We start from the raw sequence: 1,153,433 nt of genomic DNA, 5'->3' as shown, positions 1-1,153,433 counted from the left end.
GATGAAAGGTTTGAATTTCAAGGAGGTTAATGAAAATATTTGCAACATGAAAAGATCTATATTATAAGAAAGGTGAAGTTCCAAAGACATATGGAAACAATGGAATTTACATATTAAGAAAAGAGAAACATATATAAAGGAGAATGAGGCTGTGTGTCAGGAGAAGGCATTGTGAGATCTAACAGAAGTGTCTGAAGTAGCCTTAATGAAGCCTCCTGCATTTGTGCATAAGCCTGCTGTCTATAGAAACTGGAGCTGGAGAAAAATCATTTGGAGTTCCAATGTCCAGACTATTATGTTAATTTGCTAGATCTGTTTAAAATCTAAAAATCTATTTTTGGACCATTGCCTTAAAGGGGGTATAACTGGGACTCAGGTTAATTTTAGGAGTTATTATAGTAGTAATTTGTAGTCCTATGTATGTGTTTAAAATCTTTTCTTTTGTTAATATTTTAATTTAGTTTTTTTTTAAATCTCAAAGTCTTGGTAGACTTACTACCTCTGAATTCAGTGCACGCATCTCGAAATAAAGATGAATCGCAAAACCGTTGTGATAGTGCGATCAAGGTTCCCTCTTGGATTTGATCCACCTGGCACACATTAACTGTTGCATCATAACAGCATTTATTTTGCAGGAAATTCTGGAGCAAATCCCTGCAGAAAATGTTGACACTTATTTGTGTCATTTTCTAATATATTGAAATTTTCAACAAACGTGGGAGACAAATAATCTATTCCAGTGGGGAAACCAGCTGATTATTAACCTTCTGGAAAGACTGCACAAATCAATGTTGGGTGGGGACAGGATTTGCTTTTTTCATTAAGTATCATCAACCATTCCCAGTGAAATAGCATGCTGCAATCATTGTGTGCTCACTCAAAGATTTGTCCCTGGGTGAGATACAAAGAGATGACTAGCACCCATGAAACCATATCTCAGGATGAATCAATGCGGACTCAGTTCTAATGAAGGGACGCCAGGATCTAACTCGGTTTCTCTCCACAGATTCTGTCTGACCTGGGAATTACCAACATTTCCTGTTTTTATTTCTGGTCATTTGCCTCCTTTCTTCCTTATGAGTTGTGTCCGGAATTTTGGACATGATAAACAAGTGGACAGCAAGTCCATTGCAAAGTGAAAAGATTTTATTATACATAAAAGATGGCTTGGAGGCAATCCAGAGAAGGTTCACTAGGTTGATCCCGGGTATGGAGTGATTTTCTTATGAGGAGAGGTTAAATAGGTTGGACCTGTACTCACTGGAGTTAGAAGAATGAGAGGCAACCTTATTGAAACATATAAGATTCTTAGGGGGCTTGACAGGGTGGATGCTGAGAGGCTGTTTCCCCTTTTGGGAGAGTCTAGGACCAAAGAGTAAGGGGTCGCCCATTTAAGACAGAGATGAGGAGGAATTTCATCTCTCAGAGTGTGGTGAATTCTTTACCGTAGAGACTGGGTCGTTATGTATATTTAAGGTTGAGATAGATTTTTAATCAGTAAAGACATCAAGAGCTATGGGGAAAAGGAATGAAAGTGGAGTTGAGGATTATCAGATCAGCCACGATCTCATTGAATGGCGGAGCAGACTTGATGGGCCAAATGGTCTACCTCTGCTCCTGCATCTTATGGCTTAGCAAACTAGGCAGTAATTTACACAATTTAACAGGTTATACTTATGAGTTTCAGCTACAGACAATGGAGCATGCAAAAACTTGGACTGGACTTCTCTTGTAGACTTCTCTTTTTGACTTAAACTCTTATAGTCTGTTGGACTTCTGCACCCGATAGGGTTTCTTGTACTTCTCGGACCTTGGGTGGTGGTAGTCCCTCTGTTGTATTTGTTTTCTCTTCACTGCAAAGAACATGGTTTCAACCTCTTTTCTTATACCTTGAACTAGTTCCCTCATTTACAAAATAACTGGTCAATTGGCTCAGATATCAGGGCAGAGAATTGATTTTTAATTGGCCCTGTGCATCCGATGTTAGCTCCTAATTTATTACATTTCTAAGAAGATGATTCTCATGCATCCAGAACACCTTGTAAATTTATACCAGCTCTAATCTGTCTGGTACAGCTTTATGCAGTTAAAGTTAAGTATACAATCCAAAGTTACAAGTTCACTTAGATTCTGAATTATAATGTTTAAACTTATACATAGTGTTAAAGCCGCAGTGTTGAATACATGGTTAATTTGTTTACAAAGAGTAATTCTAAGGCATGATTTTCTCACAGTTGGTTTGCAAATCAGAGGCCTGCTAGAAAATTCCTGATGCTTCTCAGAGCTTCTTGCGTGATTTCTACATGCTGCTTTCTTTACAGTTTAAGTTCACAATATCCAAAAGGGGTGAATATCTCTTTTCCTTCAGCCCCCTTAAGTGACTGTCAAATATTCTGAATAGTTCACCTTTTATGCATTGAGCATTGACTGTGCTTGGCAATTGATTTTTATCATTACACGTTATTAAAATATCATAAACTAAAATACTAAGCGCAAATAATAAAGTCATTCCATTTAATTCAACTTATGGTCACATATCATGAACCATCTCCTACTATGCATGATCCCCAAAGGTAGATTCTTCTTTGTTTTATATTTCACATTGTGTTGTTTCACAAGCATGTTAGTTTTTCAACATTAGGGTTTCAAAGCTATAGAATTGATCTAAGATGGTTAGATAGTTTCCTTTACAAGGTCCCAGGCATAATCTTCAACAAATGCTGGTGACCCTCCCAGATTTATCTAAGATTCTCAAATTATTAGCATCAATACCTCTCTCAACATTTGCTCTTTAGTCCAAGTTCCATTGGTTAATATACATTTTGATGCAAAGAAAATCATAGTACAATACACAGAAAGCTACAGTGTACATTATTTTAAAAAATCATGCAAATATACAGTTATCTCACTCAATCAAAAGATAAGGCTGAAGTAAAAACAGAAAATGCTGGAAAAACTCAGCAGGTCTGACAGTGTCTGTGGAGAGAGAAACAGAGTTAACGTTTTAAGTCTGTATGACTTCTTTACAGCTAAAGAGAAGCAGAAAAGCGATGAAATTTATACTGTTTAAGGGGGATGGAACAGGTGAAGCTGGATATAAGGTCAGCGATAGGTGGGGGCTACAGGGAGACTGACAAAGATGTCATGGATACAAGACAAGGGGAGTGTTAATGGTAGTGGTAAGGGCTAAAAAAAAAAGGTGCTGATTGTGGCATAAAGGTAAGAAAGCAGAATGTGTGAATAGCAGAACAAGGGTAAGCACTATGTGAAAGAACAATATGGAACAAGTAACACTCCTTTTGGGAGTGGGGTGGGGAGAGGGGCAGTGTTTGGGGAAAAATGATAGGAAGAGGGATAAAAAAAGATTTAAAAGGGGATAAAACAAGGAATAAATGTATATAAATAAATAAATAAATAAATAATGGAAATAAAATTTTTAAACGGGGGATTTAAAAAGGGGTGAAGATAGAGGAGAGAGTTCATGGTCTGAATTTGTTGAACTCAATGTTAAGTCCAGAAGGCTGTAAATTGCCTAGTCAGAAGATGAGGTGTTGTTCTTCCAGTTTGCATTGGGCTTCACTGGAACGTTGCAGCAGGCCAAGTACGGACATGTGGGCATGAAAGCAGGATGGGATGTTGAAATGACAAGCGACCGGAAGTTCTGGGTCATGCTTGTGGATAGACCAGAGGTGTTCCGCAAACCAGTCACCCAGTCTACGTTTGGTTTCCCCAATGTAGAGTAGACCGCACTGGGAGCAGCAAATGCAGTAGCCCCAATTGAAGGGAATGCAAGTGAAGTGCTGCTTCACCTGAAAGGAGTCTTTGGGCCCTTGGATGGTGAGGAGGGGGGAGGTAAAGGGGCAGGTGTAGCATCTTTTGTGATTGCATGGGAAGGTGCTGTGGGAAGGGGATGAGGTGTTGGGAGTGATGGAGGGGTGGCCAAGGGTGTCCCGGAGAGAATGCTCCCTATGGAATGCTGACAGATCGGGCAAGGGGAAGATGTGTTTAGTGGTGGCATCATGCTGGAGTTGGCAGAAATGGCGGAGGATGATTCTTAGAATGCAGAGGCTGGTGGGTGAAAAGTGAGGACCGGAGGATCCTATCATGCTTCTGGGAGGGAGGGGAGGGTGTGAGGCAGAGGTGTGGGAGATGCATCGGACACGAGTTGAGGGCCCTGTCAAACACAGTGGGTGGGAAACCTCAGTGAAGGAAGAAGGAAATCATGTCAGAAGGGCCCTTTTGGAATGTGGCATCATCAGTACAGATGCGACAGAGGCGAAGGAACTGAGAGAATGAGATGGAGTCCCATTAAGGCTAAAGCATTTGCTACAATCTTCAGCCAGAAGTGCCAAGTGGATAATCCATCTTGGCCTCCTCCAAAGGTCCCCAGCATCACAGATGCCAGTCTTCAGCCAATTCGATTCACTCCATGTGATATCAAGAAACGGCTGAAGGCACTGGATACTGCAAAGGCTATGGGCCCTGACAATGTTCTGGCAATAGTACGGAAAACTTGTGCTCCAGCTTGCTGCTCCCCTAGCCAAGCTGTTCCAGTACAGCTACAACACTGACATCTACCCAGCTATGTGGAAAATTGCCCAGGTATGTCCTGTACACAAATGCAGGACAAATACAACTTGGCCAATTAACCCGCCACACCCCCCCCCCCCCCCCCCCCCCCCCCATCAGACTACTCCCAATCTTCAGTAAAGTAATGGAAGGGGTCAACAACAATGCTAAGAAGAGGCACTTGCTTAGCAATAACCTGCTCACGGATGCCCAGTTTGGAGTTCCACCAGGGCCATTCAGCCCTTGACCTCATTACAGCCTTGGTTCAAACATGGACAAAAGAGCTGAGCTCCCAAGGTGAGGTGAGAGTGACTGCCCTTGACATTAAAGCTGCATTTGACCGAGTGTGGCATCAAGGAGCCCTAGCAAAACTGGACTCAATGGGAGTCGGGGGGACACCCTCCGCTGTTTGGTGTCATACCTTGCACAAAGGAAGATGTTTGTGGTTGTTGGAGGTCAATCATCTCAGCTCCAGGACATCACTGCAGGAGTTCCTCAGGGTCATGTCCTTGGCCCAACCATCTTCAGCTGCTTCATCAATGACCTTCCATCATAAGGTCAGAAGTGGGGATCTTGGCAGATGATTGCACAATGTTCAGCACCATTCCTGTCTCCTCAGATACTAAAGCAGTCCAAGTCCAAATGCACCAAGACCTGGCCAATATCCAGGCTTGGGCTGACAAGTGGCAAGTAACATTTGCCACACACAAGTGCCAGGCAATGACCATCGCCAACAAGAATCTAACCATCACCCCTTGACATTCAATGGCATTACCATCACTGAATCCCCCACTATCAACATCCTGGGGTTATCACTGAACCGGACTAGCCATATAACCCTGGCTACAAGAGCAGGTCTGATGCTAGAAATCTTGCGACAAGTAACTTGCCACCTGACTCACTGCTCTTTTACCCCTATCCACCTTGTGGATATGTCTGACCATGTATTATTTTCCTCCCTCGTCCACAATTTTTTTCATTCTTTCATGGGGTGTGGCTGGCCTTGGCAAAAGGCCAGCATTTGTTATCCATCCAATAAGAAATTGTCATTCATGGACGCACTCACACCTCATTCCCTCATCATTTGGATTGATTTCTTTTCACCCATTATATCACCTCCAAAAATTATTTTAGAAAAATTCCCATGTGGTGGTGTAAACAGCTTCTTGCGCCAGCAGTTCATGGATCGCGGAGGTGTGCAATATAAAATGGAGGAATCTAATTCGTTGTAGGTATTGTAAGGTGAAGTTGCTGCTCCATATGATTATTTCAGAAAGTTGATTATTTTGGTATCTTCGCGGCCAAGATCTGCTTAGTCCCTGAAGGGTATTAGTAAAAGGGAAATTACAACTAAGTAACACATTAAAGACGCACGGTTTACGCTTCTCTTTCAAGAGACCCTTATCGTTATAATTCTTTTAAGTACCTTTAACTGTCCAGCAATATTATTTTAGCCGACTCCGAGACCACGGAAATTCTACTTTAGTTTCTTCTGTGTCAGGCCCACAAGGTGGCTGGTGACAAGCGTTGAGCGGAAAGCCTAGAATATGAGACAAATGGTATAAAACAGAAGAAAACATGCTAAGCATAAAAACGTATTCCGCCAACGCTGGTACCGATGCCACAGTTTATTGGCCTCCCAACCGGCAATGAATCCGACAACGAAGAACAGAGCATGGCTAAGATACGATATCCCGAGCAATGGGTCTTCCATTTCTCACTTCCGTACAGAGCGGAGACAACAGCTGGGTGAAGGAAAAAGTTCATATTGCGCATGTTCCACTGAGTGCCCAACGCCTGAAGGATGGGAGCAAAAACATTGCTTTCAGCGCAACTGAAAATAGCAAAACCAGGTGTTAAAATAGCGATGGATTTGTGAGGTACATATATATGTTTCTGATGTAACTTCTTTCGAAACTAGGACTAGTCCTTTGGTAGTACAGAACTTGAGAATTGTTGAAAAAAGAGACATGTTGAAGCTTTTTGTCTTGCAGTCGTCATGACACTTGCAAGAATACCAATATAAGGGGGAAATCAACAATGTATACTATTATGAAAAGACGGCTGATTGGTTGGCAAGTGGCGTTGCCATTGAGAATGCATCACTGATGGTGACTGACGCCAAGCATTGTTTGAAATTTAAACCAGGCAGCTATACCCTGATTGGTCAACGCATTACCCTGAGGAATGAGCTAGTGAATGGCTGTCACTTATTTTGCTTAGCTGAAACAGGCACAATGTGTTCACATGTTCTTTCTGTCTGCAAAGAACAGAGCCCCGTGTATTAATATATGTAACTCCCACTACACGCAAATGCACCACACTGCAAGCTTGACTAAATTGGTTGTCAGCATAATTCTTAGCCTACTGAGGATTATTTAGCAACAGTTGTCCAATTGTGGAATCACATCTAATGTTGGACACTGTTTTGAGTTTTGCAAGCACGGCTGGGTGCGGTCCGTAACCTGCCCTTTGCGAACAGCGGCTGGAACATGCTGTTTGGCGCATTTGTGTGCACTAGAAGCTACATATATTAATACACAGGGCCATGTTCTTTGCAGACAGAAAGAACATGTACATAGCTCTCAACTCTAGACTGGACATCCATGGGGATTGGTGGGCCATAGCAGCAGCAGAATTGTACTCAACCACAATCTGAAACTTCATAGTGCTGTATATTCCCTACTCTACCATTACCACCAAGCCGAGGGATCAACCCTGGATCAAAGAAGAGTGCAGTAGAGCATGCCAGGAGCAGCACCAAGCATATCTAAAAATGAGGTGTCAACCTGGTGAAGCTGTAACACAGGACTACTTGCGTGCCAAACAGCATAAGCAGCAAGTGATAGACAGAACTAAGCAATTCCACAACCAACAGATCAGATCTAAATGCTACAGTCCTGCAACACCCAGTTGTGAATGGTGGTGCACAATTTAACAACTCACTGGAGGAGGAGATTTCACAAATATCCCTATCCTCAATGATGGAGAAGCCCAGAGCATCAGTGCAAAAGGTAAGGCTGAAGCATTCACTACAATCTTCAGCCAGAAGTGCCTCTTCCAGAGGTCCTCAGCCAATTCGATTCACTCCATGTGACATCCAAGAAATGGCTGAAGGCACTGATATGGGCGCTGACAATATTCCAGCAATGGTGCTGAAGACTTGTGCTCCAGAAATTGCTTCACCCTTAGCCAAATTGTTCCAGTACAGCTACAATACTGCCATCTACCTGGCAATGTGAAAAATTGTCCAGGTATGTCCTGTACACAAAAAGCAGGACAAATCCAAATTGGCCAATTACTGCAACACCAGCCTACTCTCGATCATCAGTAAAATGATGGAAGGGGTCATCAACAGTGCTATTAAGTGCAATTGCTTAGCAATAACCTGCTCACTCACACTCAGTTTGGGGTCTGCAAGGGTCACTCAGCTTCTGACCTCATTAAACCCTTGCTTCATACATGGACAAAAGAATTGCACTCCAGAGGTGAAGTGAGAGTGACTGCTCTTGACATCAAGGCAAGATTTGACCAAGTGTAGCATCAAGGAGTGCTAGCAAAACTGGAGTCAATGAGAATCGGGGGAACAGTCTCCTCTGGTTGGAGTCATACCTAGCACAAAGGAAGATGGTTGTGGTTGTTGGAGGTCAGTCATCTCAGTTCCAGAACATCACCGCAGGAGTTCCTCAGGGTAGAGTCCTCAGCCCAACAATCTTCAGCTGCTTCATCAATGACCTTTTTTTCCATCATAAGGTCAGAAGTGGGGTTATTTGCTGATGATTGCAACATGTTCAGCACCATTCACTACTCCTCAGATACTGTAACAGCCTGGTCCAAATGCAGCAAGACCTGGACAATATCTAGGCTTGGGCTTACAAGTGGCAAGTAACACTCATGCCACACAAGTGCCAGGCAATGACCATCTCCAACAAGAAAGAATCTAACCATCACCCTTGACATTCAATGGCATTACCATCGCTGAACCCCCCACCATCAACATCCTGGGGGTTATCATTGGCCAGAAACTGAACTGGACTAGCCATATAAATACTGTATCTACAAGAGCAGGTCAGAGGCTAGGAATTCTACGGCGAGTAACTCACCTCTTTACTCCCCAAACACTGTACCATCTACAAGACACAAGTCAGGAGTGTTATGGAACACTCTTCACTTGCCTGGATAAGTGCAGCTCCAACAACACTCAAGATGCTTGACACCATCCGGGACTAAGAAGCTTGATTGGCACCAAATCCATAAACTGCCTGGGAGGGTGGTGGAGGTGGGTTGCCTCACATCCTTTAAAAAGTACCTGGATGAGCATTTGGCACGTCATAACATTCAAGGCTACAGGCCAAGTGCTGGTAAATGGGATTAGGTAAGTAGGTCAGGTGTTTCTCACGTGTTGGTGTAGACTCGATGGGCTGAAGGGCCTCTTCTGCACTGTGTGTTTCTGTGATTCACTCCCTCCACCACCGCCAAACAGTGGCAGCAGTGTGTACCATCTACAAGATGCACTGCAGAAACTCACCAATGCTCCTTAGGCAGCACCTTCCAAACCCACGACTACTACTATCTAGAAGGACAAGGGCAGCAGATGGAGATAGTGGTATTGTCACAGGACTAGTATTCCAGAGATCAAGGGTAATGCTCTGGAGACTTGAGTTCGAATCCCACCACGGCAGATGGTGGAATTTGAATTCAATAAAAATCTGGAATTAAAAGTCTGATGATGATCATGAAACTATTGTTGATTGTTGTAAAAACCCATCTGGTTCACTAATGTCCTTTAGGGAAGGAAATCTGCCATCCTTACCTGGTCTGGCCTACATGTGACTCCAGACCCACAGCAATGTGGTTGACTCTTAACTGTCCTTTGAACAAGGGCAATTAGGGGATGGGCAACAAATGCTGGCCTAGCCAGTGACACCCACATCCCATGAGCGATTTAAAAAAAATACATGGGAACACCACGACCTGGAAGTTCCCCTCCAAGCCACTCACCATCCTCATGGGACTGAGATGATTAACCACCGACAACCACAACCATCTTCCTTTGTGCTAGGTATGACTCCAACCAACAGAGAGTTTTCTCCTTGATTCCCATTGACTCTAGTTTTGATAGGGTTCATTCTCACACTAGTGATGCCACACTCGGTCAAATGCTGCCTTGATGTCAAGGGCAGTCACTTTCACTGTCAACAATCCCTTCAATCGCAGTGTCAACAATCCCTTCTATCACTTTGTTGATGGTCAAGAGTAGACCTCTGGGACAATAATTGGCCAGGCTGGATTTGTCCTGCTTTGTTTGTATACAGGGCATAACTGGGTAGTTTTCCCCATTGCCAGGTAGATGCCAGTGTTGTAGCTGTACTGGAACAGCTTAGTTAGGAACGCAGCTAGTTCTGGAGCACAAGTCTTCAATACTATTGCTGGAATGCTGTCAGGGCCCATTGCATTTGCAATATCCAGTGCCTTCAGCTGTTTCTTGATATCACATGATGTGAATTGAATTGGCTGAAGACTGGCACTGTGATGCTGGGGACCTCAAGAGGAGGCTGAGATGGATCATATACTTGGTACTTCTGGCTGAAGATGGTTGCAAATACTTCAGCCTTATCTTTTATGTGGTATTTAACTGGGTAATTACCCAGGAAATGTTGGTTAGATTAAAACCTAGTCCAACACATGGGATCTACACAACACATCCCTAATCACCTCCCTGGCTGCCACCCATCTACCCCCTGACACCCCCATCTAACCCCCATGACATGCCTACCCCCCAACCCCCAACCACCTCCCCCCACCACCTCAATACCCTCCCAATCTATCTACTCCCAGACCACCTGACTATCCACTGAACCGACCCAAACACCCCCTCAACCTGACTGCCCCTCCCAACCACCTGACTACGCCCAACCACCCTCCTGACAAGACCTGACTATCCCCCAACCCAACTACCGCCCCCAACATGGACATGTCAGAGGAACTGTTTTTGAAGGTAGCATCATCGGAACAGATGCGACCTCCCATATGGGGTATGTGGAACATTCCTTGTTCCAGTCCTACTCCGGCCCCCTTCCACAACTCTTTCTCCGGTACATCGATGATTACTTCGGTGCCGCTTCATGCTCTCATTGGGACTTGGAAAAATTTATTAATTTTGCTTCCAATCTCCACCCCTCCATCATTTTCACGTGGTCTATCTCTGACACTTCCCTTCCCTTCCTTGACCTCTCTGTCTCAATCTCTGGTGACAGACTGTCCACCAATATCCATTACAAGCCTACCGACTCCCACAGCTACCTTGACTACAGCTCCTCACACCCCGCTTCCTGTAAGGACTCCATCCCATTCTCTCAATTCCTTCGCCTCCGTTGCATCTGTTCCGATGATGCTACCTTCAAAAACAGTTCCTCTGACATGTCCTCCTTCTTCCTTAACCGAGGTTTTCCACCCACGGTCATTGACAGGGCCCTCAACCGTATCCGGCCCATCTCCCGCGCATCCGCCCTCACGCCTTCTCCTCCCTCCCAGAAACATGATAGGGTCCTCCTTGTCCTCACTTATCACCCCACCAGCCTCCGCATTCAAAGGATCATCCTCCGCCATTTCCGCCAACTCCAGCATGATGCCACCACCAAACACATCTTCCCTTCACCCCCCCATCGGCATTCCGTAGGGATCGTTCCCTCCGGGACACCCTGCTCCACTCCTCAATCACCTCCTACTCCTCAACCCCCACCTATGGTACCACCCCATGCCCACACAAAAGATGTAACACCTGCCCCTTCACTTCCTCTCTCCTCACCGTCCAAGGCCCCAAACACTCCTTTCAAGTGAAGCAGCTTTTCACTTGCATTTCCCCCAACTTAGTCTACTGTATTCATTGCTCCCAGTGTGGTCTCCTCTACATTGGAGAGACCAAACGTAAACTGGGCGACCGCTTTGCAGAACACCTGGAGTCTGTCCACAAGAATGACCCAAACCTCCCTGTCGCTTGCCATTTTAACACTCCACCCTGCTCTCTTGCCCACATGTCTGTCCTTGGCTTGCTGCATTGTTCCAGTGAAGCCCAATGCAAACTGGAGGAACAACACCTCATCTTCTGACTAAGCACTTTACAGCCTTCCAGACTGAATATTGAATTCAACAACTTTAGGTCCTGAACTCCCTCCTCCATCCCCACCCCTTTCTGTTTCTTCCCCATTCCTTTTGTTTTTTCCAATAAATTATATAGATTTTTCTTTTCCCACCTATTTCCATTATTTTTAAATATTTTTAAATCTTTTATGCTCCCCCCACCCCCACTAGAGCTATACCTTGAGTGCCGTACCATCCATTCTTAATTAGCACATTTGTTTAGATATATATCACCAACTTCAACACCTATGTGTTCTTTTGTTCTGTTGTCTGTGACATCTTTTGATGATCTGCTTCTATCACTGCTTGCTTGTCCCTACAACCACACCCCCCCCTCCACTTCTCTCCCCCCCACCCAACCCCCCCTCCCCCCACACACACACACCTTAAACCAGCTTATATTTCACCCCTTCCTTGAATTCACCTAGTTCTGTTGAAGGGTCATGAGGACTCGAAATGTCAACTCTTTTCTTCTCTGCCAATGCTGCCAGACCTGCTGAGTTTTTCCAAGTAATTCTGTTTTTGTTTTACCCCTCCCAACCACCTTGCTACCACCCACTCCAACCAGAGGTGACTACCCCAACCCCTCCCAAGTTGTCTACAACTCCGGAACCAACCTGACACCCCAACTTGACTACCCTCCCTACCACCTGACTACCCCCTTGGCCTTCTGATTATCCTCCCCCAACCAGACCACACCCTCAACCTGACTACTCTTCCCTACCACCTGGCTATCCACTGACCAGACCTGAATATATCCTGACTCGACTACCCACTTACACCCCTACACACCTAGCAACTTATCCACCCGCCAATTCCCCCAATCACCCACTTGCCCATTCACCCATGTGCCCATACATTCACTAAGATTCAGACTGGATCTGTAAGCTTACCATACAACAACTAATGCAATAAAAAGTGGGTGTATCGTGTTTTGCCCTGACTCCACTCTGCCCCAATGGAAATCCCCAAGGAACACTGCATTGTGCATTTTCTCTGACAGCGATGTTCAGAAGGTCCCTGAAGAGAAGCACAGCAGCATTGAGTCGGGAGAATTTTCAAAAGCAGCAGGAATCCTATCTCAGCCATTCTGTTGACATGTTTTGTTGCACTTACCTTATAAAGGCTGGGTACCCTGGAGCATATTTTTGTTATTCTTTTGTGCTAGCATCTGTTTTACAAGAAGTTCAGAGAACCAGGAAGTCCCACTAGGATGCAAAGAAGGGAAACTCTGAGTGGAGGAAAAGGAGAAACTCAAAATGGGTAAAGAATATTGGGATGGTCTTGGTTCTGTTAGGACCACTAGGCTCATTGCAATCTTGGTCCAAACATGGACACCGGAGCTAAATACCAGAGGTGAGGTGAGAATGACTGCCTTTGACATCAAGGCAGCATTTGACTAAGCGTGGCATCAATAAACCTTAATAAAGTTAAAGTCAATGGAAATCAGAGAAATATCTCTGCTGGCTGGAGTCATCCCTAGCACAAAGGACAATCGTTGTGGTTGTTGGATGACAATCATCTCACTCCTGACCATTCCTGCAGGACTTCCTCAGGGACCTGCCCAGGCTGAGCCATCTGCACCTGTTACATCAATGATTGGGTCAGAAGTTGGGATGTTCGCTGATGACTTCGTGGGTGGAGGGGAATGTAAGGAGGAGCTTTTTTTGTGCAACGTGTGGTAATGACCTGGAACCCACTCCTACAAGGTGGTGGACGTGGAAATGATCACTGATTTTGAAAGGAAGTTGGATGGGCACTTGAGGAAAATAAATTTACAGGACAATGGGGGTAAATTGGGGCAATGGAACTGACAGGATTACTCTACAGAGAACCAATGTGGACTTAATGGAATGAATAGCCTCTCCACTTCTGGACCGCCATAAAAATGACTCTGTGGCTTCATGATCACGCAGTATTCAGTCCCATTCATAAACCCTTAGATAATGAATCAGTCTGTGCTTGCAAGCACCAAGAACGAGATAACATAAGGGTTTGGGCTGATGAATGGCAAGTAACATCATACCACACAAGTATCAGGCAATGACCATCTCCAACAAGAAAGAATAGAACAATTTCTCCATGACATGCAACCACATTATCATTGCTAAATCCCCCAAGATCAAATCTTGGAGGTTACCATTGGCCAGAAACTTAGCTGCACCAGCCTCATAAATATTGTGCCAACAAGAGCAAGTCAGAGGTTAGGAAATTATTCATCTTGACTCCCCAAAACCTTTCCACTACCTACAAGGCATAAGTCAGGAGAATGATGATTCACCACTTGCCTGGATGAGTGCAGCCCTAACAACACTCAAGGAGCTCAACACCAGCCCTCCCAACACTTTGAATGTTCACTCCATTCACCACTGGTGCAATGTGATTGCTATATATACCATCTACAAGAGGCACTGCAGCAACACAGCAAGTCTTCTTCAACAGCATCTTCAAAACTCTCAACCTCTACCACCTAGAAGGACAAGGACAGCAGACACATGGGAGCAGCACCAACTCCAAGTTCCCCGCCAAGTTACACACCATTCTGACTTGGAAATATATCGCTGTTCCTTCGCTGGATCAAAATCCTGGAACTCCCCTCCTAACTGCACTGTGGGTGTACATACACCACATGGACTGCAGTGGTTAAAGAAGGTGGCTCACTACCAAGTTCTCATGGACAATCTAGGATGGGTATAAATGCTAGTCTTGCTAGCAATGCCCACATCCCATGAATGAACAAAAAAAAGATCACAGGCGGAAACTAGAAGTGGCTGAAATATTTGATTCCACTAGTAACTAATAGTAATTCACTGAAATTGCAACAATAATTTAAAGTAATACTGGTAACACTCAGATTCCCTTTATAACCAATGGTAATGTAATTAAATTACTGATAATCTTTGTAACTGATAGCAAAATGCTCCAATATCCTATCTGTAAACTAGTGGTAATCCTATATCCCTTTAATATTCATTCTGTAGCTACAGCCAGAATCATCCTGCATTGCATAAGGTGCACTCAGGCTCCCAGCTGAAGTCACTTTTAACAAGCACTCCCTATGCACTTGGGTTCCAATTTGGACTCAGGCTCTGTGTGAATGTAACAAAAACACTGTTAAAATAGTGATTAATTTGCAAGATGCAAATATATCTTGGGAGCCTCAGTCAGAGCCAATCTGTACTTGGACTCCACGCATCAAAACCAGCTGGCACTGCACAACCTGAGACAAACCAAGAGATTGCACAAAGGGCAGCAGGCTCAGCCTATAAGGCCTTGATTACAAGACCAATCTCAACTCAACACCAACATTTCTAAACCACTACCTGGGCTTGCACACAATAAAAGTCGATTCACTGGGACAAGAGTCTACATGTCCACCCACGCATTCTTCTCCATGGATATCATTGAAGAATCCTGCAAGTACCACATGGGTAACACTGCCTTCCCCCAGGGAACTGATGTAATCTGTGTAGCACCAATTTCTCTTGCAATATGTCCAACTAATACAGAGCAGGAAAAAACAAAGCCAATGAATGTTTAGCGTAGCCAAACAGGAGCATTTAGTTCAGAGGAGGACATGATCATATTGCTCTCAACACACTGTCCCTCAGATACTATATCCAGTTCTGCTTGCTGACCTATAAGGCAGACATTCAAAAAGTGCAGGAAGAGCCAGTAGGTTGCTCTCTTATATCAGAGTCTGAAATATGAGAAAAGGCTGGAGAAAATTGGGCTTTTCAGACTAGAGAGGAGGCAACTGCAAGATGATCTTGTAGAGTTATATGATAGTTAAGGGAATGGGAAAAGTAAATCTGAAACATTAAGTTAAATTGTGAGAGTAGGACTAGGTCTAAAAAATATATTTAGATACTGATATTAGAAAGTTCTTCACATAAAGAGCGATCAAAGCACAAAATTAGCCAGTCTTCAAATAGTGGCAATGAAAACCTAAGAAACATTTAAGATACAGTTGCAAATGGAGAACTTTACAGTCATTCTTATATTTAGATGAACCAAATGGACTTGTTAATCTATATTTAACATGAAACGATTCTCCCTAATATTTCTCTCTCTGGCTTCTAAACCCCATCCCACTATAACTAGAGCCAGTAACTCACTGGAAGGTCAGACTGTAAGTTGTGACCAGTGAGGCCAAATCCCTCACCACTCACCATGTGGCAAATTGGCCACAGAACGTAAATTGGCACTGTTCATTTTTAAAGCCACACAATTGTGTTAAAGTTGAAGTGGTAGGTACGAGTTTGTTTGTCAATCACTAGACTACTATTTGTCATCTATCCCTAATTGAGGAAGAATCAACCACAATGCTGTTAGTCAGGAGTCACACATAGTTCAAACCACAACTATGTTTATCAGAATATAGTTCAGTTATAGGGTTTCCTGGAAGCTGAAGGGTCACTTGCTCAACAAAGTAAGAGAAATAGTCCATCGTTTGTTACCTTCTCTGTTCTTGGTCTCTCTAAATGCCTCTAAATGATGATACATTTAGATCTGCAGGACTACTCTGTCAAGTGCTGTGAAACCAGGCAAGGACCGCCTTTGGAAGCAGACCAGGAGGAATGTAAAGCAGGTTAGGATCACTGAAGTAAGAAACAAAAAAGAACAAACTGTGACATCACAGGAAGGCCATGCATTTATTCACTGGTAACCATTGTATTTTTGTTTCCCTTTCTGCAGCTAGGAAGTTAGAAACATAGAAACTAGGAGCAGGAGTAGGCCATTCAGCCCTTTGAGCCTGCTCCACCATTCATTATGATCATGGCTGATCATCCAACTCAATAGCCTGCTCCCACTTTCTCCCCATACCCTTTGATCTCTTTCGCCCCAAGTGCTATATCTAACTCCTTCTTGAAAGCACACAATGTTTTGGTCTCAACTACTTTCTGTGGTAATGAATTCCACAGGCTCACCACTCTCTGGGTGAAGAAATTTCTCCTCATCTCAGTCCTAAATGGTCTACCCCATATCCTCAGACTGTGACCCCTGGTTCTGGACTCCCCCACCATCGGGAACATCCTTCCTGCAACTACCCTATCTAGTCCTGTTAGAATTTTATAGGTCTCTATGAGATCCCCCCTCATTCTTCTGAACTCCAGTGAATATAATCCTAATCGACTCAATCTCTCCTCATATGTCAGTACCACCATCCCAAGAATCAGTTGGGTAAACCTTCGCTGCACTCCCTTGATAGCAAGTACATCCTTCTTCAGATAAGGAGACCAAAACTGCACACAATATTTCAGGTGTGGTCTCACCAAGGCCCTGTACAAGTTATTCTAAGGAGCTGGGAAATTAAAGTTTTCATTTTTTTTAGAATAACAGTTAAGTAAAGTATTTTAGTTAGCCTCCTTATGTTTAAGTGACAGCAAAAGAAGAGAACTGAGTAGCTGGTGAGTCTTTATTTTTTAAATAGTCTGTTTTATTATCTAATAGGTAGAGAAATGGCAGAGCATCTCCAGCCCCTGGAGTGCATATCCTGTTCCATGTGGCAACTCCAGGACATTTCCTGTGTCCTGGATAACTATATATACATGCAGGAAGTGTGGTCAGTTGCAGCAGCTTGAGCTCCAGGGTTTGCAGCTTGAGAAGCAGCTAGCATCACTGCAGCACATCCATGAGGTTCAGAGTTATGTGGATAGCCCATTTATTGATGTGGTCACCCCACAGCTTAAGATTATGCAGGAAGAGAGGGAATGTTTCTTACTTCAATGATCTTGACCTGCTTTACATTCCTCCTGGTCTGCTTCACAGTGATTCTTCCAAAGGCGGTACATCCCTGGTTTCACAACACTTGACAGAGTAGTCCTCAGATCTAAATGTCTCAGGTTGTGCGGTGCCAGCTGGTTTTGATGTGCGAAGTCTAAGTACAGATTGGCTCTGACTGAGGCTCCCAAGACACATTTGCAAATTAATCACTATCTTAACAGTGCTGGGAAATGGAGATAGTTTAAGTGGGTTTTGTTGGTATTTGTGTGTGTTAGGGACGGGTTTTAGCTTTGATGTTTGGATTTGACTTGTATTTCTGTATCAGTATGCTAAGAAAATGTCAAGTTGAGTTTTAGTTTCACATTAAAAGGTGCCTGCATTTCTAATGAGAGTTTACGACTCTCCACCAGTATCCAGTTCTGAATACTGATGAAAGTGATGTTTTACTTGGGGAGTGCAGGCAGAGCCAAATCCATAACACCAATGCTGGCTCAGCTGATGGAGGGGCACGAAGAAGACTGGAGGAACTAGTGTAGGAGATTCAATAATTAGGGGAAAAGACGAATGTTTCTGTGGTCACAGACATGAATCCATGATGGTATTTTGCTTCCCTGGTGTCAAGGTCAAGGATGTCAAGGATGAATGGCTGCAGAGCACCCTGAGGGGGGGTGGGGGTAGGGTGAACATCCACATCAGTACCAACAACATAAGTAGAAAGAGGGATGTGGTCCTGCAGTCATAATTTAGGGAATGAATTAAGAAATTAGCAAGCGGGTAACTGAGTATAGAAATAAAAGGAAAGAGCAGATGAATGCATAGCTGGAGGCAGGGAGCAGGAGGGAGGGATTCAGATTCTTTGGGATTGGTTCTCACAGGCCATAACAATTTCAACTAAATAGCGCCCGGATCAATTTCCTTACAGAGCAATTTGTTAGTGTTATCGGGGAGGCTTTACACTAATTTGGCAGGTGGGGGTGGGAACCAGGAAGTAATACTAGAGGGATAGCAAGGTGCAAAGAATATTGGCAGATACAGACAGTACTAGTGTAGAAAATACTAAGGAATTGGGTTGGTTCAGCATCAAAGGGAAAGAAATAAAGTCTAAATTAGGGTTACAGTGCATGTGAATGCATGGAGCTTGGTAAATAAGATTGGTGAGTTGCAGATGCAGATAGCCACATGGAAAGATGATGTAACAATAACAAAGATCTTGCTCAAAGAAGAGCAGGACTGGATATTAAATAACCCTGGATACAAGGTGTTCAGGAAAGATAGGAAAAGGACAGCGGGGAGGTGTCAGTATTGATTATGGAGAACGTTACAATGCTGGAGAGAAGTGATCTCCCAGAGAGGTGAAAGACAGAATCCCTTTGGCTGGAGCTAAGGAACAAAGTCTATAAGCCATCAATTAGTGGGAAAGATGTAGAGGAACAAATTTGCAAGGAAATTACAGAGACATGCAAGAATTATACTTTCATTATCCAAATATAGACTGGGATACTAGTAATGTAAAGGGCAGAGAGGGGCAAAAATGTATTCAGAGTGTATTCGGGAGATCTTTCTACAGCAGCATGTTTCCAATTCAAAGGAGAAAGGAGGCATTGCTGGACCTGCTTTTGGAAATGAGCTGGGCCGAGGGGATCAAGTGTCAGTAGGGGAACATTTAGGGGACCATGCTTATGTATCATAAGATCCTACAGCACTGGCATCGACCCGGCTATGTGGAAAATTGCCCAGGTATGTCCTGTCCACGAAAGCAGGGCAAATCCAACCCCGCCAATTACCGTACAATCAGTCTACTCTCAATCATCAGTAAAGTGCTGGAAGCGGTCATCAACAGTGCTATCAAGCAGCACTTGCTTAGCAATAACCTGCTCACTGATGCTCAGTTTGGAGTTCCACCAGGGTCACTCAGCATCTGACCTCATTATAGTCTTGGTTCAAACATGGACAAAAGAGCTGGACTCCAGAGGTGAGGTGAGAGTGAATGTCCTTGACATCAAGGCAGCACATGACTGAGTGTGGCATCAGGGATCGCTAGCAAAACTGGAATCAATGGGAATCAGGGGGAAAGCTCTCTGCTGGTTGAAGTCATACTGAGCACTTAGGAAGATGGTTATGGTTGCTGGAGGTCAATCATCTCAGTTCCCAGACATCACTGCAGGAGTTCCACAGGGTGGTGTCCTAGGCCCAATTGTCCTCAGCTGCTTCATAAATGACCTTTCTTCCATCATAAGGTCAGAAGTGGGGATGTTCACTGATGATTCCAAAATGCTCAGCACCTTTGGTGACTCCTCAGACACTAAAGCAGTCCGTGTCCAAATGCAGCAAGACCTCGACAATGTCCAGGCTTGGGCTGACAAGTGGTACATAACATTCATGTCACACAAGTGCCAGGCAATGGCCATCTCCAACAAGAGAGAATCAAGCCATTGCTCCTTGACATTCAATTGCATTACCATTGTTGAATCCTCCACTATCAATATCCTTGGTGTTACCATTGACCAGAAGCTGAACTGGACTAGCCATATAAATACTGTGGCTACAAGAGCAGATCAGAGGTTAGGAATCCTGCGGTGAGTAACTCACCTCCTGACTCCCCAAAGTCTGTCCACCGTCTACAAGGCACAAGTCAGAACTAGGGGACAATCATTTAAAACTGAGTTCACAGAATCACAGTGCAGAAGAGGCCCTTCAGCCCATCGAGTCTGCACTGACATGAGAAACACCTGACCTACCTACCTAATCCCATTTACCAGCACTTGGCCCATAGTCTTGAATGTTATGATGTGCCAAATGCTCATCCAGGTAATTTTTAAAGGATGTGAGGCAACCTGCCTCCACCACCCTCCCAGGCAGTGCATTCCAGACCGTTATGACCCTCTGGATAAAAAAGTTTTTCTTCACATCCCCCACTAAACCTCCTGCCCCTCACCTTGAACTTATGTCCCCTCATGACTGACCCTTCAACGAAGGGGAACAGCTGCTCCCTATCCACCCTGTCCATGACCCTCACAATCTTGTACACCTCGATCAGGTTGCCCCCTCAGCCTTCTCTGCTCCAACGAAAACAACCCGTCTATCCAACCTTTTTCCATATCTTAAATGTTTCATCCCAGGCAACATGCTGGTAAATCTCCTCTGCACCCCCTCCAGTGCAATCACATCCTTCCTATAATGTGGCGACCAGAACTGCACACAGTACCCCAGCTGTGGCCTCACTAAGGTTCTATAAAACTCCAACATGACCTCCCTACTATTGTAATCTATGCCTCGATTGATAAAGGCAAGTATCCCATATGCCTTTTTCACCACCCCACTAACATGCCCCTCTGCATTCAGAGATCTATGGACACACATGCCAAGGTCCCTTTGTTCCTCAGAACTTCCTAGTGTCATGCCGTTCATTGAATACTTCCTTGTCAAATTATTCCTTCCAAAGTGTATTACCTCACACTTTTCAGGGTTAAATTCCATCTGCCACTTATCTGCCCATTTGACCATCCCATCTATATCTTCCTGTAGCCCAAGACACTCAACCTCACTGTTAACCACCCGGCGAATCTTTGTGTCATCCGCAAACTTACTAATCCTACCCCCCCACATAGTCATCTATGTCGTTTATATAAATGAAGAATAATAGGGGCCCGAGCACAGATCCCTGTGGCACACCACTGGACACTGGCTTCCAGTCACTAAAGCATCCTTCTGTCATCACCCTCTGTCTCCTACAACTAAGCCAATTTTGAATCCACCTCATCAAATTACCCTGTATCCCATGTGCATTTGCCTTCTTTATAAATCTCCCATGTGGGACCTTGTCAAAGGCTTTGCTGAAATCCATATAAACTACATCAACTACACTACCCTCATCTACACACCTGATCACCTCCTCAAAAAATTCAATCAAATTTGTTAGGCCTGACCTCCCTCTGACAAAGCCATGCTGACTATCCCTGATCAAACCTTGGCTCTCCAAGTGGAGATAGTTTCTCTCCTTCAGAATTTTCTCCAATAATTTCCCTACCACTGACATGAGACTCACTGGCCTGTAGTTCCCTGGCTTATCTCTACAACCCTTCTTAAATAGTGGAATGACATTAGCTGTTATCCAGTCCTCTGGCACCTCCCCCATGGCCAGAGAGGAATTAAAAATTTGGGTCAGAGGCCCCTGCGATCTCCTCTCTTGCCTCCTTCAGCAGTCTGGGACACACATCATCCAGACCTGGAGATTTGTCCACTTTTAAGCCTGCCAACATCTCCAATACCTTCTCACTCCCTATATCAATTTGCTCAAGAACCTCGCAGTCTCTCTCCCCGAGTTCTATACCTTCATCCTCATTCTCTTGGGTGAAGACGGATGCGAAGGAACTTCTTCTCTCAGAGGGTAGTGAATGTCTGGAATTCTCTACCCCACAGAGTTGTGGAGGTTAGATCACTGAAAGTATTTTAAAGGTGAGGTAAATAGATTTTGAAATATCAGGGAGTTGAGGGCTATGAGGAGTTGGCACAAAAGAGTTGAGGCCTGGAGCAGAGTACCCATGATCTTATTGACTGGCAGGGCAGGCTTGAGGGTCTGAATAGCCTACTCCTGCTCCTATTTCTTATGTTCTTATTAAATGGAGAGAAACTGCAGAAATATGTTGTACAAAGGGATCTGGGGGTCCTGGTACATGAATCACAAAAAGTTAGCTTGCAGGTGCAGCAAGCGATTGGGAAGGCAAATGAAATATTGGCCTTTATTACAAGGGGAATGGAGTATAAATATGGAAGTGTTGCTATAGCTGTACAGGGCTTCAGTGAGACTGCATCTAGGGCACAGTACACCGTTTTGGTCTCCTTACTTAAGGAAGGATATAATTGCATTGGAAGCAGTTCAGAGAAAGTTCACGGCATAATCCTGGAATGAAGGAATTGTTTTATGCAAAACATTGAGCAGATTATGCCTATACTCACTGGAGATTAGAAGAATGAGAAGTGATCTTATGGAAACACATAAAATTCTGAGGGGACTTGACGGGGTGGATGTTAGGAGGATGTTTCCCCTGGTGGGGGAGTCTAGATCTAGGAGGAACAGTTTAAAAATAAAGGGTCTCCCCTTTAAGACGGAGGATTTTCCTCTCAGAGAGTCATTAGACTTTGGAATCACTTTCTCAGAGAGCAGTAAAGGCTGGGTCATTGAATACATTGAAGGCTGAGTTATACAGATTTTTGATTGACAAGGAGTCAAGGTTTATAGGGGACAGCACAATTAAGGCCACAATCAGATCACCCCGATCTTATTGAATGGCACTGCCGGCTTGAGGAGCCGAATGATCTATTCCTGCTCCTATTTCTTATGATCTTATAAACAAATCCAGAACTCCCTGGATGATGAAAAAGATTGAGATTAGGATAAAGAAGAAAAACTGTGTTTATGACAGATGTCAGGTGGATAATACAATTGAGAGCCAGGTCAAATATAGAAGGCTCAAAGGGAAATTGATAAAGCAAATAGGAGAAGCAAAGAGAGAGTATGAGAAGATCCTGGAAGCCAACATAAAAGGGAATCTGAAAGTCTTCTTTAGGCATATACTTAGTGAAAGGGTGATAAGAGAATGAGTGCAGTTGATTACAGACCAAAAAAGGGATTGACGCATGGAGGCAGAGGGCATGACTGAGGTTTTAAATTAACACTTTGCATCTGTCTATACTAAGGAAGGCTTCACAGGTCATGGTGAAAGAAGAGGTAATTCAGACACTTTAAGGGTTTAAAATTAATAAGGAGGATGCATTGCATAGGCTGTCTGCAGTGGTGTTGCGGCAAATTTTGCAGTGCAAGAATTCTGAGAAAATGTGTTGGCCATATCATTTCTATATCTACTATTACGCTCTTTCCCTATGTATTAACCATTTGAATCCCCAAACAGCAATAAGTGAAAAATATTAGTACTGGTAGGCACTTTATTTCGAACCATGTGGTATTTTGAATCATTAGTCTTTAGCATAGTTAGAATTTCATTATGCAACCATTTTGTTATTTAATTCAACTCTATTAAAAACATGAATTACAGAAAAATGTACTTACTTCTGACTGGGGGATGGCATATAGAGGGATCACTGCTTTTCTTAATTTATATTGAAAACCTAGACCTGGGTACACAGGGCACAATTTCAAAATTTGAAGATGATGCAAGCCTTGGAAGTATTGTGAACTGTGAGGAAGATAGTGATAGACTTCAAGAGGATATATACAGACATGTGGCAGATGAAATTTAATGTAGGGAAGTGTGAAGTGATACATTTTGTCAGAAGAATGAGGACCGGTGACATAAAGGGTACAGTTCTAAAGGAAATGCAGGTGCAAAGGGATCTGGGTGTATATGTGCATAAATCATTGAAGGTGGCAAGGCAAGTTGAGAAAGCAGTCAATAAATTATTTGCAGAGTTCTGGGCTTTATAAATAGGGATGCAGGGTACAAAAGCAAGTAAGTTATGAACCTTCATAAAACACTGGTTCAGCCTCAACAGGAAGGATGTGAATGTTTTAGAAAGAGTGCAGAAAAGATTGATGAGAATGGTTCCAAGGATGACAGTCTTCAGTTACATGGATAGATTGGTGAAGTCAGGGCTGTTCTCCTTGGAGAAGAGAAGGCTGAGAGGAGATTTGTTACACATGTTCAAAATCATAAGGGGTCTGGATAGAGAAAATGGGGAGAAACTATTCCCATCGGCAGAACGTTGAGAACCCTAAGGTAATTAACAAAGAGCCAGAGGCAACATGAGGAAAGACTTCTTTTTGCAACAAGTGGTTTAGATCTGGAATGCACTATCTGAGGATGTGGAAGAGACAGATTCAACTGTGGTTTTCAAAACAGAATTGGATAATTATCTGAAAAGAAAAGATTTTACAGGGAATAGGCAGAGAAGTGAGACTAGCTGAGCTGCTGTTGCAGAAAACTGACATGAAGACAATGTGCTGAATGATCTCCTTCTGTGTTGTAGCCATTCTATGATTCTAGTATAGATCCATTCAAGGAACTTGATAAATATATCAGGAAGAAAGAAACTGAAGGTTACCCTGAAGGTGTAATCAAGAAGGGAGGGGAGGAGGCTTGTGTGGAACTTCAGCATCAACTCAGATGAGGTGGGCCAAATGGCTTGTTTCTGTGCTGTAAATTCCATGTAAAGATGCCAGCAGGGAATACAAACACAACACTGTGTTTCACATCCTCAGACCACCACCTCCAAGCAATTAATATTCAGTAGGCAAACACAATAGGGCGTTTGGGGTTATTGATGCTTCTTTAGATCCCGGGAACCTTGAGCTTCAAAGACCCTGAAGTACCTGTTTATGAGAAAACTGTGTGAAGGGAGCTGTAAGGTCTGTTTTTTTTTACAGTCAGGGAGTCATGGCCAAACTTGCCCTAATGCCCCACATAATAATATAATAATGCAGGTAGAAATCACACAACATGGTTCCCATACTGGCTGTCTCTGTGTCACGTCACGCAGTATTGTATGCTTTTGTATGCGAGAGGATTTTTGCCCAGTTATGACTGTTGCCATCAATGACCCAAATCCCCCCGCATGTATTACTCCTGGAAACAAGTAGCTTCAATATTGGAGGCAGTGAGGATTAAAGCCAACAACAATCTTACGGATTGAAAATCCAGTCAGACAATAAATGGAGTGGATTCCACTGAGATCAGTGGGGAAAAAAAATCAAGTGGGGCAGAAAACAGATGGCCAATCAGCAAAAAGAGTTCACCATCCAGACTTAAAATAGGAAGTGCCAGTTGTAAAATAGGAGGTACTGGAAGTGGGGTAAGGCTGGAGCCAAAGTTAGGGAAAAGCCAATGACTTTTCCTAGCTACTAATCTCCTAGACTGCTGGACAGGATCTGTTGGTGGCAGGGAAAAGGCGTTGTTACATTTTCTGGCATCTCATTTGAGTGAAACAAGGATATGTTGGCCATTCACACCATATGTACCTCCTATAGGCGTGACCAGGAGCTCTCATACCATATACTTGCACACGTGAATGATGCTTCCCATCGTGTCACCTTTTATGCAAGTGCACACTATAACTGACAATCCAAAAAAAATTCTTTCTGCTTTGCTAATGATGAATTAATCAGAAAAATCCTATCGTTTATTTCTGCCACATCTTTGGGATGAGTAAATTTTGGGTGAGAGCCATGAGAACTAAGAAATCTAAAAGTAGATAAAGTCAAACTCCATTTTTTCCATGCTCACGTTTCTTGTTAAACCCCAGATTTATTTACTATGAAACAGATTTTAAAATATTTTTACTTACTCTGAATTTTCAGCCTTACAACGACTTCAGTAGAGGTGGCACCACTTCTCATGTTTCACTGCCCTCCCTCTGCACCCGACCCCACAAGCCAAGTCCCTGAAGAGGCAGAGCAACCATTTTCCAATCAACTCAGCTTCCAATGCCACCATGGAGGGGGAAGAAAGAGGGCAGAGGAAAAGGGAAGCCGGGGTTTGTTCCTTTCTCACAGGCAACAGACGGAATCACAACAATTGCGCCATTACACTTTCTACACTGCCACTGCAGCCCAACCAACCAAAACTACCAAAGGAAGAGGTGCCAGAGCAGTGCTCCAATGTGCTCCAGCAGCACTACATCCCTGGCTGTCTGTACTTAATGTTGATAAGGCACCAGGACTGAATGAAGGCATCCAAGGATACTGAAGGCAGCAAGAGTTGAAATTGCAGAGGTACTCATCCTAAATTTCCAATCTCCCTTAAACTCAGTGGTGGAGCCAGAGAACTGGAGAACTGCAAATGTTACACCCTTGTTCAAAAAGATATGTAAAGATAAGCCCAGCAACTACAGGCCAGTCATTTTAACTTCAGTGGTAGGGAAGCTTTTAGAAACAGTAATTTGGGACAAAATGTGGGTTAATTAAGGAAAGCCAGCAGAGATTTTTTTCAGTGCAAACCATGCTAAACTAACTTGCTGGAGTTTTTTGATGAGGCAACAGAGAGGGTTGATAAGGGTAATGCTATTGATATGGTGTACATGGACTTCCAAAAGGCATTTGATAAAGTGCTGAACAACAGACTTGTGAGCAAAGTCAGAGCTCATGGAATAAATGAGACAGTAACAACATGGATATTGAATTTGCTGAGTAACAGGAAACAAAGAGTAGTGCTGAACAGTTGTTTTCTGGAACGGAGGCGAGTTTACAGTAGTTTCCCGGGGATTGGTGTTGGGACCCCCATTCATTCTGATATATATTAATGACCTAGATCTTGGAATACAAGGCACAATTTCAAAATTTGTGGATGATATGGAAACTTGGAAGTATTGTGAACCATGAGGAGGAGAGTGCAGCACTTCAGAAGGAAGTTGGTGGATTGAAGTGAAAACTGGCAGATGAAATTTAATGTGGAGAAGTGTGAAGTGGCAGGAATAACACAGGGAGACAATATAATATAAAGTGCACAATTCTAAAAGGAATACAGGGGCAGAGAGAGCAGTTAATAAAACAAAGGGCATTCTGGGTTTTATCAATAGTGGCATAGAGCACAAAAGCAAGTAAGTTAAGTCAAACCTGCATAAAACAATGGTTCAACCTCAACTGGAGTATTGCATCCAGTTCAGGGGAAAACACTTAAGGAAGGATGGGAAGACACGAGAGAGTGCAGAATAGATTCACAAGAATGGTTCCAGGGATTTTCTGTTATTCGTTCATTGAATGTGGGCATTTCTGGCTAGGCCAGCATTTATTGCCCATCTTTAATTGCCCTTGAGAAGGTGGTGGTGAACTACCTTCTTGAACCGCTGCAGTCCATGTGGTGCAGGTACACCCACAGTGCTGTTAGGGAGAGAGCTACAGGATTTTGACCCAGCGACAATGAAGGAATGGCGATACAGTTCCAAGTCGGGATGGTGAGAGACTTGGAGAGGAATTTGCAGGGGGTGGTGCTCCCATATATCATCTTCTTTTGATATGTCTTCAACCAGTGGAATGCTTTCCCCGTGATGCCCATTGGCTTCAATTCTGATAGGGGTCCTTGATATCATAGTCAAATGCTGCCTTGATATCAAGCACAATCACTCTCACCTCACCACTCGAGTTGAGCTCTTTTGTCCATCTTTGGATCAAGGCTGTAATGAGGTCAGGAGCTGTGTGGGCCTGGCAGAACCCAAACTGAGCATCAGTGAGCATGTTATTGCTGAGTGAATGCTGCTTGATAGCACTGTTGACGACATCTTCCTTCACTTTGCTGATAATCGCTTGTACGTTGATGGGGTGATCATTCCTGCTTTTTCTGGACAGGACATACCTGGGCAATTTTCCACATTGCCGGTAAATTCCAGTGACATTGCTGCACTGGAACAGCTTGGCCACGGGAGTGACTAGTTCTGGAGCACAAGTCTTCAGTACTATTGCTGGAATATTGTCAGGACACATAGACTATGCATTATCCAGTGCCTTCAGCCATTTCTTGATGTTACATGGAGTGAATCGAATTGGCTGAAGATTGGCATCTATGATGATGGGGAACTCCGGACGAGGTTCTGGGCACTTCTGACTGACGATTGTAGCAAATGCTTCAGCCCTATCTTTTGCACTGATGTGCTAGACTCCCCCATCATTGAGGATAGGGATATTTGTGGAGCCTCCTCCTGTTACTTGTTCAATTGTCCACCACCATTCACTATTGGAGGTGACAGGTCTATCTGGCCCATTGGTTGTGGGATCATTTAACTCTGTCTATCACTTGCTGCTTCTGCTGTTTGGCACACAAGTAGTCCTATGCTGCTACTTCACCAGATTGACACTTCATTTTTAAGTATGCCTGGTGCTGGTCTGCGCATGCCCACCTGCACTCTTCATTGAATTAGGGCTGATCTCCGGCTTGATAGTAGTGGTAGAGTGGGAGATATGCCAGGCCATGAGATTAAAGATTGTAGTTATACAGAATTCTGCTACTGATGATGGCCCACATCAGCTCAGCTTTGAGTTGCTAGATCTATTCAAAATCTATGCCATTTAGCGCTGTGGGAGTGCCATACAATACAATGTCGCCATCCTCAATGTGAAGGCAGGACTTTGCCTCCACAAGGACTGTGTGGTGGTCACTCCTATTGATAAAGTCATGGCATTTGTGATAGGTAGATTGGTGAGGATGAGGTCAAGTAGGTTTTTCCCTCTTGTTGCTTCCCTCACCACCTGCACCTAGTCACAGTCTAGCAGCTATGTCATTTAGGACTCGGCAATTTGGTCAGTAGCTTGCTACTGTGCCACTCTTGGTGATGGATATGTTTGACCTGATATCATGAGGCTTCATGAGGTCCAGAGTCAATGTTGAGGACAGCCAGGGCAACTCCCTTCTGACTATATACCACCCCACCGCCATCTCTGGTGGGTATGGTGATGGTGGTGTCTGGGATATTGGCTGTAAGGTATGATTCTGTGAATATGACTATATCAGGCTGTTCCCTGACCAGTCTTTGGACTGCTCTTCAAAATTTGGCACAAGCCAAGATGCTCGTAAGGAGGATTTTGCAGGGTTGACAGGGCTGGGTTTACTCTTTGCGCTTCAGCTGCCTGAGTCGATACTGGGTAGCCCGTACGATTTCATTCTTTTTAGGCTTCTTAGCGGTTTGATAAAGCTGAATGGCTTTTTAAGAGGACATTGCTGTGGCTTTGGGAGTCACATGTAGGTCAGACCAGATAAGGATAGCAGATTTCCTTGCCTTAAATGGTATTCATGAACCAGATGGGTTTTGAACAACAATCATTTCATGGTCATCCTTATTGGAACTAACTTTTAATTCCAAATTTATTAATTGAATTTAAATTTTACCAGTTGCCCCTGGGGGATTTGAACCCATGTCCCCAGAATATTAGCTGAGGGGGGCCTCTAAATTACAAGTCTAGTGAAATTACCACTACACCACTTCCTTCAGTTATGTATAAAGTTTGGAGAAGTTGGGGCTGTTCTCCTTGGAAAAAAGGTTGATAGGGGATTTATAGAGTTGTCCAAAATTATGAAGTATCTAGATAGATTGGACAGGGAAAAAGTATTCCCATCGGTGGAAGGATCGAGAACCAAAATGCACAGATTTCAGAGAGTAGGCAAAAGAAGCAAGAGCGACATGAAGAACAACTTTTTCATGCAGCAAGTGGCTAGGATCTGGAATTCACTGCCTGAGAGAGTGGTGGAGGCAAGGTCAATTGAGGCTTTCAAAAGGGAATTGGATCATTTTCTGAGAAGGAAGAATCTGCAGGGCTTTGGGGAAAAAGCAGGAGAGTGGCACTAGGGGCAGAATTTTTCGCTCGGCATGCGGGTGCGCACCCGACACACTCAAGCATAATATAGCTTGCGATGACATCTGGCGAGCATCCCAACATGATCGTGCAATATTTCAGTCAGCGGGCGCGAACTAAGGTTGGAAGCGTGCCCACCGACAATTAAGAGGAATATTAAGCCCATTAATGGCACAATTAACTTGGATTTTTTGCTGCCCCTCCCACCTTACGGTAGGCGGGTGGGCAAATCGGCCTGGCGGATTGCATTTTTCAGGAAAACTCATCCAAGGGCGGGATGATGTTTCTGTCATTAAATAAAAGAAGATAAAAATGTTTGGACAGAATTTTCGTATTGCATATGTTGTGGTGACTTTCTGATGCGTGGGCATCTTTTCCCCAGTTTTTAAAATCTTTATTTTTTGTATTTAAATTCTCCAGCTCCCTGAGGGAGGTTTCTGCCTTCAGGGAGCTTTCATTCTGTGCTCCCCTGCACCCGTGCTGACTTCAGCGCTGACCTCCTCCTGCCCCAAACCAGGCAGCGCTGATTGTATCAGCGCACACTTCACGCTGGCTGGCCGTTAATTGGTCAGCCAGTGTGAAATCACGGTCGGGGGCCGATCGCAGTTGGCAGGCTGTATCCCGACCGCTCCCAGGCCCGCCAATCATGCCTGCCCGCCGAGCTGAAAATTCAGGCCTAGGTGAATTGCTCCCTCAGAGGGCCAGCATGGACACAACTGGCCAAATGGCCTCTTCCTGTTGTTATGACATGGCAGATGATGTGTGCCAGGCAGATCAAATCCACGAGGGAAACTTGATCCTGTGGTCACAACTGTTTTGCAATTAGTATTTTATTTCAAGATGCGTGCCTTGAATTCAGAAGTAATAAGACTACCACGACTTCAAAGGTGTTTAGAAAACTAAATTAAACATATATTAACAAAAGATTTCAAGCACATACATAAGTCTACAAATTACTATTATAATAACTCCTAAAACCCCTAATTAATCTGGCTCCCAGTTACACCTCCGTTAAGGCAAAAGTAAAAACAAAAAGATTGAAACAGACCCAGACAAAGCAACATAATACCTTGGATAGTCACATTCAAAATGAGTTTTCTCAGCTTCCTTACACCTCACATCTAAAACTTCAGCCATGTTTATGCTTTTGGCATTTCAAACCTAGCTTCTTGTTGATAACTCAAAACCTCCAGACTAGCTGTCTCCAATTAAATCCCCCCCATACCCAAAGAGAAACTAATCCGAACCCCGCTTTTAACCCACTTTTACAATAAATCACAACAATATTATGAAAATTATTACACTTTTGTGACACTGTGCTGTAAACATTCTAACTTCTACAAGGACAGCCAAATGATTACTCTCAACATTTTCTTGTGGAATCTAGTGATAAAGGAGCTGCTAACTGAAGAGTTTTTTTAGCTGGCTGAAAATTTTTGCAAAATAGTTGAGGTATGTGAATGACCGGACACTGATGCATGGCTGCCAACGAGGGTTGAAATGTGCAATTTTGGCAAGCTGGGCAGGTGCAGCAACTTCTAAATGTGCTCAGCCTTCATCTTAATAGATTTTTTTGAAATGAGGAATCGAAAGGGATAGAGTGTAACAAGGAGAGATTATGGGAGTTTAGCCATGAGCCAATGGTCTATTAAATATTTGGCTGCTGTGTTTGGAAATGGCAGGCAACAGAGCATAAGCAACGCAAGAGGTAGAGATTTGTCGATTCTTTTCATCCCAGAGTTTCACATCACATCAATTCTGATAAAATAGAAACAGGTTACTCTTGGAGATATTTGTTTTTTGAAACAAACTGGAGCACACTGTCAGAAACAGGACACTTCAGTGAACCGATTGTCACAACCCTTTGAGAGTGTACACAGTAGGCTTGCTTTACAGAACAGTCAGGTTGCAAAACCCTTTTGAAGCTGTTTTCCTGGCTCTGACAGTGAGTGTATTGGTCTTGATTGCTGACTGTTTAAATCATCTAACCTCTTTTTAAAGAATATCCCATTTGTTTTATTAATATTGCATATGGTGACTTGATCACAATTTTGGTGAGAACTGAAACCCTATTGGACAATAATGCTGTAGACTTTGAGCATGCTTGTTGAAACCTGCAATTCATCACGTCATCAGATGTGGATTTCAATAGACCCCAGAGACTTATTCTTTTATTCACTTACAGGATGTGAATGTAGCTTGCAAGGCCAGCATTCATTGCCTATTTCTAATTGTCCTTGAGAAGTTGTTGGTGAGCCGCCTTCTTGAACTGATGCTGTACGTGTGGTGTAGCTAAATATGCCATCATGTTAGGGAAGGAGTTTCCGGATTTTAATACAGCAACAGTGGAGGAATGGAGGTTTTTTTCCAAGTCAGGACGGTATGTCTCAGAGAGGATCTTGCAGATGATGGTGTTCCCACATGTGATACCCTTATTCTACAAGGTGGTAGAAGTCATGAGTTTGGAAGGTGCTGTTGAATGAGCATCAGTGAGTTTCTGCAGTGCATCTTGTTGATGGCATACACTGAGCATCAGTGGTTAAAGGAGTGAATGTTTAAGGTGGTGTATGGAGTGCCGATTAAGCAGGTTGTTTTGTCCTGGATGGTGGTGAACTACTTGAGTGTTGTTGGAGCTGTGCTCATCCAGGCAAATGGACAGTATTTTATCACACTCCTGACTTGTGCCTTGTAGATGGTGGACATCTTTTGGAGAGCCAGGAGATGAGTCATTCGCAGCAGAATTTCTAGCCTCTCAACCTGTCCTGCCAGCTTCAATGAATGATGCACAAGAAGGGTATATCCCCAGGTCCATCTGCTCCTGCACCCCTTTTATAATTGTACCCTTTATTTAAATGGACTCTCCTTGTTCTTCCTACCAAGTGAATCACTTCACACTTCTCTCATAAAATTTCATCTGCCACCTGCCCGCCCATTCTGCCAGCCTATCTATGTTCTCCTGAAGTTTAGCCCTATCCTCCTCACAGTTCACAATATTTCCAAGATTTGTGCCATCTGCAAATTTTGAAATTGTGCCCTGTATACCCAAATCTAGGTAGGTCGTTATTGTGTACCTGAAAAGCAGAGGTTCTAATACCAGCCCCTGGGGAACCCTTCCATAAACTTTCCTCCAGTCCGAAAACAACCATTCAGCACCACTCTGTTTCCTGCCACTCAGCCAATTTTGTGTCCATGCTGCTACTGTCCCTTTTATTCCATGAGTTCTAACTTTGCTCACACATATGTTGTGTGGCACTTTATCAAATGCCTTTCGAAAGTGTGTAAACCACATCAACTTCTAGTGATAACATTGAGGTGTGCTCTCAGAACTAAAAATAGGAAAATAGCCAGTGCATCAATCTAGAGGAAGTGCCTTTAAATGATGCATGAACGGGAAGGTCCATCAGTACTTTGTGAAAAACAAATGAAATTCACTAAAATCAATACATGGCAATAAAAAGAGAAAATAATCAAGTTACAGAAGGAGGCCATTAGACTCGTGTCAGTGCCAGTTCCCTGTAAGAACAACTCACCCAGTCCCACTCCCCTGCCTTTTCCCCACATAGCCATAGAACCATAGAAAAGTTACAGCGCAGAAGGAAGCCATTCAACCCATCTTGCCCGAGGACACCCAGGTGTCCTTTCTAATCCCACCAGTGTTTTATACAATTCCAACATTATATCCTTACTTTTATATTCTATACCTCTGCCAATGAAGGAGAGCATTCCATATGCCTTCTTTACAACCTTGTCTGCTTGAACTGCTGCCTTCAGGAACCTGTGCACTTCATCTAGCCCTCTTAGTATATTCCCATTTATTTTGTAATCCCTATAACTGTTTGACTTCCCAAATGTATGACCTCACACTTCTCTATGTTATAATCCATCTGCCACTTTACCGCTCACTCCACCAACCCATCTATATCATTTTGGAGATGATGGCTATCCTCTACACTATCCAGTACTCGGCCAATCTTTGTGTCATCTGCAAATTTCCCAATCGTACCCCCCACGTTCATGTCCAAATCGTTAATATATAACACACATAGCAAGGGTCCCAACATCGAGCCCTGTGGAAAACACTTGAGACAACTTTCCATTCGCAAGGGCATCCATCAAACATTACCCTTTGTTTTCTGTTACAAAGCCAACCTTTTATTCAGTTTGCCACATTACCCTGAATCCCATGGGCTTTTACTTTCCTGAGCAATCTGCCATGTGGGACCTTGTCAAATGTCTTGCTAAAATCCATGTACACAACATCCACTGCACTACCTTCATCAACCCTTTTTGTCACTTCCTCAAAGAATTCAATCAAATTTGTGAGGCAAGACCTTCCTTTAACAAATCCATGCTGACCATCCCTGACTAGTCCATGCCTTTCCACATGACAGTTAATCCTGTCTCTCAGGATTGATTCTACTAATTTGCTCACCATAGATGTAAGACTAACTGGCCTATAATTGTTTGGCATTTCCTTTGATCCTTTTTTAAATAATGGAACTACGTTTGCATTTCTCAGTCCTCCGGTACCTCCCCTGTATCTAGTGAAGATTGGAAAATCATCCTCAGAGCATCTGCTATCTCCTCCCTGACTTCCTTCAGCAGCCTCGGAAACAATCCATCTGGCCCTGGTGACTTATCAACTTTCAAAGATTTCAACCCTATCTCACAGTGTTCCTCCTGGACTACTATATCTACATCCTCCCTTTCCTTTGTAAACACGGAGACAAAATATTCATTCAAAACCCTTCCCATAGCCTCTGCACCTACACACAAGTTTCCATCTTCATCTCTGATAGGTCCCACTTTTTTCTTAACTAACCTTTTAGCATTAATGCATTGATAAAACATCTTTGGGTTATCTTTAACTTTACTTGCTAATCTTTTTTCGTGCCCTCTCTTTGATTTCCTTATTTCGTTTTTTACTTCGTCCCTGCACTTCCTATGTTTGTCTAGGCTATCTGCAGTGCTTAGATCTTTGTGCCTATTGTGCGCTTTCTTTTTCTGTTTGAACTTCCCCTGTATTCCTCTAGACAACCAAGGAGGTCTAGATTTGGCAGTACCACTCTTATTTTTGTAGGGGACATGTCTACTTTGTACAATTAGGATCTCGCTTTTTAGTGCTTCCCACTGTTTTTCCACTGTTTTATGCTCCTGCAGTGCTGTCCAGTCCACCTCAGCCAAGTCCCTTCTCATTTCTGCAAAATTTGCCTTCCCCCAGTTCAAGACTTTTACTCCTGCCTTATCTCTGTCCTTTTCCATGGTAATGCTAAATCTAACTGAATTGTGATCACTGTCCCCGATATGGTCGCCAACTGTCACTTCACCCACTTGCCCTTCTTCGTTCCCCAAGACTAGGTCTAGAATTGCATCTCCTCTCGTTGGGTTTCTCACTAATTGGTTGAAAAAAATTTCCTGGACACACAGCATGAATTTTTCTCCCTCAGTGCCCCAGTTGAATTCCAGTTGATATTAGGGTAGTTGAAGTCTCCTACTATTATTGCCCCCTTGTTCTTACAAGCAGAAATTTGCCTACATATTTGTTCTTCTATCTCCCTTTCACTATTTGGGGGTCTGTAGTATACTCCCAGTAGTGTGACTGCCCCTTTTTTATTTCTAAGCTCAATTCATAAAGCCTCATTTAGTATATCATCCCTTCTCACAACTGGAATTGATTCTTTAACCATTAGTGCTACCCCACCCCCCCTCCTTTTTTATCTCCTACTCTTTAGTGTCTGAAGACTCTATAACCAGGAATATTAAACTGCCAGTTTTGTCCCTCCTTTAGCCAGGTCTCTGTTATAGCAATGACATCTTGCTGCCATGTGTCTACCTGTGCCCTTAACTCATCTATCTTGTTTGTAATACTCCTTGCATTGGAGTATAAACAGTTTAACCCTGTCAATTTCCCTTGCTGGAAACTTTTAAAACTTTGCTTCTTCTGTAACTCCATGTCTATCACAATGTCCCTAGCTAATGTTCTACCTCCATTTTTCTGATCTGAATCTGACCTATCTGATCCTACTCCTGGGATTCCATCCCCCTGCCACACTAGTTTAAATATTCCCCAACAGAACTAGCAAAAGCCCCTGCAAGGGCACTGTCCCAGCTCTGCCTGGGTGGAGCCCGTCCGGTTTGTACAGGTCCCACCTTCCCCAGAACTGGTCCCAGTGCCTCAAGAATCTGAATCCCTCCCAGCTACGCCATCTCTCCAGCCACTTATTCCTCTTATTACTGCTCTCGCTAGCACGTGGAACTGGGAGTAATCCTGAGATGACCACATTTGAGGTCCTGCATTTTAATTTATCTCCTAACTTCCTGTACTGAGCTTGCAGGTCATCATCCCTTAGTTTACCTATGTTGTTGGTACCAATGTGTACTACGGCCACTGGCTGTTTACCTTCCCTCCCCAGAATGTCCTGCAGCCACTCCGTGACATCCTAGACCCTGGCACCAGGGAGGCAACATACCATCCTTGATTCATGTTTGTGGCCACAGAAGTGTCTGTCTGTGCCCCTATTGAATCCCTTATCACTATGGCCCTGCCATTTGGTTTCCTCCTGCCCCTCTGAGCAGCAGAGCCACCCACAGTGCTGTGAACTTGGCTGTTACTGCTTTCCCCTGAGAGGCCACCCCCCCCAGCAGTATCCAAAGCGGTATATCTATTAGAGAGGGAGGTGACCACAGGGGACTCCTGCACTACCTTCTTGATTCTTTTACTGTTCCTGATGGTCACCCAATCCCTTTCTGCCTGTGTGATCTTCACCTGCGGTGTGACTACCTCACTAAACGTGCTATCCACGACTTCCTCAGCATCGCGGATGCTCCACAATGAGTCCACCCGCAGCTCCAGCTCCGAAATCCAGTCATCTAGAAACTGCATTTGGACACACCTTCTGCATGCATGGTCACCAGGGATGCTGGAGCTGTCCCTCATTTTCAACATCCTGCAGGAGGAGCGTATCACAGGTCTGAGCTCTCCTGCCATGACGTCCCTGTCGATGAAGCTAGTTACTCCCTTTAAAAAATACGCTAGCTCAGGGCCTTATTTATGTTAGTTAGCCATGCAGTCTTCTCTTCAGTTAATTGTCCAATTACCTTTTGAAAGCCATGATTGATTCCACCTCCACCACACTCTCACACAGTGCATTCCAGAGCCGAATTATATGCTCCGTAGAAAGCTTTTCCTTTTGTCACATTTGGTTCTTTTGCCATTAACCCTAATTCAGTGTCGTCTGGTTATTGACTATTCAACCAATGGAAACAATTTCTTCCTATCTACTCTGTCCAGACTCCTCATGATTTTGAAATCAATGTCAGGTGGCAATTAATTGAAAAATAAGGCACTAATACAATTTTAAAAATGAAAAAGTAAGTCGCTAGATGGATCTGGAAAAAAAAGTTTAGAAAATATTGAAGGCACAACTCTGTTGAAAGGACAATAGAATATTGGGATATATACACAGGTCTAAGTTTTGCATATACATCCCAATATTTGCACTTCCAAAATATAAACACAAAGAGTTAACACTCTAAGACATTAATGAAATCACGTGCATTATTAGCTTTAGTCAGAAGTTCAAATGGGAAACTACCCCAAGGCATTCCATTCAGTATTACCTCCACCGTGGCATAACTCCTTGAACAAGTATCTGTTGTTTTCTACCCTTCAGCCAATTTGGTATCCATTTCCAAGAATCACCATGAATCCCCAATGGATTTATCTTAGCCAGTAGTCTTTCATGTGAAATGCTGCCAAATGTTTTTTGAAAGTCTAGGTACACCACATTATAGGCTGTCACCATCAAAGAAAGTCAATATTGATCAGGCAGTTTCTTCCCCTTCTGAAGGCATGCTGATGGTTGATTTTTTTTTAATACTGCCCTTGAGAAGATAGTGCTGAACTGCCTTCATACAATCCTGCAGTCCATATTCCTCATAGACTTTCTAGCAATTGTGATACAACTGAGTAGCTTGCTAAGCCATTTCAGAGCCAACCACATTGTCATCACTTGTAGGCCAGACCAGATAAGGATAGCAGATTTCCTTCCCTAAAGTGAACCATATGGGTTTTTACAACAATCTACAATGGTTTCATGGTCATTAGCCTCTTAACTCCAGATTATTTTTTAAATCCAAATTCCCCATCTGCCGTGGTAGGATTCAAACCCAGGTCCCCAGGGCATTATCCTGCGTCTCTGGATTACTAGTCCAGTAACAATACCACTACGCCACTGCCTCCCCCCATATTGATGTTTTGCCAAGAGTGCTTTTCAGTCTGTTTTCTATGAACAGAAGAGTGAGCATGTGGCATCACCATTGATCACTGGTACATGGAGTAAGGATTCTCGCTAGTGATCCCCAGGGCAAGCTTATGGGTAACTAGATACTGGCCAATAAAAGATACACGCCAGATTGTAAGGTGGTGAAATCCGCTTATCATAGTGAACACAAGGGAACATTAAATCCCAAAACCATTATTATTGGTCACTTAATCCTCTGATTCAGTCTTTGAGGAATACATAAACAATTTGTTTTACATTGTATTATATTTGGACTTTGAATCACATTGGTTTTCCCAATTTATGTTTGGTTGCTCGAAGTACCTTATTAAAATAACTTTCTTGTTCCTACTTAACCTCCTTATTTCTTTTTAGGTCAGTTTTCTAATGCTTTATTTTTAATAATTGTCTATGGCATATCCCCAGAGTCTGTTTCATATTAAAATTGTTGAATCAAAATAGTTCAATGTATACTTTCTTAACTCTCACAAACCAGCTTCATTTAACTGCCCATGTAGAGGAATGAGAAAGTTTATTTTTTAACAGTGGTTGTGATTTTCGGGGTCAGTCAATTGCAAACTCCCAGAATGACTTAGACAATTCTAATTCATACAGTGGTATACAGGGAATGAGCTTTGCAACAAAATGTTGGCAAAAGTAAACATGGGGTCTGTCAATCTCAGGTAATGGTCCAATGAGATCCAAATCATTAGCAAGACATTGCACATGAATTAAAAATAAAAGCAGGCTCTCTTAAATCTCATCAGGTGTCTGATAAAAGACGTAAAACTGGCCTAGTTTCCCAATAGCAATGAGTTTATCCAGTGTGTAACTGACCCACGCAGATCAAGAAGCTCCCAGGTTTGGTCCTTGACCTGTGGTGAGTTAATTGATCCGAGCTGGGCAGTGATAAGAGCATCACAATTCCTCGTTCCCTTAACTAAAAAAGTAGACAATCAACTGGAGTTTCCATTCCTGAGCACAATCCAGGAATTCATCCAGGAACCCAGGTGCAGGTGTTGAACCTGAATCAGCTCAGTCCAGATTGTGATCTCCTGCATGATTTAGCTGAATGTCCACAATCAAAACTCACACATAAATAGTCATTTGGGCAAAGCACTGAAGGGCATTCAATGTTTGAACCATACTTAAGAAATAACTCAACATTTTAAGGAGAGTTAAAAATAACTAAAAAGTAATTGAAAATCTTTGAGAAAGAAAAACTTAAAACAAATGTTGGCAATATGCAACATTTCCCTCAGCAGTTTAGTGAAAGGATACTTTAATTGTATCACGTTAGCAGTTTCTGAAATGAGTTTCCATCTCAATTCATTTATCAAACTTTTAAAAAAATCATTCCTAGGATCTGGGTATCGCTAGCATGGCCAACATCTTTTGCCCATCCCAAATTTCCCTTGAAAAGGTGCTGGTGAACTGCTTTCTTGAACTGTTGCAATCTGTCCACACTGCAGTTGATGTAGTGAAGGTACTCCTGCAAGTGCTGTCAGGTAGAGAGTTCTAGGATTTTGACCGAGTGATGATGGAAAGGAAATATGTTTCCAACTCAAGATGGTGAGTGCCTTGAAGGGGAACTTGCAGGTGATGGCGTTCCCATGTGCTTGCTACTGTTATCCTTCTGGGTAGTAGAGGTCACAAGTTTGGGGTGGGGGGGCTGCTGTTGAAGAAGTCTTGCCAAATTGGTGTAGTGTTTCTTGTTGGTCATACACACTGCGGGCACAGTGTGCCAGTGGTGGAGGGAGTTTGAGGTGGTAGATGGGATGCCAATCAAGCAGGCTGCTTTGTCCTAGATGATGTCAAGCTTCTTGAGTATTATTGGAGCTGCACTCACCTGATGATTCCTGACTTGTGCCTTGTAGATGGTGGAAAGGTTTTGGGAATCAGGAGGTGACTCAGTTGCCACAGAATTCACAGCCTCTGACCTGCTTTTGTAGCCAGATCACTTATGTAGTTAGGTTTCTGCTCAATGGTGACCCTCAGGATGTTGATGGTGGAGGATTTGACAATGCTGATGGAATTGAATGTCAACGGGAGGTGGTTGAAGATACCTGGCAATTGTGTGGCAAGAATGTTACTTGTCATTCATCGGTCTAAATCTGAATGTTGTCCAGGTCTTGCTGTACACTGGCACATTTCGTTATCTGAGGAATTGTGAATAAAACTGAATACTGCTGTCATCAGCGAACATCCTCACTTCTGAATTTATGACGGAAGGAAGATCATTGATTTAAAAAATGAGAATGATTGATCTTTGGGTACTGCCCTCAGGAACTCCTGCAGCAATGTCCCTGGAGTTGGGATGATTGGCCTCCAGCAACCACATCATCTTTCTTTGTGCTAGATATGAATACAGCCACTGGGTAGCTTTCCCCTGATTCCCATTGACTTCAGTTTTGTTAGGGCTCCTTGATGCCACACCTCAGTCAAATGCTGCAGAGTTGTCAAGGGCAGTCATTTTCACCACAACTCTGGAACTGAGTTCTTTTCTCTAAATTTGGACCAAGGCATTAATGAAGGATGGAGTTTAGTGGTCCTGGCAGAAGCCAAACTGAGCATTGCGAAGTAGATCAGTCACTGAAGGAGAATACACAAGGTTAATTTTAAGACTCTCCACTGTTCCAGACGCTGCAGTTAGACAATAACTTATTTGTATGTGCGTGTATTTCCAGGGGTGTACGAAGACTCTATTTCTAGTGCATTTGGACAGGAGTAAATACGCACGTACACTTTAGTAAATTAGTAATATCTAATTAAATATATGAACATGTGCCACTCGAGTTAAGTCTTACATTTTAAAGGAAAAACGCGCCGACAGTTATTCTCTCTGGGAGTACGAAGGTTTGACTGCCAACACGCAAGTACAACAACATGTGTGCAAGCTGTGCGCTCTACAGTAATTAATACAGAAAAAAGATTTATTTTCAATATTGGCTCCGTTTTGCAAACCACGACAGAGGAGCACAACTAACCCAAAGCTCCACATCTCACTCTCCGGAGAGAGAGGGGAAAAATATCTATCCTCTCCGCACTTTTTCCGTTGCTTTTTTTCACACCCCCTCCTCTTCCCTTCCCCTTATCACATGATGGCTGGATTGTCAATTTTTTTTTAAAAGTCGTGCGCTCACATGATGTTTTATTTTTAAGTTGACAAATATGTAACTTTTTTAAAAAAACAAGGCATCGCAAAGCGATAGCACGCGTGAAAATAAACAGGGGGAAAGCTGACAATAGGAAACTCGAGTGAAATATCCCACCCCCCGCCTTTTCTTGTCGGACGGAAAGTGCAGGCAGCGCAACAACAACAAAAGCCTCTCTCTCTTGTTTTGTGTGTTCTCCTCCTCTCGCTGGACGGCTCCCGGGGTGGGCGGTGAAGGGTGGAGTGTGGGTAGGTGGGAGGTTGTCTGTCTGAGGAACGATGTCGAACAACATGCCGACCGCAGTCGAAGAAGATCAAGGGGCATTGGACAAGCCGGAAAAGACTGAGGAAAATGTCAGGGAAAAGTTTCAGAGAATTCAGCAAAACTCCAGTCAGCCGACGATCGATGATGAAGTGAGTACCCTCTCATTCAATATTTGAAAAAGGTTAAATAAGCAAATAAGTCGAGTGACGTTTCTTTTTGTTGCATATCTTCCCCCCCCCCCCCCCCGTAATACTTGTGTTTGGTTTTCAATGCCAAGCAATCACTTCGAAGTTTTTTTTTGGGGGGGGGGGGAGCGGGGTGGACTAGCTGCTTCCCTCCCTCCGTCCCTCCTTCCTTCCTTTCGGCCAGCCCCTGGAAAGTCTGTTTCCACAGCGATAAAAGATCAAAATCGATGGATCGATAACCCTGGAGCGGGGTTTTTATTTTCTCTTTGGTTTGAAAATAGGGATAATTTTTGCAGACCATGCAATTTATTAAAAGCTGGTTTCCTGCCCAATTTAAGTGTTAAAGTGGCACGTTCATCTGTATAGTTTAAAAGTCCGAAGTTTAAACAGTGGTAGAAAGGTACTTCACAATTAATGTCTATTAACAGCACCGCCTGGTTGAGTATAAGTCGGCGGGAGGTTTGTTTTTGTCATTCAGGCTGAACTCACAAATACAAATTTCATATATCCTATGAAATTCATATAATTTACTCTGTAATTCAAACACCGGGGCAAGCCTTGCTTCTGGCGGAGCATCTTCCAACTGACCAGTAACTCCCCCCGGCCCCGGTCCAGAGTGAATTAAGGTGATCCCATCTCTTGGGCAGGATTTGTTTCGAGGAATTCATTTGATCTGGGAATCATGATCCCACCCATGTTCACGATGTCGGGCAGATTGGACTTTTTTTTAATTCATTCACGGGAGGTCGGCTTCGCTGGCTGGGTCAGCATTTATTGCCTGTCTCCAGTTGCCCTTGAGAAGGAGGTGGTGAGCTGCCTTCTTGAACAGCTGCAGTCCATGTGGTGTAGGTGCATCCACCACAGTGCTGTTAGGGAGGGAGTGCCAGGGTTTTGACCCAGTGGATCCCAACTGTGGACCATGTTTAAAAGGTTTTTCAAGTAACTAAAAAGGGAGTGCAGCCTACAACACCCTATATATGCATGGTCCATGGCCTCCACAAGACCGCAAAAAGGGCACGTGTCCTGGGAGTCCGTGAACCTATGAGTTCTCCTATTATACGGGACTGCTGCATACAACACCCTGCAACCCAGGTCCCCGATAGAAAGGGGGAGGACACCTCCATAGAGGGTCTCCCATCGGGGGCCTCCACCGCCGGACGGCAACAAGGCACGCCAGGGCGTGTCCGGGCGGCGGACAAGGGCGAGAAAATGGAAGGTGTGCAGCAGCAGTCCATACAAAAAGCTCCTCTTTGCCGTGCCAAAAGGCACAGAGGGCATGTCCCCGAGGCGGCTCATATTGCGGGGCGCCAGCACCCGAGGGAGGGTTCGGGGCTTGGGGCCAATGTGGAATTCTGTCCTAACAGGGGAACGTTCAGATGGAAGACCACCGCGCACCTGGGCCACCTCAAGACCCAAAATAACGTCGGGTCCGAGCACAACCGTTCTCAGTGTCTTGGATGGCATCGGCTGCGACCTGGACACTCACAGACGCGTGACGCGCCAACTCCTGCGGGAGTGGACCATGTTTAAAGGAGCACAAGCTCGTGAAAGTGGCCAAATGCCTGCTGTGCTCAGTCTGTTCCATCCACAGAGAAGGACTGTACGAATGGCCAGGTATTGACCAAGGGAAGAGACTGGGCTAATTTTCTCCGACACTCTTCAGTGCAACCACAGTTGCAAGTATCGCCATCTGGGTACACACAAGCATAGTGCTAACTTAAGAGGCAATTTTGTGAATAGCCCGGCGTGGTGACAGTAAAGGATGGGAAGATATTGGATAGATTGCTGAAAAGATTTGCAAGAATGGTTTCGGGGACAAGGAGCTTCTGTTACGTGGATGGGTTGGAGAAGAGAAGGTCGAGAAGAGATTTGATCGAGTTGTTGAAAATCATGAGGGGTCTGGGAAAAACTGTTCCCATTGGTGGAATGGTCAAGAACCAGAAAACTCCTATTTAAGCTGCTTGACAAGATGCAATGGCAACATAAAGAAAAGCTTTTCTAGGTGGTGAGTGGTTAGGATCTGGAATGCACTGCCTAACAGTGTAGTGGAGATAGATTTAATCATGGTTTTCAAAAGATAATTGGATCAGAAGATTTGCAGGGCTATGGGGAAAAGGTGGGGGAGCGGCACTTGGTATATTGCTGTAGCAGAGAGCAGGCACAAACACAATGGGCCAAATGGCCTCCTATATTGTAACTATTATTTGATAACTCAATAATTCCTATAGTACTCTTCATGTACTGGAAGATGCTTGGCTGTTTCATAGCACAGAAGGAGCCAAAGAAATTGGAACAGAGCAGGAGGAAAAATTGGTAAGAGACCGTTGAAAGGGAAACAGGTGGCAAGGTAGAAGAAGCTAGCCATCAAAGGACCAGAATGAAGTGGTGCAGCAGTGGGAACAGAGCTTGCTGGTAGAGGAGCAGAAAGCTTGCACAGATCCTTAAGCTTGAAGATGAAGGTAGGGCTGGGCAAAGGTGATTGTAGTAGAATCTGAAAGCAAAGTTGTAAATTTTTCAGTTCATTAACTGGATACAAGGAAGGGTGAAGGGGCTGCTGACTTCGCACAGATGAGAGTGTGTACTGGGGAAGTTTCACTATTTGTAGGCTAGAGACTAGGTGTTAGGGAGGGCTGTGGAAATGTTGATCCTTGGGGTTGATGAAGGCATGCGTTGCCTTAGTGTTGCCATGGGTACAGAGGAAATTGAGGTGGGCAATGTTGTAGAGATAGAAAAGTATAAGCTTAATACTGATCATAGGTTGAGCAGTCTGCCAAATTTCTGCAACTTCTGATTCTAGCAAAGTTAGCTTCTGGGGAAACCTTGGAATCAAGACCAGGTACTGGTGGGTGCCAAAGGGCATTGGTTTTTGTCTTGTGGACATTTGTAAGCTTTAGCTCCTCCAGATCTTAATATCTGTCAGGCAGCTGGAAAACATCACAATGGCATCTTTAGATTCATAGAGGAGGTAGAACTCTATATCTTGAGCACACCTGTAGAAGCAGACTGAATGCTGCTGTATGGTATTACCAAGAGTTAACATGTATGTAATGAACAATGAAGATGAGACCAAGGATGGCCCCAGGAAGTACACTGGAGATGATGGTACAGGCAAAGGAGAAATAGCCAGAGTTGATATAAAGCCTGGTGTGTGCCAAGTATGAATGGAAACAGAAGAGGCAACATATATGAAGGGGGCTGCCGAGCTTAGAAATAATGCAAAATGAAAGAAACTTGGACTGAGAAAAACGGTAATGTACCAAATCACTGAGAAGCAGGATAGTTTGTGTAAGCACAATGAATGAAGGCCCCTACATGTTGTCTTATTAAAGGAATGCCTCAAAAATGTTAATACCATGGGGATCCATGTTGAGATTCTTAATTTTATGGAATCAGTAAACCTTCTACCTGTTTAAAGAGGTTACGTAATTTTTATTCACTATGATGCAGATCAATATACCTTCTGGTTTTATTTTGTGGATGAGAGGCTTTTTAGATTTTTTTAACACTGACAACTGAGTGAGCATACGTAATAGCAAGTGGGTTTGAAGATTGGAGTTGGGTGACTAATAGTTGGGGCTGGGTAATAGTGTCTGAGTTAGTTGAATCTCTAGAGAATATGTCATTTCAGCTTTGTCACCTTTAATGATGGAAGTTGTCAGCTTTGTTCACAACTGGCCCCTCTATCTTTTTTTCCCCTCTGCCTACAACGTTAACCACTTTAGGTTCTTTAACCATGGCTCAAACCGTTTCTGTAGTTTTTTCTAGTGCAAATGTTTTAGCTGCACATCTGTCCTGTGGATATTGATAAGGAGGATGTATTGGATCGGCTGTCTGCACTTAAAGTTGATAAGGCTCCAGGACCGGATGAAATGCAGCCAAGGATACTGAGGGAAGTGAGAGTGGAAATTGTGGAGCACTGCCATAATATTCCAATCTTACTTGGATTCACATGGTGCTGGAGGACTGGAGGATTGCAAATGTTAAACATTTATTGAAACCTTGGTGGTGCGGAAGCTTCTAGAAATAATCATTTGGGACAAAACTAATAGTCACTTGGGTAAATGTGGGTTAATAAAGGAAAGCCGGCATGGATTTGTTAAGGGAAAATCATGTTTAACTAAAGTGTTAGAGATTTTTGAAGAGGTGACAGAGAGGGTTGATGAGAGTAATGTTGATGTGGTGTACGTGGACTTCCGAAAAAATGTTCGATAAAGTGCTACTCAAAAGACTGATGAGCGAAGTTAGAGTTAATTGAACAAAAGGGACAGTAGCAACATGGATACAAAATTGGCTGAGTGACAGGAAACAGTTAGCGATTATTGGATGTTTTTCGGGTTGGAGTTATAGTTCAGTTCCCCAGAGTTGGGAACCTTATTCTTCCTGATACATAGTAATGACCTAGGCTTTGGTGTACAGGGCACAGTTTCAAAATTTGGTATAAAATAAAGGGTACAATTGTAGAGGGAGTGCAGGAACAGAGAGACTGGGGTGTAGATGAGCATAAGTTATTGAAGTTGGCAGGACAGATTGAGAGCAGTTGGTAAAGCATACAGTATCCAAGGTTTTATTAATAGGGCACAGATTACAAGAACAAGGTTATGTTAAACATGTATGAAACACTGGTTTGGCCTCAACTGAAGTATTCTGTCTAGTTTTGAGTGCCACACTTTACAGGAAGGCATTGGAGAGAGCGTAGAAAAGATTCATGAGAATGGTTCAGGGCTGAGGAACTTCAGTTAGGTGGATAGATTGGGACAGATTTCCTTGGAGAAGGGAAGATTGAGAGGAGATTTGATATAGATATTCAAAATCTTGAGAGGCGTAGACAGAATAGAGAAGGGAGGAGGGAGAAACTGTTCCCACCAGTGGAAGGATCAAGAACAAGTGGGCACAGATTTAAGGTAATTGGCAAAAGAAGCAATGGCAACATGAGGAGAAGCTTTTTCATGCAGGGAATGGTTAAGATGTGGAATGCAATGCCTGAGAGTGTGGTGGAGGCAGGTTCAATGAAGTATTCAAGAGGGAATTGGATTGTTATCTGAAAAAGAAGAATTGGTAGTGTTACAGGGAGAAGGTGGGGAAATGGCAAAATATGAATTGCTCAGTTGGAGAGTTTGTGCAGACAGGATGGGCTGAATGGCCTCCTTTTGTGATGACAATTCTGTGATTCTTCAATACTCATCACCAAGGAATTATTGTTTAGTTCAGAGACTGTCAAGAGTGTAGCCTCTCCAAGTCCATCTGGTGTCGGGCTTCAGAGGACATGAAGCCTTAGACATTTCACCCTTGACCACTGACCCCACCCACCCCTGACCATCCTCTGCTTCAAAATGAGGAACATGTGAGAATGATAAGAGAATAATTTTATATGGAATCTGAGGATCAAAGCCAAATCAGTATAGTGGAATGTGTAGCATGGTGATGTTGAGTGAGGCACCAGAGCAATGAACCAGGTTTTAGTTGGGCACTTGTACTTACCTTGCATTTTGAGCATGTCATAGAAATTATTTTGTTAGAATAACAATTTCAAATCAATGTCTATAAATCCAAATATGTTATTGGCTCGGTGGATAATTAAAGGAATGCTAAAGAATAAATTTACACTTTTATAGCAGGCGTGTCCAACTGTTTGGAGCAAGATTTAAAAAAGGAATATGGCAGATTCTGGAAATCTTGAATAAAGCCAAATGCTGGGAGTACTCAGCCGGTCAGGCCGCATCTATAGAAGGAAACAGAGATAAAGTTTCAGGTTGACGACTTTTCATCAGAGTTGAAGAAAGTTAGAACTGTAATTGGTTTTGAGTAAGTGAAAGGGGGAAGAAGAACAAAAGGGAACGTCTGTGATAAGGTGGAGAGATTAAACAACAAAATGGTATATGGTGCAATAGCCAAGGCAGTGTTAATGGATAAAGTAAAGGAACAAACGATGTGCCTAGATGAGGTGTGAATGGCTGGATAGCAACTGTCTGAATGCAAAGTAAAGAAAGAAATGAGAAAAACTGAACCGACAGAAAGATACAATATGGAAGTGGAGGTTATGATCTAAAATTGTTGATCTCAATGTTGAGTCCAGTAGGCTGTAGAGTGCCCATTTGAAGGATGAGCTGCTGTTCCTTGAGCTTCATTAGAACACTGCAGCAGGCCAAATTGAAATGATAAGCCACATGAAGCTAGGAGTCATGCTTCCACTTCCAGAACGGAAGTGTTCTGCAGCATAGTCACCCAGTGCTGAATTTTTATGTTGGAAGGGAAGATTTGGGAGGCAGGACTAATCCTGCCATCGCGATCCCACCTCCATCTTGAGACAATCAGCAGATGGAATCATCTGGGTGTCCAGGCCCTAAGTGGCCTGGAGGTGGGCATACTAATAAAACAGGAGTGGAGGTGGGCCAAGTCCAGAGCAGGCAGGTTAAACGGCCCACCACCATTTCCAAAAAACTTCTGCCTGGTGCTTCCGGGGCAATCAGCGGCTTGCCCATATACAGTTGAACCTTCAGACCACTTTAAACCTACCCTCTCACTTATTCTCCACTTTATAACCAAACTTGCAAGCTCTATTATAACAGTTGGAATCTATTGAATAGCCCATAAAACTCCCTGCATAAACACTTCTAAAACAATTAGACAATTAAGCATTTGGATGCAGCCAAAAGCCCATAAAACTCTGAGTAAATAAACAGACTTCAGAACTGCTATCTCAATAGATATCTGGACTGAATACATACATACAATTGGAAAAGATAAAGCATTTACACTTGGTTATCATACTAGGCTACCCATTCAAGAAATGTACCCCAACTTTTTATCTATTAGATGAAATTATTTAACTCATTGGAAAACTTTTCAACTTTACAATATTGATATTTTTTGACAGCTTGCCAGTTGGCAGAAGGAGCAATCTGGCAAATGTTTTGTATGAGGGCTAGTTACACCTTCCAATCGATACACGATCAAAACTCACCTTACTGAACATGTATCTCGTGCTACACCATTTAATGATGAACTGTAAAGGAAGCAAAAACACTTATATTTTAACCTCTCCCCACCCCGAATTCATGGTTTGAACCTCCATGCAGCTGGTATTAAACCCAACAACTGCTAAAGTCAAGCTGTACTGCATGAAAATTAAGAAACTTATCAGGGGTGGCTCTCAATGATCCCACAATACCATCAGTTTCATTCTGCATTGGTGCGGGCAGGTACTGGAGATCATGCCCTCCCCACCCCCTTCAAAATGGTTGAGGGTGGGAACGGGGAGGCGGGACATTTGGCCTCCCCGCTCAGCGGCTATTTAATCTGGTGCGAGTGGGTACCATGACAATCTAGTTCCGAGTCTGCATTTGATCTCCAATGTGGAGGAGACCAAATCATAAGCAGCGAACACAGTGGACGAAATTGAAAGAAGTACAAGTAAATCACTGTTTCACTTGGAAGGAGTATTTGGGGGATGTTTGAAGGGTGAAGTTAAAAGGGAAAGTATTACATCCTTGCCTTGCATGGAACAGGAGCCTGGAATGAACTCTGTATGATTAGAATAGTTTGGTTTGAACAGAATTCTAATTGAGTACCATGTATCTGGCTGCCCTTTTGTCACATTTTATCCTAGGGGTTGAAACATGCCATTTTGCCTTGCCTCCTGAACACGAGCCTTGCTCGCTCAGTACATTCAATAGAAGTTTGCAGCAGCAGGAAGATTGGGGCCCCAAGAGTGCTTAATAAGTAACATATGTGGAAATGCTTTGTTCGAATCAGTGCTTTAGGGTGAAGCAGTTGGAAGGCGTATTTGTCATCTGATTACACACCACTGTCATACAGATATCAGTTTGGTGTGATAAACAAATGCTATACAGGAGTGATTTGGCTGCCATTTGCCATTCATAATATTGTAAGTTTAGATAATCAGAACAAATAAGCTGCCTTATATTATGTCAGTTATTCCAGTTTTATTGAGTCCCGAAAAAGATGCTGGTTGGCTCCACATTTAAACTTGTCATTGAATTACTAGATGCCAGCAGCAAAGCTCCATCCCACTTCTTTCCCAGCTACCTTGCATTTCTGTTTCTCCCAGTTCTTAAGTTGTCCAAATAACACCCTAAGGCTGATATGAAGAATGGTTATCAAGCTACTTCCTGGAGAATGGCACAGCTGAGCACAATCCTGTTTCCACTTGACTCCACAGAAGTGCATGGACATCTTGAGTTTTGGGAGCAACAACTGGTTTCATTTAGGTTGCACCTTTCACGTAACATAGAAAATAGAAGCAGGGTAGGTCATTTGGCCCTTTGAGCCTCATCTGCCATTCAATATGATCATGGCTGATGTTCTATCTCGATGCCATTCTCCCAGTCTTTCCCCATGCCCCTCGATGCCTTTAGAGTCTAGAAATCTATCTATTTCCTTCTTAAATATATTCAGTGAATTCACAGGTTCACCACCGCCTGAGTGAAGAGGTTTCTCCTCATCTCAGTCTTAATTGGCCTACCCCTTACCCTGAGACTGTGACCCCTTGTTCTAGACCCACCAGCCAGAGAAAATATTACCTCTGCATCCAGTCTGTCCAACTGTGTCAGAATTTTATATGTTTCGATGAGATCCCCCCATGAATACAGGCCTTGTCAACCCAATCTCCCCTTATATGGCAATCCTGCCATCCCAGGAATCAGTCTGATGAACCTTTGCTGCACTCGCTCTATCGCAAGTATATCCTTTCTTAGGTAAGGAGACCAAAACTGCACACAATACTCACCAGGGCCCTGTATAGCTACAATGTTACAAAGCATACATTTGTTCCTTAAATATTAGCCATTGTCTATCCACCTTTTAATGAAGTTCCCCAATCTATCGTAGCCAACTCACCCCTCATACCATCATAGTTTCCTTTGCTTAGATTTAGGACCCTAGTTTCGGATTGGAATACTTCACTTTCCATCCTAGTGAAGAATTCAATCATATTATGGTCACTGTTCCCTGAAGGACCCCACAAAATAAGATTGTTAATTAACCCCTTATCATTATGCAGTACCAAATCTAGGATAGCCGGAACTAGCTGGTTCTTTCTTCGACATACTGATTTAAAAAAATATCTCATACACAATCCAGGAATTCATCCGGCACAGTATAATCACTAATTTGGTTTGCCCAATCTATATGTAGATCAAAGTCACCCACGATAGCACCCTTATTACATGCATCTCTAACTTCCTGTTTAATGCTGCCCCTACTTTACCGCTACTGTTTGGAGGCCTATAGACAACTCCCACTGTAGTTTTTAAAAATAAAAGTCCTAAGTACCAATGGCAGAAAGGAACTTGAAACCCTGTATTTTGTTTCCCACCTGCCATCCCCATGCCAGCAGCACTCCAACCCTGCTGAACTCTGCTTTTTCCTGAAATCAGCTAGCTCCACACACAGCAGTGATCTAAATTAGAAACTTGTGGACTAGTATGGTCCTGTACTGCACTGAGCGATGCCAAGTTTGTAGATCCTTTGTGACAAAGATACAGTGGCCTGCTTATTCAACATTTTTCTTTTAACTCAAAGAGGGTACTTGGGATTGGGGAATTAAAAGGAAGATGAACCAAATTGAGACTCTTATTTCTTTATTTTCTTTCTCTCTGCCTATCCCCTCTAATCCATTACCATTATAACTGAATTCTCCCAAAACTTTCCAACGCTAGATATTAGAACTGTTTTGCTTTTGTAACATAATTGCTGTAAAACATTGATAATCTTGCAACTGACAAACTTGCTGAGCAAAGGTCAGTCCAGCAACTAGTTAACACTTTTACCCTAATTTTAAAAATACTGGCAACCTTTGAGCTTCAATCTTTATTTGGGTTAGAAGCCTACACATAGAGAATATGCTACCTAAAAAAGTATATATGTAACACCTTAGATAATGATTGATAACCTTGAGGCAGAAAGACAAAGCAAAGAGGAAACAAAAATTGATTTGATTTAAAGGCTGAAACTAACAAATGGAGACAATTGCCTCATTCCCAGAGCAAACTTTTTCTGGCTCTCTACCCCAATGTGCCGCCTTCCCCATCCATATTAATGACCTAGATCTTGGTGTACATGGCACAGTTTCAAAATTTGTGGATGATGTGAAACCCAGAAGCAGTGTGAACTGTGAGGAGGATGGTGTAGACCTACAAAAGGACATTAACAAGTTGGTGGGATGGGCAAACAAGTGGTCGATGAAGTTCAATGCAGAGAAATGTGAAGTGATTCAAGTTGGTAGGAAGAACATGGAGAGACGGTATAAAATAGGGGAATCAATTCGAAAAGGGGTGCAGGAGCAGAGGGACCTGGGTGCATATGTGCATAAGTTATTGAAGGTGGCAGGATAGGTTGAGAGAGCGGTTAATAAAACATACAGTCCCTAGGCTTTATTAACAGGGACATAGACTACAAGAGCAAGGAGGTTATGTTAAACCTTGTATAAGATGCTAGTTTGATTTCAGTTGGACTATTACATCCAGTTCTGGGTGCTGCACTTTGGGAAACATGTGAAGACATTCAAGAGAGTGCAGAAAAAAATTGTGCAAATGGTTCCAGTGATGAGGAACTTCAGTTATGAAGAGAGATTGGAGAAACTGGAACTATTTTCCGTGGAGAAGAGAAGGCCGAGAGAAAATTTGATGGAGGTAACAAAATGATGACGGGTCTGAACAGAGGAGATAGGGAGAAAATGTTACCACTCATGGAAGGATCGAGAATGAGAGAGCTCAGATTTAAAGTAATTGCCAAAAAATGTTATAGTGACATGAGTTAAAACTTTTCCACAGTGAGTGGTTAAGGCCTGGAATGCACTGCCTGAAAGTGTGGTAGAGGCAGGTTCAATCAAAGTGTTCAGAAGGGAATTAGACTCTTATCTGAAAAGAAAATATGTGGAGGGTTATGCAGAGAAGGCGGGAGAATGGCACTGAGGTAATTGCTCATTCGGAGAGCTGGTGGGCAGACAGTGGGCTGAATGGCCTCTTTCTGTGCTGTCACATATCCGTGATTCTATGATAACTGATAAAATCTTCACAACATGAAAAGGGAGGGAAGCATTGATTCCTACATGTACCATCCATTTAGAGCTTGGAAAAGAAAGACGTGCATTTATGCAGCATCTTTCATGATCATCCAAAGTGCTTTATAATCAATGAAGTATTTTTGAAGTGTAGCCATTGTTGTAATGTAAGAAATCTAGTAGATAACAGCAAGATATTGCCATTATGACTCAGAACAAATTTGTTGGTAAATCATACTTGAAGTCGCATTCTTTCCTGTTTAATTTGTGTTACAATTCAACAGCAACTTCAACTGGCTGCAGCTTATGTATCTGATGCTCAGTATAACAGAAACATCCAGTTTGAAACTTCACCACAAGCAATCAGGTAAGATTTTAATAATTTATTATCGCATAGGTTGGAACAGGTTTCATGGTCTTTTGTTAGTTTCACGCTTTGTGATGTTGAGAATTACAAATACAGGTATTTTTCTCAAGCTCTTAAGTTTGTCACCTGAACTACCAGACAACACTTAATAGATTAACACAATGGCAAGGAAACTGGTGGGAGATGATTTTTTTTTTATTTATACGGTGACTTATGATCTGGAATGCACTGCCAGAGTGGGTGATGGAACTGCATTCAATTGTAACTTCCATAAGACATTTGATATATGCTTGAGAGAGCTATGGGGAAAGTTCCACTCTGTTGCTCTATTTGGTTAGCTCTTTCAAAGATCTGGCACAGGCACAACAAGAGGAATGGCCTTCCATGCTATAAGGTTCTATGATTCCATGTTTCTTTGTCACAAAGCAGCCTGAGACTATGGTTTATTGAGTGTTTCTAGTACAAAGTCAGTTCACGCTGTACCAAACACTCAAAAGCATTTAATCTTTCCACAATGGTATAAATGCTGTCTGGATGATATGTTTCGTCATGAATGTTATAATTTTGAACTTGAATTTGTAGGTACATTCTCTATCAAGTTCTTACTGTTTCTATATAATAGATTGAAAATACTTTTGAGTGTAATTCTTCCTATCAAATAAATGTCCATGTCTGATCTGAGCCCCACTGCTCCCCTACACTGCGACCTCACACCGTGAACAACTTAATCAAGATTCTGAATCTAAATGCCGGAGCTGTGCATCCATTCATATGAACTCTAGGCTGGAAAATTCCATATTATGCACACAATTTAATTTAAAAAATACATTAAATCCTGGACATACGTCTGATATGTATGTTGCAGAGTTTAGCTCAGTTCAAGCTGATAGTTTGCACGGCTTAAGAAATGGACAAACCGTTGAAATTGTTGCTGATGTACAGTATCTATTTAAAAAAAAAAGCAAGGTTAGTATAAATCTTGCCTTAAAGAGCAGCCCTGCCTGGATGTTTAACTGTATTAAGAAAGATTAGGCTGAGGATTCATGCCTGTGGCATAGCAACCCAAACATTGTCACCTGACCATTTAGTGATTGTTATTCTATCGAAAAGCTTGCATTAATATAGAGCCTTTCACAACTTCTGGATGTCCCAAAGAAGCATTTATAAAAGTGCAGTCAGTTTATAACCGTAAAAATCATTTCTAAAAGTGCTTTCCAGCAAGTTTTGTTTTTAGAACATAATTTCCACGTCCACCTTGTCAATACCGTTTAGGATCTTTTTATACTTCAGTCAAGTCACCCCTCACTTTTCTGAACAAGACCAGCTTGTCCAACCTATCTTCATAAGACAACACACTCATCCCAGGTATCAATCTAGTAAATCTCCTCTGAACCACCTCCAGCGCATTTACATCTTTCCTTACACAGGGAGACCAAACTGCACACAGTATTCGAGGTGTGGCCTCACCTGTATAACTAAAGCATAACATCCTTATATTTATGTTCAATTCCTCTCATAATAAAGGATAGCATTCCTTTAGTCTTCTTAGTATGCAGGTACAACAAGTAACTAACTTTTTGTGGGCTCATGCACTAGAACACCTAGATCCCTCTGCACCTCAGAATTCTGCAGTCATTCTCCATTTAAGTAATATTCTGCTTCTTCATTCTTCCCGCCAAAGTGAACAACTTCACATTTTTCCACATTTTACGCCATCTGCCATATTTTTGCCAACTCACTCAACCTGTCTATATCTGTTTGCAACCTCCTTGTGTCCTCTTCACAACATATTTTCCTACCTATTTTTTATGTCATCTGCAAATTTAGCTACCATGCCTTCACTCCCCTCATCTAAGTCATTGATATAAATTGTAAAAAGCTGAGGTCCCAGCACAGATCCCTGTGGGACTCCACTCATTACATACTGCCAATTAGAAAACAACCCATTTATGCATACTCTCTGTTTTCTGCCAGCCAGCCAATCTGCTAGCCATGCTAATATGTTACCCATTACACCATGAGCTTTTATTTTCCACAATAACATTTGATGTGGCATCTTATCAAATGCCTTCTGGAAATCCAAGTGCGTCTACAGGTTCCCCTTTATCTAGGGAGCAGATTACTCCTTCAAAGAACTATCGTGATGTTGATAAAAGCTTATGGTGTTGGGGATGATATATTAGCATGGATAGAGGATTGGCCAACTAATAGGCAACAGAATCGGGACAAATGGATCATTTTCAGATTGGCAGCCTCTAACTTAATGAAATCACGCAGGGATCAGTGTTGGGGCTTTAACTATTTACCATTATATTAATGACTTGGATGAAGGTACTGATGTATTGCAGCTAAATTTGCTAATGAGACAAAGGTAGGAAAGCAAGTTTTGAGGATGGTATAAAGAGCTTAATGAATGTGCGAACAAATTAGATGGGGTAAAATGTGGGAAAATGAGAGATTTCTATTCTTCCTGCCAAAATGGCAGAGTATTATTTAAAAGGAGAGAGACCGCAGAATGCAGTGCAGAGAAATCCGGATGTCCTTGTAGGTGAATGACAGAAACTTTGCAGACAGGTACAGCAAACAATTGGGAAAGCAAATTGAATGTTGGCGTTTACTGCAAGGGAGACAGAGTAAGTAATGCAGGGAAATCTTGCTACAACTGCACAGGGCATTAGTGAGACTGTACCTAGAGAATTGTGTACAGTATTGGTCTCTTTACTTAAGAAGGGATATACTTGCATTGGAAACAGTTGAGAGAGTTTTTTTTTATTCATTCATAGGATATGAGCATCTTGGCTAAGCTAGTGCAACATTCATTGCTCATTCCTAATTGCCCTTGAGAAGATGGTGGTGAGCGCCTGCTTGAACCACTGCAGTCGTTGTGGTGTAGGCACACCCGCAGTGGTGTTAGGGAGGGGATTTCAGGATTTTGACCCAGCAACAGTGAAGGAATAAAAACAAAAATAGCTGGAAAAACTCGGCAGGTCTGACAGCATCTGCGGAGAGGATACAGTTAACATTTCGAGTCCGCATGACTCTTCATCAGAACAGTGAAGGAATGGTGATTATAGTTCCAAATCAAAATGGTGTGTGGCTTGGAGGAGATATTCCAGGTGGTAATGCTCCCATGCATCTGCTGCCCTTGTCCTTCTAGATGGTCGTGGGTTTGGAAGGTGCCGTCTAAGGACGCTTGGTGTGTTGCTGTAGTGCACCATGTAGATGGTACACGCTGCTGTCACTGTGAGTCGGTGGTGGAAGGAGTTGAAATTTGTGGATGTGGCGCCAATCAAGTGGGCTGCTTTGTCCTGGACAGTGTCACGCTTCTTGAGTGTGTTGGAGCTGCACTCATCCAGGCAAGTGGGGAGTATTCCATCACACTACTGACTTGTGCCTTGTAGATGGTGGACAGGCTCTGGAGAGTCAGGTGAGTTACTCGCTGCAGGATTCCTAGCCTTTGACCTGCTCTTGTGGCCACACTATTTATATGGCTGTCCAGCTCAGTTTCTGGTCAGTGGTAATCCCCAAGATGTTGATAATGGGGGATTCAGCAATGGCGATGCCATTGAATGTGAAGGGGCAATGGTTAGATTCTCTCTCGTTGAGGATGGTCATTGCCTGGTACTTGGGTGGCACAAATGTTACTTCCCACTTGTCGAGAGACTTCATGGGGTCTGGAGTCAATGCTGAGGACTCCCAGGGCAACTCGTGCCCACTGTATGCCACTGTGTCACTACCTCTGCTGGGTCCGCCCTGCCAGTGGGACAGGTTCACTAGGCTGAATCTTGAGATGAAGAGGTTGAGCAGATCAGGCCTGTATGCCTTGGAGTTGAGAAGAATGAGAGGTGATCTTTTTGAAACATAAAAGATTCTGAGGGGTTTGATAGGGCAGGTGCTGAGAGGATGTTTCCCTTTGTGGAGGTATCTAGATCTAGTGAACACAGTTCAAATGAACGGGGTCTCCCATTTAAGATCGAGATGAGGTGGAATTTCTTCTGAGTGTTGGTTATCTTTGAAATTCTCTTCCATGGAGAGCAGTGGAGGCTGGGTCATTCAATATATTCAAGGCTGAATTAGAAGGTTTTGAACCTACAAAGTTGTTAAGGGTTATTGTGAGGGTAAGGTGGGTGGAGCTGAGGCCATGTTACCTCTGATCTTATTACAGGTCAGAGGCTAGGAATCGTGTGATGAGTAACACACCTCCTGACTCCCCAAAGCCTGTCCATTATCTACAAGGCACAAGTCAGGAGTGTGATGGAATACTCCCCACTTGCCTGGATGAGTACAGCTCCCACAACACTGTAGAAGCTTGACACTATCCAGGACAAAGCAGCCCGCTTGATTGGCACCACATCCACAAACATTCACTCCCTCCACCACTGACGCACACTAGCAGCAGTGTGTACCACCTACAAGATGCACTGCAGTAATTCATCAAGGCTCCTTAACAGCACCTTCAAAACCCACATCCATCTAGAAGGACAAGGGGAGCAGATGGGAACACCTCCACCAGGAAGTTCCCCTCCAAGTTACTCATCATCCTGCCGTGGAAATATACCGCCGTTCTTTCACTGTTGCTAGGTCAAAATCCTGGAACTACCTTCCTAACAGCACTGTGGGTGTACCTACACCACATGGATTGCAAAGGTTCAAGGAGGCAGCTCATCACCACCTTCTCAGGGGCAACTAGGGATGGGCAATAAATGCTGGCAGAGCCAGCGAAGCCCACACCCGTGAATGAATTTTAAAAAAACATGGCAGGGCAGGCTCGATGGACGGAATGGCCTACTATTGCCCCTATTTTTTTATGATCTTATGATTGTAGGTTAATATTGGTCAGAACACTGGGCCCAATAAACTGATTGTTGACTTTCAGACTCATGTTACTTAACAAAATTCCTCATTATTTGTAATATTTCTTCCACCTTGTAAAATGATTAACAATTTTTGGAATTATTGCTTCCCTAGATTCTACAAATTGTACAATCACTGGTCTACACAGGGAATCACTTATTTTTTTGTACTTGTGGATCTTCTGCTTGGCTTATTTGAAGACCCTGCAGTCTATTTGCTACCGATTTGGGTGAGTTCATTTCAGTGACTGTGTTTACTTCTGCATTCAATCTTCAGTATTTTCAGAATGCCATGACTCCATTCCATTTAGTAACATAGAAACTAGGAGCAGGAGTAGGCCATTTGGCCCTTCGAGCCTGCTCCGCCATTCATTATGATAAGACCATAAGACATAGGAGCAGAAATTAGGCCATTCAATAATGGCTGATAAGTTTCTCAACCCCATTCTCCCACCTTCTCCCCGTAACCTTTCATCCCCTTACCAATCCAAGAAACTCTCTATCTCAGTCTTAAATACACTGAATGACCTGGTCTCCACAGCCTCCTGTGGCAATGAATTCCATAGATTCACTACTCTCTGGCTAAAGAAGTTTCTCCTCATCTCTGTTCTAAAAGGTCTTCCCTTTACTCTGAGGCTGTGCCCTTGGGTCCTAGTCTCTCCTACTGATGGAAACATCTTCTCCACGTCCACTCTATCCAGGCCTTTCAGTATTCTGTAAGTTTCAATCAGATCCCCCCTCATCCTTCTAAACTCCATCGAGTATAGACCCAGAGTCCTCAAACGTTCCTCATATGTTAAGCCTTTCATTCCTGGGATCATTCTCGTGAACCTCCTCCGGACCCTCTCCAGGGCCAGCACATCCTTCCTGAGATACGGGGCCCAAAATTGCTCACAATATTCTAAATATGGTCTGACCAGAGCCTTATAAAGCCTCAGCAGCACATCTCTGCTTTTATATTCTAGTCCTCTCAAAATAAATGCCAACATTGCATTTGCCTTCCTAACTACCGACTCAACCTGCAAGTTAAGCTTAAGAGAATCCTGGACTAGGACTCCCAAGTCCCTTTGCACTCCAGATTTGTGAATTCTCTCCCCATTTAGAAAATAGTCCATGCCTCTATTCTTCCTACCAAAGTGCATGACCTCACACTTCCCCACGTTGTATTCCATCCGCCACTTCTTTGCCCATTCTCCTAACCTGTCCATATCTTTCTGCAGCTTCCCCGCCTCCTCAATACTACCTGTCCTTCCACCTATCTTTGTATCATCTGCAAACTTAGCCAGGATGCCCTCAGTTCCTTCATTTAGATCATTAATGTATAAAGTGAAAAGTTGTGTTCGCAACACTGACCCCTGCGGAACTCCACTAGTCACCGGCTGCCATCCTGAGAAGGACCCCCTTAAACCCACTCTCTGCCTCCTACTAGACAGTCAATCTTCTATCCATGCTAGTACTTTGCCTCTAACACCATGGGCTCTTATCTTACTGAGCAGCCTCCTTTGCGGCACCTTGTCAAAGGCCTTCTGGAAGTCCAAGTAGATAACATCCATTGGCTCTCCGTTGTCTAACCTACTCGTTACCTCCTCAAAGAATTCCAACAGATTTGTCAGGCATGACCTCCCCTTGATGAAACCATGCTGACTTTGCCCGATTTTACCATGCACTTCCAAGTATTCTGAAATGTCATCCTTAATAATGGGCTCTAAAATCTTACCAATGACTGAGGTCAGACTAATCGGCCTGTAATTTCCCATCTTTTGCCTTACTCACTTCTTAAACAGTGGGGTTACATTAGCGATTTTCCAGTCCTCTGGGACCCTCCCTGACTCCAGTGATTCCTGAAAGATCACCACTAATGCCTCCAATATCTCTTCAGCTATCTCCTTCAGAACTCTGGGGTGTAACCCATCCGGCCCAGGTGATTTATCCACCTTCAGACCTTTCAGTTTTCCTAGCACCTTCTCCTTGGTAATGGCCGCCATACTCACCTCTGCCCCTCAACTCTCTTGAACTTTGGGGATGTCGCTTGTGTCTTCCACTGTGAAGACTGACGCAAAGTACCTATTCAGTTTTTCTGCCATTTCTTTGTTCCCCACTACTACTTCTCCAGTGTCATTTTCCAGCAGCCCAATGTCCACTTTTGCCTCTCTCTTACCCTTTATATATCTAAAAAGACTCTTGCAATCTTCTTTTATATTACTGGCTAGTTTACCCTCATATTTAATCTTCTCCCTCCTTATTTTTTTTTAGTTGTCCTCTGTAGGTCTTTGTAGGCTTCCCAATCCCCTGGTTTCCCACTGCTCTTCGACGCATTGTATGCTTTATGACCATGGCTGATCATCCAACTCAATAGCTCGCTGCCGCTTTCTCCCCATACCCTTTGATCCCTTTCACCGCAAGAGCTATATCTAACTCCTTGAAAACATACAATGTTTTGGTCTCAACTACTTTCTGTGGTAACGAATTCCACAGGCTCACCACTCTCTGGGTGAAGAAATTTCTCCTCGTCTCAGTCCTAAATGGTCTACCCATATCCTCAGACTGTGACCCCTGGTCCTGGACTCCCCCATCATCGGGAACATCCTTCCTGCATCTACCCGGTCTAGTCCTGTTAGAATTTTATAGGTTTCTATGAGATCTCCTCTCATTCTTCTGAACTCCAGCGAATATAATCCTAATCGACTCAATCTCTCCTCATATGTCAGTCCCAGCATCCCAGGAATCAGTCTGGTAAACTTTCACTGCACTCCCTCTATAGCAAGAACATCCTTCCTCAGATAAGGAGTCCAAAACTGCACACAATATTCCAGGTGTGGTCTCACCAAAATATTGTATAATTGCAGCAAGACATCCCTGTTCCTGTACTCAAATCCTCTGGCTATGAAGGCCAACATACCATTTGCCTTCTTTACCGCCTGCTGCACCTGCATGCTTACCTTCAGCGACTGGTGTACAAGGAACCCAGGTCTCGTTGCACATTCCCTTCTCTCAATTTATAGCCATTCAGATAATAATCTGCCGCCTTGTTTTTTCCTGTTTTAAATGGATAACCTCACATTTATGCACATTATACTGCATCCGCCATGCATTTGCTAACGCACTGTAATTTCTACCAGTCTGTGATTGCCTCGTCCACTAGTGATATGTGTCTCATTTGTTCACATTCACACACAACAGGAAATTGCTTCCCCCCTTCGAGGTGGGAACGAATGAGAGAATATTTCCCTTTAAGTATTTATATATATGTCGCTTGCTCATCCTCATCATTCTGCCTTGTGAACCGCATTGCTTCTGGCTCTAGCCTCTCTCCCTCTGATCAGATGGCAAAAGGTCATTGACCTGAAATGTTAGCTCTGTTTCTCTCCCCACAAATGCTGCCTGACCTGCTGAATGTTTCTTTTCCTTTTGTTTCTTGCAGCAGAAATGTACTGTTGTTTCCATGTACAGAAAAGACCCTTTTACTTGTGATAAATCTTATTTTATTGATAGGTTTATGCAAAGGCACAAGTGTTGACGTTCAGCCTTAACGTTTTTAAGTCAGAGCTTTGCATTGTATTCTGCCCCTTTACTGGACTTCTTATTAAAGTCTTAATTTGCTGACCTTTTTATTACTGTTGCTGCAGTTCCTCTTTCCTAATGTCGTAGTGCTCAGCGGACAGTTGAGGGGGTCATCAGGCCCGACTGTCTGCCCCTCTACCGCGGCTATGGTTCACAGCTGGATGGCCCTGGAGAGGGAGCATGCAATGTCTACCGGTACACTAGAGGCCTTCCACTATCGGTGGACGGGGGCTGGGGTGCATCATCACCCCCGAAATGACATTTTGATTTAATTTTGTAAGTTTCCTTTCACGTTCTTGTTTTTGTTACAATGCCCCACCGCGGGCTGTCACCCCCTCTGATGTATTGATTTTTAGCTTCGTTTATTGCTATTTATTTCAGAAAGATTATAAGTAGGGGTGAGGAGAGCTATAAGACTGAACAAAGTCAGTAAACTCTCTCAGTAAAGAAAAACTCTGTGCCTTGGTTTTGACTTCAACAACTGGCTTGGATTCTGCTAGCAATGCTGAACCCATATAAAGCTCTGGTTAGGCCACAACTAAAATAATTCATCCATTTGTGACCACCGCACTTCAGTGAAGATGTGAAGGTCCTTGTGAGGGTGCAGAGGAGCTTTACCAGGGTGGCTCCTGGGACGAGAGGTTTTTAGCTACAAGGCTAGATAGCAGAAGCTGGGGTTATTTTCCTTGGAGTAAAGGAGATTGAGATTTGGTAGAAGCGTGTAAGGTTATGACAGATTTAGGTAAGGCCACTATCAGCCTTATCTAAATTTTGTCGAATATCTAAACCTAATTTGTTCTAACGTAAAGACTACAAGCCACAATTGGTGCACAAATAATATTGAATTTAAATAGCTGAAATACCTTGCAACTTTTTCAGGGGCAAAGTCGGGGATTTTTCATTGAATTGTGGCTAGCAGTATAAATGAGCTCGCCATTGTGAATTTTTTCAAATAATAGTGATGCTCACAGGCAAGACTTCATAAAATGAGGCTTTCTATTGGCAGAGGGAAGATCTTTACTAAAGTCTTTTTAGCTGTGATCAGGCAGTTCTCATGATCTGCCAAGGGCAGGGTCTATTGACATAAGTTGGGGAAACAGTGGCATAGTGGTATTGTCACTGGACTGGTATCCCAGAGACCCAGGGTAATACCACCGTGGCAGATAGTGAAATTTGAATTGAATAAAAATTTGATATTAAAAGTCTGATGGTGACCACAAAACCCAACTGGTTCATTAATGTCCCTTAGGGACAGAAATCTGCCATCCTTACTTGGTCTGGCCTACACGTGACCCCAGACCCACAGCAAGTGAACAAGGGCAATGAGGGATGTGCAATAAGTGCTGGCCTAGCCAGTGACACCCACATCCCATGCACTGTCTTCTTTTGAGCATGCTTATGTAACTAACCAAACAGTTATCCTCCTTTTTCTGTTGACCATAATCAGTAAAAATGCAGATGTACATTGCAGTGATGGTGTTTCTAGTGATGAGGAATGGCAAATGATGCATGTGTGGCATAGCTTTCTAAAAGAACTCTATGAGCCTGGTGTTTTTGGGCAAATAGAAGTTTAGTTTGTGGGTATGTCTTAATTGGATTAAAGCCAGCTTAGTCTGGGTGTTTTGATGGGTACTAGTTTTAATATGGAAGAGAGATAGTGTGCATTTACATTTTGAATAGAGCAATCAAGAAGTGGGGTGAAACCTTGATGCCTGTCTAACAGCTACCAAGCAATATGTTTATATTACTAATAAAATTGGTACAATGAATACAGTTTCATTGCCAAAAGGTAAAGTTCAATGAGATTGGTGAGACAGTGAGAATTTGAATTCAATGGGGCTGGCAGGTATAACTTCAGTAGTTGTCGGATATGCAGGCAGAGGCAATGCAAGATCAAAAGGCAGCTGCAAGCGTCCAAGTGGCTCCACAGTGAAAAAACCTAATTTTGAATTCATAACATGAAAACGTTTGCCTGGTGTCTGGCTTAATCTATGGGTTGCAGTTGCCTTAATGGAGATTAGTTTGGGAATTTGTTAAAAGCTATGATAGTAATTTGTAACCATGTGTATATGTTTTAACCTGTGTAAATTAATAAAATGTTTCAATTAGTTTAATGTAAAGCCTCGTGAACTGATGGTCTAATTCCTGAATTTAAGGTTGCATCTTAAACATAACAGTTAAAATTGTAGGTTATGACAATTGTTTAAAGTTTCCATCTGGGATTTTTAAATAATTCTGCTTTACCAACTGCATCGGTCATGACAGTTGCACATTGTTCTTGAATCAGAGTTCAGCACTAGAGGTCTGTGCTGATGATCTTTTGAGTTTTAATCTGTACATTGGCATGCCTGGGATTGTCACTGTTATTCAGGTTAAAAAAAAATCTGCTTTTAAACATTGAAGGCAAGATCAGGTTGTGTTACTTGCACAGGGAGCAGAAGGTGGTAGGATGCATATATGGAACACTGGTCTAAGACCTCAATATGAACAAGAACTGACTTCTAGGGGAAATTTAGAACCAAAGTCTGGAAATGTCCCCATTTAGAGTGATAAATGTTTGGAATAAATGATTTCTATTCCTGGATGCTAAGAGAATCCCGAACTGACAATAAATGGAATGGAGTTGTGGTGTTTGAAAATGTTGGAGATTATAATTTGGAATAATTAATGATTAAAAGTGAATTGAGTTGAGTTAAAAATGTTGCAGGTATTGGAAATACAACAGGATTCTACAAAATGATAGAAGGCTGAGCTGGAGAGCCTTTCCTTTTGTGTATTTCATTTCAAGGACCAATGCGGAATTTTAATAGCGGTACCAGACTTTTACCATTAGAGGTCCTATGTGAACTTTGCAAAAAAACTTTGTAAAAGTGTTTAAAATATCTAAATGTAAGTCAGACAAAGTCTGATTTCACTTCCCTACTTCCCCTCTCCTCAAAATCAGAGATGTGGGGTGGCGGGTTGTGAAATATTGGTTCTGTGGAATTTTTCAGCTACCAAGCTGCAAAAGCAAAGTGTATCATAATTCATTGAAAATAGACAAAATAGCAAAGGATACATAATTGAACCGTGACCTACTTCAAATAGAGATTTTTTAAAATGGAGAGCTAGTCATAATATATTTGTTTGTTTATTTAAAAATGAAGACTCCTCTATCCTCGCTTCATCAAAGTGGTACAGAGAAGAATTTCAGACCGATATAATAAACATTTGTCTGTTGGTACTTGAGTGTCGTTTGAGGGCTACTATTTGATTAAGTGTATTGGTATTTGGACGGTGGACAAGTGATTAGAACTCTATTTAATGTGTAACATCATGTACATGCCCAACATGGAAACACTTTGTAACTTGGCATGAAAAGCAATCTGCCTCATGTATTCCAAACATTTATCACTCTAAATGGGGATATTTCCAGGCATTGGTTCTAAATATCCCTCAAGGGTCAGTTCTTGTTCATGTCGAGAGGTCCTAAACCAGTGGTTACCTTAAATACCTCCTACCTCCTCTGCTCCCTGTGTTAATGTTCTCGGGATATATTTGAAAGATAGTGGCTTTTATGAGACTTTCTCAGCTCTTCACAATACGCAGAGTTCTTATAGCACTTCACTGCACTGAACAACATGTGTCCCAATGACGAGGTAGTTTGCTGACAACTATTTGCATCTGATATTAAACAATTTTTGGGAGCTTTTATGATTTGAGGCAACCTCTATCCTCAGATTTTAGTTGCATCATCTTCAGGCTCACAAGCATTCATCTACATCATCTGCATAGTACACGCTAGATAAGTCCCCCATCCAAGATTTTTTATCTTTAAGCATGGAGAAATCATTTGGTTTAATGCATATTGTACAGAGAAATTGAGAATTTAGCCTGTAATAAGATGCATGGAAGGAAGTGTATTGACCTTATAATGTCTCAGCAACATTTTTTAGTGATGACCATTGGAACTTTTTGGCTGCCTTCTTTATAGCCTTATGGATTGGCATCTGGGTGATATATTCTATGTGGAGTATATGCTACCTGGGATCCCTTGACCCTGTTCCCACTGAACTCCTGACCACCTAACTTTCATATGAACCCAAGCTAGCTGACATTATAATCCTGAGGTACTGTTCCCCTAGCTTTCAAAACTACCCTTGACCCATGCTACCCTTGCAAACTACCATCAAATGGGCAAAGGTAGTCTGGAAGATGAGTTTGTAGAATGCTTTCACAGTAGCTTCCCAGAACAATGGGTTTTGGAACAACTAGGGGCAAGAATGTTTTAGATCTCGTGTTGTTTAATGAGGCAGCATTAGTTAGTAGTCTCATAGTAAAAGATCCTTAGGGAAAAGTGTTCACAATATAGTTGAATTCCATATTAAGTTTGCAAGGGAAATACTTGAGTCCAAAATGAGAAGCTAGAACTTAAACACAGCCAATTATATGGGTATGAGGGGAGGGCTGGTTAAAGTCGATAGGGTAAATAGAATAAAAGGTCTGGAGGTAAATAAACAGTGGGAAGCATTTAAATAAATGATTTAAAATTTTTTTTAAAAACTGCATTTAAAAAAAAACGCGAGAGAAAAATCTCTCTGTGGCTTACTAGGGAAGTTAAGGATTGTATTGGATTAAAAGAAGAGGCTTAAAGGGTTGTGCCTAAAGTAAATGTTGGCCCCTTAAAGGCAGAAACAGGAGAAATTACCATGGGGAATCATGAAATGGCAGTTGCTGAATAATATTCTCTCTGCCTTCACAGTAGAAGACACAAATTGCATGCCAGAAACAGAGGGTAACCAAGAGGCTAATAAGAGTGAGGAATTTAAGGTAATTAATATCAGCAGAGAGAAATTAGTGGAGAAACTTAAGCAACTAAAAGACAACAAATCCCAGGGATGTGATAACCTACATCCTAGGGTTCTAAAAGAGGTAGCTGCAGAGTGGATGTACTGGTTATAATTTTTCAAAATGCCCTAGATTCTAGAACAATCCTGGTGGATTTGAAGTCGGTAAATGTATAACCACTATTCAAGAAAGGGGGGAGAGAGAAAACAGGGACTAGAGGCCTAACATCAGTTGTCAGGAAAATGCTGAAATCGATCATTAAGGAAATCTTAACAACACACTTAAAAACCGCAGTATGATCAGACAAAGTCAAGTCAAGGTTTTACGAAAGGGAAATCCTGTTTGACAAATTTATTAGAGTTTTTTGAGGATGTAACTAGGGGATAGATAAATGAAGGTCAATAGATGTGTTATACTTGGATTTCCATATTTGATGATGCTACACAAAAGGTTAATATGCAGGAAAAAGGCTTATGGAGTTGGTGGCAATGTTTTATCAAGGATGGAGGATTGGTTAATGGGCAGTAAGTGGAGAGCAGGGATCAAAGGGGTATTTTCAAATTGACAGGCTAGTAGGTATTTCAAGAATCGATTTTGGGTTGACTTAGACAAAGACCTAAAGTAATGTGTCTAAGTTTGCTAATGATACAGGGAGTGTAAGATGTGAGGAGGACACAGGCTACAAAGAGATATAGACAGGTTTATTCAGTGCATATCAAGGTGGAAAATGGATTTTAATTGGGTGTTCAGAAAGATTTGGTACAAAGAACACAAAGCTAGCATGCAGGTACAGCAAGCAATTAGGAAAGCAGATGGCATGTTGGCCTTTGTTGCAAGGTGATTGGAGTAGAAGAATAAAGGAGTCTTGCTACAATTGTACAGGGCCTTGGTGAGACCCGAGCTAGAGCACTGTGTGCTGTTTTGGTCTCCATTATCTAAGGAAGGATATACTTGTCTTGGCAGTACAGTAAAGGTTCACTACATTGGTTCTTGGGATGAGAAGGTTGTCCTCGAATGAGAGGCTGCATAAATTGGGCCTATAGTCTCTGTTAAGGATAACGAGGTGATTCCATTGACATATACAAGGTTCTGAAGGGGCTTGACAGGGTGGACATTGGGTGGAGTATGAGAACACTGGGGCACAATGTCCGGATAAGGGGCCAATCATATAGGATGTGAGATCAGAAGAAATGTCTTGACTCAGAAGGTTCTGAATCTTTGGAATTGTCTACCCCAGGTAATTGTGGATGCTCCATCATTGAGTATGTTCAAGGCTGGGATAGAAAAGTTGTTGATCTTGGAGAATCAAGGGATAATGGAGTGGGCAGGAAAATAGAGTTGAGGCAGAAGGTCAACCAAGGTCATATTGAATGGTGGAACAGGCTTGAAGGGCTGTATGGCCTACTATGGTCTACTCCTGACCTATTTCTTATGTTCCTATGTTTCTGGTGCTACTGGAAGTCTAAAACAAAAGTAGAAATCAGTAGACCATATGACATCTGTAATGTGAGCGGATGGATTTGCCTTTAAGGTGCGGGGTCCTCATCAGCACCCCTATTTTTAAAAGGCTCTGTTTTCTGCCATTGCGGTGCAAGCACAGTTGTACTGTTTACTCTGTGACATCATTGGGAGCGACTGATTAGGCAGTGGCCTGGACAGAAATTAAGGAAAATAACTCCGTTGTATCATTGGTGAGGAATCTAAAGCTTTCAGCTCAAGATGAGACTCAGTGCTCTGACCCTTAAACCCAAGCTTCTACACGAATGCTGCAGGACCTATTCGTTCTGTCCAGTATTTTCCATTTATAGGTTATTCTTTCTGTGTTTTAACCTTTTCCCTTTTTGTTGTTTTGTTGTTGGAAAGTTGCATCAGGCACCTGAAGAGCTGACCACAGACTAAAAAATCTGCAGTATAAGGTGTGCATTGTTGTGGGATGTTTTCAGCTGGACTAACCTTAGTCTATACCACAGCTAGTCTCTGTAGGACCCATTTACATTCTGGTTTCTTATCTGTGTGACTGCAACTCTCATCTCATTTCATTGATCAGGCCACATCAATTTACAATGGTATTTTATAATTTAAAAATAGCCCCTGATATGACCCGAGTTTGGAAGGACAATATCCGTCATTGGTTTTTAGTGCATATGTGGACAAGTGTACATGTGCTGATGGGTATCTGCGACCACCTTGCTTTGGCAGGAGACAGTGTTTTCATAATTCAACACAGCTGGTGTCCTCCTATGCTACCCCCCCCCCCCCCTCCCCCCACCCTGCCCCGCCTGGCAAGCTGTTATTTTTATTGCTGAAAAAAGAGAGATATTGAAGCTTTTTGTCTTGCTCACGTCAGGACACTTCGTAAGGTACTCTGTGAAGAGAGTATTTCACACTGCTATTATGCAGTAGCAACACGACTGGTATTCGCCACTAAAAGGATGCTGCCTTCAAGCTAAAAAGAGACTATCACACAAATGAGTAATGTGGTATATGAATTTCAGTGCTGGTGTGATGCTGGGTATGTAGGCTGTATGTCCCAAAGACTGGTGGATCATATCAAACAGCATGCCCCAGCTGCTGTTCACAACAGGCAAGGTACAAACCACACCCAACCAACCCATGCTTGCAAAACTCAAAATACAATGTCCAACATAGATGTGATTCTGCAATTGGACAGCATTTGCTAAATAACCCTCAGTGTGCTAAGAATTACACTGGCAACCAATTTAAGATTGTCAGCCAGGCATGCAGTGAGGTGCATTTGCGTGTACTGGAAGCTACATATATCAATACACAAGGCCTTGTTCTTTGCAGACAGAAAGAACAAGTACACACATTGCGCCTGTTTCAGCTAAACAAAATAAGTGACAGCCATTCACTGATTCATTCCTCAGGGCAATGCCTTGACCAATCAGAGTCAAGCTGCCTGGTTTAAATTTCAAACAATGCTTGGCAGTTAACTCAGTCACCATCACTGGTCCATTCTCTATGGCAACGCCTCTCCCAATCAGAGTCCATTTGCCAACCAATCAGCACTCTGTTCACATACAGTATAAATTGTTGTTTTCCCCCTATAATTAGTATTCTTGCGAAGTGTCCTGATGAGTGCAAGATGAAAAGCTTTGATATATTTCTTTCTTTCAGCAATACACATATTTTTAATTGATTGCGTCTGGCTCCCCCTGCCCCATGCCTATTTGTAATTGTACTTCAACATGTAAACTGTGTAGCAATAAGATTTGTTACCAGCATTTTCAACTGTTATTTCCTTTGGTTACAGGAAAAATACTGATTTTAAAAGTTGCCTTCATTGAGAGTCAAATGATGTACATAGATGACAAAAACAAAAACAGAATGACCTGGAAAAATTCAGCAGGTCTGGCAGCATCGGCAGAGAAGAAAAGATTTGACGTTTCGAGTCCTCATGACCCTTCGACAGAACTTGAGTTCGAGTCCAAGAAAGAGTTGAAATATAAGCTGGTTTAAGGTGTGTGTGTGGGGGGCGGAGAGAGAGAGAGAGAGAGAGAGGTGGAGTGGGGGTGTGGTTGTAGGGACAAACAAGCAGAGATAGAAGCAGATCATCAAAAGATGTCAACAACAATAATACAAAAGAACACATAGGTGTTAAAGTTAAAGTTGGTGATATTATCTAAACGAATGTGCTAATTAAGAATGGATGGTAGGGCACTCAAGGTATAGCTCTAGTGGGGGTGGGGAGAGCATAAAAGATGTAAATAAATAAATAAATAAATAATTTAAATTTTTTTTTTCTCTTTTTATAATGGAAATAGGTGGGAAAAGGAAAATCTATATAATTTATTGGAAAGAAAAAAAAAAGAAAAGGAAGGGGGAAACACAAAGGGGCTGGGGATGGGGGAGGGAACCCACAACCTAAAGTTGTTGAATTCAATATTCAGTCCGGATGGCGGTAAAGTGCCTAGTCGGAAGATGAGGTGTTGTTCCTCCAGTTTGCGTTGGGCTTCACTGGAACAATGCAGCAAGCCAAGGACAGACATGTGGGCAAGAGAGCAGGGTGGGGTGTTAAAATGGCAAGCGACAGGGAGGTTTGGGTCATTCTTGTGGACAGACCGCAGGTGTTCTGCAAAGCGGTCACCCAGTTTACGTTTGGTCTCTCCAATGTAGAGGAGACCACATTGGGAGCAACGAATGCAGTAGACTAAGTTGGGGGAAATGCAAGTGAAATGCTGCTTCACTTGAAAGGAGTGTTTGGGTCCTTGGACGGTGAGGAGAGAGGAAGTGAAGGGGCAGGTATTGCATCTTTTGCGTGGGCATGGGGTGGTACCATAGGAGGGGGTTGAGGAGTAGGGGGTGATGGAGGAATGGACCAGGGTGTCCCGGAGGGAGCAATCCCTACGGAATGCCGATAGGGAGGGTGAAGGGAAGATGTGTTTGGTGGTGCGAGGTTTTCCACCCACGGTCGTTGACAGGGCCCTCAACCGTGTCCGGCCCATCTCCCGCGCATCCGCCCTCACGCCTTCTCCTCCCTCCCAGAAACATGATAGGGTCCCCCTTGTCCTCACTTATCACCCCACCAGCCTCCGCATTCAAAGGATCATCCTCCGCCATTTCCGCCAACTCCAGCATGATGCCACCACCAAACACATCTTCCCTTCACCCCACCTATCGGCATTCCGTAGGGATCGCTCCCTCCGGGACACCCTGGTCCACTCCTCCATCACCCCCTACTCCTCAACCCCCTCCTATGACACCACCCCATGCCCACACAAAAGATGCAATACCTGCCCCTTCACTTCCTCTCTCCTCATCGTCCAAGGACCCAAACACTCCTTTCAAGTGAAGCAGCATTTCACTTGCATTTCCCCCAACTTAGTCTACTGCATTCGTTGCTCCCAATGTGGTCTCCTCTACATTGGAGAGACCAAACGTAAACTGGGCGACCGCTTTGCAGAACACCTGCGGTCTGTCCGCAAGAATGACCCAAACCCTCCTGTCGCTTGCCATTTTAACACTCCACCCTGCTCTCTTGCCCACATGTCTGTCCTTGGCTTGCTGCATTGTTCCAGTGAAGCCCAACGCAAACTGGAGGAACAACACCTCATCTTCCGACTAGGCACTTTACAGCCATCCGGACTGAATTTTGAATTCAACAACTTTAGGTCGTGAGCTCCCTCCCCCATCCCCACCCCCTTTCTGTTTCCCCCTTCCTTTACTTTTTTTTCTTTCCAATAAATTATATAGATTTTCCTTTTCCCACCTATTTCCATTATAAAAAGAGAAAAAGAAAAAAAAAATATTTATTTATTTATTATTTTTTTTTTTTACATCTTTTATGCTCTCCCCACCCCCACTAGAGCTATACCTTGAGTGCCCTACTATCCATTCTTAATTAGCACATTCGTTTAGATAATATCACCAACTACACCTATGTGTTCTTTTGTATTATTGTTGTTGACATCTTTTGATGATCTGCTTCTATCACTGCTTGTTTTTCCCTACAACCACACCCCCACTTCACCTCTCTCTCCGCCCCCCACACACACACACCTTAAACCAGCTTATATTTCAACTCTTTCTTGGACTCGAACTCAAGTTCAGTCGAAGGGTCATGAGGACTCGAAACGTCAACTCTTTTCTTCTCCGCCGATGCTGCCAGACCTGTTGAGTTTTTCCAGGTAATTTTGTTTTTGTTTTGGATTTCCAGCATCCGCAGTTTTTTTGTTTTTATCTCTGATGTACATAGATGTCCTGGCAGCAGTGTGAGTTATCAGTGATAAAAACAAAAAAACTGCGGATGCTGGAAATCCAAAACAAAAACAGAATTACCTGGAAAAACTCAGCAGGTCTGGCAGCATCGGCGGAGAAGAAAAGAGTTGACGTTTCGAGTCCTCATGACCCTTCGACAGAACTTGTCGAAGGGTCATGAGGACTCGAAACGTCAACTCTTTTCTTCTCCGCCGATGCTGCCAGACCTGCTGAGTTTTTCCAGGTAATTCTGTTTTTGTTTTGAGTTATCAGTGTTCCCATTGTGGCCTTGCAAGATCTTTATCATAAATTACCAATGCAGGCCAACTCCTTAAAGACCCATTGTTAAATTACCACCTTCAGTAATTTATCTCCAGGCCACAGGGGAGTTATTTGTGTTCTGCTTTAACCCAACAGGTAACTTCAACAGTGGAGTTTATTTGCTTGCTGATATTTACTGTACGGCTGTTACATTTCTCAAAGATTACTCCCACCAAGGTGTTTTGGAAAGATGCAAAGAACATCTGTGTCATTGTCAGCATATTGGTGAGTGTGTAATCCGAATAAGCGAAACACAATCGTTCTCTGCCTGTCATTGTATGGGCTACCATTGTGTGGTCAATCGGTTGGAAGTTAAGAGTGAAGTGCTGTCTAGCAAAAGATCTACTGGCACTATTGGAAAGAGGTTCTTCAGTTCTTGCCAACATTCTCCCTTAGCCAGCCCCACCAATAAGGATTTTCTGGTCATTCATTCACTTAAACTGTTTATGGACCTTATTCTGTGCAAAGAATCTATCAGGCGCTTCATCTGTACTTTCCATTGGAAGTCCACTAGATGGCAATCAAGAGCAAGATCATTTGATGTTTGATTTATCCTTGCATGTTTTTTTTTGCTTTCCTCTGTCTCCCATCCCATAATGGTGGTCTCCTACCAACCAATTTATAAAAATGTTGGTTTGCAAATTATGTTTTAAGTTAATCTGTCAAAAAAACTATTCTGTGTTTTAAATGCTGCTTTTCTTCATTTACAGCTCACGTTGATGGATATGATTGTATACTTGGCTCTGACAGAAACTGGATATTTTGTTGTCAGGTGGTCGAGAATCTTGAGGCCACTGTTTTGTGTAAACTTCACTGAAAGTCGTCAGGTGAGCCTTATTTTCTATTTTTTTTTACATCAGAATATATATCCAGGACTAAAACCCTCCATTGATTTTAAACACTACAAGGTTGAAGTGTGCACTAAAACCAGTAGGTGTGAAATATTTCTTTGATGCTGTCTACCACAGCATGGTGCAGAACCAACATGCAGTGCCATCCCAGGAACAAGTTTAATATCAAATACTGCTATTTCCAAATGTTAGTATTAATATTTCTTGTATTTCAGCTCCGAAGAGCCTTCAGGAACATCCGCAACACTCTTCCAGAGATCACCTATGTGTTTGTGCTGTTTATGTTCAGTGTTGCAGTGTTTTCTCTTATGGCTTTGAAGTTGTTTGCAAAAAGGTAACCCAGTTAAGTTACTACTTATAATCGTAAAGTGGTTACAGTAACTTTCTTTGCTTGCCCATTTTCTCCTCTCTCTCCTCCTTGCTGGAGCACAATTCCACAGCCAGCCTCCAATATCTCGTCCAAGTGGCCGTGACTATAGAATATATGCACTCTCATAACTCTTGTGCCTGTTGGTGCATTTCATATACCATGTGCTACATTAAAGTCTGGGGTCTGCCTTGTAAACAAATACCATGGTTGTTTTCAACAAATCAATATCTCAAGAACAGAAATCAATGTTTATTTGGGCCGCAACACTAGGGGGAGCATTTCTAGCACATTCGCAGATGGAATCTCTTTATCAGTGCCAGTGTGTCAGCTGCCTGTTGGTTTGACACAGACTAACAGTAAAGCTCAAGTTATCAGTTTTTAGATCTGTGTAGTCCTTAACCACTTGCAACGTCTTGTACTTAGTCCACAAATCATTTAGGAACTGATCAGTAAAACATGCTACTAACGATTCAGTAAGTGATGAAGATGTGTAATTAGGAAACCTCTAAACACCCAATTGATTGTCATAGTTAGTTTAAGGACACCAAAAAAATCAATAGAAAAAAATATTTTAAGTAAAATGTTGAAGAAAAAAATTCATCACCCAATGTGGGACTCAAAACTATGGCCTTGCTATATCAATAACACAATCAACCTTCAGTGACTGTCTGGTAGGGTGAACCCGAATGGATATTAAATTTCTTGCCTCCTGAAGCAGGGGTGTGAGCCTATTGTGCATTATCTTGAAAGCTTTTAAAGGTTGTGAGGTTCTGAAACTACGTGTGCGCGGCGGCTACATTGTGGGCAGCGTGTGCAAATGCAGCTGTTCCTGACACGTTTACGGTCAGCAGCATTAAACAGAAATTGGGTAAATGACTTGAGTACAATTTTTGTGGTGTTCGTTGGGGAAAGAGTGTTGGCCACAACGCGGGGAGAACTCATTCCTTTTCAAGTAACACCACGGTATTTTAATATCCACTTGAACCAATGAAATAATCAGAGGCAGTCTTGGTTTAGACCCCATTGGAAGGATAGTTTCGCCAACAGTGTGGAACTCCATCTGCATGCACTTTGACTCAGCTTGGATTGTTCTGCCGATCCTTTGGCGAGTGGGACTTGAAACCAAAACCTTCTGGTTTGCAGGTGAGAGTGCTACTGACTGAAGCAAGCTCACACTTTAAGGAACAATAATGGTGTTGTCAGGTTATTTTATCACCTCATGAGGCACCTCAGCAAGATTTTGCCTGGTTTGAATTTCCATCAGAGAATTTTTGAGCAACGCTTTGCGAAGTCTATATCGTTTTTTTTTTCCAACAACAAACGCAATAGAGATTCAGCAGAAAGGGATAGAGAATAATGTGCAGGATTTGTCAAACCTGGGACTGGTCAAATGGCCTAGAGTGGTGTGTTCATTCATTTCTTGCTATGATCTGTTTTTAATTATTTGGTCAAAAAATTACTTTGCTTTTTGGACCTTTTTAATATTTTAAATATTTCCTTGGATAACTTGATAGATGATGAATCCCTCATATCCTCCATCACTGATTCTGGTCTCTATTTTTTGACTTTGTTATACAGAAAGCTCACAACAGGAGAAGGAGCCCCATACTTCAGTAACTACCTAGACGTATTCTTTAATCTCTACGTGCTGGTGACCACAGCTAATAGCCCTGATGTGATGTATGTATTTCTAAGTAATTTAGAAAGTAGCTTGTTTGTTTCAGTTGTGATCTGGCAATGTGTAAACGTTATAACATCTATTATGGAGCTCACCACCCTCCCCACCACCTGAATAGGAAATGGAGGCTAGTTGATGATCTAGGAATCCCAAGAATTGGTTTTCTGTGTAGGTCACAGTAATATTTGACTCTGAGAATGAAGATGGGTACAATCCAAAAATGAAGAAACATTGTAATCACCTAGAAAAGGACCACAACTACCAGTGACTGATGCTTCCAAAGGTTTTGTTCTGTGAAAATTCTGGTAAACAATTAATGTGATTAATGGAGGTTTCAGTATGTTTGTATTCAGGAGACACTAATGTCATTTAAAAAAAAATACAACGGCTTTTCACTCTGTACGTTCTTTGAGTTTTTGAGTGAAAGTTTTTATAGTTAACTTGCCTGAAATGTGCATTTGTGTTGGCATGATTGTCTCAATCATTTTGTTTGGATTAATTTACGGCACTAGTCAACAAATGTCTGCCAAGGTGTGTATGATCTTGCTACCATGTGCCCAGTATCAGCATCGTGCTTTGTTTTAAGATTTCCAGATTTCCATCAGTCTTTTTGAATAGAGAGATGAGCAACAGACATGGCTGCCTGTTTAACTCTGATGCAGCTGAGATGACTTTTTCCAGAAGGATTTGTAGATCAGAAAACATCAGCCATTCTGGAGTCTAGTCTCTTACTCTGGCTCCGTAGCATGAACAATCTCCAATTTTATTTGCAAAAACTGGAGTTGAGGGCTTGTAGAGGTGACCTTTTGAAGGTCTTCATTAGGGACCTGGCCAAACCTATTGAGTAGCTAGGTTTAGTAATGCTGCTAGTTAGGTTGGGAAACTTTAGTTAATAATCCCAGTTTGGACTGTCTTAGATATAACTTTTAAAATATATGCTAGTGACTATTAACTAGTGACATTATATTTTTCAGGATGCCTGCCTATGAGATCAGCTGGGCGTATTCCATTTTCTTTGTCATTTTTATAATACTGAATACCTATGTCTTTATGTCTCTCTTCCTGGCTGTTGTGTATAATGACTACAAGAAACATTTAAAGGTATGTATTTGTGTGGATGACTCCAGATCATTGAAAAGGTATTGTGCTTTTTTAAAGTGGATTTGTGCCTTTTCAGCTGCCTTCTCCCTTTATAACTGTTCTGTGCTTCCATTCCAAGTTAATCAACCTGATTAAATTTTAAATTCCTGTGTTTTTTTTTTAAAACCTGTATCTTCTCTATCTCTCTCTCAATGCAACAAGTTCAGTGTGTTTCTCATTCTTTTGGAGCGCAAAGCTTTTTATTCATTCTCTGCGCTCTTTCCTGACCAGAATTATTTATTGTTCTTTTGAAGGTGGAGGTATCCAATGCAACATGCAATAAACAGAAAGACCCTTACCAATGACTGCTGTGAAGGGAGAACAACATAGTCTAATATCATTGAGATTAATTCCCCGTACATAAATAGTCCTGTTGGTTACTGCATCGTGTTGACCACACACTGTTTAATTTTAGCACCCCTAATTATTATTTTTGTTAATGTCAATTGATTTTATATACTTCTTTATTTGCTGCTACTGATAAATGTCTCGGGTCTTGTTTTAAAACTGCCTTGTTCAGTTACTGCGGTGTAGGTCTTGCAATGTTTCTTTGGGTAGGGTTAGATGTTCCTCTTCTACCTTCTTAAAATAGTCACCAAATACTATTGCCTTCACTGAGCTGATGATAAATTTGACAGCAATGTTATTCAGAAATTTACACTAATGAATTTGCCACACTGCACTCTAAAGGTAATTTATAATGTGAAGTGCTGTAAGGCTTTCATGATTTCATGATGCATTGCATTAATTCAATATTTTTAAGATGGTGTAAAGATGCTTACAAGGGTCTGATCTGCAGGGTTAGTTGTGAAGTCATGGTAATTTAGTCAGAAGTGCTGTATCATGTAGTTTGTGTGAGGTGTAGTGTGGTAACATTTTGAACATTCTCAGAACATTTGTTATGAAAAAGAAAGGCCATTTGGCTTTTAAAATCATGTTTGTGCTCGGCTCTCCTTGATAACAACTTTATTTTGTACATTGGTATAAGTGCACGTATCCTTCTAATAGATGATTTTAGTCAATAAGCTAATGCATTGTGTTTTCCAGAATGAAGTAAGAAAACTAGTTTATATGAAGCATCGGAAAATGATAGAAGCATTTAACATCTTGAAGATGAAGCATGGGACAGAGTTTGTGGTTGTCGATTCACACTGGAGACAGCTGGTGAAACTGGTGGCACCAGAGATCCCCAGCTCTCATAGAGAGCTACTATGGAGAGTTTCTGATGATGAACAGAAGGGCTTTGTGGGTGGGTAACTGTAAAAGAAGCCCTTATTGTGAAACTTGTGGTTTAGAGACTTGAATCACAATACTTAATAAGGGTATGAACAGATTGAAACGGAGAAAAAAAAGCGACCCAGAGTGAATGCGTTAATGGCCTATCCTGGACTTTCCATTTCTCTGCAGGGGGGGTGGGGGTGGGTGGGTCAGTGGGGAGCTTTCAACATCATGCCCTTCAGCAACACTTAGTTCTTGCCCTAATTAGCCTAGAAAAAAAGAATAACCATGCTATTATTATCTCAAATCCACTGCTCTCTTTTATGAACAGATATCTGACTCCCATTTTCAGGGGCATTAGAACTTGAATCAACTATCCTCTCAAGCAGTCTGAGCAAAGGAGGATAAATCAGAAATAAGATTTTATGTCCGATTTTCAGCATCTGCAATTTTTTTGCCCGTGTGGGATAAATCAAAGTTTATCCAAGCTTTTAACATTTTTTGTTGATTAGAGGTAAAGGCTCATTCTGCCTTACTCAGTTTGCTGGGTTATGTCATGGATTTTATTTTGTAAATACCAAATTGTGTGCTAGAAATTAGTTTCCCTTATTAGAAAAAAATTAACTTTTCATGCCCAGCCTTTCATCTGGCAATGTTCCTTGTGGATTTGTGTAGAAAACAGACCATTAGCCACATTGGTAGCCAACTTGCACTTGACACTTATCTAATCAACATATGCTTGTATTCACAATAGATGTAACAAAGGTACGATGCTGTAGTTTGGTATACAAGCTTCTCCTTTGCTGGAGAGATGTTACAATGCAATACCTGCATTTTGAAATGTGGTAAAAATGAACTGCAGTATTTCTCATGTTAATTAAGAGCAGTTGGCTGTCTGAAAGACAGCACCTCTGACAGTGCAGCACTCCCTTAGTACTATATTGGACCATTAGCCTTGATTTTTGTGCTCAAGTCGTGGAGTGCGAATTGAGCCCGAAACCTTGTGACTCTGGCAAGAGAGCTATCAACTGAGCCAAGGCTGGTCTAATTCGAACTGTTTGCTGGTTTCTTACTGATTGCTGGGTATGAGGAAGGAATCTCTATGCTAAGTATAGAACTATTTGTCAATACTAAGCATACAGCTACCTGTCGATGCTAGCTATTATACAGCTCCCTGTCGATGCTAGCTATTATACAGCTACCTGCCAAAGGAACTACAGAGAAGCATTGACCCTGCCCCTTTCACACGTCTGGCCCATGTCTTTATCCCAGATGCAACTGTTTGTCAAAACCACCACCCATTGATGTAAATCACTTTGGTTATTTGGAATTGAATGGGATGATTTAATTCAATTGATCTATGCCAAGTATTTTGCTAGACAAGCCTCAATCCTGGTATAATCCCAATAGACAGATCAGGCATATCAACGATTTGTATATATGCTTACCAAAGTCAAGTTAAAGAAGGTTTTTCTTCCTTCTGTTTCCATGTAATAAGCCTAATACATTTTACCAGAGACACTGATTCAGCAAAATTCTTTTCACAGAAGGGTCGCTTTTGTTTCTGATTATTTGCTTAGCTCAGTTTTAACTGAGATTGCCTGCCTCACGTTGGCTTTTGGAACTATAATGTATAGTTTGAGATGATACCTTTTGAGATGATGGCAATTAATAATATGGATTGAAATAAAACTGCAGGCATCAGTGAATGTACTATTGGTATACCTGAAGCTCATTTTGAAACGCAGTGGTTAAAAATCCAGTTCTTCTACATCTGATCTGGATTATTGTTGGGTAACCTAGGAATGCAAAGTGTGGATCTTAAAGAGAACTATCTTTCACTTTTAGGTTTTAGCCTGCCCAGAAACCTGTAGCAGACTAGGTTCTTTAATCCCTAATCCAGAGGGCTGTGGCCTGAAATGATATTCAAGCTATATTCCCTTAATTGGGTGGCGCTTTTGTCTGTTTCCCTTGTCTTCATCCTCCGCCCCGCCAAAAGATGATTTGAATAGGATGTTAGAATCTTAGCTATGGCGGGTGGGTTGGTGGGAACGGGCAGGGGTGGGTGTGGAGCCGATTGCCGCCCGTGATCGACTGCGCGCCGCCATTTTATGCAGGCGGGCCAATTAAGGCCCACCCAGCGTAACGCACAGCCAATAGTGCTCAGCACGACCTGTGGGGGCGGGGGGGGGGGGAGAGGAGGGAGAGCCTCATGAGCAAAAGAGCGCAGCACTCTGCCTGAGGCACGGAGCTGCCTCACGGAAATTAAGTAGATAATAAAAGTTTTTTTTTAAAAATAAAGTAAAAACTTATTTAAACATGCCCACACATGAGCTGGGACATGTTTGTGAAGTTGACAAAATTTAATAGGCCATCGACAGTCTGTCGGGTGCGCAGCCGCTTCCGGCATGTGCCCGCCGAACGCAATATCGAAATGACGCGCGATGACGTCGGGGCGCACGTCCGATGTCATCTCGCATCATTTTACATGTCGGCATGTTGGGCCCGCCCCAGCACACTGATGGCAATATTCTGCCCTATGTTTCTGCAGACATGTGCACCTCCTGTTTACCAGTGCATTTTTGACCCTTTGAATGCTCATGGTTGAGATGATAAACAATTTGGAACAGCTGGATTTATCACTTAGAACAGTATTTTACAGCCTCTGATTTCAATTTTGTTGAAAAACGGCAGTAATTGGAGAATAACTCTTTGCTATACAGTAAGTGTACAAATTCACCAGGTTTTATCATGGGATAATGTGTAGTACCAGACCACTTGCCCTGTTGCTGGATGACAGAGAAATAATGGTGAACGATAGCAGTACTGAACCATAAAGTCCAGGTGTGTGTGTCTGCATGTGTGTGTGTTACTGAAGGACTTGATAAATGCCAAATATAATTCGTACCAATTGTTTTTAAATAGGAAGAGAGTGCTTCATCCGCTTGGCAGATCTCCTGAACATACAGATTGTTCAGATGAAGGAAAGAGTTCATCCATTGGAGAAATGCATGCCAAACATATACAACTCTGCAGTGAGCCAGTTTATCCGCAGAATAGTCAAGCACCAGTATGTAACAATGACAGACTGATTGATTTATTTCCCTAAGTTTGAAGGTCTGTTTTAATAATTATATAATTTTAATGACAACAAAAATGAAGCCCATTCCTGGTAAAATTTTTATGCCCCAGATAACTGCAGATCATTTGCTTTTTAAACTTGCAGCATTGATGGTCCAAGTGTAAACATTTCCTGTGTATTGGCTGTCAACACAATAACTAACACCCTGTTAACTTTTGCTGTGTGTGAGATGTGATGTTTGGAGCATAGCAATATGTTATATTAACTACATATCTTTTGTGTCTGTCTGTCTGTCTGTCTGTCTGCGTGTGTATCTATATATTAATGTAAATATGAGTAACCAAACTTTGTTTTCTTAATGCAATTTGGATTTTTACCATATAACATGGCTAACCTTTAAAAGATGTCCACTTTAGCTCACCTCTGAAATATACTACATACCCTATTTAAAATATGTTAATAACTGCACCCTGAGTTGGTGCAATCAGCACCCAGCAAAACCCGAGTGGAAAAATTTCACTGCTCCTTGGCAGTCATCGAAGATGCAGTCAGACACCAATGAATTAATTAATTACCATTTTATTCATGTCTTAAGCTAACACAATTAGTACCATCATGAGGGTTAAGTATTGAGAACTACAGTAGATGGAAGATAGAGGTTCTTGGACTTTGCAGGTATGAGAACCATTTGAACAAATTGTAACTCAGCCACAGGAGGGTGTTCTTGATTTAGAGTATATCAGAGTTTATGCTATATGCACCTCATACGCAAGATAAGATATATGAATATACAGTTTTATCCTTTGTGGTCATTTGCTCAAGCCCTGGAATGGAACTTGAACCCGGAAGCTTGTGATTCAGAAACGAGTGTGCAATCAACTGAACCACGGCTGACACAACACTACATGTTTGATACTATTATAGTGAGCAATGCCATAGGAGATCTGCTTTTGTAATGTAGAATATACTGCACAGAAAGGAGTCCTTCACTCCACCTAGTCTCTACTGATATTTATACTCCGTACATCTGGCTGTAAAATGAGATTCTTTCAATGTGTTACTAATGTTTTATGTTTTTCATCTCTTTTCCCAGGGGTTTCCGTTATGCATATGATGTTATCATTGTTATAAATGCTATTTTTATTGGAGGTGATGAGACCAATCCTTTAATATCCAAGGCAGAATGGGTATTTTTGGCTCTCTACTTAGTTGAAATACTGCTGAAACTCTTTGCATATGAGCCCAGGGCATTTTTTGCCAAATCTCAATTTTGGAATTGGTAATCTTACACTTTTTTATTTTCTCAATTTTTAGATTATTCATGATTCATTCTGAATGCATAACCATAAATTAATCTTTTTTTTAATGATATTCTAGGTTTGATACCCTAATAATCGTTGCTGCTTTGCTGGGTACTATAGTCAATACTACACTTAAGTCATGTAAGTATTGGGTATAGTTTGTACTTGGTTACTAATGTAACCTTTAAACTATTAGAAAGAAGTAGGAGATATAGTTAATGGAAAGGTACAAGTTTAGTGTAGATCAATATATGATGTTTCATAGACTATTACAATACTGAAGGAGGCCATTGAGCACATCTTGCCTGAGCCTAGTTGAAAGAGCTTTCCAACTAGTCCCGCTCCCCATTTTTACCCCATAACAGGTCAGAGGAGAGCAGGGCTATTTCCTCCTATTGGGAATACAGAGGTCTGGCTTTGACATGAGGACTGTCCACCTCTTAAGAATATCGATGGGAATCCAGCTTTGAGCTGGTGGGATAAAAGTATTGGTTCTCTGCTCACTGCTGAAAAGGATCTTCAAGACTTCCAGATAACGAGGATCCTTGAGTGCACAGCAGTACTCCATTTGGTGGCTCACTGCCTCCTTCTCAAGTGCTATTAGGGACGGGCAATAAATGCTGGCCTGGCTAGTGACACCCACATCCCGTGAAACCATAAAAAAAAATAAAAATTGTGCTGCACAATAGTGATCTCATTGTCCTTATCCCCAATAAGTTTTTCCTCTGTCTCTGGCACACTCACCTGGACAATCATTTGTGAATTCGGCCTGGTTTGGGAAGTTTTTCAAGAATTAATAACTAGCGAGAATATTTTATTTCTTTTGAGGACCAGCAGTGTACCCATTGAAAACTAAATTTTAGTGTTTTTATTTAAATTCATGGATGCTGCAGCCAGGCAAAGCTGGTACTTTTTTATTGCCCACCTCTAGTTGCCCTTTAAACTACTGTGGTCCATGTGGTGAAGTGCTGTTAGGGTCTCCTTCGTGGTGGATGGATTTGTGTTTTGCATGGCCAAGGCAATGTCATCAGCACACATGAACTTTCAGGACACTGTTTCAGGGAGATCACTGCTGTAAACATTGAACAACAGGCTCATTAGACAGCACCTTCCAAACCCACGACCACTACCACCTAGAAGGACAAGGGCAGCAAATAGATGAGAACACCACCATCTGGAAGTTCCCCTCCAAGTCACTCACCATCCTGACTTGGAAATATATCGCCGTTCCTTCACTGTCACTGGGTCAAAATCCTGGAATATCCTACCTACACCACATGGACTGCAGCAGTTCAAGAAGGCAGCTCACCACCACCTTCTCAAGGGGAACTAGGGATGGGCAATAAACGCTGGCCCAACCAGCAAAGCCCACATCCTGTGAATGAATAAAAACATAAATAAATAACAAGGGCACCAGGAGCCTTGCAGGATCCTGTTAATTCAAGGACAATGTACAAGGACATGGCTCACTGTTCTGCAAAGTATTTCCTTACTGTGCCGTACACTGGCATTGGGTCCACAAGTGCCACAGCAATCTTCAGTTGGAACTGGATGCTTGCTTCGAGGTACGTTGTTAATGTTACCACATTGTTACAGCAGTTATGGCCAGTCCGAAAGCCAGACCGCTCCTTCAGGATGGTTGGCTAGTTAATGGGGGCTAGGTTATGGAGTAGTAACCTCTTCAGCTTTTTGCAGCAAATGCAATTTTAGGAGATCGAATGGAAACTGGAGGTGTCGGGTATTCTTCTCTTGCTTCAGGAGGCCAATAATTTTCGAGTCCCTCTGAGTGGATGGAACTTTTTCAGTTGTCAGTATCTCAGTGAAGAAGGGGATTTGCTTTGATTCCTAATGCTTTTCACAATTTTAGGTAAATACTCTATGGACAAGTAGCTCTTCCAGATTTCGTTGTTGACAGGACTGTCTTTAACTCATCCAAGGTGAATGGATCAGACGTAGTTTGTCTCTGTGACGCCTTCAAGTTTGGTGAAAGCTGCCATATCAAATGACATTGAAATTCTTTGTCTACTGGAACCGTTGTAAACTTTGTCAACTGGGATGCACTGGTGTTGCCTTGATGGTTGTCCTCTGTTTATAATCAGGATTTACATGATGACTTCAAGGACTCCAGCATTGTGGTGGGTGTCTGGGGTCTTGTTCAGTGAATACTCCTGGTAGGGGACATTGGTTTCTTCTGTCCAGCAAGGAATACATCTAGTTCCTTTGCTACCTTTAGAGTAATATTCTCTCTGCTTCCTTGATAATTAGAATGCACCTTGATCATTGGCATTAAAGAGGCCAAACTTATTCCCTTTAGTGAAACTGGCTATTTGCTTATCCGTTGTAGTTGGCACCTTCTTAGCTGCACATTGCATGATGGCTTTTAAAGTTTCCGAAATGGGTGGGTGTTTGCAGCAGTGGGTTAGGCTGCTGTGAGTGATGGTTTGCACACACTGCTGATCATTAGCTCTCTATGCATATTGCTGTAGCAAAAAATCCAGCAAAACTGGTATGCTTGAGATTGCTATAAACTTTGATGCCTTGTTTAACATAAGAACATAAGAAATAGGAGCAAGAGTAGGCCATTTGGCTCTTGAGCCTGCACCACCATTGAATAAGATCATGGCTGGTCTGATCGTGGTCTTAACTGCCTGGCCTCCACTGTCTGCTGGGGAAGAGCATTCCAAAGACTAACAACCCTCTGACAGAAGAAATTCTTCCTCTGTCTTAAATGGGAGAAGCCTTATTTTGAAACTGTGCCCCTTAGCTCTAGGTTCCCCTATGAAAGGAAACATCCTTTCAGCACCCACCCTGTCAAGCCACCTCAGAATCTTTATATGTTTCAATAAGATCACCCACCTCTCATTCTTTTAAACTCTAAAGAGTATAGGCCCAACCTGCTCAGCCTTTCCTCATAACACAAATGCCACACCCCAGGAAGCAGCCTAGTGAACCTTTGCTGAGCTGCCTCCAATACAGCTACGTCCCTCCTTAGGTGAGGTAACTGGTCACTCAGTGTGGTCTCACCAATGCCCTGTACAGTTGGTAGCAAGACATCCTTACTTTGATTCTCCACCTCCCTTGCCATGAAGGACAACATTCTGTTTGTCTTCCTAATTACTTGCTATATCTGCATGCTGGCCTTTTTGTGATTCATGTGCAAGGACATTCAGATCCCTCTGTACTTTTAAAAATTCATTTACAGGATGTGGGCATCGCCGGCTGCACCAGCATTTATTGCCCATCCCTAATTGCCTTTGAGAAGGTGGTGGTGAGTTGCAGTCCCTGTGGTGTAGGTACACCCATAGTGCTGTTAGGGAGGGAGTTCCAGGATTTTGACCCAGCGACAGTGAAGGAACGGCGATATATTTCCAAGTCAGGGTGGTGAGTGGCTTGGAGGGGAACTTCCATGTGCTGGTTGCAGTAATCAGCAGGAGGTTTCCTTGCTGATGTTTGGTGCTGTGAGACTTCATGGGGGCCAGAATCGGTTCAGGACTCCCAGGGCAACTCCCTCCCAACTGTATATCACCACCTCTGCTGGGCCTGTCCTGCCAGTGGGATGGGACATACCCAGGGGTGGTGATGGTGGTGCCTAGGACATGATCTGTGAGGTATGAGTCCTTGAGTATGACTATGTCAGGCTGTTGCTTGACTAATCTGTGAGAAGCTCTCCCAATTTTGGCACTAGCCACCAGATGTTAGTAAGAAGGAGTTTGCAGGACCGACAGGGCTGAGTTTGTCGTCGTCGTTTCCAATACCTAGGTCGATGCCGGGTGGTCCGTCTGGTTTCATTCCTTTTTTATTGACATTGTCATGCTTGATACAACTGAGTAGCTTCCTGGGCCATTTCAGAGGGCATTTAAGAGTCAACCATATTATTGTGGGAGTGGAGTCACATGTAGATCAGATGGGGAGGCAATGGTGTAGTGATTTTGCTGCTGGACTAGTAATCCAGCGACCCAGGGTAATGCTCTGGGGACCTGGGTTTGAATCCTGCCAAAGCAGATGATGGAATTTGAATTCAATAACAATCTGGAATTAAATGTCCAATGATGAGCGTGAAACCATTGCTGATTGTTGTAAAAAAAAAACCCATCTAGCTCACTAATTGCCTTACTTGGTCTGTAACTCCAGACCCACAGCAATATGGTTGGCTGTTACTCTTAAACTCTGAACAAGGGCAATTAGGGATGGGCAATAAATGCTGGCCTAGGCAGCGATGCCCACACCCCATGACTGAATAATAACAAAAATGGCAGATTTCCTTCCCCAAGGAAAGGTGAACCAGATGGGTTTTTATGATAATCGACATGGTCATCATTCGATTTTTATTGAATTCAAATTTGAACCTGGGTCCCCAGCAATACCCTGGGTCTCCGGATTACCCAGTTCAGTGACAATACCACTATGCCTCCCCATTCTGTAGTCTCTCTCCATTTAAATAGTATTCTGCTTTTTTAATTCTTCCTGCCAAAGTGAACAACCTCACGTATTTTCACATACTCCACATCTGCCAATTTTTTGTCCAATCATTTAACCTATCTATATCCTTTTGCAGAGTTTTTGTATCCTCTTCACAACTTGCTTTCCTGCCTATCTTCATGCTGTTAGAAAATTTGGCTACAGTAAATAAGCCCCTTTATCCAAGTCATTAATATAGATCGTAAATAGTTGCCCCAACACTGATCTGTGTGGGACTCCACTATTTAAAATTTGCTGTCCTGAAAATAATCCATTTACCCTGACTCTGCTTCCTGTCAGTTAACCAGTCATCTATCCATATTACCCCTAACAACATAAGTTCTTATCTTATGTAGTAACCTTTTATGTGGCACCTTACTGAATTCCTTTTGGAAATCCAAATACATTACATCTACTCATTCCCCTTTATCTACCCTGCTTGTTACATCCTCAAAAACCTCTAATAAATTTGTCAAACACTATATCCTTTTCACAAAATCATGGTGACTCTGCCTGTTAGGATCATAATTTTCTAAATGTTATGCTACTCCCGATTTAATAGTGGATTCTAGCATTTTCAGAATGACAGACATTAGGCTAACTGGCCTTTAGTTTCTCTGATTTCTGTTGTCTCTTTTCTTGATCAAAGGTGTAAAATTTGTAATTTTCCAATCTGCTGGGACCTTTCCAGAATCTAAGGAATTGTGGAAGATTACAACCAATGCATGTACTATCTCTGCAACCGTTTCTTTTAAGACCATATGATGCAGGCCATCAGGTCCAGGAGACTTGTCAGCTTTGAAATCCATTAGTTTTCCCATTACTTTTTTTCTAGTGATAGTGGTGGTTCTAAGTTCCTCCCTTCCTTTTCCTTTTGATTTTAAACTATTCCTGGGATGCTTGTTGTGGCTTCACTGTGAGGGCATCTACAAAATACTTGTTCAAAGTCTCTAGTCATTTCCCATTATTAATTCCGCAGTCTCATCCAATAAGGGACCAATGTTCACTTTAGCTACTCTCTTACCTTTTATATACGTGTAGAACCTTTTACTGCCTGTTACGTCAGGTGAAACTTGGGTTGGTTATTGCAAAAAATTAAGTCAAAACCTGTAATTCGTCCCCTTGTGTCGAACTGGTAGAAGTGTAGGATGTGTTTCTTCAAGACCCGTGCTGTCAGTGCTGTACTTCTGAGTAACCCTGTCTAATAATTTACAGAGAATGGCAGCCTACTTCTGCCACTTCTGACTTGGCCAAACCTGCAATTGATTGTCATGTCAACATTTTATACCCAAAAGCAAACTTGAGCTCTGAAGCAATCCTTTAGTGGTTCAGAGATAAACCATGTCAAAACCCCTCCGATATAGGAGTCACATTTAATTGCATCTGGTCATATAGAGATCATCCCTAAAACCTTGAAGAGTAGAGGCAACCTGATCCAGGAACTTGCTGGATCAACATTGGGGGAATGGGAGACAGCTACTCAAACCCTTCACATGGCAGCGCTCACCATGTTGTACTCTACAGGGTTATCTCTGCAATGGTTATCTAGTCCACATGTCAAGTCGCTTGATGTCCAGCTGAATTCCACTATGAGAATTACCACCAATGCATTCTTATCAGCACAAAGGCTCTGGCTGCCTGTGCTTGCAAAAATCTGATCACCATACCTGCACGATGAGCATGCAGTCTCCAGAGAATACAACTCCAAATCCGCGAAGCATGCTGATCCAGACTGAATTTACCAACCCATCTCAAATCTAGAAAGAATTTTGGATCATTAGTGAAGGCCTTCAGTAATCTCTCCTCAAACATGATGACTGATGACATAATGCTTCAAAGACCTAGGGCACACTAAATGGATTCTTTATAGAGGATCCCACAATGCAACCTAGAGGATCAAACCTTCTTGCAAACAGTGAATAACTGTCACCTGTTTGAGAACCGGTCATGATAGATGCTGCCACCTTTTCCATTGATGGAAGATTAAAACATCCCCTTCATGCAACTGCGGAATGCTCCTAATCAGACCCTGGAGCACATCATTAAACATTGTCCTTAAAGGAAATTTGCAGGCAACCTACAAAATATCCACACACTTATAGCAGAAGCTTTGGCCTGATATTGGACTGAGATATTGAAATTTAATTGCTTCTTTTGTATGGTACTGAAATAAACCAATGTTGTTAGGTCGGGCCATTCCAGGATTTTGTGCCAGCGACAATGAAAAAAACAAGACTTGCATTTATAAAGCACATCTCACAACTGGATGTCCCAAAGCACTTTACAGCCAATGAAGTCTTTTGAAGTGTAGTTATAGCTCATTAAATTAACAAGTGGGCTGTTGAGTTGAGTGGTGTAATGTAGGAAACGCAGCAGTCAATTTGTGCAAAGCAAGCTCCCACAAACAGGGCTATGATGATGACCAGATAATCTATTTTGGTGATGTTGATTGAGAGATAGATATTGGCTTTTGTTCAAAATAGTGCTATGGGATAGTTTGCATCAGCCTGAGGGGCAGATGGAGCCTTGGTTTAATATTTTAACTGGAAGACTGCGCCTTTGACATTCCAGCACTCCCTCAATATTGCACTTGAGTGCCAGCGTTGAGTTTTGTGCCCAGAATCTGGAGTTGGACTTGGACCCGCAATCTCCTGATGCTGAGGTGGAAGTGATCTAACCTGAGCCCAGCCGAATTTATTTCCAAGTTATGATTGGGAGGGGAGCTTGCAGCTAATGGTTTTCCCAAGCGCTTGCTGCCCTTACCCCCCTTGGTGGTGGAGTTTGCAGGTTTGGGAGGAGCTGTCAAAGAAGCCTCGGCAATTTGTAGATGTTACACCCAGTAACCAGGATGTGCTGGTGGTGGAAAGAATGAATGTGTAAAGTGATGAATCGAATGTTAATCAAGTGGATTGCTTTGTCCTGTATGGTGTCGAGCTTCTCGAGTAGTGTTGAAGCTACAATCCTTCAGGCAAGTGGACAGCATTACATCACACTCTTAATTAACGTCTTGTAGATGGTGGACAGGCTTTGAAGAATTGGGAGCTGAGTCGCTACCCCACAGAATACCTAACCTCTGTCCTGTCCTGGTAGACACCGATTTATGAGGCTGGTCCTGTTAAGTTTCTGCTCAGTGGTGACCCCAGGAAGTTGATAATGGGCGATTTGATGGTAATGCCATTAAATGACTAGGTGGTTAGAATTCTATTGGGTATTATCATTGCCCTGGTCTTGTGTAACATGAATGTTACTTGCCACTTACAGCCCAAGCCAGGATTTTGCCCAGGCCTTGCTGTACAAGGGCAGAGATTCCTTTGTTATCAGTGAAATTGTGGCTGGACTTGACCATTGTGCAATCATCTGAACATCTCTGCTCCTGGCCACGTGATGGAGGAAAGATCATTGATGAAGCAGATGGTTGGGCTTAGGGCACTGACCTGAGGAACTCCTGCTGTGAGGACTGAGCTGAGTGGCCTCCAACAACAACAACCACTTTCTTTTATGCTAGGTTTGACTGCAACCAGTGACGAGTTTACCCCTTGATTTCTATTGGCTTCAATTTTACTAGGACTCCTATGTGCCATCCTGGGTCAAATGCTACCTTAATGTAAAGGGCAGTCACTCTCACTGCACCTTTTAGAATTCAGCTTTATTGCCCATGTTTGGACCAAGGCTGTAATGTAATCTGGAGTCAAATGGTCCAGGTGGAACCCACACTAAGTATAGGTGAGTAAGTACTGCTTAACAGCTCTATAGACAACACTTGCCATTACTCTGCTGACGATTGAGAGTAGACGGATGGGATGGCATTTGGCTGGATTGGACCTGTCCTGCTTTTTTGTGGACACTGCATACCTAGGCAAACTTCTAAATTGCTGGGTAGATGCCAGTACCTTTCACATGCTCTTCTTTTCCCATCTTCTTAACCCATCTATATTAGCTCTCTATTCCAGGACCTCCAACTTATGAAACACGTCAGTCCTCCCCTTTCTTTCCTACGGGCTTTTAAAATCTGAACCTGATGTCATAGTTATTTTTTGATTATTTTTCTATCACTTCTTTTAAACCCTGATAGTGACTTTTAGAATGTGGCTTGATCCTTTGATTTTTTAAATTCGTTCATGGGATGTGGGCATTGCTGGCTAGACCAGCATTTATTGCCCATCCCTAATTGCCCTTGAGAAGATGGTGGTGTAGGAGCACCCACAGTGCTGTTAGGGAGGGAGTTCCAGGATTTTGACCCAGCAACAGTAAAGGAACGGTGATATAGTTCCAAGTCAGGATGGTGAATGGCTTGGAGGGGAACTTTCAGGTGGTGGCATTCCCATGCATCTGCAGCCCTTGTCCTTCTAGATGGTAGATTTTGCAGTTTTGGAAGGTTCTGTCGAAAGAGCCCTTGTGAGTTGCTGCAGTGCATCTTGCAGATGGTACACACTGCTGCTACTGTACATCAATGCTGAAGAGTGCTGCGTTCATCCAGGCAAGTGGAGAGCATTCCAACACACTCCTGACTTGTGCCTTGACTTGTTCCTTGTAGCTGGTAGACAGGCTCTGTGGAGTCAGGAGGTGAGTTACTCACTGCAGGATTGCCAGCCTCTGAGCTGCTCATGTAGCCACAGTATTTGTATAGCTAGTCCACTTTGGTTTCTGGTCAGTGGTAACCCGCAGGATGTTGATAGTGGGGATTTCAGCAATGGTAATGGCATTGAAGCTCAAGGGGGGATGATTGGATTCTCATGTAGAAGATGGCCATTGACTGGTGCTGGTGTGGCACGAATGTCACTTATTAGCCCGGGCCTGAATTTTATCCAGGTCTTGTTGCATATGGACATGGACTGCTTTAGTTTCTGAGGAGTTGCGAATGGAACTGAGAATTATGCAATCACCAGTGAACATCCCCACTTTTGATCTTATGATGGAGGGGAAGATCCTTCATTGATGAAGCAGCTGATGATTGCTGGGCCTAGGGATCCTGGGAACTCCCTCAGTGGTATATAGGATTGAGATGATTGACCTCCAACAGCCATAACCATCTTCATTTTGCGCTAACTGTGACTCCAGCCGGTGAAGAGCTTTCCACCAATACCCATTGACTTTAATTTTACTCAGGCTCCTTGATGCCCTGTTCAGTCAAATGCTGCCTTGCTGTCAAGGGCAGTCACTCTCATCAACCTCAGTTCCTTCAGAGTTTTGCAATTCAGCTGTAAGATGAATGTTGCAAGCCAATAGTGTTTAATGTGCCTTTTGATTTACTGACTTGTTCTCTATGAACCTCCTTCAAATTTAATAAGGTTTAGTTCAGACAATTATAATGCACTTACTTTAAGAAACAATTGCAGAACTGTCTTATTTTGATTTTTTTTTGTGTGTTGCCCAACAGCAGGTGGATACAGCAGTCAACAGGTCTTGGATATTGTGTTCATCTTGAGAGTACTTCGATTAATCAGGATCGTTGACAGTTTCCAGAGGTATGCACCGACCCTTTTAATTGAAGTACAGTTATATAAAATACCTTTGAGAGTTTGTTCTACGTGTCCGTTTTCATGTGGCATTGGTGGCGGGGAAGCAGTTTTTAATATAACCTGTAATTTGGTGAAAGTACTTTTGTTCTCTTTTTACCCTTATTGTCCAAGTTAATAGTGTGTTTACTTGGACTTTATCTATCTTTCATTATTTTATGACCTCCATGTCACCAGTTGTCCTTTCCCCAGTGCGAATAAATTTAATTGCTTGAGCATTTGAGCATAACTTAATCCTCTAAAGCTTGGAAACATCTTAGTTACTACTCATATGAATATGGTGGTGATGCCACTGAACTAGTAATCCAGAGGCCAAGGCTAATGCTCTGGGGACATGGGTTCACGTCATACCATGGCAGCTGGTGGCATTTAAATTCACTTAGTAAAATCTGGAATTGAAAGCTGGTCCCAGTAAATGGTGACCATGAAACTATCATTGTTGAAAAACCCATCTGATTCACTAATGTCCTTTAGGGAAGGAGATCTGCCATCTTTACCTGGTCTGACCTACATGTGACTCCAGATCCACAGCAATATGGTTGACTCTGAAGTGCCCTCTGAAAATGGCCTAGCAAGCCATTCAGTTCAAGGGCACTTGGGATAGGCAAGAAATGCTGGTCTTGCCAGAGACGCCCTCATCCCATGAAAGAATAAAAAATATGAATAACCCACCTATAGAGTGAGTGATCAAAGCCGTGAGCTGTATCACAGAGCTAAGCTCATCTTTTTTTCCTTATACACACGATGCCAATGTTTAACCTCTAGTAGTCCGTTGCGCTGCAGATGCTCCCTAGCCCTTGGTTTATCATATTGATAACAATCATATAAATATTTTCACAATATGATTGATAATCCCAAACCAGGGTTGTGCTCCCTGGAATTTAGATGTTTGAGCGTTTTGATCCAAGTTTTTGAAATATTAAGAAACCAATAGGGTAAATGAAGAGAAACTATTTCTGCAGGTTGGAGAGTCTAGGACTGGTGGGGTTTGGGTGGGGGTGCGGGGTCAGTGAGTGTTCTAAAAATTAGATCCAGGCCTTTCTGGAGTGAAGTTAGGAAATGCATATACATGCAAAGGATAGTAGAAGTTTGGAACTGTTCTGCAAACTACAGTTGACACTAGATCAATTGTTAATTTTAAATCTGAGATTGGTAGACGTCTGTTAACCAAAGTTATGAAGGGATACGGGGCAAAGGCAGGTATTTGGAATTAGTTCATAAATCAGTCATGATCTCATTGAATGGCAGGACTGACTCAAGGGAATAAATGGCCTACTCCTGTTCCTACTTTTAAACCCTTTTCCTTTTTTTTAATCATTGGAGTTGCAAATGAGGACATTTCATGTTATTGTTTTCTGTCTCTTGTTTGTTCTCCTCTGCTTGGTTTTCTTTGCTGCACTATTAACAGTTCACAATTCAGCAACTTAGAACAAAAAGAAATGTAAAAACCTAAATGTGCAAGGGCAAGTACGCCTAATGGCAAATAAAAGCTATAGACGATTGCAAACAACAGGGAGCATGATATCTTTTATGTTTCTGGAATCACGGAAACTTCATCTGTGAAAACAATTGTTCAAGGTTGAAAAATAGATACTCATTTTTATTTCTCGGTATGATGGTTTTGGAAGGGGTTTAGGTAAACATGTAGGATTTTCTATAGCAGAAGGAGAAGGGAAGAATTAAATAAAGTGAAGGCCATTGTACAGAATCTCTGAAAAGATTATTCTGTACTTTTTTTTAAAGTCTTTATATTTGTTTTCTTTCAAAGATTCAGGGTCCTGCTGAATACACTGGTAAATCTTATTCCTACAATGTTAACCTATGCAGGACTTGTTATGGTAAGTAATTATGCTTTTTGATATTTTGATATAAGCTCCCTTAAAAAAAAAAAATAATTTAAATGCACTTTCTTTTAGGTCGTGTACTACATATTTGCGATAGTTGGAATGGAAGCTTTCAAAGGCAGAGTTCGATTTTATGGTGCTAACTCCAGTGATCCTGCAGCCAAATATTGTGGGAATCCAGCACTGAAGGGTTCTCAGTTTGCTGCTCTTAGATACTGCAAGAATAACTTCAATAATATTATTTCGGCCTTCATCTTGCTGATCGAATTAACGGTGGTCAATCAATGGCATGATATCCTTTCTTTTATTTACAAGTAATTGTTCTTTTCCCTGTTGAATTGAAAGTATTTTAAGTCTTGGACAACATGGCCCACCAATGAGTTATCTCGATCTAGAAGCGTAGAATAAGTTGGTGTTTTGTCACCAATTTTATTTAACATTTCTTTGATGTACATTGCAAAAATGAAGATCAGGTGTCATTTTAAGAAAGTTGGGAAATGAAGATAAAATCAAAGCTCTAATTTATAATGTTCTTGTGAACAATTCTTCTAAAGGGATGATAGCTAATCTTAAAATTCTTTAACTTTTCTGTCATGAGATTGAGGTAGAAGTTAATGGGGGAGGGGGGTAAAAAAACACAGCAGCCTTTGATATAGTTTGTGAAAATAAGACCTTGGTTTATAATGTCACTATTCCCTGGTCCCTGAACGAAGAGATCAGATGCATTGCTCTTGGAGAAATTGAGAAGTACCTTGGGGTGATAATTCAGTGAGTAAATTAGGACTATGGATAAAGGATTTGGAAATGGAAAGTTTAAAACCATGACAGGGGGTTGCAATCTTGTTTGCATGTATTCTAATCTAATTCTTTCAGAGGTCTCACAGGCTTTGCTTACGAAACTTAATAGGTTGATCAGAACATCTATTAAGACAATGATGCATTGCTCAAAGGAGATAACTGATTATTTTCTTTTGGTAATAAATCAAGATTAGATTCACTGATCCTGGCAACAATAGTAAGGAAATTGGATGCTACAGGGAAATCCAAGGATAACATCATTAGGGCTTCTTTAACATTATATTGAAGAGGGCCATGAAGTCAGGGCTGATCAATTCAAGAAACCCAATACTTTGAGTTGGTGAATAAAGCAAATAGACTATTTGTTTATACTTCGTGGCTCAAAGGACTAAGCTATACAATGCTCTTCTCAAGCTATACTCAAACATATGTTATGAATGATAATGTCATGAATATGTAATTCTGGAGGTATTAAACATACCCAATTCATTAAGGCACTTCAGTTAAGAACCAATATGTGCATCCTCCATGACCTGCATTGACTAGAGTGATTCCCAAAGAGATAAAACCATGCAGGAGGTGCGGAACAGTTAAAGAAACAATTTTGTGTATCCCATTGTGGGAAAGTGATTTGATAAGGTAGATAGAGATATTTTCAAAGTTTACTTTGAAGGTTAATTTTGGACAATGGAATTTTATGGATGGATTTAATTCTTTAAGAATAATTTGTGCAACTATGGGCAGTAATGGATGTTTGGAGATGTCTGGGGGAAAAGCATTAAAATATGAGCATTTGTGTGAATGGGTAGATGGGCAAAAAATGTTGGCCTAACCACTCATCCCATGAAAGAATAAAAAACTAATTATAAAACAATAGCCTTCTTTCAATTTGTCCTTTTAAATGTATCAGAGGATGAGTTTGGTACTTGATGATAGGAGGTCAAACTGCCCAAAGTATTAACTGGTTGGAAATTCCCTATTTGATTCAACACTTACACTGGGAATTTCCTTAGGAGTCCAGCCTGCCATTGTAACTTCACCCTTTTCAGTTACTATCCAGATTCCTTTTTTTCATTTGTTCATGGGATTTGAGTGTCACCAGCTAGGCCAGCATCTATTACCCATCCTTACTTGCCCTTGAGAAGGTGATGGTGAGCTGCCTTTTTGAATCGCTGCAGTCCATGTGTAGGTACATCCAGTGTTGTTAGGAAAGGTGTTCCAGGATTTTGACCCAGCAACAGTATTGAAACAGCAATATAGTTCCAAGTCAGGATGATGTGTGGCTTGGAGGGGAACTTCTAGGTGATGGTGTTCCTATGCATCTGCTGCCCTTGTCCTTCTAGGTGGTAGAAGTCATGGATTTGGAAGGTACTGTCCAAGGAGCCTTGGTGAATTCACACCTTGCATCTTGTAGATGGTGCACACTGCTGCCATTGTATGTCTGTGGTGGAGGGAGAGAATGTTTAAGGTGGTGGATGTTGTCCTGATCAAGTGGGCTGCTTTATCCTGGATGGTGTCAAGCTTCTTGAGTATTGTTGTAGCTGCACTCATCCAGGCAAGTGGCGAGTATTCCATCACACTCTTGACTTGTGCCTTGTAGATAGCGGACAGACTTTGAGGGGTCAGGTGGTGAGTTACTCGTTACAGGATTCCTAGCCTCTGACTTGCTCTTGTAGCCACAGTTTATATGGCTAGTCCAGTTCAGTTTCTACTCAATGGTAACCTCCAAGATGCTGAAGGTGGCGTATTTAACGATGGTAATGCTATTGAATGTATGGGGCGATGGTTAGATTATCTCATATTGGAGATGGACATTGCCTGGCACTTGTGAGCGCGAATGTTATTTGTCACTATAGGACCAAGCCTGAATTCTGTCCAGGTCTTGTTGATGTAAACTGCTTCAGTATCTGAAGAATTGTGAATGGCGCTGAACACTGAATCATTTGTGACTATCCCCACTCTTGACTGTATGTTGGAGAGAAGATTGTTAATGAAGCAGTTGAAGATGGTTGGGCCTAGGATACTACCCAGAAGAACTTTTGTAGTGATGCCTTGGGACTGAGATGATTGGCCTCCAACAATTACAAACATCTTCCTTTGTGCTCGATATGACTCCAACCGTGGAATTTTCCATTGATTACCACTGATACCAATTTTGCTAGAGTTCATTGATACTGCCTGCTATGAGACAGCCTTCGGTAAAGCTGAGTTATTTAAAAATCCCATAACCTCTATTTTGAAGTGGTATGTTTGAGATGCAACTCTAAATTCAGAAATCAGACCCCCAGTTCTCAAGAGGTTTTGTCTTAAACTAAATGAAACATTTTATTAAGTTACCACATATACTTGGCTACAAATCACTACTATCATCACTTCTAACAAGTTCCTAAACTAATCTCCATTCAGGCAACAGCAACCCATAGATTTTTAAGCAGGCACCAGGCAAAGCATTTTCACCTTACAAATTCAAAATGAGGTTCCTTTCACTTTAGTTCCTGTGGAGTTAGTTGGAGGTTTCCAGCTGCTTTGATCTTACATGGCCTCTGCTCTGCACACACGAAAACTGCTGAAGTTATACCTAGCACAGCTCATTGAATGTAAATTCTCATTGTATCTCATTGTATTGTCTCTTCTAACAATAAAAAACCCCTTTTATAGTACCCATTTTATTAGCAACATAAACAAATTACTTGGTCTCTGCTTGCTAGGTGCCAGATTTCACCTCACTTCTTGAATGCTCTATTCAAAAAATGCAAATGCACTCTACTTCTCTTACATCACAAAACGAATACACATCAAAACACCCAGACTAGCTGGCTTTAATCCAATTAAGACACACCCATGGACTAAATCTCTATTTTAAAAGAAAAATATTTTCCAATAATATATACATTAATAGCTTCATGACATTACCACCTCGGGTCAAATTCTGTTTTGATGCCACCGTCACCTCCCCTCTAGAGTTTAACTCTTTTGTCCATGTTTGAATCAAGGCTGTAAGGAGGTCTGGAGCAGTGTGTCCTGGCAGAACCCAAACTGAGTATCAGTGAGTAGGTTATTGCTAAATAAATGTCACTTGATATGCTATCAATGAACCTAAAATGACTTTACTGATGATTGAGAGTGGACTGATGGGACCAGATTGGATTTGTTCTGCTTTTTTGTGGGCAGGACCTACCTGGCCAATTTTCCACATTGTTGGTCAGATGCCCATATTCCTTCCCCATGCTTGACCTGGCACCTTAAGACATCATTGTGCTGTCACCTTTGGGTGGGTGTGTCCTGCCAGTGGGACTGGACATACCCAGGGATAGTGGTGGTGTCTGGGACATTGGTTGTAAGGTAAGATTCAGTGAGTTTGACACTGTCGATGGTTGCTTGATTAGTCTGCGCAACAGCTGTCTCAATTTTTAATTTGTTCTCTGTATGGGTGTCGTTGTCAGCCCCTATTTATTGCCAACCCCTAGTGACAGTGGTGTTGAATCTCTGCAGCCTGTGAACAGTTTGATGCAACCATTTCAGGGCTGTTAGGAGTCAACCACATTGTTATGGGACTGGATTCGAGGAAAACAGTTTGTTAAGGGCAGCAGATTTCTTAAAGGATGTTTATGAACCAGTTAGTTTTTTAAGGCAATCCATCAGCTTCATGGGCACTTTTACTGATATCAGTTTCATTTCTAGATTTTTGAAAATTTGAATTCAGTTTTTAAATTGCTATTGTGAATTTTGAGCTCTTACTCCTAGGATTACGAATCACATTACCTGTAAGCTACAGTATCCTTGCTGATTGATATATACATTGAATTGACTTAGTGGATGAATTGCATAAATACTTGAAATAGATGTTCAGCTTTTTCTGAATGTGTAGTCAAATTATATTCCCAATGGTTAGGACTCCTTTATTTATTTTCTTCACGACTTTTTGTTCTTCAACTCCTTGACAATAATACTTCTTGCAACTGGATTTGTTAAAGTAACTCACTTAACTGCAAGGATCTTCTTTGTCATCTTTCATATAATGGTTGTTATTATTCTTATCAAGTAAGTCAAATATGCTGACTTTTGGAATTGCACAAATATACCCTAGTTTATTCGGTTAATTACATGAATGTGATTGTTTTCTTTCTCCTTTGAAAGTATCTTTATAGCATTTGTGTTGGAAGCGTTTTTTGTGGAACACTCATTGGCCAGGAGTGCGGTAGAAACTGCTGTTGAGAAGAAAATTCAGGAGCTTGGAATGGGAGATTGCATGTAAGTAAAGCAGGGATAAGTGTGCTGTTCAAAAGTGTGTGTGTCAAATATCCTTCTTAAACATACATATTTAATTTAGGGATCACCCAGCTGGAAATCTAGTTGAAGTTATGGAGACAAATGAAAACGATCTTGGCAATACTGATGATACAGACTTGAAATCCAGATTGAGATTCAGAATAGCTTCAATTAGTAAGTATATATAATTTGAAGAAGTTTTTTTGCCAGTGTTCCATTCTATGAATGATGGTTGTTGCTGTGCTAAACGAGATTCTTGTATCCCACTGCCTCCAAAGTGTTTCAACCAGCCTCCCCACTGTGACCACCTTCCTTCATTATTATCTTGTCAAAAGGGAGCAAGATCACTGAATTAGTATTACTTTCACTGCAACAATCATGTACATTCAACTGATCTCATTCAGTTCATTGAATTTAGATACAACCGGAGTTGTAGCAGTGGGACTTTAAACTGGTTGGGTTGCAAACACCATATCTACACAATATATGGGGCATTTACCCTTCCTTGAGAAGAGTCCACATTAGAGAATTGGCTTTTTTTCCCCGTCTGTCTGTGTCTCTCTCTCTCTCCCCTGCCCACTGCCCCCAAACTTAGTTCCAAAAACCGGACATTTTTCCTTAAAATTTTAGACTTTTATTCTATATAATTACCAGAACATGCATGTGTAAACCATGAAAATTTCCCATTTAAATTGTTTTTTTTCCCTCTGGAGATGGTGGGAATCTTACATGGGCTTCAGCATTCCATGACACGTAGAGCATGTTGCAACAAGTGTAATTGACTAATAGCCATGAACTCTTCCAAGGCTTGTGACAAGACAGTAGATTTGGATCGTGGGTACATTTAAGGCTGCAGCTTTTCCAATTGCCAAATAGTAAGAACTGTTGTTTGTTGTAGGATACAAGACTGTTGATGCCTTGCTGCAACATATGTTTGAGGAGGAGCTAAAACCAGAAGATGAAATACCAACTCTGGAAGAGATTGATAATCTTTCACCAGATGATTACACATCTAAGCAACCCACTTTCAATAGTCTAGCGTAACTTGTTACAAAAGGCTCATGTCATAGATTCAAAATGAAAAATGTGCTTTTTGTCTGCGTTAACATGTATTCTCAGCTGAACACTATGTAGTATGGGACGCAAAGGGATTATCCTGTTACTTTTGAGCAGTATGCACTTGACATTGGAGATAATGTGTGGATCCAAATGAACTCTTGCACTAAAATGATCAATGATTTTCATTGTTTTTATTTCAAGTAACCCTTTGTTAAATACAAATGGTCAGTAGCGACATGATAGCATGATCATGTGTTTGTTAATGACACTGAAGCTTCCTATATAGGGGGGGTTGATATTTTAAAGTATATTTTACAATTACAATCATTCAACCCTGAGATTTATTCAAACTGTTCTTGCAAATGGTGAAACCCATTGAGTGCTCTCCTTTAAATTAACTTTACCAATGTTATAGGCTCTCTTTGCTACTTTTTTGTATGCAGTGGCTAAGAGACTGTTATTTCAGAACTTCTAAAATGAATACTAGTGTAATAAAAATAATAACATGTTTACAAGCTATGCATAATCACAGGAGATGTAACTTGCAAAACCATTTAGCACTGAGTAGTTAGTTGGTCCTTAAGTTAATGAAATATACCAAAAATCCAAAATGTGAGCCAGAGGGGGCGGTGGGACGGGGGAGTTAAAAGAAGAGAACAAAGGTTCCTGAAGTAAGAACTTCCACTCCGCTTATAATAAAAGTTACTTGTGGTTAGAAGGAAATTATTGTTGTGCTCCCTCTGGGCTCTAAACATTATAATTATGGTAGATGATCCTGAAACACCACCTTAGCTGGTTCTTAACCTGTGATTCAAAAGGAAAATTTTGATGCCTTTAATACCCTAGCCTCAATTATCTAATTAATTTAGAACTCCCAACTTCAATATTTAAAATTACAGGCTGCCATTATTGTCTGTTTTGCTCTACTGTCCAAGATAATCGCACCATCAATTTCTCTCTGCTGCCCCTACAATCACGAAAACTTCATCCCTTTCAAGGCTGTAATGCACACTCAATAGCTGTTATAATTCCAGCTATAGGCCACTCGTAGGTTTAACTACTTTATAAATTGGGAGAGCACACAAGAGACTAAATGCTGTATCTGGCACTTTTATTAATTAAACAATAGTCAAGTCACATTTTAAAAGAAATTCCCAATTAATTTCTTCCCTAAACTATACTCTTAAGCAAGTACCTTCAATACAAGTTTAAAAAGATTTTAGTCTTTAGTCTTTAATAGACATAAGTTTGACAGGAAAAGATGTCATCTAGCTATGATTTGAAATCACTGTCCATTTAGTCAGAATCTTTCCACATCAAGTAGGTTGTGAAGCAGAAAACATCTCTGAGCAAACCCCCACTAGTTCCAAACAACCTCTTATTGACACGTATTAGAAAAATAAAGCAAGGCCTGGGTTATATGCACTAGAATGAGCAATTGCACTACTGGGACCAAAATTGATGTCAAAAGCTTTAATCTAGATTCCACCATTATGAGCACTTACACTTACATATTGCTATTAATATTTCATTAACAGGAATGAAATACAAAGGTCTTTCTATTTACACAATCTGGACTTAGACAACTTTTCAATTTACATTCTTTTTTTGTGAAGGCTTATTTTCGAGTAAAAGTACCATTAACCGCTGCCTAAGTGATTTCAGTTTTTTTGTATACAGCTCCTTAAAGAGTGACACCAGCTTTTCCCGTAGATCTTGAAGTGATGGCAGAGTCTGGCAGTTGGGAATGTATAACAAGGTATTAAAGAAATGATTCCACATATCTGCATGATGACCTCTGAAACAAAAAAAATGAGGAAAACTCACCAACCTAGCCATCATTGATACATGAAATAACATCACATCTGATTAAGTTGACTGTTTCAGATTTGCTGGGGATACAAAACTGACCTTTGAAAAGTTGCATTGACCTTCCAGACACCCTGTTCTTTCTTTAATTTCAGGTATGTGCCAAAGAGAAGAGAGTGAACTGTGGCAGCAATTCCAAAGTAGTCTGTCTAAAGCCACACAGAAACAAGCATTAGTTAGCTGCAAAATAGTATTTAAGGCTTTAGACAATGCTTTGAATAATTCCCTGGTTTATTTCATTAATAAATGAAACATTTAAGAAAAAGTTCCACCTTAGTCAATTGAAATTGCAAAATAGGGTAACAGATCACAGCAAAGTACTTGTGTTTTTGATTCATCCTTGAGACGTGAGCATTGCTGGCAGGCCAGCGTTTATTGCTTATTCCTAATTGCCTTTGAGAAGGTGGTGGTGAGTTGCCACCTTGAACTGCTCCTGTTCACATGTTCACCTACAGTGCTATGTTATGCTTGGCCTAAATAGCCAAGTGGTTATGGTACTGGGTTTGTAACCCTAAGATCAAGTGTTCAAATCTCACACTGGCAAACTATGAAACAATGTAACTTCATCTGAAAAACAGATGGAAATGTGTTGGTACTCAAAAGAGTTACAGTGCTATGTTATATAGCAGGTGGTATTTGCCAGGCTTACCAAATCCACAAAGGAACCTTAGCCATGCTATCACAACAATTTTGCAATTTTTATTCATTACGAGAAGGCTTGTGCATTGAAGTCAGGAGTAATGAGTCCACTACCACTTTTGAGATTTTAAAGATTAAATTAAAACATTAACAAAAAACAAAAACTTAAACACACAAGGTTACAGTTTAAAAAAAAGGGATGAATATAGGGAGTTAGAACGTAAATTGAAAAGTAGGATCTCAAAGATAGTAATCTCAGGACTACTACCAGTGCCATGTACTAGCGAGAGTAGAAATACCAGGATATACCAGATGAATACGTGGCTGAAGAAATAGTGTGGGAAGTGGGGGAAATCAGATTCCTGGGATATTGGGACCGATTCCGGGGAAGGTAGGACCAGTACAAACAGGACAGGTTGCATCTGGGCAGGACTGGGACCAATGTGGTGATGGGTTTTGGGGGGAGAACATAGTGCAAGTCTAAAGGCATTGTATCCTATAGCGCAGAGCATTCGCAATAAGATAGATGAATTGACAGTGCAAATAGGTATAAACGGTTAGGATATAGTTGCAATTATGGAGACATGGCTGAAGGGTTACCAAGGATGGTAACATCCAGGGTATTCAATATTTAGGAAGGACAGACAAAATAGGGAAAGGAGGTGGGGGGTAGCGCTGTTAGTAAAGAAGAAAATCAATGTAATAGTGAAGGAGGATATTAGCTCAGAAAATCATGATATGGAATCTGTTTGAGTGGAGATAAGAAACATCGAAGGGGCAGAAAATGTTGGTGGAGGTAATCAATAGGCCCCTAAACAATAATGTAGATATAAGTTTAGGCATTAAGCAAGAAATTAGAGACACATGCAATAAGGGTACAACTGTAATCATGGGTGACTTTAATCCACATATTGATTAAACAAACCAAACTAACAATAATACTGTGGAGGATTTCCTGGAGTGTGTGCGTGATGGTTTTTTTTTTTAGACCAATATGTTGAGGAACCAGATTGGGTATTATGCAATGATAAAGGATTAATTAACAATCTTGGTGTGCGGGGTCCCTTGGGGAAGAGCGATCATAAAATGATAGAATTGTCCATTAGGATGGAAAGTGAAGTAGTTGAATCCGAAACTAGGGTCCTGAATCTAAATAAAGGGAGCTACCAGGGTATGAGGTGCGAGTTGGCAATGATGGATTGGGGAACCTTAGTAAAAGAGTTGACAATGGATAGGTGATGGCTAATATTTAAAGGAACATATGCATGAATTGCAACAATTATTCATTCCTATCTGGTGCAAAAAAACAGGAAAGATGACTCAACCATGGCTCACAAAGAAATTAGGAATAGTATTAGATCCAAAGAGGAGACATATAAAATTGCCAGAAAAAGCAGCAAGCCTGAGGGTTGAGAGCAGTTTAGAATTCAGCAAAAGTGGACAAGAAGATTGATGAAGAAGGGGAAAATGGAGTATGAGAGTAAACTTGCAAGGAATATAAAAACTGACTGTAAAAGCAAATATATGAAGAGAAAAAGATTAGCAAAGACAAAATTAGGTCCCTTAGTGTCAGAAACAGGGGAAATTATAATGGGGAACAAAGAAATGGCAGAAAAATTGAACACATATTTTGGTTCTGTCTTCACAAAAGAGGACATACATAATTTCCCAGAAATGTTAGGGTCTAGTGAGAAGGAGAAATTGAAGAAAATCTGTATTAGTAAAAAAAAAGGTGCTAGAGAAATGAATGGAGTTAAAGGCTGAAAAATCCCCAGGGCCTGATAATCTACATTCCAGAGTACTAAACGAAGTAGCCCTGGAAATATTGGATGCATTGGTGGTCATCTTCCAAAGTTCAATAGACTCTGGAGCAGTTCCTACAGATGGGAGGGTAGCAAATGTAACCCCAATATTTAAAAAAGGGGGAGAGAAAAAACAGAATTACAGACCAGTTAGCCTAACATCAGTAGTGGGGAAAATGCTAGAGCTTGTTATAAAAGACATAGTAACAGAACACTTGGAAAGCATTAATGGGATCAGACAAAGTCAGCATGGGTTTATGAAAGGGAAATCATGCTTAACCAATCTACTGGGGTTTTTTAAAGATATAAGTAAGGGAGAGCCAGTGGATGTGGTGTATTTGGATTTTGAGTGGGCTTTTGATAAGGTCCCACGTAAGAGGCTAGTTGGAAAAATTAAAGCACATGGGATTGGGGTAATATACTGGCATGGATTGAGAATTGGTTGACAGACCGGAAACAGAGTGGGAATAAATAGGTCTTTTTCAGGTGGCAGATAGTGACTAGTGGTGTACCGCACGGATCAATGCTTGGCCCTAGCTATTCACGGTATACATAAACTTGGATGAGCGAACCAAATGCTATTTTTCCAAGTTTGCTGACGACACAAAACTGGGCAGGGTTGTAAGGAGGATGCAAGAAAGCTTCAGCGATTTAGACAAGTTGTGTTGGCAAACACGTGGCAGATGCAATATAACCTAGATAAATGTGAAGTTATACGTTTCAGTGTGATAAACAGAAGGGCAGAGTATTATTCAAATGGTGATATATTGGGAAATGTGGATATACAAAGGGATCTGGGTGTCCTTGTACACCAGTCAATGAAAGTAAATAGGCGGGTGTAGCAAGCAATTAGGCAAATTGTATGTTGGCCTTCATTGCAAGAGGATGTGAGTTCAGAAGTAGGGATGTCTAACTGCAGTTATACATGGCCTTGGTGAGACCACACCTGAAGTATTGCATGCAGTTTTCGTCTCCCTACCTAAAAAAGGATATATTTGCCATTGAGGGAGTGCAGCAAAGGTTCACTAGGCTGATACTGGGGATGGCAGGACTGTCATATGAGGAAATTGGTTTGACTGGGCCTGTATTCACTAGGGTTTAGAAGAATGAGAGGGGATCTGATTGAAACATATAAAAATTTAACAAGGCTAGACAGACTGGATGCAGGAAAGATGTTTCCCCTGGTTGGGCAGTCTAGAACAAGGGGCCACAGTCTCAGGATACAGCGCAGGCCATTTAGGACTGAGATGAGGAAAAATTTCTTCATTCAGTGGGTGGTCAAGCTGTGGATTCTCTACCACAGAAGGCTGTGGAAGCCAGGTTACTGAGTATATTCAAGAAAGAAATTGATCATTTTTTTGGATATTAGGGACATCAAGGGAGAGAAAGCGGGAATATGGCGTTGAGATAGAGGATTGGCCACGATCACATTGAAGGTAGGGCAGGTTCAAAGGGCCGAATGGCCTACTCCTGCTCCTAGTTTCTATGTTTCCCAAAATTTCTACTTAACCAGGCTCCCAACTAAACATCCACTTTATGGCAACAGTCCAAATAGATTCCAAGGGGATTTACAAATCAAAAGGGATAAAATATATTTAACGGAGGATGGAAAGCAGTGTGGGATGTGGCCATGTGAAATCTGAAAGATGACTCTGAAACAGACTTGGGAACTGATAATAGACACGTTGTTCAACCTTACAAGATTCGGAACTTCTACGTGAGGCCTACTGAACAGACATACAACATCTATCATTTTTCATATTGTGGGATATTGTAAAGTAGGCTTGTATATGTGTGTATGGTTCGGTGGGTGTGGCTAATTTAATTAATTATCAAAGAGGTGAGGTGTAAAATAGGACAACTTTGGTTACTAGAACAGCAAACTTCTGCAGGGTGAAGCAGTCCTTGGCTGCATGCAGCAACATCTGGACAACATTAAGGCTTTGGCTGAAAAGTGGCAAGTAACATTTGTGCCAGGCAATGATAGTCTTCAACAGAGAAAATGTTACCACCCTGATGTTCAATGATGATTGCTGAATTCCCCCACTATCAACATCCTAGGGGTTACTATTAGAACCATAGAACACTACAGCACAGAAAACAGACCATTCGGCCCTTCTAGTCTGTGCCAAAATATTATTCCGCTAGTCCCATTGACCTGCACCTAGTCCATAACCCTCCAGACCTCTCCCATCCATGTATTTATCCAATTTATTCTTAAAACTTAAGAGTGAGCCCGCATTTACAATGTCAGATGATAGCTCGTTCCACACTCTCACCACTCTGAGTGAAGAAGTTCCCCTTAATGTTCCCCCTAAACCTTCTCCCTTTCACCCTAAAGCCATGTCCTCTCATGTTTATCTCTCCTAATCTAAGTGGAAAGAGCCTACTCGCATTTATTCTGTCTATAGCCCTCATAATTTTGTAAACTTCTATCAAATTTCCCCTCATTCTTCTACACTCCAAGGAATAAAGTCCTAACCTGTTTAATCTTTCCCTGTAACTCAACATCCTAGTAAATCTTCTCTGCACTCTCTCAATCTTACTGATATCCTTCCTGTAGTTAGGCGACCAGAACTGCACACAATACTCCAAAGTTGGCCTCACCAATGTCTTATACAACCTCACCATAACATTCCCAACTCCTATTCTCAATACTTTGATTTATGAAGGCCAATATGCCAAAAGCTTTCTTTACAACCCTGTCTACCTGTGACGCCACTTTTGGGGAATTATGTATCTGAACTCCCAGATCCCTTTGTTCCTCCGCACTCCCCAGTGCCCTACCATTTACAGTGTATGTCCTACTTTGGTTTGTCCTTCCAAAATGCAACACCTCACACTTTTCCGCATTAAATTCCATCTGCCAATTTCTGGCCCATTTTTCCAGTTGGTCCAGATCCCTCTGCAAGCTTTGAAAACCTTCCTCGCTGTCCACAACGCCTCCAATCTTAGTGTCATCAGCAAACTTGCTGATCCAATTTACCACATTATCATCCAAATCATTGATATAGACAACAAACAACAATGGTCCCAGCACTGATCCCTGAGGCACACCACTAGTTACAGACCTCCAGTCTGAGAAGCAATCATCCATTACCACTCTCTGTCTTATCCCACACAGGCAATTTTGAATCCAGTTTACAACCTCTCCATGGATACCAAGTGTCTGAACCTTCTGGACTAACCTCCCATGTGGGACTTTGTCAAAGGCCTTACTAAAGTCCATGTAGACAGCATCCACAGCCTTTCCTTCATCTACTTTCTTGGTAACCTCGAAAAACTCTACAAGGTTCGTTAAACACGACGTACCATGCACAAAGCCGTGCTGACTATCCTTAATCAGCCCTTGGCTGTCCAAATAATTGTATATCCGATCTCTTAGAACACCTTCCAATAATTTACCTACTACTGACATCAGGCTCACTGGCCTGTAATTACTTGGTTTACTTTTGGAGCCTTTTTTAAACAACGGAACAACATGAGCTACCCTCCAATCCTCCGGCACCTCACCCGTGGCTAGGGACATTTTAAATATTTCTGCCAGGGCCCCTGCAATTTCTACACTACTGGCCAAAAAGTGAACTGAACCAGCTCCAAATATGATTTATTTTTGCCTGAATGAATGCAGCTCCAACAATACTGAAGCACAATACCATTTGCTCAATCAGCCCCCCACCAACTTTTGGTATGCACAGCAGCAGCATAGCAACTCTTAGGTTTGTAAAGTGCAATCACTGTAACCTTGTGACCTCAACCACCTGGAAGGACAAGGGCAGCAAATGCATGGGAATGCCACAATGTGCAAATACTTCCTTCAAGCCATATACTGTCCTGACTTGGAACTACATCACTGTTCCTTCATCGTCAGGGTGAAAGGCCTGAAACTTCCTTTTGTAGTAAAAGGGTATCTAGCACAGCATTGGTTAATATATGATTGGGATGTGGTACCACCCACAGTGTGATGTAAAGAGACATATGACCTGAGACCAGAGTGAGTTGTGGACTGGAGAGAGGCCTGCGTAAGAGCAAGCACGGCGCTAGCTCATAGCTTGAGCTATACGCTGTATACATACATATTTTTTATTTTATTCATTCATGGGATATGGTCGTCACTAGCTAGGCCAGCATTTCCCGCTGATTCCCATTGACTCCAGTTTTGCTGGGGCACCTTGGTGCCATGGTCAAATGCTGTCCTGATGACAAGGGCAATCACTCTCACACCCCCTATCAAGTTCAGCTCTTTTGTCGACATGTGGCCCTGCTCCAATGTAAATTGAGCATCTGTGAGGACGTTACTGTGGAGTAAGTGACACTTAATAGCACTGTAGACGATACCTTCCATCACTTTGCTGATGATTGTGAGCAGACTGATGGAGTGACAATCGGCTGGATTGGGTTTGACCTGCTTTCGGAGGACTGGGCGTCCCTAGTTAATTTGAGCTGCTACATGGTTATACAGCAGATCTGGCAGTCTTAAATTGTGGTATGGCTGAGAAGGGTGTATGTAGAAGTTTAAAGTAAAACATGACATACCTGGAATGTCCATGGTTTTTCTGACAGCATTTCAATACATTGGAAGCCTGATGTCTTACAGTTTTCCACAAAAACTGTATTTTGAGGGAATAACTTCATATCTATGCTTTGACCAAAGTCAATCAATGTCAATCCTTGCGATAAGGTATCATCAACACTGCCTACACCATCCAGGAACCTAGTTTTAACATGAAATATTCGAGTCAAAACTTCATACTAATTGATTTAGGCACATAAATTTACAGGATTAGAAAGGCCAATGTGAGTATCTGGACTGTCCCCAAGTTGAAAAATATAATTCTTCTCCTACACAAGTTGTCAATATTGAAAATTTATGTAGCACTTTTAATTTAATAAAATATCCCAAGGTGCACTACAAAACAAAATGACAGTGAGCCACATAAGGCGATTTAGGTCAGATGATCAAAAGCTTGGCCACAGAAGTGGCTTTTATGGGGAATCTTAAAGGTGGACAACGAGGTAGATATACAGGGAGGGAATTCCAGAGCTCAGGGCCCAGGCAAATGAAGGTGAGGCCACCAATAATGGGGTGATTAATTCTGGGTCTCTTGAACATCCCCAGTTTTAGTTAAGTACAGATATCTCAGAGGTCTGTGGGATTGAAAACAAGGATAAGAATTTTAAAATCAAGTCACCGCTTAACTGGGAGCGGATGTCGGTCAGCTTGCAAAAGGGACTTAGTGCAAGTTAAGATATGGGCAGCAGAGTTTAGGGTGATCTCTAGTTTATGGAGAGCAGACTATGGAGTCTATTGGAATAGCCAAGTCTGGAGGTAAAGGCATAAATGAAGGTGGCAGGAGCAGATGAGCTGAGACAGATAAATTGGGCAGTTATGGAGATGGAAATACACCGTCACAGTGATGGCGCAAATATGTGGTCGGAAGCTCATCTTGAGGTCAAATGTCACCAAAGTTGTGAACAGACTGGTTTATTTTCAGCCTGCTACCAAGGTGAGGGACTGAGCTGATAGTTAGGAAAAGGAGTTTGGAGCAGGGGCCAAAAACTGTAACTCCAGAATGCCCAATATCTAGTTTGCAAAGTCCATATAATGTGCACAGAGGGGCAGCCCTTCCAGCAGGATAGCCACAGACTTCAGCAGGAAATTAATTTGCTAGGTCGCAGCTCTGGACAGGAGTTGCCATGGGGTTTAAGCACAGAGCCATTGATCACTTCTTTCTAGTGCATCCATATCAGAGAGGTTAAGATAGATCAGAATTTTTAAGAAGCAATAACATATTGTGAAGTCAAAATCCTTGTTTCTTTCACTAAAACCACATCAATGTTACAACAAAGATACAAACCTTTCTCCAAGTATAAAATTGTCAGGTTTTACATCACCATGAATTATTCCAATACCATGCAGCTGTTCCATGATATACAGAATGTGGATGGCAAAGTAGATCACCAAGGGTTGAGGCATTGCTTTTTCATTTATTGTTTTATATAGATTAACTGCATTCTGAAATCAAAGATGATATTGAATTTTATCAGTGGTTTTCAAAGAAAGGTTTACTACTACATGTTCAAGAGAAAGTTATGGGGGGTAGTCTTTTTAAGAGTGAATAGTTATACCCCCTTCCCCTGCCTGATCTCTGAAACAAACCCTTTCGTCTTTCTTGCACCCCATACAAAGGCATTCATTTCTCAAAGGTAGCATATTTCATAAGATCCATACTATGGTCAGTAGCTCCAAATGCCACTCATGGATACAGCTCCTTTTCCTCATGACAGAGGAGCACTCTGAGCAAAGGTGCAATATACCATTCAGAGGAAGTCTTAGATTAACAACTGCCCCTAAGACTAACCCATAGAAATTTAAAGTATTGTTTAGGTGAACAGTTGCACATTTACAATTATAGAAGATTACAGCATAGAATGAGACCATAGTGTCCATAATGTCAGTTCTACCCCTTTGAAAGAACTGCCTCTTGGTCCCATTCCCAATGCCCTTTATGACGTTTCTTCTTAAAGCTGCGGTGCATTCTGCTCCAACTGGAACAATCCATATCTTAATCGTCCATGAAAACAACTCATGATTCTTTTACTATAAATTTCTCATCTGGTCAATGGTTCAGATCAGGGGAAATAGTTTACCTGAATTTTGACCACCTATGCTTTCCTCGTTCCAATAAATAAGTTCTAGTTTCTCACCTCTCCTCATAGCCAACATCTCTCATCCCTATATTATCTAAGTGAATCGCTTCAGCGCGCAACCCATGGTCCAGACATTCTGATTAAGAAAAAGCATCCAAAATTAGACTTAATCAATAATTTCTAGTTCTGATCAAAGGTCACAACCTGAGACGTTAAATTTGTTTCTCTCTCCACAGAAGCTGCCAGACCTGCTGAGTAATTCCAGCATTTTCTGTTTTTATTTTAATCAATAATTTGTTCAGTTTTAACATGCAATTCTTTTGTACTCTGCCATTTCTTAAACAGCTTCATCAACTTATCCTCCCATCTTTAAAGATTTGTGTATCTGAACTAAGTCTCTCTGCTCTATTTTTTAGTTTTATACAATTGTATGTGTATGTAACGATGTATTCTTCTCCCAAAATTTAATTTCTTTACCACATTACATTTCATCTCACATATGGATGCTCAATCTGCTAAACTGTCCTTCTGAAGTTGCTATGTCTTTTCCACAATTAGTCATATTCTTATTGTATTTGCAAAGTTTGATAGTGTCTGTATATCCTAGTCCGGATCATATAAATAGCCCCAACACGGACTTCTGGAGCATGCACTAATGACATCTGTAATCTGAAAATTAATTAACCACTGCTGTTCTTTTACCATCTTCCTATCAGTGCTGGAAAATTAGCTTTAATAACCTCTACCTTAATGTTAAATAAGCTTTCATAAGGCATTTGGATAATCCATATCAGAGCTGGCACCATACCATATTAGTGTTTCTCCAGTGTAAAAACAGAGTTCTGGAAGCATTAAGCTTCACCTTGCCAATGTGCCAGCAGGAGTCAAAGTCTAGATCATTAATACTCTGGTCACGTCATCAGCAGTGGTGCTGATTGTTATCTAACTCCATGCTATCTGGTCAGTCAGAAAGCACAGTCAAACAAGAAGGGAATTCATATGATTGAAGTGCACAGGGTAAACAGATACAATTATCTAAATCATCTCCAATGGTCTCTTTCTGGATAGCTTTTGGTGAACTTATCCTTATAAGGAAGGAAGCTAAATAGAAAGCAGGGCTATGCTAAGAAAAGGTCAAAGCACAGGAATTAATGCTTTAGCTCATCTAACTTCAAGCAGGTTTTCCTGGATCAAAACTGCATGTTTGCAGGTTAAATCCACATTATAGTAAAATCCCTTATTGTTGTGAACTCTTGGAAGGTTATGTCACTTGAAGCAATATCATTCCTCAGCAGTCTCATATCAGCAACAACATAGTTACACACACCCACTGTGGCTGTAATGATGAATGGGATGTATTGATGGATGTGTAATAACCTTCTCAAAAGTAGCTGATTATCCTCACCCACCCCGTACCTTTCAGGTTTGAGCAAGGATATCCCATTGGCACAGAAGTAACATTGCTAGTGCAAAAAGGTAGTGACATGTAAGCAACATGTAGTATTTTAGGAGAAATGTCTGGAATACCTTTTAGGCCTTTCTGCAGTTCTGCAAAGTAACTACAAAACAAAAACATAAGGAATTGGAGCAAGAGTGGGCCATTCCGTCCCTCCTCCGCCAATCAAAAATAAGGGGCCACCCATTTAGGACACAGATGAGGGAAAAAAATTTTCTCAGAGGGCTGAGTGTCTTTGGAACTTTCTTCCTCAAAAGGCGTTGGAAGTAGAATCTTTGAATATTTTTAAGGCAGAGGTAGATTGACTCCCTTGCTTGTCAAGGATCTAAGATTATCAAGGGTAGACAGAATGTGGAGTTGAGGTTACAATCAGACCAGCCATGATCTTATTGAATGGCGGAGCAGGCTCAAAGGGCCAAGTGCCCTACTCCTACCCCTTATTTTGAAACTGTGCCCTCTAGTTCTAGATTACATCACAAGGCGAAACATCCTCTCAACATCTACCCTGTCAAGCCTCGTAAGAAACTTTATATGTTTTAATAAGATAATTCTTCAAAATTCCAATGAGTATAGATCCAACCTGCTCAATCTTTCTGCATACAGCAACCCCTCCATTCCAGAAATCAGCCTAGTGAACTTTCTCTAAATTGCCTCTCAACTGTGTTGTATCTAGCAAAAGGAGATATTTAAAAGTTTGGACTTAAGTTCAAAATGCTCAGCTTGGCATGTACAAAACTACTCTCTCTTCCCCGAGATTCCCATCATCACACGTGCCAGTTCTCTCACAGTTTGATTCACTCCAAATGATAGGACAAGATTGTAAAGGCTAAAGCTTGTAAAAACCCCCAAAACATTCCTGCTATGGTGCTGACAACTTGTGCTTCGGAGAGAGCCATGCTGCCCCAGTACAGTTACAATCCAGGCATCAATCAACAAAGTGGAGAATTGCCCTGCTATGTCCTGTACACAAAAAGCACAACAAATAGAATCCAGCCAGTTGTTGCCCCATAAGTATACTCCCAATCATCAGCAAAGTAATGACAGTGCTATCAAGTGGCACTTGGCACTTACTTACCCATAACCTGTTCACTAATGCAGTTTGGGTTTTGCCACGATCACTCAATTCCAGACCTCATTACAACCTTACTCCAAATATGGATCAAAGAACTACATTCAATAGGAATGGCAAGTGTGATTGCCCTTATATGAAGGTAGCACACAAGACTGAATGTGGCACCAAGTAGCCATGGTAAAATTGAAGTCAATGGGAATCAAGGTGAAAATTCTTCACTGGCTGGATTCATACTTAACACAAAGGATGATGACTTTTGGAAACTAATCTTCTCATCCCTAGGAAATGGTTTCAGGAGTCCTCGGGATAGTGTCCTGAGGTCAACCGTCATTAGCTGCCTCATCAATGACCTTCCCTCTATCCCAAGGTCAGAAGTGGTGATGTTCCCTGCTGAACGCAGAGTGTTCAGTTCACTTGCAACTCCTCGGATAGTGAAGCAGTCCATGCCTGCTTGCAGTAAGCTTGCCACAATGCTTGTGGCATTCAGGCTTGCACTGAGGAGCAGCAAGCAACATTCATGCCACACAATTGGCAGGCAATAAACATCTCCAACAAAAGAGAGAGTCTAACTACATCCCCTTGATATTCAATGGTCTCACCACTATTGAATCCCCCCACCATCAACTTCCTGGAATGGGGGCGGGGGGAGGCCAGAAACAACTTTATCAACCACAGAAATACTCTGGTTACAAACAGCAGGTTGGATTATGTGGCAAACAACTCACCTTCTGCCACCCTGAAGCCTTTCCACTATCTACAAGGCACAAATCAAAAGTGTGATGAAATACTTTCCACTGGCCTGGATTAGTGCAACTCCAACACTACTCAAGAAGCTTGGCACCATCCGAAACAAAGCAGCACACCCTGTCCACTCTCTTAAGCATTCAGTCCCTATCCCATTGCCCCCACGTCTGTAAGTCACATACCATACTGACTTGGGAAATATGTTATAAGACCATAAGACATAGGAGCAGAAATTAGGCCATTCAGCCCATCAAGTCTGCTCTGCCATTCAATCATGGCTGATAAGTTTCTCAACCCCATTCTCCTGCCTTCTCCACGTAACCTTTGATCCCCTTACCAATCAAGAACCTATCTATCTCGGTCTTAAATACACTCAATGACCTGGCCTCAACAGCCTTCTGTGGCAATGAATTCCATAGATTCACCACTCTCTGGCTAAAGAAGTTTCTCGTCATCTCTGTTCTAAAAGGTCTTCCTTTTACTCTGAGGCTGTGCCCTCGGGTCCTAGTCTCTCCTACTAATGGAAACATCTTCCCCACGTCCACTTTATCCAGGCCTTTCACTATTCTGTAAGTTTCAATCAGATCCTCCCTTATCCTTCTAAACTCCATCGAGTATAGACCCAGAGTCCTCAAATATTCCTCATATGTTAAGCCTTTCATTCCTGGGATCGTTCTCATGAACCTCCACTGGACCCTCTCCAGGACCAACACATCCTTCCTGAGATACGGGGCCCAAAATTGCTCACAATATTCTAAATGTGGTCTGACCAGAGCCTTATAAAGCATCAGCAGCACATCCCTGCTTTTATATTCTAGTCCTCTCGAAATAAATGCCAACATTGCATTTGCCTTCCTAACTACCGACTCAACCTGCAAGTTAAGCTTAAGAGAATCCTGGACTAGGACTCCCAAGTCCCTTTGCACTCCAGATTTCTGAATTCTCTCCCCATTTAGAAAATAGTCTATGCCTCTATTCTTCCTACCAAAGTGCATGACCTCACACTTCCCCACGTTGTATTCCATCCGCCACTTCTTTGCCCATTCTCCTAACCTGTCCAAATCCTTCTACAGCCTCCCCGCCTCCTCAATACTACCTGTCCCTCCACCTATCTTTGTATCATCTGCAAACTTAGCCAGGATGCCCTCAGTTCCTTCACCTAGATCATTAATGTATAAAGTGAAAAGTTGTGGTCCCAACACTGAACCCTGCGGAACTTCACTAGTCACCGACCGCCATCCTGAGAAGGACCCCCTTATCCCCACTCTCTGCCTCCTGCCAGACAGCCAATATTCTATCCATGCTAGTACCTTGCCTCTAACACCATGGGCTCTTATCTTACTGAGCAGCCTCCTGTGCGGCACCTTGTCAAAGGCCTTCTGGAAGTCCAAGTAGATAACATCCATTGGCTCTCCTTTGTCCAACCTACTTGTTACCTCCTCAAAGAATTCTAACAGATTTCTCAGGCATGACCTCCCCTTGATGAAACTATGCTGACTTTGCCCTATTTTACCATGCACTTCCAAGTGTTCTGAAATCTCATCCTTTAATAATGGACTCCAAAATCTTACCAACAACCAAGGTCAGGCTAATTGGCCTGTAATTTCCTGTCTTTTGCCTCCCTTCTTAAACAGGGGGGTTACATTAGTAATTTTCCAATCCTCTGGGACCCTCCCTAACTCGAGTGATTCTTGAAAGATCACCACTAACGCCTCCACTATCTCTTCAGCTATCTCTTTAAGAACTCGGGTGTAATCCATCCGGTCCAAGTGATTTATCCACCTTCAGACCTTTCAGTTTTCCTAGCACCTTCCCCTTGGTAATGGCCACCATACTCACCTCTGCCCCAGGTTTCTGCCCCTACTCCATTGTCGCTGGGTCAAAATCCTGGAACTCCCTACTTAAAAGTACTATGAAACTACCTTCAGCATATGAACTGCAGCAGTTAAAGGCACTGCCTCCTCACCACCAGCAGCTCAATTCAAGATGAGTAATAAATGCTGGGTTTGCCAGTGATGCCTACATCCCATGAACGAACAAATAATTTTAAAAAGTCATATATCCTAGTGTACAGTTTGACCTGTATGGCTAGAACATCAATACTGAACCAATAGGAACTTGCATAGTGGAATCCATAGAACGTGGCCAAAAGATGCAAGAGTTTGAGTTTAAAGTAGTATTCAATAAGCTCCATAATAAATTTACTGGGCAGAACACTTGTCTCAACTTGAGTATCCTGTAAATATAACAAAATTGCATTCTTCTTATGAAGTCTAACTAAAGTGCATCACTTCAGTGAAAAGTTAACTTTTAGTTTTTCAATTGACATGAACATCAAATTCAGCACTGTCAGTGACCAGTTCCAGTAATGCCTTAAGCAAAGCAAAATGCCAATACAACCTAACCATCAACTATGAAATTGTTAGATTGATTTTCTGATAGGATGGAACTTAACTCTCTACAAAAGGCTCTCCCATATTTAGTCCAGGTAGGAAATACTATAGGAGTCAGATACAGGAGCTAATGCAGCAAAATTCACCATGCCCATTCTTAAGATTTACATTGAAGCTGGGAAAGGGAAAAAATAGTTGGAAACGTAGGGGGATTTGGATAAATTCAGATGAGAATTCCTACTTTTATGACTAGAATTGCCAAAGTAGATGTCAACAAGGTCTACTGTGAATTCGAATACTCATTGTGGATGGGGCCCAGTAGATATATTTAAGATTTATCTTCTTGCTTTCCTGTCTGATTTTTTTTTGGAAAAACATACGGACATACGCTTCATAGAACTGTGGGTTCTCTTTGTAGAACTGATGTAAATCAAATAGACTAGCAGTCTCAGCTGGTAACTAATGATGCAATCAGTGTCTCAGAATGTTTCAGTAAGCTGAATAGTATATATTTCAGGGCTTACTCAACGTCACATGCCTAATGTAGAATTCAAGTCATCGCCACAATTTTTTTTTCAATTCCAACATGCTGCATATATTGAAATGTCTGTAAAACAAATTGTTGAGTAAAACAAATACCAGTAAAGTTCCAAAACTGAATAGCTCTCCAACCAAAATACTGCCATTCTTAAAGTAGTGTCCAGAGTAGACATTGTTGTAGAGATTATAAAACCTGGGCTTCAATCTCTCATTTAGTTGAGTACTTATGTAGAATTCCCAGGGATTAGATGTTTTTTGAACCTGGAGAACAATAAAAATAATACTTTGTCACATCACAAGATTCAATTCACAATTCAAAAAAAGTATTAATTTTCCAAACATATACTTTTTTACTCTTCAATCTATTATCTTCACCTGAAAGCCAAAAATTTTTTGGGGTGCAGCTCCAAAGGCTCCAGCAGTTCTCCAGTATTACATATCAAACTTATTATAAAATTATACACCACAGAAGGAGGCCATTTGTTCCATCATGTCTCTGCCAGCTATTTGTATGAGCTATCCAATTAGTTCCACTCCTCCGTTCCTTCCTCATACCTTGTATTTTTTTTTCTTTCCAAGTACTTATCAAGTTTCTTTTGAGAGTTAGTATTGCATCTGTTTCTGCCACTCTTTCAGGTAGTGTATTCCAGATCAAAACAACTAAAATATATTCTCATCTCTCCTCTGGTTTTTTTGCCAATCATCTTAAAACTATGATGGAAACTGTCATTCCCTATTTACTCTGTCAAAACTTCTCAATTTTGAACATCTCTATTGTACCTCTCTTTTCCTCTCTCTCTCTGGTCTAAGGAGAACAACCCCAGCTTCTTTAATCTTTCTACTTAACTGAAATCCCTTATCCCTGATATGGCTCTAGTCATTCTCCTCTGTGCCCTCTCCTATTCTAACCACCAATATATAAAACTTCAGGATAACTTCTTGCTTTTGTACTGCATGTCTCTTATTTATAAAGGCAAGGATCCTGTATGCTTTTTTTTAAACAGGCTGCTCAACTTTTCTTGCCTTCTTTTAAGATTTGTGTATATGAATCTCCAAGTTCACATCCTTGCTTTTAAATTCCTTCATGGTTTCACTGCCTCCTAACTCTAACTTATTCCAGTCATACAACCTTCAAAGATCTCTGCACTCCTCCAATTCTGGCCTCATGCATATCCTGAATTTTAAATGACCCATCACTGTTGGTGGTGCAGTCAACTGCCAATAACCCAAGCTCTGGAATTCCATTCCAAAACGTCCGCACCTCTCTCACTAATCGAAGGCATTCATTAAAACCTACCTTTTTGGCCGAGCTTTTGGTCATCTTCCCTATTACCTTCTTATGTGGCTTGGTGTCAAATTTTGTTCAATAACACACCTGTAAGTGGTTTGTGATATTTTGACACATCAAAGACATGATAAATGTTGGCTCTCTGTTCCTGTATTTTCACGAAAATTGCACCATTTCATTTGTATTGCCTCTCATTCTTGCTCACAAATGCATTACTTTATCTGCCAATGATGCCCATCTCACCAATCTGCCTATTTCCTCTTGAAGTCTTCTACCATTCTATTCATTGCTTACTACATTTCCAAGTCATCTGCAAACTTTGAAATTATGCTCTCTATACCTGTAGGGCCTGTAGCTACAAGTGTTTATCTCTCTCACTAAGAGCTAGCATGCAGGCAGCAAAATATTTAGGAAGGCAAATTATATGTTGGCCTTCATCACAAGGGGATGTGAGCACAGGAGTAAAGATGCCTTGCTGCAACTGTACAGAGTCTTGGTGAGAGCGCACCTGGAGTATTCTGTACAGTTTTGCTCTCCTTACCTAAGGAAGAATTTATTTGCCATAGAGTCAGTACAATGGAAGTTCGCTAGACTAATCCCTGGGATGGCAGGATTGTCTTATGAAGAGTGATCGAGGAAACTAAGCCTGTATTCTCTGGAGTTTCAAAGAATAAGAGGTGATCTCATTGAAACTTACAAAATTCTTACAGGGCATGACATGGTAGGTGCAGATAGGATGGCTCCCTTGGTCGGTGAGTCTAGAACCTGGAGAAATAAGGGGCAGGCCATTTAAGATTGGGATGAGGAGGAGTTTTTTTCCCTCTAGAAAAATCTTTGGAATTTTCTACCCCAGAGAGCTGTGGAAGCTGAGTCATTGAGTATGTTCAAGACTGTGTTCGACAGATTTCTGGATACTCAAGATATCAAGGAGTATGGTGATAGTGGGGAAAAATGGCGTGGAGACAGATGATCAGCCATGATCTGTTGAACAGTGGAGTAGGCTCGATGGACAAATGGCCTACTCCTGTTCCTATGAGCAAAAATTCATAGCCTTTTACTTACCTTTAAGCTCACTTTTTGTTGGTTTTTCACATCAGACAAATTATTCATATCCAGGATTGTAGCTTGGTAAACATGAGCAAAGGACCCCTGTCCAAGCAAATGAGCAACCTGGAACACTTCATTCCCTAAATACAGAGAAGGATAATTTTATAAAAATTGCAAAGATTATACAACTTAATATAATCCAGTTGCAAATATGCACCCTAAAATTAACTATATTAATTACAGTGGTTGAAGAAAATGAACAGACAACACAATATTTTAATAGGGGAGGCAGTGACACAGAGATTATGTCACTGGACTAGTAATCCAGAGGCCCAGGATAATGTTTTGGGGACATGGGTTCAAATCCCACCACGAAAGCTGGTGAAATTTAAATTCAATTAATAAATCAGGAATTAAATGCTAGTTTGTTAACCACAAAACCATTGTTGATTGTTGTAAAATCCCATCTGGTTCACTAACATCCTCTAGAGAAGGAAATTTACTGCCCTCACTTGGTTTGGCCTGCATGTGACTCTAGATCCACAGCAATGTGGTTGACTCTTAAATGCCCTCTAAACTGGCCTAGCAAGCCACTCAGTTGATTCAAACTGCTGCAAAGTCTAAAAGGAATGAAACCAGACAGACCACCCAGCATCGACTTAGGCACCGGAAATGGCAACAGCACACCCAGCCCTGTTGACCCTGCAAAATCCTTCTTACTAACATATCGGGGCTTGTGTCAAAATTGGGAGAGCCGTCCCATAAACTAATAAAGCAACAACCTGACATAGTCAAACTCATGGAATCATACCTTACAGACAATGTCCCAGACACCACCATCACCATCCCTGCGTATGGCCTGTCCCACCAACATGGCAGGCCCAGCAGAGCTAGTATACAGTCTGGAGGGAACTTTCCTGGGAGTCCTCAACCTCAACTCCAGACCCCATGAACTCTCGTGGCATTGTGTCAAATATGGGCAAGGAAGCCTCCTGCTGATGAATCAGTACTCCTCCATGCTGAACACCACTTGGAGGAAGCACTGAGGGTGGCAAGGACACAGAATGTACTCTGGGGGACTTCAATATCCATCACCAGGAGTGGTTCAGTAGCAGTACTACAGACCAATCTGGCGAGTCCTAAAGGACATAGCTGCTAGACTGGGTCTAAAGCAGGTGGTGAGGGAACAAACAAGAGCAAGAAACCTACTTGACCTCATCCTCACTCTGTCCACGACAGTATTGGTAGGAGTGCTCACTGCATAGTCCTTGTGGAGATGAAGTCCCATCTTCACATTAAGAATACACTCCATTGTGCTATGCAGCACTACCACCGTGCTAAATAGGATGGATTTAGAACAGATTTCAACTCAAAACTGGGCACCCATGAGGCGTTGAGGGCCATCAGCAGCTGCACAACCACAATCAGTAACGTCATGGACCAGCATATCCTGCACTCCACCATCACCATTAAGCCACAAGATTAAGCCACATTCAATGAGGAGTGCAGGAGTGCATGCCAGGAGCAGCACCAGGCATACCTAAAAATGAGATGTCAACCTGGTGAAGCTACAACACAGGACTACTTGCACGCCAAAGCAGAAGCAGTATGCGATAGACAGAGCAAACCAATCCCACAACCAACGGATCAGATACAAGCTATTCAGTCCTGACACACTGTCATGAACCGGTAGTGAACAATTAAAACAACTAACTGGAAGAGGCAGCTCCACAAATATCCCCATCCTCAACGATTGGGGAGTCTGGCACACCAGTGCAAAAGACAAGGCTGAAGCATTTGCAAACATCTTCAGCCAGAAGTGGCGAATGTATGATCCATCTTTACCTCCTCGAGATCCCCAGTGTCACAGATGCCAATCTTCAGTATTTTTGACTCACTCCACACGAGGTCAGGAGAACTGCTTTGTCCTGGACAGTGTCAAGCTTCTTGAGTGTTGTGGGAGCTACACTCATCCAGGCAAGTGGGGAGTATTCCATCACACACCTGACTTGTGCCTTGTAGATGGTGGGCAGGCTTTGGGGAATCAGGGAGTGAGTTACTTGTCACAGGATTCCTAGCCTCTGACCTGCTCTTGTAGCCACAGTATTTATATAAATAGTCCACTTCAATTTCTAGTCAATGGTAACCCCCAGGATGTTGTGCTGGTGCTGAGATGACTGACCTCCAACAACCACAACCATTTTCCTTTGCACTAGATATGACTCCAACCAGTGGAGAGTTATCCCCGATTCCCATTTACTCCAGTTTTGCTAGGGCTCCTTGATGCCACACTCAGTCAAATACAGCCTTGATGTCAAGGGCAGTTACTCTCAACTCACCTCAGGAGTTCAGCCCTTTTGTCCATGTTTGAACCAGGGCAGTAATGAGGCCAGGAGCTGAGTGACCCTGGCGGAACCCAAACTGGACATCATTGAGCAGGTCATTGTTAAGCAAGTACCGCTTGATAGCACTGTTGATGACCCCTTTCATTACTTTACTGAAAATCGACAGTAGACTGATGGGGTGATAACTGGCCGGGTTGGTTTTGTCCTGTTTTGTGTACAGGACATACCTGGGCAATTTTCCACATAGCCAGGTAGATACCAGTGTTGTAGCTGTACTGGAACAGCTTGGCTTGGGGTGTGGCAAGTTCTGGAGCGCAAGTCTTCGGTACTATTGCCGGAATTTTGTCAGGGCCCATAGCCTTTGCACTATCAAGTGCCTTCAGGCATTTCTTGATATCACGTGGAGTAAATTGAATTGGCTGAAGACTGGCATCTATGATGCTGGGGACCTCTGGAGGTGGCCGAGATGGATCATCCACTCAGCACTTCTGGATGAAGATTGCAGCAAATGCTTCAGCCTTATCTTTTGCACTGATGTGCTGGGCTCCCCCATCGTTGAGGATGGGGATATTTGTGAAGCTTCCTCCTCCAGCGAATTGTTTAATTGTTCACCACCATTCACAACAGGATGTGGCAGGACTGTGCAGAGTTTAGATCTGATCCATTGGTTGTGGGATTGCTTAGCTCTGTCCATCACTTGCAACTTATGCTGTTTGACATGCAAACAGTCCTGTGTTGTAGCTTCACTAGGTTGACACCTCATTTTTAAGTATGCCTGGTGCTGCTCTTGGCATGCACACCTGCACTCTTCATTGAAACAGGGTTGATCCCTTGGCTTGATAGTAATGGTAGAGTGGGGGATATGCCAGGCCATGAGTTACAGATTGTGTTCGAGTACAATTCTGCTGCTGCTGATGGCCCACAGCGCCTCATGAATGCCCAGTCTTGACTTACTAAATCTGTTGAAAATCTATCCCATCTAGCATAGTTGTAGTGCCACACAAAACATTGGAGGGTATCCTCAATTTGAAGGCGGGACTTCATCTCCGCAACAACTGTGTGCTGGTCACGCCTACCGATACTGTGATAGGCAGGTTGGTGAGGATGAGGTCAAGTATGTTTTTCCCTCTTGTTGGTTCCGTCACCACCTGCCGCAGACCCAGTCTAGCAGATACATCCTTTAGGACTCGGCCAGCTCGGTCAGTAGTGTTGCTACTGAGCCACTCTTGGTGATGTACATTGAAGTCTCCCAGAGTACATTCTGTGCCCTTGCCACCCTCAGTGCTTACTCCAAGTGGTGTTCAATTCGGAGGGGATTCAACAGCTGAGGGAGGGTGGTATGTGGTAATCAATAGGAAGTTTCCTTGCCCATGTTTGACTTGATGACTTCATGGGTATCCGGAGTCGATGCTGAGGCTATTCCCTCCCGACTGTATACCACTGTGTCGCCACCTCTGCTGCTGGGATGGTGATAGTGGTGTCTGAGACCTGATCTGTAAGGTATGATTCCACGAGGATGCCTATATCAGGCTGTTGGTTGACTAATCTGAGAGCCAGCTCTCCCAATTTTGGGACCATCCCCCAGAAATTAGTAAGGAGGAGTTTGCAGGTTCAACAGGGCTGAGTTTGCCGTTGTTATTTCCAGTGCCTAGGTTGATGCCAGTGGTCCATCCGGTTTCATTGCTTTTTTGAGATTTGTAGCAGTTTGATACAACTGAGTGGCTTGATAGGCCATTTCAGAGGGCATTTAATAGTCAACCACATGGATCTGGAGTCACATGTAGACCAGGTAAGGATGGCAGATTTCCTTCTCTGAAGGACATTAGTGAACCAGATGGGTTTTTACGACAATGGTTCCATGGTCATTATTAGACTTTTAATTCCAGATTTTTATTGAATTGAAATTCCACCATCTGCCGTTAATGGATTCGAATCCGGGTCTCTGGTGCATTACCCTGGATTACTAGTCCAGTGACAATACCACTACGCCATCGCCTCCCCTTGAGGTTGCATTAAATGTGTCTTTACTTTAATCGGCTCTTCAAAGTGAAATTTACCTTTATGTTTGAAGCATCATTTGCCGGTTAATTCATGGTTCATTTATCACAGAATCTCACAGTGCAGAAGAGGCCCTTCGGCCCATCGAGTCTGCACCAACACGTGAGAAACACCTGACCTACCTACCCAATTCCATTTACCAGCACTTGGCCCATAGCCTTGAATGTTACAACGTGCCAAATTCTGATTTGCATAAAGTCAAAGTTACAAAGAGTGAAACCTTGTTCATTTGGGGGTCGTTTGGTAACTTTGGCTATTTTGGTTTATGCTTCCCTAATGGGGACTGTAACACTTTCCACAATTGCAGCAGTCAAGATAATTGAGAAAGGAACACATTTTGTCATTAATTAAATGACATTTTTCAAGAAACGAAACAGCTACCAAGCTATTTCAGTAGAAGTCTTTTTGTTAGGTTAGCAATATACTAAATTAGAACATCTTTGTTGTAATTTGTTTTCCCCCAATTAGAAATTGCTACAAAATTAATTGGAATATTTTAAAACCAGTTACACTTTGGAACAGGTTTATATGTGGACAATTGCCAATAAATGCTGAAGTAAATTGTAGCTTTAGCCATCAGGGAATAACAGCAAGTTAAACCCAGGTCCTTTCCTACACGAAAAAAAGGCATTGAAAAGAAATATACTGGTGTGCAAACTACTTACAGGAAAACTATGGAATGCAAAGTAGCACCTACTACATTTTGCTCTGGAGAGGTACATACGGAAATACAACTTACCTAAAATAATTACTAATGAGCAGGCAACTAAATGTGTTTACCTAAATGAAGGTTGATTTTTGGTCTGACGGCAGGCATATTGTCCTCCCAATTTAAAAAATTGCCATAGGAACTCAATGGTTTGGCTAGATTTGACAGAAGTTCATTGATAAGATTCTTGTCCCAAGGATTCTTAATGATTACACCTTGATAATGAGAGAAAAATGCAAGTTTTCATGACATTCTATAGTTCACTTTCATGCATTTAAAATGTGATATTTCAGTCAAATTATATTATCAGTAAACTCCAGGTATTCTTGCTTTGAATATACCTTTACAGATACAAAGCAATAAAAGAACTTCAAGGACTTTAAAAATTCCTAAATCGAAAGTATATTACACCTCTCAAATGCAAAAGATCCAATGGGACTAAAGGGAACTGAGCCAATGATCCATTCTAGGCAACAAATTAAAATTGTGTTACATTGCATTAAAATGGTTGATTACTACCAATGATCATGCTTCATTTTATTATAGGTTTAAAAATCTGTACACTTTCAGAGAGATATGCCACTGTTTGTCTTGGCTGTTGGCAAAGACCTGACTCATTCTTCAAGCTGGAAGTGGTTCAAAGACAAAACTCAGATAAATATGGATGATGTTTAATTAAGGAAAATAAAACTAAATGTTGTAAACCAGTCAGCCAAACATAGACAGTCAAAAGCTTCTAGAGGTCATTGTATGGGATAAAATACTTACCTCAAAAAATATGGGTTAATTAAAGGCAGCCAGTATGGGCTTGTAAAGGGTGAGTAATGTCTGACAAAGTGTCCTTTGAGGGAATAATGGAGTGTACAGATAAAGGAAATGTTGTGGATGTTGTGCACATAGATTTCAAAAAGAATTTGATAAGATTCTGCGTAAGATGCTTTTTTAATTAAATCAAGACGTACAGTATTGATCGGAGCATGGCCACATGAATGAGACATGAAGGACAGAAAGGTGTTCCTGACACATACAAACCTTTCATTCTGATTTCGGGGATACAATATCAAAATTTTCCAAAGACAGAAAGAGTTAGTATATTGGGGTAGAGCGATTAGGGGAATTTTAATTTCTGGTGCCAGTTCATAAATTGCCATTTATGCATAACTGGGTTCTTAGCCCAGTGCTAAAATCAGTTCACTATTGTGCCCAGAAGTGGAACTTGTAGAAGGTAAGAGAGCTACAGACATTGATTAGCAGTGTATAGTTATGTGTATGAACAGTATAACTTACATTCATAATATTAAAAAGAGTGGACAGAGCAGAGCAGAGAAGTATTCATTCTTAAAAGTTTAGCAACTATAGTTCTTTTGTATGTTAACATGGCAGGGAGAGAACAATCTGGGTTAGAGAAGAGCATTACAAATACTTGTATACTCACTTCTGTGGTACTAAGAAGAAAGCCTACCAGACAAGCAGTCGAAAGCAGAAAAGTTTTATCATAATTTTTTTTTCCCCTCTCTGCAGATACAAACTGACCTGCTGTGTATTTCCAGCATTTTCATTTTTTTGTTTCAGAATCATTGCATTTTCTGTTACTTTTCCTTTAATGTGTTGTGATTTGTAATTTATAAAGTTAAAATCTAAAAAGGTATAAGGCCTTTATAAATGTGAGAAATATTATACATAATGTTTACAGTAACTTTTCAAATTGTATAGATTGGAAGACTTTCTGAAGTAGCTTTGAAGCTCAACACCTGACAAGTTAATAAATACTAGAGGAAAAAGAATGAGTGGCTTTTTTGCACTTTTTTGCATGAATCTAGCCTGTATCAGCAATCTAATATATCCTCCAAACCATATTATGTCTCAACTTCTCCATTAATTTCCTATGCTTTAAGTCTTAGATCAAAGGAGCATCACCATCTGCAGTTCTTGAACAAAAATATTACCAAAAAAAATTCAAGACTAAACTTAGCATCTTTTCTGAATAGCTTTATTTAATCAATGAATGCTGAAAGCATCAGAGGGGACTCATTGGCCAAGGTTTTCCAGCCCCGCCACGGGCGAGGCAGCGCCCCAGCCAGGAGTCCATTGACTTGCAGTGGAGACGGAAGATCGCGGCAGCAAAATGGCAAATGCCATCTGATTGGTATCCATTAATTCAATATCCTCAAACTGTTAAGAACTGAGCCTACAATTCCTAGAAAAGCTTCTCCCCCACTCCCAAAACACTGGGATCACTAACTTTTGTGCTGAGAGGCTACATGTCCAACACAGATGAGTCACAGCTTCCTCCATATTAACATCAAGACAACACAAAGCAAAATTTTTTGCACTACCATAAGCTCTATTCCTTGACCACTGTTTCCATCTCCCATCAAGTACCAGACTACCCTAATCCTTGGCATCCTGATACTCAGAAATAAGATCCAACCACAAATACCATCCATCACCAAGACTGCCTATTTCCACAGTGCTCACCTTTGTCTACCACTGAAACCCTCAATCCATGCTTTTGTCATGTCTAAACTTAAATTTTCCAATGCCCACACCCCAACCTTCCACAAACGCTACCATGCCCAAATCTACCAGCCTTTTTGTTCGTGCAATTTACATGCGCTCCCTCATCTCATCACTTCTATCCTTGTTAATCACAAGTGGCTCTATCTGCCAATGTACAAACTTAAATCTTTCCATAATTTTGCCCCACTCACAATCTCTTCTAGCCTTCATCATTAGTGCCAGCTTCACCCCATACTCTGAACTCCCTCTCTAGATTTCTGCCTTCCGTTTCTCTTTCTTCCTTTAAAAATCTTGTCAAAAATTCTGGCTTCCTGTTGCCTCATCACCTTCCCAATCACTCCGGATCTCTCCCTTCATGGCTTATCACCATGTCCACTTCCATGCATGAAATGCTTTGGGACATTTTATATTAAAAGTTCAATATAAATACAAGTTGTTTAGAAGTCAGTCTTTAGACAGAAGAGAAGACAGAGCATTAAGCTAATCACATTCTTTGAAAGCTTTCAATTAATATAAGTACCGATCGCAAAGGCATTTAAAGAGGTGATATTCCATTACACTTGTGCAACAGTAACCCCCTTAGTTATAGGGAGCGTGGAGTGGATAGTTACATTTACCATTTTCTGCTGGGGTTTCAACCGGCTCCTCAAACTGTACATCACTGCAGTACATTTCCTGTAGACAGCAAAACGATTGTTCAGGTTTGAGACACTCTTCAAGGTTAAGCAGGCTGCACGATTCTAGTTTCTCGTCAATCATCTGAAACTCTTCAGAGATTGGTGGTTCATTGGATACATCCTGACAATTAATACTAGGGTCAACAGCAGGGGCTGATGTGCGACTGATGGGTTCTGATCCTAGATCCTGAATAGGACTGCAAAAAATAAATAAATTTGGAGGTGGCAGTGGGTGGAAGAAGAAAGAAAATTATTAATTGATCACCGATAAAATTGTTTTGATTCATAAACACTAGTTAAGGGAAACAATTACTGACAGCTTTTTTGTCATTATGGAATACGATATGAATCTATTCATGTAATATAAGAAACAACCACATCAACCATTACAATTATTAAATACTTATACTTTTTTTCATAAGTATTTACTGAAAATTCAATTTGGTTAATTAAATAAACACCTTAAATTTAATGATCGATTTGAAAAGTGTTAGCAAAGCCTAATAAAGTAAATAAAATTAAATATCCCTTGGTGTTAGCAGTTCTTACCTAATTTTTCTGATTTTGGCAAGCCGAATGCATTCTTCCTCTGATGAACGAAGAGCCACATTCCCATCGTTGCTAAGTTGTGTATTTTCTGGAAGAAAATAAAACTATTACACTGCAAATAATCCAGTTTCAATTGATTGCATACAGGTATCGCTTTTGAAGTACATTCAAATAACATGTTTTCGTTTTAAGACGGTTTGTAAATTAGGGACATTCCTTGAATCATGCTCCCTCAGTTTTTATTTTAGTTCAGTCTCCCAACCCTTCTGCCCATTGCTTCTTTCTCCCGACCCTCTCCCTCGCCGTTTCACTCCCTTGACCCTCCCGTTTACTGCTTCCTGGCACCTGTTACATCCTTCCCACTTGCAGCCCCTCTTGCCATGTCTCTCCTGAGCCCTCACACATAGCAAAGGGTTGGAGTAAGAGGGAGGCAGCAAGTGGGAGGATCAGAAGAGGGAAGCAGTGAGCGGGAGGGTCAAGGAAGAGTCAGAGACAATGGCGAACGGGCGGGTTGGGGAGCTGGTGAACGAGCGGGTTGGGGAACTAGCGAGCAGGGGGTTAGAGGAAAGAGTTAGTAAGTTATTAAGAGTTATTAAATTAGGAGGAGGATTTTGAGCCAATTAGGTTCAAGGCAGCCAATAGGTTTATAATGTAAAAATTATAGGTCAGGAACATAACACACTCTTATTACTCATTTTCTTATGGGAAATTGATTTTTGTTTCGCACTTTTTTAGGAACACTTTAGGAATACTAAATGAGGGATAGCTGTACTTTACACTTTCCAATCACTGCTTGAAATTGACAGCACAAAACAGATTCTTACCTTCGCTGTAATCCTCTGAATCTTGCTTTGGTTGTGGTGGTACCCCATAGAATGGAGTTGATGCTAGTGGGGCTGCAAAGGCAAAATCCTCTGTATCATTGGGATTGATTGCCAGGGTTCTGTTATCACAAACAGCCCAAACAGCTTGATCATCTATATCCTGAACAAAAGTTTTTACAAAATCAATTTCATACTTTACAAAACATGTTAAGTAACAAGAAGAATTAGATTTGGCATAAAACTTCCCTAACACTGAATTACATTATTGCTGGTTTACTGGAAGTTTTCACATCATTACTCTCCAATGTTGAAAAGCACCGAGCAGCTGGACAGTGTTAAGTGATATTTAGGCTTTTTATTCCTTATTCTCTAGTCGGGGTGGGGGACTTGGGGGCAATTTATGATATCATAATGACCAAATGACATCACAAAGTGGTTTCAACCAATAGAGTTACGAAAATACTCAATGAGTTCAACAGGAAAATAAATATAGCAAGCATGGATGAAATATGTCATGGCTATTTCTGGGGCAGAACATGCCAACTTATGAAATAAAAACAAAATACTGGAAAAACTCAGCAGGTCAGGCAGCATCTAACAGTTAACGCTTCAGGTCGCTGAACTTTAATCAGAAACTCAAAACAATCTAAAACATTGTTTCGGCTCTCTGATGAAAAGACATTAGAACACAGTGACTGGGGCATTTCTTCTGTGTGGCTTATACTAAATACTTGAAGATGATTAGAAAATTAATAAGCTTCTCTTACAACATTAGTTTAGTGTTAGTTAGCAGCAATTTTCTTTCTGTTGTCAGAAAGTTTGGGTTCAAACTCAATTACAGAACTGAAAAAGATAACCTAAGCTAATATTCCAGTGCATTCCTGATGGAATCCGGCATTGTGAGAGGTGCTGTCCTTCAGACGAAGATACTAAATCACCAAATGTCCTGTTTGCTTGTTGTGTGGTAAAATCCCATGGTGCTACTTATCCAGCTGTCCTAGCAATATTTATTCTTGAACACTATAAATTAACTGGTTATTTATTTAATTGCTGGCTTGTGGGGCCTTGTGGTTACTAAATAGCTGCTGCATTGCTACATTTCAAGAAGTAATTCAGTGTGGGTGAAGAAAACAGAAGTCTTACCTTTGTTTTACTAGCCGTGAATTGTTTCTCGGACAGTTCTCTCCATGGCCTCGATTCTGCAGGTTTGCTATTCAAATCATTTTGCATGCTGCAACATCACAATGTTAATTAACAAGAGTCAAACTGGCTACAGTTTTTCAAAAAATAAAGTGACAAGAAACCGTCCTGTATACCTATTTACACCACCAGAATCATCTTCAAAGATAGAAAATGGAACAGTGGAAGGTGGAGCCAAGTTCATACCCAGAATTTCCATGGATTGTTGGTTGTCTTAAGGAGAAGAATAGAGGCAAAAAATTAAGAGGTATTATTCAAGTGAAACTGGTCACTTCCTGAAACTTCCACCAAGATCAATGTTACCATATATCCTTTGGTAATGAAAATTCTTATGTATACGAGAAACATTAGAAGATTAAAATATAAATTGGGCGTTGCAGTACAGTGCCAATGCTTAGTGCTACAGATCAAACTGCCACTTAGCTACATTATTCTGAGAAAGCACCAAGCAGCGGTTTTTTTCATAAACAGGAGTGCCCTCAATAGGTTCCCACCCAACCATTTCCTTACATTACTGCAAAAAAAGGAACAATTTTATAGTGTAATGGAACTTGAAAAGTTATTTTGTTATTAGCCAAGACATATACCATTTTGCTTGTGCAAACTTACATAGACTAAAAGAAAAGGCGAGGCAAATTGGGTAGTAGTAATTAGGCAATAGCAAGCTTGGGTTTTAAAAGCCTGAAGATTTTAGTGGGATAGGATTACTGAGAAAAATAGCGTTCCAACATAACAAAATATTAGGAAAGTGTAAAAATGAAACAAAAGAAAACCTGCATTTATTTATCACTTTTCATGACCTCAAGACAGCTGATAAAATATAATCACTGTTGTAACAAAGGGAAACATAGAAGCCAATCTGCACACAAAATCACATAAACAGCAACGAGATAAATGCCCAGAATAATCGGTGTCAATTAAAGATAAATATTGGAAATAACACCAAGAGAACTCCTTGAACAAGAGTTAAACTGGCTCCTTCAAAAGTGCCATGGGATCACTTATGCCCGCCTGAAAGGACAGAAAAGGTCACAGTTTAACTAAGTGTCATCAAACGACGACACCTCCAACAGTGCAGTACTCCTTCCAAATGGATTTGAAATATCAGCCAAGATTATATCAAGTCTTTGGAATGATCCTTCAACCGAAGACCCTTTCACTCAGTAGGAAGCCTATTGAGCCTAGACTAACACCTGGTATGAAGTTAAACCCATAAACGTCTAACTCAGTGAGCATGCTACCACTGAGCCATGTCTGACACCTATGAGATTGTGTGAGGAGTCTTCATTTCAACTTGTTGGGCTGGTATAGGGTTTTTGTGACATTCAGCTTTATAGTTTCCAAATACACCGGTCATTTTTATGATCTTGAATAAAAATAGGGAATGCCTTATTATAAATATTTCGTATTCTGGCTCATGCTCACTGCACTGTTTCATTTTATATAGAATGGCACAGAAAAGGCTGTTATTCCATTAGCATGGGTTGAATTGCAACCAAGGTCCCAGAGAAGAAATGCCAGACGGTTAACCCATGGCAGAAAGAAAATTAGATCCCTTGAGGATGGACTGCAGTGGCTGAAGAAGGTGACTCACCACCACCTTCTCAAGGACACTTGGGGATGGGCAACAAATCCTGGCCTTGCAAGCAATGTCCACATCCCATGAAAGAGTAAAAAGGATAGATTAAAGTTAAAGTTAATGATAAAATTAAAAAAAAAACATATTAAGCATTTAATAAAGATAGATTCTACAATCAAACAATTGATTTTGACAGCACTGGGTTGGAGTTCTTAGCTCTGCCAAGTATTGGAAATGCATTAATATCCAAGGAGAGATAGCACATATGCAAGGATACTAAGTGAGATTAGAAGCAAAATTTCAGCAAAGCTCATCATCACATCAGCATGTCAAATACAGGAGAGGTCTCACTAGACTAGAAACCAAAAGAATATGGTATAAGACGTAGGAGCAGAAGTAGGCCATTCAGCCCATTGAGTCTGCTCTGCCATTCAATGAGATCATGGCTGATCTGATAATCCTCAACTCTGCTTACCTGCCTTTTCCGCATAACCCTTGATTCCCTTACTGTTTAAAAATCTGTCCCACCTCAGCCTTGAATATACTTAATGACCCAGTTCCTACAGCCCTCTGTGGTAAAGAATTCCACAGGTTCACTACTCCCAGAAGAAATTCCACCTCATCTCTATTTAAAATGGGCATCCCCTTACTCTGAGATTATGCCCTCTGGTCCCCACATGGGAGAAACAACCTCCCAGCATCTACCCTGTCAAGCCCCCTAAGAATCTTATTATAGCAAGACTTCCCTATTTTTATACTCCATTCCATTTGAAATAAGCTTTCCCTATTACCTCTTGAACTTGTATGTTAGCTTTTTGGGATTCTGCACAAGGACTCCCAAATCCCTCTGTGCTGCAACTTTCTGCAGTCTTTCTCCAGAACAACTGCAGTAATTCAAGGGTGGATCATCACCACCTTCTCAAGGGCAGTTAGGGATAGGCAATAAATGCTGGCCTAGCTAGCCACGCCCACATCCCATGAATGAATAACAAAAAAGATACATTAGTCTAAGATCAATAGCTGGCAAAATAATGGAATTAGTTATAAGGAATAAATGGATTCAGCAAAGAAATGAAATTTGGTCACACATACAGAAAATACTAAGTTAAAGAGTACAGTCAGTGACAATACAGGCCAAGGAGTTAAAGAACCCCCAAAAATTTCAAATAACTAGAACCACAGTGAATGAATACAAGAAACACAAATATCACCATTCTTTTTACAAAACGCTTTGGAATCTTCATCTTGTGCCTCCATTTGATCTTCTACAAACGCATCCCCATTTTCATCCACTTGGGGTAATTCAGGGATCACCGGTGCCTGAAACATGTCCATTATAGTATCTACCGCAGGAAAAGAAAGACTTTACCCTTCAGCTATGCCTTTGCAGCTTGGACTGTGCAACACACTCAAATTGGATTTGAAATTTTTAATATAGTCAAGTTAGAGATGGTAAAACCAGATTATTTGGCTCCTTCAGTATCAGTTCCAACTTTCCAAACCTTTGTGAGTGTCCATCTTTTCCTTGAGATATAGTGAGCTCTTCATCATGTACTCAGGAAATTAAACCAAACTTCCACACCTAGTAATTATTTTAAGCCAATGGATCTATCGTATGCCTCAATAAGCTCTCATTCCAATTTTCAAAAGTAATAGAACATCACATCGGACCTCACTTTAAGTTTAAAATATCCAATTTTGCAATAAGCGGGCACATAAACAGTTTGATGTTTCCAGCAGATGTCCTTGCACTTAACTTGGAATGAATACAAAGCTTGCACCACTGAGGACTAAACTAGCCCTGAATAACTTCCAAGTGCACAGCAATTCTTCTTTCTTTCAGGAATTGCGCACTGCCTAGTTATTTCACTAAGATGTCAAACAGTCTAGTTGTTTCTTCGAGATCTCAACCTCCCTCTGGGATTTACAAAATTTGTTTACACAAGTTGTCAAACTGACTCATGAAACGAACCTTCATATGTCAGGGAAGAGTTGTTTGGACTTGTTGGACTTTGACTTTCCAATCAGTCAAATTTAAAAAGGAACCACCAGTCATATAAAAATTGAACCAATCACATTGAATTGTTTGAGCTTGAATATCTAAACTGCTGAAACTTGTAATAGTCTTAGGGATAAGTTTGGCAAGTTTCTGAAGTTCCGATGTAGTGACTGGCAGCTTGAAGGAACAGTCATCAAATTAAAACCTTAACAAAAATATATAAATTTTTGTTATGGAAGTTTATATTCACAGATTTAATGGCTTAAAAAATATTTTGCAGCCAGAATTTTACAACTTAAAAAACATAATGCAGCACATTGAAATAACAGACAAATATTCTCTGATGATAGCACATAGATTCGCACTCCTGAACTCCACTCATTTTAAATTCCACATCTCACATGGTTGTTATGGGAAAAATAGCAAATAAACAACAGAAAGGAATTATCTATCTGCTACTTTGGCAAGCCTTTTGAAGCCAACTTCAGAAGTGCATTGGCATAGGTGATAGCAGTGGATGCAAAAGGAGCACCAAAAATAACAACTTGCATTTATGTAGAGCTTTTAACAAAGTAAAACACCCTAAGGCACACCACAGAAGTATTAGCAAACAAAATTTGACATCAAACCATATAAGGAGATATTAAGTCAGGTCACCAAAAGCTTGGTCAAAGAGATGGGTTTAAAAATGCTCCTTCAAATAGAGAGTCAGAGATGCAAAATGGTTTGGGGAGTGAATTCAGTCTTTAGAGTCTTAGCAACTGAACACACAGCTGGCAATGGTGAAACAATGGAGAAAAGGGATGCAAAAAAGGCAAGACTCTGAGGAGTGCAGGGATCTCGGAGGGTTGTAAGGAGGAGATAACAGAGATAGGGAGGAACTAAAAACAAAGACAAGAATTTGAAAACTCTAAGAATAGTTCGACCGTGAGCCAATGTAAGCCAGCAAGCACAGGGGTGATCAGGGCATTAGAATACAGGCAGAAGAGTTTTGAGTGAGTTCAGGCTTACAGAGGACGCACAGCACTGGATTAGTTGAGTCAAGAAGTAATGAAAGGTAGAGATGAGAGTTTCAGCAGCAGATGAGTTGAGATGAGTGATGTTGTGGGGGTAGAAGTAGATGGCCTTGGTGCTGACAGAGACAAATTGGGGTTGGAAGCTCAGGTAATGGCCTTTTGTCAAAGAGTTCTGCAGTAACATACAATAGCTTAAAGAACTTCTCCATCAATATTCACACATCTTAAATTGCCAACGGACCTTGAAATTCCAATTTAATACTTACCCATCAATGAGAGAGCAATGCTGAGATCAAATCTTTCCATTTGTGAAATTGAAAGCAAAATTACCAGCAAGGTAAGGAATAGGGGAAATGGTGGTGTAGTGGTCAGGTCACTGGACTAGTAATCCAGAGGCCCAGGTTGATGGTCTGGGGACATGCATTCAAATCCCACCACAGCAGCTGGTGGCATTTGAATTCAGTTAATAAATCTGGAATATAGAGCTAGAATCAGTAATGGTAACCATGACAACTATCATGGGTTTTTACCATCTGGTACACTGATGCCCTTAAGGGAAGGAAATCTGCCATCCTTACCTGGTCTGGCCTACATGTGACTCCAGACCCACAGCAATATGGTTGACTCTTAAGTGCCCTCTGCAATGGCCTAGCAAGCCACTCCGTTTAAGGGCAATTAGAGATGGACAATAAATGAAAGAAAATAAATCATAAATGGAATCTGAGTTGCAGGCTTCATGGGCTAGATAGCTAAAATTCATCAGCTAGTGAAACAGAATTGGGAAACTTAGGGACAGGTTACAAGGGAAGATCCAAACAAACAAAGGGCAAAAATAATGTCTCACTAAAATAGATGGAGATGGGCTTCCCTAATCAGTATGTTGAGCCAGCAAGTAGCCAAGTCACACTTGTACAAATTACTGGATTTTTCTGCCCTTAGAGGGACTCACCCTGGGCAACTTAGGCTACTTCTACTATAAAATTAATACGCAAGCTACATTCTATTCAGTATTTTCATGTTCTTTTTGTAAGAGCTTGTGTGGCTGCCTTTTTCAGTAAGCACATAAAAAAAAATAACTGCAAGTTTTTGATAAATCATTCCTGGGTGCCACTAGCCAAGCCAACATTTTTTTTGCCAATCCCAAATTACCCTCAAGAAAGTGGTGGCAAGCTGCCAACTTGAACCACTGCAGCGCATGCAGTGTCAGTACATCTATAGTGATGTTAGGGAGGAAATTCCAGGATTTTGACCCAGAAACAGTATTGGAATGGTGATAAAAACAAAAAAACTGCGGATGCTGGAAATCCAAACCAAAAACAGAATTACCTGGAAAAACTCAGCAGGTCTGGCAGCATCGGCGGAGAAGAAAAGAGTTGACGTTTCGAGTCCTCATGACCCTTCGACAGAACTAGCAAGCCAAGGACAGACATGTGGGCAAGAGAGCAGGGTGGAGTGTTAAAATGGCAAGCGACAGGGAGGTTTGGGTCATTCTTGCGGACAGACCGCAGGTGTTCTGCAAAGCGGTAGGGTTGAAGGGTCATGAGGACTTGAAATGTCAACTCTTTTCTTCTCCGCCGATGCTGCCAGACCTGCTGAGTTTTTCCAGGTAATTCTGTTTTTGTTTTGGAATGGTGATATATTTCTAGGTCAGCCTGGTGTGCGCAGTTTGGAGGTGAATTTGCAAGTGGTGATGTACCAATGCATCTGCTGCCCTTGCTCTTCTAGGTGGCAGAGGTCGCAGGTTTGAAAGGTGACATCCCAGAAGCCTTGGCGAATTGTTGCAGTGCAACTTATACATTATTAACGCTGTTGCTTCTGTGCACCGGTGGTGGAAGAAGTAAATGTTTAAGATAGCGGATAGAGTGCTGATCAAGTAGGTTATTTTGTCTGAGATAATGTTGAGCTCAAGGACAGAATCTTCAGTTCGACAAGGCCCACTCGCAGATGTGTAAAATGATGCGCAGTGACGTTGGGCGTGCACCCTGACATCACCGCGCGTCAATCAGATCTTGAGTTCGGCGGGCGTGCACACCAGAGTCAGCCGCGTGCCTGCTGAACTGTCAAAGGTCTATTAAGGTCATTTAAATTCCAATTGAAATAATTAACATAGCTGCCCGTTCAACCTTAAGGTTGGCAGGCAGGCAAAGAACCCAGGCGGCCTTCGCATTTATCATGAAACCTCATCTACGGGTGGGATAAGGTTTCATGAGGGTTTTTAAACTTTAATAAAATTTTTCAAGGAAATTCATAGACATGTCCCAGCTCATGTGACACTGAAACACAGAATCACAGAGTGCAGAAGAGGCCCATCGGCCCGAGTCTGCAGTGACACGTGAGAAACACCTGACTGTCACATGAGGGGACGTCTTAAAAAATTATTTCTTCCTTTATTTAAATTTTTAGACATCAAACTCATCTGCCTGAGGCAGCTCCGCCTCAGGGTGATTTCGGCGCTCTTTTGTGCGCACACACGCGAAAGAACACAAGCCCGACTCAGCCTACTCCCCCCGCCCGCACAGGTAGCGCTGAGTGCTTCCGGGTGTGCATCACGCTGGGCGGGCCTTAATTGGCCCACCCACGTAAAATGGCGGCGTACAGCCAATCGCGGGTGGCGATCGGCTGCGCGCCTGCCTGCACCCACTCCCGCCCAATACCCCCCCGACAGGGAGAGAATTCTTCCCCAAGTGTTGTTGGAACTGCACTCATCCAGACAAGTGAGGAGTATTCCATCACACTCCTGACTTGTGCCTTATAGATGGTGGACGAGCTTTTGGGAGTTGGCTAGTAGGTTAGTCGCCATAGAATACCCAGTCTGACTTGGTCTTGTAGCCTGAATGTTGTCCAGGTCTTGTTGCTCGTGGGCACGGGCTGCAGTATCTGAGGAATTGCAAATGGAACTGAACCCTGTCCAATCATCAATGAACATTCTCACTACTGACCTTACAATGGAGGCTTCATTGATGAAGCAGCTGAGGTTGGGCACCATCACCTAAGGAACTCCTTCAGTGATGTGGGTGTTCTTACAACACATGGATTGCAGCTGTTCAAAAAGGCCATATGCCACCACCTTCTCAAAGGCAATTTGGGATGGTCAATAAATGCTGGCCTAGCCAGCAATGCTCACATCCCATGAACGAATAGTTATGTCCTGGGACTAAGATGATTGGCCTGTGCTAGGTATTACTTCAACCAGTGGAGAGATTTCCCCCCAAATTACCATTGGTTTCAATTTTGCTAGGGCTCCTCATGCCACGCTTGATTAAATGCTGCCTTGATGTCAAGGGCAGTCACTCTCACCTCACCTCTGGAATTCAAATCTTTTGTCCATGTTTGAACCAAGGCTGTAATGAGGTCAGGTGCCAAGTGGCCCTGGCAAAACCCAAACCGAGTATCAGGGAGCAGTTTACTGGGGAGCAAGTGCTGCTTGCTAGCAGTGTTGACAATACCTTCCAGCACTTTGTTGAAAATAGACTGGTGGGGTAGTAATTGGCCAGATTGGATATTTCCTGCTTTTTATGGACAGGATATATCTGTCAATTTTCACTTTGACTATAGTTGCCAACATTGAAGCTATATTGAAATAGCTTGACAAGAGGCACAGCCAAGTTTGGAATGCAGATCTGCAACACTACTGCCAGGATGTTGACAGAGCCCATTAGATTTTGTTATATCCAGTGCACTCAGCCATTTCTTGATATCACATGAAGTAAACTGAATTGTCTAAGGATTGGCAACTGTATTATTGGGAACCTCAGAAGGAGGCAGAGATGGATCAAGCATGCTGTGCTTCTGGATAAAGATGGTTGCACACGCTTCAGCCTTGTCTTTTGCATTCACATGTTCCGCCATCATTCAGGATGGTGATGATCATGGAACCTTCTCCGATTAGCTGTTTAATTGTCCACCACCAATTATGACTGGATGTGACAGGGCTTAAGTGTTTTGATCTGATCCATTGGTTTTGGGATCACTTAGCTCTGTCTAGCACTCATTGTACCTTCACCAGATTGGTGCCATATTTTTAGGGTATGCATGATGCTGGCCTTGACATGCACTCTTACATTCCTCATTGCACCCTTACATTCCTCATTGCACCAGTGTTGGTCCCTGGTTTGAAGATAATGAGGGTATGCTGGGCCATGAGGTTACAGATTTTTGACATATAATACAATTCAATTGCTGGTGATGTCCCACAGCAACTCATGGAAGACCAGTTTTGAACTGTTAAATCTATTCCAAACCTATCCCATTTAGTGGTAGCGCCATACCAAACAATGGAGGGTGTGCTCAGTGTTAGACTTTGTTCCACAAACACTTTGCAGTGACTCATCATACCAATACTATCATGGATAGATGCATCTGCAACAGGTAGGCTGGTGAGGGTGAGGCCGAGGGTCTTACCCTCATGGTGGTTTTTGCATCACCTGCGACAGGCCCAGTCTGGCAGCTACATCTTTCAACACTTGGTCAGTTAGGCCAGTAATGGTGATTTCAAGCCACTCTTCGTGATGGGCATTGAAGCCCCCTCTAGAGAGTACATTCTGTGCCCATGCTGCTTTCTGTTCCTTTTCCAAGTAGTATGCAACATGAAGCAGTACTGATTCCTCAGCTGAGGGAGGGCAATAAGTGGTAATCAGCAGGACCTCATTATTCTGACCATTGTGCTGCCACCTATGGTGGGTCTGTTCTGGTGGGACAGGACATACCAAGAATGGTGATGGAGTAGCCTGGGATATTGCTGAATGATAGGATTCTGTATGACTATGTCAGGGGAGGGGGCAAGGATAGTGGGGAAATGTGGCTGACTGGATTGCTCTACAGAGAACTGGCATGGTCTTGATGGGCTGAATAGCCTCCCTCTGTAACACTGTGGCTCCTCTGTCAGGCAGTTGCTTGATTAGGTTCTGGGACAATTCTCCCAATTTTGGTACAAGACCCAAGCTGTTGGTGAGGAGGACTTTGCAGAGTCAACTGGGCTGACAATGCCACCTTTTGTCATCATGTCCAGTTTTACTCTTATTAGATTTCTTCATAAGGTTTAATACAACTGAGTGGCTTGCCAGGCCAGTTCAGAAGGCATCACATTGCTGTGGATCTGGAGTCACATGTAGGTCAGACCCTGTATGTGTAACAAATTTCCTTCCCTAAAGGGCATCTAATAAAGACATTAATGTTTATGAAAGCCCAGTAGTTTCATGGTCACCATACTAGCTTTTTATTCTTGATTTATTTAATTAACTGAACTTAAACTTCCCAACTGCTGTGGGATAATTTGAACTTGTGTCTCTGGATCATTAGTCCAGTCCTCTGGATTACTCATCCAGTAATATAACCAATATGCTACCATATGCATATCTTTAATGCAATAAAACATGCAAAGACGCTTCACAAGAAAATAATCAGTCAAAATTTGATACTCAGCTAAAGGAGATATTTTGGACACGTGGCCAAAAGCAAGTTTTAGGGAGTGTCTTAAAAGGAAGGAGAGATGGAGAAGCTTTTGGGGGAATTCCAGAGCTAAGGACATAGACAGTTAAAAGGGTGACCATCAAATGATAATGAGGGGTGAGGTGAAAAAAGTTGGGGATATATCCAGTTTTACAACAAGTCCAAGGCTTGATAGTTGTTTTAATTAGAGATTTGCAACTCAACATTTGACATCATTCATGTACAAATTGTATCAACGCTAACTGAAATAAATTTCTTACCCAATGCTTCTTTGGTATAAACAGTTGGTGAAGGTAGAACTTTGGATGGAGTAGCTTGAACTAAGCCAAATGAAGAGTTTGGAGTGTGGGATCTATTCCCAATTAATCCGGAAACATTTCCTGTCAGAGTTGAATTTTAAAGTCAACAATTAAATATTTAAAGATTCCATTCCCTAGCTTATGATTCCTAATATTACAGAGAAAAAACTTTAAGAACAAAAATACAAATCTCAGATGTTCTGTTCTTTAAAAGACAGGTTTTGAGGTGGGTACAATCCCCTCCTAATGAACCACCAACTACTTTCAGAGCAGCCAAGGATGCAAGAGGAGAAAACAATACCAAGTTGCAGAGAACCAAGTTTTGGGCATATAGTGGCCAAAGAAATAATAACCATCTCAGAGCCAAAAAGAATGATTGACAGAGCATTACCTCACAGAGAAGCTCAGACAATTAGCCAAGACTAAACAGACTGTGTCTCAGCAAGGAGACTGATCTGTTGTTGCTGGTAATTGCTTGCTGATTTCAGCAAATTGCCACCGCTGGCAAGGTGCCTGGATCATGTTTTAGTAACAGCTTCTTCCCTAATGGCCAGTCATCACCTGCCTATCACATAGCCAATGGGAAGTGCAAGGATTGACCTAACATATAACTAAAAACTTGTAAGTCAAAAACCTTCCTTTCACATGACTTAAAACTACAGCTGAAACAAGTGCACCCTAGGAAGCTGCTTCTGTGACTCCACCTAAAAACTGTAGAAACACCTCTGATGAGGCGGCCTGTTATCTTAGCCACTGCACTGAGCACAATCTCCAGTGCTAGGATGCAAATTGCAATTCTTGTGGGTTCACTTGCAGCCAGAACAAGAACTGTGAGGATTGCAGTGATGAGAAGGGATATCCCGTTTTAGCCATATATTCCTGTGTATACTGCAACTCTGGGCCTATGGTGGTGATGGTGTTACACATCACTCAAGGAGCCAGAGATGCTGTGGCCACATGCACTTTCACACGCATGTTATAGTCTGGAGCTATTTATAGTGATGGTAGATGTTCCAACTTTCTTTCCATCACATGACTGACCAGGAATCTCTCCCAGTCTTACTGCCTACTATTGGTGGAAGGATTTGCAGATTGATAGGCAATCTGTTTAGCCATATTATGAATGCATTTCCTTTGGTCATCAAGTCCCGGGATAGGGCTGGAACCCTGAACTCCTGACTCAGAGGCAGGGATGCTACCCACTCTGCCACAAGACCTTCATTTTATGGACCTGAGAGTGACCTAAAGTGCCTTAATTTTTCAAAAGAGTTACCCTAGAAATGTCAGAACCGGTTAGCAGTTGAATTAGGCAAATCTTAATTAGGCCCAGTTCTAAATTCCACTGTAGGAGTGACAAATAATTGCACATGAAAAAAAGGACTGGGCTTTTACAGTTTGTCAAGACAAATTCCAATCCAATAATAGGATTTACATTCACTGACAGATATTGTAACAAAAAAATATAAACAAAGTGCTGGAAATCTGCTGGGCCCGATGGTCTGCATCCTAGGGTTTTAAAGAGGCAGCTACAGAAGCAGTGATTGCTTCGGTTTTGTTTCCAGAATTCCCCAAATTTTAGAAAATAACCCCATTATTCAAGGAGGGGGGAAACAGAGCCATAGCTCTGTTAGCCTGTCAGTTAGGCTGACATCAGTCATCAGGAAGATGCTAGAATCTATTGTGAGGGACATGGTAACAGGCACTTAGAAGATTATAATATAATTAGGTAGAGAACACAGGTTTATGAAAGGGAAATAGTGTTTGACAAATGTGTTAGACTTTTTTGAGTTTGCAACTATTTTTCAATGTATGTTATTTTACAAGATGACTTGAACAGCTTAAGTAACTTAAACATCTTCCAGTAACCGTGTTTAAATGTAATCTAAAATTTTAGTTATTATATTTAATGCTTTAAATTTACCTTCTCTTGGTCTTGAGAGAGAGATCCTAGAACTGTTACCACTTCTATTCATAAACCTAAAAGATTAAAATATGTTATCTCATCCAGCTGCACACAGTCACTAGGTTTTATTTAAAACTGTACTCTGCCCCATTTCAGTCTAAAGCACTGCAGTTCATATACTTTAACTTATTTTCGCATATCAAAAATAGAACATTTTTTTTAAAATCCATAGATATTACAGTGTAATATAATGTTATACAGTGGTTCTATTACTGAACTAGTAATCCAGAGGCCTGGATGAATGATCTAGAGACACAAGTTCAAATCCCACCATGGCAGCTGGGGCATTTAATTCAATTAATTAAAAAAATACCTGGGGCTGAATTTTCCCTGTCAAGGGGGTTGTGCAGGGGCGGGGGGAGGGAGGGAGCGCAAAACTGATTGGCACCCCCGATCGGGTATGCACCGCTATTTTATGCAGGCGGGCCAATTAAGGCCTGCCCAGCGTGACGCACATCCGGAAGCGCTGTGTGCTTCTTGTGCGGGCTGGGGGGATTCCCCGAGTTGGGGCCTTGAGGATCTCCCTGAGGAACAGTTTTGAAAAATTTATTGAAAGTTAAAAAAGAAATTTTAAGGACAGGTCCCTTCATGTGAAACTGTCAACATGAACTGGGACATGTCCATTCATTTTTTCAAAATTTTTTATTCAATTATTTTATTTTATCTAATCCGCCCGAGGATGCGGTTTCATGTAAAATGAGAAGGCCGCCTGGGCTCTTTGCCCACCCACCAACCTTAAGGTGGATGGGCAGCATTCTTAACAACTTTAATTACTTTCTTAATGGCCTTAATAGGCCTTTGACAGTTCAGCGGGTGTGCAGCCCGCCCACATGCCATCACTGCGCGTCATTTTACTCGTCGGCAAGCAGGCCCCGCCCCCACTCGCCAACTGGAAAATTCTTCCCCTGGAATAAAAAGTTGGGATCAGTAATGTTGATGAATAAACTACTGAATTGTTATAAAAACTCACCTGTTCATAATAGCCTTTAGGTAAGGACATCCGCTGTTCTTATCCTGTCTGGCCTATATGTTCCCCCAGACCCATAACAATGCGGTTAACTCTTAACTGCCCTCTGAAATGACCTAGCAAGCCACTCAGTGGTAAGGTGGCTCACCAGATTCTCCTAAAAGGCAATTAAGGATGGGCAATATAATGCCAAAAGCCCTTGAAGGAATAAACATGGGCTATTCCATTGTTTCTGCAGGTCTTTCCTTAACCAACATGGTTTAATTTGAATTATCTGAATTTAAGTCAATAAAAATAATCAAAATCTATCTGCCAAAACATGTCAATGTCACCACTAACACCCTACAATTATGCAAAAAACTAAAACCTAACCAGCATGGCTTAAAGCTTAAAATTTAGTAAAATCCTAATTTAAATAGGTATGTTGGGTGACAATTTACGATGTTTGTTATATTTGCAAAGCAAGCCTCTGAAATCTGCCAGTGAACCTGTTCTCTGATAACAGGTCAGATATCAGCCTTAGTGTGTTATTTATCTGTTCATGATTTCAATATCACTCCCCAACTTTCAGAAATTTAAAAAAAGCTTGCAGTCCTTCCAGTACTTTACAATCCTTCACTTCTTAAAAGGAAGTTGCATTATGGCTAGAGCAGCGACTATAAATCATGCAGAAAGCAAATCTGACCTGGGAAGCAGTGAAAAATGACAACATGAGAGCAAGAGCAAGAGTTCCGAGGTTTTTGGATGCTATTTTGGAGGTCTTGATGGAACAGGTGGAAAGGAAGATAGACATCCTTTCCAGCCTGCAAGTGGTGGCCAACTCTATTAGCACAATTGTGTAATTAACCATAATATAGTGCCCAATAGGTGACTTTACAGTTTCCACTGCAGCTCAAGGAACAGCCACCAATGCCCAAGTTCCGTAGAGGAAGCTTAGACTGCTGTGGTGCAAGTTCAGCTTGCTGCCGTGCAACCTCAGACTGCTGGCATCATAGCTGTAGATTAGTGTGCGCAAAGGGCCTTGCATGGTGTCACAGCAGTCCAGCAATCTGTCCTGTTTCAGATCACCAAGCAGCCACTTTGGGGACTAAATGTCTCCATGGAGTAAGAATCTGTCCGCTCTCAGGATGAAAACATTTATCCTCCCACCCTTGACACCCTGCCAGTCACCTTAATGGTCTACTCTATCAAATTTCTTGTGGCAGTATGGTGTTGATTGTATGCACGCTGCGCATACGTGCACAAGTTGCGCAGTGGAGTCATGGCGCAAGTTACCAGTGCATAACCTTTGTTGCTTAGTAGCCATCCTTATGAGTGGCTGCATAGGCTCAAATGCAGATGGCACAGAGGATGTCATTAACGAAGGCATCATGATTGCCTCGTATGCTATTAGAATTTACAGCATTATTCACTGTCTTTGGTTGCACACCAGCTGAATGTTGAGGGAATGGAATCCTTTTTGGTTTTGGTGAAGCACAAGGCCAACATGCATGCCTGCAAGTGTGCAGTCAATGGTACCCTGCACCACAAGGAAGCTTGCAATCCTTGCAAACCCAGAGTTGACTCTGTCTGCTGGTCTCCAGCAAGAGCAAGAATAAAATGCAGTTAGCTCCCTTTGAATAGAGAGCCTGAATGAATCTTTCATACACAACAGTGAACAGCAAATTGAAAGATGTTGCAATTATCTTGAGATTCAGTCTGGAAGCAGCCTGTTGCATAAAGGTTCACAGCCATAGGCAAGGTGTGCTCCGAGGTTGCAATTGTAGCTGTAGCAGGTGACGGATTTCAGTGAGGATGTCTTTATCAAAGGGTATATGTGCATCACAAACTGCTCCTTATACAGGTTCAGATAGGAGAATTGCAACCTTAATAGAGTGGAAAGATGTGACCTCCTGCTGAGAACCCTTCCGCCCCCCCTTTCAGCAGCTTGTCCTGCTCTGTGAAACCTCTGTTCATTGTCTCAATCACGTTCTATTATAACGGGAATGTCTCCTATTGCATGATGTCTGGGAACAACTCATTTTCACAGAAGCCATGATATCAGGAAAAGGTCCTTCGGCACCAGCCACACCAACCCTATATAATTTTGCCAATTTGAAACAAGCATGGAAATCACCAAACACTTGTAGAATCATAGCAACAGCCAGAAAAAAAATAACCAGCAAATAATCGGTTGATGATCCCTTTAAATAATGCTGCTGAAGAAAGGGTCCGTCTCACTGCGTAAACCTCACATTGCTGAATGTATTTAAGAGTGTGGGGTGGCTGGAGCACTGAACTCCAAAATAGCAGCAACGGGCTAAAATTAATCTTTATGTCATAACCTGTCTGCCCTGCATGCTTCTAATGGAAGTTGGCTGAACAGTGACATTTGACACAATTCATGGTAGAATTGCATATGCACATATCAGATGCCATTTTGGTTCCAAACTGCACAAACTACTAAGCCCAATTTCATGCCCTAATGGTCTAGCATACATATTAATATTGGACTCCATGATGTATAGTAAGGTTTCTAGGTCTGTGGAGCTGCATTCCAGCTAGAGGATGTTGTCTTCAGAAAGGAAGAAAGGGAAGATGTAAAAATTTTGCTAGTTTTTTTTTTAAATAATTTGTTTCTGGAATATGGAGGGCATTAACATGGAAGATTTTATTATCCACCCCTAGTTACCATGCTGATGCTAACAGTAAACCATATAGTATGGCACTGGGGTCGTGTGTAGACCAGACCAGGCAGTGGAGGGGTGGATGGAGTGGCAGTGGGGCAAAGGGGGAAAGTCTCTTCATGATCCAGTTGGCTTTTTACAAAAATCTGCCTGTTTTCTTCACTTTCTGCTGTCAGCCATAATTAAACAGATTTTTTGAATTAAATGGCATACTCGCCATTGTGTTACCCAAACTCACAAATAATAACACAACTACTAACAAGGCTATTGTACTGAAAGAAGAGATGCATCAATTAAAGCACTCTGAAGCCATGTGCACTGAAGCATTTGTAAAGAATCAATCACATGGAACCAAAATCAAATCAGAATGGATTATTTAAACTGAACTTTCAAAAGGGTTTTAGAAAAAGAACAGAATTGATCATTGCTATGTTGGCTTTTGGGACTTTCAACATGGGCTTTTTAAGATTAAAAAGGTAGCAAAATTACTTACTGTTCCCTACTGATGCTCTCGTTTATACCCGTAACTATAGATCCAGATAGAGGGTCCACTTGTGCCCATGTGTCACTGAAGCTTTTCTCTGGCTCTCCATAAATTCCAAATCCAGATTGAATTTCAGAAGATCTCTGCTTATGATCTATTGTTGGCAACAACGATGACACCCCACATTGGTGTTGTTGCAAAGGAGCGACAGCAAAATTTGCAGTTGTGACTGTTCCAGCACAAGCTCCTAAAGACGAATTTTGTTCATTTCCTTCTCTTCTGTCTGTTTTCATTTGTAAAACAGTAGCTGAAGATTCTGCAGCAGACTTGGTGGGTAGTAGTGATGAGGCAGGAATCAGCTGCAAGGCATTTTGGGATGACGTCTGCATAACAAGTTTTAAACATTTAGAAAGCAAATAAAGTTGAGAAAAGGTGCAAGTTCCAATGTGGTTACATATTTAAATGTCAGTATGAGAGTATAGATGTACCAAGTAGAATAGCCAGAGCAAACTTTTCTTTATATAGAACATATTCACACAGATTAAAGTCTGATTCTGCAATATTTCAGGCTGACCTTCTACTATACTATAACAGTCATTATTAACCGTTCATGAGAAAAGTATAGTAGGTGACTGGTAAGCCAGTTAAGATTACAAGTAGAGTTGTGTTAAGAACGCACTGGGAAGAGAGATGTTGAAGACTACGAGCACTCTTGCAGGAATGTCTGGAGTGTAATGAATACAAGTATTCATGGGCATGCACCACAAATGATAGCAGATAATTTTACCACTAAAATGATCTTATGTATCAACAATATATACACAGAACGTAATTACATATTGGAACAGCATTTGTACTACAAGATTAATCATATAAAAGATATGATGAGGCAAACTTTAGTTGCTTTTGCAAGGAACTCTCTGCATGCGAGTTACTATTACTAGCAGTTTCATGAGCACTGCATGCAATGGCTTATGTTCCTTCAATGATTTGATAAACAAAAAGCAATAAGCAGACATCTCTGTATTTCACCATCATCATGGGAGGGTAATGGCATTGTGGTATTGTCATTGAACTGGTAATCCAGAGGCCCAGGGTAATGCTCTGGAGACCCGGGACCATGGTAGTTGGTGGAATTTGAATTCAATAAAAATCTGGAATTAAAAGTCTAATGATGAAACAAATCACAAAATAATCACGGAACCATTGTCAATTGTCGTAAAAACCCATCTGCTTCACATCTGCCCTCCTTACCTGGTCTAGTCTATATGTGACTCCAGACCCACAACAACCTGCCCAGTTGTATCAAAGAGTCAGTAAAAAGGAATGAAACTGAACGGACCACCCAGCATCGACATAGGCACGGGAAACTAAGCCCTGTCGACCCTGCAAAGACCTCCTCACTAACCTCTGGTGCCAAAATTGGGAGAGCTGTCTCACAGACTAGTCAAGCAACAGCCTGACATAGTCATCTTCATGGAATCATATCTTACAGATGATGTCCCAGACATCGCCATCATTGGGTATGTCCTGTCCCATCAGGAAGGAGCTGGCCTGGGAGTCCTCAACATCGACTCTGGACCAGATTCATGGGCAAGGAAACCTCCTGCTGATTACCACATACCACCCACTCTCAGCTGATGAATCGTTGCTCTTTTATGTTGAACACCACTTGGAAGAAGCACTGAGGGTGGCAAGGGCGCAGAATGTGTCTGGGTGGGGAACTTCAATGTCTATTATCATGAGTGGCTCGAAAGCACCACTACTGACCGAGCTGGCCAAGTCCTAAAGGACATAACTGCTAGACTGTGGCAGGTGGTGACGGAAGCAGTAAGAGGGAAAACATACTTGACCACATCCTCGCCAACCTGCCTACTGCAGATGCATCTGTCCAAGACAGCATCAGCAGGAGTGATCACCGCACAGTCCATATGAAGACCAAGTCCCCCCTTCACGAGGGGATACCCTCCATTGTGTTGTGTGGCACTACCACCGTGTCAAATGGGATAGGTTTCGAACAGATCTAGCAACTCAAGACTGGGCATTCATGAGGCGCTGTCAGCCATCAGCAGCAGCAGAATTGTACTCGAGCACAATCTGTAACCGCATGGCCCAGCATATCCCCCAATGTACCATTACCATCAAGCCAGGGGATCAACCCTGGTTCAATGAAGAGTGCAGGAAGGCATGCCTGGAGCAGCACCAGGCATACCTAAAAATGAAGTATCAACCTGGTGAAGCTACAACACAGGACTACTTGCATGCCAAACAGCATGAGCAGCAAGTGATAGACAGAGCTAAGCGATCTCACAACCAATGGATCAAATCTAAGCTCTGCAGTCCTGCCACATCCAGTCATAAATGGTGGTGGGTAATTAAACAACTCACTGGAGGTGGCGGCTCTACAAATATTCCCATTCTCAATGATAGAGGAGCCCAGGACTTCCCTGCAAAAGATAAGTCTGAAATGTTTGCTACAATCTTCAGTCAGAAGTGTCGAATGGAAAATCCATCTCGGCCTCCTCCAGAGGTCCCCAGCATCACAGATGTCGGTCTTCAGCCAATTCAATTCACTCCACATGATATCAAGAAACGGCTGAAGGCACTGGATACTACAAAGGTTATGGGCCCTGACAATATTCTGGCAATAGTACTGAAGACGTGTGCTCCAGAACTTGCCGTGCCCCTAGCAAAGCTGTTCCAGTACGGCTACAACACTGGCATCTACCCGGCTATGGGGAAAATTGCCCAGGTATGTCCTGCGCACAAAAAAAAGGAGCAGGGCAAATGCAACCTGGCCAATTACCACCCCATCAGATTACTCTTGATCTTCAATAAAGTAATGGAAGTGGTTATCAGCAGTTTGTGTTCCGCCAGGGCCACTCAGCACCTGACTTCATTACAGCCTTGGTTCAAACATGGACAAAAGAGCTGAACTTCCAAGGTAAGGCAAGACTGCATTTCAGGGCTGCATTTGACCAAGTGTGGCATCAAGGAGCCCTAGCAAAACTGGAGTTAGTGGGAATCAGGTGGAAAACTCTCTGCTGGTTGGAGTCATATCTCGCACAAAGGAAGATGATTGTGGTTGTTGGGGGTCAATCATCTCAGTTCCAGGACATCACTGCAGGAGTTCCTCAGGGTAGTGTCCTCCGCCCAATCATCTTCAGCTGCTTCATCAATTACTTTCTTTCCATCATAAGGTCAGAAGTGGGGATGTTCGCTGACAATTGCACATTGCTCAGCACCATTCACAACTCCTCAGGTACTGAAGCAGTCCATATCCAAATGCAGCAAGATCTGGACAATATCGAGCTTGGGCTGATAAGTGGCAAGTAACATTCACACCATACAAGTGTCAGGCAATGACCATCTCCAACAAGAGAGAATCTAACCGTTGCCCCTTGACATTCAATGGCATTACCATCGCTGAATCCCCCACTATCAACATCCTAGGGGTTACCATTGACCAGACACTGAAGTGGACTAGCCATATAAATACTGTGGCTACAAGAGCAGGTGAGTGGCTAGGAATACGGCAGTGAGTAACTCACCTCCTGACTCCAAAGCCTGTACACCATCTACAAGCCGCAAGTCAGGAGTGTGACAGAATACTCCCACAGAATCACACAGTGCAGAAGAGGCCCTTCAGCCCATCGAGTCTGCACCGACACGTGAGAAACACCTGGCCTACCTACCTACCTAATCCCATTTACCAGCACTTGGCACATAGCCTTGAATGTTATGACGTGCCAAGTGCTCATCCAGGTGCTTTTTAAAGGATGTGAGGCAAACCACACATGGCAGTGCATTCCAGACCGTCACCACCCTCTGGGTAAAAAAGTTTTTCCTCATATCCCCACTAAATCTCCTGCCCCTCACCTTGAACTCATGCCCCCTTGTGACTGACCCTTCAACTAAGGGGAACAGCCGCTCGTATCCACCCTGTCCATGCTCCTCAATCTTGTACACCTCGATCAGGCTGCCCCTCAGTCTTCTCTGCTCCAACGAAAACAACCCAAGTCTATCCAACCTCTCTTCATAACTTAAATGTTTCATCCCAGGCAACATCCTGGTGAATCTCCTCTGCACCCCCTCCAATGCAATCACATCCCTCCTATAAGGTGGCGACCAGAACTGCACAGAGTACTCCAGCTGTGGCCTCAACAAGGTTCTATACAACTCCAACATGACCTCCCTACTTTTGTAATCTATGCCTGGATGAGTGCAGCTCCAACAACACTCGGGAAGTTTGACACCATCCAGGACTAAGCTGCCCACTTGATTGGAACCCCGTCCAAAAAAATTCACTCCCTCCACCACCAACAAATTGTGGCAGTAGTGTGTACCATCTACAAGATGCACTGCAGAAGCTCACCAAAGCCCCTTAGGCAGCACTTCCAAACCCATGACCACTACTATCTAGAAGGGCAAGAGCATCAGATACATCACTTGGAAGTTCTCCTCCAACCCTGACTTGAAAATATATTGCCTTTCGTTCACTGTTGCTGGGTCAAAATCCTGGAACTCCCTCCCTCTCACATGGACAAGAAGCCAGCTCACCATCACCTTCTCAAGAACAATTAGGGATGGGCAATAATTGCTGGCTGAGCCAGCAACGTCCACATGCCATAAATGAATTTTTAAAAACATACTTATATTAGAGGTAAAGGATGTATGACAATATTGTATACTACCACTGCATTAAAGCAGAGAATGAATGGCTATATCTTTAAAAAATGACTATTTTATTATAAGTTGGTTTACATTGAATTACAGGGAAGTGAACAAAGAGCAGTTTTGTATTTTGTTTTCAACATTCACGAAGTGCGGACGGATGAAAACCCACATGCAGAAGGAAAATATTTAATGAAAACTGATAGCTGCATTAGGTGCTTTTTACACATGATCAGGTACATAAATGAAAATAATAAAACTTGTAAAAAATTTCACAGCACATTAAACATTTGCTGGTTTATTTGTTCCAAAATGATAAGAGATCGGAGTACATGCTTTAAAAAGATACAGAAACTTAATAGAATGTCATCCCATGCAGCAGCAGAGCACTACACAGCTGAAGCAATGGTAACCATCCACTTGAACTAGGAAAAGTTTATTATTTTGGATGACATTCTTTGAAAATGTGAAAAAGGGGCTGAAGTGCAATGCACAAACTTCTCATCTGAGCTACACAAACCAAGTATTTTTTTTTAGGGTGAGGAATTAAAAAAAATGCTAGTAGCTGTGTGATTCAGGTCAAACTTGACTAAAAGTTATGTGCATTCATCCATCTTTTGACGTTTGGATTTGTCTTGTGTCAGACAATTCCAAAATATAATTATGAACTGCATTTTTAAATATCGTGTGCAATATATTCCATGTTTTCAAAATATCAGGTAGGTGTCATTCGTATAGGTAGACAGATCTCACCTGCAGTATTTCTTGCTCCCGGTCCTGAGTTAACTTCAGTTGCACTTTCAGTTGTTCCAGTTTCTGCTCCAGTGATTTGATCTCATCAGATTTGGATGCTGTGAACATTTCCTCTTCAATTTATTGAAAAAAAAAACATTTCAATATTTAAACAGGCAACTGATTTTTATAAAAAATGTTAGGCCATGTGATAACACACGATCAGAATTCATAATAGAACGTTGCGCTGACAGATAATTTCACCACCAAAATGAAACCACTTACAAGGACAAAAGGAGCTTTTTCATTATGAACTTAACCAATTGCAAAAGGTTGATGAGATGATTCATTTAAGCACATGACACTTTCTCTTCAGAAAAGCAAAATCAAGCCATTTTAGACATAAAGCTAGTAAAATGGCCAGAGTCTCCCAATAATCTGCTGGAACACATTATCCAAATAAAAGCTGGTTGCTCTAAAGATTGAGTACCTATCTGGAGTATTCAAGTGAAGCCAATTGGAAGCAATTTTTCATAAGAGCATAATTGAAATCTGAAAGACTCTCCCCTAAAAGGCTGTGGATGTTGAGTCAAATGAAAATTTTACAGACCAAGGTTACTTAATTCTTGTTAGGCAAGAGCATTGAAAGATATGGAGCAAAGGCAGGTAAAATGGAGTAGTAGCTCAGACCATAATTAAAATGATTGGCAAAACAGGTTCTGAAGAGGAATCATGTTGGACTTGAAACGTTAACTTTGTTCTCTCCATAGAAACTACCAGGCCTGTTGAGTTTTTCCAGCACTTTGTTTTTATTTCAGATCTCTAGTGCCACAGTATTTTACTTTTATTCCAAAGGACTAAATGGCCTACTCCTGTACCTTTAAAACAACTTCCATTTAAAATAGGGTAAGCTTTCATTTTTGAAGACATCAGAACATTTTTAGATAAGTGACTGTTGGAAGTGCCATTTTTTGGGTTAGGTGTTAAACCGAGGTCTCATTTGCCTCCTCAAGTGGACGCAAAAGATACCATGGCATTATTTCAAAGAAGAGCAGGGGAGTTATCCCTGGTGCCTTGGTCAATATTTGTTTCTCAATCAACAAAACGTACAGATTATTGCTGCTTATGGGAGTTTGCTGTACACAAATTAGCTGCTGCATTTCCTACATTACAACCAAAGTATTTCATTGGCTCTAAAGCACTTTGGTATGCCCAGTGGTTGTGAAAAGTATTATATACTTGCAAGTCGTTTTGTTTCCCTTTTCATAGAAACCTACCATTTAGAGTCATAGAGGTCTACAGCACAGAAAAAGGCCCTTCGGCCCATCAAGTCTGCACTGGTCAATCAAGTACCTAACTATTCTAATTCCATTTTCCAGCACTAGGCCCATAGCCTTGTATGCCATGGCATCGTACGTGCACATCCAAATACTTCTTAAATGTTATGAGGGTTTCTGCCTCTACCACCCTTTCAGGCAGAGAGTTCCAGGTTCCCACCACCCTCTGGGTGAAAAAAATCTTCTTCACATCCCCTCTAAACCTCCTGCCCCTTACCTTAAATCTACGCTCCCTGGTTATTGATCCGTCCACCAAGGGGAAAAGTTCTTTCCTGTCTACCCTATCTATGCCCCTCATAATTTTATACACCTCAATCAGGTCCCCACCCGCCCCCCCCAAAAAATCTCCTCCGCTCCAGGGAAAATAACCCCAGTCTATTCAACCTCTCCTCATAAACTATCCAGCCCAGGCAACATCCTGGGAAATCTCTTCTGCACTTTCTCCAGTGCATTCACATCCTTCCTATAATGCGGATTCCAGAGCTGTATGCAATACTCTAGCTGTGGCCTAATCAGCGTTTTAACCTCCCTGCTCTTATATTCTATGCCTTGGCTAATAAAGACAAGTATCCCATATGCCTTCTTAACTACTTTATCTACCTGTCCCGCTACCTTAAGGGACCAGTGGACATGCACACCAAGGTCCCTCTGATCCTCAGTACTTCCCAGTGTCCTACCATTCATCATGTATTCCCATGCCGTTTGTCCTGCCCAAGTGCATCACCTCACTCTTATCCAGATTAAATTCCATTTGCCACTGATCAACCCATCTGACCAGCCCATCTATATCCTCCTGTAAGGCTATCCTCCTCGCTTTTTACCACCCCACCGATTTTTGTGTCATCTGCGAACTTACTATCAACCCTCCTACATTCAAGTCTAAATCGCTTATATATACCTCAAACAGCAAGGGACCTGTGGAACCCCACTGAACACAGGCATCCAGTCACAAAAACACTCCTTGACCATCACCCTCTGCTTCCTGTCATTCAGCCTATTCTGGATCCAATTTGCCAAATTGCCTTGGATCCCATGAGCTCTTATCTTCATTATCAGTCTCTCATGCAGGACCAAATCAAAAGCCTTGCTGAAGTCCAAGTAGACTACGTCAAATGCATTGTCCTCATCTACATACCTGGTCACCTCTTCGAAAAATTCAATCAATTTGGTCAGACATGACCTCCCCTTAACAAAATCATGCTGACTGTCCTTGATTAATCCCTGCCTCTCCAAGTGTAGATTAATTCTGTCCCTCAGAATTGCTTCCAATAGTTTCCCCACTACTGAGGTTAGACTGCCTAGCCTGTAGTTCCCTGATTTATCCCTTCCTCCCTTCTTGAATAATAGTACCACATTGGCTGTCCTCCAGTCCTCTGGCACCTCTCCTGTGGCCAGAGAGGTATTGAAAATTATTGCCAGTGCCTCTGCTATCTCCTCCCTTGCCTCACTCAACACCCTGGGATACATTTCATCTGGGCCTGGAGATTTAACTACTTTTAAGCCTGCCAGACCACTTAGAACCTTCTCCCTTTCTATGCTCATTTCTTTAATTATATCACAGTCCTTCTGCCTGATTTCCATACCAACGTCATCCCTCTCACTTGTGAACACCGACACAAAGTATTAATTTAGAACCCTACCTATGTCTTTCGGCTCCACACATAAATTATCACTATGGTCCTTAATGGGCCCTAATCTTTCCCTAGTTATCCTCTTACTCTTAATGTACTTGTAAAATAACTTTGGATTTTCCTTTATTTTACCTGCCAATGTTTTTTCATGCTCCCTTTTTGCTCCGCTAATTTCCTTTTTAAGTTTCCCCCTACACATTCTGTAGAAGATTTAGAAAGCAAGGGCTGGGATTCTCTGGCCCCATCGTGGCGGTACCCACCATGGGAGATTTGGCAGCCCAGCCAAAAGTTCATTGACCTTCGGCAGGACCTGACGATCCCGGCAGCGGGCAGAGCCAGAAAATTGCACCCATGTTTTCAAATTTTTATTTTTATAAAATCTTGACTTTAGGGATGCGGTTGGTATGGCAATATGCTTTGTCAATGAACAACAGCCGACAGGCCAGCACAAACGCCATCTGGGAGGCAAGCAAAAACTGGACAGCTTCTCCACAGAAGACAAAAAGCCCCAGTAATTTCCAGTGTACTAGTTACAAGTTATGATAATAGGAAAAAAAAGCATACTCCATTCCTCCTTTTCTTTGTGTTGGCTTCGCGCAATGTGATCCTTAGCTCGAATTTCTTCAAAACACATCTCTTTATCTCCAGAAAAGAGAACATCTTTATGGTACATGATGACTTGCTGCAGTTCACCGGGTGCTTCCTGAATTTTACCGTGACCATCGTTTTGATGCACAAGCTTAGATGCATTTGAAATTCTAAATGGATAATAGAAATTAGAAAACTTTTGAGCTGGTTATCAAAATCAGTCCATCTGCAGAATAAAAATTATCCAGAGCCACACAGAAGATATAAATGGAAGACATCATGTTAGATAAGCAAATGTTAGTTAAGCAAATCTGTTATGTGTTGGTACTCCGACATGAGTTCATTATATTTTATTCTGTGAAGTACTTGGAAGTGTTTCAATGTGACAGTTCTAAATAAATATAAGTATTGTTTATTGTACTCTATTCCCTGTCCTGTCTGGAGAGATGGGGAAGTGAGCCCAAGATTAACAAACAGCTTTTAATATACTTAAGCTTGCTGTTATGCCTATGAACATTGAGCAATAGAAATAGACTTGATGAACAGCGAGGGAATTGGTGGCAAGAGCATAGAATTTGTGGCAGCTTTTCCTGATATTGGTCTGAAAGAAGTTAAGACTCATCCAAGACTAAATTTAGGTTGAGGCATAAAGAAAAATAAGAAACATTGGAAATGCTCATCAGGTTTTTAGCATCTACAGATGGAGAAACAGAATTAATATTTCAGATCAATGACCATTCAACAGAAACAGATAAGCATTTCCTGCATTTACAGCATCTAATTGATACAAAATTGGCTGAGTGACAGGAAACAGATAATAGTGGTTAGTGGTTCTTTTTCAGACTGAAGGGAAGTTATGGTGGAGTTCGCCAATGTTTGGTGTTCAGACCCTTGCTCTTCTGGATATATATTAATGACTTAGACTTTAATGTATAGGGCACAATTTCAAAATTTGTGGATGATACAAAACTTGGAAATATTGTGAACTGTGAGGGGGATAGTCTAGAATTCCAAAAAGACATAGACAGGTTGGTGGAATGAGCAGGCAAGTGGCAGATTAAACTTCATGCAGAGAACTGAGTGATTCATTTTGGCAGGAAGATGTGGAAAGGCAATATAAAATAAAGGGTACAATTGTAAAGGGGTGCAGGAGCAGAGAAACTTGAATATACAAGTGCATAAATCATTGAAGGTGGCAGGACAAGTTGAGAGCAATTAAAAAAAGGATATAGCATCTTAGGCTTTATCAATAGAGGCACTGAGTGCAGAAGCAAGGAAGGTGTGAAACTTATAAAGCAAACACTGGTTTGGCCTCAACTGGAGAATTGTGCCCAGTTTTGGATAGATTGGAGGAGTTGGGACTGTTTTCCTGGGAAATGGTCGAGGTGAGATTTGATAGAGGTATTTAAAGTCCAAGATAATACGGCCATTAAAATACATGTACTTACAAACTGTTAGACTCTGTACCACAAGGAGCAAGTGTAGGTTGCTGTCCATTACAGCCATTATGTATGCTGTTCTGTAATACCTGTGGATGCAAATCCTGAAAAAATATATTTACAGGTAAAATGTCAGAGGTTAGTCTGGGGTTTTGATTTGAAGTTCCAAGCACCAATACTACAACATTGAAAATAAAAAAATTCTCTCTAATCTCATCTCTCCTTTTCTTCAGAAAGAATCATCTCTTTGCTACAAAACTTGGAAGTATTGTGAACTGTGAGGGGGATAGTCTAGAACTCCAAAATGACATAGCAAGTTGGTCTCTTTGCTTGGAAACCACTGATAGCTTATCCAAGCAGTCACTATATTTTTTGCATGAGTCTAAACAAGTAAACTATTTGATTGTGAGGACATTATAGCAAAGCACAAGCCCAAGGGACAAAACAAAACAATACCATAGTTCTCTGAAGATGTGATAATGCAGTAATTTATCAGGTAATTCTGACAGCAAATAGATGAACAGTGACAAGCTTATATTACATTAACTAAAATTAGCACATAACTTAAGGTGACAATCGAAAATGGTTACCTGAGATTTGGGAAATGTCTCTAGACCCACAGGCCCTGCATTCAAACCAAATTTATTCAAAGCAGACAAGTCTTGACTGACAAACTGGGAATTCTCCAAAGATCCATGTAGAAAGCCTAAACATATAGAATAATTAATTTAAATGCTACTAATATGCAGCCTTTTACATTTACAAATACTTAACCATTTGTCACAATCCCTCCTAAATGAGAAAATGCAAAGATCTCAGGAGTAGGCTATTCGGACAAACCGACACACACACACACACACATAGACACACACTCTTAGCATCTACACTGTCAAGACCCCTCAGAAATTTATGTTTCAAAAAGATCACCTCTCATTGTTCTAAAATCCAATGAGTAAAGACCAAACCTGCTCAACCTTTCCTCAAAACAACCACTTCATCCCAGGAATCAATAGAGTGAACCTTCTCTGAACTATTTCCAATATAAGTAGAACCATCCTTAAATAGGGGGAACAAAATTTGCACCTGGAATACTGCTATCTATACAGTTGCAGAATAAATTCCCTACTTTTATACTCCACCCACCTTGCAATAAAGGCTAACGTTTCATTTGTTTCCTAATTAGTTGCTGTACCTGCATGCCAAGTTTTTATGTGATTCATACACAAGGACACCCAGATCCCTCAGAACTGTATTCTATAATCTCTCGCTATTGAAATAATATTCTGCACTTTTACTCTTCCAACCAAAGCGGATAACTTCACATTTTCCAACATTTTACACCATGTGCCAAATTTTCGCCACTGACTTAACCCATCTATATCCCTTTGCAGACTCCATATCGTCCTCAACTCGCTTTCTCACCTACATTTGGTCAACAAATTTGGCCCAAAATACATTTGGCCCTTCATCCAGGCATTAATATAAATTGTAAATAATTGGGGCCCCAACACTGATCATTGCAGCACCAACAAGTATCTAACCTTCACAATGGGCAGCAGTTATTCAAAATCTAGGCTGTCTTGGATAACTCTTATTCTGGGATATCTAAATATCTGTAGTTTGAATCTTGAAGTTAGCTTGCTTCTCAAACGGAAATCTGGTACGATATACAAGCTGCAGATGGTGGACCTTTTGATTCTGTACATCTTTAAGCATTGGTAGATCTTAAATGGGGCATTGCTTCCACGCAGCATGTTTGTTGCTGTGCAGCACATTCCTGATTGCCACGTGGCCTTGTACCTACCATATATACTTGTGTAAACGTTGAATTTTGGAGACCCATTTTTAGGCAAAATGTTAAGGGGTCGATTTTTTCCAGGGGTAATATTTTTGATAGGTTTACTTTCAACTACCAACATTCAAGGCTCTCACAGCCAGCAGAGAACCATGCTGGATTTCCAGTTTCTCCATTTCAGATGCTCGCAGGGAAGTGGATTGGAGCAAGACGAAAGCTTAAAATGGCAAGTTCTTAATAACCCCTTTTCTTTTCCAATGGGGACATCGGACTGTTCATGACAGCTCCATGAGCATATTCCATTTCTGAGACAGTCCACACACACGTACACACACACACACACACACACAGACACACTCCAATCTTACCTTCATCATTTCAACAAGTAAACTTTTACTAAAGTTCTCTGATATCTCAGTGAGCAAATTGCATACCATGGTCTAGCACCGATGCAGAACAATCAGAAAACTCAGTGAGCCAAGTCAGAACAGTGTCTCCTTGGAAAGTCAGGGGTCAAATTTTACATGAGATGGACTATTACTTGAGTATATACAGTGCTCAGTTTAGAGGGAAAATTGTTTTAAGCCCACCGCTTCCAGATTGCAAGTGGTGATCGACTTCATGCAGATTCAACTGTGATGTAGCATCTGGCATCTCAGCTTTCGCTGCAACACGAGCAAAAACCACTTAATGTGAATGTCAATGCTCAAAGGAGTAAAACAGTCCAGTAATCTGTGCTCCAGCACATTACTTGGATAGCCGAGGCACTAGCCCGAAGCAGTAGCACTGGAACCATGGAGCACGACCTACTGTCCTTTCTCAGGATGGCAGCATTTGTGCACTCACTACAGCCACTTCACTTCATCCTTGCTATTGCCTTACAGCCAGCCAACCCAGACTGCTGCTGCACATACAGAGGAAGTGCTGTCTGAATCTGCACCTTCAAGATCCAGAGCTGCTCGAGGGCACCTTATAAGACCATTGATAGCCCTCCCATTGAAAGTCAGGAGCCTTCTACCAGCCGTGCTCCAGCCACTGGTGTAGCACGTAAAAGAGCACTATAACAGGCAAAGGTACCCGCAAGACAGGCACTAAGAGAATGCAGAAGGTAATTAGTTGAACATTGCATGGAATGTACGATGTAGTGTTTGATAAGGTTGGTATGAAATTACTGTCCTTTGGTTTCTTTCATTTCAGGATTATGGTTAAGAGGACACTGTGGTGACTTGTAATAGAGGGATGGGGAAAGTGTTCACCAGTGGGATCTGGGGTTTAATTCACGAGAACTGGAGTCTGATAATGCACACAGACAGCTAATCCAGATTGTGGATGAACTGGCTGTCTCCTCCCTTCCTTCACCCAAGATGGTGGCAGGGGCTCATGATGGCCAAGTTGTGTAGGCTGCAACAGACTACCACACATTAGTACACCCACTCCAGTGAGTACTGGAGGGCCCCTCCCAAGTGGTCCAGGCAGCTGGGTCATTGCTTCATCAGCCTAATGGTCTGCTCAATGATGTTCATCATACCATGGCTCTCATCGTATGAGTGTTGGCCATGTCTGGGGGGCTTGCAGAGAGTAGACATGAGCCAGATGTAGATTGGAAAGCCTTTCTCACTGAGCACCCATCCTGTGGTTTGATGTAGTGACTGGAAGACTGCTGGCACAGCGGGATGAACACAGACTGCTGCCAGATAGCGGGCATTCACCAGCATGATGTCACACCAACTGCATATTAAGTAAGTGGAAGTCTTTGCAGTTACCGTACAGCTCACCATTGAGATACGGCACCTACAAATCCTCATACAGTCAATGAGACCATGCACCACAGAGAAGCCCGCTAACCTGGTAAAGCCACGTGCATGCTCCTCCTCCTTCTCTCTGTTCAGGGAGAAGACAACGAAGTCCAATCTCTTGGTGTACAGAGCCTCTGTGACATCCCAGATGCAGCGATGGACTGGGAACTACCAGGTGTTTGCTATATTGTCTTCCAGCAGCCTGGAAGTTTCTGCTGCCGGCAAGATTCTGGGCCACTGTCACCGTGACGTCCACTGGCACTGTTGTCCTTGACCTACTCTGAGGATGCAAGTCAGTTTCCAAGAATTGGCATGGTTCTGTGACCACCTCCTTGATGAAGCACAACAACCGAGCACACTGCTCTGAGCTGAGGTGCAGATATAAGTGGCCCCTGATAATCTAAGCTGGGCAAGACCTCCTGCTGAGAGTCTTCCTCCTCCTACCTCACCATGCAGCTTGTTTTCTTTGCTGCCTCTTCTCCATCTTCCTCTGATGCTCCAGTTCATGGTAGACTGCAACTATAGCCCTATGTCTGGGAGCAAGTAGTGTACTCAGAGGCCTTTCAGTAACAACTAATGACTTCTGAAAGTTCAGCACCAATCCCAGCAGACTTTACCAACTGTTCAGAAGTCTTCCAACAACTCTGTACTCCTACAAACTCTGCAAGAGCTAGTAAATTGTAATAAGCTACTAACCTGCAAGTCGAATGATCCCTCCAAATAGTAATGGTGGAGGAAGCCTTTTACAGCTTCAGCTGTGTCTTGGTTAAGAGACAGCTTTAACTACAGTGATGATGTGCAAGTTGAGCATCAAATCAGCATTAGACTTCCAGCATACAAATGCAATGTCCACGCTACTGCCCACAACATGATCATCAAGCTGGGTCATACCAGGGGTACTTGGCAATATAGTGTACTCCCAAAGTGTAGTGCTCAGAATTAATGTTCAAGCTGAGACCTAATCAGTGATTTATAAAAGATAATTCTAACCTAATAATATCCGCTTTATCATGGTGAAAAGCAAAAATACATAATTTTGTAATTTAAAACACCTCACCATTTTGAGCTGCAAAAACCACACTATATCGGTTTCCCGGAGATCCAGGTTTAGATCTTATCAGATTTTCTGTTTTTACTGGAAAAAGGTTTTGAGATGCTCGAGCCCTGAAACACCTATAAAAAATAGCACATGACCAATTGTTTGACTCAATAAAACAAAGCAAAATATACTGTTAATAAGATTTAAATAATTATTATAAAGGTGAAATATCAGCATCAAATAGTTAATTATACAGCAAATTTATATTCAAGATTAATTTAGCAGTATCTGTTTTAACAGAGCTTTTTCTAAAGGTAAGAGAACTGTGCCTTACGTGCACGAATGGACATTTAAGACATTATGTAAATAATATACTTGTGATACATGGAGAGAGAATATATTTTTCTTGCAAAGTGTTTTGGTCCCAATACCGCATGAAAATGAATATTTTTTTAAAACGCTCAATCTCAAACTGAGCACCACAGTGAACAGTTTTAAAGCCTACTTCTGTTCTTAAACATAATATAAATACATCGCATTACATTGTACATTTAAGAAGGGAGAAAATGATCAGACAAGGTCAGAATCAGACTCAGTTCTGGTGGGAAAGGGGAGGTGGTGGTGTAGTAGTACTGTCACTGGACTGGTAATCCAGAGACTCAGGGTAATGCTATGGGGACCCAGGTTCGAATCCCACCAAGGCAGATGGTGGAATTTGAATTCAATAAGTAACTGGAATGATGACCACGAAACCATTGACGATTGTCGTAAAAACCATCTGGTTCACTAATGTCCTTTAGGGAAGGAAATCACCTGGTCTGGCCTACAAGTGACTCCAGATCCACAGCAATGTGGTTGACTCTTTTTTAAAAAAAGCCCTCTGAACAAGGGCAATTAGGGATGGGCAATAAATCCCACATCCCACAAATAAATATATTTAAAAAATGAAATAGGCTATATACTTCAGGTCCATACTTCCAACAAAGGCCAAGTGGTGATGTTAAATCAAGTGGATTTTTAACCCTTTATTTTCTCTTATCACATTCACAGTCACAAAGGCTGCATTTGTAAGTAATTTGTAAAGTAATCTGCTTCGGTCTACTTGCCTCAGAAGCTTTAGTTATCTCCAGGCTCAATTACTCCAATGCTCTTTGGGAAAGGCTTCCACCCACCACCTCTATAAACTTAAAGTAATCAAAACTCTACTGCCTGTATTCTATCGCACTTTCCTAGTCATGCTATAATATATTAGATCCCATTCCCCAAAGTCCTCAAATTCAAAATCCTCATCATTACCCCTTTCTATCTCTAACCTCCTATATCACGACAACCCTCAGAAGTCTCTGATCTCTCATGCACCTTCCACTCCAGCCTTCAGCTGCCTGGATCCCATAGTCTGAATTTCACTTCATAAAACATTCACCTCCCACTCAATAACAACTTGCACTTATACAAAACCCTTTTTTAAGTCCACTCCTTTGATCAAGCTTTGAGATACACTTTCTAATAGCTTTCTCCTTCCTTTTTTCCCTTGGACGTTTATAAGGTGTTTTGGGACACTTTCCTACATTAAAAGGTGAAAGCTGGTGTTGAATGAAAGCTGCACAAAGTGTTATGTAAAAATATTTATTTCATACATTTAGTTTATCTTTTTATAAAATTGGAAACATTGAGATAAATCATGCTTCAGGGAGGATGATTACATTCATCAGAAAGAAATAGAGGAATATAAGAAACAAAGTCTAGCCAATTTAAAAGGTGTCAGTTCTGTTCAGATAGAATTTATTTATTTTGCATCCAACATTACCATCAAGAACTGATAGGTCAATAATACTTGGATGAAAACCACAAAGCTACTTCTGTTAAAACTACGTGTTGTGCTGTTTTTAACATAATTATTGTTATTGCTATCCATCTCTACTACTATGTCCTCCGGCACAAACAGAAAACAATTAATACACCAGGTGGATTAGCACCATGGAAAACACTCAACTAACAGGATGGAACATCGTAAACTTTGATTTTACTTCAATTTTATTTTCTATTCTGGAATTGACAAGCTAGCAAGTAATCTTATTTCCACCTCAACGTGCTCTAGAAAAGGGTCACAAGCTCACGATTGATTTGCATCCATGCAATTACAGATGACCATAAAGACCTACAAGGTATGGATTATTTCAGTGACATTAAATTTTGAATCCATAGCAAAACAATTATCATGCTTTGAGTGGATGAATTGGCCTTTATCATATGCAAACAAACCCATTAAGAGTCTACTCAAATCATCCAAGTTGCTCTCTCTTTGAATTTTCATTTAAGAATTGTGTTAAATATGCCAAATGCATTTTATTTTGGATCCTCAAAGAAAGAATTGATCATGTGTTTTGACTGATTTCTAACCCAAATCACTAAAGTAAGCTAGTTCTTCAAATACAAGACATTATATTGATTCTCAGCTCTCCCATCCACATCAGACTTACCCATAGTGATGGATCAACATATCCACTGGCTCTGCAACATTTTGAATGCCTTTCTGAAAGATGCTATCTGCTATCTGAAAATTGCCTTTCATCTCGAGCACCTGTGCCCACGCAAGATAAAGGGCAGCTGACTTTATGCCAACCCCTTGATTGTACATATAGTTGTAAAAATCAAGTGGTGTTGTGCTGCAGTTTATCTGAAAAAGCAAAACAAAGAACAAAACAAACCAAAAAAATCAATTTTGATGTTATATAGAATAGAAACCTCTTTACAGAAACACTCAAAGAACCAAGTGTGGTATCAAGGAGCCCTAGCAAAACTGAAGTCAATGGGAATCAGGGAGAAAATTCTCCACTGGTTGGAGTCATACCTAACATAAAGGGAGATGGTTGTGGTTGTTGGGAGCCCAATCAGCACAGCCCCAGAACATTGCTGCAGGAATTCCTCAGGGGAGTGTCCTAGACCCAACCATCTTCAGCTGCTTCATCAATGACATGCCCTTCATCAAAGTCAGAAGTGGGAATGTTCGCTGATGATTGCACAACATTCAGCACCATCCACGACTCCTTGGGTACTGAAGCAGTCCTTGCCTGCATACAGCAACACCTGGACAATATTGAGGCTCGACATTCATGTCACACAAGCGCCAGGCAATAACCGTCTCCAACAAAAGAAAAATCTTCCCTTGACATTCCACAACATTACCATTGCAGAATCCACCAGTTTCAACAGCTTAGGAGGTTACCATTAACTAAAAGTTGGCTGGACCAGCCTTATAAGTGCTGTGGCTACAACAGCAGGCCAGAGACGAGTGCACTACAGCAAGTAACACAACTCCAGATTCCCAAATCCTTTCCATCATCTACAAGGTGCAAGTCAGGAATGTGATGGATTTGACTGGATGAGTACAGTTCCAACAACATTCAAGAAGCTCAACATCATCCATTGGATAAACTATGCAGTTAGTCTCATCTCCTTTACCAAATGGAAAGGCAGATGGGAAAGAAAGTACATCACAAACTGTTTGGGAAATGAAGGCAGCATGAGGATAGCTAGGACTAGGTGGTTAACCATTCTGTATGAAGAATAGTAACTGGGCTGTAGGTGCACGACAAATGTGCACGTTTGCTATTCATGTTCTTTTTTCCCTAACCAATCCACAGGCCAAAGATTGCATAACAAAAAGTGTGTCTTGGGGAAAATAAAATAATTTTCAGACAGCTGCTAAGAAGTGACAAACAAAACTGAGAAATTTCAAAGTCAGAAGCCGAGAGGATGACATAAAAGCATACTGCCAGGGAACAGCATCTCTCCACAGTTGTATTTTTATTACTCCTTTCTTTAATCTCCTCAGGCTGCAACATTATAAATGTAAGCACAACCAAACATATTTTTTCCTTATACAAAATATCACGTTGCATCTTAAACTGAGAAAGCTGGGTAAAGGGATAAAGCCATCATGTAGGTTAAAAAGGTGACAGGGAATAGTGATTAGGGTGATTTCAAACTTCGGATCAAAAAGTCCATAGGTTTTAGAAGTAAAGGAAACTAAGGCGTTCCACAATTTTGAGTTCTGAGGAAAGAATGAGTTAACATAGAAGATGGTGAAATGAGGCGTCTCAATTTCAGCAACATGAGCACCACATGGACTCTCTCTCTCTTTGGCATATGATACAAAAGAAAGTAAACAAGCATATTTCCAACTCAGCTGGTCTAATCTCCAATGAATTCATACATTCTCTTGTTTTTATATAATAAAATCTTAACCTATTAAAAAGTTCATACAGATCACTTGCCAGTTTCAACCAGTAGTTGATATATCTTGGATCATTGTAATACTTCTTATCATCCATAAAATTCTTCACGAGTCTCTCTAACACCGAGACCAATATGCCTTTCTCTGCAGGGGGAAGTAAAGGTTCTGCCCACTGTAAAAACCTAGAGTGATAGGGAAATGAGATGTAATCAACTTTTCACATAAAATTGCAGATTTAAGAGAAAAAAAAATTGTATTAAATTGCTATTTTACCTGTCCCATAGATCCAGTGGATCATCACCTGCATAGCTTTGTATCTTAGCTTCAAACATTCTGCAGATAAAAATAAATATGTTTTAATATTAATCTGCCCATGTCAGTAATTTTAGTCATGATTTATAATCACAGCTGTAAAGTATGAACATGAAATAAGCAAATAATATTTTAATGGTACACTTTTAGTGAAGGCAGAATTTCCTTTAAAAAAAGTCATTCCCAGTGGCTCTGTCGATAAAATGTAGTCATGTTGTACTAAGGCATCCAGGAAAGTCTGATTGCATTGGTTCTGTAATACCACTGGCCCGAGCAGAAGGTAGCCAGTTCAAACACTATTCCACATACTTGAGCAAATAATTTAGGATGACACTATAAGAGCAGTACTGAGAAACTGCTTTGATATTAGAAATGCTTTATTTCACTTGAGATGCTACACAGTACTAAGAACTTATCTGCTTTCTCAGATGGATGAAAAAGATCCCACAGCACTATTGAAAGAGCAAGGGAGTTCTTGCAATGCCCTTGCTCACCTTTATCCCTTGGCCAATACAACTAAAAACAAGATTACTTGGTCGTTTATTTAATCGTCATTTATCAGGCATTGCTAGATACAAAGTCACTACTACACTTATTTACAGTACAACATTATTTAATAGTACTTCATTGGCTGTGATGTCCTGAGGAATTAAGTATTATATCAGTTTAGCTCTTTGATATAATTCAGGTTGTGTCACAGTGAATGCAATATGCAGCCTCAGCCTACTTGAATTACGGAAGGAAAAAGAAAAAAAAATCAAGATTCTAGCTGATTGCTAGACTTCTTGACTTCTGGAAAGTATATTTTGAAATCTGGGAACACAAGCTAAGTTACTCTCCAAGTCTGCTAATCATCACTATATAGGCTTTTAACTGAAGAACGGCATATAGCAATATAAAGGTCATTTTTTTTTACATATTTTTGAAGATACATAACTTGGCCTTATCTATACCACTTTAAGGGTCATTGGAGAGAAACATTTAATCTTTCTGGTCAAACTGGTGCTGCCTAACCTTCTGAGTGTTTCCAGGGTTTTCTGTTCATCGGCTATATGGCTTGAGCTTTTTAAACTTATTGATCAAAGCTTGTTTACTTGGGTAAATTAAAAGCAAAATACTGCATACGCTGGAAATCAGAAATAAAACAAACTGCTGGGAAAACTTTTTATTCTCTCATGGGACATGAGCGTCACTGGCAAGGCCACCATTTGTTGTCCATCCTTAATTGCCCTTGAACTGAGTGGCTCGCTCAACCATTTCAGTTAAAAAGTCAACCCCATTGCTGAGGACCTGGAGTCACGTGTATATATAAACATACAAAACAGGAGCAGAAGTAGGCCATTCGGCCCCTCGAACCTGCTCTACCATTCAATAAGCTCACGGCTGATCTGTTGGTGTTTCAAGTTCCACATTCCCATCTAGTCCCCTCCCCTCCGCCCCATAACCTTTGTAGGCCAGACCAGGTAAGGACAGCAGATTTCCTTTGCTGAACGACATTAGCGAACCAGGCAGGTTTTTATGACAAAAACAAAAACACCTGGGAAAAACTCAGCAGGTCTGACAGCATCGGCGGAGAGGGAGACGGTTAAGGTTTCGAGCCCACATGACCCCCTTCATCGAAACGTTAACCGTCTCCCTCTCCGCCGATGCTGTCAGACCTGCTGAGTTTTCCCCAGGTGTTTTTGTTCTTGCACTGGATTTCCAGCGTCCGCAGTAGTTTGCTTTTATCTGGGATTTTAATGACAATCGACAGTCGTGGCTTCTTGGCCACCGTTGCAGAGACTAGCTTTATATTCCAGATTTTATTAATCGAATTCAAATTCCGCCAGCTGCAGTGGTGCAATTCGACTCAAACCCGCGTCTGCAGAGCATTGGCCTGGACCTCTGGCAGTGATAGCACCATCTCCCCCCACCGATGCCCAATACTTCCAGCACCTTCCCTCCTCCCTCAAGCTGCTGACATCCAGCTCGGTTTGGATGAACTTACTGCCAGCATTCCTGAAAATCCATGCTGCTGCCCATCGCCTCCTCCCCGGCGGCCATACCCACAGCCCAGTTCCCGTTCCTTCCCCTCCCCTAGGACCGGGGAGCCACAGCTCGAGCTCTTTTTTCAAAAAAATAACCGTCACCGCGCTCCTCAAAGCCCATTGGCTGAGCCGGGCGCGTCTCTCACCTTTCACCTCATCCCCGGCCAGCCAATCGATAACGCGGCTTCCGGCTCCGCCTCTCGATGTCCGCCGTCCGCTCCACACACACACCACCACCGCAACCCCAGCCCTCCCCTGACCCCCCAGGCCCTCGTGCGCCTATAATTTACTTGCGCGCTCGCGCGTTCAGCGATCCTATGACGTGTCTTCCAGCGCGTGCATGGCGAGGAGCTGGTCACGCGGGGCAACAACACATGCAATGAATGAAAATGTTGTCTGGAGAAGAGTTCAGTAAAAGGAAGGAACATGCAAAGATAGGGTAGCAAGTTAAAAACGGAAAATGCTGGGAAAACTCAGAAGGTCTGACAGCATCGGTGGAGAGAGAGAGAGAGAAAAAAACTGTTTCTGAGTTTTCCCAGCATTTTCCGTTTTTATTTCAGATTTCCAGAATCCGCAGTATTTTGATTTTATCAAGAGGGTAGCAAATGTTTACTGCTCAATGTGAAATGTAACACGGCAATAACTTTGTATTATCCCCCGGACTGGAGCAGTTGATGCAGATCGAAGTCCATATGATCGAATTTTTTGTATTCTTTAATGGGTTGTGGATGTCAGTGGCAAGGCCAGCATTTGTTGCCAAATCCTAATTGCTCATGATCTCAATGGATTTTGAGGCCATTTCAAAGGGCGGTTAAGAGTTACCACTTTGGGTCTGCAGCCAGAGCTGCTTCTCTAAAAAAAAATTAATGAAACACTTGGGTTTTTGCAACAGTTATAATTTCACAGTCGCCATTATTGAGACTGGCTTTATATTCCAGGCTCTTCTGAATTTAAATTCCATTAGCTGCTATGATGAGATTTGAACATCATTCTGGGTCCTGCTGGATTAGTCATTCCAGTGACATTACCACTACACATGGATCACGAGGTGCATCAATACAATCAATGAATATCTCTCCTCTACATTGGAGAGACCAAACGTAAACTGGGCGACCGCTTTGCAGAACACCTGCGGTCTGTCCGCAAGAATGACCCAAACCTCCCTGTCGCTTGCCATTTTAACACTCCACCCTGCTCTCTTGCCCACATGTCTGTCCTTGGCTTGCTGCATTGTTCCAGTGAAGCCCAACGCAAACTGGAGGAACAACACCTCATCTTCCGACTAGGGACTTTACAGCCTTCCAGACTGAATATTGAATTCAACAACTTTAGGTCGTAAGCTCCCTCCCCCATCCCCACCCCCTTTCTGTTTCCCCCTTCCCTTTTTTTTCCCAATAAATTATAAAGATTTTCCTTTTCCCACCTATTTCCATTATATAAATAAAAAAAAAACCCCACTAGAGCTATACCTTGAGTGCCCTACCATCCATTCTTAATTAGCACATTCGTTTAGATAATATCACCAACTTTAATTTTAACACCTATGTGTTCTATTGTACTATTGTCGTTGACATCTTTTGATGATCTGCTTCTATCACTGCTTGTTTGTCCCTACAACCACACCCCCCCCCTCCACCTCTTTGTCTCTCTATCTCTCCGCCCCCCACACACACACCTTAAACCAGCTTATATTTCAACTCTTTCTTGGACTCGAACGCAAGTTCTGTCGAAGGGTCATGAGGACTCGAAACGTCAACTCTTTTCTTCTCCGCCGATGCTGCCAGACCTGCTGAGTTTTTCCAGGTAATTCTGTTTTTGCAATGAATATTACAATCATTTCAATATGGTCATTACAGACAATCAGACAATGGTATTGGAGTTATCAACATATGTCATATTGCACTCTGAGGTGCTTCAATACGCTTATAATACAATTAGTATTCGATGCTTGCATTCATTTTGAGCTGTACAGCCAGGGGCTCTCAACAGTTCCCAGCCCCTCGGTGCACTATGGCAGAAAGATCTTAGATGGCGGTCTTTCCCCATTGTGCCTTCGCAGCAGCTGCCCCAAACTTTAGTGCGCCCCTCAGCCTGTAGTCCTGGACCTTGGAATGTGCCAGTCTGCAACACTCGGTCGGGGACAACTCTTTGCACTGGAAGACCAACAAGTTTTGGGCAGACCAAAGAGCGTCTTTCACTGAGTTGATGATCCTCCAGCTGCAGCTGATGTTTGTCTTGGTGTGTGTCCCTGGGAACAACCCGTAGAGCACAGAGTCCTCTGTCACAGAACTGCTCGGGATGAACCTCAACAGAAACCACTGCATCTCTCTCCAGACCTTCTTTGCAAAGGCACAATCCACAAGGAGATGAACAACGGTCTCGTCCCCACCACAGCCACCTCGAGAGCAACGTGCAGAGGGGTTGAGACTCCTGGCGTGTTGGAAGGATCTGATGGGGTGGGCCTTTCTCATCACCAGCCAAGCTACATCTTGGTGCTTGTTGGAAAGTTCTGGCAATGAGGCATTCTGCCAAATGACTTTGACAGTCTGCTCGGGGAATCATCCCACAGGATCCACCCTCTTGCTCCTTCCAGTTTCTAACACATGCCCTGGTCCCTCCGAACCATATCCCCACACCTTCAGGCCATCAGCCCTGGCAGTGAAGGGGACAAAGATTCGGTCAGCCCAGTTCCCAAAGAACATGGCCTCGCTCTTCCCAAGATCTACCTTGGCTCCCGAGGCCAGTTTGAACTGGTTGCAGATGTGGATCAGTCTGTGCACCGACAGCGGATCAGAGCAAAAGTTGGCGACATCGTCCATGTACAGGGAGACTTTGACCTGAGTTCCTCCACTGCCTGGGATTGTCACTCTTCTTATGCCCAGATCCTTCCTGATGGACTCAGCAAAGGGTTCTATGCAACACACAAACAGGACAGGGGAGAGAGGCAGCCCTGCCTGACTCCAGATTTAACAGGAAAGCTATCTGATTCCCACCCATTGATTGAGACTGCACTACTGATGTTGGTGTAGAGCAGTTGGATCCAATTGCAAATTCCCTCCCCAAACCCCATTTTGGAGAGCACATCCACCATGTAGATGTGCGATATTCTGTCAAAGGCCTTCTCCTGATCCAGGCTGATGAGGCAGGTATCCACACCCCTGTCCTGTACATAGGCAATCGTATCCCTGAGCAGCACGAGGCTGTCAGAGATCTTCCTGCCGGGCACAGTGCAGGTCTGGTCAGGGTGGATCACCAATTCCAGAGCGGATTTGACCCGATTGGCGATGACCTTGGACAGAATCTTATAGTCCACATTCAAATGTGAAATGGGTTGCCAATTTCTAATTTCCTCCCTTTCCCCCCTGTGCTTGTAGATGAGGGTGATGATGCCTTTCCTCATGGATTCTGACATGTTGCTGGCCAGAAACATACTCTTGTACACTTCTAGAAGGTCTGGGCTGATCCAGTCCCACAGAGCCGAATAGAACTCCGCCGGCAAGCCGTTGCTTCCAGGAGTTTTACTCTATTCGAAGGACTCAAGGGACTTAGTTAGTTCAGCAGGGGTTAGTGGTTTGTCCAGGCTCTCCCGTGTACTGTCGTCTAAGACCTCCATGATAGAGGACAGGAAGGACAGGGAGGCCGTGCTGTCTGTGGGCTTAACGTCATACAATCCGGCATAAAAGGATTTGCTGACCCTCAAAATGTCGGACTGCGATGACTTTACTGAGCCGTCTTCTTCCTGTTGATCACAGAGCTCTCTCTGTGTTCCTTTTGGAAGAAGAAACGTGAGCACGTCTTATCCAGCTCCATGGAGCAGACTCTGGACCAGAAGATGATCTTTGAGGCCTCCAAGGCAAAGAGCGAGGCTTGCTGGCTCTTCACCTCTTGGAGTTCCTCCTTGACATCAACACCCATCGACTGCAGCCGGAGCAGGTTCTGCATGTTTTTCTGGAGTCGGGACATTTCCCTCTGTTCCTTTCTAGCTTTCTGGGTGCCTTTGAGGATGAAAAACTTCTTGATGTTTCCCTTGATTGCTTCCTACCAGTGTGTCAGGGATTCAAAGAGGGGTTTCACGGTTCTCCAACCTTTGTAATCCCTCTTGAGCTCCTCACTGTTCTCTGGAGTCAGCAGTTGCACATTTAGCTTTCATGCCCCCCTGCCAACCCTCTGGTCTTCCTCTAAGTGACAGTCAGCCAGTAGGAGGCAGTGGTCAGAACACTGGCTTGACGTGAGTCTTACAGCCCAGATTCCCTGTAGGCAATGACTGGCAATAGCTCACTTTCAGAATGTTTTGCACCCTTGCCTGAAGACCTCTCTCTATCTCTCAGCCCAATACAATATGTGTGAGTTTAGGGTTGGGGGACAGTTCTGCAAAACTTTTGTGCCAAACTACTTTTCTTGATTATAAAGCATCGGGTAGTAGGCCTTTTCCTCTGCTTGTGCCCTTATCTCAGTATTCTCCTAAGCTGCTTTGCTTTATTGACTAAATTAGCATAAATATTTGTTTTGGCAGAAGACATAAGGCGTTCAGTTTGTAATTCTGTTTTAGAAAACCTTGCAAAATGAGGCAAGAATAATGAATTTTAGAAACATAACTTTGCTTGGAGATTGTGGCTCCCCTCATACATTTGGAGAAGTCAATTACAGTGATTCAAAACTTCTTGCTGAATTTTACACTGATTGAGCAGGCACGTGCCCGACCCGATTGGGTGTGAAATCGTGCGAGATGACATCGGGTGAGCGTCCCGGCGTCATCCAGCACTCGCACAATATTTTGTTTGGCAGGCACGCACAAACATCATAAGTGTGCCCACCGACAATTAAGAGGGCAATTAAGCCAATAACGGCGCAATTGTCTGTCATTTTACAAAGCCGGTCCAACCTAATGGGTGGCGGATGGGCCAATCAGCCTGGCGGCCTTTGCATTTCTCATCAACCCTCATCCGCGGGTGCAATGAGATTTCCGTGATGAAATGAAATAGAAGTAAATTTCTGTGGACAGCATTTTCATTCGCTAAATTTTCAGGTGACTGATTATGAGGCATGGACACTTTTTTTCAGTCTTTGAAACCTTTATTTTTGCTGTTTCAGGTCTCCAGCTCCCTGACGCAGCTCTCTGCCTTCAGGGAGCTTTCAATCAGCGGTAGCCCGTGCCCACATTGACGTCATTGCTCGCCCTCTTCCGGCTCCCACCCCAGCAGTGCTGAGCTTTTCAGCGCACGTTCCACGCTGGCTGGCCACTAATTGGCCAGCCAGTGTGAGATCATGGTCAGGGGCCAATTACGGTCGGCGGTCTGTTTCCCGGCCGATCCCGGGCCTGCCGATTGCGCCCACCTGCTGACCTGAAAATTCAGGCCCTATATAAATTCATCATTCTGCAATTACACTCACCTAGCATTGATGGCGCTGTAGCTGGAAGGTGTAACTACGATAGGACATATTTACATAGCTACCTCTTCCTCTTTGAATCATTTACTTACCTTCTTCATTTTCACCACTCCCTGCTCAGCTGGAACTCTCCATCTATTGTCTCTACTCTTACTCATTACCCCAAAATGCAAAAACAGAGAATCTGACAGCACAGAAGCCCATTCAGTCCATCATGCCTGAGCCAGCTCTTTGCAAGAGCTATCCAATTAGACTACTCCCTGCTGTTTTCCCATAGCCCTGCATTTTTTTTCCCTTTTCAAGTATTTATCCAATTCCCTTTTAAAGGTTATTATTGAATCAACTTCCACCACCCCATCAGGCAGTGCGTTCAGATCGTAACAACTTGCTTTGTAAAAAAAAAAAATTCCTTATCTCCAGTTCTTCTGAAATTATCTTAAGTCTGTGTCCTCTGGTTTCTGACCTAACGTGTCAGTGAAAACAGTTTCTCTGCTCAGCTCAGCTTATTCCTCCGGTACCTGGTGATGTGGGGAATTAATTACTACATGCAAATGCAGAACAAGGTGATAGATAATAGTAATTTTGGCAGGTCATTGTTTGATTTGGCATAAGGTAATGCAGAATTGGGTGATAAAATGAACTGTAAATTATGGCTTTTAAAATTATGAAAGGATTACAATGGATGCAAGCTCCAAAGGTCTCAATTTCACTGCAGCAAGTCAGGTGCAGAATAATTAGAAGTTCTTAAAGTGAATTGAACAGAATACATTAGGATCTAAAGTGGTTCTCTGGTCATCAGAACAGTCCTGCTCTCCTTTATGTTTATGTACACTCTCTTTTGCTGAGTTTCTATAGGGGCTTACAGCAGTACAATAAAAGATCATAGTCTTTACCCGAAATTCCAGCAATCTCCTTACTCTGGATCCAACCAGGAATCAGGCTATTTTGGATCTGGTAATGTGTAATGAGGCAGGTTTAATAAATGATCTCAGAGTAAAAGATCCCGCAGGAAATAGTAACCATAACATGGTAGAATTTAGTATTCAGTTTGAGAGTGATCAATTTGGTTGGAAACAACTGTTCTAAACTTAAATAAGGGTAATTCCAAAGGAACAATGGCAGAGTTGGCTGGAATGTACAGGGAAAGGAGTTTAGCAGAAAAGACAGTTAATGAATAATGGCGGATGTTTAAGAAAATAGTTTATGACTCACCAACAAAGATATATCCCAGTGAGGAAGAAGGATTCTAGGAAGGGGATAAACGAACCATGGTTAACCAAGGAAGTTAAGGATGGTATCAAATTGAAAGATAAACATATAATGTGGAAAAGATTAGTGATAAGCCAGAGGATTGAGAAAGTTTTAAAATCTGACAAAAGATGACCAAAAAAAAAATAAAGAGGGAAAAAATAAACTTTGAGGATAAACTAGAAAGTAATATCAAAATGGACAGTAAGATCTTCTTTAAATATATAAAGGGAAGAGAGAGGCCAAAGTGAATATAGGGCCCTTAGAGAATGAGGCTGGGGAAATAATAACAGGGAACCAGGAAATGACAGAGGAGTTGAATAAATACTTTGCATCAGTCTTCACAGTAGAAGACACTGATAGTGTTCCAAAAATACTAAGTAATCAAGGGGCAAAATGGGGGGGAGGAAATAAATACAACAACTATCACTAGAGAAAAAGTACTAGGGAAACTAATGGTGCGAAAGGCCGATAGGTCCCCTGGACCTGATGGGTTGCATCCTAAGATATTAAGGGAAGTAGCTACAGAGACAGTGGACACACTGCTAGTAATCTTCCAAGAAACCTTAGATTCTGGGAAAGTCCCAGAGGATTGGAAAACTGCCAATCTACCATCCTTATTCACAAAAAACAGGTAACTATAGGCCAGTTAGCTTAACACCTGTCATTGGGAAAATGTTAGGGTCATTTATAAAGAATGTGATAGCAGAGCATTTAGAAATACATAATAGAATCAAGCAGTCAGCATAGCTTTGTGAAGGGGAAATCATGCCTGACAAATTTATTAGAATTCTTTGAGGAGGTAACAAGAAGGATAGATAAAAGGAAATCGATAGGTGTAATATATTTGGATTTCCAAAACACGTTCGATAAGATACTGCACATAAGACTAGTTAATAAGATGAGCCCATCCTGCTAAAACTATACAAGGCACTAGTTAGACTACACCTAGAATACTGTGAACAGTTTTGATCCCTTTAAGGAAAGATATACTAGCATTGGAGGCAGTTCAAAGAAGGATCACTAGGTTTATCCTGGGTATGGAAGGGTTTTCTTATGAGGAGAGGTTGAATAGGTTGGGCCTGTATTCATTGGAGTTTAGAAGTATGAGAGGTGACCTTTTTGAAACATATAAGTTTCTTAGGGGGCTTGAGAGGGTAGATGCTGAGAGGTTGTTTCTCCTTGTGGGAGAGTCTAGGACCAGAGGACCTAATCTCAGAGTAAGGGGTTGCCCATTTAAGACAGAGATGAGGAGGAATTTCTTCTCTCAGAGTGTAGTAAATCTGTGGAATTCTTTACAACAGAAGCTGGGTTGTGAAGTATAGTCAAGGCTGAGATAGACAGAATTATAATCAGTAAGGGAATCAAGAGTTATGCGGACAAGGCAGGAAAGTGGAGTTGAGGATTATCAGATCAGCCATGATCTCATTGAATGGCGGAGCAGACTTGATGGACCAAATGACCTACTTCTGCTCCTACGTCTTATGGTCTTATTTTATGGTCTCTCAATGAATTGCCGTATTTTTTATCCCCCTTCCTATCTATTTTCCTCAGTGGTTTGTTTACTTTGAAAGTTCAATTTGATTTTCTAAAATAAATCAAATTAGGACGAGGAAAGAACTAATTGTCTACCTTTCTCTGTATTTGTATGTCTTATGTGTTGAATATTAAAATCCCTGTTTCACAGATTTAACAAATTAATATTGACCTTTTCTAATTCTCAACAAAACACAGGGGTACTTATTGGTTTTAAGATTTTTCTTGAAAATTGAAATATTAAACGTTCAGTCTCTCAACCCTCTGCCTCTCTCTTAATTTTCTAAAGTTTATAGATCACAAAACAAAGAGTATAATAGTAGTGTAGTCAGAACTGCATGCATACTAAACAGCAGAAGCAGCATACCAGAGACTACGCAAAGCTCTGCAGTCCTGCCACATCCAGTCTTGAATGATGGTGGACAATTAAATAACTAACTGGAGAAGAAGGCTCCATAAACATTCATGTCCTCAATCATGACAGAGCCCAGCACATGGGTGAAAATTAAAAGGCTGAAGCATTAACAATATCTTCAGCCTGAGGTGCAGAGTGGATAATCCATCTTGGCCTCTTCCTGAGGTTCCCCACATCACAGATATCACAGAATCACAGAATATCACAGTGCAGAAGAGGCCCTTCAGCCCATCAAGTCTGCACCAACACGTGAAAAACATCTGACCTACCTACCTAATCCCTTTTACCAGCACTTGGCCCATAGCCTTGAATGTTATGACGTGCCAAGTGCTCTTCCAGGTACCTTTTAAAGGATGTGAGGCAACCCGCCTCCACCACCCTCTCAGGCAGTGCAATCTCTGAGAATTTGATTCACTCCATGTGATATTGCGAAATAGCTGAGAGTATGCAACATAGCAAAGATTAAAGGCCCTGACAACATTCCAGTTCTAGTGGTGAAGACTTGTGTTCCAGAACTAGCTGCACCTCAACTACGGTGTTCCCGGTAAAATGGATAATTGTCCAGGTATGTCCTATTCAGGAAAAGCAGGACAAATCTAATCCGGCAAATTACTGCTCCATCAGTCAACTCTCAATTGTTAGCAAAGTGATGAAAAGTATTGTCCACAGTGTTATTAAGCAGTACATCCTCACCAAGAACTTGTTTACCAATGTTCAGTTTGGGTTCTACCAGGTCCACTCAGCTCCACACCTCATTAATGCCCTGGTCCAAATATGGGCAGAAGAGCTACATTCTAGAGTTGAAGTGAGAGTGACTACTCTCCACATCTAGATAGCATTTGACCAAGTGTCACATCAGAGAGCTCTCGTAAAACTGAAGCCAATAGGAATCGGAGAGACACCACTCCAATGGCTGGAGTCTTACCTAGCACAAAGGTTGTGATTGTTGCAAACTCTCAGTCCCAGCATATTGCTACAGGAATTCCCAATCATCTTCATCAATGATCTTGCATCCGTCATAAGGTCAGAAGTGGGGGTGTTCACTGATTATTGCACAAAGTTCAGTTCCAATTGCAATTCCGCAGACAATGAAATTGTCCATGCTTGCAGACAGCAAAGCCTGGATAGCGTTAAGACTTAGGCTGATAAGCAGCAGGTAACATTGGCAAGGCAATGACCATCTCCAGTAAGAGAATTTAACCACCTCCCCATCCTAGTCCATGGCATTACCATTGTCAGATCCTCCACCATGAACATTCTGGGGGCTTACCATTGACTAAAAACTTAACTGGACCAGCTATATAGATACTCTGGCTACAACAGAAGGTCAGAGGCTTGTAAACTACAACAGATAACTCACCTCCTGACTCCCCAACACTTGTCCACCATCTACAAGGCACAAGTCAGGAGTAGGGTGGATTACTCTCCACCTGCCTAGATGAGTGCAGCTCCAACAACAGTCAAGAAACTCGACATCATTCAGGACAAAGCAGCCCGCTTGATTGGCACCTCATCCGCTACATAAACACTCACTCTCTCCACCATTGGCACACAGTAGCAGCACTGTGTACCATATACAAGATGCACTGCATCAACTTGTCACCTAGAAAGACCTGGGCAGCAAAGCATGGGGATCACCTGCAAGTTCCCCTCCAAGTCACACATCATCCTGACTTGGAATCATATTGCTGTTCCTTCACTGTTGCTGGGTCAAAATCCTGGAACTCCCTCCCAAAAAGCACTGTGGGTGTACTTACACCACATGGGCTGCAGCGGTTCAAGAAGCAATCTCACCACCACCTTCTCCATGGCAATTAGGAATGGGCGTAAATTCTGGCCTTATCAGTGACAGTCCCATCCAATGAACGAATAAAGTTAAAAAAATGGCGGCCAACTTTCAGCTTGATTACACTGACAGCCTTAACATCACCTCACTCCATCTACTGTTGAAAGCCTCAAACTTGCCTTTACCACCTCAAGACTATTCCACTGTTTTTCTGGCTGGCCTCCTATTTTTCCCTCTCTCTAAACTTTAGCCCATTGAAAATTCTGCTGCCTATCATGACTCTAATTGTTACTAAGTTGGAGTTACATGCCTTCTCAGGCGAATGTGAAATATCCCATGGCAATATTTCCAAGAAGAGCAGGGGAATTATCTATGGTGTCCTGGTCAATTCGGAGTCAAAATGTTAACTGTGTTCCTCTGCGCAGATGCTGCCAGACATGCTGAGTTTTTCCAAGTATTTTTGTTTTTGTTCTAGATTTCCAGCATCTGCATTATTTTGCTTTTATCACAAAAACAGATTGTCTGGTCATCAAATTGCTGTTTTTGAGAGTTTACTAGTGCAAATTAGTTGCTACGTTTCTTGCACTGCAACAGTGTCTACACTTCAAAAGTACTTCATTGGTTCTAAGGGCTTGACGTCCTGCAGTCATGAAAGGCGCAATATAACCGTTATATAAATTTCCCCATAAACCCTGTCACTGCTGACCTGTGTTGACGCTGGGTTCACCAAAGCTTCAAATTTACAAAATAATTCTCAGCTACCTGTTTAAATCCCTTCATTGGCCTTCCTTCCCCATGGTCTGTAACTTCCTCTAGCATGCCCCTGGCCTTTTGTGCATTTCCTACTCCCTTTGTCCCAACACTCTTGGTTGATCGTGCCTTAATTTCTATAGGCCCCATGTTCTGTAAATACTTATCTAAATTCTTCTGTCTCTTTGCATCTCTTTCCTCCTTAGGGTTACCAACTCTGGTTGGACATTGCCCTGGCGATTTCATAACATGACCTCTGGCCTCCTTGTCTCACATCCCTGCCATTGTTGCATGAACATATTGACAATGCACTTTTCTTACAATGACTGAGGAGTGGCAGATTCTTAATTACCTGATTAACAGTCAAGCATCATCCAATCAAGTAGCATTTTGAAATTTAGTTCCAATACTTCCATAACTAATACATGAAGTGTTCAAAGAAAGTGAAAGTATCACCTATGATTTTTAATATGCCCATTATATTTCTCTTTTGTTGCTTGTAGTAGGGTCCCTGTTGGTTGATCCTTAATTCTTGAAGATGCTATGACAATGCTGGAGGGTTGGCAACCCTCCTCTTCCTTTAATGCCTTAAATCACTTCTCTTCAATTAAGATTTTGGTCACGTCTCAGAATATTTACCCTCTATTTCAGCATCCATTTTTCACTGATTGTGCTTCTGTTAAACATGCTGGGAGGTTTTCCTTCACAAAAGGTGCTAAAAATTGTTGCTGCTTGGGCCAATTTAAAAGAAAAATACATGTTTAGTGCAATAGTTAGAGATTTTTAAATGGTCCAATAAAAGTCAAAGTCTGTACTAGAAATCTGAATTAAAATCTGGACATGTTCAGCAGGTCAGTTACCACCTGTGGAAGAAATAATTGCTATTTTGGGCTTGTATCCATCCTGAAAAGTATTAGCTGAACATTTATATTAATAGGATCAGAAGAAAAACATTAAATTCAAGAGAAGATATCTGCTTGTTGCCAATAGCTTTTGATGGTGGAGCTCTGAATAACCTTAACTTAGCTTTTGTTTTGAGTGTTCCCAGCGGTTTTTGAGTTTTATTTCAGACTTTCAATTTTTTCTCTTTATCCTTTTGTGGGATGTGGGCGTCAGTGGCAAGGCCAGCATTTGTTGCCCACCCCCAACTGCCCTTGAACTGAATGGCTTGCTGGACCATTCCAGAGAGCAGTTAAGAGTCAACCACATTGCTGTGGATCTGGAGTCACAGGAAGGCCAGGCCAGTCGTAAAGATGGCAGATTTCCTTCCGTAAAAGGGCACTGAGTGAACCAGATGGGTTTTTACCATAATGGATGATAGTTTCATGGTCACCATTGCAATAAAAAAAACCTCAGGTATTCTACTATCCTTTTTTAAAGTAAGGATAAAGGAAATTGTAGTGCTTTAAAAATTATTTTTATTGCGTGAGGGCAAATATAACTCTGCTCTGTGGTGGCTGGTGTTTGACCTGTAGCTGCCACGTACCGGCCCACCCGGGACAGGACAGGACAGGATGGGTTGGGTCGGGTCGGGTCTGGCCGCGCCGCCCCGCCCCGCCCACACGTCGCGCGCTGACGCGGTCCCAAGCAGCGCGAGCCGCCCAGCCTTGTGCCGTGTGAGCGAAAAGTAACCGGGGCGGAAAACAAAAAAAAAGATACATTGTGGCCCGGGACAAAGCTGCCCGACCCGGGAAGAGGGGGCGCGCTGGAGGAGGACCAATACCACAGTGAGAAATAATGCGGAAGGAGCAGCTGGACGACGAGGTGGATTCAATGCAGGGGAGGTTCGGCATCAGGGACACTTCGCTGGCCAGGTACCTGGACGGGCAGCACTGGCAGCTGAAGAACGAGCTCCGCCAGCAGACAGCCCAGAGCCAGCTGTTCTCACAGCACAGGTAAACCAGCAGAGAAGACGGGCCGCGTCAGCTGACGGAATCCTTCCTTTTTCCGGGTTACAGTTTGTTGTAAAATCTTTTTTTGAGTGGAGTATTTCTGAGAACCGTCACATGACGTTAGACCACCTCTCTTCCACCCCCACACCACCCCCCCACCCCACCCCCCCCAACACGACTTTTCTGAAATTTTATTTCTGCTTCAAATCAGCTGCAGTTGCTTGAATCACAGTCCTGTTCTGGGTCATTTTTAATTATGCTTAATATTGGAGCAAGTTTGTCCTATTCATTTTTTAAAAAAAAAAAATTCCAAAAGAAGTCAATACGAACACTTCTTCAATTAAAGTGGAAGGCCTCGTGAAGCTGTGGACTCGGTAACGGTAAATTACTCGATATTATATATTGTGTCTCATGATCCCAAAGAAATCTCTGAGGTTGCAGATGGGCCGTAGTGCGCTTTCCATTTGCTCACCAGATGCCGACCACTTGCTACCTCTTGCAGTACTGGTAGGCTGAAACAATGCTATTAATATAGTGGTTGCTTGGATCTCTCCACATGTCTTGATGTTAAATTCGAGATGCACCCAGAAGCTGTTGCACAATTTTGCCTGGTGGTGTGTGTGTGTATATATTGTGTGTTTGTGTCTAATATTTGTGCTGACCTACCAGATCTGATTTTTTATTTTTATGCAATTATTGTCACAATGAAAAATTGTCCTTTGGCCACCTCACAAACTGTGCCTTACAAGGTTGAACACTTGTCAAATAGTTTCTGGGAAGATCTTGAAGTTAGTGTTGACAGCTTAACTACTGTGTTAGCATTGATGTCCTGGGTACTGATACGGTTAATACATTCCAGATTGTTATCTTGTGGGTTTGCAAATGAGCCTCATCTTCTGCAACAGAAGAAACACTGTGAGAACTGTAGACATTTATATCAGGAACTCTGGAGCAACTGGAGCCTATCTGTATCAAATAAAAATATTTGTTATGTTTGAAGGTCATTGAGATGTTTCCCTGATATGATCAGATCTTATGTAAATCCAAGCCTATTTAGAATATCAGACATGAAACTGGGTACATCAGGATTGATTTTTGTGCCTGAGTGGTAATCTGGTGAAGTAGATGGCAAACTTGTTCTAGGTTGTTACTGGTATCCTAACTTGCACCAAGTCCCATTCATTCATCTTGCGCCCTTGTGCTCACACGTTGGTTTGCATTTGGTAATGCCTAAACATTACAGCCAGATCATTCAGAAGTGAAAATAGGAAACACTTCTAAAGGCAAAGCTTCATGGAAGTTTGCATGCTTGATCATTATTCATTTTAAACCCAAAATTGATAGGTTTTCATTTTCCAATGCTGTTGAAGAATATGGAATAATGGCAGCTATATGGAATTAGGCATCAAATCTGCCCTGATCTCTTTTTTAATTAATTCATGGGATGTGGGCTTTGCTGGCTGGGCCAGCATTTATTGCCCATCCCTAATTGCCCTTGAGAAGGTGGTGGTGAGCTGCATTCTGGAACTGCTGCAGTCCATGTGGTGTAGGTACACCCACAGTGCTGTTAGAAAGGGAGTTCCGGGATATTGACCCAGTGACAGTGAAGGAACGGTGATATATTTTCAAATCAGGATGGTGTGTGACTTGGAGGGGAACTTCCAGGTGATGGTGGTCTTACCTATCTGTTGCCCTTGTCCTTCTAGATGATAGTGGTCGTGGGTTTGGAAGGTGCTGTTGAAGACCTTGGTGAATTCCTACAGTACTCTTGTAGATGGTATACACTGCTGCTACTGTGCATCGGTGGTGAAGGTGGTGAATGTTTGTGGGTGTGATGCCAGTCAAGTGGGCCACTTTGTCCTGGACAGTGTCAAGCTTCTTGAGTGTTGTGGAAGCTACACCCGTCCAAGCAAGTGGGGAGTATTCCATCACACTCCTGACTTGTGCCGTGTAGATGGTGGACAGGCTTTGGGGAGTCAGGAGGTAGGTTACTCGTCACATGATTCCTAGCCTCTGACCTGCTCTTGTAGCCACAATATTTATATGGCTAGTCCAGTTCAGTTTCTGGTCACTGGCAACCCCCAGGATGTTGATAGTGGGGGTTTCAGTAATGATAATTCCATTAAACATCAAGGGGTGATGATTGGATTCTCTCTTGTTGGAGATGGTCATTGCCTGACACTTGTATGGCGTGAATGTTACTTGCCACTTCTCAGCCTAAGCCTGGATATTGTCCAGGTCTTCCTGCATTTGAATTGGACTGGTTCAGCATCTGAGGAGCCGTGAATGGTGTTGAACATGGTGCAGTCATCAATGAACATCCCTACTTCTGACCTTATGATGGAAGGAAGGTCATTGAAGCAGCTGAAGATGGTTGGATCCAGGACACTATGTTGAGGAACTCCCACGGTGATGTCCTGGAGCTGAAATGACTCACCACCAACAACCACAACCACCTTCCTTTGTGTCTGATATGCCTCCAACCAGAAGAGAGTTTTCCCTCCGATTCCTATTGACTCCAGTTTTGCTAGGTCTCCTTGATGCGACACTCTGTCAAATGCGGCCTTGGTGTCAAGGGCGGTTGCGCTCACCTCATCTCGGGAGTTCAGTTCTTTTATTCATGTTTGAACCAAGACTGTAATGAGGTCAGGAGCTGAGTGGCCCTGGCGGAACCCAAACTGGGTGTCAATGAGCAGGTTATTGCTAAGCAAGCGGCGCTTGATAGCACTGTTGATAACCCCTTCCATTACTTTACTGCTGATGGAGAGTAGATTGATGGGGCGGTAATTGGCCAGGTTGGATTTGTCCTGCTTTTTGTGTACAGGAGATACCTGGGCAATTTTCCAGATAGCCGGGCAGATGCCAGTGTTGTAGCTGTACTGGAACAGCTTGGCTAGGGTCGCGACAAGTTCTGGAGTACAAGTCTTCAGTACTATTGCCGGAATATTGTCAGGGTCCATAACCTTTTCAGTATCTAGTGCCTTGAGCCGTTTCTTGATATCACATGGAGTGGATAGAATTGGTTGAAGACTGGCATCTGTGATACTGGGGACCTCCGGAGGAGGCCAAGATGGATCATCCACTCAGCCCTTCTGGCTGAAGATTGTAGCAAATGCTTCAACCTTATCTTTTGCAGGGAAGCGCTGGATTCCTCCATCATTGAGGATGGGGATATTTATGGAGCCTCCTCCTCCAGTGAGTTGTTTAATTGTCCACCACCATTCACGACTGGATGAGGCAGGACTGCTGAGCTTAGACCTGATCTGTTGGTTGTAGGATTGCTTAGCTCTGTCTATCACTTGCTGCTTATGCTGTTTGGCATGCAAGTAGTCCTGTGTTATAGCTTCACCAGGTTGACACCTCATTTTTAGGTATGCCTGGTGCTGCTCCTGGCATGCCCTCTTGCGCTCTTCATTGAACCAGGGTTGATTCCCTAGCTTGATGGTAATGGTAGAGTGGGGGATGTGCCAAGTCATGAGGTTACAGAGATTGCGTTCGAGTAAATTTCTGCTGCTGCTGATGGCCTTGTGGATGCCCGGTCCTGAGTGCTAGATCTGTTTGAAAGCTATCTCATTTAGCACGGTGGAAGTGCAACACAACACAATGGAGGGTAGCCTCAATGGGTAGTCTCCACAAGACTGTGCAGTGGACACTTCAGCTGATACTGTCATGGACAGATGCACATTCATTCATGGGATGTGGGTGTTGCCGGCTCGGCCAGCATTAGTTGCCCTTGAGAAGATGGTGGTGAGTTGAATTTCCATGGCTTGCACTTTAGTTGCTGAACCAGCCTTAACAGGAGCAAAGCCAGTCAAGTTGCTTCAGTTGTTCACAGGATGCTGCCTACAGTTTACCCTCGCTGACACACACTAGGAATAGCACAACTCTCTACTCACCATGTACCAACATTGCCCCCGCCAGTATCTGTTTAAAACGTTTAAGAAAAAGTGTTGGTACTAACATTGTTTTTAAAACAAGTAACAACACCTGTGACAGAATCAGCAATATTCTGAAATCCTCAATGATTTCCCCAATGCAGACAAGGTGCCATTTGAAACCGATTTTCTGTTTGGATGAATTGATTGGACTAGCTGGGGAACACGACTGATTTGTGGTTGTTGTGTGGCCAGTGTTGCATCTGAAAAATGCATTTTATGCAACTGCATGCATAGTGTAAGATTAGCTGTTTCCCGTTGGACTGTTATGTATGACACTCACATACTTTCCTTTTTCCAGCTTTTGCCCCACCCACCGATAGAAAATATGTTAATAGTGCCCTGAATGCCACAACTTAAATGGAGCATTGTAGATAAAATTATATGGGCGTTGAACATAGGAGTCACACAGACACTATTAAATACTTGTGCCAAGTTCCTCTATAGCACTGTAACTGAGATTTGGGCTCCATGCTTTGCTTATTTAATGCCAAACTGCACTTAATAGATGTGTAATTATGAAGATGGTGCAGAGTCAAAGAGGGTGATATTAAGTGGGATGTGCAGAGGCTTGGTTAGCAAAATGTCAAAGTGGAGGTTTTAAAGGAGTGCAGGTGGGGGTTGAGGTAGGGATTTCTAGAACTTGGAGGCTGGATGGCTTAAGGCATGGCCTCCATGGTGCAGTGAAAGGAAGGATAAAGTTATGAGACCAGTGACATGGGAGTCAAAGTTTGGGTATATTGCAGTGACAGTTTTAAGACTATAAGAGGTTACAGTGAAAAGGGGGGAGAAAGACCGTGGAGGGACTTGAAGACAAGTCAAGATAAAATTGACAATAGTTGGGTCTGGAGATCACAAAGGCCGGTGGCCAGGAGAGGTGCATGTTGTTACAGAGGTGGAAGTTGATGGTCTTTGTGATGGAGGGGATATGGAGTTGCAAAATCACCTTGGAGTCAAATAGGATGCAGAAGTTGCAAACAGTCTGGTTCAGCCTGAAACAGTGGCTGGGAAGAGAAATGGTGTGCCAATGGTGTGGAATTTGTGGAATGATGGTTTTGGTCTAGCCAATGTTTAGTTGGAGGAAATTACAACTCATCAGACAAGCAGCCTGACCACGCAGTCATTGCAGGAGTCAAAAAATATGGAGGAGAGATAGAGATAGGTGTTGTCTGCATACACGAGGAAACTAACTTCATTTCGACCAAACATGTCACCAAGGAGCAGCATATAGATCATTCTAGATAACTCCCAACTTCTCTTCTCCACTCTAATTGTCGTCTTTAAGCTCCTCTGTCATCCCACCCTCATCTTTAACAAGTGCACATGGGCTTCTTTGTTACTAAAATTGAGTCCACCTGTTCAGGTGCCTTTACCACTTCCTTCCCTTCACTTAACCCACCATCAAGTTTCTTCATGGTTTTCATGCTCTTGTCCTGAACTTGAATCTTTCTGTCATTTCATTCCCATTTCTCTAGTTTCTCTCCTATCTTCCTTGTGCCTTCTGAATTCATCTTATCCATATGACTCACTTCCTGCTCCCTTGACCCTATTTCCACCAAATAGCTGACTATCCAACTTTCCTTTCTGGCCCGCATGTTAGCTGATATTGTTGACTTTTGCCTATCGTCTTCCTCCCACTTTGAATCTGCTGACCCCTGCCTGCCTTGACCCTTGACCCTTCTGTTAAACCATTGTCCCATACCCAACTTCTCTTTCCTCTTTAAAGTCCTTGAACATGTTGTCAGCTCCCAGATCCACCTCCATCTTTCCTGCAGCTCGTTATTTCAACCCCGCCAGTATGCTTTCCAACCCACCACAGCACTGAAGATGCCCTTTGTTAAAATCACAGGTTATTTCCTATGTTGTGAACTAACCTTCTCATCCTTCATGACCTATCTGCATTCTTTGGCGTATTGGACCACACTGTCATCCTCCATCGTCTCTTCTCTGTTTTACAGCTGGATACGACTGCCCTCACCAAGTTCCATTCCTATCCATCTACTTGATTTAGCCAGAGGTTCTTCTGCAATGGTTTCTCTTCCCATTGTTTCTGGAGTCCTGCAAGGATCTGTCCTTAACCCCTTCCTATTTCTCACCTATAAACTGTCCCTTGGTGTCATTCTAAAATAGTGTCTGATTCCCCATGTATGCTGACAACACACCACTTGACCCTGCTACAGCCTCTGATTTATCACACTGTTTGTCTGACACCCAGTATTGGATGGGCAGGAATTTTCTCCAACTGCATATTGGAAAGATCAAAGCCATTGCCTTGAGTCCCCAACAAAGTTCCCTTTAATTTTTTCCATCCACACATGGAATGAATTTTATGTGCACCAATATCAGGCTAATGTGCGGATGCGCGTCACCAGTAGAAACAAAAAAAATTATATATTTTAAAAAAGTTTTCATAGGTATGGAAGAAGAAGAAAGAGTACCACCCCCAGCCATTGACACAGTAACATGCTCGTCCACAACATACCAAATGTACTGAATTCAATTCTAAATTTACCTTGGTGGCATTTGAACTCGTGGCCTCTGGGTTTTGAGCTCAGCACCATAACCACTATAACACCAAACACGAGAGAGGGATGTGTTAGTTTTTATGTTGCAGCTTGTATTTTTGTCATTTGACAGAAGAAAATTGGCAGCGATGGCTCAAGACAAGAACCTTTTGTTACAATTTGACAAGTTCAAAATAGAAAGTGCTAAGGAGACTTGCCCTTTGAATTAATCGAAAATGTGGAAAGGGCAACTCTTTTTTTCCCAGCTCATTGAGTATTTTACTTGCTATGAATAGTGTGGAAAATGGCTCAGCATTTCTTCAGATCAACAAACATAATCAGGCAGAGGTAAATGCCTCTGAATTTGGAGAGAGATTGGCTCTTGTGAACTGGAGGCTGACGATCAGAGAGACACTGTGTCCCTGTAAATTAATGGAATATTCAAGGAGGAAGCTGCATCTGTGAACTGGGGAAGAGAGTGTTGCAGTGATGAGAGAATGGAATCCCAGGAGGGAGAATGGCTCTTGAGGTAGTTTTTGGGGAAGTAGCGGCATTGATTACATCTGCAGTTTTTTTTTAAAGATCTAAATCAGTTAGAAATATATTAATTGTGAAGTAATAAACCGGTTCACCATTTTTAAAGTAAACTGTCTCTCTCAATGTATACAGAAGTGAATTAGGGAGATGTAGTATTTGGAAGTGTGCTTGTTTTAAAATGTCCTGTGAGATAACCTCTCAATAACCTTTGCATCATTATTTGGAGATCTCAGTTAGGAATCCAAAACTTTTCAAAAACTCCCTAGGAATGCTCATGTTTTTAATGTGTCGAATGTCTTTGGGATCAATCTGCCTTCAATAATTCTGCAAAACTAGCTGCAGCAGAATGACCAGATCAGTTCCAGGAACTGGCCCAAAAATCCTCTTGCTAACTCGTAATAACTTAGGAACGCTTTCGACTTGACTCCCCCAACTCGCTGCCTCTCTCGACATGCTGCTTCCCTCCCTGATCCTCCGAATTGCTGCCTCTCGTGCTCGCCAACTCTTCCCCTCATCACTTCCTTTCCCGACCCTTCAGCTCGCTGCCTCCCTCCAGCTTGCCACTTCCCTCTCCTGAACCCTCGATATGAATGAGATCTCAGGAAAGGGGTGATGAGAGGGAGGGAGTGAGAGGGGCTGTGAGGTTCATGGAGGGAAGCAGTGAGTAGGATGGTTGGGGAAGGAAGTGGGGAGCAGCAGAGGCGAGAGGAAGGGTTGGCGAATGGCCCTCAGGAAAGACGAATACTGACATCGGTTCAGGCTCCAGGAACTGACATGAGTGAATTTTGGCTGTTAATTCTATTTGATTAATTATGTCAGGCATGGCTGTTGCCTGTTAATTTCCTGTCATGGTGGAGTCTACTGGTTCTTTGCTTGTGGGTTTGAGTGGCAGTAAGCCTCAGTTAACCATCAGGATGTTTGTGTAATAACTAAGCGTGCAGCACCCGATGGGCTGTTGCGCAGGTGTGGAGCATAGAGGGAACACTGGTCCCCATCACAAACCCTATTCCCTAGCCACTGAATTCATCCCCGTCCCTAGCTATTGTCTGATGCTGAACTAGACTGCTTGTAACCTCAGTGTTCTATCTGACCCTGAGCTGAAATGCCATATTCTCTCCCTCATCAAGATTGCCTAGCTCAGGTCTGCAGCATTGCCCATCTCAACCCCTGCCTCACTTCATTTGTTGCTGAAACCCTCATCCATGCCTTCCTCACTTCCAGACTTGACTATTCTAATGCTCCCCTGGTCAGACTCTTGCTTTGTACTTTCTATAAACTTCTGTCTGTGTTCAGCGCATCCAAAACTCTGCTTGTATATGTCCTAATTCACTCCTGTGTTCACTGGCTTCCAGTGGTTCTCGTTCTGGCAATGGCTCGATTTTAAAATTCTCATCCTTGAGCTCAAATGTCTCTGAGGCCTTTCCCCTTCATATATCCATAATCTGCTTGACCTCTATAACCCTCTACAATCTTATTGCTGCTCCATTGCGCTCTTACGCATCCTCTGTTTTCTTCGCTGTACCATTGGTGGCTGTGTCTCCAGATGAATAGGCCAGCAACTCTGGAATTTCCCCTCTAAACCTGCCTCTCTCACTGATAAGTCACTCCTTGAAAGCTTGCTCTTTGATCCAACATTTGGCCACCAGCCTAACATTGGTATGTGGCTTGGTGTCAATATTTGCCTGACACGCCTGTAAAGCACCTTAGGACAATTTACCTTGTTAAAGGTGCAAGTTGTGCATGGGAATCAAAAGGGCTAAAAAGGTGATACCTTTGGCTATTACAGCAAGTATTTCATGTCCCTAGGTTTGCAGGTGTTTGCCAATATTGAGCTCTGGCTTTATTCTACATTTTAATAATTGTTTATTAACTGAAAACAAATTTTAGATTTGTAGGTGCTAAACGATCTAAACATTTGACGGGTTTCAAAAGTTGGATGATATTCAGTCATTAAAGGGCTCTGTTTCTGGTAATCTTGTTTTAGGTATGACCTGAGTCTGGATGAGATGCGAGACCTTTCTTCTGAGCGAGTCAAGTTTGTTATAAAGCTACCAACAGTTCAACAACAGTTGGAAGAACAGGTATTGGCTTGAAAAATCCAATCCTATGAGTTTGGCCAAACAATATATAAACAAAATGAAATTTGAACACATAAGGCAGAATTTAATTTTCGAGGTGGGGTTCACGTCTATTGACTGTAAGATTGGTGGGAGCCCATTGTTGACCGTTTACGGGAGGTCCAATGCAGATTACTAACAATCAGGCACTTAAATAGGCAGTGTCGGGCGCCTCATTGATATAAACCCAATGTAGGGCAGAAGCCCAGCACCTGAGAGCTGCCGGCCAACAGAGGTGGCAGATCTCCAGGACCAGCGGTATCACCAAAAGCAATGGTCACTGCCTATGGATTCCTGGAGATAAAAAGTGGGACGGGATGGGGGCACCAGGGAAGGGAAGGGTGCTGGCAAAGGTACTGGGTAAAGGGGGAGGTCGACAGCAAGGGAAGGTGGGAGCTTCCCCTTCCCGATACCACATCCCTCAATCAGGCGCGACCCCCCGCCCCAACCCCCGAACCCCCCACCCAGCCAATAGACTGTGGACTGTGGGCAAACCTTGCTGTGTGGTTGACTAGATTGGTGAATTTCCTATGGCTATAAAATTACAGGAGTGTTGGGATCAGGCCTTTAAGTGGCTATTTGAGGGCCTCGGTTGGCCTCTGTGCAGAAGGGTCACCATTCCCGCACTGTTACCCACTTCCTGCCTGGAGCTTGAATGGGGGAAGTTGGGAAAGCAGCAGGGTCTCCTCCCAACAACCGCTTCCTCAATCAAACAGCCCATCCTGTCTCTGAATCGCCTCTGGAAGGGGCATAAAATTCCACCCGTAATCTTGTTTGAAGTTGTAGACATTTGTGCAATACTTTTTTTTATTTCTTGATGGGATGTGGGTGTCGCTGGCTAGGCCAGCATTTATTGGTACCCCTAATTGCCCTTGAGATGGTGGTTGTGAGCTGCCTTCTTGAACCACTGCAGTCCATGTGGTGTAGGTACACCCACAGTGCTGTTAGGGAGGGAGCTCCAGGATTTTGACCAAATGACAGTACAGGAATGGCGATATATTTTCAAGTCAGGATGGTGTGCGACTTGGAGGGGAACTTCCAGTGGTGGTGGTGTCCCCATGTGTCTGCTGCTTTTGTCCTTCTAGGTAGTAGAGGTCATGGGTTTGGAAGGTGCTTTTGAAGGAGCCTTGGTGAGTTGCTATAGTATACCTTGTGGGTGGTACACACTGTGCCACTTGGTATCACTAAACAGAAACATTATCTGGTAATATTTAATTGCTATTTGTGTGACCAAGTTTGCCCAAGTTAGCTGACATGTTTCCTGTAGTTCAACAGTGATTAACATTGGAAAACTTCCAAGCTGCAATAAGTAATGTGTATTTTGGGGAGGGCAGCAGCAAGTGGAAATAAACCAAGCATAGTAAAATTCTTACTCGAAATGGAGAGATATTGGGATGCAAACACAAAGATGCTAAAAACTGGTTTGCAAGCAGAAAAAGCATCAAAAGAGCAAATGGGATTCTGAGTTTTAATTAGAAACTAATTTATTGGCGACGTAAGTTTAAGAAGAGTGGTTACAAAAAGGATGTAGCAAAAGATTTGTAAGATGTTCTGGATTGGCATTGAATTTGGCCAGAAACGTGGCAAATTAATTTTATCCTTGTGCAACGGAGGTTACAACACACAGCTCAAACAGTTCTGGGACAAAACTATGCAATCAATAGGATTGAATTAAGATGGAGCAGTTAAGGAAGGGTGCTTGGAGAATAAATGTATCACTTCCAGTGTCCTGGCGAAGCCATTAGTAAAGCTAAACGAACACCGGGTAATAGAGGCATAAGGTGTAGAATACAAGTTATGCTGAGGCTATTCAATTATCACATTGACTCGGTGTAATGTTCACCTTTCAGAGAGAAGGTCATGGGTTTCCTTTCCCCACCCAGGGCTAAAACTTTAGCTCAGTGGACTATTTGAAAAAAAAACAGAGTTCACCTGGTATCTCACCTATCACTTATCCCTCACTTCACAACACCAAATAGAGATTAGATGGCTGTTCATTACCTTGCTGTCGATGGGACCTTGTGCATAAATTGGCCAACATGACAATATTGGCAGTACTTTGAAAGGAATTAATTAACTCTGAAGCAGCTTGGGAACTTTTTAAAATGTGAAAGGCTACACATTGGTTTAGGTTTATTCATAACTTACTGGGCAGGCCATAGTTAGAATTATCTGTAACTCTAAACAATGCAGTTGTGAGTGATTGCCTCTTAGGCCTCTAACAGTTCCACTTGATAATAGGGTGCTGAGTGGGTCATGCTAGTCTACCTGACTACCTTGTTAATAAATGTGTATTTACTCTGTCGGACCTGTGCTATTTGGATTTTTAAAAATAAATTCACACTCTTGTGTTGGCTGTTCTTTTAGATAGAAAAGAAAAAGCACTGTATCAATAAAAGTCTGGCAATTGGAGAAGTTCTTTCCACAGCTGACCTCACGACTGGAGTAAAGGTAAAGCAAGACTTGTGTTTTTCAGATTAATGGGAAGATTTTACAAAGCAACTTGGTTAGAATGCTGAATCAGCTACCAGAGGTTGAGGAGAATAGTGTTGTTGCCTTTAAGGGAAAATTAGATAAATACATGAGAGGGAAAGGAATCTAAGTTTACACTGATGGGGTTAGATGAAGAGAAGGGAGGAGACTCATGTAGTGCATAAACACTGGCATTGGCTTGTTGGGCCAAATGACCTGTTTCTGTGCTGTTTATTCTATGTTTAAAATAAATAAAATAAAAATAATTGTGCCTAACATTTTTTTCCAGTGGTATATTGAAAGTTCTATCTTAGCAAATGCTTCATAAATTCTGTAAGGAACAAAGCTAAGTTGCAAGTTGCAGCTGGGAAATGGAGCATTTTCTTAAGAGTGGGAGAAAAGATATGGGTGCTCAATGATGGGAGTGATGCAAGGTAGCAGGAGGGAACAGAGAGGAAGTGTAGAAAAAGGTCACCCCAGAGCACCAGGGAAAGCTGAGGAATGGGTGAGGTTTGTAGGAGTCAAAAAAACCCAATTTTTTTGAATCCTGAGATTAACTTGTGATGAACAGCTATCTACTTTGGTGTGGGAGCATTGAGGATTCCATCAAGAAGAAAGGATATCAAGGCCTTGGAGAGGGTGCAGAAGAGATTGACTGGCATGATAACAGGGCTGGGGGACCTTCATTAGGTGGAGAGGCTGGGGTTGTTCGCTTTAGAGCAGAAATGGTTAAGAAAGATTTAATAGAATTGTTTAAAATTATGAATAGTTTTGATAGAGTAAATAAGAATAAACTGTTCCACTGGATTAGAGTTGGGGTTGAGTTGATTGACAAAAGAACCAGAGACACCATGGGAAAACATTTTTTACACAGTGAGTTGTTGCGATCTGGAGTGCACTGCCTGAAAGGAAAGTGAAAGTAGATTTAATAGTAACATTCAGAATAGAACTGAACAAATTTTTGAAGGGGGAAAATGTACCTGACTATGGGAAAAGAGCAGTGAAGGGGGACTAATTGGATTTCTCTTTCAAAAAGCTGACACAAGCATGCTGCTTCTATGCTGTATCTTGGGATTACATTGGATGTACAGCATAGAAGCAGGCCATTCGGCCCAAACAACCTATGCTGGCAGTTATGTTCCACTTAAGCCTCCTCCCATCTTTTCTCCTCTAAATCTATCATTTTAATCCTCTATTCCCTTCTCCCTCTTATACTTAAGATAAAAGCAAAAAACTGTGGATGCTGGAAATCCAAAACAAAAATACCTGGAAAAACTCAGCAGGTCTGACAGCACCTGCAGAGAGGAATACAGTTAACATTTTGAGTCTGAATGACTCTTCATCAGATTCTGATGAAGAGTCATTCAGACTCGAAATGTTAACTGTATTCCTCTCAGCAGATGCTGTCAGACCTACTGAGTTTTTCCAGGTATTTTTGTTTTTGTTCCCTCTTATACTTGTCTAGCTTTTAATGTACCTATACTATTTACTTCAAACACTCCCTGTGGTAACAAGTTCCACATTCTCATCATTCTTTGGGTAAGGGAGTTTCTTTTGAATTTCCTATTGGGTTTCTTGGCAACTAGTTATTTCTTGGCATCTAGTTATGCTCTTCCACACAAGAGGAAACATTCTCTCTGTATCCACTCTATAAAAAATCTTTCATACTTTTAAAGAGCTGTATGAGGTCATTCTTTTTATCTTCAACAAAGTGAAAAAAGATCTAGCCTGTCAATCCTTTCCTAATATGTAAGCCCTTGTATTTCTGGTATCATCCTTGTAAATCCTCTCTGCACACTTGCCAATGCATCTATATCCTTTTTATAATATCATGAGCAGAACTGCATGCAGTCTAACAAAGGTCGGATATAATTTTAGCATCACATCCCTACTTTTTAATTCTACCCGTCAAGAAATAAAACCCAGTACTTGGTTTTCTTTTTGTTTACAGCCTTACTGTTGTGCAACTTTTAGCGATTGGTCTATTGTACTCTGAATTTTTTTTGTTCTTGTGCCCCACCTAGACTTGCACCTTCCAAGTAATAAATGACCTGCCTAATTGTCCTAACAAAATGTACTACTCACATTTATCTGTCATTTGCCAACTATTTGCCCATTCTGAATGTTTATTAATTTCCTCCTGGAATTTGTTACAGTCTTCCTCCATATTGGCGAGATCCCATTAATTTTGTGTCATCCACAAATTAAGAATGTGTTTTTGATTTTGATTCCAAAGTCTAAATCATTAATGTAAATCGTTAACATCCATGGTTCTGGCACTGAACCTTGTGGAACAGCACTTCCCACCTTCTGACAACCTGAATTATTATCCTTTACTCCCACTGTCTGCTTTCTGTCTTGAAGCCGGCTAGCAATCCATTCTCTCGCTTGTCCCCTGATTCCACATTCTCTTCACTTATTCTGAGTCTCTTAGCGAATATCTTTTTAAATCCAGGTAAATGACATTGACAGCATTACCATTGTGTGCTCTCTCTGTTATCTCCTCAAAAAATTCAATAAGATTGTTCAAGCAAGATTCTCCATTTTGAAATCCATTCTGGTTATTTATTGTTTTTCATTTCTAGATATTCTTCCATTCTCTCCTTTAGTAGAGATTTCATTATTTTTCTTACCACTGATATTAAGCTGACTGGTCTATAATTCCCTGGGCATATTCTGTCTCCCTTCTTAAATATAGGAATTTCATTAGCTATCCACCAGTTTTCTGGCACTACACTACCTCTGCCTTAAATATATTCAGTGACCCTGCTTCCACTGCCATCTGAGGCAGAGTGTTGCAAAGTTTCACAACCCTCAGAGAGGAGAAATTTCTCCTTATCTCTGTCAAAAAGGGTGACCCCTAACCACAAGAGGAAACATCCTCTCCATGTCCACCTTGTCAATTCAGGATCTTACATACTTCAACCAATTCACCCCTCAATCTTCTAAATTCCAGTGGAAACAAGCCCAGTCTATCCAACCTATCCTCGTAAGACAGCCCTGTCATTGCAGGTATCAATCTAGTAAACCTCCTCTGAACTGCCTCCAACGCATTTACATCCTTCCTTAAATAAGGAGACCAAAACTGCACACAGTATTTGAGACACGGTCTCACCAATGCTTTCAAACATTCCAAGATTTGGATTTGTATCTTCGCCAAAAACTAATCAGCTCTTCCTTGAACCATACCCCAAATGTGTATCAAGCTTCATTGAAATCTGTCCATTTAATTTTTGAGATATATTGTTTACAGACACAGACTAGCAAACAGGAGTGAAAATAAGACTTCCGCTCACCTTCAACGGTGGATGTAATTACCACTTAATATTGATGGGTGAGAATATTATGAAAATTATTCTTTCCTAACAATGTGCATTAATAATAAAAATGAATAATTACCATATGTCCGGTGGAGAAAAAATGGATGGTGTAAGACTAGGTTCAGCGATGGGTAATCAGTGCCTGTCCTCCTGCTGAACAGAAGAATACAGGTCTCAGTTGCAGCTGTCTGTTACTCCTTTGAGTTAGGTAGGTTTTCATATCTTTTTCATACTTTATTATATTATAAGCATTGAAGGGTGAAGTTCCAGTTTATGAAACAGAAACAGGACTTGTTGGATTAAGTCCCTCATGGAGCTAACTTTTTATCTAGCAGGTCGATACAGGAGTAGTATGGATGAAAGTTATATAGATAAAGTTTACCGACCTAAGTTGAAAAGGTAGACTTCAGGAGGAGAAAATGGCCAGTTGCTCTAAATGAACATGAGCACAGTTCCAAACACTTTTTTTTTTGCTCTGTCATCCTCTTTTCTCTCCCTCCCATAACATTGATTGCAATTGTGGGAATGTGCTTTTCTGCAACTACTCAGGCCAGTGAAAATTAGTTACCTATCTCACATGCGTTGCCAAATTAATTAGAAAACCTTCAGTGTTGAAAATATGTTTAATTGTGTCAACTTTACTCCTTTTATTTTTGATCTGCAGATGGGTGTGGTCTGTTGGTTGTTTGGTGGGGCAATCATCAACCTCGGAAGCCAGGAACACGTTGAAAAATGGTTTCAACCCCTGAAGGTATGTATCACTGTATTTACCCAAACAAACTACGTTATTGCACATTAATTTCACACTACTAATTTGCTAACCAGACTGATTTAATTCAGTATTTAAAAATTTTGCATGAAACCATGTGATTGTGAAATGATTAGTTCTATGATGTCTACCCTTTCATTTCCTGCCTAGGGACGGGATTTTCCCCTTAAGGGTGGGCGTGAAAATGTGTGTTTCACTTGCCGGCTGCCATGGCAGTGGCGCAGTGGTATTGTCACCAGAGTGGTAATCCAGATACCCAGGGTAATGCTCTGGGCACTAGGGTTCGAATCCCATCACAGCAGATGGTGAAATTTGAATTCAATATAAAAAAAAAATCTGACCATGAAATCATTGTCGATTGTTGTAAAAACCTATCTGGTTCACCAAAGCCCTTTAGGGATGTCTACATGTGACTCCAGACTCTCAGCAATGTGGTTGACTCATGAATTACAGCAATTATTCATCCCTAATATAAAAGCAAAAAACTGCGGATGCTGGAAATCCAAAACAAAAATAAAAATAAAAATATCTGGAAAAGCTCAGCAGGTCTGGCAGCATCTGCGGAGAGGAACACAGTTAACGTTTCGAGTCTGTATGACTCTTCAGCAGAACAGAATTATTCATCCATGCCTAGCGCACAAATAAAACAGGAAAGGTGGCTCAACAACAGCTTACAAAAGAAATTAGGGATAGTATTAGATCCAAAGAAGTGACATATAAAATTGCCAGATAAAGCAGCAAGCCTGAGGGTTGGGAGCAGTTTAGAATTCAGTAAAAGTGTACAAAAAAGATTGATCAAGAAGCGGAAAATGGAGCATGAGAGTAAACTTGCAAGGAACATAAAAACTGGCTGTTAAAGCTTCTATAAATATGTGAAGAGAAAAAGATTAGCGAAGGTGAACACAGGCCCCTTACAGTCAGAAACGGGGGAAGTTATAATGGGGAGCAAAGGAATAGCAGAAGAATTGAACATACATTTTGGTTCTATCTTCACAAAAGAGGACACAAATAATTTCCCAGAAATGTCAGGGGACCAAGGGTCTAGTGAGAGGGAGGAATTGAAAAAAATCAGGATTAGTAAAAAAAAATGGTGCTAGAGAAATAAATGGGGTTAAAGGCTGAAAAATCCCCAGGGCCTGATAATCTACATCCCAGAGTACTAAAGGAAGTGGCCCTGGAAATATTGGATGCATTGGTGGCCATCTTCCAAAATCCAATAGACTCTGGAGCAGTTCCTACAGATTAGAGAATGGCAAATGTAACCCCACTATTTAAAAAGGGAGGGAGAGAAAAAACAGAGAATTACAGACCAGTTAGCCTAACATCAGTAGTGGGGAAGATGCTAGAATATATTATAAAAGATGTGGTAACAGAAGGCTTGGAAATCATTAATGGGATTAGATAAAGTCAGCATGGGTTTATGGAAGGGAAATCATGCTTAATTAATCTACTGGGTTTTTTTGAGGATGTAACTAGTAGACTTGATAAGGGAGAACCAGTGAATGTGTGTATTTGGATTTCAAGAAGGCTTTTGATAAGGCTCCACACAGGTGGCTTGTGGGCAAAATTAAAGCACATGGGATTGGAGGTAATATACCGGCATGGATTGAGAATTGGTTGACAGGCCGGAAATAGCGAGTGGGAATAAATGGGTCTTTTTCCAGTTGCAGGCGGTGACTAGTGGTATACCGCAGGGATCAATGCTTGGGCCCCAGCTATTCACAATATATATAAATGACTTGGATGAGGGAACCAAATGCAATATTTCCAAGTTTACTGACAACACAAAACCAGGCAGGGTTGTGAGTTGTAAGGAGGAGGCATTGGGGTGATTTAGACAAGTTGTGTGTGGGCAAACACGTGGCAGATGCAGTATAACATGAATAAGTGTGAAGTTATACGCTTCAGTGTGAAATACAGAAAGGCAGAGTATTATTTAATTGGTGAGATATTAGGAAACTTGTATGTAAAAGGGTCAATGAAAGTAAATAGGCAGGTGCAGCAAGCAATTAAAAAGGCAAATGGTGTGTTGGCCTTAATTGTAAGAGGATTTGAGTTCAGAAGTAAGGATGTATTACTGCAGTTATACAGGACTTTGGTGAGACCACACCTGGAGTATTGCATGCAGATTTGGTCTCCCTACCTAAGAAAGGATATACTTACCATTGAGGGAGTGCAGCGATACTCGGGACAGCAGGACTGTCATATGAGGAGATTGGTTCGACTGGGCCTGTATTCACTAGAGTTTAGAAAAATGAGAGGGGATCTGATTGAAACATAAAAAATTCTAACAGGGCTAGACAGACTGGATGCAGGGAGGATGATTCCCCTGGCTGGGGAGTCTAGAACCAGGGGCCACAATCTCAGGATATGGGGCAGGCCATTTAGGACTGAGATGAAGAAAAGTTTCTTCACCCAGAGGGTGGTCAATCTGTGCAATTCTCTACCACAGAAGGCTGTAGAGGGCAGGTCACTGAGTATATTCAAGAAATAAATTAATAAATTTTTGGATATTAGGGGCATCAAGGGGTATTGAGCAAAAGCGGGAATATGGCGTTGAGATAGAGATTCAGCCACGATCATGTTGAATCGCAGAGCAGGCTCGAATGGCTGAATGGCTTACTCCTCCTTGTTTCTCTGAGCATTTTGGAGTTTGCAAGTGCCAGGGCTAGCCATGAGGGCACAATGTGCATCTTAAAGAGGAGGCATTTCAATGATTGGCACGCAAATGGTTGAACGTTGTCATCTTCAGGTGGTTCACATGCATAGTAAGATGAGGATAAATACAGGCCTGTATCCCTAACTGAGAGTGCCAGATTTTATTGTGATAGAGAAGAAGGTGACACAGAGCAGTGAGTCATCTCTGATTAGATGCACACCGTTAGAACGTCCTTGGCTGCCTTGGCCCAAGTGTCACCTATCAGTTTCACCTTCGAGGTTACACTGAATGTTCCTTTGCTGAAGATGGATCTCTTTGAGGAGCTTTGTCAAATTGAAGGCATACAGCTATAAGCCCACTGAAGATGGTGGAACAGCTCCTGGCTCTTGTAGGTAGGCTGCCATTGTGACTGGGATGCTGGAGAGAGGCTTGAAAAGGGAGCACTTTCTAATGTCTGATGCCAGGACTCCCTCCTCCAGTTAGTACCTCATCTCAAAGGCTTCATCATCCTTCAAAGGATCTGGACAATGTGTGCCTGATGTGTAACTATTCACTATGAGTGGATGGTTGAAATGAGAGGAATAGCAAAGCTGGTGTTCATGCTGGCCCACGATGGAGGGCATTTGTCCAAGAGGGTACTCATTACAACTCGTCATCCTCCTGGTAAAATCTGGTGGCTATCAGGGCCTCGCACGCCTGCCTCATTTGGCCTGTGCTATGGCCTCTTCCCCTGCAGCCTCGGTTTCCTCAAATGCATCACCCTCATTCCCTGCGATGTCCTCCTCATCGGAGGATATGTGCAGCTCTTCCACGTCGGCATCTGGCAAGCCCTCCCCTTTGCAGTTGTGCAGCGCACAGCAAGCCACGATGATCTGGCAGACCCTCTGGAGTACTCTGTCAGATCTGCCCAGGCATCAGAATTGCATTTTTAAGATGCCTATGGTCTGCTCCACCAATGCTTGGGTAGAGGCAGGAGCATCGTTTCCCTTTCTGCTGGGTTCTGTGGCCTTCACAAGGGTGTCATCAGCCACGTCCTTTGCGTGTACCCCTTGTCACCAAGGAGCCAACCCTGGATCCTGTGTGCCCCTCAAAGATGTCCGTGATCTGCGATCTACTTGAGATGTATGAGTTGTGGACGCTTCCTGGGTATCTGGCACAAACCTGCATGATAATTTTCTTATGGTTGCAGACCAGCTTTCTATTGAGCGAGTAGAAGCCTTTCTTTCTGTTGAAGTGCCTGTTGCCAAGAAGCTTTTGTAGCCACATGACTGCACCTATGGGAATCTGGAAATCGCTGCAAAGCTCACTGTTTGAGACATCCCGCAGAGGTCCCCAGTAGAGCCCTGGAAGGAGCTACTTGCATGGATGTTGAGTGGGTGGTTACTATTACAGCCAGTGACAATTGATGCCCTCCTGGTCCCCGTAGTGCCAATTCTTGGAGAATGTGGAAAATTTCAGTCACCAGATCCCTGGACATGCGGAGGCGTTGGCAACACTGTCGCGCGTTCATCTGCAGATAAGGCATGCGAGTTCTGTATATTCTCGGTCTTGCGAGGCACCTACGCACAATGTTTCTCTGTGAGCCTCATCCTCTGCATCCGGAGGGAGCCCTGCTGCTCCTTAGTTTTGAGGGTTTAGTTCCTCCCTTTGAGCTCTCTCTCTCCCGCGTGTATTGCAGGCAGCAATAAATCCAGGCTTCATCTTCTTGATTGTTTCTCATTGACACTGTGGACAGGAGACTGACAGCCTGCAAAGGTCCTATTTCTGTCAATGGCTTGTCAGTTAATTTGGCTTCAAGGGCTTTGTTCCAATGTTGAAAATTAATCGCTCCAAAAATCCAGGCCATTGCAGAGTTTGGTTCAAGCTGCGCCTTCCCTGCCTCCATGCCCCCTCCTCCGCTCCTGCATCCTCTTTACATGACCAACTGCTATGGGATTGCTTTGGCAAGCAATTGGATGTGCTGCTTTCAGCCCGGGCGCTTGGATCCTCATTCACTGCACTCCAATACCACACTGTATGGAATATGCATGAAGTAAAATGTTTAGTCAGGAACTGTGTATTGTTTGAAGGGGGCCTGAGGCTTCTCTTCTGTGAAGCTGCCAGTGCCATGATTGCATCTGAAGCTTGTCCAGTTGCTCTGGAGTTTATTACTCTGGGGAATCTCCACACTGTGAACAAGGGATTAATACAAAGAGACCGATTAATGCCACTTTGCAGGATTGGTCTCACATGAAAGCATATCATAGCTTAATTTTCCTGATTTCCTGCAATGTCATTGAAAGGCTCCTAGCAAGCCTCAGCTGTGCATCTCTCCACATTTGCTAATGCATAGTTCAGTTGAGTGCCCCTTTATTGGGCCCCCCAATGGATGCACCTGCCCTCCAATTGGCTCTTAGAGCCCTTGCCAGCAGAGTTTCCCCTCAATTTAATTTTGTACTGTGCCATCGCTGCAGGTTGGGAGATGTTGATGCTGAAGCCTCACTACTAGACCAGCTTGGACCCTGTGTGGAAGTCCCTTCCATTGTCCTGCAGGAGCTTAATGTTCAGGTTTCCCTCCCTCCGAGAACTTCTCAATTCTCCCTCTGCATTCCTTGATCCCATCGTGATTGTGTTGGATATCCCTTTGTTGCACCCGGAACATGGTATGGTAGATGTGCCTATGCCCCATGTGGACTTTACCCCTCCACTTGCACGATCTGACATATAACCCCCCTTCTGACACCCTCGAATGCCCCCACAATACAATTCCCCATCTATAAAAGCTGCAGATGTCTCCCCTGACTGTGCCCAGTCTATGGCCCAGTATGGTGTCAGAACCACCCCCCATACCAATGCGTGTGATGTTACGACAATGTCCTGCACACAACATGCTGTGTACACCTGGACTGCGACAAGGACAGACTTCGCAAGCTCAGCATTGAAGCGCTTCTTCACTCGGTGATCTCCCATTCTGGCCCAAAGTTGCTTATGCCATTCTGCAACTGACTCTCTCTCCCTGGACGCTTCCCCATCCCACCCACTCAATCCAGTCATGCATCTGGGTGCAGCCTTCCCCCAGTGGAGCCCTTGTGCTGCTGCACATTAAAAGCCACCCCCACCTTACTGTTAGGCTGGTAGATAGACACTTGCCTCTGACACTAACCACCACCAACCCCTCATCCACACCCCCCCCCCCCCCCCCCCCCACCTCTGGAAAGTGATGTGGTGCTGTCTGCAAAGCCTGGCGCTGAGTCTGAGTTGCTGCGAGTGCTGTGCAATGCAAGGTAGGCGAACGAACCTTGAAGTCAGCAGCAAAGTACAGGTGTCCAGGTGCACATTGCTTATAATACTGTAGTGAAATACATCTGTCTAATTGGATGCCAGCGTGCCCTCTTGATCCAGTGTGAGGGAATTATTCTGGTGAGCAGCACTTATAATGAGATGTAAATGTGCTAAAATGACACGCTGCGGCGGGAAACGTAGTCTGCTGTTGACAGATGGAGCAGATGATGATGGACTGCTTTTATGACAATGGTAAACTGATTTTTCGGATCTTGCGATATTTTCTGCTCCAGCCCTCCATGACACCTGCCATGGGCGGGGCCTGAAAATCCCGCCCTAGGTTTTTTGCTTTGTTGGTCTAGAGTGCTCTTAGCTAAATTTCCCATTTTTAAATTTAACAAAGGCCCATTTATCTCACTATAATTTGATTTGTTCTGAGCTTTCCCTTTTTCTTTGTTTTCTCATACTGAATCTATTTGTACCATGGTAACCTTTTCCTCAATTTTGCCTTACTTTTTGGTCATCTTCCTTTATCCAGGAACAAGACAAATTATGCTTCGTTCCTCTTTTTAGATTAGCAAAGTATTGATTGGGAAAACAGTTCTGAACACACCACACACATTTTCGCTTTCCTAGACTATTTTTGGATAATTGAAATCTCCTACACTTATAACTCTTGTTTATATCTGCCTTTCCGATTTGACTACGAGCTTCATTTTTAATTTTGTGTAGATCACCTGATAACCTATTATATACTTCCACTAGTGAAATAGTCCTTTCTCAGTTTGATCCGAGGAGGATCAGTTTTGAACATTTATTTAGTTAAATTCTTATACTTCTGTGCCTTAATGTTGTCTCCGATTTGATACTACTATTCCCCCTCTTCGTTTTTCTTTTATTCCTTATTGCCTTAGAAATTCACTGAACAGATTATCAGGTCATTTATCACATTGCTGTTTCTGGGAACTTGATGTGTATAAATTGACTGTTCCTATGTTATCACAGTGACTGCACTTCAAAAAAAAACTTTATTGACTATGAAGTGCTTTGTGAAGAAGTAAGTTCATGAAGCCATTATATAATTGCAAGTCTTTCTACCTATTATGGCACAGCTGATGGTAAATGCTGAGCTGATGGTAAATGCTGAGCTGCTCAAACTCAAAGGGAAACTTGAAACAACTGCCACAACTGTTTTGCAATTTGTATAAATTTTGAGATGCGTCCCTTGAATTCAGTAGTCATAAGACCACCAAGTCTTCTTGGTTTCTTACAAAACTAAATTACACCTTTATTAATAGAAGAAATCATTTTAAGCGCACGCACACAGATCTACAAATTACATCTATGATAACTTCTAAATCCCCTAGTTAATCTAACTCCCAGTTACACTTTCGTTTAGGCAGCAGTAAGACGCACAGATTTTAAAAGTCCCAGGCAAAGAAACACGATACCCTGAGCAATCCAATTCAGTGAGTTTTCTTAATTTCAGTTCTTTGTAGACAGCAGCTTAAGACTCAGTTGGTGAAGGCTTTTCACATTTGTTTAGATCTTAGAATGCCAGCCCTTACACACAGCCTTCACTCCTTTATGCATATTTTCCTCTTTGAATGCAAATTCCCATTGTTTCACTGTCTTTGGACTTTACCTCTCTAATAATAAAAAATCTCTCATAGTACTAATTTTACCAGTAATCTTTAGGAAAAATAAACACACTGTTTCTGAACTTCACCTGGCTAGTTGACACGTTTCATTCATTTTAAAACAATGTGGCCTGGTTTATTTAAAAATGCAAATATTCCCTTTACACCCATGTCCACCTACTTATCATTTCAAACCTAGCTCATCTTCTAATACAACAAAGCCTATAGGCCAGCTGCCTTTAATTCAATTAAATCACACACACATAGATATAGACACAGACTCCACTATTACTCTACTTAACAATAAGTTCCACTAACATTACGACAATTATTATATCTTCCTGACACTATCCTTTTCCTGCTTAACCTCTTGCATCCTTATCACCGGCACACCTAAAGCTTGATTTCCCTTCTCAGTTGGCTATTTTTTGCTTAAACTAACATGGCAAGGGAAAGTTAAAACAGGGAATTATGTCTCTGATTTCACAGCAGCTGCTGACTTCTTACAATATTTTTTGCTTTGAGTATCATCTTGTGTGAAAGATCTTTGTTCATTAATTTATGCGAAACAACCACTTTTTTCAGTTCACGTTTATGAAGAATTGCTTAATGGAGCAGAGTATTAAAAGTGCATCCTGGCTGACAGTGTCAGCTTGGTTGAGCAGGTGTGACTTTTGCCACTGTGTCACTGAGTAGAATGTGCATCCCAGTTGACTGAAAGGATGGCAGCCAATTGAGAGACAGAACATAGAACAGGCGGAGGGGGGGGGGAAGGCACAAAAGGCCACAATTTGGGGTGTTAAAAAAAAAAGGACAAAAAAAAGACATGAGGTTGCTTTGGCAGATATTGTGACGGTAAACCCAAAGGGTTTCTACAAGTATATTAAGAGTAAAAGGATAGTAAGGGACACAATTGGTCCCCTTGAAGATCAGAGTGGTCGTCTATGTGTGGAGCCTCACGAGATGGGGGAGATCTTAAACAGTTTTTTTGCATCAGTATTTACTCAGGAAACTGGCATAGTGTATAAGGAAGGAAGGTAAACAAGCAGTAGTTTCATGGAACATATAGAGATTAAAGAGGAGGAGGTGCTTGCTGCCTTACAGCGAATAAAGGTAGATAAATCCCCCGGGCCTGACATGATATTCCCTCGGACCTTGAGGGAGACTAGTGTAGAAATTGCAGGGGCCCTGGCGGAAATATTTAAAATGTCCTTAGCCACGGGTGAGGTGTGGAGGATTGGAGGGTAGCTCATGTTGTTACGTTGTTTAAAAAAGGCTCCAAAAGTAAACCAGGTAATTACAGGCCAGTGAGCCTGACGTCAGTAGTAGGTAAATTATTGGAAGGTGTTCTGAGAGATCGGATATATAATTATTTGGACAGCCAAGGGCTGATTAAAGATAGTCAGGATGGCTTTGTGTGTGGTAGGTCATGTTTAACGAACCTTGTAGAGTTTTTCGAGGAGGTTACCAAGAAAATAGATGAAGGAAAGGCTGTGGATGTTGTCTACATGGACTTTAGTAAGGCCTTTGACAAGGTCCCACATGGGAGGTTAGTTCAGAAGGTTCAGACACTTGGTATCCATGGAGAGGTTGTAAAGTGGATTTGAAATTGGCTGTGTGGGAGAAGACAGAGAGTGGTAGTGAATGATTGCTTCACAGATTGGAGGTCTGTGACTAGTGGTGTGCCTCAGGGATCTGTGCTGGGACCGTTGTTGTTTGTTGTCTATATCAATGATTTGGATGATAATGTGGTGAATTGGATCAGCAAATTTGCTGATGACACTAAGATTGGAGGTGTTGTGGACAGCGAGGAAGGCTTTCAAAGCTTGCAGGGAGATCTGGACCAACTGGAAAAATGGGCCAGAAAATGGTAGATGGAATTTAATGTGGAAAAGTGTGAGGTGTTACATTTTGGAAGGTCAAACCAAGGTAGGACATACACAGTAAATGGTAGGGCACTGAGGAGTGCGGAGGAACAAAGGGATTTGGGAGTTCAGATACATAGTTCCCTGAAAGTGGCGTCACAGGTAGACAAGGTTGTAAAGAAAACAAAAACAGAATTACCTGGAAAAACTCAGCAGGTCTGGCAGCATCGGCGGAGAAGAAAAGAGTTGACGTTTCGAGTCCTCATGACCCTTCAACAGAACTGAGTGAATATTAGGAGAGGGATGAAATATAAGCTAGTTTAAGGTGGCGGGGGTGGGGTGGGGGGGTGGGGGTTGTGGTTGTAGGGACAAGCAAGCAGTGATAGGAGCAGATAATCAAAAGATGTCACAGACAGAAGAACAAAGAGGTGTTGAAGGTGGTGCTATCTAAACGAATGTGCTAATTAAGAATGGATGGCAGGACACTCAAGGTACAGCTCTAGTGGGGGTGGGGTGGAAAGACTAACAGGGCATAAAAGATATAGATTTAAAAATAATGGAAATAGGTGGGAAAAGAAAAATCTATATAAATTATTGGAAAAAAACAAAAGGAAGGAGGAAGAAACGGAAAGGGGGTGGGGATGGAGGAGGGAGTTCAAGATCTAAAGTTGTTGAATTCAATATTCAATCCGGAAGGCTGTAAAGTACCTAGTCGGAAGATGAGGTGCTGTTCCTCCAGTTTGCGTTGGGCTTCACTGGAACAATGCAACAAGCCAAGGACAGACATGTGGGCAAGAGAGCAAGGTTGAGTGTTAAAAAGGCAAGCGACAGGGAGGTTTGGGTCTTTCTTGCGGACAGACCGCAGGTGTTCTGCAAAGTGGTCGCCCAGTTTACGTTTGGTCTCTCCAATGTAGAGGAGACCGCATTGGGAGCAACGAATGCAGTAGACTAAGTTGGGGGAAATGCAAGTGAAATGCTGCTTCACTTGAAAGGAGTGTTTGGGCCCTTGGACGGTGAGGAGAGAGGAAGTGAAGGGGCAGGTGTTGCATCTTTTGCGTGGGCATGGGGAGGTGCCATAGGTGGGGGTTGAGGAGTAGGGGGTGATGGAGGTGTGGACCAGGGTGTCCTGGAGGGAACGATCCCTACGGAATGCTGCCGGGGGGGTGAAGGGAAGATGTGTTTGGTGGTGGCATCATGCTGAAGTTGGCAAAAATGGCGGAGGATGACCCTTTGAATGCGGAGGCTGCTGGGGTGATAAGTGAGGACAAGGGGGACCCTATCATGTTTCTGGGAGGGAGGAGAAGGCATGAGGGTGGATGCGCAGGAGATGGGCCAGACACGGTTGAGGGCCCTGTCTTTCCACCCCAGCCCCCACTAAAGCTGCACCTTGAGTGTCCTGCCATCCATTCATAATTAGCACATTTGTTTAGATAATACACCACCTTCAACACCTCTGTGTTCTTCTGTCTGTGACATCTTTTGATTATCTGCTCCTATCACCGCTTGCTTGTCCCTACAACCACAAACCCCCCCCCCCCCCCCCCCCCCCCCCCACCTTTAACCAGCTTACATTTCACCTTTCTCCTAATATTCACTCAGTTCTGTTGAAGGTCATGAGGACTCGAAACGTCAACTCTTTTTTTCTCCACCGATGCTGCCAGACCTGCTGAGTTTTGCCAGGTAATTCTGTTTTTGTTTTGGATTTCCAACATCTGCAGTTTTTTGTTTTTATCTTAAGGTTGTAAAGAAAGCTTTTGGCATACTGGCCTTCATAAATCAAAGAATTGAGTATAGGAGTTGGGATGTTACGGTGAGGTTGTATAAGACATTGGTGAAGCCAACTTTGGAGTATTGTGTGCAGTTCTGGTCACCTAACTACAGGAAGGATATCAGTAAGATTGAGAGAGTGCAGAGAAGATTTACTAGGATGTTGCCGGGTCTTAAGGAGTTGAGTTACAGGGAAAGATTAAACAGGTTAGGACTTTATTCCTTGGAGCGTAGAAGAATGAGGGGAGATTTGATAGAAGTTTACAAAATTATGAGGGGTATAGACAGAGTAAATGCGAGTAGGCTCTTTCCACTTAGATTAGGAGAAATAAACACGAGAGGCCGTGGCTTTAGGGTGAAAGGGGAAAAGTTTAGGGGGAGCTTCTTCACTCAGAGAGTGGTGAGAGTGTGGAACGAGCTACCATCTGACATTGTAAATGCGGGCTCACTCTTAAGTTTTAAGAATAAATTAGATAGATACACGGATGGGAGAGGTCTGGAGGGTTATGGACTAGGTGCAGGTCAATGGGATTAGCGGAATAATATTTTGGCACAGACTAGAAGGGCCGAAAGGCCTGTTTTCAGTGCTGTAGTGTTCTATGGTTCTATGATTCTATGGTTATGAGGGATTTAGACATACAGCAGAGAATTTTAAATTTGACTACTTCGTTAGCAATAAAGACGAGATATCAAAGTCATACTACACGATGAGTACTTACTTCCTGAGTCAACAGAGGAGGAAATCATTTTTTCTCTCAGCAGTTTATTGCAGGTGACGCTTGAAGCAGACCAAAAACGTAGGAGAAATCGACTGTTTTGTATTCATGACATGTTTCTCCCTAATCAACTTGTAGGACTTAAAATTTACCGGAATGTTTGCAATGACGGAACGTGGACATGGTAGCAATGTAAGAGGTATCCAAACCCGAGCAACATATGACCCAACAACGAAGGTAATCAATTGAATGATGCTGGGATCGTTCAGCTTGGCAATTAGTGTATAATGATTTTTGGGAACCTCATTCAAGAAAGCAAATAGAAATATATGTGCGTATTATATCTGTGATTACTAATGAGAGAAGCGACATGCTGTTGAAGCTTTTCGCCTTGCGTTCATCAGGATGGATGGAAGAATGCCGAATACAAAAGTGAACAGCAGTTTATGCTGCGTGAGAATGGGGTGCTGATTGGTTGGCAAGGTGGCTCTGGCCGAGATGTTGCCATGGCACGTGCACCAGGGAGCTATTGCCCCCATTCTTTTGTTATTCAAAAAAGGAGGAATATTCTGCCTGCAGACGACAGGCCCCTGCATATGAATGAGTAATGTGGCATATGAATTTCAGTGCTGGTGCAATGTCAGGTACATAGGATGTACAATCTGCAAGGCATTGAGACATAACAAAACAGCATGTTCCTTTGGCTGTTCACAATAGGTAGAGTACTGGCTGTACTCAACCAACTCCTGCTTGCAAAACTCAGAACATAATGTCCAATGTTAGACATGATTCTGTGATTGGGCAGCACGCGTTGGACAGTCCCGAGTGTGCTAAGAATTACACTAACCACCAATTTAAGATTCAGTGGGGCTCCAGTGTAGCTCATGTACACTTGTTAGAAGTTACATATATTCATATGTGGGGGATATTGCACCTTTTTTGAATAACAGAAGTATGAGACACAATAGCTCCCTGGTGCATTCACTATGGTAATGTGTCAATCAATCACAGCTGACTTGCCAACCAGTCAGCACCTCTATTCTCATGCAGTATAAGTTGTTGTTCACTTTCAAATTTGGCATTCTTGCACTTGTCCTGATGTGTAAGACAAAAAGCTTTGACAGCATGTCTCTTTTTCAACAATACCAAGCGACCGTATCTCTAATTCTTTCTAATTTTAAATGCACAAATTAGTAGCCAATGTATTTAGGTTTTTGAACAGTTTCTGCTGCAGTGCTGTAGAAGCAATAGGAAAATGTATAATTAGTGGAAACTGAACCATTTAATCCGTGTAATCCAGGCATAATTTGCCATATCAGTGCAAGAAATCGAAATTTCATAACTGAGTAAGTTACGTCCAAAACCACTTGTGTTCATGTTTACTGTGATGTTTTATGCTGTTTAAAAATTATTTCCCCCTGCCGTCCGCCTGCCTAAACTGGCTATGCCTCCTCCTGGATTGGGCCTGGCTGGGAGGGGTCGTCAAATTGTGCTTGATTTTATTGGCGGCACTAGTCACCTGTAATCATATGATTGCAGCCTTCCTGCAGTGACCAGCAATTATTTCTAGCAACATACAGGCTTGCGCAAATAGTTTATTAGAAAGTAATTAAATTAACTCCCTACAATCTCACTGCATCACGGAATAGAATAGCAACCACAGCTGGTGCTTTTTGCACTGCAATCAATTAAGATTTCAACCAGGAATGGGGTCGGGGCACTATAATTTGGGTTTGTATTTGTTTTAGCCAATATTGCTGCTCCTCATCACTTTCCAGAGATCCCAATGGGAAGTTCACATTTGTGTGCAAGAGGGGACGTGATGAATTAGCCTTTCTGGAATGATGCTCAATTGCTAATTGGATAAAGTAGCAGAGGGCACCCAGCAAACACTCCAGCAAGTAACTCATGACATTGGGGAAAAGAGAAGAAAATTTGCAGTAAAATAAAACACAATTTTTTACACCTCACAGGAATTTATTATTCACACTCCGTGTGAAGATGCAGAGAAGATGTACATTGGGAATGCAATGAAAGGAAACTATGCTGCTGTGTTTGCTCAACTAATTGTCAGTGGGAAGTTGCTAGGTTTGTATATTTTAATTCTAATGTTTTTTGTAATCACATCTGGGAAGATTTTGGATTGATGGTAGCATAGTGGTAATGTCACTGGGCTAGTAAATCAGAGGCCCAGGCTAATGCTGGGGGACATGGGTTCTATTTGTTTAGACACACATTATGAATGCATCTTCCCTGGTCATCAAGTCCTGGAGTGGGTTTTAAACCAGGAGTTTCTGGCCCAGAAGTAGAGACGCTATCACTGTGCCATTAGACCTCCTGGGTAAAGATTGCCCAGTACTGCACTTGATTCAGTCTTGATTTTTACGTGCTCAGATGGGGACTGAACCCAGAACCCCACAGTTCAGAGGCAAAGGCATTACCACTTGGCTTCAAATCCAACCAGGGCAGCTTCTGGAATTTAAATTCAGTTAATAAATCTGGAATTGAAAGCTAGTCTCAGTAATGGTGACCACGAAACTATAATCGATTGTTGCAAAAACACATCTGGTTCACTAATGTCCTTCAGGGAAGATAATCTGCCATAATTACCCAGTCTGGCCCAGACCCACAAAAATGTGGTTGACTCTTAACTGCCCCCTGCAATAGCCTAGCAAGGCACTCAGTTCAAGGGCTATTAGGGATGAGCAACAAATGCTGGCCTTGCCAGAAATGCCCACATTGCATGAAAGAATAAAGAAAGAAGAACATCTGCTATGTATTGGGGTGTTGCAGTATGTTGGGACAAATCCACTACTGATCATATTTTTATGTTCAACAAGTGGAGTTAATTTCATTTCAACTGTGAGCACTGCCTGTTGAAAGTTAAGAAATGTGAATCAATGCTTTATACACTGTTTCTTATCCTTTAATTAACAGATTTAAGAACCTCTGAGTAAATGATATATCTGACTGATGTTTATCAGTTAATGACATATGCACCCTTTGCACTATGCAATACATCTAAGTGCTTACAGGTAGGAGACCCATTGGGGACTGTAAAGCTTATACCTTAGACCATAAGACATAGGAGCAGAAGTAGGCCATTTGGCCCATCGAGTCTGCTCCGCCATTCAATGAGATCATAGCTGATCTGATAGCCCTCAACTTCACTTTTCCTGACTTTTCCCCATAACCCTCAATTCTCTTACTGATTAAAAATTTGTCTATCTCAGCCTTGAATATACTTAACGACCCAGCTTCTACAGCCCTCTGTGGTAAAGAATTCCGCAGATTGACTGCCCTCTGAGAGAAGAAATTCCTCCTCATCTCTGTTTTAAACGGCCGTTCCCTTACTCTGAGATTATGCTCACTGGTCCTAGACTCTCCCACAAGGGGAAACAGCCTCTCAGCATCTACCCTGTCAATCTCCCTAAGAATCTTATATGTTTCAATAAGGTCGCCTCTCATTCTTCTAAACTCCAATGAGTACAGGCCCAATCTACTCAACCTCTCCTCATAAGAAAATCCCCCCATACCTGGGATCAACCTTGTGAACCTTCTCTGGACTGCCTCCAATGCCAGCATATCTTTCCTTAGATAAAGGGACCAGAACTATTCACAGTATTCTAGCTGTGGTCTAAGTCATATTCTTGTGGTCGACTCAAAACTATGTTGCACCCATTTTTATACCATTGAAACATTACACCTACTGCTCTCACAGGATATGGTGTAACTTGAACAAAAACAAAAATACCTGGAAAAACTCAGCAGGTCCGACAGCAGTTGACGTTTCGAGTCCTTATAACCCTTCAGCAGAACTAAGGAAATAGAGAAATGAGGTGAAATATAAGCTGGTAGAGGGAGGTGGGACAGGTAGAGCACGATAGGGGACCAGCGATAGGTGGAGGCAAAGAAGAGATTGTTAAAGGTGTCATAGACAAAAAGACATAGGGGTGTTGACGGTGGTGATATTATCTAAGGAATGTGCTAATGGGGAAATTAAGGGTAGCAAGCAGGACAAGCTAGTGGCTATTTGTAAAAAAATGTTAAATTATTGGAAAAAGGGGGATCGGAAAGGGGGTTTCACTAGGGCCATCTGCCACTATCTTGTCTTGCTTGCTACCCTTAATTTCCCCATTAGCACATTCCTTAGATAATATCACCACCGTCAACACCCCTTTGTCCTTTTGTCTATGACACCCTTGGCAATCTCTTCTTTGCTTTCACCTATCAGTGGACCCCTATCGAGCTCTACCTGTCCCACCCCCCTCTACCAGCTTATATTTCACCTCATTTCTCTATTTCCTTAGTTCTGATGAAGGGTCATACGGACTCGAAACGTCAACCCGTGTTCCTCTCAGCAGTTGCTGTTGGACCTGCTGAGTTTTTCCAGGTATTTTTGTGTTTTTGTTCTCGATTTCCAGCATCCGCAGTATTTTGCTTTTATCATGGTGTAACGTGAGTCGCCGGCTTTTTTTCTTCTGTTTAAAACCCCACTAGACAGGTCCCATCCAGTTCCCTTAGCTTCAGGACTTTGCATCATGTTTCCTATATATTGCACTGCTGAGCAAATTCAATACTTGTTCATCAGGTTTTGTGGTGGGGTGAGGATTCCGGCCTGTTCTCTCATATGGCCTCATATATGATGTGACACAACCAGACTGGCTCCTATGTTCCTGGAACGCATCATCATAAGTGCAAATAACAGTGTAGTTTTGTGAGCAAGACTTTGTTACTATTGATTATTTTATGATAAACTAAAACTTCTTACATCTATATTTATCAGTAAACGATAAAAGTGATTTTGTAGCGCACATTAGAATGTTTTAAATAAACATGTTCTCTTGTAATAATGTTTACAATATGAAATGCATATTTGTCAATAATTTATATTTTGTAAGATGCACACAAATTTATTACATTTAGTAGCAAAATAGCAGTGAAATATTTATATTTTCCATAAGTTCCCATTGATTCTCATGAGTTGTTGTAGAGGCAAACACAAGCTGGTGGGATAGGACCAGTAGGGGTCCTTGTGGTCCACAGAAGAAAAGGTCAGAGAACTACTGCTTTACACAGCAGCCTTTTGGCATATGGAATGCTTTGCCACAAGGAGTGGTTGATACAAAGGCCATTGCATCATTTAAGGAAAAGTTGAATTGGAGGATGAAATAAAGTTGTAAGAAAGGGAAGAAGTGGAATTTAGTTTTAGTTTGCTCTGGTGAAAAGCCAGCACTGCCATTATGAGTCACATGGCCTCCTCCTGTGCTGGCAAAGAAATCCAGAACTCCCAGGATGAGAAGGGAAATAGAAATTAAGATGAAGAAGAAAAAATGTGCTTATGACAGTTGTCAGGTAGAAAATACAATTGAGAACCAAACGGAGTACATAAGGTTCAGAGGAGAGGTGAAGAAGCACATAAGAGAAGCAAAGAGGGATTATGAGAAAAGACTGGCAGCCAATGTAAGGGGAAAGCCCAAAAATCTTCTATAGGCACATAAGCAGCAAAAGGAAGGTTAAAGGAGGACTAGGGCCAATTAGAGACCAAAAAAAGGGATTTACACATGGAGGCAGATGTGATAAAAGAATCCTTTGCATCTGTCTTTATCAAGGGAGCAGCTGCTACCAAGGCCATGATGACAGATGAGGAAGCTGTCACTAGAAGTGTTCAAAATTGGTAAGAGGGAAGTTTTGGATAAACTGCTGGTACTTAAAAGTTGACAAGACACTGGGACTGGGTGAGATGCATCCAAGGATATTGAAGAAGTGAGAGTGGAAATTGCAGGGGCACTGGCCATAATCTTTTAGTCTTCCCTAGACTCAGGGGAGGTGCCAGAGGACTGGAGAATTGCAAACATTACTCCCTTGTTCAAAAAAGGTAAGGATAAGCCCAGCAATTATAGACCAGCTTAACCTCAGTGGTGGGGAAGCTTCTAGAAATGATTATTCTGGATATAATTAGTGGTCACGTGGAAAATTATGGGTTGTTTTGGTAGAGCCAGCATGGATTTCTAAAGGGGAAATTGTATTTAACTAACTTGCTGGAGTTTTCTGAGGAGGTAACAGAGGGTTGATGAGGGTAATGCTGTTGATGTGGTATACATGGACTTTCAAAAGGCATTCTATACAGTGCCACACAACAGACTTGTGAGAAAAGTTATAACTCATGGAATAAAAGGGACAACAGCAATGTGGATGTAAAATTGGCTGAATAATAGGAAACAGAGTAATGGTCAATGGATATTTTTCGGGCTGAAGGAAAATTTGTAGTGGAGTTCCCCACGGGTCGGTATTGGGACCCCTGCTTTTCCTGATATGTGTTAATGATCTAGATCTTGGCATGCAGGGGACAAGTTCAAAGTTTGCAGATGATGATACGAAGCTTGGGAGTGTTGTAAACTGTGAGGAGGACAGTGTAGAACTTTAAAAGGGCATAGACAAGTTGGTGGAGTGTTCAGATAGGTGGCAGATGAAGTTCAATGTGGAGAAGTGTGAGGTGAAACATTTTGGTAGGAAGAACATGGAGAGACAATATAAAATGAGGGGTACAGTTCTTAAGGGGTGCAGCAGCAAAGGGACCTGGGTGTGTAGGTGCATAGATCATTGAAGGTGGAAGGACAGGTGGAGAGAGCAGTTAATAAAGCATACGTATCCTGGGATAAAAGCAAAATACTACAGATTCCGGAAATCTGAAACAAAAACAAAAATTGCTGGAAAATCTCAGCAGGTCTGACAGCATCTGTGGAGAGAAAGACAGAGTTAACGTTTTGAGTCCGTGGAAGAATCATACGGACTTGAAATATTAACTCTGCCTTTCTTTCCACAGATGTTGTCAGAACTGTTGAGTTTTTCCAGCAATTTTTGTTTTTGATACAATATCCTGGACATTATTAATAGGGGCATGGAGTACAAAAACAAGGTGGTTATGCTGATCTTCTATAAGACACTAGTTAGACATCAGCTGGAGTACTGTGTACAGCTCTGGGCGCTACACTGTAGGAAGGATGTGAACGCTTTGGAGAGAATGCAGAAGAGGTTTATAAGAATCGTTCCAGGGATGAGAAACTTCGAGAGGTTGGGACTGTTCCCCTTGGAGAGAAGGCTAAGAGGAAATCTGATAGATCATAGTTCAAAATCATGAGGTGCCTGGATAGAGTAGATAGTGAGAAACTGTCCCTGCTCGTAGAAGGATTGAGAGTGAGAGCACAGATTTGAAGTGATTTGCAAAAGAAGCGAATGTGATGTGAGAGAGAACTTCTTCACACAGTGAGTGATTCGAGTCTGGAATGCACTGCCTGGAAGTGTGGTGGAGGTAGGTTCAATCAAGGCATTTAAAAGAGCATTAGATGATTATTTGAATTGAAACAGTGTGCAAGGGTACGGGGAAAAGGCAGGAGAATGGCACTAAGTCATAATGCTGATTTAGAGAGCAGGTGCAGACATGGTGGGCTGAATGCCTACCACCTGCGCGATAATAGTTCTGTGATTCTGAAATCTCTATTGCCGTATGTGGTAGTGTGTGCCTGAATTTAGTGGAAGGAAAGGGGTTGGTATCTGGCTATATTTGGGATAGGAAGAAGGTGACTGCATTGTTTAAAAATAAAGCTTATGGTGTGTTCGCGAACTCCCCTGAGCACTGGTCATCTTCACTGATGTGGGCCCAGTCATGTTAGATCAATAAAATTTTAAAAGACAGAGGTACTCACTAACATTTTTTATTGAAACGAGCAGTAATATTCCTCATGTTGTTAACAATAAAAGAGCATTTTAATTTTTGAATTTCTAAATAAAATTGCTTCTTAATGACTTTTTAATTTGCATTTTGAAAGCTGACATTGCTTCACCTGATTCCGTTAAATTGGGAGCCTTAATTAAGGCAAAACACAAAACGTCTACTGTTAGGTGTGATTCCGCAATTGGGCAGTATTTGCTGAACAATCCTGAGTGCGCTAATAGTTATACAAACAACTAATTTAAGGTTATCAGTTGAGCTCATAATGTGGCTCATTTATGCTTGCTAGAACTGACAGACATTCATACACAGGGACCTGTTCTCTGAAAACATAAGGAATATGTTCAATCCTTGCACCTTTTTTGAATTACCCAGGAACTTGGGGAGTTTATAGTTCCCCGTTGCTTTCTCCATGGCAAAGCCTCAGCCAATCAGAGTCAATTTTCCAACCAATTAGCACCTTTTTCTCTTGTAGTATCAATTGTTGTGATCGTGAAATTTAGAAGTTCTTGTGTTTATCTTGATGCGTGCAAAACGAAAAGCTTCTGCAGCATTTTGTAATTTAATTGCAAAGAAAAGAGCTAGACCAGTTTAGTAGAAATGCTAAGAGTTCTGCCTTAGAAATCTAACTTGCTGGTTTTAGTTTTGTGCTGAAACATTCCTCCAATGCTTAAGTTTAACCTCCTGAAGGAATGGGATATATTAACATTCAACTTAAGCCTTCACCTTGAGGTCCATTATTACTTTTTGAATATAGCCACTCAGTCAATACTTGAATCTAGTGTGTGTGCGTGTGCTCCCTTTCTTTAAATGTAGTCTGAGCTTAAGCAAAATGAGAAGGATATTTATGGATGAGTGAGGCCATTTGGTTTACAGCAACAACAATACCAATAACTTGTATTTATACAGCACCTTGAGTGTAATAAAACATTCCATGGTGCATCTCAGAGGTGTTATAAAACAAAATATGACATCAAACCACGTGAGGCTGTATTAGGGCAGATAACCAAAGGTTTGGTCAAAGAGGTAGGTTTTAAGGAATGTCTTAAAGAAGGAAAGCAAGGTAGAGTGGTTGCGGGGTGTAAGGAGGGAATTCCAGAGCTTAGGGCCTAGGCAACTGAAGGCACTGCCACCAATGGGACAGCAATTAAAATTAGGAATGCTTAAGAGGCCAGAATTGGAGGAGTACTAAGATCTGTCACGGTTGTGGACTGGAGAAGATTGCAGAGATAAGGAGGAGTCAGGCTGTGGAGGAATTTGAAAATAAGGATGAGAAATTTAAATCGATATGTTGCTTAATAGGCATCCATCAGCAAGTGAAGAGGTGATGGGTGAATGGGATTCGGTGCAAGTTAGGATATGGGTAGCAGACTTTTGGGTGACCTCAAGTTTATGGAGGGTAGCATATGGACAGGCTAGGTGAACGGGCCAAAATTTGGCAGATGCAGTATAACGTTAATAAATGTGGGGTTATCCATTTTGGTCGGAAAAATAAAAAGGCGACTTATTATTTAAATGGAGAGAAACTTCAGAATGCTTCAGTGCAGAGGGATCTGGGTGTCCTCGTGCATGAATCGCTGAAAGCTATTATGCAGGTACAGCAGGTAATAAGAAAGGCAAATTGAATTTTGGCATTTATTGCTAAAGGAATAGACTATAAAAATAGGGAAGTGTTGTTGCAACTGTACAAGGCATTGGTGAGACCGCACCTGGAGTACTGTGCACAGTTTTGGTCCCCTTACTTGAGGAAGGATGTTGTTGCATTGGAGGCAGTTCATTGGAGGTTCACTAGATTTATTCCAGAGATGCGGGGCTTGTCTTATGGGGAGAGATTGAGCAGTTTAGGCCTATACTTGCTAGAGTTTAGAAGGATGAGAGGAGATCTAATTGAGGTATATAAGATGCTAAAGGGGATAGACAAAGTGGATGTAGAGTAGATGTTTCCCCTTGTGAGGCATTCTAGAATGAGAGGCCATAATTTTAGGCTAAGGAGTGGTAGATTTAAATCAGAGATGAGGAGGAATTACTTTTCTCAAAGGGTTATGAATTCACTACCTCAGAGTGCAGTGGATGCCGGGACGCCGAATAAATTTAAGGAGATAGATTTTTAATTAGTAACGGGTTGAAAGGTTATGGGGAGAGGGTGGGAAATTGGAGTTGAGGCCGAAATGAGATCAGCCATGATGGTATTGAATGGCAGGGCAGGCTCGAGGGGCTGAATTGCCTACTCCTGCTCCTAGTTCTTATGCTCTTATGAATATGAAAGATCGCCCAGGAGTGCATAAGAATAGTCAAGTCTGGAGGTAACAAAGATGTGGATGGGGGTTTCAGCAATAGGTGAGCTGAGGCAGAGGTGGTTCACACTGATGCCCTTGGTGATGGCACGGATATTTGGTTGAATGTTCATCTCGGGGTCAAATATGACACCAGGGTTGCAAACAGCCTGATTCAGCCTGAGACAGTAATCAGGGAGAAGGATGGAGTTGGTAGCGAGTGATTGAAGTTTGTGGTGGGGAAGGAAGACAATGACTTTAGTCTTCCTTATACTTATCCAACACAAGTTAGAGACTGGAGGCATTGAAAGAGGCGGGGTGAGGTAAAGTGCAGGGTATCAACATGATATGTGGAAATTGGCGTCGTGTTTCAGCATGTAGAGGAGAAATAGTAGAGGGCTAAGGATAGCTTCTTGGGGGACATCAGAGGTAACTGTGGGAATGGGAAGAGAAACTAGTTAATTCTTCTGGCTACAAATAAACACATAAAAATGGAACTATGTGAGAGCAGCTCAGCTGGAGATGGCTGGCGTCATCAACTACGCCAAAGAAAGGATGAGGAGGGATAGTTTACCTTTGTTACAGGCGCATAGAAAGTTATTTGAGTCATTTTGGTACTGTGGCAGGGGTGAAAACCTAATTGGAAGGATGCAAACATGGAATCCTGGGAAAGATGGGCACAAATTTGGGAATCAACAGCATGTTTAAGGACTTTGGAGAGGAAAAGGAAATTGGGAATGGGGTGGTATTTTGCAAGTAAAGGAGTCAAATGGTTGCTTTTTTTGTGAGAAAGAAATCCGTGAACTCCTCTTTCTTTGAGGTGAAGGTGGAGGAGAAAGGGAAGAGGGGTTTAAGAAGACAGCTTGCAGCAGTGAACAGAAGCATGGAGTTACAATTGCATCCCTGAACGATCCTGGAATAGTGACCAATTTTAGCAGACAAGCGCAAGATCTGGCAGTGATTTATACCAGCCAACCAGATCTGGCAGTGAATGGCTAACTCACTTATTTGCTATATCTGTTCAAGTCTGTGTTCCTTAGGCTTAATGGAGTGGAGTAACAGCCAGGGTGAGAGAGAGTAATGGTTTAAATGAAAGGTGGAGGTGAGGGTCTGGTTGAACATGTGATAGCTGCCAGAATGTTGTGGTGAAGGAATAACCAAAGTCGAGACAGTTGAGATTTTGAGAGTGCAGTCATAAATTAATTGGGGAAAATGTTTTTTCCAGGTGTGCATACAGAAGGAAGTAGAGTATGGAGGGGAAACTGGATGTGGGTAAAGAATGACACCAGGAAGTGATCAGAGAAGGCCTTGTCCGTAATTGACACTCTGAGAGTAGCACATGAGGTGGCTATGAGTGTGGGCTGAGGAGTTTTCGTTGGAGGTGAAATTAAGAGAGTAAAGGAGGGCTGTGAACTCAGGAGAGTGAAGAAGGTAAATTAAGTTGAATGTTGAAATCAACTATTATGTACAGTACAGAGGCTGAGGGAGGAAAGCAGTGAAGATATCTTGGCGAGAAGATTGGCATGGTACTTGGGTGGGTGGTATCTCAACCAACCTGCAATAGAAACCTACAACTTCTCCATCCTACCCCTATTGCAGCAAAGTCACTGCCATTTGAATGTCTCGAGTTCTTTCCTGTACTGCCTGAGCTGAAAACCATTCCAGATATTGATCCCTCTTTATTAGGTGGTTCCTTGGCACCTTTCATCAGCTATAATAACCCTCCTTGTTCTGAGGTTGTGATTTAACTTGAAATAATGCTTTGTATTCACCATTTCTGATCCCATTATAACTTTTAATAAGATTTTGTCTCATGCACCTCCTTTAATTAAACATATAAATTGTGGAATAAAAAAAGTAGCTTTCAAAAAAAAAACTGGATATGCTAATTAAGATGAAAGGTGCCAGTTTTTGAGAATGAGACAATTTTCCAGTTTTGTTGGATAAACTTGGGTTGTTTTCGTTGGAGCAGAGAAGACTGGGGGCGACCTGATCAAGGTGTACAAGATTGAGGGGCATGGACAGGGTGGAGAGGGAGCAGCTGTTCCCCTTAGTTGAAGGGTCAGTCACAATTGGGCATAAGTTTAAGGTGAGGAGCAGGAGGTTTAGGGGGGATGTGAGGAAAAACTTTTTTACCCAGAGGGTGGTGACGGTCTGGAATGCGTTGCCTGGGAAGGTGGTGGAGGCGGGTTGCCTCACATCCTTTAAAAAGCACCTGGATGAGCACTTGGCTCGTTATAACATTCAAGGCTATGGGCCAAGTGCTGCTAAATGAGATTAGGTAGGTAGGTCAGGTGTTTCTCACATGACGGTGCAGACTCAATTGGCTGAAGGGCCTCTTCTGCACTCTGTGATGCTGTATCCGTATCCGTGTTGCTGACGTACAGCACAGCAGCCCCCGCTATTCTGCCTAATCTAAACAGAAAGAGGAGACATGCTATTGAAGCAGTTTGTCTTGGACTCATTAGGACAGATGCAAGAATGCTAAATTTCGAAGGGAGCAACCAATCAGCAAAAAGAGTGCTAATTGGTTGGCAAGTCGACTTTGGCCAAGACGCTGCAATGGAGAATGCACCAGGGAACTGTTGTCTTTTAGGCTTTTGTTTCATTCAAAACAAACACAATACGTGGGCGTGTTTTTGTTGCCTCTCGAGGATAGGTCTCAATATATGTAGCTTTTAGCAAGTATAAATGAACTACATTTGAAGCCCAACTGATCATCTCAAATTGGTTGTTAGTGTAATTTTAAGTGCACATGGGATTGCTAAGCAAGTGCTGTCCTATTAGGGAATGTGATTCCTTTATGTGACCGTAATATGATAGAATTTTACATTAAGTTTGAAAGTTATAGAGTTCATTCTGAAACTAGGGTCTTAAATCTGAACAAAGGAAATTATTGAAGGTATGGGGGCAAGTTGGTTATGGTGCATTGGGAAAATATATTAAAAGATTTGACATTAGACAGCAAATGCTAGTACTTAAAGAATTATTACATGATCTACACTAAATATACATTCCTCTAAGATACAACAAAAATCCAAAAAGGTGAATCAACCGTGGCTAACAAAATAAGCTGGAGATTCCATTAGATCAAAGGAAGTGGCTTATAAGGTTGCCATAAAAAGTGGTTAGCCTGAGGATTAGGAGGAATTTAGAATCCACTTAAGCGGGACCAAGAAATTGAAAAGGGAAAAAAGGTTATGAATGCAAGCTAGCAAGAAACATAAAGGTGGACTGTAAAAGCTTCTTCTGTGAAAAGGAAAAGATTAGCAAGGGCAAATGTGGGTCCTTTACAGGCTGAGACAGGAGAATTTATAATGGAGAATGGGGAAATGGCGGAGAAACTAAACAACTACTTTGTGTCTGTCTTCATGGTGGGAGTTGCAGAAAATCTCCTAGAATACTATTCGAAATAATAGGAATCAAGGGATTTGTGAAATTATGGAACTGAAGAAATTAATATTAATAAAGTGGTAGTACTCGAAAGATTAATTGGATTGGAGGTTGATAAGCCCCCTGGACCAGATGACCTATGGAGTGCAGATTAGAAAGTAGCAAATGCAACCCCACTGTTTACGAAGGGAGGGGGAGAGAAAACAAAGAACTACAGACCTGTTAGTTTGATAGTAGTAGTGAAAATATTAGAATTTATTATAAAGTTTGTAATAACTGGACACTTAAAATTGAGCAGATTCAACATGGATTTCTGGAATGGAGTTTATCGGGGATTTTACTTGTAGCATTTTTTTAATTCAGTCATGGGATGTGGGCTTCGCTGGCTAGGCCAGCATTTATTGCCCATCCCTAATTACCCTTGAAAATGATGGTGAGCTGCCTTCTTGAACTGCTGCAGTTCATGTGGTGTAGGTACACCCTCAGTGCTGATAGGAAGGGAGTTCCAGGATTTTGACCCAGCGACAGTGAAGGAATGGCGATATGTTTCCAAGTCAGGATGGTGAGTTATTTGGAGGGGAACTTCCAGTGGTAATGTTCCCATCTATCTCCTGCCCTTGTCCTTCTAGATGGTAGTCGTCATGGGTTTGGAAGGTGCTGTCCAAGGAGCCTTGTTGAGTTCCTGTAATGCATCTTGTAGATGGTACACACTGCCAATGTGCATCAGTGTTGGAGGGAGTGAATGTTTGTGGATGGGGTGCCTATCAAGCAGGCTGCATAGATGAGAGAGAACCAGTGGATGTGGTGTATTTGGATTTTCAGAAGGCATTTGAAAGGTCCCACACAGGAGATTAGAAAACAAATTGGAGCACATGGGATTGGAGGTAATAGACCAGTGTGGATTAAGAATTTGTTAACAGACAGAAAACAGAATAGGAATAAACAGGTCATTCTCAGGATGGCAGGCTGTTACTAGTGGGTTACTGCAAGGATCAATGCTTGTGTCACAGCTGTTCACAATCTATATGAATAAATTGGATGCGGGGACCAAATGTAATATTTTCAAATTTGCTGATAAGACAAAACTAGGTGGAAGATGCAAGGAGGCTTCAAAGATTTTTCGACAGGTTAAGTCAGTGGGCAGGAATATAATGTGAATAACTGTGAAGTTACCCACTTTGGTAGGAAAAACAAAGGCAGAGTATTTCTTAAATGGTGAAAGGTTATGAAGTTTTGATGTCTAGAGGGAACTGGGTGTCCTTGTTCATGAGTCACTAAAAACTAGCATGCAGATGTGGCAATCGATTAGGAAGGCAAATGGTCTGCTGGCCTTCATTGCAAGAGGATTTGAGCACAGGAGTAAATACGTCTTGCTGCAATTGTATCGAACTTTGGTGAGACCATACCTGGAGTATAGTGTACAGCTTTGGTCGTCTTATCTAAGGAAGGATATACTTGTCATGGAGGGAATGCAATGGACGTTCACTAGACTAATCCCTGGAATGGTGGGATTGTCTTATGAGGAGAGATTGAGTGATCTGGGCCTAAATTCTCTGGAGTTTCGAAACTCATTGCAACTTACAAAATTCTTACAGGGTGGATGTAGATAGGACGTTTACCCTGGCTGGTGAATCTAGAACCAGGGGACAAAGTCCGAGGATAAGGGGCAGGTCATTTAAGACAGATGAGGAGGAATTTCTTCACACACAGAGTGGTGAATCTTTGGAATTCTCTATCTTGTAGGGCTGTGGAAGCTCAGTCATTGAGCGTGTTCAAGATAGAAATCAATAGATTTCTGGATACTCATGACATCAAGGGATTTGGGGGTGATGGGGTAAAATGACGTGGAGGTAGATGATCGGCCATTATCTGTTTGAATGGTGGAGCAGGCTTGATGGGCCAAATGGCCTTCTCCTGTTGCTTTGTTTCTGTTCCCATTCAGCCCACAGTGCCTGCACCGGAATGTTTAGAAATTGTTAGAATAATCTGTTAATACAGCTAATGATTGCAAAGAAAAAAAATTAATACTTTTTCACCAATTTTAATACACACGAGTATTTGTCTCATTCCTTTGTGTACACACCTCTTGCTGAATGTGGATGAAGCTTGCTTGAGTTTTGCTGATATGCTTGCTTGCAGCGCCCTCTGTTGACCAATGATTACAATGCATTGATTGTAAGAATATAAGAAAGAGGCAGGAGTAGGCCATTCAGCCCCTCGAGCCTACTCTGCCATTCAGTAAGGTCATGGCTGATCTGATTGTTGCCTTAACTCCACTTTCCTGCCTGCTCCCCCATAAACCTTTGACCCCTTTATAGATCAAAAATCTGTAACTAAACCGTGAATATATTCAATGACCCAACCTCAACTGCTCTCTGGGAAAAGAATTCCAAAGATTAACGACCCTCTGAGAGGAAAAAAAAAACCTCCTAATCCCTGCCTTAAATGGGAGACCCTTTATTTTAAATTGTGCCTCTACTCCTAGATTCCTGCACAATATGATTTTTTGGGGTTTTTTTGCCACCAGCTTTCTGCCCTCCCTACTTCTCTCTCTGGAAGTCATTGACTCCGTGCCCAGTGTTGTTCCAGTGGTTCAGTAGCCTTCAAGTACCTTGCCCAAATGCCCATTATTTATATTTGAATCTTGGCAGTGAGTGTTTTTTTTATTCTGACCCATGAGACATTTCAGCTAAGTCTAGGCCTCTCCTGGCTCTGCAGAGTTTCCTGAAGCTAGGGTTGATGAGGCCAATGTTAGCCCACTCACCAGTAGATAAAAACAAAAAAAAAACTGCGGATGCTGGAAATCCAAAACAAAAACAGAATTACCTGGAAAAACTCAGCAGGTCTGGCAGCATCGGCAGAGAAGAAAAGAGTTGACGTTTCGAGTCCTCATGACCCTTCGACAGAACTTGAGTGAGTCCAAGAAAGGGGTGAAATATAAGCTGGTTTAAGGTGTGTGTGTGTGTGTGTGTGTGTGTGTGTGTGTGTGTGTGTGTGTGTGTGTGTGTGTGTGTGTGTGTGTGTGTGTGTGTGTGTGTGGTGGGGGGGGGGGTGTTTTGGGTGGGGGGAGAGAGAGAGAAGTGGAGGGGGTTGGTGGTGTTGTAGGGACAAACAAGCAGTAATAGAAGCAGATCATCAAAAGATGTCACAAACAACAGAACAAAAGAACACACAGGTGTTAAGGTTGGTGATATCTAAACGAATGTGCTAATTAAGAATGGATGGTAGGGCACTCAAGGTATAGCTCTAGTGGGGGTGGGGGGAGCATAAAAGATTTAAAAATATTTAAAAATAATGGAAATAGGTGGGAAAAGAAAAATCTATATAAATTATTGGAAAAAACAAAAGGAAGGGGGAAACAGAAAGTGGGTGGGCATGGAGGGGGGGAGCTCAAACCTAAAGTTGTTGAATTCAGTATTCAGTCCGGAAGGCTGTAAAGTGCCTAGTCGGAAGATGAGGTGTTGTTCTTCCAGTTTGCGTTGGGCTTCACTGGAACAATGCAGCAAGCCAAGGACAGACATGTGGGCAAGAGAGCAGGGTGGAGTGTTAAAATGGCAAGCGACAGGGAGGTTTGGGTCATTCTTGCAGACAGACCGCAGGTGTTCTGCAAAGCGGTCGCCCAGTTTACGTTTGGTCTCTCCAATGTAGAGGAGACCACATTGGGAGCAACGAATGCAGTAGACTAAGTTGGGGGAAATGCAAGTGAAATGCTGCTTCATTTGAAAGGAGTGTTTGGGCCCTTGGACTGTGAAGAGAGAGGAAGTGAAGGGGCAGGTGTTGCATCTTTTACATTCGTTTAGATAAAATCACCAACTCACCAATAGGTTGTTTAGTGTCTGTCCTTCCTATACTATCCAGATCTCTATTCCCTTTTAGTTTCCCCTCCTCTGGTATAGCTTTCTAGTAGTATGTTGACAGTCTTAAATTAGTGTTAACATTTTCAGCCTTGACCTCCAACATTGTCAAACTGATGATGGGAAATTAGCTGTGACTTGTGCAGTTCATCAGGAATTTGGTTGTAATTTTCCCTTTGCTGCTACAATATGGTGTGGCCTTTTTATTTTACTGTACTCCTAAGGGTATAATTTGCTTATGTTAAATTTTGGGTCCATAGTGCACAGAACGCAATCCCACTGGTTCCCTACACTGACTGTGACACCTATAGCAGTGTTGCTGCTTGTAGGTCTGCCTGCTTGAAAATCCATCTGTCCTTTTTGGACTTCATTGTTTCAATCGACTGATTCAAACAGCTTTTCTTCTGGAAAGCTGGTGAAATACTGTATGTTTTGCTGTCCATTTCTGTTCTGCTCTGATCCAGATTAGGTGTGTAATATAACATAACATAGGATACAAAGCCCTAGTTAGATCACGCCTGGAGTACTGTGAGCAGTTTTGGGTACCACACATTAGGAAGAATATTTATTGGCCTTGGAGGGAGTGCAGAATTACTATAATGATACCTGGAATCCAGGAGTTAAACTATAAAGTGAGATTAAACAAACTAGGGTTATATTCCCTGGAATTTAGAAGATTCGTAGTTCTTTGAAGTTTTCAGGATATTAAGGTTCTAAGATGTTAACCTATAGGAGATGAACTTTTTCTGCTGGTTGGGGAGTCTAGGGCTATGGGACATGGTCTAAAAATTCGAGCGAGAGTGAAATTAGGGAACATTTCTTCAAGCAAAGGGTGGTAGAAGGATGGAATTCCAAACAATTGATGCTAGATCGATTGTTAAATTTAGAACTGGGATTGACAGATTTTTGTTAACCAAAGTTATTAATGGATGTGGGTAAAGACGGGCACATGAAGTTACCTATTTCCATTATTTTTAAATCTTTTATGCCCTGCTAGTCTTTCCACCCTACCCCCACTAGAGCTGTATCTTGAGTGCCCTACCATCCAATCTTAATTAGCACATTCGTTTAGATAATATCACTACCTTCAACACCTGTTTTTTTGTTCTTTTGTCTGTGACATCTTTTGATTATCTGCTTCTATCACTGCTTGCTTGTCCCTACAACCACACCACCCTTCCCAACTGCTGCCCCCCCCTCCCGCCCCACCTTTAAACCAGCTTATATTTCATCCCTCTCATATTCGCTCAGTTCTGTGGAAGGGTCACGAGGACTCGAAATGTCAACTCTTTTCTTCTCCGCCGATGTTGCCAGACCTGCTGAGTTTTTCCAGGTAATTCTGTTTTTGTACATGAAGTTAGGTCGCAGATCAGCCATGGACTCTTCGAATGGCAGAACAGGCATGAGGGGCTGAATGCCCAACCCATGTTCCTATGAGCCAGTGGCCTGATCAAGATGCTGGGAATGTACCTGGGAGCTTATTCTTCAGGCTGAGCATTTTGCTATTTAGGAAATGATCAAAGTCTGGACCACAGAGAATGAAAATACATTCTACAACCAAAGGGAATGATGTCCTGTACGAGAAGTTGCTCTGACCCTGAGGAAAGAGCACAAGTGATTCGGTAGCTGCATAATGTTTAACCAGCTGCACTTAAAGAAAAAACATGTCTGAAAGTTTTTTTTTTCAAAACTATTTGTGTGAACAAAATGGTGCAGAAAATCCTTAGGACCCCATACAGGGATAATACACAGGTTTAAGTGTTGAGGTGGTGAGGAATTTGGCATCCTCCTGTGGCTTGGTGACATGTGCCCAGACCTATACAATTAACTTTGCTTTCTTTTGCCTCAACTGTATGACATGAATAAAAATGAGTTCTATTGTGAGATACCTGTATGTTTTCGACAGTGCCACAGTCATTCAAACCGCAATCCATTGTAGATTTTATGGATTTTACGAAAGAAATTCCTTTTTTTAGGCACCACAGGCTCAAGTTTTACAAGAGCTAATTGTTACGATCCTTAGAAATAAACATGACTGTCTGAAGATGCAGATTAAGATTACAAGTAGACATCCTACACCAGAACACAATTTGTTAAAAAATTAGTTCAATGGTTGATCTTGCCTGTTCAGACTGGTATCCCTCACTGAAGTCAAGGGGCTTTGGGGATCACACCATTTATTTCCTTCAAAATCCTTGCCTTTTAAGATCTTTCAAAAACCCAAACATTTTTTTTCCTCCCTTTTCAAATACTGATTGATCTGCTGTGTGTTTACTATATTCTCTTTTTTCTGAAGGTGGTAGGAACATGAGTACAAGAGTAGGCAATTAAATACTGTGTGGGTCACTGGTTAGGTTGTATATTATCTTGTCAGAATGATGTCCTGTACCATTGCTAGATTGTTTTAGGTGGTCTTGCTGGATGTTTTACCTGCATTTTTTTCATCTCCCTCAGCAGATTAAATAAGTTGAGTAGAGTCTTGTGATGGTGCAAGTTGTTCTTGGGTTTGTTCTTGGGTCTGTTGGTAAGGAGTAGATTTGTTGGGCTTAAGAAACTTTCCTCATTCCATGTATGCTTGTGTTGTAAATTTAAGCATACTGGTTTGTTGGTCCCTAAGTGTTGCGATTTCACATGAAGCATTTTAAGAGGGATGAGCTTCAACCATTGGTATTGCCTCTTTTCATCCACAATTGTTTTCATGTCTTCGAGGAAAATGTTTTTATTTTCAAGCAAGGACTTCAGTGTGTTCTTCAGCAACAGCAACAGGGGATGAGGACTTCAATCCTGCAGTCCTAAAAGGACTGCATGATCCACCGAATCAGGTGGGAGAGTATTATTCAAAGTTGTTGTCTGGGGAGCAAAAAAAAGTTGCTCTATTTTGGTTGGTTTGGGCCAACGGTTCCTGTAATGCTTCATCTAGCTGGGGATTATTTTCTTGTCATTATTGAATCATAAATTATCTAAAAACAGGGGTTGGTAGGCAGGCAGGTGGATGGTAGTTACCACATTTATAGAAAAACTGATGTTGTATGATACATTCCTCAAGAGCAAATGAAGTTGTAATCAGAGAAGTAACCTGATGAAAGTTTGCTTATTTTTCCTCCTGCCTATCTTAACTTAATATTTTGTAAAACTAGGTTGATATCTCATTTCTATAATTCTTTTCATACTAGGGCCTCACTGTTTCATTGTGCCTGTTCGAGATGATGCAGGCAATGTGCACCCAGGAGTCACTGTAATTGACATGATGCACAAAGAGGGTGAGTTGGCTAAAGGTTTTTTTTAGAACTCTGGGCTAATTAACGGCCCATAATTTGCTGTCAAAGTAATGGCTAAGAATGTTCGTTATCTATGTACAAACGCTACTGCACCTTCAGGCAAGGGGCAGATGTGCAATTAAACACTGGAATCCAAAAGTTGCTGCATGAGATGTGCTGTTTTGCTGTTAGCTTCACAAAAATGGCATCTCGTTGTTCGGCTCACCATTGAAATTCATTAAATTGTGTGAAGTTGCTGTACTTGCAGGGTAAATATGAGCCAAGCTCTCAACAGAAAATTAGAACTGGTCTGAAGCGATGCAGGGAACCTGTTTTGGAGCCATTTAAGGTCTGCTTAAATTTAATTAAGACTAGACTAGCTGTTGGAGATTCATTTACCGATGTGCTCAGTGTTAATTACTGCCCATTAATCTCTCTGGCACTGAAAATTAACTATTACAAGTGTGGCATTTCATTCTTTTAGATTTTAATTGTTGGCTATTTTAAATTAAGACTTTGTTTTCTCTTTCCTAATCCAATCATTCTTTCCTTCTGTTTGTTTTTCTCTCTCTATACCTGATATTGAATTCACCCAATCTAATTTACGCTCCCTTCTCAATCCTCAGTCCTTCTACTGAATTTCACAATCCTTCAATCTGGTATGAGGAGATACAGTTCACATGCCTCCCAGGTGCCCTGTCTCCATCACTATAATGTTGCCATCCTGCACTTTCAGTAGCTTGCTGCACAATTTTTTTAAAACTTAAAATGCGAATGGGAAAGCCTGACTAATGGCAGGCACCCTCTGATGCATTCCTACAGCAAGTTATGGCTCAATAATTTCAGTATGTAATAGGGGAAAACATTTAATTTGCTAAATTAAAAGTAGTAGCAAGCTACTTGAGATTGGAACAGCTTCACTGTGAACTTAAGATCACTTAGGTGGCACTTCTCTTCCTTCATCTTCAACAGGCTATTTTCCACCAGTTGTGCTCTTTTCTCTCCCTCCACTCTGATGACAAAGGCAGGGTGGAGCTGCTTTGGCGTTGGAGTTTCCATGATCACCATTAGCAATGTTTTGTAACTCATGGAAAGCAAACTTCATATGAACGAAGCCAGTCTTCTCTTTCATTTGAGTTCACTGTTAATGGAGTGACCTGTTTACTATAGGTTTACTTGCCAATGATTTGCATCCCACCATGATCGTGAGCAACAACTTGTTCATGGATAACTCTGGCACACCCACAACAAAGTAACTAACCCCATGTGCTTTCCTTTTTAACAAAAAGAAAAGCCTTATACATTTGTTTTTCTTTTTCCATTACTCTTCCCTTAATCCAAGCCCTGCTGGAATCTAGAGGCATAAGCCTTGTATTGAGGTCCATAAACGTGCATGACTGCAGATTTACTGAATGGGAAGAAGGGAAGTGGTGCCCAGTCCGTACTACGAGCGCCACCCATTTAGCATAAAGCGGAGACTCTTTGTCGTTCAGTCAGGAATTTGTGTGGAGCCCTGGGACACATTCTCTCCATTTTATGGTTGGGTACAGAGTGGTCAAGAACTTGAATGGCCATGATTTCCTTAATAGTTCCTTTTTTTTTTTAAGTAACTATAATTTTAGATTGAGTTCATTTGCGAAGGTTACAAATTATTTTACAACTGATTATTAGGATTTCCAAGGCGCGGTGCAATATTAATCTGTTTTTAAAAAATCATCTTCTCTCTTTCTTCCCCACCTACCCTCAGGTCTAAATGGCGTCGATAATGGAATTCTAGTATTTGATAACGTTCGCATTCCAAAAGAAAATCTTCTTGACAAGTTTGTACCTCTTCAATTTTTTTCGCTGTAAAAGTATTTTTAGATGGCAGAAATTTTTCAGTGGCAGAATTTGCCCTTTAGTAAATATTATCAGTGTGTTCAAAAAAAGAAAACTTAAAGCAGATGCAGTAATTGAAGTAAAAGAAAGGTTGGGAGGAAAGTACTGTCTCAGTGATGTAAGCAACTGCCTTTGTGCCTCTCTCAAAGATGGACTATCCATTTGGAGAAATTACATTTATACTAGTTCTCTACCTTGTATCAACTCACCATTTTAGGCCCCTGCTTCCCTTTGAAGTAGTTTTGTAGGTTATGTGGATTGAAGTTGAGCTGCCTAAACAAAGACTTTTACATATATTTTACATGCATGTATATATAGAATTCCTTTCACAACTTCAAGATGTCACTGTTGTAATGGAGGAAACATCCCAGGGCAGTCCAAAGCAAGTTGGTTGCCTTGGCAGCAGTAATAACCTAACCAATATTTGCTATCTCTGCGTCTGAAATTTATTTTGTACAAAATGGTAACTTTCACATTTCTGAATACTTTTTAAATATCTACTTTAGTAACCAACTGTTCTCTATGACTAAGATGTTAATGAAAATAAGAAATGTTTACCTAACATATGGCAAATATCTGTAAGATTTGGAGATAAAGCTATCAGTAAATTACACTAGGATAATTAAATCTGCTTATGAAAGCAGATGTCACTTAGTATAGTGAAGTGTTACATTAATGCACAAATTGCCAGCTAACCAGACCCATAGTTAAGGAACAAGAGAAGCTGGGATTGTTCTTCTTGTGTCAGCCATTGCTCAGTTGGTAGCATTCTCAGCTGAGTCAGGAGGTTATGGATTCAAGTCCCACTCCGGAGACTTGAGCACAAAATCTAGACTGCCACTTCAGTGGTGAAGTACCAAGGGAGTGCTAAGCTGTTGGGAGCGCTATTTTTTTGGTTGAGATGTTAAACTGAGGTCATGTCTGCCCTCTTGAGTGCACATAAAATAACCCATGACGCTATTTTGAAGAAGAGCACTGGTGCCCTGGCCAATGTTTATCCCTCAATCAACATAAAGTAGATATCAGGTGAAAAGCACTATATAAATCCGTCTTTAATTCCTTAGAGCAACGAAGGTTAAGAACAGATTTAATAGAGGTGCTGAAAATTATGAGAGGTTTTGATAGAACAAATAAGGAGGAACTGTTTCTACAGCTTGGGAGGCTTGATAACTAGAAGAATTAGATGTAAGACAATTGGCAAAAGAATCAAAAGGGAGATGGGAATTTTCTTATGCAGTATGCACTGCCTGAAATGGTGGAAGCAGTTTCAGGAGTAAATTTCAAAAGTAAATTAGATACATACTTTAAAAAATTAAGGCTGTGGGGAAGTGTAGGTGAGTTGGACTGATTGAATGGCTTTTCAAGGAACCAGCACAGCTATGATAGGCCAAATTTTTTTTTAATATCCGTTCACAGGATGTGGGCTTCGCTGGCTGGGCCAGCATTTATTGCCCATCCCTAGTTATCCTTGAGAAAGTGGTGGTGAGCTGCCTTTTTGAACTGCTGCAGTGCATATGGTGAACGTACACCCAGAGTGCTCTTAGGAAGGGAGTTCCAGGATTTTGGCCCAGTGACAGTGAAGGAACTGAAGGAATATATTTCCAAGTCAGGATGCTGAGTGACTTGGAGGGGAACTTCAGGTGGTGGTGTTCCCCTTTATCTGCTGCCCTTGTCCTTCTAGATGGTAGTGGTCGTGGGTTTGGAAGATGCTGTCTAAGGAGCCTTGGTGAGTTTCTGCAGTGCTTCTTGTGGTTGGTACACACTACTGCTGCTCTGCGTCGGTGGTGGAGGGAGTGAATGTTTGTGGATGTGTTGCCAATCAAACGGACTGCTTTGTCCTGGACGGTGTCCAGCTTCTTCGGTGTTGTGGGAGCTGCATTCATCCAGGCAATTGGGGAGTATTCCATCACATTCCTCACTGGCCTCATCTCATTTGTCACTGGCCTCCTTCTGTGCTGTATGACCCTATGATAACTGTTCCTTGCATGAGTACCCATTAAACCTAATTGAACAGGAAAGGGACCTAGCAAAGTGACTAGCAAGTTCATGAGCAATGAGAGGGGGATGTGGGGAAAGTAAATGGAACTGTAGTAAGTATTGCTGGGAATAAAATATAAACCAGCCTACTGTTTTTCTTCCCTAAACTTGGTGATGGATTATGAAGATTGGCCTAAATTGCCATGGTTATCCACTTTGGAGAAATGCAAGTTCTGGGAGAGTCAAAACTGAAGTTCTAACATTCGAAAAAGAATTTGATGTCAATTTGGATCAGATATTTGAAATGGATAATGGCATTGCAATTGGAGAATAGATATATAAAATACATGAGGAAAGTGCTGGGTAGATGACAAAGTGTTTCCTTTCTCAGTGGCTTGTCACCCTCTGGGAGCAAGTATTAGATTGATGAAGACAATTAGGAAGGTACTGGATAGGTTTGGGAGGCAAAGTACATCGGGGCGAGGTAAGTTGGGAAGGTTTGGTATGTTGGTTACGTATGTGAGTTTAGGTAACTGATTTCCTCATGTTTGCTTGATATTTCGTGCAGCCATGGAAGAATTTTTTGGGATTTTCTTTGAAATTGCAGCGAGTTTTTTCCCTTTTCTGTTTGCAATCCCCAAGATTAAACAGTAGTAAAGTGAGACGACATCAACTGCAGAAGAGAGGCATCAGACCCCTGCCATCCCCTCTTTCCCTTCATTTTCTATGTTCACGGTATATCTTTTAATTATTGCTGTACTTCTTTAAAATAAGTAATAATCACTTGAGGGGTGTCAGTAATTATTACCTTGACGTCATGACGTTTTTAATCAATAAGATCACACCTCCACTTCTCGGGTGCCATGTGCACAAACCAAAATTGCGTTAGGAAAGGAGGTGGGGTGGTGAAAGTGCTTAAGATCACAGATGAGCAATACAACATTGATGTTGGGAGGGGAGGATTGGTGGGGGGGGAACTTGTGTCTGAATTTGTAATTTTGCTTTGAGCAGATCCTTCAAGGCCAAGAGCCTCTTCAAGCCTAATACATATCCAAGTACTCAAGATACATTTTCTAATTTCTTCACACAGGTTTGGTTCTGTATCTGAGAATGGAGTTTATGAGTCGCCCATTGAAGACAGAGGTGCTAGGTTTAATGTTATGCTCGCAGCCCTTACCCCAACAAGGATTGCTTTAATATTTCAGGCGCTGGGAGCCATGAAGGTAAGTAGATTTTCTAACAAATTTGTCCCATCAGCAAAATAATATAGAAGAATGGTGCATACCAGTGCACAGTCCATTCCCTTATCAATGGTGTGCTGCCCTTACTGTACTTCACTGTCCCATCACTGGTGCTTAGTCCCACCTCTTCCCATGATAACTGGCAGCCTAATAGCTGATTTAGATCCATTAATAAATTGTGTAATTCATGTTGAGACGAAATTTCAGTCCAAACCCAAGTGTTTAACTACCCTACATTTCATGGTTGTTTTCCGGAAGAGCCCTGTTTGTACCTTATTCTCGGCTTTACAGGACAAGAATGTCAAATCTTGTTACAGGACTAACCCCTTAACCCTGGGCCTACTTGATAGACAATACCAGGCTACATCTGGGTTTTTTTCATACTGTGCAATAGATGTCTAGGGTAAGACCCTATACTTGTCTTGTCTCCCCTTGTGTGAAAACACCTGACCCCCCCCTTGCCTGACAGATCAAGACACCTCATTTTATAATATTACCAAGGAGTCTTGCTGCGCACTATATTTGAGGGTAGAAATTTGCACTTGCAGGCTGAACCACAACACAATAGGACCCTAGCCTGGCTTACTGATTGCAGCCATCCCCCAACGGATCTTCTGATTTATAATTAGTAGCACATTGGAAGCTCCTTTGCACACTGGGAGTGCAGAGGCAGTTTTTTTTTTTGAGTGGGGCGAAAGAGATTTAAAGGACTGCTTTCCCCATGCTTATTGTTAAAACTATGCATTGCGATGTAAGAATGCAATTTTATCTGGCAGACCATTGAATAAGATGAAGACTGCACAAACAAGGAAGGTGATTGCATAATTTTGCTTAACGTTAAAGGGAGACCAATCACAAGGCTATAACTAAATGTAAAACAAAATAGTAAAGTATCTTACAGACACAATTAAGAAAAAAAGTATGACTGAGGGGCTATTAGGGGGTAGACAACATAATACCACAGGTAATGATAGAGAGATGGCAGAAATAATAAATAATTATTTTGCTTTTGTGTTTGCTGGGGATATAAAGATGGACATGACATTGGATGAAGAGTTGAGTAATGAAATCAGTGCATTTAAAATAAAGCTAATCAAACTCAAAAGAGGGTAAAAACCCCTTGTCCGGATGATTGCATCTGTGCGTTTCAAAAGAATCTAGGGAAGAGATGGCAGATATATTACATGTGCAACAATTCATTAAAAATATGAACTGACAGACAGCTAACACATTTATTTAAGAAGGGGACCAAACATGTACAGGGACTTATTTAATAATCTGTGGTGTGGAAAATAATGGGAATCCCTACTAGAGAGAATAGAAGAACATCTACAAATGGAAAATATAATAATGAATAGTCAGCATGGATTTCAAAAGGGAAAACCTTGCTTGACTAACTTTATTGAATTTTTTTGAGAAGCTGGCAGGGAATGAGTCAACAATAGTAATGCATTGCTGAAAAAAATAGACTTTTTGTCAAAGCTTTTCATCTTGTACTCATCAGGACAATTCACAAAAAAAAAAAATCAATGGCACGGGATCAGTGTATTTATACTGTATGAGAAGAAAGTGCTGATTGGTTGGCAGGTGGACTCTGATCAGTCGAGGTGTTGTGGAGCATGCACCAGCTGATGGTGACAGGCAATTAACTACCAAGCATTGTTTGAAATTTAAACCAGGCAGCTTGACTCTGGTCAACGCATTGCCCTGGAGAATGAACCAATGAATGGCTGTCACTTATCTTGTTTAGCTGAAACAGGCGCAACACGTATACATCATCTTTCTCTCTGCAAAGAAGCAGGCCCTGTTCCAGCAGAAAATGGCCCTATGGCCAGAGCCACCCGTGTTCAGGATTGTGGCTACAGCTCCCAGTAAGTTCACATCTGCTGCTACATCACTTGCCTATTATCACTGTGTTGTAACAGATAATGGATGAAAGATGATGAACATGACTTGCTGATGAATCAGATTATAGTGAGTGTGAGTTGCGCATCGTCAGCCTCACTCTCTCCTGATTTATCTTGGTACTTTGGCAAGACAAGTCTAGATGGCTGGGGATAAAGCCTGATGCAGTGGGTGACCAGGACGTCTTCTGTATCTTGTTGCGCTCTATGCATTCCACAATGCAGTGCTAACCCTCCTTCAAGACCATTGGACCTTGTATTGGTCTAATCCACTCAATTCAGTGGAATCAGCCTTCGCACACCAGGATAGACAGAACCCTAAGTTGCTAAGGGTAGGGAGACCTGATAGCCACCCTCACCTGGTTTGGCCCCCTTGATGAAGCAGTTTACCGAGGTGTGGCTGCTGACACATGCTATTTGGAGCCACAGTTGAGGGCTGGGTGAAGGCCAGGACCACTAGAGAACGAACCACTCCAAAGAGTATGCTGAGCCCACCGGTGAGAAGTGCTACCCCTCTATTACACCCTGATGGCGGCTTGAAAGGATGCAGTGATGAATGTCTCAATCACACTCAGAATACTGAGAAATTGCTGAAAAAGGGACATATGTAGGCTTTTCATCTTGCACTCATCAGGACATGCAAGAATACCAATATAAGGGGAAAGCAACAAATTATACTATATGTGAAGAGAGTGCTGATTGGTTGACAAGTGGCTAGTGTTGTTTTCCCCCTTATATTGATATTCCTGTGAGTGTCCTGATGAATGTAGGATTAAAAGCTTATACATGCTTCCTTTAGAAACAGAGATAGAAACATAAATATAGAAACATAGAAAATAGGAGCAGGAGTAGGTCATTCGGCTCTTCGAGCCTGCTCCACAACTCAATATGATCATGGCTGATCCCCCATCTCAGTCTCTCTCCCCACACCCCTTGACGCCTTTAGAGTCCAGAAATCTATCTATTTCCCTCTTAAACATATTCAGTGACTTGGTCTCCACAGCCCTCTGTGGTAGAGAATTCCATAGGTTCACCACCCTCTGAGTGAAGATGTTTCTCTTCATCTCAGTCTTAAATGGCCTGCCCCATATCCTGAGACTGAGAGTCTTTGTTCTAGACCCCCCAGCCAGAGGAAACATCATCCCTGAGTTCACTGTGTTCAGCCCTGTTAGAATTTAAACATCTCAATGAGATCCCCTCTCATTCTTCTAAACACCAGTGCATACAGGCCTAGTCGGCCCAATCTATCCTCAAAGACAATCATGCCGTCCCATGAATCAGTCCAGTGAACCTTCACTGCATTCCCTCTATGGCAAGTGTATCCTTTCTTCGATGAGGAGACCAAAACTGCAAACAATACTCCATGTGTGGCTCACCAAGGCACTGCCCAGCTGCAATAAGACATCCTTGCTCCTATACACAAGTCCTCTCGCAATGAAGGGCAACATTCCATTTGCTACCTTAAATGCTTGCTACACCTGCATGCTTGCTTTCAGTGATTGGTATACAAGGACACCCAGGTCCCTCTGTACATCAACATTTCCCAATCTATCACCATTTAAATAATAATCTGCCATTCTGTTTTTCCTACCGAAGTGGGTAACTTCACACTTATCCACGTTATACTGCATCTGCCATGTATTCCCCCACTCACTCAACCTGTCTAAATCACCTTGAAGCCTCTTAACACCCTCCTCAACGCTATCATTCCCACCAAGTTTTGTGTCGCCAGCAAACTTGGAAATATTGCATTTGGTTCCCTCATCCACTGGTTCTCCTTTATCTATTCTGCTAGTTATGTCCTCGAAGAACTCTAGTACGTTTGTCAAGCACTATTTCCCTTTCATAAATCCAAGTTGAATTTGTCTAATCACGATATTTTCTAAGTGTCCTTTTATCCAATCCTTTTTAATAGACCTTAGTATTTTCCCTGCTACTGATGTTAGGCTAACCGGCCTGTAGTTTGCTGTTTTCTCTCTCCCTCCCTCCCTTTTTTAAATAGCGGGGTTACGTTTGCCACCCTCCAATCTGTTGGGACTGTTCCAGAATCTACAGGATTTTGGAAGGTGACAACCAATGCATCCACTATTTCCATGGCCACTTCCTTTAGTACTCCGGGATGTAGATTATCAGCTTTCAGCCCCATTAATTTCTCCAGCACTTTTTTTTTTAAGTAATACTAATTTCCTTCAATTCCTCCTTCTCCTTTGGTTTCCTAGTATTTCTGGGAAGTTATTTGCATCTTCCACTGTGAACACAGAACTAAAGTAGTTATTTAATTGCTCCACCATATCCTTGTTCGCTATTATAAATTCTCCTGTTTCGAGTGGTAAGGGATCTACATTTAAAGCCCCCCTGCAGTACCAGCAAACACCTCTTCGAAGGTATTGATCCCTGTCCAGCTTGTACAGGTGCTATCTTCCCCGGAATCGGTCTCAATGCCTCAGGAATCTAAATCCCCCCCTCCTCCATTTCTCCAGCCACACATTCATCCAGTCTATTCTCCATTCCTGATCTCACTAGCGCATGGCACTGGGAGCAATCTTGAGATTTCTAACTTTGAGGTCCTGCTTTTTAAACTTATTTCCCAGCTCCCTACATTCTGCTTTCAGGACCTCATCCCTCTTTTCAGCTATGTCATTGGTACCGATATGGGCCATGACCTCTGGCTGTTCTTCACCACCACCCCCCCCCCACTTCAGAGTGTTCTGCAGCCACTCAGTGACATCCTTGACCCTGGAACCAGGGAGGCAACACACCATCCTGGAGTCATATCTGCAGCCACAGAAACTTCTATTTTACTCCTTACGATAGAATCACCTATCACTATTGCTACTCTTTTTTTCTCCACACAGTAGCCCCCCCCGCCCAAACCCCACCAAGCCTGTGCAGCTGAGCCACTCGTGGTTCCACAGACTTTGCTCTTGCTGCATTCCCCTGAGAAGCCCTTACCCAAGCAGCATCCATTCTGTTGGAGAAGGAGATAGACAGAGGTCTCTGCACTGCCTGCCCAGTGCTTTTACTCTGGAAGTCACCCATTCCATTTCTGCCTGTGCACTCTTTACCTAAGGCATGACCACTTCGCTGTACGTGCCATCCATGAAAATCTCATCCATGCGGATGCTCCACAGTGACTCCAGTCGCAGCTCCAGCTCCGAAATGTGGATTTCGAGTAGCTGCGGCTGGAGACACTTCCTGCACACGTGGTTGCCCTGGATGCTAGAAGTGTCCCTGACTTCCCACGTCGCACAGGAGGAGCATTCCACTTAGCTGTGCTGCCCTGCCATGACTTACTCTTAAATTACTTGCTTTACTTTTACTTCCTCTAGTTTAGAAAACATTAAGGACAGAAGAAATACTCACCAGGTCCTACTTACCATGGCCGCTGCTCTTCTTACTGAAGAAAGTAGAAAATGAAAGGATATCTCCTTCCCTCTTCAAAGAACCCTCTCTTTCACCAAAGTCCAACTTAAGCACTCTAATGCAGCTCAAAGCAGCACTCCAGGGCAGACAAAAGCAGCACTGTAGATGGCTTGCTTTTATGCCGTCTGAATCTAGCTTCTGAAAACTTGTTTAAGCCAGTTAACTAATTAACTAGCTGCAACTGCAAGCAGAGCCTATATAACCTCTGTTTTAAAGCTGGACTAAAACTCACCTTCTCTCAGCCCAAAGAGCAACTTTTAGTTAATTGCTAACTTAAAGAAAGATTAAACTTTAGATAGAAATTAACCCTTAAAAGTCCCTTCCTCACCAAATTCCAACTGAAGCACTCTAATGCAGACCAAAGTAGCACTTTCAGCAATACTCAAGTTCTGTACTGCCGAACAACTATTTGAATACTGAGAGTGTCACCTAGAGTTTGCGCAGGCTTGTTCAAGCAGGGCAGGCAGCAGGAGAGTAGCAAGGCAGCAGAACGATGGTTTAGGGTAAGAATGGGGGAAGGTGAAGTTACTGTGGAGAGAAGTAAAAGATGGCATAACAGGGTGACAGGAAGGTGAGGCGATAGGAGAGAAGGGGTCAACTGAAAAGATAGGGAGATATAAGTAATGGACTTTCAAGGCTAAAGGATAGAGTGGGTGATTGAGACTGACTGGTTTGCCCTGTAGATAACTGGCAGAGTTTAGGTGTGAATTGTAGTAGGGGTGAGGTATTGCACTTAAATCATAATGTGGGGTAACTGGAGACTAAATCAGACATAGATAGATGCCATTCCACACTGGGCTTACCCCACATTTCTATATTGGATAGAACTTACACCGATGTACATACATGTATGTGACTACATTTACTCTGTGTTCTAACAACATTCTCCATAGGGGAGTATTTTCTCCCCTGTCGGGGGAGGGTGGGTGGGTAGGTGTGGGCAAGCATGCAGCCGATTGCCACCCACAATTTTATGTGGGTGGGACAATTAAGGTATGACGCGCACCCGGAAGCGCTCAGTGCTCCCTGTGCGGGCGGGGGGAGTAGGCTGAGTTGGGGCCTGCGCTCCTTCGCGTGCATGTGCGCGATAGAGCGCAGAAATCTCCCTGAGGAACAGAGCTGCCTCAGGGAGACTAGTGTGATTTTTTTTTTTCTATACTTCAGACATGTCCCCTCATGTGACAGTGTCGCATGAGCTGGGACGTGTCAATGAATGTTTGTTATTAAACTTTAAAAATCTTCATGAAACCTCATCCCGCCCGTGGATGAGGTTTCATGATAAATGCGAAGGCCGCCTGGGCTCTTCGCTGCCCGCCAACCTTAAGATTGGACGGGCAGCTGATTTAATTGTTTTAATTAGATTTCAAATGACCTTAATAGGCCTTTGACAGTTTGGCAAGCCAACTTTGCTGTGTGCCTGCTGAACTGAAGATCTGAATGACGCACGGTGATGTTGGGACGCATGGCCGACGTCACCACGCGTCATTTTACCCCACTCGCTGACTCGAAGATTCTGGCCATAGTGTTCGTGTGTGGTGATTTGAAATAGAGCATTGTTATGCAAGGTTGCAGCAAAGTCATCCAACTTTGCCATTGTCTGAAAAATGGTAGTGTTGATGTGCTATATGCCAAAAATCAAGGCAGTCTTGTTCCTTATGAGCAATGAGCATTATATTGATGACCACTAGCACGTCCCCCCACACCGCTGCAAACCCATTTCCAAACCTGAAAGAGGTTGGACGATGTGACGAAAATGAAGCATCGATTGGTTTCTTGCTGTCGTTATGCGAACCATCTAAAAACTTAGCTCGCTCACAGAAATAGTCTAATTTGTTTTGATCCAGAACATGGACGTTGTGGGATAGCTTTTGGCTGTGTGCGATATCATAGAATGGGTGATATTGAATTGGCAGTTTGCTATTACCCGTTCTACATTTTCTACACAATGTCAAAAGCTTCCCCTATGTCTGGCCAGGGTTCGAGAATTGGAAAATCTATTGAATTTCTGTACAAGCATCTTGTCGTTTATGTTTGCTTGGTAGCCCATTTTCAGTTTGAGATGTTTATTTAAATTGCATACATTCTGGTATTTTTTTCTCAGTCTGTTTTGTTCAGACTTGGGGTTGTCTATTAGACACCAGCATCACCTCTTTCTGATGGTTTCAAAGAAAGTTATCTCCTCACGCTGTACAATATTAGTATGGTTAACATTACATTTTATTCAGATTAAACTTAGGTGTTTTTTTATAGCAATCCACAAGAGGGTAGCAGAGCATTTGTGTATGGACTGAGTGCTTTATGTATCCTTGTCCGAGGACTGATTTAGACTCTGTTTCAGTGGCGATTGTTTAATGGAGACAAGTAATTTTCGTATACTATTATAACAGCATAAAAAAATGAGTAGACTACATGGCCCCTCGTGCCTTCTTTGCCATTCAATGGGATCATGGTTGATCATCTACCACAACTCCAATTTCCCATTATAAATGGATAGTTAAAGAACTATCCACTTGTAGTCCCAGCCCACTTCTGATATTGTATGCTAATTAAAGCGTCTTCAGTATGCAGAAACTATGGCAGTTATTCATATGCATGTATAAACTCTGAAGAAACATAAACGTCAGAGCCACGATGTCTGCAGGCTGTTATTTGACTTTCCCCACAAATAAACTCGGGAGTTTGAGCTCCTGTCTGAGTAACAGATAGAAGAAATAAAAATGCAAGGAAAGAGAAAACATGAGCAGACTTGCTTTTATGTTATATTATGGTGACTTTAAAGTCCTTAGGAACTCCCAAAGAACTCCACAGTTAATGACACACTGTCTGTTGCAGTTTGAAAGTTGCTGATTGAATTCCCATGCTCAGAGCTGCAGGTAGCTCCTCCCTTTGCAGCTCTTGCCAAAAAAAACACGGGCCCATTTTTTTATTGCATTTGTTTTTTTATTAGTGTTGTAAGGACAGGAGAGACCTTGGCTCTCAACAGAGGATTCCCCCATTTGTCAAGGCAAAACCACCATTGCCCCCACCCAAAGATGTGCAAGGATTTGTCTCCAACAATTTGATATTTTCTCAGATGAGCTTCCAGGAGTTACTGCATGGCCATTTGTCCTTCATCCCTAGTATAACTAACACTTCTGTTAGTCTCCCAAGAGCATTCCCCAAGACGTTGCTGTGACCTGCTCCCTCTCAATTTTTTCATAGCTTTTTGACATCCTGCAGTCTTGTATTATTCTTATGCTTTTCCAGTTCTAGCCGTTTCCCTTAAGGCAGTGAGAACACAGTGAGGCAATGAATGGTACTGGAATGGAGGTTTTGCAGAAGCAAATGAGAAAGGTAAAATAATTGAAAGTAAGTGGGGCGGAAATGAGAAAAGAGCCCAAGCAGTTCACAGCTCAAAAGTAAGCCATTCTGCCCATCTTCAGTTTAAGGCTCTTTGCCAGGACTTATCTAAAACTTCCCTGCTCTCTTTCGATGTCCCTGCATCTTCCACTCTTACAAATGCATCACCTTCCAACCCCACGACCACTACTAACTAGAAGGACAAGGGAAGCAGGCACATGGGAACACCACCACCTGGAAGTTCCCCTCCAAGCCATTGACCATCCTGACTTGGAAATATGTCGCCGTTCCTTCACTGTCACTGGGTCAAAATCCTGGAACTCCCTTCTGAACAACATTGTGGGTGTACCTACACCACATGGACTGCAGCAGTTCAAGAAGACAGCTCAGCACCACCTTCTTGAGGGTAATTAGGAATGGGCCATAAATGCTGGCCTAGCCACTGATGCCACATCCCATGAATGAATGGGCTGTCAGCTTTGATGCTGAGAGATGTTTAAAAAAAAGAAATTTCTTCGGACCTCTCTCCTGTTAGCGTTTGTTTTAAACTAATGAAGTCTTTTCTTTCATTTCCCATTCAATCATGTACTCAAGCATAAAAGCCTAATGATACACACAGGATTTTCCAATACCTAATTCATCTGGAAAATTTGGCAAATTTACCAAAAAAAGTTTTTGGGGCCTAAGGGTTATTTGTTTCTCACGCACTGCTTCACCTTGGTGACATTCAATGTTAAGTATCTTGTGCCCCCTCCTATGTACAGCCCCCCTCCTCCTCCTCCTCTTCCCCCCCCCCCTCCCATTAGCTAGTTATCTACTGCCTTTCCTCAAGGATTTCCTGGCTTGTTATCTCCTTCCACAGGATCAGAGAATGTCCCTGCAACTTCAGACAGCACTTGTGCTGCTGCTATGCCTGAGCCTTTCTTTGTTCAGCCCTGAGAGTAGAGCGGCTTGGTGTCATGTCTGATGAATCTTGATAAGAGATTCATTCATTGTTGCAACATCCTTCTGTAGTGCCTCTGCTAAAGGATTCTAAGTGCGTTTGGCCATCAGCTTTGATGCTGAGAGATTTTGAAGGCTCTTTATCAATGACTCATTCAAGTGATCCCCAGCATGGAGAATCTGTTAAGAACTAACTCATGGAGATTGGAGACTGAGGACTCATCAATTCTTGCAAAAGCTCACAGCTGTGTTCAGGGCCACTATTGATGGTTTTCCCCACCCCCACAACCCCCATTGGAGGAGCTAGATGGTGCAGGGTGAAATTTGTTTCTGTGAAGTGATCATTTAGCCCTGCACAGATGGACTGGTTGATTTATCCATATTAATCATCATACTGTGCAGGATTCTTGGCTCATTCTCAAAGAACTTGACAAATTGATGCTGATCAGAAAACAAACTTACTTTGACTGTTAAGTTCTGGAAGCCACCAATCCTGGAACCCAACGTCTGAGAATGACCTGCAGCTGTTTCTCCATCAGCTTTTTCCAGTTCCTCTGTTGCCACCTGTACTTGCTCCCTATCACTCATAAACCTTTTTAAATCTAGTGCACTCTGCTTTTGTTATATACTGGAGTGGGTATTCCTGGGTTGGTATACCTGAAGCATGTGGAATGAGTGATAACAATGTGGTACAAAATGGACGGTTTGTCCACGCTTGGCCTAATGAGCTGTTGCTTCTCAGTTGACTCTGAGGCAAAGTAATGTGGGCACGTAAAAGCAAATATATTGAAATCAGCAAAGCAATGTTTGGAACGCATTTCAGTTGCAACTGGTTTTTTTTTTTATTCATTCTTGGGATGTGAGCAAAGCTGGCTAAGCCAGCACCGCCCGTCCCTCACTGCCCTTGAGAAGGAGGTGGTGAGCCACCATCTTGAACTGCTGGAGTCCATGTGGTGTAGGTCCACCCACAGTGCTGTTAAGGAGGGTATTCCAGGATTTTGACCCAGTGACGGTGAAGGAATGGTGTTATAGTTCCAAGTCAGGATGGTGTGTGATTTTGAGGTCCCGGATAAGTTGTTAGCAGAATATGTGAATGGATTATTGCCTTGCAGGTTTGTCAAATGTTTTCCCTTTTCCAGTGGGGAATATGAATTGATTATGCTCTTTGAGCTACATCAAAGGTTTCATAAATGGAGTTCCCTTTGATTTTCATTCTCTCTCCATTGTGAGGTTCCTTTGCTTGAAATCATTTTTTAAAAAAATGCATATTGTTTCCTGACACTGGTCATAGCTATGAAATTTAGGCATCGTTGAGTATATTTAAGACTGGGAAAAGTTTACTTTTGGTGTCTCAGGGAATCAAGGGATATGAGGGGGTGGCGTTTCGGAAAGTGAAGTTGAAGCCAAAGATCAGCCATGGTCGTATTGAATGGTGGAGCTAGCTTGATGGGCCATATAGTCTACTCCTGCTCCTATCACTTGTGTTCTTGATTTCTGCTTTCCTAAACTAGAGGGCAAGAGCATGTGTAAAATGAGTCTTTAATGGTCACACATGAATATTGGTTGCCATGTGCTCATGTTGGAGAGAAAGAGGAGTTGTTCAGATAAAGGAGGCTTTCTACTTTATGTGGAGTAGTTTGAAGGGAGAAATTCTCTGCGTGGTTACAGGCAGGTAGAACACTGGTGAGAAACATTATCTCTTCCCAGTCAACCCTTGCTACCACTTGTGGATGAGGGTGGCCCTTGAATTTAAAAATAGTTAGTCTCCTTGTCATTGCCTTCCTCAGCAACACTTATACACCCTCGTTCAGAGAAGTAAGATGTCTGCCTTACCCCTAACAATGGGAAGACACCCTAGCTCACCTTAAAACAACACACAGCAGAAGCAGCAGCACTTATCACCAACAGGAAATTCAGATGTAGCTTTAAGCTGCTGCTTTATATTTATGCTCCTATCTTTCTCTGTAAATTGCACTGGGAGCACAGCAGGCAGATGTTAATGAGGGGACCTTGCAAAACCTAGGAAGGTCCCACCCATGCTCTGGCAGTGTGGACCAAATGTGTTTGCAAAACCAACATGTTCCAGTGGGATTCAGCCCATTATGTGTGTGTGTGTGTGTGTGTGTGTGTGAAACATTGGGTGTCAGTGAGGAACAAATTTCCAACTTTATTTCTATGGCTAGGGAAGAGCGAGAAACCTGATATTGAGGGTGTAATGAAGAGGGAATAGACGAAGGTAAAAGCAGTAATAGGCCGTTTAGTTCCTAGAGCCTGTTCTGTAGAGGAAAACTACACAACCTGTTAGGGTGTCAGGAAGCAAGAGTCCCTTGGGCTGGGGCATGACGGTAAAAGGGGGAGACCTCCTTCAGAGAAGGAATCTCTTCTTTTCATTAGCAACGGGGGAACAGTTGTTTTGAGCTCATTGTTCCCATTGTATAAAGCACTGTATCATGTGACATCTGTGAGCAACATCACAGGAGACTCACCACTTCATGTGAAAAGTAAACATGCACATGTACTCACAGATTGGTGCTGATCTTGGCTGTTGTACAGAAAACAGAATCTAATTTACCAACTGTTTCCTATTTCGTGCAATGGCCTACCCACAATGTTCATTGTGGTTTTTATTATTTGTCTGTGCATTAATTTTTTTTTTATCTTGTCATATTTTTTCTGCTTTAAAAAAAATTCTGCTTTTTTTTTTCTCTCCCCAAGGAGAGGGATCTTATTCTGAAGGTGATGAGGTTGACCGTGGCTCTGTGGTCATGCTCTTTCCTCTGAGTCAAAAGACTGTGCACCAAGTCTCTGGAGTAAAATCTAGGCTGACACTTCTGTATATAACTGAGGAAGTGCTGCAGTGTCAGAGGCCCTGTCTTTCAGATGTGATGTTAAACTGAGACCTCATCTGTGCCACAGATACTATGGTACTCTTCGAAGAAGAGCAGGTGAATTACCCCCGTTGGCCAGGCCAATGTTTATCTCTCACCGACATAACTATAAACCAATTTTCTGGTCATTATCACATTGCAGTTTTTGGGATCTTCCTATGCACAAAGTATTGTTAGCTACATTACAACAGTGACTGCATTTCAAAAGTGTTAATTGGCTGTAAAGCATTTTGGGACCTTGTCCTCAGGTGCCAAAAGGCGCTGTATAAATGCAAATCTATTCCTTCTGAGTTGAGTTTTACACAGGTGCTGGGTGCTCTTTGATGGCATTGTCCATGTGTGAGAATTGCAGATGAGCATTAACAGACTATTCAACTGGGTGGGACATCACAACTAAGCCTGATTGTGTCCAATTTCAATATACACAGTTCTAGCAGATTGATAACCAGGAGCAGATGAATCAGTGTAGACATGATTGGGCACGATAAGGGAAAACTGAAAATACTACTCTGAAAGTTTTGAAGTACACAGCAGCTAAGTGAGCATGTGTAAAGGGAAAAAAAGTGTTATGACATTTTTGGGTGCGTACACTTTATTGGTCAAGGAAGGGGTGGCCACTGTTGAAATGCCATACCGTGTCTTTTGTCCTTATGGATGTTGAGTCACCAACTTGGATGGTAAAAGCCAAGCTGCACAAATCCCAGAGGGAAACTTGAAGCTGCTGCCACAACTACTTGCAATTAGTGTTTATCGCGAGATGCGGCTTTGAATTCAGTGAAAAGAAAGCCACCGAGGCTTAGAGGTTTCTCTCAAAAACTAAATTAAACCTTTATTAATAAAAAAAAAATGATGTTAAGCACATATATAAGTCTACGAATTACTATTACTAAATCCCCTAATTAATCTGACTCCCAGTTACACCTTCATCAAGGCAACAGTAAAATACACACATTTAAACAGAGCCAGGCAAAGCACACACTCCGGACAGTTGAATTCAAAGTGAGTTTTTCCTCCGCTTCAGTTCCTTGTAGACAGCAACTTAAGGCTTTTCACACTTGTGTTAAGTCTTAAAAATGCCTTCCCTTGCACATAGCCTTCTCTCCTTTTATACATATTTTTGAATGCAAATTCCCATTGTTTCACTATGTCTTTGGACTTGGCCTCTCTAATAATTAAAATCTATCATAGTACCAATTTTACCAGTAATCTTTGGGAAAAACACACTGTTAACTTCTCCTGGCTAGGTGAAACATATCACCCCCTCTTTTGAATTTGAGCTGCTCTGGTTTATTTAAAAATGCAAATGTTCCCTTTATACCTCACGTTCTAAAACTCACCCCATGTTTACCTGTTTAGCATTTCAAACCCAGCTTCACTTCTTACATCAAAGCCTTTAGACCAGCTGTCTCCAATTCAATTAAGTCCCCCCTTGCCCACATACACACTCACATGCATAGACACAGACCATGCTATTACTCTTACTTTAAATAAATTCTAAATAACGTTATGAAAATTATTGTATCTTCCTGACATCTCCTTCCTTATTGAAAAATGAAGTCATAATTTTAAAAGATGGCTTCATTTTATTAACCCATCTTACAGTACCTCCTTATCTAGAGACTTACACTATTACATTACCAGATGCATGCATTGACATAATACATATAAAATTCTTAAATATCAACAGAAATCATTTCTTTCCAGTGTCCAGATTTTTAAATGCCCACTTTTCCCTTTAAGCTTCAAACTCTTGACAATTCATCTGCAGTCAGATTTTCGTGTCCAGCCACATGTATAATCTGTAGGTTAAGTGGTTGCAGTAATAAACTCCATCTCTATAGCCCTGCACTTCTGCCTCGAAGTTTGTTCAGGAACTTTAAAGGATTGTGGACTGTATAAACAGTTGTTTCTGATGAATTGTTTGCAACATAAATCTCAAAATGCTGTAGTGCCAGCACCTAACCCAAAGTTTCCTTTTCAATCATTAAATATCTTCGCTGTTGGACATAAAACCTTCATGAAAAATACCCTTTTGGATTTTCACTTCCAGTGTTGTCATCTTGTAAAAATACAGCCCCAGTGCGTATATCGGTTGCATCAAATTATTGTTACCTACATTACAGCAGTGACTGCACTTCAAAAATGTTAATTGGCTGTAAAGCATTTTGGGACCTCGTCCTCTGGTGCCAAACTTAAATTGCTTGCCGTAATTGGGTACTGCCAAAATTGGTGGCATGGTTAATACAGTTTTCAAACTGTCAAATGCCTTCTGACACTCCTGCGTCCATTGAAACTTCTAGGCCAGAATTTTACCGTTGGCAATTTGGGGGCGGGACCCACTTGCCGATGCAAAATGACGCGGGATAACGTCAGGAGGAACCCCCGACGTCATCCCGCCCCATTTAAATCTTCAGGAAGGTGGGTGGACAGCGAAATCAGCTGTCTGCCCGCCGACCTGTCAATGGCCAATTGAGGCCATTGACAGGATAATTAAGCAAATTAAAGGCCCTGCCCATCCAACCTTAAGGCCGGCGGGCAGGGCAGGAGCCCCCGGCGGGCTTCTGAAAAAACATGAAACTTCACCTACCGGCGGGATGAGGTTTCATGTCTGCTTTAAAAGACTTTAATAAACTTTGTGATATTTATTGACGTGTCCCATCTCGTGTGACATTGTCACACGAGGGGGACATGTTAATAATTTTTTTATTTTCTGTTTTTTAAGTTTATAAAACTTTCAGCGCTCTCCCTGAGACAGCACTCAGTCTCAGTGAGATGTGCGCTCTTTCGCGTGCATCACGGAAGAGTGCACTTTGACAGTTGTGGGGAATCCCTCCCCCTGCACAGGAAGTGCATAGCACATCCCGTCGGTGGCCCACTGGCAGGGCCTTGATTGGCCCGCCCATTTAAAATGGTGGCGGGGCCCGTTTCGGCAGTGGCGATTGGCTGCCTGCCTGCCCACCCGTCAAGAGCAAAATTCTGCCCCTTGTTTTTTTTTACTAGTTCAGTCAATGGAGCAACCACACTGCTAAAGTTTTGGTATAAATTTCCAGTAAAACTCCACTCATGCTCTGAAATCTCAAAACTTCTCCTTTTGTTTTAGGCACGGGAAATCCACAATAGCCTTGACTTTCACACCTTACCATGTCCAATGTTATGGCCTAGATATGTAACTTGCGCTTTGCAAATTCACTATTAGCCAAGTTCATCACCAAATTACCTTCTTGTAATCGAGTAAATAATTCTTCCAGATGTTGTAAATGCTCCTCCCACATCTGCTGAAAACTATCAAGTCGTCAATGTAAACATCATAATTGCCCAGACCTGCAATTACATTGTTAGTTAGTTTTGGAAATGTTGCAGATGCATTTTTCATACCAAACTGCATGACTTTAGATTGATATAGTCCATCTGGCATCACAAAAGCCGATATCTCCTTTGCTCTCCAATAATGGTACTTTCCGATATTCTTTTAACAAGTCAATCTTTGTGATAAAGTTTGATTGTCCTACTTTCTCGATGTAATCTTACAATCGTGGTATTGGATATGAGCCAGCTTTTGTCACTGCATTCGCCTTTCGATAGTCCACACACGCTCTTGTGTTCCATCCGGTTTCTGTACCAGCACAATAGGCAAGCTCTGGTTACTGCAACAAGACTCAATGATATCATTTTGAAGCATCCTGCATTTCTACCTCTTTCTCTCTACCTACCACCACCAATACCTGTTATGACACAGCTGATGGTAGAATCTGAGTTGTTCAAATCCCAGAGGAAAACTTGAAACAACGGCATAAACCATTTTTGCAATTTGTATGTTTCGAGATGCAGGCCTTGAATTCAGTATTAATAAAACCACTGAGGATCAAGAGGTTTTTTAATAAAACTAAATTAAACATTTATTAATACAAGAAAGATTGTAAACACATATACATGTTACACAAGTATTACTATAATAACTACAAAAATCCCCCAATTAATCTGAATCTCAGTTACATCTTCATTAAGGCAACAGCAAAACTCATAGATTTAACAGACCTCTGGCAATGCACACCCTGGACAGTCACATTCAAAATGAGTTTCTTTCATCTCTGGGTACTTGCAGACAGACTTGAAGCTTACCGGCTGTAGGCTTCTCACACTCGTTGGATCATAAAATGCCTCTACCTTACACAAAATCTCCTTTTATATTTTCCATTGTATCACTAAGCTTTTACCTTTACCTCTTCTAACAATAACATCCTTTCATCTTACTAATTTTATTTGTAAGCTGAAAAAAATAAACACATTACTTGGTGTCTTCTAGCTAGGTGTAAGATTTCACCAACAGTCTTGAATGGTTTCTTTTAACAAATGCAAATTTACACTTCACCTCCTACCCTCTTTACGTTTATCTAATTAACATCTCAAAGCTACTATACATCAAAGCACCCAGCCTTTAATCCAATTAAGACACATACATAGACACAGACCCCATGAGAACTCTATTTTAAAATAATTTCTAATAACATTATTGTATTTTCTTGACGTACCTCCTTTTGGTCCTCTTCCCTGTTAAAGTACTTTTTAAGCATATTTACATGACAGACCCTCTGCTTCTTTCTTCTAGCTGGAGTATTTATTAAATAATTTACTTCACTCAGCTTCTTTTCAATCCTGTAAGGCCCACTAAACCTTGCCTTTAACGAGTCACCCAGTACTGGTAACAGAATTAACACTTTGTTCCCAGCAACAAAATCACGAGCTGTAGCTTTCCTGTCTGCCTTCACTTTCATCGCTTGCTGCGATATCTTTAAATGTTCCCTAGCCAACTCTCATGCTCTGTCAAATCTTTCTCTGAAGTTTGATACATAATCTAGGAGAGTAGTTTCTGAATTTTGACCCACCAATTTCTCCTGAATCAATTCAGTGGTCCCCAGACCACATGACCATAAACTAGTTCAAAAGGACTAAAACCAATCAATGCATTAGGAGCACCCCTAATAGCAAATAACAAGAATGGAATCCCAATCCTGTGGATAATCCTGACTATACACCCTCTTCCTAGTTTTTAAAGTTTGATGCCATCTTTCCAAAGCCCTTTGTGCCTCAGGATGGTAAGCTGTTGACTTAAAATGTTTTATCCCCAAACTGTTCATTACTTCCTTAAACAGCTACGACATGAAATTTGAACCCTGATCTTATTGTGTTTCCTTAGGTAAACCATATTTTGTAAAAAAAATTTAGTTAACTCTTCCACGAATTTCTTTGTTGTAATATTTCCCAAAAGTATTGCTTCAGGAAACCTGGTAGACACATCCATTATTGTCAGTAAATACTTATTTCCGCTTTTAGTCTTAGGGAGGAGTCCTACGCAATCAGCCATGTCCCTCGTAAAAGGCTCTTCAAATGCTGGAATTGGAATTAAAGGTGCCGGCTTAATCACTGCTTGTGGTTTTCCTATCACCTGACATGTGTGATGTTCTACAGAATTTGATTACATCCCTATGCAATCCAGGCCAATAAAAATGTTTTTATATTTTGGCTTGTGTCTTTGTAATTCCTAAATGTCCCCCCACTGCAATGTCATGAGCAATTTTCAGAATTTCATTTCTATATCCAAATGGTATTACACCTAATGCACCTCCCTCCAGCTCTCATTTGCTGAAACATGATATGGCTTCCATTTTCTCATTAACACCCTTAAGGTAATAACATTCTGGGATATATTCTGCCTCTATTTCTGAGTAAGCTGTTTGATATAACTGTTTTATTTGCAAATCCTTTTTCTGTAACTCTGCCAACTGCTTTGAGTTAAACACCTCAGCTTCATCGTCTTCCAGTCTTTCTCCCTGAACAATGTTATCAAACACAGGTGCCAGCTAATTAGATTTCTGTTCTGTGCATTTCCACTTACTTCTTCTGTGACTACCCACCTTCTTTTCACATTCCCATTTTCTACCCTTTTCTGATTTAAAAGAATGGTGAAGAAAAGATTTAGCTCTATGAACTAACTCATAATCATCAGCTATTTCTGCTGCTTGTCTTACCGTTTGAATCCTCTGTTCCTCCACCTGAGTTCTCGCTACTGAAGGAACTGAATCTTTAAATTCTTCCAGAAGAATTACTTCTTTAAAAGCTGCATATGTTGTCTCTATCATTAATGCCTGTATTTACCGGTCAAAATTACTTTGTTTTACTCTCTCAAACTCAATATAAGTTTGCCTAGGCTGTTTTCTCATATTCCTAAATTTCTTTTAAGTAAAGCTTCAGGAACCAACTCATATATGCACTCAAAATAGCCTTTTTTTTACCATGTCGTAGTTCACTGACATTTCTTCTGACAATGAAGCATAAACCTCATGGTCCCCACCCACCAACCTGGTTTGTAACAACAATGTCCGGTTTTCCTGTGGCCGTTTCATCTGTTTAGTTATCTTCTCAAACGAAATAGAGAATTCTTCAACATCCCTTTCCTCAAACTTTGGAAGAGCTTGTACAAATTTAAACATCTCCCCACTGGGTTTTAGGTTAAAGGTGTTTTCATTATCAGAACCTCTCTCAGAATCTGAGATCTCTTTTTTAACTTCCAGCCTTTTAAGCTGGTATTACCTTTCTCATTCCTTCTCTCTTTCCCTTACCTGTCTTTCTTTATCATTCTCTCTTGCCTGGAATCCCAGTTCCAGCTTCGTTTCTTTCTCCTGCCTTTCCACTTGCTCCCTTTGAAATGCCTTTTCTCTTCCCTTTTCTTTTACCTTTGCCTCCAATTCAAGTTTTTTCCTGTTTGCTTGTTCAAGTTCAAGCTTCTTCATTTGTAACTCAAGTCTCACTACCTGCAGCTGTGACTCACTAGTGTCAGTTATCACTTCCAACTTTAAATGCTGTGCTATCGCTTCAACTACGTCTGCTTTCTTTGCCCCTACTGGTAACCTCAGCTGCAACTTATCCACCAACTCTGTTAACTTACCTTTAGATACTTTTTGTAACCCAATCAGAGTTATATATTCTACTTACAAAAAAGTTTTAGCCATGGATACAGCCATTTTTCAGTCTCACCTCTTTAAAAATACCTCACACCAACTTCTGAATTCAACGTGCTTCTTGTACTTGTAAACTTAAGATTCACCAACTCCAAATCTATCAAGGAATTTCAAATATATCCTGCAAAGAGCCCCCAAATTTTGTTATGGCAGTCAGATGGTAAATGCCAAGCTGCTCAAATTCCAGAGGGAAAATTGAAGCAGCTGCCACAACTATTTGCAATTTGTATTTATCTCGAGATGTGGGCTTTGAATTCAGTGAAAAGAAAGCCACCAAGGCTGAGATTTCTTACAAAACTAAATTAAGCCTTTATTAATAAAAAGTGACTAAGCATATACATAGGTCTATGAATTGCTACTATAATAACTCCTAAATCCCCTAATTAACCTGACTCCCAGTTACACCTCCAAGGTTGCCAGACTGAGTGTATGGGTGTCAGGAAGATATAATAATTATTATAATGTTATTGAAATTTATTCCAAAATGGTGTGTGTCTTAATTGGATTAAAGGCAGCTGGTCTGAAGGCTTTGATGTAAACATGGGGGATGTTTAGAATCTAATGTGTAAAAAGACAGTTGTATTTTTAAACAAACCAGACTAGATTGTTTTCAAAGCAGGGGTGAAATGTGTCACTAGCCAGGTGAAGTTCAGAAACTGTGTTTATTTTTTCCCAAAGATTACTGGTAAAATTAGTATTATTGGAAATTTTTATTATCAGAAAGGTGAAGTCCAAAGACATAGTGGAATAATGGGAATTTGCATTCAAAGGGGAAAATATGTATAAAGGAGTGAAGGCTGTGTGTAAGGGTAGCATTTTTAAGATCTAAAATGTGAAAAGCCTTCAGCATCTATGCCTCAGTTGCTGTTTTCAAAGAACTGAAGTTAAGAAAACTCACTTTGAGTTCGACTGGTTCAGGGTATTGAGTGTCAACTTGCCTGGATCTTTTAAAATTTGTGTCTTACTGTTGGCTTAATGAAAGTGTAACTGGGAGTCAGATTAATTAGGGTATTGAGAAGTTATTATAGTAGTAATTTGTAGACATATGCATGTGCTTAAAATCATTTCTCTTATTAATAAATGTTCAGCCTGGTTTTGTAAAAACCTATAAGGCTCAGTGGTCTTATTACTACTGAATTCAAAGCCTGCATCTAGAAACATATAAATTGAAAAAATAGTTGTGGCAGTTGTCTCAAGTTTCCCTCTGGGGTTTGAACAACTCATCATTTACCATTGGCTGTGTCATAACAGTGCAATAGTTTTGTGACTTGGGTAAATGAGTTTGTTGGCCAACCGAACTCTAACAGTACACCTTCCTATGGTCTTATCAATTGTTGCTTGCAATCAATAATGGAGAGAGACTGATGTAAGAATAAACAGTGATGGTTTATTGAGACATAGGGCAGAGCACCAGATCACATGTGCTCACTCAGACCTCCAGAACTAGACTTACAGTTCCCAGTTGCCCGCACTGTATAGTGATTCTTCAGTGCTGTCACATGATTAGCACACTTGCATTCCTTAAAGGGACAGGGTACCTGGCTTTACCATATCCCACCCTTTTACTTAAAAGTACAGCTAACAAGCTTAAAACATGTTAACTATTTACACAGTAACTATTTACGGGTCTCTCAGGAGGCCCCCTTTGACAGGTTGAATGTCGTAGCCCAACAAACTCAGCTAGTGTTTCAAAGACCTCCTTTTCAGGGGCAGTTTCCCATTATGTCCCTCAGTGGATGATTTCACCATCTCCCGGGTGCAGTCATGTTCACTTTTGCTGCCCCTCCCCTCCAAGCTGAAACAGATAAAGGGCAACAAGGACAAAGCAATACAGCGATGAGCTACATGATGTGTGAGGAGAAAGGAATTTTTTGCTTTTCTTTCTGATGACTGTCAATTTCTCTTTTTCTTCCTCTGTGTCCTTTTTTTGGTAGCACTAACCCGTAGCTCTGTCTTATCTTTAATTGCTGTTGGCTGGGCTAGAGTCAGGCACGAGCTGAACATTAATAAGCTCAGTAGTTGGGTTTTCCAACAGCTCTTTTGAGAGTTCAGGGCCTTCTAGCTTTAAAATGTCAGGGCTTTTACGCAGCTGCTGCTTCAGCTCTTCCAATACTTCCCTATTCTCATCAAGAGTTTGCTGGAGAATTGCATATCATTGCCCCATCTCAACTAGTTCATTCCTTAACTCGGCCGGAGACAGGCTTAACTCTTCCCTTTCTTTATATCTTTCTCGTGGCATAAATTGGGAGTTAATTGAATTTAGTAGCGCACGAAAGTCCTTCAATAGATTTTCCATACCTTGGAAGGATGCTGACTTCAGCTTGAACTGTTTTCTGGTGTAACATTTCTATGGGCCTCTCCCATTGTCCTTTGTGTACTCATTTATTCTTGCAGCAACACTTCTGGTTTCAAATTGGGAACTTAGCATGTCCTCAAGATTTATCTCTCCCAGCCAGTTCATTCCGAGGAGACTCGGTCCCCTGCCTGAGATTACAAATAGGGATAATTTTACAGACTCTTCCTCATACTGCACCTTGACTTGGCATTCTCCTTTCACTTTTATTTCTTCACCCGTATATGCCCTCAGCTTTGTGTCTGAAACTTCTAGCTTCAAAAGATGGGTTCCTTTACTCAGACATCTAAATGTATGCTTTCCAATGACGGACATTAATGCTTCCGTATCAACTTTCATCTTAATGGGTTGTCCATTAGCGGTAATGACTACTTGGATTGGCATGGTTCTACCCACTTTGAGGTTATATAACGAATGGATGTCTGATTCCATTTCTTACGCTTCCATGAGGCATGTTTCATGATTTTTCCTTCTGCTTTCATAGCGTTGCTTTTGTATTTCTCTGCGGTGCTGCCTTATGTGGCCACAGTGGTGGCAGAAAAAGGACTCGACTTGTTTGAGTTGTTGTTCACTCACTGGGGGCCTGGATGTATTTCTCACATTCATTTTATGCGTTTTCACTGCAGTACTGTTGTTTATCAATTGTTTGGAGCTAGAGACTGTTTCCCGCCTTTCCGTGGAATCTGAAGTTTTCACGCCTTTTGTTGCTTGATTGTCCCGCTCAATCAGATGGACGGTGCCATTTTGTGTCCCTTTTATAACTTGGGAACCTCTAACAGCACTCTCCATCACGGTTGCAAATTCTAATGCCTTATTGAAGTCTAGACTAGATTCGGCTAGCAAACGCCTTTGGATAGTATCATCTCCAATCCTGCATATCAGCCGGTCTCTCAACATATCAAATTCGCAATGTTCAGTTAATGCCTTTAAAACGGCCCCATAGTCAGTTATTGTCTGCCTTGGAAACTTGTTCCTTGAATTGAACTTGAAGCACTGCATAGTAACTGAGGGCTTTGGTCTCAGGTGATTCTGTACAATTTTTATTAACTCGTTGAAAGTCTTCAAGTCAGGGGCGCTAGGCGATGTAAGGCTGCGGATCAGCCCGTACGTTTTGCCCCCGCATGAGGACAAAAGAATCGCCCTCTTCTTCTCCCTCACAATGTCATTAGCAATAACAAGAATGCTAGGTATTCGTCGTACTGAAATGGGATCGAATGGATCAATACACCCAAACTGCAACATTGTGCACGACTGTAAGGGGAGCACACTTTCGAAAGGCTTTCCAGGTAATGACGAATTTAGGTGTTTGGCTCACCGGGAGTTGCCCTCTCTGGGGTCTCTTATAATTTCCTGTCCATAGCCATTTTTCATGTATTTACCCTTTTAAATGTATTGTCGCTTTAAAAGCAGTCACTTTTTAAAAAATTCTGTCTCTGCAGCTGTCAGCTTTTCTGTGCTGGGTTTCATGCCATTTTTGAGTTTTGGCAGGATCCCCGTGATCGTGATTCTACAAGATTTTAAAAAAAATTTAAACTGCAGCACTGCTTTCTGCTCCAATTGCTGGCTGTCACCTATTTTATAGTTAAATGTAGATGGTCTTTCCAATGCCTTGCTCACACATCCTGTAGACTCACACTCAGGGGTCTTGCAAAGTTTTTATTCTCGTCGCCGCTTTTCTGTCTTAAGTAAGTGAGTTCATTGGCCAACTGAACTCTAACTGCACACCTTCCTATGTTCTCATCAATTGTTCTCTGCAATCAATAACAGGAAGAGACTGATGTAAGAATAAACAATGATGGTTTATTGAGATATAGGCCAGAATTTTTAGTTTGGCGGGTGGGCGCATGTCTGGCCAGACTGAGCGTGAAATGACACGCCATGATGTTGGTCGAGCGTGCTGATGTCATCGTGCAGTCACACGATAGATTGGTCAGCGGGCGCGCTGTCGGCTTTGGCAATTAAAAGGCCTATTAAGGCCTTTAAGTTATCAATTGTAGCTAATTTTTCACTGCCCGTTCAATCTAACGGTTGGCGGGCAGGCAGAAAGGCCAAGCGACGGCCTTTGCATATTTTTTGGAAACCTCATTCACAGGCGGGATGAGGTTTCCGAAAACAAATACAAATAGAATAAAAACTTTATTTTTTAATTAAAAACATATCCCTGCCCATGTACAGAGTCACATGAGGGGACATGTTTCATTACATTTTTCTGTGCTTTATTAATATTTTCAGGGAGATTATTCAGTGCAGGGACTGGATAATGGGCATCGTTTGTCCCTAACTAACATGTCCAGAATAGACACTGGTCTTCATGTCATGCGCTGTTTATAGAACCTTGCTGTGAGCAAATTAACTGCGTGTTTATTCATATAATAACAGTGATCTCACTTCAAAAGTAATTCATTAGCTGTTGAATGCTTTTGAATCTTATGGGCATGTGAAAATGCTACATAAATGCAATTATCTCATTTCATTTAAGAGTGTGAGCTGATCCAATGTTCTTTATTTGAGTTATATGCAATATTGCAAAAAAAAACTGTTGGGCTTAGTTGTTAAACAACAAATCTATTTTGTGAACTCATTTTAGATCAATTCCTGGGTTAATGACAATTATGTGGAAAGTCTTGATGTTGCATTAAAGAGATTCAGTTGATAGAGTAACAGACAAATGACTGTTGTGATTGAAAGCTTGCATATCTGGTGTTTTATCAAAGACAAAATTGAGTGAATGTATGTTCATGGTTAGACGCTGAATAATTAGCAGTAAGTGCTGCTCTACTGGTGAACCAGTGACTGATATTGACCTGATGTTTAGGTTAATGTCACTTCACTGGCGAAACAAGTTGTGCGCTGGAAACTGATGGGAAAATTAGAACTGATGAGATGAATTTAAAATTACATAAAAGTCCCACTCCAGGCCTTTGAGCACAAAATCCAGGCTGACACTCCAGTGCAGTATGAAGGAAGTGCTGCTCTGTTAGAGGTGCCTTTTGGATGAGATGCTAAACCAAGACTCGATCTGCTTTCTCAGGCGGATATAAAACAATCCCATGACACTCTTTAAAAGAAGAGTAGTGGAGCGCTCTGCTGGTGATCTGGTATAAATGTTGGCCTGGACACTCAAAAAAAAACAGTTTACTTGATCATTATTACATTGCTGTTTGTGGGAGTTTCTTGTGTACAATTGGCTGCTGCTATTCCTACGTTACAACAGTGAGCATACTTCAAATGTGCTTAATTGACTGTAAAGTGCTTTGGGATGTCCTGAAGTCATGAAAGGTGTATTTAAATGCAAGTCTTTCTTTCTTTCTCCCTTTCTTTTCTAAAGCCTGCCTGACTGACTTTCTTTCCACTGAAATGGATTGAATTTATTTTAAAATCACCTGGCACTTTATAAATGTCATGGGAACTGAATGATTGAAGCACAGTCATCCTCATCTGAAAACAGATGGGCTCATAAAAGACATTTTGTTACAAATATATAATTGTCAGGGAGAATTTTCCTCCTAAATTGGCTTAAAGTTTTTTTTTGCCCCCCTCAGGAAATTGCATGATTATATGGAGGGTAGGAGGGAACAGGGATGATTATGAAGTGATTTGAGAGAGGTAGTTAAAACTATGGAGGAAAAGGCCAGATTAGGTAGAAACAGACTTGTTTCCATTGCGAGGTCTAGAATGAGGGTACATACATTGCACATGTTTAATGTTATATGTAAGACTAAGAGCGGGATTTTTTTATATGGAGGGGTTATGGAATGTTCGCTATTGGAGTTCACGATTGTCACCCTGTAAGAATAGGTTAGATCGAATAGGTTGAAAGTAAAGACAATCGAGATATAAGAACAGGATGAGCACATGGGATTAAGACTATTTCTTGTGTGAAGAATAAACATCAACATTGTTTCATTTTAAAGGCTTGATTCTATGTAGGTGAAAATTACATCCACTGTGATAGGACAGACTTAATGGACTACTAGCTGGTCTATCCTATTCTGTACATTTGTATCTTTAATAAAGTGTGATATTTGAATCAGTGCAATTTTTTAAGCAATGCATCTGTTTTATTATAAAGGCTACATAATTTGGCTATAGGAGAGTAAGGCTCTTCTCTTAAAAGATGGGTGAAGTTAAAATACAGATTAGCCATGATCTCTCTGAGTGGCAGAAAAGGTTTGAGGGGCTGAATGGCCTACTCTTGTTCATGCATCACCTGAAAGATGCCACTTCACACAATGTGACACTCTTTTAGTTGCAAAAAGGAGGCATTTTATTCCGTGGATGTCTAATCCCCTGCAGTAAGTTTTGCATTTTGTATCAAAACTTTTTCATCTGGCAAATGGGTCAGCAACCAGAACAAAAGAATAAGAGCATTAATGACAAATCAAAAACCGAGGCTGACACTCTGGTGCTGCACTGTCAGGGGTGCCATCTTTTGGATGAGAAGTTAACCTGATGCAGAATCTGCCCTCTTCAGATAGAAGTAAAAAATCCCATGGCGCTATTCAAAGTATGGCAGTTGTCCCTGGCCTCCTGGACAATTTTCAACATCAGAAGACCTGATTATCTGGACATTATCACATTGCTCTTTATGCCTAAATGGACTACCGCATTTCCTACATTACAACAGTGGCTACGCTTCAGAAGAACTTCATTGGCTGTAAAGTGCTTTGGGAGATCTGAAAAACACTATATAAATTCAAGTACAGTAAAATCCTCATTATCCGTCATGCATGGGGAATGGGTGGCACTGGCTAATCAAAAACTCTGGTTAATGGAGAACTCCATTTACCAATAGAATATAGGGCACTACTTGTAGCATAAACTAATATGCAAATATTCAGGAAGTAAAGAACAGTTCTTTTTGCTTCTAATCTTCAGTGCATAAAAACGTGAATTATAAAATCCTACAGTATATAAGTATGGGTTCTAGGTTACTTCATAATTGCTTCCAGTTGATAAAGTGACAATTTGTGTTGGGGAGCATCAGAAATTCTGGTTAGTAGAGAATTCCAGTTGGTAGAATGCTGGATAACACATAGTTTACTGTATCTTTTAAAAACCAAAATTGGCCTGAATCAGAACATATTTGGGTCTGCCATTGGACCTGAATAAGCCAGGCCTCAGGTTTAAAATTTGATTCCATGTGTTAACTTATATTAATTGGTATTTAATTATATACAGATCATACACATTAGATGGGGATTCACTTGTGCTCCCATAAATAAGAATAGGTTGAAACTGTGGTGGGTAGGTTAAGAAGTGCATGTTTGTAATGTGTATTGAAAAGAAAGCATATGAAAGTGTATAAAGCTTAGTTCTAGTTCTATCCTTCACCACTTGGTTTTCTGGAATAGAATGTGATAACAGAGGATTGTTGCCTAAAGGTGAACACTGAGAACAAAAGAAGAAAAAAATTAAATGGGAAACTAAGGCCCTGGTGGCCATTGTGGAAAATGACTGACAGAAAGCAAGGGTAAATTGTTTGGATATGATTATCCTTCAAGTTTGTGCTCGAAGTCTGAACAATATGAGGAGTAGAAGAATGAACTGGATATATGGACAAGGGTTACATCCTAACAAGAAGTAAAATCAGAACTAAAGTATTTTGTGATCTGGACGCCCATCACTTGGATGCTAATGGAGTTTTGGACTTTATATTTGAGTTCTTGGGTGAAATGAGCAAGAAGAAATGATCTGTTCAATGCCTTTGAAGCATCTTCAGACTTTGATAGATTTCGCAATCTGGATGGTTGTTCCATGGAAGAATATATTATGGACTTTAACATCTTGTATAAAAGATTGTCACAGTTCAATTTGGGGATTCCTGGATCGGTACTAACATTTAAATTACTGGATTGTGCTGAGGTGCCTTGTAAGGACAGGCAACTGGTCCTGAGAAGGAGATGCCGTTGGATCAGATGTCTGCTTCTTAAAACAAAATTCCTGGGAAAACTGTAATTTCCTTCAGCTGTCACGGAACAAAGGGAACAAGGAAAAGAAGACTCAGTGATCATCAGATTTCAGAATAGTCCAGGTACTGGACAAGGGCATCAATACAAAGAAGCGTTAAAGACAGGCAGAATGAAGGTGAAAGCACATAGCTGAACTGGCTATCACAGCAGAAGGCAAAATTTCAACAAAAGTATTGGGAAATGAATCCCAGAAATCCCCAAGGAGCAGTTATTAGGTACCTCAAGTATGATCTAATTTCTCATTGTAGTGAGCTACCGAAGCAAAGAGGCTGGTTCTTCAAAATGGCACCCCACCAAGAGAATTTGGAGGCAGAGGATGGTAATGAGGAATCTGAATATATTTTACAGGTCACCAAAAGTTTTAGTCCTGTGATGAATGCGTTATTTAACTGTGCAGTGCTAGATGGTGATTGTACCTCAACAGTATTTGGGACAGTTTTGTTAAAGTGTTATCTTAATTCACCAAGTAGTGAGGATCAATAAAGGATATGGAATATAAAAGTACGATTTGTTTTAGGTCTGGTGATGACAACACATTAAGGTCATTAAAGGGAGCATAGATTCCATGTAAAATAACTGAAGTAAGTCTTTTTGTAAGTATTGGTGTAGTCCCTAGTAAGATAAACTAAGCGAGGCAAAACAAAATAAGCTAGATAGTTGGAGAGAGTTTGGAGCTTGTTCCGAGGTACCAAATAAAGATCAACCAGCTTTGTTGCATTAGTGGATTTGTACTGGTAAAAGGCTAGTTAATAGGGATTTTGAAGTGCAACTGGTTGATAGAGATTTTAGTGGATTCTCTCCTAACTGAAAAAGTAAAAGTGACTCCAGATATTCATGGGAGTGTAGATTGAGCGACATAAAAGCTGCATTTCTGCGGGGTGATACTTTTTGGAGAGAAAGAAAACTACGGAAACTAAACAAATGTGGTTTGAATGATGCTTCCAGGGTGTTGCATTTATCAGTGAGGTCTGTTTTGCTGAAAATAGGCTGTGTTTAACTAAAAGCAGATCCTGCAGTGTTTTATTAGTATCATAATGGATAGCTTTCAGGTGTTTTCATGATGTATGTTGAGTGGTACTGTGAATTTGAGAAATAGGCTATTAAGATTCGAGGGGAATTTAAAATGGGAAGTTAGACTTGGGCTTTTAAGCAAAGTAGATCTGGAATCTTCCAATCAACAATCCTATTTAGAGAGTTACTCCCATCCCTGTTAATCGTACTAAGTCATCATAGAAAGATGTTATAACAAAAGAAGAGACAGACCGATTATGAAATATGATTCTAAAGGTGCTTGATTGGGGGAGGGCTGGTTTAGGACTTGGGTCTTGCTGATTTAAGTGAGAGAGAAACTCTTTTGTATGCAGAGTTGAAGAAGTTGAGGGTGATTTGAATGTTGCTTGTAATGTATGCCATAACTGTGCATATTGTAAATCATGGATATGCTGGAGGATCACCTTAGTCTTGTTTCTCAGCCTGTTGAGATTGAAAAGCTTCCCGTCCAGTCGAAACTCAGTCATGACCCCTTGGGGAAGTTGGTCAGGAATGAGTTCCGTGATCAGGTTGAAATAAATAGTGAAGAAAGTTGGTGTAGTCATGCAGCCTTTGCTTGACACCCATCTGGATCTGAAAGGGCTTGGTCTTCTATCTGTTGCAAAGCATGTTTGCTGTCATACCATTATGGAGGAGTCTTAGGATAGTATCAAATTTTGCTGGGCATCCAAACCTCTCAAGGACTTTCCAAAGATCTTTGTAGTTGATGGAGTCTTGATAGATCAATACAGACCATATAGAACCCTTTGTGGTGTTCCAGAAACTTTTCTTGGGGGATTTGTTGAGCAACAAAGATTATTTCTGTGGTTCCACCGGATGACCAGAAACCACACTGTATCACTGGATGTATTTGCTGATAGATAGGAGGCGGTTCAGGAGAATTTGTGTAAGGACAGAAGGGGGATATGCCTTTATAGTTCCCACAAATTGATTTATAACCCTTCATGAAGAGTGAAACGATGGTGGCACGGCGGAAGTCGGGAGGTAGTATCTCTTCTTCCTGGATTTTTGTAAAAAGGTCTGAGAGTTTGAGCAAGGGTTCATGACAACCAGCTTTATAGATCTTTTGCAGGAACATTATCCGGACCACATGCCTCGTTGTTTTTCATCTGTTGGTTAGCCTCTTATTGCCGACACTTGCTGAGATACATACCCAAATTTGATATCTCAAGCTGTTGAGGGATTGTTTTCGTGGTTTTGGCCAACATGGTTGTCTCCCGATTGTGGTGCTCTTTCCAATGGTCTCGGATGGCTGGCTCATCTTTGAGAAGATAATGTCGTCTTCAGCTCAGAGGGGGGAAGGATAGTTTGGTTTTGGTCCATAGATTGTCTTGGTGGCCTGGAAGAAGCTGTGCATGTTGTGCCAGACTGCATAGCGTTGGGTTTTATTGGCTTTCTCTGCCCACCACGTATTCTCTGAGCTTCGGATTTGAGTAGTAAGTGTGCCTTTCATTGCCCTTCAGTGATGTAGGTTGATTTTGACATGTAATGATGGCTCGGCATTTCTGATCGAGAAGTTTGCATATTTCTTTATCATTTTCATTGAACCAGCCCACATCCCGTAAATGAGTAAAAACCAAGTTTTGGAGCCTGCGAGGATCAAACCCAGTGATCTGGGTGCATGTCTTTAGATCGCTGATTTGATTTTGTCCCTAAGCCCTTCCACACTGGCAGCATCTGGCATCGGCATTGTGAAGACAAGATGAGAAGTAAGTTGCACCTGGAAGTGTTTCATTTTTTTATAACCTGGAGAATATCTTGGTGGCTACCTTTCTCAAAACATCACTATCAAAGAGAAAATTCAGCGCAGAATCCGCTGTGCTAACAGAGCCTTCCAAAAATTGCACAACCAGCTTTTTGAAAACCGAGATCTCCATAATGGGACAAAAGCTTTGGTCCACAATGCTGTTTTTGGCACCACCCTTCTATATGACAGTGAGATCTGGGTCATCTCCCAGTTCTGGAGAATTTCCATCAGTGGTGTCTCCACAGGATACTCAGTCAAGTGGGAAGGCAGGCAAAGAAACTGCAGCATTCTCACCGAAGCCAATTCTAAAAGCATCGTAAGCACGGTGTTGTAGGGTGGCTGAGTCGCCTGAGGGAGTTTGGTGAGCAGGGAGGAGATGCTTCTTTCTTTTTCTACCCTTCCTCAGAAAGAAGAGTGGCGGCCTTGGTAAGTAGGCACTGGTGAGTAAATTAGAAAAGTGTAATATTTTTAAAATTCTTATGCTTGGGTTTAACTGAGAAGTGCCAGGAATAAGGGAAATTTAGGGCCAATATAATGGAGGTTATTTAAATAATCCAAAGTAAATAAAGTTAACATAAGTTAAGTAGAATTAAGGCATGGAGTGTAATATGTCCTGTAATATGCGCCAAGTTTTGAATGCCACCGGTGTCCTAGGCGGCCACATGTGCAGGTAGTGCTGTCAGCTGCAGAAACTTGAACTCCGGGTTTCAGAGCTTGAGCGGCGGCTGGAGTCACTGTGGCGCATCTGTGAGGCTAAGAGCTACATGGATAGCACATTCAGAGAGATGGTCACACCGCAGCTTAAGGGCTGGAGACAGGGAGGGAATGGGTGACCACTAGGCAGTCCAAGAAAAGTGGGCAGGGAGTGCAGGAGTCCCCTGGGGACCCACTAACAAATCAATTTTCCATTTTGGAAGCTGGTGAGGGTGCTGTTTCCTCAGAGGAGTGCAGTCAGAGTCAATTTTGTGGCACCATGAATGGCTTGGCTGTACAGGAGGGGAAGAAGAAGAAAGGAGGAGCTATTGTGATAGGGGATTCATTAGTTAGGGGAACAGACATGTGTTTCTGTGGCTGTAGACCTGACTCCAGGATGGTATATTACCTCCCTGGTGCCAGAGTCAAGGATGTCACAGAGCAGCTGCAGGACATTCTTCTGGGGAGGGTGATCAGCCAGAGCTTGGTCCACATTGGGACCAATGACTTAGGTAGGAAGGAGGATGTGGCCCTTCAGTCAGAATTTAGGGAGCTAGGTAGAAAATTAGCAAGCAGGACCTCTAACGTAGTTATCTCCGGATTGCTTCTAGTGCCACGTGCCAGTGAGTGCAGAAATAGGAGGATAAGGCAGATGAATGTGTGGCTGGAAAGATGGTGCAGGAGGGAGGGCTTTAGATTCCTGAGAGACTGGGACTGGCTCTGGGAGAGAGGTCACCTGTACAAGCCGGAGGGGTTTCACCTGAACAGAGCCAGGACTGAGTTCCTTGTGGGGCGTTTTGCTAGTGATGTTGGGAGGACTTTAAACTAACTCGACAAGGGTATGGAAACCAAGAAAAAATATTAGAGAGGAATACCAGGGTGCACAAGATACTGGGAGGGACAGATAGCACTAGTATTGAGAATAGTAAGTTAAAAGGTAAGGTCGGGGTAAGGCAGAAAGTAACAAAATCTAAATCAGGGTTACTGTGCATGTATGTAAATGCATGGAGTACAGTAAATAAGATTGGGAAGTTACAGGTGCAGATTGCCATGTGGAAATATGATGATGTGGCAATAATAGAGACCTGGCTCAAGGAAGGGCAGAACTTGATGTTAAATATTCCCGGGTACAAGGTGTTCAGAAGAGATAGGAAAGGAGGACGGGTGGTGGTGTTGATTAAGGACAGCATTGCAGTGCTGGAGAAAGCAAATGTCCCAGAGGATTCAAGGACAGAATCAATTTGGCTAGAGCTAAGGAACAAAAATGGTCCAACTACATTGCTCATGTAATCTATAGATGGCCAAATAGTGAGAAGCATGTAGAAGAAGAAGTTTGCAGGGAATTTAGAGAGATGCAGGCAGTTATAATTGGGGACTTTAATTACCTGAATGTAGACTAGAACAGTGGAAGTATGAAAGGTGAAGAGGGGCAAAGGTTGCTAGATTGTGTTCAGGAGAATTTTCTACAGCAGTATGTGACCAGTTCTACAAGGAAAGACGCAGCACTGTTGGACCTGGTTCTTGGAAATGAGGTGGGCCAAGTAGATCAATTGTCATTGGGGAAACATTTAGGAAACAATGATCATTGTATTGTACGTTTTGGGATGATGATAGAAAAGGACAATTGGCAATCCAGAGTACAAATAATTAACTGGACAAGAGCCAAAGCTGGGCCAGATAGACTGGAATGAAAGATTGGTGCAAAAAACTGTAGCTGAACAGCAGGCTACCTTCAAAAAAGAATTGGTTCAGGCACAGTCCAGGTATATTCCATCGAAAGGGAAAGGTAGGACAAACAAGTCCAGAGCTCCCTGGATGAAAAGGGGGATTTGAAATTAAGATAAAGAAGATGAAGTGTGCTTATGAGAGGTGTCAGTTGGAAAATGCAGTTGAGGACCAGGTGGAGTACTGAAGGCTCAGAGGGGAGGTGAAAAAGCATATTAGAGAAGCAAAAAGGGACTATGAGAAAAGACTGGTGGCCAACATAAAAGGGAATCCCAAATTGTAAAAGGGTGGTAAAAGGAGGGGTAGGGCCAATTAGGGACCTAAAAGGGAATTTACACATGGACGAAGGGGCCATTGTTGAGGTGTTAAATGAATATTTTGCATCCATCTATACCAAGGGGGTAGATGCTACCCAGGCCTTGGTGACAGATGAGGAAACTCTGCCACCAGAAGGGTTCAAAATTGATAAGGAGGAAGTGATGGATAGACTGTTGGCACTTAAAGTTGACAAGGCACCAGGACCGGATGAGATGCATCCAAGGATATTGAAGGAAGTGAGAGTAGTAATTGCAGGGGCACTGGCCATAATCTTTCAGTCTTCCCTAGACTCGGGTGGTGCCAGAGGACTGGAGAATGGCAAACGTTACACCCTTGTTCAAAAAAGATTGTAAGGATAAGCCCAGCAATTACAGACCAGTCAGTTTAACTTCAGTGGTGGGCAAGATTCTGGAAGTAATTATTCGGCCAAGAATTAGTAGTCACTTGAAAAATATGGGTTGATAAGAGCCAGCATGGATTTCTGAAAGGGAAATACTTGCTAGAGTATTTTGAAGAGGTAACAGAAAAGGTCGATGAGGGTAATGCTGGTGATGTGGTGTACATGGACTTTGAAAAGGCATTTGACACAGTGCCCCACAACCGACTTGAGAAAAGTTATTGCTCATGGAATAAAAGGGACAGTAGCAACCTGGATACAAAATTGGCTGAAAAATAGGAAACAGAGTAATGGTCAATGGATGTTTTTCGGGCTGGAGGAAAGTTTGGAGTGGAGTTCCCCAGGGGTCAGTATTGGGACCCTTGCTTTTCCTGATATATATTAATGATCTAGATCTTGCTGCGCAGGGGACAATTTCAAAGTTTGCAGATGCTACGAAGCTTGGGAGAGTTGTAAACTGCGAGGAGAACGTTGTGGAACTTCAAGAGGACATAGACAAGTTGATGGAGTGGGCAGATTGGTGGCAGATGTAGTTCAATGTGGAGAAGTGTGAGGTGATGTATTTTGTTAGGAAGAACATAGACAGACAGTATAAAATAAGGGGTGGAATTTTGAAGGGGGTGCAGGAGCAGAAAAAGACTTTGGTGTGTATATACATATACACCAAAGGTGGCAGGACAGGTTGCAAGAGCAGTTAATAAAGCATATAATATCCTGGGCGTTATTAAAGGGGCATAGAGTATAAGCAGGGAGGTTAAACTGAATTTATGTAAGACCATTGTTAGACCTCAGCTGTAATATTGTGTACAGTTCTGGGCATCATATTATAGGAAGGAGGTGAACACATTGGAGAGAGTGCAGAAGAGGTTTACAAAAATGATCCCAGGGATGAGAAACTTCAGCTATGAGGATAGATTGGAGAAGATGGGACTGTTTTCCTTGGAGAGGAGAAGACGGAGAGGAGACTTGATAGAAGCTTTCAAAATCATGAGGGGGCTGGACAGAGTTGATAGGGAAAAGTTGTTCCCACTTGTAAAAGGATCAAGAATGAGAGGGCACAGATTTAAAGTGATTTGCAAAAGAAGCAAATGTGACATGAGGAAAAAACTTTTTCACGAATGGCTTGGGTCTGGAATGCACTGCCTGGAAGTATGGTGGAGGCAGGTTCAGTTGAGACATTTGAGGACATTAGATGATTATTTGAATAGAAATAAGGTGCCAGGGTATAGGGAAAAGGCAGGGTATGGCACTAGGTCATAATGCTCGTTGGAGCACTGGTGCAGACATGATGGGCCGAATGGCCGCCTTCTGTGCCGTTAAGATTCTGTGATACAAGTTCAGTCTTTCAGGTGGTTTCCTGATTTACGTGGAATGCCGCAGCTCCACGACTTCAGATTCTTTTTCAGGAACCTCATTCTCTAGAACTACATGAACATCAGGCACCTCGGTGGGCACTTGTAGTTCTGCGTCTTCCACTCTGGTAAAGACACCAGACATGTCAGTCCTTGGTTGAGCATCTTCAACAGGAAACGCTGGTTCAGTCATGGCAACAGGTGGAACCATCTCTTGTTGTTTTGTCTCTCTTTTCCCTAAATGGTCCACGTGCTTACAGATGATCCGGTCTTCCACTTCCATGTGGTATGATAATGGTTCGGTCACCGAACTTACTTTACTCGGTAACCTCTTCAATCCTCCACTGAAATTCTTCACATATCCTGCTTCTCCAACAGTAAATTGTCTTTCATGACTATTCAGGTCATGGGCAGCTTTTTGGTTTCCTTGACTCTTCTTCACCTCCCCCTCCAAATTTGGAAATATTAGGCTCAATCTTGTCCTAAGATGGTGTTTCATCAACAATTCTGCAGGTGTGGCTCCTGTCGTCATGTGTGGGGTAGTTCTGTAGTGAAAAAGAAAGTGTGCAAGCTTGGTCTCCAACGAATCACCTGTTAACTTTGTTTGTCTGAAAAGTTTGAACTGCCCTTTCCGCCAGTCCATTTGAGGACGGATGCTACAGTACAGTCTTCACATAGGTGATACCGTTGAGGCTGATAAATTGTTGGAACTCAGCACTCGTGCATGCCACGCCATTATCGAATATGACTACTTCTGGTACTCCGTGGATGGCGAAGCTCTGATGTAGTTTCTCTATTGTAGCACCGGACGTTGGTGACTTCACTTTATAAACATCTAGCCACTTGGAATAGGCATCTATAATCAGTAGAAACATGGTTCCAAGGAAGGGTTCGATGTAGTCAATGTGTAACTGCACCCAGGGTCTTCCAGGCCACTCCCATGGGTGTAATAGAGCTTCCATTGGCAACTTTTGCAGCTGCTGGCATTGCACACAGTGCTTTACCCTATTTTGAATATGGGTCTTCAGCCAGGAGACCCCTGGATGGGCATTGTGTAGTTTGACTAAAAGTGGCTCTGTTCTCTTTGGAGGAACTATTACCCGTACACCCCACAACAGAATGCCGCCTTGGCTGCTCATCTCATGTCTTCCGTTGAAGAATGGTTTCATTTCATCGGAGACTGGCTCCTGGGACCAACAATGTGATACTTGTTCTCGCACTCGAGATAGGACCGGGTCCCAACTCGTCCGGTCTCAGATCTGTCTGGTACATACTGGCGAGGGATCTAGAAAATTTAACGGTAAAACGAGCTCCTGTGGAACTGGGACATGCTCATTATTCTCTTGTAAGGGCAAATGACTCAGGGCATCGCCGTTTGCGATTTGAATGCCAGGCCTATGTACGAATTCTATGTATTTATAAGCTGCCAAAATTAGGGACCACCATTGTATTCTTGCTGAGGCTGAGGGTGGTGTGTAACCTGATGTGTAATATATCTTTAAGAAGAATGTTTTGGGGAAGATCACATGATCTTAATATCCATTGGCAGAGTAGCACGGGCTAGTAGCCTGTAGTTGGAGAGTGTAGAGATAAGAGTTTTAAGTATAAGCACATGTTTAGTTGCTGCTGAGTACTTTTGTAAATTAACATAGAGTTTCTACCTGTGAAGTGTCTGCTACTCAATTCTATCATTAGTACCAAATCGGCCATCACTTAGAACAAGCGTGCAAACAGGATCCAACTGGCAACAAAGATTAAACAAATAAACATAGGGAATCAAGAGAAACAAAATCGGCACTGTACCTCACACAGCAAAGTTCTGTTCAAATCATCGAAGTAATCTCCTCACAGCATGCCGCAATTTGGAAGAATTGACCCTTTCGATCCAGCCACGGACAATTGGTCCCACTACATTGAGCGTCTCTTGTCCTTTTTCCAAGCAAATGAGACTACAGGGGAAGAGTAGAGCCGGCTGATCCTCTTAAGTACATGTCGGAATAAGACTTATGACTTGATTCAAAGTTTGCTGTAACCCAGTGCCCCACTCTCGAGAAATTTTGATGAATTGGACCTGGCAAAAGGCCTTTACCAACCAAAGCCCTCAGTAATGGTGCTAAGGTTCAAGTTGCAAAGAGGACAGTTGCAAACTACGTGGCAAGCTTGAAGCAATTAATGGAGCATTGTGAGTTTGGTACATCCTTAAACAATATGCTTAGAGATCGTTTTAGTGTGTGGTGTGAATAAGGACACGATTCAGAAGCGATTGTTATCTGAAACAAGTATGGATTTCAAGAAGGCACTAGAGATAACATTGGCCAAGGAAAGTATAGTAAGAGATTTGAAAGCCATATAGGGAGCACAAAATGGCGCCGACCTCCACATCGGGCAGGAAGCCCCAGCCAAAAAGGGCGCAAAAATGCAGGAGTCTGCCGAGAGGTGGGAAATAGCCCCCGCTAGCAGGAAAATGAGAAAAAATGACTTAGCAACAAAAACAAGGAGTAATATTAACAGAGGTGGAGACAAACAATCTTTCAATGATTGGCACTTTATATAAAAAAAGAATGTTTTTATTGCCATAAAAATGGACACTGAGACAGTGCAAGGAAAGAGTCAAGCAGACTTTTAAACAAGAGAAAATAAACAGTGAGATCTACAATGTAGAAGAGCCTGAAGCAACAGATTCAGGTATTTATTCATAGTTCTGTTCTTCCAACCTTCAAGTTATACAATCTATATAACAGTGAAAGTGAATGGTAGACCTGTTCGAATAGAAGTGGACGCAGGAGCTTTCACTATAGTAAATGGGGAACATACCTTCAAATATCTGAGTAATGGTGAACATCAATTTAATTTGGACGAAACAACTGCCCAATTAAAAACATACATGGTTGAAGACATCCAAGTCAAAGGCATAAGTAGAACAACTGTCCATTATGGGAACCAATCGGTAAAGTGACCAGTGTTGGCATTGGGAGGCAGTGACCAAGCCTCCAGTGACGAAACTGGCTAAGGGAAATCAACCTTGAGATTCCAAAATGAAGCGGGAAGCGTTTCTGCTTTGGAAAAGGAGTGTGTAAAGGCAGTGTTCGAGATGAGGTGAGAAACCTCCGAAAGGAAAAGGAAAACCTGCTGAAAGACCTTCACACACTACAAGATTCCCTCAGGTCAAAGTTTGTACCACCGGAAAAGTAGAAAGAGGAACGGAAAGAATTCAGCACTCTCTGACCAAACTGAAGGATAAGTTGGCAGAGAAGACACAACAATGCTTACTTTTCCAAGAGGCAGCAAACAAATAGAAAAAAGAGATGGAAGAGCTGAAGAATCAGCTACGTGAAGCGAAAGAGGTTTTGGAGGCAAAAGTCTCAGAATTTTCTAAGAAGCAGACAGATGATGAAATCCTGGGAGACTTGACCACTGAGTTCACTCAAGTTGAGTTTGCACCTGAGATTAGTCTGGCTAATATTGAAACCAAAAAGAAGGCTGAGACTAAAGTCAGCGCTAGAAAGAAGAAGGCACGTAGAAAGAAGACAAGAAACACAAATAAGGCTTTAGTCCTGGCAGCATACGAATATACTTTCGAACATAGGCTCAGCAGTCAAATCGCAAACACCGGTGAATTTCGTCATTTGCTTTTACAAGAAAAGGATGAGGAAGTCCCAGTTCCGCAAGAACTTGTTTTATTGCTAAATTTCTTAGGTTTATCACCGGTATGCGCTCGACAGATCAGAGACTGGACAAGTCGGGACCCAGTCCTATCACAAGTACAAGAACAAGCACTTCATGGTTGGTCACAAGAGCCTGTATCTGACGAATTGAAACTGTACTTTAACAGAAGACATGAAATAACCAGCCAGGATGATATCTTGTCGTGAGGAGCACGAGTGATAGTACCTCCAAAAGGAAGAGAGCTGTTGCTAATTGAACTACACAACTCACATCCAGGAATATTCCGAAATGAAGACCATAGCTTGCAGCTACCTATGGTGGCCTGGGATGGATGGTGAAATAGAGTTTAGTAAAGAATTGTGTGCAATGTCAGCATCTACAAAAGTTACCCTCAACAGCTCCATTGCACCCTTGGGAGTGGCCAGGAAGACCTTGGGTATGGTTGCACGTTGACTATGTTGGACCTTTCTTGGGAACAATGTTTCTGCTTAATGGCCCACTCAAAATGGATGGACGTATGTGAGGTGAAATCACCAACGTCCTCTGCTACAATTGAGAAACTACGTCAAAGTTTTCCATTAACAGCCGACCAGAAGTAGTCATTTCTGATAATGGCAGGGCATTTATGAGCACTTAGTTTCAGTGGTTTATTAGCCTCAATGATATCATTCATGTGAAAACTTCACCATACCACCCTCCCTCAAATGGACTGGCCGAAAGGGCAGTTCAAACATTCAAGGCTGGCATGAAGAAATTAGCTGGAGATTCCTTAATAACCAAGCTAGCATGCTTTCTTTTTCATTGTAGGACCACCTCTCACACAACAGGTATCATACCTGCGGAGTTATTGATGAAACTCCATCTCAGGACAAGATTGAGCTTAATAATGCCAAATTTAGGGGGGAAGGTGGAAAGGAGTCAGGGAAGTCAGAAAATTAGACACAACTGGCATAGTCGCGAGAGGTAATTTACTGTGGGAGAAACGGTATACGTGAAGAACTTTGGAGAAGGACCAAAGTGGTTACCAGATGAAATAAGTGCAGTGACTGGACCTCTATCTTACCATATGGAGGTGGCATATGGAGCCAAATCACCAAGAAATGATCCACCAGTGTTCACGACCAGGTCAGTGTTTCCTGTTGAGAGAACTCAACCCAGTACAGACACATCCTTTGTTCCTTCAAGAGTGGAGCATACAGATCTGCAGGAAGCCACCAAAACACTTGATGTTCAGGCAACTCTGGAAAAGGAGGTTCCTGACAAGGCATCTGAAGTTGTAGAGCTGAGATGCTCTACACACATAAGGAAACCCTGAGAAAGACGGAATTTGTAAATTATCAGTGTAAATATTTTGCTATTTTGAGAAATTTGTGATTGTAAATATAAAATGTGTTTGAGTAAAAGGGGAGGGATGTGGTAATCTGATGTGTAATATACCTTTAAGAAGAATGTTATTGTGGAAGATCACATGATCTTGGTATCCAATAGCAGAGTAGCGCAGGCTACCTCTGTAGTTAGTAGTCTGTAGTCAGTTGCTGGTAGTTGGTGAGTGTAGAGATAGTTTGCAATTTAAGGACATGTTTAGTTGCTGCTGAGTACCTTTGTAAATAAACGGAGTTTCTACCTATGAAGCATCAGCTACTCAACTCTATCATTAGTACCAAATCGGCCGCCACTTACAAGTGTGTGAACAGGATGCAACAGGTGGTATGGCCTTGTCCGCACTAAACAAACTCAACAGGGTTTGTGGTCTGAAACAACCGTGAAATGGCACGTACTGATGAATTTTTTACACCAAAAACAATTGACAGACCTTCCTTTTCAACCTGAGAATATCCTTTTTCAGCTGTCGTAAGCGTCCTGGATACATAACCTGTTGGCCACTCTGTGCCGTCGTCCATTTGATGAAATAGTACTGCTTCCGCTCCGTAGAGAGGTGCATCACATGTCAGCACGTAGTCTTTTGTCTGGTCATAATGCATTAACTTATTGGATGAGTGTAACAACTGTTTCACTTGCAAGAAAGCTTCTTTTTGGGGTGCCTCTCAAGACCAACGTTGGTTTTTTCTAAGCAGTAAATGCAGGGAGTCCAGCACTGTAGACAAATTAGTTAAAATCGCCCATAGTAATTAATCATTCCTAAAATGATTTAAGTTATGAGGCGTTCTGAGGTGCAGGTGCCTCTGTTATGGTGTTAATCTTGTCCTCAATCAGGTGTAGCCCCTGTGAATCCACCCAGTGGCCCAAATATAATTACTTCCTTTGCTTGCAAAGTGCATTTTTCCTTTTTCAGTCGTACCGCAGCTTGTAAAAAGCATTTTAGGACTTCCTCTAGGTTAGTCAAATGTTCCTTTTCAGTGAATCCTGTTATCAGGCACCATCTAAGTAGACTACAACCTGGGGAAGTCCATGCAATAAGCTTTCCATTGTTCTCTGAAAGATGGTAAAGGCTGAGGAAACACCAAAAGGGAAGCATGCTACCACCCTTTGTGGGTATTGTGACATATTCCTGAGAGGTGTCATCTAATTCTAATTGCTGATAAGCATGACTCATGTCAAGCTTTGTGTACGTTGTCCCTCCTGCTAGTCAATGGGAATCAGGGGCAAAACTCTCCACTGGTTGGAGTCGTACCCAGCACAAAGGAAGATGGTTATGGTTGTTGGAGGTCGGTCATCTCAGTTCCAGGACATCACTGCAGGAATTCCTCAGCGTAGTCTCCTTGGCCCAGCCAGCTTCAGCTGCTTTATCAATGACCTTCCTTCCATCATAAGATAAGAAGTAGGGATGTTCGCTGATGATTGTGAATGCTGCTGAACATTGTGTAACTCCTCAGGTACTGAAGCAGTCCATGTCCAAGTGCAGCAAGACCTGGACAATATCCAGGCTTGGGCTGACAAGTGGCAAGTAACATTTGCATCACACAAGTGCCAGGCAATGACCATCTCCAATAAAAGAGAATAACCATCACCCTTTGACATTCAATGGCATTAACATCACTGAACCCCCACTATCAACATCCTGGGGGTTAGCATTAACCAGAAACAGAACTGGACTAGCCATATAAATACTGTGGCTACAGGAGCAGGTCAGAGGCTAGGAATCCTGTGATGAGTAACCCACATCCTGACTCCTCAAAGCCTGTCCACCATCTGTAAGGCACACATCAGGAGTGTGATGGAATACTCCCCACTTGCCTGGATTAGTGCAGCTCCCACTACACTCAGGAAGCTCAACGTCATGCAGGATAAAGCAGCCCGCTTGATTGGCACCACATCCACAAACATTCACTCCCTCCACCACCGACGCACAGCAGCAGCAGTATGTATCATCTAGAAGAAGCACTGCAGGAATTCACCAAGGCCCCTTTGACAGTACCTTCCAAACGCATGACCACTACCATCTTGAAGGACAAGGGCTGTAGATAGATGGGTACACCACCATCTGGAAGTTCCCCTCCAAGTCACCCACCATCCAGACTTGGAAATGTATCACTGTTCCTTCACTTCGCTGGGTCAAAATCCCACCCTAACAGCTTTGTGGGTGTGCCTACACCACATGGACTGCAGCAGTTCAAGAAGGTAGCTCTTCACCACCAGCTCAAGTGCAACTAGAGATGGGCAATAAATGCTGGCCCAGCCAGTGAAGCCCACATCCCATGAATGAATAAACAAAAATCCAATCTCGCCCAAGGTTGCTTGGCCCTTCACCTGCTATCTGAAAGTGTGTTGTCCAATTACAGTAGTGGAAGCGCCTGTGTCTACTTCCATTTTTATTGGTTTTCCATTCACTTGTACTTTAACAAACATTGGCTCTGTCTTCCCAACTTTCATGTTAAACAATGAATAAATGTCAGAATTTGTTGTTTCTGGCTCTTGTACATTATAGATTTCATTGGGCTGTTTCTTTTGTTTGCAAGCCTGCTTAAATCTTTCTTTACACTGTCTCATTATATGTCCATTTCTGTGACAATAGTAGCATTCAACTTTTTTAAACTACCAATCGCTAAAAACTGATAGTTTCCACCTGTATTAAAACTATTATCCAATTTCGCTGCTAAGTTACTTTTCTTTATCCTTTGGCTGTTTCCCACTTCTCGGCAAAGTCTCCCTTTATCACGCCACTTTTGGCTGACGGTTCTCGCCTGATTTTGAGGATGGCGCCATTTTGCGGACCCTGCATTTCTTATAAATCTTTTACAGCACTTCCCATGGCCAGCGCTATCTCTAGCACCTTCTTGAAATCCAGATTCACTTCGGACAATAATCTTCTCTGAATAATGTCCTCTTTCACACCACACTCTAAACGATCTCTGAGCATGTCGTTCAGAGTCCTACCGAACTCACAATATTCCATTAGCTGCTTCAAACTTGCCACGTAGCATGCAATTGTCTCACTCAGGGCTCTTTTTCATGAATTGAACCGGAGCCTCTGCATCATGACTGAGGGCTTGGGTTGAAAATGTCCCTTCACGAGATCCACTAATTATACAAAATTCTTTGAATCTAGGGCACAGGGTGCTGTCAAACTTCAAATCAAACTGTAGCTTTTGTTCCCACAAGTACTCAAGAGAATCGCTCATCTATTCTCTTCCCCCGTAATTTCATTCGCTTGAATATACTGAGACCAATTGTCCGTTGCTAGCTCAAAAGGATCGATTCTCCCAAATTGTGGCATTCTGAGTAAATATATCTTCTGCTATTTTAATAGATTTTGATGCTCAGAATCTCTGGGTGAGCTCCAGTGACGATTTCAATTTAATTTGATTTCTGCTGTTTTATCCTCATTACCAGTTTGTTGTAGGGTGGCCAAGTCGCCTATTTGTAATAGAGTTGATTTGCAGACAGCTTCTTAAGTAGAAACATTAAGTTTATTTACAATATACTCAGCAGCAACTACATGCGTGCTTTAATTACTACACATGGCCATGTAAAATCAGCTCTGCTGATCTGAAACATTATCTGCATACTAAATAATTGGCATCCCCAACAGATTCTTTTTTCATAAATTAAGGACAAACAAATCTTAAGGAGAACAGAGAAAATGTTTTAAAGAAATCCTGAAAACGTAATTGAAAAAGGGGCAAATTGACGTCGGTCCTTGGAAGGAATTGCCACGAACCATACCATGTGGGAGTGCCTAATCCAACAAGTTGCAGCGCAGCCAGAAACTGACCACATAAACTCTGCAGCAAAGAAGCAACGAAAGAGGAAAGCAAGAGAGCAGAACTCTGGTTTGAGGACTCCCTCAGAGCAACTCTTGTCCTCTCTGCCCAATGACCTGTGGCTCCAAGATTGACTTGCCGAGTCATCTGAGGACACACAAATCAAGAAGCCTGGTAGTCGTCACCCCCATTTCGAGGGACTGACGACAATAATGACTAAACTTGATTGGCCAGTTGAACTGGCTGGGCACTCAGGCTAGACCTGATGCAGGTTTTGATGTGTTGGAGTTAAATGCAAGATGAAACATCATAAAGTAGAGGATGTTTTAAGAGAAGATTTAAAAATCTTTTAAAAATTAAATCTGGAGAAATGCATTCACATGTTCCCATCTTTTGTGACCCAAAGGACATGAAGCTAGTCAGTTTTAGTTTCATAGTATTTCTGCTGGATGAGAATGGGAATTATTATTCTTTAGATTGGAAGGTTTAAGAAAATGAAAAGTATCTGAAGGGCATAGATCACGTCACCTAGTTGCCTGGATGCTTGTTGTGGCCCTCCCCTACTATGGGGAAAAATCCCAGCAGTGGCTGGAGGAGGCCTTTAAGTGGCCATTAATTGGCTACTTAAGGGCCACAATTGGTCCATGGGTGAGCTCGACGCCTCCTCTGCAGGTAAAATACCTGAAGGGCAGGTGATAAGCCTGCCATGGCACCCAATTTTACATTCCTCCCCCGTCTGCCATCCTGATCCTGGGACACCATAATACTATGCCAAATGTTTTAGCTGTGTAATCTTTCATCAGAACTGAAACACCGGCCTGGATTTTCACCAAATTGGGATGACTTGGGAGCCTTTTAAAAACGGCGGGCAGGTCCCGATTCCGGGAATCCCAACCCCTTTCCTGGGGTTTCCAATTTTCAAAAGTGCCTTTCTAGAATGCAGACTGGCTCAGGTTGCGAGCCCGCATCCTGCTGTCCTGATGCAGACGGCTCCATTGCTGGGATAGGCATGCCTTGGCCCTCTGTAATTTTCATGGAATTGAGCCAGCTTTTCAAAGAGGCATCTCAGAGATGTCATGAGGGTGCCTTTTTAAAGGTTTATGCCTCTGCATGGAAGGCTATACCCCCCCCACCCCTTCTGGCCCCTCATGCTGCCCCCCCCGTGCCAAACCATGGCACTTCTATGCCCATTCACCCACTATACAAGGTATGGAGTTAATGAAGCTTATATTGATAGTAGAATGTGTAGGAAAAATCTTTTTAAAAAAAAGTTATTCATTTATTACTTTCCACTTACTTACAAAAAAAACTCCTTGTACTACAAGCCCATAAAAGTCTCAATCATCCAGACCTTTTAAGCTTTCAATAGCAGAAACTGCAAGCTATTGAAACCTCTTAATCTTGTGTAAATAAACATTGTGTAATTGACAGAAGAGATCAGAGAACTAGAGCTGTCAATCAAGCAATGTTTCTCTTGGGCTCAGCTGTTTCAGCAGTATCATGGTTGTCTCGGCTCTCAGCCAAGCCTCATTATGCATTCTGTGAATTGAGTTGGGATATTTTACTGCCTTAAAGTTGCTATATAAATACAGGTTATTGGGTCTGTGTGTTTTCTGTATTTTTATTCATAATATTCCCAGTAGCTATGGAAGTTTGGAATCCTGGGGCTCCAATCTATAGTAAATTTTTGGCTAAAGTAAATTTGCATGAAGTATTGATTGTATCCATTGGATGATTGGATTGAACACTGCTTAGTATCAAAATGGAATAGCTGATAACGTTCTCACCTTTAACTCAGAATGTTGTGGGTCCAAGACAAGTGGCACAATCCAAGCACATAATCTGGGTTGATACTTGAGGGAATTACCGAAGGAATATGCATGTTGAAAGTGTATTATTAAATGGAGGCCCCATCGAGTGAATGTGAAATATCCTGTGACATTATTTAAAGAAGGGCAGAATGTTTCTCCAGTGTCCTGGCCAACATTCCTACCTTAGCTAATATCACAACTTAAATGGATTAATTGGTTATTCACCCCATTTGCAATTTGCAAATTGACTGCTGTACTTGTATTTAAGTAATTCATTGGCTATGAATCAGTTTGGGACATTCTGAAAATGTGCTAATATAACATGTCCCTTTTTGCATTTTCAGCTTGGACTGACAATCGCCATTCGTTACAGCCACAGGTAAATCCGACAAATACTTTTGAATCTTTGTTTACATGGAGAAGGGGCAGAAAAAAAATCAGATTTCTTAAAGTTGTGGTTTATTTTCTGGAGATGAAAAGGGGAAGTACAAACTGTGCTTTGCTGACTCATTCCTTCCATGTATTAAATTTTAGCTGTTGCTCAATATAATGGCCTTCATTTTTATTGCAAGCAATAACTTTACATGACAGGGCAAAGCATGTGTCTGCATTTGTAGGTTCAGAAACCACCATGGCTAATTTCCTGGCATCCCCAGAAACCCCCTGACAGAGAGTGCGTAGCTCCCCATTGCACTCCCCCAACTTTTACCACCTACACAAGAAAGATCCACTTCCTCGTGGGTGGTTGTGTAACTCCACAAGAATTGAATCTTGCAAATAGCTTATGATTTTTTTCATGTACAGAAGAGTGCTATAATTGCACTGCGAAACATAAGGTAGTGTAGTAATTTTTAAATAGAAAGTTAGAAGGGATAATCCGATCAGAAGGGAGGCAAAATGCCTAAACTGGTAGCAAACTACAGACGTGTTTTTAAATGCCTGGCCATCCTTGCCTTCATATTCAAACTATGTTGCAAACTTTAAAATGGCTTGTTTTGAGGGAGCAATTTGTTATAATGCTGGATAACTAATGCGGTGATGGATGTCTTTCTGCATGAATCAATAAATTTGGCATTACAGAATATTACAATGATATGGAGCTGGAATTTGTAATGTACTTCACCTGAGCCTGCCAGCAGCATTTTGGTCAACTGTCTTTGTATTTTTAATGAATTCACTTTTTAAATGATTTTGGTATCAAAATTTGATGGGGAGGTTGAGGGCCGCACAGAGGAGGTGACAGAATATTAGGATTATTATAGTGGTCAGAAAGCTGTGTTTTCTTACCCTGTGACATCCTATAAACACACCTTCCAATTTTTCTCACTTTTTTTACTTATATTTTTATCCTTTCTGAATTTTTCCCCTCATCCCATGTCAATATTTATGGGACATTTGAGAAGCAGCTTGAGATTACTTCACCCAGCAAAAGCTATGGGCTTGATAACATCCTGTCTGTAGTATTGAAGACATGTTCACCCAAGCTAGTCTATCCAAGCTAGCATCCACCTGACAGTGTAGAAAATTGCCTGTATATTTCCTATCCACAAAAAACAGAATATTCTGCCACTTACTGCCCTATCGGACCCTTCCCAACCACCAGAAAAATAATTAAAGGAATCATTAATACCAACAGGGGACACATAATCATTAATAACCATTAATGCCCAGTTCGCATTCTGCCAAAATCACTTGGCTCTAGACTCATCAGAGCCTTGATCGAAACATGGACACTTGGGATAAATGCCGGACGGTATGTCAGAGTGGTTGTATGTCACATCAAGACATCAAGGTAGCAGTTGGCTGACCAAAACTCCAAGGAGATTTACTTCAGAAAACCAAGGTCAATGGAGTTCCAAGAGAAAATATTCCTGTAGCTGGGGTCATACCTGACAGAAGAAAGATGGCTGTGGTTGTAGTTACCACTGGATATTACTGCAGGTGTTTTTTAGGCAATTGTCCTCAGCTGCTTCTTCAATGATCTATCCTCTATAGTAAAATCTGAGTGGGGTGGCTCACTGGCAATTCCACAGTGTTCAACTTCATTTGTAACTCCTGCTATAATGAAATAGTCCAAGAAAGCTCATAGCAGGACAAAGTTTGCCTTGATAAGGGCATGAAACATTCATACCAACAAGTGTCTTGGTCCAGTGTCCAGTGTTGATGCCACTCAACCAACAATCCAGGGGCTGTGTTCAAATCCCAAAATGGCAAGTTGTGAAATTGAATTCATTAAATCTGGTAATTGATGAGCTAAGAAAATGACCATGGAAAGCTGCTGGTTTTTCAGAAGAGGAAACTGCCATACATCGGCCAATACTTGAATCCAGCTCGATACTGTGGTTGTTCTTAGTGCCCTTAGGTCAATGGGAGTGTACAATTGCCTTGCGAGTGTCACCTAATATTTAATATTAAAAGAAGTGAATAAGAGAGAGCCTGGCCATCTCCTCCTGATCTTCAGTGGCATCACAGTCACCAAGTTCCTGCCATCAAGATGTTGACTTTATCAATTGGAATGAACTTAAAGCAATGCTACTGAATACAAGAACAGGGTAGAGGCAGGCATTGTGCAATAAGTGGTTCTCACTATCAATCAGGTATGTGATGGAACTACTTGCCTCAATGAGTAAAGCTGCACCAACCAGCCAACAGAGGAGATGATGGCACAGTGATATTTAGGGGAGGTGGTGGTGTAGTGGTATTGTCACTGGACTGGTAATCCAGAGACCCAGGGTAATGCTCTGGGGACCCAGGTTCAAATCCCACCACAGCAGATAGTGCTGGAATTAAAAGTCTAATGATGACCATGAAACCATTGTCAATTGTCATTAAAAAAAAATCTATCTGGTTCACTAATGTCCTTTAGAGAAGGAAATCTGCTGGCCTACATGTGACTCCAGACCCACAGAAATGTGGTTGACTCTTAGAAATGCCCTCTGAACATGGACAATTAGGGATGGACAATAAATGTTGGCCTAGCCAGCGACCGAATAAAAAAAAAAAGTGGTAAAGTGACTTGACTGGTAATCCAAAGGTCCAGGCTAATGTGAGGGGACATGGGTTCAAATCCCACCGTGGCAGCTGGTGAAATTTAAACTTGGCTAATAAATCTGGAATATAAAAAAGCTAGGCTCAGTTATGGAGACCATGACAACTATCATCGATTGTTGTAAAAGCCCATCTGGTTCACTAATGTCCTCTAGGGAAGGAAATCTGCATCCTTACCTGGTCTGAGCGACATCTGACTCCAGACCCACAGCAATGTGGTTGATTCATTACTGGCCACTGCAGTAGGATATGATAAAGAGGATACACACCAAAACTGACCAAGGTTACTTCGACAGCATCTTCCTACCCTCCAATCAGTAACTGGATAAGAGCAGTGATGGTATGGAATGTTAAGTCAGACTGTATCCATATATATTGCTGTTCTTACATCATCACTGGATCAATATTCTGGAATGGTCCAAATTATCCTATTGTAGAAAGAAAGACTTTCACTTATGTAGTGCCTTTCATGACTTCAAAACACCCAAAGCAAGTACTTTGAACTGTAGTCACTGTTGCAATGTAATAAATCTGGCAGCCAATTTGTGAGCTGTCACAAGCAGCAATGTGATAATGACCAGAAATTCTGTGGTGCTAATAAATATTGGCCAGGATTCTGGGGATAACTCCTTTCTTTAAAATAGTGCCATGGGATCTTTGATGTCCACCTGATCGAGCAGGCGGGGGACCATATTTAATTTCTCATCCAAAAGACAACACCTTAGTCAGTGCAGTATTCCCTCAGTATTGAAGTGTCAGTTCGGACTTTTGCATTCTCACTATGGAGTGAGATTTGAACCCACAACCTTCTGACTCAGGCAAGAGTGCTAACATTGAAGCACAGCTGACATTGTGGGAACACTATTGCTCCAAGGACTCCAGAGATTCAGGCTAGGCCCAACACCAGGTTTTTGGTGTAACTGGAAATGGGCAATCAATCCAGCCTTATTAGCATCACACATACCCAGAGAACAGTTTTTATATTTAAGATCATAGCTCCTCCTCTAATGTACATTGGGACATCTTGCAACTTGTAAGGCACTTTTTAAAATGTAACTCTTAAGCGTCTGCATTAGGTAAGTTTATCTTTTTCTATGGCCTGCACCTGCAAATCAGGTCTGCTACCTCTTGGTGTCCACTTGTGCACCTATTGGCTCTCCAGGCTTGAACTCCTTCATCTCACCTTTCCATGTTGTTAGTTCTGCTCTGCTCCTCTTGATTTTTTCCTACTTCTAGTATCTACAGCATGCCTCTATTGGGACTCCACCTTGTTAATTGCTACTTCTCTGCTTGATCACGCTTGTTGTCTCCTTACTTTTGCTCTGCTCCAAACCGTATCTACTGTCACTGAGGCACCTGTTGGTAACTATCCTGGAGTAGCAAACCCAACTGCCTCATCTCTCTTTCCTGACACATCACATTGTTTTCTGGGGATTAATTTCTCCATCTTCTTCCTATTCTATTGCTCCCCCTCTTTCCTCTGACAGGGGACCAAAGTTACTTTGCCCAACATTCAGCCATGTTCAGAGCCCAAGCTGTTGTGGATCTCATCTGTATGATGCATGTCAACCTGCTCCTTAATCTACCAGCAACTTATTCTCAATTGAATAACAACTTGTTTCTAAGTGCCTCTAATGTTGAAGAACTCCCAAAGAGCTTCATAGAAGTGTAATCAGGCAAAAATAGATTCGGAGCAAAGGAAAATAGTGGGAGGGATAACTAACAGTTTGATCTAACCTCTCCTCTCATCGTTGCCACCAACTTTGTGCTCAACTCTTGGTGAACTCCTTATTCAAATCCATTCTCTCTGGTTTTCATCCTTCGCACAACACAAAGGCTACCTTTATGTTGTATCCTTTGCAACTGTAGCTCCTTTGCATTTGCTTCGTTTTCAAAAGCCTCTCCAAAATTATGTCCCTAGTATTTTGGGATAGAATTGCTAGTTAAAAGTGCAACCTAAGTGTAAGTTGCATTATTTTTCATGTTTGTTGGTGCTTGTTTTTATTGTGTTTAGATGTACAAATCCATTGACTGAAATTAGCTGGTCGAAGTCTTGCACCAAATAATGACCAAATGTGAACCTTAATTCACTATGGTAAATAGTTTCCTCGTGGTGTAAGAAGGCATGACTGAAGTAGAACACTGCACTTTAGACTACTTGCTGTGGAAAATATTTCATGTGGCAACAGGGTGCATAATCCACCTACGGCTTTGTTGCTCGTGGGTTTTGAGGTAATTCCCTCGTAAAATATTTTCCACATTCAACAGCCTATTTTTTGATTAACCTATGTACATTTTGGGTGCGTGTTGGTGAAAAGTATCTCAATGTGTTGCACCCTTGGTTTGTCCAGATCAAAAATCTCTTTTTAAAAGAAAAATAATTCCATTTAATTAATAAAGGGTCCAGAGTAAGTAGGTATATTTATCTTGGCATTTTATTGTATTGCATGCGAGAATTTATTGCAGATTTTGCTGCTGTTCCTAACTTTATGAACTGAAAGTTTGCATTTGTATTTATCACTTCATTTACAATAACAAAATGATCCCACAAGTTCTCCCAGACACAAGGTGTTGCAGCTAATCTTTAACGAGGTGAGAGATTTGTTTGCTGAGAGATGATACAGATAAAGTTACTTTTGACAATTTTGACTTTTAATTGTTCAATTTTGTTTTTCTGGGCTCCAGATGTGTATTTCCTTTCTAAAATGACCTTTTGAAAGGCAATCAGAAACTAAATATAGATTTTTCATGTTCTGTCTCATCACTCTGCTTACAAGTTTCATCACTGTTAATTTTTGCTTTCAATTTAAAGGATACCTCCTGACTGGCAGTGAAATCTTTACTAAGCAGCTGCCACAAAGTCACAAGTGAGTCTTGGTCTGCTGAATGAGTAGAAATGGAGGGGTCAGCCTTGGCTCAGGGGTAGCTTTCTTGCCTCTGAGACAGGAGGTCTTAGATTTGATGTACACACCAGGCCTTGAGAACATAATCTAGGTTGACACAATGGAAGGATTTCCTTAGCTATAGGTAGTAGGTGATTCAGGAGAATTGTGTGTCAGAGTTTCCCCTGCTATAGACAAGAGTGAAATAGCTCAATAGTTTCCACAGCATGATTTATCTCCCTTCTTGAAGATAGTTACAATTTTTGCATCCCTGATTCATTGACTTGACTAGAGCATTTGACTTGGTAAATCGTGAGGCTCTGTGGACTGTGCTCCAAAGACTTTTTTGTCTAAGAAAATACATCACATTCCTGCAATTGCCTGATGATGCTTTGGCTGCAACTGTCTTGAGTGGAAGATCTGAAACAGATGCCTTCAAAATCCAGACCAAGTGAAGCAAGGTTGTGTGTAATAGCCCCCATAATATTTACAATCTACCTGTCAGTGGCTAGTCACCTTGTCAAAGATCAACTGCTCTCTGTTGTCAGTATTAAATACCATCTAGATGGAAAACTCTTTAACCTAAGTCACCTTCGTGCCAAAACTAAACTGGCCTCCACAACTATACAAGTTCTATGGTTTGTGGATGACTGCACATTGTTGCCCACTCTGCACCAGATTTGCAAGTCACCCTTGATCTTTCCAATTCTGTATACAAGAAACTCGGCCTGTCCTTGAATGTTGCCAAAGCAAAATTCATGTATCAACCAGCATTTGGTCAACTAAATATTCCACCCTCCCATATATGTTGAAGGAGAATCTCTGCAATATGTTGACTACTTCCCATACTGTGGCAACCTTCTCTCTCAAAGGTCCACCATCAATGAGCAGATCTGACACCAGATCAACTGTGCCAGGTCAGCCTTTACAAACTGATTGTTTGACAGCAAATACCTCTGCAAGTCAACAAAAGTCTTTAGCATACAGAAAGGTTGTCATCACCACGCTCCTGTACTGCAGTGAGACCTGAACTGTGTATCATTGGCACATAAGAGTGCTGGAGAAATTTCCATCGACAACGCCTTCGCCACATCCTCCAGATTCAATGGGAGGACCGTCGACCAAATGCTAATGTCCTTCTTGAAGCCAGCACCATAAGCATTCAGAAAAACTCTTGCAAAATCAACTTCAGTGGACTGGACACTGCATCCGGATGGCCAAAAACTGTCCCCCCTCCCAAATCATATTTTGTTTTCTCAACTGTCAAATGGCCAACGTTTCAGGGGAGGACAAACAAAATGTTTCAAAGACACTCTGAAGCTCTCCTTGAAGCACAGCATTGACATTAATGACTGGGAGGAACTTGCTACCAGTCGTTCAGAAATGGCGGCAACTTGTCCATCAGGGGAGTTGAAGGGTAAAGGGGGTAGACAAGAAAGCAAGGTTGAGACCACAATCAGATCAGCCACGGTCTTATCAAATGGTGGAGCAGGCCAAAGGGCTGAATGGCCTACTCCTGCTCCTAATTCATATATTTGTATGTAAGCTGCACCAGGCTTTGAGTCCCAACGTCTTAATGATGAGGCAGGGAGGCGGTAGGGAATGTAAGAAAAGGAAGCAAATCCTGCACTGCAGATCGCACTAACTCATGGGATGTCCTGCCCAAAGTACCCAAAGATATGCTGGTCGGGAATTGACCTGTTCAGTCACGTGAAGACCCATGGCAGAAACTTGAGACCCTGAGTAGACATCATCCTTGAATTGAAGGACAGCTGATGATGAGGTTGACATAGTAGTACTGGAGGGGGACAGCAATGATTGAGCAGACGATTTAATGTCTCATCCTTCAGGTAGGTGTGAAACATCCCAGGGTGCTATCCAGTGAGGAGGTGGGGAGTTTTGTGTCCTGGCCAACATTTATTGCTCAACTAACAAAACTAAAACTGATTGTTGTATGTGCTGTAATGTAAAGGTGCTTGGCAGAACAAGGATAAATGTGGGACTGGAGAATAGTACCACCCCTGTATGATGTACAGAGTCATATGGTAATAGACTGAGAGGACAATCTAGAAAGAATACTCTGGAACCAGCCTGTATGGAGGTAGCAGCACCATGCAGGACAGTAACTTGGGATCTGTAAATAGTTAAAGTTTAACAATAAACGGTTCATGTTTAAATATACAAGTCTCAAGATCTCATCATTGACTCATCTAAAGAACCTATATTACAACACTGATGAACTGGTCATTTTTCTCATTGTGACTTGTGAGGCCTTCCCAAATGCAAATTAGCTGTTGTGTTTTCCTACATTATAGTAGTGACTGCACTTCAAAGGTACTTTATTGGTTGTGAAGTGCTGTGGGGTGTTCTTAGGTCAAGAAAAACACAATCTAAATGCAAGTTCTATGTTGTCGATCACAGCCACCCATGAGGTATGTTAGAACCTCAGAAAAGTAGGGCCAGGGGACATGGATTTGAAGGAATGAAAATCCAATTTAAAGGGGATGTTGGCAAGAATGTGGTGACAGCATGTAATATGGGAGAAGCTGAAAGAGAAATTAAGGAATGTTGGCATGAATTTCTTCTCTTTGAAGAGTAAACAATAGTAGGAACAATTAGCCTGTGGGGTAGTGGAGATGAAAACAAGGTTGTTCAGTGTGTGAAAGGCAAGATGCAGTAAATGTTGGAAATCTCTTCAAGCATTCTAATAAATTGCAGATGCTTGAAATCTTTGTTTAGTGTGCAGTTGGCTGTAATAATGGAGAGAAATGATGTAAGAGAGGGAATCTTTACCAGATCAATAGCCTATTCTCATTGACTTTTCTTGTAGTATACTTATGCCACTTGTTAATACATGTAGCTTTCTTTTAAATAATGTTCTATACGTCAAATTTCTCCTACATGTAGTGAGAAAATAAACTTTTTTCCACTTGGGTGGAAGCAGCTTAGCTGAGTTCCTCTGGCTAAGAACCTTCTCAAGAAAGAGAGATTTCATTGAAAACCTGTTGTGTATATTATAAATAGGTAAAGTCGTGTCTAGTCCATCAATGAGCCTGCAATATTGTAACTAATTTCCAGTCATCTTTTACATTTAAAACAAATATATAAAAATATATACATATGCATGCAGTGCTGATTACTGAACTCATCGGTCTTCAGTGTCTGGTGAAGCTTTATTCTTTCCACGAGCACGCAGCATGTTGGAACATATGAGCATTGGATTATGGTAAATTCCAATTTTTATTAAGACACTTGCACAAAAATTTGTTTGGGCCCCATTCTGTGCCGAACCTGTTAATATAGTAGTATCAACAGATGATTGTTCCCTTTGTTGGCCGTGCCTTTCTACACGGAGCGAGCAACTTTCAATCTGGAAGATCAGCAGTGATAGGCAAATGTGGGCAATTTTCCATCAGATCCTGGCTTGAATATTGTTCTAACAATCACTAGTGCTAAACTCCCATGATTTATTACTGGAAACACAAGAAGGGCTATTTACATCAGAAGTCCATATCCAAAATACCAGGAGTGAAGCTTCATGGAATACTTTTGCTGCTGTAGAGCTGTCTCCCCATTCCCATTGCTTAGAACTCGTGGAGAAGTCTCCAAAATAAATAAGCAGCATTAAGTGCTCCTGATAATAAGATCACTCATCAGAAAGTTTCCACGCCTGCCCATTGTATGTAGAATACAAATACAAAATTAGGCAACCTTTGAACCTGGGTTACTCAGACAGATGTTATGGATTTGAGAAATTTACAATTTACCTCTTGAAACCAAGAACAGTTTCTCCAAACTTTTCTGGCTCTTGGCCATCGCTGAGGTTTCTACCCTCATCACATTTGTGTCTACTTGTAACCTGTTTTGATTTGACCAAACAAAAGAGGATGTACCTTCAGAAGTATCTGTGATTTCATTTAGAGAACCTGTTAATATAGTAGTATCAACAGCCTGTGTGTGCATTTGTCCTGTTCTCATGTAGACTGGCTTAGAAATGTAGATTGAGCATGTTCTCCCGAAATTGGTGAAATATTTTCAATTATTTTTTGCTGTCAGATCCAATTTTAACTTTTCCCCAGAACTTCATCCCTCTCCTCCCTTCCTTTTCCCCTTCCTGATTCCTCAGCAAGTTTATCCAATGAGCAGTTGAGCCATTCATAAAAGAAATGCATTGGGATTAATCCCCTTTCAGAGCTTTGTTAACTAATCTCTGGCAGGGTGGCAATAGATACACTATAATTTGCCTCAGTGCCACTGAGTTGGATGGTGGATCAGCCAAGGCTCCTGTTTCTGCTACTATCCAGTGATCTATCCTCTTCTGCCAGAGGTGCATATGTGCATATATTAAGCGAGGACAGGGTGCGCTTGGCTGATGCCTGCTGGTGAGTCTCACCAATGAAGGGTGAGATCTGGAGGGGGTGTGGAGGCAGTTGGTGTGCATGTTGCTTTTCCCCAATAAGTGATAAATGCCTTCAGGAGTAGGGGAGTACAAGCACTGGAGAGGAAAACAAAATATTTGACAAGTTTTGCCACGTTGTCCAATGATCGTCCTGAACCATCATCAGATAGTGTGCATGCAAATTTCAAAGACAGCTAGGTGCTTGTTTAATGGTCATGTTAATTGAAACACATATGTTTATTTAATTAAAATATATCTGAAGGATGCACACTCCAAACAGAAAAACCCCCATTAGTTAAGAACATTTAGTTTCCACTTGGGTACTGTGTGGGTGGTGTGACAAACAAAAGCTGAGGCAACCTTTGATGTAGACTATAAGCTTTAGCACCTTCCTTCTGTTGCTGGGGAATTTTTTTTTTCTTCCATTAACAACTTATTTCCTCCACAATTCTACGTTTTCCCTAACTATATCTGGGGGTGCCCAAAGGGCTCTGCTAACTGACCTTTTAGTCTAGTACATTTTTCAAATAAATATTGTTTATGTTTGGTTTATTTCCAAACCTTTGAGAAGCTTTCCTCCCATAGATCTTCCACGTGGGATTATTACATTTTGACAAAACAGGAATAGGGATGAGGCATAGAAACGGGATTCTGTTTCTTTTCCTCTCATGTTTTATTAACTTTTTTATATGGTTTTTTAGAACTCATTATGAACAAAATTTCTAAACTGTTAAAGTCATTTACTTAGCATTTGCTACAAAAGGAGGGAGGAAAGCAAGTTGTCATGTCAAAATTGGTTTTTGCACACCACAAGACAAAGGAAGTAAAGACTTGTCCGTGTCTATTTTGCTCAAACTCTATTTGAAATGTCAATACAATCTTTTATGAAGATCTCGCGGAAAAGTTAACAATGACTGAAGAAGTCAAGTACTATTTTAATTACATGGGATCTTTTTACCCCACATTTTGGAGCTTTTGTTTTGTGATTCAGCCCATTCATCTATGAAAGCCACTGACCTTACCTTTAGGTACTTAGCAGTCGTAGAAGTTTGCTAGCCTCTTTTATTTCATGGGAGGGACTGTATTGGTCACCTTGCCATGAATAGGTGAGGCCCACAAGCGTGTGTGTGCAGAAAGAATACACATGTGCATGGAGTGCTTTAACTAAACTGGATTTTATTTAGCTTTTAATAATAAGTAAAAGGCCTGAAACTCTGAAACTATTGCCTTCAAAACCAGAAATGTGTGAGACCCTATTCCCATGTGGCACACTATACCAAGAGAGGCAGCGAAGACAAGTGAGTTGTCGTTGTCTGAAACTGATCTGTGACTGCCTCTTCTTAGCATTTGGCTTGGAACAGACTAGAGTTTAGTAGAAAACTCTCAGTTTTTGGGATTCCCCACCTTGCATTGCACTTTCATGCCACGTGTTTTTACTACTGTGCTTTACCTGATCATTTACAAATGAAAAACAAATGCCACTTTGCGATTAGGTGCAAGACTGTATGTTGATGCATTCAACAGGCTGGAGTTGGTGCTGAAACTCCATACCTCCAAATGGTGGAATTACCATCCAGTGAGATTTAATTGTGTCCATTGAATGTTCAGAAGAATAGTGAAAATATATTCACTCATTGGATGGGCTCAAGCTAGCATTTGTTTGTTTAGTGACTAACAAGTGCCTATTTGGCTTGGGAGGGTGAAGAGTTAGATGGGGTATCACTGCACAGAGTTTTTTCCAAGGTCACCCACATCACCCTGAAAGATTGGAACTGAGTCAGCTTTTTGTGGCAGATTTGGTAATCCAGTACTTGGGCAATGCAAGTTGGCAGTACTCCATGAAAATGATTGATGTCAAGCTCTCTGGTCAATGAGATGTAGACAATCAACTCCAAATAACTGTATATTAAAGTCCCGACAGGTATGGCAGTGCTAGCTGGATAAGCAGCGAGAAGCTCAGCAGTGCTGGGAATCTGCAGTGGCTTGAACTAGTCAAACTCCAGCAGAACCTTTGCATACCCCTGGGTATTCCTGAGCCTTGGCTGTTGCTGACCAATTCCCAAGTTCACTGGTTTGGAAGTGAGGTGTGCACCTATAGGGGAGGGTCTGTGCACCCCATATCAGACAAATAAGCACCCCAGCAATGTAGATTTCTTTGTTGCTTGGTTTGGGGTCTCTTGAGCATTGGCGATGGTTGAGTCGAGCACCCAGCTAAGGCTTTTAAGAAGCCTTAAAGTGCAGCACTTCACGCTATGGACCCTTTAGATACAAGAATTTATCCAACAGTAAGGCTCATCATTAAAATATAATTCGTTGATCAGTCGATCAGACTGAATATGCATAACTTCCTAACGTGTCTTTATAGTAGTGTTCAAAAATTCACATTAGTGTCCAGGCATTAATTAACACCAGGCAAAGAGAAATTTTAAAAAGGAGAGAACATTAATTCGTTACGAAGGTTAAATTGACTAGTGAATAATTTTTGTCTCTTGATGGACCAAGCAAGATGGGAACTTTTCCACAGCTACGGGATATAAGAGAAAATTATTTAACCTTAAGATATAGATCTTACTGCAGGTTTGGTGTGATTTGATTTGTCTTTTATATTGTGATTGAGATTTGTTTAGTGGTTCAGTATATAATTTGCTGATAGAAATGCATTTTGCATAAAGCCTAAAGAACCCAGTTTGTTGTGAAAGTAAATTTCCCACCTCCACTGTTTGAAGCTCTAGTACAGTTTCATCTCATAAGCGTCTTGCTTTGCTGTTCAATGCAAGTATGAGATTAAACTATTTCAACTCCAGTCCCCAGGTTATTTACCAACTGGCACACGCTGTCCTTAATGAATATGCCTATCAAACTTCTTAACAAATAAGAGGACCTAAATTGGGCGTTTCAAATATAATCCAATGCTGGCAGAGTTTGCCTAATTTTCATGTCTCAGCCCAACAACTAACATTAACCATAATTGATGTAACTTTGTATTCCTAAATTTGACCAAAAGATTTATGGAATGAAATTCCAGGGCCACACTGGTGCAGCCTGTGATGGAACTGTAACCTTGCCCTGGAGTTTCTGTCCAGTCTTATGGTGGAGGGCTGTGAGAACAGGAATCTTTGTTCAGCCAAAGGAAGGCCATTGATGAAGGTGGGGTTTCATATCCCAGACCTCCTGAGATGCATGACAGCTGTACTCCTGATCATATCAGGAGTGGTCAATGAGGGGGCCACATTGGGAGTTCAGGTCAGGAACATTGTCTTGAGCCCAATAACTTTTCTTGGCAGTAATTATTTTAAGCACCTTCCTTACAAAGAGGAATATGGGGCCTGAGTCATTTTTTGAGGAGTGGGGCTATTCCTCCCTGACCCTCACCTTAACCCTAAACTCTGTTCCACCTGCTAGTCATCAGCTGGTCTTTCCAACCTCAGTATGACAGGCATCCATAATGTGCCCTAGTGGAATTGGTACCTGGCATTCCAGTTGCTATGAAGGTGCTTCCACTCCCTATCCCTCCTGGGAAGATCATCTGAAGTTAAGGAAGGAAGCTCCCAACGGATGCAATCCCGGAATAAGTGCAAGGATCTGTTGAATTTTGGCCACCATATCTTTAAGACATAAGTAGGTTTTGTTAATGTATATATTGGGTGACAACTTTAAGTTTTTCTTAATTTTTTATTCAAGGTAATGATACTGAGCATTATGGAAATGTACATAACAGGCAAATGTAGCCCATCAGGCTTATTTCAAAATTTGAAAAATACTAAACACTACTCATTCTCATACTTCTCAGTCTCTCTGCCAGGCAACTGAAATGTGGTATGTTCTGATAATGGTTATAGTTTTCAGAAAGCAAAAGCTTCTGCCTTCAAAAACTTCCTCTTTGACCAATGTTTCTCCCTCAACCAATACTGCCAACATTATCTTAAATTGTCATTCATCTCATTTACTGTTTGTAGGACCTTGCTGTGCCTAAATTGGCTGCCAGACTTTACTACATAACAAGAAAGATTGCACTTCAAATGTAATTCAGTGGCTCTGACATCATGAGGATGTGAAGAATGCAGCTTCCTTTATAATTTCGATTTCTCTCTCCCTCTCTTCGCCTCTTTTCTTTCCTTTTCACAGGATTTGTAATAATCCATAACAGTTGGCTAAGTACTCAAATCGCATGACAGTAACTGATGAGTGTCTCTACAGGATCTGTACAGAGCCCTCAACCATTAATCAATGTATTCACGACTTGGAAAACCCAATAGAGAGTTATATATCCAAGTTTGCCAATTACACAAAGATTGGTGATGAAGTGGTACCGGTGGAAGCATAAAATTACAGAGAGAATTTCAAAGCTAAAATGAGCAGGCAAAACCATTGCAAGTGAAATTCAATGCAGGTAAATGAGATCACAAAAGGATAGATCCGAATATTATTTAAAAGTTCCAAAGCTGGGAATGCGGAGAAAGAAAAATACTTAACATAGTGCTTTTCATGACTTCATGATGTTCCTAAGTGCTTTACAGCCAATGAAGTACTGTTGAAATGTAGTCTTTCAATACAGGAAACGCAGCCCACAGTTTGCTCTCGGCTGGGCCCACAAACAGCAGTGTGATAATGACCAGATAATCTGCTTTTGTGATATTGACTGAGGGAGACACCAAGGATAGCTCCCTTGCTCTTCTTTGAAATAATGCTATGCTATCTTGTACATCCACCTAAACAGCAGACGCTGTGCTCAAGCCCTGGAGTGGGACTTCAACCGGAACCTTGAGATTCAGAAGCGAGATGTGCTACCAGCTGAGCCGCGGCTGACAAAGTGGTTGATGGTAGCAGATTTGAACAGGGATAGAAGTGGACTGTACCTGAGGGAAGGGAGCAATTAACAATATCAGTTAATATGGAGCCTTGTAAGTGAATTTGGTCAACAGTTTAGTTGGAACAGGATCGAGGGCACAGGAAGCGTCTCATTGACAAAATAAGGTCAGAGAGAGCCTCACCGGAGATGAGAGAAAGATGCGAGTTCGGGAGAAGTGAGCAATGGGGAGTTTTTGGGAAAGTTTGCCCCAAAGGGCTGAAGGGGAATGGAGCGAAGTGACAGAGGCACCAGAAAAGATGGTCTCTCTCTTTGTAACTTAAAAGCCCAAGAAGTCCTCGAACTTGCTGTTGGAGGTGAGGGTGTGGGAGGTAGAGGAAGATGATTTAAGAAAATTGTTTGAAGTAGAGAAGGTTAGAAGGTAAGCACAGTAATTGGGGTCACCTTTAGATAAGAAGGTAATCACAGTCATATCTGTGTAAGCACTGTCACCTTCATTTAATTTTGCGACCCAGACCAGTTGATGTTTCAGTTTATTAAAGAATGACTGGATTGTCTAACCCACTGTCTCTTGGATACTGCGTTAAGCAGAACAGAAATTTACCTGTTCCAGTGGCTCTGTGGAGAATTGATGACCTTGGAAAAAATCTCCCAGCGGGCCCCTTCCTCAGCTAATATCACCAAACGACAAACAAGTTAAATGGTTATTCCATTGCTGTTCTGAGTGTTGGCTTATGCAGCAATGAGCGTAACTCAAAGTGAGTCAAGTATGTGAAGCATTTGGAAATGTGACAAGGTGCAAGTAGTTTTAAAGCTTCTTTTGATTATAAAATCAATATATTGTTTCAGATTCTAATCCCAAACCAGACTCTGCAATGCAATCACTGAATGTTTGCTCAATTAGTTTAAACCATTGAGCACTAATTGTTACTCTGCACCATGGGAGTACAGTTGAATAAGCTTGAGATAGGAAGTACTTTTATAGAACAATTTTGATTCTGAAGCAGTTATTGCAATTTTATTTTAAACTTTGTTGTACATGGAAAAAAAAGCAAAATGGCAGAGACCCGTGCAGGTGTGGAGTCTTGTGGTGTAGAGCTACAGTTGTCATTTGTCTTACAGGTTGCTGCTAGCCACATATGTTTTGAATTCTCAAGGCCCCGTAAACCATACAGCAACTAAGAGAGGATGTTTATAACCAAATACAAGAGTTCAAAGTCATTGTCTAATTCTTTAGGGATATTTGTACATTTTTCCATTGACTATTTTATAACCGTGTAACAAAAAAAAATCATTTTAAGACTAAACTTTTCATTGGGTGCAAACTCTTATCTTTAGAGCAAATCTGCAAGATTTATAATCGTGTTGAAAGGCTGGAAATATTTTATGGTCCATTAACTTGCATGCAGGATTTAAAAAGATTTTGCTTTATGTAAAACAGCAGTGATGGCTCATTGTGTGAACACGTTGCAAGGTTCCATTACTAAACCGCACAGCATGTCCCCAGTTCAAATCTTTAGTTTGTGCTCAGTTAGTTTGTGATCCGAACCAGGACTGTAATGAAGTCCAGTGACTGGCCTCGGGACAGGGAGGGTCCACAGGGGCTGGTCATATCCACCAATTACAGGTGGAAACTGTGAATATTCATCGAGGAAGAGATCTTAAATAGCTGTAAACCTACCCTCTTCCCCACCCTCAACAAAATTTAAGTGGCCCAGCTGACATTTTTAAAATAGCTGATAGCTTAGCCCATCTACACAGTGATACACTTGACTAAATGAGCAAGATTCTCGCTGTCCTTCCGCTATACAGTGAAACACAACCAAGAGAGTAGGTTTGGACAAATTCATTGGAAAAGGAAGACCCTGTTGTGCTACCATTTCCTGTCTGGTCAAATGATACCACTATTGACAGGGCCACATGCAAGAAAAGGTGTCACTGCCTGTAGGAAAGAACTAGGGGCTGGGGTTGGGGGCGAGGTTGGGAGTGAAACCTCCCCTAGGTTTATAAAGAAACTATATGTAACCACTGAAATTGATTGTGGTTTTTTTTATAGTAATAGTAAGAAATAGGAGTGAGTGTTTTTATGGTAATATGTACTTCTGCCCAGTAACAGTCTTATGCTCTAGATATTAGGTAAGAAATTTGGTTTTATATGCAAGGTATAACTCCAGCCAGTGGGTGGTTATCCCCCAGATTTTACCAGGGCTGCTTGGTGCCACCCCCTGTCAAATGCTGCCTTAATGCCAGAGGCAGTCACTCTCATCTCATAGATTCATGGGCGATAACAGCACAGAATGAGGCCATTCAGCCCATCGTGTCCATGCAGGTCAACAAAGATCTGACTACACTAATCCCATTTTCCAGCGCTTGACCCATAGCCCTGGAGGCTATGGCAATGCAAGTGAATATCTAAATACTTCTTAAATGTTACGTGAGTTTCTGACTCAACCACCCTTTCAGGTAGTGAGTTCCGGACTCCCAAATTTCTCCTCAACCCCCTTCTTAGCCTTCTACCTCTTACCTTAAATCTATGCCTCCTGGTTATTGACCCCTCTACTAATTGAAAACGTGCCTTCCTATCTACCCTACTATGCCCCTCATAATCTTATACACCTCTATCAGGTCACCTCTCCAAGGAAAACAACCCCAGCCTATCCAATCTTTCCTCATAGCTCAGACCCTCCAGCCCAAGCAGTATCCTGGTAAATTTCCTCTGCAACCTCAACAGCCTCTGGATTTCAGCTCTGTTGTCCATGTGTGAACCATGTTTAGCTGTAATGGGATCTGGAGCTGAATGGTCCTGGTGGAACCCAAACTGAGCATCGGTGAGCAGGTCATTGGTGAGTAACTGCTGCCTAATATCAGTCAACAACATTTTCTATTACTTTGCTGATGTTTTGTGAGTAGGCTGATGGAGGCGGCAATTCACTGGGTTGGATTTGTCCTGCTTTTTGCAAAAAGGACATACCTGAGCAATTTTCCACTTAGGATCATAGAATGATTACAGCACAGAAGGGAGGCCATTTCGCCCATCACGTCCGATGCCTGTTCTCTGTAAGAGCAATTCAGCAAGTCCCACTCCCCTACCTTATGCCCGTAGTGATTGCAAATTTTCCTTCTTCAGATAGTTATCTGATTTTCCTTTGAAAGTCATGATTGAAGCGGCCTCCACCAGACTCTTAGGCAGTGCATTCCAGATCCTAACCACTCGCTGCATCAAAAAGGTTTTCCTGATGTCACCTTTGGTTCTTTTGCCATTCACTTTAAATCGGTGTCCCCTGGTTCTTGACCCTCCCGCCAATTGAAACAGTTTTTTCCTTCTACTCTGTCCAGTTTTTGAATGCCTGTATCAAATTTCCTCTCAACCTTCTCTCAAGAGTACAGCCTCAGATTCTCCAATCTTTCCACGTAACTTAAGTCCCTCATCTCTGGAACCATTCTTGTAAATCTTTTCTGCACCCTCTCCAACGCCTTCACATCCTTCCTAAAGTACAGTGCCCAGAATTGGACACAATATTTCAGTTGAGGCTGAACCAGTGTTTTATAAAGATTCATCGTAACTCCCTTACTTTAGTAATCTCTGCCTCTATTTATAAAGCCCAGGATCCTGTAGGCCTTACTAACCACTTTCTCAACCTGTCCTGTCACCTTCAATGATATTTGTACATATACCCACAGGTCTCTCTGTTCCTGCACCCCCTTTAGATTTGTATCCTCTATTTTCTATTGCCTCTCCTCGTTTTTCCTTCCAAAATGTATCACTTGACATTTCCCTACATTAAATATCATTCCGCCATCCTGTAACCTCTTGAAGTCTAGCACTATCCTCCTCACAGTTTACAATATTTTCAAGTTTTGTATCATCTTAAAATTTTGGAATTGTTGTAGCTATGCTGGAAGATCTTGGCTAAAGACATAGCTAGTTCTGAAGAACAAGCTTTTAACTGCTGCACCAGGATGTTGTGCAGGCCTATAACCTTTGCTTTATCCATTATGTACAGCCATTTCTCAATATCATGTGGAGTGAATTTAATTGGCTTAAGACTGGCATCTGTAATTGTGAGGACCTCAGGAAGATGTCAAGATGAGGTCATGTTGGAGTTGTATAGAACCTTGGTGAGGCCACAGCTGGAGTACTGTGTGTAGTCCTGGTCGCCACATTATAGGAAGGATGTGATTGCACTGGAGGGGGTGCAGAGGAGATTCACCAAGATGTGGCCTGGGATGAAACATTTAAGTTATGAAGAGAGGTTGGATAGACTTGGGTTGTTTTTGTTGGAGCAGAGAAGACTGAGGGGCGACCTGATTGAGGTGTACAAGATTATGAGGGGCATGGACAGGGTGGATAGGGAGCAGCTGTTTTCCTTAGTTGAAGGGTAAGTCACAAGGGGACATAAGTTCAAGGTGAGGGGCAGGAGGTTTAGGAGGATGTGAGGAAAAACTTTTTTAACCAAGAGGGTGGTGACAGTCTGGAATGCGCTGCCTGGAAGGTAGGTGAAGGCGGGTTGCCTCACATCCTTTAAAAAGTACCTGGATGAGCATTTGGCAAGTCATAACATTCAAGGCTATGGGCCAAGTGCTGGTAAATGGGATTAGGTAGGTAAGGAGGTCAGGTGTTTCTCACGTGTTGGTGCATACTCGATGGGCCGAAGGACCTCTTCTGCATTGTTTGATACTGTGTTTCTGGATACTGCTACAGGGCAAAAACATTGCGATCATGTCTCCCGCAACCCGGGAGGTCACTGATCCGCTTCTTGCCACTCTGTGCCCAGTAGCTAGTCCTTACTGACAGCAGCCCGTGACAGAGCATTGCATTGGTCAGCCAGTCCCAACCAAGCAGATTTAGCCCACCAGCTCATGATACACTGAGGTGTCAGTTAAGCTCATTCACCTTGTAGGTCTAAGCACCCATGCTGAAGCCCACCAAGCTAGTAGAAAAGGTGGGAACCCTGGCCATCATCATTTTGAAATGTTTACGCTGTGGTGCGAAATGACAGCACATATGGCAGGATTGCCCAGCAGGGGGCGTTGAGTGTTTCAGATGTGACAGAACAGGACACTTCCAGTGCTTCTGTACAGTTAAAACCTCCAACAAGCGGAGAAAACAATAGCTTCACGAGCAGATAACGCCTATCTCACACTCCCTCGGTGAAGTACATGAGCATTCCCAAAGCTTCTGGTCCATCAATTTACTGGTCAAAGGAGTCCCAACCCGCTTCAAACTAGGGGTATGTATATCGACTGATCATCTAGCATGACTCCACACACTACTTGTAAAGCCTTTAAATACTAGACTCCAAGGACCGGGAGGAACTAACCTACACGTCACGGGTCAGATTACATTCACACAATGCCACAAGGGGCAACAGATCACAGAGACCCTGTGTATCCTGCGTAATCAAAGTATTTGTCTACTTAGCAGGAATGCATCTGTACAGTTAGGCATCATATGGAAAGTCAGTGATATCCTTCCATCGGACACAAGGGCCACATTCTGCCAGGAATTTCCGCAACTCTTTCAAGGGCTGGGTAAGCTGAAAAATGAATATCACATTCCTCGGCTCCCAGTGTGCCAATTCATCCTGAGGAGGGTGACACGTCCTCTATTTCCGAAGGATAAGGAGGAACTTGACCACATGTTGTACAGGGGTGTTATTTCACTGGACACACAACCAAATCAGTGGTGTTTCAGTCTGGTTACAATTCCCAAGCCCAATGGTCACCTCTGGCTCTGGGTAGATCTCATGCAGCTTAATAAAGCTGTGCAGAAGGAAGTCTATTGAATGGTGTCAGTAGATAACAGTCTGGCGCAGCTTTGCAACAGTGCCCTTTTTACCAAGCTCGGTGCAAACAGTGGGTTTTGGCAAATGCCCCTTGACCAGGAGCCCAGGCTGTTGATAACCATTATCACACAGTTTTGCTTTTATTGCCTCCCTTTAGGCATCTCGTCTGCCCCTGAGATATTCCAGTGCACCATATCCACAATCCACGGAAGGCAAACAAGGTGTTATCTGTCATATGGATGACATCCTCATCCATGGATCTACAAGAGCAGAGCATGACTATAGGTTGAGAAATTCTCAAGACTCTCCAGGAAGCAGGCCTCATGCTGAACGACAAGTGTGAATTTTCCAGGACCACCATAAAATTACTTGACCATATCATCCAGTGACATGGTATTATGGTGGACCCACACAAAACAAAGGCCATTACTGATTTTAGCCAAACGATGAGATCACAGACATCCAATATTCCCTAGGGGTGGTAAACCAAGTAGGCAAGTTTATCCTTAACTTGGCCACACACTCAGAACCCCTACGAGACCTCCTGTGGAAAGGTCAGCGATGGTTCTGGGGCATTAAACAATGCAATGCCTTTCAACCTATTAAAGGTCAAGTAGTCTCCTCAGATGTCCTGGCACATTACAACCCCACTTTGCCCATGGTCATCACTGCTGACACTTCTTCCACTGGCCTTGACACTGTTCTTATCTAGCTGCAAAAGAACAATGATAGGAAACCAGTATATTTTGCATTCAGAGCCCTGACGGAAACTGAATGGGGATATACCACCATTGAGGAAGAGGCACTGGCGGTTACATGGGCTGTTGAGCGATTCTTGGATTAACTGATGGGGCTACCCTTGCACATAGAAACAGACCACAAGCCCCTCATAACTCTGCTGAATTCCACCGAAATTGTTAAAATGCCCATACACATTCAACGATTTCACCCCTGGTTGATGCAATACCAATACACGGATATTTACATCCCAGGGAAGCCACAAACCACGGCTGATGCTCTCTCCAGAGCCATGGTAGACCTTGCTGTTGCCCTCAATTCTGTGTTTGTCTCCGAAGTGGAAGCATTCTCCTCAACTGTCATGAGTCTACTGCCCATCTCTGCCACAAGGCTCCAGGATGTCTGATGCATCCAAAAAGAGGATACCGAATGCATTCCAGTGCATGAGTTCTGCCTCCCAAGGGTGGTCTGTGTACAATCCAACTGACCATTTCATCCACAAAAACCATGAGCAATGTGCCCACTTGACTATTGTGATGACCTCTTAGTTTATGACCACCGCTTGGTCATTCCACAGTCCATGTGGCAAGATATCCTCCACCAGCTCCATGGAGGTCACCTGGGCATTGCCGAGTGCAGAGCAGGAGCTCTGCAATTTGTCTGGTAGCCGGGCATCACAGGTGGTTCAAGCTATCATCCTATGCTGCCACACCAGCTCCATTAACACCCTGACACCCATGGAGCCCCTGGTGCCATCCACTTTTCATGCCGTCCGTGGCAGAAGTTGACCTCTTTGATTACCATAGCAAGACGTATCTCGTGGTCTTGGATTATTTCTCTCAGTTACTAGAAATAGTCAGACTCCACAGCAGAGTCTGTAATCAGGACACTACAGACCATCTTTTACACCCACCGGTTTCCAGATGAAATTATTTTGGATAATGGCCACTTTCGGAAGTTCGCTCTTGACAATGGAATCATCCATATTATTAGCTCCCCTCTTCATTCTTAAGCCAATGGGGAGGCTGAGTGAGCAGTTAGGACCAGCAAGGACCCAGTGCCCAAGAATCCAGATTGGCCTTCGGCCCTCATGCGTTATCGAGCCACACCCCTAGCCAATGGATTCTTTCCAACTGAATTGTTCATAGGCTGATGTCTAAAAATGCAGCTTCCCCAATTGCCAATGATCCTTCGGCCTAATATCATCCCTGATGACCACAAGAAGGTGAGAGAGAAGTCGGACCTCCATGAAGAACAACGACAATGGTTTAATACTTGACACAGGCCAAAACTCTTAGCACCAGGCCAACGAGTTTGGATCTGTGATCGCAAAGCAGAAGACCTCATTCTTTCTCGGAGCACCCAATTTCGTATTTGGTCCAGAAGCTGTCTGGTCTGACTATTTCTAGCCATCGAGAAGAACAGGAGGGCCCTTATTGCACTCATACCCACCAGTCTGCTAGTTTTCGATTACCATGTGATATGGGATAAAGACCCTAAAAATAGTCCAAGTGCCTCAAATGGTGCTGATCTATCCCAGAACCCACTGGGGCAGTCATCAGTGGGGCAGTCACCAGGACACAATCTGGAAGAGTGGTGAAGGTTCTGCAGAGACTCGACTCTAGCCAGGGGATTCTTTTGTTGGGGTGGTGTTCATAAACAAATGTGATATAAATAATTGGACATAGTTAATAATGTTGTTAAAAAAAATGACCGTATACTTGGCGGGGATGTGTAGTATAAAGGGTTAACAAAATGGATATGCTAATCTATGATGTAGATGATGCAGCATTGACGTCAGTCAGTCATGTGCTAGGCACTCTGGGCAACAGATTGGCAACTTCTGAGAGGAGATGTGCCTTCTCTGTAACCCACCATGTACATACTGTAAATTGTGTCAATAAATTAGTTTTTAAGTAAATATCCTGGTCTGCTTACAGTTCCTCTTTGCAAGAGTTCAGGCCTAGCACCTTCCACAACACTTTGCTCTACCCATGGCATGCTGTTTCCACAGCTTAGCATGCATGCAATCCTGTGTTATAGCTTTATCTGGTTTGCACCTCATTTTCAGTTTCACCTAGTGCTGCACCTGACATGCCCTCCTGCACTCTTCATTAAACCTGGGTTGGTTCACTGGCTTGATGGTAGTGTTAGACTGAGGGATATGCTAGGCCAAGCAGTTCCAGATTGTGTGGATTAGCATTCTGCTGCTGATGGCCCAATGCATTTTATGGATGCCCACTTTTGAGCTGCTAGATCGGTTCTGAAACTATCCCATTTATTACAGTGGTGTACCACACCATATGATGGAGGATATTTTCTGTTTGAAAACAGGGCTTTTCCCAACAAGGACTGTGCATCAGTTACTCGATCCTACCAAAATTGCTAAAGGCAGAGGTATCTGGGTCAGGTAGCTTGGTGAAGGCAAGGTTTTTTTCTCTTGGTTGTTTTCACCACCTGCCTTGTCTGGCAGAGTCCTTTAGGACTCAGCTGCCTGAAGTACTAATGGTGCTACCAAGCCACTCTTGGTGATGGACATTGAAGTCCTCACCCAGAATACATTCTGTGCCCATGTTACCTTGATTGCTTACTCCAATGGTGTTCAACATGGAAGAGTACTGATTCATCAGTTGAGTGAGGGCACCGGGTGGTAATTAGCAGCAAGTTTCCTTGTCCATATTTGGACTGATTCCATGAGACATGAGGTCTGCAATAATGTTGAGACCTCCCAAGACCATGCCCTCCTGACAGCATATCACAGTGCCGTCACTGTTAGTGGCCTTTTGGTGGAGCCATACCTAAGCATGGTGATGGAGAAGTCTGGGACACAGGCTGAAAGTTATAATTACGTATGTGACTAATGCTTGACTAGCCTCTGGGACAGCTTCCCCAATTTTGGCACAAATCCCCAGCTGTTAGTGAGGAGGACTTTTCAGGGTTAACCAAGCTGGGTGTGCCTTTGTTGTGTCAGAATCTGATGTCTAAGTTTGATACCGAGTAGTCTGTCCTATTTTGTTTTTGTTATACATTGTGGTAGCAGTTTGGTATGATTGAAATGTATAACAAACCACTCAGACGGCATTGCTGTGGATCTGGAGGTACATATAGGCAAACCAGGCAAAAGTGGTGGATTTCCTTCCCTACAGGACATTAGTGAACCCAGTGTCTCCAGATTATTAGTTCACACTACCAGTTTTAGTGAAAATATTTTTTCCCCCGCTTTAAACTCATGAAGTCACTCCCCCATGTTTGAACTTGTTTCAGTGAAAATAATTCACTCGATTCTGCTTTAGTTACTACACCTTCATGGTAACAGCCCTGCTCATATCTCCACTCCAACCGAAATATGATTTTTGCGGCATAGTAAACTCCTTTCCTGAAGGTAATGATTCAATCTAGAGGGGGTGTGAGAGGAGGACCCTGAGCCAGGAAGTCAGCAGCACTCAGAGGAGAGTGCGCGAGGAGGGCCTTGGGACAGGCAGTCATCAGCACCAAGAGGAGAGTGTGAGAGGAGGACCCCGAGCCAGGCAATCAGTAGCACCTAACATCACAGGAGAAACACAAGTTCATTGGTTGGTGAGAAACTGCTGTTAGGGGGTATCATCAAGTAGCTGAGAATTAGAAAAATACCATTTTTAAAAGAAGGGGCTACTTAGATTTTAGTAAGAAACACAAGCAATAGGGAAACAAAGTTAAGTTGAGGCCAGGTAAAATAAAGTTGCCTAAGTAAACCAAAGTAAAATAAATTTAATGCATGGAAAGTAAACTGAAGCCATGGCAGGACAGCTCGGTCGTGTGGAATGCGTGTCTTTTAATATGTGTGAAGTTGTGGATGCTACCAGCGTCCTAGACAACCTAGTTATCCAGAAGCCTACAGGCCAAGATAAGCAGAAAAAGAAAGCTTATGACAGTCACAAAAGACTTAAAACTGTAGAAAGCTGAGAGGAGTATAGAAAGTACAGGAGTTAAGTAAAAATGGAAATTAGGAAAGCAAAGAGAGGATACGGAAAAATATTGGCAGGTAAAATCAAAGAAAATCCTACGATGTTTTACCAGTACATTCAGAGCAAGAGAATAACTAAGGCCCTACATTTTCCTATCAGATGTACATGGTAACTTGTGGATTGATGCAGATGATGTGGGCAGGATTCTGAATGAGTACTTTGTCTCTGCCCTTACTAAGGAAAGGGATGATGCAGATATTGTAGCTAAAGAGAAGGAGTGTGAAATATTGGATACAATAAGCATAGTGAGAGAGGAAGTACTAGAGGGGCTGGTGTCCTTGAAAGTGAATAAATGACCAGGGCCAGATGGATTGTATCCCAGGCTGTTGAAGGAAGCCAGGGAGGAAATAATGGATGCTTTGAGGATCATTTTACAATCCTAACTAGATACAGGCGATGTCCTAGAGGATTGGAGTCCTGTGAACGTTGTACCGTTATTTAAAAAGAGTGCGAGGGATAGGCCAGATAATTACAGGCTGGTCAGTCTGACATCAGTGGTGGGAAAATTATTGGAAACAATTCTGAGAGACAGGATAAACTGTCACTTAGAAAAGCACAGATTGATCAGGGATAGTCAGCATGATTTTGTTAGGGAAAGATCATGTCTTACTAACTTAATAGAATTTTTTCAGGAAGTAACAAGGAGGATTGATAAGGGTAGTGCAATGTCTACATGGATTTCAGTAAGACATTTGACAAGGTCCCACATGGCAGACTGGTCAAGAAAGTGAGATCTCATAGGATACAGGGGAAGGTGGCAGGTTGGATCCAAAATTGACTCAGTGACAGGGAACAAAGAATAATGGTCCATGGATGTTTTGTGAAAAGAAAACGGTTTCTGGTGGGGTTCCATACAGGGCCCAGTGATGGGGCCCTTGCTGTTTGTTGTGTATATTAATGATTCACACTTAAATGTGGGAGGCATGATTGGGAAATTTGCCGTGTAGTTGATACTGAAGAGGATAGCTGTCGATTCAGAATGATATCAATGGATTGGTTCAATGGGCAGAGAAGTGGCAAATGGAATTCAATCTGGAAAAGTGTGAGCTAATGCTTTTGGGGGTGGCAAACAAAGCAAAGGAATACTCAATAAGCGAGAAGTTACTGAGAGGGGTTGAGGAAGTGAGAGACCTTGGAGTACATGTCCACAGGTCCTTGAAGGTGGCAGGACAGGTGGACAGGGTGGTCGAGAAAACATATGGAATGCTTTCCTTTTTTGGGTGAGATATTGTATACAAAAGCAGGGTTGTAATGATGGAACTATATAAAATGCTGGTTAGACCACAGCTGGAATTTTGTGTACAGTTCTGGTCACCTCATTACAGGAAGGAATTAATTGCTCTGGAAAGAGTGCAGAGGAGGTTTATAAAAATGTTGCCAGGGCTTGAAAATTGCAGCAATGAGGCACGACGGGATATGCTGGTGTTGTTTCCCTTAGAACAGAAGATGCTAAAAGGTGACCTAATTGAGGTGTATAAAATTATGAGGGTAAGACTTGTTTCCTCTAGCTGAGGGGTCAGTTACCAGGGGGCATAGATTTAAGATGATTGGTAGAATGATTAGAGAGGAGATGAGGAAAACGTTTTCACCGAAAGGGTGGTGGGCGTCTGGAATTCACTGCCTAAGTTGGTGGTTGGGGCTGAAATGCTCAACTCATTTGAAAGGTACCTGTAACCTGCAAGGCTATGGACCAGGTGCTGGAAAGTGGGATCAAAATGAGCGGCTAGTTTCTTTTTTCTCTTTTTGGCCGTCGTAAACACAGTGGGCTGAATGGTCTCTTTCTGCACCATAACCGTTCTGTGGTTCTAGGTGCACTTTATAGGTCCTAACAACCTTCTAGTGCCTTGCCTTGGAGATCATTCTTCATGTTATCCTCGATAGTGTTAGTAGGCAGTCAGCTATGGAGAGTATCACAGCTTAGTCTAACCATATCTATATCTGATGTCTTGGCATGTTTCGTCCTCCGTTTCTCACTCCTTTGAAGTCCCATTGTGACTCTATTCCATTATTGACTAGTCAGGTGATCACTGAACGACATTTGGGGAAAATGTTGATACTTTGTGACTGATGATTAGAATATGCGTAGAGCGCATCCGTTTGGTATTCTGCTCTTCCTCATGCAGAACTGTCTTCACTTGTCATGACTTAAAATCTGGGAATCCCATCGGTTGGGGAGTAGGGCGTTCTCCCAGTCGGCTGTCATTACTGCTGCTCTACCCAGTTAATGAGCGGTTATTGTGGTTGATCGGGAGAGCACACCCCAAAAGAAATTCTGTCATTAAATTCATGAAGCATGGTATCAGGACTGTGTTTGCATCCTGGTTTTCCATGATCTGCTATTGGTGAAACGCCTGAAACCCAAGATGTGAGTAATCTGGACTGGCCAAAAGTAGAAGGAGAAATTCCACTAAAGAAAGTTTTGAGAAATATTGCTTTATCTGAGTAATTAATATGAAGCTACCTTCACTAAGTTCCATAGCAACCACAACAAAAATATGCGTAAGGTAGATTCAAACTGGCGAATTTCAGCTTTCAGGCCAAGAAAGAAAGCTAATCGCAACCTGTACTCAGTACTGTTGTATCTTTTGAATCATCCAATAGCCTTTTAGGGTCCGCTTCCTTTTGAAGGGTCAGTTCAAGTTTTGGTATTTATCATAAATACCAAAGGACATGTCCCAAGAGTGGTTCAAATTTGAGCCTCTTTAATTGTACTTCAAATTCTGCAGTTTATTTTTGGATGTTAAGTCTGTATTGGTCAAGCATGTATTATCTGTTTGTAAGGAGAAATTCTTTTGAAGCACCACTGTGTCCACGGAGCAGAATTATGAACCACAGACAAGTTAGCAGGTTCTAAAAATAACAAACTGATGTGCTCCCATCGCACTATTCAAATAGCACATGAGTCTATCGCACAGACATAGTCATAAACACCGAATCATACCTTCCGGACAATGTCCCAGACATCATCGTCACCATCACTGGGTGTGTCCTGTCCCACCAGCAGTACAGACCCACCAGAGGTGGCGGCACAGTGGTATACAGTTGGGAGTGAGTTGCCCTGGCAGTCCTCAACAGTGGCTCTGAATCCCATTAAGTCTCATGGCATCAGATCAAACAAGGGCAAGGAAACCTCCTGTATGTAGCACCCCTCCCTCAGTTGATGAATCAGTACTCTTCAATGTTCATCTGAAGAAACACAGGGTGGAAAGAGCACAAAGTGAACCCTGGGTGGGAGAATTCAATGTCTGTAACCAAGAGTGGCTCGGAGGCACCAAGACTGACATGCTGGCTGAGTCCTAAAGGACGTAGCTGCTAGACTAGGTCTGATGAGACTTGAAGGGCCAAGTGGCCTATGCCTGCTCCTAATTCGTATGTTTGTATATTCTTGCTTTCTGCCCGTCGAGCCTGCTCCACCATTCAATAAGATCTGATTGTGACCTCAATTCAACATTCCCACCTATGTCTCTTGCTTATTAAGAATCTATCTACCTCTGCCTTAAAAATATTCAAAGACTCTGCTTCCACTGCTTTTTGAGGAAGAGAGTTCCAAAGACTCCTGACCCCCTGAGAGAAAAAGATTCTCATCTGTGTCTTAAATGGACGGTCCCTTATTTTTAAACAGTGATCCCTAGTTCTAGATTCCCCCACAAAAGGAAACTTCCTCTCCACATCCACCATGTCAAGACCCCTCAGGATCTTATATGCTTCAATCAAGTCTCCTCTTACTCTTCTAAACTCCAGCGGATATAAGCCTAGCTTGTCTAACCTTTCCTCGTAAGACAACCTGCCCATTCTTGGTATTAGTCTAGTAAACATTCTCTGAACTGCATTTACATCTTTCCTTAAGTGAGGAGACCAATAATGTACACAGTACTCCAGATGTCATTTCACCAATGCCCTGTATAACTGAAGCATAACCTCTGTACTTTTATATTCAATTCCCCTCACAATAAACGTAACATAAGAAACATAATAAATAGGAACAGGAGTAGGCCCTTCGACCCCTTGAGCCTCCTCCACTATTCAATAAGATCTTGGCTGATCTGCTTGTGTTTTGAATTCCACATTCTCATCCACCCCCGATAACCTTAGATTGATTCCCTTGTCTAACAAGAATCTATCTCTGCCTTAAAAATATTCAGTGACCCCGCCTCCACCGCCTTCTGAGTCAGAGAGTTCCAAAGTTGCACAACCCTCAGAGAAAAAAATGCTCCTCATCTCTGTCCTAAAAGGGTGATCCCTAATTTTAAAACAGTGCCCCCTAGTTTTGGACTTACTGACAAGAGGAAACATCCTTTCCATGCCCAACTTGTCAAGACCATTCAGGATCTTGTATACTTCAAACAAATCACCCCTCACTCTTCTAAATTCCAGTGGAAACAAGCCCACTCTATCCAGCCTTTCCTCATAAGACAACACCCTCATTCCAGGTATCAATCTAGTAAACCTGCTCTGAACCGCCTCCAATGCATTTACATCCTTCCCTAAATAAGGAGACCAAAACTGCACACAGTAGTCAAGATGTGGTCGCGCCAATGCCCTGTATAAAAAATAAACAGTAGCATAATAAATAAACAACAACATTCTATTGGCTTTCCTAATTACTTGCTGTACCTGCATACTAACCTTTTGAGATTCATGCACTAGGACACCTAGATCGCACTGCATCTCAGAGCTCTTCAATCCCTCACCATTTAGATAATATGTTTTTTTAAAAAATTTCCTGCCAAAATGGACAATATCACATTTTCTGACATTATATTCTATTTGCCAGATCTTTGCCTACTCACTCAGCCTATCTATGTCATTTTGTAGCCTTCTTACATCCACTTCATAACTTACTTTCCTGCCTATCTATGTGTCATCAGCAAATTTAGCAACCATAACTTCAGTCCCTTCATCCAAGTCACTTATATAAAATGTAAAAATTTAAGGCCCCAGCACTGATCCCTGTGGCACACCACTTGTTCACTCTTGCCAACCAGACAAAGGCCCATTTATGCCTACCATCTGTTTCTTGTTCGCTAGCCAATCTTGTATCCATGCCAATATGTTAGCTATGCCTACCCTCTAGCAGCTCTAAACTGTGCACCCGTGAGGCACCGTGGGTCAGCAGAATTGTATTCAGCTACAATCTGTAACCTCATGGCTTGGCATATCTCAACTCTACTATTACCATCAAGCTGGGGGATCAATCCTGCTTCGATGAAGAATGCAGGTGGGCATGCCAGGAGCAGCATCAGGCATACCTAAAAATGAAGTGTCAACTTGGTGAAGTTACAACACAATATGCCAAACAGCAGATACAGCATGCGATAGAGCAAAGTGATCCCACAACCAATGGATCAGACCTAATTTCTGCAGTTCTGCCACAACCAGTCATGAATGGTGGTGGAGAATTAAACTACTAACAGGAGGAGAAAGCTCCACAAATATCTCCATCTCAGGCCATCACTGCAGGAGTTCCTCAGGGTAGTGTCCTAGGCCCAACCATCTTCAGCTGCTTCATCAATGACCTTCTGTCCATCATAAAGTCAGAAGTGAGGTTATTCGAGGTTGATTCCACAATTTTCAGTACCATTTGCAACTCCTTAGATACTGAAGCAGTTCATGTTCATATGCACCAAGACTTGGACAACATTCAAGCTTAGGCTGATAAGTAGCAAGTAACATTTGCGACACACAAGTGTCAGGCAATGACCATCTCCAAGAATTGAGAATCTAGCCATTTCCTGTTGATGTTCAATGGCATTGCCATTGCTGAATCCCCCATTATCAAAATGCTAGGGGTTACAATTGACCAGAAATTGAACTGGACTAGCCACATAAATACAGTGGCTAGAAGAGCAGATCAGAGGTTAGGAATCCTGCAATGAGTAACTCACTTCCTGACTTCCCAACACCTATCCACCATCTACAAGGTACAAGTCAGGAGCGTAATGGAATAATTCCCACTTGCCTGGATGAGTGCAACTCCAAAGCACTCAAGAAGCTCGATATCATCCAGAACATAGCATCGGCTTGATTGGCACCCTATCCATCACCTTAAATATTCCCTCCCTCCACCACTGACGCACAGTGGCAGCAATGTGTACCATTTACAAAATGCACTGCAACATCTCATTAAGATTCCTTGACAGCGCCTTCCAAACCCACGACCACTACCATCTAGAAGAACAAGAGTAACAGATACATGGGAACACCACCACCTGCAAGTTCCACTCAGTCACTCACCATCCTGACTTAGAAATATATCGCCATTCCTTCACTGTCACTGGGTCAAAATCCTGGAACTCCCTTCCTAACAGCACTGTGGGTGTACCTACACTACATAACCTGCAGCAGTTGAAGAAGGCATCTCACCATCACCACCTCAAGGACAATTAGGGATGAGCAATATAATGCTGGCCTAGCCAGCAATGCTTAGATCCCATGAACGAATAAGTAAGAAGAGACCAGATGTTGAGCTTTCACTGTATGATGTGTTCGCGGCTGTGTTTTGAGTGCATTTTCACTATTCTATTATTGCACAAAGTAGCAATGTTTTAAACAAATGTCAAAAAAATGAAACCGCAAAAGCTGCACATCTGAAACTAACTGTTGTAAACAGTATCAGATCAGTCAGCCTCTATGGAAAGAATAGACCAGTTAACAAGCTTTATGCACAGACCCCTCCGTACTGGAACTGTCATTAAACCAGCACATCTTGTCCATTTGTTCACTTCCTTCAAAATCCTTTAGAAACCCATCTCTTCTAACATGTTTGCACATTTCCTCTTTTGGCATCTTCTCCCCCCCTTAATTATCTCTCATGTTTAGGGTCCTCTTTGTTAATCACTTTTGAAATACTTCTACTTCATTATCCTCAGTAGATGGGTTTTGTAAATTCAAACAGCCATGAATTGGCATCCATTTATTATTCTACAAATTACTATTCCGCATTGTTATTTTCTCTTTCTATTATTTTGGGAGAAGCTCAGAAACTGATGCTTTATTAAAATTAAAACAATTAAAATAGTTCTGAAATTATGTATCAAAAGCAGCTCTTTTTTTATTTGGGGTTCAATAAGTGTTTATTAGAGAAGGTAAAATCAGACTGTTTCAGATGAGCACTAAAATCTGGCGAGCCTAAGAAGAGAAATTTCTGTAGTGACTCTCCTGTTCAGCTGCTGAAGAGTTATGGAAATCGTGGGGAGAAACAACACCATTTTTATGTGGGTCTTCTGCGAATGTTATGTCAGACATGCAGGAGAACTTACCTCGTTAAAACTCACTTACTTGTTCATTGTAATACGGTATATTTACAGTACAGAAAGAGGCCGTTCGCCCCATCGAGTCTGCACTGGCCCTCTGAAAGAGCATTCCACCTAGTCCCACTCCTCCACCTTAGCCCCATAGCCTTGCACATTCTCTCTTTTCAAGTAGCAATCCAATTCCCTTATGAATACGTCGATTGAACCTGCCTCCACCACCCTTTCAGGAAGTTTCTCCCAGACTCCAACCACCCTCTGGATGAAAATCTTTTTCCTCACATCACATTTACTCCTTTTGCCAATTATTTTGAATCTGTGCCCTCTAGTTCTTGATGCTCTCTTGAGTGGGAACAGTTTCTCAATATTTACCCTGTCCATATCCCTCAGGATCATGAATACCTCTATCAAGTCTCCTCTGAGCCTTCTTTTCTCCAAGGTAAACAGTCCCAATCTCTCCAATCTATCCTCACAGCTACAGTTCTTCATCCCAAGAATATTCTTGTGAATCTCCTCTGTACTCTCTCTAATGCCTTCACATCCTTCCTCAAGTATGGCACCCAGAACTGGACGCAGTACTCCAGATGAAGCCTGACTAGTGTCTTATACAAGTTCAACATAACCCCCTTACTCTTGTACTCAATGCCCCTATTAATAAAACCTAAGATACCATATGCTTTATTAACTGCTCTCTCAACATGCCCTGCCATCTTGGTATACACCAAGGTCTCTCTGTTCCTCCACCTCCTTTAGAGGCTCTCCCTTTATTTTATACTGTTTCAGCATATCTTTCCAGCCAAAACGAATCACCTCACACTTCTCTGCATTGAACATCATCTGCCACTTGTCTGCCCAATCCACCAACATGTCTATGTCCTTTTGAAGTTCAAGACTATCCCCATTACAGTTGACAACATTTCAAATCTTCATATCATCTGCAAATTTTGAAATGATGCCCTACACACCACAGTCTAGGTCATTAATATATATCAGGAGGAGCAAGGGTCCCAACTCTGAGCCCTGAGGAATTCCACTACAAACCTTCCTCCAATCTGAAAAGCAACCATTTATCATTACTTTCTGTTCAGTGTCTTTATTTGACCGTTAGTTGTAAGGATCATTGGATGTTAACTGACCCTCCCAATTTTTTCCTTTTCCTGGGAAAACAGATCTGCGTCACTTTATCACTTCAATCTTGCACCGCATTAACCCAATTCCAAACTTACACCAATGGTCTTTCATTGTCAGTTAAGTGTCCTGAGGCCATGAAAGGCTTATTTTTTTGCAAGTCCTTTTTTGCCTTTCATTAGGCTACATTTTTGTAGCAGTAGTTTCAGAACTGCAGACAAAGGGAGCCCATTTTAATCTTGTCAAGTGGCAGTTGAAAATCTAAATAACCGATGTAATTTTAATACTAGGTCTTAGCTTCATAATCTGTTATTATCTGATGTATATTGAATATATTCACAGTATAGTTTATCAAGAATCCTTTGTTGTGTTCCAAATATATAACTGACTCAAATTCAAATACACGGTCAAGGTCCGACCTGATGGCAATACTCTTGTCTTGTTCTTTGAGGGTAGTTGTGATGTTATCAGGTGGTACCTGTGGTTAAAAAACACACTGTTCACCATTGTAATCCTTTGTGCAATACTTCAGAAACCCTTTGTCCTCAGTTGTAAAACAAATTCTTATTTTGGTGTGCTTCTTAAAATACATGGGATCGTACAGCATAGAAGGAGCCTATTTGGCTGATCATGCCAGTGCCAGCTCTTTGAAAGAACTGTCCAATTAGCATCACTTTGCTGTTCTTTCCTGAGAGCCCTTGCAATTACTTCCTTTTCACTTATTTATCCAATTCCCTCCTGGCAGTTACTATTAAATCTGCTTCCATTGCCTTTTCAGGCATTGCATTTCAGGTCGTAATTTGCTGCGTAAAATAAATTTTCCTCATTTCCTTCTCCTCCCTTCCTCTTTCCCTGGCATTTTTTTTGCTATTTTCCTGTATGAATAATATATAATAATTTAATAATTGTCATACTCAATGCTAGTGACTCCTGCTATACTCTACCACAAGTGTCAGACTGTCGGTAGCTATTTTTTGTTTCAGAATATGGTGGAAAAGACATCATGACTAAGTCTCTAATCCAATTCTAATGCAACGTCCCACATCACTCTGCTCCCCCACCTCCACGCTCATGTACACATACATGCCCGCAGACATTCCAGCAGTGACAGTAATCAAGAAAGAGAGCCCTGGTTGGGTTCCCTTTCTTTTCCATTTTCCGCTGATCATTTCAGTCTAGACCAAGGACAACACCTGAATATGGCAGAATATTGGGCATTGTGATGCATTTGACTAAAAAGCTATAATTATTACTTTGCACTCACTGGATCTAATGACAATCAAAAATTTGTGAACACAAGTTCTTCAGCAAAGCATAATTCAGTTTCTTGCTGTCATCTAACAGGTTTATCATTACTTTGCATGCACTGTTTAATAAATAGGCAACAGCCATTAAAATTTAGATCATTTGAAAATTGTGTTTTCACTCCATGTAGGTCATGGTCACAATTGCAAGTCAATGATGTAAATTCATGAAATGGTGCGTTCTCTACTTACACCCTACTCTGACAATGATACAAAGCCAGAAACCACATTCAACTTTCACATTTGGTGTTCTTTTTGATATTAAATACCATTTGTAACAACCAAAAACTGTGTAGGAGTAGGCAAAGCGAGGGAATCCTGCCTGTGTGAGCACTGTATCAGATCTGATATGTTATCTAGATGTTTTTGTTTTGAGGGTTCGAAGGTGGGGTGCCTTTGCTATTTTAAACAAACATGCTTTGCATCCCATTCAGAATTGCGCTGCTTGCAAAAAAAAAACCTTTAGATCTTCAGTAAAGGGGAAAAAGAAATAAATTCAGAGTTAATTTTGTATGGCAAGTCCTTATAAGCAGAATTCTGACAAAGAGGAGGTAGGTTAAAAAATAGCATTAAGTCAGAAGTAAAAGTATTATGTGCTCTCTATACATAGTTCATGAATGTAATTATGATGTATTTGAGAACTATCCCCTGGATTTGAGCATCTAATCTAGGCTCACAGCTGTGTAAAAATGAGGGAGCACTGCACAATTGGAGGTGACATGTTTTTTATATGATGTTTAATCAAGGCTCCATCTGTGTGGTGCAAGGATTCAGCTGGGTGCTAAAGATTCCATGACATTATGAAGAAACACAAGGAGCTTCCTGGTGTCCTGCCAACATTTCTTCTTCACCCAACAACACTAGAACTGGATTCATCTCAGTACCACATATTGAATCTTGCTCAGTGCAAATGGCTCCCCAGTTTGCCAGCTGCAAAGTCATTGCACTCCTAAGTAATTCATTGTGTATGAAATGTTTTAAGAGATGTGATGAGGTAGTGCATAAATGAAAGCATTTCTTTTTACAGAATAAATTAAGGAATTTAATTATTTACCAACGTTGTGTATTCATCAAAGGTAATACTAAGATTAATATTAAACAAACAAAATTAATTGACATCCTTCTCAGTGTAATACTGATCAGGATAGACGTAAGCTGAGTTGGTCATCTCTGTCAGTCAGGGTGACGGGCCACTACAATTGATCTTGGTATCCCCAGTATAGAGAAAGTGGAATCCCCAAAATAGTCTGTTCCCCATGCTTAAAACATTTGTATGTAGATGGTCACATGAGGATAACATCTAGCCTAGCTGTGAATTCTCCATCTCTCCCTAACTCTTTATTATGTAGGCAACCAGAGGACAAATTTTGCGCACAACTAAAACCCTACAAATAACGAGTTTAATGGCCAGCTGACGAACAGGTTTTGATGATGTTTGTTCTTGGCGGAATAGAGACAGTGGACCACAGCTCCTTGCACTTCTTCTCATCCAAGACGGTTGTGGATGCTCAGCCATTGAGTATATTCAAGACTGAAATTGATGGAGTTTCTAAGGCAATCGAGGGTTATGGGGGTAGGGCAAGAAAGTGGAGTTAAGGTAAAGATCAGTCATGATCTTACTATATGGTGGAGCAGACGCAAGGGGCCCAATGGCCAACTCTTGTTCCTACTTCTTATGTTGTAATGCTGTAGGATCCTGGATATTAGGTACACAGAGTCCTGGTTTCATCCTGACTGTGAGTCCATGTTAGCGTAATTAGATTGTGACTAGCTTTATATGAAAATATTCCTGTTGCATGAAAATATTTTTGGAGATGAGTTGCTCTTGCAGACAGCTGGCTCAGATACAATGGGCCGAATAGCCTCCTTTTGTGCTGTAGCCATTCTATGCTTCTGTTAGTTGATCACCGTTCTCAAAATCAATAACCTGAATCTTACAACCAGCAATTAAATGTAGGCTGCAAGTTTCAGGAAAATTTTTTCTTCCCTTTTGATATCAACAGCGGGGTTTTCTCTGGTGGCAAGCTTGCCAATCAATTAATTTCCTTCCATCCATTTTAATGGGAGAATAACATTGCAGGCTGGTGGGCAAAGAGGCAGACAATCCCAGTCACTAAGTCTTTCTTGTTTTGCTCATTGTGTGATTTTTTTTCCTTTCTCTTCACAAAGACGAGAAGGTAGGTTGCTCTGAGATGCAACATTTTATCCACAGCTGCTCTCAGCGCTATTTGAGGTAATTAAGATAGGAAGGTTACGCAACTGCATGACTGAAACTCAATTTCGCCCCTGCCCCCACCCCCCATTCTAAGTTTGGGTGTTTAGTTTAGCTTATTGGGTATATTTTAGTGACTCTGGAAGATTTGCTGCTGCTGTGTTTCCCTATCATGGCTCACTTAAGAGTGAAAGAAAGACTTGCATTTATGTAGTATCTTTCATAACCATTGGCTGTCTCAAAACACCTTATAACCAATTAAATACTTTTAAAGTGTAGACACTGTTGTAATGTAGGAAGTGCAGCAACCAAGTTGCGCACAGCACCCTCCCACCAACAGTATTGTGATCATAACAGATAATCTGTTTTTGTGGTATTGATTGAGGCATAAATATCGACCAGGGCACCAGGGATAAATCACCTGTTCTTCCTCGAAGTAGTATCCAAGATCTTGTACACCTACACAAGCAGGTACATGGGGCCTTGGTTTTTCGTCTCACCAGAAAGAAGAAGCCTCTGACAGTGCAGTACTCCCTTGGTATTTCACTATAGTGTCAGCCTTGATTTTTGTGCTCAAGCCCTGGAGTGGAATTTGAAGCTGGAAGCTTGTGGCTCAGAGGCACCTTGTATCCATAACCTTTGATTCCCTTATTGATTAAAAATCTGTCTTTCTCAGCCCTGAATATACTTAACGACCCAGCCTCTACAGGCCTCTGCGGTAAGGAATTTCACAGATTCTACCCTCTGGAGTAGAAATTCCCCCTCATCTCTGTTTTAAATGGGCACCCCTTTACTCTGAGATAATGTGCTCTGATCCTAGACACTCCCACAAGGGGAAACAACCTCTCAGCATCTACCCTATCAAGCCCCCTAAGAATCTTATATGTTTCAATAAAGTCGCCTCTCATTCTTCTGAACTACAATGCATATAGGCCCAACCAACTCAACCTCTCCTCATAAGAAAATCCCTCCATACCCAGGATCAACCTGGTGAACCTTCTCTGGGCTGCCTATAATGCCAATATATCTTTCCTTAGATAAGGGGAACACAACTGTTCACAATATTCTAGGTGTGGCCTAACTAGTGCCTTGTATAGTTTTAGCAGGACTTCCCTATTTTTATACTCCGTTCCCTTTGAAATAATGGCCAACATTCCATTTGCCTCCCCTATTACCTGTTGAACTTGTATGGCCCACACCCCAGGGTCTTAAAGGAAGTGGCAGTGGAGATAGTGGCTATAATGTTCCAAAATTCCCTGGATTCTGGAAAAGTTCTAATGGATTGGAAAAATGTTAATATAATGTCCTTATTCAAAAAGAGGGGGTGGAGGCAGAAAGTAGGAAACTATAGACAGTTAGTTTAACATCTGTTGTTGGGAAATTGTTGGAATCCATTATTAAGGAAGTAGTAATGGGGCATTTGGAAAGTCAAAATGCAATCCATCAGAGTCAGCATGGTTTTATGAAGAGTAAATCGTGTTTGGCTAATTTGCTAGAATTCTTTGAAGATGTGACAAGCAAATTGGATAATGGGGATCCTGTAGATGTAGTATATCTGGACTTCCAGAAGGCCTTTGATAAGGTTCGCACAAAAGATTAATACTCAAGATACTCACACGGAGTTAAGGGTAATATATTAGCTTGGATAGAGGATTGGCTAACCAACAGAAAGCAGAGAGTCGGGATAAATGGATCTTTTTCTGGATGGCAAGCTGTAACTAGTGGGGTGCCACAGGGTTCGGTCCTTGGGCCCCAACTATTTATAATCTTTATTAATGACTTGGATTCAGGGATAGAAGGTACTATAGCTAAATTTGTAGATGACACCAAAATAGGTGGGAAAGTAAGTTGCAATGAAGAAATAAGAAATTTACAAATGGATATGGACAGGTTAGGTGAATAGGCCAAAATTTGGCAGATGGAATTTAATGTGGATAAGTGTGAAGTTATCCATTTTGGTTGGAAGAATAAAAAGGCGACTTATTATTTAAATGGAGAGAAACTTCAGAATGCTTCAGTGCAGAGGGATCTGGGTGTCCTCGTGCATGAATCGCTGAAAGCTAATATGCAGGTACAGTAGGTAATAAGGAAGGCAAATGGAATTTTGGCATTTATTGCTAAAGGAATAGAGTATAAAAATAGGGAAGTGTTGTTGCAATTGTACAAGGTATTGGTGAGACCGCACCTGGAGTACTGTGCACAGTTTTGGTCCCCTTACTTGAGGAAGGATGTAGTTGCATTGGAAGCGGTTCAGAGGAGGTTCACTAGATTGATTCCAGAGATGCAAGGCTTGTCTTATGGGGAGAGATTGAGCAGTTTAGGCCTATACTTGCTAGAGTTTAGAAGGATGAGAGGAGATCTAATTGAGGTATATAAGATGCTAAAGGGGATAGACAAAGTAGACGTGGACCGGATGTTTCCCTTTGTGGGGCATTCTAGAACGAAAGGCCATAGTTTTAGGCTAAGGGGTGGTAGATTTAAATCAGAGATGAGGAGGAATTACTTTTCTCAAAGGGTCGCGAATCTGTGGAATTCACTACCTCAAAGTGCAGTGGACGCCGGTACGTTGAATAAATTTAAGGAGGAGATAAACAGATTTTTAATTAGTAGTGGGTTGAAAGGTTATGGGGAGAGGGCGGGAAATTGGAGTTGAGGCCGAATGAGATCAGCCAGGATCGTAATGAATGGTGGGGCAGGCTCCAGGGGCTGAATTACCTACTCTGTTCCGAGTTCTTATGTTCTTATGTTAGCTGCAATCAGATCAGACATGACCTTATTGAATGACGGAGCAGGCTTGAGGGGCCGAATAGCCTACTGCTGTTCCTAATTCATATGTTCATATGAGCCATGACTGATACAGTTGAGTGTCACAGTTGGAGCTCTAGAAAGCCTCTCCCCACCTTCCTCCCATATTCCCCCAGCCAACAACCGAGTACCTAAATGAGTTATTGAGACCAGAATGGTCTAAGTTTTGATCACAGGTCAGGTACAGACCTTACAAAAAAAAATGGTTGACATCGCTCTCATTAATGCTGTTATGCACAAGAGATGAAATATGTTTCAGTACTGTGGCATGGCATTGATTGGAAAGTTTGAAACATGGAGTTTGATGGACATAGATTTGGGAGATGATATTGTATTTGAGGAGTTTGGAGAGGAAGAGGAAGTTGGAGATGAGATTTTAGTTTGTCAGGACAGAGAGTTCAAAGGTGTTTTTTTTTTTAAGGACCATGTTGATGATGGTTTTCAAAGGGAGGGGGACAGCATCCAGTGTTAGAAAATCATTTACAATGTCAGCAATCATGGGATCCAGGAAGGAAAATGCTTAGTAATTTAGTCAGTATAAGGTCAAGGAAGCAGGAGACAGGTCAAGGTTCCTTTGAGAATGTAAGGGAAATTAGAGAGAGTTGTGAGCTATGGGTTAAGGCAGATTGTATGTAGGAGTTAGTGGGCAGCTGGACAGATGGTCTCGACCTTAGTGACAAAAGAGTTCCATGAGCTCCTTGAACTTCTTGTTGGAGGTGAGTGTGGAGGATGCAGGAGATCATGTTTGAAAGTGGAGAAAATAATGTGGCGTTAGCTTTGCCCTTCATGAAGATGCTGGAATTGTGGGTTAATATTGACAGAAGAGACTGAAGCTTGATAGCACTTAATGTGGTCTAATCAGTTCTGGCAATTGATAATTGTGTGATGGATACAGGCAACCCAGCATTTCTTGCATTGAGAGAGAATGAAGGTTATGGGGCTACAGTGGGAGAACAAATCAGCATAGCAGGCTTACAGTGTTAACAAAAAAAACAGAAAATGCTGGAAACACTCAGCAGGCCAGGCAGCATCTGTGGAGAGGGAAACAAAGTTAATGTTTCAGGTCAGTGACCTTTTGTCATAACTCAGCAGCTCTCTCTCCATTGATGTTGCCCCACCTGCTATTTCCAGCCTATTCTGTTTCTTTCAAATTTCCATTATCTGCAGTATCTTGTTTTTGTATTAGTTTCATGGTTTTGCTGGGAACAAAGGCATCTAAGATGGAGGTGGGGGAGTTGTTGAGCAAATTGACAGCTGGACGCAAGACCAAAGGCTATAGGCAGTTGAAAGTTTTGAAAGTGCAGTTGAAAATGACTTTGTGAAAGTTTTTTTTCCCCCCAGAGCAAATGCAGAAGGAAGTAAGGTTGGAAAGAGGCTGGGGAAGTCGGGGGGTGAGGGATATAATGAAGTGGTTGGAGAAGGTCTTGTCAGAATAGTAAGGGTTGAATGTGTGACCCTCTTTGTACAAGCACCTTGAGATGCTTTACTGTGTCAAAGAGGCTATATAAATTCAAGCTGTGTTGTATTGCACAATACTGGAGCAGGCAGCATATTAACTTACTAAATCATAGAGGGAGCTTTGTGATTTATTTATATTTCATTCACGTTAAATTTTTAAATTCATTTTCTTTTGAATTAAGTGGGGAACAGATTCTATAATGCAACAGGCCCTTCCTTAAATTACTATATTATCTTAGAATGGCGTGACACAGTGAGGTCATTTGGCCCATCGTGCCTGTGCCAGCTCTTTGAAAGAACTGTCCAATTCGTCTTGAACAGCTTTCTCTCCATAGCCCTGAAAATCTTTTTGCTTCAAGTATTTACCTGTGCCCATTTGAAAGTCACTATTGAATCTGCCTCCAAACCCTTTTCAGGCAGTGCATTCCAGATCATAATTAGTTGGGTTGGACTGACTGAGACAGTACATTGTGTGCCTCTTCCCAACAGTGATAATCTGACTCACTATGTTGTTTGGTTTGACCAAACCTGCTGAATAAGGGATTCGTCCTACTGTAAGGAGTGGCAAAAGTTATGTATGGTGTTGGAAAGTGTCATTGTAATTTGGGATGCTGCGGTTTGAAATCCGGTTTGACATACTGTTGCGGAAAAATGCACTAAAAGGTTGTAATAGCATACTTGGCACCATTCCACCAGTAAATGTGGTGCACCATGTAGCATTGCAAAGATTAGACCGTTTTAGATATAAACACGGAGTTGAAATGAAGGAAGTTGCTGGTATCTGGGGGCAGGAGTGGTGACAGAGCAGGCCACAGAAGAAGGTTACCAAGTACAGACAGAGGAAATTGATGGTCTGTACTTTGCCTTGAGGGGACCCAGACCTTGTCTACGTGTGTCTGTGTGTTTGGAATAAAATGACTACGTTAACAAAACCCAGTTTGCTCAGTCATGTGGTTAACATCATTAGGCATAATGCAACTTTGCTGAAAAAACATGCACGATTATTTTGAAATTTTTCAAGTGATTCATTGCAGCTTTCTTCTTAGAAATCCTGAAATGAAACTGTGATATGCCTATTACTCTAAGAAAATTTAGTTGTTACAAACAAAAAAGCAAAAGATCAGACATTATTTGAACTTTACACGTATGCCCACATTCATTTTTCTGGAAGCTTTTCATTGTAATTATACAAAAAAAGCAAAACTGTTTCCAGTATGCCACTACATAGAAACACAAAAGAACGGAGTTTTAGCTGCTGTCTTGTACCAGCCTATGTTTGGTTAGTTGGAGTAGCATCTACAATGTGTAGCACCAATTTGCATAAACAAAAGTTTATTCTTTTCTAGCCCAGTTCAGTGAAAAAAAAATCCTCTTTATGGTTCTCCTACCCCCAGCACCAGACCTCCCGATTCACCCTCATTTCTCAACAATTACACATTTTTTAAGCACGTGTCTCATTTGTTTATAGAACAATAGTGTCTAAACTTGAAAAGTAACTGGCTGGCTCCAGAGCATCATGAGAACACGAAAGGTGCGAGATCGATGTGATCACTTTTTTTCTTCAAACAGGATAAGCAAAAGGATCATGAGCAGCAAAAGATAAATGCAAATAAAGAGGGTCATTCTATCTTAGTTCATATGTGCAGGCAGCTCAGAGCTTCTCAGAATGTACACCTTGTGGCTCTGGCACTCTGGCTGAGTCTGCACTCTCATAAAATCTTCCTCGGTCGGATGTATGCATGGGGTCACATCATTTTTTAGCTAAGAGAGCGGCAGGACTGCCAGGCTCCTGTTGTTATCACTGCAAACTGGGCCCGTAGGCAGTGTGGGTTTCTGTGTGTTATTGAGATACTGAACTAGCATAGCTCTAGTGTTCTTTGGTTGTGTTATAAATGGTTCCAACCCCTCATGCATACTACCATCTCTTTCATTTTTGTTTTCTTTCTTTGTTGAAGTGTTCACATCTGTTCAATATTTCTCACTCCAAACTTTAGAGCTGAATATAATATTTGTGAACAAGAACCAAGTGCAAAGTGGACAAGATGAGCATAGGAACAGGAGTAGATCATGGGTCATCTGTATCACAACTCCATTTACCCTCAATCTTTTAAGTCCTGCTATGATTGTGATGAATCTGTGCTTGTGCCTTTTTCCAAGGTCAGTATGTCTTTCCTGAGGTGCGGTACCCAAAACTGAAAGCAGTATTCTAGGTGAAGTCTGACCAAGGTTCTGTAACTGAAGCGTCACTTCCTCACTCTTGTATTCCAACCCTCTGGAGATCAAGCCCAACATTCTATTAACCCTTTTGATTAGTTTTTGAAGATGTGCATTAACTATAGTGATTGGTGTACATGGGCACTCAAATCTCTTTGCTCATTAACAGTCTCACGCCATTAAGAAAATATTTTGATTTCTCCACAGAATTATACCAGAGCTTTAAAGAGTTAAACTATGGAGACAGGTTGCATAAACTTGGCTTATATTCCCTTGAGTTTAGAAGGTCAATGGGTGATCTAATTGAGGTCTTTAAAATGGTAAAGGGATTTTAGTAGGGTACATAACAGAGAAAATATTTCCTCTAGTGAAGGAATCCAGAACAGGAGGATGTAAAATTAGAGTTAGGCTATTCAGGAGTGAAATCAGGAAGCACTTTTTCATGACGGGGTAGTGGAACTCCAAAGTGCTGTGGATTCTGGAACAATAAGACCGATTCTTGATCGGTAAGGGCATATAGAGCAAAAGGCTGGTAAATGGAGTTGAGGTACAGTTCAGCCACAATCTAATTGAATGGTGGAACAGGAACAAGGGACTAAATAGCCTGCTTCTGTCCAAAGCCCACTCCTGTGAGTTAAGCACAAAGCCCAGACTGACAATCCAGTGCAGGAAGTACCTTGCTGTTGGAGATGCTGTCTTTCGGATGAGGCAACAAACCAAAGCCCCGCCTGCCTTCTCAGATCAATATTCAAGATCACATGGCACCATTTGGCAGGGGCGGGGAGTTCTCCCAGCACCCTGGGCAATATTTATCCCTCAACTAACATCACTAAAACAGCCGACTTGGCCCTTGGCTCATTACTGTTCTTGAAAGCTTGATGTGCAAAAATTGGCTGCTTTGTTTCCTACATTAAAACAGTCCCTACACTTCAAATGCACTTCATTGGTTGTAAAGTGCTTTGGGATGCCCTGAAGTGGTGAAAAGCATTGCAGTAATGAAAGTTCTTTCTTACCTGGAGCACCCATCCACAGAATCAGTTTCTGTTTACATGGTGCGTTGATCAATAATTCACATCAGGGAAGTGGTCAATTCCAGGTGAATGAACACAATCTAATTCACGAAAGAAACTAAGCAAAGCGAGATTTGTGATGCCAGTGAAAAGGCCAATGTAAATTACCTTTGGATTTGGAAATCCTTTTTCCCTTAGCTCCCATTGTCTATTATTGTTTTGTCATGCTTTATTGGGAAGATGTATGAAGTCACCCTTATCCACTCGTGTGTCTCTATGAAACAATCGAGTAGGGAAAGTGTTCATTTTGTTTTTTTAAAAAGCTCTACAAATTCAGTCCTCGGCAGTTAAATAAACCACTGTCTACTTTGAATATTTCTTTGCCTTTTCTAACCTGTCTTTGATGAAAAACACAGGATGAAAGATATTCCCTTCTCTGCTTCCATGTGCGCATCATACTTTTTAAAAGAATGAGGAAGGTTAAGACTATTCATTATGGTTTTATTTTGTGAAATGTGACTCACGTACATGCTAAAAAGAAGGATATGAATAGATGGTTTCGAATTGATAACTCCTAACGGTGGGTATTGAGTCTTGAATCCTGAAGAGGTTGTGTCAACAAATTCGGGAGAAAGTTGAACCTTTTTAGTAGCAGAAGTAACTTAGGAGACTATTGTATCTTCATTTAAATTTTGGGGCTGACTAGATTGGGTATAGTTTTTCTAGTCCTGCATGCACTTAGGACCTATTCAAGTGCTAGAATATAATTTTTGAGCAAATTAAATTATATTTTGGATTCCAAAATTGATTATGGCCTTATCCAGTAATTGTAATGATTAAAGGTCTGTTGACTAACTTGAGAAGGCAATGTATAATAATTCGCTACCAGATGCAAACCCCGGGTCAATAAACACAGGATCACAATTTCCATGTCCCCATTTTAGAACACACTGCCAGAATCATGGTTCTTCCTAACATTACTGAAGTGTTCCATCAGTGTGAATATTGAAGATATGCTTTTGTGCCTAAGTGCAAAAGATTTCAATGAAGTTGGAGCACACTGGTGTCATACATTATTTTGCAGGAATTTGTGGGGGTGGGGGTGGTTGGGGGTGGGTGGGGAAAGTGCAGTACATTTTATATCATTTTGACTGATGGGTGCGAGGTGCAGGATAATTAGGAAAGTTCAAGGATGACTGTGAACTTTTTTTTGTGAACCGTGACAGTGAGTATATTTGCAGGTAACCAATGCTATAGCTGAAGCAGTGGTCATCAGACATACACAAACATGAACCTTCAAGCAGGAGGCCTGGATAGTGTTCAAGAATAGAAACCCTGGCCTTTGTTTCATTTTCCCCTCCCTTTACCAGGTATACTGCACTCCTCCAATCCTAGCAACTTGCATATCCCCAATTTTCATTGGCTGTATGGGCCTTAAGCTCTTGACTTCTTTTCCAAAAGATCTTCTCATCTCTCCCTCTCTCTCCGCGTTTAAGAGACTCTTTAATACTTATTTCTTTGATCAATTTTTTAGCCACCTTTCCCAATATCTCCTTAAATGGGTCATGTTAAATTTTGTTTGATAATGTCCCTTCGGAGCACTTTGGAATCATTTACTATGTTAAGAATGCTACATAAATACAAGTTGTTGTTGTTGCTACTGCAGCCAGTTGTAGCGCACTGACTGACTGCCATTCCAGCTGACATCAGCCACCACGATACAAACAGGGTTGGCTGGTGATCACATTTTTTTGTTTCTGAGCCTGAGTATGCTTGCTGTGAAGTTATCTTCTGCCGCAATCAGTTGCCATTTAAAATTGAATGTTTACTTCCTTTTGAGAGCTAAATATTCTTTGTAGCTTTCAGAATACATTTGTGTTTCCTATGGTATAATGTCTGCAAAATAATTTCCTGCTCATTTCTGATCTGAGAATCATAAAATAGAAGTAGGGACACACATAGCGTTGCAGAATTTATCGTATTGCTCGAATAATCTTGGAACATGTTTTAATCTTGATTTTGTAGTTTGATGCAAAAATGCAGCATCAGGATTGGTAGCAGTGTACACTAAGTATTCATTTGATGTGATATACCAGCTTGGTTTAGTGGTAGCATACTTGCCCCTGAATGAGTGACTGTAGATTCAAACGCACAATCTGGGCTGGAACTTCAGTGCTGTACAGGAAGAGTGCTGCATGAACAAGCCCTGTTGGATGAGTGGTTAAACCCCAAAGCCCCTATACATGTTCCGGTAGACAAAAAAAAACCCAGTCAAAGAAGAACAGGGAAGTTCTCCCAGTATTCTAGCCACCCTGAATTAAGGCTATCAAAAGTAGATTAGCTAATCATTTATCTCATCGCTTGTTGTGTGTAAATTGGCCACCAGATTTGCCTAAAAAAGTAAGTCACAACGTTTCAAGATAAATTAGATATGAAGTACTTTGGGGCATCCTGTGGTTGTGAAAGATGATTTGTAAACCCACCTTTCTTCTTTCTTTACTACATGTTACAGAAATGTGAGTTGTTACTGTTTCACATCAGCAAAGAAGCTTCAGCTGCTTCATCAATGACCTTCCTTCCATCATAAGGTCAGAAGTGGGGATGTTTGCAATGATTGAACAATGTTCAGCACCATTCATGGCTCCTCAGACACTCAAACAATCCATGTCCAAATGCAGCAAGACCTGAGCAATATCCAGGCTGGGGCTGACAAGTGGCAAGTAACATTCATGCCACACAAGTGTCAGGTAATAACCATTTCCAACAAGAGAGAATCTAATCATTGCCCCTTGACATTCAATGGCATTACCATCGCTGAATTCCCCACTATCAACATCCTGGGGGTTACCATTGATCAGAAACTGAACTGGACTATCTACATAAATACTTCGGCTACAAGAGCAGTTCAGAGGCTAGGAGTCATGTGGTGAGTAACTCACCTCCTGATTCCCCAAAGCCTGTCCACTAACTACAAGGCACAAGTCAGGAATGTGATGGAATACTCTCCATTTGCCTGAATGAGTGCAGCTCCAACAACACACAAGAAGCTTGACACCATCCAGGACAAAGCAGTCCGCTTGATTGGTACCACATCCACAAACATTCACTCCCTCCACCATCGCGCACAGTGGCAGCAGTATGTACCATCTACAAAATGCACTGTAGGGACTCACCAAGGCTCCTTAGACACGCACATTCAAAACCCACAACCACTACCATTTAGAAAGACGAGGGCAGCAGATGAATGGGAACACCACCACCTGGAAGTTCCCCTCCAAGCCACCCACCACCCTGACTTGGAAATATATCACCATTCCTTCATCTGTCACTGGGTCAAAATCCTGGAACTCCCTCCCTAACAGTACTATGGGTGTACCTACACCACACGGACTGCAGTGGTTCAAGAAGGCAGCTCACCACCACCTTTCAAGGACAATTAGGGGTGGGCAATAAAGGCTGGCCTAGCCAACAACGCCCACATCCCATGAATGAATTAAAAAAAGTCAAGGCTGTCTGTAAACTGTGAACCTGTCCAAATATTTGCTACTTGTTTTATTCATTCTTAGGCTGTGGGCATCACTGGCTAGGCCAGCATTTATTTCCCATCCCTAATTGCCCTTGAGAACTCAGTGGCTTACTAGGCCATTTCAGAGACATTTAAGAGTCATCCACATTGCTGTGTGTCTAGAGTCACATGCAGGCCAGACCGGGTAAAGACGGCAGATTTCCTTCACTAAAAGACATTAGTGAACCAGATGGGTTTTTACAATAATTGACAATGGTTTCATGATCATCATCAGACTTTTAATTTGAGGTTCTTTTACTGAGTTCAAGTTTCTCCATCTGCTGTGGTGAGATTTAAACCCAGATCCTTAGGGCATTACCCTGGGTCTCTCGATTACTAGTCCAGTGACAATACCACTATTGCTAGGATAGTAACAGATTCACCCTGATGCAGTCATTGGCAATACTAGCAAGCAAATATTTTTGGGGTAAAACAGAGCAGGGTATTTATTGATGGGAGTGGGGCGGGTAGTTGGCAGAAGTTAAAGGGGTTAGCCCCTGAGATATGAGAATTTAATAGTTAGTGTGGCTACTTTGGGAGGGCTAAAGATAGACAACATTAGGGTGTGACAAGGTGTACTAGAGGAGGCATAGAGGGTGGCTATGGCCCGTTGAATAGGCATTGAAGTGTAGGACAGTGGTAGTAGATTCAGGGGTAGTAGTGAGTGGGTGGAGGAATGGAGGGAGGCCTAGCACTGGGAAGGGAAAGTCCGAGAAGAAGCAGGGCCATTAGGGATGAAAACGGGAGAGACCAAAAGTATAGTCTCAAAATGTGAGTAGGAAGCTTGGGTCCAGAGTTACCACTAGTGTGAGCATACAAATGGGGCAGAAGGAGGCCTTAGATTTCATGGACCAGTGGTAGGGACTTAGATATGGCAAAAATGATTAAGGTTTAAGGCTGGTATGCGAAAGACAAGCAGCTGAATATTTGAGGGCCTGCTTTAGGAAGGAAGCTTCTTGGCAGGAGGCAGCAATGGAGTCAAGTCCAGTTCAGCAGGAAGCAAAATGACAGCTTGGAGCGTGCAACAGGCAAAGTCCATCTAGAAGGCAACAGAGAAACAAAGTCTGCTCAGGAGCCTGCCATGAAATGGCATTTGATCCAGGAACCATCAGAGGACTGAGGACAAATGGAGCAGGAACTAGCGGAGGTCAATTTATAGAACCAATGAAGGAGCAAAGTTTGAATCGGAATCATGGGCAGAGTGAAATACTTCCCAAAACATGAAGGGAACCTTTTGCCATACTAACCAGTATTGCATAATTTGTGTTGCTACAAAATTGTTGTGAACCCTTAATTGGTTCTGCTTTTCACACTCTCATTTCACACTGGCTTTTTAGCAATTCTACTGAAATTCCTCAACCTAAATTAGTTATTGGGAAGAAAAATCTTTCAATGCTACCACTGGAATTGAGTTCTGTCCACTTTTCTAAATCTATTACTTTATCCTGGTGCTGCTTGTAACAATTACTTTCTGTGTTATATTGGTCTGTACTTATTTGAAATGCTTCCTTTTCTTTGAATGAGATAGATTGGTTCATGTAAATTGAACAGATAAAGTTGCTTGTTTAGATGATCAACATTGCCAATATGAGTTGCTTGGTCGGCCATTTCAAAGGATAGTTAAGAGTCAACCACATTAGACGTGTGGGCCAGATTTCCTTCCCTAAAGGGCATTGATGGGTTGTTACAGTGATTGATGATAGTTGTCATGAGACTAGCTTTATATTCCATATTTATTAATTGAATTTAAATTTCACCAGTTGCTGTGGGATTTGAACTCAGGCCCTCAGATCACTCATCCAGCGACATTACCATTACCCCACTCTATTCCCTGCAAAGGTCATCAACTTGAATCATTAACTAGAATAAAGTAATAAGACACAACCTCACATGATGTTTCCATCCAAAGCTGATTTCTTGAATTCTGTTTAGGTATCACTGTTCCAGATTTGCACTTTTGGCCCCTGGTGACAAAAAAGAGAAAGTTTAAAGGGAGAATAAGTTTTCTTAAAAAATGATTACTGGATTTAATTTTTTGCAAGGATATCAAAATGTCATAATGCATCAGCATGATTTTCTTGGAATATTCCTGTTGTTAACTGATACTCTGGGGAATTTATTGTAGAAACTCAACTGTTTTTCCATGGACCTAGATGTAAAGACAGATACAAAGGAAGAACTTGCAAAATGTATAGTGCCTTTCACGACCTCCAGATGTCCGAAAGCACTTTACAAACAAAAATTACTTTTGAAATGAGTTACTGTTGTAATGTAGCGCAAACAGCAATCAATATGCACATAGAAAGGTTCCACAAACAGCAATGTGGTTAAAAAAAAACCAGATTATCTGTTTCTTAGTGAATTCGGCTGAGGGATTAACATTAACCAGCACATCGAGGAGAGCTCTCCGGCCTTTGTATAGTGATTTGTATAGTTACTCTGTATGGTGCTGCGGAATCTTTTAGGTCCACCCGAGAGGGTCTCAGTTTGATGTCTAACCAAATAAACTGGCACCTCTGCCAGTGCAGTAGCTCCCTCAGTACTGCACTGGAATGTCAGCCTTGATTTTGTGCTCATGGGTTGAATTTTGAGATCGTCGGGTGGGCCCGGGAGCGGCCGGGAAAAGCTCTGCTGCCCGCAATCGGCCCCTGACTACAAATTCACGCTGGCTGGCCAATTAACGGACAGCTAGCGTAAAAGGCGCTCCCGGGATGGTAGCATGGAAGTCTGTGCATGTGCGCGGGAGCACACGCAGAAAGCTCCCTGAGGGCGCAGAGCTGCCTCAGGGAACTGAAGAATAGGAGAAACAAAAATAAAGATTTAAAAGATGACACAAACATATCCCCACATGTGGCTCAGCCACACGAAGAGGGAGTTGTTTAAAATGAAGTTGAACATTTTTTTCCGGCTTCTTATTTACCGTTGGAAACCTCATCCCATCCATGGATGCAAATGCAAAGGCCGCCTGGCCTATTCACCCGCCCGCCAACCAAACAGTTGAACGGGCAGTGAACAATACAAGTTAATTAATTGCTTAAGGGCCTTAATAGGCCTCTTAATTGTTGGGCGGGCGTGATGCCGGCTCTGGCGCATGCCTGCCGACCGACCAAAAGATCGCGAGAGTGGTCAATGGCGTCAGGATGTTTGCCCGATGTCATTGTGCCTGATTTTATGCCCACTCGGGTCAGGCGCATGCCCGCCCGACGAATGTAAAATTCAGCCCCATGTCTCTGAAGTAGGACTTGAACGTACAACCTCCTGGCTCAGGGGCAAGAGTGTTACCACTGAACCATGGATGATGAGAAGGCCAAGGACTTGCTGCATCAAAAGTGGGCAAATAATTCACCTTTTTCAGTTGGGTTTTATTGCATGATAAGTGGATTCAACATGCTTTTTGTTTCGTCCACATCTGATAAATATACTTTTGAGTTATCTTTCTTGCAGGCTCAGATTATAAGAAATCAAAGCAGAACTGAGAACAGAATACGTAAGAATCAAAAGCAAGGAAAGCGTTTCAAAATATCAGCAGGTATCTCGAAGGGCTTATAAAACTAACAAACCATCAGTAGTCAGGAAAATCTACCAGTAAAAGAGCCAAAACATTATTTAAAATGTCTGTAATAATGCTTTGTGGAAGATTTGAGCCTATGTAGAAAACCTGAGCCTTGAGTTCATTTAACTTCCTAGATCCATTAGTGTTAGCCAATGAGATTCAAGAAAGTAGGCTGCAACTCCCATCAACATCCTCTGTGTGCAATATATGAAGATGTTTATAGCTGTGGGCTGAGATGGCTAATCACAGTGTGCCAGACTGTAGTGGTTGGAAGTTGCCCCCCTTCAGTGGAAAATTACTGATAAAATGGGAAAACATTTCAAAGATTAACCAGCTTTTATTTTATGGAGGAGACATAAAAAAGTAAAGCCTGCAAGCTTCAGAGTTTTGCTGAAGGTATTCATGATAAAGAAACAATATAGGTTTCTGCATTCCAAGCATTGTTTTCAGCCTATACAATGTATGAAAAAGTCAGTTTTAAACAATACCACATAAGAAATTAAGAAATAGGGCAGGAGCATTTAGCCCCTTGAGCCTGCTCCGCCATTCAATAAGATCATGGCTGATCTGATTGTGACCTTAACTTCACTTTCCTGCCTACTCTTTCAGAGTTAACTCTTTCGTTTATTTGTACTGACTCAAACACATTTTTTCATGTAAACAGCTACCAAATTCTAGAAGAACTATATTAAATTTGATTCACTGTGAGTCAGGCTGTGGGAGATTTAGTATTTTTTAAAAAATGCTCAAAAACTGCGCTTCTGCAACTATTTGTTCTTTTCATATCATTGCTATGGCACAGCATCTGTAAACAAGTCAGCGCATTAGACTGTTGGAATGCATTGGTGACTCTGTTGATCTACTTTACACTGTTGGTACCTTCATGCTGGTACTGTTTAGTTGTTGCTAAGAAAACATTGGACACTCTTGATTAGAGTCAGCTGACGGATATAAACAAAACAGCTATTCTTCTCTAACTCTCGTCCAGCAGGTGCCACTCTCATGAAGTCGAGGAATCAATATTGGTGATTATCAGCAGATGTACCCACTTTACTATAGTAACGGTAAAATAATGGAGTGAAGAATTTCACATAAGCCTGCTGAGCAAAACGTGAGCTGATACTGACAACAATCTTTTCAGGGCCATGTACGTTATGTAACCTGTCATTTGACTATAATCCCCCACCCCACTCTACCCCGCTATAATCAAAAGTTTTAAGCTGCAATGTGTTGGCAGTGTTTTTCAAATGTATCAACCCTATAGTGGCCCAAGTAAGTATCATTTCTGAGCTTTAAAAAGCTGAAGTACTCTTTAACAAATACATTTAGCCGAGCAATGCACAACACAACCAGCCTTTCACACGCAACTATGGATACAACAGACCTGTCTTGGCGCCCAATTTGGACTTAGTGACAGTAACTATTTTTGACTACACTTGTTTGTCTGCAATTTAAGATAATGTTCTCGGTAACAAAGGAAACTCCTAAATTCTAGATAACAAGCCAGGGATAGGCAGTCTGTTCATTTAAAATCCATACCGCAGATTATCTTGTAATTTCAGACATTGGGGGGATGTCAGCATTAGGTAATGTGAGCAGTGCAACAATACAGCGAAAGCATGCACTCCAGCCTTTTATGTGTAACAGAGATTTTCCAAAATAGGGTACATCCTGAATGCACAATCGTTCAAGTGTAAGAAACATGAGAAGAACGAGGATTGAGCAAAGAGATTCAACTTCATTGCTAGTAAACAAGACATGCATTGCATTATATGTCATGCAACGGAACCTCAGATCAAAACAATTCTGGGATTCAGTTGCTGGAATCCTTTCAAACCTGCTAAAGTTGTTATTAAATTTTCTGTGAAAAGTTTATGTTGCTTGCATTCAGCAGGGAGATTGTTTTGAAATAACAAAAGTAAAATTAAATGAGATAAAATTCAGTTGCGTCAACGATATAGTGAGTGTGATTTACTGAGTAATATAACTGCCATATCAGTAACAAAGAAAGGAGTGAGTTCCTTGAGTAATTAGTGAGTCATTTCACCCTGAAACATCATCTATGATTAGCCAATATCTCTAATTCATTTAAAGCCTGTAGTACAGTTGACTCACAATCAATGTGTAACTAGTTTAGTGAGAAATCTGATCCTTGGTTCATGTTATTTGTATAAAAAAAAATTAGAACACTGTTGAATTGGTTGCCGACAAGTGAATTTTAGTAAAAGCTACTTTTAAATCACGTTGATGTATAACACAAGCAATTGAGGAACAGTGCTATACATTTATACATTTTTAAGTATAACGTGGACCTGCATATATAAAATTTGAGTTCACAGTGTAAAACCTTTTCACAGGATCCCAATCGGATTCACCAAGTTTTTTTTTCTGTTCTTGGGATGTGGCCATCACTTGCAAGGCTGGCATTCATTGCCAGTCATTGCCCTTGAGAAGGTGATGGTGAGCCACCACCTTGAAACGCCACAGAGTTGTGAAGCTACTCCCAAAGTGCTGTTAGCTAGGGAATTCCAGGATTTTGAGCTTGAGATATGCGTCCAGTGTGTGATTTGGAGGGTATGATGTTTGCATGTGTGGTAACCTTTAAGAGAATGTGAGCAGATTGACCATGTGACTGTAAGACCTAATCGCTGTGTAGCATGGGCTATCATGTTAGTGTTAGTCTGGAGTAGGGTCTGGTTGGAGAAGCACACATCATGTTAGTGCTTTGTTGTTTATGTAAATAAATAGTATGTGCTTCATTTCATATTGGTCTCTACATCTCCAGTATATTGTAATCGACTTACCTGTTGACAAATAAGCACGCAAGCAAAGTGCCCCCATGGTAAAATATAACAACTGGCAATGAGGCAAAACACGGCCAGTCGGCAACACCAAGGAAAGCCGTGAAAACTCAACTGAAGTGAATCAGCCAGGCCCTGCAGGCTGATTGTAAGTACAGCCCTCACCATAGTCATCGAATATATCACCCTCCGGTGTGCCACAAATTGGCTGCATCGAACCATTTGATCAGACCATCGATGACAGGTCACATTATATTGAACGTCTTGCGTTTTTCTTTTTGGCCAATGACATATTGAGGGAGGAGAAGAGGCGGGCAATCCTCTTATCAACATGTGGCAATAGAACATATGGCCTAATCCGTTGCATATTGGCACCCAACACCCCAAATTCCAAGAACTTTGATGTGTTGGTGAATCTAGTGAAAGGCCACTTTCAACTGAAACCCTCGGTAACAATGCAGCATTTTAAATTTAATTCTAGGCGTTGTGCCCCTGGAGAGACATCGCTTGCTCTGTAGCAGCCTTAAAACAATTGACAGAGCACTGAGAGTTCGGGACGTTGATTAATGACATGTTAAGATACTGATTAGTGCGTGGGATTTATGAAGGCGCCATTCAAAAAAGGTTGTTGTCAGAAACAAAGTTAGACTTCAATAAGGTGCTGGAGTTGGTGCTCGCAGTGGAAAGTGGAGTCAAGCTCTCAGAAGACATCAAGGGAGCAACTTGTACTCCCCACATATTCGCACACTCTGGTCAGGCAATTATAAGCTTTTTCTTTAAGTTTGATAATATCTTTAACTTTTTTAGTTAACCACGGATTGTGGGTCCTTGCCTGTTGGTGCGCAGCTACTTATAGTGGCCAGGGATGGACACTGAAATCGAAAACATGGTCAAGAGCTGCATACAGTGCCAACAGGTGCAGAAATTGCCTCCTACTGTTCCACTGCATCCTTGGGGAACTGCCAGGAAGGCCATGGGCCTGCCTCCACATTGACTATGTGGGACCTTTTTTGGACACAATGTTCCTCTTACTTATCAACGCTCAGTCCAAATGGTTGATTGTACACGAGGTGCGATCACCCATATCTGTTGCCACCATAGACAGATTGCGTCAAAGATTCACGATACACGGTTTAACAGAGATATTAGTGTCTGGCAATGGAATGGCATTCACTAGCAGGGAATTCCAAAGATTTACAACTCTCAATGGCATAACACATGTCAAGACCTCGCTGTACCATCCTGCATCCAATGGATTGTCTGAGAGGGCAGTCCAGACCTTCAAGATTGGAATGAGAAAACTAGAGGGGGACTGTATAGCAACAAAGTTATTTCATTTCCTGCTCAGCTACAGGACTGTGCCACATTCGACCACCGGTATCGCCCCCGCAGAGTTATTAATGAAGAGATGTCTTAGGATACGGTTAAGCCACATAAGACCAAGTTTAGGGGGAGGGTAGTGAGAAGTCAGGAGTTCCAGAAAAATGAACACGAATACCACAGTCGTGAAAGAAACTTCACTGTAGGAGAAGCAGTTTTTGCTTTGGGGATGGGCCCAAATGGTTACCAGGTGAAGTCAGTGCAGTGACAGGACCTCTGCCCTACCATATATCAGTTGAAGGTTGGATAATCAGGAGACATGTAAATCACCTCAGGAAAAGGGAAACAGATCCACAAGAAAGGGTGCGCCAAACATTCCCGTTGGAGTCTACACCACAGGTAGAAGGAACTCCTCTTGCTTTGGAAGTACATGTAGGACCAGTTGAGCCGTAGAGTTGAAGAGGCAAACTTACAGGTTCCTACTGGGGAGCCTAGTGGACAGATAACTCCTGAGAGGGAGTTCCTCTGATAAACCATCTGAAGTCATAGAACCATGACAGCCGAGACTTTTGAAAAAGCCTCTTGAGTGACTAAATTTGAAAATAGTTCATTTTTGTAAATAGTTAATATATTTTAAAATGTACTTTCAAGTAAAGGGGGAGGGATGTGGTAATCTGAGGTGTAATACATTTTTAAGAGATTGTGAGCAGATTGACCACGTGACTGTAAGTCCCAATAGCTGTGTAGCACAGGCTACCATGTTAATGTTAGTCCAGAGTTGGGGGTCTGGTTGGAGAAGCACACATCATATTAGTGCTCTGTTATTTGTGTAAATAAGTAGTATGTGCTTCATTTCATATTGGTCTCTGTGCCTGCAGTATATTGTAATTGACTCACCTGCCGACAGGTAAGCATGAAAGCAACCCCATGGTGAAACATAACAGCATGCACTTATGCACGTTCTGCCCTTGTTCTTCTAGATAGTGAAGAAGCTGCTGCTGAAGAAAGCTTTGTGAGTTGTCCACGGACTATCCGAGCCACAATATTTAGGAAAACCCAAGTTACTTCTTCAGCCTTCGCTCAGTTAGTTAATCTCAATTAGCATGGTTCCCACTTCCGATTACTTTTTCAGTGACTGTTGCTTTAAAATGTGAGAGTAAGGTTGAGCTCACTTGTGGCAAGAGAGCCTGTCAGCATTTAGAGCTTGGGAGTACACAAAAAAACTGGAAGTACTCCTGCATATGTCTGCACCTTCAACAAAGGAGAGGGAGAGGAAATTATAAAACCTTTTTAAACCTCTAAAAAGAACAATTTTTTCATTTGAACCTGTAATATGAGCAGTACTTGTAATATGAGGCAATACTTGTATCACTAGTTTGTGATTAATCCTACAAACTCTCCTGTGGATCTTCACACAATCTTTTACAAGCATACAGTGCAGAAGGAAAGTTAGTTCTCTGCTTTTACCCCCATGGACACGCAAAGAAGCCCATTATAAACCAGTCAATAATGGTTTATTTATTGAGCAACAAAGGTTATGAACTTAAAGGTCATGGGTGTGAACACTGCATTGGATTTGAGCACATAATCACTTCAGCACAGCACCGACTCAAAGCTGGAAGTACTATGCTTTGGCTGAGGCTTCAAAACTGTGACCTTGTTAAGCCAACTCAGTTGGATGTAAAATGCCCTGTGGCACTTTTTCAGGAGTAGTTTGTTCTCCCAGTAACCTAGCTAATGTTCTTTCCTCAACTAACAGAAGATATAACATCTGTCTCATTTAATAAATAGAACATTTGTCTCATTTTGTATGTGAGTTCTTGCTACATACAAATTGACTGCCATGTTTGTTTGCATAACAACAGTTGACTGCACTTCAAAAGTTATCCATTAGTTGTAAAGCACTTCAAGATGGCTTGAGGATGTGAAAGGTGTTCTGTAAATGCAAGCGTTATGGCACAATGGATGGTAAATGCTGAGCTACTCAAATCCCAGAGGGAAACTTGAAACAGCTGCTACAACTGTTTTGTAATTTGTATTTTTATTTCGGAATGCATGCTTTGAATTCAGTAGTAATAAGTACGCTCAGTCTTAGAGGTTTTAAACAAAACTAAATTAAACATTTTAATAAAAGAAAAGATTTTAAGCACATACATAAGTCTACAAATTACTATTATAAGAACTCCTAAATCCCCTAATTAATTTGACTCCTGGTTACACCTCCATTAAGGCAACAGTAAAGCAACTAAATTTCAACAGACCCAGGCAAAACACACATACCCTCGACAGTGATATTCACAGTGAGTTTTCTTAGTTTAGGTTCCTGTAGACAACAACTTGATGCGTATAGGGTGGAGCTTTTCACACTTGTGTTAGATCTTAGAATGTCTTCCCCTTACACGTAACCTCATCTCCTTTATACATGTTTCTCCCTTTTTAATGTAAATTCCATTGTTCCAAAATGTCTTTGCAACATTACTTCTCTCATAATATAAATCTTTCATAGTACTCATATTATCAGTAACCTTCAGGGAAAATAAACATACTGCTTGGCTAGGTGTAACATCTGACCATCTCTTTGAAATTCAAACAAACTTAATTTATCTAAAAATGCAAATGTCCCTCATACCTCACAATCTAAAACTTCAGTCATGTTTACGTGTTTAGCATTTCAAACTTAGGCTTCCCTTTTGGTAACTCAAAAGCTCCAGACCAGCTGCCTCCAATTCAATTAAATCCCCCAGACAGAGAAAGGAATCCAAAGGCAAAATATTAACCTACCTTTACAATAGATCACAATAATGTTAAGAAAATTATATTTTCATGACACAAGCTCTTTAATTTGATTTCAATAGTTTGTTGTTTTTGTTGATCTACATCAATATGGCGTCATACAGAGTACAAAGGAAGATGATTGTGGTTGTTGGGGGCCAATCATCTCAGTCAACATAAACTCACCAAGATAAAAACAAAAAAACTGCGGATGCTGGAAATCCAAAACAAAAACAGAATTACCTGGAAAAACTCAGCAGGTCTGGCAGCATCGGCGGAGAAGAAAAGAGTTGACATTTCGAGTCCTCATGACCCTTCAACAGAACTTGCGTTCGAGTCCAAGAAAGAGTTGAAATATAAGCTGGTTTAAGGTGTGTGTGTGGGGGGCGGAGAGATAGAGAGACAAAGAGGTGGAGTGGGGGGCTCACCAAGGCTTCTTTGACCGCAACTGCCAAACTTGCTATCTCCACATCTGCCATCTAGAAGAACAAGAGCAGCAGGCACTTGGGAACACCACCACCTGGTACTTGCGTACCAAACAGCATAAACAGCAAGTCATAGACAGAGCTAAGTGATTCCACAACCAACGGATCACATCTAAGCTCTGCAGTCCTGCCACATCCAGTCGTGAATGGTGGTGGATAATTAAACAACTCACTGAAGGAGGAAGAGGCTGCACATATATCCCCATCCTTAATGATGGAGGAGCCCAGCACATCAGTGCAAAAGATAAGGCTGAAGCATTCACAGCAATCTTCAGCCAGAAATGCCAAGTGGATGATCCATCTGAGCCTCCTCCAGAAGTCCCAAGACCACAGATGCCAGTCTTCAGCCAATTCGATTCACTCCATATGATATCAAGAAATGGCTGAAGGCACTGGATACTACAAAGGCTATGGGCGCTGTCAATATTTCTGCAATAATACTGAAGACCTGTGCCCCATAACTTGCTGAGCCTCTAGCCAAGCTGTTCCAGTACAGCTACAACACTGGCATCTTCCCTCCAAGTGGAAAATTTCCCAGGTACATCCTGTACACAAAAAGCAGAACGAATCTAACTTGGCCACTTACCACCCCATCAGTCTACTCTCGATCACCAGTAAAGTGATGGAAGGGGTTATCAACAATGCTATCAAGCGGCACTTGCTTAGAAAAATCCTGCTCACTGACGCTCAGTTTGGGTTCTGCCAGGGCCACTCAGGGAACACGACCACTTGGAAGTTCCCCATCCAAGACACTCACCATCCTGACTTGGAACTATATTGCTGTTCCTGCACTGCCGCTGGGTCAAGATCCAGGAACTTGCTCACTAACTGTGCTGTGGATGTACCTACACTACAGGGAATGCATTGGTTCAGGAAGGCAGCTCATCACCTCAAGGGGTAATTAGGGATAGGCAATAAATGCCAGTGATGCTCACATCCTGTAAATAAATTTTGAAAAGCCACTCACCATCCTGACTTGAAATTATATCACCCTATCTTTGCTGTCGTTGGGCCAAAATCCTGGAACTCTTTCCCCAATACAACTGTGGGTGTACCTACACCACACAAACTACAGAGAACTACTTTCTCAAGGCCAATATTGGGGGTAGACAATAAATACATTGTGTGAAAGAGGATTTCCCTAATTAGAATAGCAAGCTGGAGAGCTTTCTCTTAACAAAATAAACCATTTCAGGTTCATGCTTAGCAGAAAAAGATTCTTTGCTATCTTCATGAAGGTTATACTTGATGCTATATAGCTGTTAACAGTTTGGAATCCTTGTCACAAAACAGAATATGCTAGAGCATGCTCACGATATTAAACCATTTTTTTAACTGATATTGATTTATCTGTTACATATTCTATATTTATTTAGATATCCAGAATTTTGCAATCTTTGTTTTTCCTCTTCATCTCTCATGTTAACTTGTCTTTGTTGTTGATAGTTCTCCGAGTGAATGTTGATAACCAATGTCAGCCGATGAGTTGGAGGCACTTATGGTTTTAAAAATAGTCTCTAAACACATGACTGAAGCCACAGCAGAGTCCTAAAAACAGCATTCTCCAGCGAAACCTATTCTCCAAAAAAATGCAGTGAGTGGAGAATAGTTACACAGTGCAAGTTATGTGCGTCAGATTAATCCAATCACTTATAGCAACAATCGACAGGGAAGTTACCTAATCATCTCAACAGCAAGAATTACTTGTATTCATATGGTGCCTTTAATGTAGTAAAACATTACTTCGCAGGAATATTAGCAACTTTGAAGCTCCATTCTGGTCAGGACATTATATGCAGCCATTTTTTTAAAATGCAGTCACCAGACTACTACACCAGCTTTGATGAAATATTTTGCTAATCTTTCATTCTTGTCTCCATGTTTTTTAATTAGCCGGAGGCAGTTTGGACCTAAAGACAAAGAAGAAGTAAAAATCATTGAGCACCAGACCCAGTACCTTCGTCTGATGCCTCACCTCGCTGCCTCACTCGCACTGACTTTTACAAGCAGGTAGGAAACTTGTTTCATTTCCTGTCGTCTTTGTATGCCTGCAAAACAAAAGCAAGATGTTTTAAAACACTGGATGCTGAGCTGCATTAACTATGAATGAGTGCTTCACAAACTTCTCTGTCAGAGAAATATTAACATACTGATTGTGACCACCATTCCAAGGCTACCTGCAGCAAATGTTGACTCAGTCTCAGGAATTCCTGCAAATGTTGACTGCATTCTTGTGTATTCCTGGGGTCCCCTATTAATACAGAGGTGCACACAGCAACCCCCTTACAAATATTGGCACGCTCCCAAGATCATACCTGCAAATGATGATGTGTCTACAGGCTCCTCTTGCAAACATTGACAGTCTCTTCCTGTGCTCATAAGATCTTTAAAAAATAGGAGCAAGAGTGGGCCCTTCGAGCCTGCTCCACCATTCAGTTAGGTCACGGCTGATCTGATTGTGGCCTTAACTCTAATTACCCACCTACTTCCCATAATCCCTGTTGATCAAAAATCTGTTTCTATTCAATGACCCAGCCTCCACTACTGGAGAATTCCAAAGACCCCTGAGAGGGGAAATTCCTCCACATTCCTGTCATAAATGGGACACCCCTTATTTTGAAGCGGTGCCCCCAAGTTCTAGATTCCCTCACAATAGGAAACATTCTCCCAGTATCTACTCAGTCAAGCCCCCTCAGAATCTTATGTTTCAATAAGATCCTTGCTCATTCTTCTAAACTCCAATGAGTATCAGCCCAACCTACTCAATGTTTCCTCATAAGATAACCTCATCATTCCAGAAATAAGCCTAGTGAACCTTCTCTGAACTGCTTCGAATGCAAGCATATCCCTCCTTAAGTAAGGAGACCAAAACTGTACACTGTACTCTAGATGTGGTCTCACCAATGCCCTGTACAGTTGCAGCAAGAATTCCCTACTTTTATACCCCCTTGTAATAAGGGCCAACATTCCTATTCAATACTCATGGGAACACTTACAAATTTAACACACACTCAGGGCACTCTCAAAATATGGACACACTTCTGGGGACCCCCTAGCCCAAGCGTTAGCAGTTAAGGCTAGAAACTGTGAAAATAATAATACAGAATTAAAGACACCCTATCCGAATGTATGCAGTACACACAGCAAGGTAGATGAATTAACGGCACAGATAGACGTAAACAGATATGACCTGATTGTCATTGCAGAGATGTGGCTGCTGGGTGACCAAGACTGGGAACTGAAATTTCAAGGGTATTCAGTATTTAGGAAGGATGGGCAAAAATGAAAAGGAGGTGGTGTCGCACTGTTAATAAAGGATGGGATCAGTACATTAGCGAGAGAGGATCTTAGATCGCAAGATCAAGATGTAGAATCAGTTTGGGTGGAGCTAAGGCACAGCAAGAGGCAGCAAACTTTGGTAGGAGTTGTTTATAGGCCACCAAATAGTAGTGGTAATGTAAGGCATGGTATAAATCAGGAAATTAGAGTTGCGTGTAACGAGGGTAATACGATAATCATGGGGAACTTCAATCTACATATAGACTGTATAAACCTAATTAGCACTAATGCTGAGAAGGGCGAATTCCTGGAACGTATGCGCGTTGGTTTTCTAGAACAGTATATTGTGAAACCAACTAGAGAATGAACTGATTTAGAACTTGGCTCATAACTTCTGGTGGAGTGGAAACTGAGTCAGATTGCCACTCCACTCGTAGTTCCTTACTTGGAAATCCAGCTGCTCCTATCTCACATGGCCTTCTGACTCAGACCAGGCAAGATCTGTGTAGCACAATGGGTTCCCACAGCCTTCTGTCCAGCGCTGCAGCATTGGAGGTAAGGAGGACAAGCCCTTAGTAAGAGAGAATGGGGGGTAGTGGGGGGAGTCTTGTGGGCCCATTGGGGGCTGGGGGGTGTTGGGGAAGGTGGGGTAGTCGGGGCAGTCTTGTGGGCCCATGGGGCATCGGTGGGCGGAGTGGGGAGGGGTGAACGGGGAATGGGTCAGTGCTAAAGTTACCTAGAAGCTAGAAGTGGCTTTAATTCTTTTTCTGGGTAACTATTACTGTAACATAGTCGAAACCATCTGAAGTTTGCGATTTAAATCATAGTGTCAGATGGTTTCTGATGCAAGGCAATTGCCCATTGGAATTTTGAGCTTCCCGGGCAATTGCCATGCAATCCTTACCTGGGAACTTCCAGGGTGTTTCTCCAGTGCATCTTTGGGGTACCCCCCGATACACTGTCCCAGAGCTCAGAAGTTATGGGCCCTAGTATTGCGCAATGAGAATGGGCTAATTAATAATCTCGGTGGAAATGAGCCTTTAAGGAAGAGTGACTATAATATGATGGAATTTTACATGAAGTTTGAATGTGATGTGGTTCAATCCGAAACTAAGATCTTGAATCTAAACAAAGGAAACTTTGAAAGGTCTGAGGGGCAGGTTGACTCAGATGGACTGAGGAACTACATTAATAGGCATGATGGTAGACAGGCAATGGCTAGCATTTAATCATTTAATTTATTCATTCACGGGATGTGGGCTTCGCTGGCTGGGCCAGCATTTATTGCCCATCCCTAGTTGCCCTTGAGAAGGTGGTGGTGAGCTGCCTTCCTGAATCGCTGCAGTCCATGTGGTGTAGGTACACCCACAGTGCTGTTAGGAAGGGAGTTCCAGGATTTTGACCCAGCCACAGTGAAGGAACAACGATATATTTCCAGGCCAGGATGTTGAATGACTTGGAGGGGAACTTCCAGGTGGTGGAGTTCCCATCTGCTGCCCTTGTCCTTCTAGATGGTGGTGGTCGTGGGTTTGGAAGGTGCTGTTGAAGGAACCTTGGTGAATTTCTGCAGTGCATCTTGTAGATGGTACACACTGCTGCTACTATGCGTCGGTGGGAGAGGGAGTGAATGTTTGTGGATGTGGTGTCAATCAAGTGGGCTGCTTATTCCTGGACGGTGTCAAGCTTCTTGAATGTTGTGGGAGCTGCACTCAACCAGGCAATTGGGGAGTATTCCATCACACTCCTGCCTTGTGCCTTGTAGATGATGGACAGCTTTGGGGAGTGAGCAAGTGAGTTACTTGTCACATGATTCCTAGTCTCTGACCAGCTCTTCTAACCACTGTATTTATGTGGCTAGTCCAGTTCAGTTTCTGGTCAATGGTAACCCCTAGCATTTTGATAATGGGGGATTCAGCAATGGCAATGCCATTGAACATTAATGGGAAATGGTTATATTCTGTTTTCTTGGAGATAGTCATTGCCTGACACTTGTGTGTCGCAGTTGTCACTTGCTAAGCCTGAATGTTGTCCAAGTCTTGCTGCATATGAACATGAACTGCTTCAGTACCTGAGGAGTTGCGAATGGTACTGAACATTGTGGAATCAACTGCGATATGGGGGATTCTGTGATGGTAATGCCATTGAACATCAAGGGGCAATTGTTGGATTCTCTCTTGTTGGAGTTGGTCATTGCCTGACGCTTGTGTGATGCGAATGTTACTTGCCACTTGTCAGCCCAAGCCTGGATATCGTCCAGGTCTTGCTGCATTAATACATGACTTGCGACAAATTTACATTCCTTAAAGACACAGCAAGCCAGCAAGAAAACGATCCAACCATGGCTAACAAGAGAAGTTAAATATTCTAGTAGATCAAAGGAAAAGGCTTATAAACTTGCCAGAAAAAAGTTGTAAGCCTGAGGATTGGGAGCATTTTAAAATTCAGCAAAGGAGAACCAAAAAATTGATAAAGAAGTTGAAAATAGATTATGAAAGTAAACCAGCGAGGAACATTTGGCTGAATTTTACGGTCCTTTTGCAGTGTGGGCGGGGCTATAAAATGCGGAGAGTCATTCAAAAGTCCATTGACTTCGGCGGGACCGTAAAATCCCGTTGGCGTAAAACTCCACCCATAAAAACGGACTGCAAAAGCTGCTATAGGTATGTAAAAAAGAAAAGATTAGTAAAGACAAATGTTGGCCAATGACAGGAAGAGAATGGAGAATTTATATTAGGTAATAAGGAAATGGTTGAGAAACTAAACAAACACTTTGGGGCGGAATCGGCTAGTCCTGTTGGCAGCAGGTATGATGGCGGGCAGAGGGGTGGGGTGGGGGGGGGGAACAATTCGTGAGGGGCAGAAATCGGTTTCACGCTGGCGTGAAAGCACAGCAGGATCATCCGATGGTGCCTGCCATGACGGAACATGAAACCCGCTGAAGGCCGGCGTGAACATGATTTGCATCCCGGCCATGTGATGCAAAGTAAGGCCCAATTGTAATCGTCCCCCCACACCTGATTTACCATTACATCGGCAAGAGCAGTGGACAAGTGTGATGTGCGGAAGGCGGGACTCCTTGCTCAGAGCGCGGACATCCGAGGAGAAGATGATGCTGGAGCCTTGATCGGAAGATGTGGAATCCATATGGGTGGAGGTAAGAAATAACAAGGGGAAGAAGGCACTGGTGGAAGTAGTCTGTAGGCCCCCTAACAGTAGCTATGCTGTCAGACGGAGAATAAATCAGGAAATAATGAGGGCTTGTAAAAAAGGCAATATATTAATCACAGGTGACATTAATCTCCATTTAGATTTGGAAAATCAAATTGGCAGAGGTAGCCACGAGCAAGAATTCATAGAGTGTATTCGGAACAATTTCCTAGAACAATATTTTGTGGATCCAACCAGGGATCAGGCTCTTTTGGATCTGATAACGTGTAATGAGGCAGGTTTAATAAATGATCTCAGAGTAAAAGATCCCCTGGGAAAAAAATGACCATAACATTGGCATTAGCATTAAGTTTGAGAGTGAGAAATTTAGTTTGGAAACAACTATATTAAGTTTCAATAAGGGTAATTACAAAAGAAAGGGGGCAGAGTTGGCTGGAGTGGACTGGTAAAGGAGTTTAGCAGAAAAGACGGTTGATGAACAATGGCACACGTTTAAGGAAATGCTTCATGACTCATAACAAAGATATATCCCAATGAAGAAGAAGGATTGTAGGAAGGGGATAAACCAACCATGGTTAACCAAGGAAGTTAAGGATAGTATCAAAGTGAAAGAAAAACATATAATGTGTCAAAGGTTAGTGGTAAACCAGAGGATTGGGAAAGTTTTAAAAACCAACAGAAGATGACCAAAAAAAATGAGGGAAAAAATGAACTTTGAGGGTAAGCTAGCAAGAAATATAAAAATGGACAGTAAGAGCTTCTTTAAATATATAAAAAGCAAGAGAGAGGCCAAAGTTAATATTGGCGCCTTAAAAAATGGGGCTGGGGAAATAATAATGGGAAATCAGGAAATGGCAGAGGAGTTGAATAAATAATTTGCATCAGTCTTCACAGTAGAAGACACCAATAGTATACCAAAATGCTAAATAATCATGGGGTAAAAGGGGGAAGGAAATAAATACACTATCACTAGAGAACAAGTACCAGGGAAACTAATGGGGTGAAAGGCCAATAAGGCACCTGGACATGATGGGTTGCATCCTAGGATATTAAAGGAAATAGCTGCAGAGATAGTGGATGCACTGGTAGTAATCTGCCAAGAACGTTTAGATTCTGGAAAAGTCCCAGAGGGTTGGAAAACTGGCATTGAAACACCCTTATTCAAAAAGGAGGGAGACAAAAAACATAACTATAGGCCAGTTAGCTTAACATCTGTTATTGGGAAAATGTTGGAGTCTATTATAAAGGATGTAATAGCAGAGCATTTAGAAATGCGTAATCTAATCAAGCAGAGTCAGCATGGCTTCATGAAGGGGAAATCATGCCTGACAAATTTATTAGAATTCTTTGAGGAGGTAACAAGCAGGATAGATAAAGAGAAACTGGTAGATGTTTGGATTTCCAAAAGGCCGTAATGCCACACATAAGGCTACTTAGTAAGATAAGAGCCCATGCTGTTGGGGGTAGTGTATTAGCATGGATAGAGGACTGGCTAACTAATAGAGACAGAGAGTTGGGATGTGGGGGCCATTTTCAGGATGGCAGCCTACAACTAGTGGAGTGCCACAGGGATCAGTGCTGGGGCCACAATTATTTACAATATATATTAATGACTTGGATGAGGGAAATGAATGTACTCTTGCCAAATTTGCGGATGACACAAAAATATGTGGGAAGGCAAGTGGTGAGGATGACATAAAGAGTCTACGGAAGGATATAGACAGGTTAAGTGAGTGGCCAAAAACATGGCAGATGGAATATATTGTGGGAAAATGTGAGGTTATGCACTTTGGCAGGAAGAATAGAGGAGCTGAATATTATTTAATTGGAGAAAGACTGCAGAAAGCTGCAGCACAGAGGGATTTGGGGGTCCTCATGCAAGAATCCCAAAAAGCTAACATGCAAGTTCAGGTAATAGGGAGAGCAAGTGAAATGTTGGCATTTATTTCAAAGGGAATGCAGTATAAAAATAGGGAAATCTTGCTTAAACTATACAAGGCACTAGTTATACCACACCTAGAATACTGTGAACAGTTTTGGTCCCCTTATCTAAGGAAAGTTATACTGGCATTGGAGGCAGTCCAGAGAAGGTTCACTAGGTTGATCCTGGGGATGGAGGGATTTTCTAATGAGGAGATGTTGAGTTGGTTGGGCTGGACTCATTGGAGTTTAGAAGAATGAGAAACATTATTAAAGCATATAAGATTCTTAGAGGGCTTGATAGGGTAAATGCTGAGAGGTTGTTTCCCCTTGTGGGAGAGTCTAGGACCAGAGGGCAATTGGGCGCCCATTCAAAACAGAGATGAGAAGGAATTTCTTCTCTCAGAGGATAGTCAATCTGTGGAATTCTTTACCGCAGAGGGCTCTAGAAGCTGAGTCGTTAAGTATGTTCAAGGCTGAGATAGTCAGATTTTTAATCAGTAAAGGAATCGAGGGTTATGGGGACAAGGCAGGAAAGTGGAGTTGAAGATTATCAGATCAGCCATGATTGAATGTCGGAGCAGACTCAATAGGCCGAATGACCTACTTCTGCTCCTATATCGTATAATCTTATGCTCTACAGTTACCGAATCCTGGAGGAACACAGGGGCATTATGGATAGATTCTCAGGAATATGGCTCTGCTGCAAAGCAGCTCACGGAACGTGGGAGGTCTGTGTTGATGCTACGGGTCTGGTCCTGTCTTGGCCATGGGCTGCTACAGATGATCGGTGAGTGGGAGGCGTTGGAGGGGGGAGGAGAGTAAAGTCCAGTTGTGACTGGGAGAGGAAGGTGTACCAAGGGCGTGAGAGAGGAAGGTGTACCGGGGAAGAGGGTGCAAGAGTGGGAAGAGGGTGTAACGGAGGGGAATGTAGCAAGTGGGGAGGTAGATATAAAGGCAGAGGAAGGTGTAAGGGAGGGAGTTTGGAGGGGGAAAGGTGTCCGGGGGAAGGAGGGAGCTTGGAGGTGGGGGGCAGTGTCCGTGGAGTAAGAGTGCAGGAGAGAGTAAGGGGAGATTTCCAGAAACATGCAACGGAGGGGTCTGTGGAATCAATGACTGACTCCTGGGGAGTGAACTGACGGTGGGTGCGGTAGGAGGGGATGGTGAGTGTGAGAGGGGGCAGTGGAAGTTGGTAGGGTGAGGGTGCAACGGTAGCAGTAGAAGGGAAGGCGAGGGTGGTTGGTGGGGACTCGGAGGCAGACACAGACCCTGGGGGTGGGAAGGAGGAAGCTGGGGAGGTCAATGTGGATGGCGGTGGGATTCTCAGGAAGGTAGGGAACCTGCACGTTCACCTGGACATCCTGGAAAAACAAGGGTTCGGGTTGGTAGATGATGATGACGGGAGGTGGAAGGTGATGCCGGGGCAGTCGACAGAGATGGGGGAAAGGAACTGGGTGACTGGGGGAGGGGAAAGGACGGGGGAGTTAACAGTATACTTCACTACTACGTTGGTTGTCGAAATCAAAAGTGAACGGAGCCTTGTGTTGGACGGGCACAGATGCTGCGTGGGAGGGCAATCAGTAGGGCAGCGGAGATGCAGGTCAGCTCAGATGGAGAATTGAAAGATAGCCCCAGCAGGCAGCAGTGAAAATTCTCAGGACAGTAAGATGAGTGTGATGGAGGAAGGATCCACATGCGTGGGAGAGTGCTTGCACGAGGCTCCGAAAGGCCCTGCCCCACACACACCTCTCCAGAATTTCTCATGGTCAGGCTGCATGCAGCTGAACAGATAGTGGGGGAGGGGAAGCGGTGGGGGGTTGGGGGAGCGGGTGGGGGGGGGGGGGCGGGGGGGGAGGGGAAGCAGGGGGAGGACTCTTGAAGCCTATAAATGAAGCTGAAAAACACCATTGCACATTATTCAGTGAAAGTGAATATATTTTCAGATTATAAAGTGACAACCGCTTGTGATCAGAAATTCTTAGGTTTTCTAGGCCTATCACTCCTCCAGCTTGCATGCCACTCTGTCGAGGGCTTCCAACAGCTCAGCATGATGTACCACCACCTTCTGTTTACTTTCCAGTATAAACTGGAAGGCTAACTCCAGAGGCCCATCATCTGACTCAGACCTCACAAATGCCTCTTACCCAGCAGTCCTCCGAGGGCCAGGGAGTTCGGCTGAAACTGTCTCCTCCTGCTGCAGACACCTGGCCGTGTGGTGACCACCAGACTGTGAACCTGCGCCTGTTCTACATCTAGGTCCCATCAAGGTGTGTGTCTCTGTGCCAGCGGTGGGATGGGGGTGGGAGCGCTCTGATGGTTCTTCCAGGCAGCTTACTTCCTGCTCGTCAATGGAAGAGATGCCCTCTTGCTGGAGGTGAGGACCTGAATGGAACTGAGGAACTGTCTGGCTGAGGGTGTGGGTTGCTTGACAGAGCTCCCTGCGATGCAAAGTAGAGATAATTAATGCATGGCAGTAGAGTTAAAAGCAGGAGAGAGAGCATTCACAGTTGCGTTGAGAGAGGGACGATGTGGTGAAGGATCCTCACATGGGTGTTTACCGCTGACTTTACCATCACTGCAGGCACAGTCCATATCCTCACTAGCCAGTGCAATAGCACGCTCCTCAAAGTGAGTGAGGGCTTAATGTGGGCCAGTCCATCCCTGGCCTGGGATGTCTCCCTGCTGTTGTAAGCCAGCTTCTCCTGCATGAAAACAGATGGAGAGAGCGTGAGCAGGACACATGGCACTGTGTGGAATTTTTGTGTGGTGAGCGGAGCCAAGGACAGGACGAGGACGTGAGCTCAAGAGGATATGAGCCTGATGGATTTGTGAGGGTGTGTGTGAGAGTTAGTGGTGTTGTCCATTGAGGTGAGAGATGCCTGTGGATACTTGATGGGTTTGTGAGTTGAGTGATGAGGTGGTTCACTTACTTTCGCGGAATAGATGAGAGCATTCGTTCTCTTCCTGCACTGGATGGCTGTCCTCCTTTGTGCTCTGGTCGTGCTGACCACCGCTGCCACCGCCTCCCAGGCTGGATTGGTGACTCTGGTGGACCTCCTGTGTCCAGAGCTGGGGTAGAGGAAATCGCGGCAGCCTTCCACTGCATCCAGCAAGCGCCCCAGAGAGGCACCACTAAATTTGGGAGCTGCCATCTACTTTGCTTTTGAGGCCATCTGTCGCTCGGAGCAGACCTGGTCTGAAGACTTGAAGTAGGCTTGCACTCTGGTGTGATTTAAATATGGCGCCTGGAACGAGGAAGCGCTGAGGTCCCGCGTGGTGGGCAAATCCAAGCCCGCCCACCAGCGAGCTGGCATGTGTCCCCGTGAATGTATAATTAATGAGGCAGGGCGCACCGGCAATCAGATGACATGGTGTGAAAAGCCGCCATTGTGGCCAGCGGATAAAACACCCTTTTTCCAGCCCACTACCGCACTTAGTGCAAACCTGGGACGATTCCATCCACACTTTCAGGCAGTGTTTTGCACATCACAACAATTCGCCTCATGAGAAACAATTCTCCTCCTCACTCCTCTGATTCTTTTGCCAATTAGTTTAAATCTGTGTACTCTGGTTATTGACCCAACTGCCAGTGGAAACAGTTCCTCTTTATTTACTCAATCAAAAGCCCCTCATGATTTTAAATATTATCTAATCTTCCCTTTAACCCTTCCTGCTCTAAAAACAACCTCTGTTTGTTGAACCCAGCTGCATAAATGAAGTTGCTCAAGCCTGGTGCCATTCTGGTAAACCTCTGCACATGTTTTCTATCTCAAAAATGTGGAAGTGTTACCAAAGCTTATCTTTTATCTTGATGAATTAGCATCAACTACTCATTTTTTAATTTGTTCATGGGATGTGGGCGTCGCTGGCTAGGCCAACATTTATTGCGCATCCCTAATAGCCTTTGGGAAGGTAATGAGCCACATTCTTGAACCGCTGCAGTCCATATTGCATAGATGCACCCACAGTGCAGTTAGAGAGGGAGTTCCAGGATTTTGACCCAATGACAGTGAAGGAATGGCGATATATTTCCAAGCCAGGATGCTGTGTGGCTTGGAGGGGGACCTGGATGTTCCCATGTGCCTGCTTTCCTTGTCCTTCTAGATGTAGCCGTTGAAGGTTTGGAAGGTGCCACATTGTTAACTTGCCAGTGGCCGATAAGTTCAAAAACTGACCCATGGAGGTCCAGGGATCCCATATTTTCATGGGTTTCATGATTTGCTGTTAGCTTTAGCCAGACCTCTCTGTGCTACCCCTTGAATGTGCGAAACTTGTTCTCCACACTCAGAATAAAAGTCACTCTCTGAAGATAGAATAAGACTCTTTTGTTTTGCCAAATGTTATGCTAAATGAACTAAACTCGGTTGTCCGCAGATCTCGCAATTATTGTGTATTTTTCATGCATGAAACTGGCTGCAATATCTGGATGAGCGCAGGCTTTACACATTTTCACATAAACTACGGTTTTTGAAGATCTTCATGAGTCACCTTGCTTCAGGACGTCTGCCTAGGCTCCCCCTGAGCTGACAGTGGGAATAGAGGTGAAATAACGGTCTACTGACAATTATTTCTGCCCCACCATCCTGTCCCTCCCCTCCCTCTAGGCTACATTTTGGAGCTTCCAAGCTAACAGCAGCACACAGGCTGCACAGGTTTGGAGAAGATGATCCTCAGCAGCAGCACATCTGAAATGTAAAATTCAGCAAAGCAGGAAAGACAAAATCTACCTTGCACCTCCCGCGGACCGCCGGATCTCCTCAGCACTATGGTGTAATTCAGCCCCTGCCCTGTTGGTGGAAACCTCCTCACCGCCTCCCCAGCCTGTCTGTGTAGCCCCCAGCAACAACACCACCGCCCCCACCACCCCCCCCCCCCCCCCCCCCCCCCCCGCCCCACCGTCCCCCCTCAGTGTACCTCATGTTGGACATCTGGACATCCTGGAGAGTCATCAGTTGTTTGGGGCTTTAGGGTTAATAGTTGAAATTCTTTGTATCTTGGAGTAGCAGGTTTGCCTGGCTTTGAAGTGTCAAGGAATGCTTGGCTTGTCTTCTGATAGACAAAGTGCTTGTGTAAGGCAAAATTAAAGGTAATGACGTCAACCACTTGTGTTAAATTGTAACTTTAGGGGCTAGGGTAAGAAACGTTGCAGATGTATCCATTAGCTCTACTACAGAAAAATAATGGACTATAAATTGTGTTCTTCAAAGAGGTGGAGAACAGTTACATCAGGAGGCCATGTTTGAGTGGAATAGCTTTGGAGTAAACAACAGCAACTCTCCACATGTGTAGACTGTCTTTAGAGGATTTGGGAATGGATACGTCATGAAGCCTTATCCGTGACATGTACCTTTGTCGCAAAAATGGAGGATAAAGAATTATGATTTTCAGTAGTTCTACCGAGAACCCAAAAGATAGAACTTGAAGCTGAAGAGCCATTCTCACCTGGCTTGGGTTGATCCCTTGTCTTCAGGACATAAAGGGCTGAATTTTATGGGGCCTGCAGGAGCGGGATGGAAGGAGGAGCCGGGGTAGGAACATGAAAAATCAGGAGGGAGGGCTGGGGGTTTGGAGTGGCCACCAATATCCCACTGCCATGGCATTTTACTGGCAGTGGAGAAGATGGGCAATGGCCCTCCCACCCAGAGGCCCATCATCAGGGCCACAGCCTCAACAAAATCCAGCCCATAATGTTTGTTCCATATACTGCACTGTCAATTGTCTTGTGCTCACTCAAGACATATTGTTTTGAACCGTGAAAGAGAGGACGGTATGTACTCATTGCTCCCCTGTCCTGTTGGTTACCTTCCCTTCCTGATTAGGTTTGTCTTGTTCTTTTTGTGGGTAGAATATTTATATGGGCTGTGGTCCACATTGTTGGGCAGATGATAGTGTCATAATTGTGTCCTGGAACAACTTGGCTGGTGAAGAGGTTAGCTCTGGGGCACAGGTCTTCTCTACCACTGGGAATAGATCAGTGTAAAAACACTTTAGATTGTGAATACTGACCCCAGCAAGTATCTGCTTAAGCAGCTGTTTAATCCTCTGTTCCTAACATAGAAAACTGATATGAGAAGTCCAGTTGGTCCACCGAGTGGACCCATACCGTCATGTTGTAACTAAACATCATGATCTCTGTGCCGTCCTGTCTTTCCATGCACCCCAATAGTAATTGGCCATTGTCCACAAAGGGCCATATGTATCTCTCTCCATTAGAGAGAGAGCCAAACGGTTTTATATAGATTCGGAGCACCCAGTCTGCAAGCGTGGGACATTACGAGGTGGCGGGCCTCCATGAACTACCACCACCAACCAACCTCTTGGGAGAGGGAAATAAAAAAAGCAGTTTTAACAAAACCATGTGCCCATGGTTTAGTTTATATTGCCCCTCCATGTTCTTCCTACCAAATTGAAACACTTCATGTTTCTCCGCATTGAACTTCATGTGCCACCTGTCTGCCCATTCTACCAATTTGTCTGTGTCCATTTGAAGTTCTACACTATCCTCCTCAAAGTTCACAATGCTTCCAAGTTTCATATCATCCGAAAATTGTGCCTTGTACATCAAGGTCTAGGTCATTAATGTATATCAGGAAGAGCAAGGGTCCCAAAACCATCCCCTGGGGAACTCTACTACAAAACTTACTCCAGTCAGAAAAATATCCATTAACCACTACTGTCTGTGTCCTTGCCCTCAGGCAACTTCATATCCATGTTGCTACTGCCTCTTTTATTCCATGTGCTATAACTTTGCACACAAGTCTCTTTGTGTGGTACTGTATCAAATGCCTTTGGAATTCTTTATACACCACATCAATAGCTTTGCCCTCATCAACCCTCTGTTACCTCATCAGAAAACTCCAGCAACTTAGTTAAACATGATATTCCCTTGACAACTCCATGCTGACTTTCCTTAGTTAACCTGCATGTGTCCGTTTGACCATTAATTTTGTCCCAAATTATTGTTTCAAGAAGTTTCCCCATCACCGAAATAGCAATGTCCTTTTGAGTTGATTGGATTTTCCAAATTAGTACTTTTGTGCATGTTCAGTATTTTCAGAACTTATTGTGTAAGGACCCTGCCAAACTATGTGCTTAAAGTGAGCAGCCAGGGTTTAAAAAGAAGCCATGTAAAATTCAGTAAATAATAGGAAACAAATGTTCTTCTTCAATTTCTTCTTTTACTTTCTAGAAATGAATAAAGCAGTTACTAGAACGGCTATTAATACTTCCTACTGCTGCAGTAAACACCATAATATGGTTCCTCAAAATAATATTAAAAATTGTTGAATGAAAATATTTCAAGTAGAAAGGGGCAATACTTCTCCAAGGATAGTGTCCTTTATGTTTGATTCCCTTCTTTCTCTGATGTTTCTTTTTTTCTCTGATGCTTCATTTCTCCATTGCCACTTATCTCCTCTAGGATATCAACTTTCAGGTGCTGTCTGGCCCGCTATATAATTCCAGCATTTGAACTTCAGTGTCAGTTTGTACAAGCATGAAAGTTTAGGGAAGCTGTTCATTTGCTTAGTACACAAATGTATTCAAATAGCTGTGGTGTTTTACCAGTGCCATGGATGTTCTCCCAACACGCACATTCTTGCAATCAATAAGCAAACAATACTTGGGGCCACTATCTAGATTTAGCATGAGGGCATAAAGGTTTCCCTCCTTCAGGAATTTGCATGCTTAATTGTTTACATGGAAAAATTGCATGTAAACGGGCTTTGTATTTGCGTGAGTGTGTGTAGCTGTATGCTTTCGTATACTATATTTAAACCTGTGTTTAAGAGTTAAGTGACAGTAATGTAATTTATTCAAAGTTTCTGGAATTCAAAATTTTGATACAATAGTACGCTACAGGAGATTTTCTTAACAAATGCTCCACATGCAATTTGGATTTCCAACTCTCCTGACTGTCCTGGAGTTTCCAGGAATTGAAGATTAATCTCCAGGATACTGCTGTGAACAATCCAGGAGAAAAATCATATGCGCATTAAAGTAAAATTGTGATTTTCTTTTTGTTTTCTTTTAGCACTTTTTTTATTAGTTTAAAAACGGCAGATATAAAGGTAATTTCACTCACAATGGTGGTTAAACCAAATGCGTAATGAAGGGTCTATTCCCTTTCCAGTCAGTGTGGGAAGGTAGTGCATGGGTCAATGGCAGGAGTGCGAGAGCCGATTGGTTTGTGTCAGGACAAAATGTGCTGGAATCTCCAGGAAAATACCCAACCAAAGTTGGTGACCCTTAAGTGCAATGTTGTGATGTACTATCTATAAATTGTATTTCTGTAGTTGTAGAATAGTTTGGACTTATCAGGTTGAGAAAGCATGCTCTAGACAAAGGGCCTTACATATTATGAGTGATGTAGCTAACAAATGCTGATTGTAGTGTTCATGGATTGGGGTGTCAGCAATGAAAGGTATTTGAACCTTGAAAGTAGCTGAGATGAGATGTAGTAGAGTTATATCAGGTATTCAGTGGCACAGAAAGGGTAAACCCAAAGAACTGCTTCATTGGAGACCTTAATGTAGCACGGGTTAAAACTGATGGAAAATGAATTTAAGGCTGCTGTCAGGAAGTTCTTCACACAAAGATCATCATATGTAATAGATTTCTGAGTGGGATAAAAAGCTTGGATTCACTTGGTTCAATTCAGGTACTTGGGTGAATGTGAAATATCCCATGGCACTACTGGAAGAAGAACAGGGGAGTTCTATTCGGTGGCCTGACCATTATTTGTACTTCACCCAACATCAGAAACAGATTTTCTGGCCATCATCTCATGTTCTGTTTCTGGGACCTAGCCATGCACAAATTGGCCTTTGTATTTCCTACATTAAAACAGTGACTACACTTCTAAAGTACCTTAATGTGGATGTACTGAAGTCTTGAAATGCACTATATAAATGAAAATTTTTGCTAAATTAAGCCTGTATTCATCCTCAGTCTTATGAAGTAAATTGATTTAAAGGTCAAACCGAGTTTGGTAAGGACAGATGGAATTTAACATAGAGAAGTGTGAAGTGATTCATTTTGGTAGGAAGAGTGAGGTGAAACAATATAAACTGAAGGGTACAATTTTAAAAGGAACACAGGAAAAGAAAGATTTAGGGTCTTTGAGGATGGTAAGACAAACTGAGAAGGTTGTTTAAAAAAAAATTGAATCCTTGGCTTTATCAAGAGAGGAATACTGTACAAAAACAAGGGTACTAAACATTTATAAAACACTGGTTAGGCCCTGTCTCAAGTACAGTGTCCAGTTCTGGGCACCATGCTTTAGGCAGGATGTCAAGGCCTTAGAGGGGATTCAGTGGAGATTTAGAAGAATGGTACCAGAGATGAAAGACTTGAGATACCATGAAAGACAAGAGAAACTGAGGCTGTTCTCCTTGGAGCAGATATAGTTAAGAGATTTAACAGAGATATTTAAAACCATTAAGGGTTTTACTAGGGAGATAACTATTTGTAGTGGCAGAAGAACCTGTAACCAGAGGACACGGATTTAAGATAATTGGCAAAAGAAGAGATGAGATGAAAGCAAAAAAAAAATTCACACAGTGAGTTTTTAGGATCTGGAATGCAGTGCCTGTTGAAGAAGATCCAATAATAACTTTGAGCAGGGAATTGGATAAATACTTGAAGTGGAATGGGATTAATTGGATTACTCCTTCACAGAGCTGGCAAAGGCATGAAGGGCTGAATGTCAGAGTCATCAGTGATGCCAGTATTTTAGTGTATTATCTGAGGGAATGTTATTTCATGATATCTCCAAAAGCCATCACTTTTCCACACTATGTACACATTATTACTAATTGTCAGCATTAAGAGGAGTTGAGAGAGCTTCAGTGTTCATTACTTTCGCTACATTACACTGTCATCAAATCTTATGGTTTAAAATGAGATTGATAAATATTAAGAAACACATAACAGATGATAAAAATGAAAATAAATTCCAGAATCAGAAAATTTGAAGCAGAGACAGAAAATTTTGGAATCACTAAGGAATTCAGTCAGTTTCAGGTTTGGACCCTTGGTAAGAATTGGAGAATATTACTGATGAACGTACACATGCACACATGTATAAATGCACACGTATGCACAAGTACACACGTATAAATGCACACAAGCATACACACAAATGCACACACGCACACGTATAAATGCACATACACATGCACACACACATGTATAAATGCATACTCATGCACACACACACGCTGGGTGGAAATAAAAGCATGAAAAGCTACCTGGAGCACTTGGGCAGTTTTTCGAAAAGTCTCGCTAAGGGCTACTTCTGTTGAACTCTAAAAGAGGAGACAGATTTCCAGCTGTATCGCTCAGCGTGAATATAAGGCTGTGTGAGGAAAACATTTTCCTTCACAGAGCACACCTTGGAGATCCTACTGGAGGAGGTGTGGTAAAAGAGAGGCTGAATTGAAGCAGAGCGTCATTCTTCTGTGAGGAGAGGTCACACATTGCACAGAAGAATCTGGCAGAATGAGTGGCTACGCTCTGAGAGATTTGGCAGCGAGAATGATCACACTTTGGGAGCAGCTGACAGAGAGAGGAATCACCTGCTGTGGGGATTAAATACCATTGTCCCATTGTCTAATGAACTCGGGAAAGTGAGCCCATTCTCTCTACCAGCTTTGCTACAGCCTTCCCCCTCACCCCCACCCCCCCACCCCACCCAACCCCGCAAGGTCTCCCTACTGGAGTGTGATCATTCTCTCTTCCAGATCCCCCCAGAGTGCATTCACTATCAACATCCTGGGGGTTATCATTGACCAGAAACTGAACTGGACTATCCATATAAATACTGTGGCTACAAGAGCAAGTCAGAAATTCAGAATCCTGCGGTGAGTAACTCACCTCCTGACTCTCCAAAGCCTGTCCATTGTTTTGAAGGCACAAGTCAGGAGTGTGATCGAATACTCCCCACTTGCCTGGATGAATACAGCTCCAACAACACTCAAGAAGCTTGACACTATCCAGGACAAAGCAGCCTGCTTGATTGACACCCCATCCACAAACAATCACTCCCTCCACCACCACTGCACAGTGGCAGCAGTATGTACCATCTACATGATGCAAGTTAGGAACTCACCAAATCTTCTTAGACAGCACCTTCCAAACCCATGACCACTACCATCTAGAAGGATAAGGGAGCAGACACATGGGAACACCACCAGTTGGAAGTTCCCCTCCAAGCCACTCACCATCCAGACTTGGAAATATATCGCTGTTTCTTCACTGTCACTGATCAAAGTCCCGGAACTCCCTCCCTAACAGCACTGTTGGTGTACCTACACCACATGGACTGCAGAGGTTCAAGAAGGCAGCTCACCACTACCTCCTCAAGGGCAGTTAGGGATGGGAAATAAAACTCTGGCATAGCCAGCGACACCCACATTCCATGAATAAATGAAGAAAACAAACTCACTCTGCCAACTCCCCCAAGTGTGATCACTTGCTCTGCTAACTCCCCTGTGAGTCTGATCATTTGCTGTTCCTGATCCCCCCAGGGTGAGATCACTCGCTCTTCCAGATCCTCCCAGAGTGAGATCAGGAATGTGTGCCAGCTTACTCCAGAGGGGATCTGGTGAAGAGAATGTTTACACTCTTGGGGTTGGGGGAAGGGGGCGAAGGTGGAAGAGCAAAGGATTACACTCTGGGGAAGTAGGTTGAATAATCATATTCCGGGATGTGGTGGGGAGCACGAACAGCTGGTAGAGAAAATGGGCTCACTTTCTCGAGTCCACTAGACATAGGGACAGTGATAGTCTGAGGTGGAGCTATAACTAATGCGACGCAGAAACCTTGTTGGCCTCACCTTTATCGACCCACCTGTCGCAGATGCATTTGTATATGATATTATTTTGGAGGGACCACCACATAGTCCTTGCGAAAACCATGTCCCGTCTTCAAACTGAGAACAACCTCCATTGCGTTGTCTGGCACTTACCACTGTGCTAAATGGGATATATTCAGATCAGATCTAGCAGCTCAAAACTGGCCATTCATGAGGCTCAGTAGGCCTTTGGTAGCAGCAGAATTGTATTCAAATACAATCTTTAACCTCATAGCCTGGGATACTCCTCCCTTGTTTGTTACCATCAAGCTAAGGAGTCAAACCTAGTTCAAGGAGCAGTATCAGGTGTACCTAAGAATGGGGTGCCAACCTGCTGAAGCAACACAGGCCTATATGCTTTCTAAACAGCAGAAGTAGCATGCCATAGACAGACCTAAGAAATCCCACAAGCAACACTATGGCCAATTAAATAACTAATGGGAGCAGGTGGCTTCATGAACATCCCCAATGATGGCAGAACCCAGCTCGTGAGTGCAAAAGACAAGGCTGAAACATTTGGAACCATCTTCAACCAGAAGGTCGGAGTGGATGTTCCCTCTTGGCCTCCTGAGGTTTCCTTAAGCCAGTTTACTTCACTCAACATGGTATAAAGAAATAGCTGAACGCACAGAATACAGTACAGACAACATCCATGCTGTATTACTGAAGACTTCTATTCCTCAACCAGCCAAGCCTCTAGTCAAGCTGTTTCAGTACAACTACAACACTGGTATTCATCTGACAAAGTGGAAAATTGCCCAAGTATGTCATATACAAAAAAAATGCAGGACAAAATCCAATCCAATTCATTTGACTAGGTGTGGCACGAGGGAATCCTAGTAAAATTAAAGTCAATGGGAATCAGGTTCATACCTGGCATAAAGAAAGATGGCTGTGATTGTTGGAAGCCTCTCATCCCCGGGACATAACAGCAGGAATTCCTCAGGGCAATGCTTTAGGCCCAACTGTTACAGCTGCTTCATCAATGGCCTTCCCCTTAACAGGGCTTGCTGCATCTGAAGCAGCCCATGTCCAAATGCAGCAAGACCTGGACAATATTCAGGCTTGGGCTGACAAGGGGCAAGTAACATTTGCACCACACAAGTGCCAGGTAATGACCATCTCCAATAAGAGAGAATCTAACCATTGCCCCTTGACGTTCAATGGCATTACCATCATTGAATCCCCCACTATCAACATCCTGGGGGGGTTACCATTGACCAGAAACTGAACTGGACTAGCCATATAAATACTGTGGCTACAAAAGCAGGTCAGAGGTTAGGAATCCTGCAACGAGTAACTCACCTCCTGACTCCCCAAAGCCTGCCCACCATTTACAATGCACAAGTCAGGAGTGTGATGGAATACTCCCCACTTGCCTGGATGAGTGCAGCTCCAACAACACTCAAGAAGCTTGACATCATCCAGAGCGAAGCAGCCCACTTGATTGGCACCACATCCACAAACATTCATTCCCTCCACCACAGACACACAGTGGCAGCAGTGCGTGCCATCTACAAGATGCAGTGCAGGAACTCACCAAACCTCCTTAGACAGCACCTTCCAAATCCACAACCACTACCATCTAGAAGGACAAGGGCAGCAGAGACATGGGAACATCGCCATCTGGAAGTTCCCCTCCAAGCCATTCACCGTCCTGACTTGGAAATATATCGTAGTTCCTTCACTGTCGCTGGGACAAAATACTGAAACTCCCTCCCTAGCAGTACTATGGGTGGACCTACGACACATGGACTGCAGTGATTCAAGAAGGCAGCTCACCACCACCTTCTCAAGGACAATTAGTGATGGGCAATAAATGCTGGCCTAGCGATGCCCACATCCCATGAATGCATTTAAAAAAAAATCAAAAGTAGGGATGCTCACTGATGATTGCAGTGTTCAGTGTTTGCAATTTTTCACATAATGAAGAAGCCCGAGCCTGTATACAGCAAGATCTGGAAAACATTCAGGTTTGGGTTGATAGGTGATAAGTAACATTCATGCCATACAAGTGCCAGGCGATGATCATCTCTTTGGCAATCAATGGCATTACCATTGTTGAATCACCCACCATTGACAGCCTGGAGTCACAATTGACCAAAACCTAACTGGGACAGTCATATAAATACTGTGACGACAAGGGCAGGTCAGAGGCTGGGAAGTCTGCACCAAGTAACACACTTTCTACAAAGCAAAGGAGTACAGGTGCTGGAACTCTGAAAAGAAACAAAAAATGCTGAAACTATTCTGCAGGTTAGGCAGCATCTGTAAAGAGAGAAATAGAGTTAAGTTTCAGGGTTGTCTGATTTCACCTCCTGTCTCCCCAAAGCCTTTCCACCATCTACAAGGCACAAATCAGGATATGATGAAATACTCCCCACTTGCCTGGATGAATGGATCTCCAACAACACTCAAGCTCAACTCCATCTAGAAAATTAAGTTTTCTTGATCGCATCCCATTCACCATCGTAAGAGTTCATTCCTTCCCTCACAAGTGAAACATCTGCAGCATGTACTGCAACAACTCGCCAATGTTTCTTTGACAACACCTCCCAAGTCGAGATCTCTACTGCCTGAAAGCACGGAGTCAGCAAGCAACCAGCTACACAGCATCCTGACTTGGAATGGTATCAATGTTCCCTAATTATCACTGGGTCAAAAACCTGGAAACTTCCTTTCTAACAGCACTGTGCATGTACCTATACCACATGGATTTCAGCAGGTCAAGGAGGTGACTCAGTACCACCTTCTGAAGAGCAATCAGGCAGGAAAGATAAAAGCAAAGAACTGCGGATGCTGGAAATCCAAAACAAAAACAAAAACAAAAATACCTGGAAAAACTCAGCAGGTCTGGCAGCATCGGCGGAGAGGAACACAGTTAACGTTTCGAGTCCTCATGACCCTTCAACAGAACTAAGTAAAAATAGAAAAGGGGTGAAATATAAGCTGGTTTAAGGGGGGGGTTGGGACAAGAAGAGCTGGATAGAGGGCCAGTGATAGGTGGAGATAACCTAAAGATGTCACAGACAAAAGGACAAAGAGGTGTTGAAGATAATTCCCTTCAACACCTCTTTGTCCTTTTGTCTGTGACACGTTTAGGTTATCTCCACCTATCACTGGCCCTCTATCCAGCTCTTCTTGTCCCAACCCCCCCTTAAACCAGCTTATATTTCACCCCTTTTCTATTTTTACTTAGTTCTGTTGAAGGGTCATGAGGACTCGAAACGTTAACTGTGTTCCTCTCCGCCGATGCTGCCAGACCTGCTGAGTTTTTCCAGGTATTTCTGTTTCTGTTTTTGAATTAGGCAGCAAATACTGACTTGTCAGCACTCCCATCTCTGTGAATAAATAAATAACAATACTGTCAAACCGATTTTCTGATCTGTTCTTCTCGCCAGGCTTCGTAATTTGACTGGAGCTTATTCAAATAACCTATGTGTATTTGAGCCAAATTCACAGTTCTTTGCACGTAAATATATAACATTGTTTTTAAGGACAGTATTGACTGCGCATATTTTTGACTTGTTGAAAATGCACGTGATGATTTGAGAACAATTGGTGGAATTGTGTGTAAGCTTCATGCTGGGATGATTCTAATTTACAGAACATTATTACTAGTTAAACATCAATGTGGCATAAAGGCTGTGAAAGCTTTCAAATATACATCTGTCTACCTGTCTTGGATTTGCTTGGCTCTGTTGCAGGTATTAGTGTTTTCGCCACAGTATGGTTAACTCGAAGCAGAATTAGTGGGAGAATTTGTCATAAGTATACTCTTGATTCATTAGAATTTGATACAATGTCACACAACAGACTTGTGAGAAAAACATGGAATAAAAGGGACAGTAGCAACCTGGATTCAAAATAGGCTGAAAAATAGGAAGCAGAGAGTAATGGTCAATGGATACTTTTCGGCTGGAGGAAGGTTTGTAGTGGAATTCCCCAGGGGTCGGTATTGGGACGCTTGCTTTTCCTGAAATATATTAATGATCTAGATCTTGGTGTGCAGGGGACAATTTCAAAGTTTGAGGATGATACGAAGCTTGGGAGAGTTGTAAACTATGAGGAGGACAGTGTAGAACTTCAAGAAGACATAGGCAAGTTGATGGAGTGGGCAGATAGGTGGCAGATGAAGTTCAATGTGGAGAAGTGTGAGGTGATGCATTTTGGCAGGAAGAACATGGAGAGACAATATAAAGTAAGGGGTGAAATTTTGAAGGGGGTGCATGAGCAGAAAGATCTGGGTGTATATGTGCATAGATCATTGAAGTTCAGGACAGGTGGAAAGAGCAGTTAATACAGCGTATAGTATCTGTGCTTTATTAATAGGGGCATAGAGTACGAGAGCAAGGAGATTATGCTGAATTTATAGAAGACACTCGTTAGACTTCAGCTGGAGTATTGTGTACAGTTCTGGGCACCACATTATAGGAAGGCTGTGAACACATGGGAGAGAGTGCAGAAGAGGTTTACAAGAATGGGTCCAGGGATGAGAAACTTCAGTTACAAAGATAGATTGGAGAGTTTGGGACTGTTCTTGGAGAGAAGAAGGCCAAGAGGAGATTTGATAGAGATGCACAAAATCTTGAGGGGGCTGGACAGAGTAGATAGGGAGAAGCTGTTCCCACGTGTAAAAGGATCAAGAACAAGAGGACACAGGTTTAAAGTGATTTCAAAAGAAGCAAATGTGATGTGAAAAAGATCTTTTTCACACAAGTGGTTCAAGTCTGAAATGCATTGCCTGGAAGTGTGGTGGAGGCATTCAAGAGGGCATCAGATGATTATTTGAATAGAAACAATGTACAGGGGTACAGGGGAAAAGGCAGGACAATGGCAGTAGGTCAAAATGCTCATTTGGAGAGCTGGTGCAGACACAATGGGCTGAATGGCCTCCTGCACCGTTAAAATTCTGAGATTCTGGAATGAGCTGCCCTGCCTTGTGGTGCAGACAGATGGACATTGACAAATTAAAGCGATATAATGTAAAGAAAAATAACATGAACATGGCTTTTGAAATGTTTAACGCTGTTTTCAATTTTTGGTTGGAAATTAATTGGAAAGCCTGATTGTGCAGAAAGGTTGCAATTGTATACCTAGCCAGGACAGCTATTTTACCTGAACATTAGGTGACTTGGGGCAGCATTTACGAAGCTTAAAGTCTCTTTTGCACTACAGAACTTCTGCGCTGCCGGTTTTAAAATTAAAAGTCTGCTGTTCTGAACAAATGGATAAACTTCATCAAGTGCCTTTTAGAAGAAAGAACTTTTTGTTTGTCTAGCACCTCATCACATCCTCGGGACACCCAAAGCAAATAACAAAACTGAAGGTAAATATAAGAAAGCTTTTTTTAGTTTTTTTCCTTATTTCATGGGATGTGGGCATCGCTGGCAAGGCCAGCGTTTTTTTGACAATCCCTAATTGCCCTTGAACCGAGTGGCCAGGCCATTTCAAAAGGCAGTTAAGAGTCAACTACATTGCTGTGTATCTGGAGTCACATGTAGGCCAGACCGGGTAAGGATGGCAGATTTCCTTCCCCAAAGGGCATTAGTGAACCAGGTGGGCTTTTACAACAATTGGCGATAGCTTCACGGTCACAATTACTGAGACTAGCTTTCAATTCCAGATTTATTAATTGAATTCAGATTCCACCAGCTGTCATGGTGAGATTTGAATCCATGTCCCTACAGCATTAGCCTGGTCCTCTGGAGTATTAGTCCAGTGACACTACCCCCAGGCCGCCATCTCCCCAGTTGGCTATGGGAAGGGATATTGTTGCTGTAACGTTGAAGGTTTTCCATCTTGCACATCTAGTTCCAGCACTGAGCACTTTCCAATGAATGTCAGGTAGAGCACAGTTAAATGCCAAAAAAAAGCCAGAGGACTTCTCCACTGTGTCCTGGCCAATACTTGTCCCTCAACCTACACCCAAAAATGAACTTCTGGTATATCACATAACTGTTTGTGGGAGCTTGCTGTGCACAAATTGGCTGCCATGTTTCCTATATAACAACAGCAGTTGCACTTCAAAAGTACTCCCTGGGCTGTAAAGTGCTTTGGGGCACCCTTGGTTTGTGAAAGGTCCTATTTCAATGCAAGTATTTCTCAATTGCGGTCCACTTTATCCCGAATATATACCACTGCTTTAGCCCCAGAAGAAGACCAATGTTGCACCAGAATGGCACTTTCCCATTGCCTACACTAGCTATTTTGTGATATCCCTAAGTGAAATAGTAAATTATTGTCAAGTCAGTGCAGTCTTTTTGATATGGGCTCGGAACAAGATCAGCACTTCACAAAATCATTGCAGGCAGGGCCCTTCTGGCAGCAGACAGGAGATTTAACAACATAAAGTTCTCCGGTATACTTAACTGAAAAATCTAAATGAATTATTCGCCAGTGCTGTTTAGGAGTTTCCTACATCAGTTTTCTTGTTTGAATTTCTAAACAAAAATCTATTGCTATGTTTGAAAAATTCCAGCAGGTGGCCTCTTTTTAAATATTTGCAGCCAGTCCTTTAGCAGCAAATAAGGATTTCTGTTTTGTGGACTTCCTGCAAAGGATAGACTTCACTTAAGTACTTGCATTTGTGAAGCTTTTAGCCAGTTGAAACCTCCTGTGATACCTCCCTGGTCTGTGCTAAGTCAGCTGACCTCAACTAGTGTATTGGCTTGAAATGCTGTAAATGGACTCTGGATGGGGTCATGTCAGTGGTGATAAATATTACTCAGGTATATGCTGTAGTAGGTAGGTGCTCCCACTTACAATCACATGGTGTATTCCCACTGAGTCTTCATAACACAGGAACAGGAGGAAGCCTCTTGAGCCTGTTCTGCAATTCAGTTAGATCATGATTGCTCTGTATCTTATTTTGTTATTCATTCTTGGGATTTGGGTAGCACAGGCTAGGCAAGCATTTATTGCCCATACCTAATTACCCTTGAGATGGTGGTGGTGAGTTGCCTCCTTGAACTGTTGCAGTCTATGTGGTCCATCATGCTGCTGGGTGAAGGAGTTCTAGGATTTTGACCAGCAATGGTGAAAGAAGTGTGATATTTTTCCAGGTCAGGGTGGTGTACAATTTGGAGGTGGTGGTGTTCCCAAGTGCCTGGCGCCCTTGTCCTTCTAGGTGGTAAAGGCAGTGGATTTGGAGCTGCTGCCATCTACTACATACCTTCATTCTGTAACCCTTCATACACTTTTTAAAAAATTATCAATTTCCGTTTTGAAATGTTCAATTAATCCCCAGGCTCAATACTTCTTCGGCAGAGTGAATTCCAGATTTCCACTACTCTTTGTGTGAAGCAGTGCTTTCTGGCATCATCCCTGAATGATCTACCTCTAATTTGAAGCTTCTGTCTCCTTGTTCAGAACTCCCCACCAGAGGAAATAGTTTCTCTCCTTATCTACCCTATCACCCTTTAACCCTTTAATTATAGTCAACAATTCAATTAGATAATCCCTTCTGTATTTCAGGGAGTGCAAACCTAATCTGCGCAGGATAAGGTGATGTGTCAAGGCTGCAATATGTGGGAGCTCCTGGATAACATTCTGATCCAGGGCAAACATGTGTGCAGTAAATGTTTGTGGCTTGAGGAACTTTGGCTCAGAGCCATTGAGTTGGAGGCTGAGCTGCAGACTCTGTGATACATCGCGTGTGTGTGTGTGTGTGTGTGTGTGTGTGTGTGTGTGTGTGTGTGTGTGTGTGTGGTTATGTGGATGCTTTATATCAGGAAACAGTCACACCATTTAGGATAGGATCTTCTGATTTGGTCAGTGGCCAGGGACAGGAGGGTGTGACTGTGTATAAGGCAGGTAAGGAGTCCCAGAGGGCAGGACTGCAGTTGTCTGAGCCTCTGCAAATGTCCAGCAGGTTTGAGGATCTCTCAGCTTGTTTAGGTGAGAGTGGGGGCAGCAGGAGGGGGGATGAGCAAACTGACAGTGGTAACACGGTACAGGAAGCCATCTAAGTGGGGGAGCAAAAAGAATTATAGAGGTAGTAGGGGACAGTATAATAAGGGCGATTGACACTGTTCTCTGTAGCAAAGAGTGAGAGTCCAGACGGCTATGTTGCCTGCCCGATACTAGGTTTCAGGACATCCGCTCCGGCTGGAGAGGAACTTGCAGTGGGAGGGGGCAGGATCCAGTAGTCGTGGTCCATGTAGGTACCAATGACATAGGCAGGAAGGAGGCTGTGCAAAGTCAGTATGACGAGCTAGGCACCAAATTAAGAAGCAGAACCTCAAAGGTAATAATTTCTGGATTATTAGCTGAACCATGTGCAAATTGGCATAGGACAAATAAGATTAGAGAAATGAATGCATGGCTCAAAGACTGGTGTCGGAGTGCGTTCTGGTTTGTGGGGCACTGGTACCAGTATTGGGAAAAGTGGGATCTGTACTGTTGGGATGGTTTACACCTGAACTGTGCTGGAGCTGGTGTCCTCGTGAGCCACCTAACTTAGGAGTGTAGAGTGTGTTTTAAACTGAAGAGTGAGGATAAGGGATCAAATCTGGGAAGATGTGGTAAACCAAAAAGTAGAGACAAGGCAAGAGTGACAGGTATTAATATATAAGATGATAAACAAACTGTGACAGGAAGGGACAGAGTGTACAAATCTAAGGGTAAGTCAGCAGCTAAGGCTAGATTCGACAAAAATAATAAAAGGACTAAGCTAAAGGCTCTGTATCTAAATGCACGTAGCATTTGAAACAAAACAGATGAACTGATAGTGCAAATAGAAATAAATAAGTGCGCCCTGATATCCATTACAGAGACATGGCTACAGAATGACATAGATTGGGACCTGAATATTGACGTTTAGGAAGGACAGAAAATTAGGAAAAGGTGGAGGGGTGGCTCTGTTAATTAATGATGGTACTAGCACCTTAGAGAGGGATGACCTAAGTTCAGGAAACCAGGATGTAGAAGTGGTTTGGCTTGAGAAGAGGAATGATAAAGGCAAGAAGTCATTTGTGGGAGTGGTGTACAGACCTCCTAATTGTAACCACACAGTAGGACAGAATATAAAAGAAGAGATAGTGGGAGTTTGCCAGAAAGATACAGCAATAATCGTAGAGGAGTTTAATTTACATACAGACTGGAAAAGTCAGAAGGGCATAGGTAGCATCGATGAGGAGTTCATAGAATGTTTTCAAGATAGTTCCTTAGAACAACATTTTCTGGAGCCAAGCAGAGAGCAGGCTATACCAGACCTGGTATTGAGCAACAAAATAGGATTAATTGATAACCTTCTAGTGAAGGCACACCTAAATAGCAACGATCATAGTATGAGTAAATTTAACATTCATTTTGAGGGAGAAATAAGCATGCCCAAGACTAGTATTTTAAACTCAAAGGGCAATTACAAGGGCTTGAAAGCAGAGCTAGCTAAAGTGAACTGGCAAATGAGGTTAAGGGATATGCCAATAGAAGTTCAATGTCAGAATACACACGTTCCAGTGAAAAAGAAGAATTCCAAGGGGAGGGCCCACCATCTGTGGTTGACTAAAAAATGTTAAAGACCGTATCAAACTTAAAGAAAAAGCATATAATTACACAAAGACGGGCGGCAGGTCAGAAGATTGGAAAGAATATAAAGAACAGCAAAAAATGAGAAAAAGATTAATAAGGAGGGAAAAATTAGAGATTGAGAGAAAGCTAATTATTACTATAAAGATGGATAGTAAGAGTTTCTATAGATATTTAAATAAGGAAAGAGTTAACAAAGTGAGCTTTGGTCCTATAGAGAGTGCTTCTGGGGAATTGATAATGGAAAGTAGGGAGATGGCGGATGAATGAAACAGACATTTTGCTTTGGTCTTCACTATAGAGGACACAAGTAACACCCCAGAAATAGCTGTAAATCAGTAAATGGAAGAGAGGGAGGAACTGGGGAAAATTACAATCATCAGGCAAGTGGTATTGAGCAAATTGTTGCTGCGGGCTGACAAATCCCCAGGTCCGGATGGACCTCACCCTAAGGCCTTGAAAGAAGTGGCTAGTGAGGTAGTTGATGCACTGGTTTTAATTTTCCAAAATTTCCTAGATTCAGGGAAGGTTCTGTTGGATTGGAAAATAGTAAATATAACTCCTTTATTCAAAAACGGAGGGAGACAGAAAGGAAACTATAGGTCAGTTAGCCTAACAATTGTCCTAGGGAAAATGTTAGAAACTATTATTAAAGATGTTATAGCAGGGCACTTAGAAAAATTCAAGACAATCAGGCAGAGTCGACATGGTTTTGTAAAGGGGAATCATGTTCAACCAATTTATTGGAATTCTTTGAAGGAGTCACATGTGCAGTGGATAAGGGAAATCGGTGGATGTACTGTACTTAGATTTCCTGAAGGCATTTGATAAAATGCCACATCAAAGGTTAATGTGGAAATTAAAAGCTCATGGTGTAGGGGGTAACATAATGGCATGGATAGAAGATTGGCTAGCTAACAGGGAGCAGAGAGCTGTCATAAGTGGGTCTTTTTCTGGTTGGCAGGATGTGACGGGTGGTGTGCCACAGGAATCAGTGCTGGGGTCTCAGCTTTTTACAATTTATATAAATGACTTGGATGAAGGGACCAAAGGAGTGGTGGCTAAATTTGCTGACGGCACAAAGATAGGTAGGAATGTAAATTGTGAAGAGGATGCAAGGAGACTACAAAGTGACATAGATAGGTTAAGTGAGTGGGCAAAGATCTGGCAAATGGAGTATAATGTGGGAAAATGTGAAATAGTTCATTTTGGCAGGAAGAATAAAAAAGATGCACATTATCTATATGGTGAGAGATTGCAGAGCTCTGAGATTCAAAGTGATCTGGGTGTCTTAGTGCATGTATCACAAAAGGTTAGTATGCAGGTACAGCAAGTAATTAGGAAAGTTAATAGAATGTTATCATTTATTGTGAGGGGACTTGATTACAAAAGTAGGGAGGTTATGCTTCTGTTGTACAGGGCATTGGTGAGACCACATCTGGAACATTGTGTACAGCACTGGTCTCCTTATTTAAAGAAAAATGTAAATGCGTTAGAAATAGTTCAGAGAATGTTTACTAGATTAATACCAGGAATGGGTGGGTTGTCTTATGAGGAAAGGCTGGACAGGTTAGGCTTGTATCCACTGGAATTTAGAAGAATAAGAGGCAACTTAATTGAAACCTTCAAGATCCTGAGGGGTCTTGACACAGTGGATGTGGAGAGGATGTTTCCTCTTAAGGGAGAATGTAGAACTAGGGGGTCACTGTTTAAAAATAAGAGGTCATTCATTTAAGACAGAGATGAGGAGAATTTTTTTCTCTCAGAGGTTGAGAGTCTTTGAAACTCTCTTCCTCAAAAGGCAGTGGAAGCAGAGTCTTTGAATATTTTAACACAGAGCTGGATAGATTCTTGATTAATAAGGGGGGGTGAAAGGTTATCGGGGGTAGGCAGGAATGTGGGGTTAATGTTACGTTCAGATCAGCCAGGATCTTATTGAATGGCGGAGGAGACTCGAGGGGCCAAGTGGCCTACTCCTGCTCCTAGTTCGCATGTTCGTATGTAAATGGCCTCATAATGTAACCTGTTAACCCCCGGCATCATCATGATGAATTTCCTCTGCACCTCCTCCAAGGTCAATATATCTCTTTCTGAATGCAGTACTACTTTAGGTGGGGTTGAACCAGTGGTTTATACTGTCAGTCCCTGCAGAGTTATGCTCAACACTGCAAATAGAAAGCTAAATCATTTAAAAGGAAGACTGGCATTCGTGTTGCCTTTGACCGGTGGCACTTTCGGAGTGCCAACAGTCAGCTGAGTCATTATAATTAAGACCCTGTCTGGTCTCTCAGGTGGATGTAAAAGATCCCATGGTACTGTTTTGAAGAATAACAATGGAGTTATCTCTGGTGTGCTGGCCAATTTTTATCCCACAATCAACATCACAAAAGATTACCTGACCACGATCACATCGCTGTTTGTGAGACCTCACAATGCACAAGCTGGCTTCTTAATTCCCTGGACGGAGACCAAGCCAAGCATAGCCTCGAGTATCTCCCCCAAATGCTCCCACACACCCGGCCGCATTTCCAGTGTGTGCTGTGTCGCAGATGACTTCAGAGGCACATCATCAGCCACCAACTGCAGGCCCCTCAGGTGTGAGAGGGGGCATCTGCTGCTCCTCCTCCCAGCCATGCCCTGATGATGCCGAAAGGAAGAACAAGGACAGTGGATCAGTTAACATGCAAACAATTGCAAAGTTCACCCCTGACCTGCCCAGCTTATTATGCGCTCAACCTTCCATAACCAATGGCCCGGCAATCTTGCAACAATAACTAATTTAACAACCATCAGTGCTTTGGCTGTTGGGAGGACAATGCGAACCTTACTGTTGGGCTTAAATACCTGGCCATGGCACCCCAGCCTCACCAACACCAGTAGACCTGAGTGCATGGCGTCTCTCCAGTTCGAGGGCCTCCTGCTTGAAGCAGTTTAGTGTGAAGAACTGTGCCTGGCCGCCTTCAGTCCTCACACGCTCGGCCACGTTGTGAGCATTCTTCTCATGAAAAAGAGAGAAGAGCATATGTTGCCTACATCACATTAGGAACCACGCGGTATTTCCTCCCATAGCAAGGAGGCGCAAGCCCGTGCAGTGTAGAGGGCAGGAGATGGTTTGTTGCCACGCCACCTTGAAACTCCCCTCCAACCATCTCATCACCCAGCCTAGGACATGTCCTGGAGTTCTGAGTCTGCGCCTAGGTGCAGCTCCTCCAGGTTGCCTCCAAACTAGTCATGTGGGACTAAGATCAACACATGCTGCGGGGGAAAACTCATCTCCTCATGACCCACTCAGGCTGACCTCAGCATGGAGACTACCTGCTTGCCCAGCCAGCAAAGGAAAAATGCCGTCAGTGATTCAATGCAGTCACGACACTTAAGACTTGGTGGGGGGAGCTGCAGAGGGTAAGACTACCTGCTGGGTTAAATGCCCAATCCCAACATGGTACTCACCTTTCCAGAGCGCAGCAAATTGTTGAAGCGTTTGCAACACTGGATCCAGGTGCGCCTCGCCTTGTCACGGGAGCTCATCCCCCCCACCACCCCCCCCCCAGGGACCAACACCTCTTGCTGTGCTTACACCTCCTCGAGGAGGGCAGCAAGGCAGTCATCATAAAAATGAGGGGTTGGCCCCTCTGCTGGCCCGAACCCTTCTGCTGCGGCCTGGGACTGGCTGTTGTGAGCAGCCTACAAAAAGCTGCCAGGCCTTCTTTTAAACATGCTGCCGGGTCGCCAGTGGACCCGGTGGACCGTGCACGCTCGCCCCGCCGCCCACACACTTCCCCCCCTATCCTCGGGCGTCGGGAAATATGGTCCGCGGGCCTTAATTGGCCCGCCCGCGTAAAATGGCGGTGCGGACCACATCACAGGCGGCACCTGCTCTCTCCCCCGCCACCCCATCCCACCCCACCAAATGGAAAATTCTGCCCCTATAGGTGCAAGTCGTTTATTCTCTCTCAAAAGCTTCCAAAACTGCTTCACTGCGGTTAGTTGTTTTCAAGCACGGTCACCATTGCTATTTAGCCAAATGCAGCAGGCAACCTGAGAGAGAATTCCAAGATTGGTCCCTGGCGCCAGTGGAATGCAGAACTGTGGCCTTTTGAACCTTGAGAGAAAGTGGCAAAGCAGAGACTTCATAGAGGTAATTAAAATAGTAAAATGGAAAAGGTAAATGCAGGGCATTACTTCAAGCTAATTGATGAATGTAGGAGAAAAGGAGGCACCAGTTAGAACCTGAGAAAGGGAATTTAGGACTGATATCCATGTGTTTATTAGAATTTTAGGGTGGAATTTAACGCCCTTCTCCGTGGTGAGTTTGGTGGCAGTGTAGCATCTAACTGGGCGGGTGGGGACCCCACTGCTTTCCCACCTCCACCCTGATTAAGTTCATGGTGGGAAGGCCAGTGGGCGGCCTTCCCGCCCCTGCTCCCAACTGAGGCCCTCATCCTACCAGGTGGCGTTCACATGAGGGCAGCACAACAAACAAACCTGTAAAGCGCCTTTGCTTGCGGGTTCCCAGAGGCATTCAAAGTCACTCAATGTCTGATCGAGGGACTTGGCATCGGGAATTGGTGTCGTGTTTTGGGGGGGGTGTGTGTGGGTGGGGGGGTCTTGCTGAGAACCACGTCCCTGCCCTTGCTGCTGACCCGCCACCTCCGCCCCACCACCACCACTGGTAGCCCTCCCGCCATCAGTTACCTGTGGCCTGGGATCCAGCAATGATAGCAGGCCTCAAATGGGTATCCTATCGCCAGCAACTGTGGCCTCCCCGGCAGCGCTGATGTTCAGTAGAGCTGCTGGCCAGCAGCTCTTGGTGGACAGAACTTCAAGGCCCCTTGCTGTCCAGTTAAGTGCCTGAGTGGGAGTTAATTTGGTGGGACTTCACTAAATGAGGCAGTGACACAGGGTTCTTGCCCGTTCACCAGCCGGCAGCTGAGATTTCCATGACCTCCATTAAACCCCACCCCTAGATATAGGTGTGAAGCCAAAAATTGGGGAAATATTTAATGAACAGTGTTGGATAAACTGTAGGTTCTTCCTGAATAGAGTGCCATCCAGTTCTTTGAAAGCTGGAGGATCCTATAAACTATTTGTAATTCTTTTTACACACACACAGCCTTAGTCACATGTGCTTTAATTCCAAGCAATAAATTCGCATTTAATGGCATGCACTTAATTTGTTTTGCCTTGCTTATGTGCGTAGAAATGACGCATATCATGATTAGACAGAAGAAAATATATTTTCTTCTGAAGAAAGAAAAACCATTTTGTGGCTGTTGAGCAAGATAATGGCATTTTGTGGTTTCTCCGTGCCTTAACTATAAGATTATCCTTTACATATCTCTCCCTTTCATAGCTGACTGCATCGATATGACACTTTATGATTGAGATCACAAGAAAGTTGATTCCATCAACCTAGTTACACCTACGTATTTTGATGAGATACAATGAGTACAATCTAAGTAGCCTGCGGAGGTGGCTTTCTGGTGGGGGAGACAGAATGTGGAAACTTGAAACACCTTGGGTAGCCTTCCCCGACGTATTCCCGCAGCCTCGAGACCTTCCTGGAGGCAGGTTCTCCGCGGCAGTGCGGGTTTTCCAATGCCGGCATTTGAAAGGTCAATTAGCTCCTATTTTTAGCTGCAGCTAGGCTCTTGTGAATGGCACACACGCCCTCACTGTGCCAGCTCCCCGGCAGGTGAGAGAAGGGGGCCTCACAGCACGATGTCAGAGCCTTGTTACTTTTGAAGCTGATGGAGAGGTCACCAGCAGCAAATAGCAATTAGTTTCATAGTAACTAATTCTCTAAGTCGATCAGCTATTTTTTTCATTTTTCTTAAAATTATAGTTGTGAAAAGCAAAAAAATGAAGATGTTTGATCCCCCTGGACTCCAATTCCATCTGCCCATATCTCAGCCCCGTCACTGAGTTCTGAAAGAGTAAAGATGAATGTCTCCGATAGCTGTATGGCGTGAACCTTGTATCCATTTCTTGGACATTAATGGTGGTTGCAGTGCCTCCTTGCAGCTCCATCAGTCTAGTCCTCAGCAGCTCTGCCACTGTTCTCACTTTGGAGGACTGGTCTCACATCGGAGTCCACCTCTGTGACTAGCGCCTCTGCCTTGGGAACCCACCCGCCATCTTTATTTGGATGGTGAACACAGAGGTAGTCCTTTAGCTGGCTGCCCCCTAGAAGACTCTCTGACCCCATGCAAGCTGCACTCATTGAAACTCAACATCAGGCAGACCACAGTAGCAATGGGGGAATGGTACAGGTGGGGCAGACACCGTCCTTTTAATATGGCATTGAAGTGAGGGCGCACTTGCTATCCAGGTGGTTCAGGGGTATTAAACGATTCCAATGTGCTTTTGGAATAACAACAGCCAGTTCTCCGAGTATCCGGCCAATGTTCCTCCCTTAACCAACAGCACGAAAGCCAGATGAACTAGCCATTCATCTCATTGTTCAAGATCATTGTTTCATGGTGGGGAGGGTCGAGTTAGATTAAATAGAGAGAAAATATTCCCATTAGCAGAAGAGTTGAGAACCAGAGGACACCGATTTAAGGTGATTGGCAGAAAAACCAGCCATGGTATGACTTACTTAAACTTAGTTCCTGCAGTCCCGTGCGGGACATTGGGCAGCAGGATTCCGCTGGTCCATGGCAATTTCTTTCACTCCAGCCGGGGTGGTGTGTCCCACTCTTGAAGGCCCTCCTTAAATGTGCCTCTCCAGGTCTTCTTTGGACAGCCCCATATTTTTCCACCTGGTAGCATCCATTTTACTGCCACTGTGGCAGGACGCACATCAGGGAGGCGAAATACATGACCTGCCAGTCTCAGTTGTCCCTCCATCACAACATCCTGCAGGCGCTTCTGACCATTTCTCTGTCGCATTCCTCGCTGGTGATGTTGTCTCTCCCTATGATGCCCTGGATCTTACATTGGCAGTGCTGCTAAAAGACGTCCACTTATATGACGCTTTTGCTGTTCTCCTCCATGTCTTGCTGGCATGGATTGCAGTTGGTACTGTTTTGCACATGTAGAATTGCAGCTTCATGGCTGTGTTGATGATGTTGGATGCCCGGACTCTGTGGAGCCGCTGGAAGACCGATGCTGCTTTGCCAATTCTTGTGTGGACATTGCCCTCTTATTACTTTCTAGGTGGGGTAAGTGGTCGATGTCCTCATTGTTTTGTTACCTGATGGTGATGGGAGGGCCTTTTTGCTGTCCAGTTGTCAATGCCTTGGTCCTCTTGCAGCTGATACATTGACCAGCCTTGCGCTGCTACTCTCAAGACTGGTGGTCGTATCTTGGAGTGTGTGCGATTCTTCGACCAGCAAGGCAATGTCATCTGTAAAAACCTCCATGACATGAAAAACACCTTTACGTAGCAGCTGGTTAGGATCTGGGAAGCACTGCCTGAAAGGGTGGTGGAGGAAGATTCAATCAGGGCTTTAAAAAGGGAATTGATAAACATCTGAAGAGAGAACATCTGCAGGACTAAGTGGAAAATGAAGGGGAGTGGGTCTAGCTGAGTTGCTCTTGCAGAGAGCTGTCAAAGACCTGATGGGCCAAATGGCCTCCTTGCACTGTTCTAGGTGCTGTGTTTTGTGTGAGATGTTAACACGAAGCATTATTCAAAGAAGAGCGGGAAGTTCTCCTCAGTATGATATTTAGTACTTATCCTCAATCAACAATATTGAAATAGATTGTCTGGTCATTTGTCTAATTTGCTATTCGTTGGATCTTACTATGCACAAATTGGCTGCCTGGTTACCTATGTTAGAGTCCTTCAGAAATGCTTAACTGATTCTCAAGTACTTTGGGATACCCTGAGGTGACAGAACGCGATCAATATCCAATTTCTTTCTTCAGTTATATCATGTAACACACATTGTATTATTCCTCTAGGCTTTTCAAGCTTAGAAAAATCTAATAGATCATGAGGTCAGTTACAGACTAATAGAGACTTTGAGTTCCATTCTTTTGAGATTAACGAATAGTTGTAAATCCTTGGCTACTGCCTCCATTCTTAGGAACAAATCTTGCTCTTTTTAAAAAGTCTAGTTTTTAGTGCTTTTATCTGTAACAAAGTTATATCTAGAGCATAACAGGAGCATTTAAGACATAAGACGTTTATTTTTGTAATTGGCAGATTTCACTTGGCATTTTTCCTGAAGAGTTGAATAATGTGCCGTGCTGTTTTATAAAAATATGGATATTTATATCGTGTTTAGTCTCTTTTCAATTTATCTTCTAATTTGTTTGTAGCTGCCAAAACTTTTTGATCAGAAGGGCTTCTACTTCTAGTGGTGTTTCTAGACTGTTCTGTAGTCCTTGTTCTAGTCAAACTACATCCTCTACCTGCCCTCCTATCTCTTTCTGGACTACTGCTATATCACCTCTCCCTCCCATGATCAGACGTTTTGTTGCCAGTATGTGATCATTTCCTCGAGCCAGAGACGCTGCCAGGTCAACTATGGGAACTCGCACTGCGTTTTCTAGCTTTCCACAGTTTCACCTCCTTTTGCCAGTGTATAGACCCTAACTCTTGTCCACCATCATCACAGCTACAGTTCTTTATCCCTGGAATCATTCTTGTGAATCTCCTCTGTACTCTCTCCAGGGGGCTTGCATGTGGAAGGTGGAGAAATAGCGGAGGTATTAAACAAGCACTTTGTATCTGTCTTTAAAATGGAAGAGGATGCTACCCAGGCCAAGCTGAGAGAAGAGGTAACTTGAACACTAGAATAATTTACAATTGAGAAAGAGGAGGAGTTAGAAAGGTTATCTTTACTTAAAATAGATGTGTTTGATGGTTGCATCATGCTGGAGTTGGCAGAAATGGCGGAGGATGATTCTTTGAATGCAGAGGCTGGTGGGGTGAAAAGTGAGGATAAAGAGGGCCCTATCATGGTTCTGGGAGGGAGAGGAACACATCTTCCCTTCACCCCCCTCTCCCCCCCATTGGCATTGCATAGGGACCATTCCCTCTGGGACACCTTGGTCCACTCTTCCACCACCCCCTATACCTCAACCCCCTCCCAAGGCACTTCCCATGCAATCGCAGAAGGTGCAACACCTGCCCCTTTACTTCCCCCCTCCTCACCACCCAAGGGCCCAAACACTCCTTTCAAGTGAAGCAGCATTTCACTTGCATTCCCTCAATTTGGCCTATTGCATTCGCTGCTCCCAATGCGGTCACCTCTACATTGGAGAGACCACCACAGACTGGGTGACCACTTTGTGGAACACCTTCGGTCTGTCCGCAAGCATGACCCAGACTTCCCTGTCGCTTACCATTTCAACACACCACCCTGCTCTCATGCCCACATGAAGCTCAACGCAAACTGGAAGAACAGCACCTCATAAAAACATAGAAAATAGTAGGCCATTCGGCCCTTTGAGCCTGCTCCACCATTCATCATGATCATGGTTGATCATCCAACTCAATAGCCTGCTCCCGCTTTCTCCCCATATCTTTTCATCCCTATCGCCCCAAGACCTATATCTAACTCCTTCTTGAAAACATACAACGTTTTGGCCTCAACTATTTTCTGTTGTAGCGAATTCCACAGGCTCACCACTCTCTGGGTGAAGAAATTTCTCCTCATCTCAGTCCTAAATGGTCTACCCCGTATCCCCAGACTGTGACCTCTGGTTCTGGATTCCCCCACCATCGGGAACATCCTTCCTGCATCTAGTCCTGTTAGAATTTTATAGGTTTCTTTGAGATCCCCCCTCATTCTTCTGAACTCCAGCGAATATAATCCTAACCGGCTCAATCTCTCCTCTATGTCAGTCCCACCATCCCAGGAATCAGTCTGGTAAACCTTTGCTGCACTCACTCTATGGTAAGAACATCCTTCCTCAGATGATGAGACCAGAACTGCACACAATATTCCAGGTGTGGTCTCACCAAGGCCCTGTATAATTGCAGCAAGACATTTCTGCCCCTATACTCGAATCCTTTCGCTATGAAGGCCAACATACCATTTGCCTTCTTTACCGCCTGCTGTACCTGCATGCTTACCTTCAATGACTGGTGTACGAGGACACCTCGGTCTTGTTGCACATTCCCCTCTCTCAATTTGTAGCCATTCAGATAAAAACCTGCCTTCCTGTTCTTTCGATTAGGCACTTACATCCTTCTGGACTTAACATCGAGTTCAACAACTTCAGATCATGAACTCTCTCCTCCATCCTCACCCCTTTTTGATCCCCCTTTTTTCAAATATTTATTTTTTAATTTTAATTTGTATATGTACATTGTTTCCCCACCCACCTCTATTATTATTTTAAAAATTTATTTCCATTCATTGTTTTATCCCCACCTTTTAGCCTATTTTGATTATCCTTGTCTTGAAATGTCGTGAGCATGGAATCCTGCATCCCTTGTGACACCATTGAATGTCCCATTTGTGCCATGAAGGCTGCTGGAAAAGACTGCTTTACCAAGAATTTTTTAAAGTTTCAGATATGTGATCCAAAAGTGTGTCTATTTCTGAAAATCCAACTCCAGTTAAGACTAGGAATCTATCCATGTACAACACTTAGCATAATGCAACAATTTTAAAGCAAGCACTGAACAAGGAATTTCCAGATATAAAGATGCAGAAATTCTATAGTCTTAAATTCCGTGATGTAATCCTCTATGGAATAACAGCCCATCTTTGTAAATTTATCAAAGTCCGACCATGCCTCACATGCATCTAATAGATTATCCAAACCTTCCTCAGTGTCCAACTGACGAGCCTCTAGCTCAGAAAATACTTTGCACCTTATCTTTCTTTTGTTAGGAAGTGGCAGTGCCATACCTTGTTTCCTCTTTGGTAAGGACTTAACCTGTGTCCAGATATCTATCTCATTTTTCCATTAGCCATGAGGTTCAGATTCAGAGAACATCAGTGGGAAATCATACCCTGACACTTTATACTTGGTTTCAACCATTCTTCTCAAAAGTAACTCAGATTACAACCTCCTGTATGAAAAATAATTCTTAGTTTCCAATCTTCACCTTTAGGCAACCATTCTCAGTTACTATGTTAATTGGATCCAAACCAGATAGTGAAGTGTCTTGAAACAAGACACAGATCTTCTCCCTGATAGGTTTATTCACATGATGCAGCATGATAGGTTTCTGTCTCCTAACTGCTAAACCAGTGCCCTGGAAGACCCTCTTTATGTCTGCTCTCCTTAATCAAACAATGCCCAGTGAGACTGAGAGATCCAGGGAGGCTCGGGGCTGAAATTGGCGCAAGGACAGAGCGAGTATTCCAGAGAGACTCAAGGCTGAAGCAGCACAAGAGCAGAGGAGACTCAGGGCTGAAAGCGGTGCAAGGACAGAGTGAGAGTTGGAGGAGACTGGAGGCTGAAAGCAGTGCCAGGGCAGAGTGAGGGTTTGGAGGAGATTGAGGCTGAATGCAGCACGAGGGCAGAACGAGGGTTTGGAGGAGACTTAGGGCTGAATGCAGCATGAGAGCAGAACGAGGGTTTGGAGGAGACTTGGGGCTGAATGCAGCACGAGTGCAGAATGAGGGTTTGGAGGAGACTCGAGGCTGAATGCAGCACGAGGGCAGAGCAAAGGTTTGGAGGAGACTTGGGGCTGAATGCAGCACGAGGGCAGAGCGAGGATTTGGAGGAGACTTGAGGCTGAATGCAGCACGAGGGCAGAGCGAGGGTTTGGAGGAGACTTGAGGCTGAATGCAGCACGAGGACAGAGCGAGGGTTTGGAGGAGACTTGGGGCTGAATGCAGCACGAGGGCAGAGCGAGGGTTTGGAGGAGACTTGAGGCTGAATGCAGCACGAGGGCAGAGCGAGGGTTTGGAGGAGACTCGAGGCTGAATGCAGCACGAGGGCAGAGCGAAGGTTTGGAGGAGACTTGAGGCTGAATGCAGCACGAGGGCAGAGCGAGGGTTTGGAGGAGACTTGGGGCTGAATGCAGCACGAGGACAGAGCGAGGGTTTGGAGGAGACTTGGGACTACGTGTTACTGTTGCCGTCACTGCTGCTGCCGCCAAAGTTCAGAAACAGAAATCAAGGAAAGTTGAAAATTGATTGGCTGATAAGTATTCTTGCTTATAGATGGAGTCTCAACAAATGAAAGATTAAAAATGATAAATACATTAAGTATTAATAATAAATAAGTATCTGGTGAGTATTATCTTACCTTTCATTTTGTTAAGTGAGATTTATTACAACTAGGAAAGTGGGTCAAGTATTCATGGGATTTATCAGCACTAGTGAGGTTTATTAATAGTAGTAAGGTGTCTTAGTATTGGTAAGTTTTTATTTTAGCAGTAACAAGGGTAACTAATGAATAAAGAAATGGCAGGGCGGCTCCAACCTCGAGTGTGCCCATTCTGTGCTGTGTGGGAACTCCAGGGTGCTTCCCATATCCTGGATAATCATTTGTGCAGGAAGCGTCATCAGTTGCAGCAGCTTGAGCTCCAGGTTTTGGCACTTGCCTTGCAGCTGGCATCACTGTGGTGCATCCGTGAGGCTAAGAGCTGCGTGAATAGCATGTTTATAGATGTGTTCACTGCACAGCTTAAGACTATGCAGGGAGAAGAGGGAAGGGGTGACCACCAAACAGTCAAAAAAGAACAGGCAGGTCGTGCAGGAGTCCCCTGAGTACATCTCACTCTCCAACCAGTATTCAGTTTTGAATACTGATGAAAGTGATGGTTCATCTGGGGTGTGCAGCCAGAGCCAAGTCCATGGCACCACAGGTGGTTACAAGGAAAACTGGAAGAGCAATAGTGATAGGTGATTCGATAGTTAGGGGAAAAAATAGACGTTTCTGTGGCTGCAAATGTGAATCCGGGATGGTGTCTGGCCTCCCTGGTGCCAGGGTCAAGGATATCACTGAGTGGCTGCAGAGCACCCTGAGTGGGGAGGATGAATAACCAGCAGTTGTGGTCCACATCAGCACCAACAACATAGGTGAAAAGAGAGATGTGGCCCTGCAGTCAGAATTTAGGGAGATAGGTAGAAAATTAGCAAGCAGGACCTCCAAAGTAGCAATCTCTGGATTACTCCCAGTGCCACGTGCATGTGAGTACAGAAATGGGAAGATAAGACAGATGAATGCGAGGCAGAAAGATGGTGAAGAAGGGTGGGCTTTAGATTCTTGGGACATTGGGACTAGCTTTGGGGGAGATGAGACCTGTACAGGCTGGAGGGGTCGCACCTGAACAGAGCTGGGACTGAGTTCCTAGCTAATGCTGTTGGGGAGGTTTTAAACTAATTTAAACTAATTCAGCAAGGGCGTGGGAACCAGGAGATATTATCAGAGGGGAATACCAAGATATGCAGAATATTGGGAAAGATAGAAAGCACTAGAGTAGGGAATAGTAGGTCAATAGATGGGGTCAGAGTAAAAGAAAAGGTAATAGTCTAAATCAGGGTTAGTACGCACATAATGAATGTACAGAGTGTGGTAAATAAGATTGGTGAGTTACGGGCGTGCACTGTTATGTGGAAATATGATATTGTTGCTATCACAGAGACCTGGCTGAAAGAAGGGCAGGACTAGGTGTTAAATATTCCAGGATATAAGATGTTTAGGAAAGATAGAAAAGGGAAAAAAGGAGGAGGGGTGGATGTATTGATTAAGAAGTGCATTGCAGTGCTGGAGAAAGAGGACCCTGAGGAGCAAAGGACAGAATCTATTTAGCTAGAGCTAAGGAACAAAAAAAGATGCAGTAACATTGCTTGGTGTAGTCTATTGGCCATCATCTAGTGGGAAGGATGTAGAGGAACAAATTTGCAAGGAAATTATAGAAAGGTACAAAAATTATAGTGTACTTATAATGGGGGGCTTTAATTACCAAATATATGGGATAGTATTAGTGTAAAGAGCAGAGAGGGTCAAGAATTCCTAGAGCATGTTCAGGAAATTTTTCTTTAGTATGTTTCCAGTCCAACAAGGTAGGAGGCACTGCTAGACCTGATTTTTGGAAATGAGGTGGGCCAAATAGATTAGTGTCGGTAGGAGAACTTTTAGGGGACAGTGATCATTTTAACATAAGGTTTAGGCTGACTATGGAAAATGACTAAGAACTGTCCAGAGTAAGAATAATTAAATTCAGGGGATGCCTACTTCAATGGGGGAAGAACAGATCTGGGCCAAATAAATTGGAGTCAAAGGCTGACAGGAAAAACGGTAACTGAACAATGGGCTACTTTCAAAGCAGAGTCAGTTCGGGCACAGTCAAGGTACATTCCCTCAAAAGGGAGTAGGGCAAACAAATCCAGAGCTCCCTGGATGACGAAGAAAAAGAGTGCTAATGACAAGTGTCAGGTAGAAACTACAATTGAGAACCAGGCTGAATATAGAAGGGGAGGTGAAGAAGTAAATAATAGAAGCAAGGAGGGAGTATGAAAAGACACTGGCAGCTAACATAAAAATAAATCCCAAAGTCTTCTACAGGTCGAGTATCCTTTATCCAAAACCCTTGGGGTTGATTGCATTTCAGATTTCAGATAATTTTGGTTTTCGGATACTGTATTTAGGCCTAGGCCTACTTACAGTGGCCGAAGCCTAAGCTAGCAATAGTCTAAAGTAAAGAAAATGTCTAGAAAAGTAAAATGTACTACTGAATAATAAATACAGGGTACCTCTAATAACTTCCCACCTGTGGCACCATCTGCAATTCTGCTTGTAGGAGAAAGTTCACAAAGTAAACAGTGCTGACAAACAACTAGATTTCCCGCACTGAAAGCAGTTGATGAGGTTCTTGTTGGCGAGGTTCGTGTTGGTTCGGGTCACAAGTTTCCGTGCTAAAGGTCGATGAAGTTCAAAAAAAGTGGGGTTTTTGGATGTATTTGGTTTTCGGTAATTTATAGATAAAAGATGTTCGACCTGTATAAACATATGAATTGGAAAAGGACGGTAAATGGAGGAGTATAGATGACGAGGGACCAGAAAGGGAATTTACACATGAAGGCAGAGGGCATAGCTGAGGTATTATTATGCACCTGTCTTTATCAAAGATGAAGATGCTACCCAGGACATGGTAAAAGAGGAGGTAATTCAGACATTAGAAGAGTTTAAAATTGAAAAGGAGAAGGTGTTGGATAGATTATTTGTACTTAAAGTTGATAAGGGACTGGGGCTGGATGAGATGCACCCAAGGATACTGTGAGAAGTGAAAGTGGAAATTGCGGAGGCACTAGCCATAATTTTTCAGTCCTCCTTAGACTCAGTTGGTGGTCCTAGAGGACTGGAAAATTGCCTTGTTTAAAAAAGGAGGTAAGGATAAGTCTAGCAGCTACAGGCAAGTCAGTTTAACTTCGGTGGTGGGTAAACTTCTAGAAACAATCATTCTGGGCAAAGTTAATAGTCACATGGACAAATGCGGATTAATTGAGGAAAGAGAAAATCACATTTAACAAAGTTTCCGGAGCTTTTTGAAGAAGTAACAGAGAGGGTTGATGAGGGCAATGCTGCAATATGGTGTACATGGACTTCCAAAAGGATTTGATACAGTGCCGCACAACAGATTGTGAGAAAAGTTATAGCTTTTGGAATAAAAGAGCCGGTAACAACATGGATACGGAATTGGCAGAGTGGCAGGAAAGAAAGAGTAGTGGTTAATGGATGTTTTTCGGACTGTAGGAAGGTTTGTAGTGGAGTTCCCCAGGAGTCGGTATTGGTACCCTTGCTTTTCCAGGTGATGATCTAGACCTTGGTGTACAGGGAACAATTTCAATGTTTGCGGATGATACGAACATATGAACATACAAACAAGGAGCAGGAGTAGGCCATTCAGCCCCTCGAACCTGCTCTGCCATTTAATAAGATCATGGCTAATCTGATAGTAACCTGAAAACTGCATCCTACCTACACCTCCCGATAACCCATCAACCCTTTGCTTGCCAAGAATCTCACCACCTCTGCCTTAAAAATATTCAAAGACTCTGCTTCCATCACCTTTTCAGAAAGAGAGTTCCAAAGACTCACGACCCTCTGAATGAAAAAAAATTGCCTCATCTCTGTTTTAAATGGGCAATCCCTTATTTTTAAACAGTGACCCCTAGTTCTAGGTTCTCCCACAAGAAGAAACATCCCCTCCACATCCACCCTGTCAAGACCCTTCAGGATCTTATATGTTTCAGTCAAGTCGCCTCTCACTTTTCTGAACTCCAGTGGGTACAAGCCTAGTGTGCCCAACCTTTCCTCATAAGACAACCCACCTATACAGGTAATAGTCTGGTAAACCTTCTCTGAACTGCTTCTAATGCATTTACATCCTTCCTTAAAAAAGGTGACCAATACTGTACACAATACTCCAAATGTGGTCTCACTAGTGCCCTATACAACTGAAGCATAACCTCCTTACTTTTGTATGCAATTCCCCTCACAATAAATGATAACATTCTATTAGCTTTCCTAATTACCTGCTGTACTTGCACACTAGCCTTTTGTGATACATGCACTAGGACACCCAGATCCCTCTGCACCTCAGAGCTCTGCAGTCTCTCACCATTTTGATAATATGCTTCTCTTTTATTCTTCGTGCCAAAATGGACAATTTCACATTTTCCCACATTATACTCCATTTGCCAGATCTTTGCCCACTCAATTAACCTATCTATATCTTTCGTAACCTCCTTATGTCCTCTTCACAATTTACTTTCCTACCTACCTTTGTGTCATCAGCAAATTTGGCAACCATCCTTTCATTCAAGTCATTTATATAAATTGTAAACAGCTGAGGTGCCAACACTGATCCCTGTGGCACACCACTCGTTACATCTTGCCAACCTGAAAAAGACCCTTTTATGCCAGCTCTCTGCTTCCTGTTAGCTAGACAATCTTCTATGCTTGCCAATATGTTACCCCCATACCATGAATTTTTATTTTCCGCAGTAACCTTTGAAGTGGCATTTTATCAAGTGCCTACTGGAAATCTAAGTACAGTACATCGACTGGTTCCCCTTCATCCACAGCACATGTTACTTACTCAAAGAACTCCAATAAGTTGGTTAAACACAATTTCCCTTCCACAAAACCATGTTGACTCTGCCCCATGACCTTGAGCTTATCTAAGTGCCCTGCTATAACTTCTTTATTAATAGCTTCTAACATTTTCCCTATGACAGATGTTAAGCTAACTGGCCTGTAGTTTCCCACTTTCTGTCTCCCTCCTTTTTTAATAATGGAATAACATTTGCCATCTTACAATCTAATGGGACCTTCCCCGAATCTAGGGAGTTTTGGAAAATTGAAGCCAATGCATCAACTATCCCACTAGCCACTTCTTTTAAGAACCTAGGATGAAGTCCATCAGGACCCGGGTTCTTGTCAGCCTGCAGCTCCAACAATTTACTCGGTACTCCTTCTCTGCTGATTGTAATTTTCCTGAGTCCCTCCCTTCCTTCCATTTCCTGGTTTATAGCTGCTTCTTCGATGTTACTTGTATCCTCTGTAGTGAAAACTGCTGCAAAATATCTGTTCAATTCACCTGCCATCTCCTTGGTTTCCATTATCAATTCTCCAGACTCACTTCCTATAGGACTAATGCTCAATTTGTTAACTCGTTTCTTTTTTGAGTATAACTCTTACTGTCTGTTTTTATATTTATGGCTAGCTGTTATGTTCCTTCTATCAGGTCACTTTGTTCAGCAAACACGGTTGCATGCCTATCCACTGATGAGTGAGTTGGTAATCAAGATGATGTAGATGAAGAGACCATTGTAAGATGAAGTACATGCTGTTTGTTTGCATAAGTAACGGAGCACTAGCATGTGTGCTTCTCAAAGCAAAACCCATTCTAAAGCTACACACCAATTGGGTAATGTAATCACGTGGTCAGTCAGCTCACATTCTCTTAAAGGTGTATTGCACCTATGGTTACACACTAGCTTTCCCTCTTACCCTAATTTTTCCCTCCTTATTAGCCTTTTAGTCTTTCTTTGCTGTTCCTTATATTCTGTCCAATCTTCTGACCTGCCACCTGTCTTTGCACAATTATATGCTTTTACTTTAAGTTTGATACTGTCTTTAACCTTCCTAGTTAACCACGGAAGCATTGTGAACTGTGAGGAGGATAGTGTAGAACTTCAAAATGACATAGACAAGTTGGTGGAATGGGTGGACAGGTGGCAGATGAAGTTCAATACAGAGAAATGGAAAGTGATTCATTTTATTAGCAAGAACATGGAGTGACAGTATAAAATAGGAGCTACAACTCTAAAAGAGGTGCTGGAGCAGAGGGACCTAGATGTATATGTGCATAAGTCATTGAAGGTTGCAGGACAGGTTGAGAAAGCAGTTAAAAAAGCATACAATATCCAGGGCTTAATTAATAGGGCTATAGATAGAAGAACAAAGAGGTTAAGTTAAACTTCTATAAGTCAATAGTTCAGCCTCAGCTGGAGTATTGTGTCCAGTTCTGGGCTCCGCACTTTACGAAGGATATGAAGGCATTGGAGAGAGTTCAGAAAAGATTCACAAGAATGGGTCCTGGGCTGAGGAACTTCGTTTATGAAGATAGATTGGAGAAGTTAGGACTGTTTTCCTTCGAGAAAAGAAGGCTGAGAGGAGACTTGATAGAGGTATTCAAAATTATGAGGGGAATGGACAGAGTAGATAGGGAGAAACTGTCCGCATTTGTGAAAGGATCAAGAACAAGAGGGCACAGATTTAAAGTAATTAGTGAAAGAAGCAATAGCGATATGAGGAAAACCTTTTTCACGCAGCGGTGGTTAGTGTCTGAAATGCACTGCCTGACAGTGTGGTGGAGGCAGGTTCAACTGAAACATTCAAAAAGGAATTGGATTGTTATTTGAAAAGAAATAATGTGCAGGGTCACAGGGAAAAGGCAGGAGAATGGAACTTGGTGACTTGCTCATTTGGCGAGGCAGTACAAACATGAGGGACCAAATGGCCTCCTCCTGCACTGTAACATTTCTGTGATTTGTGATTACCTGTGCATCTTTAATCAGCCAGTAGTTGACAATGTTGGCAAATTAACAGCAAGGTCCCACAAGCAGCTAGTGATAGTGACTTTGTAATCTGGTTTTAGTTACATTGGCCAGTACGCAGAGGCAACACCTCTGTTTTGCACTGTGGGATCTTCTACTTCAACCTGAAAAGTGACTCATTTGAAAGTCGGCACCTCTGCTAATGCAGTACTCCCTCAGTACTGCTCCAGTGCATCGACTTAGAGTGAAGCAAGAACCCATGACTTTCTTACTCTGAACCAATGCTGGCACAGGAAATGAAGGATGCAGGTGGAGGCCTCATGGGAAGGGTCTATCCAGGTGCCATCTTTCATAACAATATGTCAAGGTTTAGCTTACGTCTTTTTCTTCCAAAGACAAGTGGCTGTAAACGTTAGGTAAATTTGTTCATGTAAATCTCTGTGACCATCTCTTAACATTTATCAAGAACATTCTGACTGTGGTCAAGTTACTTAAGTCAAAACATAAAAAGATGGTGAGACCAAAGCATGGGGAAATAAATGCACATGCTACTGAAGATGTGTGTCTGTGGCCTTTGACTTGTTTTTATTCTCAGTAGGGTGGCTGCCTTTGATATCAGGGCAGCATTTGATGCAGTGTGGCATCAAGGAGCCCCAGCAAAACTGGAGTCAATGGGAATCGAGGGAAATCACTCTGCTGATTGGAGTCATACCAAACACAAAGGAAGATGGTTGTGGTTGTTGGAGGTCAGTCATCTCAGTTCCAGGACATCACTGCAGGAGCTCCACAGGGTAGTATCCTAGGCCCAACCATCTTCAGCTGCTTCACCAATGACCTTCCATCCATCATGAGGTCAGAAGTGGGGATGTTCGCTGATAACTGCACAATGTTCAGCACCATTCGTGACTCCTCAGATACTGAAGCAGTCCAGGTTCAAATGCAGTAAGACCTGGACAATATCCAGGCTTGGGTTGACAAGTGGCAAGTAACATTTGCACCACACAAGTGCCAGGGAATGACCATCTCCAACAAGAGAGAATCTAACAATTTCCTCTTGACATTCAATGGCATTACCATCACTGAGTCCACCACTATCAACATCCTCGGGGGGGGTTACCATTGACCAGAAACTGAACTGGACTAGCCATATAAATACTGTAGCTACAAGAGCAGGTCAGGGGCTCGGAATCCTACAGCAAGTAACTCACCTCTTGACTTCCCAAAGCCTGTCCACCATCTACAATGCACAAGTCAGGAGCATGATGGGATACTCTCCACTTGTCTGGATGAGTGCAGCTCCAACAATACTCAAGAAGCTTGACACCATCCAGGACAAAGCAGCTCGCTTGATTGGCACTCCTTCCACAAAAATTCACTCCCTCTACCACAGACTCACAGTGGCAATAGTGTGTACCATCTACAAGATGCACTGCAGCAACTCACCAAGGCTCTTTAGACAGCATCTTCTAAACCCACGACCACTACCATCTGGAAGGACAAGGGCAGTAGATTAATGGGAACACAACCACCTGAAAGATCCCCTCCAAGCCACACACCATTCTGACTTGGAAATATATTGCCATTCCTTCACTGTCGCCGGGTCAAAATCCTGAAACTCTGTCCCCAACAGCCCTGTGGGTGTACCTACACCACATGGACTGCAGCGGTTCAAGAAGGCAGCTCACCACCACTTTCTCAAGGGCACTTAGGAATGGGCAATAAATGATGGCCTGGTCAGCGATGTCCACATCTCATGAGTGAATAAAAAAAATTCTTTATTCTTTTTCACTCCTATTGTTCCTCCTCCTTCCTCACACAAGCATCCTTACTGATGGTCCAGTCCCACAGGCAGCAGCCACCTTCCTCTTCATACCCAACTGGCTGACCTTTTCGCGTTGATGGGCTGTTGAACCACAGTGGACATCAGGGCTAAATCATTTCCTGATCCAACACCTATCCACATTAATTTCCAGCAGGAGTTGCTAGAAACAATCCAAGTGGAAAGCCTGGTCAATTTTCTCTTTCTGAATCTGGGGCATTATTCCAAATTGTTGCCTTCTGACTGTTGCCTTGTTGGAGATCAGCGAACTCAGCACAGGATTGAACTTGAGACCTTCCTGGCCTGTGCATTGCTGTGGCCTCTATCAAAGGAAAGAGTTCAATCTGAAGCGTACTTGATTTGTTTCTTTAGACTTCTCACTCAGAGAAATTAACAACAATGGATAGTTTAAGGAGTAGGGTGGACGTGGAGAGGATGTTTCCTCTTGTGTAAAAATCTAGAAGAAGGGGTCACTGTTTGCAAATAAGGAGTCGCCCATTTAAAACAGAGATGAGGCAAAATTTTTTCACTCAGAGGGTCGTGAGTCTTTGGAACTCTTCCTGAAAATGTGGTGGAAGCAGGGTCTTTAAATATTTTTAAGGCAGAGGTGGATGGATTCTTGGTAAGCAAGGGGTGATACCTTATCAGGGGTAGGTGGGATGCAGATTTCAGGTTACTATCAGATCATCCATGATCTTATTAAATGGCAGAGCAGACTCAAGGAGCTGAATGGCCTACTCCTGCTCCTTGTTTGTATGTTCATATGTATGCTTGAGTAAACAAAATGCTATCAAAATACAATTGGATGTAATTGCGAAAGGAATGACAAATTGCCATTTCAAACTTGTATAATCTACCAAGCCCGGTCACTCTAAAATAAGGACTTATCTATCGTTTTTGGTTTGATAGATATGGGTTGGGTTGGAGGAATGGTTTAAATATTTGGGAATGGTGATATAGGTTTGAAATTCACTTGTAAAAATCTGGACATCATGATTGAATTGGGCGGGTAATAGTATGTATGTTCTCTTTTCTTTTGGTTCTGGATTGTTGCTTGTTCCCTGCTCCCAACGATCCACCGCCTAGAGCCCATCATTCAGCCTAGGCCCCTAATCTTTAGAGATAACCATTACACCTGGCTACCTCTGTCTGTGCTTTCAAAAGCTCCTTAAAACCCCATGTTTTCTATTGCTCCTTCTGTCTGTCTCTCTTCCACCTTGCCTCCTTATTTTTCATAAAGCATTCACAGCTGTTTGCCAATGCAAGGGGCAGGATATAAATTTATTGTTGTACATGTGGGCTGTGGGTGAAAATCAGAGGACTGTCCTTAACTTTGAATATTCACAAGGTTGAACACTAGCACTCGCTGTCTAGACTCCCGTATAAAGTATAGCTGCATGGGGAGGAGGGGATGCTTCCCGTTGTTTATTGAACACTGCCTTCAGGCGAGATTGGTGGGATAAGGACAAAAAATTCAGGGAACATGTGACTAATTTATGCCAATTATAATTAAAATATGTGTGCAGGTGAGATGAAATATAAAATAGGTGAGCACTAAAAACTAGAAGGCTGTCATTGTGAAAAATAGAAGGTACATGCAAAGCTACTGTTGACTGTATATTATAGTGTCGTGTGAAACATTTTTATGCTGATACCATGACTAGCTCATTAATTTTAACAACTTCAACCAGGAAGAATGTTGTTTGAATTCCTGTAATGCAGGCAAAGTGCCATCTTTTTGCGTGCTTTAAACAGGACCGAAGTTCCTCTTTATTGTCTGTGTACTTTCTGTTGTATTTTTATGCTGACAGTATTTAATGCTGAAGTGTTTACTTTGTTTTTGTGGCATCAATAGTTTTTTCCCCAGTCTTGCTGCAATTGCATTGTACGATTAAGTGAAACCACTGCGTCTTATTATGCTGTAGTTTGCGCGCTAAACGCTATTTGCACCTCACAGAAAACATCACTGCCTACTTTAATATTACGGGGACAAAACTGTAAACGTCAGCGTATAAGTCGACCTTTGAAGCCGAGAAAAATCCCTCCAAAAATTGGGGTCGCCGAGTATAAAAGTGAATCACTAGTGTGGGTATCTGGTAAAAGCATGTATGTTCTCTGATCTTTTGGCTTTGGATTGTTGCTTGTTTCCTTCTCCCAACAATCTGCTATTTGGGGCCCAACATGGCCTCTAATCTTTAGAGCTAACCATAACGCCTGGCTACCTCTGTCTCTGCTTTCAAAAGCTCCTTAAAACTCCGTGCCTTCTACCGACCCTTCTGCTTGGAATCTTCGCAAGGTTGAACACTAGCACTCGCTGTCTAGACTCCCATATAAAGCTGCAGGGGGAGGAGGGGAGGCCTTTGTTGTTTGCCATGTGGGGTCTGCTCTGTGTAGGTGTGTCTTAAACTCCCGCACATCTGCATCACAGCCTCTATCACCTGCTTGATCCCTTACACCCAGTTATAACGTAATTAAAACATCTATTTGAGGGGTGAAAAATTAAGGCTGACTACTAATGCGGGTATAGTAGCATTTCATAGCTGAGAATATGCAAAAACATGAACTTTGGAGCCAAAAATATGAGGTTGCCTTTTACACTGGGTCAACTTGTATGCTGCAATCTACTGTATCCCAAACCACTTACAGTGTAACTGATTGACTAAATCTGTTCGAATGAAACTATTTCACATTTAGTGTGAAGCCTGAGTTATTCTTTTCCCCATTGACTAACTAATCCCAGTCAGTGGAAAGTATGTCATCTTTCACTTGCATATTCAGTTGGACCTCCTGCTGATTACCACCTAGCACCCTGTTTCAGCTAAGACAGTACTCCTCCATGTTAAACACTAATTGGAAGAAGCATTGGGGGTGGCAAGGACACAGAATGTAATCTAGGTGGGGAACTTCAATGTCCATCGCCAAGAGTGGTTCAGTAGCACCAGTACTGACTAAGCTGGCTGAGTCCTGAAGGGCATAGTTGCTGGACTGGGTCTGCAGCAGGTGAAGAGGGAACCGACAAGCGGGGAAACCCCTCATCCTTACCAATCTACCTGTCCCAGATGCAACTGTCCATGGCAGTATTGGTGGGAGTGACCACCACACAGTCCTTATGGAGACAACGTCCCGTCTTCATATTGAAGATACCCTCCATTATGTTGTGTGCACTACCACTGTGTTAAATGGGATAGATTTAGAGCAGATCTAGCAACTCAAAACTGGACATCCATGAGGCGCTATGGGCCATCAACAACAGCAAAGCTATTTTCAACCACAATCTGTAACCGGGGGATCGACCCTGGTTAAATGAGTGCATGCAAGGAGTAGCACCAGGCATATCTAAATAGGAGGTGTGGACCTGGTGAAGCTACATCACAGGATTACTTGCAAGCCAAGCAGCGGAAACAGCATGTGATGGACTAAGCTAAGCAATCCCACAACCAGTGGATCAGATCTAAGCTCTGCAGTCCTGCCACATCCAGCCATGAATGGTGGTGGACAATTAAACAACTAACTGGAGGAGGAGGAGGCTCCACAAGCAAGGCTGAAGTGTTTGCAGCCACCCTCAGCCAGAGGTGCTGAGTGGATGATCCATTTTGGCCTCCCCCTGGTGTTCCAAGCATCACAGACCCCAGTCTTCAGCCAATTCAATTCATTCCACATGACATCAAGAAAATGCTGAAGGCACTGGAGACTACAGAGGCCCTGACAACATTCTGGCAGAAGTACTGAAGATTTCTGCTCCAGAACTAGCCATGTGACAATTTTAACTATCTTCAAAAAGGGAGATAAATCATGCTGTGGAAACTATTGAGGTATTTAACTCTTGTCCATTGCAGGGAAAATCCTGACACACATTCTCCTGAATCGCCTACTTCCTGCAGCTGAGCAAATCTCCCCCCAGAGACATCGTGTGACTATAGACCTTCCTGAAGCACCTCTGACATGGTCTTTGTTGCCAGACAAATCCAAGAAAAATGTTGAGAACAACACCACAGACTCTTCACATCCATCAACCCGCCCAAGGCTTTGGCTCAATAAATCTTGAGGCTACGTGGATTATGCTCCAAAGATTTGGATGTCCAAGAAACTTCATTACAATCCTGCAATTGCTTCACAATGATGTGACCACAGCTGTCTTGATTGGGCGATCTGAAACAGATGCCTTCAAAATCTCGACCAGGGTCAAACAAGGCTGTGGATTGCCCACTATACTATTTACAATCAGCAGTGGCTATTCAGCTCATCAAAGATTAACTGCCCTCTGGTGTCAGTGTTAAATATCGCCTAGATGGAAAACTCCAACCTCCGCCACCTCCATGTCAAAACTAAACTGACCACCAAGGACATACATGGTCTACAGTTTGCAGATGTTGTTGCCCACTCTGCACCAGATTTGCAAGCCATTCTTGATCTCTTTAATTTTGTATACAAGATACTCAGCCAGTCTTGAATGTTGCCGAAACAAACTTCACATATTAACCCACACCTGGTCAGCTGAATATTCCACCTCCCATGTAAGAAATTGGTGTCCTTATTAAGCGGGTGTTTTCTGCATTTTATAGGATTAGCTCTGCAGCATTGATTCTCTGTCTGGAAAGAGGATTTCTAAACGCTTTTATCTCTAAGCAGTCTTAGTTCAGGCTGCCATGTTGACATTCCTAAGCTGATAAAATGGCGTCTTGTGCAACCCTTTATCCATGCAAGTGTTCAGCAAGGGCTAGGATATGACCCTCAGCAGGATACATAGAAACATAGAAAATAGGGGCAGGAGTAGGTCATTCAGCCCTTTGAGCCTGCTCTGCCTTTCAAGCCTGCCATCCCATTCAGTATGATCATGGCTGATCCTCTATCTCAATGCCATACTTCCGCTCTCTCTCCATTCCCTTTGACGCCTTTAGAGTCCAGAAATATATCTCGTTTCCTTCTTAAAAATGTTCAGTGACTTAGCCTCTACCACCTTCTGTGTTAGAGAATTCCACAGGTTCACCACCTTCTGAGTGACGAAGTTTCTCCTCATCTCAGTCCTAAATGGCCTAACCCGTATCCTGAGACTGTGACCCCTTGTTCTAGATCCCGCAGCCAGAGGAAACATCATCCCTGCATCTAGTCTGTCCATCCCTGTCAGAATTTTATATTTCATTGAGATCTCCTCTCATTCTACTAAATTCCAGTGAATACAGGCCTGGTCAGCCCAATTTCTTCTCATACGACAATCCTGCCATCCCAGGAATCAGATGTAAACTAAAAAGCTGACCTTGAACAGGGTGACACACAAGGGTGGTTGTAACCACCCTGACGTTTTGAGTACCTGTCCTGTATCCATTGATCAGAATAGTTAAGATAGATGATTGACACTGGGTAAGCTACCAGACTCCAAAAAAGGCATATACATTGGTGTCATACTGGTGGTAGGGGGCTGAGATGCTGGCGAGGTAGCAGTGCTTTTTGGGCAGCTGCCTTCTTCAGATGGAAGATGGACCAGAAGAGGAGGAAGAAGATTGAGAGATTGAGGGAAGAGTTTCCTAACACTTCAACTAGACAGCGGAATGCTGTTATCACAAGCTGTTATGGGACGTATACTTCTCTGTCTAATTAGTTAATATATCATATCTAAACTGTTGTTTCTTAATAAACTTAATAAACCAGCTTAAAATTACTGATATCTAGTTGACTGCTTATTTAGGCATCTGTGGCCCCCGAACCCAGGAAATCTTATAGCCATATACTTTAAAGGAGAGACTTTGGAATATGCTGAACATTTCCCGTACCTAAGCAGCCACCTCTTTCAAAAGGTCACCATTGACAAGGAGATCTAACACCAGATCAGCTGCACCACCTCAGCCTTCTACATGCTGCAGCAAGTGAGTGTCTGTTAACAAAGACTTCTGCAAGCCAACAGAACAGCTATTGTAAGAACAGTTGTCATCACCATGCTCCTGCAGTGAGATATGGATTGTGTATCAATGGCACGTGAGCGCTAGAGAATTTCCATCGGCAATACCTCCACCGCATTCTCCAGATTCTATGAGAGGACCGTCGAACAAACGCTAGTGTCCTTCTTGAAGCCAGCTCTACAAGCATTCAGGCAAGACTCCTGATAAATCAACTTTGATGGATTGGATACTGCATCCAGATGGCTGAAAAGCGCTTACTCCACCAAGTCCTGTTTTCTCAACTCTCAAGTGGCCAGCAGTCCAGGGAAGGGCAGAGAAAATGCTTCAGGGACACAATGAAACTCTCCTTGAAGGGGGCAGCATTGACCTTAATGACTGGGAGGAGCTTGCTACCAGTCATTCAGAATGGTGACAACCATTGATGGTGTTCCATCAAGCTGTATCACATTTCGAGTCACAATGTCTTAATGATGAGGCAGAGAAGGAAGGAAAGAGAAGCAAATCCTGCACCCAGATCCCACTACCTTATGTATCTTAAGATCTGCTGTTCGAGAATCGGCCTGTTCAGTCACGTGAAGACCCCTGGCAGAACCTCATGACCTTGAGTAGACGTCATCCTTGAATCAAGGGTCAGCCATTGACTGCTTTGACTTTAGCTTTATTGTTCATCCCCTACCACTGGTTTTGTTGTACTCACTGCACCTCTGCCCTTAGATGCTCCATCACAAAACATTGTTACCTAACTCCCTTGCTTCACCTATCCCTAGTGTGCTCGTTCCCCCTTTTGCCAAATGTTTATTTCTCTCCTATTCAGTTACCATTGAATTTGCTTCAGCCAGTGTGTTACAGATCAAACCAACTCACTGTATAGTGTCCTCACAATGCTCCGCATGGAACTGCTGCGTCGTGTGCAGGAGGTAAATGATCAAATAACTCTACAGCCCCGACCTCCAATGGGTCAAAATTAGCAGAGTTTCTTTTAGAGCTTGACGGGAGAAAACAAAAAGCTGAGCTAAAAAGACAAACAAGAGAACCAGTGAGGGGGAAGAGAAGACATTTTCATTGTTCTAATCTATAACACATTGCCTGAAGAAGAATTCAGTTGGAACTTTTCAGAAGATAATTGGATAAACACTTGGAGGAAAAAAGATTGCAGGACTATGAGGGAAAAGAGCAGGACAGTGGGATTAATTGGATAGCTCTTTCAGAGAGCCAGCACAGGCACGAAAGGCTGAATGGCCCCTTTCTGTGCTTTAAGATTCTATGATTTACTTCTATAATTTGAATAGTCGAGGTTCTGGATCTTAATTTCCATTCCAGAGGCCTGAATTCTTACCCTATGTTTCACAGCCTTTAAAGCCTGATATTGGTCCTGTTACTCTTTTGTTTATCAGCGGACCTCTGTTATCGTCTCAACTGAGATGAAGAACCCTGCTGAGTTTTTCCAGCATTATCTATCTTTGTTTCAGACTTCCAGCATCCCCACAGAATTTTGCTTTTATGCAATATTTTCAAGTTTGCTGATGGCACAAAACCTGGTGTGGGTTGCAAGGAGGATGCAAAGAGGCTTCAAGGGAATTTAGACAGAATAAATGAGTGGGCAAGAACATAGGAGATGGAATATAATGTGGAAAAATGTGAAGTTATCCACCTTAGTAGAAAAAGTAGAAATGAAGAGTATGTCTTAAATGGTGAGAGATTGGGAAGTGTTGATGTTCAAATGGACCTGTCTTATGTCTTTATTCATAAGTCACTGAAAGCTAACATGCAGGCACAGCAAGCAATTAGAAAGTAAAATGGTATGTTGGCCTGCATTGCAAAAGGGTTTGACTATGAGAGTAAAGAAGTGTTGCTGCAATTGTATGGAGCCTTGGTGAGACCACACCTGGAGTATTGTGTGCAATTTTGGTCTCCTTACCTAAGGAAGAATATACTTACCATTGAAGGAGTATAACTAATGTTCACCAAACTGATTCCAGGGGTGACGGGATTCAGGAGTTTGGGCCTGTATTCTCTAGAATTTAGAAGAATGAGATGTGACCACATTGAGACATACAGAATTATAACAGGGCTCGACAGGGTAGATGTAGGGAGGAAGCTTTTAATGGCGGGGAGGGACCGGGTTTAGAACCAGGGGACACATTCTCAGAATAAGAGGTAGGCTATTTAGGACTGAGAAGAGGAGGAAATTCTTCACTCAGTGAGTGGTGAATCTTTGGAATTCATTACCCAGGGTGTTGTGGGGATAGTCATTTGGTAGTACAGAACTTGGGTATTGCTAAAAAAAGACATTTTGTCAAAGCTTTTCTTCATCTTGCACTCAACAGGACAATCACAAGAATACCAAAGTCAGAGGAAGCAACAACTTTATACTGTATGAGAAGAGAGTGCTGATTGGTTGGCAAGTGGACTCAGATTGTTAGAAGCGTTGTCATGGAGAATGCATGAGTTAATGGTAACTGACAGTTAACTGCCAAGCATTGTTTGAAATTTAAACCAGGCAGCTTGACACTGATTGGTCAAGGCATTGCCCTGAAGAATGAACCAGCAAATGGCTGTCACTTACTTTGTTTAGCTGATACAGGAACAATGTGTGTACAATTTCTTTCTGTCTGCAAAGAACAGGGCCCTGTGTATTAATCTATGTAGCTTCCAGTACACACACATGCACCATACTGGCAATCTTAAATTGGTTGTCAGCGTAATTTTTAGCACACTGAGGGTTATTTAGCAAATGTTGTCCAATCATGGAATCACATCTAATATTGGACGCTGTGTTTTGAGTTTTACAAGCATGGGCTCGTTGGGTACGGTCTGTACCTTGCCCATTGGGAACAGCAGAAGGGACACACTGTTTGGCACCACCAGTCTTTGGGACCTACGGCCTACAGACCTAGCATCACACTGGCACTGAAATTCATATACCACATTTCTCATTTGTCTGATAGGCAGTACATCTTTTTAGCTTGATGGCAGCATCCTATTAGTGGTGAATACCACTCATGTTGCTACTGCATAGTTGCAGCGTGAAACAGCTAACTTCACATGTTACTGAAATTTTTGAGACACCTTGTCTTTCCAGGGTAATCTGAAGTAAACTGGGCACTTTTCAGGCCTGAAGGTTACAGCCTTAGGCCCATTCATGAGCTTGCATGATATACAGCGCAAAATGATCTGGTCAGGATACCCATTATCTTGCAGGATGTCTTTGATGCGCCCTATTTCAGCAGCAAGCTTTCGTGGTGAGCAAATGGCTTGAGCCCTAAGTATGAGGTTGCCGATAAGGCCAATTTTATAACATGAACTATAAGAATCCCAATACGTGTATTGACCAGTGAAGGTAGACCATGGTAAAGCTCCCCCTGACAAATTGCTCAACCGGTATGTCAGGGAAAGGGAATTCATTTGACAGGTGAATTTGAGCACAGGATGGAGCCCATTAAGATATGCAAGGAAATTATTACATGGCTATGGATTTAAATATAGCAAAGTATCGTCCACATATTGGAAATATGCAAGGGGTAGGAGGTTAGATATCATTCAATCCAAAACACGTTTCTCAGGGACCCCAACTAAGAGGTTTACAAGAGCTGGGCCTAGAGAGGATCCCATGGCAACACCATCTATGCAGAAGCAACACGAGTGGCACTTACCACTAACAGGATGTTGCCATCAAGCCAAAAAGATGTTCTAGCTATCGCACAAAGGAGTAATGTGGTATATGAATTTCAGTGCCAGTGTGATGCTAAGTATGTTGGCCATATATTCCAAAGACTAGTGAATCATATCAAACATGTCCCTTCCGCTGCTTGCAACCGGCAAGGTACAGGCCGTACCCAACCAGCCCATGCTTGCAAAACTCAAAACACAGTGTGCAACATTAAATGTGAATCCGTGATTGGAAAACATTTGCTAAATAGTCCTCAGTGTGCTAAAAGTTACACTGACAACCAATTTAAGATTGTCAGTTGGACTCTCAGTGTGTATTGGAAGCTACGTACATCAATACACAGGGCCCTGTTCTTTGTAGACAGAAAGAACATGTACACATATTGCGCCTGTTCCAGCTAAACAAAATAAGTGATAGCCATTCATTGGTTCATTCCTCAGGGCAATGCCTTGACCAATCAGAGTTAAGCTGCCTAGTTTAAATTTCAAACAATGTTTGGCAGTTAACTGTCAGTTACCATTAACTGGTGCATTGTCCAAGGCAACGCCTCTTCCAATCAAAGTCCACTTGCCAACCAATCAGCACTCTTTTTTCATAAGTTGTTCCTTCCCCTGACATTGGTATTCTTGCGATTGTCCTGATATGTGTGCGACAAAAAGCTTTGACAAAATGTCTTTTTCCAGTAATACTCGAGCTGTGGGGACTCAGTCATTGAGCATGTTCAGGAGAGAGATCGATAGATTTCTAGTTATTAAAGATATCAAGGGATATGGGGTAGTGCAGAAAAATGGCATTGAGGTCAAGGATCATCCGTGACCTAATTGAATGGTGGAACAGGCTTGAGGGCTGAATGGCCTACTCCTGCTCCTCTTTCCTATGTTCCAATGAATAGTAAAACTGACCTACCAAAAATACTATTTTTAACAGTAAGGTGAACTGAGACTTAGCAATAATAACAATATAATCTTATTTGGTATTAGAGTGTATTTCAGTAAAAACAACTCTGTCCCTCCAATTTTCTCTTTTTACTCCTCCTCCTTGTCTTTCTTGACAACAGTGACTTGCAGATCCCACCACTTGTGTGGAGAGACTGAGTCCTCTGCCTTCGTTAGGTCTCTTCTAAGTAGATTTTGCAACACAGGTGACTGAATACAAGCAGAAGCAATAAACTTGGTTGTTTATGCTTTCCACTTTTCTGACCCTAAGGATGCTGGAGCTGGTTATAACACTGATTTCTTTTATTTGTGAAGGAGTCTCAAGAAACGTGCCTTTATCAGAGGTTACAATCAATCGTATAGATTTATTGAGTTATGCCACTCATTTGTTGATGTCTCAAAGTTGGTCTTGTGTGATTTTTTTTTCAACCTCACAGGTATGCAGGAGAGATACTGGATGAAGATATGTATCTAGGCAGGAATCTGGCCAACAATCGCTCTTTACAGGCATTAGTAGCAGGGCTGAAAGCTTACAGCACCTGGGAAAATCTAGCCTGTTTGCAAGATTGTAGAGAGTGCACTGGCGGTATGGTGAGTAAATCATGGAAATTATTCCTTTCAAGGTATGCTAAAAGGACATGGGTCAGCTTGTGAAACCCCTACTGAGAAATGTATGTTTCAACACTGGACCGTGTATTAATTATATGATATCTGTAGTCCAGAGACTTGAGCACAAAACCTTCAACACTTCAGTGCAGTACTGAGTGAGTGCTGCATTGTCCGAGGTGCTGTCTTTAACATCTGAGATGTTAAACTGGGGCTCTATTTGCCCTCTCGTGGAGATGCGAAAGATTCCATGGCACTGGTACAAAGAAGAGCAGAGGAGTTTTTCCCCAGTCACCCGGGAACCTTTCACTCTCAACTAACGAAATATTATCACATTGCCCGGACAGCAGAATACTGCGGATGCTGGAAATCTGCAATAAAAACAGAAAATGCAACCTATGCGGAGAGAAACAGATTTAACATTTCAGGTCTGTGACTTTTCGTCAGAACTGGGAAAAGTAGAGATGTGATAGGTTTTGAGCAAGGGGTGGGAGGGATAAGGACATAAAAGGAAGGTAGGGTAAAAGTCAGGAGAGATTGAATGACAGAAGAGTTAGTCTTCCAGGACCAAAGGGGATGTCGATGGGGCAAGAAAAGAAACAAAGAAATAAAAGGCGTGCCTGTAGCAGGTGGTGCTGCTGACTGAAAGTTTTAAAACAACGAAATAAAGGAAAGGAAACAGAATGGAGCAGAGGTTATGGTCTGAAACTTTTGAACTCAGTATTGAGTCCGGAAGGCTGTAAAGTGTCAAATCGAAAGATAATCGAAAACTCGACGTAAACCTGGGAGGAACGAAAAAGAAAAAAAAATCCTCTTTTTTTAAAAATTGTGAATCCACAGACGCCTTCACTCTTGGCCTTTGGTCCCAGCAGTTTTCTTTCTATCACACCTCCTCTTTATTTATTTTTGGAACCCAAAACCATGACACATATGCAGGCCCCCTCAGCCTGTCTGAGGAATGTTTGGAACAAAAACAGAAAATGCTGGAAAAGCTCAGCAGGTCTTACAGACTCGAAACGTTAGCTCTGTTTCTTTCTCTACAGATGCTGCTAGACCCACTGAGCTTTTCCAGCATTTTCTGGTTTTGTTTCAGATTTCCAGCATCCGCTGTATTTTGCTTTTACCTGAGGAACGTTTTGGGGTAGGAGCAGGAAGCTGGTAGATGAACGGGGCTCATATCCAACCACTGGGTAACAGTATAGTTTTGATATAGCTAGACATCAAAAAGTGGAAATTAAAGCCCAGCCATTCAACAATAACTCAGCAATTTACTTTCCTGCAGCTCACCTCACATAAGAGAGCATGGGCAGGATTTTCGTGTTTGCGGTGGGAGTCGGAAGTCAGGAAATTTCCCGACGTCACAATCCTGCCTCCTGCCCTGGGAATGCTAACCAGCGGGATTTTCATTCAGTGAATGCTGGAATGGCCTGGAGTCAGACCTGCTGTCTCCTACAGAAGGCCCAAGGTGGGCCTGATGTTGAGGCAGCCAGATTAGAAGGCCCACTTCCGCCGAGATGTGGGCCCAGTTCTAGAAATCAGTATGAGGCTCCCCTGACCGTCGCCCCCAAACCCTCCCACCTACCCCTCCCTTCACTACCTTAAGCCCCTTAGGTCCACAACTTCCTTACCCCTTCAAACCCCCTGACTTTCCATACTCACCCTCAACCCCCTTACTCCCCAACCCTCCATTCCCCCCTCAAACCCCCCCCCATCCACTCACCCAGTATCTACTATAAACAGAACTTGAGTCTTAAAATACTATTTCTAAGCCTTTGAAAAGCTCATAAATGTCAAAGTAAACAAATATTATTTGAAATTCACTTTAAAAATTATCCTCTTTAGAAAACACAAATCTGACAGAATAAACAAGCTCCTGTTCCCCAATGCAGCTGTGTAAACAAACCTTGCTGAGCAGAATCAATTAGTGGTTGGAAAGGCAGCTCAGTATTCAAATTGATATTCCGCTGTGAAGATAGCTAAAAGCTCAGATGTCTGTCAAAGCAGTCAAACCAAATTCTGACTGAACTTCAAAGACAGTAAAAGCTCAGAGATCTGTCAAAGTTTTAACAGCCAATTTCAGGGTGAATTGAATTTTGAGGAGGAAATGAAAGCATTGGGGATATTCCGCACAATTAGATCTGGATTTCAAACTGGGCTAGCCTTTCAAAATTGTACAATGCAGAGTAGCATTTTATCCAGTGGAAAATCTATTCTAATGCATCTGAAGACTTTTCCACTTTCACAATGCTGTTCTTTCCCTTGACAACTTTGCAGTTTTCAGAACTAACAACCTGGCAACCACACTATTTAACAGTCTCCTACCTTTTCAAATCAAAACATTATCATCACACGCTGCAATAAGAACAGATCAACTTATGCTATTGCAATTCATAATGACGTGTGAAGTAGACAACATCTTTTGTACTGCCCTTTCATATGGTTCCCGCCTCCAAACTATGGGTCACCCACCCATGGTTCATGATACCTCTCTGCTGGAGTGATTTACATTGCCTACCAAAATCCACATGCCTTCACCAAAATTGTGGAAGTTCTGAAAAGTCTATTTTGGTAATGTTACCAGCAACATTGAGACTGCGTGTGAGCTCCTGACCTGCCCCCTTCCTAAGCCGATGAAAATTGTTGGTACTGGAAATGGGGACAGTTGTCCTGGACCTGGATCCCGCATGCCATTTTTAAATCCTGCCTGGCAGGACTTCAGCCTGGCATCAGGACAGGAAAATTCAACCCCATGTCTCTGAGTGTTTCATTAAAAAACGTGGACATTGAGCAGAGAGATGCTTGGCATTGAGAGAAGGGAAACTACAGGCACGGCTAAAGAGAACAGGCTATCATGAAGAGTGACTGAGGCCAGGTGACTTGGACCATTCAAGAAACAGATAGCTGTAATGGGCAAATGGTAATATTCATATCCTAGAAGCATGAAATAAGTGTATCAGTGGATCGTCTTTATTCGAACCCGTTAAGAGAGGTAATGAACGAAAGTAGTTTAGGAAGAGAATTCTAGTGTAGCAGGTATAGCAACAGACAAAAAGTCTCTGACAGATGGAAATAATCTAACCAATGCTGTTATTCTAACAGAAATGTAGCGTTATATGACTTGGATTACTTTTATGATGTTGGACTGCTCCAATCCCCCGCCACCATCAATAACAAACATATGAACAAGGAGCAGGAGTAGGTCATTCAGCCCCTCGAGCCTGCTCCACCATTTAATAAGATCATGACTGTTCTGATAGTAACCTGAAATCTGCATCCCATCTACCCCCGATAACCTATCACCCCCTTGCTTTCCAAGAATCTCACCACCTCTGCCTTAAAAATATTCGAAGACTCTGCTTCCATCACCTTTTCAGGAAGAGAATTCCAAAGACTCATGACCTTCTGAGTGAAAAAATTTTGCCTCATCTCTGTTTTAAATGGGCGGCACCTTATTTTTAAACAGTGACCCCTAGTTCTAGATTCTCCCACGAGAGGAAACATCCTCTGCATATCCACCCTGTCAAGACCCCTCAGGATCTTATATGTTTCAATCAAGTTGCCTCTTACTCTTCTAAACTCCAGCAGACACAAGTCTGGTCTGTCCAACCTTTCCTCATAAGACAAACCCACCCATTCCACGTATTAGTCTGGTAAACCTTCTCTGAACTGCTTCCTGTGGCATTGCTAGGAGTGAATAGAGGATTTTATAAGTACTTCAGTGCAATGCAAGTTATATTATCAGTGACGCAAACGTAACAGCGTGGAGCATAGTGCTGAGATTTAACCGCTGGGAAACTGATGATAGCGTGATTGGGAACCAGAATTGAGCAGTATTTTGAAGGCGTCTTGAACAATGGCGGGGGGCGGTCCTAAGGTTCTGGGAATACTGGAAAGGGGAGATTTTAAGAACAATGCAGTGGCTCTGGGACCTGTGCTCACTGGATGACAGCAACCAGGGTCTGGCAGCATTAAGGAGGGGATTCTCAGTATCTTGAAGCATTGGAAAGTTCCAAAATCAAGAAGGACTGGAATTGTGGCCTAAGGGTTCAGGATTATTAACAAGGGTCACAGGATACAAGAATGGGGAGGCGGGGTGCAGGTTCTAAGTCAGTTGAAGACATCGGGGTTTGGCTGTTTTGGAGTTGCTGAGGTCATATAGTATTGGGAGGGAAGGGCCCAATAGCTTTATGGGTAGGAGTCCCTTTCTCCCTACTTGTCCCTACCCATCAGGGTCTTGCTACAGTACATCCCCGGGACCTTTCACAGCCACAGTTGCAAATCCCTTCTTTCCTCATCATTAATCATTTTTAGTCTTTATGTTCTCACTTTAAAACACTTGCATATAAATTTTCTGATTCTTAAAATGAATAGACAGAAAATCATGGGCGGGGTCTGCATTTTCCTGATGGCCGCTCTCAAGTGTTTGCCAGGAATGCACTGTTAGTAAGTTACACAGTCTTTAAATAAATATAAATTTCCCTGAAGAGCAGCGATTAACTTATAAAGCTGAGGTAAAAAAAAAATATCCAGTTGTGGCTAATGCCTTTGAGACAGGTTGACAACTTTAGTTAACAACTTTAGTGAAGGTATTAAAGGACAGAAAAGATGTGTCATTGAATGAATTTGACATGTTCTTGTGAAATATGTTCTTTTTTAAATCCTTTTATTTAAACCCTTGTTTTCCACATTAGAAATTTCGGTTTCTGAGGAAAAAAATGAGAGCTCACAGATGATTGATTGATTGTGGTTAAAATTGCTTATCTTTTGTGATAAACCCTTCTTCAGGTGTATTAAATCAAACTCCACCAAGTTACCACTCTTCAATATCCAGGCTTTTTGAATGCTTTGATTGGTTCAGCAACAAACTGATTGCAAAGGAAATGTTTATGTTGTTAGATAGCAATTTTTCCATTATAACAACAACCTGTATTTATATAGCACCTTTGTCTGGTGCAAAAGTAAAACAGGAAAGGTGGCCAAATCATAGCTTGCAAGGGAAATTAGAAATAGTACTAGATCCAAGGAAGAGGCATACCAATTGGCTAGAAAAAACAACAGACCTGAAGATTGGGAGCACTTTAGAAACCAGCAAAGGAAGACCAAGGGATTGATTAAGAAGGGGAAAATAGAATATGAGAGTAAGCTTGCAGGGAACATAAAAACTGACTATAAAAGTTTCTAAAGGTATGTGAAGAGAAAAAGACTGGTGAAGACAAATGTAGAAACAGGGGAATTTATAATGGGGAACAAAGAAATGGCTGACCAACTAAATACATACTTTGGTTCTGTCTTCACAAAGGAGGACACAAACAACATAGCAGAAATGTTGGGGAACACAGGGTTTGGTGAGAGGGAGGAACTGAAAGAAATCAGTATTAGTAGTGAAATGGTGTTGGGGAAATTGATGGGATTGAAGGCTGATAAATCCCCAGGGATTTAATAATCTACATCCCAGAGTACTTAAGGAAGTGGCCCTAGAAATAGTGGATGCATTGGTGGTCGTCTTCCAAGATTCTATACACTCTTGTACAGTTCCTACAGATTGGAGGGTAGCTAATGTAACCCCACTACTTAAAAAGGAAGGTAGAGAGAAAACAGAGAATTATAGACCAATCAGCCTGACATTGGTAGTGGGGAAAATTCTGGAGTCCATTATAAAAGATTTAATAGCTGAGCACTTAGAAAACAGTGGCAGAATCGGACAGAGTCAGCATGGATTTACGAAAGGGAAATCATGCTTGACAAAGCTACTGGAATTTTTCAAGAACGTAACTAGTAGAGTTGATGAGGGGGAGCCAGTGGATGTGGTTTATTTAGACTTTCAGAAGGCTTTCAACAAAGTCCCACATAGGAGATTGGCATGTAAAATTAAAGTGCATGTGATTGGGGATAGTGTATTGAGATGGATAGAAAAATGGTCGGCAGACAGGAAACAAAGAGTAGGAATAAATGGGTCTTTTTCCAAGTGGCAGGCAGTGACTAGTGGGGTACTGCAGGGATCGGTGCTGGGACCCTAGTTATTCACAATATATATTAATGATTTAGATGAGGGAACTAAATGTAGTATCTCCAAATTTGCAGATGACACAAAGCTGGGTGGGAAGGTGAGCTGTGAGGAGGATGCAGAGATGCTTCAATGTGATTTGGACAAGCTGAGTGAGTGGGCAAATGCATGGCAGATGCAGTATAATGTGGATAAACTTTGGTAGCAGAAACAGGAAGGCAGATTATTATCTGAATGGTTATAAATTGAGAGAGGGGAATGTGCAACGAGACCTGGGTGTCCTCGTACACCAGTCGCTGCAGGTGCAGCAGGCGGTAAAGAAGGCAAATGGTATGTTGGCCTTCATAGCGAGAGGATTCGAGTACAGGAGCAGGGATGTCTTGCTGCAATTATATAGGGCCTTGGTGAGACCACACCTGTAATATTGTGTGCAGTTTTGGTCTCCTTATCTGATAAAGGATGTTCTTTCGGTAGAGAGAGTGCAGCGAAGGTTTACCAGACTGATTCCTGGGATGGTGGGACTGACATATAAGGTGAGATTGAGTCGGTTACGATTATATTCATTGGAGTTCAGAAGAATGAGGGGGGATCTCAGAGAAACCTATAAAATTTTAACAGGACTAGACAGGGTAGATGCATGAAGGATGTTCCCGATGGTGATGGAGTCCAGAACCAGGGGTCACAGTCAGAGGATATGAGGTAGACCATTTAGGACTGAGATGAGGAGAAATTTCTTCACCCAGAGAGTGGTGAGCCTGTGGAATTCGCTACCATAGAAAATAGTTGAGGCCAAAACATTGTATGTTTTCAAGAAGGAGTTAGATATAGCTCTTGGGGTGAAAGGGATCAAAGGATATGGGGAGAAAGTGGGTGCAGGCTCTGGAGTTGGATGATCAGCCATGATTATAATGAATGGCGGAGCAGGCTCAAAGGGCCGAATGGCCTACTCCTGCTTCCATTTTCCATGTATGATTTCTTTGTATGTTACCCTTATAAACTGTCCTATGGTGCTTCATAGAGGCATTATTAATAAAAGCAAATTATGACTCCAAACCTCATAAGGACATACTTGGGCAGATGATCAACAGCTTATTCAAGGAGGTTGGGTTTAAGGAGAGCCTTAAAGGAAGAAAGAAAGGCGGCAAGGTTTGGGGAAGTAACTCCAGAGCTTAGGGCCTGGCAGCCGAAGGCACGACCGCTATTGGTGGAGAGGTTAAAATCAGGGATGCTCGAGGCTAGAGTTAGATTAACACAGATATCTCAGAGGGTTGTGGGACTGGAGGGAAATATAGAGATAGTGAGGGGAAAAGCCATGAAGGGATTTGAAAACAAGGAAGAGAATTTTAACATCAAGATGTTGCTTGACCAGATCCAATGTAGATCAGTGAGCACTGGGGTGATAGGTTGAAGTTGACTTGATGTGAGTTAAGGCATGGGCAGCAGTGTTTTGGATAATCACACATCTCTGAAGGATAGAATGTGAAGGCCAACAAGGAGTTCTACTCCAGATTACAACCCTTTACTGAGTGTTTTCAATGTTGACATAAATAAAATATTCAAGCATGAAGAGGAAAGTGAGGACTTCAAACTGAGCTCTCACTCAAACTCAACTGTATATTGCTGAAACCAAAATCTGCAATAAACAAGCTCAACCAGCAGGGTTTTAACATGTAAAATGTAAATGCTTTAAAATGTATTCCTATATGTATATACTGAAGAGTGGTAACTTGTTGGAGTTTGATTAATACATCTGAAGAAGGGTTTATCACAAAAGATAAGCAATTTTAACCACAAGGCCAATCGATCACCTGTGAGGAACCCAGCTTTACATTGCTGAAAATGATGTTTCTAAATTATACAGAACCATTTGATTCAAAAGCATTTAAAATACTCCCAAAAGCACTCGTTTAATTTTTAGCGCTTTTTTTGAAGGCCCATAAATTAGCGCCAATATCGGAAACCCCGAGTGGAGATTAATTCAGTCAGGGTGTGGCCAGCTTTGTGGGTGGGGCCTGCTTCTAGCGTGCACTTCTTTAAAACAAGCTCAAAAGATCATTCAAATATGAGTTACCTTGAATATAATTTTCACTTCCACTTCCACTGAGAAAAACAATGTAACTGAGTGGAGACCCCAGGCCATAAAACATTGAGCCACGTGGTTTTACATTTTTGCAATGCAGTTTGTTTACCAATGAATATGTGTGAAATATTGCTTATCTTTGAACATTTCAAAATAATTTTATAGGATCAAATGAAAAATGTAAATGAGGTATATAAACTAATAGTAGTCAACAATAAACACATTAAAAGATCTTGTGAGTATTTGCCACAACCTTAGGAATTTTGTGCTGTCTTGCCTATTTTGTGAAAGAAAGACTGGCATTCATTTAGCCTTCATTTAAATTCTTCGTACTTTGTAGATAATAAAGCCATCATTTATCGGGTAGAGCAGGGGTTCCTAACTATATTCAGACAACAACATCTTCATTCACCAAGTTTACCAAGTCAATCCTTGTTTTTAGGGTTTTTAGAATCTTACCCAAAAAGTCTCCCTCTCTCTCTCTTCAACTATGTCCCCATTCCCTGCAATTGGCTGATTCCCATTCTTTCAATGTTTTTGTTTGTTAAATAGGAATGGGAGTAGGCCATTTAACCCCTCAAGCCTGTTCCACTGTTCAATGAGATCATAGCTGATCCACATTCTTGCCCTTTCCCCGTATTCCTTAGAAATTTGTTAACCAAAGATATAACCAGTTTAAAATTAGCAATTGACCGAGCATCAGTTGCCATTTATGGAAGAGAATTCCCATTTTCTACCACGCTTTGTGTGGAGGAGGGAAGGGTAAAACTCCAAGAAGTATGACTAATGGGAAACAAAGCAGCAGGTTAGCATGTGGGGGGGGGGTGGATTCAACTTCATGGAAAATTATGAAAAAACTGAAAATAAAGGAGAGCTCAGGAGAGGCTATTAAAGTCTTCAGAACACAAAATAGGACAGAGTGTTTGGAAAGGGCTAGGAATCTAACTTCAAGCACATCAGATAAAGGGATGACAATGAGAAGGGGGACGGAAAATACAGGACTAAGGTGTTGTATCTAAATGGACGCAGTATACGAAATAAGGTAAATGAGCTTGTGGTGCAGATTGAAATTGGCAGGTATGATGTGGTGGGCATCACGGAGACATGGCTGCAAGGGGATCAGGACTGGGAGCTAAATATCCAAGGATATACATCCTATCGAAAAGATAGGCAGGTTGGCAGAGGGGGTGGGGTTGCTTTGTTAGTAAGGAATGAAATTAAAATCGATAGCAAGAAATGACGTAGGTTCAGATGATGTAGAATCTGTGTGGGTAGAGTTGAGGAACTGCAAAGGTGAAAAAACCATAATGGGAGTTATGTACAGGCTTCTGAAAAGTAGTCAGGATGTGGGGCACAAGATACACCAGGAGATAGAAAAGGCATAAAAGAAAGTCAAGGTTACAGTGATCATGGGGGATTTCAATACGCAGGTAGACTGGGAAAATCAGGTTGGTAGTGGATCCCAAGAAAAGGAATTTGTGGTATGTCTATGAGATGGCTTTTTGGAGCAGCTTGTGGTGGAGCCCACTAGGGAACAGGCAATTCTAGATTTAGTGATGTGTAATGAGGCAGATTTGATAAGGGAGCTTAAGGTGAAGGAAACCTTAGGAGGAAGTGACCATAATATGATAGAATTTACCCCGCAATTTGAGAGGAAAAAGCTGGAATCAGATGTAACGGTATTACAGTTGAATAAAGGCAACTACAGAGGCATGAGGGAGGAGCTGGCCAGAATTGACAGGGAGATGAGCCTAGCAGGAAAGACAGTGGAACAGCAATGGCAGGAGTTTCTGGGAGTAATTTGGGAGACACAGCAAAAATTCATCCCTAGGAAGAAGAAGCATACTAAAGGGAGGACGAGACAAATATGTCTGACAAGGGAAGTCGGGGACAGCATAAAAGCTAAAGACAAAGCATACAATGCGGCGAAGAGCAGTGGGAAACCAGGGGACTGGGAAGCCTACAAAGACCAACAGAGGACAACTAAAAAAGAAATAAGGAAGGAGAAGATTAAATATGAGAGTAATGTAGCCAGTAATATAAAAGAAGATTGCAAGAGTTTTTTTAGATATATAAAGGCTAGGAGAGAGGCAAAAATGGACATTGGGCTGCTGGAAAATGATGCTGGAGAAGTAGTAGTGGGGAACAAAGAAATGGCGGAGGAACTGAATAGGTACTTTGCGTCAGTCTTCATGGTGGAAGACACGAGTAACATCCCCAAAGTTCAAGAGAGTTGGGGGGGCAGAGGTGCGTATGGTGGCCATTACCAAGGAGAAGGTACTAGGAAAACTAAAAGGTCTGAAGGTGGATAAATCACCTGGACCAGATGAATTACACCCCAGAGTTCTGAAGGAGATAGCTGAAGAGATAGTGGAGGCGTTAGTGATGATCTTTCAGGAATCACTAGAGTCAGGGAAGGTCCCAGAGGACTGGAAAATCGCTAATGTAACCCCACTTTTTAAGAAGGGAGTGAGGCAAAAGACGGGAAATTACAGGCCGATTAGCCTGACCTCGGTCGTTGGTGCCAGAGGAGGTGGTGGAAGCAGGTACGATAGTGGTGTTTAAGAGGCAGCTTGACAAATACATGAATAGGATGGGAATAGAGGGATACGGACCCCGGAAGTGCAAAATGTTTTAGTTTGACAGGCAATATGATCGGCGCAGGCTTGGAGGGCTGAAGGGCCTGTTCCTGTGATGTATTTTTCTTTTTTCTTTGTTCTTTTGTTTGTTATGTGATGTCAGCTCAACTTTAAGATCCATATGCTTCTCTTTCTGTTCTATTGCACTCTACTCTTTCTGCTTTTTTCTACATTTCTCTTTAATTTATCTTTTCCCTCCTCCCACTTTCTTCCTTCCTTGGTGAGAGCTGCCATTTTTGACCCAGAGTCAGTCACGCAGTGAGTCTTGTGCCAGATTTCCTTTTTGCCAAGAGTAGAAATTAGATATGCAGTGAATAAGATACACAGTGGTTGTCTGGGACATCAGGAGATGCCTCACTGCAACATTGTTTCCCTGATGTTGCTTCTATGCTTCTCCAGAAACAAAGTAACAAAAACAATATTGCAATGTACAATCATGTGTGCTGCTGCTGTTGTTGTGACTACTTATCTCAATATTTTTTTGTGCTTTATAAAAGTAACAATTTTGTTTCAAGAGGGAATTAAATACAAGTAAGGTCTCTCTAAATAATGACCAATCTACTGCTACGTAATGCTCAGTGAGTCAGGGGATTCACTGTTTTATAACAATACAGGTGCATATGCCAAGTAGGCGATAATATCAGAGCCACTAAATTTATAATGACTGCAGAAGTTCAATTCAATTTTTATTATATGATCTTCTGAGATTTTTACTGGTGATTTGGAGACCAGGTACTGTATAATAAATCTTCTCATTGGCCAGAATATTGCCGTCAGCGTGCGGGGGCAGGCCTGACACGCCGATGCTCAAAATGACACGAGATGACCTCGGGCATGCATCCCCACGTCATTTGGACCTTTTGTTCAGTGGGCGCGTGCTGGAGGCGGCTGCACACCCGCCGAACTGTCAAAGGCCTATTAAGGCCATTAGGAAACTAATTAAGCCAATTATCAGCACTAGTGCTGTTCCCATCTATCTGCTGCCCATGTCCTTCTCAGTGGTAGCGTTTGCGAGTTTGGAAGTAGCTGTTGAGGGAGCTTTGGTGAATTGCGACATTGCCTCTTGCTTATGTTACACACTGCTGCCACTGTGCATCGGTTGTGGAGGGAATTAATGTTTAAGGTGGAGGATAGGGTACCAATCCAGCCGGCTGCTTTGTCCTGGATGGTGTCATTTGAGTGTTGTTGAAGCTGCACTCATCCAGGCAAGTATTTCATCTCACTCCCGACTTTGGCCTCGTAAATAGTGGACGGGCTTTGGGGAGTCAGGAGGTGAGTTACTCGTTGCAGAATTCCCAGCTTCCCAGCCTCTGATCTGCTCTTGTAGTCACAGTATTTAAAAATGACACCAGGGATAGGCTAGAAAATTATAGGCCGGTCAGTTTAACTTTGGTGATGGGCAAATTATTAGAATCAATTCTAAGAGACATTATAAACTGTCACTTAAAAAGGCACAGATTGATCAGGGATAGTCAGCATGGTTTTGTTAGGGGAAGATCGTGTCTTATTAACTTCATAGAATTTTTTGAAGAAGTAACAAGAAGGATTGATGAGTGTTGTGCTGTGGATGTTGTCTCCATGGATTTCAGTAAGGCATTTGTGAAGGTCCCACATGGCAGACTGGTCAGGAAAGTGAGATCCCATGGGATAAAGGGGAAGGTGTTGAGTTGGATCCAAAATTGGCTCAGTGACAGGAAGCAAAGGGTAATGGTCGATGGATATTTTTGCGAGTGGTTTCCAGTGGTGTTCCACAGGGCTCAGTGTTGGGGCCCTTGCTGTTTGTCATATATATTAATGATTAATATAATGATTTATACTAAGTGTGGGAGCATGATTGGGGAATTTGCAGATGACACAAAAATTGGCCCCGAAGTGAAGAGGATAAGTGTTATCTCCAGAATGATATCAATGGTTTGATTGAGTGCACGGAAAGGTGGCAAATGGAATTCAGTCCAGAAAAGTGTGTCGTAATACATTTGGGGAGGGCAAACAAATCAAGGGAATACTCAATAAATGGGGGAATATTGAGAGGGGTTGAGGAAGTGAATGACCTTAGAGTGCACGTCCACAGGTCCCTGAAGGTGGCAGGACAGATAGATAAGGTGGTAAAGAAAGCATATGTAATGCTGGAATAGTATAAAATGATGGTTAGGCCACAGCCGGAGTTTTGTGTCACCACATTACAGGAAGGACATAATCGCTCTGGAGAGAGTGCAGAGAAGATTTATAGCACTTGAAAATTGCAGCTATGAAGAAAGATTGGATAGTCTAGGGTTGCTTTTCTTGGAACAGAGGAGGCTGAGGGGTGACTGAATTGAGGTGTACAAAATTATGAGGGGCCTAGATAGAGTAGACAGGGAAGACCTGTGTCTCCCAGCTGAGGGGTCAGTTACCAGGGGCATAGATTTAAGGTGATTGGTTGAAGGATTAGAGGGAACATGAGGAAAAACATTTTAACCCAGAGGGTGGTGGGTGTCTGGAATTCACTGCCTCAGGTTGAGGCTGAAATGCACAACTCATTGAAAAGGTACTTGAACATGCAACTGAAGTGCTGTAACCTGCAAGGCTATGGACGAGTGCTGGAAAGTGGGATTAAAAGTAAGTGGCTAGCTTATTTTTTTCTCTCTTAATGGCCGGCGCAGACACAATGGACTGAATGGCCTCTTCCTGTGCTTTTCTATGATTCTATCCCCACTTCTGGTGTTTTGATGGAAAGAAGGCAGTTGAAGATGGTTGAGCCTAGGACACTACCCTGAGAAACTCCTGCAGTGAAGTCCTGGTACTGAGTGATTGACTTCCAACAACCACAACCATCTTCCTTTGTACTAAGTATGACTCCAAACAGTGTAGAGTTTACCCCCCAATTCCCATTGACTCCAGTTTTGCTAGGGCTCCTTGATGCCACACTCGGTCAATTGCTGCCTTGATGTCAAAGACTGTCACTCTCACCTCAGCTCTTGAGTTCAGCTCTTTTGTCCATATTTAGACAAAGGCTGTAATGAGGTCAGGAACAGTGTGGCTCTGGCAGAACCCAAACTGAGCTTCAGTGACCATCTTATTGCTGAGTAAGTGCCGTTTGATAGCACTGTTGATGACACCTTCCATCACTTTGCTGATGATTGAGAGTGGACTGATGGGGTGGTAATTAGCTGGGTTGGATTTGTCCTGCTTTTTGCGTACAGGACATACCTGGGCCATTTTCCACATTGTCGGGTAGATGCCAGTGTTGTAGCTGTACTGGAACTTGGCTAGACATGCAGCTAGTTCTGGAGCACAAGTCTTCAGTACTACTGCTGTAATTTTGATAGAGCCCATAATATTTCCAATATCCAGTGCCTTCAGCCATTTCTTAATATCACGTAGAATGAATTGAATTGAATGAAGACTGGCATCTGTGATGCTGAGGACCTCAAAAGGAGGCTCAGATGGATCATCCATTTGGTACTTCCTGACTGAAGATGGTTGCAAATGCTTTAGTGACATTCGGCCTTATTTAGTGGAATTCTTGAATGTAGTCAATCAAGATATTCGTTGCCACTGACATTTGCTTTGCTCTCTCACTTATGGGATAAATCCTGTTTTTTCTGTTTTCTCATGTCATTGTGTTGCTGATATTCTTTCTGCTCAGCCCCTGAGCCATTCTCCTAAAGACTAGAACGAATCTGGTTGGAAATACAGTGGGAATAAATTGTGAGCTTTTGCTGTTGAGAATCAATATGAATAATGGCCATTTGGATGATGTACTGGAGGGAACCTGCTACCCATAATCTTGAGTGGGGAAGCCAATGTATTCAGAGAAGAGCAAACGAAAGTATAAAATAAGGGGCAGCCCACTGGAACAGCTTTTGTGCATTTGAACACTGCAACAGTGTAGTACGTTCTTCCCACTACTTCCCAAAAATTGAGCTCCAGATAACCCATGGCATCCAACCAAATCATTTATTTGAAATGAGCTGCTTTCCCCTGACCATTTTGTCTGGGCTTGCACACCTTAGGAAGGGTGTGAGCGCTTTGGACAGAGTACAGAAGAAATTTTCTGGAATGGTTCAGGAATGAAGGATTACAATTGCACGGATAGACTGGAGGTTTTTCAACTTAGAGCCGGGAAAGCTAAGAGAAGATCTGACAAATGTGTTTAAAATCATGAACGGTTTAGATAGAATAAATAAGGAGAACCTGTTTCCAATGGCTGACAGGATGATAATCATGCAGAGAGCACAGATTAAAGGCAAAAGAACCAGGGGCAACATGCAGAAAAACTTTAGTTGCTTGGTAGTGTAGAACTTGAGTATTGCTGAAAAAATAGACATACTTTCAAAGCTTTTCAGCTTGCACTCATCAGGACAGACACAAGAATGGAGCAGTCTAATAAGTTCCCTTTCCTAGACGCGCTAATTGAGAAACCCGCTGATGGGTTGTCTGCTACTGTCTACTGCAAGCCTACCTTTGCTGGTCAATATACACGTTGGGATTCCTACAGCTCTGTGTACTATAAGATTGGTCTTATCGGCAATCCTGTAAACAGACGCTGAGCCATTTGCTCACCGTGCAAGCCTGATGCCAAAATAGGGCGCACCAAAGCTATCCTGTTGCAATAATGGCTACCCTGATCAGATTATTGCTCACTGTATTTCACGCATACTTACAAATGGGCCTAATGTTGCCACCTTCGGACTGAAAAGTGCCCAGTCTACCTCGAATTGCCTTGGAAGATTGAAGTATCTCAAAAATTTGAGCTACAGGTGAAGCTAGCTGTTTCATGCTGCTACTGTGCAGCAACATGAGTGCTATTTTCCATTAACAGGATGCTGCCTTCAAGCCTACCATGCAAATGAGCAATGTGGTACATGAATTTCAGTGCCAGTGTGATGCCAGGTATGTAGGGAGTACATCCCAATGATTGCTGGATTGCATCACACAGCACATCTCTTCAGCTGTTTACAATAGGGAAAGTACTGATCATACTCAACCAGCTTGTTCTTGCAAAACTCAGAACAAAATGTCTAATGTTAGATGTGATTCTGCAATTAGACAGCACTTGCTGAACAATCCCAAGTGTGCTAAGAATTACATTAACCACCACTACACTAAGGCTCGCAATGTGGTTCAGTTATGCTTGCTAGAAGCTACATATATTCATACACAGGGACCAGTCCTCTGCAGGCAAAAGGAACATGTCTAGGTATTATGCCTTTTCAGAATTAAACAAAAATATAGGAGACAGCAGTTTTCTGGTGCATTCTCCATGGCAACACCTCGACCAATCGGAACCATCTTGCCAACCAGTCAGTATCCTTTTCTCATGCAGTTTAAGTTGTTTCTTCTTTTGAGATTTATCATTCTTGCTTCTGCTCGATGACCACAAGATGAAAATTACATCTCCCTTTTTTCCCGCAGTACTCAAAAAAAAGATTTATGCATGAAGTGGTTACGTTTTACAATACACTGTCTGATAAGGTGAATGCGAGCCATTTCAATAATTGCTTTAAAAAGGGAATTGGATAAATATTTAAGGAGAATTAAATTACAGGGATATGGGGAAAGAGTGGGGGAACTAATTGGATCGCTCTTCAAAAGAGACTTGATAGACCGAATGGCCTATAGTTCTGTGCTGTGCTGTGCTACAACTTCTCAGCAGCAGACACGTTAACCTAGAAAACTAGTTAAACTGAACAGCTTTTAATAAAAACTAATACGGAACCAAAAAGTTGATCATTCATAAAATGTCAACTCAGAAAACAGCCCGGAATCTATGCTACTGATGTGCAAAAACAAATTGTTACACTAAAAATAAGATGGGGCATGATTTTCTCATAAATTAAGCTGCTGGAATATGCAACATTTCACCAGCTTTGTTGCAGGGAAATTTAAGAACTTTTTTTTCAGTGGTTGATTTAGAAATATCTGAAGGAAATACTTCAGAAACTGCATTTATTATTTTTAAGTGGGGTTTAGAGCTGTGTACTCGTCCATCCTACTCCCCCCTCCTGTACTCACCACTGGAAAGGTTTGGTTTTTGATTATATTTGGTGCTTTTTCCAGCATTGTACCATAACCCTACCTTTTAAATCCAGGTTTATTTTCTGGACAGAATACACATTCCTTAGACTTAGTGTTTAAGACTTTAGATCTATTTATCTTTATTAGTTAGTAAAATGGAGGTCTTGTGGCGCAGGGGTTGGCGTCCCTGCCTCTGAGCCAGAAGCTCCAGGTTCAAGTCCCACTCCAGGACTTGATGGCCATGGAAGGGGAGTTCATAATGTGGCCAAACAGGTTAAGTATCAAATCGTTCCAATATACACCAATGGCAAAAGAGTGGGAGAGATTCCTGGTCAGCCATGTCACTATCCATAGCTCTGGACTATAACATGCTATATATTCTGGAATGGTTCCCCTGCAGATTGAAAGTTAGCAAATATAACTCCACTATTGAGGGAGAAAGAAAACAGGGAATTACAGACTTGTTAGCCTAACATCAGTAATAGGGAATATGGTAAGATCTCTTAGAAAAGATGCGATAAATGGACACAGATAATAATGACCTGATTCGGCATAGTCAACATGGATTTATGAATGGGAACTCATGTTTGATGAACCTGTTGAAGATTTTTGAGGATGTTACTAACAGAATTGATAAAGGGGAATTGGTTGATGTAGCATGCTTGGATTTTCAGAAGGCTTTGGATAAAGTCCCCCACAGGAGGTTGGTTAGTAAAATTAAAGCAGATGGGTTAGGAGGTAATATACTGGCATGAATTAAGGATTTGTTAATGGGCAGAAAATAGAATAGGAATGAATGGGTGATTCTCACATTGGCAGGCTGTGACTAATGGGGTACCGCAAGGATCAGTACTCGGGGCCCCAGCTGTTCACAATACCGATCAATGATTTGGATGTGGGGACCAAATGTAATATTTCCAAGTTCATGGATGACACAAAGCTAGGTGGGAATGTGTGTTGTGAGGAGGGTGCAAAGTGTCTTCAAGAGAATTTGGACGGACTTAGTCAGTGGGCAAGAACATGGCAGGTGGTGTGTAATGTGGAAAAAGGTAAGGTCACCCACATTGGTACAAAGAATAGATATGCAGAATATTTCTTTAATAGTAAGGGATTAGAAAATGTAGATATACAAAAGGACCTGGGTGTCCTCATCAATAAGTCACTGAATGCTAACATATCGGTGCAACAAGGAATTAGGAAGGCTAATAGAATGTTGGCCTTTATCGTAAGGAGGTTTATGTACAGAAGTAGTGAAGTCTTGCTCCAATTGTATAGAACCTTGGTTGAACTGCACCTGAAGTACTATGTGTAGTTTTGGTCTCCTTATCCTAGAAAGGACATTATTGCCATGGGGGGAATGTAACAAGGGTTCACCAGACTTGTTTCCAGGATTGTCCTGTGAAGAGAGATTGAGGAAACTGGGCCTGTATTCTCTAGAGTTTTGACAAAATACTTAAAGGGATAGACAGGGTAGATGCAGGTAAGATGTTTCCCCTGGTTGGGGAGTCTAGAACCAGGGGACACAATTTCATAATAAGGGGGAAGCCACTTAGGACTGAGATGAGGAGAATTTTTTTTTTACTCAGAGGGTTGTGAATCTTTGGAATTTTCTACCCCAGAGGGTCGTGGCAGCTCAGTCTGAGTATGTTGCAAGCAGAGATTGATGGATTTCTAAATACCAATGATGTAAAAGGATATGGGGATAGGGTGGGAAAAAGGCATTGAAGTGGATGATCAACCATGATCATATCGAAAGGCGGAGCAGGCCTACTCCTGTTTCTATGTTCTTATGCATGTAAAAATGCATATTGCCATAGCAGCTCTGACTTTTTGTTGGGGAGGTGGGGGTCGATTGGCTCGGCTGCATTAATTAGTTGGATAGAAGGGCAAGCAATTTTATTAAACAAACCAGACAATTCATGAAATAAACAGCAAGAAACAGAATTTAATTCGAAGTGCTAATACAGTCACACAATAGGATGTTAAACCACAGGTACCTAAGACCTGTGGACCAAATTGGTGCCAACAGCACTAGGTTTGATCCCAGTTCCAGCTGGGCTGGCTTCAGGACCTGCCTCCTTGCCCTAACCGTGGTGGAGGTCATGGTGCTGTGGGTTGTTTAGAAACTGATGAAGTCAGTTAAAAAAAATCAGCTATGAATTTTTCAAGGTCACCCATGTGATGTCATGGCTATCTTTCTCTGAACATGCTTCTTGCACTTGGCCAGGGCCATTACTAGTGCAGGAATTAGCTTGTATGTAGGATACAAATGAACTGTGATTGTCCCATAAATTTTGTAAGCTAAACTTGCACCTTGATTACTGTGTTATTTTCAACACACTCCTCAATTCACCCTGCAGGCTCAATTGTCATACACACAAAGAAAGGCTGATGATGCAAATCAGCACTGTGGCATCGCGTGGTGCTCAGTGTTACATAGCGGGGGCTGGTAATGCACTCAATTCCAGCTCTGCTCAGTTCCCAATCTAAACCACATCAAGTTGGGGGAGGCACCTAGTGGAGACTGTGACATCTTAGTTGAATCAGGGAGAGATGGGGGTGGGGAAAGTCATGAATGCTCACTGTCAATGTAGTGCACCAGGTCAGGCATTAATGGGACAGCCTAGGATTTGTGCACCTTCCCTCTCATCTTCAAAATTTTCAATCGGGCAGAAGGTGAAAAATGGACAAAATGTACCAAGAAATTACCTGTGCAATGAGAAAAAACAGATGGCAAACTTTGCTTAGTGGAGGGGTATTGATCCAGGTTATTGTCTGATGCAGTATCACTGGAAGATTTGCATGCCAAATAAGTTGCTCCAGAACAATGCAAAGGTGATCATAGATACCTGTGGTTTAAGGTCATATTGTGTGACTTTGTTCGCACTTTAAATTAATCTCTGTTTCTTGCTGTTTATTTAATGAATTGCCTGGCTCATTTAATAAATCTGTTTGCACTTTTATCCAACCACTTAACGCAGTTGTTTAACTGATTATCTTCGTGATGGTGTTAAATGCATTACTTTAATGCAGTGTTAACTTGTTCATTTAATGAAGGCACTAAACTGTTTAGCTAGTGAGTGTGTCGATCTGCTTCTTTAATAAAGTTAACATGTTCTATTAATGTAGCCATTAAATTTAACCTGTTTATTAAATACACTTATCATCCTGTCCATTAACTAATTCATATTTTTATTAAGTAAATCCATTGACCTGTTCATTAAATGAATGATGTTGATCCGTTTAATTAATAAGTTTCTCAAATGACCAATTAACCTGCCCATTAATTTGAACCCATTAACTTACCCATTAACCTGCTAATTAAATGAACTGATTAATCTATCCCTTAAATGAACTCATTACCTGGAAATTAAATTAATCCATTAACCTGTTTATTCAATTAAGCAATTACACTAACAGCACCGTGCGTGTACCTAAACAGCGGGCGATCGAGGGGGTCGTCCAATCCAACTGTCTGCCCCTCTTCCGGGCCATGTTCATGGCCAGATGTCCCTGGAGAGGGAGCATGCGGTGTCTTCCGGCACCGTCAAGGCCTTCTGTGCTCGGTGGGCACCAGGGGGGCTGGGGTGTTTTATTGACCCTGTTAATCACATTTTGGTTTAATATTTGCAAGTTTCCTTTAAATTTTGTCTTTGTTTTTGCTGTTTCCCTTTAAGGGGCTGCCTTTTATTTTGTCCCCAATTTTGTTAATTTAGTTTAATTGGTTTACTCAAAAGAGTTACACCACATGGACTGCAACAGTTCAAGAAGGCAGCTCACCACCATCTTCTCAAGAACAATTAGGGATGGGCAATAAATGCTGGCCTAGCCAGTAAGGCCTACATCCCATGAATGAATAAAAATCCCATTCTTTGGTGTTCAGTAGGATTTCAATACATTAATTCGAACTGAGAGATCTAAGCTATATACATTGAAATAGTAATTATTTTTGTTTGTTTTAAGGATGTGGGTGACACAGGTGAGGGGTCATTTAATAATCATCCCCTACCTTCACTGGGCAAGAATTAAATATGTGAAAATGAAAGTCTTTTTAATAACAATCAGCAAAGATCTTCCCAGCCACCATTAAAAAAAAGTGCTAACTTCATGTCAGTTGTAAGAGCCTGAAGTGTTGTCGCAGAATTGAAAAGGGAAAATGTAATGTGACAATGTGTAGCTTTCCTGTAAGATACAATACATCTAATCAGTACTGCAGCAGACTGCTGCAGTACATCTGTCAGGACATTTGACATAATCCCTACACTGCTTATATTGCCTTTCACACACTATGCACTTCTGGTGTTACTCAAGATTACATTTGTGACCAGCAGTAATTTCAACAGCTGCCTAATTAAAACATTCATTCTGAACAAGTAAGGCATTTTACCAGTAGATATCCCGTACATACACTAACACATAGGCACACACATGTCCATTCAGAATGACACGTTTTTCCCTTTCCTGTGGTAATGTGCAAGATAACAGACAATTTGTTAAAAGATTAACAATGTTAATGATACAAAGCCTAGGTGGAAATACCTTAACAACGATTAACAAGAAAGGTGTAATTGCTGGGTTTCCCTTGTGAGGTTTTATTCTTTGATGTTACAATTGGTTGATGTTTTGATTATTAATTCTAGCTGGCTGGTGACTTCGATGCTAAGTGCATTCAGAATGTGGGTGTGGAGCAATTTATAGAAATGGATGGAAACTTGATCACAACCACATCTCTGCAGAATCATTTCTCATGAAATCCCTCCTCTGCTCTATTTGATAAATTGCAGAGTGAGGGATTTCATGAGAAATGATTCTTGGGATCTCCCTATAGATTTTTTTTCTTGCCAGCTTTCTATTCTCCCCTCCTTACTCCTACCCCTGAAGGTATTGACCTCTTGCTTGGGATGGAACAGTTTCACAAACAGCAGGCATTCCCCAGTACCTCACCCCCAAGTATTATTCACATGTGAGCCTTGATGACGTGTGCCCACGGCTTATTGAAGCCTGTCCCTGCTCTCACCGGCAGGATGTGCATTTGTGGAGAATAGAGCCAAGGAGCAAGAACTCTAGGTGATTTTGCACGCACTCCCACACTAATCCAGGAGGGCTGAGCCCTGTTGTTACTACTCTTTAAGCACTGTGGGAGCTTGTTCCCATTTATACCTAAGAAATAAAGAACTTGCATTGGTACAATGCCTTTAACATCCTCAAGGGCTTCACAACTGATGAATTGCTCGTCTAAGTGTGGTCACTTGGACATAGAATTCACACCAAAAAACATATTGATATCTGGCGTTGTCTCAGTCGGAAACAGTTACCCAACTGAGTACCTTGCAGGAGAAAGCCTTTCACGTTATACAGAATAGATTTTCAGCCACGTAGGCGCAAGTGTTTTACTTGCTGCCAATATTTCCCTTTGGTTGTACTGGCACCTTTCAACTAACTGCTATATGTTTTATCAAGTCCACAGTAAGTGAATCAGCTTAAAAAGGTAACAGTTCTGCAAATTATGTCCTTTAAAATAAATTTGAACCTCGTAACCTCTTGGTTCAAGTTACCGACATTTCACAGACTAAGTGCATTTCCTCTTCAAATTACCAGATTTTAAAAATGGAACCAAATCAATTAATTGTGTTCAAATTTGTTGCATATTTTCACTGTGTATTAGATACGCTCTACACTTCTGGTAAAATTTTTCATCTTCAGTAAAACTTTTCAATTCAGCCACAAAGCTACAGAAAATAGATGGTCATACTATATCAATGAATGAAACATAGTGTGCAGTAAAAAAGAGAGAGCCTGTGGTAACTATTCTTGTAGCAGCTTCAAATCTCACTGCAGGCCTTAGCTGTAATCTATGCTGACATTTCACAGCGGTACTGAGGGAGTGCTACATTTTCAGAGATGCTGCCTTTTGGGATGAGATGCTAAACAAAGGCTCATTTTGCTTGTTGAAGTGAACCTGAAAGCTCTCATAGCAGGATCCAGCCCCACACAAAATGTTTGACTCTTAACTGCCCTCTGAAGTGGATTAACAAACCACTCAATTGTCTCAACTGCTGTAAGAAGGCAGCCCACCCGCACCTTCACTGCACTGCTAAGGATGGGCAATAAATGCCACCCTCAACACCGATGACTATGCCTCAAGAATAAATAATTTTAAGAGCGAAAACATATCCTAGTAAACTGGCCAAAATTCCTTCCTCAACTCAACATCATGCAACTGGTCATTTATTATTTTGTAGAATGCTGTATGTTTAAATTCACTGGCTGCGTTTGCATTCAAAAGAATAGTAACTGCACTTCAAAAATAATCAATTGGTTGTTAAGCGCTTTGTAAATGCAATGTCTTCCTTTGTGACACATTAAGAATTGTAGTAAAGTTGGCATAACCATGCTAGGAAGACAGTTACCTCGTTTTTTTAAGAGGACCTTGTTCCTTTCCCTCCATGACTTATTAATCATTGGATCAAATATTTCTCCCCTCGGTTCTTTTGCAGCTAACATCATAGCACAACCTTAAGTGATCATTTGCACTCCCGTTCTAAAGGTTTTGTCCCTGGTGCTTATTATTGTAAGACATAATTAGGGATAGAACTGGAAACTTGAAAACTGGTCATTACTCTAGCAGGAGATCTGTGGAAACTCCAGAGAATCAGCAGAAACTCCATTTCTCCAGACCTACCACAGATCTTCCCTGTAGGTATGTACAATTGATAACTGAGAGAATCACCCATGGAAATTTTCCACCTTGTCATATTATTTTCCAAAGTTCCAATTTTACCCCACCCTTTTGTGCTGAAAGGGAAACAGTTCTGTGAACACTATCTTTACGTAATGCATGTATTTCAGAGTATTTTTTAAACAAATAGTATCATAAAACATTTGTGTAGCCAACATCTATCATCCAGATCCAAAGTTTACTAATTTTGGATGTGGCAGTAAATTGGACTCTGTTCAACCTCAGTGACCTTGTACCAATTTGAAGTTTGCTAGCACTAAATAGTTGTTTTGTTTTTGGGGGGCGGTGGTGGGGGTGGGGAGGTTGGGGGGGGGGTGGTGATGGTCTTGGTGGGGTGGAATGAAGGGAACTTTTGCTTTTGTTTCTAACTGTTCTGTCTGATAAGTTCTGTTCCAAAGGTTTATTACGCCTCTGTTTTGTTCTATTCGTGTTTATGCTGCACTGTGAGATTAACAAAATGACACTCAGCAAAATCAAATAAACATCCCTTTGTTGTTTGTTAGCTAGCTGCTGGATGGAGCACTTCTGATAAAGGAGGGGGGAGTTGTGTGCATCTTTACAAAAGTTCAAGTTTAATTGCGAGCTGGGGAGATTACCTCTCCTTCAATGTGATAAGACTATAATGCTTCCTGCCTGTTTGAAAAAAAACACTCTGTGCACAGTTGCTAAATGTCAAGAACCACACTAACTGAGATCCAAGTTCTGTGTGCCCTTGTGGTTGGTGAAATTTTCTCTCCTGTAATCAGGCTTTTCTTGGACCCTCTAGTACATTTGGTACTCTGAACGGGTAGGTCACAATTCTACATGCCCAGGTGAAACACGGCGACACTTGACAGCATATGCACTGGGTTTGCCTGAGGAAACTAAAAACAAAGTGCTGGAAATATTCAGCAAGTTGAGTCGCAGGTACGGCGAGCGTTAATGTTTCAGGTCGGTGACCCTTCAACAGAACTGAAAAATGTAAACGATGCATCACATTTTAAGCAAGTACAGAGGCAGGGCAAGGGGGACGGAAAGAAGGAACAAAAGGGAACATATGTGTATGATAATAGCAAATTAGAAGTTGGTGAAAGGCAAATAAGGGTGGTAATGGGACAAGCAAAAAAACTAAAGAGGGTCGAGAGGAGCTGTAAATTGCAACACTGGAGCCATTATGAGCACCTTCTGTCTGAACAAAGGGGGTGATCTGAAACTTGAATTTGATGTTGAGTCTGGAAGTTTTTCATGTCTACCTGATTCAGACTTACCACAGTGCAATGTACCATGACGATGCATACGAATTGCCTCACTATTGCAGTTTTGCACACACAAGTCCAGGATCTTGATAGTGTGAAATTAAATAATAAAAATCATTTTGTACAATAAATCATTTCACTTAATGTGCGTTGGCCCAGTACCTACTCCCCTGACTGTAGCATCTCACCACATTCCACCTGGTGCTTTCCATAAAATGACACAATGGGGATGACTTACCATGGGGGTTCTCCAGATCGTCCATGTGGAAGGACCACCTGAAAAAATGCCAAAAAAACAGTGATTTCCTGATTTCAGTGGTTCGCCCGCTAAAGTTACTTTGGCTGAGCGGTAGAAAATCACCTCCAAAAAATGCGTGATGAAACATTACAGGTTCCAACCTGTGAACCAGCCAGGTTCACAGGTTGGAAGGTGCTGCCAAAGGAGCCTTGGTGAGTTGCTGCAGTGCATCCTGTAGATGGCACGCACTGCAGCCACTGTGCCTTAGTGGTGCAAGAAGTGAATGGTTAAGATAGCGGTTGGGGTGCTGATCAAGCGGGCTACTTTGCCCTAGATGGTGGTGAGCTTTTTAAGTGTTTTTGGAGCTGCAGTCATCCAAGCAGATGGACAGTATTCCATCACTCACCTGACTTGTGATTGAGAATGGTGGACAGGCATAGGGGAGTCAGGAGGTGAGTTACTCATTACAAAATCCCCAGCCTTTGACCCACTCTTGTAGCCACAGTATTTATATGGCTGGTCCAGTTAAGTTTTAGTCAATGGTAACCTCCCAGGATACTGGTGGTGGAGATTCGGCGCTGGAATGTCAAGGGGAGATGTTTAGATTGCCTCTTGTTCGATATGGTTATTGTTTGGCAGTTGTGTGGCACAAATGATTCTTGTCCCTTATCAGCTGAAACCTTGTCCAGGAGTTGCTGCAAGCGAACATGAACTATTTCAGTGTCTAAGGGGTTGGGAATGGTGCTGAACATTGTTGAATCATCAGCAGGAATCCACACTTCTGACCTTACGATGAAAGGAAGGTCAATGATGAAGCAGCTGAGGATGGTCGGACCGAGGACACTACCCTGAAAAACTCCTGCAGCAATGCCCTGGGGCTTATAGACCACCTGTCTGCAAGATGTCACTGTCTCCCAACATCACCATTCTGGGCCGTGCAAGACAGAAACTCCATTTGGATTTTGCAGTAGGCATGCACAAATAAAACTAGAGTCAAGAACTGTACATCCCTAACTTACACATTGTTTGCTGTCAGAGATGAGTTACTCCTTTTCTTGCTGGGTTTTAATGCCAGTGGCAGTAGCCTTGTTACATTTTTCCCACTTTCCTGCCAATGTTTGCATTGCTGCCAAGAGAGAACTGGTAAAATAAATGGGACATCATTCATACTGAGGGAATTGTCCCTTAGCAATCACATAGGAACAGGGAATAGGCCATCCAAAACCTTGAACCTGCTTTGCCATTCACATGGCTGATCTGTACCTTAACTCAACTTTACATAGGATTTTCACAATCGATGTCCGCTTTAAGCTGCACAGGTGTGAGACAGTGCAGCAATTCAGAACGTGCTACGCAGTGCAACAAAAAGGCTGTGCACAGCATTGAAAAATTAGAGGGAACATTGCATAGAGCTTACAGTACAGAAACCGGCCATGTGGCCCAATCATACCATGCTGTGTTATGCCCCACTTGAGCCTCCTCCCATTCTTCCACATCTAACTATCAGTATAACCCTCTATTCCCTTCTTCGTGTGCGTAAGCAGCTTCCCCTTAAATGCACACACACTCTTCACTTCAACCACTTCCTGTGGTAGTGAGTTCAACATTCTCACCAATTGCTGGTTAAAGAAGTTTCATCTGAATTCCCTGCTTGTTTCTTAGTGACTGTCTTATATCGAAGTCTTCTCGTTATGCTCTTCCCCACGAGTGGAAGCACTCTCTACGTGTCCCTTCTATCGAAATCTTTCATAATTTCAAAATCCTTTATTAGGTCATCCTTCAGCCTTCCCTTTTCAAGAGGAAAGAAAACATAGCCTGTTCATTCTTTTCTGATAATGGGTACATCTGCCTTGGTTCTGTAACCCTTAAAAAAACAGATCCATAAATCTTGGTTTTGAAATATTCAATTGGACTAGCCTAAACTGTACATTGGGGGAGAGAGTTCCAGATTTCCATTAACTTTTGTGTGAAGAAGTGATTTCTGACATCAGTCTGAATTGCCTAGCTTTAAGGTTACACACCTTGTTCAGTGACAGTCATTTCTTACTATCAGATTGCAGTAAAATGTTAGATATGATCGAAGTGGCAGCAAGACAACAATAAATGCAAATTCTGTCACTAAAATGGTGACAAACCATGACTAACACTACATAGATATCAAAGTTATGCTCGCACACTTAAAAGTCACAATAATGTGCCTCAACTTGGCACCGACAGTAACAGACAAAAAAAATCAGTTTATAACTATAAAGAAAAAAATTAAGGTGCATTGTGGTTGCAAACTTGAAACTTGGTTAATTGTTTATTGCATTTATTGTAAGTTCTGTGGTTGATTAACATCATTATCCATTAGTATCTGAAGTATTGATAATACAATGAGGGATTCGACCAACTCCAGGTGTATGAATGGTGGCTTTGGGCCCAAGCCAGAGGGAAATGTCAGTGTGTGGGAGGTGATAGGCCTTAGTTTATACCATCAACGAAACCTGTTTCTGTGGAATCAACAACTGTGTTCCATTTTTTATATCTGGTATAGGACATTACTCACTTCAGAGAAGAGTTTTTAGTGCAAATCCAGTTCCCTTTGTTTTAAACAATATTAGGTTGACTGCTCATATAAATAGTCCAAACGATCAGTAGCAGATTAAATGTGGAGGTCGGGAATGAGGGGAATGGACGTGAGGAAGCTCATAATGTTTTTTTGGCATTTTTTGTTGTTTGCATCCAGTGCTGAAGGATGTTATTTTCAGTGGATGTCCATTGAGTAAAATGTGATGTTAAGTAAAAAGAAAGCTACGTCATTGCACAGTAATGTAGCTCCATCTCTGCACCAGTGAGACTCTTGTGAAGCCATCAGAGAGGTGCATACCTCCCAAAGCCACAGAATGGTGTACATTTGTCAAACATCTCTCAGTTCATAAGAACATAAGAAATAGGAAAAAAAACAAAAACAGAATTACCTGGAAAAACTCAGCAGGTCTGGCAGCATCGGCGGAGAAGAAAAGAGTTGACGTTTCGAGTACTCATGACCCTTCGACAGAACTTGAGTTCGAGTCCAAGAAAGAGTTGAAATATAAGCTGGTTTAAGGTGTGTGTGTGTGGGGGGTGGAGAGATAGAGAGACAGAGAGGTGGAGGGGGGGGTGTGGTTGTAAGGACAAACATGCAGTGATAGAAGCAGATCATCAAAAGATGTCAATGACAATAGTACGATAGAACACATAAGTGTTAGAGTTAAAGTTGGTGATATTATCTAAACGAATGTGCTAATTAAGAATGGATGGTAGGGCACTCAAGGTATAGCTCTAGTGGGGTTTTTTTAATATTATATAATGGAAATAGGTGGGAAAAGGAAAATCTTTATAATTTATTGGAAAAAAAAAGGAAGGGGGAAACAGAAAGGGGGTGGGGATGGGGGAGGGAGCGCACGACCTAAAGTTGTTGAATTCAATATTCAGTCCGGAAGGCTGTAAAGTCCCTAGTCGGAAGATGAGGTGTTGTTCCTCCAGTTTGCGTTGGGCTTCACTGGAACAATGCAGCAAGCCAAGGACAGACATGTGGGCAAGAGAGCAGGGTGGAGTGTTAAAATGGCAAGCGACAGGGAGGTTTGGGTCATTCTTGCGGACAGACCGCAGGTGTTCTGCAAAGCGGTCGCCCAGTTTACGTTTGGTCTCTCCAATGTAGAGGAGACCACATTGGGAGCAACGAATGCAGTAGACTAAGTTGGGGGAAATGCAAGTGAAATGCTGCTTCACATGAAAGGAGTGTTTGGGTCCTTGGACGGTGAGGAGAGAGGAAGTGAAGGGGCAGGTGTTGCATCTTTTGTGTGGGCATGGGGTGGTGCCATAGGAGGGGGTTGAGGAGTAGGGGGTGATGGAGGAGTGGACCAGGGTGTCCCGGAGGGAGCGATCCCTACAGAATGCCGATAAAGGGGGTGAAGGGAAGATGTGTTTGGTGGTGGCATCATGCTGGAGTTGGCGGAAATGGCGGAGGATGATCCTTTGAATGCGGAGGCTGGTGGGGTGATAAGTGAGGACAAGGGGGACCCTATCATGTTTCTCGGAGGGAGGAGAAGGCGTGAGGGCGGATGCGCGGGAGATGGGCCGGACATGGTTGAGGGCCCTGTCAACGACCATGGGTGGAAAACCTCGGTTAAGGAAGAAGGATGACATGTCAGAGGAACTGTTTTTGAATGTAGCATCATCGGAACAGATGCGACGGAGGCGAAGGAACTGAGAGAATGGGATGGAGTCCTTACAGGAAGCGGGGTGTGAGGAGCTGTAGTCGAGATAGCTGTGGGAGTCGGTGGGTTTGTAATGGATATTGGTGGACAGTCTATCACCAGAGATTGAGACAGAGAGGTCAAGGAAGGGAAGGGAAGTGTCAGAGATGGACCACGTGAAAATGATGGAGGGGTGGAGATTGGAAGCAAAGTTAATAAATTTTTCCAAGTCCCGACGAGAGCATGAAGCGGCACCGAAGTAATCATCGATGTACCGGAGAAAGAGTTGTGGAAGGGGGCCGGAGTAGGACTGCAACAAGGAATGTTCCACATACCCCATAAAGAGACAGGCATAGCTGGGGCCCATGAGGGTACCCATAGCCACACCTTTTATTTGGAGAAGTGAGAGGAGTTGAAGGAGAAATTGTTCAGCGTGAGAACAAGTTCAGCCAGACGGAGGAGAGTAGTGGTGGATGGGGATTGTTCGGGCCTCTGTTCGAGGAAGAAGCTAAGGGCCCTCAGACCATCCTGGTGGGGGATGGAGGTGTAGAGGGATTGGACGTCCATGGTGAAGAGGAAGCGGTTGGGGCCAGGGAACTGGAAATTGTTGATGTGATGTAAGGTGTCAGAGGAATCACGGATGTAGGTGGGAAGGGACTGGACAAGGGGAGAGAGAAGGGAGTCAAGATAACGAGAAATGAGTTCTGTGGGGCAGGAGCAAGCTGAGACGATCGGTCTACCGGGGCAGTTCTGTTTGTGGATTTTGGGTAGGAGATAGAAGCGGGCCGTCCGAAGTTGGGCGACTATCAGGTTGGAAGCTGTGGGTGGGAGATCCCCAGAGGAGATGAGGTCAGTGACAGTCCTGGAAACAATGGCTTGATGTTCAGTGGTGGGGTCATGGTCCAGGGAGAGGTAGGAGGAAGTGTCTGCGAGTTGACGCTCAGCCTCCGCGAGGTAGAGGTCAGTGCGCCAGACAACAACAGCACCACCCTTGTCAGCGGGTTTGATGACAATGTCAGGGTTGGACCTGAGAGAATGGAGTGCAGTAAGTTCAGAGAGAGACTTGTTAGAATGGGTGAGAGGAGCAGAGAAATTGAGACGACTAATGTCGCGCCGACAGTTCTCAATGAAAAGATCGAGAGAAGGTAAGAATCCAGAGGGAGGGGTCCAGGTGGAGGGAGAATATTGGAGATGGGTAAAAGGATCCGTTGAACTGGGAGAGGACTCCTGCCCAAAGAAGTGAGCCCGGAGACAAAGACGGCGGAAGAAGAGTTCAGTATCATGCCGAGCCCGAAATTCATTGAGGTGAGGGCGTAAGGGTATGAAACTAAGTCCTTTGCTGAGCACTGAACGTTCAGCATCGGAGAGGGGAAGGTCAGGGGGTATAGTGAATACACGGCTAGGGTTGGGATTGGAAGAAAGGGTGGGGACGGAGGGACAGGCAGGGGTGGAAGGTCCTAGATGGGTGTTGGTGTCGATGAGTTGTTGGAGCTTGCGTTCCTTAGCACTTGAGAGAAAGAGAAAAAGTTTCTTGTTGAGGCGTCGGATGAGCCGAAGGATAAAATGAAACTGGGGGCACGCGCAGCTTTGAAAAAGGGTACGGCGGTGCTGCTGGAGGGAGAGGTCGAGTGTGTTCATATGGCGGCGCATGGCACTGAGTGTGGATTTCAGAATGTGACGGGAACAGCAGTCCGAGAAACGTTTTATGTCCCGGAGATACCTGTAATCCTGGGTGGGTTCGAAACATGAGGGGTGGAATTTCAGTTGAAATCCACGTGGGGTAAGTCGGAGACGGAGACAGTCACTGAGAAAGGAGATATGGCTGTGAAAGCGGGTTTTAGTAAACACCTTGTCAAACACTAGGAGGGAAATGGAAAGCAACGAAGGTGAGCAAGACAACAGAGAGATACGGAAATCTTGTCGCAGAGAGGAACAGAACTTCTTCAAGGAGGTAGGCATTTCTTGAAGAGCAGTGGCAGTCAATTAAACACAGAGATAGGAAATAGGAACTGGAGTAGACTGCTCGGCCCCTCGAGCCTGCTCCTCCATTCAATAAGATCATGACTGATCTTCTTGTGTTTCAATTTCCACATCCCCATCTAACCCTGATAACCTTTAATTCCCTTGCCTAACAAGAAATCTATCTAAAAATAAAAACAAAAAAACTGCGGATGCTGGAAATCCAAAACACAAACAGAATTACCTGGAAAAACTCAGCAGGTCTGGCAGCATCAATTGACGCTGCCAGACCTGCTGAGTTTTTCCAGCTAATTCTGTTTGTGTTAAGAAATCTATCTATCTCTGCCTTAAAAATATTCAATGACCCCGCTTCCACTGCCTTCTGAGGCAGGGAATTCCAAAGTCGCACAACCCTCTGAGAGAAAAAGATTCTCCTCATCTCTGTCCTAAAAGGGTGACCCTTAATTTTAAAACAGTGCCCCCTAGTTCTGGACTCACCCATAAGAGGAAATGTCTTTTCGATGTCCATGTAATCAAGGCCGTTCAGGATCTTGTAAAGTCAATCAGACCACCCTCATTCTTCTAAACTCCAGTGGAAACAAGCCCAGTCTGTCCAACTTTTCCTCATAAGACAACCCACTCATCCCAGGTATCAATCTAGTAAACCTCCTCTGAACCACCTCCAACGCATTTACATCCTTCCTTAAATAAGGAGACCAAAACTGCACACAGTATTCAAGATGCGGTCTCACCATTGCCCTGTATAACTGAAGTCTAACATCCTTACTTTTATGTTCAATCCCTGTCGTAATAAAGGATAGCATTCCATTAGTTTTCTTAATTACTTGCTGTACCTGCATACTAACTTTTTGTGAATCATGTACTAGAACAGCTAGACCCCTCTGCATCTCAGAATTATGCAGCCATTCTCTATTTAAGTAACACTCTGCTTTTTTGTTCTTCCTGCCAAAGTGAACAACTTCACATTTGCCACATTAAACTCCATTTGCCAGATCTTTGCCCACCCATTCAGCCTATTTATGTCCATCTGCAACCTCCTTATGTCTTCTTCACAACATACTTTCCTACCTATCTTTGTGTTGTCCGCAAATTTAGCTACCATGTCTTCGCTCACCATAGTTGAATGTGATCTTAGGTGAAGTTGTAAAGCATAACACACCCCTGTTATTAATTGTGTGTATAAGTTTAGTTACGGTGATAATGGGACTGTAACTTACATTGGCATATTAAAGATTGTTCTCCCGTGCCACCCACACACACGTACACACACAAATACACAACCTACTAGTAAAGCACTTGCTAAAATAACCCTACCTAACGCTGAAGTATTGAGATATGATATCTGTTGCCTTTATTAATACTTTGAGTGGTCAGTAAGTCCATGTGGGTGTGAGTAAGATCACTGAGTCTGGTCTGACAGCAGTCTTGTGGTCCTACTAACACCCACACGGGGTGACTGACCATAACTGAAAAACAAACAAATGGAACAAATGCTATATTACTGCAGCTCAGAAATTAAAGACAACTTCAAGCAGATTTTTTGCCCTCAGGTTAAGTTATTCAGGAAAGCATCTTAGCGCTCAACACCGAAAATTGTTGCTTAAATTAAGAGAGAGCCGATTAGTGCTTTAAGAGTCATATTCTGATTGTGTGATTCATGTTTTGTAGCTGCTTTTTTGTCATGGCTTAACCACTAATATATGTGCTAATAGGAAAGCATTCACCATCACCAGCCTCTCAGCCAGTTTAGAGACACTTATTTTTAAAAGTAGCTCCCATCACAGTGTGTAGTGTTAGCCGTGCTGAGTGATTGTAATTAAGAGACACCTAGTTCAATTAGTTTGCTTCAAATGCTAGAAATTGCTATTGTTACACTAAACAAACAAACGGTTGTAAAAGCTGCAGTGTATTATTAAAAAACAAAAACACAACTTAGATTCATATATCATCTTAAATGTAATAAAATGCCCCAACGCCCATTTCAGAAGTGTTATAAAACAAAATTAGACATCAAGGGAATATTACGGCATTTTGCCAAAGGTTGCTCAAAGAGAGAGGTTTTAAGGAGCATCTTCAAGGAAGAAAGAGAGGTAGAGAGTTGGAGAGGTTTAGGGAAGGAATTCCAGAGCTTAGTGCCTAAGCAACCGAAGGCACAGCTTCCAATGGTGGAGCAATTAGAATCGGGGATGCTGAAGAGGCCAGAATTAGATGAGCGCAGATATCTTGGAGAGTTGTGGGACTGGAGGTGGTTGCAAGGATGGGAAAAGCAAGGAGGCCATCAAGGGATTTAAAAACAAGGATAAGAATATTAAAATCAAGGTGTTACTTAACCAAGAGCCAATGTAGCGAGCACAGGGGTGATAGTGAATGGAACATTGTGCGAGTAAGGACATGGATAGCAGAGTTTGGATGAACTCAAGTTTAAGCAGGGTAGAATGTGAGAGGCTGGCCGGTTGTGCATTGCAATAGTCAAGTCTAGAGGTTACAAAGACATGAATGCAAGTTTCAGCAGCAGATGACCTAAAACAGGGGTGAAGTCGGATGATGTTTCAGAGGTGGAAATACGTGGGCTTAGAGGTGGCAAGATTATATGGTCAGAAGCACAACTTGGAGTCAAATGTGACACAACCTTGTCAGCAGTCCAGTTTAGTCTAAGACAGTTGACAGAAAGAAAGTTGGAGTCAGTAGGGAATGGAATTTGGAGAAGGGAATGAAAACAATGCCTTCAGTCTTCCCAATATTTAATTCAAGGAAATTTCTGCGCGCCCAGTACTGGACACCAGATAAACAGTCTGATGATTGAGCAACAGTGGAGGTGTCAAGAGAGGTGATGGTAAGGTAGAGTTGGGTGTCATCAGCATACATGAGAAAACTAACATGATGTTTTTGGATGATGTGGCTGAGAGACAGCATGCAGATTAAAAATAGGAGGGAGCCAAGGATAGATCTTGGGACACCGCAGATAATGGTGCGGGAGCAAGAAGACAAGTAATTGCAAGTGATAACCTGGATATGATTGGATAGATAAGAATACAGCCAGGTGAGAGCAGACCCACCCAGCTGGCCAACAATGGAGAGGTGTTGAAGGAGGATGGTATGATCAACAATGCTAAAGGGTTCAGGCAGATCAATAAGGATGAGGAGGGAGAGTTTACCTTTATCATGGTTACCTTGGATGCCATTTGGGCCTTTGGTAAGAGCTATTTCGATACTGTGGCAAGGGAAGAAACCTGATAGGAGAGATTCAAACATGGAGTCCCAGGAAAGTTAGGCACAGACTAGGAAGACTAGGGTTCAAAGACTTGGGAGACAAAAGGGAGGTTTGCAAGATGGGGTTTAGGGCTTTTTTTTGAGGAGGGGTGAGGAAGGGGCAGATTTGAAGGAGAGAGGGGCAGTATCTGAAGAGGAAACCATTAACCAATATTGACCAACATGGGGACCAGGAGGAGAAGTTGAGTGATCAGCAGTTTATTAGGAATAAAGTTGAGGGGGTAGAAGATGAGCTTAGAGCTGGCATGAGAGGAGGTAGGAAGGAAACTAGAGAAAGATGCAAGTTCAGTGGGTGTGGGAGGCGGGGTGAGGGGTCTTTAGAGTAAGTTTGGCCCAATGAGCTAGTGGAAGGGAGGGATGTGTCAGAGGCAGCTGATCAGATGGCCTCTATCTTAGAAACAAAGTCGTCCATGGGCTCTTCACACTTATTTTGGAGGTGAGCTCAGAGAAGACAGGGGAGAGGGTTTTAAGAAGACACTTTGTAATGAAGAAAAGAAGCCAAGGGTTTTTGTGTTCCAGGATAGCCCTTGATTAGTGAGTAGTTTTAGCAGATGAGAGCAGGACCCGATAGTGCTTCATGTGGTCAAGTCAGATCTCACAGTGAATAGCGAAACCAGTTGTTCGCCATATCCTTTCAAGTCTGCGTCCCTTTATCTTGATGGGAGTGGAGATGTGGACCATACCAGGGGATTGGCCAGGATTGAGAGAGTAATGGTTTTATTGGGGATGATGGCATCGAAGGTGGAGGTGAGGGTGCGATTGAATAAATCAGTAGCTGCAGAAATTTTGTGGTGAATGAAGAGCCAAAGGTGGGACTGTTGGAATTTTGAAAATGCAGCTTGTAGGTGGTTTGCAGTATAGTTCTTTCCAGGGAGGATAGACCAAGTAATCTTCAAATGATCACAAGAGGTAAGGTTGCGTGGAGGGCCATTTAACATACCTTTAGCCATTTGGCATTAGGCTCCCTTGTATGTGTCAATGAGCAGCCTCTCCTCTTTACGGGTTGCTCAGCAAAATTCAATCAGCATTGTGAGAGGGAGAGATGCGGGTGCTCCTTCCCAGTATTGGCGGAATTACTGAAGCCTGATGAAAAGCTGGTACCAAAAAGAAACTTTTTTTTGTAATTTGCTGTTAGCCCACAATTGCACCCATCTTCCCCAGCCTGCAGACCTGTGACGGCCGCTGTCATTGAGGCAGGTACATAGGAAGATACAAATTTGGAACAGGCGAAGGCCACCCGAGCCCGGTCCACCATTCGTAAGATTGTGGCTGACCTGATTGTCACCTCAACTCCACATTCCTGTCTACCCCCAATAAACTTTCACCCCCTTGCTTATCAAGAATCTATCTACCTCTGCCTTAAAAATATTCAAAGGCCCTGCTTCCAACACCTTTTGAGGAAGAGAGTTCCAAAGATTCACAACTCTCTAAAAGAAAAAAATTCTGTTCATCTGTCTTAAGTTAATGACCCCTTATTTTTAAACAATGAGCCCTAGTTCTAGATTCTCCCACAAGAGGAAACTCATCCTTTCCACATCCACCCTGTCAAGACCCCTCAGGATGTTTCAATCAAGTTGCCTCTTACTCTTCTAAACTCCAGTGGATACAAGCCTAGCCTGTCCAACCTTTCCTCATAAGTCAACCTGCCATTTCCAGGTATTAGTCTAGTAAACCTTTTCTGAACTAAGAGACTAATACTTTACACAATACTCCAGATGTGGTCTTTATTTTTATTCATTCACGGGACATGGGCATCGCTAGCTAGGCCAGCATTTATTACCCATGTCATTAAATGCCCCCACAAGCTGCATGGCATTTAAGAGTCAACCACGTTACTGCGGATCCGGAATCACGTGTTGACCAGACCAGGTGAGGATGGCAGGTTTCCTTCCCTAAAGGACATTAGTGAACCAGATGGGTTTTTACGACAGTCAGCAATGGTTTCACGGTCATCATTAGACTTTTAATTCCAGATTTTTAGTGAATTTAAATTCCACCATCTGCTGTGGTGGGATTGGAACCCAGGTCCCCAGAGCATTACCCTTGGCCTCTGGATTATTAGTCCAGTGACAATACCACTACACCCCATTGGGTTTCACCAATGCTCTGTATTACTGAAGCATAAACTCCCTATTCTGTATTCAATTCACCTTGCAATAAATAATAACATTCTATTAACTTTCCTAATTACCTGCATACTAACTTTTTGCGATTCATGCACTAGGACATCCAGATCCCTTTGCACCTCAGAGCTCTGCAATCTCTCACCATTTAGATATGTTTTTTTAATTCCTCCTGCCAAAATGGACAATGTCACATTTTCCCACATCATGCTCCATTTGCCAGAAATGCTGGAAAAACTCTGTGGAAAGAGAAACAGAGTTAACATTTCAAATCCAGATGACTTCTTCAGAGCTGGTCAGTCGGACTTGAGAATGTTCACTCTGTTTCTCTTTCTACAGATGCTACCAGACCTGCTGAGCTTTTCCAGTATTTTCAGTTTGTATTTCAGATTTCCAGCATCCGCAGTGTCTTGCATTTATCCATTTGCCAGATCTTTGCCCACTCACTTAACTTAGGTATATCCTGTTGTAGCCTCCTTATGTCCTAGACCACGGTGAATTTCTGCCCCACTATGGGGTTCAAACATCGATAGTTGGGACCACCCCAAAAGTACCTCCCTCCATTCTGTCATACTCTTATAGCAAGTGCCCACTGCATTCTACTCCTCTGTTTTATTTAACCTATTCCCAAGGGTTACCCTAAATCCCCATTCTTTTAAGGTTAACTATTAGCCTTTCGTGTGAAAGTGCTTTTTAGAAGTAAACTTGTCGAAACAGTTTGGTACGACTGTATTCAACAGACAGCTACTCTCTTCAAATTTAGTCATTTGTTTATAGTGCTGGCGTGAACAGCACATCTATTATTACCCAATATTAATATCATTATACTCCTTGGGCAGGATTTTCAGCTCGGCGTGCGGGCGCATGCCTGACACATCTGAGCGTGAAATAGTACGTGATGACGTCAGACGAGCGTCCTGATGTCTTGGTGCACTCGCGTGATATTTCGGTCAGCGGGCACGTGCGAGAGTCAGCAGCGCGCCCGCTGACAATTAAGAGGCCTATTAAAGCACTTAAGCTGGTAATTATGATTAATTTTTTTCCCTACCCATCCAACCTTACAGTTGGTGGGCGGGCGAATAGGCCAGGCGGCCTTTGCATTTTTTGCAAAACCTCACCCACGGGTGGGATGAGGTTTCCAACAGTGAATAAAAAAAAACATTTTCAAACTCATTTTCAACATGTCCCTGTTAATGTGACACTCTGTCACATGTGCTGTTCACACCAGCACTATAAACAAATGACTAAATTTGAAGAGAGAGTTGTCTGTTGAATACTGCCGTACCAAATTTATAACTGTTTTGACAAGTTTACTTCCAAAAAGCATTTTCACATGAAAGGCTAATAGTTAACCTTAAAAGAATGGGGATTTAGGGTAACCCTTGGGAATAGGTTAACATGTGGGGACATGTTTCCCTCAGTTTTCATTGCTTTGTACTTTATTTTTAAATCCTTCCGTTCCCTGAGGCAGCTCTGTGCCTTCAGGGAGCTTTCGTTGAACGCACCCCCGCACATGAGCAAGCTCTCCCTCCTCCCACCCCACAGTCCCAGCAGTGCTGAGGCCCTCAGCCTGCATTTCACACTGGCTGGCGTTAATTGGCCAGCCAGCATGAAATCATGGTTGGGGGTCCGATCACTGGGAGCGGACTGTCTCCTGGCCACTCCTGGGCCCTCCTGCTGCGCCCGCCTGATGAGGGAAAAATCCTCCCACTTGAGTATTTACTTCCTCTTTAACCCAAATTTAGCCAAATGTGCTTAAAGACAGTTTAGGCCTGAGGATAAACTAAAACTGATCCAAATTCGTTGAACCCTACTGCCTGGTTTGAAATGAATCCCTGAATTAACAGCGTCCAAGTTTTAATATCTTCCAGCATGCCTTTGTCCTGGTAAACATATCAGTCAACCAACATCACCATATATAAAAGAAAGATTGATGATTATCACATTGTTGTTTGCGGGAGTTTTTGTGCACAGTTAGACCAGCGCTTTCCTATATTACAACATTTAGATAGTATTACAAATAGATAGTTTATAGTATTCATTGGGCAGGTTTTTTTCATCTGGCGGGTGGGCTCAGCGGGAATAGGCGGGGACAGGTGTGGAGCCAAACGCCGCCCGCGATCAGCTCTGTGCCGCCATTTTACATGGGTGGGCCAATTAAGGCCCGCCCAGTGTAATACGTGACTGGGAGCGCAGCGCTACCTGTGTGAGCGGGGGGAGGAGGGAGAGTCAGGGCCAGCGCGATAGAGCGTTTCAATCTCCCTGAGGCACGGAGATTGAATCGATGTTCAAAAAATTAAATAAAAGATTTATAAATTGATATAAACATGTCCCCTCATGTGACTGTGTCACATGAGTTGAGACATGTTTTTATATTTATGAAATTTTTAAATTATATTTAATGAAAGCTTTAGGAATCCTCATCCTGCTCGTGGCTTCCTTTAGGTTTCCTAAAAAACGCGAGGGCCGCTTGGCTTTTTCGCCTGCCCGCCAACCTTCAGGTCGGACAGGCAGTGTTTATCATAACCGTAATTAAATCCTTACCTGGAAAAACTCAGCAGGTCTGGCAGCATCGGCGGAGAAGAAAAGAGTTGACGTTTCGAGTCCTCATGACCCTTCGACAGAACTTGAGTTCGAGTCCAAGAAAGAGTTGAAATATAAGCTGGTTTAAGGTGTGTGTGTGGGGGGGCGGAGAGATAGAGAGAGAGAGAGGTGGGGGGGGAGCGGTGTGGTTGTAGGGACAAACAAGCAGTAATAGAAGCAGATCATCAAAAGATGTCAACGACAATAGTACAATAGAACACATAGGTGTTAAAGTTGGTGATATTATCTAAACGAATGTGCTAATTAAGAATGGATGGTAGGGCACTCAAGGTATAGCTCTAGTGGGGGGTTTTTTTTTAAATTTTTTTTTATATAATGGAAATAGGTGGGAAAAGGAAAATCTTTATAATTTATTGGAAAAAAAAGGAAGGTGGAAACAGAAAGGGGATGGGGGAGGGAGCTCACGACCTAAAGTTGTTGAATTCAATATTCAGTCCGGAAGGCTGTAAAGTCCCTGGTCGGAAGATGAGGTGTTGTTCCTCCAGTTTACGTTGGGCTTCACTGGAACAATGCAGCAAGCCAAGGACAGACATGTGGGCAAGAGAGCAGGGTGGAGTGTTAAAATGGCAAGCGACAGGGAGGTTTGGGTCATTCTTGCGGACAGACCGCAGGTGTTCTGCAAAGCGGTCGCCCAGTTTACGTTTGGTCTCTCCAATGTAGAGGAGACCACATTGGGAGCAACGAATGCAGTAGACTTACGTCACACCAACAATTTCCAGTTCCCTGGCCCCAACCGCTTCCTCTTCACCATGGACGTCCAATCCCTCTACTCCTCCATCCCCCACCAGGATGGTCTGAGGGCCCTTAGCTTCTTCCTCGAACAGAGGCCCGAACAATCCCCATCCACCACTACTCTCCTCCGTCTGGCTGAACTTGTTCTCACGCAGAACAATTTCTCCTTCAACTCCTCTCACTTCCTCCAAATAAAAGGTGTGGCTATGGGTACCCGCATGGGCCCCAGCTATGCCTGTCTCTTTATGGGGTATGTGGAACATTCCTTGTTGCAGTCCTACTCCGGCCCCCTTCCACAACTCTTTCTCCGGTACATCGATGATTACTTCGGTGCCGCTTCATGCTCTCGTCGGGACTTGGAAAAATTTATTAACTTTGCTTCCAATCTCCACCCCTCCATCATTTTCACGTGGTCCATCTCTGACACTTCCCTTCCCTTCCTTGACCTCTCTGTCTCAATCTCTGGTGATAGACTGTCCACCAATATCCATTACAAACCCACCGACTCCCACAGCTATCTCGACTACAGCTCCTCACACCCCGCTTCCTGTAAGGACTCCATCCCATTCTCTCAGTTACTTCGCCTCCGTCGCATCTGTTCCGATGATGCTACATTCAAAACAGTTCCCCTGACATGTCCTCCTTCTTCCTTAACCGAGGTTTTCCACCCACGGTCGTTGACAGGGCCCTCAACCGTGTCCGGCCCATCTCCCGCGCATCCGCCCTCACGCATTCTCCTCCCTCCGAGAAACATGATAGGGTCCCCCTTGTCCTCACTTATCACCCCACCAGCCTCCGCATTCAAAGGATCATCCTCCGCCATTTCCGCCAACTCCAGCATGATGCCACCACCAAACACATCTTCCCTTCACCCCCCTTTATCGGCATTCTGTAGGGATCGCTCCCTCTGGGACACCCTGGTCCACTCCTCCATCACCCCCTACTCCTCAACCCCCTCCTATGGCACCACCCCATGCCCACGCAAAAGATGCAACACCTGCCCCTTCACTTCCTCTCTCCTCACCGTCCAAGGACCCAAACACTCCTTTCAAGTGAAGCAGCATTTCACTTGCATTTCCCCCAACTTAGTCTACTGCATTTGTTGCTCCCAATGTGGTCTCCTCTACATTGGAGAGACCAAACGTAAACTGGGCGACCGCTTTGCAGAACACCTGCGGTCTGTCCGCAAGAATGACCCAAACCTCCCTGTCGCTTGCCATTTTAACACTCCACCCTGCTCTCTTGCCCACATGTCTGTCCTTGGCTTGCTGCATTGTTCCAGTGAAGCCCAACGTAAACTGGAGGAACAACACCTCATCTTCCGACTAGGGACTTTACAGCCTTCCGGACTGAATATTGAATTCAACAACTTTAGGTCGTGCGCTCCCTCCCCCATCCCCACCCCCTTTCTGTTTCCCCCTTCCTTTTTTATCCAATAAATTATAAAGATTTTCCTTTTCCCACCTATTTCCATTATATAAAAAAATAAAAAAAAAGCCCCACTAGAGCTATACCTTGAGTGCCCTACCATCCATTCTTAATTAGCACATTCGTTTAGATAATATCACCAACTTTAACTTTAACACCTATGTGTTCTATTGTACTATTGTCGTTGACATCTTTTGATGATCTGCTTCTATCACTGCTTGTTTGTCCCTACAACCACACCGCGCCCCCCCTCCCCCCCACCTCTCTCTCTATCTCTCCGCCCCCCACACACACACCTTAAACCAGCTTATATTTCAACTCTTTCTTGGACTCGAACTCAAGTTCTGTCGAAGGGTCATGAGGACTCGAAACGTCAACTCTTCTCCGCCGATGCTGCCAGACCTGCTGAGTTTTTCCAGGTAATTCTGTTTTTGTTTTGGATTTCCAGCATCCGCAGTTTTTTTCTTTTTAATTAAATCCTTAATGGCCTTAATAGGCCGTTTACATATCAGCCGGCGCGCAGCTGACTCTGGTGCGCACCCGCCGAAAGAAACATCGCTACTCAGCGTGATGACATTGGGACGCACGCCCGACATCATCGCTCGTCATTTTACACGTCAGTGTGTCGGGCCTGCCCCCGCACACCGAGGGAAAAGCCCTGCCCATTGGCTACAAAACACCTCGGGATGCTGAGCTTCTGAAAAGTGACATATAAATGCAAGTCTTCCTTTTATGTTGGGCCATGAACAATTAATTTTTTCCTCCCCATCCTCCAATGATGAACCTGACTCTTGCTGTGATAAGGTGCCAATTCTGACAGTTGACAGTTCTGCTGAAAGTCACCAAAGTGACTTTTATATGTGAGCCGCGACAGTGAATGTTAGCATATACTTCAACTGTGGATGGCCCTGTGCCTGTTCTTTCATGACATCCATACAACTCACTTTCCAGTAGGGGCCACTAGACATCCATCAGGACCACAAATCCTAGCTGATAGCTTTACTGATCCCAGTTATAGAACTCTTAACTACTGTACCAGCAGATATCAGCCAATTTAGTACAGTATAGGGATTGAAACAGGGACTTTCTGGCCCCTCTGACTTAGATCTATGCTGATTATTCAGGAAGTTGATTCCACAGTTGGCAGGTTCCCAAGCTGAGCTGAAGGTGGTACCTTATATGGACGCTCTTGCCACATGGTGAGGGGGTGGGGCTGTGAAGGGGTGCAGCCCCTGGTGAGTTGGCAGTGACATAGCGTGTTTTGTGGATCTAGAGGAGCTCTCCTGCACATGATGGCCCCACCAAAGGTAATATTACCTAGATTGAGAGGTTTTGTTTTGTATGACCTCCAACAGTCGCTCTAGGACTGCTGGTTAAGCTACTCACTGCCATGATATAAATGGGCCAAGGTGTTGCAAGAGCGGAAGAATTAGAAGCATGAGTTGGCCATTCAGCCCCTTGAGCCTGCTCTGCCGTTTGATAAGTTCATGGTTGACCTGGTTGAGGCCTTAACTGCACTTTCCTGCCTGTTCCCCATAACCTTTGACTCCTTTGTCAACCAAAAACCTGTCTAACTCAGCCTTGAATATAGTCTCTAAGGCCTTATATAGCTGCAGCAATAATTCCATCTTCTATATTCCATTTCCCTTGCAATAAATGCCAACATTCAATTCGCCTCCTTAATCACTTGCTACACATGCATACCAACATTTTATGATTCATCCACCAGGACACGCAGATCCCTCTGTACCATAGAATTCTGCAGTCTCTCTCCATTCAAATAATAAACTGCTTTTCTATTCTTCCTGTCAAAGTGGACAAGTTCACATTTTCCCACATTATACTCCATGTGCCAAATTTTTTGCCAACTTGCTTAACCTATCTAATTACCTTTGTAAATTCATTACGTCCTCATGACAACTTATTTTCCTTCCTATCTTTGTGTCACCAGCAAATTTAGCTCCCATACACTTGGTCCCTTCACCTTAGTCATTGATATGAATTGTAAATAGTTGAGGCCCCAACACTGATTTCTGCGGTATTCTGCTAGTAACTGCATGCCAACCCAAACCAATCCTCTATCCATGCTAATATGTTACCCTGTACACATGATCTCTTATTTTGTGTAGTAGCACTTGATGTGGCACTTCATTGAATGCTTTTTGGAAATCCAAGTATACCACATCTACAGGTTCCTCTTTATCCATTTTGCCTCTTACTTCCTCAAAGAACACAAGAACATGCAAAGTAGGAGCAGGAGTAGACCATGTGGCCCGATGAGCCTCTTCCACCATTCAGTACAATCGCGGCTGATCTTGGATTTCAACTCCTGCCCATTCCCCATATTCCGTGAATTCCTGAGAGACCAAAAACCTAATCATCACAGCCTTAAATATATTCAATGATGGAGCATCCACAACCTTCTGGGGTAGGGAATTCCAAAGATTCACAGCCCTTTGACTGAAATAATTTATCCTCATCTCTGTCCTAAATGATCAGACCCTTACCCTGAGATTCTGCCCCTGTGTTTTAGACTCTCCAACCAGTGGAAACAATCTCTTAGCATCTACCCTATCAAGCCCCTTCAGAATCTTGTACCTTTCAGGGAGATTGTCTCTCGTTCTTCTAAACTCCAGAGAATATAGGCCCAATTTGCTTAGCCTCTCATCATAGGACAACCCCTTCATGCCAGGGACTAATTTAGTGAAGCTTCACTGTACCACCTCCATGCAAGCATATCTTTTCTTAATTATGGAAGCCAAAATTGCATACAGTACTCCAGATGTGGTCTCACCAAAACCCTGTACAATGGTAGCAAGACTTCTTTATTTCTGTACTCCAATCCTCTTGCAATGAAGGCCAACATATCATTTGTATTCCTAATTGCTAGCTGCACCTGTGTGTTGACTTTTTGTGTTCCTTGTACGAGCACACCCAGGCTTGTTTGAAGGTCAACACTTGCAAGTTTCTCACCTTTTAGAAAACATTCAGTTTTTCTATTTTTTTGACCAAAGTGAATAACTTCACACTTCCCTGCATTGTAATCCATCTGCCATCTTGTTTCCCATTCACTTAACCTGTCTATATCTCTTTGTAACCTGTGTCCTCCACACAGCTTATCTTTCCACCTAGTTGTGTATCATCAGCAAACTGATATACATTACTTTCAGTTTCTTCATCAAAGTCATTAATGTAGATTGTAGGAACTCTAATAAATTAGCCAAACACGATTTCCCTTTCACAAATCCATTGTTAACCCTGCCTGATTGTATTGTGGTTTTCTAAATGTCCCACTATCACCTCCTTAATAATGCATTCTAGCATTTTCCCTTTGGCAGACGTGAGGCTAACTGCCTATAGTTTTCTGCTTTCTATCTCCCCTTTCTTGCATAGAAGTGTTAGTAATCATATTAGTGATTTTCAAATCCGCTGGGACCTTTCCAGAATCTAGGGAATTTTGGGAGGTCACAACTAACATATCGCTGCAGCCACTTCTTTTAAGACACTAGGATAAAAGCCATCAGGCATCAACCTTTAGTTCTAAATGTTTTCCCAGTATCTTTTTCCTAGTAGTTGTGATTGTTTTAAGTTCCTCCATCTCTTTTACCTCTTGATTTTCAAGTACTCTTGGGATTTTCTTCTTTGTCTTCTGCAATGAAGACAACACAAAATACCTGTTTAACGCTTCTGCCATTTCCTTGCTTCCCAGTCTCACCTTATAAGGGACCAACGCTCACTTTAGTTTATTTTTTTCCTTTTTAAATACTTGTAGAACCTCTTACGATCTATTTAGCTAGCTTTCTCTAATATTCTCATTTTTCCCTCAGTTTTTTTAGTCATTCATTGCTGGTTTCTAAAAAGCTATCCAATCTTCTGACCTACGATTAATCTTTGCAGTATTGTATGTTTTTTCTTTCAGTTTGATACTATCCTGAACTTCCTTAGTTAGCCACGGATGCTGCAGCCTTCTGATTGGACAGAATTTTCTGCCCTCCGGGCGGCCCCAATCCAATCTTGGGCAGGCCTGACCCAATCCCCGTCGGAGAAGTGGGCCCTGCTGCCATTTTATGTGGGCGGGTCAATTAAGGCCCGCCCAGGTGACGTCCGCCGGGAAGCGCTATGCCCTTCCTGTGCAGGCGGGGGAGTTCCCCAAAAGCGAGAGTGCGCCCTTTCGCACATGCGCACAGAAGAGCGCACATCTCCCTGAGGCTAAGTGCTGCCTCAGGGAGATTGCTGACAGTTCTAAAAACATTAAAAATAGAAAAAAAAAATCCTTAACATGTCCCCCTCATGTGACAATGTCACACGAGATGGGACATGTTCATAATTTACACTAAAACTTTATTAAACTTTTTAAATCCCTACATGAAACCTCATCCCGCCGGTGGATGAGGTTTCACATTTTTTCTATTCCCCGCCGGGGCTCCTGGCCTGCCTGTCAACCTTAAAGTTGGATGGGCAGGTCCTTTAATTGTTTTAATGATTGTGTCAATGGCCTCAACTGGCCATTGACAGGTCGGTGGGCCCACAGCTGATTTTGCTGCGGGCCCACCTTCCTGAAAATTTAAATGGGGCGCGGTGATATCAGGGGTTCCCCCGACATCATCCCGCATCATTTTACGTGTCGGCGAGTGGGCCCCGCCCCCTGCTCACCGACAGCAAAATTCAGCCTAATGAGTCTTTCTTTCTCAATAGAATATATCTTTGCTGAGAGTTATGAAATATCCCCTTAAATGTCGCCATTGTTTCTCTACTGCCCTAGCTTTCAGTTTATTTTCTCAGTTCACTTTAGCCAATTCTGTCCTCATACCCTTGTAATTTTCTTTTATTTTCTTTATTTAAGGTTAAGACACTAGTCTTAGACCCACAATTCTCACCTTCAGACTGAATGTGGAATTCTATTATGTTATGATCATTGTTGCCCAGAGACTCCTTTACTATGAAATCATTCATTAATCCTGTCTAAAATAGCCTGCTCCCTGGCTGGCACTAAAACATACTGCTTTAAGAAATTGTCCTGAGTACACCCTATGAACTCATCTTCCAGGTTACCTTTGCCAATCTGATTCATTCAATCTACATGAAGATTTAAAGCACCCATGATTATTGCAGTATCTATCTTACATGCCTAACCAGTGCAGACATGATGGGCAGAATAGTTTCCTTCTGCACTGTAACAATTCTGTGATTCTGTAATTGTTCCTTCCTGTGTACTCTGTCTTACAGTGCAGCTACTGTTCAGGGGGATTATAAGAGCGGCCCACAAGTAACTTCTTACCTTTGATATTTATTATCTCTACCCAAACTGATTCTGCATCTTGATCTTCTGAACTAAGGTTATCTCTCACAACTGTACTAATGTCATACTTAGTTAACGGAACTACCCTACCACTTTTCTTAGATTTCTGTCTTTCCAAAATGTCAAATACCCTTGGATATTTAGGTCCCAGCCTTGGTTACCTTGCAACCATGGGCTGACATTTTTGCCTGTCGGGCGGGTGGGCCCGACCCAATCTCCAGCGGGCTGCGAGCCGATCCCCGCCAGAGAAGCGGGCCCTGCCGCCATTTTTAAGTGGGCGGGCCAATTAAGGCCCACCCAGCGTGACGCCCGGCGGGAAGCATTCCCAAATGTGAGAGTGTGCTGTTTCGCGCATACGCACGAAAGAGCGCACATCTCCCTGAGGCTAAGTGCTGCCTCAGGGAGGTCGCTGAAAGGATTTCAAACTTTAAAAAGAGAAAAATAAAAAAATCATTAACACGTGCCCTCATGTGACAATGTCACACGAGATGGGACATGTTAATAAATTGCACAAAAACTTTAATAAACTCTTTAAAAACCGACATGACACCTCATCCCGCCAGTGGATGAGGTTTCATGTTTTCTTTATTCCCCGCTGGGGCTCCTGGCCTGCCCGCCAACCTTAAGGTTGGACGGGCAGGGCCTTTAATCGTTTCAATGATCCTGTCAATGGCCTCAGTTGGCCATTGACAGGTCGGCGGGCGGACAGCTGATCGCGCTGTGCCCCTGCCTTCCTGAATATTTAAATGGGGCAGCATGATGTCGGGGGTTCCTCCCGAACTCATCCTGCATCATTTTCACATCGGCGAGCGGGTCCCGCCCCCTTCTCGCCGATGGAAAAATTCAGCCCCATGTCTCTGAAATGGGCTATCGGGTCATAATACAGAGCCTTTAGTTCTGACTTCTTATCAATCTTACAAACCCTGGCCTTATCTACTGATGCACCCTTAAGCTCTCTCCCTTCCTGCCACACTCTGATTATCATTACCTGTCCTCTATTGTCTTGCCCATTCTCTTAATTTTATGATATTTCCCCTCATGTGATCCTTTGCCTCTGTTATTTGGTTTAAAGCCCTCTCTCCTACCCTGGTTACACGACTTACCAGAACACTGGTCCCAACATGGTTCAGGTGAAGACTGTCCCAACAGTCCAGTCCCCACTTTCCCCAGTGCCGGTGTCAGTATCCATGAACGGAAACCCATTTCTCCCACATCAATCTTTGAGCCACACATTCAACTTTCTAATCCTACTGACCTTACACCAGGCTTGTCCAACCTTTTCGTGCACAACTCACCCCCACACACATCCACACACTCACACCTCACACACACTCACCCCTGACACACTCTCACCCATGCACACACCCCCCATACACACATTCCCCCCCACACACATTCACCCCCATACACTCACCCCCCCACACACATTTATCCCTGCACATACTCACCCCCACACACATACACCTCCATACAAACACACTCACTCTTACACACACCCACACACATTCGCCCCCCATACGCACTCACCCCCCATCACACATACATACATGCACACTCACCCCCAACACACTCTCCCCCATGCACACACCCCCCCACACACACACCTTCCCCCCTACACACACGTGCAACCTCCCCAAGCACACACACTCTCCCCCGACACAATCACTCACCCCTACACACACTCTCCCCTACCACACACGCTCACCCCCACACACGCTCACCCCCACACATGCTCACCCCCACACACACGCATTCCCCTATACACACACATTCACCCTACATACATCCACATGCACGCACACCCACACACGCTCACTCCCACGCACGCTCACCTCCACACAAGCACGCCCCCACACACACACACCCCTGTACACACACGCTCACCCTACACACACACACACACACACACATTTGCACCCCCCCCCCAACACACACATACTAGCCCCAACCACACACCCACCACCATACACACACACATGCCCCCACACACACTCACCCCCCACATGCACACTCACCCCATACACAATCGCTCACCTCACTAAATTGGCTGGTCAGGTAAGAGGGAAATAAAGATCTGGAGTGAGACCTGAGACCTACCGGTGCCCAAAAGCGGCTTTCCACCAAGGGAGCACCGAGAAATGGGGGAATGTGGGGAAAACCTGGGGAAGCAGCCGGAGCCGGGCCAGAGCTCCAGGAGCGAGGTGAAAACGGTCGGAGCTGGGTCAGAGCACCAGGAATGGCGGGAGGGGAAGCAGTTGGAGCCACGGGAAAACATGGTGAGCAGAGGCCCCACACGCTCGGAGTTTCCCTGTCTTCATATACTCACAGTTGTCAGCGTTCACCGCTCCTCCCATCACAGCCCGTTTCTCTCCCATATTTGCTGCTGATAAGCTTAATAGTGAAATCTTCCAACAGAAACCTTCAAACTCACTGACCCATCTTACCGGCATTCTCAACAGTCACTCTGTGGGCCACATGGAGGGGCTTCATGAGCCGCAATGCGGCCCGCGGGCCACTGGTTAGGCAAACATGGTCCTACACCAATTCATTTGTGGCTCTGGTAGTAACCCAGATTATTTGTGGTTCTTCAGAACCTTTGCGGTTCTGCTTTTTACCCTCCAGCTGCTCATAATCCCTAAGCAAAACTCTTTCTTGGTCCTATCTGTGTTGTCAGTACCAACGTGGACCATGATAACAGGATCCTCCCCCTCCAAGTGCAAGTTCCTCTGTAGCCCCGAGCAGATATCCTGAACCCATCACAGCATTCTTGAATCAAGCTTTCGATAGTAGAGAACTGTGCCTATACCCCGAATATACTGTTCCCTACTACCACTACGTTTCTACTTACTCTACCCATTTGAATGGCTTCCTGCACCATGGTGCCATGGTCAGTTCCTTCATTCATCTTGCAGCCCCCACTCTTGTCCATTCAAGCTGAAAGAATCTTGAACCTGTTGGACAATTGCAATGGCTGTGGCTTCTCTACTTCTACCTTCTCAATCTCCATACCTGCCTCACTCGCAGTCACACTGTCCTGTCCCTGACCATGGACCAAATCAGAAGACCTTCTCCTAAGGAGTGAGACTGCCTTCTGGAACAAAGTGTGCAAGTAACTTTCCCCCTCCTTGATGAATTACAGTTTCTGAAGCTCACCCTCCAGCTCATTAACTCTGAGCCAGAGTTCCGCAAGCCACAGACACTTAGTGCAGACATGGTTGCCTTGTATCATACTAGTGTCTACCAGCTCCTAGAGAAAAATTTTCCCCGATTAAAGCCCGCCCAGCGTGACATCCACCCGGAAGCGCTATGCACTCCCTGTGCGGGCTCCCTTGGTGGGAGGAGATCTCTCAGCTGGGAGTGCGCTCTTGCAAAATCACATTTCAATTTTCTTTAGAATGCTTTGAACCCACAGACTCACCCCCCTAGCTGTTCAAACCCGCGCTGCTGTCTTTAGGTTACTCTCTATTACTGGAAAGCAACTTGTGTCTTCTACAGATACTGGAGACTGAAAAAAGGCAGAAAAAGGAGCACCTCTTTCCCCCTATGCACCATATTCCCACATGAACCAATTTCTCAACTTCACAGTCAGTATACGTCTCACTCAAACATAGCCTGTTCTCCATGCATCCCCTTACTCCATGGTGCACAATAAATTTCAATTGGCGTCCTATGTACAGCATAAGATTCTGATTTGCAGATAGTAAATAGCCTCTTGCCTCAATCAGGCAGCTGCTCTGGCAGCCTTCTCAGGACCCTGCCCCAGATCCTGGCAACCAAATGTCAGGCTTAACTGTGAGGTAAATGACCCAATTCACGTTTTGGGCTGCAGCTGCCTCATTTATGCTGGGTGGAGGGAGATAAACCAAGTCTTTATTTGTTACATTGCAAAGGGGAATGTTATGTCGATCTTTGGTTGAACCTTGTTTTGTGCATCCACCTTAAAAAAAGATGCATCTCGGGTAAAGTCCTTTAATGATTCACTGGAATAATATCTGGGATGAAGGGATTTAACTTTGCTGAAAGACTGGGTAAACTTCTGGGGAGGCTCAGGAGAGATAGAATTGAGCCCTTTGAAATAATGAAGACAGGGAATGAACTAAGCTTTTTTTTCAGGAATCTGGAACAAGCTAGTGAGTCTAGAAAACATGCCTTCACATGACAGGTTGTGGGAATGCAATATGTAATGTCCCATGAGGCACTTCATGCGAAGATGGAAACTTGGAGAGTAATGATATTATGGGATAAGGACATAGGGAAGGGAATGGGATTGAGGAGATAAAGGGCCATCATGCCTAACAACATGTAAAAGTGAGTTCTCTGGACTGAATATTCTATTCCCGTTCCAATGAGCTATAATAACTCTCTGCACATTGCTGCATGAAAGAAGATAGAAAGACCTGCATCTTTCACAACCTCAGGACATCCCAAAGTACTTAAGATAAAGTACTTTTGAAGTGTAGTCACTGTCAGTGTAGGAAATACTGAAACCAAATCCCACACACTAAAATCCCACAAACAACAATGTGATAAAAATAGATAATTTGTTTTAGTCATGTCGATTGAGGGATAAATGTTGGCCAGGACCAGTGACCCAGGGACCTCCCCTGTTCTTCCATAAAGTACCTTGGGATTGTTTGTATCCACCAGAGACAGCAGACAGTGTCTCAGTTTAAAGTCTCATCCAAAAGAAGACGCCTCCAACAATGCAGCACTCCATCAGTACTGCACTGGAGTGTCAGCCTACATTTTGTGCCCAAATCGCTGGAGTGGGACTTGAACCTGCAACCTTCTAACTTAGGGGTGAGAAAACAACTACTGAGCCACTCTGACATGCCATGGAGTCAGTAATAACTTGATAGCTGTGATTATTTATTTCTTCAAACGGTTGTATGTTGGCACAGTAATCAGTTCACAGCAAGTGTACTACATAGGCACAAATGTTACTTTCAAGCCAATGCTTGGAGGGTTATTTCAGCATGAGAGCTTCTGTGGTTCAGATGCTGCATGTATAAATTATCTCCAGATTGTTTCACAGGCACAGTATTATATGATATCATCAAGTGGCCTTGTGATACTGAGTCATCTCTTCTATGAATGATAAAAGTTGTCTATTGAACTAGGCTGCATTGTTTCAATTTGTCACCAGCTCCTTAAAGCATAGTAAAGTAGATAAGGCAATTTTACTTGACTTTAAAATTACACCACAAAATTTAGGGTTTGAAGATTTTAATGTGTAAAATTACTTTCCCTGTTGTATCTTAACAGAATTGTTAGCTTGTTTCTTTCCAATGCTTTTGTACCTCAAAGTGAGCAATTTAAGGGGTAAGGTAGGTGGGAGAAAGGAATGTTACCCACAACTCATGTCCAATTTCACTCCGAACCTCTGTGGGCAAAGCATGAACATTTAACATCAAAGGTGTCAAATGAAATGCTTCACCGCATTATAGTGTGCAAGTGAGTTGACAGTTAGTTGGTGACAGACATGGAGTAATTCAAAAATGGTGATTGTAAGTGGCACATCCTCAATTTCCCAAGCTGCACTATCTGCATATTTTGGAATCAGCCTTCAAGTCCAATCGCATAAGTATTTGTGCACCAATTTTAACGCCACATTGTTCAAGACCCTTATACTGTTCATTGGAACAATACAGACATTTTATTCAGGAGGGATGAGAACTGAGTTTTTTCAAAGATGTTGGTCTGTCGCCAACTAACCATCAACTCCACTTGCAGACTATAATGCGATAGGGCATTTTATTTGGCACCTTTGATGTTACATGTTCATGTTTTGCCCACAGTTGTTCTGAGTGAAACAGGGCATGAGTTTTAGGTAACATTCCTTTACCCCACCTACCTTACATCCATTCAGTTCAGAGATGTCTGAACCAAGCAACAGTGAGTTTGTAACTAAAGCTACCTTCCCAAACACATGCTAATTGTTGTTGTCTGCAGTCTACAGCTTTATGAAGGCAAGTGCAAAATGATTCTGAAATCTTCTGGAAGGCAAACGTTCATTAATATCCCTGTCAATGTTTCAACAGATCGCCGTATTGAACCAGTGTTATTATGGTGCTTTCATTATAACAGCCTGTTTATGCTCCCAATCTGTCTCTGGAATTTTGTGGTGAGGGATGTATTCAGTCACAAATACTTCAAACCAGGAGTGTCCAGGTGTTTTGCCTACCATTGTGGGCTAAACATTAAAGGCCATTCTGACTTTAGCCATTCGTATCAAGCAGGTGATATTGGGTCAACCACCTGTTATATGACTCTCCCAATCTTTCTTTACAGAGGCAAGTTTCGTCTGGCCAATCCAATAATGTCCATTTTTATACTACCACCAAAAGTTAAAATTGGACCCTTAGAGGCTCAAATCACTGTTCCTATTAAGTTAATGCTAGAAATAACCCTTTCCAAACCTCCGGGCCTATCAAATTTGAAGCAGTGAGCAAGAACACTTAAGCACAAATAGAACTGACAATTCTGTGCTTCCAGCTTGGATTGTCAGGTCATTTCCTGCTTTAAACAATATAGCAATCATGGTATTTTAGTTTTGTAATATAGCACATTCCCGATGGAATTCTAACATAGTTAGACACAGTTCCTTTTTTTCTGCCCTCCCTGTTCCTGCAGTTTGATGATTCTCCATTTCAGATCATAGGTGGGTCTTCTCACTCTGAGCTGGATGTGACAGCTATGTTTGTCTCTCTCTTGTGCTCTCCCTTTTGTTTTAACAGACGATCTGACCCAGTTATTTACTATAGCGGCCAAAAGAATTTTCTGTGAAAACATTATGTGCTTGTAATGTCTAAATTGAGAACACTGATTGCTGTAGTTTGTTGGCACCACCAAATCTGTCTTTTTTATTTTAGTGTTAGTACCAGGTTTCAGCAGGGAGCAATGGTAATGGACAGGCCACGGGGAAAAGATCCACACTTCTGATCACTATTCAGTGACCATTGCTGAAAAATGTATTTGAATGGACACTGGGACAAGGACAGGATTGTGATGCCATTCATAGTTGAATGCCCTGCTGACATTTAGGCCCCCATATTTACGGGGAAGGAGTTGGAGGCCTGTGTTTGCAGCCAGGAAACCTGGAACGTGGAATTTAATGGTAGGACCACAGTAGCATTTTTTTTTATTCTGTTTCCCACCTGGTAGCTGGCCAGATTGAAAGACTGGTTGTGAAATCCAGAAGTAGAAGGCCCCAGCAAGGGACAGCTGAGCACAGTCCCCGTTAATCAGAGAAGGTTGGGGCTCGGCGTGGGTAGAGAACATGGGATGGTCTGAAGGCTGCGTGGGGAGGGGTGGAGCAGGGAGAGTCAAGGAAGTGACTGAGGGGCTGGTTAAGCACTTATGCTCCTCCCGGCCCACAAGCAGTGAGCAGTGCTGGTAAATCAGTTACCTGCTGGATCCAGCAGCTCCTACTGCTATTTAGCTGCTGGGTTCCCTGAGTCCTGGTCGGCCAGCGTTAATTTCAAGTGGCTCCAAAAATCTGAACAGTATGATCTAACTTAAATATTGTAATCACTAACCAGCTTCTCCAGAGCCGGTTACTTGGGATTCCCCCAAATCCCACCCAGGTTAAAATAGTGTGTTCACAAATGGGTTTTGGTTTGGGTTTCACATTTTTTTCTGATATAACCTGACAGGAGGATTACAATCCCCCCTAACTCTCCAGGTTCATGTATGACAAATGACCATTTTGCCTTGGGCAGAAAAATGCTGGTCCCAGTGATATCTCAGTCTAGCAAGGTCCTGGGGGGTAAGAATTGGAAAAAGCTGGAAGTTAATTTAGAAAAACAATGTAAATTGATTTTAATTAATAAACTGGACTGCCACCAGTTTTGTTTCTGCAGAGGGCAGATTAACCGTGGTATCAGGCAATGTGATGATCCATAGCCCCACCAATACATTTTTTTATTCATTCATGGGGTATGGGCATTGCTGGCAAGGCCAACATTAATTATTCATCACTAATTGCCTTTGAGAAGGTGGTGGTGTGCTGCCTTCTTGAACCGCTGCAGTCCATCTGGTGCAGGTACACCCACAGTGCTGTTAGGAAGGGAGTTCCAGGATTTTGATTCAGTGACAGTGAAGAAACGACGATATATTTTCCAGTCAGGGTGGTGACTTGGAAGGGAACTTCCCTTTCAAGCAGGGAGTTGGCACTGTACTCATACATCTACTGTCCATGACCTTCCAGGTGATAGAGATTGTAGATTTGTTATCAATGAATGGGCAGATCCTATACTGAATATATAAGGATCTGGGGAATCTTTGATTTACTGGTGGCATTCCCACCTGTGGGTCAGACCATGAAGTACTTTTGAAATGTAGCTAATATTGTAATGTAGGAAATCAAACACTCAATCCAAGTTTGTAATGTTCTTACGTTGTACTCTTTGCTTTAGGATTCAGAAGCAGTACAACGGAAGACGTCAACTAAACAGTGCCAACATTGTACAAATTGTTAGGAAGCTAACCTTTCTCCTAATTAGAATAAAAATCTCACTTCGATTCTGATGAGAAGATGCAAAGGTTTGGCCAGTTCCTTGCACACAAAGAAGTGATAAATGGCCAATTACTTTGGTTTCACCCAATATTCTACCTCATCTGTGCTTTTGTTACCTCCAAACTCCAATGCTCTCTCGGCTGACCTCCTGTTTTCCACACTCTGAACATGAGATCATCCAAAATTCTGCTCCCTGTATTCTGCTTGCACCAAGTACCATTCACCATCATCCCTGTGTGCTCCCTGATTCACATTGGCCCCTAGCCCAGCAACACCTTGATTTAAAATTCTCACCCTTATTTTCAAACCCCTCCATAGTCTTGAATCTCCCTAACTCTGTAACCTCCTCAATCCCTATAGCCCTCTAAAAATTCTATGTTCCTCCAATTCTGGCTTCTTGTGCATCCCTAAACTCCTCCGCACCTCCAGTGGCAGATGTGCCTTCAGCTGCTGAGGTCTTAAACTCTGGAATCCTCCCCCCTACCCCGCCCCCAAGCCTCTTTAACTCTCTCCTCTCCTTTAAGACACTCCTTTGAGCCTATCCAATCATCCGTGTTAATGAATTTTCATGTGGCTCAGGGCCAAATTGTGTTTGACAACACTCCTGTGAAGTGCTTTGGGGTATTTTACTAAATCAAAGATGTTATACAAATAGAAGTTGATGTTGTTCATCTAGTTGGGATGTACATTGTAGTCTGTTTGGCCAGCCTGTGTCTATAACCCTCATTATAACTGACTGCATATCAAGTAGGAGGGGAAACCCTGGCTGATTTTCTCTCCTTCTGGATCACTAAGGCCAATTACAAAGCCTCTGTTGGTTGAGATCAAGTACCTCTACACAGACTAATGCTCCAGATTACACTAAGTATTGTATACACTAATTTGCAGGAGCCTGCTAAATTGGCAGTCTCATACAGAGAACAGAATGAGTGTACAGTTCTGGTCACAAGAGGACAAAATGTATATTGTTGCTATTGAAAGAATTTAGAAGAGAACAACCAGGGTGATTGAGGGGATGGAGGGATTGGATTATGAGGAGCAATTATGTAACTTGGGCATGTTCTCACTGGAAAAGTTTGAAAGGTGATGATTGCTGTTCTTAGAATTCTAAAAGGACTAAATAATGTAAACCATGATAAGTTATTTAATCTTGTACAAAGCAGTAGAACCAGGGCACGGGGCCTGTACTTGAAGGGAGGTAAATTCAAATTTAATCAGCGGAAAGAAGGTTTAGTGACCGAGTGGTCAGTTGGTGAAATAGACTCCCTAGTGAAATGCTGGAAGCGTTGAATCATTCAAATGCAAATTAAGTAGATTTACTTCAGAAAATAACATTTTGGGTTACAGTATATAAGTAACTTGCAACATGACATCCTTGGGAAGAACAGGTGACTTCAGTCTCCTGCAGTAGTGACCTATAGTTTTTCACCACTGGGAATTTCCTCACTTCACCTCTGGGTCAAGTGTTGGCTAACTGATCAAGATTTATTGCTATTATTAGCCAACAACTTCATTATCATTGTATCATGTGACTACAAGAATTGTAAAAGATTATCCAGATGGAGCTTGGCCGTTTTTGTAGACTCAGAAATTTATAACATGGAAAGAGGCGATTTGTCCCATTGTGTCCATGCCTGCTGGCAAGTAGCCACCCAAACTAATCCCACTTTCCAGCTTTTGATCTGAAAACTTGTAGGTTGCAGCATCTTAAGTGCATACCCAAGTGCCTTTTTTAAAATGTTTCTGCCTCTAACACCCTTTCAGCTAGTGAGTTCCAGATCCCCACCACCCTCTGCATGAAAAAATTTCCCCTACCTTTTACCTTAAATCTACGCCCCTGGTTATGGACCGTCAACCATGGGGAATAGGACTTTCCTATGCACTCTATCATCAACCCTCATAATCTTATATGCTGCAGTTATGTCTCCCCTCAGCATCCTCTGTTCCAAAGAAAATGACCCTAGTCTATATAATCTTTTCTCAGAACTAAAATTCTGCAGGGCATATGAATTAGGAGCAGGAGTAGGCCATTCGGCCCTTTGAGCCTGCTCAGCCATTCAGTAAGATCATGGCTTCAACTCCTTAATCTGCCTATCCCCATTAACCTTTGATTCCCTTGTTAGCCAAGAATCTATCCACCTCTGCCCTAAAAATATTCATTGACCCTGCCTCCACCACCTTTTAGGGAAGGGAGTTCCAAAGATTCACAACCCTCATTTCTTCTCATCTCTGCCTTAAATGGGAGATGTCTTATTTTTAAACCGTGTCCAGTGAACATCCTCAAATCTTCTCTGGATCCTCTCCAGTGCAATTAAAGCTTTATTCTGCTTCTGTAGTAGATGTTAGGCTACTTTGTTCAACACTGACATTATTCTGAAAAAAAAATTCAGAGAATGTGTCTTTATTGTTGAACTGCCAGTACAGATAGTCAGTGATTACAGACCTGACTAAAAGCCACAAATAAAAATCTTAGGTTTCCATGAATGAAAATATTGTATTCTGCTCACATTTCTTATGGCCACAATACTAAAACTGTTTTCAGCCACTGAGATCTGATAATCCTCTGTAATGTTATGACTCCTTAAGTTTTTTTATAATATAAAAGTCATATCTAATTGTCACTTAAAATTTTGTTGGAACTAAATTGGCACAATCACAAGAGTATAAAAACAACAAAAATATCTTGCCTTTATATCGCACCTTTAACATTGTAAAACATCCTGTGGCCCTTCACAGGAATGTTGTTGGACAAAATATAACACTGAGCCACATAAGGAGGTAATAGGACAGATGATCCCCTCCTCCTTCCAGGAGCATCTTAAAGGAGAGGAGGGAGGGAAAAAGGCAGAGAAATTTAGGGAGGAAATTCCAGAGCTTCAGGCCTTATAACTGAAGGCAAAGCTGCCAATGGTAAAGAGGTTAAAATCATCGAAGTGCAAGAGACCAGAATTGGAAGAGTGCAGAGATCTCAGATAGTTGTGGGGCTAGATGAATTTTCAGAGGTGGGTAGGAATGAGGCCAAGGTGGGTTTTGAAAACAAGCATAAGGATTTTAAAATTGAGGTGTTGCTGCGCTGGGAGCCAGTGTAAGTTGTTAGTCTGAAAGCACTGGGTTGACGTATGATGGAACTCTGTTCCCTGTATCCTAATTCGCACTGAGTTTTGAATGAGGTTATGTTTATCTAGGGTGGGAAGCATTGGAGTATTCAAGTCTGATAGCAAAGGCATGGAGGAGAGCTTTTATTTTATTATTCACTAATGGAACGTGGGCACCCCTGACAAGGTCAGCGTTTATTGCCCATTCCTAAATGCTGTTGTGAAGGTTGTGTTAAACCGCCGCCTTAAAGTGCTGCAGTCACTGTGATGAACATATTCCCATAACGCTGTTAAGTAGGGAGTTCCAGGCTGGCACCACATCCACAAACATTCGTTCCCTCCACCACCAATGCACAGTAGCAGCAGTGTGTACCATCTACAAGATGCACTGCAGAAACTCACCGAGGCTCCTTTGGCACAACCTTCCAAACCAAGACCACTCCCATCTAGAAGGACAAGGGCAGCAGACACATGGGAACACCAGCACCTGGAAGGTCCTCTCCAAGCCACTCACCATCCTGATTTGGAATTTTTTTTTTTATTCATTCATAGGATATGGGCTTTGCTGGCTGGGCCAGCATTTATTGCCCAGTCCTTGTTTCCCATTGAAAAGGTGGTGGTGAGCTGCCTTCTTGAACTGCTGCAGTCTATGTGATGTCGTACGCCAATAGTGCTGTTAGGAAGGGAGTTCCAGGATTTTGACCCAGTGACAGTGAAGGAACGGCGATATATTGCGAAGTCAGGATGGTAAGTGACTTGGAGGGGAACTTTCAGATAGGCATCTATCTGCTGCCCTTGTCCTTCTAGATGGTAGTGATCATGGGTTTGGAATGTGCTGTCAAAGGAGCCTTGGTGAATTACTGCAGTGTATCTTATAGATGGTACACACTGCTACTACTGTGGTGGAGGGAGTGAATGTTTGTGGATGTTGTAGCAATCAAGTGGGCTGCTTTGCCCTAGACGGTGTCAAGCTTCTTGAGTGTTGTTGGAGCTGCACTCATCCAGACAAATGGGAAGTATTCCATCACACTCCTGACCTGTGCTTTGTAGATATGGACAGGCTTTGGAGAGTCAGGAGGTGAGTTACTCGTCACACGATTCCTAGCCTCTGTCCTGCTTCTGTAGCCACAGTATTTATATGGCTAGTCCAGTTCAATTTCTGGCCAATGGCAGCCACCAGGATGTTGATAATAGAGGATTCAGTGATGGAAATGCCATTAAACATCAAGGGGTGATGGTTAGATTATTTCTTGTTGGAAATAATCATTGCCTGACACTTGTGTGGCAAAAATGTTACTTGCTACTTATCAGCCCAAGCCTGGATATTGTCCAGGTCTTGCTACATTTGGACATGGATTGCTTCAGAATCTGAGGAGTCACAAATGGTGCTGAACATTGTGCAATCATCAGCAATCCCCACTTCTGACCTTAAGATGGAAGGGAGGCCATTGATGAAGCAGCTGAAGATGGTTGGACCTGGGAGACGACTCTGAGGATCTCCTGCAGTGATATGCTGGAGTGGAGATGACTGTCTTCAACAACCACAACCATCTTCCTTTGTGCTAGGTATGACTCCAACTAGCGGAGAGTTTTTCCCCTGATTCCCATTGACTTCAGTTTTGCTAGATCTCCTTGATGCCACACTCGGTCAAATGCAGCCTTGATGTTAAAGGCAGTCACTCTCACCTAACTGTGGGAGTTCTTTTGTCTATGTTTAAACCAAGACTGTAATGAGGTTAGGAGCTAAATGGCCTTGGTGGAACCCAAATTGGACATCAGTGAGCAGTTTATTGCTGAGCAAGTGCTGCTTGGTAGCACTGTTGATGATCCCTTCCATTACTTTACAGATGATGGAGAGTAGACTGATGGGGCGGTAATTGGCCGGGTTGGATTTGTCCTTTTTGTATACAGGACATAGTCGGGTAGATGCCAGTGTTGTCGCTCTACTGGAACAACTTGACAAGGGGTGCAGAAAGGGGAGCACAAGTCTTCAGTACTATTGCTGGAATACTGTCAGGGCCCATAGCCTTTGCACTATCCAGTGCCTTCAGCCCTTTCTCAATATCACGTGGAGTGAATCGAATTGGCTGAAGACTGGCATCTGCACTGCTGGGAGCTCTGGAGGAGGCCAAGATGGATCATTCACTCAGTACTTCTGGCTGAAGATTGTTGCAAATGCTTCAGCCTTATCTTTTGCACGGCTGTGCTGGGCTCCTCCATCATGAGGTTGGGGATATTTGTGGAGCCTTCTCCTCCAGTGAGTTGTTTAATTGTCCACCACCATTCATGGCTGGATGTGGCAGGACTGCAGAGCTCAGATCTGATCTGTTTGTTGTGGGATCGCTTAGCTCTGTCTATCACTTGCTGCTTGTGTTGTTTGGCACACAAGTAGTCCTGTGCTATAGCTTCACCAGGTTGACTTCTCATTTTTAGGTATGCCTGATGCTGCTCCTGGCATGCTCTCCTGCACTCTTCATTGAACCAGGTTTGACCCTCTGGCTTGATGGGAATGGTAATTTGGGGGATATGCCAGGCCTTGAGGTTACAGATTGTGTTCGAGTACAATCTTGCTGCTGCTGATGGCCCACAGTGCCTCATGCGTGCCCAGTCTTGAGTTGCTAGGTCTGTTCAAAATCTATGCCATTTAGCACAGTGGTAGTGCCATATAACACGACGGAGGGTATCCTTAGTGTGAAGGTGGGACTTTGTCTCCACAAGTACTGTGTGGTAGTCACTCCTACCAATACTGCATGGACAGATACATCTGTGCAGGCAAGTTGGTGAGGATGAGGTCAAGTATGTTTTTCCCTTTTGTTGGTTCCCTCACCACTTGCTGCAGACCCAGTCTAGCTGTTATGTCATTTAGGACTTGGCCAGCAGTGGTGCTACTGAGCCACTCTTGGTGATGGACATTGTAGTCCCCCACCCAGAGTACATTCTGCACCTTTGCCACCTCAGTGCTTCCTCCAAGTGGTGTTTAACAAGGAGGAGTACTGATTCATCAGCTGAGGGAGGGTGGTACATGGTAGTCAGCAGGAGGTTTCTTTGCCCATGTTTGGCCTGATGCCATGAGACTTTATGGGGTCCAGAGTTGACGCTGAGAACTCCCAGGGCAACTCCCCCCCCGCCCCCCCCCCCCGCCCTGCCGCCCGGTCTGTATACCACTGTGCCATCATCTGGTGGTTGTCTGTAAGATGTGATTCTGAGGATGACTATGTCAGGCTCTGGCTTGAATAGTCTATGAGACAGCTCTTCCAATTTTGGCACTGGCCCCCAAATGTTAGTAAGGACTTTGCGGGGTTGACAGTGCTGAGATCACCGTTGTCGTTTCTGGGTGCCTTGGTCCGTCCGATTCATTCCTTTTTTGTGATGTTGTAGCGGTTTGATACAACTGAATGGCTTACTAGGCCATTTGAGAGTCAATCACATTGCTGTCAGCCTGGAGTCACATGTAGGTCAGACCCACTAAGGATGACAGATTTCCTTTCCTTCCCTAAAGGGCTTAGTGAACCAGATGGGTTTTTACAACAATCGACAATGGTTTCATGATCATCATTAGACATTCAATTCTTATTGAATTCAAATTCCACCATCTGCCGTGGCGGGATTCGAACCCCGGGCCCCCACAGAATTACCCTGCGTCTCTGGATTACTAGGAAAGCAACAATGCCGCTACGCCATCACCTCCCCTTTCCCATATATCCGTTCCTTCACTGTTGCTGGGTCAAAATCCTTGGACTCCCTCCCTAACAGCACTCTGAGTGTATCTACGCCACAGGGACTGCAGGGGTTCAAGAAGGCAGCCCACCACCACTTTCACAAGTGCAATTAAGGATAGACAATACATGCTGGCCTAGCCAGCGATGCCCACATCTCATGAAAGAATAAAAAAAAGATGAGGGGATAGTATATTTCTAAATCGGGATGGTATTGGTTTGCAGGTGGTGGTGTTCCCATATGCTTTGACCTTCCCGGTGGTAGAGATTCCAGATTTGGAGGTGCTGTGGAAGAAGCCTTGGCACAGGTACTAAGCTATAGCACTGTGCTCCATCAAGGAGTTAATTACTTTTGGAAGAGGAGAAGAGTTGTGGCATAACTAATATTTAAAAAAACAATAAAGGCTTCAGTGACTATTAAGAAATTCACCCCCGAGAGTTGCAAATTTCCATCAGACACATAGAAAGTGATCTGAGCTGCATCCTCTTTCGCATGTTGTACTTCCCTGAAACGATCATCTTTTCATCTAAAATAGTCTGTTGTGCATGCTTTCTATCTGGTTTGTTTGTGTTCTTACTTGTACCTTCTTTATTAGGTGCTATTGATTGAGTCGTACCTTTTGGCACCACCTGAAATGATGGAAAAATCCAGCTACTAATCTGTTAAGAATTTCCTTTTACCACAAGGACTCAGAATGTAATAGCAATGAGCACTGCCCTGAGAGAATGAGGAGTGTATCTGGATCTCATCAGTTTCCTGGAGTTTCTTACCTTTCAGTGAGCACTTACCATGACCTTTGAACAGCTTCGCTGAGTCAAGTTTATTCCCGTCTGGCGAAACAATATCATGACTGTGGTTCTAACTTAACAAAAATGATTAGCACAAAAGTGTGTAGCTTTTTGAAGCCATAATCTTGGTATTCAAGTTACACAAGGAAGAGCCATGGAAGTAGCTATTGCTGGATATATATATAGATTTTCCACAACATAAGAATTGGGCACTGTAGGTTTTTGTGTCTTTTTGTTGTTTCTCTCACTCTAATCTGTTATGAAGGAAGGCTGTTCTGTGAATTTCTTCATGATTAAAGCTAAATAAAGTGACTGGAATAATTGGACTTCAATTCTATTGATCCAAAGAAGAGTTTTCTAAGCACAAGTTGCTCAACATGTTTTGTTTTGTTCTCAGTATCTTATCTTCAGTTGCTTGTTGACGGAAGTTTTTGTTGTGAGATCACCTAACAGACCAAGATGCACCTGAAATGTAATGTGTAATTTTTAAACTTCTGATCTGCAGTCTAACAACTATGTCCTTCAGGACACGGACAGCTCGGTCAGTAGTGGTGCTACCCAGCCAGTCTTGGTGATAGACATTGAAGTCCCCCACCCAGAGTACATTCTGCACCCTTCCCACCCTCAGTGCTTGCTCCAAGTGGTGTTCAACATGGAGGAGTATTGATTCATCAGCTGGGTGGGGGGTGTGCAGTATTTGATAATCAGCAGGAGGTTTCCTTGCCCATGCCCTGGTGCCATAAGACTTCATGGGAACCAGAGTCAATATGGAGAACTCCCAGGGCAACTCCCCCATGACAGTATGCCACCGACTGTCCTGTTGGTGGGACAGCATACACCCAGGGATGGTGATGGTGGTATCTGGGGCATTGTCTCTTAGCTATGAGTATGACTATGTCAGGCGGTTGCTTGACTAGTCTGTTGGACAGCTCTCCCAATTTTGGCATAAACCCCCCAGATGTTAGTAAGGAGGACTTTGCCTGGTCCTTTGCAGGCTTTAAGGAGTGCCTTAAAGGAAAAGAGAAAGGTGGAGAAGCAGGGAGGCTTAGGGAGGGAATTCCAGAATTATATAATTATTATGGTGTTTAAGCTTCGCTATGGAATGCCTTTAATTTCTATTGAACTCTTCTACCAGAGAACTCAACTGCCCATAGAAATCTTTTACTATATGACTTCTACTATAGAACTCAACTGTCAAACTACACAGGACATAGGATTACATAGCATATACGGCAAAGAAACAACCCATTCGCCCACCCAATCCATGGAGGTGTTTATGCTTCACTTGAGTGTTCTCCCATCTTTCATGAACTCATTCTTTCATTGTATTCCTCCATTCCCTTTTCCCACATGCTTGTCTAGCTTCTCCTTAAATGAATCTACAGTTTGCTTCAACCACTCCATATGATAGCAAGTTCCACATTCTCACCACTCTTTAGATAAATAAGTTGCTTTTGAATTCCCTATTGGATTTCTTGGTGACTATCTTTTATTGATGGCCTCTAGCTATGCTCTTCCCCAATCTAGCAAAATCTTTCATCATCTTAATTATCTCTATTAAGTCACTCCTCAGGTGCCTTTTTTCAAGAGAAAAGAGAACTAGCCTGCCAATCCTTTTCTAATACGTATATCAAGGCACCAGCTCTATAAATCTTCTTTGTCTCTACATCCTTCTCATAATATGGGGATCAGAACTTCATAGTACTCTAAGGGTGGTCTAACCAAGGTTCAGTCAAGACTTAGCATAAGTTCCCTACTTTTCAATTCTGTCCCTCTAAAAATAAAGCCTAGCACTTAAGTTTGCTTTGTTTATGGTCTTGCTAAAATGTGGCACTACTTTTAGTGATTGATGCTTTGTACTCTGAGATCCCTTTGTTCTTCTAGCCCAACCTAGACCTTCAGCTTCTAAGTAATAAATTACCTTCCTAATCTTCCTACCACTACTACTACTCCATTAAAAAAAAATGTTTTGTGGGATGTGAGCGTTGTTGACAAGGCTCAAATCTAATTGCCCTTGAGAAGGTGATGGTGAGCTGCCTTCTTGAAATGGTGCCGTCCGTGTGGTATAGGTACCCCCACATTGCTATTAGGAAGGAAGTTCCAGGATTTTGACCCAGCAATAGTGAAGGAACGGAGATATATTTCCAAGTCAGGATGGTGTGTAGCTTGGAGGGGAACTTGCAGGTGGTGGTGTTCCCGAATGTCTGTTGTCCTTGTTCTTCTAAAGAACAAAAAAACATACAGCACAGGAACAGGCCCTTTGGCCCTCCAAGCCTGCGCCGATCATATTACTTGTCAAACTAAAACATTTTGCACTTCCGGGGTCCATATCCCTCTATTCCCATCCCATTTATGTATTTGTCAAGCTGCCTCTTAAACACCACTATCGTACCTGCTTCCACCACCACCTCTGGCAGCGAATTCCAGACACTCTCTACCCTCTGCGTAAAAAACTTGCCCCGCACATCTCCTCTTACCTTAAATCTATGTCCCCTAGTAATTGACTCTTCCACCCTGGGAAAAAGCTTCTGACTATCTACTCTGTCCATGCCACTCATAATTTTGTGAACTTCTATCAAGTCGGCCCTCAATCTCCGTCGCTCTAGTGAGAACAATCCGAGTTTCTCCAACCTCTCCTCATAGCTAATAACCTCCAGACCAGGCAGCATCCTGGTAAACCTCCTCTGCACCCTCTCCAACGCCTCCATATCCTTCTGGTAATGTGGCGACCAGAATTGCACGCAATATTCCAAGTGTGGCCTAACCAAGGTTATATACAGCTGCAGCATGACTTCCTAGCTTTCATACTGAATACCCATGCCGAAGAAGGCAATCATGCCATATGCCTTCCTGACTACCTTATCCAGCTGTGTTGTCACTTTCAATGACCTAGATGGTAGAGTATGTGCGTTTGGAAGGTGCTATTGAAGGAGCCTTAGTGAGTTGCTGCAGTGTGTTTTGTATATGGTGCACACTGCTGCCACTGTACTTCAGTGATGGAGGGAGTGAATTTTAAGCTGGAGGCTTCGAGCTTCTTGGGTGTTGTTGGAGCTGCTTCCCTCCAGGCAAGTGGGGAGTATTCCATGACACTCCTGACTTGTGCCTCGTAGTTGGTGGACAGGCTTTGGGAAGTCAGGAGGTGGGTTACTGCATAATTTCCAGTATCTGACCCGCTCCTGTAGCCACAGTATTTATATGGATATCCCAGTTCAGCTTCTGGTCAGAGTTTACTCACAGGATATTGATAGTGGGGCATTCAGCAATGATAATGCTGTTGAAGATCAAGGGGAAATGGATAGATTCTCTTTAGTTGAAGATGGCCATTGCCTCACCCACCATCACCTTCAATAACAAAACCAGGAGTTTCTGAACATTTTTATCATAATGATTGAGACCACCTGTTGAGCTGCCTTTGCCATTCTCCATGCTTCGCCTGCTCCATCAGGCCAAATTTCTCCTTTGGTTCCACTGCCCCACTCAACCCCGGCCTAGTTACTTGTATCTTTCTCTATCTTCTGTTCCATCTCTCATCATTCTCTCTCCAAGCTCATCTTGTGCATGAGATCCACCCACTGCTCCCTTGACCATATTCCCACTCAACAGTTAACCATCCCACTTCCCTTCCTGAGCTGCCTTTGTTAATAGTTCTTTCTCCTCAGGTACTGTCTCTCTCTCTCCTTCAAATCTACAGTCATCACTCCTCTCAAAAACACCAAGCCTTGACCACTCCATCCTTGTAAATTACTGCCCTGTCTCCAACTTCCCTTTCCACTCCTTGAACATGTTGTTAGCTCCCAAATCCATATCCATCTTTCCTGCAATTTCATGTTTGATACCCTCCAATCAGGTTTCTGCACCTATAATAATGGAGCATTCCTTACAAAAGTCACAAATGTCATTCTATGTGACAGTGACTGTAGTTAAATATCCCTCTCATCCTTCAAAAGCTATATCTCTCCTTTGTTGTCCAACTGGTTGGGACTACCCTTGCTTAGTTCCATTCTTGACAATGGAATCAAGGCCAGAGAATCACCTGCAATTACTTATTTTCCTGCTCCTGTACCATTTCCTATGAAGTCTCTGAAGGATCTATCTTTGGCCCTTTCTGTTTTTCATTTGCATGCTGCCCCTTGGTGGCATCATCCGAAAACACAACCTCAGGTACCACATTTCTGCTAACAAGAACAACTCAGCTCTGTCTCACCACCATCTCTCTTGACTCCTCCACTGTTCCTTTATCATCCCACTGACCACCATATTCATCCCTCTCCCTGTCAACTGTCTCCATCTCAACCAGTCTATTCATAGCCTTAGTGTAGTGTTTGACCCTGAGATGAACCTCCAGCCACATATCCACTTCATCACCAAGAGTGCCTACTTCTGCTTCTGCAATATCGCCCGTCTCTGCCCCTAACTCAGCTCAACTGCGTCTGAAACCTTCATCCATGTCTTTGTCGCTTCCAATGCTCTCTTGGCTAGCCTCCCTTCTTCCATTCTACATAAACTTGTACTCATCCAGACAATTGCTCCCTGTATCGGAACTCATACCAAGTCCCATTCACCATATACTTGCAGACCTACACTGGGCCCCAGTCTGACACTGCCTCAGTTATAAAATCCTTATCCTTGTTATCCAAGGCCTTGCCTGTCACTACCTCTGCAACTTCGTCTAGGCCTATTAGCCTTCAGGATATTAGCACTCCACTAATTCCGACATCTTGTACGTTCCTGATTTCATTACCATTGGCGGCCGTACTTTCAGCTGCCTTGCCCCTAAGGTCTGGGACTGCCTCCCCAAACTTTTACGACTCTCTACATTTATTTCTTCCTTTAAGATGTTCCTTAAAATCTATCTTTGAACAAACATTTGGTCATCTGATATCGCCTTCTGTGGTTCAATATCAAAATTTTTCTTTATCATTCATGCTCAATGCCTTGGGATGTTTTGCAACATTAGCGGCAGTATATAAATGCAAGTTGTTGCTTGTTATTGTCTGTCTACTTTTTTCTCGCTGTTCCACTATCTACTTCAGATGTAGAGTCATAAAGTCATTGAGTTATACAGCACAGAAACAGGACCTTCGGCCCATTGTGTCAGTGCCAGCCATCAAGCACCTATCTATTCTAATCCCATTTTCCAGCACTTGGCCCATAGCCCTGCATGCTATGGCGTTTCAAGTGCTCACCTAAATACTTAAATGTCGTGAGGGTTCCTGCCTCTACCACTTCCTCAGGTAGTGTGTTCCAGATTCCAACCACCCCTGGGTGAAAAAATCTTTCCTCAAATCCCCACTAAACCTCCTGCCCCTTACGTTAAGTCTATGCCCCTGGTAATTGACACCTCTGCTAAGAGAAAAAGTTTCTTCCTACCCTATCTATGCCCCTCATAACTTTGTATCCCTCTATAAGTTCCTCTCTCAGCCTTCTATTTTCTAAGGAAAACAACCCCAGACAACCCCAGCCTATCCAGTCTCTCTTCATAGCTGAAACGCTCCAGCCCAGGCAACATCCTGGTGAATTTCCTCTGCACCCTCTCCAATGCACTCACATCCTTCCTATAATGTGGTGACCAGAACTGCACACAGTACTCTAACTGTGGCCTAACTAGCATTTTATACAGCTCCAACATAACCTCCCTGCTCTTATATTCTATGCCCCATTGGCTAATAAAGGCAAGCATCCCATATGCCTTCTTAACCACCTTATCTACCGGTACTACTACCTTCAGGGATCTATGGACATGTACACCAAGGTCCCTCTGATCCTCTGTACTTCCTAGGGTCCTACCATTCATTGTGTATTCCTTGCAGCATTAGTCCTCCCAAAATGTTAGTTGCTATAGTGGTTGGGCAAGCAATTTCATGAAATCTGGTCATTTGTGGACTAGCATCAGGAAAATGACTTTGAAATTGCTGAATTGTAGCAAAAACCCAACTGGTTTATTAAAGAGCTCCAGGGAAGGCAACCTGGCTCCCCGACCTTGTCTGACCTTTTTGAGACTCTAGTGTAACATTGTATTATTGATTCTTAATGCCTGCAGGGCATCTAGGGGTTAGGCAATTAAGGACAAATAAGAAATGTCAGCTACAATTATGGTAAGTTCTTTTTTATTCTTTCATGGGATGTAAACACTGGCAAAGCCAGTGTTTGTTCCTCATCCCTAATGGGGAAGGTGGTGGTGATCGCCACTTTCTTGAACTGCTGCAGTCCACATGGTGTAGGTACGCCCACAGTGCTATTAGAGAGCGAGTTCCAGGATTTTTAAGAAAGGGTGACATAGTTCCGAGTCAGGAGGGTGTGTGGTTTGGAGGAGAACTTGCAGATGGCAGTGTTCCCACACATCTGCTGTTTTTTATCCTTCTAGGTGGCAGAGTAACATGGTTTTGGACGTTTTCAAGCAAATTCTGACAAACGTTATCATTTCAATCTTTGGATACGTAGGTTTTAAAGTAACACAATGAGTGGTAATCTAAGTAAACTTAGTGTGGCTATGTTTGGTTTAGATGTTGTCCTGTATGTTCTAATGACATAAAGGCACCAATCACTCATAAGAGATTGGGTAAACACGTTATGGTTTCACTTATTTAATCTAGGCACATGTGAACAGATGTACATTGATATAGAGCTTGAAGACATCAGAGCTGCAGGGCTCTGTGTGTGCTCTGCTGAAAGCTAAAGCAAAACTAAAACTGGATCGCACAACACATTTCCTTTCTAGTGATGACAATGCTGCAATCCCTTAAAAGTATATTGCAATAGATGTCAGCTGTGGCTCAGTGGTATTATTTTCCCTTCTCAGTCAGGAAGTTGTGGGTTCAAGTCCCATTCTAGCCACTTGAGGGAGTGTTGCAATGTTGGACATGCCATCTTTAGGAAGAGATGATAAACTGGTGCCCCCATCTGCTCTCCAGGGTTGTAAAAGATCCCGTTACAATATTTCAAAGAGAAGCAGGGGGGTAGCCTGATGTGCTCATCAACATTTATCCCTCAATCAACATCACAAGAACAGATTATCTGGTTGTTATTAAATTGCTATTTGTAGAAACTTGCTGTGCAAAAATTGGCTGCTGTGTTTCCTGCATTACAAAATTGACATTACAAGAAGGGCTTTGAGATGTCCTGATGTTGTGAAAGGCTCCAAATAAATGCATGTTATTTTTTTAAACCAGTAAAATACAGATTAAACTCATCATCAACCGCAGAGCAATGTGCCTATGTGGTCAAACTCACCAGCAGTGCACTGAGTGTTAAGAGTGATGGGCATGGATGACAGGTTGCTTGCCTGCTTTCTTGGCGCTGCAGTTATCCACAAAGGTATCTAAATAATGGGGACAATTAAAACTTATAGAACAAAACACTGTTTGGCCTCCTCTACCAGTATTCTTAATTGACAGAGTTCAACCAAAGCAGGTTTCGGTAGGTTTTTGAGATTCAGTTAGTTTTACAAAATTATGCAGCATCTTACTACCTAATGTTTCCAGTGTGCTTATGTTGTTTATGTAAAGTAGCATTAATTCAATGTCATATAAACTCAAATTGCTTGTTTGCCTTGTTTCAGGGTTATATGATGGAGAACCGTATCCCCGGCCTGAAATGTGACTCTGATGTATTTGTAACCTTTGAGGGTGACAATGTTGTTATGCTACAGGTAAGGTAATTGAAACATTGCTCTGTGTATTTTATGCCGCCCGCCAGATTGCCTGAGGTTCCATTTGTGATTTGCATCTTTCTGAAAATCAAAAGATTGATACTCACTCAGGGTTGCGCTTGGATTCTAGTTTGTACCAGCTCGCCCTTCAGCTAACTGCTATATTCTGTCAGAGTATATCTGGCCTCCATTAAGGGCTGATTCACATGAACTACTGTGGGCAGAGTCAAATCAGTTGTGGTGAAGATAGCTGCAGTAAAGTCAACACATTTTACATCGACACATCCATACAGAGAACGTATTCTCCTGTGAACAATTGTTAGTGTTTCAAAGTTGTTTTTATAAATACGAGAAACATTATAAACATAGAGAGACATTTTATTACTGCCATATAGATGCTGAATTTCATTAGGACCAGAATTCTAATCGCTAAGGCAACATACCTATTCCCCCCATCCACTATTTGCGTCACTACAGGACATTCATGCCCTATGAAGAGGGTGAGGACAAGGAAATGTCCATTAATGGACTCTAAATTAAATATTTATTTTTGTTAATTTACTTTTCCCTCCCGAAGGTGCTGACTCCCGCTGGAGTAAGATTTTTAACATTTAATCTTATAAGGCCTAAACTGCTGCCATTGTGCGACACTGGTGGCAGGAATGAAGGTTTAAGGTGGGTGTATGGCGAGCCAATCAAGCTAGCAGCTTTGTCCTGGATGGAGCTTCCTGAGTATTGCTGGAGCTGCAGTCATTCCAGGCAAGTGGCGAGTATTCCATCACACTTCTGACTCGTGCCTTGTAGATGGTGGACAGACTTTGGGGAGTCAGGAGGTGAGTTACTCGGCACAGGATCCCTAGCCTCTGACTTGCTCTTGTAGCCACCCGGTATTTATATGGATATCCCAGTTCAGTTTCTGGTTATTAGTAACCCCTAGGATGTTGATAGTGAGGCATTCAGCAATGGTAATGCCATTGAATATCAAGGGCCAATAGTTGGATTCCCTGTTGTTGGAGCTGGTCATTGCCTGATACCTGTGTGGCGTGAACTTCACTTGCCACTTGTCAGCCCAGGCCTGGATATTGTCCAGGTCTTGCTGCATTTGGACACGGACTGCTTCAGTATCTGGGGTGTATCAAATGATGCTGACCATTGTGCAATTATCAGGGAAAACCCCCATTTCTGATCTTATGATGGAGGGAAGGTCATTGATGAAGCAGCTGAAGATGGTTGGGCCAAGGACACTACCCTGTGGGACTCCTGCAGTGATGCCTTGGAATGGAGATGACTGATTGTTAACAACCACAACCATCTTCCTTTATGCTAGGCATGACTCCAACCAGCAAAGAGTTTTTCCCCTGATTCCCATTGACTCCAGTTTTGCTAGGGCTCCTTGATGCTACACTTAGTCAAATGCAGCCTTGATGTCAAGAGCAGTCACTCTCACTTTACCTCTGGAGTTCAACTCTTTTGTCCATGTTTGAACCAAGGTTGTAATGAGGTCAAGATCTAAGTGGCCCTGGCGGAACCCAAACTGAGCATCAGTGAGCAGGATGTTGCTAAGCAAGTGTCACTATATAGCACTGTTGATGACCCTTTCTATCACTTTACTGACGATGGAGAGTAGACTGATGGGGCAGTAATTGGTCAGGTTGGATTTGTCCTGCTCTTTGTGCACAGGACATACCTGGGCAATTTTTCACTTTGCCAGGTAGATGTCAGTGTTGTAGCTGTATTGGAACAGTTTGGCTAGGGGTCAGAACAGAAGGTGACAACTTTTGTAAAGGGAAGTTGCAAATGAAAGTGTTAATACCAGAACCATTTCAATAGAGAAAAAAATTTGCAATTATACAAGGTGCTTCATAGTCAATTAAGTACTATTGTAATGTAATCTCTGTTGTACTCATGGCAGGAAACTTGCACACAACAAGGTCCCATAAACAGCAACTGGATAATGATCAGATAATCTGTTCTTGTTATGTTGGTTGAGGGATAAAAATTAGCCAGGAAAACATCCATGTTCTTCTTGGAAAAAATTCTATAGGACCTATGAACATCTCCCAGATCCATATCCATCTTTCCCAAAACCCCATGTTTAAGCACCTCCAATTAGTTTCTACTCCAGCCACAGCAGTGAAACTATTCTTATCAAAATCACTGTGTGCGCAGTAAACAATTCCTCCTCATTCTCTCTACCTGCCTGCGGCTTTTAATATGATTGACCACCCAATCCTCCATCAACACCTCTCCTCCCTCCCTTGTCCAGCTGTGTCCATATCTATCCAGTTGTAGCCAGAGAATCACCTGCAATGGCTTCTCTTCTCACTCCCTCACTGCTGTCTCTGGAGCCTCCCACGGATCTATCTTTGACCCCCTTCTGTTTTTCATCTACATGTTGTCCTTTGGCAATATCATCCAAAAACACAAAGTTGGGTTCCATGTTTACACTGGCGACACCCGATCTTCCTCACCATCATCTCTCTCGACACCTCTACTCCTCTGCCTCTGATTTGGCAACTGCTCGTCCAATGAGCAGAAACTTCCTCATTAAATATTGGGAAAACCAAATTCATTGTCTTTAGTCTCCGCACAAATTCCACTCCCTCGCCACTGACTCCATCCTTATCCCTGTCCACTGACTGAAGGTGGAATCGTCCCGGATTTGCACTAGGTGCGGAGCAGGCGGGAAAAAGAACGTTTTTCCTGCTGGCCGTAGTAGCAGATTTGCAGATTTTCACGTTGTATCCATCCCAATACTGTCTCATTAATCATGCATTCCTGGGAAATGCCATTTCCATGGTGGGCAGGCTCTCATTCACCCGCCACGCCATCACCTCGCCATTTCCTCATGCCGGATGCCATATTTAAAGTGCAGCCACACACACACCTCTTGGTGCTTCCAGCCCAGGACTGCTGCATGGAACACATGGCCCTGAGCGGCAAGAAAACTTCAACCTCCAAGTTCAATGACGTGTCCTTCGAGTGCCTTTTACACCTTAGAGGTCCGTTATGATGTCAACCCCACTGTGGCTGCAGGAGGGGCAGCAACATCACCAATCCGATTTGGAAGGCTGTGGCAGCAGTGGTCAATGCCAATGCCCTGCAAAAAATGGACAGCCACCTAGTGCCGAAAGAGAATAAATGATCTCCTCCATTCTGCCAGGTTAAGTCACTCTTCTCATCACTTTCAACTCTCACAGTCACAAACCCATCACATATCCGCAGGGATCTCACTCACTGACGGTGTAGGGGACATCATTCACTCTCTCATGCTCACCACCATTGTCCTCATCCCAGCCATGGCACCCCTTACCACCCACACAAGCCAGGCGTAGTTATCATCTGGCCTGGCAGGCGCCCTTGCTTACACTCTCTCCATCTGTATCCTTACGGGACAAGCTGGCACACAACAAGAGGATGAGGTTGTGGACTGGTGGAGGAATACCTGAAATCAAGGTCCTCACGGACTTTGAAAATAGAGACATCCAGCTGGCCAGTGAGGATCTAAACCGTTCCTGTGCTGACGGCGAGGTCGGCGGTGCTCTACTAAATGAGGATCCAGCAGTGCAACATCCATCACACAATCAAGCCGTGAGTGATGTTTCCTGTTTCACAAGCCACTGACAATCACTAATTATCGCTCCTTGTTTTCTCAGGCACATCTGGGAAACAGCCTAGGGAGTCCACGTCCCAGGACCTCCAATCAAGCCTCTGAAGAAGAATATGAAGACTCCAGTTTTAGAGTAGCCTCAGGGTCACAATCTGGTGAGCACATCACACTGTTTGATCCGTAGCACGCGTCAACAGGGACTTCCCGGGTTTCTGGCACTCGGAGGATTGCTGCAGGCCAGAAATCTGCTGAACCCGAGTCAGATGATGAGCCTCTGGACTTGGTCATACCTCAATTGCTGGAGCTGCAAAGGCAAGCTCGGGAACATCAGGAAGGGATGTCAGCTGCACTCCTCAGATTGCAAGGCACGATGGAGGAGTCCGTCCACTTTCAGTCTGAGGTGATGATGCTGGCATGTCAATGCACCGAGGTCAATGTTGGTAGGATGATGACCGCCGTGGAAACCTTGGTCCAGTACATTAGCCCTGCACTGCTGGGCGGGCTGAGCCCCGTTGCTGAAGCCTTGGTTGACCTCTAACAATGTCATCGCGAGAGGGGTGTAGGGCAGCTCGATCTCACTCAAGCTTCCCCTTTTCCTCAAGGAGTCAGCCTGGGGCCCTCGGGCACCCATAGGGAGGAGGTTCAGCAGGTGCACACCCCAGGGCCATTCACCGAGGTGACTCTGGGAGTGCCCAGCCCATCTGAATCCCTTCTTCCAGTGACCCCAGAAGCTCCAGCTCTGCAGGCCAAGGAGGCAGCCAATGCCACACAGCAGGACCCTGAAAGCAGGCCAGGGGCCTCCAGGTTTTGGCCCACCACAGGACCCACCAAAGTCACCACAGAAAGGGTGTAGCAGTCAGCAGCCTGCCTCTACCTCCACTGTGGATATCCGGGGGGCACCAAGACGTAGCGGCAGGATTAGAAAGCTTAAGAAGATGTAGTTGCAGAGCCTGGACATGGGTGTTAATCACTGATACATAATGTTCACGATTGTAAATAAATTTTCAAGAATGTTTCCTTGCCTATGGCTCCTTGTTATGATGAGCAGTGTTCATGTCATTCAGATGTGAATAAGATAAAGGCAGGTGTCTCAGTCCAGGGCCTCTTCCCTGTGCAGTGTGTAACCTTCAGAGCAAAGTGATGCTCCAGCTTCACACTCCCTGGACACATTAATGATGTCTGCACCTCGATGGTGCTTGTCATTGCTGCCAGAATGTCGTGGGCAGGCGTCACAGAGTTCCTTCATTCTCTCTGTGTGTTCTCAGCACTTTTGAGGTTGGGCTGGCCGCCATCTCTTCAGCATCTGTAAATGGTGATGCTGTGCTCCTGAAGGGGTCAGGTGCTGAAGGCTGACAAGCAATCAGGTGTGTGGAGCTGCATCTCCATGATATGCCCCTGATCACAGAGCACAAACGAACTGCCTTCAGCCAGACAGGAGTCAAACATTCAAAGAGGCTATGTGAAGATCTATGGAGTGTGCTCACTGCATGTTGTCATCATCCTCCTGTAATCAAGCGACTATTAGGGCCTCCGCTGCACCCCCATGACGGGAGCCTCATCACAGAGGTATATGTGCTACCATCAGCCGGACTGGAGTCAAGCGTTCACAGATACAAAGTGAGGATCTATGGTGTCTTCTGACTGCATGTTGTCATCATCCTCCATGAATTTAGGAGCTATGGGGGTCTTCCGAGCACTCCTGTCTTGTCTGGCCAGTGCGATGGCCTCATCACCATCATCATTGCCTTCGAGAACTTCCTCATCCTCATCCCCGTCGATGTCCTCTTCATCGGAGGAGACGTGCAGCTCCTCCATCTCCTTGTCAGCCAGCTCCTCTCCTTGTTGCAGTGCCAGATTGTAAAGGGCGCAGCAGGTGACAACGATGCGTGACACCCTCTGTGGACTACATTGCAGGGCTCCACCAGACTGGTCCTGGAACCGCATTTTCAGCATCCCGATGGACTACTGCACAAAGGTGTAGCTTGTAGCAGGAGCCTCGTTATACCTTCGCTCTGCTGCAGTCTGAGGCCGGCTCACGGGTGTCATCAGCCACAGCCTCCGTGGGTAGCCCTTATCCCCAAGAAGCCATCCTTGCAGCCTCTGTGGACCCTGGAAGTCATCAAGGATCTGAGAGCAACTAAGAATCCAGGAGTCATGGTTGCTGCATGGAAACCATACGCAGACCTGTAGGATGCGTTTGTGGTGGTTGCACACCAGCTGAATTTTCAATGAGTGGAAGCCCTTGCAGTCAACATAGTTGACCGCTTCTTATTACGGAGTGCCACGTGAGTGCAATTGATGGCATCCTGCACCTGAGATCTGGAAACGTCAATCGCTCTTCATCCTGGCTTTCCTGGTCCTGGGTGAAATGCAGAAAGTTATGTGCCTTCACGAACATGAATGCATTTGTGGGTGTGGAGGCTGATATCCCATAGAGGTCACGTGTGGAGCCCTGGCAGGACTCAAAGCTAAAATTGAGCGCCATGGTCACTTTCATGGCCCCTGGCAGTGGATGCCCTCCATATCCCTGTGGCGCCAAATCCCCCAGCAGGTGGTAGATATGACCGATCAGTTCCCTGGACATGAACATTCTTCGGCAGCGCTGATTCTCGGTCGTCCGCAGGAATGAAAGGCGGTGTCTATAGACCCTGAGTCTAGCTAGGCGCCGACCAGTGACAGCTCACTGTGGCTCCTCAGCTGCGTGTGCAGGAGCCCCAGCTGCCCCTTCTTCCAGAGGGTGCTGCTCCTCCCTCTGCACAGCAAGGCACCTCAGTCACTGTTTTCTCCATCATCTTTGCTCTCTGTAAGCCATGAAGCATACAGCTAGGCCACCAGGCTCCATACTCCTGATGTACTCCTGCAGGACGAAAAGAAAAACCCGTTGGTTAGCATGAGTGTTGTAAGAACCTCTGTTGGTTAATTCTGAAGCCCCTGAACATATCCCAGAGAGTTCAGGCCACTATTTGGATGGCCAGAGTTTAGTGCGCTGCACGGCTGCCCGAAACCCCAACCAACTCCACCCCACTCCGCCTGACCGATAGGCAGCAGCTTTGCCCACTGGACTGCATGCTGTGCTCTCAGCTCAGACGCGGACATTCTCCTAACCTGCACTGCAAAGCTGTGCTGTTAGCGTGAACCAAGGGAGAGGCTGGTCCAAACCGGGATGATGACATTGCAAGGGGCTGTGAGTGCCTCCACCAGTGACTGCTCCATGGCCAGCTTTAGCAAAAAGATTGTACAATGTGCACAGGCATCCAACTTGTCTGCAGTCCACTAAAACGCTCATTAGTTTGCAGTCTGCAGAGGAATGGTCACTTTATACAAGGTTTCCCTAATGCCTGGCCGCTTCCCTCCATCGGCCCACCCCTGCTCATGCTTATGCTCTATCATCAACCGCAACTCAACTAAACCGCAGTGTAGCCCTTGCCCCGGCACCACACTGTCAGCCAGCTGGGATAAAGCGACTTACCTGTGCCCTCACCTGAATGAGCGGCGCTTAAACCTTGAGGCCCAATAGGCAACTTTCGTGCACTGCGCAACATTACTGTGCACTTATCTCCAAGTTCCCCTCAAAGTGCAGCCCGACAACTGCATGCCTTATACATGTTATTGCAAGCATGAACTCAGATTATCCAGCATGGGGGTGGGGGATGGGGGTGTGGCGATTCTGGTTAGCTGGGCTTATAATAATATGCAGATGTATTACAATGAAGTTCCCGATGTCCGACGATGTGAAATGTGGCTCCCTCCCTCTATTGATGGACAGAGCAGACAATTGCAACCTGGGCCATAATCTTTAGCTCGGTGAGGGGGCAAGTGCCTGACAGAGTCACATGAGGAGACATGTTTTATTACATTCTTCATTTCTCTGTGCACTGTGCCTCAGGGAGATTCTCGAGCGTACACTTGCGCGCATGCGTGAAGTTCGCGCTCGCCCTCCTCCTCCTGTCCGCACAGGCAGTGCTGAACGCTGCCACTCGCCTTTCATGCTGGGCGGGCCTTAATTGGCCCACCCAGCGTGAAATCGTCTTCCGGCCTCAGATGCGAGAGGCGGTCAGCTTCCCATCCGCCCCCACCGAGCCCGCCCGACAAAGGCACAATTCTGCCCCTGGTTTCACGACGTCATGGATCCAAATGTTGGCCGCCTTGTCATATTGTCCGCTCACACGGCCAAATGTGTCCGACTCCAGTGGGTATGGAAAATTCCACCCTGAGACTGTTTGCAACCTCAGCACCCAATTGACACTGAGCTGGCTTCTGACCCCCCCCCCCCCCTCATCATCTCTATCACTGGAACTCCCATTCTAAAACCTCTGAGGGTGTTCCCACAACAGATGGAGGGGATCCTTTCAGGAAGGCAGCTCACCGCCACCTTCTCAAAGGTAATTAAGGGATGGGCAACAAGTGCTGGCCATCGCCCCACATCCTGTGAAGGAATAAATAAAATGTTGCCCACTGTTATCGCATTATCAGACAGCAAGTCGCCCTGCAGACAATGTAAGGATACAAGTGCATGAGTTATTTCTAATGGTAAAATATTGCTCGTTATAACATTAATGAAAAGCTTAATGATTTGTTGATAGTAGCCAAACAACCTGCACACTTTGTAAGTACCCTGTGCACATGTGCACCGTACCGACCGATTGCCCAAAGGGTATTTCTGATTCACTGGGACCATGAAAAGGTCATGTCAAGGACAGAATTGTTGAGGGATTCAAAGATTTTAGCTTGAGCAGGAGCTGGGGGAGAGATGTTAAGATATTTTGCAGAGCCTTTCACCAAGAGATTAAACAGGTTACATAATGTCCATGAGGACAGATTGGTACATTGTCTGTGGCAACAACAAGTATTGTAGTTGAAGATCCACTTACTGCCTCAGCTTATTTTCTGCTGAAATGTTTGTGTGTGTTGTTGTTACCTTCAGACTTGACTATTCCAGTGCTCTCCTGATTGCTTGAGCTCATCCAAAACTCTGCTGCCCACATCCTAACTCGCACCAAGACCCATTCATCGATCACCCCTGTGCTTGATAACTTCATTGGATCCAGGTCTGGCGGTGCCCCAGTCTAAAGCTCTCATCCTTGTTTTCAAACCCATTCACATTCTTTCCCCTCCCTATCTCTGTAATTGCCTCCAGCCCTAGAACCCTCCGAGACATCTACACCCTTCTGATTCTGGACACTTGTGCATCCACCATTTTCTTTGCTCCATTTTTGATAGCTGCCTTGAGCTCTGGGAATTCCCTTCATAAATCTTTCCATCCCTTACCTTTTAAGGCACTTCTTAAAACCTATCTCTTTAACCAAGCTTTTGGTCATCTGACCTAATATCTCCTTATATGGCTCAGATGTGGGCATCACTGACAAGGCCAGCATGTGTTGCCCATCCCTAACTTCCCTTGAACTGGACAATTTCAGAGTCAGTAGGCCAGACCAGATTTCCTTCCCTAAATGGGCATTATTGAATCAGGTGGGTTTTTACAACAATCAATGCTCGTTTCATGGTCATCATTACTGAGACTAGCTTTCAATTCTGAATTTTATTAACTGAATTCATATTCCCCCAGCTACCGTGGTGGGATTTGAACCACATCCCCAGAACATGAGCTAGGGTTTCTGGATTACTACTAGTACAGTGATGTTACCACTATGTTGCCGTGTACCCCAAGTCAAATTTTGTTTGGTTATTACTTTTGTGAAGTGCCTGAAGGCATTTCCCTATTTGAAGACACTACAGAAATATGAATTGGTGATATTCACCTGAGAGGGTAGATGGGGCCACATTTTGACATCTCATCTGAAAGACAGCACCCCCGATAGTGTAACACTCACTCAGTACTGCACTGGAGTACCAGTCTAGATATGTGCTAAAGCTTCTGGAATTGGATTTGAACCCAGTCTTTTGGCTCAGCAAAAGCTCTTTGGCCATAAAACTTGTGTTTCAGACAACGTACCAATCTGTCCTTCATGGACATTACATAACTTGTTTAATCTCTTGGTGAAAGGCTCTGCAAAGTATCTTAATATCTCTCTCCCAAGCTCCCCCTCAAGCTAAAACCTTTGAATCCCACACCAGTCCTGTCCTTGACATGATCTTTTTATGGTCACAGTGAATCAAAAATACCCTTTGGGCAATTTGTTGCCACGGTGCACTTGTGCACTGGATACTTACAAAGTGTGCAGGGTGACTGCTGTTTGTCTACTGCCAACAAACCATTAAGCCTATGATTAATGCTATAACAGGCTATATGTTATCATTTAAGAAAAACCCCATGCACTTGTGTCCTTACATTGTCTGCAGGGCGACTTGCTGTCTGATAATGTGATAACAGTAGGCAATATTTTATTATTTCACAGGATGTGGGATGATGGCCAGCATTTGTTGCCCATCCCTTAATTGTCCTTGAGAAGGTGGGGGTGAGTCACCTTTTTGAGAAGCTGCAGTTCATCTGGTGTAGGTACACCCACAGAGCTTTAAAAATGGGAGTTCTAGGATTTAGATCTAGTGACAGTGAAGGAACAGTGATATAGTTCCAAGTCAGGGTGGTGTGTGGCTTGGAGGGGAATTTGCAGGTGATGGTGGTGTTCCCATACGTCTGCTCACCTTGCCATTTTAGGTTGCAGAGGTCACAAGTTTGGAAGGTGCTGATGAAGGAGTCTTGGGGAGTTGCTGCATTGCATCTTGTAGCTAACACACTGTGGCAACTGGTGATGGAGGGAGTGAATGTTTAAGGTTGTAGATGGGGTGCTGATAAAGCGGGCTGCTTTGTCCTGGATGGTGTCAAGTTTCTTGAATGTTGTTGGAGCCGTACTCATTCAGTTAAGTGGAGAATATTCCAGCACGTTCCTGACTTGTGCCTTGTAGATGGCAGACTTGCTCTGGGGAATCAGGAGGTGAGTTACTCGCTGCAGAATTCCTAGCCTCTGACCTGCTCTTGTAGCCACAGTATTTATATGGCTGGTCCAGTTCAGTTTCTGGTCAATTGTAGAATCCAGGTTGTTGACGCAAGCACTTAAGAGCAGAAGAAATATGAGCGGGAATAGACCATATGGCCTGTCATGCCTGCTTTACCATTCAATGCAATCATGGCTGATCTTGGGCTTCAACTCCACTTTCCCACCCGCTCCCCATAGCCCTTGGTATCCTGAAAGACTAAAAATCTGTCTATTCCAGCCATAAATATATTCAACAATGGAGCAGCCACAACCTTCTGGGGTAGAGAATTCCAACCATTCACAGCCCTTTGAATTAAGTAATTTCTCCTCATCTCAATCCTAAATGGTCATCCCCTTATCGTGAGACTGTGTCCCCATGTTTTAGATTCCCCGACCAGCAGATACAATCACTCAGCATCTACCCTATCAAGCCCATTCAGAATCTTGTATGTTTTAATGAGATTGCTTCTCATTCTTCTGAACTCTAGAGATTATAGGCCCAATTCACTCAGCCTATCATCATAGGTCATCCCCCCATACCAGGGACCAATTTAGTGAACTTTTGCTTTACCACCTCCAATGCAAATATATCTTTCCTTAAATATGGAGAGCAAAGCTGCACACAGTATTCTGGATGTAGTCTCACCAAAGCCCTGTACTCCAAGCCCCTTGCAATAAAGGCCAATGTGCCATTTGCATTCCTAATTACTTGTTAATGGAAGTTAGTGGAGGATTCAGCAATGGTAGTGCCATTGAATGTCAAGTGGAGATGCTTAAGTTCTCTCTTGTGGAAGATAGTCATTAATTGGCACATGTGCAGCATGATTGTTACATGCCACTTATCAGCCCAAGCCTGAATGTTGTCCAGGTATTTCTGCTTGCTGACGTGGACTGCTTCAGTATCTCAGGAGTTGCGAATAGTACTGAACATTGTGCACTCATCAGTGAACAACCCCAATTCTGACCTAATGGTGGCAGGAAGGTCATTGATGAAGCAGCTGAAGATAGTTGGGCCTAGGATACTACCCTGAGAAACTCCTGCAGTGATGTTATGAGACTGAGATAATTGACCTCTAACAACCACAAGCATCTTCCTTTGTGCTTAGTCTGTCTGCAACCAATGGAGAATTTTCCCCCAATTCCAATTGACTTCAGTTTTGCCAGGGCTCCTTGATGCTACACTCAGTCAAATTCTGCCTTGATGTCAAGGGCAGTCACTCCCACCTCACCGCTTGAGTTCAGCTACTTTGTCCATGTTTTGACCAAGGCTGTAATGATGTCAAGAGCCATGTAGCCCTGACAGAACCCAAACTGAGCATCAGTAAGCAGCTTATTGCTCAGCAAGTGCCCCTTGATAGCACTGTCAGCAACTCTCTCCATTCTTTTGCTGATCATTGAGAGTAGACTGCTGGGGTGGTAATTGGCCAGTTTGGATTTGTCTTGCTTTATGTGCACAGGATATACCTGGACAATTTTCAACATTGCCCGGTCAATGTCAGTGTTGTAGCACTACTGGAACAGCTTGGCTAGGGACACAGCAAGTTATGGATCATAAGTCTTCTCTACTATTGCCAGAATGTTGTCAGGACTCTTAGCCTTTGCAGTATCCATTAGCCTTCTTAATTACTTGCTGTACCTGCATGTTAACTTTTTGTGACTCATGCACTAGAAAATCTAGATCCCTCTGCACCTCGGAATTCTGCAGCCATTCCCTGTTTAAGTAATACTCTGCTTTTCCTTCAGGACTTGGCCAGCTCGGAGTGGCCGAGCCACTCTTGGTAATGGACCTGATCGAGGTGGACACCTCGACCCAGAGTGCATTCTGTGCCCTTGCCACATTCAGTCCTACTTCCAGTTGGTGTTCAACGTGGAGGAGTACTGATTCATCAGCTGAACGAGAGCAGTACGTTGTAATCAATAGGAGGTTTCCTTGCCGATTTTTGAACTGGTGCCATAGGGTCTGGCATCAATGTTGTGGACACCCAGGGCAACTCCCTCCCGATTATACTACTATGCCACCACCTTTTAGTGTGTCTGCTTTGCCTGTGAGACATCTAGGACATACCCAGGGAAGGCGAAGGTGGTGTCTAGGACATTGTCTATAAATTGCGATTCCCTGTGTCAGGCTGTTGCTTGACCAGTCTGTAGGACAGGTCTCTGAATTTTGGCACAAGCCCCCAGATGTTAGTAAGGAGGACTTTGCAGGGTCAACAGGGCAGGGGGTTTTGTTGTGGTTTCCGGCACCTGGGTGGAAGCTGAGTGATCCATCTGGTTTTATTCCTTTTCCACATTTCTGTAGCAGCTTTGTACAATTGAGTGGCTTGCTGAGTCATTTCAGAGGGCAGTTAAGAGTCAACCACATAGATGTGTTTCTGGAGTCACATGTAGGCAAGACCATATAAGGATGACAGATTTCCTTTCCTAAAGGGCATTAGTGAATCAGATATCTTTTTATGACAATCAATATGCTAGTTTCATGGTCATCATTACTAAGACTAGCTTAGTAATAAATCCAGATTTATTTTAACCTATTAATTGATTGGAGTTAAATTCCATCAGCTCCTGTGGTGGATTTTGAACATGTGTCCCCAGAGCATTAGCCTGGGCCTCTGGATTATTAGTCCTATGACATTGCCACTGTGCTCCAATCTCTCATAACAAAAGTTATCTTTTATTATCGTTGGCATCAGTGCTCAAACATGTGCTCAAAGCTAATTTGCATGCATATCAAAATTTCATTATGTTCTGTTTTGATATTGAAGGCAGAAACCAGAAATCAAATATTCTTGAATTATTTTTCTATTACATTATTGATAATCTCAAAAATAAAAAGTATGGGTTTCACTTCTTCTATCAGTGACTTGATTATGTTCCTACATCTCAGGGGATATAACCATCATTTGCAGTGCCTGGAATCATTATATTAATGTCTTTTGAAAAGTATTTAACAACACTATAATGTATTATCAGTAGTGACCAGGCCATTAATTATTTTTCTCTACAAGTATCTTAAATCATTTTATTTTTTCTGTTCATTTGTCTTAGAAATTCAGTAAATTAATCATTATATATTAGAATTCTAATTCTCTAGCATCACAGTAACAAATATGGGTTTGTTTTAAAGTTTAGTACATGCATGGGACATTGTCTAGTCAGTTACTGCCATTTTGATTAATGTTATTAGTAAAAGAGTTAGCCAGATATCTGGTTGAGGACAGGATTGCTCCCATTTTCCATTTGCCCAATTGTCCTCCCTTTCATCCTGACCCATGACGACACAGAAAAGACCATAAAACCCTTAGACATAGGAACAGAAATAGGCCATTTGGCCCATTGAATCTGCTTCGACATTCATTGAGATCATGGCTGATCTGATGACCCTCAACTCCACTTTCCTGCCTTTTCCCCATAATCCTTGATTCCCTTACTAATTAAAAATCTGTCTATGTCAGCCTTGAATATACTTAACAACCCAGTCTCCACTGTCCTCTGCGGTAAAGAATTCCACAAATTCACTACCCTCCGAGAGAAGAAATTCCTCCTTTTCTCTGTCTTTAATGGGTGACCGCTTACTCTGAGATTATGCCCTCTGGTCCTGGACTTTTCCACAAGGGGAAATAACCTCTCAGCATCAACCCTGGGAATGCTGTATGTTTCAATAAGGTTGTCTCATTCTTCTAAAATCCAATGAGTACAGGCCCAACCTACTCAACCTCCCCTCATAAGAAAATCCCTCCCTACCCAGGATCAACTAGTGAACCTCTGAATCATTCCTCAGATAAGGGGACCAAAACTGTTCACAGTATTCTAAGTGTGGTCTAAATAGTGCCTTGTATAGTTTTAGCAAGACTTCCTTATTTTTATACTCCATTCCCTTTGAAATAAAGGCCAACATTCCATTTGCCTTACCTATTACCTGCTGAACTTGCATATTAGCTTTTTGTGTTTCATGCACAAGGACTCCCAAATCCCTCTGTGGTGCAGCTTTCTGCAGTCTTTCTCCACTTAAGTAATATTCAAATCTTCTATTCTTCCTGCCAAAATGCATAACCTCACATTTTCCCACATTATATTCCATCTGCTAATTTTTTGCCCACTCACTTAACCTGTCTGCATCCTCCTTTTGTCATCCTCACCACTTGCCTTCCCAGCTATTTTTTATGTCATCCGCAAACTTGGCTATAGTATATTCATTTCCTTCATCTAAACCATTAGTATATATTGTAAATAATTGTGGCCCCAGCACTGATCCCTGTGGCATTCCACTAGTTACAGGTTGCCATCCTGAAAATGCCCCCCCTTTTTTTTATTCATTCGCAGGATGTGGGCTTCGCTTGTGGGTGTGGTGCCAATCAAGCGGGCTGCTGTATCCTGGATGGTGTCAAGCTTCTTAAGTGTTGTGGGAGCTGCAGTCATCCAGGCAAGTGGGAAGTATTCCATCACACTCCTGACTTGTGCCTTGTAGATGGTGTACAGGCTTTGGGGAGTCAGAAGGTGGGTTACTCGTTGCATGATCCCTAGCCTCTGACCTGCTCTTGTAGCCACATTATTTATGTGGCTAGTCCAGTTGAGTTCCTGGTCAATGGTAACCCACAGGATATTGATAGTGGGGGATTCAGTGATGGAAATACCATTGAGCATCAAGGGGCGATGGTTGGATTCTCTCTTGGTGGAGATCGTTGGAACCTGTCACTTGTGTGGTACAAATGTTACTTGCCACTGGTCAGCCCAAGCCTGGATATTGTCCAGGTCTTGCTGCATTTGGACATAGACTGCTTCAGTATCTGAGGAGTCATGAATGGTGTTGAACATTATGCAATCATCAGTGAACATCCCCACTTCTGACATTATGATGGAAGGAAGGTCATTGATGAAGCAGCTGAAGATGGTTGGGTCTAGGACACTACCCTGAGGAACTCCTGCCCTGATGTCCTGGAGCAGAGATGACTGACCTCCAACAACCATAACCATCTTCCTTTGTGCTGGGTATGACTCTAACCAACAGAGAGTTTTCCCCCTGATTCCCATTGTCTCCAGTTTTGCTAGGGCTCCTTGATGCCACACTTGGCCAAATGCGGCCTTGTCAAGAGCAGTCACTCTCACTTCACCTCGGGAGTTCCGCTCTTTTGCCCATGTTTGAACTAAGGCTGTAATGAGCTGAGTGTCCCTGGTGGAACCCAAACTGGGCGTTGGTGAGTAGGTTATTGATAAGTAAGTGTCACTTCATAGCACTGTTAATGACCCCTTTCATTACTGATAATCGAAAGTAAACTGATGGTGCGATAATTGGCCGGGTTAGATTTGTCCTGCTTTTTGTGTACAGCACATACCTGGGCAATTTTCCAAATAGCCGGACAGATGCCTGTGTTGCAGCTGTACTGGAACAGCTTGGCTAGAGGGCAGGAAGTTCTGGAACATGGGTCTTCAGCACTTTGCCAGAATATTGTCAGGGCCCATCACCTTTGCAGTATCCAGTGCCTTCAGCCATTCCCTGATATCACGTGGAGTGAATCAAATTGGCTAAAGACTAGCATCTATGATGCTCGAGACCAGAACATTGTCACATGAGGTGGACATGTTTAGGATTTTTTTTCTCTATTTTTAACGTTTTCATAACAGTCAGCGATCTCCCTGAGGCAGCACTTTGCCTCAGGGAGATGTGTGCTCTTCCGTGCGTATGCGCGAAAGAGTGCACTCTCGCTTTTGGGGAGTCGCCCCTTCCCCCGCCCCCCACCCGCACAGGAAGTGCATAGCTCTTCCTGCCGGACATCACGCTGGGCAGGCCTTAATTGGCCCGCCCACATAAAATGGCGGTGGGGCCCACTTCTCCGGCGGGGATCCGCTCCCCGCCCGCTGGGGATTGGGTCGGGCCCACCCGCCTGGTAGGCAGAAGATTCTGCCCCTTACCTGCGGTACCTTAACGAATGCCTTTTGGAAATCCAAATGTATTACATCTACTGGTTCCCATTTATCTATCCTATTTGTTACATCAAAGTATTCTAATAAATGTGTCAGGCATAATTTCCCTTTCATGAAACCATGCTGACTCTCCTTGATTATATTATGCATTTCTAAATGCCCTGCTCTCACATCCTTTATAATAGACTCTAACATTTTCCCATTGACGGATGTTAACTAACTGGCCTTTAGTTACCTGTTTTTTGTCTCTCTCCCTTTTTGAATAAGGTCGTTACATTGGCAGCTTTCCAATCTTCTTGGACTTTTCCAGAATCTAAGGATACTTGGAAGATCACTACCAGGGCATCCACTATCTCTGTAGCTACTTCCTTTAATATCCTAGGATGCAATCTATCAGGTCCACGGGACTTATTGGCCTTTAGCCCCATTAGTTTCCCTGGTACTTTTTCTTCAGTGATAGTTTTTTGCTGTGGGCTTTGCTGGCTGGGCCAGCATTTATTGCCCAACCTTAATTGCCCTGGAAAAGGTGGTGTGAGCTGCTTTCTTGAACTGCTGCAGTCCATGTGGTATAGGTATACCCACAGTGCTGTTCGGGAGGGAGTTCAATGATTTTGACCCAGCGACAGTGAAGGAATGGTGATATATTTCCAAGTCAGGATGGTGAGTGACTTGGAGGGGAACTTCCAAGTGGTGGTGTTCCCATCTATCTGCTGCCCCTGTCCTTCTAGATGATATTGGTGATGGGTTTGGAAGGTGCTGTCAAAGGTACTTCGGTGAATTCCCGCAGTGCATCTTGTAGGTGGTACACACTGCTCCTACTGTGCGTCAGTGATTGTGGGAGAGAATGTTTGTGGATGTGGTATCAATAAAGTGGGCTGCTTTGTCCTGGACAGTGTCAAACTTCTTGAGTGTTGTGGGAGCTGCACTCATCCAGGCAAGTGGGGAGTATTCCATCACACCCCTGACTTGTGCCTTGTAGATGGTGGACAGGCTTTGGGGAGTCAGAAGGTGGGTTACTCATCACATGATTCCTAGCTTCTGACCTGCTCTTGTAGCCACAGTATTTATATGGCTAGTCCAGTTCAGCTTCTGGTCAATGGTAACAACCAGGATTTTGATAGTGGGGGATTCAGTGACAGTAATGCCATTGAACATCAAGGGGCGATAGTTGGATTCTCTCTTGTTGGAGATGGTCATTGCCTGGCACTTGTGTGACGCGAATGTTGCTTGTTTATTTCCTCCACCCCTTTTGCCCCTTGATTATTTATTATTTTTGGAATGCTATTGATATCTTCTACTGTGACAACTGATGCAAATTACTTATTCAACTCCTCTGCCATATCCTGGTTCCCCATTATTATTTCCCCAGCCTCATTCTCTAAAGAGCTTATGTGCACTTTGGCCTCTCTCTTCCTTTTTATATAATTAAATAAGCTCTTACTGTCCATTTCATATTACTTGTTGTTTACCCTCAACGTTTATTTTCTCCCTCTTTATTTTTTTTGGTCATCTTTTTTTAAAACTTTCCCAATCTTCTGGCTTACCACTAATCTTTGCCACATTGTATGTTTTTTCTTTCAATTTGATACTATCCTTAACTTCCTTGGTTAACCATGATTGGTTTATCCCCTTCCTAGAATCCTTCTTCTTCACTGGGACATATCTTTGTTATGAGTCATGAACTATTTTCTTAAACATCAGCCATTGTTCATCAACCATCTTTTCTGCTAAACACCTTTCCTAGTCCACTCCAGCCAACTCTGCTCTCATTCCCTTTTAATTGCCTGATTCTGAAGTAATTATCCACAACCATGGAGATGATTTGACTGCATGTTAATTGCCATGTTAAGAGTATTTACTCCAGGAGTGCATCTTCTGAATTCACGTAGAGCTTTGCCCATCAGGTGAGCATTTAGAGAATCTGGATAGGGACTTTAGCAGGCTGTGTAGAATTACTCTATGGAACACCCTGCTGGAACTGTTGACCTTGACCACATGAATTCTTGATATACACCCCTGGTGGGAAAAGCTCCACCCAGGAGGGTGTGAGTTTCCCATCTAGTGTCATCATGGAAACCACTGATAGCTTTTCTCCTTAATCATCCTTCCAAAAACATGACCTTGGCCGATCAGTTCTCCATATGATGTCATTTGCTTATTTGTAATGACTAACCTTTTGTCTATTATTTTAAAAATAACAGAATTGCAAGGTATATGAAGGCTGGACTGATGCCAGTGTCCAAGGTTGAACAGTGTACTTTATAATGTCAGATTGGCTTCCTAGAATTCTGCTAGACTTCACTGAGACTCAGGAAGAAATGTCAGCCATAGCTATTTTGTGCATTATCTGTGCTTATTCATAGACTGTAGGTTAATAATAATTAATAAGTTGACTAAAGTCCATGATGGTGAAATTTGTGTCTGGGAATAGAGTGCCAAACTAAATGACCTTTTCTCAATGCATACTTTTTTTCTGTTCTTATGATATCACTTGGAATTTCCACATTTTTTTTCCAATTTTCTCTGTGTTTTCTCTTTAAACATTACCTTCCCACCTCTCCCATTCCTGAAGGCTCTTTTCTGGCTCCAGTCATTTGTGTGTGAGCCATGACACTGCAAGGCTCTCTTCCATCATGGGTGGCACCTCAGGGCAGCCAATGCTATTTCCCGGGGCCCACCACCATCTTCCGCACACTTTCCCTAGCAAGTGGTGGTAAAAGGACCAGAAAGAAGGAAAATCCATATGGGCCTTGGGCCCCAATCCCAACCACCATTTGTATGCAGTGGGCCTAGAGGGAACAAGCTGAGAATGCATTGTGTGCAGTTGGGGATGGTCTGGTGGTGATTACCCCAGCCCATAGGTTTCTGCATACTGTTGCCCAGGAAGAAAATGGGGGGATTATCCCAGCAAGTCCAACCCCCTATCTTTAGCTGACATCAATGCACAACCACTGAATAGCAACTGAAGGCGGTGACATTTGCTGATGCCCTCCATCTCTCAGCACAGGGCCGTGGAGACAAAGATAGGAACAGGAGTAAACATTTTTGGCCCTCGAGCATGTTCCACCCACCATTCAGTGAGGTCATGGCTGATTATAACTCCCAGCCAGCTATGCTGAGATTAGCTTTCTTCTTTGTTGGCAGGTTTGCTAAACAGACGAGTGCGGCAGACCCGATTTGGCTAGCTATTGGGTTGATCAGCTGGCAGATTCGGTGAATGCAGTGAGTTTACATCGTTGTTATCCGACTGCTTAGCCTCAGTGACAAGCACAACAGACAGCATAAAAGAAACTGTTATCTAAACTCATTCATGAAAAATGAAATACCAGAGGGTTGTTTATGCTCATGTAATCAGACCCCAATATGAATCATCACCTTCAGGAAAGGAAAGATAATTTTTCTATGTTTATTAAAGATAGAGAAGGCTGTTCTGTATATCTTGCTTCATCCACCCCCAAATCTCCTATAGGGTGGATCTCGTTGGTGTTGGGAGTCTCGCCCACCGGCTGGAGAGCCAGCGAGATATCCGCACTGCCTCCTTTTGGAAAGGCCCGTTGAACCACATGCCAGTAAGGCAATGGCAAGACCAGCGGTAGGCCTTGCCCTGGAGTCAGGACCCCAGGGTCAAAAGTCTCACCTACCAAGAGCTGGCAGTCAATCAGAGGCCGGCAGCTATTGTGCTCAGCAATACCACGGGTGAGGTGGTGGCACCAGCGTCCCAGGGTTGTGGAGCGACCTAGGCCACAGGTAAGTATTGTGGATTTTGGAGGCAGGAGGTAGTAGTTTTACAGGATGGGAGTTTGAGGAGAGGAGTGTTGACAGCAATGACCGGTGGGGGGGGGGGGGTGGTGTGGCACTCAGTGGGCCTGCCCCCCCCCCCCCCCCACCAAACCCTCTTCCTGATGTTCAGTCCCTCAATCAGGTATGAGTGTCTTTGACTGAGGTCCTCCCACATCCCCCCTCACCCCCCTACAACCAGAGGTGACCAGCTGCTCACACAGTTTTGCCTATGGTGCACACCACATGGCCACATGCCCACCCAGAGCTGAGTTAGTATCAGCAGTGGCAAGATGAGACCGTTAAGTGGTCATTAATTGGTCAGTTAAGGGCCTCAATTGACGGCAGGGTAGGAAGATTGACCACAGGCCTTCCTTCCCAGAACTTAATTCTGGTGGAGGTGGCAAGGCGGCCAGGTTTAGGTACACAACCATCCTGCCTAAGGAAATGCCCTTCCCACCTCCAAACCCGTCACCAGCCAGAAAACAAGATTCCAGCCCCAATCCCTTCATGTCTGAGCATCCAATTTCTTCCTAAAAGATTCACTTCCACTATTCTTTGTAGGAATCTATTCCAGAAATTAGAGTAATAGAGGCCAACTGTTATGAGGGTTTCTGCCTCTACCACCCTTTCAGGCAGTGAGTTCCAGATTCCTACCACCCTCTGGGTGAAAAAATTCTTCCTCACATCCCCTCTAAACCTCCTGCCCCTTACCTTAAATCTATGCCTCCTGGATATTCATCCCTCCACCAAGGGGAAAAGTTCCTTCCTGTCTACCATATCTATACCTCTCATAATTTTATACACCTCAATCATGTCCCCATCAATCCCCTCTGCTCCAAGGAAAATAACCCCAGTCTATTCAGTCTCTCCTCATAATTAAAACTCTCCAGCCCAGGCAACATCCTGGTAAATCTCCTCTGCACTCTCTCTTGTGCAATCACATCCTTCCTATAATGCGGATTCCAGAACTGCACGCAATACTCTAGCTGTGGCCTAACAAGCGTTTTATACAATTCCAGCATAACCTCCCTGCTCTTATATTCTATGCCTCAGTTAATAAAGGCAAGTATCCCATATGCCTTCTTAACCATCTTACTTACCTGCCCCGCGATCTTAAGGGACTGGTGCACATGCACATCGCGGTTCCTCTGATCCTCGGTACTTCCCAGGGTCCTGCCATTCATCGTGTATTCCCGTGCCTTGTTTGTCCAAGTGCATCACCTCACACTTAACCGGATTAAATTCCATTTGCCACGAATCAGCCCATCTGACCAGTCCGTCTATGTCCTCCTGTAATATAAGGCCATCCTCCTCACGACTTACCACCCCACCAATTTTCATGTCATCCGTGAACTTAGGGATCAACCCTCGAACACTCAAGTCTAAATCGTTTTTATATACCAAAAACAGAAATGGACCCAACACCAATCCCTGTGGAACCCCACTGGACACAGACATCCAGTCACAAAAATACCCCTCGACCATCAGCTTCTGCTTCCTACCACTCAGCCAATTTTGGATCCAATTTGCCAAATTGCCTTGGATCCTATGGGCTCTTACCATCGTTATCAGTCTCCCATGTGAGACCTTATCAAAAGCTTTGCTGAAGTCCAAGTAGACTATGTCAAATGCATTGCCCTCATCTACATACCTGGTCACCTCTTCGAAAAGTTCAATCAAATTGGCCTGATATGACCTCCCCTTATCATAACCTTGCTGACTGTCCTTGATTAATCCCTGCCTCTCCAAGTGAAGATTAATTCTGTCCCTCAGAAATTACTTCCAATAGTTCCCCCACCACTGAGGTTAGACTGGCTGGTCTACAGTTCCCTGGTTTATCCCTTCCTCCCTTCTTGAATAACGATACCACATTGGCTGTCCTCCAGTCCTCTGGCACCTCTCCTGTGGCCAGAGAGGTATTCAAAATTATTGCCAGCGCCCCTGCTATCTCCTCCCTTGTCTCACGAAACAGCCTGGGATACATTTCATCTGGGCCTGGAGATTTATCTACTTTTAAGCCTGCCAGACCACTTAGAACCTCCTCCCTTTCTATGCTAATTTCTTTAATTATATCACAGTCCTTCTCCTGATTTCCATACCCATGTCATCCCTCTCACTTGTGAACACCGACATAAAGCATTAATTTAGAACCCTACCTCTGTCTTCCGGCTCCACACACAAATTACAACTATGGTCCTTAATGGGCCCTATTCTGTCCCTAGTTATCCTCTTACTCTTAATGTACTTGTAAAATAACTTTGGATTTTTCTTTATTTTACCTGCCAATGTTTTCTCATGCCCCCTTTTTGCTCCTCTAATTTCTTTTTTAAGTTCCCCCCTACATATTCAATACTCCTCTCGGGCTTCTGCTGTTTTGAGCCTTTGGTATCTGCTGTAAGCCTCCCTTTTTCTCTTTATACAATCCTGTATATCCCTCGACATCCAGGGTTCCCTGGATTTGTTGGTCCCACCCTTTATCTTCACTGGAATATGCTGGCCCTATACTCTCCCTATTTCCTTCTTGAATGAGTCCCACTGCTCTGATGCAGGTTTACCTAAAAGTAGCTGCTCCCAGTCCACTCTAGCCAAATCATATCTGATCTTATTAAAATTGTCCTTCCCCCAATTTAGAACTCTGATTTCTGGCCCATCCTTGTCCTTTTCCATGACAACCTTGGATCTAACGGAGTTATGATCACTATCTGCAAAATGCTCCCCCAATGATACCTCTACCACTTGACTGGCTTCATTCCCTAAAATTAAGTCCAGGACCGCCCCCCTCTCTTGTAGGACCTTCTACATACTGGTCTAAAAAGCTCTCCTGGATGCATTTTAAGAATTCTGCTCCCTCTAAACCTATCACACTATGACTAACCCAGTTAATGTTAGGGAAGTTGAAATCCCCCACTATTACTACACTATTATTTTTACATTTCTCTGAAATTTGCCTACATATCTGCTCTCCTATTTCTCTCTGACTGTTTGGAGGCCTATAGTACACTCCCAGCAATGTGATTGCTCCTTTTTTGTTTTTTCAGTTCTACCCATATGGCTTCATTTCAGGAGCCTTCTAAGATGTCATCCCTCCTTACTGCTGTACTTGATTCCTTGATCAATATTGTGATACCCCCTCCTCCTATATCCTGGAATATTGAGCTGCCAATCCTGCCCCTCTCTCAACCATTGTTAACCCTTTGTGTAAAGAAAGGGTTTCTGGCATCAATCCTAAGTCTACCATTTCCTCACTTGAAGCCATGTCTCCTTGGTTCACAACTTAAAGCTATATTTTAGAACTTCAATTATGTGGATAGATTAGAGAAGCTGGATGTGTTCTCCTTAGAGAAGAGAAGATCAAGAAGAGGCTTGATAGAGGTGCTCAAAATCATGGGGACTCTTGGCAGAGTAGATAGAGAGAAATTGTTCTCATTAGTGGAAGGGTTGAGAGCTAGAAGACATACATTTAGGGTGACTTAAAGGACCAAAGGCAACATGATGAAAATAGTTTTATGCAATGAGTGCTAAACAGTGGTTCCCAAATGTGTGTCGCTGCCCCAAATGGGGTCGCAGAGTCAGCAAGTGGGATCGTAAGCTGCTCCTCGCCTGAGACTGCACCTCGCACCAAGGCCCAGGCAGCGTCCGGTCCTGCCTTGCCCTGCTTGTCTCTCAGTCTCTCTTAGTGGGTGAGGAGAGTCCCACCTGATGCTAAAACCATGTTCGACACGTAAATTTGCCAACAAACAAGAAAGCTAATTTCAGCAGAAGTGGCACTAAGGGAGTTGCAATTAGCCACGATCTCTTTGAATGGTGGATGGAAAACGCTCAAGGGGCTAAAATGCTTACTCCTGTTCCTATCTTCATCTTAGCCTCAGCAGCCCTAGGTTGAGAGATGGAGGCCATCAGCCATTGATTCTTCTTCTCCTCCACTTCATTTGTCTCCCATTGAACCTTTCTACTGGACCTGATCTTGGCCTGGCTCCCAGAATTTTTCTTCTTCTTCTCAAGACAATTTAAAAACATTGCCTGTAGGGGCCTCACTAACTCGGGAGTTCCTGGTCCTTGGCCCATATTGGAATCCAGTATGCATCAAAAGATAGGGAGGTGAATTAACAACCTGATTGATCTGAAAAAAATAACTTCAACCAGAGGATGAGCCATCTCTTACATTGGTGAGCATGTGGGTGGTGACAAAGAGTGCAGGGGTGATGGGTTGGTGGGGTGTAACTGAAATGTTGTAAGTAAGGCCTTTCATCCTGTTTTAGGGATCACGTGATTGTATTGACAAATCAGCCCTAAGTGTGGGTATCCTTAGGGGTGGAGCTTTCTAGTCTTGGACCTGGTTCAAGCATGTAGCTCCTTCAAGAGCTCTGTAAATAAAGTCAACTGTTTCTAACAAGAAACCTGTCCAGTACACCAAGTTTATTACAATTGGTGATGAGGATAAATAGCTCTGACGTTGCACCTCACCTCCTGAATGTGAGTATATCAATTTTTAAGGAAAGAAGGAAAAGTATACTCACCAGTCATGACCTGTATGACTTGTCCATGGAAGACTGGAGCCAGTACATAAAGTGCCTCAGTTTCTACTTTGTGGCGAATGAAATAACAGTGGAGGAGAAGCAGTTTGTCTACGGGAGCAGACATATAACCTCAACCGTAGCCTGATGGCTCCGAACGAGCCCAATTCCAAATCTTTTAATGAGCTGGTAGACTTCATGAAGACACATTTTCAGCCTAATCTATCGGTGATTATGCAAAGATTAAGAGCCCCAGGTGAGACAATCACCAACATATATCGCAAAGTTCAAACAGTTTACTGAGCACTGTGACTTCAGAGATACTTTCAATGATATGCTGCGAGACTGTTTGGTTTGCGGGGTACACGACGACACCATTCAGTACCATTTACTTGCAGAAGTTAATATTGATCTGAAGTGCACCATAGAAATAGCTCTGGCAATGGAGAGTGCTGAGAGGGACTTGCAGACTTTACAGAGTATGCAACGTGGCACCGTTCTTCAGTTGGAGTGGGAACCTACTGCTGGGCGTGGCATGTAAACCAGGGAGACAACCGCAAAGCGGGAAACAGTCTCTACCACTCAAAAAACAAGAATGAATACTGGAAGCATCTCACCAGAAATTCAGAAGTTAATTTCTTACCGATGTGAGGATAACCATGTACCGGAAGCCTGCAGATTTAAAGAGGCAGTCACAAAAATGGGCATGTTATAAAGCAATGCAGGGCAAAATCAAGATAGTCTACCAGACAACAGAGCAAGATGATTGAAGTGCACAATAAAATGAACCAACTGACAGTTGATAGCTGGCAGGCACAACAGGAGCACAGGTTGGTGAATCAGCTGCACACCAGCTCAAGCTTGGGCTTTTTAAAGAGAGCGGGGAGAGTTCATTTAAAAAAGAGCATGGAGAGGGGGCAGACTTCATTTTTAAAAAAGAGCAGGGAGAACGAGGAGACTTCATTTTTAAGAGAGCTGGGGAGACTTCATTTTAAAGAGCGTGGAGAGCAGGGAGACATCATTTTAAAAAGAGCAGGGACACTTCATATGATAGCAGCGGTGGAGTGATGTCATGACCCACAACGTGACGCAAGTGCAGGGAAAGCAGCTAATTGGTCAGTGAGATTAGTGAGTATTTCTAGTCTTTAAAGTAAAAGTAAGGTATTTAGCTTGTGTTTCAGTCTCTAGTTTTTTTTTCTTAAAAATAGCTTGTTAAGTATAAGATCGATACTGGTGTAAAAAAATTAATTACAATGAAGTGTAAAGAGCAGGGGATCCTTCAAGCGTAAAGAGCAAGGACACTGAAGTTATTAATTAATAAATTAAATTAAATACGATAGTGATGGCAGGTTGGGTGACGTATTGCTGCTGCAGCATGGGAGCTGCTGGACATCAAGGTGATCCACAGCAAACACATCTGTAGTAAGTGTTTGCAGCTCGAGGAACTTCGGATCCGAGTTGAGGAGCTGGAGTCCGAGCTGCACACATTGCGCCACATCAAGGTGGGGGAAAGTTACCTGGACACTTTGCTCCAGGAGGTGGTCACAAGAGGCAAAATTAATGGCTCTTTACTTAAATGCATGTTGTATTCAGAACAAAATTAATGAATTAATGGTACAAATAGAGGTCAATGGGTATGATCTTGTAGCCATTACAGAGACATGGTTATAAGGAGATCAAAGCTAGGAGCTAAATATTCAGGGGTATGTGACTTTTTGAAAGGACAGGCAGGAAGGTAAGGATGGTGGGAGCATTGTTAGTATGGGATGGAATAAGTACAATAGCAAGAAATTATCTTGGATCAGAGGATGTAGAATCCATATGGGTGGAGGTAAGAAATAACAAGGGGAGGAAGACACTGGTGGGAGTAGTCTATAGGTCCCCTATAGTAGCTATACTGTAGGACAGAGAATAAATAAGGAGATAATGAGAGCATGTAAAAAAGGCAGTATATTAATCATGAATGACTTTAATTTTCATGTAGATTGGGAAAATTAAATTGGCAGAGGTAACCATGAGCAAGAATTCATAGTGTGTTTTTGGGACAGTTTCCTAGAACAATATGTCATGGATTTAACTAGTGATCAAGCTATTTTGGATCTGGTAATGTGAAATGAGGCAGGCTTAATAAGTGATCTCAGATTAAATGATCTAGGAAACAGTGACCTTAACATGGTAGAATTTAACATTCAGTTGAGAGTGAGAAACTTGGGTCAGAAACAACTGTGTTAAATTTAAATAAGAGGAATTACAAAGGAATGAGGGTAGAGATGGCTGGAGTGGACCAGGAAAAGAATTTGGCAGAAAAGACGGTTGATGAACAATGGCAGACCTTTAAGAAAGTAGTTCATGACTCACAACAAAGATATATCCCAATGAGGAAGAAGGATTCAAGGAAGGGGATAAACCAGAAAGAGAAATGGAAAATGCTAGAAAAGCTCAGCAGGTCTGACAGCATCTGTGAAGACAAAAACAGACTTAACGTTTGAGCCTCTGAGGAAGGATCATACAGACTTGAAATGTTAGCCCTGTTTTTCTTTCCACAGATGCTGTCAGATCTGCTGGGCTTTTCCAGCATTTTCTGTTTTTCTTTCAGATCTCCAGCATTCGCAATATTTTGCTTTTATCTAAAGGGATAAACCAATCATGGTTAACCGAGGAAGTAAAAGATAGTATCAAGTTGAAAGGAAAAACATACAATGTGGCAAAGATTAGTGGTAAGCCAGAGGATTTGGAAACTTTTAAAAACAACAAAAGATGACCAAAAAAAAGGGAGAAAATAAACTTTTGAGGGTAAACTAGCAAGTAATATGAAAATGGATAGTAAGAGCTTCTTTAAATATATAAAAAGGAAGATAGAGGTGAAAGTGAACATAGGACCCTTAGAGAATGAGGCTAGGGAAATAAAACTGGGGAACAAGGAAATTGCAGAGGAGTTGAATAAATACTTTACATCAGTCTTCATGGTAGAAGACACTAAAAGCATTTCAAAATCAATAAATAATCAAGGGGAGAAAGGGGAGAAGAAAATGAATACAATAACTATTACTAGAGAAAAGGTACTAGAGAAACTAATGTGGCTAAAGGCCAATAATTCCCCTGGACCTGATGGATTGTATCCTAGGATATTAAAGGAAGTAGCTACAGAGATAGTGGATGCACTGATAGTAATCTTCCAAGAATCCTTAGATTCTGGAAAAGTCCCAGAGGATTGGAAAACTGCCTATCTAACACTCTTATTCAAAAAAGGGGGGAGATTGAATGGCGGAGCAGACTCGATGGGCCAAGTGGCCTAATTTCTGCTCCTATGTGTTCTGGTCTTGTGGTCTTATAAAGGGGAACCAGCAGATGTAATATATTTGAATTTCCAAAAGGCGTTTGGTAAGGTACTGCACATAAGGCTACCTAATAAGTTAAACGTCCAGATGTTGGGGGTAGTATATTAGCATGGATAGAGGATTGGCTAACTAATAGAAGACAGGGAGCTGGGATAAGGGGGCTTTTTCAGAATGGCAGCCTGTAGCTAGTGGAGTGCCACAGGGATCAGTGCTGGAGCCACAATTATTTACAATATATATTAATGATTTGGATGAGGGAAGTGAATGTACTATCACCAAGTTTGCAGATGACAGAAAAATAGATTGGAAGGCAAGCGGTGAGGATGACACAAAGAGTCTACAGAGGGACACAGACAGGTTAAGTGAGTGGGCAAAAACTTGGCAGATGGAATATAATGTGGGAAAATGTGAGGATATGCACTTTGGCAGGAAGAATGGAAGAGTTGAATATTACTTAAATGGAGAAACACTGCAGAAAGCTGCAGCACAGAGGGATTTTGGGGTCCTGATGCATGAATCACAAAAAGCTAGCATACAAGTTCAACAGGTAATAGAAAAGGCAAATGGAATGTTGACCTTTTTATTTCAAAGGGAATGGACTATAAAAATAAGGAAGTCTTGCTAAAACTATACAAGGCACTATTTAGACCACACCTAGAATACTGTGAATAGTTTTGGTCCCCTAACTAGGAAAGATTGGAGGCAGTCCAGAGAAGGTTCACAAGGTTGATCCCGGGTATGGAGGGATTTTCTTATGAGGGGAGTTTGAATAGGTTGGGCCTGTACTCATTGGATTTTAGAAGTATGAGAGGCGACTTTATTGAAACATATAAGATTCTTAAGGAGCTTGACAGAGTACATGCTGAGAGATTGTTTCACCTTGTGGGAGAGTCTAGGACCAGAAGGCACAATCTCAGAGTAAGGGGTGGCCCATTTAAGACAGAAATGAGGAGGAATTTCTTCTCTCAGAGGGTAGTGAATCTGTGGAATTCTTTACTGCAGACAGCTGTGGTGTTGCTTGGGTGTATTTGGGGCTGAGATAAACATTTTTAATCAGTAAGGGAATCAAGGGTTATGGGGAAAAGGCAGGAAAGTGGAATTGAGAATTATCAAAACAACCATAATCTCATTGAATGGCAGAGCAGATGGGCCATATAGTCTACTTCTTATGGTCCCCGGCTGTCAGAGATACTGTGTGGGTGGGCGGATGGGTTTGTATGAATTGTGGAGACTTTGGTTGAAAACTACGAGCAGATAAAATAATAACATTTTTACAAAGTACTTTAAAAACACAGATTTTCATACTTATATGATGTACTATATGTTGATCTATAATACTTGAACTTTAATAATTATAAACTGAATGTCACTATGCTGCTTTATTTGCTGTTTTGTTTGCATATGTGTAAAATGTGTCCCACCCCCATTCCTACCCCTGCAAAAATGGGAATTGCCATTTGGAGAGGCTCTCCGTCGTGGCGAAAATCTGGACCTGGGTAATTTGGATGTGGAATGTACTGCCTGAGGCAGTGGTGGAGGCAGATTCAATTGTAGCTTTCTAAAGGGAATTGGGTAAGCCCCTGAAGATATATAAAAAATATGCAGGGTTACAGGAAAAGGTTGGGGGAATGGGACTAACTGAATTGCTCTTACAGAGAGCCAGCGTGGACTCCATGGGTTGAACAGCCTTCTTCTGTGCTGTAACCATTCTGTGATTTTAAAATGTACCTTTTCCATCTCCTTTCACTATCTTTTATACCTGTATATGATCTCCCTGCTTTTCCAGGTTGAAAAGCCCACATTCCTCCAGTGATTCCTCATAATTCAACACCCGAGAATCAGACCCACGGCTCTTTTAACAACATAAACGGAACAGGAATAGTTCAATTCCACCCTTGAGCTTGCCCAACCATTCAGTGAGATCATGGTTGATCTTCAATCTCAATTCCACCTTCCTGCATGAACCCCACATCCAAAAATTTATCAACTTCTGTCTTGAACATAACAACTGAGCATCCACAGCTCCCTGGGTAGCGAATTCCAAAGTTCACAATCCTTTCAGTAATTGCCCCTCATCTCAGCCCTAAATGGCTGATCCCTTAACCTGAAGCTATGCCCCAAAATCTAGAACCCCGTTCCATGTTCCTCCCATTCTACCAGTGTCTAACCTATCAAACTTCTTAAGAATTTTATGTATTTCAGTGGGATCATGTCTGATTCTTCTAGACTGTGAGGGATATAGGCCTAGTCTAATCAATCTGTTTTCATATCCCCTTAATCTTGAAATCAGTTTAGTGAAGCTTTGTTGCAAGTCCTTCCTTTAGCAAGGAGACCAGAATTATATACCGCACACCGGGTATGATCTCACCAAGGCCCTGTATAATTGCAATAATTCTTCTTTATTGTTATACTCCAATTTGCCATAAAGATTCCATTCCTTTCATTGCTTGTGTCTTGGTGACCTGACCTGGACTGGGTCCACTACTCAAATTACAGTCTGACGGACCAGCATACTGTACTGTTTGGTGAGCCTTTCCTCTGATTTGCATTGAATTTTTTATTTTCTTAGGATTTGACTTATTTTGTTCAAGGCAAGGCTCCCTCTGTAAAAATGAATTAAAAGTATCTGGCCACTTGTCTGCATGATGAAGATGTATCACTAATCCCACTGCTTGAACAAAACACCAGTGATGAATGCCTAGAGAGTAGAGGCATCTTCTAGTGTAGCGCTGAGCGAAATGGACCCGAAGGTCCCAGGTTCACTTGGAAGCCTGTGTTTGGTCAGCTTCTCTCAGCTGTGGTAGGAGTGGAATAATTGGGCAGTCCTATCAAATCTCATAGAATTAACTTAGCGTTGTCTCCGGCTGCATGAGACATTTGAATCCAGGAACGGACAATGGGCAGAATTTTTAGCTTGGTGGGCGGGCATGAACCCGACCCGATCTGGCATGAGATCACGTGAGACGACGTTGGGCGAGCGTCCCGACGTTGTTCTGCGCATGGGCGATATTTTGGCTGGCGGGCGGGCGCAAAAGTCCAAAGCGCATCTGCCGACAATTAAGAGGCCAATTAAGGTCACTCTTGGAGCAATTGTCTTTGATTTTACGTTGCCCGTCCAATCTTACAGGTGACGGACGGGCGAGTCGGCCAGGCGGCCTTTACAGTTTTCACAAAACCTCATCCAAGGGCGGGATGAGGTTTCCGCTATTAAATGAGAGAAAAATAAAAATCTATGGACAGCATTCTTATCATCCATATATGTTCAGGTGACTGATTGTGATGCTTGCACATTTTTTTTTCTGATTTCAAAAACTTTGTTCAACGCTTTTCAGGTCTTCAGCTCCCTGAGGCAGCTCTCTGCCTTCAGGGAGCTTACTATCAGCGCTCGCCCGTGCCCATGTTGACATCAGCACCCGCCCTCCTCCCACTCCCACTTCGGCAGCGCTGAATGTCTCAGCACACACTTCATGAAATTGTGGTGGGGGGTGCCTATTGTGGTTGGTGGTTCGTTCGCCTGGCAATCCCAGACCAAAATTGCGCCCGCCTGCCTACCTAAAAATCCTGCCCAATGTTTCTATGGATTACGTATCATTATAAAAGGAACAAAAACTGAAAATGCTGGAAAAATTCAGCAGGTCTAGCAACATCTGTGCAGAGAGAAACAGCGTTAACACTTCGAGTCCGTATGACCCTTCAAAACGTTAACCCTGCCTTTCTCTCCACAGATGCTGCTAGGCCTGCTGAGTTTTTCCAGCATTTCCTGTTTTTGTTTCAGATTTCCGGCGTCCGCAGTATTTTGCTTTTATCATTATAGAAGAAGTCTTGGAGTGGACACACATTGCTGGACAATTATCTTCAGCTGCAGCAGAATCTGTGCTTCTGGTTATTGTGCCTCCTCTATTCATATGCACTGAGCTGCAAATCGCTCTGAAGCTGCAGTTCACACCTTGTGAGAGGATTATGTGTAAATCTGTGAGGTTTTGATCTTCAGGTTTAATGATTTGCATACACTTTAAGGCAGGAGGGAAAACCCGCAGCATTTGTAAAGCTACAAACTAGAAGAATGCTCTTAAACAATAGCCCTGTTGCACTCTTTCAAAACTGCTTTGTAATTTTGAACACTTCCATTAAATCTCAAGACAAAAGCAAGCTGTTGTGGATGCTGGAAACCTGAAATAAAAATGTTTAAAATGTATTAGAACTTCTCTTAACCCTCTCTCCTCCCAAGGAGAATCCCAGATTCTCAAGTCTCTTCACATAACTGAAGTACCTCAATCATCCCTAGTGCTATTCTAATTAATTGTCTCCGCATCTTCCCCATGGGTCATCTTAGAGGGCGCAAATATAACCCCAGCCTTCTTTTCACTATCCAACTCTTTAAGCAGTGCTTTCCCCTGCTACTCCTTCCACTGTCATTTCTAACAACAGGCACGATGAACTAACTGTTCTCATTATCACCAAAAAAAGAGAGGAGGAGACCATGGGTGAGTGCGGGGGATTTTCCCAGTGCTTGTCCCGCTCATCCGATGCAAATTCAAGCACTGCACTCAAAGAAAACAGCTTAAACAAATGGAAGAACACCTGATAAAAGCCTCAGGGAGACGAGTGCGTTCTTTCCTGTGCATGTGTGAAAGAGCGCACTCTTGATTTTGGGATTCCTCCCCACCGCTCGCACAGGGAGTGCACAGCGCTTCCGTGCAGACGTCGCGCTGGGCGGTCCTTAATTGGCCTGACCCCGTAAAATGGCGCCAATCGAAAGCGCGCCTGTGCGCGCCTGCCCATCAACTTCCCCCCCCTACCCCCCAACGGGGGGGAAAATTCAGCCCAGCAGGCCTAACAGCATCTGTGGACGGAAAAAAACAGAGTTAACGTTTTCAAGTCCGTATGACCCTTCTTCAGAGCTCTGAAGAAGGGTCATACGGACTTGAAACGTGAACTCCTGATGAAGTTCACCCTGCTTTTTGTTCTACTTCCTCGGCTGCTTCAACAATTTCCCTCGCCAACCAAGCTAAACCTCACTCGAATACTATTCCATAGTAGCCCTGGACAACTCCTCCTCCTGTTGTTTCTCACTGAAAAAGTCTTCTCCAAGCTCATCTCGCCACTTCTTGTGGCCCCTTTGACCTCAGTTCATGAAGCTCCTTACCTGCTCTCCTCCAAGCTCCCCAACCATCCATCACCCTCACAAAGCCGCACCTGTGCTGTTGCTGACCTATATTTGCTTTCAGTCCTCCAGTACATCAAGTTTAAAGTTCTTATCCATATAGGTAATTCTGTCCGTGAACGCATCCTCGCTAGCTCTGTATTCTCCAACGCTAGACCCCTCCTCCTGTACTTTCCATTCCTCCGATCCTAGACTCTTGTGCCGTATGACCCTTCCCCTTCCCTTCACCCAATTTTTTTCAGTCAAGCTGTCAGCTGCTTTTTGGCCAAACACTGGATTTTCCTCCCTAAACACTTCTCCATCTCAACCTCCTTCTCCTAGGGCAGGATTTTTTCGCTTGTCGGGTGGGCGTGCACCTGACCCGAACGAGCATAAAATGGCAATCTGGATGGATGGCTGCTGGGTGACAAGGGCTATCTGTTGAAGAGGTTGCTCATGACGCCAGAGATGGAGCAGCAGTACAACTGGAGCCCTACCTCCACAAGGGCAGTGGTAGAGCGAACCATAGATCTTCTCAAGATGTGCTTCCGATGCCTGGACCATTCAGGAGGTGCATTGCAATACTCCCCAGAGCAGGTGTCACTGATAGTGGTTGCATGCTGCTGTGCTCTCCACAATCTGGCACTGGCAAGCGGGGAGCAACCAGAGGAAGAGGATGTTGACGCAGCTGCACAGGCCACAGATGATGAGTCCAGTAGTGAGTCAGAAGAGGAGCACGGTGAGGAGAATGCTGAGGGCGTGGAGCCAGACCTCGGTAGCCTCCAGGGAGGCAGGGACTCCAGGGAAACCTTGATCCAATGCTCCTTCAGCTAGCATGCCAAATAAGAACTAACACCTCATACCACGACTGCCCCCTCCATCCTGGATCGCAGAAATGATCCTTTCCTTCGCCCCCAAGATACACTCAGTGCCTGTGCAATAAAGTTTCGAGCCACCCATGTCCAGCATTACACAACGGCCTACCCTGCACCTACAAAACAAATGAAGCATACCCAGGCCAAAAATACAAAAGCAAATGTAATTTAATGTTGGAACTCACATAGTACTGAATGGAACAATATCCAGTGTTGGTGGTTGCACCATTAAAAAAAGAAAAACAAAATGGAGGAACAATAGATCACCCGTGACCAGTCCCTCTTGTGCTTAAGGTGCTTTAAACTTACGTTTGCGAGTACTATGTCTAGGTGCTCCCCCATCGCTGGCACCGGCATTGGAGACAACCTGTTCACTCTGCTGGCCTGTTGGCCTTGATGACCTCGGCAGTCGTCCTCTGGCCTGTGGAGCCTGCGCTGGCTCCGCCTGGGATGGATCGGCCAGTGCCACAGCTGGCATCTCCCCAGTCGCTGCAGCCTCATCAGGTGTGACAGTCGATGGTGGAGGGCAGAGGAGCTGCTGCCATGATCCAGAGTGCCCTGAGAGGAGCCCGCAGAGACGACAAGAAGCTTGTGCGCCAATGTGAGCTCGCTGGGGAACTCTCTGCTGGCAATTGATGGATGGGCACCTAGCTGGGATTCTAGGTGCCCCATCCATTTTACACAGGGACATTGACCAGCTGAGGTCAGTGCCTGTGTGAGGGCTTGCAGGCGAGCGCAACCCCAGGAATCCCTGATTCTGTTGCTGGAGCTGCCTTTCCGTGAGAGTCACCACTCTCTCCATGGAGGAGGCAGTGCGCTCAGTCATGAGGGTCAACGCAGTACTCATGCTCCGCATGGACTCCTCCACAACAGAGCCATGGCACCCATACCCTCTTCGATCTCCGCCAGATCCTCCTGCACACTCCACTGGACATACAGCATCTGCTGCCTAATGGGTGACTCCATCATCAGCTTTCAACTGAGCTTCATCCTGGTCTCAAGCAGTCCTGCGACTGCCAGCCCCCTGGGCACTCTCATGTCTCCACCTCCATGTTAAGCGAGCGTGAAGTGCCCTCACCAATATGCACCGAGATACTAGCTGCCGAACTAATGCCCACCGAGGTGCTGTAATCTGTGCTGGTGCCGGGTTTAAAGAGTGGGTGTGATGCAGATGCTTGGGGAACATGGTGGTCCTCTAGGGTCAGGGGTGGCTTATGGAGCTGCTGTGTTTCGCTGCTTGGTGGCAGATCTAAGGGAGAAGAAAGATATGTCATTAGTTAAAGTCACCACACTGTCACTGTGTGTGCAAGTCGCACTGGTGAGGCAATGGAGATGTGCATCATGGTGCCATCGTCTTTCAATGATCAATGAGGAATCCAGTCTGGAGGCTCCCATCAACGATGAGACTGCACAAGGATACTTGAACCATCCGAAACTCTCACCTCAGTGCACTGCACTCTTACCTTCAACTGACACTCCAGCCTCACCTTGGCTGATTGACCTAGTTGCATGGCACCTCTTGAGCTCCAAGGCCTCCTGCTCGTACCAGGAGAAGATGAGGAGGTGTACGGGCCCTCTGCCAGCCTGCGACCTCTCAATATTGTTAGGGGATGTCTTCTCCTGAAAGGGCAGAGGAGCATTGATTAGTCCACTCTCTACCTGCAGCACCATCGCAGCCTGGCCAACTCCAGCTGAGGAGCACCTTGCAGGGCAGATCTGAGTCGTGGCCCTTGAGGCATAAGGCACTCGGTCAATGTAGCCGGGGCTCAGCCCCTTGGCCAGCTCTGGCATGTTTGACTCTAACATGCCTGAGCTCCTTGGGGGCGGTGGTCAGCCCAAAACAATTCAACACACTGACCCATGCCAACACGGTACTCACCCTCCCTGGTGGCAGCAGGTCATTGAAGCGCTTCCATCACTGCACCCAGGCGCACCACACCAAGGCATGACTTCTTACTCAGCCTGCCACCTCCTCCCGTGCCCTCTTTGTGAGTTGCAGTGGCTCCTCCTCCCATCTCTGGGGTCAAGGGTGTCCCTTGTGGCAGCCACCTCCTCCAGGAGGGCAGCGAGGCACTCGTCGGAAAAATGGGGGGGTCGAGTTCCCAGCCAACCTCACCTCCCACCTGGTCTCTTCATCCTCATTTGCAGTCATGTCGTTGCTGCAGCTCCGACGCGGGCAGCCTCACTGGGGCTGCCTGCGCCGTTTTTGAACCAGCCATTGGATGCCATTGGAACCGGCAGACAACAGACCCCCGCTCGCCCCTTCTCGGACATGCTCCAGTGCGAAATCAGAGTCCAGCCCCGATCTCCAGCAGTGATCGGCTTCCTGACCGCTCCCACTCTCACGAAGCCTACCTGAAGAGGGCAAAATTCTGCCCCTAGACTCTAAGCTAAACTCTGAAGGCATCAAGGGGTATGGGGAGAGAGCAGAGTTTCGCATTGAATTCGAGGATCAGCCATGATCATATTGAATGGCGGAGCAGGCTCGAAGGGCTGAATGATCTACTCCTGCTCCTATTTTCTATGCTTTCATGTTTCCTTTTAACCCTCTTTAAAATCTCTGCTCCTCATCTTTGCTTCTTGGCTAGGTGTCATTTTCTTTCCTTAAGTCTAAGGTGAAAATACCTTGGGACATTTTTGTAATGTTAAAGGCACTAGATAAATGCAAGCTATTGTGAGTAAAATGCTATGACCATACTCAGTAGGGTGGAATGAGGAATTTGTTTTAGCAGAAAGGTTTGTTGTAATTTACAATTGTTATCTTCTGTGTCGGGTTTTGCATTATGCATAAATTATTGAATAAACTCCACGGAAAATAAGATTTACTCCCAATCTGCGTTGGATTGGTTGATGTCACGCAGGACAACATCTAGGAGTCTTGTGGTGCAGTGGTGGCATCCCTACCTCTGGACCAGAAACTTCGGGTTCAAGCCCCAAGCCAGGACTTGTTGGCCACAGAAGGAGTGCTCATAACATGGTTCAACGGATTGATAAGCAATCTGGAAATCCTTCGCCACCTCACCGTTATCTCTCAAAGGGGAAAAAAAATGCTCGTGAAGATACGCTAAAAAAAAACCCCAGGAGATTGGGCCTTCAGGCGGAAGAGAATAATAGCGAGCAGGGCTCCCATTCCTGACCATTGTCCATTCAACACCCTTTGGAAAGTATGTATTTGTATGTATCATGTAAGAACAAAATCTGTTTCAATTGCCTTATCGTTGCACCTCGTGCCAACATTCCTATTTAGGTCAGGTACCAGAAGACTGCTGCCACCTGCAAGATCATACCAGCAGAAGTGAGTGTCATTAGGAAAGCAGCAAAGTATTTCTAAAAAGGCCAAAACCCACATTTAAGCAAATTTCTTTATCATGATGTACATTTAACAACTTTCCTTCCGTATTTCATCTATCTTAGTCTTGGCCAGCCAGGCATCAAACTCATGCAGTAACCTTTTGCCATGTTTAAGAGTCCCCAAACTAGCCTAAGAAAAGGTTCCCCACAGGTAAAAGTTTTTGTTCACTTGGTATGGAGTACACAGTCCCTTCCAATTGGGAGTCATCATACTTACCTAAACTCAGACTTTTAGAGGTTGCTAAGAACCAAGGCTAGGTAAGCCCCAGTAGAGAAATCATTGGAGCTTAACTAGCTATAATCAAGCAGCCTAAGTGCAACAACGGCTTACATTTATATAGCACCTTCAACATAGTAAAATATCAAGATACTTCACATGAGCATTATCAAAAGGAATTTAACACCCAAGCCACATAGAATGTTTACAACACAGAAGGAGGACATTGGCCTGTTGTGTCTATGCCAACACTCTGTAAGAGCAACTCAACTAGTTACCTACCCTTTCCCTGTAGCCCTGTGATTCTTTTCGCTCCAGATAATTATCCAATTTTCTTTTGAGAGCCACAAATGAATCTGTCTCCATCACATTGTCAAGCAGAGACATAAGGAGATATTAGGACAGATGACCATGAAGTGGTTTAAGGAGGGGTTCCAGAGCTTAGATTCCAGGTGGCTGAAGGTACTGCCACCAGTACTGAGGCAATTAAAATAAGGGATGCCAGAATTGGAAGAATGTTGAGTTCTTGGAAGGTTATACAGCACACCCACAAAGTATTTTCACTTCCTGCCAACCAGAACTACTTTATCCATTAATTATCTGGAGCCAGGTGGGAGGAGTGGCAGACCTACACTCCTGGTCCCATCAGTGAGCCAGGCTGACTGACCAATCATCAACAGCACTCTTGATCTGTTGACTGGGTTACTGGATTAATGAGTGTCATTCACTTAAATCTCCCATTACCAAAAATGTCATCTCGGAACTAACTTGACTCCAAATAGAAGAAGATTCTGAAGAAGAGCCATACAGACTCAAAACGAGAAACTCTGTTTCTCGCTCCACAGATACTGTCGGACTTGCTGAGATTTTCCAGCATTTTCTGTTTCTATTTCAGATTTCCAGCATCCACAGTATTTTGCTTTTAGCTTTTGACTCCAAATAGAAATAGTCTCCCTCTTCCAGGAGACCAAATGTTACTTGCTGAATGGACAACTGAGAAACATGAGTTTTGAACTCCTACTAGGCAGACAGTAAGAACGTTTCACAAGCAATGTAGTGATTAGCGCAAGTTACCATAAAATGTGTTGCTATACTGCCACCACATTATCAAATGGTGGATCCAGCAAATATCAGTAGCGACAGCCTCCTCTACAGCCGGATCATAAAAGAACGGACGAACATGTATTTATGTAGAGCTTTTCACAATTGAGGATCCAAAAGCACTTTACAGCTTATTAAGTACTTTGGAAGTGCTGTCACTGTTGTCACATAAGAAACTGTTGGCATTAAGCTGAGGATGTAGATACGTATCACCCCTCCTTCCCCACCACAGGCTATCATCCTACCCTGAGTATTTCCTCACCAGCTTTATGATGGATGTTTCCCTTCAGCACAGTAGAAGGATCTGTGCAAATTAGCTTACAAATATGCCAGCCACCTTGAAATTCTCTACATTCAGGTCCAATACAGCATCCTAGCTGCTTAATCCAAGTCCTGCTGCTTTAATAAAGAAATATGCTAATTCTAATTTCATCCTGATTTCAGGATTTAAAATAATAATTTGATTGTTTATATGGTGCTTTTTGCACCTCAGGTTATCTCAAAGTGCTTGACAACCTGCGGGTTACTTCTGAAGTTTAGTTACTCTCGTTTTGTAAAGACCCCACAAACAACAGTGAGGTCAATGACCAGTTAGTTTGTATAGGGTGTTGTTGCTTGAGGGAGAAATATTGGTCAGCAGGTATCACTCTCATCTTTCAAAAGCTGTCATGGGGTTTTCTAATGACTGCCAAAGCAGACAGACATTTCATCTGAAAGACTGTACATCAGAATAAGCAGCACTTAGCGCAGTGCCCATCCCTTATAGCAGGTGACTTGCCCAATATAAGAAGTAAAACTGCCATCTTTTCTACTGGTTATGACCGTAACAGCACAAGGTGGCAGCTGCAGAGAGGCACTGAGTATTCTGAGATAAAAGCAACATATTGCAAATGCTGGAAATCTGAAATAAAAACAGGGAATGCTGGAAAAACTCAGCAGCCGGAACTTTACAACCCACAGGCTGATGTGCGCCCGACTCCTTTGGCTGTGAAATAGCGGGAGATGATGTCGAGTGAGCGTCCCAACGATATCTCACTTGGTAGGCACACACGGCAGTCGGAAGCACGCCTGCCGATAATTAAGCCTATTAAGGAGGCAATTAATTGAAAGCGAGTTTTCATGGCCCCGTCCGCTTTTATGGTCGGCGGACGAGCCAATCGGCAGGCGGCCTTCACGTTTTTGCTCAAACCTCGATCAAGGGCAGGCTGAAATCTGCGTGGGGAAATAGAATAAAAAGAGATACCTGGGGTCTTTTTTTATGAGGTATGTTTTCAGGTGCTTGATTGTGCTGCGTGGACATATTTTGCAGCATTTTTGTTTTGTTTGTTCCGTGGAGGTATGCAACTCCCTGAGGCGGCCGTTTGCCTTCAGGGAGCTCACTGGAAGTGCTCACCAGCACCCACAGCGATGTCGGCGCTTGCCCCCATTGGCCAGCCAGCGTGAAATCACAGCTGGGGCCTATTGCGGTGAAGAGCCCGTTTCCCATCCACTCCCAGATCCACATCGACAAGCGAAAAATTCAGGCCACCAAGTCTAGCAACATCTATGGAGAGAGAAGCAGTTAACATTTCGAGTCCGTATCACTCTCTGAAAAAGAGTCATATGGACTCAAAGTGTTAACTCTGTTTCTCTCTCCACAGATGCTGCCAGACCCGCTGAGCTTTTCCAGCAGCTTTTTATCTTACCACTGTGTGCTCTGCATGTTTTGAGAAGCAGAGAGCCTAGAAAAGGGATAGGTGCCTTTAAGAGTGTTTAAGCAGCGCATTCTGTAGCCTTTCTGTCATAAATGACTGGTGATGGGACTGCAAGGCTTTAATCCATCTGATTCTCAAGTGCTGTCATAAACAGTTGGCTATCATCCAACATTCTGTAATGGGAAGACAATTTTGAAATTCATGCTCCAGGAATGTTGCTTGGTATGTCACACCACGCAGACTGCAGAGACTCAAGAAGGTGGCTCACCACTGCCTTCTCAAGGCCTGGTGGTGGTAATATCACTGTAATCCAGAGACCCAGGCTATTGTTAATAGAATCTTGGGCTCAAATTCCACCATAGAAGCTAGTGGAATTTAAATTCAATAAATAAAATCTGGGGAAGAATTTTCTCCCCGTCGGGGAGGGTGGGGTGGGGGAGGTGGCAAGTGCAGGAGTGGGCGCAGGCGGGCACGCGTCCGATCAGGGCCCCCAATCGGGGGCGTGCTGCCATTTTACGTGGGCGGGCCAATTAAGGCCTGTCCAGCGTGACGTCAGCCAGGAAACGCTATGCACACCCTGTGCAGGCGGGGGGGGTGGGATTCCCTCAGCTGAGAGTGCGCTCTTCCGCGCATCACGCTAAGTGCTGCCTCAGGGAGATCAGTGCCAAATTTTAAAATGGTGAAGGGGCAAAATAAAGGTTCCCTGACATGTCCCCTCGTGTGACACTGTCACATGAGTTGGGACATGTCCGTCACTTTAAAGCATACATTTATTAAAATTTTAAAAACCCTCATGAAACCTCATCCCGCCCATGGATGAAGTTTCATGCTTTTTCTATTGCCTGCCAGGGCTCCTGGCCTGCCCACCCACCTTAAGGTTGGACGGACAGGGTCATTAAGTATCTCAATTAGTTTTTAAATGGCCTCAATAGGCCGTTGACAGGTTGGCGGGCGCACAGCTGATTCGGCTGCATCCCTGCTGACCTGAAAATTGAAATGACGTGGGGTGACATTGGGAATTCCGCTCGATGTCATCCCGCGTCATTTTACGCGTCGGCGTGTGGTCCCAGCCCCCCCGCTTGCCGACCTAAAGTTCCAGGCCCTGGAACTACAAGCTGGTCTCAGTAATGGTAACCATGAAATAATCATCAATTGTTGTAAAAACCCATTTGGTTCACTTCCCTGGAGGAAGGAACTCTGCTGTCCTTATCTGCTCTGCAGGTGACTCCAGACCACAGCAATGTGGTTGACTCTTAACTGCCCTCTGAAATGGCTGAGCAAGTCACTCACTTCAAGGGCAGTTAGGGATGGGCAACAAATGTTGGCCTTGCCAGCGATGCCCATATCCCTTGAAAGAATAAACAACAAAGGACAATTAGGGTTGGGCAACCTTGCCAGCTATGTTCACATCCTATGAACAAATTTTAAAAATGCAATACGACAAGTCTGATCCATCCTGAAATTACTGCCACACTTAATGTGTTAAAAGCAGTGCCTTTACAATTGACTTCGGTGGAAATGGCAAATGTTTAGTGCCATTTGCCAGATATAGGCCACTGCTCATGGTTAACGTGGATGGTGTAACTGATGGAGAGGGACAGAATTACATTGAGGTATCAGCCTAGAACATGTGATCAAGCGCAGCTGTGTTGCATATTGGACCTGCCAACCATGACTCAGAGTCATGAGGGCTACCACTGAGACAACTCATATTTACTGTTTGATTGTGATGCTTGTTACCTATGTGCTCTTACGTGCCAGTTTCAGTGTAGATTATATGAAAGAACTGAAATTTACAGACCAAGTTGGTATGAAAACAATTTAACTTTTCTGCTGGGCGTTAGAGAGGCTTGGTAAAATGGAATCTCACCATCTACTTGTACTGCTGCCCTTTTTTTATTTTTGAAACATTTACTGATGTTTGTGAACTGAGTTGGAGTTTACCAACTTGAAACTCTCTTCCACAAACAATAGTTGATGCTGGGTCAATTGTTAATGTAAATTCTGAGATTGATAAATTTCTGTTAATCAAAGATATCAAGGGATATCAAGGCAAATATGGAGTTGGGTTGCAGATCAACCATGATTTCAGAACATGCTCAAAGGGCTAAATGGCCTACTCCTGTTCCTATGTTCTAAAATAAAGGAACTTGCTTAATATGTGCATGCAAAATTGGGTCCTTCATGTCTGAAATGAAATCAGAAAATGCCAAAAATACACAGCAAGCCAACCAACCTCCGTAAAGATGTATGCTGATAATAATTGTTCTTGATCTTGTTAGATTCATGTAGGCCACCTTATTTAATTTGTAGTATATTATGTAAAGTGCACTTACATAGTTTGTAGCAAACTTTGTCTCAGATTTGAAAACCTGCAGTCTTAGATTTTGTTTTCGTGCTTTGTGATTGCATCCTTAGCCCGAGGTGCTTCGCAGAAGAGAAACTTTGACACCAAACAGCCTTGGGGTTAAGCATGATAATGAAAGTTATGTTTGAAAAGATAGGTTGTGAAGAGGCTTTTCAAGGGGGACAGGGAAATATTGCATAACTAATAATTTAGTGAGTTCCAAAAAGCAGTTTTATAGGAGAAAGTAGCACACATATCTGAAGGCTTTGTTGCTAATATTGGAGTGGGGAGGGAAGAATTTGTGTGAAGCCATAATTAATGGGCAGAAGCCATGAGCCGATTTGAAAGCAAAGACAAGAATTTTGATTTCATGCTGTTAAAGCAAAGTTGCCTTCAACAGCATAAAACTTCTAAAATGCTCAAGACTTCTGTCCTTATCAAGTGTCAATACTCTAAATAGCAGCGTCAATTGAGGTCATTTTTGTTTTTTTTGTGTACTTTTGTTTCTCATGGCCCTTTTTCACAAATCACCTCTCCTTCCCTCAGTAGGTGTGAATTGCTCATTGAAAACCTGGCATGCATTGATAAGAGAGGCACTGGAAACAATTATCTTTTAAAAGATAATTGCATTTCGAATAGTGACACTCAGTTTACCTCATGGAGCTCCGAGCAATGAATTACAATGCATGCCAATAGTGATGAGATGAATCTCTTCAATTACACCTCTTTGTCTGTCTTTCCAAAAACACATTAAACCTGTATGTTTCTTGATTAAAAGTCAAGTGAGTTTGAATTTCCCCAATAACTACATGAATTTCATCATATAAAGAGAGCCATCCAGGTCAGGAGTGCCAGTTCTCTTCATTTCTGAGAAAATTGCAGTGCTCCTTTCTCCCGATAACTTTGATTTGTTCAATACAAAAACAAAAGTACCTGGAAAAACTCAGCAGGTCTGGCAGCATCGGTGGAGAGGAGCACAGTTGACGTTTCGAGTCCTCATGATCCTTCAGCAGAACTAAGTAAAAATAGACTTTGATTTGTTGATGGCCTCAGCTGAGGACCGAGGGTGACCTGATGATGGTGGGTGCTCCCCATGCCGTATTACATCTCTGCATAGCTCCAAATGTTAATAAGATGATAGGGTATCTGTTCAAATCATTGATTCGCACTGAGAGCTGAGGGTTTTTTTTAATTCATTCATGGAACGTGGGCATCACTGGCTAGGCCAGCATTTTTTGCCCATCCCTCGTTGCCCTTGTTCAGAGGGCATTTAAGAGTCAACCACACTGTTGTGGGTCTGGAGTCACATGTAAGCCAGACCAGGGAAGGACGGCAGATTTCCTTTTCTAAAAGACATTAGTGAACCAGATGGGTTTTTAAGACAATCGATAATGGCTTCAAGGTCATCATTAGACTTTTTAATTCACTTGCTTTAATTTCAGATTTTTATTTCCACCATCTGCCGTGGTGGGATTCGAACCCTGATCCCCAGAGCGTTACCCTGGGTCTCTGGATTACTAGTTACTTATCACTTGTGATAAGTGATAGCCTGGGCACAGTCCTTCAAGACCGTGCTGAGGAGGGTAAAGACACTGTGATCCATTTTCCTCTTTCTTTAAATTATAGCAAACTACCAACACAGATTAAATTTGCTGCAAATAAGAAATATACCCAGAGCAAGGTACTTCAGATAATGGAAATATTCCATTGATCTGGCAGCATCTGTGGAGAGAGAAACAGTGTTAACATTTCAGGTCCATGGCCCTTCATTAGTTTTGATGATAAGTCAGCAATCTGAAATGTTAAGTCTGTTTCTCTCTTCACAGATGCTGCCAGATTGGCTGAATATTTCCAACATTTTATGTGTTTAATGCCGGTCTATTTTTCTTCATGGTAGCAAATTTTTCTTTTTTGATTGCATAACAGTGGTTACCGTGAGTAAGTCAATGTCAGCTGAGGGACAGCTTCAGGATCAGTTGTGGTGTCCCACTCAGTTCAATCACATTCAAGGCTTGTGCATGAAGAACAATCATATGGGGAAGGTGCCAGAAGGCTACTAAACCGAACAGACCTATAGCCTCAGAAAAAGGAATCTGCTTCAAATTATAAGCATTGCACATTGATTGTTCATAATTCAGTTCACAATGCAAAGCTTTGATGTTCCAAAGAGTGGCAGGAAATTGGTTCACAATTACAGATCCCCACTAGACGAATCACCAGTTCAGCTGTGTGGTTAGGAGTAGGAACTGAGCAAACACTAGATACTTCCCGGCAGTGAGGGAGGGTGACCAGAGGCTGAGTCACCCTGTGCTGTTCCCATGAATGTTTCCTGACAGTCAATTGAAGAGGAGTCCTGGGAAAGCTGGAGAAGATCAGGGAGAAATTGGGAGAAAAACAAGTTTTTTTTCCTAATTTTCTTTCCTAATATTCTCCCCAAATTTCCTTCCCTCCTCTGCATTCTTGAAAACATTGTCTCCCTCAAGTGGATACAATCTCAAAAACTACAGATGCCCCCGATGCCTTGCTAAAATGCCAATGTGACGGTGAGAATCGGCAGGCTATCTAACAGGAGGATATGCCAACTGTGCTCAATTATGTCACCAGGCAATGTCCACACGTACTTTTACAGCAAGTGTCAAGGTACAATAATTTATACCAATGACTTAGATGAGGGGAGCGAAGACATGGTAGCTAAATTTGCAGATGACACAAAGGTAAGAAAATATGTTGTGAAGCAGTCATAAGGAAGTTGCAGACAGATATAGAAAGGTTGAGTGATTGGGCAAAAAGTCTGGCAGATGGAGTATAATGAGGGAAAATGTGAAGTTGTTCACTTTAACAGGAAGAATAAAAAGGCAGAGTAATACTTAAACAGAAAATGGCTGCAGAACTCCGAAGTACAGAGGCATCTAGGCATCTGGGTTCTAGTGCATGAGTCACAAAAAGTTAGCATGCAGGCACAAGTAATTAAGAAGGCTAATGGAACGCTATCCTTTATTACAAGAGGAGTTGAACATGAAGTAAGGATGTTATGCTTCAGTTATATAGGGCATTTGTGAGACCACATCTGGAATGGTGTGTGCAGTTTTGGTCTCCTTGTTTAACAAAGGATATAAATGTGTTAGAGGCGGTTCAGAAGAGGTTGACTAGATTGATACCTGGAATGAGTGGGCGGCCTTATGAAGATAGGTTGGACAGGCTGGACTTGTTTCCACTGGAGTTTATAAGCGTGAGGGATTATTTGAATGAAGTATATGAGATCCTGAACGGTCTTGACAAGGTGGATGTGGAAATGATGTTTCCTCTTGTGGATAAGTTCAGAACTAGGGGGCACTGTTTAAAAATTAGGGTCATCCTTTTAGGACAGAGGTGAGGAGAAATTTTTTCTCTGAGGGTTGTGTGACTTTGGAATCCACTGCCTCAGAAAACGATAGAGGCGTGGTCATTGAATATTTTCAAGATAGAGGTAGATAGGTTCTTGTTAGGCAAGGGAATCAAAGGTTATCGGGGGTAGATGGGAATGTGGAAGTAGAAATACAAACAGATCAGCCATGATCTTATTGCTTGGCAGAGCAGGCTTGAGAGGACAATTGGCCTACATCTGCTCCTTATTCATATGTTCGTATGTTTGTAATTGATCCATAGCAATAACTTCTGTTTATGTAGCATCTTTAACATAAGAAACGCCCCAGGAAAGTTCACAAATAGGCCAGAGGGAGCCATTGAAAACTTGGTTAAGGACTTGGGCCTTTTGGAGAAGTGTAGGGAGGGTGTTGCAAAGTAAGGGACTTAAGGAATTGAAAGCTCTGCCATTTCGGAACAGTACTGAGGGAGCACTGCACTGACATGTGCTGTCTGTTGGATGAAATGTTAGACCAAGGCCCTATTTTCCTGCTGCGGTCCGCATAAAAGATCCTGTCGCACTAATTGAAGAATAGCAAGGGAAATCTCCCTCCTGTCCTGGCCTTCAGGTGTTAGTGGATCATAAAGTTTCAGCTCTGGAGCACTCCTGTAGACTTGGCATTGCTCATACATTGTTGACCTGCCTTTTACAGAGTGCTCCAGAAGCATTGCAAGGTCTTGGCCACAGTGAAAACCATACATAGACACCATCAGGCCAGCAGAGTACCAAACCACTGATGTATCCAGAAATGGGGACAGAGGAAGATTCCTGTGATGTCAAGAGAACTGTTCAGTTAGTCCTTATTTCCCATACTTAATGCAGAAGAGTTGAGGACAATTATTACACCCCTTAGATCAGCTGCTACACAGCCCAGTTCTGACACAGAGTCTACATCCAAAACCTCACCTTGTCTAGCTGTTTTCTCCATTGATGGTGCCTGACCTGTTGAATGTTTCCAAAATTTTCTGTTCTTGTTACTGTTCTGTTCTTATTCAGGAGTCTAAAGCTCTATGTCTCTCAACGGGCTGCAACCTTTAAAAAAAAGTAGTTGTTTTGGCCACCCCAGTGATTCACCTGGCTAGGGCAGTGAGCAGCTGATTCATATAGGCAAGGAAAGTCATCTTTTAATTATTAGCCTACATGGAATTAGCTGATCTCCACCAGGATGCTATAATTAGTCAAAGTGCATGCCCCAGGACTAGGGAGGAGAAAGGCAACCAGGGTTCCTCGTACTCATCACCAAGGCCACAATGGCTGAATCCAATTTTTATTTTATGTGGCCTTGCAATTCTGACAGGGTCAACCAAAAGAGAATGGCATTCTGTGAATATGTAGATTTATAATCAGGGCCCTGGCACTGGACTAACCGTGTAAGTCAGATTCTACTTTTATTTCGCAAGGGTTATGGGATTTTAATTTATCACGTCAACCACCATTTTTTTTTTAACCATGAATGTATCAAACCACAGAGGCCTTGACAATTACCAGGCGTCCCTGTATCCTGCTGAGGAGTATGCAGTTGTAAAGGTGAAGAAGGGCTGGATCAACCTCATTTGGCCTAAGAGCCTGATGACATTTGTGACCAGGCTCACGTACAAACACCGGCTATGCAAATGAGCACATTGCAGCCCCAGCACGTAGAGCTGTATCCTAGCAAAGGTGAGGGGCATCAGGTGATGAGGGCAATTAGGGATAGGCAACAAATTCCAGCCATGCCAGTGATATCTACATCCCACAAGAGAACTGTTAAAAAATGATAACAAGCCACTGACAATTGGTGGGGCGAGGGTGTGACTGGCTGGGCTTGTTTCTTACAAATTTCTCATTTTTTAAAAAAAAGTTTGCTCTGGTTCTGTTTAAAGTCTGTTAAGGTTGAAATAGGGAGGAGTTTAACACAGACAAAGGCAAGGAATCTTCTGAATAGTCTCTTGTGCGTCTCTAAATTCCTTCGTAAAGACTGTGCTTTTAGCTGCTGAGGTCCTAATCCCTGGAATTTCATCCTTAAATCTCTCTGCCTCTGCACATCTCTCTCTTCCTGTAGGGTGCATCTTATAACCTACCTCTTTGACTAAGCTTTTGGTCACCTGTACCAATATCTCCTCTTTTGGTTTGATGTCAATGTTTGCCTCATTATATAAGCTCCTGTGAAGTGACTGGGAATGTTTAACTATGTTAAAGGCACTGTAATAAATGCAAGTTTCTATTGTTGAGAAGAAACATTTTGCTGGAAACATTTTATTAGTATTGTTAATAACTTAATTTTGTTATCACTTAACGATTAATTGATTTCCGGCCACCTGAATAGAGCAAGCAGGCATACGTATACCCCACCATCATTCATCATTATCTTTACTATTATGGTGAGGGGGAAAAAAAACAACTCTTGTTTCAAGTACATAATATGAATAATATTATACAGTTGTATTCTAAATTAATAACTATAGTGTGTTTGAGGTTAAACCTTCAGTTTTTGATGGAAAATGTGACACTTCACAATAAGTCACTTCCTGCTTTGGCTGGTAACTCACACTATAAGCTGCTGTTTTAATGAGAGTCATGGAAAAGAATGTGCAAGAGAACATATTTCTAACATCTGCATAATTGTGAAAGCATGTAGGCCCCCACCACCCCACCTTCCTCGCCCCCCACCGCTCCCTTTTGGCTTGGCGAGTAAGTGCACCATATGGTGTAATACTGAGGCAGACAGGTCAAGAAGGTTCACAGTTGTGACCCCGTGTGTATTATGTTATCGAGCCTCAGCTTGGGGTAGCATGGAGGGAGTTGATAGGGAGGCTGCAGTTTGACCTCAGTGGCCCCTGGGTCTATTGTGGGGAAAGAAAAATAAACAGATGAAAATGACAGTCAGGAGAAGACAAGCTGATCGATCAAATGGAGGATTATATATATATATATCAGCCATGTAATCTACTAGGAGGGGCAAGATAAAACAGAAAAATAGACTCAAGCCAGAGGAAAAAATGCTCTAGAAAATTCCTCATCCATGATTCCTACTACTGTTCTACTGGCCATTGCAGATCAAGCAGGGACAGGATTTAGGCTGGCTATGATGGTATCTATGCTTTAATAGCTCGCTTTTCAGTAGGAGGGAAAAGAATTAATGTGAAAATATTTGAAATGCAAAAGTGGATACAAAGCTACGGTTCATTTTGTGGTGGGTGTTGCACTGAGAGGGAGATTTACAGTGGAACCCGAACTTTATTTGGAAGTTAGATAAATTTTAGGGCTAGAGCCCAGAGAGAGTGTGACATCTCTCCCCATGATGGAAAAATTGGCTGTCCATTATTACTCCGGAATTCGCTGGTTTAAAAAAAAAACTCGTGCAAATACGCCAGAGGCCTGTTTTATGACAGAAATATGATCATTAAGTGGGCTTGTAGCAGCTCTGAGGTGGGACATTGTCAGTGCTGTTCTTCTTTTTAATCCCCTCTGTTGATCCACTATGTTCCTGTGCATTATGCTATGCAGTTATATCAGATCCCAACCCACGTAATGCTAAACACTTTGGTCTTTAAGTCACATGCAGCATTGGTGGTATTGCAGGACTTCATTGAATAATATTGTTTATTTCATAATTTAATTTTACTTTTCCATGCCTCCACCCATCTCACCTGCTCTTCAGGTCAGCATGTTAGTTAAGATAATGGATAGGAGACCTCTGCCTCTCACACTCAGCCAATGCCTCTGTTCAGCCAGTTGCTAGGGGATGCAGTGGCTTTGAGGTGATCCAGTCCATGGCACTCTCCATGCATGCGGGCAATGTGACCACCATGGCAAACCTTTTCATCAGATTCAGTGTCCTGCATCTCTGATTGGCAGGACTCTGGCTGAGTATCCTCATTTTTTCCAAGTAGGGTTGCAATTATTCCTTTCCTCTACTCAGCATATCCAAACATGAAAGGGGATTGATGGACTTTGGCTGGGGCAGGAGAGTGAAATGAGGCCTTGAGTTCTAATGTATTATTACTTTAAGAAGCAACATTTCCACGTCATAAGACATGAAAGAGATTTCTTTTTTAAGAAAAGATTTTTGATGCGTCTTTCATGTTTTAAACATGTGCGGAGAGCCAACACAAAAAGCAAGCAGTCAGGTCCAAAACTGGATGGATTGCAACCTTAGCTTGAGGCGGGAAAAGGTCCAGAAGCAACTTCCTGGCTTAATGTCCTGGATAATGTTGACTCTGCCTGTGGAGAGGCAGTTGGGCCTTGGTGCTTGGTGCCAGGTGCTTTGCGTCTTGGGATGCGGTGAATTGTTGGTACTGACTCTGTGTTCCGTTGTTCACGGCTGTGTTTCAGTCTTCAGTCAAGCTGCCTGTGAGCCTTAAGGTTACTTCTTCTGTTTTAAAAAAAAAAAAGTTTCTTTTTTAAATTTGCACATGAATGTTGTTGTTTCATCCAATAGGTGGTTGTGCGTGAGCTTTTAGCTCAATACGCAAGACAATACGAAGAGAAGCCCGTGATTGGACTGCTGAGAAATTGGACAGGTGTCACGGCTGACAGCCTAAGAACCAGGTACGCCTCCTTTATAGCTAATAGGAAAGGAAAGGACTTGTATTTTATTTTTGAGGGGTAAGTCCAAGACGGCGTGCGCTTGGAGCTGCAAGCTGCTACCACCGTTACTAGTGGCTGCTGCTGAGAGATTTGTACCACATTATTGTGAGAACTCCATCAGCAGCAACAGAACATAAACCAGGCCGATGCTTTGAACCAAAGTCATAAACTGGGGTCGCTGGGAATCTGAAATGAAAAGCAGAAGATGCTGGAAGCGCCTGACGTCAGGCAGCATCCGTGGAGAGAGAAACAGTTAACGGGCCGGATCTTACGGGCCGCAAATGAGGCGGGCCCGTCCCCACACGCGAACATAAAATATGGCGCGGGTCGGGAATCGACATCGTCACACCAGTCTCCAATAGTATGGAAAGCAAGTGCAGAAATTGGAAGCCCACCGGCCATTTTTAAATAACCAGTTAACAAGCGATTGAGCTTGTAAAAGAGGCAATTGTATGCAATTTTCATTGCTGCTCCGTTTTTTGGGTGTCAGACAGGAAAAAAGTTTGGGAGGGTTTTTAGAACTGCTTTGTGCCAGTTATGAGGAGGCAGCACAAGGAAGGCCAGAAGAAAAGCCTTCCTACAGGACCACGGATGCATGTGGCAGCAGAGTCTGCTATTGAAAGTGGCAGTGTTTCTATGTTTTTTGACTTCATTTATTTAGTGTTTTGTGCCTGACATAAGAAGTAAGGAGAGAATGAGAGTGGAAAAGGCCTCTAGATTTGTAACCAGGACCAACTTCCTGTCCATAGCATAACCATGACGACTCAGCCTAGACTCCTGACTCAGGCTCAGCCTCCCCTTTGCACTGCTAATTGGCCGACTTCCTGCCATGCGACCACTAGTTGGCCATCCGACCCTTAATTTGCTATGCTGAGATGGCGAGAGCAGGAGGGAATGAACCACTCACTTTCTCTTCCACCTCCCTCACCCCACCTAAAACTGTAAAATCTAGCCCAGTGTTTTAGGTCAGTAACTCTTCATCAGAACCTATGCTTTGGAAACAGTGACCCATTCAAGAGCAATTCTCCCTGCTGCACACCACAGCCCCCACGCCCTCTCGCCCCCCCCCCCCCCCCATGCCCCACCCTGAAGCTGTGGTGATGGCACTTAACATCTGTTTGGCTCTGTAGACTGAATAATTGATTATTTCTAACTTCTGAGAACTAGGACTAGAAGACATAGCATGGTGGCAGCAGGTGTCAGTGACTAAGGCTCAAATGGAGCTCTTAAACGGGGGCTCTTAGACGGATTCAATATTGAATTAGATTGAGAAAAAAAATCTGAATTAGTACAAGAGAGAGAAAAAACCTGAGCGAATTGTGCGAAAACAAAATGACATTATGATTTTTGATACGCTGGTTTGTCCGGTTTCAGAGGAGATTCACAGCCAGAAGCGTATGCGAGCAAGCGATTTATTGTTGCTTTAATTTTTTTTATCCTCCCTCACTATTTTCTTCCCTTCCCTTGCCGAGTGTTGCCAATCCTCCAGGATTATCCTGGAGTCTCCAGGAATTAAAGATTAATCTGCAGGGCACTTACTGCAAGCAACCCAGGAGAAAAATAAAAGGACGTTTTTAAAAATTGCATGTCACGTTCTTTGAACACTTTTGTTTAATAGCTATAAAAATATTGAGGGAGAGCGAAAAGGCTGTTTGACTGACGGTCAACAATTGGATAATCATGAGCCTGTTTGCTTCCTAATTGGCATGGGAAGTGAGCGCACTGGTTGAATGTCTAGGGCAGTTGGAAGGAGGAGATTTGTGACGAAACCTCCAGAAATGCACCAACCAGCATTGGCAACCCTACTGTTATATTGTTATACTATTCATAAAGAAATAGGAACTAATTGTTCTGAGAATGTATATCCAGATTGCCACATTACAACAAAAATAAAATAGTGCAGATGCTGGAAACCTGAATTAAAAGCAGAAAGTGCTGGCAGGATTCAACGGAACTGGTTCTGAAGAAGAGTCACATACAACTCGAGACGTTAACTCTGTTTCTCTCTTCAAAGATGCTACCAGACCTGCTGAGTATTTCCAGCACTTTCTGTTTTTATTTCAGGGTGCCACATTCATGGCTACACTGCAGTCAAGTATCGAGCAGCAATGTATCAGTCCGCCAGTCACATGGATGGCAGCAAGAAATACACTCGATGAAGTTCCAGCATTTTGTGTCCAAAAGTGTGATTATTTTGAACTTCTGAGAGAACTAGAAGAGATCCTATTTTGAAGGTGTAGAAACTTTACTGGAGTGCAGTTGCACAGATGCCTAAGTGGCCATTGTTCATATTACAGAGAGCTAGCATGAACTTGATGGGCTGAATTCCTCTTTCTGTGCTCTAACCATTCTATATGTGGACCGTAACAGGAGTTTCAGCAAGGTACGCAACCATAAGGGGCACCACCCCTCCAAGTTTAGGATTGCCAAGCCACCCAAGGTGTCCTGGCATCTCCAGGAATTAAAGGTTAATCTCCTGGAGATTGCTGTGTAAAAGAGGGAGAAAAATCATAGGGCATTCTAAAACAAATACAACAGGAGACGGTATTAATGGTTGACTGACAGTCAAGAATTGCCATATAGATAATAAAGAGCATGTTTGCTTTCTAGTGGTGCATCACAAGGATGGATGTGACAGGAATATGGGGAGGTGGGGAGGGTGGGTGGAATGAGGCTGTGCAGTTTGAGGCCTGAGGTCATGAGCTGAAACCTCTCAGAATATGGATAACCAGAATTGGGAACCCTAGCCTGAGCCTAGTCATGTCCTCGTCTGATGTGCACAGGCTTGCACTTTCAGCAGGAGAGCAGAAACCCTAGCTGATGCTTCCCTTCCTAACCCATGGGTATTGAGTTCAATCACAGTGCTTTTGCCATCCCCTTGCTGAAAACAGGTAACTTTGTACAGAGCAGAATGAAGCCTGGAGCCTTCCTGCCCCAAATAAAAGCAGAACAAACTGGAAATTGTGGCAATGTCTGTGGAGAGAGAGAAACAGTTAACGTTGCAGGTCAATGACACTTTGTCAGAACTGGGAGTGACAAAAATTGGGGCTGGAAAGCGCGCATGTGTCAGCACACGGCTTTGAATGTCAATCTCAGGATGTGATGAGAGTGGTTTGAGGAATGCTGAATATCTTGGAGATATTTGCAATTGTGGGTGGACCCAAAATGCGAAGGGTGGAACTTTAGTTGGAATCCACGTGGAATAAGTCTGAGCCGGAGGCAAGAGATCTGTCTGTGAAAATGCGTACTTGTAGACATCTAATCAAACTCCCTCCCTAACTCCATCATGGGTGTGCCTACACCACATGGACTGCAGCGGTTCAAGAAGGCACCTCACCACCACCTTCACAAGGCAATTAAGGATGGGCAATAAATGCTGGCCTAGCCAGCGACACCCACATCCCATAAACAAATAAAAAAGCGCGAGAAGGGAAAACAATGCAAGTGAATAAGGTGGAAGAGACAAGTGGAAATTCCTCAGAGAGAATAGCAGATCTTTCTCAAGGTGAGTATTAAGACTTGTTAAGCATTTCCGGCATTTTCTGTTTTTATTACAGATATCCAGCGGCCTCAGTACTTTGCCCTTGTCTTTCTGCCATGTTTGGTTCAATTACTTGGTGGATAAATTTCTTGAACCATCAGAAAGGTACATCACAATTTTAAATAGCTGCTCAGCCACACGATCTGCCACCACCTCTGCTCTGCCCACCCCCACAAAACCCCCAACCACCCAGCCATAGCTATGGTGCTGTCAAATATGGGACAGATTCCTGAACACCAGTCTTAACTCAGTATATTCATGAATCCCTTCGAACTGAAGGAGATGCACCACCTTAGTGCGATATTTGGAGAGAAAGCAGAGCGGCCCTTAACTTCAGAGGTGTTTGGCAGTGTGTTACAATCAGGACTGAGGGAGACAAAAACACTTCCCAGCAGTGAAACTACTTGAAGCTCGTTTTCCTGGAATTCAACCCTCTATCTGCTTGTTAGGGTGTTTTCAAATGTGTGTTTACCAGCAGACAAGGCTATCTGAATCAGTATCCATAGATCCGAGTAACAAGACACATAATGAGAGTCAGACCAAAGTACTGCAACATTTGGGCTTTCCGGCAACATCACCACAAAAGATAAAAGGTTCAAAATTATCTTTGAAGCTACTGGTGAAAAATAGAACTAGGAAGGAGCATGCCTTACTATAAGTTCTTTATTTACACTAAAACATTAAATGGGTTCTGAATTGGTGCTGGAGGGGAGATCTTTTCAGTAATAAACATGTACAACTATGGAGAAACATATTCTTCACTCCCACTCCAACTACTTCAGGGGTAAATTTGCAATATGGGTTTGTGTTGTGCGACTGAAACCACGCACTTTATGTTTGTGCATCTAAATTCATCCCATTACAGTGCAGCAATTTTTGCATGGTGCTCTCCAGCTCTTCCATTAGGTTCCATTGATGTACAAAACCCCACAGAAAGAAAACATACATGGACAAATTCCACATTTCATAAAATCATGCAGCTCAGAAGATGGCCATTCGACCAATCATGCCTGTGCTGGCTCTTTGAGAGAGTTATCCAATTAGTCTTAATTATCCAATATTTCCCCTTTAAGTGTCTATTCAACTCCCTGTTGAAAGTTCCTATTGACTGTGCTTCCACTGCCCTTTCTTGCAGTATGTTCCACATCATACCAACTTGCAGCAAAAAGACATTTTCCTCATCTTTACTCACATTTATATGACTAAAGCCAGGCTCCTTTTATTAATAACTTAATCATAAACCCAATAAAGTTTACACTTCAGAAGGCAGTGAATGAAGGCTGCGAGTCCAGGTTTCCCATTATCAGCGAGACTTGGATATAAGGGTTGATTCAGCGCTCCCACGTTCACAGCAGGAAGCCAGCTGTGCCTGAGTTAAGAGTAAATTCCTGTAAATCCCTGTACCGCTCTTGTCAACTGCTGTTATAATAAGGAGTAGTCTGGCTAAGTATCTGACAAAACTTTTGATGTTTAAAACAAATATAGAAAGCACATTAGAAGACAGAAATGACAAATCCAGTGTTGGGCTGTTAAATCAATAGGTGCCTCACTGGTAGTTGGAGCCCTGTAATTCCAATGCTGCATAATATGGCTCACTTCATCTGTCCAGGACTCTGTGTTCCCTCATTGATGTTGGCCATTATGAGACCATGGGAAAAATTTTCCCCTCCGTTTGGGGGGAAGTGGGAGCGGGCGCTGGCGTGTGCTCCTCCAATTGGCACCACCATTTTATGTGGCGCACCCAGCGTGACATCCGCCGGGAAGCGCTATGTGCTCCCTGTGCGGGGGTGGGGAGGGGATTCCTTTAGCCAGGAGTGCACTCTTTCACGCATAAGCGCACAGATCTCCCTGAGGCTAAGTGCTGCCTCAGGGAGATCGGCTCCGAATTAAAATTTGCAATAAAAATGATAAGAAAATTTCCCTGACATGTCCGGGACATGTCCATAACTTTAACTGAAACCTTTATTAAAAATTTAAATAGCCTCATGAAACCTCATCCCGCCTGTCGGTGAGGTTTCATGCTTTTTCTGAAGCCTGCCAGGGCTCCCAGCCTGCCCATCAACCTTAAGGTTGGACAGGCAGGTCCATTGATGATTTTAATTAGTGTCTCAATGGCCTCAATGTGCCATTGACAGGTTGATGGGCGCGCAGCTGACTCGGCTACGCCCCCGCCGACCTGAAAATGGAAATGACGTGAGGTGACGCCGGGAGTTCCGCCCAACGTCATCCCGGGTCATTTTACGCGTCGGCAAGTGGGCCCTGCCACTGCTCGCCAACCAGAAGATCCTGCCTCATAACTGCATTTGACCACTTACTGAAGGCAGTAGTGTAGTCTGCGAAAGGATGTGCGCTGCTGGAGTAACGGCATAAAATTGTTAACAGTATTAACTACATTTCAAAAGTGCTTCATTAGCTTCATTGTATCTTGTGATGTCCTGAGGTAATGAAAGGCATTGTACTATTACAAACCTTTCCTTCTTTAGATGCCTTACATTGAATGTTGTATTTATGGCCTCTCCTTAACCCCTCTATACCTGGAAACAGTGCTTCTATAGCTAGCCTCTGTCTGCCAGGGTTAGTGAGGGATAATAAAATCAAATCAAGGTTGCCACTGCTGCCAGATATCCAGCTACCCAGCTGAGCTGCTTGTGTGTGTGGCCAATGGGTGGGGGCAGAACCTGATTTGGTTGTATTTCCTGCCCTGTTTAATCAGCCTGTAGATACCCACTGTGTACTTACTAACTGTGGAGTTGTGCACTGTTGTAAGAAATAGAAGCAGAGAAAAGTGGAAGAAGGAAGAATGGAATTATTTGTGACTGTTGTTTTGTCGAGTTCAGGAACTGTGTATATAAAAGGCAACCTAAAAGTAGGAAGGAGAACAGACAATTTAGATTACTTAACACAGAGAGCAGTGAATACTAGGGTACAGTGGAGGTAGATTATTAAAGAGGGAACTGAATAGAGAGGATTAATAAATCTGTGAAATAGAGTAGTGTATGGAATTGATTGAACTTTGAAACTGTTCAGATAAACTTCAGAGGCCTCTTCTAGTCATGAACATTAATATGTTCCTTCAGTCTAATTGTAGTTTTGATTTACCTGCTCTAAACTGTAACTAAAATAATTTGCTGTTTACAATTTTTTTAACTGTTGAAAAACTCTGATCATATGTCCATTAATTTCCCAATAGTATCCTATCATTTAGCACAGAGACGGTGGGCAGCCTGAACTTCTTACTGAAAGCACTAAATTACCGAGAGAGAGTCCTTCAACGCAGTTTGGCAGCCAGACTCTACAGTAAGGTAAAGTCAGAACCCAGGTACTCAATGAGATTAATGGTTGTTAATTTTATTGTTATTCTTCTGACTCACTTGCTTATGTCAGTCACTAAGGTAACCATACACAAAATCACATCCAACAGCAAAGAGAATTGTTTAAAATTCACTTGTGAGGGATTGTGTTCTTGAATGAATGAATACATTAATCCATGGGACAGTCAATCCGGATTCTTCTTGTCCACTCTTCTCTGACCAGTTTCAGAGGGGTTTGAAAGGGGCTTGAAAGCAGGTTGTCTTTGTCCCTTCTTGGTGGGCAAATGAGGCTGGGACAGGGTGAGGAAAGGACCTAAAGAGAGGAAGAAAAAAAATGTAAAAATAACTACAGCGAAGAGATGAATTGTTTGTTTCTTATGGTAACACCTATTTGCAATCACCACAAGTGCTCCCTGTAGCCAACAGGCTCAAGTTTAAAACACCTCTGTCCTCTCTGCTTGCACTCTGTTGTTATGAGCCTCAAATTTATAAATTAAGGTGTTCCCCAATCATTCAGCCTTGAGTCATTCGAGTAATTTTATTTTCCATAAAGTCAATGATGAAGAGAAGCAAGCATGTGTAAAACAGTTGTCAATTCCCTATTGCCCTTTTCATTCTACTGCACAAGGCAAATTTCTCACTCATTATCCTCAGGCTTACCTTGTCATTAGGCTTACAAAGTAGGCAACTAACAAAGAAAATTGCACCCTATTTGAGGTATAAGGACAAATCTGAAATAAAACAGCACGTTCTGGAAATGTGCACTTACCCACTCTGCCTTTCCAGCATTTGCATTTTTTTTTAACAAATTAGTGGATATCCTGTGACATTGCTCATCCCAAGTCAAAAGATAAACTATTTAAACCAACAGGTAAACCAAAAGGGGAAGTGGTGGTGTAATGGTAGTGTTACTGGACAAGTATTCCAGAGGCCCAGGCAAATGCTCTGCAGGTTCAAAACCCACAATGGCTGGTGGAATTTCAATTCAATTAATAAATCTGAAATTAAAAGCTAGTCTCAGTAAAGGTAACCATGAAACCATTGTCATTGTAAAAACCCATCTGGTTCACTAATGTCCTTTAGGGATGGAAACCTGACATCCTTACCTGGTCTGCATGTGACTCCAGACCCAGATGAGTTCTGCAAGAGCCACTCTGCTTCCGACCTCATTACAGCCTGGGTGAGGTGAGAGTGACTGCCCTTGATACCAAGGCAGCATTTGACTTGAGTGTGGCATCAAGGAGTGTAGCAAAACTGAAGTCAGTGGGAATCAGGAGGGAAACTCTCCACTGGTTGGAGTCCTACCTAGCACAAAGGAAGATGGTTGTGGTTGTTGGAGGTCAGTCATCTCAGTCCTGGGACATTGCTGCAGGAGTTCCTCAGGGTAGTGTCCTTGGCCCAATCGTCCCAGCTGCTTCATCAAGGACCTTGCCTCCATCATTAGGTCAGAAGCGGGGATGTTCTGTGATGATTGTTCAGCATTCCCAGCTGATATAGTTGGAGCAGGCTCAAGGGGCTGAAGGACCTCCTCCTGCTCCTGATTTGTATGTTGGCATATCTCAAGATCGAGAGGTTTTACAGAAAGCAATTGTGAAAATTGCAAGAAGTAAACACCATACACAAACTTTTAATACATAATAGATTTGTATGTGACAGATTTTGCATGAAGATAATGGGGGGAATTTTAACCACACAGGATAAGTAGGCGGAGGGAAGGGGTGAGTGGGAAGCAAAAAAATTTAAAATCTCAAACCCAACTCCAACCTACCCACTTCCGATTTTAATGAAGGTGGGTTGGGGGCGGGGTGACCAATTCACTCACAGGACACAGGTCAGTAAGTAGAAGCTTTTCAGGAGGCTGGGTGCCTCTATTTTAACAGGATTTTTATCTTTACTCCATGAAAACCAGTTTTGTTGGACTCAGTAACCTGGCAGGGAAAAGGAGGAGAGAAGCCCTGGGTCCATCAGGTGAGCGTATTTACAGCACTTCTAGTGGCCCTAAGGCAGGAGTATTCCCCTCACCCAATGCAATCGCCAACTACTCCCATGATTTCCGACTGCCCCCATGATCTCCCCCTCTCCACCACGATTTCTGAGGGTCCCCCATGATCTCTGACTCTCCTCCCAGATCTCTGTCTTCCCCCACCTTCCCAAGATCTCCGAGTTCCCAGCCCTGTAATCTCCGACCCTAACCACCACCGCCCGTGCCCAGCCCCCGCATTCTCCAAATCCCCAGCCCCCGCAGTCTCCAACTCCCATTCCCACCATCTCTGACATTCAGCCGCCCCCCCACTGCCCCCAAACTGCCCGCCAGGATCTCCAACTTCTCCTCGCGATCTCCAACTCCAATCCCCCACACAGTAAATAAAATACCAGGGCCAATGTCACTGAAAGTGATGGACTAGCTAACACCTTGCTTTGAAACCTGGGATATTTTAGAGAAAGCTTTCTTGTTTTGCTCTTGACTGTTCAAGAATGTGCTCCTTTTCCTAGGTAACGAAAAAGAAGGAAGAGCCCTTCGGTGCCTGGAACTCTTGCCTCCACCATGTCACTTACCTAGCCCTGGCTCACATTCATCGAGGTCAGTAACAATATCTCTTCATTTGACATTTTAATATTTGCCATATTTAGGTTGTTAGGTACATTGCAACAATTCCAACACAAAAACAACTTTCTGGTTTATGTCAGTGGATCTCCGTCACCAGCTGGCAGGAGCTGTGCTAGACCAGCCCTGATCATTATTTTCTTTAATCTCCAATTTTCCCTCCTCTATAACTATACGCGTGCAAAGGTACAGTTCCATTAATACCTTTATGTATCTCGATCATATGGTGTGAACCTTGCCAATGGGGCAATGTTTCAAAACATGGAGGGCATCAAAGTGGAGGCCCCACAGTCAAACCCAATTCAAATCCCACAGCAAAACCCAATCTAATTCCCGGACAATCCCAATTCAGTCCCCACAGTCAAACCCAATCCAGTCCCCACAGTCAAACCCAATCCAGTCCCCACAGTCAAACCCAGTCCAGTTCTCGCAGTCAAACACAATCCAGTCCCCACAGTCAAACTCAATCCAATATCCACAGTCAAACGCAATCCAGCCCCCACAGTCAAACACAATCCAGTCCCCACAGTCAAACTCAATCCAGTTCTCGCAGTCAAACACAATTCAGTCCCCACAGTCAAACTCAATCCAATATCCACAGTCAAACACAATCCAACCCCCACAGTCAAACACAATCCAGTCCCCACAGTCAAACACAATCTAGTCCCCACAGTCAAACACCATCCAGTCCCCAGTCAAACACAATCAAATACTCACAGTCAAATCCAATCCAGTCCCTACAGTCAAACACAATCCTGTCCCCACAGTCAAACACAATTCAGTCCCCACAGTCAAACATAATCCAGGTCTCGCAGTCAAACACAATCCAGTCCCTATAGTCAATCACAATCCAGTCCCCAGTCAAACACAATTCAACCCCCACAGTCAAACCCAATCCAGTCCCCACAGTCAAACACAATCCTGTCCCCACAGTCAAACACAATCCAGTCCCCACAGTCAAACACAATCCAGTCCCCACAGTCAAACACAATCCAGTCCCCACAGTCAAACACAATCTAGTCCCCACAGTCAAATCCAATCCAGTCCCCAGTCAAACACAATTCAACCCCCACAGTCAAACTCAATCCAGTTCTCGCAGTCAAACACAATTCAGTCCCCACAGTCAAACACAATCCAATACCCATAGTTAAACTCAATCCTGTCCCTACAGTCAAACACAATCCAGTCCCCACAGTAAAACACAATCCAGTCCCCACAGTCAAACACAATCCAGTCCCCACAGTAATACACAATCCAGTCCCCACAGTCAAACGCAATTCAGTCCCCAAAGTCACACACAATTCAGTCCCCACAGTCAAAGTCAATCCAGTCCCCACAGTAAAACCCAATCCAGTCCCAACAGTCAAACCCAATCCAATATCTCCACAGTCAAACACAATCTAGTCCCCAGTCAAATACAATCCAACCCCCACAGTCAAACCCAATCCAATATCCACAGTCAAACTCAATGCAATCCCCAGTCAAACACAATCCAGTTCTCACAGTCAAACACAATCCAGTCCCCATAGTCAAACACAATCCAGTCCCCATAGTCAAACACAATCCAATACCCATAGTCAAACCCAATCTAATCCCCACAGTCAAACCCAATCCAATATCCACAGTCAAACCCAATCCAGTCCCCAGTCAAACCCAATCTAGTCCCCACAGTCAAACATAATCCAGTCCCCACAGTCAAACACAATTCAGTCCCCACAGTCAAAACCAAACAAATCCCCATAGTCAAATCCAATCCAACCCCTATAGCAAAACCCAATCCAGTCTCCACACCTGAGTCCAAACCTTTAGAGGAACCCAGTACAATCGTGTCACAATACCCAGACTCGCTGTTCTAGCAGGAGTCACTGGGTGCAACAGTTATGAGAACTGTAATTGATTTTTGGCCTTCTGAACCCAGGATACTGAGGCTATTTGTGACACTCCTACATTGCCCAAGTACCCAGGGCAGAACTTTTACTTTATCGGGCAGGCGTGACGAGCGGGCCCAGGAGCAGCCGCCAAACTGACTGCTGCCCATGATTGGGTCCCGACTGCAAGTTCAGGCTAGCTGGCCAATTAACGCGCACTGATAACCTCAGCGCTGCCGGGGTGGGGGGGCGGGAGGAGCGCGAGCGCTGACGTGTGCGCATGCGCGAGGGTGCATTCCGTGAAAGCTCCCTGAAGGCACAGAGCTGCCTCAGGGAGCTGAAGATTTTTAACAATAAAAATAAAGATCTCAAAATAAGGAAGACATGACCCTTAATGTGATACTGTCACATGAGCAGGGACATGTCAATAATGAGTTTGTAAAATTTTTATTGTTTTTTTCTTTAATCCTGCCCGTGGTTGAGGTTTCACAAAAAATGCAAAGGCTGCCCGTAAGGTTGGATGGGCAGGGAAAATCTCACTTTAATTAATTGACTGATGGGGCTTAACAGTCCTCTTAATTGTCGGTGGGCGCGCTGCCAACTCCTGCACGTGCCCGCCGACCGAGATATCGCGCGCTGTTTCACGCTTGTGTTTGTTGGGCGTGCATCCGCATGCCGAGCTGAAAATCCTGTCCCAGAAGGCGATGGAGGCATGACTTCAGGAGAGGAGGGGAAGGGCAAAGAGAATTGGACAGTTTGGATTTTCCTTTAAGTGAAAGAAATATTTTTGAATTTACTGTTCACTAATGACCACATTTGCACTTGTAATGCCTGAAAAGGTACATGTAAAGTATAGAATACGCCAGAAAATCTGTAATCAAAGAGACTCAACCTGTTTGGTAATTTATCAACATTTAACAGTTTGAAAATTCACTACTTCTGTTCATAAACTTGGTGTTTTGTGGCCTGCATATTTCTTTCCATCTTTTCATCGACTTGCATGGGAAAAGAGAGTATCTCTGTCCAGTCATGTATTTTGTATACCTTTATACGTCCATGAGGCACTTTTCTTTGAGGTTTCCGGCATCTGGTCACACAGATAAAATCAAAATCAAAAAAAGCGACTGTGTCTGCTTTCCTTTGACTGGTTTATGTAGAAGGGTAGGATGGGATGCAGTGGTACAATTCAAATTCACATAATGCTTTGTAATGCTGACGTGTTGGATGGCTTATCATAGGAATCGCTAGACAAGGAAAGACTATGGTCCATCTAGATTGACTTTCACCATCCTGGTCATCGCATGCTACAACAGCACTCGAGTTGTTGGCTGATCATGGTAATCAATCTCTATCAGCCTGCAATCAGATCCAGACCTGAGGTGAGGAAATCCCCAATGGTAGAAAGCTTTGGGAACCATAGATCCAAAAGCCTCCTGTTCTGCCCAAGCAAACAGGAACTATTGACTACAAAAAGCAGCAGACAATGGCATCAGCCTCCATTATACAGTTGAATGCTACTTTGTGGTGTCTGAAATTTAAAAAAAATCTTACCAATATCTTATCTTAACAAATATTATCCAGGATCCTTATATCTGACTAGGATCTGCTGTGATTCCCTCTACATATGAATGGCCCATCCATGCTCTAACATGTTCGCATATCAGGTATCTGCAGCCCCAACTTGAGTGGGAGAGAGAGTCAAGACTATTTACTCTTGGATCTGGACTAGATATGGTCACTTCATTTATCACTGGTCAGTTTATCTGCTTCATTCATTCATTCATTTCCTAAACTGCATAGGTAAAAGTAATTCTGGTGCATTTAGCCTCTCTTCAGTCACAATGCAAAGATCTTTGTTTAAATTCTAAGCCTTGAATGTGCACCTTAGCCCATAAACAAGACATTTTCTTGAAATTACTTTCTGATTTTAACAGTGGGTGAATGCCTTCATTAACATGACAGAGAAAGGAATTTCACATGAATGTGTTAATTGTTTCTACGCTTTTATCACAGAGTAATTTCAAGCCCTAAGCATGAATGAAGGTATTTTGGCCTGAGCATTTCCCTCTGTAATTTTCCTACGTGTCTAATGATAGAATTACTGCAAAAATTTCATCAAACTCTATCTGTTTCTCCTGGTGTTATATTGTGTGGTTTAAAAAAAGGCTCTCTCTGAATGACCTGAAAGCCATTCAAGGAAGGGAGGTGTAGGTTTGATTCCTGACTTGTGCTAAATTAGCAAAGCTCAGCCAGGGTGGTTGTATAGGCACTGTTCTCTCAGCACTGTAGGTTAAGGAAGGAAAAATCTGTCAGGGTTCCCAGTATCTAGGAGCCCCCTGATGAAACTGCATGTGAGTGTGAGATTCGCCTCAGCTACAATATCATAAAATAGTCCTGCCAACATTCACCATCTCGGCTGACCCACGAATAATGGCCACCTCGATAAGGTACTTGAGGGCAAACCAGCACGCGAGGAACTATATCTCAAAAAAATGTTACAATCTTCAAAAATGAAAAGCCAAGGGGGGATAAAAGCCTGAGGAAAAAGATTTCACCATGGCCACATTGCTGTTGGTAATGCATCTGTTTTTGTGCTGATGAATTAATCTCTAACTTGAGTCCTTGGCTGCCTTAGCATCTTATGTTCTGATACATTAGCTTAAAGCATTTTCTGTGTGCAGAGGTCAGTATGACCAGACTTGTTCAGATGTTCCTGTGTTTAGTTTCCACAAGCAACAAAGTTACAGTAAAGTCCCGCAGTTCGCGATTTGTTCTTTAGCAATTTTGTTTACCCATGCGAAAGTCCTTAGACACACGATTGCCTATTGTTGCCCCAAATGTTTGCCTATCCGCGATTTAAGTGAACTAAAAACAAGTCCTTGTAACAAGCCAGTTCTTTCTGTGTGTGTGTGTGTCTGTGTCTGTGTGTGTGTGTGAGAGAGAGAGAGAGAGACCGACGGGGGGGAGAAAAGAGATGCAGGTTAGCTGTATTTGTGCACACATTTATGGAGAGATGTTTTTATAGGTGAGGAAAGGTTAGTTAAACAGCGTATATCTTTCTCCCAGTTGTTGCAGTCTGTCTCTTTGGTTGCCCTCGATTCTTGCTTGGACCTGGCAACCAACGAGGGTCCCTGCTGTAGTGGCAGCTCCTCGCCCTTGTCCAAACAGGAGAGGGCCAGCAGCTGCAGCGACTTCTCCTTCAACCCTCTTGACTGTACTCCTTAGCCCAGGGGTGGGGTCCCCGTGGTCTGGATCCAGCCCGTTGCTCAATTTCATCCAGCCTGTAGGCAAGATTTCTAAAATTAGAGACCTATGACAGAAGGGCCTTCAAAATAGCATTTATCGTCATTGTTATGAATTTGCTTTGGATAAAAGCGTCAGCTAAATTACTATAATAACATTTAACAATATAATATTCAAATTCAGCCATCACATTAAGACAGCCAGGAGTAACAAAGAGACAGTCTGGGTGAGTTGAACATTTGTGTATTCTCTTAAGAAATACTAAATTAAGTTGGGTTTTATGTGGGTGTGGCCTGTGACCGATTTTGTCTATGTGTGAGTGGCATGTGATAAGAAAAAGGTTCCCCATCCCTGCCTTAGCAAGTGGCCTTGCGTTTTTCATTCTTTTGTTTTCCCGGCAGTTTCCCCTACCACTACTCCTCCTTTGTAGATGCTGACTTCTGTTGACATACGGTTCCATGGGCGTAGCCACCTCTCACACCTTATCCACCACTATTTGTGTGTCGGTCTTAATGGTCTGTTTAACTATAGAAACATCATGGGGCAGAACCTTCAGGCGCCAGCGAGCGGGGTTAGGGCCTGCATCCCGACGTCACCGCATGTCATTCAGATTTTCAGTTCGGCGGGCGCGCACCTGAGTTGGCTGCACGCCTGCCGGACCATCGAGGGCCTATTAAGGCCAGTTAACTATCAGTTAAAACAATAAACTGAGCTGCCTGTACAATCTTAAGGTTGGCGGGCAGGCCAAGAGCCCAGGCGGCCTTTGCATTTCTCTTGAAGGTTTTGAAAGGTTTGAAAAGTTTTAAAATAAAATTCATAGGCATGTCCCAGCTCATGTGACAGTTTCACATGAGGGAACATGTCCTAAAAATTTTTTTTTTCCTTTATTAAAATTTTTAAAACTTAAAACAAACCTCCCTGAGGCGGCTCTGTGCCTCAGGGAGATTTCTGCGCTCTTTTCGCACGCACACAGGCCCCGACTCAGGCAACCCCTCCCGCCTGCACAGGTAGCGCTCAGCGCATCTGGGCCTGCTTCGCGCTGGGCGGGCCTTAATTGGCCTGCCCGCGTAAAATGGCGGCACCCAGCCAATCGCGGGCCCGCGCCTGCTCCCACACAACCTGCCCCCCACGCCCCCCCCCCCCCCCCTCGGATGGGGAGAAAATTTTCCCCATAGTGAAGTTCAATTCTGCTTTTCCTCCAATATTTGGACATACACAACAAACACATACGCTGGAATATATATGCAGACACACCACCACCCACCCCTTCATAGGCAGGAGTTGTTGGATAGCAATTCTGAATAGAAATCCTAACCCACAAGCACTGGAGCTAATTCCAGCACTGTTACTGAGGCCTCATCTCATATCTGCCTGTTCGTTACCAAGTAGAGAAGTTTAGCATATGACTACACTGAAATTGAGCTGAATGGAAAGAGTTTCAACAAGAATTGGAAGTTACTTTGCCTTACTGGCTATAAAATGGGAGGGAACTTTTTTTTTAATAACAGGGTAATAGGACTGTAGAGCAAATTACAACAGGGTGACGGAATGAGGTTCACAAGAGGACTGGATGAATTCCTGTCAGTAGAGAGGATACAGAGATGTTAGTTACAGAACCACATGAAGAAACTTGGTGGATAAAGAAAGAAGTTGGAACTTATTAATCGCCTTTCATCATCTCAAGATGTTGAAAAGCACTTCATAGCTAATGATGCAGTGTGGGATAAACAGCAGCCAATTTTTGCCTCGCAGTGAGTTAAATGATTTGATCACTTGCTTTTAGTGATGTTGATTGACAGCCAAAAATTGAACAAAACTGCTGTCCTTCAGATAATGTTGTGGAATCTTTTATGTCCACCTGACAGCACTTCTGACAGTGCAGCACTCCCTCAGCACTGCACAGAAGTGTAGACCTAGATCTTGTACATAAGACTCTGAAGTGGGGCTAGAATTCAACAGCCTCTTGACTCAGGGGACTTAGGAGTAGTTTGGAAGAGTATAGGCCAGATGGACGATTGATCTATGTCAATTTATATTCAGTTGAAACCAGAGTTGGTCAGTGTGGCTCAATCAATCACTGGATAAGCTTTTGGAGCTGTTAGCAGATTTCCAGCCAATAAACATGCACTTTAATTACATTTGACGCCAGGAACAGAGAAAAGCACAATTAAAAAATCATAAAGTCTGTTGAATTTTGGGAATGCTATGATTTGCATATCTCCCCATCTCAATTAACCTCTTTGATCCTAAAATCTTGAGTCAGAAATTCCTTACCACACTATTAAAAAGATATTTAGACCAGATGAACAATTCCTAACTTTTGTAGCATGTTTAATTTTTAACTGTAGAATAAGTGTAGCAACTTCAGGCCCAAGACATCACTGCAGGAGTTCCTCAGTCCTCAGGAATTCTAGGCCCAACCCTCTTTAGCTGCTTCATCAATGACCTTCCCCCCATCATAAGGTCAGAAATGGGGATGATCACCGATTAATGCACAATGTTCAGCACCATTTGCAGCTCCTCAGATACTGAAGCAGTGCATGCCCAAATTCAGGAAGACCCGGACAACATTCAGGCTTAGGCTGATAAGTGAAAAATAGCAGTCACGCCACACATGTGCCAGGCAATGACGTCTCCAAGAAAAACTTTAGCCATCTCCTCTTGACATTCAATGGCATTACCATCACTGAATCCCCCCACTATCAACATCCTGGGGTTACCATTGACCAGAAGCTGAACTGGACTAGCCATATAAATACTGTGGCTACAAGAGCAGGTCAGAGCCTAGGAATTCTGAGGTGAGTAACTCACCTCCTGACTCCCCAAAGCCTGTTTACCATCTAGAAGATGGATTACTTTCCTCTTGCCTGGATGAGTGCAGCTCCAACAACATTCAAGAAGTAAATATCATCCAGGACAAAGCGACCCATGTCTTCAGTACCCGATCCACCAACTTAAACATTCACTCCTTCCACCACCAACAAGATGCACTGCAGCAACTCACCAATGCTTCTTTGACAGCAGCTTCCAAACTCGCAACCTCTACCACCATAAAGGACAAGGGCAGCACATGCATGGGAACACGACCACCTGCAAGTTCCCCTCACTCACCATCCTGACTTGGAATTATATTGATGTTCCTTCGCTGTTGTTGGGTCAAAACTCCCTCCCTAACAGCACTGTGGGAGTAGCTGCACCAGATGGACTGCAGCCATACAAGAATGTGGCTCACCACCGCCTTCCCAAGGGCAATTACAGATAAGCAACAAAATGCTAGCCTTGCTAGCATCACCCACATCTCATGAAAGAATGAAAAAACGATACCCATATTGTGCAGCATCTGGACTAGTCGGAGATCTTGGACAGCAACCTCATGATTTCCACGTTTAACTGCACATGTGAGGACTTGACGTTGATATCTGATTTTCAAGTAAATAAATAACAGTGAGAGCTGTTAGCATCACTGCTATTTTTAACACACAACAACCCGGCCGAGTAACACGCTTAAATTGAACAGGTTGACACCTCTATTCAAATAGCAGAGAGAGGAATGTCAGACAAATGCATTTAATATTCTCACACTCGTATCGTACCGGGTAACTTCAAGACCCCATCCTGCAGTAAAATGACGGGAGAAAAATGCAACTGAAAATGTAATCATTATGTATCAATTTGATCAGTACCTTATTGTCGGATGTAATGTGAATACAAGTCTTTCTCTATGTTGACACTGATGCCATTAATGTAAATTTAATTAGAAGCTTGACATGGCAAATAACTATAGGATGTTCTGTGAAACAATAACGTTTATCTAATGTTTAGTTTAGATCATGGTAGAAGACCCTCAGCAAAAAAATGATTTTTATTTTTAATCTCAGAGCGATTACTCGAGAAGAGGTGATGGTGTACTGGTATTGTTGCTGGACCAGTAATCCAGAGACCCAGGGTAATGCTCTGGGGACCTGGGTTTGAATCTTGCCACAGCAAGATACCCATATTGTGCAGCATCTGGACTAGTTGGAGATCTTGGACAGCAACCTCATGATTTCCACATTTAACTGCACATGTGAGGACTTGACGTTGATGTATGATTTTCAAGTAAATAACAGTGAGAGCTGTTAGCATCACTGCTATTTTTAACACACAACAACCCAGCCGAGTAACACTATGAATTCAATAAAAATCTGGAATTAAAAGTTTAATGATGACCATGAAACCATTGTCAATTGTTCTAAAAACCCATCTGGTTCACTAATGCCCTTTAGGGAAGGAAATCTGCTGTCCTTACCTGGTCTGGCCTACAAGTAACTCCAGACCTGCAGCAATGTGGTTGACTCTTAAATGCCCTCTGAAATGGCCTAGCAATCACCCAGTTGTGTCAAACCACCACAAAGCCTCAAAAAAGGAACAAGACTGGATGGACTGCCTGGCGTCAACCTAGACACTGGAAACGACAACGACATCATACCCTGTCAACCCTGCAAAGCCCTCCTGACTAGCATCTGGAGGCTAGTACCAAAACTAGGAGAGCTGTCTCGCAGACTAGTCAAGGAACAGCCTGACAAAGTCATCCTCACAGAATCATATCTGACAGATAATGTTCCTGACACCACCATCTCCATCCCTGGGTATGTCCTGTGCCACGTGCAGGACAGGCCCAGCAGAGCTTGACACCACCCAGGACAAAGCTGCCTGCTTGATTGGCACCACATCCACAAACACTCACTCCCTCCACCACTGATGCACAGTAGCAGCAGTGTGTACTATCTACAAGATGTACTGCAGGAATTCACCAAGGTTCCTTCGACAGCACCTTCCAAACCCGTGACCACTACCATCGAGAACAACAAGCGCAGCAGATAGATGGGAATACCACCAATTGGAAGTTTACCTCCAAGTCACTCACCATCCTGACTTGGCAATATATCGCCGTTCCTTCGCTGTCAGTGGGTCAAAATCCTGAAACATCCTTCCTAACAGCATTATGGATTACCTATACCACATGGACTGCAGTGGTTCAAGAAGGTAACTCACTTCCACCTTCTCAATGGCAACTAAGGATGGGCATTAAATGCTGGCCTAGCCAGCAACACCCACATCCCATGAATGAATTTTAAAAAAGATGATGGCATAGTGGTATGCAGTCGGGAGGGAGTTGCCCCGGGAGTCCCCAACATCGACTCCTGACCACGTGAAGTCTCATGACAAGAAAACCTCCTGCTGATTACCATGTACAGCCCTCCTTCAGCTGATGAATCAGTCCTCCTCCATGTTGAACATTACTTGGAGGAAGCACTGAGGATGGCAAGAGCGCAGAATGTACTCTGGGTGGGGGACTTCAATATCCATCACAAAGACTGGCTCGGTAGCACCATTGCTGACCGAGCTGGCCAAGTCCTAAAGGACATAGCTGCTAGACTGGGTCTGTGGCAGGTGGTGAGGGAACCAGCAAGAGGAAAAAACATACTTGACCTCATCCTCACCAACCTGCCTGCCACAGATGCATCTGTCCATGACAGTATTGGTAGGAGTAACCACTGCACAGTTGTTGTGGAGACAGAATCCCACCTTCACATTGAGGATACCCTCCATCATGTTGTGTGGCATTACCACCTTGCTAAATGGGATAGATTTCAAACAAATCTAACAACTCAAGACTGGGCTTGAGATGCTGTTGCCATCAGCAGCAGCAGAATTGTACTCAAACACGATCTGTAATCTCATGGCCCGACATATCCCCCACTCTACCATTACCATTAAACCAGGGGATCAATCCTGGTTCAATGAAGAGTGCAGGAGAGCATTGCCAGGAGCAGCATCAGACATACCTAAAAAGAGGTGTCAGCATGGTGAAGCTATAACACAGGACTACTTGCATGCCAAACAGTATAAGCAGCAAGTGATAGACAGACTTAAGTTATCCCACAACTAACGGATCAGATCTAAGCTCTGCAGTCCTGCCACATCCAGTCGTGAATGGTGGTGGACAATTAAACAACTCACTGGAGGAAGAAGCTCCATAAATATCCCCATCCTCAATAATGGGGGAGCCCAGCACATCAGTGCAAAATATAAGGCTGAAGCATTTGCTGCAACCTTCAGCCAGAAGTGCCAAGTGGATGATCCATCTCGGCCTCCTCCAGAGGTCTCCAGCATCACAGATGCCTGTTTTCAGTCAATTCAATTCACTCCATGTGATATCAAGAAATGACTGAAGGCTATGGCCCTGACAATATTCCAGCAATAGAACTGAAGACGTATGCTCCAGAACTTGCCACACCCCTGGTCAAGCTAAGCTGTTCCAGTACAGCTACAACTCAGGCATCTACGCAGCAATGTAGAAAATTGCCCAGGTATGTCCTGTATGCAAAAAGCAGGACAAATCCAACCCAGCCTAGTACCGCCCCATCAGTCTACTCTCGATCATTAGCAAAGTAATGGAAGGGGTCATCAACAGTGCTATTTAGCGGCGCTTGCTTAGTAATAAGCTGCTCACCGACGCCCAGTTTGGGTTCCGCCATGGCCACTCAGTTCCTTACCTCATTACAGCCTTAGTTTAAACATGGACAAAAGAGCTGAACTCCTGAGATGAGGCGAAAGCGACTGCCCTAGATATCAAGGCCGCATTTGACCGAGTGTGGCATGAAGGAGCCCTAGCAAAGCTGGAGTCAATGGGAATCAGGGGGAAAACTCTCCACTGGTTGGAGTTGTACCTAGCACGAAGAAAGATTGTTGTGGTTGTTGGAGGTCAGTCTTCTAAGCTCCAGGACATCACTGCAGGAGTTCTCCAGGGTACTGTCCATGGCCCAACCATCTTCAGCTGCTTCATCAATGACCTTCCTTCCATCTTAAGGTCAGAAGTGGGGATGTTCACTGATAATTGCACAATGTTCAGCACCATTTGTGACTCCTCAGATACTAAAGCAGTCCATGTCCAAATGCAGCAAGACCTGGACAATTTCCAGACTTGGGCTGACAAATGGCAAGTAACATTCGCGCCACAAGTGCCAGGCAATGACCATTTCCAACAAGAGAGAATCTAACCATAGCCCCTTGAGATTCAATGGCATTACCATCACTGAATTCCCCACTATCAACATCCTGGGGTTTACCATTGACCAGAAGCTGAACTGGACTAGCCATATAGATACTGCGGCTACAAGAGCAGGTCAGAGGCTAGGAATCCTGCAACAAGTAACTTACCTCCTGACTCCCCAAAGTCTGTCCACCATCTACAAGCACAAGTCAGGAGTGTGATGGAATACTCCACACTTGCCTGGATGAGTGCAGCTCCAACAACACTCAAGAAGCTTGACACCGCCCAGGACAAAGCAACCCATTTGATTGGCATCACATCCACGAACAATCACTCCATTCACCACTGATGCACAGTGAAACATCTACAAGATGCTCTGCAGGAATTCACCAAGGCTCCTTAGACAGCACCTTCCAAACCCACAATCACTACCATCTAGAAGGACAAGGGCAGCAGATAGATGGGAACACCACCACCTGAAAGTTCACCTCGAAGTCACTCGCCATCCTGACTTGGAAATATATCGGCATTCCTTCACTGTCGCTGGGTCAAAATCCTGGAACTCCCTTCCTAACAGCACTGTGGATGTACCTACACCACATGGACTGCAGCGGTTCAAGAGAGCAGCTCACCACCACCTTCTCAAGGGCAACTAGGGATGGAAAATAAATGCTGGCCCAGCCAGTGAAACCCACATTCCCATGAATGGATTAAAAAAAAAATCTCCTTTTATACACAAAGAACAGCACACAGGGAACACACAACCATTGATGGCAATTTGTAATGTGCTGCACAGATCACCAAGTAAAGCACTGCACATGGGTTGACAATACACACAATAAGAACATTATCACAGTTTGGGGACAGTGTGAAATTATTCTCATTGGAAGTATAAACCAATCCAGTGACTCGTGAGCTTCAAAGCCAGTTTTTTTAACAAAAAGATAAGAACAATTTCTATAAAATTGCTAACTAAAATTTAAATGATGTGGGTCAGACAGTTTTCAGTCTGTCACAATGTTCTGTAGGTAGCAGATAACCTTTTCTCTCCTTTCTGCCACCCACACAAGTAGAAAAATAAGCTTAAAAAATAATGAGTATTTGCATGCAGCAGTAGTTCTGCTTTTCTTTTCAGTGTAATATAAATACAAATGTTTATGTGTAATAAAATGTCAGATATTATATTCCGAGTTTCTGTTGACGCAGTTAAGAGTCTTGAGTGATAATAAACTTCTCCACGCAATTAGTCAGTCGCAGCTAGATCGGATGATGCATGCTTTAAAGGGCTGGGTGCGATTCTGTTACAACCTACTAATCTGTATTGGTTGTAATTTTACAAAAGCTCACCAACTTGTTTTTGATTGCAATATAAATTTTTTGTTCTGCATTGGACAAAATCATTCCTCAAAAATAATGGCAAAGTTCTTCTTGCCCTACATTTTGGTGGAAAATTTAGCAGGGGCACAAAAGGGAAAATCTGATTTTGTATTGAACATGCCATGTCCTTTAGCATTAGTGACTAGAGAAATTTCACCAGTGTTCTTAACTTTACATCCTAAATAATGCAAAACAATAAAGAAAGAACCCACAGTTATATAGCTTTTTTTTCATGACCTCAGGACACGTCAAAGTGCTTCACAGCCAATGAAGTATTTTGAAATTGTGGTCATTGTTATCATGTAAAGAAACACAACAGCCAAGTTGTGAACAGCACGACAGCATAAAAATACAACAGCAATTTGTGCAAAAGGTCTCACAAAGAGAAATGAGAGAAAAGAGCAGGTAATTGTTTTAGTGATGTTATTGGAGAGATAAATGTTGGTCAGGATGCCAGAACTCCTTTTTGGGTAGTGTCATAGGAATCTTTCATATCCATCTGAGATGGCAGATGACCTCTTCAATGTATAACTGAGGGAGTGTTGCATTATTGGAGGTGCCATCTTTCAGACGTAACATTAAACTAAGGTTCCCTTTGTCCTCTCAACATCAAGCCTGTGGAGAAAATGTTCCGATGGATTTTATAGAAGGGTGGAAAAAAATTAGATAGGTAAAAAGAATAATAATGCCATGATGGAAGTGTTTGGAATTAAAGCTTGATTGAACAGATGGATTTTGAGATGGATTTATAGTTGTATGAAAAGGAAACCGCACACACTTTTTTCTGAAAATAGTGAAATGTAGATCACAGGCACAAAGCATCTCCATGAGAAGAGAGAAAAAAGTCCTCAAGATATGAAGCTCTTTCATCTCTTTTGCTTGTTTGCAGTGACCTTAGAACAGTTCTGGAAAGCAGTGGAACAGTGCCCAGTCCCAGAAGACAAGGCTTTGCTGAAGAAGGTGAGATTACAAATTGAATACGCCCCCTCCAGAGAAAAACAATTAGTACATTCAACATCAGAGCCACATTGTTCTTATCATCGAGACCCGTTTATCATCTTTTCAGCTGTTAATAACCAAGCAAGGAGGGACACAAATATCATCACTGAGTAGGTGGGCTGCAGTATCTCAAATGTATTTGCTGCCACTTGGTTAAGTGCTGGAACCTGTTTGCAAGGCTGACAGGAAAGTGGGTGTTGAGTGTTAGTTGGAATTTATTTCAGTTTTAAATAGAATTCAATTATCTCAACTGAACCCTATCTATCAACAGCGCTCTTTTAACAAACTTATCAGGACTAGTTTGCTAAACTGACTGAGAAGATGCCTAATTACTGAGCAAACCTGGCTTATCAGCTTTTAAAACAGGAGAAGTTAAAGCTGCACTTGCTTTATGCCAGACTTTGTTGGCTGAGCCACAAAATCGACTACATTACCTTACTCAGCAGTGCAAAGGTTTCATTCACATTTTTATTCACATCTCTTTGCCTCTCTCTCCCCATCCTGCTCTTCCGAATGTGAGATTCCATAGGTGCCCTTATGCATTTCAGCTAACTGACCATTGCTCATGTGCAAGTCTCAACAGTAAGCGGGCCAATCATCCAACACTGACGAGGCAGAACGGTCATTGCAAACTGAATAATAAACGAGAGCATGAAGACAGGCTGATTCCCTCAACCGGAGATATCCAAGCAACCTCATCTGAGGTCATCTAACTCAGTATTGACCACGCCCCAAACCTGGGGCCTTACTTCACTCCTCATAAGAACATCATGAGTGAGGAAGGCCACTTAAAACCTTCTATCCAGATTGACCCTACAGTCCGGTCATCTTTACATCTGCCTGTTTCTTCCAGGCCTTTTGCCTCCACCACCTACCCAGAAGTCAATTTGTAAAGAACTCTTTTTTTAATTCATTCATGGGATATGGGCGTCGCTGGCTGGGCCAGCATTTATTGCCCATCCCTAATCGCCCTTTTTCGGAGAGCATTTAAGAGTCAACCACATTGCTGTGGGCCTGGAGTCACAGGACTTAGATTTCCTTCCCTAAAGGGCATTAATGAATCAGATGGATATTTACAACAATCAACAATGGTTTCATGGTCATCATTAGACTTTTAATTCCAGATTTTTATTGAATTCAAATTTCACCATTTGTCAAGACATGATCCAAACCCCAGTCTCCAGAGCATTACCCTGGGTCTCTGGATTAGTCCAGCGACAATACCACTACACCATCACCTTCCTGCCAAAAGTTGTGAATTTGTCTTTCAGTACTTTGAACTTGTAGCCCTTGTCACAATTTAATTTGAAATAATGTTCTTGATTTAATTTTTTTCTGCCATTAATTACCTAATACACCACTGTAAGGTCAACTGTTAGTTACCTCCTTTTGAGGCTAAAATGCCCACATTTTTCCAGCCTTTCCTCAATGTTGAAATGTGTTGAATGCAGCATCTACTAATACCTTGAGGCCTCTGCAGTGTTGACCATAGCTATAAGCTTTTGATATCTACATGGAGCAATTACAGCACCCGTATTTTCTTCCAGCCTGCAGTAATTCCCATTTAGATTTCATCTGCCACTGTTCTCTCGACTTACATATTTTGTTTAATTTATTTTGTAAATCCCGGGCTTTGTCCTTAGATTCAACTGCCCCTGACAATTTAGAGAATTTAACCAGATTGCGATGAGTTTCTGAAACATTGGATAAACCCACTAAGCTATAGGAGGAGCCCTAAAATCATTTTTACTGTGACGCTAAAAATATTATTAGTTGTACTGTTTCATTAGAGGAAAACTGCACTTAAAATTGGTTGTAATTCAAGGCAGGGGAGCCTTGAGGAGTGAAACTTGGTAAAAGGAAGTGATATACAGCAATAACATCATATTTATATAGTGCCTTTAACATAATGAAACGTCCCAAGGCACTTCACAGGGGCATTATGCAACAAGGTATGACACCAAGCCACATATGGAGATATTAGGTCAGATAACCAAAAGCTTGGTCAAAGAGATACATTTTAAGAACAGTCGGAAATGAGTAGGGAGGCAGAGGGAGGGAATTCCAGAGCTTGAGACTTAGGCACAGCAACCAACAGTAGATTGGGAATGCACAGGAGGCCAGAATTAGAGGAACGCAGATGTCTCAGAAGGTTGAAGGTTGTAGGGGCTGCAGTGGTTCAAGAAGGAGGCTCACCACTACCACCTCGAGGGCAATTAGGGATGGGCAATAAATGCTGACAGAGCCAGCAACGCCCACACCCTGTAAATTAATTTTTAAAAAAGGAAAACCGAAATAGGGAGGGACAAGGAATGTCATGGAGAGATTTAAAAATAAGGCTGAGAATTGTAAAATCACGGCGTCGCTTGATCGGGAATCAATGAAGGTCAACAAGCAAAGGCATGACAGAGAATGGGACTTGCTGTGCGTTAAGACACGGGCAGCAGAGTTTTCGATGACCTCGAGTTTACGAAGAGTAGAAAGGGGAGAAGCCCAGCCAAGAAAGCATTTGAATAGTCAAGTCTAGAGGTAATGAAGGCTTGAATGAGGATTTCAGCAGCAGAGACAGGGTGAAGTCAGGTGATGTTTGAGGTGGAAAAAGACAGTCTTAGATGATGAGGTCGGAAGCTTATCTCAGGATCAAATGCCACACCAATGTTGTGAACAGGCTGACTTAATCTCAGACTGTTACTTAGGAGAGGGATGGAGACAGTAGCTAGGGAATTAATCTTAACATGTTTTATCACAGCTGATTAGATTTCATTTCACTGAGTAAGTTGTGACTTACTGGCCAGGATATTGGCCTCCTGCTGAAAGTTGAAAGCATGCCTGGATTATGTTCCTGAAGATAAAGGCCTGGAAGTTGTATAATAATGGGGAGCTGTGGGTGATAGAGCTCTGGAAAATATTTCAATACTGAGGCAGTTGATGAGGTGGATGGTGGGAGATCAGAGATGAATGGGAGAGCGAGGTTGCGTGGGCTGCCAGGAAGTTGGAGTTACTTCTACGGCTTCAGGAAGAGAGTATTCCCACTCCTCTACCTAGCTCCAAAGTAAGGTAAGTAAAAGAAAAGTGAAAACGTACCTGTTTTGCAGTGGTCCTTTAAAGGATCTGCTGGATAGACTGTGCAGATCTGGAAAAACTGACAAGAATCTCTGCCCAGTGTTTGCCAAATTTAGCTTTGGGGGTCTTAAAACCGATGTTAGGCCTCTAATTATCGTAACCAAAGGACTTAACATCTCAGAAGTTGCTGACTGCTAAATTGGCTGATAAAGCAGTTTTGGAGGGGAGGGGATGGGTCACATCTGGAAATTAGTCTTCTGTCACCTATATTTACCCAGAAATCAGACTGGCTTTCCCCCCACTAACCACCCTGCCCCACTTTACTAAATGTTATTCCAAGGTCTTATCACTGACTTTGAGACACCAGTAGCACTGTTTAGTTACCTGCAGAACTAATAAAACATTTCAACATCCCAATTTATCTTTCAGGTAAACAGTATATTCTGGTATTTCCTGTTTAGCCTACACCTGCTCTGTTTGTTCTTTGTAACGTTAATTTACAGAACAGACGGGAAACTGTTCAACCTACATCACCTTCAATCCAAAGCTAAGAATGGCTCCAACTTCAGCCATTGATCTCCAGTATGCAGATGTCCCTTGTGTGTGCGCTCAATCGGAAACTGAGCTCCAAGTCATTGTTGAGTCAGAATCATAGAATCACACAGTGCAGAAGAGGCCCTTCGGCCCATCGAGTTTGCACCGACACATGAGAAACACCTGACCTACCTATCTAATCCCATTTACCAGCACTTGGCCCATAGCCTTGAATGTTATGACGTGCCAAGCGCTCATCCAGGTACTTTTTAAAGGATGTGAGGCACCCGCCTCCACCACCCTCCCAGGCAGCGCACTCCAAACCGTCACCACCCTCAGAGTAAAAAAAGTTTTTCCTCACATCCCCCTAAAACTCCTGCTCCTCACCTTGAATTTATGTCCTCTTGTGACTGACCCTTCAACTAAGGGGAACAGCTGCTCCCTATCGACCCTGTCCATGTCCCTCATAATCTTGTACACCTCGATCAGGTCACCCCCTCAGTCTTCTCTGCTCCAACGAAAACAACCCAAGTCTATCCAACCTCTCTTCATAACTTAAATGTTTCATCCCAGGCAACATCCTGGTGAATCTCCTCTGCACCCCCTCCAGTGTAATCATATCCTACCTATAATGTAGCGACCAAAACTGCACACACTACTCCAGCTGTTGCCTCACCAAGGTTCTATACAACTCCAACATGACCTCCCTACTTTTGTTATCTATACCTCGATTGATAAAGGCAAGTGTCCCATATGCCTTTTTCACCACCCCACTAACTTGCCCCTCCGCCTTCAGAGATCTATGGACACACACGCCAAGGTCCCTTTGTTCCTCAGAACTCCCTAGTGTCATGCCGTTCATTGAATACTTCTCTGTCAAATTAACTCCTCCTTCAAAGCATATGAGAAAACGGGCCTTTCACTAAGCACTTGAGAAACTAAGTTCCTCTCCCACAGCACAACACCCATCGATTCAGATCAATGGCGAGACTATTTTCCATATCTTGGGAATCTTAGTTTTTTTCTTTCGTGGGATGTGGGCACCATTGGCAATGCCAGCATTTGTTGCCCATCTCTAATTGTCCTGGAACTGAGTAACTTGCTAGGCCATTTCAGAGGGCAGTTAAGGATCAACTACATTGCTGTGGATCTGGAGTCACGTGTAGGTCAGACCAAGAAAGGTTGGCAGATTTTCTTCCCTAAAGGACATTAGTGAACCAGATGGGTTTTTACAACAATCGGTGGTTGTTTCTTGGTCACCATTACTGATGTCTAGCTTTATATTCCAGATTTCACTTTATTCATTGAATTCAAATTCAACCAGCTGCCATGGTGGAATTTGTACCCATGTCCCCAGAGCATTAGCCTGAATCTCCAGATTACTAGTCCAGTGATAATACCACTAGCCACCATCTCCCCAAAAATTATGAGGTCAGCAGCATATCTCAGGATCAGATGTCACAACAATTTTGCAAACAGGTTGACCTAATTTCAGACTATGAAATTTCAGGCTATGAAGAGGGATGGAGACAGTAGCTAGGGAATGAATCTTTACATGTCTCATCACAGCTAACTAGATTTTCCTTTCACTTAGTAAGGTGTCACTTACTAGACAAGCTGGTCTCCTATTGAAAGTTGGCAGCATGTCTGGATTATGTTCCTGAAGATAAAGGCCTGAGAATCACCTCCACCTCCTCTCAATAAAGATACACATAGACAACAAAATTCATCATCGCCTCCAATGTGTCAACTCGGCTTTTGACTGACTGAAGAAAAGAGTACTTGAGGATGTGAACCTCAAACCCAAATCTAAGGTCATGGTTTACCAAGCAGCAGTGATTCCTGCATTCCTAAATGCTTTGGAAACTTGGACAACCTACAATAGGCACCTCAAAGAACTGGAGAAGATGGTGCAGGATCCTACAAATCCAGTGGCAAGAAAGGCAGCCCAACAGCAGCGCCCTCTTCCCAAGCCAAGATGCCCAACATTGAGGTGCTATTCACTCAATACTAGCTTCACTGCATGGCACATGTCATTCATATGCCTGACACCATACTCCCAAAGCAGAACTTGGTTGCAGTAGGAGACTCCCAGCAGGACAGTGAAAATGCTTCAGGGATGTCCTCAAAGTAGCCCTGAAAAAGTCAAACACCCCACTGACTCATGGTAGTTACAGTATCACAGTATCACAATATCTTTACAGTGCAGAGGGATGCCATTTGGCCCATTGAGTCTGCACTGGCTCTCTGAAAGAGCATTCCACCTAGTCCCACTCCCCTGCCTTAACCAGTAACCTTGCGCGTTCTCTGTCTTCGGGTAGCAATCCAATTCCCTTTTGAATACCTCGATTGAACCTGCCCCCACCACCCTTTCAGGTAGTTTGTTCCAGACTCCAAGCACCCTCTGGGTCCCTGGCTTGTGACTGACCAAAATGGAGAAGGCTCATTCAGGAAGGCATTGAACACATCGAGAGAGACCGGGAACAGGAGGCATTGGAGGCAGCACACAAACTTCCAAACAACCCATCTGCCTGACCACCTGCCCCACATGGGGCAGAGACTGCAGTTTGCACATTGGACTTATAAGCCATTTCAGAACCCATCAAACCAGAGTGGAAGCAAGTCATCCTCAATCCTGAGGGACTGCCTAAGAAAGAGAGGAGATTTCTTTTGTGCACCTAATTTTAAATGATGTATGTTCCACTTGAAGTGAGGTAGTATTTTGAACATTGCTGAAGAACTTTAAGAGGAGCCATTCCCCGAGACTCTGTCACACCCCTTCCCTCCACAGCACCCCATAGAACAGTGGATGTTATAGACCAGTGTAAAATTGGCGCTACATAATTCTGGCTGAGAGCAGCTCAGCATAGACCAGGACCTGGGGTCCTTACATGCACAGCACCACATGGTGTATTTACTCTTCAGACCATTGGGGCAGTTCTTTGGCTAAAGTTGGACCATAAATTTGCTATCAGTGAATTCTACCCGATTCGTTCACAGAAGCAGGTGGGGTGGGGAGGACTGTCTTTGCAACAATTTAGAACAATTTGTCCAACATTTACCTTCTTGCAGAAACCAGTTTAAAGTCAATGAAATGTGTGGCAAGGATGGTTGATTGTAATCAGTGCGTGTTGCTGATTGCTGTGACTGCCCACTGATTGTGGGAACGGGAGAGAAAAAAAATGAGGTCAGATTAGCATTTACTGAAGAGCATCCGCCCATGTATGGTGCTAGCATTTCATCTGGTTGTATTTGCTCCCTGTGCAAGAGTCTTTATATAAAATCTGAATAATTTACAAACACAGATACAATCAGTTTTTGCCCACGTCTGTCCCTGCTTATCATCAACTTTGAAAAGTGTCAAACGGACAGAATTTTGCCGGTTACACATTAGTCACATGAATGAATATGAAAGAAATGAAGTAAAAACCTAATTTACTTTTGGTGCTGAAATTCTTATTGGACATTTTGAGTCTTTGGCTTCTTGAGGACAGAAAGAAAACTAGTTAAGATTGTCATGTAAAAATTTCCATTTTCTTGGAAGAACCATGAACCCATTCAGTTCAATGTGCCAAACGGTCTTTTTTTAAGAAACTTGACTAATTTCACTTCCTTTCCTCCGCTGATCAGGGATTGGTACAATTCCCTTTGATTAATTGCTCCATGTGAACTACTGTAAGACCAGCTTACAAGCCAACTGTGCAAAATGTGAAGTTATTCCTTAAATTAAGTGTAGGTCAAGCAGTCCCACCATCCTCAACCTGATAGGAAACTGGGAAATATTAGTGCGCTAAGCCATGCAGACTGTATAGTGAACAGGTTTGATCACTTGGTTGTAATGATCATCGCTGGGCATCCTCTTACATACTCATTCCCTCCAACATTCTCCTCAAACATCTCTTCTGCACTCTCCACACCATGACACTCTCCATTCCATTGCTATCTGTTGCAGGTTTGACATTACATTTCTTCAAAATAGTTCCTCCTCTCATGTCTATGCAGTCTCTCGTAGTATGTTGCAGGGTTCTATCTTCCTCTTCATCAAGACCTGCATGATTCAAGGATTTAATTCAGCAAAACTGAAGTTGTCATGTTCGGCTCCCACAAACACCTCAGTCCTGAACTCCATCTCCTTTCCCAAGTGCCAACTCAGGCTTAGCCCAGAGGTGTTGAACTTGGCATATTCTTGGATAGAATGGGAAAGTGGAGCTGATGCAAAAGTTCAGCCATTATCTCACTGAATGACAGAGCAGGATCGAGGAGCCATATGGCCTGGTGCTGTTCCTATTTCTTATGTTCTCTTAACTCTGAGCTCAGCTTCCTCCCCTACATCTGGGCTGTAACCAAGGAAACTTTCTTTCACCTCAGTGATGTCACCTGCCTCTGCCCTTTCCCTCCCCATCCACTGCTGAAACTCCAATACAGTAAATACTTCTGTCATTTGATAGCTGAACTTCCCTAGTACTCTGTTTGGCTGTCTTGCTTCCACCATTCACCAACTACAAATCATCTAAAATGAAATGACCTGTGTTATTGCCCACACCAAGCCCTGCCTCCCATTTCCCCTGTTCTCGAAGAAAATTGACTTGAAGATCCTATTCCTCACCTTCAAATCTCTCCACATCCTTGTCTTCCCTACCTCTGTGACCTACACTCCTGCCCCCCAACCCTGGACACAACCTCTTGTTTATCACTCCAACACCAGAACCTGCTCCTTCAGCTATCTGCCCCAGCCTTCTGCAAAATCTTTGCTCAGCCTGTGCACCCACCACCTTCCTCCATGCTGCAAAAACTGGGCTTTGGTCTCTTCGTGGCTTTCTTCCATCCCCCATTGCTTGGTATTTTGGTATTCAGTGTCCTGTAAAGCAGATATGAGATTTTCTTTGTACATGACTGCTAAAATAACGTGAGTTCCTGTTGATAACTTTGTGGGCTACATCTTCCTATGCTATAGCTGGTGTAAGAAGTTAAACATGACTAATCATAGAATCATACATTACAGAAGGCCATTCAGCCAATTGTGCCTGTGCTGGCTCTTTGAAAGAGACGTCAAACCAGCCTTGCTCCTCCATTCTTTTCCCATAGTTCTGCAAATTTTTTCTTTTTAAGTATATATTCCAACTCCCTCGTGAATCTGCTTCCACTACATCTTCAGACAATGTTATATTTTAACTTTTACAATAGATGTTTCATGATATTAGAAGATAGTTAACTAGATATTAGTTGCTATTTCTTTTCAGGCTGGATTGCTTTATTGAGCTTATTTTTCTAAAGTTAAACTACATATAACTCGTTACTACCACTGACCACAAACTTGACACCAAAAGTTTCTGAGGTAATCTGTGACATTTATCATAGTTGATTACTATAACCTATTGTAGGATGCAGCTTAAAGGGCAAGGGTAGGGTTCAATTTTATCTGTAGTTTACAGATGTGAAGAATTGCATAGGAAGGTAGCAACAAGAGAAAACGCTTGACATAGCAGGATATACAACAAAGTTTCTGCTAGTTCAAAGCAATGGATCAACAGTAAAAGGGTAAGGGGAACCTGTAGATATAGTATACTTGGATTTCCAAAGGGCATTCAATAAGGTGCCATACAAAAGGTTAAAAGTTGAGAGCACTTGTACTATATTAGTAAAGAGAGAGAATAATGGACAGGAAGCAGAGTAGAGATAAACAGGGACATTTTCAGGTTGGTAGGCAATAACTAGTGGGTTTGGGTCTAGAATGGAAAAGTGGTGGAGGCAGGCTCAATCGAGGCATTCAAGAGGGCATTAGATGATTATTTAAATAGAAACAATGTGCAAGGTTACAGGGAAAAGGCAGGAGAATGGCACTGCGTCGTCATACTCATTCGGAAAGCCGGTGCAGACATGATGGGCTGAATGGCCTCCTTCTGCACTGTAAAAATTTTGTCATTCTGTGAGTGCCACAAGGATCGGTACTGAAGCCTCAGCTATTTACAATCTATATCAATGACTAAGACAAAAAGACTGAGAGGAATGTATCTAAGTTTGTTGACAATACAAAGTTAGGTGGGAATGTAAGCTGTTAGGAGAACACAACCTGTCTTTATCTCTTTGTATCCTCTTTAAGTGAGTGGGCAACAAGTTAGCAGATATAGTATAATGTGGGGAAGGGTGAGGTTATTCGCTTTAGTAGTAAGAGTAGAAAAGCAGGATATTTTTTAAGAGGCTTGAAACTTCTAAATATTGACGCTCAGAGGGAATTGGGTATACTGGTACAGGGAACATGAAGTTAGCGCGCAGGCACAGCAAACAAGTAGGAAGGCAGATGATATGTTGGCTTTTATTGCAAGGGAATTGGAATAAAAGAATAAGTAAGTCTTGCTATAATTGCATAGGCCTTTGGTGAGTTCACACCTGGAGCACTATGATAAAGGCAAAATACTCTGGGTGCTGCAGATCTGAAATGAAAACCAAAAGTGCTGGACAAACTTATTCTAAAGAATTGTCATATTGCACTCAAAATGTTAACTCTGTTTCTCTCTCCACTGATGCTGCCAGACCTGCTGAGTTTTTCCAGCATCTCTGTTTTTATCCCTGGAGTACTGTGTGCTGTTTAGGTCTCCATTTTTAAGGAAGGATATACTTGCATCAGAGGTGGTACAGCCAAGGTTCACTAGCTTGGTTCCTGGGATGAGAGGATTATCCTCTGATCAGAGTAAATGGGGTCAATTCTCTTTGAAATTGAAAAGAATGAGAAGTGATCTCATTTAAACATACAAGATTCTGAAGGGCTTTGATAGGATAGACACTGAGAGATTGTTTCCCCTGCCTGGGGAATCTAGAACACGGGGGCGCAGTTTCAGCATAAGGAGTCAATCAGTTAGGATTGAGATGATAAGAAATTTCTTCACTCAAAGGGCTGTGAATCTTTGGAATTGCCTGTGGGTTGTGGATGTTTCATTATTGAGTTTATTGAAGGCTGAGACAGGCAGATTTTTGGTTTTTGAGGGAATCAAGGATATGGGGATTGGGCAGGAAAGTGGAATTGAGGGAGAAACTCAAACATGATTTTCTTAAATGGTGGAGTAGGCTCAAGGAGCAGTATGGTCTACTCCTGCTCTAGTTTCTTATATTCTTGGTAATTGTGCAATAATCTGAATGTGCAGAGAGGATCTTCCAGGAGTTTGTAGGGTAATTTATGGAATATATAAAGTACACCTGAACCAGTTTTCCAGATTTGGCAACGCAACAGGGTAAGCATTAAAATAGAGGCATCAGAGTTTGGATTGAGCTCAAGTTTATGGAGGGTGGAAGATAGGAGACCAGCCAGAAGGGCATTAAAGTAGTCAAGTCCAGAATAGGTTGAGGATGGAACATGTTTAATAAACAGTTGAATGCTGTAATAGGAAGAAGTTGGGATTAATATTCTGGAAAGGTGAGATAAATGGGTCAAGGGACATTAACCTGTGATCTAATGTGAGTGAAGTCAGTTGAACTGAGTTTAGGGAAGTGTTCTAAAACCACCGGCAAGAGGTTTGATCACACCGTTTAGAGTACGTGAACTACATTGCCTGGGAACTTTATAAACTTTCTTTTTAACATTAGCAGACAGGAGTCAGTTCTTTGTTAAAATTATTGTAGATCAGCACAGTCCCAGGTTGGCTCCCTTGACTTCGCTGACTTAGTGTTCTGAACCGTGAGGATGATAGTGTTAAACTTCAAAGAAGGGAGGGATGATGGAATGGGCGGACAAGTGGCAGATGAAATTTAACACACAGAAGTGTGAGGTGATTCATTTTGGTAGGATTAAAAGGGAGAAGCCATACAAAATGAAGGGTGTAATTCTAAAAGGGGAGAAAGAGCAGAGGGACCTGGGGGTTTTGTGCACATATCGTTGAAGGTTGCAGGGTAGGTTGAGAGAGCAGTTAATAAAGCATACAGAATCCTGGGCTCTATAAATAGGGGCATAATGTACAAAAATAAGGAAGTTATGATAAATCTGTATAAAACACTGGTTTGACCTCAGCTGGAGTACTTTGTCCAGTTCTGGGTATGACACTTTAGGAAGGATGCAAAGGCATTAGAGGAGATGCAGAAAAGATTCATGAGAATAGTTCCAGGGATGAGGAACTTCAGTTAGTAGTCACATTGGAGAAGCTATGGCTGTTTTCCTTAGGGAAGAGAGGTTTGAGAAGAGATTTGATAGAGGTATACAAAATCATAAGGAGCCTGGACAGATAGGGAGAAAACTGATCCTATTGGTGGATAGATCGAGAACCCGAGGACATCCATTTAAGGTGATTGGCACAAGAAGCAATGATGACATTAGGAAATTTTTTTTTATGCAGTGAGTGGTTAGGATCTAGAATGCACTACCTGACAAGTGTGGTAGAGACTGATTCAATCATGGTTTTCAAAATAGAATTGGATCATTAACTGATGAGGAAAAATTTTTCAGGGCTATGGGGAAAAGGCAGGGGAGTGGCACTAGGTGAATTGCTCAAGAGAGCCGGTACAGACACAATGGGCCCTCCTGTGCAGGAACCATTCTATGGTTCTATGAGCTGATTTCAGCTGGGGCAGCAGTAATGCCACTATTGATACCTGGTGAAGAATCATACGGACTTGAAACGTTAACTGTATTCCTCTCTGCAGATGCTGTCGGACCTGCTGAGTTTTTCCAGGTATTTTTGTTTTTGTAATGCCTCAAGGTTTGGCCTCTGAATTCCTGTTTGGACTGTGTTGGTGAATGTTGTTGGGCCACAGTACCTTGTGAGTGTCACAGTCCAGTGAAATCCAGTCCTTCCTTCGATATTTGCAAGGACACTTCCAGCTGAGGAATCCTTTCAGGGGCTTCAAGGCTAATTATTATGCCCCTGCCATGCAAGAGCAATGACCAGTCCTGTCAGCACAGACAAGATGGAAATGTCCACCTTTTTCATTGGCACTGCTTTAATTTGGATTCCACCAGACTGGCTCAGTTAGCCAGGCCCTAATCCTGTCCCAATAACAGATCCACAGAATATTGGGCCTGTAAATCTGCCTCTTGATAAAGAACCTGGCTTACTGATACCTGTCTTCTGGGGCACGGGACCGTAAAATGCGGCGGGCCATTATAAATCCCATTGACTTCAGTGGGAACGTAAAATCCCGCTGTCGTAAAATTCTGCCCCTGGAATTTAGATGAAAGCAGTATCAGCATAAAAGCAGCTCTCTGTTTTGTGAGAGCTATAGTACTCAATGCATAAATCATTGTGCCATCAGAGGAATCATTGTCACCTTTGTAAATGCTACTTTGTTGTTTAAATAAACCAATTAACACTTCTTTATTCACTGAGTGTGACAATCTAGCCATTGCTAATCTGTTTCAAAAAGTGTTGAGAGACACTTTCAATGTACAAAGTGCACTTGATATGCTTCAGTAAATCTGATAGTCCAAAATTGGAGTACATGTGAGGATCGATAATGGCCTAATCGTAGATCATTAGATCATCATAACAACTTGTGCTTTTACATCATGTGTGATCTAGAGAAACGTTCCAAAGGGAAGGTACATCATGTAAGAGTTGAGAGAAGAGATGGTAGGGTAGGCTGTTGAAGGCATCAACTTTGAGAACAGTCTTGAAGGTGAAAGGGGAGTTCTGGAACGCAAGACCTCGACGGCTGAAGGCTTGAGATCAGATGGTTGAGCAGAAGGATGGACTTGCACAATTGAGTAGAGTTGGATGACCCAAGGGAACTGGAATATCAAGCTGGAGGAGGCTGCAGTGGTGGAGTTGGACATGGCCAAGGAAAGATTTGTAAATGAGTAAATATTTATTTATAAATATTTTTGTGTTTTGGGAAAGCAGCCAATGAAGGTTGGTGAGGGCAGGGATGATAGGTTTCAAATGGGGGGGGCTGGGGGGGCAGCATTTGTACAAGTGAAAACTGACTGCAAAGGTTAACCAACCAAATGACAGAACCAAAGATTGACATAGTTCTAGCTATGACACTGATGGATTTTTTTGCCATGTTTACATCTTTTTTCTCTGCTGCAGTGGGGTTTGACACCTTCCACATCCTGGTAATGACTCTTCCTTCATTAAGGAAGTGAACTTAGACATGTTTGGTGAGAAACGATTTCACAATCGGATCCGAATCCTCACTCATTGTTTACGCACACTTTCAGGAAGCGGGTTTGGCAGCATGGTCATTGGACCCCAATCATGGCTGATTTTTTTCCTGCTTCCCCAAGGAATCTAGTTGCAAAGCTCCTAACACCATCTCAGATGGTATCAACTAACTCTACACTGACCTTGTACCTGGTAGTCAGTACACTCAGTTTACACGCTGGCTTTACAAACTGAGCCATCATGGGGGTGTGCTTTGAAACAGCCAGAAGTGCTGAGTGGACGATCCATCTCAGCATCTTCCTAAGGTCCCCACTATCACTGAAGCTAGTCTTCAATCAATTTGATTTACTCCAGGTGATATCAATAAATGGTTGAGCATTTCTGGGTGCAACAAAGGCTGTGGCCCCAATAACACCTTGGCTGTAGTGCTTCAGTTCTAGTGGCACCCAGCTAGTCAAGCTGTTCTAGTAAAAGCTACAACACTGAGGTCTACCCGACAAAGTTGTCCAGGTATGTCCTGTCCATGGAAGGAAGGACAATTCTAATCTAGCCAATTGCCATCCCATCGGTTTACTCTCAATCATCAGTAGAATGATGAAAAGTGTTGTCAACAGGACTATCAAGTGGCAGTTACTCTGTAATAACCTGTTCTGCCAGGACTTTTCAGGTCCAGACTTCATTACAGTCTTAGTCCAAACGTGGACAAAAAGCTAAATTCCAGAGGTGAGATGAGAATGACTGTACATGATGACATCAAGGCACCAGTTCACCGAATGTCAAGGAGACTTAGCAAAATTGAAATCATTGGAAGGCAGAGGGGGAAATTTCTCCACTGGCTGGAGTCATTCCAAACACACAGGAAGTGGTTGTGGTTGTTAAAGGTGAATCATCTCAGTCCTAGTACTCCTTCGCAGGAGTTCCTCAGGGCAGAGTCTTAGCCAAACCATCTTCAGCTGCTTCATCAATGACCTTCCCTCCAAAATAAGGATAGGGGTGGAGATCTTCAGTGATGGTTGCCATTTGTCCACTTCCTTGCGCAATTCCTCTGATCATGGCTCAGATCTTCGGGTCTCAGGATTGTTGGAAACCTACCCTGGAAAATAGACTACAAGACTCCTTGGAAATCCCAAAGCACTGACTCCATGGGAATTGCCTGGGAAGTTTGAATTTCCAATGGGCAATTCGCCTGAGCCCCGGGACTCTCGGAAAAAGTTTCCAACTCTGAGTTAAAGGCGGAGACTTTGGACAGTTTTGAGTTACTTACCTGGATAGTCACCCAGGAAATGATAGACATACGAAAATCTAGTCAGACATCTGGGTAGCTACACGACTGACTCCCCCACCCACCCCAGCCAACTACCCCCCTCAACCCCCCCAACTACCTTCTCTATTCCCCTGACCCAACCTGATTTGACCCCACCATCCAGTTACCCTCCCTGACTACCCCTGAACCCCTGACACTCTTCTGACCACCCACTCCAGTCTCCCCCCCGTCCCTCTGACTCCACTCCCCCCAACCTGAACAGACCCAGCCCCAACACTCATCACACCCCTGACTCCCCTCCAACTCTCTCCCCAAACCAACCTAATTAGCCCCACCACCCAATGCCCCCGCAACTAGACCCAACTAGCACCCGACTTGACAACCCCCGAACCGACTACCGCTGACCCACCTACCACCTCTCCTACCTGCCACCCTATCCACCTGCCACCCTACCACCTCACCAATCTGCCACCCTACCTATCTGCTGGCTTAGCTGTTTCACCCATCTGCCACCCTACCCACCTACCACCCTACCCATCTGCAAACTTACCTGCCTCACATCCTGGCTCCCCAAAGCCTTTGTTCCGCCTAGAAGGCACGAGTTACGAATGCGATGGGATCCTCTCCACTTGCCGGGATGAGTGCAACCAACATCAAGAATTTTGAAGTAGCTCATTTGATCGGCAGGCCATCCACCACCTTAAACATCCACTCCCTGCATCGCTGATGCATGGTGGCAGCAGTGTGTACCATCTGGAAGATGCATTGCAGCAACTCACCAAGGCTTCTTCAACAGCACCTTCCAATCCCATGACCTCTTCCACTAAAGATAAAGGGCAGCAGGTACATTGGAACATCATTACCTACAACTGCCATTCCAAGTTACACACCATCCTGACTTGGAAATATAACACTGTTCCTTCACTGTTGCTAGATCAGAATCCTGGAATTCCCTCCCTAACAGTGTACTTTTACCATACAGACTACACCAATTCAAGAATACTGCTCAGCACCACCTTTTAAGGAGCAGTTAGGGATGTGCAATAAATGTGACCTTGCCACTGATAGCCAAATCCCATTAATGAATGGTAAAATGTCTTTGATATATTTTACCACACCAAAGACTTCAGCACATAATCAAGGCCGAGACACCTGTGCAATATGAAGTGAGTGTTTATAGAGTTGGAGGTGTCTTCTTTTAGATGAAAGGTTAAACCGAGGCACAGTCTGCCTTTTTCAGGTGGACAGAAAAGATCCTTTGTCCACTGCTTTGAGGAGGAAAAAGGAAGTTCTCCAGGTGTCCTGTTCAATAATCCTTCATCAACCAATATTGCTAAAAATAAACAGATTATCTAGTGATTATCACGTCACTGTTTATGGGATTTTGCTTGGGTAAACGGGCTGCTGTGTTCCCTGCGTTACAACAGTGACTACACTTCAAAAGAGCTTTATTGACTATAAAGAGCTTTGGAATATCCTGATGTCATGAAAGGTGCTATATAAATGCAAGTTCTTCTTTGCTGCCAGACAAGTTGACTCATCGTTGATCACAGAGGAGTGTTCCTGTGTGGTTAGACTCATCAGCAGTGCACTGAGGGTTAAGAATGAAGAGGTCCAGATTAAAGATTGTCCGCCTGTTTTTTTTTAGTGCCGCAATAGTCCAGAACACAAACGTATCTGTAATGGGGACAATTAAACTTACAAAACAAAACACGAATTGACAGTTTAACCAAAGCAGTGTGTCAATCTGGGTGTTTCTGAGATTTAGTTTTACAAAATTATGTAGCATTTGGCTATCTAAAGTTTTCAAGTGTGTTCAGATTGTTTACCAAAAGTAGCATTACTTCAATGTCATAAAAGATTGTTTCCAAGTGACAAATTCATATTTCTTTTATTTGTTTCCTTTTTCAGTTTTGCCTTTTACATGGAACTAACCTCCTATACCAAGAACGAGCCTGGTACCTAGAACACAAATATCTCACTCCAACAACAAGCGTGCAGATAAGGAGCCAGGTAAGCCTTTGCCTGGCAGCAGTGCCTTTCAAAACAGATGGCCCAGCAACATTGCTCAAAACACATTAAAAATATGCTGAAACATTGAGGGGGTTGGGTGGGGGTGGGGGGATTGAAATTTTAATTCACCTCAGAAATCAGGCATTTAGACAGGTAAAATAGTCGTGCTCGATTTCTGCTTGCTGCCATTTTAACTGGACCCTTTTTTTTTAAAGCACCAGATTGGCATCTGCCTGACTTAGGCTGGGGTCTCACTGATGTGTAAAAATGTCATTAAGGCCCCAAATGCATGTTAACTGTGTGCTGAGCAGGTAAGAAGAGGAGACGATCTATGGCTAAGTCAGAAACTTCTCTTTGTGATGCTTGGCAGGAGCCGGAAGGCACCTGTAGGCCATACAAGGAAAGTTTGGGCTTCTGCTGCTTGGGCTCTTCCACATATCACATCCACAAAATAGCACCAATCACCACCCAACCACCACCCGCCTTCCCTTTCACTCGCAGCTTACTGTGCTGCAACAGGGCCCTAGGATTTTGGTCTGCGCAAAGCCTGCCATCTGCCTCTTCCTTGCCCATGTCAAATGGGTAATTGGTCAACAGATTGCAGACACAGCCCAGGAGTTAATAGCCTGAGAACAAAAATGATGACATAAACGCTGAAAGTGCTAGAAATACTCAGCAGGCCAGCCAGCATCTGTGGAGAGAGAAGCAGAGTTAATATTTCAGGTCGATGATCTCATATGTCAATTGAAATGTTAAGCCTGTTCCTTTCTTCATAGATGCTGCCTGACCCACCGATTATTTCCAGCATTTCTGTCTTTATTCCAGATTTCCAGCACCTACAATATTTTGTTTTTGTTTCCGAAAATAACAATGTTGAGCATGATAGACAAATGCTCCGCTCTCCCACTTAAACCCCCTCATTGATTCTATTCCGAGCATACATCTGCCGAAGTTCTTTTCCTGGCTTATCCAGTGAGAATAAAGAGCAAGGTAGTCCAGGCTTCAAATCCTGGTTTACACAGACTTATCTGATCTTTGCTGTGATGACGTTAAGGTTTTACTCTGTGGCTCCCTCTGTGGATTGCCACCTTGATGTGGTGGAGAGGCTTATGTATTCTGACAGTCCCTTGAGGGATGCTGTCGGGAGGTCTTTTTTAATTCTTACCCAGGATGTGGACATTGCTGACTAGGCCAGCACTTGTTGCCCATCCCTAATTGCCCCTGCGAAGGTGGTGGTGAGCTGCCTTCTTGAACCGCTGCAGTCCATGTGGCGCACAGTGCTGTTAGGGAGGGAGTTCCAGGAATTTGACCCAGCAACTGTGAAAGAACAGGGAAATAGTTCCTAGTCAGGATGGTGAGGAACTTGCATTGTTCCCATGCATCTGCTGGCCTTGTCCTTCTGGGTGGTGGAGGTCACAGGTTTTGAAGATACTGACGAAGAAACCTAGGCAAGTTGCTGCAGTTGGCTCGTATATGGTAAATGCTGCTGCCATTGTGCATCAGTGGTGGAGAATGTGAATGTTTAAGGTGGTGGATGGGGTGCCACTCAAGCAGGCGGCTTTGTCCTGGATGGTGTTGACGCCACCCACTAAGGTAAGGTTGGGGGTGGGGGACACGCCAGACAAAGTGCATTCCAAAAAGTCCTCAATGGCAGAACAAATAAAGGAATACTATGCAACTCACTGGCTGTGAAGGCGGGAGAAGGTTGCAGCGGCAAAGTAACCCTGGTCATTGTGACTGAGATCTGACCAGCAACCCATCAAGATCATATGGACAGGATGGTGCCCCAAGATGCCCACATTAAACAAAGTCACGTGCAGGCATCTTCTAGCATCAGATTGCCAAGTGCTGTGGCAATGGAGACAGGGCTTTGAACCTGGGAGTTCCTAGTCAAGAATCTGCACACAGGTAACAGATCCATGAAGATGGTTCATGTCCCTGTGTTGGGACAGAGGTGTCTTTGGGCCGCAGCATCTGTGTTTGAGCAGTCCTCTTCAGGATACCCTCTGCTCACTCAAATGGGGAGAGGGGTAGAAAAGGTACCCAAAAATAGGCTGTCCCACTTTCTCCTGGCTGGGGAACCACACCCTGCAGATCACCATCTTTGTGGCCAAAGAAAGAAAACTTTAAATTTTGCAATTTGGAATGTTAGAACATTCATGGATAATTTCAAGAGTGACCAATCGGAAAGTCGAACTGCAATCATATCATGTGAGCTATAAAGACTTTAAATTGACATCGCTGCCCACAGTGAGACCTGCCTTCCTGACAAGGGGCACCTGAAGGAACAAGCAGGGGGGTAGAACTTCTACTGGAATTGAAAGGCTGACAACGACCCTCGTGTCCATAGAGTTGGTTTTGCCATCCAGAATAGGATCTTCAATGTGCTGCCAGAACTCCCCACTTGTACAAATGAAAGGCTCACCCACACCTCAGTCATAAGCAATATGTCACCGTCATTAAGTCTTATGCCTTGACCTTTGACTCCAATGATAATGTTAAGGAAAAATAGTGTTAAGATTTTGATCTTGATGAAGCCGTCGCTGCTATCCTAAAGAAAAAAACGTCATTCTTCTGGTGGGCTTTAATGCCAGGGTTGGCTGTGACTCTGATGTCTGGAGTGGAACTATTGAGAAAAATGGGGTAGGTAAAGCCAAAACAAATGCGTCCACTGCAGATAAACCATGCACAGAATGGTCTCATTGTAACAAACACTCTCCTCTGCCAGAAGGACAAATACAAAATCACATGGAGGCATCCTAGGTCAAAGCATTGGCTCCTCCTGGATTATGCCATTGTTTGGGTAGAAGATCTAAGTGATGTCCGTATCACTTGATCCATGTGGTGAACTGCTGCCTACTGGACAGATCATAGACTTGCCCAATTGGTGATGAACATTCACCTTGTACCAAGACATCACAAGGTTCAAGATGGCACCCAGCCCCACCCCCATCCACCCCCCCCCCCCCCCCCCCCCCCCCCCCCCCCCCCCCCCCCACCCCCACCACCCCCACAACTGACTTCAGGAATGTGACAGTTGTAAAAATCTTCAAGAAGGGAGCTAAATCATGCTGTTGAGGTATTTCCCTCTTGTCCACACACACATTCTCCTGAATCGCCTACTTCCTGTGGCTTCCCAGAGGCACGACGTGGCTGTAGACCTTCCAAAGGAACTTTCAACAAGGTCTTTGTTGTCAGACAAATTCAAGAAAAATGCTGAGAACAACACCAGGAACTTTTCATTCACTTGATCAAAGCATTTGACTTAGTAAATTGCAAGGCTGTATGAATTGTACTCCAAAGATTTGAATGTCCAAAAACCTTCCATCACAATCCAGCAGTTGCTTGATGATGATATGATTGCAACCGTCTTAAGTGGGAGATCTGAAACAAACGCCTTCAAAATTTGAACCGGAGCCAAGCAAGACTGTGTGATAGCTCCGATACTATTTACAATCTACCTGTCAGTGGCTATTCATCTCATCAAAGATCAGCTGCCCTCTGGTGTCAGTATTAAATACCGCCCAGATGGAAAACTTTTTAATCTCTGTCGCCCCAGTGCCAAAACTAAACTGACCACCATAGGTATACATGATCTACAGCTTACAAACGAATATAAGAAATAGGAGCAGAAGTAGGCCATTCAGCCCCTCCAGCCTGCTCTGACATTCAATAAGATCATGGCTGATCTGTTTGTGTTTTGAGTCCCACATTCCCATCTACCCCTGATAACCTTTGCTTCCCTTGCCAAACAAGAATATATCCATCTGTGCCTTAAAAATATTCAGTGATCCCCACCTCCAGCACCTTCTGAGGCAGAGAGTTCCAAAGTCGTACAACCCTCTGAGAGAAAAAATTTCTTTTCATCTCTGTTCCATAAGGGCGACCTCAAATTTTAGAACAGTGCCCCCTGGTTCTGGACTCACGCACAAGAGGAAAAATCCTTTCCACGTCCACCTTGTCAAGATCATTCAGGGTCTTATATACTTAATCAAGTCACCCCTCACTCTTCTAAACTCCAGTGGAAACAAGCCCAGCCATTCCAACCTTTCCTCATAAGACAACCTGCTCATTCCAGGTATCAATCTGGTAAACCTCCTTTGAACTGCTTCCAACACATTTATATCCTTCCTTAAGTAAGGAGAACAAATTGCACATAGTATTCAAGATGCAGTCTCACCAATGCCCTGTATAACTGAAGCATAACATCCTTACTTTTATGTTCAATTCCTCCCGTAATAAAGAATAGCATTCCATTACCCTTCTTGATTACATGCTGTACCTGCATACTAACTTTTTGTGACTCATACACGAGAATACCTAGACCCCTCTGCACCTCGGAATTATGCAGTCATTCTCTGTTTAAGTAATACTCTGCATTTTTATTCTTCCTGCCAAAGTGAACAACTTCACATTTACTCCATCTGCAAGATTTTTGCCCACTCACTCAACTTATCTATATCTGTCTGCAAACTCCTTATGTCTTCCTCTCAACATGCTTTCCAACCTTGTGTTGTCTGCAAATTTAGTTATCATGCCTTATGGATGACTGCACTGTCGATTTCAAGGCAGTCTTGAGCCCTTCAATTCTGCATACAAGAAACCTGTCTTTAAACCTGTCTTTAAATATTGCCAACATAAAGCTCAATCAACTCAAACCTGGCCAGCCAAACATTCTACCTGCCAAATATGTTGAAGGAGAGACTCTGGAATATGATAAGCACTTCTGATACCTTGGCAGCCACCTCTTTCAAAAGCCCCAGCATTGATAAGGAGATCCAACACTGGATCAGCCGTGCCATCTCAGCCTTCTACAAACTACAATGGAGAGTGTTTGACAACAAAGGTCTCTGTAAGTCAACAAAAGTCCTAGTGCACAGAGTAGTTCTCCGTCACCACACTCCTGTACTGCTGTACTGTTTATCTGTGACACAAAGAAGTGCTAGAGAATTTGCATCCTCTGGATTCTATGGGAGGACCGTCAAACAAACACTAGTGTCCTTCTCAAAGCCAGCTCTACAAGAATTCAGGCAAAACTCCTGTACACTGTGTCCAATGGCTAGAAAACATCTCCCCCACCAGGTCCTGTTTTCTCAACTTTCAAATGCCCAGTGTTCTGGGAAGGACAAAGAAAATGCTTCAAAGAAACTCTGAAGCTCTCCTTGAAGTGCAGCAGTATTGACATTAATGACTGGGCAGACCTTGCTACTAGCCATTCAAAATGGCAACAACTTGTCCATCAAGTTGCATCATGTGTTGAGTCACAACGTCTTAATGATAAGGCAGAGCTGTGGCAGAGAAGGAAAGCAAAGGAAGCAAATCCTGCAATCCGGATCCCACAACTTTGTGGGACATCCTGCCCCATGTGCTCAAAGATCTGTGGGTTGAGAATCGGCCTACTTAGTCAGATGAGGACCTATGGCAGAAACTCGTGACCCTGAGTAGACATCATCCTTGAATCAAGGGACAGTCTGACAACAATGAAGATGCTACTATTGATCACAGCAGCAATTGGGTTAGAAAAGTAAAATGAGTCAATGCTCTCTCGCCGGTTCACCACCTTATGTTCCTGCTGGAAGTACATAGGTTTTTGGTTTGATTGTATTTCCTAACACCAACCCTCCCCCACAGTCACATCATCTTGTGGTCTGCTGATGCTCACTGACAAGGTTTAGGAATAATAGCTACTTGGAAAAGGAGTTGATACTACTGAAGGCAGGGTGGGGAGTGGCGGGCGTGGAATTGGCCAGGGAATTTTGTTTATAATGTAAGAAAACATAATGAACGGTCAAGAGATCAGACTTGTTGTCTTGGCACTGTGTTTGAATGGCACTTCATTCTTACAACAGCATGTTTTGTCATTTTTGGCACTGAACCTTTTCCTATAATGTGAGACTTCCTTTAGTGAGGGAGTTCTGAGGAAAACTCTGGTATTGCACATTTAAGACACTCCTTAAGTTGGTCTTTTAATTCCGAATCTGGGATCTGGCTCAAGTTGGTTAATGCTGTTAAATGTACATAAAAGGTAGACCAACAGACTCAGCATTAGGTGAAATGCTAGAGGAGGATTCCTTTCTCCCCACTTTGGTAACTTTTATTTTTTGTGTGCAAACCAAGTCAGCAAGTACGAATGGGCTATTCAACTGTAGAACACATCACAACTTAGCCAGATGTTGTTTTCATCCAACATTCACACAGCAGGAATGATTCGGTTGTCCAAAGGAATTGTTACCCCTAGATGAGTTCCTCCTCGCTAGTCAAGGGACGCTCAGTCTAACTGTAGTGTGCCAACTGCCTTGCCCGTTGAGGTCAACCAAATCAGTACGGGGCAGGGATTGGTACTGGGACTTTCCTGGTCTGTGTGGCTCAGTAATGTACCAGCCTGATGCATTCACCCATTGAGGCCAAAGTAAAGCCCTACCTCAGAACACAATTAGAAATAAATACACTGACAAGAAATATTGCAGAAATGGAAAAGAGGTACTGCTAATATTTTGAAAACAAGTTGTGGTCAGTGACCACTAAGTTATCTTTTCTGAGTAATATCGAATCTATACTTATTTCCTAAAATGTATCTATGCCAAAATGACTGAGTGTGTGTGTGTATGTGTGTCTCTCTCCACCTCTCACAAACAAGCTGCATTAGTGAGGAACATCCTATTAATGTAGCTGCATATATCCTATTCAATTAGGTCAGATTTGTTTCAAGTGAACATCACTTGTTTAAAACCATTATCAGCTCTGTGTTAAGAATTTATTTTTGTTTATATTAATTTTTTGACTTTATGCTCCTGCTTGGGAGACTTGCCCACCAGAGCCTGTATTGGAAATTTGCCATGCACCATGCATAGTTTTCTAGCCATGGAGGTTAATTGTCAGAAAATTGTGCTTGAATTTCCAATATGTAATGCTAATTGGCAAGGCTCACCACCAGGAGACTGAGATCTTTTAATTACCAGTAAGAAGCCAGCTTCACGTCCTTTACACAAGTAAAATGAAACGACCGTCGCAAAATAATTAAACAATTCGAAGTTCCACAGCTCCCCTGATGGCAACAGACCAGGAAAATTCCAGCTTCAATTGCCACTCTGAGTCAGCAGATAGCTGGGTCGGCTGTTGAGGTTGATATTGTAGCCTTCGGTGCCTTGAATTAGCAGAGGATAAACCTGATGCCCGGTTCCCATCATTCCAGCAGCTCCCTCATTGCACAGGGTTGAGCATCTGTGGATGTCAGTTGGTGATGGGATTGCACTGAGCCACAGTTTCCCTAGCCTTTTGATTGACTGTCCTGCCAATATCTCTGTCAGGATCTCTCACCCGGATTGGGGTACCAGAAAGCATCGAGCTCATATGGAACTATGCTGTCATGACATCAGGAGAGGAAGAGAGGGGAGAAAAATTGGCAGTCTTTTTTTTTAAAAACAACCAAAGTTTCCTTGGCTGTTTACTTACTTCCATTGATTCCCTCTTTACTCTTGAAAGCTTATCTGTATCCCCTTCCTTTAATCTGAAATCAAAACAAAGATAGATGTTTTAATCTTTAAATGCAAAAATGAAACTTTGTACAATTTGAAAAAGCTCTCTGTTGTCCACTGGTCTTTGTTTAGCAAATTGCTGCTTTATTTTAACATCATAAGTAATAGTGATCCAACTTGTGGGGGGACGGGGGAGGGTGGGTGGGTGTGGTGGTTGTGGGGGCAATGATACAGGAACAACAGCTAGATCAGCAAATTTCCTTGTTGATCCCCGCTCTCACAACTCCCAGCTTTCCATCACTTTTAGAGAGGAGAAAACCTAGCCAGGATTCCTGCTCATGATCACTCTCCAGAACCCTCTTCCAGAACATTTGTGCATGTTGACAGGATCAGGCTCAGCTTTGATGCCCCCTACAGTTCAATAGCCTGGCAACATTATCTTGGCACACACATGCAAACTGGCAATGTAACTGAGATTGTTTGTTCCTTTGAAACTATGTTGCAGCATCAGTCAACATCTATCAGGGAAACTACTTCAATACAGATGTGAGGACATTACGATTTTATACAATTTTTAAAATTCTTTAAGGGATGCCTTTCATGGGATGTGGGCATTGCTGACAAGGACAGCATTTGTTGCCCATCCCATTTCACACAAATTTGCTGGTTGAAATACAGCTAAGGTAACACGCAAAGTGCATTTCCTAGTTCTCCAGGATACACAAACACCTGCCCGTGTATGGAGCTGATGAGTGACACATTACTTCTTAGCACACAAGTTGTGTTTCATTATGCAGGTATACCACTTTTTGATTTGTGCTTTGTTCTTGTTTTCTTCATTGCTGAAACCCCTTGAAACTAGTAAACATTTATTTGCTGGTCAACTTAATATCAGAATTTAAAGGTTAAAAGTTTTGCAGTAAAACATTTTGTGCTGCAAACCTCTTAGCAGTACTGTGCAATATTTCAAGGGATGTAACCACCACTGATCATTGTGGTTCAGGGTCCTATGCAGCATAATCCTGCACACCTTCTATAGATTTCATGATTTCCACACTGAAACCCATGACATTTCTGAAACCTGACCTGTTAAACCTCAAATGGCACTGATCATTACATGATAAGTTTTAAGGCTGCAACTTAAAGCTATCATAAACCAAATCTGTATGCAGCAGAATATTATTTCACAAATATTCCAGACAGTCTGGAGGACTCTTTGTATGGGTGGGGGTGAGTTGGGGGGTGTTGTTTTTCAGATAGAGGAATAAATGCTCTAGCGAATCATCTCCTGTCATTTCACAAGCTATTTAAGGATTAGTGACTAATCTTTGCATAGCATCTATCACCAGGAGGTGCAGATGATGGCCCTGGACAGTGGACTCCCTCCTCTCCCATACCCAGTAGATCTCTCAGAGTAAAGAACTCAACAGTTATTGATTTGATACCCACTCTGGACTTGCTGCTCATTTCCAGGCTGCCAGAGGGGTTCAGCAACTGGTCTCGCTACCTCTTCCCTTTCCCACATTACAACAGGGACTGCACTTCACTGGCTGTAAAGCATCTTGGGACATCCTGAGGTCATGAAAAACACTACTTAACTGCAGGTTCTTTCTTTCTCTGGCCTGGGAAAGCGTTTCTGCAGCTAGTCACTATCCAGTGATTCCACTGCAAAAAGTGTCAGTGTATAGATATTCATTGATGCTGCTTGAGCACGTCTTTTAGATAAAATATTAAACCTGTTGAAATGGATGTCATAGCTCCTTCAAAATTAGTTTTAAACGAGCAGGGGAGTTCTCCCAATGTGCTGTCAACATTAATCTCACAATCAAAACCTGCCCTCGTTCCCCCTCAAAAAATCAATTATCTGGTCACTTAGCTCATTATGGTTCGTGACATCTTTCTGGTTTCAATCGACTGCCACCCTTGTCTGGAAAACAGGACTGAATGCAAGTCGGAAGCAACGTATTGACTGTCATTGAGATATCCTGGCATATGTGCAGCTTTTTTCTTTGACTCAGATTCTAGGATTACAAGATTTTTTGCTGTTTACATTTGTTTTTTATAACTCGTTGACAGACCTGCAGATATGCTTTCCACGGATCTGGCACTGGGCTACAGAAACTGATTCTAAACTCGTGATTCCCAAAATAGGCTGCTAACCTTCGCTCTCTAGGCTGAGCCATGTAGAAAAGCCGCTCCTAAGCACAGCAGGGTTTCGGGGCCCTGCAGACCTAACCCAACATGAGTCACTGGCTGCAGGGAACATGGAAAGAAAATTGCTAGGTAGGCTCAAACAAACCTTTTAACCTGAGAGAAGCATTATTCCAAATGAGGGGAAAGGATTGCATACAACTGGTTAAATAAGACTTAAAACATCTGCTGCTTTATATACGAAACAGACTTGAAATGGCTCAACTTATTATCCCAATTAATACGGTGACTGTGTTGTAATTAATGTACCATGGTGAAGATGCCCTTGAGGTTTTTATTTTTTGAAAAACTATCATTTAATTAACTACCGGCATCAAGTAAATTGTGTGTTTTCACTACCCAGCCAGCTCCTATTGTCAGCACATAGATTGTAATCTGTGAGTCACTGGAGACTCATTAACTCGGAACATTGCTTCGGCAAGAATTTACTCTACAGTCTCCCTCGCCTGTATCCAGCCAGAGTGAAACCAGGTTTACAGCCCATCTGCAGGCTACATGAAGAAAAACTGCCACCCCACATCAATAAAACCAGCGCTGTTTAGAAGTCAAGGTTTTAACAGCTGTTCACAACTGGGTGTCACAAAACAATTATTTAACTAGTAATGCTTGCTGACTCATTAAGCAGTGTATCTCTTTTTATATATGCACTTGAAACGGAATCCCAGCTAAAGGATTGATGGATGCAGGTGGCTCAGTAGACTTCTGTATGTTTGTTTTCATCCCCCATTCCCCTCCCACTTCTTTGGCCTCTGACCTGGTCTAGATTTGAATCCTATTTTACTGTCCAAGAGGTGAATAGGATTTTCTGGGCAATAAACTAGGTTAGTGATGAGAACTTAAATGTGTCAGCTGCTCAGTGCAAAAATCAGTAACAATGTTGCCTGCTGATGACATAAAACCTAATGCTGGAGAGCTAAACCTACTGAACTATTGCTAATGTAATAACACGTCCCTACAACAACAGCAGTTATATAGTGCCTTTGACATAGTAAATCACCCCAAGGCACTTCACAGGAATATTATCAAACAAAATTCAACACTGTGCCAACTAAAGGGATATTAGGACAGGTAACTAAAATCTTGGTCAAAGCAGGAGAGAGAGGTTTAGGGCTTAGACAGCCGTATGCACAGCCACCAATGCTGGAGCGATGAAACTTGGCGACATGCAAGAGGCCAGGAACTTGAGGAGCACCGCTGCATTCTAACAGAAATTAATTGTGTGAAGTGGTCTGAAATGTTTTGGCAAATGATATGACATACTATAAATCCAAGCCTTTCTTGTGCCTGGAGAGCAGTCCTTCGCTGGCCCAGAGTTATATCTCCTTCATTTTCTAATTCTACATTTCCAAATCTGACATTTAACAAAAAAAATACACCAGTGATGTTAAGAAATTCTGTTTTGTAGTGCGTGAAGACCACTTATTCAGTATTTCAATTGCTTCTTAGCTCTCTGATGTCACCTGCAATATTTTGAGATGTTGTTTTGTGCAAATATTATTGTGCATCCCAACTAGGATTAGAGTTTGCCGGTCAGTCCATCTTCAACAAGTTGCCTTTTTAATAGATATTTTCTCTTTTTTATATATTATATATTATTTATTTGAATGCATACTCATGCAGATTTTAGAGGTAGCAATTGGAACATGACAAATAAATAATTCATTTATTGCTAGCAAAAAATACGTGGTGTGTACCTAATACAGTGTGTCAGTTCAGCAATGCTCCAAATGCCATTGTATGAATTCATGTCCAGGATTTATCACCTGCACAGCAAGTTCCTATCCTTTATTGCATCTTATTAAGTTTGAAACACTTCCAAAGGAATGAAATACTTGGTCCCTCACAACAACACACTAATCCCGATCTTGTCCCCTTCCCATCATAGCAACTGAATCAAGAGTGCCAGAGTCCTGGAAATGGGGAAGTGTCAATTACCTCTTGTTTGGGAAAATGCAGAGGAGGAAACATAAATCAGGTGAAGCTAAAAGAACAGCAGAAAATACATAAGACATTGAATGGGTGGACACTGACCAGTGACACCATGGGGTGGATTTTAAACTAGCTTCCTGGGTATGAAGCTGGTGTTTCATTTTGCTTGTGCCTACAAAAAACACCCGATCTTTTTGTTTCAATTAAGGGTGGCTGATCTGCAACTTTACACTCAGGCAACAAGCTGAAAATCTACCCCTTCATCATTGCTATTATGCCAAACTGTATCATCTTGTCACACATGTGACCTCTGCATCCCAAATATCTATCTTCTCTCCTGGGATCAATAACCTCTGCTACAGAGAATATAGAGCACAGAAGCTGGCCATTCAGCCCAACTGTTCCATGCTGTGATTTTTTTTTTTTGCTCTCCCCTTATTTCATCTCACCCTATCAACAAAGTTGAATGTGAAATTGGAAAAAAAATAACCTGCATCAATAGAGTGCCTTTCACGAGCTCAGGATGTCCCAAAGTGCTTTATTGTCAATGAAACACTATTTGAAGTGTAGTTTCCTGTTATAATGTAGGAAACATGGCAGCCATTCTGTGCAAAGCAAATTCCCATAAATAGCAATGTGATAATTACCAGATTATCGGAGTATTAATTAGTGATGCTGGTTGCCAGATAAATATTTGCCAATACAAGTGCATTGTTAAGTGAAGCAAAATTGCTGCAAATGGATTTACGAATATAAACAAAGTGTATTTGAGCTGTTTCAGTATTTGGTTCTGAAAAAGAGACACACCTTCACTTTGTTTTGTCTGCTTTTCAGAGCTGATACTTTTTATCATCGACATAGTGTTGTTAAATACAGTAAGCAGGAAAGAAATAACTTTCATTTACCTAGGATCATAGGAACATGAGGAAGAGTAGCCCCTCAGGCCTGCTCTGCCATTCAGTTGGATCACAGCTGATCTGTACCTCAGTTCCATTTTCCTGCATTTGATCCTTGTCCCTCGATACCCTTGCCTAGCAGAAATCTATTGATCTTAGTGTACAATTGCCCTACCATCCACAGCCTTTTGGGGAAGAGGATTCCACTTTTCTATGGCTACCTACCTAATACTGTATCCCATCCCAAGGATATCCCAAAGCACCGGGTTCGAAAATGGGTGGAGTTTCGCCACAGTAAACAATCTATATATATTTTAGCAAAGTGCCTGGCTGGCTGTCTGTCTATTGGCAACTCTTCCAAGGCCTTTGGGCCAATCTCACTCAAACTTACTGGGATGATAGCTTGGACCAAGGGGCATGTTGTAGGGAAGTTGATACCTAACCAGCCCCACCGAGGGGTGGGTGAGGGGGGGGAAGGGTGTGGTATTTGGCTTCCTTGCAGGGAATCCTACACGTGTCCCTGCTGACACTGGAACTCATGTCATAGGCCAGAATTTTTGGGTCGGTGAGCGGGAGCGGGGCCCACTCGCCGACACATAAAATCGCGCACGGCGACGTCAGGTGTGCGTCCCACTCCCGTCCAATCCCCTGATGGGGAGAAAATTTTCCCCATAAATTTACATCATAAATCTCCAACATTCATATTTAATTTGATATTTTTCTTCATTTTATTTGTTTCATGTAAGTTATGTTCAGAGACATTAGACGTTGGTAATTGATGAGGGAAGATGGCACACAGAGCCAGGGAAGATGAAAAGGCTAGAGCAAGAAGGCAAAACGTTGACAGAGAGTGACAGAATGCAAGAACAACCACTGCTGCAAGTAGGAGACCAAGTCTCTTTAAGGCAACTTTCACCTATGATCCTCATAATTATGAGTCAGACCCAGAATATGATATTGACAGTAGATTAAAGGTATATGAATATTGTAGTGCAAAAAATTGGAAAAAAGATCCACCTTCAATGTGTTGCACAAATAGTAAGGTACGAGTGTCACTCCTAAGCGAGCCACCTGACCCACTGAATGTTCTTATTATGAGAACAACAACAAAATTAAAACACTTCTTGAAAAACATAAAATATAACAGCTGAGTAGCTAAGAAATTTATTTATTTTGGCTCAAGATGGAAGAACTTCTCGTGTTCTATCAAGAAGTATTTAACGTTTCAGCAAACACTGAAAATGCAGACAGTGACATGGAGAATATAGAGTGATACTACAAATGTTGTCTTTGACACTGATGATGAAATATTCAGATTATTAACAAACATTCGGGAAATAGGTATAGATGTAGATTTTAATCCTGAGGATCTTGAGAGTGACACTGAGGATGTAGAGAATGATTTGTAGGAACCATATAGTGAAAGTTGTAAAACTAATAAACTAAGAGTCAAGCCAAGTAATATAAAGCAAATGAAAGTAAATTCATTGTGAAAATAATGTTTTTGAGTATAATAATATTGTGTTTTTATTTATTATTCATTTACGGGATGCCCATCCCTAATTGCCTTTGAGATGATGGTGGTGAGCTGCCTTCTTGAACTGCTGCAGCCCCTGTGGTGTTGGTACACCCACAGTGCTATTAGAGAGGGAGTTCCAGGATTTTGACCCAGCAATAGTGAAGGAACAGCAATACATTTCCAAGTCAGGATGGTGAGTGGCTTGGAGGGAAACTTCCAGATGGTGGTGTTCCAATGCACTTGCTGCCCATGTCCTTCTAGATGGTAGCTGTTGTGGGTTTGGAAGGCGCTGTCTAAGCATCTTGGTGAGTTTCTGCAGTGCATCTTGTAGGCAGTACATACTGCTGCTACTGTGCATTGGTGGTGGAGGGAGTGAATGTTTGTGGATGGGGTGTCAATCAAGTGGGCTGCTTTGTCCTGGATGGTGTCAAGCTTCCTGAGTGTTGTTGGAGCTGCACTCATCCAGGCAAATGGAGAATATTCCATCACACTCTTGACTTGTGCCTTGTTGAGTGTGGACAGGCTTTGGGGAGTCAGGAGGTGAGATACTCACTGCAGGATTTGAATAGGTGTTTGTGTTTCATATTTGTGGGCTTAAAATTGTTAATTAAAATAATTGTGTGAAAGAATGTAATTAAGTGAAAGTTGAATGAAGTCTGTTGAATTTTCAGTCCATGAGCCCCTAGAGCCAATATCTGTTTATCACTTAATAACAATATTTTCTCAATCTTAATTTTAACTTTCGTTGTTTTATTTCCAGAGCATAGGAAGGGTTGTCCAGCTTCTAATAGGTATTTATAAAAATTCATTAGCAGCATTGAACTTATATTATTAAATCCAAATTTAGGTCTTATACATGGAGGAAAATTATAGTTGAAGAGTCATATGGACTTGAAACATTAACTGTGTTCCCCTCCGCAGATGCTGTCAGACCTGCTGAGTTTTTCCAGGTATTTTTATTTTTGTTTTTGTTGAGGAAAATTATAGCTTCTTTTATATTGATCTCGGAACACTGGTTCATGCAACCCTCGACTCCCACAGACGACAATCGGATGGGCTTGCAAATTGGCAAATTTTAGAATATAAGAACATAATAAATAGGAGCAGGAGTAGGCCATTTGCCCCCTCAAGCCTGCTCTGCCATTCATGGTTGATCTTTGATATAAACTTCACTTTCCAGCCTTATCCTTATTTCCCTTGATTCCATTAGAGTCCAAAAATTGGCAATCTCAGTCTTAAACATGCTCAATGACTGAACATCCACAAATATCTGGTGTACAGACACTAAATCTCCAGGTGTGATCTCACCAATGCCCTGTACAATTGCAGCAAGATTTCCTTATTGGGTACTCCAAACCCCTTGCAACAGAGGCCAACATGCCATTAGCCTTCTTAATTGCTTTCTGTACAATAATTTCCTGCTTAACTTTGGGACTGTATTCCTGAAAAGTGCAACTTTAAATTAAACAGTGTTAAATGCATCAGATTTTCCCATTACAACCAATGTAAAAACATTAGTTAGGTCCTGTAGGAACTTTCCCATCAGAAAAACATTAACATGTTATATCGCTAAGTTATTACATTTGTAAATGAAATAACTTTTAAAATAAAATGTATTTAAAAATTATAAAAGAAATGTACTAAGTCTTTCTACTTACCTCCCACTCACCATCTCTCTCGCCTGCTGTCCCTTCTACTCCTTGCTTCTCCTTAACCCTCTTGCTCGCCACTGATCATGCTTTCCAACTCTCCCACTGACTGACCCTCCTTCTGGCTGATCCTCCTGTTCCCAACCTCCCACTGACTGCCTCTCCCGCTCGCCAACCCTCCTGCTCTGGACCCTCCCAATAGCGAACACTTCCACTAACCGACCCTCCCAATCACTGCCTCTGCTGCTTACGAACCCTCTTGCTTGTTGACCCTCCCACTCATCGATCCTGCAGCTGGCTGACCTTCCCGCTTGCAGCTTCCCTCTCCCGATGCCTTGTTGTGAGTGATGGTTTGGGAGATGAGTGGAAAGAGGGAAGAAGCAACTTATGGTCTGAGAGCATTTTCAAGTTGCAGGGTCCTGAAAGTAACACGCAAGCTGGAGAGGCAGCAAGCGGTGTGTGGGGTGGTGGGGGCGGTCAGTCGGCCAGTGAAACAGCTGGCTACCAGTCAGTCTGACTTTACTAAACAGCCTGTGCTTTTAAAACTCAGAACTGAGTGTCTAATGTTAAATGTGATTCTGCAATTGGATAGCACTTGTTGAACAATCCTGAGTGTGCTAAGAATTATATTAACAGCCAATTTAAGATTATCAGTTGGGCTCACAATGCAGTTCACTTACGCTTGCTAGAAGCTATTTATAATCATATGCAGGGACCTGTGTTCTGTGGACAAAAGGTGCATGTTCAGGCATTGCGCCTTTTTTGAATTAAACTAAAGCATGTGGGACAATAGTCCCTGGTGCATTCTCCATGATAATGCTTCAACCAATCAAAGTCCACTTCCCGACCAAACAGCGCCCTTTTCTCATGCAGTTCAAGCTGTTGCTTCCTTTGAAATTTGGCATTCTGATGTTTGACCTGATGATTGCAAGAAAAAAAGTTTCGACAGCATGTCTCTTTTTGCAGCAATGCTCAAGTTCTGTACTACCAAGCCATTATCCAGTAGATTTGTCACTTTTGACTTTCAGAAAATGAAGCTGACTCTGCCTTATCGTAATGTGATTTTCCAAGTACCCTGTTACTATTTCGTTGATAATAGGTTCCAGCATTTTTCCAATGACTGATGCCAGGCCAACTAGCCTGTAGTTTCTTATTTTCTCTCTCCCTCATGTTTGGTAGATGACCATTGTTCTCCTTGGTCACCATCACCAGAGAAGTCTTTCTTTCTTTGGATTTAGTGCCTGCCACTGGCCAGTAGGAGCACTGCACCAGCAGCAGCCTGATATTGAAACAAACCTCCAACACACCGCACCCGCCACGTCCCCAGCCACCCTTTCAAACATGGGCACTTTAAACGCATTAGCTTGTACCTGCCGGTCTCATGATGATGCTATGACATAATGAGCAAACATCATGAAACAGTAGCACTGTGCTTGATTTTTTTTGGCACCAACCTTTGCTTTCACGTCCTTCTAATGGCAAAATGCTACTTTTCATGTAAATTAGAGAGAGCAGTACTCCCCCGTGACCTGGTCGGTGAGCATTAGAGGCTCTTATCAATAGCAGTTAAATGTGCCAGCAGAGCGAATCTCTTGATAAGGAATATGCGGCCAGCACTTTTCATACTTTTTACAATTGGTTTTGATTCATTTTCTGAAGAGAAAACAAATCTTGCCATTTTTAAAAAGATTTGCAATTATTTGTGCCCCAGGAAGTTTCAAAGTACTTCAGTCAATGAGTACTTTTGTTGTAGTCTTTGTTATAATGTAGGATTTATAAGCAGTACAGAGTAAGGATTTCTTTAGTTACACTGTAAATATGTTTATGAAGATTGCTCCTTCAAGAACACCTCACAGAATCTTTGAAAATGTATCTACCAACTACTTGAAATTGTGAACATGTTGAAAATGCCACAGCATAAACTGTTGCTTTTTATTCTCTTACACAGACTTTGCAGCAAATCTCAAGGTTTGTTGTACAGGATCATCAAGTACTACATCCAATGATCAATAAAATAATCTTCCATTGCCTAGTGTCTTCTTCATTTCATGGAGTTTTATTATGTTCCATTAGCTGCATAATTGACCTATTATCGATAAGAATCTACAAGCTGCCTCCTGAGCCCCATTTCTGTAATTATTAGCTTGTCTACTTCTAACCCTATTAGTGTAAGTTTGTCTCTGGAGATGTCTAGCTGAGTGTACAGACTAAGCAGACCTGTGTGTCTGAGGTCTGATTAGATAAAGGCACCTCTCCCAAAGGACTGGAAAGACAACAAAGTAGTTGACAGCATAGACATCTGTGTGTGAATTTTCTCAGTGTGCCTACAGTCCAACACAGTCACATTCTCATTGTCTTGCACAGTTTCTCATTCCACTTTTCAATATTAGCACCAGAAGTGACTTTTGGATGCATGGGAACTGAGCAGACAAGCAAAGCAGATGAGTCACTGTGTATAGTAGAAAATATAGCAGCTAAAACAACTGAACCTTTGAAGCTGGGCAACTATGAGCTGAAAAAGCTCTCTGATCTGTAAGTGAGAAAAGCAATGACTAACTAGAGAAAGAATGTATATTAAGCAAAATAGATTGTTGTAAAAGGACAGATCCATTCTAATGGCTCCTGACTTTCCTCAGCCTTAGCTCTGGCACAGTCCTTTGAAATTTACTGGAACATGGCACTTGTACTCCTTTAATGGTGTATTTCAGTTCTATATAATCATGTGCATCAATCTTCTAGAAACATAATCAAAGGATCCTGTTTAAGTTTGTGGGGGTAAGAGAAAGCAAATCTGGGGCAATAGCAATCAGTGTCATGGCTCCAGGTATGGAAATATAAAATAAAAACAAAATTTGTTGAAAATACAGACCAAGTCTATCATCCATAAAAATGAGGAGACAGGTTAACATTTCAGGTGCAGCCTCTTTGCCAGTTGTAATATAGGAGGAAGATTTCTTCCCAGTGCTACATGTAATGAAATTGTGACACCTCTTTTACAAACTGATCTATGAGATTGATTTCGCTATAGTTCCTACTTCCAGGAAATTTGTGCCCAAAGGATCTCTTAATCTTTTTTCAGATGTTGGCAAGCCTGCATTTTCTGTTGCAAATAACTTGACAGATAAGAATTGTCACTTTCAGTTGATGTTGTTTGTTAAGGTGCACATCACGGAACATGCCACAACTTTTTTTTAAAGCTTTTTGCTGTAGCTTGGTAATGGTTAGAAATGAATGTATATATGGCCCCATTGCATTTTACCCTTTTCTATGATCTCTAAATAGTTCAAACCACCAACATTGGAAGGTAAGTAATCCAAGGCTAAGACAGGATCTAATACTGAATATGTGCTGGGGGTGGAAGAAGCTTCAGAATGGCACAGAATCACAGTCATCAGATCATGTGAATAGTTTTTGGCATAAGCCAGAATGAGCCATGGAAGTTGGCGAATTGAGAAGTTCTTATGGCAAAACTGAGTGAAGCTTCAGTAACAGCTGCACACGATGATATGGATGTGCTGGCAGCTGGAGTAATAACAGCAAAGTATGAAGTAGAATTACCTTAATGTTGTCAAAGTTTAATGCAATAATTACAGCAAAATTATTGGTAGACCCATGTGTAAGCATTTTCCAAGCAGTACAGTAAATATCCAAGTGCTTCTATATGCTATATGCTATCAATAGCATATAATCAAATATCTATGGTGAGTAATACAGTGAAATAGTATTCATGCATATACTTGCTTTTTTATAGACATCACCCCTCTTCTCCACCAATTCTCTGCACCTTTCTGTAACCAAGAATAAATTCTCAATCTAATTTCACAGTGTAAGCAATCTTTCCCAATGGTCAAACCTGTGCATGATTAAAGCCATTGAGCATCCAAATGTTGCTTCTTAACCATGAGCCAGACCTGATCTTCCCAGCATGAGTGACTGAATAGTGACTATCAACCAAAACCTGCCAGATTTCTGCCTTATCTAGCCGCAGAATAATTTGTTTTGCCCCCAGGGTTTTCCTATCTAACATGAGCCAACTCAGCTTTGTCCAACCTACTAGCTCCACCATCAGCTATATTTTCCAATTTAGGTCTGTTTTGTTTTGTTCATTTCTCCATTCTAAATGTCCTGACTTGCTAGGATGTGGTTCCAAGAGTGCTGGCAGGCTGTTGGTAACTTACCCAAGTTGCCATTCTCTAAGTGTGAGCCTAGACTGTGTTCACCGATAGGATTACCTGAACATTTGGGATGGGGGGGGAGGGGGAGATAGCCCACGCCTGTCCTCAAATATACTGGATATCAGCGAGGAATGGAAACCCTGCCGAATTCTAAAACCCTTTCACTATATTTGAAATGAACTAACACAACAAGGACCAGGGATCAAACCCACGACTTTCCTGGCTTATTTGGCTCAGTACTGCCTGTGGTGGTGTCTTTACCTATCTTACCATTGCATGGATTCTGACATCCAATTCTAAATCCTCCTGAGAAAAAGAAACAATAGTCATGTACAGTTCATTACAGGGAGGGGCAGTAAATGCTGGCCTAGCCAGCAACGCCCACATCCCGTGAAAGAATTAAAAAAATTATGAAAGGAACCATTTAAAAGTGCCTGCCACAATGAGTTTTCAAGATATTATCTAATACATTAAGCAATTCTTTATTAATTTGAAAATATTTTACATAGTGCCTTTCCATAACAAATATGATCTTCATTACTTGTTTAACCTGGGAATTGAGGGACAAGATTGATTATTATTATCATTATTATCTGATTTCTGTATTCTAAGACAGTTAGAACTGACTTTTTGGGGATTGGGGTGATGAATTTCTCACCTACTTTGAGACAATGACTTGTGCCTGGGTAGAATTATCCTGGATGGTCATCAGGACCAAGCTCAATCCTGCCCTCAGCAGACACACACTTCCCAACAGGAGTCATAGAAAGTGATCAGGACTGGGAACCTTGGCTAATTTTTCTCCTAGTTAGACACAGGCAAATTACCGTGCCTTCACTATCACCCCCAAGCTAGCTAACTTACCAATGAACCAGAACTACACCAGTATAATAGTAAAAAAAAATTATTGATTCTTTAAGAGGATATAGGAATATAATGAATAATATAATGGTTAGTGAGTCCATTTTTTGTTAACTGACTGAGAGACCTGGTGCACACATTGAAAATTAAGTGAGACAGGATATGAGGCGCACTAGGTTAACACTCACTGGAGCTTGATGTTCATTACAATTGAATCACAAGCATAATGCACATGTTGAGAACACAGTGGTTCCTTTGCTGATCCAGAGCAATTAATTTCTCTCAGAGAATTGCTGTGCCCATTTTGAAGTGTGATTATGCCTGAAACAACAATGATCGTTATGCTACCAATCTCCTGCTTTATGTTAAAAGAACAGAATCATTCAATCCCTGTTGATCTCAGAATAAGAACAGGCTGTGTAATAAGATGCATGATCGAGAAGTTCATTGGTATTTTTCTTTCATTCCAAGCAATTGAACTTGGATCAATACTTTTGTCCAATAAATGAACTGTTTATGTTATGTTCCACTAAATAAGCGTACTGTTAGAAACCTTTGTTATTAGTAAACATTAAAGCATCATGGCTGAAATGGTATGGCAGAAATAGATATGCAGGTCATGTAGGATGGTGAGTGTGATAAATAAACCTAATTGCAACACTCGCTTATAAAAAAGGAACAGGGCTGTTCATTTGTCCAGATTAACAGTTCCCTTTCTTCTCATTGAACAAAATGAAACACAAAATTATTGCTGAATATTGCAGTAAAAATAGTGAATTAATGTAAAAGGGCTTGAGGTCCCAGTCCTTCTGGAACATATGGATGATCCATTAGATTGCAAGACAGATATAGATGAGGCATTCCACTTAGCTGCCCTAACCCATCCAGTCAGAGAAATCTGAAATAAAGACAGAAAATGCTGGAAAGACTCACTACACTATGACCTGCAGTTTCTTCTCCCAAGAGATGGTCTAAGCATTCTCCCATTTGAGTGTCACCCATTCAAAACTGCAGCATCAGTGGAGAGAGGCTGTGTTGACGTTTTGAGTCGGTATGACTCTTTACTTTTGAACACTGAAGAAGTCATACGGACTTGAAACTTTAACTCTGTTTCCCTCTTCACAGATGTTGCCAGACCTGCTAAGTCTTTCTAGCAGTTTCTGTCTTTATTTCAGATTTCCAGCATTTTGATTTTATTTTAGAAAAAACTGCAGCTTCCCCCAAAACAGCATTCAGCAACATCTCCTAAATAATTCCAAGGTACTTGTCTCCCCTACACAATTTGGAGGTTTATTCTTCATGTTACACTATGACCTGCAGTTTCTTCTCCCAAGAAATGGTGTACCCATCCTCCCATTTGAGTGTCACCCATTCAAACCTGCAGGATTCTGTCATTTGCCATTACTATGACTTTAGTTTTTTTAAGTTTTTTCTCAAATCTTAACCGAGAGCTTTTTTTTATTATTTACAAAACAAAGCCTTCCAGTTCAGTGCTTGCACATTGCCAGCCACCTGTACCGGTTTGTCCTTTGGTTTCAGATTTTGGAACTTTTGTGTTTGATGCTGTCTTTTTAAACATTGAACTGGTGCAAATTCAGGGGAAAAATGCACTTCTGCACCACATCGTTACATCTCTCAGAAACATCGTGAGATGAACTAATTTGAAGTGCATTCACTGTGGTGTATAAAAATAATCAAAAAATATCAGATTTAATTTTCTACTTTTAAGGAAACAGGAAGGCATATGCTATTTATTTTTTATATAGGGTTTTGGCACCAAGTGCTTCAGCCAATGAATTGACAATTTTCTAAAGAGTGTGCTCATTAGATTTGTGAACATATGATGCTTTTGTACAGACAGGAACAGTAGCAGTTATAAGCATCTGTTTCTATGCATTTTCATCGTAAAGCTACACAATCTTAGAATAATAATAATATGAAATCTTAGCCAATTTGTGTGAGAAACCTAAGCCCCTCCGTATTATATTAGGACATTTTAATAAGTTTTTCTTTCAAGCCTTTTTAGTTTATCTGTGAGTAGTTTGATTTATTTTGTCTCCGAAATGCGTCTGAGCAGTTTTGTGTCACGTTCTTAAGCAGAGCAGACGCCAAGTTTAGAGGGGCGGCATACGGTTGCTTTGCAGCTCTATTTTAAAGGTTTGTCTGGCCTATGTTTGGATGGTATTTTATTGCATTACTGACTGGCTGAGTGACATCGGAGAGCGTTCCATTATAATATAAATGACCCACTCTATATTTCCATAAACTCGCCGTTTATAAATTGTATCGCTGCTCGCTGTAGCTTTTATTTTTTAACCCACAGTGAATCTGGCTGACCACTGCTCATTTGATCAGATATAAATTAAACATCGCTCTTTTGAGTTTTTTTTAAAAAAAGCGAGAACTACAGTACAGAGAGAACAATTTGTAGAGTATCTTAAGCAGCTGATTGGCAGTAGTCTGAATCATTTCGAAACGAGCTACCCACACGATTGATGCAAAACCAAACAGTACTTACACACACACACACAAACAGACGCAACATATAAAGCTGAAGTTAGTATGGATAGAGGGCCAGTCTTGCTGGATGTGATCTGTTCATAGATAATTTGAGTTAACGCGTTCATTAAATACGCGTGTCAAAACTCTCAGAACTTCATCCCGCGCTGATGTCGAGAAATCGGGTGTGTGCGTGTGTATTCTTTCAGTGGTTTCTTCAGTTTTAAGCACCCAGCAGCCCATTTTAAACCAATAATAAATACAGGAACTAACACATTTTAACGTGACGGAGAAAACCGCCGGTTAAATGACTTTGCCACGCGTTTCCTTGGAAGCCGGTTTCTCCGGGTGCTGGTGTCCTCGTTGCGAAGGGTCGGGCGGGTTAGCGAGTTGAGCGAAGGACGAGTGCGGGGAATGGGACAACATGCTGGAAAACTAGCCTGTTTAACCCGCTGATTAGCCGAGGGAAGTTTCAGATTGAAACACTGCAAAACGAAAATAGATTTAAGAAACTCCTCTGGGGGGTGGGGGGTTATCAAATGGATCGCCGCTGTTACCTGTGCCCGTGTCACACATCCACCTTGCATCAGCCCGGGGTCGTCGAACCCTTATCCCGCGGGATGGTTTTTATGTTAACATTGTTTCGCAGTACCCCTGTGAATGGTGTGCTTTTGTTTTTCGTTTACCGATAACCCCCCCACCCACCCCCTCCCCAATTCCCCCTCTCTCCCCCTTTGCCTCTCTCTCTGTAACCCGCTGTTTCTTTCAGCTCACTGAACTGTGCAGGTCGGTGAAGGAGGACGCTTTGACCGTGCTGACAGCTTTCAATATCCCCGCCGCAACAGTCCACGCTCCGATCGCCGGCATTCCCAACCCTCGAGCGACCTGGGCTTACTATCCTCACCCTCACTTGCCTCACTCCGGCGCCGCCAAAGCTACAGTATTAGCCCGGGCCAAACTGTGAGCCCGCTCGAGAGAGTAGCAGAAGGAACCGCACCGTGCCAACATGACCTTTTTTTTTGTATACAATTATTTCCCCACTCAGTGTTGTCATATTGTAATATGATCAATGTGGTGATCAAAATAGCATGAAATAGGTCGAATTTTTCAGAAACCATCTTATTATGGTATTGTATTTTTGTGATATAATGGGAATCAAAAAATAAACACATTTTCATTCCAAAGGCGCTGTATTTTGTTTTTTTGTTCCCTTCCCAGTTTGGTGCGCTGCTATCTCGCGGATTTTGACTTTGCTGATTCGTGTGGGTGGACATTGCTACTTTCTCACTTGATTACTATCTCTTTGAGACCGAAATCCTCCCTTGAATATAAACCCAAAACACCGCCTGTGCGCTGCCTCATAATAGAACCGATGTACACACTGCAGGAAAGTCTTTATGGGAATGATCTGAGCGCAGCAAATGGATTTATTTTTCTATTTGAAAAAAAAGTTATGAAAATGAAACTTGCGGTTTTCTTTTTAACTCATCGTTTTCTTCAAGTGTGCACAATAACCTGAAGGCACTCGGGTTAAATTCGCTGCGCGTACTTTCCAACCCTGTTATTCGCGCTTTGTAATTGTGGGATTGGATCCGCGCTAATCGCTTGAGTTGCACTTTATCAATATATTGGGAGTAAAACGACAATTGTCGATCAAGATCTGCGGTTACCCCAGTTATGCCAGATCATAAAGGGTCGCGCTTATTTTCATCTCCAATAACGAACTTGAAAGACTCCCAGCAATTCCCACAGTGCGGTTTTTTTTGGATAATGCTTTCTTCTCGTGTGAATATATACAACCTAACTGTTTTATAAATATATCAAATTGAACTCATCTGCGCGTTGACGCGGACAGACTAATATCCATCCCGAAAACATGTTTCATAAAATTAAAAGTTCGGATGTGACAAATCGCGCTTTCATCATCTCTCATTGCGCCATGTGGTAACTTGCAATAACTATATTCATTTAGCAGTTTCTGTTTTGTTGCATTGAGGTTTTCTCGGTTTGTTTGTATTGCTGAGATTTCTATCCCTGCAAGTGTTTTCGCATCGGTGCCTCTTTAGCCGCCGTCGCTCAAGAGATTTTTCAACGATGTTAGTGGAGGAAAAAAAAATCAACGGCGGTATTTCGGCTCTTACCGACTCCGGAATCACTGGTGATCTGATTCGTTTCACTTAAACTTTATATCGCACGCGACAACATGCAAAAAAAAATGAACCGCCTGCAATGAATAGTAATCTTGTTTTAATTTTTCTCGCCACCCCCTCCTTAGTGAAACCAGTGAGATTATTTTTCTTTATCCTCTAAATTTGCGATATTGGTAAATAATGAAAGGAGCTCCCCCACTCTCCCCTAATCAGTTTACAGAGCCTACAGCTATTTAATTATACACAAAGACACTTGTGCTTCGTTCTCAATTGGCCCGAATGATTTTGTGACATGAAATACAGCGCAGCATTATTGATCTGAAAGAGTCGCAACGACCTCGGGGCAATTACTTTATTAATCGCTAATTTCCCTTTCCTGCCTTCGAGAGTGGCCATTTCCTCCCGAGCCTGACTTGTTGTAGCATGTCCCGGCGTTATTCTCTATCGATTTGAATCTAATCGCAACATCCCAACAAGTGTTGACCCACCCCCGCAAAATGAAGCCTCTTCCTAAAGGGGAAGTTTCCGATCTTCTCTGAGCCTCCCCCCACCTCGAGGCCGAGCTCCACCACCGTCTCTCTTGTTCCCCTCCTCCTCTCGGTTCTTGCCCGACTTTTTGTAGGTTGAACCTTATCGGCGTCGGGATTATCCTTTTTTTAAAAAAAGGGAATAGCTTTTCAATTAGCTTGTCAATTACACCCCCCCCCCACCTCTCCTCCTCCCTACACGACCCTCAGCGTGTCCGCTGTTGACAACTGTCCCATTTGTCCTGCAGTTCCTCTGCACCGAGTTTTAAACACGATTTAAGTTAAGCCTGTTTTAAAATTCCTCCAAGTGAGACGACAGTTGAACGACTTTTTTTAAAAAAAATCCATCTATTCCACCATCCTACGCACTTGAAAGCCGTTGTCTCTCTGCCTCACAATATTTAGAACCCATCATCTCTGAAATCAAAACTTTTTTCAAACATAATTATATATGCATCGATCATTTCCTAGATTTGCCTCTGTAGGCGGGTGTTTATATTCTCAACTCTCTGCCTGCTCCTCCAACCCTCTCCCCCAAATTATCCATCTACCTGCCCTGACTTGCCCCCTTCACGGCCCAGACTGGGTTTCAGTAATATATTTATATATATATATGTGTGTGTGTGTGTGTGTGTATGTGTGTGCGCCTCTTGTACAGCCTCTTTGGGCGGGGACCTGGGGGAGGGGGGAGAGAGAGAGAGGGAGGAGGAGAGTCGGCTCATTGGAGCATTGCTGAGACCCGGGGCGATCAGTGCCACACTCGCATACACACTCTCTGCAGCTACTGGAAAGTGATCTCAAGAATCTGCGAGTCTCCGCGAGCTTCAAAACAAAGGAGAGCGGCTAAGTCAGACCGTACAGCCACCGACAGGTGAGCCACTTCCAGCAGGGGAGCAGCTAGAAGCCCCTTATTTTCCCTCTCTATTTGCTTCAGATTGGTGGAGGGGAAACAACCCCCTTTTTGTTTCACTTGCAATGCACTTGTAAATAAAACCGGCAAGCTGGACTGAGTGAGCCGGCAAGCAGAGTGCGGCTGGTAAAAGTAGCGATCGATTGTAAAAGACTCTTTTCTCCCCGACCCTGCCTGACCCGCTCATCTTCTTAGAGGTGGGTTAGAGTTTTCTTGTGTGGAGTTGGGTGCAATATTTCGACTGGCGTGAAGTGCGGCTTTCGGAGGAAGGGGAGGCGGTCTCGTGTGTTTATTGTCCGGCGGCTGCAAAATTCCCTTCACGGCAGCAATAACAAAACCACATGTACTGTGGTTTACGTAGGCGATCGACCGAAAGTTGGGGAGTTTAGGACTGTTATTCCACACACATGTAGACATTATACATGAATTCTGTCATATATACCATCTTTACAAATCAAACATAACCGACTTACAAAACCACTTTTGGTGCAACGTGTTTTTTTTTGTTTTGCCTCTTGAGCGACGGAGCGCTCCAGTTTTTCACTTCGGCATTACCTTTATTTTGTTTTTATAAAATAAAAGCTGTTTTATCCCATTTCTCCGATCGCCAGCAACATTTATCACGGAAACGAGCTTTTGCACTGATCCATGCCTGTGCATTTTAAATTTCGGCCACAAATTGAAAAGTCGGGATTTGTACGTTGGCCACAGTACCGCCGGCGTTTTTTATTACCGGAGTGGGAGAAATGAAAAGGACAATTTTTTTTAACTATATATTTTTTTTGAAGTAAAGCAAATTTGGGGATTTTTTAAAAACCAAAAAACTGACATGCATAGGGGGAGGGAGGGGTGTTAGCAGTTGAATGCATGTATATGTTGGGGGCCGTGTGTTTGGGCGTTGTCGCCGCTTGCTGAGAAGTGAGTAGTCAGTCGCCAAGCAGAGTGTAAAAGTTTTGTGTCTGCTCTCTCTCTCTCTCCCTCCCTCTGCACCCAGTGACCGTGTGACTGAGGCGAGCGCGCTTTGCGCATGTGACAGAACGCCAGAGTGTAAACAAAACAACCCCTGAAAAAAAAAACGCGGGCCAATGGGAAGCTCCGACGTCACGCCTCCGGAGCTCCAACCGCCTGCCGGCGTGAGCTGCGCGCCAGGCGCTGATTGGCCGGCCAGTTGGCGGGGTCCGCGTCCGAGGCATGTCAATCAAAGGCTAGACGGGCGGCTGGTTGCGGGGACAATGCTCTTTACGTTTACATACATATATATATATATACACACGAGTGTGTGTAATGCATATATAGTGTTCTCTCCGGGGGCGTCTGCAAGCTACAGGCAAGATGACGGGACAAGTGTGACATGTACTTAATTCTGGGAGTTGTAGCCTTCAATTGTAATTTGACAACCCACTCCCATCCCCCCAACCTTCCAAAAAAAAACCTGACACATCTGACAGCAGTAATTGCAACGTCAAACTCTCAGAGGAATGGGGCAACTTCCAAACTTTGTCTCCAATAGTCAAGATTTGTTATCCTTCGAATACGTTACAACAGGTATGTTTCAGGCGAGAGGAGTAAAGGAGACTTTGTTTCTATCTGTAAACCAGCCGCACACGTCGAACCTGAAGCACTCTTTTTAACTGGGTGCATTTTCTTGGCAATGAAGCGCGGCGACGGGTTTGGAGCACAATCAGAGCGGCGCAGCCACTGCCTTTTCAGCCCGGATTGTTGACAGTGGGGAAGTTGTGACGCACTTACTGGAGCTGCTGCCAGTTGTGAAAAGGCTGCGCTCAGCACTTTGGAGAGAACAATGGGACCGTAGTAGGAAAAACGCCAGATCCACATCTAGTGTTCCCTCACATCTTTTACTACTAGATTTCAGCAGCATGAAAACATATTCCTCTCGGGGAAAGAGACTCCAGTTTGAGGTTTTATGATGACTTGTAGGAATAAAGCTTCTGCTGCAGTGTACACTGAGCCAGGAAAATGACCTACAGCCTTGTTAGCAATCTGAACTTTAAAATTAATTAATTGACGAAGTGATATATTTTGTGGAGCCTTATTAAATTGGGAAAATAATGGAAATTAGCCAATGGCACTGTGCACAGCTGAAAGGGGTACTATTCTGAAGACCTGGGGATATTTTATACCTGCTTGCCTCCGGCTTGACCTGTTTTTGGGTGTTTGTTTCCTTCCCCACGGTTGTGTATTTGGAGTAGACGTGGTCCATTTTAGTGTATGCTCACAGCTTTCACATGTTTGTCACACTGATTTTTATGTTGGAAATAAGTTCAGCACTCCTTCCAGTATTTACTCTCCACTCCCTTCCCCTTCTGATTATGGTGCTATGCTGGAATAGGTCTTCAATGTTCCATCAGTTCTAGGGTACTTCATACAAGTGATAATTGTTCATGTCTGAATCTCAACAATAAATGGAAACATGCTATTTGACCAAAGGGGCACCTCATCTCCTCCTCATCCAGAGCAGGGTTTTCTCTCCCTAAGGGTAATGAGGCATTTAGTAGTGCTTTCATGACCATCCGACTGATTAAACCTGGGACCTTGGTTGCATCGTTTAGTCCCATTCAGCAAATTTCTATATTCTGAGCTGCTGGGGAGAGGCATTTATTCGATACTTTAGACAGTTTGTTATGAATATGCTTTTCTGTGGTTGTAGACTTTTGATTCTAGGATTTGCACATCTAGCTTGAAGTATGAACTGCTAGTTGAGATTTTAAAGTTTACAACCATTTGTTTCTCCATAAAAAGAAGCAGCATAGAACTATATAAGTGTTTAAGAATAATAAAATAACCACAAAACTCTTTAAGAATCAATATATAAGCATTAAAAATGTTTACAATCATGAAGGGTTTAAATAGAGTAAGTAAAGGGAAACCACAGTGGCTGAAGGGCCGATAACCAGACAGCACAAATTCAAGGTGATTGGTAAAAGAACCAGAGGCAACGTGAAGAGAAACCATTCTACACAACGGTTATGATTTGGAAAACACTGCCTGATATGGAGATAAAAACAGACTCATTGGTACCCTTTAAAAGGGAATTGGATAAGTTCATGAAAAGATTGCAGTGATGTAGGAAAGAGTAGGGGAGTAGGACTAATTGGATGGCTCTTTGAAAGAGCTGGCACGGACACAATGGGCCAAATGTCCTCCTTTTGTGCCATACTATTCTATGATTCCAAGTAGTATATGACTGTATAAGTGTATAACAGGCATGTGTTTTCAGTACAAAACCAGATTGTGCGGTGTGTTTAGTTTGCTTCAATTCAGGCAACCTTCTTTTGGAAGCTACTGACGGCAAGATATGGAAAAGCAAAAGCAATTTAATGGCAATACCCCAAAACTTGTTTAAATTTGACAAATCTGACAAATAACCGCCTAAGGGATTCATTGGAAGCAGTCAACTTGGCAAGTGCGTACAATTGACTTGATGCCAGGATCAGCTGTAGCTGCAGTGCGGGAGCAGTTTTGACTACCTTCTCTCGGCACTTGTCCTGTCACATTTAATCCCAGTGCACAAAAATGGAGCATATGAAATATCTTTTTTAAAAACTGAGAAGGTATCTACTGAAACTCAATTTAAAATACTACGTTTGTTTACCCTACAGAAGACCGATTTAGAAAAGTTAAAAATAGAGGTTGTAATCAAACCGGTCACCATCATGAAGAACTGGGTGATTGGGGTGATAATGAAGTTCAAAATTTGTACATATGTAATATATATTGGTTTTGAAACAAAACTTTAAAGATAACAGGCTGAAAAGTTAGAAGGGTAGTTGAGTTTTGAGTTTCTGTTGTATTCTCATTTTTTCTATGTACTTGTGTACTAGGCAATAAACAGGAATGCAGCATAAAGTACCATTATTTCTCAAATCAAAACGCTATCACACTTTTTAAGACATGAGATAAATAATATATTTTTTTCTTCTCTTAGGAAAAAATGCAACTACTTTGTGTTCCATAGGAGTGGAGGCGGATCCGACTGGGAACCAAACAGCATCCATATTCCAGACTTAGCATCACAAGCATGTCAAGAGGTGAGCTTTCTGATCAAGGGGATTCCCCTACTAGCACAAGGTGCGAAAGTATCCAGTTGTCTTCAAACTTCGTTACGACATGTCCACTTTTTAATCTTAACTTCTTGCGTGGACCACATTCCTCTGTTACCCCATCTTCGCGATCCAGCAGGTTATCCAGTGGATGCTATTCTCTTGACACAGACAGTGGACAGATGACTAAACCCACAAGCTGCGACAAGGCTACACAGACTCCAAGCCCAACCTGCCAAGCCATCTACCATGCACAGCACGCCTTGGCACAAGCACAGCGTTTACAGATTCGTGGTAAGAGCCTCCTTCTTTGGTGTAACGCAGAAAGGCAGCCAGAAATTCTGCTAATTGAGTTCAGAGAGCTAATGGATGTCTCTGTTGTTTTTGCCACTTAGATTTATGCTGGTGTTGTGGAGATGAAATTATTCACAGCAGCAAGTACCTAAATTAGATGAGTTTCATATTTAATTAGATCCGCATGGGTTGTATGTATAAGACTGATGAATGTTCCTTGATTGTTTGGAAGTTTTAATGCTGTTTTTTGTGTATATTAAAAAAATAAGCTACTATGGTCCCTCAACACTTTCCCTTTGAAAGACTATGTCTAGAAATTTTATAGTTATTTGTAAAAGTTTACAATCAGCATTTTGAGTAACAATCACAAATGGTTGAGGTTTCAATGTAGTGCTTGGACTGATGCTGCAAGAACAGTAGATGCAAGCTTAGTGAAAATAAATAAATGGTCCACGAACTGCATTATTTTCAAGGCGAAATCAGTTGGATGAATGGCCAACATATTTGTGATAACAACAAAAAACTAGTTCACTCAAAAAAAATTGTCCTATATTCTGTATCAGTAATAGAGTTTCAATAAAAAAGATTAGATTTCTTTGTATCTAAATCCAGTAATGCACAACACTTATACAATACTATTTCCAAAGATGATCTCTAAGCTAAATCTCCTGGACTTGGTACATGTGTGAATTTGTAATCAAAACAATGTCCTTGAAAGGATCCAGGTGGAGAAAGCATGAAAAAAACACAAAAACAGAACAGGTTATGATTTTTGAGTCCTTTGAATGATTGGAGTACATGCTGACTGCTATGCATTTTTTTTTTTGCCCATCAGTGACTATCTAACACTGACGGGACCCAGAAAAAGATTGTGGTGTAGTCAAAATATGGGTGGGGACTGTTTGTGCAAAGTAGACTAGGGCACCATCTCATTCATCTGCTGTGCCTCCAAATTAGGCTGCTTTTGTTGGCCATTTGTGTACAGTTGTAGATGATTAGATTTGATCTGTTAATTCACATTCATAACTTTTCAACTATAACTGTGCGTGGAATAAAGAATGCAATATTTTCTTTAGACTAATTAGTTTGCAATTGTAGAGCATTGGCCAATAATAAATGAGCTAAAATGGTTGAAGGCAGATTAGAAAACATCTCTGGGTTTACTATGTTAGTAATAGTAAGTAAATAATTGGCCAATTGTTTGATTTTGGTAATGCACCACATTCCGAATGATGGCATACAAGAGATTGTGGGCCTAAATTTCACAGTTGGTTTGTTTTCAACTCCAGTCCTCGCTGTCTTCAAATTGCCTCTCCCCGGACATTCCTGTGTGCCTCAATATCAGCTAAATTTGGTTTGAATGACAGGCATGGTTCGTTGAGGCACCTCATTGGGCACCCACAACGCGCCTGAATTAAGACGATGAGGCCCGAGAGCAAATTTGGGTTAGCCCTTGGGCCTCTCCATTCTGACCCTCCACTTTCATTGTTAGCATTGTGTCCGATTTTGGCACTGATGAATCTAAGCCACTTTGTCTCTGTCACAGGCAGAGAATAGGAATATACAAAACTATTGCAGCAGATGAATGGTCAGTATTAAGTACTGGAAATCTTTGATAAAAAATAAAAACAGTAAGGTTGACAAAACATAAACAAAGTATTATATCAGTTTCATTCTCTACTGCATTTTTAACAGAAGCACAAGACTAAAATGTGCTAATTCTTGCTGAGTGCAAACATTTATTTTCATATGATGGTTAAAAAGCAGTTGCAGTTGTGTTGGATTTTTCTTTGCCCAGATGAAGAGGAACCCAGGAATAGTAAACCAGGTATCCTGCACTATGTATCCCAATAGATCTTGAAGCCTACATTTGATAATTGGTAAGGATCAAGGCTGTCGGAAAGCTTTTATACCCCACTAGTGCATAATGTTTCTAGTATGTTTGCATCTGTTTTGTAACCATTGAAGTTGCATGTGTGGATTATTGCCTGTCACAAGTCACCGTGGTCTCTAACCATGTGAGCAAAAAAAGCAAACTTTATTTTAATGAAACTAAAAGCAGGGATGAATTATTTCTTCCATTGTATTAATTACTTTTTAACTTTGCTTTTTATTAAAGCTACTGCAAGAGCCCTACTTTAGGTCTTAAGCAGAAAAATATATGATTAACCCTAAGATTTATGGATAATATATTATTAAGGGCCATTTTCACCCATTTAAAGTTCACCTTCAATAATAACATTTTTCTGAACCCTGGAAATTCCATTACAGAGGTCAGGTTTTACACAGGAAGTATCTGGATACTATGACAACTATTAATAATTACAGACAATTAGTGTTAATTCAAAACATAAGTGCTGTAAACATACATTGAAAGGTTATATTCCACCCTGGCTTGGAAAGCTGCGAACAATGCCATTCGACCAAGTTGTTTACTACAAGTTTTTATTTAAATATTCTAACCCTTTTAAGTGTTCATTAAGTAAAAGAAGCTTTTAAAGACATCGCATAAGACAAGAGGAGCAAAATATTTGTTCCTTTTTTTTCCAAGTTGCTTATTCTGTAGCTACTTTGCCTTAAAGCACAAAAATGTTGGCAGTGCTTTACTTGGTGAATTGTTTTGCAGGAGATCCCTCTCCCCTTCAACAGATGCACATGTATAAATGGTGTGATTAAAAAAATGAAAGAGTGAGTTTTTCACACGACCTGTGTTAATGCATTATTCTTAACCTTTTTATGAGCCTATGCCTCATCTCTTCCCTTGCATGTGGGGCTGGTGAATATCAGACTTCTGTGCAACACAGCATAACATCACAAATTAAATGGTGCGTGTCTTTCTTTATCACTCATTCAATTTTGAGTTTTTTTTAACAACAAAGAAATACTTTTTCTAATTTAGCTCTTGGCCTCTCTGAAAACCCCAGATTAATTTCACTATTAACCACTTAACCACAGTATTAATTTCCTGAATTACTTTATAGTACAAAGTCAGCATGGACTGGAAAACTGTTAGCATCGTAAGTACATGGATCAGGTGATACATTTTAACTCTTGTTTTGCTGGCTGCATATCCCGGTTTCAGCCAAAGCCTGTGTTACCTATGTTAACTCTGCTCTAATTTGACTGCCTTAGAGCTAACCCGGTAACTATTTTTTTTTGTTTTGAATATGAATCTGCCTGCAACAGTTTTATTTAAACCAGCTTTCTTGCATAGGGCTGCCTAAAGTGGCATTATTCAAAGTTGCTTTTATATGAAAATGAAATTTTAAACCAAGAGCAGACTTTCGATAGATTGATTGAAAAGATAATTTTTCTTTACTTACTGAGGCTGTTTGTACCTCCATACATCTGTATTGAGTCAACATCCTCAACAGAGCGAAGACTGAACAAACATTTTCAGTTATAGCTGATCACCACGGTGCAATCGGAGCACGCACACTAATGCAACAATGAGAGCAGTCTTCTTTAATAGTGTTGTCTGTGCAAAAGCGCAAACCATGTTCCAGAGTTGTTAACAATTCATATCGATTTTTTCTTTAATCGTCACTCCTATCCAGTGAAAAGGTTCCTTATTCTAACTTTTTATGCTGCAACCGATGGGTCAATGCTCCGCGCACCATAGCTAAAACAACACTGCTGTTGACTCTTTGTTTAGTACTACAGAGAACAGCTTTTCTCATAAGAAGCCTTTCTGCGTTACATATGATAGATTGCGCTTGTGGATGTGCAGTAGAAAGCTTCTGCATGTTTTGAAAGCTGTAAAGCAAGCCCAGTAACCGACGCATTAACCTGCTGTACCTCTGGAATGTTTCTGCTTTTTAAAAAAATGAGCATGTCCCTAATTAATAGTGTGCATTTACTTGTTTTAGTTAATTATTACCCCAAAAAGAAAGTTCAGCTTACTTAAGGAGGAAAACTAAAAGCCTTCCAGAATCTTAATTCTATCTCTTCTACCCTATGCTACAGTAATTAATGTCATATATTGCTAATGCCTTTTCTAAATAATCAGAATTTCCACTCATTCCCTTTTGTCACTTAACGGTGTTATGTTTGCAATGGCATTGGCTGACTGCATGTTGGAATTACAACAAAATGAGCTGCATACTGTTATTCTGGGAATTCGTAAGATTATTGTTAACACTGTTGGGCTTGCAACTCTTATTTCATTTCAGTTATTGGTACTGCAGTACCCACTACCCTATTAGCAATGTAGAACCAATATTTCACATCTTTTGAATGTGCTGAATTCTTTATAACTTATATTGATATAGCTTTTATAACATGGTGAAACATCCCAAAGCACTTCACGGGAATGTAACCAAACTAAAGTTCAAACTGAGCCAAAGAAGGAGCTTAGGACAGGTGACCAAGGTAAAGGGAGAGGTTTTAAGTGGATCACGAAGGAAGAGAGAGAGAGGGAGGGAAAGTGCCTGAGGAAGGAATTCTAGAGTTTAGGGCCAGGACAGCTGAAGACAGGCCATCAATGGTGGGGTGAAAGAAGTGGAGGATGCACAAGAGGCCAGAGTTGGGAGAGGATCATGTGGCTGGAACAGGTTACGGAGATGGGAAGTTGGTGAGGCCATTGAGGGATTTGAACAGAAGAGTAAGAATTTTAAAATCGAGGCATTGGCAAACTGAAGACAGTGTAGATTGGAATGATGGGGACTTGGTGCAGGTTAGGATTCGGGCAACAAGAGTTTTGCATGAGAGACAGGCTGATATAAGCTGTCATGAAATTCTCAACTTAATGCTTAATGGAAGATGGTTTACTGTGGTTATGGTCTAAGTCACCAAATGTAAAGGAATCCACAATGAAACAGTTTGTATCTTTCAGTGAGTATTAAATAATAATTAAGTTAAGGGCTTGATTTCAATTCAGCAGAAATTGTTGATCTTGGTCAGTGCACTGGGAATTGTAAAAACCCAGGAATGACGCAGTAAGAGGGTGCTCTCCTTAGATTGAGGTCAGCACTAAGTCTAGAGCAGAGGGTGTCTGTAGTTCCATTCTCCTACACTGAAATTCTATACCCAAATGTATGTTTAAAATAAAAGAAAAAAACAAACATAAAAGATATTTCTTGGATTATAATTTGGCCCTTACAGTCACTGGTGTTACTATTGCTATCCTATATTTGGAAGACAAAAATATTTCAGAAGATGCAACTTAAAACAGCAGAATTACAGTACCTAAAAAGGTCAGTAAAATCTTGCTGTGTTAGAACAACCATGTGTGCAATCGCTGATATTAGAAAGCCTCCGCCAATCTTTTACCTGGATAACAGAGCTGGATGAATAAGGCTTTAGCTCGAGGAATTGGATGCTGTTTACTTTCAGGTGTGGGTTCATATACTGAGCCCATGTTAGGGACCTTGGTGCACATTGAGCTGCTAGTTCTCATATTTTTCCATGGCACTGGGCACTTCTATTTTTAATCTTTAAATTATTATTTTTACAGAAAGGATCCAACCCAGCACTGGAATCCAGGAAAGCTCTCCATCAGTGCCCATGGACGTGCAGCCCGAGGTATGGATCGGACAAGAGCTGCGGAGAATTGGTGATGAGTTCAATTCTCATTACCAAACAGGAAGGGTAATTAGCTTTTTTTTGATGTGCTTTTGTATCCTGTTAATAATCATAGTCTACAGTGTAATGACTATGTGCTACCTTTAGGTAGAGCTTCATCAATAGAGTTTACAGAGATAACAGATGCTGACTTTGAAAGTGCTCAATGGGCCAGATCCTAAGACATGGTTTTTTTCTGTCATAGATTTTACCCAATCCCAGCTAATCTGCAGGGCAGATTCTGCAAATCTCTCCTCTCCTGAATCACTGGAGCATTGTTGCATGGTTAGCATTAACAGCATTTTAGGACCTCACTTCATTCATTTTTCATTCACAAGCCTGAGTGTCAATTGGCTAACTAACCACAAAAACCCATCCTAGTCACATTCTCACCTGACATTCCTCAAAAATCCACTTTCACCAGAAATCGCTGGTTAGTGATTAGTTGCGAGAAGCACGTCCACTTTGCCCCTCCTTTCCCAGTAGCACTTGTCCTTTGAGCTTCAGACAATGGGTGGGGTGGGGTTGAGAGGCTCTGTATTTGCTTGTTCTTTGGGGAAAGTCCTAATGAAGTATCAGATGGTGCAATAATACAGAACATTCAAATCAAAAAAAGAGTTACAAAACTGAAAATGCATTTTACTGTGGCATACCAACAGCATAACCAGAGTGTCCTCTGAGAGGAGGCGACTACAAACACAGCAGCTCAGCACCAGAGATGTAACTAATTCTGTGATTCCTGGCAATGTCTAATGCTGGCCTATGATGTAATTACCCTTATCAAAAGCATCTGACATATTTGGCAAGATCTCTGACCTAACCATGACACTAGACCGGCATGTTAATGCCTTTTTTGTTTAACCAAAACCACAATAATCATAACTGGTCCTCACCATAGGGAAAAGACAGATGGTACAATTTAGCATTGAATAGTACATTTGCAATGTTTTGGTTATACAGTAAAAGCAATATGATGATATCCATGCTAATGGATTTTATAAAGTAGAGTTTTCATTCTAACAGTATGATTTGGATCATTTGTGCATCCTTCATGAGGATGTTAACTCCAAAAGAAGCTACTGATTGAAGCTTTGCACTGTAACACTGTAAAGGGTAGTTTTTTCCTCCCTCTCTCTTTCCCGCCAATACCATATTTCTCCTACCCGAATTTGACTTCTTAACAGTGAGATACAACTCCGTTGGTGCCGACAGTGCTGCTACCCTTTACCCAGTGGCCATTGTGCAAGTGTGAGGCTTGGCTGTTCAACTGTAGAGGCGTCATGCACAAGGCAAAGCCTGTTCTCACTTGCTGCCTACAAAGGTGGAATTTTCAGCAAGGGTCACTGGAAAGCATTTAAGAATGGGAGCAATGCCTTTTTTCTCCTGTCTGTACTCTGGGAGACAGAGTGAAATTTTACTGTTTGGCCAGACAGGACTGATCAGAGAATTAAACATGGGGTCATCCTTGTCTGCGTAACCTAGCATTCTGGTGCCTTAAACTATCAGGAGATCTTGGAAGTAACCTTTTGATAGGATATTCCAGTAATTTATTAAACTAATGTTTGAGTTTATATTTTTAAAAATGTAATTCCATTAACTGCAAGAATTGCAGGCACTGTAGGACTTGATAGCACAGAAACTGATTTGGATGATTTTCAGTTCATAAATACTGTTCAGAGTTTCTGTGACAGTCTATTGATTCTCCCTATAGCATTAACAGGTATAACTAACACAGATAGTGGGCGCCAGAGTTATTTTGAAATAGACCGTATTTTCACAGCTACTTGTTGTGATTAATTTTTTTTCTAAATTGGTAATGGCTCTATCAGTGTCTCAGCTGGCTGAAACAGTGATCAGTGAGCCCTACAGAACTTGGAAGGTTACAGGTTCAAATCCTGAGCTGGGCTGGATTTTTTGAAATAGGGTGGCTACAATTGGGCTCGGTGGGCTGGGGAGAGTATTTCAGCAAGGGTGCCTGCTGCTGCTCCTGGCCATTATCTAGTGACACTTAATGGAAGCAGGCTTGTATGACCGCATTAGGGCAGGAAGGCTATCACAGCCAAACTTGAAGTCAGTTCAAGTTTGGCTGTGATAGCCTTCCTGCCCTAGCGCGGTCGTACAAGCCACCTCAGTCGCTTAATAAGAAGAGGCTTTGAGGGAAGTGCCTATGGAATCTATTTCAGGAGTGGATGTATTAAGGAGAGTAGGGAAATAGTGGTGGAACTGTTAATATATATGTCCAGCACATGAATATCATTGAAAGATAACTATATTCCAAATAACGAAACAGCAAACCAAAGGTACTAATAGGAAAGTAGCTATTCAGTGGAGTGCAGCGGGACATACCATGAGCAGTACTAGGCATACCTAAGTGTCAACCTGCTAAAGCTACAACACAGTACTACTTGCATGCCAAACAGCAGAAGCAACATGCAACAAACAAAGCTAAGCGATCCCACAACCAACGGATCAACCCTAAGCTCTGCAGCCCTGGCCCATCCATTTGTGCATGGTGGTGGTCCATTAAACGACTAACCAGAGGAGTGGACTCCATAAATATCCCCATACTCAAAGGTGGGGGAGCCCAGCATATTAGTGCAAAAGACGAGGCTGAAACATTTGCCTAGCAAGCCACTTGGTTTCCAGGGCAATGAGGGATGGGCAACAAATGATGGCCTTGCCAATGATGCCCACATCATGTGAATGAATAAAGGAAAAAAAACTTATCTTCAGCCAAAAGTGCCAAGTGGATGATCTACCTTGGCCTACTCTGAGGTTCCCAGCATCACAGATGTCAGTCTTCAGCCAATTCGATTCACTCCCCGTAATATCAATAAACGGCTGAAGGCACAGGATAGTGCAAAGGGTATAGGCCTTGACAATATTCTGGCAGTAGTGCTGAAGACTTGTGCTCCAGAACTATCGGTGCTTCTAGCCAAGCTTCCAGTATAGCTACAAATTTGACATCTACCCAGCAATGTTGAAAATTGCCTGGGTATGTCCTATTGACAAAAAGCAGGACAAATCCAACCTGGCCAATTACCGCCCCATCAATCTTCTCTTGATCATCAGCAAAGTGATGGAAGGGATCATTGACAGTGCTATCAAGCGGCACATACACATCAATACCTTACTCACTAATGCTTAGTTTGGGTTCTGTCAGGGTCTATACAGCTTTGGTCCAAACATGGACAAAAGAGCTGAACTGAAGTTGAGCCGAGAGTGACTTCCCTTGACACCAAGGAGCTAGAACAAAACTTGAGTCAGTGCGAATCAGGGGAAAATGCTTCACCAGTTGGAGTCATACCTAGCACAAAGGAAGATAGTTGTGGTTGTTGGAGGTCAGTCATCTCAGCTAGAGGACATCACTCTAGGAGTTCCTCGGGGTAGTGTCCGAGGGCCAACCATCTTGAGCTGCTTCATCAATGGCATTCCATCCATCATAAGGTCAGAAGTAGGGATGTTCGCTGATGATCTCACAATGTTCAATACTATTCACCTCAGATGGTGAAGCAGTCCACATCCACATGCAGCAAGACATGGACAACATTCAGGCCTGGGTTGTTAAGTGGCAAGTAACATTCATGCCACACAAATGCCAGGCAATGACCTTCTCCAACAAAAGAAAATCTAACCATAGCCCCTTGACATTCAGTGGCGTTACCATCACTGAATACCCCATTATGAACATGTTGGGGGTTACCATTGACCAGAAATTGAACTGGACCAGCCATATAAATCCTGTGTCTACAATAGCAGGTCAGAGGTTGGGAATTCTGTGACGAATAACTCACCTCTTGACTCCCCAAAGCCTGTCCACCATCTACAAGGCGCAAGTCAGAAGTGTGATGGAATACTGTACACTTTTCTGCATGAGTATAGGACAAAGCAGCCCACTTGATTGACATCCCATTCACCACCCACCTTAAACATTCACTCCCTCCATTATCAACACACAATGGCAGCAGTATGTACCATCTACAAGATGCACTGCAGTAACTCATCAAAGCTCCTTCGAGAGCACCTTCCAAACCCATGACCCCTACTACCTAAAAAGATGAGGGCAGCAGACGCATGGGAACGCTGCCACCTGCAAATTCCCCTCCAAGCCACTCACCATCCTGACTTGAAACTATATAACTGTTCCTTCATTGTCACTGGGTCAAAATCCTGGATCTCCCTCCCTAACAGCACTGTGTGTGTACCTACACTACATGGACTGCAGTGGTTCAAGAAGGCAGCTCACCATCACCTTCTCAAGGGCGATTAAGGTTGGGCAGAAACTGCTGGCCTAGCCAGCGATACCTACATCCTGTGAAGGAATAAATTTTTTAAAAGCTGTGAATCAAGGGCACTTGATCCTGAAAGAATTAACTTCTTTCAAACCCACTGTTTTGGAAATTACATACCAGAATCACAAACCAGCATGAATTAATTATTCCATACGATCATAAAACTAGATGTTCCCTCTTTATTCCCAAATAATGTGTTGATGTTGTGATTTGATCATATGCATTTCTCTGAAGTGATGCACTTTCCCCGAATAAGTTTATATTGGTTAACCACATGGGTTGTCCAGCTGTTATCATTTTACTGTTTGGTTGCAACTTTTCTGCAGATTGCAACCTGTTCTTGACACCAATTTTGCTGGCTGGCCGAGGGAGCATTTAAACCCTGGAACAGTTAATCAGACAGCAGATCTGTGAAAATTTGGGCATTTGATTGGATGGTTTAGATTTGCATAGCCAATTGTCTGACTAGATATTTTCACTCACAAAGAGAAGTATTGTGTTAATTTAAGATGTCACAGGGTGTGAGAATATTGTGCTTCAGTTCCACAGGAGGGGATATAGAGCCAGTATTACTTTGGACAAGATGGAGAGCTTGAAAGAGAAGCAGTGGTATAAATGGGACAGTCGGGTGAAAAATGTAGTTTTTTAAAAAGTGCATTTTAGAAGGTCAACAGAAGTACACAAAATCAACTTTTATATGTCTTATTCTTTTTAACTGCTGTGCCTATTAAGAATCTACAGTTTGTTATTATCTGTAACACTACATGATATGCATCGTTGTTATTAATGACCTACAATAGGAACCATTTTATGTTTTCGTAACCCTTGCCTCCCATAGATTGGATCAGTTCAGGCCATAAACATGGGTACGTGTCTTGCATACCTGCATATTTGCATCTAGCAAAGAAATAAGGAGCCCTTTACCAAAACTCCTATCTGAATTTGCAGCATTAATGGTAGAGAAAATGGTCTGGGAGGGAGGTCATTATGTATAATATACTTACTCAGTCACTAGTTGAAAGAGAAGATACTAGGTAGAAAATTACATTCCAGGGATGGAAAACTAGGTATCATTGGCATCTTATTAGTGCGCCCCATTATTTGCATTTACGTAGTGTCATGTCATGTCAAAACCTCTGAAAGCACTTCACATAATGATTTAGCTTTGAAGTTCAATATTTCAGTGCAAGTATTGAGTTGCACTGTTCTTAACAATCGGCGCACCCTTCTTTTGGTGGTACTAATTGAGAAAAATGTTGGCCAAGATACCAGAAAAAGCTCACTGCTACACAAAAAATGCCACGTCATCTTTTACCGTTTCATCTGAAGGATAGTATATCTGACAGTGCAACATTTCTGTATTAGAACACCAGCCTAGACTATATGCTCAAGCCAAAACCTTCTAACCCAGTGCAGGGAATGCTAGCAACCTGACACTGTTAAACAAGTTGTTTGCTGATTACCACTCTTCTATAACAATGGCTGGAGAGCAGTCAGTAGGGTTGGACAGCTCCTTATTGCCAAACCTCAGGAAAATTAAGAAAATGTGTTGCTGTGGGGAGAGAATCGTATTTTTATTGACGTTTGTCACAAATCAAGCCATATTTGTATCCAAGAGGGTGGAGCTTTTTGGGAGGGGAAAAGCTATAAACAGATTGCTTCTATTTAATGCATATGAGATCACTTTCTATTTAATACAGCTACGCCACAAGGACAAAAGAAAATCATAAAGATTCTACCTCAAACTGATATTGTTTAACATCTGTGGGACAGCTGCTGTGCTGCTGAACTTCTAATTAAAACTTGAGCCCCTCTAGGATTTATTTGCTTCACTTTTTCTAAGCGTCTTGTAGCAGAAAGATAGTCCATTTTCCCTTCATATTACAGGGCTGTATACACAAGGTCACTAGTTTACTGTCATCGAGCCAGTGAAATGCTGTTTTTATTACCTGAGAACTTGGAATTTTTACCACCACATTTCTGTCTTTTGGCGGCCTTGGCTAGCATCTAATAAGGAGGCTACCATTACCTATAATAAGAACCTAGTTAACTGAGTAGGCCAAATTCTGTTTGCATTACATGGAATTCCACCATTTGTTGTCTGTACTTTGAGGATCATGTTGCCTATTTTTTTTATTAATTACGAAGAAAATGAAACCAAAGGTCTTGACAATAAGGAATCACCTTTGTAAATATAAAGCACATTCTCTTTCCCTTGGTACTTACAGCAGCATACTTCACTTAGGTCACTTTCCATGATAGTTCCTCCCATAACCATAGATGCCAGTGGAGTGTAAAGTTTCCTTTAATTTTTCAGTCACTGGAAAACAAATCGGGGCAGTTAATGACTGCTCAGGCTTTGACCGTTATTCCCTCGGCTCTACATCCTGAGTCAGACTCCCTACTTAATGTTGTCTTTCAGAGTCTTGCATCCCCTTGGCAGTTTATTTTTAAGGGAACTGAGATTTCAAAATAAACTTGTGTACAAGTAAGCAATCTTCAATTTTACTGACATTCCCCACATCGATCATTCTAATGCATCTTTCGGGTCCAGCTCCAGTCCACACCACGTTGAATTTGGATGGGGGTGACTACACAACCTGTTCGCAAACCGGCTGCAGATTTCCAGGAGATGCATATAAGTAGCTGTACTGACCTGCCTCTATTTATTAACCCTTCCGTTCCACTCATGGGTAAGCTGGTCACACTCCCAACAGTGACACATCATTTTTCATATCTTAAACCTTCACTCCCATTTGGGCAATCATCTTAATTTCAGAAAGTGCCTGGCCTTAGACTCAAGTTGAACTGATTACATTCTGAAATAAATATTCCTATTGTCTAGAATTAGAAGGAAGCAAGCATTATCTTTAATATGAAATAAAACACAAAATGCTAGAAAAACTCAGCAGGTCTGGCAGCACCTGGGTTCCAAAGAAGAGTGGTATTGGACTTGAAATGTTAACCCTACTTCTTTCTCCACAGATGCTGCCAGATCTGCTGAACTTTCCCAGCATTTCCTGTTTTTGTTTCAGATTTCCAGCATCCGCAGTAATTTGCTTTTATTTTTAATACGGGTCAGTGAATGTGACCAAATTACACATATTATTGGCACTGTATTGAAAAAGAAAAATAAACTTCAATTACTAGCCTGTGGTATTTGTATTTACTCCAGGCTTTAGATGTTTACAAGGGAACCACTTCTGTGATGAAGATCCAATTCTTCAGTGCAGCATTTTAGTTGCAAAGTGTTAACAAGTCATTTTCCAGTTTTTTCTTGCACTTCTGTTACACCATCTTCACTGGCCGTGCCTCCTTTCACTCTCTGTTTTGTCTCTGTCGCAGTTCTGAATATCCAAATCCTTGGTTTGCAGAACTTGAAAGGATATCCAATGGGGAAATGCACTGATTGGTAATGCAGACCAGGAAGATCCCAAATTAGATCTTTGGTCTATGCCAGTTTAGCTAGTCTCAGCCATGGCAGTGATAGCAGCACTACAATAGCACTCAGTAGTCTAGACAGGAGGGAAATGAATCAGCTGGGGTTTCTGCACCTGTTATCAATGGTGCTTGTTGGGAAGGATTTCAGATAAGGACAGAGTCAGATTTGTCTTTCCTCCATGGTTAAATGCTTACCAACACTTAGAGGAAAACCTTAATCCTCCCATCGGAGAACTGATAGGATCAGGGGCAACATTGGGTTTACACACCATCTGATTTTACTCTTTATTGAAGTCAGTGGGAGGGATGTAGAACCGGCTTTCCACCGATCCTGTGGGATTCCTGCCTGGTGAATTAGGTTAAAATTACCCAGTTCATTAGGGTCCTGCCTTCCACAAGGAGAATCAACGTTTGGGTATGATACCAAAAGGGTTTCTCCATAAATAACTCCATAGCGCTCTGTCTGGAACAGGAGGAGTATAAATTGATGTTGGTGCTTGGGGTCGCAGGGAGGGAAATCTGGGTTGGAATATGTTGGTTTGGAGAGCTTTGTACACTTCTATGGACTTGGCTTCATAGCCTTAGGAAGTGATGGCTTTGAGGTGCAGTTTATTTATATGGTCAGTGTGTGGTGGCCCAGCAGATTTATGTGGCAATGTTTGTGCCACAGAGATGCAGTGTGTGGGCTCACAAACATGATTGCATAAATAACAGACATCCTAGTTTCTAATGTCAACAGATGGCTCTCACCAAAGGCCAAGCATAGGAAGAAAATGGCTCTGTATTTAACTTCCGTGCTATTATTGTTTGAGGACAGGGAGCAAATCATTTGGCCACCCTCTTGGCCATGGAATAGTGAGAAAGTACATTCTTTAAGGGGGGGCTAAAAAATAGCAGCCAATTCAGATTGGATACAGCCAGCAGCATGAACAGACAAGCGTGTTGATATATTGCACCATTGAATGGTTAAGTTTAGGCTCTCAAAAGGATTCTCCCATGTTGAGCTTCTAAAGTTAATGGGAAAGTCCTTCCTCATAAATCACAAAGGGTGTTTGGAAAGCGTAACTGCAGGTTCGATAGGCTGAAGTTAACCTGCCAAGCCTGTAGATCAGGGAACGATTGTGTGGAGAGGATAAGTTTTAAAAATGATAAATTATTGAGGGAAACTACTTTTTAAAGAAAATATATAATGCACTCCAGATCTGACCACATCTTAAATTACATATCTAAGCTGAAGGACTTGTTAATGCCTTTGGCATAAAGATAAGATTTCTTTGAAAATTTGGATTTTGCAGGAAGGGAATGACTGCGTTATCACAATAATCTCGACCATTAATCAGTTTTACTCGTTTAGCCCTTAGGATAGCCCATGAGTGAGTGAGCCTTGAAACAGCCTGAGAGAAGAAAGACCCAAAGTGTGGAAGGCATGGAAACCTCAGCTTAGTCTTGGAGTATCCGTAACAAAACTTTGTAAAGCCAAGTTAAACCATACTTACCTTCCTCCTTAGACATATTTGCAAGTGGAACTGCCAACATTTTCGCAACAACCTTGAAAGACTGAGCTAAAACATATTGGTCATTCATGTTTTAATATATGATGCATACATGCACAGCAGATTTGGATTTCTAAATGTCATCAAAAAGCATTTGGCAGTTCATTAGTTGTTTCATATTTCATGTAACCTTTTCATTGTCAAACAATCAACAAGCACTTTCATCAGATTTTCAAATAATGTCTTTTTTTTTTAAATATGCATAGCCCCACCAAAGCAGCATTATGAAGGTTTACCCTGCAGCACTTTATGTATTCTGTAGCATTTCAGATGCTGGATGCTCCAAAAACTGAGCCTTATGCAAAAGCTTTTCAAAAGGGACACCGTGTATCTTTAAGGACAGATGCCCAATTAGAATGTCCTTTCTGTGTTACCTGTGGCAATTATTGGTGTTGCACAGTAAGGTGGATAATATGCAGTGCCAGTGATGCTCGTTTACAAACCTTTATCTGTTGCTTAAAATAAAACACATATTTGTTTTAACTTGGTCCTGACAATGAAGATCCCATTTTCAGATTAGGATTTATATATGAGGACTTTTTTTTAAAATCTGAAGCTGTGTTCTGTTTACTTTCTCGTTCTAACATTTTTTTGTAAATTTTGGTGACTTTTGGATGGCAGCTAAATGTAATATTTCGCAATATTGGTTTCCAAAGGCCCTCTGATCAGCATCTGTGGAGCCCTCATTTGGCATTTGTTTGATGCAGGCAGAAACATTGAGTGAGGCCAGGAGTAGAAAATGAGGGAAGGATTGAACAGACGTATATATGAGAATTGGAAAAGATCAAAGTCAGCTAGCAGAAGTAGTTAAAAATTGTTGGTAATGTAAGGGGTTAGAGGGTGAATATATGAAAAGTTAATATACTGTGCCATCTCAAAGTCAGATTCATGATTCCCTGCTGATTATTGGCATCCCTTTAATAAGTGCAATGCTTAAGTATCACTGGCAGTAGGATGTAGATTAATGTTGATTAAGTCCCCTCAAGTAGCTATGGGGTGATGTAGAGCAGAGGTCAAAATCTTCTACAAGGACGGACAGCTGTACATAACTGCTATTACAGACCTCCAAGGGAATGATCTTGGAGGAGCGGAGGCCTAGGATGAGGTAGTTGTTTTAAGTTGTTGTAACACAGAGGGGGGAAAGCCCCATAAGGGGAGCAAATGTCTTAAAAACTGAATGTTATCTTTAATGAAGAACATCTTTCATTTTAAAGGCTTGAGGCAGTTAGTCAGTTGGTAAAATTTATGAGTACTATTAGGTGTCCTATATTGAATCTCATGGTGAACTAGATAATACAGCTGTTTTGGAATATCAGGAGCATTAAATATAAAACACACAATGTAATCGACTGCTGCTAAGGTGGCAACATGTTCTAAGTGGCCAGTCATTTTAAGGGTACAAAGTCTAATTGCAAAAAGTAAACAGAGGATGAGGTTAGTCAGAGTTTAATTGCTATTTGGTGATGCAAGTTTGCAGATTAGAACATACTTGTAAAGTTCTGAAACAAAAATAAAAATACCTGGAAAAACTCAGCAGATCTGGCAACATCTGCGGAGAGGAACACTGTTAACGTTTTGAGTCCATATGACTCTTCAACAGAACTAAGTAAAAATAGAAAAGAGGTGAAATATAAGCTGGAAAAGTTCTGGGCTTCGTGTCAGAAAACACTTTTTTTTGGTACCTTTTTCACTGAATCAGAATCGGGCAGTTGAGAAGGGGCCATTGGGCCTATCATATCTTTGAAAGAGCTATCCAATTAGTCCCATTGTCCTGAAATTTTTCACCTTTTAGTATTTATCCAATTCAAAGTTACTACTGAACCTGCTTCTGGCATCCTTTTGGGCATGCATTCCAGATTATACCAATTTGTGGTGAATGTTCTAAAGACGTTTATGCAGGTAACGTGAAATTTCTTAAGCTTCTCAGTTGCTTCATGAGTTAAGTACAAGTTTAGCACAATGGGTAAAATACTGTATTTAAAATTGGAAAATTATATTTTGCTAGATTAGCGCAGGATGTAATCTCACGAATTAAAATTTGCCATATTTAAATCCCGAATCCTCCATTTCCAGATCAAATTCATAACATAGAGTAAGCAATGCTTGGACTTGTTGTTCTTGGTCAATTTTCTCCATCCTTTCTCAAAAGATTGGATGTCCTCCAATTCATGTTTGAGCTTTGCCAGTGAATGTCAGTTGGGATTTGACTGCACGGGACATCAGAGCTGAGCCTGACACACACTCAGACGTAGGAGGGCTAGGAATCTTGGCCAGCTTCCCACTCCCTAACTCCCTGATGCCTATTGTAGTGCCCCTTGAGCTGCCTCTGGTATAGATCAGCTAAGACAGCATAGACAGAAGATTGAATCTGGAATCTCAAGCTGTTGGATTGCGTGAGGTTTCTGCTAAACTAATGCCTTGTAAACTTTAATAACAATTTTGTCCCCTGCTCTACAAAGTGCGAATTTACCTGCTGAATTGTGTGAGGCATAAGCTTAATGTAATCTGCTTCTATATTGCTGTGTGAGGGGAGGACAGAGGAGCCTCTGTTCTTGTTGCCACCTTTGTGATCAATTGAGCATAAGCAATCTGCCTCTCTCAAATTTGTCTTGTCAAGTTAATTTTGCACAACACTGCTGGCAGCTTCAAGTTGTATGAAATATTCTCTGATTCTCAGCAATTATGGCCAGCATATTTTTGGCATAAGATAAAGCAAAGTGGAGAAACAGATGCTGTAGTGATCAATAGAGAATGGTGGATGTTTTGAAGGGAATTACAAAGCTGAAAACTGACTTGAGTCATTGATGATGTCCCAAACCACAACAGTACACCTCAGTCAGTCAGTGGTGGCATAGAGATTCTGTAGTTTATGCTACTGCTTTGTCTTGGATTTTTACAGTTACAGATAGAAGTGACATGGTAGGGTCCTAGAAGTTTGCCCCATTGGCGGAGGCCATTTGGTCCATTCTGTATGCTGCTTTCTAGAGCAATCCCACTGCACCAAGTGTTCCTTGAAGCCCTGTATCTTCCTCCGCTTCACTTTTCAGTTGAAAATGTAATGTTCTCTGTCTCAATCACTGCTGCTGCAAAGCATTCTATGCCCTGCGCAAAGAAACACTTCTCTTAAGTTCTGTCATTAGTCACTGTGACGATTTAAAATAGATTTTTCTTCATCACTGGTCCCCATCTAGAGAAAGCAGTCTTTCCCTAATTACCCGATCAAAAACCTTAGGCTTCAAACTTCACCTTCTCTTGCCATCTGAAGTCTCTCCTCATAATAATAAATTCCCATTCCTGGCACATCTACAAAATGTCTTCTCTATGGGTTTAATGTCCTTTTAATAATGGGTATCCAAATGGGTATTTTGTGACCCAACAATACCTTGTATAGCTTTCTCAAAACTAGACTTTTTTTGGTTTAATATTTCTACCAGGATTTATGTAATTGAACTAAGTATTCCAGTTGCTCCATTGGGTGTAGTAAAACCTAATACTCACTTCTGGGGTTGATGAATAGAATTTGATTAGTACAAATCGGCAACTGAATTGGAAAAGAGGTCTAAGAAACTCACTCCTCAGAGCCACTTGGTGACTAGGGCTGGCAAGTGCATTGTGACATAGCAAAGCTAAAGGGAAATGTTAGTAGAAAACTGAGACCAAAAATTATGACAAAACAAACTAATGTTTATGACCAGGAAGTGCATACAATCATAGTTTTTACTCGACCGAAGAGTTAGCTATTGATTGTTGGTAAAATTCAAGCATTCATTAAAATGTGCTGTAAAAATTACTTTCTAAGTTTCATAAGGGAAATTAGCATTTCTGAAGCGTACAGGGGGGATGGGGGAAGAGGTAATAATAACTACATTCTGAACCTTCCTCTTAAAGGGGAATGCCATTCTAGCAGGAGGTGGAAAACTTTCAATCTGAGGTACACCTTCAGATAGGTTTGGATTTCTCCAAATGCACATGCTTCATTTTTTAAAAATTCGTTCATGGGATGTAGATGTTGCTGGCTAGATTTATTGCTCGTCCCTAATTGCCCTTGAACTGAGTGACTTGCTGGGTCATTTCAGAGTCAACCACATTTCTGTGGGTCTGGAGTCAAATGTAGGCCAGACCAATTAAGGGTGGCAGATATCCTCCCCTAAAGGATGGTTCATATCGCTCATCTTGCCCGCCCGAAAACAGTCTAGGTCAGGAGTTGAACCTAACCCGCAAGTTCACTTTGGCTTAGATTTCAGCACTGAGAATGGCATCCAGGAAGAGCCAAGTGAACTGATGGGGTTTTTACAACAATTGACAATGGTTTCGTGGTCACCATTAGTCTTTTAATTCCAGATTTTTTTATTGAATTCAAATTTCACTGTCTGCCATGGTGGGATTCGAACCTAGGTCCCCAGACCATTACCCTGGGTATCTGGAGTACTAGTCTGGTCACAATACCACTACACCACCTTAGGTATGAAAACAGTCCACTGAGGTCTGGTTCCTGCAATAACTAACAAGCAGGGAATAATACTGAATTTTTCAGATTACAGAGTCATGCTTGTCTACTTCAGTTGGCTATTGGTGGCCTAAGTGAGATCAGCACACTTGGCTCTTCCTGGATGCCGTTCTCAGTGCTGAAATCTAAGCCAAAGTGAATTTGCTGGTTAGGTTCAACTCCTGACCTAGACTGTTTTGGGGCTGGAAAGATGAACGATATGAACTTAATTTCCTTTTAAGTCTTCAGTTTTAGGGTGGGAGGTGGGGGGGAAGATGGTGATAACATATTTTAAATGACTATCCTTTGTATTACCTCCTCCACTGCACGTAATCTGCTGCATGAAACAATTCTAATACGTAATAAAAACAAAAAATGTTAGCAACACTCAGCAGATCAGGTGAGCACCTGTGGCTAGCTGATCCACCTGCTGAGTGTTTCCCAACGTTTTGTGTCACGATTTCAGATTTTCACATTAGTATTTTTGCTTTTTAATTGTAATAGGCAATTTAGCTTTTTATTGCGTTTTCAGATATTACTTGCACGTTACTTCCTGCTTTGATATCTGAAGCCAACAACATAAGGAAGCTTCAGAGGATGCCTGTGTTTTCTAAACAGAGTTTGAAGTTTTTTGATGTGGCCTTGGGGTTTTTTCTCCCCACACCCCCTCGGAGTCAAAATGATAAGATGACTAATGTTTGTTGATGTTCCTTATATTACAATTCCCTTTTTGTTGTTGTGCGTGTTTGAGATTTACAGTTAGACATGTTATTTTGTGGAGGACCCGTGTACCGGGAAATCTGTTACTACATCCCACCCTGGCAATTTGAGAATTTAAATTCATTCGAAAATTTCTGGGAAACAAAAAAAGTTTATGCCAGTAAAAGCAACCTCAAAGCTGCCAATAGTTGCTTTAAAAAAAAACCTGACCATTTCACTCACATTCTTTATGGAAAGAATGTCATTACCCAGTCAGGCCTATATGTGATTCTAGTCCCACATCAGCTTGGTTAACTCTTAACTGCCCACCGAAGTGGCCTAGCAAGCCACTCAGTTGCATAAAAACACTATCAGTGATTAAACACGAAGGCTAAGCACCAACTTCTCAGTGCCTCCAGGCTTGGACAATGTATACCGGCATTACCAGCCCCTAAGTCCCATGAATTTTTTTTTTAAAGTCATCATTTTGCACCGAATAATATTGGCTGTTTAATTTGCGTTGTGGTATTATTTTTAAAAATGCAAGTGTGACCTGTCAGTATGTTCCAATGGAAGGCCCGCCGCTGGCCTTGGCACTGCCTGATTTATTTGTGGTTTGGCAGATCTCTCAGTGCGAGACCCCGATGCCTCAACCAGATTCCACCCTGTATGTTTATTTGAAAAGAACATGACATTTCAAGGTACAGCCATACTGGATGAGGGGGGAGGGGAAGGGTGACAAGAGGAGAGTAGATCTAAAATTGATGCAAAATGCTTTGTTGAAGGAGGGTAGGTAAACATCCAATTTGTTTCCCTTTGGTCAAGTAGTTCTAACTCTTCACAGGATGATTCACCTCATGTGATGAGTCTGTCATGGTGCTCATTGATCTGGCAGGATTAAATACAGCAGAACTAAGGAGGCAATGCTTTGAATAGCTAAATGAACCTGCATTTACAAAGCACTTTCTTAGTGCTTTAAAAAAAACTTGAAGCATTTTATGTCAAATGAAATACTTTGTGCAGTGACTTCTGTAAGCAAATGTAGAGGATAGTGTGCACTTAGCATGTTCCCACAAACCGTGAGAGGACCAGTTGACCTGTTCTTTAGTGATGTTGGCTTAGAGAGAAATGTTGTCCTGGTCATAGAACTACTTCCTTGATCTACATATCACGCCACCAATATTTGTTCACCTGTTAGAGTATGCAACATTAAGGTTACATCCAGCTGAATGGTGAAGTTCTCAACATGTGGCATATACCTTCAGTATTGGACTGGAGTGTAAGGATGCATAGCCCTTTAACAGGATACAAACTGTGGCAGGTTTCCTCTGGTCTAACATTAACATCATCAGTTAAATATTAATGGGTCCAGCATTTGATCCAAACAAAAGCTGCCGACATTAATGACTTCAATTTTTAAATTGTCATGAATCATTTTGTATTTGAAATCTGTAATTTTATATCATAATTTTACTCCAGACGAAGTAATGATACGTTAGGGGAAATAATTACACATACATATGGGGGCACGGAAAAGGCAAAGAATGGACTTAGTTCACTGTGGATGTGAATGGTTGAAAGGTTTAACCTTCATGGATTGGAACAATGAGAGTTGTTTATTTTAATTACATGTGTATGTTAAAGTGGGTCTGGGAAGACATCATGTCTCCACCGGCAGGACATGTCTCCCTTGGACATGTGTCAACACATTACCGATATATAAATGAAAGAAATCCTGTCTTTTTTTAAAGGAAAATTAAATTAAATTCCCTCCTCTTAATACTCAGCAGAAATTGTAGCTATTACCTTATATGCCTGCTGGGAGAGTCTGCCTTATCCATAAAATAACCACTTTGATTTAATAGGATCCGCCTTGACACAAACATTATAACCTGTATCTTGTACTGTTATTCTGTGAATGAGTCACTTAGATTCCCCCATTTTTGGCCTCAGGGCATTGTCAGTACTGAGTGAGACTAGTTATTCTGATCTATATTGTATGAGATGTACGTTACCAGTAGCTACATAGCTGAAGGCTATGTTAAGTGGTGTTTGCCTAATTTAAGATTGATTTTAAACTTGAGCCAAACTCTTAACTTGTCCAATCCTGATTAGCAAGAAGCTGCCAAACTACTTGGTGTTCTTGTCGCACTAGAGTGTGCATTTCCTTGTAAATTAACATATGTGTTCCAAATCTCTTGTTGCATCTGTAGCAACATAAGCTATTGAAAAGTCTTTTGTCTCTCTTTCACTCAGCACCATACATGACAAACTGTGAAGACCAGGACTTGTAAATTTGCTGACTGGTATAATCATCTCAGTCACATTAATAATAACTGTGTGCTATGACTGTTCTTTGCAGTTCCAGTTAGGTACAGGAGATGGAGGAGGTAAGGAAATCAGCCAATGTTCCTGATCCTGCTTACTATCCAATGAGCCCTGCTGGAAAAGTGCAGGTGTTTGGATGTCAGGTGGGAACAGGATCGGCTCCTGCCACCTCTCCTGACCATTATTTACTCTGAGCTAACGAGCCATTTCTGTTGTAAAATGCAGCCAGGATGCCTAGTGCTGAATTATATTTTGTGGGGTGACTAGGAGAGAAAATGAACATCAAAAATAACTTGAAAAAATAAATCAAGAATAAAAAGAGCATGAGGATTTATAGGAGCAGGAAAAGGTCATTAGGCCTAAACTAGCCCATTTTCCCGGTGGGACCCACTCACCGACGCGTAAAATGACGTGCGGTGACGTTGGGCAGAACATCCGATGTCACTGCGCCCCATTTAGATTTTCCAGTAGGCGGGGGCGCAGCAAAATCAGCTGCGCACCCGCAGACCTGTCAGTGGCCAATTGAGGCCATTGACAGAGTAATTAAACTAACTAATGGACCTGCCCGTCCAACCTTAAGGTTGGGAATTAGAAAAAGAATGAGACCTCATTCGCGGGCGGGATGAGGTTTCATGTCAGTTTTTAAAAATTTTAATAAAGTTTTTGTTAAAATTATGACCATGTCCCAACTCATGACAGTGTCACATGAGGGGACATGTCAGGAATTTTTTTTTCTCTCTTTTTAATTTATGTCACAGAACAGCCGATCTCCCTGAGGCTGCACTTAGCCTCAGGGAGATGAAGTGCGCTCTTTCATGCGCATGCGCAAAGGAGCGCACTCTCGATTTTGGGATCTCTTCCCCCCACGCGCACAGGGAGCACATAGCGCTTCTGTGTGGACGTCGCATTGAAGGCCCACCCATGTAAGATGGTGCAGTGCCCCCATTTGCCTCTGCGCACCCGCCCTTCAACTTTGTCCCCGACGGGGAGAAAATCCAGCCCCATGATTAAATTCAGACTTGTATAACTTTGTTAAAGTTAATTTGGTGAGTGCGTTAATTATCTATTTGTAATTTATTGAACAAAATTGATGTATCATCATTAGTCAACATGCCTGAGCCAAACTGTGTGGGCATGGTAGATGTTTAGTTTTGGTTATTTAGTCCCTTTTTAACCCAAAGGACAGCAACATATTTGCAGTGGAATTAGAATTTTTGTTTGCATAAATGGTAACTACCCAGATACTCCCTGATATAGAAAAAGTAATAACCAATCAGGAAACTGCACTTGTTTTACAATACTTCAATGCAGCTAAAACATTTTGATAATTTCAGTAACTCGCCAGCTTATTTTATTCAACTGGGACAAGTGTAATCCAGCCTCAGACTGTGAGACATATCCGTGAATATAAACATTTAGCAGTCTGGCTGAGACCCAGAATTCCTGATACAGCCACCCCAGTCCTCGTTTCTGGAATGGTGCACATTAATCATCTGAACAGATGTTTAATGCTTGTAAACATAAACCAATAATAGTGGCTGACGCAGATAAAACAAAAGTTTATTATTGAGTAATTGGCATGTTCTAATGATAGAATGGTTTATTTTCTGTTTGGTGTTGTTCTATCCTTTGATTATCTTCTCTGTATCTTGTCCTTCTTCAGCTGAGAGGAGGAGACAGTCTTGAGATGCAGACTTTTCCATTGCTGCAGTCAGTGGCTGATGGAGTTGTGCCTAAGCAGGATGAGATTAATCTACCGAACAGTAATGTTTCCCATATTCTTTGCTGTCTTTCCTCCATTTTGGGGTAAGACAACCTTTTCCTGAACCAAGGCATCACAGTTAGCCTGAGAGTACTGTGTAGTTAAATTGAAACATTGACTTCCATCCTTTGCATATCTCTAGTAAAACGATAGTAAAGGTTTGACTCACTGTTATAACATCCTCCTCGGAGCTTGTTGCCTGGTTCCAGACTTCTGTTGGAACATTATGTAAACTGTTCTAGTCGTGACAGGAGTGAATTCGGTAGCTTTGTAATTTTGATGGCTTAGATTTACATTTATATCTGGCCTTATCACACTTCTGTGTACATTTCATTTGCAATCTGTCACCTTGTCGTCATTTTCATTCCTGAGAAAGTGAATAAATCTGTAATCAAAATATCTCTTAAAATTGAACCATGTGCCTGGAAGGCATAATTTCTGGCACCTTAAGCAGAGATTCATTAATATACAGGCTAAAATGGTTTAAGATAGTTAATTAAAAACACAATTTTAATGCTTTTTCAAAAAAAACTAAAACTTCGATTGCTCGTAGATTGGGTTGGTTACAATTGTGAAGCTAAGAGATGCATATGTTTTAACTGAGAGATACGGAGATTGAGGGATGAAATTCAAGTTTTAATTGATAACTACGAGAATGTCTAGAGTTCCTTGTAATTAGTGGGTCAGTAGGGAAACCATATTCTCAGAAATCACAAGTCTCAAAGACTGGTAAACTCCTGTGATCTTATTTGTGGATTGTCAATTGCAGAAGCAATTATTTGCCTCTAGGTGGGTGGGTGGTGGAGGAGTGATTAGCTTACCCACTAAAATGCATGGATTTGTGTCAAATGTCAGTCTGAATAATAAATCACTGTTGAGAGTAACAGTTCACGGTCAAGGATACACATACTTCCTAAACGCTTGTTTCCCAGGATTGACAGAGCCCTTCCAACAATACATGGCTTTGCTTCTGTCACTCTGCCACCAGTCTATTGTTGAAAGTAGACAAGAATGAAACATCTGAGAGCTAATACTTTTACTTTACTAGAAAACCTTCCATTCTTCTCTGATGAATGAGAATTCATTTGCTTGTTTCACTCATTTCCTGTTTGTCCCATTCAGTGTTAAAATGTGCGTTTATTTCCATGAATACCAAATTAGGCCAGTCAACAACAACAACAGCTAGAATGACTTTACCACAGGTTCTTATAATGTATGCAGGTTAACTGCATTCAGCAAATTGGTTATATTACAAACTACTTCAATCCCTCTAAACTGTATTTATATTGGGGTTTAGTGGTGGAGAGAAGATAGTACCACTGACCGCCACTGTGTTGGACTTGGGCAGTGGCAGCAACCCCGAAGTAAATTTACCAGATTCACCACAGCCAGCCCAAAAAAGCCTCTATCTTTAAACTGAGTCTTCCTGGCAGCCAGCCTTGAAGTTGTTGCTGGAAATGAAAAACCTGTAGGTTATGTCATCAAGAACGCCCTTTCAAGCCCTCATATTTTAAAGGAAAGCAACTTAGGGTAGCGCTTTGGAATAGTAGGTTAGCCTTTGCGCAGGGCCACATCTTTATTGATCCTCTTGTCTCATGATGAGGCGGAGGGTTACTGTTAGGCATAGATTCTTCCTGCCTCTGAGTGGCAGGGACCTAGAAATAAATTAGCCAATCAGCCCTGGGACAGATCTAGAGGAAATAATACAAAAATGCAGAAAGCAATAGAAAAAAATGGTTGCTCAAGGACAGCGGAAGAATAAAAAGAGGAAATTCAAACTGTTTTACCCACAGTGGCTGTGAATGATAATATACTAACGATTTTAGTATGCTTAAGTATACTAGGCCTTCTTTTAGATTTTAATTTTAAGATTAGCGGATTGTAGTCTGCAGTTCTGTATATTCTCTCCCGTTCCCCACCCCACAAATCAGCTTCCAGAATTGTTTAAAGTTTTATATGGGAGGAATTATTCCTAGCTCATTGCCAGTGGAACATTGACACTTTTGAAGATAAGAATGACCTGCTGCAGGCACTGAAAACAAATCATGAACCGAAACATCTAACAAAAGGGATCTCTTGTTTTAAGGTAACAGGGAAAGTGGGAACTGTCAGGAGGGGCATAAGGACCGTGAATTTACCTACACAAATAGTTTGAAACACAAAAGGTAAAAAGGCCTTGGCTGGAGTATTCTGCCCAATCCTGGGCATCACACTTCAGAAAGGATATCAAGTCCATTCAGAGGGTTTATAGAGAAATTACTAGAATTATACCAGGGACAGGAATTTGGCTATGATGATAGACTAGAGCAGCTGGGGTTATTCTCCTTAGAGCAGAGAAGGCTAAGAGGTCACTTGATAAAGGTGCTCAAAATTATGAGACGTTTTTATGGAGTAGGTGAAGACAACTGTTTCCATTGGCAGTAGGGTTGGTAACCAGAGGACACAGATTCAAGATAATTGGCAAAACAGCCAGAGAGTGATGAGCAAAATTGTTTTACTCAACCTATTGCTATGATCTGTAATGCATGACCAAAGAGAGAAGCGGAAGCAGATTTAACATTAACTTTCAAAAGGAAATTACGTATGTACTTCAAAAGGAAAAAAATATATAGGGCTATGGGAAAAGAGCTGGAGAGTGGGACTAATTGGTAGTTTTAGTGTGCCAGCAAAGACATGCTGGGCTGAATAGCCTCATTCTATTCTGTCTGGTTCTGTGATTCTAACTGAAAAAAAACAATAAAAACCTGTTCAGAGAAACTGTTCAAAGTATAATTTTCATTTGTGCCACAACATAAAACACTGAGTATATCTACTGCGAATATGGTTTGAAGATATTTAGAGAACAATGCCAGATTTTTTTAAACATTAAAGTATTATTTGAAGAGATAAAAATCTGCCATTGTGGTTGCACATAACTGCTTCCACAGGAATCACGTATACAGTGTACGTTTCCCCTCAGCTTCTGTAGGGGAAAAGCCCAGTTGTTATCGCAATTCCTTTGTGCCAAACAATCTCACTTGAAGCCAATATCAGAGCCACAAACACCAGCTGCTGTTGCAGTTGATGCTCCCAAGTCTGTACCCTGAGCCTAGAGAGCGCTTTTTTTTTCACCTTTCCCTCCTCCACTGTAACTGCTGAGTTGGCTTTGTAAGATATAATCATACGAAAATGTATGGTATAATTATAAAAAGTGCTAAATATATATAATGATACTGTATGTATTTTTGGAGATTTTTCTATTCTTCAGCACAGTGTAACTGGACAGTGTGGATATAGGGACGCCGTTGTAGTGTGATTAAATCTCAAATTCATTTTTTATTACACAGGTTGATGGGGATTGTCCAGGAATTTTTTTCTCTGTTTGGTGGGTTGTATTCTGCAATTCATTACATTATTCCCCCTTCCACCTCCCCACACATCAGTGGCTTTCGGAGTTGATTAAAAGTTTTATATGGGAGAAATTACTCCTAACTCAGGCCATTAGATCATAGTTTGCAAGGATAAATAGATGGAACTTGATCACCAAACCACTGATGAGAACATTGGAATCTTATGTAATAGAAGAGACATTTGAGTTACTTAAATCGCTCTTAAGGGGCAGCAAAGATTGTCAATTCGCCAAAACACCAGTAGAAATCTGAGTCCGGAACAGCATTTATAGAGTGCCTTGAGCATCAAAAAATGTTCCAGAGTGCTTCAGAGACAATCGACTAATGGATGCCAAGCTGAAGAAATTAGTAGTGACAGCTTGGTGAAAGAGGTGCATTTTAAAGAGGGCCTTACAAAAGGAGGGAGGTGGAAAATTTTAGGATGGGAATTTCACACCTTCACAGCATGGGGTTCAGGAGGCTGAAAGCATGACTGGCAGTGGTCAGGTGAAGTGGGGAGTTGCAGGGCAGAAGAAGGCTGCAGAGATGAGCACAAATGAGGCTCTGATGAAATTTAAACACAAGGGATGAGAATTTTAAGTCAAATTGTTGGGAAATAGTGTATGGTAGGCAGGACCCAGAGTAACGGGCAAGCATAACTTGGTACAGGGTATGGACACAGGCAGCAGAGTTCTGGGTGTGCTGGTTTATGGAGGCTCAAAGATATGAGCCTGGCCTGCATAATGTTAGAATAGTCGAGTCTGGAGGCTGGAAAGGCCAGAAAATGGAATTTGACTTTTCAAATGCTGCATAGCAGTGCCACTGATTATAACTAAATTCAGATGTTCGTTTTTCAGTTGCCCTCCAGTTAATCTGTGGTCTACTGTAAAGGAGCAACATTTACTATTTAGTTCAAGCCTAGATTACCACAGTTAGCTCTTGGCATCTAGCAGATTAATAGTTGTAATGAATCTGATCTAACTAATCAAGATCATGCTTTAGTAAAAGCATTTATTGCCCTGTAATCTTATAACTTTATTTGTAAATAATAATAAAATATTGTTGCAAGCTAACAATGCAACACAGCTGTCAGAATCATGAAATGACATAGCACAGAAGAAGGTCATTTAGTCCATCATGTCTATGCTAGCTCTTTGAAAGATCTATCAATTTAAACCCATAACCATTTAAATTTTTCTCCTTCAAGCGTTTATCCAATTCCCTTTAGAATATTATTATTAAATCTGCCTCCACCACCCTTTCAGGAAGTGCATTCTAGATGATAACAACTCCGTATAACAACTCTTTGCGCAACTGCCTTAAATCTGTGTCTTCTGGTTACTGACTTTTCTGCCACCGGACCATTCATGATTTTGAATATCTTAACTAAATCTCCCTATAACCTACCCTGCTCTAAGAAGAACAAACCCATCTTTCCTAGTCTCTCCATGTAACTGAAATACTGCATCTCTGGAACTATTTTAGTCAATCATCTCTGCATCCTCTCTAAGCCCTTAGCGTCCTTGCCAAAATGTGGTGCCCAGAATTGGACCGAACGCTCCAGCAGGGGCATGACCAGTGCTTTATAAAAGTTTACAATAACTTCCTTGGTTTTGTATTCTGAATTGAATATGAATTCCACATGCTTTATTAACAACCTTGCCCTTTAGAGATTTGTGTACTTACATCCCCAAGTCTTTCTGTTCCTGCACTTTCTTAAGATTGTGCCATTTAGTTTATTTTGCTTCTCATACCAAATGAATAACTTCACACTTCTCTGCGTTAATTTTGCGCTTTCCATGTGTCTGTCCACTGCACCAGTATGTGTCCTCCTGAAGTCTGTTGCTATCCATTTCACTGTTAACTAAATTTCTGAGTTGTTTACCATCTGCAAACTTTGAAATGATGCCCTGTATGCCCAAGTCCAGGTCCTTAATATATAGCAAAAAATGCAGTGATCCTAATCCACACCAGTCTATACTTCACTCAGTGTGAAAAACAGCCACCCACCACTACCCTCTGCTTTCTGTCTCTTAACCAATTTCATATCCACATTACCACTGTCCCTTTAATCCCATGGGCTTCAATTTTTCTATCAAGTCTCTAGGGACTTCTGAGTCAGGTATATGCATTGAATTAGTTGATCTCAGATGAGATGCCCTGGCTGCTAGCTGGTGAGCCGTGTTGAAAAGTGAGCAAGTGTGTTGTGATGCCCACTACAATCAGATATCCTGCTACCACTTACTGACTAGATGGAGTGAAGGAATGGTACCACAGTGGGATTCAATGCTTTTAGAAAAGGGGAAGGAATCAATAGTCAGAGTTGTTTTGTACAAGCAAATGGCTTTTAAATAAATGATGAGAAGGACATCTAATCAGTGTTGAGCCATTCAGTGTCAGTTACGCAGCTATTTATCAAGACCCATACGAGTTCAGTTCTGTGATCTAACTTGACGTGTCAGTGTTACATTGTCAGGCATACTGTTCTCTCAGATGAGATGTTACACTGAGCTTCCATCTGGTTGTTTAGGTAGACAATAGAGATTCCTTGACCAAAAGAATAATAGAAAATTTTCCCTGTATCCCCTCAATCAAAACAACCGTGTTAAAGAAGAAGTAATTTCTATCTTTTTGCAGTGTGGAATTCTGCTGTGCACAAAATTGCTGCCACATATTCCTTAATAACATTTGTGACTGTTTAATTAATTAAATGTACATACAGCATTCTGAGGGTTGTTTAAATAGATTATTTATAGTTGCGAGCTTGAGACCAGTAGCTGCAGTGTTAGTTTTTGCCAAGCAGTGGTCCATTTATGTTGCCTGGTTCAAACTGTAATTACACTGTTCAGCAGAGGGCTCAGAGTCTGCACACATCCACATTCAGCACCACACTCAGTATTGTCCACAAAGTTTATAATCCAAACAGTAGGAAATTGCCTTTTCGGAAACAGTTTTTCTTGTGAGTCAGGTCAGGCCCTATATTTAACAGGACTTATATTTTCAGTGTGAGTGGAAACCAACACTGAAGTGTAAACATAACCTATATAACTACAAGCCTTTTTTTTAAAAAAAGAAAGAGGTTTACCATCTCTTTGGAGTCACTTGATATTCAATGGCATTACCATTACTTAATCCCCCACTATCAACATCCTGGGGTTACCATTGGCCAGAAACTGAACTGGACTAGCCATATAAATATTGTGGCTACTAGAACAGATCAGATGCTAGGAATCCTGCAGTGACTAACTCACCTCCTGACTCTCCAAAGTCTCCAACATCTATAAGGCACAGGTCAGGAGTGTGATGGAATACTCTCCACTTGCCTGGATGAGTGCAACTCTAACAACATGCAAGAAGCTTGACACCATCCAGGACAAAGCAGCCCGCTTGATTGGCACCCCATCCACAAACAATTCCTCCCTCCACTACCAAGACACAGTGGCAGCAGTGTGTACCATCTACTAGACATACTGCAGGAACTCACTAAGGCTCCTTAAACAACACCTTCCAAACCCACAACCACTACCATCTAGAAGGATAAGGGTAGCAGTCTCATGGGAACACCACCACCTAGAGGATCTCTTCCAAGCCACACACTATCCTGACTTGGAAATATATCACTGTTCCTTCACTGTCACTGGGTCAAAATCCTGGAACTCCCTTCCTAACAGCACACTGGGTGTACCTACACCACATGGACTGCTCCGGTTCAAGAAGGCAGCTCACCACCACCTCCTCAAGGGCAATTAGGGGTGGGCAATAAATGCTGGCCGAGCCAATGACACCCACATCCCATGAACAAATAAAAAAAAGACTTGGATTATTGCTTCCCTTCTTCCTCCTCCATGTAATTTATAATTGAGGTTGTGACTGCCCAGCCAGGATTTTCCGGCCTTGCCCGGTATGGAAATCGTCACAGATGGGACGGAGAATTTGACGGACTGTTGCCTTCGGGTGGGAATTTCCAGGCAGGTGGACCAGAAAATCCCGCCCAATATTTCCTCTCTGTGATTGAATTATTTATTATAACAGTCTGTGGTTAAAATTTGTTGAACATAAAGAGGTCCCAACTGTTAATTTGTCTCCTGGCTTTGGTGTGTGAAATATGCATAGAATACGTTGAACCTGGCCAAGTACAGATCTTCCAATTGCTTGCTGGTCAGAGAACCACAGCATTACAAGGCGAACAACTATGAGCCTTGAGTTAAGTGTATATGTCCAATATTTGTTCTAACTGAAATGCAACATTTTGTAACTTCTGTACTTATAAAGCAGCTTTTATGTAGCTGGCAAAAAGGAATATGTTTTTAAGGCAGTCCATTTAAAGAAAAACGTGAATACAGTTTTGAGTCTGCAAACTATAACCTAGACTTGGCATGGAAAGGTCTTGCGGTTTGTGTCAAGGAGATTATCTCAGAATCTAGATGGTGTATTGAAAAGGTAGTTGGATTGGTACTCTGAAAAGAGGATGCAAAATTAATTATATTAATAAAATGAAGTTGGAGGGGGCAAAACATTGCAAGATCATGGACTGAGAGGAGAGAAGAATATTTTCCTTTTAATTTCCAGGTTGCTCAAGCCCATCCAACAAGATCGTAATTTTAGTTACATACCTGTAGACTGCTGTATTCATGAAGTGAAGCAAAATAGATATAAAATTAATTTCAAATTAAAACATCACCTTATATGTATACATTCTTCACAATACATCATATTGTATTCAGTGTTCTTTGGGATTTCCACAGAAAGTATGACCAAGGCCACTTAAAATTTTATGCTACACATGCTTGAACAGTAAAAAAAAAGTTAGCTTGGATCAATAGAAAGCACTCTCATGTCTGATTCCAGAAGTCATGGGATCAAAACCCACCTTAGGATACTCAATTTTAAGCGTGTGGTGTAGCACACTCAAGCAAGAGTGCTTTATTGTTCCGTCTATCTCTTGAGATGGACATAAAAGGTAGCAAGACGTTATTCGAAGATTAGAGGGTTCTCTCCCAGTGCCTTGGCCTACGTTTATCCCTCAATCAATGTCACCAAAAACTGGTCAGTCATTCATTTTGTTGTTCATAAATTGCTGACCACCGATGTATAACGATATTTCAAAAAGTAAATTGATTGGCTCTGAAGCATTTTGGGACATCCTGAGGGTGTGGAAGGTTCTACATGAGTACAAAATAGGTTACTCTTTGCAAATTTTGAGTAGTCTAACACTAAGGTGCTGGATATTCTTAGTTATACATCTGTTACAGGTGCTGGGAGCAATTTGAAGTGTTGAAGGATACCCTGTACCGTTAAAGTGCATTGGACCAAAGTTAAACTGTAAACGTTTTAGCTTAAATGCAATGTTAAGTACTAACACACCAAATCGGCTTAGTGACTACATTATTTGAGATGCGAGTTTTGTGCAATACATGTTGAATAATTTTTTTTGAGGGGGTCTGGGCCATTTTTCGGAACCTTGTATTATTTTAAATTCTTTAAAACTCTTGTGATTACAGGCGAGAAATCACAGACCACCAAATAACCAGAATGGAAATTTTTGGCACCGGATAAACTTACTGTACAGGCGAAGGATCAACGGTTTGTGACCGATACACTCTTCAGTCTAACTCCTGAAAGAAAACCCAGCAAATATGTAGCCCTGCCATTTAAAGACAGACTGGATGGCTGAAGGTTTCAGCAGTTTCAATTCTTGCTTTTACTTTGAACAGAAATCAAAGCTTCTCTTTTTCTTGTCTGTGTGTATATTTTGGCATTAACGTGTAGTAATCTGATGGAATGGACATCAACTCAGTGGCTGAACCACCGCTAGTCCCCGAAGTTCACTGGAAGACGGCAATGGGTATGGATCTCTCGTCAGGTGAAACCGTCGGAACAGTTCAGCGGTGAATTAATTTTGAGCCCATGTATTCCACAAGTGTTTCCTGCAATTATTGGAACCTGAGCCAGAAAATATCAAGAGCTGCCTTACGTTTCCCCCAAAACACAATCAAATACAATCTGAATTGTTTTCATAACACACCCTTTTTTATATAACAAGAAAATGATGTTCATCCCCTGCAGCCCTGAGATGAATAGAAATGTATATGTGTAAGTTATTTTGAACTGACTTATTTATTAGATGTAGAGCATCTCGCGTGTTTTTTCAGTTTGTTTCCTCCCGTCTTCTCCCCTCCCTCTGTAATCCATTGCCAAACTGATCTATAACGTATTCTGTCTGCAACTTTTTTTTCCCCCATGCTGTTAATTCTGCTTAAAGTTATTTAATTTCAGTTCAATTTGCGTAGTGTTTTCATACGCTGTATAGGACTCAGTATATATGTAGCAAATGTTTAAGTAATTCCCCACTATCTCCATCTTCCCACTGCTCCCAACCCTTTGTTTTTTTTTCTCCAGTTTTGATTTGATTTTTCTTCCTTGCACTGATGTCTGAAGGGGAATTGACAATTTTTAACTGTGCAATACTGCTGTACATAGCTACAGGATTTTATGTACAAAAATATTTTGTGTCTTGAAACTTGTCTAATTTTGAAGTAAAATCTTTTTCTTACAATAAATTTGCTGAAAATCAAACCAAAGATCCTCTGCAGTTTCAGTTTGGTTTTAATCCTACGTGCAGTTTATTAGCCTGCTGACAGTAGATAAATGATGGACAAATTACTGGGGGCCATCTTTGCATCCATGGAACTGTATATTAATCAAGGCTGTCAGGAGGATGGCAGGTAATGTGATGCTAATTTCAATTTTGGATCGAAACTTGTTCTGCTGCAGAGATACCTGAAGATGTACAATACTTTCCACCTTCCTGACCTACGACATTCTAGATTTACTCACTCAAGAATGGGACAAAAAAGTTATAAGAACAGGCATAGGCCATTCACTCCCTGGAGCCTGCTCTGCCATCCAATTAGATCAAGGCTGATTCGCACGTCACCTCACAAATTCCCGCTTTTTGCTCCATAATCTCGTGATCCCTTTACCTAAAAACAGGTATCGATCTTAGCTGTGAAAGCTCCAACTGACCCAAGATCTACAGCATTTTGGATGAGAGAGTTCCAAATTTCTGCCGCCCTCTATGTTAAAAACGTGCTTCCTGATTTCCCGCCTGAATGGTTTAGCTGTAATTTTACGATTATCCTGCCTTATTCTTTATTCCCCTACTGAAGTAAATAGTTTCTCTATTTACCCTAATAAATCTTAACATTTTAAACACCATAATCAGATCACCCCTCAACCTTCTACGCTCAAGGGAATACAAGCCCTGTTTATGTAATATGTCCTGAAAATTTACCCTTTAAGCTTGCAAGACTTAACCTAAACCTGAATGCAGTATTCCAGATGGAGATTGGCAACACCTGAGGAAATGCTGTTTTTCTTGTTTTAACTGCAGTGTCTTTGCCCTGACAGTAACAAGCCAGAAGCTGCTTCACGAAGCTACCAGGTTCTGTTCAACTGAACCGTAGTATCCTCCCCATTATTTTTTTACCCCCACCCCCCCATTGAAATAAAAGCCAAGAATCCATTTGTCATCTTGATTAGTTTTTGAAATTTGTCTATTGGATTTGATGAATTTTGTACTTAAGCTCCCAAATCTCCTACACATTTCTAATGTTTCTTACAATTTACAAAACACTTTGATCTACTTTCTCGGATCTAAAGTGGTTGACCTCTGGCATACCTACATTTGTGCTCCATTTGCCATAGTCGTGCCCTTTTGCATAATATGTTTTATGTCCCATTGTCCCTTACTGCTCCCATCTGCCCTACTTACTGTCCCTCCCAACTTAGTGCCATCTACAAACTAGGATATACAATACCATATTCCTTCATGCGCCATTAATAAATACAGTGAAAAGCTGAGACTCCAGAGTAGATGCCTGGGGGAACACCGCTTGTCATTTTCTGTCAATTAGAATACCTGCTTAGCAACAATTTCCAACCTAAGTTGAAAGGCTACTGTGAATTCCATGCACACTCATTTTTAAGGTATATTTAAAGGCAAACAACAGTCCCTAAACATACATCATCTGTGTATATTTTGACATTCCTGTCCACTATACTGTACAATGGACTGATTTTCACACAACTTCCAACTGTCAAGCAGCCAAATCAAGAGTGATATATATGCTGAGATCCCTCAGATCAAATGCATTTCCCATCGAAATTATAAGTGTGTAGTAAAGGGGATCGCCTCAGAGCATGGTTTCTTCCTGAAGATGTCAGGTGTTCCACAGAATATCTCAGACCTTGTAACCTTCTCAAAGATATCCACCTGCATGGTCAAACTTGTCTCCAAATCACATTGTTTAAGGGGAGCAGTCTGTCATCCATTTGTTATTTACCTGAAAATGGGTTTTCATATGTTTTTAAACAAATGTATTATTCATATTTAGCTGTGACTTATTAGTATTTTAAAAGATTTCATCCTTTTCAATTACTAGGTAATTGTGGTACAAAGCTCGTGATTCAGTGTAATTCTTGCTGGAGGCATCGTATGAGTTTTATTTCTCTTGTTATTTTAAGGTACATAACCTTTTCTATCTACAGATTGCCTATTTTGAACTATCTTAAAAGGCAAAGAGAAACAAAAATACCCCTGCTTGAAACTGCATTGCTGTGTGGGTGTAAAAGTGCTTTCAGTTCCAAATCATCATTTTTGAATTCATTTCATTGTGGTTTTATTAAATAACTAAGTTAGGATTTCTTTCAAATATTCAGTCAATGTGTCTATTGCAGTACGGTGTTTTCTTATATATACATTATATGCTGTTGTTTTGCTTGCCCAATCCAGCTAAGTGCCTCGTGATCATTTTGGTAATACTACTGGAAGGACTTGTTCAGAACGGGTCGTTAAGAATGACACAACTCTCGTTAAATGCATATTTAGAGTTCTGCACCCTTGTGTCATTGCCATGCTGCATGAATCCCCAGCTCAGTGACTGGCTTTCGTGACCACATGGATATGTCTCGATGCCAACCAACTAGTGAAAGATCAAAACTACAGTTCATTTTGGGGTTTTATTTTGGTTGATGATACATAGTCAAGATTTTTATGTCACGAAAGTTTGAGCAACCAAATCTGAATGTCTGTATGTAATCTTTCTACTTTCAGAAGGAAAGAAATGGTTTTGATTGTTTAAGTCGCACAGCCCCAGCTGAAAAATGAGCAATAACAGTTGGGTTAGTAACTCCACAAGAAAAGAAACCCACAAAGCCCATTTGGCTGATCTGGTTCCTTCAAAGGGAAGTCTAGTTTTCTGGATCTGCATTCCACAAAGCCTGTTCTGTCTCTTTGCCAAGCTTGTATTCTTCTTCACTCTCTCTTACCAGGAGTTTGTCAATTTTGTTCTTGTAAAGGTCTCACAGGTGCTACTTGCTCTGTATTCAGGGTGATTTCCCCCCCCCCCCATACTTGGGCATCAAAGTTAATGCCGACTTATACTGAGTTATCACTGAGAAAGTGATGGGTGACCTTCTTAATCTGAGGGTCTGTGTGGTATATGTGTTCCCACAGTTCTGACAAGTAGGGAGTTCCAGGACTGGTGATGAAGGAACAGCAATATATGTCCAAGTCAGGATGGTGTGCACCGTGAAGCGGCACCATTTTGAGGTGCTGATGTTCCCATGCGCTTGCTGTCCTTGTCCTTATAGGTGGTGAAAGTCACAGTTTGGGAGATGCTGCTAAAGATTTTTGGCTTCCCTCCTCTAATTTTCTCCCCTCCTGGCAAATATTTATTCTCAATCGACATCACCTAAACAGGTAACCTGATCATTATCTCATTGCTGTTGATGGGAGCTTGATGTGTGTAAATTAGCTGCTACAGTTCCAACATCACAACAGCGACTAGACTTCAAAAAGTACTTCATTTACTGTAAAGCGCTTTGGGATGTCATGAGGTTGTGAAAGGAGCTATTTAAATGTAGGTCCTTTGAGAGACATCCATTTCTTGTGCCACAGTTCCATGGGTATCAGGCATCCCAGGGGTCTCACTCAAGTATTTTCTTTATGACTGGTTTTATTTAATTGCACTCCTGTGAGAAGCAGCTTGGGATGTTTTATTGTGATAAAGGTGCTATATAACCGCAAGTTTTGATACGTGACCCTCAACAATGAATCATGGAAACATGAAAATGGAAATCAATCCCATGCTAACTTGATGCTCACCCACCCACAGAGGAATGGGAACTCTGCTTGCTTTATTTTTCCTCCTCTAACCTTGAATTAATTATAGTGCTCCCTGTAGTGAGTTGGCTAAGTTCAACTGATTCAGTGCAGACCAAATATCAAACTTGGGACATCATAATCTTTATGATTCAACTGTTCTCTGGCTAACTCAGAGTTGACAGCTCTAGGTGAGTAACAGGAATAATGGAGTCAAAAACTCTGGTAGCCAATCAAGAGACAGTTGGGTTCTCTCTTGGGGACACCACAGATTTCTAAAGAAGAATGAGCTAGATGAACCAAATGCCTTCCTTCATCTGTACTTGACCTCTGAGATGTTGCTGGATTTCAAATCCCACTTTGCTCAGGATTTTCTAATCATGATCCTTGGGTCTTAGCTTGTTAGCCTGAAATCTTTTATCTGATTAGGGAAAACACTGTAGTGTTGGAAAGAAAGGGCGTCCCAGCAGGGACAGAATCCCATTTGGTTAGTGTTGAGAGGCAAAAGGGATGATCATGCCACTGGGGCTATTCTATAGGCCTCCAAATAGTGTGAGAGAGAGACAGAAACAGGGGAGCAAATCTGCAGGTAAAGCACAGAGATGTGCAAGAACTATAAATACTGGGGGACTTTCATTCCCCAAATATCAATAGGGATCATGAGTAAAGGGAAAGGCAGGGGAAACATTTCTGAAACGTGTACAAGAGAGCTTCTTTGACCAGTACAATCTTGGATCCAACGAGGAAGAAGGTATTGCTGGATCTGTTGCTGGGGAAAGAGGTGGACCAAGTGTCTGTGGGGAAAATACTTGGGTAAGAGTGACCATTGTATCATAAGGGTTAGATTAGCAATGTAGAAGAGCGAGATACAATCTAAAGCAGAACTTCTAAGTTGGAAGAAGGCTAACTTCAATGGGACAATTTTTAAGTCAGAGATGTTTAAGGTACAGGCTGGGTATACTCCATCAAGATAGAAAGGCAGGGGAACCAAATCCAGGATTCCTCGGATGCCAAGGGAGATAGAGAATATGATGAAACAAAAAAACATGTATGATGCATTTGAAGTGAATTCTTCAAGTGAGAACCAGGCCAAATATAACTGGTTGAGAGGATAAATGAAGTCGAAATGGTGAAGAGAGAATATGAGAATAGAATGACAGTTAACATAAAACTGGCATATAAAACATAATACCAGCAGAGAAAAGTGGGTAGTAAGTAGTGGTGTGAGGACTTTTGGATCAAAGAGCAAATATATGCTTAGAAGCACAGGACAAAGCTAGGTTACTTAATAGATTACTTTGTATCAGTGTTTACTGAGATCATGCTGACAACTTATCTGTAGAAGCAGAGATGGTAAAGGTAATGGATGGGTTGAAAATTGATAGGCAGGATGTACTGGAAAGGCTGACTATGGTAAGAATGGATAAGTTGCCTGGTCCAGATGGCTTGCATCCTAGGTTGCTAAGAAAAGTCAGGGTGGAGATAGCGGAAGGGCTTGCAATCTTCCCTAGATATGGGGGAGGTGCCAGAGGATTGGAATGTGGCAAAATTGACACCCTTGTAAGGACATTCCTAGTAATCACAGACCTGTCAGTAAGGTTCTAGAAACCGATAATCTGGAGAAAAAAACTAACAGGCACTTGGGGAGTTTTGAGTTAATTAAGGGGAGCCAGCATGGATTTGTAAAAGGCTGATAGTGTTTGACTAATCTAATTGAACTTTTTGAGGAAGTAACAGAGAAAGTTGATGAAGAGAATGCTGTGCATGTTGTCAATATGGATTTTAAGAAAGTGCTTGATAAAGTGCACCGTAAAAGGCTAGTAAACAAAAATGAGGCTCATGGGATAGGAGTGTCAGTTCCAAATGGTTAAAAAAATTAGCTTAAGGACAAGGAAACAGTGAGTCACGGTAAATGGCTATTTTTCAGACTGGAGGATGGTAGACAGGTACTCTCCAAGGGCTACTGCTTTTTTAATATTTATAAATTATTTGGATATTGGAGTACAGAGTAAAATTTCACAATTTGCAGATGATACCAAACTTGGAGCTGTGGCAAATAGTGAGGATGATACCAATCGACTGCAAAAAGACATAGACAGGCTAACAGAATGGGCAGACAAGTGGCAGATGCAAGTTAATACAGAGCAGTGTGAGGCGATGCATTTTGACAGATGAGATAGTGTGATGCAATACACACTTAATGGTACAGTTCTTAAGAGTGTGCAAGGAACGAGGGACCCAAAGGTTCATTTGCATAGATCTTTGAAGGTGGCAGGATATATTTTAAACTTAAATAAGGGCAGCTATGTGGGCATGAAAGCTGAGCTAGCTGAAGTGAACTGGGATACTAGGCTAGGGGATAGATCAATAGAGAAGCAGTGGCAGACATTTAAGGGGATATTTCAGAATACACAGAATAAGCTTATTCCTACTATTAAGAAAAATTCTAAGGGGAGGACCCACCATCTGTGGTTAACTAAAGAAGTTAGGGAAAGCATCAAACTTAAGGAAAAAGCATACAACTCCACAAAGATGAGTAGCAGGACAGATGATTGGTCAGAATATAAAGAATGGCAGTGAATGAAGGAAGAAATTAGAGTATGAGAGGAAGCTAGCTAGAAATGTAAAAATGGGTAGCAAGAGATTTTACAGGTATTTAAAAAGGAAAGGAGTAAGATTGAGTGTTGGTCCTCGAGAGAGTAAGAATGCGGAGTTAATAGTAGACGATAAGGATCTGGCAGATGAAATGAACAAATATTTTGCTTCTGTCTTCACTATAGAGGATACAAAAACTTTCCAACAATAGCTGTAAATCGGGAGGTGGAAGGGAGAGGGGTACTTGAGGAACTTAGTGAAATTACAATCACTGAGAAAGCGATACTGAGCAACCTGATGGAGTTACAGGCTGACTTAAAAAAGGTGACTAATGAGGTAATTGATGTGTTGATGTTAATTTTCCAAAATTCCCTAGGTTCTGGAAAGGTTCCATCAGAATGGAAAGTAGCAAATATAACCCCTCTTTAAGAAGGGAGGGAAGCAGAAAACTGAAAACTATGGGCCAGTTAACTTGACTTCTGGCACGGGGAAGGTGTTAAAATAGATCATTAAGGAGGTTATATCTGGGCACTTAGAGAAATTCAAGGTAATCGGGAAGAGTCAGCATGATTATATGAAAGGGACATCATGTTTAACCAATTTATTGGAGTTCTTTGAAGGAGTAACATGCACTGTGGATAAAGGAAGCCTGTAGATGTGTTGTATTTCAATTTCCAGAAGGCATTTGATAAGGTGCCACATCAAAGGTTATTGCAGAAAATCAAAGTTCATGGTATAGGGGGTAACATATTAGCATGGGTAGAAGACTGGTTGCCCAGCAGATAAGTGAGAGTATGCATAAATGGGTCTTTTTCTGATTGGTGGGATGTGATGAGTGGAGTCCCACAGGGGTCTGTGCTTGGGGCTTCAACTTAAAATTTATATTCATGACTTAGATGAGGGGAGTGAAGATATGGTAGCTAAATTTCCAGATGACACAAAGATAGGTAGGAAAGCATGTTGTGAAGAGAACATAAGGAGGTTGCAGACAGATATTGATAGTTGAGTGGGCAAAAATCTGGCAGATGGAGTATAATGTGAGAAAATGTGAAGTTGTTCACTTTGACAAGAAGAATAAAAAATGCAGAGTATTACTTAAATGGAGAACGACTGCATAATTCTGAGGTGCAGAGGGATCTAGGTGTTCTAGTACATGAGTCACAAAAAATTAGTATGCAAGTACAGCAAGTAATTAAGGCTAATGGAATGCTATCCTTTATTATGAGAGGAATTGAACATAAAATTAAGGATGTTATGCTTAAGTTATACAGGGCATTGGTGAGACTGCATCTCGAATACTATGTGCAGTTTTGGTCTCCTTATTCAAGGAAGGATATAAATACGTTGGAGGCAGTTTGGAGGATGTTTACTAGATTGATACCCAGAAAAAGTGGGTTGTCATATGAGGAAAGGTTACACAGATGGGGCTTGTTTCCACTGGAGTTTATAAGAGTGAGGGGTGACTTGATTAAGGTATGTAAGATCCTGAATGGTATTGACAAGGCGGATGTGGAAAGGATGTTTCCTCTTGTGGGCGAGTCCAGAACTCGGGGGCACTGTTTTAAAATTAGGGGTTGTCCTTTTAGGACAGTGATGAGGAGAAAGTTTTTCCCTCAGAGGGCTGTGCGACTTTGGAACTCTGCCTCAAAAGGCAGTGTAAGCGGGGTCGTTGAATATTTTTCAGGCGGAGGTAGATAGATTCTTGTTAGGCAAGGGAATCAAAAGTTAACAGGGATAGATGGGAATGTGAAATTCGAAACACAAACAGATCAGCCATGATCTTATTGAATGGTGGAGCAGGCTCGAGGGGCTCAACTTCCTACTTCTGCTTCTATTTCGTATGTTCGTATTGAAAGGGTGTTAACAAAGCATATAGGATCTTCAGCTTCATAAATAGAGACACTGAGTACAAAAGAAGGCAAGTTTTGCTGAACACTTCAGGAAGGATGTGAAGATCCTTGAGAGGGTCCTGAGGAGGTTTACCAGAATGGTTCCAGGATAAGGGAATCTAGCTACCAGGTTAGGTGGGAGAAGCTGGGTTTGTTCTCCTTTGAGGAAAGGAGATTAAGGGGAGATCTGGTACAAGATTATGGGCTGGATTTTACACTACCTGCCGGGCATGTTTTTGTTGAGAGGTGGGGGATTGTTGTGGGGGGGGGGGGGGGGTGCGCAGGTAAAACAGGCCCACCACCTTCCTGCTCACCTCCAGCTCGGTCCCCATAATATGGCAGATGGCCACCCACCATTTCAAAATAAATAATTAACAAACAATTGAGCTTGTTAAGCCAATTGACCCAAATATTATGCTGCCCATGCCATAAAACGGTTGGTGTGGAAAGATTGGTGAGATTCAGAAGGCTGTTTTTGAAATAATTTTGTAGAAAAAGTGGGAAGGAAATAGGGGTTGCATTCTTTTGGCCGGTGCCCTACATGCAGCAGGGGTCCCCTACCTCACCACCACCCCCACACCACCCTTGTTTCTCCTCACAACGCCTTCAAAACCCATCCCCACACCCCCTTCTCCCAGCCCCTAGGCTCTTGATCACTTCCCGCCCTCAAGGCCTGGGATTGATCCTAATCTGGGACCCATCGATCCTCTCTGTTGGCATCCTTCCAATCCCAGCTGCCCCAATGCTGAGCTTTGGCTGCCAGTTGTCGAGGGAGGGACATCCCCACCTGCGGCGTGTTATAGCCTTGTTGAGTGTCAGTCGGGCGGGGCGGGTCATATTGTTTGTACCCCCCCCCAGCCCCTGAAAGGAAAATTCAACCCTATGACAGGTTTAGATAAGATAGACAAGAAAAGCTGTTTCTATTAGCTGACAGAAGGAGGACTGGGGGACACAGGTTTAATGTTTTGGGCAACAAATACAAAAGGGGATGTGTAGAAGAATGTTTTTACGCAGCGAGTGGTAATGACTAGGTACTCGCTGCCTACAGGGGTGGTGAAAACAGAAGTGATCAATGCTTTCAAAAGGAAATTGGATAGACACTTGAGGGAAATAAATTTGCAGGACTACGAGGGTAGAGCAGGGGAGTAGGACTAATTGGATTGCTACACAGAGAGCTGGCATGGGCTTGATGGATTAAATGTCCTCCTTCTGTGTATAATGACTCTATGACCTAGCTCCATTGCAGAAGCACTGTTACTAATAGGTCTGTGATGATCCAAGGTTGTCCACCAGTTATTGCCTCTGTAGGTCCAACTGCCAGAGTCCGATCCAATTCCAAAAGTTTTTTTCTACAAAGTTTCATTATTCATTTGTAGGACTTGTCCCTGTGTATTTAGCTATACACTCTAATAATATTGGGCTTGTCATTTGTAACTGTGCCGTGCTATGCTATCTATTTTAAAGCTTTTCATTGTGGTGTCCAAGAGGAAGATGATATTATGGAACTCTCTACCTATGCATTTGCACCTTGCTATGTTTACCCTGCCTTGCTATGTTATCTCAAATCATATTAAGGACATGCCTGGACAATCAATCAACAGAATTCCAAGATATAATCTCACCCAGTATCTTTGGGATGAACAGGAAGTAGAACATATTATGTAACTGATCCTACTTTGGATGTATGTCAAAGCTAATGAAATCGGGACAGGTGGAAACTTGTGAATAGTTCCATGAATATCACAGAAGGCTTCCTTATAGGAGGCTAAACAGGTAGAGGTAGTTGAGCCACCCACATTATCATTCATTGCACATTTAGTAACATTGCTGTTTACTGATTGACCCATTGTAAATGTACAAATCTCAAAACTAATGCTTGTCTAATCTTTGAACACTGGATACTACACTACCATAATGAGACAGAAAAGTAGAGGTTCTGTGGATAAAAAAAATCTTGAATTACTTGTTTTAATTGCCTGTTCCATTTAACTTTTATTTTAAACTAGCAATGTTCCAAAACTCAGCTTCACTAATTCCTTGTGTAACTTCTCACAGGCACTCGCAAGATGACATTAATTATGTAAACACTTGTATCTTTTAGAAATTTATGAGCAATATTGAGATGTACTATAAATGAGTAAGTAGTATAATTTGTGGTTTTCCTTTGACAGTTTGTATTTTGTGATTCTGGTATGCGATGGGCATGCTTCATGCGTGTAGCAAGCTGACCTCCAGCACCCCAAACCCTCATTGATCCCTGGGTACATAAGAACACAAAATAAATAGAGGGGAGAAAGGCCATTTACTTCAGTTTAACTGATTGACCCAGAAACATGTTACCTAACTACATCTTCAATGAATCAAAGATTATTCGCTCCTCTGCCCTATCCCGTTGATTATTTCAAGTGTTGATCACATATTTATTAACTGTAGTTCCTTTTGGTCAAATATGTCATACTATGCAATATAAAATGATGGACACCATCTGAGTGGTCATTTTTGTAAATTCACCCTTGGGATGTGTGCTGTTGGCAAGTACAGCATTTATTTATTACCCGTCCCTAATTGCCTTAGGGAAGGTGATTGTGTGTTCATTCATGCATCAAGTTTCCAAAATGTGATAAGAATGAAAATGTCACAACATTAAAAAACAACCCCCAAGAATGGCATTAACAAATGTTATGACCTTTCACATTAAGTAATTGTATCTGCATCCCAGTATGGTAAAACCATTTTCTTTATTTTACAAGTCCAATTGGTGACATTTATGAAACTTAAGCATTTAATAAAATTACCCACGGCCAACTTTCAATCAAAATCTGGCTATGGGAGGAAGGTTCATTGCTTTTTGATTTGCTGGGGTCCTCCAACCCACCACTCCACCAACCTCAAGAACCATTCTCTGCTCACTAACTTTGGTTTAAAATTATCGACAGGAGAAATTTTGGAGCCATCCCTTTATCCTGAAGCATCTAATGCCAACATATACCAACATGTAGAGCTATGCCTGCAGTCTCAATGAATCACTGCATATGTTCTATTAAATGTACCTACACTACATGGACTGCAGCAGACCTAAAAGGCAGCTCACCACCATCTTCTCAAGGGCAATTCAGGTTGGACAATAAATGCTGATCTAGCCAGCGATGCCCACATCCTGTAAATTAATTTTTAAAAATGCCATAAAAATAAACTTGTATTCCTGGCATTGCATTTATACCTCAAATACCAGCACATCAGAATAGGTTGTACACAAAAATGGAAAAATAAATTACATGACCAAGAATGCAATTAAATGATTGGGAAGTATCACAAAGATTTTAGGAAAAGCAATTAGTAACATAATGCCGCCCTGTCTATACCCGAAAAGCTGTGCTATCCAACATATGTTTGAGAAGTGAAAATTCTGATTCGCAAATGGTTGCGACAATGAATCAATTGACTTTTTGCTCACATAGAGTTCTGTAGGCAATGGGTACCATCTGGTGCCATCCACATAGACATCCTTTGTATGTGAGCCTTGAAGATGAGTGTTCATTCGTGGGGGCAGGATGGAAGTGTTGATGTGGTGCGCATGCATTAGAGCTAAACCCAAAAATGTTATCATATCATACCTTCAGGAGTAGTGGATTCTCGCACCCCTACCACCACTGAGGTTGAGATCTGGAATTTAAATCTGGGATTTCATGCTGTGTGTGTCTCAAGTATTTACTACTGTAAACTACTGAAGCATCAAAATTTGTTTCTATTTAACTAAGCGGACTGACTGTACTAAGCCCCTTTGAATTTACAATGAGGCAGTCATTTCCTAATTTGTACTGAATCATACTCATCAAAACATTCGCATTCTGACTGGCTGCCCACTGAAGATGGCCGAACACAACTTCATAATGCACTGCAAACCCATCACCAGACAAATTTTATTCTAATCACCATCGCATACACTGTCTTGCACATTGACCTTCACTTCCGCACTCAAAAAGAAAATCTGCACAGAAATGGAAATCCCTCACACATTTGGTTATTTTCACAGGAAACACCTCCACTTTCCTTCATCCTTTTCAAGTCTACCCCACATTACAGAAAAGAAAATACTGAGCTCCTGACAAATCTACCTAGAAAGAACACATGTGATAGAGATACTAGAAGTGATGCTTCCAATCAGCTTACATTTTGTGAATTATACAGGAGCAGTCGGTTGCCTAAATTTGCTACCAAGCTCCATGAAATAAGAAGGTGCCAATTGTAGCTTTTCTTGTCCCTTCCATCGTCTCCCCTCATCTCATGAAGGTGTTGGTTTATTGTTGGGACACAACTCCATGGACCACAATATGTTACCTAAATGGCACCCATTTCATTTGTAAGCTTTGATAGCAAAGGCTGGTGGGCTACTAAAACACAGGGGGGATGTTGGGGATGCCATCACAGGCGATCCCCATCCCATGGAAAATACATTTACTTCCAACAGGGATCACTGGGTGTAAACTATGAGTTGGAATTCTGAACAATGTTCCTGGCCTAAACAAGGAAAGTTAAATTCAACTGTAGCAGCCCAACTGCTGCCTGGACTGACCTCAATCATATCAACACATTTGGTGAACTTTCCTGATCTTAGTCCCTTAACTTGCTGAGCCATCAGTACAAGCAGGGACCAAATTTAGTCCACAACTTGTTGCACAAAGTAACATTGAACAATAAAAATGGACTCTGTCCTTCCATTGGGAAAAATTCAATCTAATCTATTAGTTTCTTGGTACAGTAATTAAATTAAACTTTAAGGGCTAAGATAAAAGCAAAATACTGCAGATGCTGGAAATCTGAAATAAAAACAGAAAAAGCTGGAAAGAGTCAGCAGGTCTGGCAGCATCTATGGAGAGACAAACAGAGCTAATGTTTTGAGTCCATCTGACTCTTCTTCAGAGCTCTGCTGCACTCAATGCAAAGAAGCTGTTGCTGGCTGCCTATTCTGACACTGGCTGCCAGTAGGAGCTCCGGGGAAGAGGGAGGGCTCCTAGGTCCCTTAGTGATAGAGGCAGGCAGGAGGAGAGGCCATGTTTCCACAGGAGGCTCTCAAGGATCACCATCTGAAGGGAATGGTTGCAGGTGATCAAGGCGATTAACGGTAAGGAGCATGGCCCTGAAGACCTTGCTGTAGTCAACAAGTTTAATGTGCTCATGCGGGTGAGCAGGGAACGCATCTTCACATGACATCTCCTCCCCACTATTCCACCAACCTCTCATGTTACTCAATACACCACAGCTCTGTCAACCACGCAGCAGCAGTCCCTGGTACTCAGGACTCACCCTTAAACTTTAGGGAATCCATCACACATTTAATAATGATGCCAGTCTCACAGCAGATCGTGCATCAAATCAGCCAATACTGCTGTTTGACGTCATGATCTGGCCAGTTGGGAAGCTCCAGTGCACGCATGCATGCTAGAGCCCTTTCCAATATGGGCCACCAGACAGACTGTGCACAGCCAGCTGGAGGCGCTGTGTGCACCACTCAGAGGGTCTCCGGCTTCCACAGCACTGGTTCCAGTGGCACCATGGTTCAATTTCAAACCCCAACATTTTAAACATCTGTTTATGGTGATGATTAGTGAATTTTGGTATCCAACACTCCAGGGCCTGGGAACTATGTTTTTTTGCAGCGAATGTGCTTTTCTCCATATCTCACATAATTTCCTAAAATTATATTCTGCAAAAAAAGTAATGCTGAATAATATAACATGGTGTGTAGCTCCAATTATTTAACACTGAAATAATGTAAGTAGATTCTGGTTTTGGATCAATTTTATCCCCGTCTCTCCTGAAGGCATCAACTCCTGATGACATTCAGTTTCCATTCAACTCTTTAGATGTGAGCCTATACAATGAGCATTAGTGGATAATACAGAAGTTAGCCATGGTCCAAGGCAAAATTTAAGTCATACAAATCCTGGAGTAGCTGAACGAGATTAAACCTCTTCTTTAGTTTGATAAAATAACCCAGTTTTACAATTTCATTTAGGACCAGTGGTAGCATTGAATCAAAAGTTGTGTGTTCCTGCCCTACTCTATCTTAATACTTGAGACGGGTGCTAAATTATTAGAGGTTTTGCTCTCTGGGTGAAATGTTAAACAGAACCTATGCTTTAGGTGAAAACTAAATGAACCAAAGGCAACAGTGAGAATGAACAGGGAGCTTTTCTGATCCCCATCCCTCTTCCAACCAACACCCCTCAAAAAACAGCCTTGTAAAAATCATGACCTTCCTGGCCTAAAGTAGTTCCAGAAATAAGTATATTAAGTTCATGCACCTTAAATCCCATTGTTTTTAAAATAACACCATCAACCTTACCTTTCAAAGCCCCCATCGTTTCCCCCATTCTCAACAAATCAATTCTCAACTCTTCTGTCCTCAATAATTACCATTCCAAACCGACCTTTCCTCTCCATGGTCCTTGAAAATATGTTTCTGCCTCCCAGGTCCATGTCTATCCCTCTGTTTACTCCCTGTTTGAAATCAGCTTTCCACCTCTACAGCCCTGCTCAAAGTCCTAAATGACACCCTCTTGTGAAAGTGATACATCAGTCTCATCCCCCAGAATCCCATAGGCCTTCTAGAGTCATTGATCCACTGACTCTACACTCTCCTTCTCAAACACTCTCCTTCAATACTCTACTTGGTTGGACTCACATCGCTTGGATCAATTCAAGTTTTCAGAACTGGTGTCGCTGTGATTTTTGAAGCGCGCATTCATTTTAAATTTAAAGTAAGGTTATAATATCTTAAAAATGAATAAAGGCACAGGTCTGACAATTCTAGCTTTAAATACAGCAAATTTCAATTAACAAAGGATACCGACAGTGACAAGGCTTTCCCTGAGTGATGCAATAGTTATACTTCAGGGTCTAGCCACTAAACAGAAGTAACTTAGGCATCAAATGTGGCCATAGTTACACAAAATTGAACAACAATCACAAAATAATCAAACAGTTTTTAAAAATGGCACCAGTATGCACAGTAAATCTCCCCTTGGTAACCACTTATCATCTTTAAAAATTCTTTCAAGCGATGTGAGTCCAACCAAGTAGAGTATTGCTGGCCACTAATGGCCCTTGAGAAGGTGGTGGTGAGCTGCCTTCTTGAACCGCTGCAGCCCATTACTGATGACCTATCAGTGTGTATAGTCCAACCCCACCCGCCTGTGGACTTTTAGAATTTCTTTAGCAAAATCTGTCCTGCTCAGACATTGGTGCTGCCTGCTGTGTTTACTGAACCAAACAGATTAAGAAGGCCCAAGTTTGGCCCCTGATTTTGGTTGAATTAGGCAAATTCCACAGTAGGACAGAGTAATTGGCTTCAGTGTAGCTGGGCTGGGCACAGAGGCAAAAAGAAATCAGTCATGCTCCTGATTGATATGCAGCAAGTTTGGCTGGAAAGCAGAGATGTGTAACAGCAAGTTAGAAACAGTCTCAATTGTGATCACCCATCACATGAGCATTGTTGTTGAGAGTGGGGTTAATCTCAGAGAGTTGTCAGCTCCTATGAAATGGTATCACAACATTATCTCACCTCTGCAGGAGGAAGGAGAACATTTGGGGCTTAGTGAAGTATCCATCTTTCACACTGAAGGCATACTGCCAAAACTCCTGCTCCCCAACATGAAGTGAGGCACCTCCATAATACCAACGGCATTTGAGACTTGCACTTTCAGGAGTTCTAAACACACAGAGCCAGATTCTCAATGTCCCAGATCTTTGACCTTCAACACATATTGATTTGAAGTGGCAGCAGGAAGATAGACAAATGGGGAGAGTGGTGTACTCTTGTAAGAGCTGGAGTCCTGAGAGACTCTCAGAGTGGTGGTTGCTCATTAATTTTCCACTACAACTCTACCCTCCTCACCTCTTCTGGAAGTTGCAATGTCAGGGAGGTCCTGGCCATACCCAACACCTATTCAGTCCCATTTTCCTTTAGAAGGCACTAGATACAAATGCCATATTTTCCCCCTCCATTCAACCATCTAGTGAGTCTAGCAATGTTACCTTTGAATGCTGTTTTTATTAAGAGGGCATGCTTTGTTAAGCCTCAACCACCTCATTTTTACTGCATTTTGTTTATTGAAAAAGTGTGTTGACACTCGATTTACAGAGAGAGAAAATGAAACGGCATTCCTCACATGGACAGAACATAGTCCCACTCTTAGCTTTACAAACATTAATATCACCTAGGGTGAACACTATACCTATGCTATATTAGGACATTCACACACAATTTGCACCTTAAGATGAAGAAGCTGAGTAATACTCCAATTCTGCTGCTCTAACTGCATTACCATGCGGTGAAGCAGGTAGCTTAGTTCTGCAGGACTGACCACTTCCAACCTTCACATACCCAGCAGTTCCATACTAGTGAGTAAAGAAAGAACTCACATTTGCACGGCATCTTTCAGATCCTCAGGATGTCTTAAAGCACTGCACAGTGAATTAACTCATTTTGAAGTGTAGTTATTCTTCCATTGATAAATGTGGCAACCAATTTGAGCACAGCAAGTTCCCACACAGCAACAAATTAAATGACAAGATTATCTGTTTTAGTTACTTAATAGCAGGGATAAATGTTGGGTCAGGACACCAGGATAACTCCCTTGCTTTTCTTTGAACCATGCATTCTTTGACATTCAGCTGGCCAAGAAAACAGGGCTTTGGTTTAATGTCTTATCTGAAAGATGGCTCCTGTAATAATGCAGTACTTGCTGCACTCACCAGAATCATACAATCATATAGCATATAGGAGAAGGCAATTCAGTCTATCAAGCCTATGTCAGCTCATTAAAAGAGACACCTCATTAGTCCCACTCCTCTGTTTTCCCCGCAGTCCTGCAATTATTCCCTTTCAAGTATATTCCCAATTCCCTTTTGTAAGTTACTACTGAATTTGCTTCCAATCCAGATCATAACAACTTGCTGCGTAAACAAAACTTCTCCTCATCTTTTGACAACTATCTTAAGCCCGTAACCTCTGGCTACTGACGCTCCTGCTACTGGAAACATTGGAGTGTTGCATTGGAGCGTCAGCCTAGACAATGGGTGCAAATCTGTGGAGCAAGGCTTCAACCAAAAACCTTCCTTTTCAGATGCAAAAACAGTACCAAAATGAAGCAAGGCTAACACTCACAAGTAATTTCAACCAGTGTGTTGTGGGCTGTAATGGCCATTTCACCCTAATCACCGTGTTAAGCTGTAGACTATTAAAGACGGGTGAGGGTGAGGCAGTGGGAACAAGCCTGTGCAAGGAAGGGGAACCTGTGTTGCAAATGAGGCAACTTTTTTCATCCACCTGACTCATGGGAGTCCCAATAACTGTAATAAGGGCGTTGTACAAACAAAAATACAGGTTGTGTCAGTGAGAGGGTTAATTACAGTAATACCTACCAACCACACCCAGGATAAAATGTGTTCATGATGTGTTAGTCACCATACCAGTCCTACCAGTTGCTCCAAGCTCATGAGTAAATACATATCCAGTAAACACTATGCAAGTCTCAGATATTCATCACAGTGAAAGATGTGCAGTCCATGAACACTATTCACCAGCTAACAGTCTAGACGGTTCATTCAGTACAGTTCATTGTTTACCTTCGGCACCTGTAATCCTGGCCAACAGGCACATGAGGTTCAATAGACCATTGTGAAGAGATGTATCTAAGACAACACGCATCTAAAATGGCTTTTTATTCACTTTTGTCCAGAAAACAACTATGGAAATTCTAACAGATGCAACCGTAGCAATAAATAAGCTTGATCCTTTTCAAATCCCTTTGTCCCCTTGCCACTTCAATAACAACTGTTGTTTGCATTCTATTAAAACCACTCTAATACAATACAAAAAAAGAAAGCCGTTACTTTGGACAAACTCTCACTTCACCTGTGACAGCAAAGATCTATTAGCATAAAGAGATGTGCTGTTTCTGTGAGAAAAACCCATTTGTGTAGAGGATTCACAAAAAAAACAGTTCTGTTAATTTCAACAACTTTTGCAATTACATTAAAATCTCACTGCTGGCAATAGTCAGACCTGATCAACATTGAAAACTCTTTGTAAACTAAACAGCTTCAGTGCCTGGAAAGTGGAAACCTGATTTACAATGTTTCATACAAGCTAATTTCCAGATCAAATAGAACCCTATTCTAGGAGTGCTAGAATTCAAGCAGCACAACCACTTCCTAGCCACAGACCCTGTATTCAGACCTAATTCTACAGAATATATTTCAACTGCAATCTCCTAGTTCTGAATTATCAATGTTTAGAGTAAGTGCCAAGCCACATTTGCATCAGAAATTAACCACATACCTGACGAAAACGATTTCTATCTTACATCTTCAAATTTACAGTTTTTAAGAAAATGAAATTTCTCACATAAGAAGTTTACTAAGTAATTGGATAAAAAACAAAGAACCAGAGAACATTCTTCACTTGCAGTCTTAAAATAAACAGAAGTATTACAACTTTATCGCTTCATTTGTTTTAATATGCACAGGTCTCAAAGTACTGAATCCACTGCATCAATTTTAAGAGCTTTCTAGTAGTCCTACTAACCATTTGTCTTACCTGTGAGCATCAACCAATCTCATGTCTTTCATTCAAACCCTCTTGATTCATCCTTGGAAAATCTGTAAAAGTGGTTTGGAAGTGGGTGTCAGCCTAGAAAACTTGTGGGAACAGTATTCAATGTCTTGTCACTTTAATCTGGCAACATTGATTACCTATCATTTGCAAAGGTAGTCAAATATACTGGTAATAGAAAAGGAGGTAAGGAAGACAGTATGCTATTCCGACAATATTAAATTCTCCATAGCTTTCAATGTAATTGATTTTCTCATTATCAATAAATGTGGAGAGGATGGAGGGAAGCATGCTTTATTTCGGGAGGGATGAATTTTGCATTTATTGAAGTGAGACATTGTCATTGCTAAGCATTGCAATCAGTCACCTACTTTAAGCATCCATTTGACATAAAATGCTAGGATGACTTGATAGTGCTGTATAAATGAAAGTCTGTTCTATCCAATGTTAGCATTAAACACTCTCTCCATCGGGTACTACATGGGAGATGTTGAGATTTCTAATCCAATAATGGCACTCAAACTAATCATGAATGCTGACCAGTGAGGTCAAGAATGTCCTTCAGGGAAGGGAACCTGGTTCTGCTATTCATTCTTGCCTACAGATGACTCCAGGCCTACACTTTGCGGTTGATTCTTAATGCCCTCTGATATGACCAAGCAAGCCACTTGGCTGCAAAAACAATAAATATTTCTGAAGGAGGTGCAACACCATCTTCTTATTGCCTCAGGGCAATGAGGGATACGAAATAAATGCCAGCCGTGTCACCAGGAAAGGATACTATTTTGAGGATACCTTATACGTACGTACATTGTTAAAATTTTATGACTAAGGATTACTGTACATTGGGAAATAGTTTTCCAAAAAGCAGATCATATGACACAAACAAGTTGTTTGATGTTTGAAACGTGACTCAAGATCAGTATTTCCTCTGCTACTCCTTTCCTGTTTTGAGCAAATAGGAACTCTAGCAGAATTGCTTGATGTTTTTTGAAGATTAATGTAAATCATATTAGAACTATTTTGTGATTTCCAGTCAGATGCCATCAGCTACTGCGAGAAATGTGTAGCGTTATGTACAGATTAAGTGGTAGACATTTAAATTGCGAAGCTTAAATGAATTGACTGGCACATTTGCACAGAAACAACTGGCATTTATATAGTGCCCATAATTTAATAAAATGTTCCAAGGTGCTTCAGATGAACATTTTCAAGCAAAATTTATCATTGAGCCAAATAAGGAGATATTAGGACAGGTGAGCAAAAGCTTGGTTAAGGAAATAGCAAACTCTTAAATGAAGAGGGAGAGAGGTGGAGAAAAGTGGTGAGGTCTAGAGGGGGAATTTTAGAGCTTAGGGCCTGAAGGCACGATTGCCAATGGTAGATCAATCAAAATCAGAGATGCACCAAAAGGCCAGAATTAGAGTAATGAAGAGTTTTCAAAGGATTGTAGGGCTGGAGGAAGTCATTTTAGATAGGGCAGGGCAAGACCATGGGCTGGATTTAATGGGGCGCTGTGGTCCTCATGCCCCAGCTAAAAAATTGGGGGAGAGCCCACTCCCTCTGCAATCAGTGTTAAGTGGCTGGAGGTGGGATTTTGCCCCTATCTGGGAAGGAATCGGATGGCTGGCAGCTCTCTGGTCCCAGCGGCACCGCAGGGTGTAGTGGCCAATGCTGGGAACACACCAGTCCCGCAAAAGAGGAGCCTGGACTCAGACGTAAGTCTGGGGTCTTGCCAGGGCCAGTCTGGCAAGCCACCGGGAGGAGGGTGAGGGAGGTGGGGGTCTGGGATTGACAAGCCAGGGGGGTAGGGTAAAAGAGTGGACAAGGCCTCCAACTTGCCCCATGGGCCTGCACAGGCAGTCCTACCCCTTGCCCGACACCAGCCCACACAGCAAACCCCCACCACAGTTAAAGTACCCACCCTGGGATGTGGCCCCCTAAGTGGCCACATAAGGGATTCAATAGGCCCAAGGGCAGGCAGGCCACCCGACGGCTCCCGTCTCATGTATTATGCTGGGAGAGGGCAGGGACGGGCAGGTAGGTGACAGGCATGGCGCCCACTAGATTATACATGCCCCACCCCATCTTCAAACCCACCAGTGGGGGAGCCTTAGACCCAGCTCCATGAAGAGATTGAACACGGAGATGAGAATTTTAAATTTGTTGTTGAATCGGTGAGTCAGCAAGCACAGGGGTGATGGGTGAATGGGACCTGGTGCAATTCAGGATGCAGGCAGGAGAATTTTGGATGAGCTCAAGTTTCTGGAGGTTGGAAAATAGGAGTTTGGTCAGGACAGCATTGGAATCGTCATGTTTGGAGGTAATGAGAGAGTTGATGAGGATTGCAGCAGCCAGTGGATGAGATAGGAGCAGAGACAGGGCGATATTACAGAGGTAGAAGTAGGTGGCCTTAGTTAATGGGGAGGATATAGAGTCAGAAGCTCAGTCAGGATGTCAGGATTGGGAACGGTTTGGTTCAGCCTCAGACAGTGGCCAGGAGGGGCGATGCAATCGATAGTTAAGGAACAGAGTTTATGGAGGTGCTGAAAATAAAGCCTTTAAACCAAAGTGGTAGGTAGTTAAACCGCATGGCTACAAATTTAAATATAGGATTCACTCTCTCTAGCATGAGTATCAGTCTGAATTGGAGGTTCAGTGCTAACTCAAATAATTAGGAACATAACAATAGGAGTGGCCACTTAGCTACTTGAGCCTGTTCTGCCAATTAAATGAATTCATGGCTGATCTGAGATTGACTCCAACTTCCCAGCTTTGACCCATTCCCTCAATATCTTTGGGTAACAGAAATCTCTCAATCTCAGATATAAAATTAGCAATTGATCTAGCAACAACTACCATTTGTGAAGAGAGTTATCTGTGTAGAAACGTTTCCTAAGTATTTGCACTCCTGAAAGGTCCAGCTCTAATTTTTAGGTTATACCCACTAGACCTAGATTCCCCAACCAGTGAAAATAGTGTCCCTGTATCTACCAATCAGCTCCTTTCAATATCTTGAAAACTTTGGCAAAATCACTCATTCATTTCTAAATTCCAGAGAGTACAACCCTGGTTTGTGTAATTTCACCTTTAATTTAATCCTCGGAATCTAGGCACCATCCTGGGAAATCTCTGCTGCACACCCTCCAAGGCTGATATTATCTGGTAAATTTTTTTCCTCATCAACCAACAAATTCATGATACAGTGGCCTGGCAACCTGAGATAAATGACGAATTCAGTGCAGCCAATCTGGACAACATCCAGGCTTGGGCTCATAAGTAGTGAGTAACATACACACACAAGTGCCAGGCAAGGCCATCCGCAAGAGAGAGTCGATCCAACTCGAATGGACATTACAATTACTAAATTGCCTACCAACAAAATCCTGAATGTCACCATTGACCAAAAGCTCAACTGGACTAACCAGATAAATACTGTGGCTACAAAAGCAGATCAACGTCTGGGGGCGGAATTGTCCCAGGTTTGCACTAAGAGCGGCAGTGGGTGGGTAAAACAACATTTTACCTGCCGGCTGCAACAGCAGCTTTTCACACCGTATTGTCCCAAACCCATCACATTAATTCCACATTCCCAGGAAACACACCGTTCCTGTGGCAGGCAGGCTCTCATTTGCCTGCCATGCCATCATTTCACCGCTTCACCACGCCAGGCGCCATATTTAAAGTGCAGCCATGCGCACACCTCTCAGTGCTTCCAGTCCATGACTGCTGCAAAGACATGGCCCTGAAAGGCAAAAAAGAATGCAGCCTCTGGCATCCCTTGAGCACCATTTGGGTGCAGTACAGGCTTGCTGTGATATCCTGTGCCCAGTTTCTGGGCACAGGATGAGCAGCAACCTCAGTAATCTGGCTTGGAAGGCGGTGACAGCGGTGGTCAGTGCCAATGCCCTGCAAAAGAGGACAGCCACCCGGTGCCAAAAGAGGATGAATGATCTCCTCCATTCCACCAGAGTAAGTCAGTCTTCTCATTGCTCTCAGCTCACACACACTCACAAACCCATCACACATCCACAGGGCCCTCACTCACTGCCAGTTCAAGGGGCACCACCATTCACCCTTGCACACAATCCTTAATTGTCCTCATCCTATCCATGGGACTACTCACCACACATGCCAAGCATACTTATCATCCAGCCTGGCAGGTGTCCTGCTTACAGTCTCTCCATTGTATTTATTCAGGACAAGCTGGCACCCAACAAGAGGGAGAAGTCGCTTACCAGTGGAGGGATGCCTGAAATCAAGGTCCTCACAGATTTTGAAAACAGAACCGTTCTGCTGGATGGTGAGGACCTGGGCCAATCCTGTGCTGACAGTGAGGTCAACGATGCTCTACCAAGTGAGGATCCAGCAAGGCAACATCCATCAGACAACCATGCTGTGAGTGATGTGTCCTATTTCACAGGCTATTGCCATGCACTAATTATCTCTCCTTGCTTCCGCAGGCCCCTTGTATTCCCAGGAGCTGGGAAACAGCCGGGGAGTCCATGACCCAGGGCCTCCAATCAAGCCCGGAAGAAATCTCTGAAGAGGAATCTGAAAGCACTTTCATTGAAGCCCCCTCACAGTGCTCACCCACACCCTCCAACAATGCAGAGACTCAAACCTCAGTGGGACCTAGCTTTATAGTAGCCTCGGGATCACTGTCTGGTGAGCACATCACACTGTCTGATCCACAGCAGGTGGCAGCAGGGACTTCCCAGGTCTCTGGCACTCGGAGGACTGCTGGAGGCCAGAAATTTGCTGAATCCGGATCAGATGATGAGCCTCTGGACTCGGTCATGTTACAGTTGCTGGAGCTGCAAATGCAAGCTCGGGAACATCAGGAGGGGATGTCTGGAGCACTCCTCAGATTTCAAGGCACGATGGAGGAGTCCATCCATCTTCAGGCTGAGGTGATGGTGCCGGCATGCCAATACATCGCGGTCAACACGGGTAGGATGGCGGCTACCATGGAGACCTCAGTCTAGGACGTTGCTCTTGCACTGCTGCATGGGCTCAACTCCATCACTGATAGTTGGCTTCCAACAGTGTGTATGTGAGAGGGGTGCAAGGCAGCTTGATCTCACTCCAGCTACCCCTTCTTCTCAAGGAGTCAGCCAGGGGCCATTGAGCACCCAAAGGGAGGAGGATCAGCAGGTGCATACCCCGAGATCATCCACCCAGGTGACTCCGGGCGTGTCCAACCCATCCAAATCCCCTCTTCCTGTGACCCCAGCAGCTCCAGCTCCACAGGCTGATGAGGGTGCCACTGCCATACAGTAGATCCCTGAAAACAGGCTGAGGCCTCCAGGTCTCAGCCCCTCAGAGGACACCCGTCAAAGTCATCATGGATAGGGCATAGCAGTCAACAGGCTGTCTCGCCTCCACTGTGGATGGCTGTGGAGCACCAAGATGTAGTGGCAGGGTTCGGGAGGTTAGTTGCACAGCCTGGGCATAGGAGTTAATCACTTGCACATAATGTTCATTATTGTCAATAAACTCTCAAGACTGTCTCCCTGCCTATGGCTCCTTGTTATGATGAGCAGTGTTTGTGTCACTCAGATGTGAAACTTTTCTGCACAAGATAAAGGCAGGTGTCCCAATCCAGGGCCTCTTCCCTGCGCTTTGTGCAGCCTTCAGACCAAAGTAATGGCCCGGCCTCAAACTCCCTGGACACATTACTGATTCCTGAATGTCAATGGTGCTTGTCATTGCTGCCAGAATGTCGTGGGCAGGTGTCACAGAGTTCTGCCATTCTCTCTGTGTGCTCTCAGCACCTTTAAGGTGGGGCTGGCCCCCATCTCTTCAGCATCTGGGACCAGTGACGCTGTGCTCCTGAAGGGGTCAGGTGCTGAAGGAGGACACAGGATCAGAAGCTTTTAAAGTTTCATGGCTGAGAAAAAAAAAATCATATCTCTATGATATGACCCTGATCACAGCGCAAGTGAGCTGCCCTCGGCCAGACAGGAGTCAGACATTCACAGAGGTTATGTGAAGATTTATGGAGTATCCTCACTGCATGTTGTCATCATTCTACTGCAATCGAGCGATTATTAGAGCCTCCACTGTGTCTCCATGACAGGAGCATTATCACAGAGGGTATGTGCATTGACATAAGCCGGACTAGACTCAAATGTTCATAGATGCAATGTGAGGATCAATAGGGTCTCCTGACTGTATGTTGTCATCATCCTCCACAAATCTAGCAGCTATGAGGGCTTCCTGAGGGCACCTGCCTCGTCTAGCCAATGTGAGGGCCTCATTCCTGTCATCAGCGCTTTCAAGCAACTCCTCACCCTCAGCCCTATTGATGTCCTCATCCGAGGAGATCTCCAGCTCCTCCATCTCCTCCTCAGCCAGCTCCTCTCCCCGTTGCAGCGCCAGGTTGTAAAGGGTGCAGCAAGCGATGACAATGTATGACACCCTCTGTGGACTATATTGCAGAGCTCCACCAGACCAGTCCTGGCACCGGAACCTCATTTTCAGCATCCCGATGGTCTGCTCCACCAAGTTCGAGCTGCAGTATGAGCCTCATTGTACCTTCACTCTGCTGCAGTCTGAGGCCGCCGCACAGGTGTCATCAGCCACGGCCTCTGCGGGTAGGCCTTGTCCCCAAGGTGTCATCCCTGCAGCCTCTGTGGACCCTGGAAGACATCAGGGATCTGTGACTGACTGAGAATGTAGGAGTCATGCACACTCCCTGGAAACCATGCACAGACCTGCAGGATGCATTTGTGGTGGTCACACACCAGCTGCACATTCAGCGAATGGAATCCCTTACATAGTTGACCGCTTATTGCCGCGGAGATCTGAGCGCTCTGTGAGTGCAGTCGATGGCACCCTGCACCTGTGGGAAACCCGAGATCTGGGCAAATCCAATCGCTCTTGCATCCTGGTCCCGGGCGAAATGTACAAAGTTGTGTGCCCTTGCGAAGGTGGCTTCTGTGACCTCATGGATGCATTTGTGGGTGGGGGCTTGTGATATTCCACAAAGGTCACCAGTGGATCTCTGGAAGGAACCACTGGTATAGAAATTGAGTGCCGCTGCACTTTCACGGCCACTGGCAGTGGATGCCCTCCATGTCCCTGTGGCACCAAATCCTGCAGTAGCTGGCAGGTGTGACCGATCAGTTCTCTAGACATGCGCCGTCTTCAGTGACACTGGTTCTTGGTCATCAACAGGAATGAAAGGCGGCGTTTATAGACCCTGGGTATAGCTAGGTGTCGACCAGTGATGGCTCACTGTGGCACTTTGGCAACATATGCAAGAGCCTCAGCCGCCCCTTCTTCCAGAGGGTGCTGCTCCTCTCTCTGCACAGCCAGGCACCTCAGTCACTCTCTTCTCCATTGTCTTCGCTCTCTGCAAGCCATGAGGTATACAGCTAGTTCACCAGGCTCCGCAATCTTGATGTACTCCTCCTGCAGGATGAAAGAGAGAGACACATGTGTTAGCGTGGATGTACAAGAACTTAACTTGTTTAAATCTGAAGGCCTCTCAACACATTCTGGAGAGTGTTGGCCACCAATTGCATGGCCAGAGATTAGTGCGCCGCAGGGCTGCCTGAAACCCCACCTCTTTCCACCCCACTCCAACTGACCGATGGGCAGCAGCTTTGCCCACTGGACTGCATGCTGGGCTCTCAGCTCAGGCGCAGGCATTCTCCTAACCCACACTGCAAAGCTACGCTGTTAGTTTGAACCATGGGGGAGACTGACATTGCAAGGGGCTGTGAGCGCCTCCACCAGTGACTGCTCCATGGCCAGCGTTAGTAAGGAGATTGTACAACGTGCCCAGTCGTCCGACTGTTCTGCAGTCCACTAAAACGCTCATTAGTTTGCAGTCTGTGCCTGAGGGCTGAAAAGCACTGGAGCACTGCGTGGCACTTTGATGCCTCTGCATTGCTTGAGTGGGCAGAGAAGCTACAGGCCCAACTCCATTCATATCAATGTGGCTGCACCTGAACTGTCTCAGCTGCAGAGGAATGGTCACCTTATACAAGGTGTCCCTAATGCCTCTTAGAGGCAAGGTGGTCTCTTCCCTCCCCAGCCCCCACCACCGCACACGTGCTTGTGCACTACCTTGAACCGCAGGGCAGCCGTTGCTCCCCCACCCCACCCCTGCCCCAAACTTGAAGTCCAACAGGCGACCCGGGCAAGCGGGCCTCATTGTTATTGTGTGTTCACCTCCGAGTTCCCTTCAAACGCAGGCCTTTTGAGTGCTGTTGTGAAACATGTCGGCGTGATGGACGGATGGCCCAGCTGGGGGTGGGGGGTGGGGGGGGAGGGGATGGTGATTCCGGTGGGCAGGCCTTATAATGATATGCTGATGTATTACAATGAGGTTCCTGATGTCCAATGGCAGGAAATGCGGCCAGTCATTGGCAGGCAGAGCAAAGGATTGCAAACTGCTTTCACAATGTCGCGAACCGATTTTCGGCCTCCTCACCATATTGCCCGCTCACACCGCCAAACACGGCCGATGCCAGTGGGCACGGAAAATCCCAACCTGGGTATTCTACAGCAAATGACTCATCTCCTGACCCCTCAAAATCTTTTCACTTACAAGGAACATCAAGAATGTGATGGAATACTTGCTTTGTTGAGTGCTGCAGCAAAAACAGTCGAGTAATACAATACCATTCAGGACAAAGTTGGCAGCCCATCCATCAACTTAAACATCCACTTCCTCCACCACTGACATGCTATGGCTGCCCATTCTACAGGATGCTCTGTAGCAACTCCCGAGGCTTCTTCGATAACAGCTTCCAAACCCACAATCTCTAACACCTAGCTAGAATGCTAATTCAAATTTCACTTCACATTCTATCCTGACTTGGAAATACACCACCATTCCTTCATTGCTGCTGGGTCAGAATCTTGCAACACCCTACCCAACTACACTGTGGGCGCACCAGATGGAATGCAATGGTTTGGGAAGGCAGTCCAACCCTATCTTCTCAAAGGCAACTAGGTATGATCAATAAATGCTGACCTTGCTATTGACACAAACATGCCAATAATTAACTTAAGAATAATGCCCAGAGCAGAGGGACACACATAAAGGTAATTCTATGATCCCACACTCCTAAAAGAGAAACCAAACTGGTGGGTTACAATAGAGATATTGTTCCAACAACCTAACTCCAATCATTGACTCATGTCCCTTTGATCATGGCTTGCCACTTCACATGCCAGATTTTAGATTCATCCCTATAGCAAGATTCCTGACCGCAATAGTTTTAAGGGCGAAAAATAGCAGTTCAGAGTCTATCCTAAATTTAAAATATCCTTTGGATATTTTTGCTTTTTAAAAGTTGGCTATTATTGGGCTTCTATTTTTGTTCTGACATTAAGAGGTCCCTAGTAGACACAGTGTGCTTTTTGAGACTCCATGTATATAGCTCAAAACAACCAAAAGAATGATACAGGGCCAATTCAGCTGCAGGATGAAAACATGATTATTTTTGGGTTGAAAGTACAGCATTGTTCCATGTTACACCATTGAGTCAGATGATATTCAAAGTTTTTTTTGCAATGGTCTTTGCAGCAAATTGAACAAATTTCTGTTTTGTTCTTCAATTCACATAAGTCTAATTGATGACAAATTGAATGCAAATTATAAGATATGGCACGTTGCACTTATTTAATATAGTGAAACATTACAAGGCGATTGACAAGGGGACAGGTCAGACACTGAACAGGAATTTGGAGGGGTTGAGGGTAGGTAATTGCTGGGGCAGTCAACGAAGTAGGTTTGTGGCAGTTTTAGGTGATGGGAAGAGATGCAGCCAGGCAGAGGGGTTGTTGTAGTTGTTGTAGGAGAATTCTGGATCTCACCAACATGGCTGAAGGTTAGCATCTACTTCAATACCAGAGCCAAGCAAGTGTAATGATTCAAAGAAGGAAGTTTTCAGCACAGCGCTTCTCTTAACATTTTCAACACCGTGCTATTTCAGTGTCCTTTGAGTGGTTGGACAGCAAGGTTTTACTAAGAAACAAAATGCCTCCACAGCAAACCCTCCAGAAGCGATGATGGTGCCCAATTAGAAGGTGAACCGCCTTGTAGAAAAATGTTAAAAATGTTAAAGTTTTAAATTACTTTTAAAAGTAATTCTTTTAAAATTACTGACAGCAATTGTTTTTAAGCTTGAGGGCCTTATCTTTAAGTATTTCTCCAACAGCTTGCTTACTAACATTACACACCTTGTTCCAAGCCAGGAACTAGAATTGTCACTACTGTCTCTGAAGTTGCCTCTGTAACCTGTAAATAATTGGTTTATTATTTACTGGTACATGAGAGCTTAGCATTGCTTACACTGGTGGAAGCCTCTGATGATATAGTACACAAAGCTTGTTTGTAGCATATTGTTAAAATTTAATCTGAACTTTAATCCTGTCCCACTGCCCTAATTTTTTAAAGACGTGACTCAGTTTTCACCAAACTCAAAGACTGCTAGTTCCAGGATTTCTTTTTGGAGTAATGCAGTATTAAAAGAAACATATGGGTAAATTGCAGATGCATTAGTCATAGCACTCTAGATTCGGGAATTGTAGCCTTAGATTGGAAAATTGCAAATGTCACCCAGTATTTCAGAAAAGAGGGGAGGAGAAACCAGGAAAATACAGACCACTTGAATACTAGTTATGGGAAAGATCCTGGAATCTATCATCAGGGAGAGAGTGATTGAGGTTTTGAACAAGAATGAGTTGGTCAGAGGGGGTCAGAGTGGATTTGTGAGGTGTAGGACATATCTGAATAAACCAGTTGAATTTTTGAGGAAGTCACTAAGATGGTGAACGTCCTGGGTGTTGTCTTTATGGACTTCCCCAGAAGATATTTGATGAGGTTTCACACAAGAGTTATTAGCAAAAATTGGAGGTAACCTTGTGACAAGGGTTGGTAATTGGTTAGAGAGCTGAGATAAAGGAATGTAGTCTGATTGGTGGCATTGACAGCTGGTGGCCCTGAGGGATTTGAACGGGGACTACAATTTAAGCAGTAGAGAAGTATATACCCAAGTTAAGCTATATGGCTCAGTGAGTTGTATAAATGCTTACATGAAGTTACAAAGAGACGCAATTCACTAAAAGTTAGTGCACAGGTACAAAGGGTAATCAGAAAGGCTGATAGAGTGTTGGGCTTTACCTCAAAGTGGGCTGGAATACAAAAAAAAAGGAAGTTATACTTCAGTTGTACAGAGCTCTGTTTTGGCCACCACACCCCAGGAAGGATATAATAGCTTTGTAGTGGAGGTACAGTGCAAATGCAGCAGAATAGTACTACGGGTTAGAGGGTTAAATTGCAATGGCCAGGTTGGATAAACTTATTTTGTTAAAAACAAAAAACTGCAGATGCTGGAAATCCAAAACAAAAACAAAAACAGAATTACCTGGAAAAACTCAGCAGGTCTGGCAGCATCGGCAGAGAAGAAAAGAGTTGACGTTTCGAGTCCTCATGACCCTTCAACAGAACTAGGTGAATCCAAGGAGAGGGATGAAATATAAGCTGGTTTAAGGTGTGGGGTTGTGGGGGCGGGGTGTTGGGTGGGGGGAGAGAAGTGGAGGGGGGGGGTGTGGTTGTAGGGACTGTCCCAACAACCACACCCCACCCCCTCCACTTCTCCCACACCCCCCCACCACACACACACACACACACACACACACACACCTTAAACCAGCTTATATTTCACCCCTCTCCTTGGATTCACCTAGTTCTGTTGAAGGGTCATGAGGACTCGAAACGTCAACTCTTTTCTTCTCCGCCGATGCTGCCAGACCTGCTGAGTTTTTCCAAACTTATTTTGTATTCATTTGAATATAGGAGGAATGAGTTGTTTAAAACGAAAGAAGGATTTGAAACAGTAGATTTAAAGGTGGTAATAAAAGCAAAAAAAAAAGCTGGAAATACTCAGTGGGTTAGGCAGCATTTGTGGGGAGAGAAACAGAGTTAACTGACAGGATTTTACTGCAAGCTTCCAATCGGCCTCTGTTAATTGGCCTTAAGTGACTATTTACCTCCTTTAATTGGCGACCGGCACTTGTGGATAGGTAACACTTCCACGGCTAAGCCCAGCTCAGGCAAAACAGCCCTGAGGCAGGATGGCAAACAGGCATCCTTGCCTGCCCCTGTACTCACCCCCATGTTGGAGTGAAAGTCCTGCCCTATTAACTCTGCTTCTCTCTCCACAGATGTTGCCTTAGTATTTCCAGCATTTTCTGTTTTTATTTCAGGTGTCCAGCAACTGTAGGGTTTTCCTTTTGGTAGAGAGAAGTTATTTCCTCTGGAAAATCTGGAGGTATTATCAAAATTAGAGATAAGCCTTTCAGCAGTGAAATCAGGGATGCAGATTTTTCTTTTTCCTAAAATGGCGCAGATACTGGGTCAATTAATGATGGGGACTGAGTGTAATGTATTCAAGTTTACTAACGAAACAAAGTTAGGTAGGAAGCTGGTTGGAGTCATATCTAGCACAAAGGAACATGGTTGTGGTTGTTGGAGGTCAGTCTTCTCAGCTCCAGGACATCACTGCAGGGGTTCCTCAGGATATCATCTTCAGCTGCTTCGTCACTGTCCTTCCTTCCATCATAAGGTCAGAAATGGGGATGTTTGCTGGTGATTGCACAATGTTCAGCACCATTCGCGACTCCTCAGATACTGAAACAGTCCATGTCCAAATGCAGCAAGACCTGGAAAATATCCAGGCTTGGGCTGACAAGTGGCAACTAACATCCACGCCACACAAGTGTCAGGCAATGACCATCTCCTACAAGAGAGAATTTAACCATTGCCCCTAGATGTTCAATGGCATTACTATCACTGAATCCCCCACTATCAACATCCTGGGGGTTACCATTGACCAGAATCTGAACTGGACTATCCATATAAATAGTGTGGCTACAAGAGCAGGTCAGAGGCTAGGAATCATGCGACGAGTAACTCACCTCCTGACTCCCCAAAGCCTGTCCACCAACTACAAGGCACAAGTCAGGAGTGTGATGGAATACTTCCACTTGCCTGGATGAGTGCAGCTCCCACAATACTCAAGAAGCTTGACACCATCCAGGACAAAGCAGCCCGCTTGATTGGCACCACATCCACAAACATTCATTCCCTCCAATCCACCATCTATAAGATGCACTGAGGGAATTCACCAAGGCTCCTTACACAGCACCTTCTAACCCACAACCACTACCATCTAGAAGGACAATGGCAGCAGATAGATGGGAACACCACCACCTGCAAGATCCCCTTCAAGTCACTCACCATCCTAACTTGGAAATGTATCGCCATTCCTTCACTGTTCCTGAATCAAAATCCTGAAACTCCCTTCCTAACAACACTGTGGGTGTACCTATACCACATGGACTGCAGCGGTTCAAGAAGGCAGCTCACCACCACTTTTTCAAGGGCGATTAGGGATAGGCAATATATGCTGGCTAAGCCAGTGAAGCCCACACCTCAAGAATGAATTTTTAAAAAAGGTGGATGCAAAAAAGATTTAGACAGGTTAAGTGAAAGGGCAAGGCCCTGGCAGATGGAACAGAATGTGGAGAATGGGAAATTATCCACTTTGGAAGAAAAACAGAGAAGCAGAATATTTTCTTTAAGTAGTGAGAGACTGAGAAATGTTGCTATTCACAGGCACATTGGAACAGGAGTAGGCCATTTAAGCCCTCAAACATGTTCCATTTGGTGAAATCATAGCTGATCTGTGAGCTAACTCCATTTACTTGCCTGCACCCCTAATCCAGTGATACAAAAATCTATCAATCTCAGTTAAAATTTACAATTGATCCAGCATCAATTGCCTTTTGCAGAAGAGTGTTCCAAACTTCTACCAACATTTGTGCATAGAAATGTTTCCTAATTTCAGTCCTGTAAAGTCCAGCTCTAATTTTTAGACTACGTCCCAGGCCTAGATTCCCCCGTCAACAGAAATAGTTTCTCTTTATCGACCTTATCTGTTTCCCTTAATATCTTGAAAACTGTGATCAAATCACCCCTTAGCCTTATACATTCCAGGTACTACAAACCTAGTTTGTGTAATTTCTCCTCATAATTTAACTCTCAGAGTCCAGGTTTCATTCTGGTAAATATATGCTGCACACTGCCAACCTACATTTGTGCTATTGGCACATGTGGATATGTGGATTTTTATTCCATACTTATTATATTATTCCATATGTTTCATAAATAGGATGAATAGTTGAAACCCCCAAAACTGATCCTTGTGGGACACCACTTGTCACATCCAGTCAATCAGAACAGTGATGGCATGTTACAGTTCACTCAAGGGGTTCAGGTTGCTGCAGCAACATGCATTTTGTAACCTGGGGCTGTGGGTTGTGATGGCAGAGGCTCTTATCACATGACTGACCAGGCGTCTCTGCTGCTCCTATCGCCTGCCATTGGTGTGTGTTGGAGGGATTTGCAGGTTGATAATCGATCTGTTTGGCCACATCATGAACACACCTTCATTGGTCATCAAGTCCTGGGATAAGAAGTGAACCCAGAACTTCTGGATCAGAGGCCGTGATGCTGCACCACAAGACCTCCGATATCAATTAGAATACCTGACCATTATTCATCTGCTCTGTCTCCTACACTCAACAAGGTCAATAATTTGCCTTCTATTCCATGGGCAACAACTTTAGCTAACAGTCTATATGAGGGACTGTCTTCTGGAAGCCCATACAAATAACAGCCATAGACATTTCCCTGTCCACTCCTTTAGTCACCTATTCAAAAATTTCAATCAGGCCTGGCCTACTCTTTACAAATCGAAGTGGATCTTTCTGATCAGCTGGAAATTTTCAAAGTGCTCTGTCATTCTATCCTTAATTATAGACTTTAGCAATTTCCCAATAATAGATGTTAGACTAGCTGGTCTATATTTCGTGGTCTAGCTCTCACCTTTCTGAAATAGCATGGTGACATGCACAATTTTCCAATCTAAAGGAATGATTCCTAAATAAAGACCTTTGGAAGGTTATAGTTAGAACAAATGCAATGTTCTCATCTACTTCCTTCTTTTCTTATTTCCTAGGGCCGCAATCCTAGCCAAGCTGTTCCAGTACAGCAACAACAACGGCATCTACCCGGGAATGTGGAAAATTGCCCAGGTATGTCCTGTCCACAAAAAGCAGGACAAATCCAACCAAGCCAATTACCACCAAATCAGTCTACTTTTGACCATCAGCAAAGTAATGGAAGGGGTCGTCAACAATGCTATCAAGCGGCACTTACTCAGCAATAACTTACTTACTGACGCTCAGTTTGGGTTCCACCAAGGTCACTCAGCCCCTGACCTCATTACTGGTCCAAACATGGGCAAAAGAACTGTACACAAGAGGTGAGGTGAAATATTGCACCAAACTTGTGACCTCTAGCACCTAGAAGGACAACGGTAACAGATGCATGAGAACTCCACCACCTGCAAATTCCCCTCCAAGCCACTCACCATCCTGACTTGAAATATATCACTGTTCCCTCACTGTCACTGGGTTAAAATCTTGGAACTCCCTTCCTAACCGCACTGTGGGTGTACCTACAACACATGGACTGCAGTGGTTCACCATCTTCTGAAGGGCAATTAGGGATGGGCAATAAATGCTGGCCCAGCCGGCAATGCCCACATCCCATGACAAATAAAAAAAAGGTGGGATGGAAAGTATGTGATTCAGGTAATTTTACCTCTTAAGAGACATTATTTTCTTCATTACTATCATTTTGCTTGTATTACTTTTGGTGAGTCCCTGTCACAAGATGACCTGTTCCTCTCCTGTAAATACTTTTTTTTATTCTTTCATGGGGTGTGGCTGGCAAGAGCAGCATTTGTTGTCCATCCCCAATTGCCCTTAAACTGTCTTGCTAGGGCATTTCAGAGGGCAATTACAAGTCAACCAGATAACTGGGGGCCCTGAAGTCACATGTAGGGTAAGCCAGGCCAGATTTCCTTCCCTAAGGGGCATTAGTGAACCAGATGGGTTTTTTACAACAATGGTTGTTATGGTCACCATTACTGAGACTAGTGGGCCTCTGAATTACTAGGTCAGCAACATTCCCATTACACCATCGTCTCCCCCAACTGACTCACAGTTATTACTGAACAGCCTTAATTATTTTCTTTATTTTCCTTATGTTTTCAAGGAGATCACATTGCTCCTGAAGACCTTTGTTTTCCTAATATAATTGTAAAAACTTTTTGTATTGACTTTGATATCTCTTGTAAGCTTCTTTTAATACTCGCTGTTTGGAGTGCTTACTATCTCTTTTGTGACCCTTTGCTCTTTGCATTTTTCGCATGCACCCGGATCAGTGCTATGTTTTGCATTTTTGTGTGCTTTTTGTTTTGTGTTGTCTCTTACCTCTTTAGTCATCCATGGTTATTTTTTTTGGCAAGTAGAGCTCTTGACTCTTAGGGGTATAACTTGGTTCTGTACTAAGGTATAAAAGTTAAATTATTTTTAAACACCTCCCACTGATCGTCTGTCATTTTACTCATGAATACAGAACTGCCCCGGCTTGTCACGTTGAAGTCACTCTTTCCTAAATCTATACTTGCAGTAGCTGTTTCACGTTCCCCCTGTTCAAACACTATGTTGAACTTGATCATATTTTGACCACTAACATTGCTAGACTGTTACCTAAATTAGATTCATTCCCCATTAGTAAACCTAATAAGTATGCCCCATGCTGGTGCTTCTAGGAGATATCATTGTAGAAAGCTATCCCAGATGCACCCAAGAAACTCATTACCTTTCTGACATATGTTAGTCTGCTTGTCCTAAAATCTATATGAAAGTTAACAGCTACCCCATTAAAACCACTCTGCTCTTACCACATGCTTGTCTAGTCTCTGTATTTATACAATCTACTTCAGCTACTACCATCACCCCCATCTTAAATCCTTTTTTATTTCTTAATTCTACCCATAAAACCTCTACTGTCTACTTATATCAATTTATTCTCTCTTATCATTGAAGCGATTTCATCTTTAATTTCTAAGGCTATTTCTCACCATCAGACAAAATAATTTAAAGAGGCCGCATGCTTAAATAAATCTTCAAAAAATTAGAAAGAATGTTGATTATAACCCCTGAGGTCCTGCTTTTTAATCTAGCTCCTAGTTCCTGGTACCCTGTAAACAGGAGGGGGCTCTGGGTGTCTTTGGACATGAATCATAGAAAGTTAATATGCAGGTACATCAAGCAATTAGGTAAGCAAATGGATTATTAGCCTTTATTACATAGGAATTGGGGCATAAAGAGTAAAGAAGTCTTATTGCAATCATATAGAGCCTTGGCAAGACCACACCTGGAGTAGTCTGTAGTTTTGGTCTCCTTAGCTAAGGAAGGATATAATTGCCTTAAAGGGAGCGCAAAAAAAATTCACTAAACTGATTCCTGGGATGAGGGGATTTACTGTGAGGAGAAATTGAGTAGATTAGGCCTATATTCCCAAGAGTTTAGAAGAATGAGAACTGATCTCATTGAAATGTATAAAATTCTGAAGAGGCTTGACAGGCTAGATGCTGGGAGGATATCTTGCCTGGCTGGGAGTCTAGAACCAGAGGTCACAGTCTCAGAATGAGGAGTCAGCCATTTAGGGATGTGATGAGGAGAAATTTCTTCAGTCAGAGGGTTGTATATGGAATTTTCTGCTACAAAGAGCTGCAAATGCTCTGTCTATTCAAGTCAGAGACTGACATATTTTTGGATACTAAGAGAGTCAAGGGATAAGAGGGTAGTGGAGAAGGTGTAACTGAGGCGGAAGATCAGCCATGATCTTATGGAATTCTGCTGTAGGTTTAAGGAGCTGAATGGCCTACTCCTTGCTCTTGTTTTTTATATCCTTAAATATTAAGGATTGTGGTTAACAGATATTTATCACAAAAACAACTTGCATTTAACTAGCGCGTTTAACACGGGAAGAGATCCCAAGGCAATATTCACTGAAGCCTCACTTCTTTGCTTGCATGTTTTGATACTTATAGAAACTTAATCTTTAGAGGCCGAATTTTACCTGCCCCCTGTCGGCAGGTTTGGAGGCCTGGGGGACCTAACATTCTTGGATGGCCTTCTCCAACTCTCTGCAATTTTACAGTGGTTATGGGTGAGGCCTACGCTGGCCTGCCTGTGCCCAAATTGAGGCCTCTAATTGACCAATTAATGGCCACTTAAGGTGTGTTTCCCACCCACCTCAATTGTCCGGCTGGTGGGAGGCATTCAGGAGCCTGAAAAGTGACCCTGTTCAGACCTCGGGCAGGAGGCTGGGTGGGGTGTCTCCATCAATGGCCTCCTTTCAACATCAGGCCTCTCCACCAACTCACTCTCTGGAACACTGCAGCAGGCCAAGGACGGAAATGTGGGCATGAGAGCAAGATGGTGAATTGAAATAGCAAGTGACAGGAAGGTCAGGGTCATGCTTGTAGGCTGAGCAAAGGTGTTCTGCAAAGCAGTCACCCAGTCCGCAGTTGGTTTAAATTTTACCAGCTGCTGCAGTGGGATTTGAACCTGTGCCTCCTGAGCATTAGCCTAGGCCACTGGATTATTAGTCCAGTGACAGCTCTTAAGTGGTCCATCACCCCCAACACCTCATCCCCGTCCCATAGCACCTTCCCATGCAATCGCAGAAGGTGTAACACCTGCCCCTTTACCTCCTCCCTCCTCACTGTCCAAGGCCCCAAACACTGCTTTCAGGTGAAGCAGCGATTCACTTGCACCACATTCAATTTAGTCTACTGTAATTGCTGCTCACAATGTGGCCTCCTCTACAATGGGGAGACTACCAACAATGTTCCGGTGAAGCCCAACACAAACTGGAGGAACAGCACCTCATCTTCCGGTTGGGCACTTAACAGCTTCTGGACTTAACAATGAGTTCAACAACTTCAGACCATGAACTCTGCCCTCTATTTTGATCGTTTTAAATTGTTTTCCAACCCCCTCCCCTACAGGGCCAGCCTGGAACTTGTTCTTAAGTTTTGCTTTCACAGAGTGCTGACCCTTGTTCTGCTATTAACGCATTCTGCTAACTTAACTTTATACCACTATTAGCATCTTCTTTAGTCTTTAACATTATCATTAACACTCCCTTTGGTTTATGTCCATGACACTTTTGTCAAATCTCTCCTGAGCTTCCACCTACCCCTGACCTTCTATTTTGTTCCACTTGCTTCACCACTCCCCACCTCTTCTTCGACAGTATAAAATCCACCACATTTCTACCTCTCTTCAGCTCTGAAGAAGAGTCATACGGACTCAAAACATTGACTCTGTTTCTCTCGCCACAGATGCTGCCAGACCTGCTGAGTTTACCGGCATTTTCTGTTTTGATAACGAGATCAGTAATTTGGCCACAGTCATTATTTAATACAAACAATGTGAAGAAGTCATTTAACACATTTGCCATTTCCCCATTCCGCAGTTATACTTTCGCACAAGTTATTGCTCAATGAACATAAGCTTTAACACGGTCTATTTCTCACTCCTTTGCACCAGTTCATTCTTGCTGCTATTCATAATCCATTTTAATACTGCCATTTTATCCTTTCTTGAAACCATTACAATTAATCTTAACTGATTTCTATTTAAACACATGCTGTCACTACTATATATTCAGTGGTTCCTTGAATCCATTAAATTTTTCATCTCCTCATTCAGTCGGTTGGGGCTGGTTTTCTTCTTTCTCACCAGTCAAATAAAAATGGAAACCTGTTACATTTAACATAATTGCACCCCACTCCACCCCTTGCAGCTCCCCTCTCCTTCCCCATACCTCAGCCAAGGTAGAATTGAAATTGTTGGAAAACCGAGAGCCCCTAATTCCCGTTTCGACGACTGACATGAATTCCTCAATCTGCTAGCACTGATTTCTTTACAAAAAATTACGGGGTAATCTTAGCTTTAACAAAGAGCCAGTACAGTGATGATGGGCCTAATGAGATTAAGATTCTCATTGGCAGTGCTGGTAATTGAGGCTCACTGCAATTAATTTTGCAGTTTAAGCTAGTTCTAGAAGTACAATTCTCCATATTTTGATTTCCAGTTCTGCATTTTGCTTCCTTGCTGCTGGATCTGTCTCAATCTCCACAAATTACTGCTCCAAATCTCCTTAGAATCAGAGAATGATACAGCACAGAAGGCGGCCATTTGGCCCATCATGCCAGTTGCCAAATCTTTGAAGAAGCCATTTAGTTAGGCCCCCTCCACTACTCTTTTCCCACAGCTCAGCAAATCTTTCCTTTTCACGTCTTTATCCACTTTGCTCTTGAAAGCATTATTGAATCTGCTTTCACTGCTCTTTCAAGCGGTGCATTCTAGATCATAGCAACCTAATGCATAAAATATGACATTTAATAAAGAGGGAGAATGCCAGGTGCCTCCTTCTCACCTCCAGCCAACTGAGTCCAAGATGGGAAGGCACGTGGATCACCTTCGCTCCCAAATGCTAATTGAGGCCCCTAAGTGGGCAATTAATACCCACTTTAGGGCCTATCCAACTACCATTGGTATTCAACTAGCGGCAGGTGGGGGAATTGTCATGCGGGAAGACTGAAAACCCCTGTTGCTTTTGCTTGTGGGTTTCCGGGTGGGTGTGTCCTTCTTTCAAAGGCACTCAGTGCTTGATTGAGGGACCCGACATCAGGAAGGCAGTGGAGGGCAGGGGACTGGGGGTGGGCGGTCACTGAAAATATTCTGCCCTTGCCTTCGACCTGTTATGAAATACATACTTACCTTAATGTTGAGAGGGGAGGTCGGGAGTTTCAACTCCCAATTGAGCTTGGAACTTTCGCACGCGTGCAGACTGGGAGTGGGTTGCATAATGCTCTACATTTTCATGTTCTGTGGATCCAGCGCACTTGTGCAAGTAGAAAAACAGTGTGAAAACCCGAGTCAGGTGAACAGGAGCAGAACGCCATGGAAGACTAGTGTCCCAGGCAGCGGACAGAGAGAGGTCCCAAAGGGAGAGAGGACAGGGAGAGGTCCCAAAAAGGGGAAAGGGCACAGGGAGAGGTCTCAAAAAGAAGTCCCAGATCGGGGACAGAGACAGGGTACATAAACAGGTCCCAGTTAAGTTAAGGAAAAATAAAGGAGCAGAGAAACAGGCTTCAAACAGGAGAAGGGCTGCGGGGAGCAGACCTTAAGTGAAGATGGCAGCTGAAGGTTGGTGACTCTGTGCTGTGGGATGTTGGGCCAGAGTTACCCCTTTGGAGCAGTGGTGTTCTGATCAGCGCAGCTGAAAATCTGATATTGTGCTTGTGAGTTGGTACTTGGGTGCATACTCGGGAATCCAGAGGAACAGATTCATCGGAGATGAGATTGAAACATTGCGAGGTGGGCCATTGTTAATGCCATCTGAATTGGAGCAACTTTTGGAGAGAATTCTAAAGTTAGATCTTCAAAGGTGAAGATTACAATCCCCCAGTGAGACAGATGGGATTTCAGTGAGATTGTTGGGTTATTGGGTGGGTTGGTGGGTCGTTGAGAAATCCATAGACTCTGTTTTGGTCGCATCTGTCATTTATTATGCAGTGTGGTGTGCTCGACCACAGTTTGCCTGTTGATTCATATGTACTTCGTACTAACCCTGAATGTTAGAGTATAAGATAGATATTGTAAATTGTTTCATCTTTCTAAATCTTGTATAGTAAAGTTTATTTTGTTTTTGAGAAACCTATGGAACCATGTGGCTTTCTTTGCTGAGCAAATGTCTTGAATCTCAAACTTAGTCTACTTTAAGCAAAATATTATTGGTCCCTAACCAAATATCACTGAAGATTTGGGGATCTGGTCAAGGATCATAACAGCCCACCCCTCTCACTGACCCTCCTGGGCCTCTGGTAGATGCATTACTGCATCTCATGTTGGGTGGGGGATGATTGGTGGGATTTCTGCACCCAGGTCCTTAAGTCCAGGGAATACCCAACTGTATGATGGGCACTGAAGTCCTCTTACTGAATGATCATTGGTTTATAACTAAGGTTCTAAAGTTTAATAAAAAGATTCTTTGTTAAAAAAGAACTTTAAACCCAGAAACAATATACCCGTAAGAGAATGAAAAAGCTTGCGGTTATGGACTATACAAAGTATTGGGCACTCTCATATTGCAATTCACTGTGGTCAATTTCTCAGCTGTTTTCTCATTCAACGAATTGTGGCTAAGTGATAGCTTTCTCACATCCGAGTCAGAAGGTTATGTCAAGCAGTATTCCAGAAACTTGAGTGCACAATCTAGACTGGTGCTTCAGTGCAGTACTGATGCAGTGCTAAATTATTGGAACTGCCATCCCTTAGATCATGGTGAGGTGTTAAACTGAGAGCTCCCCTGCTCTCTCTCAGTGGACAAAAACAGGGGACTTATCCCAGGTCCTGGCCAATATTTTTCCTTCAATCAACACCAGGATAAAGCAGGTTATCTGGTCATTATTACACTGCTGTTTGTGGGAGTTCACTGTGAGTAAATTGGCTGCCGTGATGGTCACATGACAACTGTGACCACACTTCAAAACTACTTCATTGGCTGTAAAATGCTTTGGGACATCCAGTGGTCGTGAAAGGTGCTCTATAAATACATTAATTTCTTTGTTTTTCTTTTTATAAAAGAGTTCAAGGGCACTATTCAAAGGAGAACAAAGGGTTTCTCCCAGGACAGGATTTTTGGGTCATCGGGCAGGCGCGGTGGGCAGGCCTGGGAGTGGCTGGGAAACTGCCCGCTGCCCGCGATCGGCCCCCGACTGCGATTTCGAGCTGGCTAATTAGCGGCCAGCCAGCGTGAAAGGAGCGCTGAGAAGCCCAACGCTGCCAAGGGTCGAGGTGGGAGGAGGGCGAGCGCTGAAGTCAGCGTGGGCATGGGGCAGTGCGCAATGAAAGCTTCCTGAAGGCAGAGAGCTGCCTCAGGGAGCTGAGGTATTTAAAACCAATGAATAAAGTTTTTAAAATTCCAGGAAAAATGTGTCCACACGGTGGACTCAATCACCTTAACATGTCGATTTGAAAAATTCTGCCCCCAAATTTCATTTCTTTAAAAAAATTAATATCAGACACCCCATCCCGCCTGTGGATGAGGTTTCCTCAAAAATCCAAAGGCCGCCTGGCCGATTCACCCGCCCGCCAACCGTGACGTTGGACGGGCAGCGAAAAATACAGGTTAATGGCCTTAATAGGCCTCTTCATTGTCGGCAGCCCGCTGCTGACTCTTGCCCGCCCTCTGCCCGCCGACTGAAATGTCGCATAAGTGTGCGATGATGTCGGGGCCCACACCCGAAGTCATCACGCTATTCCGCACTTCAGCCTGTCGGGTGCGTGCCCGCAAACTGAGTGGAAAATCTGGCCGCCACATTTTCCCTCAAGCAACAGTGTTAAAGGACCGATGTTCTGGCCATTTATCTCACTGTTGTTTGTGGGACCTTGCTGCATGCAATGTGGTTGCTGCATGTCCTTACAATAGTAAAGTAGTGACTACACATTAAAGCATTATAGGTGCCATTTCCTTCTTAGTTATTTAGTAAATCTGGTGCTTTGAGGCGAAAACTATAAGTTTCAGATTCAAATAAAACAAGAGTTATTGTTAATTAAACTTCCTGTGGTGTTGACCTAATACAATGAGCTTTTCCATTCTGGTCATGATAACCAGTTCAACTTTCAAATACTCACCTTTTAAGCTTCTCAAAAGGAGCCCTCAATTTTGCAACCAAATTCTAGAAGTGGACCTTCTCAGGAGAAGAATTAAATCTCACAAAGCTCCAGCTTCCATAAAGGAAACAGACTGCACAATTTGTCTGTGAATTACTCAATGAGGGATTTATTTATGACTTCAAATTGGTGAGGTAGTCCATTGATGTTTCTGTACACCTATGTATACAATATCTCAGCAACAGAAACAATAGAAGACTGGTCAAAAGAATTTGGGGCTAATTAGGGATCAAAAAAGAGATCTTGTAGAGGCAGAAGGCATGGGTAATGTACTAAATGAGTATTTGACATGGAGAAGAGGATGCTGTGAATTTAGCAGTAAAGGAGGAGTCAGTACTGATATTGGACAGTATAAAAATAAAGAGCATCTTCTGAAAAGGATGGCATTCCTCAAAGTAGAAAGGTCCTCTGGTTCGGACAAGGTGCATCCTCAGTTACTGAGGGACCTCCTTGTATATGGAGGTGGAGCCAGAAGACTGGAAGATTGCTAGTGTTTAAACAAAGGGCAGAGGGTTAAACCCAGCAACTACAAGCCAGTTAACCCAACGTTTGTAGGGCAGAAACCTTTAGGGACAATAATCTGGGACAAAATTATTTGGCATTTGTAAAAGGGTGGGCTAAAAAATGAAATTCAGCACGATTTGATAAAGGCAAACCTCATTCAGTTCTTTGATGAAGTAACAGAGAGGTTTCATGAAACAGTTGATGCCTTGCATATTTACTTTCAAAATGGTGTTTGACCAAGTACCACACAATAGGCATGTTAGCAAAAATAAAAGCTCATGGGTTTAGAGGATGGTGGCAGCATAGATGCAAAATCGGCTAAGGGAGAAAAAGCAGTGGTGAACATTTGTACACAGTGGTGTTCCCCAGAGTCACTAGGGCTACTGTTCTATTTGATATACATTAATAGCTTGGACTTGGGTATACCAGAATAACTTTAATGATGCAAAATGTAGCAAACAGTGAGGAGGATGGTCACAGACTTCAGCGGGACATAGACTGACTGAAGAGATGGGTAAACACAAAGCAGATGAAATTTAATGCAGAGAAGTGTGAAGTGACACAATTTTGGTAGGAAGAATGAGGAGAGGCAACATAAAATAAATGGCACAATTTTAGAGGGACTTCAGGAACAGGGAGATCTGGGAGTTTATGTACACAAATCCATTTAAAGTGGCAGGGCAAGTTGAGAAGGGTTGTTAATAAATCATAAAGGATCGTCAGCTTCATTAATAGAGAAAAGCAAGGAAGGTATGCTAAACCTTTAGGGACAGGATTTTCCCCTCGTCGGGTGGGCGCAGCGGGCAGGTCTGGGAGAGGCTGCGCAATGGTCTGCTTCCCACGATCGGACCCTGACCACGATTTTACGCTGGCTGGTCAATTAACGGGCAGCCAGCCAGCATGAATCACACGCTGAAACACTCAGTGCTGCCTGGGTGGTGGTGGTGGCGTGTGGGGGTGGGGGGGGGGGGAGTGCAGGGGGGAAGAGAGTGAGCGTGGAAGTCAGCGCATGCGCGTGGGTGCGCTCAGTGAAAGCTCCCTGAAGGCAGAGAGCTGCCTCAAGCTGTTGAGGTATTTTAAGTCAATAAATAAGGCTTTCAAACACCCTGAAAAAAATGTCCACACAGCAGACTCATTCACCCTATCATGTGGTTAACAAAAATGCTGCACATTTTTATTTTATTTTTAATTAACATCGGAAACCTCATCCTGCCCGTGGATGAGGTTTCCTCAAAAATCCAAAGGCCGCTTGGCCTATTTGCCCGCCTGCCAACCCCTGTAAGATTGGGCAGGCAGGGAAAAATTCACTTCAGTTAATTGATGAATTGGCTTAACAGCCCTCTTAATTATTGACTGGCGCGCTGCTGACTCTTGCACATGCCTGCTGACTGAAATATCACGCGAGTGCGCAATGACATCGGGACACTAGCCCAACGTCATTGCGCACCATTTTATGCTTGTGCGTGTCGGGCACGCGCCGGCATGTCGAGCTGAAAATCCTGGCCTACAAAACTTTGGTTAGGTCTCAGCTGGGGTGTTGCATTAAATCCTACGCACTACACTTTAGGCTGGATATCAAAGCCTTGGAGACAGTGCAGAAGAGATTTACTAGAATAGCACCAGAGACTTCAGTTCTGTGGATAAATTGGAGATGCTGGGCTTGTTCTCCTAGGAGCAGAGAAGGTCAAGAGATTTGATAGGGGTGTTCAAAATCATGAACTACTTTGAGACAGTAAATAAGGAGAAACTATTTCCATTGGCAATAGGGTTGCTAACCAAAGGACAACTACACCTTCAATGTAATGAACGTGCCAGGAAGAAGCACAGGAGCACTATAAAACAAAGTATGATACCAAGCCACGTCAAGCGACCAAAAGCTTGACCATTAGGGGTAGGTTTTAAGAAGTGTCTTAAAGGAGAAAAACCCAGTAGAGAGGCAGAGAGGTGTAAAAAGTGTATTTCAGAGCTTGAGCCTAAGCAACTGAAGACACCATCACCAATGGAGGAGCAATTATAATTTGGAATGCATAAGAGGCCAGAATGAGAGGAGTGCAGATATCTTGGGGGGTTGTGGGGTTGGAGGAGATTACAGAGATAGGGAGGGGCAAGGCCATGGAGGGATTTGAAACAAGGATGAGAATTTTAAAATCAATGTGTTGCCTGCCTGGGAGCCAATGTAGATCAGGGAGCACAGGGGTGCTAGGGGAATGGGACTTGTTGCGAGCTAAGGCACGGACAGTAGAGCTTTGGACAAACTCACATTTGCAGAGGACAGGGATTTAAGGTGATTGACAATAGAATCAGAGGCAACATGAGAAAACATTTTTGTTATACAGCGTGTTGCTGTGATTTGGAATGCACTCCCTGAAAGGGGAAAACATACAGGGTTATGGAGAAAGGGTGGGGCAGTGAAATGGGCTGAATGGCCTCTTCCTGTCCTGTATCATTCTATGTTTCAATAATTCTATAACATTTCCACCCACCCTCTATTTCTCTTCAGGTAGAAACTTCTGATGTTTTGACAGTTATCTGATTGAGAGCTGATGCAAGTGAAAATAAAACATCAATAACACAAACATACCACATCAAGTATATGGCACTGGAGTTGACAGTGCAGCTAGTACCTTCTGTACTTTTTTGAGTTTGCTATTTTGGCACATCAAGGTTTCACCGCTAACTTTTTCTCCACAGCATTAGTGGTGGTTTGGCTACAAAGGTTCCATTTTCCAATCACTGTTTTCTGTTTTAATAAAGACGACAGCTTGCTGTGAGGTGGTGACAGTGGTGTAGCGGTAATGTCACCCGATTGGTAATCCAGAGCCCCAGGCTAATGGTCTGGAAACACAGGCCAGGATTTGGGTGGAAAAATGCACACGCACTTCTTCCGAGGTCGAGGTCCCCATCGTGAGGGCCACAGCCAAGTTGTGTTTCCTCTCGCACACAATTTTCATGCGCGGGTGTGACTATATGGAACCTTTGAAAAAAAAAGTGTCTCCTCATTTGAGAGGTGAGCACTTCCGTAAGGTCGGGAAGAGTATGGCATTGGATTGGAGAAGCTTTCTTCCAGTGTTTTTTCTCAACTTTTAAAACTGCTAAGTCTGCCTGCCAGCCAAGCGATTCTCTACCAGGGAGGGAGGAGTGCATGGAGGCAACTCTATAAGCCACACCCAACACAGTTGTAGGCTTGCCATCAACAGGTCTCCACTGCAACCTCAAGAGTCTTCAGTCAGGTCCTGCCTTTACAAATCTTTATTTTGAAATGGATGTAGCACCTTCAATACATATAGAAGCAGGTGCAGCAGCCTGAAATGTCTTATTCACCACATGCATGGGGCCAAGGGCAGGGGGCACTACAAGGTCATCATTACCAGAGATGTTTGGATACAACGGTGCTTCACATGATGGGTGTCTTCCACGAGTGTGAAAGCTGACCTGGGAGGCAGAGGAGTTCCAAAGAAGAGTCATATTGAATTTGAAATGTTAACTCTGTTTCTCTCTCCACAGATGCTGCCAGGCCTGCTGAGTTTTTCCAGCACTTTCTATTTTTATCTCCGGTCTTCAGCATCTGCAGTATTTTGCTTTTATTATTAGGTAGAGGAGGGCATTTGAAACTCCAAGGAAGGGGCATTGGAAGCATCCTGTGAACAAACCTGCATCTCTTCAGGGGCAACTGTCTTTGCTTGGACCCGGTTAGCAGATGGTGCTTCTGGCTGAGGAGCCGAAGAATCAGAGGAGGATGAGATTTCCCCCAAAACACATGGATCCCTCAATCTCCTTTTCCGATTGCTCAGCCCTTGGTGTGCTGTCTGGGTGGCTGGACGGGGTGTGGTACTGGGTGAGATAGGTCCTGTTCAGTGACCCTGTCTCCTCTCCCAGTGCGCCTACAGAGCTAGTGCCACTGCACAGGAGATCTCACGCCTCTTGCGTGCACTACACATGTTCACCATTCTCTTGTCACAGGCCACTTCCAGTGCCTGGCACAGCTGTCTCCTGACAGGCTGATTTCTGGTGTTCAGCCCTTTACTGCCCTTTAATTGGGCAGAAGACGCACCCAACCTCTTCCTTCCACAAATGCGAGCCAGAACCCGATTGTGACCCGAAAATCACACACAGAGCTCACTTTCCATATTCCTTAATTCCCTGAGAGACAGGTGCTGTCTATCCCAGCCTTAAATGTGTTCAACGATTGAGCATCCACAATCCTCAGGGGTAGGGAATTCCAACATCTGCAACCCTTTGGGTTCCCTTTATCTACCCTACTAGTTACATCCTTAAAAAGCTCTAATAAATTTGTCAAACAGGATTTCCCTTTAGTAAAACCGTGTTGACTTGTTCTGATCATACAATGCTTTTCTAAGTGCATTGTTAGGACTTCCTTCATAACAGATTCCCAACCATTGATACTAGCTAACTGGCCTGTAGTTCACTGTTTTCTTGCTCCCTCCTTTCTTAGAAAGCAGTGTAATATTTTTCAACTTCTAATCTAATGAGACCATTCCCGAATCTAAGCAATTTTGGAAAATGATAGCTAGCACATCCGCTTTCTCTACAGCTATCTCTTTAAGAACCCTAGGGTGTAGGCCATCAGGTCCCAGGGGTTTGTAGGATTTTAGTCCCTTAAGTTTCTCCCAGGCCAGGGTTTTACGGCCCCTCCTGCCCAGTGGGATATTATGGTCCTGCTGAACTGAATGGAGATTTAAATGGCTCTCCGCATCTGCCAGGAGCAGGGAGACATGCCACAGTGGGGCTGTAAAATCCTGGCCCAATATGTTTTCTCTGCTGATACTAATTTCCTCACTCTTTTTAGCCTCTAAGTTACCGTCTATTTCTGGTATGGAACTTGTGTCTTCTACTGTGAAAACAGACACAAAATATTTGTTCAATGCCTCAGCCATTTCCTCATTCCCCATGATAACTTCTCCTGTATCTGCTTCTAAGTTACAATCTATGTTAATGACTTAGATGAAGAGACAAAGGATAATATATCACAGCCTTTTTTTTATTTGTTCATGGGATGTAGGAATTTCTGGCTGGGCCAGCATTTATTGCCCATCCTTAATTGCCCTTCAGGGGGTGATGGTGAGCTGCCTTCCTGAGCCGCTGCAGTCCATGTGGCGTAGGTACACCCACAGTGCTGCTAGGAAGGGAGTTCCAGGATTTTGACTTAGTGACAATGAAGGAACGGTGATATATTTCGAAGTCAGGATTGTGTGTGGCCTGGGAGGGAACTTGCAGGTGGTGGTGCTCCCACGTATCTGTTGCACTTGTCCTTCTAGGTGTTACAGATGGCAGCTTTGGAAGGTGCTGTCAAAGGAGCCTTGGTGAGTTGCTGCAGTGCGTCTTGTAGGTGGTACACACTCCTGCCATGTGGTGGTGGAGGGAGTGAATCTTTATTGTGGTTGATGGGGTGCCGATCGAGTGCACCGCTTTGGCCTGGATGGCGTCGAGTTTCTTGAATGTTGTTGGAACTGCACTCACCCAGGCAAGTGGAGCCCATTTGCTGATGATACCAAACTAGGTGGAAAGGTAAGCTGTGGGGAGGACAGAGAGAAGCTGAAAAGAGATATAGACAGGTTAAGTGAGTGGGAAACAAGATGGCAGATGGAGTATGATGTGGGGAAGTGTGAAGTTCCTCGCTTTGGTCAGAAGAATAGAAAAGCAGAATATTTTTTAAAAGGCGTGAAACTTGTAAGTGTTGATGTTCAAAGAGACTGGGCTGTGCTTACACAAGGAACATATAAAGTTAGCACACAGGTGCAGCAAGCAATTAGAAAGCCAAATGGCACACTGGCCTTCATTGCATGGGGATTGGAGTACAGGAATAAAGATGTCTTGCTACAGTCGTACAGGGTTTTGGTGAGGTCGGATCTGTGTGCAGTTTTGGTCTCCACATTTAAGGAAGGACATACTTGCATTGGAGGTGGTACAGCGAAGGTTCACTAAATTGGTCCAAGGGATGAGGGGGTTGTCCAATGATCAGAGGAAATCCTGGGGAAAGTAAGTAACCGTTGGGAGTACAATTCAGGAGGTGCAAAAGTGTGCAACACGCGTTTTCACAAGCCTAGGCAAAAATCCAGGTCCAGGCATTTCAGCATCTGAAAATAAGTTAATGTTTTGGGTGTTAGGTTACTTTGCCAATTTCAGCTTGTCATTCCTCTTTACAAATACTGGTGGGACCCAATGGATATTTCATGCATTTGCAGCTTTTTTTTCTGTGAGAGCTGTGACTAGTGGTGTTCCGCAGGGATCAGTGCTGGGACCTTTGCTGTTTGTAGTATACGTAAATGATTTGGAGGAAAATGTAACTGGGCTAATTAGTAAGTTTGCAGATGACACTAAGGTTGGAGGAGTTGTAGATAGTGAAGAGGATTGTCAAAGGATACAACGGGATATAGATCGGTTGAAGACTTGGGCGGAGATTTGGCAGATGGAGTTTAATCCGGACAAATGCGAGGTAATGCATTTTGGATTCAGGTAGGAATAATACAGTAAATGGCAGAACCCTTAAGTGCATCGACGGGCAGAGGGATCTGGGTGTACAGGTCCACAGGTCACTGAAAGTGGCAACGCAGGAGGATAAGGTAGTCAGGAAGGCATATGGCATGCTTGCCTTCATCTGCATGGGTATTGAGTATAAAAGCTGGGAAGTCACGCTGCAGCTGTATACAACCTTGGTTAGGCCACACTTGGAATATTGCGTGCAATTCTGGTCACCACATTACCAGAAGGATATGGAGGCATTGGAGAGGGTGCAGAGGAGGTTTACCAAGATGCTGCCTGGTCTGGAGGTTATTAGCTATGAGGAGAGGTTGGAGAAACTTGGGTTGTTCTCACTAGAGTGACGGAGATTGAGGGGCGAATTGATAGAAGTTTACAAAATTATGAGTGACATGGACAGAGTAGATAGTCAGAAGCTTTTTCCCAGGGTGTAAGAGTCAATTACTAGGGGACATAGATTTAAGGTGAGAGGAGATGTGCGGGGCAAGTTTTTTACACAGAGGCTAGTGAGTGTCTGGAATTCGCTGCCAGAGGAGGTGGTGGAAGCAGGTACGATAGTGGTGTTTAAGAGGCAGCTTGACAAATACATGAATAGGATGGGAATAGAGGGATATGGACGCCGGAAGTGCAAAATGTTTTAGTTTGACAGGCAATATGATCGGCGCAGGCTTGGAGGGCCAAAGGGCCTGTTCCTGTGCTGTACTTTTCTTTCTTTGTTCTCTCAATCTTTACAAAATCCTATGTTTATTTTCAAAGCCAATATTGTCAGGCTTCCTGTAACTCACAAACTTGAAGGCATTCTCCAAGGGACGGTTTTAATCATCAAATTCTGCAGCATGCTTGTGAAGAGCACAGGCCTGCATGCCCCTTGGGAAATAAGATGTTTATACTGACTGATGAAACATCACTAATTCCCCACCTGGGGGTGGATTTCATGGGGGGGGGGGGCGATTTTTAAAAAATGTATTCTTTAATGGGATTTGAGTGTCTCTAGCAAGGCCGGCATTTGTTGCCCATCCCTAATTACCCTTTATTTGAGTGGTTTGCTAGGCAGAGAGCAATTAAAAGTCACCCACATTGTTGTGGGTCTGGAGTCACAGGTCTGCCAGACCAGGTAAGGATGGCAGATTTCCTTCCTGAAAGGACATTAGTGAACCAGATGGGTTTTTACAACAATCGTTGATAGTTGTCATGGTCACCAGGATAGCTTTATAACCCAGATTTATTAATTGAATTTAAATTCCACCAACTGCCATAATGGGATCTGAACCCACGACCCCAGAGCATTAGCTAAGGCCTCTAGATTACCATTCCAATGACATTAACACTACACCACCATCTCAGCAGGTTACCTGTACCCCAGGCTGAAAAGTCTATCAGCACCGTGCCGACCAGAAATCCGGCTGCTGGTGGGGGTGGGGTGGGGGGGGGGGGGGCAGCCTTGATTGTGTCCGGGTGGGAATTCTGCCCCCAGCTGGGAGGGAGTCCCGCCCTAGAGAGCAGCCGGCCAATCTGATTGGCTGGCAGCTCTGTAGTCCCAGTATCGCCCAAATTGAATATGATCTTAGGGGTAGGTGTCCCCGAAAGGTAAATGTACAGGGGGGCCCCCTCCCCCCAAAGGAGGTGCCCCCTTTTCCTGCCGAACAGCCACCTGCGCAGCTGCTGGGCTGCCCACGTTGCTTCCTCCTACTCCTGCCATACATATTATAACAGCAGTTGGCCACTTAAGGGTCTCAATAGGCCCAAGAGTGGGAGGGCTGACCACCTGTTATATTTTATGAGCCCCATGCCTTCAAATACACCGGCACAGGGGAGAAGGAGGGTGGGGTGTAGAATTCACTCCCTAGACTCACAATATTTCTTTCATGACCACCGTGAGTAGCTGAGCCATGCATATCAGTAAGGCCCTATGTTTGATCATGCTGCTCTGTGCACGGAACTAAGGTTATTGATCAGCGTTGGAGTGCCAGTAGCTGTTCCACAATTGGCGTCCAGAGTTTGAGAAATAGATTGGGGAAAAATTGTTCAGGGTTTTTCACTCCTTACTACTATCAGACAACCCTGTTTCTGTACACTGGGCGATAATAGGAACAGACCAGGGCCCACTGGCGTTGGGTGTGTGCGATGGCGTGAGCAGGCAACATGGTGTGATCGGTTTCAAGACGGCACGAAACCAGTTAGCGATTGTCCGCTCAGCCTGCCGATGGCAGTCCGCATTTCCCGCCAACAGGCCTCGGGAACGGCATTGTAATACATCAGCCGAACTCATTCCCCGCCCCCAACCCCGCTGGATTGTCTGCCCTTTTCCTGCTGACGTGTTTCACAACAGCACATAAGCGGCGTGCACCTGTCAAGCTGCACTTCGCTCGGGACTTCGAGGTTTGTTTGCCTACCTTGCTTCGGTCAGCACTCGCAGTCATCAGCACCAGGCTTCACAGACAGCAACACATCACTTTTAGGAGGGCTCATGGGTAGGTCTCTACTTACCAGACCAGCCATATATGGGTGACTTTTCAATGGCTAGAGGGCTAGGGCTTGCTTGGGGAAGGGAGAGATTTGGCCTCCGGCAAGGGAAGAGGCTGCAGGATGAGAGCTGTACTGGGGAAGGAGGGTGTTCCAGTGTGTGTGTGGGGGCACATGTTGATCTGTGCACGTGGCCTTAAGATGATGAGGGCTGAGGAGGCAGCCTCCAGAGGAGATGAGGCCAGATGGACACGTAAGGGTCTGTGTGTGAGAATGGGTGGTGACGTGCCTTGAGCTGGCAGTGAGTGAGATGCCAGTGAATGTTTGATGGACTTGAGTGTGTGAGGTTAGAGTGATGAGATGGTTGCCATACCCTGGCTGCACAGATGAGATCATTCATCCACTATCTGCATTGGATGGCCAACCTCTTCTGTGCAGCATTGGCTCTGACCACCGCTGCGACTGCCTGCCATGCTGGATTGGTGATGCCACTGTCCATCCTGTGGCCAGAGCGGGGGTAGAGGACATTGTGGCAGGCCTCCACAGCATCCAAATGGCATTCCAGTGACAGGTCATTAAACTGGGGGGGGGGGACTGCAGTCTTTTTGCCTTTCATGGACATCTTCCCTCCAGTAGTTGTGGGCTGGAGGCACTGAGATGCGTGCACGCAACTGGACTTTAACTATGGCGCGCAGCATGGTGAAGCAGTGAGGTGATCATGTGGCAGGCAAATGAAAACCCACCTACCATGGAAACAGCATGTTTCCTGGGAATGCATGAGTAACGCAGTGGGTTTGGCACGATACGGCATGAAAACCCACCATCACAGCCAACGGGCAAAATGTAATTTTACCTGCCCACTACCACACCTAGTGCAAGTCTGGGATGATTCCTCCCCAGGGCTCCAATCTGTCTATCCCATCCTTTTTTTTTGAAAAATATACTTTATTCATAAAATATCTGGCAGAAAATTCCAAACCATTTCAAAATCACTATCACATAAGTACAATCAGGTTCAACTTTTACACATGGATCACAAGGTGCATCAATACAATCAATGAATATTACAATCATTTCAATATGGTCAATGTAGACAATCAGACAATGGTACTGGAGTTATCAACATACATCATGTTGCACTCTGAGGTGCTTCAATACATTTATAATACACTTAGTATTCACTGAATACATTCATTTTGAGCTGTACAGCCCGAGGGGCTCTCAACAGTTCCCAGCCCCTCGGTGCACTGTGGCAGAAAGGTCTCAGATAGCGACTTTTCCCCATTGGGCCTTTGCAGCGGCTGCCCCAAGCTTTAGTGCGTCCCTCAGCACGTATTCCTGGACTTTGGAATGTGCCAGTCTGCAACACTCGGTCGGGGACAACTCTTTGCGCTGGAAGACCAACAAGTTTTGGGCAGACCAAAGAACGGCTTTCACCGAGTTGATGATCCTCCAGTTGCAGTTGATGTTTGTCTTGGTATGTGTCCCTGGGAACAGCCTGTAGAGCACAGAGTCCTGTGTCACAGAACTGCTCGAGATGAACCTCGACAGAAACCACTGCATCTCTCTCCAGACCTTCTTTGCAAAGGCACAATTCACAAAGACGTGAACAACGGTCTCGTCCCCACCACAGCCACCTCGAGGGCAATGTGCAGAGGGGATGAGACTCCTGGCATGTTGAAAGGATCTGACAGGGAGGGCCTTTCTCACCACCAGCCAAGCTACATCTTGGTGCTTGTTGGAAAGTTCTGGTGATGAGGCATTCTGCCAAATGACTTTGTCAGTCTGCTCGGGGAACCATCCCACAGGATCCACCCTCTCCTTTTCCCACAGGGCCTCTAAGACATTACATGCCGACCACTGCCTGATGGACTTGTGTTCAAAGGTGTTTCTCTGCATAAATTTTTCCACGAGGGACAGGTGGTACGGCACGGTCCAACTACTTGTAGCGTTCCGCGTCAGTGTGGCCAGACCCATCCTTCATAACATCGGGGACAGGTAGAACCTCAGTATGTAGTGACACTTGGTGTTTGCGCACCGAGGGTCTACGCACAGCTTGATGCAGCCACACACAAAGGTGGCCATCAGTATGAGGGCAATGTTGGGCACGGTTTTCCCCCCTTTATCTAGAGGCTTGTACATCGCATCCCTGCGGACACGATCCATTTTCAACCTCCAAATAAAGCGAAAGATGGCTCAGGTGATCGCCATCACACAGGTGTCTGGAATGGGCCAGACCTGCGCCACGTACAGCAACAACGAGAGTGCCTCACACCTGATGACTAGCTTCTTACCCGCAATGGAGAGGGAGCGTCGCTCCCACATGCCCAGTTTTCTTTTCACCATAGACATATGAGGAATGGCTTGGTGGTGGCTGGCTCTTTTGCAACAGCCTCTATCGAAGTTTCAATACTTTTGGAAGAGGAGCAATTTGGAGAAAACAACCAGAAAAAGGAATGAAGCATGAGGCGAGGTGGGGAAAGAGTAATGCATAAAAAGAAAAGAAACCCTGACAAAATGGCAGCATTTTTGAGAGGCTGGCAAGCTTGTGGTAAATTTTATTTCCTGAATGATATGAAAAATACACCCTGTATGCAATCAACCACATGCAGTGTTATTCCCTTAACCTAATCATACTTGAACGTAATAAGTTTCAATGATGCAGATGAAGCAAAAAATTAAATATAGTACAGAAAAATATTAATGGGTGATTATGGACAAACTCCATCTCATTATCAATAATCTCTAACTCAATGTCATTCTCCCTCAAACATTATGAATAAATACTTGAAAAGGAATTTAATGGAGTATAATGTGGGATGAGCTTGTCCACTTTGGCGTGAAGAATAGAAAAGCAGTACACTATTTAAATTGAGAGATTGCAGAACTCGATGGAACAGAGGGATCTGGATGTCCTAATACATGAATCACAGAAAGTTAGTGTGCAGGTAGAGCAAATGATAAGGAAAGCAAATTAAACTTTGGTGTTTATTGCAAGGGGAATGGAATATAAGAGAAGAGAAGCTTTACTGTAGCTGTGCAGGGCCTTGGTGAAACCACATCAAGAATAATGTGTACAGTTTTGGTCACCTTATTTGAAAAAGAATTGCCTTAGAAGCAGTTCAGAGAAGGTTCACTTGAGCCATTCCTGGGATGAAGGGCTTATCCTATGAAGAAAGGTAGAACAGGTTGGGCCTATGTCCACTGGAGTTTAGAAGGAGAGGTGATCTTATTGAAATATCTACACTCCCGAGGGAACTTGATAGGGTGGATACTGGGAGGATGTTTCCTCTTGTGCAGGAGACTAGAAGGGGCACAATTTAAGAATAAGAGGTCTCCCTTTTAAGACTAAGATGAGGAGAATTTTTTTCTCTCAGATAGTTGTTACTATTCGGAATTCTCTTTCCCAGAGAGCTGCATCTTTGATTTTATTCCAGACAGAGTCAGACAGACTTTTGATAGACAATGGGGGGGGGGGGGTCAAGGGTTATTTGAGGTGGGGTGTGGTGGGGGGGTGAGCTGACAGGAAAGTGGAGTTGAGACCACAGGCAGATCAGGCATGATCTTATTGAATGGCAGAGCAGACTCGAAGGGCTGAACGGCCTACTCCTGCTTCTAATTCATATGTTCCTAATAAAATTGCAGGACTAAAGGGGAAAGCATGGCTTGGATAATGCATGATGGGCTGAATGGCCTCTTTCTGTGCTGTATGATTCTATGACCTAACTGTGCAATTGTTCACCTTCCTGATTTCCCTTCCTACCACAAATAACATGTTTCTACAACCCTAAAGCTTGGCTTCATCCAACCGTTGCTCCTTCCTTTATCCAGTGTTCTTTCCTTATATTTTGAGCTGCAGTGGTATAGGCTTTCACCTTTACAGTAGGGTTATGAAAATTGAAAATAAATCCCACAAACGACTGCATCATCAAGCATGTTACATTAAACAAAGGAGCACAAGAGACAATTTTGAACGCACGCGCAATAAGAATGCCCAGAATGATCATATTTTTATAGAAATTGCACACAGTGCTGAAGCTAGCCCTTGCCATATCTTCAAACCGAGCTATCAACTTAAGGATTCTGCATCAGAGCAAGCAAAAGAGCTTTATGTCAAATAGAGTGAAAAGTATACCTTGCGAAAGAGATTAATGTAATTACTTGAAGCACATCCTAATGGATGACAGTGTCGTACAGAGCATTACAGCGGCATAGCGGTCACATTAACGGATTAGTAATCCAGAAACCTCAATGAATAATTCATGAGTTTGGCAAATCACACTGTGGCACTTTGAATTCAGTTTACAGAATTTGTAAATAAAAGGCTGGCATCAGTAAAAGTGACACGAAGCTGTCGGTTGTCAATAAAAGACCCAACTGATTCATTAAGGCCCTTTAGGTGGAGGAAACCACCCAGTCTGGTCTCCTTGTGGCTTTTGACCGCCTCTGAAATGGCAAACCACTCAAACGCCTCCTGAGAAGGTGGTTAATTCTGACAGCAGGATAGGCAGTAATTGTCAGCAGCACCTGCTCCGCCCAAAGAATTTAGAGAAAAAGAAATGAAGGTTTTGATTTCAGGTTTATCTTCTGGGGCCAGATTTTCCCCCTGGAGGCAGGAAATCGAGAGGCGGGTTCGATTTCAGGCCACAAACCGTTGCCCGACGCAAAACAGAAGGCGGCTGCTATGTCGACCAAGTTGGGATGTCAATTGCCTGAGGATGAGTCTGCCATCTAATGATCAAACAATAGAGGCAGATCAGTCTAAAAGTGGCCCACATTGTGATTCAGCTCAACAGCCATCGCCTTGGCCGGAGTTTGCACGTTAATGTTTTAGGGCAAAAGTTGACATTTCCCGCATTTCGGAAGGCAGCGGGAGGTCTGGAACCCAGGACAGGGCAGGCTGGAGAATCAAAACTTTAAAATTGGTGAATTTCCATAGAGTGCAACAGGACCCTCCAACCCTCCCCCTGCCACGCTCAGCCTCTTCTCAGTGCCACTTCAAACTGCATCCCCTCACATAAACTTACAGCTGACCCAGTCCTCACCTTCATTCAGCTGGTCTGATCCCAGACAGCTGCTAACATCTGAAAAACTAGCTAAAAATGTTTTCAACAACTCACCAGGGATGAGCTCTTAATGAGTCCACAGCGATGTTACCTCAGTGACAGGAGCAGGAGGCATGTTCCAACGCCTGCTCCCTCTCTCACCCTTGGGGAAAGGGCAGAGGGGAGAAATGGAGTGAGAGTTCTGGCCTTGCTCCTCGGTGGCCATTTTTTCTACTGCCCCACCTCCAGTCCTGTCTCATCGAGGCTGGAAAAATCCTGCCCCAGCCTCAGCGCAGGAGGCTAAAATAGTTGTAAGTGACCCGAAGTGGGAATAAAGCGAAGGTGGGGGGAGGGGGTTGGGGTGGGGGGTAGGGAGCGTGGGGGGGAGAAGGGAAGAAAAAGGCCAAAAGTCTATTACTTTTCAGCAATGCCTACTGTGAGGGCAAATATGGGGATGTGAAATTTTGATGCCTCCCCAGCCAAACAGCCCACCAATACTTATTGCTGACGCTCACGCTTGAATAATGCTGTGAAGCACCTTGGGACAATTTTCTGAAGTTACAAGTGCTTTATAAATGTAAGTAGTTGTTTTCTCAAGGCATATCAGAGCAAACACAGCCCCCTTCCACGCTACCCCCCCCACCACCCCACACACCATACCCCCGCCTCACCTCCCCTCCACCCCATGGAAATGTACCTTGTAACTTTTAATGCCTTGTACAAAGGACAGAAGGGAGGAAAATGGTCAAGTCAGTACAGACGGACCAAATACCCCGCTGCTGTGCTATATTCTATCAAGGCTAATGACCGCCAATGGACAGGTGCTCTGTAGGTCAGTCCCCCCTTCATCTGAGCAACTGATCTCTCTCAGATAACTGTGGGCAAGTGCAGAACAGAGATCAGGCTAGCCTACACAGGAGGGAGAGGGACTAGTGAGTGGGAGTGGGTGGCTGCGGGAGGTGGTGGTGGAACCAGACATGTATTCTCATGCAACTCCTCGCCGGCTTATTCAAAGAGGCATCGGTAGCGGCCTGGGAGAAGGTCAATCATCCACCATCTTAGATCTGTGGAGCAAGACAGGGAAGAAAGGAATGACAAGGGAATAAACACTTGAAAAGAAGGAGAGCCTTGTTTTTCCCTCATCCTAGTCCAAGGGCACTGAAACTAATTGTAGAACTCCACCCGTTATATGCGGTGGAAGGTGGAGGATTTCTTTTGTTGCATCTTTGATGGATTGATCTAGTTTAACCAGTGTGTTTTGTGAAACCTCTGTGAGGATTAAGTAAAAGTAGATTCTGGGAATGATATATTGAAGAGTCATATGGACTCGAAACGTTGACTGTGTTCCTCTCAGCAGATGCTGTCAGACCTGCTGATTTTTTCCAGTATTTTTATTTTTGTTGTAGAACTGTAATTACTGCTCCAACCCAATAGATACTGGTGAGTCTTTCTGCTTATGTCTAAATCATTACTACTCAGTGTCTTCATCCACCTAGCTGGTAGGGGAGCTCCTGTGCAAACTTCTGATTGTGTTTTTACATTCCATGTAACCATCATTCTGAATCCTAAAATCATTGTAATATTTTTTGCTGTAGTGTGAAGCTATTGTCAGGATGGGATACAATATGATAGCACACTGCAAAATGGTGAATTGGTAAGTTTGACTTACAGTTCTTCAACTGTAAATGCTTGAAGACAATTCACAAAGTAAAGGCCGGATGATTTATTTTTGGGGAGGGTTCATGGGTATGGTGGTGAGGGTGGGAACAGTGAGTAAAATATCAGAGAACAACATGCCAGGGCAACTCTCATGTGCCTCCATGCGGCCAGATGGAAAGCAGTTCTGGCCAAGCCTGGGAGCGGGTTTCCTGAATCCTTTTCCAAAAGGGTGCAGGTGGTGGGACTATTGGAGCTTCCAAAAATGAGAGTGTAGATTGTTGTTAGGTAAGAGTACCAACGAATATGAAGCTAAGGCAGGTAAATGGAGTTGAAGTATCAATAAATTATAATCTAACTAAATGACGGAGCAGGGCCAAAGGTTCAAATGACCGCTATGTCTCCACTTCGGTCAGCAAGCTTACAAGAGCAGGGAAGAAAGTGTCTGAGGGAGAAGACCAAAAAATAATGTATTAAAATCTACAAGGTCAAGTAGTAGTGTACCCATGGTGGAGCAGGCGCAAAGGTTTGAATGGCCTACTCCTCCAATTTCTTATTTTCTTATGTTGCAAGACTTTTATCTTGTGTAGGTCTTATGAAATCTAAGCATTACGTGTACATACTTAGTATTTCATAACCAATTTCAAAGGAATAAGAAAATAAAACAACCGATATAGCCAAAGATAGACTTTGGCCTTCTCTCTCATATAGCCCTTACAGCCCATATTCCCCCCGATAAACAGTAAACAGGGCTGTTAGTGTCTCTTGTGGTTAAATATAGACTCGATCCAGCCAGCAGCTCAATTGTATTTCATTTCCCTTTTGTTATATGAATCATCATGGTAGCCAACTCCAATCCAACGAGACCTGATAATGATCTTCAGGAAGCTAGACAAGTTTCAGTCAGCAGACAGAGAGGAGTTGCTACGGCAACGTATCTCCAAAGTACGCAGCTGAATATCTTCAGCTTAACTTAATCTATACTCGACAGTTAAACTCAAGAATATCAGCAATAAAATTAAACTATAAACATGCTGAATGCACAATGAGAGGAGTACAACTGAGAAAAAAATATTTAGGTTCACTGTCAATCAGAATATAACTATATTTGATAAGAGTGCAGTTATTCACATAACATTTGGCATCATGTAACACTATGCTGTAAGAAATGAATCCATTTTCTCCAAAGAATAATCAAGATATTGCATAACTCTTCAGTAAGACTCCCAAAACATTGGCCGGAATTTTCCAGAACCCCCCCAGGGCACATTCCCCCCAAGACGGGGCCAGCGAGCCATTGAAATCTCCATTCACATCGGCAGGATGGGGAGGAAAGCTCCAGCCATGGCTTCAAGTTCAAATCCTCCACAAAAACCACAAAGACCTGTCGAACTTCAAATTAAATCACCAAGGTATAAGAAAAAAGAAAAATAGGAAAGTGCCATTAGCCTCTTGTTGTTCTAGATTCCCACTGGTACAGAGCAAAACATCGCCAGGCACTTCACAAGAGTGTAATCAGACAAGCAAATTGACGCCAAGCCAAAGGAGGAGACACTTGATCAGGTGTTCAAAGGTTTGGCCGAAAAGGTAGGTCTTGATGACGAAAGAAATGAAGAGAGGTTGTTGGATGGAATTCCAGAGTTTGGGGCCTAGACAGCTGAAGGCACAGCCACCAACTGTGAGAAGTGGGGTCAGGAGGGCAAAGGAAATGGGAGATGCACAATTAGCCTAGAAGTTGAGGAACACAAAGTTCCCAGTGGGACTGAAGGACATTACACAGAGATTGGGAAGGGCAAGGCCATGACTGGAATTGAACAGAAGGAACATCATTTTAAAATCAAGGTGCAGGGGGATCAGGAAATAATGTAGGTCAGTGAGCACAGGGGTCTTGGTACAAGATTGCCTCCATCTGCCAGAGACCACATTTGTATGAAGTATGCAGCCGGTCAAAGGTGACCAATTGCAAACCATTATAAGAATCTGCAATTGGCTGGTTTTTCCTTCTTCCACTTTTTAAATTATTTTCATGGGATGTGGGCATCACTGGCAAGGCCTGACTGCCCTTGAACTGAGCGGCTTGCTAGGTCATTTTCAGAGGGCAGTCAGAAGTCAACCAACATTGGACCTGGAGTCACATGTAGCCCAGACCAGGTAAGGCAGATTTTCTTCCCTAAAGGATATTAGTGAACCAGATAGGTTTTTACAACAATTGGTGATAGTTTCATGGTCACCATTATTGAGACAAGCATTCAATTCCACAGTTTTTTAATTGAATTGCCATGGTGGATTTGAACTCTTACCACCAGTGAATTAACCTGGGCCTCTAGGTTATTAGTCCTGTGACATTACCACTACACCACCACCTCCCCTACTCCTACTCCTCCCAACCTCACAAAGAAAAGGTACACTTTACCATTACCTCTATGCAGCCCATCCAATAAGCTAGCTAAGAACAGCTTGAAAGGGCACTCACAATATTTCTGTTTATACTCTAAATTGAAAACCAAAACATTTTCAGTTTCTGTGTGCTGACAGATTACATATCTCTGACAAAACACATATTCAAAGCAAAAGGACAATATGAAAACGACTGATTTACCTCACTATAATCGTAGGTATCCGTGGTAGTATTCCAGGAAAGCTGGAACTCAAACGTGTAGGTGATATTTCATCAACCTAAAGTTCAATGTACATCTTAGGATCGTCTTTTATCATAGCGCTCAGGACTTGCTTCATTGGTGATGGGGGGTTGGGTGAGGGGGGGGAGAGCCAGTCTCACTACATCTTTGATCTGCTGCACCTCGACTCAGACATTCACAGGATCATGCCAGCATCCTAAATGATATGATGAAACACATTCCTTAATTATTTTCTCTGGTTACATGATCATAAGATAAATACATATCGACAAGGGGGGCCACCTGGAAAAAGGTACACTGGCCTATTCACATGGTTCAACAGTCTCATTGCATCATGGCAAGCTTTTCAGCTCCACTAACCTACCTGGCAGTCTGAGCGAATGCTTTGTTTCAAAAGCTTCCTGAGATCAGTCTATAGTTTGCCTTTCAACAGGTTTAAAAGAGAATGAACTTGCGTTTTTATTGTTGCATCTTATCAGATCTCGCAGGAACAATCTTGAAGTGCTTCAGATAGATTTTTGGGCACTAAGGGAATCAAGGGAAATGGGGATAAGGCAGGAAGGGGCAGTTGATGTAGAAGTGCAGCAATGATCTTATTGAATGGCCGAGCAGGCTCGAGGGGCCAAATGGCCTACTCCTGCTCCTATTTCTTATGTTCTTATGCAAGAGTAACTTTAGAAGTGCGGTTACCAAATTCTCCATTTATCTTACTGTCACGGTTTAACTTGAACACCTGGTTCTAGTTTCAAAATTCATTTGAAAACTGCAGTAGCATTGCCAGACCAAAATAAAGTACATAAATTTATTAAGATTACAGTCTTTAAAATAAATTATCTTTTTCTAAGATTCAACAGTTCTCAATGTGCTGCATAATTGAGCATTAGAAGCTCAAACAGTTTTATGATTGCATTTGTTACATGAAACATTTTTAAAAAACAGTTTCAGTAGCAAAAGCATGATCCTTAACAGTAATTAAAGCATTTTTAAATATTTAAAAGTTCAGTTTCTTCAGTGTACTTCACACTGAGGTATGTTCCAAAGCTGCACAGCCCCTTTAGATGAGGGGGTTGAACAGAGCAGATCGGGAAAACTGTTCCCGCTAATGGAAGGATCGAGAACGAGAGGGCACAGATTTAACATACTTGGCAGAAGAAGCAATGGGACATTGCTCACACAGCAAGCGGTTAAGATCCAGAATGCACTGCCTGAGTGTGTGGTGGAGGCATTTTCAATGGAGGCATGCAAGAGGGAATTGGATTATTATTTGGAAAGGAAGAACGTACAGGGATACAGAGAGAAGGCAGGGGGATGGCACTAGGTGCATCGCTTATTCAGAAGGTTGAAGCAGACATGATAGGCTGAATGGCCCCCTTCTATGCTGCAACAATTCTGAGATATTTTTCTGCAAAATCATTGGTTCTTGCAGCAGGTACATGGAGATCCTGGACATTCCATGAGAAGCGATTAGGGCTGGCATTTTCAGATATTTAATACATATTATTACTATGTATTGTAATTCAATGTTTTGTAAAATATAGTCCATAAATTGACAATCTGGAACCAGCATGTTCATTCTTGTGAAACCAATTATTTTTAGCCTTTAAGTTCTGATCAAGGGAAAACTACGCTGCCCCAGTGCTACCTGGTTTACAGCCAATGTACACAGTCACTTTCCGTACAGTCTGTTATGCATGTTCACTTAATCAAGTGACCCACATAAAGACAGCAGCAGAGTGAACGGATCACCACTTTGGAGAGTGCCCCACTATAATTAGCAAGCCTTTGCATAAAAAGAAAAGTTTACTGACAGTGAATTCAGTGTTGTACAAAATTGGTTATTTATTGAACACAATACTCACTGTTTGTATGAATTAAAATAAGCAGTGAACAAAGTTTATCCTATTCCCAAAATAAACTGCAGAAAGTGAAAGTTCCAGGGACTGTGCATATGATCTTTGCTCATCTCTAATTTGAAAATTAAAGGAGGCCTAATTTCACGATTTACAAAGGAGTCAATTACACTCCAATCTGGTACACTACAAATGAGTGGCAGCTTCAAAAAATTGGCAGTACTGTTGTCCAGTGGCTTAGTGACTTTGTGTATTGTACTTGCACCACGGAGGTCAGGGAGTTTGAACCCTAAGTTTTCCACTGCTGGTCACTTTCCAGTGACCCTGTTAGTTATCCATGTATTTGGATGCTCCACCACTGGTGGATGTGCTTTCAGCTGCCTAGGCCCTAAGCTCCAGAATTCTCTCCTCTTTGCCTCTTTCTCCTCCTTCAAGATGTTGCTTAAGGTCTACCTCTTTGACAAAGCATTTGGTCACCTATCCTTAACACCTACTTCTTTGGTTCAATTATCAATGTTAGGCTGATTTAAGCGCCCATGAAGGACCTTGTGACTTTTACCACATTAACGAAGCTATATAAATGTAAGTTATTGTTGTAAGGATAGGATTAGGCTCACTTGTGATATTCCCGCTTTAAACTTGATAACCCCCATTTACTGTCAAACCCAAACTGCGATGTGACCACTTGAGCAAAGGGCAACTGTACATAAAATTTACACATGGCTCCGTGCCGGTTTTAATATGCGTACAAGCCTCCTCTCACCACTCTTGCTCTAACCCTATCATCATATTCTTCTATCCCTTTTTCCTTCATGGTTTTATCTATATTATTTGCCTCAACTGCTCCATGTGGTAGCAAGTTTCACATTCTAGCCTGTGTAAAGAAGTTTCTTGCGCAATATATGTTAGGGCCCTTAAGGGACCAAGGGGGCAATCTATGGGTGGAGCCAGGTGACATCGCTAAAGTGTTGAATGAATACTTCACATCCATCTTCACCCAAGAGAATGAGGATGAAGGTATTGAACTCGGGGAGAGAGACTGCGAGGTTCTTAAGCAAATTGATATAGGGAGTGACAAGGTATTGGCAGGCTTAAAAGTGGACAAATCTCCAGGTCCGGATGATTTGTGTCCCAGACTGCTGAGGGAGGCAAAGGAGGAGATCGCAGGGGCTCTGACCCAAATTTTTAATTTCTCTCTGGCCACGGGGGAAGGTGCCAGAGGACTGGAGAACAGCTAATGTGGTTCCGCTATTTAAGAAGGGTTGTAGAGATAAGCTAGGGAACTACAGGCCAGTGAGTCTCACGTCAGTGATAGGGAAACTATTGGAAAACAATTCTGAAGGATAGAATCTATCTCCACTTGAAGAGGCAAGGTTTGATAAGGGATAGTCAGCATGGCTTTGTCAGAGGGAGGTCATGCCTAACAAATTTGATTGAATTTTTTGAGGAGCTGACTAGGTGTGTAGATGAGGGTAGTGCAGTTGATGTAGTTTATATGGATTTCAGTATAGCCTTTGACAAGGTCCCACATGGGAGACTTATAAAGAAGGCAAATGCACATGGGATACAGGGTAATTTGATAAGGTGGATTCAAAATTGGCTTAGTTGTAGGAGGCAGAGGGTGATAACAGAGAGCTGCTTTGGTGACTGGAAGCCAGTGTCCAGTGGAGTACCACAGGGATCTGTGCTTGGTCCCCTATTATTCGTCATTTATATAAACGACATAGATGACTATTGGGGGGGGGGGCCGGTAGGATTAGTAAGTTTGCGGATGACACAAAGATTGGCTGGGTGGTTAACAGTGAGGTTGAGTGTCTTGGGCTACAGGGAGATATAGATGAGATGGTCAAATGGACAGATAAGTGGCAGATGGAATTTAACCCTGAAAAGTGTGCGGTGATACACTTTGTAGGAATAATTTGACAAAGAAGTATTCAATGAACGGCATGACACTAGGAAGTTCTGAGGAACAAAGGGACCTTGGCGTGTGTGTCCATAGATCTCTGAGGCGGAGGGGCATGTTAGTGGGGTGGTGAAAAAGGCATATGGGATACTTACCTTTATCAATCAAGGCATAGATTACAAAAGTAGGGAGGTCATGTTGGAGTTGTACAGGACCTTAGTGAGGCCACAGCTGGAGTACTGTGTGCAATTCTGGTCACCACATTATAGGAAGGATGTGATTGCGCTGGAGGGGGTGCAGAGGAGATTCACCAGGATGTTGCCTGGGATGAAACATTTAACTTATGAAGAGAGGTTGGATAGACTTGGGTTGTTTTCGTTGGAGCAGAGAAGACTGAGGAGTGACCCGATTGAGGTGTACAAGATTATGAGGGGCATGGACAGGGTAGATAGGGAGCAGCTGTTCCCCTTAGTTGAAGGGTAGGTCATGAGGGGACACAAGTTCAAAGTGAGGGGCAGGAGGTTCAGGGGGATGTGAGGAAAAACTTTTTTACCCAGAGGGTGGTGACAGTCTGGAATGCACTGCCTGGGAGGGTGGTGGAGGTGGGTTGCCTCACATCCTTTAAAAAGTACCTGGATGAGCACTTGGCACGTCATAACATTCAAGGCTATGGGCCAAATGCTGGAAAATAGGATTAGGCAGGTAGGTCAAGTGTTTCTCACATGTCGATGCAGACTCGATGGGTCGAAAGGCCTCTTCTGCACTGTGAGATCCTGTGATTCTGTGATTTATTAGTGATTATCTTATGTTTTTGATTCCTAGTTTTTGATTGCCCCACAAGCAAAGATATTTTATCTCCTTCTACCTTAGCAAATCACTTCAGAACTTTAACAACTGCATTCAGGTCATCCCTCGGCCTTTTCTTTTTTAGATAAGAGGTCCATCCTGTTCAGTCTTTCCTGATGGTTATAATCTGGTATGGTATCCTCCTTGTAAATTTTTTTGGACCTGCTCCTGCACCAACACGGAAACCAGAAATGTGCACCAAGTGTGGTCTAACCAAGGTTCTATACAAGTTTAGCAACTTCTTTGCTTTTCAGTTCTCGAAATGAACCTGAGTGCTTTGTTTTTTTTTATGGCCTCATAAACCTGCGTTGCTACTTTTAATGAACAATACCCAGCAAGGACCAAGTCTTCAGAGCAGATAACTTGCAAACAAAGTAACTTATGTTTAAAAAAAACACTGCATTATTTTCAGGCTTTTCTCAATTGTGATGCTGCGGAAAATAATTGAACAGTTGCTAAAGGGTTAACAAGATTAAACATAACATGATTCAGTGCAGTTGCATAATCCTGACCTCCAACCTTCCAGTTAAAAAAAAGTTGCTGCGTAATTGTTGATATTTATTTGCTACTCTGTAACTAATGGCAGTTACGACAAAAACACCCGTGACATTCATGAAGATTGTGATCACTAATGTCCAGCAATTAGGCTTTTGTATACATGTTATATAAATAGATATAACACATCTAGGACATCACGAAGTATAAAAAGAAAATCCTAGAAACACAACAGGTTCCTCAGCATCAGAAAGAAAAAAATACAGGCTTATGTTGCAGGAAACTGCTGAGATGTTAACCTGTCTTTTACCTGATCTCTTCAGAATTTTCTGTTTGATTCGCTGACTTAACTTAAAACCACAGTGCTCTAAAAGTGTTACGTGGAAATTGAATTAGTCTGTTTAAACCCGCACGTAAACACAATGCAATAAAACAGAATGCAATACAATTAGTGCAATTTATACTTCATGTTGGGGAGAATGTTCTCCCTGTCGGGCGGGCTGGTCGGGAGCGGGCGCAGGGCCGATCCTCGCCCGCGATCGGCTCCGCGCTGCCATTTTACGTGGGCGGGCCTCGATTGGCCCATCCAGTGTGACGCACAGCCGGTATAGGCGCTACCTGTGTGGGTGGTGGGGAAGAGGGAGGGCCGGAGCCTGCGCTCTTTCGCACATGCATGTGAAAGAATGCAAAAATCTCCCTGGGGAATAAAGAAAGGTAAAAACTACTTAGACACATCCCTTGATGTGACAGTGTCACATGAGCTGGGACATAGAACCATAGAAAAGTTACAACACAGAAGGAAGCCATTTGGCCCATCTTGTCCATGCCAGCCCGAGGACACACAGGTGCCCTTTCTAATCCCACCTTCCTGCACCCGGGCCATAGCCCTGCAGCTTACAGCAGTTAAGGTGCAGATCCAGGTACTTTTTAAAAGAGTTTAGAGTTTCTGCCTCTACCACCAACTTGGGCAGCGAATTCCAGACACCTACTACCCTCTGCGTAAAAAAGTTCTTCCTCATGTTCCCCCCTACACCTTCTGCCACTTATCTTGAATCTATGTCCCCCTGGTTCTAGAGATGTTTATGTTTATGAAATGTGAATAAATTATTTATAGATTTTATTAAACCATCAGGAAACGGCATCCCACCCGTGGATGAGTTTTCCTGAAAAACACGAAGGCTGTTTGGGCTCTTCGCCTGCCCGCCAACCTTAAGGTTGGATGGGCAGCATTGATAATTAGCTTAATGGGCTTTTTAATGGCCTTAACAGGCCTTTGACAGTTCAGCAGGCGCACAACCACCTCTGGTGCGCGCCTGCCGAATGAAAGGTCTGAATGACGCGCGGTGATGTCGGAACGTATGCCAGATGTCATCACATGTCATTTTATGTGCCGGTGTGCAGGGTCCACCCCCACACACCAACGTGAAGATTCTCTCCATTATCTCCGGTGCACATTTAAAATTCACTCAGAGGTGACAATCTCCTCTAGCTGAGGCGGTACAGAGGAAATGAGTTTGGACAGACTTGATCTAACTGGGTACAAAACATACTATAAAACTGCTACTGGCTGGCATGAAACTGGTAGTCTCACATGGACTGGCAGCAAGTAATGATGGTGTGGAAGATGAAAGTGTCACATTCCTTCTCAAAATTAGGGCTCATGCATGCTGTTGGGGCAGAGCAAGGAGAGCTTTATTCTGCATCTAACCCATACTGTAACTGAATTGAGAGCACGGCATGACAGACATGGGTGGCAAAACTGAAAACATACCATTCCCCTGGAGAGAGGTCCCTCTTCTTAATGGACACCACATACATATCTTAACAGTAGTTGGTTGGAGCAATGGAGCAAAACATCACTGAGTTTGAATCCACTTGGATTTAGATAGTACCTTTTAGTCCTCTGCAAATTTCAAAGTGCTTCACAGCCAATTAATTCCTTTTTAAATTGTACTATGCTGTTACCTAGTCAAACAGGGGAACCAACTTGGGTACTGGAATATCCCACAAAGAGCAATATGATAAAATAACTGTTGATCAATGTTTGTTTGAAGAATAAATGTTGGACAGGCTATCAGTAGAGTTCCCCAGCTCTTCTTCAAGTTGAACAAGCAAGTGAAGTCTATTATATGTTTGTAGGAGGAGATGAGGTTGGGGTAAGGCACATTGTCGATGTGAAGCACAGGGAACTTTACACAGTAGCTGGTTCTTCTAACTTGATAATGTTTGTTACAAATAACTGGGTGCCTCAATATTTCACTCAATAGTCACTGCATTACCTTATTGAGCGCAAAATATCACCTAAAATTCATTTTCATTGTAACTATGGACTGTATTAGTTGACTGGTTGCATGGCCTCTTTTGAACCAATTTCCTATTAATGGTGTCAATCCTGGCTCAGTGGTAGCACTCTCAACTTTCAGTCAGTAGGTCATGAGAACACAACAAAACGACAGACTATTTGATCATAACGTTTCCCACATTACAAATGTACTTCATTGGCTGCAAAGCACTTCGGGGTGGCCAGTGTTCATGAGGATAAGTCATGATCTTACTTAATGGTAGGTCAGGCTCACGGGGCCTAAACATCTAATTCTGCTCCTTTTTCTTTTGTTCTTAGCTCCACTTTCCCACCTGATCCCATATCTATCGATTCCCTTAGCGTCCAAAAATCTTTTGATCTCAGCCATAAATATGAGTATTTACTGAGTAGTAACCGAGCGTCCACAGACATCTGGGGTAAAGAATTCTAAAAGTCCACAAGCCTCTGAGTGAAGAAATTTCTACTTCTCTCAGTCCTAAATGGCTGATCTCTCATCCTGAGTCTATGCACCCTAATTCATTCCATACCACACATGTAAGAGCATGAATTCTACTCCACAAAGGTAGAAACTTAAGTCAACATAAGTTATTTACTTTTCATCTGTATAAAGCTGTTCCAATGTAATGTAGACTAAGGGGAACTGAAAGTTTTGCTAATGGTTGTAGCCTCTGAATCAAATTTTTTCTCACAACTGCAACCCAGTAAGGAAGTGCTAACATCAGCCTCATGAGAAAAGCAGGTACTTTGTAACTTCCTGATGATGCACTGAAATTCAGACCAATCACTTCCTCACAGTTTTAAAAAGCTTTCAGTAACCTCTTGCCTTATGGAGGACCCCCACCTATACAGGAACAATATATGAGTGGGAGAATAAAGGGGAGAAAAGGAAATAAGGAGACCAGGCAGGTTGCAGGTGGGAACAAAAGCATGGCTAAAGGGGAAAGTGTTTAAGGATCCTATTTGAAGAGAGTGAGGTCACAAGGTAGAAACACCAAATGCAAAAAGAGAGACATTTTTCCCCATCCATTTAATTCCAACCTGACAGCATGTCCCATCTTAGTTCAGAGAGAGCACTCTCTCGTTTGGCTCTGAAGATTGTAGGTTCAAGTCCCACCAGAAGTTTGAGCACAGAGATCTAGGCTGGTATGTCAATTATGTTCTTAAGATATACAAGTGAAGGACTTTGCTTTATTAAGTTCTTTGAGCAATTATAAAGAAAGACAACCTAAAGAAGAAAGATGGTGGCATAATGGTAATGTCACTGGACTGGTAATCCAGAGACCTGAGGATATGGGTTCAAATACCACCACAGAAGCTGGTGGAATTTAAACCATAATGAAAGGCATTCTGTGACCAGTGGGCACCTCAGGGGCTGGAGTGGATCATCAGCCCTGGGAAATTTAAAATCTTGTCTTTTGTGACAGCGTCCCTTTAAGGGGCTATCACTTTAATTTAGCTTGCTAAATTGCCCATTTGTTGAATTTTGTACTCAAAAGTGTACAAAGAAATGCTGCTGGGACATTGGGTTGGTAGGTAGTAAGCAGACATGTATAATGCTGCATTCTGTGAATAAACCTATTATCAAGAGAAGTATTAGTGTCTAGTTTCTGCCTTGGGAGTGAATTAACATGACATTTTACTGCTGCACTGTCAGTGGCACAGCCCTTCAGATGAGATATTAAACTGAGGCTCCATCTGCCCTCTCATATGGGATGTAAGAGATCCCAAAGTACAATTGCAAAAAACAGGAGGGAAGCTCTTTCTCTCTGTGGCCTGGCCAATACTTACCCTCAAACATCATGACTAAAAAAAAACAGATTATCTCTTTATTATCTTACTGCTGTTTGTATGATCTTGCTATGAATAAATTTCCTACATCATCACAAGAAACTACACTTCAAAAGTACATAGTTAGTTGTGAAGCATTTTGGGAAGTCCTGAGATAATGGGCTGGGTCTTAGAAGGGGGGAGGCAGAGGGGTGGTATTGGTGGCTCGATCCCACCCTCACAATTAGAAAAGTCAGCTGTGATCTGACCAGCTTTAAAAAAGGCTGCCCCCTGGTGATAATAAGCTGGGGGCGACGAGGGATGAGGCGATTGTGGGATTTCTGGTCCTCAGGGACAGGAAGTCTTACCCTTGAGAGTTGCCGGCCTAGTCCCAGCAGCGCCAGAAGCAAGTTGTGGATGCAGCTGGGACTACAAGGCAGTCCCCAAGAAGAAATGTCTTGGATGCCGGCCTAAGGTAAGTTGGGCTTTTTGCGCAGGGAGGGATCGGTGTGGGGAAGACTCTGGAGGGAGGGAGGGAGGGAGGGTGGAGGGCAGAGGGGTTGGGGTCAGGTTTTGAAGGCCTGGAGTCAAGGCACAAAAGGGTGAGGTAGGTGGGGGGGGGGGGGCGATTCCCACGATGCATACAAAGGAGTACATACACCCCCACCTCCAGCTCCTTCCTGCCTTTTCACCTCAGATGGAGAAAAGTGGGCTGGCCTCTTTCCTCTGCCTTCCACTGCCCACCATATTATGGTGGCGGAGGCAGAATTAGGCCCTTAATTGGCCAGTTAAGAGCCTCAAGAGACCTAAGGGTGGGCGGACTGGCTGTTAACTTACCTATCCATCAAATCATGGGGGTGGATGGGAATGAGATGGTCTAGCCACCCTATTTTCTGCGCCCTCCACCCCACCAACACCACACCATAAATATACCCAGCTGCGGGGGAGGGACGTAAAACTCCCCCCCCCATGGAAAAGTCTATATAAATGCAACTCTTTCTATTATTTTTGTGGGGTTTTTTTTACTTCTAATCGAAGTAAGCAGATGATTGGTCAAAAGAGTTAGGTTTTAAGAAAGATCTTCAAGGGAATTGGAGAAGAGGAGGGGCTTAGAGAGGGAATACCAGAGTTTTGGACCTAGGTGGCTGTAGGTATAGCTGCCAATGATGGAGCAAAAGGAAGCATGAAAGGCCAGGCTTAAATGGATGGAGAGTTTAAAGAGAGGAATTGTATGGCTGGTAAAAGATCCAGGAGCAGCAAAACTTTGGAGGGATTTAAACACAAGGATGAGTGCTTTAAATGAGAGATGTTGGAGGATCAAGAAGCAATGTAGGTTAGTTAAGTCAGGGGTAACCAGTTGAGTGGGACTTGTCACAGGATAGGATACAGACTGTGGATGAGCTGAACATTACCATGGGTTGGGGTTTGAGAGACCAGCCAGAAGAGCTTCAGGGCAGTTAGGTACTGCATCAAGTGAGGGGGGAGTGGGGAGACACGGCAGGGTTGGAGCTGTGTAGCCATGTAAAATAAGCTGCGTTAATTGTGAATTTAGCACTTTTCATCCTTTGCTTCATTAGTCCTTTAACACATGAAACTACAGATATTACTATGGTGTGACCGCTCACCACACACTGACGTTTTTTCTTCCTCCCACTTGAGCATTTCCAGTGCTCTGTGTAAGCCTATGTAAGGTAGAACCTTAGTTTTGCAAAGATCTGTATAAGACTATTTACAGCCCACATAGGGGCTGCTTTCAGCAGCAAGAACAGCATCAGACAATTTTGCAGATATAATGATGCCAATGCTGTCAGAGCCACTCAAATTCTCCCTTTTGAGGGTTAAGTATGGGGTGGGGGATGGATAATATTTTCCGGTTGCCTTGAATATAAATAGTCGCATCAATGTTGGGTCTACCATTTTAGATTTGACTAAGGACAGCATGAAAGGTCACTTGCTCCAATCTGGCATTTTGCTGGCATATATTGTCAATTATACTATCTTTTTCAGTCTTCAGTTGATGTCTTGCACTGTGTACTTTCTCCTTTTTAATGTGAAAACAAGTTGAACATTTTGCCTCTAATCAATTTTATGACTATTGGTTGACAATTTAAACTGGTGAATCTTGTAGATGGGAGGATCTATTTTACTTATTAAAAAATATTGGTTACTTGCCAATATGTATCGTAATATTTATCTAAAAGTACCTATGCATGAAAACACAAGGGATACTTGAAATATGTTTTGTTTGACAGGGCTTCCCCATGCCCCAAGTGTTTAGTTTGTGTTGATTTTCTTATTAATAATACTTCCTGAAGTGCATGTTCATTTAGGTGATGGATATCACACCGAGCACTTTCCATTTGGTGCCACTAAGTGGCTATATTAAATATTCCTGGTGAAGTATATCACTGTTAGATGCTGATAAAGCCTACTCTTTTTCTGCAACTATGTCCCACCAGTCCAATCGTACATAATCACCTCCATACTCTAGAGCCTCAGTGTGATATCTTCCATTTTCTACATCAGTTATAGATTAGGAACTTAGTTGAAACTGCCCAAACTCAGTTTACCTATGATCCCTACCATCAATAGAGAGAGAACAGTTATACCCAATGATTGCAGAACTGGACTTAAACCAAGATCCCAGAGATGCAAAGACCCTGCGCCATTCCAATACAATACCAAGGGTCGGATGTAAGCAGTGTTGGAGAGACTCTGCGGATCTTTAGACATTACAGGTGGGACTTGGATGCTGAAGTCCCGCCCCCATTTCTGACAGTTCCAATTTCTGCCAGCAGGGGAAAGGGTATAGGCTGTGATTCACATAAGTGGGAAACCTGAACCCAGTAGGGTCATTTGAGCTTAGTGCTCAGTTTAGACAGACACCATTTTGGCTGTTGCAAGGGCCTTAACCTGCAGTGTGGGAGTCACAAATTGAAAGGCATAAACACTCTTGAAGGGTTGATAAGGTCCGTATACCTGTCATGATCTGAAGTTATTTAAATCCCCTGCTCTTTAAACTTTAAATAAAACAGGCTACTACTGAGAGTTTAAAAAACCCTCTGCTGGGCTGCTTTTATTGACAGGCAATCTGCTGCAGGTTAAAAAAAAGTAGCATCTAGACATGCAGTTTCAATAGATTTCTTTGTTAGCGTTTCCCCAAGGGCTATTATTATATCACTTTGAATGCTTGGCTGAGTTGAGAAAGCTACAATTAACTTAACAGAGGGGTTCTGAGTTTACAATTTGAAGTGACTATTAAAGGATTAGATGTCTTTGATATCACAGAATCACCGAATTGTTACAACACAGTAGGAAGTCATTCAGCCCATCATGTCTGCACCAGGTGTCCAATTGACCAATTCAGTTAGTGCCATTCTCCTGCCTTTTCCCTGTAAACCACATATTCTTCCTTCTCAGGTAACAACTTAATTCCATTTGTAATACTTTGATTGAACCTGCCTCCACCATACTCTCAGGCCGAGCATTCCAGACTTTAACCACTCACTGCATGAAAAAGTTTCATCTCATATCACTTTGGCTTCTTTTGCCAATTACTTTAAATCTGTGCTCTCTTGTTCTCAATATCTTTTCACGAGCGGGAACAGTTTCCCCCTATCTACTCTGTCCGGACCCCTCATAAGTTTAAATACCTCTGAGTTGGCATGGAGGGTATATGGCGGGGGGCCATGGAGGCTGGGTGGGGTAGGTGAGGGGTGAGGGCAAGAAAGGCTAACAGCTTCTGAAACAATAGGAATGAAATCCCAGGGAACTGAGGCAGGCATTCTAGCCAGCCCGTCTCAGCAATCGCCGGACACCATCCCAACCACCCCCCCACCTCACCCCGGCCACCCTTCCACCCCCCGGCCACCCATGCTCTACTTCGTGGATTGGTGAGCCCGAATCCAGCCCACACCCGCCTCCCCGCAGCAAAAATCGCATAATAATTCGGGCTACTTTTTAACCGAGGCGGGTCCGGCAAGTTGGTAAATTTCCCAACTCGAGCGACCTGCCTCAGCAGCAAAAAGTCAAATCCGATTGCCGTTCTTTACAAATTACATCTCGTTTAATTTCGTTTTGACCACATTTTGTGAGTCATTTTTGTACCGGTTGGTTTCCCCTCATTCCAAGTGACAAGCAAATGCTAAATTTACATCTGTTTGCCAAAGTTAATGTTGCAGCACAGCTAGGAATTAGGTAGAAAGGTTTGCTTCCCTTCTCTGGGAACAGCCACGAGCAGCATCCACCCACCGCAGGCAGCACCTACGCACCCATACCCCCCAACCCGATTTCTCCCTCCACATGAAACTCAGTGGGGTAGAGATTTGCCTCAGCCTTTAGCATAAAACATGCAGTATTGCCTAGGCCACCCAATGTGAATGGAAATGAATACTGGGAGCCAGGACTATGAAACGCAGCCCAAGTGACTAACCCCCACCACACCCCTCTCCCCCATCCCCCACTCCTCCCCCACCCTCATCCCCACCTGTATTTTGCACCATCAAAGGTGAATTTTCAACCCGATCACTGCTCCATCCCACGATTAATCTAATTTAGACCCTGTCTCTTTAACACACGCACAAAATTTGATTATGCACCCTAATCAGAACAAAAAGGGAAAAAAAAAGGTGAAGTGTTGTGACACTTCTATGATGGTAACAACTGCAAGACTAAGAGGCAGGCAGGCAGGCAATTCAGATATACAAAAACAATTGATATGGCGCCAGATTATATTCCTGCCCCAACACAAAGTGGGTCAGGTTACATTCGTCATGATTTATAATTTACTGTGTGCCAAAAAGTGTAACTTTAGCAATAATGCCTTTTGTGGGCAGCTGGGAGCGAGCATAAATCTAATCATATGTCAATCATTCTCATAAAAGTAGGATTCTTTCTCCAGGCAGCAGGACAATTCATCAAAGCTGAATGACGGGGGCTTTTCATTGAAGGGGGTTTTTCTCCCCAGTTATTTCTGCTCATCTATCGAAGGCAGTGGTTGTTCCGTAGATCCTGAAGTCCTCTGGTAACTCTCCCACATGTCTGGAATTGGTGAGACAAGCTATTCACACTTTCCAGCAGGAGGGCACTGGAAGGCCAGGAAGAACCATCACTTTGGCCAGAATTTTCCAGTCTCATTGGCATTGGGCATCATGGCAGGGGGGGGCAGGGGTGAAACAATATAGCATGGAGACCAGAAATCGGTTTTATGCTGTTGTGAAACTGATTTGCTATCGTCCGCTCCACCCATCACTGGCGGGCACATTGGGAACATAATTTTAATACACTTGCTTCTAATTATTAGCCCTTCTCGCCGGAATCATCCCCCCCCACCCCCCCCAACCCCGCCAACCTCATCAAATTTACCGCCCACGTCGGCGTGACTTCAGGACAACATGCTTCTCAACTGCCGTTCAAAGGCAGGCACCAGGTGACCTGAGCTTTGAGGGGAACTCGGAGGTGAGCAGCCCACAATCTGGTGCAGCGTTCATGAGGATCCCCCTCCCTAGGACATCAGGCAAGAGGCCCTGCGCATTCACGGGGTGGGCACAGGCAAGTCGCCTTTTCCCAGCTGGCTTTCAGTACGGTGTCAGGGCTAGGGCTCCAGTGCAGATCAGACCAGCTGGGGGGGCGGGGGTTGGTGTGGTGTGGTCTGGTGGTGTGGGGGTGGGGGGGGGGGGTGCAAGGCAGCACAGACAGACTGAAGAAAATTCTCAAGCACACGCCGGGTGGGATGGGGTGGGGGCCGATGAGGGAAGCTTGTCAAAAGTGAGCACTCTTTTGCAGCTGAGACTGTTCAGTGGGGCAGAGGGGGGTGGGGATTTGGATAGTCAATGAGCGAAGCACACACTGGCCTTCCAAGTGGTGGCCAGCACTCTCCTGCATGTGTGAAGGGGCCTTGTGACTTAACCAAGAGAGGTCCTTACTAAACCCATGCTAACCCACATGTCTCTCTCTTTGATCCTTCAGGAGACATCGGGATCATGGAGCCTGGTGATTTAGTGGTATGCCTCATGGCTTACAGAGACCAGAGAAGAAGAAGAAGAGAGCGGCGGAGCCACCCAGCTCAGTAAAGGGAGGAGTGCCTCCCTCGTGATGAAAGGGCGGCAGGGCCTGCTGTGCACGCAGTTAAAAATCCACAGCGAGCCATTTCTCGTAGGCGCCCCGCCAGACACAGGGCCGATAGACGGCCCCAGTCATTCCTGCAGATGACTGAGAACCAGTGTTGCCAAAGACTGCACATGTTTAGGGAACTGCTCAGTCACATTTGCCACCTGCTGCAGGATTTGGCACCACGGGGTCAAGGAGGGCATCCGCTGCCAGTGGCCATGAAAGCGATTGCGGCGCTCAATTTTACGCCAGTGCCTCCTTCCAGGGCTCCACAGGTGGGATCGCGCAAGCCTCCAAGCACAAGTGTATCCAGGAAGTCATGGACGCCATCTTCGCAAAGGCATTTGTTCATTTCGCCCGGGATCAGGAAAGCCAGGAAGCAAGCAAGAGCGCTGGGATTTGCACAGATCTCAGATTTTCCACAGGTGCAGGATGTAACCGACTGCACTCACATGGCGTTTAGATCTCCATGGCAACGAGCGGTCAACTAGATAACTGCAAGGGCTTCCACTCGCTGAATATTCAGCTTGTCTGTGACCACCACAAACACATCCTGCGGGTCTGCACATGATTCCCAGGGAGCGTCCATGACTCCTACATCCTTAGCGGGTCTTAGACCCCTGACATCTTCCAGGGTCCAGAGAGGCTGCAGGGTTGGCTCCTCGGGGACAAAGGCTACCCACAGAGGATGTGGCTGGTGATGCTGGTTCTGTGGCCTCAGGCTGCAGCAGAGCGATAGTACAACGAGGCTCATGCCGCGACCTGGACTTTGGTGCTCCCTGACATGCACAGCAGAGGTGCAGGCAGCCTGCTGACTGCTATGCCCTGTCTGTGATAACCTTGATAGCGTCCTCTGGAAGGCCAAGACCTGGAGAGCCCTGGCCTGCTTCTGGGGTCCTGCAGTGTGGCAGTGGCACTCTCCTCGGCCCATGGAGCTGGAGCTGCTGGGGTCACAGGAAGAGGGGATTCGGATGGGCCGGACACACCCAGAGTTACTTGGGTGGTTGGGCCCCGGGTGTGCACCTGCTGATCCTTCTCCCCTTGTATTCCCGAGCGCCCTTGACTGACTCCTTGAGGGGAAGGGAAAGCTGGAGTGAGATCGAGCTGCCCAGCACCCCTCTCGCGTTGCCACTGGTAGAGGCCAACTATTGCGTCAGCAACTGAGTTCAGCCCATGTAACAGTGCGGAACCGATGTCCTGGACCAAGGTCTCCATGGCGGCCGCCATCCTACCAGTGTTGACCTCGGTGCATTGGCATGTTCGCGGTATTCCCTCAGACTGAAGGTGGACGGACTCCTCGATCGTGCCTTGCAATCTGAGGATTGCAGTGGACATCCCTTCCTGATGTTCCCGAGCTTGCTTTTACGGCTTCGGCAACTAAGGTATGATTGAGTCCAGAGGCTCCTCATCTGACTCGGACTCAGCAGATTTCTGGCCTCCAGCAGTCCTCCGAGAGCCAGAAACCTGGGAAGTCCCTGCTGCTGCCTGCTGTGGATCAGACAGTGCAATATGCTCATCAGATTGTGACCCTGAGGCTAATCTAGAACTAAATCCAGCCAAGGTGTATGACTCTGCACTGGGGGAAGGTGTGGGTGAGTGGAACGTCAATTAGGGTGCCATCAGATTCTTCTTCTGAGGTGCCTTCAGGGCTTCAGTCAAGAACCCAGGTCATGGACCCCCCTCGGCTTCTTCCCAGATGTGCCTGCGAAGGCAAGGAGAAATAATTAGTGCATGGCCGGGTGCTGTGGCTCAGGGGATTTGACTCACAGCATGGCTGTCTCATGGATATTGCACTGCTGGATCCTCACTGGCTGAGCACCGCCGACCTCACCGTCAGCACAGGAACTGTCCAGATCATCGCCGGCCAACTGGATGACTCAATTTTCAAAGTCTTTGAGGACCTTGATGTGAGGCATTCCTCCACCAGTCCGCGACCTCTCCCCTCTTGTTGTGTGCCAGCTTGTCCTGCATGAATACAGATGGAGAGAGTGTAAGCAGGACGCCTGCCAGGCCAGATGAGAAGGTTGCCTGTCATGTCTGGGTGGTGAGTGGTGCCATGGATGAGATGAGGACATGGTTCACAGGACAGGTGAAGGTGTGTGTGAGAGAGTGAATGGTGATATCCTTTGAACTGGCAGTGAGTGAGATCCCTGCGGATGTGTGATGGGTTTGTGAGTGTGTGAGTTGAGAGTGATGAGAAGAGTGACCTACCCTGATGGAAGGGAGGAGATCATTCATCCTCTTTCAGCACTTGGTGGCTGTCCTCTTTTGCAGGACATTGGCACGGACCACCGCTGCCACCATGCTGAATTTGTCAACTTGCTTACTGTTCTTCACCCAGAGCGGGGGTAGAGGACTTCATGGCAGGCCTCCACAGTGTCCAGTTGGTGCCCAAGGGAGGTGTCACTAAATTTAGGGGCAGCATATTTCCTCCCTTTGGCAGCGATGACTTTGCAACAGCTTCCGATCCCTTAGAGAGTGCAACCTCTGTGCAGACGCCCTTTAAATACGACGCCCGGAATACTGAGGCCTGAGCTGACGGCAAGGTGGGTGAATCAGAGGCCATCCCACCAGCAATCCTGCATTTCCCAGGAACGCATTATTAATGTGCCAGGAATGGGACGATATGCCATGAAAAGCCGCCATTGCGGCTGGTGAGTAAAACGTCCTTTTTCTTGCTTGCTACCACACTTTGGGTAAAGCTAGGATGATTCCAGCCTTTGGCTATTTTTTTAAAACCAACTCGAGCCCAGAGTCACTGAAACATCCCTAATGTGGCTTCACCCGAGATTAGGGAACAAACTCAAAATTGCACCACATGGGTGAATTTAACCACAGAGCTGTCACAGGGATTATATTTTTTAAAGATATAGTATTTTTCTCAAAATGTCTGTTTAGTTTCTAATGACATGCAACAGCTGTGGGCAAGACATTGGGGTGGGTGACTTATTTCCTGTCCCTGGAGGTGCTGCAGTAAAGGCAATTTATTCACAACTCCTCAGATACTGAAGCAGTCCATGTCCAAATGCAGCAAGACCTGGACCATATCCAGGCTTGGGCTGACAAATGGCAAGTAACATTCGCACCACACAAGTGTCAGGCAATGACGTTCTCCAACAAGAGAGAATTTAACCATTGCCCCTTGACATTCAATGGCATTACCATCGCTGAACCTCCCTCCCACTATCAACATCCTGGGGTTTACTATTGACCAGAAACTGAACTGGACTAGCCATATAAATACTGTGGGTACAAGAGCAGGTAAGAGGCTAGGAATCATGTAACAAGTAAATCACCTCCTGACTCCCCAAGGCCTGTCCACAATCTACAAGGCACAATTCAGGAGTGCGATGGAATACTCCCCACTTGCCTGGATGAGTGCAGCTCCCACAACACTCAAGAAGCTCGACACCATCCGGGACAAAGCAGCCCACTTGATTGGCACCACATCCACAAACATTCACTCCCTCCACCACAGACACACAGTAGCAGCAGTGTGTACCCGCTACAAGATGCACTGCAGGAATTCACCAAGGCTCCTTAGACAGCATCTTCCAACCCCATGACCTCTACCATCGAGAAGGACAGGGGGCAGCAGGTAGATGGGAACACCACCACATGGAAGTTCCCCTCCAAGTCACTCACCATCCTGACTTGGAAATATATTCCTTCAGTTCCTTCACTGTTGCTGGTTCAAAATCCTGGAACACACTTCCTTACAGCACTGTGGGTGTACCTACACCACTTGGACTGCAACAGTTCAAGAAGGCAGCTCACCACCACCTCCTCGAGGGCAACTAGGGATGGACAATAAATGCTGGCCCAACCAGCAAAGCTGACATCCTATGAATGAATTAAAAAGAATCCCCCTGCAGCTACAATAGAACAATGTTTAATTTTTTTCCCCCACACCTTCACTCTGTTTGATGCTGCCTCAAAACAGTCCACTGAAATTGAAATTGCCTTCTTAAGCAGAGTTATTCCTCACACCAGGGACATTCGAAAAGGGTGTTTCAAATTCCCCCCAGCTGTCCCCTGATGCCCAAAGTGATGTGACACTCTGCTGCCCTATACCAAAACATGTTTAATATTTAACAAATTCTTTTAACAATCATAGTGATAATTGTTAATAATAATTATTGTAATGATTGACTAGTAATCCAGAGATGGAAGTTAATCCTCTGGGGGCACGAATTCAAATCCCACTAGGGCAACTGACAGACTCTGAATTCAATTAATAAAATTTGGAATTGGAAGCTAGTTCATGGTGACCATGAAACTATCATCAATTGCTGTAAAACCCCATCTGGTTCACTAATGTCATTCAGGGAAGGAAATCTGCCATCCTTAACCGGTCTGGCCTACATGTGAGTCCAGATCCGCAGCAATGTGGTTGACTCTTAACAGCCCTCTGAAATAGCCTAGCAAGCCATTCAGTTCAAAGGCAATTAGGAGAGGGCAAAAAAATGCTGACATTACCAGCAACACCCACGTCCCATGAAATAATTAATTAAAATAAAATCAACCTGCAATATGAAAACCTAAAACTGCATTTCCTACATTAAATTTTTACATTTAAAAATAATGCAATTCAAAATCTTCAGCCTCTTTAAGGTGGCTTATGTATTAAATTGAACCAGTGGCTAGAGAAAAAAGCTTAATTATTTGTACATTATTCTTTTTAATGTTGTTGAGCATAATATGTGCAGAAATCAGTTCCCTTTCAAATAGAAACTGATTACTAAATCCACAAACAGTTATGGTCTATAGGTATTCTGTCATCTGACCACATACTGTGACAAAGGAGTTTCCTTTTGCTGCAGCATACTAGTCATTTCAAATTTTAACCTGTGCAGTGCATACTATTGAGAGGCAAAAGTATTAAAAAGATTTTCAGGATAAGCTCAACATCCCTTCCTATATTCATCAAAGAATTACCAATTTTCCAGCTCCTGTTAACACTTTAGGAGCCTCAAATGCTGGTGGGTGAACAGTTCTATTCATAAGCCACTCAAACAGGCTCCATCCAACCCCTTGTTATGTTTTCTGCACAGTTTGACATACAGAAGGAAATCCACGCTCATGTGGTAAAATAAGGTAAGCGTCAGGTCCCAACCTCACTGTGGGTGCTTTAGGTCAGGAGGTGCGAATGGGCTTCTTGCTGGATCTGGTATAATTCATGAGAAAGGGCTTTTGCCTGAAAGATCAACGGACTCTCTCAATGGATGCTGCTTGACCTGCAAAAGGTCTCCCGTGTTTTCTCGTCTTTGTTTGAGATTTCCAGCATCTGCATGCTCGTAGTATGTCTATAGGTCAGTGCAAGCCATATTCAAAAGCATATGCAGGTTGGATCTCAACTGCCTTGGACATTTTATTACTTTCACTTTTTTTTGCTTTAGGAGAAAACACTCCACCATCTCTAGCATTAAAAATAAAATGGCTAGGGAGCCAGGCTCCACACAAACGTCTAAGCTGACTAGTGCTATGTGAAGGGCAAGTGTAGGTATAGCTTGTGGCTCCTGGCCGTACGTTGCAGTTTACAGATATGGGTCTCAGCATATTGTCACTTACCCCCAGCCAATGATGGCTGAAAACACGGTAATTGTGATCTGTCCCCAAAAAAAGATAGCTATGCTCAGGATTCATTAGCAGCTGGATAAACTATATTCATCCAGACAAAGCCTTTATGTTCAAGTTGACTGCTCTTTATTTGGCTGCCTAATACATTTGATGACACGCTTATCCCATCTAGAAAATACACAGTGCTAAAATTGTGATGGCAAACTGATTAATTCCAATAGCTTTACTTTTGAATTAAATTGGATTTCTTACTCTTGTGAGGGGAGGAATATTAAATTCTGATGCAGATCAAACTATGAACATATCAATGCATTTACTAAGAGTATAAATTAGATCTCAGCCACTATAACTACACAGGTACCGGACCCCATATCCAGGAAGCTCGAGACTGGGCGCGTGCCGGATTTGGGGATTTTACGGTTTTTGGGTCCTAGGCCTAGCATGTACTTATAATACATAAAGTATGGAAAATAAAGAGTAAAATGATTTTATTCAAATTGCTACCCAGGACGCCAGCTTCGAATGTAGCTGGTTTTCGGGTCCTTCTGGATTTTGGGACATCGGATAAGGGGTCTGGTACCTATATTTAAAATATGAGTTTACATTCTTATTTGTTTTGTGCATGTTTCACTGAAACATATCAGCGTTTATTATTTTTCTCTCATCCCCATTAGACACGGTGGAACACTTTGGATTTATTTGCAGCCCACTGCATGAAATGCCCACTCAACCCAATAAAACACTCATCCACGGAGAAACGGGAAAAACATGGCAGCAGCAAATTAAGTTTGAAAAGGGGGAGCAGGAGAATTACATGAGTGGGCAGTTGGAGAAGGCATGAGAATTATTAGATCAGAATATGACAGACAGCACAGCTCAAGGGATCAGGTTTTTGATTGTAAAACCTGGTAACTGAAGAACTAAAACTGATGACTTTGTCCATGACAAGTAAAGAATAGCAGCTTTAGAAACCATAGGACCACCTCAAACTCAATGACAAGCACTCAAATTATTAGAACTAATGCAAGACACCCATTTTCCCGTTACGACAACATATTACTGGGACAACACTGTGCTAACTGGGTTAGCACACAGGAGCAGGAGTGGGCCATTTGACGCCTTGAGCCGGCTCCGCCATTCCACTTGATCATGACTGATCTTCTACCTCAATGCCATTTTCCCGAATTATCCCCATATCCCTTGCAGAGATTCCTTAAGCAAACACGACAAGGTTTTGCTTTCCAGGCTCCCCATATGGTGGCTCCCCCTGTAGAATACCAGCAGCAGCGGGAGGAGGCCCTTAGGGGCCTCAATTAGCATTGGGGTAGGAAGGCTGACCATGACCTTCCCCAACTGACTGACTAGTACAGTATTAAACCACACGGACTAGTAAGCTTGAATTTTGCTCCCTGTTCTGTATTGAGTTAGCTGGCCAGTAAATACACTTTGCCTCCGTTCCCTTGATCTGAGAAGGAGAGGAAGAAATCAGATGAAAGCTGAAATAAAGAAAAGGTTTCTCATGTTCCACAATGCAAAGCTCTACAAGCAAGGTCACTGTCCAAAGCAAATCAGAAATGCTCCAGGTTTGATCTCTGGCCTGTACTGATCAAGTTAAGATGAACCAGGATGGCAATAAGCAGACTTTGATTAATTTCAGCACACTCGAATGAACAAGGGAAAACAAACTTAAGTCATCCATATATATATATATATATATATATATATATATAGAACATTTGTATTTGGCCAGAGGGTGTACAATATTGAGATTTGCTGCTGATACAAAGATATTAAAAACAACAAGATAAAGACTTCATGAAAACGTAGGCAGGAAAATAGAATGGACAAATTAAATTTAATACGGGAAGGTCTGAAGCACACCATTTTGGACTTCACGTTCAATGGAAAATGTTGAAGGTTTTAGACAAACAGAAATACTTGGGGGTTCAAATAATTCCCTTAACACATGAATGCAGGAAGATAAAGGAAGTAAAAAAACCCAGTAAATTGAAATAAGTGCATAATTTTACAAATGATTGTGAGTAATTTCACCCTCCTAATGCCTAATCAGATGATAATTACTCCTACTAATTCCAAGAATTTTGTTGTGTGGCACTACCACCGTTCTAAATGAGATAGATTTTGAACAGATCTAGCCACTCAAGACTTGGCAACAATGAGGCACTTTCAGCAGCAGCAGAATTGTATTCAACCTCTGTAACCTCATGGCCTGGAATATCCCCAACTCTACCATTACCACCAAGCCAGGGGATCAACCATAGTTCAATGAAGAGTGCAGGAGGGCATGCCAGGACCAGGCATACCTAAGAATGAGGTATCAACCTGGTGAAGCTACAACACAGGACTACTTGTGTGCCAAGCAGAGCTAAGCGATTCCACAACCAATGGATCAGATCCAAGCTTTGCAGTCCTGAATGGTGGTGGGCGATCAAACAACCCACGGGAAGAGGAGGCGGCTCCACAAATACTCCATCCTCAAACATCAGTGCGAAAGATAAGGCTGAAGCATTTGCAACACTCTTCAGCCAGAAGCGCCAAGTGGATGATCCATCTCAGCCTTCTCTGGAGATCCCCAGCATCACAGATGCCAATCTTCAGCCAATTCGATTCGCTCCACATGTTATCAAGAAACGGCTGAAGGCATTGCACACTGCAAAGGCTGTGGGTCCTGACGACAGTCCAACAATAATACTGAAGATATGTATTCCAAAACTTGCCGTGGTCCTAGCCAAGCTCTTCCAGCACAGCTACAGCATTGGCATCTATCTAGCAATGTGGAAAATTGCCCAAGTATGTCCTATACATAAATACACAAAAAGCAGGACAAATCCAAACCGGCCAATTACCGTCCCATTTGTCATCAGTAAATTGATGGAAGAGGTCATCAACATTGCTATCAAGCAATACTTGCTTAGTAATAACCTGCACATTGATGTTCTGTTTAAGTTCCGGCAGGGCCAGTCAGTCCTGACCTCACTACAGCCTTCGTTCAAACATGGACAAAAGAGCTGAGATCCTGAGGTGAGGTGAGAGTGACTGCCCTGGACATCAAGGCAACATTTGACTGTGTGTGGCATCAAGGAGCCATAGCAAAACTGGGGTCAATAGGAATCAGGGGGAAAGGTCACTGCTGGTTGGAGTCATACAAAGGATGACGGGTGTGGTTGTTGGAGGTCAATCATCACAGTTCCAGGACATCACTGCAGGAGTTCCTCAGGATAGTGTCCTCGGCCCAACCATCTTCAGCTGTTTTTTCAATTACTTTCTTTCCATAGTGTCAGAAGTGGGGATGTTCGCTGATGTTTGCACAATGTTCAACACCATTCACAACCTCAGATACTGAAGAAGTCCATGTCCAAATGTGGCATGACCTGGACAATGTCCAGGCTTGGGCTGACAAGTGGCAAGTAACATTCGTACCACACAAGTGCCAGACAATGACCACCTCCAACAAGATAAAATCTAACCGTCATTCCTTGACATTCAACTGCATTACCATTGCTGAATCCCCCATTACCATCATCCTGAGGGTTATCATTGACCAGAAATTGAACTGGACTTTGCCTACAAGAGCAGGTCAGAGGCTAGGAATCCTGTGGTGAGTAACTCACCTCCTGACTCCCCAAAGCCTGTCCACCATCTACAAGGCTCAAGTCAGAAGTATGATGGAATACTCTCCACTTGCCTAGATAAGTCCTGCTTCAACAACACTCAAGAAGCTTGACACCACCCAGGACAAAGCAGCCTGCTTGATTGGTATCCCTTTCACAAACATTCACTCCCTCCACCATCGACACACAGTGGCAGCAGTGTGTACAATATACAAGATGAACTGCAGGAACTCACCAAGCCTCCTTCGACAGCATCTTCCATACCCACGACCACTACCATCTAGAAGGACAAGGGCAGCAGATAGATGGGAACATCATCACCTGGAAGCTCTTCTCCAAGCCACTCACCATCCTGACTTGGAAATATATCACTGTTCCTTCACTGTCGCTGGGTCAAAATCCTGGAGCTCCTTCCCTAACAGCACAATGGGTGTACCTATACTACATGGACTGCAACGGTTCAAGAAGGTAAATCACTACCACCTTTTCATGGACAGTTAGGGATGAGCAATATACGCTGGCCTAGCCACTACACCCACATCCCATGAATGAATAAAAAATGTCGAGTTGTCAAATGGTTCTTAAGCAGATAGAAGTAGGGGCACAGAGCACCAGCCCAAAAAGTGATCAATTTGTACGAGGTAATGGCTAGACCATGGCGACAACACTATGTGAAGTTTTGAACATCACCATTATAAATAGGAGATCAACCACAGAGAGTAAGAAAGATTCAAGGTAACACCAGGGACAAGAAGTTGCAGCAAAAAGACTTGAGATATCACAGCAGAAAAAAACAAGATGAGATTTAATAGAGGACATTAAGGATTTTGCTGATATGCTGAATAAGCAAAAACTATTTCGATCTAAGATTGTCACTGAGTGAGTACACACTCGGCCAATGACAACCCACCAAAGGAGACTGACATTCTGAGACAAACCAACCCATTAAAACTCCCTTACCTGCCTACATTTAAAAAAAAATACTGGACATGTTAATTAAAAAGAAACCTTCAGATTTAATGTTTTAAAACCAAATATACAATTAAATATACTGAAAGGCTATTATATTCAAAGATAAATGCAACTTTGCATTAGTAAAGATATGTTAAAGCAGGACAGGAATCATGCAAGAACGACAATTACAATTACGAAACAAATCAGGGATTGCAGGTCAAATATTAGGAAAGTACTTTTAAAATAAGCAAATTATAAATAATTGAGTGATAACATTATTCTAAATATTCTGTATCATACTTAGTCCATTAGCAATGCCATGGGAGATCACTTATATAAACCTGTTAAGTTTATTATTACAAGTCTACATGCAATTAAATTTAATTTATTTAACTGATAGAATTTCAAAATAAACATTTATTTAACAGTTGCACTCTATTTTGATTAATGGGGGCTTCAGGTTAACATGGATTTTGAGTTCAATTCTTATTCCAAGTTAACAGAAACAATGCAACATGTTGAAAACTATATATTGTTCCTATGGCGCAGAGTATTTAAGTACTCAAAAATTGTGAGCAAGCTCTATATAAAACATGCCTGAGATGTACTCTGGAGTTCAGCTTTATGTGTAGAGCCTGAAAATGTGAACTTCAAAAATGGTAGAAATTAAGAAGCAAATTTAATCTTTGAGTCTCCTGTCAACAGCAGACGTTCAATGTTCATCCTACACATTGTGCAATGTTGACTTTCGCTTTTACAATAAAGCCCGTTTGTCTTCCCTACCTCTAGGCAAAATGCCTGTTCTCTGCTCCATGATATCATGCAGAACAGTCTTGGAACTCATCACTTGAGGAATCAAGGGCAGAGGGCTGTATTTCATCATCCCAAGCCACAGCAAGCTCCAGGGCAATCTCATTTATATTGAAAATTATATCATTTTAAAATGTCCTCAATGCACTTCGATCCATCAGCAGCAGCCAAAGATGATTGACAGCTGGCAGCGAACAACAGGCAGCATAAAACTATTTTTCACAAAGTAGAAGTTGTTCACTTGACACAGGGAAGTTCTAAGGAACAAAATTAAAGTCACTGGACAACAATCAGGGGCCTCAATCCATAAAGAACTTATATTTCTATAGCATCTTTCATGCCCTCAGGGCTTCTCAAAGTGCTTTACAGCCAATGGAGTGCTGTCTGTAGTCACTGTTGTAATGCAAGGAATGTGGTTGCCAAATTGCACAAAGAAAGGTTCCATAACTATATGCTCCTCGAGTGCCGTAACCTGCAAGGCTGAAAAGTGAGGTTAGGCTGGGTGGCTCAATTTTCAGCTAGCGCAGACACCATGATGAGCCAAGTGGCCTCTTTCTATGCTGTAAACTTTCTATGATTCTATGATAAACAGCAATAAGATAAATGAAAAGATAATCTGTTTTAGTGACGTTGGCTGATTGGCCAAAACCCAAAGGAGAACCCCTGGCTCTTTTCTTGAATAGTGCTATGGGATCTTTTCCGTCCCCCTGAGAGGGCAAATGGGGCCTTGGTTTCAAAAAGACAATTAGAGAGAAACAAGGCTAAGATTAAATGGAACCTCCCAGAAAACAGAGTGAGAGTAAGGTACTATCAGATTGTATAATATTGTGTACAGCTCCGAACATTTCACTACCGTGGTAATGTCACAGTATTGAAGACTCTGGCCCTGGTATGAGAGGAACACACCATATGAGATGAAGCATATCGGAGGGAACTAAATTTATACTTTGGATGGGGCAACAAGGAAGTTTATGGAAAACGAGGCTGTTTATTTTAGACTCAGGAGAGATCTTAATGAAGTACTGAAGATCCTGAGGGATGATAATGACATACAGGTAATCACAAACTCCAAAACAGAGGCATGGAATCTCATTTAGAGGAGGGAGTTGAACAGCCAGTATAAATTGAATACTTCACACAGAGGGAGTAGGCAGAATTTTCCATTCTGGAGACTAAGCTCGGTGGTGGGCTGAAAAGTCAGCATGATTCCCACCGGGCAGCAGGACGCCTGAACACGCGTAATCTTCCACTGGTCAGCTCATCAACTATGCACCCTCAAGGAGCTCGGCGAATCTCATGGCAGGACGGGAAGGAAGTTGCCTGCCCCAGCCTTACCTCATGGGGTTGTACAGACCCCAGACAGACATACACTCAATGCAGGCCAAGAGATGTGCATTACTCCTCCAGAGTCCTTGTGGCCACAGCTCTTACTGGAGATGCTGGCAGATGTGAGCAACCGCATCTCAGGACACATGAGGGTGCCTCCAGCATTGTCTTTTGCTCATCTCTAGGCAAGAACACAGCCATGGTCGGGTCAATGCTTTTACAGTGGTCCATGTTCACCAGCCTCTTGACCTTCTAGAGGCCATTTGTTGCTCAGGCCATTGCTCCTCCTGGCCCCTAGTCAAGTGGTGACAGGCCCTCCTTCTCCTCATCTGGATGAGAGCCATTACCAAGGCAGGGTTGTCTGCAGCCTGCATCATCAACACCTCACTGGACATATGAACGAAATGAAGTGATACATTTAGTGAACATGCCTTTTACAGTTTTCCCTCCACCTCAAAGCCAGCAGACAAGCCTGTCTGCTGGCCTCCGTCTAGACATGGCATCCCCACCTTGCCCCTTCCAGGTAAAGGACATAGGGAGGACCAGAGTGGATGTTCCTCCCATTCATACATGGATGTGTATGGGGACATTACACTTTGATTAGGGTGATGAGGGTCAGGTGCAAGAAACCTCCCTAGGACACTCTTCTGCTTGGCTGCGCCAACCTCGAAACTCTATAGAGGGGCCATTGCCCTGGCAGCATAGAAAGACTAACTGCATGATCCTTTGTCAGCCATGACCATTCACCCAGCAAATAGAGGTTTGGAGTTGTGAGTTTGCTGCCGTCCAGCAGCAGCCAGGAGGCATCCACCTCCCTCCCTCTCTGCCTTTGACTGCAGCCAATAGCAAATGGCGCAGAATGAACGGCAGCTCCACACCTTGCTGGGATCTTGATGCTATGAGACCCAGGAGTCAGGCACAATCCTGCTGCAATGCAGCCTTCACCATAGAGCGGAGAACACAATTGAACATCTTTGACATCCAGTTTCCTCATAATTATTAGTGTGTCCCTTTATTTGGCCACTTGTGCTGACCTTGAACTCCACCCACCTGAAAAGACCCTCCTCCCACTTTGAGGGATCTCACCGACGGACTAACTGCATGGTCAAGGTCAGTTTGGAAAAATAGGTCACGTCACCTTTCAAACTCACTCCACCGCCTTCTACCCTCCCCCTGTCACCCACCAACCTCCCCCCATAACCCTTGACCCACCCGATGTCAAGCGGCTCGTTTCTGAACCTAAGTGATATCCCACCACGAGCGGGTGAGCTGTACGCATCAACCCTTCCTGCCTCCAACATAATGGTGGAAGGTTTTCCTGCTGCTGGCAGACTGACGAGCAGTTTCCTGCCCGATTTCGTGGGCCTGGCTGCCATGTTACCCACTACGATGGGGCTGAATTCATTTCCAGCACATGTTTCTAGGGGAGGGCAGGAAGTCTTTGAGAGACCCTCAAAAGGGAATGGCGGCAGGTTGCAATAGCAGTTGATGCCCAAAGTCGCTCTGAGGACATGGCAGAGCAGAAAAATATTTAACGACCTTACTCGAGTGGTCAAGGGTTTATGAATGTTTCTGCCCATTATATCTCAGACCCACCATGCCACCCAGCTCCCACACTGCTCAATGCAACACATCCCATCCCTCACCCAGTAGCACACCCCACTCAGGACTCAACACCAACATCCTTACATGACATCCCACTCAGCTGCACACACAACTCTCACAGCTCTGCAAATCTACAGCTATTCAGCTATAGCAGGGACATCACCCAAGCACAGTGACACATGGTTACTGGCTTTCTGCCCTCTCTCTTGCAGGAGAAGATAGGAAATATACAGAACTGGAAGAGGACCAGCACTGATAGATCCACAGACATCTACAGAACAGGAGGAGGCCATTCGGCCCATTGTGTCCGCACTGGTCAACAAAGATCTGACTACACTAATCCCATTTTCCAGCGCTTGGCCCATAGCCCTCGTGACTATGGCAACACAAGTGAATATCTCAATACTTCTTAAATGTTGAGAGTATCTGACTCAACCACTCTTTCAGGCAGTGAGTTCCAGACTCCCACCACCCTCTGGATGAAACAACTTCTCCTCCACTCCCCTCTTAGCCTGTTACCTCTTACCTTAAGTCTATGCCCCCTGGTTATTGACCCCTCTACTAATGGAAAAAGTGCCTTCCTATCCACCCTATCTATGTCTCTCATAATCTTATACACCTCTATCAAGTCCCCTCTCAACCTTCACTGCTCCAAGGAAAGCAACCCCAACCTATCCGATCTTTCCTCATAGCTCCAACCCTTCAGCCCAGGCAACATCCTGGTAAATCTCCTCTGCACCCTTTCCAGTGCAATCACATCCTTCCTGTCATGTGGTGACCAGAACTGCACACAGCACTCCAGTTGTGGCCTAACCAGCATTTTATACAGTTCCAGCATAACCTCCCTGCTCTTATATTCTATGCCTCAGCTAATAAAGCAAGTTATGGCCCAACAAATCACTGGGACATTTGCCACAAAACCAGTGGCACCCGGTGCTCCTAAAGGCATCAGGATGATGGTCAGTTGCTGCATTATTCATCTTCTGTACTCACTCCTTACCTTCATCCTGAAAGGTGCCATGAAGAGGAAACAGCAGATGGAGTAACTGTGGACCTCCTGCTTTCCTCCCCACAACCACATTTTGGTCAATGGTAACTCCCAGGATGTTGATAGTAGGGGATTCAGCGATGATAATGCCATTGAATGTCAAGGGGTGGTGGTTATATTCTCTCGTGTTGGAGATGGTCATTGCCAGACACTTGTGTGGTGTGACTGTTACTTGCCACTTGTCAGCCTATGCCTGGATATTATCTAGGTCTTGCTGCATATGGACATGGACTGCTTCAGTATCTGAGGAGTCGCAAATAGTGCTGAACATTATGCAATCATCAGCGAACATCCCTTCTGGCATTACGACGGAAGGAAGGTCATTGATGGAAGCAGCTGCAGATGGTTGGGCCTAGGACACTACCCTGAGGAACTCCTGCAGTGATGTCCTGGGAATGAGATTGACCTCCAATAACCACAACTTTCTTTCTTTGTGCTAGGAATGACTACAACCAGTAGAGAGTTTTCTCCCTGGTTCCTATTGACTTGAGTTTTGTTCGGGCTCCTCGATACCACATTTGGTCAAATGTTGCCTTGATGTCAAGAGCAGTCACTCTCACCTTACCTCTGGAGTTTAGCTCTTCTGTTTGCAACAAGGCTGTAATTGACGTCAGGAGTTGAGTGGCCCTTGTGGAACCCGAATTGATCATCAGTGCGCAGTTATTGCTGAGTAAGTGCACTGGAGAGCACTGTAGGTGACCTCTTCCATCACTTCCTTCCCTGGCCCTGCATGAATGTAAGTGGCTTGTGTGGAGTAGGGATCAGCATGCAGTGAGTCAACCAAGCATGACTGGGCTACAGCTAGGCCAGGGTATAGGACAGTTTATGTACCAACTCCCTGGAGGAAAAGGTTGCAAAGAGTTCTACTGCAGGGAACTCAAATGAGGACCTCGTTGTGATGGACTGTAGGAAAACACCAATGACGATGCACATCGGGATGCCTGGTGCATTGGCAGGCCTGCCAGACAGCCTCCAGTCATGAAGGAGTCTGGCTCCAATGTGGTGGCGAGCATCACGCAGAGATTGGAGCCCATTCTTTCCACCATGGAACTGGTGGGCATTACGGCACTGCCAGACCAATCTATGATGAGAGTGTCTCTGGGCCACTGCCTCAGCTTCCACTGCAGCAGAGGCAGAGGCTTCTCAATATCTCACTGCTGTATTGAAAGCGCAGATCGAGCTCATGTGATCTGTGGTTGCTGCCATGCAGGCTCACATGACTGCCACCATGGGTATGGATCTCAGTGCTAAACATGGCATGCAGGTTCACACGATAGTCCAGCAAGCTGTGCTCCAGTATGCTGCTTCCTCTCGTATTTTTTGTCACAGTGCGAGGATATCCAGCCCACACCAGTCACTTTTACCAACCCAGCTGCCTCTGAACAGCATATCCATGAGTGATTTAATCAGCTAGGGAACAGATGTATTGAAGCGGTAAGGTAGTGGAAAAATTTCATGAGAGAAGGGGAAGAAAAAGGACAGTGAGAGGACAAATAGAAAGTAGCTCTTTCACAACATACCTGACATTTGACCCCAAATTCACTGATCACAAAGTTGAGTTTGGACTCTTAAGGGGAAAAGAAAACAGAGCAAAAAGCCAACTCTGCTGGCAGATACTCAGAGAGGTTCAGATCCTTCAGATGCCTGTACCCAGAAGTTTCTGGCAGCCTACACAGAGGGCGTCAATCTGAGTTAATAGAAAGCAGATGTGTATGACTCAAGCTTGTCTCAGAGATGAGTCTCCTGACTAAACAAAAGTAAATGGGTCTATCTGGACTGGTGTGAACCAGCTGCAGGGCTCAATCCAGGCTATTTTGTCTAACATCAGCAGCCAAGGAGAGGACTACATCATTTTGGTGCACTTTCTGACTTTACTTGGGGCCACCTCTACCCAGTCCATTACCTTTGTGCAGCCATTGCTGGTTCTAACTCTTTGTTTTGGGAAGAGAGCAACTGTGGATTAGCTTCTGCACTTGCTATAAAGAGACATTTATAAATTGTTTACTCCAATATATGAAACGAGAAATCTAAACCAAAATTTGAATTAATAGAGAAGAGCTACAAAGTACATGTATTTGGACCAGGAAGCTTCAGGGCATGAAGGATAAGGTTAAAATCAATAAACAAAAAGAGCTTCCAATCAAATAATGCCTTTCATGACCTCAGGGCACCCAAAGTCAATACTTTACTTTTGAAGTGTATTCATTGCTAAAGGAAACATGACAGGCAATTTGTGCAGGGCAAGTTCTCATAAACAGCAATATGATAGTGACTAGATGATCTGTTTTTAGATATTGGTTGAGAGATAAATATTGGCCAGGACACTCCCATGTCTTTTGTCAAAATAGTACCATCGGATGTTTTACATTCATCTGATCCAAAAGAATTCCTCTGACAATGTAGCACTCCCTTAGTCCTACACTGAGGTGTCAGCCTAGATTATGCACATAAGTCTCTGCAGTTGGATTTGAAGCGACAACCTTCTGATGCAATGGTGACAGTGCTACCCATTCGGCCACAGCTGACACATGCCAATGATGCTGGTGGACTTGGAGGCTTTGAAGTGGATTTGACTAACTCCAACTGAGTGAATGCAAAACAATGGATATACACAAGTTAGTATTTTCCAGTTTCTAGATGACATGACCACACATAAATCAGCACCTTCTACTTCCCTAATTAAAAAGAAAATGAATCTGTGCTTTAAGTTGTGATTTACTGATTGAGAACAATAAACCAAAGAAAAATAGCACAGAAGTTGTGCACTTATCTCTGTTGCGCTTGGCTATTGTTAAAAAATATGCCACTTTGGTGCGTAATATTAGTTTCAAAGGCACTGCAAAATTCTTGGTATTATGGTTGTGCTTGTGCTCTGTTTTCTCTGCTAAATTACTTCACTCCTTTTCTCGCATTCACTTCTTGGAAAAGACGCTTTTCCATGTCCTTCCATGTAAGCAGCACAATAACAATGTAACTTATTGATGATCTACAATTTATACAGACTGGTTTAACCTGGCTCCAATTCTATACACCCTGACTTTATACTTGGGCTCAACATTGCCTGAAGTGTTTGTCAGTGGGTGCTGTCAACCAATGCAATCACATGCTGCTGCATTCAATTTACAGGTTTACTGACTTATATTTAGAAGAACCTCTCCTCTGTTGTCGTAAAATTTCAATGAGTTCCAGTCACTTTATTTCACAATATTCACTGTGTGCAAAGCCAGAAATCCCACTGTGTCATTCAACCACAAACTAGACGACAATTATCAGAGTAGTCCTCAATTATCCAGTGGTTGTTCTTCACAGAAGTTTAAAACTTCAAAGAACACAACATGCAATAAAGACTGGCACCTGTTGCCTGAAGTCAAAACAAGGCTACAAGCTGCAACAGTCTATATAGGGATATATGTGTTCCATTGTTATAAGGCAGCTTCACGTAAAGAGTGTTCATTGTGTGGCAACTAATCCTATTAGATAGTTCCGCAACAAGATTTTTTTTTTTAAACAACAACTAGTTAATATTTGAAGACCCTCATCTGGTTAGAGAGGCTTATGCTATAATCATCACCTAATGTGATTCAGCTGCTTTTTCCAGGGGTATATAATTAGGGTTGCTGACCCACCAGGCTTATCCTGGAATATTTGGGAATTAACAATTAATCTCCAGGGTGCTGCTGTGAGAAACCTGGGGAAAAATCACTGTGCCGTTAAGTAGTGTTTCGTATTTGTTCTTTCCACTTTCTATGAACACTTTCATTTATTATTTATGGCTTTGGGAAAATAGGCCATTTGACTGATAGTCAAGGATCGTACAATCAAATAATGAAGAGCCTGTTTGCTTTTCAATTGTTGTGGGAAGAGGGTGGGCTGTGAGGATGGATGTTGGGCTGCCTTGGTGGGGGTGAAACAGTTGGAGGTGGAAGGTCATTTGAAGAAACCTCAAGGAACGCAGAGTTGGCAACCATAGGTATAATACTCCATTGACTTTGCTCGGTTGTATTTATTTTCCTTTAGTCTTTCATGGATACGGACATTCGCTGGCGAGCACTATGTTTGCTGCCCATCTTGATTTGCCCTTGAACTGAGTGGCTTTGCTAGGCCATTTCAGAGTCAACCACATTGCTGTGGATTTGGAGTTCAGGTAAGGATGGCAGATTTCCTTCCCTAAAGGGCATTAGTAAACCAGGTGAGCTTTTACAACAATCGATGATAGTTTCATGGTCACCATTACTGAGACTAGCTTTATATTCCAGATTTCCTTTATTAATTGGATTCAAATTCCACCACCTTCCGAAGTGGGATTTGAATGCATGCCCACCCACTTCCCCCCTGACACCCCCCCCCCCCCCCCCCCCCCCCCCCACTTCCCTCCCAACCCACCTTGGCGCATTAGCCTGGATCTCTGGATCACTCGCCCAATGACATTACCACTACGCCACTGTCTCGCCACTTATAGCAAAGGTGAAGAGTGAAGAGTCTTTCCTGGAGGCGGAGGGCTCCTTATGCAGACTTTAATTAGCACATGTCACCAGCAAGGGCAAAGTTAAATAGCTGCCAGTGGGCCACCAACTTGCCTGTAATCATTGGCTAACCAAGCTACCAGTGTGCCCACAGAGGCCAGCTGCAGTCAGTCCCTCCTTTTAAATCAAGAAGTTGCAGCCAGCTTGTCAAAACCCAAAATGCAACTTTGAACAATCTCTATGTAAGTAAATATTTGCACCTCTTCAGTTACCTTTAATGCTGCACATTCACCTTCCCAGTAGTGGAGAAAGGCTGGTAAAGATACAGTTCTTTACTTGCTGCCAAATATGTCCATGGTCAAATAGTCTACAGATACTACCTATTTATTACAAGCTGCTCACTAATATAATGGGCGTGATTAGATAGCAATTAATCTCTCTCTGTGGAAATGGCGATAACTGGTTCTGTCACAAACGTTGATTTTCATAGCTGTAGAAGTTACTGTACATGATTGAAAATATTATTAAACATAACAGAATTGTATAGAACTTTGGTGAGGCCACAGCTGGAGTACTGTGTGCAGTTCTGGTCGCCACATTATAGGAAGGATGTGATTGCACTGGAGGGGGTGCAAAGGAGATTCACCAGGATGTTGCCTGGGATGAAAAATTTAAGTTAAGAAGAGAGGTTGGATAGACTTGGGTTGTTTTCGTTAGAGCAGAGAAGGCCGAGGGGCGACCTGATCGAGGTGTACAAGATTATGAGGGGCATGGACAGGGTGGAGAGGGAGCAACTGTTCCCCTTAGTTGAAGGATCAGTCACGAGGGGACACAAGCTCAAGGTGAGGGGCAGGAGGTTTGGGGTGATGTGAGGAAAAACTTTTTTACCCAGAGGCTGGTGACGGTCTGGAATGCGTTGCCTGGGAGGGTGGTGGAGGTGGGTTGCCTCACATCCTTTAAAAAGGACCTGGATGAGCACTTGGCACATTATAACATTCAAGGCTATGAGCCAAGTGCTGGTAAATGGGATTAGGCAGGTAGGTCAGGTGTCTCTCACATGTCGGTGCAGACTCGATGGGCCTCTTCTGCACTGTAATTCTGTGAATTGTAGGAACAGGGAAGCTATTCAGCCCCTCATTCCTGTTTTGCCATTCCATGATCTGTGACTGAGTTGTATCCTAACTCCTTTGATTAAAATTAGAGGTCGCCCTTTTAGAACACAGATGAAGATAGATATTTTCTCAGAGGCTTGTGTGACTTTGGAACTCTGCCTCAGAGGCTGGTGGAGGCGGGGTCATTGAATACTTTAAGGCGGAGGTAGATAGATTCTTATTAGGCAAGGGAATTAAAGGTCATCGGGTGTAGATGCGAATGTGGAATTCAAAACACAAACAGATCAGCCATGATTTTATTGAATAGCAGAGCAGGCTCAAGATGAGCTTACTTCTGCTCCTATTTCATATGATCGTATGTGCCTTGGCTCCCTATCCCTTAATACACTTGGCTACAAAAAATCTATTAATCAGATTTAAACTTATTAATTGAGACAGTAACTGGCTACCTCTGGAGTTCCCAATTTCTATGAGTCTATCCTTGGCCCCTTCTATTTCTCATCAACATGCTGCCCTTTGGCAACATCATCCAAAAACACACTGCATACAGAGCTCCAATTCATTCCAACTGTGGAGCAAGAAAGGGCAGATCACAAAGGCTAGAACAATTCAGGCCAAACTGCAGTCCACAAGCCTTCCAAATGTGGCTGCAAATGTGTCCTATAGAAAGATAATACTGGACGAATTCTGCATTGTTATTGGTGCTGTCCTTGGGCATTAGCTTCAGGGTCTGTTTTGATGGTTTGGATAAATGTTAAAGATTGCATGGCACAATTTAAACACACGGCACAATTTAAAGCAGGTGTCAACAGCACGAACACCAGATGAACTAGTCGTTAATATCAGTTTGTAGGGTGCTGCTGTGCTCAAAATGGTTGCTTTGCTTGCTAACATAAGTCATCACACTTAACAAAATGTTATATGAATTTCAATGTGACATATTGCCTCTCCAAGTGTAGATTAATTCTGTCACTCAGAATTGCTCCCAGTCGTTTCCCCACCACTGAGGTTAGACTGTAGTTCCCTGGTTTATCCCTTCCTCCCTTCTTGAATAACGGTACCACATTGGCTTTCCTCAATTCCTCTGGCACTTCCCCTTTGGCCAGAGAGGTATTGAAAATTATTTCCAGTGCCCCTGCTATCTCCTTCCTTGCCTCACTCAACAGCCTGGGATACATTTTATCTGGGCCTGGAGACTTACCTACTTTTAAGCCTGCCAGACCACTTAGAACCTCCTCCCTTTCTATGCTAATTTCTTTAATTATATCACAGTCCTTCTGCCTGATTTCCATACCCACATCATCCCTCTCACTTGTGAACACCATCACAAACTTTCATTTAGTACCCTACGTACTGGCTTAAAAAGCTCTCCTAGATACATTTTAAGAATTCTGCTCCCTCTAAACCTATCACACTATGACTAAACCAGTTAATGTTAGGGAAGTTAAATCCCCCACTATTACTACCTTATTATTTTTATACTTTGCTGAAATTTGCCTACATATCTGCTCTTCTATTTCTCTCTAACTGTTTGGGGGTCTATAGTCCACTCCCAGCAATGTGATTGCTCCTTTTTTGTTTTTCAGTTCTACCCATATGGCTTCATTTCAGGAGCCTTCTAAGATGTCATCCTTCCTTACTACTGTAATTGATTCCTTGATCAATATTGCGATATCCTCTCATACCCCCTTCCCTGTCTTCCCTGAAGACCCTGTATCCTGGAATATTGAGCTGCCAATCCTGCCCCCCTCTCAACCATGTCTCTGTGACAGCAATGACATTATACTTCCATGTGTTAATTTGTGCCCTTAACTCACCTGCCTTATTCGTCAGACTCCTTGCATTAAAATAAATACCATCCAACCTTGCCAAGCTCCCTTGTGCCTTAACTGGCCTATAATTTCTATGCCTTCCAGTTTTGATGGAGGTTTTTAAGGTGGTGATTGGGATGCCAATTAAATGTGCTGTTTTATCCTGGATGGTGTCAAGCTTCTCAGAGCTACACTCATCCAGGCTTGTGGAGAGTGTTCCATTATACTCCTGACTTGTGCCTTGTAGATTGTGGACAGGCTTCTCTGAGTCACAGAAACAAGAGTCACAGATCTTAAGGCGCCAGCTCATCAAGTAGGTCTTGATATGGATTTTGACAGCCTTCCACTGGTCATTCAAAGATAAATCATTTAAGATGATGACCAACCTTCTGCAATCTTACTAATACATTAAGGTATTCCAGGGCGTAGCTGCTCATGCTGTCCCAGTCTAGAGGAAAGATTTAACTTCAGTTGAATTCCTGGATGTCAAAAAGTAAAATGAAGTAATCCACTGTCAAATATCCTTTCAAATTACATCTTCATTTAATTGGTTGCTAACTATGTTTAATTCCTCTCTCAGCAGCATTGCTTGACACTTTTATGTCACCAGGGGAGCACTGACTGCAGATGCCGGGACTTCTGCTCTTAACAAGGCTTCCCAACTCACTGAGCTTGATCATGATCCACACGGCATTTGTAACAAATATTTTCATGGATCCCATAATCCACTGCTGGATTGAATCTCTCCTCTACTGACCTAGTAGACAACTGATTTCATTGTGAGATTATGTTGCGTGCGTCAGCGTGTATTTATTAAATTAACTAGGTATGCAATCAATCACCACATTACAACATGATGCTCCTGGGTCTGTGCATGTATGGTGTTAAAAAATTGAAGACAGTGGCCACAGACAGTTCAACAGTTTGAAACTGACCTCCAATCATAATGGCTGTAGTTCAGAAGGTGGATCAGGCAGGGCATCACATGAAAATCATCTTAACACACTAAAGTTCCCTGCGAAGTAAACACCCATTTGAACCCATCCCTAAACACACTCAAAATTTTACCTACCATTTACAAGAAGCTGAATTCGTGCCAGTTCAGAATGAGGCATCTCTCCGTAACATCCTGTCTCTGCCCGGCTTGTCTTTAATTTCAGACTCTGCCTCTGCCATGCACAAGTTAAGATGCACTTGCATTTAGTATGGATACTCGGCCTTCTTTGAAAAAATATTTTCGTATAATATTGCATAATTATACTGAGCACCTGGTTTTATTCCATTTTTCAATATAAAGTTAAATGAAGGTGATTTGACTATGGCAAACAACACAGCTGTGACTTTTGCTGCTAGCCACCTGCGTCCCCCTCTCCCAACAACCCCCCAACTCCGCACACGTATGGGTCATGGAAATCATAAGTAGGTTCCCTGATTGGTTTTTCCCCTCCCTAAACTGAAGACACTGAGGCCAAAATGTAGCATTGTGATTGCTGCTCCAGCTAACAACCCACACACCATGAATTGAAGCTGTGACATTCTGGTCTACATTGTTTGGTGCCTTTGCCCACAAGCTCAGGATGAACCAAAGCAAATTAACAACCAATGACGTGCTTTTGAATTGTAGTCAGCGTTATAATAATGTAAACATGGCAGCCAATTTGTATACAGCAAGGTCCCACAAACAGCAATGATATAAATTATCAGCTAATCTGCTTTAGGACCTGGTTGGGGATAAGTGTCAGCTGGAATATCAGGGGAACTTCTTCCTCATATAGTTCCATGGGATCTTTTACATCCATCCGAGAAAGCCTCATTTTAAGGTCTCATCTGAAAGCGCTTGCCACCTATCAACAATCTCTTGGTGCCACACTGAAGTGTGTCAGCCCAGTTTATATGTTTAAGTCCCTGGAGTGGGACTTGAACTGGCAACCCGCTGACTCAGAAGAAAGAGTGCTGCCAACTGAGCTGACATTGGTGGGTGAGGAAGAAGAGGGGGCTGGATCCTTAGAGTAACAGGATGGTTTCTGAGGGACATGCTAGCTGCAATGGAACAAGTAAGAGTGGAAGGGCTCACTGATCTGTCCTTCTCCCTGGAGAAGCATTGGAGAAAGGTGAATCATGAACACAAAATACTATGGATGCTAGAAATCGGAAATAAAAAGAGAATATCCGAGAAACACTCAGCAGGTCAGGCAGCATCCCACCACAACATTTTCTATTTTTCCGTTAGAGGTGGATATATCAACTATGACAAACACTATGAAGAGGTCACAGAGAGGAAGGAGGAATAATACAGCACCACATTTAAAATCTCAGACCATGTTTTTGGTGGCTTTGACAAGGACAGTCTCGACACTGTGGGTAGAATGCAAATGAGGATGGAGGCATCCTTAATTGACAAGCTTGTAAATTTCTCCTTTACAAGTCAATTCAATTGGTAAAGACAATCAGTAAAAGTAATTAAACAAGTTGATGTTCCTGTATCAACATCAGAGAAAAACTAATGAAAAACGACTAGCTCTGAAGACAACATAAAACAAAAATAAAAATACCTGGAAAAACTCAGCAGGTCTGACAGTATCTGTGGAGAGGAACACAGTTAATGTTTCGAGTCCGTATGACTCTTCAACAGAGCTGAGGAAAAATAGAAGAGAGGTGAAATATAAACTGGTTTGGGGGGGGGCGGGGGTGGTGGTGGTGGTGGTGGTGGTGGTGGTGGTGGTGGCAGTGTCTTCTTATCGTGTCCACGGACAGTCTATACATGGCCCAGCCAGAACTGGACACATCTTTGTGCCTTGTTGTTGAATTCGGCAAGATCTGCAACAGTGCAGGGTTCCTCTAGCAATAGGCATTGCTGGAGACGTTGCATAGTCTGTGGCTCAGTTCCACATTCACAAGTTGTCGGGCTATATATCCCCATTTGCTTAGTGACACCTTTGAACGACCTACACCAGTCCTAAGTCTGTTAAGGCACTTCCAGGTTGCCCAGTTGTAATTAACTCCTGGGGGAAGGCTTTCATCCAGTAAAATTTCCATCGCTGGGGATTGTTCGAGACTGGCGAGCCAGTCTTTCCACAAGGCGATGCGGGCTTCAGATGGGGTTGATTATAATGGAACAACACTGTTCATGAAGCTCTTCCTTGACTTTAGACAGCTGGGTGTAGGTGTATGACCATGTAGAGGGTGCCTCTCATCTGATGCTTGACAGAGTTGCTCTTTCTTGCTGGCTACCGTTCTTATATAAGGGGGGGTGGGACGAGTAGAGCTGGATAGAGGGCCAGTGATAGGTGGAGATTGCCAAAAGATGTCATAGACAAAAGGACAAAGAGGTGTTGAGGGTGGTGATATTAGCTCAGAAAAGTGCTAATAGGTGACATTAAGGGTAGAAAGCAGGACGAGAAAGGAGAGATAGCCCTAGTGGGGATGGAGTAGGGGGGAAGGGATTGAAATAGGCTAAAAAGTTAGAAGTAAAACAATGCATGGAAATACATTTAAAAATAATGGAAATAGGTGGGAAAAGAAAAAGCTATATAAATTATTGGAAAAAAGAGAATCGGAAAGGGGGTGGGGATGGAGGAGAGAGTTCATGATCTAAAGTTGTTGAACTCAATATTTAGTCCGGAAGGCTGATTTCACCTCTCTTCTATTTTTCCTTAGTTCTGTTGAAGAGTCATATGGACTTGAAACGTTAACAGTGTTCCTCTCCGCAGTTGCTGTCAGACCTGCTGAGTTTTTCCAGGTATTTTTATTTTTGTTTTTGTTTTGGATTTCCAGCATCCACAGTTTTTTGCTTTTATCTGGAGACAACATGACTCTTTCACAGTGAGTATACATTTGCATAATTAACATGTGTTTCCAGGGTCCTTATCAGGTTTTGCATCATCTTCATTAAGCAGTTGAGGCAGAAGCAATTCATTGCAACTCCTGGATTGATCAACCTCAAGGCCTCTTTCAATGCTGATTGCACAGGACTGATTAATAAACATGTATTCGGGCTGCTCATTATTTCGAGCAGTTGTTCAAATTTATGCCAGTTGCTGGCAGCTCTCACTGCCTTTGGTTCGAAGTATTGTTCAACTGAGCAAATTTACTACGCGTCTCCAAAGAATTGCTGATTGAGTGCTTGTGTTTACGTGGTGACAATGGCTGTTTTGTCAAAAGTGCCAGCAGAAAATCAACAAGTCATTAGATTACTGTTATCTTTGTCACCAAATCTTGGAGCAGGCTGCCAAAGTCTACATAAAGTTTGGAAATTGAATCCCTTGAGTTTTATAAAGCAGCAGAGCCCTACAGTAACACAGTGGGAAATTAGACCCCATCATTACATGGGGTTTCAACCTCTTCTATTTCGTGTAATGTTATACCACCCTGCCCATTTTTGCTCTTAATATTAATGCAGTATTAATAATATTACAAAATGAATTGTATAACTATCCCAGATTAGGCTGGATATTGCAGTGGTTCTGGATTTATACTCAGGTCACTGGTTTAACCTAACCCAAACTAACAGCATTGTGGGAGAACCATTAACAACAACAACAACCTGTAGTTATACAGAACCTTTAACACAATAAAATGTCCCAAGATGCGTCACAGGAGCATTTTCAAACAAATCTGACAGTCACATGAGGAGATAATATGGCAGCTAACCAAAAGTTCAATCAGAGGTAGGTTTTAAGGAGCGTCCTAGAGGAGGAAAGAGAGCTAGAGAAACAGAGGATTTTTAAAATTCATTCACTGGCTGGGCCCATCTCTAGTTGCCCTTGAGAAGGTGGTGGTGAGCTGCCTTCTTAAACCGCTGTAGTTCGTGTGGTGTAGGTACACCCAAAGAGCTGTTAGGGAGAGAGTTCCAGGATTTTGACCCAGTGACAGTGAAGGAGGGAAGTTTAAAAAGGGATGTTCAGATCTTAGAGACTTGGCAGCTGTAGATGCTAATGGCAGAGAAATTAAAACTGGGATGCTCGAGAGGCCAGAATTTGAGCAGCACAGATATGTTGAAGGGCTGTAAGGTTGCAGAAGATTACAGCGATAGGAAGGGGCATGCAATGGTCTAAGGGGAAAGTTCATCACTGCTACCTACTTAAGGGAAACCAGGAATGAACAATAAATGTCGGCTTTGCCAATGATGCCCAGTCTGAGAGTGATTTAAAAAAATAAGATTCAGCTTGTCTCCAAAGACTGTCTTTTTTAAAAAATAAAGAGAGCATTTGAATTCACAGGCTGTAACACTGAAGTTGACATAAAAATTACAGTAATAAAGCTACTTAAATTTTGGGAGCTGCAGCATTGCAGTGGCATTAACCTCATATAAATATATTAATCATTTAAAATACTACCATTTATATACAAATTTATACTTAAATACAAAATACAATCATTTAATGCATTTTACTTTTGCTTAGCCCTACTTTCCTTGTTTCCTCTCCTAACACTTTGTTCACTAATTTCTATTATATCCAATCTACCAATCCCTTCATTTTCTCCATGATTTTCGCTTAAAGGAGAACTTTGGGCTCCCTCCTATCCTGCATGTGCTGGGTCTTTGAATGAGTTATTGAACTAGCCTCACTTCCCTGCTTCTCGGTTAACTATTAGCCAAGGTTAATTATTAAACTTGATTATGCAAGGGGGAACGAACACACATGACTGCCAATGACTCCCTGCTGGAAGTGTGCTTGTGGCTGTCCAGACAGGACAGTATCAAATTTGGCACTGATGTGACCACTGTCAAGGCACACGCATGAAAAAAAAGGTCAGGCACTGGAAGTTTTCCGAACTTTTGCTCCTGTTTCCCTAGCAGAGTTCATAGCTTCAGGAAAGAGGACAAAAGTAGAACCTTGATAAAGGAAAAACCTGGCTAAGGCCGTCAATTGGGTTACCTTAAAGACCAGTGTCAGCTATGGCTCAAAATTCATCACTAAAACAGATTATCTAGCCTGCATCATTTGGAACAGTAGCATGGTGGTCACAATACTGAACTAGTAAGTAAATGCTGGAACTAATGATTTTGAGGCATGAGTTCCAACGAGGCAGCTGGAGAATTTAAATTCAATTAATGAAATAAATCTGGAATAAAAAGCTAGCATCAGTAATGATGACTATAAAACTACTGGATGCTCATAAAAGCCCATCTGGTTCACTAATGTTCTTCAGCAGAAGAAATCTGTCTTCCTTATCCAGTCTGGTCTACATGTGACTCCCACAACAATGTGGTTGATTCTTAACATGTCACTCAATTGTATAATAAGTCCAATAAGAATAAATTGGATGGACCACCTAGTGTTGATCTAATCACTGGGCACGACAAAGATACATTCTGCTCAGGCAACTCCAGAAATTCCTTACTCTCCAATCTGCGGACTTGTGCCAGAATTGGGAGAGCTGCCCCACAGATTAATCTTCTTCGACAGCACCTTCCACAAGCCAGCCTCTATTGCCTACAAGAAGGGCAGCAGGGCCATGGAAACACCACCACCTGCAGGTTCCCCTCCAAGTCACACACCATCCTGATTTGGACCTATATCACCGTTGCTTCATCGTCACTGGATCACAATTCTGGAACTCCATACCTGACAGCATTATGGGTGCACCTACACCACATGGACTGTCATGGTTCAAGAAGGCATCAACATCACCACCTCCCTGAGGAAAAGTAGGGATGGGCAACAAACGCTGGCCTTGCCAGAGATGCCCACATGCCAAGAATGAAAAAAAATCACATTGCTGTTTATCTGACTTTTTTGTACAGACATTGACTGTGTTTCCTACATTACAAAAGTGACGTCACTTCAAAAGTACTTAATAGCACTTTTGAATGTCCTTGGGTCATGATAGTGTTATTTAAATGCACACTGAAAAAGTCACCTTTTTAAATCTGGAGGCAGCATGAGAAAAGTATTAAGTTGTGCTTTTAATCTGTTTAGACATACTGATTTATGAACACAAATTAGATTAGGTTTCTTGGAGGGGAATTTACCAGCTCCATTACCCAGAATTCAAGAAATGGACTCTTCATAACAAGAAATATAGGATGCTATAGAGGAATATGTTACCACAATTTTAAATGACAACATGCAATGGTTTTTGGAGAACATGGCTGTAAGGGAGTAAGGGAGGAACATAGATAGAACCATTGAACCTTACAGCACAGGAGTTGGTAATTCAGCCTACCCTGCCTGTGCTGGTTCTTTGAAAGCATTATTCAATTAGTCCCACCCCACTGATCCTTCGCCACATCCCTGAAAATATTTACTTTCCAAATATTAATCCAATCCCTTTTTGAAATTTATTATTAAAACTGTTTCCACCATCCTTTCAGGCAGCACAATCTACATCACAACTCTTCAGGTTCATTTGACTCATTCCTGGGATGAGGAGCTTATCCTATGAAAAAAGATTGCATAGGTTGGATTCAGAAGAATGAGAGGTGATCGTATTGAAACATGTAAGATCCTGAGGGACTTGATAGTGTGGATACCGGGAGGATGTTTCAACTTGTGGCAGAGACTAGACAGGGGACACAGTTTAAGAATCAGAGGTCCACCGTTTACGACGGAGATGAGGACAATTTTTTTCTCTCATAGGGTCGTTAGTATGTGGACTTCTCTTCCCAGAAAGCAGTGGAGGGTGGGTCATTGAATTCATTCAAGGCAGATTTTTGATAGATAAGGGATATGGGGGGCAGATAGCAAAGTGAAGTTGAGACCACAACCAGATCAGCCGTGATCTTATTGAAAGGTGGAGCAGGCTCAAAGGCCTGAATGGCCTACACCTGCTCCTAAGTCCTATTCTCCTATGTTCATGACAATATGTGCTAAAATTATCTGGTTAAGACAGTGTGCTGAGGCAGTCTAGTGGTTCATAGTATTGGAGCCAATGCCCTCCATTACCGAGAAGATCACGTCCACTATTTCCCCACAAGGTGAAGTCCCAAACTCAGCCTAGCTATGATGTGAAGCTCAAGGCACAAGGATGACTCTTTAGTACCAACAGTGGTATTGGTTAAGTCAGGAGCATTCATGTGTTTGTCTTCCCAGCTCTGGATGGTGGGCCACACAGAGAGATTACACTTGAGAATGGAGAGAAAATGATCAATTAAAAAGTAAATTGATATGTGCTAAATGCTAGAATATTCTATTTTATATTTTAGTAAAAGGAAATACTACAACGGTAATGCAACATAAAATCACAACCCAAATAAATTTATTTGTGTTGTTCAACAACAAATATAAGGATAACATTTTCCACAAGAATAAATTTGGAAAAGCGAAAGTTTATATTTCAAATCAGCTTAGAGGGGCATTATAGTTTTAAAGACTAAGGAGGAACACAATTCCCAATAATCTGATGTGGATGGTCAAAATGGAATAATACAATGATTTTATTAATTTTAGGATCCACGTTTTCTCTATTTTTCCCTTTTCCTGATCTCCCTGTTGTTAAATACCAAAATGGAAAAGCAACCAGCAACCTGCTTCTCAACTTCAAAGACTCCGGTCAGGATTTTATGGCCCCTCTCGCCTGAACTGAATGGAGATTTAAATGGCTCGCCGCATTCACTGGAGAAGACACGCTGTGACGGGGCTGTAAGATCCTGGCCTCCAGCCTGAAACAGCCCTCAGGAGACATTAAAGAGATTGACCCAAAGATCGCTCTCCCTCCAAAGTGCCCTCCTTCCATAGGAACCAGTGCCTTTCTCTGCTCACTCAGGTGCAGAGGGTAGAACAGTAATTCAGGAGGGCAAGGGAATCACATTCTTAAAAGCTCAAAGTCACATCATGATCAAACCAAATCATATCAGCAATCGGACTGAAGTTTGCATTATGGCATCTGGGTTGCACTTTGAGACAGGACAAGTCTTAATATACAATGTAAAAGGTTTCAAATTCAAGGATTTTAAATAAAGCTGTGAAAAAAGCTGTTGCTAATGCTCAATGCTACAACTGAAAAACTACTGGAATTTAATAAAAACAAAAAACTGCGGATGCTGGAAATCCAAAACAAAAACAGAATTACCTGGAAAAACTCAGCAGGTCTGGCAGCATCGGCGGAGAAAAGAGTTGACGTTTCGAGTCCTCATGACCCTTCAACAGAATTGGGTGAATCCAAGGAGAGAGGTGAAATATAAGCTGGTTTAAGTTGGGGGGGGGGGGGTGGAGAGAGAAGTGGAGGGGGGTGGTGTGGTTGTAGGGACAAGCAAGCAGTGATAGGAGCAGATAATCAAAAGATGTCACAGACAAAAGAACAAAAGGCCACTTAGTCTGAGAGTTAACCAGCTGGAGTCACAAAAAAGCCACCTGGGAAAGGACAGCAGGTTTCCTTCTTCAAAGAACATTGGTGAATCAGTTAGGTTTCACAGCAATCCAACTGATTCAGGGCACTTTTGCTGATGAATCTTGACCTTTCTAGAAGGTGTCCTGGGACCATATCCAAAAGGGTACCTTACCTCTCCAAAAAGATACACCACCCCTCCAAAGGACTCTGGCAGCTTTAGACTTTAGACTTTTAGGTCTAAAGTGCACAAGTTGTGATTTGGACATCCCACTAGCAAAGTCAAATCAGCCTTAGGAAGCTGCGCTTTAACTTGTGTAGCTGCCTCTGTGAAACATGGATATGCAAATTGGGACGTGACCCATTCCCACATCTGCAAGACGTTCGTCTTTACAAAAATTCAGGCCATAGTGTAACCAATTATTCTCACACTTGCCATACAATTATATCAACGGCTTAGATGAGGGCAGTGAAGGCATGGTAGCTAAATTTACAGATCACACAAAGATAGATAGGAAAGTATGTGAAGGGGACATAAGGAGGTTGCAGACAGATATAAATAGGTTGAATAAAGGGGCAAAAATCTGGCCGATGGAGTACAACGTGGGAAAATGTGAAGTTGATCACTTTGACGGGAAGAATAAAAAGAAGAGTATTACTTAAACAGAAACGAATTCCAATGTGCAGGGGGATCGAGGAATCTTATTCTCATGCATGAGTCACTAAAAGATAGTATGCAGGTACAACAAGTAATTTAAAAGGCTAATGGAATGCTATCCTATATTATGAGAGGAACTTAACATAAAAGTAAGGATATTACGCTTAAGTTATACAGGGCATTGGTGAGACCACATCTCGAATACTGTGTGCAGTTTTGCTCTCCTTATTTAAGGAAGGATGAAAATGCATTAGAGGTGGTTCAGAGGAGATTTACTAGATTGATACCTGGAATGAGTGGGTTGTCTTAAGAGGAAAGGTTGGACAGACTGAGCTTGTTTCTACTGGGATTTAGAAGGGCGAGGGGTGATTTGATTGAAGTTTGTAAGATCCTGAATGATCTTGACAAGGTGGACGTGGAAAGGATTGAGTCCAGAACTAGGGGGCACGTTTTAAAATTAGGGGTCACCCTTTTAGGATAGAGATAAGGAGAAATTTTTTCTCTCAGAGGGTTATGTGACTTTGGAATTCTCTGCCTCAGAAGGTGGTGGAGGCGGGGGTCACTGAATATTTTTAAGACGGAGGTAGACTGATTCTCTTGCCTAACAAGAATCTAAGGTTATCGGCAGTAGGTGGGTACGTGGAATTAATAATACAAACGGCTCAGCCATGACCTTATTGAATGGTGGAGCAGGCTTAACACAGCAAATGGTCTATTCTGCTCCTATTTTGTATGTTCATATGTACGTATGTTCGCAATTAAGGATGGTTGATGGGCTCCTGAGGCTGGAGGGAGAACAGGAGGGTCTCCAGCCCTGAGAGATGAACAACCACAGCGTCAAAGGTGGGAGCCATCAACGCATATGGGAAAGAGAGGGGGTACCTCAAGATGGAGGTGCCTTCTGAAGAGTTTTTTTTTAAAAAAAGTGAGCTTAAAACTGGCTGCCAGACAGTGATCGTGGAGAGGGAAGGGGTGGTCCTCCATAGGGCGGCCTGCAGCTGCGACAATCTTGCAATCACAGCTACTGGTTTGAGGGGGAGGCCAGGAATGATAGATGATGATAGGTGGAGCGCTGCTCTCTGCCTGGTCTGGTTCCGGGAGGCTGTTTCCATCCCTGGGCTATATTCTTGGGGGGGTGGGGGGGGCGGGGGCACAGTCGGCATTGACAGAGGGGCCTTGCTGGGTCCTGAATGATGCCTAATTGGCTACTGCCAATTAGGTAGCCATTTTCCCCCACCCTCACCCCCGCCAAAATCAGCGTATTCCAAAATGGCTCAGAGACAGCAGCAGGACAGCAGACCAGCTTAGCTGCCTGTGGTGGGAAACTGTGGACACGTCCACCTCCGTCCCCACCTCCACAGCCGTTTAAAGATCCAGCCCCATGCGTTTTGGTGCAGTGCACTTCCTCCAGCATTGTACCTGCCACCTCACTCATCATGACATTCTTCTGCCAGTTCCAGGCAGCAATCAATTACACAATTAATTACGGTGTTTGTGTGCACGTCTGCGTCTGGTGTGTGCCAGAGGGAGCAGGAGCGAGAGCATTATATCATCTAGGTGACTTGCTAAAATTGAGCAGCACCTTGCTAGATCATTTCAGCTATGAGTTAACTGCGTGGAGTCACATTCAGGTCAGCTGGGTAAGGCGAGCAGGTTTCCTTCTCTAAGGGTCATTAGTGAACAAGGTGGCGTTTCCAAACAATTCAACAGCTTCATGGTCGCTTCTACTGATGAACACTCTTTTATAACTTGATTTCAAATTTTCCGAACGCCACAGGCATGAAGCTTGTTCTGGAAAAAAAAAATCTCACCAAACTTGACGAGCAGGCAGTGCCACCTGCTCTGTCCAGACCTAGCAAGTAAGATCGGTCAGTGAAAGATCAGAGACAAGTTTAAAAGGAACAGTGAGCAAACACAGCAGCACACACCAGAGTATTCTTCCTTGGCAAGTCGAGTTGATATTTTTTACTCCACTGAAAATGTGATTCAAAGACTGGTTTGCACTAACCCAGTTGCCCGGCCCTAAACCTCTGCTAGAATCTCATTTGGGACATTCCCATTTCAGATTACTGTGACACAGCTGCTGCCAAGAGGCATGGTTCAAATCCAACTTGAAAGCATGCATTCCGCATTCAAATCAAGTAATTAAAAAGTTAGGTGTCATTGCAGCTTTTTAGTTCAGTACTCTAAGCCTCGTGCCCATTTGGAATGTGCAAGGATGTCGGCAGGAAAAATCAGCATGAGTACAGTGGATACTAGGAAAAGGGACATATTGGACTGAGGCGTAATATGAGCTGGGAATGCTAGTCCCTTTCAGGTACGCTAAACAGAGATTTGCTGGGTAAAGGGGAAGAGTTATAATGACTCACTACAGCAGTTCTGGAAGTAGGCACCCATTTTATGACACATTAATTTTATCACTACATTCAATGCTTTGAGGTTGATTTTCTTTTTATACATGTAAATCTTGATTCAGCAGCCAGTGACAAAGAGTTTGTGCCACAGAGTAAGATTCTTGGAACCGTTTATAGCATGGGAAAAAAAAAGTGTTGGCCTTGTAAAATAACTTATCATTAGCAAGTCAAAATAAACCTCAAGCAAAAATACAAATAGGAAAAAAAAGCGGGGAAAAAAAAAGGTCCCAGGATTATTGTACTGGGCAGAAGAACAACACTGCAAGAAAAATAAGCAGAGCTGCACCTCTGCAACACCCAAACACCCGAAATCAATCAATAGCCAAGTTGAAAAATAAAGAGAAGAGACTTGCATTTCTATAGCACATTTCACAAGTTTAGGAAGTTCCAAAACACTTTACAGCCAATTGAGTGCATTTGAGCCAGAGGGAATAATCTCAGAGATGAGGAGGAATTTCTTCCCTCAGAGGGTAGTCAATCCGTGGAATTCTTTACTGCAGAGGGCTGTAAAGTTGAGTCGCTAAGTATATTCAAAGCTGAGATAGTCAGATTTTTAATCAGTAAGGGAATCAAGGGCTATGGGGAAAAGGCAGGAAAGAGGAGTTGAGAATTATCAGATCAGCTATGATCTCATTGAATGGCGGAACAGGCTCGATGGACCAAATGGCCTACTTCTGCTCCTACATCTTATGGCCTAACCGTAGTCATTATTATAATGCAGGAAACACAGCAGCCAATTTGTGCACAGTAAACTCACCCAAACTGCAGTGTGACAGTGACTAGATAATGTTAATTTTAGACATGTCTCTTTTTGAACAATAATCAATTTTAGTCACATTGATTGAGAGATGAAGGATGTTCTGTTGTTATACAGCCATCAATCACTCATAAGGGTTCATTTATTCAGACTAGGCACATGGGAATGTTTATACATAGAATGCTTGAAGACATCAGCAGCAGAGCTGTATGTGTGTGCTCTGCTCACAAGCAAAATGAAACTAAGAGTAGATCACATGACACACTTCTCTTCTAGTGTTGAGGGCAAAATACTGTGGATGCTGGAAATCTGAAATAAAAACAGAAAACGATGGAAAAACTCAGCGGGTCTGGCGGCATCTGTGGAGAGAGAAACAGGAATAACGTTTCAAGTCCGTATGACTCTTCTTCAGAGCTAAATAGAAGTAGAAATGTGATGGGTTTTATACAGTTTAAGAGGGGGTGGAGCATGTGGAGAAGGTCAGGGATAGGTGGGAACTGTGGAGAGATTAACACCGGGGCCGGATGAGGTGCATCCAAGGGTATTGAAGGAAGTGAGAGTAGAAATTACAGGGGCACTGGCCATAATCTTTCAGTCATCCCTAGACTCGTGAGTGGTGCCAGAGGACCGGAGAATTGCAAACATCACATCCTTGTTCAAAAAAGGTTGTAACAATAAACCCAGCAATTACAGAGCAGTCAGTTTAACTTCAGTGGTGGACAAGATTGTAGAATCAATGATCTGGGATAGAATTATTAGTCACATGGAAAAATATGGGTTGATAAGGAAGAGCTGGCATGGATTTCTAAAGGGGAAAACATGTCTAACTAACTTGGAGTTTTTTGAAGAGGTAACAGCAAAGGTCAGTGAGGGTAATGCTGTTGATGTGGTGCACATGGACTTTCAAAAGGCATTTGACACAGGGCCACACAATAGACTTGTGAGAAAAGTTATTGTTCATGGAATAAAAAAGGGACAGTAGCAATGTGGATAAAAAATTGGTTGAAAAATAAGAAGCAGAGAGTAATGGTCAATGGATATTTTTCATGCTGGAAGAAGGTTGTAGCAGAGTTCCCCAGGGGTTGATATTGGGATCCTTGCTTTTCCTGATATACATTAATGATCTAGATCCTGGGACACAGGGGACAATTTCAAAGTTTGCAGATGATACAAAGCTTGGGAGTGTTGCGAACTGTGAGGAGGATGCTGTGCAACTTCAAGAGGACATAAACAAGTTGGTGGTGTGGGCAGATAGGTGGCAGATGAAGTTCAGTGCGGAGAAATGGGAGGTGATGCACTTTGGTAGGAAGAATGTGGACAGACAATATAAAATAAGGGGTGAAATTTTGAAGGGGGTGCAGGAGCAGAAAGACCTGGGTGTATATGTGCATAGATCATTGAAGGTGGCAGGACAGGTGGAGAGAGCAGTTAATAAAGCATATAGTATCCTGGGCTTTATTAATAGAGGCATAGAGTACAAGAGCAGGGTTTATATAAGACATTGGTTAGACCTCAGCTGGAGTATTGTGTACAGTTCTTGGTGCCACATTATAGGAAGGATGTGAACACATTGGAGAGAATGCAGAAGAGGTTTACAAGAATGTTTCCAGGGATGAGAAACTTCAGCTATGAGGGTAGATTGGAGAAGTTGGGACTGTTCTCCTTCGAGAGAAGGAGGCTAAGTGGAGATTTGATAGAGATGTTCAAAATCATGAGGGGGCTGGACAGAGTAGAGAGGGAGAAGCTGTTCCCACTCATAAAAGGATCAAGAACAAGAGGACACAGATTTAAAATGATTTGTAAAAGAAGCAAATGTGACATGAGAAAAAATTTCTTCACACAAGTGGTTCAGGTCTGGAATGCACTGCCTGGGAGTGTAGTGGAGGTAGATTCAATCGAGGCATTCAAGAGGGCATTTGATGATTATTTGAATAGAAACAATGTGCAAGGGCACGGGGACAAAGGCAGGGCAATGGTACTAAGTCATAACGCTCATTTGGAGAGCTGGTGCAGACACAATGGGCCGAATAATCTTCTTCTGTGCCGTTAAGGTTCTGTGATTCTGTGAAGGTGTCACGGGCACAAGACAAAGGGAGTGCTAATGGTAGTGGTGAAGACTAAAGAAGGTGCTGATAGTCAAATAAAGGTAAGAGCAGGATGTGTTGATAGAAGAACAAGGGTCAGCGCTCTGTGAAAGCACAACATACAACTAGCTACAAATGGACCTTTGTGGGGGGTGAGCTTGGAGAAAGAGGATAAAAAAATAATAAAAACTAAAACTTAGAAAAACAAAAAAAAAGAGATTGAAAAAGGTGTAAAGGTGGAGCAGAGAGTTCATGGTCTGAAGTTGTTGAACTCAATGTTAAGTCCAGAAGGCTGTAAAATGCCTAATCGGAAGATGAGGTGCTGTTCCTCCAGTTTGCATTGGGCTTCACTGGAAAATTGCAGCAGGCCAAGGACGGACATGTGGGCATCTTTTCCATTAAATTATTTTCATATCTTGTTGAATTTACAGGCTCTCATACCCACGTGTCTGTCCCTTGGTGCTCCCAAGGCATACACAGCGGAGATGAAGGCAGCCTACTGACTGCTATGCGCTGTCTGAGATGACCTTGATGGGCGTCCTCTGGAGGACCGAAACCTGGCTTGCTTTTGGAGTCCTGCTGTGCGGCAGTGGCACCCTTCTCAGCCTGTGGAGCTGGATTTGCTGAGGTCACAGGAAGAGGGGATTAGGATGGGCTGGACACTCCCGGAGTCACTTGGGTGGATGGCCCCAGGGTGTGTACCTGCTGACCCTTGACCCTATGTGTGCCCCAGGGCCCCTGTCTAACTCGTTGAAGAGAAGGGGTAGCTGGAGTGAGATTGAGCTATCCCACACCCCTCTCGTATTGACACAGTTGGAGGTCAGCGATGGAGTTCAGCCTGTGCAGCAGTGCAGGACCAACATCCTGGACCAAGGTCTCCATGGCAACCACCATCCTACTAGTGTTGATCGCGATGTGTTAGCATGCCAGCGCGATCACCTCAGACTGAAGGCAGACCGACTCCTCCATCGTGTCTTGCAATCTGACGAGTGCAGTGGACATCCTTTCCTGATGTTCCTGGGCTTGCCTTTGCAGCTCCAGCAACTGAGGTATGTCTGGGTCCAGAGGCTCATCATCTGACTCGCACTCAGCAGATTTCTGATCCCCAGCAGTCCTCCGAGTGCCGGAAACATGGGAAGTCCCCGATGCCGCCTGCCACAGGTTAGACAGTGCAATGCACTCACCAAATCGTGACCCAAGACTACTCTAAGGCTTGGGCCCACCGACGTGTGTGTCTCTGCACTGGTGGAGGGTGTGGGTGAGCGCTGTGACAAGTCTTCAATGAAGGTTTCAGCAGATTCCTCTTCTGAGGTGACTTCGGGGCTTGAGTCGAGGACCTGGTTCATGGGATCCCTCGGCTGTTTCCCAGATGTGCCTGCGACAAAATGGAGAGACAACTAGTGCATGGCAGTGGCCTGTGAAAGAGGACACAACACTCATGGCATGGTTGTTTGATGGATGTTGCACTGCTGGATCCTCACTTGGTAGAGCACCACCGACCTCACCGTCAGCGCAGGAACGGTCCAGATCTTCATCGGCCAGCTGGGTGGCTCAATGTCCAAAAATCCCTGAGGACCTTGATTTCAGGCATTCCTCCACCAGTCTGCGATCTCTCCCTTTTGCTGTGTGCCAGCTTGTCCCGCATGAAGACAGATACAGAGAGCGCAAACAGGACGCCTGCCAGGCCAGATGATAAGTACGTCTGGCATGTGTGGGTGGTGAGTGGTGCCATGAATGGGATGAGGACAATGAAGGTGTGTGAGAGAGAGTGAATGGTGATGTCCCTTGAACTGGCAGTGAAAGAGATTCCTGTCAGTGTATGATGGGTTTGTGAGTGTGAGTTGAGAGTGATGAGAAGAGTGACTTACCTTGGTGGAACAGAGGAGATCATTCATCCTGTTTCGGCACTAGGCGCTGTTCTATTTTCCAGGGCATTGGCACTGACCACCGTTGCCACCACCTCCCAAGCCAGATTGGTAATGTTGCTGACCCACCTGCGGCCAGAGCGGGGGTAGAGGATATTGTGGGCCTCCACAGCATCCAAAAGGCGTTCCAGGGGGATGGGTCACTGAATCAGGGGGGCTGCAGTCTTCTTGCCTTTTGGGGCCATGCCTTCTGCGCAGCAGTCTTAGGCTGGAAGCACTGAGAGAAGTGTGCATGGCTGCAGTTTAAATATGGTGTCTGGGATGATGAAGTGGCGAGGTGAAGGCATGGCGGGGTGAATCAGAGGCCGCCCGCCAGTGAAACAACATGTTTCCCGGGAATGCATGATTAATCAGGCGCGATTGGGACAATGTGGCGTGAAAAGCTGCCAGTATGGCCAGCGGGTAAAACGTTCTTTTTTCTGCCCGCTATTGCACTTAGTGCAAATCTGGGATGATTCCGTCCATAAGTGTAAACGCTCGAGATTCAACAATTGTCCCGCTGGATTGGAAAACTACCAGTGTCACTCCACTATTTAATAAAGGATATTGTCTTAACGGTGATAAACAAGAAACTATGCAAGAACAAATGGATTTAGGCACAAAATTCACTAAAAGCTAATACATAGGTATATAAAGTAATCAAGGAGACTAATAGAATATTGGTCATTATATTAAGGGGTTAGAAATGAAAAGTGAGGAAGTGGTGCTTAGTTGGCACAAAGTCTTGGTAAGAGCCTGTTTGTGTTCAGTTCTGGCCACCGCGCCTCAGGAAAGATATTAGCCTTGAAGGAGGTACAATAGCATTAACATAGCTTGTATCATTTCAGATTCAGAAGGTTGAGGGGGGGGGTGGGTGATCTAATTGGGATGTTTAAAAAGGTAACGAGGTCAATAGAAATTATTTTCTCTGGTGCAAGGAATCTGGAATATTATCACATGAACCAAGCATTGCCAGTAAAGATACTTGCCCTATTTATGATGTGATGGCTGTTCAGTCAGCAACCAGCACAACTCTCTTTTGAAAGCATGGAGAGAGTTAATATCCGCTACTCTAATATGCAACCATCAACGTCCTGCCATTAATACATTGACAGCTGAAGTCTTCAGCAAACACTCTTGCATATGACATGGAGGTTAAAAAAAAGTGTGAAATGGCCTTGAACTAGGTGGCACTGTGGCACAGTATATGGCTGCCCCAGGACACTGTTCCTTGGACTAATAAGACATTAGTTTAACTTGTGTCATTTTCCACACAGTCATTGAAGGGTCTGAAGTGTCAGTTGAGGCCACTGGGGTTGGGAGGTGAGAAGGCATAGAAATAAGAGGGCACATCCTACCATCCTCAAGGCTGGTTCGGGAAAAAAATTAGGGAAGGCAGCACCAGATTGTCCACTTACTTCTGAGTCGGTAGAAGATCCCCATGGTGCTCTTTAAAGAGGAGCAGAAAGTTCCTTTGGTGCTTGGCCAATATTCTTCTCTCAAGAAATAGTATCAAAAAGTTAATTGCTCACTCCTTTCATTTGCCGTCTGTGGATTTTGTTGTGTGTAAATCAGGCACACCACTTAGCTACATAACAGTGACTACACTTCTGAATACTTAGGTGTGAAGAGGTTTGGGTTTTCTTGAAGTTTTAATAGTACGCTACATAAATAGAATGAATGGCACAAAGTGTGTTGCAGTCAGCCACTGTAGAAAATTTTAAGGAAACTGACTATGTATTTTCCACAGTCGACTGCGACATTCATGATGGAGCAGACAAATCCTTTACCTCTGGAGCTGAGAGAGTATGTGGAGAACAAACGAGACAAATGGGGGTAGATGGGAATGTGGAAATCGAAACACAAGATCATCAGCCATGATCTTATTGAATGACGGAGCAGGCTCCAGGGGCCAAATGGTCTACTCCTGTTCCTATTTCTTATGTTCTTATGAAACAGAAAATGAACTATGGTATATTTTAAAGTAGACTTGCATTAATATAGAGCTTTTTATGACCAACAGCTTTAAAGTCAGTGAAGTACTTTTTGAAATGCTGTTATTTTATGAAACATGGCAGCTAATTTGCGCTCAATAAATTCCCACAAACGGCAATGTGATGATGACTAGATAATCTGTTCTTTTGTGATATTGGTTAAAGAATAAACATTGGCCAGGGTATCAGGGTCAACTCCCCTGCTCTTCTTCAGAATAATGCAGCAGGATCATTTACATCCACCCGATGCAGGTAGATAGGGCCTCAATTTAACTTCTCACCTAAGAGCTGGCACCTCCAATAGTGCAATGTTCCCTCTGTATTCCACTGGAGTTTCAGCCTTGAGTTTGGTACTCGAGCCCTATAGAGTGGGACTTGAACCCAGCACCTTGTGAATTAGTGGCAAGTGTGCTACCAACACTCAATATGGAGACAATCTTTCAGGTACACATTTGGCCCAACAGTCAAATTTCTGGATATGAATGATCATTAGAAACAACTATTTCAATACATATAGTGACATTTTGGGTTAGGCACACTAGCTATTTGCCCCTGGTATCCTGAACTTAAATCCTGCTCAGTTTGATGAGGCAAGTATCTGCTCTCATTGTTAGCTGTAAGGGACCTAAATGAAATGGTTTTCTGAAGTTTCAACTTAACAGCACAAAATTACCCCCAATGTAACACCATTCTGCAACTTAATTCCAGAGGCCAAACAGTGGCTGATATGGGAATAGAAAAATGTCACACCGCGACAGTGATATTTTCTGTGGTGGAATAAAGGGAGCTTTACGTTCCTGAGAATGCTCGATGCTGACCTTTGGGTGCCTGAAATGAAAAATGTTCCATTCTCCATGACTAACTTCCATCACCTTAAATGAACAGAGAAATTCCTCAAATAAATTCACAAAAGCTTTATTGTAAATGGCGTGTTTATGCCTCAATTTTGTTGTAAACTGAGGCAGTTTAATAATAACATTTTGTCTATGAAGTGTTCGAGAAACCATTCACAAGTTGTGATTATTATTAGGGACTCTTGCGAAACTAGTATCACTGTTGTGATAGACAATCACAGTATTGTAAAACCCCTGGTACACTCCCTCCGAAAACTACTTTCAGATTTGTAATTACTGTGTTCTCATCACACATCAACACAAATATTCTGCCTAGAGCTGATATACAACAATTCCTATTACAAATTTACCAGAAGAGCGTTATATTTTCTGATTTCTAAATTGTTTTAGAGACCAGTTATTAGGAATGCAGAACTTTGCATCCAACAGCTATGTTACATCCAAAGGATGCATAATACGGCTGACTATTTGAGCATGAAGTGAAGCAGAATGTTTGAACAGTGATTGTTGTGGGAAACCTTTTCTTGATTTATTCATAAATCTCTGAGGCAACATTTCAGGCCCCATGGAATTGCACGATCACACTTTTTAAAAAATTCATTCATGGGACGTGGGCGTCACTGGCTAGGCAGCATTTATTGTCCATCCCCCTTGTTCAGAGGGCAGTTAAGGGTCAACAACATTGCTGTGGGTCTGGAGTCGCATGTAGGTAAAGATAGCAGATTTCCTTCCCTAAAGGACGTTAGTGAACCAGATGGGTTTTTATGACTATCACCTCATTTTTTAATTCCACATTTTTGTTGAATTCAAACTTCACCCAGTCCCCCAGATCGTTACGCTTGGTCTCTGGAATACTAGTTCAATAACAGTACCACAATGCCACTGCCTCCCATTTCAAGCATATATTTAGCACTTGATCCTTACTGTGAAAAGGAATTTTACAACATTTCTGCCAATTAGCTTTGAGGTAGAAATCCTTGTGTTCAATTCTCTCCACAGCCTTGCCCATCGCTGCAATATCCTCCAGCCCTACAGCCTTTCAAATATTTTGCACTTCTCCAATTCTTTCCTCTTGTCCACCACAGTTTCCTTTACCCCGCCCCCCACCCCCCCCCCACACCACTGGTGGCCACTTCTTCAGCTGCTTAGTCTATAAGCCGTGCAATTCCCTCCCTAAACCTCTCTGTCCTCCTTTAAGATGGGGCTTGATGGCGCCATTTGTCTGTCAATTTTGTATGTTCATATGCACGAGTCACTACTGAAAGAACAGAGGCCCTTTGCTCCACAAGGGTTTGCCATAAACAATATCTAAGTTCTACATTAGATGTGTTTGTCAAGAAGACTTTCTGACAATACATCATAGATGAGGGCAAAGAGACCATGATAAATCATCTGAGACCATTATAACATTTAGCTTAGTGAAGGGCACGGTGTGTGTTCCCAGAATATTTTACTGCTGAAACTGAAATTTCAATTTCGAGCATTCAGCATTAGAACTACAAATTTCCAGTTAAGCTACATGAAAAGATAACAATTAATGAAATCAGCTCAAACACTGTTCGTGTAACTTAGCTGAAAGTCTCTGTTTCAATAACTGAAAGTTCAAGCGTAGGAGATCTAAGTTTCAAATATGAAGTTTGGGTAACAAAGAGATGCTGTGTGAGCTCTATACCTGTTATTTCTAGTGTCATAATGGTCTTAGGAAATTTATCATGTTCACTTTGCTGTCCTGAAGGTGGGACCGCACCCAGAAGTTAACTGGTCTGTTCTCATCCGATGCCATCTAATCTGCCGTGGGTTTTCTCCAATAATCCAACTGAACCCAAGGCAGAATAAATGTAACTTCTTTTATTTTCTACTGTTGATCCAAACAACCAATTTTCTTTTTTTATTCGTTCATGGAATGTGGGCTTTGCTGGCTCATTTATTGCCCATCCCTAAGTGCTCTTGAGAACTGAATGGCTTGCTTGGCCATTTTGGAAGGCATTTAAGCCACATTGCTGTGGGTCTGGAGTCACATAAAGGCCAAACTACATAGGCAGATTTCCTTCTCTAAAAGATGTTAGTGAGCCAGTTGGGTTTTTAAGACAATCAAAAGTGGTTTCGCGATTAGAGACTTTTAATTCCAGGTTTTTTATTGACTTCAAATTCACCACCATCTGCCGAGGTGGGATCCGAACCCCAATCCCCAGAGCATTACCCTGGGTTTCTGGAGTATTACTCCAGTGACAATACCACTATGTCACTGCCTTTTATTGACCAAACAGAAAAGAGCGGTTCATCATTTATCAAAGATTATAAGACACGGTCTCTAGTGAGTCGCATTGTTGAGGTTTTCAGGATTAAGTATTATTCTCACGCACTGAAATATTTGGCCCTTGCTCTACAGAAATGAATCTGCATGGGAAATGTATTTGCAAAGCCAACACATGGGCACTTCTGAAATCTCTGGTTAACAGTTTACCTCGACAGCGCCTTGACTGCAGTCAATATTTATCACAACAACCAACTACAATCTTGCAATGGAACATTACACATGGCAGGAATTGGCCCCAGGGCCATCACATGTCAGATGCTAGTTCTGCTCCATTTCCCCTTAATTATCAGCCATGGACAGTAGTGTTTGGGCAGTGATGTAAGCTGGCAACTGAACTGATATCCTGACTTCACAAGATACAGGCTGTACATGAAATGAGTAAAAACAAATGGTTTCTATGTCACCAATAACTTTCTCATTTTCTTTCAATTTCAATTTGGGTCATGAACTATTTTGAATAATTTACTCTATAAAGTATAACTTTTCGATAAAAAAAAAACTTGCTGATTGAATCACTTCAGTTGGAAACAAATAGTCGGGTGAGGAAGCTCCGAGCTGTTATTTCAACCAGTTACTAATGACAAGTAACCAAGGTGGAACCTGCATACACTTGAGTCAGTGATGCAGCTGTTATTTGCATAACTAGTGCTCAAGGAGTCTAATCATCACAGCTGGATCTACATTGTGCTGGTCACTGAGGTCAAAATGTTGCAAGAGAGAGAAGTTCTGAAAAATAATTATTTCCACAGGAGTGAAGGCTGTAATTTTTTAAAAAAATGTATTTTTGCCCTGCAGTGTAATTCAATAATCCATCTGCAATTATCAAATTTTAAAAATCAGCTCTGAAAGTGACCTTTTGGATGGTCAAGATGGTTGTGCAGAATAAAGAAAGGTCACCACTCACATTCACAGTGCAGACTTGTTGCTGGACTACCAAGGTTTCTGGATTAACAGTTCACCACTGTACAGAAGTACAGTACATCATGTTCGGTAAACAGTACGACTCTGCTTCCTGTTTCAGCTTTCAGTAATTCTGAAACATAAACAAAAGGCAAAAAAACTGACCAACAGATCATCTAAAAAAAGCCAGGGGTAATTATTTTAAGCAGTGACAGATATCATAATTCACACAGTGGCACAAAAGATTTGACATTTGGAAACCAAGAGCACTGTTTCAGCAAAAAAAAGTTTACAAATTTTGATTTCTTTTGAAGTTTTTGGAATGAGTTGTGATCAAGATGGAAACTTGCTTAATTATCATCGGATTGAATTTGAGAAGATACAACTTTTTCTTTTATATGGTCGTTTAATTAAAGAAAAATGGATTTTTAAAATACCCTTTTCTATCAGTGACTTCAATGTTTAGATATAAAAAAAAAGTACAAAACATACATTTTGAAACAATTCAAAAAGATAATTGGACATATTAATGTGACAAACAATAAGACCTTTTAGCTCAATGTTAATCTAGATCATCAATGAATTGACATCCCTGCTGCTGTGGGACCTATTGAGTGTTTATGAAGTGTACAGAGAATTGAGGTATGTTGAAGTGATAAAAATTTATTCCAGATGCAGATTCTGACCCAAAGTATTTTGTAGTGCTTTCTCTCTCTATATATACATATATGATAGTCTGCTGCTTCAGATATTAGACTTGACAACCTCATACAGGAAGCAGCACCACCAATAATCTTTTTGAATCCCTCCTACAGTATCTTGCATTCCGTTAAATAAAAAAAAAAATACATTTTGAAAATGCACAGCTACAGGTTTTTCAATTAAATTTATATTTTGTTTTCCGTTCTAAACAATTTTAGTTTGAGCTTTGGTTTATATGTCAAATTGACAAGGAAATAACAGAATCAGCTGACAAACCACGATCAAAGAAAACAACTTGCGTCAGAAATCATCTGTAGCGCAGAGTTTTTAAACCCAGTAGTTGTACAAAATACGTACTTATAAAAACTTTCAGGACTAACCACTATTAAATGTGTGTGCGTGCGTGTGTGTCTGTGTCTGTGTGTGTGTGTGTGTATGTGTGTGTGTTTTGTACTCAAACATCTATGCTGGTTTAGTAGCTGAAACTACCTACACACATCATCAGTGATATTTTCCACTTTTCTGCAATTCGTTTCAGTGTAGGAGCAGCAACTTACATGTGGTTTTCTCTGTCGGGAACGAAAATGACTGAGCTAAATCATACTAAATGCTAGCAGTGGAAAATAAAACCCAGAAAATGCCAACAAGGGCACCACTTGGACCTAAAATAAATCATTAGATTAATACACAGATTAGTGAAAACTTCTTTTGAATTGCCTTTTTCTTTGTTCTTTTAAAAAAAAGAGCATTTGCACGTCAAAAAAAAGCTCAAATCCATTTTACAGAGTCATTGCAACTAAGTCATCAAGATTTTTTTAGGCTATTTCTTCAGTTGAAAATAAATTGTAAAATCACAAACTAGAGGTTTATTGGGATGCAATTCGAAGGCTGTGTCAAAGAACGGGTGTGTGTTTATTAACAATTATTTACTATGAAAAAAGAGCACAAATGTCTCATTTTTTGGACAGTTAGCCAGACAAAATAACCACAATAATTATTTTTTGCTCTAGAGGAGGAGGGTGACTTTTAGAGACCGTCACTGAAGTAAGTTCAGTTCGTGAGATTTTCCTCACGATGTTTAGTGTAGGTTGTGAAACAAAACCATACCTATCAAAATTTCCCTGTGGCTGATTACAAAAAATAATCAGCAAAGCCATCAAGTTTCAGTTTGACTTATTTATATATTTATTTATAAAAAACACAAAGATTAGATAAAGTAGAACAAGATCATACTTATGCCCCACATTTTAATTGCTACAATGCAGCATCTTGCATCCTAAAATGTCAAATGTCAACTTATCCCAAGATAGGAATTTATTTGCACTGTGCAATCCATTTTAAAATTCGTTTTGATTAAGTCTGCATTCCTGTGCATTAACTCACAGTGCTGCTTTTAATATTGAAGTGCTTAATAACTACTGATTTTTAAAACTGCAGAAAATTAATATTCAGTTAAATGCTACTGGTATGTGCTTTCCTTTTGTGTAACTCATTTCCCAAACACAAAACACACACAAAAAAAGATTTTGGTGGTCTTCTATATTTTAATTTGCTATTTTCTAAATGTTTTTGTATGCTTGACTTTGTTATCAGTTCTGTTTATCAGTACTTGTGGCCAAATCTTATGCTTTGTAGGGAGCCTTTTTTTTTGTTCCTATTCAGATAGTTACAAAACAATGCATAGAATTATTACCATGCACTTCATGTGAGTCGTTTACAATGTACTGTGAACAACCTGGCCCTTGTTTGGCTGCTCATGCCACATCTTTTTAAAAATAAACTATTTCTTAACCAACAATTTACAAGAGACCACTCCTTACAGCATCAGTCTGTGACAGCATATTAGATATTGTCCCTTATCAACAAAGAAAACAAATTGATGAGTGACACACTGGTCTTCACAGAAGCTACAACAGAAATTATTTCTGCATTTAAAAAGGTTCTGTATCAACTTTCTGCAGAAGCTGCAGCAACATTTACAGCACATACGCCCACAGTTACACAGATAATCATGCATGTCAAATTTGGCTTGTGTATATCATTCATCTAATTGAAATTGGTTCCTGCGCACTTTGGACTTGCACGCTTAAATTGTTACTGCAACAATTAATTCCAATCTTTTTTGATTTTTTTTTCACTTTATATATTAAAGAGTAGCAGAGTACGGTAAAGCTGCTACAGTGTCCCGAATTCAAATTGTGGTTAGAGATGTCAATACCTTACTACACATATAGAATGTTGAAACTGCTGAAAATATATTTCCACCTTTTTTTTTCTCAGTTTAATGTAGCGAATGTGCCCACACAGTGCATGAATGAACCAGAGTTTAGAGACATGACACATTGTGAAACTACAGAGTAAATGGCTTCTATTCTTGATTATATTACTGCACTCAGAATATCAAATATACCTGTTCCTCAAAAGCCCGATACCCCAAAATGTGGGCTACTGTGGACACAAAAAAAATAGGCTCCACATCTTTAAAAAGGCAACTGTAGCAATTTTTAAAAATATAATCGATAGTGCTGCACATCAATTAAAACAGAGATCCAGATCTACAGAAGCTGCTATCTTTATGCACACTGTACATATAAAGACTTCAAAAATTGCTTATATTGTAATTAAGTCTTTATACTGATGCCAAGAAAAAACCCTACCACGCAATTTGCATTTTAAACAGATTAGGGTAAAACAGTCGTCATTTGTAGCCAGTAAGAAATTACAATTGAGCACAGTAGAGCTAAATTGATTTGGCAGCCAGACTTGTTCACTTGGCTAGCCAGACTGAAAAATGCCGTGTGAAACTACCAATAAGCACAAGAATAGTCATTCCTTTGCCATATAACAATACTATGGACGTGGCACAATAGTACAAGGTTTAAAATGCAGTAAGGTACATCCACTACATCGACCCAATATAACACATTGATAGTTCACTTTTTACAATCAGCTGGCTGTTTGTTGAAAATAATTTCAAACATTAACCTACAACTTATCTCTACATGAGAAAACCCAACACATAAATTGTTTGAATCAAACCAACTGGCAGAAGCAATGTTATGTTTATAATTTCATCAGCATTCAAATCCAGAAAAGAATATGTAACAAGTAATGGTCTGATGTCTAAGCAAAAGGAACATTTATTGCAGCCAAATTTTTTAAATTTCTCAGTGAATTGGAATAACTGTTACAAGAGGTATATTGTAATGGTTCACTATTACTGAGGAAACCTTAAAAAAAATGTATGCCTTGTATTGGGCTGTGGTCGATTAAGTTAATAGAGGGTGTGGACGTGATCTTGTTTTTACTAAAACAGGCACTCATCTGTGGGTATTTGTTTTCTATATGAGCCTTACCTTCCATCACACAAGAGAAAAACAAGTAAAATATTTTACACAAGGCATATGTGTATGTGAAGGAATGAACAGGAAACTTTATTTTAAAAATAGATGGAAAGTTCAAATTTCAGGCCTCTCATTGCTGATGACACTATAATATAACAAAGCTTGCAAAACTGTTATCATAATATCCACTATTTTGATTAAAATACATAATTCCACAGAGTCAGGCAAATACTTGCAATCTGTTAAGAGTAAAATATATTGAGGACAGGGTTCTTCTTTCTTAAAAAAAAAGAGGCCCATTAAATTGTGCCAATCTCAACTACAGATGTTTGGTTTTGTTAAATGCTGCTGACATTTCCTTTAAATTGAAATACTGTCTGATTTAATTGTAGGTGTTTGTAGGCGGATAAATTAACACAGGAATATGTCAGCATTTAAATAAAATGAAAGGGCTGCAGAAAACTGACAAAAGGAGGAAAAATGCAAGGGGAAAAGAAAAATCATGTGTGTGGAAAAACTGACCAAAAGGCAGTAAGTTATCAATGGGAACTGCATTTTAAGCCAATCCCAGCTTGGTTACATCTTTAAGGGTTTAGAAAACAAAATAATGTTTTAAAAAATTGTTCAATCATTGCACCCACTTGACAAAACTTTCAGAAAATGTGACGAGCAGATCAGGTTGAAGATGTTTTTGCACTTTTACCGAGCCCACACATCATGAATTTATGAAACTTTTAAGCCTCTGTGCGATGCAGTTAATATGACATGAAACAGTTTCGCAATGACAATAATTAGGTCATTGTTGTTGGGTGTTTTTCCAAATTGATTTCACATTAAAATGCCATGGCATTTCCTTGTTTTAGTTTCTGTGATGCCATGGTTTTGAAACGCATGTGGTTGCAAGGTTTTAAATTACAGATAGCCTCCAGGCTCCTATCAATAATTAAGCTTGCTCACATCTTGAGACCAATTGCAGTTTCAATAAAAAGGGAGCAATTTGTAGGTTTTTACTTACCCTGCAAAAGCAAATCCCTCCCCAACTAAATCCCCCTTCAGTGAAGGATGGAATAATGCTAGTAGTCACTCAATATACACTGAAAAATAAATCCAGCCTCACTGCACTGGGGTTAGTAAGTCCCCTGTTAAACAGGCTGGTAGAAGGACCACTTTTGCTCATGGTAAAGCGGAATTCTTTTTGTCAAAATATTTACAGCTTTGGACCCAGCAAAACTTTGCTCTTTGGTTTTGCAAACTGAGTGGTATCAGTAAAAATAAAACAAACTTACTTAGTAATTTTATTTTCTTGAAGAAAAGTGCTGAAATTTTGAGTTTTTGTATCTGTAAAAATTGCAAGAATAAAGGAAGTACAGGCTAAAGGACAAGGCAATGTTTCCTTATCACCACTGTTCTCAGAATAAAATAAAATTCCTAACCACATAATTTATGCAGTACAGAAAAAAACAAAAGAAAAACAGATAAATCTTTGGTTATGAATCATAATAAGTGATATCGAATAGTAGAAATTATTTTACTGATAAAAGGTGTTGGAGGCTGCACTTGAATTGTCGTTAATTCAGTTGTCAGCTTTCAGTAGCAATGACCTTTCAAAGGATACTTAATACTGGTCTCTGTAGCTCCCATTTGTAAAAAAGGCAAATCAACATTATCTTTCATCTATTTCAGTTTCATAGTAATAACTTAAAATGTATGCAAAATCAAAATGAGGAATTATGATACAAAGAATGCTACCCTTGTCGTCTTTGGTTTTCTGCTTGGTTTCCTTTGCTGTCAGAATCCAGTTAAATTAGATTTAAATTTCAACTTGGTGGGTGGGGCGGTTCGGGTGAGGGTTTTATTTGGGGAAGGGGCTGCTAGAGAGAAGTTTAAAATATACTAAGCAAAAGTGCTGCAGAAATATCCACATATGTCATATTGCTGAAGATAGTCCATAATAAATAAGCCCTTTTAACATATGTACATTTATATATGTACATCTGATTTGTATTGTAAATTATATTCCTACAAAAAATATTAGTAATCAGATTTATAAGTACAATCTGGGAGGAGGAAAGGCCATTCAGCCTTGAATCTCAGCTGGCTTAACATGTTAATATCCAAATACATTTTGAACCCCATTATTGTCTTTGTCTCTAATGCCCTTGCCTGGCAGATTATTCCATACAATTATCACCCTTTACATGATAGAGTTCCTTCCTAATATCAGTTTTAAACTTACTGAGTTCATAAAAAATGTTTCAGAATTCCACCTCAGTACAGTCCCTGACAGGAACACCCTAATCAATTCCTGTAATCACTCTTGCCACTTCCCAGAGATTGTACTAGGTTTGTTTAGTGAGTCGGTACGCAAATTTTTCATAAAGCATAAGAAATTTACCATGCACTGTAGTGAATAACACACAAATGCCATGCAGAAGACAAGTAGAGCTATTCCTGCAATTTGTTATCTACCACAAAATACAATATTCTGCAATATAAATGACTCTGTAAAGGTCATATATCACAAGGTGAGTTTATATCGCAGCAAATGCTGTCTTGTCAGCCACAATTGAAGGCAAGCAAATGTTACAGTATTTTATTTTTGAGTTCTTGTATGGTTATTTGTGACTCACTGCATAATGTCTGATAACCTTTATTCATTCGGTAGCCACTTGTTTGCAGCTTTCTTTTGAAAAAAAAACTAAAAACAAAAAATGTAAAATTCTGATCATGTTTATATAAAATGTGTCTGTTGCAAGGTGGTTTCAAATACATATGACGTAATTAATCTACCATCAAATATGAAAAACAGGATAGGAATAAAAAAAATGCATGCACACTATAATTATAGTTAATAGGTGTGAAACAGTGGTATATACCATACACCGTAAAAGGCAAATATTTTTTGCATGGAATCATCTTCACAGTTGCAGAAATTAAAACGTACATTACGTTTATAACCTTTCTCCACAGTGGACATGCAATGAATGAACACCAATCAAAAGTTATAGGAAAACTGTGTGCTTCTTGGAAGTTTTCTTCCTACTTATGAAGTTATCAATTCCTTGCTCAGGTGCAAGTGCAGACAATGCAGTGCATTTGCAGATGTGTGACAGGTATACCTGGTCAAGTGGCCATTACTCATATGGAGGGGGTCAGTGTTGGTGAGGCTAGCTCACCCAAGCCTGGTACTGTTCCTAGTCAGCGATCTCACAGCTGGGGACCCAAATAATTGTGTCACTCCCTAAGGTAAGGGCACTGGGCTTGATTACAGTCAAGAGCCAATCCAGGCTGCTCTGTGACACCTCCTCACAGTTGGTTCACAGTGACATTGTGGGAACCTGACAGTTGGTAGCTTGGATTCTTCATCTCAATCACCGTTTGCCTGGGCAAAACCACAGGAGAAGTAAAACTGAGAGAAAATCTAATCAAAATATGGTTTAAAATGAAAAGGAAGCTACAACCTGCACTTATCAGAAGAAGCTTAATGCTTTGCACGCATCTATACCAATGATAAAATAGAAAGATCCAAATGAACAGTTAGGCAATATTCAACTTCATATATTGTGAATTGTTATGATCTAAAATGCACTGCATGAAAGAACGGTGGAAGTGGATTCAATAGTAACTTTCTAAAGGGAAGTGGATAAATACTTGAAAAGGTCTCTGCGAGAGAGCAGGAAAGTGGGACTAATTGGACAACACAAGCATGAACAGTTAAATGGTCTCCTATGCTGTATGATTTTATCATGCTATGTAAATTCTTCTACCTTTCAGCAAACAAGACAAATGCGTTTTAGAAGCTGCTGTGAGCTTATTTAAGACAAGATATGACTTAATGATTTTCAATATCTTAAGAAGGTCTAATGAGCAGGAAAAGCATTCACCAGAAAATGCAGCTATGAGTGACGGTTCAGGGAAAAACATTTTCTACATTCCAAAATCTTCATCTAGTTTTGGTCAACAAATTATGATCTATATACTAAAAGAGAACACAAAAAAAATTCATCCAAGGGGGAGGGGTGGTGGTAGTAGCAAAGGGAAAAATAAGTGTACGCTGCCTCTTTGCTATTGCGTTTATTCAGACACTTAGCTCCATCTGGCTGACAAACGCAACAGGCAAACCTGAATGACACATCCTATCGCATCATACTGCTGATATTTAATTGCTGATTTAGAACAGTACAATTGTTTATACACCGTGAGTACAGAAATTTGCAGTTGCATTGGACTTAAAAAATGTACTGGTTATGGTGAATTATAAACTTTTGCATCCTTTTTGGGTGTGTTGATCTTAAGAGGCTCGGTAAATTTAATGCCAAAACTCATTCTCTTATAAGATTATTGATGAAGGAACAACCAAAGCAACACTTCCTAGAAACAACCACTTTCCAAGTCAAGACAACAACAAGCATTCGTATTGCACCCTTACAATAGGAAAATGTCCCAAAAGATTTGACTGAGGAGTAACCAGGCAAAAACTGACAACGAGCCACAAAAGGACATATTAGGATGGGTAGCTAAACCCTTGATAATACAGATAGGTTTTAAGCAGTATCTTAAAGGGAGCGAGTGAAGTGATGAGGGGAAGAGGTTTGGGGGAGGAAATTCCAAAGCTTGAGGCCTAGACGGCTGAAGGCATGGCTGCGAATGGTGGATGCACAAGAGGCCAATGTTGAAGGAACACAGAGTTGGAGGGACACTTTTTTTTTTGCAGAATTGTAGGGCTGGGAGGGGCGATGCCCTGGGGAGATTTGAACACCAGGGTGAGACCGTGCACATTTGCAGATGTGTGACAAGTAAATGGACATTTGTTCATGAGGAAGTCGCAGTATGAGGAAGCATTGTAGATGAAGCCAGAGGACCACATCACAATACATTAGTTCTGAGAACTGAGTGGCTGAAAAAGGCATTCACATGGCCATGACACAAGTTCATGCCGAGTTGTGTAAAGTGCCTTGGTCTCCTGGAAAATCTCTTCCTGGAGGTCAGAATATAACTGTATGAAGGACAATGTAGGGCTAGTGAGTGCAATCAAGAAGCCAGAAAAATGTATCCATTATACTGGAGATCTCTCCATAAGAGTAACTATTTATTAATTTGTTTAGTGGCAGAACATTCCAGTATCTTTTTTTAAGTAAAATATTATACCCATTAGCGGATAAGATCAACTATGTTGAGACCATCATGTGAGCTACTAGTGACATGACAAGAAGATGGGATGTTCACATTGGAAGGGGAGGGTTAAAGCTTTGAGTCTCTCCGTAATGCAGACTTGGTGCTTTCCATAAAAGGCTTGCTGCAGAAAAGGCAGCATTTAATACCAAAACATGGCAAACCATAAGACGTATCAATATGCAATTCAATTTTAGCTTTTGAGATTGCAGTTATTGTCCTCATCTCACTCATACTACCACCAAGGAACACTGTCAGTGATGGGGTCAATGGTCTCAGAGCAATTTTAAGGGTTCATAGGTCAACATCGTTAAACCATTGTTCACCATACTTTCCATTCAGAACTGCACACCTAACCGGGTTAATTTGAAACTGTATGAAATGGGTGTTAAGTTTTGCACACTTAGGTCCTACTTATTAACATATTCCTACCATTCACTTATATTCACTTTCCATAGGCATAACCATCTTAGTGCCAGTCCTAAACACTGGGGAAAGACTCAACAGGGAAAGGGGAGTAAGTACTGTCTTTTCATGGTACAAGTGTATTGCCAGTTACTTGCTGATTTTTCTTTGAAGTTTGGACATCAAGCTTCCTTTTCAAAGTATCGTATTGGAGATGGAAAAAAGGGAAGTATAAAGCAAAACACTTTTTCTCTGTGCTCGAGACCAAACATGCACACACGCTTCATGTAATGAGTAACTAAAATATGAAGTTTGAATACTAAAAAAGCAATCTTTTGTCAGAAAGGAGGTGTCTTTCTGATTTCAAATCAATTTCTAATCTGAAAATCTGTCTGCAAATCTTGACAACAGTACTGTTGTAAATTAGGCAGCACCACCAACTGATACAATGAGGAAAGCGAGAATATTGAAAGCATTTCTGTTGCAAAAGTAGTAGGCAGTGTAACGGCACACTGGCATTTCTGCATATATAACACCGAGTAATCAAAAATAATTCCCCCCTGCTCCTCCCCACCACCTCTGCTTTTTAATATCGCCTTAGTCCTAGCTAGGCTCTGGCAAACAGTTCAGTTTAGGACCTACTGGAAGTTTACTTGAAGTGCTTGTGATTTTTTTTCTTCCTCTCATGAAGCTTTCTCCCACAGAGATTTAAGTAACCAGCTATTATGGATAGAAAAGAAACCTAGGCCTCAGTCAAAAAGCCAACTGGAACCGGTCAGCATTCAAATTATTTTTAATTGTAAATAAGAAAAGATTTCATGTGGTGCCTCTTGTGCAGAGTTACATTTCTCAAATAAATGCTAATTTAATGGCTACTATTTACATTTGTCCTATCCATTTACTTCAGTATAATAAGCATAAATTAAACTCCACTATATCGCAGTTCATCATCTACAAACCTGTTACAATATTCTGATGTATCCTATAATCCAAATGTTGCCAAATCAAAACATTTCCCCTTTCTATGGGCTAGGTTTTATGGGGTACCATGGAGCCTGCCCATGATCCCCCCACCTCGGCTGCCTCACAGCAATTTAACGCCGATTGCTTTAAGATGACACTTTCGCCTCTTTTTCTGGAGGAAATCCCTCCTTACAGAGCTGCTGGCAAATCTGGCTACACCGTGGATGGTACCTACACCGCATGAGCTGCAGCAGTTCAAGAAGGCAGCTCACCACCGCCTTCTCAAGGACAACTAGGGATGGGCAATAAATGCTGGCCCAGCCAGCGAAGCCCACACCCCATGAATGAATAACAACAAAAAAAAAAATCGCAGCATGGCCACCTCCAGCCACAGCTGGGACTACAATGCTCATGAGCCCAGACTGATCGATATGGAATCAGCACCAGCACAATAGAAATGAACAGGTTGCTTCCTCTCCTGCAGTATTTTTAAGATTCTGTGAATTCTTTTGTTCTGAAAGTTCACATTTCTCCCCAGTTGTCTCCCCTCATCGTCTGACTCGGAAAGCATGATGCTAGAAAGTGTGACCCGAGAGTGCGGCCCTGTTTGACTATCAATAGCTCAGCACATCAATCTGTAACTCTTTCGAGTACAAACCCGTTTCCATCTGCTCCTATTCAGATGAAGTTACATTGTTTCACAGTTTGCCATGGTGAGATTTGAACTCTTGATCTTGGAGTTACAAGCCCAGTACCATAACCACTTGGCTATCATACCAGAACTTATCCTCACTTGCAGCAGGAACTACTGAGTAGCTAATCGGCAGGAGGAACTGTCACCTGTGCTTTCTCTTCCTAACCAAGGGGTGTGACGGCCAACTGCAAACGGCAGTGGCGTAGTGGTATTGTCAGTGGACCCAGCGAAGTGCTCGGGGGTCCTGAGTTTGAATCCCGCCACTGCAGATGGTGAAATTTTAATTCAATAAAAATCTGGAATTAGAAGTCTGATAATGACCGTGAATCGATTGTCATAAAAACCCATCTGGTTCACTAATGCCCTTTAGGGAAGGAAATCTGCCATCCTTACCTGGTCTGGCCTACATGTGACTCCAGACCCACAGCAATGTGGTTGACTCTTAAAATGCCCTCTGAACAAGGGCAATTAGGGGTGGGCAATAAATGCTGGCCCAGCCAGTGATGCCCACATCCCATGAATGAATAAAAAAAATCACTTGGATCAGCAAAAAACCTATTCTCTGGCTCAATGAAAGAGCCCAACTAAATCAAATTAATGGGTAAAATATATACTTTTTTAAAAAGTCAGCCTTGAAAGAAAGCAACTGAGGTGTTAGCATGTAGAATTTTAAAAATAACAGAACTTGCATTATATCATCTCCTCCTTGTGCCATGCCCTAAGAGGGCATTGGCAACCATGGACTTCCTTTGGATTGGTCAATGGTTATGCCTGGAGAATTATGTCGGTGGTTTGCTGTTGCCCTCTGCAGTGTGGCTGACCAGAAAACTCTCCTATTCTTACCGCCTGCCATCAGGATTACTGGAAGGATTTGCAGGCTGATAATCAACTTGTTTGGCCACGTTATGAACACACCTTCCAAGGCCATCAAGTCCTGAAGTGGGACTTGAATGCAGAGCCTCTGGGCCAGAGGTAGGGCCACTAACACTGCACCTGTGCCAAAAAAAAATCTAGGAGTATATAATGGTAAACAATGTAGAGAAGGTAAATCTGGATCACTTCATCAAGCTGAACCATTACAGTAGGGCAAGGGAAACTTGGTCCAATTGACAAAAAGGAAAATGTAGACCAGATTTGGAGGAATTGTTCTTCATACATCAGAAACAACTCGCATGTATATGACTTTGAAAGCGTCCCAAACAGCATGTGAAGCAGACTTCCAAACTGGGTGGTAGAAATAAAAACCTTGGGGTCATTCCATTAAAAACAGTGAGAAGTGGTATTGCTACAGCTGTAGGTTTGTAGGCTTCTTCTGTTGAGAAGTGGGGCAATCCTTGTATGCTTACACTAACGGTTATATGCTAGAATAGGGCAAGTAGTATAGAACTGACCTCTCACGCTACTGCAGTACACACATCACCAGGTAGCTGTGTGATGACCAGAATGGTACAGGTTTGAATTTTAAGCAGATTTTGCATAATTTACCAACCACCACTATCAGAATGAACTACTGCAATATGCCCCCATATGGCAAGCCAGTCAGATTTATAATGATTCTCTGCCTAGGAAATTCAACCAAAATAAAGACGGGAACAAAATGAGTACGTTTCACCTAGCCCGTCCATTGGAAAACTGACAGATTGAAGCCAGTGAGAATTATCATTGCAGCTGGTCCTGAGTTTTCTCGCCTAGCGAGTGGGATTGAAATTGCCCCTGTACTCTCAATTTAGAGTCTCTTAAAAAAGTCACCTTCATCTTTACTGGTGAAGGCAAACAAAAATAATCGGGCATTAGCTTTCTGCAAATAACATTATAAATAAATGTTCATTTACTTATCCACGTTTATTTTCTTCACCTTCTGATATTCCAGCGTCATCAACACTGGAGCTTAGCAGATGCAGACAACTCGCAGTGGTTTAACTGCTCTCCAAAGGGGTACACAGGATATCCAAACTAATCCACAAAGGTCAAGCCTGCCCTCACCAGGCCTAGCCTTCAGGTTTCACATGCCAAGGCTTCCAAATCCCACTTGAGTGGAGGCGGTTTATCATTTAAATGGCCAGCTGCCTCCGTAAAATACGCACGTACGAACTGGCCCCCATCCTTGCCCCCGTAAAAACGGGAATTGCCGAGGTCGAGATGGGGGGCTGGGGGGGCTTACAAGTATTGGCCCCTTCTACCACGATGGAGGGGCTCTCTGACATGCCGAAAATCGGGGCCCAAAAGTTGATTTTGAATTTGCTTCCTGCCTCATAGCCCTCGGTAAGTGCCCTCTCCTCCAGTGACTAAGAGAAAAATCAGTGAAAAGGATGTGAAATGAACTGTGGTGCACCTATGAATCATCAAAGCCATGCAAACAGACATACATTATTTATATCCACTGAAAACATAAAAATCTATTTATATAAAGTATAAAAAATCGGGTTTGGTTTATGTTACACTTTAAGCGTACCCAAAGCATAAAAAGATACGGTTATGCTTTTTTGATCAGCTCCGCTATCTTACTTTGCCTCAGATTTCCCAGCACCCAAATCAGCATGAAGGAATCGCAGCAAACTGTTTGAACCTTTGGGAATTTGAGCCAATCAACTCCACTAACTTCACCACCTCTCACAAACTGGTACCATATCCTCTGACTCAATGGCAGTTGAACTTTGCTAAATACACACAATTCCCAAATGCTGTGCGGTATCAACTTGAATGATCGATTTCTAAACTCAACCATCATTTTAGCTTTTGTAAAGAAAGAAAGGCTTGCGTTGACATAGCGTACTTCATGACCTCAGGGCATCCCAAAGAATTTTACAGATAATGAAATGCTTTTGAGGTGAAGTCAGTGTTGCAATGTAGGAAATGCAACAGTTAATTTCCACACAATAAAAGCCCCATAGACAGCCATGAAATAAATGACCAGACCATCAGCTCTTTTTTAGCGAATGTTGATTGAGGGATAAACATTGGCTAAGACACTGGGGAAAGCTCACTAGCTCTTCTTTGAAATAGTGCCATAGGATCTTTTATGCGCACCTGAGAGGGCAGGTGGGGCCTCAGTCAAACGTACCATCCAAAAACATGACACCTCCGAAGTACAGGACTCCCTCATTGTGTAGATTATGTGCCCGGGTTACGTTTTAGAGATTATAATCTTCTGAAAATTCACGTTCACAAGGTTGATTACACTCGGAACAAAAAGAGCAATAAGTGAAATAATGGGCCTGAAATTCCACAGAGTGGCAATCAGAGTCGGATTGACAATCCACCCCTGCTTTCTTACCATTAAATTTTTCCGATCCTGTCTCGTCCGGACTTCCAAGTCAGGCTGGGTGAGAACTGTGCAGGGCAGCATGCTCCTGAAGCCTTCAGTCGAGCACTACAGAATCTGATGGGCTAGCTGCCATGAAGCAGGTACCGCTTAAAGGTCCAGCCGGGTTTAAGATATTTGCCAAGCCAGGGAGAAGGTAAGTGCATAAGGTAGGTGGGTAGTATTTTGTGTGGGTGGGGGGAGTAGTGGGGTGGGCCCGTTGTCAGGTTGAGCCTTTTTTAAAAAATTCATTCATGGGGTGTGGGTGTCGCTGGCTAGGGCCCAGCATTCGTTGCCCATCGCTAATTGCCCTTGAGAAGGTGGTGGTGAGCTGCCATCTTGAACCACTGCAGTCCATGTGAGGTATGTACACCCATTGTGCTGTTAGGAAGGGAGTTCCAGGATTTTGCCCTGGAGACAGTGAGGGAACGGCGATATAATTCCAAGTCAGGATGGTGAGTTGCTTGGAGGGGAATTTCCAGTTGGTGGTGTTCCCATCTATCTGCTGCCCTGGTCCTTCTAGATGGTACCTTTTTGGGGGTTTGGAAGGTGCTGCCTTGGCTGGGGTGTGGGTGAGGGGTCAGGTCAGGCCTTAGTGGAGGGGGTGGGGTGGGGTGGGAAGGCGTCTGGGTCAGGTCAAGGGGGGGGATCTCGGGTAGGGGGGGGCTTGAGTCAGGTTCAGTTGGGTGTCCCCATTGGGGGGGTGTTCCCATGAGGCGGCCTGGGGGGGCAGGGGTGCGAATCCTATGGGGATGCGGACTCCCTGTGGGAGTGCAGTCAGGGTGTGGGGACAGTCCCATGGGGAGTTCAGGGGTGTTGGGAGAGTCCCAAGTGGGGTCGGTGTGAGCCTGTATAGTAGTTACCCAGAAGTTACAAGTAGTTTTAATCCTTCTAACTTTCGCTGGGTAACTACTGGTGTAACACAGAAAGAGCCATCTGAAGTTTGTGATTTAAATTGCATTTTTGGATGGTTAGTGCAGGGCAATTACCCAAGGGAAGTTTACACTTCCCAGGCAATTGCTGTGCAAACCTTACCTGGGAACCTCCAGGGGGGTGTTCCCCAGCATATCTTTGGGTTGCCCCCACTTGCACTGCCCTGGAGCTCAGAAGTTATGGATCATATCCAAGATGTGCTAATCTCAGCTCTTACCATGCATCAACACAGCTGCATTTCCAGCAGTCTCTGAATTTATTTCGGATTTCCAGCATTTTTATTTTTTTAAATCTCTAATGGATTGTTTTTTTTTATTTGTTCCTGGGATGTGAGTGTCGCTGGCCAGCAGTTTTTGACCATCCATTATTGCCTTGAGAAGGTGGTGGTGAGCTGCCTTCTTGAATCACTGCAGTCAGTGTGATGTAGGTACACCCCATAGTGCTGTTTGGGAGGGAGTTCCAGGATTTTGACTCAGCAATAATGAAGAAACAGTGATAAATTTCCAAGAAAGGATGGTGTGGGCTTGGTGAGGAACTTGCAGGTGGTGGTGTTCCCATGAGCCTGCTGTCCTTGTTCTTCTAGGTGGTAGAGGCAACAGATTTAGAAGGTAAAAACAAAAAACTGCGGATGCTGGAAATCCAAAACAAAAACAGAATTACCTGGAAAAACTCAGCAGGTCTGGCAGCATCGGCGGAGAAAAAAAGAGTTGACGTTTCGAGTCCTCATGACCCTTCAACAGATGTGTTGAAGGGTCATGAGGACTCGAAACATCAACTCTTTTCTTCTCCGCCGATGCTGCCAGACCTGCTGAGTTTTTCCAGGTAATTCAGATTTAGAAGGTGCTGTTGAAGGATCCTTGGTGAGTTGCTGCAGTGCATCTTGTAGTGGTACACACTGCTGCTGGAAGTTCCCCACCAAGTCGCTCAACATCCTGACTTGGAAATATATCGCCATTCCTTCACTGTCACTGGGTCAAAATCCTGGAACTCTCTCCCTAACAGCACTGTGGGTGTACCTACACCACATACAGCGGTTCAAGAAGGCAGCTCACCACCACCTTCTCAAGGGAAACGAGGGATGGGAAATAAATGCTGGCCCAGCCAGCAAAGCCCATATCCCCTGAATGAATTTAAGAAAACAAACTTCAACCATTGGGGAGTTTTCCCCCAATTTGCATTGACTTCAATTTTCCTAGGGCTCCTTAATGCCACATTCAGCCAAGAGCTGCCTTGATGACAAGGGCAGTCACTTCCATCTCACCTCTTGAATTCAGCTCTTTATCAACGTTTGGACCAATGAGGTCTGGGCCTGAATTTTCGGGCAGTGGGCGGGCTCGATGGGAGCAGGCGGGTCGGTCGCGGAGCCGATCACCACCCGTGATCTGCTCCGCACCGCCATTTTATGCAGGCGGGCCAGTTAAGGCCTGCCCAGTGCAATACACGAGCCATAGCGCTCAGTGCTACCTGTTTGGGTGGGGGGTAAAGGGAGAGTTGGGGCCAGCACGAAAGAGCACTTCAATCTCCCCGAGGCACAGAACTGCTTCAGGGAGATTGAATGGATACTGAAATAATGAAATAAATGGCTCAAAAATTTATTTAAACATGTCCCCTCATGTGACTGTGTCACATGAGATGGGACATGTTTTTATATTTAGGAAATATTTTTAAATTATTTAATAAAAGCTTTAGGAAACCTCATCCCGCTCGTGGATGAGGTTTCCTAAAACTACGCAGAGGCCGCTTGGCCTTTTCGCCTGCCTGCCAACCTTAAGGTTGGACAGGCAGCATTAACAATTACATCAATGACTTTGTTAAATGGCCTTTAATAGGCCGTTTACATATCGGTGGGCGCGTAGCTAACACAGGCGCGCACCCGCTGGACGAAATGTCGCGGGACTGCGCGATGATGGCGGGACGCACGCCTGATGTCATCACGTGTCATTTTATGTGTCGGAGCGTCGGGCCCACCCCCGCACGCCAACCAAAAAATCTTACCCCCGGAGCCGAGTGGCCCCGTTGGAACCCGACCTCAGCATCAGTGAGCAGGTTATGGCAAGTGTTTGTTGGATAGCACTGTCGAAGGCACCTTCCATCGCTTTGCTGACGATTGAGAGTAGGGGGCGGGATTTTCTGGCCCCGACACCGGCACGCATCGTCGTGGGCAGGACAGTGGCTTTCCAAATTTTTCCGTCCCACCCGTGACAATGCCTGCCGCTGGCAAGACCAGAAAATCCTGGCCGAGATTGCTGGGGTGGTAATTTGCCGGCTTGGATTTGTCCTGTTTTTTTTGTGGACAGAATACACCCGGGCAATTTTCCACGTTGTCAGGTCAACGCCAGTGTGGTGGGTGTGCTGGAACAGTTTGGCTAGGGGTGTGGCTAATTCTGGAACACAAGCCATCAGTACTACAGCTTGATGTTGTCAGGGCCTATAGCCTTTGCCATGGATACAGCACCCAAAATAGACCAAAAGAGAAAAGGACTTGTCCAATAATAGCAAGCAAAAATTAATTGATATTTCTGCAATTCTTCACTTGGATTCACTTTAGGAATTTGGAGAATGAAGGAGGTTACGTGTAAACAGAACCACAAAAGCCCAAACAATAATTTATTTTTCCAACCCATCCTTCTTTCATTGGGCAAATGACAAAGATGTAAGTGAACATTATGTGCACTGAGTATTAATGTTGCACTGCTGTGACCTGTGTCAGTTTAAGTCAATTTTGTGATTGGGCTCAGCAAACCAAATTGTACACCACTGCTGAACAAAGGAATACCAAGAATGAAGGCAATAAACATAAGCCAAACCCCAGTAGAGAAGTGCTGCTTCTATAACTTAGGAATTAATGTGCACAGTAACAACTTTAAAAATTTAATATACGCCGGGTACAGAGGCTAACTGATGGCTCTTTCAGAGAGCCTGCACGGGCACAATGGGTCACAAGGCCTCTTTCTATGCTGTATACTGCTATGGCCCAGGTATTTACATGGAGATGAGGAGTGGGAGTACTATGAATGGGAGTTGAAGATCTAGGTTAGGGACTGGAGGTGGCACAAAGGATGTATGAAGGTTGTGGAGGTGTTTGGAGGTCATAGGGGAGGTCAGGAGATTGCAGGGGTGGGGGTTGGGGTGGGGGGTGTGTGTTGGTCAGCAGATTAGCTTGGGGGAGCTGGGAGAAGCACTCCTGCTCCTCCTGGACCACAAGCAGCGTTGGAAAAGCTGGATCCAACAATTCCCGCCTTCCTTTGGTTGCCAGGTTTCCTGTGCTGCAGATGTTAAATCCTAATGGTTGACAAAATCTGAGGCTCGGAGCCGCTTGAACACATAATTACTGACCCACCTCTCGAGAGCAGGTTTACTCGACTGATCCCCAACCAATCCCAGTAAAACTGGAAGAAGATGTGCTTGAGGCAGGTTATGGTCGGGTTTTCCATTCTTAACAATTTAATCCCCATGCCCCAACCCCTGACACTGTCCTGTCTGTCTGAGGGTGGCAGGAGTGACGTGAGGAGGGAGGGGAAATTAAAATTACATTCACATACATTACATTGCAATCTAAGCGGGTAGTATAAGATGGTTGTTTTAAACTTATTAACCCCTCTGATAATCAGTGGATGAAGTAATTCATATGACCGTACTAACCATGAGCAATTGAATACTGTCCACAGTCACGCATAGGCTTCTCTCGCACAGAAAGCAATATATTGCAAGTACAAAACCAGCATTTGTAATACAATACATATGCACAAATGCAATCCTAAGCAAACACTATGAAAATTGCCCACGCATTAGTCTACTTTCTCTATACAGAAGATTAGTGAAAGTATGTGACCTTACAGAAGCTAAATATAAGAAGATGTGGGGAAGTACTGCATAGGAGACAGAGCACTCAAATGTGGTTTGCAAACCAATATGCTCATACAGTACATAAAGGGAATCATTTATGCCAGTCAGTCATATATCCCATGCAGGCATAAATCCTTCCGTGACAAATAGCCATGAAACTCGCAACATGCCAGATACTGGCTCATATCTCACACGAGTCAAGAGGTCACACAATGGAACGACAAGGCAGTCATCATCCCCGCCAGATCAATTTAAAATAATTTCCATTTGTTATTCTATCAGTAACAAGCAGATACAAAGGGGAAGGAGGAAAAGCCGCACAATTCATTACCAGAGAGGAGATGGAGTAAATAACTGACCTGGTCACTTTTGCCTTTTTTTTAATTACAAGAAAGTGGGATTACTGAGTGCCCTGCCTCTCCCCCACTGCCACTGATGGCAGGACTTCCAGTCACCAATGCCCATTCTCTGGAATTCTCTTCCTAAGCAGCTGCACACCTTTGCCTAACGCTTCCCAGCTTGGAAATGACTCCTCTAAAACCTCACCCTCCCATCACCTCTCTTAATTCTCCCAATTTCTGCTTACTGTTTTGAACCTGCACCCCACCACCACCGACTCCATACCCCGCCTTTGGGTGATTCACTACACGAAAGGAAACATTGGAGCATCGATGCAGAGAAGATGCTTCCCACTGGTGGGGGAGACCAAAACTACGGGCCTTAATTATAAGATAGTCACTTATAAATTGAAAAAAGAATTCAGGAGAATCTGAAAGTTGTAACCACATGAGAGAGGTTGAGACAAATAGCACAGGTGTATTTTAAAGTAAGCGGGATAAACACGTTCAGGAGAAAGGAATAGAAAAATTTGCTGTTAGTGGTAGATAAAGTAAACTAGGACGAGGCTTGTGTAGACCACAAATGCCAAATAGCCGACTTCTATGCTGTAAATTCTACGTAAATCAAGGTGCTATATCACTGTGGCGAGTGGTGCTATATGAGTAATGACCAGATCATGTTAAGTGCAATGGCACAGCATGAGAACTCCTCAGCAAGAAAGTGTTAACTGAGGCTGCCTCATCCTCACCACCTACAGAGTCAAGAATGTATTGAACCACAAGGCTAGCCAAGATCACTCAGGAGCCAGGCAGTGAACTAATCTAGTCCCCTGTTTCCTTTATGTTTGGGATATTTTTACTGGCAGAACTATTGTTTTCAGTTTGAAGAAAATCAAATCCTATACAGTTGACCTGGGATTATTTGAGTTTTCTGATGACACAAAAAGCGTACCTCAGGCAGCTCAAATCATTTTAAAGGAGGAGGAGAAAAAAAAAGAGGTGAGAAGCCTTTGGCCAAATACCCTCAATGAGCTGTACATACTTCCAGACAACTTGGCTAAAAATTTTCTTTTCCAGAATATCTATAGTTTGACGACTCCTCTGCAGAGTCCAGCAATTTGCCTCTTTGCAAATGGGAGCTAACTACTAACTACTCACCACTCTCTTTTTAAAAGAGAAATAAAAATCACCATCTAAAATAAACACCCAGCCCAGAAGCTATAAAAGAAAATGCCGAACCCCAAATCTTCACTGCTACTTGGGCTTCTGACTAACCAGTGTAAGCCTGAAGTTGATATCTCGGAGTGAGTGGGGCAAGCTTTTGCACGCTAAGCAGAAGATTGTCAGGAGTACTATCTAAATGATGGATGTGAACAAGAACGCAGACGAGCAAGCAAATCCTGGTTAGAGGCATGGACACAATTATATTTAGGGGAGATGTGCTGCATCTGAAAATATGCTGTACAGCCCAGATAAGGTGCAAGTCTCTGGCCAGCACTGCATCATTATAGGTAGGGGGAGGAATGATAGAAGGAACTGACACTAAGAGACAAATTGGCTAAAGGGAATAACTTATGAGTTAAAAAAACCAAGCCAGGGAAAACTTTCCACACAAACAGGAATAAAGAAAGGGGGGAAAAAACAGAATTTATATTTATATGGCGCCTTTCATGAATTTCAGACATCACAAAGTGCTTTACGCTGCCAGCGTACTTTTGAAGTGTAGTCACTATCATGATATACAAAGTCACAAAATTAGTTATAATATTTAGTTATGATAGTTCTGAAGAACTCCCCACTAGCGCCCACTGCCTGTCAGGATGGGCTCCAACTTCTTGCGACCCTGAATTGGATGAAGCAGCTCAGGAAAAGTGAGTGAGTTCTGAAGAAGAGTCATATTGGACTAGAAACGTTAACTCTGTTCATCTCACTACAGCTGCTGCCGAACCTGTTGAGTTTTTACCCAGCACTTCCCGTTTGGATTTCAGATTTCCAGCAGCCACAGTATTTTGTTTTTATTATACAAAATTAGATACCGGGGAATATCCTTGGGCTCAAGGGTCTTGTGATTCTGCAGTGAGCTGGCGTTGAGGAATATGTTAAGAATGTAGGTAGATGGGTGGGATTGAACCCTGAAAAACAGATGCACTTAGTTGGCCTTCACCTTTTCTTGACAGCCCTTGTGTTCATGCGCCATTTTATGAAATAACACAAAACTGAACTTGAAAGAAATACATTTTCGGCATTTCTGTCTCTCTCTCCCTCTTTGCCTTTCACTCTTGTTTTACAAAAGGTCAAGGATGTTGCTCTCCAGCACGTGCATAACCATATTAGTATTCCCCATGTACCAATGCCATTCTGATTTGGGTGGTGGGAGGAGAGAAATATAAAATCCACTCCAAGATGGACTGTTCTCCCCACCTTCCCGGCAGACAACAATTGAGGATTATCAGTGGGAGTATGGTTCCAAAAAAAAAAATTAAATGGTCTTTAAAAAAAAATTTCCCCCTCAGGGTGGCACTAATATTTTCCTAACATTTGTTTTACTTGCTCTATTAGGTGGGTAATAAATTGCCTGCCTGCGTTTACACAATTTCCTCAGTTATTTAGCAACATGGGATTTAAATATACCGGGGTCCTCTTGAAAATGAGCGTCAATGAGGAAATTAGAGAGGACTACGTATGTTTCGGCTCGGCAGTGTTCTCCTTCGCTGTGGTGCAAACATGTAAAAAGGAGGAAGTAATCCTGATGGGGCTCTCCTCTTGCCCTTTCCCTGAGCTCCAGCAGTAGCTCCACACCAGGGAGGTGAAAATGAGAGAATTTTGCTCATCATTAGCACCCTGCCACATACTGAAGTCACTGTTATTCACAGTTGCAAGTGGAAAGAATCAGGCGGTTTGCATCATTCAACCAAGTCGGGGGTTAAAAATGCAGGCTAGCACCATGAGTCAACCAACAAACCAAACCAAGCTGCGAGGAGGCCCAGATTAAATGCCATTTTAAGAAGTCTCAAGACCATATCCAGTCATTCTTTGAGTGAGATTTGATGAGGCTGATGTGATAGAAAGTGACTCCATATTCAAGATAACCACCCGGATTAAATGAACGATATCATTCATAAGCACGATTGTCATTTCCAGTAGCAAAATGATTGCCACTTACAAATCTGCACGTCACTTCATAACTAGCTGCACTTTCCCTCTTGTTCCCCAGCTACAATACATTATGTGGTTTATGACAATTGGTCAGGTACAGTGTATCCACTTGTCCTAAGCTTGATGCTGGAGCTAAGCCCTAGGCATTGATCGCACAAGCCTAGACCTATATGCTAACCTGCACACTTCACATTGACTTCTCACTATCTAAAGTTGTTGTCATGAAATGTAATTGCAGAGGTGTAGATGCATGAAGAGAAAGGGGTCAAAATGGAGAACAGCCAAACAACATCAGATAATCAGCACACATCAGTAAATAGGACATCACACCAGGCGGAATTTTTCAGTCGGCCTGCGGGGGCGGGCCCGACACGCTAACGTGTAAAACGACGCGCGATGACATCGGGCGTGCATCCCGCAACTGCAACAATTGCTTATTCCTGTCTGGTGCAAAAGTAAAACAGGAAAGGTGGCCAAACCATGGTTTACAAGGGAAATTAGAGATAGTATTAGACGCAAGGAAGAGGCATACAAATTGTCCAGAAAAAACAGCAGACCCGAGGATTGGGAGCAGTTTAGAATTCAGCAAAGGAGGACCAAGGGATTGATTAAGAAGGGGAAAATAGAGTACGAGAGTAAGCTTGCGGGGAACATAAAAACTGACTGTAAAAGTTTCTATAGGTATGTGAAGAGAAAAAGATTGGTGAAGACAAATGTAGGTCCCTTACAGTCAGAAATAGGGGAATTTATAATGGGGAACAAAGAAGTGCCTGACCAACTAAATACATACTTTGGTTCTGTCTTCACAAAGGAGAATACAAATAACATACCAGAAATGTTGGGGAACACAGAGTTTAGTGAGAGGGAGGAACTGAAAGAAATCAGTATTAGTAGGGAAATGGTGTTGGGGAAATTGACGGGATTGAAGGCCGATAAATCCCCGGGGCCTGATAATCTACATCCCAGAGCACTTAAGGAAGTGGCCCTAGAAATAGTGGATGTATTGGTTGTCATTTTCTGAGATTCTATAGACTCTGGAACAGTTCCTATAGATTGGAGGGTAGCTAATGTAACCCCACTATTTAAAAAGGGAGGTAGAGAGAAAACAAGGAATTATAAAACAGTCAGCTTGACAACGGTAGTGGGGAAAATTCTGGAGTCATTATAAAAGATTTAATAGCTGAGCACATGGAAAACAGTGGCAGAATCGGACAGAGTCAGCAGGGGTTTATGAAAGGGAAATCATGCTTGACAAATCTACTGGAACTTTTTGAGGATGTAACTAGTAGAGTTGATGAGGGGGAGCCAGTGGATGTGGTTTATTTGGACTTTCAGAAGGCTTTCGACAAAGTCCCACATAAAAGATTGGTGTGTAAAATTAAAGCATATGGGATTGGGGGTAGTGTATTGAGATGGATAGAAAACTGGTTGGCAGACAGGAAACAAAGAGTAGGAATAAACGTGTCTTTTTCTGAATGGCAGGCAGTAACTACTGGGGTATCACAGGGATTGATGCTGGGACCCCAGTTATTCACAATATATATTAATGATTTAGATGAGGGAATGAAATGTAATATCTCCAAATTTGCAGATGACACAAAACTGGGTGGGAGGGTGAGCTGTGAGGAGGATGCAGAGATGCTTCATTGTGATTTGGACAAGCTGAGTGAGTGGGCAAATGCATGGCAGATGCAGTATAATGTGGATAAATGTGAGGTTATCTACTTTGGTGGTAAAAACAGGAAGGTAGATTATTAACTGAATGGCTATAAATTGAGAGAGGGGAATGTGCAACGAGACCTGGGTGTTCTCGTACACCAGTCAGTAAAGAAGGTAAATGGTATGTTGGCCTTCATAGTCACAGAATTTGAGTACAGGAACGGGGATGTCTTGCTGCAATTGTAGAGAGCCTTGATGAGACAACACCTGGAATATTGTGTGCAGTTTTGGTCTCCTTATCTGAGGAAGGATGTACTTGCTATAGAGGGAGTGCAGCGAAGGTTTACCAGACTGATTCCTGGGATGGCGGGACTGACATATGAGGAGAGATATGAGTTGATTAGGATTATATTCGCTGGAGTTCAGAAGAATGAGGGGGGGATCTCATAGAAACCTATAAAATTCGAACAAGACTAGACAGAGTAGATGCAGGAAGGATGTTCCCAATGGTGGGGGAGTCCAGAACCAAAGGTCACAGTCCAGGGATACGGGGTAGACCATTTAGGATTGAGATGAGGAGAAATTTCTTCACCCAGAGAGTGATGCGTCTGTGGAATTCGTTACCACAGAAAGTAGTTGAGGCCTAAACATAGTATGTTTTCAAGAAAGAGTTAGATATAACTCTTGGGGCAAAAGGGATCAAAGGATCTGGGGAGAAAGAGGGAGCAGGCTATTGAGTTGGATGATCAGCCATGATCAAAATAAATGGCAGAGCAGGCTCGAAGGGCCAAATGGCCTACTCCTGCTCTTAGTCTCTAGGTTTTTATGTCCCTATGTCATCATGCAGTCCTGTGATATTTCGTTAGGTGGGCGTGCGCCGCATATCTAAACGGCCTATTAAGGCCATTAAGAAAGCAATTCATGTAATTAGTAACACTGCCCGTCCAACCTTAAGGTTGAGCAGGGTGAGGTTTCCTAAAGCTTTCATTGAATACATAAAAAAGTTTTTGCAAAAATAAAAACATGTCCCATCTCACGTGAAACAGTCACATGAGGCAACATGTTTAAATTTTAAATCATTTATTTAATTATTTTAATATGCATTCAATCTCCCTGTGGCAGCTCTGAGCCTCAGGGAGATTGTTGCACTCTTTCGCGCGCGTGTGACAAGAGCACTGGCCCCGACTCTCCCTCCTCCCCCTGCCCGCACAGGCAGCACTGAGCGCTACCGGTTGCGTATTATGTGGGCAGGCCTTAATTGGCCCACCGGCGTAAAATGGCGGCACGGAGCCGATCATGGGTAGCGATAGCCCTGCCCTCTCCCACCCAGCCCACCCGCCATATGAAAAATTCTGCCCACCGTGTGCAAATTGTACCTTTCAAAACCATGAACAACAATAGAGCCTTCCTGAGCATGTGTATTGCAAACATGACCCAATCCTGTGGGCAAGATTAATTACTACATTGAAGCAGCTAACAGATTCCATGTAATGAGCTGTCTGGCAAGCAGGCTGAGCAACTATCTGAACGTACGTATAGATACACATTGGTAGCAGTCCCTGTCAGAGAGCAATGAGTGATGGAAACAGTTAAGTTCTCTTGTTTTGAAGGATGAGTTGTCGTCCTCCCTCACTGTCTTTCTTCATCACTGAATACCCAACTATCAACACCCTGGGGGGTTACCATTGACCAGAGACTGAACTGGACTAGCCATATAAATACTGTGGCTACAAGAGCAGGTCATAGGCTAGGAATCCTGCGATGAGTAACTCACCTCCTGACTCCCCAAATCCTGTCCACCATCTACAAGGCACAAGTCAGGAATGTGATGGAATATTCCCCACTTGCCTGGATGAGTGCAGCTCCCACAACACTGAAGAAGCTTGACACTGTCTAGGACAAAGCAGCCCGCTTGATTGGCACCACATCCACAAACATTCATCCCTCCACTACTAACGTACAGCAGCAGCAGTGTGTACCATCTACAAGATGCATTGCAGGATTCACCAAGGCTCCTTGGACAGCACCTTCCAAATCCATGACCACTACCATCTAGAAGAAGGGCAGCAGATAGATGGGAACACCGCCACCTGGAAGTTTCCCTCCAAATCACTCACCAACCTGACTTGGAAATATATCGCCGTTCCTTCACTGTCACTGCGTCAAAATCCTGGAACTCCCTTCCTAACAGCACTGTGGATGTACCTACCCCACAAGACCTGCAGTAGTTCAAGAAGGCAGCTCATCACCACCTTCCCAAGGGCAATTAGAGATGGGCAATAAATGCTAACCCCGCCAGTGAAGCCCACATCCTATGAATGAATAAAAAAAGAACTAGGGAAGAAAAGATTAAGTCCCCAAAATAATTTGAATAAACACATTGTATTCTCCCACAGGGGGAATACTAGAATTGTCACACTGTAATTTTATTTCAGGCGCTTTAACAATCTCAGTATAAAGTCATCGAACCTAAAGCATCTCGATCGTGTCGTGACCTACCTAAGGTCATTGGTTAGCAGCAGTCTAACATTGAGGAGAATGTGAGAGAAGGACCCTGGGACAGGCAGTCAGCAGCACCTAGAGGAGAGTGCGAGAGGAGGATCTGTTTCTACCTGTCAGAGCCAAAGTGTGACATCAAAGGAAAACAGGTGGGTGATTGATGGGTAGCTCTTCCGTGTCTCTCTTGATTGGCCAAGGTAGTTTAAATCAGGGGGCATTATTACAGCTGAAGAGTACAGTTAAGAAATTCACTTTTAAAATATTTAACATCCAAATTAATTAATTAAATAGAGTACAGATGGCTGGGCCGGCGATGTATTGCGGCTGAAGTATGTGGATACAGGTGGACACTGGTGCGATCCACGGTGACCACATCTGAGGCAAGTGTTGGCTGCTCAAGGAACTTTGGCTCAGAGTTGATGAGCTGGAGTTCAACCTGCGGACACTGTGACACATCAAGGTCGAGAGTTACCTGGACACTGTTTCAGAAGACAGTCACACCCCTTAGTTTAATTACATCAAACTTAGATGATGGTCAGGGACAGGAGCATGTGACTGTGAATGAGGAAGGTATGGGGGTCCAAAATTTAGCTTTGGAGGAGCCTCAGCCAGAGCCCTTGACCAGTAGGTATGAGGTTCTTGCTCCCGGTGTGGACAAGGGTAAAGACTGCAGGGAGGATGAGCAGAATGACCACAGCACCATGGTACAGAGTGCCATTCAAGCGGGGGGAGAAAAGAGAAATGTACTAGTAATAAGGGTTAGCATAGTTAGGGGAATAGATGCTGTTCTCTGCAGCAAAGACAGAGAGTCCTGAAGGCTGTGTTGCCTACAAGGTGCCAAGGTTAAGGACGTCTCTTCTGGGCTGGAGAGGAACTTGCGGTGGGAGCGGGAAGGATCCAGTTGTCGTTGTCCACATAGGCACCAGCGACATATATAAGAGTAGGGAAGAGGTTCTGCTGAGGGACTACAAGCAGCTCAGGGCTAAATTGAAAAGCAGAACCACAAAGGTAATAATCTCTGGATTGCTACCTGAGCCACATGCAAATTGGCGTAAAGTAAATAAGATTAGAGAGGTAAATGCGTGGCTTAAAGATTGGAGTGGGAGAAATGGGTTCCAATTCATGGGGCACTGGCCCCAGTACTGGGGAAGGAGAGAGCTGTTCAGTTGGGATGAACTTGAACCATGTTGGGACCAGTGTCCTTGAGAATCGTATAACTGGGGTTGTAAATAGGACTTTAAATTAATTAGTGGGGGTAGAGTTCAATTGAATGAAAATCAAAAAGAAACAAGAGAGCAGAGGTGCAGCTTAGTGAAGAGGCGAACGACAATACAAGTGTGACAGGAAGGGGCAGAAAATATAAGCAGGAGAGTGCAGCAGAAATCAGAACCAGAATGAGCAATAATGGTAAAAAGTCAAAAGCTCAAGACCCTGCATGCAGCATTTCATTGATGAGTTGATGGCACAAATAGAAATAAATTAATATGACTTGATAGCTATTACAGAGACGTGGTTGCAGAGTGACCAAGACTGGGAGCTCAGTGTTCAAGGGTATTCAACGTTCAGAAAAATAGACAAAAAGGAAAAGGAGGTGGGGTAGCTTTGTTAATACTATCAGTGTAGTGGTGAATAGTGATATAGGTGCAATAGATTGTGACGTGGAAATAAGGAATAGCAAGGGGTAGGAGTTACAGGTGGGAGTTGTCTATAGGCCCCTGAAGAGTTGCCTCACTATACAACAAAGTATAAATTGGGAAATAACGGAGGCATGTAAGAAGGGCGCTACAATTGTCATGGGTGATTTTAATCTACATATTGATTGGACAAAAGAGATTGGCAGGGTAACATGGAAGTCGAATTTGCAGAGTGCAACAAGGATTGTTTCTTAGAGCAATACGTTGCAGAACCTACCCAGGAACAGGCTTTTTTGTAATGTGTAATGAGGTAGGGTTAATAAGAGATCTCGTAGTTAAGGGTCCTCTAGGGGGTAGTGATTACAACATGGTAGAATTTCAAATTCAGTTTGAGGGTGAGCATCTCGGGTCTCAAACCAGTGTCCTCAACTTAAATAAGGGCAAGTACAGAGGTGTGAAGAAAGAGTTGTCTAAAGTGGGCTGGGAAAATAGACTAAGGGGAAGGTCAGTGGATGAGCTGTGGCAGACATTTAAGCAGATATTTCACAACGCTCAGCAAAAATTGATCCTGGTCAAAAAGAAGAACTTGATGAGAAGGATGAACCATCGATGGTAACAAAGGTGGTCAAGGAGAGTATCCAATCAAAAACCAAGGCACACAAAGCGGCAAAAACTAGTGATAGGCCAGAGGATTGGGAATTTTTTTTAGGAACCAGCAGCAGATGACTAAAAAGCTAATAAAGGGGGAGAAAATTGATTATGAAAGTAAATTGGCAAGAAATATAAAAACAAACAATTAGAGCTTCTACGGGTATATAAAAAGAGAGTGGCTAAAGTGAGCGTGGGACCCATGGAGGATGTGACTGGAGAATTGATAATGGGGAACAGGGAAATGGCAGATAATTTAAACCAATATTTTGAATCGCTCTTCACAGTGGAGGACACTATAAACATCCCAAAGATATCAGATAAGCAAGGATAATGGGAGGAAAGATCTTGTAACAGTTTCTATCACGAGGGGACAAAGTATTTGAGAAACTAATGGGACTAAAGGCAGGCAAGTCACCAGGACCTGATGGCCTGCATCCAAGGGTTTCAAAGGAAATTGCTGCAGAGATAGTGGAGGCATTAGTCGAAATATTCCAGAACTCACTGGATTCTAGAAGGGTCCCAGCGGCTTGGAAAATTTAATGTGATGCCCCTGTTCAAGAAGAGAGGGAGACAAAAAGCAGGAAACTATAGGCCTGTCGTTGGGAAAAAAAAGCCCATTATTAAGGAAGAAATAGCAGGACATTTAGCAAAGCTTAAACCAATCAAACAGAGTCAACATGGTTTTGTGAAAGGGAAATCATGGGAAACATTTTCCCCACGTCGGGAGAGGGGAAGTGCAGGAGCGGGTGCAGGTGGGCACGCCTCTGATCGGCGCCACTGATTGGGGGCACTCCACCATTTTACAATTGTGGGCCAATTAAGGCCCGCCCAGCGTGACGTCTGCCAGGAAGCGCTATGCGCTCCCTATGTGGGCCGGGGGGGGGCGGTTTCCCTTAGCCGAGAGTGCGCTCTTTCGTGCATGCACTGATCTACTCATCTCCCTGAAGCTAAGTGCTGCCTAAGAGAGATCGGCTCCAAATTTAAAAATGTTGAGGAAACAAAAACAAAATTTCCCTGACCTGTCCCCTCTTGTAACACTGTCACACAATTTGGGACATGTCCAACACTTTTAATGAAACCTTTATTAAATATTTTAAAACGCTCATGAAACCTCATCCCGCCTGTGGATGAGGTTTCATGCTTTTTCTTAAGCCCACCAAGGCTCCCGGCCATTAATTATGTTTAGTACTTTTTAAATGGCCTCAATAGGTCAGCGGGTGCACAGCTGATTCGGCTGCATCCCCCGCCAACCTGAAAATGGAAATGACACAGGGTGACGTCGGGAGTTCCACCCGATGTCATCCCGTGTAGTTTTACGCATCGGCGAGTGGGCCCTGCCCCCCGCTTGCTGATCTAATGATCTTGCCCCATGTTTGACAAATTTGCTAGAGTTCTTCGAGGATATAACAAGCAGAGTTGATAAAGGGGAGCTGGTTGATGTAATGTATTTGGATTTCCATAAGGCATTCGATAAGGTGCCACATAAAAGGTTATTGCACAAGATAAGGAGCTTACAGTATTGGAGGTAATATATTAGCATGGATTGAGGATTGGGCAACACACAAAAGACAGAGAGTCGGGATTAATGGGTCTTTTTCAGGCTGGAAAGACGTAACTAGTAGAGTGCCACAAGGATCAGTCCTAGGGCCTCAATTATGTATTACCTATACTTGGAGGAGGGGACAGAGTGTAATGTATCCAAATTTGCTGACGATACAAAAACAGGTGGGAGGGCATATTGTGATGAGAACATAAGGAATCTGCAAGGGGATATTGATACATTGAGTGAGTGGGCAAAAACTTGGCAGATGGAGCTTAATATAGGAAAGTGTGAGGTCATGCACTTTGGTAGGAAGAATCAAAAGGCAGACTATTATTTAAATAGAGAGACTCCAGAAAAGTGCAGCACAGAGGGATCTGGGTGTTCTTATGCATGAAACACAGAAGGTTAACATGCAGGTACAGCAAGTAATTGAGAAGGCAAATGGAGTTTTGGCCTGTATTGCTAGGGGGTTTGGAGTTTAAAAATAGGGAAGTCTTGTTACAACTGTACAGGGTATTGGTGAGGCCGCACCTGGAGCACTGTGTACAGTTTTGGTCCCCATATTCAAGAAAGGATATGATTGCATTGGAGGCAGTTCAAAAGAGATTCACTAGGCTGATTCCTGGGATTAAGGGGTCGACTTATCAAGAACGGCTAAACAGGTTAGACTGTTATTCATTAGAGTTTAGAAGAATGAGGGGTGATCTTATTGAAACGTACAATATTCTGAGAGGGCTTGACAGGGTAGATGTTGAGAAGATGTTTCCAATAGTGGGGGAATCTCAAACTAGGGGACGTAGTTACAGAATAAGGGGACACTCATTTAAAACTGAGATGCAAAGGAATATCTTGTCTCAGAGGGTAGTGAATGTCTGGAATTCTCTACCCCAGAGAGTTATGGAGGCTAGATCACTGAAAATATTTAGAAGAGGTAGATAGATTTTTAAAATACCAGGGAGTTGAGAGCTCTGAGGAGCTGGCACAAGAAAGAAATTGAGTCCTCAGGCAGATAAGCCATGGTTTTATTGAGTGGTGGGTCAAGCTTGAGGGGCCGAATAGCCTCCTCCTGCTCCTATTTCTTATGTTCTTATTGAGTTACTGGCTCCAGGCAACCAACCTGGAGCTGCCTTTATCTAGCCAGCAGACGTTGCACCAGCAGGCAGTTATAACAGGAATTAAGTCAGAGTCAGGGGCTAGGAATTCTGCAGCGAGTAATTCACTTCCTGACACCAACATCTACAAGCCACAAGTCAGGAGTGTGATGGAATACTCTCCACTTGCCTGGATGAGTGCAACTCCCACAACATGCAAGAATTTTGACCCCATGCAGGACAAAGCAGCCCACTTGATGGGCACCCCATCCACCACCACAAACATTCACACCTTCACTAATGATGCACAGTTGCAGCAGTATGTACCATAAACAGGATGCACTGAAGCAACTCGCCAAGTCTCCTTCGAAGGCACCTTCCAATCCCGCAACCTTTACCACCAAGAACAACAAAGGCAGGAGGCACATGGGAGCGCCATAACCTGCAAATTTCCTTCCAAGTCACACACCATCCGGAACCATATCACCGATCCTTCACTGTCGCAGGGTCAAAATCCTGGAACTCCCTAACAGCACTGTGGGTGTACCTACAGCACATGGACCACAGCAATTCAAGAAGGTGGCTCACTCAACACCTTCTCAAGGGCCATTCGGCCTTGCCAGCCTGAAGCGCCTATGTCTAAGGAACAAATTTTTAAAAAATCATAGGATATGGCAATGTCAGACTGTTAAACTAGCAACATGGAAGTTGTGGGTTCAAATCACAGGAGAGCAAGTTGAGAAATCCAATTCAATGAATCTAATCACTTATGGGCCGTCACCAAAAACAACATGGCCATGTGTGCTACCAGGCTGACATAAAATCCCAACTAGTTCACTAATGCCCTTCAGAAAGGGAACCTGCAATGCCTGGTCTGGCTTACACATTCCAGTCGTGGCTGATTCTATGGCCTGATTTTAACTCTGTCTCAGTGAATGAGTTTAAAGTGAGTTAAAATTGGGCCAGACTGCTTTCTGAAGTGGCCTAGAAAGCCAACCTGTTGTTAAAACAATCATTATGAAGAAGCAAAAACAGAATTACCTGGAAAAACTCAGCAGGTCTGGCAGCATCGGCGGAGAAGAAAAGAGTTGACGTTTGAGTCTTCATGACCCTTCAACATTATGAAGAAGGCCCGCCAGGATGAATAATAAATGGAATCATCAACCACATACAGGGAGCCATTTATTAAATATAAACATGCTCAATACACGGTGGCCACAAAAACTTCCTCTAAAATTGCTTGGTCTCTCCAAACAGCCAATTGTGCATCCTTGCCCAGGATAACTAAGGAACTTTTAGAATACATTATCCTTTGTTCATCAGGAAATAGGAACAGAAGTAGGCCATTTCACACCTCAAACTTATTCCATCATTCAATGAAGTCATGGCTGATGTGCGACGTAACGCCATAAGCTCACCTTTGGCCTATATCCCTTAATCCTTCTGGTTGACAAAAATCTATCAATTTCAGATTTAAAATGAATAATTGATCTAAGGTCCACTGCCATTTGTGGAAAAGTTGTAAACTTCTACCACTCTTTGCATTAACAAGTGTTTCATAACATCACTCCTAAAAGACCTGGCTCCAAATTTAGACTTTGTCCCCCATTCCCCAACCAGTGGGAAGTTTCTCTCTATCCACCTTATCAGTTCTCCTTAATATCTTGAAATATTTGATCAAGTAACCCTTAATCTTCTAAATTCCAATGTATACACCTATTTTGTATAACCTTGCCTTGCTATTTAACCATTGGAGTCAAGTTATTATTCTGGTAAAATCTACACTGCATTTCCTTCCTAAGGCGCTGGGCCAGAACTGCCTACAGTACTCTTGGTGCAGCCTAACCAGGGCTTTGTATATGGTTGCTATTCACTATTGTGACCGAAAAAAACTTGTCGTAAATTTAACGTCTATTTTACTACATTGTATTCACACAAACCTTTTCCCCTTTGACATTAATGGAAAAATAAATACCCCCTTTTTTTCCAATATGTCTCATTCTTGCTGGAAAGTTGGCACAATAAAAGCATAAATTATGCAATGTTCCAGCTGTTGAGAGTCAGCAAAGCAGCACGTAACCCAGCAGTACTGCCAACAGCTGCACTTACAAGTGTGATCATTCTTTTTTGTTTGAGTCATTCCGTACAAAGGTTTTCCTACAAATGCATTTGGAACATGCATTTTCCAATAGATCCATACAGTGCACAGCTTTTGTGCAGAGGTGCGGGATAAAGCAAAGTGTTACACGTACTTCCATTTCTATTCCTATTTCCAAAACTTTTGAGCCAAAGATAATTAGTAACTTTTGTCTCTGGAAATATGGTAACACAAGGTTTAATATCCTAGCTAACAGTACCTTCGCTTCAAATAAATGTCAGCCATAGCATTGATTGGAGCCCATACATTACTTTCTAAATTCTCCCTCTCCCTTTTGTTTAAATAAGCAGTTAATGACTTTTAGTCCCCCTTTTCTTTCCCAAGCCTGGAGCATCTGATCGGGTGTGAGCCTGACCAGAAACAGGGCAGAAAACAGCCCGTTAACACCCAATGTGACGGCTTTTGTTCAGTGAGATGAGATGAGTTGCAGACTGGTTGCCAGGGTGGCAGGGCATCATCAGGTCCTCTAATAAAGTAACACTCCTGCAACAATTATGGCTGAGAAGGGAAAAACTCTGTCAATATGCACCACAGAGCCACCAAGGAAAAATGGCAGGATACTGCCAAATCCACAACCACTCCCCCACACTCACTGCTTGGTCAGGCAGTGCTACAAATAGTTTAATGATCTTACAAGGTCAGTCAAGAGAAGCTAATCACACCTGCACTGTACTGAACATCTCTGCCCCGGATGATAACATAGTTCGGCAGGGAGATTAAACTGCTTTAATAGCTTACCTTTGACTCCCTCATCTTTTACTCAGAAATATTTTTACCCACATCCTTAAATGCATCTATCCCAAGCCTTGCATGGAACTTGCTGCATCATGGATGCATTGTTCAACAAAACAAGAAGTTTCATCTTGGCATGAGAAGATGACAAGCCATGGCAATTTTACACAGCAGCAGAGTTCCCAAAGGTCCAAGGGTTCAACCATGTGGCCCTGTGGCTCCCACAGGCATCAAGAGGCTCAACGAGAGGAAAGGCATCAGCATGAAGTGGACAACCTTTGCCAGTCAAAGGACAACCTCTTCCCTAATTTCTGGTGGCTTCCTCATCTACCCGCAGCATTTACAGTCCAGCCCCCATCTTACTCCCTTCACCTCCCAAAGCTGCTACCGTAATTGGAAAATCCAAATATTAGAATCCAATGGATACTTGTGTATGTTGCTGAGAACTCGATCCTAACAAACACACTAATTAAGGGAGAACAGTGGGTAAAAGTTGGGAGGATAGACTGATCAGCAGCTAATTGATGAAGTGGAGCAGTTTATCTGAAGCCACAGAGCATGTTAGATTGAGATGACTTCATTCAGCAGGACATATGCACTTTATTAAATGGAATTACATAGCATTTACAGCACAAAAATAGGCGATTCAACTCAATTAGTCTATCAAAGTATTATGCTCTTCACGAACCTTCTCCCACCTTACTTCATCTCACCCTATCAATGTATCCTTCTATTTCTTTCTCCCACATGTAGTTGAATGCATGCATCTATGCTACGGTCGCAAGTTCCATGTTGTAACTACTGTAGAGGAAGCTAAGTATTCCTGCAGGATGCAAAATGGGTCCCAGGTATGAGAAGACCCCACCTGGAAGTCTGAAAGTAAGACGTTGCATTTGTGCATGGGGAGACCAGAATGAATGGCCATGGGGTGGCAGCAGAGGGGTTAGAAGGTAGAGTGCAATGATGAGGTCTTATATCAACTATGACTGGCCCACTTAAGAGGATTTGGCTGAAAACAAAACATTATAATATTTCATGTGTGAAAAAAAATCCTCAATGATACGCAGGTTATTACTTATCAAACACTACCCTTCTAATGGATGGAGCTCCAGCTAATTTCAACTCATAAAAGAAACTACCCAACACAAAGCCACTTCCTTTGTAAGTGCCCACAGGTCAGTAAAACTTGATAAAGTACGGCATAGGGGTTACTTCAAAACAATCAGCAGAAAATGCACAATTTTGTTGTATCACAGTGCTCATCGTATACCTCTTTGGCTTCAGGTCAGTCAGACAATCAGCATCTTGTCTTTATCAATCCATAGTAATTAAAATTTCTCCCTTCCTCTCCTGAATCATGCAGTAGTCAGGTTTTGAGTGCATTAATAACCCTGCAAGACATTGTCCAAAGTGATCACCTGCAAGCCAAGACAATGAGTTCCTCCATGGCTGTATCCAATCCCCTGCTCACCAGACATCCATACACAGGAGACATCCAGCATTTTACATTAGATAGGAGGCCAGACACAACTCGAACCAGAGGTGAGCAGCGAGCTGTTACAATCTGGAATGCACAGCCTGAGGGGTGGCGGGAGGAGATTCAATGGTAACTTTGAAAGGAAGATAGATAAATACTTGAAGGGTGGAAAATTGCAGAGAGCGCAAGGGTGCAGGACCAAGTAGATAGCTCTAGCAAAGACCTTGCCATGTATGATGGGCTAAATTGCCTCATTCTGTGTTTTTAGATTCTACAAATTACCCAATAGAGCCTTCTAGGAAGAGGAAACAGACTGGCACAGCACAGGAAAGAAGCCGGCAACAGTCAGTCACACAGACGATCACCGACAGCATCAACCTTAAGGAGGACCTCTGTGCTCCTGAACCAACCAAACCTGGTGCCAAAATGCCACACAAACAGCTTAAATTTGTGAACCTGTATTGGAGCTGATGAAGAGGAGACCATTCAGCCTATCCACCCTGCTCCACCATTCAACTAGATCACAAGTGATCGTATCTTAACACTCTTGCCTTGCAAAAATCTACAAATCACAGATTTGAAATTTTCAATTGACCCACAGCTTCAGCAGCTGTTTGGAAGAGAGAGTTCCAAATTTCCACCGTGCTTTAAGTGAAGAAGTGCTTCCAGGCATAACCCCTGAGCAGACCTAGCTCTAATTTTAAGGTTGTGCCCCCTTGTTACATTGCTCCTAGCAGGAGGGCAATCATTCTGAGAAACCTCAGTGCATCAATGTTCTCCTCCTGTGAGCACCCATGTAATTAAATATGCAATGCTTTCATGAAATTGAGACAGGAACTCAAGCTTATGAAAGTCCAACAAATATGCATTTATACAAGAGATTACATGATTATCGCCACATTAGTGAGTTAGTTTTACTTGCTCAGAGGCTTATTGTTCATCTTGGCCAAAATGCTCACGAAGTATAGCATACCACTGATAGCATAATATCCCCTAATTCATAAACACACAGCAAACTGATTCAATACAAGTTACAAAATAAATGAAAATATATATTGGCAAAAGCACATAGATGTCCAAAGGCAACATTGCTGTAATTTTGCTGCACTGTACATAAAGCACAAATATGATTTTAATCAAATGTTACCTGTAGTGAGGCACAATATTGGAAATACCTGTTGCTTTAATTCCACACTCTTCCCAGTATTATCATACTGACAATATGGCCTTGCAAATTAATCCACTGCTGTTTAGAATTATTCACACAGACGGGCACAGAGCAGAAGTTTCTTTGATCCATTTCCCAACCTAAATACTGCACGATTTATGAAGTGACATTTTACAGAGCCCACTTTACTGAATATGCAAACCTCCTCCATGCATACATACTCCATTTAAAGGAGTTAAAGTGCATTGGTTTTCAAGGGTGGATCTGGAAGATAAGCTATTATCGCTCAGGAGGTTGGATGCATCTCTCAGATGTGCCCAGGCAGATAGTATAATAAATGGTTTGTATTTTTGTTAACGTAGGTGTTTTGCTTACTTAAGAACTAAGTTGAAGCAAACAATAGATGACTTGATGGCTGCTGTAGGACATGTTCCAACATTGTTACTTGAACTGCTGTTTTAATGAAATGGTGTGGACAACATAAGAAACTGCAGAACAAAAGGAAAAGAACTTCAAGCTCACCTCATTCCATTGACAATGTATAGTCTCAGTTTAGCTCAGATGGTGCCTTTGGGTCAGAATGTTTTGAATCCAAGCGCTACTCTAAAGTTTAAGGACATACTCCAATCCTGTTCCTAAGGGAGTGCTGCAATCTCCAGAGGTGACATTCCTCCAATGCTCCTAGAATAATCTGGTATTCTGGTTTATATGCTGCTTTGCCTGTGATAGTTGGATCTTAAATTGCATCATATTGTCGTCATTACTTCCAAGGTGCTTGCCCACATTTAGTCTATCTACCTAGTATATTTCATTACTCGATCAAATCTAGCAATGCCACCACTCTTGTAGGCTGACTAACATATTGCTGGAGAAAGGAATTCAGCACACATTTCAGTAATCTCATTCCTTTTTCTTGATTTACACTCTCTCCATTCCAATTGATAAATGGGAAAGTAAAATTTTCCAGAGCAGTAATTTTGTTACTCCAACTCGCCTCTCTCACCTGACTAGGTATTTTATTTATTTGTTCATGGCAACTGGGCCAGCATTTATTGCCCATCCCTAATTGCCCTTGAGAAGGTGGTGGTGAATTGCCTTCTTGAACCGCTGCAGTCTGTGTGGTGTAGGTACACCCACTGTGCTGTTGGGGAAGGAGCTCCAGGGTTTTGATCCAGCGACAGTGAAGGAACAGCGATATATTTCCAAATCAGGATGGTGTGTGGCTTAGTGGGGAGCTTGTAGGTGGTGGCGTAGCGGTAATGTCTCTGCACTAGTACTCCAGAAACCCAGGCTAATGCTCTGGGAAAGGTTCAAATCTTGCCATGGCAACCGGTGAAATATATGTCCCAACATGTTTATTTTTCATTCTTGCCCAGATCAGTGCCTCATTATGTGAAGACTAATAGAGAAAAACTCACATTCATAAACTGTCTATAAACCTACAAGAGTTTTACTAGGGTTTTCACTGTGCAATTATACAAATAATCACTGTGTTCCTTCTCATTAGAGCTGATGAGAGTACATTTTTAAAAAGTCACATATTTTAATGAAACAAGTTATTGCAAGTGGCCATTAAAGCTTAGTCGATAATTACATTTAAGGTGGAATTAGATAAGCACAAATAAAAATATGAAAGATTATGGGAACCGATAAGGGAAAGAGGAGTACAGTTATAGTGTAGGGGCTGAGGGGGTGGGATTACACTAAGGGAAGATTGTCCAATTCGTCTCCTTCAAGATACCTGAGCTTTGTAGAAGGGATGGGAAAAAAAGCAGAGTAGGGGGATTAAACCAGCTTATATTTCACCTCTCTTCTATTTTTACTTATCTGTTGAAGAGTCATACAGACTCGAAACGTTAACTGTGTTCCTCTCCGCAGATGTTGCCAGACCTGCTGAGTTTTTCCAGGAATTTTTATTTTTGAGTAGGGGCAAGAGTCTATAACCAGCCAAGCTGCTCATACTTGCCATCTAGTGGCCGCTGGTGGAAGTGAAATTACATGGCCCTGGTACCCCAACTTATAATCAATCATCTGCTGACACTCACTCACCTTAGGTCCTCACAAACAGAGCAGCCTTTGGGTGAGGTACCAAAAGCAAATATTAACTGTAGAGCAATACAGAAGTGAGTATCGCCACCTGCAGGACAGGTATGGACAATATAGTTAGAGCGTGGAATTTGCTAACATATAGAGTAATTGAGACAAACAGCACAAATACATTTAAGGTCCAGCAACACAAATATGAGGGAGAAAGGAACAGAGAGTATGGTGATAAAGTTAGGTCGATGGTAGTCACTGTGTGGCCCTCAAGCCGCTTGCACTTGTCTTTCCTACTGCCCACTCACGGATTCCATCCTACTTGCCACCTCTCTCCCGCTCGCCTATCCTCCCGCTCACTCACCCTCCCACTCACCGACCCTCCTGCTTCACTGCTTCCCTCCCTGACCGTCACCCTTGCAGCCCCTCTCAATCCCTTCCTCCCTCTAGCTGCATCTCTCCCGAGCCCTTGTTCACACCAAGGAAGAGGGAAGCAGCAAGCAAGAGGTAGGGTCAGCGAGCAGGAGGGTCAGTGAAGACCAGAGGAGTTATCCCTGGTGTTCTGACCAATATTTTTCCCTCAGTCAACATTACAAAAAACAAATTATCAGATCATTATCAGACTGCTGTTTGTGGGAACTTGCTGTGTGCAGAATGGCTGCCACATTTCCTACATTACAATGTCTACACATCATAAAAGGACTTCAATGGCTGTAAAGCACTTTGAGATTTTTTTTTAATTCATTCACAAGATGTGGGCTTCGCTGGCTGGGCCAGCATTTATTGCCCATCCCTAGTTACCCTTGAGAATTTGGTGGTGAGCTGCCTCCTTGAACCGTTGCAGTCCATGTGGTGTAGGTACACCCATAGTGCTGTTAGAAAGTGAAGTTCCAGGATTTTGACCCAGCGGCAGTGAAGGAACGGCAATATATTTCCAAATCGGGATGGTGAGTGACTTGGGGGGGAACTTCCAGGGGGTGATGTTCCCATCTATCTGCTGCCCTTGTCCTTCTCAATGGTAGCGGTCGTGGGTTTGGAAGGTGCTGTCTAAGGAGCCTTGGTGAATTCCTGCAGTGCATCTTGTAGATGGTGCTCACTGCTGCTCCTGTGTGTCGGTGGTGGAGGGAATGTTTGATGGGGTGCCAATCAAGTGGGCTGTTTTGTCATGGACGGTGTCAAGTTTCTTGAGTGTTGTCAGTGATCGTGAAAAGTGCTACATAAATGCAAGTTTTTTTTCCATTCTTTCATTCTTTCATATGGACCTCAGCCAGGTGTGTGAGGGTTCATTAACATCACTAATGCAAATACACCAGGCAGAGGGAGGTGGCAGAGAGGGATAAGAATAACACAATTCCCCCACAAAACTTGTTAGGCATGGGTTATATTTCTGTGGCATTCTCCTATTTTCCCACTCAAATCCTGGAGTTGTCCCCAGTGTTCACAAGCCTATTCTTTACACATGGTTGTCTTTCAGATTGTTGAACTTTAGCATATGTGCAAAAGGTCATAGCTTTTATTTGTAGGTCAAAGAAATGTGGTAAAATATAAAGAAATTTAGGAAGCCTTTCAATAATCCATAAACAGAAAAGAAAGGCCAACATTTAAGTGGAGTTCCCTTCATTAGAACTATGAATTAACAAGAAATGATCTAAGATGTACACCCAAAATATTTAACTCAAATGACACTGACAGACTTGCTGTGTGTTTCCAGAATTTGGGGTGTTTTATTCAGATTTCCAGAAATTGAAGCTTTTTTCAATTGAAGCACAAATTGTCAGGTAAATGATTTGGAAAAAGAATGTCAGAGAGAAGTAACAAGTTAACTAAGGCATGCGGCAGTACTGTGGTGATATAATGGTTATCAGTCAAGCTTTTGGAAAATCAACTGTAAGCCAATCGAGAGGAGAGGGACACGAAATGTCATTGTCTCGATACTGCCCAAAGGCAGCACCAGACATGACTATGTGAAAGCAACTTGCGACACAACAGAGATGGTTTCGGGCTAGTTTGTAATTAGTGTGTGTTTCTGCTATTTTGATTATCCTCCAGCTGGCTGCAGGTGGCTTGTAAGGACAGTGCGGGGGTGGGGGCTCAGCTTGGGACTAAGTACTGACGTTGGAAGACAAGTCCCCACCTACGTAGCCTTAGTTTCAGTTTCCACATTTTGCAAATAAAACATTGCAAAGGTTTCTGACGGTGTGTACATGACACAAACCTGCGGGCAGCAAGGTCTGTCAAAATACTAATGATCTCAAATTATAATTTTCTCTTTCGTGTTGCGGCCAGTTCAGTTTTTCACACTCTCACCTCTAAATCAGAAGGCTGTGGATTCAAGCCCTCCTCCAGTGGCTCGAGCACATAGTTGAGGCTGAAACTTCAGTGCAGTCATGAGGGAGTGTTGAACTGTCAGAGGCGGTGTCTTTCATTGAGACATTAAATCGAGGTCCTCCATGTCCCCTCAGGTGGATGCAAAGGATCCCATGGAACTATGCGGAAGTAGTTCTTCTGGTGATCTGGTCAATAAATATCCCTGAACCAATATCACTGGAACACTAGCTGACCATCATCTCATTGATGTTCATAGAACCTTACTATTACAGCTCAAATTGGCTGCTGCCCTTCCCGACATTAGAACAGTGACCAGACTTGAAAGTTTGCTGACAATGAAGTGCTTTGGGATATCCTGATGCCATGAAAGGCTCCATGTAAAAGCAAGTTCTTTCCTTCTCTCTCTCTCTTCTCCTGAACAGCACTCAATACCGCACACACCTGTAAAATCCACTATGATAAAAATAATCTGCCAGGATGGTCAGGTTGTAGGGGAGGGAAAATAGTAATTAAAACCTTTTATAGCAGGGAATTTGCTCCATGAACCTAGCCTTGTTTTGCCCAAGATAGATGACAATGGCTTTAAATTGCTGCAGTGGATTACAGTTTTTTAAAATTCAAGTAACATGCAATTAGCCTTGTAATTGTTTTCGGTAGTTAATAGGTCAAGAGTAGAGGGTGATAGATACAAGATTAAATGAGAGAGATTTTGAACAGAAGGATCAGGGAAAACTTCTTTCTGCAACAAGTTATAAATCAGTGAAAATAATTTCCAAGGCCAGTGGTTGAGGCAGAATCAATATTCTAGATTAGATTGAATAGGTGGATGAAGGAACAGGGGGTTGAAGGAATATGGGAATAGGGTAGAGAAATATGATCAGAATTATTTGTTTACATGGAGGATGGCTACTGACACGACTGTTTGGGGCTGAAGAGCTTACTTACTGCATTGTAAGTTTCAGGTGCATCTGTGTGAATCTCCATTAATAACTGAGAACTAGGAAAAGCCTTTTGACATGTTAAATCAGGTGGTGATCTGAACTTCTGTGCTTTTCTTGTTACTGTCCATAGGAATTGGGAGCGCCAGGCAGGTGGGAATGGCGGGTGGAGGGGCTGTGTGTGTGTGTGTGTGTGTGTGTGTGTGTGTGTGTGTGTTGGGTGCTGGCAGCGGTAGTGGGGGGCAACATTAGTGGGGGGGGGGGCAATGGGGAGAGGAAGGCAGAACTAAAAATCAGCTTACAATGTAGATGAACAACTATGTGCAGGTTTTAGATAATGGGCACTATTTAAATATATACCCAATTTGATCACTGTTTCTTGTCCATTGCCTATAAACCTGACCCCACACAGGTAAGACTTCGGAGTTGGGAGTGAGGAGGGCTCCTGTGCAAATGGGGATGGGAGCAAAACCTGCTGATATATCCAGGTTTTCACACTGACAATCACAGCATGCACTGCACACAATGTGCCCATGAAGACAGTGCCCGTGCATGCGACGAGGAGCATCCCAACATATTACATCCAGCAAATCTGCAGGCAATGTGCAGGTCCAATATCTGAGAATGGATTGTACTGCTCCATGGATGGAAAGTCAATGAACAATTCAAGGCCAGTGTGCATGGATAAAACGCAGATGGTAAAATGCAAATCGCTGCTGCGAGTGGAATATTCTGTCAACAGCTGCCCTTTAATAATCACCAATCAATCACCTCATGGGGATGGAGGAAACTGAATCTGCTGTTGGGAGGCAGAGAGGGAAGTGGGGTGAAGGTCTTATGTAAATAGAAGTCAAACCCATTACCGGTGCAACGCGTTCTAAGATGCAGAATCTGAATGTAATGGGGCTGTGATTAGGTGTTTTATATATAACACTTCAGCTGCTGCTGATTGTCCAGCTATTTGACTTATCAAAACGGAGAACATGCAGCTGACTCTGACAGGGAAGAGCTCAGTTTGTTCCCACAAGTACAGGTTCACGCAAGCGATGCCATGTTTCTATGTTAAATCCAGATGGGAGTCTGATGGAAACAGGAAATTCAATAGCGTCATCAGAATCTAGAAAGAGAAGCTAGGTCCTAATTTTAACTCTCCGGCGGGTCATGTTCCAAACTCACCTGCTGCATCAGAAATGTGACAAAGGTTCCACTGACTGCTGGGCCTTGTTAACATGTAGCCAGGCTACATCCCGTCCTTTGTTGGATGGGAAGTCGGCTGGAGATTCCGCTGCCCAGAATCCACCTACCAACACAAAGTAGTGGCAAGGTGACGTTCCCAGGGCATCTCAGTGGAATTTACATTTGGGAAGCTGGGGGGTGTGGGTTTTGAAGTAGAATGTGGAGTACGGTTATGGAGAAGCCTGAGTTTTCCTGGTAACACCTACTTAGACTGGAGTTAAAATTGCATTTGTGTCTGGATGATGTCAACAGAAGAAGGTGGCTTTGCCACTTGCTCAGGAGATATGACCTTCCAGTGAGTAAGTAACCTGGACGAATTGTACCATAGAACCTTAGAAAAGTTACAGCACAGAAGGAGGCCATTCGGCCTGTCTTGTCCAATCCAGCCCCAGGACACCCTGGTGCCTTTTCCAATCCCACCTTCCTGCACCCGGCCCAGAGCCCTGCAGCTTACAGCGCTTAAGGTGCAGATCCAGGTACTTTTTAAAGAGTTTAGAGTTTCTTGCCTCTATCACCAACTTGGGCAGGGAATTCCAGACACCCACTACTTTCTGCATAAAAAAGTTCTTCCTCATGTCCCCTCTACACCTTCTGCCACTTATCTTGAATCTATGTCCCCTGGTTCTAGAATTCTCTGCCAAGGGAAACAATTTTATCCTATCCACTCTATCTATTCCCCTCATAATTTTGTACACCTCAATCAAGTCACCTCTCAGCCTTCTTTGTTCTAAGGAAAATAACCCCAATCTATCCAATCTCTCCTCGTAGCCACACTTTTCTAACCCTGGCAACATTCTTGTAAACCTCCTCTGCACTCTCTCCAGAGCTATTATGTCCTTCCTGTAATGTGGTGAGCAGAACTGCACACAATACTCCAGTTGTGGCCTCAACAGTGTTTTATACAATTCCAACATTATGCCCTTACTTTTATATTCTATATCTCTGCCAGTGAAGGAGAGCATTCCATACGCCTTCTTTACAACCTTGTCTACTTGAACTGCTGCCTTCAGGGACCTGTGTACTTGTACGCCAAGATCCCTCACTTCATCTACCCCTCTTAGTATATTCCCATTTATTGTGTAATCCCTATAACTGTTTGACCTCCCTAAATGTATGAGCTCACACTTCTCTATGTTAAAATCCATCTGCCACTTTACTGCCCACTCCACCAACCCATCTACTTTGACAAGGTGCTGCACAGGAGGCTGCTTAGTAAGATAAGAGCCCATGGTGTTAGAGGCAAGGTACTAGCATGGATAGAATATTGGCTGTCTGGCAGGAGGCAGAGAGTGGGGATAAGGGGGTCCTACTCAGGATGGCGGCCGGTGACTAGTGGAGTTCCGCAGGGGTCAGTGTTGGGACCACAACTTTTCACTTTATACATTAATGATCTAGGTGAAGGAACTGAGGGCATTCTGGCTAAGTTTGCAGATGATACAAAGATAGTGGAGGGACAGGTAGTATTGAGGAGGTGGGGAGGCTGCAGAAGGATTTGGACAGGTTAGGAGAATGGGCAAAGAAGTGGCTGATGGAATACAACGTGGGGAAATGTGAGACCATACACTTTGTTAGGAAGAATAGAGGCATAGACTATTTTCTAAATGGGGAGAGAATTCAGAAATCTGGAGTGCAAAGGGACTTGGGAGTCCTAGTCCGGATTCTCTTAAGGTTAACTTGCAGGTTGAGTCGGTAGTTAGGAAGACAAATGCAATGTTGGCATTTATTTCGAGAGGACTAGAATATAAAAGCAGGGATGTACTGCTGAAGCTTTATAAGGCTCTGGTCAGACCACATTTAGAATATTGTGAGCAATTTTGGGCCCCATACCTCAGGAAGGATATGCTGGCCCTGGAGAGGGTCCAGAGGAGGGTCATGAGAATGATCCCTGGAATGAAAGGCTTAACAAATGAGGAACGTTTGAGGACTCTGGGTCTATACTCGATAGAGTTTAGAAGGATGAGGGGGGATTGATTGAAACTTACAGAATACTAAAAGGCCTGGATAGTTTGGACGTGGGGTAAATGTTTCCATTAGTAGGAGAGACTAGGACCCAGAGTAAAGGGAAGACCTTTTAGAACAGAGATGAGGAGAAACTTCTTTAGCCAGAGAGTGGTGAATCTATGGAATTCATTGTCACAGAAGGCTGTGGAGGCCAGGTCATTGAGTATATTTAAGACCGAGATAGATAGGTTCTTGATTGGTAAGGGGATCAAAGGTTACAGGGCGAAGGCGGGAGAATGGGGTTGAGAAACTTATCAGCCATGATTGAATGGCGGAGCAGACTCGATGGGCCGAATGGCCTAATTTCTGCTCCTATGTCTTATGCTTTTATGGTTTTATCCACTACTCAGCCAATCTTTGTGTCATCTGCGAATTTCCCAATCGTGTCCCCACGTTCATGTCCAAATTGTTAATATATAACACAAACAGCAAGGGTCCCAACACCGAGCCACTTGAGACAACTTTCCATTCGCAAGGGCATCCATCGACCATTACCCTTTGTTTCCTGTTACAAAGCCAACCTTTTATCCAGTTTGCCACATTACCCTGAATCCCATGGGCTTTTACTTTCCTGACCAATCTGCCATGTGGGACCTTGTCAAATGCCTTGCTAAAATCTATGTACATAACATCCACGGCACTACCTTCATCAACCCTTCTTGTCATTTCCTCAAAGAATTCAATCAAATTTGTGAGGCAAGACCTTCCTTTAACAAATCCACGCTGACCATCCCTGACTAGTCCATGCCTTTCCACATGTCAGTTAATCCTATCTCTCAGGATTGATTCCACTAATTTGTTCACCACCGATATAAGACTAACTGGCCTATAAATTGTTTGGCATTTCCTTTGATCCCTTTTTAAACAATGGAACTATGTTTCCATTTCTCCAGTCCTCCGGTACCTCCTCTGTATCTAGTGAAGATTGGAAAAACATCCTCAGAGTATCTGCTATCTCCTCTCTGACTTCCTTCAACAGCCTCGGAAACAATCCATCTGGCCCTGGTGACTTATCAACTTTCAAGGATTTCAACCCTTCGAGTACTTCTTCTCTCTTTATGACTGTCACGTCCAATATCTCGCAGTGTTTCTCCTGCACTACTATATCTACATCCTCCCTTTCCTTTGTAAACACGGAGAAAAAATATTCATTCAAAATCCTTCCCACAGCCTCTGCATCTACACACAAGTTTCCATCTTCATATCTGATAGGTCCCACTTTTTCCTTAACTAACCTTTTAGCATTAATGTATTGGTAAAACATCTTTGGGTTATCTTTAACTTTACTTGCTAATCTTTTTTCATGCCCTCTCTTTGATTCCCTTATTTCCTTATTTACTTCGTCCCTGCACTTCCTATATTCATCTAAGCTATCTGCAGCGCATAGTTCTTTGTGCCTATTGTATGCTTTCTTTTTCTGTTTGATCTTCCCCTGTATTCCTCTAGACAACCGGGGGGTTGGGGGGGGGTGGTTGTTGGAGGAGGAGGAGGAGTTCCTCCAGTTCAAGACTTTTACTCCTGTCTTATCTCTGTCCTTTTCCATGGTAATGCTAAATCTAACTGAATTATGATCACTGTCCCTGATGTAGTCGCCAACTGTCACTTCACCCACTTGCCCTTCTTTGTTCTCAAGACTAAGTCTAGAATTGCATTTCCTCTCGCTGGATTTGTCACTAATTGGTTGAAAAAATTTTCCTGGACACACTGCATGAATTTTTCTCCCTCAGTGCCCCTTGTATTGTTTGAATCCCAGTTGATATTAGGATAGTTGAAGTCTCCTACTATTATTGCCCCTTGTTCTTACAAGTAAAAATTTGCCTACATATTTGTTCTTCTATCTCCCTTTCACTATTTGAGGGTCTGTAGTACACTCCCAGTAGTGTGACTGCCCCTTTTTTATTTCTAAGCTGACCCATTTAGTATATCATCCCTTCTCACAACTGGAATTGATTCTTTAACCATTAGTGCTAGCCCCCTACCCTTTTTTATCTCCTATTGTATTGTGTCTGAAGACTCTATAACCAGGGATATTTAGCTGCCAGTTTTGTCCCTCCTTCAGCCAGGTGTCCATTATAGCAATGACATCCTGCTGCCATGTGTCTACCTGTGCCCTTAACTCATTTACCTTGTTTGTAATACTCCTTGCATTGAAGTATAAACAATTTAACCCCATCAATTTCCCTTGCTGGAAACTTTTTAAACTTTGCTTTTTCTGTAACTCCATGTCTATCACAACGCCCCTAGCTAATGTTCTACCTCCATTTTTCTGAGCTGAATCTGACCTATCTGCTCCTACTCCTGGGATCCCATCCCCTTCCCACACTAGCACTGCGCATCTGCGCTATTCAGAGTTAAAATTAGCTCTCTACATTAGTGTTTCGGAATGGATTCTTTACATGAACTAGCTATAAGTCTATAACAACAAAGGTCTTGTACCCAAAACATTGACCTTTTTACTTTTCAGAAGGTGATCTACAATATATTTCCAACATCTTAATTTCAGGTTTGCAGCATTTTCCTGTCCAAGTCTACGTACCTGAGAGCCCCACTTAAAAAATGGAGTTCATTTGGAGACAAATGAGTCACAAGTCCCTTGTCCAATCCATTTAATGGAAGGGTTGGATCATCCCAATACAAGTTGAGTATCTTTATCTGAAACCCTTGGGGCTGATTGCATGTCAGTATTCAGATATTTTCTGTTTTCTAGCTAGGCCTACTTACATTACAGTAGCTTAAGCCTAGGCTAGCTAAAGTCTACAAATACTAGATTGTTTCTCCATTTGCCAACTGTCACACAGCCTACTTCATACCTGTTAATACTTATTACGCACATAATTACACACAAATCGAGTGCAAAGCTGCTCAAAAAAGCATTTGGATGTCTTCAGTTTTTGGATGTATGGATATGGGATATTTGACCTATAATGGTAATTGCAAGATGACAACAGGAACCTGAACCACCATTAGTCACAAGGAACAATTACCTAAAGTTTTGCATGAATTGATTAAGCCACAAACTCATTCCCAGATGAACTCAAATACCCAACAGGGTGCTGCAAATAGAAAAATAATTTTGTTTTAAAGACTAAGGTGAAATGAGCTGCGTTCCTCACTTGTGTGTTTTCTGGTACCTTTCTCTCAACGCCCAGCTAAAATACAACCCTTCCTCAAACAAGCAATCTCAAATGGAATATCGAACGTGATATAAGCCATTCTAATGACACTGACCCATTAGAGTTTGTTTTTACAAAAATACCCACAGCTTGGCATCCAACTATTTTCAATTTAGTGTTGATCAGCACAATGGTCAAAGGGAGAGCAAGGAATTGGCAATAGGAGAGAGAAAGGAGTGAGCGGTGGGGTGCACAGGGGGATGGTGAGGGAGAAGGCAGCAGCAAGTTGGTTGTGGAAGGGTAGAATCTGCCGCCCTTTTATATTGGACAACTTCCACTGTTGCAAAATTGATCCTGGAATAAAATCGACCTCTAAATTCACAACAGCAAAACAAGAGGGCTGTGATCAGAGACTAAGAGAAATGTGCATTGTAGAGACAAACTATATGAGATGGAAGAAACCAAGACAGATGAGGTGGTGAGAACAGCCTCATGGTTGAGTTATGAATCACATCCCTTCATCAGGATACGAACAATGCCACCTCTTTGGGTGTAAAAGCCAAACCCGATGACTGGGGTACAAATCACAGCATTTAAGCAAGTACAAACAGCAATCCGCTGACAGAGTTTGAGTTGTAATCCATGCTTGGGTGTACAAACCACATCCTACTGCTGGGATATAACCCATATCCCACAGCCTGCAAAACAAAGCTAATCCCATGCCCAAGGATACAGACCATATCCCATGAAGAAAGAGTCAGGGATAAAAAGTGCACCTCCCATCCTATGGCAATATCCCACTTAGGAAGGTTCAAACCATACCATCTCCCACATCTGACACTTCAAGCAATAATATATCCCATATCTAGTCTCCTAACCTACAGCCTTTCAATATCTATTTTGCTAACATTGCATACCACAATAATAGTTGAAAATCATGTATTTGGAACTAGAGGAAAATAAATTAGCTTTTAGTTGAAACACTTTTGCTGCGTGGATTCCAGACTAGAGCAGGAGGTCAGGCGAAATGGATTTATTCACTGAAGTGTGGTTTCAGTATGGAAAAAATAGTTCAAAAGGGTGAGCACAGCGTACCTGGTGTAAAATACTGTCGGACAAGGTTTTTTTAAAAAACAAAATTATATATTTTTAAAGATTGAAGAACAAACTACAAAGAAAAACATGTAACTGAATGAATGTAGATTGACACTCAGCCCAAGACATAACATTCAGTCCCCCAAAGCATGGTACAAAGTACCACAGCAGTAATTATGCCAACACTAATAGCTCACAGATGCTTTTGTAATGGTGGCTTTTCTCTAGCAGTACTGGAATAAGCTTTCTGTCTCATGTCCAGTACAGTGCACACTGTAATGCTCATTATGGTCAATGTTAGAAACTGCTACTGTGGGTTGGTTTCATAGCATAATTGCATATGAGTAAATATTGAATTACATTAGTTATTCATAAGTGTAAAATTAAACATTACCACATCATCTGTTTTTCTAAGGGTGTGCAGTTCCTGGTATAAAGCCTACTACTGGTATAAGCCTGCAATGGTATAAACACGACTACTAGTGTAAACCTGCCACTAGTATAAAACTACTACTGATATAAGTGCTACTGCTGTGTCCTCAACTGACTTCCAGACCACATGCCTGCAAAGTGTTTTTCTTCTCTGTTTCTGAGTCACTATTTCTCATTTTCATAATCCTGCGCACAACGAGATTACCAATTACACCCCCAGAAGAGTGGAACCCCACAGTTACTGCAAATGTCGTTGGGTGTCAGCTGATGGGTTAGTTATTGAAAATCAAACCTTTAGACATTTGTTATGTATGAAAGATAACTGATAACCTTTGAGTCAGAATATTTTACCGAGAGAAAAAAGAAAATCAAGAACACTGTCGGGCCTGTAGTGCAATGGGTTGGAGCACTGGCATGTGTGTGCAGAAGAGATTTACCATTTAGTGACATCCCAGACATGTTTGGGAGAATTCAGTCAGATGTAATGCACTTCTTCCATGTTGCAAATAGACTCTTTTCTCTCCAGCAGATGAAGTTGTTGAGCAGAAGATACCAATACAGGCCTTGAAAAGACATTGGGCCAGATCTTCGCTCCTGGGTCAGGTGCGCAGAGACGGGGGAACTTCCAGCTTCGCAAACCTGACCTTTGAAAACAGCTGCCCGGGCGCAGGCTACAATAATAGTTGGGGCCAGCTACCTGGGAAGAAGTGAGGAGACTGCCAGATGCAGAAATAGGCTGGGCAGAAGGCCCACCTCAGGGCTCCAGCACTATGTCCAAAAACATAAAATAAAGACTAAAACATAAAACATCCCTCCAGCCCTCACCCCTTACCACCCACACACTCCCCATGCCACCTTATGCCCTGTATCCTCCCCATGACCATTTTTAGCCCCTGTGCCACTGTGCCAACTCATGCCCACCACCCTTTGCCCTTATACACACCATGTCAACTCACCCAGTATCCACCATGGGTAGATCTTAGGGCCCATGCAGAGGTGAGATAAAATAAAGTTCTAAGTGTCTATTGCAGAATTCACTATAAATTGGAAAAAAAAAGCCATAAAAAATCATTTACTACATTTACATTCCTTCAACTACATAAAGCCTTTTAACAACAAATATTTCATTTAAGTGAAGAATCCCTTATAACAACAAGCATTGGAATTCATAGTTCCACATCAAATCACTTGTAGCTGTCAATCAAACCATGAAATGGCAGTCACCCCACTATGGTAATGGATGGTTGTGAAATCAGTCATGCAGCACTAATCCAGTAATGGAAGCCCCCAGGCTTATGTCAACAGATGGAGTAAAATAGCAGGCAACCATTTTTTTTTAAAAGGCTCCAGACATTTTTTTTCAAAGATTTAAAGGGCTGGACATATAAATGCCTTGACAGCTCCTTACATCATGTCCCTTTGACAGGTGCTTCTGATGATTCTGACAGGCTCATTTGATAGGTCATTCTTACTGATTTGACAGGTACCAGGTCTATTGACAATTCCAATGATCTTGACAGTAATGAATTTATGCACTTTTTACACATATTTATATCTACTTTTAACACTTTCAAAGGACACCTGTCCTCCACAAAAAGACACCTTACCTCCCCCAAAGGTGTCCCAGGACCAGATCCAAAGGGGTACCTTACCTCTCCAAAGAAGCATGCTGGGTTTCATACTCCTGGGCTAACAAAATCCCACCTCAGTGGAGGCAGCTGATGATTTAAATGGACAACTGCCTCCGTAAACCACAGATACCTGAAAAGCATTCCAGCCCCATGAAAATGGGAAGTGCCATGACGGGAGGTGCGTCGGGCATTTCCACTATTTTTGCCACGATGGAGAGCCTCTCTGTTATGGTGAAAACCTGGGCCATTATCTGCCTTTCGTTCAATAAGCTGGTTGTCAAGAACACATGGCATGGCAGTGAAAGGTGTACAATTTTCAGCACAGAGGGTAGCTATTGGGCCCATTGAGTAGCCTGACTGAATCCTATTGCCAACTTTGATCCCTGCACCTATTAACATTTTTCTTCAAGTGCTTATCTATTTGTTACTTGAATGTAGCCATTGATATGTTTCAGTAACCACATGTAATAATGTATTCCATACTCTAATAAGACTCTGTTGCAAAATTAAAAGTGAAATTCCAAGAGGAGCCAAAAGTATAATGAAGAAAAACTATTTGGCCCTCCTAGGTGATTTGAAAACTCCGCAACCTTCCTGACTGGTCGAGTGACAAGATCAATCTCGATATCCTCCAGCACCAATAAAAAAACATCAGGACCAACATAAACAAATCTCAGAACAATTTTATCAGAGAGCAAGGTGAAGGGGAATATGGGAAATCAATGCGCCATTAACTTCATGTCAGCCCCTACAAAATTCTTATTTCTCTCTCCTCTTCACTGTTTATCCCTTAACTCTCTAACAAGAACAATCTCAACCTTCTGAATGCATAAAACTTGCCTGGATGAGTGCAGCTCCCACAACACTCAAGAGGCTTGACACTGTCCAGGACAAAGCTGCCCATTTGATTAGCATCACATCCACAAACATTCATTCCCTCCACCACCGATGCCCAGTAGCTGCAGTGTGTACAATCTACAAGATGCACTGCAGGAACTCACCAAGGCTCCTTAGACATCACCTTCCAAACCTACGACCACTACCATCTAGAAGGACAAGGGCAGCAGATATATGGGAACACCACCACCTGGAAGTTGCCCTCCAAGTCATTCACCATCATGACTGGAAATATATTGCTGTTCTTTCACTGTCGCTGGGTCAAAATCCTGAAACTCCCTCCCTAACAGCGCTGTGGGTGTACCTACACCACATGGACTGCAACGGTTCAAGAAGGCAGCTCAACGCCATCTTCTCAAGGGCAACTGGGAATGGACAATAAATGTTGGCCCAGCCAGCGAAGCCCACATCCGCTGACTGAATAAAAAAAACTACACCACTGTATACATCTCAAAGACACTCTACCTCTCAATGACAGTGAAGAACATCACCAAAGGACGTCATGGCATTCTAATTGCTATAAAAAAAATGTCAAACAGAACTTAAGATAAGAGAAAAATCTCAACTACAATTAATTAATTACATGCAGTGATTTTTCAAACAAATAGTGGTCTGCCTCAGCTTTTAATATGCACGTGTCTTTTTGTCCAATTACATGAACCCACCCAATGTACTGTAACACTTCAACCAGCAAAATCTATCCCTACCAATTAATTAACTTTAAAGCATTTGTTTAAGCATGGCCTAAAAACGTCAAAGGCAGCAAATTGTTTGAAAAAAATATCCTGGCGAGTATTAACCTGCATACTGATTTTAATCATTCTAAGTTGCATTTTGTAGACTGAGTTGTGAGCTTACACATGTCAAAAAACAGAGCTAGCACAAGCCTGTATCATCAGTATAATACTGAAATATTGCAGGTGGGTTGAATATTGTTTCAAATTGAATTCTGAATACATTAGCAGGCCAGGTTATCTTATCCAAGCAAAGGGAAATCCCAGAAATCAAAATTCATTTCAATACCAAAAAAATCAGGCCAAAAGTTATTTCTGGTAATACTGTTGCATTAACTTCTAACCTACTTGAATAACAACCCATTTTAACACAGATATTAATTCAGGGAACAGGTTAACAGGGCTATCAGGAAATGTGGGTGTAACACAATAGAATTGCTCACAGTAATTTAGGCTATTGGTAAATATAAAATTAAAATTTTCATTATCCAATTGACTGTACAATCTAAATAAATGAGCCAATTCATTGCAGGCCAGCAATGAACTCGCTGTTACATTTTCCTAAGCTCACCATAAGCTAACACAGGACAATTGATTTATATCTCTCTCCCTCCCCCTAAAATAAAACAACCTCAACCTTCAGAATAATACCTTGTAGCTGCAAAAATATAGACACATGAGAAAATTAATTTTCATTTTCCTTTTCAGTTGAAAATCCAACCTATCTTAAGGCTTTCGACTCATTAGTAAATTACACTTAACTTCAATCCCCAGGAGCACAGATTAAGATACAAGTAATGAGTCACATAAATACCTTACTATAATCAGCTTGAGCTTTTAAAACTATGGTGGGAGTTAAGCCAAGAAACTGCATTTACTGCAAACGATTTTCAAATTCAGAACACCCCTTCTGTTACATTAGTCCTTTAAGGTTATTTATTCAGTTTCACGGGCTACACTGAAAAACAAGAATTCACTGAACATCTTTTGTGAGCCAAATAAAAATATATACATACATAGTTACAGCAATAATTTGCCATCTAACTGGCTGCATTAGTGGGAGTAAGTTAAACATAAGGTTAAGGCTTGAGGTCCAAGATGTGTAGACTGAATAATGGCTTGCTCTCTGTGAAGTATATACAGTATAAACCTTAAACCCACTTGGTCTCGATTTCCTTATGCCTGCTTCAGCTTACTAAAAAGGTACAAATGGAAAAGGGAAAAAACAGTTCTACTACCCTATAATGGAAATGTGCCCCATACAAAATTCTAACTAATACACACTACTGTTAAAAACATACAATTCAAATATTAAATGCGGGGGTGCAGTAAGACAGATTATGTGGCAAGGTTTCAAGTGGAAAAAGTCAAATCTTTTTAGTCAATCAAATCCACTTCGTAAAGTGACATCTAAATGAGTATGCCATTTCTCAATTCTTTTGAGGTTTTATATTTATTTCGAAATTTAGAAGATGAAGTGACTGTGCAGGAAACAGTTTTAATCTGGCTATTCATTTACCATAATTATATATATTTTTTGTAAATTTCTACTTTTATTTTGTATTGGTAAGCTAAAATTAGCATCTCTCGTTCTGTTAACACACACGCATTCTCAGCATTCAACCTTGATTAATGTATATTACATAGACTGTATTAAGTACACAGGAGTGATTGGAAAGTGGTCCTCTGATCAATGGAGTTGAGACAATCCCACAAAGCCACAAAAATGAAGCTGGACTAGATTGGAACCCTCCACCAAGCCCCAGTGATGACACTACAGCAATTATTCCAGGTAATCTATAGCATGAAAAGCTTGCAATCTGTTCTCATCCTTTTTGTCGCTGACAACAGCACTTGGAGTGTAAGATGGACAGACTACACACTCCTGCTCAGTCACGTATGATACTATCCACAGTAAAGAATCAACAACTGTGACGTAAACAGCACAAATATGTGAAGTGATAACCTGCAGTCAACACTAGGCGATAACCAGGTCAGTGTATACTGTTGCACAATAAACCAGGCAATACATGGCCTAACATGATAACATGGTAATTATTAACTTACATCTTGATGAACAGTTTTATTTTTAATTTGCATTGTTTCTATTTAACCTTAAAGTATACCAATGGTACTATTAAGCTTACAATATTGATTTATATGATTTATATATATATATATATTATGCTTAGAAATATACTGCATTTATATATCTCCAGATTAACACTGTTTCCTGCACGATCATTTAGTCTTTGAATTTTTGCACAAATAAGACATTAAAAGAAATGAGAAATAGTATACATAGATACAAACACATATGTGTATGTTTTAACCATAATCAATTTGTAAGTCATATTTAATACTATGAGCCTTAATCTGTAATAAATATCTTTTGGTCAAAACTAAACATAGTCAACCTACATTATAAGGCCAAAGTGCCATTGGTTAAGTGGAAAGCAGTAAGAAGCAAATGTGACCATGTATTAATCTAATACAAAAGTTTGAAACACTTTGGACAACAATATTGGCATGCACTATTTTACAGCAAAAAAAAGGACTGGCCTAGGAATAAAATCAATGTGAACATGAAAGAAAATAAAATCAGCTTTCAGCATGAGGTGGATACCACTCCATCTCAATTATCAAAACCAGTTTGGGGAGTTGTGATGGTAGTTTAAACCAATAGCAACACAAGTTCACACTATTGCTAGCAACACTTTGCTTTTGTGGTGTTTAATTATTTAGGAAAGAAACATTTGATTGCTAGCTGCTACCACATCATTCAGTTGGGTACAAGATTTTGTCCATCACTGGGGCAGGAGAAATATCTACATGGACTTTTACATGCCATCACCAAGAGTGTTCAGTAAACAGTAGCCATCAATATTTTACAGTGGGTTGGAGGATGTTTTGCTGGATAAATGGTGCATGTCTCCAAAACTCAGGTGCAAACAAACTGCCTGACTTTGAATTAACATGTGAAACTGCACAAAATAAAAGGACGAAGAGCCAAAAATCTCTGTGATGCTTTCTGTTTGAAACTCTAGCATTGAAATCATTATTAATGGTCAACATTTTTCCAATATTGTATTAAATACTGTTTACAGTTAACCACAAGGTGAGTTCTACAGTATGACATGTCAAGAAGAGCCAAAAACATGTTTTGTTGAAGTTGCCTTTCAGTGTAACATTGTTATGTTTCTAATTTTTCGAAATGCCATGACAGCTACTTTAAAACGAATATTCTGGGGACATGCGCAACCAAGGCCTGTATGTACTGACCATTCCTAGTTGCCCACAAGGAGATGATGGTGAGCTTTCTTCTTGACCTATTGCAATCAATGTAGTGAAGTTTCTCCCACAATGCAGTTTGGAACAAAATTCTAAGATTTGGACCGGTGACGATGAAGGAATGGTGGTACATGTCCAAGTCTGCATTGTGTGAGACCTGAAGGCGATGGTGTGTCCATGCACCAGCTGGCTTCACTCTTCCAGGTGATAGAGGTTGTGTGTTTGGGAGTTGCTCTCTCACCTTTTCTTGTGGGATCCACCCATCATACATCATTGCCTTTGCTCTCTTATACTCACAACAGGTAATGCCATCTGCTTTTGTTGTATGGCTGGTCTTGGTGAATTATGTGGAGGGAGGAGGGAGGTAGGGGAAACACGTGACCAGGAATGTTTTAAACTTCCTTTGAAAAGGTAAAAGATGGCACTATACAAAAAGCTTCACCTGGTCCGAGCTAACATTCTTTTTTCCATCTCCACCATCAAAAATGATCAATCATTCATTTGCTGTGTGCAAACTCTTATGACATTTGCCTAGGTAGCAACAGTCAATGCACTTCCAAAACAATCCATCATCCTTAAAGAATTTTGGGATGTACTGACACTATATAAACGCAAGTCCTTTCTTTAAAATTATCCTACTACATTTATCAATTTCTATTAGTGAAGTACTTTTGTAAAAGAAATATTTTTCAAGGAAAAGAGTCAGAGGTTAAATTAACATTAAATTCTGAAAATGTGATTTTCAACATGTTAAAACAGCACAACAATTGAAAACAAATAACAGCTAATATAGAGCACATTTGATTCTTGGGGAAATAAAGTGTATAATTTCTTGCTTTTGAAATTAGCAATGCTTTTTTAAAAAATTTGAAAGCAAGATGAGATCTATTAAAAATCATTCTGTCTATTTTTACTAAATACGAATCAGAAGAAAGTCCCTAACTTATTTTATTTTTAAAAAAGGAAAGCTTCTTAGTTGTAACATGCAAGTATAACTAAAAGAGTTCTTCCTTTTTAAAAAAGATATATAAAAGGGGAGTTCCTATCTACCCTTACATAAGGTAAATAATAGGTCTCAATAAAGAATATGTGGATTTTTGTGTTAACCGCTGAGAAAGAGAGGCTCAGCCTTATGGTAATTGCCCTGTACAGGCAGTTCCTCAACTCGGTGTCAAAGAGCACCAGCCAGGCAGGTTTCATACTGTGACATTTTCGCTGCCTCAGAGAGTCATACAACATGTAGCAAGTGTAGAGATTTGTGGAATTTGTCACAGGACACCAGATCACCAACCATTTATATGTGCATCTGCACACAACTGAAATTAGATAGGCCAACTCCATTAATGCTGTGCCATGCACCTACCCTGGATTATACAAGGTGAATTTGATGGACCACGGATTTTGTTTTTGTCTAGTGAGTTGCAAGTTCCTTATCTATGACGGAGTTTAGTCAGTCAAACTGCAGGAAGTGTTTTCCAGATCATATTATATCAGATTATATTATGCTGTAATTCAATTTTCATTTGCAACAACTGACAGATTTGATAACTGCTCCTCAGTAAGCTATTAGTTTTTAATTTGAAAATTCTCAACTACAACTACGCCAGTCAAAAAGTCGGCTGTCATTTTCAGCAGATGCAGAATTAAACTACTCGGAAACATTGTGAAAAAAATGGCCACTAAAGTAAGACCAACAATTCAGTGCTCCGTTAGGCCGGGGAGATTCAGCACCCTATAGCTGCCCCATACAGTGAGTTCCTCTCAGAACTGAGCATCAATGGGACCCATCCAGGCAAGGCATCATACTCTGGAAGACCCTCGCCGATCTCTCCTCTCAGCTGGCACTGTACTAGCACTGACAGATTCTTGAAGGGAGGACAATTTAATGGGGAAATCTACAGAAGTGTGCATGACTGAAAGAAAACTTAACATTGTAAATTTGCATTGGAGTGAAAACCATAGTTACTAACAGAACACGTTGATATAAAACATTGGAAATTAAATAAAAACAGAAAATGCTGGGAATAGACATCAGTCAGCATTTGCAACAAAAAGTGGTTTTAACTGGGAAAGATGCACCAGAACTCTTGAAATGCTAACCAGCCCTTCCTCTTTCAGGTGCTGACAGACCAGCTGTGTATTTGCAGCTTTTTTGATTTTATTTTTAAGCCCTACCAAAAAATGTTCTTAGCTGATTTCTTGAGTAGAATAATTTTAATTTTCTGACAGGTTAAAAAATAGAAATGTGGAGTCAGAAAAGTGATTAAAAAGTAAAACTTATCCTAAAGCAAGACATGCTCTTATCCAATTAGCACTCTTCAATAGCAGTCTATAATTCAACCTTTACCAAAAGGAAATAACGTAGAGTTTGTGTGTTTTAATATTGCAGGCTTTCTGTTACAACTTTAGAAATTAGATATCAACATGTGCCACTCAGTTTCATTTTAACTATGTAGTTACTGCACTCAAAAACAATTTAGAAGAAATCCTTTTGCTAAATAAAAACCTCTATCTCATGCTGGTCTGACAAAAGTATGATGACTTATTCATTTACAAAAAAGTTGGTTTCCTTATGGGCACCTTTAACTTTAAAATATGTTACATATCTGCTTATGAGTCTGTCAGTGTTATCAAAAGGTGATATGAACTACAGATAGCTGACACTTGGGCGACGGGGATTCTGAATTTGCCATTTTCATTTTGCTAGCCAAAGTTACAACAAAATATGGGGAAATATTTGTAGGTAGAGGTATTTTAAAAAAAAACTTACTCTTGTCCCCTTCCGAGAGAACCATCTAGTAAAACAACTGTAAAATGCAGCGGGGGCAGTCATTTGTGTGGTGTGTCTCACTGCAGTTTTGGAAATATTAGGATTGTCACCAGAACGAGATTGGATTTTTTAAAAAGTTTTTAACAAAACATATGCATGTCAGCAAATCCTTTGCATTGAAAGAATCAATGGCTGAAACACGACATGCCAGATTTGAAATATTATTTTACAGAAAGCGGCAGCACATCGGCGAGGGTAATGGAAAGAATAACAGGTGAAATTCACCGTCATCAGTGAGTTGGCCACAACAACACATTGGGTGTTAACAATGGGACACGTTGCATACCAATTCATGGGCTGAATAACTTCAATACTGTTTTGTCATAAGAACAGTTCAGGCTGTAAGTAGGTTGTTGATGTAATTCTGCTGCGGTAATGATTCATCACAGACTCCACAGTATGTATCTCAGACTTTCTGAGCTGGTTTTCCTTACAGTAAATCAGACAAAGGCTTTAGGCATATTCTACAAATCTGCCACTTTGTAAATACTGCGGTAGGAGTGCTGTGGCCTGGGATAATGTGTGCGTTTAACCATTATTATTTAAGTGCAGATTTGCACGAATCTAGAAATGATGTTCTAATTTAAAAGCTCAGATCAGATAACAGATTATTCTGTTATAAGTAATATATTCCATTAAGGACATACTGTGGATCTCAAAAATGCTGTAAATGATACCATTTTAAGGGATGCATATTTAGTAGGCGCAATTCGTAGCCACTGCACAGCATCTCTGTGGTGTGGTAAGAAGAGCAAATATTTCTGGATATAGGGACCTACGGAAAACATGACACAGAGAGGGAGCTTCATTCGGTGTCTCCTCCGTGCTTTGAGTGGCAAGTTGTTGAGCCACCACTTAGACGTTTCAAAGGCAACATGGACGAGACACGTTAAAACATTCGCTGCGTTTCAATATTTTGTTCTCTCAGCATCGACCAACAACACCTGTTGTGTCAACGGGCCTGACACAGTCACCCTCACTCCAGATGTGAGCCAAGTGAAAAAATAAAACTGTTTCGAGGCGCACGGTACACACAAAAAAAGAGACCAGCCATGCCTGGGCCACGCATCCACCCAGAAAATCAGACACAATGCCCTGCAATTCTTTGCAACAGAGGGAGAAAAAAAGTCATCAGTAGGGACATTTCCCTTCCTTTGTCAACGGTTGAACAAGTGCAGATAATGTCCGTTGTCGCTGTATTGTTACTCATACTCATAGCCCTGTCGGACGACACTTGTCACGGGCTGCGTTAGTCCTAACGGCATCCTACACACAAAATAAATGACAATTGTATCTGTAACGGATTGGACTGTTTTGACTCATAGGCTACGAAATCTCTTTTTTTGCCTTCGCAGTAAATCAGTGATTCCCCAAAGCACACTCTGCAAAAAAAAACCCAAACAGCAATTGAAATATTAAAAAAGGCTCCTGAAACTGCTGTCTAAGAAAATACTAACTACCTTGTCCGACTTGGGTCTTTTAAAAAAAAATAGAAAGACCGTGTTTTAAGGTTTAACAAGCGTGTCTGGCACTTCTGCCCTTGTTTGAGATTAAACAGAGAAGTAGGGGGCGGGGGGACTCGGTGGACAGTTCACTTTTGAGCCATCTGTATAAACTGAAATTGCAAAGCCCTGAATCCTCCACTAGAAAGAACCGCGGTGATTCGCCAAACGAAAGAGATTTAACTTGCCAGTTCTAGATGTGAAGTGTAGTGTTGCCAATTGCTCACTTGTCACCTGCTGACCAGCAATAGGGTCAACCGAAGCCCATATCCGCCTGGGAACACTCAGCAGGTTAGTCAACACCGAGGGGGACGAGGGAGGAAGTGGGGGGTCACCTTTCTAGTCACCAAGCCTTCATCAATAAATAAACCCTAATGGATCAACCATCAACAGTTCATTCATTTAAGCAGGGAGGTCGCACCACCTGTTTTAGCTTTTGGGTTTATGGCAAAAGAGAGAGCAGCGCACCATTAAGATATTTTCTACCATGTTGCTACATTTCAAAAGCAATATTGTTCTCTTCTTTCTCAAGCTTTGGTGAGAGAAGTAGCTTGTGCGTTGTCTCCCTCTCTTTCTCCTCTTCCTCATTTTCATGAGAAAATATGTCAAACAGTTTAAAGTTTCAAAAGAGGAGGACGTTAATCTCATTCCTTGCCATAAAGGAAGAAATTGCATCTTTTTGGTGACCTCAGGATGACTTATTCTGTACTTTACAATTCTTTTCCATATTAAAAAAAAATTGAAATTAGCGGCACAGCACCCATACTAAAATGAACCCCTGGTTAAATCACTGACTGCTTCATTTTGATACCTCATCAGATCTCATATTTATGGGCTTTTCTCCAGTCCTCTCTCCCCATCAATCCCACCTCCATTTTGTTTACTCCCATAAAAGGAGCTGATTTATCTCCTCATTTCTAGTCCTGGTGAAGGAACTCTACTCAACTTTCCAGCTGTGGATCGATCTGCCTGCATTTTCTGCACTTTCCGCTTTTCTTCAAAATCCTAAAATGGTCCTACCAGGGTGGCTATGACAAAGCTGGTTTTCAAAGCTGGACTTGAAAGGTTTACAGCAGAACTTTTAACTATCCAGCATAAAGTATGGGCAGTGCAGTTCCCCTATACCTCCACAATCCCAAGTTGTAGTATAGTGGAAATTGTTGGGTAGCCAGAGACATAGACATTGGAAGTCTGTATAATCCAGGATATATACAATGGGAGTCTGGATAATTGAGAGTGCGCATGAGAACTTAAGAAATAGGAGTGGGCCATTCAGCCCTTCAAGCCTGCACTGCCTAGACTATGGCTGATCTTCTACTTCAACTCCACCATTCTTCACTATCCCTTTGTTCCCAAATATTTATTGATCCCTGTCTTAAATATACAAAACAACTGAATAGTGAGAGCACTCTGGGCTAGAGAAGTCCAAAGATTTACAGTGAATTTGAGTGAGAGAATTTCTCATTTCAATCCTAAGTGGTCGATCCTCTTCTCCTCACTGTGATCCCTAGTTCTAGACACCCCAACGTCTACCCTGCCAGACTGCTTAAGAATTTTATATTTCAATGATATCACTTTTCATTCTTCTAAACTCTAGAGGGATTTAGGCCTAGTTTACTCAATCTCTCCATATAGGACAATCCCTTCATCCCAGGAATCAGTCCGATGAACCTTCATTACGCTCCTTCTAAAGCAAGTATACCCTTCCTTTGATATTGACAGCAAAACTATACAGTCCTCCAGGTCTCACCAAGGACCTATGTAATTGTAGTAAGACTTCTTTACTCTTATTCTCTAATCACTTTGCCATACAAGCTAACAATACAATTGGCTTTCCCAACTGATTGTTGTATGTGCATAGTGACCTTCTGTGATCAGTATATAAGAACGTCTGAACAACAACTTTTCCCGGTCTCTCACCACGTAAAAATAATTAAATCATGATTAAACAAGATTAAAGTTAATCAAGATTCTAAAAACAATGAACAAGGCCGTACCTGTCACTGATATGTTAGCACATATTTTGCTGTCAAAATAACCGTACACTGTTATTTCTGCAGAAATGCTACAGAAACGTGTTGGGCTATTCTGCTGTTAGCTTTGCAAGAATGCCAATTATTATCCACCTCAATATTGAAATGAATTGAGCAGCATGGTAGATCCACAAAAATTTAAGTCTTGACAATTTCAGATGAAGTATACTTTTAATGACATGATAAGTGTTAATTACTACCAAATAACTCTCTTTGTTGAAAATTAATTAAATGCTGTTTTTCACTCCTTCTCATTTTAATTGTCATTGGAGATTTTAACAATGACAAATCATTCATTATTTTTCCAACTTTTCCTTCCTCTTTTCTCCCTCTGAATCCAATATTTCTTTCCTTCTCTTTATTCCTCTTTCTGTACCAGATTTGCCATTGAATCCACCTTCTAATTTACATATCCTGCTCAATTCTTGTGCTGTTAGTTTCACAATCCTTCAATTTGATCGGTTAAGGAAATATCCTGTGGTTTGCTCTATCACCCAAGTTCCAAATGCACTGTTTCCTTTGCTGCACCATTGTCAAATTACACTTCCAGCAACCTGCCATGCAAAGGATGAAAAACTTAAAACCTGTAAGAACAAGTCTAACAAATGACAGGTGGCATCAGATTCAATCTTACAGCAATTTATGCGCCCCACAAGTATACTTACAATATTAATGGATTCTGTCACACCAGGTCAGAGGGATACATACAATTCCTCCCTACAGCAAGTTCCTGTCATCAGCTAGTCTGCCAAAGGGAATAACCAAAGCAAAGTAACTTGGCCAGTTTGTAAAATCTCCTACATACTAAACTTTGAAAGAAAGACACATTGTATTAAAGAAAAAGATGCTCTGCAGCCAGCTGTGTTGCTGTCAGCTCTTGCCAAGTCCAACCACATGGTAAGAGTTTGATTGTATCAGTGCCTGCAGCAAGGACCCATCTGTTTTAAACCAATACAGGACTTCTTTGATTTTCACTTCAATAATCACATGTTCTCCAGCTGCTCCAGCAAGACAGGGAAAAGTACAATAAGTTTACAGAGGGAAATGTTGTGACATGACCTATTGGACCCCTATCACATTCTGTCACATATGTTGTGAGTAGTTATGATTTAGCATGCATTGCCTAAACGCAAATTCAGCAGTAACTTTCAAAATGGAACTGAATAAATGCTTGAAGGGAAAACAAATGATAGGGCTTTGGGAAAAGAGCTGGTGATTGTGACTAATTGGATAGCTCTTTTAAAGAAATGGCACAGACACGATGGTCCAAGTGAGCTTCTTCTGTGCTGTATGACTGATTCTAGCTCCACGATCCCACTTTCCTTAGACTTTAGTCAAATTCCACACTAATACAGCCAAACTACTTAATTTACATAGTACATTATTACATGAATTTACAGCACAGAAACAGGCCATTCAGACCAACAAGTCAATGTTTATCCTCCACATGAGCCTCCTCCCACCCTCTTCATCTAACCCCACAAATTTCCATTCCTTTCTCCTCATGTGTTTATTTAGGATCCTCTTACACACATCTATGTAGGTTACCTCAGCTACCCCTTGTGGTAGTGAGCTCCACATTCTAACCACTCTCTAGTTAAAGAAGTTTCTCCTGAGTTCCTTGTAGGGTTCATTAGTAACTATCATAAATTTATGGCCTCCAGTTCTGGTCTCCCTCACAAGTGGAAAAATATTCTCTATGTCTATCCTATCAAATCCTTTCATAAACATAAAGGCTTCTATCAGGACATCCTTCCATATTTACTTTTCTAGAGAAATGGGCCTTCAACTTGTTCAATTTTTCCTGATAGTTATAATATGTCAATTCTGCCATCATCCTAGTAAATCTATTTTGCATCTTCTCCAGTGCCTCTATATCATTTTTATACTATACAGACCAAAACTGTTCACTGTACTCCAAGTCAGTCGAACCAAGATTCTACACAATTTGAATATCAACATTAGCAGAGATATCCAAGGAGACATTGATCATTTTCCCATTCACTCATGGGTATCATATAGTACTGAAAGGTCTAGAACAGACAAAGAGCTCCACCTGGCTTCCCATTCAAGTAAGTTTTAAAAAAAAGGACCTTTATGTTGGTAGTGTCCAGTAGCCCCTTTGAGTGTATGTGACAGAGCAAAATTGTTCTGCTCCAATTTTGTGCCCTTGAAATAGGCATAACAAGGTCCAATTTCACCATTTGTTTGATCTAAGCTTTTTTTTTTAGCTCCTTTAAGTTGATCTTATAAATAAATAGAAAACAAAATCTGTAATTCAGAATATCCTGAAAGCTGCATACAGGAGCTGAGCATGTCAATAACTCAAAACAACGCTCTGTAAGTAATGAAGCTTTGCAAAGCAATAGGATTTGAAATTCAGAATTGTATGACTCTGGTTATATCCATATTGATCTGCTTAATTGGTTCATTGCTGGTGATGGGGTCAGCCAGAAACTGCACAGTTTCTGAGGTCCCTGATTGCCATTATATGCACTGCAGTGTATTTAAATTATTTTTCCAGGAAATTTTGATGCAGGTTCACAATGGGAAGATTGGGACATGTAATTTATGGTGTAGATCACGCTCTTCCAGAAACTTCTGGGCCAATTTCTTGGGCCTGTCACCAATGGAATGATATGGTCAAGTCTGTGAATCAATTCCATTCTTGCTCATTGGTTAAGTCCTGGTACTTTTAAAAATTATCATTGGTTATTGAGCAAAGCCTTCGCTTCAAGTTCTATTCTCTAGCTAATCATGCTTTACACAAAAAAATTCCATTCTGGCATATTGAAGCAAAACCATAAGTGTCTACTATGATACTTCCAACGTGGTGTCAGTCTGAGGAAAAACCTTTTGGTAACTTTTCTCTATGTTGTGGACTCCAGTGTGAATAGGAGATTTTATGTTACCAGCAATAAAAAGACAGAACTATTATCTGCACTGTCTTAAAGACATGCTGACATAGAGACAACTGGGTGTCTAAAAGCTTCAGGCTTGCATCCAGGATCATTTCCTCAGTTTAAACTTTCCTTTTATTTAACTTTTTTTCTTTTGTACCTATCTTAGCACCAGCTCCCCTCCCCAAAACTCTGTACAACACCCACCTTCATTCACTGGCTTTCACCAGATACACTCCTCAGCCCACAGCTGTTGCCACGGGAGATCCATTACTATTAAATTAGAATCCATGTTAGCTTGCTGTAATAGCTTAAGAGACTAGATTCACTTAGATTCTTTATAGAAACTGCCATCCTTAGCTGGCCTGGCATATATGGGACTCCAGGCCAACACTTCTTAACTGGCCTCTGAAATTGCCTAGCAAGCCACTCAGTTATATCAAAACTGTTCATGAAGGTAGCCAACACCACCTTCTCAGGTTATTAAATGTCAGTTTTGCCAGCAATGTCAACATCCAAGAATTTATTTTAATATAAAGTACATCAACTGGAGTAATATGTGAATTGGTTGACATGGCGTGTTTTTCCCATAGAGGACCTAATGAATTGGGAGTGAGAGTTAGGTTCGGGATGAGAAAAGGAAATGTTAAAGAGGCAAAACAAGTAGTAAAGCCTGCATGAATGGATGTTCCAAGAACACCCATAAAAAAACTCTGACAGGGACACTGAAGTAACTTACATGGTAAAATATATACGGGGCAGTCTGAAACCATGGATACAAGCAAATTATGAACGACGGAAGATAGCCTTCAATGCACCAAGCTCTTTTACAAGTTAAAAATGGGGCACACAGGTCAATGTAAAAAAAATAATGTAATGTAATATGCAGTTCTTTATCCAGCCTCCACTGTGGCCAAGAAACCATTCTATCTCTGGGTTTGAATACTTGCATGGCTCTATCCCAAGGATGGAGCAGTTTCTCTTCTGCTATGGATGCTGCAAAAAGAACTCCCCATTCTACAAAAGCCATTTCTTTCACAAAATCCACTATAACCTCACGTTGACCTTTGTGCACTGACCTCATTAGTCTCCCAAATCAAGGAAAGTGCATGCAAACAGTGAGAACTATCACTCTTTCTGGCCTAGCACCGGGTCCATACAGTCTTTCAGTGGCTCCTGGCAACTCCTCTTCCCTGACCCTACAACCATCCTCTTTCCCTCGACTTCTGATGCTGGATCCAATTCTTGGGGGAGTGAAGGTGGATGGCTGTTCCCAAGTGTCTCTTTCTCTCCCTCTCTCCTGCTCTATAGATTGATGGTCTGGCCTGTGAGTCCCAGCTATCAGTCAGTCTTCCTGCAGACTCACTGCTCTACCAGAAAACTGCAGTTTCACCACCTTGCCTAATGTTACTGGTTATGTTTTCATCTCAGATGTTCTCAATCCATTCCGAGACTTGCCTTTGGAAGCTTCCATGCACTACCCCCACCTGTCATCACATTTTTTTGTCCTGAGACCGTCCTAATGCTGGTAAAATGCAACCCATTACACTCCATTCCAAATGAGAGTCCTTTGAAGTGAACCGGGAATTTAGATTGCAAAATTGTCAAGTGAACAGAGTTGAACACTGGTGTGTAGGAGGGGGATTCTGAGCAATGTTGCAGCTGATTAGGAGCTGATCGCAATCTCAGCAGGTGCTTTACGGTCATTTGGAAAATTTTTACAGTACATATAATGAGCATTTCGGAAATAAGGGCACCTGTTTAAAAAGAACAGCTGATGCCAGCCCCGAAAGTGTCCAAAGTTTCTGGGTTTCACTGTAGCTGACTTTCATTTTGAGAATGCCTTCCACCCAATTTGCTCTTCGGCATGGGAGCAACTCCAAACTTTATATAACTTGCCATAATTATCTACTGCACATGGGCATGCACTTGCATATAATGTGTGTTTGGATTTTGAATATACATACTTTAAGCATCTATGTGTATGTATGTACATAAATGCACTTGCGGATGAGTTAGAACAAGGCAACAAAATATGACAGCCTCTGACAGATCAAATAAAGAATTTAGAAGAAATTCACACAGATAGTGGTGAGAATGTCATTGTGACATGAAGTGGTGGGAGCAGATAGGTTTTATACATTGAAGGGCGGATTTGATGCCGAACAGCAATCCGTTTGTGGCCAGCCTGCCTCTGAGATAAGCTCCTGAGTGCTGACCCTGTGCTTTGAAACCAGATCAAAAGTTCTGTAGCAGCTGATGCTCAAACTCCGATCTTCCTCAATGTCGGATATGGTGGGATTGGGGGTTGGAGGTGGGGTGCGGGGGGGGTGGGGGAGAGTGGAGAGCGAGGAAGATGGGCGCTTTACACTGTAAGCAATTATCCTCCCTCTGAAGGACATACTCCTTTAATTGAGTTATAGTGGGTGCAGATGGGGGATGGGGGCTCCAGGGGAAGGAAAGAATAGCCGGGGAAAATATCACTTCCTGAAGTGTGCTTCCTGATAATTCAGTCAAGTAGCAGTACCCTCAGTTTATCATTCAAGCTGTCAGGAAACTGATGTTTCCACCTCCATGGCTGAGATGTTAAAGGCTCGTCTGCATGGGCAGTTGGGGTTGGGTGGCAGGGGGTAGGTGCGGGAGGTGTGTGGGGGTACAAAACAAACAATGGAAGGGAATAAGGAAATCATTTTTGTTTGCTGTTTTGGAGAGCTAAGAGTCCACTCAAAGTTCTCAACGGGGATTCAAGAAATGAGACAAGCTTACAAAAGTGCAAATGACCTATCATATTATTATTTAATTAGCATAAATTCCAATGACCTATTGAAACTTGCATTACATGCACTCAATACAATTGTAGCACATTGCAAATATTAAGCCTGTCAGTGGCCTCCCTGTTTGAGGGTTGACTGGCTTTGCGTTTGATAGCCTGTTTCTATTCTCAGGTAGGGAGGGAAAGACAAAAGTCATCAGTCTTCCTGCAGGGTCAAAGGGGCTTCAGAATGACGTCCCTGGCAATAGGAAATTGGATCCAAGTTAGTCCTCTGCGACAAACTCAATAATCGAATGCCTGAACCAAAGAGCTCTACCCTATTTCTGTCACTGGTGATGATTTGACCAGCCAGTCAGGACCATTGATTGGACTGGAGGCACATCCACCATGAACTGGATCTTCTGGGCTCCAGGTCAAGCCAATGTCATCTTGGGTAGGATGGAAATCTGGACAAACAGGCTGGAACCATACAAATGTTCTGCATAGATAAGCTACATGGTTTTAGCTGTTTAAGCTCCAGCAGAACACCTGTGCACATTTGGGGAATCCAAAAGCCTTGGCCGTTGCCAAGGAAGCAGGTCAGAGAAGGTTCACTGGTTGATTCCTGGGATGAAGGGGTTGTCTTATGAGGAAAGGTTGGACAATTTGGGCCTGTACTCATTGGAATTCAGAAGAATGAGAGGTGATCTCACTGAAACATAAGATTCTGAGGGTGCTTAACGGGGTAGATGCTGGAAGGATGTCTCCTCTTGTAGTGGAATCTAGAACTAGAGGGTACAGTTTCAGAATAAGGGGTCTCCCATTTAAGAGATGGGGAAGAATGTTTTTCTCTCAGAAGGTCATTAGTCTTTGGAATTGCCTTTGATTGACAAGACAGTCAAGGGTATTTGGGGGGGGGGGGGGGGGTGTGCAGGGAGTGCAGGCAACAAAGTAGTGTTAAGGCCACAATCAGATCAGCATGATCTTATTGAATGGCAGAGCAGACTTGATGGGCTGAATGGCCTACTTTTGCTCCTATTTTTAATGACCTTATGATGTTATTAAATGGAACTTGCACCAGAGGATGTGTAATCCTGCCAACATAAAAGAAAGAATTATATTTATATAGTGGGGTGCTTTTCACAACTATCAGAAGTCTCAAAGCACTTTACAGCCAATGAAGCATTTTTGAAGTGTTGTTACTGTTATAATGTGAAAACACAGCAGCCAATTTGCACACAGCAAGCTCCTTCAAACAGCAATATGATAATACCCTGCTCCTAATTTGTACGTTTGCAAACCTGTTTTAATGATGTTGATTGAGGGATAAATATTGACCAGACACTAACTCGCCTACACTCCTTTGAAATGGTACCATGGGATCTTTTACATCCACCTGAGAAAGTTTACAATGCCTCAGTTTAATGTCCCATCCAAAAGACCATCCTGCAGGGCAGCACTCCCTGAGTACTGCACTGGAGTATCAGCCTTGATTTTTGTACTCAAATTCTGGAGTGGCAATAGAACCCAGAACTTTGCGACTCAGTGGCAAGAGTGCCACCAACTGAATCATCAGGAGACAGGGTATCTTAGAGATTGGTGAACATGGGAATAGGTTTTCATTTGTATTGGGCCCCCAGGGAAGACAAAAGGCAAAATCATATTGATTAGTAAATGGGTTTGATGTTGCCAGCAAGGCCTCAGGAAACACTGATTTCATCTGTCTTGTGCACCTGCTAACTTGTGAAATGCAAAGGACCCGCCCAAATTTGCATTTGGTTTGTTATTTATTCAGTTTCTTCACTAATGTCCTTCAGGGAAGGAAATCTGCTGTCCTTACCTGGTCTGGCCTACATCAACTCCAGACCCACAACAATGTGGTTGACTCTTAAATGCCCTCTGAACAAGGGTAATTAGGGGTGAGCAATAAATGTTGGCCCAGCCAGCGACGCCCACTTCCCATGAATGAAGAAAAAAGACTGTAGAGTATTATTAAATGATTCGTTTATATTTGCCAATTACTTCATATTCCATGCAAGTCAAGACAGATGCAAAATTTGTTTATAATCAGCACTTTCACACACTGGGGGCAATTCAGTTATACTGCCTTTTTTGCGGCTCTTAAGATTTATCGGGCTTAATCCAACAATTCTGCAAATGGAGACGTCAGGTTTTTTGTATTATATCTGATGCGTAGAAACAAACCACATAGCGTTATGCGATCTTTTCAGAAGAAAATGCCTTTAATTCATCAGCAAGTACTTTCAGGGCAGCCCTGGTGATCTGGTGGCCTTGTGTCAATAAACAGAAGCGTTGGAAATCTGTCATAAACTTATGCGATACTTTGCAGCTAGATATACCTAAGTCACGCTTCTTCCCAATGAAGGTCTTAAAGGAGAAACACCTGGGGCAAGATTTTCCGGCCCCAGCACCCGGTGGGCACTGCTGTAAGTGGGACGGGAAAATTTGCAGAGCCGTTAAAAGTCAACAGCTCTCCAAATTTTCTTGTCCTAGCCCTGACAACGGCGTTGAAGGATAAATATTGGCCAGGATTCCAGGGTGAACTTCACTGCTCTTGGTATAGCGCCACCTGATAGGACTGACAAGGCCTTGGTTCATTTTCTCATTCAAAAGACAGCATCTCCAACAGTGCAACACTCCCTCAGAACCGCACTGACGTGTCAGCTCGGATTATGTGCTTAAATCTGTGGAGTTTCTAAATTTCTGCTTATTTAAGGGCATAGCAGGGAGTTAGGAACTATGTTGCGCTGTGTGTCCTGTGCCACATAATGTGACTTGGTCTGGTCAGGCAAAAGGATTTTCCTGCAAACAGCCACATTAAATTTGGGGGAAAAACTCTAACATAGGCCAGTGCTACAGAATGGTGAACAATCTCAATGCCACCTTCCTGTCACATCGTGAGCAGGGAGCTGGTCCAAGTGGTTTGCTACCTCAACAAGGAGGACCTATTCATCCCTTTGTTCTTTCTATGTTAAGCAACAATGGTAATTTTACTGATTTTAACATAGGTGACTGCACCAAAAAACTTCAGATTCCTACAAGCCTTTGATTTTCATATTATAGCTAAGTTTATTAGCATTCCACCCTCACTGCACGACACACCACACCACCTGCAGAAGTTTCAGCAAAAGCATTGCAAATACCAATCTCATGATCTTCTGAAAGAACTCTCTAATAGAAATTGAAGAAATTAATTAAATGTTACTGAATTCTGCCAAAGTCAGAGGCAAATTTGTATTTTGGCAGCAAATGCAAGTGGATCTAACTAAACTTCTGATTATCCAGTGCTATATTTTCTGTAACTAGACTTCAGAACTTTGAATGGCTTATTTCTGTATTGAAATTCTGCTCAGTTCTCTATTTATAGTCAGGTGGTTGCTTTACATTTCCAATGTAATTTAGATTTTCAAATGGCAGTGCCAATGTAAGTGCCCAGGCATCTCTTGTGAAGTAAAGCAAAGTGGATTCCAGCAAACCTGCATCCTTTAACGGCCTTCAAATACTGCAGGTAAGGTCATGAATAAAGTCCGATTAATCTTAAACGTATGGAAGGAGCAACAATGACTTCAAGTTTGAACAAAAAGGCATTTTCTCACTGTCAACAGCATACTGTGGTATAAAATAATGACCTCTGCTTCAGATAGTCTACAAACCCAATTTATCATGGGAGCCAAGAGTTGATATCAGTTGCCCTGCAGGAATTCACCAAGTCATCTTCGACAGCACCTCCCAAGTCCATAACCTCCACCATCTCGAAGGGCTGGGGTAACAGGTACATGTCAACATCATCAAGATTTCTCTCCAAACCACAAATCCTGACTCAGGTATATGTCACCATCCTTTCATCGTCACTGGGTCAAAAGTATGGAACCCTCTATCGAACAATACTGTGGGAATACCTTCATTACTTGGATTGCAGTGGTTCACGATGAAGGTTAACCTTCTCAAGGACAACCAGAGATGGGCAATAAATATTGGCCTTTGCTATTCACGGATACATCCTGAGAATGAATAAAATACATATTAAGAGATCATTCTCCTGATATTGCAACAAAAAAAGCCCAAGGAATAGAAGGGATTGAATGTAATTGATTACTGCAGAGAGTAGGGAAGGAACTTTTTTTTATTCATTCATTCACAGGATGTGGGAGTCACTGGCAAGGTCAGCATTCATTGCCTATCCCTAATTATCCTTGGAAAAGGTGATGGTGAGCTGCCTTCTTGAATTGCTGCATTCTGTGTGGTGGAGGCACCCCTGCAGTGCTGTTAGGAAGAGAACATCTGGAACTGAAACACCTCCCCAAATATTACATTTGGATTGACAGTCTAGATCATGAGTTCAAGTAGCTGAGTAGGGCTTGAACACTCTGTCCCAGAGATAACAGTATGCCAAATGAGTCAAACTTTTACCTGTGAAACATAATAAAGGAATTTAATCTTAATTGTAATATTAAGTGTCCTACGAATGCTCACTCAAGGCACTACTGCAAAACTTTCAGCATAATGCTGTGAGCACAAAAATCTATGCCGATACTCCAGTGTAGCACTGAGTAAATGCAGCACTGTCAGAGGTTCTGTTTTTGAGATGAAATGTTAAATCGAACACCATCTGCTCTCTTGTGTGGACGTAAAATATTCATTGGCAGAATTTCAAAGAGCAGGAGAGTTATCCCCAGTCTCCTGGTCAATACTTAAGCCACAATCAACATTAATAAAAAACAAATTGCGTGGTCATCAATACATTTCTGTTTTTGGGAACTTGCTGTATTCAAATTGGCTGCTGCATGTCCTACATTACAATGTTTGTTACACTCTGAGAAAAACAAAGTATTTCATTGGCTGGAAAGCACTTTGGGACACGCTGAGATCAAAAAGTTGTTTTATAACTGCAAATCTGTCTTTATCTTCAATAATTCCAAAATAAGAACCAGGGTTACTGATCCAGTAATCTCAAATAATACATAGGCTACCTGGAGCTCCATGAAGTGGGATGGATGAAGATTTAAAGCACAAGTCTGATGCCAGGACAAACAATTATTTGCAAAACTATGATATTGAACTTGGATTATTAAGAATGCCCAACCAGATAGCTAACATTACCTTCTTCATTGCACAGAGTTTGGTCCATGCAGGCCAGACCCAAACAACATCAGCTGCTTCATCAATGACGCTCCCTTCATCATAAGGTCAGAAGTGGGGATATTCACTGATGATTGCTCAATGTTCAGCACCACTTGCAACTCCTTAGATACTGAAGTAGTCCGTGCCCACATGTAGCAAGTCCTGGACAAGATTCAGGCTTGGGCTGATAAGTGGCAAGTAACATACATGCCACACAAAGTGCCAGATAGTGATAATTTCCAACAAAGACAAATCAGACCATCTTGACATTGAACAGCACTACCATCACTGAATCCTCTAGTATCAACATCCTGGGGGTCACCATTGACCAGAAACTGAACTGAACTAGCCATATAAATATGATGACTACAACAGCAGGTCAGAGGCTGGGAATTCTGTGACGAGTAACTCGCCACCTGACTCAAAGTCTGTCCAACATCTCCAAGGCACAAGTCAGGAGTGTGATGGAATACTCTCCACTTGCAGCTCCAATAACAGTCAGGAAGCTCAACACCATCCAGGACAAAGCAGCCCACTTGAATGGCACCCCATCCACCACCTCAAACATTCACTCACTCTACTACTGGCACATAATGATGGCCGTCTACATCGTCCACAGGATGCATGCACCAGCTCAACAAGGCTCCTTCAACAGCACCTTCTGAGCCTTTACCTCCACCACTTCAAAGAACAAGGGCAGACACATGGAAACAGTGCCACCTGTAAGTTCTCCTCCCAAAATCAGGTAATGGCTTAGTGGCATTGTTCTGGACTAGTAATCCATAAGTTCTAGGGTAATGCTCTGGGGACCCAGGTTCGAATCCCACCATGGCAGATGGTGGAATTTGAATTCAATCAATAAAGATCTCGAATTAAAAGTCTAATGATGACCATGAAACCATCTGGTTAATTAATACCCTTTAGGGAAGAAAATCGGCCATCCTCACCTGGCCTGGTCTGGCCGGCATGTGACCTAGGTGCCAGAAGCAACAACAGCAAACTCAGTCCTGTCAACCCTGCAAAGGCCTCTTCACGAACATCTGGAGGCTTGTGCCAAATTTGGGAGAGTGATCTTACAGACTAGTCAAGCAACAGCCTGACATAATCATCCTCACGGAATCACGCCTTACAGATAATATCCCAGACATGACAATCACCAGCCCTGGTTACATTCCACCAAGAAGAAGGAAAAATGTACTTGGCTTCATCTTCACCTACCTGCCGCAGGTGCATTGGTAGGAGTGACCACATTGAGGATACCCTCCATCGTGTTGTGTGGCACTACCACTGTGCTAAATGGGATAGATTTCAAACAAATCCAACAACTCAAGACTGGACAACCGCGAGGAGCTGTGAGCCATCAGCAGAAGAATTTTACTCAACCACAATTTGTATCTTCATGGCCCGGCAAATCCCCCAGTCTACCATGTAACCCTGGTTCAATGAAGAGTGCAGGAGGGTATGCCAGGAGCAGTGCAGGGCATACCTAAAAATGAGGTGTCAACCTGGTGAAGCTACAACACAGGAATGCTTGCAGTCAAACAACAGAAGCAGCAAATGATAAACAGGGCTAAGCAATTCCATAATCAATGGATCGGACCCAAGCACCACAGTTCTTACACATCCAGTTGTGAATGGTGGTGGATGATTAAACAACTCACTGGAGAATGAGGCTCCACAAATATCCCCATCCTCAACGATGGAGGAGCCCCGCACATCAGTGCAGAAGATAAGGCTGAAGCATTTGCTAATCTTCAGCCAGGAATGCCAAGTGGATGGATCCATGTTGGCCTCCTCCAGAGGTCCCCAGCATCACAGATGCCTGTCTTCAGCCAATTCGATTTGGTTCACATGATATCAAGAAACGGCTGAAGGCACTGGATAGTGCAAAGGCTATGGGCCCTGATAATATTCCGGCAATAGTACTCTGAAGACTTATGCTCCAGAACTTGCTGTGCCCCTATCCAAGCTGCTCCTCTACAGCAATAACACTGGTATCTAACTGTCTATGTGGAAAATTGCCCAGAGCTCCTGAATTCATTACAGCCTTGGTTCAAACATGGCCAAAAGAGCTGAGCTTCAGAGGTGAGATGAGAATGACTGCCCTTGACATAAAGGCAGCATTTGACTAAGTGTGACATCGAAAGGAGCCCGAGCAAAACTGGAATCAATAGGAATCGGGGGGAAACTCTCCGCTGGTTGGAGTCAGACCTAGCACAAAAGAAGATGGTTGTGGTTGTTGGAAGTCAATCATTGTAGTTCCAGGATATCACTACAGGAGCTCCTCAGGGTAGTGTCCTAAGCCCAACCATCTTCAGCTGCTTCATCTATGACCTTCCTTCCATCATGAGGTCAGAAGTGAGGATGCTCACTAATGATTTCACAATGTTCAGCACCATTTATGGCTCCTCAGCTACTGAAGTAGTCCATATCCAAATGCAGCAAGACCTGGAAAATATTCAGGCTTGGGCTGACAAGTGGCAAGTAATATTTGTGCCACACAAGTGCCAGGCAATGACCATCTCCAACAAGAGAGAATCTAACCATTTCCCCATTACATTCAATGGCATTACCATCACTGAATCCCCAACTATCAACATCCTGGAGGTTACCATTGACCAGGAACTGAACTGGACTAGCCATATAAATACTGTGGCTACAAGAGATGGCCAGAGGCTGGGAATTCTGCAGACAGTAACTCACCTCCTGACATTCCAAAGCCAACACCTACAAGGCACAAGTCAGGAGTGTGATGATACACCTTCCTGGATGAGTGCAGCTCCAAAAACACTCAAGAAGCTTGACACCATCCAGGACAAAGGAGCCCACTTGACTGGCACCCCATCCAACTCCCTCAACCACCAACGCATAGTGGCAGCGGTGTATAATATCTACAAGATGTACTGCAGGAATTGACCAAGGCTCCTTAGACAGTTCCTTCCAAACCCACGACCACTAACATCTAGAAGGATCAGGGCAATAGACAAGTGGGAACACCACCATGTGGAAGTTCCCCTCCAAGCCACTCACTATTCTGACTTGGAAATATATCACTCTAGCTGGGTCAAAATCTTGGAACTCCCTCTCTAACAGCACTGTGGGTGTACTTACAACAATTGGACTGCTCCGGTTCAAGAAGACAGCACACCACCACCTTCTGCAGGGCAATTAGGGATGGCCAATCCTGGCCAGTGATGCCCACATCCCATGAATGAATAGAAAACAAAAATCAGACAGCATCCTGACTTGGAACTATACTGCCATTCGGTTGCTGGGTTAAAACCCTGGGGTTCCCTCCCAAATAGCACTGTGGGTGTATCTACACCACGTTGTTATGATCCTAGACCAGACCCTCAAGTTCTTGGTACAATCCAGTTAGGGACCAGTAACATTTGGTTTTAAGTAGACAAAGTTTGAGATTAAGACACTTGCTAAGAGAACAAAGCCACAAGATTCCACAGGTTTTGAACAAACAAAAATAAACTTTACAAGGTCAGAAAGATAAAACAACTTACATTATTTATCTTATATTCCAGTATTCAGGGTTAATATGAGGTACACATGTATTAACAGGCAAACTATGGTCGAACACATCATGCTGAACACTAAATGGCAAATACAACCAAGGCAGAGTCCAGGGATTTCTCAACAACCCATCCAGACGCTAGTAACACTGTGTCAACTAACCTCATTGAAATTCCTTCTCTCTTCACTAAGGATTCCTGTCTTCACCTTCGAAGACCTCGCCTTAGAATTCTCTCCAAATGTCACTCCCACTCCATGATGGCTCACCTCGCAGGGTTTCAATCTTGTCTCCCGAGAGTCTGTTCCCCTGGGTTTCCTAGTCTGCACTCGAGCACCAACTCACAAGCACAAACCTCAGCTCTTCGGCTGTACCAAGAAGAACACCACTGCTCCAAAGGGGTACCTTCACCCCCGTGGCCCACAGCACAGAGTCACAACCTTCTGTTGCCTTCTTAGATCTCCAGGGCTTCTCCCAAGTTCTCATTACTTAAAGTTTGTCAATCTCAGCCTTTTTACTACTGGGAGCATCTTTCTTTGCTCCTCTCTTTCTTTCTTCATACTTTTGGGACCTCTGCCTGTTCCCTACCTGGGGCTCCTCTTCTGCGGCCTCTCCCTTACCCCTGCCTGGGACTCTTTTCCAATTGTGGCATTCTGCTCCCAGTCACATGATCTGAGGCTTTCGCACTGTTTCTTTCCCTTTCCTTCACAAAGGTGCACTGCTGTCAGAATGGCAAGCGCTTTAACTGCCGGAAGAGAAACTTGGAACAGAGCACCTGCAGCCATACACGCTGCTGCACACCGCGCATGGACCAAAACCCACAGCCTGCTGGGGATCGTGGTCCTTGGCCTCCAGCCGACGGTTAGGTAAATCTGAGTCTCTTGACAACATGAACTGCACTGGGTCAAGATGGTGGTGGATTACTACCGCCTTCTCAAAGGCAATTGGCGAAGGGTAATAAATGCTGGCCTTACCAGTGATACTCACATCCCATGGTCTAATTTAAAAAAAAGGCTTCACAGCAGAGTAAAGAGGGCACAAGTTTTTAAGAAAACAATGATAATTGAAACAAAAGCAAAATATTGCAGGAACTGGAAGTCTGTAATAAAAATAGAAAGTACTGGAAATACTGCAGTTCCAATGAAAGGCCAACGATAATTGAAAACCTTAAATTGTTTAACTTTTCTCATCTTCCTATTACTGTAAATTTCACTCCTGTATCTTGGTACAAGGTAGTCATATGCATGAAACATTTATATTGTCATGCACAAAATGCGTAACCAGTGTAGTATCGATACAGCTACTTACTTCAGAAAAACACAGAATTACTGTACAACTATTGTACACACGGTATAAACTGCCAGCCAGCATTAACCAGTTATGGTTATGATATTGTCACACAACCTTATTTCCAGATGAGAATATCAAAACAAACGATTAATGGTGAAAAACCTCCAGTCTTGATAAAGTAGTTGGTTACTTTCGAAACATTTCCCTAACAGCTAATTTGTATACGGGCCCAATGACATTTCATTTTGGATATATTTATCATGTGTGCAATATCTTTTCCTCTCTGTCTTTCTCTACAATATCTGAAGATGGTGGTGACTCATGAGGGTACAATTCAGTAGACTCTGACAGCTCTCTGGCACTTCGTTCAACTGAGAAGTCTTCATGTGTGAGCTTAGATATCAAGTGTTTGGCAGCCTATGTCATCGTGGAGTAGCACCATAGCCAAGTCCAATTTGCTGAGCAGGTATCCACGGGCACACTTTTTAGCTGAAGAAATAGAAAAGTGATAATCAGGGGATTTTCTCTCCTTCCCCAGTGCTCAGGAATGCTAGAAAAAAAGACCTGGGCACCAACCTAATTTTGGGGGTGGGAAGACTGGAGGCCAATGTGGGGTAGTGATTGGAGGCTGCAGTAGGGAGGGATCAAAGGCCAAAAGGCAGATCAAAATGTGCAATTAGGAGGGCAGGAGTATGATCGCGGTGGTTAGTGGAAAGCAGCAGGTTAGGGGAAAGGTCCTTTCCTCCTGTCCTTGGCCTTCCATTAATTGCTGGGTTTCCTGAGGTTTGTGAAACCCAGTTGGTAGGGTTAAATTTAAAATGTTTGTTAGTTCTGAGGCACACAGTCTCATTATAATCTTTATATTGCCAACCCACCACCTGGGGGGGGGGTTTGGTTGCCTGTGGTCCTCTCCTGCCTCCATTATAATCAAAGATGGGTGAGTCAGAGGCAGTTTTGCTTCAGGATTCAGATTTTTAGCATTTCTACATTCCACCTGAACCAAGCCCAACTGTTTTTGGAGGTTAAAATTGCCCCCTTACATTGATAAAGTACCTTTCATGATCTCAGGACATCCCAAAGCATTTTCCAGTCAAGTGTAGTCACTACTGTACATTTAAGAAACCTGGCAGTCCATTTGTGCACAGCAAGCTCCCACAAACAGCAATGTGATAATGATCAGATAATCTGTTTTGGTGATGTTGGTTGAGGGATACAACACAAGACACAATGCAACATCCCCACTATTAGCAACTGCTAAAATTAGCTAACTCAGCACTGATTGGGGATCAAATCAGAGGCCGCTTTGTCTGTACAGTTGATTGGGTAACCATGAAAACTGTGACATTGTGTCACTAAGGAATATTACATTATGCAATTATACACAAAGTGCTCACTCTACTCATGTACGCTGGTGCTGCACAGGAGAATTTGAAATGCACATTGAATGGGAACACTTTTAATCGGTCAGTTTTCAATTCTACTCACTTGCAAATTCTGCCACCGAGGGGGTTAGAAATGTAAACTAATTTCTTCCCCTCTCCTGCCATAATCCTTTGCGCAACTAATAGCAAAGCCAAATGTGTTGCTCCCGGGCTTCTATGTGATCAGCTGCCAAGAAGCACACCAAAGTACCTCTTTGGGATTTATCCTCCAATTTGCACTGTTCGCCTCCTAGGATGCATAATGGCAACCTCCACTTTGTACCCAATCTCAACAGCCCAATTTTCATTCGGCAAAGAGACAGTTGAAAAATACTTTTAAGCTAACCAACACTATTCCTTGTGCAATTACCGATGCATGAGTTAAAATGCTGTAGCTCAAGGGTATAGCATATCTGCAGATCATATATTAAGCTGGCTCACCATTCTGAACTTGAAAGCAAAATGCTCTTCAAGCACCCTCATATAATAAAGTATTGCCAAAATTGTAAAAAAAAAATGATTAGCTTAATGTTGCTTTTAGGTTAATTTTACATAGACGTGAGCAATTCAAGAATAAATTTGGAGAAGTTAGCCAAAACATGAGAATAGGAGTTGTGACTTTATTCTTGCAACTTACACAGGACTAAGTTCAAACTCAGCAGATGCAGTTGCTCCTTAGCAACAAGACATGTGTGGACTCTGCTGACTCATTTGAACCCATGTAGCCCACGCAGAAGCAGCGGCTGGACTGAGTAGATACTTAAGAGCAGCCAGCACATTTCTTTATTCACCACGAAACAAAAATGTCTGCATCATTGAGTATGTTTCTCAAACTGCCTAAGCTACTGTTCTCAGGATTCAAAGTACAGAGAAACACAAACATGTTTCAACAGTAACATCTCTGAACAACTAACAGAGAAGTAAAAACTGTTAGTGTAAATTTTTTAATGAAAAATATATACTGTGCTTAATGATGCACACAACTTGATTGATATTACTTAGTTCTGTCTCTGATGTATACATTTTATTGATGCATTCACATAGTAAATCATTGCAGCGACACAGAAGGATCAATGTGCAGTATTGTGCAGTTCAAGGATTTGATTTGCACTGTAATTCTTTCCCCTTTTTGATTGCTGAGTTGCGAATCTCAGTCTTGATCTAGTCAGAGGCATGAGCTGAGACCAGGCACCTCCCCAGAGTTGGGGTTTTTTGAACAGGCCCCTTACTTGCTGTAAACCCTCTTACCTACAAATCTCCTGGAAGTCTTGCATAGGGAACAAATGAGGAGGGGGAAATAACTACAGGGATTTCATACCATGTAAAAGCTCATGCATACTTTGTTGCATTAAAGATACATTTGTACTTACAACCTCTGCATTAGTTAAACAAAACCTGACTCTTATAAGTATAACTTTGTCGATGCAAGACACTGCAATAAACTTTAAACATGCTGATAAATGCACTTCAAACAAGAACTCTGTGTCAAAAATGCAAAACAAACCGACAAAAGTGGTGATGATAAACTGTCTCATTGCACAGCACGCCCGAACACACAACTCAAGAATCAACATTTGTAGATGAAAATTCACCCTTTTAGCATAAAGTGACAACAAAAGCTTTCTTCAGCCAATGCTACACACCAGAGAACAATTATATACCATCCAAAAAACTTCAGCATGAATGAAAGAATCCAAGTAGAAATCAAAGGCCAAATCAAACTAGCTTCAACCCAGTCCATTGCAGAATGTTTAAATAAGTCATTCAAAAAATGCTTACCCACTGTCTCTGACAGTTTTCTTCTTTCAAAAATACACTTTTTGTTTTGAGAACAAAAGACCTCATCAACTAAATACTTGGGTTTCATTTCAATTTGGCAAACACCAGCATATTGCCTACACATACCAGCAACCTCTCCCCCATTGGTCTATAAATGCCCAAAAGAGTTGCAGAAGCACAGTCTTGATGCTCATTGGAACAAAAATTACTCATGTATGCTGACTCACTAACCACCACTTCCTTTAGTTACATTTTTTACATTCCTCAGAGTATGACTGATCAAATTCTCAGGGTCACAGTATCTTGAGTGCTGTAGTTCTTGGAAGAGTAGTCTTGACTGATACCATGAGTGGGAAGAGGACTAAATATTCTTATAACAGACCCACACACTGCCACCCAAACCAAGATGTGATACCAGCTGGGGGAATACCTAAAGAAGCAATACATTGAGTTGTGCTCATATAGAAGTACAATGAAAAAGAATTTATAAAGGCATAAAATCATCCTTTGCTCCATTATCTGAACACAAATGTACAACACTCTTAAGGAAGCTGCTTGGAAAAATGCAAATATTTTTCATGCTCATTACACCATTGCATTGTATTTTGCAATTATTTCTGCAGGCTCCTTATCTTAAAAATTAGGCAGTAACATCAGTTTAAAATATAGATTGTATATTTAATTGTAAACCACATTACTGACTTAAATACAGATAGCTCTGGAGAATTAAGAGCCCTGTCCAGCAGAACTTCACACAACTGCTAGGCTCAGCTGCACAATAAAAAAATTATTGATTAAAAAATATCTCCCTTTGGAATTGAAAGAGTCCATTATTTTCAGAAGTGATTCTTGATCAAATGTAATACGTAAATGGTTTGTTGGCTTACAGTATATATAGGACTGTCCTTCCTGAAAAGAAGATATTCAAAATTACCACTTGCACCACATTTGCTAAGCTTGCTTCTGACACAGAACTGCTCTACTTTGTCCACTTCCTTAACACACTTTGGCTATCATGCCACAGTGCTATTTAGTCCTACGTTTACCGTAAAGCCTCTGCACAATGCTGTTAACTTCTACATAGCCCCTTTACCACCATTCAGCAAATACTTCCTGCAACCCCCAGAAAGGTGTGAAATATCAGCAAATGCAGCCGCACACACCACACAGAAACACTGTGCAAAACGTGCACAGGAGTGTGAGGCAGAAAGTGGCAGGCTGGGGGGCAGGGGGAGTCATCTGCATTTCTGTTAATGTTATCCTACATCAAAAAATGAAGTAACTTTTCCTGTTAATAGCATCAGCATAAAAATGCAAATACATGTGAAAAGCAAGTGTTTTTCCTTGCACAATGACATTTTCACTAAATTAATGAATAGAAGGTAATTTACCTCCACATGTCCAAATCTCCTCTTGGATTCTTGTACGTTTAACTGCTATTGAAGATTTACCAATCTCATCACAGTCTGCAAATAGTTTTGTGTTTCCCTTTACATTACAGAACAGCTTCCATTGCTTCTCTTGATGCTGCCAAGAATGAAACTAAGTCATACAAATTCAAAATTGCATGCATGACTCTTGGACTGAACTACATTACTGAATCTGTTTTGCAAAGTGCCCCTGAGTCAACAAAGAGGGAAATAGAAAATCAGCCACTAATCACAGTCCAGTGGCTTTTAATGGAAAACAAGCCCACGATTATAGAATTATGAAAATGCCTGTCTTTCCTCATTTTTTAACAACTGATTCTGCTTTTCATATTCATCTCTCTCCACTTTCTAACTGTTGGTCGTTCCATATAGACAATATTAAATTTCACTTCTTGCTCTCTAGAACATTTGATACAAGCCGCATATTCACAAACTGCTGGCAGTTAATAAACAAACCCTCCATTTGAAAACTGATCTTCTAAACAGCCTTGTAACAATCTCTTCTGTGCATGGCTTACTATCGGAATAATTGCTCTGTAGAGTCAGCTGGTTCCAGGCTGGACAGCTTTTCTCGTATAGTCCTCTCAGCAATTGCCTGCTGATGTGCAATGGGGAGACGGTGAAGAACTTGACAGAGAGTTAATTCTCTGTATATCCTTGTGCTCCCTGAACATAAATCGACATTGGACTATGTGCAGGAGAAAGCTGTAATTGTGGCAGCATTTCTAGCAGAATTAAGCAGACTCACACTGATCCCCTGGGGGACAGCAGCACCACAGGTCATTGCCTTTAGTTTTTAAAATTGGTCCTGAAGATGGGGGCGTCACTGGCAAGGCCAGCATTTGTTGCCCATCCTTAATTTCCCTTGAGAAGGTGGTGGTGAGCCACCTTCTTGAACCGATGCAGTCCATCTGGTTCAGGTACACCCGGAATGCTGTTAGGGAGGGAGTTCCAGGTTTTTGACCCAGCGACAGTGAAGGAACAGCGATATAGTTCCAAGTCAAGGTGGTGTATGGCTTGGAGGGGAGCATGCAGTTTGTGGTGTTCCCATGCATTAGCTGCCCTTGTCCTTCTAAGTGGTAGAGGTCATGGGTTTGAAAGGTGCTGCTGAAGGAGCCTTGGCGAATTGCTGCAGTGCACCTTGTGCATGGTACACACTGCTGTCACTGAGGGGGTGAATATTTAAGTTGATGGTTGGGGTGCCAATCAAGCAGCTGTTTTGTCCTAGATGATGTCATGCTTCTCAAGTGTTGCTGGACCCCACTCATCCAGGCAAGTCTTCCATCACACTCAAGGGAGAAAATTGACTGTAACGTTTTCCCCAAATGCGCCATCATTCCAGCAACTGTCTGCTGAATGAAAAAAATGGCACAGAATAACTCTCTAAAATTATCACTTAGAGGTCTGCTTCATTTAATTGAATCATCTGATCAAGGAAATCAAAAGTCTTCAACCAGTATGATTTCCTTTGTGGGCTTTGTTGAGATGGATTATACTATAGATGTCAACTGGGGTTCAGTGGTAACGATCTTCTCTCCAAGCCACGAAGGTGGAGGTCCAAATCCTACTCAAAGGCCTGAGGGCAAAAATCTAGGCTGCCATGCCAGTACAGTACTGGAGCAGTACTGTACCATTAGGGCTGCTGTCCTTTGAATGAGACATTAAACCAAGGCCTCATCTGCCCTCTCAGGTGGACAGAAAAATCCCAAGGTACCATTTCGACAGTGAAGGGAGTTCTCTACAATGTCGTGACTAGAATTTAATCTCTCAAGCAGCATCACTAAAACAGAAAATATGGTCACTATCATAAGGGGAGGGGGGGGTCTCCCAATGTGCATCACAGGCACCTCCTCCCCCTGACGATAGTACTCCCCCTTCCTTCCGACCTCTTTAAAAACTTTTGTGAGAGAATAGGCTGCCCACTCCCACATATCTGCCCACACCAACTTTGTTATGGCGTGGGCAGCATAATATTGGGCTCAACTGCCTTGTTAACAAGCTCAATTGACCCCTGATTATTTGTTTGCATATGGTGGGCAGGCTGGGCATGATGGCCCAAATGTCCTACAAACATACAAATTAGGGGCAGGAGTAGGCCATTCCTACTCCTTGAGCCTGTTCCGCCATTCAGTAAGATCACGGCTGATCTGATTGTGGCCTCAACTCCACATCCCATCTACCCTGGATAAGCTTTGACTCCCTTGTTGGTCAAGAATCTATCTACCTCTGCCTTAAAAATATTCATTGACACTAACTCTACCACTTTCTGGGGAAGAGAGTTCCAAAGATTCACGACTCTCAGGGAAAAAAATTCATCTCAACTCCATCTTAAATGGGAGACCCATCATTTTTAAACTATGTCCCCTAAATCTAGTCTTTCCCACAAGGGGAAACATCCTTTCAACATCCACCCTACCAAGTCCCCTCAGGGTCTTCAATGCTTCAATAAGATCACCTCTCAATCTCCTAAACTCCAGCTCTGTCTAACCTTTCCGCGTAAGATAAGCCTCCCTATCCTAGATATCAGCCGAGTGAACATTTGCTGAACTGCTTCTAACGCAGCGTTAGATTCTATGGTTCTGCTCTACGGCCTTATTAATATTTACTGAACAAATTATGCTCTGTATATGGGGAGGGAAAATCAATGTTGAGGGACTGAAAGGCATGACGCACAAAGAAATTAAGCTCACATTCTTCTTTCCCTTTCTACATATCCCAGAACATAATTGTAGAATGTTACAGTACAGAAAGGAGCCATTCAGTCCATGAAGCCTGTGTTAGTGTTCTGTTCCACAATCTACCTATTCTACCTCCCACTCTCCTCCTCCTCTCTCTCTCTCTCTCTCTCTCTCTCTCCATACCCAACAACATTCCTCTTTTTCAAGAAAGTATGTAATTCCTTGTGAAACATAATGTTTGGCCTGTTTCAACAATGAAAATAGCGATCAATTGCTGTAGATGTCTTTGTGTTTGGTCTCCTCCAGTACATTGGAAACATGAGGTTTGATTGTCCATTTTTATCTGCAATAAATGATCTGTTAGTAAAAGTGTGGCTTTGAGACAGCCAGTTTCCAAGAACTGACTTCCTCTGGGGGCGATTTTTATTGAGTAATTTAGGAGGTAAAAGAGGTAAAGACAGTTCTTAAGCTGAATTGTATTTATTGCAACAGGACACTTTGGTAACAGTGTTGCAGCCAGCATTCGAACTGGCTGTTTGCACTTAAAATAGTACCGAAGACTTGTGCTTCAGAACTAGCTGCGCCCCTAGCCAAACTGTTCCAGGGCATCTACCTGGCATTGTGGAAAATTGCCCAGTATGTCCTGTCCGCAAAAAGCAGGACAAATCCAACACACCCAATTACTGCACCATCAGTCTACTCTCGATCATCAACAAATAATGGAAGGGGTCATTGTCTGTGCTATCAAGTGGCACTTACACAGCAATAACCTACTCACTGATGCTCCATTTGGATTCCACCAGGGCCACACAGCTTCTGTTTCCATTATAGCTTGGATCAAACATGGACGAAAGAGCTGAACGCTAGAGGTGAGGCGAGAGTGAATGACCTTGACATCAAGGCTGCATTTGACCAAGTGTGGCATCAAGGTGCCCCAGCAAAATTGAAGTCAATGGAATCAGGGGCAAAACTCTTCACTGGTTGGAGTCAAACCTAGCACAAAAGAAGAAAAGGAAGGTGGTTGTGGCTGTTGGAGGTCAATCATCTCAGCTCCAGGACAACACTGCAGGAGTTCCTCAGGGTAGTGTCCTTGGCCCAACCATCTTCAGCTGCTTCATCAATGACTTTCCCTCCATCATAAGGCCAGAAGTGGGGATGTTCACAGATGATTACACAATGTTCAGCCCTATTTACAACTCCTCAGGTGCTGAAGCAGTCCGTGTCCATATGCAGCAAGACCTGGACAACATCCAGGCTTGGGCTGAAAAGTGGCAAGTAACATTCGTGCCACACAAGTGTCAGGCAATAACATCTCCAACAAAAAAGGAATCTAACCATCTGTCCTTAACATTCAATTGCATTAACATTGTTGAATCCACCCTATCAACATCCTGGGGGTTACCATTGACCAGGAACTGAATTGGACAAGCCATATAAATACTATGGCTACAAGAGAAAGTCGAGGATAGGAATTCTGTGGTGAGTAACTCACCTCCTGACTCCCCAAAGCCTGTCCACCATCTACAAGGCAAAAGTCAGGCATGTGATGGAATATTCCCCACTTGCCTAGATCAATGCAGCTCCCACAACACTCAAGAAGCTTGACACCATCCAGAACAAAGCAGCTTGCTTGATTAGCACCACATACACCACTTTAAACATTCACACCCTCCAATACCAACACACAGTAACAGCAGTGTGTACTATCTACAAGATGCACTGCAGGAATTCACCAAGGCTCCTTCGACAGCACCTTCCAAACCCACGGCTACTACCACCTAGAAGGGCAAAAACAGGAGGCACATGGAAGCATCACCACCTGCAAGTTCCCCTCCAAGCCACTCACCATCCTGAATTGGAAATATATCGCTGTTCCTTCACTGTCGCTGGGTCAAAATCCTGGAACTCCCTACCTACACCACATGGACTGCAGCGGTTCAAGGAGGCAGCTCACCACGAGACATCTCAAGGGCAATTAGGGATGGGCATTAATGCTAGTCCAGCCAGCGAAGCCCACATCCCATAAATGAACAAAAAGTTAAAAAAGAAAGTGCCTACTAGCACCCACTAGTGAGGCTTTGTGACACTGGTGTGGCAAGCGATTCAACTAACAACCTCTCCTAACGGTGACCAGCTGCATGGGAGTAAACCCCACATTGATGTTGATTTCGAGGACTACTGAAACGGTATTCACCATTCCATGGTCGTTGCTGCTGCAGCTGAGAAAAGAACCTCAGGAACAAACCTGGGGCAGTATTTAACATCCTGTGGGTGGGCGGGCGCGCGCCTGACCTGAATGGACATAAAATAGTGCATAATGGCGTCAGGCGAGCATCCCGACGTTATCGTACACTCACGCAATATTTCGGTCGGCGGGCCCATGCGAGAGTCGATGAAGAGGCCTATTAAGGCCCTTAATCGATTAATTTAAACCCATTTTTCGCTGCCCGTCCAACCTCATGGCTGGCGGGTGGGCAAATTAGCCAGGCGGCATTTTGATTTTTTTTTTAAGCAAACCTCATCCACGGGCGTGATGAGGTTTCCACGATTAAGTAAAAAATAAACATAAATTATTGGGCAGAACTTTTATTCTGTTGATGTTACTGGGAGTGAGTCCCATGTCAGGACACATTTTTCAGATTTTAAAACTCTTCATTTTTGATATTAAAATTGTTCGGCTCCCCGAGGTAGCTCCCTGCCCTCAGGGAGCTTTCAGTGCACGCTCCCCTGCGCACACGTAGGCATTTGCGCTCGGGCTCCTCCCACGTTAATTGGCCAGCCAATGTGAAATCGCAGTTAGGGGCCGATCGTGGCTGGTAAAGCGTTTCCCGGCTGCTCCTGGGCCCGCCCACTGTGCCTGCCCGACGACCCGATAATCCTGCCCCTGGAGACTTTCTGAGTCACTTTGTCAGCACTTCATCAACATCCAAGCAACATTGATTCTGGAAATTCTCTAAGTACTCCACATAACAAAAGAATAAGTGCTATGCTACTCTACCTTACAGGAATCACCAAGAGAAAGGGATTGCTTGGTCATGGGCATCTTGTTAGGGGATTTCCCTTGGTCTGGATGAGAAATGGGCCAGGCCAGGCTGAGAAGAATCACCTGATTAAGGAGGGAGGGGTTCTAGGAGGCTGACAAGGACGAGGTGATGTCCTTCCCTCCTTGCAGGTACAGGACATCCCCTCCTGCTCTGGACAGCCTCCAACTGGACCTCCAGTGATGCATCTGAGAGCCTTTGCACACCGTCTCGTTTGGTCTCTGTGCCATCTTGCAATATGCTGCTGCTGGTCAACCAGAGCTCTCCACACGCTCAGTGAAACTAGAGTGTAAGAAGCCCACATACACTCTCTGCGACAATTGAGTCCAACCAGCACTTGAGTGCTAAACCCACAGATGTCTTAGCACCTCCAGGCAAGTTCAAGTTACGGTAATCAGCAATTAGGACCAAATTTGTGTGCTAAATCCAAATTTTCAAACAGGTTTGCCATATTAGCATTGCATCCATTTAGCATCTGTTGGCAGTCAGCAAAATAATCCCCTACAAGCTAACAGGGCTGTACTTCCCTTTTAATTATAACTATTCAGTCAAATGAAGTAGTTCATTTGGGCTACGTACAGGTTTCCATATACCTACTAGTAAGCTGTTACAGGGTGTACAGTCTCACAAATATCTTACTAATTGCTCATCTACGTAAATTACCATTAGAATTGAAACTCCCTTGATCATAGCAGTGCAGCAACATTCTGCAACTTCCACCCAACTCACCTTCAAACTGCCTATTTCAATGCAACAAACCTAGATTTTGTAATCAAATTGCCAAGCATTGTCTCCAGAGTCAATATAATTTGGTTTCAGTGAAGAACATCTAAAAAGAAAGTCTAACCTGCACTTAATTCAGACTACATTAGGTTTAATTTTGCATAATTTACCCACTCTTTCCCATCCTTTCCAAACTGCATGGACTCTCAATGCTTCAGCGAATTGGCTTCCTCCAGCCAAATGTCCCCAAATGTACCTGTTGCTTCTCTGAAACTGCTCCCTCTTTTCCAGCATCACTATTCGTGCATCCAACCATCAAACTTCTCCCCTTTGAAAATTCCTCTCTGAATCCCTCCACCTCATCACCTCTCACCTTCTGGTCAAAAGTCTTTAGTCCTTCTCTTTCACCATGCCCTTTCCCCTGCCCAAAAAATGTTCACGCATAAGAACCAGTCACCTGAACATACACATGATGAAAATTATGTCCATAAATTTTTTAAAAATTTAATAACAGAAACCTCATCCTGCCCTTGGATGAGGTTTCATCAAAAATGCAAAGCCTGCCTAGCAGATTCGCCCCTCCGCCAACCGTAAGATTGGATGGACCACGAAGAATTGGGGACAACTGGAACTTCAATGGGCTTAATTGCTCTCTTACTTGTTGGCGGGGGTACTTCCAACTTTTGCGCATGCCCACCAACCGAAATATCAAGTGAGAGTGGGATGATGTCAGGACGCTTGCCCGACATTGCCACGCTCTATCTTACACTCGAGCAGGCCGGGCGCATGCCTGCACGGCGACCTAAAAATTCTGCCCTGTGTTTCCACAATCCTGGGATTTCTTTCTGTACTTTTTTTACTAATATCAAAATCTAACTTGTTGTTGCATTTCTAGTGGTGCTAACATTTTAAAATTTATTCGTTCACGGGATGAGGGTATCGCTGGCAAGGCCGGCATATATTGCCCATTCCTAACTGCCCTGAAGAAGGGATGGGCGATAAATGCTGGCTTTGCCAGCGACACTCACAACCCATGAACGAATAAATAAATAAATACCACCACTGGAAGTGCAACAATAATTTAGATTTTGATGACTCAAGTTGGCATATATTTCCACGACAGCACCAAGAACCTTCTTGTACCTCACTCATGGCTATTCTCCATATGGTATCCTACATTGTGTATGTTAGCAAGCAACTCACATGCTGGGAATTACAATCAAGCCTAATATTGTCCTTGCCAAACATCCAAAATTACATATTTTTCCAGAATGATACAGTCCATCAGCATCAGTCATGAATAAAGAGATATTAGTTCAGGTGGCCAAAAGTTTGGTCAATAAGGTAGGTTTTAAGAAGGGGTTGAAGGCGGAGAAAAAGGTAGAGAGATGGAGAGATTTACAGAGAGAACTCCAGAGCTTCGGGCCTAGGAGGCTGGTAGAGTGAAGGAAATCAGGCAAACATAAAAGGCCAGAATTGGAGGAGTGCCAAGATCTCAGGGGGCTGTAGGGCAGCAGATCGGAGGAGGTGGGGGGCAAGACCATGGAGAGATTGAAAAATACAATGATAATTTAAATTTTAATTTTCAATCACTGGTAAACCTCACTTCACCCCTCCAAGCAACACATTGATTGACTTAATGCAGACCAAGGATCAAAATGAAAGGCAAACAGTAGCAGAAGACAAATTTAGATTGGATGCTGTCCCAGGAACATAGTGTCCAAAGTACTCAAAAACTCTGAAATCAACGCTGGGATGTACACTGTTTACAATCTATATTAATGACTTAGACAAAGACACCAAGAGTAGGGTATCCAAGTTTGCTGATGATACAAAGCTAGGAATGTAAGCTGTGAGGCTGCAAGGAGAGATAGACTGGTTAAAGTGAATGTGCAACAAGGTGGCTGATGGAGTGCAATATGGGGAAGTGTGAGGTTATTCACTTGAGTAGTAAGAACAGATTAGCAAAATGTTTTTTAAAAGGTGTGAAACTTTCTAAATGTTGATGTTCAAAAAGACTTAGGTCTACTTGCATAAGGAACACAGCAAGTTAGCATGCAAGTACAGCAAGCACTTTGGAAGGCAAATGGTATGTTGACCTTTATTGCAAGGGGATTGGAGTACAAGAATAAAAGAAGTCTTGCTGTAATTGCACAGGGCTGTGGTGAGACCACACCCAAAGTACTGTGTGCAGTTTTGGTCTCCATATTTAAGGAAGGATATACTTGCATTGGAGGTGGTACAGCAGAAGATCACTAGATTGGTTCCTGGGATGAGAGGGCTGTATCGATGATCAGAGACTGAGTAAATTGGGCCTATACTTTCTGGAGTTTAGAAGAATGAAACATACAAGATTCTGAAGGGGCTTGATAGGGTAGATACTAAGAGGTTATTTTCCCTCATTGGGGAATCTAGAGCATGGAGGCACTGTGTCAAGATAAGAGGTCAATCATTTAGGACTGAGATGAGGAGATACTTCTTCACTCAAAGGGCTGTGAATCCTGGGAATTCTCTTCTCCAGAGGGTATGGATGCTCCATCATTGAATATATTTAAGGCTGGGATAAACAGATTTTTGGTCTTGCAGGGAATCAAGGGAAACAGGCAGGAAGTAGGTAAAAGCAAAATACTGCAGGTGCTGGAAATCTGAAACAAAAACAAAAAGTGCTGGAAAAACTCAGCAGGTCTGACAGCATCTATGGAGAGAAAGACAGAGTTAACAGTTCTTCAGAGTTCTTTTTAGTTTTTGTTTGAGGCAGGAAATAAGGTTGAGAGAGAAGATCAGCCATTATCATATTGAATGACGGAGCAGACTTGAAGGACCATATGGTCTACTCCTGCTCCTATTTCTTATCTTCCTATTTAGTAATGAGGGAAATTGTAGGTTCCTTCTTTTGTGGATGAGTTAGAAGGGGTTAATTAATCTACCTCAATGAATCGTGCGCCACTATGAGGGAGGTTCAATTTGATATTTTTAAGATGGCATTAACTACATTTGTAAAGCAGATCAGTGGAAGCAAATTTTACAAATACATTTTGTATCCAAGCTAAGAGTTCTACCACCTCTCCCTCCTCCAAAAGTATGCCTCCTTGATGTGGGTGTACTTATTATCCAGCTACAGAATTGGGGGCCTAATCCCAAGGTCAATTATTGCACTGTTAAGAAAGTGACGATAAAAAAATTGCCAGCATTTTCAAGAAAAAATTACATCAAACCAGTACTTGAGAGCTAAACATATGAAATAGGAGCAGAAGTAGGCCATTCAGCTCTTGAACCTGCTCTGCTATTCATTAAGATCATGAATGATCTGTATGTGTTTCGAATTCCACATTCCCATCTACCCCAATAACCTTTGATTCCCTTGCCTCACAAGAATCTACCTCTGCCTTAAAAATATTCAGTGACCCCACCTCCACCACCTTCTGAGGCAGAGAATTCCAAGGTCATGCAATCCTCTGAGAGAAAAAAAAATTCTCCTCATCTCTGTCCTAAAAGGGCGACGCCTAATTTTAAAACAGTGCCCCCTAGTTCTGGATTCACCCACAAGAGAAAACATCCTTTTCACATCGAACTTGTCAATACTGTTCAGGATCTTATATACATCAATCAAGTCACCCCTCACTCTTCTAAACTTCAGTGGAAAAAAGCCCAGCCTGTCCAACCTTTCCTCATAAGACAACCTGCTTATTCCAGGTATCAATCTGGTAAACCTCCTTTGAACCGCCTCCAATGCATTTACATCCTTCCTTAAAGAAGGAGACCAAAACTGCACATGATATTTGAAATGTAAAGCATAACAACTTTACCTTTATGTTCAACTCCTCTCATAATAAAGGATAGGATTCCATTAGCCTTTTTAAACCTACAGGTGCCTGTTTAGCACCTGCAGGAAAGCTATGATAATCAGCAACTAGGACCAAAATTGACAATAACTGGTAGCTTGAACTTCAAAATCCTTTATGCAGATCACTTCGTCACTTCTGGTAAAACATGGACCCCTCCTCCCTCTACTTCACCACTGTTCCTCAGCACACTCACTGTAGAATTTGTTTCCTGCACCTTGCCAGCTGTCACCTTACCTTCAAATACATTCCTTGTAATCACGCCATCATTACTCTCATAACATATCTAATTCCTGCTTGGCTTCTGTTGCTTTCCTGTGACCTTACATGAAAAGCACTATATAAATTTAAGAGACACTTATTCAAGTATCAACAATGACTCAGTGGTAATAAACTTGGTTCTGAACCAGATGATTTGTGGGTTCAAATCCAAAGGTCCAGACTGACACTGTCGTGCACTATTGAAGGACTGTTGCACTCTCAAATGTTCCATTTTTGGATGAGACCTTACTTCATCTACCCTTTCAGGTAAAAGATCCAATGGTACTATTTCAAAGAAAAGCGGGAAAGGCCTCCTGATGCAGGGTCAATATCGCTTCCTCAACCGACACCAGCAAAATAGATTATCTAGTCATTATCTAATTGCCATCTGTGGGAGTTTGCTGCGTGCAAATTGGCTGTCATGTTTCATACATTACAACAGTGACTACACTTTGGATGTAGTTCACTGGCTGTAAAATGCTTTTAGGCTGAGCTCATGAAATGTGCCATAGAAATGCAAGTTCTTTCTTTTTCCCCCCATTCCTTACTTTAAATACAACCATCTTCTTAAAAAAATAATGATGCAACAGACAATTAACCCCAAAATACCTTCTGCAATAAAATAATCCTTATGCTTCTCTATTGAAAATCCTATATTACGTACACGCAAAACAAATAACTATTGAATGAAAGCCAGTAGTTTTCAGTAAAGGTTACAGTAATATTACTGGAATTCTCCATTTAAAGACTGAATTCAAATTTTAGTCATCAATATTTCGGCAAATTTGGTTATTACTCATAGCTGTCAACTAAATCTCCGATTTGAGAAAAAAACATTTTTAAAAAGTTTGTTTCAATTTCAAAAGTAAAACCTCAGTGGCCGCAGAACATCTGCCACCAAGTGAGGTCTGCCTACCGCCACCATTATTTAATGCACACATAGGAGGGCTATAGTAAAATATAAGTCACTATTTTCTCAGCTGATTAGGGCTATAATTGAAAAAAATCCCATAAGGTGCGGCCCAAATTTTAGAAAAAGACACGCACATTTCAGCGTTAATATCATTAGCTGTCTGACTTTCAAATAACTCATACGCGTGATCGCCGTATTAGAAAGACAATCCACATCAATAGCGCTTCATCAAAATCAACACATGTCCCTGTCATATACTATAAAGGAAACCTAATTAGGTACAATGTTTTTAAAAAGAATTATGACCTACCTTTGATCCACTGGGTAAAGAATGTGCACTTCCATCTCTTGGCTGGCAAGATAGATTACAGAGCTTCTCTTGTCTGTAATCCACCAGTGCCACATATTGAAAATGTGATGATGAACTCTCGCTCTCATTTTGAGTCACAGAGAGTGTTTGTGACAATTCTCTAAGCCTGTCTACGGCACAGCTGTAAATGCAAGTTTGCTCCAGATGTTTCTAATCAACATGCAGTGTCTATCTAATAGTGCAAATATGTTCTCATGTGGTATAACTCAGGTATTCCTCAATCAGTTGCCAATCAGCACCCCATGCTCAACAATTTATGGAAATGGCCGAATTAAACTAGTAACTTGATTCAATCTTAGTACGTTCAAGCTCAAGGCAAAGTTCAATAACTTTATCTAGACTAGGGTTAGCCATGTGTGCACTGTAAAATAAAACACAACAGTCAAGCATATGTGAGAAGGCCTCTGGCCGACTACAGAGTGTTTATTTTTTGATGAACTCTCCTTCATATTTTAAATTGGGTAGATGATAAACCTATTAGATGACTTAGAGACTGCAGCTGGGTTCTATCGCCTCTAGGTGCACAGTCTTTGAAGATTCAGACAGCTCTAAAAAAGCAAATTATTGAAAACCTTACAAGTGATCATCAGCTTTTTTGAACACCTTTGAAAGACTGTCCATTAAATGCTTTTTACTAGAACACATATAGAGTTAAACAAATTGACTAATCAAGAACTAAATATTTGTTTCCAATCCAAACATGTGGGTACACTAAATTCTTCCTTTCTTCTCTCACCTGATAGTCTTATCTCTTTGCTGTGGTATGATTTGATGGGTGTTGGGCACCTCTGGTACCCTGCCCTAGCTGATCATTATTTATAAGGAAACCTCAGCAATGAGGTGTCTGAAGCTTATTCAATCACATCAGCAATACAACTTAATATGAACCAGCCTTCATGTGACTTCTACATATTCATTATCTGCACTTCCAACAGGAGTTCCTGGATACCATCAGGACCTTCGTTTTAAATCTATAAATCCCTGTAACTGAAATCACTTCTATAGAAAGAATCATATTTATCTTTCTTTTCTAATCACACCAATTTAGACTTCAGCTGGTTTGAATCCAGCTTTATTGCTTGGTACTTATCACTCTTTGCTTTAGCTGAAAAGAGTGTCTCTTTGTAGTAATCCAGAACTTTAAATTTCCCTATCACTTCATAAATAATTATCCTCACTTCTGAGTGACTTTAACTTGTGAGTAGACATTGTTCAAACTGTAGATGCTTTATGACAGCCTTTACCCTTGAGCATCACATCACACCTGTAAGAGTGTACTAAAAAATTTGAAATAAGAGAAAGCAATGGGCAATTGCTAAAAGTTCAAATTAATTTACAGAACACGTATTGCAGATACATTAACAAAAGGACAACACTGTTTAAAAGTTCATTATGTCTGCCAAAGCAACCCAACTGTACACCGGTTGTGACATTTCATTAAAAATGTGTGGCTAAAACCTTCACAGTTTCAAAATACAGGAGATGCAAAAATCAACACCGCCAAGAGAACTTTCAGCTGCCAAAATAACTTTGTGATACATTACTTCTCAAGCTTTAGCTATTCTCTAATGCTTCAGGCAATTGCTTTGCTCAGCTCGATATTGGTTGACAGCTTTGCATCAGTATCCTGAAACATGAAGGAGTCAATCATTATTGAATAAATGCAGGTGCTCACCAAGTTATCTTCAGAGTGCAGCTAATAATGATTTTTCTTAACTACAGGAGCTGATACATTATGCAGTTGAGCATTGAGGCAGTATAGTTGTTCGTTCTCCAGTATCCTTCCTCTTTAGCAGATCTGTTAGCTTCAAGCCACTTCCATCTTTATACTTCTGAAATAATTCAATACACATAATACCAAATTCAAGGCAACTGTATAGGATAAAACTGCATCAGAATGAGACGTTACTGTTATGTTTAGACAGCAATTCTCCAGTGTAAAAATGGGTGTCTGTTCCTGTTGATGTTAATAAAATCCTGCCCAGTTATAGACGTTAATATTCTGGATAAAAATCAAATAAACCAATTTTGTATTAAAAAAAAACAAACTAATTTATATTTTTAGAGTACTAGAATTCTGCTATAAAACTCAACTCATAATGTGGCATAGTGACCATTTCTTCTTCACCTGTGACTCATATGCCTTTGGAACTGAATCCAAAGCTCTCCAGCTTGGGAATGTTGCAAGAGCACTAATTACAAAAGGAAAAGCTGAAGGTTAAAGAAGAAAGGGGAAAGAGAACAATGGTGACTGGGAGGGGAAGACGGCAAGGGAGGGAAGACAAAACAACTGGCGAGGAAACAAAACACAAAACATGTCATAAAAAACAAAACATGCAATCCACTTTCCAAGCTAGTCAAACTTGTGGATGAGATTGGATGAGATTGTCAATCAACAGCAGTTTTGTTCTACTAGCTAATGGAATCTAGTAATTTATTTGGGACAGTCCATCTCAATTTCCTAAAAGAAGTTCCTGAGGATTGATTGCCACATGCTAACCTGAGCCCTGACCCCAAAGGTGAAAGAGCAGTTTTCTAATCTGAACAAAAATTCCAAAGTTGAAAGACATGAAAGGGGAACATGAGAACAGATTCCATCTAAGAGCTGAAAGGGGCAGTAAGCTAACCCCTCTTCCCCTAGTTAGGGTAGTTTTATAGAACTGGTCACCTTCCTTCACCTCGCCCCATAAGAACATACATAGGAATATACGAATAAGGGGAAGGAGTTGACCATTTGGCCCCTCGAGCCTGCTCCGCCATTCAATAGGATCATGGCTAATCTGATGGTAACCTCAAATATGCATCCCACCTACCCCTGATAACCTATCACCCCTCCTTGTTCACCAGGAATCTATCCACCTCTGCCTTAAAAATATTCAAAGACTCTGCTTCCACCACCTTTTCAGGAAGAGAGTTCCAAGGACTCACGGTCCTCTGATAGAAAAAATTTCACCTCATCTCCATTTTAAATGGGCACCTCCTTATTGTTTAAATAATGATCACACAAATAGGTTTTTAAAGGACACATGTTCACCTTGAGGACTGTAGGACTGTAAAGTGTTTGACATGGCTGTTACTTCTTGAACTCTATAACATGATCGTGACCATGAGATTCGCATAATAAAATGAGATGGAATTGTAATTTTAAATGTTATCTGATAAGAAAATTTAACATTTTATGTCACAAAGATAAAAATCTTGAACTGTAGCTCTTGTTAACCAACTTCCATTAGTAATGGTATCTCCTGTAGCCACAGATCCAAACTCCCAGTAATGTCTTGTAGAGGTCAGCTTGAGTCCCAATTCAGATTTATTCTCTGCATTGTATAGAAACAGTGCAAGAATATCCTAACTAGATCCAATACTTGAAAAGCAGATTCTGGTAAGTAATATTCTTTGATGATAAAATTTAAAAGCGCAATTTTTCACAGGGCATCACAATTTGAACATTACACCACAATTGTATCTATCCACTATTCAGTTGAATATTTGAAATTTGCTGATTCAGATTAATTTGGGTATCAATTTGAATCTTGGGTTCACAGTGCCAAACAACTCTAGAAAGTTACTTCTTGAACATTTGGTATCCTAGGTTCTACATCGTAGATTCGTTTTGCTTCATATCAATATCACTTGCAATTACACAGAAATAGCCCATTCAGCTCAACTCACTGAGTAGCTCATTCAGTAACTCGCCTCCCGGCTCCTCAAAACCTGTTCACCATCTACAAGCCAAAAGTCAGGGCTATGATTGACTGCTCTCCACTTGCCTGGATGAGCGCAGCTCCAGCAATACCCAAGAAGCTCAACAAATGATCCAACAGAGGACGCTGGTGAGAAGTGACTGAAGCATTCTGGGAGAAGTCACCGCAGACACTGCGACTCAGGAGGGAATTGAGGAGGACCCATTGTCAAAGAACGGAATAGCCCCAAATATTACATTGCTGTAGTGTTTCCATCCCTCCCTCCTCCTCAAACTTAAAAAGAGAGAGGAAGAGGCAGTGCCTTCAGGAGTGCACCAGACCTACGGGGGACACTTTCTGAAAGTGGATTTTAAAGAAAAAGCAGCTGATTGGTGAGTAAATCCTGGGAGCAGACTTGGAGGGAGGGGCACCGGAGCGGTGAGTATAAGTCTACCTTACCTCGGAGATTCATGGCCTTGTCTCCAGGGAGCAGACTCGGAGGGAGAAGCACCGGAATAGTGACCTCGGGGCACAGAGTAACTGAAGCCAAAACTGAAAAAAGTGACATCACAGGAAAGCTGTGACCTGATTGGTTCATAGGAAATCTGCACCAAATTTGAAAAAAAAACACTGCAAAACTAATTAATAAATTAATTATTTAAGTCGAGATGGCTGGGCAGGTGATGTGCTGTAGCTGTAAGATGTGGGAGCTGGCAGTTCCCAATGCGAGCCGCAGTAACCACATCTGCAGCAAGTGTTGGTTGCTGGAGGAACTCCGGCTCAGCATTGATGAGCTGGAGTCCGAGCTCCGGACGCTGTTGCACATCCGGGAGGGGGAGAGTTACCTGGATGCTTTGTTTCAAGAGGCGGTCACACCCAGTAGATTAAGCATCTCAAGTTCAGTCAGTGGTCAGGGTCAGCAGGGTGTGACTGCAAGTGAGGCAGGTAGAGGGATCCTGTGTTCAGGAACAGAGGAGCCTCAGCTCTTGACCTTGTAGAACAGGTACGAGGTACTTGCTCCCTGTGTGGATGAGGAACAGGGCTGTAGGGGGGATGAGCCAGCTGACCACGACACCGTGGCACAGAAGGCCATTCAAGAGGGGAGACCAAACAGATAAGTGGTAGTTGTAGGGGATTCTATAATTAGGGGAATTGATAGCATCCTTTGTAAGCAGGATTGACAGTCCCACGTGGTATGTTGCCTGCTCGGTGCCAGGGTGAGAGACATCTCTGACCGGCTTGAAAGGATTTTGGAGAGGGAGGAGGAGGATCCAGTTGTTGTGGTCCACGTCGGGACAAATAACATAGGTAAGACTAGGAAAGAGGACCTCTTTGGGGATTATCAGGAACTAGGAACTAAATTAAAGAACAGGTCCTCAAGGGTTATAATCATTGGATTACTACCCGAGCCACATGCAAATTAGCATAGGGATGCGATTAAAAAGGGAAGTAAACATGTGGCTAAAGGAGTGGTGCAGGAAAGAGGGGTTCCATTTCGTGGGGCACTGGCATCAGTATTGGAACAGGAAGGATCTGTACCACTGGGATGGTCTCTACCTGAACCGATCTGGGACCAATGTTCTAGCGAAAAGGGTAAATAGGGTGGTCAACAGGACTTTAAACTAGAAAGTGGGGAGGGGAGGGAAGGGTAAAACTCCAAGAAGTGTGACTAATGGGAAACAAAGCAGCAGGTTAGTGTGTTGGCGGGGTGGTGGGGGAAGTGGGGGGGGGGGGTAGTGGATTCAACTACATGGAAAATTATGAAAAAACTGATAAGAAAGGAGAGCCCAGGAGAGGGTATTAAAGTCTCCAGAACACAAAATAGGACAGAGTGTTTGGAAAGGGCAAGGAATCTAACTTCAAGCACATCGGATAAAGGGACAACAATGAGAAGGGGGACGGGAAATACAGGACTGAAGGTGTTGTATCTGATTGCACACAGTATACGAAATAAGATAAATGAGCTTGTGGTGCAGATTGAATTTGGCAGGTATGATGTGGTGGGCATCACGGAGACATGGCTGCATGGGGATCAGTACTGGGAGCTAAATATCCAAGGATACACATCCTATCGAAAAGATAGGCAAGTTGGCAGAGGGTATGGGGTTGCTTTGTTAGTAAGAAATGAAATTAAATCGATAGCAAGAAATGACGTAGGGTCAGATGATGTAGAATCTGTGTGGGTAGAGTTGAGGAACCGCAAAGGTAAAAAAACCATAATGGGAGTTATGTTCAGGCCTCCGAACAGTAGTCAGGATGTGGGGCACAAGATACACCAGGAGATAGAAAAGGCATGTAAGAAATTCAAGGTTACATTGATCATGGGGATTTCAATATGTTGATAGACTGGGAAAATCAGGTTGGTAGTGGATCCCAAGAAAAGGAATTTGTGGAATGTCTACGAGATGGCTTTTTGGAGCAGCTTGTGGTGGAGCCCACTAGGGAACAGGCAATTCTAGATTTAGTGATGTGTAATGAGGCAGATTTGATAAGGGAGCTTAAGTTGAAGGAACCCTTAGGAGGAAATGACCATAATATGATAGAATTTACCCTGCAATTTGAGAGGAAAAAGCTGGAATCAGATGCAACGGTATTACAGTTGAATAAAGGCAACTACAGGCATGAGGGAGGAGCTGGCCAGAATTGACAGGGAGATGAGCCTAGCAGGAAAGACAGTGGAACAGCAATGGCAAGAGTTTCTGGGATAATTTGGGAGACACAGCAAAAATTCATCCCTAGGAAGAAGAAGCATACTAAAGGGAGGACGAGGCAACCATGGCTGACAAAGGAAGTCAGGGACAGCATAAAAGCTAAAGAGAAAGCATACAATGCGGCGAAGAGCAGTGGGAAACCAGGGGATTGGGAAGCTACAAAGACCAACAGAGGACAACTAAAAAAGAAATAAGGAGGGAGAAGATTAAATATGAGGGTAAACTAGCCAGTAATATAAAAGAAGGTTGCAAATGTTTTTTTAGATATATAAAGGGTAAGAGAGAGGCAAAAGTGGACATTGGGCCACTGGAAAATGATGCTGGAGAAGTAGTAGTGGGGAACAAAGAAATGGCGGAGGAACTGAATAGGAACTTTGCGTCAGTCTTCACGGTGGAAGACATGAGTGACATCCCCAAAGTTCAAGAGAGTCGGGGGGGGCAGAGGTGAGTATGGTGGCCATTACCAAGGAGAAGGTGCTAGGAAAACTGAAAGGTCTGCAAGTGGATAAATCATCTGGACCCGATGGATTACACCCCAGAGTTCTGAAGGAGATAGCTGAAAAGATAGTGGAAGCATTAGTGATGATCTTTCAGGAATCACTGGAGTCAGGGAGGGTCCCAGAGGACTGGAAAATCGCTAATGTAACCTCACTGTTTAAGAAGGGAGTGAGGCAAAAGATGGGAAATTACAGGCCGATTAGCCTGACCTCGATCGTTGGTAAGATTCTAGAGTCCATTATTAAGGATGATATTTCAGAATACTTGGAAGTGCATGGTAAAATAGGGCAAAGTCAGCATGGTTTCATCAAGGGGAGGTCATGTCTGATAAACCTGTTAGAATTCTTTGAGGAGGTAACGAGTAGGTTAGACAAAGGAGAGCCAAAAGATGTTATCTACTTGGACTCCCAGAAGGCCTTTGACAAGGTGCTGCACAGGAGGCTGCTCAGTAAGATAAGAGCCCATGGTGTTAGAGGCAAGGTACTAGCATGGATAGAATATTGGCTGTCTGGCAAGAGGCAGAGAGAGGGGATAAGGGGGTCCTTTTCAGGATAGCGGCCGGTGACTAGTGGAGTTCTGCAGGGGTCAGTGTTGGGACCACAACTTTTCACTTTATACATTAATGATCTAGATGAAGGAACTGAGGGCATCCTGGCTAAGTTTGCAGATGATACAAAGATAGGTGGAGGGACAGGTAGTATTGAGGAGGCAGGGAGGCTGTAGAAGGATTTAGACAGGTTAGGAGAATGGGCAAAGAAGTGGCAGATGGAATACAACGTGAGGAAGTGTGAGGTCATGCACTTTGTTAGGAAGAATAGAGGCATAGACTATTTTCTAAATGGGGAGAGAATTCAGAAATCTGGAGTGCAAAGGGACTTGGGACTCCTAGTCCAGAATTCTCTTAAGGTTAACTTGCAGGTTGAGTCGGCAGTTAGGAAGGCAAATGCAATGTTGTTATTTATGTCGAGAGGACTAGAATATAAAAGCAGGGATGTGCTGCTGAAGCTTTATAAGGCTCTGGTCAGACCACATTTAGAATATTGTGAGCAATTTTGAGCCCCATATCTCAGGAAGGATGTTCTGGCCCTGGAGAGGGTCCAGAGGAGGTTCACGAGAACGATCCCTGGAATGAAAGGCTTAACATATGAGGAACGTTTGAGGACTCTGGGTCTATACTCGATGGAGTTTAGAAGGATGAGGGGGGATCTGATTGAAACTTACAGAATACTGAAAGGCCTGGATAAAGTGGATGTGGGGAAGATGTTTCCATTAGTAGGAGAGACTAGGACCCGAGGGCACAGCCTCAGAGTAAAGGGAAGACCTTTTAGAACAGAAATGAGGAGAAACTTCTTTAGCCAGAGAGTGGTGAATCTATGGAATTCATTGGCACAGAAGGCTGTGGAGGCCAGGTCATTGAGTGTATTTAAGACCAAGATAGATAGGTTCTTGATTAGTAAGGGGATCAAAGGTTACGGGGAGAATGGGGTTGAGAAACTTATCAGCCATGATTGAATGGCGGAGCAGACTTGATGGGCCAAATGGCCTAATTTCTGTTCCTATGTCTTATGGTCTTAACATCCAGGACAAGGCAGTCTGCTTGATCAGTAGCTCATGCACTACTTTAAACATTCATTCCTTCCACCACCAACGCACAGTGGCAGCAGTGTCTACAAGATGAGTCATCTATAAGATGTACTGCAGCAACTCACCAAGTCTGTCAACAGCACTTTCCAAACCTGCAACTTCTACCACTTAGAAGGACAAGGGCAACACTTGCATGTGAACACCACCAACCGGAAATTCCCCTCCAAGTCACTCACCATCCTGACTTGGAAATATATTGCCGTTCCTTCACTGTTGCAGGGTCAAAATTTTGGAACTCTCTTTCTAACAGCACTGTGGGCATACCTACACAACATGGACTGCAGCGATTCAGGGAGGCTGCTCATCATCACCTTCTCAAGGGCAGTTAGGGATGGGCAATAAATACCGGCCTAGTCGGCAATGGCCACATCACACGAACGAATAAATGAAAAATAAACTGGTCTGTGCCCACGTTTATGCTCCATATGAACCTCCTCCAAATCCTCTTCACCTAACTCAATTAACATAGCTTTCCATTCCTTTCTATCTTGCATGCTTATCTGGCTTCTCCTGAAGTGCACCTCTGCCTCAACTATTCCTTCCGGTAGTAAGTTCCACATTCTTAACAGTTCCTGTGTGAAGAAATTTCTCCTGAATTCCTTGTCTATTTATTTATCAAATCTTAGATTTACAACCTCTAGTACAAAATAAAAACAGAAAATTCTGGAAAAACTCAGCAGGTCTGGCAGCATCTGCAGAGAGAGAAACAGAGTTAACGTTTCGAGTCCAATATGATTCATCTTTGGGACTCATTGCTTTTATTTACAACATTTAATTTTGTGCTCCAGCAAGATTTTTACTCCCCTGGTTATCTCAATCCTTGCTGGGGTAGTTTCATGGACACTGGTCATCTTCCTTTCATCTCGATCTACGGAGTGTGGATATGGGTCTGTCAGGTCATGTCATGTCAACACAGGTTCAGCTGCAATGACCTCGGTCATAAAGAGGGCTGGAGAATTGCAAATGTTGTTCAAAAAGGGTGCAGGGATAAGCCTGGCAACAACAGGCCAGTCAGTTTAATCTCAGTTGGGAAGCTTTTACAAACAATAATTTGGGACAAAATTGACAATGGACAAATGAGGGTTAATTAAGGATTGCATGGATTTGTTGAGGAAAAATCATGTTTAACTAACATTTTTTGATGAGTTAACAGAGAGGGTTGAGTGACAGGAAAGTGAGCAGTGGTGGGTGGTTGTTTTTCAGACTGGAGGAAGGTATATAATGGTGTCTACCAGGTGTCAATGTCAAGGCCGCTGCTTTTCTTGATATATATTAATGATCTAGACTTAGCCATACACAGCCCAATTTCAAAGTTTTCAGATGACACAAAACTTGGAAACATTGTGAACTGTGAGGAGAGTAGTGATAAACTTCAAGCAGTCACCAACAGGTTGGTCGAATGGGCAGGGCTACAGGGAATAGGCACGGGACCATACTAGGTGTGCTGATCTTGCAGGGAACTAGCATGGACATGATGGGAAACTGCCCTCCTTCTGTGCTGTAATCAATTTATGGTTCTATAAAATAGCCTGCTTCCACTCATTGGTGAATAAGATGGTGTCATTAAGAAGTGTATGTCAATAAGAAGTCAACATTTCCAGGAGATAGATATGGGAAGAAAAGTTGTCAGAGGAAAAAAGAACTTTATCAAACTGGCACTTTAAAATCTCACATTCCTTGTTGGTGCTTGACAGACTGTTGTTGAGAATGTATTGGTGGCGGTGGGAGTAGGGGGAGGTGTTGTGCTGGATAGTGCTTTGTACAGTGCTCCAAGGATCAGATCGATCTCGGGATCCCAGCTGGTTCAGATTTCCATTTGGGTGCAGGATCCCACTGTGAACTGATAAAAGTAGCTGAGGATACTAAATTAGATGGGTCAGGAAAATCCCTGGAACTACTAGCAAGTTAGATGAAGTGGACAGAATAGTGAAAGTTGCAATTAATACCATCAAGTATAAAGTACTGCATACAGGAAGAATAAATCTGTGACTGAGGAACTACAGGAATGACTTTGAAATAGATACGTGGATACATGCATTGGTAATCATCATTGAGCAGGAATCATAAGCAATTAGAATGTTGAACAAGAAATTGGCAAATATAATTTGGAGGAGGTCATGTTAATGGTGCTCAAATCTAACCATACCTAGAGCACTGCATTCAGTTCTGAGAGGTGAATAATGGGTTCAAGAGAATAGCCAGAAGATTGATCACTAAAATGAGAGAACTAATGAAGAAAGTTAGGGAAATTTGGAGGGTTATTTTTTAGTGAAAGGGTGAAAACAGGCCGTAAATGGGTGTTGCGCTGACAAGACACACCTGTTTGAAAGTCTGGTTTTAATACACAGTTTGGTCCAACTGGTGATTATTATAATTTGATCTTTGCCTCAGGGAACCAAATCAAACATATGTAAGTTTAGGATGCAAGTGCTGATTGCAACCATTTTCGTGGAACAGCATAAGTGCATTCCTCACATACACTTCCATTGATGGTGTTGAGTGGGCTGCCTGACACACAGCAGCACATTGCAGGATGGCTCAGGAACCAAGTGAGAAGATGTACCAGTTTGCAGGATATGGCACTGGAGGGCCTGGTGAAGGAGGTGCAGAGCAGCATGGTGTCACTCCACAGGGAGGCAAGCAGTCCACCTCATCCTCGTGTCCCTCTCTCCTGCAGTAGCCGATGCTGTTTTTTCTGGCATCATCCCCTCATCCCATTTCTCCTGCAGCTCAAGGACGGTAGGGCAAGATGCCAGTGACCAAGAACTCCCTTTCTCCTGATGACTCTTTTAAGACTTCCAGTAAGGTAGAGCAGTGACTTGACACTCTTTTTCGATGAAGCTCTCAGGGAACTTCCAGAATAAATGATGAGTGTTGGTGAAGTCTTGATAAAGTCTCCCAATGTGTTTTAAAAGTCCTCCCCAAATCCATAACAGCAATAAAAGGTGACATGCCTTTAAGTAGCTCTCAAAATTTCCTGTAATGACTTCCTTAGTTCTGATCAGCTGGCTGCTGTTAAGAGAAGTTGTTAAACAAAGTGTTATCCGTCAAAATAGTGTGCAGCCTCTGTAATCAGTACGAGCAGGCAACTGAATTTTCAATCAATCCTTAAAAAGTCCTCTGGGAAACTGTTCCTAGTGCTGGCTTCAACAATTTTACTAAGATGGTGTCTTGCACTAAACACTTGCCAAACCAATTTTGCATTATGAGCTAACCTTGGCGACCTCTTTACGTATAAAGTATTTGGCCAAAATCACCCCATTGGAGTTTTCAGCCTTGGGAGGAAGCAAATAAAAGATGACCCATAGAGCAGTACAAGATTGCAACTGAAATGGTTAAAATGGGAACACCTAATCTAAAGGCTATGATTTGAAAATAACGGCAGGGAATTTCCGTGCCCGCTGGCGACAGGTGTGATCAGTGGCGAAGGCGAACAATATGGCAAGAAAGCCAAAAATCAGTTTGACGGCATCATGAAACCAGTTTGCGATCATCCGCTCAGCCTGCCGATGGTGGGTTGCGTTCCCACCTTCGGACATTGGAAGTCTCATTGCGACACATCTGCATATCATTACAAGCCCAGCCCGCTAGAAACATTCCGCCCCCCCACCCCCCCGCCCCACCGCTGGATTGTCTGTGCCACATCGGTGTACTTGCACATCGACGTGTTTCACATTAACATATAAAAGGTGTGCACTTGGTGGGCTGCACTTTGAGGGGAACTTGGAGGTGAGTGCACAATAACATTGCAGAGCACTCACCCTGGTCGCCTGTTAGACTTCAAATTTGAGGCATGTTGGGGGAGATGCAAGGGCTGCCCTGCGGTTGATGCCACTTGGGGGGGGAAGGGGGGGGCAAAGGCTGCCCTGTGGTTGATGCCACTTGGGGAGGGAAGGGGGGGAAGGGGGGGGCAAGGGCTGCCCTGCGGTTGATGCCACTTGGGGGGGGGAAGGGGGGGCAAGGGCTGCCCTGCGGTTGAAGTGACTTGGGGCAGGGGGCAAGGGCTGCCCTGCGGTTGAGGTGACTTGTGGGGGCAGGGGGGAAGGGCACAAGCATGTGTGGGGTGTGGGGTGTGGGGTGAGCGGGGGAGGCGGCCATGCATTAGGGACACCTTGTATAAAGTGACCATTCCTCTGCAGCTGAGACAGTTCAGGCGCAGCCACATTGATATGAATGGAGTCGGGCCTGTAGCTTCTCTGCCCACTCAAGCAATGCAGAGGCATCAAAGTGCCACCCAGTGCTCCAGTGCTTTTCAGCCTTCAAGCACAGACTGCAAACTAATGAGCGTTTTAGTGGACTGCAGAACAGTTGGGCTACTGGGAACGTGGTACAATCTCCTTACTAACGCTGGCCAAGTAGCAGTCACTGGTGGAGGTGCTCACATCCCCTTGCAATGTCAGCATCCTGGTTTGGAAGCTAAAAGGGCAGCCTTGCAGCACGGGTTAGGAGAATGCCTGTGCCTGAGCTGAGAGTATGCAGTCCAGTGGGCAAAGCTGCCGCCAATTGGTCAGGTGGAGTCGGGCAGAGGAAAGTGGGGTTTCAGGCAGCCATGCAGCGCACTAAACTCTGGCTATCCAACTGACAGCCAGCATTCTCTGGGAGGCATTAAGGGGCCTTCAGGCTTAACCAAGAGAAGTTCATCTTACACCCATGCGTCTCTCTCTTTCATCCTGCGGGAGGAGTACATCAGGATCATGGAGTCTGGTAACCTCACTGTATGCCTCATGGCTGAAAGAGAGTGAAGACGATGGAGAAGAGAGTGCCTGGCTACGCAGAGGGAGGAGCAGCACCCTCTGGAAGAAGGTACGGCTGGGGCTCCTGCACATGCCGCCAAAGAGCCACAGTGAGCCGTCGCTTGTCGGCACCTAGCTAGATTCAGCGTCTATAGATGTCACCTTTCATTCCTGCAGATGACCAAGAACCAGTGTCACCGAAGACTGTGTATGTCTAGGGAACTGATCGGTCACATCTGCCAGCTACTGCAGGATTTGGTGCCACCTTCAATGGCTGTGAAAGTGACAGTGGTGCTCAATTTCTATGCCAGTGGCTCCTTTCAGGGCTCCACAGGTGACTTCTGTGGGATATCACAAGCCTCCACCCATAAATGCCTCCATGAGGTCACGGATACCACCTTCGGGAGGGCACACAACTTTGTACATTTCGCCCGGGACCAGGACAACCAGGATGCAAAAGCGATTGGATTTGCCCAGATCTCGGGTTTCCCACAGGTGCTGGGTGCCATCGACTGCACTCGGGTGGCGCTCAGATCTCAGTCGCAATACGTGATCAACTATGTAAGGGATTCCATTTGCTGAATATGCAGCTGGTGTGTGACCACCACAAACGCATCCTGCAGGTCTGCACACAGTTTTAAGGGTGTATGCACGATGCCTACATTCTCAGTCGTCGCAGATCCCTGATGTCTTCCAGGATCCACAGAGGCTGCAGGGATGGCTTCTCGGGGGCAAGGACTACCCGCAGAGACTGTGGCTGATGACACTCCTGCAAGTGGCCTCATGCTGCAACTTGCAGCTTGGTGGAGCAGACCATCGGGATGCTGAAAATGAGGTTCCAGTGCCTGGACCAGTCTGGTGGAGCCCTGCAATACAGTCCACAGAGGGTGTCACACATCGTTGTCATTTGTGTGCCCTTTATAACCTGGCATTGCAACAGGGAAAGGAGATGCCTGAGGAGGAGATGGAGGAGCTGGAGGTCTCCTCCAATGACAACACTGATGGGCATGAGGGTGAGGAGGTCCTTGAAGGCAACGATGATATGGATGAGGCCCTTGCACTGGCCAGATGAGGGAAACCCTCATAGCTGCTAGATTTGTGGAGGATAATGACGACATGCAGTGTCATAGATCCTCATTGCATTTATGAATGTTTGACTCCAGTCTGGCTTATGGCAACACAAATATCCTCTGTGACAATGCTCCTGTCATGAAGATGCAGTGGAGGCCCTAATAATCACTCGACTGCAGGAGAATGATGATGACATGCAGTGAGGATACTCCATAGATCTTCATATAGCCTCTGAGAATGTCAGACTCAATAAGGGAATCAAGGGTTATCGGGACAAGGCAGGAAAGTGGCAGGGGACAAGGGTTATGGGGACAAGGCAGGACAAGGATTATCAGATTGGCTATGATCTCATTGAAAGGCGGAGCAGACTCAATGGTCCAAATGGCCTACTTCTGCTCCTACATTTTATGGTCTTATGGTCTGTCTGGCTGAGGGCAGCTCGCTTGTGGTCATATCATAGAGACGCAGCCATGAAACATTAAAAGCATCTGATCCTCTGTCCGCCTTCAGCCACTGACCCCTTCAGGAGCACAGTGTCACTGGACACAGATGCTGAAGAGATGGGGGCCAGCCCCACCTTAAAGTTGCTAAGGGCACACAGAGAGAATGACGGAACTCTGTGATGCCTGCCCACAACATTCTGGCAGCGATGGCAAGCACCGATGAGGTGCCGGCATCAATAATATGTCCAGGGAGCGTGAGGCACTTTGGTCCGAAGGCTGCACAAGGCACAGGGAAGAGGCCCTGGAATGAGGCACCTGCCTTTATCTTGTGCAGAAAGGATTCGCATCTGACTGGCACGAATACGGCTCATCAGAACAAGGAGCCATAGGCAGAGAGACATTGTTGGGAGTTTATTAACAAAGTAAACAATATGTACAAGTGATTAACACCCATGCCCAGGCTGTGCAACCACATTTTCTCAACCTTCCTAAACCTGCCATTACATCTTGGTGCTCCCTAGCCATCCACAGTGGAGGTGGAGGCAGCCTGCTAACTGCTAAGCCCTGTCTGTCATGACCTTGGCAGGCGTCCTCAGGACAGCCCCAGCCTGTTTTTGGGATGTTGCTGTGTGGCAGTGGCACCCTCCTTGGCCTGTGGAACTGCTGAGGTCACAGGAAGAGGGGATTTGGATGGGCCGGACACTCCCGGGGTCAGCTGGATGGATGGCCCCTGGGGAGATACCTGCTGATCCTCGTCCTTAGGGGTGTCCGAGGGTCCCAGGCTGACTCCTTGAGGAGAAGGGGTAGCTGGAGTGAGATCGAGTTGTCACACACCCCTCTCGCAGACACACTGTTGGAGGCCAACTATGGCGTCAGTGACAGAGTTGAGCCCGCGCAGCAGTGCAGGTGCGACATCCTCGCCCAAGGTCTCCATGGCGGCTGCCATCCTACCAGCTTTGACCTCGGTGCATTGGCATGCCGGCACTATCACCTCAGCCTGTAGGTGGACGGACTCCTCCATCATGCCTTGCAATCTGAGGAGCGCAGCAGCCATCCCTTCCTGATGTTCCTCAGCTTACATACATACATTGGAGCAAACAAATTAGGAGCAGGAGTAGGCGCCTCTGCCCCTTGACCCTGCTCTGCCATTCAATAGGATCATGGCTGATGTGATTGTAACCTCAACTCCACATTCCCACCTACCCTGGATAACCTTTTACCTCCTTACTTGTCAAGCATCTATCTATCATTGACTTAAAAATATTCAAAGATTCTGTTTCCACCACCTTTTGATGAAGAGGGTTCCAAAGACTCACGATCCTCTGACCCTTGAAAACAATTTTGCCTTTGCAGCTCCAGAAACTGTGACATGGCCGAGTCCAGAGGCTTGTCATCTGACTCAGCAGTGCTCCAAGCGCTGAACATCTGGGAAGTTCCAGCCTCTGACTGCTGTGGATCAGACAGTGAGATGTGCTCACCAGATTGTGATGCCGAGGCTACTCTAAAGCTAGGTCCCACTGAGGTGTGTGTCTCTGCGCTGGTGGAGGGTGTGGGTGAGGACTGTGACGGGTCTTCAGGGAGGGTGCCTTCAGATTCCTCCTCAGAGGTTTCTTCGGGGCTTGATTGAAGCCCTGGCTCATGGGCTCCATTGGCTGTTTCCCAGATGTCCCTGCGGAAGCAAGGGGAGATCATTAGTGAATGGCAGTGGCCTGTAAAACAGGACATATCATTCATGGCATGGTTGTCTGGTGGATGTTGCACTGCTGGATCCTCACTTGGTAGAGCACTGCCGACCTCACCGTCAGCACAGGAACGGTTTAGATCCTCGCCGACCAGCTGGATGGTTTCGTTTCCAAAGTCCGTGAGGACCTTGATTTCAGGCACTCCTCCACCGGTCTGCAACCTCTCCCTGTCGTTGCATGCCAGCTTGTCCTGCATGAATAGAGATGGAAAGAGTGTAAGCAGCACACCTACCAGGCCAGATGATAAGTATGCCTGGCCTATGTGGGTGGTGAGTGGTCCCATGGACGGGATGAGGACAATGAAGGTGTGTGGGAGAGAGTGAATGGTGATGTCCCTTGAACTGGCAGTGAGTGAGGGCCCTCTGGATGTGTGATGGGTTTGTGAGTGTGAGAATTGAGAGTGATGAGAAGAGTGAATTACCTTGGTGGAACGGAGGAGATCCTTCATCCTCTTGCAGCACTGGGTGGCTGTCCTCTTTTGAAGCTGACCATTGCTGCCATCGCCTCCCAATCTGGATTTGTCACACAGCTGTCTATCCTGCAGCCAGAGCGAGGCTGGAGGACATCACAGTGAGATTCCACTGCGTCCAAAAGGCGCTGAGGGATGTGTCATTGAACCTGGGGGCTGCAGTCTTTTTGCCTCTCAGGACCTTGTTTTCTTTGCAGCAGTCGTGGGCTGGAAGCACTGAGAGGTGTGTGCGTGGCTAGACTTTAAATATGGCATCTGGCGTGCTGAAACGGCGAGGTGTTGGTGTGGCAGGCGAATGAGAGACTGCCCTCCATGGAAAGGGTGTGTTTCCCAGGAATGCATAACTAATGTAGTGGGTTTGGCATGAAAAGCTGCCATTGTGTTTACCCGCCCACTACCACACTTAGTGCAAATCTAGGACAATTCCACCCTATATGTTGCAACTTCCTTATAAGAACGAAACTGTTGTTTATTTAGCTTGTGTCTCCTAATATTTCATTGGTTGTTTACTGTGCTTAGATCCTCAAATGTTTCTGCCGCAGCTAATTTCGACTTTTATCAATGGATTAAGTCAGTCACAATCTTATTGAAAGTGGGAGCAGACTTGAGTGGCCATGTGACCCTACCACTGCTCTTATTTCTTATGCAGCACACAAACTGGGCAAGCAACTTACTCATACAGCTCCACCAGTGCCACTCTGAATCCAACCAGTGAATAATGATTGAGCTTAGATTGGGATGACTCTCTCGGCAATGACGTTCTTCCTGTGTGAGAAAAGGCCCGATCATTTGCGCATATTTGTAATCAGTGCTCCCTATATGCTGAGTACCTCTGCGGCCGTGCGACATTCCATCGAGTGCCACACACTTATTATTACAGCCCTGCATATTCTGATGGTTAAGTGAGGTTTACTGTCACTCTAGCCTGTGAGCAAAAGACTGGTAGATGAGAGCTAAGCATGACATGATTAATCAGCCCGCATTAACAGCCAAAATTCACTCCTATCGGTTTCGAGAGCCCAAAGCTATGTCAGACCTTGTCTTTCCCTGCAGCCCACTCCCTGACCCTCCCGCTCGTCGCTTCCCTCCCCGGCCCTCCCGCTTCCCCCCCCCCAACCCTCCCGCTTCCTTCCCTCACCTTCCCACTCACCGCTTCCCTCCCTGACCCTCCTGCTCACCGTTTCCCTCCTCGATGCTCCCACTCGCCGCTTCCCTCCCTGACCCTCCTGCTCACCGTTTCCCTCCTCGATGTTCCCATTTGCCGCTTCCCTCCCTGACCCTCCTGCTCACCATTTCCCTCCTGCTCGCCGCTTCCCTCCCCGACCCTCCCACTCGCCGCGCCCCTCCCTAACCTTCCCATTTTCATTCCCTGTTGCTCCCTCGCCTGCTTCCTCATTCTTGCCGCCTCTCTCCTGAGCCCTCACTCACAGCAAGGATTTGGGAGAGGGAAGCAGCAAGGAGGAGGGAGGTGGTGAGAGGGAGAGGTGGCAAACGGGAGGGTAAGGAGGGGAAGTGGTGAGCCGGAAGAAGCGATGATCTGGAGGAGGGGAGCAGCGAGCAGGAGGTAAGTTGGAGGAGTTAGTGAGTTTGTAAGAGGATTTTTGAGACAGTTACTACCACTGATCTAGTCATCCTGCTGCAGCTGGTTTTGCAGAATTACTGAAGGCAGATTGATCCTATAGACATTCGACAATAAAAACACAAGAGCATTTCCAGGGAGGTTGTGAAAAGTTTTAGATTCTCAGACCAGGTCTACAAATAATAATGCAAAGGTTCTTGTCAGGTTATCTTGTGGGACATCTTAAACCATCCATTTTTCCAAATACTACCTTTCTCCAAATCAATTTTGTCTGTGTTATATTGTTATATTATTTGTAAAGAGCTAGGACCCAATTATCATCTGGATATGTATTCTGGGTTGCCACATTTTACTACTGCACTGGGTGTCATGTACCAAGCAACCAAACATATCAGTCTATCAGTCCACCAGCCACTTGGCAAGCTGCAAGAAAAAAACTCAAGCATCTAGCATTTTTCAGTCTAAAGTGTGTTTATTTCAAGCTTATGGGGAACGGAAGACATAACATGGTGGCAGCGGATGTCTGTGAATAAAATACCCAAACACTTTAAACAATTTTAATGCTGTTAGACTGAAAAATCAACTCAAATTAATGACAGAGGGAGAGAAAAACTGAGTAAATTGTGCAAAAAACTAAATGGCTACCACAGTAATAAATTCACAGCTCCAGCCCATGATAAATTGGGAGGCTGATGATGTCATTGGGGCATTTGAGAAGTTTTTAAAAAGTGCAGGCTGACATTCAACAGCTTTCTAAAAGGCACTAGTGAAGAGGAAAGAGTCAGCTACATCTTTTTGTGAGCAGAAGAGAAGAAGGTTAAAATTATTTAATAGCTGGAAGCTGAGTGAAGAAAACAACAAAAATCCAGACAATTAAAAAAAAATTCAGCACACGTCTTCAGCCAAAGTCAAATTATTGGATCTACCAATATGAATTTCAAGGCCTGAAGTAGGAATCAGGGAAGCCTTTTGACAATTTCATAACCAGTTTGAAAAATGCAAACAGAAAATATAAACTTAAAGACACAGGGTGAAAGACAGCTAGACCTGCTCATTTTGGGTGCAAATGGTTGCAAAGGACAGGCTCACAATGTCACAGGCTTTAGATACTGTCAGAATATATGAAGAAACAGTCAGATGAAGACGCTGACTACCCAAGTGGCTAGCTTTCAGTTAAATTAAAAGAAAGGCAATAGGGCTGATGCAGTGAAACATCAAAGAAAGAATGCAAACCAGACAGAGAGAAAGATGCGCCATAGCTGTGCATGCCCACAAGTTGACAGACAGAAGGAAATATCCCGCATATGGATCAAACTGCAGAGCTGGCAGAAAGCCATATCACTGGGGAAAGATGTGCAGAAAGGAGATGAACAACGAGTTATCAGGTAGATAATATAGATTATATAGAGCGGACGAGAAGCAAAAAGAACCAAAGCATCCGTACCCTAGAAGATGGCGGTGAGTTTGAGGACACAATACGCATAGGGAACCATACAATTGCATGGAGTGGCTGGATGTGACAGTTCCCACAGAAAAGAAATTCACACAACTAGGAAGAGCGTGAGAAATAAGCCCACGACCATAAATCTGAAGCTGAAGCTTGATACCGGAGCACAGAGTAACATCATCCCATACAAACCATACCAGAAGATCTTTCCTGAAAATTTGTCAGAAAATGGTTACCCGAGGACAAGTGCTCTGAAACTAAGCAACATCATACTAACAGCATTACGGGGAATACAATGACAATAATATTGCTAGGAAAAAAAATATGTTAACTGTATGTTCCATGTCTCTGATGGTCGGTACAAATTCTTGTGTCTAACTTTTGGCCTTAAAGTGAGCCAGGATGTGTTCCAGCAGAAAATAGTTGAGACACACCAGGAATGTAAAGAAGCTGTCAGCATAGCTGATGATATCTATGGTTTGGATGAAAAAGATCATGACCGCCCGCCACATGAAACCATGGAAAAATCCAGGAAAGCTGGGTAAAAAGGAAAACACAGCCAAATGCACTGTGAAGGTGACATGGTCCCTGTTTTTCGGAATGATGTACACACCTGTTGGGAGTCAAGCTAAGTCCCTGAAAAAGGCCCAGCTATCACTGAGATGGAAGTTCCAAGAGACAAGAAAGAGTTGAGAGCTTTCCTTGGGTTGATTGGATACATGAGTTCTTTCATACCTCAGAACACACGACAAACCAACAAGAGCCGATGAAAGATGATATTCAGGTCCTTCTGGATCCAGGTCCCACCCGCGTTTCCGATTTCTGACAGTTCCCGTTTTCACTGGTAGGGGAAAGGGGGTGAGGCATGACTCACACATGAGGGAAACCTGAACTCATCAAGGCCATTTGAACTCAGTGCTGAGTTTAAACAGACCCCATTTTAGCTTAGTAAGGGCCTTACCTACAATGTGGGAGTTACAAATTTCTAGGGTAGTTGTAAATGCTCTTGAAGAAGGATGAGGCCGGTAGAACTATTAAGCTGTTAAGTTATGTAAATCTCAGCCCTTTTAAAATTAAAAAAGCCTGCCTGTGTCAGTGAGAGGTAACAAAAAACTCAAACTGTGAAGCTAGTTAAATTCTCAACCCTTTAAACTTTTTTAAAAATAGGCTGCCTCTCATGAGAGTTGAAAAAATCTGGTCTAGCAATTACAATTGCCGCTTGTTGCCATACCCCAAGGACTATCATTATGTCATTATCAATGCTTGGCAGCTTTCCACAAGCATCATTACCTAAGTAGGGGACCCTAAGTTCGCTGTTGGATTGATGACTTAAATAGATTATTAAAGGATTATCTTTGATAAAGGGTAATAAGTCTGTTTGTTTTGGAAGAGATTAAGTACTTCAGGGGATTTAAATGTTTTGAATGGTCTTTCATGAATAGGAGTGTTTTTAATATAGTGAAGGCTACAATAGATAATTAGAGCTTTATTTTATTTCATCTCAACATGGCTCCTGAGGTCTGCCCTGTGGCGGATTCTGGTTGAGTTGGTATTAAGGGTGTAAGAGCAAAGCATAATCGGTGGGTCAGCATGAGGGCTATAAAGGGCCATGTGGTGGGGGGCATTAAGTTGGCATGGAAGGTATGAGGGGTCATTGGGAATGAGTGGGGGTCATGGATTGGCATGTATTAGCATCGATGGGGCATGGGAATTGGGGGTTGTGAGGGGGGAGAGCTAGAGGGCCTAATATTTAACAAAACAATGGGACCATGTCCCACAGAACCGAGGCGGGTCTTTTAACCAGCCCACCTGGGAACTCAGCTGTACCTGTGGCTGCCTCCTGCGTCATGAGATGGCCAACTCCATCCCAATCTCCCCAGATTGAAGATCCCACCATTTGGGTGAGTTTCTCCAAAGGTGGGCGCGGCAAGCTGAGAAAATTTCCGACTCGGGAGCGAAAATCCAGGCAAGTGTTTCTCTGACCTTGCCCCTCCAGTTCACAAGAACCAACTTCTCTTCAAATTAATGAGACACTTTACTTCTGCCTGATTATGCTTGTTGATGTGAAGAAATGACTGAACTATTTTCCTCACTATTCATAACAGTTTTAAGAAAACACTCAATAAGTTGAAAAAGTAAAACTTGTCTCTTCCACATTTGTTGTCAATTCAAGGAGCAAGTCCTCTTAGCTCTTTGGGCTTGTCAAATTGTAATAAGCATTGTCTTGTCTTGAGCCATCGCTACTAATTCAACTTTCTTCTGTCAAATGACTAAAATACAAACTGCAATATAAAAACTAACAAATGCCTCTCTCATGTATGGTAGTGTAGTGGCTATGGTACTGAACTTAAAACCTAGAGGTCGTAAGCTCAAATGTTGCCATGGTAAATTTAAAAGTGAATTTAAAAAATTTGGTAATTTGTGGACTAGCATGTTACTGTGTCAACGACTAGGGACGGTATTCTTTCTTCACTGTGTGAGAGGAAACAGCTGCAAAATAGACACCATACATGGGAAGTCTGCCATGGTTCATGGACATACACCGAGAAGCGATGAGTGAAGCAGTGAGGTCATGGAGATAAATCCACTTCCCTGAGGATGGTTGAGCCTCACCAAACAGATGTGGCTTCAAGCTGTGGTGTCGATGAGCGGCAAAAGTGTGGATCCAGTGCTGGAAGAAGTTCAATGACTCTTGGCTCGCAGCCATCACTCCCTTACTTCCCTTGCAATCTTTTTCACCGCACTCCATTGCCTGACACCCCTTGCTGCCTCATAGATTCCTTTCTCTCCAGCCTCCATGGGGTAACGGTGGTGTGGTAGTAATATTACTGAAATATTAATCCAGAGGTCCAGGGTAATGCTCTGGGAGCATGGGTTCAAAAACAAATATGGCAGCCAGTGGAATTTAAATTCAATTAATTAAATCTGGAATTAAAAGCTAGTCTTGGTAATAGTGACCATGAAATCATTGTCGATTGTCGTATAATCCCATTGGGTTCACTGATGTCCTTCAGGGGAAGAAATCTGCCATCCTTACCTGGTCTGGCCTACATGTGACTCCAGACCCACATCCAACCTCCCTCTGTAACAGCCTAGCAAGCCACTCAGTTCAAGGGCAGTTAGAGATGGGCAACATATGCTGGCCTTGCCAGTGATGCCCACATCACACAAAAGGATAAATTTCCTCCTTAAATCTCCATCTCAAAAGACAACACTCACCCAGAAGCTACTGTTCTCTTGCTCCCATTACTTAAAATCACCCTCCTAAAATGTCTACCTTCCAAACTCAGCAATCAGTTAACTCCCTATATTCCTAACCCATGGTCTTTTATCATTGCAGGAGAAGAGAGCCCACAACTGTCAGGAAAGGCAGAGAACCAGGTGGTGAAGCTTCAGCCATGGCCACCCTAACAATGATCATGGAAGGAAACTCTGGAGCTCGGCAGAGTGGCACCAGTACAGGCCATTGGAATGAAGAGATGGGGGCTGCTCAGAGGCCTAGTGACAGCATTAGCTATAACACTGTCACTTGGCACATAACAGTCACTCATGTTGAATTGATGTTGCCAATATATGAAATGTGCAATGCTTGGCCTATAAACACCTTGCTGAAGGTATTGTTTCCTTCGAGGTGCAGACAAGGGAGATACCCAGTTGTCAGCAGTCTACAGGGAGAGGAAACTGCAGGGACCAGGTCCTAAAGGAAAAGGAGAAAGATCCCAAGAAGACCTTTAAGTTAAGTCAAAGGACAAGGACTGGAATCTAGAACAAGATCCTGTTCAGTGAAGTTAAATTAAGGAGCAGAGGAAAAGGCTCTGCATTAAAGAAAGAAAGCTGTGGGGAGCAAAATCAAGGCAAGGTGAGCTTGCGAAAAGCCAGAGGATCCGAGAAGACAGCAAAAGGCTGGTGACGAGTGTTGTGCCACAGGGATCAGTGCTGGGGCCTCAAATTTTAACAAATTACATAAATGACTTGGATGAAGGAATTGTTGCTAAATTTGCTGACCATACAAAGATAGGTAGGGAAGTAAATTGGGAAAATGGCGTAAGGAGACTACAAAGTGACATAGGTTAAGTGAGTGGGCAAAGATCTGGCAAATAGAGTATAATGTGGGCACATGTAAAATCATTCATTTTGGCAGGAAGATTAAAAAGATTATTTTCTAAATGGTGAGAGATCGCAGAACTCTGAGATTCAGAGGGATCCGGGTGCCCGAGTGCATGAATCACAAAGGTTAGTATGCAGGTATAGCAGGTAATTAGGAGGTGAATTGATTACAAAAGAAGGGAGGTTATGCTTCAGTTGTACAGGGCGTTGGTGAGACCACATCTGGAGTATTGGGTACAGTACTGGTTTCCTTATTTAAAGAAAGATGTAAATGCATTAGAAGCAGTTCAGAGTTTTACTCGACTAATACCAGGAATGGGCGGATTATCCTATGAGGAAAGGCTGGACAGGTTAGGCTTGTATTCACTGGAATTTAGAAGAGTAAGAGGCGACTTAATTGAAATCTTTAAGATCCTGAGGGGTCTTGACAGGGTGGATGTGGAGACGATGTTTCCTTTTGTGGGAGAATCTAGAACTAGGGATCACTGTTTAAAAATAAGGGGTTGCTCATTTAAGACAGAGATCAAGAGAATCTTTTTCTTTTAGAGGGTTGTGTGTCTTTGGCACTCTCTACCTCAAAAGGCAGTGGAAGCAGAGTCTTTGAATATTTTTAAGGCAGAGCTAGATGGATTCTTCATTAATAAGGGGGTGAGAGGTTAGCAGGGTTAGGCAGGAATGTGGGGTTGAGGTTACATTCAGATCAGCTATGACCTTATCGAATGGCGGAGCAGGCTCGAGGGGCCAAGTGGCCTACTCTGCTCCTAATTTGCATATTTGTATGTTCGACTCCTTACTACAGGCCTGTGAAGAAGTGGTCTCCTGTTGGCCAGGTTGAGTATCAGAGAAGGAGCACATGGAGGGTGAAACTTGAATGCATGTGGCAATCTAGGGGAAAGGAACAACAGAAGGAGAGGTTAAAACCCTGGAGTTGAGTCTTTGTGAGAGATGACCATGTGAAAGCGCTGTTGGGAGAAGATTCCAAAGCAATTTCTTCAAGCGTTGAGATCCATAGCATCTGCTTTGGGTGGCATCTGTCACTTGAGTGTGATGTGTCTGACCACAGGTCGCCTATTGGTTTACATGGACTGTATATTTACTGTGAACTTTAGAGTATAAGGTACAAAGGTTTTTTGTAACTTGTGTTATTCTTACAAATCTGTATATGTATCTTTTTAAACAATGTTAAAATTAATTAATGGGATGTGGGCTTTGCTGGCTGAGGCAGCATCTATTGCCCATCCCCAGTTGCCCTTGAGAAGGTGGTGATGAGCCTTCTTGAGCCGCTGCGGTCCATGTGGTGTAGGTACACTCACAGTGCTTTTAGGAAGGGAGTTCCAGGATTTTGACCCAGCGACAGTGAGGGAATGGCGATATATTTCCAAGTCAGGATGGTGAATGACTTGGAGGGGAACTTCCAGGTGATGGTGTTCCCACCTATCTGCTGCCCTTGTCCTTCTAGATGGTAGTGTTGTTGGAGATTATCATTGCCTGACACTTGTGTGGCACAAATGTTACTTGCCATTTGTCAGCCCAAGCGTGGATATTGTCCAGGTTTTGCTGGATTTGGACATGATTGCTTCAGTGTCTGAGGAGTCGTGAATGGTGCTGAACATTGTGCAATCATCAAGCTTTGATGAAGCAGCTGAAGATCCTGCAGTGATGTTCTGGAGTTGAAATGCCGACCTTCAACAACCACAACAGTCTTCCTTTGTGCTAGGTATGACTCCAACCAGTGGAGAATTTTCCCCATGATTCCCATTGACTCCAGTTTTGCTACGGCTCTTTGATGCCACACTCTGTCAAATGCTGTCTTGCTGTCATGGGCAGTCACTTTCACGTCGCCTTGAGAGTTCAGCTCTTTTGTCCATGTTTGAACCAAGGCTCTAATGAGGTGAGAAGCTGAGTGGCCCTGGCGGAACCCAAACTGGGCATCAGTGAGCAGGTTATTGCTAAGTAAGTGCCGCTTGATAGCACTGTTGATGACCCCTTCCATTGCTTTACCGATGATGGAGAGTAGACTGATGGGGCGGTAATTGGCCGGGTTGAGTTTGTCCTGCTTTTTGTGTATAGGACATACCAAGGCAATTTTCCACATAGCCATACTGTAAAGTATGGTTCTGGGTGAACAAGAAGTGTAATATAGTTCATCTTTTTCTTGTTTAATAAATGTTTATTCTTTTGTTAAAAGTACATCAGCAGACTCTATGACTATGTTTAGTAGCTGCCCTCCACATCTCTAAACAAAAGAATCAAAGTTAGGATCTATCAAGCCAGGTTCCACCCTGGGATCTGACTTGTTCAGTCATAACATCAGCTGGGATCATAACGCTATAGAGAGTGTCAAGCAGGCTTAAAAGGACAGTTTTTCTTCCTTTCCCTCAGCAGTTCCCTTTCAGTCTGCCTTTTGCCTTACATTTCCTCATCTTGCTTCTGCTTCTCATTTTGTCCTGCCTTTTTTGCTCCTGTTCTTTTTACTCCTTCTCTCCCGTTGTAGGGGGTTGGTTATCTCAGTTGGCTGGATGGCTGGTTTGTGATATAGAATGACACCAACAGCATGGGTTCAATTCCCGTAAATGGCTGAGGTCATCCATGAAGGCCCTGCCTTCTCAACCTTGCCCCTTGTCCGAGGTGTGGTGACCCTCATGTTAAACTCATTACCAGCCGTCTCTCTCTCTCTCTGATGAGAGAGCAGCCTGTGGACCCCTGGGACTATAATGACTTTCATTTTTTCTCTTTGTCTTCAACCTCAAGCATAGCCCATGCCTGAGGTCTGCCATGTGAATAACTATAATTGTTGCACAGAATCTGTTGAGATATTCAGGTTGAAATTTCTACTGCCAACTTGAAATTAGGCAAGAAATTGTAGTAAAGCAGAACTGGATATAGAAGTACGATTTCCGTTTTCCTGCTCATATCTGGAGGAACATAAGGGTTCCCATTGAATGTGGGATTCCCCGTAGGTACATAAACAGTGGAGTAAGCATTAAAAAAGTAGAAGTAATAACTCATGACAAAGCCCTGGTTAGACCATATGATCTAAACATGTACAACAGAGAATATAATGTACTTAGATACAATATCTAATCCATTTATCCTGTGACTATTTCACCCCCCAATATTTTTAAATGATGGCAGGTACTCTATAGATAGAACATGGGCACCTAGCAACAAAGTGGAAATTTGCCCAAGCATATTCTGTACAGAAAAATCCAATCTGACAAATTACTGCCCCATCAGTCTACCCTCAATCATCAGCAAAGTCATGCAGGTGTTGTCGACAATGCTATCAAGCAGCAGTTAAACAGCAATAATGTGCTCATTGATGCTCAGTTTGGATTCCGCCACTCATTCTTGACTTCATTACAGCCTTGGCCCAAACAGGGACCAAACAGCTGAACTTAATAGGGGAGGTGATGAATGACTGCCCTTGACTGCAGCTGATTGAGTGTAACACCAAAGTGCCCTGGAAAAATTGAAGTCAATGGGAATCAGGGGGAAAACTCTCCAATGGCTGGAGTCATGCCTAGCGCAAAAGAAGACTATTGTGATTGTTGGAGGCCAATCATCTCAGCCCCAATACATTGCTGCAGGAGTCCCTCAAGGTAGTGTCCTAGGCCCAAGCATCCTCAGCTGCTTCATCAATGATCTTCCCTCCATCATAAGATCAGAAGTGGGGATGTTCACTGATGATTGCACAATGCTCAGCACCATTTGCAACTCCTCAGGTACTGAAGCAGTCCATGTCCATATGCAGCAAGATCTGAACAATATTCAGGCTTGGGCTCACCTCATTAGTTACATTTGCACCACACAAGTGCCAGACAATGACCATCTCCAACAAGACAGGATCTAACCATATCCCCATAACATTCAATTGCATTGCCATCACAGAATCTCACTCTATCAACATCTGGGGTTACCATTAACCAGGACTGAGCTGGACTAGCCTTATAAATATAGTGGCTCCAAGAGCAGGTAAGAGGCTGGGAATTCAGTGACAAATAACTCACCTCCTGATTCCCCAAACATATCCACCATCCACAAGTCACAATCAGGGCTTAGTAGAGCCCAGCTGACTACACATTTGAACTACTGTGCTCAAGAATCCATCATACAGACAGGAAAACCAGTGATTGAAGCTTTATTGCATGTATGCATTAGATGCTTTTTGTTTTGTCCAGAATGCAGAGCTTTGTAATAGCAGCTCTTGTTGACCTGTTGCACATGGAGAGACGCTGTTTTTTAACCATAAACAACTTTACTGTTATTGTTCCTGACCTTAAAGATGTCTTCTAGACAAATGGACTTAATGGATAGAATTTCCGATTGGTAAACTTCATCAACAAGCATGTAGTGCACTTGTTTTTCATTCTTATGTGTGTATTTTAATATGGGAAAATGGGTTTAACATCCAGAGTACCTACAGGAATGTGCTATGGGAACTTTTTCACTTTTCTCTAAGTGTAAAATGATGGGTTTTCTTAGAAGCTCATGTAACAAGGCTCAGCTTGTCATCATTGGAAGTGTTTAAGCTTTATTGCTGAATAAGGCAATTTGTTCCAGGCTTTCTTATTCCTATCTACCTGTTTCCTCAGTCATTATCAGCGCCTAGTTCCAGCATAGCTTAGCCGCAATAACCATGCCAATGATTTGAAAATAGATTTGGCACTGCTTTTGGAAAAATTGTTAAATAGAACAAATCATAATGGATTGAAAGCAAAATACTGCGGTTGCTGGAAATATGAAATAAAAACAGAAAATAGTGAAAAAACGCAGCAGGTCTGGCAGCATCCGTGGAGAGAGAAACAGAGTAAATATTTCGAGTCTGTATGACTCTTTTTCAGAGCTAAAGAGAAGTAGCAATGTGATGGATTTTGTACTGTTTAAGAGGGGTGGAGCAGGTGGAGCAAGATAGAAGATCAGGGATAGGTGGGAGCTCAGGAGAGATTGACAAAGATGTCATGGACACAAGATAAAGGGAGTGTTAATGGTAGTGGTAAAGACTAAAGAAGGTGTTGATGATGGCATAAAGGTAAGATAGCAGAATGTGTTAATAGCAGAACAAGCACTCTGTGAAAGCACAACATAGAAACAAGTGACAAATGGCCCTGTGCAGGGAGGGGGTTGGAGAAAAAGGATTAGAAAAAAAAACAAATAAATAAATGAAAGTAAATAAATAAATAATAAAAATTAAAACAAATAAAATATATATGAAAATTTAAATTTAATTTAAAAAATGGATTAAAAAAGGAGTAAAGATGTAGCAGAGAGTTCATGGTCTGAAGGTATTGAACTCAATGTTAAGTCCAGAAGGCTGTAAAGTGCCCAATCGGAAGATGAGGTGCCGTTCCACCAGTTTGCATTGGGCTTCACTGGAACATGCTGCAGGTCAAGGACGCATATGTAGGCATGAGAACAAGATGATGTGTTGAAATGGCAAGCGACAGGAAGGTCTGGGTCATGTTTGCACACTGAGCGAAGTCTGAGGTCACCAAGTCTGCGTTTAGTCTCCCCAGTGTAGAGGAGATCGCATTGGGAATTGTTGTTAGGTCGCCAAAATAAATAGGATTTTTGAATCAAGAACAAATGATTGCTGAAGAAAAAAACAATGGAGAGGATAAGGCCAGCTGGTTCTGTGTATGTCCCATAAGGCCATGGTGCAGCTCATGTACTCTATGCCACCCTACATGCCCCAGATCCCCAGTACCACTACCAGCCCTCCCACTTCCACCAACCCACCCACCCCACCATACAATCTCCAGGGAGAGATCAAGAAAGTAGAAAAATATATAGGCCAACTTAAAGAGAAAAACATTCCACTATAATCCCTGGAGGTGATCAAATAAGCTCTAGGAGACCAGTGACTTAGAGCCACATTCCCCACTTTCCCACCTGCCTTTTTATATGATGTGATCTCAGCAACTCATGTTCGCAGTGAATTCAGACTCACTGCATGAGGTGGCAAGTTGCTTCACTGATGACTCTCTGAATAGAATTATCTCCTGGCACCCAACCTAGTTCTACACTTTCGTAACTTATACACATGTCCTGTAGTCCTCGCTAACCTATTTAACTACTAGCCTGTTCACATTGACTAAATTTGATTATTTCATTACTTTAAAGATGTCAATCAAATGTCTTTGAAATCTGTTCTTTTCTAGAGTACAAACTTCAGCTTTGCAAGTTTATTGTAGTAACCATGAGCCTTTTTACTTGATAACAGGGTAATGAATCATTTCCTGGGCCTCTATATCACTAACCATGTGAGAGGGTCAAAGTTGGACACAGTCTTCCAGATGAGGTTTAACCAAGGCCTTGCACAGAAACAACATTGCATTTCATTTTTCTGCATTTGATTGTCCTGGCAAAACAAAATACAGAGAACAGAAACAGGGGATTGCAGTGGTTTCGTTCAAACAATATTGACCCTTCTCTGCTTTTTCACTTACTCCTTATTCTGCTCACATTAAGCCAATCAAACAATCAGTCAAACTACTCTCATTTTCATCTACACCAACATGATCTAGCTCACTGGACTCCCATTCCGATCTCTCCCGCTTGAAAAGACCTTACGTTTTAAACTTGTGCTATCCACTCAGCAACTTAGGGCCAGATTTTTTGTCAAGGCAGGTATTGGGAGTCTGGAGTATTCCTGACCCCACGATCCCATCTCAAGCCAGGAGGAGCCCGCCCTATTTTCATATTAGGGAGGTGAGCATAGGCTGTAGACAGGCCTGCTGTCACCGAAGGCAGGCCTCAGGCGGCAACAAGGTTGATGGGGCTGGCAGGCTAGAAGTTTGCTGGGACAACAACCCATTTGAATCATGAATTTTAGACCTTCCAGCTCTCAACCTTCATCTCCTCTTTGCACCCAATGCCCCCTCCAAGTCCCCTTCATGCACCCCATGTCCCCTCCATGCTCCCTCATATCCCCATGCCGCCTCCATGCCCCTTCACATCTCCCACGCCTCTTCCATGGTCCCTCATATCTCCCATGGCCCCTCAAATGTACTATGCCCCCACCGTGGCCCCTTAAATCCCCCATACCCCCACCATTCCCCCATACTGCTCGATACTCCCATGCACCCCCTACACCCCATGCCCCTTCCATTTCCCCATGCCCCTTCCATGCTCACTCTTCAAGTATCCACTATGCATTGAACCAATGAGCCATTGGCATGTCTGCCAAGTCTTTGAAATGCTCCTGAATCTGACAACACGAGCAAACATGCTTTGAGAATCTCATTTGAAAAAAAATGCTCATCTTACAACCTTCTAAAAGTGTCAATCACACACAACTATTCATAGTATCAATGATGAAAAGCTTTAATACAATTCACATCCAGTTTTAAAGGGAGAAGAGTGGGTCTAAGACTAATACCTTAAACTTAAATAAAGGCAACCATGTGGGCATGAGGGCTGAGCTCGCTGAAGTGAGCTGGGATACTAGGCTAGAGGAAAGATCAATAGAGAAGCAGTGGGAGACATTAATGGGGATATTTCAGAATACTCAGAGTAAGTACATTCCTACAATAAAGAAAAAATCTAAAGGGAGGACCCACTAAAGTAGTTAGGGAAAGCATCAAACTTAAGGAAAAAGCACAAAGATGAGTGCCAGTTCAGATAATCGATCAGAATATAAAGAACGGCAAAGAATAACTAAAGGGTAAAATAAATGCAAAATGGATAGCAAGAGTTGCTACACATATTTAAAAAGGAAAAGAGTAAGTAAAGTGACTGTTGGTCCTCTAGAGAGTGGCAATGGGGAATTAACAGTAGATAATAAGGAAGCGGAGGATGAAATGAAGAAATATTTTGCTTCTGTCTTCACTATAGAGGAAACAAAAAACATTCCAGTAATAGCTGCAAATCAGGAGGTGGAGGGGAGAGAGGAACTTGGTGAAATTAAAATCACTGGGGAAGCAGTACTGAGCAAACTGATGGAGCTGAGGGCTGACAAGTCTCTGGGTCCCGATAGACTACATCCTAGGGTCTTAAAAGAGGTGGTTAATGAGGTAGTCGATGCACTGGTGTTAATTTTCCAAAATCCTCTAGATTCTGGAAAGGTTCTGGAAAGGTTCCATCATGTTGGAAAGTAGCAAATAGAGCTCCTGTATTCAAGAAGGTGGGGGAGACAGAAGGCAGGAAACTACTGGCCAGTTAGCTTGATGTCTGTTGTGGGAAAGGTGTTAGAATTGACCATTGAGGAGGATATCTGGCCACTTAGAGAAATGCAAGATTATTGGGAAGAGTCAGCATGGTTATGTGAAAGAGGAATCATGTTTAACCAATTCATTGGAGCTCTTTGAAAGAGTAGCATGCGCTATGGATAAAGGGGAGCCTGTGTTGTACTTGGATTTCCAGAAGGCATTTGATAATGTGCCATATCAAAGGTTATTGCAGAAATTAAAAGCTCGGTGTAGGGGGTATCGTATTAGCATGGAAAGAAGATTGGCTGGTGAGAGATGCAGAGGGATCTAGGTGTTCTCGTGCATGAGTCACAAAAAGTTAGTATGTAGGTACAGCAAGTACTTAAGAAGGCTAATGGAATGCTTTCCTTTATTACAAGAGGAATTGAACGTAAAGTAAGGATGTTGTGCTTCAATTATACAAGGCATTGGTGAGACTACATCTTGAATACTGTGTGCAGTTTTGATCTCCTTGCTTAAGGAAGGATGTAAATGCATTAGAGGCAGTTCAGAGGAGGTTTACTAGATTGATACCTGGAATGAGCGGGTTGTCTTTTGAGGAAAGGTTAGACAGACTGGGCTTGTTTCCACAGGAGTTTAGAACAGTGAGGGGTGACTTGATTGAGGTATATAAGATCCTGAATGGTATTGACAAGGTGGACATGGAAAGGATGTTTCCTGTTGTGGGTGAGTCCAGAACTAGGGGGCACACTAGGGGGCACTGTTTTAAAATTAGGGGTTTCCCTTTTAGGACAGAGACTAGGAGAATTTTTTGCTGTCAGAGAGTTGTGCAACTTTGGAACTCTCTGCCTCAGAAGGCAGTGGAGGCGGGGTCATTGAATATTTTTAAGGCAGAGGTGATTGATTCCCTAGCCTATGAAGAACCTCAGGTTATCAGGGGTAGATGGGAATGTGGAATTCGAAACACAAACAGATCAGCTATGATCTTAATGAATGGAGGAGCAGGTTCGAGGGGCTGAACAGCCTACTTCTGCTCCTATTTCATATGTTCGTATGTTGACATCTCCTAACCTTGTGTTAATGAACACACAGATATTGAAAAAACTCTTCAAAGAAGGATTAGAAGAATGAGAGGTGGTCTGATTGAAGCATATAGGATACTGTGGGGACTTGACAAGGTAGATGCTGAAAGGATGTTTCCCCTTGTGGGAGAGACTAAAACTAGGGGAGATAGTTTGAAAATAAGGTGTCTCCCATTCAAGCGGAGATGAGGAGAATTTTCTTCTCTCAGGGGTTCATGAGTCTTTGGATTTCTGTTCCCTAGAAAGTGGTGGAGGCAGGATCTTCTTATTAAGGTAACAGAGATGTCAGTCAAACAAAGCTAGGTCTCCCCTTCAAGCTGTGCCAACATTGCCTATAGCGCTGAGCCCATTCTCCATCAATGGAAGCAGCCAAGCATTCATAATGAGATTATCTGGGGAAAAACAAATGTATGGCCATTTTTCAAACAGCTTTTGATGATGCAATTATACATAATTAAGAGGTGTGAAATGGATTCAAGCTTTTTGTCACTGATGCTATAAATGGTCATGATTGACTGACAACTTTATGAGAAATTAAGAGGGGCAATGTATTTCAAAGGGATAAAAGCAAAATACTGCAGATGATTTGATCTGAAATGGAAGCAGCAAGTGCTGGAAATACTCTGCAGGTCTGGCAGCATCTGTGGACTGAGAAACTGAGTTAATATTTCAAGTCCAATATGACTCTTCTTCATCCAAAGAAGGTTAGCACTGACAAATCAACAACCAAAATATCAGGTACATGAGGATAGTATTAAGAAAAAATATAGAGATGGAAATAATTCCAGAATTTTAAATCAATAGCATATACATATGAACATATGAATTAGGAGCAGAAGTAGGCCATTCAGCATCTCAAGACTGCTCTGCCATTGAATAAGATCATGGCTGATCTGGTTGTGGCCTTAATTCTACATTCTGGCAAAACATTCTTATTTTTATATTCCATTCCCCTTGCAATAAATGACAACATTCCATTTGCCTCCCTGATCACTTGTTGCACCCACATGCTATCTTTTTTGTGCTTCATGTACCAGAACACCAGATCACTCTGTACCTCAATTCTGCAATCTTTCACCTCTTAAATAATATACTGCTTTTCTATTCTTCCCGTCAAGTGGAGAAATTCACATTTTCCCACTTTATACTCCATCTGCCAAATTTTTGCCCACTCACATAACTATCTATATCCCTTTTACAGGCTTCTTATGCCCTTTTCGCAACTTATTTTCCTACCTATCTTTGTGTCATCAGCAAATGTAGCTACCATACATTCAGTTCCTTCAACCAAGTCATTGATATAGGTTGTAAATAGTTGAGATCCCAGCACTAATCCCTGTGGCACTTCATTCATTGCATCTTGCCAATGTGAACATGACCCATTTATGCCTACTCTCTGTTTCCTGTTAGCTAACCAATCCTCTATCCATGCTATTACGTTACTCCTATACCATGAGCTCTTATTTTGTGTAGTAACCTTTGATGTGGCACCTTGTCAAATGCCTTCAGGAAATCTAAGTACACCACATCCACAGGTTCCTCTTTATCCACATTGTTACTTCCTCAATAATTTCCCTTTCACAAAACCATGATGACGCTGTCAGAATACAGTGAGATTTTCTAAGTGCCCAGTTATGACCTCATTAATAATATATTCCAGCATTTTCCCTTTGACAGATGTTAAGCTAACTGGACTGTAGATTCCTGCTCTCTGTCTCACCCCTTTCTTGAATAGAGGAGTCACATTCGCTATTTTCCAATCTGATGGGATGTTTCCAGAATGCAGGGAATTTTGGAAAATTAAAATCAATGCATATACTATTTCAGCAGCCAATTCTTTTAAGAATCTAGAATGAAGTCCATTGGGACATGGAGACTTGTTAGCTTTTAGTTCTAATTAATTTCTCAGCACCTTTGACCTGGTGATTGTAACTGTTTTAAGTTCCTCCCTCCCTTTCAACTCCTGATTCACACTTATTTCTGGGATGTTATTTGTATTCTCTACAGTGAAGACAGTTGTGAAATATCATTTCAATTCATCCACTATTTCCTCATTTTCCATTATCAAATCTCCAGACTCACTCTCTAGAGGACTAAAGCTCACTTTACTTACTTTTTCCCTTTTTAAATACCTAAGAAACTCTTATTATCTAGCTAGCTTTCTCTTGTACCCTAATTTGTCCCTCCTTATTAATCTTTTAGTAATACTTTGCTGTTCTTCATATTATTTCCAATCTTCTGACCGGCCACTCATCTTTGCAATATTATATAGTTTTTCTTTAAATTTGATAGTACCTTTAGCTTCCTTAGTTAGCTATAGATGGTGCATCCTTCCCTTGGAATCTTTCTTTCTCAGTTGAATGTACCTTTTCTGAGTATTCGGAAATACTTGCTCAAACGTCTGCCACTGCATATCTACTGACCTATCCTTTAATCTAATTTCCCAGTTCACTTTAGCCAGCTCTGTCATCATAATTGCCCTTACTTAAGTTTCTCTCCCTCAAACTTAATTTTGAAATTCAATCATATTATGAACACTGCTACCTAGGGGCACCTTCACTATGAGGTCATTAATCAATCCCATCTCTTTGCACATTACCAGATCTAGTTTAGCCTGCTCTCTGGTTGGCTCTAGAACATGCTGCTAAGAAACTGTCCTGAAAATACTCTATGAACTCATCCAGGCTACCTTTACCAATCTGATTTGTCCAGCCTATAGGTAGATTGAAATCACTCATGATTATCATTGTACCATTCTAACAAGCTCCCATTATTTCTTCCTGTATGCACCATCCTACAGTGTGGTTACTGTTAGGGGACCCATGAACCACTCCCAGAAGTGACTTCTTACCATTCCTATTTCTCATCTCTACCCAAACTGATTCTACATCTTGATTTCCAGAACTAAGGTCATCTCTCTCTATTGTATCAATGTCATACTTAATTAACAGAGTAGCACCTCCAACTTTTCCTAGCTTCCTATCCTTCCTAAATATGTTGGATCCTTAAATAACTGGGTCCCAGTCTTTGTCGTCTTGCAGCCATATCACTGCAAGGGCAATCAGATAATACCTACTTATTTCTATTTGCATTGTCAATTCATCTGTTCTGTTATGAATGCTACTGCATTCAGATACAGAGCCTTTAGTTCTGTCTTTTTACGATTTTTTAAACTTTGAGTGTTATCTGCTGATGCACACCTAGGTTTGCACACTTTGTCTCTTACTGCAATGCTCTGATCATTATTTCTATTATTGCTACCTTGCTCTCTTGCCTTGTCTTCCCTATTTCATTTATCACATCTTCCCAAACTTGATCCCTATTTAGTTTAAAGCCCTCGCTACTCTATTTACAGGACACTTAGTGACAAGGACCTTCTGACCTGCAAGACCAGATAAATCCAGATAAATCACAGGATAAATAATCTTTCAATGTTGTCAGGGCCTCAACATTGAGCAGGATTTTCCCCAAGGACGTCTAAGGGTCAACTGGGAGTAAGGAGCCTTCAGGGAAACAGTCGTTCAGTCAGTCATTGTTGTTTTCCAAAATTTGGGCAATTAATGGCCAGAGGGAGGGCTTGCCATCCAATTAAGGATGGGGGGTGGTGGGGGCTATTAAAGCTGGGCAGCCAACATGAGACCTTCCAGCTTGGAAGCAATGGAGAATGCCATGGCAGGTAAGGGAGTGTGTGTGAGAGGAAGAGAGAGAGAGAGAGGTGTGAGAGTGAGTGAGAGAGAGAGAGAGAGAGAGAGGTGTGAGAGTGAGTGAGAGAGCGAGAGAGAGAGGTGTGAGAGTGAGTGAGAGAGAGAGAGAGGTGTGAGAGTGTGAGAGAGAGAGAGAGGTGTGTGAGAGAGTGAGTTCAGAGAGTGTGAGAGTGTTCATAGAATGTGTAAGTGGCACAAGCTAGGCCAGCATTTATTGCCCATCCCTAAGTTCCCTTGAGAAGGTGGTGGTGAGCCGCCTTCTTAAACTGCTGCAGTCCATCTGGTTTAGCTACACCCACGGTGCTGTTGGGGAGGGAGTTCCATGTTTTTAACGCAACAACAGTGAAGGAACAGTGACATAGTTCCAAATCAGGATGGTGTGTAATAAAAACTGAAAATGTTGGTAAAACTCAGCAGGTCTGACAGCATCCATGGAGAGAGAAACAGAATAAACGTTTCGAGTCTGTATGACCCTTCTTCAGTGTGTAGCTTGGAAGGGAATTTGCAGATGGCAACATTCCCATGCATCTGCTGCCCTTATCCATCAAGGTAGTAGAGATTGTGGGTTTGGAAGGTGTGGTCAAAGGATGCTTGCAGAGTTTCTGAAGTGCATTTTGTATATGGTATAGACTGCTGTCACTATGAATTGATGGTAGAGATGATGAATGTCTAAGGTGGTGAATGTGATGCCAATCAAGCGGGCTGCTTTGTCCTGGGTGATGTTGAGCTTCTTGAGTGATGTTGGAGCTGCACTCATCCAGGCAAATGGAGGGTATTCCACCACACTCCTGGCTTGAGCCTGGTAGATGGTGGACAGGCTTTTGGGGAGATGAGTTACTCACTGCAGAATTCCCAGGGCGGAATCGTCCCAGATTTGCACTAAGCACCGTAGCGGGCAACATTTTACTTGCCAGTCGCAATGGCGGCTTCTCACGCCATATCATCCCAAACCCGTTGCATTAATTATGCATTCCCAAGAAACATGCCGTTTCACTGGCGGGCGGGCTCTTGTTCGCCTGCCACGCTATTACCTCACCGCTTTATCACACCGAGCGCCATATTTAAAATGCAGCTGTGCGCACACCTCTCAACATTCCCAGCTCATGGCTGCTGCACAAAAGACAGGATGGTCCCAAAAGGCAAAAAGATTGCATCCCCCCACTTCAGTGACACATCCCTCGAGCGCCTTTTGGATGCCGTGGAGGCACAATGTGATGTCCTCTACCCCGGTTCTGGCTGCAGGATGGGCAGCTGCATCACCAATCCAGCATGGGAGGCCCTGGCAGCAGCGGTCAGGGCCAATGGCCTGCAAAAGAGGACAGCCACCCAGTGCCGCTTTAGGATTAATGGTCTCATCCATTCTGCCAGGGTAACTCACTCTCCTCATCACTCTCAACTCACACACTCACAAACCCATCACGCAACCACAGGGATCTCACACCTCAAGGGACAACACCACTAACTCTCACACACCCTCACATCTCCATCAGGCTCATATCTTCTGGAGCTCATGTCCTCATCCTGTACATGGCTCTGCTCACCACACAAATGTTCCACACAATGCCATCCGTCCTGTTCACACTCTCTCCATCTGTTTCCATGCAGGAGAAGCCAGGGAGAGGTCCCAGAACAGGGGTGGAGTGGCCCACATTAGGCCCCTCATTCACTTTGAGGAGCGTGCCATTGTGCTGATTGGTGAGGACATGCACCGTGCCTGCGGTGACAGTGAGGTCAGCGGCAAACACCCACATGAGTATCCTGCACTCTATCATCCCCCTCTCAATGCAAATGGGAGTGCTCTCTCTCCTGCTTTTGATTCTGCTGCCATGCACTAATCATCTCTACTTTGGTTCACAGGGAGCTCTGCCAAATGACCAACAGTCAGCCTGTCCCTCAACTCCATTCAGCCAAGAGACTCCTCCTCCATTGAAGAGCTGGAAATAAGCTGCCTGGAAATGTCATCACAGCATTTACCCACACCCTCCACCAGTGCAGAGACACACATCTCAGTGGAACCTAGATCTAGAGCAGGCTCGGGTTTACAATCTGGTGGTCACTGTATGGACACATGTCCACAGCACTCGGAGAACTGCTGGGGAAGGGACTTCTGTGAGGTCCGAGTCAGATGACGAGCTTTGGGATATGGCCTTCCAACTCATCCTGGAGAGTCAGCAGAAGACGGGGGAGCATCACACAGAGCTGTTGGAAGCCCTCAACAGAGTGGCATGCAAGTCAGAGGAGTGCGTCCGCCTGCTCTCTGATGAGTTGGTGCCCACATGTGCATGTATGGGGGTCTCCATGGGGAGGATGGCAAACACCATGGAGACGCAGGTCCAGCAAAACCAGAGATGTGCGCAGACCTGCACTCCCTCATGGGAGCCCTGGGTGAGTTCCTGCAGTGGCAACACGAGAGGGAAACGGGGCACCTCAACATCCCTCCAGGTACTCCTTCCCCTCAAAGAGTCAGGCTGGGACCCCCGGTCATGCGAAGGATGGGGGAATGGCAGCTGGACACCCCTGGGTCATCCACTCCGGAATCTCAGAGGCTGTCCTCTCCCACTGAGTCCCATTTGCTTGTGAGCTCCTCAAACTTGTCCTCTGTCATCGCACAGGGAGCAGCCGGCCAGCGAGTAATTCTGGAGGGAGACGTGTGTGCATGGCAAGGCAGGGCCTGTCAGAGCCTCGTACAAGCACTCTCCACGCACGCGGATCCTTCCCGTATCACACTATTCTCACTGTCCTGAGCATTTTCAATGCTGCCTGCTGGGGTTCGCTGTCAGTTGTCCATCTGAGCTGATCTGCAGCTCCGCCCACCCACTGATCACACTCCCACGCAGCACCTGATCTCGCCCACCACGACTGTCATCTCACTTTCGATTTAGACAGCACAGTCGTGATTCAGCTTTTCACGTGCTCCCCACCCCCCCCCCCCACCCGCCCACTGTTTTTCTCCCCTTCCCACATCACTCATTTCCTCTCCCCCATCACAGTTGACCCTCCCGGCATCACCTTTCACCTTCCTTCTGTGACCTCCCAGCCACGGCCCTTTTCCTTTGGGGCTGTCCAGGTGAACGTGCACGTTCCCTTCCTTCCCTCACCCCATCCTGACACCTCTTCGACTCCCAGTGGATCCCAGACCTTCCTCTCCCATCCTCCAGTACAACTTTCTCTCCCAAACACAGCTGGACCTTCCTCTCCACCCCCTCGACCATCAACCATTGTAAGCAGATCCTCAGCAGTGACTTTCCAGCTTCCGTGAGCTGGTTCGCAGCAGAGCCATGCCCACGAGAATCCACCCAGCATGCCATGGATGTTCCTCCAGTGTGCCTTTGCTGTCGAGCTCCAGCATCTTCTGCTCCTCGGGTGTCCGCGATATGAGCAAGACCCTGGCAGTAAGTCCTGAATTCTGCACGTCACACTTATCAAGACGTGTTCTGCACCGGCGTGTTTTCCGGTTGACACGGGCGGACGATCCAGCCGGGCGGGGATGATTCCGGCAAACTGGCCTTATCGTGATACGTGGATGTATTACATTGAGGTTCCTGATGCCCAATGGTGGAGAACGCAGCCCGCCATCGACAGGCTGAGTGGACAATCGCAAACTGGTTTCACAACATCGCGAAACTGGTTTCTGGCCTTCTTGCCATATTGTCCGCTCAAGCCACCGAGCATGCCCAACACCAGTGGGCATGGAAAATTCCGCCCCCAGCCTCTGGCCTGCTCTTGTAGCCGCAGCATTTACAAGGCTCGTCTAGTTTAGTTTCTGGTCAATGGTAATCCCCAGGATGTTGATAGTGGGGGATTCAGCGATGGCAATGTCATTGAATGTCAAGGGGAGATGGTTAGATACCGTCTTGTTGGAGATGATCATTGCCTGGCACTTGTGCAGTGCGAATGTTACTTACCACTTATTAGCCCAAACATGAATATTGTCCATGATACAGACTACTTTAATATCTGAAGATGCTGAATATTGTGCAATAATCAGGGAACATTCCTACTTCCAGTCTTATGGTAGAGGGAAGGTCATTGAAGTAGCTGAAGGCTGTTGGCTCTGAGGAACTCCTGCAGCAATATTCTGGGGCTGCGATGACTGGCCTCCAACAACCACAACCGTCTTCCTTTGTGCTAGGTATGGCTCCATCCAGTGGAGAGTTTTGCCCCTGATTCCCATTGCCTCCAGTTTTGCTAGGACTCCTTGATGCCACACTCACTCAAATTACCCTTGATATCAAGGGTAATCGTTCTCACCTCACCTCTGGAATTTAGCTCTTTTATCCATGTTTAGCCCAAGGTTGTATTGAGGTCAGAAGCCAAGTGGTCCTGGGCAATCCCAAATTGAGCATTGGTGATCAGGTAATTGCTGTGTAAATGCCACTTGATAGCACTGTCAATGATATCTTCAATCACTCTGCTGAAGATCAAGAGTGGAATTATGGCACAGTAATTGGTCAGATTAGATTTGTCTTGCTTTTTGTGGACAGGACAAATTTCAGCTATTTTCCACATTGCTGGATGGATGCTGCGCTGGAACAGCTTGGCTAGTGGTGCACTAGTTCCGGTGCACAAGAATACAGTATTACAGCCGCGATGTTGCTATACCCAGTGCATTGAGCCATTTCTTGACATCATGTAGAGTGAATTGAATTAGCTAAAGACTGCCATCTGTGAGGTTGGGGATCTTAGGAGGAGAACTGAATCTTGAAGAACAGTCATATTTGTCTCCATATGACTCTGGACACAGTCATGTGGTTAACTGCCCTCTGAAATGACCTTAGCAAGGTCAATTCAAGTTAATTCTGTGTCGCTGCTACCTTCAGTGCTTCTTCAGTTCAACATACAGCAGTACTGTTTCACCTGCCGAGGGACATCATAGGGGTTTCCTTGTCCTTGTTTGACCTGATGCCATGAGATTTCATGAGATCCGGAGTCAATATTGAGGATACCGAGACAACTCCCTCCCAACTGTAAACTACTGTGCTGCCGCCTCTGGTGGGTCTGCCCAGGAATGGTGATGGAGGAGTCTGGGACATTGCTGATTTCTGGTACGATTCCGCGCAAAGTCCAATATCAGGCAAGGAAAGCAGCATCTGACCTGCCGATAGCAATGGCGGCTTTTTCCACCATATCATGCAGCACTTTGTTTCAAAAATGCAGAGGCATGGATTCACCTGCTCCGCCATCACCTCAGGCCTTCAGTAATCTGGGTGCCCCTGCTCAGAGCTAGCACTCTCCAAGGTATCGAAAGCTGCTAGAAAGTCATGGCTGCCAAAGGGAGAAAACATGCTGCCCACAAATTTAGTGACGCCTCCCTCGAGTGCCCACTGGGTGCAATAGAGGCCCGCCATGAAGTCCTCAACCCCCGCTCTGGGCAAAGATCAGCAAACAAGGTAACAAATCCAGCATGAGAGGAGCTGGCAGCGGTGGTCAGTGCCAATGGCGTTCAAAAGAGGACAACTACCGAGTGCCAAAAGAGGGTGAATGATCTCCTCTGTTCCACCAGGGTAAGTCACTCTTCTCATCACTCTCAACTCACACACTCATAAACCCATCACACATCCATAGGGATCTCTCTCACTGCCAGCTCAAGGGACATCACCATTCACTCTCTCATGCACATCTTCATCTGCCCTGCAGATCGTGTCCTCATCCCGTCCTTGGCACCACTCACCACCCACACATGCCAGGCATCCTTATCATCTGGCCTGGCAGGCGTCCTGCTTACACTCTCTCCATCTGTATTCATGCAGGACAAGCTGGTGCACAACAAAAGGGGAGAGGTTGCAGACTGCTGGAAGAATGCCTCACATCAAGGTTGTCACAGGCATTGAAAACAGAGCCATCCAACTAGCCAACGACGATGTGGACCGTTCCTGCGCTGACGGTGAGGTCGGTGGTGCTCAACCAACTGAGAATCCAGCAGTGCAACATCCATCAGACAGCCATGCTGTGAGTGACGTGTCCTGTTTCACAGGCCACTGCCATGCACTAATTATCTCTCCTTGCCTTCACAGGCACATCTGGAAAGCAGCCAAAGGAGTCCACGAGCCGGGTCCTTGATTCAAGACCTGAAGACACCTCAAAAGAAGAATCTGATGACAACCTAACTGAAGACCCGTCAAAGCGCTGACCCACACCCTCCACCAGTGCAGAGACGCACACCCCAGTGGGACCTAGTTTTAGAGTAGTCTTGGGGGTCACAATCTGGTGACCACTTTCCACTGTCTGATCCACAGCAGGTGGAGGCAGGGACTTTCCAGGTTTCCAGCACTCAGAGGACTGGTGGAGGTAATAAATCTGCTGAGTCTGACCCAGATGACAAGCCTCTGGACTCGGACATACCTCAGTTGCTGGAACTGCAAAGCAAACTTGGGAACAACAGGAAGGGATTTCCACTGCACTCCTCAGATTGCAAGGCACAATGGAGGAGTCTGTCCGCCTTCAATCTGAGGTGATACACTGGTAGGATGGCAGTCGCCATGGAGACATTGGCCCAGGGTATCTATTGGTCCTGCACTGCTACAGGAGCTGCACTCCATCGCTAACGCACTTGTAGGCATCCATCAGTGTCAAGGCAAGAGGGAGGTGGGGCATCTCAAGCTCACTCCATTACTCACTCATTACAGGATGTAGCAGTCAGCAGGCCACCTCCACCTCTGCTGTGGATGTTGGAGGAGCACCAAGATGTACTGGCAGGGTTAGAAAGGTCAAGAAGATTTTGTTTCACAAAGTGGGCATGGGTGTTGATCACTTGTACTTAATTTTGATCATTGTAAATACACCCCCAAGAATGTCTTCTTGTCGCTGGCTCCTTGTTATGATGAGCAGTGTTCATGTCCAATCCTCTCAAAGAGTCAGGCAGGGGCCTTCTCCCATAGTGAGGAGAATTAGCAGGTGCACAATCCAGGGCCATCCACCCAGGCATATCTGGGAGTGTCTGGCCCATCCGAAACCCCTCTTCTTGTGACTCCAGCAGCTCAAGCTCCACAGGCCAAGGAGGGTGCCATTACCACACAGCAGGACCCCAAAAGCAGGCCGGGTCTTCTAGGCCTCGGCTCTCCAGAGGACGCCCACCAAGGTCACCACAGACTACAGGATGTAGCAGTCAGCAGGCCACCTCCACCTCTGCTGTGGATGTTGGGGGAGCACCAAGACGTGGTGGCAGGGTGAGAAAGGTCAAGAAGATTTCGTTTTACAATGTGGGCATGGGTGTTAATCACTTGTACTTAATTTTGATCATTGTAAATACACCCCCAAGAATGTCTCATTGTCTCTGGCTCCTTGTTATGATGAGCAGCATTCATGTCAATCAGATGTGAAACCTTGTTTCCTGCACAAAACAAAGGCTAGTGTTGCAGTCCAGGGCTTCTCCCCTGTGCAGTGTGTATCCTTTTGAGCACAGTGATTGTCCAGCTTCAAAGTCACTCCCCAGATTCGTGAGGCATGCACCTCCATGTGGCTTTTATTTGCTGCAAGAATCTCGTACCCAAGCGATGTTGGGTTCCATGAGGTTCTCTGTGTGCTCTCAGCACCTTTGAGGTGGGGCTGATCCCCCCATCGCAACACCAATCCTGACAGGTGAAGATGTGGTACTGAAGGGAACAGGTGATGAAGCCTGCCAAAGCTGTCCTAAAGTCCACGCAGCCGTTGTATCTCAGCAGCGTCTCCATAAGCCTCATCACAGAGCATATGTGCGCTACCCTCAGGAAGACAGGTTTCAGATGCAATGTGAAGATCTCAGGCATGTCCTCACTGCATCTCGTCATCATCCTCCTGGATTCTTGTGGCAATTACAGCCTCATGACTATGCCTGCCTTGAGTGGCCAGTGGAATGGCCTCATCGCCTACAGCCTCACCTTCCAGGACCTCATCACCCTTGACTTCCTCCACATCGGAGGAGACGTGCAGCTCTTGCATCTCCTCATCATCAAGGTCCTCCCCCCCTTGTATCGCCAGGTTTTGTAGCAAGCCACTATGATGCACGACACCCTCTGGGCAGTGTGCTGCAGTGCTCCAACAGATCTGTCCAGGCAGCGGAACCTGCAGGATCCGTTTGTTATGGTCATGGACCAGCTGAACATTGAGAGAGCGGAAGCCTTTGTGATTCACACACTGGGCTGCTTGTTGCCAGGGAGATTTAAGAGACACGTGAGTGCAGTCAATGGCCCACTGCACCTGTGGGGATCCGGAAACCTGAGCAAATCCAAGCGCTCTTGCTTCTTGGTTTGCCTGATCCCTGTGAAAATTGACAAAGGTGTATGCCTTGGCATAAAGAGTGTCCTGGATATATTTGTGGGTAGAGGCTTGCGAGATCCTGCAAAGGTCTCAAGTGGAGCCCTGGAAGGAGTCACTGCTGTAGAAATTGAGCACAGCGGTAATTTTAACTTCCAGAGCCAGACAGATTCTTGATTAACAAGGGGGTGAAAGGTTATCAAGGGGTAGGCAGGAATGTAGGTTGAGATTACAATCAGATCAGCCGTGATCTTATTGAATGGCGGAGCAGGCTCGTGGGGCCGAATGGCCCAGCTGTGCTCCTAATTCATGTGTTCGTATGTAATGGTAGTGGATGTCTCCAAGTCCTGCAGAACGTGGCATATGCGAGTGACCAGTTCCCTTGACATACGCAGACATCAACAACACTGGTTCTTGCTCACCTGCAGATAGCACATGCACTGTCTATGGACCTGGGGTCCAACAATGCGCCTACAAACAACAGCTCTGTGGGGTTCATCCTCTGTATGTGGAAGAGGCCATGCCACCCCTTGGTCTTCAGGGTTCTGCTCCTCCCTTTGGCGAGCCAGGCATCTCCGTACATTCATCTTCTTTTTTCCTGCCTATAAGCAATGAAGCAGACAGCAAGATCACCAGGCTCCATGTACCTGATGGTCTCCTCACTGCAGTATCAAAGAGAGACGCAAGGGTCAGCAATTAAATCCTAAGGGCCACTCTTGGTCAAGTCATCGCCTGCAGCTGCCTCTCAAGGCCCCTTAATGCATGCTGGAGAGTCCAGGCCACCACATGGATGCCCAGTGTTTAGTGTGCATGATGGCTCACCATGCCCACACCCAGCACCGCCCCACACCATAAGACCGAGTGGTGGCAGCTTCGGCCACTCGACTGCATCCTGAACTCTCATCGCAGGTGCAGACATTGTCCTAGCCTGGACTTCATTACTTTGCAGGTTGCTTGTACCATGAGGATGGCTTTTCAAAGGGACTAGGAGCGCACCCTCCGTCAGTGTAAGATGGCCACCTTTCCCAACAGGGTCCTCAGGCCTGCCCAGTTGCCCAATGGTTCTGCAGCACATAGCACACATTCAGGTTTGAAATGTGGTGCGCGAGGGGTAACAATAGAGGAACAATCATTGGCACCATCAGGGATTAGTGCTGCTTGAGTGGGCACTTTTGCTTGACTAGGCTGACTCCAAGCATGTCAATTGATTTCAAGCTAAATGTTCTCAGCTGTGATGGAGTGCTCACCTTTGACATGTTTTGCCATTAGCCCGGCTGTTTTCTACCCTTCCTCCCCTACCCCCCAGAAAATCGCTGCCCCCCCCCACGTGTGTTTGTGTGCTCAAACATCAGTCAGTGCTGCCATGACCTCCCTGGCACTGTCCTCCTTGCCCCAAGGTAGCCTTCTCCCCCTTGTCCCTTTGCACTGTCACCCTTGCATCGGCATCACAAGCCCAGCCACAAAGAATCCCCTGCAGCGACTTGCCTGTGTCCCCCCCCCCAGAATCCATGGAGCCGCTGGGATCATAGTGAGTGCTGGGCAAAGTTGTGCACACTCACCTCCAAGTTCCCCCCGAAGTTAAGATCACCAGGTTCACGCCTTTTAAAGGCAGTTGTAAATCAGGCCATCATGAAATCACATCAACATGGGATTTAAATTTGACGTGGGGCGGGGGGTGGTGGTGATTCCGGCATACGGCCACAATAATTAGATGCAAATTTATTGCAATTAAGTTCCCGATATCTGACAGCGGGAAATGCAGCCCGCCTTTAACAGGGAGAGCGGACAATCGTGTCCTAGCTTTACATTGTCGGGAAACGCAACTAGGGCCTTCTCATGAGATTCTCCAATCTTGCCACCAAAAACGCCCACAGCAAACAGGGGCAGAAAATTCTGGCCATTGTCTCTAAGGTATGATTCAGCGAGTGTGACTATATCAGGCTTTTGCTTGACCCATCTGTGGGACCACCTCCCAATTTTGGCACAAGCCCTCGGCATGAAGTCTGTCATTGTCGTTTCCGGTGCCTAGGCTGATGCCAGATGGTCCATCCTATTTTTTTTTCAGCTTTTCTGTAGCAGTTTGGTACAACTGAGTGGCTTGCTTGGCCATTTCGGAAGGCAGTCAACCACATTACTGTCGTTTGTAAGCCAGACTGAGTAAGGATGGCAGATTGCCTTCCTTAAAAGACATAAGTGAACAAGGTGAGTTTTTACAACAATTGGTAGTCTCAATGTCACCATTATTGATTTATTAATCATAGATTTATTAATTAATTGAATTTAAATTGCATCAGCTGCCATGGTGGGATTTGACCTCAACTCTCCAGAGCATTAGTCTAAGCCTCCGGGTTGCTAGTCCAGTGACATTACCACTACATCCCGTCCCCTTAGCTGATGCTAGCTTTTAGTTCCGTGGACACAATCAGTCTTCTGATACATCGGCCAGATCTCATTACAGGTCCAGATCTCATTAGAGCTTCAGATCTCATTGCAGCTTCAGGTCTCATTACAGCCTTCATCCAAACATGGACAAAAAGTCTGAATTCCGGAGGTGAAGTGAGAGTGACTGCCCTTGGCACCAAGGCATCATTTGGCTGAGTGTGGCATCAAGGAACCCAGTAAAACTGAAGTCAAAGGGAATCAGGGAGAAACTCTCTGCTGGTGTAGCAACAATTAACTAGTTTCACTTTCTCCAAGTCAGAATAAGAGTTTATAGTGTCCCAAATGTTAACCCAACAGCAACCCATACAGCCCGTTAGCATAGTTGTGCAGTGACAATGCCACTATGTTGGCATCTCCTAATGTGGTATAACAAGAGGGCTCTGCTGTCACTCCTGCTCCACGCATACACAGTCATAGCAAGATGAAACCTGTAGGCGAAGAGGTGAGTTTCTGTACCGATATGAGTCAAAGTTTAATTGTGAAGTTGAATCTACATACTGCTCATTCTCAAGCCCAACATTTGCTGTAACTGGGGGCTTATGGTGACAGGGTGGCGTGGGACTGTTTTTTTGGTACGGTAATGTTGTCAATACATGTATCATGACTTTAAGGGCAACGATACCCTTTTAAGGACAATCATATCGAAATGCATAGCCTCCAGATTTTGTATGATATTACTTTGAGGAAATCTACTTTAACCCAGAAATACTGCATAGAAAAACATAATACATGATACACAAAATCCTCCATTCTTGTCAGAGGTGCTGATGTGTTGACAAGCTCACTGAAAAAAGTATAATTGTGGACCTGTTTGGCTGATAAACAAACAACACTGACAGGCTGCACATCACTGACTACAAACTGCCTATCGGGGTCACTGAGAAATTAAAATTAGCAACAGCAGCAGCAGAAATCAGATAACAGGAGAAAGATAAATCATTGTTCTTAAATTACAAAATTGTTTCAAAACAACACATTGTAGAATCAGAATATTAGTGCATAAATAAAATGCCATTCAGACCTTCACATCCATGCCAGCTCTCTGCAAGAACAACTCAGCCTGCCCCATTCCCCCACCTTTTCCACATAGTCCTGTAATTTTTCTTCCTCTTCAGCTAATTACCCATTCTCTTTTGAAAGCCCATGATTGAATCTGCCTCCACCACGCTCTAAGCAAGTGCATTCCAGATCCTAACCACAAACTGCATATCAAAACTTTTCCTCATGTCCTCATATCACCTTTGATTTTTTTAGCCATTCACCTTAAATCAGTGTCCTCTGGTTCTCAGTCCTTCCACCAATGGGAACAATTTCTCCCTATCTACTCTTTCCAGACCTTTCTATAAGAGCTCCTCTCAGCTTTCTTTTCTCTAAGAATAAACTTAGCTTCTCCAATTTATGCACATAACTGAAGTCCCTCATCCCTTGAACCAATCTAATATGTACCCTTTCTAAAGTGTTCACATACTCCCTAAAGTGTGGTGTCCCTAAGTAAGGGCTTGGACACAATCCTGTTTCACTCCATTCTTCACCCTGAAACCGTGTGAAGTGGTGCCGTCAAACTATACAGTACAGAAAGGAGTGGACTAGGCTGAGGAGCTTTGGTGGACAATGAATTTTCCCCAAAATCATATAGAGCCCTGCCCTGCTGACAGTGTTGAAAGTGCGATCTACGAAAGTAATGAAAGAGGTACGTCCTGTCTTCTACACTTCGTTTATCACTAACATATAGAAAAAATCATGCCTGCTGCACTAAAATCGTTCTGAGCTTCTGGATATAGTCAGTCTGCAGGTAGATGGATGATCCGGCGACAGCCTACTCAGTGACACTGAGCAGTGGGATTGCCCGGTAGCTGTTGCAATCTCCTTTGTCATCTTTGTTTTTGTATAATATGATGACCTTTGTGTCACGCATGTCCTGTGGAATGGATCCTACCTTCGACAGAGAAGGAGAAGGTCATGAAGATTTGGCAGTAGATGGGACCTTCCGTGTTCAAGCAGTTTGACTGGAATTCCATCCTGGATGGGTGGCTTACTGCTCGCTAAGCAAAACAATGGTCTTTTCGAGCTCAAGTGATGAGGGTTCTTCATCGAACTCAACCATGACAGTAAGATATGGGAGAGCACAAATGTAGACCAGGAGATGTCTGTCTCACAGGAGTACAACCCACAGTAGTGTACTAGTGGGAAATCTGTTTGTCTCCGATGGTGAGTGCTTCACCATCTGCCGATTTCAGGGGGAAACCCTTGGTGATAGTAGGATCAAGAGGCCTCTTGATCCCATCATACATAGGATATAGATTCCCATTGTCACAGGCAGCTTGGATTTCTTGACATAGGTTGATCCAGTGCTTATTTGCACAGCATGTCCCTCTCTGTTGCATGATTAATTTGGCTACTTTCAAGTCATACAGTGTTCTAGTTGTTGTGTTTATGTTGTCAAAAATCTGTCCAGGCTGAAAATGAAGTCAAAAATACAGCACCTCTTGACAAGAGAATTCCTTTACGCTGGTGATGCTGTGCTAGTTGCTCACATAGAAACTCAACTACAAAGACTCAGGGATTGTCTCTCAGATACCTGCAACATATTCTCCCTGACTATAAGCATCAACTAAACCATGGCTATGGGACACAGTGCCACATCTCCATCCTTGATCACACTAAATAACACCTCACTGGAAATGGTTAACAGATTCTGCTACCTTGAATCCACAGTGACAGACAATCTGCCTTTTGATGCAGAACTTGATACACACATAGTGAAAGAAGCTATCACCTTTAGCTCACCCACAAAATGTGCAGGGGATAACTTTAAGCTGACTCTTACGACTAAGATGCTGGTTTATGAGGCTAGTGTTCTCAGTCGCTTGCTGTATAGTTGTGAAACATGGATAACTTACAGCTGTCAAGAAAGGAAACTCAACAGTTTTCACCTTCGCTAGACAATTTTAAATATACTCGAAAAGGAAAACATTGCAAGGCTATGGGAAAAGAGCAGGGGAGCAGGACTAATGGGATAGCTTTCATACAGCCATCACTGTCATACTGGGCTTTTTCAAAATTCTTTCATGGGATGTTGGTGTCACTGGCAAGGACAGCATTTGTTTCCCATCCCTAATTGCCCTTAAGCTGAGTGGCTTGCTAGACATTTCAGAGGACATTTGAGAGTCAACCACATTGCTGTGGCTCCAGAGGCACTTGTAAGGCCAGGGAGAGAAATCATTTCCCTTATTCCCCCCACCACCCTGCCGCCCCTTTAACCCTCCCCTTCATTCATGCATGATATTTTTTCCCCTTTCCAGATTCACCAATCAATTCACCAAACAATCACATAAAGGTCCCAGTAAAATGATGACGGCCATTGTTAGCATGTGGTTACAAATATCATCTGATATATATGCAGCATGGGTCATTAATATTAAGAGCAGTAATAATATAACTCGGTGTTCATTTGTGTGCGCTCTGTAGACTATTAAACAAACCAAAAAGTGCAAATTTTACTTTAACAGCATCACGCAATATTGTCAATTTGACAGGAAAATATCCCATTGGTTATTTATAACACTGTGCAGGCGGTAACACTGATTTTGGTGACTGCCTCAGCCCTCAACAACATATTCTGCACATTGCACCATATGGACACGGTGACGGTAAATTCATATTTGGGGTGAAGATTAATACGTGCAAACCAGATAAATGGCACAAAATCTTTTACATCCTGTAGAAGAAGTATTAGACTTTGTCCTGCCTGGGTGCATGATATTACTCAATACAACTATTTCATAAAAGAAGTGAAATTGGATTCTATTTTATCAGTAATCTCACAGGGTAGAAAGATCAAATAACTCTTGAGCAACAAAGTGGCATGTTTAGCAAAGTGGCAACATAGAACTTCACTGTAAGTGAGAAGAGTTGGAGCCCTCAGTGTCTCTATGCGACAAAATTTAAGATGCCAGAGCACAAAGACTGAAAGGTTCACAATGGTATCTGTATTTTCTTGATCAGCAAATCTGAAAACTCTGCTGTTTGTTGCTTTTCACTACAATATATTTTCAATATCTGCTATACAACATAACTTTATCATAATATTTCAATACTTTAAAAAACTCAAAGGAGCACCAAGACAGAATGGAATAACAGGTAAGTGGACAAAAGTACAAATTTGAAGTCAATGAAAAAAACTCAAGAATCATGTGCAGTGTAAAACAGGTTACTGGTTCACTATGAGCCCATTGCACCTGGCAATTTCCCCCCACAAATCCTGTTCAGGAAACTTCCTTTAGCAACAAAATAAACAGAACTCCAGCCATGATTCCATTCCCCGTTCGCAAGATAATTATGAATGACAAAGGCCACCTAGCCCAGTTCATTTCATCCAACCAAATGACATATGAACATATGTATTAGGAGCAGGAGTAAACCATTTGGCCCCTTGAGCCTGCTCTGCCTTTGGATAACAGTGTCTACATTAGACCAGTGACCACCACAACTCAAAAGTACTTAACAGACTGTAAAGCGATTTGGGACAACGTGAAAGGTGCTGTATAAATGTAGGCTTTGTTTTTCTTTCATTACACCTGCATGCAGTAGGCAGAGTTACAGTAGCAATGGTGAAATTGGAGGACCAATGCTGATTCTCTAAGGATAAGTAATCACCGAGCAACCAACTGATGTTAGGAAAGTGACTACAAAGAAATTACCACATTTACTACACGACACTACATCACTACACTACAAACAATTCAACTTTGTAGCTAATACAACCATACCATTCTGACTTCCCTGGCACCAGCCCACACTATACCACAAATGGCACTTGCTCCTTTTACACTAATTACACTATCCCCAGTATTAGCCAATCAGACATTTACCAGCAGCTCAAGAAAATGTACATTCAATTGTGGATCTGAATTTTTCACAGAAGAATGATACATGGTGCAAAAACTCAGTATGGCCTTAACTCAAGACCTGGATTGTTTCCTCTTTCCCCCAGAAGCTATCATATAAATGTTGGTGCGCACTGTGAATTTACAGCCTATCTGGGGTGAGCCTAGGATGGAGTAGAGATTTGTAAAATCTTTCTCTGAGCAATCTCTGAGTAACAAATAGGGATTTCATTCCCAGACTTTGCAAGAGTAATAAAAGTGTAAAAAGTTACAAGAGTGAGTCAACAGTTTTGCATCATACCTGGTTTTTAATTTTTTATGTTTATTTTGTTGAGGCCCAAGATTCTCAAGCCTCTAGTACATCAGCACTGTATGTCATCAGACCAAACCTCCTCAGCTTAACTCACCCCCCCCCCCACACACAACCATCCCTTCACCTGAACTCCCCCACACCATCACCTCACTCCCTCCTCGCCTCACCACCCCACGCTCCTAACCCTTCACCTCACCCCCTCACACTTCTGGCTTGTGCCTTAAAGATGGTGGAGTCAGGAGATGAGTTACTCACGGCAGGATTCCTAGCCTCTGACCTGCTCTTGTAGCCACAGTAGTTATATGGCTAGTCCAGCTCAGTTTCTAGTCAATGGTAACGCCAGGATATTGATAGTGGGGGATTCAACGATGGTAATGCCATTGAATGATAAGGGGCGATGGTTAGATTCCCTCTTGTTGGAGATGGTCATTGCTTGGCACTCCTGTGACGTGAATGTTACTTGCCACTTGTCAGCCCAAGCCTGAATATTGTCCAGGTCTTACTCTATTTCGACATGGACTGCTTCAGTATCTGAGGAGATGTGATTGGTAAAAGACTTGTGGTGAAGAACACTGGCATTGATTTAATGAGCTAGGTTGCTAGTACAGTCAGAAAGGATGCTGATATAGCTTTTGCTCACAAAAATTTACACCCTCTCCAAAGCAAGCTCACAGTATCAAATGGATGGTGGAACAGCGCAGCCTGACAATACTGTTCCTCAGATGAATAAGAGCTTGAGTAATGGTGGAAAATATACACATTTAATTGGGGGATAGTCACATTTTCTTTCCTCTTCCCCAAAAGTAGCAACGTGGATACAAAATTGGTTGAAAAATAGGAAGCAGAGGGTAATGGTCAATGGATATTTTTTGGGCTGGAGGAAGGTTTGTAGTGGAGTTCCCCAGGGGTTGGTATTGGGAACCTTGCTTTTCCTGATATATATTAATGATCTAGATCTTGATATGCAGGGGACAATTTCAAAGTTTGTGGATGATACAAAATGTGGGAGTGTTGTGAACTGCAAGGAGGACGGTGTGGAACTTCCAGAGGACATGGACAAGTTGGTGGAGTGGGCAGATAGATGGCAGATGAAGTTCAATGTGGAGAAGTGTGAGGTGATGCATTTTGGTAGGAAGAACATGGACAGACAATATAAAACAAGGGGTGAAATTTTGAAGGGGGTGCAGGAACAGAAAGACCTTGGTGTATATGTGCATAGATCATTGAAGGTGGCAGGACAGGTGGAGAGCAGTTAATAAAGCATATAGTATCCTGGGCTTTATTAATAGGGACATAGAGTACAAGAGCAAGGAGGTTATGCTGAATTTATATAAGACACTCATTAGAACTCAATTAGAGTATTGTGTACTATGTGGGCACCACACTTTAGGAAGGATGTGAACACATTGGAGACAGTGCAGAAGAAGTTAACAAGAATGATTCCAGGGATGAGAAACTTCAGCTATGAGGATAGGTTGGAGAGGTTGGGACTGTTCTCCTTGGAGAGAAGAAGGCTAAGGGGAGATTTGATAGAGTTGTTCAAAACCATGAGGGGGTTGGACAGAGTAGAGAGGGAGAAGCTGTTCCCGCGTGTAAAAGGATCAAGAATGAGAGGGCACAGATTTAAAGTGATTTGCAAAAGAAGCAAATGTGACGTAAGGAAAAACTTGTTCACACAACAGGCGGTTCAGGTCTGGAACGCACTGACTGCCTGGAAGTGTGGCAGAGGTAGGTTCAATTGAGGCATTCAAGAAGGCATTAGGTGATTATTTGAATAGAAAAAATGTGCAGAGTATGGGGAAAAGGCAGGGCAGTGGCACTAGGTCATAGAGCCGGTGCAGACATGATTGGCCAAATGGCCTCCCTCTGTGCCGTTAAAATTCTGTGATTCTGTAATATATTACTCAAGGCAAGATTCTAACAAAACTCTCTGTTAAAAATCTAGTATTTCAACATCAATATTACTGGGGTTTTCCTCTAGTCCATGCAGATTGATTGATGACTTCAATCATAAAGTTATGCTTTAGCTGTCTCAGGACCTTAATGAAATTTTAAACAGATCAAAAAGTGTGTTCCAATCCTAACAGTCAGCATAAGGGCTAGAGTACACCAACATACAATATGTATACACTCTAATTAGCCATTCAGCCAATTAAAGCTAATTTCTCTGCTATCTCATTTGCCCAGGTGATTTCTGGAGCTTATCTAGTGGATTATTCCAATGTTTGAGTAAAGACACTTTTCCAAGATCCATGTTCAATTTACTTCCTAGTCATATAAATTTTTGCCTGACTAACCTGGATGCAATATTCTGGGTTTACTGTACCTACGCCATTTCATACCTCAGTAATATCTCTTTAAGTAACTTCTTTGTCGATTGTAGAACTAAAAGTTCTCTCCTCAGATATCGTCTCCTTTACACTTGGAATCATTTTTGTGAAGTCTCCTCTGCAGCCCTTCCAATAGTTGCATGTTTGTTTTTAAGAGTGCTGATCAGGATAAACACAGAGTATTCCAAGTGTTGTCTAAGTAGTGTGTTATGAAGCCTCAGCATAACTTCCTTGGACTAATATTCCACTATTCTAGGTAATGCATTCTATTTGTGTTTTTTAAATCATTTTCCCAACTAGTTAAAAAATTTAAAAAAAGAAGTGACAGTCACTTCAAGTTTCCCCCGTGTTATTTTATTCTCTTCATTATTTATATTCACTTTGCTCATTTTCTTGCAAACAGGCGAACATATGCATCAGGAACAGGAGAAGGTCACTTGGCCCCTCGAGCCAGCTCCTCCATTCAAGAAGATCATGGCTGGTCTGATTGTAACCTCAACTCCACATTCCCACCTATCCCTGATAACCTTCCACCCCCTTGCTTATCAAGAACCTATCTACCTCTGCCTTAAAAAATTCAAAGACTCTGGGCGGAATTGTCCTAGGTTTGCACTAAGTGTGGTAGCGGGCATGAAAAGCGACGTTTTACCTGCTGGCCGCAATGGCGGGTTTTTGCGCTGTATCGTCCACTTCCCACCTCATTAATTACACAGCCACAAGAAACATGCCGTCTCGCTGGTGGGCAGCCTCTGAATCGACCGTCACCCCATTACCTCACTATTTCGTCACTCCGGATGCCATATCTAAACTGCAGCCACTCACACAGTTCTCAACGCTTGCAACCCAGGACTACTGCAGTGAAGACATGGCCCTGAAAGCCAAGAAGAGTTCAGTGACACGTCACTGGGATGCCTTTTGGAGGCCCACCATGATGTCCTCCACCCTGCTCTGGCTGCAGGAGGTCCAACAATCTCACCACTCCGGCTTGGAAGGCAGTGTCAGCGGTGATCAATGCCAATGCTGCTCAGAAGAGGTTGACATCCAGTGCAGAAAGAGGATGAATGATCTCATCCGTGCCGCCAGGTTAAGGTAATCATCATTCTAAACTCACACAATCTAAAGGCCATCACGTATTCACTGACATCTCACTCACTGCCAGCTCAAGGGACATCACCATTCACTCTCTCCCACACACCCTCACATCTGGCCTCATCTCCTCTGGAGACTGTCTCCTCAGCCCTCACCATCTTAAGACCACTTGCACATATCATCATGTGCCCCCAGAGACAGCCTGCCCCAGTACAGAACCTCGCCCTGCAGCCTCTTCCCTTGTCTGAAGCCACGTTCCCCCCCCCACCCCACCCCCTCTCCCAAGCAAGCCCTAGCCCTGCAGCCATTGAAAAGTCACCCCCGCCTTACGGCTGGTCTGGTAGGTGGAGACATTCCCATGAGCCCCCCTAAAAGTGATGTGGTGCTGTCTGCGAAGCCTGGCGCTGATGACTGTGAGTGCTGCCCCAACCAAGGTTGGCAAACAAACCTCAAAACCCTGAGTGAAGTGCAGGGCTTATAATGAGGTGCTAAAGTATTGAAGTTAGGTTCCTGACATGCGGTGGCAGGAAACGCGGCCCGCCACTGCCAGGTGGAGTGGACAATCGCAAACTGGTTTCACGATGGCATAAAACTGGTTTTTGGTCTTCTCGCCATATTGTCCGCTCACAATGCCAATGGGACCAGATGATTCTGCCCTCTGCTTCTGCTTTGCCTTTTGAGGGAGAGAGCTCCAATGACTCATGATCTTCTGAAATAAAAAGAATTGTCCTCCTCTCTGTCTTAAATGGCCAATGCCCTTATTTTTAAATAGTGACACCTCATTCTAGGTTCTCCCACAGGAGGGAACATCCTCTCCACATCCACCCTGTCAAGACCCTTCAGGATTGTGTATGTTTCAATCAAGTTGACTCTTACTCTTTAAACTCAAGCAGATACAAGCCTAGCCTGTCTAACCTTTCCTCATTCGCCTTATATCCTAAGTAATGGTTATAATTGATTCGTTTCATATGAACACTATACGATTATCTGTTCACTTTCAATAAAAAAAAATTTGGCTGCACTAAACTCACAGGCATGGAAAACATGAGGATAGGATATCCCTTGTGGCTGTGCTAACGTGGAGTGTTATGAAGTCATCCAATCACATTGGCTGCAGACAATTTTTCATGCAACATTTCATCTCATTTTTGCTCAATGCTACAATAAGTTCACTCCAAGAATATCACTAACAGGAAACTGGCCAGTTTCTATCACTTTTGTTTCCAACATTCTGTACTGGAGGTTGCACAATTTAGTAAATTTACATCAAAAGACTTCTAATTATTAATCAGTAAGTACTGTACATCTTGTACATACATAAATATAGGCACATAACCATATGTGGATCTGCATGCATTTACATATGCAATTGGATGCACACACACTTAAGTGATGCAATTGTAGGTTTCCATCACATCGTATGTTGGGAAAAAATGCTCTGGATACATTGTAAAGGTATCAGAATTACAGCACAGGTGGAGGCCATTTGGCCCATTAAGCCAATGGTGGTATTAATTCTTCAAGTGGAGGGACCCACTTGAAACTCATTTACTTGCTCTTTGCCTGGGTCCATTTATATTCTTCCTTTTGCTTGGCCTAAATAGCCAAGTGGTTATGGTACTGGGCTTGTAACCCCAAGATCAAGAGTTCAAATCTCACAATGGCAAACTATATTCTTCCTTTTCAAATATTTAGTCATTCCCTTTGCCATAATGTGATGTTTTTAGTTTCAATAGCTATTTTTAATTGAGGTTTCATGTTCTGGTAACCCTATGTGTGAGATAGTTCTTCTAATTTCCTTCTTTCTACCAGTAATAATCTGAAGTTGATGTTGTTATTGATTTATCAACCAGTGGAAACAAGCTTTCACCATCTACCCCCTTAAAGCCTTTCAGAATTTTCAATCTATTAGATTCCCCTCAACCTCCTCTCCTCCAACTAAAAAATATACCCTTGTTTTTTGAGATTTTCTTCAAGACCATGTCCTCCTTATCCGATATAATTCAAGGAAATCTTTGTTATAATTGTTACTTGGTTCGAATATCCTTTATATGATATGTGTGCTAAGTTGCTAAGCAAATAGATCAGAAAGCTCACTACAGAAGATCTGGATGGCTGTTTGTCAAGCACAGTATTTTAAAGTAGATTGAAAGGAATTTCCAGAGATACCCCTAAACTTTTCCTTAAGCATACAGGGATTGGAAGTAGGTGATTAAGGCCATAATTAAGATGACAAAACATGAAAAATGGGAATCTTTGTGATTTGGCATTGATTTAACTGGGAGGCTCACCAATCCAATATCACCTACGTGACTGAATGATTGCAGACTCATCATTGTAAGAGATTCTTGGCTTAATGACCTGAAACTTCCCTGACCATTGAGGACCTGACCTGAAGAAATGGGTTGTTGTAGGCATAAGAGTATATGACCCTTCCTCAGAACTCTGAGGGTCATAGGGACTCGAAACGCTAACATTGTTTCTCTCTCCACAGATGCTGCTCGACCTGCTGAGTTTTTCCAACATTTTCTGTTTTTGTTTCACATTTCCAGCATCTGCAGTATTTTGCTTTTATCATGTATGATGTACACTTTGTTATTCACTTTTTTATTTAATGGTTCATGCTCTAATTTACTAGAGTGACTATGTTGTGCATAATAATCTTAAAATGAGTGCTAGGCCATTTGGCAGAGAAATCAGGAAGCACTTTTTCCCTGGGCGGTAGAAATTTGCAATTCTCTTCCCCCAAAAGGGTATGGATGTTGGGGCAATTAAAGCTTTCAAAACTAAGATCATCAGATCCTTGTTATGTAAGGCTGTCAAGGGCTACAGAGATAAAATTGGTAAATGAAGTTGAGGTGCAGATCCACCGTGCTCTAACTGAATGGTGCAGCAGGCTTGAGGGGGCACAATGGCCTACTCAGGTTCCTAACGTTCTTATATTCTTAATGGAATAGACAATTGACTTTTCCAATGTTTCTAAAGAAACATTCTGATATTGAACTTCTGTCTTGTTATGTTGCGGAAGGGTTAAGTAGAGCGTCTGAGGGCAGAGGTTGAAGGGAGGCGTCCATAGCATGCTTAGTCGGTTGAAGGACTGAGCCTGGCTGAGCAAGTTCACAATAGAGAATATGTACATAAAGTTAGGGATTCAAAATTGGAAGAGTGTTGCTGAAACACTGCAAAAGTCAAATGTGTGTTCTAACATAAAAGCATGTACAACATAGCCAAGTAAACAGAACATTATCCATTACAGCAAATTTTCACTTTTAAACATAATTCATTCTCTCTGATACTGTATTGCAATGCATTTTTTAAAAAAAGTATAAATACTGTGATTTAAATGGTACATGCACATGATATGCCATTTAGATACTTCAAGACTGAAGGAGTTGGGATGCCAGATGCACAGAACATTTTTTTTAATTGTTCCTCCTTTTCGACTGACTCAGTATTTCCACTCCAAGACAGGAAAAACCTGGCTCAGCTGAATCGAACAAGCCTTCTCTTCCTGCAAGCTTGACAACTGACTAAGCATGCCACAGGCATCCCCCCCACCCCAAACAAGATAGTCCTTATTAACCCTTCTGTGACAGTCCGCACAATTGACAGGGTGAAGATATGGAATGAAACCGAACTTTAAAGGGAACTTGGCAATTCTATTTACATCTCAGCTCTCTCTTTCCCTCTCGCACGTACAGACATACAACTGGCAAGTCACAGCGCACTAATACAAAATGAAATGTGATTTACAAAAATGCGATACTGCATGCAGCTAATTTTACAGTTAAATTCCATTTTCAGAGGTGGGTGGCGTTGTGTTTGTGCTACAATGCTACAGAAAGCACATGCATGTGTAGGAGGAGAAAATGCCATACCCTCAGTCAAAGGAAATGAATCATTAAGGAAACAACATTCTTTATGGGAAAAGTCACAGTACATCTTTGCTTTATCAGAAAAGTCTCCATCAAAAGTAAAATCATAAAACTGGTCATGTATATTTGTCCATTATGTATTAGTCCAGTTGGCAAAATGTAAAATGTATCTGGAAAACACTTCTAATTTTTTAAAAAATATCTGTATGTTTTACAGCTGGAGAGACACAGTACAATGTTCCTGCTTTAAGAGTTAAGAGACTTCAGAGGTGAAACATTTTCTTAACAATAATTGTTACTAAGGTGTGCAAATGAAATTTCTCTATTTGCTATTTTCATACATTTGTTAATGCAGCTACGTGGTTTATGAAATGCATTAAAAATGTGCAGTGCAGAATTTCAAGAGAACTCAGTAATGCTTTTGGCATATATATCACTGAGAGCAGTTTCAACCCTAGAACCCCTTAAAAACTCTTAATAATCATAAATGAATGCGTTGCAAACAAAATGGCCAGAATTTAGGGGTCTCAGCCATTGGCTGGAGAACTGGATGGATTCCCGTGTCACCTCCATTGGGAAGCCCGCCATTTTAAGTGACCATCAGGCTCTTAAGTGGCCAGCATCCAGGCCTTCTCCATGATTAAGGACCCCAGGGAGAGAAATCCCGCCCCCGAGAGCTGCCAGCCAATCAGAGGCTGGCAGCTCTCCATTGTCGTCATCATCACCGGGATATCCAGAGGGACCCCACACCAAAGGTGAGTGAGAACAGGATGGGGCCGCAGGAGTAGTTGGGGGGGGAGGTCACAAGAGGGGGGGGGGGTGGTGAGTTGGAGGCAAGTGCATGAGGGTGACTTTCGGTTCTGCCCCCTCCCGATGCCGGATCCCTCAATCGGGCACCAAGTGCCTTTGAACAAGGACCCCCATTCCCCAACTCAAGGAGCCGGCAAGCAAACCCTACAGGGTTTTAATCGCCTGATTAAATGCTCCCCAAAATTCCACCGAACATTACTTTTGGCATTGTCTTGCCCTTATTTGAATATAACCAAAGCTGTACGCACAAATCAAGGTCCGTTCAAATTGGAATACTGCCTCTCCTATAGGAGCCACCATAGGCCTCTAACCTCTCAGTAGAGACTGAACAAGGAAAAGAAGTTGGAGTCATCCAAGGGTTACATTAATGAATTTAACTGACAGACAGAGGCTGGAGTAAACCAACAGCAGAGTTATGCAGGGTCCCCTTTCCCATGAGGAGACACATGGCCTCCAAGAAACTCTTGGAGCAGAGCAGAGCAGCCCGGCCACCACTATGCTGTACCCACCAGCTGCACCAGTATTATTCAGCAATGACTTGAAATGATTCAAAGGGTATTTTCCTCCATATATAACCAATAGTCAATGGCAGCACTGTGTACTTTGTTCTTGCTTTTACTGCTTTAAGAAAATAATTGCTGTTCGACGATGTCCATCTTAAAAGCAGAGACTATTTATGATATTATCACTCAGATGAGGGCTTTTGCCCTGTTGGATGGACTACGTTGAGCTGTTGTTCAAACACGAACAAGTGGGTAAGGCAATTCTCACTGGTGCATTTAAGGAAGAAGCAAAGTACCAAATATCAACCTACCAATTTAAGTGCGTGTCTCTCCTCTCCCCTCCCGTTATATCACTAAATACACATCACTTACTTTAAGGAATTAACATCTGGAATTTGTTCCTAAAGACGCAGGTCAGAGATTTGTAAATGCTAAGCCTACTGTCTATGCGGGTCTGCAAACACTACATTTGGCTAAGGAATGACAAAGCACAAAATTAAGGAGAGGGAAACAATTCTCATTCTTTGGCAAACTGGGGCAGGGTTTTGGGTTTTGACTCAGGTCAAATGAGCATCACAAGACTGCTGGGGAGGAGGGGGGGGGAAACAGTCACCCGTCAGTGACTTTCCCTAAATTGGCCAAAGAGTGGCGAGGGAGCAGGCTCACCATCCAATTAAAAATGGCAGGTGGGTTCTCAGTCCTGGAGGGGCATGGTGGGGTGGGGTGGCAGTGGTGGAGTGGGGGGGGTTCCTCTACAACTGAGGAGAAGCAGCAGGCTGCCTCTTCAGCTAACAGAGAGTCTGTCTAAAAATGGATACGCCCTCTCTCCAACTTATTAAACTTTTAAATAAAAAATAGACTTAGTAGCTGGGCCACCATTGTGGAGGGGGCAACCATGCAGGTAGAGAGGGCCTTGAAGCCTGCCTGGAGCACTGCCACCACTCCAGCTTCCCCCGCCCACCACCCCAGTCTGCCGCCAAGACGACACCTTCAGGCAGATGGTCTGGCCTCCGACAGCTCAGGCAGCCTTGCAAGCCAACTTGAAAATTTCATTTGGTCTCTGACAATTTGCCTCAACATTGGCCGTTAAAAATTCTTAATTGGTTACCCGCTGGTTGTGGGTGGGTAGCCCTACAACACCCCCTTCCCCATGATGCCTCTGGGAAAATGGCCCAAGGGTGGGATGATGCCAGCAAATAGGCACACCAGCCAGCAATGCAAATTTCCACACCCACCCGCCTCCACACTCGCCCCAATCACGGGCTAAAAATCCAGTTGCAGGTGTCTGACAGAGGCATAAACTCTTCAATGTATTGCAAACAGCCAATAAATCCACACAAAGTAGTGCTTCTGTTTTCATGCTAGAGAGAGAACACTTTCATCCTGACGCCAAGGTCAGAAAGACTGGATACAGTAAAATTCCAATCAGAACAAGATTGTTTGTCACCAAGTGGACAATAGTCTCTTGCCAATTATTAAGTTTCAGAGTTTTACTGCATCTGGCACTCACACCTTGGGCAACATAGTAGCAGCAATAATACAAACCCTAGGTTTCAGTAAATTGTAGAATCAAAGGGTGAATGTGCAGGATTCTCAGCCTGTTATCCAGACATGATAATGGTTTGAATTGGAGCCAAATCACATTTAAGAAGCCAGGTCTTTGCCATTAAAGGTATTGGGGGATCTTTCTGTCAAACACTGATTTGCAGAGTTCATCAATAGGGGAGAAATTCTGCCAGAACCCCAATGGAGCACAGGGAGTGGTAATGGAGATACAGGGACTACACTGACCTTCTTTGGGATGAGAATGATGGTGTAGAGAAGGACCTGGTTCACTTCTATCAACAGAGCATCATCCAGGTGACAGACTGGATGGCTACTTGCGGTAATCAGGAACGATGAGTATCAGGACTTGAGCAGTAATATTTATCGGCACATTTTCAAGTTGTGGGTGGATTCTGCACCTAGGTTAAAAACAAGAACAAGTTACAAACAATGACCATGCTCTGTTTTCTGAGTAAGAAAGTTATGAAATCTCAAATCCACCCACACTAGTGAGAGAAAATCTTCTGAACCGCACTACAAAAAGCTGATTTCCAAGTGCAGGCTATGGGAACATAGGTACCTGGAAGGGTACCGTGCTGAAAATATTGACAGCAGTTAAAAATCCAGCAGCAACTACCAACACCTGCATAACAGTACAGCTGTGAAAAACAAAAACTGCTGTAGCTACGGGCAAAAGATTACCGAAAGTATTCATAGTTAAACATTCTGGTTGATACAATTGCTGGTGTTTCAGACCTTAAAAGTTCAGGATGCTATCTGAAGTCCAGGTGAAAATAACAATTGTTAACTGTCCGACTGATGGAAACAAACAAACTCAAAGCCACATTATCAATAGCAAAAACTTGGATTTATTCTATGCATTTAACATCATATAAGAACCTCGAAGGCACCTCACGGCAACTATGTCAATCAAAATTTGACACTGGGCCTACTTAGGGCAGTGAACCAAAAGCTTATTTAAAGAGACAGGCCAGCATTGTAGAGGAGGAGAGAGAGAAGTGGAGGCACAGATAGATTTAGGGAGGGGATTTCAGAGCTTATAGCTTAAGCAGCTGAAAGCATGGCCGCTAAATTCGGGATGGTCAAGAGGCCAGAGCTGGAGGAGTACGGAGATCTCGGAGGGTTGTTGGGTTGGAAGAGAGATAGGGAGGGGTTAGGTCATGTAGGAATTTATAGGCTGAGAATTTTAAAATCCAGATGTTGCTGGACCAGGAACCAGTGTAGACTGGTGAGCTGAGGGCTGCTACCCAAGTTTACACAGCATGCAAGATGGGAGGCTGGCCAGGAGAGCATCAGGATGGGCAAGGTGGAAGGTAACTAAAGCATGGGCGAGTGTTTCAGCAGCAGATGGGCTGAGACAGGGTGGAGAGGGGTGATGTTATGGAGGTGGAAGCAGACGGTTAACAGTAGACAGGATATCGGCTCAGGAGCTCAGGGTAAATATCGCAAAAGATAAATGCACAATCCTGAAAAAGTACAGAAAAAAGACCAAGAAAACAGGAGCAAAATGTAAAAATAGAAAAACATTTAGTTAAGTTGTGTTGTGATTTAAAGAAACTCACCAGAAAGGAGTAAAATGTCCCCCATGAGCCGAAGCTGAAAACCAAGTAGAATAGGGAGAGCTGTGTATAGACTGCAGGGCATCTATGAACTGGAAGTATCATCACATGTTGCAGTCATCAGTTCGAATATCAACATGTGACTCCTCAGGGTAAGAGGGAAGTGTAAAACTGGGAATAATAAAAATTCGCAGGATTGGAGTGTACAAGAAAAGTGCACAAAAGTATCCATGGTGCAGAGAGGAGAAGAAATTGCAGTAAAAATCTAAAAGTGAGGCTCTCCAAATGACCCATTCAATAGACATTCCACTAATGGGTTTAAAAATTGTTTGCTGTTATAAAAAAAACTATATTCAAAAATCAATCTCAGTCAATCCCAAGGGATTATCCGACCTTTCACTTTTTACTTATAAATATTGACAGGTTATTATCTTGATTATGGGTACAACCAATGTCCAATACTGTTTTTGTTACAGTGGCATTGTGCACATTAAAGCAGAGAGCTGGGTGAACATGTGGGCTTCATTTAGAACAGAGAGCGGGTGAGCATGTGGATTTTATGTAAAACAAATAGCAGGAAGACTTAATTTAAAAAGAGTGCAGGGAGCAGCTGATTGGTGAGTTGGATTAAAAATAAAGTCTATAGTTAGTGTTTAGATCTCTAGTCTTTATTTTCTCTTTCTTAAAAATAGCTTGTTAAGAATAAGATCGATACATTTTTTATTCATTCATGGGATGTGGGCTTCACTGGCTGGGCCAGCATTTATTGCCCATCCCTAATTGCCCTTGAGAAGGTGGTGGCGAGCTGCCTTCTTGAACCGCTGCAGTCCATGTGGTGTAAGTATACCCAGAGTGCTGTTAGGGAGGGAGTTTCAGGATTTTGACCCAATGACAGTGAAGGAACTGCGATTTATTTCCAAGTCAGGATGGTGAGTGAGTTGGAGGGGAACTTTCAGGTGGGTGGTGGTGTTCCCATCTACCTGTTGCCCTTGTCCTTCTAGATGGTAGTGCTTGTGGGTTTGGAAGGAGCTGTCTAAGGAGCCTTGGTCAATTCCTGCACTGCATCTTGTAGATGGTACACACTGCTGTTACTGTGCGTCGGTGGTGGAGGGAGTGAATGTCTGTGGATGTGGTGCCAATCAAGTGGGCTGCTTCGTCCTGGACAGTGTCAAACTTCTTGAGTGTTGTGGGAGCTGCACTCATCCAGGCAAGTGGGGAGTTTTCCATCACTCTCCTGACTTGTGCCTTGTAAATTGTGGACAGGTTTTGTGGAGTCAGGGGATGTTATTCGTCGCACGATTCCTAGTTCTGACCTGCTCTTGTAGCCACAGTATTTATATGGCTAGTCCAGTTCAGTTTCTGGTCAACGGTAACACCCAGGATGTTGATGGTGGGGAATTCAGTGATGGTAATGCCATTGAACATCAAGGGTCGATGGTTGGATTCTCTCTTGTTGGAGATGGTCATTGTCTGACACTTGTATGGCATGAACGTTACTTGACAGCTCAGGCTTGGATATTGTCCAGGTCTTGCTGCATTTGGACATGGACTGCTTCAGTATCTGAGGAGTCGCAAATGGTGCTGAACATCCTGCAATCAGCAACGAACATCCCCACTTCTGACCTTATGATGGAAGGAAGGTTATTCATGAAGCAGCTGAAGATGGTTGGGCCGAGGACAGAACCTTGAAGAACTCCTGCGGTGATGTCCTGGAGTTGAGATGACTGACCTCCAACAACCACAACCATCTTCCTTTAGGCTAGGTATGACTCCAAACAGCAGAGAGTTTTCCTCCTGATTCCAATTGACTCCAGTTTTGTAAGGGCTCCTTGATGCTATACTCTGTCAAATGTGACCTTGATGTCAAGGGTAGTCGCTCTCACCTCACCTCAGGAGTTCAACTATTTTGTCCTTGTTTGAACCAGGGCTGTAATGAGGTCAATGTGTAGCCCTGGCAGAACCCAAACTGAGTGTCAGTGAGCAGGTTATTGCTAAGCAAGTGCCATTTGATAGCACTGTTGATGACCCCTTCCATTACTTTTCTGATGATTGAGAGTTGACTGATGGGGTGATAATTGGCCTGGTTGGATTTGTCCTGCTTTTTGTGCATAGGACATACCTGGGCAATTTTCCACGCAGCTGGGTAGATGCCAGTGTGGTACATGTACTGGAAGAGCTTGGCTAGGGGCGTGGCAAGTTCTGGAGCACAGGTCTGCAGTACTATTGCTAGAATATTATCAGGGCCCATAGCCTTTGCAGTATCCAGTGCCTTCCGCTGTTTCATGATATTTGATGGAGTGAATCGGATTAGCTGAAGACTGGCATCTGTGATGCTGGGGACCTCCAGAAGAGGCCGAAATGGATCATCCACTCGGCACTTCTGGCTAAAGATTGTAGCAAATGCTTCAGCCTTATCTTTTGCACTTATGTGCTGGGCTCCTCCACCATTGAGGATGGGGATAGCTGTGGAGCCCCCTCCTTCAGTGAGTTGTTTAATTATTCACCACCATTCACAACTGGATGTGGCAGGACTGTAGAGCTTAGATCTGATCCGTTGGTTGTGAGTTCACGTAGCTCTGTCTTTCACTTGCTGCTTCTGCTGTTTGGCACACAAGTAGTCCGGTGTTGTAGCTTCACCAGGTTGACAACTCATTTTCAGTATGCTTGGTGCTGCTCCTGGCATGCCCTCCTGCACTCTTCATTGAACCAGGGTTAATCCCCTGGCTTGATGGTAATGGTGGAGTGGGGGATATGCCAGGCCATCAGGTTACAGATTGTGGTTGTATACAATTCTGCTGCCTCATGGATGCCCAGTTTTGAGTTGCTAGATCTGTTCGAAATCTATTCCAATTAGCACGGTGGTAGTGTCACACAACATAATGGAGGATAGCCTCAATGTAAAGGTGGGACTTTGTCTCCATGATGACTGTGCGATGGTAACGCATACGGATACTGTCATGGACAGATGTACCTGTGGCAGGTAGGTTGGTGAGAATTAGGTCAAGTATGTTTTTCCCTCTTGTGGTTCCCTCACCACCTGCCGTAGGCCCAGTCTAGCAGCTATGTCATTTAGGACTCAGCCAGCTCGGTCAGTAGTGGTGCTGCTGAGCCACTCTTGATGATGGATATTGAAGTCTCCCACCCAGAATACATTCTGCACCCTTGCCACCCTCAGTGCTTCCTCCAAGTGGTGTTCAACATGGAGCAGCACTGATTCATCAGCTGAGGGAGGGTGGTACGTGGTAATCAGCAGGAGGTTTCCTTGTCCATATCCTCCCGACTGTATACGACTGTGGGACGGGATATACCAGGGATGGTGACGGTGGTGTCTGGGGCATTTACTGTAAGGTATGATTCCGTGGGGATGACTATGCCAAGTTATTGGTTGACTAGCTGTGAGACAGCTCTCCCAATTTTGGCACTAGCCCCCAGATGTTAGTAAGGAGGACTTTGCAGGGTCGTCAGGGCTGAGGTTGCCATTGTCATTTCCGGTGCCTAGGTTGACTTTGTAACGGTTTGATACAACTGAGTGGTTTGCTAGGCCATCAGAGGGCATTTAAGAGTCAACCACATTGCTGTGGGTCTGGAGTCACGTGTAGGCCAGACCAGGTGAGGACGACGGGTTTCCTTCCTTCAAGGACATTAGTGAACCATATGGGCTTTTACAACAATCAACAATGGTTTCATGGTCATCATCGGAATTTTAATTACAGATTTTTATTGAATTCAAGTACCAGTAGCCAAAGTAAAGATGGTTTTTTGTGCATTACCTGGGAACACTGCACATGTACATGACTACCAAAGCATTTGAAGGCCCTAGACAGAGAGTTGGGACCCACCATAATCTGTGATGTGGAAACCAAAAGTTTCTTCAGTTAAAAAAAATTAAAGAAATCTGCAAAATATAACTTCCTCCTCCTTCTGATGGTTGTTTACATTTTTTCAAATTCATTCTCAGGATGTGAGCACCATTGGCTTTTATTGCCCGTCCACAGTTGCCCAAAGAAGCTGATTGTGTTTGATACAACTTGATGCTGTTAGGGCAGTTATAAGGCAACCACATTGACATGGGAACTGGAGTCACACATAGCCCATTCCAGGTTAAAAAAAAACCCAACAGGTTTCCTTCCCAAAAGGGCATTAGTCAAAATTTTTTTTAAGAAAACTACACTATAACAGCTTTTCAATTCCAGTGAATCTAAATCCTCAGCCATGGTGAGACTTCAATTTGTATCCTCAGGATTATTAACCTAGGAACTATGGATAACTAGTTCAGTAACATTACCACTATGCCATGTGCCAGGGCTTATGTGGAGTAAAGATGGTGAATACAAATGGACAGTAAATGTTGCACAACCTTGCATTTAGAAGACATATAAAAAAAAAATCGAACAAGGTAACATTGCTCCCACCCATCAAGAATGCTTTTTCCTGAAATCATGTACATATCACACCACAGTGGTCTCTACCTCATCTCTTCAGAAAAGCTAACCAACTCTGCCAGCCTTCCATCTCATAAGACAAGGTTTGTGCTGTGGTGGTCAACTGTGTGTAAAGCATTAGGAGCCCCACTCTGGCATGGCAGTCTCTGCCATTTTCACTGCAGAGGAAGACAGTGGGCTGAGAAGGTACATGATTCCCTGGCCTCTATTTTCTCTGGGACGTCTTCTCAGCCAGCTGAGCTTTTCATTTCTGCTCAGCTCTTCCAATGCTCTTCCAAACAGTTAGCTTCCAGAGGTCATGGTCGTCAGCGATTGTCTCCCAGTTGTCGGTGTCAACGTCCGTCATCTTCACATCTGGCTTGCAGGTGTCCTTGTAGTGGAGGTATGGAAGCAAAGGAGGTTGTGACCCAGTGGCCAATTCACTGTCCAGCAAGTCTTCGGATACACGGCTGTCATCCAGTCGATGAACGTGGCCAAGCCAGCGCAGATGTCATTGGCTTAACAATGAATGTATGAAGATGGAATTAGCAAGCTCCAGGACCTCTGAGTCGGTGACCTTGCCCTGCCAAGAGATGCCGAGGATATGTCTGGGACAGTGAACGTGGAAATTGTTCAGCCTTTTCTCCTGCCTAGCATCTGTTGTCCAGGTCTCATTACTGTAGAGGAGTGCGCTGAGGGACACAGCTTGGTACACTCGCAGTTTGGTGTTCTCAGCCAGGTTGCTGTTGTTCCACACTCTCTTAACTAGTTTGGACATGACAGCTGCAAATTTTGCAATGTGTGCACTAACTTCAGCATCAAGTCACAGGTTATTGCTGATTGTTAAGCCAAGATATGTGAAGCTATCAACAACCAATCTGCGCTCCACAATCACCAGCAATTTATAACTTGATGCTGAAATCAACATATGCATCAAAAAACAAACCACTAATATAGCAATATAATAATACAGGGTGTTAATTGGAAATCACAATCAATGTGCTTTATCCTGACTCGTTGCATTGCCATTATCCTAGCAATGCAGGGGCTATTCTTTCCATGGAGTAATTGTATACTGTAATTATGTTCAATAACAGAAAATGAAGCACCGTTACTCTGATCCTAGTACAATTCGGCATATCTGCTAAGCTGCAGGTGGCCCATACATACAATGAAATTCTGGTAGAGTTATTCATCACTCAAGTGGGCTGTTTGACAGCTGGGCAAGGCCAGTTTTACAACGTTTGAGTTGCACTGGGCTGGAAGGGGAACAGCTAATTAGGCATTCATTAGCGCTTGTTATCTGTGGGAGGTGAAGGTTATGCAGAGGGTGTTGACAAGACATCAGTCCATTCAGTAGTTAACCATGGGATGCTTTCATTCTGGGGAAGAGGGTGTGCACAGGGATGGGTGGTGGGGGATTGTTGGAACACAGAGAGGAAGATAGGCATGTGGTAAGTGGAACCAACACCTCTTGGTAGTTATGAAAACAAAAAAACTGCGGATGCTGGAAATCCAAAACAAAAACAGAATTACCTGGAAAAACTCAGCAGGTTTGGCAGCATCGGCGGAGAAGAAAAGAATTGACGTTTTGAGTCCTCATGACCCTTCGACAGAACTAGAAGGGTCATGAGGACTCGAAATGTCACCTCTTGGTAGTTTCCTGGCACCAAGCATACTCCCACAGCTTCTATACTCACATTCACCATGGCATATGGTAGGTTAAAACATTGGTTTTAGCTGACGTTTGCAATGTCTTGCCGATAGGAGCAGAACCTCAGCAAGATTACACATGATGCATTGGAGGATTCTTAATCATTGGTAGTGGACTGTTGGTTTGTGGTTCAATCAAGAGCATTAGTAAGGCTAACCATGTCTTCAGTAATCCCCAAGGCCTCTACTCAAAGAGTCGAGATGAGAGTCTCTTAAAAGTTGGTTCAAGATTGCCGCAGTTGTATTTTGCATGGCTAGTCAAGTGACGGCAATATAAATTGGGGAATTTCCCTCAATTGTGACTCATTGTTTATTTGCAATAGAAAAGAATTCCCACGGCTCAACTGGAAAAGCCTTTATTTCTGTAACCTCCCATGTACCTGTTCTAAATTTTCTTTAAAGGTTTCGAAGTTGGTGCCAGAAACTCCCACAGTAAATTTTTACCCTGCATGTAGAACACTTGATCAGATTGCCGTCGGAAATACATTAACTATGTAGGAAGAGATCAGCTACATTAAAGAAATGCAAAATTCACAATACATTAAATTGTATAGAATATACAGCACAGAAAGAAGACATTCCTCCCACCTTTTCTCATTTAAATCTACCGTCCATGTCCCTGCTCCTTCAAAAAGTAGCCTCACTTTCCCTTAAATGCATCCATGTACCATTCGCTTCCACTACTCCCTGTGGTAGCAAGAATATATTATCACCACTCTTTAGGTAAAATCTTCATTATCCACCATAATGTAGAACCTCCCCCTTCCAAGCAAAGGATAATGGGATAAGATTCTGGGGGGTGCTTGATTTAATAGATATTGGCAGGCTGTTTCCCCTGCCTGGATATTCCAGAATTAGGGATTATTGTCTCAGGATAAGAGGTTAACTATTTCAGTCTGAGGTGAGGAGAAATCTCTTCACTCAGAGGATTGTGAATCTTTAGAATTGTCTACCTGAGAGGGCTGCAGATGCTTAGCTGCTGAGTATATCCAAGGTCGAGGCTGAGGATCAGCCGTGATCTTATCGAATGCTGGAGCAGGCTCAAGAGGTCACATGGTCCTCTCCTGCTCCTATTCATTATGTTCCTGTATTTCTTCCTATAGAACGTAACCAAGTTTTGGTCTTGCATGGATAATTGCAACAATACCCAAAAAACAGAAATGAAGACCAGCGCACAGCAAATCACAAAGGAACATCATTGAATTTTACTCATCCAGAAAAGGAAATTCATTATAAAAAATGGGTAAAACTGTACAAGTGAAGCAACGTGCCAGCCATGGCTCAGTGGAGTTGAAGTCACAGTTCAGGGACTTGAATACAAAATACAGGCAGACACTCCATTGTAGCACAGAGGAAGTGCAGCACTGTTAATGATACTATCTTCCAAAAGAGACAATCAAAGCCCCAGGTGGGATGCAAATCCTCCCATAGCGCTATTTCAAACAAGAGTGCTCCCCACGGTCCTGGCCAATATTTATCTCTCAAACAATATCCTTAATGGGAAGTGGTGGCATAGTGGTAACATCATGGAACTTGTAATCCAGAGGCCCAGGATAATGCTCTGGGGACAGAGGTTCAAATCCCACTAAGGCAGCTGGTAGAACTTCAATTCAATTAATTAAAAATCTAATAACCATGAAAAATGTCACTGATTGTGGTAAAAACCCATCTGCTTCACTAATAACATGGTCTGGCCTACAAGTGCCTCTGGAGCCACAGCAATGTGGTTGATTCTTAAATGTCCTCTGAAATGTCTAGCAAGCCACTCAGCTTAAGGGCAATTAGGGATGGGAAACAAATGCTGTCCTTGCCAGTGACACAAACATCCCATGAAAGAATTTTGAAAAAGCCCATTATGACAGTGATGGCTGTATGAAAGCTGTCCCATTAGTCCTGCTCCCCTGCTCTTTTCCCATAGCCTTGCAAAGTTTTTCTTTTCGAGTATATTTAAAATTCTCTACTGAAAACAGCGAAGATGAAAGTTGTTGAGTTTCCTTTCTTGACAGCTGTAAGTTATCCATGTTTCACAACCATACAACAAGGGACTGAGAACACTAGCCTCATAAACCAGCATCTTAGTCGTAAGAGTCAGCTTAAAGTTATCCCCTGCACATTTTGTGGGTGAGCCAAAGGTGAAAGCTTCTTTCACTATGCGTGTATCGAGTTCTGCATCAAGAGGCAGATTGTCTGTCACCGTGGATTCAAGGTAGTAGAATTTGCTAACCACTTCCAGTGAGGTGTTATTTAGTGTGCTCAAGGATGGAGATGTGACATTCTGTCCCGTAACCATGGTTTTAATCATGCTTATAGTCAGGGAAAACAAGTTACAGGCATTGAAGAGACAATCCCTGAGTCTTTGTAGTTGAGTTTCTATGACAGCGTCTAGCACAGCATCACCAATGTAAAGCCATTCTATTGTCAAGAGGTGCTGTATTTTTGTGTTCATTTTCAGTCTGGATTGATTGTAGAAAACATAAAACTAACAGCTAGAACCCGGACAGATCCCCCGGTATTGATCTAGGCACCAGAAACGACGATGGCAAACCCAGCCAAGATAACCCTCCTTAAGGATATCTGGGGGCTTGTGTCAAAATTGGGAGAGCTTTGTCACAGGTTAGTCAAGCAATAGCCTGACAGTCATAGTCACAGAATGACACCCAACAGACAATATCCTGACACCACTGTCACCATCCCTGACATGTCCTGTCGCACTGACAGGACAGACCCACCAGGGATGGCGGCACAGTGGTATACAGTCGGGAGGGAGTTGCCCTGAGAGTTCTCAACATCGACTCTGGATCCCATGAAGTCTTATGGCATCAGGTCAAATATGGAAAAGGAAACCTCCTGCTGATTATCAACTACCACCCACGCCCAGCTGATGAATCTGTAATCCTCAAGTTGAACAGCACTTCAAGAAAGCACTGAGGGTGATAAGTGCACAGAATGTGCTCTGGGTGATGGACTTCAATTTCCATCAACAAGAGTGACTCGGTAACACCAATACAGACCGAGCTGGCCAAGTCCTAAAGGATATATCTGCTAAACTAGATCTGTGGCATGTGGTGAGGGAAACAAGAGGGAAAAACCTACTTGACTTTGTCCTCAACAATCTACCTGTTGCAGATGCATCTGTCCATGATAGTATCAGTAGGAGTGACCACCACATAGTTCTTGTGGATATGAAGTCCCATTTTCACATTGAGGATACCCTCCATCGTGTTGTGTGGCACTACCACCGTGGTAATGGGATAGATTTCAGAACAGATCTGATCATTCAAAACTGGGCAAGCATGAGGTGCTGTGGGCCATCAAAAGCAGCAAAATTGTCCTCAACCACAATCAATAACCTCATGGCCTGACATATCCCCCACTCTACCATTCCCACCAAGCCTGGGGATCAACCCTGGTTCAATGAAGAATGCAGGAGGGCATGCCAGGAGCAGCACCAGGCACACCGAAAAATGAGACGTCAACCTGGTGAAGCTACAACACAGGTCTACTTGCATGCCAAACAGCATAAGCGATAAGTGATAGAGAGAGCTAAATGATCCCATAGCCAATGGATCAGATTGAAACTCTGCAGCCCTGTCACTACCAGCTGTGATTGGTGGTGGACAATTAAGCAACTCACTGGAGGAATAGGTTCCATGAATATCCCCTTCCTCAATGATGGGGGAGCCCAGCACATCAGTGCAAAAGATTTTGCTGATGCATTTGTAACAATCTTCAGCCAGAAGTGCTGAGTGGATGATCCATCCAAGATGCCCAACATCAGAGATGCCAGTCTTCAGCCAATTTAATTCACTCCATGTGATGTTAAGAAATGGACAAATGCACTGGATGGGCTCTAACAATATTACGGCAATAGTACTGAAGATATGTGCTCCAGAATTAGCTGTGCCCTAACCAACCTGTTCCAGTACAGATACAACACTGGCATCTATCCAGCATTGTGGGAAACTGCCTAGGTATGTCCTGTCCACAAAACCCAGGACAAACCTAGCCAACTAGTTACCATCCCATCAGTCTACTTTCAAACATCAACAAAACGATGGAAGGGGTCGTCAACAGTGTTATCAAGCAGCACGTACTCAGCAATAACCTGCTCACTGATGCTCAGTTTGGGTTCTGCCAGGGCCAGTCAGCTCCTGACCTCATTACAGCCTTGGTTCAAACATGGACAAAAGAGCTGAACTCCTGAGGTGAGGTACGAGTGACTGCCCTTGACATCAAGGCAGCATTTGACTGATTGTGGCATCAAAGAGCCCCAGCAAAACTGGAGTCAATGGGAATCAGGGGGAAAACTCTCCACTGGTTGGAGTCAGACCTAGCAAAAAGGAAGATGGTTGTGGTTATTGGAGGTCAATCATCTCAGTGCCAGGACATCACTGCAGGAGTGCCTCAGGGTAGTGTCTCCGAGACCAACTATCTTCAGTTCTTCATCAGTGACCTTTCCTCCATCATAAGGTCAGAAGTGGGTATGTTCACTGTTGATTGCACAATGTTCAGCACCAGTTGCGACTCCTCAGATACTGAAGCAGTCCATGTCCAAATGCAGCAAGACTTGGACAATATCCACCCTTGGACTGATAAGTGGTAAGAAACTATTTGTTAATTCATTCATGGGATGTGGGCATCGCTGCTAGGCTAGCTTTATTTCCCATCCCTAATTGCCCTTCAGAAGGTGGTGGTGAGCTGCCTTCTTGAACCATTGCACTCCATGTGGTGTAGGTACACCCATAGTGCTGTTAGGGAGGGAGTTCCAGGATTTTGAACCAGCAACAGTGAAGGAACGGCAATATATTTCCAAGTCAAAATGATGAGTGGCTTGGAGGGGAACTTCCAGGTGGTGGTGTTCTCATGTGTCTGCTGCCCTTTTCCTTCTGGATGGTAGTAGTTGTGAGTTTGGAAGGTGCTGTATATGGACCCTTGGTGAGTTTCTGCAGTACATCTTGTAGATGGTACACAATGCTGCTACTGTGCAAAGGTGGTGAAGGGATTGAATGTTTGTGGATGGGGTGCCAATCAAGCGGCTGCTTTGTCCTGGATGGTGTCAAGCTTCTTAAACCTTGTTGGAGCTGCACTCATCCAGGAAGGTAGAGATTATTCTATCACATTTCTGGCTTGTGCCGTGTAGATGGTGGACAGGCTTTGGGGAGTCAGGATTGAAGCTACTCATTGCAGGATTCTGAATCTCTGACCTGCTCTTGCAGCCACTGAATTTAGATAGCTAGGCCAGTTCAGTTTCTGGTCAATTGTAACCCCCAGGTTGTTGATAGTGGGGGATTCAGCAATGATAATGCCATTGAATGTCAAGGGGCGATGGTTAGATTCTCTCTTGTTGAAAATGGTCATTGCCTGGAACTTGTGTGGCACGAAGGTTACTTGCCACTTGTCAGCCCAAGCCTGGGTATTGTCCAGATCTTGTTGCATTTGGACATGGACTGCTTAGGTATCTGAGGAGTCGTGAATGCAATCATCAGGTAACATCCCTTCTGAATGATAGAAGTAAGGTCAGTGATGAAGCAGCTGAAGATGGCTGGACATAGGACACGACCCTGAGGGATTCCTGCAGTGATGTACTGGGGCTGAGATGACAGACCTACAACAAGCACAATCATCTTCCTTTGCACTAGTAATGCCTCCAACCAGTGGAGTGGCTTCCCCCTGATTCCCATTGACTCCAGTTTTGCTAGGGCTCCTTGATGCCACACTTGGTCAAATGTTGCCTTGATGTCAAGGGGAGTCACTCTCACCTCACCTCAGGACTTCAGCTCTTTTGTCCATGTTTGAACTAAGGCTGTAATCAGGTCAGGAGTTGGCAGAACCCAATCTGAGCGTGTGAGCTGGTTATTGCTTAGCGAGGTGTCGCTTGATAGTACTATTGATGACTCCTTCCATCATTTTACTGATGATGGAGTGTGGACTGATGGGGCAGTAATTGGCTGTGTTGGATTTGGCCTGCTTTTCATGTACAGGACACACCTGGGCAATCTTCCACATTGTCAGGGAGATGGACTTCAGCTCTTTTGTCCATGGAACAGCTTGACTCGGGGTGCAGCTAGCTCTGGAGTACAAGTCTTCAGTATGATTACCGGAATATTGTCAGGGCCCATAGCTTTTGCAGTATCCAGTGCCTTCTGCCATTTCTTGATATCGCAAGGAGCGAATCAAATTGGCTGAAGACTGGCATCTGTGATGCTGGGAAGTGCAAGGAGGCCAAGATGGATCATCCACTCAGCAATTCTGGCTGGAGACGGACGTGATGGGCTCCCCCATCATTCAGGATAGGGATATTTGTGGAGCATCCTCCTCCAGTGAGTTGTTCAATTGTCCACCACCGTTCATGACTAGATGTAGCAGGACTGCAGAGCTTAGACCAGATCCATTGGTTGTGGAATTGCTTAGCTCTGTCTATCACTTAGCTCATATGCTTTTAGGCATACAAGTTGTCCTGTGTTGTAGCTTTACGAGGTTGACACCTCATTTTTAGGTATGCCTTGTGCTGCTCCCGGCATGTTCTCCTGCACTCTTCATTGAACCAGGGTTTATCCCCTGGCTTGGTGGTAATGGCAGATTGGGGCTTATCCCAGGCCATGATATTACAGATTGTGGTTAAGTACAATTCTGCTGCTGCTGATGGCCCACAGCACCTCATGGATGCTCAGTTTCCAATTACAAGATCTGTTCAAAATCTATCCCATTCTGCATGGTGGTAGTGCCCCACAATATGATGGAGGGTATCTTCAACGTGAAGACGGGACTTTGCCTCCACAAGGGCAGTGCAGTGGTCACTCCCACCGATACTGTCATGGACAGATACATCTGTGGCAGGCAGGTTGGTGAGGATGAAGTCAAGTATGTTCTCCCTCTTGCTGGTTCCCTCACCAGCTGCCACACTCCCAGTCTAGCTGCTATGCCCTTTAGGACATGGTCAGCTCAGTTGGTAGTGGTGTTTCTGAGCCACTCTTGGTGATGGACATTGAAATCCCCCACCCAGAGTACATTTTTAAAAATTCATTCACGGGATGTGGACTTCGCTGGTTGGGCAAGCATTTGCTGCCCATCCCTAGTTGCCCTTGAGAAGATGGTGGTGAGCTGCCTTCTTGAACTTCTTCAGTCCATGTGGAGTAGGTACACACACAGTGCTGTTAGGAAGGGTGTCCCAGGGCTTTGACCCAGCAACAGTGAAGGAACGGTGATACATTTACAAGTCAGGATGGTGAGTGGCTTAGAGGGGAACTTGCAGGTGGTGGTGTTCCCATCTATCTACTGCCCTTGCCCTTCCAGATGGTAAAGGTCATGGGTTTAGAAGTTGCTGTCTAGGGAGCCCTGGTGAATTCCTGCAGTGCATCTTGTAGATGGTACACACTGTTGCTACTGTGTGTCGGTGGTGGAGGGAGTGAATGTTTATGGATGTGGTGTCAATCCAGTGGGCTGCTTTGTCCTGGATGGTGTCAAGCCTCTTGAGTCTTGTGGGAGCTGCAATCATCCAGGCAAGTGGAAAGTACCCCATCACACTCCTGACTTGTGCCTTGTAGATGGTGGACAGGCTTTGAACAGTCAGGAGGTGAGTTACCCATCACAGGATTCCTAGCCTCTGACCTGCTCTTGTAGCCACAGTATTTATAGGGCTAGTCCAGTTCAGTTTCTGGTCAATGGTAACCCCTAGGATGTTGATAGTGGGGGATTCAGCATTGGTAATGCCATTGAAGGTCAAGGGGCAATGGTTAGATTCTATCTTTTGGAGATGGCTCTGCGCCCTTGCCACCCTCAGTGCTTCCTCCAAGTGGTGTTCAACATAGAGGAGCACTGATTCATCAGCTGAGGGAGGGCAGTACGTGGTAATCAGCAGGAAGTTTCCTTGCCAATGTTTGACCTGATGCTATGAGACTTCATGGGATCCGGAGTTGACGTTGAGGATTCCCAGGGCAATTCCCTCCCGACTGTATCCCACTGTGCTGCAACCTCTGCTGGGTCTGTGCTGCCGGTGAAACAGTACATACCCAGCAATGGTGATGGTGGTGTCTGGGACATTATCTGCAACATATAATTCTGTGAGTGTGACTATTTCAGGCTGTTGCTTGACCAGTCTGTGAGGCAGTTCTCCCAATTTTGGCACAAGCCCCAGATGTTAGTAAGAAGAACTTTGTGCCTCACAAATGACAATCTCCAACAAGAGAGAATCCAACCATCTCCTCTTGACATTCAATGGTTTTACCATTGCTAAATCCCCAACTATCAACATCCTGGCAGTTACCATTGGCTAGAAACTGAACTGGACCTGCCATATAAATACTGTGGCAACAATAGAAAGTCAGAGGCTGGGAATTCTGCACACTATCCGGACTTGGAAATATATTGCCGTTCCTTCACTGTCGCTGGGCCAAAATCCTGGAACTCCTTCCCCAACAGCACTGTGGGTGTACTGCACCACAAGGACTGAAACAGTTCAAGAAGGCAGCTCACCACCAGCTTCTCAAGGGCAATTAGGGATGGACATTAAAAATGCTGACGTAGCCAACAATGTCCACATCCCATGAAAGAATAAAACAAAATTTTGAAAGATTATCATTGATCACATTACTGTTTGTAGGAGCTTGCTGTGCGCTAATTGACTGCTGCTGTTCCTACATTATGACAGTGATTACACTTCAAAAGTACTTCCCATTTGCTGTAAAGCGCTTTAGTTTTACAGGGCACAAGTTCATCCTTTGTCCTGAAAACATTCCAGTTAAGTGGAAAACAAAAAATACAGGTTCCACTATATGCAAATTTGTTAGAATTTAGACACCAGAATAACACTATAAAAAAACGCTGCCCATTTTTTTAGTACATGAATACAATTACACTTATTACTTGATCGAATTTAAAGTAACATTTCTGCTGTTGTAACAGCAAAAATCAATTATGATTTCTTTAAAGAAGAAGGGAAGTCTGGAAGTGAAGTTTTTTTGAAGTGCAGTTACTGTTGTAATATAGGCAAGCACAGCAGCCATCTTACACACAACCAGGTCAAACAGCAGTGAGCTAACTGATCAGAAAATATATAACTGATGGTGTTGGATAAGGAATAGAAACCGGGTAAGATCTAGGAGAACTTCCCTGGTTAGGTTCTGTAAAGACTGTACATGCCAGCCAAGTCCACTGGTCAACATTGAAATAGGTCCTTCGTGCTGGTCAATGATTTTGAATGCACACACTGCTGAGCAGAACGGATGTCCCAGTTACCCCAAGAACTTTAAAAGTGTAATGAAAATCCAAAAACGTGCAGATTTGCAAATAGTCTTTTGGCTACAAGTTGCAGTTTTGCATATGGGATATTCGAAAATAGAAATTATATTTTCCTCTGCATGACGTTCTGCAGTCTAACAATTCTAACTGAGGCAATTTCACAACTGATGAACCAGCTCAGTATTTAGATCACTGGAATGGGGCTTGAGTAACTCTTTCGAGTACAAACACGTTTCCATCTGTTTTCAGATGAAGTTACATTGTTTCATAGTTTGCCATTGTGAGATTTGAACTCTTGATCTTGGGGTTGCAAGCCCAGTACCATAACCACTTGGCTATTTAGGCCAAGCTCAGGGCTTGAGTAACTCTTTCGAGTACAAACATGTTTCCATCTGTTCCTATTCAGATGAAGTTACATTGTTTCATAGCTTGCCATTGTGAGATTTGAACTCTTGGGGTTACAAGCCTAGTACCATAACCACTTGGCTATTTAGGCCAAGCTTGGGGCTTGAGTAACTCTTTCAAGTACAAACACGTTTCCATCTGTTTCAGATGAAGTTACATTGTTTCATAGTTTGCCATTGTGAGATTTGAACTCTTGATACTCTTTTTGAGTAAACCTGTTTCCATCTGTTTCAGATGAAGTTACATTGTTTCATAGTTTGCCATTGTGAGATTTGAACTCTTGATCTTAGGGTTACAAACCCAGTACCATAACCACTTGGCTATTAGGCCAAGCTTAATTTTTGTCTATTAAAGACTTCACCAGGACAAGCATCATAGTTTGCCATTGTGAGATTTGAACTCTTGATACTCTTTTGAGTAAACCTGTTTCCATCTGTTTCAGATGAAGTTACATTGTTTCATAGTTTGCCATTGTGAGATTTGAACTCTTGATCTTGGGGTTACAAGCCCAGTACCATAACCACTTGGCTATTTAGGCCAAGCTCGGGGCTTGAGTATTATCACTGAGCTATGAGTAACATCAATTAGTTGGGGATGTACAATCAATTGAGAAAAGCATCATCAGGTGAACATGAAGCTGGTGATACTAAAAAGCAATGAGATAGGAGTTTAAAAAGTATAGGGGAGAATTCCATTTTGTTCACAAGACATTGTTGACGCAATACAATTGGTTGCTGTCTTGTAATTTACTAGGTCAAGGGAAGAGAATAAGATATGTCGGTTAATTATAGGCGGGCTATTCCATCAGCTCTGGGCAAACTCATATAATCTCCATTTCGCAATAGATTAGAAAGTATTTAGAAATGCACAGGTTAATCAGCAAAGCAATGGAAGGGATCATCAACAGCGCAATCAAGTAGCACTTGCTTAGCAATAACCTGCTCACTAATAACTAGTTTGGGTTCCACCAGGGCCACTCAGCTTCTGGCCTCATTCAGCCTTGGTTTAAACATGGACAAAAGAGCTGAACTCTCAAGGTGAGGTGAGAGTGACTGCCCTTGACATCAAGGCAGCATTTGACCAAACGTGGCATCAAGGAGCCCTAGCAAAACTGGACTCAATGGGAATTATACCTAGCACAAAGGAAGATGGCTGTTGTTGTTGGAGGTCAGTCATCTCAGCTCCAGGACATCACTGCAGGAGTTCCTCGGGGTGGTGTCCTCAGCCCAATGTCTTCAGCTGCTTCATCAGTGACCTTCCTTCCATCATAAGGTCAGAAGTGGGGATATTTGCTGATGATTGCACCATTCGCAGCTCCTCAGATACAGAAGCAGTCCATGTTCAAATGCAGCAAGACCTGGACAATATCCAGGCTTGGGCTGATAAGTGGCAAGTAACATGACCATCTCCAACAAGAGAGAATCCAATCAACGCTCCCTGATATTCAATGACATTACCATCGCTGAATCCCCCACTATCAACATCCTAGGGGTTACCATTGACCAGAAACTGAACTGGACTAGCCATATAAATACTGTGGCTACAAGAACAGGTCAGAGGCTAGGAATCATGTGATGAGTAACCCACCTCTTGACTCCCCCAAAGTCTGTCCACTATCTACAAGGCACAAGTCAGGAGTGCGATGAAATATTCCCCACTTGCCTGGAGTGGTGCAGCTCTCACAACACTCAGGAAGCTTGACAACGTCCAGGACAAAGCAGCCCGCTTGATTGGCACCACATCCACAAACATTCATTCCCTCCACCACCGATGCACGTAGCTGCAGTGTGTACCATCTACAAGATGCACTGCAGGAATTCACCCAGGCTCCTTCAACAGCATCTTCCAAACCCACGATCACTACCATCTAGAAGGACAAGGGCAGCAGATAGGTGGAACACCACCACCTGGAAGTTGCCCTCCAAGTCACTCACCATCCTGACTTGGAAATATATCGCCATTCCCTCACTGTCGCTGGGTCAAAATCCTGGAACTCCCTCCCTAACAGCACTATGGATGTACCTACACCACATTGACTGCAGCAGTTCAAGAAGCTCACTACCACCTTCTCAAAGGCAACTAGGGATGGGCATTAAAAATGCTGGCCCAGCCAGCGAAGCCCACATCCCGTGAATGGATATTAAAAAAAAATCGAGAACAAGCAACATACTTCTTTAAGCTCAAGTCATATTTGGTAAAGTGAATAGCTTTTTATATTGAAGAAATAACTGAAAGAAGGTACAAGGCTATGGTTTAATTTAGTTAAGCCATCCATTATAGCTTTATGGAAATCTCACTTTGTAGCATTATTAACATTTTCATACAAAATTCTTTTGTCAATTATTCTTATGAAGGCATTAATTTGTTTAACATGTATAAAAATTCAGGACAGAGGAGCTAACCCTATATATCACTAATATCCCACAGTGCAATTTTTTTTTTTTATAAAAAAGGACAGCATTTCAGCTTAAAAAACATCCCCACAACCCCCTCTCAGAGCTATAGCTATTTTGCCATAACAATAGTAAACAAAGATGGGCATCTTAAATGCTGTCATTAGCTTCCAAAAATAACACATTGCTTTCATTTAAATCAGAAGGGAAGATTTTGCAAACCCAAGATTGTAATTTTTTGACTCCTTATTCTGCCTTTCCCACAGATTATTTGAGGTGTGGTCTCCGAGGTTTCTGAAGTTTTTCACCCAGAAGCCATCTGTTAACCCACGTGGTTGTGAGCTTTTGACCACATTCATCTCGGAAGAAAAAGGTCAATCTAGAGCATAAGCCACTGACGATCAATCATACATGTATGAAAAGACTGAAGCTTTTCATACAATTTGAACTGCTGCCAACATCAGTGCTACGGGTCTCTGGTTACAAAACACTTGACTGATTTGGAACTCCTTCAGCGAATTGGAACAGGCAATGTATGTTATTTGCAGTTCTATGTTCTATGTTTTGAACAATAGCATCCCCTTCAGTCCTGAAAGTGGTATTGCAGCACTGAAACGCTCCTGGATGTGTAAAAAAAACTCACATTTTTAATTTTGAGACTATTTTCATTAAACTTTACTAATAGATCAGCATTGTCAACGATGGCCACATATGAGAATGAATTTAAAGAAAGGAGATGGAGATCAGGAATAGATTGCAAGACACCAAGATGTGATGGCAGGGAGAGAGGTCATTAGTGGAGAATGCTTTGGCCATCAATGGATAGAATGGAACCAAAAGAGGGCAGGCCTATGGAGGTGGACAACAGAAGAGAGACGTTAATCATGTCAAAAACTGCAGAGTGGCACAGGAGGTGATAAAACACCGCTATCACAATCTTAGAGGATATCATTTAAAGAAAGAAAGGCTTGCATTTATATAGCACTTTTCATGCCCTCAAATGTGTCTTCAAAATGGAGTGGCAGTAAGACGTGAATGCTAGGAAAATGTTAACAGTATTAAACCACGGAGCTTAGTGAAACAAATTGTTCCTAGCCAGTGACAGGAAACAAGCCATCAAGACCTTAGACCCAGAGGTGGCTTGCTAATTTGCACTGGCCAATATTTATCACTCAACTAAAACTAAAACATGTCAACTGGTCATTATCATTTTGTTGTCTGTGGCACCTTACTGTGCAAAAAATTGGATGCCACATTTTATGCATTATAACAATAACTACAAAAATACTTTATTTTGGGCATCTTGAGGTCATGAAAGGTGCTATATAGTTATAAGTTATTTTTACAAGTTTTCTTTCGAAGGGATTCAAAGGTGTAAGTAAGTAAAGTAAGCAACCTGTTATGTCTAGTTTCAGGGAGATTCATTGATTGGAGGGCACCAGATGTCCTAAACAGGATGTCTGAAGTGATTGGCTTCAAAAGGGCTGAATTGTTCTAATATGTGTCACTTAGATTGATCAACAGAATTGAAGTTTCTTTGAAATCAACAGTATATAAATATAGTGCTTTTGACAAGTGAATTTTCAGTCTTCAGTTCTTAGTTTTAATTCCCTTCGCAATTCTTGACATAGACTTTGTAGCAAAAGGTTAAAAGGTACTTTGCCCAGTATAGGCAGGAGGCTGTCTAAAAATTCAGAGAAAGTCCATTTGCAAAAGGTTACAGAGGATTTCATGGCTATATATCAGCCAGATTCAAGCAGATATAAATGTGCCATTTACTTTAATATGTGCCCCTGAGATTAAGATTTAAGATGTCAGACAGTCCAAGTACAGCTACCAGTGTGAAAGGTGAATTTATGCAGGAGCAAAGGATTCATGAGGAACAACAATATCTTCACAGATATACGTTCATCAAACTGACATCTCAGAAGGCCTTCCCCAGAAAGTGGGGAAACAAGTTCATCAATGCCAGCTTATGAAACATTGGTAAGTACAAGAATATAAGGTTTGATTTTGGCCCAGTCAAATTCCATCCAAACTGCTGCCACTCACTGTACATCGGTGGTGAGGAAGTGAAGCTTGAAGGTGGTGGAAGGGGTGTCAATCAAGTGGGCTGCTTTGTCCTACATGGTGTCGTGCTTTTTGAGTGTTGTTGGAGCTGCACTCATCCAGGCAAGTGGAGAATATTCTATCAAACCCCTAACTTGTGCCTTGAAGATAGTGGACAGGCTTTGGGAAGTCAGAAGGTAAGTTACTCATCACAGAATTCCCAGCCTCTGACCTGCTCTTGTAGCCACCGTATTTATATGGCTAGAGCAGTTCAGTTTCTGGTCAAGACGTTGATAGTGGGGGATTCACTGATGGTACTATCATCGAATGTCAAAGGGAGATGGTTGGATTCTCTCGTGTTGGAGATAAATATTACTTGGCACTTGTATGACGAAGATGTTACTTGCCTAATTACTTAAATTATCACCAGTATATATTGCTCTCTGACTGTCATCTCAGTTCTAAAGTTATAATCAGCAAACAGTCAATGTGATTTTTGTGACATCACCAAACTCCCTTTATAACCCCTCATTCATTTTATCAGTTATGCCTATCTACTAATTATCTGTAGTATCTGAATACTCAATCTTTAAGTTTAAATGCTGCGGTCTATGAATCTTAAAAACAATTGTTTGTTAATAACTGTTGCTGTTGCCTTCTTTGATAATTGGCAGGAAGGAGTTAATTCATTCACTCAGCAGGTTGCAATGATCCTATTGGAATCCAAAATGGTTGATGTGAGTGAGTTCAGCAAGCCAGGTGAAGGAGCCATTTCCTCTTAGACATAAACTGGGTAGTAAACCCCAGATGGTTCCTTGATGAAGAGTTTAGGTAAGGAGTTAAGGATTCACCTGGTTTCCTTCATGAATATTCTTGTCAGGGTATCAATCCCAGTGTTCTTACAGTGGTGAATGGAGGGCCAAAGACCAGGCGTTTGGGAGTTGAAAGTTCAGTAATAAATGACTTAGGAAATGAGTTTTATCCAAGGTTGGATATGAAAGGAAATGGTGTTGGAAAGGGGTTCGGGAAAGGGAACATAGGACACAGGAGTAGGAGTAGGCCATTCGGCCCCTGGAGCCTGCTCCATCATTCAACTAAATAGTGGTTGATCTTCTACCTCAACCCCATTTTCCTGCACTATCCCTATATCCATTGATCAAACTCCTAGAAATCTATCAATCGTGCTACCCCTTGCTGTTTCTGAACTCCACTCAAACTGATTCAACACCTTGATCTTCCAATCTACGATCCTCTCTCACTAATGTACTGATCTCATCTTTTGTTACCCCAACTCGTCTTCCTTTTTGCCTATCCTTCCTAAATTTTGAATATTTTTTTGTTCATTCACCGGATGTGGGCTTCGCTGGCTGGGCCAGCATTTATTGCCCATCCCAAGTTGCCCTTGAGAAGGTGGTGGTGAGCTGCCTTCTTGAAACGCTGCAGTCCATACCCTTGAATAGTCTAAAAGATATGGAATTGGATGGGCCACCTGGCACCAACCTAGGCACCGGAAACAACAATGGCAAGTTCAGCCCTGTCAACACTGCAAGTCCACCTTACTAACATCCGGAGGCTGGTGCCAAAATTGGGAGAGCTGTCTCACAGACTCATCAAGCAACAGCCTGACAGAGTCATACTCATGGAAACATATCTACAGACAATGTCCCAGACAACACCATCACCATCCCTGGGTATGTCCTGTCCCACCGGCAGTACAGACCCAGCAGGGGTGACGGTGCAGTGGTATGCAGCCTGGAGGGTGCTGCCCTGGGAATCCTCAACATTGCCTCTGGATCCCATGAAGTCTCATGGTATCAGGTCAAACATGGGCAAGGAAATCTCCTGCTGATTACCATGTACCAACCACACCCCTCAGCTAATGAATCAGTGCTCCTCCATGTTGGACACCACTTGGAAGAAGCACTGAGTGTGGCATGGGCGTAGAATGTACTTTGGGTGGGGGACATCAATGTCCATCACCAGGAGTGGCTCAATAGCACCACTACTGACCAAGCTGGCTGAATCCTAAATGACATAGCTGCTAGACTGAGTCTGCAGCAGGTGGTGAGGGAACCAACAAGAGGGAAAAACATGCTTGACCTCATCCTCACCAACCTGCCTGCCACAGATGCATCTGTCCATGACAATATCAGTAGGATTGACCACCGCACAGTCATTGTGGAGACAAAGTCCCGACTTCACATTGAGGATACCCTCCATCGTGTTGTGTGGTATTACCATCATGCTAAATGGGATAGACTTCGAACAGATCTAGCAACTCAATAGTGTGTACCATGAGGCGCTGTGGGCGATCAGCAGCAGCAGAATTGTACTTGAACGCGATCACCTAAAAATGAGGTGTCATCTTGGGGAAGTTACAACACATGACTATTTGCATGCCAAACAGCATAAGCAACAAGTGATAAACAAAGCTAAGCGATTCTGAAGTCATACGGAGTTGAAATGTTAACTCTGTTTCTCTCTCCACAATTGCTTCCAGACCTGCTGAGTTTTTCCAGAATTTTCTGTTTTTATTTCCGATTTCCAGCAACCACAGTATTTTGCTTTTATCAATGTGGAAAATTGCCCAGGTATGTCCTGTACACAGAAAGCAGGACAAATGCAACCCAGCCAATTACCGCCCCATCAGTCTGCCCTCGATCATCAGTAAAGTGATGAAAGGGCTCATCAACAGTGCTATCAAGCGGCACTTGCTTAGCAATAACCTGCTCACTGACACTCAGTTTGGGTTCCGCCTGGGCCACTCAGCTCCTGACTTCATTACAGCCTTGGTTTAAACATGGACAAAAGAACTGAACTCCAGAGGTAAGGTGAGAGTGATTGCCCTTGACATCAAGGCAGCCTTTGACCGAGTGTGGCATCAAGGTGCCCTAGCAAAACTGGAGTCAATGGGTACTGGGGGAGAACTCTCCACTGCTTGGAGTCATACCTAGCACAAAGCAAGATGACTGTGGACGTTGAAAGTCAACCATTTTAGTTCCAGGACATCACTGCAGGAGTTCCTCAGAGTAGTGGCCTAGGCCCAACTATCCTCAGCTGCTTCATCAATGACCTTCCTTCCATCATAAGGTCAGAAGTGGGGACGTTCGCTGATAATTGCACAATGTTCAAAGCCAATCACCATCCTGACTTGGAAATATATCACCATTCCTTCACTGTCGTTGAGTGAAAATCCTGGAACTTCCTCCATAGCAGCACTGTGGGTGTACCTGCACCACGAGGACTGCAGTGGTTCAAGAAGGCAGCTCACCACCACCTTCTCAAGGACAATTAGGAATGGGCAATAAATGCTGGCCCAGCCAGCGACATCCACACCCCATGAATGAATAATAAAAGAAAACCCAGTTCCCAGCCTTGGTCATCCTGCAGCCATGACTCCATAATGGCAATTAGGTCATAGCCATTTCTTTCTATTTGTGCAATTGATTTATCTACCTTGTTGCAAATGCTACGTGCATTAAGATAGAGTGCCTTTAATTTTGCCTTAACATTTTGATGTATTTTGACCCAATTTGATGCTGGCCTTTGTTTCTGCTGCTTTCCAATTTTGCTTACTACTTTTCTTCCAACCATTAATAGCTTTGTTTCTGTCCTATTTGGATTCTCTCTCAAGTTTCCATCCCCAATCAAGCTAGTTTAAACCCTCCCAACATCACTAGCAAATCTCTCTGTGAGGATATTAGTCTCAGTCATGCTAAGTGCAGCGTGTCCTCCTTGTACAGGTCCCACCTGCCCCAGAACCATCCTAATGCCTCAAATCTAAAGCCCTCCCTCCTTTTTTAAAATATGTTCATGGAATGTAGGCATTGCTGGCTAGGCCAGCATTTATTGCTCATCCATAATTGCCCTTGAGAAGGTGGTGGTGAGCTGCCTTTTGAAACTATTCCCTCTGGAGGAACAGTTCTGGAGGAATCCAGAAAAGAGGGCACAATCTTCAAATTTGAGCTAGGCTAATTATGAATGGAATCAAGATTCACTTTTTGAAACCAAAGACAGTGAAAATGTGGAATTCTCTCCCCAAAGGGCTGGGTCAATCAAAATTTTCACAGTTGAGATCAACAGATTTCTATTAAGTAAGGATGTCAAGGGTTGCAGAGCAAAGTCAGATAAATAGAGTTCCAGCACAGATCAGCCATGAGCTAACTGGATAGATCAAGGGGCTGAATGGCCTACTCCAATTCTTATGCTCCTAACCCTTCGCCCAAAGTTGAATATCTCAAAGTTGGCATGAATAAGTCAATAATCTCTGCTTCCACAGCGTGCAAGAATAACTTTTATTGGGTTTTATCTTTGACTAATATTGCTGTCTATGCTCAGAGTACTGATTTATCATTAAACCTCATAGAACACATTAAATCAGAGCAGGAATAGACCTATATGGTCTGTCGAGTCTGCTCCGCCTTTCAATACAATCATGGCCGATCTTGGGTTTAGCTTCATTTTCCCACCCGCTCCCCACATCCCTTGATTCTCTGAGACCAAAAATCAGCCTTAAATGTATTCAACGATGGAGCATCCACAACCTCTTGGGGTAGAGAATTCCAAAGATTCACAACCCTTCGAGTGAAGTGATTTCTCCTCATCTCAGTCCTAACTGATTGGACCCTTACTCCTGTTTTAGATTCCCCAAACCGCGGAAACAATCAGTATCCACCCTATCCAGCCCCTTCTAAATTCCAGAGAATATAAGCCCAATTTTCTCAGCCTCTCATCATATAAGACAACTCCATCTTCCCAGAGACCAATTTAGTGAACCATTGCTGTACCACCTCCAAATCCTTTCTTAAATGTTGTGACCAAAGCTGCGGATGTGGTCTCACCCAAACCCTGTACAATTGTAGTAACACTTTCTCTATTCTTGTACTCCAATCCTCATGCAATAAATGCCAACATGCCGCTTGCTGTCCTAATTGCTTGCTGCATACGCATACTAGCTTTCTACATTCCTTGTACGAGCGCACCCAAGTCTCTTTGAACATCAACACTTAGAAGTTTGACAAGTTTCTGCTTTTCTATTCTTATGACCAAAGTGAATAAATTCACACTTCCCTACACTATACTCTATTTGCCATGTGTGACCCACTATGAAGAAATGACATACTGCATTAAAGAGAGTCAGTCAGTGGTCAATTGAACATGAAAACAAGGCAATGAAAAGGATTAAAGGGCAATTTTTGGTGTTCACTAATGTTTACACAAAATCTATGATTTACTATCAATGGCAAGCAATGGCACCTTCCCCTCCCCCTCCTCCACAGTCAAAGTTATTCTAGTCATGTTTCTCAAACGTTTAGTAAAAACAGGTCTTTTTTCTCTCTTTCCGTCTCCGAGCAGTGTACTTTAGAAAGGCAACACAAGAAGGCTGAACAGAACATTAATCCCTGCTTCTCAAGTATATTCTTTGTGCACTCATGAAAGGTCCATATTTTTTGGGCGTCATCCGCAAATGAATTCCCCCTCCCCCCACCGTGTTCACTGCCGAGGGTATCAACTCATGTTGGAATGCAGTTCAAGTAATATCGGCAGCCTTCTGGAATTTCATCCGTTATGCCATTTTTCAATGGATAAACCCAGCCACTTGCACACAGTTAAAATAGGGACCATTGGGCTGGATTTTATGATGATGGGTTTTGAAGCCAGGGGTGGCTTGTAAAATCTAGTGGACAGTCTACCTGCCTGCCCCCAACCTGTCTGAAGTTTTACTGGATGGGGAAATGGTTAAGTGGCCAATTAGGGCTTCATCCCGTCATTGCTGATATCTCACCCACAGCAGAGCGGATGCCCTGCAGCTTTGGGTGCACTAGCTGCTGTTGGTCAAGAGGTGGGTGACCTTGTTTGGACTCCCTGGGGCACCCACCCTCACCATCACCACCTCCCCCCAACATCCCCCCCCCACCCGCCAACTGCGCCCCCGCCACTTGGTCATTCCTCCATCCCTTTAACGCTCCCTTGACCTCTTGAACCCAGCCCCCACCCCCTCATCAAAAATCCATGACCCCAGACTTATCTGGGCTCCTTGGCGTGGTGGGACTGCCTGTGGTGCCAGCAGTGGCTGCCCTGTCTATCTGGCTCTGGTGGGAATACAGAACTACCAACCAGGTGGGAGACAGTGGTGTAGTGGTAATGTCACTGGACTGGTAAGCCAGCCACCCAGGCTAATGCTCTGGGGACATGGGTTCAAATCCCACTATGGTAGCTAGGAAAACTTAGTTTGATGTTCCCCTCCCTAACCCTGCAGCACTGAGACCAACTATTGCAGCACCTATTGCTATCCCATTTCTTGTCTATACGCTTCACTGGGCATCATAGCTCTTACTGGATGTGAAGTGCACACCTCACTTATCTAAACCTAAAGAGGCTTGGGTCATGACTGACGCCCAGAGAACTTAGATCTGATCTTATCAAAGGCTTAAGATAATTATAGTTGCAGAAAGATCGGGTGAATCATAGTGCATGTGTCACTGAACAGAGGATTAGTGGTTCTGGCAGCAGACTGGAGATTTCAGATTAAACAGAACTGAGAATTTCAACAACAGAAGTAATGCCAGTGTTTAATTGCCTGTATAACAATGGAGAAGATTGAGGATCACTTAAGTATTTATATGTTACACTGAGTATTCAAAGCATAAATGTTTTATTGTGCCGGCACAGGCATTATGGAATAAATAAGGGCATAAGAAATAAGACAGGAGTAGGCCATTCGGCCCCTCAAACCTGCTCTGCCATTCAATAAGATCATGACTCATCTGATTGTTGCCACAACTCCATTCCTGATTGCTCCCACTCCCCCACCCGACCACCACCCCCCACCACCCCCACCCACACCCCGCCACCCTAACCCTCAACTCCCTTATTGATCAAAAATGTAACTCAGCCTTGAATATATTCAATGACCCAGCTTTGGAAGAGAAATCCAAAGGCAAATGGCTCTCTGAGAGAAGAGATTTATCCTTGTTTCTGTCTTAAGTTGGGAGACTGCTGATTTTAAAGCTGTTCTCCCTAGTTCTAGACTTCCCTACGAGGGGAAACTTCCTCTTAGCATCTATCCTTCAAGCCCCCTCAGAATCTATGGGTGGAATCATCCCAGATTTGTACTAAGTTCGGTAGTGGCCAGGTAAATCGATGTTTTACCCGCCAGCCGTATGGTCCCAAACCCACCTCATTACTTATGCATTCCTGGGAAACACGCCGTTTCTATGGTGGGCTGGATCTCATTCACTCGCCACACCATCACCTCGCCACTTCATCACGCCAGTCACCACATTCAGTGCTTCCAGCCCAGGACTGCAGCTGCAGCCTTCGAGCATCTTTCGGACACCGTGGTGGTGCGCTGTGATGTCCTCTGGAGGTGCGCTGTGATGTCCTCTATCCCCTACTCTGGCTACAGGATGGGCAGCTACATTACCACTCAGGCTTGGTTGGCAATGGCAGTGGCGATCAGTGCCAATGTTGCACAGAAGGGGTTGGCCATCCAATGCAGATCGAGGATGAATGATCTCATCCATGCTGCCAGGGTATGGCAAACATCCCATCACACTAAACTCACACACTCAAGCCCATCACACATTCACTGCATCTCACTCGCTGCCAGCTCAAGGGGCATCACCGTCCATTCTCGCATACATACCCTCACATCTCCATCTGGCCTCATCTCCTCTGGAGACTGCCTCCTCAGCCCTCACCATCTTGAGGCCACATGCACAGATCAACATGTGCTCCCTACACACACACCCTGGGCTACCCTCCCTCCCCAGTACAGCTCTTGTCCTGCAACCACTTCCCTGGCCTGAGGCCACTTCTCCCCCTTCCCCAAGCAAGCCCTCATCCTGCAGCCATTGAAAAGCCACCCACACATGGCTGATCTGGTAGGTAGAGACCTTAAAAGCGATGTGGTGTTGTGAAGCCTGGCGCTGATGACTGCAAACACTGACCAAAGCAAGGTAGGCAAACAAACCTTGAAGTCCTGAGCGAAGTGCAGCCTACCAAGTGCACGCCTCATATATGCTGTTGTGAAACATGTTGGCGTGTTTTCCCGCCGACATGGGCAATGATCCAGTGGGAGGGGGGGAGTTGGTGAGATGGGGATGAGTCCGGTGATCTGACCTTATAATGATATGCTGATGTATTAAAATGAGGTTCCCAATGTCCAATGCTGTGGAATGCGGCCCATCATCGGCAAGTGGAACAGACAATCGCAAACTGGTTTCACGATATCATGAAACAGATTTTTGGCCTTCTCGCTATATTATCTACTCATGCCACCAAACACACCAGATGCCAGTGGGCACATAAAATCCCAGCCTATATGTTTCAATAAAATCACCTCTCATCCTTTTAAGCTCCAATGGACACAGAACCAATCTGCTCAACCTTTCCTCATAAGACAACCCCTTCATCTTAGGAATCAGCCTATTGAAACTTCTCTGTACTGTTTCTGAAAACTGAAAATCTGTACAGAAACAAAGGTATCGTTCCAGATTGATGACCTTTCATCAGAGCTGAAAGAAGTCAGAGGTGTAACAGGATTTCAGCAAGTACCGAGGCAGGGAAATGTTTGCAGATAATGGTGGGAAGGAACAAAATGGAAGACAGGGAGAAGGGGCGACGGCGCAAGGCAAGGTAAATGGTATTAGGACAAGTAAATAAATAAAAGATGAATCGAGAGAAGGTATAAATGGATATAGTAGAACAACTACCAACAGCTACCGTCCAAAACAAAGTGGGTATAGGTTGTGATCTAAAATTGTTGAACTCAGTTGTAAGGAACATGTCTTTTTATTTCTGTTGGACTGTTATAAAGAACATCTCTCTTTATTTTCTGTTGGACTGTGGGTTAAAATTACAATGGCTGCAGTTTGAAAGATATGTCCACTGGAACAGGATGAGGGATATATACAATGTTGCAGTTCTGGAACAAAATGTGCCATGAAAAGCAGGATTGTGCCAGAATGTTTTAATTGGCTCCTGACCAGGTGACCAGGTTTTGTGTGAGAGGCAGTGCAGCAGAATAGCTCCTAACCTGAAAGAAAAAATACCTAAAACCTCTCTCTCTCCTGTGTGTGTGAGATTCCAGTAATTCTACAATAAGAGCTAGCTGGCTTTTTCTTCTCATATCTCTATAACCTGTTCTCTCTCTGAAAACCCCTGTCAAGAGGCAAAGGGGAAAATCACTGTTAGAGACGTTGAAAGGCAAGTGTTCAACCAGTGAACTAAATACCGAAAGTGCTGGAAGACCACCTCGTGTCATCAACAAGAACTGAAAGGAATTTGGAAGACATTGATCAAAATCAACCCATCGAATCCTGTACTCCGGAATTGGTGCTGTTGAACTGTTTTATCCCACCCTTAAAATCCATGTTTTTGTGTGTCTTATGTGTCTTGTATGTGTGTGTATAGGGATTTAAGAGGTAGAATTTAGGTTATAGAGTTAGAAATTAGCGGTTCATATTTCTTTCTTTTGCCACTGGTTAACGACAGTTTGTTCAATAAACAGTTATTTACTTATTAAGTTTACAAACCTGATGCTCGTATTCTGTTAACCTAAATTAAACAGTTATGTAGAATTGGGACAATCTGGTGGTTTGCGGCTTGGGCAATAGTGGGGCTTGACATTGCAGCACACTATCCCCAGTGGGCTGTGACACAATATTGAGTCAGAAAGGCTGTCAAGTGTCTAGTTGAAAAATGAGGTACTGTTCCTTGAGTTTCACTGGAACAGTTTAGGAGGATGAGGAGAGAGGAGGTCAGAATGGGAGTGGGCAAGGGAAATAAGATGACAGGCGACCCAAAGCTCAGGGTCATGCTTGCAGACTGAACAGAGATGTTCTGCAAAGTGGCCACTCAAATTGCATTTGGTCTCTCCAATGTGTAGGAGACCACATTGTGAGCTGCTGCATTGTGTGTTTAAGTAATGGTGTCTATCACAAGACAAGGAACAGTCAATGAAGCACTGCATTGACATAGGTAGTGGAATTTAATGCCCCTCCCTGCCTCCAAAAGGTGGGAGGTGGAGAACCCGCCGCCTCCCACCTCTGTGCAATGAAGTCCAAGTCGGGAAGGCTCAAGAACAGCCTTCCTGCCTGGAGGCTAATTGAGGCTGGAGGGGTCCATGCCATGGGGGCACCAAGAATACCCTGGTAGGTAGACCTGGGGCCTATTAGGAGGTCCCACTTTGCCAGGCCCAACAAAGGCATCCACCAGCGGTACAGAGGGACTCAGAGCAAAACACCCCTCGACCTTCAAATCGTCCCCTCTCACCAATCCGTGACCTCCCTTTCTGGCCTGGTAAACCTGGCCCACTCACCTTATTCCTGGGGCACCATCACCAATCTTTTGCCTAGGCCGCACTGCAGTACCAGCAGTGGCCACCGTTCCCAGTGGCACTGCCGATACTGGAGCGGGGCCAGCCTCCTCTGATGGGAAATGCCCCTCACAGGAGCCGGGAAGCCTGACGACGGGAAGGTAATTGTCTGATTGGGACTTAATCCTGCTGGACTTCCCGAAAATGGCTGCAGTAAGATTGCAGTTTTCCAACTGCTGGATAGATATTCCACTGTGACCATTAAATTCCGCCCATAGACCATCCAGATATAAAACAAAGTTAGCTAAAGCCAGCAAGTGGAAAATTCAATCCTTCTATTCATCACTGAGAAGTACCCAAAGGCTGACACCAAATATTGAACACAAAGCAATATCCAGAATATATTTTGAAAACATCAAAAATCAAGCTCCAGTGTGGGGTGGGGGGGGGGGGGGGTGTGGTTTGAAATGTTGTTTGTTCAAGGCCATTAATTAAAGGCCAGACCTCCTAAAAGAAAAAATTCATTATATACCAGATAAAAAAACAAGAGTTGTCTACACAGAACTTGAAAAGTGACTCTGAAGGAAGGTCCTAAATTCAATCCCTAGCTACATTCCAATAGCTTGATTTCAGTCAGCTCTGTTGTGGGGACACTACAAACAGTCTTGGTGCCTCTGGGCCAGGCAAGGAATGAAGTGAGTCCTACCTACCTGGCTCCCGGTCGTTATCCCGAAAATCCCTGCTGAATGTGGACGAAAGATGCTGAACAAGGACAGGAATGGTTGCGGGGGGTGGGGGGCGGGGGGGAGGGTGGGTATTTTGCACAGGCAAACATTTGCTATGCATTTGTAACATATAGGGGCAGGACACAGTAGGCAAGTCTACTAATATGGAGCCTCACAGTGTATACAGTATAGGATACTGGACAATAATAGTGGCTCCAATTCAGTGAGTTCCAATCTCAGCCAAGCTGATCACCGGAAGCTAATAGGGAGGGAGGAAGGCAGAAACCAACTCACTCAGTGGAGCAGAATCCCAGAGACCTGGTACTTCGCTCAGGCAATAAATAGAATGCAGCACCAAAGTCTTAAAATGGCAAAGGAGTGAACAAAAACCACCAAACTTCAGCTCAGAATGAAAGCTGTGAACGAGTGTGCACCAATCCATAGATGACATGTGTCAAAACATAAAACCACGATCGCAGTTTCCTTCAAATTTGTTAAACACATCACAAGCTGAAAGAGGAAGACCATTTTACGGAGTTGTCACATCATTCTAAATATTATCAAAGGTAGAGAGACATCTGTAGACTTTGTGTTCAAGAGTCACTCTATTGCAAGCTTTGAAAAGACAGCTAATTATTGCCAGCTCGGGAGGTTGTTCCTATTGCTGTGGCCAACATTCAATCCTCAGCAAACAGATGAATTAGTTACTCATCTCATTTGGAGTTTGTGGAACCTTGCTGTAGGCAAACATTTACCTTCATAATGAATTACTTTTGAAGTCTAGTCATTTGTTATGTTATAATTATTAGGTTTATAATATTGATATATTTTGGGGCTGTGTCTTTAATTTAAGGTAAAATGAAGGGCATCGTGTGACTTGTTCTGACATCTGCTTGACAGCAAGCCTGGGTGGTTTGACTGTTAGAGATTAAAGGGGATCCAGGTAGTTTTACTGGGAATAAGGTGAAAGGTGTTTACATTTGGAGACAATGACAGCAGCCCCTGTGCTATCTCCTAAGTCCCAGAAAAGTGTCGAGAATGCTGGGTTGTAAACAGTTGTGCTTTAAACTGTCTATTTACATCCAAGATAAAAGAGAGTTAGGGTCTCAAGGATAGCTAATCCGCATTTCTACCTGAACACAATGCCCACGTGATTCATCGTACCATGAGAGAAAGATATCCCTGAAAACTCACAGATGAGGCTAGTCTTCCAGCATCCAGGAGAGGGAGAGCAGCTAGAGACAGCAAGCCACTGTGGTCCCCCACAAAGAAATGTGGGTTGGAGCTCACATTCACATTGAAAGGACTGAATTCATAGAGTTAAAATGAAGCTGGAAGACCCATCTAGCTTGCACTGGAAGAAAAACCTCCAGGGAAAGATGTCACTGTGAAAGACAGTTCTGAGATTAAAAGTTAAAGGCGGAGAAAGGAAAAGAATGGAAGTAAACCCTTGGGAGCTAAGAATCACCCTGGACTGATTCTGGGAGGATTGAATGTCTACTTAAAGGGCAGTGTCAAATATATCTGTGAAGCATGTTTTTAGTTGTGCTAAAAAAAAAGGAATATTCTTTATTCAAAGAAAAAGTTGCTTATAAAGATAATGTTTAGTCAATAGTGCTTTGTTACAGTCAAAGTCTTAAAAACATGGTACCTCACATGTCATCCTTTCAGCTATCATCTGGAAGTCTGAATTTCTTTTTAAAAGTCATTGGTCTCTGCGGATATCGTAACAATTAGCTGTAATGCACTTTGGAACTATATGAATCCATTTCTTAACAGCAAGCTCTTTTCACATAGGATACTTACATTCAGTACACTGAGGAGACCTTCACCTCATCAAAGTAAGCTTGATACAGACAGGCGAAAAGCCAGTGTCTAAACCTACTGTACTACCTACCCAGCTTCCTACCTATCATTTTGCTGTGAACAGCAACAGAGCCCATGAAGGGATGAATTCTGCATATTATGTGAAAGGAACAGGTTTTAAGGCATGAATATCCTTTTTTCCATTGCATGCTTTACATTCTAAGTTGAGTTCCTTGCGAGCTTACAGCCAAGAGTCAATAACACTGGGGCGATGGTGATGTAGTAGTAATTTCACTGGGCTAATGATCCAGAGATTCAGGCTAACACCCTGGGGCCATGGATTCAAATCCATGGGGTTAAATTAAATAAATAAATTTGGAATATAAAGCTAGTCTCAGTAATGGTTACCATGACAACTATCATCAATTGTTGTAAAAACCCATCTGGTTCATTCATGTCCTTTAGGGAGGGAAATCTGCCATCCTTACCCAGTCTGGCCTACATGTGACTTCAGATCCACAGACCCCTTTGTGTCTGTCTATTAACTGCTCTCTGAAATTGCCTAGCAAGCCACTCAGTTCAAGGACAATTAGGGGTGGGCAACAAATGCTGGCCTTGCCAGCGAAGCCCACATCCTATGAAAGGACAAAAAACTAACTACAACTAGTAGTAAATAATGATGTGCACAGTTTAAGTGACTATAATAAAGTCTGACTCAGTGGCCAAAATTTGCTGTGCTGTTGTTGTCCCATGGTACACAGACTAGGTAGGCCCCAGGTTCAATAGCTGATCCTGGTTAGAGTAGGGACATATTAGAGTTTCTCTAAGCATTACTAGCTGGTGAAAGAGTTCAAAAACAATAAACTGAACCACAATCCTTTTTTCTCATCATAATTCCGTGAGTCTTGCTGAATTAGAGTTGCTTGTGGGGTGCTATCACCTTTTGTCTGACATCACCCAGGAATAATAACCATATGGATAAAAATAAGGAAGCATAGACTTAGAAGACTTCCCACATCTAAAGATGCATGAGGCAGACAGAACAGACACTTATGTCTATTTTCTGTACCTTGTTTTTCCTGGAACAGGTCATGTCACGACCAGGATGGGAGGAGTGCACAAATTATCAAGCCCCACTACTCCGCAGGCCATACTATTAATTTAAATGTTCGATTTTCTCACCAAAATGGCCATTTGTGTACCTATACCTCTAGTACCCAGAAGAAAAGAGACTCTGACCAGGCTTCTTACAAAAACTCAGAATGATTAATTTATTTTAAAACAAAACTTCTTTTAACAAGTTGCAAGTACTGGTTAATACACAGTTGTAATCGGGAAGCACAACTATCTATCTTTTCCTAAAGAAATCTCCCACCATGCACACACACACACAGACAAACAAAGGACAAACAGATAGGGTCTCCCTGCAGAGATGGGCTTTGGGGGATGGCATCATATAATAAAGGATAAAGTCCGCAGTATATTGATGCTGTTGACCTGGAGTAATCTCGTGTGAAGATGGGCCACTGGTCCCGGTCAATACCTGGAAGTTCTCACCAACTGGTCCAGCTTCACAGATCCAAATGCAGACTAGTTACACTCAGATGAGGGTTCTCTGGCTACAGGTTGATAGCCGCACACAATTTTAGGCAAGGTAGAGATAGGAAGCCAGTCAAGGTAGCCTTCTTTCCTCAGCTTGTTCTTCAACAAGACTGCCTTCAAAACAAGCAGGTTCACAACTTAAGTTCTTTTTACCTCTCTCCCATGTGACTGCCTTTTTGTCCCCCAATTTTCATTAACTAAAGTGCTGTATAGTTCAACACAAACAAACAACTCCTTCTCAAGTACCATATAGGTCAGGTGTTTTCTTGGAAGAGTCCTGCTTGTTGACAGTTCCAAGGTGAACTTATGACCTTTTTAAAAAAGTCCCAGGTTAGCAGCCAGATGACCAGATCATGCCAGGTCCTTCCATTTTGTAAAAGAAAGCTTCAGCCTTGAGGGATAGGATTCTAACAGTCGCTAGAGGCTGTAGCTTCAAGGGGCACCACTCCACATCAAATATGGCTGACCAGCAGTCTTCCCACTATTACCACCTGCCATAGACATGTTAGAACTATTTGCAGGTTGATAATCAACCTGTTTGACCACATCATTAACACCCCTTCCATGATCATCAAGTTGATGTCAGACTTGAACCCAGAGCTTCTGGCTCAGAGACAGGGACGCTACCCACTGTGCCACAAGATCTCCCTGAGCATAGTGGAGGAATAAAATTTTAAAAAAGCAATGTGTACAGTTATTTGGTTTACATAGCTAATCTTTTGATTCAAAAAGTTGGAATAAACAGAAAGTGAGAGTACTTATATTCCAATTCCACTTGGCTGCTGACTTGTATAACTCACTTGCGATATTACTTTTGAGTTCAATTATTAGAATCAGCTGGTTAACAAAAAAAAGGTCAACTCTCCCCAGTCTGTAACCTCATCATAAAAACTGGGCAGTTGGGATCACTCAAGCATAAGTGGCCATACAAAGTTGGTTTTCAGCTGCCAAAAATAACAACTTAGAAATCACCGACTCCCTGAACATCTACTTTTAATAGAATAAATCAAGAGTCAATGTCATCTGGAATTCGTTACTGCTCTCATTGCCTTCCCACGAACCCATTACCATTCCATCTCTAGATGGGATAAGACATGAGGCTTTCTGCAAGCGCAGTCATTCTGAATTCACCTTGGCCAAACTTCTGAGATTCAGCTACTGGAATCAACAAGTTAGTTACTACTCAGGCTAATGCAATTGGCAATGGTATCTTCTCTTGTGGCCATATAATAGGATACTTAATATGTCCATTGTGGGAAGCCGCAAAGTAGAGACAAAGCTGAATGGCCTAGTTTTAAGTCCACGTACAGCACTTTCTCAGAACATATTCATCCCATCTCCCTTAAAAGAAATAGGTGATGTACCAATTGTGCAGACAAATCTAATTTCTGATCCACAGTCAACCACTGAAATCACTCTTGCCTCTCAAGTTAAACATGTATGCATTTCTTTTCCAATATGTACAAGCAAATGGGGGCACCTTGAATTGGTAATTCTTCAGGTGCTTTCTGGTATTAAGCTGGTATACATACAATTTTTCTGAAGGTCATGGAACAACTATAATTTAAGATTCTGGGATTATTTCTTGTGAAGAATGCAGAAGTCAGATTGATAGGAGATTGCAGAATGTCATCAGGCTCAAGGAAGCCACCACATTACTTTTATCAACTTTTAAGTCTTTCAATCTAATGTCTCATGCCTCAGCTGCAAGATATGTGTATGCACCGATTTTAGTCTCTTAGTAGAGTAGTGACACAGGGCTGTCCATTATTACACACCCTATTTGATAGGCGTATCAATAATCTTCAATATCACTGTTAGGAATGTCCTGAGTTTGTAACATGTATTTCTGAAAATAGCACAGGACTCATTTTTTTCAAATGATATGTGTGGCTGGCATACTAATCTGGACCTACAGTACACTGCACTCACGGTCTTGAACACACTGACCAAAACAATTTGGTGATGGTGGGTTCTCCCAAGTCCACTATGATGGCTTTAGAGGAGATCTCCAAAGATATGGATGGACAGGTGCAAAGGGTATCTAGGCTGGGACTCCAGTGATGTACTGAGGGTGCAGTGTACTGTTAGAGTGCTGTCTTTTAGATGAGATTTAAACCGATGCCTTGTGACCCTCCCCCCCCTCCCCCAACCACCACCACCACCACCACCCCCCTCACGTGGACGTAAAAGATCCAATGGCACTATTTTGAAGAAGAAGAGTTATCTCCAGTGTCCTGGGAATGTTTATCCCTCAATTGACACCATAAAGAACAGATTATCTGGTCATTATCACATTGCTGTTTGTAGGAGTTTGCTGTGTGCAGATTGGCTGCTGGGTTTCCTGCATTAAAATTATGACTACAGTCCAAAAAAAAGTACTTAATTAGCTGTAAGGCACTTTGATGTGTCTGATAGTGCTGAAAGGCACTACATAAATGCAAGTCTTCCTTATGTTTTTCTTTATCTATCTTAATTGTTGATTCATATCAGAACATAATGGTCTTGGTGGATGCCAACTTCAACCTTGAGACAGTCCTCCCAGACCATGCATTCTCCTCTACCTTTAATGACACCAAAATCCCAAATGCAGGTTAAGTTTGTGTTTGTGGCATGTGAGACATCAGTGCAAACATCTGTTTCTATTTGTTAAAGCCCCTCACATGAGGTCTCAGGTTAAACAACTGACGAGGAATACACCCGATATGTGGTAATGGACCTGGACTTTTGGAACGTGGAGGTGACGGGAATATATCTTGCGACCTGGTCAATACTTATGACACAACCAATATCAGTTAAACAGATCATCTGGTCATTGTCACAATTTGTTTTGGATAGAACACCTGCTTCCTGACTTCTTTACAACTTTTCACATTCACATAAACATTCCGGTTTTGCATCGAGCTTTTATACACATTTTCATTAAACAAGGTAAATACCATTTCAGGGAACACGATTGCCAGTAAGCTGTCAAGGTGATTCATTCTATTAACTGGGTCCATTCTAAAATGTCAATCAGTTCTGAAGTTACAATAAAACACCTTAGTTTGATTGGAGCCTTTGTTCATTATTCCCTTTACTTACCCAGACGGTGTGACCTCTTCACACACCTTGACACACCTATTCTTGCATGGCACCAGTCGCTTCATTAAGAATATCTGGTCTGTCTGCTGAATGGCTTTTTTTGTTTCAGCTCTGAAATATTTTGGTCAGTTCCTAAAACTCCAGTATTAATTAATCCTTTTGATTTTCCTAAAATTTAGTAATGTGGTTTAGGAAGCCACTTTCTCTAAACTTACTGAGTCACGTACAGGTTTGATAGGTTTTCATGTTAAGATTTGTTTCTTTAAAGCCCTAATAAAAAATTGGTTCCACTTGCACAGGAAAGGTGTGATAAACTGTCCAAGGTAAATGGAAGGTCAGGCCTGTGGACTTGGAACCTAAGCCTGTGATCATTTTCATCCAGAAGTTTCCACTGATGGCGGAAAGCAGTGGGCTGACTTTGTTGATGCCTAGTACGGTAAAAGTGACAAAGCCAAGAGGAAATAAAGATATATGATTGGGATGTAAACGAGATGAACAAAAACACAGGCCAATTATTGCAGCCCCATAAAATGCAGTCAGGTGATGTCAAACTGGGCCACGGAAAAGTTGAGAAAGGAGTGGATAGTGTTTCATTAAGATTTGAAGCTCCCACACCTTTAACACTGACACAACAATGAAAGGAGTGTTGTTCTGGATCTCGCCTGTGCTGACATAATGATATAAAGTGCTGGAAATATTTCTTAGAAGTCGTAAATGTAAGTGATTTTACGTAAATAATGTGCGTGTGTGCGCGCTCGAGTGCTGACTAAGGCCAGAATTTTCCGGCCCCTTTGGCATCAGGCATCATGGCAGGCAGGTATGTACAATATGACGAGACGGCCAAAAATCAGTTTCACACCGGCATGAATGCACAGCAGGATCATCTGATAGTGCCTGCTAATGGGATGCAAAGTAAGGCCCAACCAGAATCGCCCCCCCCACCCACACCCCAGTGCCAGGTTTTCCATTACACCGGTGGGAAAACAGCCGGCCCAGAACATGTCTGGACAAGTGTGACATACAGAACTTGGGACTTAACTTTCGGACATTGCTCAGGTCACAGACATCCGAGGAGCAGAAGATGCTGGAGCCCTACAGCTACTGGACCCTCGAGGAACAGGTGCAACACATGCTGGGTGGATTCTCATGGACATGGCTCTGCCACGAAGCAGCTCACGGAAGTTGGGAAGGTTGATGTCTCGGGCCTGCTTCGGAACATCACAGTTTTGGCCATGGGCTACTACAGATGATCAGCCGGGGTGGGGGTGGGTGGGATTGTGGGTGTCCAGCTGTGAATGAGAGAGGGAGGTAAAGCCAGGTGGGGTGGGAGAGGAAGGTTTAAGTTTGACATTGCAACTGACGGATAAAACATCCATTTTTCCGCCCGCTACTGCACTCTGCAAATCCAGGACAACTCTGCTCTGAGTGGGGGCCCTAAAGGCTAAGGATGGTGATTGGCCCAAGGCCCGGAAATATGCTGGGCCCATGATTTTTGTGTGTCTTTGCCGATACAGCTGCAAGAAATGACCCTGCTCTATGCTCCTAATGTCCTTTTAGTACTTGTTTCAAGCTTTCTTTTTTTAAATTGGAAGGAAATTAATTCTTTACATTATCCCTAGCCTTTGAAATATTGCAGTCACACTTTATGTGAGTTGTGCAGCTCACTATGCCACTGGTACCTGCTGCCTACCAAGCGAGGATTTAGACCCTCATGATCAGCCGTCAGGCAACCAACTAGTGACTCTCCTTTGTTGTGGCGGTGAAAGTAAATGGGGTCCCTTTGACAAGAAGACCAAATGAAAGTTTTAGGAGAGTAAGTGAAAGATGATTTCCATCATTCAGAAAACTTCTAACAGGGAGCTTAAATGCGGGGTTAGTACTAAAAGCTGGAAAAAGAAATATGGCTTTAAAACTCTCCAGCTAGTGTAGGAAGAGAGAAAGTTTAGTGGAAAAATTACACAGATATTTACCTAACATGATAATCTCCATAAACAAATATGAGGACACCAGCATAAGCTAAAGAAGGCTCACTTACATGATCTATCGGTTTCAAGAATGTCAACCCCCCTACATGGTGCTCCCAGGCAATCGTCCCAGGTTTGCACTCAGTGCGGTAGCGGGCAGGTAAAGCGATGTTTTACCTGCTGGCCACAATGGCAGCTTTTCACGCTGTATCGCCCCGAACCCGCCGCATTAGTTGCGCATTCCTGGGAAACATGCCGGGTGCCATATTTAAAGTCCGGACGTGCCCACACATCTCGGTGCTTCCAGCCCAGGACTACTGCAGGGAAGTTGTCCACAAAATGCAAAAAGACTGCCGCCCCCAAGTTTAGTGACACATCACTGGAACGCCTTTTGGATGCCCTTGGAGGACCGCAATGTCCCCTGCCTCCGTTCTGGCCGCAGGATGGGCAGCGGCATAACCAACCAGGCTTGGGAGAAGGCGGCAGCACTGAGATGTGAGGGCGCGCCTGGCATGATGAAGCGACGAAGTGATGGCGCGGCGGGCGAATGAGAGCATGCCTGCCATCGAAACAGCATGTTTCCCAGGGATGCACAAGTAACGCAGTGGGTTTGAGATGGGTGAAAAGCTGCCAATGCTGCACAGAAGAGGTTGGTTATCCAATGCAGAAAGAGGATGAGTGATCTCATCTGTGCAGCCAGGGTAAGGCAACCATCTCATCACTCTAAACTCGCACACTCAAGCCCATCACACATTCACTGGCATCTCACTCACTGCCAGCTCAAGGGACATCACCACCCATTCTCTCAAACACACACCCTCACATCTCCATCTGGCCTCATCTCCTCTGGAGATTGCCTCCTCAGCCCTCATCATCTTGAGGCCACTTGCACAGACCAACATGTGCCCCCCCCCCCCACACACACACACACACACACATGCACACTGGGATACCCTCCCTCCCTGCTGCAACTCTCATCCCGCAGCCTCTCCCCTTGCCTGAGGCCACTTTGCCCCCTTCGCCAAGCAAACCCTAGCCCTGCAGCCATTGAAAAGCCACCCACCTATAGCTGATCTGATAGGTAGAGACCTTCCTGTGAGTTCCCCTAAAAGTGATGTGGTGCTGTCTGTGAAGCCTGGCACTGATGACTGTGAGTCCTGACCGAAGCAAGATAGGCAAACAAACCTTAAAGTCCCGAGCGCAGTGCTGCCTGCCAGGTGCAGGTCGCTTATGTGCTGTTGTGAAACACGTCGGCGTGTTTTCCCGCTGGCGCGGGCGGACGATCCAGCTGGCGGGGACAATTCCGGTGGGCTGACCCTGATAATGATATGCAGATGAGATGCATTATAATCTGGTTCCTGACATCCAATGGCGGGAAACGCTGCCCGCCGTCGGCAGGCTGAGTGGACAATCGCAATCTGGTTTCAAGCCGTCATGAAACCAGTCATGTCATATTGCCCGCTCACGCCAGCGAACACGCCCAATGCCGGCGGGCGCGGAACATCCCAGCCTTTGTCTCTGCTCTTCTATAGACTGGGTGAAGGCCAGTTGTGAAAAATAAAGGTCTGGTCTTCTGCTCAGCAGGGGCAGAATTTTACATCCCGCAGGCAGGCGGCCGGGCGCTCGACCCAATCGGGCGTGAAATCGCACGAGAAGACGTCAGGGGAGAGTCCCGGTGTCATCCCGTGTTCACGTGACATTTCGCGCAGAAGTCAGAAGCGCGCCCACCGACAATTAAGGGGGCAATTAAGCCCATTAACGGCGCAATCGTCTCCGATTTTCCGTGGTCCATCCAACCTTACGGCTGGCACACGGGCAGACTTTGGATTTGTCATCAAACCTCATCCAGGGGCGGGATGAGAATTCCATTATTAAATAAAATTTAAAAATAAAATCTACGGACAGCATTTTTATCACATATATGTTCAGGTGCCTGATTGTGATGCTTGGACATTTTTTTTTTTGCTGATTTTCAAAACTTTATTTCATGGTTTTCAGGTCTCCAGCTCCCTGAGGCAGCTCTCTGCCTTCAGGGAGCTTTCTCTCAGTGCTCGACCGCGGTCAGAGAAATGTCATCGTTCACCCTCCTCCCGCCCCCCCACCCCGGCAGCGCTGAGCTTTTCCGTGTGCCTCTCACGCTGGTTGGCCGTTAATTAGATGTAGCTAGTTAATGGTCATTGAACTCATTGTACTTGCCCCACAATTTTATTTGCCATTTTGGCTCTTTACACCTTATCGGTCCCAATTCCCTGCCCAATCTCCCAGTCTCCATATTCCTCATTACCCTCAGCTCCTGATATCAATTCTGCGACCACTGATTTCCACAGTATTCACAATTTCACAACCCCGTGTGAACATTTTTAACTGGCTTAGTTTGAAATCTAAGAGCACATCACCTTAACCTAGAATTCCCGACTAGAGAGGGGCCATTCCTGGTGGACCCTGCAATTATTTTAAACATCTTCCCACATTTTTAATGAACTTGGAGCAGTCTTCAGAGCTGGGCTGGCTCAGTCTGACCTTAGCTGCACTCACTGTGAGTCCATTGCTATATTTTCTCTTATTTTATAAATGCCATGTAGTTAGTAATAAAAATAAGGAGTGAAATTTAATTGCCTCCCCTGAGATGAATTTGAAGGCAGGGAACATTTAATGGAGTGGGAAGGTGGTGGGCAGGGACCCCGCCACATTCTCACCTCTGCCTCGATTAAACCTGGGGCAAGAAGGCTCTTGGATGGCCTTCCTGCTGGTTGAGGAAATTAATGCCCACTCATCCTGCCACTGCTGGTATTCAGCTAGAGGCAGACAGGGCAGCTGCCAGGTGGGAAGCCCAAAAAGCAAACCCGGTCAAGTTTGCTCACAAGCTTCAGTGGGGGTATCTGCTGTTCAAAGGCACTCAGTGCCTGGTCAAGGGCCCGAGCATCAGGAAGAGGGGGATGGGGGGGGGGGGGGGGGGGGGGGGGGGGGGGGGGGGGGGGGTGGTGGTGCCTGCTGAGAGCCATCCTGCCAGCCTTTCTTCCAATCCCCTTGCTCCTCCCCACCTAGCAATCTCCTCCCCATGACCCCCATCCTGCCCTCACTCACCTGAGGCCTGGGTCCCTCGTTGACCTTGGGATTCAGGAGATTGCACTACTCACAGCTACCACCAAGCACACAGTGGTGCTGCTGGGAATGAGGAGCTGTCGGCCTCTGATTGGCTGACAAATCTCAAGAGGGGCAGGATTTAAGTCCCCAAGGCCCTTGATCCCAGGGAAATTCCACCGCTGGCTACCCAAGTGCCTGACTGAACTTAATGTGGTGGTTCTTCCCCAGATGAGGTGATTTGGAGCTCTCGTCGGCTCTCCAGCCCACCGTCAAGACCCCCACTGCCTGCGCTAAATTCCACTCTAAGAGTGCAGCAGGAGGATCTCAGGTCTTCTAATTCAGCTTTCTTTCTAAAAAAAACTCTTGCATTTTTCATATACACATACATTTATTTCAGTGTTTAGATTACTGGTATTAAAGAGTGAGCACAGGCACTTTAGGCCAAATGGCCTGGTTTTGCACTGTAAGATTCACCAACTGCAAGGCACGGGTCAGGAGTGTGATGGAATACTCTCCACTTGCCTGGATGAGTGCAGCTCTCACAACGCTCAGGAACCTCAACACCATCCAGGTCAAAGCACCCACTTGTTTGGCCCTCATCCACCACCTTAAACATTCACTCACTCTGCCATGGCTAGAGCGTGTACCAGCTACATAATACAGAAACTGCATGAGACTAACCAATGCTTCTTCAAAAGCCAAACCCACAACCACTAGAAGAACAAAGGCAGCAGGCGCATGGGAACACCACCACCTTCAAGTTCCCCTCCAAGCCGCACGCCATTCTGACTTGGAAATATATCGCCATCCCTCCACTGTCGCTGGGTCAAAATCCTGGAACTCCCTGCCTAACAGCACTGTGAGTGTGCCTACACCACATGGACTGCAGCGATTCAGAAAGGCGGCTCACCACCACCTTGCCAGTGATGTCCACATCCCAAAAATGAATAAAATAAAGTCTTAATCCTTATACCTTCCTCAGGTGGGAAGGCGTTCTTGAAGGAATTGCCAAAAAACAGGAGCTAGCCAAGTAAATTGCTGTTGCACCATTTCAAAGCTCAAGTATTTCAATGCGCTCATGCCTGAATCTCCTGCAATTAGGGGGCTCAGTATCAGTGATAATTTCAGCATGTTTGACAGCACACCCTTCCCTTTCTGCTGAAAAAATAAGAGTATCTCAGCAAATTGAGTGACAGATCCACAACTGAACAAAATCGTTTTTGATGTTTAATTTTTGTATTTCATTGTACATTATTTTTACTTAGTGAAATCACATGAAGGCAGTGTACTAACTGTTTTATTTTTAGAAGGCAGTTCAACTTGAGTTTTGGATGGAGTACTCTTTTGCTTTGAAAAATCTGTAAAAATTGTCGCTGCAGGGAGAGAGTGTGTGTGAGAGTGTGTGTGTGTGAGAGAGTGCGTGTGTTTGTGTGTGTGTGTGTATATGAGAGTGGGATGGAGTTCTTTGCTTGCCACTGACTCAATGACCCCACTTGCAGTAAACTGGACTGGTGATGCAAACAACAGTCAGTCTGTCTGGAGCCAGCTGAGAACCCGCACAAGGTTTACAAAACTGTTTTCCTTTCTGGAAACCATGACGTCTAAAAAGAAGAGCCTCATAATCTGAATCTGTGATGGACATTCTGGAAATATGCATGTGGTTTTGGTCATTTTTTTTTTCAAACTTGCTGCTGTCATTGTTACAAGTATGAAGTTTATAGGATTGTTATTTTTGGGATTTGTATTTTAATTTAGAGTAAATGGAGGAATGGGGGGGTGGGGGGGGGGGCATGTGACCTCTTCTGAATTCTGCTGACAGTAAACTTGGGACAAGATTAAAGAGGGGACCAGGTTGTTTTACAGGGAGGATGGTGCAAGGTGTTCACACTTCTGTGGCAGTGCATCTGTACTGACAATGAATAGACTGTTAGCCTCCAAAGTCCTTTGCCAATGTTAAAAATGTCAGGTTTTGTAAATGGTTATGCTTTAACTGTCTATTAGTTTTAAGATAGAATGGAGTTAGGAATAGCTGGATAGCTGATTAGCATTTCTACTTGGAATAAGGACCCATGTGATTCAAGTTGCCATGAAGATGGGCTTTGAGAGATGAAGGGTTCATAGGGAGCATGAACAGGAACAGGTTACAGGCTTTCCAAAAGATATCCCTGAAACTCACAGACGTCAGTCTGCCGGGATCTGAAAGAGAGAGAGAGCAGCTAGAGGCAGCCAGTCTCTATGGTTCATCATGCAGGAATGTGGGTAGGAGCTTGCACTCGGAATGAAAAGACCAAATTCTTGAGCATTCAGAATGGGACTGGAAGATTTGCCTAGCTTGAGCCAGAGGGAGAATTGCTAGAAAACACTTTCACCATGAAAGACAGTTCTTGGGTTACAAGTTAGCAGGCTGGAATAGGAAAAGAATGGAAGTAAACCTCAGGAGCTAAGAATCACTTGGGACTGGTCCCAGAAGAATTGAATGTCTACTTAAGGGAGCGTAAAGTATAACCGTGAACTGGGATTTTTGGTTGTATTAAAAGTAAAAGAACTACTGTTCTGTAGTTAATGTATAAGCTGCCTAAAATAGCGTTTAGTCAATATTGCTTTTAGTTTGTTTGTTACAGTAAAGGTCTTAAAAGGTAAAATCTTGTCATGTCATCCTTTCAGCTATTTACTGGAAGTTTGAACTTCTTTTTAAAAGTCAATGGTCTCCATGGAGATTGTAACATCAGATGGCAGCATAATAAATGTGTGGTCAGCATACTTGTAAATAAGCCAATTATTGAATTGGGCAGGGTGGGGGTACTCTGAGGTTGGATGGTAGGGTGTTGGAGGAAGGAGAACATCTGAACTTTCTCAAATTTCTCCCTTTTAAAAAGAAACAGAATTGGTAAACTCAGCACTTAGCAGAGGAAAGGCTTGACTGCGGAAACACGTGTGTCAAATTATTTTATCACCTGCAAAACATCTATCAATTTTCTTAAGCCTTGAGGCATAACTAGTAGCAGCACCATTTATTGAAAGTTGCTCAATCGGTGCTAAGTCCTTGTAAGATTTAGCGTATTGTTGCATGCGCTGTCAGGGTAACAAGGTCAGGCTACAGGGGGTGGAACATGCAGCTGCAGCTTCCAGATTTGGCACTCTTCCAAAATGGTGGGCTTGGCAGTGATTCAACAAGGAGGCTCAGTTTTTGTTGCTCTTTTGTGAAAATTAGATCAAAAGTGTAATTTTGCTGGTAGTGGATTCGCTGCGTCAGCACGTTTGCCACCAACGAATTTAATCTTGCCGGAACAACTCCTTTTAAGTGGAGTTCAAAACAAGTCAAGTCATGCTAGGGTCAAGAAAAATTCACAGAGAGATAAAAACAAAATCAAAGGGATCACAAAGGATCAGTCAAGTCGATATCTGCCTAGGGTGCTGCCTAAAATATTATGTCGAAATAAATACAGGAAAGTGGCCAAATGACAGCGGTGTACTGAGAACTGGCAAGACAATGGTTTACCATAAGTCTGCACTTGACAAGTCCCTGAATGCAACAATACAATCTAATAGCAAATAGGGAATATTTAACCTATGCTAGGTTGCCATACACTATCTGTCTGCTGGCTTACCATTCCAAAGGCCTTGTAACATGTCAATTTTCATGCCACTTTATTGCAGTGCAGGGATCCAAAGGTGGAAGGAAGAAAACAACCTGAAAACAGGAAAAGTTAAAGATGTAGAATGTATAACTTACACACACACACACACACACACACACACACACACACACACACACACACACACACACACACACACACACACACACACACACACACAGCCCCCCCCCCCCCATATGTGCCTCCTCCCATCCTACTTCATTTAATCTTACCGGCATTACCTTCAATTCCTTTCTCCCTACTGTACTTATTTAGATTCCGCTTAAATACATCTATGCTATTCATTTCAATACTCCATGTGGTAGCAAGTTCCACATTCTAACCACTCACTGGGTAAATAAGTTTCTCTCAAGTCGTTATTGGCTTTATTAGTGATTATCTTAGATGTACGACCCCTACTTTTGAATTCTCCCACACATGCGAAACCAATTTCTCCATCTACCCTATCAAATCCTATCAAAATGTTAAAGGGCTGTCCTTGCTCACCCCTGCTCTTTATCTTTTATAGGAAAAAGAGCCCCAGCCTGTTCAGTCTTTTGTGATAATTATAGAAATCAGAAGCAATGTATGATACTTTCACAAAGCAGTTAACAGCCAATAAACCAATGCATGACTAATAAATAATAAGAACCATAAAGAGGTTCAGCAATAGCTAACAATGAGATTCTTCCAGGTTTTGCTTTTATTCATATGCCAGTAAACATCACCTTCAGCTAAAGGGTAACATGATGTCATGTACTGCATTTCGGCAGTCAATTCATTTTTCACCACAAAGCATCCCGTGTGGGTTTTACATTTGTAACCATCGTGTAGAAAGTCAGATCATTCTAATCACAATTGCAGATGAAAGTCCCACTATGATGTCCAACTAGATCACCTGACACTGCACTCAGTATAAGATCATCTCTGGTTGCTGCATCTGCCTGATCCTTCTTCTTCTTCTTCTTAAGCAGTCCCTTGGGATTGAGAATGACTCGTTTCCACTCCAGTTCGATGGATTCTGAGTTGGCTGAAAAGTCCATTGTGTGATCTGCAGACTCTGCCACAGGGTGGGCAGGTGGTGCTTGAGGGGTTGGGTAGGTGGGTTATTTGGAGGTTTGTGTAGTCCCTTCGATACCGCGACTTCACCTCTGCACATTCCCAATGAATGCTTTCTCTTGAAGTGTTTGGCGCCATCCCGAATAAGCCTTCTCCATTTTGTCAGTCACAAGCCAGGGTCTCCCGTGAGTCGGTGGGGATGTTTGACCTATTCAGTGATGCTTTGAGGACGTCCCTAAAGCTGTCCTCCTGGGAGTCTCCTGCTGCAACCGAGTTCCAAGTAGAGCAGTTGCTTTGGGAATCTGGTGTCAGGCGTACGAATGACATGCCCCTCCCTGCAGAGCTGGTTTTGAGTGATCAGCGCCATGATGCTAGGCATGTTGGCTTGGGAGAGGATGCCGCTGCTGGATGGATAGATAGGGATCACAATTATCCACAAACACCCTTTTCTGTCAAGTGCCCACCCAACTTATTGTGGCGACATATGTTGAGTGCAGTACTGCCAAACACAGCAGTGAGCTTCAAGGAAGTCAAGTTAACAGGATGTACGGTTTAAACTGGCAATCCAAGCAGTCAGTGCCCGTGCAGTGATGCAACCAGAGACATAGAATAAAACTGGTAAGAATTAGCGAAGCAAGTAAGCCGGTTTTCACTAAAGTTCAGCATCTTTTTTTACTGATTCCCTTCTGAAACAGGTTATGATTCTGCAACGAATTGAAAAGACTCTCCCAAGGACTGCAACGTGCGGTCACATGTCACACCACAATAATCTCCCGGAGCAACTCATTACTGGCAGGCAACGGCCATTTTCAAACTTAAAGGTTTTAAAATTGTTACCAGTACAAAACAATACATACCCAGAAGGAATTAAAAGGCTAAAAACAAATCCTAGTATTGAGAAGATGTGTACAAACTAATAAGACTCAATGCGAAACCGTCCCAGATTTGGACTAAGTACGGTAGCGGGCAAGAGAAAAGACGTTTTACCCGTTGGCTGCAGTGGCGGGTTTTCACACTGTGTCATCCCCTTCCCGGCAAGTTACACCTCCTTAATAATGCATTCACGGGAATCATGTCGGATCGCTGGCGGGTAGACTCGGATTTGCCCACGACGCTGTGACCTCAGCACTTCCTCGCACCAGAGCACATGCCAACTTCATGTCTTCAGACCGGGACTGCTCCAGGCGACAGATGGCCCTGAAACCAAAGAAGACAGCAGCCCCCAAATTTAGTGACACGTCTCTGGGACGCCTGCAGGACGCAGTGAAAGAATGTCACAATGTCCCCCTGCCCCTGCACTGGCCACAGGAGGCCCACCCAGAATCACCAATCCAACCTGGGAAGCCGTGGCAGCAACAGCACCACCTGAGCACAGAGGAGGTCAGCCATCCAGTGCAGGAAGTGGACGAATGCTCTCATCTGTTCTGCCAGGGTAAGTCAACCAACTCATCTGTCTCAACTCACACACTCACAAACACTTCACACATCCACAGGGAGCTTATACCTCATGGGACAACACCACTAACTCTCACACACACCCTCACATCTCCATCAGGCTCATATCCTCTGGAACTTGCGTCCTCATCCTGTCCACGGCTCTGCTCACCACACAAACATTCCACGCAGTGCCCTGCGTCCCGGTCACACTCTCTCCATCTGTTTTCATGCAGGAGAAGCTGGCTCACAACGGCAGGGAGAGGCCCCAGACCGTGGGGTGGAGTGGCCCACATTAGGCCCCTCACTCACTTTGAGGAGCGTGCCATCACACTGACTGGTGAGGATGTGGCCCGTGCCTGTGATGATGGTGAGGTCAGCAGTGAACACCCTCGTCAGGATCCTGCACCACATCATCCCTCTCTCAACACAACTGTGAGTGCTCTCTCTCCTGCTTTTGACTCTGCTGCCATGCACTGATTATCTCTACTTTGGTTCACAGGGAGCTCTGCCAAGCAACCAACACCCTCAGACAGCCAGTCCCTCAGCTCCAACCAGGTCCTCACCTCCAGTCAAGAGGAAACCTCCTCCATTGAAGAGCTGGAAATAAGCAGCCTGGAAGACCCACATCACAATTACCCACACCCTTCACCAGCACAGGGACACAAACCTTAATTGAACCTAGATCTAAAGCAGGCACCAGTTCACAATCTGGTGGTCACCACATAGAAACATGTCCACAGCACGAGGAGGCAGGTTCAGCCAAACTCCCCAGCACTTGAAGGACTGATCGGGAAGAGGCAACCGTGAGGTCCGCATTAGATGACAAGCCTCTGGATTCAGCCTTCCAACTCATCGTGGAGAGTCAGCAGAAGGCGGGAGAACATCACAAAGAGCTGTTGGAAGCCTTCATTAGAGTGGCACATGAGTTGGATGAGTGCATCTGCCTGTTCTCTGATGAAGTGGTGTCCAAATGTGTGCATATGGTGGTCTCCATGGGAAGGATGGCGGACGCGATGGAGACCCTGGTCCAGCAGAACGCGGAGATCCGCATGGACCTGCACTCCATTGCGATAGCCATGGGTGTGTTTCTGCAGTGGCAAAGTGAGATGGAAACGGGGCACCTCGACTTCCCTCCAGGTGCTCCTTCCCGTCAAGGTCGGCGCCCTGGGGCACCCGAAGGGAGGAGGAGCGACAGCTGGGCACCCCTGGGTCATCACACTCAGGAATTTCAGAGGCTGTACATTCCCTCTGAGTCCCCTTTATCTGTGACCCTCTCAACCTCATCCTCTGTCACCGCAGAGGGAACAGCTGGCCCTCAGGAGGACAGCCAAAGCAAGCTGGGGCCCCCAAGGCCTCGGCTCTCCAGAGGATGCCAGCTGAATTCATCTGAGGCTACAGGGGCAAGCATTGCACAGGCTGTCTCCACTCCTGCTGCAGATGTTAGGGTGGCACCCAGAAGAAGTGGCAGGCCTAGAAAAGTTAAGAAATTCTGATCACAAGTGGTTGCTCGGGTGAACACATTTTGTCACTTTATAATCTGAAAATATATTCACTTTCACTGATTAATGTGCAATGTTGTGTTTTGGCTTCATTGACCAGGCTTCGCAAATCCTCCCCCTGCATCCACCGCATCCCCCCGCCACTAGCGGTTCAGCTGCACTCAGCAGAAGTGTGTGTGTGTGTGTGCCAGAGCTTCATGCAAGCATTCTTCCAAGCACGCGGAGCCTTCCTCCATCACACTCATCGCACTGTCCCGAGCATTTTCAATGCTGCCTGCTGGGGTTCCCTTTCAGTTGTCCATCTGAGCTGACCTGCATCTCCGCCCACACACTGACTGCCCTCCCATGCAGCACCTGTGCCCATACAACACAAGACTCGACTCACTTTTGATTTTGGCAAACGTGCCAATAGTGAAGTACACTGTTTGCTCCCCCATCCTTTCCAATCCCTTCTAACATCATTTGGATTTTACCTTTTGCCACCTTGCAACCACCCCCCTTCCTTCTTAGAACCTGCCATTACTGTACAAAAGAAACAAGTGTATCACACAAATCGTAGCCGTCCCTTTCAGTCCTCCTTCAGTTGCCATGCCCTAACTGGGCATTGGCAACCAAAAAGACTCTCATTGGATTAGTCCATGATTTTGCTTGGCAAAGTACTGCAGTGGGTTGTCGTTGCCTTTTGCAGTATGGTGGACCAGGAAACTCTTCCACTCTTGCCACCTGCCATCAGGTGTATTGGAAGGATTGAAACAAAAGCAGAAACTGCTGGAAAAACTCAGCAGCTCTAGCGGCATCTGTGGGGAGAGAAACAGAGTTAATGTTTCGAGTCCATATGACCCTTCTTCCGAGCCATATGGACATAAGGGCTCGAAATATTAACTCTGTTTCTCTCCCCGCAGATGCTGCTAGACCTGCTGAGTTTTTCTAGCATTTTCTGTTTCTGTTTCAGATTTCCAGCATCCGCAGTATTTTGCTTTAATTGGAAGGATTTACAGGCTGATAATCAACCTGTTTGGCCACTTTATAAATGCACCTTCCTGAAGTGGGACTTGAATCTGGAGCTTCTGGCCCAGAGGGAGGGACACCACAAGACCTCCCCCTCTCTTTTTTTTTAAACCACTGTTTTACTTACCATTCCATCATCTTTTTGATCTCAGTATCTGATTCCATGGAGTTCAGGCCAATTACTCACACTAATGACCCCCTTTTATCTATCTAACCATCACTCCCACCTCCAGCACCCTGAGAAGACAAAGCATGGCTTCGAACTTGTCCCAGAATGACGACTGTTTCCTCATTGCTAGATTTTGAACAGCTTCTACTTATCAGTATGTGCTTTGCTCAGTTGGTAGTACTATGGGTCAGAAGATTGTAGGGCTGAAACAGAAATTAAGCATGTCATCAGAGGTACTGCTCCTTGGATAAGATGGTCAATCAAAGTCCTGTCTGCCTGTGTAAGTCAGAAGTTGTAAGGGGAAGATGACAAGGGTGGCACTCGAGAAATGTGATATTAAATAAGCTTCACCCAAGCTTCTATATATGTGCACATTCTAAGGGAAACTAGAGACTGATAGACTAAACTTCACTCAAAAATTAAAAGGAGTGATCCTTATTCCAGATTGAGTGGTGGACAACAGTTTGAAGATGCTAGAAGGTTCCAGCAAAACTCTCCTGGGGCTGGTCTTATCTGTAGATGCTTTCATGATCTACCATACATCTGCTGATGTCACAGTGCTTGTAGCATATGCTAAGATATCATCACTTACAATTAATGCTGAATCAAATGCTGTTGGACTTGTGACCTCTACTTCCATGGTCTTAATCACTGAAAGTCATCTCCACCCACTTCCTTGTAACTCTCACAACCAACATCTTAATCTCTCAATTCCAACCCTTCATCTCTCAAACAGAACTCCTTGCCCCATCCCTTTAGCCCAGCAGCTGCCACAATGCCTCTGCAACAGTTTAGTGTCTTAAACATTCCTTCACCTTCACCTTTGATGCTCCTGTCCCCAGCTTACTATCTCTCATCTGATTTTTTTTTTAATGCATTCACAGGGTGTGGTTATCACTGCCAAGGCCAGCATTTATCACTCTTGAGAAGGTGGCGATGAACTTCCTCATTAAATTCAACTGAATTTCTTGCTAGACCATTTCAGAGAGCAGCTAAGAGTCAATGATACTGCTGTGGGTCTGGAGTCACATAGGTCAGACCAGATTAGGGCAGTGGATTATCTTCCTTAAAGGTCATTAGTGAACCAGTAGGGTTTGTACAATAATCTGGTATTCTTATGGGACTGAAGTGTACACATGGGGTGGGGTACTCTCGCTTGGGCGGGGTACACTCACTTGGGCAGGGTACTCTCACATGGGGTGGGGTACTCTCGCTTGGGCGGGGTACACTCACTTGGGCGGGGTACTCTCACTTGGGCGGGGTACACTCACTTGGGTGGGGTACACTCACTTTGGCGGGGTACTCTCACTTGGGTGGGGTACTCTCACTTGGGCGTCAGTTAGCTTGAAGAGAGACTTACGCCCCCATTGCTGAGAAAGTCCCACCCTTCTGAGAGTTCCCAGCCAATCAAATGGCCAGTAGCTTTCTGGTTACAGCATGTCATTGGGAGTGGTGGCCACTGCTGGAAGTACTGCCAGTCCTGGAGGAAAATGTGCTGCGATGGAGCCTGACTTGTAGGTCCAGGGTCTCAACAGAGCCAAGGTGGCTGGCTCCAGCGAGAGGGCAAAAAGGAATGGGGCCCAGGGTGGACAGGGCAGCGGAGAGAGGGAAAACGAATGGGAGGAAATATCTTAGAAGGGGGCTTAAATGGCACAGGGGCCGCAAAAAGGAGGCACCGCCCCCTGCCCAGCCACCAGCCTGCCAGGTAAAATCCCAGTGGTAGTGGGAGGAACTCCATGAACACAAGTTCCTGGCTACCTTTGCCAATTTGATTCATCCACTTTATATCTTCAAAATCACCCATGATTATTGCCCAACCTTTCTTCCAAGCTCCCAGTATTTCTTCTTGTATACTCCAACAGTCCTACAGTGTAGTTACTGTTAGGGGACATATGAGCCATTCCCACATGTGACTATTTCTTATCTCTACCCAAACTGTTTCAACATCTTGATCCTTCCCTTCCGAAATGTCATGTACCCTTGAATATTCAGCTCCCAGCCTTGGTCATATTGCAGCCAAATCTCTGTGATGGCTATCAGGACTGAAATATTTATTTCTATTTGTGCTGACAATTCACCCGATTTGTTACGAACATTATGCACTTTTAGATACAGAGCCTTTAGTTCTTTTTACTATTGTTGCAAACTCTGGCCTTACTTGCTGGCACACTCTTCCATTAGTACAATCTGTCCTTTACTGCCCCACTCCGGTTTACTGCCATTACTCCTATCTTACTCAATTCTTGTCCTTTCCATTTAATTTACCACATCTTCCCTCATGTGATCCCCTCACCCCCTCTATTTAGTTTCAACATTCTGGGAGTTACTATTGAACGGAACCGGAACTGGACTAGCCATATAAATGCTGTGGCTACAAAGCAGGTCACAGGTAGGAATCTTAAGGCGATTAACTCAACTCCTGACTCTCCAAAGTCTGTCCACCAACCACAAGGCACAAGTCAGGAGTGTGACGAGGTACTCCCCACTCGCCTGGATGAGTGCAGCTCCAACAATACTCAAGAAGCCTGACACCTGGAGAGAGCAGCCTTTTTGATTGGCACCCCATCCACCACCTTAAATATTCATTCCCTCCACCACCAACAGCAGTGTGTACCATCGACAAGATCACCAAGGCTGCTTCAACAGCACCTTCCAAACCTGTGACCCCTACCACCTAGAAGGACAAGGGCAGCAGACACACAGGAACACCACCAGCTGCAAGTTCCCTCCAAGCCACGCATCATCCTGACTTGCAACTATATTGCTGTCGCTGGGTCAAAATCCTGGAATTCCCTTCCCAACAGCACTGCGAGTGTGCCTACACCCGATGGGACTGCAGCAGTTCAAAAAGGCAGCCCACTACCACCTTCTCAATGGTAATTAGGGATAGGGAACAAATGCAGGCCTTACCAGTGACACCCACATCCCATAAAAGAATTAAAAAATGATACATCGCCAGTGGTAATTAAACCAGCTGTCTCAGGTGCAATTCAGTCCCCATTTTAATGCTGTACATTCTACCTTATTTTATATATCTATTATGAATTCCTTTATCCATATCTATAATGGAAACTGATCATGTAAACTAATTATCTTGTAATAATGCCTTTCTATCAGTGGTGATATCTCAGCCTCTATGCTATGGAAAGATAAATGACACGTTATATAAAGTGACAGTAAATATCTTTTTGCAGCCATCACATAAAACATAACCAAGACACAAACAACAATATAACCTTGAAAACAAATGCAGGCTCCATGCATAACTGTGTTACATGCTTAGCCCCATCTTTTATGTTTCAAAGACCTTTTCCCCATCTTGCTGTTCAAAGATAATGGAGCCTCTTCTGCAATGTCAAGTTGCTTTGTATTGAATTATTTCCATCCTTGTTCAATTCATGTTGTTTTACTTATCCCTTTATGATCCGAAACTAAAACCTGTTACGCATACTTATTTCACCTTGTGCTTACAACAACAATCCACTGCGGTGATTGGATGTTTATCAATCGTTGCCCTAAATGAATAAACATTTTGCTAAGCGAACAAATAATGAGCAAGTTCTTAGTTAAATAGCACATCTGATCAGAACTTGGTGTGAATGCTGTGTGTGTATCTAGCAGGTCAAATCCTAAGAGATTCTAGGTTCAAGCTTTTTCAATATTTCTCACTGTCGTTCTGCTAGTTTCCCCCCTATTCTAGGTGTTAAGTAGGTTGCAGTAGGGACTTTCTAGAATTTAATCAGACACACAAACTTGAATACCACACAAATATGGTCGGGAAGCCCCCCTCAACCTTCCTTCAAGTGATCTGATACTAATGCTGATTCTGTACCTTGCTGAAATAGCAAAGGTAATGCACAGCAGATTCATGCAATAGAATAGGTGGGAGGGTACCACCACCTTTTCCTAGCATAAAAATTGTGAAACAAACCAATGGGACTCCCAAAAACGGGACAATGATTCCCATACGCTTTTGTCCACCACTTACTCATCATCTTATCCATCATGCCACATTGACCCCACAGTTGGTAAAATTAATACATTAATAATTGCAATCAAGCCTGCTGACTGCTCCCCAACAGCACTGCGGGTGTATCTGCCCCACACGGACTGCAGCAGTTCGAGAAAGTGGCTCACCAGCAGCTTCTCAACGGCAACTAGGGATGGGCTATTGAAATGCTGGCCTAACCAGAAATGCCTATGTCCCGTAAAACAATGAAAAAAAGTAATTCATTACATCTGATGTATCCACCTCTAAATAGCTTACTGCAAAAAATGCAACTGAAGTATTACATAAACCAGTATAATTAGTTTATTGCTTCAAAAAAAGGCATTACTTCCATTTCCTTGAAGACAGCAAGCTAGCCTGCTTGGTTTAACCCCAGAGCATTGTTCCCCCTTCCGTCTATTAGATGTATGTTTTTTTTTGTTTAAATAGAAATAGTTCAAAGTACTAATCAAAAAATAAAGGAGAAGTATTGTTATCCTACTACTAAATGGTAAGTACATTATAGTTAGTGTTTCTGTGATAATTGCTCTCTCCACTGGGCATGTGAGCTTGGTGGGCAGAAGACTTCATCACAAAATCCAACACAAATGGCTGAAGATTTTCTGTCCATTCATTTTAACGAGAGGAAGATTGTGAGCATGCACTGAATGTTTGTGACAAAGTCTTCGGACCTGTAAGACCCTTACGCCTGGCATTGATGAGGAATGATTTGGAAAAATGAGATCCATAGACAATACCACAAAATAGAAATCGGGTGAAATTAGTAACGGGCGATTGTGTTCTTTTCCGAGTCAAACATAAACCAAGTTTGTGATCAGGGAACAATTTTGGAGGGAACAAATGAAATGTTTTAAACAATATAAATGCTTATAAGTGTAATAGAAGTGGGGTGAAAGGTTATCCAGGACAGGCAGGAATGTGGGATTGAGGTTACATTTAGATCAGCCATGATCTTATTGAATGGCAGAGCAGGCTCGAGGGACCGGGTGACCTACTCCTGCTCCTAATTCATATGTTCTAAAAGGAACTGATTACCTGCATCAACAGCAACTACTCCTGCAAAGGACTTTAGCTGGAAGGTGATGGAAACTAACCCCTACATCAATGTTACTTTCTTCCTTCAGAGAACAGAGACTCCAAAGAGGAAAAGCATCTGCCACACAAGGACTGTAACCTGTCAGAGTTGGCATTTCTGGGGTTTATCAGATTTCAACCCACTTTTGGAATCCAACTTTCAAGAGTAATCAATCAGATTTAATCCCCAAATTCAAAGAGAACTTAATTATTGCTATCAACTGTTGTGCCACGAAGCTAACGGAGAGGATAAAGACAAAAAACTGCGGATGCTGGAAATCCAAAACAAAAACAGAATTACCTGGAAAAACTCAGCAGGTCTGGCAGCATCGACGGAGAAGAAAAGAGTTGACGTTTCGAGTCCTCATGACCCTTCGACAGAACTAGGTGAATCCCAGGAAGGGTTGAAATATAAGCTGGTTTAAGGTGGTGGGGGGGGGGGGTTTTGGGTGGGGGGGGAGAGGGACAGTAGTGGAGGGGGGTGGTGTGGTTGTAGGCAAAAGCAGTGATAGAAGCAGATCATCAAAAGATGTCACAGACGGCAGAACAAAAGAACACATAGGTGTCGAAGTTGGTGATATTATCTAAATGAATGTGCTAATTAAGAATGGATGGTAGGGCACTCAAGGTATAGCTCTAGTGGGGGTGGGGGGAGCATAAAAGATTTAAAAATATTTAAAAATAATGGAAGTAGGAGGAGGGAAAAAGAAAAATCTATATAATTTATTGGAAAAGAAAACAAAAGGAAGGGGGAAGAAACAGAAGGGGAGTGGGGATGGAGGAGGGAGGTCAAGACCTAAAGTTGTTGAATTCAATATTCAGTCCGGAAGGCTGTAAAGTGCCTAGTCGGAAGATGAGGTGTTGTTCCTCCAGTTTGCGTAAATTCTGTTTTTCTAACGGAGAGGATAGCCACTTATACCTGATTTACAACTAATAACACAGCAGTGTGAAATAATCAGCCAGATTTCATGTACAGCACCAGCCACATCCAAGAAAGAAAAAAATATGCATTTAACAGTATGTTGTGTGTAGGTCTACACAATGGTGTTGTTTTCAGACAAACTACAAAGCGTACTTTACTTTGTGTTGCACAAAGCCGCCACTGTCAGAAACAGGGGACAGAATCTTCCGGGCCCACCAGCAGCAGGAAGCTTGGCGGGCGGTGGAACTTAATTCGACGTGAGGCCAAAAATCAGTTTCCCGACGGTGGGGTAAGCTTTAGCAATTATGTTCTCAAGATTTTAAAGGCGCGTCGAGCTTCCTGACAAGCAATGTCAGAGAGCCCTTTAGCATACTCATTAAAAGGCTGCCTCACTGGAATTAAGTAACCCTGCCAAATTAAGTTCCCTGCCAGCGAGAAATCAGAACGTTCACTTTTACGACTGCACATAAGCGGCGTGCACCCGGCAAGGTAGACTTCTTCCACGATTAATGGTGAGTTGACGCTGCATTGTCCTCTTTGAGGGGTGTCTGTAAATACCAGCCTATGCTTGAGACCTTGGAAGGGTGGAGCACTGACTGGGCAAAAGTGGAAGCAATAGTGCAGGTAGTCCAGGTGTCTTTGAATATGACGCCCAGACATTCGACCTCATGAGGTAACAGTGGGGACACACTTCCCCACTAATCCTTCCTCCCTTCCTTGGTCATCCTCCATGCAATTTACACTGCCACCACCCGGTCTCAACCATAGGCTGATATTTACAGATACTCCTCAAAGAGGACAATGCAGCGTCAACTCATCATTAATCTTGGAAGACGTCTACCTTGCCAGATTTCCTGCCTGGTCTAGCCACAAGAGTCACTGCTTTTTTCCTATTACAGGTTATAGTTTTTAGCCTACTGAAAGCCATTATAATTTTAAACTCTCAATTAGATCACCCCTCAACCTTCTCAGATCAAGGGAATACAATCCATGTTTATGCAATCTGTCCTCATATTTTAACCCTCAAGCCTTAGTAGTTTTTTGATAAATCAACGCTATACCTCCTCGAAGATCGATATATGCAACTAAAAATGAGGTGAAGCTATAACACAGGGCTACTTGCTTGCCAAGCAGAATAAGCAGCACGTGATAGACAGAGCTAAGTGATCCCATAACCAACAGATCACATCTAAGCTCTGCAGTCCTGCCACATCCAGTCGTGAATGGTGGTGGACAATTAAACAACTCACTGGAGGGGGGGGGTCCACAAATATCCCCATCCTCAATAATGGAGGCGCCCAGCACATCAGATAAGGCTGAAGCATTTATTACAATCTTCAGCCAGAATTGCCGAGTAGATGATCCATCTCAGCTTCCTGTGGAGGTCCCCAGCACCACAGGTACCAGTCTTCAGCCAATTCAATTCACTCCATCTGATATCAAGAAATGGCTGAAGGCACTGGATAGTGGAAAGGCTATGGGCCCTGACAATATTCCGGTAATTGCACTGAAGACTTGTGCTCCAGAACTTGATGCACTCCTAGCCAAGCTGTTCCGGTACAGGACAAATCTAACCTGGCCAATTACTGCCCCATCAGTCTACTCCTCATCATCAGTAATATAATGGGAGGACTCATCAACAGTGCTATCAAGCGGCACTTGCTTAGTAATAACCTGCTCACTGATGCCAAGTTTTGGTTCCTCCTGGGCCACTCAGCTCCTGACCTCATTACAGGCTTGGTTCAAACATGGATAAAAGAGCTGAACTCCCGAGGTGAGATGAGAGTGACTGCCCTTGACATCAGGGCCGCATTTGACTGAGTGTGGCATCAAGGAGCCCTAGCAAAACTGGAGTCAATGGGAATCGGGGAAAACTCTCCACTGGTTGCAGTGAGACCTAGCACAAAAGATGATGGTTGTGGTTGTTGAAGGTCAGTCATCTCAGCTCCAGGACATCACTGCATGAGTTCCTCAGGATGGTGTCCTCGGCCCAACCATCTGCAGCTGCTTCATCAATGACCTTCCTTCCATCATAAGGTCAGAAATGGGGATGTTCACTGATGATTGCACAATGTTCAGCACCATTCAAGACTCGTCAGATACTAAAGCAGTCCATGTCCAAATGCAGCAAGAACTCGACAGTAGAGTAGGCTCAAAGGACTGAATAGCCTACTCCTGCTCCTAAGTCCTATGTTCTGAAAGAGATCTGGGCCTATGAATACAAATATTTGTTTTTATAAGGAATTTAGTGCTTGAAGGAAATGTTTTAAATGGCCTGCCTCGGTACCCAGCAGCCCCTGTGGCTGCCTTGCACTGTTTCCAGGTGTGGCAGGCATAAAGTGAGCACCAGCCTCATCCAGAATGAAAATTTAGTGGGTCAGGGCACTTTCTCCTTAGTAGGGTTTGCGTAGTCAGGAATTTTCCCAACTCTACCTCCTGACTCGGGAGTGAAAATTCGGCCCTTGGCGACATCTGCAATCTTTGAAATACAACACTCCGTTCTTTCATCCAAGTCACTGATATAATATGGAGGGTGATGAACTAAGACCCCAGTATGGATCCCTGGGGCACACTACTTGCCACATTCTGCCAGAGTATACTCCATTATCCGTACCTTCCAATCAATTTTCAATCCATCTTTCAAATCCCATCCATCTTCATTTTGGTTGATAACCTCTTTTGCTGAATCTCACCAAACGTCTTCTGAAAGCTCATTTGGACAACATGCTTGGACGCTCCTCTGTCCACAATGCAAGTGACTTCTTCAAAAAATTCAACTAGATTAGTCAGACATAACTTATCCTTCACAAATCCATGCTGACTCTCTTTGATCAGCTCACACTTGGTCAAATGCCCAGTCGCTTTGTCACTGATGATATTTGTAAGGAAGTTACGGGAATCTGATGTTAAAGTGACAGGTCTGTAGTTTCTTAACCTCTTCCTATCACTTATCTTAAATAATGGACTGATATTTGCAATGTGTTATGATCCCAGTAGGGGCCATTAACAATTAAAGAGAAATTCCAACGCCCAGTGATTAACTGAAAGAAATTACAGTCAAAAGGTAACCTGTGCTTATCTTACAAAGTCACAGCTGGAAGTGAGAAAACTTAAATAGATGACCCATTTTTGGGCCTCTTGGTGGAGCCGGGGGTGGGGGGAGAATTTTCGGTTCAGTGAGCAGGGGTGGGGCCCACTCACCAAGGCGTAAAATGACACGGGGTGACATTGGACATGCGTCCCAATGTCACCGCGCATCATTTAGATTTTCAGCTCGGTGGGCGTGCAGCCAAGCCAGCTGTGCGCCCGCCAAACTGTCAAAGGCCTGTTAAGGCCATTAATTAACTAATTAAACCTATTGAGAAAGCTGCCTGCCCAACCTTAAGGTTGACGGGCAGTCAAAGAGCCCAGGCGGCCTTCGTATTTTTCATGGAACCTCATCCACGAGCAGGATCAGGTTTCATGAAGGGTTTATAAATTAAATAAAGTTTTTCATTAAAGTTCGTTGACGTGTCCCAGCTCATGTGATACTGTCACATGTGGGGACATGCCTTAAAATTTTTTTCTTTATTAAAATTTTTCAAACTTAAAACTTATCTTCCTGAGGCACAGAAGTGAATTTTGCGCTCTTTTGTGCGCATGCGTGAAAGTGTGCACTCCTGACTCCGGGAACCGCTCCCCCCCGTCCCCACAGGGAGTGCACAGCCCTTCCAGGTGCACGCGATGCTGGGCAGTCTTTAACTGACCCAACCACATAAAATGGCGGCGCGGATCCGATCGGGGTGCCAAACGGGTCTGCGCCCCCCCTACGCTAGCCCCCGCACAACACCCACCACCCACCCCCCCCCCCACAATGGAAATTCTCCCAGGGTGTCTAATGTTATCTCAACAAAAGATTTAAAATAATCTCTGTGGATGTGACTAGCAAGGCCAGCATTTGTTGCCCATCCCCAACTGCCATACTAGGGCAAGTCAGAGTCAACTACACTGCTTTGGACCTGGAGTCACATGTAGGCCAGATCGGGTAATGATGGCAGATTTCCTCTCCTAAAGGACATTACTGAACCAGATGTGTTTTTATGACAATTGCTGACATTTTAATGGTCATTAACGGTGGGGCTTGAACCCGTGTCCCTCAGAGCATTAGCCTGGTCCTCTGAATTACTGGTCCTGTGACATTATCACTACACCACTGTCACCCTGCACTGAAAGATGTTAAAAGCAGTTGGTAAACAAGGTAGTTCCTTTGTGGGATGAGCAATGCTGGGAAAGAGCGTCGTAAACTCCATTAGAGATGTAAATTATTCATATAGGCCACAGAATCAAAGAGTTCAGTTTCGAAGGGAAAATAATTTACATTTCTATTTGCAACATCCCAAATGTGCCAATGGAACCATGTAAACTGTTAATTTTCTATTTGTATATAAATTTGTAGGGTGAAACCAGAATAAAGTTGATGGGCTGTGGTGGTTAGGGAAGTTCCTTTAGTTTAATTTATGTGTGTTTTTTTTTTTGCTTATAGAAACAAGTAGCCGGCAGTTCACTTTGGAAACAGACAGAGGCAGTTGGCAACTCACTGAATTGAGGTAGCAAAGAGATAAATGTTAGCGAGGCTTGAACCTTAAACAAAGAAAATACTAATGTTATTGTTCATCATGCGGAATGTGGGTAGCAGCTCAAGTTTGGTGTGGAGACAGATTTTGTGAGGGAAAAGAGGCTGGAAGATTTGCCAAGCTTGGAGTTAGAGAAAGAAATCTACAGTGGCTCTCACACTGAAAGACATTTAGCCTTTTGCAGTTGGAGTTCTGTGCCCAATCAACTTGGAGAGGGCAGGGGAAGAAATTGATTTCACATTTTTTAAACAAAAACAAACCTTACTGTGTATAAAAAAAATAATCAAAGCCAGCACTACTAACAACAGCATACTTTGTAACCGCTTATGCTTTGAAATCAAAAAACACAATAAAACATCATCACATGTTTAAACTGAAATCCTCAACTCAACCTCCCTTTTCACTTTGACTCCCCATCCACTCAATGCTTCAAGCGCCACCTGCCCCACATGTGGTGCTGATCATGCATTGGACTTTTTAGCCATTTCAGAACCTATTGAATTGGAGTGGAAGCAAGTCATCCATGATCCTGAGGGCCTGCCTCAGGGCGGACTTTCTTTGTATCTCTTTGTTGTTAATTCTATAGTTATACCAGTCCGCTAGATTTCCACTTTTTTTTGTGCATCCGTATAAGCCTTTTCTTTTAAGTTAACACCGTCTCTTGGCTTATTTGTTAATAAACCAGAGATGAGCAATTTCTACTGTATGAGGAGCAAATCACTTTTCGTCACCACTGACATGAAAGTGGCAGCCCTCAGCCAATACGCTCTACTCACACTGTGTGTGGTCAAAAAATTAGTTTCAGTTTAAATTAACATTTTCATCCCCACAAAAATGATGGCGTAAAGTAGATAAATGATTTGTGGGCAGCATTTTGCAGCATGATAAAACACCTCCTACTAATGCACAATAGAATAACTCATTATCCTTTTGAGTTAGTGGTTTAAGACTTAAATCAATGGTTCAATCATTGTTACTCATAGTTTAACCTTTGTTTTTTGCTTCTTTTACAAAAATTGGCACTCTCAGTTTATGTGGCAGCACATTGTAATTTATTAATATACAGTAATTTAGAGGCTAACATGCAGTATCCATTAAGCAGTCTTTTTTTGATTATTTATTCATGTGATGTCATCACTGTTGGAAATGCCAGCATTTATTGCACATCCTTAACTGCCCTTGAGAAGGTGGTGGTGAGCTGCTGCAGTCCATGTGGTGGAGGTACACCCACAGTGTTGTCAGGGCCAGAGCCCAGGATTTTGATCCAGTGATAGGGAAGTATTGGTAATATAATTCCAAGTCAGGATGGTGTGTGACTTGGAGGGGGACTTGCAGGTGGTGTTCCCATGTGCCTGCTGCCTTTGTCCTTCTATGTGGTAGAGTTGCAGATTTGGAAGTTGCAGTCAAAGATACCTTGCCAGGTTGCTGCAGTACCTCTTGCAAATGGTCACAAGGCTGCCACAGTGCACTGGCAGTGGAATGTTAAAGTGGTGAATAGGGTACCAATCAATTGGGCTACTTTGTCCTGGATGGTGCTGATCATCTTGAATATTGTTGCAGCTGCATTCATCTAAGCAAGTGCCACATCACATTCCTGACTTGTGCCTTTTTGATGGTGGACAACCTTTGGTAAGTCAGGAAATGAGTTGCTTGCCGCAGATGTCCCAGTTTCTGTTTCTAGTTAATGCCAACATCCAAGATGCTGATAATGGGGGATTCAACTATGGTAATGCTTGGGATGCATACAAGGATACCGAGAGTGGAAATTGCAGAGGCGCTTGCGATAATTTTCCAGTCTTCCTTAGACTCAGGGGTGGTGCCAGACAACTGGAGAATTGCAAATGTTACACCCTTGTCAAAAAAGGGTGTAAAGATAAGCCTAGCAACCACAGGGCAGTCAGCTTAACCTCAGTGATGGGGAAGCTTCTAGAAATTATAATTCAGGACAAAATTAGGAGGCAAATGGGCAAATGCAGGTTAATTAAGGAAAGCCAGCACAGAGTTATTAAAGCAAATCGTGTTTAACTAACTTGTTTTTTGATGAGATAACAGAGAATGTTGATGAGGGCAATGCTGTTGATGTGGTATATGTGGACTTCCAGAAGGCATTTGATACAGTGCTGCACAACAGACTTGTGAGCAAAGTTATAGTTCATGGACTAAAAGGGACATTAGCAATATGAACATGAAATTAGCTGAGTCACAGGAAACAGCAGCAGTTAATGGATGTTTTTCAGTCTAAAGGAAGTGTTGTAGTGGAGTTCCACAGAGTGAGATTGGTGGAATGGATGGACAATTAGCAGATGAAATTTAATGCAGAGAATTGTGAAGTGATTTATTTTATTAGGATGAACACAGAGATAATATAAAATACAGGGTATAATTCTAAAGGAGGTGCAGGAACAGGGAGACCTGGGTGTATATGTCCATAAATCATTGAAGGTGGCAGGACAGGCTGAGAGAGTGGTTAGTAAAGCATAAGTGGGTTTGGCCTCAACTGGAGTATTACATCCAGTTCTAGGGGCCATACATTTGGAAAGGTGTAAAAGCATTAGAGAGAGTGCAGAAAAGATTCAGAAGAATGGCCCCTGGGATGAGGAACTTCAGTATCCATCAATAGATTGGAGAAGTTGGGACTGTTTTCTTTGGAGAAGAGAAAGCTAAGCGGACATTCGATAAATCGTGAGGGGTCTGGACAGGGTAGATAGAGGCAACATATTCACATTGATGGAAGGATCAAGAGCAAGAGGACACAGATTTAACATAATTAGCAAAAGAAGTAATGACAGCATTGGGGAAAAAAATTCACACAGCAAGCAGTTAAAATCTGGTATGTGCTGCCTAAGACTGTGGTGAAGGCAGGTTCAACTCAGGCATTCAAGAGTAAATTGGATTGTTATCTAAAAGAAAAAATGTGCAGGGCTACGGGTAGAAGGTGGGGTAATGGCACTAGGTAATTTGTTCCAACAGAGAGTCAGTGCGGACACGATGAGGTAGATGGCCTCCTTATTCGGTGATTCTGTCCTGTGACAATTCTGTGTTTTTGTGAATGTGAAGCGGGGATCATTAAAATCTCTCATGCTGGAAATAGTCATTGCCTAGTACTTGTGTGGTGCGAATGTTACTTACCACTTATCAACCCATGCCTGAACGTTGTCCAGGTCTTGCTGCATGTGGGCAGAGACTGTTTCATTATCCAAGGAATTGAGAATAGAATTGACACTGCAGTCATCCGCAAAGGAAACAGAAAGCTGATTACATGAGTTAGAAAACTGCCTGAAAAGGGGAAACAGATTCAACAGCAACTTGGATAAATACTTGAAAAATAAAAATTTTCAGAGCTAAATGGAAAAATCAGGCGGAGCTGGGGGGAACTATAATAGCTCTTTCAAGGTTCAATGGCCTGCTGTGCTGTAAAAGTCTATAATTCCATGAAATCAAGAAACAATGGGTTTAAATCAACAATTATTTTGAAGTGAAACCCACTGAACCTTCAATTGACATGCTTAGCTAGAAATTCTACTATGTGTTACATTGAATCCACAGGCTAACATTATAGTGTAACATGACATTACCCTTAGGACATGGGTTTTCCCCACATCACCAAACAATATTCTCCAGTTACCTTCAATAACCGTATTCAATAGGTAAATTTGTGGTGTGTCATTCTGAGCCCCAGTTTTGTAAAATTTCTTCAACTGATCTGCATCCTGATGGAATTCATCACTGTTGTTCATCTTCTTAAGTTCTCTGCCTAAAGGTAGATCTTTGGCAATTATTCACCGAACCATGGAAAAGTGCCACAATTTTTTACTATGGGCATTAACATATGAATTAGGAGCAGGAGTTGGCCATTCAACCCCTTGGCCTGCGCCACTATTCAATAAGATCATGGCTGATCTGATTGTGGCCTCGACTCCACGTTCTTCCGACCCCTGATAATTTTTGACTCCCTTGCTAGTCAAGGATCTATCTACCTCTGCCTTAAAGGAGGCGAGGAGGCAGCAAGCAGGCCCCCAAGTCTACCTCAGCCAGATTGGGGATTGAGCTCCATGCTGTTGGCATCAATCAGACGCTAACCCTCTAGCCAACTGAACTAACCGGCCCCCTCACCATTGTTATCTCAGTTCAAATTCATATCCTATGTTTCTCAAGTTAAATTCAAATCCCTTGTCTGAATTCAATCTCTCACCCCTGCAAGATTAGTTGAGGTTTTGTCTCTCTTCCCTCTCTCCTATATTATTAAAGTCAGAATCCAGTTTAACTAGTCTTTGTCAGATCACTATTTTCTTCAGAGTCAACACAACACTGCTCACCAGACAGGTCCTGCAGTGTAACAATAACTCATTTTTCAGAATTGGAATCATCCATTTGCTGTCAATAACATGTTGCAAGGGCTGAAACACAAACATGACCCATCTCTAAAACTTAGACTAATATGGGAAGTGTGTTTCTTTAAAATAAAATACCATCTTGCATTCTCCTATCTCCCTGAAAGATTCAATGAACCATATATTTATTCACTCTTAACTTAAAAGTTTTCTTACACAAGAGGCTAGGTTTCATGTAAGTCAAGATTATTTTTTATTATTCACTCATGGGGTGTGGGCCTCACTGGCTAAGCCAGCATTTATTGCCCATGCCTAATTACCCTTAAGTAGGTGGTGGTGAGCTGCCTTCTTGAACCGCTGCAGTCCATGTGGTGTAGGTACACCCACAGTGCTGTTAGGGAGGGAGTTCCAGGGTTTTGACCCAGTGACAGTGAAGGAACGGTGATATATTTCCAAGTCAGGTTGGTAAGTGGCTTGGAGGGGAACTTCCAATTGGTGGTGTTCCCATGTATCTGCTGCCTTTGCCCTTCCAGATGGTAGCAGTCATGGGTTTGGAAGGTGCTGTGTAAGGTGACTTGGTCAGTTCCTGCAGCGTACCTTGTTGATGGTACATACTGCTGCTACTCTGCGTCAGTGGTGGAGGGAGTGAACGTTTGTGGATGGGGTGCCAGTCAAGCAGGCTACTTTGTCCTGGTTGGTTTCGAGCTTCTTGAGTGTTGTTGGAGCTGCGCTCATCCAGGCAAGTAGAGAGTATTCCATCACACTCCTGACTTGTATCTTGTAGATGATGGACAGGCTTTGGGGCAGTCAGGAGGTAACTTACTCGCCGCATGATTCCTAACCTCTGACTTGCTCTTTAGCCACAGTATTTATATTGCTGGTCCAGTAGCGTGTATCCACTGGTAAATGGAGTAACCATGGCCGATCTGGTCATTCATCACAGATGTACTTTTTCTCCCTTTCCGACACCAGATAGCTAAAGAAGAGGTCACACTCACTTTTCTTTCAGAAAATTAAGCTTGTAGTAACTAATTTATTTTGCATAACTGGGTTGATTTTTGCTTTAACAGCAGCTTTTAGGGAAAAAGTAAACTATTCATCTAGTTTCTACACAGAATCGTTCACACTCATGTTGAGTGCTTGAGAGAAATACGGGAGCTGAAGTTCAGTAACACCAGGCAAGAAACAAATACAAACTAAGAAATTATTGGGTACGATGTTAGAGAGATAGAGAGCACCAATGTCTCTATCCACTACTTTAAAGGGAAGCTACAAAGGCAGTGCTCATCTTGACCTGGTATTCATTAATAACTCTGTACATGAAACAGCTTCCAAATCATCCCTGAGGAATGATGATCAGAGAATGGCCAACCTAAGCATGATCCATGCATCAGGTGTACCCAAGACTAGAAGCCAGGTAAACAAAATAAGGGCATGGAAGCACGAGTAGGCCACCCAGCCCCTCAAGCTTGTTCTGCTATTCAATGAGATCTGTACTGTAACTCCACCCTTCTGCCTTGGCTCTTATTTATTATGGAATGCAAACCCCTGAAGCCAAGTGATACCCTCCTCATTTGCTGAGTTTAAGGTGATTAGTCTGCTACTTAGTCTGTAGAAGGGACACTCCTCAGTAATGTGCAGCATTGTTTGTGTCTTTCCACAAGTGTGTAAGGGGTTTGTACTGAGGCCTCAGCTGTTGAAGGTTGGCTGCACAGGGACCCTGGCCTGCCCTGAACCTGTCTTTCAAGGACCGCTCTTGCCGTGGTAGTTCAAAGCCTGCCATTCAACAGATGTCTATATCTTTTAATACCCTTGTAGCAAAAATCTATCGATTAAAAGAACAACTGAAGCAAATTAATTGGAGGATGTTTCTCAATTACACTTCAGTGGAGGACAAGTGGAGCACCTTTTAAAGGTATAATGTTCAGCATTCAGGGTAAACAACATGATCAGTCTAATTAGATACAATTATAAACTGTTAAAAATTTAAAGTTAAGAGGTGTATCACCCGCAATAAATCCTGCAGAGAGAAAAAAGGATTTACTGGATAAGTTATTGAAAGGCAAATAGAGCATCAGCACAGCATCAGAAGATAAACACAAGAAATTATTTCAGTATTACAAGGGGGCAGAGATGGTGAAAACCTTAAAAACTCAAATAAGCTTGCAGTTCCCTGCATTTCAGCATCCAATTGTTTCTTAAGCGATTCCAGCATTTCCACCACCACCACTTCCCCTGGCAATCCCTTCGCTGCATTGATCCCTGTGTAGGTAAAGAAGAGTTTCTTGGTATTGATCCTAAATTTATATTTTACAAGTTGGAGTATTTATCCCCTTGTCTTGCTTTTGTGATTTAACTTAATGTAATGTTCTAGTGTTATCTTTTCAGTTCCCCTCACTATCTTGTATACCTCTAAGATCAGTTTTCTGTTGCATCCCCTCCAGGCTGAAGGGACCCCAAGTCTTTTCTCACAACATAAATTTTGGATATGAGGAATCAGCTTCATGACCCTTCTTTGCACGGACTCCAGTGCTTGACTACCTCCACTGCGACTTGACAACTATAATTGAACGCTGAGGTCACGAAGCTTCCCACGGTCCAATTAGGCTGTTGCGGTCTTGGTGGTTGTGGAGAGAAAAAAAATCATTCCCTTCTGAATTCATGTTGACTGCCATCAGGAAATTCTTCATACACAAAAGAGGGATCAAAGCAGGGAAGGGACTTCCAGCGAAAGTAGCAGCAGTGAAAATCCTGAAATCTCTGAAACAATTGGATGCTTATCTTTATGGCCTTCCTGGATGGATAATTGAAGATGAGTCAAATGGATTTCCTCATCTGTGACTTATCTGGTGCTGTGTCCTGCAGATGTGACTAGTTCTAGGTTATAATTTCTTTACATTCTGCTTCTTTATGTTGACACTCCAAAAGTTAAAATTATTTCTCAGTTCTTTAATGAGTATTTCTTATTAGCTTGAAGATTGAAATCCAGAAACCAAAGTCTCCTCAGCCATAAATCCCTTCATCAGAAGTGTAAACTGCTATTATATTAGACAAACAATTTCAACATGCAAATATGTTAAATCTAAACATAGAACCAAATTGTTTTTAAATAGGCGAAGTTAGCATAGCATGCATTAGGGAAACTGCCTGAAGGAAGCCACATCATTCATCATTATTACAGTAGCACCAGGCACCATCAACACAATTCAGGATGGTTTCCCAATATGGGCAACATCGCCATCTCAAACTAGGGGAGGAGGAAATTTTTCTGGGCAATTTATGAGAGTGGTGATTCCCCTTCAATTCAGGTTAAATTTGCATATTGTACAAAATCTCTTTGGAATCTAACAAATGGTACCCATTTGTTTCAATGTATGACCTGCAGTCACCACAAAGGACTGCAAGCTAAAGAAAAGCACAAGGCAAACGCTCAAAAAATTTCCCTTCTGGCACAGAACCTGCCGGAGAATTCATTACAATCCTACCAGCATACGGCAAAATCAAAATAATACTGAAGGCTCTCACAGTGTTAATTAATGTTTATTCCTCAAAATACAAAGGCCCACTTAATATCAATATCATTGTAATGTTGGTCAATCTGTATACATTTACAGCAGACAGCCAAACTTGTGGTCACAACGAGGATTACGGAGGAGAGCCCATATTCCTGGCTACGCCTACATGATGGATTGACAGCCTCAAATGTAAACAAACCAGCAAATGTGACATTACTGCATGCCTCTGTAACTAAAACAGAACGACAGACTGATATATTTTCCAATTAGATTTACTCGGGGTAGTAATTTGGAACTGGAGGAAAAACAAACTGGTTTGTCTACATGCACAACAACGAAATGAAATTCCAGGAAAACCAAATGACAAGGCAGCCTGTGCACACAGCTAGATCAGGAGTGAGAAATAGGAGCTTGGCTTATCTGAGGGTGAATTATAGACAGTTGTGTAAGTGCTGTTTACCATCTGGGAAGTTATAAAATTGTTACTGGGCGAATGAAAAACATCTTATTCATTGGAGTTATAATGGAATTGATTTGATTGATTAGCCATGTAGTAACAGAGTACAGTGCCCATCACTACAATCAATTTGAATTTATGCATGAATATATGTGGATTTAGAGTTTTGATCGAGCAGACTGTACACCACAACAAGTACAATTCTTCCATCTGCTCTCCTATCACTAGTACGTCTTTGTCCAGGTTGGTCAACTCAGCTTTGCCATGATCAAGGTTAGCTTTTAGCTAAAGACTACATTCTATAAATTCTACATTCTCGCCGTCTATATTTGGCCATGTTCACACAACTTGTTTGCTATTTGCAGTGAATTGTGAAGGAAATTTCATTCAACAACTGCTACTCCTCATTGTTAACTATTGTATCCAGATTCTCCACGCTAATGTATTTCAACGAGGTGTGAACAGCTAAATGAAACTGGTTGAAGCAGTTCCAATGAAAGGTCATGTCGACCTGAAATGTTAACCCTGTTTCTCTCCACAAATGCTGCCTGGCTGCTGAGTATTTCCAGCATTTTAATACAGATTTCCAGCATCTGCACTATTTTGCACTTGCATTAGAGTTGGATGAAACTGCCTGAAGACCCAAATTTGCCTGAAGTCTACAGAGCACTTTAAAAATCAGTCACTACAGGCTAAGTACTTATTAAGCTGCAAAAATATTTGGTGCATTTCATACTTTTGTAAGTAGCATCTTTGTATTTGACTCCTATGGTAGTGGGAAATGGTTAACACCATTTTCCCAATATAGGTGGCTACCTGTGATAAGTGCGGGACACTTTATTCAATGTTCACATTTCATTGACCCCTGTGTGCATAAGAGATATAACAAATAAGCTGAAATACCAATGGGCATGTTAAAGAGGGAATAAGAGAGGCTCGCTCCCCTAGTGTCTCAGCTGGCTGGGGGGATATGCCTAGCTGAACCAATATGGCTAGAAAAGGTTTCAGGGCAAGGAAGGAGTTTAAATTGACTGGTGATCATGTAAGGGTGGGGGGGTGGGGTTGGTATCCCTGCTCCTGATTATTGCTAGAAATTCCCATGAATTGGATGAGGGCAGGAGTGGGCCCAATTGCATTGGCCCCCTTCAAATCAACAGCCGGACAGTATTCATCATCTAGGTTCGCATATGTAGAATGGCATCTTGGACAAGGTTCCAGATGGTGACCAGCATGCGTGGAATCATGGCCCAGCAAGGAACTGATGACTTCAGAAGAGGAGGAGTGAGAATAAAACTTTGCAATAATGAGTAGATAATTTAAAGTAATTACAGGATAGTAACCCCCCCACAAGCCTCAGATGATGCAAGAACTCATGAAAGCAGTTTAACATTACAGCCGTGAAACTTACCCTCTGGTTTATCCACTATTTCTGAGGTTTTCTTTCTAAGTTGCAATTTTAAAAATTTTATTAATTTCCAGACAATACAAATAATCATGATTTATGACAATTGCGAGATTCAAATACGTCAGTTCATATGAATTGTTGTTATGTAATTGTATGGGAGAGGGGGAGGTGGTAACCGCTCCAACCTTTGCTTGAAGGTTGTCTCCCCTTGAGGGAGAGAAAGGGAGAAATACACGATCTATCAATAGGAAAGAAAGCCAGAAAGCTGAATCCTCATGTTATAGACTGAGATAATTACAGTTAATTACCATTCATGAGTTTACACATTTAAATTTGGGAACATGCTGATTCAAAAAGGAAAGCAAAAAGGATGAATATTGAGAAAAGTACTTGAAGTTACCTTAGAGCATAAAAAAAACGTGAATATTATAAGAGACCAAATGGTCAGATATTTGGTACTAAATTATCAATAAGACTATCTATCAAGGAGAAATTTTTTTCACTTTAGACTTGAATCAAAAGTTTTGTTGAGTAGGTTTGTAAATCCAGGCGTATTGAATTCCACACATCTGGGCCAACATGTCATATTGAATTATGCACTAAAGCAGTTTTGGATCGACCAGATGTACACTACAGGGGTTTTTGATAGGGTGGTTATAAATGGCAGAATTCAATTGAAAGATATTGCCAACGAAGATAGCAATCGACTGGAATAAAATTGAAACAAAGGAAAGGCGTTTTCTAAAATATGTATATCTTCAATTTTTAAAGTAAATAAATAATCGATCAGTATTATCAAAATAGCTATGGCCTGCACAAATTCATATAGCCTTCTCCTGTGTTAGAAGAATAGGGTTTTTGATTTGTGGTGTGCCGACACATTGGGTAGAATTTAATTCAAGCGACAGGGGTCTCAGTCGTCAACTGGAGAGCCAGTGAGTGCCCTGCGCTGCCTCCTTTGGGCAAGGCCCTGCTGTTTTATGTGCCTTAGACACTTAGGTGGCCAGCAGCGGGCCTTCCTTAGGATCAAGGACCATGGGGGCAGAAATCCCGCCCTCAAAAGCTGCTGGCCACCAGCTTTCCATTGGAAGCAGCACCACTGGAACAAGGGTTGCTGCTGGCAATGCGTCATCAGTGGCCCAGGATTAGCGAGGGGCGCAGGCCAAGGTTGCAGGAGGGCAGGATGAGGGTCGCAGGCAGGGCCCACTGACTCAGCAGAGTCCCCACTTCCAGATGCCGGGTCCCACTGAATTCCTGGCGAGGGCCCCCCTGGGGGCCTGCTTTGCTTTTCTGACCGCCCCCCCCCCCGGCACGGTGACCGCCCCGCCCGCCGCTGGTGGATTTACAATTAGAGGGGTCCGGTGCTCAGCTTCATTTTTGGGAACCCACCCCCGCCAAACCTGGACACAACCCAAAACTACTGGACAGTTCACCGGCTTTTTCACAGTCATGCCGCCACCGTGCATCCCAACGTCACGGCACATCATTCCGATCTTTCATCCGGCGGGCGCGCACCAGAGTCAGCTGTGCACCCGCCGAACTGTCAAAGGCCTCTTAAGGCCATTAACTAATTAACCAAATTAACAGGACTGCCCGTACAGCCTTAAGGTTGGCGGGCAGGCCAAGAGCCCAGGCGGCCTTCGCACTTTTCACGAAACCTCATCCACGGGCGGGATGAGGTTTCATGAAGGGTTTATTAAATGAGTAAAATATTTTTTAAACACTTGATAAACATGTCCCAGATGCTGGCACATGAGGGGACATGTGTAAATGATTTTTAACTTTTTTTTATTTTGATGTTTCAAATTGAACTTAATCTCCCCGAGGCAGCTCTGTGCCTCGGGGAGATTTCTGCGCTCCTCCCGCCCTCGCAGGTAGTGCTGAGCACTACCGGGCGTGCGTCACGCTGGGTGGGCATTAATTGGCCCGCCCACATAAAATGGCGGCAGGCAGCCGATTGTGGGTGGCGATTGGCTCCGGGCCCACCCAACGGGGAGAAAATTCCCCCCATGGGCTTTCGACTGGCTGTGGAACAGGACACGGCGCAATCTCGAGCAGTAAAATAATTTCACAGGAAGGGGATAATTTCTGCAGACTGAGAATGGATCTGTCCCGGTTCAATGTCTCAAATATCAACATAAACGCTGCAAATACTGAGCAGATGAAGCTGCTTCTGTGGAGAGAGAGACAAAGGCAATAATCCTTCTGGTATCGCTGATCCTGCGCTGTGTGCTGCATCTCAGTGTTGACTCTTTAGCTCGTTTCATGTTGTTCAATTTGTTGCCAATTTCTTGGATTGATAAAAGTTGCAGTGATGATTACTATAATCTAAACTATCCGATGTTTATTGGTAATATGAATATGAAAAGGTTAAATATTCAGGATTGAGGTTGAAGTCCATGGTTAAATTCAATCTTATAAAACAGTTAATTTGTATCCAAGCTCGCCTCAGAACTTATTTATTGCCCTTTAAAATGCATCAATATATGAAATAGGCAATAGAATTCTCGAAGTATGTTAGGCAGTGTGAGCAGGGTGGGGTGGTGGTCATCATGTAGTTTCCTGGCTAGCAGTCTCCAGGTTAATTTAACCTGTGACTCTCTTTGATCTTTCTCCCTGTCTTTATACTGGAGTTTTTAAAAGAAAGACTGAAATGTAATAATGCTCTGAGACATCCGATGGTCGTGAACAATGACATTGCAGCTAATAAGGTAATGTTGAGCTGCAGACACCGTTGCACACACGTGACCTTTACCAGATAACCTGCGTTTGTGACGCTGGTTGATGGATAGCAGGACTGTGGGGAAGCTTCCTCTGCTCTTCTAGAAAATAGGGCCAGCCCCAACCCCATTAACACACACAACAAAAAGGGCTGAAGCTTCAAAAAAACATCAAAACCACCCCCTTTCCCACCCGGTTCCCCCTGAATCAATAGCACCGCAATGGAATGGCAAAACCATTGTCATTCACTCCGTTCCCCTGTCCTCCCAGTCATTGTTCGGTTCAACTCGGATCTCTAATCAGATTTGCAATATTCAGGCCTTCTTTTCCTGCTGCCGTACTGCCTACAAAGAGAATGCAGTAAAATGAATGTGCTGTGCATTCAGATCATTTCTCTCTCTCCCCCAGCCCTCTCATTGTAGAACCTACATTGAAAACTAACGGCCCAGCGATGCAATCTGGTGTCTCTGAAAGCAAGAAGCATGTCACCATTCCCCTCCCTGGAACCGTGTCGCATTCGTTGTACTTCCCCTTGGATGACTGAAACCTGCAGTGCCTTGGCAAAAGCAGCCTCCACACTGTAACTGAACAAGCGCAGAGGGTGAATCTAAAAGCTGCAAGAGGCAGGATTATTACAGGGGCATCAGTGCAGAGCGTCTCCTGTCTCTCAGGTCTCAGCCATCCATCCACACTGCTTGGAGCACGCTGAGGCTGCTTATCCCGAATCCTCCTCTCCCACCCACCCCTCCCCACCCCACCCACCACTCTTCGTCTCCCTCCCCTTCACTCCAGCCGCATCAAGCTCGCAAGTTGTGTAATGGTTTGTTTTAGTGCTTTGAGAGGGGGGAAACAGCCAGGAGATTTTTTTTTTTTTGTATACAGCCGAGCAGAGAGTTTAACGTCTCGGTTGAACTCACTCATCATTTTGGGGCTCCCCTTGCATTTGGGGGCCCCATGCCACGGAGCAGTGTGTTTCATTGTAAATCCACCCATGAGTGGCAGTGGGATAAGGCCCTTAAGTGGGCATTAATTGCCCACTTAAGGGCCTCAATTGGCATCAAGGCGGGAAAACCATCCATGAGCCTTTCTGTCCCAGACTTAATCGGGCAGAGGCAGGAAGTCAGTGGGGTTCGCACCCCACCTTATTAAATGACCCTCCTCCAAAATCACCTTGGGTGAGGGCACTAAATTTCCCCCATTTCTTATGGTAGGTTATATGCAGCAAAAAGAATAGAATTATAGAAAACTAAATAATGTTTGAACTGGCAAATGCTATGCCAATGTACCCAACGAGAAACATTTTAACACCTTTGCTGTTTGTTTTTAGGCCAATTATCACGAGGAAGCTGATAACTGGCAGCGCATTCCCCTCACCATTAGTGGGCAATAATCCATAGGGCAGAATTTTTCAGTGGGCATGCAGGGGTGGGCCCGACACACCGACATGTGAAATGACATGCGATGATGTCAGGCGTGCGTTCCGATGTCATCGCGCCGAGAAGCAACGTTTCGTTCGGCGGGCACGCACCAGAGTCGGCTGCGCGCCCGCCGATTTGTAAACAGCCGATTAAGGCCATTAAGGATCTCATTAAGCTTTTCGTAAAAGCTGCCCGTCCAACCTTACAGTTGGCGGGCAGGCAAAAAGCCCAAGCAGCCTTCGCATATTTTAGGAAACCTCATCCACGGGCGGGATGAGTTTTCCTAAAGCTTTTATTAAATAAGTTTAAAAAATTTCATAAAGATAAAAACATGCCCCATCTCATGTGACACAGCCACGTGAGGGGACATGTTTAAATACATTTATAAACCTTTTATTTAATAATTTCAGAAGCCCTTCAATCTCCCTGCGGCAGCTCTGTGCCTCAGGGAGACTGATGCGCTCTTTTACGCTTGCTGACCCCAGCTCACCCTCCTCCCACCTCCCACGCAGGTAGCACTGAGCTTTACTGCGGCACGGAGCCAATCGCGGGTGGCAATCGGCTCCGCGACCACTCTTGTCGAGCCCACCCCGCCAACTGAAAAATTCTGCCCATAAACAAGTGAACTGAATCTGGGATATCATCGCTACCATATTTATGGAGCAACAACAAGAAATTGGTAACCAGGAGACTCCATTCCCAAAATAAAGGATGATTATATTGCACACCATCCAACATTACCTCAGTATTTTCCTTAGTACTACACAGCATGTGGAAAAGTGATGTGCTCAATCTGCCAGCAATCATCTCAGACAGCAGTTCCATAAAATTACTCTGGGTTTCTCAGCTGATGAAAACATAACATTCTTTCATCATTAGGCCAAGTTTGGCAATGGCAACACAACGAACATCAAGTTGGTTTTGATTTTTTCCAACCCTTCACCATAACATTTTTGTGTTCTTGGCAACAAATGCATTGCACTGATGTTTTGGAACATGGGCGCGTGTGTTTTTTTAATGCATACAGATGGTGCACAATGGAGAATTGGGGAATGTTTGGCTTATAACACACGGCAGGCAGTCTCGTGATTCAAATGAGCAAAAGTCAATGAGAGTTTGCATAAAAGGTCTTTCACACAAAATTGCACCAATTGTGTTTCAGTTTCTCATGACGTGTTCCTTTTTCATCAGATGTGAAGAGATGTCCACTGAAACACTCAGTGTGAAATGTCTAGTATTATTGTGCCCATCCAACCAGGCAGGTAGATTTTATTCTGATTATTTAATGGATTATATAAATTAAAATTGCTCAACAGCAATCCACATCACCCTAAAGACTATTATATGTTTCTTTACATTCATTGCATTCTTTTCTTTATTTGTTCGTGGGATGTGAACATCACTGGCTGGGCCAGCATTTATTGCCCATCCCTAATTGCCCTTGAGAAGGTGGCGGTGAGCTGCCTTCTTGAACCGCTGCAGTCCATTTGGTGTAGGTACACCCACCGTGCTGTTAGGGAGGGAGTTCCAGGATTTTGACTCAGCGACAGTGAAGGAACAGCGATATATTTCCAAGTCAGGATGGTGAGTGGCTTGGAGGGGAACTTGCAGGTGGTGGTGTTTCCATCTACCTGCTGCCCTTGTCCTTCTAGATAGTAGCAGTTGTGAGTTTGGAAGGTGCTGTCTAAGGAGCCTTGGTGAGTTCTTGCGGTGCATCTTCTAGATCACACACACTGTGGGTCGGTGGTGGAGGGAGTGAATGTTTGTGGATGGGGCGCCAGTCAAGCAGGCTGCTTTGTCCTGGATGGTGTCAAACTTCTTGAGTGTTGTTGGAGCTGCATTATTCCATCACACTCCTGACTTGTGTCTTGTAGATGGTGGACAGGCTTTGGGGAGTCAGGAGGTGGGTTACTCGCCACAGGATTCTGAGCCTCTGACCTGCTCTTGTAGCCACAGTATTTATATGGCTAGTCCAGTTCAGTTTCTGGTCAATGTTAACCCCCAGGATGTTGATAATGGAGGGGCTCAGTGATGATAATGCCATTGAATGTCAAGCGGCGATGGTTGGATTCTCCCTTTTTGGAGATGGTCACTGCCTGGCACTTGTGTGGTCCGAATTTACTTGCCACTTGTCAGCCCAAGCCTGGATTTTGTCCAGGTCTTGCAGCTTTTGGACATGGACTGCTTCAGTATCTGAGGGGTCATGACTGGTTACTGAACATTGTGAAATCATCTGTGAACATCCTCACTTCTGACCTTAAGATGGAAGGAAGGTCAATTACCTTCACCAAGCTGCTGAAACAAAGAACGCAGACTTGCATTTACGCAGCACCTTTCATACTTTACAGCTAATGAAGTACTTTTGTAGTATGAACCGTGTTGTAATGTGGGAAACACAACAGGTAATTTGCAAAACGCAAGCGCCCACAAACAATAATGTGGTAATGGTTAGATACGCTTTTTTATTTTGTTGTTGATTGATGGATAAATTTTGGCCAAGTCACTGGTCACTGGGAAGAACACCATCCACTCTTCTTGGCGATAGTACAATGGGGTCTTTTGCACCCACCTGAGATGGCAGATAGGGCCTCAGTTTAATGACATCTCCAACAATGCACAATGCAGCATTTCCTCACTAGTGCCCTAAAATGTCAGTCTAGAGTTTGTTCCCTAGTCTCTGTAGTGCAGCTTCAAACCACTACCTGCTGACTCAGAGTGAGGTTGAGAACAACTGACTCAGCTGACAGGTTCCAATTCTGCGGTCATTTACTGCAATGGAGAGGTGGTGGTGTAGTGGTTTTGTCACTGGACTAATAGTACAGAGACCTACAGTAATTCTCTAGGGACCCAATTTCAAATCCCACCATGGCAGATGGTGAAATTTGAATCCAATAAAAAATCTGGAATTAAAACTGTAATGATGACTATGGGCTGAATTTTTTGCCTGTTGGGTGGGTGGACCCAACCTAATTTCTGGCGGGTGGGGAGCCGATCCCCACCGGAGAAATGGGCCCCACCGCCATTTTAAGTGGGCGGGCCAATTAAGGCCCACCCAGCGTGACACCCAGCAGGTAGCACTATGTGCTCCCTGTGCGGGGCGGAGGGAGGGGGCGTCTCCCCAAATGCAAGAGTGCGCTCTTTCGCACATGAGCACAAAAGAGCGCACATCTCCCTGAAGCTAAGTGCTGCCTCAGGGAGATCACTGAAAGTTGTCCAAATGTTAAAAATAGAAAAATAAAAAAATCATTGACATGTCCCCCTCATGTGACAATGTCACACGAGACGGGACATGTTAATAAATTGCACAAAAACTTTATTAAAGTTTTTTAAAACCCTACATGAAACCTCATCCCGCCGGTGGATGGGGTTTCATGTTTTTTCGGAAGCCTGCCGGAGCACCTGGCCTGCCCACCGACCTTAAGGTTGGACGGGCAGGGCCTCTAATTGTTTTAATTATCCTGTCAATGGCCTCAATTGGCCATTGACAGGTCAGCGGGCAGACAGTTGATTTCACTGTGCCCCTGCCTTCCTGAAGATTTAAATGGGGCAGGATGACGTCGGGGGTTCCTCCCAACATCATCCCGCATCATTTTCGCGTCGGCGAGCAGGCCCCGCCCCCTTCTCGCTGACGGAAAAATTCAGCCCTATGAATCTGTTCCCATTTGTTGTAAAGACCCATCTGATTCACTAATGTCATGAAATCTGCTGTCCTTACCTTACCTGGTCTGGTCTGGCCTATATGTGACTTCAAACACATAGCAATGTGGTTGACTCCTAAATGGCCTCTGTCCTGAAGGGCAATTAGGGGTGGGCAATAAATGCTGGCCCAGCCAGTGATGCCCACATCCCATGAATGGATAAAAAAAAATTAATATATTTTAGTTTAAGCACTGACCAGTTAAGAATCACACCGTTATAAGTTTAAAACAAATACTTGCAATATTATTGCGAGACAGGTTACAGAGTCTGAGCGACTCGGATGAATCACAAATCTGAATGATGGAAACAATTTACCCGTGTTCTTGCTCACAGCCATCATACAACATGCAGCACACCTCCAATGATTTCATGATGTGGAAACAACACAAATCTATTCTTAGCTTTCATTTCTCAATGTTTGTGGTATTAATGAAGCCATCATGACAGGGAAAATGATTTCCTGCAATAAGTTGTTGTTTTTTAAATTTTTGTGCATTTGTGTGTAAAGTAGTTCACTGCATACTTCAGCAGTTTGGAGCAGAATCTCACTGTTCTGTTGTGTGTAAACAGAAAAAAACTTGCAGCCAATTTAGCCGAATATCAGCCTAGCTCTGCTGATCACCTCAGTGTCAGAAAGTTGTCAGTTCATGTTCCACGCCAGAACCTGAGCATGCAATCAACACTCCTTCAGTGCAATGTTCAGGGAGTGCTGTGTTGTCAGAGGTGCCAGCCTTCAGATGAGGCATTAGATCAAGCTCTGCCTGTTATACCGGTTCAGGTAAAAAAAAAACAATTTAATTTTAACCAATAATGCTACAAACTGATTAGCTGTTCACTCATTCCATTGGTTGTTTTTTTTGGTGAGATCTTGCCGTGCAAAATGCGGCTGCTGTATTTCTCGACTGTGCACAAAACTAATTTGATGTGTTTTCAGGAGGTTGAGAGATAAGAGTGGTTGCTGCTTAAATTCAAGGGTTATTTTTCATTTATTTTCTACAACTTTTTGCAGGTTACCATTCACGAACCAACAGGTAAAAGTTTAACAGGAGTAGAGAAGCAGAAAACCCGGGGCAGAATTTTATAGGGTGGCAGGGTTTCCTGGACAGCCAACCGAAGAGTCAGCAGGGAAAGCATTCCCGCCGATGTCGGCCGCCCCGCGGCTACTTAAGACTCCGAGGAGCACTAATTGACTAGAGGCGGGATTTTCGGACCTCACTTAGGAGGAAGTCCTGCCTCAGAAAACTGCTGGCTAATCTGAATGGTGGGGGGGGGGGGTGGCGGTTCTGAGGGCAAGGCCAGGTAGGGCAAGAGCAGCTGGGCCTGGGCCAGATGTGGAAAGCGGGCCAGAAAGGGAGGGCTTCTCTCTTCCCGCCCGAGTAGAGGTGTTGAAGGTGGTGATATTATCTAAGGAGTGTGCTAATTAAGGGTAGAAAGCAGGACAAGCAAGGTACAGATAGCCCTAGTGGGGGTGGGGTGGGGTGAAGGAATCAAATAAGACTAAAAGGCAGAGGTAAAACAATGGATGGAAATACATTGAAAAATAACGGAAATAGGTGGGAAAAGAAAAATTTATATAAATTATTGAGAAAAAGGAGGGGGAAGGAACGGAAAGGGGGTGGAGATGGAGGAGAGAGTTCAAGATCTAAAATTGTTGAACTCAATACTCAGACCGGAAGGCTGTAAAGTGCCTAGTCGGAAGATGAGGTGCTGTTCCTCCAGTTTGCGTTGAGCTTCACTGGAACAATGCAGCAGGCCAAGGACGGACATGTGGGCATGAGAGCAGGGTGGAGTGTTCTGCAAAGCGGATTTCCAGCATCCACAGTTTTTTGCTTTTATTTTACATACAGGCCTGACTAGGCAAGGCCGTCATGTTTCCTTCCCCAAAGGACATTAGTGAACCAGTTGAATTTTTAAGACAACTCATTAGTTTCATGCTTACTGTTACTAGCTTTTTATTTCCACATTTATTTATTGATTTAACTGAATTTAGACACCCCAACTGCTGTTGTGGGATTTGAACTCACATCTATGGATTATAAATCCAGAGCCTTAGATTACTAGTCCAATAACATAATCACTATACTACCCTACCCTACGGCAACATGGCATCGTTCACCCAGACATCATTTAATATTTTCGCTCATCTTAGGCTTGAAAACCGTACTTTTAGTGGCTTTCTGAAAAAATCAGACATGGGTCAATCAGCTAAACCAGCCTATGCTGCTATTTATGATCCAATCAAGCCTCCTCCCTTCCTTTCTTATCTAAGGGAACTACAGGCCAGTCAGTCTAACCTCAGTGGTGGGGGAGCTATTGGAAGTAATTCTTGCAGAGGCAGGGATTAATCAAGGGCAGTCAGCATGATTTTGTTAAGGGGAGGTCATGTCTGACCAATTTGATTGAATTTTTCGAAGAGGTGACCAGGTGTGTAGATGAGGGCAATGCATTTGACATAGTCTACTTGGACTTCAGCAAGGCTTTTGATAAGGTCCTGCATGGGAGAATGATAACCAAGGTAAAAGCCCATGGGATCCAAGGCAATTTGTCAAATTGGATCCAGAATTGGCTGAGTGGCAGGAAGCAGAGGGTGATGGTCACAGGGTGTTTTTGTCACTGGATGCCTGTGTCCAGTGGGGTTGCACAGGAATTGGTGTTGGGTCCCTTGCTGATTGTGGTATATATAAATGATTTGGACTTGAATGTAGGATGGTTGATCAGTAAGTTTGCAGATGACACGAAAATTGGTGGGGTGGTAAATAGTGAGGAGGATAGCCTTAGATTAGAGGAAGATATAGACGAGCTGGTCAGATGGGCTGATCAGTGGCAAATAGAATTTAATCCGGATAAGTGTGAGGTGATGGACTTGGGCAGGACAAACAAGGCACAGGAATACACGATGAATGGTAGGACCCTGGGAAGTACCGAGGATCAAAAGGACCTTGGTGTACATATCCACTGGTCCCTTAAGGTAGCGGGAAAGGTAGATAAGGTAATCAAGAAGGCATATGGGATACTTGCCTTTATTAGCTGAGGCATAGAATATAAGAGCAGGGAGGTTATGCTAGAATTGTATAAAACGCTGGTTAGGCCACAGCTAGAGTATTGCGTGCAGTTCTGGAATCCACATTATAGGAAGGTGATTGCACTAGAGAGAGTGCAGAGGAGACTTACTAGGATGTTGCCTGGGCTGGAGAGTTTTAGTTATGAAGAGAGATTGGATAGACTGCGGTTATTTTCCTTGGAGCAGAGAAGATTGAGGGGGGGACATGATTGAGATGTATAAAATTATGAGGGGCATATATAGGGTAGACAGGAAGGAACTTTTCCTCTTGGTGGAGGGATCAATAACCAGGAGGCATAGATTTAAGGTAAGGGGCAGGAGATTTAGGGGGGGATGTGAGGAAAAATATTTTCACCCAGAAGGGTGAGAATCTGGAACTCAATCCCTGAAAGGTGGTAGAGGCAGAAACCCTCATAACATTTAAGAAGTATTTGGATGTGCACTTGCGATGCCATGGCATACAAGGCTATGGGCCTAGTGCTGGAAAATGGGATTAGAATAGTTAGGTACTTGTGTGACCGGCGCAGACTCGATGGGCCAAAGGGCCTTTTTCTGTGCTGTAGAGCTCTATGACTCTCTGACTAAATCTACAATCATAACCAATTATTCCCTTTTCCCTTATATGCTTGTCTAGTTTCCCCTTAAATGCATCTATACTTCACTTTAACCATTCCCTGTGGCAGTGAGTTCCACATTCTCACGACTCTCTGGGTGAAGAAGTTTCTTCTGAATTCCCTATTGGATTTTTGGGTGACTATCTTGTATTGATGGCCTCTAGTTACACTCTTCCCCACAAGAGGAAGCATTTGCCTGTATTCATTCCGTTAAAACATTTCATAATTTTAATTTTAAAGGCCTCTACGAGGGTCATCCCTCAGCTTTCTATTTTCAAGGGTGGTTTCACTATAATTTTCTTTTATTGTCCTTTTAAACAATTTTGTCCTTGACTTCTTCTTCCTTTTTTACTATTACATTGTTATAATCACTGCTTCCCTCAGGTTACCTACTTTGGTCTCTTTTATTATCTAAGGAGCGTAGAACATATGACAAAAAAACCCTTCCCTTTTCCACCACATTTTCCTTGTCCAGGCAATTTAGGATAATTAAAATCATCTACAGTTGTAGGTCTATGGTTCACACATGTCGTTAGCTTGTCCACAAACTTCAATCTTAAATTCTCTTCCACTTCAACGATCTTTAATATACTCCCAGCGTTGTAATCCTTAGTTATTCGGCTGCTCAATTCAAAGGGCCCCTGCTCTGATAATGTCTCTAATAAATATTACCACTATTCCCTTTCTTCCTACCCTAACCCTGGCGAAGGTTTACAGCCAGTGATAATTGCATTTATTTGACTCCTTTCATGTCTTCAGGACATCATTGAGCATTTCACAGCCAATGGCCTTGAGATGCAATCAATAATGTCTGGTTGCCAAATTCAGTAGCCAATTTGAGTACAGTGAGAAAACGCCTGGTTAATGTTAGTAATGTTAGCTGATTGATGGTTAGCTATGATACCATGAGAACTCCCTTGCTCTTCGAATAATGTAATAACATCTTTTACATCCACCTGAACACACAGGTAGGCTGCACAGATCCAAAAGGCAGAATCTTGAGGGCCCTTTGCACATGGCCCTGATAAGTATTTCCAGCAATAAGCAGTGATAATATTATGCAATTCACACAAATTGTGAGCAAGTTTAAAAAAATAATAATAAGGCAAAGATGTTAGTTGGTGTAGGTGTTTCTTGAACCCTGTTAAGTGTTAGTTTGCCGCCACCATGGATTGGAAGAAACAGGCAAAAAATCAGCAGAATAATAACCGCTCATGCAGCAACTTCTATATCTCAGCCATGTCACACCAAAGGCAGGGATCCTTACCAATAAATAGCAAGGAGACAGGAAAAAAATATGAATGGGGGTGGGGAGGAATAAAAGCAAGGCAGGAAAGAGGTTCTTTTAGAGGTTTTTCGTACTGTAACTTCATAACACTCAATCCAAGTTTATAGACATGGACGACAGACGCCCACTACACCATCTCCTAGTTATATTTCCAATTCTACCAAAAATATCACTGCCCATAACATGCGAGCTCCGGGGTATCATACCTGGGGTACTGAACTCCATGGATGCGCTGGGGAATGCCCCCTCCACCTCTGCCACACGACTCCACATAAGAACTGCATGGCAATTGCCCGGGAAGTTCAAACTTCCGTTGGGCAATTGCCCTGCAATGGGAACCATCCAAAACTCTGATTTAAATTGCAAACTCCGGATGGGGGTTCCGACTATCTTACAGGAATGTTTACCCAGAAAAAGAAGAATTAGAACCACTTCCAACTCCTGGGTAATTGTAGCATTTACACACCCAGACTCCCACCACACACCGTCACCCCCAACTACGTCCCCGCCCCCAACTACCCTCCCCACCTCCACCCCGGCCTATCCTGTGACCTCCCACAGGGCTCCCCCACCCTCCCAACTACACCCGCAATGCCCCCGACTGTCTGCCTCACCCCCTGCACTAGCTTGTGAACTACCAGAGGGCTCTCTCACCCCCCCCAACCCCACCACAGGAACCTCCAACAAACCCCCAACACCCCTCCCCACTCATCGACTACACCCCCACCCCCCCAACTCACCCTTCAGACCCCCGACTAACCTCCACACCCCCCTACTACACCCCACAACCCTCGACTAACTTTCCAATCCCCCGACTACACATGCAACCCTTTGACTACCCCCAACCCACCAATTACACCCCTAACACCCCTGACTACCCTTACCACCCTTCGACTACACCCCAAACCCTAACTACACACCCCACTGACCACCTGAGCCCTCGTACAGACTCATCCCCCCCCACTGACGACTTCACCCACTGACCTGCTGAATCCCCCCACTGACCACTCCTCACTGACCACCTGACCCCTCCCACTGACTGACCATCCCCACCACAACCACCTGATCTCCTCAACTGACCACGCCCCACTGACCAGGCATGTTCTTGGAACAATGTAATTCAAAAAGGGCTGGACAATGGTTATAACGTGCTTTTATTGACCAAATATTGGCTGTACTTTTGAAATCAATTGTAAAATTTCACCTTCCTGTTGCTAAGTTTCTGATCCAACTTTTAAAAAATACAATTTAGAAAAATATCTTTACACAAACTTAAAAAAAATCGATAAAATCTTAAGAGTCTTTGCAAGTAAGTTACTTTTGGCACTTTCTAATGATGTGTCACCGAGAATGAACTTTAAAGTGCTAAATTTGACAATAGTTTATCAAAATTTGTAGGACCGGACTATCAGATCAAGGATATGAAAGTTCATGAGTGCTATTAGTGTCGTCATCCAAAATTTCTGTTTAGCTCTGCTGCATTAAGTCTGAGTCACAGTCATACTCCAACCTGCACCAGAAAAGTTGGGTGGTTGTTTGTCAAACGGATCTAAGCTAGCAATTAAGTGTGTCACAACAAAAAGAACCAGAATGGGTAAATAAAGCCATGGTTCAGAAAGGAGAGGAAAGCAGACAATCAGGCATTACTATACCACAGCCTGCACTAAAGGGTCGCTCATTGGTCTGAACGCTGGACTTACCAAGAATAGGAATCCGTCTCCAGTACAACAGATGAACATACAAGTATTGAGAAACAGGAAAAATATTTTGAAAGAGTATTTTCAAATGTAAAACTACTTCATACATGATTTAGTTGTTTTTCTTCTCTCACATTTAATTATTTCTCTATTCCAAGCTTGACCAATGGGAAATTATTCGCCAGTATAAACTGATGGAACTAACTGCAGTGGGTCAGTTGTGAATAAACAAAAGTGCCATCACACTCCTTTTTGTACAAAACACCTTTGCATGGGCAATAGTTGGTCACAATGTGCTGACAGATGCAGTCATGAATTCTTGATAGGTCATTTGAACACCGTCTCTATTCTACTAGTTACAAGTTACGTTAAGTATGGGATATTCACACTCTTAAAAACTTTGTTTAGCTTTATAATTTCATTTAGTTCAAAAGTTGGCTATGGTTTAGTCAACCTTTACTTCCTTTTTTTTTACTGATTTGATTGGGTTGCATCAAAGTAGGATACTGGCCTGGAAAGGTAGCTGAGCTTGACAGTAGGAGGTTATGGACCAAGCAGCAGTGAAGATACAGCACGCAGTATAATCTGGCAGTAATACTGATGCAAGTCAGCGCAACATGACCACTGGCTATAAAGCAGCTGTTCTTGTAATTGCTACCTATGCACGCCATACAAACTTTCCATGAGTTTACAAGGAATACGCATTGACTGCACGGTCAATTAATAAGATTAATCTGGGTCAGCTTGTGTAAAACAAACAAACTATCTGGCCTTTCTCCAGAGAATAGTCTCCTCCTGAACAGAAATATCCGGCTGGATTTCACGGCCACAAGTTGGGCGGACCAACCGCAACACCGCCTCTCCCCCCCCACCCCCCCCACACCCCCCCCAACCTCACGCTTACATAAACACGGCGTGATGACATCAGGTCGGGAATCCGACCTCATCCCACCTGTCTCCGATAAAATGAAGGTGAGCGGGTGCCAAAATAAGAAGCACACCCAACATTTTGGAAAACAAAACAATTAACGAGCTATTCAGCAGACTCAATGTCCTGTGATTTTTTTGTTGCCCACTCCATTTGTCGATGATCACACAGGAAGAAAGTTGGGATTGATTTGTACCAGGTATGGGGTGGTGGCACAGGGGCAGACGAAAAGGCCTGCAAAACGGACCTTGGCTGCAAGTAGCAGCAGAGACTGCTGCTGAAGGTAGCAGCTGCTGGATGTTTGCAGACTTTATCTCTTCACTGTTTTTAGGCTGACATAACAAATAAGAAAAGCCTGAGACGACAGCGGGCCTTTAAATTGGTGGCCATGACCAACTTCCTGTTCAGGGCCTAACCCCCTCCTGCCTGATGTGCTGCCCGGGACGCCCAAACGGGCTTGGTGCACCCTGCTTACCAATGCTAATTGGCACACCTTCCTGCCAGTCAGTCATTAATTGGCTGGGCAAAACTTGACTCGTTGTGGTAAGTCGGGGGCGGTGGGGGAGTTTGCACACCACGCACATCCTGTTCCACCTCCCTTACCCTGCTGGGAACTGGAAAATCTAGCCCACCTTCAATTTAAAGTCATCTTTTTTAAAACATTAGGTTTCCGTTCTGAAACAAAAACAAGAATTATTGGAAAAACTCAGCAGGTCAGACAGCATCTGTGGAGAGGAAGACAGAGTTAACGTTTTGAGTCCGTATGACTCTTCATCAGAACTAAAGAGAAATAGAAATGTGGTGAAATATAAGCTGTTTAAGGGGGGGTTGGACAGGTGAAGCTGTCCAGCAATTTTTATTTTTGTTTCAGATTTTCAGCATCCACAGTATTTTGCTTTTATCTTAGGTTCCCATTCTGTTTCACTATTTACCCATTTTGCTGCACTATTTACATTATTAAATTCAAATGTTTGGATTTTAAGCACAGAAATGGTGTTCAGGCCAAGCAGCACTCTCAAGGAGCTCTTATAGTTGGCCACATTTGAAGTCAGGTTGCCCAAACAGGCCTGCTCTGTCAAACCTGACAACTCCTCCAATTCTGCCGCCAGACAGTGGAACAGACATGTCCCAACAGAGCAGACAAGGGAGCTAGCTTGGATCAAGCCAACATCTGATCGCTGGCAATGTGCCTGGTCAGTTTTCAAGCTGTAGGTGAGCAGCCTCGTTCTCTTCCCCCACCCCACCACAATTGTGGCTGAGTTTTGACTAAGGGAATGCAAGATTTGCACAGCTTTATTGCGAAGTCTGAGAAGTGTTATTTTTCCTCGAAAATATGACTTCAGGGTACGTAGAGTGCTTGTGCTGGAGGTATCTCCGCATTAAGATTTTGTTAAATAAAAGGAAAAGACACGACGTGCTTTTTGTAAATCTGAATAATTAATGATAAAACTTGCCGTTTTGAAATACGTAAGTCTTCAATGTAATGTTGTGCTCAAATAAATTAGCACCCTCCTAATAGCATTACCCCTTCAAGCACTGCTGGATAAATTATTTTATAAGAACACAAACAAAATATCAGGGATAAAAACATACCATTTGTGTTATTGCAATTCATCCTTCTGTTACACTGAGGCCAATTCTCCTAGCCTCAATTCTGGTGCAGCAGCCAATCCTCCAGGGCTGCAGGGTACAATAGCATAGTGGTTATGTTTTGGCTGGGTCATGTGAGCCCAATGGATGATGGCTGCATTTTTCATCTATAGTGAACCTGCTATCAGCTTGAGGTCAACAGGTCATCCGCTTGTACAATACAAGAATGTCTGCAAGTGAGACTTCATGCTGACCCAGATTGGAATCAATGCAGAGGAAGTCCTCACAGCTGATTGGCATACCTGGAAACAAGCAGTCGGGAAGAGCACGGAAAAAGCAAAATGCGAAAGTTGTATGTAAGACATGAGAAAAATCATGAACTATGTAAATCAAACCTTATTCTTTTTTGCTTATTTAAAAATGAACTTTGCTGAACTAAAAGATGGCCGTCACAAGTCACCTGATGTATGGAATTGTAAGGTAGCTACTAAGGCAATAGCTAATTGGAACAGGGTCATGAATATGGATAATGACTCTTTTAAAGGCTAAAGACTGGTGCATTATAAGCCACAAAACAAAAGCCAGATTCAGACACCAGATAAACATCCCTTTATGAAATCATTGTGGAGGAAGGAGGTCACATGACTCAAGTGACTATTTTGATATCTCTATATACAGTTAAGAACTCAGAAGCAGGTCGGTCTGATTTATCTCCAACCTGCCAACATACAACAGCAGGACTCCAGGCTGACCAAGCAGTCAGCAACAAGCCCACCTTGAGGCCTATTAATCTGGAAGCCACTGGCCACCATCTGCCAAGCAGACCAAGTCCCTGAATATCAGCCTCAAATCACTGTGTCACCATTATATTGAAGGAATTCTGCACTTCTGCCTTCAGCCAGGAACCCGCCAGAACTGAAGCTTCTCTGTGAGGGTAACCCCTCTGGATGTGGACATTCTGGACTCTGGAAATCATGTGAACTGATATCCATTTCTGTGCTTCTTTTTACTGTTAAGTTATTCATAGTTGTAAAACACCCTCTTTTCTATCCCCCTTACTGTATACTTGTGTGTGCATGTGAAATTAACAGCGAGAGAATAAAGGAGTTTTGCCTCTCTCTCCTGTCTGTAACAAAAGAAATAACCAGATGACAGAAAAGAGAACCCACCCAAAGGAAAATACATCAGTCGTCGTCAGGCCAACACTATTCATCAGTACAAGGAAGGGATTGCCACTCACAAACTGGTCTTCACAGTCACACCAGAGGTGTTCAATACAGAAGTGACATACACCCTCATCATCTCCCAAGATGGATGGATGCCAATAATATGTTTCTGGAATAATGACGCAAAGACCTGAATTAAATTCCCACCACAGCAGCTGGTGGAATTTAAGTTCAGTTAAATAAATAAATCTGGAATAAAAAGTTAGTATCAGCGATGGTGACCATGAACTTACCGATTGCCTTATCTGGTTCACTAGTGTCCTTTAAGAAAATCTGCCATTCTTACCTGGTCTGGTGCCTACATGTAACTCCTAGCCCACAGCAATGTGATTAACTCTTAACTACCCTCTGAAATTGCCTAGCAATTGTATTCAAGAAGGAAGTTCAACACCACCTTTAAGTGCAATTAAGGATGGGGTGGACTTGCCAGTACCATCCACATTCCGATGATGAATAAAAAACATAAGCATTAATCTCTCAGACACAGGTTAATCCAGGAAAAAAATATTACGGGGGCACAAAAAAAAATTCATTTTCTTTAAGCACTTTTCAATTCTTAGCTTTAAAAATACTGGAGATGGAGGAAAAGGACTATTTAACTGGGCTGACCAGTTGGAGGTCATGAGATAATACCTCAAGGAATATAACCAGCCTGTGTTGGCAACTCTGCACAGATAAGTGGCATGGTCCCAAAGACTACTGCGGTTACCCAGGTCCTGTGACCCACTGTGATAACTTAGGCCATTATTATGGCCCAGAGTTACCTCCTCTACGATGCTTAGCCATGGGAAATAGGGGAGCAAAATAGAGTTGCAGCTGCAGTCTTGACAAGGTAACAGCAGCAAAAGCTGGTGGGCCCGAAGGTCAGCCTTTGCCTGCCAGCCCAAAAAAAAAGTTCTTTTATTCATTGATGGGATGTGGGCATCAGAATTGATTGCCCATCCCTAATTGAAAAGGTGGTGGTGAGTTGTCTTCTTGAATCGCTGCAGTCCATGTGGTGTAGGTACACCCACAGTACAGTTAGGGAGGGAGCTCCAGGATTTTGTCTCAGCAACAATGAAGGAACGCGATACATTTCCAAGTCAGGATGGTGAGTGGCTTGGAGGGGAACTTCCAGGTGGTGGTGTTCCTATGTGTCTGCTGCCTTTGTCCTTCTAGATGGCAATGGTTGTGGGTTTGGAAGGTGCTGTTGAAGGAGCCTTGATGAGTTCCTGCAGTGCATTCTGTGTGTCGGTGGTGGAGGGAGTGAATGTTTGTGGTTATGGTGCCAGTCAAGTGGGCTGCTTTGTCCTGGATGGTGTCCAGCTTCTTCTGTGTTGTTGGAGCTGTACTCATCCAGGGAAATCCAGCACACTCCTAACTTGTGCCTTGCAAGGTGGTGGGCAGCCTTTGGGGAACCAGGAGGTGAGTTACTCACCGCAGGATTCCTTGCCTCTGACCTGCTTTTGTAGCCACAGTACTTATATGGTTAGTCAGTTCAGTTTCTCATCAATGGTAACCCCCAGGATGTTGATAGTAGGGGATTCACTGATGGTAATGCTATTGAAGGTCAAGGGGTGATGGTTAGATTCTCACCTGTTGGAAATGGTCATTGCCTGGCAATTTTGTGTCACAAATGTGACTTGCCACTTGTCAGCCCAAGCCTGGATCTTGTCCAGGTCTTGCTGCATTTGGACATGGACTGCTTCAGTATCTGAGGAGTCGCGAATGGTGCTGAACATTGTGCAATCATCAGCAAACATCCCCACTTCTGACCTTATGATGGAAAGAAGGCCATTGATGAAGCAGCTGAAGGTGGTTGGACCGAGGACACTACCCTGAGAAACTCCTGCAGTGATAATCTGGAACTAAGATGATTGACCTCCTGGTTATGTATTTTCTGATCCTGCTGCCAGGTCAACTGGATCAGGCACCCGGGACCACAACCACAATCCCACCATCCCCCTCCCCACCTCCACATTGCTGATCACAGAATTACAGAATTGTTACAATGCAGAAGGAGGCCATTCAGCCCATTTTGTCTACACCAGCTCTCCAAACGAGCATTATGACTTAGTGCCATTCTCCTGCCTTTTACCCGTAACCCTGCATATTGTTCTGATCTAAGGGAGTCACTGGTACTAGGCCCATTACTTTCTTCTGGTGCCCAATTGACCAGAGAAGCGGGAGGGCTGGGAACTCCTCTTCCACCCTCATTTATATGCATCACTGGCCTTGCACCTTTGGCAGGTACAGGCCCAACTCTATCCCACATCCCATTTAGGGAACCTTAGAAATCACATGAGAACATAAAAGAGCAAGCAATGCAGGTCTCCCTCCGATTCTTTTTTCCCTGAACTTTGGACAAGGGCAAATGTCAGAAAAATTGACCCTATTAAGACTTCCTTCTTGGACCCTATTAAGCCACCTTCTAGAACGACATCGGTTACTTTACTGGTTGTTGATTTCCATCTAATGATGATCTGCAGTTGCTTAGACACCAGTGCTTGGCAATCTTCATCATGGCAGTCAGCATACAACTATTGCTCTCTCCTTCAGCACCTTAGGATAAAGATCATTTGAACAAGGGCATTTGCTAATCTTCACTGCCCCCAATTCATCCAATAGTTCTGTAATGGATACCTCAATATTAGATAGCAATTTAATATTAAGATCTCTAGTAATACTTCTGTAAAATGTTTGCTTCGCATTTCAATCACTAATTTCAATGTTTTCAAGTGGCCCTTTTGCCCCTGGTTGCTCTTTTAGTGTTTATGAAATTGGAAGAAATTTTTATTATTGTGGTGCACTGATGCTCCTTACACATTTGTTTAATGCGTTCCTACACAGATCCTCTTCCTCTTTCACCCTGTAGGCTTTGAATGGTATTTTTATACCCATCTTAACATGTATCCATTTTAGGAGCTACTCAGTTTCACTTTTTATTTGGGCATTTGCTTATCTTAAATACTCAACAGGGCTTAAAACAAGATCACTTTTTACTCAATTAGTAGGTCTTTCCAAAACACTTTTCTTTATTCTACCCTGATTTCCTTGAAGTCAGCTTTCCTAAAAGGTCATATACATTTCTATCCTGAGCTTTATTGCAGTAACCTTTAAGTTAATCCCTTCAATACCCTAGGATACAGATCAACTGAACAAAGGGATTTACTAGTTGTTACTCGTTAATTCCCCTTAATTTATCCCACACCCTATCATGCTAAGCTCAAAATGGGCTAACAATTCAGTACCAACATCAGTAATGTTTCCATAAAATCTTTGTGTAATATTTCAATTGTTAACTTCAATATTTTTTAAGTTCTATCTTTCCTCTCCAACTGCTTTTGTAGTGATAACTAATGCCCAGAGGTACAGTTACTCTGATCAACTATTTGGTGTGGGAATAGGAAGCAGGCAGCAGAGCCTTGAATGAGTTGAAATCAGTGGAGGGCTCTATGTCAAAGGCTGCAGAGTGATTGAGGAGAATCAGAAAAAACCATCATAGAGAATGCTGTTCATGACTTTGGTTCAAGCCACTTAAATGTTGAGTAAGGGATGGAAACCTGATTGAATAAGTTTTAACAAGAGGGTCATAGGGGAGATGGGCACAGATAGGCAAGGCAACAAGACCTTCAATGACACTGGAGTCAAGGTTGGCTTGTTTGAGGAGGGATTTGATGATAGGCATTTTGAATAGGAAGAAGACAGTATATGAGGAAAGGAAACCATTTCCTGAAAAAGAGGAACCCAAGAGTTGGAGAACAGTCCATAACCTACAAAACGAGTCAGGGCTGAATGGCTCCTATTTCGTATGTTCGTAGGTAAAATTTGCAAAAGTGCAGACTAGGTAAAGGTGGCAGATTTCCCTTCCCTAAAGGACATGATGCACTTTTATGGCAATCATAACAGCTTCATGGTTACCATTACTGAAACTAGCTTTCAACTCTAGATTTAGCAATTGAATTCAACCTCCACCAGCTGCCATGGGATTTGAACCCATATCACCACAACATTAGCCTGAGCCTCTGTATTACTAGCCCAGTGATATTGCTACTACACCACCATCAAAGACAGCTGCAGAACACTACACCCTTGCAAGGAAAAAAATGATGCAAGATCATATAGGATTAGTTTAGGAGATAGCCAGTGGCATAGAAAAGGTTAATCGGGAGTAATGCTTCAAAGCGTGCCATATACTAGAGCAAAGTTTAACATAGGTTGAAACTGATGAAAGGGAATTTTAGGGAAGATGTAGAGTTTTTAACACTTGGAAAGGGTTTCTGAGTAGAACAGTAAAAACAAAAACCTGCAATTCATCGAAGGGACTGCTGATGGAAGAACTGTAGCTTTTATTTATTCCAGATGGATGAACAAAGGATAAGTTCAAGGAGAAAAGTGTGGAACCAAGTATTCAAAAGAGCGAGACACAATGCAGTGGTCTGAAATTCTACAGGAGTTTCACGAGACAGATTTGCCCTCGTGGCTGTCCTAGTTACTGATCTGAATTTAGTTATACGGGAATGGGAAGGAGATGAGGGTGGGGGTGGTAAGGAGGGAGTGTGAAAGAGATGAGACATCAAGTCAGGTGTTTCCCACAGGGAAACTCAAACTCAAAGGGGAACATGACAGGAAACTGCATGATTAAAAACTCATTTTTTTACATATCCAAATATCCTTTTTTTAAAATCTAGAAATGTTTATTAACAATGACCTTTTCAGAGGCTATAAAAAAAGTTACTATTTCTGATGAAAGACCTTTGCAGCTTTCAAAATACGCATATATGTCCCTTTCACGTTCGCATTTGCATATTGGTTCCGAAAAGCTCCAAATTAGAGAGTTTTAAACCAACATTATTAAATGTCTATAGAAATACACAGCTTCTGTCCACATTATTCCTGAAATGAACTAATATATTTTGATCTGGTTAACATTTTACTTACATTTTTCCAAGAACCCAATTAAATTCCAGCTACACTAAGTCCTCTTTTTAAGTTGCCCCAATTTAAGTTGATTCACTATAAAGTGGTGTTTGTTTTAGGTCCCATTTCCCTGTTACAAATCCTGATTTCAGGTATAAAGTTTTTTGTCACATCATCGCGTTTTGTGCGTCATCGCCATACGTGGTGCAATCGCGTTTTGCACCATATGTCAGCTCCTTTCATGCAACATCAGGCCCTGCTGGGTCAGTGCTGTTTGTTGTCAGTGTGGTATTCAAGAGTCCAACGTTGAACTCTTGTTTTTTAAAAAAAAAAACAGGCATCCAAAGCTAGAGTTTTATTAAATTTTGGAGTTGGGGGGTGAGGCTTTAGCTGCTTCTAAAGTTGTTTTTTTTTTCCCCCAAACAAGAAGTTGGAAAATTTAAATTTGAACTTTGCTGTAGATTATACTTTTAAACATGAGTGAGAAATGCCTAGTAAATGCTAGTAGTGTGCCCGCTGCAGCAAAGAAAGCATGAAAGGCCACCAGCCTAGCAGTGAAATTGGATGTTTTAAAACATCTTGAGGCTGGAAAATGAGCAGTCGATATTGTTAGAGTGCTGGGGCTACCCACTACTGTGCAATGGCCAGGTCTTCCTCCCAAGCCAACATGCCCGACATCAAGGTTCTAAATCACTCAAAGCCAGCTCTACTGAAATGCTTTAGGGATGTCCTCAAAGCATCCCTGAAGAGGTCAAAACATCTCCCCAGGGCATACAGCTGGAGTGGAAGCAAGTCATCCCCCAACCCGAGGGACTGCCTAAGAAGAGAGAGAGAGAGAGACTGGTGAATGCTATCTAATTTGAATTTTTTTGACAGGATTTCTTTTTATATTTAGTGAAGGATTTTATTTTGCAACTTATTTCAGCTAGGAATGAACAGTACTGCAGACACATGGTACAGTATTTTAACTTGTACATTGTTTTTTCCAGGCGAGAAATATCCGATGGAACCTAACTCCAGCTTTAACATTGATTCCTACTGGAAACCATGATTTACACAAAGTTGATTCACTTAAAGTGGCGATTTTCAGGAATGCAACCACAACTTGTAGTGGGGGACTTACTGCAGTTTACCACACTTATGTCATGAATGGCATCTTTCAGAAGAAACAGCATTGTATGGTAATGGATTGGAGCAACCTGGCTGTCTGCCTGTGGCTGGCCATGGGTTGGGGGATGAGGGACAGAGTGAAGCTCTGCAAACAGCAGTACCCACTAACAACAGGTTACACGTTGTATTTTCCTCTCTCTGGTATTTGCCTTTCCTCTTCTGAAGATGGTGACCCATATTGGGGAATGGTTCCATGAACGGAATAGCCTCTGGTGCCTCACCAAAAATAAGACTTTCTCACAACCATTCCCAACCACCATCATCCTCCTGGGTTTAACTCTAGTATAGAAATACTGCTTCTGTCCCTGAGCAGATTCAATGATCGGATAAAAGATCATCAACCTGAAACATTAATTCTGTTTCTCTCTCCAGTGCTGCCTGACCTGCAGAGAGTGTTTTCCGGCTTACTCTGTTTTCATTTTAGATTGAATGTCATGTTTAATTTTATGCACAGCATAAGGAGTCACTGGGAAACCCATGACAGCTCCTGTTAAGATTTGCCAACCATGTTCTCCTTTCAGTAATGCACTTTATTTTCCGTTGTTTCACAAAGCTTATTTTGCATTGTAAACTAAATTTTTTAATATTTTTTTAAAACTGTTTATTCAAAATTAATTGTGTGATAAAGCCTAAGCAAAGGTGGGAGGGCAGGAAGGAAAAGAAAAAACATGCATTAGTGCTTTCTCCCCCATTAAAAACAACAGAGCATAAGATTAATTAATGACCTCATAGTGAAGGCACCCCTAGGTAGCAGCGAGCATAATATGATTGAATTTTACATTCAGTTTGAGGGTGAGAGGAGTGGGTCCAAGATTAGTATTTTAAACTTAAAAAAGAGCAATTACGAGGGCATGAAAGCAGAGCTAGTTAAAGTGAACTGGCAAATTAGGTCAGGGATAGAGATGCAGTGGTGGACATTTAAGGGGATATTTCAGAATACACAAAATGGATACATTCCAACAAGAAAGAAAAATTCCAAGGGGAGGACCCACCAACCATGGTTAACTAAAAAAATTAAAGATAGTAGCAAACTTAATGAAAAAACATATAATTGTGCAAAGGTGGATAGCAGGTCAGAAGATTGGACAGAATATAAAAAAACAGAAAAGAATGACCAGAAAATTGAAAAAGAAAGAAAAATTTGAGTATGAGAGAAGGCTAGCTAGAAATATAAAGACAGGTAGTAAGAAATTCTATAGTTACTTAAAAAAGAGTTAACCAAGTGAGCATTGGTCCCGTAGAAATTGAATCTGGGGAATTAATAATGGAAAATAAGGAGGTGGCAGATGAATTGAACCAGTATTTTACATTGGTCTTCACTGTAGAGGATACAAGTAACATCCCAGAAATAGATGTAAATCAGGAAATGGAAGGGAGGGAGGAACTTGGGAAAATTACAATCACCAGCGAAGTAGTACTGAGTAAATTGTTGGAGCTGCAGGTTGACAAGTGCCGGGGTCCTGATGGACTCATCTTAGGGTCTTATAAGAAGTGGCTAGTGAGGTAGTTGGTGCGTTGGTTTTAATTTTACAAAATCCCCTAGGGGAGAATTTTCTCCCTGTTGTGGGGGTTGGGCAGGAGCAGGTGCGGGCATGCGTGTGAAAGAGCGCAGAAATCTCCCTGAGGCACAGAACTGCCTCAGGGATGTCAGTTTGAGATTTTAAAATTTAAATAAAGGGAAAAAACATTTTTAAGACATGTACCCTCAAGTGACAGTGTTACATGAGCTGTGACATGTCTATGAATTTTTTGGAAAATTTTTATTAAAGTTTAAAAATCTTCATGAAACCTCATTCTGCCCGTGGATGAGGTTTCATGATAAATGCGAAGGCTGCCTGGGCTCTTTGCCTGCCCGCCAACCTTATGGTTGGACGGGCAGCTCATTTAATTACTTTAATGGCTGTTTAAATGGCCTCAATAGGCCTTTGACAAGATCTGAATGACATGTGGTGACATCATTTTACGGGCCCCGCCCCAGCTCACCGACCCAAAGATTCTGGCCCACATTTGGGGGATGTTCCATTAGATTGGAAAATAGCAAACATAACTCCTGTATTCCAAAAGGGAGGGAGACAGAAAGAAGGGAACTACAGGCCAGTTAGCTTAACATCTGTCATTGGGAAAATGTTAGAAGCTTTCATTAAAGATGTTATAGCAGGGCACTTGGAAAAATTCAGGGTAATCAGGCAGAGTCAACATGGTTTTGTGAAAGGGAAATCATGTTTAACCAATTTATTGGAGTTGTTTGAAGAAGTAACATATGCTGTGAATAAAGGGGAAACAGTGATGTACTGTATTTAGATTTTCAGAAGGCATTTGATAAGGTGCCACATCAAAGGTTATTGCAAAAAATAAAAGCTCATGGTGCAGGGGGTAACATATTGGCATGGATAGAAGATTGGCTAGCTAACAGGAAACAGAGAGTAGGCATAAATAGGTCTTTTTCTGGTTGGCAAGATGTAACGAGTGGTGTGCCACAGGGATCAGTGCTGGGGCCTCAACTTTTTACAATTTAAATAAATGACTTGGATGAAGGGACCGAAGTTATGGTTGCTAAATTTGCTGATGATACAAAGATAAGTAGGATAGTAAGATGTGAAGAGGACACAAGGAGACTATAAAGGGATATAGGTAGGATAAGTGAGTGGCCAAAGACCTGGTAAATGGAGTATAATGTGAGAAAGTGTGAAATTGTCCCTTTTAGAAGGAAAAATGAAAAAGAAGCATATTAACTAAATGGTGAGAGATTGTAGAGCTCTGAGATGCAGAAGGACCTAGGGGTCCTAGTGCATGAATCACAAAATGCTAGTATGCATGTATAGCAAGTATTTAGGGAAGCAAAGAGAATGTTATCATTTATTTTGAAGGGAATTGAATACAAAAGTATGGAGGCTATGTTCAGTTTTACAGAGCATTGGTGAAATGGTGAACATCTGGAGTACAGTGTACAGTATTGGTCTCCTTATTTAAGGAAGGATGTAAATGCATTGGAAGCCGTTCAGAGAAGGTTTACTGAACTAACACCTGGATTGGGCAGGTTGCTTTATGAGGAAAGTTTGGACAGACTGGACTTGTATTTGCTTGAGTTTAGAAGGGTAAAAAATGGCTTAATTGAAAAATATAAGATCTTGAGCGATTTGACAGGGTCGAATTGGAGAGAATATTTCCATTTGTTGGAGAATCTAATGCTAGAGATCACTGTTTCAAAATATGGGGTTGCCCATTTAGGACAGAGACAAGGAGAAATTTTTTCTCCCAGAGGGTAGTGAGACTTTGGAACTCCCTCAAAAGGTGGTGGAAGCAGAATCTTTGAATACTTTTAAGGCAAAGATAGATAGATTCCTGATAAAGAAGGGGGTGAAAGATTATCGGGGGTAGGCGAGAATGTGGAGTTGAGGTTAGGAACATAGGAACATAACATAGGAACGGAGAAGGCGTTTCAGCCCGTCAAGCCTGCACTGCCATTCAATAAGATCACGGCTGATCGAACACTTCAATGTCTTTTACTCACACCATCACCATAGTCCTTTACAATTCTTAATCAGAGATCTATCAATCTCTACCTTAAACATGCTCAATGACCGAGCTTCTGCAGCCTTCTGGGTTACAATCAAATCACCTATGATCTTATTGAACAGAGGAGTAGGCTCAAAGGGCCAAGTAGCTTACTCCTGCTCCTAATTTGTATGTTCATATGTTTCTTTGTCAGAAAGGAACTTATCATGCTTATAGGGACACAAGTGGGCGGATTTTAAACTAACTTTCCAGGCAGGAAACTCACGGGATCAGATGCAATGTTGGTTCTACATCCCACCCAATTTTACTGTACACAGAAGTCAATGAAGAGTAATATCAGCTAGGATATAAAGCAGGCCTTCCACCTGACCCAGTCAGTATTCCAAGGGGCATGTCAGGTTAAAATTGTCCCCACAATTTCTACTCTGTTCCAGGATGAGCATCCAGTATCTGATAACAGAAGCTCATGCGGGTGTATGATATAAAAAGTTGATTACTTGGCCGATAAGAACGCAAATCTTCTGATGATTAACCTGCAGTTAATATGTAGCTGAATCTGTGGCCTATGTTCTCCTTCCTAGCTCAGCAGTGGTGAAGCCAGTTTTAGCATCACTACTATAACCCGAAATCCACTGAGTCAGCACAGACCAGAGATAAAAGAGTTACTCACCACATTGGTGGTATTCACAGATATTTTCACTGGTTTCATAAGTATCTCTATCTTGTACAATTTTGGATTGTTTTCCACTAACATATTATGATTCAGATTTTGCTTTACTTCACTGTCCTCTACCACTCTTTGTCAGTTCATAGCATTCCCCCACTGAGTGTGGAGATCATGTTTTAAGACCCACTTCAGAAGCCTGAATACACAATCGAGGCTGACACTCTCAGTGCTGAATTAGTGCTGTGCAGTTGCATGTGCCATCTTTCAGGTGAGATGTTAAACCGTCAATATTTTCCCACTCAAGTGAACATAAAAGATCCCATGCTACTATTTTGAAGAATAGTAGTTGAGTGCTCCCCTCTGTCCTGCTCATTATTTATCCCTCAACCAGCATCATTGAAAAACAGATGATCCGGTCACGATCATATTGCTGTTTGCAAGACTTTGCAAATTGGCCGCCATGTCTCCTACGTTACAACTTGACTACGCTTCAACTTATTTCATTGGCTGTCAAGCTCTTTGGGATATCCCGAGGTTGTGAAAAGCACTATATAAAATGGAAATATTTCTAGAAAGCTTGTTTTCAAAACCAACAATCCCATTTGTTCTATATTAGGCTTATATCACCTATTTAAAAACAAAATTCTAAGATAAACACATTGGGCTAAAATTTACGCTGAGGGGGTGGGCGCATGCCTGATCAGCTCAAGCATAAAATGACGCACGATGAAGTCGGGCGAGCGTCCCGACGTCAATGCGTACTTGCGCGATATTTTGGTTGGCGGCCGCGCGTAGGAGTTGGCAGCGCGCCCACCAACAATTAACAGGCCTATTACGGCCATTAAAGTAATAATTGGCTGAAATTCTTTGCTGTCCATCCAACCTTACATCAGTAAGCAGGCGAAAGTGCCAAGCAGCCTTTGGATTTTTTTAGGAAAGCGCATCCACGGGCGGGATGAGGTTTCCAAAAGCAATTAAAAATTAAATAAAAATTTTTTAAGTTTCATCCATAACATGTCCCTGCTCATGTGACATGAGGGGGCATATTTTTAACATTGCTAACATTTTTATTTTTTTGTTTATAAATCTTCAGCTCCCTGAGGCAGCTCTGTGCCTCAGGGAGCTTTCATTGCACGCACTCGTACACCTGCACTGGCTTCTGCCCTCGCTCTCCTCCTGCCCCCACCACAGCAGCGCTGCAGCGCGTGTTTCACGCTGGCCGGCTGTTAATTGCCCAGCCAGCATGAAATCGATGTTGGGGCCCGATCGCAGGCTGCAATTGGCTTTGCGACCACTCCTGCGCCCACCCGCCACGCCCGCCTGACAAGGTAAAAACCCTGGCCATTTATACAAAACAAATTTTTAAAAACTTGCACTAAGTGTCTCATCAGGTTAAACCCTAGAGGGGGCTATGACTCTTGGATTGTAATATTTGCTAAATTTTGGGACCTGCCAGAAGCACTGTGCTTCCATTTCACTCAGGCTTATCATGAACATAAGAGTCCTGAAGAGAATGTGCAGAAATTTCTATTTACTCCACCAGTCTTTGTAGCCATAACCTACACACAACAGTACATTTGATGTCAGAGGACCTCAAAAGAGCTAGGGCAGGAGCAGAGCAAAATTGGATTGTATGTAAAGATAATCTCCCGACGTGTTGGTCGTACATGTAAGTGGGCTGTACACAAACACTCTGTATGTGATCAAAACAGAACCACCATCTTTCTTTCACGCTAATCGTTGTGTCATTCACATGAGGTGTTTTAACAACCTAGAGCTTTGTTTGCACATCTTCTCTCAAAATCAGAATTCCTGCACACTTCACCACCTTAGTATGAACAAACATAATATGAGTGTCATCTCAAGAAGAAACACTTTTTTTGCAAATTCCAATGCACTATGAATAGACGTTGTACATGAGTTTGGCCCTGACAAAAACAGGCAGAAATAATCTGGAAATTATTTCCTATACCTCGAGCATGAAAACATGAAAAGAATCCAAAGAATTCTAGGTAAGAATATAAAAAGCTAAAATTGAGAAAAGGCCAGCGAACCTTTACCCTCAAACTCACCCAATCGATCACCCAACAGCAATTGGTTTCAACTGATTATTTAAAAATTTAGTCCAATTTCAGTGATTAACATTTTTCCAATTTATCTGTTTATTTATCCAACATAACACTGCCCAGTCACATTTGTGCAATATTTGAGAACAGCCCAAATTATTGGGGTTCCAAACTTCATGTTTAGTCTTCATGAAATCTTCACCTCGATAATATTCCAACCAGTTTCTCACAGGGACAGGTTAAAAACAAATCTGTCCTTGTACCTATGCTGTTGTGCACAGCGAGGATCGGTGGCCAACTGGTTGTTTCTCTCTCTGCTGTATTTCCAACCCTTAAGTGGAAACGGCAACTTGGCTCATTTGGTAACACTCTCACATCTGAGTCAGGCGGTAGTGGATTTAAGCTGCACTCTAAGACTTGGGTTGACACTCCTGCGAAGAAGAGGCTACACTGTCATAAAAGCCAGCTTTCAGGTGACTTGGCCTGTTCAAACAGATGTTACACATCCCATACCATTAGCTGAGGAAGTGTTCTCCTGCCCAACATTCTTCCCTCAACCAATATCACCAAGGATGCCTTTTTCATTGCTGTCCGTGCGATCTCTCTGTCTACAAAAAAATCCATCCACGTCTGCCTTTAAAAATCATTCATAATATCGGAAGCTCTTTGGAATACCTTAAAGAGCTATAAGAAATACAATCAGTGAGTTGGCTGCTGTGATTGTTCAGTTTATGGCCACAGAATACTGATGGAGTCTTCAACCAATGTAAATATAATCCACTCGAGAACCATGAGGGAAGTTGGTAAATTTTCTTGGGGGTTTCTCCCTGTCCACCGGCAGGACCTGGGCCGAAACCTCCATTTACATGGGTAAACTGGGCTCACCCCCTCACACCCCATATCTTATCCATATGAAAAGCTTACAAAATTTTACAATTTCTTAAAAGAAACCTGACAACAGGAGAACATTCCTTGATCCCATTAAATTGGTTTCTACTTTTCTTTCAGTGTTTGTTACCCAATCATTGCACAGTTTAAAAGCTTTGAATGAATATTACTCGGCAAATGGTTAAACATCATCACTGGTGTTGCACTTTACGTACCTTAAGAACTGTGCAGCTCACTGTTCATCCTGCAAAAGAAACATGTAAAAATAGAAATGAGAAACCATATCTCAGGTTTTTGGGTAAAACAAGGCACCATTAAGTGCTATTCTTTGTCTTGTTTCATTTAGAGTACTTTATATCTTTTAAAGGTGACTTGAATCTAACAGTTCTTTGTAATATTAAAGTTTTACAATTCTCAGCAAGTAATGGGATTGTATTATTCATTATCACATCGTGCACAAATTGGCTGCTGTATTTCCTACATTATAACTCACTACATTTCAAAGGCACTTTGGGAAGTCCTGAGCTTGTGAACGATGCAAGTTTTACAACAAAAAAGTCCAGTTGAACTTTTCAAAATCTTAAATATGAAATATTAAACAGAGCCTCAATAAATCACCCTGTTCAACTGGTATCTAATTAGAAGATTAGTGCTTTAATTGATTAGAATAAGTGAGCCAGGGTTATTCATCTCCTCAGATTAATTTGAATAGTTTTTTTTAAAAATGGCGAATAGAATACACTTCAAATTCTTCTTTATTTTTGTCCCAGAAATCAGAAGTTGGTTTTGTAATAGCATTTTATTGTATTTGTTGTTAATAACTACTCAGTTCAACATTATTAATAAACCTTACCCTATACAAAAGTAACTTCTCAGCTCTTCCGTCCACTTCCAAATGCCAAGCTGCTAGCCAGGCTAGGTTGCAAATCTAAGTTTTGCACTTGGAATTTCGACTGTATGACAATTACCAGCTACAGCACAATAGCCACTTAAAGCGACAGACAGTTCGAAGACCCAATTTATTCTGTCAGCTGCAAGTTGCTCTCCTGTCAATGAAAGTAGTGCTACAACCTAGTTTCTCACTGTGTTTTCTCAAAAGAGTTGCAAACATGAATCATCAGTAGCCAGTTAATGAACATCAACGAAAAGCCTAACCAAGAAGTCAACAATCTGCCCAGTCAATGGGAAAAACTGCAACTGGTGAACAGGTGTGAGGCTACCTTCTTAAGGAGGCAGATATTTTATATATATATAAATATGTTGGCTCAGTGGGATGCTCTCTTGCTTCTAGATCCAAGTTGCAGGAAGAAGTCCCACTCCACAGACTTGAGCACAAAATCTAGGCTGGCACTTTGGTTCAGTACTGAGGGAGTGCTGCACTGCCAGAGATAACGGCTTTTGGATGGGACGTCGAACCAAGTCCTCATTGGTTCTTTCCAGTGGATGTAAAAGATCCTATGGCTGTATTCAAAAATTAGCAGGGGAGTCCTCTCCAATGATCTATCCAATATTTATCCCTCAATCAGCATCACTAAAACAGATTATCTGGTCATTATCCCATCTCTATTTACGGGAACCTGCTTAATGCAAGTTGGCTGTTGCATTTCTTACATAACAACAATGAGTGTACTTCTAAAGTACTTAATTAGCTGTGAGCACTCTGAGACATTCTGAGGTTGTGAAATGCACTAAATAAATACAAGTCTTTCGTATCTTCATTTTGCTGTGATTTCCCCAAGTGACAAACTTCTTAAATTTGGCCATGTCTGTAGTTAAAAAAATAAGGCCCTGCTAGAGGCCAAGCACTTATTAGATCTGATGTATGGGAAGAATGAGTAAACTGGATTAGTGATCTTGTTATTCTGGGCAGCGCTCCTGCTGCACAAAAGCCACCCCATACACCTCATTTGGCCTTCTCTCCATTCCCGGAAGTACAGCAGAGCAAAGAAGGCCACCGGTTGTAGACACAAACATAGTACTCAACAATGTACAGACTTCTCTAAATACAATTGAATTATTTATTTTTGACGCCAATTTTCTCCTCTCTTTATGAGGGCATAATTTCTGCTGGAGTTAATTTCCACAGTAATCAGTTTCCTTCTGTTACTCTAAACAAGTCGTCATTATTCACTCACGAGCCACAGCGAGCATCAGAAGGCAATTCAAATACAGGTTGAATCACAGGCAAAGGTCTAACCTCTACTCATCACTCATCCAACATTCATTCCCTTTCTCTTACACACACACAGGCAGGTGTTGCTAAGCAGTAATGAAGCCTAAAAACCCTGGCTGGTTTTGTCCTCTCTAACTCAGGGATGCCAAATATAGTGCCCAACCACTACACCAACTAAGATCATAGAATCAAGGATTGCAGGGGGAGGTCATTTGGACCATCTTTCCTCTATCGGCTTTTTGAAAACGCTGATCCAGGAGATCAGCTAACTCAGCAGTCTGTCCCCCGTAGTCTAACGTGGCTCGGATTGTCACTGGATGAGCTCGACAAAATAAACAAGAGCGGCATGATGTGAATTCTTTTCCCAATATCCTGGGGTAAAGTGTCATATAGCTGTCAGTGGGAGAGCTCCTACTGCATTAGAGTTGGTATCCAGCTTATTTTTAAGTTTAAAATTTGGAACAAAATCAAAGTCAAGAGGAACCGATTATCTGGAGAGCCTTATTAAATGGACGAGCATGGGGCTGCAGCTGATATTGCATCTCACTTTTAAACCAACTTGTTAAAAGGTTTCCAAGGACAACAGTAACTATGATTACCAGTACACCACAGAACTTAAACTCACTTTGGAGTTTAAGCAGGCTTTGCCAACTCAGCCATTCTGCTAAGACCTGGGAGTTACTGGAAGTGGAAAGCTGAAGGGAAGCGGGGGCAGTTGGGGTGGGAGGCGTGGGGGTTACCACGGAGTAACTCAAACTACGACTCAGAGCAGACTCTGGAAATTATTTAGTGCTCTCTCTCACAATCACACATCATTGCTGCCAGGTGTCAGTAAAAACCATGGGTGACATATGCAATCTGTACAATGTAAATACTGATGCGCTATATCCTATGCAAGTCATTTTTTTTTGTCCTTTATCATCAGAACATTTAGGTTGTTTCTGAAACACCTCTTTATTTTCGCTACCATTATGAAACAAAACAATGTGTATGCATACAAAAAGTTGCAGGGATTTCTCAAATCCTAAATATATTCTAAAATATAAACAAAAAATGTTGGAAAAACTCAGCAGGTCTGGCAGCATCTGTGGAGAGAGAAACAGGGTAAATGTTTCAAGCTGGTATGACTCTGAAGAAAAGTCATATGGACTTGAAACGTTAATTCTGTTTCTCCCTCCACAGATGCTGCCAGACTTGCAGCGTTTTTCCAGCATTTTTTGTTTTTATTTCAGAATTCCAGCATCCGCAATATTTTGCTTTCATCCAAATATATTCTGCACTGATTATATGATAGGAGCCCATTCGTAATTTCAGGTGCTTCTCCAAATGATTATTTATAGGTGAGCTTTGACAGAACAACTCGGGGGAGTAGCATGAGGTATTCGTGTGATTTAAAACCAGTGAGATGGTCCAATTTTAAACACATTGCAGTAGTAGGGGATCTTGAAGACTGACTAGAGTATTCGAGAAAGCAGTACCAGGCTAGAAGCAAAAATATTATATCATGCCTTTCTTTGTGTCAGAATCATGAAGAGACCTAGAATAGGCAGTCTAGCCTACAATATAAAAGGCTCAACTGCCCATTTCAATGCTGGAGAAAGAAAAAAAAAGCATGCAAATAAAGTAGGTGAAGAGGAGGGGCGGTTGTATAAACCTCTATTAGGTAGGTCAAGCTATTGTATATTCCTGCATAGAGAACATCTGTGAACCAAATCAGTAAATTAATTCAGAATGGAAACGGTTGCTGTTTGACTGCACTAATGTGCCTTATAATTACGTTTCTATTTCTTCATGTGGGATTGCTGCTATTACATTTTTCTCACTATTAACAATTTCCAAAGGGAATTGACGCAGCATTCTCGTAATCTGTCACTGCAGAAACAACAAAAGACCCCCACCATTAACCAATATCACCATTGACCCATTTGCTGCCAGGGATCTCTCAACCAAGACTAACTCCAGGATTACGTTCAATAGTAGCCTGCATCACTTCACAGCATCAAAATACAATGAAAGAGCCTTTTGTTTTCACATCTTCATACAAATTAACTGCTAGCAGCTCTGGTTCAGCCAAAAACCTCATTTTTCTTCCTAATCTACCTTATAGCCATGACTACATGTTGTTTCAAAATTAACTACAAAAAAACTCAAATGTAACATAATTAATCTGCAATATATGTCCATTCAGACAGCTCATATTGAAAATGAAATAGCTCTGTAAATTTATATTAAAATCATCCTCAATCCATCTCTTTTAGGCCTTGCACCTTGCAATCTTTGTAACCTCCTCGAACCGCAGAACCCTCCAAGATTTCTGTGCTCCTCCAATTTTGGCTTCATGCAAATTCCTGATTTTCATTGTTCTGCCAGTGGCTTAGACCCTAAGCTCTGGAATTCCATCCCTAAATTTCTCTTCTGATCCACCTTTCTCTCCTCCTTCAAGATGCTCCTTAAAACCTATCACCTTGACCAAGCTTCCGGTCACTTGTCCTAAGATTCCCCCTTATGTGGATCAGTGTCAAATTTTGTTTAGTAACACGCCTGTCACGTGCCTTGGGATGTCTTATTACATTCAAGGTACTATATAAATGCCACTTTCAGGTGCCAAACCCCACCCTTTGACTTTCACAGCATTCTTCTGCATAGCACTCCTCAGGACAACAGGCCTTGCAGCTACACTCATTCCTCTCTCTCCAATCACCTCCTCATGTCCCCATCAAAACAGCCAGCATTCACACTCACCCTCATCCTAATGCTCTCTCACACCTATGCCTCAAATCATCCTCCACAAATGTTGGCCCTTCCTTCCTCTCCACTCATATCTCTCAGACATGTTGGGAGAGCTGATCCTCCACCTGCAGACTATATGTTGGGGGTGCCACCTCCTTCCAGCTGGATCCAAGTGCCCATCAGCTATGCAGCTGCATAAGCTGCTCCCATATAGGGGTGAAGAATAGCAGCAGGCAAGTGCAGCTGAAGGCAAGTGAAGTGCTAGAAAAGTGGTGTGCCTGCCAAGAAGTTGGCAATCGCCTATCAAGCAGTGAGCACATTCGCTGATAGAAGAACAGCAATCTCTAAATGGCCACATCTGGAGCTCCTCAGTGTAACTGATCAAAGCCTTCCCAGCTTGTCAGTTTCACTGAAGAAGCACTTTCTGCTGTTTACTCGCCTCGATGACCCTGGCAAGTTACTGACAGGTTGGGAAACAGGTGCCTTAGCTGTTAAATCTAGAATTGTAGGTTAAAATAGTTCCAAATTGCCTTTTTAAGTACCTTAATTTCTTACATCACAGATCCAAGGGGGATTCCCTCACCTTCGACCCCGCCTTTTTGAAACCCAGAAGTTGGGCGGTGGGGTGGATGATGTTGGGATCCTGATCGGGCAAAGAGATTTGACACCCCACCTGCCCTCCCTTTCCTGTAAAAGTTTTTCCTGTGGTGTTAAATTACTTGCTACATGGTACATGCTATAACCATAGATATAATTATGTAACCTTAGTCTATAAAATAAAGTTCAGTTCTTGGAATGAGATACAAGATACATTTGTCTCAACAACAAAAAAAATCCACCTGGCCTCCTTTCATGGTTCAACTCATTAAGACAGTAAATAATTGAGTCACTGGGAGCACAAAGGCTCTAGGTTTGATCTCCAGCCTGTGTAGAATTACTTTGAAGGCTCCCACATGAAGAATGGCCAAAGGGCAAAGGCCAAACTGCAAATAATCACTGTTTTACAGGAGTCGTGAAGGGAGAGAGGGGAAAAAATGATAGAAAAGGAGGATAAGTACCTCACTATTTAGGAAATACCCTGAAATGATTGATGAATAATAAATTATATTCTATGTTTTTGAAGTGTTGAATTAATGTGGGCAACTGTGAGGTCATCCATTTCAAATCCAACACAACAATTTGGATACTTTTTTAAATGGCAATAGACTAGAAACTGTAGAGGGGCAAAGAGGTCTGTGTGTTCAGGTGCACAAATCACAAAGCTAGTGGAGAGGTAGAAAAGGGCTTTTGGAATGTCAGCCTTTATCTGAAAGGGACTGGAATACAAAAAGTAAGGAAGTTGTACTTCAGTGGTAAAAAGCCCTGGTCAGACCTCATCAGTATTTGAAGGCTTAACACAACCACTTTGGAAACTTCTCATTTCAGTGAAGAATGTCAAATGTTATGTGAAACAATGCATTTCTCATTATTTCAATTTGACCCATTAACTTCTTTACCACAAACAAAATCTGTTTCTTCCCAATTGTACTCAAAAGTTTGCTTATCTTAAACTGTTGCACTAATATTTTTCTCTTTATTCTTCAATTCAGTTTTGGTATATCATCATAGGAAGGTATATTGGTCTTATAAGGGCTTTTTAAAAATCATTTATGGGATGTGAGCTAGGCCAGCATTTATTACCCATTCCAAATTGCCCTTGTTCAGACAGCATTAAGAGTCAACCACATTGCTGAGAGTCTGGCCAGACCAGGTAAGGACAGCAGATTTCCTTCCCTAAAGTGCATTATTGAACCAGATGGGTTTCTACAACACTTAACAATGGTTTTATGGTCATTAAACTTTTAATTCCAGATTTTTATTGAATTTAAATTCCACCATTTGCTGTGGTGGGGTTTGAACTCAAGGCCCCAGAGAATTACTCTGGATCTCAGGATTACTAAACTAGCAACAATACCACTATACCATCATCTCACTTTAGGTGCAGCACAGATTATGAATACGAACACACGAATTAACAGTAGGCCACTCAACCCTTCAACCCACTCCACCATTCAATAAGGTCATGGCTGATCTGTTTGTAATCTCAACTCCACATTCTCACCTACCCCCACTAACCTTTCAGCCTCTTGCTTATCAAAAATCTATCTAGCCCTGCCTTAAAAATATTCAAGGCCTCTGCTTCCACCACCTGTTGAGAAAGAGTGTTCCAAACACTCACAATCCCCTGAGAGAAAATATTTTTCCTCATCTCTGTCTTAAATGGTCAACCCCTTATTTTTAAACAGTGACCCTACTTCTAGATTCTTCCACAAGAGGAAACAACCTCTCGACATTCATTCTGTCAAGACCCCTCAGGATCTTATACGTTTTGCCTCTTACTCTTCTGAACTCCAGTGGTTACAACCCCAGCCTGTCTAACCTACTCCAGCAGATACAAGCCTAGCCTGCCCAACCTACTCCAGCAGATACAAGCCTAACCTGTCCAACCTACTCCAGCGGATACAAGCCTAGCCTGTCTAACCTACTCCAGCAGATACAAGCCTAGCCTGTCCAACATACTCCAGCGGCTACAAGCCTAGCCTGTCTAACCTACTCCAGCAGATACAAGCCTAGTCTGTCCAACCTACTCCAGCGGATACAAGCCTAGCCTGTCTAACCTACTCCAGCAGATACAAGCCTAGCCTGTCTAACCTACTCCAGCAGATACAAGCCTAGCCTGTCTAACCTACTCCAGCAGATACAAGCCTAGCCTGTCCAACCTACTCCAGCGGATACAAGCCTAGCCTGTCCAACCTACTCCAGCGGATACAAGCCTAGCCTGTCTAACCTACTCCAGCGGATACAAGTCTAGCCTGTCCAACCTACTCCAGCGGATACAAGCCTAGCCTGTCTAACCTACTCCAGCAGATACAAGCCTAGTCTGTCCAACCTACTCCAGCGGATACAAGCCTAGTCTGTCCAACCTACTCCAGCGGATACAAGCCTAGTCTGTCGAACCTACTCCAGCGGATACAAGCCTAGCCTGTCCAACCTACTCCAGCGGATACAAGCCTAGTCTGTCCAACCTACTCCAGCGGATACAAGCCTAGCCTGTCCAACCTACTCCAGCAGATACAAGCCTAGCCTGTCTAACCTACTCCAGCAGATACAAGCCTAGCCTGTCCAACCTACTCCAGCGGATACAAACATAGCCTGTCCAACCTACTCCAGCGGATACAAGCCTAGCCTGTCCAACCTACTCCAGCAGATACAAGCCTAGCCTGTCCAACCTACTCCAGCGGATACAAGCTTAGCCTTTCCAACCTACTCCAGCGGATACAAGCTTAGTCTTTCCAACCTACTCCAGCGGATACAAGCCTAGCCTGTCCAACCTACTCCAGCAGTTACAAGCCTAGACTGTCCAACCTACTTCAACGGATACAAGCCTAGCCTGTCCAACCTACTCCAGTGGATACAAGCCTAGCCTGTCCAACCTACTCCAGCGGATACAAGCCTAGCCTGTCCAACCTACTCCAACAGTTACAAGCCTAGACTGTCCAACCTACTCCAGCGGATACAAGCCTAGCCTGTCCAACCTACTCCAGCAGATACAAGCCTAGCCTGTCCAACCTACTCCAGCGGTTACAACCCTAGTCTTTCCAACCTACTCCAGCGGATACAAGCCTAGCCTGTCCAACCTACTCCAGCGGTTACAACCCTAGTCTTTCCAACCTACTCCAGCAGATACAAGCCTAGCCTGTCCAACCTACTCCAGCGGATACAACCCTAGTCTTTCCAACCTACTCCAGCGGATACAAGCCTAGCCTGTCCAACCTACTCCAGCAGTTACAAGCCTAGCCTGTCTAACCTACTCCAGCGGATACAAGCCTAGCCTGTCCAACCTACTCCAGAGGATACAAGCCTAGCCTGTCCAAACTACTCCAGCGGATACAAGCCTAGCCTGTCCAACCTACTCCAGCGGATACAAGCCTAGCCTGTCCAACCTACTCCAGCGGATACAAGCTTAGCCTTTCCAACCTACTCAAGCGGATACAAGCTTAGTCTTTCCAACCTACTCCAGCGGATACAAGCCTAGCCTGTCCAACCTACTCCAGCAGATACAAGCCTAGTCTGTCCAACCTACTCCAGCGGATACAAGCCTAGCCTGTCCAACCTACTCCAGCGGATACAAGCCTAGCCTGTCCAACCCACTCCAGCGGCTACAAACCTAGCCTGTCCAACCTACTCCAGCAGATACAAGCCTAGCCTGTCCAACCTACTCCAGCGGATACAAGCCTAGACTGTCCAACCTACTCCAGTGGATACAAGCCTAGCCTGTCCAACCTACTCCAGCGGATACAAGCCTAGCCTGTCCAACCTAATCCAGCGGATACAAGTCTAGCCTGTCCAACCTACTCCAGCGGATACAAGCCTAGCCTGTCCAACCTACTCCAGCGGATACAAGCCTAGCCTGTCCAACCTACTCCAGCGGATACAAACCTAGCCTGTCCAACCTAATCCAGCGGATACAAGCCTAGACTGTCCAACCTACTCCAGCCGATACAAGCCTAGCCTGTCCAACCTACTCCAGCGGATACAAGCCTAGCCTGTCCAACCTACTCCAGCGGATACAACCCTAGACTGTCCAACCTACTCCAGCGGATACAAACCTAGCCTGTCCAACTACTCCAGCAGATACAAGCCTAGCCTGTCCAACCTACTCCAGCGGATACAACCCTAAACTGTCCAACCTACTCCAGCGGATACAACCCTAGACTGTCCAACCTACTCCAGCGGATAAAAGCCTAGACTGTCCAACCTACTCCAGCGGCTACAAGCCTAGCCTGTCCAACCTACTCCAGCAGATACAACCCTAGCCAATCCAACCTACTCCAGCAGATACAACCCTAGCCAATCCAACCTACTCCAGCAGATACATGCCTAGCCTGTCCAACCTACTCCAGCGGAGACAAGCCTAGCCTGTCCAACCTACTCCAGCGGATACAAGCCTAGCCTGTCCAACCTACTCCAGCGGATACAAGCCTAGCCTCTCCAACCTACTCCAGCAGATACAAGCCTAGCCTGTCCAACCTACTCCAGCGGATACAAGCCTAGCCTGTCCAACCTACTCCAGCGGATATGAGCCTAATCTGTCCAACCTACTCCAGCGGATACAAGCCTAGTCTGTCCAACCTACTCCAGCGGATACAAGCCTAGCCTGTCCAACATACTCCAGCGGATACAAGCCTAGCCTGTCCAACCTACTCCAGCAGATACAAGCCTAGCCTGTCCAACCTACTCCAGCGGATACGAGCCTAATCTGTCCAACCTACTCCAGCGGATACAAGCCTAGTCTGTCCAACCTACTCCAGCGGATACAAGCCTAGACTGTCCAAACTACTCCAGTGGATACAAGCCTAGCCTCTCCAACCTACTCAAGCGGATACAAGCCTAGCCTGTCCAACATACTCCAGCGGATACAACCCTAGACTGTCCAACCTACTCCAGCGGATACAAGCCTAGACTGTCCAACCTACTCCAGCGGATACAAGCCTAGTCTGTCCAACCTACTCCAGCGGATACAACCTTAGCCTGTGCAACCTACTCCAGCAGTTACAAGCCTAGTCTGTCCAACCTACTCCAGCAGATACAAGCCTAGTCTGTCCAACCTACTCCAGCAGTTACAAGCCTAGTCTGTCCCACCTACTCCAGCGGATACAAGCCTAGTCTATCCAACCTACTCCAGCGGATACAACCTTAGACTGTGCAACCTACTCCAGCGGATACAAGCCTAGTCTGTCCAACCTACTCCAGCGGATACAACCTTAGCCTGTGCAACCTACTCCAGCAGATACAAGCCTAGTCTGTCCAACCTACTCCAGCGGATACAAGCCTAGCCTGTCCAACCTACTCCAGCGGATACGAGCCTAGTCTGTCCAACCTACTCCAGCGGTTACAAGCCTAGTCTGTCCAACCTACTCCAGCGGATATAAGCCTAGCCTGTCCAACCTACTCCAGCGGATACGAGCCTAGTCTGTCCAACCTACTCCAGCGGATACAAGCCTAGCCTGTCTAACCTACTCCAGCGGATACAAGCCTAGCCTGTCTAACCTACTCCAGCGGATACAAGCCTAGTCTGTCCAACCTACTCCAGCAGATACAAGCCTAACCTGTCCAACCTACTCCAGCGGATGCAACTCTAGACTGTCCAACCTATTCCAGCGGATACAAGCCTAGACTGTCCAACCTACTCCAGCGGATACAAGCCTAGGCTGTCCAACCTACTCCAGCGGATACAAGCCTAGCCTGTCCAACCTATTCAAGCGGATACAACCCTAGGCTTTCCAGCCTACTCCAGCGGATACAAGCCTAGCCTGACCAACCTACTCCAGCGGATACAAGTCTAGCCTGTCCAACCTACTCCAGCGGATATAAGTCTAGCCTGTCCAACCTACTCCAGCGGATACAAGTCTAGCCTGTCCAACCTACTCCAGCGGATACAAGCCTAGCCTGTCCAACCTACTCCAGCAGATACAAGCCTAGCCTGTCCAACCTACTCCAGCGGATACAAGCCTAGTCTGTCCAACCTACTCCAGCAGATACAAGCCTAGCCTGTCCAACCTACTCCAGCAGATACAAGCCTAGTCTGTCCAACCTACTCCAGCAGATACAAGCCTAGTCTGTCCCACCTACTCCAGCAGATACAAGCCTAGCCTGTCCAACCTACTCCAGCGGATACAAGCCTAGTCTGTCCCACCTACTCCAGCGGTTACAAACCTAGTCTGTCCAACCTACTCCAGCAGATACAAGCCTAGTCTGTCCCACCTACTCCAGCAGATACAAGCCTAGCCTGTCCAACCTACTCCAACCGATACAAGCCTAGTCTGTCCCACCTACTCCAGCGGTTACAAACCTAGTCTGTCCCACCTACTCCAGCAGATACAAGCCTAGCCTGTCCAACCTACTCCAGCGGATACGAGCCTAACCTGTCCAACCTACTCCAGCAGATACAAGCCTAGCCTGTCTAACCTACTCCAGCGGATACGAGCCTAATTTGTCCAACCTACTCCAGCGGATACAAGCCTAGTCTATCCAACCTACTCCAGCGGATACAAGCCTAGCCTGTCCAACCTACTCCAGCGGATACAACCCCAGTCTGTCCAACCTACTCCAGTGGATACAAGCTTACCCTGTCCAACCTACTCCAGCGGATACAAGCCTAGTCTGTCCAACCTACTCCAGCGGATACAAGCCTAGCCTGTCCAACCTACTCCAGCAGATACAAGCCTAGGCTTTCCAACCCACTCCAGCGGATACAAGCCTAGTCTGTCCAACCTACTCCAGCGGTTACAAGCCTAGACTGTCCAACCTACTCCAGCGGATACAAGCCTAGACTGTCCAACCTACTCCAGCGGATACAAGCCTAGACTGTCCAACCTACTCCAGTGGATACAAGCCTAGCCTCTCCAACCTAATCAAGCGGATACAAGCCTAGACTGTCCAACCTACACCAGTGGATACAAGCCTAGCCTCTCCAGCCTAATCAAGCGGATACAAGCCTAGCCTGTCCAACATACTCCAGCGGATACAAGCCTAGCCTGTCTAACCTACTCCAGCGGTTACGAGCCTAATCTGTCCAACCTACTCCAGCGGATACAAGCCTAGTCTGTCCAACCTACTCCAGCGGACACAAGCCTAGCCTGTCCAACCTACTCCAGCGGATACAACCCCAGCCTGTCCAACCTACTCCAGTGGATACAAGCCTACCCTGTCCAACCTACTCCAGCGGATACAAGCCTAGTCTGTCCAACCTACTCCAGCGGATACAAGCCTAGCCTGTCCAACCTACTCCAGCAGATACAAGCCTAGCCTGTCTAACCTACTCCAGCGGATACAAGCCTAGCCTGTCTAACCTACTCCAGCAGATACAAGCCTAGCCTGTCCAACCTACTCCAGCGGAAACAAGCCTAACCTGTCCAACCTACTCCAGCGGATACAACCCTAGACTGTCCAACCTACTCCAGCGGATACAAGCCTAGACTGTCCAACCTACTCCAGCGGATAGAAGCCTAGTCTGTCCAACCTACTCCAGCGGATACAACCTTAGCCTGTGCAACCTACTCCAGCAGTTACAAGCCTAGTCTGTCCAACCTACTCCAGTGGATACAACCCTAGTCTGACCAACCTACTCCAGCGGATACAACCTTAGCCTGTGCAACCTACTCCAGCGGATACAAGCCTAGCCTGTCCAACCTACTCCAGCGGTTACAACCCTAGTCTTTCCAACCTACTCCAGCGGATACAAGCCTAGCCTGTCCAACCTACTCCAGCGGATACAACCCTAGTCTTTCCAACCTACTCCAGCGGATACAAGCCTAGCCTGTCCAACCTACTCCAGCAGTTACAAGCCTAGCCTGTCTAACCTACTCCAGCGGATACAAGCCTAGCCTGTCCAACCTACTCCAGCGGATACAAGCCTAGTCTGTCCAAACTACTCCAGCGGATACAAGCCTGGCCTGTCCAACCTACTCCAGCGGATACAAGCCTAGCCTGTCCAACCTACTCCAGCGGATACAAGCTTAGCCTTTCCAACCTACTCCAGCGGATACAAGCTTAGTCTTTCCAACCTACTCCAGCGGATACAAGCCTAGCCTGTCCAATCTACTCCAGCAGATACAAGCCTAGTCTGTCCAACCTACTCCAGCGGATACAAGCCTAGCCTGTCCAACCTACTCCAGCGGATACAAGCCCAGCCTGTCCAACCCACTCCAGCGGATACAAACCTAGCCTGTCCAACCTACTCCAGCAGATACAAGCCTAGCCTGTCCAACCTACTCCAGCGGATACAAGCCTAGACTGTCCAACCTACTCCAGCGGATACAAGCCTAGCCTGTCCAACCTACTCCAGCGGATACAAGCCTAGCCTGTCCAACCTAATCCAGCGGATACAAGTCTAGCCTGTCCAACCTACTCCAGCGGATACAAGCCTAGCATGTCCAACCTACTCCAGCGGATACAAGCCTAGCCTGTCCAACCTACTCCAGCGGATACAAACCTAGCCTGTCCAACCTAATCCAGCGGATACAAGCCTAGACTGTCCAACCTACTCCAGCCGATACAAGCCTAGCCTGTCCAACCTACTCCAGCGGATACAAGCCTAGCCTGTCCAACCTACTCCAGCGGATACAACCCTAGACTGTCCAACCTACTCCAGCGGATACAAACCTAGCCTGTCCAACTACTCCAGCAGATACAAGCCTAGCCTGTCCAACCTACTCCAGCGGATACAACCCTAGCCTGTCCAACCTACTCCAGCGGATACAACCCTAGACTGTCCAACCTACTCCAGCAGATACAACCCTAGCCAATCCAACCTACTCCAGCAGATACAACCCTAGCCAATCCAACCTACTCCAGCAGATACAAGCCTAGCCTGTCCAACCTACTCCAGCGGATACAACCCTAGCCTCTCCAACCTAATCAAGCGGATACAAGCCTAGCCTGTCCAACATACTCCAGCGGATACAAGCCTAGCCTGTCTAACCTACTCCAGCGGATACGAGCCTAATCTGTCCAACCTACTCCAGCGGATACAAGCCTAGCCTGTCCAACCTACTCCAGCGGATACAACCCCAGCCTGTCCAACCTACTCCAGTGGATACAAGCCTACCCTGTCCAACCTACTCCAGCGGATACAAGCCTAGTCTGTCCAACCTACTCCAGCGGATACAAGCCTAGCCTGTCCAACCTACTCCAGCAGATACAAGCCCAGCCTGTCTAACCTACTCCAGCGGATACAAGCCTAGCCTGTCTAACCTACTCCAGCGGATACAAGCCTAGCCTGTCCAACCTACTCCAGCGGAAACAAGCCTAACCTGTCCAACCTACTCCAGCGGATACAACCCTAGACTGTCCAACCTACTCCAGCGGATACAAGCCTAGACTGTCCAACCTACTCCAGCGGATAGAAGCCTAGTCTGTCCAACCTACTCCAGCGGATACAACCTTAGCCTGTGCAACCTACTCCAGCAGTTACAAGCCTAGTCTGTCCAACCTACTCCAGTGGATACAACCCTAGTCTGACCAACCTACTCCAGCGGATACAACCTTAGCCTGTGCAACCTACTCCAGCGGATACAAGCCTAGCCTGTCCAACCTACTCCAGCGGTTACAACCCTAGTCTTTCCAACCTACTCCAGCAGATACAAGCCTAGCCTGTCCAACCTACTCCAGCGGATACAACCCTAGTCTTTCCAACCTACTCCAGCGGATACAAGCCTAGCCTGTCCAACCTACTCCAGCAGTTACAAGCCTAGCCTGTCTAACCTACTCCAGCGGATACAAGCCTAGCCTGTCCAACCTACTCCAGCGGATACAAGCCTAGCCTGTCCAAACTACTCCAGCGGATACAAGCCTAGCCTGTCCAACCTACTCCAGCGGATACAAGCCTAGCCTGTCCAACCTACTCCAGCGGATACAAGCTTAGCCTTTCCAACCTACTCCAGCGGATACATGCTTAGTCTTTCCAACCTACTCCAGCGGATACAAGCCTAGCCTGTCCAACCTACTCCAGCAGATACAAGCCTAGTCTGTCCAACCTACTCCAGCGGATACAAGCCTAGCCTGTCCAACCTACTCCAGCGGATACAAGCCTAGCCTGTCCAACCCACTCCAGCGGATACAAACCTAGCCTGTCCAACCTACTCCAGCAGATACAAGCCTAGCCTGTCCAACCTACTCCAGCGGATACAAGCCTAGACTGTCCAACCTACTCCAGCGGATACAAGCCTAGCCTGTCCAACCTACTCCAGCGGATACAAGCCTAGCCTGTCCAACCTAATCCAGCGGATACAAGTCTAGCCTGTCCAACCTACTCCAGCGGATACAAGCCTAGCCTGTCCAACCTACTCCAGCGGATACAAGCCTAGCCTGTCCAACCTACTCCAGCGGATACAAACCTAGCCTGTCCAACCTAATCCAGCGGATACAAGCCTAGACTGTCCAACCTACTCCAGCCGATACAAGCCTAGCCTGTCCAACCTACTCCAACGGATACAAGCCTAGCCTGTCCAACCTACTCCAGCGGATACAACCCTAGACTGTCCAACCTACTCCAGCGGATACAAACCTAGCCTGTCCAACTACTCCAGCAGATGCAAGCCTGGCCTGTCCAACCTACTCCAGCGGATACAACCCTAGCCTGTCCAACCTACTCCAGCGGATACAACCCTAGACTGTCCAACCTACTCCAGCGGATAAAAGCCTAGACTGTCCAACCTACTCCAGCGGCTACAAGCCTAGCCTGTCCAACCTACTCCAGCAGATACAACCCTAGCCAATCCAACCTACTCCAGCAGATACAACCCTAGCCAATCCAACCTACTCCAGCAGATACATGCCTAGCCTGTCCAACCTACTCCAGCGGAGACAAGCCTAGCCTGTCCAACCTACTCCAGCGGATACAAGCCTAGCCTATCCAACCTACTCCAGCGGATACAAGCCTAGCCTCTCCAACCTACTCCAGCAGATACAAGCCTAGCCTGTCCAACCTACTCCAGCGGATATGAGCCTAATCTGTCCAACCTACTCCAGCGGATACAAGCCTAGTCTGTCCAACCTACTCCAGCGGATACAAGCCTAGCCTGTCCAACATACTCCAGCGGATACAAGCCTAGCCTGTCCAACCTACTCCAGCAGATACAAGCCTAGCCTGCCCAACCTACTCCAGCGGATACGAGCCTAATCTGTCCAACCTACTCCAGCGGATACAAGCCTAGTCTGTCCAACCTACTCCAGCGGATACAAGCCTAGACTGTCCAAACTACTCCAGTGGATACAAGCCTAGCCTCTCCAACCTACTCAAGCGGATACAAGCCTAGCCTGTCCAACATACTCCAGCGGATACAACCCTAGACTGTCCAACCTACTCCAGCGGATACAAGCCTAGACTGTCCAACCTACTCCAGCAGATACAAGCCTAGCCTGTCCAACCTACTCCAGCGGATACGAGCCTAATCTGTCCAACCTACTCCAGCGGATACAAGCCTAGTCTGTCCAACCTACTCCAGCGGATACAAGCCTAGACTGTCCAAACTACTCCAGTGGATACAAGCCTAGCCTCTCCAACCTACTCAAGCGGATACAAGCCTAGCCTGTCCAACATACTCCAGCGGATACAACCCTAGACTGTCCAACCTACTCCAGCGGATACAAGCCTAGACTGTCCAACCTACTCCAGCGGATACAAGCCTAGTCTGTCCAACCTACTCCAGCGGATACAACCTTAGCCTGTGCAACCTACTCCAGCAGTTACAAGCCTAGTCTGTCCAACCTACTCCAGCAGATACAAGCCTAGTCTGTCCAACCTACTCCAGCAGTTACAAGCCTAGTCTGTCCCACCTACTCCAGCGGATACAAGCCTAGTCTATCCAACCTACTCCAGCGGATACAACCTTAGACTGTGCAACCTACTCCAGCGGATACAAGCCTAGTCTGTCCAACCTACTCCAGCGGATACAACCTTAGCCTGTGCAACCTACTCCAGCAGATACAAGCCTAGTCTGTCCAACCTACTCCAGCAGATACAAGCCTAGCCTGTCCAACCTACTCCAGCGGATACGAGCCTAGTCTGTCCAACCTACTCCAGCGGTTACAAGCCTAGTCTGTCCAACCTACTCCAGCGGATATAAGCCTAGCCTGTCCAACCTACTCCAGCGGATACAAGCCTAGTCTGTCCAACCTACTCCAGCGGATACAAGCCTAGCCTGTCTAACCTACTCCAGCGGATACAAGCCTAGCCTGTCTAACCTACTCCAGCGGATACAAGCCTAGTCTGTCCAACCTACTCCAGCAGATACAAGCCTAACCTGTCCAACCTACTCCAGCGGATGCAACTCTAGACTGTCCAACCTATTCCAGCGGATACAAGCCTAGACTGTCCAACCTACTCCAGCGGATACAAGCCTAGGCTGTCCAACCTACTCCAGCGGATACAAGCCTAGCCTGTCCAACCTATTCAAGCGGATACAACCCTAGGCTTTCCAGCCTACTCCAGCGGATACAAGCCTAGCCTGACCAACCTACTCCAGCGGATACAAGTCTAGCCTGTCCAACCTACTCCAGCGGATATAAGTCTAGCCTGTCCAACCTACTCCAGCGGATACAAGTCTAGCCTGTCCAACCTACTCCAGCGGATACAAGCCTAGCCTGTCCAACCTACTCCAGCAGATACAAGCCTAGCCTGTCCAACCTACTCCAGCGGATACAAGCCTAGTCTGTCCAACCTACTCCAGCAGATACAAGCCTAGCCTGTCCAACCTACTCCAGCAGATACAAGCCTAGTCTGTCCAACCTACTCCAGCAGATACAAGCCTAGTCTGTCCCACCTACTCCAGCAGATACAAGCCTAGCCTGTCCAACCTACTCCAGCGGATACAAGCCTAGTCTGTCCCACCTACTCCAGCGGTTACAAACCTAGTCTGTCCAACCTACTCCAGCAGATACAAGCCTAGTCTGTCCCACCTACTCCAGCAGATACAAGCCTAGCCTGTCCAACCTACTCCAACCGATACAAGCCTAGTCTGTCCCACCTACTCCAGCGGTTACAAACCTAGTCTGTCCCACCTACTCCAGCAGATACAAGCCTAGCCTGTCCAACCTACTCCAGCGGATACGAGCCTAACCTGTCCAACCTACTCCAGCAGATACAAGCCTAGCCTGTCTAACCTACTCCAGCGGATACGAGCCTAATTTGTCCAAACTACTCCAGCGGATACAAGCCTAGTCTATCCAACCTACTCCAGCGGATACAAGCCTAGCCTGTCCAAGCTACTCCAGCGGATACAACCCCAGTCTGTCCAACCTACTCCAGTGGATACAAGCTTACCCTGTCCAACCTACTCCAGCGGATACAAGCCTAGTCTGTCCAACCTACTCCAGCGGATACAAGCCTAGCCTGTCCAACCTACTCCAGCAGATACAAGCCTAGGCTTTCCAACCCACTCCAGCGGATACAAGCCTAGTCTGTCCAACCTACTCCAGCGGTTACAAGCCTAGACTGTCCAACCTACTCCAGCGGATACAAGCCTAGACTGTCCAACCTACTCCAGCGGATACAAGCCTAGACTGTCCAACCTACTCCAGTGGATACAAGCCTAGCCTCTCCAACCTAATCAAGCGGATACAAGCCTAGACTGTCCAACCTACACCAGTGGATACAAGCCTAGCCTCTCCAACCTAATCAAGCGGATACAAGCCTAGCCTGTCCAACATACTCCAGCGGATACAAGCCTAGCCTGTCTAACCTACTCCAGCGGATACGAGCCTAATCTGTCCAACCTACTCCAGCGGATACAAGCCTAGTCTGTCCAACCTACTCCAGCGGATACAAGCCTAGCCTGTCCAACCTACTCCAGCGGATACAACCCCAGCCTGTCCAACCTACTCCAGTGGATACAAGCCTACCCTGTCCAACCTACTCCAGCGGATACAAGCCTAGTCTGTCCAACCTACTCCAGCGGATACAAGCCTAGCCTGTCCAACCTACTCCAGCAGATACAAGCCTAGCCTGTCTAACCTACTCCAGCGGATACAAGCCTAGCCTGTCTAACCTACTCCAGCGGATACAAGCCTAGCCTGTCCAACCTACTCCAGCGGAAACAAGCCTAACCTGTCCAACCTACTCCAGCGGATACAACCCTAGACTGTCCAACCTACTCCAGCGGATACAAGCCTAGACTGTCCAACCTACTCCAGCGGATAGCAGCCTAGTCTGTCCAACCTACTCCAGCGGATACAACCTTAGCCTGTGCAACCTACTCCAGCAGTTACAAGCCTAGTCTGTCCAACCTACTCCAGTGGATACAACCCTAGTCTGACCAACCTACTCCAGCGGATACAACCTTAGCCTGTGCAACCTACTCCAGCGGATACAAGCCTAGCCTGTCCAACCTACTCCAGCGGTTACAACCCTAGTCTTTCCAACCTACTCCAGCAGATACAAGCCTAGCCTGTCCAACTTACTCCAGCGGATACAACCCTAGTCTTTCCAACCTACTCCAGCGGATACAAGCCTAGCCTGTCCAACCTACTCCAGCAGTTACAAGCCTAGCCTGTCTAACCTACTCCAGCGGATACAAGCCTAGCCTGTCCAACCTACTCCAGCGGATACAAGCCTAGTCTGTCCAAACTACTCCAGCGGATACAAGCCTAGCCTGTCTAACCTACTCCAGCGGATACGAGCCTAATTTGTCCAACCTACTCCAGCGGATACAAGCCTAGTCTATCCAACCTACTCCAGCGGATACAAGCCTAGCCTGTCCAACCTACTCCAGCGGATACAACCCCAGTCTGTCCAACCTACTCCAGTGGATACAAGCTTACCCTGTCCAACCTACTCCAGCGGATACAAGCCTAGTCTGTCCAACCTACTCCAGCGGATACAAGCCTAGCCTGTCCAACCTACTCCAGCAGATACAAGCCTAGGCTTTCCAACCCACTCCAGCGGATACAAGCCTAGTCTGTCCAACCTACTCCAGCGGTTACAAGCCTAGACTGTCCAACCTACTCCAGCGGATACAAGCCTAGACTGTCCAACCTACTCCAGCGGATACAAGCCTAGACTGTCCAACCTACTCCAGTGGATACAAGCCTAGCCTCTCCAACCTAATCAAGCGGATACAAGCCTAGACTGTCCAACCTACACCAGTGGATACAAGCCTAGCCTCTCCAACCTAATCAAGCGGATACAAGCCTAGCCTGTCCAACATACTCCAGCGGATACAAGCCTAGCCTGTCTAACCTACTCCAGCGGATACGAGCCTAATCTGTCCAACCTACTCCAGCGGATACAAGCCTAGTCTGTCCAACCTACTCCAGCGGATACAAGCCTAGCCTGTCCAACCTACTCCAGCGGATACAACCCCAGCCTGTCCAACCTACTCCAGTGGATACAAGCCTACCCTGTCCAACCTACTCCAGCGGATACAAGCCTAGTCTGTCCAACCTACTCCAGCGGATACAAGCCTAGCCTGTCCAACCTACTCCAGCAGATACAAGCCTAGCCTGTCTAACCTACTCCAGCGGATACAAGCCTAGCCTGTCTAACCTACTCCAGCGGATACAAGCCTAGCCTGTCCAACCTACTCCAGCGGAAACAAGCCTAACCTGTCCAACCTACTCCAGCGGATACAACCCTAGACTGTCCAACCTACTCCAGCGGATACAAGCCTAGACTGTCCAACCTACTCCAGCGGATAGCAGCCTAGTCTGTCCAACCTACTCCAGCGGATACAACCTTAGCCTGTGCAACCTACTCCAGCAGTTACAAGCCTAGTCTGTCCAACCTACTCCAGTGGATACAACCCTAGTCTGACCAACCTACTCCAGCGGATACAACCTTAGCCTGTGCAACCTACTCCAGCGGATACAAGCCTAGCCTGTCCAACCTACTCCAGCGGTTACAACCCTAGTCTTTCCAACCTACTCCAGCAGATACAAGCCTAGCCTGTCCAACCTACTCCAGCGGATACAACCCTAGTCTTTCCAACCTACTCCAGCGGATACAAGCCTAGCCTGTCCAACCTACTCCAGCAGTTACAAGCCTAGCCTGTCTAACCTACTCCAGCGGATACAAGCCTAGCCTGTCCAACCTACTCCAGCGGATACAAGCCTAGTCTGTCCAAACTACTCCAGCGGATACAAGCCTAGCCTGTCCAACCTACTCCAGCGGATACAAGCCTAGCCTGTCCAACCTACTCCAGCGGATACAAGCTTAGCCTTTCCAACCTACTCCAGCGGATACAAGCTTAGTCTTTCCAACCTACTCCAGCGGATACAAGCCTAGCCTGTCCAACCTACTCCAGCAGATACAAGCCTAGTCTGTCCAACCTACTCCAGCGGATACAAGCCTAGCCTGTCCAACCTACTCCAGCGGATACAAGCCTAGCCTGTCCAACCCACTCCAGCGGATACAAACCTAGCCTGTCCAACCTACTCCAGCAGATACAAGCCTAGCCTGTCCAACCTACTCCAGCGGATACAAGCCTAGACTGTCCAACCTACTCCAGCGGATACAAGCCTAGCCTGTCCAACCTACTCCAGCGGATACAAGCCTAGCCTGTCCAACCTAATCCAGCGGATACAAGTCTAGCCTGTCCAACCTACTCCAGCGGATACAAGCCTAGCATGTCCAACCTACTCCAGCGGATACAAGCCTAGCCTGTCCAACCTACTCCAGCGGATACAAACCTAGCCTGTCCAACCTAATCCAGCGGATACAAGCCTAGACTGTCCAACCTACTCCAGCCGATACAAGCCTAGCCTGTCCAACCCACTCCAGCGGATACAAACCTAGCCTGTCCAACCTACTCCAGCAGATACAAGCCTAGCCTGTCCAACCTACTCCAGCGGATACAAGCCTAGACTGTCCAACCTACTCCAGCGGATACAAGCCTAGCCTGTCCAACCTACTCCAGCGGATACAAGCCTAGCCTGTCCAACCTAATCCAGCGGATACAAGTCTAGCCTGTCCAACCTACTCCAGCGGATACAAGCCTAGCCTGTCCAATCTACTCCAGCGGATACAAGCCTAGCCTGTCCAACCTACTCCAGCGGATACAAACCTAGCCTGTCCAACCTAATCCAGCGGATACAAGCCTAGACTGTCCAACCTACTCCAGCCGATACAAGCCTAGCCTGTCCAACCTACTCCAACGGATACAAGCCTAGCCTGTCCAACCTACTCCAGCGGATACAACCCTAGACTGTCCAACCTACTCCAGCGGATACAAACCTAGCCTGTCCAACTACTCCAGCAGATGCAAGCCTAGCCTGTCCAACCTACTCCAGCGGATACAACCCTAGCCTGTCCAACCTACCCCAGCGGATACAACCCTAGACTGTCCAACCTACTCCAGCGGATAAAAGCCTAGACTGTCCAACCTACTCCAGCGGCTACAAGCCTAGCCTGTCCAACCTACTCCAGCAGATACAACCCTAGCCAATCCAACCTACTCCAGCAGATACAACCCTAGCCAATCCAACCTACTCCAGCAGATACATGCCTAGCCTGTCCAACCTACTCCAGCGGAGACAAGCCTAGCCTGTCCAACCTACTCCAGCGGATACAAGCCTAGCCTATCCAACCTACTCCAGCGGATACAAGCCTAGCCTCTCCAACCTACTCCAGCAGATACAAGCCTAGCCTGTCCAACCTACTCCAGCGGATACAAGCCTAGCCTGTCCAACCTACTCCAGCGGATATGAGCCTAATCTGTCCAACCTACTCCAGCGGATACAAGCCTAGTCTGTCCAACCTACTCCAGCGGATACAAGCCTAGCCTGTCCAACATACTCCAGCGGATACAAGCCTAGCCTGTCCAACCTACTCCAGCAGATACAAGCCTAGCCTGCCCAACCTACTCCAGCGGATACGAGCCTAATCTGTCCAACCTACTCCAGCGGATACAAGCCTAGACTGTCCAAACTACTCCAGTGGATACAAGCCTAGCCTCTCCAACCTACTCAAGCGGATACAAGCCTAGCCTGTCCAACATACTCCAGCGGATACAACCCTAGACTGTCCAACCTACTCCAGCGGATACAAGCCTAGACTGTCCAACCTACTCCAGCAGATACAAGCCTAGCCTGTCCAACCTACTCCAGCGGATACGAGCCTAATCTGTCCAACCTACTCCAGCGGATACAAGCCTAGTCTGTCCAACCTACTCCAGCGGATACAAGCCTAGACTGTCCAAACTACTCCAGTGGATACAAGCCTAGCCTCTCCAACCTACTCAAGCGGATACAAGCCTAGCCTGTCCAACATACTCCAGCGGATACAACCCTAGACTGTCCAACCTACTCCAGCGGATACAAGCCTAGACTGTCCAACCTACTCCAGCGGATACAAGCCTAGTCTGTCCAACCTACTCCAGCGGATACAACCTTAGCCTGTGCAACCTACTCCAGCAGTTACAAGCCTAGTCTGTCCCACCTACTCCAGCGGATACAAGCCTAGTCTATCCAACCTACTCCAGCGGATACAACCTTAGACTGTGCAACCTACTCCAGCGGATACAAGCCTAGTCTGTCCAACCTACTCCAGCGGATACAACCTTAGCCTGTGCAACCTACTCCAGCAGATACAAGCCTAGTCTGTCCAACCTACTCCAGCAGATACAAGCCTAGCCTGTCCAACCTACTCCAGCGGATACGAGCCTAGTCTGTCCAACCTACTCCAGCGGTTACAAGCCTAGTCTGTCCAACCTACTCCAGCGGATATAAGCCTAGCCTGTCCAACCTACTCCAGCGGATACAAGCCTAGTCTGTCCAACCTACTCCAGCGGATACAAGCCTAGCCTGTCTAACCTACTCCAGCGGATACAAGCCTAGCCTGTCTAACCTACTCCAGCGGATACAAGCCTAGTCTGTCCAACCTACTCCAGCAGATACAAGCCTAACCTGTCCAACCTACTCCAGCGGATGCAACTCTAGACTGTCCAACCTATTCCAGCGGATACAAGCCTAGACTGTCCAACCTACTCCAGCGGATACAAGCCTAGGCTGTCCAACCTACTCCAGCGGATACAAGCCTAGCCTGTCCAACCTATTCAAGCGGATACAACCCTAGGCTTTCCAGCCTACTCCAGCGGATACAAGCCTAGCCTGACCAACCTACTCCAGCGGATACAAGTCTAGCCTGTCCAACCTACTCCAGCGGATATAAGTCTAGCCTGTCCAACCTACTCCAGCGGATACAAGTCTAGCCTGTCCAACCTACTCCAGCGGATACAAGCCTAGCCTGTCCAACCTACTCCAGCAGATACAAGCCTAGCCTGTCCAACCTACTCCAGCGGATACAAGCCTAGTCTGTCCAACCTACTCCAGCAGATACAAGCCTAGCCTGTTCAACCTACTCCAGCAGATACAAGCCTAGTCTGTCCAACCTACTCCAGCAGATACAAGCCTAGTCTGTCCCACCTACTCCAGCAGATACAAGCCTAGCCTGTCCAACCTACTCCAGCGGATACAAGCCTAGTCTGTCCCACCTACTCCAGCGGTTACAAACCTAGTCTGTCCAACCTACTCCAGCAGATACAAGCCTAGTCTGTCCCACCTACTCCAGCAGATACAAGCCTAGCCTGTCCAACCTACTCCAACCGATACAAGCCTAGTCTGTCCCACCTACTCCAGCGGTTACAAACCTAGTCTGTCCCACCTACTCCAGCAGATACAAGCCTAGCCTGTCCAACCTACTCCAGCGGATACGAGCCTAACCTGTCCAACCTACTCCAGCAGATACAAGCCTAGCCTGTCTAACCTACTCCAGCGGATACGAGCCTAATTTGTCCAACCTACTCCAGCGGATACAAGCCTAGTCTATCCAACCTACTCCAGCGGATACAAGCCTAGCCTGTCCAACCTACTCCAGCGGATACAACCCCAGTCTGTCCAACCTACTCCAGTGGATACAAGCTTACCCTGTCCAACCTACTCCAGCGGATACAAGCCTAGTCTGTCCAACCTACTCCAGCGGATACAAGCCTAGCCTGTCCAACCTACTCCAGCAGATACAAGCCTAGGCTTTCCAACCCACTCCAGCGGATACAAGCCTAGTCTGTCCAACCTACTCCAGCGGTTACAAGCCTAGACTGTCCAACCTACTCCAGCGGATACAAGCCTAGACTGTCCAACCTACTCCAGCGGATACAAGCCTAGACTGTCCAACCTACTCCAGTGGATACAAGCCTAGCCTCTCCAACCTAATCAAGCGGATACAAGCCTAGACTGTCCAACCTACACCAGTGGATACAAGCCTAGCCTCTCCAACCTAATCAAGCGGATACAAGCCTAGCCTGTCCAACATACTCCAGCGGATACAAGCCTAGCCTGTCTAACCTACTCCAGCGGATACGAGCCTAATCTGTCCAACCTACTCCAGCGGATACAAGCCTAGTCTGTCCAACCTACTCCAGCGGATACAAGCCTAGCCTGTCCAACCTACTCCAGCGGATACAACCCCAGCCTGTCCAACCTACTCCAGTGGATACAAGCCTACCCTGTCCAACCTACTCCAGCGGATACAAGCCTAGTCTGTCCAACCTACTCCAGCGGATACAAGCCTAGCCTGTCCAACCTACTCCAGCAGATACAAGCCTAGCCTGTCTAACCTACTCCAGCGGATACAAGCCTAGCCTGTCTAACCTACTCCAGCGGATACAAGCCTAGCCTGTCCAACCTACTCCAGCGGAAACAAGCCTAACCTGTCCAACCTACTCCAGCGGATACAACCCTAGACTGTCCAACCTACTCCAGCGGATACAAGCCTAGACTGTCCAACCTACTCCAGCGGATAGCAGCCTAGTCTGTCCAACCTACTCCAGCGGATACAACCTTAGCCTGTGCAACCTACTCCAGCAGTTACAAGCCTAGTCTGTCCAACCTACTCCAGTGGATACAACCCTAGTCTGACCAACCTACTCCAGCGGATACAACCTTAGCCTGTGCAACCTACTCCAGCGGATACAAGCCTAGCCTGTCCAACCTACTCCAGCGGTTACAACCCTAGTCTTTCCAACCTACTCCAGCAGATACAAGCCTAGCCTGTCCAACCTACTCCAGCGGATACAACCCTAGTCTTTCCAACCTACTCCAGCGGATACAAGCCTAGCCTGTCCAACCTACTCCAGCAGTTACAAGCCTAGCCTGTCTAACCTACTCCAGCGGATACAAGCCTAGCCTGTCCAACCTACTCCAGCGGATACAAGCCTAGTCTGTCCAAACTACTCCAGCGGATACAAGCCTAGCCTGTCCAACCTACTCCAGCGGATACAAGCCTAGCCTGTCCAACCTACTCCAGCGGATACAAGCTTAGCCTTTCCAACCTACTCCAGCGGATACAAGCTTAGTCTTTCCAACCTACTCCAGCGGATACAAGCCTAGCCTGTCCAACCTACTCCAGCAGATACAAGCCTAGTCTGTCCAACCTACTCCAGCGGATACAAGCCTAGCCTGTCCAACCTACTCCAGCGGATACAAGCCTAGCCTGTCCAACCCACTCCAGCGGATACAAACCTAGCCTGTCCAACCTACTCCAGCAGATACAAGCCTAGCCTGTCCAACCTACTCCAGCGGATACAAGCCTAGACTGTCCAACCTACTCCAGCGGATACAAGCCTAGCCTGTCCAACCTACTCCAGCGGATACAAGCCTAGCCTGTCCAACCTAATCCAGCGGATACAAGTCTAGCCTGTCCAACCTACTCCAGCGGATACAAGCCTAGCATGTCCAACCTACTCCAGCGGATACAAGCCTAGCCTGTCCAACCTACTCCAGCGGATACAAACCTAGCCTGTCCAACCTAATCCAGCGGATACAAGCCTAGACTGTCCAACCTACTCCAGCCGATACAAGCCTAGCCTGTCCAACCTACTCCAGCGGATACAAGCCTAGCCTGTCCAACCTACTCCAGCGGATACAACCCTAGACTGTCCAACCTACTCCAGCGGATACAAACCTAGCCTGTCCAACTACTCCAGCAGATACAAGCCTAGCCTGTCCAACCTACTCCAGCGGATACAACCCTAGCCTGTCCAACCTACTCCAGCGGATACAACCCTAGACTGTCCAACCTACTCCAGCGGATAAAAGCCTAGACTGTCCAACCTACTCCAGCGGCTACAAGCCTAGCCTGTCCAACCTACTCCAGCAGATACAACCCTAGCCAATCCAACCTACTCCAGCAGATACAACCCTAGCCAATCCAACCTACTCCAGCAGATACAAGCCTAGCCTGTCCAACCTACTCCAGCGGATACAACCCTAGCCTCTCCAACCTAATCAAGCGGATACAAGCCTAGCCTGTCCAACATACTCCAGCGGATACAAGCCTAGCCTGTCTAACCTACTCCAGCGGATACGAGCCTAATCTGTCCAACCTACTCCAGCGGATACAAGCCTAGCCTGTCCAACCTACTCCAGCGGATACAACCCCAGCCTGTCCAACCTACTCCAGTGGATACAAGCCTACCCTGTCCAACCTACTCCAGCGGATACAAGCCTAGTCTGTCCAACCTACTCCAGCGGATACAAGCCTAGCCTGTCCAACCTACTCCAGCAGATACAAGCCCAGCCTGTCTAACCTACTCCAGCGGATACAAGCCTAGCCTGTCTAACCTACTCCAGCGGATACAAGCCTAGCCTGTCCAACCTACTCCAGCGGAAACAAGCCTAACCTGTCCAACCTACTCCAGCGGATACAACCCTAGACTGTCCAACCTACTCCAGCGGATACAAGCCTAGACTGTCCAACCTACTCCAGCGGATAGAAGCCTAGTCTGTCCAACCTACTCCAGCGGATACAACCTTAGCCTGTGCAACCTACTCCAGCAGTTACAAGCCTAGTCTGTCCAACCTACTCCAGTGGATACAACCCTAGTCTGACCAACCTACTCCAGCGGATACAACCTTAGCCTGTGCAACCTACTCCAGCGGATACAACCCTAGCCAATCCAACCTACTCCAGCAGATACAAGCCTAGCCTGTCCAACCTACTCCAGCGGATACAACCCTAGCCTCTCCAACCTAATCAAGCGGATACAAGCCTAGCCTGTCCAACATACTCCAGCGGATACAAGCCTAGCCTGTCTAACCTACTCCAGCGGATACGAGCCTAATCTGTCCAACCTACTCCAGCGGATACAAGCCTAGCCTGTCCAACCTACTCCAGCGGATACAACCCCAGCCTGTCCAACCTACTCCAGTGGATACAAGCCTACCCTGTCCAACCTACTCCAGCGGATACAAGCCTAGTCTGTCCAACCTACTCCAGCGGATACAAGCCTAGCCTGTCCAACCTACTCCAGCAGATACAAGCCCAGCCTGTCTAACCTACTCCAGCGGATACAAGCCTAGCCTGTCTAACCTACTCCAGCGGATACAAGCCTAGCCTGTCCAACCTACTCCAGCGGAAACAAGCCTAACCTGTCCAACCTACTCCAGCGGATACAACCCTAGACTGTCCAACCTACTCCAGCGGATACAAGCCTAGACTGTCCAACCTACTCCAGCGGATAGAAGCCTAGTCTGTCCAACCTACTCCAGCGGATACAACCTTAGCCTGTGCAACCTACTCCAGCAGTTACAAGCCTAGTCTGTCCAACCTACTCCAGTGGATACAACCCTAGTCTGACCAACCTACTCCAGCGGATACAACCTTAGCCTGTGCAACCTACTCCAGCGGATACAAGCCTAGCCTGTCCAACCTACTCCAGCGGTTACAACCCTAGTCTTTCCAACCTACTCCAGCAGATACAAGCCTAGCCTGTCCAACCTACTCCAGCGGATACAACCCTAGTCTTTCCAACCTACTCCAGCGGATACAAGCCTAGCCTGTCCAACCTACTCCAGCAGTTACAAGCCTAGCCTGTCTAACCTACTCCAGCGGATACAAGCCTAGCCTGTCCAACCTACTCCAGCGGATACAAGCCTAGCCTGTCCAAACTACTCCAGCGGATACAAGCCTAGCCTGTCCAACCTACTCCAGCGGATACAAGCCTAGCCTGTCCAACCTACTCCAGCGGATACAAGCTTAGCCTTTCCAACCTACTCCAGCGGATACATGCTTAGTCTTTCCAACCTACTCCAGCGGATACAAGCCTAGCCTGTCCAACCTACTCCAGCAGATACAAGCCTAGTCTGTCCAACCTACTCCAGCGGATACAAGCCTAGCCTGTCCAACCTACTCCAGCGGATACAAGCCTAGCCTGTCCAACCCACTCCAGCGGATACAAACCTAGCCTGTCCAACCTACTCCAGCAGATACAAGCCTAGCCTGTCCAACCTACTCCAGCGGATACAAGCCTAGACTGTCCAACCTACTCCAGCGGATACAAGCCTAGCCTGTCCAACCTACTCCAGCGGATACAAGCCTAGCCTGTCCAACCTAATCCAGCGGATACAAGTCTAGCCTGTCCAACCTACTCCAGCGGATACAAGCCTAGCCTGTCCAACCTACTCCAGCGGATACAAGCCTAGCCTGTCCAACCTACTCCAGCGGATACAAACCTAGCCTGTCCAACCTAATCCAGCGGATACAAGCCTAGACTGTCCAACCTACTCCAGCCGATACAAGCCTAGCCTGTCCAACCTACTCCAACGGATACAAGCCTAGCCTGTCCAACCTACTCCAGCGGATACAACCCTAGACTGTCCAACCTACTCCAGCGGATACAAACCTAGCCTGTCCAACTACTCCAGCAGATGCAAGCCTGGCCTGTCCAACCTACTCCAGCGGATACAACCCTAGCCTGTCCAACCTACTCCAGCGGATACAACCCTAGACTGTCCAACCTACTCCAGCGGATAAAAGCCTAGACTGTCCAACCTACTCCAGCGGCTACAAGCCTAGCCTGTCCAACCTACTCCAGCAGATACAACCCTAGCCAATCCAACCTACTCCAGCAGATACAACCCTAGCCAATCCAACCTACTCCAGCAGATACATGCCTAGCCTGTCCAACCTACTCCAGCGGAGACAAGCCTAGCCTGTCCAACCTACTCCAGCGGATACAAGCCTAGCCTATCCAACCTACTCCAGCGGATACAAGCCTAGCCTCTCCAACCTACTCCAGCAGATACAAGCCTAGCCTGTCCAACCTACTCCAGCGGATATGAGCCTAATCTGTCCAACCTACTCCAGCGGATACAAGCCTAGTCTGTCCAACCTACTCCAGCGGATACAAGCCTAGCCTGTCCAACATACTCCAGCGGATACAAGCCTAGCCTGTCCAACCTACTCCAGCAGATACAAGCCTAGCCTGCCCAACCTACTCCAGCGGATACGAGCCTAATCTGTCCAACCTACTCCAGCGGATACAAGCCTAGTCTGTCCAACCTACTCCAGCGGATACAAGCCTAGACTGTCCAAACTACTCCAGTGGATACAAGCCTAGCCTCTCCAACCTACTCAAGCGGATACAAGCCTAGCCTGTCCAACATACTCCAGCGGATACAACCCTAGACTGTCCAACCTACTCCAGCGGATACAAGCCTAGACTGTCCAACCTACTCCAGCAGATACAAGCCTAGCCTGTCCAACCTACTCCAGCGGATACGAGCCTAATCTGTCCAACCTACTCCAGCGGATACAAGCCTAGTCTGTCCAACCTACTCCAGCGGATACAAGCCTAGACTGTCCAAACTACTCCAGTGGATACAAGCCTAGCCTCTCCAACCTACTCAAGCGGATACAAGCCTAGCCTGTCCAACATACTCCAGCGGATACAACCCTAGACTGTCCAACCTACTCCAGCGGATACAAGCCTAGACTGTCCAACCTACTCCAGCGGATACAAGCCTAGTCTGTCCAACCTACTCCAGCGGATACAACCTTAGCCTGTGCAACCTACTCCAGCAGTTACAAGCCTAGTCTGTCCAACCTACTCCAGCAGATACAAGCCTAGTCTGTCCAACCTACTCCAGCAGTTACAAGCCTAGTCTGTCCCACCTACTCCAGCGGATACAAGCCTAGTCTATCCAACCTACTCCAGCGGATACAACCTTAGACTGTGCAACCTACTCCAGCGGATACAAGCCTAGTCTGTCCAACCTACTCCAGCGGATACAACCTTAGCCTGTGCAACCTACTCCAGCAGATACAAGCCTAGTCTGTCCAACCTACTCCAGCAGATACAAGCCTAGCCTGTCCAACCTACTCCAGCGGATACGAGCCTAGTCTGTCCAACCTACTCCAGCGGTTACAAGCCTAGTCTGTCCAACCTACTCCAGCGGATATAAGCCTAGCCTGTCCAACCTACTCCAGCGGATACAAGCCTAGTCTGTCCAACCTACTCCAGCGGATACAAGCCTAGCCTGTCTAACCTACTCCAGCGGATACAAGCCTAGCCTGTCTAACCTACTCCAGCGGATACAAGCCTAGTCTGTCCAACCTACTCCAGCAGATACAAGCCTAACCTGTCCAACCTACTCCAGCGGATGCAACTCTAGACTGTCCAACCTATTCCAGCGGATACAAGCCTAGACTGTCCAACCTACTCCAGCGGATACAAGCCTAGGCTGTCCAACCTACTCCAGCGGATACAAGCCTAGCCTGTCCAACCTATTCAAGCGGATACAACCCTAGGCTTTCCAGCCTACTCCAGCGGATACAAGCCTAGCCTGACCAACCTACTCCAGCGGATACAAGTCTAGCCTGTCCAACCTACTCCAGCGGATATAAGTCTAGCCTGTCCAACCTACTCCAGCGGATACAAGTCTAGCCTGTCCAACCTACTCCAGCGGATACAAGCCTAGCCTGTCCAACCTACTCCAGCAGATACAAGCCTAGCCTGTCCAACCTACTCCAGCGGATACAAGCCTAGTCTGTCCAACCTACTCCAGCAGATACAAGCCTAGCCTGTCCAACCTACTCCAGCAGATACAAGCCTAGTCTGTCCAACCTACTCCAGCAGATACAAGCCTAGTCTGTCCCACCTACTCCAGCAGATACAAGCCTAGCCTGTCCAACCTACTCCAGCGGATACAAGCCTAGTCTGTCCCACCTACTCCAGCGGTTACAAACCTAGTCTGTCCAACCTACTCCAGCAGATACAAGCCTAGTCTGTCCCACCTACTCCAGCAGATACAAGCCTAGCCTGTCCAACCTACTCCAACCGATACAAGCCTAGTCTGTCCCACCTACTCCAGCGGTTACAAACCTAGTCTGTCCCACCTACTCCAGCAGATACAAGCCTAGCCTGTCCAACCTACTCCAGCGGATACGAGCCTAACCTGTCCAACCTACTCCAGCAGATACAAGCCTAGCCTGTCTAACCTACTCCAGCGGATACGAGCCTAATTTGTCCAAACTACTCCAGCGGATACAAGCCTAGTCTATCCAACCTACTCCAGCGGATACAAGCCTAGCCTGTCCAAGCTACTCCAGCGGATACAACCCCAGTCTGTCCAACCTACTCCAGTGGATACAAGCTTACCCTGTCCAACCTACTCCAGCGGATACAAGCCTAGTCTGTCCAACCTACTCCAGCGGATACAAGCCTAGCCTGTCCAACCTACTCCAGCAGATACAAGCCTAGGCTTTCCAACCCACTCCAGCGGATACAAGCCTAGTCTGTCCAACCTACTCCAGCGGTTACAAGCCTAGACTGTCCAACCTACTCCAGCGGATACAAGCCTAGACTGTCCAACCTACTCCAGCGGATACAAGCCTAGACTGTCCAACCTACTCCAGTGGATACAAGCCTAGCCTCTCCAACCTAATCAAGCGGATACAAGCCTAGACTGTCCAACCTACACCAGTGGATACAAGCCTAGCCTCTCCAACCTAATCAAGCGGATACAAGCCTAGCCTGTCCAACATACTCCAGCGGATACAAGCCTAGCCTGTCTAACCTACTCCAGCGGATACGAGCCTAATCTGTCCAACCTACTCCAGCGGATACAAGCCTAGTCTGTCCAACCTACTCCAGCGGATACAAGCCTAGCCTGTCCAACCTACTCCAGCGGATACAACCCCAGCCTGTCCAACCTACTCCAGTGGATACAAGCCTACCCTGTCCAACCTACTCCAGCGGATACAAGCCTAGTCTGTCCAACCTACTCCAGCGGATACAAGCCTAGCCTGTCCAACCTACTCCAGCAGATACAAGCCTAGCCTGTCTAACCTACTCCAGCGGATACAAGCCTAGCCTGTCTAACCTACTCCAGCGGATACAAGCCTAGCCTGTCCAACCTACTCCAGCGGAAACAAGCCTAACCTGTCCAACCTACTCCAGCGGATACAACCCTAGACTGTCCAACCTACTCCAGCGGATACAAGCCTAGACTGTCCAACCTACTCCAGCGGATAGCAGCCTAGTCTGTCCAACCTACTCCAGCGGATACAACCTTAGCCTGTGCAACCTACTCCAGCAGTTACAAGCCTAGTCTGTCCAACCTACTCCAGTGGATACAACCCTAGTCTGACCAACCTACTCCAGCGGATACAACCTTAGCCTGTGCAACCTACTCCAGCGGATACAAGCCTAGCCTGTCCAACCTACTCCAGCGGTTACAACCCTAGTCTTTCCAACCTACTCCAGCAGATACAAGCCTAGCCTGTCCAACTTACTCCAGCGGATACAACCCTAGTCTTTCCAACCTACTCCAGCGGATACAAGCCTAGCCTGTCCAACCTACTCCAGCAGTTACAAGCCTAGCCTGTCTAACCTACTCCAGCGGATACAAGCCTAGCCTGTCCAACCTACTCCAGCGGATACAAGCCTAGTCTGTCCAAACTACTCCAGCGGATACAAGCCTAGCCTGTCTAACCTACTCCAGCGGATACGAGCCTAATTTGTCCAACCTACTCCAGCGGATACAAGCCTAGTCTATCCAACCTACTCCAGCGGATACAAGCCTAGCCTGTCCAACCTACTCCAGCGGATACAACCCCAGTCTGTCCAACCTACTCCAGTGGATACAAGCTTACCCTGTCCAACCTACTCCAGCGGATACAAGCCTAGTCTGTCCAACCTACTCCAGCGGATACAAGCCTAGCCTGTCCAACCTACTCCAGCAGATACAAGCCTAGGCTTTCCAACCCACTCCAGCGGATACAAGCCTAGTCTGTCCAACCTACTCCAGCGGTTACAAGCCTAGACTGTCCAACCTACTCCAGCGGATACAAGCCTAGACTGTCCAACCTACTCCAGCGGATACAAGCCTAGACTGTCCAACCTACTCCAGTGGATACAAGCCTAGCCTCTCCAACCTAATCAAGCGGATACAAGCCTAGACTGTCCAACCTACACCAGTGGATACAAGCCTAGCCTCTCCAACCTAATCAAGCGGATACAAGCCTAGCCTGTCCAACATACTCCAGCGGATACAAGCCTAGCCTGTCTAACCTACTCCAGCGGATACGAGCCTAATCTGTCCAACCTACTCCAGCGGATACAAGCCTAGTCTGTCCAACCTACTCCAGCGGATACAAGCCTAGCCTGTCCAACCTACTCCAGCGGATACAACCCCAGCCTGTCCAACCTACTCCAGTGGATACAAGCCTACCCTGTCCAACCTACTCCAGCGGATACAAGCCTAGTCTGTCCAACCTACTCCAGCGGATACAAGCCTAGCCTGTCCAACCTACTCCAGCAGATACAAGCCTAGCCTGTCTAACCTACTCCAGCGGATACAAGCCTAGCCTGTCTAACCTACTCCAGCGGATACAAGCCTAGCCTGTCCAACCTACTCCAGCGGAAACAAGCCTAACCTGTCCAACCTACTCCAGCGGATACAACCCTAGACTGTCCAACCTACTCCAGCGGATACAAGCCTAGACTGTCCAACCTACTCCAGCGGATAGCAGCCTAGTCTGTCCAACCTACTCCAGCGGATACAACCTTAGCCTGTGCAACCTACTCCAGCAGTTACAAGCCTAGTCTGTCCAACCTACTCCAGTGGATACAACCCTAGTCTGACCAACCTACTCCAGCGGATACAACCTTAGCCTGTGCAACCTACTCCAGCGGATACAAGCCTAGCCTGTCCAACCTACTCCAGCGGTTACAACCCTAGTCTTTCCAACCTACTCCAGCAGATACAAGCCTAGCCTGTCCAACCTACTCCAGCGGATACAACCCTAGTCTTTCCAACCTACTCCAGCGGATACAAGCCTAGCCTGTCCAACCTACTCCAGCAGTTACAAGCCTAGCCTGTCTAACCTACTCCAGCGGATACAAGCCTAGCCTGTCCAACCTACTCCAGCGGATACAAGCCTAGTCTGTCCAAACTACTCCAGCGGATACAAGCCTAGCCTGTCCAACCTACTCCAGCGGATACAAGCCTAGCCTGTCCAACCTACTCCAGCGGATACAAGCTTAGCCTTTCCAACCTACTCCAGCGGATACAAGCTTAGTCTTTCCAACCTACTCCAGCGGATACAAGCCTAGCCTGTCCAACCTACTCCAGCAGATACAAGCCTAGTCTGTCCAACCTACTCCAGCGGATACAAGCCTAGCCTGTCCAACCTACTCCAGCGGATACAAGCCTAGCCTGTCCAACCCACTCCAGCGGATACAAACCTAGCCTGTCCAACCTACTCCAGCAGATACAAGCCTAGCCTGTCCAACCTACTCCAGCGGATACAAGCCTAGACTGTCCAACCTACTCCAGCGGATACAAGCCTAGCCTGTCCAACCTACTCCAGCGGATACAAGCCTAGCCTGTCCAACCTAATCCAGCGGATACAAGTCTAGCCTGTCCAACCTACTCCAGCGGATACAAGCCTAGCATGTCCAACCTACTCCAGCGGATACAAGCCTAGCCTGTCCAACCTACTCCAGCGGATACAAACCTAGCCTGTCCAACCTAATCCAGCGGATACAAGCCTAGACTGTCCAACCTACTCCAGCCGATACAAGCCTAGCCTGTCCAACCCACTCCAGCGGATACAAACCTAGCCTGTCCAACCTACTCCAGCAGATACAAGCCTAGCCTGTCCAACCTACTCCAGCGGATACAAGCCTAGACTGTCCAACCTACTCCAGCGGATACAAGCCTAGCCTGTCCAACCTACTCCAGCGGATACAAGCCTAGCCTGTCCAACCTAATCCAGCGGATACAAGTCTAGCCTGTCCAACCTACTCCAGCGGATACAAGCCTAGCCTGTCCAATCTACTCCAGCGGATACAAGCCTAGCCTGTCCAACCTACTCCAGCGGATACAAACCTAGCCTGTCCAACCTAATCCAGCGGATACAAGCCTAGACTGTCCAACCTACTCCAGCCGATACAAGCCTAGCCTGTCCAACCTACTCCAACGGATACAAGCCTAGCCTGTCCAACCTACTCCAGCGGATACAACCCTAGACTGTCCAACCTACTCCAGCGGATACAAACCTAGCCTGTCCAACTACTCCAGCAGATGCAAGCCTAGCCTGTCCAACCTACTCCAGCGGATACAACCCTAGCCTGTCCAACCTACCCCAGCGGATACAACCCTAGACTGTCCAACCTACTCCAGCGGATAAAAGCCTAGACTGTCCAACCTACTCCAGCGGCTACAAGCCTAGCCTGTCCAACCTACTCCAGCAGATACAACCCTAGCCAATCCAACCTACTCCAGCAGATACAACCCTAGCCAATCCAACCTACTCCAGCAGATACATGCCTAGCCTGTCCAACCTACTCCAGCGGAGACAAGCCTAGCCTGTCCAACCTACTCCAGCGGATACAAGCCTAGCCTATCCAACCTACTCCAGCGGATACAAGCCTAGCCTCTCCAACCTACTCCAGCAGATACAAGCCTAGCCTGTCCAACCTACTCCAGCGGATACAAGCCTAGCCTGTCCAACCTACTCCAGCGGATATGAGCCTAATCTGTCCAACCTACTCCAGCGGATACAAGCCTAGTCTGTCCAACCTACTCCAGCGGATACAAGCCTAGCCTGTCCAACATACTCCAGCGGATACAAGCCTAGCCTGTCCAACCTACTCCAGCAGATACAAGCCTAGCCTGCCCAACCTACTCCAGCGGATACGAGCCTAATCTGTCCAACCTACTCCAGCGGATACAAGCCTAGACTGTCCAAACTACTCCAGTGGATACAAGCCTAGCCTCTCCAACCTACTCAAGCGGATACAAGCCTAGCCTGTCCAACATACTCCAGCGGATACAACCCTAGACTGTCCAACCTACTCCAGCGGATACAAGCCTAGACTGTCCAACCTACTCCAGCAGATACAAGCCTAGCCTGTCCAACCTACTCCAGCGGATACGAGCCTAATCTGTCCAACCTACTCCAGCGGATACAAGCCTAGTCTGTCCAACCTACTCCAGCGGATACAAGCCTAGACTGTCCAAACTACTCCAGTGGATACAAGCCTAGCCTCTCCAACCTACTCAAGCGGATACAAGCCTAGCCTGTCCAACATACTCCAGCGGATACAACCCTAGACTGTCCAACCTACTCCAGCGGATACAAGCCTAGACTGTCCAACCTACTCCAGCGGATACAAGCCTAGTCTGTCCAACCTACTCCAGCGGATACAACCTTAGCCTGTGCAACCTACTCCAGCAGTTACAAGCCTAGTCTGTCCCACCTACTCCAGCGGATACAAGCCTAGTCTATCCAACCTACTCCAGCGGATACAACCTTAGACTGTGCAACCTACTCCAGCGGATACAAGCCTAGTCTGTCCAACCTACTCCAGCGGATACAACCTTAGCCTGTGCAACCTACTCCAGCAGATACAAGCCTAGTCTGTCCAACCTACTCCAGCAGATACAAGCCTAGCCTGTCCAACCTACTCCAGCGGATACGAGCCTAGTCTGTCCAACCTACTCCAGCGGTTACAAGCCTAGTCTGTCCAACCTACTCCAGCGGATATAAGCCTAGCCTGTCCAACCTACTCCAGCGGATACAAGCCTAGTCTGTCCAACCTACTCCAGCGGATACAAGCCTAGCCTGTCTAACCTACTCCAGCGGATACAAGCCTAGCCTGTCTAACCTACTCCAGCGGATACAAGCCTAGTCTGTCCAACCTACTCCAGCAGATACAAGCCTAACCTGTCCAACCTACTCCAGCGGATGCAACTCTAGACTGTCCAACCTATTCCAGCGGATACAAGCCTAGACTGTCCAACCTACTCCAGCGGATACAAGCCTAGGCTGTCCAACCTACTCCAGCGGATACAAGCCTAGCCTGTCCAACCTATTCAAGCGGATACAACCCTAGGCTTTCCAGCCTACTCCAGCGGATACAAGCCTAGCCTGACCAACCTACTCCAGCGGATACAAGTCTAGCCTGTCCAACCTACTCCAGCGGATATAAGTCTAGCCTGTCCAACCTACTCCAGCGGATACAAGTCTAGCCTGTCCAACCTACTCCAGCGGATACAAGCCTAGCCTGTCCAACCTACTCCAGCAGATACAAGCCTAGCCTGTCCAACCTACTCCAGCGGATACAAGCCTAGTCTGTCCAACCTACTCCAGCAGATACAAGCCTAGCCTGTTCAACCTACTCCAGCAGATACAAGCCTAGTCTGTCCAACCTACTCCAGCAGATACAAGCCTAGTCTGTCCCACCTACTCCAGCAGATACAAGCCTAGCCTGTCCAACCTACTCCAGCGGATACAAGCCTAGTCTGTCCCACCTACTCCAGCGGTTACAAACCTAGTCTGTCCAACCTACTCCAGCAGATACAAGCCTAGTCTGTCCCACCTACTCCAGCAGATACAAGCCTAGCCTGTCCAACCTACTCCAACCGATACAAGCCTAGTCTGTCCCACCTACTCCAGCGGTTACAAACCTAGTCTGTCCCACCTACTCCAGCAGATACAAGCCTAGCCTGTCCAACCTACTCCAGCGGATACGAGCCTAACCTGTCCAACCTACTCCAGCAGATACAAGCCTAGCCTGTCTAACCTACTCCAGCGGATACGAGCCTAATTTGTCCAACCTACTCCAGCGGATACAAGCCTAGTCTATCCAACCTACTCCAGCGGATACAAGCCTAGCCTGTCCAACCTACTCCAGCGGATACAACCCCAGTCTGTCCAACCTACTCCAGTGGATACAAGCTTACCCTGTCCAACCTACTCCAGCGGATACAAGCCTAGTCTGTCCAACCTACTCCAGCGGATACAAGCCTAGCCTGTCCAACCTACTCCAGCAGATACAAGCCTAGGCTTTCCAACCCACTCCAGCGGATACAAGCCTAGTCTGTCCAACCTACTCCAGCGGTTACAAGCCTAGACTGTCCAACCTACTCCAGCGGATACAAGCCTAGACTGTCCAACCTACTCCAGCGGATACAAGCCTAGACTGTCCAACCTACTCCAGTGGATACAAGCCTAGCCTCTCCAACCTAATCAAGCGGATACAAGCCTAGACTGTCCAACCTACACCAGTGGATACAAGCCTAGCCTCTCCAACCTAATCAAGCGGATACAAGCCTAGCCTGTCCAACATACTCCAGCGGATACAAGCCTAGCCTGTCTAACCTACTCCAGCGGATACGAGCCTAATCTGTCCAACCTACTCCAGCGGATACAAGCCTAGTCTGTCCAACCTACTCCAGCGGATACAAGCCTAGCCTGTCCAACCTACTCCAGCGGATACAACCCCAGCCTGTCCAACCTACTCCAGTGGATACAAGCCTACCCTGTCCAACCTACTCCAGCGGATACAAGCCTAGTCTGTCCAACCTACTCCAGCGGATACAAGCCTAGCCTGTCCAACCTACTCCAGCAGATACAAGCCTAGCCTGTCTAACCTACTCCAGCGGATACAAGCCTAGCCTGTCTAACCTACTCCAGCGGATACAAGCCTAGCCTGTCCAACCTACTCCAGCGGAAACAAGCCTAACCTGTCCAACCTACTCCAGCGGATACAACCCTAGACTGTCCAACCTACTCCAGCGGATACAAGCCTAGACTGTCCAACCTACTCCAGCGGATAGCAGCCTAGTCTGTCCAACCTACTCCAGCGGATACAACCTTAGCCTGTGCAACCTACTCCAGCAGTTACAAGCCTAGTCTGTCCAACCTACTCCAGTGGATACAACCCTAGTCTGACCAACCTACTCCAGCGGATACAACCTTAGCCTGTGCAACCTACTCCAGCGGATACAAGCCTAGCCTGTCCAACCTACTCCAGCGGTTACAACCCTAGTCTTTCCAACCTACTCCAGCAGATACAAGCCTAGCCTGTCCAACCTACTCCAGCGGATACAACCCTAGTCTTTCCAACCTACTCCAGCGGATACAAGCCTAGCCTGTCCAACCTACTCCAGCAGTTACAAGCCTAGCCTGTCTAACCTACTCCAGCGGATACAAGCCTAGCCTGTCCAACCTACTCCAGCGGATACAAGCCTAGTCTGTCCAAACTACTCCAGCGGATACAAGCCTAGCCTGTCCAACCTACTCCAGCGGATACAAGCCTAGCCTGTCCAACCTACTCCAGCGGATACAAGCTTAGCCTTTCCAACCTACTCCAGCGGATACAAGCTTAGTCTTTCCAACCTACTCCAGCGGATACAAGCCTAGCCTGTCCAACCTACTCCAGCAGATACAAGCCTAGTCTGTCCAACCTACTCCAGCGGATACAAGCCTAGCCTGTCCAACCTACTCCAGCGGATACAAGCCTAGCCTGTCCAACCCACTCCAGCGGATACAAACCTAGCCTGTCCAACCTACTCCAGCAGATACAAGCCTAGCCTGTCCAACCTACTCCAGCGGATACAAGCCTAGACTGTCCAACCTACTCCAGCGGATACAAGCCTAGCCTGTCCAACCTACTCCAGCGGATACAAGCCTAGCCTGTCCAACCTAATCCAGCGGATACAAGTCTAGCCTGTCCAACCTACTCCAGCGGATACAAGCCTAGCATGTCCAACCTACTCCAGCGGATACAAGCCTAGCCTGTCCAACCTACTCCAGCGGATACAAACCTAGCCTGTCCAACCTAATCCAGCGGATACAAGCCTAGACTGTCCAACCTACTCCAGCCGATACAAGCCTAGCCTGTCCAACCTACTCCAGCGGATACAAGCCTAGCCTGTCCAACCTACTCCAGCGGATACAACCCTAGACTGTCCAACCTACTCCAGCGGATACAAACCTAGCCTGTCCAACTACTCCAGCAGATACAAGCCTAGCCTGTCCAACCTACTCCAGCGGATACAACCCTAGCCTGTCCAACCTACTCCAGCGGATACAACCCTAGACTGTCCAACCTACTCCAGCGGATAAAAGCCTAGACTGTCCAACCTACTCCAGCGGCTACAAGCCTAGCCTGTCCAACCTACTCCAGCAGATACAACCCTAGCCAATCCAACCTACTCCAGCAGATACAACCCTAGCCAATCCAACCTACTCCAGCAGATACAAGCCTAGCCTGTCCAACCTACTCCAGCGGATACAACCCTAGCCTCTCCAACCTAATCAAGCGGATACAAGCCTAGCCTGTCCAACATACTCCAGCGGATACAAGCCTAGCCTGTCTAACCTACTCCAGCGGATACGAGCCTAATCTGTCCAACCTACTCCAGCGGATACAAGCCTAGCCTGTCCAACCTACTCCAGCGGATACAACCCCAGCCTGTCCAACCTACTCCAGTGGATACAAGCCTACCCTGTCCAACCTACTCCAGCGGATACAAGCCTAGTCTGTCCAACCTACTCCAGCGGATACAAGCCTAGCCTGTCCAACCTACTCCAGCAGATACAAGCCCAGCCTGTCTAACCTACTCCAGCGGATACAAGCCTAGCCTGTCTAACCTACTCCAGCGGATACAAGCCTAGCCTGTCCAACCTACTCCAGCGGAAACAAGCCTAACCTGTCCAACCTACTCCAGCGGATACAACCCTAGACTGTCCAACCTACTCCAGCGGATACAAGCCTAGACTGTCCAACCTACTCCAGCGGATAGAAGCCTAGTCTGTCCAACCTACTCCAGCGGATACAACCTTAGCCTGTGCAACCTACTCCAGCAGTTACAAGCCTAGTCTGTCCAACCTACTCCAGTGGATACAACCCTAGTCTGACCAACCTACTCCAGCGGATACAACCTTAGCCTGTGCAACCTACTCCAGCGGATACAAGCCTAGCCTGTCCAACCTACTCCAGCGGTTACAACCCTAGTCTTTCCAACCTACTCCAGCAGATACAAGCCTAGCCTGTCCAACCTACTCCAGCGGATACAACCCTAGTCTTTCCAACCTACTCCAGCGGATACAAGCCTAGCCTGTCCAACCTACTCCAGCAGTTACAAGCCTAGCCTGTCTAACCTACTCCAGCGGATACAAGCCTAGCCAGTCCAACCTACTCCAGCGGATACAAGCCTAGTCTGTCCAAACTACTCCAGCGGATACAAGCCTAGCCTGTCCAACCTACTCCAGCGGATACAAGCCTAGCCTGTCCAACCTACTCCAGCGGATACAAGCTTAGCCTTTCCAACCTACTCCAGCGGATACAAGCTTAGTCTTTCCAACCTACTCCAGCAGATACAAGCCTAGTCTGTCCAACCTACTCCAGCGGATACAAGCCTAGCCTGTCCAACCTACTCCAGCGGATACAAGCCTAGCCTGTCCAACCCACTCCAGCGGATACAAACCTAGCCTGTCCAACCTACTCCAGCAGATACAAGCCTAGCCTGTCCAACCTACTCCAGCGGATACAAGCCTAGACTGTCCAACCTACTCCAGCGGATACAAGCCTAGCCTGTCCAACCTACTCCAGCGGATACAAGCCTAGCCTGTCCAACCTAATCCAGCGGATACAAGTCTAGCCTGTCCAACCTACTCCAGCGGATACAAGCCTAGCCTGTCCAACCTACTCCAGCGGATACAAGCCTAGCCTGTCCAACCTACTCCAGCGGATACAAACCTAGCCTGTCCAACCTAATCCAGCGGATACAAGACTAGACTGTCCAACCTACTCCAGCCGATACAAGCCTAGCCTGTCCAACCTACTCCAACGGATACAAGCCTAGCCTGTCCAACCTACTCCAGCGGATACAACCCTAGACTGTCCAACCTACTCCAGCGGATACAAACCTAGCCTGTCCAACTACTCCAGCAGATGCAAGCCTAGCCTGTCCAACCTACTCCAGCGGATACAACCCTAGCCTGTCCAACCTACTCCAGCGGATACAACCCTAGACTGTCTAACCTACTCCAGCGGATAAAAGCCTAGACTGTCCAACCTACTCCAGCGGCTACAAGCCTAGCCTGTCCAACCTACTCCAGCAGATACAACCCTAGCCAATCCAACCTACTCCAGCAGATACAACCCTAGCCAATCCAACCTACTCCAGCAGATACATGCCTAGCCTGTCCAACCTACTCCAGCGGAGACAAGCCTAGCCTGTCCAACCTACTCCAGCGGATACAAGCCTAGCCTATCCAACCTACTCCAGCGGATACAAGCCTAGCCTCTCCAACCTACTCCAGCAGATACAAGCCTAGCCTGTCCAACCTACTCCAGCGGATACAAGCCTAGCCTGTCCAACCTACTCCAGCGGATATGAGCCTAATCTGTCCAACCTACTCCAGCGGATACAAGCCTAGTCTGTCCAACCTACTCCAGCGGATACAAGCCTAGCCTGTCCAACATACTCCAGCGGATACAAGCCTAGCCTGTCCAACCTACTCCAGCAGATACAAGCCTAGCCTGCCCAACCTACTCCAGCGGATACGAGCCTAATCTGTCCAACCTACTCCAGCGGATACAAGCCTAGTCTGTCCAACCTACTCCAGCGGATACAAGCCTAGACTGTCCAAACTACTCCAGTGGATACAAGCCTAGCCTCTCCAACCTACTCAAGCGGATACAAGCCTAGCCTGTCCAACATACTCCAGCGGATACAACCCTAGACTGTCCAACCTACTCCAGCGGATACAAGCCTAGACTGTCCAACCTACTCCAGCGGATACAAGCCTAGTCTGTCCAACCTACTCCAGCGGATACAACCTTAGCCTGTGCAACCTACTCCAGCAGTTACAAGCCTAGTCTGTCCAACCTACTCCAGCAGATACAAGCCTAGTCTGTCCAACCTACTCCAGCAGTTACAAGCCTAGTCTGTCCCACCTACTCCAGCGGATACAAGCCTAGTCAGTCCAACCTACTCCAGCGGATACAACCTTAGCCTGTGCAACCTACTCCAGCGGATACAAGCCTAGTCTGTCCAACCTACTCCAGTGGATACAACCTTAGCCTGTGCAACCTACTCCAGCAGATACAAGCCTAGTCTGTCCAACCTACTCCAGCGGATACAAGCCTAGCCTGTCCAACCTACTCCAGCGGATACGAGCCTAGTCTGTCCAACCTACTCCAGCGGTTACAAGCCTAGTCTGTCCAACCTACTCCAGCGGATATAAGCCTAGCCTGTCCAACCTACTCCAGCGGATACAAGCCTAGTCTGTCCAACCTACTCCAGCGGATACAAGTCTAGCCTGTCTAACCTACTCCAGCAGATACAAGCCTAACCTGTCCAACCTACTCCAGCGGATGCAACTCTAGACTGTCCAACCTATTCCAGCGGATACAAGCCTAGACTGTCCAACCTACTCCAGCGGATACAAGCCTAGCCTGTCCAACCTACTCCAGCGGATACAAGCCTAGCCTGTCCAACCTATTCAAGCGGATACAACCCTAGGCTTTCCAGCCTACTCCAGCGGATACAAGCCTAGCCTGACCAACCTACTCCAGCGGATACAAGCCTAGTCTGTCCAACCTACTCCAGCGGATACAAGCTTAGCCTTTCCAACCTACTCCAGCGGATACAAGCTTAGTCTTTCCAACCTACTCCAGCGGATACAAGCCTAGTCTGTCCCACCTACTCCAGCAGATACAAGCCTAGCCTGTCCAACCTACTCCAGCGGATACAAGCCTAGTCTGTCCAACCTACTCCAGCGGTTACAAACCTAGTCTGTCCAACCTACTCCAGCAGATACAAGCCTAGTCTGTCCCACCTACTCCAGCAGATACAAGCCTAGCCTGTCCAACCTACTCCAACCGATACAAGCCTAGTCTGTCCCACCTACTCCAGCGGTTACAAACCTAGTCTGTCCCACCTACTCCAGCAGATACAAGCCTAGCCTGTCCAACCTACTCCAGCGGATACGAGCCTAACCTGTCCAACCTACTCCAGCAGATACAAGCCTAGCCTGTCTAACCTACTCCAGCGGATACGAGCCTAATCTGTCCAACCTACTCCAGCGGATACAAGCCTAGTCTGTCCAACCTACTCCAGCGGATACAAGCCTAGCCTGTCCAACCTACTCCAGCGGATACAACCCCAGCCTGTCCAACCTACTCCAGTGGATACAAGCCTACCCTGTCCAACCTACTCCAGCGGATACAAGCCTAGTCTGTCCAACCTACTCCAGCGGATACAAGCCTAGCCTGTCCAACCTACTCCAGCAGATACAAGCCTAGGCTTTCCAACCCACTCCAGCGGATACAAGCCTAATCTGTCCAACCTACTCCAGCGGTTACAAGCCTAGACTGTCCAACCTACTCCAGCGGATACAAGCCTAGACTGTCCAACCTACTCCAGCGGATACAAGCCTAGACTGTCCAACCTACTCCAGTGGATACAAGCCTAGCCTCTCCATCCTAATCAAGCGGATACAAGCCTAGACTGTCCAACCTACACCAGTGGATACAAGCCTAGCCTCTCCAACCTAATCAAGCGGATACAAGCCTAGCCTGTCCAACATACTCCAGCGGATACAAGCCTAGCCTGTCTAACCTACTCCAGCGGATACGAGCCTAATCTGTCCAACCTACTCCAGCGGATACAAGCCTAGTCTGTCCAACCTACTCCAGCGGATACAAGCCTAGCCTGTCCAACCTACTCCAGCGGATACAACCCCAGCCTGTCCAACCTACTCCAGTGGATACAAGCCTACCCTGTCCAACCTAGTCCAGCGGATACAAGCCTAGTCTGTCCAACCTAATCCAGCGGATACAACCCTAGCCTGTCCAACCTACTCCAGCAGATACAAGCCTAGGCTTTCCAACCCACTCCAGCGGATACAAGCCTAGTCTGTCCAACCTACTCCAGCGGTTACAAGCCTAGCCTGTCCAAACTACTCCAGCGGATACAAGCCTAGACTGTCCAACCTACTCCAGCGGATACAAGCCTAGACTGTCCAACCTACTCCAGTGGATACAAGCCTAGCCTCTACAACCTACTCAAGCGGATACAAGCCTGGCCTGTCCAACCTACTCCAGCGGATACAAGCCTAGCCTGTCCAACATACTCCAGCTGATACAAGGCTAGCCTGTCTAACCTACTCCAGCGGATACAAGCCTAGCCTGTCTAACCTACTCCAGCGGATACAAGCCTACCCGGTCCAACCTACTCCAGCGGAAACAAGCCTAACCTGTCCAACCTACTCCAGCGGATACAACCCTAGACTGTCCAACCTACTCCAGCGGATACAAGCCTAGACTGTCCAACCTACTCCAGCGGATACAAGCCTAGTCTGTCCAACCTACTCCAGCGGATACAACCTTAGCCTGTGCAACCTACTCCAGCAGTTACAAGCCTAGTCTGTCCAACCTACTCCAGTGGATACAAGCCTAGTCTGTCCAACCTACTCCAGCGGATACAACCTTAGCCTGTGCAACCTACTCCAGCGGATATAAGCCTAGCCTGTCCAACCTACTCCAGCGGATACAAGCCTAGTCTGTCCAACCTACTCCAGCGGATACAAGCCTAGCCTGTCCAACCTACTCCAGCGGATACAAGCCTAGCCTGTCCAACCTACTCCAGCGGATACAAGCCTAGCCTGTCCAACCTACTCCAGCGGATACAAGCCTAACCTGTCCAACCTACTCCAGCGGATACAAGCCTAGCCTGTCTAACCTACTCCAGCAGATACAAGCCTAGCCTGTCCAACCTACTCCAGCGGATACAAGCCTAGCCTGTCTAACCTACTCCAGCAGATACAAGCCTAGCCTGTCTAACCTACTCCAGCGGATACAAGCCTAGCCTGTCTAACCTACTCCAGCAGATACAAGCCTAGCCTGTCCAACCTACTCCAGCGGATGCAAACCTAGCCTGTCCAAACTACTCCAGCGGATACAAGCCTAGTCTGTCCAACCTACTCCAGCGGATACAAGCTTAGCCTTTCCAACCTACTCCAGCGGATACAAGCTTAGTCTTTCCAACCTACTCCAGCGGATACAAGCTTAGTCTTTCCAACCTACTCCAGCGGATACAAGCCTAGCCTGTCCAACCTACTCCAGCGGATACAAGCTTAGCCTTTCCAACCTACTCCAGCGGATACAAGCTTAGTCTTTCCAACCTACTCCAGCGGATACAAACATAGCCTGTCCAACCTACTCCAGCAGTTACAAGCCTAGTCTGTCCAACGTCCTCCAGCAGATACAAACCTAGCCTGTCCAACCTACTCCAGCGGATACAAACCTAGCCTGTCCAACCTACTCCAGCGGATACAAGCCTAGCCTGTCCAACCTACTCCAGCGGATACAGGCCTAGCCTGTCCAACTTACTCCAGCGGATACAAGCCTAGCCTGTCCAACCTACTCCAGCGGATACAAGCCTAGTCTGTCCAACCTACTCCAGCGGATACAAGCCTAGCCTGTCCAACCTACTCCAGCGGATACAAGCCTAGCCTGTCCAACCTACTCCAGCGGATACAAGCTTAGCCTTTCCAACCTACTCCAGCGGATACAAGCCTAGCCTGTCCAACCTACTCCAGTGGATACAAGCCTAGCCTGTCCAACCTACTCCAGCGGATACAAGCCTAGCCTGTCCAACCTACTCCAGCGGATACAAGCTTAGCCTTTCCAACCTACTCCAGCGGATACAAGCTTAGTCTTTCCAACCTACTCCAGCGGATACAAGCCTAGCCTGTCCAACCTACTCCAGCGGATACAAGCCTAGCCTGTCCAACCTACTCCAGCAGATACAACCCTAGCCTGTCCAACCTACTCCAGCGGATACAAGCCTAGCCTGTCCAACCTACTCCAGCGGATACAAACCTAGCCTGTCCAACCTACTCCAGCGGATACAAGCCTAGCCTGTCCAACCTACTCCAGCGGATACAAGCCTACACTGTCCAACCTACTCCAGTGGATACAACCCTAGCCTGTCCAACCTACTCCAGCGGATACAAGCCTAGCCTGTCCAACCTACTCCAGCGGATGCAACTCTAGACTGTCCAACCTACTCCAGCGGATACAAGCCTAGACTGTCCAACCTACTCCAGCGGATACAAGCCTAGACTGTCCAACCTACTCCAGCAGATACAAGCCTAGCCTGTCCAACCTACTCCAGTGGATACAAGCCTAGTCTGTCCAACCTACTCCAGCGGATACAAACCTAGCCTGTCCAACTACTCCAGCAGATACAAGCCTAGCCTGTCCAACCTACTCCAGCGGATACAACCCTAGTCTTTCCAACCTACTCCAGCGGATACAAGCCTAGCCTGTCCAACCTACTCCAGCGGATACAAGCCTAGCCTGTCCAACCTACTCCAGCGGATACAAGCCTAGCCTGTCCAACCTACTCCAGCGGATACAAGCCGAGCCTGTCCAACCTACTCCAGCGGATACAAGCCTAGTCTTTCCAACCTACTCCAGCGGATACAAGGCTAGCCTGTCCAACCTACTCCAGCGGATACAACCCTAGACAGTCCAACCTACTCCAGCGGATAAAAGCCTAGACTGTCCAACCTACTCCAGCGGCTACAAGCCTAGCCTGTCCAACCTACTCCAGCGGATACAAAACTAGCCTGTCCAACCTACTCCAGCTGATACAACCCTAGCCAATCCAACCTACTCCAGCAGATACAACCCTAGCCAATCCAACCTACTCCAGCAGGTTCATGCCTAGCCTGTCCAACCTACTCCAGCGGAGACAAACCTAGCCTCTCCAACCTACTCCAGCAGATACAAGCCTAGCCTGTCCAACCTACTCCAGCGGATACAAGCCTAGCCTGTCCAACGTACTCCAGCGGATACAAGCCTAGCCTGTCCAACCTACTCCAGCGGATACAAGCCTAGACTGTCCAACCTACACCAGCGGAAGCAAGCCTAGTCTGTCCAACCTACTCCAGTGGATACAAGCCTAGCCTGTCCAACCTACTCCAGTGGATACAAGCCTAGCCTGTCCAACCTACTCCAGCAGTTACAAGCCTAGCCTGTCCAACCTACTCAAGCGGATACAAGCCTAGCCTGTCCAACCTACTCCAGCAGATACAAGCCTAGCCTGTCCAACTTACTCCAGCGGATACAAGCCTAGTCTGTCCAACCTACTGCAGCGGATACAAGCCTAGCCTGTCCAACATACTCCAGCGGATACAAGCCTAGCCTGTCTAACCTACTCCAGCAGATACAAGCCTAGCCTGTCCACCCTACTCCAGCGGATACGAGCCTAATCTGTCCAACCTGCTCCAGCGGATACAAGCCTAGTCTGTCCAACCTACTCCAGCGGATACAAGCCTAGCCTGTCCAACCTACTCCAGCAGATACAATCCTAGGCTTTCCAACCTACTCCAGCAGATACAAGCCTAGCCTGTCCAACATACTCCAGCGGATACAAGCCTAGCCTGTCCAACCTACTCCAGCAGATACAAGCCTAGGCTTTCCAACCTACTCCAGCAGATACAAGCCTAGTCTGTCCAACCTACTCCAGCGGTTACAAGCCTAGCCTGTCCAACCTACTCCAGCGGATACAAGCCTAATCTGTCCAACCTACTCCAGCGGATACAAGCCTAGACTGTCCAACCTACTGCAGTGGATACAAGCCTAGCCGCTCCAACCTACTCAAGCGGATACAAGCCTAGCCTGTCCAACATACTCCAGCGGATACAAGCCTAGCCTGTCTAACCTACTCCAGCGGATACAAGCCTAGCCTGTCCAACCTACTCCAGCGGAAACAAGCCTAACCTGTCCAACCTACTCCAGCGGATACAACCCTAGACTGTCCAACCTACTCCAGCGGATACAAGCCTAGAATGTCCAACCTACTCCAGCGGATACAAGCCTAGTCTGTCCAACCTACTCCAGCGGATACAACCTTAGCCTGTGCAACCTACTCCAGCGGATACAAGCCTAGTCTGTCCAACCTACTCCAGCGGATACAAGCCTAGCCTGTCTAACCTACTCCAGCGGATACAAGCCTAGCCTGTCCAACCTACTCCAGCGGATACAAGCCTAGCCTGTCCAACCTACTCCAGCGGATACAAGCCTAACCTGTCCAACCTACTCCAGCGGATGCAACTCTAGACTGTCCAACCTATTCCAGCGGATACAAGCCTAGCCTGTCCAACCTACTCCAGCGGATACAAGCCTAGCCTGTCCAACCTACTCCAGCGGATACATGCATGGTCTGTCCAACCTACTCCAGTGGATACAAGCCTAGTCTGTCCAACCTACTCCAGCGGATACAAGCCTAGCCTGTCCAACCTACTCCAGCGGATACAAGCATAGCCTGTCCAACCTATTCAAGCGGATACAACCCTAGCCTTTCCAACCTACTCCAGCGGATACAAGCCTAGCCTGTCCAACCTACTCCAGCGGAAACAAGCCTAGCCTGTCCAACCTATTCAAGCGGATACAACCCTAGCCTTTCCAACCTACTCCAGCGGATACAAGCCTAGCCTGTCCAACCTACTCCAGCAGATACAAGCCTAGCCTGTCCGACCTACTCCAGCAGATACAAGCCTAGTCTGTCCAACCTACCCCAGCGCATACAAGCCTAGCCTGTCCAACCTACTCCAGCGCATACAAGCCTAGCCTGTCCAACCTACTCCAGCAGATACAAGCCTAGTCTGTCCCACCTACTCCAGCAGATACAAGCCTAGTCTGTCCAACCTACTCCAGCGGATACAAGCCTAGCCTGTCCAACCTACTCCAGCGGATACAAGCCTAGCCTGTCCAACCTACTCCAGTGGATACAAGCCTAGCCTGTCCAACCTACTCCAGCGGATACAAGCCTAGCCTGTCCAACCTACTCCAGTGGATACAAGCCTAGCCAGTCCAACCTACTCCAGCAGATACAAGCCTAGTCTGTCCAACCTACTCCAGCAGATACAAGCCTAGCCTGTCCAACCTACTCCAGCGGATACAAGCCTAGACTGTCCAACCTACTCCAGTAGATACAAGCCTAGCCTGTCCAACCTACTCCAGCAGATACAAGCCTAGCCTGTCCAACCTACTCCAGCAGATACAAACCTAGCCTGTCCAACCTACTCCAGCGGATACAAGCCAAGCCTGTCCAACCTACTCCAGCGGAAACAAGCCTAACCTGTCCAACCTACTCCAGCGGATACAACCCTAGACTGTCCAACCTACTCCAGTGGTTACAAGCCTAGTCTGTCCAACCTACTCCAGTGGATACAAGCCTAGTCTGTCCAACCTACTCAAGCGGATACAACCTTAGCCTGTGCAACCTACTCCAGCGGATATAAGCCTAGCCTGTCCAACCTACTCCAGCGGATACAAGCCTAGTCTGTCCAATCTACTCCAGCGGATACAAGCCTAGCCTGTCCAACCTACTCCAGCGGATACAACCCTAGCCTGTCCAACCTACTCCAGCGGATACAAGCCTAGCCTGTCCAACCTACTCCAGCGGATACAAGCCTAACCTGTCCAACCTACTCCAGCGGATACAAGCCTAGCCTGTCTAACCTACTCCAGCAGATACAAGCCTAGCCTGTCCAACCTACTCCAGCGGATACAAGCCTAGCCTGTCTAACCTACTCCAGCAGATACAAGCCTAGCCTGTCTAACCTACTCCAGCGGATACAAGCCTAGCCTGTCCAACCTACTCCAGCGGATACAAGCCTAGCCTGTCTAACCTACTCCAGCAGATACAAGCCTAGCCTGTCTAACCTACTCCAGCAGATACAAGCCTAGCCTGTCCAACCTACTCCAGCGGATACAAGCCTAGCCTGTCCAACCTACTCCAGCGGATACAAGCCTAACCTGTCCAACCTACTCCAGCGGATGCAACTCTAGACTGTCCAACCTATTCCAGCGGATACAAGCCTAGCCTGTCCAACCTACTCCAGCGGATACAAGCCTAGCCTGTCCAACCTACTCCAGCGGATACATGCATGGTCTGTCCAACCTACTCCAGTGGATAAAAGCCTAGTCTGTCCAACCTACTCCAGCGGATACAAGCCTAGCCTGTCCAACCTACTCCAGCGGATACAAGCCTAGCCTGTCCAACCTATTCAAGCGGATACAACCCTAGCCTTTCCAACCAACTCCAGCGGATACAAGCCTAGCCTGTCCAACCTACTCCAGCGGATACAAGCCTAGCCTGTCCAACCTATTCAAGCGGATACCACCCTAGCCTTTCCAACCTACTCCAGCGGATACAAGCCTAGCCTGTCCAACCTACTCCAGCAGATACAAGCCTGGCCTGTCCGACCTACTCCAGCAGATACAAGCCTAGTCTGTCCAACCTACACCAGCGCATACAAGCCTAGCCTGTCCAACCTACTCCAGCGCATACAAGCCTAGCCTGTCCAACCTACTCCAGCAGATACAAGCCTAGTCTGTCCCACCTACTCCAGCAGATACAAGCCTAGTCTGTCCAACCTACTCCAGCGGATACAAGCCTAGCCTGTCCAACCTACTCCAGCGGATACAAGCCTAGCCTGTCCAACCTACTCCAGCGGATACAAGCCTAGCCTGTCCAACCTACTCCAGCGGATACAAGCCTAGCCTGTCCAACCTACTCCAGCGGATACAAGCCTAGCCTGTCCAACCTACTCCAGCGGATACAAGCCTAGCCAGTCCAACCTACTCCAGTGGATACAAGCCTAGCCTGTCCAACCTACTCCAGTGGATACAAGCCTAGCCAGTCCAACCTACTCCAGCAGATACAAGCCTAGTCTGTCCAACCTACTCCAGCAGATACAAGCCTAGCCTGTCCAACCTACTCCAGCGGATACAAGCCTAGACTGTCCAACCTACTCCAGTAGATACAAGCCTAGCCTGTCCAACCTACTCCAGCAGATACAAGCCTAGCCTGTCCAACCTACTCCAGCAGATACAAACCTAGTCTGTCCAACCTACTCCAGCGGATACAAGCCAAGCCTGTCCAACCTACTCCAGCGGAAACAAGCCTAACCTGTCCAACCTACTCCAGCGGATACAACCCTAGACTGTCCAACCTACTCCAGTGGATACAAGCCTAGACTGTCCAACCTACTCCAGCGGATACAAGCCTAGTCTGTCCAACCTACTCCAGCGGATACAACCTTAGCCTGTGCAACCTACTCCAGCAGTTACAAGCCTAGTCTTTCCAACCTACTCCAGTGGATACAAGCCTAGTCTGTCCAACCTACTCAAGCGGATACAACCTTAGCCTGTGCAACCTACTCCAGCGGATATAAGCCTAGCCTGTCCAACCTACTCCAGCGGATACAAGCCTAGTCTGTCCAACCTACTCCAGCGGATACAAGCCTAGCCTGTCCAACCTACTCCAGCGGATACAACCCTAGCCTGTCCAACCTACTCCAGCGGATACAAGCCTAGCCTGTCCAACCTACTCCAGCGGATACAAGCCTAACCTGTCCAACCTACTCCAGCGGATACAAGCCTAGCCTGTCTAACCTACTCCAGCAGATACAAGCCTAGCCTGTCCAACCTACTCCAGCGGATACAAGCCTAGCCTGTCTAACCTACTCCAGCAGATACAAGCCTAGCCTGTCTAACCTACTCCCGCGGATACAAGCCTAGCCTGTCCAACCTACTCCAGCGGATACAAGCCTAGCCTGTCTAACCTACTCCAGCAGATACAAGCCTAGCCTGTCTAACCTACTCCAGCAGATACAAGCCTAGCCTGTCCAACCTACTCCAGCGGATACAAACCTAGCCTGTCCAACCTACTCCAGCGGATACAAGCCTAGCCTGTCCAACCTACTCCAGCGGATACAAGCTTAGCCTTTCCAACCTACTCCAGCGGATAAGAGCTTAGTCTTTCCAACCTACTCCAGCGGATACAAGCTTAGTCTTTCCAACCTACTCCAGCGGATACAAGCCTAGCCTGTCCAACCTACTCCAGCGGATACAAGGTTAGCCTTTCCAACCTACTCCAGCGGATACAAGCTTAGTCTTTCCAACCGACTCCAGCGGATACAAGCCTAGCCTGTCCAACCTACTCCAGCAGTTACAAGCCTAGTCTGTCCAACCTACTCCAGCAGATAAAAACCTAGCCTGTCCAACCTACTCCAGCGGATACAAACCTAGCCTGTCCAACCTACTCCAGCGGATACAAGCCTAGCCTGTCCAACCTACTCCAGCGGATACAAGCCTGGCCTGTCCAACCTACTCCAGCGGATACAAGCCTAGCCTGTCCAACCTACTCCAGCGGATACAAGCCTAGTCTGTCCAACCTACTCCAGCGGATACAAGCCTAGCCTGTCCAACCTACTCCAGCGGATACAAGCCTAACCTGTCCAACCTACTCCAGCGGATACAAGCTTAGCCTTTCCAACCTACTCCAGCGGATACAAGCCTAGCCTGTCCAACCTACTCCAGCGGATACAAGCCTAGCCTGTCCAACCTACTCCAGCGGATACAAGCTTAGCCTTTCCAACCTACTCCAGCGGATACAAGCTTAGTCTTTCCAACCTACTCCAGCGGATACAAGCCTAGCCTGTCCAACCTACTCCAGCGGATACAAGCCTAGCCTGTCCAACCTACTCCAGCAGATACAAGCCTAGCCTGTCCAACCTACTCCAGTGGATACAACCCTAGCCTGTCCAACCTACTCCAGCGGATACAAGCCTAGCCTGTCCAACCTACTCCAGCGGATACAAACCTAGCCTGTCCAACCTACTCCAGCGGATACAAGCCTAGACTGTCTAACCTACTCCAGTGGATACAACCCTAGCCTGTCCAACCTACTCCAGCGGATACAAGCCTAGCCTGTCCAACCTACTCCAGCGGATGCAACTCTAGACTGTCCAACCTACTCCAGCGGATACAACCCTAGACTGTCCAACCTACTCCAGCGGATACAAGCCTAGACTGTCCAACCTACTCCAGCAGATACAAGCCTAGCCTGTCCAACCTACTCCAGCGGATACAAGCCTAGACTGTCCAACCTACTCCAGCGGATACAAACCTAGCCTGTCCAACTACTCCAGCAGATACAAGCCTAGCCTGTCCAACCTACTCCAGCGGATACAACCCTAGTCTTTCCAAACTACTCCAGCGGATACAAGCCTAGCCTATCCAACCTACTCCAGCGGATACAAGCCTAGCCTGTCCAACCTACTCCAGCGGATACAAGCCTAGCCTGTCCAACCTACTCCAGCGGATACAAGCCTAGCCTGTCCAACCTACTCCAGCGGATACAAGCCTAGCCTGTCCAACCTACTCCAGCGGATACAAGCCTAGTCTTTCCAACCTACTCCAGCGGATACAAGCCTAGCCTGTCCAACCTACTCCAGCGGATACAACCCTAGACAGTCCAACCTACTCCAGCGGATAAAAGCCTAGACTGTCCAAACTACTCCAGCGGCTACAAGCCTAGCCTGTCCAACCTACTCCAGCGGATACAAAACTAGCCTATCCAACCTACTCCAGCTGATACAACCCTAGCCAATCCAACCTACTCCAGCAGATACAACCCTAGCCAATCCAACCTACTCCAGCGGATACATGCCTAGCCTGTCCAACCTACTCCAGCGGAGACAAACCTAGCCTCTCCAACCTACTCCAGCAGATACAAGCCGAGCCTGTCCAACCTACTCCAGCGGATACAAGCCTAGCCTGTCCAACGTACTCCAGCGGATACAAGTCTAGCCTGTCCAACCTACTCCAGCGGATACAAGCCTAGACTGTCCAACCTACTCCAGCGGAAGCAAGCCTAGTCTGTCCAACCTACTCCAGTGGATACAAGCCTAGCCTGTCCAACCTACTCCAGCGGATACAAGCCTAGCCTGTCCAACCTACTCCAGCAGTTACAAGCCTAGCCTGTCCAACCTACTCAAGTGGATACACGCCTAGCCTGTCCAACCTACTCCAGCAGATACAAGCCTAGCCTGTCCAACCTACTCCAGCGGATACAAGCCTAGTCTGTCCAACCTACTCCAGCGGATACAAGCCTAGCCTGTCGAACATACTCCAGCGGATACAAGCCTCGCCTGTCCAACCTACTCCAGCAGATACAAGCCTAGCCTGTCCACCCTACTCCAGTGGATACGAGCCTAATCTGTCCAACCTACTCCAGCGGATACAAGCCTAGTCTGTCCAACCTACTCCAGCGGATACAAGCCTAGCCTCTCCAACCTACTCCAGCAGATAGAAGCCTAGGCTTTCCAACCTACTCCAGCAGATACAAGCCTAGCCTGTCCAACATACTCCAGCGGATACAAGCCTAGCCTGTCCAACCTACTCCAGCAGATTCAAGCCTAGGCTTTCCAACCTACTCCAGCAGATACAAGCCTAGTCTGTCCAACCTACTCCAGCGGTTACAAGCCTAGCCTGTCCAACCTACTCCAGCGGATACAAGCCTAGACTGTCCAACCTACTCCAGCAGATACAAGCCTAGACTGTCCAACCTACTGCAGTGGATACAAGCCTAGCCGCTCCAACCTACTCAAGCGGATACAAGCCTAGCCTGTCCAACATACTCCAGCGGATACAAGCCTAGCCTGTCTAACCTACTCCAGCGGATACAAGCCTAGCCTGTCCAACCTACTCCAGCGGAAACAAGCCTAACCTGTCCAACCTACTCCAGCGGATACAACCCTAGACTGTCCAACCTACTCCAGCGGATACAAGCCTAGACTGTCCAACCTACTCCAGCGGATACAAGCCTAGTCTGTCCAGCCTACTCCAGCGGATACAACCTTAGCCTGTGCAACCTACTCCAGCGGATACAAGCCTAGTCTGTCCAACCTACTCCAGCGGATACAAGCCTAGCCTGTCCAACCTACTCCAGCGGATACAAGCCTAGCCTGTCCAACCTACTCCAGCGGATACAAGCCTAGCCTGTCCAACCTACTCCAGCGGATACAAGCCTAACCTGTCCAACCTACTCCAGCGGATGCAACTCTAGACTGTCCAACCTATTCCAGCGGATACAAGCCTAGCCTGTCCAACCTACTCCAGCGGATACAAGCCTAGCCTGTCCAACCTACTCCAGCGGATACAAGCCTAGCCTGTCCAACCTACTCCAGCGGATACAAGCCTAGCCTGTCCAATCTACTCCAGCGGATACAAGCCTAGCCTGTCCAAACTACTCCAGCGGATACAAGCCTAGCCTGTCCAACCTATTCAAGCGGATACAACCCTAGCCTTTCCAACCTACTCCAGCGGATACAAGCCTAGCCTGTCCAACCTACTCCAGCGGATACAAGCCTAGCCTGTCCAACCTATTCAAGCGGATACAAGCCTAGTCTGTCCAACCTACTCCAGCGCATACAAGCCTAGCCTGTCCAACCTACTCCAGCGCATACAAGCCTAGCCTGTCCAACCTACTCCAGCAGATACAAGCCTAGTCTGTCCAACCTACTCCAGCAGATACAAGCCTAGTCTGTCCCACCTACTCCAGCAGATACAAGCCTAGTCTGTCCAACCTACTCCAGCGGATACAAGCCTAGCCTGTCCAACCTACTCCAGCGGATACAAGCCTAGCCTGTCCAACCTACTCCAGTGGATACAAGCCTAGCCTGTCCAAACTACTCCAGTGGATACAAGCCTAGCCTGTCCAACCTACTCCAGCGGATACAAGCCTAGCCTGTCCAACCTACTCCAGCGGATACAAGCCTAGCCTGTCCAACCTACTCCAGCGCATACAAGCCTAGCCAGTCCAACCTACTCCAGTGGATACAAGCCTAGCCTGTCCAACCTACTCCAGTGGACACAAGCCTAGCCAGTCCAACCTACTCCAGCAGATACAAGCCTAGTCTGTCCAACCTACTCCAGCAGATACAAGCCTAGCCTGTCCAACCTACTCCAGCGGATACAAGCCTAGACTGTCCAACCTACTCCAGTAGATACAAGCCTAGCCTGTCCAACCTACTCCAGCAGATACAAGCCTAGCCTGTCCAAACTACTCCAGCAGATACAAACCTAGCCTGTCCAACCTACTCCAGCGGATACGAGCCTAACCTGTCGAACCTACTCCAGTGGATACAAGCCTAGTCTGTCCAACCTACTCCAGCAGATACAAGTCTAGCCTGTCCAACCTACTCCAGCGGATACAAGTCTAGCCTGTCCAACCTACTCCAGCAGATACAAGTCTAGCCTGTCCAACCTACTCCAGCGGATACAAGCCTAGCCTGTCCAACCTACTCCAGCGGATACAAGCCTAGCCTGTCCAATCTACTCCAGCGGATACAAGCCTAGCCTGTCCAAACTACTCCAGCGGATACAAGCCTAGCCTGTCCAACCTATTCAAGCGGATACAACCCTAGCCTTTCCAACCTACTCCAGCGGATACAAGCCTAGCCTGTCCAACCTACTCCAGCGGATACAAGCCTAGCCTGTCCAACCTATTCAAGCGGATACAAGCCTAGTCTGTCCAACCTACTCCAGCGCATACAAGCCTAGCCTGTCCAACCTACTCCAGCGCATACAAGCCTAGCCTGTCCAACCTACTCCAGCAGATACAAGCCTAGTCTGTCCAACCTACTCCAGCAGATACAAGCCTAGTCTGTCCCACCTACTCCAGCAGATACAAGCCTAGACTGTCCAACCTACTCCAGCGGATACAAGCCTAGCCTGTCCAACCTACTCCAGCGGATACAAGCCTAGCCTGTCCAACCTACTCCAGTGGATACAAGCCTAGCCTGTCCAAACTACTCCAGTGGATACAAGCCTAGCCTGTCCAACCTACTCCAGCGGATACAAGCCTAGCCTGTCCAACCTACTCCAGCGGATACAAGCCTAGCCTGTCCAACCTACTCCAGCGCATACAAGCCTAGCCAGTCCAACCTACTCCAGTGGATACAAGCCTAGCCTGTCCAACCTACTCCAGTGGACACAAGCCTAGCCAGTCCAACCTACTCCAGCAGATACAAGCCTAGTCTGTCCAACCTACTCCAGTAGATACAAGCCTAGCCTGTCCAACCTACTCCAGCAGATACAAGCCTAGCCTGTCCAAACTACTCCAGCAGATACAAACCTAGCCTGTCCAACCTACTCCAGCGGATACGAGCCTAACCTGTCGAACCTACTCCAGTGGATACAAGCCTAGTCTGTCCAACCTACTCCAGCAGATACAAGTCTAGCCTGTCCAACCTACTCCAGCGGATACAAGTCTAGCCTGTCCAACCTACTCCAGCAGATACAAGTCTAGCCTGTCCAACCTACTCCAGCAGATACAAGCCTAGCCTGTCCAACCTACTCCAGCGGATACAGGTGTAGCCTGTCCAACCTACTCCAGCAGATACAAGCCTAGCCTGTCCAACCTACTCCAGCAGATACGAGCCTAATCTGTCCAACCTACTCCAGCGGATACAAGCCTAGTCTGTCCAACCTACTCCAGCGGATACAAGCCTAGCCTGTCCAACCTACTCCAGCAGATACAAGCCTAGGCTTTCCAACCTACTCCAGCGGATACAAGTCTAGCCTGTCCAACCTACTCCAGCGGATACAACCCCAGCCTGTCCAACCTACTCCAGCAGATACAAGCCTAGGCTTTCCAACCTACTCCAGCGGATACAAGCCTAGCCTGTCCAACCTACTCCAGCGGATACAACCCCAGCCTGTCAAACCTACTCCAGTGGATACAAGCCTACCCTGTCCAACCTACTCCAGCGGATACAAGCCTAGTCTGTCCAACCTACTCCAGCGGATACAAGCCTAGCCTGTCCAACCTACTCCAGCAGATACAAGCCTAGGCTTTCCAACCTACTCCAGCGGATACAAGCCTAGTCTGTCCAACCTACTCCAGCGGTTACAAGCCTAGCCTGTCCAACCTACTCCAGCGGTTACAAGCCTAGCCTGTCCAACCTACTCCAGCGGATACAAGCCTAGTCTGTCCAACCTACTCCAGCGGATACAAGCCTAGCCTGTCCAACCTACTCCAGCGGATACAAGTCTAGCCTGTCCAACCTACTCCAGCGGATACAAGCCTAGCCTGTCCAACCTACTCCAGCGGATACAAGCCTAGTCTGTCCAACCTACTCCAGCGGATACAAGCCTAGCCTGTCCAACCTACTCCAGCGGATACAAGCCTAACCTGTCCAACCTACTCCAGCGGATACAACCCTAGCCTGTCCAACCTATTCAAGCGGATACAACCCTAGCCTTTCCAACCTACTCGAGCGGATACAAGCCTAGTCTGTCCAACCTACTCCAGCGGATACAAGCCTAGCCTGTCCAACCTACTCCAGCGGATACAAGTCTAGCCTGTCCAACCTACTCCAGCGGATACAAGCCTAGCCTGTCCAACCTATTCAAGCGGATACAACCCTAGCCTTTCCAACCTACTCCAGCGGATACAAGCCTAGCCTGTCCAACCTACTCCAGCGGTTACAAGCCTAGCCTCTCCAACCTACTCCAGCGGATACAAGCCTAGCCTGTCCAACCTACTCCAGCGGATACAAGCCTAGCCTCTCCAACCTACTCCAGCGGATACAAGCCTAGCCTGTCCAACCTACTCCAGCGGATACAAGCCTAGCCTGTCCAACCTACTCCAGCGGATACAAGCCTAGCCTGTCCAACCTACTCCAGCAGATACAAGCCTAGCCTGTCCAACCTACTCCAGCGGATACAAGCCTAGCCTGTCCAACCTACTCCAGCGGATACAAGCCTAGCCTGTCCAACCTACTCCAGCGGATACAAGCCTAGCCTGTCCAACCTACTCCAGCGGATACAAGCCTAGCCTGTCCAACCTACTCCAGCAGATACAAGCCTAGCCTGTCCAACCTACTCCAGCGGATACAAGCCTAGCCTGTCCAACCTACTCCAGCGGATACAAGCCTAGCCTGTCCAACCTACTCCAGCGGATACAAGCCTAGCCAGTCCAACCTACTCCAGCGGATACAACCCTAGACTGTCCAACCTACTCCAGCGGATACAAGCCTAGTCTGTCCAACCTACTCCAGCGGATACAAGCCTAGCCAGTCCAACCTACTCCAGCGGATACAACCCTAGCCTTTCCAACCTACTCCAGCGGATACAAGCCTAGCCTGTCCAACCTACTCCAGCAGATACAAGCCTAGACTGTCCAACCTACTCCAGCGGATACAAGCCTAGACTGTCCAACCTACTCCAGCGGATACAAGCCTAGCCTGTCCAACCTACTCCAGCAGATACAAGTCTAGTCTGTCCAACCTACTCCAGCAGATACAAGCCTAGTCTGTCCCACCTACTCCAGCAGATACAAGCCTAGTCTTTCCAACCTACTCCAGCGGATACAAGCGTAGCCTGTCCAACCTACTCCAGCGGATACAAGCCTAGTCTGTCCCACCTACTCCAGCAGATACAAGCCTAGTCTGTCCAACCTACTCCAGCGGATACAAGCCTAGACTGTCCAACCTACTCCAGCGGATACAAGCCTAGACTGTCCAACCTACTGCAGCGGATACAAGCCTAGTCTGTCCAACCTACTCCAGCAGATACAAGTCTAGTCTGTCCAACCTACTCCAGCAGATACAAGCCTAGTCTGTCCCACCTACTCCAGCAGATACAAGCCTAGTCTGTCCAACCTACTCCAGCGGATACAAGCCTAGCCTGTCCAACCTACTCCAGCGGATACAACCCTAGCCTGTCCAACCTACTCCAGCGGATACAAGCCTACCCTGTCCAACCTACTCCAGCGGATACAAGCCTACCCTGTCCAACCTACTCCAGCGGATACAATCCTACCCTGTCCAACCTACTCCAGCGGATACGAGCCGAACCTGTCCAACCTACTACAGCAGATACAAGCCTAGCCTGTCCAACCTACTCCAGCGGAAACAAGCGTAGCCTGTCCAACCTACTCCAGCGGATACAAGCCTAGTCTGTCCCACCTACTCCAGCGGATACAAGCCTAGTCTGTCCCACCTACTCCAGCGGATACACGCGTAGCCTGTCCAACCTACTCCAGCGGATACAAGCCTAGCCAGTCCAACCTACTCCAGCGGATACAACCCTAGCCTTTCCAACCTACTCCAGCGGATACAAGCCTAGCCTGTCCAACCTACTCCAGCAGATACAAGCCTAGACTGTCCAACCTACTCCAGCGGATACAAGCCTAGACTGTCCAACCTACTCCAGCGGATACAAGCCTAGCCTGTCCAACCTACTCCAGCAGATACAAGTCTAGTCTGTCCAACCTACTCCAGCAGATACAAGCCTAGTCTGTCCCACCTACTCCAGCAGATACAAGCCTAGTCTTTCCAACCTACTCCAGCGGATACAAGCCTAGCCTGTCCAACCTACTCCAGCGGATACAAGCCTAGTCTGTCCCACCTACTCCAGCAGATACAAGCCTAGTCTGTCCAACCTACTCCAGCGGATACAAGCCTAGACTGTCCAACCTACTCCAGCGGATACAAGCCTAGACGGTCCAACCTACTGCAGCGGATACAAGCCTAGTCTGTCCAACCTACTCCAGCAGATACAAGTCTAGTCTGTCCAACCTACTCCAGCAGATACAAGCCTAGTCTGTCCCACCTACTCCAGCAGATACAAGCCTAGTCTGTCCAACCTACTCCAGCGGATACAAGCCTAGCCTGTCCAACCTACTCCAGCGGATACAACCCTAGCCTGTCCAACCTACTCCAGCGGATACAAGCCTACCCTGTCCAACCTACTCCAGCGGATACAAGCCTACCCTGTCCAACCTACTCCAGCGGATACAATCCTACCCTGTCCAACCTACTCCAGCGGATACGAGCCGAACCTGTCCAACCTACTACAGCAGATACAAGCCTAGCCTGTCCAACCTACTCCAGCGGAAACAAGCGTAGCCTGTCCAACCTACTCCAGCGGATACAAGCCTAGTCTGTCCCACCTACTCCAGCGGATACAAGCCTAGTCTGTCCCACCTACTCCAGCGGATACACGCGTAGCCTGTCCAACCTACTCCAGCGGATACAAGCCTAGCCTGTCCAACCTACTCCAGCGGATACAAGCGTAGCCTGTCCAACCTACTCCAGCGGATACAAGCCTAGTCTGTCCAACCTACTCCAGCGGATACAAACCTACCCTGTCCAACCTACTCCAGCAGATACAAGCCTAGCCTGTCCAACCTACTCCAGCGGATACAACCCTAGCCTGTCCAACCTACTCCAGCGGATACAAGCCTAGCCTGTCCAACCTACTCCAGCGGATACAAGCCTAGTCTGTCCCACCTACTCCAGCGGATACAAGCCTAGTCTGTCCCACCTACTCCAGCGGATACAAGCGTAGCCTGTCCAACCTACTCCAGCGGATACAAGCGTAGCCTGTCCAACCTACTCCAGCGGATACAAGCGTAGCATGTCCAACCTGATTGGCCAGAATAATAACAGAGTTTAAGAGGTTAGTTATAGGAGCAGTTGTATAAACTTGACTCATATTCTTTTGAGTTTAGAAGTTTGATGGATGTTCTAACGATATAGAGAAGCTACCTCTGATAAGGAAATCCAGAGCAAGAGGTCACAATCTTAAAATTGGAACTGGGCCATTTAGGAAGTACGTTTTCGCACAAAAGCTAGTGGAAATCCTTCCCTAATGGGCTGTGGATGCTGGGTCAACTTAAATCTTCAGTACTGAGATTGACATTTTTTTTATTAGATAAGGGTATCAGGGGCTGTGGATCAAAAGCAGGTCAGTGGAGTTTGCGATGCAGGTCATCCACGACCTGACTGAATGGTAAAATAACCTCAAGGCACTGAATGGCATGCTTATGTTCCTATGTATTTATCTATATTGTGCAATTCCAATTTCATGGAAGTATTTGTAAGCCTCAGTGGAGAAACACTTTCAGAGGCTTTTTAAAGTTCTTCTCTCAGAATTGGTGGAAAAATTACACATTTACTTCAGGACAAGCTTTATAATGAAGTCTGCAGCAATACCAATTAAAATTGGTGCCTTTCCTCAATTTCAACTTTTAAAAAGTAATTCTTACTCCATCCAGAATTTAGAGGTTGTTCTAAATCCTCCCATTCGATCAGCAGTGCCATCAAATGTCCCTTAGTAACTGGCCTTGGGAACAAAGCCTTCATGTAGTCCCTCCATCTACGTAATGTGATCCTGACACCGTGCAGTTAGGTTCAACAATTCTTCAAGGATTGTTGAAGTAGCTAGGCTGAAACAGTTTCCACTGGCAGCTGGCAGGGTCAATAATTTGAGGACACAGATTTACAACAAAAAAAAAGAGGGAGGTGAGGAAATATTTTTTTTTACCTGTTAAGTTGTTATGATCTGTAATGCACTGCCTAAAAGTGTGATGGAAACAGATACAACAGTAACTTTCAACTCTATTGTATATATACTTGGAATGGTAAAATTTTCAGGGTTATGTGAAGAGCAGGAAGAGTGGCACTAATTGGGTAGCTCTTTCAAAGAGCCAGCACAGGCTTGCTGGGCCAATTGGCCATCATCTGTGCTCTGTAAGTCTTTAATTCTAAAGATCTGAAGATTGTGATGGGCCGCATTATCAAGGCAAAAGATGTCCTATTTTAACCTGCCATTCAGTTCATGACAGTGGTGGGGAGCTGTACACATATTAGGCTGAATTTTATGGAGGGGGGGGGGCGGCGGCGGATGCCATGCACCCATCTTGAAACTACATCGGCACGGAGCCTCCACGCTCCACGACCACCAGTCCCATGGCGCTTTACAAGGGCCAAGTGGGATTTCCGCTCCTCAGTGGGGCAGAGGTCCCGCCTGCTGGAGCTGCCGGCCAATCCAATTGGCCAGCAGCTGCATCAGTCCTGACAGCGCCACAAAGACGTCAGTGGCAGCTGCCGGGACTGCAGGTTTAGATTGGCTAAGGATCCCCAGAGAATGTAAGTTTGGGGTATGGGCCGGGAGGGTTTGGGATCTTGAGTGAGAGGGGCAGCGGTGGGGAGGGGGTGAGTTTAAGACAGGGAGCAGATAGAATGGAAAGGGGGTGTTGAGTCTTTCTTCTTAATTCATTCATGGGAAGTGGGCTTCGCTGGCTGGGCCAGCATTTATTGCCCATCCCTAGTTGCCCTTGAGAAGGTGGTGGTGAGCTACCTTCTTGAACCGCTGTAGTCCACGTGGTGTAGGTACACTCACAGTGCTGTTAAGGAAGGAGTTCCAGGATTTTGACCCAGCGACAGTGAAGTGATGGCGATGTACTTCCAAGTCGGGGTGGTGAGTGACTTGGAGGGGAACTTCCAACTGGTGGTGTTCTCATCAATCTGCTGCTCTTGTCCTTCTAGATGGTAGTGGTCATGGGTTTGGAAAGTGCTGTCTAAGGACCCTTGGTGAATTCCTGCAGTGCATCTTGTAGATGATACACACTACTGCTACTGTGCGTCTGTGGTGGAGGGAGTGAATGTTTGTGGATATATTGCCAATCAATGGGCTGCTTTGTCCTGGATAGTGTCAAGCTTCTTGAGTGTTGTGGGAGCTACACTCATCCAGGCAAGTGGGGAATATTCCATCACACTCCTGACTTGTGCCTTGTAGATGGTGGACAAGCTTTGGGGAATCAGGAGGTGAGTTACTCATCGCAGGATTTCTAGCCTCTGACCTGCACTTGCGGCCACAATATTTATATGGCTAGTCCAATCTAGTCTAAGGAGGGGGGCTGCCCCACAAACAATAAAGGGCAGCCCCCAAAGAGTTACCCCCTTCTTTCCCCCCCTTTAATCATTTGAGGTTAAAAATCAGACTTCCTGCTTCCGCTCTGCTGCCCATTAAATGTATTATGGGGTGGGCAGCAGATTATTAGAGCCAATAGGCTTGATAAGAAGCCTAATTGACCCTTAATTGCTCATTTTAATATGGCTGACGAGCTGCCGATTTCAGCGCCTGCCTGTCCACCCCCCCCCCCCCCCCCCCCCCCCCCGCCCACCACCCCCCCGCCGTATTATTTGGATGACCTCCAGGGTGGGTGGAAAGGAGATGGGATGGGCGCCCACCCCATTTTATGTGCCCCCTCCTGCAAGAAACACGCCCACCAGGGGCACTTAAAATTCAGCCCATTGTTTTGGATGGACAAGTTAATGGGAACAGAAGTAGTCATCCACAGAAGTCTTAGGTTTTACAGCGTCAAAACTGATCAGTACACTTAAAACCCAGAACAGGTGGGACTGGCAGAATCTCAGTTTGATTCATGCAATTGGAAGGCAAATTAACGTGGGTGGATATTCTGTTTCAGTCATTCAGATTGTTGTCTCAATATCTCAATCATAAGTGAGGTATGCCTACAAGAGCATAAGTGACTGTCCTTAACTGTTCCAATAAATGTGGCTGCATGAATCTAACATGGCATTTAACATACAGAAATGTTATTTTTGACAGAATCTTCCAAAAAATTCAGCCGCCATAGATGTCGGCTTATAAGTCGACTTTTGAAGCCTAGAAAATTCCTGCCAAAAATGGGGGTCGACTTATATGGCGAATACAAAAGTGAACACTGCCAAGCTGGGTGTGGGTGGTCGTCACCTTTGCCATTCACTATGCAGGAACTGCAATGTGTGAGCTCCCACACATCTTTGCAACACAGCCTGTATTGCCTGCTTCATCCATTGCGCCCAGAAATAAGCTACTGGTAAGTAAAAACATCCATTGGTGCGGTGAAAAATGAGACTGACTGCTGAGTGTAGCATGCTGTAGCTGAAAAGGGGGAAATTGATTTGTACACTGAGTATATGCAAAAGCATAACTTTTGTGGCTGAAAATGTTGGGTCATCTTATAAATTGGGTTGATCTACACGCTGTGATTTACAGTAGAGCTCTCTCACACACACACACACACACACACACACACACACACACACACACACACACACACACATACACGTTCGTGCAACTGTTGGTCTAACTTACAAAAAAGGCAACAGGAGATGGCAGCATCTTTTCAGAAGGATGGTCACTGTATATTTAACAGGACCTCACTATCTGTTGAGGGTGCCCTAATAATTTAGACATCACCCTGGAGGCAGACAAATCTCTTGGGTTGGTAGTGCTCACCACGGCTCACTCGAGCATTCTGACTCATTAAGAAAAGTCCTGTTTGAGTGTGTAGTACAAAAATGCAATCATAAAAAACAAGGTCTATTTTAGACTCTAATAAAAAGCCGACTAAAGTCTACCAGTATGATCTGTACATGGCCCACGCAATGAGTAAAGAGTTGGTGTGCGTGGTTGACAAACAAGCTCCTGCAGCAACTTTCTTTGTGAAACTAGTATTGATGCTATCCATCAGAACAGACCACAGTCAGAAGTCAGTGCATGATAGCCTTTTATTTAAAACCACACAATAGAAGTATATATTTCTTTCTAGCATTACAAGTTCCTACATTACAACATTGACAACACTTCAAAAGTACTTCATTGGCTGTAAAGCACATTGAGACATCCTGAGTTTGTGAATGGAGCATAATGCAAGTCTTTCGTTCAAATGCATATTGATTTTAAGAAAACATGTCTCATGTCTGCACTAAGAGCTGATGAGTCTACTGAGTGAGGGGGCTTTAAGGGGTAGTTTCAATTTAACGTGTACATTTTTCTTTGATTTAGCAATTAGCTAAAAACTACTCCTTAAATTAAGGGAGGTTAAGGTTTATTCCAGCCTTTAAATGGGTATACAAGCTCTCTGATAGCAGATGCAGCTAGTCAATTAGGTAGCTAGCTCAAACTGCAGTAGTCCCCTAGTCTCTCTTGCTTGCTAATCAGTTTTCCATTTTGGATACTGGTGAGGGTGATGGCTCCTCAGGGGAATGCAGCCAGAGCAAAATCCATGACACCACAGGAGGCTCAGCTGAACAGGAGGGGAGGAAGAAGAGTGGGAGAGCAATACTGATAGGCGATTCGATAGTTAGGGGATCAGTTAGATGTTTCTGCAGCAAAAACGTGACTCCAGGATGGTTATTACCTCCCTGGTGCTAGGATCAAGGACGTGATGGAGCGGCTACAGGACATCCTTCTGGGGGATGGTGAACAGCCAGAGGGTGTGGTCCACGTTGACACCAATGACATAGGTAAGAAGAGGGATGAGGTCCTGAAAGCAGATTTTGGGGAGTTAGGAAGGAAATTAAAAAGTATTAATCTCACGATTACTCCCATTGCCACGTGCTACTGAGCATAGGAATAGGGGGATTGATCATTGAACACGTGGCTGGAGAATTGGTGTAGGAGGGAGGGCATCAGATTTCTGAGGCAAAGGGACCTGTTCTGCGGGACAGGTGGGACCTGTACAAGATGGACAGGTTACACCTTAACACTACGGTACTAATATCTTCACAAGTATTCTCACAGGGAGATTTGCTAGTGTTGTTGGGGAGGGTTTAAACTAGCTTGTCAGGGGGGGTGGGAACCTGAGGGGTAGCTCAAATTGGAAGGAAGTAAAGCTGGTAACGGGAAGTAGAAAAGTAGCAAGCGACATTAAAAGGTGAGCATCAACTAGGCTTTAGAATGTGGAAAAGTCAAAAAGATAAAGTTAAGGGTGCTCTACCTGAATGCACTCAGCATTTGCAACAAGGTAAATGATTTAAAGGCACAAATAGAGGTACATGAGTATGATCTAATTGCCATTATGGAAAGGTGGCTACAGGGTGACCAAGACTGGGAACTGATTATCCAAGGATATTTGACATTTAGGAAGGACAGGCAAAAAGGAAAAGGAGTTGGTGTTGCGCTGATAATAAGGGATGGGATCAGTACATCAGTAAGGGAGGATCTCAGAACAGAAGAACAAAATGTGGAATCTGTTTGGGTAGAACTAAGAAACAGCAAGGGGCAGCAAACATTGGTAGGAGCTGTTAGAGGCCACCAAACAGTAGTGGTAGTGTGGGGCATGGTATTAATCAGGAATTAGAGAAGCATGTAGCATGGATAACACAGTCATCATAGGTAACTTCAATCTGCATATAGACTGGGTAAATCTAATGAGCACTAATGCTGTGGAAGGCAAGTGTCTGGAGTGTGTTAGGAATGGTTTCTCTAGAGCAGTATGTTGAGAAACTGTCTAGAGGGCAGGCTATTTTAGATCTAGTATTATGAAATGAGAAAGGGCTAATTAATAATCTTGTTTTAAAAGAACCTTTAGGGATGAGTGACCATAATATGATGAAATTTTACATTGTTTGAAAGTGAGGTAGTTCAATCTGAAGCCAGGGTGTTAAATTTGAACAAAGGAAATTACGAAGGTATGGGGGCAAATTGGCAAATGTGGATTGGAAAAATGCATTAAAAGGTATGACAGTACATAGGTAATGGATAGTCTTCAAAGAATTATTACACTTTACAGCAACTATACATTCCTTCCAGGCACAAAACCCCCCAAAAAATCAGTCAACCATGACAAACAAAAGAAGTTAAGGATTGTATAGGATTAAAAGAAAAGGCCTAGAAAGTTTCCAGAAATAGTAGTAAACCTGAGGATTGGAGGGATTTTAGAATACAGCAAAGGAGGACCAAGAAACTGAATGTGAGAATAGAATATGAATGCAAACTAGCAAAAAACATTAAAACGGACTGTAAAAGCTTCCAGAGATATGTAAAAAGGAAACGTATGACAAAGACAAATATAGGTCCAGTGCAGGCAGAGCCAGGAGAATTTATAATGGGGAATAGAGAAATGGCAGAGAAGTTAAGTGATTACTTTGTGCCTGTCTTCGCTGAGGAAGATACAAGAAATCTCCCAGAATTCCAGATCCAAGGGACTAGGGAGAATGAGGAATTGAAGGAAATTAGTATTAGTAAGAAGGTTGTATTAGAGAAATTAATGGGACTGAAGGCTGATAAATCCCTGCCACCTGACATCCTACATCCCAGAGTGTTGACAGAAGTAGCTATGGAGATAGTGGATGCATTGGTGATCATCTTCCAAAATTCTACAGATTCTGACATGGTTCCTGCAGATTCAAAGGTAGCAAATGTCGTCCCTTTATTTGAGAAGGGAGAGAGAGAGAAAACAGGGAACTACAGTCCTTCTACAGCCTTCAGTAGTAGGGAAAATCCTCAAATCTATTCTAAAGAATGCGATAAATGGACACTTGGATAATAATGATCTGATTGGACATAGTCAATATGAATTTATGAATGGGAAACCATGTTTGTCAAAACCTATTGGAGTATTTTGAGGATGTTACTAACAGAATTGATAAATGGAAGTCAGTGGACATCGTATATTTGGATTTTCAGAAGGCTTTTGATAAAGTCTCCCACAGGAGGTTGGTCAGCAAAATTAAAAAACAAGGGATAGAAGGTGAAATACTGGCACGGATTAAAGAGCGGTTAACAGGCAGAAAACCAAGTCGGAATAAATGGATCATTCTCGTGTTGGCAGGCTGTGACTAGTGGGGAACCACAAGGATCAGTATTTGTGCCCCAGCTGTTCACAATATATATAAATGATCTGGATGAAGGGACCAAATGTAACATTTCCAAGTTTGCAGATGTCACAAAGCTGGGTAGGAATGTGTGTTGTGAGGTAGATGCAAAGTGTCTTCAAGGGGATTTGGACAGACTTAGTGAGTGGCAAGAACATGGCAAGTAGAATATAATGTGGAAACATGTGAGGTTATCCACTTTGGGAGGAGGAACAGATGTGCAGAGCATTTCTTAAATGATAAGAGATTAGAAAGTGTAGATGTACAAAGGGACCTGGATGTCCTCATCAATAAGTCATTGAAAGCTAACATACAGGTGTAGCAAGGAATTAGGAAGGCTAATGGTATGTTGGCCTTTATTACAAGAGGGATGGAGTACAGGAATAGTGAAGTCTTTCTTCAATTGTATAGAATCTTGGTTAGATCGCACCTGGAATACTGTGTGCAGTTTTGGTCCCCTTATCTTAGGAAGGGTATTATTGCCATAGGGGGAGTGCAACGAAGGTTCACTAGACTTTTCCTGGCTTGACAAGACTGTCCTATGAAGAGCGTTTGGGGAAACTGGGCCTGTATTCTCTAGAGTTTCAAAGAATGAGAGGTGATCTCACTGAAATCAACAAAATACTTAAAGATATAGACAGGTTGGTGCAGATAAGATGTTGGAGAGTCTAGAACCAGGGGAAAAAAATCAAAATAAGGGGGAAGCCACTTAGGACCGTGATGAGAATTTTTTTTAACTCACAGGTTTGTGAATCTTTGGAATTCTCTATCCCAGAGGGCTGCGGAAGCTCAGTCACCGAGTCTGTTTAAAGCAGAGATTGACAGATTTCTAAATACCAATGACATAGAGATATGGGGATAGTGTGGGGATAAAGGCGTTGAAGTGGATGATCAGCCATGATCGTTCTGAATGGTGAAGCAGGCTCGATGGGCTGAATGGCCTATTCATGTTCCTATATTCCTATTCCTACGTTCCTATGAAATAGTTCTGCAATGCAGTGCAGTGGTAAGGCAGGATCCATCTACTAAACCATATGTGTGTACACACACACACCCCCAACCATATTTTATAAGAACTTGGTTAAATTGTGAGAGCTGTGGTTCAATGTTAACCTCCTAGTTAACCAGATTTCTTTGTCTTGCCATATGTCCAACCATTGAAGTTTTTGTTTTGTGTGACAGCGCCTTTCTAATTCAATGAGTTCAAGGATGTGGAATTTAACACCTATCCTGTAGAGTAAAGGGTTAACATCAGGGGCACTTGATACTGATGCAACTATGATGCAATGTCACATGACTAAGAGACTGAGATCTGGTGGGAAGCAGAAGTACAACCTCGTGTAAAGTACCGAAATGGATAGAGATCTGTAAATAAACAATGGTTTTTACAAATAATAGTCGATGGCTGCATTCTTAGAGTAACAGGGAAACCCTAAAGGAATTGCATCTAGACCTATAACACAAGACAAAACATGGTGGCAGCTGGTGGTTTCTGTCGACTGTTGAACCAGGAAACATCATTACTGAGCAGGAAAGCATGTTTGCAGCTGAGGCTGATTTACAAGGCTGATGAAATTGATGAGAAGTCTAGTGAGGTATAAGGAATGAATTTCTGTCCCTATTTTCAAGCTCTGGAAAGCTGAAAGCAGAATATCACATAACCCTAAGGGCAGATGCTAAGCCTAACTGTCTCTTCACAGCAAGGAAGGTCCCTCACCTACTCTGAGACAAAGTTAAGAGAGAGATTGAACACATGTTACAAAAGATGTCATCTCTTGAGTAACCATACCAACAAAGTGGTGTGCTGGAATGGTCACAGCACCAAAGCCGAATGGTTCAACTAGAATCGACTCAAATAAATAAGTCAGTAAAGCATGAGATATACCCAATGGCATCAGTGGATGAAAGTTTCACCAAATTAGCAAAACACACCTTCTTCACAAAATTAACTACAAACAGTGACTTTTGGCAGTTGCCTCTGGACAATGAATCCAGATTGTTAACTATTTTTATCACCCATGTGATCATTATTGTTTTAACAGGTTACCTTTCGGAATTGTTTCTACACCTGAGATATCCCAAAGAACAATGTCTCAGATCCTGCAAGGCACGGAAGGAGTAATATGTTATATCGATGACGTTCTCAACACCGTTCATCAAGGGAAGAACATGACCGTTGAGTGAGAGCAGTCCTCAAAGTCCTACAAGAAGCAGGTTTGAAATTAAACAACAAATGCAAATTTGTAAAGCCTATGATAAAACTTTTAGGCCATGTTGCACAAGCTTTGGGAATTACGGCTGACCCGCAGAAAGCCAAGGTGATTAGGTAGTTCCCACAGCCTAAAAGCATCACAGAGACACAAAGATTCCTTGACATGATAAATCAAGTAGAAAAGTTCCTACCAAACTTGGCAGGAATCAACAAGCCATTATGACAGCTGTTGAGACAAGATCAACAATGGTGCTGGAACATGGACCAGCAAAATGCTCTTGATAAGATCAAAAATCTCCTAATTTTGCCAGAAATTCTAATGCGCTGCGATCCAGAATTGCCAACAATTGTAGCAGCAGATGCATCATGTTCAGGTTTGCGCACAGTGCTGTTTCAAGCACAAAATGATGGACAAAGAACACCAATTTATTATGCTTCAAGATCTGTCTTGGACACAGAAGATGTATGCAGCCATTGAGAGATAGGCATTAGCAGCCACATGAATGTGCAAGAAGTTCTGATTAGGTTCAAAGGTTTTAAGGATTAAAATTGAAGGTGATCACAAACCTTTGGTTACTCTCCTTAACATAAAGGAGAGTGCAAAAATGCCACCTAGAATTCAGCGTTTTAGACTGAGACTTATGAGATACGATTCAGTTGCTGAGTAAGTTCAAGGGAAGTACCAGATGACCGTGGATGCATTATCAAGAATACCAGTGGAAGGAGTCAAACTGGAAGATTTTAATTTTCTTAAGGGAGTGGAAACATATATGTTGCTCATTATTAAATACTTACCAGTGTTTACAGAAGAAATTACAAGAAATTAAGCAAGCACAACAGCAGGATGACAAGTGCATCAAAATTGCCAGAACAGATAGCCAGATTATATTCCTAACAACCCAATACTTCGAGCAAAAAAACCTCTCAAACATTGATTTCTTAGTATTTAAGGACAGACTAGCCGTCCCTAAAACACTTCGACTCAACATTCTCCAGAAAATCCATCAAGGTCACTTGGGAATAGGGAAATGCCAAACAAGAGCCCAGCAGTCAGTTTGGTAACCAGGCATCAGTCACTCCATTCAAGAGTTAATCACGAATTGCCTTGCATGTACAATGAACAGCCAGTAGCAGAGTGAACTACTGGCACCATCTAACTTTTCTACAAGACCGTGGGAGAGCCTGGGATTGGATTTATTTGAGTTTAAAGACAAAGTTTTCATCATCGTCATTGACTACTACTCTAGATGGTTTGAAGTGAATGGTCTGCATATCACCATGGTAGAGGCAGTCATTACATCACTAAGAAGAATCTTCACAACACACAGCATCCCAGATGTTGTGGTGTCAGACAATGGTCCTCGGTTTGTTAACAAGCTGTTCCATAACCTTGTGCAGGAATATGTTTCATGCATGTGACTAGTATGTCAGGTTATCCTCAGTCGAATGGAGAAGCAGAAAGAAGAGCTCGAACAATCAAAAAAATGACGAAAAAGAACAAAGATATTAACTTAGCCCTTTTAATTACAGAACGTCACCACCCCAAAATGGGTTCTCGCTATCAGAACTGTTGATGGGAAGATGGCTGCGAATATAATTTCCAGCTCTGCAACAAACACTACAACCCAACATTATCTCAGACAATCGTGAGAAAGTTAGGAAGTGTGGGGAGCAACAAAGACAGTCAATCTCAATTTCAACTTCTGGCACAGAGCAGGAGAAAGTGCTATAACCCGGGGATAGAGTGAGGATATGAGATCAACAGAAAGAAAGCATTGTAATAGAAAGAGCTCCACAGCCGAAATATTATAGAATTGAGATGAACCAGGGAAATATCAGAAGGAACTGAAGAGACCTAATTATCGGGAAGGAAGCCAATGGAATCTTGGACAAACTATTTAGATAGGGATGGCGACAAGGACCAGAAACCCTACAACCACCCAAATGGAAGACTATCGAACTACGAAAGAGTGCAGTTCATCCTCAATCTCAATGAAATTAGGACCCGAGCAGGGAGATTGGTCAAAGCACTACAGAGACTAACACTGTGAAGTCTGAGACTTTGCAGGGAGATGTAGGAGGATATACATAGTTGGGATAAAGACTCGGGGGGGAGGTGTAGAGTAAAAGGTTAACATCAGGATCACCTGATAGTCATGTGACATTGCATCGTAGTTACGTCAGTAAGGCTGAGATCTGGTGGGAAGAAGAATACAACCTTGTTTAGAGTACTGAGATGTATATAGATCTGTAAATAAACAAGAATAGTTTTTAGGAATAACAGTCTACGATAGTGTTCTTGGGGTAACAGGCAAACCCTAAAGAAACCCCATCTAGACCGTGAACACGAGACAAAATATATCCCTCTCCTGTCTTTGTAGAAGGTGTGCTAGGGCAGGGGGTGGCACTCTCCAAACAGGAAGTGAGACATTCCGATAAACATAATATATTTTTTATGGCGAGGAGGAGTGAGGAGAATTTTTTTTTGTGGAGGATTTGAGCAGGATGGAATGATAGAGACATGTAGATAGATGTTTGGAGTTCTGATCCATTGCTGTTGGACAAGGGAGATGTTTACATTGAACTTCCCTTCAGTGGATAAGTGGATAGACAGGAGTCCACAGTAAGCCAGATTGTACATGATCTGAGGAATAAGGTCAATGGTCCTTTCTCATTCCATACTTACTTGTCCTTAACTTTAGAAACTACAGACACACTCAGGGCAGGATGTTAATGAAATGGACTGCTTGCAGACAGGGTGGCTGCGGCGGGTTGAGAATCTAATTGTGGGCTTAGCACTGGCTGTTTAACTCAGCTACAGCAGCGGCCCCCAGTCTCCGGGTTCCCCCGCCATTCACAGAGCTGGAATGATGATGATGACCCGTATCTGTCAAAGCCGACCTTTCAACTTAAAGGGCCCCTGGCAGGGGCCAGAATGGCTAAATTCTTCATGGCCTGAATCTTCGGATCAGCGAGCGGGGGGTGGAGCCCGCTCGCCGAGGTGTTAAATGACACGCAGTGACGTCGGGTGGGCGCCCCGATGTCACCACCCATCATTTAGATTTTCAGTTCGGCGGTCACGAAGCCAACTTGGCTGCACGCCTGCCGAACGGTCAAAGGCCTATTAAGGCCATTTAAATATCAATTAAACTAATAGACTGAGCTGCCCACTCAACCTTAAGGTTGGCGGGCAGGCGAAGAGCCCAGGCGGCCTTCGCATTTTTCACGGAACCTCATCCACGGGCGGGATGAGGTTTCATGAAGTGTTCATAAATTGAATAAAAGTTTTTATAAAAATTCATTGACATGTCCCAGCTCATGCGACAGTGCCACACGAGGGGACCTGCCTTAAAATTTTTCCTTTCCTTTATTAAAATTTTGGGAACTTAAGCTAATCTCCCTGAGGCAGCTCTGTGCCTCAAGGAGATTTCTGCACTCTTCTGCACCACTCAGGGAACCCCGCCCCCTGCCAGCACAGGGAGCGCTCAGCACTTCCGGGCACGTCATGCTGGGCGGGCCTTAATTGGTCAGCCCACATAAAATGGCGGTGTGGACCCGATCAGGGGCACCGATCAGGTCTGCGCACCACCCGCCCCTCCCCCCACCCCACTCCCGCACAACCCCCACGACGGTGGGGGGGGGGGAAGGTCCTCCCACATGAGACACGTAGGCTTCAGGAAGGGAAAACATGGAAATGAGACTTGGAAAAGCTGACCATCGCACTCTCCCCACCTCCTAGTTCTCTGACTCTGCCCAGGGGGGGTGATGTTGAAGAGCGCAAGGGCCTGCAAAGAAGAGCTATTTCCCATGAACAGGAGGAAGGGGCCAGCCTTGCATAACAAGCAGGCCTGGCTGGAAGTCGCACAAGCAGTAAGCAGGAGTGTGGTCCCTCAAACCTGGATTCAGTGTTCCAAGACGTTCAGTGACCTCGTAAGGGCAGGAAGGGTGGGTGGTGTCCCATTTTCAGGTGCCACCCCACACAGTGACTTCCCCAGCATTCTCCTCACAGCAAACACACCTTGCAGCTCCACTCATTCCTCTCTCAAGGCATCTTCTCATATCCCCATGTGAGCAGCCAACAGTCATGCCATCAATTTAGCGCCATTTCACACCAATTCTACACCGTCACCCTTCACAGGTGTTGCCCTTCCAACCTCTCTAGGCATTCCGTTTCTCACACACCATTCTTTGCTTTCTCCCCTTGCAAGAAAAGAGAGCGAACCACTCCAAGGAGATGCAGAAAGCCAACAGGATGATGGTGGGAAGGAGATGGCCTTAGAAGTCGGCAGGGTGACATAGGTGGGCATTGGTGATGGAGAGATGAGGTTCTCCCACACATCTAGTGACAGAATTAGATATCACACTATCACTGTCACTTGGCCCATAACAATCACTCATTAAATTGTGGGCACCCCTGAAATATGAACATCTGCACAATGATGACTTTGAACCTTTTCCTCACGTCAGTTCTAATTCGTGCACAGGTCCTTCAAAGATGACGCAGATGAGCTGGAGCGGGAAGAGGTTGGAGAATCCTCAGAGAAGGGCACAAACTCTGAAGAAGCAGTGTCCCAGGGCTCATTTGCGTTGTCCAGTAGTGCAGATACACAATCTTCAGTGGGGACTTCAGTAAACATAGTATGTTAGCAGGAGCAGCTGCTGGAGACAGAGACAGCAGGGCAGTCCCCGGAGGGTGCAAGACACCAAACTCTGCTGAGCTGGACATAGATGCTAAGCCTCAGGGTCATCCATGCAGAGGACACTGCTGGAACAGCAATGGGAAATGTGTGGAGAGAGACTGGAGGAGTCAATTTCTACCATGGGTGCCATGATGTCTCAGACCTTTGTGCTGATGTCCACTCCCATGGAAAAAGAGTTGACCACCTGTACGGAGAACCGGGTGGGGCAGCTAACTGAGTGAATGCTGCCCCTCGATGGCCTGTACACTCTGTCTGCCACTTTGTAAGATGAAGGAAAGCCTTGGCTATTTAATCCCTCACTGAAGTGAAGCAAAGTGCTTTTCATCACCTGGCTCACAGGGAAGTGCAGGTGGGCCATGAGAGGGAAGATGAAGAAAGGGCACATGAAAGTGGGGACTCTCTTCAACGTGCTCCCACTTCTCCCTCACACCCAACTTTCAGACAGAGCCTCACATTCTGCCTCCTTCCATGAAGACCATGAGTCTACTGTTCAGAGGTGCAGGTGGGACAGTCTCTGATGGAGCCCTCGCGGGCTCCAAAAAAACCAGAGAATGTCCTCCATGGGCATCTCAGCTGAGCAGGGTAACCTGCAGCCTGACTCCAACTCTGCTGAAGCCACAGGGGTAGTGCCATATAAGAGTAATAGAAAGCAGAACAGGAAAATTTCCTGGATGCAAATGGGGTTTCACGTGAGTGTTTTTAATGTAATATTGTTATCTATATGACATTTCAATAAATCAAGCCCTTTATATATAGTCTCTATTGTCCTGGTATGTGCATTGCTGCTTCCCGAATTTCAAACGGACACTAGCCTTGTGGAGAATAGTATGACCAGAATGGAACACAAAGACTGTGAATGAGATCGAAAAAATTTTGACCGTGTAAACGATTTGTGTTGGGGAAATGGGGGAGGCAGTGGCTTTAGCACTGCACCGCCATATGGTTTCACATACTCAGGTTATCTAAAGTGTGCCTTTATGAGCCTGTCACAGACATCTCTGGCAGCTAGATAAGTGACTGCAGTGACCCTGGCACATCAGGTTCCTCCTCCCTCTCATCCAATGATACAGAGTAGTCAGCTCCTTCCTCCTGCTCCAACCCCAGTCTGCTCTGCAGTGCAATGTCTTGCAAGGCGCAGCAGACCTCTATTCTCAACAGTTTGCTGGCGCGTACTGAAAAGCACCCTAAATTTGTCCAGGGCACCTGAATTGCATCTTCAGCAACCCAACGGCTTGCTCAGTGATCACCCTTGTGATCACGTGGCTCCAGTTGTACCTTTCCCCTGCTATGGTAGGGTTCCTCACAGATGCCATCATCCACACCCTTAGAGGTTAGCACTTGTCTCCAAGAAGCTATCGTTCACTTTGATTGGATAAACAAAAATCAGTGTCTGCGGGAGATGTTGCTGTCACAGAATAAAGAAATCGCGGCTGCTTCCAGGATGCCTAGCACAGATATTCATGATAACCTTCTGATGGTCACACACCAGCTGAACATTAATGGAGTGGAATCTCTTTTGATTGATAAATACTCCGGGATGATGGAGGCACCTCGATTGCCACATGTATGCAAAATCTGTATCCTTGTACCTATGGGAATCCAGATACTGCAGCAAATATGAGAGCCCTCTCGTTCTAAGTGGCCTCATCAGCATCCAAGTGGACATAGTAATGGTTTTGGCAAACATGGCTCGGTCACCTGGGAGACGCATTCGTGGCAGCAAATCGTGAAATCCTGCAGAGGTCATGAGCAGACCCTGGGGGGAAGCTGGAGGTGAAGAAATTCAGGGTTGTGGTGAATTGGAATACCACGAGCAATGCCTGGCCACCTGGTCTACAGAATGTACTAGGTTGCATTTCAGCACTCAAACTGTTAAAAAGACCTCTTCTATTTTTATTTTTTTTTTCGTGACTTCAAGAACTAGATGTCAATATTCAACTCTAAAACCATCAAAGCAACCACAAATGACCCAAGTCTCATTGCCTCCCTCTTGGTACCCTATTACTTTCCACTGAAACTGACAACCACCTGCAGTTCTCTAGAACTGCTGATCAGCAATCCTTTTGTCTCTACACTCACAAGAACACTATTGTGCATGCTTATATAGTCCAGATGGCCACTATCTTCCTCATGGGACATTTCTAGTGGGGTCGAGGTGGGGGGGGAGGTTGTGTACAGCACTAATGAGTAAGCGGAGCTGACAAATCCAAAAATCTTGGTAGTTAATCCCTTTGATAGGGGAGATTTAAAATGAGAGATTAAGCACATAAGCACAGAATGAGATAAAATAAGTATTTAAAAGGGGGGAAATAATAACAGACCTGCATACAGAATGATGTAGAATTTGGGTACAACACAGCAAAAAATCTTCAGCCTTCATGTGGAGAGGGAACAGAGATAATGGAAGGTGACCACTGTGTAACTAGGAATCAAGTAGAGCTTTTGTCTCAGCTTGGGCCATGTTTAGTTCCACTGGCATTTAGTCAAACACAGCAGTTTGATGATCTAGGAAACCGTAAAACCAACACTGTTTCATCTGTAAAAGGAGGTAACCAGTAATTACAATAATCTTCACTTGCTATCTTTTCACCCGTTACCTCCTCCTCTTCAAGAATGAAGAAAGAGAACCTCAACGTAGTTCTTTCAAAAGAAGTGTCCAATTTACAGCGTGTGGGCTGTTTCAACTTGTTTCCATGTTTACTTATTCACCACTTCAGTAGAGCGGTGTACATCGATAGCAGCAGTGGTATACTCACCTTTGTATTACTGTAGAAAGGATGCACGTATTCATTTTTTAAAACTCTTTATTTGAAACTACCAACCATTGCAGATATCATGAAATATCAGATGCATTGGCCCGGACTTGACTAGTCCCCTGGTAGGCAGGGTGGGAGGTGCTGGGGCTGGTAAAATCAAGGGGAGCCGTGTTGGATCAGCTCCCACCGTTGGGGCATTTCGCCGACAGTGGGGCTGGATTTGGAGGGGCTGCCTGCCCCAAGGAGGCAAGCAGCCGATTTACATAATTAGGGGCCTTTTTTTTTATTCTTTCATGGGATGTGGGCATTTGTTGCCCATCCCTGATTTCCCTTAAACCATAGGCCATTTCACAGTTAAGAGTCAACCACATTGCTGTGGGTCTGGAGTCACGTGTAGGCCAGACCAGGTCAGGACGGCAGATTTCCTTCTCCAAATGACATTAGTGAACCAGATGGGTTTTTTTTACGACATTCGATGATAGTTTCATGGTCACCATTACTGAGACTAGCATTCAATTCTAGGTTTTATTAATTGAATTTAAATTCCTCCAGCTACCATGGTGGGATTTGAGCTGGTGCCCCCCCCCCCCAGAGGATTAGCCTGGATTACTAGTCCAGTGACATTACAATATACCACCATTGCCCCCAAACATTTACATTGCATTTTGCCAATGGAGGGGCAACTTGCCACCACATGGGGGAGCAGCCAGATAAATGGAGGCACAGCCTCCCTGCTGCAGTCAGGGTGGTGAGGGGAATGGAAGGGGGAGGCACCACCGGCAGCTGCAACGGCCTCCCTGGAGAGGTTTGCCTTCTCACTCTTGGCTCCATGAATTAACACGTTATTTTAACCTTATCCCCAGAGGCTCCAAGTCTCCTACATTCCTCAGCAGAGTCCACCTCGCCCAGTGGTGCTGCTGAGGTTTCAGAGGTGCCAGCCCGGAGATTGGGCTGGCAGCATCAGGAACCCAACCATCGCCCTTAATTGGACAGCAGGGCCACAGGCCAAGTAGGTGGCCATCTATGATAAAATTGCAGAGTAGGTCTTGCTGCCGGCAAGTGCAGGCTCAGGACCAGCTTTTTACCCCAACATTGGACCCTGACACTCCTTGTAAAATTCAGCCCATTATTTTTACAGGTGTTTCTTTTTCCAAAGGAACACAGTGGTTATGAAATTGTCATCATTGTCTTAAGTGTCAAGTGGCATAGGCAACCATGGTCATCTAAACTTTCTGATTATAGCAAATGTGGATGACCTTGTTGTTGGAGTTCTGGTTAAGCCAGACTTTAATGTTGTTTAGCTGCTTCCTTCGCTGTCGGCCTCTTGCTCTTCTTCCATTAATCCTTCCTGTGCTGACTGGCTACTCCAACTCTTCTGCATGGATAACATGTCTGAAGAATTTCATTTGTCTTCTTTTGATATTATTTAAGAGTTATCTTGTTCTTCCGCCCTCATTCAGTACTTTGTTAGTTCTTTTCTCCGCCTAGCTTATCCTTAGGATCCTCCTTAAGTACCACATTTTGAAGCTGTTGATTTTTTTTCTTGCTTTTCCCCAATGCTCCAAGCCTCACATCCATAATTCATTACTGACCAGGCATAACATTTTAGCATATGGATCCTCATTTCAAGACTCAAGCTGACATTTCTTAGGATGTTGCTTAATTTTGTTAAAACTTTTTGGCTTGTCCAATCCCTTTTCGGATTTCAGTAATGCTTTTGATAATGGATGCCTCCCAGGTAGTTGAATGGACTGACATGTTCTAACTTGCTTCTCTTCGCTGTGATGTTGTACACCAAAATGTCCTTTTTCTTTGTCCTTGCCATGGTGTACATTTTCTTGCAGTTGAGAGCAAGCCCCTATCGACCACTTTCCTTTACGACAGTATTGATTAATTCTTGCAAGTCTTCTTCACTTGTTGCTATAAGTCCAGTGTCATCGGCATAGAGGATGTTGTTGATGACTCTCCCTCCTACCTTTATACCATCCTGTCATGAAAATATAATAATTTTCATAATATTATTGAGATTTATTGTAAAGGTAAGTTAATAGTGGGGTTTGGATTAGTGTGTGTGGGTGGGTTTTAATTGAATTGCAGACAGCTAGTCTGGGTACTTTGATGTATCAGAAGAGAAACAAGGTTTGAAATGCTAAATATGTAAACATGGCTGAAGTTTTAGAATGCGAGGTGTGAAAAACATTTGCATTTTTAGATAAACCAGTGTAATGAATTTCAAAGAGATGGTAAGGTGTTATATCTAGCCATAAGAGGCTAAGCCAAACAATGTGTTTATTTTTCCCAAAGATTTATATTATGGAAAAAGTAAAGTTACTAAGACATAGTGGAACAATGGGATTTACAATAAAAAGGGAGAAACATGTATAAAGGAGATGAGGTTATGTGTAAGGAAGAAGGAATTCTAAGATCCAACAAGTCTGAAAAGCCTCCTTCTGCTATGTACCGAGCTGCTGCTTATAAGAACCAAAGCCAAGAGAAATTATTTTAAATATCACTGTCCAGGGTATTGTGTGCTTTGCCTGGGTCTCTTGAAATCTATGTTGTTTTACAGTTGTCTTAACAGAGGTGTAACTGGGAACTAGATTAATTAGGGGATTTAGGAGTTATCACAGAAGTAATTTGTAAACCTACTTATGTGCTTAAAATCATTTCTTTTATTAATAAATGTTTGATTTAGTTTTGTAAAAACCTCAAGACTCGGTGGACTTATTACTACTGAATTCAAGGCACACATCTCAAAATAAAAATACAAATTGCAACAACAGTTGAGGTAGCTGTTTCAAGTTTCCCTCTGGGATTTGAGCAGCTCAGCATTTACCATCCGCCGTGCCATAACAAGCCACTCCTTCAATTCCTCTGAGAATACATTCACTGTATTGAATGAAATTGTACAAGTTATGAATTTGCTACTGTGGAATATCTGCTTTAAATTCACCCATTGATGAAACCCTTACCTGTATTATTATTACCCTTATCTAAGATCAGCCTGGAGAAAGAAAACCCTTTCCCCCCATTTGAACCCATCCTCCCAAAATACTGAACTGTACTATCTTCTCATTTCTATATATAGCTGATTCTTACATTAATAATGGCCTCAACCACCTTTCATAGCAATCTTTCCCAGTGCTTGATTATTCTTTGCGTAAAGAAATACGTCTCATTCCTAAACTTGTTCTTTGCAATCCTAAAGCTATTAACCAACTCACCTCACAAATCTGAATTTCCAGGGATAGTTTAGCTACTACAGAATGCATGCATTTTAATGCACCCTGTGATTCCGTTGACTGCTGGAAGAGAGTGTTGGGCGAGGAGAGTGGAAAGCACTCAAACATTTGTATTGACAAGTGCACCTCCTTGGCCATTGGCGGGGGGGGGGGGGGGAATGTTAAGCACAGGAGATATTTTAGCTGATGCTCCTGGGCTGGGTACACCAACTGAGGCAGATTAACATGGAAGCAACAAGCCTCAACATAATGGCAGATAAACAATTGGAAAAGGAGGGGATTAGCTACATAACTAGATTAACAGCAAGAAGCAGAATTTTATAAAACTTATCTCTTTTCTCAAAAAAAAGCCTTCTGTTGCAATAACAGTATGTAAAAGCGAATTCAAATTTCCATGCTACTTCAATTACTTATGTATGTCCAGAACAAACAACACCCGAAATATCACAAGATCAGGATAGGAGGAACTAAGTCCAACACTGAGTCAATTAAAAAAGAAGAAAACACAAAAAAGTGCCCAAAAAGCAACAAAAAAGAACATTCACAGGAAATATTGGTACCTACTGCCAGCTAGGGCTGAAGCAATGTATAGACCATGCAGCTGCACAGGAACACTAAAGGTTAATGGAGTTCCCTTGTGGCCCTTCATGAAAATGGTTTCCGTTCACTTCTCTAAGAGGGATGAAAAGCTGACAGTTTCAGAAAGAAGTCTTGCGAATACCCATGGGACAGCTAAAACATTCACTTACCACCACCACCAAACCCCTGCCCCATGTCCCCCACCACCCCCCCCCACGTCCCAAGTCCTTAAGACCCACCGAATTTCACAATCTTGGTTGCTTAGCATTTGACTAAACAACATTTCCTAGCACACTAGGGGTGGTCAGATGCAGGCAGCTGATTTGAATTACCTATTATTTCACAGGGCTCAGTCCTGAGGCCACTGCTGTCCACTGTGCACACCAACGATTTGGGTAATAGACCAGAGAGAGTGGTGGCAAAATTTGCAGATGAAACCAAAACAGGGGACAGCATTAAATCTTTAGGAAATCAAAGGAAAGAAAGAGAAAATTGATTCAAATTTATATGGCATCCTTCATGGCCTCAGGACATCCCACAATGCTTTACAGCCAAACAAGTACTTTTTAAGTGTAGGCTGGGATTTTATCAACAGCATGTCATCCTCAACATCATAACCAGAAGTGCATGTCACTTCCACTCTTTCTTTTTTCCATTTGCCGCGCAATTATAGTTAAAATCCTAAGTGCCAGCGACATGCATACAAAACATGTTCGATTCAGCAATGGGGGAAGCTTTTCATTAGCGAAACCCGCCATCAGCTGACAATGCTGCACCTACTGCAGCCTAGTAAAGAGCGTCCTGGTCAAAAAGGGAGGCTCTGCATCACGGCCACAAGTTTCTTGCCCAGGTACGTTGTCATTAACATAAGACCTGAGATCACAAAGGTGGCACCGGTGTTGTTCAAATTTAAATTTCACTTGTAATCATTTCACGTTGGTTTCACTTTATTCAGTTATACATCAACGCTATTTGTTGAGACTAATATAGTCGGAGAGCTAAACATACTGGCCAGCCTCATTGTTGGCACGCATTGATGGTTACAAGGGAGTTTGTGACATTTCCTTTATTGTGGAAAAAATAATGTTGTGTTTTTGCATTCACTCTTTATTGAATGGTCACGTTAGTGTCCAGTGTTGTATTCATCACTCTGTGGGACATGGCGGAATTTGCAAGCCCAGCTGGGCCCTCCCTTCTATGCATTGTAAAGGACATTGTCCAAGAGCAATCTTAACGGGGATAATTGAAATGTTGTAGGTGAACTCACCTACAAGGTGAGCATGTAAGGACTCTGTCAGCCAACACCCTGAGATGGACACACATTTGGACAGTACTGACCCCACCCTTTAGGCCCTTCATTTACTTACCTTGACTGTACCTGCCACCACACCCAGGACAACAGGCCCTTCCCATTTCATTCCTCCATGCCACCAACCCGACCCTCTGTCCTCCTCTAGATCCCTCTTTCGCTCTCTCCTCACCACTGACTCACTCTTGCCTGTCCCGAGCCTCCATGCAAGAGTCCATTCTCCAGCTCCCCACCCATATGCTGCAGAATTAAACAAGGAAAAGTACTGACCTCAGACACAACTGTACAAAGCCGACGGGGGTGCACGCTACCTTTAAACAATTGCAAGCCAGGTGCCACAAGATTCTCATGCGTCACTGACTTTTATCTTGAAGGTATGACATAATTTTTTTAAGTTTTATGCAACTAAGTATTCGTGGCATGCAAATGTATTACAAGTAAGAACCCACAACAGGCCAGCATAATGCTCAACATGCTGCAAACTTTATCTCTGCATCTCAACCCGTCGTCAGGAAATCAAAATTTCATCCTGTCTAATTAAGTCACCCCACACACCACGTTTCCCACCCTTGTGGACTCCAGAAAATGCTCTGCCCCCCGCCCCAAACCATGTAGTTACAGTTGTAATGCGGGGATGCGGCAGACAATTGAGCATAACAAGGTTGAGATAAATCACCAAATCATGAGATGAGGGACTGAACTCTGCATACGATAGAGGAGCACTGAGCTCCACGTAAGGAGAGCGGGTGTGGGGGCTGAGCTCCAGGTTAGGGAAAGGGAAATAAGCAACAACATTAACCAGTCAGACTTCCAGACTGCTGATTACTCTCCAGCAACTCCTAGAGAATATACTTGTGGACATTGCATGAACATTGTACAGGAATAGCCTTAGTTGTAAATCCCAAACTTGACACTCACCACCCAGGCCAGGTTTCAGAGCCTGTGCCATTGAATCATCCTCCAGCTCTTCAAGGGAGGAGCTGGGAACATTAGAAAAAAGTCAAAAAATGGAGAAATATGAGTGAGAGCGCACATACACCGTGTTTAAAAAAAAATTGTGGTTGTTGCTGTCATTAAAGTATAAATGCTGATGAAATCAAGTCTTGCTCCCAACAATGATCGCTTCTTTTACTTCCATTTTCTGGTATTTGATTACACATAGTAACTATGCAGTAACTAACATAACAATTATGGCAACAACCATTATCAAGTAAACAAAAAGACGACTAAGAAGACACTAAATTTCAAAAGTTCCACCACTAAATATAGAAAATTGTTTGCTCAAAATGGGTAGTTATTTACTTGTATTTAATTTTTGAGGTTGTCAGCACTCTCACGCTGTAACAATCGCACCCAAGCAGGAGGTGTTAGAATCCAGTTGGTGAAGAATATAACTGGAGCCAAATCTTTTACACATTTTTATAACCAATTATTTACACAGTTAGGTTTTACAAGCAAGCGCCCCATAACCCAACAACTTTAAGTCAGTGTCTATTTATAGGGGCACAAGTGATTCCCCATTTAATGCCCACCACTTCTCTACAATCAAACCTGATTAATGCAGAATTAACAGATTCCCTTCTCTCTCTTTAAACACAAATTAGAGTTCATATACACTATAAAATTTCAAAACAAATTAAATCAAAAACCTCCACGTTCTGTGCAAAGCAAAATGCCCTCTCTGGGCAATTATACCCCTTGGGCAGAATTTTCTGTCAGTCGGGCGGGCGGGGCCGACCCAATCTCCGGCGAGCGGGGAGCCGATCCCCGCCGGAGAACCGGGCCCCGCCGCCATTTTAAGTGGGCGGGGGGAGGATACCCCAAAAGCGAGAGTGCACTCTTTCCTGAATGCGCACGGGAGAGCGCACATCTCCCTGAGGCTAAGTGCTGCCTCAGGGAGATTGCTGACACTTTTAAAAACATTAAAAATAGAAAAAAAAAACCTTAACATGTCCCCCTCATGTCACATGAGATGGGACATGTTCATAATTTACACTAAAACTTTATTAAACTTTTTAAATCCCAACATGAAACCTCATCCCGCCGTTGGATGAGGTTTCATGTTTTTTCTATTTGCCACCGGGGCTCCTGGCCTACCTGCCAGCCTTAAGGTTGGATGGGCAGGTCCTTTAGTTGTTTCAATGATCCTGTCAATGGCCTCAATTGGTCATTGAGAGGTCAGAGGGCACACAGCTGATTTTGCTGCGGGCCCGCCTTTCTGAAATTTAAATGGGGCGGAATGACTTCAGGGGTTCTCCCAACGTCATCCTGCATCATATTACGCATCGCCGAGCGGACCCCACTCCCTGCTCGCCAACGGCAAAATTCAGCCCCTCTTCTCTTGCACCTTTAACAATTTCTCTGCATTTCCTTTTGTAAATCAAACAAGATTTCCTTTCTCTCTAGCATTTGTTTAAAGCCAGTTAGGTCATTCCATAACATTTTTTCACTTATACTTTTCATAGGGTGAACATTATCCCACAATGAACAATTATCTATATAATATTCCATGGGTAAGCTATCTCCAGTACATCTACTGTCAAATATTTTAAGTGAGGTTCTGTGCAAATAGAATCCCACATTCACTGCCTCTACAAGAGCCAGAATTTCAGCAGCCAAAGTATTTTCAACAACCCTTTTCTTAGCTTCCCAAGATAAATGACAACAATTCCCCTTCTCACCCATAAGAAATATTATAAAACCATCTACTCTGGAATACCCATTAGGAAGATTAGCATGTGAAGTGACTAGTCATGTTCTTTAGGACACCTAAGCATGAGAATTTTAGTAAGCAATTCTCCAGATTTAATTTTTAAATTTTTTTTTGCCATTAAAACATTTTCCAAACACATCAAAACTAGCATCTGATCTAGTTTGAGTGCCCAACCAGTTCAACTGATCAATAAAGCTATGCACTTGCTCTGCCTCATTACATGTATCATCTTTCTGTGATGACCTAGAATGGTTAACCAGGATGGGAATAAAATTGCCTAAATGGGACTGTTGATTTAAAATTATTCCAGGCCTTTTCTGCTGAATATATTCAAAAGCCCACAAGCCTAACTGTTTTTTTTAAATTCTACTCTGATCTTACCAGTAAAGTGTTTCTCAAATTCCACAGTACCATCCCATAAGAAATCACCAGCACACATCATAAAGATGCCTGCAAGTTTTCCTTCATGGTACCAATAAAACATTGCGGAATCTGCTTTTAATTGTCCGATTGTCAGCAAAACAGTTCTCACTGAAAGATACCATAACCTAGAAGCATCATAGACACATTAATTTAGTTTCCACAGTTTTCCTTCTGTATCTTCTGCCTCTTTGCCTGCCTTAATTTCCAACACCCTTACCCCACCCCTACCACCTCAACTGTTTCCATGTCCTCTGTGTCTCATCAATGTTTCTTATTATGCCTCCTATTATCATGTCAGCTATTCAACCACCTCCAGTTTTCTGTTTAAGCACTTTACAGGTCAGTTTATTTCCTCTGTACACCTAGTTACTTTTTCCAATGCTGTACAACTGTAAATTCTTCCCGTTGCGATGAAGGATTTACATTTGAAACATTAACTCAACTGTTCTCTCCACAGATGCTAACTGACCAGCTGAATACCTCCAACCACCCTGTTTATTAAAAGAAAAGCAGGCATGGCCAAGACAACATTATGCATTGATTTTAGTGTGATATGTTTGTGATAATGTTACTAACTCAAGTACTTTAATATCACATAAATGGTTTTGTTTCTGTAAAATCTGTAATGCCTGCAATATAATGGAAGCAGTTTAGACAAAATAGTTTCTTTACATTTAAAATGAAACTTATCATTTCAGCTACATAATCCAAAGCCCCGCTCTAATTCTCAAAGTCTAGCATATCCATCACCCTGTGTTTCCAACCTTGCACCAACACCCCAAGATCCTCCAAATCAACTTCAAAATCGTGGACTTCCTCTTCAAACCCTTATATGGCCTTTCCCAACTCTATTTGCAGCAACTTTCCCCAGTTCCATATCCTTATCCTCCTAGGTTTGCAATTCCCACTCCGCCATCAGATACCAGTCTTTCAAGGAAGGATAGCTGCCCTTATTCTCGAACACACTTCCAAGTTACTTGCCATCTCTGGCTCCTTTCCCAGTGTTCAAAAGTCTCCTCAGAAACCTTCTCTTGAAACAAGACTTTCGCCTTCCCCTCTCTTACCTCCCTAAATTTCCCTTTACTTCTGTTCTATATCTTCCTTGCAAAGCAATTCAAGATGCTTCTTTTACACAAGGAGGGCTGAACAAATGCAGATCATTGCTGAAATAGGTGCTTTCATCAATGCTTTCAATATCATTTTAAAATCATGAAGCATAAGAAATGTTTACATCTGTCAACCGAGGTTCATGGATATTATAAGTTAACCAGTTTCTTTTTCCTGTAACATCCTATGGTTTTGCTCTAACCTGCATCCTTATCCTGCATAAGGTAAGCAATAGAATCAGCATCTGGGTGAAGAGATGTAGGTTACTGAAGACTGAAATGTGGCTCTTTGAATGTTTTGCTTTGCCTTGTCCACATGCTCCACATAGTGCAGCATAGCCAAAGACAGAATTAACTACAGCAAAAAGGGCAGCTATCCTTCCACTCCAACCCCACTACACCATCCGAAACAAATGCAAGATGTTTACTAGTTGCAGTAAAACTGGAGTCAATGGAAATCAGGTGGAAAACTCTCCGCTGGTTGGAGTTATAACCAGCATAAAGAAAGATAGTTGTGATTGTTGGCGGTCAGTCATCTCAGCTCCAGGACATCACTGCAGGAGTTCCTCTGGACAGTGTCCTAGGCCTAACCATCTTCAGCTGCTTCATCAATGACCTTCCTTCTATCATAAGGTCAGAAGTGTGTATGTTCACTGATGATTGCACAATGTTCAGCACCATTCGCCACTCCTCAGATACTGCAGCAGTCCATGTCCAAATACAGCAAGACCTGAACAATATCCAAGCTTGGGCTGACAAGTGGCAATTAACATTCGTGCCACACAAGTGTCAGGCATATAAATACTGTAGCTACGAGAGAGGTCAGAGGCTAGGAATCGTGCAACGAGTAACTCACCTCCTGACTCTCCAAAGCCTGTCCACCATCTAAAAGGCACTAGTCAGGAATGCGATGGAATATTCCCCATTTACCTGGATGACTGCAGCTCCCACAACACTCAAGAAGCATGAAACTGTCCAGGACAAAGCAACCCACTTGTTTGACATCACATCCACAAACGATCACTCCCTCCACCACCGATGCACAGTGGCAGCAGCGTGTACCATCTACAAGATGCACTGCAGGAATTCACCATGGCTCCTTCAATAGCACCTTCCAAACCCACAACCACTACCAGATAGAAGGACAAGTGCAGCAGATAGATGGGAACGCCACCACCTGGAGGTTGCCCTCCATGTAACTGACCATCCTGACTTGAGAATATATCACCATTCCTTCACTGTCGCTGGGTCAAAATCCTGGAACTCCCTTCCTAACAGTGCTGTGGGTGTATCTACACCATATGAACTGCAGCTGTTCAAGAAGATAGCTCACCATCACCATCTCAAGGGCAACTAGGGATGGGCAATAAATGCTGGCCCAGCCAGCGAAGCCCACATCCTGTGAATGAGTTTTTTAAAAAGTAAGAACGGTCTTTCCAGTATGTTGCGTGACTAGGAGGCCCCACCACTGCTCCCACAGGTGGGCATATAATATCCAGGCAGTATATCAAAGAAGAGTAGGAGAAATATGCCCAGACACCCTATCCAATATTTAACCCTCAACCAGCATCACCATAAACAGATTATATGCTCATTTGAGAGAGCTTGCCGTGTGCAAATTGGCTGCTGCGTTTACTATATTACAAAAGTACTTCGTTGCTTATAAAGCCTTTGGGATATCCCGAGGTCATGAAAGGCACTATAAAGGGGGAGATAGTGGTGTAGTGGTATTGGTCACTGGATTAGTAACCCAGAGGCCTGGACTAATGCTCTGGGAACATGTGTTCAAATCCCACCACAGCAGCTGATGGAATATGAAGCCAGTCTCAGTGATGTAAACAATGAGATTATCACTGATTATCCTTAAAAACCCACCTGGTTCACTAATGCCCTTTATGGGAAGGAAGTCTGCCAGTCTGGCCTACATGTGACTCCAAATGCACAGCAATGTGGTTGACTCTTAACTATCTTCTGAAATGGCCAAGCAAGCAACTCAGTTCCAGCACAAAATAGGGATATATAACAAATGCTAGCCTTGCCAGAGATACCATGAAAGGATAATAAAATGCAAGTCAATATTTTAAGAATAAGGAAGACTGCAATACTAAACTTGGATCAACCTTCAAAAGAACAAAGTATTTTTTCTCATGATGGAGGTTTTTTTTTCATAAATAGACTTCAACATTTCTTAACCAACACCCCTGCCCCATTGAATTATTGACCAGAATTTGTTGCAGCAGAGCATCTTAGAGTGCTCCACGAGTGGGATTTCAACCCACACCTTTTAGCTTGAAGCATTTTTACAATGCCAGTTGCTAAGAGTTGTGAATTGATAATGATGAGGTCAACTAGGCATATGCGGACTTGCTGAATGGTGGAACTGTCAACTTATGTCCTTAAACAATGAGATTTAAGGATAGAAAAGAAACAACCAATGGTGGAGAAGGAAATATGGCGAGTTTGTCAAATTAGAGACAGAGAAAGACATAAGGTAAAGCCTTTAAGTTGGCATATGGGCGTGCTCCCTGCCCGATCAGATGTTAAACGGCGCTTGCACGATATTTCGGTCAGCGGGTGCCCGCAAGTGTCAGAAGCACACCCGCTAACAATTATAGTTGTGAAGGTTCCAATTGTCCCCGATTTTTCGTGGTCGGTCTAACCTTACATTTGGCAGACGGGGGGAATCTGCCAGGCCGACTTTGCATTTTTGATGAAAGCCCATCCAAGGGCAGGATCAGGTTTCCGTTATTAAATTGGAAAAAATAAAAGTGAATGGGCAGAATTCTCATCATGTGTATGTTCAGGTGACTGATTCTGAAGCGTGGACATTTTTCCCAGATTCTAAAATCTTTATTTAATTCTTTTGAAGTCTTCAGCTCCCTGAGGCAACTCTCTGCCTTCGGGGAGCTTTCATCCAGCGCTCGCCCATGCCCACGCTAACGTCAGCGCCCGCCCTCCTCCCAACCCCCACCCCCACCCCCCGTCCACCCTGGCAGCCAGCGTGAAATAAGACGTAGGAGCAGAAGTTGGCCATTTGGTCCATCAAGTCTGCTCTGCCGTTCAATGAGATGGTGGCTGCTCTGATAATCCTCAACTCCACTTTCCTGCCTTTTCCCCATAACCTTTGATGCCCTTACTGATTAAAAATCTGTCTCAGTCATGGTCAGGGGCCGATCGTGGGCGGCGGTCTGTTCCCCAGACGCTCCCGGGCCTGCCAAGTGCACCCACACGCCGACCTAAAAATCCTACCCATAAAGAAACATAAGGAAAGATTAGACTAAGTGTGGGTGGGCGGGGAAACATAGTGCCAGCAAATTCTGGACCAACGTTTCGTTCAATCAGCTGTCAATGACCACTCGAGGTTGGGTTTTCCCTCTTGAGCAATTCTTTCCCTCTTCACAGTTACGCAGCAGCTTTGAGGATACAATTCGTTGTGTATTGTGAAATGCAAGTCAAGGACACGAGTTATGCAAAGCAGAAATCCTAAAGTGAGCGGTAGAAAATGACATTGGCAGCTCGGTATTTTTCAGGTGTAATCCACATGTCCGGGTTTTAGGTGGAGAATCTTAGCTGTTTCTTCAGATATTTCAAATGATCATTTTGCTGGTGGGGACGTGGGGGAGGGGGGTGGGGGGGAGTGGGTGCGGTGTTGATGAGTGGAAGAGGAAGAGAAACTAGAATAAGCTTGAAATTTTGAAACACTGCGAGGGGTGCTGGAAACGTGCACTGGTTCCGCCACCTGCTGACATGATGAGGTATTTCGGGGGGAATAAAGTAGCATGTTCAAATCCTGGCACAATGGTTGGAGCGGCAGCGAGGCTTGTCAATAACAGATCAATCCCATTGACCTGCTCTTTTCTTAAAAGGCACTTTGGGCCGGGCTTTCCTGGCCCTGCAGCGGTGGGACCTGCCGCGGGAGAGTCAGCAGCCCCGGCCAAACGCCCACCGACTTTCAGCGGGAGCAGGTGATCCCAGCGCCGGGGCGGCGGGGGAGCTGGAAAGATCCCACCCGCGCGGTAACTGCGGGCACGGCCGCGCAAGGCATTGCAAAATCCAGTTTTAAGCGTGACTTTTGAGACGCTGGAAACGAACAGTGAGTCCGTCAGTAACATCTGTGAGCGTAGATAAGGCAATTGTTAGGGTAACATGAGTAATCAGAACTGGAAGCTGGAAGCTAAAGCAAGTTTGTTTTTGTTCATTCATGAGGCGTGGATGTTGCTGGGCTACGCCAACATTTGTTGCTCATCCCTCGTGTCCTTGAAAAAGTAAGCAGCAGAACATTTAGAAAAATCACAACACAAATCTGGCAGAGCCACCATGTTTTTGCCAAAGGCAAATGGTATTTGAAAAAAGTTAGGAGTTCTTTGAGGATGTAACAAGCAAAGTGGATAAAAGGCATTCGAGGAAGTGACACATGGAAGGTTAAGGCACAAGATAAGAGCTCATGGTGTGGAGGTTGGTAATATTAGCATAGATAGAGGATAAGCTAACAGGAAACACGAGGGCGGGATTTTCCGGCCTCGTCCACTGTTGCCGATTGTCCGGTCCCACCGAAGGTCAACGGGCTTTTGGCTGGGCCGCCAAATCTCCCACGGCGGGTCACCCCACGACGGGACCGGAAAAATCCCAGCCCGAAAGTCGGGGAAAAATGGGGTCATGGCAAACTGTATCTAGTGGAGTGCCGTAGGGATCAGTGCTGGGACCTCAACTATTTACGATCTATATGAATGACATAGACGAAGGGACTGATGATGTATTGTCGCCAAATTTGCTGACCATACAAAGATAGGTAGGAAAGCAACTTGTCAGAAGGTTACAAAAGAGTCTGCAAAGGAATATAGATGGATTAAGTAAGTGGGCAAAACATTGACAGATGGAGCATAATGCAGGAAAATATGAGATTGTCCATTTTGGCAGGAAGAAAAGAAAAGCAGAATATGATTTAAATTGAGGGAGGCTGCAGAATGCTGCAGGACACAGGGGTCTGGGTGTCCTTATACATTAATCACAAACAGTTAGCATGCAGGTACTGCAAGTAATTAGGAAGGCAAATGGAATGTTAATCCTTTTTGCAAAGGAGAATTGAGTATAGACAATCCGCCCAGGACAAAGCAGCTCACTTAATTGGCACCACATCCACAAATATTCACTCCACCACCAACGCACAGTAGCAGCAGTGTGTACCATCTACAAGATGCACTGCAGGAATTCATCAAGGCTCCTTAGACAGCACCTTCCAAACCCACAGCTACCACCATCTAGAAGGACAAGGGTAGCAGATAGATGGGAACACCACCACCTGGAAGTTCCCCTCCAAATCACTCACCATCCTGACTTGGAAATATATCGCAGTTCCTTCACTGTCGCTGGGTCAAAATCCTGGAGCTCCCTCCCTAACAGCTGTGGGTGTACCTACACCACATGGACTGCAGCGGTTCAAGAAGGCAGCTCACCACCACCTTCTCAAGCGCAACTAGGGATGGGAAATAAATGCTGGCCCAGCCTGCGAAGCCCAGATCCCAAGAATTAATTTTTAAAAATTAAAGTAGCTATAACTGCACAGAGCATTGTTAAGGCTGCACCTAAAGTACAGTGTAGTACCAAAGGCACTGGATAGTGCTAAGGCTTTGGGCCCTGATAATATTCTGGCAATAGTACTGAAGACTTGTGCTCCAGAACTTGCCACGCCCCAAGCCAAGCTGTTCCAGTACAGTTACTACACTGGCATCTACCCGGCTATGTGGAAAATTGCCCAGGTATGGCCTGTATGCATAAAGCAGGACAAATCCAACCCGGACAATTACCGCCCCATCGGTCTACTCTCGATCATCAGTAAAGTAACGAGAGGGGTATTCAACTGTGATTTCAAGCAGCACTTGCTTAGCAATAACCTGTTCATTGACGCCCAGTTTGGGTTCCCCCAGAGCCACTCAGCTCCTGACCTCATTACAGCCTTGGTTCAAACATGGACAAAAGAGCTGAACTCCTGAGGTGAGGTGAGAGTGAATGCACTTGACAGCAAGACTACATTTGACCGAGTGTGGCATCAAGGAGCCCTAGCAAAACTGGAGTCAATGGGAATCAGGGAGAAAACTCTTCACTGGTTGGAGTCATACCTAGAACAAAGGAAGATGGTTGTGGTTGTTGGATGTCAGTCATCTCAGCTCCAGGACATCACTGCAGGAGTTCCTCAGGGTGGTGTCCTCAGTCCAACCATCTTCAACTGCTTCATCAGTGACCTTCCTTCCATCATAAGGTCAGAGGTGGGGATGTTTGCTGATGATTTCACAATGTTCAGCACCATTCATGACTCCTCAGATACTGAAGCAGTCCATGTCCAAATACAACAAGACCTGGACAACATCCAGGCTTGGGCTGACAAGTGGCAAGTAACATTCGTGCCACACAAGTGACAGGCAATGAACATCTCCAACAAGAGAGAATCCAACCATCGCCCCTTGATGTTTAATGGCATTACCATCACTGAATTCCCCACTATCAACATCTTGGGAGTTACCATTGATGAGAAACTGAACTGGACCAGCCATATAAATACTGTGACTACAAGAGCAGGTCAAAGGCTAGGAATCGTGTGACAAGTGTCCCACCTCCTGACTCCCCAAAGCCTGTCCACCATCTACAAGGCACAAGTCAGGAGTGTGATGGAATACTCCCCACTTACCTGGATGAGTGTACAGCCAGTGAAGTCCACATCCCGTGAATGAATTTTTTAAAAAAATCAGATCAAGCATGATCTTATTAAATGGTGCAGGAGACTCAGAATCACAGAATCTCACAGTGCAGAAGGGGCCCTTCGGACCATCTAGTCTGCACCAACAAGAGAAACACCTGACCTACCTACCTAATCCCATTTACCAGCACTTGGCTCATAGCCTTGAATGTTATGATGTACCAAGTGCTCATCCAGGTACTTTTTAAAGGATGTGAGGCAACCCACCTCCACCACCTTCCCAGGCAGTTCATTCCAGACTGTCACCACCCTCTGGGTAAAAACATTTTTCCTCACATCCCCCCAAACCTCCTGCCCCTCACCTTGAACTTATGCCCCCTTGTGACTGACCCTTCAACTAAGGGGAACAGCTGCTCCCTATCCACCCTGTCCATACCCCTCATAACCTTGTACACCTCGATCAGGTCACCCCTCAGTCTTCTCTGCTCCAACGAAAACAACCCAAGTCTATCCAACCTCTCTTCATAACTTAAATGTTTCATCCCAGGCAACATCCTGGTGAATCTCCTCTGCACCCCCTCCAGTGTAATTATATCTTTCCTATAATGTGGCGACCAGAACTGCACACAGTGAGGCTGTGGCCTCACCAAGGTTCTATACAACTCCAACATGATCTCCCTACTTTTGTAATCTATGCCTCGATTGACAAAGGCAAGTATCCCATAAGCCTTTTTCACCACCCCACTAACATGCCCCTCCACCTTCAGAGATCTATGGACACACACTCCAAGGTCCTTTTATTCCTCAGAACTTCCTAGTGCCATGCCGTTCATTGAATGCTTCCTTGTCAAATTACTCCTTCCAAAGTGCATCAGCTCACACTTTTCAGGGTTAAATTCCATCTGCCACTTCCCTGCCCATTTGACCATCCCGTCTATATCTTTCTGTAGCCCAAAACACTCAACCTCACTGTTAACCACCCGACCAACCTTTGCGTCATCCGCAAACTTACTAATCCTACCCCTCACATATCATCTATGTCGTTTATATAAATGACGAATAATAGGGGCAGAATGACCTACACCTGCTCCTTTTACTTATGATCCTGAACCAACGCAGTCCATGTGGTTTAGGTATACCCACAGCGCTGTGAGAGAGGGAGTGCCATGATTTTGACCCAGCTACGATGAAGGGACAACAATATATTTACAAATTACAAATGGTGAGTGACTTGGAAGTAATGTATTCCCATGCGTCTTGCCCTTTTAGGTGGTAGATGTGGCATGCTTGGGAGATGATGTCTAAGAAATTTTGATAAGTTGCTGCAGTGCATCTTATGGATAGTACATGCTGCAACCAAACTGTGGCAGTGGTGGAGAGAATGAATGCTTAAAGCAGTGAAGGGGTGCCAATTAAATGAGTTGCTTTATCCTGGATGGTGTTGAACTTCTTGCATGTTGTTGGGGGTTGCATTCATCCAGGCAAGTTATTCAAAAGTGAAAAAAGCAGATACAATCACCACATTTTAGTTCTTCCTAACTTAATCGGACATTCACTGATTATCTCCCTCCCCATTCCCCCTCCCACCCCCATCGCAAACATTATATTTTCTACAGTACCATTAGATTCAAAGAAACAGAGGATTGAGCCAGTGCCAGCTCTTTGACAGCTGTTTACATACAGCCTAAAATGTCCTCTTTTTACATAGCTTGATCTTCCAGTTCTGGCCAAGCATCACTATCTGTAATGATGACCTGTCTTTGCTCTTTACAGATACTATAGCATCTGCTGTACTTGCAGCATCTGAAAAGTCACACTGATAATGAAACTCCAAAATTTCTTATATGGTAATATGTGTAGTTACAATGATGAAAACAATTGGTGAGTACTAACACACTCCATTTAAAACATTCAGCTCTCAGTTGGAAATGCAGCCTTTTCCCGTTCTTAAGCTTAAGTTTTGAAAAGTTGGCAACCCATGCACTAAAATTTACTATAATAAAAGCAAGAAACTGCGGACGCTGGAAATCCAAAATCTAAAATATACTGTTGCAGCGACAAGCTTACAGTAGTCTAGCCTAGCACTGCCACCATGTGTTGGTCAGCAGCATTACAGCACCAGCTCAGCATGGTGGAAGATCTGCAAAAATGTAAAGTCGTATTCCTCATTTCAACCACAAGCTGTCATAAAAATGTTTTAACTTGTGGTTGGTGCTAAATGGTTCACATTGTTAACACACAATTATATTCACCATGTGCTGTCTAAAATCCCACTAATTAAACAAATGTTTCCAGGACCCAACCTCACCACATGTCAGCTTTTCGCTCCCTCAAACCCTCTATTCCCAATGGGATCTAAATTCAGTTCAGTTTCCAATTGAACGCTTCTACAAAATCAGTGCACAGGATGAAGCCCTATCCCACAAGATAACCAGGAATTCTGAGCAAATACAGGTTGTTCCCAATACTAATTTTAAATTGTGGCATGCACTTTTGACAAAGTTGAAATGTTAGTTTTATTCCCTCTTTCACAGATGCTGCCTGACCTGCTGAATTTTTTTTCTGTTTTTGTTTTGGTTTTTGGCTTCTTTTTTATTATTATTATTCTTTCATGGGATGTGGGTGTCGCTGGCTAGACCAGCATTTATTGCCCATTCCTAATTGTCCTTCAGAAGGTGGTGATGAGTTGCCTTCTTGAACAGCTACAGTCCCTATGGGGTAGGTACACCCACAGTGCTGTTAGGAAGGGAGTTCCAGGATTTTGACCCAGTGACAATGAAGGAACGGCGATATATTTCCAAGCCTGGATGGTGTGCCTTGTGCATCTCTTCCGGTACTTCTGCGCAGGGGCTTTGCACAAAAAACCTCCATAACCCTATAATTTTCATTGATTTGACAGCTTGAACCTTTATTACCCAACATGCGCGGGGAGTGAGTGGTACCAGTTAATCAAAACTGTCGGTTAACGGAGAGTTCCATTTACCATGGAATACAAGGCAATACTTTTAGCATGAACTAATATGTAAGTAGTCAGGAAGTAAAGAACAGTATTATTTTTGCTTCTAATCTTCAATGGTACATCAAAACATAAATTAAATTATAAAATAGTACAGTATACCTGGCATGGGTTCCGGATAACTTTGTAATTGCCTCCAGTTGGTAAAATGATGATTTATGCTAGTGGAATATCAGAAATTCCAGTTAGTGGAGAATTCTGGTTAGTAGATTGCCGGATAACACCAAGTTTACATGAAGCACTTTGAAACAATACAAGGCACACATGTCAAAAGTGCTAGTCCTTTTTTTTTATTCTCATTCTTCACAATTAAAATGTCTTCCACTGGATAAGAAGATCAGAGGTGGAATTTTCAAGATGACCCACTTTTTATGCAACGCAACAAGAAGCCCAAGTTCTTCATACTTTTACCTTAGATGCACAAACAAAGCAAGATTGACTGTGCTCTGTAACTTTCCCTTTATGACCCAATGGGGGACAACTGCACCAAGAGGACAACCAGGCTATGAAGAAATCCTTCGACCATGGTGATCTTGTTATTGCAGAATGTGAAATTAGAAGGAAGGAAAAAGGAAAGGAAGGAATTTGCCTTTTGAGAGTATTTTTGATGTCCACATAATGTCCAAAATGCCATACAAGCAGTATAATTACTTCTAAATGCAGTAATTGTTGTTATGTAAGCATCTGCCTTTGACAGCATCTCCCAAATACACAAACTCTACCACCTAGAAAGACAAGGGCAGCAGATGCATAGCAACACCACCACCTACTTAAGTTAGACATCATCCCGACTTGGAAATTTATCACCATTCCTTCATCATCACTTGATCACATCATCCTGGAACTCCATCCCTAACGCCACATTGACTACAGAGGTTCAAGAGTTTTGTTCACCATCACCTTCTCAACAGTTGTTAGGGATGTACAGTAAAGGCTGGTCTTGACGGCCAAAGTTCACATCACCTGAACGAATATTTAAAAAAAGGCAGTCGCCATGTTTCTCATTGCAAAGTACCTAAACAATAATGGAATTTCCAGTAATCTCTTTTTGCTGGCATTGCTTGAGAGAGGAGCATTGGCACTGCACCCCAATCCCCACTACCATACTCAAACTATGTTATTGGTCATATCCATTCCATGCTGGGACTATAGTTCATGACCAGAGTGGCCTGTAGAGTATTTCCTTGCTACTGGCTTTACAGGCCATGTCAGCAACATGAGAGGCTGAAGCAGAGAACCTGTGGTCATGGGTGTCAAAACTACCCCATGAAATGGGAAGGTTACCATATGTCCAGGCAGTTCAAGATTAGTTTATTGTATGGTTCTTGTTCTGGACAAGTGATCTGATCGCATTTAGAAATGCAGAACTGATAACTTGCATGATATACGGAACTAGCTTTAGGATTTATCTGGCACGTTCCCAAATTTGATTACTTCCACTGTCAAGAATTTTTTTGTGCTGGAAGAGTGGAACAATAGTAATTTCTTACCACAGGTAACCACCACCTTGAGGGAGTGCAAAAATGTTTCCCAAAAATAAAACCTTCCAAAAGTGAATTGCTGGAGTTGTTATAGCTTATCTACCTTTATGAGTCCTGATAGCACCTTACAAATTTGTTGTTGTTCACTCTTTGGGGCGAAGATGAATGACCATGTCCATCATCTGGGGTGTTTGGTAGGGTTCCAGTGGGTATGTGGGTGACTGTTAAGGCTGATCTGCTCGGAAGGTTCTGCTGCAAATAGGATACCAGAGACAATTGGGTTCTGGATAAACTGCTGGCTCGGGATTTCCTCTCCTTGTGTTTCCTCTCTGCCTGATACACTCCTTGCTTTCAAAAGGAGGTCGCATTGTTTTTTTATTTGGTTCCACCAGGTGCCGCTATCCCGGATGAGCTTCTCCCAGTACTCGGGGGTCAATATCAAAACTCCTAAGTTGTTGTGTCCTTGTATTGTTTCCTTTGACTGCCATGAGAACACATCCCAGACTCCTGTACCGCATAGAAGATTCAGTTTGGTAAGCCAGTGTCAGGCTACATGGCCAGCCCAACTCAGTTGTAGCTGTCTCAATATGGTGCGGATGCTTGGCACACCAACTCGGATGAGCACTTCTGTCTGGTATTTTGTCCTGCCATCTGATCTTCAGAAGCGTTCGAAGGCAAGGAACCGTCCCACAAGAATACAAAGATGGCTCCAGTGTCCATCTGTAGAAGCAGAAAGGAACTCACCAGCCTTGTGACAATCAGAGAAATTTCACCCCTCTACATTGCCAGCAAAGTCTTCGCCAGAATCTTTCTGAAGCATTTAGTACAATATCTCGACCAGAATCTGTTGCCAGGGTGTCAGTATGGTTTTAGAAAAGGTTAAGGAACCACAGATATGGTGTTTGCAGTTAAACAACTGTAGGAGAAAGGCCAAGAACAGACATGGACCTCTATAACATGTTGGCCTGAACAAGGCGTTTGAGGCAGTCAGCCCTGAGGGTCTTTGGAAGGTACTGGAGAAATTTGGTTGCCCTGAGAAACTCTCAGTGGTTCAACAGTTCCACAACTGCATGCTCGCACGTGTCCTGGATCATGGTGAGTCTTCTGACCCAGTCCCAGCTAATAACGGAACTAAGCAGGGCTGTGTGCTAGCGCCAACCCTCATCAGCAAGTTTTTCTCTCCAATGTCTTCCATGATGGTGAGCCTGGCACCAAAATCAGATATCACGTGGATGGGAAGCTGCTCAATCCGAGATGACTCTGGGCAAAGATAAAGATCTCTAAGGACGTGCTTCATGATTTGCTGTTTGACAATGACTGTGCATTAAAGCTGGACATGCGGTGAACCATGGACGTGACAACTTATGCCTTCCGATCGACACAAAGTAAACTAATGTAATGTTCCAGCTTGCTCCAAGAAAACCCCATCTCGAGACCAAAGTTTTAGTCCATAACAAGAACCTGTCAGCTCTGGATAAGTTGACTTTTCTCAGCAGCACAGGCTCTCTCGAGCTGTCTACATCGATCACGAGGCTTATGCAAGAATTGCCAAAGCAAGTGTAGCTTCAGCAGACTTCACACATCAGTCTGGGAATGAAGAGGGGTAACTCCACCCACTAAACTGGAAGTGTGTAGAGCAATAGTCCTGCCCACTCTGCTCTACACATGCAAGCCTTGGACTGTGTACCAGCTTCATACCAAGAAGCTTAACCACTTTACAAATTTACAGCATAGGAGATGACCTTTTGGCTCACTTTGTCTGTGCAACGCTTTGCCTGGACAATTCAAAGCTAACTCCAATGGCCTGTGCTCTCACTGTAGCCCTATATCACCATCTGCTCCAAATATTTATCTAACATTCCTTTAAAGGATGCTGTGGTTTCTGCCTTAACCACTGTCTCACAGCATTTCATGCTCCAAAGACCTTCCATATAAAGATATTTCTCCTTACTCTTTCATCATTTTAAATTGATGACCCCTTGTTACGAATTTCCTGACCAATAAAAAAAGTCTTTCATTATTTACCAGGTGGAAACCCTTTAAGATTTCAAAAACCTCTCTGCTTGAGTGAAAATATTTCAAGTCCCTTGATAAATGTTTACTATACGATCTCTATGGTTTTAATGGGCAGGATATTACGAGGGAATAGGGCACGGAGAAGCAAAGTCAGCATGGAACATAATGTGCTGCTGGCAGGCTAAATAGGGGCAATATGTAGACTTCTGACCCTCACTGAGGGGGAAGCCCCACCCTCAGGAGTTGCAGGCCAATCTGATTGGCCGGCAGCTCCATCCGTCCGAGCAGTGCCAAGAGCGTATTAGTGGGCACTGCTAGGACTGCAACCAGGAGGAAGAAGGAGACTCAATGGATCCCGGGGACAGGTAATTCCGGGTCCTGGGCAGGAAGGGTTTGGGCAGGATAGGGAGGGTGACAAGGGTGGTGTGTTTGATGCAGCAGGCGGGTAGGAAGAAAGGAGGGGTTCTATCTTAGGGGGTCCGCCCCCCCCCCCCACCCCCCCCCGATCCTCAACGGGCAGTCCCCCAAGATAGTAACACCCTTCCTTCCCACCCTTTGAATTTTTAAAAAATCAGGCTGCCCATTTCCACCCGACTGCCCACGCCAACCGTTTTATGCCGTGGGCAGCGTATTTTCAGGGTCAACAGGCTTGGTAAAAAAACACAATTAACCCTTGATTATTTATTTAAATATGTCAGGTGGGACCGTGGATTTTAGCACCCACCCACCTCTCGTAATATGGGAATGAGCGGGAAGGTGATGGGGTGAGCATCTGCCCTATTTTACGTGCCCCCACCTCACACCCCACCCACCCCCAAACGCGTATATTGACCAGTGAAGGTGGACTTGCGGTAGACCGTGGTAGAGAACCCCTGGCAGATTTCTCAACTAGTATGTAGAGGAAGGAGAGTTCATTTGACTGTCCCGTTTCAAAGGTGAATTTGCACATTGGGATTCTTGCAGTTCCACACGCTATAAGATTGGTCTTATCGGCAACCTTTTAAACGTAGCCCTAGCCATTTGCTCACCATGCAAGCTTGATGTTGAAATAGGGCACATCAAAGGCATCCTGCGGGTTAATGGCAAGCCTGGTCAGATCAATTCGCATGGTATATCATGCAAACTCTTGAACGGACCTAAGGCCACCACTTTCGGCCCCGAAAAATGCCCACTCTACCTCAGATTACCCTAGAAGGGCATGAGTAGCGCCCATTTACTTCAAGACTTCATTCCTTGTCCATGCTGCAGCATTTCATTTTATAACTGATACCTGAATTTCTGTAACAAACCAGTTGAATGTGTCAAACTCAATGGCATTTGTCTATTGCCACTGATGGGAAAAGGTATCACCCCACAAGAAAAATAGCACTCTTGTTAACTAAATATAAATAATATGTTAAATAAATAAGTTGTTATTGTTGCTGTAGTGCAATTCTTTGCCATCGTGAGGATTCACATTTAATAAAGAACACAAACTCAACCGGTTAAAGCACTGAGTCGTTAAGCAGGCCCAAGGTGTCCCTGGCTCGGGCTTTCTTTTGTACTGAGTTAGCTGATCTCAGCCAGAGTGGTGTTTGGTCTGCCTCAGTTGGTTTCACTGTCCTTAGACTGGGTTGAGGCTGGAGGGAAAAGTGCAAAGGTTTTGTTCATCACCCCACGGTGATTCCTGATGCAAATACAAGAATGTGGGCCCTCGATGAGGAGAACATTTAGATAAGTTGCAATGACCCTTGTGGACAGGCAATTGAACGATATTTGTTCTCTGTGCCCAGGCATGAGAAATGCCCACAAGGGCAATGTGCCAGTCAGTGACCAGGATTGGTGCAATAGGTTGCAAGTTTGTATCTGGGATCCTTTGCACAAGCTTGAGGGGGGGAATTTGCCCTCATCGGTGCGGGCGGGCCCGGTAGTGGCGCTGGCTGGCCAATAGACAGCCAGCCAGTGTGAAACGCGCACTGAGAGCCTCGGAGCTGTCTGGGTGGGGGCAGGGGGAAGCACGAGCGCTGAAGCGTGCGCATGCCAGGGGGTGCACTCAATGAAAGCTCCCTGACGGCACAGGTTGCCTCAGGGAGCGGAAGATTTTTAACGTGAAAAGTGAAGTTTTCACAAATAAGGAAAGCATGTCCCCATCTGACTCTGTCACATGAACGGAGGTCAAGTGAAAAACCTGTTCTGAAAATATTTTCTTGTTTTTTTTTAATCACAGTTGGAAACCTCTTCCTGCCCGCGGGTGAGGTTTCGCAAAAAATGCAAAGGCCGCAAGGTTGGACAGGCAGTGCAAAATTCAATTTAATTAATTGATTAAAGGGCTTAACAGCCCTCTTAATTGTTGGCGGGCACGCTGCCGACTCTAGCACGTGCCCGCTGACCGAAACATCGCACGAGTGCACAGTGGGGTCGGGACACTAGCCCGACATCATCGCACGCTACTTCACGCTCGTGCGTTGTCAGGCGCGTGCCTACACACTGAGCTGAAAATCCTGCCCTTGGACTATGTAACATGTGACTGTCACCATATTGCAAGCAGCAAGAGAGCAGCAAGGCCAGTGCTTTGAAAAGAGTCATACGGACTCAAAATGTTATCTCTGTTTCTCTCCCCACAGATGTTGCCAGACCTGCGGAGCTTTTCCAGCATTTTCTGTTATTATTTTAGGCCAGAATCATCATTTTGTTCAAACCTTAAGAAATTTATTTATCCATTAAGTGACAGAGTTCTGTTTTATATTATGAACAAGACTCTAATGTTTCAACAGTCTTGCTTTTAATACAGCTTTCAAGAACTCTGGGCATGTGCTTTGCAGGCAATTAAGTACTTTTATTTCAAAAATAGTATTCACTGTCATAATGGAAGAATCACAATAGCCAATTTACACACAGCAAGGTCCCACAAACTGGTAACCTGATTTTCTTTTTTACTAACATTGGTTGAGAGATGAATATTGGTTAGAATACCAGGGAGAACACCCCAGGTCTTGTCTGACTTGTGCCTTAGGATATTCTACACCTACCTGAGATGACAGATGGTATCTCAGTATAATATAAACAGAATTACCTGGAAAAACTCAGCAGGTAATTCTGTTTTTGTTTTGGATTTCCAGCATCCGCAGTTTTTTGTTTTTATCTCAGTATAACATATCAATTGAAAGACAGCAGCTCTGATTGGGCAACTGTAGCACTCAGATGAAGCAGGGATAGAGAGCAGGGGAATAATTGGCCCAGGATACCTGGACATCATTCATTTTTAGATCACACAGTTGCTCCTTATTTTTTTTAATAACACTTTGATGAAACATGAGGCAATCTAGAAAGCAGAGAAGTTGATTTGACTGCAAGACAAAAGCTACTCTGCAGTATGGGACCAAGTAACTGGGAGACTCAAAATTGAGGTGCTTTGGCACCCCTGGCAGGGGTGTGTAATTGTAGTGTGACAAGTTTACATGGGAAGTTTCCAGTATAATTATTGATATAGAAATTTACAATGGAAAACGTTGGCACAGGAAGGGCTGTCTACAATAAGCATGTTGGTCTTTGTCTACTAATTTATTGTTGCATTGTTGCTGTGTTTAATTCAATTAGAGAAATGATTGAATTGCCATTCCATGAAAAATTTAACAACCATAAATGATGAAATATAAGTTGACCCAGCATATAAGACTACCCCATTTCTTCGGCCCCAAAAATTATGTTTGTGCATATATCCAGCACACAGATCGACCCCCATCCCACACACCACCCCCAACTCATCAAACTTTCAGCCATGACATGCTAAACATGCATTAGTAGTCAGCCTCAATTTTACCCCCCACAAATACATGTTTTACTTACCGGTATCTTATAAGTGGGCGCAAGGGATCAATTAGGCTATACAGGCTGTGGTGCAAAGGTTCGCAAGAGATTAAGATATACCTACTCTTTGTCTTGGAACCAACCACACTGACAGTTCACTTATATGCTCAGCATATAAATCAATTCCCATTTTTGAAGAGATAATTCGAGCTTCAAAGGTCAACTTATACATCTACATCTACGGTACCACAAATGAATTCACTGGGAACCAGTGGCAAACACAGTCTTTTCACCTTTGAGGTTCTAGTTCGAATGAAACCAAGCCTGAATGGCAAAGATTGACAGAAGTGCAATAGGGATTAGTCTTCTCAGGTTGTATGAAGCATGTTATAGGATTAGGGAAGGATTTACTCAGAATCTGGAAGTGTCACTTCAATCATGTATGGCTTGATGTTGACAATGGGTGTCAAAAACATATAAGCCTTCCATTCCTTACGCTAATATTCCTATCTTGATAAGGACTGATCGCAGAATCAGAGAATAGTCACAGTGCAGAAGGAGGCCATTTCAGTCCATCTTGTCAGCACCGGCTCTCCAAATGAACAGTTCCTTTAGTGCTATTCTCCCCGTAACCCTGCACATTCATTCTTTTCAGATAACAGTCTAATTTCCTTTTGAATGTTTCAATTGGACCTGCCTCCACCACACTCTCAGGAAGTGCATTCCAGACCTTAACCACTCGCTGCGTGAAAAAGATTTTCCTCATGTCACTTTTGCTTCTTTTGCCAATTACTCTAAATCTGTGCCTCCTTGTTTCTGATCCTTTCACGGTAGGAACAGTTTCTCCCTATCTACTCTATCCAGACTCTTCATTTTTCTGAATATCCCTATCAAATCTCCTTTCAGCCTTCTCTTCTCCAAGGAAAAGAGTCCCAACTTCCAGAATCTATCTTCCAAACTGAAGTTCCTCATCCTCGCAACCATTCTCATGAATCTTTTCTGCACTCTCTCCAATGCCTTCACATCCTTCCTGACGGGCAGCGCACAATACTCCAGCCGAGGCCAAACTAGTGTCTTACAAAAGTTCAACAGAATTTCCCTGCTCTTGTACTCTACGCCCCTGTTAATACAGTAAAGTCCTGCCATTCGTGACTTCCTCTTTTGCGAGTTTGCTTATTCATGCAAGAGCCTTTACACACCAGTTCACCCACTGCGGGCCCAAATGTTCACTTATCCGCAGTTTTAAAAATAATAAATAGAAGCATCTTTAGAAAATGCCAAAAAAAAAGAAAGACGGCTGAAATAAAGTTTAAACAACAGGAAGGTGTCCATGACCTATTTCCCACAGTAGTAAGTGCGCACTGCGCTTGCATTGTCTGTCTTGCATGGGTATTGCTTGTTGCTGCGATGTAATTACTGCTCACAGCCCACCTCCATTCTCAAGTAAAGTACATCAATTTTACATTCTTCTTGTTTTTCTGTTTTATTAAACAATTTATCCAGTAAATTTCTCTTTAAATTCATTAAAGTCCATTAGGCCCGAATCGTCCGCTCCCGTTGGTGGCGGCTGTCATGGCGGGCACCAGCGGATTGTGGCAAGAAGGCCAAAAATTGGTTTTACGCTGTTGTGAAACCAGTTTGCGATTATCAATGGAACGCCTTTTGGAGGCCCGTCGTGATGTCTTCCATGCCCGGTCTGGCCGCAGGAGGTCCAGCAATCTCACCACTCCGGCTTGGGAGGCGGTGGCAGTGGTGGTCAGTGCCAACCCTGCACAGAAGAGGTTGGCCATCCAGTGCAGAAAGAGGACGAATGATCTCATCCGTGCCACCATGGTAAGGCAGCCATCACATCACTCTAAACTCACACACGTTCACTGGCATCTCACTTCCTGCCAGCTCAAGCGTCATCACCACTCACTCTCTCTCATACACACCCTGACATCTCCATCTGGCCTCATCTCTGGGGACTGCCTCCTCAGCCCTCATCATCTTGAGGCCACTTGCACAGATCAGCATGTGGCCCCACATACATCTTGGGATACCCTCCTTCCCCAGTACAGCTCTCACCCTGCAGCCTCTTCCCTTGCCTGAGGCCCCTTCTCTCCCTCCCTCAGCAAGCCCTAGCCTTGTGGATGTTGAAAAGCCACTCCTGCCTTCCGGCTGGTCTGGTAGGTAGAGGCCTGCCCATGAGCCCCTCCTAACGTGATGTGGTGCTGCCTGCACAGCCTGGCGCTGATGACCATGAGTGCTGCCCGAAGCAAGGAGGCAAATAAACCTCGAAGCCCCGAGCAAAGTGCAGCTTGCCAGGTGCGTGTCGCTTATGTCCAGTCGTGAAACACGTCATGTGCCTGGATGATCCACTGTGGGGGGATGATTCCGACGAGCAGGGCTTATAATGAGATGCTGAAGTATTGAAGTTAGGTTCCCGACGAGGGCGCTGGGAAACATGGCCCGCCATTGACGGGTGGAGTGGACGGTGTTTAAAAGCCAAAGTGGAATGTTAAACTTATGTTATGGCGTGGCAGATGATGTGTGCCAGGCAGGCTTGATCGCGCTATCACGACGGTTTTGCACTTTGCATTTATTTCAAGATGCGTGCACTGAATTCAGAAGTAATAAGTCCACCAAGACTTTTAGAGATTTATAAAAAGCTAAATTAAAATATTTATTGACAAAAGAAAAGATTTCAAGCATATACATAAGGCTACAAACTACTACGATAATAACTCCTAAAATTCCTAATTAATCTGACTCCCAGTTACACACTCTTTAAGGGAATGATACAAAAATAGATTTTAAACAGATTCAGCAAATTAACACAATACCCTGGACAGTGGAATTCCAAATGACTTTTCTCCAGCTTCAGTTTCAGTAGACAACAGGCTTATGCATAAATATTGGCGGCTTCATTAAAGCTATTTCACACACTTCTGTTAGATCTCACACTGCCTTCTCCTTACACATAGCCTCATTCTCCTTTCTATATGTTTCTCTCTTTTTTAATGTGTAAGTTCTATTGTTTTTATTGACTGTAAGGGACCGACAAATGTAGGTCCTTTACAATCAGAAATAGGGGAAATTATAATGGGGAACAAAGAAGTGGCAGAAGAATTGAACACATATTCTGGCTCTGTCTTCACAAAAGAGGACATAAATAATTTCCCAGAAATGTTAGGGAACCAAGAGTCTAGTAAGTGAGGGGAATTGAAGAAAATCAGTGTTATTAAAAAAAAAATGGTGCTATAGAAATTAATGGGGTTAAAGGCTGAAAATCTACATCCCAGAGTACTAAAGGAAGTGGCCCTGGAAATATTGGATGCATTGGTGGTCACCTTCCAAAATTCTACAGAGACTGGAGCAGTTCCTACAGATTGGAGCGTGGCAAATGTAACCCCACTATTTTAAAAAGGTGGGGGGGGGGGAGAGAAAAAAACAGAGAATTACAGACTAGTTAGCATAACATCAGTAGTGGGGAAAATTCCAGAGTCTATTATAAAATTTTTGGATATTAGGGGCATCAAGGGGTATGGAGAGAAAGTGGGAATATGGCGTTGAGATAGAGGATCAGCCATGATCATATTGAATGGTGGAGCAGGCTTGAAGGACCGAATGTCCTATTCCTGCTGCTAGTTTCTATGTTTCACATGTCCTTGAAACTGTATCTTCTTCACAATATAAAAACTTTCATGTTGCTACTATTTATTGTCAGTAACCCTTGAGAGAAAAAAACACATTCCTTAGCCTAGTTTATCTGGCTAATTGTAAACAAACTAAAATCCCTTTGAAATCCAAATCTCCCTTCATCTATCTAAAAATGCAAATTCCCTTCACACCTTACAAGCTAAGCCAGCATCCATGTTTACTCAGCAGCATATCAAGCACCTAGCTTCTTTTGATGAGTTAAACCTTGCAGTCAACTTGACTCCAAATGTAATTAAATCACATATAGACAGACCTTCCATATTTATCCGCATAAACCTACTTTACAATAAACCAGAAAAATATTATGAAAATTATTATACTCTTCTGACACTTAAAAGAAAGAAAAGTTAAGATAACATTTTCTTGTCGAAATTATTTCTTATCTCAACCCTCTATGCATATCTTATGTGAAAAATTGAGAAACAATTGTAGCCTTTACCATTATTGAAACGGCATTGGTTTCATCATTTCTTTTGGTCTGCCCTCATGCCTGGGAAAGGATCAGTGGGAAATTTGGTGTGGAGAGGAAGAAAATTATTTTTAAAATTAAGTTAAGACACATGAGGAGGTGCAATTCGACAGGAGCATGACACTTAGAGAAATTCCCCTTCTCAAAAAAACCTTTCTGCCCATTCCTGCATTCCATAACCTCACCTTTACCATATTCCATCATTCCTTTAGGAAACACCTCACCCATCACCTTTATCACTGTTCTTGACCTCCAGGCCCCGTCCTCACTACAGTCTTCGTTCCGCTGTTTGACTTCTGCCTTTGCAGTGAGTGACTCCTTGTCCTCAGTAACTTCATTTTTCATTTGAGCTTGCCCCATCTTTCTTCACAAAAATCTCATGCGCTGCTCTTCTCTCAACCTCCATGTCAACTCCACCACTCGCAGTCATAGCTATCCCTTCAACCTGGTCATTATAAATGGCCTCAGTGCCCCCATACTCTTTATCAATGACAAAGCTTTCTCAACTGCTTTCTCAGCACCACTCTGTCCCACCCCCTCTGCTCTACTTTCTTCCCTTCAAGAGGAAAAAAATGACACTGCTGCAAAAGTCTCTCCCTGACACTGGTCACCTGTATCGCTGGCCTGCTGCCTGTGATGACTCTTTATGGTTAACAGTCTAGCCGCCATCATCCCCCTCACACCCTGTATGATCGACCACCACCACCCTTCCCCTCCATCACTCACTCATTTTAGCAGCCACCTCCACTATCTCAAACAGGAGATTAAGAAATCATTCTATAGATTAGGATACAACTCCACCACCACTAACTGCACCTCCAGACTGCTCCCACCTCACCTCTAACTTACATCCAAAATCGAGGTCATTTGCATTGTGACTGCTCCGTCCTGTGGTTGCCCCTTACGTTCAGCCCCACCCTACCACCCCCCACCCCCACCCCAACCCCCCACCTTTAGAAGCCTTCATTGTCCAAGCATGGTTTCTGGTCTTGAGTTTAAAAATATGAAAATGATATTTCCTTTTCCATTATAAGATACGCAGGCTACAGGAAATTGGAACAGTGCACTATTCCTCATTAGCCTCACAGTATTGATCAAATCTGGCAAAAAAAATGATTATATTCTCTGATGAGCCACTAGATGGTGGATCAGGCTAAAGGAGGAGAACAACAAGCATTCTGCACACGTGAAAACAAACTGCAATTACCGGGAATCAGAAATAAAAAGAGTGCTGGAAATACACAACATGTCCATCAGTGTCTGTGAAGAGAGAAGACTTGTAGCTCAGATGTAAGATTCATCATCACAACAGAGAACTGGAAGATACTTGAGCATTGTACCAGTTCTCTTTCTTCCTTCTATGTAATATTTAAGCCCTTTGATTGAACTAAACAAGGGGATGGGTGAGAAGAGACATAACTGGTTGAAGGCTCAAAATGTTTTTTAATGAAAACATTGTAAAGGGATGAATATTAGGAGATTATAAATAGAGCCCAAGAAGAGGCTACCATGTAGAATGCCAGCAGAGGGCAAGAAAAAGTAGTTCAGTGTTCAAGAAGTGAATGGAAAGAAGGCCGAGGGAGGAGTGGGAGAGGGCAGCAAGGAATAGATGGGGATAACTGCAGAGTTATAAGGCCAAGGGGTACAATCTTCTGTCCATCCTCATACCTTTATTCACTGGCACCACTAAGATGGGAGAATCAAGAATGTGCATATCAAAGCCCAAATTCCCAATGTGTACTTTCACCACGAAGGTTTATGACAGAAGTGCTACATTATTTGTGTCAGCTTTCACCTCTTACATCATATCCAGAGAATTGAACACATGGTCCTGACTGATACTTCAGTGTGATACCAATGGAGTGCTGTGGTGTCAGAGGTGTAACCTTGTGGTTAAGACCCCCCGCCCCACCCCCACCCACTACCACCATCTTCCCTCTCAGGTAGACGTAAAAGGTCCCGCCGTACTATCCAAAGAAGAGCTGGGTTGTTCTCCCCGGTGTCCTGGTCATGGTCTCATTGTTGCTTAATGGGTCTTTTCTATTGCCAAATTAACTGCCCTCTTTCCTACAACAGTAGCCATTCTTCAAAAGTATTTCATTGGCCGGGATTTTCCGGTCCCGCTAATGGCGGGCATCAATGTGGGTAGGACGGGAAAATTTGGAGAGTAACCAAAATCTCCACATTTTCCTGTCCTGCCAGCGACGATGCCCGCCGCTGGTGGGACCGGAAAATTCCACCCATTGGCTGCAAAGGGATGTTTTGCGGGTCAGTAGATAGTGCCCCTGCCTCTAAGCCAGAGGTTCTGGGTTCAAGTCCCACTCCAGGACTCATTGGCAGTAGAAGCAGCATTCATGATAATTAGACTGCCATCCCTTCACCACTATTCCCCAAAGGGAAGGAAGTGTGTGAAGAAATCAAATAAACAAACATTGGCTGTAAAGCATTTTGGAATGCCCAGATATATATATATATATATTATATATTTTTATATATAACTGTTCTTCCTCTCATATTCTCTTTCCAGCCAGGGTTGCCAGATTATGATCAGCAGTGCCAGATTTCACTTCTTCTCCCTAGCTGAGGACACTGCATGCAAGTTCTTTATTTTATACAGTTTTACCCTTTATCCTCAAAACAGGGCTTCTCCTATGAAGGCTGAAAGAATTTTACAGTTAAATGTTCTGATGCAATCTGGATTTCATCTTTCATATTAACGTATCTTTGAACATTTTCAAAAGTTTTGACAGACTTTAAGACTCCCATTAATGAATGCATCAAGCTGATTCAATAGAATTCCTGTCATGCAAGGCTACAAAGCATCTTGATTCTTTCCCCAGACTTCTCTTGGCATTCAAGCACAATGCAAAAGCCCACAAATGAAAACACTTGTAAACAATGACATTCACTTATTATTCTAGAAATGGGGAAATGATGGCGTAGTGATACTGTCACTGGATCAGTAATCCAGGGGCCCAGACTAATGTTCTGAGGACACAGATTCGAATCCCACCAGAGTGGCTGATGGAATTTAAATTTCAATTAATAAACCTGGAATTAAAAGCTAGACTAATGGTGACCACAAAACCATTGCCAATTGTCCTAAAAACATATAAAAATTCACTAATGCCTTTTTAAGGAATGAAATCTGCCGTCCTTACCTGGTCTGGCCTACATGAGACTCCAGGCCCACAACGATAGCAAGCCGCTCGGTTGTATCAAACCGCTAGAAAGCCTGAAAGGAATGAAGCCAGACAGACTATGCGGCATTGAGCTAGACACCAGAACTGACAACGGCGTACCCAGGCCTGTTGACCCTGTAAAGCCTTCCTTACTAACATTTGGGGGCCTGTGCCAAAATTGGAAGAGCTGTCTCAGACTGGTCAAGCAATAGTCATATTCATGGAATCATACCTTACATAACATGCCCCAGACACCACCATCACCGTCATCAGAGATGGCAGCACAATGGTATACAGTTGGGAGGGAGTTACCCTGGGAGTCCTCAACATTGACCCTAGGCAACATGAAGTCTCATGGTACCAGGTCAAATATGGGCAAGGAAACCTCTTGCTGGTTACCACCTGCCATCCATTCTCATTCTCATGAATCAGCAGTGCTCCATGTTGAACACCACTTGGAGGAAGCACTGAGAGTGGCAAGGGCGCAGAATGTACTCTGAGTGTGGGACTTCAATGCCCGTAACCAAGGGTGGCTTAGTAGTACCTCCAAAGAACGGGCTGGCCATGTCCTAAAGGACATAGCTACTAGACTGGGTCTACGGCAGTTGGTGAGGGAGCCAAGAAGAGAGAAAAATCTACTTGACCTCATCCTCGCCCATCTACCTGCCACAGATGCATCTATCCATGACAGCATTGGTAGAAGTGACCACTGCATAGTCCTTGTGGAGATGAAGTCCTGTCTTCACACTGAAGATACCCCCCATCGTGTTGTGTGGCACTAGCATCATGCTAACTGGGATGGATTTCGAACAGATCGAGCAACTCAAAACTGAGCATTTGTGAGGCGCTGTGGGCCATCATCAGCTGCAGAATTGTACTCGAATACAATCCATAACCTCATGGTCCAGCATACCCCCACTCTACCAATACCATCAAACCGGGGAATCAGCCCTGGTTCAATGAAGAGTGCAGGATGGCATGCCAGGAGCAGCATCAGGTATACCGAAAAATAAGGTGTCACCCTGGTGAAGCCACAACACAGGACTACTTGCATGCCAAACAGCGGAAGCAGTAGGTAATACACAGATCTGAGCGATCCCACAACCAACGGATCAGATCTAAGCTCTGCCACATTCAGTCAGGAAGGGTGGTGGACAATTAAACAACTCACTGGAAAAGGAGGAGGCTTCATAAATATCCCCATCCTCAATTTTGGGGAGCCCAGCGCATCAGCGTAAAAGGTAAGGCTGAAGCATTTGTAACCATTCTTCAGCCAGGAGTGCCAAGTGAATGATCTATCTCAGCCTCCCCAACATTACAGATGCCAGTCTTCAGCCAATTCGAATCACGCCACGTGATATCAAGAAACGGCTGAAGGCACTGGATACTGCAAAGTCTATGTGCCCTGACAATATTCTGGCAACAGTACTGAATTGTGCTCAGAACTTGCCGTGCCCCTAGCCAAGCTGTTCCAGTACAGCTACAACATTTGCATCTACCCAGCTATGTGGAAAATTACCCAGTATATCCTGTACACAAAAAGCAAGACAAATCCAACCCAGCCAATTACTAACCCACCAATCTTCTCTTGATCACCAGTAAAATGATAGAAGGTGTCATCAACAATGCTATCAAGGGTCACTTGCTTAGCGATAAACTGCTCACTGACACTCAGTCTGCGTTCACCAAGGCCATTCAGCTCCTGACCTCATAACAGCCTTAGTCTAAACATGGACAAAGAGCATAACTCAAGAGGTGAGGTGAGAGTGACGGTCCTTGATATCAAGGCCGCATTTGACTGTGCGTGGCACCAAGGAGCCCTAGCAAAACTGAAGTCAATAGCAATCAGGTGGGAAACCTTTGGAGTCATACCTAGCACAAAGGAAGATGATTTGGGTTGTTGGAGGTTAATCATCTCTGTCCTGGGACATCACTGCAAGAGTTCCACAAAGTAGTGTCCTAGGCCCAACTATCTTCAGCTGCTTCATCAATGACCTTCCTCCCCCATCATCAGTGTATACCATATGCAAGATGCACTGCTGCAACTCTCCAAGGCTCCTTCGACGGCACTCTTCCAAACCCGCGACCTCTTCTACCTAGAAGGACAAGGGCAGCAGATGCATGGGAACACCACCACCTGCAAGGTCCCCACCAAGCCACACACCACCCTGACTTGGAAATATATCGCTGCTCCTTCACTGTCGCTGGGTCAAAATCCTGGAACTCCCTTGCTAACAGCACTGCGGGTGTACCTGCACCACATGGACTGCAGCGGTTCCAAGAGGCAGCTCAACACCACCTTCTTCTCATGGTGCAACTGGGGATGTGTATAAATGCTGACCTTGCCAGTGATGCCCACATCCCATGCAGGGTTAAATAAAAGTGCCAAAGAGCTTTAAAAGCAAAAAACAAACAAATAAATTCACATGGGTGCCATACAACATCCTGCTTGAGTTACAACTTTATTTACATTTTCAACTACAGTCATAGGACCAACTTGTTCATCGCTGCACTGGAGCTGAGCTAACCAGGGTGGCCATAAGGATGTTAAACATGGTGGTCCACCGATTGGTCATTCGGGAGATGAGGCTGTCGCTGGAAAGACTGACATTAATTGACCATCCTTAGTTGCCATGAGAAAGTAGTGATGTGCTGCTGCTTTCTTGAACTGATTGAATACAACCAAGTAGCTTGCTAAACAACTTCAGAGGGCAGTTAAGAGTCAACCACTTTGAGTGGGGCTAGAACCATATATAGGCCAGAGCAGATTATGACAGCCTGTTTCCTTCCCAAAAGAGCATTACTGGACCAGCTGGATTTTTACAAAATCCCAACAATTCCATGAGTCAATTTTACTCCCATACTTATCACAAATGGTGGGATTTGAACTTATGGGGCTGAAATTTAAATCAGCCTTTTGGAGATGGCAAAAGTTCTAATAAAATGGTGGCAGAAGGTGTCAGGAGGAAAGCCCAACACGTTACCACCGCCACAGGATATTATCAAAGGCATGAATGGCAGCGGCTCAGCCACCTGACAACTGGAGGTGGACGGCCAATTAATTAGCCCGTTGATGACCATCTTACCACCCCACTGGGAATTTACGAACCTCGCTGGGAGGGCTTTCCTTTCCAGAGGCTCCATGGCCCACCACTGGAGAGTTCACCCCTCCAAAACCAGGGACCCACCTGGACCCGGCACATTTTTAAAAAAAATTTCCAAGTACCTGCGAGGCTGCCTCAAAATGGAGGTGCCCTCTCCTGCCCCTTGCAGCCTTAGCAGTGGCCACCTCTATCAGGCCAGCAGCTCGAAGAGGCAGCGGCCTCTAAATTGGTTGTCACCTCTAAAATCACCACCACGGTCCAGGACCCAGATCCAGTGCCAGCAGTAGGGGCCCAGGGCATGTTCTCTGGATTATTAGTCCAGGCCCTGGATTGCTAGGGCCAGTAAAATAACCACTATTCCCATTAATCCCATTCCCATATGTCTGCTCCTATCCTGTGAATATGAATAGGAAAATGCATTGCCTCAGTGCAGAAATAGGCAATCAACATATTTGCCCTTGAGAAATTTGGGAAGGGAGAGGCACTAAAAAACAAAAATCACACGTAAATCCGCAAAAACCAACATTTTATAGCAGGCGTGCCAGCACCTTATTATAACGTTCACTCCCAATGTATTTGCACAAGCTGTTAGTTAAGCAGAGCAATTGAAATCCAATTGGAGTAAATTTATTTTTGGTTATTTGCTTGGAACCCTTCTAGAAGCAGTTCAGTTTTACAAACAGTATCTTCAAATAACTATTGTGTTACTAAGTTATTCTGCAACGGCAAGCTTTACACACGAGATGATGTCACTCCCTTCATTCCACATTTCACTCCTTTGCCAAGGAGGCAGAAAGTGCCCTTTGTCAATAGAGATTTTGTAAAGAATAATCAGTTGGTGACACGTGGTCCCACATAGTTAGTCAACTACTTACTGTAAACAACCCAACCTACAATAAACCAACAGCATCGGGATCCCTGGGAGTGTCAGTCCTACAAATTTGCCACTGATTCAAGGCTGCCTGCTTCAGGAACATAAATGCAGGTGACTTCTCCTCCACATCCCTAAATTGCAGCTTCCTTGGAGGGGTAAAATTTTGTTTGATATTTGCTGCTGCGAGGGAGTGTCCAAGGAGATTTCTGTCAATGTATAGCAGATTGTTCTTCGTGTGACCATTTGCCTAATCTAATCGAGGTGTGCAAATTGATTAAAGGATTTGATGGGTATGACGGCTGACAAACCATTTCATCTCTGGGCAAATCCAGAACAAGGAGCACGATATTAAAATTAGAGCTAGACCGCTCAGAGATAAAATCAGGAAGAATTCTTTCACATAAGGCATAGTGAAAACCGGGAACACTCTTCCCAAGATGTTGTAAATGCTGAGTCAATCAACATTTTCAAGACTGAGATCGGTAGATGTTTATTGGAGAAAGATGTGGGTGTACCTGCACCACGTGGGACTGCAGCGCTTCAAGAAGGCAGCTCACCACCACCTCCTCAGGGGCAATTAGGGATGGGCAATAAATGCTGGCCCAGCCAGTGATGCCCACATCCCATGAATTAATATAAAATAAGATAGATGTCGAGGGACATGGAGGAAAAGGCAGCTAAAGGAGATTAACATGCCGATCAGCCACGACCTACTAGAATGGGGTTTTCGTTTCACGAAATTGAGAAATCTTTTAATTACTGATCTTAAACTATCTAATCATTTAAACTTTGTCACTCGTGGGTCGCCATCATAGAAAAGCAACTGAAAGCAAACTTAAAATGTAGCATATAGTTCTTCCAAGACAGAAATTGAAGTAACCCTGTACTGGTAAAACAATTTACAACCTGCTGCTGGGAGGTGTGGGGATGAGCCACAGTAACTCTCTTCTCATTCTTTACTTCCCACCTTGTGTAGGAGGGCCTTGACCCCATTCATAACTTTTCTCTGACTCCAGGTTAGAGACATGGTAACACCATGTGGTAAGAGAGAAAGAAGAAAGGCTTGCATTTAATGGCGCCTTTCACAACCTCAGGATGTCCCAAGGTGCTTTACTGCCAATGGAGTATTTCTGAAGTTTAGTCACTATTGAAATGTAGGAAATGCAGCAGCTAATTTATGCACAGCAAGCTCTCAAATACACATATATGTTTTAGTGATGTTGGATGGGGGAGAAATATTGGCCAGGATACTGGAGAAATCACCCCCGCCATGCAATTTTGCTTACACTAAATTACCACTACTTACCATTGGATTAATTTTTTTAAAAGTCATTTAGTTAATTTTACGAGTACCAATCAACTGCCATGTCTATCAGCAGCAGTGTGAATGCTAAAGCTTTGCTGAGTATTTAGGGAGCACTTGCCATAAGAAGTCATATATGAACAGGCCAAGTTGGATAACTTTACACAGAGAAAGGTGCTCCAGGCAGGCCTAGACACCCTTCTGCCAGCGTGGAAGCATAGCTACATACCGCCCAATGGGGCGCCATCAAATCCCTCCCCATAACAATGGTGACCTGGCTGCAAGAAGCATTAAAAGTTTTTGAAAAGTTGATGAGAAACATCTCCACGTTGAAGAACCTGAATTGCTATTTACCTACCATCTCATGCTGGAAGGCCTTGATTGACTCTCCAATAAGAGCCCGCCCACCACCCTTAACTGGACAAGGAATCTGTCTCCATGCCAGTTAAGAGCCGCCTCCATGAAAGTCCTAATGAGTGACCATTCGCACCGAAACCTCCACCCCGAGGCAGGTTCAGGACTCAAAACAGTCCCAACTTCTGTTTCCCACCCTGTAGGGAAAGTCCAGCCCAGAGTTCACCTATCGGGTCTGTGACCCATCTTCAGAACTGGGAAAAGTTTGAAATGTAATAGGTTTTGAGCAAGTGAAATGGGGGAGGGTGGTAAAAAGACAAAAACGGATGGTCCGTGATGGGATGGAGAAGAACATCAGGAATAGGAGCAGACCACATTGCGATGCCAGTCAGTGCGATCGTGGCTGACCTTGGGCTTCAACTCCATTTTCCCGCCCGCTCCCTATATCTGATTCCCTGAAAGACCAAAAATCTGTCCATCTCAGCGTTAAACCCAATGTTGAAGCAACCACAACCCTCCGGGATAGAGAATTCCAAAGATCCACAACCCTCTGAGTGAAGAAATTTCTCCTCCACGTGGCCCTGAATGTGCTTCCACGTTCTAGATTCCCCAGCCAGGCAAATCAGCCTTTCAGGCAGAGGTTTTCCAGCCCCGCCCGTCACCGGGATATTCCGGTCCCACCGAAAGTCAATGGACTTTTGGCCGACCTGCCACATCAGCCACAGCAGGGCCAGAAAAATACCCGCCTCAGTGTCTACAGCAAGAGAGTGGGCTGCCCCAGCACACCCTCAAATAGAAGGTTGGCACCGTTGTCGAGACCAGACTTATAATGGAATCCGTCTTTCAGCTTCTTTCCATTCAGCATTTTAATCAGGGGTGAAATAGAATTTGCAAACCCTCTGATTTTTCAAAGCTGCAGCAAGCAGAAGCAAAACCGCCATCTATGTCAACTGGAATTGCTTCACTCCCCAGGCAACACAATGTCAGAGAGGAGCAAAGTTGACGTTGCAAGTCCTCATGACCCTTCAATAGAACTAGAAGGGTCATGAGGACTCGAAACATCAATTTTGCTCTTCTCCGCCGATGGGAGTGAGTTTGGTTTGTCGGAGGGTATGGTGTTGTTCTGGCTTCCATTTAAAATATGATTTCAGATCTCTGGTATGTGGGAATAATTTGGAAAATTATTAAAAGATGAATCCATGATCCAAGTCAAAACCATTGATAGTCACCCAACCCAAGAGCCTCAAATTATCATCACTAGTGCCTGCAAAGGGCATCTTTTTCTTTCATACACTGAAATAGTTCTTGGCTGGTCTCGTCATCAAAGAATGTAACGGCAAACAGGTTTGTGTAACCCGCGTATTTCTGAACTAATAGTGGAATATTACATATTGAACATATCCTACTGTTGCCATTATATACTTTGGTGTGCATGGAAAAATAGTATGGTTTACATTAGATGAGCCGGCTACGTTAAATGGGTTCCAGGGAGTCCTCTAAAATTCCAACTGCACAAGTGGAAAACACTTTAAAGCTATGAGGATTAGTGTCACATTTTGTTTCATAATGCCTCTTTGAAGCACTTTGGGATGTTTTATTATGGTTACAGCACAGAAGATCATTCGGCCCATCATGTCAGTGCCGGCTCTCTGGAAGAGCAACTCACCTAGTCCTGCTCCTTCTTTTCCCCCAGAGTCCTGCCAGCTTTTTCGCTTCTGATAATTACCCAATTCCCTGAATTCCTTGATTGAACCTTCCTTTCCCACGCTCTCAGAGGTGTAAAGATGACCTATCCCTTGCCTCAAAAAAAAACTTTTGACCCCACCTCCTAGAAAACTATCATCTCATGTCCAAACTCCCTTTCCTCTCCAAGGTTCTTGAACGTATTGTCTACTCTCAAATCTGTGCCCATACTTCCCAGAACTCAGTGTTTGAATCCTTCCAATCAGGTTTCCGCCCCGCTGAACTATCGAAACAGTTCTTCTCAAAGTCACAATGACATCCTTTGACATCCTTTGTTTCCTTCCTTGTCCTTCTCGACCTGCCTACAGCCTTTGACATGGTTGGCCACACCATCCTCCTCCAACACCTCTCCTGTCGTCAAAGTGGGTGGGACTGATCTCACCTGATTCTAATGTTATCTATCTAATCATATCCAGAGGATCTCTTGCAATGGCTTCTCTTTCACCACTACCTCCAGTGACCCCTAAGGGCCTCTACTTCTCATCTATATGCTGCCCCTCAGCGACATCATCCAAAAACACAACATTAGCTTTCACATGTATGCTGATGACATCCATCTCTACCTCTCCATCACCACTACTCAACACTCCACTATTGCTCAGTTATTAGACTGCTTACCGGACATCCAATACCGTCTGAGAAGAAATTTCCTCCAATTAAATATTTGGAAGGCTGAAGCCATTGTTTTCGATCCCCGCTCCAAGCTCAAATCCATCGCTCTCTCTCACAGCAGTTTGCGACTAAATCAATCAGTTTGTAACCTTGGTGTCATATTTGACCCCATGGTAAGCTTCCAGTCATGTATTCATGCCATCACTAAGGCCATCTATTTCCACCTCCTTAACATTGCTTGATTTCGCTCGTCTCCACTAACCTGCTGCTGAACCCCATCATTCGTGCTTTCGTTACCTCTAGACTCAATGATTCCAATGCAATCCTGGCTCCCATATCCTACCCTGTGTAAATCTGAGGTCATCCAAAACTCTGCTGCCAGTGCCTTAATTCGCGCCAAGTCCAGTTTACCTATGACCCCTGTGCTCACTGACCTACATTGGCTCCCAGTCGAGTAACGTCTCGATTTTTTTCTTCCTTGTTTGCAAATCCTTCCATTGTCTCGCCTCACCTCTGTCTAATTCTGGCCTCTTGAGCATCCCCGATTCTAATCAGCCCATCATTGGCGGCCGTGCCTTCAGTTGCCTAGGCCTCAAGCTCTGGAATTCTCTTCCTACAGCTCTCTGCCTTGATTTCTTCTTTTAAGATGCTTCACCTGACCGAATAACCTCCTGTGTGGTTCTGTGTCATATTGTGTTTAAAATGCTCCTGCGAAGCACCTCGAGAAGTTTTATTATATTAAAAGGTACTATACAAATGCAGATTGGTGCTGTAAAGACACTATATAAATATAGGTTGTTGTTCTTTTTGATTCATATAAATTCATGAAAGATAATATTACTGATAGGAAATCATTAGTAAAAATGTAGAGAATGGTACGATGGAAGTTGTCCAAAAAATGACATATAATGTAGAATGACTTCGGGTCTCTTTACGTAGTTCACAGGGAATAGATGCTTAACTAGTTCATGTGCAGATTCCAGTTTTATATTTTATTACAAACTTCAGACAGACAGTCTTTACTCTGCATTCAAAAATCAGATTCAGGGTAAAGCAACACCAAAGGGAACTAAGTGCACTGATCAGGTGCATTTTATTCCATTTGTTTTGTTTCCCACATACACTAAGTTACTGTACCTGAGAATGAGATACAAGGAGGACAGCTGAGGGAATTGGAAGCTGAACCAGTTCCATGCAAAAACCATGTTCACGTTGAGATGCTGATTGGTGTCATGGCACAAGTGCACTGAAACCAGCTCAAAGCACTTAGGAGGGTCGAGGTTGTTCTGTCACAGGGTTGGACGACTGTCCCCACTACAGAGATTGGGTTAGTTGGATTTATGAATGGAGATGCAGCTACAAAATTAACATCGACAGTTGACAGTGTTCCAATATAGTTTACAACTCTATAAACAACTTGCATTTAAATACTACCTTTCACGTCATCAGGACATCCCAAAGTGCTTCACGCACAATGAAACACTGTTGCAATCAAGACTCATTTGTGCACATGAATAGCTACAAACAGCAATGAAATAAATGACCATACAATCTCTTTTGGAGGTGTTGGTTGAAGGGTAAATGTCAGCCAGGACACCAGAGGAACCTCCTCTGCTCTTCTTCAAGTATGTGATCTTCTACATCAATCTGAGAGGGAAGATGTAGCCTCAGTTTTAATGTCTTATCCAAAACGTCACTTTTAACAGTACAGCACTCCCTCAGTACTGCTCAAAATTGTCAGCTTAATGTGCTCAAGTCTCTGCGATGAGGTTTAAGCCCATGACCTCCTGATTCTAGAAGCGATTGTTCTATCACTGAGCCAAGGCTGACACCTATACAGCTCTTAAAGTAGTAAAACATCTCAAAACCTTTCACAGTTATGGGGTCAGACCCAAATAGGAGAAATGGGGCAAGGTTCAGGGGCAGAGGCATGGTCAAAAAGACAGGTGCAAAGAACATTTCTAAATCACTGCTTAGGCCTCAGCTAGAGCAATGTGTTCAATTCTGAGGAACACACATCAGGGAGGATGTGTCAAGGCCTTGGAGAGAGTGCAGAGGAAATTTACCAGAATGACATCTAGGATGAGGGACTTTAATTGAGTGGAGAAACTAGAGAAGCTGGGTTTATTATTGAAAATTTAACAGAGATGTTCAAAACTACAAGGTGATTTTATAGAGTAGACAGAGAAAAACTGTTTCCACTGGCAGGTAACTCAGTTACCACAGGACACAAACTGGTAAAAGAACTAAAGGTGGAGGTGAAGGGATATTTTTTTCCACACAGTGAGTTCCTGTGAAAGGATGGTGGAAGCAGATTCAATAATAACATTTAAAAGGAAACTCTTATAAAAGCAAAAAACTGCGGATGCTGGAAACCCAAAACAAAAACAAAAATACCTGGAAAAACTCAGCAGGTCTGGCAGCATCTGCGGAGAGGAATACAGTTAACGTTTCGAGTCTGAATGACCCTTCAACAGAACTAAGTAAAAATAGAAGAAAGGTGAAATATAAGCTGGTTTAAGGGGTGGGGGGTGGAACAAGTAGAGCTGGATAGAGGGCCAGTGATAGGTGGAGATAACCAAAAGATGTCACAGACAAAAGGACAAAGAGGTGTTGAAGGTGGTGATATTATCTAAAGGAATGTGCTAATTAAGGATAGAAAGCAGGACGAGCAAGGTACAGATAGCCCTAGTGGGGGTGGGGTGGGGGGAAGGGATCGAAATAGGCTAAAAGGTAGAGATAAAAAATGGATGGAAATTCACTTAAAAATAATGGAAGTAGGTGGGAAAAGAAAAATCTATATAAATTATTGGAAAAAACAAAAAGGAGGGGGAAAATCGGAAAGGGGGTGGGGATGGAGGAGAGAGTTCATGATCTAAAATTGTTGAACTCAATATTCAGTCCGGAAGGCTGTAAAGTGCCTGGTCGGAAGATAAGGTGCTGTTCCTCCAGTTTGCGTTGAGCTTCACTTGCAACAATGCAGCAAGCTAAGGATGGACAAGTGGGCATAAGAACAGGGTGGAGTGTTGAAATGGCAAGTGACAGGGAGATCTAGGTAATGCTTGTGGACAGACCGAAAGTGTGCTGCAAAGCGGTCACCCAGTCTGCTTTTGGTCTCTCCAATGTAGAGGAAACCGCATTGGGAGCAACGAATGCAGTAGACTAAGTTGAGGGAAGTGCAAGTGAAATGCTGCTTCACTTGAAAGGAGTGTTTGGACCCTTGGACGGTGAGGAGAGGAGAAGTAAAGGGGCAGGTGTTGCACCTTCTGTGGTTGCATGGGAAGGTGCCGTGGGAGGGGGTTGAGGTGTAGGGGGTGATGGAGGAGTGGACCAGGGTGTCCCGGAGGGAACGATCCCTGTGGAATGCTACCGGGGGGGGGGCGGTGGGGTGAAGGGAAAATGTGTTTGGTGGTGGCATCATGCTGGAGTTGGCGGAAATGGCGGAGGATGATCCTTTGAATGCGGAGGCTGGTGGGGTGATAAGTGAGGAGAAGGGAGACACTATCATGTTTCTGGGAGGGAGAGGAAGGTGTGAGGGCGGAAGCGCGGGTGATGGGCTGGACACAGTTGAGGGCCCTGTCAACTACCGTGGGTGGAAAAACTCTTATAATACTTGAAACAAAGATTTGCAGGTTGAGAGGGAAAGACTGAGGGAACAAGACAAATTGGGTAGCTCTATCATAGATCTGGCACAGGCCTGATTGGCTGAGTGGCTCACTTCTCACATCTATATAGTAATTTCACAACCACACCAGTATCTCAAAGCACTTTAAAGCCAGTGAAGTACTTATTGAAGTGTATTCATTACTGTAGTGTTGGAAACACAGCAATCAAATTGCTCACAGCAAACTCCCACAAACAACAATGTGATAATGACCAGATAACCTGTTTCTTTTCATGTGAGGTTGGTTGAGGGGTAAATATTGGCCCAGACACCGGGCATAGCTCTCCTGCTTTTCTTTGGAATGGTGCCAGGGGATCTTTTACATCCACCCGAGCAGGCAGATGGGGCCTCGGCTTAACGTTTCACCCGAAAGGGCTTTTGAAGGTGAGGAGAGGTTCAGTAAGGCAGAGAGGTTTAAGGGGAAAACACCACAGTGTGGTGTGAGACAGCTGAAAGCTCTGCCGCTGATTTTAAAGCTAGTGCGATACGGTGTGGGCAGTCGACCAGAAGGTACAGAAGGGACATCAGGTTGAGGTGCGGCCAGTAATGTAAACTTAACTTTTGACATTGGGAATTCGATGGAAAGTGATCGGAACACTGAGAACTGTTGTGGTCGGCATGGTGATGAGTAAAATGCTTAGTGACCCAGAGCAGGTACAAGTGCCCTCCTCCTTACACTGATCCAGCAGCACAGCATGTGTGCTTTGCTTATTTTACTGCTGCCACAGAATAGCAGCAGTAGTTCGGACAGGATGCCATGGTTACAACCAGCTGTTTGAAATGCTTTTCTAAAGCTTCTGAAAACTTCCAGTAAAGCAGCTCTGATTAGGAGTTTTATCTTTCATATATGCACTTTGCGGCCAATGAATCACCATCGAATGTTATCATGTAGGAAACTCTCAGCAAGTCCCACAATGTGATGACCAAATAATGTGTCTTAGTATCGTTGTCCAGGGCATTGGGAAGAATTCCCCTGCTCCTCTTCAAAATAGTGCCATGGGATCATTTACACCCATGTGAGGGAAAAGGTTTCATATCCATAATTTTAAAAAGCTGTACCTCTGACAGTGCAGCTCTCTTCAGTACAGCACCAAGTGTCAGCCTAGATTTTGTGCTCAAGTCCCTGGAGCGGTTGAAGCCACAATCTTCTGACTCAGATGCGAGAGTGCTACCAACTGAGCCACAGCTGACACCACAAAAAAGGAGAGTGAGCTAGCAGATGAACCATGCTGATGCTGTAAAGGTTCGCAGTTATCACATGGTGTGACTGGCCAGACATACTGGATTTTTAAAATTCCCAATTCTGGGTCAGCAGAGACCAGGAGCACTGAAGCAGGGACCAGGCTTGAGCAGAAATCTTAATTTAATCCAGTTTGCAAAAAAAAAACGGCTCAACATTTTGCTTCTGCTGCTTAATTAGTTGTTCACCAAGTCAAAAGGACAGATTAAATGAGTGCTGGAAAATCTTTCTTACTTACTGCAGTCAGCCTAGCATCAAATAAGGTTTTCCCTTGGCTCTCAATGGGTGTTTCCTGTTCGGTGAGCTCAGCTATGCTGATTAACCGCCAGAGGCCGCCAAATACTATTTGTCTGGTTGATTTTTCATCAACCTCCAGTGGGATTTTTGGCAACAACTGGTGGTTACAAACTCAGCAATACTCTATAAATACGCCTCAATCCTTAGAACACCGATCTCCTTCCAAGTCAAGTTTCATGTTAATATATGTGCTGTGTGCAACAAGCAAAATAAAATCGAGTGTTTCAAAAAACATAAATGAGGAACTCCTACAGACTATTATACAGAAGTCTTTTACTTCCTATTATTTGCTTCTACTTTAAACCAAGCAGCTATAGAAATAACAAGAATGCTTGCAGAAATGCAGAACTCAGCATTTCTGAGATCCTACTTCTTCAGCACCATTACATGGCAGATATATAAAATTGCCTAAGCAATTCAGAATCACAGTATCTGCATTTAATACTTTGCTCACTTTGAATTTTAACCTCAATCTAAGAAATACAAATTGAAAAGAATCAATGCCCTGATCTGCAGTCTGAGAAGTGATTTTTTTTTAAATTCTGGAGCTAAACAGAAAAAATAAGCAGCCAGTTTGCAATATTGTTCATTTTTGCATTTTTATGTGAGACATGCTTAACCTGAATCAATTTTGTTAAAGCTTGGTTTTGTGGAACTACTGTGCTTGTAAAAAGTTTAATTACATCCTGTTGTCAATTCAACTCCGACATCATACCATTTGAAAATGGAAGCACCTGATTGGAGGATGAAGATTTGCATATCCAACCAGTCAGTCAGAACTAGAGATACAATTCTCTGATTGGGCTGTTTAGTGTGAAAGAAAAGTCCTCTGTCTTCTGGTTACAGGGTAGAATTCAATTCTTCTCTAGGGTGTCAAAGGGCTTTCTCACACCAGCAGTCTAGCCTATTCAGCAACAAGCAACTCAGTAGGTGACTTGGGTCTCAGGTCTCAGCCAGGACACCAAGGTGTGCAAGACAGGAATAATTAATTTATAAGCAAAATACTGCGGATGCTGGAAATCTGAAACAAAAGCAAAAATACTGGAAAAATTCAGCAGGTCTGACAGCATCTGTGGAGAGGAACACAGTTAATGTTTCGAGTTAACTCCCTGGGTTCCTCCTCATCCCATCACTGCACCACCCCCTCCCTCTCCCTCCACATCCCTACCTTCCTTCCTCTCCCCTTTACACTCCATTTTCCCTCTCCCATGCTCCCTACTATACATACGTTCCCTGCACCCTTCCCTCTCCCACCCACCTCACTACCCTATCCTCCCCTACTCTCTCCATGAGTTCCCCCTGAGCTGTCACCAAGCTGATTTAAGCATTGCTAACTCTCGCCACTCCCTTACTAGTTCTGAAGAGCTCAGATTTCTTTTTAAACACTGGTGATTTTTATGTGAGAACTTGTAGATTTTTTTAAATACTTCAGTAGTAAATTAAAAGAATTAAAAGAAAACCGCACTTGAAATATTCCAATAGGTTTGTCTCTGGGTGGTTTTTTAACTCACACTATGCACTAGGTGGAATATATCAATAGGGTGTATCACTGTGCCCCACACACACACACACACACACACACACACACACAAACAAACACAGTGGTTACCTAGTTGAACAATGTGTGGAATGTATTACAGGGCCAAGAATTTGAATTAAGCAAAGTTATTGATTGTCTTCCCTTTTTGCCTAGGTGATTCATGTTGAGGAACTTCAGGCGGCCTTAATGTCAGCTTCAAGTTTACTCAGCTACACACTAAACTGTATCTATTCCACCCTGCAAATTGACATTAGTTCTAATCTTAAATAAATGCAAAAAGCGCCAGAAAAACTCAACAGGTCTGGCAGCACCTGTAGAGAGAGAAGCACGGTTAACGTTTCATGTTCAATATGACTCTTCTTCGGAACTGGAGTTTTAATCTTGTCTGTTGCCTCACCGAAGAGATCACATGGTTCTTCAGATGGGGGTGCAGAACGATGTTGCAAAAGACATTGCAATTGTGGGGTCAGGCTGAGTGGACTAAAAGGATCCTTTCTTGTCTGCCTGTGTTTGTACTGTTCCCAATTACCTCTGACAAGCATCGTGCACTGCAGCAGCATGAGAAATGGCAAAATATAAAAAAGACAGCCAATATTTACTGCCCTTCCCTAACTGCCCTTAAGAAGGTAGTGGTGAGCCACTTTTTTTAAACGGCTACAGTCTGTTTGATGAAGGTGGCCTCACAATGTTGCTAGGTAGAGATCTTGGGGATTTAGATCTAGCAACGATGAAGGAACAGTGGTAGCGAGAGAACCCTAAAACCATACAGCCTGTTAGGGACGAACTGAGATCTGGACAGTTGTTACATAATTTCTAAGCTCCATTTGTAATCACTATAAAAAAGGGACTGTACTTGAGTCAAAGGATGCACTTTAGGGGAAGCCTTTCAAACTGTTTCTGCTAGTTTCAGTCATGCCCAGTTTTTCCCATTTACAGACGTGGCTCAGGCACTAAAGGTTTACATATCCTTAAAGAGGAAATATTTTTGGGCCTACTTCCTTATACTATTAGTTTCATCCCCACTCATTCTGAGAGACAGATTAAACATGAGGTGCCACCAATCAAGGAAACAATGGCAGATGTTTCTTTGGCAAACAGCCATCCGAGATATGTGCACTCTTCTGATTCTAGCTTCCTGTGCATTCCCAATCATAATTGCTCCACCACTGGTGACCAACCCAAGCTCTGGAATTCCCTCCCTACACCTCTCCTGCTCACTTTTCTTCTTTAAGACACTCCTTAAAACCTCCTTCTTGGACCAAGCTTTTGGTCATCTGACCTAATAACTCCTTATGTACTTTGGCATCGCACTTTGTTTTATACAGCTCCTGTAATGCTCATTTGGAGAGCCGGTGCAGACATGATGGGCTGAATGGCCTCCTTCTGTGCCATTAAAATTCTGTGATTCTGTGAAGCCCCCTTGGTACATTTCATTATGTCAAAGGTGCTACATTAATATGAGTTGCTGTTGTTAAAGTAAGTGCCCAATAAGGATCCTTTCCATGTTCCCAAGTTTCTTGGCATTGTGAACTGCAGTCATGTGTAAAGTAGGCATCCTGCAAAGGGCCCTTGACCAGATGAAAGAGTTGCCATAAATTGCTACTCTCCTCCCTTTCTTCAACAACATGCATCTTTTTCTTTATTGGAATCTGGGTGTCACTGACAGGGTTACCCATCTCTAATCACCTTTGAGTGGTTTTGCTAGACCATTTCAGAGGGGAGTTAAGAGTCAACCAGGTTGCTGTGGGTCCAGAGTCACATATAGACCAGACCAGGTGAGGACAGCAGATTTCCTTCCCTAAAGGATATTGGTGAACCCAATGGGTTTTCACAACAATCAATGATAGTTTCACAATCACCATTACTGAGACTTTCCTTTCCAGACATTAATTAAATTTAAAATTCCACCAGATGCCATGGTGGGATTTGAGCCCATGTATCGGGATTACTAGTCCAGTGACATTACCGCTATGCCAAGACCACTCCCTTAAATTTATTCCTGCCAACCACCTCAAATGTGCTTGAAATATTGTTTGTAACTTGTGACTTGCCAGTGACACCTGCACCCCAAGAATTAATTTAAAAAATAACATTATAGCCTGCTAATGTTGTAGTCGCCACCAGCTCATGAAGCCAAATCACTCAATGCTCATCCAATGACACTATGCACTTGAGAGCTATTCAATATGCACTAGACCGTAACATGACCCAAAAATGGTGCTTCACACCATCCTTCTCTGAGAATGCAGGATGAATGCAGCACTCCCATGGATGAAACGCAATACATTCACACCCAGAATACTAAAATAATGAAAACACACCAGCTTACTGACAACAAACTTTTAATGGTTTATATCCTCCACTGTTGCCCTGGTGCCTTAAACTACTCTTAAGGATGCAAAAACAATGTAAGGCAAGCCGTAGGATTCAGATTACATCATATTTCTACAAAAACAGTTCGAATTTAAAATGTAATATTTATTTGGAACCTGAATATGAAAAATTTGATGCACCAAAGGGAACTGTCTCTTTAAAAAAACATTCCCATAATGAATGGGGTTTCATGCAGGCTGAATGGTTTTGCATGAAAAGCTATTTTTAATACAGATTTTAAAACTTTATGAATGTAGCTCTGAAGGCAACCACTTCCTCTCCAAAATGAAAGCAGTGGAGAAACCAGTTAGTTAGTTAGTTGGTTAGTTAACAGAGCTCACTAGAAATTTGAGATTAATTTGTTTTTTTTTTAAAAAAGAAAAAATATATATAGTTTTAAATAATAGTGCGCACATCTATTTGGAATGACCGTAGTTAAGAGATTTTACTCTCCTGGGCGCATAACTGCAAACTCTGATAGGTTAACTGCCAGTTTACAGTTGAACAGCATTAATCTAATGTGGGATCGTATTGCTCTCCCTCTCCCTCTCGCTACAGGGTGGGCGGGGACTGTTACTCAGGTGCAACATTCTGAAAACTGAGACTAAAAACGGAACTGCCGATCGTTAGTAGTTAAGACGATTTTCACACCGCTTCAACCTCATTCACGAATACATCCAAGAAAAAAAAACTCGCTTCTGTGCATTGCGGGGCTTCAGAATTATGGCACAAAGTCGTCGTCCCCCACACCACCACCACCCACCTTATAGGATACAAAAACCCCTTTCAATTCCAGATCCACCGCCAACTCCATGCGCCGGTGAAGCAGAACATTAACACAGCCCCGAGCCTGTGACAAGGGGGTGTGGTTGATCGCAGACCTATTAAAAAAAAAGTTAAAACGCGCAGCATCAAATGGTTTCACTGGAAGAGAACGAGCACCCTAGGGTACAGACGGTCAAAGCAAATCTGCTGATATTGCATTTGCAACACCCCCACCGCCACACCCACCACCTACCCCCCCCCCCCCCCCCCCATCCCTTTTTTCCTGTCATGCAGTTAGGTGCCAGAGGATTTTTTTTTGCCACGCTCAATCAAGCGAGCTGTGTTTTTCAATACTAAACATCAATGAATACAATATGAAGCACGCTGAAAGATTCGCCCGTCACACGACCGGTCCAAAGATAATTGCAGCTAAGAAAGATGATGTTTACCCCTGTATCTAGGGCCAGCCTCACACTGCGGAATTCAATTATTTCTTAAACGCTCCCAAGGTTTCCATCTCCTACTTTTGCATCCAAAAGTGGTATGACTTAATGGGGGAAAAAAAAATCCAAGTCTTACTTGTCTCCCCTCTTGCTCAGAAACGAGAAAAAGGCTCTCACTTCTGAGTCTTGTTGATGCTTCAAACCATATGGTTGCTTTTACAGTGCGAGCATCTTGGGGTGGGTGGGTGGGGTGGAGAGAAATGTATAAAATCTGCACGTGGCAAATTCTAAATGAAGTATCTCCAATATTTTAGGTTTCTTTCCACCATACACTAAAAGCATCAATTAAAAACAAATACCCTGCTGTGAATTTTTAAAAAAAAACTTGAAACAAATATGTAGAAAAAGTATCTGCACTGCCAAAGGATATTGAAGTCACATTCCAAAATGGCTTAACTACTATGGGTTTAATATTGCTTAGTTACACCCTTCCCTCCCACTCCCCACCCTTTTCCACAGCACCAGACACAGTACTACAAGGACACTACAAGGCGGTAACAGATGATATCACAAAGTGCCAGAGTCAAACTCAAGTTTAAGGATGTCATCTGTCTCCATAAAGACCATAGGCGTAGGAGCAATGGTAGGCCATTTGGCCCATCAAGTCTGCTCCGCCATTCAATGAGATCATGACTGATCTGATAATCCTCAACTCCACTTTCCTGCCTTTTCCCCATAACCCTCGATTCCCTTAATGATTAAAAATCTGTCTATCTCAGCCTTGAATATACTTAAGGACCCAGCCTCTGCAACCCTCTGTGGTAAAGAATTCCACAGATTGACTACCCTCTGAGAGGAGAAATTTCTCCTCATCTCTGTTTTAAAAGGGTGACCCCTTACTCTGAGATTATGCCCTCTGGTCCTAGACTCTCCCAAAGGGGGAAACAACGTCTCAGCATCTACCCTGTCAAGCCCCCTAAGAATCTTATGCATTTCAATAAGGTCGCCTCTCATTCTTCTAAACACCAATGAGTACAGGCCCAAGCTACTCAGCCTCTCCTCATAAGAAAACCCCTCCATCCCCGGGATCAACCTAGTGGACCTTCTCTGGACTGCCTCCAATGCCAGTATATCTTTTCTTAGATAAGGGGACCAAAACTGTTCACAGTATTCTATGAATAACTCCTTCCCAAGTTAATTATTTTGTTCCATGATCAAGGGAGCTGGTTGTATTGGGAACCAGCTCTCTGCTCTCAACCAATACCACTATTTAGCTAGTCTTGGAATTATGCCCAAGAACAACCTGGCCTCAGGGCCTGACTTTCATTTGTCCTACCCACCATGGGGCTAAATGCCCAGTTTCTGCTTCCCACTCCCCAAGTACAGTACAAATTTGCACAGAATACATTGTGTTGATTAAATGTATTATACAACCATCTTCATGCAACCTGAGTGCAAGAGATATGACAGTGTTTCAGCTGCAGCCTGCTACTTTAAACAGTATTCTATAATCCCTGCACAGTTTCAGATCATTTCCCTGACAGAAAACCAATTCAAATTATTATGTTGTACTACGTGCCAGCTTTTGATCTGAACTTTGCTTTAAGAAGTCTCTTAAGAAATGTACACGAGCTTCTCAGTCATGCAAGGAATGTAACCAAGGAATTACATAATGAAGTGTAATTTGTATATTTTAAGATTGGTAGAGTTAGTTGGAAACTTTAATTACAAACAGTTTTTGGTTGAGGCATTTTAGCAACATAAAGTGAAATTCTTTTAGAAGAAAATACCTTTTTTTCTTACATCTCTAATTATCTAAAAAGCCATGGATAAAATCAACAGGCTTCAGCTCAATTTTAAACTAGAAGAGCTGTTTATACTAAGCATTTGTTTCAGATTTGCTTAGAAAGCGCTTCACAGACGAAATTACAATCTGCTGCATGATAACCAGAAAGATGCTGAGAATTTTTAGCCTTAATTGACCCTGACCAATAAAATCGTGTTAGTTTTTTTTAATTCTTTGAATTTTCGTAAAAAAAAAAGAAACAGGAAGCTTTGTTACAACTTCAATGCACTTACTGACTATACCACATACTTCCTCTAAAGGAACTGTGAACCAGCAGATAAATTTCCCTCAATAATCTAATTCAATGACTACAGATTGAACATATGCATTAGATTCTCATAGCAAGCAGGTTGCAATTCATGCTGTACAAACATATAGGAGCGATATATATAGGATATTACCTGCCAAAAATGTGTGGCTCTAATACCACAGCATAACTGTAGGATTAAGTGAAATTAATAGTTAATTATTGTGCCACCAACAATAATAGTGGATTTTAAATTGGTCGAAAATTATCAGTGCAAATTTATTGGCTGTATTACATGTCCAAAATGGAATAACGTAAATATAAATGTTCCAGGCAAATAGTAACATTGGAATATCTTGCCACTTACCATGGCAGGAACTTTTTCCTGCATGTTTTCTGAAGAGGCCAGTTCCCTTCAAATGACAGCTTGGCTCCTGTCAACCTGCTTGCACAAATTTAAGTCATCCCTTTCTCTCTTCTCCCACTACCCCAACCACCAGCCCCCCTCCCCTCCCTCTCTCTCTCTGCCTTTTCAGAGATGTCCTTCTTCTGGTCTTTTTCATTGCCGGACATGCCAGTCAGTTTGGTGTTGTATGTTGGTCTCTGAGCAGCAATTGCCTGTACTCACTCAGTCAGTCAATCAGTCACAGGCTGCCTCTGCCTTTTGTGGTCACGCCCACCACCCCCCACCGAACCCCCCCACCCCCCCGGCCAATCCTAGCACGCGGGCTCGCGCTCTCTCCGGGTGCGCGCGTTGCTGCCCGAGCTACCGTAAACCTCAGAGTGCGAGAGAGCCTGCAGCACGTTGCAGCCTCGCCAGGATAAAGATAGAATTGGGCGGGGCCGGGGCGGGTTGTTTTTACATTGTAAGGTATGTGGGCTGTGGTTGCTGCAGCCTATGCCCCTTCCCGCTTAAGATGTAAAATAACTTATTTTGCACACCCCTCTGTGGCAACTGGTGTGTCCACCTGAGGTACCTAATTTGCATAGCAGATAATTGCATTTATAACTGAGAGTTTAGACATTCATCCATTACAGTACAGTCCAAATATTGTGTAATAGTTAATAATTGAGTCATTTCCCTAAACGGTGAGCTCCTTAAAGCCATATGCCAATGACTTGGAAATCCTTATCTCTGTGAGAACCTTTATAACAACAGGCTGCACATGAAGGTTATTAATCTTATCCGGCCAGTTCCCATCCTGTCGGAGATCCTGATCATCAGCACAGATCAGGGAGTGGGACTAGATAGAATCCTCTTTCAGAGAGCCAGTGCAGACTCGATGGGCCAAATGGCATCCTTCTGCACTGTAAAGATTCTGTGATTCTGATCCTGTGTGATTCAAAGCAATCCCACCATTTACAAGGCTGAGGTCGGGATTGTGATGGAACCACTCGCTTGTGTGGAGCTGCAACAACACTTAAGAAGTTTGACAAGGTGCAAGACAGAGCAGTTTGCTGAATGCCCACTGGGTAAATGCCCACCCATTTCCACCATGACTGGCACACTTTGGCTGCAATATGTATCATCGACAGATGCACTGCAGCAACTCACCAAGGTTACTTCAACAGCACTTCTGAACCATGAAGCCTCTATCACAGATAAAATCAAGCTTGTGGGAACATCATGACCTTCAAGTTTCCCTCCAAATCGTACACAGCTTGGACATTCCTTGTTGTCACCGGGTCTAAATCCATGAATTCACTAGCTAACAACACCTAAGGACACCTTCACCACATGGACTGCAAGAAAGCAGCATACTGCCAGCTTCTCAAGGCAATTAGGGATGGGAAATTAATGCTGGCCAATGTCAATGAATCTGGGGAACTTCAAGCCAGATATAGGACCACAGCAGAAGATGACCTGCAGTTTGGTACCAAAATTCACTCTGACCATAAGGCTGTGGACCTGATTTTTTCTTTTAAATTTTGCCATTTCTCACACTGCTGCAATTCGCATTCTTTTCGGAGGTTAATGGAGATGTAGAGGAAAGGAAAAGGCCTTCTGGTCCATTCAGCCTGTCCTACACAACTGCAATGCTTTGTGCATCACAATTATGTGTATATACACTCCACACCCCATCTGAATATCATGTGATGATCTGGGGGAGGCAAAAGACCAGATTAAAACCAGGTCAAATTTAGTGGGGGCTGTTGGGGAGGAGGGGAATGGAACTTGATGTTTAGTGCATGGCTGGGTATGTTTGAGGCTGACATTAAGAAGGGGTTAATTAATAATTAATTAGGGAACAGTGACCATAACATAATAGAATTCTTCATTAGGATGGAAAGTGAAGTAGTCTGATCCAAACCTAGGGTCTTGAATCCAAACAAAGGAAATTACGAAAGTTTGAGTCATGAGTTGGCAAAGATAGATTGGGGAACTTCATAAAAAGGCACGACAGTAGATAGGAAATGGCTAATATTTAAGGAGCGAATGTATGCATTGCAACAGTTATATATTCATTTCTGGCACAAAAGCACAACAAGAAAAATAATCCAACCATGGTTAACAAAATAAATTAAGGATAGTATTCGACCCAAAGAGGAGTCATATAAAGTTGCTAGAAAAAGTAGCAAGCCTGAGGATTGGAGCAGTTTAAAATTCAGCAAAGGAGGACCAAGAGATTGATTAAGATGGGAAAAATAGAGCATTCTTGCAAGGAACATAAAGTGGACTGTAAAAGCTTCTATAAATATGTAGAAAGAAAATATAGGTCCCTTACAGTCTAAACTGGGAGAATTTATAGGAGAGAACAAGGAAATGGCAGAACAATTATACAACTACTTTAGATCTGTCTTCATGGAGGAAGACACAAATAACTTCACAGAAATGCTAGGCAACCAAGGGTCTAGTGAGAAGAATGAATTGAAGGAAATGAGTATTACTAAAAAAATAGTGCTGGGGAAATTAATGGAACTGAATGCCAATAAATCCCCAGGGCCTAATAATCTACATCCCAGGGTACTAAAGGAAGTGGCTATGGAAATAGTGGATGTGCTGGTTGTCATCTTCCGAAATTCTATAGATTCTGGAACAGTCCCGGTAGATTGGAGGGTAGCAAATGTAACTTGGCTATTTAAAAAAAAGGTGGGAGGGAGAAAACAGCCAATTTCAGACCAATTAGCCTATTCCACATGTGGTCACACCAAGGCCCTGTACAGCTGCAGTAAGACATCCTTGCTCCTGTACACAAGTCCTCTCGTAATGAAGGCCAACATAACATTTGTCTTCTTAACTGCTTGCTGCATCTGCATGCTTGCTTTCAATGATTGCTGTGCAAAGACATGCAGGTCCCTTTGTACATCAACATTTCCCAATCTATCACCATTTAAGTAATACTCTGCCATTCTGTTTTTCCTACTGAAGTGGATAACTTCACACTTATCCACATAACACTGCATCTGCCATGTATTTGCTCAACTTGTCTAAATCACCTTGAAGCCTTTTAACATCCTCCTCAACGCTCACATTCCCACCAAGTTTTGTGTCACCAACAACCTTGTAAATATTACATTTGTTTCCCTCATCCAAACCATTGATATATATTGTTAATAGTTGAAGCCCAAGCATTGACCCTGCAAGACACATTAGTCACCACCTGCCACTCCAAAAAAGACCCATATATCCCTACTTTCTGTTTCCTAACTGCGAATCAATTCTCAATCCATGCCAATATATTATCCCTAATCCCATGTACTTTAATTTTGCACACTAACCTCTTATGTGGGACTTTGTCAAAAGCTTTCTGAAAATTCAAATGCACCACATCCATTGATTCTCTCTTATCTATTCTGCTAGTTACCTCCTCAAAAAACTCCAATAGGCTTGCCAAACATGATTTCCCTTTCATAAATCCATGTTGACATTGTCTAATCCCGTTGATATTTTCTAAGTGTCCTGTTATCCCATCCTTTATAATACTCTAGCATTTTCCCTGTTACTGATGTTAGTATTATGTGCAGTTTTGGCCTCACCTTAGAAAGGATATACTTGCCATAGAGGGAGTGCAGCAAAGATTCACCAGACTAATCCCTGGGGTGACAGGATTGTCATATGAGGAAAGATTGGGTCAACTAGGCCTGTATTCACTGGAGTTTAGAAGAATGAGAGGGGATTGCATTGAAACAAATACAATTCTGACAGGACTGAACAGACTCAATGCAAGAATGATGATTCCTTTGGCCGGGGGTTCACAGTCTCAGGATACGGGGTAGGCCATTTAGGACTGAGATGAGGAGAAACTTCTTCATTCAGAGGGTGCTGGACCTGTGGAATTCTCTACCACAGAAGGCTGTGGAAGCCAAGTCACTGAATATATTTAAGAAGGAACTAGATAGATTTCTAAGCTCTAAAGATTTAAAGGGGTATGGGGAGAGAGCGGGAGTATGGTGTTGAGATAGAGGATCAGCCATGATCATATTGAATGACGGAGCAGGACCAAAGGGCCAAATGCC

At 43.5% G+C, this 1,153,433-nt stretch overlaps 5 protein-coding genes and 1 long non-coding RNA gene across 28 annotated transcripts in view; 3 read left to right on the top strand and 3 right to left on the bottom strand.

Annotated features, from left to right (window-relative positions):
* The window catches only part of LOC121278420 (mitoregulin-like), a 14,764-nt gene extending 8,494 nt beyond the window's left edge, over nt 1-6,270 (bottom strand). Inside the window, exon 1 of one of the 4 annotated variants that reach the window (XR_005943139.1) lies at nt 5,996-6,265. The gene's annotated coding sequence lies outside the window, so the exon portion shown is untranslated. Of the gene's footprint in view, nt 1-5,995 lie in introns of all 4 variants that reach the window. The other 3 variants (XM_041188840.1, XM_041188839.1, XM_041188838.1) reach the window with 3 other exon arrangements.
* A 35,045-nt stretch (nt 6,271-41,315) lies between these two features.
* Nucleotides 41,316-100,037, top strand: tpcn3 (two pore segment channel 3). Its single transcript, XM_041188296.1, has 19 exons — nt 41,316-41,578; nt 52,919-53,001; nt 57,970-58,084; nt 72,378-72,506; nt 72,992-73,108; nt 73,348-73,466; nt 75,081-75,182; nt 76,155-76,281; nt 77,368-77,569; nt 80,464-80,608; nt 81,714-81,899; nt 81,998-82,062; nt 91,757-91,844; nt 93,664-93,733; nt 93,812-94,031; nt 98,488-98,578; nt 98,675-98,788; nt 98,868-98,980; nt 99,705-100,037. Exons 1-19 carry the CDS (start codon nt 41,444-41,446, stop codon nt 99,848-99,850), a joined length of 2,367 nt encoding a protein of 788 aa, XP_041044230.1. The 5' UTR covers nt 41,316-41,443; the 3' UTR covers nt 99,851-100,037.
* A 1,286-nt stretch (nt 100,038-101,323) lies between these two features.
* On the bottom strand, nt 101,324-168,354 carry bub1 (BUB1 mitotic checkpoint serine/threonine kinase). Its single transcript, XM_041188295.1, has 25 exons — nt 168,237-168,354; nt 166,211-166,270; nt 165,978-166,119; nt 164,181-164,377; nt 161,719-161,834; nt 157,661-157,776; nt 157,080-157,174; nt 155,608-155,801; nt 152,097-152,209; nt 146,679-147,052; nt 142,511-142,566; nt 140,551-140,670; nt 133,039-133,170; nt 130,365-130,461; nt 130,192-130,279; nt 129,049-129,208; nt 128,225-128,312; nt 127,616-127,872; nt 124,550-124,693; nt 119,382-119,506; nt 117,131-117,292; nt 110,034-110,191; nt 108,712-108,889; nt 101,777-101,883; nt 101,324-101,663 (listed from the first exon to the last, which is right to left on the bottom strand). Exons 1-25 carry the CDS (start codon nt 168,290-168,292, stop codon nt 101,456-101,458), a joined length of 3,543 nt encoding a protein of 1,180 aa, XP_041044229.1. The 5' UTR covers nt 168,293-168,354; the 3' UTR covers nt 101,324-101,455.
* A 12,627-nt stretch (nt 168,355-180,981) lies between these two features.
* On the top strand, nt 180,982-587,843 carry acoxl (acyl-CoA oxidase-like). Of its 4 annotated transcripts, XM_041187833.1 has the most exons (20): nt 180,982-181,294; nt 190,252-190,348; nt 192,752-192,835; nt 196,841-196,927; nt 208,992-209,090; nt 210,827-210,941; nt 229,279-229,365; nt 231,110-231,182; nt 234,308-234,440; nt 280,561-280,595; nt 341,651-341,767; nt 401,197-401,350; nt 471,633-471,722; nt 522,370-522,479; nt 529,250-529,361; nt 531,864-531,951; nt 546,389-546,459; nt 563,359-563,460; nt 578,251-578,281; nt 581,088-581,178. In XM_041187833.1, the coding sequence occupies exons 1-20, from the start codon at nt 181,137-181,139 to the stop codon at nt 581,150-581,152; spliced, it is 1,908 nt and encodes a 635-aa protein (XP_041043767.1). In that variant the 5' UTR covers nt 180,982-181,136; the 3' UTR covers nt 581,153-581,178. The 4 variants fall into 4 exon arrangements, with proteins under 4 accessions (XP_041043767.1, XP_041043765.1, XP_041043766.1 ...); XM_041187831.1 differs by lacking the exons at nt 578,251-578,281; nt 581,088-581,178 and adding an exon at nt 587,444-587,843; XM_041187832.1 differs by lacking the exons at nt 192,752-192,835; nt 578,251-578,281; nt 581,088-581,178 and adding an exon at nt 587,444-587,843.
* LOC121277946 lies at nt 529,392-1,149,638 on the bottom strand. 15 transcript variants are annotated; one of them, XR_005943012.1, is made up of 13 exons: nt 1,149,343-1,149,638; nt 1,014,559-1,014,587; nt 909,625-909,797; nt 847,966-848,122; nt 750,666-750,794; nt 689,837-690,072; nt 647,360-647,421; nt 618,909-619,106; nt 606,697-606,790; nt 600,572-600,742; nt 570,913-570,967; nt 540,411-540,505; nt 534,456-537,124 (listed from the first exon to the last, which is right to left on the bottom strand). It is a non-coding gene; the product is annotated as an uncharacterized LOC121277946 (long non-coding RNA). The 15 variants fall into 15 exon arrangements; XR_005943023.1 differs by lacking the exons at nt 534,456-537,124; nt 540,411-540,505; nt 570,913-570,967 and adding exons at nt 594,164-594,764; nt 597,940-598,054; nt 957,371-957,453; XR_005943011.1 differs by lacking the exons at nt 534,456-537,124; nt 540,411-540,505 and adding an exon at nt 529,392-529,683.
* On the top strand, nt 590,080-628,683 carry LOC121277945 (bcl-2-like protein 11). 3 transcript variants are annotated; one of them, XM_041187838.1, is made up of 5 exons: nt 590,080-590,222; nt 594,208-594,310; nt 600,072-600,205; nt 618,641-618,783; nt 627,609-628,683. In XM_041187838.1, exons 2-5 carry the CDS (start codon nt 594,301-594,303, stop codon nt 627,661-627,663), a joined length of 342 nt encoding a protein of 113 aa, XP_041043772.1. In that variant the 5' UTR covers nt 590,080-590,222; nt 594,208-594,300; the 3' UTR covers nt 627,664-628,683. The 3 variants fall into 3 exon arrangements, with proteins under 3 accessions (XP_041043772.1, XP_041043770.1, XP_041043771.1); XM_041187836.1 differs by lacking the exon at nt 590,080-590,222 and having other exon boundaries at nt 594,301-594,616; XM_041187837.1 differs by lacking the exons at nt 590,080-590,222; nt 618,641-618,783 and having other exon boundaries at nt 594,301-594,616.
* Nucleotides 1,149,639-1,153,433: the final 3,795 nt, after the last annotated feature.

This window comes from Carcharodon carcharias, chromosome 5, assembly GCF_017639515.1.
Source record: "Carcharodon carcharias isolate sCarCar2 chromosome 5, sCarCar2.pri, whole genome shotgun sequence".
Taxonomy (NCBI): Eukaryota; Metazoa; Chordata; class Chondrichthyes; order Lamniformes; family Lamnidae; genus Carcharodon; species Carcharodon carcharias.
Note: the sequence above shows the minus strand (reverse complement) of the source record. Positions and strands in the feature narration are given on the sequence as shown.

What these genes read in the sequence shown, in the direction of transcription:
- tpcn3 (XM_041188296.1), top strand. Translation starts at nt 41,444, where the DNA reads ATGTCGAACAACATGCCGACCGCAGTCGAAGAAGATCAAGGGGCATTG. An exon ending in CGCAGAATAGTCAAGCACCA is followed by an intron (nt 80,609 to 81,713) that starts GTATGTAACAAT and finishes CTCTTTTCCCAG; the next exon opens with GGGTTTCCGTTATGCATATG. An exon ending in CCTATGCAGGACTTGTTATG is followed by an intron (nt 93,734 to 93,811) that starts GTAAGTAATTAT and finishes ACTTTCTTTTAG; the next exon opens with GTCGTGTACTACATATTTGC.
- bub1 (XM_041188295.1), bottom strand. Translation starts at nt 168,292, where the DNA reads ATGGCCGCCGGGGAGGAGGCGATGGGCAGCAGCATGGATTTTCAGGAA. An exon ending in AGACATTTCCCAAATCTCAG is followed by an intron (nt 157,175 to 157,660) that starts GTAACCATTTTC and finishes ATATTTTTTCAG; the next exon opens with GATTTGCATCCACAGGTATT. An exon ending in TTATACCAAAGAAGCATTGG is followed by an intron (nt 133,171 to 140,550) that starts GTAAGAAATTTA and finishes TTCCTGCGGTAG; the next exon opens with ATACTATAATGGACATGTTT.
- acoxl (XM_041187831.1), top strand. Translation starts at nt 181,137, where the DNA reads ATGCGGAAGGAGCAGCTGGACGACGAGGTGGATTCAATGCAGGGGAGG. An exon ending in AAAGAAAATCTTCTTGACAA is followed by an intron (nt 231,183 to 234,307) that starts GTTTGTACCTCT and finishes TTCTTCACACAG; the next exon opens with GTTTGGTTCTGTATCTGAGA. An exon ending in ACAAGGCTTTGCTGAAGAAG is followed by an intron (nt 546,460 to 563,358) that starts GTGAGATTACAA and finishes TTCCTTTTTCAG; the next exon opens with TTTTGCCTTTTACATGGAAC.
- LOC121277945 (XM_041187836.1), top strand. Translation starts at nt 594,301, where the DNA reads ATGTCAAGAGGTGAGCTTTCTGATCAAGGGGATTCCCCTACTAGCACA. An exon ending in ACAGCGTTTACAGATTCGTG is followed by an intron (nt 594,617 to 600,071) that starts GTAAGAGCCTCC and finishes TTATTTTTACAG; the next exon opens with AAAGGATCCAACCCAGCACT. An exon ending in CTCATTACCAAACAGGAAGG is followed by an intron (nt 600,206 to 618,640) that starts GTAATTAGCTTT and finishes GTCCTTCTTCAG; the next exon opens with CTGAGAGGAGGAGACAGTCT.